This window comes from Ahaetulla prasina, chromosome 1 (assembly GCF_028640845.1).
Source record: "Ahaetulla prasina isolate Xishuangbanna chromosome 1, ASM2864084v1, whole genome shotgun sequence".
In the NCBI taxonomy this organism is placed as follows: Eukaryota; Metazoa; Chordata; class Lepidosauria; order Squamata; family Colubridae; genus Ahaetulla; species Ahaetulla prasina.
In genome coordinates, this window is record NC_080539.1 from 318053310 (window position 1) to 319206742 (window position 1153433).

Consider the following 1153433-nt stretch of genomic DNA (forward strand, 5'->3'; position numbering starts at 1 on the left):
GTTCAACTCCCAGAATTCGCCAGCCAGCTTTGCTGGGAGTTGAAGTCCTCCAGGCTTAAAGTTGCCAAGGTTGGAGACCCCTGCTCTAGGAGTTCAGTGAAATTCACTCCCAGCAAGTAAGAAATGTGAGTATCAAACTGACCCAGAAGAACTTCCGGTGCTGGGTCCCGAGGAAAGGATTCCGGAAGAAGGCAGGGCGACGTCTTCCATAAGAGGGCTAATCAAAACTACGGGGATAATAAATCCAGAATCTCTAAAAGGTCCCCTTCCTGCCTGAACCTTATCTTTTACTATAGCTTTGCAGAAGTTGAATTCTGACTGAGGGGGTGGGGGGGACACATCTAGCGTAATCGTGGACGGTTTGTCCCTCAGGAGGCCCGCCCGCATCTCCCAATTTTTTAACCATCCACGTTTTCAGAGAAGAAACTACAACATGTACATATCCGGGGATTTCAGCTGGGCCCCAAGGCGGCGTTTTGACCCATAGTGTAGGCGGGTGAATTCAGAGCTGACGAGACAGCGAACGCTTCTTGGAGCACCCTTGTTCTAAACTCTTGGCCACAGCGGAGCGCGGGTAGGACAAGTGGGCGCCAGCAGGAACGAGACTCATAAGGCTCACCTGGCAAGTTTAAACAAGACGTGAACTTTGAAATAATATCGCCAATGGGCCCGGCCACTTCAGTGTCTACTCTGACCTCTTAGACTCCCGCCCATACCAGTTTCTCAGCCTTGCTCCGTTTGCTCCATAGCCATCGCTTTGGCTGTCGTTTCCCACGACAGTTCCACAAACATGTACGCCTTTCCACGACTTCATCGCTGTAAAATTGTGGCCCGGAGAACAGGACTTAATGCCTCTTAAGTAGGTTTCCTTAGAAAAGGCTCGGAAAGATCCCTCTCGATCACATTATGAAAGAGAAAGGGGAAAAAGTTTCTTTCGAGATCCGAACAGAGAGGGAGTGGGGGAGAGAAAGCTATAGAGAAGCCGAGAGACTGAAGGTGCTGAGCAAGTGAATCATGTAAAATAAAGTAGCTGAAGTACAGGAAAGGCGAGGGAAGATCTCTTCAACATGCACCACCGGCTAACGCAAAAAGAAAAGGAATTCACAGGAGTCCATAGAAGCAGGCTGCTGGGACATTACACCACTGATTGCTAAGGGAAAGGGCCTGTCGACCCACGAGAATCTCGCTGGTGGAAAAAAGTCAAGCAAAACTTCCAGGAGAGGGGCGTGCGGGCTCCTCTTAGAGAACCCCGTTCTGCGTGGCTCTTTCTGTTAAGGAAAGCCAACGTCCCTTCCTTCCTATTCAGAGTACAGAGTACAGGTGTCAGGGCAGTCACAAAACACCCCAGCGGCCACACGGACTGGAAAACGGTTCAACCCATCCGCTCCTTGAGAAAGGGCTCCACCAAAGCAAAGCGAAGGCAAAACTTTTTTCAACTAGAAAAAGCTGGGGCTGAACTTCGCATTCTGAACTTTTAAGCACTGGTTTGTGACGGACTTTGTATCTTTGGGCTGCTGTCTTGAAAGCAAACTGGGTCTTGGAAAGCCAGGTCCTGGGCAGCTTTTCTCGAGAAAGTACGACAGGGTTGGGAGCCCCGCAGGAGAGCCTCCGGATCAGCCGCCTGCTATCTTTGATCCTCGGGGTTTGAAAGGATGGAAAACGCGGTCAAAAATTGCCGACCTTACCTGAGCTCGCCCGGGCCTGGGCCGGGAGGCATTTCACGTTAATCGCCAACTTGATTAAGACAAGGAGTAAGTCTACTTTTCGGAACCATTCTGAGAGCGCAAATTACAGTATTATATAGGGCTGCTTCACTCCCCATCCTCCCAGACCACGGAGGACCAACAGGAAAGATGAAAGAAACGCTGCCATCTTTACTCCAACTAGTACCTTTAAGGCTGGGCCGTCCTCGATTCCTTCCATGTCGGCGTCCGATATTTAAACAAGCGCCAAGCCTCAGCCAGGCCCTGGTAGCCGCTACCCGGCCGATGGCGCGTCCTTCCTGAGCGACCGCTGTTTCCACAGACACGGAAACTTGGGGGGGGGGGGGGGCTAGCTTTTTTTTCCTCCCGCCGAAACACTTTCGCTTATCTTTTTTTTTTTTTTAAGAGACCGTTTAAGAGTCGCCAAAAGCGTTCTTACCAATAGTCAGGAAAATAACAAAAAGGGGCTTTGAATGCGGAACATCAGATGTGACGAATGTCTGGGTAGCTGTGGCTTGTCCCTTTCCACCCACACTTTATAGCAATATTGGAAGGTGGCCTGTGTATAGAATACGTAGATATTCATCATGCGATGCCCTTTAGGATGAGGAACGCCATGCAAGAGGATATGACATAGAGAGGTAAAGAAATGAAAGCATGGGATGTTTCTCTTTTTTTAAAGGAAAGGAAATGTAACTCTAGTATTTACCAAAACCATTCGCTACTCCTTTCCCTGTTTCGCTGTCCCTGCCGATCATTCTTGCTTCGCATATCATCTCACCTATTATTTCCTATTCTTTAAACTTGTTACTTTGAATGAATGTTGAGAAAAGAACAGATACGAGTCCTGGAAGGAAATGGGCACCACCTGTATGTATGTATGTATTGAAAACAATTCTGTTAAGTGGCATGAATGGATGGGTGGGATGAAATAAGACAAAACAGGGTGGAAAAAACTTGAGATATTCGGAGACCTTGATTAAGAATATATGATTGCTAAGTATTTGTTTTGAGGGGTGGGGATCTGTTTCAGATTCATGGTTTTGGTTTTGGTTGCTATGTATACATGTACATAGCAAAAGAATGAATAAATATCTAAAATGCGGTTTACTCCGTTTTATTTTTGAATCATAAAACTGAGAGTACTACAATATAGATAACAAGAATATTAATAGACCCGGAATATGGGACCTGCCAATTTTTTTTAGTAATGTTAACATTTAGTAATGTTAATTTTAGTAATGTTGATCCTGGACACGGAAGGAAAAGAAAGGGAAAGGAAGCAAGTAGAATGCCTGCAGAAGGCAAAGTGTGATGAAGATCACATACTATCCACTCCTTTTCTGCTGCCACTTGCAGGCTTCAAAATTTCTCCACCCGTTTTCCCAACTTCACTAAACGTTTATCTGCTTGTTCTGGGGTTTGGTTTGGTTTGCTTGTTTTCTTGCTTTTTATGTGCAATTTGTGATCATTAATTCTGTTTCTATGCCGTTTGAAGCATTAATTTTGAGATCCAATCTCTTGGTTGCATTCTACAATCTGTCCGAACATCCATTGAAATTATTAGAATTCTTAGCCAAAAGGGATACCGTCAGATACAAAATATATGTATATTCATGTTTCTGTTTACATGTTTCATTCCTTATATATTTAACCATCAATGTGTTAAATAATAAATAAGTTACCATACATTATTCTTTTACTCCCTGTTCAATGTTGAACCATTCACTAAGCATTTAGTCTATTCTCATACAAGCTTTCCTTCCAGCAACCAACCTTTGCACTTGTGAAAAAAATCCTGAAATTCAAGTCTATTCATTGTCAAATGCTCTCTCTAAATCAATTATTTAAAAAATAACTATTTTATATAAAACTTATTTTTCGCAGCTGTCTTCATCCTATGGATTCCTATGTTCATTTGCACCCACAACAATGTAGAGACCTTTCAGTTCACAAGTTACTACATTTTAGTCTTGTTTTTCCTAGTTCAATGCGCATCTTCATTTCCCTACATGCATTCATTCACTCTACTGTGCAAGAACAGACCATCTATTGCTTCCTTTACATTTCTTCTACTGTAGCTTCACAGACATTCAGCCTATTTTTCTTTTCTTTCTTTCTTTCTTTCTTTCTTTCTTTTTCTTTTTCTTTCTTTCTTTCATTCATTCATTCATGCTCTTTACATTTAGTCCTCTTGCTTTGCATGTTTCAATCTTTCATGGTCACAGAAAAATGGGCACCCAAATATTGATCTCTATTGCTAAAATGGTTTTGATCAATCTAGCATCCTACGATGCTTCCCCCCCCCCATAAAGTAGGAATTGCATAGGCTAGCTAGGTCATCATATTTGGTCATATCCATGTCACATGCTTCACTCCCTGTTAACAGTAAAACAGTACCAGTTTGGGCACATTTTTGGTCAGTTTGGCACAGTTGCAATCAAAGTCCAGGTTTACCTCAAGCATGCTCGTTATTCCATGCAGATTAGAATCTATCATCCAGAGGCAGACTTGCAAACCAACATACTGTGGCCCACATCCCTCCAACTCAAAAGAACATGTAACATGTATTGACATGGTCAACTTGCTTGTTAATTTCAGAGAAACATATATTTACAGGACTCTAATAAATAAATATCCACCTTTCATTAGCTTTTCAGATCTTACTGCTTTGAAACCTCTGAGATATACACACATATACACACATATTCTGCATATAATATATACATGCATTATGTGTGTCTCTGTGTTTAAGTTGTAGAATTTTCATTAAAACTGAAGTATGGAATCCCTTCCATCATTTCTTGATTTTAATCACTTTTCTTTGCTCTAAACCCTTTTTTTTTATTCAGGAAAGAATTACATTAGGTTATGCTTAGATTTGCAGATTTCCATCTGTGTCAAAGTTAACATGCAAACAATACTTTTTTAAAAGCAAAATGAAATTTATTTTGGCTGAGGCAGTACAGAAATAAGAATGAACGAGAACTTGCTTGAATATTCTACAGGTCTCTGGAAAGAAATTTCAGTAGGACATATTTTTGTCCTAAAAAAAGAAAGAAAGAAAAGAAAAGAAAAGAAAAGAAAGAAAGAAAGAAAGAAAGAAAGAAAGAAAGAAAGAAAGAAAGAAAAAGAAAGCTTGATGTGCCTCAATCAGCCAAAGCTTGATCCTGAAAGGAAAGTTATAAAGCAATAATATAATTTCTTCTTTTAAAAAGGGAAGGAACTGTAGAACAGTTTTGTTTGCATTTCTTCTGACTGATAGGTAAATAACCTTTGAATTGTGTTTGCTTGGACTCTAGAGGACTATCAAGAGATGAATTCACCTTTCGGTGGAACAAGCAAATAGACTTTAATCTAAGCCGACCCCAGACAAAGTGGAAGCCAGTTTATTTAATCGAAACTAAATCTAGTTGCAGAAAGATAAGACGGTGTACACAATCATCCATTACATCCATTAGTCCCCACCTCCCGATATGTGTTTTATGAATTTGACCAGAAATATCAGACCATTCATTTCCCCAAAGGTTTCCCCTTTTTTCCTCTTTAAAAAGTAAATATAACAGTTCTGTGGAACAGAGCTTGGCTTCAGGAAGCCTTTTTGTTACACTTAACTAGAAAGCAGGAGATCGAGAACCCTGTCCAAGTTTAAGGCAACATTAATGTGCAGGGAGGAGGCAAGAGGAAACACAATACAATTTAGGAATGTGCCATGGTTGAATATATTGGGGTGAGGGGTGGGCGAATCTATAAACCGGGTATATTTTTCAACAGTTAAAGACAGGTTGATCTATTATCCTCTCTCCCACACCTTGATGTTTCCATTCCCAAGATACGGAGCTATTTAATGGGCTATTACTCACCCCACCCGCCCACCCCACTGCTGATACTCCTTTGCCAAGCCTTGAATGCATGCAGATTTTTCATTAAAAAAAGAGAAGCTCACCAGAAAAAAATAATAATAAAAGGAACCACATTAGGATTTCAAATGACAGCTCTGAGTACTCCATTTTGGGCTCTGAAGATGCTAATTTTAGCACAGAGCTGTAAAAGACTGAGAAAAAAATAGATCTCGCAAGAGGGGGAGAAGGGAACAGCTGGAAATGTTTCTCCTGAGCTTGACCAAACTCACTTTCTCTTTCTTTCTTTCTTTCTTTCTTTCTTTCTTTCTTTCTTTCTTTCTTTCTTTCTTTCTTTCTTTCTTCCTTCCTTCCTTCCTTCTTTCCTTCTTTTTATTCTTTCTTCCTTTCGCTCTTTCTTTCATGGTTCTTTCTTTCTTTTGCTCTTTTTTCATGCTTTCTGTCTCTAGACCAGAGGGATACTTAGAATATTACGTTCTGCTGACACATGTAGCGCCTGCAGACCCGAATCATTTTTTTCCTTTCCTTTAAAGCCGAAGGTTCCCCTCTTTTTATCCCTACATTCCCAGCTATCAGCCGAGAAGCTTTCTTCGCCAACTGTGCAGCTCTAGCCGCCACTGAGCCGGAAGGCTATCTCCCACCAGCCTCCCGCGTTGGCCTTTGGCAAATTGCAAATCCCTAGTCTGGATTTCCAAACACTGATTCTTACATTGACAGAGAGAGGAAGGTCATTTAGAAAGAAAACCCCGAAGAAAAGGTTTCGGGGCAAACCCAGCCTCCAGTCCAAGAAGGTCTCCGCTTCTTCTCCTCTCGATAAGGTTGAAAACACCATCCAACCGGCGGTGCGCTAACATTACATTCCTATTGCCCCGAAGGAGACTAGGCGTTGTCATCACTTGCGAGGAAATGCCTTGCGTTCCCTTCTATCAGCCTTGAACAAGCAAGGTAAACTAGCCTAAAGTCCAGAAAGTCCTGCTCAACACGTTTTCAGATCGTTTCTGAGACCTGCTCTGCCTCTAAAGCCAACCAAGGAGAGATCGATCCCCCCCCCCTCACCAAGATTTGGGAAGCTATACCTGGTCCACACACATCCTCCTCCTCAACGCGTACCAGCGTCAGGCGGGGAGGGGGAAGAGTTGCGCGTCAGTCGCGGTCCCTACAAACTCTGCGGATTGTCTCCCGTGTTGCGGTTAAGTCAAACTACACGAAACGCTTCGTGCACAATAAACTATGTTTTATTTTGATTATAATAAGATGTTTTAAAATACTCATACTTCCCTTAAAGTACAATTACATAAGAAACCTTTGTAGAAATGATGGGGGTGTTCCTTTTTTGTTTTTTTGACAAGTTAATAAAAGCGGACTTTTAAAAAAAGATTCTAACGTTCTCCCCTTACCTGTTAGTACGTCCCTTATTAGCTTTCCCACCCTGAGCATCAACAGTATTTTAAATGCTCCTTTTTGGGATTTCAATTAGTAGGTCGGCAAATATTGGCTTTCGACTATGAATGACGCCACTTGGATTCCCTTGTCTGCTTGTCTTCTCATTATCTTGGACTCCCTTCTCCCGCGGCAGAGTTAATCGGGAATGAATGAACCAACGATGTAGCTTTGCTTTTTACTTTTCCTGAAACAGGGACCTGCTCGTATATCCCGTTGAAATGGCCGCGACATTTCCCCCGGGAAATTCAGTGGGCCTTTGGGGGAATTTTTCTGGCGGGACTCCAGACTCCCTTCTGCATTATATATTTTTCTTTTTAACAAAGCAGTAAAAATACAAAGGCAATAAGGAATGTCGGTGATAATTATAATTTATTAGACGCTTCTTAGGAAATATATTTAAAGCCAAATATATCTACATAAGTAGCAAAGAAGGAAAGGACAGAGAGTGAAGAAGGGAGGAAGGGAGGGAGGGAGGAAGGAAGAAAGGACGGATGGATGGATGGAAGGAAGGAAGGAAGGAAGGAAGGAAGGAAGGAAGGAAGGAAGGAAGGAAGGAAGGAAGGAAGGAAGGAAGGAAGGAGCATCAAGAAAGACTAAACTGCCCCAAATGTCAAGGTTCTGTGGAGATCCATTTTTAAAAGTGGCTTTCCCCAGTAAAATTAAAAAGAAAAACAAAAAGCTTTGTTTGATAGATCCTCGCTCCACATATATTTTAAAAATCAACAAAATATTCAGGTTGCTAAAAACTATGGGTTTTAGTCCAAGGTTTGTGATGGACCATATAAGCTACGAGTTCGTGAGCTGATTGATGTTAAGGCGCCAAAGTGTCGCTGCGTTTCCTTCCCTTCCCCGAGTCGGGGACTTCGTCTCTATACAGAGGTGCCGATATTAACTTTCCGGAAGTAGAAGAGAAAAACCCACCCCTCGCCCCAATGTTTGTGTATGTACATACAAGCGTCCAATGGAGTTTCCGCGTCAGCCGAAGAGGGTACACGGTCCCGAATGGCTTCCAAGGCCCTCAACTTCTCCGGACGACATTCGTCGGCAGCCACTGCGAAAGCAGTCTCTCTCTTTTTTTTTTTTTTTGCTCCGACTGAGGCCAAAGCCAACGGCCCCATCCTCTCCTCTCTTTTCCTCTCCGAAACAAACAAACAAAAAAGGGAAAAGTCAGGGGAGGGGTCTTGTGGGAGGCAGGGGGCAGGTCAGCTCGTTCGGGGAGAAAGGGGTAGCGGGCGCCGGCCGAAGGCGGGCCGGCCGGTCCTTTTCACCAGGTCCTGCCATAAAGCAAGGTGGAGCAGGACATGGCTGTCCCGTAGTCCGAGGTGGAGGAGTTCAGGTGCGACAAGGCGGACACCTGGCTCTGCAGGGCGGAGGGGCTGCTGCCCGCATGCTGGCCTAGGTCTGGCGATTGCCCGGCGCTACTGGCCTGGTGGCTCGGATGTTGTCCCAGGCTGGCCCCGTTGGAGGCCACGGTGATGGCGGTGGCCGCCGCCTGCTGTTGCTGGTGATGGCCCTGCAGCGCAGTGGAGGGTGCGTTGGAGCCCGCTTGGCACGGCTTGCCGTCTTTGACCAGGACCGGCACGGCCACTCGGCGGGGTGACTGCTGTTGCTGCTGCTGCTGGCAAGAGGCGCCCTCCTGCTGCTGCATCTGCTGCTGGGCCGCCTTGTCCTTGGCCTGGCGCTTCATCTTGTAGCGGTGGTTCTGGAACCATATCTTGACCTGGGTGGGCGTCAGGTGGATCATGCTGGCCAGGTGCTCCCGCTCGGGCGCCGACAAGTACTTCTGCTGCTTGAAGCGCCTCTCCAGCTCATACACTTGGGCCTGCGAGAAGAGGACGCGGCGTTTCCGCCGAGGTGCGCTCTGCAGCGGAGCCATGCTCTTGCTCACGTCGCTCAGCGAGCCTAGGCCCCCCATGCCGCCCATGTTCATGCCAGACGAAGGGCCCATGAAGCGGGATACTGCAATCGAGAAGAGCCGGACAGGCAGAGTTAGTCGCCCGCTGGCCAGGCCGGCTCAAAGATTTTTCACTTCCGAATCCAGGAAACCCAACGCCTCCCCTCTTCCCGCATCCCCCCCCCCAGAAAATGAACCACGCTGACCACGGGTGGCCAGATATTTTCTTCCTTTAAAAAGCCTAAGCACAAATAACAAACCAAACAAGACCGCCCACGAGTTACTTAATAACCTGCAGAAATCGGGTTCTGATATAATATGGGAGCTTTCCCGTGAAGTTTAAATCAGATCACCCAAATATGCCCAGGCCCTAAGCATCGCCACTGAAAACCCTGCGAGAGGAAGATCTGGAGAGAAGGAGAAGCCCTATTAAGAAAAGGAGGGAGGCTTTGCTGATGTAGAAAACATTCAACTATTCTGTCATTATTAGTTTCTTTCGCGGACGCATTGCCTCCGAGAAACCCGGTTCAGAATCGTAAACGGTATATGCTGAGTTATCAATAGAGCTTATTCCTCCCCGTCTCCTCATTTACAAAGTTATGCGTTATTGCCCTTATTGACTCTGTCGGCGTTGTTCCGAAGTTGAGATAATATTCCCACTGTAGACAAAGGCTTGGAGGCCCAATGTAGTCTGGAGGATTCGTGTATTCTGCACTACCCAAACGCATTATCTTAACTCCTCCACAACCCTGAATTTAATTTCCCCGCTCATCCTGGATATTCGCGGGAGGCACCGCCGATTTCCCTCGGTTTTTCCGCCGATTTCTTCCAATTACAGCTGTCGCCTGCGAATGCGCGAACCTCTCTCCTTCTCCCCGCTCCGATTGCAATTAATCCTTGCAACCAAGTCTATCCATCCATCCATCCATCCCCCGCGGCAGCAGAAGCCGCTACGGCCTTCAAAGTCTGAAAGCGCCTTAAATGAGGCGGCCCAAGAGCAGAGAAGAGGGGATGGTGTGCCGAAGGAGGGGAGGCAACCCGGGCCGATTTTAGGAAAGTGGACCCGATCTCCCGAACCCCACTTTGCCGATCGCCGCTCTGACCGCTACCCCACACCTGTTCCACCTGTCTAGGGCCGCGCCACGATCACTCCCTAAAGCGGGGATAGGGTTTTGGGGATGGAAGCCGCGAGCACTTACTTGTAGAGAAGCGGGGATCCGGGTTGGCTCCGTACCATCCGGTGGCGGAAGCGCTGTTCCTCATGGTGTCCTGGTAAGGCGGGAGGTCGCCCATGTTGCCATTGCAATAGCCGCCCATGGCGGTGTGGGACAGCTGTGGGACCCCGGCGGCTGCCATGTGGTAAGCGGCGGTGACCGTCCCGTTATGGCCCATGGGGTGCTGCTGCATGGTCGGCTGCGCCACCTGGGATTGCCTGTACGCTGCCAGAGGAGCCCCCAAGTTACTCCCCTCCATGGCCACTTTCTTGTAGCTTTCCTCCAAAGGGCTCAAGATGTCAGACACTGAGAAAGGAGTCGTATGCTTTGGGCTCATCGACATGATTCGGCGGCTGGGGGGAGAGGAGGGGAAAAGAAGGGAAAGGGGAGGCAAAACTCTCTCACTCACTCTCACTCTCTCTCCTTTTCTTTTGCTTTTTTTTTTTTGCCAAATATTCTGCTGGGTTGCTTCCACGCCGATCTTGTTGGATGAACACGTAACCGAGTGGACCAAGTCCGCCTTAATTGGATGGAGTGGAGGCTCAGAGCTGCCTTTCGTTTGTTTTAGCCAGACGCCAGGTTTTAGGCTGCCACCAGAGGCGGGGCATAGGCTCTAAAGCAACAAGACAATAGATCCCCGCATCTTGCCCAAGATAATTAGCGTGCATGCTGATGACAAGGTAAACACCTTTAAGTTTTTTTTACTTCTCAGGATTTGCTCTTCGTTTTCTGTACTTTTTAAGAAACAGGTTAGTCTTTTCACACACACACAATAAATAAAATTATGCCTCCCCCCTCCCCCAAACAGAACCGATTTTGTTCATTTATTTATTTCCGGGAGGAGGGGAGGGGGAATCTAACCCTTAGACTATCCCCAAGAAGGGTATAAAAAAATCCTAAGGGTTTAATGGAGGAGGGGGTTCAATTCATCTTTCCTTGTTTGCTTTCCCCCACCCCACCCCACCCCACCCCACCCCACCCCAAGCACTCCGCCCGTGGATAAGTCTGGAAAGCAAACCAGTTCCGATACCAACCTCTCCCTCTACCCACACACCCCGCGCGCCACTGCGACCCCCCCCCCTCCACGCGCTTCCGCCCTACCAGTCCTCTTCCTCCTCCTCCTCCTCCTCCCTCCGTCTGAACGAGGAAGGTCAGGACTGAAGAACTGGATCGAGCCTCCAACCCCCTCGCCCCCGCCCTCGCCCCCACCCCCGCCTCCCGTTAGAAAGCCCGGACAGAGCGAAAAGAACAGTTCCCGATCAGACGGTGCCAAGTTGGTCGCAAGGCGGTCCCGGGCCAGACCTTGGACGGCTCCTCTCGGGAGAGGCGCTGGCTTTCCTAGAGCAAACTACTTGTGCCTTCTCAGGGCTGCTTAGGAGGCGTCAGCTGCCGCCGAGCCTCTAGGAAGCTTATCCGTCCGACCCTCGCCGCGCATTCGTTTCCCCCGCCCGCCAGCCACTCCGCGCTTTGCCAAATATATGTTCTCTCTCCAGACATGCAATCACCTGATCCTAACGCCGCGCGTGTAACTCTCAAACGGGAGGAAGCTGGAAGTTTGGAGAAAAAAACGTGTCAAGCAATTGTAAAAGGACGAAGGGGCTGCTGGAAAACACGCTGAGGCTAAGGGGCCGTTTGTTATTTTCCAATCGGCGCTGTGTCACGCACTCCTTCGGGCCACGTCTAAAGCTTACAAGCGGCGTTTTGCCACACTTATGAATCAGAGACGCCAAGCCTGGCAAAGACCCTTAGGTCACCATCACCACCCCTACTCCGCCAGGGCAGAATAATGTCCTTATTTCCTAAGATTTCGCTAAGACGAACTGCGGCTACCTCGGTGTCTAGTCAAACCGGGAGTCCAAGGTGGCGGCGCTGTGGCGGAGGTCTTAATCCAGCCCCGATCCACCAGCCGGTCAACATGCCCTCTTCGGGGGCAGGACTTAGAGCAGAATCCTGGTCTCGTTGGAGGCCTCGGAGACTCCTCTCCCCCGCCCTCCTCGCGAGCGGGGCAGGCGCGGGTTGGGCTGGGCCCTTATTCATGCCTGGAAGCAACCAAGGCGGCTTGGTTGCCTCGTGTTATCCGCCGCCGCCAGCCGCCGCGCCTCCTTATTCCAAAGCTATTTTTCCATGTGCGCGTTTCGTATTCTTCTCCCCGGGAAACGGAGTGGGTGGGAAAAGGGAAAGGTGGCGGAGGTGGGGGGGAGGGAGACAGATTTTCTGCATCCTTGCCTGGCACGTCAGTGGTACCTAATTTAATAAAGCAATTCTCTAAAACGGGGGGAAAGGCAGCTAAGGGGCAGTTAACCCGATGATTTTCAAGCTTCCACCGTTTAGTAATTGCCGCTGGTAAATCTGTTGGTATGTAAGACGGGCTCTGGCTTTTCAACATCATTAAGCAAGCCGGCCTATAAATAAAAATTAAGTAAATAAATGCAAAAGTGCACTTTTGCTGCTACCCGGGAATAACCGAACACCTCTATTTAAAGTGGCTTTGCGTAAATGGCCGGTCGCTTTGTCGCCGACTCCACATCGGCTCATAAAGATCGCTTTGCTCCAATTGAGAGACCCTCGTTGAGGAGGCAAGGAAACGCTCAGGAGCAAAGTCGATGCCCGCCTGTGTGTTTCGCCTCCTTCAAGTAGAAACCGGCGCCTTGATTAGGCTTTAGGGCTCGGCAAGAGGTGAGCTATGGCACGCCAATGTAATTGCAGCAACTTTGGAGGCAGAACGTCAGTTTTCCCCTTGAACACCCCTCGCGCAGCTTCCGGACAGCCGCTGGAAACGAGTGCCATCAAATCAATGGGAGTGACTTCCGAAGTCGAGGCGCGCCCGAGGCTGCTGGGTTAGTGTTAGGAGAACTTCTGGGCACTTGTGGAGAAAGAAGTTTCGCTTAGGGGACGGCATGCAAGTAACATGGGGTCCCAACTAGGTTCCGTGAACGGTGAGCTCCCCCCCATTTTTTTAAAGCGGGGCTTCCCTCCCTGGAAGTTGCTTTCTCTCGGGCTGCAGCCGACTTCAGAGCCGCGAATGAAGCGTTGTGTCTGTCGCGCTATAGAGTTTTTGTTTCCTTGCGAAGAAACTTTAAAACTTACTTCTGATCTTACCGGAATCCAAAGATCTCCGTTGTAAAGCCCGATGCTTGGGCGTCGGTGGCGGTATATTTTTTTTTTGGGTATATTATTTTGTAATTATTTGTAAGAGCTCGGAATCGAATGGTCTAAAACAATTTAGTCACCTAAGAAATTAAGAAGTTTGTTTTCCTTTTAGTTATTTCACAGGCTGACCATTGCAGAACTGTTTCATCAAAGCAAATAAAAATTTAAAATCCCCCCCCAACAAAAACCAATAGGAAGATAATAGAATTGTGTGCCACTATTATTGGGGATGGATCAGATCTATATTATGTGGAAAAATCCGAACAGACATAGAAAAGTTGCTTATATTAATTGCATATTTAGCCTCTTTAATACCTACTGATATACAGAGACTATACAAGGATATTTTATGTATCTCGATATAAATAAAAAGCACATTTATTTTCTACAATCGTTATTTTATTTGTTAAGAACACAAACTTATCTTAAAGTATAATAATTGCACAATCAAAATACACTAAAATGTTAATCATTGCTCTAATAATATTCTAATAGGTTGTCAAAATAATAATATTTAGCAGTAGATATATGCATATATTAGTTTGCAGTGGGCTGCTGTATTGTATTGTTTATATGTAGAAAAGGAAAAAAGAAAGAAAAAATCACACTTTTTAATCATACCCAGTTTCCCCCCAAACAGGGGTTCTCAATTTATGCCTTATTATAAGAAGAAAGTATTTCCAAATTTTTCAAAACTTCCTTCTTTCCTCTCTGCATTTTCTTTGGAGTATTGATTAGACTGGAAATTTTCTCCTAGAATATGTTCCTTCAGTGTGTGTGTTATTAATACGTTTTTATGAAATTGGACCCAGTTCTACTCTTTCATTTCGATACATTTTGGAATGTATTTATTTTGACTAAAATGATCAAACTACAGCCATTGATCCTCCAAAATCTAGCAGTCACAGAGCCAATCAAATATACAGCAGTGGCGGGACAGAATTAATTTATATGTAAAATCACATCTAAAGAGATGAGTTTGATCCTAATCAAATAAGCTGATCTCCAAATCAAGTCAAGGCAAAGTGTTTGAATTTCATTTGGTAGACAGGTTCATATTTTCAATTAGTTGCAATAGTGCTTACTTGTAAGTGCTTTGATTTGAAGAGAATTTGATTTCCAGATAAGAGAGTGTAGATTTTGCAGCAAAAGCCTATTGATTTCCCTTGATGGAAAGATGCAGCAATCATTTGATCGACTCTGAAGTCGCCAGGTCACTCTAGCTTGCCTTTCTTTCGGGCCAGCCTGCCGCGGGGCTTCAGCAAAGTACATCAACTGCTCTCAGTGCGAGGACGGCGGGCGTCTCGAGTGGAATTAACTTCCACTGAAAGGAGTACGGTATGTTGCTTCTAGGAGGTGGTTTCGGGTAATAGTCAGTCTCCTTCGGCGTCCTCCTCCGGATCTTCTAATTCAGCAAGCCAGATTATGCCCTTCGGAAGGAAGAAACACACAAAGCAAGCGGGTTTTTTACAAAGTTGAAGACTGGATCTACCTTCGCAGCAGACGCCACCATCTCCTGTGAAACCCTGGGCTAACTTCAACTGCCCCGATTGTCCACAGTTGGGTTGGTGATGGTGGTGAAGAATGCGAAGAAGCTGGTTGAGAAGAAATGCAAGAGGGGAGACCCTGGTGGACTAGGGTGTGTTTGGCCTGCTTCAAAGGCTCCCACCTCCCCGACAGCCGCCCCCAGCCTCTGCCTTTGAGAACGCGTTGGATTTGCCTCCCGGGGGCCGGCTCTTCAAGAGCTCCAGGTCAAAGATGCCTAAACTCAAAGCGACTGGTGTCCCTATCCAAAGCACCCGAAGCACGCAGAAAGAAGGCAAGCGCCCACTAGGACGACAGCCGTTGCCCCGCCGGCCGCCCTTCCGAGGAGACCCCCGACGCTTTGCGAAGGGAAAGAGAAAACCTCCTCGGCGCCAGTTGGAACCAACTTCTCTGCATTTGGGGCAATTGTTTGGCAGCTGCATAAGAAAAGGAAGGAAGGAAGGAAGGAAGGAAGGAAGGAAGGAAGGAAGGAAGGAAGGAAGGAAGCTTGAACTATTTTTCCCCCCATCCCCTAAAACTTAGCGGGGAAAACCTTCACTTCTGTAGCCTTTTAGTTATACAGTACCAGGGCGTTAGAACTGTCTTGTAGTTTTCTTCAGAAGTGTTGGACAGGTCATCCTCCACCCAGCTGCGTAGGAAGGACGCCGTCCCAGATCTCGAGAGCACGCCGAAATTCGGGAAGTTTCTTTTTACAAACCAGAAGACAAGGAAGAGGCAGCTCTTTTCGTTCCCATCTCTAAGAAAAGAAGGGCGCACCCCAGCGTAAAAGTGGCACCCACATAAATTCACTCAAGATGGCGTCCTACATTAAGCACCAACTGCTGAAGTGCTTTTGCTCCAACTGCTTAATGAATATTGCCCTTAACGTTGCCGTCCCAGGGCATTTGTCCTCCCCCGCCGCCGCCCTGGTTCTCTTTGCAAGCCAATTCTGGTTGGGATTTCAAGAAGGCAACCAGCCCAGTTTAGGATCATTTTAGACCTTCGCCTTGGGTGGGCCGGAGAGGAAGGCAGAGTCTCTTTGAATCTTTAGAATTATGCACTTAGTGAGGCAGAAAAAAATCTTTCATTGAATAACATTAGCACTGACATCATAAAATACTTTCCAAAATAAGGAAACGTCCTACAAAAAGGGCAGAACCGGATCTTTCCCCCTCCAGATTGCTACTCCTATTTGCTCTGAGGTTCAGTCCTGTTCCAATCAGTCCCAAATATATTTTGCTTTAGGACAGCCTTCTCTTAGCCCCCACTTCCTCATTTTGAATGGCTCATGGGTCAATGAATGGTCCCATTTATTGACTGGCAAGAACTTTGTCTTCAATATTTGATAAGGACATATTTATATCCAGATGCTAAGTTTTGTGGGTGACTTAAGTAACTTTGAAAACAGGGGCCTTAGTTCCAAATTAGATGTCTTTAAAATGAATAAAGCGAGTTGGTAGTGTTCAGACTAGTTTTCAGACTATTGCTGCTTTGGCCAGCTAAGATCATACTAGTGACAGAAGTAATTAGCAAAAAGATGGGAGACTTATTTTTTTGTGGATGAAGTGTCACCAAATACTTTTACTAAAAAGTTATGTCCATTTTAGAATGCTGTGTTCAGACTGTAATATTCACTTTTTCCTTTCTTCCATTCCTCTTGACATTTTCTCTCTCCTTTACTTACCCGATTGAGTATTGCTTAGATTTTAGAAAGTTGACTTAATATTGATTTTAGTACTTTAATACTGATTTCAGTGCTTTTCTTAGGGTTCCAAGAGGCATTTGTTTCTTATTGTGTTTCTACCAACAGTCCTTTCCACTGAAATCAGTTGCTTCCATATATAAAAAAGTTCAGGTGGGTTTCATCACCTCCATCCTTAACTTGACTTAAATTTGCTTAATTTGATGTAGATGGAGACCAGACTCATGAGAATCTTTCCCCAATGTCCTTCACATATTATTTTAGTGCAATGAAGCAATTAAATATTTTTTAACTTTGGACGTCATGGCCTTTACCTTCTCCCTCTTTAGAAAGTAATATGCTATATTTTACTTCTTCTAAATTGTAAATCAGCAGCACTGTTTGTTGGGTTTGGGTTGTTTATGTTCATTCTCCCAAGTGAGGCTGAATTCCGATCTAACTCCTAAGTATACCATTACTTTGATATCAAAAGGGCCAGGTATCTGCCATTTTATGAGTCAGTAAAATTGTCACAAGGTTGGATCGTTCCCCTAAAATAATTATTGTTGCAGAAAAATAGTCCTTAATTCATGATGTGACACAAGAGGTGCTCCACTTCCAAACCTCTTATTAGAAAACAGTCTCACATAACTCAGTTCCCTTTCAACGTTATTTTTAATAAACCATATCATTCAATAAAAGTGAGGTTCTTCTCAGTTACTGTGGCAATATTTTCCCCGAAACAGAAAGTTTCTATGTTTCTTAGTTTTCCTTAGATAATTTTAGACAATTTAATTTCTTTATGCCTTTTTTCCTCCTTTGTAATCTTCTAGGAGAGCACATGACCAAATGTTCCTCTGTGAAGTAAATATCCCACATGTTGCTTCCGAGGGAAAAGAGCTTTCTGTTTTAAGGTAAATAGTTATGTGAATATAAATATGGAAAAATATTCAGTCATTAATCTTGCCTAAAATAATTCGGCCCACCCTGCCAAATTATCCTGAAAGGTATGTAAAATCCCACATGACACGACAGGGAATGTGGGTTTGAATTTAGGCCTTTTCTACAGTGGCTTCTGCTTCATAATACCTCTTGCTTCTGCATTTCAGAAAGTTTTTTGCAAACTTTTCTCCCTAGGCAGGCATCCATTTTAATGCTTTGCGAGGAGAAAATCTGGGCATATGATTTTTTTTAATGAGTTGTGCCATTATTGGTTATTGCTTTTGGGGTGGGGGACAGTTTCTGTTTGCTGCCTAAAGTCATTTGACTGAGCAATGTCCAAATGTTGTAAATGAGTAAATAATCCCTCTAGTCATAATATGAGACTTTCTAAACTAGGAACAGGTGTACCATCTCAGCAGATGAAAGTCATTGAAGAGAAACCTCAACTCACTGTGTTAATTGCAGAGTTCCTGTTGCAATTCAAAATCTTCTTTCCTAAATGATGGCTGCAGAAAATAAGGAAAAAAGAAAAAGGAAGGAGGAGAGGTATTTTCAAAAAGTTGATACACCTGCGTCCACAGGTATAAGAACATACACAGAAACTCTCTCTCTCACACACACACAAACACACCCCTACCTAGCTTTGTATCTACAAACTCACATGCATAAAGATATTAAAATATAGAGAAAATTATCATTCACATGCAAACTATGTAAAAACAGTATTATACTGGATGAAAATAAAGGCCAATTCAGCGCAATATTGGCCAACCAGATAGTATGGAAAATCTACAAGCAGAATAAGAGCTTCCCATTTTTGCTTCCCAGCAACTGTTACTGAGAGGCCTATTGTTTTTAATCATGTTTAGCCATTGTGACTTGTAGCTACTGATAGCCTTTGCCTAATCTCCCTTCCAAGTTATCTAATTCGAAGTCTTCATTACAGGTAATCCTTGACTTACAACAGTTCATTTAGTGATCGTTTGAAGTTACAAAGGCACTGAAAAAAGGGACTTATGGCCATTTTTCACACTTACGACCATTGCAACATCCCAATGGTCACATGATCAAAATTCAGTTGCTTGGCAACTGATTCATGTTTATGATAGTTGTAGGGTCATGTGATCCCCTTTTATAACTTTCTGACAAGCAAAGTCAATGGGGAAGCCGGATTCACTTAACAACCATGTTACTAACTTAACAACTGCAGTGATTCACTTAACAACTGTGGCAAGAAAAGTTGTAGAATGGGGCAAAACACACTTTACAAATGTCTCACTTAGCAACAGAAATTTTAAGTTCAATTATGGTCGTAATTCAAGGACCTCCTCTTCAAGAGCCACACTATACTTTGCTATCTAAAACAAACGTGTTTAATCTTTCCAAGTAAAAATCAGTAATTAGATTGGTAGATGAATTTTACTTCAGCACTAAGAATGGGACAGAATCGACTACTAAAGGCAATATGTACTGCAGGTTGGGAAATAAAAAAGGCTGCCCATTAATTCAGTTTACCTAGAACTAAGGCATCTTCCTCACTCTGTCTAATGATGAAGTAGGCTCTGATAGAGTAGGAAATTCAAAGAACAGAGCACAACACTGAAGAGAAATAACTGTTTATTCAATTGCTGTTGGGTATCAAGTTTATAAGAAAGAACCCCAAACAAGCAGAAAACAAAGAAAAACAAAATGGGAGTCATCAGAACACTACACCACCGAGCTGAAGGTCTGCCTACCAGCAAAGATGGGAGGGAAAAGAAAACACATCAAGGAAGCCCTCAGAACATGTGGCTATCCCAAGTGGGCCTTCATCAAATCTCAAAAAAGACCCTACAGGAGCTCCTCCATAACAGATAACGAAGAAAACAAACATGTTGCCATTCCGTATGTTGCAGGCATATAGCAAAAGCTCAGGTGGATCTTCAGCAAACATAACATATGCGTACACTTCTAACTCAAAGATACACTAAGGTAGAAGCTTGTCTTCCCAAAGATAAAATACCCAGACATAAACTGAGCAACCTGGTATATGAAGTACAATGCAATGAGCCATGTGCAGATCTGTACATTGGGGAAACAAAACAGCCGCTTCATAAGCCCATGGCACCACATAGGAGAACAAACACATCAGGACTAGATTGAGCAGTCCATCTGCATTTAAAAGACACAGGCCACTCTTTTGAAGACAGCAAAGTCCATATTTTGGACAGAGAGGACTGCTGGTTGAAAGAGGGGTCAAAGAGGCCATCTATGTCAAAACTGAATAGCTCTCTCACAACGGGGGTGGGGGGATACAACATCATCTATCTCTGATCTACAACAAAGCCTTTCCACAGTTCCAAGAAGGCTCCACACCAGTAGTGGAACCGGGAACCGGGAACCGGGAACCGGAACCGGGAGCATGCATGTGGTGCTTCTGTGCATGTACAGAATCTTCTGTGCATGCGCAGAGAATCCATGATGACGTCTGGGTGGGTGGGCAGAGCCTCCCGCCACTGCCACTACCAGTTTGTCCGAACCAGGGCGAACCGGTAGAAACCCATCACTGCTCCACATCCTTTTTTTTTTTAATTTGAATTTATATCCTGCCCTTCTCCGAAGACTCAGGGCGGCTTACAATGTGTTAAGCAATTTGCACCACTCAGGTGACCCGATGACACAGATAAACCTCCAAGTGACTGTAACGACTCACTAAAAGAATGCAAATGACCAGCTGTCTGCAAGGAGTATAAATCCTTCCATTCCCCACCATCCAGTCAGAGATAAAGTAGCTTCTTGGATGAAACATCTTCAAAGAAAAACCAGAAAATCCAGTTGCCTCTTGAAAAAGCACTTTGGGGACAGAAAGCAAAGGGTTTTATAGAAATTGAAGGCTATAGGATGAGAAATCCTAGGGATCCTTTTTGGTGGTCAGTTTTGGTGAAGCTAGGCAGATCCTTGTCCATCTACCTGAGATTATTTCCATTGTTAAGCAAAACATCTCTTTCAGAAGCAGCAGCAATGCTGGGAAATTCCATGGTTAATTGGGATAATCAGGAGTGGGTCCCTGACTGAGGATGGAATGCTGGGACTTCTTCCCGTTAATGCCATGCAATTCCTTTATTAGGGCTGCCCTTGGGCTGGGCTGTGAGAGGGTGAGCAAGTCTTCCATTCTTTGGTTCAGGTGGGATTGCAGAGACTTTGATTGGAGATATGGAGACAGGAAAAAGGGGAGAGCAATCTCCATTTTTCCTCCCTCTACCATACTCATCTTGTGGTAGCAAATTTAATATTTTAAATATGTGAATAAGTGTTTCATATCATCCATTTTATGTGATATTGTGTTGTCCCACCATTTGACTTCGCTGGATACTTCTGTCTTATGTAAAGGTATTCTTATCGATACCTTTTATTTGTATTTATTTCTAAAACAGTTATATCTGTTAAACATTATCCTGTTTATTTATTTTATTTATTTATAATTTTTATTTCCTGCCCATCTCGAGGAGAGTCTTGGCAGCTTGCAACATTAAAGAAATAAAACCATCAAAATATACATACATATATACATATGTACATGTACACATTCACACATATAAATACAATAAAATATTGATTGTGATTAAAAGATAGAAGTGAGGGCACAGAATGTACAGGGATGGATCAGCCATTAATCCATCAACCACCTCCAGTGTACTACTCCTCCATTGGGGCCCCAAGTCAATGCCAGAGCCCCCTTTTCTGGAAAAGAAATCTCAGTATATTGTGGTCCTTTTCACATAGCAATTCACCATTCTCTTCATAATAACCATTCAGTCACTGAAAATCGGCAGACATATAAATGTAACAATTATTATTAGTTATTATTAATAAAATCAGCAGGCATATAAATTTAATAAATTATTATTAAATAATATTGCTATTTTGAATGAGCACAGTTTCCAACTGCACCTCTATTCAGGTACAGTGATCAGAAGTGTAGTTCTACCCTACTGGTTTGCAAAAAAAAATCATTTATAGCACTGGCTGTTTTGTTTCCTGTTCATTTTTGAATGACAGTTGCTGCAGTAGATGAAGGACCTGCAGCTGGTAAAGTGGTACATAAGCCCCAGAAACTTCTTTTGTCTGTAGGGGCAGAATTCCAGAAAAAAATAAATGATGATATAGATAAAGTTCACTCTAAGGCCACCACTCAGGAATTAAGACATTAGACTCTAGAAAACCAGATGATTCAGTAGTGGCACTGTTAGAGCTCTCATAGTCAACTTATATTTGATAAAGGCCATCTGGCACCAAAAATATTACTTTCCAACAATGGATTTTGGAGAAGAACTCCAGGGTGGCAATTAGCATCTGTGAAAACAGGAGGTTGCTGTAACAGGGCCGACTTGTTCCACTGGTTCTGCTTTTCAGCTGGACTATACTTCTTGTCTCCCTCTCCTCCTTCTTAACCCATTCCAGTGTGTTCCCACCAAAAAAGGAATAAAATGAGGGATGGGGTAATCCTTTTAGGCATTAGGTTTCTGCAAGCTTGCAAATAACTTGACCAAGATAAATGATTATGAAGTGCTGATGGGACAGGAAAAACTCTCAAAAATTAAAAATCAAGGAAAGGTGTACACCTGAAGACTGGGCAGAAGTATTTGGTCCATCTGGCCCAGAGAGTGAAATGAAGTGCATCAATTTTCATCACAGACTAATAGGGTATTGTGGCATAGGTTTTGTTGTTTTTGTTGTTCCTGGCCATAAACTCTTTTGGATGCCACTGAATGTAAATGCCATTATACATTAGGCTTTAAAGTGCCAGAATTGTTATTTGTACAGGCAAGAACTGCAGATTCTGTTTGTCAGATATCTTTTCTCCATTCCTACTTTTCCAAATTGCTCATGTTTTCAGGAGTCTGACTTTGTTTTTGAGTAAATCACCTAAAAGGCTCTCCAGGATGTAACCAGCTTTCAAATAAATAAAAATAAAACATATGCTGATTATGGGTGATTTGTTTCCTAGGGACTCCTTCCAAACTTCAGGAATTTATTCACTTACAACATCTAATGGGGAATCTCTCCTCATTAGAAAGTTGTAGTGCTGGATTTGGGTGGGGAACCTCTCCTCATTAGAAAGTTGTAGTGCTGGATTTGGGTGGAGGAGGTGGTAGGGCTGCACAAAGAACTCTGCACCCCTATCTCTATTATTGTGTACAGCCAAGGAGAAAAGATAGCACCTGCACTGTCCTGCGCTGTCACCCTGGGTCTTGACTTGTCCACTAGGTCAGATGAAAGATGTTACTCACACTCTTAACTTGCCCTCTCTAACATTCCTTGGGCTGGACAAACTCCTAAAAGGCAGTGATAACGTTGGCTGAGACCAAAGCATTTCTCACTGCAGTGAACACTTTAGCAAAAAGGTTTGTGCTGGATGATGTGGCCCATCTTGTGGAAAGTTTCCACAGACCAGCCAGCTTATCCCATCTGCTTATTGACTTTTCTTCTGCTGTACAGTATTGCATGTTCAGAGAAAAACTAATCTTTAGGTTATCCAATTTCAGTAAAGTAACATTAAGAGCTAGACCTCACCTAGGAGATGTTCAGATGATACTATACCCCTAACTCGGAGGAATGGGAGGTTTGAATTTTTCCCCCTAAATCAAGTAACTATTGCTAGACTTTGCAACTTAACAAGAAGTAACAGCAACATTTTCAGAGCTGAGAGTATTAAAGTGTTAAAATAAAACAGCACCAATGAAGGAACCTATGGAGGATTTCAAGAAGCACATAGGTTGAATAGCCAATATACATTCATATTTAGACTGTCAAAAAGCTTTTGAGAAAGTCTCTCATTAAAGACTAATGAGCATACAATACAAAAATGTCCTATGGTGAGATTCTTCTCATGGATTAGTAACAAGCTAAAGAACAGAAACCAGGATGTAGGATTGTTTTAATTTGAACAGGATTAATTCAACAGGATTAAATGCAGTCAAACACTTTTTAATTTAGAATCATAGGACTTTTGAGTTAGGTGGTCATCTAGTCCAGGGGTCTCCAACCTTGGCAACTTTAAGACTTGTGGACTTCAACTCACAGAGTTCCTCAGCCAGCAAAGCTGGCTGAGAAACTCTGGGAGTTGAAGTCCACAAGTCTTAAAGTTGCCAAGGTTGGAGACCCCTGATCTAGTGCAGCTCTGGTGTTGTTGTTTTTTGTCACAACAGTATACGCAAACATTGACATAAAAACAACACCACATCATATAAATATATATATATAGGCTAAAATATGTATAAAATATAAAATATAGGTTAAAATATGTATATATATATATAAGCAAAAGTATTAATTTGATATAATGAAAGGGAACAACAGGACAGGAACGGTAGGCACTTTTGTGCTCTTATGCATGCCCCTGTTCTCAGTTCAGAGTTCAATCCACTAAAACATCTCCAACAAGTGACTGTTCAGCACTCAAGGTGAAAACCAGGATTACCCTTCTAAGCAGAATGTTCCACAGCTCTGCTTTTTTCTGTACCTGACAGTTATTATAGATCCTGTCAGAGTTCTGTGACCAAAGGATTTAGTTCTTCATATCCCTATCAAAGTGTATGTGATGGTCAGAATTGGACCTAGTGCTCTGAGTACACCTAGCTAGTTGCCATGATCTTTCCTCAAGAATTTTTCCCCAGCAAGGCCCAATCAGCCTAGGGATGGTTGGGTAGAGTCAGCGCCCTTTAAGTATTTCCGTAAACGTAAATTAGAAAATCTGTGAGGGACAGATCAAGTAGGGACAGCTTTTTTCAACTTTCAATTTCCAAACATTAGGGATGCTCAAACTTGGTGACATGCCTTGGGGATGGTAAAGATACTTTGGTTACTTTTATATAATTTAGATGTGCTTGGTAAGTATAAAAGATATGTCATATCTTTTTAACATTTTGTTTCATTTAGTTTCCCATGTTCAACGACTTTTCAGTGTGAGGAATTCCCTAACATCTTATTTTAGCCTCTTTGATGTTCCATTTTTCTCCGCATTAATTTGTTTTCTGGAGGAGTGAAATATACCTGAAATATATGAATGTGAATTTAAAAGGAGTGAAAGTGCTAGGGTGTATTTCAACCTCCCCTCCCCAGTCCTGTCTTTATTAGCTGGTTATTACCATATTTTCCCTGTTTTCTCAGTCATTGTCAGTCTTTTGTTTCTGGTAAACAAGGTTAAGAAGAAGTTTGCAAATATATGCCTGCAGTTAAGGTGTCCGTATTAGGAAGGTGTCCATATTAGGAAGGCTTTTTGCATTCTGCTTTTCATCCATAACCTGACTTCTCCCTTCCCTTCCCATAATATTCCAAATCTTTGTCTTTGTCTCAGGTCGATATAGCACTGTATGTTCACAGTATAGCTCTCTCCCATCTCACCGGCTTTTACTGTTACAATGACTAAATGCTTCAGAATTCTCCAATTTATCAATGTCATTTATCATTTGACTCTTAGATCCCATGAAAACAAGCTCCAGTATAGGAAACTTTTCATTACTTCTACTCAAGGTAATCAGAGTAGGAACTGAAGTGCCTTAAGGCTTCTGCCCATGCTGCAGATGACTTATTTTCTTGAAATGAATTCAGCGGTTTTGGATTGTTTTTATTGTGTAGGCTTGGTGAAAGGTAAACTAATCTTAGCAAATCATTACTGACAATTGAAATGGCTCTTAACAGAGGAGAACTTAATTGACAACAATGAGCAACGGAAGGCAATTGTTTTAAACAAACAATTATTGATTTTAGTGGCTTATCTTCCCCTTCCAATTAGTATACAATAATTTTTAAATAAAGAAAAACAGGATAAATCCTACATATTGAAACGAAAACATATATTTGCTTACTTAAAGTATTACTAGTATATTTTTATTGGTGGTGGAGCAGGGAAGTCTATAGGATGAACTGCCCGGAATGTCAAAATGACTATCAACTTCATGTACTGTGCATCTGAATTATGGATAAGTCATCACTTGATGATTTCCTTTAAGCAGTAATAACTTAGACCATTTGTATTTCTGTATAAGTGGTGAAAGAACTCTGTTTATACTTTCATTAACTTCTATATAAAGTATCATCTAATAAGCAACTATGTTTGGGCCATTTAAAGTCAGCATTGAGCACTTTATAAAGAAGCAAGCTATACATATGGAAATGAAGGTAGGCCTAAATGTTTTAATGTTTTATTACATTAATTAAATTGTATATTGCCCAGAACCTCTCTGTGAGGGAGATGGGTGGTTAGGAACTTTGATAGATATAGATAATGAGATATATGATAGATAGATAGATAGATAGATAGATAGATAGATAGATAGATAGATAGATAGATAGATAATAAATCAGTTGTCACATAAAGCCAAAGTTTGCCAGCCTATTTCATACTCCCTGAAGGACGTTATGAGAAAGTCTTGATTGTTCAATGCTATTGTGGAGATGAATACCTACCATACTTTCCACATGACAGGAGATGGAGGTCAATACCATCCACTTAGAAGAATGTAATTTGTAAAAAGGACTGAATCATAAAAGAGAAGGGGGGAAGGAAGTTAGATAAGTTGAGATTGGTGACATTAAGAGAGAAGGATGTAATAGCTCTAAATGAAGCTGTCCTGGGCTGAAGTTGATGAACACCTGTAGGGAAATGACACTGTTTTAACTATGAAGTTAACTAAGCATCACAAAGCATGGACTACTATCATCACAGCTGTTCCAAATGCATATGCTCCCTTTTTTATGATCCTTTAGTCCAGGGGTGAAATCCAGCAGGTTCAGAGAACCAGCAAATACCACCTCTGGCTGGCCTCAGAGTGGGATGGGAATGGAGATTTTGCACTATCCTTCCCCTGCCACGCCCTCCAAGCCATACCCACAGAACCGGTAGTAAAAAAATTTGGATTTCACCATTGCTTTAGTCCCTACTCGGGGTAGAGTCGGGCCACCATGACACTCTAATTGTTCTAAATGCATATGAAACTTGGAATTCATAGACTGGTGATAATTGCATATTATGCTCTGGTGCAGGGGTCAGCAGCCTGTGGCTCTGGAGCCGCATGTGGCTCTTTCACCCCTCTGCTGCGGCTCCCTGTCACTCAAAATATGTGTCATAGCCGCCAATGTGCAACACCCGCCAGCACATGATTTATTGAGCTTTTCAACCCTTGGTAGGCCAACCATGGATAAATCCAAGAAAAGAAAAGTTTCAGAAGAAAACAGAACGTTTAATTCAACTGCATATGCTAGTTTTGTGGCCGTTCAAGAAATAGTCAGGCACGGGAAGGGTTTTGTGGCTCCTGATATTTTCTTTTCTGTGGGAAACGGATCCAAATGGTTCTTTGAGTGTTTAAGGTTGCAGATCCCTGCTCTAGTGAATGGGGATGAAAGAATAACCAGGGCAGAGTTTGGGGCTGGGGATTGCACAATCTTATAAATTAATTTGATCCAGAGGAAAAATTATTCAGCAAGCTGACGTAATGGATGGGTGAGAATGACATGAGAGAATACATACAAAGTAATTCAATCATTTGGTGACTCAAGAGTGAACGTTAATGGTGACGGCCTGATGCACAGTTGTTTAAACAAAAGGTCTCTTTGTTTCAAATATGCAGCTTAAGCATGTCTATTCATACCTACAATAGCAAAGACATGAACAGAAATCTAAAAGAATGGCTGATTTTAAATTTATTATTAAAGATGGAAAGAATTCGTGAGGGCGAAGATCTGTGATGAGACTATATGGCGCATTAACTATCAGGCAATGAATAGTCAGACCTATGTGTCCTTAGATGGGACAGGAGTTTGTACGTTGTGAGAGGGGGCAATTTTGTCCAGGAGTGAAAGGAAAGGAACTGCATCCCCTTCTTTGGATAATTGGGCTGGTGGCAGTGGTGGGGAGACCAGGTTGGCAGTTTGGCAGTTCGAATCCTTAGTATAGGCCTCTTGCGTGAGTAGGGGGTTGGACTAGATCAGCGGTCATCAACTGGTGGTCCGTGGACCACTGGTGGTCCGCGAGAAAATTATGGTTGTCTGCAGAAAAATTATTTGCATTTTTAATATTGCACTAAATCAGGGGTCCTAAAACTACGGCCCCTAGGCCGGATATGTGCAATGAACGTTTGTGTTGCTGAGGAAAGTCTCCCCCTTTGAGGTCTTTTTGCGTGGGTTGGAGGGGGGCATAAATTCCGACTTGGGGTCTGCTTCAGCCTCCTGGTGTGGGGCTTTGGGCGAAGGCTGGAGGGAAGCGCCACTAGTGGCAAAGAGCTGGAGGACCTTGTTCCAATGGGACTGCATCATGGCCTGGAACTGGCTGACCATTTCAGCCCGCTGAGCTTCCAGACACCAGTACCTGGCCTTGCACTCCCGCAGGTCTTCCCTCTATTTGGAAAGCCTATGCTAGTAGTCCCCAGTGAGGTACTTCTGCTGAGCCTCCTTCTTGGTCAGATCCAATTTGAACTGAGCTGTTTTGCCAACTCTTTCTTGCGGTGGCTGCTTAACTCCAACAACTGCTTCCTGTTGGGATCCTAAGGAGCCCAGGCAGGGAGGTGAGGAGTTGGCCACACACCCCCAGTTACATGACTACCTAGCCACTCCCACCCAGCTGGTCATTAGGCAGATCATATTAGTGGTCCACGGGATTTAAAATTATGAATTTAGTGGTCCCTGAGGTCCGAAAGGTTGGTGACTCCTGGACTAGATGACCTCCAAGGTCCCTTCCAACTCTGTTACTATTACTGTTACCTCCTTAGAATGAAAATATGAGGCAGGATTCCCTAAGTGTTTGAACACTACTATATGAAGGGACTGTGAGAAAAATGATATCTGAGAGTTCAGGCTCAGCATGGCCAAAGCCAGGTGACCAGATCATCTCACTGAATCCGGGAGGTCAAGGTTGGGAAATCAGAGTAAAGCTATGTGAATATACTAGGAGTGGGGCTGAGAGATGATGGAAGAAAATAAAGGCGGGAGTTTTCCACAATGACAGGGAGACAATGCAAACAGTGGAGCAATTGTTTCAGGGGAAAGGAGAGGAGCAGTCTGGCTGAACCTCACTTTTGGCCCTAATCCCTCAAAATGTGGTGCTGGAGGCCAAACTGCTGGAGGCCTGTTTGTGCTAGGATGGGGTGAGTTGGTAACTACTGGAAATATCCCTGTGTTTTTGGATGCTGCTCTAATTCCAGGCAGGGAGATGAAACTCCAGGCAGGGAGATGAAACTCCAGGCAGGGAGATGAAACTGCAATCAGATGTTCTACTTTATGAAAATTGAGTATGAGTCCCCTTGTGTGAAGTTGAGCTGGTTTAATGCTGAACCTGTGACCAGCAAGATCGCTGCTTGAATTTGTAGTTAAATCCCCATGGTTATCAGTTTAAGTGACTTCCATCTCCATTCAGTAACAACCAGGTCACGAGACATCCAGGATTTGTTGGCTGCCCTGAGTATCTGGACACATCCAAATTACTTACTATCGTGTTTAATGAAAGAGAGAGGGTGGGGGAGGGAAAGATCTCAAACCATTTGGTCTATAACTGTCTTTCCCAAGGGAAGGCAGAAAATCTGACAAGATTCCTGTAAACTGATCAAAAATAAAGAAACCTTTCTGATCCATTCTCAGAACTGTTTCAATTGTTTGTAGGCTAAGCAGAAAATGCTTCAGAGTCCTAACCTAATGCTTAGAGGCTGTGAAGGAATAGATAATATTAGATTGAAATAAATCTAATATAAAACCCAACAAGACAGTGGCTGTCTGGAATTACAAAAGATCTTAAAATCTTTACCATATACGCTTTCATCATCTGGATGATTTGCAACTAATGTTAGATAGGTTAAATGATGAAACAAGGAGTATAGATCTATAAAATAATTTATAAAGGATCAAGGCAATTTTCTTGCTGATAGGGAAAATGAGAGAAATAGTTCAAGTTACACCTAATTGATGAGAAACCAGAACAAACAGATGAGTTTGTGTACATTTTGTACATTCTATGAATATTTGGAAAATATTTATTAAAAATGGGAAAATATATATAAAAAAATAACAAGACAAACAAATGCTGTTATAAAACTATAGCATGTTTCAAGGAATAAAACAATTGTCAAAATAAAGGTAGTTTTGAGAGCATGCTTTTGCCCAATTTATTATATGAAAATGAGAATTGGGTAAATCAGTAAAAGAAAGTTGAATGCAATAGGAATGACATATATATTAAAAAGTATATGGGATAAAATAACAAGAGGTGGAACAAAAAATAGATGGGTACTTAATGATTATGAAATGAATACAGAAGTGAACAACCACCTTAAAAAGGATGTGTTGGAGTAGTTTTATCATCTACAGAGAAAGTGAAAAGACTGATGAGATTATCAGAAAAACAATGAGAAGAGGGAGGGAGGGAGGGAGGGAGGGAGGGAGGGAGGGAGGGAGGAAGGAAGGAAGGAAGGAATCACAGGGACATTATAGGGACATAATGGAAAGAAAATGGTTTGCAAATATATATATGGAAAAGCATAATGAATGTGCTGGTGTAAACTAAAATGTGGCTATATTTCTTTTCCTTATCTCATGCCTTTAATTTCCTTGACATTCCTACTTTTCTGCCCTTCCTTGATGAGCATATTGGAAAGCCTCAGCTGCTCAACCAGTCCACCAGCACATGCAAAGCTGCTTTGGCCCACTCACCTTTAGTCATTTTTATCCTGCTTCTGACAAATGTGCACCATTCTCCAAGCCACTTCAAGCTGTCTTCCACACTGGCATCTGATTCTTAGGATACTTCAGAACTCTCATTCCACAAGTTGCATGATGTGGAGGAGGAATGGCATGCATGATTTGAAAAATAAGCCTTCTTAAGGATTGCAAGAATTGGATGCCAGCATGAAGAATGGTACGAGGCAGCTTGGAGAACGGTATTCATTTGTCAGCAGCGAGAGAAAAAAATGGCTAAAGGTGAGTGGGGTAGAGGCAGTTTTATGTTTACCGGTGGGCCTGGCGTTGTGCAGCACTTTAATACACACACCCAACTTGTACACAGTCTGTATTGATCTTCCAGGGCTTCCTCCACCCCACCCCACCCCCAGGGCATCCCACTTCTTACCTAGGATTCCATCTACTTAACAACTCACAGTTCTCACTTAAATGACCACAACTGGAAATGCCAGGATTGTAGTCATTGAGCAAAGCAGCCACAAGATACTAGTCTCAACTGTGGTCATAGATTGAGGACTACCTGCACTGAGATGTGAAGAACATATGTATGTTCCCCTATTGCTAGAGAAAAGCCTTCTGCTAATAGGTTACACTGCATAATCTACCAAAATGTTTTATTCTACAATGTTGACTTTTTTGCGGTGTAATAAATTCAGATATCTACAAAATACTACAAAAAGAGCTATATTAAAGCAGGCTGGTAATTTGAGCACAGAAGGCAAATCTTTGCTGGCCAAGCTGCCCCAAATATGTTTCTGAGCACAGCCACATACAGGTCAGTTGACTTCGTTTTCAAGATCCTAGGTGAGACATTCCAGATTTTCTATACCTTGAACTTGGTGGGATAGTCTTGGTTTAAGGGAGAAAGATTATTTTTACAACCAGAATACCTTAAGACAACTTAAAAGATTGGGGTAAACTCAGAGGAACATTGTGAACAAAGGGGAAGTTGATAGTCTGGGGAATAGTTGTGCTGTGATAAAGTTTAGGAAGGAAGTAGACTCTAAAAACAACTAAAAAAATGGATGAGTAATCGAAGAGCATTGGAAACTGCTACTTACATGTTATTGATTTGTAAATTCTATTACATTCTTAATTCTTTATTATACAATTCTTAATTAATAAAATCAATGATTCAATTGTATATAATTATGCAATCATACTTGCTTTTCAGAAATAGTTTGAAATGGAAGACTTAACACTGGCACAAAGTCCTTGAGAAGAAGGAAGAAAAGAGAAAGAAAGAATTCCTGGAGTTCATTTTTCCTCACAGAACCTACTTTCCCTCCTTCACAAATCTGAGTGAAATTAATATCAAATTAATTTTCATGTATCATCTATTTCAATGTCCGGCAGGTGTACAGCTTTAACTGCCCTGCAGGGTGGTCAAAAATGTCAATAAAGTAACCACAAGGATGTGACTGAAAAATGTTGCATAAAAAGCATGCATAAAAAAAACAGATAAAAAGTTTAATCACACCATTATAGCCATGAAATTTTTGGATCACAACCTCTGGACTTCCTTGCTCACAGTGATTAAACCAACCCCCCCCTCCAAGGACAGGATAGTGGAAATATGCATTACATTTCTGCTTCAGCATTGTTCAAAATGCTGTGGGGAGGGAGAAGGATTAAAAAGCTTTCAACCCCAGAAATAAAGTCAGTATTTTAAAAGCGATCAAAATTTTGACTTGTGAAAATCAAGTGATACGACACTTTCTGTACTACAGGAGAAGCCTAATATTTATTCACTGTAAAGCCAAGCCTGCCTTTTTTCTGCAAAATTCCACTTCATGGCTCAAAGAGCCTGGGAAATCTTCAGGCAAGATTTATTTTTTTAGTTACCTGAAGATACTCGCCCTACCTGCCCGCTAGAAAGTTATCCCCACTTTCCCTTCTGGGCTCTTTCAGATGCAGAAAGTTGTTCTGTGCAGGAAAAGATATGGCTGATTTTAATAAAGCAAGAAGGCCATTTTCAAACAATCTCCCTCTACCCACTCATTCCCACTGGATCGCTTTCATTGTGGTTTGTTTTTAAAACACGAAGAGCGGAATGTTTTCTGGAAAGCTCATCAACTGTTCCACTGTTTTCAGCAGCAGGGTGGGAGAAAGGGGCCCAGCGTCCACCTGGGGTGGGTGGGAGAAAGGGGTCTAGAGTTCACCTGCTGGGGTGGGAGAAAGGGGCCCAGCGTCTACCTGGGGTGGGTGGGAGAAAGGGGTCTAGAGTTCACCTGCTGGGGTGGGAGAAAGGGGCCCAGCGTCCACCTGGGGTGGGTGGGAGAAAGGGGCCCAGCGTCCACCTGGTGGGGTGGGAGAAAGGGGTCTAGAGTTCACCTGCTGGGGTGGGAGAAAGGGGCCCAGCGTCTACCTGGGGTGGGTGGGAGAAAGGGGTCTAGAGTTCACCTGCTGGGGTGGGAGAAAGGGGCCCAGCGTCTACCTGGGGTGGGTGGGAGAAAGGGGCCCAGCGTCTACCTGGGGTGGGTGGGAGAAAGGGGCCTAGAGTTCACCTGCTGGGGTGGGAGAAAGGGGCCCAGCGTCCACCTGGTGGGGTGGGAGAAAGGGGTCTAGAGTTCACCTGCTGGGGTGGGAGAAAGGGGCCCAGCGTCCACCTGGGGGGGTGGGAGAAAGGGGTCTAGAGTTCACCTGCTGGGGTGGGAGAAAGGGCCCAGCGCCCACCTGGGGGTGGGAGAAAGGGGTCTAGAGTTCACCTGGGGGGGTGGGAGAAAGGGGCCCAGCGCCCACGTGGGGGGGTGGGAGAAAGGGGTCTAGAGTTCACCTGGCGGGGTGGGAGAAAGGGGCCCAGCGTCCACCTGGCGGGGTGGGAGAAAGGGGCCCAGCGTCCACCTGGGGGGGTGGGAGAAAGGGGCCCAGAGTTCACCTGCTGGGGTGGGAGAAAGGGCCCAGCGTCTACCTGGGGGTGGTGGAGAAAGGGGCCCAGCGCCTACCTGGGGGTGGGAGAAAGGGGTCTAGAGTTCACCTGCTGGGGTGGGAGAAAGGGGCCCAGGCCCACCTGGGGGTGGGAGAAAGGGGTCTAGAGTTCACCTGGGGGGTGGGAGAAAGGGGTCTAGAGTTCACCTGCTGGGGTGGAGAAAGGGCCCAGCGTCCACCTGGGGGTGGTGGGAGAAAGGGGCCCAGCGTCTACCTGGGGGTGGGAGAAAGGGGTCTAGAGTTCACCTGCTGGGGTGGGAGAAAGGGGCCCAGCGTCCACCTGGGGGGTGGGAGAAAGGTCTAGAGTTCACCTGGGGGTGGGAGAAAGGCCCAGCGCCCACCTGGGGGTGGGAGAAAGGGTCTAGAGTTCACCTGCTGGGGTGGGAGAAAGGGCCCAGCGTCTACCTGGGGTGGGAGAAAGGGCCCAGCGTCACCTGGGGGTGGGAGAAAGGGTCTAGAGTTCACCTGCTGGGGTGGGAGAAAGGGCCCAGCGTCCACCTGGGGGTGGGAGAAAGGGGTCTAGAGTTCACCTGGGGTGGGAGAAAGGGGTCTAGAGTTCACCTGCTGGGGTGGGAGAAGGGCCCAGCGTCTACCTGGGGTGGGTGGGAGAAAGGGTCTAGAGTTCACCTGGGGGTGGGAGAAAGGCCCAGCGTCCACCTGGGGGTGGGAGAAAGGGGTCTAGAGTTCACCTGCTGGGGTGGGAGAAAGGGCCCAGCGTCCACCTGGTGGGTGGGAGAAAGGGGTCTAGAGTTCACCTGCTGGGGTGGGAGAAAGGGCCCAGCGTTCACCTGGGGTGGGTGGGAGAAAGGGCCCAGCGTCACCTGGGGGTGGGAGAAAGGGGTCTAGAGTTCACCTGCTGGGGTGGGAGAAAGGGCCCAGCGTCCACCTGGGGGTGGGAGAAAGGGGCCCAGAGTTCACCTGGGGGTGGGAGAAAGGGGCCCAGCGTCCACCTGGAGGTGGGAGAAAGGGGTCTAGAGTTCACCTGCTGGGGTGGGAGAAAGGGGCCCAGCGCCCACCTGGGGGTGGGAGAAAGGGTCTAGAGTTCACCTGGGGGTGGGAGAAAGGGGTCTAGAGTTCACCTGCTGGGGTGGGAGAAAGGGCCCAGCGCTCACCTGGGGGTGGTGGGAGAAAGGGCCCAGGCCCACCTGGGGGTGGGAGAAAGGGTCTAGAGTTCACCTGCTGGGGTGGGAGAAAGGGCCCAGCGCTACCTGGGGTGGGTGGGAGAAAGGGCCCAGCCCACCTGGGGGTGGGAGAAAGGGTCTAGAGTTCACCTGGGGGTGGGAGAAAGGGCCCAGCGTCCACCTGGAGGGGTGGGAGAAAGGGTCTAGAGTTCACCTGCTGGGGTGGGAGAAGGGGCCCAGCCACCTGGGGGTGGGAGAAAGGGTCTAGAGTTCACCTGGGGGTGGGAGAAAGGCCCAGCGTTCACCTGGGGGTGGGAGAAAGGGGCCCAGCGTCCACCTGGGGGTGGGAGAAAGGGGTCTAGAGTTCACCTGGGGGTGGGAGAAAGGGGCCCAGAGTTCCACCTGGGGGGTGGGAGAAAGGGTCTAGAGTTCACCTGCTGGGGTGGGAGAAAGGGCCCAGCCTACCTGGGGGTGGGAGAAAGGGGTCTAGAGTTCACCTGCTGGGGTGGGAGAAAGGCCCAGCGTCCACCTGGGGGGTGGGAGAAAGGGGTCTGAGTTCACCTGGGGGTGGGAGAAAGGGCCCAGCCCACCTGGGGGTGGGAGAAAGGGGTCTAGAGTTCACCTGGGGGTGGGAGAAAGGGGTCTAGAGTTCACCTGCTGGGGTGGGAGAAAGGGCCCAGCGTCCACCTGGGGGTGGGAGAAAGGGGTCTAGAGTTCACCTGGGGGTGGGAGAAAGGGCCCAGCGTCCACCTGGAGGGGTGGGAGAAGGGGTCTAGGAGTTCACCTGCTGGGGTGGGAGAAAGGGGCCCAGCGTTCACCTGGGGGTGGGTGGGAGAAAGGGGCCCAGCGTCTACCTGGGGGTGGGAGAAAGGGGTCTAGAGTTCACCTGCTGGGGTGGGAGAAAGGGCCCAGCGTCCACCTGGGGGTGGGAGAAAGGGTCTAGAGTTCACCTGGGGTGGGAGAAAGGGCCCAGCGTCTACCTGGGGTGGGTGGGAGAAAGGGGCCCAGCGTCACCTGGGGGGTGGGAGAAAGGGGTCTAGAGTTCACCTGCTGGGGTGGGAGAAAGGGCCCAGCGTCCACCTGGGGGGTGGGAGAAAGGGTCTAGAGTTCACCTGGGGGTGGGAGAAAGGGGCCCAGCGTCCACCTGGAGGGGTGGGAGAAAGGGTCTAGAGTTCACCTGCTGGGGTGGGAGAAAGGGCCCAGCGTCTACCTGGGGTGGGTGGGAGAAAGGGGCCCAGCGTCTACCTGGGGGTGGGAGAAAGGGGTCTAGAGTTCACCTGCTGGGGTGGGAGAAAGGGCCCAGCGTCCACCTGGGGGTGGGAGAAAGGGTCTAGAGTTCACCTGGGGGTGGGAGAAAGGGCCCAGCGTCCACCTGGAGGGGTGGGAGAAAGGGGTCTAGAGTTCACCTGGGGGTGGGAGAAAGGGCCCAGCGTCTACCTGGGGTGGGTGGGAGAAAGGGGCCCAGCGTCTACCTGGGGGTGGGAGAAAGGGTCTAGAGTTCACCTGCTGGGGTGGGAGAAAGGGCCCAGCGTCCACCTGGGGTGGGAGAAAGGGTCTAGAGTTCACCTGGGGGTGGGAGAAAGGGGTCTAGAGTTCACCTGCTGGGGTGGGAGAAAGGGCCCAGCGCTACCTGGGGTGGGTGGGAGAAAGGGGCCCAGCTGCCCACCTGGGGGTGGGAGAAAGGGGTCTAGAGTTCACCTGCTGGGGTGGGAGAAAGGGGCCCAGCGTCCACCTGGGGGTGGGAGAAAGGGGTCTAGAGTTCACCTGGGGGTGGGAGAAAGGGGCCCAGCGTCCACCTGGAGGGGTGGGAGAAAGGGGTCTAGAGTTCACCTGCTGGGGTGGGAGAAAGGGCCCAGCCCACCTGGGGGTGGGAGAAAGGGGTCTAGAGTTCACCTGGGGGTGGGAGAAAGGGTCTAGAGTTCACCTGCTGGGGTGGGAGAAAGGGGCCCAGCGTCTACCTGGGGTGGGTGGGAGAAAGGCCCAGCGTCTACCTGGGGGTGGGAGAAAGGGGCCCAGCGTCCACCTGGGGGGTGGGAGAAAGGGTCTAGAGTTCACCTGGGGGTGGGAGAAAGGGCCCAGCGTCCACCTGGAGGTGGGAGAAAGGGGTCTAGAGTTCACCTGCTGGGGTGGGAGAAAGGGGCCCAGCCCACCTGGGGTGGGAGAAAGGGGTCTAGAGTTCACCTGGGGGGGTGGGAGAAAGGGGTCTAGAGTTCACCTGCTGGGGTGGGAGAAAGGGGCCCAGCGTCTACCTGGGGTGGGTGGGGGGAAGGGGCCCAGCGTCTACCTGGGGGTGGGAGAAAGGGGTCTAGAGTTCACCTGGGGGTGGGAGAAAGGGGCCCAGCGTCCACCTGAGGGGTGGGAGAAAGGGTCTAGAGTTCACCTGGAGGGGTGGGAGAAAGGCCCAGCGCCCACCTGGGGGTGGGAGAAAGGGGTCAGAGTTCACCTGGGGGTGGGAGAAAGGGGTCTAGAGTTCACCTGCTGGGGTGGGAGAAAGGGCCCAGCGTCTACCTGGGGGTGGGAGAAAGGGGTCTAGAGTTCACCTGCTGGGGTGGGAGAAAGGGCCCAGCGTCCACCTGGGGGGTGGGAAAGGGGTCTAGAGTTCACCTGGGGGTGGGAGAAAGGGCCCAGCGTCCACCTGAGGGGTGGGAGAAAGGGGTCTAGAGTTCACCTGCTGGGGTGGGAGAAAGGGGCCCAGCGTCTACCTGGGGTGGGTGGGAGAAAGGGGCCCAGCGCCTACCTGGGGTGGGTGGGAAAGGGGTCTAGAGTTCACCTGGGGGGGTGGGAGAAAGGGGCCCAGCGTCCACCTGGAGGGGTGGGAGAAAGGGGTCTAGAGTTCACCTGCTGGGGTGGGAGAAAGGGGCCCAGCGTCTACCTGGGGTGGGTGGGAGGAAGGGCCCAGCGTCTACCTGGGGGGTGGGAGAAAGGGGTCTAGAGTTCACCTGGGGTGGGAGAAAGGGGCCCAGCGTCCACCTGGGGGTGGGAGAAAGGGTCTAGAGTTCACCTGGAGGGGTGGGAGAAAGGGTCTAGAGTTCACCTGCTGGGGTGGGAGAAAGGGGCCCAGCGTCCACCTGGGGGTGGGAGAAAGGGTCTAGAGTTCACCTGGGGGTGGGAGAAAGGGGCCCAGCGTCTACCTGGGGTGGGTGGGAGAAAGGGCCCAGCGTCTACCTGGGGGGTGGGAGAAAGGGTCTAGAGTTCACCTGCTGGGGTGGGAGAAGGGCCCAGCGCCCACCTGGGGGTGGGAGAAAGGGGTCTAGAGTTCACCTGGGGGTGGGAGAAAGGGGTCTAGAGTTCACCTGCTGGGGTGGGAGAAAGGCCCAGCGCTCACCTGGGGTGGGTGGGAGAAAGGGGCCCAGCGTCACCTGGGGGTGGGAGAAAGGGGTCTAGAGTTCACCTGGGGGTGGGAGAAAGGGGCCCAGCGTCTACCTGGGGTGGGTGGGAGAAAGGGCCCAGCGTCTACCTGGGGGTGGGAGAAAGGGTCCAGAGTTCACCTGGGGGTGGGAGAAAGGGCCCAGCTCACCTGGGGTGGGAGAAAGGCCCAGCGTCACCTGGGGTGGGTGGGAGAAAGGGCCCAGCGCCCACCTGGGGGTGGGAGAAAGGGTCTAGAGTTCACCTGGCGGGGTGGGAGAAAGGCCCAGCGTCCACCTGGGGGTGGGAGAAAGGGGTCTAGAGTTCACCTGCTGGGGTGGGAGAAAGGGGCCCAGCATCTACCTGGGGTGGGTGGGAGAAAGGTCTAGAGTTCACCTGCTGGGGTGGGAGAAAGGGCCCAGCATCTACCTGGGGTGGGTGGGAGAAAGGGCCCAGCGTCTACCTGGGGGTGGGAGAAAGGGGTCTAGAGTTCACCTGGCGGGGTGGGAGAAAGGGCCCAGCGTCCACCTGGGGGTGGGAGAAAGGGTCTAGAGTTCACCTGCTGGGGTGGGAGAAAGGGCCCAGCATCTACCTGGGGTGGGTGGGAGAAAGGGCCCAGCGTCTACCTGGGGGTGGGAGAAAGGGTCTAGAGTTCACCTGGCGGGGTGGGAGAAAGGGCCCAGCGCCCACCTGGGGGTGGGAGAAAGGGGTCTAGAGTTCACCTGCTGGGGTGGGAGAAAGGGTCTAGAGTTCACCTGCTGGGGTGGGAGAAAGGGGCCCAGCATCTACCTGGGGTGGGTGGGAGAAAGGGGTCTAGAGTTCACCTGCTGGGGTGGGAGAAAGGGGCCCAGCGTCCACCTGGTGGGGTGGGAGAAAGGGGTCTAGAGTTCACCTGCTGGGGTGGGAGAAAGGGCCCAGCCCACCTGGGGGTGGGAGAAAGGGGTCTAGAGTCCACCTGGCGGGGTGGAAGAAAGGGGCCCAGCGTCCACCTGGCGGGGTGGGAGAAAGGGGCCCAGCGTCCACCTGGGGGTGGGAGAAAGGGTCTAGAGTTCACCTGCTGGGGTGGGAGAAAGGGCCCAGCATCTACCTGGGGTGGGTGGGAGAAAGGGTCTAGAGTTCACCTGCTGGGGTGGGAGAAAGGGCCCAGCGTCCACCTGGGGGTGGGAGAAAGGGGTCTAGAGTTCACCTGCTGGGGTGGGAGAAAGGGGCCCAGCGTCCACCTGGGGGTGGGAGAAAGGGTCTAGAGTTCACCTGGCGGGGTGGGAGAAAGGCCCAGCGTCCACCTGGGGGTGGGAGAAAGGGGCCCAGCCCACCTGGGGGTGGGAGAAAGGGGTCTAGAGTTCACCTGGCGGGGTGGGAGAAAGGGCCCAGCGTCTACCTGGGGTGGGTGGGAGAAAGGGGCCCAGCGTCCACCTGGGGGGGTGGGAGAAAGGGGTCTAGAGTTCACCTGCTGGGGTGGGAGAAAGGGGCCCAGCATCTACCTGGGGTGGGTGGGAGAAAGGGGCCCAGCGTCCACCTGGTGGGTGGGAGAAAGGGGTCTAGAGTTCACCTGCTGGGGTGGGAGAAAGGGGCCCAGCGTCCACCTGGGGGTGGGAGAAAGGGGTCTAGAGTTCACCTGGCGTGGTGGGAGAAAGGGGCCCAGCCCACCTGGGGGTGGGAGAAAGGGGTCTAGAGTTCACCTGCTGGGTGGGAGAAAGGGGCCCAGCATCTACCTGGGGTGGGAGAAAGGCCCAGCGTCCACCTGGTGGGTGGGAGAAAGGGGTCTAGAGTTCACCTGGCGGGTGGGAGAAAGGGGCCCAGCGCCCACCTGGGGGTGGGAGAAAGGGTCTAGAGTTCACCTGCTGAGGTGGGAGAAAGGGGCCCAGCGTCCACCTGGGGGTGGGAGAAAGGGTCTAGAGTTCACCTGGCGGGTGGGAGAAAGGGGCCCAGCCCACCTGGGGGTGGGAGAAAGGGGTCTAGAGTTCACCTGCTGGGGTGGGAGAAAGGGGCCCAGCATCTACCTGGGGTGGGTGGGAGAAAGGGGCCCAGCGTCTACCTGGGGTGGGGGGGAGAAAGGGGTCTAGAGTTCACCTGCTGGGGTGGGAGAAAGGGGCCCAGCGTCTACCTGGGGTGGGTGGGAGAAAGGGGCCCAGCGTCCACCTGGAGGGGTGGGAGAAAGGGGTCTAGAGTTCACCTGGAGGGGTGGGAGAAAGGGGCCCAGCGTCCACCTGGAGGGGTGGGAGAAAGGGGTCTAGAGTTCACCTGCTGGGGTGGGAGAAAGGGGCCCAGCGTCCACCTGGAGGGGTGGGAGAAAGGGGTCTAGAGTTCACCTGGGGGGGTGGGAGAAAGGGGCCCAGCGTCTACCTGGGGTGGGTGGGAGAAAGGGGCCCAGCGTCCACCTGGGGGTGGGAGAAAGGGGTCTAGAGTTCACCTGCTGGGGTGGGAGAAAGGCCCAGCATCTACCTGGGGTGGGTGGGAGAAAGGGGCCCAGCGTCCACCTGGTGGGTGGGAGAAAGGGGTCTAGAGTTCACCTGCTGGGGTGGGAGAAAGGGGCCCAGCGCCCACCTGGGGTGGGAGAAAGGGGCCCAGCCCACCTGGGGGTGGGAGAAAGGGTCTAGAGTTCACCTGGGGGTGGGAGAAAGGGGCCCAGCGTCTACCTGGGGTGGGTGGGAGAAAGGGGTCTAGAGTTCACCTGGGGGTGGGAGAAAGGGGTCTAGAGTTCACCTGCTGGGGTGGGAGAAAGGGGCCCAGCGTCCACCTGGGGGGGTGGGAGAAAGGGGTCTAGAGTTCACCTGGAGGGGTGGGAGAAAGGGGTCTAGAGTTCACCTGCTGGGGTGGGAGAAAGGGGCCCAGCGTCCACCTGGGGGGGTGGGAGAAAGGGGTCTAGAGTTCACCTGGGGGGGTGGGAGAAAGGGGCCCAGCGTCTACCTGGGGTGGGTGGGAGAAAGGGGCCCAGAGTCCACCTGGTGGGGTGGGAAAAAGGAGTCCAGCGTCCACCTGATAGGGTGGGAGAAAGGGGTCCAGAGTTCACCTGATGGGGTGGAAGAAAGGGGCCCAGCGTCCACCTGGTGGGGTGGGAGAAAGGGGTCTAGAGGGCGCGTCATTCTGTCCATTGGTTTGGTTGGGGATCGTGAAGCATGGGAAAAGCTCTCCTCACCCACCCACCCTCCCACCCGAGTCTCGAGGAAAAATCGGGAACGCGTCCGAAGGTATTTATTTCCCGACAGCCGCTTCGGTATCTTTTGCAAAATATTGTCCCTGCGAAACCGGAAAAACCAATCAACCCACGCACGTACAGTATGTCGTCGGAAATGGAAATCCAGAGACCGGGCCCCGAGCTTTTGCTCCCGGAAGCCAGTGTCCAACACCAGTGTCAAAGCAAGCGGCTGCCTCCTCCGCGTAGGTGGCTAAGGACTAGGAGGCACCTGGTTGGGGGAGCCAGGGCGAGTTTAGCTCCAGGCCCAGCTTATTCCCAAAGGCGCAACGCTTCGGACTTGAGGCGATCTGCAGTAACCTCTTCCGGACGCCACGAGAATTGCAGTCGGCCGGAAAGCCGTCGAGGTTTTCTAATGACCCAGAGGTCTCCAACCTTGGCCACTTTAAGCCCGGCGGACTTCAACTCCCAGAATTCCCCCAGCCAGCAAAGCTGGCTGGGGGATTCTGGGAGTTGAAGTCCGCCGGGCTTAAAGTGCCCAAGGTTGGAGACCTCTTGGCCGTCTGGATTTTACCCCCACCCACCAACACCGCAGGGTTTGGCACAGAGACCCTCCGGGGCAACTCTGGCCGAGGCTGGAAGAAGCTTTGCAGCTCTGGTCCGCGGCGGCAGACGGGGAAGTATTGTGAAACGTTGCAATAGACTTGCTTATACTGTGACTGCCGTCACCTGGCTCTCTTCTTTGGCGCCCCGTGGGTTTCAAAAATTTTTACTACCTGTTCTGTGGGCTTGGCTTGGTGGTAAAATCTCCATTCCCACCCCATTCCAGGGGAAGGTTACTGCAAAATCCCCATTTCCTCCCAATCAGCTGGGACTTGGGAGGCAGAGAATAGATGGGGGCTGGGCCAGTCAGAATTTTTACTACCGATTCTCCGAACTACTCAAAATTTCCGCTACCGGTTCTCCAGAACTGGTCCGAACCTGCAGAAACCCACCTCTGGCCCCCACTCACAAAGTTTTATCCCTGAAGGCTTCCTCATAAGGGCGAGAAGTTGCCTCCGTTTCAGGGCACAGGTGTATTGTCTCCCTGGCCTCTTGATTCAAAGGTGATTGAATCTGCTCCATAAGCCTGCTTGGCCCTTTCGCCTGTAGTGATTTATAGCACAAGGTAGAAGGGGGGATTTATACACAAGCTATTCTAAGGATGTCTGGCTTCTGTACAGTATCTATTATTTTTATTTGTGTAGTTCAGCTGTTCCTCAGTCTTTGTGAACTCTAGGCATTTTTACAGATATTAAAAGAGAAATAAAATGAGCAGTGTGGTGGCCTGATGATGAAGATGCTCGCCTCCCACTCAGAAGGTTGAGAATTCAATCGTAGAAAGCAGCAGGTATTTCTCTCCTAAGGTGCAAAGGAAAAAAGTTGACACTATTGAAGTGTATTAAAACAATGAAATTAAACTTGTATTTCCCATTGCTTTCAATAAAAGCTGGGCTCTAAATTGCAAACTACATCAAGAATATTTGTCAATAAGTGCAACTTAAATTTCCCTCCACAGTGATTAGAAGAGAACAGAACAGAATAACAGAGTTGGAAGGGACCTTGGAGATCTTCTAATCCAATCCCCTGTTTAAGCAGGAATCCCTATACTATTTCAGACAAATGGTTTTCCAATATCTTCTTGAAAACCTGCAGTATTGGAGCACCCAGAACTTCTGGAGGCAAGTCATTCCACTGATTAATTGTTCTAACTGTCAGGAAATTTCTCCTTAGTTCTAGGTTGCTTCTCTCCTTGATTAGTTTCCATCCATTGTTTCTTGTCCTGCCTTCAAGTGCTTTGGAGAACAGATTGAATCCCTTTTTCTATGTGGCAGTCCCTTAGATATTTGAACGCTGCTATTATATTACCCCTAGTCCTTCTTCTCATTATACTAGACATACCCAATTCCTGCAAACATTCTTCATTTAGCCTCCAGTCCCCTGATATTTGTGCCTCTTTTCTGCACTTCTCTAGAGTCTCACCATCTTTTTTATAATGTGACAACCAAAACAGGATGGAACATCCTTGGTAAGTGTGGTCTTACCAAGAGCCTATAAAGTGGTATTAACACTTCGCGTGTTCTTGATTCTATACCTCTGTTAATGCACCCTAGGACTGTGTTGGCTTTTTTGGATTAATAATAGAAATTCCTATTACAGTGAAGAGATATGTCATGGATGATGCCATGTAGAAAGAAGATATATATTTACTTATTAAGAGGGGAAAGCAGTAGTCACTTGCCTTGATCATCTGTTATACACCCTTTGTTGAAGCTGCTTTTGGAAACAGCTTAGAAGGTGTAACTGGTTCCAAACACAGTAGTAAGAATGCTGATGGGGGAACTAGATCACTGCAGAATGACCCCTGTTCTAAGTTTCTGCACTGGTTGCCAGAAGATTTCCAGGCAAAATGCAATCACTCATGAGGTTCCATATAGTGTAGTAACAGGATACATCTGGCATAGTGGTGAAATCCAATTTTTTGTACTACCAGTTCTGTGGGCGTAACTTGGGGAAGGCTTGGGGTGTGGTGTGGCTCGGTGGGCATGGCAGGGGAAGGATACTGCAAAATCCCCATTCCCTCCCCACTCCTGGGGGAAGGATATTGCCAAATCTCCATTCCCACCCCACGCTGGGGCCAGCCAGAGGTAGTATTTGCCGGTTCTCCGAACTGCTCAAAATTTCAGCTACCAGTTCTCCAGGACCTGTCCGAACCTGCTGGATTTCACCTCTGATCTGGCACCACCTTCAAAGAATAGAATCTACCCATCTGGCCCAAATAATTCTAGAAGGCTTGCTGAAATTCCCCCTGTGTGAGGTATAGAAGATATGGACAAGGAGACAAGCCTTCTTAGTAGTAGCTGCTTTTTGTTCAGTAGTAGTTCCTTTTGGAACAATCTTTTCCCAAAAATATATTTTGACTCCTTCCTCCTTTTTTTACAAAGCTGTTAAAGTACTATTCTAGTGTGATTTGGGCACTAATTAATTGTGACATCTAGGAATGCTTATTTGTTGAATTAGCAACTATTTTTATTGTGTTCTGTTGTCATCATGCACCATGCAGTCTTGATTGGGGTAAGTATACAAATATTGTGACATTTCCTCTTCTAAACCTTCTTTCCTCTTCTAGATTTCCTCAAGTCAAGTTTCTCTCCTGCAATGACATATATAAAGTTCCATGTAGCTTTCTTGAGCACAAGGCAGAAGTGTTTTGCTATTGCCTTCATACAAGATTATTTTTATTTCCCAGTCTAACCTATATTCCTAAGATTCCCTAGTGATCTTTTATCCACATTCTAAGTAAAACTTACCATGTTTAATTTCTGAACCCAACAAATTAGTCAGATGCTGCCACCTGTTGAGACTTCCCTTTCTTAGCTGCCTCAACACTAATTACTTCTTTTTCCCTTCCAAAGCAGAATTAAGACATTTTTCTTTATTGCCACTTAATTTTAATGACTTAATTTTTATTTTGGGTTCGGAGATCCAAAGGCAGGTAGACAACAGTTTCTTATGCTTGGCTATAGATAGATGAAAGATAGAAAGATAGAAAGATAGAAAGATAGATAGATAGATAGATAGATAGATAGATAGATAGATAGATAGATAGATAGATATAGATTTATTTCGCTTTTGCTATTGGCTATTTTTGTTTGTTTGTTGTTTTGTCTGTAGCCATAGTCCAGTGAGAATTTGTACAACTGGCAAGACTGAATTCTGGTAGTTGCTTCAATACATCTGAAGGGTATCAAATGGGGAAGATAAAATTAGGCTGTCAAGTGGTTTGAAGAGGAAATATTATTTCATTTTAGCTCTAGGAGACTGGTGCCAGATTTCACAAGTTGTTCTCCTATGCTTAAAAGTTAGTGTACTAATCTAAAACATATCATTGGGAAATAATTTAAAAGTCAAGTTAAAGTATCATCAAAATGTATCATCAACATTTTCAAGTTGTCTGAGTGAACTAGGCTGATAACGCAAACAAACAAATTTAGGCATAAAATTGGATCGTAGATCCAGTCTCAATATATAGATTGCAATAATTTATCACTAGTGGGAACTCTAAAATTTAGTTACCCCAAAACTAGCTGTCACTAAAATCTTCTGCTGTGGGTTAAATACAATGTTCCCGTTTTTATATATAAATAGTGAGAGCTAAAGTGGGGAAAAAATCCTTGGCTTTTAGCAGTTAGCAAACTTGGAATATAATTTTGTATGATTCTTCAGAACACAAGTAATTTGAAATGCCACACAGAGTTGCTTTGGACAGTGAGACGTGCAGCATATAAATTTAATAAATAAATAAATGGAAAGGGGGAAGGAGTCCCTGTGGATTTTACTGTACTAGTTGTAGCCGACTATAGGGGCGGTGCTCATCTCCACTTTGAGACCATGAGTCAACACTGTCTGAAGACATTTCCCCAATCTTGTGGCAGTATGATGTTGTGTAGTGCTGTTTCCTCCCCATCGAAATGGTATTTAGTTATCTACTCACATTTGCATATTTTCAAACTGCTAGGTGAACCGGAGCTGGGCAAAGATGGATACTAACCCTACCATGTGATGCCAGGCCTCTAACCTGAGCTACAGCTTTCCAGCAGACAGCCCAGTGTCTTAACCACTGATCCATCGGCTGCCTAATAAATTAATCAAATAAAAACTGCATGGTATTATCTAGAGATTGGAGTGAATGGAATCTTCAAATTGCATAGAAAATAATCTGAAGCCTACCCTTCATGTGTATATGATTACAACTCCCAACATGGCTAATGGAGAATGACATTAAGGAAGTTGTAGACTATAAGTTATAGCTGTAGAGTGAAGAAGAAGAAAGCTAATTTACAGCAAGGTACTGTATATACAACATGCATATTTCCAGATGTGTTGCCCAGAAGTATCAGCCAAATTGGTCATTAATAAGATATGCATTTAATTCATTAAAGTCTGAATAGCCCTGGACTGTGAGAAATGTTTTTGTGTTTTTTAATCTGAACAATTAAATATTTTTGTGATTACCAATGCCTTGAATTTCTAATTGTTTTAAGGGAGAAGTTAAAAACTGTATCTGAATATTACACATAATTTACAGAGCATCAACTTCTGAAACACAATGCAACTATTTTGACACATTGTCTGCCACTTAGGTAATTAATGGCTTAGATACGTGTTGAAAATAAGCATTAGATATAATATTTCATTAAGAATTTGCAGAAATATGGAAATAAAATTGTATTTTAAAAAAGCAAGGGAGGATTTCAGAAGGACTGTGGTCTTTTTTCTTTTTCAAACATATGTATATAGAAATCTGATTATATTATATTAAATAAATGAGAATTAGCCATTTTTTCTTATGAAGTTTTCTAGAGGACATCATAACAATGTTATTTAATTAAATAGAATTCATTAGCAGAATATTACTGGAGATGCTGCATTTTATTTTATTAATAAGATGCCACTTCACTAATATTTTTGCAATGGCTTTAAAACAAACTCTGTTCTGACCAAACTTTTACAAAATAAGTTCAGAGACCATTGAAAACATATTAGTGAAATAGTAATGTTAATAAAATAAAAAGTTGAACTATTACTTGGATTTTTGGTTTGTGAGAATATTCTATGACTTTACAATTGCTTTATGATGTGGGTGTAATGTAAACAATCATAGTAGGACCTTCTTTGTTTCCAAAACAAGATCCATTTTACTTTTCCTCCAGGTAGGCTGTAGCTTGTTTACTATTGACTCAAGTTCAGCCTTGAGAAAGATGCTCTTTGAAAGAGAGAAAGAATCAAGAATGCCCTCCCTGAATTTGGCCTCGATGGATGGACAGAGATAAATTCATGGGTAGTGATAGCCAGTGTTAGGTAAGTCTCTTTGCCTTTAATGTTCTGAGAATGGAAATGTTTTTCACACTTTTCAGCATTTCTGAGCTGTCTCACTAGCAAGAATAGGCATTCAGTTAAATCACTTGAACTGCAAACTTCTCTTACTTACATATGGTACATAATGGTATCCATTGATTTCTTTAAGTGTCAGGTACAAAAAGAAAACATGAGACTAAACCTTGCCATTGTAATTATCACCATAGCAAACTGGCAACACATGACAAAAGCTTCTGCCACTGAAAGAATACATTGTAGACGATAAAAAAAATATTGATTTATGATTGCTGTATTCAGGTAAATGCCAACATGGTGCCCACTGTTCCTACAAAATTATTACTTCGGGTAGAAGTAAATCTTGGGTAGATGTGAAGAAAGGAATGACAAAAGGTAGAATGTATTCATCTCTTCCTGTCTTAATGTAGATGTTAAAGTCCCCACATTTATTTTCAATAGGTTTAAGTCCCTGCATCAAGATGTAACCTTTGTAACTTGAGTGCGTAGAGAATCATAAACTAAATCAAAGAAACATTACAATAAAGAGACACAGGGTGATTGACTTTTTAAATATTTTGAGCAACAAAAAGAGTGGGTTACAAGTGTCAAGTTAAATATCAAATTCAAGTCAAGTTGGTTAGGTTGCCCTGCTATTATTACAGATCACTATTATAGTTTCTACATGGTTGGTACCATAGAACTGATTACTTTGATCTACAGCATCTATGTGATTAAAAACAAAGCTAGAAATTGTAGCCAAATAGATTAATTTTACCTAATTAGCTGACGTCAACAAACTATTTGAAATTAGTCTGGACTCTGGTTACTATTTAGATGGAAGACCAAGAAGAAATATGACTGAAAATTTAAAAAAAAACCCAGAAACTAATGATAGATTACTTTCATATTGCTATTAATCAAACTATAACAACATGTAAATGAAAATGTAAAGCCAGGAGTTCAGTACAGTTCAGAGGAGACTTTAGTGTTAATCTCCAAGTTCCAGGAGAAAACAAAAGGCTCTGGCCCTACCATCATGCAGTGTGAGATGGTTAATTCAGGTGGGCCTTTGCCATTATCGCCCGATGGAACCACGTGAAAAGCTTGCCGGACACAACACATCCAAACTGCTGCAAGTGAAAAAAAATTTTTCAACTGCCGGTCCAGTTAGCCACTTTAAAGGGGAGGGGTAGAATACTTCAGGTTGGTCATGGTAGGCCTCCGTATATTTCTCAAAATAAGAATTATCCAGTGTTTAATATACCTCTTCTCTGCATTACATGTATCTGACAAAAGTCCTCAAGTCACCTATTCTGTGGACTTTTTTGTTGTTGTTGTTATTTAGTGATGCAGACATATCAGAGAAGCTCATGTCAAGGGACATAATAATTATTTGCAGAGGTAACCTTGTTTACACTTGAAAAATATTGAATCTTGTATTATGTTTTATTTATTATATTTTAATTTCAGGTATGAAAGACCACGATTACACATGAAATTTCAATTAAACTGATTTATTACTACTCATGCCTAAGCAGAGGAATCAAGTCAACTAAGATGAGCTCTATTTTGGCTCTACACAAGGGTCAACAGAATTCAAGAGGGGTTGGACTTAGTCCTTTTGTGGCTATGCAGAGACTCTAGGCCAGGGTCCTCAAACTTTATAAACAGGGGGCCAATTCACAGTCCCTCAAACTGTTGGGGGACCTGAACTGGCTGGGTGGGCATGGCTAGGTGGTCATGTGACTGGGTGGGCGTGGCCAATTTAACTGTCCATTTTTTTGCTTTTCTCCTTCTTAAGCTCCTGTTTAAATTGTTTTCAAAGACTTTTAATTTAAACCAGTACTTTACACGCCCAGAGCTGCTTTTCAAGGCTGCACCAGCGAGATCACCCCTCAGCTGGCCCTCAGCTGGCCTTCCAGCTAGCTCACTGGAAGATGAGGCCCACAGTGAGAGGCAGGGCTTAATCACACCACTCCGCGGGCTGGATATTTTGCATTGGCTGGCCGTATCAGGCCCACAGGCCGTAGTTTGAGGATGCCTGCTCTAGGCCGATTTGGAGATTAGACTAGAAGTTTCCCCAAGATCCCCTCCAGCCCTATAATTCTATGCTTCCTTTTTTGATTTCACCCCCAGGTTCTGCCACTCCTTCTCCTACATGTAATATATTGTGTTTCTGTTCAGTAATTGTTTTGATCAGGTTCTCCAACTGCCTGTTCATTTAGATTTATCAGTGCTGCTGACCCTTGCTTTTTAATCTCAAGTGCTAAATTGAAATTGGTCATATTTTTCCCCAGCTATATTTTCCTAAGAAATAAAAGTCTGGGATATAAAGCTTTATCATCTCGTAAACAAACTAAAATAAAAACAGAACATGATTATAGATATCAACAAAAGCCCACCCATGCTAAGAACTTTTCACATAGTCTTATTTCTTTGCGGAAAGCAGAATGAAAGGAAAATAAATGTGTGGAAGCAGTGAATGATGTCTCTGCTCAGGGCTGGAATGTCAATTACCCAGTAGCAATACAAGATGTTTATGCAGATCTGATATCCATGAAGAGAACCAGAGGTGAAATGTAAAATTTGTTACTACCGGTTCTGTGGGCGTGGCTTGAGGGTAATGTGAATAGGTGGGCATGGCCAACTTCTTTTTTTTTTACTTTTAAAAGCATTTTTTTCTACAACCTCTTTGGCTGAAAAGAACCTTTTAAAAACATTTTTGGCCAGAATTTTTTAAAAGCATTTTTTTACAACCTCTTCGGCTGAAGAGGTTGTAGAAAAAATGCTTTTAAAAGGTTCCTCTGATGATCCCAGCTGAGTTGCCTGATCGTCAGAGACTTTTCTTCTCTTTTAAAAGCATTTTTTTTTCCTTTAAAAGAAAAAAAAAGCCTCTGACGATCAGGCAACTCAGCTGGGGTTGTCAGAGGAGCCTTTTAAAAGCATTTTTTCTACAACCTCTTCGGCCGAAGAGGTTGTAGAAAAAAATGCTTTTAAAAGGCTCTGATGATCCCAGCTGAGCCACACGATCATCAGAGGCTTTTTTTTTTACTTTTAAAAGCATTTTTTCGGGCGAAGAAAAAATGCTTTTAAAAGTAAAAAAAAAACCTGATGATTGCATGGCTCAGCTGGGCAGGGATTTTTGCTACCGGTTCTCTGAACCACCCGCTGCCATCACTACCGGATTGGGCAATCCGATCCAAACCAGGAGCATTTCACCCCTGGAGAGAACTATTGAGAGGTTATTGTGCACGGTGACATGCATATTTTCATTGTCAGCACATTCTGATTTGCAGGAGCCAAGTAGGGGAGACTAATCAGGAATGGCATACAACAAACCCCACTTCTCCTTTTCTTCAAGAGGCAGGTAAGATTGAAAATACAGGTCTTCAGTACAACATAAGTACACCGTCACCTTAATATTTACCACATCAGGAAGCTTCTTAGTTCCTGAGCTTTTTCTCTAACAAGTTGAGCATTTATTTACCCTTACACTGGAACAAGTGGAAAAGAATAAAAAGTAGGGTTGTATTGTGTGCTGATATTTGCATCCAGGTAGTCTGCTTCAGAAATTATTGATGGTTTTTTTTTATTTATGCAAGAAAAAAGAAGTAAAAGCAAATACAAATTGAGCAGCATATGACAACCATATTCTCGTACCAAATGAACAGCTAATGCTTCCCATAACATCCACAACTCACATATGTAAAAGGAAGGTGCGAAGCATTACGTAAAAGGAATAAAGAAATATTTCTTAGATGCCAAGCTTCCGAGCCTATATAAATGGGAATACTGTGCTGGTGGCAATCCACAATCCTGCAGTATATTCTGCAGGAGTACCGCTGAAATTAAAGAAGCTATTTTGAAGGAAAAGTGGTCTCTAGTCCATTCTAGTCCTCTGGCCCATTGTCCTCCCCAGTCTCCTCACTGTCCGACTCCGCTGCCAGGTCTGCAGGTTGCTGGCGGACCACAACATCTAGTAGAACACAGAAAGGCTGTGAAACACCCAAATAAAGATAGCATTCAGAGTTCAATGTCATTATTGAGTTCTGTAGGAACCAACCGAAGCGGTTCCGAGATCCTTAGGAACATTATTGGGTGCTGGTGTAGAAATTAGAATTCTGTGGCTCAGCAACCAGCTGATGTTTCTGCTTGGTATCTCCACTGAGTTTCTGGCATGCCCATCATCCTCCCTTGACTTCAGTTTTTATTTTATTTTATTTTCTTTCCTTAAACACCAGTCATTTTGTACACTACTTACAACTAGTACAATGCTCTGTTTTCTTCTTTCCATCCTTGAAATACATTAAGCAATACACTTGTGGCAGATCATGATTGCTTAAGTGACATTAACAATTAATTGCTACCTCAGAAATAGGGCAAAATCATTAACTGATAATGTAGCAGAAAGATAATGGATCCAGTGAGATATGCAAATTTCTATAGGTCTTAGCCATATGAGTTAAACCATTTAGCTATTTAGCACATATAACAAAAGAATGATGGGTTGTGTGTATGAAGGAGATAGGCTTACCACTTGGTCTCAATGGCTGTCTCTGTGCATTGTTCATTGATATATGTGATGGGAAGACATCAAATGTTTACATTTATTCAAAAATACAGTAGGATTTTGAATGGAACTTAAAAGTGCATAATGTAAGCTGAATTATGCCCAGTTATTTCTTTCCACTTTACTGGATATGCAACAATGAGGCATTGGGGTCAGGTGGCATGTAAGCTTAATTAAATTATTATTAATTGCATAGCTGTTACATGTCTACAGCGTAGAGCCAAAGAAACATATATCAGGAATATAAATATATTATTCTCCTTAGCATAAATTAGTATGCTGTGGTTTTTACTCATTTTTAATTAAGACAGGAACCGATAATTACCACTAGGTGGCAACTGTGCAATTAATTCTATTGATTTTTATGGTTCATCAGTCCTTCCTATAATTTTCAGATATGGAATGCAATCAATAGATGGCAGCATAACAGATAAACAAGTACTCTGAGGCCATGCAACAGTTGTCTGGATTTTTGTGATCAAGACACTGTGGTCCTTGTAATTCATATTAAGGAAATCTCTTTTGTTTTATCAACATATTCATTCACTTGTGTGATTGCTCTGAAAATATTCAGTGTTTGCATACAATTAAAGTTCTGCATAGCAAAGTAGTTCCACTCATTATATTATGAAGCTAAATTGTCTCAATCACAGGCCATGAGAATTGTAGTCTCTTCAAAGACCAGGCAGGTAGTTGGAGAGCTTCCCTAGACCCAGCATTTAGAGAGCAGAATAAGCTTCTATAATCTGCACCTTAATTAACTCCAGACAATATTTTTGTACTGGACTTTATGTGGAACTGCCTTGGCTTTAAAAGCAGAGTTGTTCAGATGTTTTGAACATATGGAACACTAAATTAATGTCCAAAAAAATAGAGGAACTGCCCAGTTCAACAAACATTTGCTATCTACATATACTAGTCATCTTTAAGACCATGGAAGGTATCATTTTCGCATATAAAATAATTATTATAGTTGCACTGAGGAATACCTTCATATCCAGGCTAAGACAGCAAGCAGACTGGCTTCAGGGTACTTGTAGCTGATGATGTGATGGAGCTTTATAGACTTCTCTGGCCCACAGATGGTGTAGAAAAGGTATATCTAGGATAGGACCAGCATATCTCATGGTCTCAGAAAAAGGACACACACTTTTATATTAACTTGTACTTCATTTACATATTAATTTTTGTGTCATTTTACTGGCATGGGCCCAAGAATTCCAAATTATACCTTTGATTAGGTTTCATTATTTTTTGCATTAAAACATATAGCAATAGCACTTAGACTTACCGGTATATACCGCTTTACAGTGCTTTACAGCCATCTCTAAGCGGTTTGCAGGGTCAGCATATTGCCCCCAACAATCTGGGTCCTCATTTTACTGACCTCGGAAGGATGGAATACTGAGTCAGACTTAAACCTGGTGAGATTTGAACTGCCAAATTGCAGGCAGCTGGCAGTCAGCAGAAGTAGCCTGCAGGGCTGCACTCTAACCATTGCGCCACCGCAGCTCATACAATACTTAAAAAAAACAAAAATCCTTTATTCCACTTGTGCAGCAAATTAAGTTCAATATTTAGTCTTAATTAATTAATATAATTGCAACCTCAAAACTGTAGCAAAAATTAGCCCAATTAATCAAACAGGAAAGCAGAATTCTCAGAAGCCAGCAGCCAAAAATTCCACTTAATTCAAGCCCCAACATACTATATAATCTTTTTGTATGATGTTGTGACAAAAATAAAAAATAAAAATAAAATAAAATAAAAATAGTTACCTTAAATTATTTTTACCCCTTGTGTTGTTTGCTGTGTGCAAAGAGCAATCCAAGTCTCAGAAAAGTAAAGCTAAATTCATTCATTAGAAATAATCCAAGTCTAGACAAGTTACGAATCAATCATAGACTATGGGGGAGAGTTAATAACCAATTACATATATGGAAGTTTTGTGGTTTCTCTAAAATTTTGCTTTCTCCCCCTCCTAAGCATGTTCATCAGTATAACCCACACACAAGCTCTTTGCAAGTAAATTCTTCTCTGCATGCGGCCTCTCCTCCTTAGCTAACTTTCCTATCTGTTAAAACTTGGAAGGATTCATGGAAAGTAATACAACTATTCTTATAGAGCTACAAACAGAATGGACTACTGCAACATGCTCTACTTTGGGCTGCCTTTGAAGGGTATTCCAAGATTTTCAGCTGATGCAAAATTCAGCAAGGGTAGTTATGGGTGCCAGTTGTTCAGCACATGTGACCCCTCTTCTTCATGAGTTGCATTGGCTATCAGTATGCTTCTAGGTACAATTCAAGGTGCTGGTGATACCTTCAAAGCCCTTCATAGCAGGTTACTTATTGTATCATCTTTCTCCAGTGGTATGTTGACTGTTTTTATTTTATTTTAATTGTGATTTACCCAGGGTCACATATATGAGATGGAAGGCCTGTAATTTTTACTGAATAAATAAATAAACAGAACCCCAGCAGGTCATTGGGGGGAGGGGTTGGCCAAATTTGATTGATTGGTAGACATATCTATTTTTAGTTGAATGAATGCTGATTAGTTATTTGAGATAGACTAATGGCTTCTCAATGGGTTGCTGGGATAGCCAGTACTTAGCATGTTTTTGTATGGCAGGACTCAAACTACGAAGGATTGGAAAAGTTAATCAGTTTATTTGATTGAAAGCCCCTGCCCCATATACTTTGGGAGTTCCAAATCCTGGACTAATGCAGTGTTTTCCATGTACCTGGGCACTTTAATCACATTGCAATGTTCTGTGGTAACATTCTTAGGATCTATATATCTCTATATCTTTATTTCTGAAACTATTTATCTCACTTTATTTGAAGAGTTCCCTGAATTATATCAGTGTATTTGAAGTTAGAGATTGTTTTCTGAAGCCTTGATTTTTGGTCCTTTAGTGAAATCTGGTGAACAACACAAATAAGTCTCTTTTGTGCTAGATTTATTTGTTTGGAATTCTCTTCTCTGGGAAATACAGTACATCTCAATCAATGATATAAAATAACTACTAGCCATGGAAGTTATCCTATGTGACACATTGAAAATATTGCACTGATAAATAAATGATAAATATAGCTGTACCTATTATGGATTTGAAAGGATCGCTACTAAAGCCCAGTTATCAGATTAAAGCTGATAAATAATGTAGGGAACTCGTAACTAGTTGGATCATGTCATAATTTCTTCCTTTCTGGTCATTCATTCATTCATTCATTCATCTTCGTCTTGATTATTGATCAGCTGATGGACAAGGATAGTAGAGAAGACCGAAAACTAAGGATGACAATGAGCGAACAACAGCATGAAAATACAGTATTTCTCTGTGGAAAATATGTGAATTTTTCTTTAAAGCCTACAGGAATTATCTTTAATGATGCAAAGAAAATACAATCTAATTATGAAAAGCACATTGTCTATTAATATGTTAATGAAGCAAGGTTGTTAATAGGGTGATCTGAATTTTAATACCTTTTAAGAGCTTCTTGATTATGTGTTTGTTAGTTGATATGATCATTACAAATTAGCGGTATATGGCTTTACAGTGACTAAATTCTATATTAAGCCCTGTCATTTTAATACGTTTTAATGAGGCAGGTGAATGTGCCATCTGTATCTCAAACACCATCAGTCTGAAATTCACTTGCAAACCAATAAAGCTTTTCATGTGGCAGTTTAAATTTTTCAGTATAGCACAGCCTCCTAATTTAATTGCAGAATTATACAGCATTTCAATTTATTATTTCATCAGGAGAGCTATGGTGATCAGTAGCTCCTATAGAAAGTTTTGGTTTGAACAGCTTGTACAACTTTAATTTTTACTTTATATTTTCTCTATAGCAGCTTATAATATGATACGGTAGTGGAACGAGGTTAATTATTCTGGGGATACAAAACGAGTCCTGAAGTTCTGAAATGAAACCATTCTGAGAAGTATCCTTCTCATTATGGACAGAAGCTGCTTCTCTGAGCAAAGCAGAGCCATGTGCTCCTATATCAGGGGTGTCAAGCTCAATTTCATTGAGGGCCACATCAGGGTTGTGTTTGACATCGGGGGCCGGGGCTGGCATGGCCAGCTTGACGTCACTCATGTTGGGGGCACTTGTAGTGGCCCAAGCACTCTGCCAGCGAAAACAGGCTCCCAAGCTCCATTTTCAGCTGCGATGGCTTCCTGCAACCCTCTGCCAGCAAAAATGGAGCTTGGGCAGGTTTTGCATGTGGCCCTCCAAGCTCTGTTTTCACTGGCAGAGGCACCATGGGCCAGTCTTGCGCTGTTTCCAGGGCGGCCCTGCAGCCCAGATCTAAACACCCGCGGGCCTTGAGTTTGTTGTACATAGAATAGAATGGAATTCTTTATTGGCCAAGTGTGATTGGATACACAAGGAATTTGTCTTGGTGCATACGTTCTTTGTGTACATAAAAGAAAAGATACATTTGTCAAGAATGATAAGGCGCAATACTTAATGATATTCATAGGGAAATAGTCAATATAAATCTTAAGCAGGGATGAAATGCTCCCTGCTTGGACCGGATCCGGTGATCCAGTAGTGATGGGGACAGGTAATTCAGAAAACTGGTAGTAAAAATCCCTGCCCTCCCCCCCACCCCGCCGCCGCCCATGCCCACCCAATTGCCCGGTCCCCACTTGCCTAGTTGGCAGCTTGCTGGTTCTTTTGGGCTCGCTCCTGCCTTGTTTTGGCTGCTGCTATCAATTGATTCAGCTAGCAACTCAATCTGCCTGCCTGCAATCCATCTCATCAGTGAGCAACTCAATCTGTCTGCCTTGTCTTTTGAATTGGGTAAGTAACTGGGGGTTTTTTTTGGGGGGGGAGCTTTAAAAAATAGTTAAAATTGGATTTTTTTAGGAGTTTTTTTTTTAGACATAGCAATTTAAAGTTAAGGAATTTTTAAATTTAGCTGCTTTTATCTAAAAATATAAATAAAATAATAAAATAAAATATTTGTGCAGCTTTCTGAGATTTGGTGTGTTTCTATAGTATTTCACTCTACACAAACACATAAAATCTCACAAAGCTGTATGTGGCATTTTGTGTGTGTATGTGAATCAGTTGTGTTATGTTGTGTGTGTTTTTTCTTTTAAAGGCAAAAAAAAAGCTTTTAAAAGAAAAGAAAAGCCCAGGCAACTCAGCTGGGATTGTCAGAGGACCCTTTTAAAAGCATTTTTTCTAAATGCTTTTAAAAGTAAAAAATGCTTTTAAAAGTAAAAAAAAGTTGCCCATGCCCACCCAGTCACATTATCCTCCCACCAAGCCACGCCCACAGAACCGGTAGTAACAAATTTTACATTTCACCCCTGTGTGTGAGTCAGTTGTGTTGTGTTATGTTGTGTTATGTGTGTATAAAGTGTGAAAGTTGGTTTTTGGTACCTCTTATTGTTTCATGTACTTTGTTTATTATTTTTATTATTTATTATTGGCCACGCCCACCCGGTCACCTGACCACCAAGCGACGCCCACCAATTAAGCCATACCCAGAGAACTAGTAGGGAAAATTTTTAGATTTTACCCCTGATCTTAAGGATACTAGCAACAAGGTTACAGTCATACAGTCATAAGTGGGAGGAGATGGGTTATAGGAACGATGAGAAGATTAATAGTAATGCAGACTTAGTAAATAGTTTGACTGTGTTGAGGGAATTATTTGTTTAGCAGAGTGATGGCGTTTGGGAAAAAACTGTTCTGGTGTCAGTGCTCTATAGAGTCATTTTGAGGGTAGGAGTTGAAACAGTTTATGTCCAGGATGTGAGAGTCTGTAAATATTTTCACAGCCCTCTTTTTGACTTGTGCAGTATACAGGTCCTCAATGGAAGGCAGGTTGGTAGCAATTGTTTTTTCTGTAGTTCTAATTATCTTCTGAAATCTATGTCTGTCTTGTTGGGTTGCAGAACCAAACCAGTTATAGAAATACAGATGACAGACCCAATAATTCCTCTGTAGAACTGGATCAGCAGCTCCTTGGGCAGTTTGAGCTTTCTGAGTTGGTGCAGAAAGAACATCTTTGTTGTGCTTTTTTGATGATGTTTTTGATCTTGGGTGTCCATTTTAGGTTGTGAGATATGGTGGAACCTAGAAATTTGAAGGTCTCTACTGTTGATACTATATTATCTAGTATTGTAGTATGGGAGGGTTTCTCCCACCACCATTTCTACGGTTTTGAGTGTGTTCAGTTCCAGATTGTTTTGGTCGCACCACAAGGCTAATTGTTCCACCTCCCATCTGTATGTGGATTCATCATTGTCTCTAATGAGACCGATCACGGTTGTGTCATCTGTGAACTTCAGTAGTTTAAGAGTAGTTTACATTGTGCTTCTTAGGAGAAGGGGAGAAGGCTTCGGGGGTGTTTCATTCCAGTTCTTCCAAAGCAAATCCCCTTCTGAAATGTTTATGAGTCTATAGTTTGTTATTTAGACTTACAATTGGTCTTTTTGTCAAGCACAGCACTGCATTGAATCATAATAGTAACTAAGAATGAAGTACAAACAACTTAATACTGGTAGATAACAAAAACGTTTCATATAATTACAATACATAAAAATATTAGAAAAGTTAGATATAATCCAATTATCTGCTAGAGAATTGGATTATATCTAATCCAATTATCTAGCAGATAATTGGATTAGATATAATCCAATTATCTGCTAGAGAATTGATTGAATAAAAATATTTTTTGCCTGTTAAGCAGAAAAATAGGAGTTAAACCAGCAATTCGAGAACTTGGAGGTAGACACTGAGAAGGCATTCTTTTGCTTTTCATCAAATGTAATGGTGATAGTAAGAACAAAACAAAAAAATGGCTAGCAAATTTGTTAGAAAAAATGCAGGTTTTCACATTGCCCGGTGCCAAGCTATATAACGCTTTATGCTTCATGATAGTATGTTAATCAGTGTCTGAAGTAGGAGCAGGATGGCTCAGTGGTTAAAGATGCTGAGCTCATCAGCTGGAAAGCTGACAACCTGGGTTTGAGACCCGAGCATTGCACAACAGGGTGAACTCCTTTTACTTGCCCCAGCTCCTGCCCACCTAGCAGTTCAAAAGCATGCAAATGGGAGTAGATAAATAGGTACCACTTCAGTGGGAAGGTAACAGTGTTCTGTGCCTCTCGGTCCCGGTATATAGTCATGCTGGCCAAATGACCAGGAAAGTCTTCAGATAATGTTGGCTCCTTCCGCTAAGACATGGAGATGAGCATTGCCCTCTAGAGTCAGATGTGACTGGACAGGGGAAACTTTTACGATTACTTTTACCTTTTGAAAATACAGTGCAACTAGTGCAAATGTTTTAGCAAAAGTATGTGTTCTGTATAACTTATCCAAATCAAAATCTATTTACACCATTCTGAACTAGCTGAAGAATCCAATATGTTTAAAAGCAGTTTGTATTGAAAGTGTTGCAGTTGCCATCAAGCTAGAAATGGGAGATCTGGAGTTTTAGTCCCACCTTAAGCTCAAAGTCACCAGAGTGATCTCAAGCTAGTCACTTTCTCTTATCCTAGGAAGCAGGCAGTAGCAAACATTGCCAAAACAACCTCGCCAACAAGACTGCAGGGACTTGCCCAGGCTGCCTCTGAGAATCAGACATGATGAAATAGAAGCAAAAATAATAATTTACCCATATCAGTTTCTATGATAAAAAGAGACAAGCGCTGGGAACCGATATTTTGGATATCACAGATATCTTCTGGGAACTGATATTTTGGATATCACAGAGAAAATTTATGAAATGTGTTCTAAGAAAATATGAATTTTCACTGTCTTTTCTTTATTGGATCACACTTTGGGTCTTTATCTATTGGCCAACATCATTTCAAGTATTTTGTCTTCAAGCTAGTCATGTTAATAGCTATGTTAACACCAAGGCAGATTAATTTTTAATCTAGGTTTTGAATCCTTAGCTTCTCTCAATAGTCAAATTTAAAGTATTAAAGGTGTGGTGGCATTTGATAGTGAATAAAAATTGTTTGCATAAACTGATGATATGATAGCTATTTTGGATAATTATTTAGCAGCATTGCCGACACTTATTAAAATTGTACAGCAATATGGTTTATACACTCATTATGCTATATTCTGAAGGCAATATTTGAGGCTCCAGAAACAGTCCAACCTGTTTTGGGTTGGTCTGGAAGTAATATTTTTTATTCATTCCAGTTCCTAGAGCATGATTTGGAAAAACAGATCTATTCCAGAGTTCTGCAACATTTCAAAAATATGCTTTATTCTGCCAATTCTTCAAGTGAAACAAGCCTCCAAAACTGCTTCACATACACTATCATTTTTCTTTGATGAAAATGAAGAAATAGTACATAAGATTCATAAATAATATTTAATCCAAGTAGTGACTCAATATAGATTTTCTCAGCTTGAATAATTTTATTATATCTTCATACTACCCTTTAGAATATAAAATTGATACAGTAATTAATTCATTTCATCTTTGCTTTCTTTCAGGTGTCATATGTTATTATTTTAGGAACATAATTAATATTCTCCTGTGATTATTTGAGATCATAGGTAGCAGGATACAAGTGTATTTATGAGGCAGCAGGAAGGGAAATTTGGGGGGGGGGGAAGTTAACTAAAATGGGAAAGGGGCAGATGTTAATTGAATAGTTTAGTTTAATTTAGGGCATGCTGCCCTCTAGGGGAATTAGTCATATATCTCTTGTTTAATCATATATATCAACTCAGTTTTTATACTAAGGAAAAAAGCAACACATATCAAAAGATATTTTGAATACATTTATTGTAATATGTATTTAATACATTTCATGTGTTATATAACTTCCATAAATAATTTAAATATGTATTTTTTTAAGATACCGAGAATTGTAGAAGCATTGTGGTTTAAGGTCCAGTGAGGTATCAGTCACAGTTCATTTTCAACCTCAATAACTGATTGGTGGGCCTGGACATTTTTTGACTCATTTTCCATTTGTAAAATGGGGGTGATAATAACACTGGTAATAATAGCATTTTTGTTTTTCAAGATACCCAAAGAATAATAATAACATTGTTATTTTGTAGATATACAGAGATTGCCCATCAATCTTGATCCCAAATTCATTGTAGCCCAATTTATTCAGATTGGTCTGAAGCATTATTCAAGGAAAAATAAGACCTTTTAATCCAATTTTTCTTGCGAGACTATTGCTATTGGTAACATATTACTTGAAGTAGTTCAAAATCAAAACCATTGCATGCTAATTCATGTAGATTCAAATCAGCCATGTAGATGAAAGACTGCAAAAGACCAGTTACTAGCTCAGATGTCAGATGTAGACAAAAACAAAAACTTTCATCTATCTGTATGCTTTGAGGACTCAGAAACTGTCTCTTTAGTCAGTAAGAGGTTTCAGTGGTCGAATTATATTTGTGGAATAAATTCTCTTTTCCGTTACTGGAATTCTTCCTATGTTTCCCAGAGTTTTGTGTCACATAATTGGGGACCATTTGGAAAAGAAAAGGAGTAGCTTTAATTCCTGCAAAGAAAGTAGGAACTGGGAAGCCAGCAATAACAAGCCCATCCCAAATTTTAGTAGCAAGAGTATTTGGGGAGGGAATATTCTCACCATGGAACCATTACAGAAGCTGGCTCCAACCAATTATATCAAATCTCTTTAAAATTATATGCCATTTATGCTGGCTTCTGTTATTCATCTGTCTACATTCATTACAAATTGGGAATAATTCTGGAACCAGCAAAGATCATGTATGTTATCTGTGAACAATGCCAAGACGAGTAATTGCCCTAGACCTGAGACAAGGAAGAGAAAGGACTATAAATGATGCCTGAAATAAACGAATAGTTTACCGTAATAGTTTTCACTGAAAGTAGTTAAACTGTATAGTTAAACTATAGCCTTGAATTATTTTAATGTTTTGGCCTTCCCCAAACACTCATATTTGTTAGTCTATTGACGTGAGCAAAAGAAAAGGTAATATAAATTGGCATAGGATACAGTAAGAAGAAGAAGGGGTGAGGTAGCTCAGTGGCTAAAACACTGAGCTTGTTGATCGCAAGGTCAGCAGTTCAGTGCCGTGTAACGGGGTGAGCTCCCGTTACTTGTCCCAGCTTCTGCCAACCTAGCAGTTTGAAAGCACGTAAAAAAAAAGCACGTAGAAAAATAGGGACCACCTTTGGTGGGAAGGTAACAGCATTCCGTATGCCTTCGGTGTTGAGTCATGCCTGCCACATGACCACAGAGACGTCTTTGGACAGTGCTGTTTCTTTGGCTTTGAAATGGAGATGACCACCGCCCCCTAGAGTCAGGAATGACTAGCACATATCTGCGAGGGGAACTTTTACCTTTACTTACAATAAGAAGAAAATGGGGAGGGTGCTCAGATAAGCACTCTGTCCTTAGACTTCTCTTTTGCCATTTTGTGGCTTAGTGTGGCTGATTCTGCATATCATGAATAAATGAACCCTGGCTTAGTAAGAGTGTAAACTCAACCTTTAGAAGACCCTATCAAGCCAGAATTTACTTGTTTTTGGAAGCATTCCATTCTTTTGCTTAGGTTGGTTTGTACTGTATTATAACCTAAACCTACATTAAATGCCATGATAATCATTTGTGTTGCGCTGTCCTCTCTTGCCTTTTGTAATGGAAAATTTTAAGTTATGAAGCTTCAAAGCTTTACTAAAGCTGCAGCAATTAATTGTAGGTATCTTCCTGCTAGCTCCTCTAGGAAAGCATTGAAAAGAAGGGAAGTTACCCAAAGGCAGTTCCTTGGTTCACACAAAAGTTCACACATTAATTACTTTTTAATCATTTAAAATCATTTAATTACTTGTGTAATCATTAACATAATTCCATCTTTCCAGTCTGGAGTATCTGGAGGCATATAATACAAAAGTAAAAACACGAGATGTATCAGCATAGATAAAACAAAGATACACATACACAAATACATATACAAAAGAAAAGAGTCAATATTTTGCTGAAAGGTTTGAAGCGTTTTTGATGAAAAAAGTTCCATTTTTCCTGAAGCACTTGTGGAGGGGGGAAAAATCAGATGAGTGCATTTCGAGGTCAAAACCAATCCTTGATTACAGTATAACTAAGAGTAATTAATCCCTTACAGAAAATATTTTCCACTGTCCAAGGCAACTTATGTAACTGATATTTAAAAATTATTATTACAGTGCTGATCTATTTGGAATTGAAGTGATCAGTAGAGTGGCTTAAACTGAGATCTAATACATGGGAAATGTGTTATGCATCGGTGTCTGCCAGAAAGACTAAAGGTAGCAGTCTTTCAATATTTGAGGGGCTGTCATAGACAGGAGGGGGTCAACCTATTCCCCAAAACACCTGAAGGCAGGACAAGAAACAATGGATGAAAACTAATCAAAGAGAGATCCAACCTAGAACTAAGGAGAAATCTCCTGACAGTGAGAACAATTAATTAGTGGAATGGCTTACCTCCAGAAGTTGTGGTTGCTTCAGCACTGGAGGTTTTTAGAAGAGATTGGACAGCCATTTGTCTTTGAGCAGGAGGTTGGACTAAAAGATCTTCCAGGTCCCTTCCAAGTCTATTATTTTGTATTCAAATACAACTCTGATTCTGTTTTGTGCAAACTTAATGCCCCAGTAATGAATCATAAAGATAGCATGAAGTTCTGGGACTTCTAGTCTCAAGATTAGTGAATACTAAGAGGGAGCATAAAACAATATTTGTATTCCAGAAATTCTGTGAGCACATTCTAAACAGCTGAAATTCAGCAAAAAGAAATAAATAAATCTGGAACAATTTCCTTATTCTAGGCTACCAACCTGCCTTCCATTGAGGACCTGTATACCAGGGGTGAAATGCTCCCGGTTCGGACTGGCTCAGCTGATCCAGTAGCGATGGCGGCTGCTGGTTTGGAGGACTGGTAGCAAAAATCCCTGGCCCCGCCCACTGCCCCTGCTGAGCCGCACCATCAGCAGAGGTTTTTTTTTTACTTTTAAAAGCAGTTTTTCTTCAGCCGAAACATGCCTTTAAAAGTAAAAAAAAAAAACCTCTGATGATTGTGGGGCTGAGCAGAGATCATCAAAACCCTTTAAAAGTGTTTTTAAAAAAACCTCTTCAGCCGAAGGGGAAAAAAAGAAAAGAAAAAAAAGAGGTTTTAAAAGCCTCTGGCGATCCCAGAGGAGTTTTCTGATCCTCACAGACTTTTAAACTCACTTTTTAACAGCCTTCACTTACAAGAGCCCCCACCCATGCCCAGCCAATTCCCCCTCCTCACTTTACCTATAATTATTGCTCCTTTCGGGCTGGCAATGGCATGCTTTTCTTCAGCTACTGATTACAGTTTGCTTTGACTTCCTGCTTTGCTGAATGAGGAACTCTGGGAGTTGAAGTCCACAAACTAAGTTACTAAGGTTGGAGACCCCTGATCTAAAAAAATAAATAAAAATAATAAAATAAAATATTTGTGCAGCTTTCTGAGATTTGGTGTGTTTCTATAGTGTTTCACTCTAACTACACAAACACAAAAAATCTCACAAAGCTGTATGTGGCATTGTGTGTGTGTGTGAGTCAGTTGTGTTGTGTGTGTGTAAAGTGTGAAAGTTGGTTTTTGGTACCTCTTATTATTTTGTATACCTTATTTATTATTTTTTATTATTTATTGTTATTGGCCACGCCCACCCAGTCATCTGACCAGCACGCCACACCCACCAATTAAGCCACGCCCACAGAACCGGTAAGGAAAATTTTTAGATTTCACTCCTGCTGTATACTGCATGAGTCAAAAAGAAGACTGTGAAAATATTTACCCCTCGCATCCTGGAAATTTACCCCTCGCATCCTGGGCATAAATTGTTTCAACTCTTACCCTCAAAACGACACTATAGAGGACTGCTCACCAGAACAACTAGACACAAAAACAGTTTTTTCCAGAACACTATCACTCTGGTAAACAAATAATCCCCTCAACACTGTCAAACTATTCACTAAGTCTGCATTGCTATTACTTTTTTTTTTTTTTACATTTATATCCAGCCCTTCTCCAAAGACTCAGGGCGGCTTACAGTGTATAAGGCAATAGTCTCATTCTATTTGTATATTTTACAAAGTCAACTTATTGCCCCCCCAACAATCTGGGTCCTCATTTTACCTACCTTATAAAGGATGGAAGGCTGAGTCAACCTCGGGCCGGGCTCGAACCTGCAGTAATTGCAGGCTGCTGTGTTTTAATAACAGGCTTCTAACAGCCTGAGCTATCACGGCCCTTGTTATTAATCTTCTCATCGTTCCTATCACCCATCTCCTCCCACTTATGACTGTATGACTGTAACTTGTTGCTGTATCCTTACAATTTATATTGATTGTTTCCTAGTATGATTCGATTGCTTATTTGTACCTATGACTATCATTAAGTGTTGTACCTTATGATTCTTGATGAATGTATCTTTTCTTTTTATGTACACTGAGAGTATATGCATCAAAGACAAATTCCTTGTGTGTCCAATCACACTTGGTCAATAAAGTATTCTTTCTATCTATCTATCTAAAAGTAGTATTTGAAACAATTTAAGTTATTCTAGCATAGGAAACAGTGAGATTCTGAAGACGCCTCTTTGACTGCAAAAATCTGGAAAAAAGCAGCAAAAAGCATTAAATCTTTGCTGTAATCTAGGCCATTGTCCAGAAGTTTGCAACTCAAATTTGATAGATTTTTGTCCTAACCTTTTTTTAGAGCAGTTACAGAACTTAGAGCAGTTATTTATTTTCCAGTATAGGTACTGTATTTTGACTGAAAAAAATGTGAGGAGAGATAAATTGGCTATATCATTTTGATCTTTCACACAAAATACAAACCTTTCAGTCAGTTACTTCTTCCAGGGCAAAAGGACATCTGGCAGAAAATGTTAAATTAATTCCAGTCAGTCCATTAATGGATTGTTTTTTAAAAAAAGTTTTAAAATAAACCACCTCCTCTAAATCCATCTTGTCTATGCCTAAACTTAATCTTGCAGATGGTCAGGAAGATTGATTGTCCCCTTCATCCCTCTATTGAAAAGTTCACCTGCAGATTTTTTTTTATGGCTGGCTGCCAAACACAAACCACAAAAAAACTTGTAATTTCTGTCTAGTGGAATGAATAAGCAAGCAAGGGAAAGCTTGCTCAGGGAAAAGACTCCACTATGTGAAACAAAACTGTCCCCTGTCTTGCTGCCATTATTTGCATCTTAAATTCATATTAAATTACAATTACATCCTCAGTACATCCTCAGCAAAGAGAACTAAAAGAGAAATCACAAGTCACATACACACATCCCCATTCAGCAAAGCAACTTCCTTTTCATCAATTTAACTGCTAATGAAAAAAATGTTGCAACTAATTCAAACAATACCTTTGCATCAAAATGCCTCATGGACAGCAGCAACATATGCAAGAGCATGAACCGAGTATATCAACACTCATACCTCATGAAGACAACATCTAAATAAAAGGGAACTCAATACACAGAGTACCAATATGAATGAACAAAACTCACAAACTTAACCACTGCAAAGCATCAGTATAGAGCCTTTTGAGGAGAAAAAAGGATAATATCAAAGAGTATAGGTGAGTATTTGCATGCTGTGCTTTACAATGCCATGCATGGCCTTCTGCTGTTCGGGAAGCCACTTGAAGAATAAGTAGGTGAAGTTCCAAGGGGAGGTGGACATTCTGGCATTGATCTAACATCCACCTTCCTTTCACACTGTGACAATAACCAGTTATCATATGGCACTTGCCAATAAGAGCACCGGTGGCAATTTCTGGAATGATCAATGCGTGACCAAAGCAGCTGATGCCATTACGCATTTTACAAGTTGACTGTGGAGTGATGGTTGATATTTAGAAAAGAATAGAACTGGAAGGGACCTTGGAGGTCTTATAGTCCAGGCCCCTGCTCAAGCAGGAGACCCTATAGCTGTGATGGCTAACCTTTTTGCCATTGCGGGGGGAGTGCGGAGGTCCCACACATGCATGCCCACACCCATAATTTAATGTGCCCTCCCCCCGTGTATACCCCCCTGAGCTCCCCCCACTTTTGGCACACGATGGCACGGTGGGCCTAATAGGCCCATTTTTCACCCTCCCCAGGCTCCAGAGGCTGTCTAGGAGCCTGGGGAGGATGAAAAACGGGCCATTCCCAACCACCCCAGAGGCCCTCTGGAGGCCGGAAACAGCCTGTTTCCTGACTTCTGGTGGGCCCAGAAGGCCCGAAAATCAGCTGGCCGGCATGCACATGCGTGCTGGAGCTGAGGCAAGGCAGATATGGCTCTGCGTGCCACCTGTGGCATCACGGCCCTATAGTATAGGTCCTATACCAGATAAGTGGCTGTCCAGTCTCTTCTTTAAAAATATCCACTGATGAAGTATGATTGATCAGTGATTGATCTGTAAACAATGTGGTTTGAGGCCATGCTCACCTCTTTGTCTTGTAAGAGACATCCAACTCCTTGGTAGCTTGGCTTATGTTTCATTTCCACCTCACTTTCACCAAGACACACTCCAATTCAATTGGATCAAATGTCTGATGTGAAATTGCAGAATGTAGGGTTGGAAGAGGAGGAAGCATCAGGGCTTCATATGTCCCAGGACCATAGATGGCCCATCCTTGGTTTGAAACAGTTTTCATCTAGGTTTCAGGTTTAAAGGTTAACTCTCCTGTAGAAGAAGAAAGTATTAGCCATTCACTGCTGTTTTCCCTGTGAATAGAAAATGAATGATATTACTAATAAAAAGGTGAATTCCAGGTTATACAAAATTCAGGCAAATAATATGTTTAATACTATTCTCCTCAACATGAATTTATATCTTTTTGACATATTTAGCTTGAATAGTTACTCTTGCAAGCACTTTATTATTTAACCCCAGTAATATGATTACTTTCATTTAAGAAAATGATATGCATCCCAATTAAGATGTTTCCAGACAATTAATTTGCTTCTTGATTTCCATAATTGTCTCATTTATAAGATTTCTCCCTTTCCTGATTAGTCAGTTAGTGTATTTTCTTTCTTTTAGAAACATTTGACATTCAGAAACTCCAAATAAATCTGCAACAAATATTGTGCTTGTTTTGTGCATTGTGCTTGTTTTGACTTAGCGCAACCCCAGCATGCCACTGCTTGGAAATGTATATATGTGATATAATTTTGAGGTACTAATCTGAATTCGGGAAGAGCTTATTAGGATAAGTTCTTGCCCTTGAACATATGCAGAGTATGAAAAGAATACAAACTAATTAAATAGCTGCATATCTAATTCAAAGATTCTAATAAAATACTTGGGTTGGCTGTAGATTATTAGCTATAAACGAATAGTTAGAATGTTAGCATTCCTTACTTTCCAGAAAAAGTGAGATATATGAAGATCTTAATAAAGGATGGAATGATCTTATATCTATTTAAATTACACCTAAAAGGGAAAGAAGGGCAACAATGTGGGGGGAGGAGGAGGCAGAGAAAGAGGAAATCACCTTTGTCTCCTAAGCACAGAGACTTGTGTAATCAATAGTGGGCCAGAGGAGAGACCTTTATCTATCTCTTGCCATTTGCACTAGTGGTCAAAAGGGTCTCGGGGGACAAAGAGGCTTTAACCCCTCCCCCTTCCCATTGTCCCAGGAACCCTCTTGTGACTCCCCTCTTTTCCCAAAGCATCTGGAACTGATCTCAGGACAGTGGCTGACAACTACATCAATCCCTATCTATTCTGTAGGAGCATCATGCACGCTGATCAGTCCTTTTGTCTTGTACATCCAGTAGGTCAGTGTGCATTACTCTCAAATTAATCCTTCAGTTGTCTTTCTGGGACATCTGAATACAACTTTTGTTGCATTATTACTAACTTTGCTTCAAATATTCAGTAACGGCAAAATCCTTTAAAAACTTGTAGGTCCACAGGATTTCACAGCTACTACAACTAACTGATACTTGGCCTCAGAGCAGTGGTGGGTTTCAAAATTTTTTACTACCAGTTCTGTAGGTGTGGCTTGGTGGGCGTGGCATGACTTGGTGGACGTGGTGTGGCTTGGTGGACGTGGCAGGGGATGGATACTGTAAAATCTTCATTCCCAACCCACTCTAGGGGAAGGTACTGCAAAGTCCCCATTTCCTCCCGATCAGCTGGGATTCAGGAGGCAGAGAATAGATGTGGTGGGGCCAGTCAGGAGTAGTATTTACCGGTTCTCCAAACTACTCAAAATTTCTGCTACCGGTTCTCCAGAACTGGTCAGAACCTGCTGAAACCCACCTCTGCCTCAGAAGAGGAGAGTTATGGTTGTTTTCTGCTGACCCAGTGCTTTCCTTCACCACTATAGAGGAAGAAATATCTGCTTGTTGACATGTGCTGAGCTCCGTTTTTGGCCCAATCTTAATCCAATTTATTCAGGGAAACTGCCTGCTGGCAGTTTTAAATTTAAGTCAACAGTGGCCTTGAAAGATTTCTATAGCCTCTCGACTTCATTCAAGTCACTTGGGCTTGTTCACTTAACTTTTCTGCATAGGATTCTCATTGCAGATAAACAAAATCTCTTTTGTTTATCATGTGGCAGATAGTTCCATAGGTTGCCAAGTGTTATTTTGTAAATAGATGCCACGTCTTCCCTATGGCTTTTTTCTTCCATTTCCTTTTCTACCTCTGGCTCTTCCCTCTTGACTATGGATGGCAGTCTTATGGGAGCTCCCTTTGTTAGGTCTCTGTGAATGCCTTCAATGTCACTTAGGCTGAACTGTTGCATGCTGCAAGTACATTTCTGCATCTTGCATCACCTCAGCAGGTTATGGTGAATCCCCCTAGTGAAATTACCTGTGATGCTGATTTGAATCTAGAAAATAGTTATGGTAAAATTGATAAAAAGCTCAAGGTACAACTGTGGAATCCTTGGTGCTCCCTGAGCTTGGTCGTTTGCTTGCAAGTATTTTGTTATCTGACTATGTAACATCTTCAGTGTTCAGTGTTCAAATCCCAATGCTTTATTCTCACATGGCCATTTTCCCACTTACTTCTTTCAAAGAAAGCCACATTTATTGTTTCAATCCATCCAGTGGAAAGATTTAGAACTCTATGGAGCCATACAATTTGACTATATGGTCCAGTTTATTTTTTTTTCTCTCCTTAGAAATACATGCTTTAGATCCAAACATGAGCGTTAAATTATGTTTTCTGTTTATGAATTTATGTTTATAAATGTATAAAGAAAGCTTTTTATGGCTCTGATGGCAGCTTGTATTGAAAGTAATTAGTGGTTCAACTAGTTTCATCCAGGCTGGAGTTAACCAACAAACTACTACATGCTGTATGTCCAACAGAGATTGATTATTTTTTATGCTAATCCATTTTATTCCAGTATAAAAGGAACAGCTATCCCTATTTTCATTTTCTTTTAAATAATCAGGTGTATATGTTCCATTATCTAAATGTATGTTCTGTGGTCTTTTCAACTTAAATATCCTCCAATGGCATATGTGTACACTCTGTAATAATAGTTTAGCATAGACGTACAATGCTACCTACTTTATATTGATTTAGAATGTTTAGAAGAGTAAACTTTTCTTGGTTGGCTATAATGGTATGTGGGAATGATCTTGGGAGACAGGAGGAAGAGCTGCAGCCTACACAATGGTGTAATAAACAAAATTTGAATCAGAAGGAAGAAGGGTGGCAAAAGCATCTCAGAAGAGACCGTCCTACTTTCCAGGAAAGTAAAAGTGAGGACAAGAATGTTAATATAATCTTACAATAAATATACAGCTCACACACCCGGTTGCGCTTCTTGTGTGGACTTCCTCACAAAGCTTACACTGACAGAATATGATCTTCCTTCTCTTCTGCCTCCCCAGAGATATCTACTAAGTAGATTGCGTGCCACACTAGTCACAATCTTTCTAAAATATACTTATTTTTTTTATCTTATTTTATTTATTTATTTTGTCACAACAGTATATATAAGCATAAGCATGAAAGTAACTATATAATATATAAGCATATATATATAAGCATAAGCATGCAATAACTATATTAATTGGATATAATGAAAGAAAACAATAGGACAGGAACGGTAGGCACGTTTGTGCTCTTATGCACGCCCCTTACGGACCTCTTAGGAATGGGGTGAGGTCAATAGTAGACAGTTTTTGGTTAAAGCTTTGGGGATTTTGAGAAGAGACCACAGAGTCAGGTAGTTTGTTCCAAGCATTCACAACTCTGTTACAGAAGTCGTATTTTCTGCAATCAAGATTGAAGCGGTTAACATTAAGTTTAAATCTATTGTTTGCTCTTGTATTGTTGTGATTGAAGCTGAAGTAGTCTTTAACAGGAAGGACATTGCAATAGATGATTCTATGAGTTAAACACAGGTCCTGTCGAAGGCGGCAGAGTTCTAAGTTTTCTAAACCCAAGATTTCAAATCTGGTGGCATAAGATATTTTGTTGTATTCAGAGGAGTGGAGAACTCTTCTTGTAAAATATTTCTGGACTGGTTCAATACTTCTCCCGATCATGACCTGTTCTTCAAGAGACTCATTAGACTTTTCTCACTTCTGAGTAGATCAAAAGTAGTGAAGTAGTTAACTTCAAAATCACCAACCAACATTGCTCCTTAGTAAAATACAAATTGTCAATAGCCAATACAATCCATCTTGGGATGTCAACCATTGCACCCCCTCCAGCCAAGTTTTTCCTCTTCCCAGACTTCCCCTTGATTTTTACTCCATCTTCATTTATCTCCCCATCTTTTTCCTGCAAGAAAATTTGCTTAGGGGAAACTAATCTAGCTCCTACTTTCAAGCTCTATTTATCCACTCATGAGAACTGTTTGTCTAGGTTGCCTACACACACACACACACACACACACACACACACACACACACCTGTGACAGATCTTTTGAGAGACACAGTCTCCTGTGGGCTGACACAGTTCCTTTCAATAACAGATTCCCATCTTTCGTTGTTATGGAGCAACCTCCATCAACAAATTCTTCTACTTCCCTTTCTGATGATGTAACTAACACCTAGTAAATTGGAATCCAAGTCTGGAAAATACAGAGCATCCTTATTATGCAAAACTCCTCATCATTCAGCATGCTTTTTATTATAGCCACCCTACTTCTTTGTGAGCTTATTTGCTTTCCATTCACATTATGATTTGCCCTTTGCAGGAGGAGGAGTTGTGCTCGAGATAAGTTGAGTTCAAAATAGCACACCTTTGGTGGGTAAGGCTTCTCTTTCTCAGAATGTAATATTTGCTAAATTCTGGGCTTAGCTTCTTCTCCAGCTTTTTCCACCCTTGGTCAATTTCTCTTTCTCTGGAGAGGAGAAACCAGGGTCTTGCCTAGCTCTCCTTCCATTTGCATCTCTAAAGTGATGGCCTTTGTTCCCTTTGTAGGCAACATGCCCTCAGATGTGATCTGCTTTTTCAGATAAAGCAGGTTATTATCTCTTGCTTTGAAAACAGAGGCTTCTCGTTGCATGGAGCGTGGTTCTGTTCCCATTAAGGATTCCTGTTCATATATTTTGGATACTACTGATTCAGTAGTACTGATTTTTCTGAAGCATTGCTGCTTGTTCTAGCACGTTAAAATGTTGGGGTAAGGCTAGCAGAAGGAAAGTAACTGAAACTTAATCCTGCCATTTTATCCTGTTGCCTGCTTTGATCAAGTATTTATTTATATAAATATTTAAGAGCCATGGTGATGCAGTGGTTAGAATGCAGTATTGCAGGCTAATTCTGCTAACTGCCAGCAGTTCAATTCTCACTGGCTCAATGTCGACAGACTTCCATCCTTCCAAGGTCGGTAGACTGAGGACCCAGATTGCTGACTCTGTAAACCACTTAAAGAAGGATGTAAAGCACTGTGAAGCAGTATACAAATCTAAATGTGACTGCTATTTACCATATTTTTTGGAGTATAAGACGCACCTTTTTTCCCTAAAAAAGAGGGTGAAAATGTGGGTGCGTCTTATACTCCGAATGTAGCCCCACGCAGCTTCTCAAACGGAGGTTTCAGAGGCTGAAAGAAGCTTCAGAAAAGAAGGCCCCAAACAGAGCTTCAGAAAAGAAACTTCCAAACAGAGCTTCAGAAAAAAAAGCCCCCAAATAGAGCAGCTCCCAAACACAACTTCAGAAAAAAACCCAAATAGAGCTTCAGAAAAAAAAGTCCCCACACAGAGCTTCAGAGAGTTTTTTTCTGAACTTCTGCTTTGGAGGCTTTCAGAGGCAGAAAAATGTTTTTTCTGAAACAGAGTTTCAGAGGCAGAAAAAAAAGTTTTAAAAAAGCAAGGCACAGAGCTCACAACCAAGGAACCTGTTACTAAAATTCACCTCTGGGAACAGCTGATTGGGGTATTCCGGGAGGCCAATCCACCTGCCAATCAGCTTTTTTCTTATTTTCCTCCCCAAAAACTAAGGTGTATCTCAGGGGTGTCCAAACTTGGTCCCTTTAAGACTTTTGGACTTCAACTCCCAGAGTTCCTCAGCCAGCTTTGCTGGCTGAGGGACTCTGGGAGTTGAAGTCCAAAAGTCTTAAAGGGACCAAGTTTGGACACCCCTGGTGTATCTTATACTCCATTGCGTCTTATACTCCGAAAAATATGGTATATAAATATTATGTATATAAATTATTTATTATTTTTACAAATAACTCAAGGCAGCGAATATATTCAACACACCTTCCTTTTCCTATTTTCCACACAACAACAGCCCTATAAGGTGAGTTGGGCTGAGAGTGACTAGTCCATGTTCACTCAGCTAGCTTTCATAGCTAAGGCAGGACTAGATCTCATGAAACTATTCTGAACCCATAAACCTGTTGGAGATCTGAATTCAGCATCAACACTTGTTAGAGTATGTGCTCCTGAGGATATGTAGACTGCTCAAAGAATACTAAATAATTAAGTAATAGCAGTTTCCATATAAAAATAATAAAATCATCTTGAATGTGGACTTAAGTCCAGCTATCAGTGAATGCTAACAGATAATTATTATTATTTGGTATAAGATTTATTAAGAATTACATAGAATAAGACCACTTTAACTACATTTTGAAAACAGAGGAAGGAGAAAGAGAGAAAGGAGAAAAAAGTTTTCTTTCTGTCTTTAACACCAAGACTCACTTAAGAAGCAATAGACCAGGTGACTGACTCACAGACAAGAGGCTATATGTGCAGATACTCAGGTATTTGTGCCATCCTCCCCAGTAGTCAAAGATCCAACATTTGAGCTGCAATAGAAGTCAAGATTATTTAACAAAATTTTCTGTGAATATATTTTGAAATGGCCTTCAGGTATAAATGAAAAATATGGTCAGATCATTTAGATTACAATTTAACCCATAAATTGTGAGTTAATTTAATATCTGTATTTTAAAATTCATTCTGCTGAATTTTTTTTTAAAAAAAAGACAAATGAAGTAGTAGATTAATGCTTATATTATCTAAGCTGTGGATTTTCAATTTTGTAAGAACATGAGCAGCATTTCTGAAAAAGGATCGGAGAAAAGCAATGTTTGGCTTTCCCAATTTCAGAAGTGAGTTTTAAGGCACTTGATAAACAAGCATTTATATATATCTCTATTAATTGATTAAAAATACTAAAATTTACAGTTGATTATAATAGGGGTTTTTTTGTTTGTTTGTTTTTGTTTGTTTGCTTTCTTCTGTTTAATTGTGCCTACTTCTCAAAGACTTCCTGGACAAGTCCTTGCAGTTTTTCTGACAAAGTTTTTTAGAAGACGTTTGTTATTGCTTCCTCCTAGGGCTGAAAGCAAGTGACCGGCCTAAGGCGTCATGACCAGGCGCCATAGTAACTTCAAACAGTCACTAGGTGAACTATTGTAAGCGGAGGACTTCCTGTATCTGCTATCTGCTGAGCTATTTGCAGCTCAGGATGATGATGAGCTGAATTACTGAGTTCTTGGCTGAAATCTGGTCAAGAAAACTGCAAGGACTTCTCCAGGCAATCTCCAGGAGTCAATACTGACTTAAAGGTGCACAAACACACAAAAAGAAAAATGCTATGTATCCCCATATTCTTAATACAGTTATTGATCAACAATCTATATTTGTATTGACCTTCAAATATGTGCACCCCTATTTGAGAATGAATACATGGAAAATAATTGTTGAGAACTTCATAGCAGCTTTTGCTTTTTACTCCTTTCCTATCAAATCCCTTTAATCCTAAAGAGAACAATTACTGTACTCTGAAAAAGAAAATGCTTGTGATCATAATTTGATAATGCAACATTTACTCCTCTTGCATTCAGGATCTGCTCTACATTGGTCCATTATCATTTCCTCTGATGCAATCCCACTGAGTTTTATATAGGTCTAACCCACACAAGTGGTGATTGAATTGTATCTCTTGACTCTCTTGTTGAACCCAACTTTGATCAGAAAAAGGAAGTAATGTTATTGATGGATCCAAATCCGTCCCTCCTGCATAGCTGAGCAAACATTCTTCAGGAAAGCTTGTAACCATAATCAGCTATCAAACACATGTCCTATACGAATGCTGTGAATTGATCCCGTTGTTCTCTTTGATCTGCATTTTTTGATATCTGTGCTCACCAGATGCTCAGAACTTCAAAACGTTTCTTCATCCTCTTGTTTGGATTTTTATGGGCCAAATGTTTGAAGTGGTCTTTTATTCAGTCTCTAAATTTGTAACCTCTAAATGAATGAATACATACAAATGAATACAAATAAGGATATTAGTATTTTAAAGTAAAAATTTCTCAGCACGGTTTATGCCATCCAAATTTACAGGCTTCTCTCCCCACGTTCACCAGTTATCTCAGCTAAATTACTCTGCAAGTTATTTTACTATCTAGAAACTATCCTTATCATTTGATGTGGATATTTTTGGTTTTTTCTTTCTTTACAAAAATCATTTTAATTCCAACTGTGTATTAAACAGAGGAGCATTAAAGATTTTATTTAAAGGTAAAATTATTTTCTGGATATTCATAAGCAAAACAAATTGACAGAAATTGTGGTTAATTATAAGCACAGGTATAAAAACCAAAGTTATTTTTCAGACTAAAATAATAGGATATGTTATAGAAAACAGGATAATTAAAACAATAGCAATGTGAAGTAGGGATGGGAAACATATGTCTTTTTATCTGGCACCCTTTTATTACTTTTAAAAATCCTCTGCTCTGTTGTCTGTAATAAGGACCAGGTTTAATCCAAAATATACACATGCCTTAATGCTTGCCCAAAATGGCATTTCCTGTGGATATCGCATCAGCTGAAATAACAAAAGATGACTTTTTCATCTGAATGAATTCACTGTGCATGCTCTTGAGCTACTCACACACAGCAATGGCTAAAGATACAACATGGCCTATCTAAGAGGAAAAAAGAAAGAAATCAAGGATCATGACAAACTCATATACATCGTTCAATAGAATAATATGCAAAATGAGCTACCGTGTTTTTTGGAGTATAAGACGCACTTTTTTCCCCTCCTAAAAGAGGCTGAAAATTTGGATGCGCCTTATACTCTGAATGTAACCCCATGTGTGCGGTGCCCAAAATGGCTACCCAGAAGAGCTGCTACCTTCTCTTACCCCTTCTGTGCTTCGCCTGCTTTAGTCACTAGGGCTCCCTCCAAAGATCAGCTGAAGCTGTTTTTCAGCCACAAAGCGATCTTCAGTGCTTTTCCTGCTTTTCTAATTGCTCCCTCCGACAATCAGCTGTGCTTTAGAAGCTGTTTTTTAGCCCCAACCAGCCCCAACCTCAAAATCAGCGTGCAAACTAATATGCTGAAGCTGATACTCCAACCAGCCCCAACCTCAAAACCAGCAAGCGAACTAATATGCTGAAACTGACCAGGCTAAGGACTAGCCAGATGAATATCTGGAGGCAGAATTTTTTTTTTCCTATTTTCCTCTCCAAAAACTAAGGTGCATTTTATACTCTGAAAAATACGGTAAATACACATTTTACAATGAACATAAAGCTTTCTTTAACAATTCGACTTTTTTCCTGGTTTTGGCTTTTTTCACTACAATGCTTGCAATGGTCCCCATATTTTCTTTTGTACAATAACAGTAGTACTTGTAGAGGTAGTAGTAAGTCTTCCTTTTACTGATAAATTCTAAACAATAAGTGATCTTGTTAATCAAGGATAATTTGATTGGATGATTTAATTAGAGCAAGAATGCTGCCATATAACTAATCAGATTCAGATGCAGCCATTTTGCAGACAATGTTAGCCCCATGTAGCTGCTAAATCTGGCCATGAGCCTTTGTCAGTGTTTCTCAACCTTGGCAACTTTATGATGTCCAGACTTCAATTCCCAGAATTCCCTAGCTACCAATATTTTGTTTACAGTAACAGTCCATAGAAGAAAGGGAGTGAGGGAGGGGTTTGGGAGAAAATTTTCTATTGGTCTGTGTTTTCCTTATAGAAATACGTTTGTGAAAACACCCATGGCATGCTTGTAAAATTTAGATATTTTCTTGACTTCTACTGTAGCAGCATCTTGCAATGCAAATCCTGCACTGAAGGACAGGAGGAGAATATGATCAATCAAGTTTTTGATTAGAACAGAAAAATGAATGAGAACCCAGAGAGATTTAATTGCTCTGCTGAGAAGTGAAACACAGAAGCAATGACCAGCAAAGAAGACATCTGGAGTTGATGCCTAATTGCAAATGAGAACAGTGAACTAAAGAATCAGAAAAAGTACTCAGTCCATCCAGGCAGCAGCAGACACACTCAAAAATAGGGCACGTATCAAGGAAAGTATTGACTAGGGAAATACTCAAACAATTGAACTATGTGCATGGCACCCTTCAGTTTCAGCAAACTATATCCTTGCATCCTACAGCATTTGCTTTTCATTTTATCTTCATGTCCCCACAGGCAGGAAGCACACATGTATTTGCAACCCACATCCCATCATCCCATTTATTTCATTAAATGCTGTTTTTATCAACTCCCTTGCTATTTTCCATACTCTCCCGGCCTTACACAGAGAGCATTACTGCTTCTGCTGCGGTTTTCTACAAAGATGGTTTGATCCGATACTCATGTCTCAGCCAGCTATTCTTCTGTCATAAATGATAAGTTCTAAGGGAAAAAAGGCAAAGAAAAACCTATTAAAGTAGCACTAACAAAGTAGCTACCTTTTCTTTTATCACTAAGTATTACAAATCATTCCACCTCTTGAAGCAACAAGGCTCAATCAGCATGTGGTTAACCTACCGAAGCCTCCCTCCTGCTGTTGTTATTGCCGACAGTGAAGACAATATTTAAATGCTTTGAAGGATGGGCAATTCTTCCATAGATGACAGGTAGCTGACTCCAGCTGCAGGTGCATGATTTTCTGAAGAAATGATGACAGCATCATAAACGTCTATCAAGCGCTCCTGAAATCAGACTGCTTTTCACTTTGTAAATGACCATATAAAATAGGGCTTTGAAAAGTACAATAGAAAGTTATCATTTAATCATGGGCAAAATAGAAGTGCCTGCCAATTTGATGCAACATCTTCAGAAGAAAAGATGGGTGAGCACAGTGGTTAAGAGAAGCTAATGGCCTTATGCTTCCTACAAGGAAAAGGCGGAAGAAAATGAATGTGCCTCCACAGCACTAGCACTCTGGCATTCCCTTTTGTAGACTGGTGGTTATAATATAACTGAAAATATTTTTGCAGAGGTTTTAATTGTATTAAGAAAAAAATATATTTAGGAACATTTTGAACTCTTGGTATTTTATCCATCTGCATGAAAATTCTATGGGCAATCATCCGGGTCATGGTTGTCCTAAAGGTGCTTCTTTTTTTTCCAAGAGGCAACTGTTCTTCCTGGTTTTCTTTTGAAGATGTTTCACTTCTCATCCAAGAAGCTTCTTCAGCTCTAACTGGGGAATGGAAGGATTTATACTCCTTTCAGACAGCTGGTCATTTGTGTTCACCTGAATAGTGAAAGGGTCACCTGAATAGTGCAAATGGGTGTGGAGCCTTCTTGGAACTGTTGAAAGGACTGTGTTGTAGACTGGAAATAGATGATGTTATACACCACCCCCCTCTGTTGAGAGTGGGCTGTTCAATTTTGATATACATGGTCTCTTTGAATGCAAATGACCAGCTGCCTGCAAGGAATAGAAATCCTTCCATCCCCCACCATTCAGCCAGAGCTACAGAAGCTTCTTGGATGAGAAGTGAAATGTCTTTAAAGAAAAACCAGGAAGTCCAGTTGCTTCTTGGTGGTGGTGGGGGGAACACCTTTGGGACACAATAACAATAATACTTTTAAGGATGTTCAGACTTACAGCAGATATAGAAAGGTTTTTGAGGTGTAAAAAAATCAGACTAAGATAAATCCCTTCAGAATTTTTCCACCTTTAATAAAACATGTAAGCTTCTATGAAGATTTTCAGTCATCCAGATCATGGTTGCCACAAAGGTGCTTTTACAAAAGACAGCTGGGTTTTCTTTGATTTTTCCTTGAAGACATTTTGCTTCTCATCAGAGAAGATTCTTCAGTTCTGACTGAATGGTGGCAGGGGAGGGGGAATGGAATGATTTATATTCCTTGCAGTCATCTGGTTATTAGCACTCTCTCTGAGAATTGTTGAAACCACTTGGGGGTTTATCTGTGCCTTCAGGGTCACCTGAATGAAAGTGCAAGTGGGTGTAGAATTTTCTTGGAATTGCTTAAAAGACTGTGTTGTAAACAGGAGATAGATGGGGTCTATTGAGAGAGGATTGTTCACGTTTAACTTAGTTTTTTGACTTCTCTTTCAAACCGGTGTCCTCTCTGTCCAGAATGTGGACTTTGCTGTCTTCAAAAGAGTGACCTTTGTTTTCCAAATGCAGATGGACTGCTGAATTTTGTCCTGATGGGTTTGTTCTCCTATGTTATGCCATGCATTTGTGAAATGGTTGTTTTATTTCTCCTATGTACAAATCTGAACCAGGGGTGAAATGTGCTACCGGTTTGGATCGGTTTGCCCGAACCAGTAGTAATAAATGCTACCGATTTGGGCAAACCAGTAGTAAAAAATGCTACCAGTTCGGGCAAACCGGTATTTCCAACGATCAGCTGTACTGTGCAATTTATATTTGCTAGAAAGCAGGAAATCCTGCTTTTTAGTGAATTTAAATTGTGCGGCACAGCTGTTTCCCCCCCCTCGCTGTTCTACTTACCTTTGAAGACTCAGAAAAAGCTTCTTAATCCTCCTTTTTAGCGCTGCGTGGTAGCACCTGCAGTTACATGCATGCGAGGTACGTGTTTGGCCCACACCCGCATTGTGCACGAAGCGAACCGGTAGTAAAGCGAACCAGTAGCAGACTTCAGAGCTTTTCACCCCTGATCTGCACATGTCTCACCGCATTGTATTGTATATATCCTATTGCTCAGTTTGTGTCTGGATGTTTTTTCCTTGACTATCCCAAGTGGGCCTTCATCAAATCCAGAAAAAGACCCAGCAGGAACTCCACAATAAAGAAGAGAACAACAAATGACACAACATTGTATGTCATTCGATATGTTGCAGGAATATCTCAAAAGCGCAGGAGGATTTTCAACCAAAAAAACCATACATGCACATTTAAACCCAAGAATACACTAAGGCAGAAGCTTTTCCCAGACACAAAACTGACACAAATTACATTTGGTGCAAAAACAAGATTGTGCATCACCAAAATGACCCAGTACCCTCAGTGAAGCAGGTGGCAGCATTATTTTTTTATTTTTATTTTTACATTTATACCCCGCCCTTCTCCGAAGACTCAGGGCGGCTTACAGTGTATAAGGCAATAGTCTCATTCTATTTGTATATTTTTTACAAAGTCAACTTATTGCCCCCCCAACAATCTGGGTCCTCATTTTACCTACCTTATAAAGGATGGAAGGCTGAGTCAACCTTGGGCCGGGCTCGAACCTGCAGTAATTGCAGGCTTTGTGTTCTTAATAACAGGCTGTTCTTAATAACAGGCCTTACCAGCCTGCGCCATTCACCGGCCCTTATTATCCTATGGGACTGCTTTTCTTCAGCTGAATGGAGCTTTAGCCAAGATGGAGGGAATTATGAACGATTCTAAATATCAGTCAATTTTGGCACAAAACCTGCATTCAGGCCTCTGCTAAAATGCTGAAAATGAAGAGGGATTTTACCTTTCAACACAACCAGGACCCAAAGCAGACCTCCAAATCAACAAAAGAATGGCTTCAGCAGAAGAAGGTCAAAGTTTTGGAATGGCCCAGGCAAAGCCCGGATCTGAATCCAATTGAAAATCTGTGGCGCGACCAGAAGATGGTTGTGCACAACAGATGCCCTTGCAATCTGACAGATTTGGAGCACTTTTGCAAGGAATAGTAGGCAAAGATTCTCAAGGCAAGATGTTCTGTCCTGATAAACTCCTATTCCAAATGACTGAAAGCTGTCATAAAGTCAAAAGGTGCTTCAGCAAAACACTAGTTTAAGGGTGTGCATCTTTATGCAGTTACATAGGGTTTTTTATTATTTCCCCCCTAAAGATTTCAGTTGGGCCTCTGTGGCTCAGACTGGTAAGACAGTCTGTTATTAACACAGCTGCCTGCAATTACTGCAGGTTCTAGTCCCACCAGGCCCAAGGTTGACTCAGCCTTCCATCCTTTATAAGGTAGGTAAAATAAGGACCCAGATTGTTGGGGGCAATAAGTTGACTTTGTATACAAATATACAAATAGGATGAAGACTATTGCTAACATAGTGTAAGCCGCCCTGAGTCTTCGGAGAAGGGCGGGATATAAATGCAAATAATAAAAAAAAAGTTTGTTGTTCAATTGAATTGTACAGCTTATAAGTTATATTAAAGATAAAAAATTCGGAAGTGATTTATCTTGGTCTGATTGTTTTACATCTCAAAAACCTGGCCTTTTAACAGGGGTGTGTAGATTTTCTATATCCACCATAGTTACCTAATTTGTGCATCCTTAAAAGAAATGGGAGCAATACTAAAACACACAGGAAAGGGAGCACAAATTCTTCTAGATTTGAGCCAAAAAATTCTCCTTTTACAAATTTAGCATCACATTTATTTCAGTATTTTGGCTGAATTGTGGCCTGGCTAAGATTCCTTCAAATGTAATATCACTTTAAATTCAATGGTTGATAGAATTCTGCTGTCTTGACTAGTCTCTTTTTAAAGTAGTTTACATAGATATTTATATACAGATATTATTGCATTAGTGGAACATTATTGTGCACATTCATGTGCACAACAATGTGATTGTTGTGCACATGAATGATCAGCTGCCACAGGATGATTACTCCTCACTTCTCACGGAAAGCTTTTTGGCGGGATTAGTGCATACATTTAGTTGAATATCTTCTCTTCCACTTAAAAAGGCAGTAAAGAAATCATACTTGTGCGGAACTGCTCTTCCAGGGATAATTTCACTTCCTGTATGGCAGGATTCCATGGATTTCAGTGTTAGATTCTCCCTTTGGCTGTGTCCAGAAAGGTGAACTGCATACATTTTTTAAAATAGCATCGCAACTGCCACCACACACATTCCATGTTAAATGGTCTTCCCTAATCTGGTTCTTTCTTTATAATTCCTATCATATACAGCCAACATGGTTGTTCACTGTGCTGGCTAAGCATGATGGGATTTGTAATCTCTTAAGGAAAGCTAATAAAGAGTCAGGGTTTCCCTTTCTTTCAATCCACTGCCTTGTGTTTGCTATGTTGAAATACATTACAGCATGTGGATGGATAGAATTATATTGTGGCGGTTTTTAATAGCAGGCTTTTATAAAGTCAATTGGCTTCTCTGAGAATCCTTCAAACTGCAGAGAAATCATTTTTTAGAAAAAATTAGGGTTGACATGCAAAAACTTCTCATGGAGGGAGAGAGCGGTCTTAATTTGAAGAGCCCTTTCTGACACTTACCTTTGGTGGCCTAAGAATCCATGCAGCAGATTCAATATCTGGGAACTCCAATGCCATGTGAAGAAAAACCACGCATCTAACCACCACAACCAAATCAGGACCAAAAAATTCACAAATTTTTGTTTTTTCGCGATTTATTTCCCCTTCCACGCCAATTCTTTTTATAAGCACCACATTTCTAAAATCGGTTTGCAAACCAAATCGGTTTGCAACCAAAGTTATGGAATGAATTGTAGTCGTGACCAGAGGTTCTACTGTATTTTGGTTTCTTTCCACAGCAGCACAGTCCCTTTGCACTGCAACATCTTTTAATTTTGGGAGGATCCTTGAAGAAGAAACCTTCCTTCAGCAAGGACTCACTTTCCTCTCAGCTGCCTTTGTTACTAGCGGTTTTGTTCCTCTTTATCACTGCTGCCAGTTTCCTAGTGTAAGATTTGACCATTGTGTGTCTCAGATGGGAATGCTAAAGAGCTAAGGGAAACGTCTCCCTCTTTAGAGCTGGGAATGCCTACCCTTTAGAATTGTAGATCTAAGCAAATGCTTGCCATACCAACCTCATACACCACCAGGGCATCTTCTCCCCCACCCACTCACCCACCCAGAGAAACAGAAGCATTCTGTTATAAGGGCCATCCAAGCTGGATGAGGGGGGGGAAAGACTTCCTTCCAGTATCTTCTATACAAAGAAATAGTATCTGGGGGCCAGAACACAGTATGGGGAGCCACCAGGGAAGCCCACCTGCTACATACAATCTGTATTTACGCTTTAGGTTCATGCATCATGTTAAGCTATGTTTCATTGTAACTATGAATTATTCACTAAGTCACATTAGCCTTGTTCACATATAACATATGAAGCCACAACATCCACAAAGGCGTCATTCATACATTGTATTAAATCAAAATTGAAGCACCTTTGATTTTTCCTCATGGTATAAGAAAGTCTCCCTTCTTTCCTTCACATAGAAATCAGTATTTTTTTCTTCAATTAGGGGACATTATTTTATGCAGAATGCGAAATCATTTCTTTTCTTTCACAGGGTTCAGGTTGCTTACTGAAGAAACTGATCTGACGAGGGAGGGGGGAACACCCCCGGGCTATGACCAAGCTGGCTATTCTGCTTATCAGATTGAGCTCCTAGTCTATCTTCCCCTCTCTTTTTGAAAATCACATCGCTCTGTATCACACAGACATACACATCCTTGAAATCATATGTTGGAGCAATGTGTGTGTGTGTGTTTGTGTGTGCGTGCGCTTTATGATACAAATTTGATAATCTCCTCAGCCCACTGGTATGGTTCTAATTTAAGCTGTAAGGCCATAAAATTCAAGCTCTTTGTTTTCTTGAAGGCCACAAGATTTTCAAAAGATACCATTGTGCCGCCCAGAAACCCATAAAGTTGTCACTAGGCACTGATTAAACAGTCCTGAATTGAAACAGTGCAGATTTTGTCTAGGTCCTTTTCAGGCACTACAATGTCCTTTTCAACCTCTGAGACAAAAGGAGGTTTAAGAAGCGATTCTCTTAGAGATTCTTCTGTGATAACCCCAACCATATGGAAAGCAAGGTGGCCAGCAGCTGAGACCATAATATGAAAAAAAAAATTAAGGAAGGGGAAAAGGAGGCTAAAAAGAAAAACAGGTGACTGTCTACCATCCCAACTGCTCTCCCAACTGCTCTCCATCAAGGATCTTCCAGAGACACACAATGGGGCCCAACAACACAACCATCACAGATCTTCCCAAGGATGGACTCAAAACATGCAGCCAAAGATATCAGCAAAATCCACAGGGCATAGTGTGAAGAAAGCCTGCAGGGATCGGTATTGTAGAGTCAACACCCAGGGGCCTGCTGTATCCTCTGTCATTTCTAGCTAATGTCTCCTTGCTAGCTGAGAAACTTGAGAGTGATATTGCCCACACAGTTGCAAAGTACCAAATTGAGGAGAACAATCTGAATTATACCTCCAAAGCAAGAGGAGTTGTTGAAGACAGACCTATTTCAAGTGATATGCTTCAAAATCAGCTGACTGGGAATTGTGTTGGGGTTTGCTAAACTATGAGTCCCAGCTCCCAATGTTCAGGCATGGTAGGAACTTTTAGTTCTGCAGTGTTGAAAAGCCCATTAACCATCAGTTTCCCCACCTCAGAAATACTTGAAAATGAACAGCACATGTATATACACACACACATTTTCCTTTGTAACTATAAAGGAGAGTCCAGTCAGGTTTTGGCTTCTTCTACAGTTTTCCTTATCTTGAGCTTTGAATTTCTGAGGGGTGTGTGGCAAGGCAAGGACTTACTGTAGTTGTATAGCATTAGCATCAGAAAGAAAAAAAGGATAAAAGTATGTTCTATTAGATGGCCCTCAAACTAGTCTCCTCAACCAGGGGATCTGACAGAAGAAAACTCAGGTCCTCCCCATTTGCAGTGGAATCTGAATATTTCCCAATTAAATTGTTAAGAATCATTATGTATGACTCCTCAAACCATTATCAAAGGCCAAGGTCAGCATATTCAAAGCAAAACAGTATTGGATATTAATGTCTTGGATTTTTTAAAGTTATTTAAGTAATAACTTCATAATCGCAATTGCATAAAATGAACATCATAAAATGCTTCAAATTTTCCATCTTCAGTTGAATCATGGTGGAGGAATAAAAAATATCAAATTGCAACTTTTATTATGGCATAAGAAAGGACATGTCTGGTCTTTTATTGGAATTCAGAAGTAAATCTCAAACTCAAATTTCTTTTTAAGGAACTCTGATTATTGGAGATTCCCAGGACCAAACTACCTTTCAGATTGTAGTAAATGATATGATCTTAAGTTTCTGAAAAAGCATTAGTCATCATTATTTATTCTTCATACATCTGGTGCACAATCCCTTTCAAGAATGTCTTTTCCATGGGATATATTTGACTGTGTACTCATTGTCTAGATCTTTCCAAACTGTTGGTTCCCAAGGACCATAGGCCAGACTGGGCCAGGAGATTGCTTTACATTAATGCAATATTTATCGAAATTTGCAATGCTAAGGCTGACTTACTCCTTTTGTTAGATTTATTCTACAAGAATATTTTGAGACTATTATCATTCTCAATAATAACATCTTAAGCAGCATCTTGTTTGATACATCCACAAAGTAAACCCAATAGCAATCAAATTTATTAATATGGCCATTATTCCACAGTACCAAGGAGAGAGAATGGGAAGGAAGAAGTCATATTCTATGGAAATTATGGCAACCTGCCCTGCTCTCACACAGCAGATATGAGTTCAGCTACACAGAGGGTCCCCAGGATCACCGTGTGGGGAAAGCTGTTGGGACCAGAAAGGAAGCAGAAAAGGGCAGATCCTTCCCCCAAACGCCTGCCCTCCAATATTCAATCCTTTTCCCCCTAAAGTTGAAATAAGACATTTGCAAGCAACTTTAATCTATCCCCAACTGAACAGAAGTATTGGAATCTGCACCAACTTTATTAGAGCTGAAAATTATCGAATTAATTCCCAGAATTCTGAATCCCCAGGTAATCCAACTGAATAATTGCACACCTAAGAGGACTTTGGAAAGGTAGCAGTAATAAACTAAAGTGTCTAAACCAGTCAAATCATTACAGTAGTGAGATTTGATTGACAAAGACAGGCTTCATCTCACCCCAATGAGAGAATGTTTTCAATCACTAGTGCTGTATGGAAATGACTCAAAATTGAGTTTCTTTAAATTCAATTTCTGAAGACCATTTTTAATTTCATCAGATTTCCAAGTGTGTGGGTGTGTCTGTGTCTGTGTGAGTGTATGTAGTTTCCAGGAACTGAGCTGGATAAGAGCAAGTCTTTATTTTATTTATTTATTCAATTTTGTGCCACCCATCTTGTCTAAAATTTATTTACTTTTTTGTCACAGGAGGTTGTACATTTGGCATTTTATTTACCATTTAAACTCTGGTTATTGTGTACTTGCCAACTGGACTTCAATCCATACAATTTGTTGAGGAACACATTTGTTACAGTGCATAACTATTCAAAGAAGAAGCCCTTTAAATTCAGTGAGGTTCATTTCTGAGACAATGTACGACCTCATTGTACTAAACAAAATGCCACAAGGCATTTCTAAGGAGTTTGAACCAATCATCCCAATACATGTTTTTAAATCTCCTCTCTTCCACTCTGATCACACAAGTACCTTCTAATGGCAGCTTCTGAACCACCCAGAGACACTAATTTCCAGCAACCCCCATGAGTAGAATTATTAAAAAAAGAAACTACATCCAACATAGATTGCTCTTTAGCTGCTGCACTTCAATTGAAATGCAACTGGTTCTTTGTCGGTTTCCTAGATTCTTAAAACCAAAGGGCAAAAGGAAGGTTTGGCAGGTATTGTGCAGTCATCCACCGTTTTTGTTTTTTTTGACGTTTCCAATTAGGCTTCCCTTGACTTTATTCCCAAATAATCCTAGGCCCTAACTTCACTTTCTTCTATTCTATTAAGGAATCAAAGACAATTGTTCCTGGATGGTAAACTCCCATTTGTCCTGTAAACATATGCTTCTGAATTTGAAAGCCTTTACTGTTTTCTGAAAAGTAAAGGTGTGCATATGTGTGCTGAAATTAACCTGGATTAAAAGTCTCAAAGTTGCAATTTGCCAAAATGCAAATCTCCACAAGCCTTCTTGGAAGTAACTGCCAAGGAGCCCTACCCAGCGACAAGACTTACTCCTGGGCAAGCATAGAATTGCAACCTTTTTGTCTCTGTTCTGTACATTTTCAAAGAGGGCCTCACTTTTTGCAAGAAGGCTCTACATATAGCTGGAGCCCGCAGGATTGGCCACCCTATTGAAATGACCGTCTTATTTTCCTTTTTATCCACAAGTATGTTAACCACATACTTGGCCATGACTTCCATGTAAGGTAAAACACAGCTGGAGACCCTTCCCAAGAAAATTGCAATGGATCTTTTCTTTTATATAATATATATATATTGTTTTGAAAGGCCTGCAATCCGCCAAACGTTTACTCTAAACTAGTTCTATTGGGAGTCAAAGTCCCCAGAGCGCCAAGCAGAAGCCCCCATCGGGCCAGGCGAAGGCCAGGGTGCATCTTCCTCAAGGGAGCCGAATCCAGTTGTCCAGGGAGGCAGATGGGCCGCCAGCCCACCAGCCGTCAGGATCTTCCTCAGCCCCAGTTCCAGGATACTAAGGAAGGCGGCGCTAAGTGCTGGTAGGCGGGGAAAAGGCCCAGGGAGGAGGTTTGCGGAAATGCCGAGTAGCCGGGCAGGTTGAACGCTGCTTGGGGCCCGGCGGGGCTTCGCGAGGCGGGGGCGGCGGTGCAGCTTTGACAGGCCTTGCCGTCCCGCACCAGCACCGGCACCACCACCCGTCGCATGAGAGGCGGGCCGCTCCCCGCGCCGCCCCGCTCGCCGCCCTTGGCGCGCTTCATCTTGTAGCGGTGGTTCTGGAACCAGATCTTGACCTGGGTGGGCGTCAGGCGGAGCAAGTGCGCCAGCTGCTCCCGCTCCGGCGCCGACAGGTAGCGCTGCTGCCGGAAGCGTCGCTCGAGAGCCAGCGTCTGAGCCTTGGAGAAGAGCACCCGCCGCTTCTTCTTCAGCTTCGCCTCGTCTTCCTCCCGCGCTGCCTGCCGGGTCGAGGCGGCGGCCGGGCGCGGCCGGCTCTCGGCGCCGCTGTCGTCCGATGCTGCGGGAGAGAGCGGGACAGACCGGGCTGTTCGCCTTAGTTTGCTTTTGGAAATCGCGGGAAGGGAAGAGAAAGGAAAGGGTGGGAAGGGGAAAAGAGGGAAGGGAAGAAAAGGGGAGGGGAGGGAGGGGAGGGAAGAGAAAGGAAGGGAAGAGAAAAGAAGGGGAAGGAAAGAGAAAGGAAGGGGAAGGGAAGAGAAAGGAAGGGGAGGGAGGGAAGGGGAAGGAAAAGAAAGGAAGGGGAGGGGAGAGAAGGAAGAGAAAGGAAGGGAAGGAGAAGGAACAGAAAGGAAGGGAATGGGAAGGAGGGAAAGGGAAACGAGGGGAGGGAGGGAGGGAAGGGAAGAGAAAGGAAAGGGAGGGAGGGAGGGAAGGGGAAGGGAGGGAAGGGAAGGGGAGGGGAGGGGAGAGAAGGAAGAGAAAGGAAGGGGAGGGAGGGAAGGGAAGGGAAGGGGAGGGGAGGGGAGGGGAGAGAAGGAAGAGAAAGGAAGGAAAGGGAGGGGAAGGAAAGGGGAAGGAAAGGAAAGGAAGGGAAGAGTGTTCCCAACATGGTAAAACAATACAACCCACACACATTATGGTTTTACAGCGATGTGTGAAGCCAGAGCCTAAGATCAGAAACGGAAACCTTTAATAAATGGCTTCCACTTTTGAAGGTGACAGCAAGCAGAGGGGAGGGGAGGGGAGGGGGGAGAACGGAGAGTGAAAAAGATCGACAGCATTTACAAGATAGCGTTTGTACCCTGAGAAACATTTGAATTAACCCATAAGAGAAAACAAGTTTCTCAAATTCATTACTTTTTTTGAGTGGTTAATAGAGTTTCTCTCCCCCCCCACCTTTTATCTTTCATCTTCACCTACCTTTTTCCTAGTTTCTTTTTTTCTTTCTTATTCAAATTTCAGACCAATTAAAATGTGCCTTCGTGCTTGTTGTCTTTCCGCGTTGTTGGGGATTATTAACACCCTACACTAAAGTCAGGTAATTTGGGACAAAAGCCGAAACCTTTTCGAGCGGCTGGGCCTTGGGAGAAAGTGGAAGACACTACGCACTACGCTTACGTTTTCATTCCGCGGAATTTAAGTCTAAATAAAAATGCAGAAGATTGCAGTAGCGTATTTTTTAAAAAAAAAATCTCACCTTTATTAGCTTTATAAATATCTCTTTCCCCAAAACCCCATCCCTGTGAGATGAGAGGGCGGAGAGAGAGTGACTGGCCCAAAGACACACGCTCTCTTTATCCAGTGTTGTTCCTTATTATCTTCTTAGTCAACAGCTGTGTGAAAATATAAAATATACGTGCGTATACAGAAGTAGATATAGCTACCATGTAAAGAAACTATTGTATTCCTATATAACTGATGTCCCAGGGAAAAGAAGGCGGCATAGTTATTTCAGTTTCTGTCGATTTTCTAAACTAAAACAGCGAAGAGCCTTACAATACCTTCACAACGGCTTCCTACACCTGTATGCGCAAAACTAAATCCTGTTGAATGTCCAATGGGTTTATTTCATAGACGAAGTTGAAGACATGCGTCGTAAACTGAGCAATAGCAGGGAAAGAAGTTGCCGATAAGAAAGAGAATAATGGGGAGATATGTCAAAGTACGGGGGAGGGTAGTAATGTTCTCCAGGAACATGCACCAACCCCAGAAGGGTGTGCCGCTTGGGTTAGGAGATGCCCCGCGTGTGATAGGAACCAAGGGGTTTTTCTTTACCTCTAGATACAGAAGAGAAGCATAGCGTCCCCCATCCCCATTACTAGCAACTGCAACCCCTCCCCTTCCAGCTTAGCTGCAAAGGAATCAAAGATATTGTATGGAAAAAGAGAAAACAACTGTCCAGAGGGAAGAAGAGGCGGCCCTCATATATACCGTGTCGGTATGTATAGATGCCTCGTCTTTTCGAAAGGATGGGCTGCTAGATTCTAAGAAGGTAAAATAGATTACGATTCAGCGAGCGGTCCTTCCTGCCTGCCTGGATGCTCCTACTGAATTGCGGGGGTTAAAGTGAAAGATAAAATGAATATGGGGGCGATCCTCAACTCTCCACAAATTCTTGCTTGGTCTGTTCTTGAACGCCACGGTTGACTCAAGACAGGACCAGAAAAGCCTGGCCCTAAAAGCAGAACGCCTCTGGAGCAACAGCCGCACCCGCGCCAAGAGCTTCTTCCAACTACGTTGAAAGCGAATTCCCCCCCCCGCCATAAATTCTAGATTGATAAGCAAAAGAAGCCGATTCGGTTTTCTTGGATAGAACCCCCCCCCCCATGTCAGTAAAGCTAACTCCACTTTTACTCAAGTTCTAACTTTTATGTCGATCATTTTAGAAACTCTCGTGGCATCCATAGCAGTATCTTATTTTTTTTAAAAAAATGGGACTGAAGTAACGCGAAGTTGCGCTCCAGCTGGGCTAGAAAGAGAGGGAGATCCGTTCCTTAAGCAGGTCCCTAAGAAAGAATTGTCCAGTCAAGAAGTTGGTTGAGTTCGGTGGGAAACTTACAAGGGACTTAACTACCTTTGGAAGCAGAGGGTTAGCTGCCACTTTTTACCAACAGGAATTAAGTTATTTTTATTAATTTATTTCATCACAACTCCTGATCGCTTTTACTAACAGAAATAACTTGAATAACTTTCAAACATTGTGGGGCATTTTAGCGAAATGTCATAAAGAAAGTGGGGGTAAAATAAGGCTAACATATTGGGCATGGTATAATGATTACTTTCTTTAAAAAAATATCTGAAATATATTTTGCAATTTAAAAAGAAAAATTGAACTGTGTGGAGAGAATTTACAGAAGGGAGAGAGCTGCATCCACGGATCTAATGGCTTTTCACAAATACAAACATAATCTATTCACAGTAAAAAAAATTATGCTGGATTCAATAGGGTTGATGATGATGATGGGTTTCTTTTCAATGGCTTATCCTCTAATAATACGAAAGGCTTTTTTGACCATGTATTTGTTCTCTCCCACTCCCATTCCCCATAAAATAGAAGAATTGGAAGAATATGATTAGAAAAAAGAGGTAATAAAATAAAACCTTTTTTTTTCAAAATCTGTGGTTATTTAATAAGCCAGGATCCTGGTAGAGAGATGGATAATTTAATAGTGTCAGTCAACGAACGGTAAACAAGGCCTTTATCATTGTGTACCTGTAGGTAAGGGAATATTTAATGTTTGACTCTATTAACTTGGCTAATGCGAGGTTTGTACATCATTCTGGACTCTGTCAAAGCAGGCAAAACCAGACTTCAATTTCACATTCTTAATAGCTCGCCATAAAAAAAAAACGTATTCAGAATACTTTTCCTGTATAAAATGTCAACATTTAAATTGCTTTCTAATCTTTGTGCCTGTTTCCTTCTGCCTGCAGTGTTTGTGTGTGTGTGTGTGTGTGTGTGTTGTCTGTGTTCGAACAAAAAAAGGAGGGAAACACCTTGTATATACACTATCTGTAGTAGGTTTACTTCTTCTCACAGATTTTATATAATCTTGATCTAGTTTCTTCTTTCTCATTCCAGATGTCTATACATTTCAAAGAAGTCGCTTTTTTCCTTGCTATAAACACCCTTCTTCAGTCAGGACGAGTTTCTCTGCGTTATTCACCTCCTCCCTCAACTTCGAGCCCTCCAGATACCTTGGCTTAGGCTCTACCGTTCAGTTTCACTTTCCTTCCTTCCTTCCTTCCTTCCTGCCTGCCTGCCTGCCTGCCTGCCTGCCTCCCTACCTTCCTTGCTTGTTTCCATTCCCCCCCCCTCCCCCATCCCCGCACTCACAGAGGTAGTGGCTTCTTTCGGTTTCCATCCACGCTCGGAAGGGAGAGGCGGCGTAGCTTTCTGCCGGTTCCTGACCCTGGTTGCTGCCGCCGCCACCTTCTGGCTCAGGTAAATCCAAGAGGCTCCGCACGGTGAAGCTGCCCCTGGCTAAGGTGGCCATGGTCGTGTCGGGCTGGCTGGCAGGGCAGAGTCTACTGGACCCCGGCCAGGCTCGGAGAGACGCTCATTCCGGCTTCCCCTCGGGCAGGAGATTAGTGTCGCTTACCTCGGGGGCGCCTGTTTATATCAACAGTCTTCCCCACCGTAAACACTGGTTGCTTTCAACCGTCCCTGTCTATGAGCTGCTAAGTACCTGAATTAGTCAAGTGCTAAAAGCTCTAATGGGAGGCAAGGCAACCTCCCCCTTCCCCTCCCCCTCCCCCTCCCCGCACCCACCATCCACTTCTCTGTCCTCTCCTCCTGAGATTCACCCTCACCCTCCCAAACGGAGAGAGAGAGAAAGAGACCCCTCCCCAAAGCCAGCAGGAAGCGGCCTTCAGTATTACGGATTCTGTCTGATTAGGCCAAAGTGGGGACAGATAATGGGGATTGTTCGCTCTGAATAACATCTTGGGTGGTATTTCGGGGGGGGGGACCTCAGCCGCTCTCGGCAGCCCCTCCACCCTTCTCCTCACCCACAAAGTGAATCCTCTCAGGATATCCGCAACTTTGGTCCCCGGAGCTTGCTTGGAGATGCTTGGATTTCTCCCCCTGCTTCATCCTTTTCTTGAAACCTATTTGTAGGGGTTTTTTTTCCTTCTGTATTTGGAAAACACTCAAGGAGGGGAGTGGGGGATGGAAGGTGCTGCTGCTAAGTACCTAGCACTCCTGCTGCTGCTGCTGCTGCTGCTCTTCTGCAATGGGCTTGAATCCTTCTCTTCACACCTAAATGCTGGGGCTTTAGCATCCCCTTGCATCTCATGTCTCCCAGCCCAGATCTGTGACAATTCGCCAGGGCCAACTCACTCGCCATGACCAACTTGCCACAGCCAACAATAGAATCATTAAAGAAAGGCTGCAAAAGGAGGAACAGAATAAAATGTGAATGGCAACAATTAAAATACGGTTATTTATTTTAAATAATTAAATAGAATTCTTAGGTGGTGAGTTGACCATGGTGAGTTGGCCGCAGCAAGTTGGCTGTGGCAAGTTGTCCCATTCCTTCCCAGCCCACCCTGTCCTGCAGCACCTTGTCTCAAATGGACCAGTTTTCATCTTTCTTCACCAGATCTGGATTTTATCAGCCAGCAGTTGCTGGGAGCCATTTCTTGAAAAGTCCAGTTGAATTGTGATCCATAATCGCTAGTATGTGGTTGCTGAGCTTTTGAACCAGTGCTTGGAGTGAGCCACCTCTGAGGGGGTCCCCAACATTTGGGTAATTAAATAATCCATGAATGCTGTACTTTTTTTCCTTTTAGGGTTGAGAGGTGAGGCTCCATTTCCAGACAGGGTGGTCTTAGTGGAAGGAAGTAACTGGGCCTTTGGCAGTCATGAACACTGCTGGCAGTTTTCAGTAGTTCAGGCTCACTGATCTTACCCAGGAGGTGTAGCATGTGACACTGAGGAGCAAGCAAGCCCCCTTTTTTAATCGGACTGCCCTTCAGATGTTGTGGGACCATCCCCTTCACAATTTCCAGCCTCCACGCATCCATGCTCTGGAAGTCCCAACACATTTGGAGAGCGCCAGGCTGGAGAAAGTTGGTTTAGATGTTGGGGGAAATGGGAAATGGGTTCCACTACTAAGGAACAGAAAAATAATCCAATTGCAATCCAATAATCCTGTTGCCCTCCCCCTTCCCTAAAAAAATAATGACAAAAACAACCACACGGTTTTCACAGGTAGAGATTAAAATGCTGTTGTGTGGCGCTATTATGTTGTCTCATTTGGCTGGACAGCACCAATTCCCTGCCTGAGCTGCCCAGTAGGAAAAGTAATGCCCCACCCAAGCCAAAAATCAAATGAATGGGTCATCTATATCAATTCCTTTGAATACTATAGTTTTCAAGTCAAAAGAGACCTCATACTATAGCCTGCCAAATATTCTGTTACACATAAGCCACACAGGGACATTATTTTAAATGAGAACCCTTAATATCAAAAGATCCAGATATTTTCAACTATCCTACATTGAAAACTTTTAGAAACTGAGCCTTACTTACATTTAATACTAAAACAATTATAGGTGAGTGTCAAACTAACCTTGACATAGTTACATACATGTTACTGCTGTGAGAGTGAATATGTTAGTGGTACATTATTGCATAATATTATTATAATTACCGTATTATGATGTATGTACACATGCAGGGGCTGATAATATATTATTACCGTTGAAACGGGATATCTTTTTTATGCTTATGCTTTTTTTAACTGATCCTTGTCAGCTAATATATACATTATCTATACTCTATTTTATTACATTACATTACATTGTAATTTTAAATACGTGGTGAAAATATTATTTGCAATTACTTTATATTTGGAGTTCAGCCAATAAATTGGGTAATTATTAATTAAGTAATTAATTAATTAGCAGATTGATCACTACTTTTAGGAACCCCAGTTTTATTGTGTTTTTAACAATCCAAAATCTACTACTCCCCATTATTTCTTAGAATGATAGCTTTTCAGAAAGCATTTAATCTGACTGACATTGAGATGTTGGATTACATGGGATATTTTAGTTTTTCAAAGATCAGGACAACCTGAAATCCAGTGGCAAAGAATATTATTAACCAAATTAAGGGGGTGCAAACTTTAGACTTGCAAGATCCACTTATGTTAGGTTATGTTCCTAAAAATCTGGAGATCCATCTGCCAGAGCCAGAGACACAAGGCATGGGGAAGCCTCCTGAATCTTAGGTTAAATACTTGAGGGATGGAGCATTTTTCCACACTTAAATCCATTCCTGAATAGCTCAGCCTTTCTTCATTTCTGCAGTTCAAGAATACTCAAGTAGTGTAACCTGTGTTTACAATACATCCTTTTAATTCTGTTGGCTGATTTTTAAAACCACAATTTTGACAAGTTTTATGTTGTTGTGGGGAAAATAGGAGGAGGAGGAGGAGGAAGAAGAAAAAGGAGGAGGGGGAGGGGGAGAAGAAGAAGAAGAAGAAGAAGAAGAAGAAGAAGAAGAAGAAGGAGGAGGAGGAGGAGGAGGAGGAGGAGGAGGAGGAGGAGAAGGAGAAGGAGAGAGGAAAAAGAAGAGGAGGAGGAGGAGGAGGAAGAGGAGGAGGAGGAGGAGGAAGAAGGAGGAGGAGGAGGAGGAGGAGGAGGAGGAGGAGGAGGAGTATGTGTATTCACCACCTTGAGTTATTCATGAAAACACTAAAAGCAGGAAATAAATAAATAAACTGGTTTTTTTTCTCTCTCTCCCTCTTTCTCTCCTAATAAGCAAATAGACAAAGGAGAAATGTTTAGCCACCAAATTGGCTGTCCTGCAGCTACTTGCCATCTTTACTTTGAATGCAACTCAAGTTCTATTCAGAATAGTTGGAAATGAACGCTGCTGTTCACACTGTGGATACCCTCACAATTAAAGAGTTGGATCCTCTTGGATCCTATCATATAAAAGGGATGTTTGGGAAATGGCAGTAAAAAAAACAGGCATAGAATTGGGCGGATGAGAAAATTGGGGAAGATAAGAGATATGGAGTAGGAAAAATAGAGTGGAATGTAGCAAATTCACAGAATAGGAGGAAGAATCAAGAAGATCCAGTTGTAAATGAAAGAGGATGGAGAGACATCTTTAGGCCACCCCAATCATCTACACACACATTTAGAAGTGCGACCTTAATGACATGAGGCTGCATCTGGTTGGTATAATGATTTTTGTATATCTGCAGTTGCATGACCATAACCGTAAATTCTATTATTCTTCTGTATTCTTGTTAGTAAGACCCTGCTGTGCCATAAAATATGTATGCGTGATAGAGATTTGTTCTGTGTGTAATAACAGGCCTAATTTTACATCAAATTTGTGTGTATATTCCTTTTATTGACTATACTATCTTTTGAAGATTTTAGTGGGTGAAGAAGTGGGAACAAATAAGTAACTTAAGTTTCATTATTACCACTTTCATAGTGACCTAACATATGTAGCTAGCTAGTAGACTCAGAATAAGGTCTACTAAGATGCTCAAGATTTAAAGTATAACATAAACGATGTAGGACTCCTGCCAGGAGGATTCAGGGTCCCTATTAGAAAATGACAATAAGAATCATTGTTTATGGTCAGGCTTAAAGAATGGCCCGAATTGTGAGAAGTGGGGGGATGGGGAGAATCTGGATCAGCAGGTAAAGTAGAGCTTTAGGCAAAGAAGAGGGCTTTGAGAAGTCCCCTCAAGAGACAGGCAGGATGACAAAAGGGTAGGGGGGAGTCATTCTCCCAGGCAGCATGAATGAATGAATGAATGAATCCTCAAGAAGAGAATGCACACAAAAAAAGAGAAAGGGTAAAGACAGTGAAGAGGAATAGGAAGGAGAGTAGGAACAACAACAGCAGCAGCAGAAGAAGAAGAAGCAACAACAACAACAACGAAGGAGATAAATATACAGCAGAAAAAAACAGATGGTCAATCAGGTGAAATGAAATACTTGAATATAAAATTCAATAAGTCCCATTGCTTAAACAGATGTACTAAATTTCAACAGTGCTGGGTCACAGACTCCTTGGACAGGGGCAAAGAAACTAGGAGGCACCTGAGGGATTTTGAGGCTGTTCTCATAGGCATGGAAGCACCAGGACCTGGAGAAGACTAAGGCTCTGCAATCAATCCACATCTTTTCAAATAAATGTCCAGACCAACACCCTTCCCTGATTAGATTTGGCAATACCTCTTGCCAAATCTGCAGATGGTCCTGGCAAAATAGGCAGTGTGCTGGCTGTGCCACCTGATTTAATGACTTCATTGGAAGGATTGGGCAGGTGGTCATTTGGAGATGATGATTTGCTGATTAAAACTCCATCTCCCAAAATCCTGGAATGTCTTCTTATTGAAGCAGGCTTACCTTTGGTTTTTTGGGTTTGTTTTTTTAACTAGAGGATAAAATGAAATAACTGGATACATTTTGTTCCTTTGCCAGGTTAAGCAGAAAAAAATAAAGAATAAAATAAATATGGAATGTGAAGGCTTATCGTAAAACCGAAATGGAAATTTGGTCAGAGAACATTGGCATTGCCAGAGCATTCGGGTGCTAGCAAGGGAAGAAAAGAACCTCATGCAATTTTCTAACCAAGCACATTTCCAGGTCCCTTCTCCTTTCAGTCTATGATGTCATTCACCCCAAGAAATTGTCCAAAACAAAATGTTCTGCTTTATATAACCCGCTTCTTATTATTTAAGACTGCTTTAGAATTCTTCAGTATCGATTTACACCCTCATTTAAATGTATTTATAGCAACGGTAGATTGCAGCCTATTGTTACTTATCAGTTCTCACAGCAACAAGTTATGCTATAGAATATAAGCCAAGTTAGTTAACTGGTTAAATACCACTGAGTGGTCCAGAAATAGTGGACAAATATCTACCATCTTAAGCTATTCCTATGTTAAATTACAGTTATTTCAAGAACCTGGCAGAAATTTCCCTGATTTCACAGTACTGTAACAGTGGTGGGTTTCAAATTTTTTTACTACTGGTTCTGTGGGTGTGGCTTGGTGGGCGTGGCTTTGTAAGCGTGACAGGGGAAGGATATGGTAAAATTTCCATTCCCATCCCATTCCAGGGGAAGGTTACTGCAAAATCCCCATTTCCTCCCCATCAGCTGGGACTTGGGAGGCAGAGAATAGATGGGGGCGGGGCCAGTCAGAATTTTTACCACCGTTCTCCGAACTACTCAAAATTTCTGCTACCGGTTCTCCAGAACTGGTCAGAACCTGCTGAAACACACCTCTATACTGTAACCACTGTCATCTCTTCTTTCCCCTGCTTCTTTCAATCTCGCCAAGTCTTTCTTTGCACTTCAGCATCTGTTCACACCTCAAACCCAAATCACGTTTAAGCAAATATGTGCGATGTGTCTACGGAAATTCTCAGTCATCCAGCTCATGGTTGTGACCAAAGATGCTGTTTTTTTAAAAGGCAACTGGACTTTCTTTTTTTTCCCTTGAAGTTGTTTTGCTTCTCATCCAAGAAGCTTCTTCAGTTCTGTGAAGAGCTGAACCGAAGAAGCTTCTTGGACGAGAAGCCAAACGTCTTCGAGGAAAAACAACAAGAAGAAAGCCCAAGTTACCTTTTGAAAAAAGAGTGCCTTTGGGACACGTGTGATATGTGTTCAGCTTGTTAATGGCTAGAGCCAGCCTGAAGAAGCGGCACTAAGAGATGACAGCAGCAGATCGTCATTTTTGTCATTTTTGAAGGATGTTTATTTGATTAATAAATTATGGAAGTGGGCGAAGGCCGACTACCGAAAGCACATAAAAGGTTTCTGCTCCTCTTAATGTGCCTGGATTGAATCAGGAATTAGAGCATTAGAATGATTTTTTCCCCAGAATTGACCTGTCCACTTACCCCCCCCCCGAAGGAGTGGGAAAGTCATTTTAATAGAAATTAAAATTCTGCCTAGGTTGATGGATACCTTTTATTAGGGAAGGGCATTCTTTTATCACCCTCTCCTGAATTATTTCACAGGTCCTTGTGCAAACAGCAGCCTCCCCTTTTCAATTCTGTGCCGGGAGAACTAAGCCATACCCTACCCTGCCCCCGCTCCAACTTTTGCAATCGGGCTGGGCTAGAAACGCTAATAAAGAGCCAAGGAATAGCTCCCAAAAGCTGCTGTCTCGGGGGGCTGATTTGTGGCCCGGGAGGAACAGGAACCGGGCTCCAGTTGGCCCGGTAGGCATACAGAACGTTTGGGGGGGGGGAGTTGGATAGGCTTCCAGTGAGTGGGAGATTCCCAGGCCGAGCTGAGCGGAGCCACCGATCAAGCGTGCCCAGGACAGGCGCTTTCCTCCCCCCGCCCGTCGCCGCTGCCTTTCCAGTCCCCTCCGCTGCTGGTCGATCAGCTTCCCCGGCGTCCTGGGTGGTCGGTCCGAAGGGAACACAAATACATGCCAACTGGTAGCCTGTGAACAAAGGGGAAATGTCGCCCTATGTCCTGGACCTGTTGGAAGCATTTGTTCCAGTCAAGATTTTGCATTTGTTCAGAGGAGGGAAGAATAGGTGATTGACGCCTCCTGACAATGTCCTTTAGTTCTCCGGGATAAATCGGAGCTTATTTCTTGTTGTCATGGTTTTCAATTGGGTTCAATGGGATTTGAACCACTATCGACTCTGCTTTATGTCCACTGCAGCCTACTCCATACAAATTTATTAGTTATGTCTTTTTAAATGAGATTAAATGGGAACGACTTCAGGGAAACAACTCCTTCAGGGACAGAAGCCTCCTTGCGCCCACCGCGCCAGACAACTAGAGGTGGGTGCGTGCGTGTGTGATAAAGACCAACTCATTAAAACACAGCAAGCAGAATTCAAATCAAGGATATGAGGGGTAAACTTTTGGGCTCGGTCAAAAAAAAAAAAAAAAGATCGCACGGCCCAATCTTTAACAGCGCATCTGTGGTACGCTAATATTTTTGTTTTATCAATGGGTTGCCCCTCCCAAGGCAGCCCAAATCAAGGTCCTTGTATTAAAATCTTGACCCTGGAGGCAAAGAAGCTCCTGGCTGCTGCTGTGGGAAGTAAGGAGGAACCGGGGAGAAGAAGTATGCAGAGCCGATTCTTAGAAGATATGCCAAGGACTCTCTCAAGAAAGGAGACGTGAGGATCGTTTTTGAAATACTGCAAGAGGAGGGGAAAAAGTCAGCAGAGAAAGTCTCTACTTCAGTGACCTCTCTTAGCCTTTTAATCTATTGAATATCCTAAGCCCACACTGGTGTGTAGGAATAAGTAAATGGTCCTCATCAGCCTTTAAGAGCTCTTCAGCATCAAATATTTGCTCTTTCTCTTATAAATTCTCTCCAGTGGCACCCAAAAAACACGCCTCTTCCAATTTCAAGCTGGCTAAGTACCAACCCTTTAATAGCTCTTCGGAACAGCTTGCTGGTATGGGTGGAATGGTAATTCCCTTGGGTGGAGTTAGCCGGAATGTGCTTTGAGGTACTAAAATCTCAGTGCTGTATATGTAAAATTTAAACTCGGTATTATTATTTTTACCCACCCTTCAATTTTCTCACCATGGGTTCATCCTCATTCATATTTTACCCCCATGCTGCAAAGCTTAGCTGTGGAAGACTACTTTGCCACTTTTAGGAATCGTTTTTTGACCAAATTCCTACAGGGTGATTTTGTGTTTGGACTGTAGCCCACCAGACTGTAGGTGGGAGAAACTTTCTGCTTTCAGACCAAACTTATTATTTCTCAGATCAGAGGTGGAAAATATATACAGTATGTAGTTCAGATATCACACAATTATTTCGGATTATATCTCCTAGATTAGAATAAGGTGAGGATGGTTGGAGTAAAACTGGGCTTTGGTTGGACTTGCAACATGCAGATCGAAATGTGACTTTAGCAGAGAGTGCAGGGATATGACTAAGGTTAGCATTCGATATACACTTTTGTCTTATGAAAAAGTATTAAGTGAGCTCTTTGATATGAAAGCCGTTAGAGGGAGAGGAGAGCCGGAGGTCAATATCTATGGGCCCCGTCTAGTGATAATCATAGTGTATGGAAAATTGTGACTTTGAAAATATGAGGAGTATACAGATTAAAAGATGAAAGAAAAACAGGAAAAACAGCACATTTTTGGCATATTGAATTATTATCTTCATTATGGAAAAAAAAACCTGAAGAATTATTCTGACACTTGCATAAAATAGGCACTGTAAAATGCTGTTCTACCTTCACCAAATTGGGAATAAATAAAGTTATTGCACTGTTGAACACTCAAACGACATAATGTGAAATAAATGTATTGAAAGTGACAATCCATTTTGCCAATATCAGCAGTAATCTTATCACTGTTCTCTTATCCATGGAATTTACTTGAAAGTTTTGGTGTGCTACTTCATTATGGTTGAAATTCCAGCAGTATTCTCAAGTAGTTTTTAAATTCAGCTGTCTATTTTATGACTGGTGCACCAAATTAATGTATTTGCTATCTTTAGAATATGGCTTAATGTTTTCATAATTAATAAATCCTGAAATGGGTAGAAAAACAAAGGGAGAGGTGACAGTTGAGCCAAAAATGTTAAACATTCATATTACAGGATGGGAAAACAGTTGCTGCAGGTATCCACCTTGGTTGATTTTGAAAAACCAAGACTATCAAGATCACGGACACGGATCAAGGCTGTAGGCTTTGTGATAGCAAACTAAAATAACTGGGATTTTTTGTTTTAGAAATACTTTCTTCCTAGGTACACCTATAGTCTTTCTGATGGGAAAGGATCAGATCCAACATTCAAAGTCTTTGGTAAGGATGGGGAGGCATGTTTTCAAATTCATCTCTTCCCCTCCCTCATCCCGCCGCCAGCCATTGAAGTTCTCTAGGTGCCATTCTACTCAGCCCTACCTACTTCATAGACGTATACCATGTGATAGCAATCTGTACATTCCTTTTCTCCTGCCAGAAATGCAAAATATAATCATTATCAAAAACAGCACCAGGAGTTTGCTCCCATCACTTAGTTTGTCATAATGGCTGGATATTACAGTCCTAGTCAACTGAATAGGACAGATATCTAACCAAATTATTAGAGCCAGATCTCCTTAGAAGGAGATCTCCTTTTATATATTTCATTTCTGGGAGCTTTCTTTTCTTTTCCTTTTCCTCTCCCCCCACCCCCCTCTCTCTTTTGCCTTCAAGTCATTGTTGACTCCTGTTGAAGACTGCCTGGACTAATCCCTGCAGCTTTCTTGGCCAAATTTCAGAATTTCCAAATTTACTATTGCCTATTTCCCAGGGCTAAGAAAGAGTAATTGGTCCAAGATCACCCAGCTGGCTTTATGCCTAAGGTGGGGCTAGAACTCACAGTCTGCTAGTTTCTACTCGCTGCTCTACTACACCAAACTGGGAGCTTATCACATTGAAACCCAGGGCTGGACATAAACTAGTACAACGGATCATTTGGATAGCTTACTATAGGCAATTAATAACTTCAACGTTCAAACACATTTAAAAGGCTTAAGATCTGGGAAGAATGGTGTAACTCTGATTAAGTTCCCTAGTTGAGTTAATGAAACTTCTGCCAGCGAACATCCAAACTCAAAGGGTGCCAAGAATGCCACAGTTCAATCCTGAATTAGAGATGCTCTCTTCTGTTTGATTTACTATAACATGGTGTTTGTATCTACATTCTGGTGGTAATACAAATTTCCATCAATGTTTGGCATATTTTGATGGAACTTCCAAATACGGTATATGATTTATTATTTAAAGTCTTTAAATTCTGTGTTGATAAACTTTCATTGATTTCAATCTCACTTTTTCCAAATATAGATGATAGATAGGTGGATAGACAGACAGACAGACTGTAAAACTACTTCTTGAGTTGGATTGGGGGTGGGGGAGTTGACAAACAACTTAAACTCAGCTTTAGCATAAAGGGGTTTGATTTACCAAACTCACTAGGTTGCTTAGCTGAATGGAAGCTCCGTTGATTTCAGGAATATGCTCTTTGGCTCAGGTTATTCGATGAACCGTGTTGGTGGCCTGCACGCAGAATATCCGCGAAAAGCGAATGTCAGAGAAAGGATTCCTGGATTCCCTGTTCTTCAACGGGCTGAACTGTAGTTTTTGCTTGTAAGTTTCCTGGCCTTCGGCAAATGAATTTGGGCTTACGTGGATTGTATACTTAGCAAAATCCTAAATATCCACTATCCCAATAAAAAAAAACACCCAGTGATTCTCTCTACTTAAATCGAATGTTCTCGGATCTATCAGTGAATTGTAGCTGGGAGGGGAAGGAATATGGAGGAATATGGAGTCCAGGAGTCCGCGGTCCCCTGATCCCATCATTGCAGAAATATTTTTTTTATTATTATTTTCATTAAAATTCCCCCCCTCAAGCAATCGCCGGTAAGGGAACATTTCAGAGCCAGCCTCTCGGATAGATGAGCTTCCACCTGCTTAATCATGACCAGAGAAAATTTCTCCGCCTCTTGTGTCCGCTTTAAACTTTGGGTTCCTACCGCCTAATCGGCAGAGCTCGTTTGGTTTAACTGCAGTCCCAACCGCTCCGCTTTGAGAAGCAGAGGAAAATAGCCCGCCCTAGATAGAGGGGGAAATTGGAAAAACCTCCCAACCGAGGAACCGTAAATGTAACCGTTCATTAAATCGTTCGGGTTTCTAGGGTTAGCTGTTGCGTGCAAAACTCTCTGGACATCAGACTTACTAAATATATGCATTCGGGCGAGGGGAGCTTGTTTTCTCTTTCTTTTGCCATCCCCACTTCTTCCTCCCGACAAAAATATTTAAAATATTCATCGCCTGCCTTTCTGACCCGATGGGGAGAGGTCGGCCCTTCCAGTCACCCGTGGAAGTGAGATTATGAGCGCGGGAGGGGGGTGTTGGGTGTTTCTACAATAGTGGCCAAAATTGTGGAAACCTTTTGGGAAAAGTGTGTTTTTGAGGTTTGATGGCACCACTTTTCTTTTCTTTTCTTTTCTTTTCTTTTCTTTTCTTTTCTTTTCTTTTCTTTTCTTTCTTTCTTTCTTTTCTTTCTTTCTTTCTTTCTTTTCTTTCTTTCTTTCTTTTCTTTTCTTTCTTTTTTTCTTTCTTTTTTTTTGAGTTTCAAGATAATCACATTTCACTGCTGGAATGGCCTGGGAATAGCCCAGACCTTAACCCAATGGAAAATCTATGGAGCCGACTAAAGAAACTTGTTAGTCAGAAGCGACCCAGCAATAAAACCCAGTTAATAGAAGCAATTGTTCCATCTTGGTTTCACATTATAACAGCTGCAGAACTAAAAGATTTGGTTCACTCCATGGGAAGACGTTGGAAGGCCGTAATTCAAGCTAAAGGTTACCCAACCATTAACTGACATGGTGATAATTTTTGTATATATGTGGTGTTTCACTTTTCTTCTTTAAACTATAAAAATATTCTAATAGCATATATTATAACTTCATAAAAGTTATTGCATTACATTCTAGATTAAATTATAATTCCATTGATATATAATTTTATGGTACTACAAAAAAAAGTGGTCTTATTAGCTAGCTTTAGAAAATACACTTTCCCCAAAAGGTTTCCACAATTTTGGCCACTACTGTAAATACGAGATGCGGGAACTCCTTTGAAAGTTGAGGGTTAACTTTTAAATCATCGAAGGATGGCGGAAGTCTGCTCTTGGGACTCGCTCCTCTTCTCTTCCTGATCAGCTGGCCCCTTGGCTATAAAAACAAAACCATACCGGAGAACATTTGTAGCCTAGGGTTGAAATGTGGGGTCCTAGGTGCTCTCTGAGCTTGGTTGTTTTCTTGCAGACTTTTCATTACCCAAACTAGGGTAGTTACCTAGTTTGGGTAATGAAGAAAACAACCAAGCTCAGAGAGCAGCAAGGTCCCTTAAAAAGAAAGAAAGAACGAACGAAAGAAAGAAAGAAAGAACGAACGAAAGAAAGAAAGAAAGAAAGAAAGAAAGAAAGAAAGAAAGAAAGAAAGAAACAGCCCACCAACTAGAACCAGGGATGAGGGAGTAGGAATATCACCTCTATCAGTGTTTTTCAAACTTGGCAACTTTAACTTAGATAGGTGAACTTTGATCCCGCTAGCTGTTCTTGTATTGATTAAAACTCATTTCTTGGCCCATGTCCTGAGTGCTTAACTCACCCTGGTTCTTAGCTTGCTTGAGAGTGAAACCAATGAGAACAATTTCCATCTTTGGATGAAATTTGCCAAGAGCTGCTTGAAGGGAAAGCACCCATCTTTTTTGACTCATGGATTTGCCACCTGATCATTTCTTTAAAGAAAACTTTTCAGGCTTCAGGAACCAAAAGACCCTCATCTCGGTATAGAACCTGGAATGGGAATAGGCCTGAAAAGAGATCCCCATAGGAAAGAAACTGCAAAGGGCATTCAAACCCACTCATTCTTCTTGGTGGATGTTATAGCTCTTTTTGAGGACTATAAAAAAGAACCATTTGTTGTGGAAAGCAGCAGCAGAAAAATGGTTCGCTTACTTACCTTATGCTTATATTTTGCTTTTCCTCTGATGCTGAAGGCAGATTATATTAAAATCGTCTTTCAAGATTATCCCCATAAAAACACCCCTGTAAGGTAGGACAGGCCCCAAAACAACCAGTCCCCTTCCATGGTTTCTGCTTGCACTGAAAAACCCACCTTCCCATCTCTAGAGACTTTTCTCTCCCATTAGGGATCAGCTCTTGCCACTGGGATTTGTTTGCTGATGCCCAACAACAACAACAAATCTTATACTTTTAAATCCACTGTTTTTGATCCTGTCTTCTGCAACACGTCTGAATAAGTTCACTTTGTTTATATATACTGTGTATATATATACTGTATACTGTAGTATATGGCATATACTGTATATATGGCATAAACTGTAGTATATGGCTGCCTTTCAGATCCTGGAGAATAGCTGTCAGATCTTTCCATTCCTTCTTTCTCCAGGCTAAACAACATAGCCATCTTTAAAAGAGATTCTTTCTGGACTCCTTATTATCTGGATTGCACTCATCTTAATAGCATCCTTGCTAAAGTCCTCCCTAAAATATGGCTTCCAGAGCTGGATGGAGAGAGGGTCATGCTTTGATCCCTTTTGTCCTTCAGTGCCATCTGTCATAAACTATGGGAGCAAGAGTCAGATGATCCTGACCTTGCTGGTTTTTCTCAAAGCTTGAAAACCTGGTTCTTCCCACCTGGGGCACTGGACCAAGTTTATTTTGTCACAGTTAAGCTGTGTTCTCTGTTTTTATTTATTTTTTGTTGCTAATTTTGGTTTTCCTATTTTGAAGCTATGTTACTTTAGTGCTAGGGATCATAATTTGTGAATTGGGAGGGTCATATAAATTGAGTAAAATAAAGGTTCTAGGTACAATCCTACCAGTGCAATGTATGCAACCTAGGATCAGATTTGTTTTTCTTGCAGTGGCATCAAATTGCTGGCTCATGTTCAGTTTGTGATCCACCAAGATGCCATATTCTTAGTTTGTGATCCACCAAGATACCATATTCTTTTAGTATTTACTAGCAATAACGCATAGGCTTATATACTGCTTCATAGTGCTTTTACAGCCCTCTCTAAGTGGTTTACAGAGTCAGCATATTGCCCCAACAATCTGGGTCCTCATCTAGATTACTAGTCTATATGCTTCTCTTCCTATCCTATACACATCATGCTTTTAATTTTTTTTTTTAAAAATCCAAATACAGGACTCCTGAATCTTGATTCCATCCTCTAAGGTACTTTTATAGGAGAAAGATTGGCAGAGCCAAGGGGAGGGATGAAAAGGGGATCAACCTAGAATCACTACATAGCCACAAATGAATTCAGTCCAGCTCCTCTTGACTGCAGTTGACCCTTATCTAACTCTCAACAAGCGCTGACCATTAGTTGAGAAGATTCCTATGCATAAGCTTTTAAAAATAAATCAGTTAAATTGCATATTTATGTATGCAAAATATTGGCCAGGAATACAGTAATGCGCATAATCCGATAGCTGCAACCTTGAATATTCTCGATTTCTTCTGGTGGCAAGTTGCTTCCTAAATTTCTTAGCAGGATCCAGTTGATGAAGAACACAGGTCGACTAAATTCAGCCAGCACCTCCTTAAGTCATATTCTTCGACGGACTGCCAGTGTCAGGGGAAGGAGGGATGCCTCTGTATCAGAGTCTGTCGGCCAATAGCGCGGGGCAGCGCCCGGAACCCTGGCTTTTGAATAAGGCGAAGATGGGAGCCTGGGCTTGTCAGCGGCTTCCACGCGCACAATGGCTGAAAGGGCGACCACCCAAAGAGACGGGTTGCGGCACGCAGGAGGACGCGAGCACACACACAGCGCGGCCCGGAGTGGTTGACCTCCGCTGGGGACTAGCAGGGCAAAAGAGAAGAGCCGGTGGCTCCGGAAGGCAACTCGCTTGGATCTTGTTTGGAAACAGGCCTTGGAAGAGGGGGGCAAAAGGTCTCGTTACCATACGGGGATGGGGACGGGGCGAGGGGGGCAGTGGGGAATGAAAGAAGATTTTATTCATGTCTGATCAATAATTTTATCAGGCTTTGGCTAAGGCTGCCCTAATCTCTGTACTGCCAGAGTTTGCACATCCAGATGCAGATTTTATCCAAAGTTCGTTTATTTATTTATTTTTTATTTTCCTCCCTCCTGGATGATCGTGAAAAACACTCTTATTTCTTTATACACCCTGTCAAAAATCAATCAGTGGGAGAAGAAAGAAGCCTTTGGCAGCTTCTTATGCACAAGTCTCTTCCCTTCTCCTAGTTGGTATATGAATTGACAGAATGTGAGTAAAGTACACTAATAATTAATTATCTTTGTCACTACACAATGCAGTATCACTCAGTCTGGAGATATTCCCATGAAAATAAGGATCCCTCTCTGGCAATAAGTGATGCCCATTTACCAGGAAAGGACACTTGTGGAACACAGTGGAACTTTCTTCTAAAGACCTAGTAGTGACCAAGAAGCTATTGGGTTCCATTTTCCAATCTTTTCTTGATTGGTACTGCTGCTAGAATTCTGTCTAGCAAATAAACAGGAATAATCTGATGATATGTAATCCTACACATACTTACTAAACGATTTTGATGCAGTTCTGGAAACTACATTTTAAGAAGGATGCTGATGAAAGGGAAGAATGACTACAATCATAAGGGCAGGAATGGTATTGGCTATATTTAATCTGGAGATACCAACAACCTCAGATATGCAGATGGTGCCCCTCTAATGGCAGAAATTGAAGGGGCACTAAAGAGCCTCTTGATGCGGGTGAAGGAGGAGAGTGCAAAAGTTGGCTTGAAACTCAACATTAAGAAAACTAAGATCATGGCAACTAGCCCTTTCAATTCCTGGTAAATAGATGGGGAAGAAATGGAGGTAGTGACAGATTTTATTTTCCTGGGCTCCAAGATCACTGCAGATGGGGACTGCAGCCAAGAAATTAAAAGCCGCTTGCTCCTGGGAAGGAAAGCTATGGCAAATCTAGATAACATATTAAAAAGCAGAGACATCACCCTGCCAACAAAAGTGTGTATAGTCAAGACTATGGTTTTCCAAGTTGCAATGTATGGCTGTGAAGGTTGGGCCATAAGGAAGGCTGAGCACCAAAGAATTGAAGTCTTTGAACTATGGTTCTGGAGAAGACTCTTTCGAGTCCCTTGGACTGCAAGGTGATCAAAACAGTCAGTCCTAGAGGCGATCAACCCTGACTGCTCTTTAGAAGGCCAGATCCTGAAGATGAACCTCAAATACTTTGGCCACCTATGAGAAGGAAGGACTCACTGGAGAAAAGGCTAATGCTAGAAAAGATCGAGGGCAAAAGAAGAAGGGGATGACAGAGAACGAGGTGGCTGGATAGAGTCACTGAAGCAGTAGGCGTGAGCTTAAATGGACTCCACAGGATAGTATAGGATAGGAAGTTCTGGAGGAACGTTGTCCATGGGGTCACGATTGGTCGGACATGACTTCACAACTAACAACAACAACCTGGAGAAGAGAAGAATGTGGAAAGTCATGTAGATAATGGGATAGACAATTACCCTTTCAGAGGGGAAGTCAAGAAGCTAGGGCTTTGCATTACAAAAAAGCACAGGTTTCAATCTGACATCAGGAACAATTTCCTACAGTTAAGGGCTTAGACGGTGACAACTCTCCTTTTATAAAAAGGGTTGTTACCATATCTGACAAAAGATGGGCTGCATGGCACAATAATGGGAAAGAATGTGTTTGGAAGGTGCTTTGCAAACACCATTTGGAGGACTGAAACTGGATATTGTGGAGGATGGAGGCAGAAAATAGCCACACCTCAAATCCTGAAAACAGGACTGGGAGAGGTATGCAGAATATGAAGGAGATCAGACTTGTTGAAGCAAATCAGACTTATGAATCCATGGCTGAACGTGCAAAAAAGATCCTGTAAAAGAGAACGTGTTTCATTCCCTGTAGAAGGCAGTTGGGAAGCAGAATACAAGAACAGCTTTTTCTCTTTTCCCTATAAGTGTTCAATACTGTTTCCCTGTCACTGTAAGAAATTACATCTGTTATACATTGAAAATCTTGCATATGGTTGTTTAACACACTACAATATTAAATCCTGGATACATTACCTGATTTCTAACTGCTTGATTTTCTAGTGGATGAACAGAATCAGTGAGAAAATTCTGCCGCAAAGTAAGAGAGAAAATATTACATGGTTGGACAAAAAAGTAGCTCTGGTAAGAAAAATTCTACAAGTATAACACTTTAGTAGCTCTCGTTTTTTTTTAGAACTATCTGGCAGCAAGTTGGTTATGTGTGACTCCAGCTCCGATAAAAGAGACTATCTGGGTATATTCCAGTGTAAACTGCATGGCCTCAAGATTAAAAGAAAGTAAATATTTCTGCCAAACATGTTAGCAGTATTGAACAGAATTTCATTTTGAGTTTTCTGGTTTTGAATGCACTAAAATATGTGTCAGATATAATTGCTTTATTTAATCAGGTTAGCTAAATATTAGGATGCCTTTATTTTAATCAAAACCAATAACATAGATTCCAGGATTTATGCGAGCAAATTTCAACAGAGAAGCCAACCCATATGCTACCATCAGAGGTGGGTTTCAGCAGGTTCTGACCAGTTCTGGAGAAAATTTTGAATAGTTCGGAGAACCGGTAGTAAAAATTCTGACTGGCTCCACCCCCATCTATTCTCTGCCTCCCAAGTCCCGGCTGATTGGGAGGAAATGAAGATTTTGCAGTAACCTTCCCCTGAATTGGGGAGGGAATGGAGATTTTAGAGTATCCTTCCATGCCACACCCACCAAGCTATGCCATGGCCACCAAGCCGCGCCCACAGAACCGGTAGTAAAAAATTTGAAACCCACCACTGGCTACCATAATCAATAGTTCTTGCTTAAATTCATGATAATTTGCTTTTTCAGGTCAGCCCATACAGGTAATCCTTGCTTAATGACAGTAATTGGGACTGGAATTTCTATCCCTAAGTAAAGCAGTCATTAAGTAAGGATTGTGAGTTGTTAAATGAGGGCCTCACCATATCTTGCAACTTTTTGTTGGCTTTCAACTGGCAAAGCCAATGGGGAAGCTAGCAGGAAGTTGCAATTCCTGGTCACGACAACCATTTCTTTAGGCAACCTGCAAGCAGGCTATTAGGTAGGTAAGTGCTGTAGAGCAGGGGTCACCAAACTTTCGGACTTCAGGGACCACTAAATTCATAATTTTAAATCCCATGGACCACTAATACAATTTTTTTAAAAAAAGTTGAATAGTATTTAGTGCAATATAAAAAATGCAAATAATTTTTCTGCGGACCACCAAAATTTTCTCATGGACCACCAGTGGTCCACGGACCACCAGTTGGTGACCACTGCTATAGAGTGCAGGTGGCCAGGATATGAGTGTTGCAGCCTGGAGCAATTGCAGCCAGTTTGGGAGGTGGGGGCTTCTGTGGCACTACATGAGTGTGGGTGGGTAGAAAGTGAGTGCTGTGGCCCATCATGAGCACAGGCAGGTAGGGGTGGGTGCTGGGTCAGGGCATGAGTGTGGTCAGAGTACTGCAACATGGAACATCTGGGAGGTGCTGAGCGTAGTGTGAGTGAAGTATAGGGACAGGACACATATAAGGTACAGTTTATAATCAAGACTTCATCAACTTATTAGCTAGGCAGCTGTTCATAGAAATACTACATTATATAGAATACTGTGAATCATCTGCGGAATATCCAGAAATTATTCTTAGCATTGGAAATCAATGCTCAGCTTGTTCAAATAGTGTGGAAAGCATATCAAAACCTGGCACGCTACATTTCCTGTGTGTTTCTTAGAATCAAAGGCGTCTGGAGGAGGAAAATGGTTAGAGGCTTCAATCTCAAGGAAGAAGACCGCTCAGCCTGTGTTACTTGAGAAATGGTGTTTAGTTTTTAACATGCATCATCATCCCCATCCCCATCATTCTAGCCATTGTCTATTCACTTGACTATCCACTGCAGGATGAAGGCCTCTTCCGCATGTTTCCAACCTAGACAGTCCTGAGCTTTCTTTTGCCAATTGGGCCCGTAATTGATCCATCTTGTTTTAGGTCTCTTTTGTGGATGCCTTTTATCAAGTGGGATCCATTCTATGACTGCCTTGGTCCATCTGCCATCAATTTGTTTTGCTATGTCAAGTGGGATCCATTCTATGACTGCCTTGGTCCATCTGCCATCAATTTGTTTTGCTATGTGACCAGCCCATTTCCATTGCAATTCTTTTACTCTCTTGATGACATTGTATACTTTAATTCAGGGGTCTCCAACCTTGGCAACTTTAAGGCTTGTGGACTTCAACTCCCAGAGTTCCTCAGCCAGCAAAGCTGGCTGAGGAACTCTGGGAGTTGAAGTTCACAAGCCTTAAAGTTACTAAGGTTGGAGACCCCTGCTTTAATTTGTTGTACAATCCATGTGCAGGCCTTCCTATCTTATCTGGTGATGCTGAGCATGTATCTTTCCTCAGTTCTTTGTGCCACTCGTAGCTGTTGTATCGACTGTTAGATAAATGTCCATGTTTCGCTGGCATAAGTTAGAGCAGGTAGGACACACTGACCAAAAACTTTTCTGTTTAGGCATAGGGGGAACTAAAAAAAATGCCTGACGTTTTTAACATTATCAAACCTCAAGAACAGTATTCTCATAATTGTGACAGCTGGAAGATTTATGCCCTAATTATGTTTTTATGTGTTCTGTGCATTATGTTTTAAATTGTTTTCTATATGTAAGCAACCAATTGTAGCAGGTTACAGTATAATGCAATAAATAAATGAATTTTCATTTTCCCAAATAATAAGGGAATTCACTTCCAGCATATACACATTGTTTAACTTCTTTGATTTCAGTGGGGAAAATAGGAAACCTAAGCCTTTCTCTAGTGAATGGGACATAAATGTTTAAAGTTGGTTAAACTGATTCCAGACCTTTTAATTCCCCAAATGTTCTACCTTGTTTTAAAGTACCGGTAGCCACAGAGCAAAAGTCTTACATCTCCCTCTAGAGGTAAACATAAAAATAACTACCTAGTACCTTGAGTGAAGGGGGGATAGGGAGGGGAGAGAGAGGGAGGGTGGGAGAGGGAGAGAGAGGGAGGGAGAGAGAAGAAAGGAAGGAAGGAAGGAAGGAAGGAAGGAAGGAAGGAAGGAAGGAAGGAAGGAAGGAAGGAAGGAAGGAAGGAAGGAAGGAAGGAAGGAAAAGATCTTCCTGCTTTTCAGATCTGCTGCTTCCGAGCAAATATCTGTTGCATACCGAGCAAATAGATTACCAAGCAAATAGATCAACAGATGATGCTGTTAATATGGCTCTGCACTACATCCTACAACATCTTGAGTCTCCAAAGACCTATGCAAGGGTCCTTTTTGTAGACTTTAGTTCAGCATTCAATACCATCATTCCAGACATTCTTCTAACTAAGCTAAACCAGCTACAGGTACCGGAACAGACTTGTAAGTGGATCACAAGCTTCCTAACAAACAGGAAGCGCTCCATGGCTTAGGGCCTGGGTACTTACGGGACCGCCTACTGTTACTTCACGCCTCCCACCGACCCGTACGCTCACACAGAGAGGGACTTCTCAGGGTGCCGTCCGCCAAGCAAGGGGAAGATCTTTCTCTGTGGGGGCTCCTACCCTCTGGAACGAACTTCCCCCTAGCTTACTCCAATTGCCTGACCTTTGGACCTTTCGCCGCGAGCTGAAAACATATTTATTTATTCGCGCGGGACTGGCTTAAATTTTAAATTTTAAATATCAATTTTAACTGGGTTGGAATTAATTTATATGAATTTTAAGGGTTTTTAGGTTTACATGTTTTAAATCTTCGCCTATTATATAATAAGTTATTTAATCTTTGTTTTAGTTGTATATTGTATTGTTTTATATTGGCTGTAAACCGCCCTGAATCCCTTGGGAGAAGGACGGTATAAAAATCTAATAAATAATAATAAAATAATAATAAAAGGAAGCAGCAGGTGAAGCTAAGCAAGATCACATCAAATACCTGTACAATTAGCACAGGGGGCCCCCAAGGCTGTGTGCTCTCCCCACTTCTCTTCTCTCTGTATACCAATGACTGCATCTCCAATGATCCATCTGTTAAGCTACTGAAGTTCGCAGATGACACAACAGTGATTGGTCTCATTCGAGACAATGACGAATCCGCATATAGACGAGAGGTCGAACGACTAGCCTTGTGGTGCAACCAAAACAATCTGGAACTGAACACACTCAAAACCGTAGAAATGGTGGTAGACTTTAGGAGAAACCCTTCCATACTTCCACCTCTCACAATACTTGACAACACAGTATCAACAGTAGAAACCTTCAAATTTCTAGGTTCTATCATATCGCAAGATCTCAAATGGACAGCTAACATCAAAAACATCATTAAAAAAGGACAACAAAGAATGTTCTTTGTGCCAACTCAGTAAGCTCAAACTGCCCAAGGAGCTGCTGATCCAGTTCTACAGCTGAATTATTGAGGCTGTCATTTGCACCTCTATAACTGTCTGGTTCGGTTCTGCAACCCAACAAGAAAAACACAGACTTCAGAGGATAATTAGAACTGCAGAAAAAATAATTGCTACCAACCTGCCTTCCATTGAGGACCTGTATACTGCACGAATCAAGAAGAGGGCCGTGAAAATATTTACAGACCCCTCACATTCTGGACATAAACTGTTTCAACTCCTACCCTCAAAACGACGCTATAGAGCACTGCACACCAGAATAACTAGACACAAGAACAGTTTTTCCCCGAAGGCCATCACTCTGCTAAACAAATAATTCCATCAACACTGTCAAACTATGTACTGAACCTGCACTACTATTAATCGTCTTATAGTTCCCATCACCAATCTCTTTCCACTTATGACTGTATGACTATAACTTGTTGCTGGCAATCCTTATGATTTATACTGATATATTGACCATCAATTGTGTTGTAAATGTTGTACCTTGATGAACGTAGCTTTTCTTTTATGTACACTGAGAGCATATGCACCAAGACAAATTCCTTGTGTGTCCAATCACACTTGGCCAATAAAATTCTATTCTATTCTATTCTATTCTATTCTATTCTATTCTATTCTATTCTACATATTGGTATTATTTCTTAAAATTCTACATATTGGTATTATTTCTTAAAATAATACTTCCACTTTGATAGTGGAAATCATTACCTGGGGAGTTGGTAGACTTGCTATCATTGGATCTGATTAGAAAACCACCTGTGATTCTCTAATTTGAATTCCTGCCTTAACCAGTTTTGGTGTCTCTTTCAATACTTAAGAGTCTATGATTCTATTTTAAAGAATTTGAAAGGTTATAATATATACTGTAAATAATATCCCAAAACCTAGGCGGTAATGATGGAAAAGCCACAATACAGGTAGCCATCAACTTATGACCACAATAGAGCCCAAAATTTCTGTTGCTAAGCGAGACAGTTGTTAAAAGAATTTTGCCCCATTTTACAACCTTTCTTGCCACTGTTTTTAAGTGAATCAGTGCAGTTGTTAGAAATAGTAACATGGTTGTTAATGTAAGTAAATCTGGTTTCCCCATTGGCTTTACTTGTAGAACGTCGCAAAAGGTGATTGCATGACCACAGGACATGGCAACTTTCACAAATACAGTTGCCAGTTGCCAAGTGCCTGAATTTTGATCACATGACCATGAGGATGCTGCAACGGTCATAAGTTTGAAAAACAGTCATATATGTTTTTTGAGTGGTGGTGTAACTTTGAACCATCACTAAATGAACTGTTGTAAGTCAAAGACTACGTGTACTTAATAGTACTCTGTTCTAGTAGTATATTATTTAGTAGTATTTATCCCTTAACTGGCCAAACAAAAAATACAATATAGTATTGTTCAAAATGCTTATTGTTTTAAATGTGCATATGGATAATAATTGTCAGGTTTACAGACAGAATTTATTTCTTTTCTCCTCTGTCCATGTATCCAATGAAAGCATCCCTTTGCCATGTTAAGTTGAATTGGGAGGGGAAAAAATCAAGTAGTAGCAATGAAATATCCAAATCACTAACAATTAAACATAACACTTTATATCGGGGTTCTCCAATCTTACCAATTTTAAGCCTGGAGGACTTCAACTCCCAGAATTCCCCAGCCAGCTTTGCTTTGCTGGCTGGGGATTTCTGGGAGTTGAAGTCCTCCAGGCTTAAAGTTGCCAAGGTTGGAGACCCCTGCTTTATATAGCATTCAAAGGATTCCAGTCTCTATCGCTTTTATTTCTTCTACAGTAATGACATAATGTACTTCTTCAAGCCCAAACCCACATTTTTCTTTATTTGTAAAATTTATTAGCTGCCTATTTTACCAAGTATATTATTTGAATTATAACTATTCCAATGAAGTCAAAGTTTAATGGTTTAAACTAAAGTGTATGACATTTACAAGCTCTGATGGTGTCTTGCTGCCCAGAGTATTATTTTCTTTTAAAGAAAAGAACTTCTTTCTGTACTTAAACAAATAAAGGTACAAACATACCCACAAGGCATCATTAACATGCTCTGGATAAACATCCATAGAGAACACACTTAGATATCTTGACACATCTTTCTGCAGATTTCATGTAGCAATTCAAGGGCCTGTTTTAAAAAGGAAAAATGGAAGAAGTGATTGGTAAGAGATTGGGGAAAGGAGGGGATTTAACCCAAAGCCAAATACTTTCCCTTTAAGGGAATAGGTGTTATTTAAGGGAATAACACATTGTGTGGAAACTGTGTGTGGCCTTCTACCATAGAATTCTCCCTTCAATCCAGTTCTGGGGAAAATGGAAGGCAAGGTATTCAGATGCCTGTGAGATTCTCAGTCATCTGGGTTGAGGGGGAGGGATATGACCAGGGGTGAAATCCAGCAGGTTCTGGAGAACCGGTAGCAGAAATTTTGAGTAGTTTGTAGAACCGGCAAATACCACCTCTGGCTGGCCCCAGAGCAGGGTGGGAATGGAGATTTTGCAACATTCTTCCCCTGCCATGCCCACCAAGCCATGCCCACAGAACCGGTAGGGGAAAATTTTGAATTTCACCCCTGAATATGACATCATCTACTCTATCTCCAGTCTACAGCATACTCCTTTCAACAGTTCCAAGAAGGCTCCACACCCATTTGCACAGGGGTGAAATCTAAAAATTTTCCCTACCAGTTCTGTGGGCGTGGCTTAATTGGTGGGCGTGGCTTGGTGGTCAGATGACTGGGTGGGCGTGGCCAATAACAATAAATAATAAAAATAATAAATAAGGTTTACAAAACAATAAGAGGTACCAAAAACCAACTTTCACACTTTACACACACACAGTACAACACAACTGACTCACACACAATGTAAAAGCAGCTGCACTTCACCCAAAATGGCCCCTGCAACAAGCAGAAACCTCACACTTTCACACTTTACACACACACAACACAACTCACACACACACACACAATGCCACATACAGCTTTGTGAGATTTTGTGTGTTTGTGTAGTTAGAGTGAAACACTACAGAAACACACCAAATCTCAGAAAGCTGCACAAATATTTTATTTTATTTTATTTTATTTTATTTTATTTTATTTTATTTTATTTTATTTTGGACTTCAACTCCCAGAGTTCCTCAGCCAGCAAAACAGGAAGTCAAAGCAAGCTTTTTTTTTCTTCAGTAGCTGAAGAAAGCATGGTGTTGCCAGCCCGAAAGAGCAGTAATTATCAGTAAGTGAGGAGGGGGAATTGGCTGGGCATGGGTGGGGGCTCTTGTAAGTGGGGGCTGTTAAAAAGTGGGTTTAAAAGCCTGTGAGGATCAGGAAACTTATCTGGGATCGCCAGAGGAGGCTTTTAAAACCTCGGTTTTTTTTCCTTTTTTTTTTCCCTTTCGGCTAAAAAGGGTTTTTAAAAAAAAAAACTTTTAAAGGTTTTTTTTTATTTATTTACATTTATATCCCGCCCTTCTTCGAAGACTCAGGGCGGCTTACATTGTGTAAGGCAATAGTCTCATCCTATTTGTATATATATATATATATATATACAAAATCAACTTATTGCCTCCCCAACAATCTGGGTCCTCATTTTACCTACCTTATAAAGGATGGAAGGCTGAGTCAACCTTGGGCCTGGTGGGACTCGAGCCTGCAGTAATTGCAGGCAGCTGTTGTTAATAAAAGACTACATTAGCAGTCTGAGCCACAGAGGCCCGTTTTGATGGACATTACCTTACAGATGACCCCCATCCCGTTAAAGACCTTGGAGTTTTCATGTCAAATGATCTAAGTGCCAAAGCCCACTGCAACTACATAGCCCACTGCAACTACATAGCAACTACAACTAAGAGTTGTAAACCTAATCTTGCATAGCTTCTTTTCCAAAAACACTACACTACTAACCAGAGCATATAAAACATTTGCTAGACCAATTCTAGAATACAGCTCACCTGTTTGGAACCCTCACCACATCTCTGACATCAATACAATTGAACGTGTCCAGAAATATTTTACAAGAAGAGTTCTCCATTCCTCTGAAAACAATAAAATACCTTATCCCACCAGACTTGAAATCCTAGGCTTAGAAAACTTGGAACTCCGTCGCCTTCGACAAGACCTAAGTTTAACTCATAGAATCATCTATTGTAATGTCCTTCCTGTTAAAGACTACTTCAGCTTTAATTGCAATAATACAAGAGCAACCAATAGATTTAAACTTAATGTCAACCGCTTTAATCTAGATTGCAGAAAATATGACTTCTGTAACAGAATCATCAGTGCTTGGAATACTTTACCTGACTCTGTGGTCTCTTCTCATAATCCTAAAAGCTTTAACCAAAACTTTCTACTATTGACCTCACCCCATTCCTAAGAGGACCATAAGGGGCGTGCATAAGCGCACAAACGTGCCTACCGTTCCTGTCCTATTGTTTTTCTTTTCTTCTTTATATATATATATATATATATATATATACAGATATATATATATATATATATATATATATATATATATATATATATATATATATATATATATATATATATATATATATTGTTGTGACAAAATAAATAAATAAATAAACAAACAAACAAACAAATAAATAAATAAATAAGTAAGTAAGTAAATAAACAGCCCTTCCTTAGGAATGAAGGAAGGATGAATGGGGAATGTACTGGATAGTTTTCACCACTTAGAAAAATGTTTGTATATGCCGTAAATGATTATGTGGGAGAAAGCTTTTTGGGAAAGGGGAAGATGAATTTACACTTGTCAGGCTATACAGCATTAGGGATCAACTTACCTGACAATTTAAAATTGTCTGTTGTCATATACAATTTAGAAGAACAAAGCACAACACTGTGCAGGAAAAAAAACATGCTTATCGCAACAATTATTGAATCCCAAGTTTACAGGCAAGAAGAACCCTAAACAATGGGAAAGCAAATCTTTTTATAGAAGTTGAAACTTATAAAGTGTTTCTTTCCCAGGATTCCTAGGAATTCTGGGAAAGCTAGGCAGATCTTTGTTCATCTACTTGGGATTAGGCAAAATTACCTTTTCTAGAGCAGCAGCAGAGTTGGGGAACCCGGTTGTTAAGGAGATGGAAAATTGGGATAATCAGAGGAGTGTCTCTTATTGAGGATGGGAAGTTGGGGCTTCTCCCCTTGTTAATGCCTTGCCAATTCCCTTGTTAGGGCTGCCCTTGGGCTGGGCTGTGAGCAAGTCTTCTATTATTTGGTTTAGAGGGGGTTGCCTCTGAAGGCAAGATGGGTTATTTTGGTCTGATGGGGTTAGGAACAGAGAGGAGCTTGGTTTGACCTTGGTCTTAGCTAAAAGACAGGAAGAAAAAAAAGTGTGGCCCCCGTATGGTTAGATTTATTTCCTTCATCACAATCCATCGGTAACTGTGAGAGGGATCTTGGAATCCTAGTGGACAACATTTAGATATGAGCCAGCAGTGTGCAGCAGCTGCCAAAAAAGCCAACACACTTCTGGGCTGCATAAACAGAGGGGTAGAATCAAGATCACGTGAAGTGTTAGTGCCACTTTATAATGCCTTGGTAAGGCCGCACTTGGAATACTGCATTCAGTTTTGGTTGCCACTATGTAAAAAAGATGTTGAGACTCTAGAAAGAATGCAGAGAAGAGCAACAAAGATGATTAGGGAACTGGAGGATAAAACATATAAAAAACAGTTGCTGGAATTGGGTATGTCTAGTTTAATAAAAAAAAAGGACTAGGGGAGACACGATAGCAGTGTTCCAATGAAAAATTGTACAAAGAGATGGATTGCATCCATCAAAGAAAGGGACTGAGTTACTTAGCAATACATTCACAGATTTTCTGGATAAAACATTTAAACTGAACAGTGGGGACAGAGAATTAACTGATATAGAAAATTTCTGTCCCCAGCAATCGAAAACTAAAAGGGTTATCAGTGCATGTAACATAGATGTCTGTATGGGTAAGACTATCAACCATGCTATCAAGCAAAACCAAGCATTTAACAGTGAGTGCCATACCATGTGCACTAAACCAACAGGTGGCAAGAAAGTAGGGGCAGTCAACACAGGTTATGTAGACAGTAAACACAAGATCAATCCAAATGGACTCAAATGTCTATACACCAATGCACAGAGTATGAGGAATAAACAGGGTGAATTAGAAATCCAAGTAAATGAGGGTAGATATGATATTGTTGCCATTACGGAAACTTGGTGGGATGAAACTGACAAATGGAACATACAGCTAGAGGATATAAATTATTTAAAAGAAATAGACCAAATAAAAGAGGAGGTGGAGTTGCACTATATAAGAAATAACTACATCTCTACAGAAATAGAGCACAACAATGATGAAAATCATCTTGAATGTATTTGGGTCAATATAAAAGGGTGAAAAACGATATTGCCATAGGTCTATACTATAGGCCACCCAACCAAACAGAGGAAGTAGATGAACTTTTGCTAGTCAGCTAACTAAGGTATGTAGGAAGCACATCACAGTAGTAATGGGGATTTTAACTACCCTGACATCAACTGGGAAACAAACTCTGCACCAAGTGGAAGATCCAACAGGTTCCTAACAAACCTAGCAGACAACTTTGTTTCCCAAAAATAGAGAAGGCGACAAGGATCAGCCATATTGGACTTAATTCTCACTAACAGAGATGAAATGATAGAAGGTGTTGAAGCTACAGGAACCTTGGGGCAAGTGACCACGCAATATTGGAATTCAACATTAAGCAAATACAAGTAGTAGAACAAAGTCAAACTAGAGTCTTGGACTTTAAGAGAGCTAATTTCAATAAACTTAGAGCTTGAGAAGGATTTAATGGATGAGAATCCTCAGGGGGAAAACAACTCAAGAAGCTTGGGAAATTTTGAAAAGTGAGATTATAAAAGCACAGTCTAACACAATACCAATGAAGAAGAAAATAGTAGATCTCAAAAGAAACCAGCATGGATGCATAAAGAACTATCTGACAAATTGAAAGACAAAAAGGACAAATATAAAAAGTGGAAAGAGGGGCAAATAACTAAGGCAGAATATCAGCAAATAGCCCGAGCCTGTAAAGATGAAGTGAGGAAAGCTAAGGCTCACAATGAACAAAGGCTAGCGACAGAAGTAAAAAATAACAAAAAGCTTCTTCCAACATGTTAAAAACAAGAAAAAGTCAAGGAAACAATTGGCCCATTGCTGGGAGAAAGTGGCAAGAAGATGACAAGCAACAGGAGAAAGCAGATCTACTTAACTCATATTTTGCATCTGTCTTTACACAAAAGGAAAAACAATCCAACCTATCAAAACAGCACTACAAAAACAGATTAGAAACACAAGTTAAAATAGGGAAGAAAATGGTAAGTGAACACCTGTCTACCCTAGACGAGTTCAAATCACCAGGACCGGATGGATTACACCCCAAGGTTCTGAAGGAACTGGCAGACGTGATCTCAGAACCACTGAACTATATCTTTCAAAGATCCTGGAGCACAGGGAGCTGCCAGAGGACTGGAAAAGAGCTGATGTAGTTCCCATCTTCAAAAGGGAAAAAAACAGATACAGGAAACTACAGACCTATCAGCCTGACCTCAATACCGGGAAGATTCTGGAAAAGATAATCAAGCAACGAATCACCGAACACCTAGAAGCAAACAAAGTAATAACCAAAAGCCAACATGGGTTTGTCAAAAACAGATCATGCCAGACTAATCTTATCGCATTCTTTGACAAAGTGACAAAATTAGTAGACCAGAGGAATGCTGTCGATATAATTTACTTGGACTTCAGTAAAGCATGTGATAAAGTAGACTATAACCTACTACTAGATAAAGTAGAAAAATGTGGGTTAGACAGCACCACCACCAGATGGATTCGTAACTGGCTGACCAACCGCACTCAACGTGTAGTCCTCAATGGAACTACATCCACATGGAGGGAAGTATGCAGTGGAGTACCCCAAGGCTCTGTTTTAGGCCCAGTACTCTTCAACATCTTCATCAATGACATGGACGAGGGGATAGATGGAGAACTCATCAAATTTGCAGATGACACCAAGCTGGCAGGAATAGCCAACACTCCAGAAGATAGGCTCAAGTTACAGAAACATCTTGACAGACTTGAACATTGGGCGCTATCTAACAAAATGAAACTCAACAGTGAAAAAAGTAAGGTTCTACATTTAGGCAAAAAAAACCAAAATGCACAGGTACCATATATGTGGTACCTTGCTCAATAGTAGTACCTGTGAGAGGGATCTTGGAGTCCTAGTGGATAACCATTTAGATATGAGCCAGCAGTGTGCAGCAGCTGCTAAAAAAGCCAACACAGTTCTGGGCTGCATAAACAGAGGGATAGAATCAAGATCACGTGAAGTGTTAGTGCCACTTTATAATGCCTTGGTAAGGCCACACTTGGAATATTGCATTCAGTTTTGGTGCCACGATGTAAAAGATGTTGAGACTCTAGAAAGAGTGCAGAGAAGAGCAACAAAGATGATTAGGGACTGGAGGATAAAACATATGAAGAACGGTTGCAGGAACTGGGTATGTCTAGTTTAACAAAAAGAAGGACTAGGGGAGACATGATAGCTGTGTTCCAATATCTTAGGGGCTGCCACAAAGAAGAGGGAGTCAGGCTGTTCACCAAAGCACCTGAGGGTAGAACAAGAAGCAATGGGTGGAAACTGGTCAAAGAAAGAAGCAACTTAGAACTAAGGAGAAATTTCCTGACAGTTAGAACAATTAATAAGTGGAACGACTTGCCTTCAGAAGTTGTGAATGCTCCAACACTGGAAATTTTTAAGAAAATGTTGGATAACCATCTGACTGAGATGGTATAGGGTTTCCTGCCTGGGCAGGGGGTTGGACTAGAAGGCCTCCAAGGTCCCTTCCAACTCTGATGTTATGTTATGTTATTGCCCGCACATAAGTTTAGTTCACGTTACGTAAGTGAAACTAAATGGTGCTATCGTGTGACCGCAAACAAAAGAGCTTCGTCCCAGAATAGCTCACGCATCTCCCCCCACACCACCCAACTGTAACAGACAAGCAGAGCTGGTAGCTGGCGCCCTCCCACCCCCAAACCCAATCCACGATGCACGAGAGGCATGCGCAGACGACAATACACTGTGCCTTACTGTGGAACCGGTGGGCGGTTAGAAAATTTTACTACTAACAGAAATACAAAAGTGGGTGGTAGATATGAAAAGGTTGACTACCCCTGGACTAACTGAACTACAGGTAGTCCTCGATTTACAGCAGTTCATTTAGTGACCAAAGTTACAACGGCACTGAAAAAAGTGCCCTATGACCATTTTTCACACTTACGACCATTTCAGCATTCCCGTGGTCATGTGATCAAAATTCAGACACTTGGCAGCTGACTCATATTTATGACAATTGCAATGTCCCATGGTCATATGACCACCTTTTGTGACCTTCTGACAAGCAAAATCAATGGGAAAGCCAGATTCGCTTAGCCATGTTACTAAATTAGCAACTGAAGTGATTCACTTAACACGTGTGGCAAGAAAGGACATAAAATGGGGCAAAATTCACTTAACAAACGTCTCACTTGGGAAAGGAAATTTTGGGCTCAATTGTGGTCGTAAGTCGAGGACTACCTATAGTCAGGGGTGGGTTCTAAATTTTTTTACTGCCGGCTCTGTGGGCGTGGCTTATTTTGTGGGTGTGGTGTGGTGTGGCAGTCATGTGACACTGGGCGTGATTTGGTGGTCATGTGACTGGGTGAGAGTAGCTTGGCTATCATGTGACTGGGTGGGCGTGGCCAATAACAATAAATAAAAATAATAAACAAAGTATACAAAACAATAAGAGGTACCAAAAACCAAGTTTCACACTTTACACACACAGAACACCACACAACACAACTGATTCACACACAATGTAAAAGCAGCTGCACTTCACCCAAAAGGGCCCCTGCAACAAGCAGGAACCTCACAAAGCCACAAAAAGCTCAAAAACCAAGTTTCACACTTTACACACACAACACAACACAACACAACAGACTCACACACACAAAATGCCACATACAGCTTTGTGAGATTCTGTGTGTTTGTGTAGTTAGAGTGAAACACTACACACTACACACACTACACATACCAAATCTCAGAAAGCTGCACAAATATTTTGTTATTTTATTTAAAATTTTTAGATCGGGGTCTCCAACCTTATAACTTTAAAGTTTGTGGACTTCAACTCCCAGAGTTCCTCAGCCAGCAAAGCATTTGGTTGAGCAATGGATTTCAGGCAGATTTATGGACTTCAACTCCCAGAGTTCCTGGGGAACTCCAATCAATTACATTAGCTGCAACTGATTCTGCCTTCCAGACAATGTAACTGATTAGAGACGCCGAAGGAAAGCGAGCCTGAAAGGAGCTTGCTTAATTAAGTAAGTGAGGAGGGGGGATTGGGTGGGCCAGAGACAAAAGTTTTTAAAATGCCCCTCTGAGGATCCCTGCTCAGCCACACGATCTTCAGAAGGATTTTTTTTTCTTTTAAAAGCCCCTTTTTGGCTGAAGAAAAGAGGCTTTTAAAAGTAAAAAAAAAACAAAAAACCTCTGCTGATCGGAGAACTGGTGCGGGGGCGTGGCCAGCCAGCCATTACCACCGGTTCTCCGAATGCCAGCAAAGTTTTACTACCAGCTCTACAGAACCAGAGCAAACCGGGGGGGCAACCCACCACTGCCTGTAATTATTCTCTATAGAAGTAAGACCTTGAGCAGGTGGTGTGTTTTTTTGTAGATATTATCTGGGCCAGGGGTCTCCAACCTTGCCAACTTTAAGCCTGGAGGACTTCAACTGCTGGAATTCCCCACCCAGCTTTGCTTTGCTTTGTTGGCTGGGGAATTCTGGGAGTTGAAGTCCTCCAGGCTTAAAGCTGCCAAGGTTAGAGACCCCTGATCTGGGCCTTTAATAAGGGTAGGGTATTGATAGGGAGGCTGTTGGTCTACCCTGAATCCTCAGTTTTATGGAACACAAAAGTTATGTGTAAGTCTTTAGTGAGTTTAACACTTTCTCTGCTCAAACAAACAAAAATTTCCATCTTTGATGTCCTAGATAAACAGATCAGAAAATTACTTAGCAAGTAAACAGCCCTTCCTTAGGAATCAAGGAAGGATGAATGGGGAATGTACTGGATAGTTTTCACCACTTAGAAAAATGTATGTATATGCCGTAAATGATTATGTGGGAGAAAGCTTTTTGGGAAAGGGGAAGATGAATTTACTCTTGTCAGATTATACAGCATTAGGGATCAACTTACCTGACATTTTAAAATTGTCTGTTGTCATGTACAATTTAGAAGAACAAATCACAACACTGTGCAGAAAAAAAAACATGCTTATCGCAACAATTGTTGAATCCCAAGTTTACAGGCAAGAAGAACCCTAAACAATGGGAAAGCAAAGCTTTTTATAGAAGTTGAAACCAATAAAGTGTTTCTTTCCCAGGATTCCTAGGAATCCTGGGAAAGCTAGGCAGATCTTTGTTCATGTACTTGGGATTAGGCAAAATTACCTTTTCTAGAGCAGCAGCAGAGCTGGGGAACCCGTTGTTAAGGAGATGGAAAATTGGGATAATCAGAGGAGTGTCCCTTATTGAGGATGGGAAGTTGGGGCTTCTCCCCTTGTTAATGCCTTGCCAATTCCCTTGTTAGGGCTGCCCTTGGGCTGGGCTGTGAGCAAGTCTTCTATTATTTGGTTTAGAGGGGGTTGCCTCTGAAGGCAAGATGGGTTATTTTGGTCTGATGGGGTTAGGAACAGAAAGGAGCTTGGTTTGACCGTGGTCTTAGCTGAAAGACAGGAAGAAAAAAAAGTGTGGCCCCCGTATGGTTAGATTTATTTCCTTCATCACAATCCATTGGTAACTGTGAGAGGGATCTTGGAGTCCTAGTGGACCACTATTTAGATATGAGCCAGCAGTGTCCAGCAGCTGCCAAAAAAGCCAACACAGTTCTGGGCTGCATAAACAGAGGGATAGAATCAAGATCACGTGAAGTGTTAGTGCCACTTTATAATGCCTTGGTAAGGCCACACTTGGAATACTGCATTCAGTTTTGGTTGCCACTATCTAAAAAAGATGTTGAGACTCTAGAAAGAATGCAGAGAAGAGCAACAAAGATGATTAGGGAACTGGAGGATAAAACATATAAAAAACAGTTGCTGGAATTGGGTATGTCTAGTTTAATGGAAAAAAAAGGACTAGGGGAGACACGATAGCAGTGTTCCAATATCTCAGGGGCTGCCACAAAGAAGAGGGAGTCAAGCTATTCTCCAGAGCACCTGAGGGCAGGACAAGAAGCAATGGGTGGAAAGTAATCAAGGAGAAAAGCAATCTAGAACTAAGGAGAAATTTCCTGACAGTTAGAACAATTAATCAGTGGAACAACTTGCCTCCAGAAGTTGTGAATGCTACAAAACTGGAATTATTTAAGAAGAGATTGGACAACCATTTGTCTGCAATGGTATAGTTTTCCTGCCTGAGCAGGGGGTTGGACTAGGAGACCTCCAAGGTCCCTTCCAACTCTGTTATTCTATTCTATTCTATTCTATTCTATTCTATTCTATTCTATTCTATTCTATTCTATTCCATGGAAGCAGGAGAGGAACTAAAGACAAATACTGGCAACCTGTCTGGGCTTCTATTTAAATACGGTAACATGCTGCGTGATACTCAATCAAAAAGCATGGAAACTTATAGGCTAAATCTTGCAATCAGAATGAGTTTTGCCAAGGTCATATAAAAAGTAGGAAGAAGAAAAAAATGTCCTTACTGTGAGAACCTCATCTCTGAAAGTCCATAATTGGAATTAACATGTTAACAAGTGCAGCTGGATTCAGACATAATAGGAAATCTTGCTTTGCCACTGTAAGAATGAGTGTGTGTCCTCCGCCTTTTTCTCCTTTTACATGTTCCCAAAAAGGAAATTATAGCTTCCATATCAAATTTGAAGTAACCAAAGGGAACTGCTGTTTGTTTCACTTATATTTTGAGATAAAACAGAAGCTTGTTCCATAGTTCACAAAGAAGAAAATAACATTAAATGCATTAAGTTATTTCTGTCTCACAGAGATTTATAAGTCCCCCTTCCTTTCCACTGCTTTTCAATGTACCCTTGGTCTCACCATAAATTATCCTGAGTTTTCTCTTTCAAAGAGATGGCACCACGACAACCAGAAATGCCATAAACTTTGGAAGTAGGGAGCCTTCTGCATTTTCTCAGGAATATATCAGAACCAGACAACAAAGAGTCTTTGTAACATTCATTGATCTACAACGTATTCTTCATATGTAGCAGATGTTTACTACAGAAATTTGCTTACACCACTGGCAAATTACTAACAATTTCCAATGGGTATCAGTGACAAGGGGTTGCTTATATTGTGTAAACAGTCATTTTGCTCGCAACATTGGTCCTAGGTTACAGTTTCCCTTTGCTATTAATCCGCAGAGACAATCCTAGAAGTTTTTCTGTGATGTTTTCTAAAAAGGAAATAGACAAATAGCAAGTGGTAGTCAACATCATACAGGAAGAAAATCCCTATTCCTTGTTCGCAGCATTTTCAGCGTTTGGGTTATTAGAAAGCGGAGATAAATTATAGTCTTTGTCAATTTCCTAAAGTACTTCTCCCCAATCTTCCAGTGTTTTTCAAAAATAGATCTGCTAGTGATGCTACTGTATTGCAGACACACTTACTGAGCTGTCTTGCTTCACATTGTGAATATTATTATATTATGAACTGCAGAAGGAAAATAGGATCCAGGATAGAATTTATTAAATTAACTTAGAAGACCACTATTTAGGAACTGATCTTCAATTTCTTGAAATTTCATCAAAAGAAGAACTTTCAACAGGTACAATAAACTTAAAACACCACTGTTTTAACTCCACTGGTGTGGAATTGTTTTCTTGCAAAGATGACCACAAACAGAATCAAGCCAGTTTGTAGCTTGCAATGGAAGGGGAAGATATTTTAAATTAAACGCCTTTGACTTGGTTACCTTTTAGTTTTAGGGGATACACTTTCAAAATAAATGGTGGGGATAGAACAAAACATGATGTGATTTAATTCCATGGAAAGTTACTTAAATTAATGTAATTAATATGATTATATTAAGCTACAGAATAATTTTCTTCGTTCACATTAAAATTACTATTAGGTAACAACTCTCAGAAACCTCTGGAAACTGCAGTCAGGATTTTGAGAGTTTTGTGGGGCCCTAGGACTCCCAATTTTCCACCTTCACTTTATTATAGTTTTCCTAATTTATGCCATTCACATAACACAAATTAAAACAATTCATAGTTTTGTCCATGGAGATTCTCAATCATCCAGGTTATAGTTGTCCCAAAGCTCCTTTTTCCAAAAGGCAATTGGACTTTCTTGAGTTTTTTTTTTCCTTTGAAAATACTTCATTTCTTATCCAAGGAGTTCCTTGGATAAGAAATTAAATGTGTTTTTTTTTTTAAAAAAACCAACAAAGTTCACCTGACTTTTGAAAGAAAGCATCTTTAGGACAATTCATAGTTTTGGGTTGAATTTTTGTTAATATATAGATGTTACCCTGCTTGCTCTTTTTCTCACCTAATACCAAACTTTGTGTACGAACCGTGACAAACTAAAGTAACAAACTGATGCTCTATTATAAAAACAGGAAGTGTATATGGATCTGATCCATATTGTGAGATAATAGTCATATCTTCATTGGAGAGAAGCAGTTGCAGCTGACGAACCAGTCTGAGTTGATGAGCTGTGGTCTCAGCATTGCTTCCTGCCATTGGAACAGATTTCCTGATCTTTATTTATATTTGGAAATGCACATTGCAAGAAGTTGGGCCAGGACTTGCCTTGTATTTTATGGTCTATGCTGAAACCAAAAGGCTAAGTACCAATGTCCTTCTCCCATTGCCAGGAACGTATCCTTGCAAAAGTATTTTTTTTTTTTGTTACATCTGATGCAAACTGTCTATGGGATGTTCCCCTGCGTGGGATTAGAAATCTGCTTTTGTTTTGTTGTGAATGTTTTTGTGGACCGATGCACAGGGATGGGAGAAAGTAACCCACTTTCTAGAATTTGCTGCCCACATGGCTACATCAAATGCTTCATGCTCAGGTTAGATCTGCTAATTTGGATAAATATAGTCAGACTTCTTAGAATATGTCAGAGGCCATTTAGTACTGCCATCACTTCAAAATGTATTTGGTAAGTAAGAATCCCATTTCCCAGTGGCTAAATTAAAACCAGCTTCATCCTCCTTCAAGAACTTTGTCTTTTCTCACCATACCAGGAGATGCATGTAGACTGAAAGCCTTGAATCAAACTTTTGCTCCGTTTACTCAGTTAAATGTTCATGAAAAAGTTTTCAAAGAAAAGCTGAGAAAAATAGTAATTGTGCAATACAGCCAGTCTGCCAGCAGAAAATTCTTGCAAGGGAGTCAAATCCATCAAATACAGAAACAGGAGGAAGAGTTGGTAGATAAAATTGCAACCAAGGCTGTTTTAGCTGGATGCTCCAGGATTCAGAAGTTGTTTTTTTTAAAATTCCAAGTTTCCTTTCCTAATGAAGAACACACTGAATTAATTCACTTTCTGGATTTGCAAAAGACATTGAACTATAAACTAATTAAACAGGGAAAGAGACTATCTATATTGGCATTTGCTGAGTTATCAGGGAAAGTAGTACAATATCTAAAGCAGGGGTCTCCAAACTTCACAACTTTAAGAATTGTGGACTTCAACTCCCAGAATTCCCCAGCCAGCCAGTCTTAAAATTACCAAGTTTGGAGACCCCTGGTTTGAAGTATAAGGAGTCCCCAAATTCAATACCACCCAAAAGGCCTTTTCTACTGTTTGGGAACAACTTTTATATTTTTATTTTATTATTTTATATTACATTACTTCACAATTACCACACTTCTGATCCTCTCCTGGTAGCTTATAATGTAAAATTACAATAGTATAATCACATAGAAAAATAATAATTGTATAATTAAGCATCCCTCAGGCATTATTTCATTCCCTTCTTCCTACTCTGAGGCAGGGAAGGGATAGGAGAAGATTACAAAATGCATCCCTTTTGAGTTCTGGCCCCTGCAATTTTCTTTCCTTTGAGAGACCAGATCTGGTGCGAAGAATCTGGACAAGCAGAAGGCTCTGCGGAGAGTAGTAAAAATCACTGTTGGTGGTCAGAATGGTGTGTTGCCCATTAAAAGAAGGCAGAACTTTAACAGAACTGTCACAGCCGTCACAGTTATATGGTTTTCTTGACCACACCCCACAAACATCCCCGCTGCATAACAGATTACTGGTTAAAGGATTTTTGTGGGACTTTTCTTTTTCCTATCTAGCAATGGTCTGGAATTTGCAGTCCTGTTCATTGATATGGTAGGTCTACCCAACATTTTCTAACTACCACTCCAGGGTTTCTATATTGTGGTTCTATACAGTGTTTCTCAGACATACTCGTCTGAGGCCTGGCGTGAGCTAGGAGTGTGTATACACACACACAAACCAGGCCTCAGAGGAGCCTGGAAAAGAGTGGTTTTCATATTTAAAGTACTACGAGCAGTTTTTCTTTTTGTCACTACTCTCATCGCCAGGGCTCGGGAGCTGCTAAGTCTAAGAGACAGACAGCCCGTTTTTCAACAGCGGGGAAACAATTTCGTGGCGTTGTTTTTGTCTCTTTGGTGAAAATTCACTGCGCGCATTTGGTCGAGAGAGGGCGCCACAACCTCGCTAATCTTTAAAAAAGAAGCGAAGGAAAGGGGAGGGAAAATTCCTTACCATTTTTGGGGAAAATTTAGATCCGACACGCTATCTCCGCAATCGCTGTAAAATGTTGAGTAAAACGTCCAGATGAGAAGAAATAGTTTAACAGGTTAAAACGAAAGGGGAAAAAAACCCCACATTTTTTTTATTTTTTAAAAAGGGAAGAGTGCATGCATTTTAAAGCTGTTGACAGCTTTATTCATTTGTCAGAAATGTAATGGAACTAATGACAAGGTGTGTGTGTGTGTGTGAGTGTTTAGTGTGGCGGTTTTAAGAGGTTTTCATTAGAAACTGCTTTTTGCAAGATCCGTAGAGAGCATAACTGAATTTTGACCAAAGCTGAAATTGGATTGCTGATTATAACAACACACAACCAATAAAACAAATCAAGTGGATATATTTAGAGTAGGGGGTTGCCTTGAACAACACAGCTCCTTTACTTCTGCATATAATTTTATGGTCTGCATCATAAACAGAATTAGAAAATTGAGTGTCTACCTGGAAGGCTAATCTATCTGAGCTTTCCTATTTGGAAAGGAATTTCTTCAAGAGGGATTAGACAGGACAAATTGACGGGACTTTTACCCATTTCAGAAATTGTTTCTGCTAATGGAACAGGAAAACATTTCAATATTCTAGTTGTGTGCAAGATTTCTACATGATCTCTTTGATGGCCTGTTGTAAAAGTACCATAGGAAAATTTTTGATTCTCATTGAGATACTCAGTACATGAGAAAATATTATAACTGTTATCCCCCTCCCTCTCCTTCTCTCCCTCCCTCCCTCTCTCTTTCTCCCTCTCCCTCTCCCCCTCTCTTTCCTTCCCCCTCTGGTTTTCCCTCTTTCCCTTCCCCCCCCCACTTTCTAAAAATTCTTACATTTCTTTGATGTATCTTTAGTGCCTTTAAATGTCATATATAAAATGACTGGGCATTTGCATGTCCTCAAAGGCAAACAAATTTCACCACAGCAGAAATAAGCATAAAACAAGGATGGGAGATAAATTCTCAGAATTGTAGCAATGACACAGAATGTATTTGGTGTCTATCAATAAGAAAATAGATTCATGGAAAAAGAGAACATTTTATTACTACCTTACCATTATGGGCAGTTTTTGTGATTTCTTCTTAAACTGGCATCTAATATTAAAATGTTCTTGAATATCTGGAGACCATCAGGGCAGAAATGAGAGATGAGGGTCATTTGTCTGTTCTTGTCTCTCTGGAAAAAGATGCTTCCTCCCCTTACAGGAACTGTGCACTGGTTAAGCGCAGTAACTCTGCTCACAGTTTGGAGTTTGACTCTTACTGACTCAAGGTTGACTCAGCCTTCCATCCTTCTGAGGTTGGTAAAATGAGGACTCAGATTGTTGGGGGGCAATAGGCTGGCATTGTAAACCACTCAGCAAGTACTGTAAAGCACTATAGGGCGGTATATAAGTGTAAGTGCTATTACCATAGCTATTGCTTTTGCTGCAAGGGATAGGCTCACTGTGTAGCCTCACCTTCTCCCAGGCTTAAAGGGATGGCAGCCTGTTGGAATAGTTTGGGATCTTTTGGAACGAAAGCTCACCTTAGCCCATCTGCTCTTGCATTGTCTTCTGAGGTTTTCTAATGTTAGAGATTCCATTAGAAAGAGATATTAGTAGAGATGCATGGACGATTGCTTCTGAATTTTATTTATTTATTTATTAGATGTTTTATCCCATCTTTATTATTTATAAGTAAGTCAAGGCAGTGAACATACCTAATAGTCCATCCTCCTCCTGTTTTCCCCACAACCACTACACTGTGAAATGAGTTGGGCTTAAGAGACAGATGGCTTTCATGCCTAAGGCAGGACTAGAATTCACTGCCTCCTGGTTTCTAGACCAGCACCTAAACCAATGCATCAAACTGGCTCTCATCTGTGTTTTGTGTATGCTTCACCATACTAAATATTATGAATATTTAGGATATTGAGTTGTAATCACTACAAGTCTATTGGTTTATCTCAACCTACTGTACAAATGATTATATAAGTATTGTGCCTGTAATTTACATTTCCTCCTGTGAACTGGAGCTATGCCATTTGATAAAGTTGAAAGTGTGCTGAAAGCTACTGAAATGTTATTGAACCGAACTTCAACCGGGCTCAAATCACTTTAGTTACAGCTGAACTTGAACCAAATACTCAATAGCTAAATTTCTAGGGCAAACTCCCAGGACAAACAGATACCCTCCCAAGACAAATAGTTAAATTCTCAAGTCTGTCAGCAGAGTGAAGACAACAGAATAAAAGCAAGAGTAGCCTGTATGCAATACCCCAAAGAAGTAGGAACAGTCTTGAACTGTTGAAAGTGAGATGAAGAAGTGATTGAGCATTATAAAAAACAAACAAACCTGTAATTCTGCTATTCAGGTCCAGCTTGCATCAGGAATGGTGAAGGTCCGATCCAACGGTCTGCCAAGAGAAAGTACAGGCTGATTTGTCAGTTCCCCACTTGGAGTAGTTGCAAAGGGTCTTTTCCAGGAGTTAGCCCTTACTTTGATGTGCAATACTCACTTGCCTCTCCTTTGAAGACAAATGGATAGTAGTCCATTAGTCACAGGCCTCCAACTATTTCTTTCTGAGATCACCTCTCTGCTATGGAAGTGGAAGGCTGAAGCCATGCCTTGTCTAAATAATATTTTATTTGTCTGTTTTTATCCCAGTGTTATTGTTTGTGTAAATAACTGAAGGTGGTAAACAAGACCTACTATTCCTTCCACCTTCTATTTCTCTCCACAAAGACAACCCCATGAGGTGAGTTGGGCTGAAAGAGAGTGACTGGCTAAAGTCACCCAGCTGGTTTTCATGTTTATAATTGCATTGTGGTCACATGACCAAATGCAGTCCAGTCTACTTCAAGAGATGCCAGATACAGACTAAGACAACTAGAGATGTGAAAGTTGTCTCTAAATTGATTCAAAACTAAGTGCAATGACATAAACAGACACCTGTCCTGTTTCAGGAATAGGAAACCTTAGTGCTTCACTCAATGTTACTGTCAGAAATTACATTGTGTAGCTTTTTTTATGAACACGGGCCAATGTTTCTCAAGCTGGGCCACTCTAAGAGGCTGCCTGGGGAATTCTGGGAGCTGAAGTCCACAGAACTAGGTTGAGAAACACTAATATAGATGAAAATCTCTGCCAATTTGCCATCATTTCTGAGACCTTAAGTGAAGCAAAATAGCCTTTTTAATGAAAACCTGTACAATGCCAATACAATTGTGAATTCTGCATTCATATTATGAAATGGATAAAAGTTTCTTCTCCACATACTGGTCAATTTCATTCAAAGAATACAATATCTATACATCCAGGATAAAATTGTGAACCAAGACTGATGGGCCTGGAATGTCATTTTAGTGCATGTACTTGAAAATAAATGAGCACTTCAAGAATCTTTTCATCTTTCTCAGTCAAAAATCAATTGCTTAAAAAAAAAAACACCTCAACACCAGTTTGATTTTTCTTCTATTTATTTTTTGCTTGAGTCCCCAGAAATTGCATTATCTGTTTCTTTTTCTACACCCAAAAGAAAAAGAGGATTTTAAAAATTATAGATGGCCAATTCATTAATAAACTATACAATGTAACATTAATCATCTTTTCCATGTGCACTAATTTTGGTTATTGGTTTTTTGGTTGTTGTTATTATTATCACGTATTACTGTAAATGCAAAACTCTCCTCAAAATCTTTTTCTTGATCTAAACCTGTATAAAATGTTCAGCCAAAAACCTTAGGATGTAAGAAATATTCCTTAAAATATAGGCAACTAATTCACCTTAATTTGTTAAATTTCTGTTTTTAAATGCCCATTGATAGCGATGGAGGAGCTTTTTCATCCCTGTTTATTTGCATTAACATGTAAAGTGAAATAAATGGTAATGTTGGTATAATAAAATGAAGAGTGGAGGACCCAAAGCCTTCAAAAAGCCCATATCAAATTTTTAATTTTCAAATGTGTGAGAAGGAAGACTCACCCCAAATATCTTCCTTTCATTTACTTTACAAAATAAATTCAATTAAGCTAACTTTGTGTTTATCCGGGCCTTGTTTTCTTTTGGCATTGCTGAATAATTCTGTACACATTCACGGGCATTAACAAACAGAGCTTACTCCTGAATAAACACAAAGGGAACACAAATGTCTCTTGAATTCTCTGGGCTCAACAAAGCAATTCGCACTGGACCCGGGCTTTCCTGAAGGGACACTTCAACTCTAATTCAGAAGCAGACTTTTTTTTTTTCTCCTAAAGAGGGGAAATCCTTCCCTTCAACATCTTCACTCTTTCTGTCTGGAAACTAATTTTGGTGGCACTTCGCAAGTTAATTGCTCCTCTCTTTAGAGTTGCGGAGAGAAACGTTTGGAAGCATCCCAAGAAGCTGTGGACTCGCAATCTTCCTGCAGCCTTACTTAGCAGGACTCTCTTTAGGAGATTTTGCAGTATCCTCCCCCTGCCACGCCCACCAAGCACGCCACGCCCACAGAGCCTATAGTAAAAAAAAAAATTGGATTTCGTCACTGGCCCAATCCTAGTAGCAAGAGACCTTTTGCCCCCTTTGATTTCAACGATTGGCGTTGCGGACCAGTGCGTTGTTGTCCTCTTTGGTTTCGAAGGACCCTCCTCCGCCTCACTTCGCAGCTGCTTGCCTGCGGACGAGGGCGCTGCTCCCAGTAAGGCCCTAGGACAGATGATAACAGGAAGGGAGAGGAAAGGAGAGGGGCGATTCCCACCCCACTCCTTTCCGTCTCCAGCATTTTCACTGGGCCTGTCCTGGGAGCGGCGCTTGTCCGTTTGGGCCTGACAATTTGAAGGTAACTTCAGAAAATTGGCCACTGGGAGAAGCGCGGCTGGAAAGCGAGTCTCCCAGGATAGGGACACGCGGGATGGTGAAATCCCAATTTTTTTTTACTACCGGTTCTGTGGGCGTGGCTTGATGGGCGTGGCAGGGGAAGGATACTGCAAAATCTCCATTCCCTCCCCACTCCTAGGGGGAGGATACTGCAAAATCCCCATTCCCACCCCACTCTGGGGCCAGCCAGAGGTGGCATTTGCCAGTTCTCCAAACTACTCAAAATTTCCGCTACCGGTTCTCCAGAACCTGCTGGATTTCACCCCTGGACGCGTGGTCTCCGCCGGCTTGCCAGTCCCTCCCAAACGCCTTTAAATCCAACGGCCAGAGCAAAACAAGCACCGCTGAGGGGGTGCCTTCCGGAAGGGCTCTCTCGCCTTCACCCATATTGGGAGCTTGCGATCCCACTTTTCTTTCCAACGGCAAGAGGGAGAGTTAAGGAGGAGGAAAAAACCCCAATCCGTATGGGTATAGCCTAGAAGACTGGGGAACCTTCCACAGTAGCTATTTGTCCCACTAGCTCTTCACCTCTGTGACACACAAAGCCTGTCTTCATTGTTGAATGTGTTGTCGCAGTGATGGCTGGCCACTGAAATTTTATGTTTGGACCTAGCGAAGTTTTTAGCGGGCCATTGGCATAAAGCATTAATGCGGTTTACCAACGACGCTTCCTTAATCCAGCTTTTGGAGGAAGCGTGCTGTGTGAACCCAGCCTTAGGTAGTTCAGCAGAGAAGAGCGCGCAGTTGCTGAAAAGCACAACTCGCAAGCCGCCGCGAAGTCGGCCGATGGGATGGCCCCTCTCCCGTTCTCTCAGCGGTGTGTGTGTGAGAGACGGGGGGAGGAGGGAGAGGGGGAGATGGATGGAGAGAGGGGGAAGGGAGAGGGGGAGAGGTGGGAAACGGAGAAGAGATGGAGAGGGTAAGAGAGGGTGATAGGGAGGGAAAGAGAAAGGGACGGAAAGGGAGGCGGGAGAGACGGGGAGGAAAGGAGAGGGAGGGGAAACCGGAGAGGGAGAAGCAGAGAGAGGGAGAGAAATGGAAAGGGAGGGAGAGACAGAGGGAGGGGAAGTGAGAAACGGAGAGAGGGAGGGGGAAACTGGAGAAGAGAGGGAGAGGGAGAGAGGAGAGAGAGAGGGACGGAGAGACGGGGAGGGAAAGGGAGAGTGGGAGAGGGAGGAGGAAACCGGAGAGGAAGAGGGAGAGAGGGAGAGGGAGGGAGAGGCAGGGTGAGGAAAAGGGAGAAGGAGGAGGAAACCGGAGAAGAGATGTAGAGGGGGAGAGAGACAGAGAGAGATGTCCCGCCTTCCCCATTCCTTTGGGTGGCAGCACCTGTAAAGTGCCAGTAACAAAGCCTCGATGAACGTTTTTAGGGTTGACTCTGCTAATACTCTGAAACAGTTCAATCGTCCCATTTGACGGATCTCTCAGTCCGCTGAGATGACCGGTCCGTCCTTGAAAAGTTGAAAACGTCCGCTTGAGAAGGACAAATGTAGATTCCCTTCCTTTTCTTTCCCTTCTTAGGAAAAAAAACAGAGAGGAAGGGTGGGTGGGATGAATACTTCGCAAATTAAAACCAGATCGTCCGGATCAAACGCCCTAACCTAGCAAAGCGGGCATTGACGCGCAAGTTTCAAGTTTAAAACTTCTCGGTGTTTACTGTAACCGGAGCTACATACAAAGAGCTAAGCGTAACTCGCCCGTTTCCTGGGAGGGGACGGGAATGAAACGCTTAGTCTGTGATTGATTTGTGTTTGTTTGTTTTGATTTCAGAGACAGAAAGGGAAGGAGAGAAATTCTAGGCCTCGAAGATAAGCACTTTATCAAGATTGGCTCGTTGGCGAGGCGGGGCGGGGGAGCTCTGCTAATACACAAACGGATGAGACGGTTCTATTCCAAGAACAGGACAAAAACGCAAAAGGATTTGAATTCTGCCTTCTACTGTAAAACAAAGGGGGTTGTTTATATATGCATATCCCTCTAAGTCTAGGGACGTTTCTGAACTAGATTGCTGAATTCTTGATGGCAACCAGTGGCCTATCCCAATTTCATTGAAACCAGTGCTTACAAGAAGGCAGGTTCAGTTCAGGGACAAGAAAGTGTAAAGTGAGAATCCAAGAATGCCCAATTTTCAAGCTGAACCAGTCCCGGTTATTTCACTCAATCCGGTTGCTGTTCAACAACAACAAAATATTCCCATAAATTGTTTTGTATCATTTTTTAAAAATGTTAACCAGATTACCGGTCTTCCATAACAGGTGTCTCCAACTTTGGCAACTTTAAACCTGGCGGACTTCAACTCCCAGAATTCCCCAGCCAGCAAAGCAAAGCAAAGCAGAGCAAAGCAGAGCAGAGCAGAGCAGAGCAAAGCAAAGCAAAGCAAAGCTGGCTGGGGAATTCTGGGAGTTGAAGTCCACCAGGCTTAAAGTTGCCAAGGTTAGAGACCCCTGTCCCATAATAACTTTTCAGGTGCCTTGAAAAATATAGCAGCATAGAACAAAACTGAGGCCCCTCTATTAAGAAAAGGGCCTGGACTCTTCTGTCCTCACTGATTCATTCCAGAGGACTTTATCACCTGATGAAAGATGCTTTCACAGCATCCTTGGGCTATCCTTGCCAACTCAGATTCTTCTAGGATTGGCTCGTGAAATCATCACATGGGCCTCCATCGGCCAATGGGCTGGCTGTATCATCTCAGAACTGATCGAACAGATAGTTCCTCCCCTTTGCAAGAAAAAAAAAGATCAAGGCCTCCCTATGGTAGCAGGGTCAGGGTGAACCCAGAAATGGTTTTTCTCATAGTATATGCTCATCGGGCATAGAAATCTGCAGTTCTCTAGAGCAGGGGTCTCCAAACTTGGCAACTTTAAGACTTGTGGACTTCAACTCCCAGAATTCATCTAGGAGGAAAGCTGGCTGATGAATTCTGGGAGTTGAAGTCCACAAGTCTTAAAGTTGCTAAGGTTGGAGACCCCTGCTCTAGAGGTTAGGAAGTGTGGGAAATTCTCCCCAGGCAGCCCAAACTTGCACTGAATGCTCTCTTCACCAAGGCAACCGAGTGAGGTCTTGTTTGGACTGTCAGGGTTCCAGAGCCCTTGCAGAGAGGGACCGTGAAGCCTTTCCAGTCCAAGGTTGAAAACCTCCAGCTAGGAAGCCAGGTGGGTGGGCTAGCACTTTGCTTAAAGAGTTATCACCAGGCTGAACAGAAATAGAGATAGCAGCATGAGAGAGTCTGGATAGCTCTATTGCAGATTGCAGAATGTGAGACACAGGGACTGTCCCTTGAATTTGTATAGATATGGTGCTTTTTGTACAGAAGGGCATTAAAGTCCCATTCCACACTGGGTATCAAAGATGTGGTTCCTACTGTAGTATATCTATTACAGCATGTCTTTTTGTCTGTCTGTCTGTCTGTCTGTGCACCTTCGAGTCACTGTTGACTCCTGGCAACCACATGGACTAGTCCCTGCAGTTTTCTTGGCCACAATTCAGAAGTGATGGGCCATTGCCGCCTTCCTAGCGCTGAAAGAGAGTGACTGGCCCAAGATCACCGGTTGGTTTTATTCCAAGGCAGGACTAGAGCTCACAGACTCCTGGTGCCTTAATCACTATGCCAGATGAGCTCCTCCTTCTACTAGATATAAGAACTAATATGCATCAGTGGGGATTTCAGTGGAAGAAAAACCTATAAATTTACACCTATAATTAAAAAAAGATATACATTATTTCACTGTTGGGTATATTACTCCAGTATTGATTGCTACAATAGGCAGTTCATTTTCTAAAAAAACTGTTGGAAATATAATGGCCAGGTTGGAACAATTTTCCATATATGGTAACAATGCTGCAAAGCTTAATAATTTGAGGGAAATTATGTATAATTCATTATAATAGAATAAAAAATATTTTAACAGCTGGATTCCCCTCACAACCCACAATATTTTTAATAAATATTGCTAAACATTAAAATTGCTATGATATGTACTAAATTAGGTTGTGCACAATTAGTAACTGCTGCAAAGATACTCAATGTTTTCTATTGGAAGGTAGATGCAAATTTAAGTAATATTTAATACACCTCAATGTCCAAATATAATTTTAATTTCAGAAATAATTTTAATAGTGGAAAATTTATTTTTAGATTATAAGTGTAAATATAAGCCTTGCACCACATCCAAAATGTATGTTTCTCTTAACAAGAAGTCTTCAATAGCTTGGATAAAAAACATTGTAATTCTTAAACTCACTTTGTGATTTATACTGATTATTGCTGCTGCCATTCATATATTGGATTTTAACAATTTGTAGTTTTAAAAATGATATAGCATATTCAAATATTCAAAATGAATGAGTGAACTGTAGTTGTAAAAGCTTGTAAAAAATGTTCATTTTGTCATAGTTAGGCAGATGTGTGGATTAACCATTGTGGAATCACTAAAATAAATAGTACTTTTTACTATAACTCACTAATTTCAGCTTGTCTCAACGAAACTAACAAAGTGGAAATCCAATCCAATCTGACAATAGTAGCTTCTTAGGTGTTGATCCTGTTTCACCAGCTTTAAATCTCGATGGAGAAATTGACAGGAGAGAACACTCAATAGAGAAGTTAAGCTTTGTTGTGTAGTGATAAAACAATACTGCAGACTGCTTTACAAGGGTGACTGGGGGAGGGGCACTATCAATTGCTCCTATGGATTGGATGGCAGCTATTGCCTTCTCAGTTCTAGACCCTAATAAATACTATGGACACCAGGGAAGTTTCTCAATAGCATAAATGCATTAATTTAAAGAAGAGCAAACACTCTGCTAGAGAGACTTCCCTGAAGATGGCAAGTCCAAAAGCCTGGAAGGCAAAACCTCTGGTCCTGATCAAATTGGACCCTGCTTTCATTTAAAAGCCACCGTTAGGCTTATGAAATTGCATCCAGAATAAGCAGTGCCACTCTGATTTGCGTAGTATTTTGAGGGGGAAATATACAGTCCTTCCAACTAAGAGGAGCCTTCAAGAAAAATGGAAAGATCAGTTGGTTATGAGCATGCCATCTTCTAAGGCAGGGGTCTCCAACCTTGACAACTTTAAGCTCGGAGGACTTTAACACCCAGAATGCCCCAGCCAGCTTTGCTGGCTGGGGAATTCTGGGAGTTGAAGTCCTCCAGGCTTAAAGTTGCCAAGGTTGGAGACCCCTGTTCTAAAGAGTGAGGAACAGGTAGTTGCAATAGCAATAGCAATACCATTTAGACTTATATATCGCTTCACAGCACTTTACAGCCCCCTCTAAGCAGTTTACAGTGTCAGCATATTGCCCCCAATAATCTGGGTCCTCATTTTACCCACCTCGGAAGGATGGAAGTCTGAGTTAACCTTGAGCCCTGGTGAGATTCAATAGGCACTAAGCCCCTGTACCTCTTCTGCATTTTTCCCTTGGTCCATTTTTCTTTTGTAATGCTGAACAACTCTTTCAAGAGTTGTCTTGGCTGCAATTAAGCTTTATACCCTTGCAACTTGAGCCTTCTCTTCCTATCCTTGCTTAGTAAGCTTCCCTATGTGTTCAATAGACTCATTCTTCTGTTGTAAGTATACACTTTCCTCAGCCCTTTAGATTCCTTAGTTCATATCCAGCATGGCTAGTGAAGGGCTGGGTGGGGATAAAGGGTGGGGAAGTCAGACATACTTAGAAAGCTGGTGAAGGAGACCGGTGTCTGGGATGGCTGCTTAAAAGATGGCTATGGAAACTAATCCCAGGTGCGGGCTGTAGTAACTGAAGCCAGAGAGGTGTAAAAGCGCATTTGTTTTGGAGGATGGGAGAGAGGAAATGTACATTCCAAATAGACAAGGAATAAACAGACTTTCCTCTTGGTTTAGGGTGGAATCACATTCTGATGGAAGGCATCCGGCCTTGGGGATGATTTATCCTGCAAGAGAATTCCTAAACAGGAAGCACCTTTAAAGCAAACACCAGCAAGTTCAGTTTGAAGAAGGAACCTTTAACTAGTTGAGGGTCTCTTGCAAAGAAGAAGCAGACAGAAGGCCCAAGCCAAGTCTTCACCATGGAAGGTGTGTGCGCTCTGTAGATTTCCAACCAGATTCACACTGTTTAATTGTCCTAGTGCCCAAACCAAGGGAAAAAAACTGGAGGTGTAATTTTGTGCCAAGATTAAAATTCTAAAGCAAAACTACATTCCTCCCTGTTTTTTGCTGGAAACCATGACACTCAAACACAAAGTGGACCAATTTAAGAGTGTGTGGCCAAGCAATTTTTCCTGATTCAGAAATTCTAACATGTATTTCCAGATGCCACGGTTACTTTTGTGGCACTGGAAATACACTCTGTTATCCTCCTTGCACAGATCTGTGGAAGGGCTGAGCCTGGTGTATTTTTTGGAGCACTTAACTTCTTTTCCTTTCTCCCCACCTTTCTTGTCCTGAGTTCCCAGAAAAGCCTCACTTTGGATACCTGGGAAGGTGTCAGTTCATCCCACCTGCTACAGATCCTTCCTGATCTTTCTGCTCTACTTCTGCCTCAAATCCCAGACTATGGGGATAGGGAGTCTGAATTTCGGCCAGTTCTATTCCACAAAATATCTGGCAATTGAATTCTCAGTGGAGCCCATTGTGACTACAGAGTAGCAGGGACAGAGTGGGAGACCAAAATAGCTGAAAAGAAGCTTTAAGAAAAATCACTTTGTAAGCCTAGAGTTTTTCATTCAAACACTTGCCACGTTTTATGAATAGATTTTTTTTTATTGGCCAAGTGTGATTGGACACATAAGGAATTTGTCTTGGTGCATATGCTCTCAGTGTACATAAAAGAAAAAAATACCTTCAACAAGGTACAACACTTACAACACTTAATGATAGTCATAGGGTACAAATTTAACACTTAATGATACAACACTTAATGGTAGTTATAGGCTACAAATAAGCAATCAGGAAACAATCAATATCAATTGTAAGGATACAGGCAACAAAGTTAGGAAGGAACTTCTGACTCAGCCAAACCACCAAGCCAAAGACTCTATAGAGAGAAGAAACATTAGATGACCCCAGGTCAGGCCTGACAATTCAAATCTCTCATTGATGGCATTTTGGGTCAGAAACAATTCCTCAGATTCATACCCACCACTCACCCTAAAGGTGAGGCAAACCCTCCTTCTTCTGGCCTTCCAGAAGAGTGTTGAGATCTGGCTCTGTCAATTAGCATGAGGAGAGGTCTATGGATTTTATGCAGCCCTGGAGATGGTTGATCTCTTGAGGGAACTCCCTCTGACTTGTTAATTCTTTTAACCTTGTTAACTTTTTAACTTTGATTTTTTTTATTGGCCAAGTGTGATTGGACACATAAGGAATTTGTCTTGGTGCATATGCTCTCAGTGTACATAAAAGAAAAAAATACCTTCAACAAGGTACAACACTTGCAACACTTAATGATAGTCATAGGGTACAAATTTAACACTTAATGATACAACACTTAATGGTAGTTATAGGCTACAAATAAGCAATCAGGAAACAATCAATATCAATTGTAAGGATACAGGCAACAAAGTTAGGAAGGAACTTCTGACTCAGCCAAACCACCAAGCCAAAGACTCTATAGAGAGAAGAAACATTAGATGACCCCAGGTCAGGCCTGACAATTCAAATCTCTCATTGATGGCATTTTGGGTCAGAAACAATTCCTCAGATTCATACCCACCACTCACCCTAAAGGTGAGGCAAACCCTCCTTCTTCTGGCCTTCCAGAAGAGTGTTGAGATCTGGCTCTGTCAATTAGCATGAGGAGAGGTCTATGGATTTTATGCAGCCCTGGAGATGGTTGATCTCTTGAGGGAACTCCCTCTGACTTGTTAATTCTTTTAACCTTGTTAACTTTTTAACTTTGATTTTTTTTTTTTACTTTTAACTTGTCAATTTTAACCTTTTCTTAAACTGGGTTTTTACTGGGTTTTTTTTAGTCATGTTTTTATATTATTTTATAATGTTGTTTGTAAACTGCCCAGAATCACTTAGATGATATGGGTGATGTAGACATTTGCTAAATAAATAAATAAATGTTTTGAATGTACAATATTCAAAGTGGATAATGAGAAAGCTGTATACACACCCTTATGTAAATTTTGTAATATTATTCATATAAATTATGTAATTCTCTTATTACCTTATAACAATGGCACTCTTTTAAAGGAAAGGAAAACACAGTGAATACCTTAAAAATTGGATTAAATTATATAACATAAATTCTCATTAAAAACCAGCTTCCAAGAGACCATAACTGACTACACTGTTTACACCATGGTTATATTTTCAAGAAGGAAGCAAAGGAAAGCCTCAGAAATAACAATAAACATACAGCGACCTGATCCACAGTTTTGCAGTGAAAAAAAAATACTCTTTGGCTGTCAAGTAGATCACAAATTTTTTTTTGTTGGCGTGGTCTTCTTGGATGTGTTTGACACAGAAAGACCAGTCTGGAAAGGCTGTTATTCTTTAGAACTCATTTAGAGCTGTTTCTCTTGGAATGACACCACTGAAAATTTTTTTTTGATAAAATGCTATTATTGGTTTTTTTACTTTTACTGAAGCTTGTCTCTCTGTGTAGGGCAAAATTCTCTCTCTCCACACACACACACACTCATCCCATCGTTTGGGTCATTTCTCTGCTAGTAACCTCTTCTAGCCTTAGACCAGGTGTCTCCAACCTTGGCAACTTTAAGTCTTTAAGCAAAGCTGGCTGGGAAATTCCGGGAGTTGAAGTCCACCAGGCTTAAAGCTGAATAGAATAGAATAGAATAGAATAGAATAGAATAGAATAGAATAGAATAGAATAGAATAGAATAGAATAGAATAGATTTTTTTATTGGCCAAGTGTGATTGGACACACAAAGAATTTATCTTGGTGCATATGCTCTCAGTGTACATAAAAGAAAAGATACGTTCATCAAGGTACAACATTTACAACTCAAATGATGGTCAATATATCAATATAAATCATAGTTGCCAAGGTTGGAGACCCTGCCTTAGACAACCGTCTTTGTGACCCTAGGAGAGTAAACATGTCACTAGGAAAGACGTGGCTTATATTCCCGATTGCCGATAGCACGTCTGGAGGAAAAAACCGGTCTTAAGGAAGCCCACGATCTTCGTCAGAAGGAAGGCTACTCCTCCTCTGCTTCTCTTTCCGAAAAATGATGGGAAGGGTTTCTTAAAGAAAAGAAGTAGAAAAAGTCTCGGGCGTCTTCTTTTGTCCAGAAAGTAGAATCGCAGGTACAGTATCTTAAAAAAAAAAAAAGGTTGGGAGATTTAAGTTTTCGTCTCAGTTGATGGGCATTCTGGCTACAACCTTCATTTAACCGGAATTAAATTCACGAGAGTTGCTCTCTTCGATTGAGTCCTGGCTCCTCAAAGCCTCGCGCGGGGCTGGCCCCTTTCAAGCCCCAAGGATTGCGCTGAAGGTTCCGCCCTTGCAACCCTTGTCAGGACTTCACATTTAGCGGGGTGAATGGATGAGCAACGACCGGAGGAGAAAATGGCCGGATTTTGGCCTTTGCCCTAGATCACCCCCACAGCAAGATAGTCCTCAGTAGTTTGTTTGTTTTTTACTCGCGCCTTTTGCTCCAGGCACCAATTGTGGAGAGGTGTGTGTTTGTCTGTGTGTGTGGGGGGGGGGGGAGGAGATCTGGTTACAAACAGCGACGTAGCAGTAGGTCGCAAATACTAAAAGCTGCCCAGTGCCCACTCCAGATAAGTCAGATCTCTCGCGCGCCATTCCGAATTCATCCAGCATTTGCAAGGTACCAGGCGAGGCAGGACGCAACGGAACGGGATCCTGGATCGGTTTCATCAGAAGTCTTGCGCCTGAATATGCGGAATAAACGAAAGGCGCGCCATTCTCCGCGTTCTCTTTCTTGACTGTATTTTTGTGCTGAATGGTACTTTCAAAAGCCGCTTCTGAGATGCCTCCGGCACCCCATCTCCGCCTTCCAACTTGGCTCAGCACCTGACTAGATCGGAAAGAAAACCTGTTTAAAAGGATCTGCCAAACGCTTCCTGAGTTTTGGCTGCCTTTTAAAACCCCTAGTAGGTGAATTTGCTCATTAAATCATTTGTGTCTTAAAGCCACGTTAGACGTTATTTTTTAATGTCAATTCAGCTGCCTGTTTGTTGAGCGAAAGGCATTCTTAACCTATAATTCTAGAATCTAGGACTAAATTCTGCTCAGTTATTGAGAAATGACACGCGTGGAGATACACAGAGACCTCCGGCTGCGCATTTCTAACTGTTCCTATATTCCTATCGATACAACTTTATTTTCGACCATCAAATCGGCCAGCGAAGCAAACGGAAATTGTTTATTGCTGAACCAATTCAATTCCGTTAATTTAAAAGGGGAGACTAATAAATTATCCAAATTTGCAACTTGGTTATGAGTTTTCCCGGTGCAATTTCAGCGTTAAGTGGGACTACAGCAGGACCGTTGCTTTGGATTCGAGTGGAATAATGTGTAGACGCGGGAAATGTATAAACATCGCCTACACTACCGTATTTCAGCACTGCATTTCTCCCGAGCAGTCAGCTATGCTTGAAAAGCAGCCCCAACGACAACTCAGCTCGGTGCTTGGCAGGAGGGCAAGTTTTAGGTCAAAGTGACTGGAGAACAACAGGTTAAAAAGAGGAGGGGGGAGGGAACAAAAAAAGCAGGTATTTCCCCCCCCCATTTCTGTGCTGCTTTTCTTTTGGCAGTTCAAGAGCATGTACAGAGCGCTAATTCCCCTGACTTGCTTCTTCCATCAACAACAACCTGCCGGGTAACTGGCACCCAAAGATCTAGTCAAGCTGAAGACGGACCAAAGCTTTATCCTGTTTCTCCTGGCAGTGAATTTATTATCGAAAAAAAGATGTGGTGGGAAATGAAGTTTTTTTTAAAAAATAAAAAGTTTAAAGTTAGAGAGATGGGGGGGAGAGAGAGAGAGAGAGAAGAAATAGGACAGGGATAGACAACCTTCTTGGGAAGAGCGGGACAAGCGGGATTTAGAGATCAATCAAGAGCCCCCATAAAAAGGAGGGGTAGCTCTTTGTCTTTTACCCTGGCTGCTAAGGAAAAAAGACAAAAGGGTGAGGGAACCACTCTAAAGTCTTTTACAAACCCTGCTCAGCTTTCCCTAAGTTTTTCATTCTTTCTTTTTTTTGAGGGGGGGGCATTATCCCAAACAAAGCTTGGGCTTTTTGAGGCCCTACAAGAGAAACATTTGATGCTGGATTTTTAATATTTAGCATGCCAGCTTCCCGCTTATTTATTTGCAACTAACAAGGCAGAAGAACCAGAGAGCTTGGTACGCAGGTCATCCTATCGGACATTTAGCTTCCTATTTGGTGGAACTTCAGGCACATGATCAGGATCTGGAGAAGGCTCTAATACTGAGGAAGGAAAGAGAAGATGAGAATCAGCAGCAAGGTGGAGGGACTCAGTTACAATAGCAATGAGGGCACTTTTGGGAGCCTGGAAGTCCAGGTTAGGGGCAGATCCTCAGGGAGGATCTGCCCCTAACTGTGTGAGAGAGAGTGGGGAGAAAGGGAGGGAGGGAGGGAGAGAGAGAGGGAGAGAGAAGGGGAGGGAGGGAGAGAGGGGGGAAAGGGAGAGGGAGGGAAAGGGAAGGGGGGAGAGGGAGGAGGGAGAGAGGAGGAGGGAGGGAGAGGGAGAGGAGAGAGAAAGGGAGGGAGAGGAAGGAGATGGAGAAGAGGAGAGAGAAAGGGAGAGAGGGAGGGGGAGAGGGGGGAAAGGGAGAGGGAGGGAAAGGGAAGGGGGAGAGAGGGAGGAGGGAGAGGGAGAAGGAGGGAGAAGGAGAGGGAGAAAGAGAAAGGGAGGGAGAGAGGAAGGAGATGGAGAAAGAGGGAGAGAGAGAAAGGGAGAGAGGGAGGGAGGGAGAGAGTGAGAGAGAAGGGGAGGGAGGGAGAGAGGGGGGAAAGGGAGAGGGAGGGAAAGGGAAGGGGGAGAGAGGGAGGAGGGAGAGGGAGAGAGAGGGAGAAGGAAGGAGAGGGAGAGGGAGAAAGAAAAAGGGAGGGAGGGAGAGAGGGAGGAGATAGAGGAAGAGGGAGAGAGAGAGAGAGAGAGAGGGAGGGAGGGAGAGGGGGGGATGGTACCCAATCAGCCTTGTACTGTAGCTCTAACTTCATTTATTTTGTTCAGTTAAAATTAAACCCCAACCTTTGAAACATTGGTTTCAATTAGATGTTCTACCTAGGTTTTTCGCCTTTCTGTTTGATTGATCTTTTATATGTGTATACAGCGCCTATAAAAATAATTTAGATTTCAGGTGTAGAATTATTATTTTTTTAAAGAAGACTTTATCATTGCTAGCATGCTTTTAGATGAGACCTGGGCACTAAAAACATTTCACATAAAGAAATGAAACAAATTCCAATGAGGCCGCAAGGGCGTTCCTTCCCCCTCCATCTCTCTCTGAAATCAAGTGCCCTAAAGAGCCCTTCCATTTGCTCTGCTGGACAGAGGTTCTTCCCGGGGTTGGTTGGGGTAAAGTCTTTAATCAAGACACTTTCTCTTTCCTATAGTAAACTACGGTTTGTCACTGCTCCGTTACGTCCCAGAATGGATGGAGTCACACTCGGACAGATCCTTTTTTCCCCCTCCAGTCCTCACTTCTGCTTCGGAAGAAAGTTCTCTTCCAATCAGAAACGCCTGCAGGATTCCACCGGGTGCTCAGTTCCATAATCTTCCGAGCCTCCCTCTAGGTGGCGCTCTGACAAGGAAATACGTAAACCGAGACAGAGAAATTGGCTCAGCGGCGACTTTGGCAACGGTGGGCTATAATTGAGGACAGAACAATAGAGACATTTTGTGTTGACGCTAAAGTCACAGAGCCTATGACTATTTTTTTTTTTTAAAAACCAACATTTTTTTTTATTAGAACCGAATATGCTTTCAATATCTGCCTTTCGCAGCTTTGGAAATATAGACATTAAAATGCGTTTTTTCTCTTCGCGGTTTTTTTTTAAAGATGCGCAAACTTGCAGAGGCGGATTAGCTTCGCTCAACATGTTTGCGCTCCGGTTAGATCCTCCTCCTCCTCCTCCTCCTCCTCCTCCTCCTCTTCCTTCTCCTCATCGTCCTCCTCCTCCTCCTCCTCCTCCTCCTCTCTTTGCAAAGGGCTCTGCCAGGAATAAGCGGAGGCCGAGGAAGGAAAGAAAGCCACACCGTGCCGCGCACCTCCTTAGGAAACGCGAGGAGCTCCCTCCCAGGCGCAAAACTGGCTTTGCGATTCGGCGGTGGGTCATGAAAACCCCGAGCGGAAAAGCGCTGGACGCGCGTGGCTAGCAAAAAGCAACCTCACAGGAGGGGTTGGAGCGACGTCCTGGGTGAGAAACTAGCTGTCCCTCTTGGCGAAAATCCTCTGCTTCGTTGCGATTGTTCCTATCCTGCAAATTGTATCCTCCGTCGTTTTCGGAGTGGAAACGGGGAACAGGATGAAGTTTTTGCCGGGTGAAAAAAAAAATCCATATTAGCCTCTCCCCCACCCCCAATTTTTTCCTCCTGTTGCTTCGTCCCCTGGAATATGAAACCGCGCCCGGCTGTAGGAGTCTCCCTCCCTGCTTCTCCCAGCCTCATTCAGTTGCTGATGAGGGACACAAGGGCCTGCCTTTCAAATTCACTTTCCGCTCCCAACCTCCGGGCCGCGTCCCCGGCGAATTGTCAGCTGGGTCTACAGCAGGCAGCGGGCGAGCTCCTCAGCTGCAGGAGCCCATCAACTTAGATCTGAATGGACTTTCCCCGGGCGGATCTTCAAGGGAAAAGGCAATTCTGCCGAAAAAGGGCAAGGCCGGGAGCTCTCCTGCTTGCTGGATGTGAGGTGGATCCAAAGTCAAAGGTGTTTGCTTTTTTTAAAATATAACTTTAAAGGCTGATCAACTCTAAATGATGTGCTTAAGCTCTAAAACTAAGAAACAATAAAAGACAGAAGCAGATCTTCTGTGTCTAAAAGAAGAGGCCCACAAATAAAAAGAATCCTACAGGAGCTCAACTAAGCCCTGGGCGAACTCTGGTTTTCAAACCCTGGTTGAGAGCATCCCCAGGGTAGAAGACTTATAGGGTTTTGGGAGGTTGCTATTCCAGAGGCAGGTGCTTAGATAGAGAAGACCCAGGCCTAGGAGATGACAATTACAGGAAGTCCTCAACATACGACCATGACTGAGCCCATAATTGAGCATATTTCTAAGCGAGAAATTTGTTAAGTGAGTTTTGTCCCATTTTGCAACTTTTCTTGACACATTTGTTACGAGAATCACTGCAGGTGTTAAATTAGTAACACGGGTGTTAAGTGAAACTGGTTTCCCCATTGACTTTGCTTGTCAGAAGGTCGCAAAAGGAGATCACATGACCCTGGGACAGGGCAACTATCATATACGTGAGTCAGTTGTCAAGCATCCATATGTGAATCACATGACCTGCAATGCACAGGATGCTGCAATGGTCATAAGTATGAAAAACCATCATAAGTTCATTTTTTCTGTGCCGTTGTAACTTTGAATGGTCATTGTGAACTGGTGTAAGTCAATGGCTACCTGTATATATATATATATGCATTTATATCCCGCCCTTCTCTGAAGACTCAGGGCGGCTTACACTATGTCAAGCAATAGTCTTCATCCATTTGTATATTATATACAAAGTCAACTTATTGCCCCCAACAATCTGGGTCCTCATTTTACCTACCTTGTAAAGGATGGAAGGCTGAGTCAACCTTGGGCCTGGTGGGACTTGAACCTGCAGTAATTGCATTTAATCAAGGTTACCTGGCATGCACTGTCTCTGCACAATCTGTTCCTTCCTTCCTTCCTTCCTTCCTTCCTTCCTTCCTTCCTTCCTTCCTTCCTTCCTCATTCATTCATTCATTCATTCAGACTTCAGTGCTGCCCAAATCCAGATCAATTCTGGGCAACTCACAATGTATATAATATATAAATAAGAGAAGACAGATGAAAAAGATACTAGGGGAAATAAACAAAATGGCATCTTTTGTCCTGAGTTCCCAGAAGACCTGAGCCTGGAACTTACAAGCTGCCTGGCTCATTGGTGCTTAGTTAGAGAGGCTTGTTTTCCAAACTTCAGCACATTTAAAAAAGTCTTTGTCATTGATTCAGAAGCAATAGGGCACACTGATGCTCTTTCATATCTGGTCTAGGAAACAAAAAGGAGTATAGGGAACACCATATATTACAGGGCGTTGAAGTCCGCCAGGCTTAAAGTTGCCAAGGTTGGAGACCCCTGATATATTATATATCCAACCATCTACCTTTCCATGCATTGGAAAAGGATGCTGTGAGAAGAGAGTTTGATATATCCAAGTCAGCCAAGGGACTGGTTTGGGCCTAATTGTCACCCTTCTTTTCCCATCCCCTACTTGGGTTCACACAACACTATAGAGGAGGCTTAACATAATTTGGTGTGTTACATCACATGCGTGATGAAACAAAAATTATGGTATGATTTTGGCACAATTATTTAGTTAACATGGCAAACTAAGAAAAGGAGTGGCTCTTTAACATAACATAACAACAGAGTTGGAAGGGACCTTGGAGGCCTTCTAGTCCAACCCCCTGCCTAGGCAGGAACCCTACACCATCTCAGTCAGATGGTTATCCAACATTTTCTTAAAAATTTCCAGTGTTGGAGCATTCACAACTTCTGCAGGCAAGTCGTTCCACTTATTAATTGTTCTAACTGTCAGGAAATTTCTCCTTAGTTCTAAGTTGCTTCTTTCTTTGATTAGTTTCCACCCATTGCTTCTTGTTCTACCCTCAGGTGCTTTGGAGAACAGCCCGACTCCCTCTTCTTTTTTCTTTTTTCCCTCTTCTTTTTTCTTTTTCCCCTCTTCCCTCTTTAGATAATGTTGAACTACCAGGCTCCTTTTAGCCTCATTTAAAGACATGGTTTAAACTCAGCCTTTGTCCTTTTCAGGGAAGATTGATTTTCTTCCAAAGGACTGGTACATGATTCTCAAGAAATGTGTCTGTGTGGCCAGGGGCCTCCCTATCTGAATAGGGAGGCTCCCTGGTCAAAATTCAGATGCTTGGCAACTGGTCCATATTTTTGACCTTTGCAGTGTCCTAAGTTCATGCGGTCCCCTTTTGCGATCTTCTGACAAGCACAGTCAATGGGCAAGCCAGATTCACTTAACAACCGGGTTACTAATTTAGCAACTGCAGTGACTCACTTAAGAACCATGGCAAGAAAAACTGACTTAACAAATTAAGCCTCTGTGGCTCAGACTGCTAATGCAGTCTGTTATTAACAGCAGAACCTGCAATTACTGCAGATTCTAGTCCCACCAGGCCCAAGGTTGACTCAGCCTTCCATCCTTTATAAGGTAGGTAAAATGAGGACCCAGATTGTTGGGGGCAATAAGTTGACTTTGTATATAAATATACAAATAGAATGAAGACTATTGCTAACATAGTGTAAGCCGTCCTGAGTCTTCGGAGAAGGGCGGGATATAAATGCAAATAAAATAAAATAAAATAAAATAAAATAAAATAAATGTTTCACTTAACAACAGAAATGTTGGGCTCCATTGTGGTCATAACTCAAGAACTACCTGTAGTCTGCTTTATAGCACATCGACTCATTTTTTAAAAAAAAAATGTGTAAAGCAACATCTTTGATACCAAAAAACTCAAGCTTTGATTTGAAAGGCAGGGCTGATTTCTGCTAAGGGAGACATCCATAGGTGCATTAATACCTCCAGGTAGCACTGGAGTTCTAAAAGTTGAGAGGTTGCTTTGGTTCTTGAGACTTTTAAGGCTTAGGAAGTCCACACTGAAAGGATAAAAAAAAGCCAGCTCTGTCCCCCTCATTCCCCTCCCCTGAAAAGTTTCTTCCCTACCAAACCAGAAAGAAAGGAAAGTTTTGAAGATTTTTCTTCTTATGGAGAAAGATGCTTTAGCAGCAAAACTTTGTCAGAGGTTTCCTTGCAACTACACTTCTTCCCATTGGCCTCTAGTTTTGGTTTTTTTTCAAATCGAATCACTGCCCAAATAAGAAAAGAGACTTCCCGTAATGGGGGGGGGGCGCTGTTGACCGCAAATCACAAGCACTTATGTGATTCCCATAGTGATTTATTGGTCTGGTTGAAGTAAGTGACTGAAGTTACAGTCCTATAAATCTTATTACCCTTCTTCAGTCCTAAATATTATCTTCTTTGTTTAGACTGAGGCTCCCATCATTTCCAATATTCTGGCAAGCAAAGCCATTTCAAGAGGACAGAAATTACAGTAGACGGCAAGTTGTATATCTCCTTAAAACATGATTTCTTTGAAACTGCTTCTGGTAGAAAAGTGACTTGAAGGGTTTATTTCTTCAGCAGAGAGGGAACAGCCAGCTACCAAAAATGGGCTTGGATGTCACATTGAGGCACAAAGACCTTCCCCCTCATTTTTTCAAGAATACTGTGACAAAGTGAAGGTCCCTCGCAGCTAAATCTCTTTGTGCAGCTGACTTGACAGCAAAACAGAGTATTATTAATATTGCCATTACTTCTTACTTTCTATATTAATATAACAGGATAGCTGCATCTGGGGAAAGGAAGGAAGCCATTCAAAAAGTGCATGGTTTAAAACCCATTCAATCCAGAGAGCCTTGAACCACCTGATCCTTCATATCTACTGTAGATGAGCTGCATTCAGGACATCCAGATCAGTCGTGGGTTTCAAAATTTTTTACTAGCGGTTCTGTGGGTGTGACTTGGTGGGCATAGCATGGCTTGGTGGGCGTGGCAGAGGAAGGATACTGCAAAATCCCCATTCCCTCCCGATCAGCTGGGACTCAGGAGGCAGAGAATAGAGGGGGGTGGGACCAGTCAGAATTTTTACTACCGGTTCTCTGAACTACTCAAAATTTTCACTACCGGTTCTCCAGAACTGGTCAGAACCTGCTGAAACCCACCTCTGATCCAGATTCCACAGACACTATGGCTTGATTTAATAGGATCCACCTGCCATCCATCCTGTGCACTTACGTTGAAATTTCTGCGCTGCAATTTTCCTTTGGCACCTGGAGTAGCAGCCTTCAGAAAACATGGCGTTGCAGGGTCTCCCCAAAGAGAGGCACACAGATCCTTGTTAGTTTGGGGCAGAGCAAAAGAGGCCAGCAGGGGATGGGGTGGGAGAGGAATACTTTTATTATACCACCAATTGCCTGGAGGAGAAGTGGTGTACAGGCTCAACTTCACCAGGCTGAATATCTTTGCCTGCCTGCAAACTCCAGCATAATAGTTGCCTTGCCTAGCAGCTCTGCTTAAAATGAATAGAATAGACATGGTAGACCAAAAAGCCTTACACAACCAAGCACCATAGAAATGTGAGTAGAACAGCCCAGTGCATACATTCTGGAAAGAGCGAGCAGTTTCCCCGATGGTGGGTTCCAGCACAGCCCAAAAGCTTAGAAGAATAAACCTTTGGTCCTAGTGACCTATTTAGATTGGATGGTGGACTTTGTGTGGGACTTGGGGATGGGGTAGCAATTAAATGAAGGTCCTTTTTTTACTTTTGTTTCTCCAAATGTCAAGCTGACACCCAAAACAATCATCTGTTTGTAGGAATGTGAAGAAGACTTGATGCAGGTCCTGGACAGAAAACACCTCTGTCTGACCAGATTTAGTTCATCATGCAGGAATAGGCAGCTTAGCCCCAGTTGCTTTGAGACACATTTCCTGCAATCCTTGTCCTCAGTCTTGTTCTCTGGCTGGTGCTAGGTGTGTTTGAAAATGTGAAAATATTCTTTAGCTCTATTCCAGCTGAGACAAAATGCCTGTGACTGAAACTATACTCGTTCTTGGTTTGTCTCTGACTCAGTCCCTTCTTTATCATCACAATTTGGGACTGGAAAAGTGGGGTGTGTGAGTACTGGGGTGCCTCACCAGGATTATCTCCTGAATTATCTTCCCCACCCAAGGAGGGAGAAATGGAGCATAATAGAAACAGCTGGAACTCTGATATTCTCTGATATGCAGTACAAGCTCCACTCTCCATTGGCTATGCCCATCCAAGACTGCCCACTGTTGCCTGAGGTTTATTTTTTTAATCAAATACTTTTTCCTCCTCTTAATCTAGCAATTTGGGCAATGTGAGAATGCCAGGTCAGTCTGATGTCTCTAGATATGTCTACTCATTTACCTATTACTATATATAATTGAACTGCCTGTTTATGTTTATATAAAAGTGTTGCATACTTAACTGGAAAGTCTGATTGGATCGGTTCTGAATAAACGTACCTGTAAAGATCATTAAAGATAAGGTAAAGGTTCCCCTCGCACATACGTGCTAGTCTTTGCCGACTCTAGGGGGCGGTGCTCATCTCCGTTTCAAAGCCGAAGAGCCAGCGCTGTCCGAAGACATCTCCGTGGTCATGTGGCTGGCATGACTCAACACCAAAGGCGCACGGAACACTGTTACCTTCCCACCAAAGATGGTCCCTATTTTTTCTATTTGCATTTTTATGTGCTTTCGAAACTGCTAGGTTGGCAGAAGCTGGGACAAGTAAGGGGAGCTCACCCTGTTACACAGCAGCACTAGGGATTCGAACCGCTGAGCTGCCGACCTTCGATCGACAAGCTCAACGTCCTAGCCCCTGACCACCCTGTAAAGATCATTGGGCTAATGTAAATGCTAATGTTTGTTCAATCCAGCTACTTCAAAAATACAGAATCACAGATTCTTCCAGGAGAGTCCCTTAAGAATTGTTTTAGTATGCCGGGGTTTCTCAATTGTTCATTCATCCTTGGCCTCCGTGTACAAATGAACGTGCCATGGAAAATGGTCAACAGCCTTTGTGTGGAAGTGGGGAAGTAATGACCTAGGATGGGGAGTGTCAAGTTCAAGTCCAGTCTTGAAAAATACAGATGTGAGTGAAGTCGATTGAACTGGCTTCTTAACTCGCAGGGTTCCCTTCTTTACTTACACTCCAAAATAAGTGCAGAGTTTTGTAGGAAGGGCCGTAATAATAGAAAGGGCAGGAGATGCACCTGCAGTAGAAATGCAAATAGAGATTTCTTTTTGATTTTCTGATTGCTAAAAACAGTGAAGATGGATGAAATGGTAGATAGATGATAAGAAATAGTAAATCAATAAAAAATATTTTCAGCCATTCTAACAACTGAAAATGTGGTGATGATGATACCTACCGTGTTTTCCTGAAAATAAGACCCTGTCTTATATTTTTTTTGAACCCTGAAATAAGCGCTTGGCCTTATTGCCATGTGCTTAAAAGCCCGATTGGGCTTATTATCAGTGGATGACTTATTTTGGGGAAAACAGTGTACTAATAGGATTTTCTTAGAACAACTAGACCCTTAAGGGAACTCGGACATCTGTTATAGGGACCGAGATTGTTGGGGCAATATGCTGACTCTAAACTGCTTAGAAAAGTTGGAATTAAGATTGTCGGGAGAAATATCAACAACCTCAGATATGCAGATGATACCACTCTAATGGCAGAAAGTGAAGAGGAACTAAAGAACCTCTTGATGTGGGTGAAGGAGGAGAGTGCAAAAGTTGGCTTGAAACTCAACATTAAGAAAACTATGATCGTGGCAACCGGCCCTTTCAGTTCCTGCCAAACAGATGGGGAAGAAATGGAGGTAGTGACAGATTTTATTTTCCTGGGCTCCAAGATCACCGCTGCAGATGGGGACTGCAGCCAAAAAATTAAAAGAAGCTTGCTCTTGGGGAGGAAAGCTATGGCAAATCTAGATAGCATACTAAAAAGCAGAGACATCACCCTACAAACAAAAGTGTATATAGTCAAGGCTATGGTTTTCCCAGTTGCAATGTCCGGTTGTGAAAGTTGGACCATAAGAAAGGCTGAGTGCCAAAGAATTGAGGCCTTTGAACTATGGTGCTGGAGAAGACTCTGAGTCCCCTGGACTGCAAAATGATCAAACCAGTCAGTCCTAGTGGAGATCAACCCTGACTGCTCTTTAGAAGGCCAGATCCTGAAAATGAATCTCAAATACTTTGGCCACCTAATGAGAAGGAAGGACTCACTGGAGAAGAGCCTAATGCTGGGATAGACTGAGGGTAAAAGAAGAAGGGGACGACAGAGAATGAGGTGGCTGGATGGAGTCACTGAAGTAGTAGGCGTGAGCTTAAATGGACTCCAGAGGATGGTAGAGGATAGGAAGGCCTGGAGGAACGTTGTCCGTGGGGTTGCGACGGGTCGGACATGACTTCGCAACTAACAACAACAAACCCCTTAGGGAGAGCTGTAAAGCACTGTGAAGTCTGCTACTGCTATTGCTGTCTCTGTAGATCCGTTTACGCACCAGTTTGATGAAGCACAAAAGTATCTGGGAACTTAAAGTGGCTGTGAAGTAAGTGGTTATAGTCATTAACACGAATGGGATTTTGGATGCTAGGTGAGCGGCTAGATTTAAAGGACCAGCAGAATAGGTCACTGGGAGCAGAGAATGTTCACCCTCGGGTGTGGATGTTTTGAGATTGTCTCGGCCTCATCCATCTTACGGTTGGAGTAAAACTTCAATAGAGGGAACGTGAAGGCGACTGCCTTGAATTCTGGATGCAAATGCCAAAAAGCCACATATCAAATAGACAGCCCGACATAGGGCGAGATGAGAAGAAAGTGGGGAATGGGACCCAAACGACCCATTCTGTTAGAATCCTCTCCAAGTCTGGGAAAGGCGCTGCTCGGAGAGAGGAGGGGAGGAAAGAGGGGAATCTCAGTTTTTGAAATTCCCTGCTTGCAACCCAGAAGGAGAAGGAGGAGATCGCTCCGAATTCAGTGGAATGTAGACCCCAGTGTGTGTATTATACAAGAAAGCTCCCGTGGTAGGTCCAGCAGCAGCAGCAGCAGCAGGTGAGATTGAAGGGAATTGTGCAGGAAACCGGCCCTGGAAATGTTTGCTTTGGTAAGGTATACTGTCAGGCGCGCATTACTGCTCCTTCTATAAATCGTGCTTCCTGTCACGGGGCAGGAATGTCAACCCTTTTACAGCTGCAGGTTTTGAACCGTGCAGTCAAAAGTCAGGATTTTTTCAACAAAAAAAAACCGCTTGGATCCCAGGGCTTTTGACAGCTTGATCTATAAACTCGTGGAGTTCTGTGGCAATTACTCCCAAGTAAAAGCGTCTGGAAAATGACATTTGGGTAAAGGCGAGGAGGCTCTTTCCTCTGAGTTAACTCAGAAGCGTGGAAAGTTCTACCAGTTGAAATGTCTTTGAATATATTAGTAGCTCGGGTTGGTAGTTAGTTATGCGGTTGGTTTGAGCTTCGAGCTTGGCGATTGAGTTGCAAATGTTTTGTCCCCCTGCGAGGAGACACCTTCGGTGCGCTTTGGGTTGGGCACTGAAGATGTCTCCTTGAATGGGGACGAAACGTATGCAACCCAATCGCCAAGCTCGGAGCTCAAACCAACCACAATTCTGCCAGTTTCACCAATCTTATGGGATTTATTCTTTCCTCCCTAAGCCGTTGTGCAGGTATTAAGATCGATCCCCAGCCTCCCCCCCCGCCGTTCCGAGGTTCCGGGTTATGGAGTTTAGGACAGTGGCAAGGTTGACTACCACACTGGTGGAAATTAACCGAAGAACGTAAGTCGGAACCTGGTCATTAATACCCAGAGAGCCAGTTTGGGGTCGCGATTAAGGCATTAGAAACTGGGAACCGGTGAGTGACTTCTAGTCCCGCTTTAGGGACAAAGCCAGCTGGGTGACTTTGGGCCAGTCTCTCTCCGCTCCAGGAAGGAGACGATGCCATGGAAGCTGGTCGGAAAGAAATCTCACTGAATTCAAGAGAACTGACCCTGAAGTCGTGGTAAATTTTTCTTAACATTGAGGAGAAGAACCGTGTTAGGTTTATTTTCTGCCGCACATCGTCTTCCATCCAATAGGAAAGAGATTTGAACTCACTTCCTATCCGTCAGTTCAATAGTTGATCGATTCCATCTGTTCCCCAATCTACTTTCAGACAGATTATACTTTAAGGGAGGGGTCTCCAACCTTGGCAACTTTGCTGGCTGAGGAACTCTGGGAGTTGAAGTCCACAAATCTTAAAGTTTGCCAAGGTTGGAGACCCCTGCTTTAAGGTGTTTTTCCATGAGGTCCGTTCCCCGCTCCCTTCCCACAGTATTTCATCCTGAGGTCAGTTTTAGACTTTAAGCTCTCTCCAGTCGAAAACATAGACGGTCATTAATGTCTCCTTGAAAAATCTCACTGAAATTTGGATTTTTTGAGTAGTTGCATTTGAAATAGAGAGTACGCTTTTACTTGGAAACAGGTGTTTTCCCCCAGCGAAGTCTATTTTCTTACAAAGTTAACTTTAGCAGATTGCTAGTTAACAGAATACATTAGGAACAAGAAAGGAAAACAAAGAGTAAACTGCAATCCGTGGTCTGATTAAATGGGAATATCTAGTTTTAGGCCTATATCACATCTTCCAAACAGTATTCTGACACTTGTAAGGTTGCAACCCTCGTATATGTTCTCCCCCCAGTAAAATACTTTATTCATTTCAGTTGATGTTATAAAAGATTGCTGGGTTAGGCGGGACAGAATTATTTGTTTAAATTTGCCTTTCCTGAAAAAAATTAATCTCATCTGCTGGCTCTGTTCTGTTTGTTTGGAATCGTGACTTGTGTACAGAATAAACAAGGTTTTTCCCCCCCACCCCAAGCCCGCACCTGGGATTTAGTTGAATAAAACTGAGAAACCGGCCTCGCATTATTGAAATATAAGCCCCAGTGACATTCAAACGCTGCTACCATCCTAAACATTGTTGGGACCGATTCATTTCAGAGCTGCTGAGTATTACAACTCCTCTGAGGATCTGCTGAACTGCTCGGAAATCAGTACTGGCTAAGATGTACCATCATGCCCACTTTGATTGTACTTCTCAGAGCAAAATTCTTAGCAAAATGCTTCCGAGGTAGCGATGGAGGAGAAAAAGGAGGAAGAGGAGGAGAAAGAAGAAGAGGAGGAGGAGGAGGAAAAAGAAGAAGAGGAGGAGGAAGATGAGGAGGGGGAGTGACCTGTTGGAATAATCAGAGAAGGATTCATGTACCAGACCAATAAAGGAGCGGAAAGACAAACAGCTCATAAAAAACAGAAACTTTTGCTTTATAACTCGATCCTTTGTTTATTTCCCCTTAGAAAAAGGTCCCGTTGAGGTTTCTGCCAAACGCAAATACATTTAAGGTGGCATCTTTAATTGGCTGCTTGTCCAGCATAGTTGTCCGCAGGGAGTGATTGTTTCCCAGTGTGAGCCACACAGAAATTGCACCAACGTTGTCACGGCTTTCCTTAAAGTTACCCTTATTCTATGAAGTCATTTGCGCAGAATGTTTTGCAGTTCTCATTTGAGCTGGGTTCCCCAGAGCTGCTGCCTTTCCCACTTCTTCTTCCAGTATGTCAGATTCTACTGGAGCGAGTAAGACCAGTTTTCCCCGAGGAACGTCTTCTCAAAACACGCGGGGCTTCAATTTTCACTATCGCTAACCAGCATGTGAATTGAAGCCCCAAGTAAAGCTGGTAGGTAGGGGACTTGGACAGTTCCACCTCTTCCTGCCTTTTCCCACTGAACTTCACGGAGGGGGATTCCAAATTTTCTTGGGAGACTGTCTGGTTGACATTCATCTTCAGGTTTTCCTGGGGGCCGCTCAGCGCTCTTTACCTGCCAGACCCGTTTGGGGGTGGTTTTTGTTGTTGTTGTTTAAATCTAGCTCAGAACGGCTTGCCTCTTAACTGCCTCCTTTTATTTATCGACCCTCAAGGCCTAACCTGGTTTTCCTGCTCCTGATGTTTTTTTTAGCAAGGGAAAAGGTCTGTGTCAAGGACTTCATTTGCCTTCCCAAGCCAAATTGTCTCTAGGCTTGAAAATCCAGCCTGGAATAATTCAACAAGGATGGTGTTCATTTTTACTCTTCAAAATTTGAGGAAATTTTCTTCTTTCCCTTGCCGACTCCCTCCGTTCCTCTTTTTCAGCTCCTCCTTCTTCTCTACCTCCAATTATTCCATTATTCTATACTGAAATTAATCTTTTTGCCAGGCAGGTCAGCGCGATCGACAGGCTGTTGTTTATTACAACGTTTGCTCCTATTGGTCTCAGCTCCCCTCGTCCTCGCCCGACTGACTGTGGATGTGACCTTTGTTATTTCAGCCTCCACTCAGCAGTTCAGTGGAAACAACTTGAGCACGTTCAACCCTGATAAACATTATCCTTCAACCACTGGGGACCTGGGCAGAGTAAACGAGCTTTTCTGACAGAATCACATCAGGAACACACATTGAGAAAAAGGCCCGAGAAACAGAGCCCGAGAAGGGGAGGTGGAGCTGGGAAAGGAAGAGAGGAGAGGAGAGGGAGCTGCAAGTTTGAGGGGAAATTGAGCCAGAGGCGGAGCGGAGGGACCCCCGAAGTAAGCTCCGATCCGACAATTCTACCTCAAAGATGCTCGGAGGCACGGCGAGAACGGGGGTGGACTGGAAAGAAGAGATCAGGGTCTAAAGCGGGACGGGGCTGCAAGTAAAACTCGAATCTCTTGGGATGTTCAGATTCCCAGGAATCCCTTGTCTTCTCTGACCTACCCAGGACCACGTCGCCCAAGACCTACGTTGTATTGGACGGCTGTGAAGCTTCCTGGGGATTCTTTTTTTTTGGCGTCAATTTCAAATCTAAAACAATTTGTGCTTTAAAAAAGAATGAACGCCAAGGTTCGCATCAAGGCAGCCATCCTGTCGGTGCGCAGACCTCAATCCTAGCTGAAATTATAATCCAGGCCAAGGGGTTGGACGGAGCTTGCCCGTGGGCCTGCTGCCTGAACTGGAACGGAATGGTTGGGAATCCAGCGGACTAAATTCGTCGAAAAGATGAACAGGAGCGGCTGTGAATGACTAAGACCCCAGCATCCCCCCTCCCCGTCCCATTGGTAAGCCTTCCCCTCTCCAGTGCGAAACTCCCCCGAAACAGTCCGAGAGAAGAAAGTGGGGGGTCCAGCGGGAAGACAATCGTGGGCCTTGACCAGAAGCTCCCTTACAGCGCCCCTAACATTTACCCGGGAGGAAGGGATCAGGGTCGAGAGCGCCAGCCGGACTTCAGGAGCGAGAGGGTCAAAGAGCTTCGCCCCTTGACCGACTTGAGTGGGAATGCTGCGGGGATGGGTGGCGCGGCGGCCCCTCTGACAGAACCCGGTTCAGGCGAAACGTGAGAATTTCAAGGTGTTTTAGCGACTCTCAATATGACAAGCAGCTGACAAATTTATGCGGAAAGGAGCGGGGCGTCACACAACCCTGGCTGTACCAATCCTCCTCGATTTGATTCTAAAACCATTAATTAGAATTAAGTCATTTTTCAAAGCTTTTTTCCCCTTTTTTTGAGTTTTGAGTCGCCGCGGACTGACTTCCACCTGATGGATTGAAAGAATGAAGAAAATGGAGGAGGGGGAGAAAGAAACCAGTCTCCCCCCCCTCCCCCGTGGCTGGTTGTACAGCGGACTCCGATATTAGCTCTATAATAGTTGACTCAAGTTTTGCTGTTAAACGGCAATATTCAATCGACATTCAAGCCAGCCTAGCCTAGTGCGGTCCACAGAAACTCCGCAATGAGATCACGATCCCTTCCCAATCGGAAGAAATTTCCCAAGCGATGCAATTGCCAGATTACAAGGTTAACTCCTTATAAAAACCTCCGTTGTTGTTTCAAAGGCAAATCGCTTTGTTACATTTCCCCCACCCCACCCCCCACTTAGGGCCCCAAATACGGGGCCCATTGCAATTATCTACTTGGTACTTGGACCTCTTTAAAAGTGGGGTTACGTTTTGTACGGCCAGTTCTATTTGCTGAGCGCAATGAAAATCTCTCCGATTGGAATTAGGAGCGCTAGTCTGTAAACGGTCTCAACCTTCGTTTCCGAGCGCAGCTTTGGCATCCCCAATTCGCTTTTACGCAATATCCCCAGCCTGAGTTCTGAATCAGTTTCTCCCTGGCAGACAGAGATCCCCATCCGTTTTAATTCCTCCCAAAGCGATGTCAAGACCATTCCTTTCATTTTTAGGGATCCCGGCCATTCCTGTTAAGCCCGCTGTATGCAGATTTCAAGCGCTGGCTACTATTCCAGTCCTAAACCACCGGGGTGGTACAGGGTCGCTTTCTGGAACCAGTTTTGTCCCTCAAAGGAAAGAGGCCTTGGTGGGAATCCCCCCCCCCAACTTCACTTTTCTTGCTGGAAGTTTTTAGTCCTCTGCCGTTCACGCTTCGACCTAACGTTTCAGGTGAAATTGTCCACCCGCTCTTAAACACCTTCTTTGATGAAAAAGCGGCTAAAGCATCTGGTGGCGTTTTGGTTCTTTTCTTAACTAGGAAAGCCCAGAAAACACGTCCGAGCGGGGGATGTGTCTGCGCAAGTGCCAATACCCTACGCATTATCCAGACCCACATCTAAACTTCGCAAAGATCCTATAGTTGAGCCCAAAAGCTTAAAAAGCAAAGAAGTTTCTATTTCATGAAAGGTTTCAGGGAGGTTTTCATGCTGTGTTACGACACAGGCCCACATTAAGAGGAGCTAGTTACAAGTGGACAAGACTTCTAGTTCTTGGATCCTGTACAATACCTCCGGACCTGTGAGTGCGCAAGAGACCCCCCCCTCCACTCCCACCGCTAGTAACGTGTCATTGTGTTCCTTGGGCGAGGTTGATTTCTTCTAAAGGTTTTTCATCGGCTGCGGTCATAATGACGCAAAAAAAGAAGCCATTCCATTAAAATCCAGTTACATTCGCCGCCCAGTCTTTCATGGGGCAGGAAAAGCGCGTTTGTTTTGTGGCCTTGCTGTTGTGTTGCAAAAGTTCACACACACATTTGCGTGATCAGCTTGTTTGTGGATGAACAGTCCAGGTGTTCGATTTCTGGCAGCTAAACTCGACCGGTTTCCATCAACACCCGCCTCTCTGCTAGCGTTCTTTTGGGTCTAGATTTCTTGCCTTTTTAAAAAAGTGGTTGCTGCTACTAAAGATAAATAATACTAGGCGGAAACAGAGCAGTGTTTTCTTGAAGAAATACAAAAGAAGCTTTTCTAAAATGGGAAAATATGATTTCCCAGGAAATATTATTTCTGTTTTCTAAAATGAGGAACGAAACCCCCCCAGGGTCAGTGTGTCTTCCTGAAAGTTTAATTCGACGTCTAACTACTGGCGCTGAAAGCAGAACTAAGGTGAGTCCCTTTTGTGAAAACAAACCCGCCTTGAGCGGCTATTCATCCTGTTAATACATTTTCCACGTTCTGCTATTAAATTTCCTCTAATTTATGGCCTCCCGCAATTCAGCTTTCCCATCTCCTGTGCGCTGTTGTTGCATATGGAACCCAGGTGCTGATCCAGCTTGCCTGCAAAAGCGAACGGAAGCCCCTTCCAGGGTGAGACTGTCTGTCACTCTTGCCCACCAATCCGGGGGTGCATTTCCTTTTAGGTCCACCTTCTAAGGGGCGTGTCTTTGGTGAGTGATAGCCCGAGACGCCCCAACCGACCCAGCCCAGCCCACGTTGCTGCGAGATTGAAATGCGGGACTTAAGTCTCCTGCCTCGGAAAAGTGACTTCCTTGGGGTTCTTTTTCTTGACATTCTCGCCTTTTCCCGCGGTGGGAATCCGAGCGAGCCGGGGCCTTCTTCGGAGCCGATCCCAGCCAGCCGGGCAAGACCCATCCCACGCCGAGTTTCCTCCGGGGATCTCCACGCACCCTGCTCGGCATCCTGAGTCAAACCATGGGTAAGTGGTCCTGCTGGAGAGGCGTCGGATGCCGGGTGGGGGGGGGGTGTTAAGACGGGCGCGGGAGGGCGATCCGGTGGCTCAGAGCTCCCACGGGCTCCCGCCTGACTTTGCTTGTGGCTCCGACTCTTGTTGGGGAAAAGGCGATAAGAAGCAACGGCGGCGGTGGAGGCAGCCGCAGAAGCGCCAGCGCTGGAGAAGGAGAGCCCAAACTATTGGGGTGGGGGGGAGGGGGAGGGCATCCGATCGACCCCAGCCTTCTGGAACCCCGGATTCTCTCACTCCCCCACCGAAAGCTGGTTGTATTTCTGCGGGGAAAACATTCCTGGCTGAAGGGAGAGGAAGAAAGCAATCCCCGCAATCGGGGTGTGTGTGTGCCGCTTCCCACTTCTCTGCGGGGTTATTTCACTTTCCCGGCTGCCTGTTTCTAGGCGCTCTGCTTGTCTAGCCCAGGCTAGAAAAGTTCGTCAACGCGCCGCTTTCGAGAGGAGAAGGAAGCTGGCCGCCCCAACGGCGTTGACTAAGCAGTCCGCTCAGTTTTCAACTGGACTCCTTTCCAAGGAACGCCTCGGTCCTCGGCTATCCTACACCCCCCCGCCCGCCCCCAATCCCGCGAGTGAGTCCGGGTGAATTGTCTGGAGTGGCTTTCCTCTCGAAATGCGGGAAATGTGCGGGCTCGGGCCCTGCGAGGCTCGGGAAGAGGTTGCTAGGGATATTCGCCAGTGGCTGCTGTCCGAAACCGGTTGCACTCAGGGGGGGAAATCCTTTGGGAAATTCAAAGGCCGGAGTGCCCGCGAGTAGGAGCCTGCAAGGATTTAACTCCTTAAGGCGGCAACTATTAGCTAGGTGCGCCCTTACTACGGCCGAACTTGCTTCCCAGACAGCGGCGAGCAGCCCAACCTAAACCCAGCCTTCCCCGGGAAGGAGACGCGCCTCGAGCGTTTGGCAGTCCGATGTCCTTCCCTTCCCTGCCCTTGTTCCAGGGTGACTGTGTCCGGCTCAGTCTGGCTGGACTCTGGGCGTCTCTTCCAACGTGCCGCTGCTTCTCTTTGTTTGCAGAGCCAGCCTTCGGCGAGGTCAACCAGCTCGGCGGGGTCTTCGTCAATGGCCGCCCTTTGCCCAACGCCATCCGGCTTCGGATAGTGGAACTAGCTCAGCTGGGCATCCGACCGTGCGACATCAGCCGGCAGCTGCGCGTCTCCCATGGCTGCGTCAGCAAGATCCTGGCGCGCTACAACGAGACCGGCTCCATCTTACCCGGGGCCATCGGAGGTAGCAAGCCGCGGGTCACCACGCCAACAGTAGTGAAGCACATTCGGACTTACAAACAAAGGGATCCGGGCATTTTTGCTTGGGAGATCCGGGACCGGCTGCTGGCCGACGGCGTGTGCGACAAGTACAACGTGCCCTCTGTCAGTTCCATTAGCCGGATTCTGCGCAACAAGATTGGAAACCTTTCTCAGCAGAATCACTACGAGGCTTACAAGCAGCACCAGGCAGCTCCGCAGCCGGCCCTGCCTTACAACCACATCTACTCTTATCCCAGCCCCATAGCTGCAGCAGGTGCCAAGGTGCCTACCCCACCTGGCGTGCCAACGATCCACAGCGCCGTCCATATGCCTCGGACCTGGCCCTCCTCTCATTCCGTCACTGACATCTTGGGAATTAGGTCCATAACAGATCAAGGTAAGAGGTTCAGATTTCCAGCTAGGGACAGGATTGGTCAACCGAGTCCAAGAAGCCCACCCCTTCCAGAGGTTCTACGGTCTGTTGGATGGGGGGGGGGAAGGGGCACTAGTGTTTGCTGACTAGTCCATTCTGTAGCTTCAGAAAATGTCTAGTGTATTTTCATCAAAAGGGGAAGAGATTCAGAAAAGGATATGAATTTGCTTTTTGTTGATCCTCAATAGCCTTAATTCCCTGGTCTTTAACTTTGAAGGAAGCCCTAAGTTATAGCATTGTATAGCATCACCCAGCTATTGTGCTAATATAAAGTCTGTCTTCATGAACAGTGTTAGATGATGCTATAAAGGCTATAAATGATTTGGGTGGTAATGGCCTAGGTGGAACTTGATTCTAAATAAATTTCTGCTCTCTTTGACCTAGTGGTATTTTTCACTTAGTTGCAGGGCCTTCCCCTTTTAAAGAGATCCTAAGAATATAAGCAGAGTCCTATTGGATCCAACCCCTGGCCCAATGAGTCCAGTGGTGTGCTTTTACACTGGCCAACCAGCTGTACAACGAAGCCCAGCAGATGGCCTTCAAATGCAGTCACACTGCCATCAAGGCTAACAGACATTAATCCCCATGATGTGGAAACTTGTCTCAGATTTTATGTATCTAATACATTTTAGTCAAGATGTTTGGCTGAAGTTTCTGGTGGCCAGGGCTTTGCACAGGCTTTCTTACCTGGGAGTGAGCCTTACAGAATTTCACGGCTGAGCAACAAGTGATTCCCAAAGAAATTTCTCTCTAAGAAGCTTTACATTTAATTACAAAGGCGATATAAATGAAACTGAAAAGAAATACAATATTTTCTCCCAATAAAAATATTTTCATGGCAACCCATTATTTTGGAAGCTGATATGATAAAAACAATTGACTTATATTGGTTTATATGATAGTAGGAACCAACATATGGGCAATATTTAGACTATGTGGATACTATCAATTTGGGGAGCACTCGTTTCAAAAACAAGTGTAGGCTTGTTTATAGTGAAGCTCTTGTACATCTCCAGTAGGTGAACATATCACTGTGCTAAGATAGAAGCATTTATTAAAGATGGAAGGGAAAATGTTCTTACACATTTGTTACATATACATAAGCAACACAACATCTAGGAAAGATTTAAGCACACTTCTACAATTCTCCAGTTTAACTGAGCCAACTAAAATCAAAGAAGCAAATGTAAATGAGCCCACAGAGCTTTCAGATTTACCTGCATTTATTCACATTTTGAAATAAAATCAACTCAGCTAAAAAGACAAGTTCCAATACTTGGCACATTTTCTGTGAATCGGTTGTGTTGATCTTGACTGGATTTAACATCTGTGTAAACAGTGTTGCTGATGCATCTCATTTCTGGATTAGTTTGCAAGTACCTCACATTGGCTACCGCATCTAAGTGTGGCTAAAAAGATAATTGCTGAATAGGGCTGGGAAAAGAAGAACTTGCTATTTTACTAGTTCTTGCACTTATGAAAAAGAGAAGTAACTAGTAGTGGTGTCAATTATATAGCAACCTCTTAAAACATGAAAGAATCCAATGGCATTTTTAACACTAACCCTTTTATTGTGTTAGTAGCTTTTGCGCATTATAGAGGTCTCTTCCCAAGACGTGTGTGTGTGCGCGCGCGCGTGCATTAATGTGTGTGCATGTATGTACACACACACAACATGTACCTATCGAATAATCACACAATTTATTCCAGGAAGGAACAAACACAACTAACCTTTTCGTGGCCAAGTTATTTTGGCTACCAGACTAGTTCAGCATACCTAAGCAACAGAAACACACACAATCCCCGTTCGGGTATATTTACTTTTTTCTCTGCCAAGGCTTTTGTGCTGATATTTGCTCTCAAGTCAGAGCTTCTGTGGCAAAGGCACCTCCTCGGAATTGCAGGCAAGTCTTTCTCCAGTTCTCGCAATCAGGGCAAATTTGCTCAGACAGGAAGTTCAAATGTCACCTAATTGCTTTCGTTCTCCTGCTTCACTTTGTTGTGCTCCGAAGCGGTGGTCCAGAAAACTGAAACGGCCTATGTTTAATTTGCGTTTAAGCCCCTTCCGAGGCCCGCCTGCCTGCCTCTCCCGACTTCGCTGCGGAATTCCAGACGGGCAGTTAAGGAAGGCTTAGCGGGATTGCCCGGAGCGGCGAGTGCCGTGCAATAGGCACGGCCGCACGGATACTCGTTTGAAAGGCCTCGACTCTACAGCCCCATAGATCCGAACCGACTTTCATTTCAGAAAACGGAAAACCGGGCGAGATAAATACAGTTGTCCATTTTCATGAAGTGCTGGCTAGCTACACACACCACGTTTGTGCGAGAGACACAGTGGTATGTGCTCATACAAACAATAATGTTAACAGTGTGCAATGCACATGCCTTAGCGTTGCCAATGAAAGAAGCCTCCGTTTCCAAATCCTTCTTTTTTTTAACTTTTTTTTTTACTGAGAATCACATCGAAATGGCTCGGGCTGCTCAATTCCCTTTCCCGGGGCGCTGCTTGCTAGCGTCCCTTCCCTTTTGGTCCGGCGTGATGGGAACATCTGCTAGGATCGTTATGCACAGAGGGCGCGTGGGAGGCTGGGTGGGGGGGGGTGGGGGGCGGCCGGAGAAGCAGCGCGAGCTGGCCTGATTTCCGTGTTTATTAACGCCCCCCCGGGTCGAGGCCACCTCTGGGTAGGAGGCCCGCGAACGGTGTGTGTGTGGGGGGAGAGGCATTGGGCTTGTCTTCGAGTTCCCGGCCCCCCCCCCCCCGGTCTCCCGCCTCTGCTGCGCGAAGCTTGACCCGAGGCTGTTCGGCTTTGATTTATTGGTTAATTTGACCTTGCTGCCGCAGGAAGGAAGCCCTATTCGTGGGGAAGGGAGGTCGCCAAAGACGGCTCTCCCAGGCAGGCTCCGGCCTGGGCCTGCCACCACTGCTCAGCCGCGAACAGAGGAAAAAACGCGGCTGGCCCGGCTCCGAGGCCATTCGAGCGCACGGGCTTGGTTGGCGTTGCCTGTGCAGGCCTTCATCTCTCCGCCTGAGCCGTGTTCGCTTCGCCTCTCAAAGGCTTCTCTCCCTCCCGGCTGCCTATAGCTTGATCGCACAGTCCAGGCTTCGCAGATCTGGTTAAGGCCACTGCCCTGGGCTGCTCAGCCTTCTGGGTCCCGCCGGGTGAAGGATCGGGGACAGCAGCTGGGTAGCGTGGATCGGCCGAAACTCAGAGGACCTTAGTTCCCTCTCGTCTTATTGCCACTGCCGGCTCCTACTTGGGACACACACACACTCCATTGGTTTCAGAGGAATCTCCCTGCCTAATCCTGAAAGAGTAGTGCAATTGGCAGACAGATCACCCTAGTAAGCTGTATGTGTCGATGTGCACTGAGAGTGGTTGTGAATAAGCCTGTGTTTGCACGCACATGTCGCAGGTCAGAGAGAGAGAGTGTTTCAGAACAAGAGTCAATTCGGAGAATGGCTCCTTCATTTCTACTTCTCTCCGCCCTCAAGAATTTTTATTTTTTAAAAAAACGTTTGCCTTCCCATCTTTTATTTGAGAAATAATGGCGCCAGGAGTCAGCAGAACTGCCCACTGGTTGGCAGCACGAGAAGAGGAGACCAATTTCAACCGCACTGGGTTTTTAAAATTCCGTCGCCTTTTCGTCTTTCCATGCTAGGAATAAGATGAAATAAGTGGGAACTGGGGGAAGAAATAGAGATACTGGCAACTGCGCAGCAGGCGGCAGGCCAGCTCTTTTCTTTTAGCTTTTTAGGATAATCCGCAATAAATTTAATTTCGGTACATAACGTGATTAGGCTCCAGTTGTTTTAAATTCTCTGTAGGCTTCCGTCTTCCTTTGCTTGCTAGAAGTTCAACTCCTCCGTAGACTAAAATTTCCCTCCACCTATGCCAGGTGGACCTCTTAAACCCACTTGAACTGAACTGGAAAAAAGTCAAGCCAGGCATGAAACCACCGTCTCTGTAAGGATATTAAGGAGATAGATACGTTTCTCAGGGATATTCCCCTCAAACTGCTTTATTAAAAGAAAGAGGTATTTGGAGAATAACAAGAGTTACAGAGTTGGAAGGGGCCTTGGAGATCTTCTAGTACAACCTCCTGCTCAAGCAGGAGACCTTATACCATTTTAGGACAAAGGGTTATCCAATCTAAGGGTTGCCTTACACACTGTAAGCCGCCCTGAGTCTTCGGAGAAGGGCGGGATATAAATGTAAGCAAAAAAAAACCACACCTCTTCTTAAAAACTAGTGATGGAACATCCGCAACTTCTGAAGGCAAGTTCCACTAATTAATTGTTTTGGTCAGGAAATTCCTTCTTAGTTCTTCTTAGGTTGAATTTCTCCTTGATAAGTTCAGGTGCTTTGGAGAATGGGTTGACTCCCCCCCCCTTCTTTGTAACAATTCAGGACAGGAATGCGGGCAGAAACACGGAGGAATACTTGAACTATCTCCCCAACTCTCCTTGTCCTACGAGGTAACTTTGGAGGCCTTGGAAAAATTAAAAACAAACAAACAACCTCCCGTAGATAATACATCCTCAGCAGGAGAATATGATATATTATGGGAAAATAACTTCCTGTCCCTTCCATTGAAGGAAATGGGAATTGTACATATATATATATGTATATATATATACACATGCCCAGGTGGCCGATGGGTGACACATTAAACAATCAAATTTAGCTTCTCTGGGCAAGAATTCAGTTCACCTGAATTTTTTGGGAGAAGAGAAAAAGCAGGCCAGCCCAGCTTCCCACCAAACTAATGAAAAACTACATGCCTCCGCCCCCCCCCCCCGTGGTGGGATTCAAGTAATTTAACAACCGGTTCTCTGCCCTAATGATTTCTTCCAACATCCAGTTTGTCAGACTGCTTAGAAAGTTAACAACCGGTTCTCCCGAAGTGGGGCGAACTGGCTGAATCCCACCACTGCTCCCCCCCCCCCACAATGTACCCAAGACTAAGCGACTGGAGATTTTAATTGTTTTAAAACATGCCTACATTTAAGAACATGCACATCTTGTTTTTTACCCAGCCACGATCAAATTCCCATCCGGGAGCATTAGCACGGTTTTAAAGCTTCCTTGGGTTTCAAAGGAAAAGCGGAAAAACGAAGAATTTGTATAAAGGGAGGGGGGGGGAGAGATTGAAACTTCTAGGTAGGAGACCTGCTGGAAGTGGTCCTATGGATTGCACGAACCTGGTTTATTTTTCCAGCCTTCGGGATGAATTACCCTGAGTCCTGGGGTGAGAAGAATGAAGCTCGGATCTGTGAAGTGGGGCTTCACGGGCGTTCTTGAGAGCATAGAATCCCACCCTCAGAGACTGTCCGTTTTAGCGGGGGGGGGGCGTGCAGGCTGGCGGCCGGCGGGATTTTCTTGATTTCTTTGATTGACCCTCAGCGTCCGCACCCTTCCCCCCCCTCCCCGCCTTCCCAGCAAAAAATATTTCCTTTCGGAACAGATCTAGTTCGAGTTCAAGGACTGATTGGAACTCAAAGGAGGCGCTTCTGTTCAGAATGCCTCTTCTTTTCTCTCTCTCACGCACATCGAACACCCTTTCGTTTAATCTGTGGAAGAAGGGACGTTTTTATTGCCATTGCAAGTAGCAACCTTTGTCTGACCATTTCAAATCGCTTTAGGAATATCTCAGTCACCCAGCTGCCCCCAGACTCCAGAATTACCTGCTGTTGTTTTCTTTTTATACTCTGTTTAAGCCGTTTACTTTTATACCTATTCGGGTTTCTTTTTTAAAATGTTGAGTGGAATCAATGCTTTATAATTTTAAAAGTTCAGTAGATCGATTTACTTAAGGATATCCCAGCTATAGCTTGCAACCCACTTCAGGAGCTTGAGATCCGAGGTACTTAAGGTCACTACCAAAACCGCTATTGTAATGAAACAAATCCCACCGAAGCTATAATCTTACTTAAATGCGTTTATTTAGTCCACAGAAAGCTTCGCTGAAATTAGTAGGGTTTACTTTTGACGAAAAGGGACTTTTTGTTCGATTTGTGCAAGGATTCAGTCCTACAGTTCCTTGAAGTCATTTCCCACTAGTGATTTTTGAAGACTTACAAAGGCTCAGTTTAATCAATCGCTGTTTTGATATAACGAGAATGGAGACAGCGTGAAATGCCGCTATAAATCACTAGTGGGGAAATGGCCGAATTCTTTGGGAGTCTCTTTTGTTGAACCGCACCGGTAACTTCAAAGCAAGCATTAGAGTCTGGTTGCACGTGTGAATGAGGTTGCAGAGCTTCCAAACTAGTGAGTTATTCGTGACTCTCCAAAACTCTTATCCCGGATGCATTATTTCAATTAGATAGTAGCCTCAAGCAAAATTAGTTTCATAGTGGACAAAAGTTTAGGGGGTGGAGTAGAATTCCGAAGGCGAACTAAAGTCGTCTTTAAAAAAGAAAGTCTAATTCGCTCATTCAAAAGTGTCCTTGGCCACCTCGGAGTCTCCTTCCCCCGCTAGGATTTTTGCAGTGCCGCAAACTTGGTTCGAAGGAGATGCACAGTGCATTCAGAAAGTATTCAGAGCCCCTTCAGTTGTGTCAATTTTGTTATGCTTCAGCCTGATTCTACAGTTGTCGAAATTCACTTTTCTCATTAATCTACACTCATAATGACAAAGTGAAAATCAGAATTGTAGAAATGTCTGTAAATGTATTAAAAAGAAAAAAAAAATGAAATATTATATTGGTATGAGTATTCAGATCCTTCACTCAGTACTCTGTTGAAGAAGTCCTTAAACCACTCCTGTGTGGTGTTGGCTGTGTGCTTGTCATGTTGGAAAGTGAACCTTTGGCCCAGTCTGAGGTCATGAGCGTTTTCATTGAGAATATCACTGTACTTTGCTCCAGTCAGCTTTCCCTCAACCCTGACCGGTCTCCCAGTCCCTGCTGCTGAAAAACATCCCTCCCCACAGCATGATGTTGCCACCACATGCTTCACTGTTGAGGTGATATTGGGCAGGTGATGAGCGGTGCCTGGTTTCCTCCAGACATAAAGTTTAGAACTGAGGCCAACCAGTTCAATCTTAGTTTCATCAGACCAGAGAATTTTGTTCCTCACAGTACCAGTCTTTCAGGTGCTTTTTTACAAACTCCAAGGGGCCTTTCATGTATTTTGCCCTGAGAGGCTTCTGTCTAGCCACTCTGCCATAAAACCCAGATGGTAAGAGGGGTGCAATGATGGTTGTCCTTCTGGATCTCTATCCCATCTCCACACAGGTTCTCTGGAGTTCACTCAGAGTGACCCTCAGGTTCTTGGTCACCTCTCTCTTACTAAGGCCCTTCTCCCCGCCCCTCCCATTGCTCAGTTTCACTGGTTGAGCAGCTCTTGGAAGAGTCCTGGAAGTTTGTGCCAAACTTCTTCCATTTGAGGATTATGTAGGCCACTGTGCTCTTAGGAACCTTCAGTGCAGCAGAAATTTTCCTGTAGCCATCCTCAGTTCTGTGCCTTGCCATAATCCTGTCTCTGAGCTCTGCAGGCAGTTCCTTTGACCTCGTGGCTTTTGCTCTGTTACAGTATGCATTGTCAGCTGTGAGGCCTTCTATAGAGAGGTGTGTGCTTTTCCAAATCCTGTCCAATTTAATTTACCACAGGTGGACTCTAACCAAGGTGTAGAAACATGTCAGCAACAATCAAGAGAAATGGGAGGCACCAGAACTAAATTTCAAGTGTTGTTGCAAAGGGTCTGAATCAGTTGGTGGGATTCAAGGAATTTAACAACAGGTTCTCTACCTTAATGATTTCTTCCAACAACCAGTTTGCCAAAATGCTCAGAAAGTTAACAACCGGTTCTCCCGAACTGGCTGAATCCCACCACTGGTCTGAATACTGATGCCAATGTAATATTTCAGGTTTGTTTTTTTAAAAAAAATAAATTTACAGGCGTTTCTAAACTTTCGTTTTCACTTTGTCGTTATGGGGGTCCCGAGCGTAGATTAATAAGAAAAATAAATTTCAACAACTGTACAATCAGGCTGCCGCAAAACAAAACTGACAAAACTGAAGGGGGCCCGAGTACTTTCTGAATGCGCCGTACATCTTATGGATGCCAAGGACCACGCAAGCGAGATCCCGAGAGAAGCAGCCGAGTCTGTCGGACGTCGAAGCTGCCAGGCCAAACGCTGCCCTTAGAAAGGCATTTACTTCCCAAGGAAAGGCGGGCAAGGACTGGCTGCCAGGGAGAGCTTCACAGGGCAAGCCAGGTGCCCGACTCTTAGGGCGCCCGTCCTCACCTAAAGGCAGAAACCCGCCTCGGCGCTTAAGGTTTCCCATAGTTTGGCTCCAGGGAGAAGGCTCGCTTCGGAAGCGACTAGGATGAGAGAGGAAAGCCGCGCCTCTCACTCCGCTTTGTCGTGTGTTTGCCCGCAGTGAGCGACAGCTCGCCCTATCACAGCCCCAAGGTGGAAGAGTGGAGCAGCCTGAGCAGAAGCGGCTTCACGGCCCAGCACGTTGCGGTGAACGGGCTGGACAAGGGCTCCCTCGAGCACGAGACCAAGTACAGCCAGGTAAGGAGGCGACTGCCTGGGAGGACGGAGGGGGTGGACGTCCTGGCGGGGCCAGAAGGGATGGTGTGGGGGGGGGGTGAAGGCGTGAAAAGAGGAGGGGAATGCGCACTTGCTTCGGGGGTCTGCCTGAAGGAACTTGCTTTTGACCATCCAACTCGGCCAACGTGCCTGGCTAAAAGACGCGTGTTTGTATCGGGGGAGGGGAGAATTCAAACCAGAGCCTTCGTTGATCTATTCTGGCCCTGGGTGGGCTCCAAATAGGGCACCCTCCCACCCCGGTTGGGCTTACGCAAAGAGCTTAACGCCCTTCAACACGTCAACTTAACATCGATAGAGGTCCCGTGTGTGCCTGGGAAGTTGTGTGAATCCGGAAAATCCGAGAATCGGGGTAAGCGTGTTGTGAATGCAGCCAGTAAAACTAAAAGGGGCCCGTCCCCTCCGCAGTCTGTTCTGTAATGGGGTTTTATAAGTTGCTCTTCCTCCTCCACCCGTCTCTTCTGCCTTCTCTTTTTTTTTTTTTTTGGCGCAGCAGCCCTACATTGCTGAACGCAAGAGGCTTTAGCAAAGTCTCTGGTTTTTCAGATGTCTTTTAGTCTTAAAGGGACCAAGGTTGGAGACCCCTGTTTTAGCAGGCTTGTATTTTAAACCCATTTCCGCAAAGGAACAAGGATTTAACTACTAGATTGTTTTGGTCCTGGCTCTAATCTGTGTATGCAGTGCAATTTGCTCAGAATCGTGTCATTTGATGGGTTTGCCCAACATGTTGGCTAAACTGTGGTTGTCTTAACTTTGTGACATGGTGGTTAGTTTATGGCTCAATATCTTGTCCCAATCAACTGTGATTTAATTCAGTGGGTGTGTTGTGAGAACTCTATCTCTGTTTCTACTCCCAGGTAAGCCTAGGGAGCAGCATCTGGGGATAACCTCCTCAGTTGATGGGACTTTCTTTCCAGGTGATGTATTCCAAAGCTACAGTTTGCCCGGGGTAAATTTGTTAGGGGTCAAAATCAGAGGAAATGCACGAGAGTCATCCCTGCATGTTTGTGGTCTTTGCCCAATGACAGGAAGTGACAGGAATTGAATGTTGCTGGCAAGGCTGCTTTCCCTATTAAGTAGGATGCATGCCCAATTCAGTTGGCTTTCAAAGAATCAACCCTTAATCAGATATCTAGGCAAATGAGGACTATCACCACATAATTAAGGGTGATGCTTGCTGTTGTTGGGCCAAAACTGCCAATGTCATTTAATTGGTTAAGGAATAGCATAGTTGGACTACTGGTAGATCCTTGCAATGACACTTTGAAGGGGCCAGTAGAACAGAATATATGTTATATAGCTCAGGGTTGAACTGTAGAGTCTTTGGTGCTCTCTGAGCTTGGTTGTTTGCTTGCAATATTTCATTAACAGACAGCAAGCCCTTCTAGCATGGAAGACATTACATGGTCTGGAAACGTCTGGAAGCAAACAACCAAACTCAAAGAGCACCAAAGATTTGATTTTGGAGAAGGTCAGATCTCTGCGCCTCCAGCTGGTAAGTTCCAAGCTGATCTACCATGGTATTGAAGCTGTTCTGAGATCTACAGCTGGGAGGGGAATACTGGAAGGGTATGTTTCTTGAATTGGGAAACCCAGCACTGGGTTGATCAGATCAGAGATGGGGTAACTCCTTGGTTCTTTGACCCAGGGGTCTCCAACCTTGGCAACTTTACGCCTTGTGGACTTCAACTCCCAGAATTCCTCAGCCAGCATGTGCTGGCTGAGGAATTCTGGGAGTTGAAGTCCACAAGGCGTAAAGTTGCCAAGGTTGGAGACCCCTGCTTTGACCAGAGATTCACCAGTTTTTGGCCCAGGTGTGCTGTGATAGGCTCATGTGACTAGAAGTCTCTCTTATTGCTCTCTTGTCACTTCTTTGCCAGGTCTTAGCCCAGGTTAGCAGCTGCTTTTCCAGACATACCTAAGGCCTGTCAATTTGGGGACCAGCACAGGGCTTCACTTTACATATTCAGGGAATTATTGAAAAGCCTGTTTAGACTGATTGACCCAAATGCCTACTCAGGGCAGGAATACAGATTAAACCATCCATACGGATATTTCTTGATATTCTCCTTTGATATATTCAGTAAAGGGGAATTCACTACCTCTCTTGGTAATTGGTTCCACCACAGGTCTGCTGTTAATGTTGGGATATGGGTGAGGTGCTGGTATTATTCAGCTGTAGTGTGTTTTCATATAAAATAGTATACTTAAATACACAGTCTCTTATATGTTGAAATAAAAGACAACAGGCCCTGGGCTGTATGTGATATTGTTTCAGATAGTTGAATAATCTATCCTATCTCTTTCAGTTATCTTTTTTTCAAGGCTAAACATATTAAGTTCCTTTGGTTGTTCTTCATATGGCTCCATTTCTATTCTCCTGATCAATTTCATTACCTTACATGAAATACTACACTGAAGTATTTCTGTGAATGTCTATAATGTCCCCACAATTTATCACTGAAGTTGCCCCTTCAAAAGATTAGATGAGATGGCAACATTCTTTATTGACAAACCCATGCTGACTTCCGGTAATGATCATATTTTTTTTTAAGCTGCTTACAGATTTTTTAATGATCTGGTCTGTAGGCTCTTAAGGTAGTCATGGCACACTGATTTGTAACTTGAGGTGCCTTCCTTTTCTTCTTTTGGATGATTGGTTGAAACTATTGGTCTGCCTCTCTGCTGAGGGAAACTTCTTTTCTAACAAAGGGCTACCAAAGTCTGAGGTGAAAGAATAGTTCTACTGAGTATGTTGATGCTACAATCCTATATATGCAAGCTTTGGGAGAAACATATACAGGATGGTACTTTTTAGTCCTATTTCATAGTCTGTTGATAACTTTGAAAGCCTAGTATGTCTGAATGGAGAAATAAAGACAATATTCACCAGCTATTTCGCAAAGTGTCCTTGGGACCTCCAGTATTTGTCTTGTTTGTTTCACAGAATTTAGTCAGAAAGAAAGTGAGAGAGAGAGAGAGAAAGAAAAAAAGAGAGAGAAAGAGAGAGAGAAAGGAAAGGAAGGAAGGAAGGAAGGAAGGAAGGAAGGAAGGAAGGAAGGAAGGAAGGAAGGAAGGAAGGAAGGAAGGAAGCTTTGATAGAACCATTGAAGCCATAGACTTTTTTTTAACCATACCTGCGGACATCTTACTTGTTGTGGTTATGATTTGTATTCCACTGCAAGATACAATGGTACTTTTCATAATTATGATGCCATTAAGATGACTAGCTTTTTTCTTAAACCTCTTTTCCTGAAATGTCCAACAGGCTGGAACCATTGAAACTATCTATGAGTTTGGGGCAAGGGAAAGCAGGACTTCAGGAGACTTGCTCATGTACCAGACCAGGGGTCTCCAACCGTGGCAACTTTAAGCCTTTAAGCCTTTAAGCAAAGCTGGCTGGGGAATTCTGGGAGTTGAAGTCCTCCAGGCTTAAAGTTGCTAAGGTTGGAGACCCCTGTCCCAGAGTGCTGCCATATTCCCTCCCTGGGAAGGGGCACCTATGGTTTCAGATTCAAAAAATGGGCTGAATTCTTTTTTAACACACCAATTGTCTTGAGGTATATTGAGGATATATTGTTCCCCTGCCTACCTTTTTATGAGATAAATACATTTGCGCTGAGGAAATAAGCTGCTACTAATTTTTGATGGATTTATTTCTCAAATATTTTGTACCTCTGAAAAATAGGCCAAAATATTAAAAACAGATTTTAGAGTCAAATAAAAGTCAAACATTTGATTGAAAGTTTAACGAAAACTTACTGAAGGCAGTCTTAGTCCCTTGTTAAAGAAGATTTCAGTGTCAGCGTGCTATCATGATGCATTGAAAGCAAACATGGCTTTTGTTTCATTAATCTGATGACTAACATTTGGAGCGCCTTAGTTTATTTTCTGCAAAGTAAACTATGGGACTATATGGAAGGAAGGATGATATAATGACTTTTTCAAACAAGTTGCCACTTTTGAAACTTTAATAGAAAATACTTAAAAACAAAGAAGCAAGTAAAGCACTTAACGTTAAGTATAAAATTAAATTTCTTTTGCTAACCTTATGCTTTTAATAGTTGTTTATTTCTTAGAAGTTGAATTTATGTTCATTAAAAATGGGTCTGCATTGCAATTTCAAACTTTATTAATAAAATCTTGTTTACAAAGTGATGTGTATGAATATAATCTTGTTTATGAAGTGGAAACACTGTACTTATACAACATTCAACAACAAGCAGATGCCTCCTTCAGCCTGTGCAGTTGGTGACTTTCAGATGTACTATAGAATCCAATAATTATGCAGTGGGAAGGGACCACAAAGGTTTTGTCCTCTGACGTCATGTTCTAGTTGGTTCCATTATCCATAACTCTCAGATTGATGATGAGTGTTTTAATCTAACATATATGGAGAACACTGGATTGGACGAGGCAGGACATTTGGAATAATCTTGGCCCCCAGCCCCAGTCTTTAGGTGTGTTACAGACGGGGCCAGTATTTTAGACTACCAACATGATACTTAATTTTTAAGCCACCTTCTGTTTAATTCTTAAATTAACTTTCTTTTTTTAAAAAAAAAGATGGTTTAGTTTGTCACCATTCTGGAAAGTAGCTGTCAGATGTTATCTCTGAATCCTTTCATGTTGACTTGTCTGCATATGGATTTCCATCTTTTATAGAGTATTCTTTAAGTTTACTTTCAGATCAGAGACTGTATACTCAAATTTGCCCTACATTTTTCTGGACAAAGCATTAGGTAATGAAAGTCAATTAAGTTTCAGAAGATGCTTGTCTGTTTGGGCTGAGAAGTTTGAAAAGAAATTCATGGTGGCATCTAAGAAAAACAGTGAAAAATAAATGTAATATTTGGACTTCAGCTAATGCTTCTCTTTACCTTAATAGTTGTCTTTTAGTACAAAATATATAAAGGTATGGAAAAAAAGTTTAGCTACAAAAATCAATGGTTTGGATTCAGATGTAAGACTTATATTTAGGGCTCATTAAAATAAACTGAACACAACGGATTCCACGGATTTTAATAGAAATGAAAGCATCAGAAGTACAGCTCTGAATGGAGTGGGTGCCTGAAAGTAATAAGAGAGATCTATATCTCAGCTCCAGAATAATTGTCAGATTAGTTGGTACAACAAATCTGCATAGTTATGATTTCTTCTGCACTGACAGCCACAAAGACATGGTGGATGCTAGCTCCAAGTCTAGCTCAATTGATGATCCCAGATTCAGCCCATTTGGGAAGAGATGGAGTAACTTTGAATTTGATGGGTTCCCTAATTCACACCTCATTATGGCTTATAGAAGAGTTTTGAATCTTTGCGGCATCTTTCCACCCTCCAAAACATGGGGGGGGCTGTCTACACTATGCTAAGGTCCTTCCTCTATCAATAGGGGATGGTAGTGGGTGAAAATTGCACTTTAATGCAATTAGGATCAAGTCCTAGGAAAAGTTGTAACGGTTTTTCTAGTCTTGTATGTTAATGTACGAAGTAACATGGATCATAGCTTGAATTCTCAGCTTTGTTATGAATGCTAGTTCTTTAATCAATCCAATAACTCTGGATTGAATTGCAGCTGGATTGAATTCAATTGCAGTTGAATTGCAATAAGGATACTGAGGGGTCCTTGGTGCTCTCGAAGCTTGGTTGTTTTCTTGCAGACATTTTCATTACCCAAACCAGCATCCTCATCAGGCTAGCATTCCTCAAGGAGGCTTCTTCCCCCACAAACTGCAGAGAACTGTACAGGTTACAGCGGGAGGTAAATATAATAAGCAAACCTTGCAATCCTATACATATTTATTCAAAATTGAATGGTATGCAGTGCGGTGAGTTTTAAGTGTATACAATGGGGATTTTCCAGTATCATCATTACCAACAAAAGAGAATATTTCTAGTTCAGAGTTGAAAGGCTCTTGGTGCTCTCTGACCTTGGCTGTTTTCTCGCAGACATTTCATTACCTAAAATAGTATCATCATCAGTGCTAGCACTGAGCTATACATATTCTCCTTTATTGTTAATAATGATACTGGAAAATCCCCATTGTATACACTTAAACCTTATTATATCTACCTCCTGCTGCAACCGGTACAGTTCTCTGCAATTAGTGAGGGAAAGAAGCCTTTTTGAAGCCTCCCCCCCCCCCCTTGCCATACTTCTATAGTTAAAACCTGATGGTGCAGAATATCAAGTTGATGTTGGTGCTGGAATCTGCTCCTTTGCTTCCATGGAGTGCAAAGGATCAAGTTACACAAACATTCCAAGCTGGATGCCTTAGAACAAGGGTGTCAAACTCAAGGCTTGTGGGCTACGGGGGGGCCTATGGGGTGTTTAGATGTGGCCTGCGGGGCTGCTCTGGAAACAGCAAAGGACCAGCCCATGGTGCCTCTGCCAGCGAAAATGGGCTCCCGATTCCTGTTTTCGGCTGGGACAGCCTCCTGCAGCCGTCTGCCAGAGAAAACGGAGCTCGGGAGGGCCACCCTCCCGAGCTCCCTTTTCGCTGGCAGAGGGTTGCAGAAGGCTATTCCAGCCAAAAATGGGGTTTGGGAGTCCATTTTTGCTGGCAGAGCACTTGGGCCACCACGGGCGCCCCCGACATGACTGATGTCAAGTTGGCCACACCCACCCCACCCTCCCCCGAGGTCAAACAGAACCCTGATGCGACCCTCAATGAAATAGAGTTTGACACCCCTGCATTAGAACATTTGTATGTGCATTAATAGTTGTGGGTGTAATGTAGGCAGTTATGCACTTTCAACTGCCATCTTGGCTACGCCCAGCAGCTTTAGTTAGGAAGACTGATCTATCTCTGCTGACATAAGGCAGAGATTAGGCATGACCATAATTAGTATTTCCAGGGGGCTAGCTGTATTGGTCTGCTGCAATGAGAACAGCAAAAAATCCTAATGGCCTTTGCTAAGTACTTATAAAAGGGGTGGTTAATAATTATTGCCACATCTCCATTTGTCACTTCATTGAAGTGTCCTGCCTGTATACATGATGGTTGGTTGATGAATTCCATGCATAGATCATTTTTTTGAGTAGGTATTATCTGTTTTCATTTAGGAAATATATCCCTCCCACTAGCCTATTAAGAGAGATTAGCTGCATTTGATTGACAGGTGTAGAAGAGATAATCAGTATCTAAGTCTGTTTTATAGGAAAGATGGGATTCACATCCATAGAATTTGTAAATTAAAAGAATACTAATTGCTATGCCACCAATAATGTTAAACAATAGCAAGTACTTTCGGGAAAAAGATAATGCCTTGCAGACATTAGGAATGATTTTAATTTTACTCTGGCATGAGGATCTATGTCTTTATTCATTAGCATTCAGAGGACACTGATCATAATCCTTAAGAACGCAATGCAGCGTCTTCATCACCATGAATGGTGCTTATTATTCTGATTTCCGTTTGTAAGACTGGAAGTCTTAATTAACCGAAGCAATAGGACAGCCTTCCCCCATCTGATGACCTCCAGATGTTTTGGACTTCAACATCTTTCATTGTCAGCCAGCATGCTTAGTGTCCACGTTGGCTGTGAATTATGGATACTGATGTCCAACCCATCTGGAGAACACCAGGCTGCGGTAGGCTGCAGCAGATTAATCAACTCAAATTAGCCTTCTTAGAAAACATTGTTTTAAATTGGCTACTTGGTATTGTATAGACAGTTTAAAAAATGTCCTGTATAAAAGCGGCTTTTATTTAGTAATAAAGTTTTTGTTTTTAATCTCTTTCACCCTTCTGAATCCTGAACAAATAAAACTCTAGCAACTAGACTGAGGTTTTGGTCATCTGATAATGTATGTCAATTTAAGCAATTATTGAACTGGTTATTCAACCAGAAGGGAAACAATTACTCAGTGAAGGATCTTGGCAGTTTTGATTGTCGCTTTCCATCAAAAATAGGAGAGCAAAGTCTGTGTTTATATGCCTCGAAAGAAAAATATAATCTTTACAGTTCCTGTTCACCAGTGCAATTTGGATGCATATTGTCTTTCTGTGTTGTAACTAGGTCTGATTGATTATTTATTTAATTAGTTTATATCCTGCCTTTCAATGAACAGAGCAGATAATGTGATATAGAGACATTATAGGCATTTTTCCTGCCTTCTTATAGTCAAATACGTGTTTTGCCTGTGGGTTTTCCTAATCTGCAGAGTTTCCTGAATGAAACCTGATTACTCAAATTTTGTTCAGGAAGTAGTGGTTTTGTAATTGCCTCCATAGAATAGGGGTTGACCTAAAGTTAGTGGGACAGATTCACCACTTGAATATTCTTTAAGTTTACACCAGTTGCCACAGGTCAATGAAGTTGTCACCAATGTAAAAATATAAGGACTGCAACCCTGCATTTAGTGGGATAATTACAAAGGCTCTTGACTAAGATAAATAATATTTAAATATATCATTGCTCTGGCGTGCTGTTTGCTGATTAAAGTCTTTGCGTTGGGGTTATTTGTGCTTCCCTAAGTGGTTTTATTTGAAAACTCAGCTTCTCAGTACATTTTAAAGTTGGTTCCTTCTGGAGACACAGTTGGCACGGTGGGGTTTCCTTGTGTTTTGCATAATTGAACAAGCCAGGGGTTAAGGTCATACGGAAAACCTTGCAAAATTGTCCCACATTTTCTTTTCTTTTCTTTCTGACATTCAAATGCCTTTGGAAAAGTCTCATCGAGGCAGGGAAAGAGAGCAGGAGAGCTCAAGCGGTAGATTGCTCCTGGAACTAGAGGCTCCATTTAGTCAGCTTTCTTCCACACTTTCTTTATAGTAAATGTAGTACGTTTTTATACTCCATTTACCATAAAGAATCACCTTATTTTTGAATCCTAAATGTCCTTTTGTGGTTTCATGCACAAGTTACTTGCTTTTTCTCTCTAATGTCAGAAAATTATTCTGGAATTGTTTCATGCAAGAGAATTTTCTGAGGTGAAAGTTACATTTCCACAAGTTTATCAAGCCAGACTTTGTTTCTTTGCATAAATATATATTACTGTTTTTTTCTTGCTGCACCACCCTGTCTATATAGATGTAACAACAGGCTTATCCAGGGGTGGGCTGCTAGGGGTTCGCAGCGGTTCGGGAGCTTCTGTGCAGGTTGGAGAACCCTAAAATCCTACTCCTGCCTGGCCCTGCCTACTCGTCCCCTCCCAGGAGTCACCACACCGCCCATTTTGGATGCAGCTAGGTGCAGGGTGCGCACGGAGGATCGGAGAGGATGAAAAATGGGCCTACTGGAAGTTCAGGAAGGCTGGAAATGTGCCCATTTCTGGCCTCCAGACAGCCTCTGGGCCTGCTTCCAGCCTCCAGAGGGCCTCTGGAGCCTGGGGAGGCTGTTTTCACCTTCCTGGAGGCTTGAGGAAAGCTTCTGGAACCCAGGGAGGGTAAAAACAACCCACCCACCCCCGCCATGGTGCAGGAGGCCGTCTAGGCTAGGCCCACCATGGCCACGCCCACCCAGTAGCTGGTCACAGAACTCCTTGCTAAAATTTTTGAAGCCCACCCCTGGGCTTATCCTTTCCAAAAGATTAACTCCATGCTTGGAATGGGAAGTAGAATTTCAGGTCACAGCAGATGGCAGCATCTAGCCAGACTTGGCTGATTCCACCCCCTCCCCTCCTTGATTAAATAGGATCAGATCAGACTAATAGATGGGAGGCCACCAGGAGTTCTAAGGCAGTTGAGAATATTGAAAAAAAATATCTGAAAAAAGGCTGTAATGACAAAGTGCTTCTTATCCACATGGACATATTCATTTCATCACTGGGGAGGTTTTACCTTTTTAGCTCTTGAAAGGATATTTGTGACCCCTTGTAGAGACCCCTTGCGAAGCTGCTTCTCTTTCCTGCAAAGGAGCAGCCAGATGAGAAGGGCAAAGCCCACAACTGAAGGATCTGTCAGGAAGGGCTAAACCTGAGGATATTTTCCCCAATTTCCTCCAAACCCTGGAGCCATCTTTGCTAATAGAATGTAGAAACAATGGGACAATCTTGAAATCAAGATTGTCAAATCAAAATCAAAATCAAGTCTTGAAAACAAGACTTGAAATCCTAGGCTTAGAAAACTTGGAACTCCATCGCCTTCGACAAGACCTAAGTTTAACTCACAGAATCATCTATTGTAATGTCCTTCCTGTCAAAGACTACTTCAGCTTTAATTGCAATAATACTAGAGCAACTAATAGATTTAAACTTAATGTCAACCGCTTTAATCTAGATTGCAGAAAATATGACTTCTGTAACAGAATCATCAGTGCTTGGAATACTTTACCTGACTCTGTGGTCTCTTCTCATAATCCTAAAAGCTTTAACCAAAGATTTTCTACTATTGACCTCACCCCATTCCTAAGAGGACCATAAGGGGCGTGCATAAGAGCACAAACGTGCCTACCGTTCCTGTCCTATTGTTTTTCTTTTCTTCTTCCTATATATATATATATATATGCTTATACCTCCTATATTTACTCATATATGTGTTTATATACTATATAATCTTTTTGTATGATACCTACATATATTGTTGTGACAAAATAAATAAATAAAATAAAATAAATAAATTTTTATTTTTATTTTGCTGAAGGGAGGGGTGGGGGAGGGCTCACTTTAAACTTTAGAAGCCCCAGCAGGTATCATGGAGAGAGGCATGGGAGAAATTGTTTCTTTGGGGATGGAAGGCGTGAATTAAAAAAAACACCCCAAACTGATTCTAACACTAAAAGAGATTAACAGCTCTTTTTGCCTCGTTAACAAACGTTTTATTTTTTAAAAATGTAAAAATAATTCTTGAATAGCAAAAAAAAGTTGGTTTCTCTGTTTTTATTTACATTTGTAATGAATTAATTTTTTTTTTAATCATAGCACTAGATTTTCCAGCATAAATATTAACATCTGCTAACTTTCCAGAATACAAAGTCTTGTTTTCTCTAATAGATATCATCATCCCAAGTCATTCCCTACAATTCGCTCATTTTCTTTCCCTCTCTATCGTTGGCAACTTTAAGATGTATAGACTTCAACATGATGCTGGCTGGAAAATTCTGAGAGTTGAAGTCCACACGCCTTAAAGTTGCCAAATGTGATCCTTTCTTAGCAGACATCCGCAAAACCAGAAGGACATTTAATGGAGAGCCATGTCTAGTTGGTGTTCATTACTTTCCACATTGCTCACCTGGCTTGAGGGCTAAGAGAAATTTCTCCCACCCGAGCTTTAACAATTCAATTACTCTGAAAGGGATGAGTTTTCCCAAGCCTCTTCTCTAAAATTCCCCTTTTCCCAGGGGTGAAATTCAGCAGGTTCTGGGGAACTGGTAATGGACATTTTGAGTAGTTTTCAGAACCGGCAAATACCACCTCTGGCTGGCTCCAGAGTGGGATGGGAATGGAGATTTTGCAATACCTTCCCCCAGGAATGGGGTGGGAATGGAGATTTTGTAGTATCCCTCCCCCAGGAGTGGGGTGGGAATGGAGATTTTGCAGTATCTTTCCCCTGGAGTGGGGTGGGAATAGAGATTTTGCAGTATCCTTCCCCTGGATTGGGGTGGGAATGGAGATTTTGCAGTATCCCTCCCCTGCCACGCCCATCAAGCCACACCCACCAAACCACACCCACAGAACCGGTAGTAAAAAATTGAATTCCACCACTGCTTTTCCCCTTTCCTCTCTCTCTGTTGGTGGAACAAAGAGGCCTCCCACATTATCTCATAGTATTTTGGACCACAGGGACAAGAAGGAAACACTTGTCTGCATTTTCTTTGGTTGTGGGACTATTAAAAAGCAACAAGCATCATCTGATCATGTAATATTTTACTGTATTTTACCTGCCAGCATACACCAGAAATACTTTTTTTTTTTAAAAAAAATTATATGCAGCAAACCAGCATTTGCTTATATATGCATGTTATCTATATCTATCACTTTCTTCAACCTGCATGTTCTCCAAATATAAGGATTCCAAAATGGCTTGGTCATTGCTGAAAATACTTGGAGTTGAAGTCAATGTCTGAAAGGCATTCAGTTTGGGAGAGGCTAGTTTTTATAATTTAGAACAGTGTTTCTCAATGTTGTCAACTTGAAAATGTGACGGGCTTCAGCTCCCAGAACTCCTCAGCCAACATTGAGAAACACTGGTTTAGAAATGTTCACCATGATAGCACATAGGTGACTTCCATAATATAGGGCCGTGATGGCGAACCGATGGCACACGTGTGCATGTGTGGTGTCACCTGTTCCTCTTCTGGGTTTCTGGCTCACATGCGCACTCAGGTGATCTGGTGGCCTTTTTGCATGCGGCAATGCCCGAAACTGGAAGAGCTGGTCTGTGAGCCAGGAATGCGGCTTCCTTGAACTTCGGAATTGGGAGTGTCCAGAAAGGAGGACCAACGGGAATTCTCCAGTCTCCAGGCAGTGTCCCACTGGAGGAGAAAGTTCCACGCAGAGAAGAAGCCCAAGTTGGTTATTTGGGTCAAGTTCCCACCTCCCACTTTCTCTGCTTCTCTCTCTCCCTGCAGAACTGTCTCTCCTCCTTCAGGTGAAGTCCCAAAGGACTCTGCTTGGAGACTGATGATGCTTAAGCAGGGAGAATTCTCATTGGTGCGGACCCTCGTTCTGACCCCTCCCATCTCAAAAGTCTGAGATAAACAGACTTTTAAACCCTCCCCCCCAAATGCAGAACTGCGGATTCCTCCTCTGGGGCTGGAAGCATCTGGCCGGATATACATGCGCGTGAGCATGCACGCTGTAAGCATGCGGGTGGTCAGCTGATCGGCGCGTACGCATGTGCAACAGTAACTGGAAAACTTGCTGGCGGGAGTGCATGTGCGCACCAGAAACCAGAAGTACTTTATCCGGCGTGTGCATGCCCTCTGGGCAGCTCCTCTTCCTGGTTGCGGCCCTGATGCACGCAAAGTGCTCCGTGTTCGGCACTTGGTGCCAAAAAGGTTCGCCATCACTGATATAGAGGAAGATCTGGGCCCAGGGAGTGGAAGCTGCTTTGGATATCTTTTATATCTGGCTTTATGGAAGTTTAGGTGCAGAGCTCCTTGAAGTGCTTCGTCTCCCCCATGTTTCCACTAAGACAACAATCCATCCTTTTCTCCTTCTGCCTGTGGGAATGCCCTTATTCCTCCACTCAGAAGTAAGCTAGGAATGATGTGAGGGGTTCTTGGTACTCTCTGAGCTTGTTTGTTTTCTTGCAGACATTCCATTACCCAAACTAGGTAATATCATCAGTGCCCTCATTTCAACCCTGAGCTGCAAATAATTCTCCTTTATTGGTAGAAATGATTTCTCCCAACCTCTGTCTGAGCAGAGGATACTTTAGACCAGGGGTCTCCAACCTTGGGCCCTTTAAGACTTGTGGACTTCAACTCCCAGAGTCCCTCAGCCAGCAAAGCTGGCTGAGGAACTCTGGGAGTTGAAGTCCACAAGTCTTAAAGGGCCCAAGGTTGGAGACCCCTGCTTTAGAGAGGCTCTGGATGATCTTTTGCAGTCTCTTTTTGAGCGAAAGATGTTCAAGATCGCTGAGTTTTGGAGCAGGAGTAGAGCTTCACTTCTCCACATCTATTTTATTTATTGAAAAGACTTTTACGGCCACCCATCTAAAAACCCACAACTCTGGGCAGCTCACAACAGTTATATAAAACCAAACATCACAAAACAATACAAGCAAAAACAATGAAACACGATCTGGTGTGCCAGACATGCCTGTGGGATGATTTGGCCTCTGGTTAGATTCCGTCCTCCACTGTGGATATAACAAATAATACATGCTGATTGGTAGTGCTCTCTTCTATACCTTAGGAATGTAGGAAGCTGCTTTGCAGCATTTGTAAGACTAAATATTGTCAACTCTTAACTGGCAGCAGTTGTGAAGTCAGAGGCAAAGAATTGATCTTTCTAACCCAAATGAAATGAAACCCTTGAATACAAGCATGAGTCTTTTCTCAGTGTTATGACTCAAAGAGACTATTTTTTGAAATAGTTTTTATCAGTTTGTAATATACCCTATTAAAAAAATACAAAGATAAATAGTAGGGAAAAGGGAAGGGAAAGAAAAGGGGAAAAAGGGAAAAAAAGCACTGACTTCTGACTCTTTTTGATGCAGTAAAATAAGGCATTAACATCAAACCTCAACTTTTTACTTTTATATAAGTGTATTAACTAGCCGTTTCTATAACAACAAATCTATCTAATCGGTAAAACCCAAAATCAAAATTTCATTTTTTTCCACCTCAAGCACAAAGTCCAGAAGCGGTTTCTAAGTAGAAATAAAAGTATTTGTATTTTTTTCCTTGATCAAAACAGTAAATTTAGCCATCTCTGGTAACTCCCATCAGTTTTTGCAGCAGTTCATCCATTGTGGGGATCAAGGTGACCTTCCATTTCTGTGCATAAAGTAGTCTTGCTGCTGTCAACATATATAACATCTAAGTTCTGGGTTTTTTTCGATTAAACCCTAAAGAAAAGTCTCTGGTTTTCTCTTTAGATTCACTTTAAGAACTTTCTATATTAAAATATGAATCCTATTCCAATATTTCTTTGCTTTATCACACGCCCACCATAAATGATAAAAAATCCCTATTGATAAGCTAGCTATCCAGTGTTACTTGATTTCCTCCTGAAAAGAAAGCTAGAATCTCCACTCAGTCATCTTACTTCATTCCTGATTGCTTATTTGTACCCTATGACTATCATTAAGTGTTGTATCATTGTTAAATTTGTACCCTATGACTATCATTAAGTGTTGTAAGTGTTATACCTTGATGAAGGTATGTTTTCTTTTATGTATACTGAGAGCATCTGCACCAAGACAAATTCCTTTTGTGTCCAATCACACTTGGCCAATAAAATTTCTATTCTATTCTATTCTATTCTATTCTATTCTATTCTATTCTATTCTATTCTATTCTATTCTATTCTATTCTATTGTACTGAGGGATAAATATTTTTTATGGGATGCCGAGTACAAAATATATATAAGAAGTTAATTAAAAGCTTACTGGTTCAGACCAAAATCTAGCTAAAATAGTTTCTTTTATAAGTATTCCAGAAAACATGACTACTACCAATGCATTTATTAGATATCATGAGGGTTTTGTGTTTTGTTTTCTTTTGGTTCCTCTCTAGAAGAGGAAACTCCATGAGGAACCAACTCAGAACTTTCCTGAAGGATTGTAATGCAAAGAAATAGCATCTGGTGAAATGGCATTAAAATGTAATGGTCTAAAAACATCTAATAACCTTAGGAGAGTGATATAAGTAAAACTCAAAATTAGCCAATCTGTCATTCCTAAATATGCTTTGACTTACAATCAGTGAATTATTTTTGAATTTAATTAAGATATACTTTTGTCACCTTCGGTGTGTGACAAGACAGGGTTTTTAAAAATAATTTCACTCTAATATGGAGTGGATATGTTTTTTGGGGGGAGGGGCAATCTTAGAAAACCTTTCTCCAAGGGGAGGAACACGTGACTTCTGCTGTGTTTTGAGAAATTAGTTTTGAAAGCATTTTTTTTATTACATAGTATGATTTTCAGGGACTGTTTAGAAAAAAAAAGAAAATTGACTGTCCACATACAGTACTGCTGTTATTAGCAATTCAAGGTGCTGGTTAACACCTTAAAAGCCCTACATGGCACAGCACCCAGTTATTTGTAGGAGTCTCCTTCCCCAAGAATACCTGCCTGTCCTCTTAGATTGGATAGGATGGGCATGCTCTCTGAAATCTTGCCATCTTGGTCGGACTTTAGAAGTGGGCCTTTTTTTGTGGCTTGTGGAAAAACCTCCCAATAGTGATTCGACAAGCCCTCACCCTTCTAGTCTTTGGGAAGGCTGACTTTTTATTGAGAAACTGATTGTATGACTGGAGGCATCGCAAGGGGGATGATTGTTTTATTAATTAGTTTTATGATCGTTGTAAGCTGCCTAGAGTTGCTTAAGATAGGCAGCCATATAAATTTAAATAATTACTAAAAATATTCTGAATGGCAGTCATCTTTTCATTTTGATTTTATGAGAAACAATGCCTAGAGACATTATTTATTTATTTATTTATTTATTTATTTGTTGAGTACGTATTAGATTATATATATATATATAAGTATAAGCATGAATTGAATACATAAAATGAATACAATTAAAAGGAACATTAGGACAGGGACAGTAGGCACGCTGGTGCTCTTATGCATGTCCCTTACAGACCTCTTAGGAATGGGGTGAGGTCAACAGTTGCCAGTCTAAGGTTAAAGTTTTGGGGGTTTGGGGATGAAACCACAGAGTCAGGTAGTGCATTCCAGATACTGACCACTCTGTTGCTGAAGCCATATTTTCTGCAATCAAGTTTGGCGCGGTTTACCTTAAGTTTGTATCTATTGTGTGCTAATGCATTGTTGTGGCTGAAGCGGAATTAGTTTTAAAACAATGCATACATACATTAAAAATAGTGTTTACATTATTTTTTGACCATCTCAAAAGCATTCATTTCAAAGTGATCCCAAATTTCTTCTGAACATAGAACGTACTGAATTTGTAGCTTAGTGTGCAGATTGTAAGGGAAAATGTGATGGGCATCTCTATTTGTTTGGCTGTATTTCTGCCAAAAGCAGTATACTCTATGTCATGGTGATACCTTCATTTTTCTAACAGCCAATGAACAAAATATTAAACTCTAATTCAGCGTTCTTTATTTGTTGACCAGCTTTCACCTATATCTTAAAAGCCAAACTGTTCTTTTTCGTGAAACTGAAGAAAGTCAAAGGTGTCTTCTTAAAAGCTTCTTAGCTACTGTGGATGGTATTAGAATGTGAAAGAAAAGGGCAAAACATTGCCAGCAGAACTGATGAGAATCAGGGATTGTGATATTTTAGAGGCTTGTTTTGCTGGCTGTTGAAGCCTCCAAAATTAGAGATATTTTAAAAAGTCACAGTGCATGACTGGGAAAGTACAAGTTAGAGAAGAGCTGTGAAAGCAGCTTTAAATCACCTATAGGTCTCTTAAATCTTATGTGGTATTTTAGGAACTGAAGTAGAGGAAAGATCACACAGAATGTATTTCAAGTCCTGTTTGCTTAATTCCCAAACACATATTCAATAATTAGCGTCATTGTTCATACAGCAAAAACATTGTAGAAGAAAAAAATGAAATAATATAAATAATAGATCTGTTTTTAATTTTATTAGTCTCACTTTAAAGAGCTGGTCAATCTTAAAATATTTTGTGGTTGCTAATTTCTCTGTTAAACTCTGCCCAGTGTAAAAATGTATTTTCCTTGCCCTGAATTCTCAGCAGAAGCCCACAGTTTATCAGAAAGGGGAAAAAACCTCCAAAACCTGTTTTTTTTCTTTTTAAAAAAGCCCTTTCTGGTTTCCTGCACGCCACATATCACATCATTGTTTTGAGTTTAAACCAAGTAACCTCAAACATGTAACCTTAATTGATATGGTACCTATAACTACTTGTGAAGGGTAAGCTACATGAATTATTTCTTTCTTTTCTTGCTTTTTGGAGTGGGCTTGATGAAGTCCCAATCAATGAATGACTACCTTTCATTTCTTTGTTCCATAACTGAATATCAGATGCTTCAATCTAAGTTGTTTATCCCATATCTTTAAAAAGAACCCAATTGAAGTTAATCATAATGCAGTTAAACTCTCCTCATCATTATATGTTCTGGATCAGGGGTCTCCAACCTTGCAACTTTAAGACTTGTGGACTTCAACTCCCAGAGTTCTCAGCTTTGCTGGCTGAGGATCTCTAGGAATTGAAGTCCACAAGTCTTAAAGTTGCAAGGTTGGAGACCCCTGAACTAGAAACTAGAATGCTACTGTAAATGATGGAGTAGACACAGAACATTCCTTTACCCCATATTTTACAAACATATTTGATTTGATTGATTGATTTCTTCAACTTACAGGGCCAGCCAACTCGCAAAAAGACTGCCATTGTATTAATAATGTGTTATTTGTGCAATTTCACTGTCTCATATGATTGGTTTAGGAAGAAGTTTCATGTACATGGAAAAAAGAGAAGCTGTTGCTTTAAGAAATCTATTTGTTACTTTAATGCAATCTTATAGCTGGGCTACCTTTGCTCTGGTCCAGGCAGAATCTTGGGATGGGGGTGGGGGCGGAATGAGGCTACATCTGGAGTACTTTGGATTTGCCTACTCTACTGAATGATGAAATCATGCCAGTCTAAAAGATGCGTACTGGGATACAGAGGCAGTACAAATTGTGACAGTACAAATATATTGTAGTGGTGACGCAGTGGTTAGAATGCAGTATTGCAGGTTAATTCTACCCACTGCCAGGAATCTGAACAACTCCAGGTTGACTCAGCCTTTCATCCTTCCAGGGTTGGTAAAATGAGGACCTGGATTATTAGGGGCAATATGCTGATGTTATAAACTGTTCAGAGAGTGCTGCAAAGCACCGTGGAGCAGTATATAAGTCTAAGTACTATTGCTATTTTATTCCAAAGTTTTGTCTATTTTTTTTGTAATTGGACAATCCAGATTTGTTCCTTACTTTTTTTCTTAATATATCTAACATTCTTTAATATATACTTCTTTTGATACAGCTACCTCTGATATACAATAAGTTTTCAGAAATTTACCTATCCCTAATAGACGTTGAGCTTGTCGATCGAAAGTTCGGCAGTTCAGCGGTTCGAATCCCTTATGCCGCATAACTGGGTGAGCTCCTGTTACTTGTCCCAGCTTCTGCCAACCTAGCAGTTCGAAAGCACATAAAAAATGCAAGTAGAAAAATAGGGACCACCTTTGATGGGAAGTTAACAGCAATCCATGTAACTTTGGCATTTAGTCATGCCGGCCACATGACCATGGAGATGTCTTCAGACAGTACTGGCTCTTCGGCTTTGAAACAGAGATGAGAACCACCCCCTCGAGTCGGGAACAACAACCACATATTTGTGAATATCTATGTATATATCTATGTATATATAATTTTGGAATATTTAATGCAATTGAGGGAAAACATTAGTAGGTACATAGAGAGTAACAGTGTCAATCAAAGTTAATTAATTTGAAATACATTTAAAATAACTGTAAATTACATCAAATGTTATGTTCTTGGCCACAGCTCACTTTGAGAGTGAAGCCTCTGGCCTATAGTTCTGAAGCCAAGAATTGCCCTCAGTTTGAAAAATGCTACACACTCTGCCTAAAAGGTAAAGATGCAGATTTATGATTTGGCTTAAAGACCAAAGAAATGTCAGCTGCAACAAATTGCTGCTGTAACAGTGATCCTCTGTTTGGTTGTTGAAAGCCGTCACACTGGTCAGTCTCTGTGGGGTTTTGTGGGTTTTTTTGAACATTGAATATGCCTGTCTTTTCATATCTCCTCATGTTGCCATTTTCATGCTCCTTAATCGAGGTAGTCCTGATGAGTGGACTTGAGGATGGAGTTTTTCATTATTATCTTTTTCAAGTTCTTAGGCAAATAAAATAAAATTTGCTTTAAAAAAGAACCCTATTAATTTCCTTCGACCACATGCCTCCGTAAATGTTTGTGCTCTCTGGCACTGGATCCAAAATCAATAGTGGGCAAAGATGGTAGAATTCAGTCAAATTCTCCAATGCTAACCATTTATTCAGAAGTTTAGTTTTTCAATCAATGGAACTTGCTTCTGGAAAAAGGTGTGAAAATATGACTACAGCCTTTTTCTTTAAAAAAAAGAAGAAGCTACCTGTGTTAAATGTATGTCTACTTTTAAAAACTCACATCCATGAATAAGATGTTCATTATTTGTAGGCTGATCAAGCTGAATTGGGCAATATATTAAGTTTTCTCCTGAGATTGTAAAAATTGACTTGAATAACATCAAACCATCCAATTTACTATCCAATAAAGCAAACTGATGAAGCATATTCAATTCTATTCTATTCTATATATATATATATATGTAGGTCTTTGGTTATTCGGGTTTTCTCCCGCGTAAAATTGGAAGTGTCTTGGCGACATTTCGACAAAGTCTCATTCGTCATCTTCAGGCTTCAGCTTCGTGCTTCTGGGCCAGAAGCACGAAGCTGAAGCCTGAAGATGACGAATAAGACTTTGTCGAAACGTCACCAAGACACTTCCAATTTTACGCGGGAGAAAACCCGAATAACCAAAGACCTACATACAAACACCCGCGAAAACCTCAGAAAACAAATATATATATATGTGTGTGTGTGTGTGTGTGTGTGTGTGTGTCTGTTTGAATTGTGGTGAATATCTCTGAGCTTGTGGGGTGTTTTCCAAATGTTTCATTCAGGGTGGGTTCTATTTACCTTTACTACTGGTTCGCAAGAGGAGCGCGTGTGCATGCTCGCTTCACGTGTGCACGCTTCTGCACATGTGCAGAAGCCCCTTGATGATTTCGGGGTGGGTGAGTGGAGCCTCCTGCTGGTTTTACTACTAATTCTGTAAAACCAGACAGAACCAGGAGCAACCCACCACTGGGTTCATTCTCCGAGCTTGTGGGGTGGTTTCCAAACGTTTCATTACCAGGCTAGGTAATATCTTCAGCGGAGTTTACATGGACGTGGACTCTGATGAAGATGTTACCTAGCCTGGTAATGAAACGTTTGGAAACCACCCCACAAGCTCGGAGAATGAACCTTCATCCTCCTGTTGGAAGAGGTTTTGAAGCTCATTCTGTCAAAAATACAAATATGCACTAATAGTGCTGTGAGCCTTACTTATACAGACATGCAGCTTTTCTAGCTGTTTTGCAAAGGTTTTAATCTTGTTAGGGTCCTGTTTGACAATCTGCTGAGCTGGAGATTTGTTTGCAAAAGAGCTGTGATATCAGATCAATAAATAATGTATTGAAAGCTAATGGCCCATAAGACAAAGCAATATTGAAGTACTGAAATATGTCCCAGGTGAAAATTCTTCCTTGGGAGTTTATATCCATGGTATAGTATGTGAAGTTTAACAAACTTTGAAGTATGGCTAAGCACGGAAAGTCAGTAGGAGTAGCAATATTGGATGATTTAGGTCATGTGTGGATGAGCTTCTGTAGGTCAAGGGTCAAATGTGAGTGTTCTGAAATATATAGGTGGGTCATATAAGGCTGGAGCAAGAGAAAAGTAGTTGTGCTTAAAACAGAAAGTGAGAATGATAAAAATGACAGTCCTTTAAATTGTAATGCCCACTAATACTTCTGGGTGTTCAAAAGAGATTTCCTGCTTCCTCATTTTAGTAGCCTGATTCTGAGAGCTATGGACCATTCCAAAGAAGTCCTGAATATATTTTAGAGGAGAGAGAAATTGGCTAAAATCAGAAATGTTCCCTTTTGCAAATGTAACTGTTGCTTAGTCCCCATGTCCATTCTGAGGTCTAGAGGTTTTGGTCTACTGCTGTTATTTTCCCTTTGGGGTGATAGAAGATACAGTCCAGTAAATTTTCATTTGCTAATATGGAGGATGCTGATATAAAAATATAATAATCCTTATATTAACAACAGTACCTGTGCTTGTTGTTTAATATTCCTGTAAATTAAGTTTGCCCAATGTTCTTGTTGGTATGTGAATTGGAGAAATAGTAGATTAAATTGAAGACTTGTTTATTCATTTTATGAGCTTTGAACCTGGGACTTTCCAGTACACAATTTAATCTCTTTGACAACCTCAGTATACAAATTATTCTGTGTTTAGTTTATACACAAAACCTAAGGTAGTCCAGCCTTAGGCATTGCCAAGAACAGTAGATCCATCAATATAGTGCAGTCAATTAACGTTAATCTGGAAAAGTTCTTGGGATTTTCAGAAATGCTGCATTAATGCCCCCCCTACTAAATCTACTTTCTGTCTGTGTTCTTTCATACATATGATTACAGAGCTGTAATGTTGTGCTGAGTCAGGATTTACAGACCAAGAGTTTCTTCTTTACTAAGAAAAATAGCATCATGGATTTGTCATTTTCTCTGTTTTCCTCACCTTTGGCCAGCATCCTCTCTCTCCCATGGACCCTGGCCTTACACTTTGCCAGGAGGTGCTCAACTCTTTGGCTTTCTGAGTTTAGGTAAGCATTGCTTTACCAGTCCATTACCAGTCCAAATAGTGCAGCCAAATTATCGTCTGGTTGCACAATTGCAAATGAAACCAAACCTTTCCTTCTTTATTCGTGCAAGCAACATATGAACTGACAGAGACAGAAAGAGAATTTTAATGAAGGGAACATTTTTAAAAGGCTTATTTTAATGTAATCCAGTCCTGAATTTTGGCAAATACACACAAATATATAGTTTTCCTTAAGTAAATGCATCTGCTTGTTTTTTACCTTCATCTCTGCCCAGATTGGCATTGACAAGAGTCACGTATATGTGTCTCTTCGCCTATGACAGTTTATCAAGGCTCGAAACTCTTCACATTGTTTGGGATAAACAACACCTTTGGGATGTTGTTTATCCCAAAGGTAACTAGACTTTGTTTTTCCTTGAGGATGTTTTGCTTCTCATCCAAGAAGTTCTTCAGTTCTTACTGAACTGGTGGAGGCTCCAACTGAAGAGGTTTCTTGGATGAGAAGCAAAATGTCTTCATGGAAAAACAAAGTCTAGTTGCTTTTTGAAAAAGCACCTTTGGGACAACCATGACCTGGATGGCTGAGAATCTCCATAGAACTTCACTGTTGTTCAGTTTGAGTCCAAACAACCCTGTCCACTCCAGTCTGCAATGCATACATGATCGCAAGGTGAGAATACTTTGTCGAGTTTGGTTGCTGCTTTTTTATATGCAAGGATGGGCTGAAAGCTTTTGCATATAGATTATGATCCAGTGCCAAAAAGCAGAGGAGCAACTCTAACAAGAATTACTCCAAGACTCCAATTCCTGACACTTTATTTATGAACAGTGTACACAGAATGGAAAGCGTATAGCAAACACCAACACGTTTTAAAGAATAGTGTTTTTTACTGAAACATGAATCAGGGACATATGGAAGATACCTTATTTGTGCTGATGTAACCACTGTTATCATTCTATGAAATATTTCTGGCTCTGATCGTCCTAATCCCTAAGATTACAATTAATCCTAACAGTTCATATGTATACATTCCAATTCATGACTGGAATTAACCTCTATGCAGATCTCCTCTTCACCTTTTGATGTACATCAAATTCTTGTTTTTAGTTTAGAACCTTCTGAAGCAGCTGCTTCCTTGTTCCAGAAACTTGACATATTCTGATAATTGCTCATCCATCTACCATCAATCTCTAATGTTTAGAAGTCTTTTTTCTGTAATGACTCTACCTTCTTTTGCTTGATGTTGATACTTGCTTATGAGCCGTGGTGGCGCAGTGGTTAGAATGCAGTACTGCAGGCTAACTCACTGCTCACTGCCAGGAGTTCAGTTCTGAATGGCTCAAGGTTGACTCATCCTTCCACCCGTCCGAGGTCAATAAAATGATGAGCCAGATTGTTGGGGGCAATACGCTGACTTTATAAACTGCTTAGAGTTTATATTATGATGTGGAATAAAAGTCTAAGTGCTATTGTTGTTGCTTCCACAAGTAGTCTACCACAAGGCTCAATCCTAGGTCCTGTTCAGTTCAATGCGTTTTAATATCACACAGAAAGATAGCTAGATAAGGTTTGTCTTTTTGCTGATGACACAAAAGTGTGTAATAGAGTTCACGATCCTGAGGGTATTCATTATATGGAAAATAATTTGGCATTGGTGAAAATTTGGTAAAAAAAATGGAAACTGGAGTTCAATGTTTTTAAATGTAAGATCATGTAAGATCTTACATTTTTAAATGTAAGATCTAAGAAAAAAGAATCCTCCAAGAGGGGGTACAGTACAACATACTGGGAGGTACAGTATTAGATAGAATAATGAAAAGAAAAAGATTTAGATGACTGCAAAATGAGAAAAAAAAACAGTGTGGCCAGACAGCTGTGAAGGCAAATAAAATTCTGGGATGTATCACTAGAGGGATCGCCAGCAGGAAAAAGGAGGTCCCAATCCTCCCATGTAGGGCTTTAGTTGGACTACTGTGTCCAGTTTTGGGAACCTCACTTAAAAAAAGATATTGATAAGATTGAGTGAGTCCAGAGACTCACAACAAAAATAGGGCAAGATCTGAGGGACAAAACTATCAGGAGAGATTAGAGGAACTGAATATGTGCAGCCTGGAGGGTAGAAGGGAAAGTGTGTGTGACATGATTGTATATTAACAGTGTGACTAAGGTTCTAGAAGATAGTATTTTCAATATTAAGCAAAAATCAAGAACACGAGGACACAACATGAAACTGAGAGGAGGGAGGATCAAAAGTACTGTTAGAAAGTATTATTTCACAGAAAGTGTAGTGGAAGCTTGGAACCAACTTCCAGCAGAAGTAGTGGGTCAATCATCAGTAACTGATGTTAAACATACTTGGGATAAACAAATGTCAATCATCGGACAAAAATAAAAAATAAAAATGAATAAAATATAAAAACAGTAAGTAAAAATAATAAGTAAATAAATTAAAAAGACAAAAACAAACAAATCAACTCAAAGGGCAGGCATGATGGACCACTAGATCTTTTTCTTTCGGTTTTCTATGTTTCAGTGTAGGACAAGTCTACATTTTATTATAATACCTTAGCTACAGTAGCAGAATCTTGCAAGTCTTTGTGGGTTTCTTTAAAAAAATTAATTCCACCTTTATTATTTTTTATAAATAATTCAAGGTGATGAACATACCTAATGCTCCTTTCTCCTCCTATTTTCCCTCCAGAAACAACCCTGTGAGATGAATTGGGCTGAGAGAGAGTGACTGACCCAAAGTTTTTCCCTGCCTCACTTTATACTCACATGAATGGTTTCCTCAAGTTATGTTTTGGGCCTGGGCTGAAGTCCCTTGTATCTGATTGTAGTCTTGGTAGAAGCTCTTCTTTCTGTCCTTCATTGTCTATGCTTTCTACATCAGGGGTCTCCAACCTTGGTCCCTTTAAGACTTGTGGACTTCAACTCCCAGAGTTCCTCAGTCAGCTTTGCTGGCTGAGGAACTCTGGGAGTTGAAGTCCACAAGTCTTAAAGGACCAAGGTTGGAGACCCCTGCTCTACATTGTGGCATCTCTGGAGAGCTGCTGGAGGCTTAATGCCCATTAAAACTGGATCCACTGATCCTTTTCCCTTAGAAATAAATTTTGGATCTTTGCAGCTAGTGATAGAGAGAGGCTGATTTTGGAATTACCAGATGTAATCCAGGATTGTGATTCAAAGATGAGATTCTCAAAAGTGTGCCTTGCTGAATTAACACGGAGAGATATAAATATAAGCTTTTTCAGAGTAAAGTGTTTCTATTAAAAGACACACATTAAAGATGTTTAATCAAAGCGTTCAAGTGATTTCTTTAAAGAATAGCAAAAAATGCAACGAATTATGTGGTTTTTGTTAAGGAAAGTCTAATTCAAAATATAACATAGGGTAAAGGGTTGATTAAATGAGACATAAAAATAAATGTTATCGATACAATATCCAGACCACAACAAAAAACATTTATAAATGAAATTTAACTGGCATGAATACAACTTGGCTAGGGTTAAAATTGTGCTTGAAGTAGCATGTTCTTGATTAACCAGTCTGGAAGTAGGAATAATTGTAGATAGGAATAGTTTGTGAAAGAGTTGGCAAGTTGGGGTATCAGAAGTTTAGAAATTATAAAAAGTATAAGACAGGAAAGAAAGGAAGGAAGGAGGGAAGGAAGGAAGGAAGGAAGAAAGGAAGGAAGGAAGGAAGGAAGGAAGGAAGGAAGGAAGGAAGGAAGGAAGGAAGGAAGGAAGGAAGGAAGGAAGATCTGTAGAAAGTATGGATCAAGGAAAAGATATTAAAAGGGAGTTTGGGGAAAGGGAGGAAATTTGGAGAATTGATTGCCAGTTCTTAAACAATACAGTACCTATAGAAGAAGAACCAAAGTCAAATAGTAGAAAGGAGAGAAAAGCAGAAAGAGGAGGAAGACAGATTTAAACTAGGATCCACCTAATTTAGTAGTGCATACCTCAATTTTGCACAAAACCTAAACTGAAAATAGTTTTACAATAGAGTTGCAAAGCTCTTTACTGCTCTCAAGATGCTGGTCTTGCACTTATCCCACTGAAGGAAAAAAAAATAGTTTTCTGGTGGAAAAAGAGTAGGAGCTTTTGTTCCTGTGTATCCAGAGCCTTTATTAATTGCTGGAATGAGTGAGGCTTCCATGAGACAGCGTTTTGCATTTTTTTATCTGGTCAGCATCCAATTTCTGTTGCTCATTCTTTTTCTGAGGGAAAAATGATGGAAAAGCTTCCAGGGTTAGGGATCATCTATTCTTCTTGGTTAAAAATGTAGAGTGTCTAAATGTATTTGGTAAACGAATGGTTGATGCTTCTAGGATCCCTAGAGATCTCCCAACAAAGAAAACTATGTTCAAGAACGTTTGATTCACACCAGCCCAATAAAATAAAGGCCCTCCTACTTCTGGGATGAGAGGATGATGTCAACATGGGTAAAAGGGAAAATAAAAAAAATGATTAGTATTCAAAATGTGTGTGCATTCTCTTTCTTGGCTCCTAAACTGGGAAATCTTCCTTCATTTGGATAAACACCACTCCGGAGGATCTGTTAAATCCAATAAGACAGGGATATCTGCTTTTGAGATATACTTGCCAAAAACTAATTACTTAGCTAAACATGCAGATTTAATTAAGGTTTATTCCTTCTTTAGCCAAAAAGAATATTTAACATTATTTTGGGAATCAGATTAGCAGCTTGAAACAATACAGTGAAATGTCCTGTCCTCCAGAACCCAAAAAAAGGTCTGGCTAGGTCCAAATTGGAAAAGAACCCTACAGTTGAAATCCATGCCTCACAGAATAGAATTTTATTGGCCAAGTGTGATTGGATACTCAAGGAATTCGTCTTGATGCATATGCTCTCAGTGTACATAAAAGAAAAGATACATTCGTCAAGAATCATAAGGTACAACACTTAATGATAGTCATAGGGAACAAATAAGCAATCAAATCCTATTAGGAAACAGTCAGTATAAATCTTAAGGATACCAGCAACAAGGTTACAGTCATACAGTCATAAGTGGAAGGAGATGGGTGATGGGAACAATGAAAAGATTAATAGTAATGCAGAGTTAGTAAATAGTTTGACAGTGTTGAGGGAATTATTTGTTTAGCAGAGTGATGGCGTTCGGGGAAAAACTGTTTTTGTGTCTAGTTGTTCTGATGTGCAGTGCTCTATAGCCTCGTTTTGAGGATAGAAGTTGAAACAATTTATGTCCAGGATGCGAGGAGTCTGTAAATATTTTCATAGCCCTCTTTTTGACTCGTGCAGTATACAGGTCCTCAATGGAAGGCAGGTTGGTAGTAACTGTTTTTTCATCTTTTCTATTAAGTACAATATTCCCATACACATTCAGAGTACAGTCTTTTTAAAAAATAATGTTCCACAACACTACTTTTCAGTTGTGTCCAGTGGTGGGCTGCTGCCGGTTCGGAACAGTTTGAGCGAACCAGTAGTTCCGACCAGCGGCTGGGCCTACCCACTTGCCCTGGCTATCATGTCCTATATAATTGCTGGTTTTTCGATGGCACGAACATGTGCTGAAGGCACACACTCACATTTTCAGTTCTGGGCGAACTGGTTGTTACAGTATGTGATGCCCACCTCTGGTTGTGTCCTGTCTCCACTGTAGCAATATCAGTCTATTGTGAGATAAGCTTTCTGGACTCCTATCTTAGGAGAATGCCCAAGAACACTGAATACTAAAGATCACTGTGTTGTCATCTTAGATTTCTGAAAATGTAATGCCCAACATCAGATATCCAACTGTAGAAAACGTAAGATGGTGGCTGCTTTAAAAGCAGATTTAATCCATTGCCTTCGTCCAGATGTTCTGCTGCCGCCTAAGTACATCTGGCAGGGAAGAGTGGCAGTGATTGATCTGATGCTGATAATTCTGGATAATAACTCCAAGGGAACAGGAAGCCCCTAACTTTTGGCCAGCATAGCAAGTTCTGATGCTAGGACTTCTTCCAACTCTTATGTCTATAAGAGGACTCTCTTAGATAACCTCTGTGCAACTATCTGATTTAATTCTTTAAGGCTCTCTGCACAGCTCACATGTTTTGGGATGTATTTTTTGTTGCTTCTTCCTGCCATCGTTTCTCACTCGGTTGTTTCACGTGGTATTTTATGCTATAAGACCCTTGTGATAAGAATTGTGGAACAAATATACCTGCTGCACTCACAATGGTATCAGTACCATGAATGCATCTGGTGACTGGTTGCTGAACTATTAGTGCCATCTTGGTCCCCACACATATATGTATACATTAAATTTATGGCCAGAAAGTTCCCAGAAATTCCCAGTTTTCGGCAGAAACATGGATGTTCCTTCAGTTTCTCTTACACAATTCTTAAGTGAATGGGTGGAGACCCTAACTCATGTTAATTCTGTTTACAGGTTTGAGCCCTCTCTCTACTTTGATTAAATTGGCATAATTGAGGGGTAACTCCCACGGCCCGGTTCTTTGCACTGTAAGGGTTGAGTCAGCAGCAACAAAATTGTAAAAATGCATTTTGCTAAACAGACAAACCATGAAAAAGGAGAAGACTGTTCTCTCTTCTGAAGTTCCACTTTCTTTGGACTGCTACAAAGCATTAATTCTGAGCAGCTGAAACAATTCAACATGTCTCCCCTGTGGATTTTGCTTCTTAGATATTGGGCAAAAAGGGACTATAGATTCCATTCATCTACTAACAGATCTTCAATAATTCAGTTTCCTTTTATAAACAATGGCTTCAATTATGGTAGAATATTTACAGAACTTTAAAAAATGTTTCTGAAAGCCCAGCACTTAAGAAAAGACTTCTAAGTACCTTCAAAACCCATAAACACCACAGGGTTCTCTCAACTCCTGATTTTGAATTTTGGTATTCATTTCCTTCAACTGAAATTCTCTAGGTGAATTATTGGCCCAATATATATAGGGTTCTGGAATTTAATCCCCTTCACTTCATTCGCAAGTTGAATGTACTTCTTGTATAAACTGTCATATTAACAAATGGGATTCAACTCCTCTATTAACCCATGCAGCCCAAATTATAAGCATAGCTCATGTTTTCCTGACTAGTGGTGGTGTTCTAATGGAAGGGGGTTTATTTGGGAGTGAGTCCCATTGAATCAAATGGCATCTGCTTTAAGTGACTATGTAAATGTCCATGGCACTTGCCCATTCTCCAAAGTGTCATTTGAATGAAATGTTGGATTCTAATACCTTATGTAAGCCAGTGTGTAGATCATTTTTATCATTTATCTCTCCCAGTTTATACCATGCATTAGCAACATTTTAGAGGTCATACTTTTTTTAAGTAAAGTTTTTTTTAACACACAAGCAACAACATACAATGCATTTTTTCTGAACAGAATATTGGCCAGGTTTCATATTCATACAAAGTTTAGTTCTTTTCCAACACATCTTACATGCTTTCATTGATGTATTTTCTCTCATTTTTGTTTTCCTTCTTTTATTTATCTTTGTATATCTGAGCTTACCCTTCACCAGAGATGGTTTTCAGCAGGTTCTGACAGTTCTGGAGAACTGGTAGCAGAAATTTTGAGTAGTTCGGAGAACCGGTAGTAAAAATTCTGACTGGCCCCGCCCCCTTCTATTCTCTGCCTCCCAAGTCCCAGCTGATGGAGATTTTACAGTATCCTTCCCCTGCCATGGCCACCAAGCCATGCCCACCATGTCATGCCACGCCCACCAAACCACACCCACAGAACCGGTAGTAAAAAATTTTGAAACCCACCACTGCCCTTCACCCTGAATTTTAATCATTTATCAAACTTTTTCTCTTCCCCACCTTTCTACTCCTGTTATATTAAACCCTTTTATTCCCATTTAATATTTATAGTCTTTTATATTTTCTACTTATCAAACATCAAAATCAATCATATATTTGCAATTCAATGACAATTCATATAATATTAACCATAATCAAAAAAAAAGAAAAAGAAAAAGAAGAAAAAACTCAGTTTTTCTTCATAATATTATTTCTAATACTTTTAGTAAATTCCATAGTAACCTTTAAACACTTTTTATAATTTCAAATTCCATTATTAATGTTTAGCTCATTTAATATATTGCCAACTCTTTTTTATGCTTTCAAATTCATTAGTGCTTCAACCAATATAGTAGAGGTCATACTTGTGAGGGGGATGTCCATAAAATATGTCTGACGTGGAACAAAGTTGTGACTGCCAGATCCAGCCCTCCTGTCTGGCAGAATGACCCAACTGTCTCAGGTGGCTGATGCTGTGGATTGCAGAAGAGGCTTTCAGCCATTCTTTCACAACCCTTCAGCCATTCCCCCTCTGCCTATGATCTACCCTGCTCCAGCTCTGAATTAGTGTGTGTATGTGTGTGTTCTCCCATTCAAGAGCTGAAGTAAGGTACAAATAGTTGCTTCTGCATTTTGAATGAGGTGGGAGGGGGCAACATTTTTTGCTTTGCCTCAGGCACAAGATGTCAGCCCTGGTGATTATAGAGGGATTTAGTATTATTTAGATGGAGCAAAGTGCATGTAGGTTTTTAAAAAGCACCCACATATCCTGCATAGCAAACTACTTCTGTCATTCAGGCATCTTTTTAAAAAGGCCCAATGGAACAAGGCTTTGTTGTCTTAAGAGAAAATTTCAGGAGCAGCCCAAGGACTGAAAGTCTGCTTGAGGCAGCAGCTGCAAGCCAGAACTGTAGTTCTGGTACCAACTCAGTGACTGAATGGGTCTGTTTTATTCAAACCCCATGAGGTGAGAATTCAAAAAAGTGCAGGACTATTACTGATGCTTGTTAGGCTTGCTGGATAGAATAACAAGTGGTGGGAGCTGGAGTTTTAGCAATCTCCTCTAGCTTTGTGAAAGAAGCAGCCTTAGGTATATTTTTGTAGAATTCGCAAGGAATGGTAATTAATTTAAATAAAGCAGGTCCATTGTTCAGACCATTACAAAATGGCCTGCATCCTCACTTGAATGCACGCTACACAATAATTCCTCCCGCCCCCCCATGCCATTTTGTTGTTGTTGTGTGTGGCTGCATGTCCTTGTTCTGGATATTTTATTTTTCCCCCAGCATATACATCTTAATATTTATAGGGATTAAATTTCATGCTATTGGAAATTTTTTCCAGCAGTGCTCCGTTCTGAAGGCAGAAAAGCAATTGGAAAGTTCTCCAGCTCAAATTCCAAAGAAATGAGCTCGGCAGTGTTCTTGCTCAGCTCCCATTAATTGAAATGTGGCTTGTCAAATGGAGCTCTGTAGGAGCAAGGCAGAGGGCAATTTTATGGCCATTCTTTGAGAAAATCCAAAAGCACAGGCCTATATTGTTTTCACAAGCAATGCTAATGATGCCTTTGAGTATGGTATGCCCTGTTAAAAGAATCTGAAAAAGAAACATTTTAAAATCTGAGATGCATTGTTGTTGAGTTTTTTTCTTTGGCCTTTCCCACTACTGTTTACTGGAATGCAACCAGTTTCCCATAGCAAAAATCTGTTGAATTGGCAAAGGAGAAGCTTTGTAACATATAAAGGGTCTTAACCTGGCACAATAAGGTAAAGGAATAATAGTCACCATTACCTAGCAGTTGCTGCCAAAATAATTGTGCTAGTTTTGATGAGACATTCTGCAATTCATGTGGGAAGTTCTGATGCAGGTATGCCAGAATTATTTGGATAGAGGACTACTTTATACGTTGAGTGTATAGGAAGTTTACGAAAGAAAAAACGTATGATGAAAAGTTAATTTATCAGAAAGTATTTATTTCGGTTTGTGAAAGAGGATAAAAAGAAGACATCCTCTCATAACAAGAGCCGAGGTGGTGCAGTGGTTAGAGTGCAGTACTGCAGGCTACTTCAGCTGACTGCTAGCTGCAGTTCAGCAGTTCAAATCTCACCAGGCTCAAGGTTGACTCAGCCTTCCATCCTTCCAAGGTGGGTAAAATGAGGATCCAGATTGTTGGGGGCAATAGGCTGACTCTGTGACCCACTTAGAGAGGGCTGTAAAAGCACTACAAAGCGGTATATAAGTCTAAGTGCTATTGCTATCAGGGGGTTAGCAATCGATGATCATAGGTTCCTCATCTGTAGCTCATAGAAAAATGTTTTAAAAACACATGCAAAATGGCCTCCCTGGACCACTGAAGACTTGAAGAACTCAGGTGATTTTGTGAGGATTTGAGGAACAATATAGGGACGCGGTGGCTCAGGGACTAGGACGTTGAGCTTGTCGATCGAAAGGTCGGCAGCTCAGTGGTTCGAATCCCTAGTGCTGCTGTGTAACAGGGTGAGCTCCCGTTACTTGTCCCAGCTTCTGCCAACCTAGCAATTTCGAAAGCACGTAAAAATGCAAGTAGAAAAAATAGGGACCACCTTTGGTGGGAAGGTACCAGCGTTCCGTGCGCCTTTGGCGTTGAGTCATGCCGGCCACATGACCACGGAGACGTCTTCGGACAGCGCTGGCTCTTCGGCTTTGAAACGGAGATGAGCACCGCCCCCTAGAGTCGGGAACAACTAGCACGTATGTGCGAGGGGAACCTTTACCTTTATAGATTCCTTAAGATTTGACATGTATAAGCTATTAAGCTTGCCTCTTAACAGGGTTCTGTCCCCCCCCAAAAAAAATCTGGTATGAAAATTTTGACCCAGTTATATTTAGGGATACTTAATGAACCCAGAGAGCCACTTTGGTGTAGTGGTTGAGACACTGGGTTAGAAACTGGAAGAGTATCAGTTCTGCCACTTGAACTTTGGCCCAGTCACTCCCTCTCAGTCCTGGGAAGAAGGCAATGGAGAGGTTCTTCTGAAATCTTGCTGAGAAAAATGCAGAGACTTGTCTAGAGAGTTGCCAGGAGCCAAAGATTGACTTGAAAGTACAGTAAGGTAAATTTTTACCTTACTGTATCTTGGCTCTTCACTGTTATCTTGGAGAGCTGAAAATGTCATATCTGAAATCAGTCTTACCTTAATGAAGACTTTTTAGATGCTTCATCCTTTTTTCCCCCTTTTCTTTTCAAACAACAACGGTCATCTCTTTTCTTCTTCTTGTTTTCTAGGCACCAAGCTGCCTTCCAACTGTCGGAAGCTTTGTCTCTGCACCAACAATGGCACCTTATCCCGCAGCAGCCCAGGTGTCCCCTTATATGGCGTACAGTGCTGCTCCTTCTGGTTACGTAGGTAGTCATGGCTGGCAGCATGCTGGGGGCACCCCTCTTTCACCCCACAACTGTGATATTCCAGCTTCCCTGGCTTTCAAGGGCATGCAAGCAGCCAGAGAAGGTAGTCACTCCATCACCGCCTCTGCACTCTGATATTGGAAATGCGGCAGAACCTCTGGCCCGGTCCGATCCAGCTCAGTGTTCTTTCTTTTGTCCCTATCATTCTTCTTCACAGACTGACTCAATGAGCTGGAACTATTTTTCCATGATTTTGTGCTTAAAAAACCAAATAATAATTGTGGTTTGGTAAGTGTAAATAACATAAGGAAGGGATAAATGTGTTGTCTCCCTTTGCACTGCATAAAGAAGATTTGACAACCCTCAGAGGGCTTGTGTGACTGTTTCATTGGTAAAACCACACATATTTATTTTAAAGCTACAGGACTTTTTCAAATGTGCAATTGTTTCATATTTGTGAGAAACCATTCAAAGAAACCCAATAGATCAACAAATGCAATCAAATAGAAATTGACTTCTGGACCAACAAATAGTTCTTGTGGAAAAAAGTATGGACAGATGAATAGTCGTTGTGGCTAACAGCTTGTGTTTTATAGCAACAAATTATAGAACCAAATGAATACATGGCTCTGTTATTTATCCTGTATTTTGTTGTGATCACAAAGACAATGATGTTTTTGTTTTCTCTTTGTAAATATGGACTTGGTTATCATCTACATTTCCACTCGTCAACTGACTTCTGTTTTTCCTTTTGTTGTTAAGTGGTGACATGGTAGACATGCTTTTCCCACTTTAGCATCCTTCAATAGTGTTAGGATTGCAATTCCAGAACATTCAGTGGGAATTCCATGAATTGCATTCCCAATTCACCCAGAGTTTGCCAAAATGGGAAAGGATTTCCAAGCAATTTGCTGTTTCTCTTCTTGGTGATGTCATTTGCCTTAATGGTTCAAGTTTTGATAATTCTATGTTTGCAGCATAGTATGAAAGCTCCTGAAAGCACTTGGATTTAATGAAAAGCATTTGGTTTTTTTCCAGCAAAGAACCTAAAATGAGTACAAGTAGTCCTCATTTAGTGACCACAATTGGGACTGGCAACTGGGTTCTTAGGTGAAGTGGTTGCTAAATGAAATTGCAGCTGTGCTTATGATCAACTTTCCTTTGCTTTACAGATCTGCAAAAGTTATAAATGTGAGGATTGGTTGAAAAGTTAGCTTTTTTTATCACCGTCGTAACAGTGAACAGTTCTAAACAAGGCAGTTGCTAAATGAGGACTACCTATAACTCTATATTCCTAATGGGTTGAATTCAGAAAGTTTCTCTCACTCTTTCACAAATGGAAGAATGCCTTTTGTTTGTGGAAGACACTAGTGTTCAATGAAAACTGCTGCTAAAAATAATAATAAAATGTAATAAATAAAAATAAGCAACACAAATTATGCCACAGTAACCTATTCTATTCTCTTCAGTAGAGTCTCCCAGCATTTGGCACAACCTTTCAAGAGATACAATAAATTATAGGAGGAGGTAGAATCAGCAAAGTTAATGTTCCCTTTTTTCTTCTGCAGAAGCATCCTTTGAGCAACATTTACTTACTAGTATATCAATCCATTTATTTCAGTGGCAAATGATTGCTTTTTCTGGATATACTGTATAGAGAAAATATTTTCCATATGGTATTTAATCACCTACCTTCATAATACCGTAGCATCACTGACATGAAAGAGACACAGATGGGAAAAAATTAAACAAAATGGAAAGTTATCCCGTCTCTTTAATGTGAAATTGTGGGCGGAGATTGTGGCCAATAATCCAATCCATAATAAGAGTTTTACCTCCAATATTCCTTTTACTGGGTGCTTGGGCAGAAAGTGGGTGAATTATGATGCAAGTAACCACTGTGAAAGCAAATTGTACTGTAATTTCTTTGCTTCGCTGAGTTCAGTAATTCTAGCCCCAGCCTCCCAAGTTATGTTGCCATTTTGAAAAGTAAAAGAAGAAAAAATGTCTACAATTCCTGTTTTATTGAATGTAAAACAAAACTAGGCTTTTGGTAAAGTTTACATTATTGTACATAAGCATGTTTCATTCATAGACATATTGGTGGTGGTACTACAGATATTATTTATAATGTTAACAATATTCATCTTTTTCATTGCTGTATCCTTTATCAAGCATCATTTCATGGTCACTTGGATTCCAATTGCTCTCTTATATTTTTTTTCCAGTATAATCTTTTCAAGATGGTCTGTTCTCCTTGGACAATAATAAAGTTGTGAATATAGTTTTGGAAAGCCTGCTCAAGCTTGCCATTGTGTGTTGAAGATAACCATAAGAAGGAAAGATTTGAAAATCGACATATCTCCTAGCATGATTAAATATTAATATATTATGTACTTTTGTAAGTCTAGTGCAATAATGTAAAAAAAACATGTTGCTCAATACAGATTTTGAAAGACTGCTTAATAAAACTATCTACATTTCTTCCTGGCCATATTACACATAAGCATACTGCTGGGAGAATAAGATAAGATCTTGTCTCTTTTCTGAGAATATCATGTTTTTATTTTAAAAAAGTCAACCGAGCTCGATCTCTAAGGCAATTCAAGGGAAATAATGTGTGATGTCATATTGAGGCTTCCTGTAAAATGTTCCAAAATATTTTCATTTTGCAATCATTTAATCGTAGATTGAAAAGAGAATATTTATAAACTGTAATTGGTGTCAGTAGACTGTTTTCAGGCTCCTATTTTGTTTTTAAGTACTGCTAGAACCAGTTGACCAGAAAGTAAGTGCAGCTTATTTGTAAGGCCCGAAGGAAATGCATTCGCTTGTAATACATGGTGCCCTTTTGTGGAATCCTTAATCAATTAAAAGTACTGTTACTCTGAGGCTCACCAATCCCTTCAGCTACAGACTTCAGAAGAATACTTGTTTTCATTGGTTCTCTGGAGTTCAATGGCTATGGAGATTCTCAGTCATCCAGGTCTTGATTGTCTCAAAGGTGCTTTTGCAAGAGGCAACTGAACTTTCTGGTTTTTCTTTGAAGACGTTTCACTTCTCATCCAAGAAGCTTCTTCAGCTTCTTCTTTGAGCTGAAGAAGCTTCTTGGGTGAGAAGCAAAACGTCTTCAAAAAAGAAGAAGAAGCAAACCCTGGAAAATCCAGTTGCCTCTTGAAAAAGTAGCGTTGGGACTACTCTGGACTTGGGCTACAGCTCTTTGCAATCCACTTGAAAGTGAGCTTTCTTGAACTGAAATAATTCCTGCTTCCGAATAAAAATAACCAACACAATTCCTCTTAGGGCAATTCTTGCCCATGCCTCAAATGTCAATGCTGCAAATCTGAATTTCTCACAAGTGGGGCAAAGCTGCTGTATCATGAAGGCCTCTCAAATGATCCCTCAATAATTCGTTTCTTCTCTTTAAATGTAAACAATTCATGCTGTAGCTATTATGTCATAATGGTCCGTTTTCTTCATCTTAACAAGACTAGACACGCACAAATAACCCGTGGTGTTGAGTGAATGCTGCTTTATAGTATCAATCATCCTGAGCCTGAAGTTCTCTCTGTTGACGATAGGACAAGGCAGATGTTCAGCTGGAAACCTTCAGATATTAGGGTTAAATACTAACCACAGAACTGAGGTTTTAAAATCTACTCCAACACTGTTTTCTTTGGCTAGCAAAAACTTTTTCGAGGCCTCATGTAGCCAGTGGTCAAGTCTATTACTTGCTGCAGACTCCAGAGTTGGGACTTGCAGAATTCTACAGTCTATACAAGCATTAGACCACTGAGCTCTCTTTCTTTTGTTATGATTGAAAACATTAAATCTTGTTTCATACTCAAGCATAAAGAGAAGTGATTCATGTGGCAGAAGCAGGTACCTGCACATTTTGCATGGTTGAAAAAAGTGATAGTGCAATCTCACCTGTGCCTACACACAGAAGTAAACCTCACTGAATTCAGTGGAATTTAGGTAGGCCAAATAAGTATAGGATAGAATTGCAAGCTAGGATTTGGGGCTTAGGCGGAAATCACTTAGCTTTGAAACTCACTTGGGACTTGATGCTGGTTTGAAAAATAATCAGAAAAGTGGACTACATCTAAATTGTAATTTCAAAGGGGGCGAAAGGTGAGCATTGCTACATGTATGACATACTCTCATTTTAAAGCTTTCTGAAATACTTAAAACTCAAATTTGGCACAAGATGATGATGTAGAAAAATGTGGGCATATATTTAAACCTTGTTGAATAAGCAGGGAACATGTTTTTTCAGCTGGAGCTACACATCTGTTTACTAGGACCACTTGTAGTTTCAAGGAACTTATTTTCTCCATCTTCAGCAAGACTGAGATCAGGTTGACATGGAAATGTGTGTAGTGTATGTGCCCCTGAGTCTTAATAGTGCTTCTCACATATCACCTTTCCAGTGCCTAACCATAGAAAACTTAGTATTATTGCATTCATTTTTAGGTATCTGAATCCCTCCATCATTTTTTCTCATTTTCATTTCTACCCATCCATTCATGTCACCTAACATATTTTCTCTCCTTGGTAGCATTTATCCAGAGTTTGCACATTGTCCCACAAATTCATATCTTGTTTTTCTATTAGCAACATTTATTGGAGTGTAACGTGGAATGTTATCAGTCAATAGATTCTGATTTCATACATATCTAAAGCAAACTAGATGAACCAATTTATACTTTCTGATACACACTTCAGCCCTTTTTCACATGCCACCCTTCAGTCATGCTAGCCACAATAGAAGTAGAACTCATCTACATGTTCTTCCTATTGAGAATGAAAATGGAGACAGATACAGGGACTTTCTTGACTGCAGCCTAATTTGTTAATACTTAATTCCTAAAATCTTGTGATTCCTGCCTGCAATAAAGAATATGATGAAATACTACATCAATAGTTGGTTGAAAACAACCACTGCTGATAGTTCTCCTTGCCACCAACTTATTTTTAGAACAGTTGTTTTTTCCATTCACAAAATATATGACTTTTATTGGGATGCTGACCTGGAAATACTGTTGAAAGGGATTTCTGGGGAAGAAATGGTGAATTGAAGATGACTCCACTGAAACTGGATTCAATGACCTTGACAGAATAAAGAGCTGGCAAGTAGACTGGCTCCTTGTAATGCCTTTTAGGACAAGGAGTGGACTTGAAATTGTCCACAAGTGTTCCAGACAGCTTGTTCCTTGCAAGGAGATTGCAAGACAGCAATCTCTTGTCAATTTGGAGCTGTGAAAGATGCTGAAACTATGGTTTTCATTTTTACAGACTCTAAAGGAATCTTTGAATTGACAGCTTTTATAGTTCCAGGTAAGTTTCCTTCAATCATTAGCAAAAGAAACTTTAAATACAAGTTTAAGAACTTAAATATTTTGGAATAAACAGAAAAAAGGTAGGTAGAACTTTGATTTTGGAAAGATACAAATGGACTAAAGGCCGAGATAGATTTGAAATAAGAATTTGGAATTAATTATAAGAATCCTTTTTGTGGGAAAATGTTTTTGTTTTGACTTCTCTTTAAAAACATGATAGGATGAAGATTGGACATTAAACAAAACCAAAAGGAGCTAAAGATTACAATTAAAGGAGAAGAACACTTAAATTGGCTTATTGATACAGAATGGAAAAATATCTTAACACTGGATATAATGAAGTTAATTTTAATAGCATTTGCTATTACAGTTTAAAGATGTAATGGAACAGGAATAAGGTATACTGGACAAAAATGAAACTGATCTGAAAGTGGATTTAAAAATGTTAAGCTATAAGAATAATGTGGAAAAACGATGTCATGTTACCAGTAGATATAAAAAAAATCCAGCTGATGTCTTAGTAATTAAAGGGTTATACAAATAAGAAACCAAGAGAGTGACATAGATAATTTTCCTATATTGGATATACAAAAGAGAATGGTTAAAGCTTTGAAGAATTTTGTGGGAAAGAACAAAGAAATGAAAAGAAATAAAATTCTGGGACATTAAAACAATATTTGAAACGATTAAGAATCAAGATTGTTAAAAGCAAAAGGAATGAATATAAAGTTGTTTTAGTTAATCAAGGATACAAAATATGTTATTCTCTCTAGTAATCCTTAATGTACATTTGCTGACCAGTACTGAAGAATGAGGTTTTAAGGATTTGTTTAAATCCTTAAGGTAGTCCTCAACTTACGACCACAATTGAGCCCAAAATTTATGTTGTTAAGTGAGAAATTTGTTGAGTTTTACCATATTTTACAACTTTCCTTGACACATTTAAGTGAATTGCTGCAGTTGTTATATTAATAATATGGTTGTTAAGTGAATCTGATTTCTCATTGACTTTACTTGTCAGAAGGTCACAAAAGGGGAAATCATATGACTCCAGGACACTGCAACTGTCATAAATGTGACTCAGCTGTCAAGCATCTGAATGTAAATCACGTGACCATGGGGTGCTGCAATAGTTATAAATGTGCAAAATGGTCAAAAGTCACTTTTTCAGTGCTGTTGTGTCTTTGAACAGTCACTAAATGAACTGTTGTAAGTCGAGGAACTACCTATATAGATAAGAGATCTAATATGGGAAGACAAGATCATTTATTGTATTTTAAAAATGATGATACTGCAAGTTACTAAGAAATTTATACTTGTTGAGATGAAGATTTTTTTTTCTTTTTCTTTATTATAGCCTTATTTATTTTTATTTTCTGCAGTATTTTTATTTTATTTTTTAATTTCTTTTAGTTTGCATTTTTTATTTTTTAATTGTAATTTCTAATAAAAGTATTATATTTTTTTAATCCTACTGAAGGAAGTTACAATTATCTCTAAAGAGCATGGTTACATGCTGCGAAGGTTATAGGCCCAGGCAGAAAAGCAAGTCTTTCTAGTCATTAAAAGTAACATTTGTTTGGGGTTGAGGGCAGTGGTGGGATTCAGCCAGTTCGCACCACTTCGGGAGAACCGGTTGTTAACTTTCTGAGCAGTTTGGCAAACTGGTTGTTGGAAGAAATCATTAGGGCAGAGAACCAGTTGTTAAATTACTTGAATCCCACCACTGGTTGAGGGTACTATCAAATGATTTTATTCTACTGAAAGATGAGGCTGAAAACATACTTAAAGACATGTTGGAAACATGCTGTGTCGGAAATACTGCAAAAAGCTATGTATGTAATTGCATTTTATTTTTGAATTTTGAACATGCCAAATTAACAACAAAAAAATAGAGAAATATCAGATTTCTTCTGAAGTCTTTTAATTCCTGCACTGGAAACACTTACTACATAACAAAACATTTTGTTGACATAAACTACTTATGGACATTTTTTAAAAGCCAGCATAATATAATCTAGGCAAATTTTTTACATGATTATGTCAACACAAATATCTTTAAAAATGCTAAGATATCTCCAGCTGTCTTGCACATAAATGCCTCTTGCACATAATTGCCTCATTATAAAAATATTTTTTTTTTAAAAAAAGAATTCAATTATCTCACATTTCTTTGAAATTTTGAGAAATAGTTTTTTTAAATCTATATTTCAGCATCATAGTCTTTTGAATACAGTTTTCATTATAAACCAGTAATATTAAGTATCAAATGATAGAGGTATCTTACATGGAAAACAAAATGTAGTTTCAAATATTTGATGACAGCAAATATTAAAAACCTTAAAACCAGAAGCCATATAAACGTAGAATAGTTTTCATAGCCAGGCTGTTCTCTGTACAGAGGAAACTTGAAGGGTAGGAGCTACCACTAACAAGGACCTGTCTCTAATGCCTGTTAACTTTAAAGGCCATAATGGTGGGGGTGTAAGCAGGTCTTTCAAAAATGATTTTAAAATACCAAATGATAATGTTTAGAGTTTTAAAGACCCAACTTGAGTAGAACAGGAACTGACAAGGAGCACAGTTGATGCAGAATGAATGGAATACAATACATCATTTGACTGTTCCGCTTCAAGAAGGATGAGAATTTTATTTTATTAGCTCAATTTTTGGAATAATTTTCAATAGCATGTAATACAATAATCTGTAAGGAGGGCATATTGCAATCAGTAATAGAGTTACAGGTATTTGAGAGAAGTACAACTCCATCCAACTATTTGGTGCGATTTAGTGGTCATCTGAATTTTTGAAGCCCAGATATCATGAGTGTTCACTTCATCAAACAGGATAGCAACTCCAATTAAATTTAGTAGTACTCAATTCTGAGTTTAACTCTCCTAATCACCATCTTCAGGAATCTGAATATAAGATGGACTCTAAAATTAAGATCTCAATTTATAACAACTTTAAAATGTTTGTTTGTTTGTTTATTTATACCCTGCCTTTGTTATTTTTATAAATATTTCAGGGTAGCTAATATACTAATTCTTTTTTCTTTTCCTATTTTTCTCCATAACAATAACCCTGTGAAATGAATTGGCTGAGAGAGAATGACTGGCCTAACATCAGCCACCTGGCTTTTATGCCTAAAGTGAGACTAGAATTTACAGTCTCCTGGTTTTTAGGCAGGCATCTTAAACAATAGATTTGTTCAATCAATGAGTCAATGAGAGATATTCAGATTAACACTTTTAATTTGCTTGACATACATTATTATTTTAAAATACTTAATGGGATAGGTATTTCCATCTGGGTTGAAATATATCAACTTTTTTTCCCTGAAGAATATTTACTACTACTCGCCTTCAATAATTAAGGGCATTCATTTTCCACTATTGTACAATTATCCATTTCTTTTCTAAAAAATGATGATGCACATAAATGATGATGCATGTTTTTTTTTAATTTGATAGGAATTGTTTTACATTATTTTCAGTCTGAAATTAGTACGTTTTGGTCACCAGTTTTCTTGAAGCCACCCGTAAACATATTCATAAACCAGCAGCATCACTGCACCACCTAGAAAGAAAGAATGTTATGAAGTACAAAATTTAAGAAGTAACACATCATGGAAGGAGCTATGACTTTTCTATACCAATCAGTTGGCATTATTTAGAAATAAAGAAATGTTCAGATCTTGCAGAAGCAGGCAGCTTGATGGGAATTTGTTTAACGAATGCAGAACGTTAGATTAAGTAATGTTTTAAAAACTAAAAGACAAAAGACAAATTTTCTATGCTTGCTTGAATCATGAATATTTTTGAAAAATCAAATAGGTTTTCATGGGTTTTCTTCCAGTTCCACACATATTACATTTTGATGCAGAAATTTGTACACACAATATGTATTATGCACACAATGTGTATGTACTATGAGGGAGAAGCCATCCAAATGCAGCAAAGCTTTCTTAAGTCCACAGCATAAATGTCTTCACTGAGTCTAAATCCAAGTTCATCCAGCTGTCACTTTACAACAGACTGGGTGAATTTACCTCATGGGAAAAATTAGGTATGTCTATTAGTTACTTCCTGGACAGAACAAACTTTTTATGAAGGGAATCTCAATTGTAAGAAACTTAAGCAGCTACGACATTCCAAAGAGGAAGCCTACAGAAAAGGTGATAAAATGCTGTACAATCAGGCCAGAAATGCACTAACAAGGGAGATAAGAGCAGCAAAAAGAAGCTACTCTGAAAAGCTAAAGAATCAGTTTTCAGCAAATGAACCAGCAAACATGTGGAAAACTCTTAAAAATATCACTGGCTATGGCAAACCTCCTTCCCAGGCTGAAGGTAATCAACAACTGGCATATGACCTGAATGAGTTTTACTGCAGGTTTGAAAGGAAACTACAGCCACCTATCTCCACAACCCCCATCTCAGACACACCATCAACAGCCAAGCCTCCTACAACTGACCCCATTTCATTGGGTTCACAACCCCTAGTGATCACAGAAAAGGAAGTGCAGGACCTATTTCACAGACAAAAGCCAGGAAAAGCTCCAGGCCCAGACAAGATAACTCCTTCTTGCTTAAAAGTCTGTGCTGATCAATTGGCCCCCATCTTCACCCCCATTTTCAATAAATCACTAGAGATGTGTTATTTTCCTTCTTGCTTCAAATGCTCTACCATCATCCCAGTGCCGAAGAAGCCCACCATCAAGGAACTGAATGACTACAGACCAGTTGCTTTAACATCTGTAGTCATGAAAACCTTTGAAAGGCTAGTGCTTTCCTACCTGAAAACCATCACGGATCCGCTGTTAGACCCCTTGCAATTTGCATACCGAGCAAATAGATCAACAGATGATGCTGTTAATATGGCTCTGCACTACATCCTACAACATCTTGAGTCTCCAAAGACCTATGCAAGGGTCCTTTTTGTAGACTTTAGTTCAGCATTCAATACCATCATTCCAGACATTCTTCTAACTAAGCTAAACCAGCTACAGGTACCGGAACAGACTTGTAAGTGGATCACAAGCTTCCTAACAAACAGGAAGCAGCAGGTGAAGCTAAGCAAGATCACATCAAATACCTGTACAATTAGCACAGGGGCCCCCCAAGGCTGTGTGTTCTCCCCACTTCTCTTCTCTCTGTATACCAATGACTGCATCTCCAATGATCCATCTGTTAAGCTACTGAAGTTCGCAGATGACACAACAGTGATTGGTCTCATTCGAGACAATGACGAATCCGCATATAGACGAGAGGTCAAACGACTAGCCTTGTGGTGCAACCAAAACAATCTGGAACTGAACACACTCAAAACCGTAGAAATGGTGGTAGACTTTAGGAAAAACCCTTCCATACTTCCACCTCTCACAATACTTGACAACACAGTATCAACAGTAGAAACCTTCAAATTTCTGGGTTCTATCATATCGCAAGATCTCAAATGGACAGCTAACATCAAAACATCATTGAAAAAGGACAACAAAGAATGTTCTTTCTGCGCCAACTCAGTAAGCTCAAACTGCCCAAGGAGCTGCTGATCCAATTCTACAGAGGAATTATTGAGTCTGTCATTTGCACCTCTATAACTGTCTGGTTCGGTTCTGCAACCCAACAAGAAAAACACAGACTTCAGAGGATAATTAGAACTGCAGAAAAAATAATTGCTACCAACTTGCCTTCCATTGAGGACCTGTATACTGCACGAATCAAGAAGAGGGCCGTGAAAATATTTGCAGATCCCTCGCATCCTGGACATAAACTGTTTCAACTCCTAACCTCAAAACGACGCTATAGAGCACTGCACACCAGAACAACTAGACACAAGAACAGTTTTTTCCCGAAGGCCATCACTCTGCTAAACAAATAATTCCCTCAACACTGTCAGACTATTTACTGAATCTGCACTACTATTAATCGTTTCATAGTTCCCATCACCAATCTCTTTCCACATGACTGTATGACTATAACTTGTTGCTGGCAATCTTATGATTTATATTGATATATTGATCATCAATTGTGTTGTAAATGTTGTACCTTGATGAACGTATCTTTTCTTTTATGTACACTGAGAGCATATTCACCAAGACTTGGTTGGGCATTGAAGGGGGGGTTCCCCTGGTGGAGATGTGCCCACCGGGTTTCCGGGCATTTCATCAGCCGAGGGCCCAAGGAAGGGGTGGAGGGGTGGCAGTGGTTATTAGAGAGAGTCTGGAGCCGATGGAGGCCACTGTTCCTCAGATAGCCGGTTGTGAATCCCTTTACGTGAAGTGGGGGCGTAGGATGCAGGTGGGCTTGTTGATCACGTACCTGGCTCCTTGCTGCGTGGCAACAGCCCTGCCCGAGTTGCTGGAGTTGATAGCCGGGATGGCAGTTGATACCCCCAGGCTTATGGTCATGGGGGATTTCAACTTGCCATCAGCCGGTGTGTCGTCAACGGTGGCTCGGGAGTTCATGGCCTCCATGACGGCCATGGACCTGACACAATTAATTGATGCCCCCACCCACGTCGGGGGAAGCACACTGGATCTGATTTTTGTCTCTGGACAGTGGTTGAGTGGTCTGGAAGTACGAGAATTAGCCATTGAACCTCTGTCATGGTCAGACCACTCCCTCCTTCGTCTGGACTTTCGGACGCTGCTCCTCACCGCGGGAGGCGGGACCAATCGCTGGTTCCGTCCCAGGCGACTGATGGACCGGAGAGGTTCCTGATGGAGCTTGGGCGCTCCCTGGCGATCTGGCCCACGGCTCGGCCGAGGAGCTTGTTGCGGCCTGGGATCAGGCCGCGGTGGGTGCCTTGGACCGTGTCGTGCCTTTGCGCGTCTGACCCGGCGTAGATCTCAACCAGCTCCTTGGTTCTCCGAGGAGCTGAGGGAGATGAAACGCCGGAGAAGACGCCTAGAGAGCGCGTGGAGGTCCGGCCGTTCCGAAGCTGACCGAATACTAGTTAGGTCTTTTACTCAGACCTATCTAGTGGCATTGAGGGAGGCCAAGCGGGCCTATGTTTCTACCCTCATTGCGTCAGCAGAGAACCGCCCAGCCGCCCTGTTTAGGGTGACTCGCTCCCTCCTTAACCAGGAGGGTTGCGATGACCCCTTACAGGGTTGTGCTGAGGATTTCAGCAGGTATCTGTTTGACAAAATCGCTCAGCTTCGGGACGGTCTGGACCAAAACTGGGTAGTTTCGGGCGAGGTGACGGAGGCTAGTCTTGTTGAGACCATCTGGGAGGAGTTTGACCCTGTGGCTCCCGAGGACATGGACAGGTTGCTGGGGCGGCTGAATGCCACCACATGTTTATTGGACCGTGTTGTGCCTTTGCGGCGTCTGACCCGGCGTAGATCTCAACCAGCTCCTTGGTTCTCCAAGGAGATGAAACGCCGGAGAAGACGCCTAGAGAGCGCGTGGAGGTCTGGCCGTTCCGAAGCTGACCGAATACTAGTTAGGTCTTTTACTCAGACCTATCTAGTGGCATTGAGGGAGGCCAAGCGGGCCTATGTCTCTACCCTCATTGCGTCAGCAGAGAACCGCCTAGCCGCCCTGTTTAGGGTGACTCGCTCCCTCCTTAACCAGGAGGGTTGCGATGACCCCTTACAGGGTTGTGCTGAGGATTTCAGCAGGTATCTGTTTGACAAAATCGCTCAGCTTTGGGACGGTCTGGACCAAAACTGGGTAGTTTCGGGCGAGGTGACAGAGGCTAGTCTTGTTGAGACCATCTGGGAGGAGTTTGACCCTGTGGCTCCTGAGGACATGGACAGGTTGCTGGGGCGGCTGAATGCCACCACATGTTTATTGGACCGTGTCGTGCCTTTGCGGCGTCTGACCCGGCGTAGATCTCAACCAGCTCCTTGGTTCTCCGAGGAGCTGAGGGAGATGAAACGCCGGAGAAGACGCCTAGAGAGCGCGTGGAGGTCCGGCCGTTCCGAAGCTGACCGAATACTAGTTAGGTCTTTTACTCAGACCTATCTAGTGGCATTGAGGAGGCCAAGCGGCCTATGTTTCTACCCTCATTGCGCCAGCAAAGACCCGCCCAGCCGCCCTGTTTAGGGTGACTTGCTCCCTCCTTAACCAGGAGGGTTGCGATGACCCCTTACAGGGTTGTGCTGAGGATTTCAGCAGGTATCTGTTTGACAAAATCGCTCAGCTTTGGGACGGTCTGGACCAAAACTGGGTAGTTTCGGGCGAGGTGACGGAGGCTAGTCTTGTTGAGACCATCTGGGAGGAGTTTGACCCTGTGGCTCCCGAGGACATGGACAGGTTGCTGGGGCGGCTGAATGCCACCACATGTTTATTGGACCCATGTCCCTCCTGGTTGGTGCTGGCCACCCGGGAGGTTACACGAGGCTGGCTCCAGGGGATTGTTAACGCTTCTCTAAGGGAGGGTGTTGTTCCCACCGCCTTGAAAGAGGCGGTGGTGAGACCCCTCCTCAAGAAGCCTTCCCTGGACCCAGCTGTTTTGAGTAACTATCGTCCAGTCTCCAACCTTCGCTTTGTGGCGAAGGTTGTTGAGAGTGTGGTGGCACACCAGTTACCCCAGTACCTGGATGAATCTGTCTATCTAGACCCGTTCCAGTCCGGTTTCCGACCCGGGTACAGCACTGAGACAGCTTTGGTCGCATTGGTGGATGACCTCTGGAGGGCCCGGGATAGAGGTTATTCCTCTGCCCTGGTTCTCCTTGATCTCTCAGCGGCTTTTGATACCATCGACCATGGTATCCTGCTGCGACGGTTGGGGGATTGGGTGTGGGAGGCACCGTGCCGGTGGTTCTCATCCTATCTCTCCGACCGATCGCAGACGGTGTTGGCAGGGGGCAGAGGTCGACCTCGAGGCGCCTCCTTTGTGGGGTGCCACAGGGTCGGTTCTCTCGCCTCTCCTGTTCAACATCTATATGAACCGCTGGGCGAGGTCACCAGTGGTTTGGGGGTGAGTTATCAACTGTCGCCGGATGACCCCCAGCTGTACATTTCCACCCCTGACCACCCCAATGAAGCTGTTGAAGTGTTGTCTCGGTGTGTGGAGGCCGTACGGGTCTGGATGGGGAGAAACAGGCTCAAGCTCAACCCCTCCAAGACTGAGTGGCTGTGGATGCGGCATCCCGGTACAGTCAGCTGCAACCGCGGCTGACTGTTGGGGGCGAATCATTGGCCCCAATGGAGAGGGTGCGCAATTTGGGGGTTCTCCTGGATGGACGGTTGTCCTTTGAAGATCATTTGGCGACCGTCTCCAGGAGAGCTTTTTACCAGGTTCGCCTGGTCCGCCAGTTGCGCCCCTTTCTAGACCAGGATGCCTTATGCACGGTCACTCATGCCCTCGTCACTTCTCGCCTAGACTACTGTAACGCTCTCTACATGGGGCTCTCCTTGAGGTGCACCCGGAGACTTCAGTTAGTTCAGAATGCAGCCGCGCGGGTGATAGAGGAGCCACTCGTGGCTCCCATATAACACCGATCCTGCGCAGGCTGCACTGGCTACCTGTGGTTTTCGAGTGCACTTCAAGGTGTTGGTTACCACCTTTAAAGCGCTCCATGGCATAGGACCGGGATATCTTGGGACCGCCTTCTGTTACCACATGCCTCCCACCGGCAGTGCGCTCTCATAGAGAGGGCCTCCTCAGGGTGCCGTCAGCCAGGCAATGCAGGCTGGCGACCCCCAGGGGGAGAGCCTTCTCTGTGGGGGCACCTACCCTCTGGAATGAGCTTCCCCCAGGACTTCGACAACTTCCAGACCTCCGGACTTTTCGCCGCGAGCTTAAAACATATCTATTCTTTCGAGCAGGACTGGCTTAATAGGGTTTTAAATATGGATTTTATTGGGGTTTATTTTATATTTTGTATTGTATTTTAAATTTAGGCTATTGGAATAAGTTTTTTATAATATTGTTTTTATTGAATGTATTGTCTTTATTTTATCTGCCTGTTCACCGCCCTGAGTCCTCCGGGAGAAGGGCGGTATACAAATTAAATTATTATTATTATTATTATTATTATTATTATTATTATTATAAGACAAATCTCTTGTGTGTCCAATCACACTTGGCCAATAAAAAAATTCTATTCTATTTTATTCTATTAGGAGAAACCAATGGTGGGATTCAGCCAGTTCGCACCACTTCTGGAGAACTGGTTGTAACTTTCTGAGCAGTTTGGCAAACTGGTTGTTGGAAGAAATCATTAGGGCAGAGAACCGGTTGTTAAATTACATGAATCCCATCACTGGGAGAAACTATTTTGTATACTTCACTTCTAATAGGTATTTCAAATGAAACACTCTGACAGATCTTTTTGAGATTACGCCTTTGTATAAGATGTTCATTAGCTAGTGAGTAAGCCAGCAAGAGAAAAGCATTCTGGGTTTATTTAGAAGGTGGTAATAATTTCCTTGTGGTCTTCATCAAAGCTGATCAAAGATGAAGCGAACTGGAAGTTTATTAACCTTGGAAGATAATTCCAGTTTCCATTATGTAATCTGATCTAATCTAATGACCATAGTGGTCAACCAACATAGGAATATTCATATGAGAGAAATAAATATCCAGAAATATTTTACAAGAAGAGTCCTCCACTCCTCTGTAAACAACAAAATACCTTATACCTCCAGACTTGAAATCCTGGTATTAGAAAATTTAGAACTCCGCCGACTCAGACATGACCTGTGTTTAACACACAGAATCATCTATTGCAATGTCCTTCCTGTTAAAGACTACTTCAGCTTCAATCGCAATAATACAAGAGCAAACAATAGATTCAAACTTAACGTTAACCGCTTCAATCTTGATTGCAGAAAATATGACTTTTGTAACAGAGTTGTTAACGCTTGGAACACACTACCTGATTCTGTGGTCTCTTCTCAAACTCCCAAAATCTTTAACCAAAAACTGTCTAACATTGACCTCACACCATTCCTAAGAGGACTATAAGGGGCGTGCATAAGTGCACAAAAGTGCCTACTGTTCCTGTCCTATTGTTTTCTTTCATTATATGTGTTCATATATAATGTTGTGACAAAATAATAAATAAAATGAAATTAATGTTGCTAGTTCTGGTTTAAACTTCACATGCTAATAATGCATAATATGGGAAGAAGTGGTCCTTTTTTAATGACCATTTGTACAGCAGCTGTTTGAACTTATGATGGCACTGAATGAGTGGTGGTTATAACAGTTCTTGTAGCTACAGTTGTTACAGAATCCCTCAGTCACATGATTGTGAGTTGTAACCTTCCTTGCTGGCTTCTGACAAGCAAAGTTAACAGGGAAGCTGGTAGGAAGTTGCTAGTAACAGTCATATGGGAGCCTTGTTTAATGGTCCTCACCTACTGGAAATGGGAGCTTCTGGAACTGCTGTTGTTAAGTGGTGCAGTCATGTTTTTTTTTCCTTTTAACTTATGACCACATCACCCAATGATGCAGCTTCTGGTCCTAATTAAGGACTGTCTGTATACAAAAATAGTAAATAAATAACATCTGAACCAATTTTTAAAATTCAGGCTCAGATAAATATATCCATGTTAATATTTTTGCTAAGACAATCTTCTCCAACTATGTGCCTTTCAGATGTGTGGATCTGAACCTTTATCAATGGCCATGTTGGCTAGGGAGTCCTGAGAATCCACCTATTTGGAGGGAGGTCCATATTCTGGAAGGATGTATTCAGGCACCCAATCTCAGGAATATGTTCCAAAGGGCTGGGATAGAAATATCCCAACATTCAACTTCCCACTCTTCCTTAAATGAGCTCCTTTCCACCCATTCACTTTTGTATATATAATTGAAGGCCTATAAAACAGCTGGAATAAAATAATAGGCTAATGACACCACTTGCCAAAAGATATCAGCTTGATTTTACAGGTTTGCTATAATGGAAAGAAGATAAGTTAAAACTAAAATCTGCTTCAACATCTGGCAAATAGGGTAGAGATAGCTGGTTTGGATATATCCTTTTACCAGATCTTTTTCCTATGTTCTTGCTTTTATTTACTGTACTGTTGACTGAGCAGTGAGCAAGTCTGAAGGAGAGAAAGAAACCAAGAACAGTAATAATAAGAGACATAGTACCAATCTGGCTACGTTTTTGGAGTTTGAAGTTACTGAATAAAAATAAACTACAGTGGTACCTTGGTACTCATCATTAATTGGTTCTGGGAGGCACGATGAGTACCAAAAACGATGAATACCACACACATTTTCCCCATAAGGAATAATGTAGTGCGTCAACAAGGCAGCTGACATCGACAAATTCTAGCTTGTGCATTAAGTACCAAACAAATGATGAGTACTGGGACAAAATTTTCATGTCAAAATGTGTTGAGTACCAAATTTGATGAGTTTCAAAGCAGTTGAGTACCAATGTACTACTGTATATACATAGAATTATGATAGCATTAATAGTGAATGAGAAAAGAATTACCTGGTCCTAGCCTCATGATCTTGGGAACCAAGCCTTTGTACAAAGCTAGAAATCTGAAGAAAAACAATGAGAAATGTTAGTTACATTGATCGGGTTTTCTTAACAGCCCATCAATCTGCTTGCAACAAAACTTGGATTTAGCTGGCTTATGTGCTTCTTTGAAAAGACAACAGATACTGAATAACTGACAGAATATTTTAGGGAATAGTAGAGAAGTGTTATCTTCATGCAAGTTTGAAAGCATTTTTTTCTATCCTTTCCGAAACATGTACAATTCTAATGGCTCTCCTTTAACCATGTAGTGATTGAGTTCTCACTTTAGACTATTTGCATACATGAAGTTTAGAATCCTGGTGCTATATTGATGCCATGAATACACTAAGAGCATGTCCTGGATCAATTGTATACTAGTTCATTAAACAAGATGTTGCATTCTCATTTCTCTATAGCCATGATGGCGAACCTATGGCACGCGTGCCAATGATATGGCTACACATGGTGGCATGTGTAGCCATATCAGTGGGCACATGAGCTGCATGTGTGTGCGCTGGCCAGCTGATTTTCGGGCCTTCTGGGCCCACCAGAAGTAGGAAACAGCCTGTTTTCTGCCTCCAGAGGGCCTGGGTAGTGGTGGGGAAGGCCCGTTTTTCTTTCTCACCTAGCTCCAGAGCCTCCCTATGAGTCTCTGGAGGCTGGGGACAGCAAAAAATGTCACTTTCTGTCCAACCGGAAGTTGCTAAACGGGCAGTTTCTGGCCTCTGGAGGGCTCCGGAGAGTTTTCGTCATCCCAAGACTCATAGAGAGGCTCTGGAACCAGGTGAGAGAGAAAAATGGGCCTACCAGGCCATCATGTGCCAGGAGCGGGGGGGGGGAGAGTCACACGTGCATGCATGGGGGCAGGGCGCATAGAAATATGTGTGTGTGGGCACACGCGTACGCACTCCCCCCTCCTGGCACGTGATGGCAAAAAGGTTAGCCATCACTGCTCTATAGGCTAGAGTAGAATATTTACTAAAAAGTTTTGCAGAAAGTTAGAAAAGTGGGAGGAAGAGTGGCATTCTCTGAAGTAAGTTCTTAGGATGACTTTGATTCTTCTGAAATCTGATGCAATACCCTTTTTGATATATGAAACAGATTTTTCTGTTCATTCTGTATAATTTGCATCCAGAAATAATTGAATCTCTTCAACCTACGGTTCTTATTGTGACCTCTAGATCTGCTTAAAACCAAATATTCTTGTATCTTGGCCTCCACTAACCCTCTTTGCAGAGAGAGTTTGCAGAAATCTCTGTATGTTTTTCTCCACTTTGAAAAACATTGACAAGCTTTCTTTCCTCAATCTCAATTTGGGCAAGCAGAATGTTTTTAGTAATTACAATTGAAACAATTAAATATAGGCTACCTAGATGTTGGGAGGGAAGCCCACCCTTGCCCCAATGCACCAATTGATACTAAGGTATATAAACTGAAAGATCTGCTGTAGAACACTAGAGACTTTTCAGAGCAATATAATAAGAAATTTGTTAAATGAAAATTCAGAAAACTCAGGTTAAAGAAGAATTCTCTTTTAATATCATATGAATATTTTGAATTGTGAAGCTTTGAAAATGTTTGATATATAAATACTATGCAGAGAGTTTTTAGGGACCTAATGAAATCTGCAATGTTGCATATTGCAAATCTGCAATATGATTTTATGAAAAAGCCAGATTCTGGGATTCATTTACTACTGAAATGAATACTTTACCCTTCTTCTTTATAAACAGTTGCCATTGTTTTAAAACAGCTCCTGTACTTGATTTCTCCGGGCACAGGCTGTGGTCCTTGAATCCTACTCTTTGCAACATCAAAAGGGATGTTAATAATTGAGGCTATTGTTCCTGAGGCTAGCCCAATTCCAAACTTTCTCAGAAACTCCAATGTTGGATCCTGGATAAACAAACAAGCAAACCAACAAAATAGCTGAGAGAAGAGGAGGAAAAGAAAGACGATGGGTTGGGGAAAGAGAATGACTGACATAAAATGAACCAAGTTAAAATAGGAACAGAAGCACCTCAATTGGTTAAAGACTATGAAATAGTATGCATTTAATCAGAAAGCTTGCATGATACGACACACTCCTGCTATTCTAGTGGAACGCATTAGGATTTCCAATGCCAGGGCTCCTTTTCTTGACAATCTGATTGGCTATGTTTTTACACATGGTCTAAATTGCTGAAGTACACATTTCCTCACACAGGATTTATAAACACAGTTCATAAAAGCAAGACCAGTACGGCATATGGGGATGATTTGTATAATTGGGCTTCACAATGTACTTAGTATTACTGTATCAAAACGGGAGAAATCTAAGCACACTATTAGCTAATTGGCCAGAATATTTTACAAATGACAGCAACTTCCACCATGAAGCCTACTAAAATGCTCATTTGTGCATTGGACCCCCAAATGTTAAATTAAATAAAGGCTAATCTCAGTCGGCTGCCTTCCTCCTCCAGGGTTTTTTTTTTAAACATTTAGCTTTGCGTGTAGCTGATGCATTGTACCGAAGGGGCCTGGCTTCCTGCTATTAATAATCCAGCAACGGTAGAATTGCAGAGCAGATTTCTTTGCCTTTCGGTATCAGGAACAGTAGTAACTCACAAAGCTAATTGGCTGAAGAATGTACCAAACATTTTGTCCAAAGACTACAATTTTTGCCCTTGCTTTGAAAAATTCAGAAACTAGCTGTATGATAAAGCCAGTCTTGAAACACCAGCTTTTTGCATATGCTGACACAATCCAGCAGTTCGTGCTTTCTCAAATGGCCTTCCTACCTAGGACATTAGTTTACTGAGAATAAAATTTCCTTAATTCCTGTGGAGCCTCTTATACAACTTTAAAAAATACTTTTTCCGTTTTGTGCCATGCAAGTACCGAAAAGGCCCTACGTGTCTTTCAAATGTATGGGGTAATTTGCTGAATGAAGGTCCTTCGATGCAATCTTTCCCAACCTGGTCTCTTTCCTGATGGGTTGAACTCTAAGTCACATTGCCCTCACATTGCCCATATTAGTTGGAGCTGATGACAGTTGTAGTCTATAGTAGGGCACAGTGGTGAAATCTGAACCAGTTTACTACTGGTTTGCTGGCTGTGCAAGCGCATGTGCAGTGCACACCATGCACCAAATGCAAGGTGCATGTGCACACAGTGCACACCAAAAGGAGGCATGGGGTAAGTAGAACAGCACGGTATATGTGTGTGTAATCAGCTGTGACGCACTGTTCTACTTTTTTTTTAACTTTTAAAAGCATTTTTTTTACTTTTAAAAGCATTTTTTTACAACCTATTTGGCCGATTTTTGCTACTGGTTCTCCAAACTATCTGCTGCTATCGCTATCAGATCAACCGATCCGGTCCGAACCAGGAACATTTCACCCCTGGTAAGGCATCATATAGACAAAAATGTCTTAGAGCAGCCTCATGGAAGAGGATGCCAGATTTGATGTGCTCCTCAATTCTCAAAAACTGAACAAATATGGACAATCCTTGAAGTTCAAACCAAATACAAATACAATACAAATCATACAAATGGTATTAGTACCATTTGGGCTTGGAAATGTCCCAATTAACTTCTAAAAGACACATACAATTGGATCTATCAATACTGGAATTTGTATTTCCAGGACTCAATTTTCAATGCCCTATCTATCCCACAGGGACAATAGTTTCAATGCCAATCTAGTTTTCAAGAATCACATATACTGCCTACTTTTCAATTCTTCCTATATGGAGGTCTTGACTCCTCCTGTTTATGTTCCTTTTTGAGCATAGCTACGGTTTCGTTATTCTGATAGACATATTCTTCTAGTAAATATAACACAATGCAATTATAGGTTAAAGGGCAAATACAAGTTAAAGGGTGTTTGGAGTTCAAACAGTAGGTAACATTTGCTTGGTGTACTCATTTGTGGCTCCAATGAAATCCATTTGTTCATGGGTACATTAACTTATCTTATGTAATACTATAGTGCAGTTTAAAAAAAAGTCCACCTCTGTCATATATGCACTCTGTAGCCGTAAGACAAGCCATTTGCCCTCTTAGATCAACACTGTACTTCCAAGGACAGCCAACTAAATGTCTTGAACATGTTTGTTTATGTTAGCCATCATTATAATTTAAATTTTCAAGGCTGGTCACTTGCTGATGGCCTTGGGAGGCTTACAGGAGGTTAAAAGAAGTAATAACAGCCAGTACAAGAATAAGTAATAAATGATTATGTTGGGAGTAAAAAACCAGTTCAAATGGTGGATTAAAATCACTTCTTGATCCTGTGCCTGGGGGAAGAGTCAGACCTTCAGGTTTTCTTAAAGGATGTAGAGTAAGAGACACAGAGGTCTCGGGTTTAGTGTAAGATGTGAGAGCACTATTATTTCCTTTGGAAGGTCCATACGGCCACCTTTGGAAAAATGGAAGTTATGGAAATATTTGGGTCTCACCTGTAGCATTCTCATTTTTTTCAACTATTTAAAAAAGTTGGAACAATAGCTGTATCTCAGATAGGTCGGGAAAGAATTTAAAATAATACACATACCTTATTGGCAGGGATGATATTTTTCACATTGAAGTAGAATCCAAAATAGACCATATTAAAAACTCCATGACGTCCCAAAGTAGCAGACAGCCCTTTGTTGAGTCCACTCAGACCCCACCCATTGGCCTGAATAATTTGGTGAGCTTTAGCAAAGGTGGATGGTTGCTATACAAAATAAAGCAAAAGACAAAACCTCTCTATAAATATTTCAATAGTGTGCATAACTGGCTTAAATCACTCAAGTGAGTTTCTTTGTCTGGGAACAGACTTGAATTTGGATCTCTCCAGTCTTAGTGGAGCCTTGTATCTTTCACTCATTATTTTTAATTTTTCATCATGAGCAATGAAATCAATTATATTTTTTTATTCATTCTTTTCCCATGTACATATAAATAGATTTATGCTTACACTATGTATGTAAAACAAATATAACTTTTTTTAAGCAGTTCTGCTCAACTATCCCATCTTCATTCATTTTTGGGTTTCTGAATGGTTCCATCTTTTTTTTTCTTACATTTAATTTTCAATTTTTTTCATTTTGAATTCCTAATATATTTCCTCCTTGATATAATTTATCCAGACCTTGCATAGTTTTTCACCAACTTCATATTTTGCTCTTTTAGTAATGTTTAGTGGACCGTAACATTGAATATTATGAGTCAGTGGATTCTGATTTCATATACAGTATATCCAAAATAATCTAGGATTCACATTTTCTGATGTGCACTTTAGCTTTTCTTTAAACCTATACCTTCACTTTCCTGTATATTTGGCAAAGCAAGACCACTTTCATTTAAATACATCCAGTGGTGGGATTCAAGTAATTTAACAACCGGTTCTCTGCCCTAATGATTTCTTCCAACAACCAGTTTGCCAAACTGCTCAGAAAGTTAACAACCGGTTCTCCCAAAGTGGTGGAAACTGGCTGAATCGCACCACTGGATACTTCCCCTTTCTCTTAATTTCACAGACAGGCAAATTATCTATGTGATGTTCATTCATTTCCTTCTTTAATATATTGATATATTGACCATCAATTGTGTTGTAAATATCGTACCTTGATGAACGTATCTTTTCTTTTATGTACACTGAGAGCATATGCACCAAGACAAATTCCTTGTGTGTCCAATCACACTTGGCCAATAAAATTCTATTCTATTCTATTTACCATTTATTCCTTGTATGTTCCAAGTGGCAAAGGCAACTGGACTTTGTTTTTTCCCTTTGAAAATGTTTTCGTTTCTCATCAAAGAACCGAAGAAGCTTCTTGGATGAGAAACGAAAACGTTTTCAAAGGAAAAAACAACAAAAAAAGTCCAGTTGCCTTTTGGAAAAAGCACCTTTGAAACTAGGTTCAGCATGCATTCAAGCCCAGTTGCAGTTGTGCTCCGTGTAGCATTCCTGCTAACAATAAAAACAATAAAGCTCAGTTTGGACATATTTTGGCTAATATCCCATGCATGGCCAAAGCCCAAGTTTACTCCAAGTGAGCATATATTGCTGTGCAAGCTGGTACCTCTAATCTAGAGACTACTTTCCAAGTTCACATATGGCTGCCTGCATATTGTTTCCTGCATCATATTGATATATACTTAGAACAGGGGTCTCCAACCTTGGCAACTTTAAGCCTGACAGACTTCAACTCCCAGAATTCCCCAGCCAGCAAAGCTGGCTGGGGAATTCTGGAAGTTGAAGTCCTCCAGGCTTAAAGTTGTCAAGGTTGGAGACCCCTGACTAGAATATCTAGATCCTTAAGCTTTCAAAATTCCAACCCAAGCCAATGCATTGGGATGGAAGATTTTCTTTATAATTGTCTTGCCCCAAATTAAATTTTTTTTTATCAAGGTTTTATTTGCCTACTTTTGTTGTTCACTAAAGTTATATTTGTGTAATCAAATATTTAATTAGAAAGGCAAAACATGACTGTCACAATGATGCTTATACAGGGAAATAAAGACCATTTTGACTATAGCTCTTTAAATGATGCTAATGTCATCATGTATTCATTTGTTTAATGATAAAATGTCATCGAAATAAATCACATCAAATGAATCTTGCCATATCAAAGTCATCTGGTTTCTGCTTATTCAGGTGACAGTCAGGTTGGATATTCTTTTAATATATTGCTTCATTTTTATTTACATACGTTTGCCAGGTATTTATAACTTGGTCTGGTTAAAAACAGTGTAAAGAAGTGAATATCCTGTTGTCTAGGCCCAGAGGGTGGAGACTTTGATTTAGTTATGGAAGCTCATCATTAGCTGAGCCATGAATTAAACCAGACACTCTCAATTCAAGCTATTTCTTTTTGGAAGAATAACAGTTGGCAGCATCCTGCTAATTTTGACTGATCTTGAAAAAGCTAAGAAGGATCAGATTCCTTCTACTGGATGGAAGATTACCAGGGAATACTAAGGTTGTAGATCAAATTGAGAAGGCACCCCAGAAGGTAGTAATGGAAGGTCATGTCCGCACTATTGTCAGGAGAACTACAAGGTTGTCTTTATGTAGTTACCAGGAGTCAAACTAAGTTTGAGGGAGGCTCTACCTTATCCATTTGAAAGCGGGAATGCGGATTTGTAGTATATTGTTTTGAACTCCTAGAGGAATTAATGTGGTCCCATTATAGCAATTATTATATTGCTATGATCATATTTGAGTGCTGCAGAGATTTGCTAGAGAAAGTACTCTAAGTACTAAGATGATTAGGGGACTGGGGGCTAAATCATATGAAGAACGGTTGCAGGAACTGGGTATGTCTAGTTTAATGAAAAGAAGGACTAGGGGAGACATGAGAGCAGTGTTCCAATATCTCAGGGGTTGCCACAAAGAAGAGGGAGTCAAACTATTCTCCAAAGCACCTGAGGGTAGAACAAGAAGCAATGGGTGGAAACTAATCAAGGAGAGAAGCAACTTAGAACTAAGGAGGAATTTCCTGACAGTTAGAACAATTAATAAGTGGAACAACTTGCTTGCAGAAGTTGTGAATGCTCCAACACTGGAAATTTTAAAGAAAATGTTGGATAACCATTTGTCTGAAATGGTATAGGGTTTCCTACCAGGGCAGGGGGTTGGACTAGAAGACCTTCAAGGTCCCTTCCAACTCTGTTATTATGAAATTATGAATTATTTAGTTCATCTTGAAACTTACGAATCAGAAACTAATAAATTTGAGTTTTTAGTACTAGTTAATTATGGACTTAAAGGAGGACCCTATTGACAAATTTTAATCTAGTCTGGATTGTACTATTCATTTTTCTGACTTCAGCAAGAGGAAAAAAAGCCCCTTAGTATATTCATCATTTTGCTTGTCAATAAATTTGTGGATGACCTTTTATTAAATTATGTATTCTTATTAAGTGAATTTTGTAGCTACCCCAAAAATTAAGCCAGCAAAACTACCTTGACAATTACCATGACCTTCAATAAGCCCTGCTAGTATTTTTAAAAAAAATTAGGAAAGGATTTTCTACCACTTTTCTCTTTCCTTTTCTTTAGAAAATTCTTGAACATATTCAAACACGTCAAGACGTATTGTTCACAGAGAGATTCATTTCTATTGCATTTGAAGTCAAACACCATGTTTATTTACTTAAGAATCCTGTAGAGAAATCATGAGGAACAGCAGAATTATTAAGTTTCAGAAGGGGGTTGTGAAGTTCCCCTGTGAGTTTCTGAATGTTCCTAAATTATAAATGCACTTGCTATCTGTTCTCTAAAGCAGATCTTCTGAGTTAGAAAGGTTCTACTTTAGAAAGTTGTTTCCTAAGCCAGGATTGCTTTGCAACTATTTAAGTATGTCACTTTGGCATGTGCCACGTTATTTATTTATTTATTTATTTATTTGATTTTTATACCGCCCTTCTCCCGAAGGACTCAGGGCGGTGTACAGGCAAGATAAAACATACAATGTACAGGTTAAAATGCAATTTAAAAAACTTATTTTAAAATTAGCCTGAAAAAAATTAAAATATACCCAGCACTAAGAATCCCATTTAAAATTAATCAAAATTTACAAAATTTAAAATTAAAATTCAATTCAAGCCAGCCCCGCGCAAATAAAAAGGTGTGTCTTCAGTTCGCGACGAAATGTCCGAAGGTCAGGTATTTGGCGTAAGCTCGGGGGAAGTTCGTTCCAGAGTGTGGGAGCCCCCACAGAGAAGGCCCTTCCCCTGGGGGCCGCCAGCCGACATTGTTTGGCGGACGGCACCCTGAGAAGTCCCTCTCTGCGAGAGCGTACGGGACGGTGGGAGGCGTGTGGTAACAGCAGGCGGTTATTTTTATTTATTTATTTATTTATTTTTATTTTGTCACAACAATATATGTAAGTATCATACAAAAAGATTATATAGTATATAAACACATATATGAGTAAATATAAGGAGGTATAAGCATATATATATATATATAGGAAGAAGAAAAGAAAAAACAATAGGACAGGAACGGTAGGCACGTTTGTGCGCTTATGCACGCCCCTTATGGTCCTCTTAGGAATGGGGTGAGATCAATAGTATCAAGTTGCAAGTTAAGATTGCAACTTAAATCTACAATCCCAAATATAGTATATTTTTAATAATTAAATTTGATAGAAAACTGCAGGACATGTGCTGGGAATACTTCTGAATAATTTTGACATTGCAACTGCTATTAATGCACTGCTATTATTATGCACTGCAAGAGTGAAAATGGATTAGAGAGGGCACTTAATTACCTCCTCTGTTGTAAGAGTAAGGAGAGAAATCTCATTTCTGAAGGTAGTAGTGCCAAAGGGGCATTTCATCCCAAAGTGAGTATCACTCATAGATATGGCAAGCTTGACCTTCAAATACAGGGGAAATTAGAAACAGTATCTGAACAAATAAAATAACAATATTTAGATGCGGTTTAGATGAAGAAAACACTGATGGACAAAAACAATCTCTGATTTTTTTTTTACTTCAGAAGGCTAAATAAGAATTGTACACACAAGAGGATGGGGCACAGTCTTCACTCTCCTTACTGTGTCACATAGCTTTATATTTAAAATTCAGGAAACTTAAAAGTAGTTTGTGGGAAGACATATTTATTACTCAAAGAGACTGACTGACGGACTGACTAACTAACTAGCTAACTAACTAACTAACTAACTAACTAACTAGCTAACTAAATATAATCTCAGCTGAGAATTGCCAAGCTTTTAAGTACACATAGAAAGCGCATTTTGAATCTGTTTAATTGGTCTTTTTTTAATGGTACTTTCATCATAATCATCATTAACTCCTGGCAACTGCCTAGAGAAGTCCTTGCAGTTTTGTTGGGAAGATTTCAGAAGTGGTTTGCCATTGCCAGCTTCCTAGGGCTGAGAGAGTGAGAGTGACTGGTTCAAAAAAACAAAACTAGTTTTTTGTTCTTAAGCAGGACTAGAACCCATAGAGTCTCCTAGAGTCTCTTAGTTTTTAGCCTGGTGCCTTAACCGCTACACCAAACTGCCTTTGTGTTTAGTCCAGTGCTTAAATATATAATTATTAAATCATTATTATCTGTGATCAGGAATATAGGGTTGAAAAAATAGAGGGCTTTTCTTCAATATGTAGAAATTTATTGGCCAATTGTTGGATAAATCTGTTGGTGTGAATATGTGGAGAGATAAATCAACTATGCATGTTTGGGTCTACTTATGTTGGGTGGCCACAAATAAACATTAAAACAGTGTAGTATAGAAACTATACTTATTAAGCGCACAAGAATCTATTAAATCTGGCATCCGGATACCCTTCCAAGCGTACATTTGTTCCTCACTATATCTACAGTTGTTAATGTTAATTGTAGATATAGTGTTATATGTTGTTAATGAATGTTGTTATATATAGTTGTTAATGAATCAGGGGAACTGGCCAGCAGAGGTGATCTCTTTGTTGAATTCACACACTCACATCCACTAATGGGTTACATGACAGTGTTAGAATCACTTACTGTCCAAGAAATATGGTAGTTTACTCAGGCTATGACATTTAAACTTCTAATGCTTCTTTCCAATTGTTCATTTTTTATTAAACTAAGAATGTTTGGGAAACTCCATTACAAAATTTTGAAGCAATATTTCACTTGAGTAGAGCACAGGACTTAGTAAGACAAGTTAGGAGGAAAAAAACTTCCCCTCCTCCCCTTTCCCATTTTTTCCTTCTATTCCCTCTTCTTACAGAACCTGAAATTCATTTTTTAAATTATAATATAAAATAATCTTAAATTATTCCGGATTCATTCCTAAAACCTCCTCTCCTCTCCAGTGTATTTGATTTGATTTGTTGGGTATTTTGATGGAACAACACTTCTACTGGGATCTCCACTTATTTTTAACCAGCTCAAGAAATTCCCCTCTCCCCCAGAGCTTAATGAAGATATATACATACAATTCAGCAGTTCCATTCCCCAACATATTGAAAAAAAATATCCCAGTTACTCTACCTCTTTGAAAGCATCCCGATTCGCCTGGAGGCTAACCTTGACTACTTCAAAAGGGTTAACCACAACTGCTTCTGTTAGCCCGGATCCCAAGCCCGCAACTGCAAATGTCTAAAAGAGTTAAATCAATCAGTTTTCATGTGCAATGGTAAAACATCTCCATACATCACTTTGTAAAAACTGAACATTAAGCTGACTATTATGATGAAAGTGGAGAGATCAATTCTTCTGCAGTAGTGTACCATTCCTAAACAGCTTTCGTCCTTGATTAGATGTTGACAGTTCATGCAGAAAAAAAATAACAAAATCCACAAACCGCATTCCAAATATTCAAAATAAAATGTCAAAGTCCTATCAACAATGCATTTCCTTTAGCTGGAAAGAAAGCTTTGTGACTGTTTTAAGAAGCGCATATGGGGAAAAGCATATCATCCACTTCCTATTTAGGAAGAAAGCATGGCTGCATCAGGAATACTTGACCTATTATTATGTACATCGTGTATTCACAGAAGCAATTCTTTATATCACTTACAAGAAGTATATAAAACAAAGAGATAACTCAATAATTCTAATGCCAAGAATATACAGTATAATGTTGCTATTAAATAAATTGCAATTAAATGAATTCATTCATTAAATGAATGAAACAATAAGTTCTCCATGACAAATTTCACAACTGGAGACATAACTGACTCAGTAGCACTGAGTCAGATGTTCCATTTAAGAAATCAGCTAATGCTATAATATCTAAAAAAAAAAAGAATACAATGCACTGAAAACATCTAAATGCCTACCAGAAAACATTGTACAATAATTTTAAAGGACACTTATCTTTACTGATATATGGATAGTCCTTGACTTACAATCATTTGTTTAGTGACTATTTTAACGTTACAGCATCACTGGAAAAAGTGACTTACAACTGGTCCTTGCACTTACGACCATTGTACCATTCCTCACAATCCTGTGGGTGCTTGCCAATCAGCATGTATTTAGGACAGTTGCAGTGTCCTGGGGTCATGTGACCTCCATTTTCAAGCAAAGTCAATGATCCGATGATTTACTTAACAACTGCAGTAATTTGCTTAATAACCATGGCAAAAAGGTCATAACATTGGGTGCAACTCACTTAACAACAGCCTTGCTTAGCAATGGAAATTGGAACTGGTCCCAATTGTGGTTGCAAGTCCAGTACTATCTGTATTCACACAGAGACACACACCACAAAACATCTTGAAGAATCATTTCAGAGAAATATTTTTTTGGATTCAGAAGTTGTAAGATACTGAAAGTTTGGTGTGATTGTGGCTTCAGGACACACATCACCCCACCCCCTCCGGTTAGGATTTCTGGAACACACATGAACATTCCCAAAATACGCTTTACCAATATAAACAAATAATATTCACCATACTTGACAAAAGTCCAGCACAGATTGAGATGGTGCTTAAAACTGATAAAGCAGCAGCAAGACTTTTGTAAATCTTGTAACTTCTATAGAAGTTGAAACCTGAAATGAGGATAATTTCAGGAAATGCCTGAGACTCTTTAAATGAATCAGAGGGAGAAAAATGGGGAAATTGCAATGTATATGTGGAAATAATTGAATGTAAATTTGGCTCAAAACTAAGCATACTTACCTGGAATATACCCTATTACTACTAAGGACAATGGCACTCTGACCAAAGTTGCACTAGTATCGGTGGAATGGAACATCTGGGTCTTTGTAATTTATAAATTCCTCAGAATAATCTCATAATAGTCTTCTGCATATTGAATATGATGTTGTACATGATCTATATTTTTATCTGAACTGTTATGATTCAGACTTGTAGTCCTCTATGGTTAGTTCAATATAGAACAAGCAGCGTAAGCTAGGCTCTTCCAAGAGAACAGAAATCTCAAAGCAGACTCCTTCCATTCTAACCCCATTGGATAGATAGACAGTGCATTAGGAGGAATTATGTGGGATATGGAATGTTGTATGCACCTCCAATACTTTCATGCTAATTGGCAACTCCATCTGTTGAAAGGGGATGGGCGAGCCTGAAATTGGTCCCTAGATGACCTACTAGGTTGGGTTGCTTCGGATTGGAGTGAGATCTGGAATTACTTCTCAGGAATCAGATGTTTCTCTTCATTTTATCATCCTCTCCTTTAAGCCAGATAGTCCTTTATAGGAAACTTTGAAATTAATTCTTTTATTGGGATACAGAACCACCAGCTGATACTCTTAATGGAACTGAAGGTCATTGGGGACCCTTTTTTGTCCTTTTAATACCTCACTATTTATAAATGTCAACCTGCAGTGGTAATCTTCCATGAAGGATATTGACCCTAACCCTTTTTAACAGTGGTGATTGGTGAATAGCTTGAAGTACTTCCCCATCAGAAGGAAGAATTTTGAGGGCTATTTGATGACATGCTTGTTGTTTTGCTGAATATCATATCATGTATGCAATCAGTTCTCCCCTAAAGCATGGGATGAGGTCTTCTTTTCCTGAGGGCCCTCTTTTAGTGGTTACTTCAGATACATCAAATTGATACCCATGAGAAAAATTCAACTTCTTGAACATTGGAGTATCACAGTTCATTTAAAATTTTGAAATATCTTCTCAAGTTCCTTGGGCCAAGAGGTTTTGTAGGGTTATCCTCTGAGTGAGTTCAGTTAAAGGAGCAACAATATATGACAATTTAGATGTAATTATCTATGCCAGTCTATTATCGTTTCATTCAGACTACTGTTTTGTTTTTGGGTTGAACTGATTTGTGAATGGCTTCCATTTTGTCAGTTTGTGTTCTAAAAATTCCTTGAGCTACTTTCAGACTGTGGTACCTTATTTTCAGTTGGGCTCATGAGGAGTTGGGCCCTACAACAGTCAGTTACCTTCCTTACAAACACTTAAATACTTTATGCAGGTGTGCTAGATGTTCTTGCCAAGTGCTGTTGAAAATGATGATGTCATCTAAATTGACAATAGTATATTTTTCAATTTTCCATGCTTCCCAGGACCCAAACAAGTGTACTTTTCTTTTGCCCAGTTACAGCATCATAGCCAATTTATAAGGCATGATAATTGCAAATTGGCCAAGCTCATGCTGCAGTGGTTTTGGAACTCTGTGTGCAATCTGATCATTCAGATATGAAGATCCAGCATGTGGATTACAGGTTGAACATGCCTTGCATTAAGCATTCTTAATCCAGTAACTGCCTGTTGGACTGAAACCATTCATTGATGGGTATTACAGACTGTATATCCCTTCTTTACTCTGCTTAGCAATCAAGTATATGAGATATGTAGAGATTCTCCCTGACATGGATGTATATCTTTTGTTTTCTTCCTGACTCTTCATACAGAACACTGCTTGCCATTTCCTTCTGCTATGGCTTTATAAATGTGTTATACTCTATGAAACTCAATGAGCCCCTGTATTATTTATTCAGAGTATACTGAGAAATTAATCCTAGTACATACACCTGCAAGATGAATTACCATTTTCTCTGTTAAAAAAATATGCAGACTCTTTAATAATTTACTTCGTGTTCTTTGGAAAATATGGAAGTCCAATAAAGGGAGCATGAGGGGATCTTTCATGAGTCAGAGACAATTACAGTGATGTAATAGTAATATGGTAGTTAAACACAATATGTTAAAAAAAGTGATCATTCCCATTTCCTAAAAACCTTCATTTCCATTGCCTGTTAATGTACGTTTTAGTAGTTTTCCAGTTTATATGATAAGCAGGTATATGACATGCTTCTTAAGTTTGTCACAAAATTTCCGCTCAAAGAGCCAAAAATTCAGCAAAATACCCCTAGTTTCTTAACCCATTTAACAAAAAAATTATTCTCCAGATGATCAGGATGTATTAATTGTCCCTTCCAATTGCATTTTGCTAACAATTTAAGAGTCATCTATATGGATTGATGGCCGGGCCGCCAACTTTCTAGGATTTCTTAACATTCATACTATCCAAAAATCTTAAAGCAGATTTACTCCCATTGCTCAAACGAGGGTCACAGAGAGAAGGGAAATAATTTCATGACATCTTGAAGCAGGTTTACCAGAGTAGCAGTGGCTTGATTATTTTTCCTTTCCTTTCCTTTCCTTTCCTTTCCTTTCCTTTCCTTTCCTTTCCTTTCCTTTCCTTTCCTTTCCTTTCCTTTCCTTTCCTTTCCTTTCCTTTCCTTTCTCTCTTCTCTCTTCTCTTTCTCCCTACTTTTCTTCTTCATTTGAACTTTTCTACAAAATTTCAGCAGAATGATTTCAGGAGGTTTTGGAGATGCACTAATCGATCAGAAGGCTGCATGTTTCCCATGCACTGTGGTTTGCCTTCCTTGTTCACATAAACAATTATACTGAAATCCAGGCTAGCAAGAGCAAAGGCTCCATTTGTACAGTATAATGTTTTAGAGGTTCCTCTGCAGCTAGAAGCCATCTAAAAAGTCTCCTCCCAAAACTGAAGGGGCTGCCAACAGAGAAAATATCTGCTCTTTTTTCATTGCCGGGGCATAGGAAGAATTGGAAGTGCCTATCAAAATGACAAAAACAGCATTGCATCTTTATAATGCAAGTTCTGCCTGCTAGAGCCATACACATGCACATACAAATCTGTTTATATATGAATAAAATAATTCGTTATTAGTATCCAGAGCATTGGTATGTCATTCACTTTAACTTTGCCTTTCTTCCTATCTCCACTGTCTCACCTAATCTGAAGACAACATACTATGTAATGCAATATATTATATGCATTTGTATATTTCTGAATGGCAAACAATCACTTACCAAAGCTGGTGATAGAGAAACATTTCCAAGTATTTTTTTGTACTGTTCAAAGGTGAAGAACTGGAAAGTAAATAAGGAGAAATTTAAAACTCAAGAATAGAGATTTTTATCACAGAAAGCTGTTTACCTTTATTAGTCTAAGAAAAGACAAAGAATGATTTGATTTGGTTGTACATTGTTGAATGATTAGTGTTGCACACATGGTTTTGGTTAAAACTGAATCAAACAAATGTTCTCAGATCATTTAAAACATTTATTGGAAAGATACAGTATACACAGCAAGAGAGAGAGAGAGAGAGAGAGAGAATGGTATTATACAATTATACAGTCAAATTTATAGTAGTTTCATATCTCAGCATTGTCCTCTTTAAACTTTATACTCCTTTCATCATACTTTACTTCAGAGAGTAAGCTACCTTCTCTCATGTGTTTAGTTTCTTATTCCAAAAACAATATTCCTTTTACTAAAGTATGGAAATCTTTTTTATTTATTCCAGTTAGTGAATACAACATGATTTTTTTCTTTATTTTTACTGTTTTACTGTTTAACAAAAATATACCATCAAAATCTGTTGATAGTAAAATTAATACTCTCATATAATCACTGTTGTAGCAACTAATACAATTTAAAATCATTCTAGATTTTTTTACAAGGATATTCTGGTATCAAGCAGAATACCAAATCTTGGTAATTTGTCTGTAACACAATTTGTTCTTACAATAAAAAAAAATGTATTGGATTAGACCAGTGGTGGGATTCTAATAATTTAACAACCGGTTCTCTGCCCTAATGATTTCTTCCAACAACCAGTTCATCAAACTCCTCAGAAAGTTAACAACCGGTTCTCCCAAAGTGGTGTGAACTGGTTGAATCCCACCACTGGATTAGACGCATAGGAAGTTAAAGCTCATCTTACAATGCGACTTTCTTTTCCTGTTTATCTATAATAGAGTAGACCCTAAGTCTTTCAAAGAATGGGATGCAAAAGAAGGGAAAAGTGGCAAAAACTGGACACAGCAGGAATATTGATCTTGTACTGATTCTTAGTTGCTGATTTGTTCTAAACCACCTATTCCAGGGGTGTCAAACTCGCGACAACACGTTGTCAAACTTGTTTCCCCCTTGGCTAAAAGTGGGTGGGCGTGACCAGCATGTGACGCATCCGGACCACGGACCACAAGTTTGACACCCCTGACCTACTCTCTTCACATATTTCTTTCCAAGACTTCTAGGTTTGTGATGGCTGCGGTGTGGCTCAGGCTGTAAGAAGCCTGTTATTAAACACAGCTGCCTGCAATTACTGCAGGTTCTAGTCCCACCAGGCCCAAGATTGACTCAGCCTTCCATCCTTTATAAGGTAGGTAAAATGAGGACCCAGATTGTTGGGGGGGCAATAAGTTGACTTTGTATATAAATATACAAATAGAATGAGACACAATGTAAGCTGCCCTGAGTCTTCGGAGAAGGGCGGGATATAAATGTAAACAAAAAAAAATGGCTTCTGCCACATTAGCATTACGCATATTACACCTGTTTGCCTTCCCACTGAATTTCAGACCACTATTCATAAAAATAAATCCCAGATCTTTTCCAAATACTATCTATTTGGTTTCTCTATAAAGTCGTAGAAACTATAAAGTCTCTATATAGGCCAGAGAGCTGCAGAGTTAGCACTTTATATGCAAATCCATAGCACAGATCCAGATCCAGATTTGCTTGCTAGCCAATATATTTTAAATTAAAGGACAAAGAAAATAAGGCATAGGGAAGAGAGGGGTAACCAACCAGCAAGTTATTGGCAAGAAGAAAACCTGGGGTGTATTTTTATTTATTTCAATTTGTCATAACAATTCATTTGTAGAGGAATGCAAATTATTTTATTTTATTCAGAAACCTCATAACAATATTGATACTTCTATGAACAAACCAGAAATGTCTGAAGCTCAAGTACCTTTTGTGGTAAATAAATAAATACATTAATTAAATTTTAAAATATTTATAGAATGAGATACAATATAGGTATCAAGAAAATACTCCACAGCATTTTTCACCAGTATTAAAATAATCTTACAAGCATTGTGCATCACATCTAATTGATTTATTACTATTAATTAACTTAATTGTAGTGAATGAAGTCTAGAAACCTCAATAATACATTTGCAATCCACTTTTCTATGACTAGTTTATTTTGAAAGAATCTACTGAAGTCCAGTGGGTTTTATTCCTGTGAAAGTGGGTATAAAATTTGGTTCGTTCTCTAGGAAAAGTAAATAGTTGAAGCGATTTGAAAAAAAAACTGCAAAAACCAATTGGTTGTTGAGAAAGGTTGTAAAAATTAAGGAAGCATAACTATAAGTCCTTGGCACAAGAAATCAGTTAGATTTTCATGAAATATATTTCATGGAATTTTTATATTCCTCATGTTTCCGTTATTTTTATTAAAAATTTGCATTCAAAATATCAGTTGTTTTCTAAACGCATATAAAAATAAGTTATGTAGACATTTTGGTTTTTATTATATTTCTGAAGCTGAACAAAACCAAAGCAAATATCCAGTTGAACTGGAGAAAACAAGTGAGTGCAAATTTAATTTGTCCAAAAAAACCCAAAACAAACAAACAAACAAACAAACCCTAGTAATTTTTCCTTGCATGGCTTACTATGGTTTACGTTACTGAACATCTCTAAATATTTTTATTGCTTAAGAATTCTAAAAGTTCCATTAAGTTAAAAAAATGCTTTCATCACAAAATCCAAAGAAAGATGCTGTTCATCTGGCAAAGACACTTATAAATCTTAAGGGGTGAGGGTGGGGGTGGAGGGAAATCCGGTATTTACCATATGTCCCAATAACCTTAATATAAAAAAGTCTGGGAACACATGCAAAAGATGTATTTGCCCAACAAGATCATCTGTTAAGCATTGTACTGGCACTGTTCATGTCTTTTCTTGAAGTCCAGACTAAATCTGGGCTGTAAAATTTGGCTTTTCATCCTTCAGAGTTACCAGCTTTCTTTTAGAAGGGTGGAGGAAGAAAGACGGAAAGAGGCACAAACGCAGGGAGAAAGGATCTGAACTCTTCAAAATGAAATTGTCTTTGACACATGGCGTCCAAGTGACATACTACCTTAATTATAATGGCTTTATTTTTACATGCAAATGGATTTACGAAAGGAATAGACAATTATATTTTTCTTCTCAACAGGAACTCAGCCTTGTTTGTTTATCTGAATGATCTTTTATCAGCCCAGCAGTTCTATAATTCAAGGCAGCTTTTCTCTGAAAGTAACCAAGATGAAAATGGCAGGTAGAGATGCAGCTGTGCAAAATTACCACAATAGAACTTAAATTACAGTATCAAATGTGGAAGCGATTCCAAGGAATATCTGGTACACTCCCCGAGCCTTCAAATGTGAACTTCTGTGATCAGAAAACCCTCACTTTCATTTCTATGAGTAACTAACTCCCAATAAAATAGGACTATCTAAAATTTCCCAATGATTAAGCAACTATTTAACACGGGGGAAAAAAATTATGAACATCTTTTTCGAGAGCAAATTTCTTTCTAAAACCTACAATAATTGAAGCCCATATTTAACAAAATGTTTGTATCAGCTTAGTGTGTTAGTTGCTGTGTGAGAGGTTTATTTGTAAGCATATTTTATTTGTCACAAAATGTGTGAGTTGTTTGTACACATGCGTGCAAATTATCATTTTTAAAAAATCAAAATCAAGCACTCCGTGTTGTTTTCTTCTTTTTCAAACTATGCGTAGCAAAACAAGAACAATAATTGTACTGGAAATGTAAGGAAGCTTCCAGGTATTGATTTCCATCTCTTTTAGTAGATAAAATCAGGCTGCTACTGTCAATAACAGTGTGGCATCTGCAAGACACTCAGCTTTCTATACTTTTTAAAGTGATTTAAGCAGTTTAGCTTACATAAAGGCATCATAATATTATATTATATTATATTATATTATATTATATTATATTATATTATATTATATTATATTATATTATACTATATTATATTATATTATATTATATTATATTATATTATAATCTCTTAAGGGCACTGTCAGAAAGACCTCAAAAGACTTGCAATATTTGCAGTTGCCCCAGCATAAAGGGAAAGTCTTAAGAGGGATGAAAGTCATTATAGCTAATCAATGGCATAAAATGCTAACTCAGTGTTAAACTACTCAATACTGTAGGTCTAGCTCTGAGTTAAATACAAGAAGATAATGTTTGGTGTTCCTTTTGGATAGTATTTTCCCTAATAGTATTTTTTCACCAGAGGAAGAAAGATAAAATAATTTGAAGATTTACAATAATGTATCTAGGATTGTTCCATTCCCCCCCCCCAAAGCAAAATGGAAACTTCCTGAAAAAATACCCCAATTATGACTTCATATGTATAAAATGCTAACTCACAGGAGAAAAAAAAACTAAAAGAAATGCAGAGGAGAAAAATAAGAAGAAGAATTGAAACAGAAAGGCAGAACTCTAAACAAAGACAATCAACACCATTGCAGTTTGTTGCAAAGCTCCATTGAAAGTTGCTTAACTCTTCATTTATTTTCCAACAGATTCCAATATTTGTGGACACAGCCTTGCATTTATCTAGCCCCAGTGTAACATTTCCCTGATGCACTGTTTATTGTTTTTTTTTAAAATAGTCTGGATTGTATCATTTATATATTGCCTTTATGATTCCGCATAAGCACAGAGAAAGCAAATCCTAAACGTGTTCTAAAATAAATGAATAAACTGGGCAGAAGCTGTGGGGGGTCGGGCTGGAGGAAAGAGGAGACGGCCAGATTCAGGGCTGGCTGCATTTTATTCTTATTCTGGCTATGGAAATGGAAGGGTTTTGTTTTCAATGGATTCAACACTTCTCTTAATTTGCTGTGGAATATCTGCTTTCTGTTTAAGTGACAAATCACTGAAAATGTCCATGCCGGAAACAGAAGGGTTACTGGTTATTACTGACTATTTTGACCATGTCCTAGGGACACCTTACAGTTACCTATCCAAATCAAGAAAAGCATGTTTGGAGCCCAAGCAGTAAATTTAAGGTTCAGAGCTTCCCTGAGACAATTTAAAAGTAAGGTTCTACATTTAGGCAAGACAAACAAAATGCACAGGTACAGTATATGTGGTACCTCGCTCAATAGTAGTAACTGTGAGAGGGATCTTGGAGTCCTAGTGGACAACCATTTAAATATGAGCCAGCAGTGTACAGCAGCTGCCAAAAAAGCCAACACAGTTCTAGGCTGCATAAACAGAGGGATAAAATCAAGATCACATGAATTGTTAATACCACTTTATAATGCCTTGGTAAGGCCGCGCTTGGAATACTGGATCCAGTTTTGGTCCCCACGATTTAAAAAAATGTGGAGACTCTAGAAAGAGTGCAGAGAAGAGCAAAAAAGATGATTAGGGGACTGGAGGTTAAAACATACAAAGAACGGTTGCAGGCACTGGGTATGTCTAGTTTAATGCAACGAAGGACTAGGGGAGACATGATAACAGTGTTCCAGTATCTGAGGGGCTGCCACAAAGAAGAGGGAGTCAAGCTATTCTCCAAAGTACCTGAGGGCAGGAAAAGAAGCAACGGATGGAAACTAATCAAGGAGAGAAACAACCTAGAACTAAGGAGAAATTTCCTGCCAGTTAGAACAATTGATTAGTGGAACAACTTGCCTCCAGAGGTTGTGATTGCTCCAACACTGGAAGTTTTAAAGAAGATATTGGATAAACATTTGTCTGAAGTGGTGTAGGGTTTCCTGCCTAAGCAGAGGGTTGGACTAGAAGATCTCCAAGATCCCTTCCCACTCTGTTATTCTGCTTCCTGTTTTTCACATTCCTGGGTCACGTGATCCCCATTTGCACCTTTACCAGCCGGCTTCTGACAAGCAAAGTCAACAGGGCAAGGCAGATTCATTTAGTGGCTGCACAATTCACTTAACAATTGCAGCCATTAGCTTAACACTCGCAACAAAAAGGATTGTAAAATCAGATGTGATTCACTTAACAACTGCCTGGCTTGGCCATGGAAGTTCTGCTCTGTTGTAAAGTCCTCGACTTACGATCACAATTGAGCCCAAAATTTATGTTGCTAAGTGAGGCATTTGTGAAGCGAGCCTTGCCCCATTTTGCGATTAAGTAAGTTCAATGAGTAACCCGGTTGTTAAGTGCCTTCCCCATGGACTTTGCTTCTCAGAAGGTTGCAAAATAATAATAATAATAATAATAATAATAATAATAATAATAATAATAATAATAATATTTTAATTTGTATACCGCCCTTCTCCCGAAGGACTCAGGGCGGTGAACAGGCAGATAAAATATACATACATACAATAATTAAAAACATCCCTTAAAAAACTAATTTAAATGCCCAAAATATTAAAAAACGTACTTCCCCATAAAATCACAGAATTTTAAAAACCCATCCAATAAAAATAAGAATCAGGCTAGTCCAGCCATACGGAATAAATAAGTTTTAAGTTCGCGAAAGGTCCTAAGGTCAGGTAATTGTCAAGTCCGAGGGAAGTTCGTTCCACAGGGTGGAGCCCCACAGAGAAGGCCCTCCCCTGGGGCCGCCAGTCGACACTGTTTGGCTGACGGCACCCTGAGGAGTCCCTCTCTGTGGGAGCGTGCGGACGATGGGAGATAGAAGCCGGCAGTAGGCGGTCCCGTAGATAGCCCGGTCCTAAGCCATGGAGCGCTTTAAAGGTGGTAACCAATACCTTGAAGCGCACCCGGAAAACAACAGGTAGCCAGTGCAGTCTGCGCAGGATAGGTGTTATATGGGAGCTCCGAGACGCTCCCTCAATAACTCACGCAGCCGCGTTCTGAACTAGCTGAAGTCTCCGGGTGCTCTTCAAGGGGAGTCCCATGTAGAGAGCATTGCAGTAGTCCAGGTGAGAGGTAACGAGCATGAGTGACTGTGCATAAGGCATCCCGGTCCAGGAAGGGACGCAACTGGCGGATCAGGCGAACCTGGTAAAATGCTCTCCTGGAGACGGTCGCCAAATGGTCTTCAAAGGACAACCGACCATCCAGGAGCACGCCCAAGTTGCGTACCTTCTCCATCGGGCCAATGATTCACCCCGACAGACAGCCGCATCTGCAGCTGACTGTACCGAGGTGCCGCATCCACAGCCACTCCGTCTTGGAGGATTAAGTTTGAGCCTGTTCCTCCCCATCCAGACCCCTACGACCTCCAGACACCGGGACAGCACTTCGACAGCTTCACTGGGGTGGCCCGGGGTGGAAAAGTACAGCTGAGTATCATCAGCGTACAGCTGGTATCTCACCCCAAAGCCACTGATGATCTCACCCAGCGGCTTCATATAGATGTTGAACAGGAGGGGTGAGAGAATCGACCCCTGCGGCACCCCACATGAGGCACCTTGAGTCGATCTCTGCTCCCCTGTCAACACCGTCTGCGTCCGATCAGAGAGGTAGGAGAACCACCGATAAACGGTGCCTCCCACTCCCAACCCCTCCAACCGGCGCAGCAGGATACCATGGTCGATGGTATCAAAAGCCGCTGAGAGGTCTAATAGGACCAGGGCAGAGGAATAACCCCTATCCCTGGCCCTCCAGAGATCATCCACCAGTGCGACCAAAGCTGTCTCCGTACTGTATCCGGGCCGGAAGCCGGACTGGAACGGGTCTAGATAGACAGCTTCATCCAGGTACTGGGGTAGCTGACATGCCACCACACTCTCAACAACCTTCGCCGTGAAGCGAAGATTGGAGACTGGCCGGTAGTTCCCTAAAACAGCTGGGTCCAGGGAAGGCTTCTTGAGGAGGGGTCTCACCACTGCCTCTTTCAAGGCCGCGGGAAAGACCCCCTCCCGCAAAGAAGCATTTGTAATCCCCTGGAGCCAGCCTCGCGTCACCTCCTGAGTAGCCAGTACTAACCAGGAGGGACACGGATCCAGTAAACATGTGGTGGCGTTCAGCCTACCCAGCAACCTGTCCATGTCCTCGGGAGTCACAGGATCAAAGTCATCCCAAACCACCTCAACAAGACGGGCCTCAGAACCCTCGCCTGGATCTACCCAATTTTGATCCAATCCGTCCCGAAGCTGAACGATTTTGTCGTATAGATAACCGTTAAACTCCTCGGCACGCCCTTGTAGGGAGTCCTCCCGCCCCTCCTGTTGAAGGAGGCGGGTCACCCGAACCGGGCCGCCCGGGCGGTTATCTGCCGACGCAATGAGGGGGGAAACGTAGGAACGCTTCGCAACCCTCATTGCCACTAGGTAGGTCCTACTATAGGACCTAACTAGTGTCCGGTCAGCCTCAGAGCGGCTGGATCTCCAGGCACTCTCTAGGCGTCTTCTCCGGCGCTTCATCTCCCTCAGCTCCTCGGAGAACCAAGGAGCTGGTTGAGACCGACGCCGGGTCAGAGGCCGCAAAGGCACGACACGGTCCAAAGCTCCAGCCGCGGCCCGTTCCCAGGCCGCAACTAGCTCTTCAGTCGAGTCGTGGGCCAGGTGCTCGGGGAACGGCCCAAGCTCTGTCAGGAACCTCTCCGGGTCCATCAGGCGCCTGGGACGGAACCAGCGTATTGGTTCCGTCTCCCTGCGGTGGTGGGTAGCGGTCAGAAAGTCTAGACGAAGGAGAAAATGATCTGACCATGACAAAGGTTCAACAACTAAATCATTTAAAACCAGATCATTAGACCACTGGCCAGAGATAAAAATCAGATCTAGGGTACCTCCCCCGACGTGGGTAGGGCCGTCAATTAACTGAATCAGGTCCATGGCCGTCATGGAAGCCATGAACTCCTGAGCTGCTGAAGATGCTACACCGGCTGATGGCAAATTGAAATCCCCCATGACCAACAGTCTGGGGGTTTCAACTGCCAACCCGGCCAGCAACTCCAACAGCTCAGGCAGGGCTGTAGTCACGCAGCAAGGAGCCAGGTACGTGATCAACAAGCCCACCTGAGTTCTACGACCCCACTTCACGAAGAGGGATTCACACCCAGCTATCTGAGGCACAGTGGTTTCCCTCGGCTCGAGACTCTCCTTAATAATAACCGCCACCCCTCCACCCCTACCCTGGGCCCTCGGCTGATGGAATGCTCGGAAGCCTGGTGGGCACATCTCCACTAGGAGGACCCCCCCCTTCGGTGCCCAACCAGGTCTCCGTAATGCCCATAACGTCCGCGGTCCCTTCCTGAATAAGATCTGCAATCAGGGGGGCTTTATTAACCGCGGACCTGGCGGTTAATAAAGAGGGTCACGTGCCCCCCTCCCCCGGACACTGCGACTGTTATAAATGTGAATCAGTAGTAAAGCATCCAATGTAAATGTAGGGAGACCTGCCTGCTAGTTAGGAGCGGTAGAGTTCTTTTGCACCCACAGCTGGAGAGGCTTCTCCACTCCCTCCTAATGTCCTCTGGCCAGATATCTTGGAAGGGAAGTAAAATTACTTTCTTACTTATAGTAATCCCAGTTAGAAGAGAATATTTGTAGCTCTGGAGTTGAACTATGGAGCACTGATGATTGTACATAGTTGGATAATGAAACATCTGCAAGGAAGCAACCATACTCAGAGAGTATGAAGGACCCCACAGTAATCTCAGTGTAATTACTCAGAAAGTAATTTTTCTCTCTTTGGGATGATGGAGATTGACTTACCTTTACTGCTCTTTTGGGTGTTTCAGCCAAGATTGGAGGGAGGATACCTTTATAGAAACCAAACAAGCTATTGAATAAAGAAAGACAAAAAAAGAACATTAAAAAATACCCAGGTATGTATGAACATTAGCCAAGTGGTAATTCTGTTTTCATTTCAGAATAAAACAACTAATCTCAAGGCTTTCTTAATTATTCAGAACAGCCCTTATTGTCAACAACTGAGTTCTGGTTTTGTACATATTGTGTAACTATTGCTGCGGTCTAAAATTACTTCTCCTGAGATAATACCACTGACTTCAACAGGATTAAACTAGAATAAATTCTTTGAGGACTGTAGTCCAAATTTTAGTTTACACTGAAACAAGAAGCGTAATTGCAACAAAACATCAGTGCAACCCATAGAATCTATGCAGATTAGATTACTTTTTTCGTAAATAGGAAGCAACTTTTTCTGCGAAAAAGAAAACGAGATGGGGGGTAGGAGTGATTTATTTACTGCTGACTGTTTAAGTAGTCAGGCTTCAGGCTGGCAACATCATTTTTAATAAAGGAAAATGATTACAAAAAGTGAAAAGAAGGCTTGGAGAACACATTTTGGCTCTTTGGAAATGTGATTCGATGTGCAAGTTGACTACTTGGCAATTTAATTTTATTATTAGATTTGAGCATATTTTCCTTAAACCAATCCAGTTCAATTACTTATGTCAAGTCAACTGAATCTGAGTTTTTGTGTTGAATCTGAATAGCATTATACTGTCCTCCTGTGGCCCTTTGTTACCATTTTATAACTAGATTTCCTTTAGAGAAAATAGTGAAAGCAGATTCTAAAAAGCAGTGCTGCTTTCTAAGACACAACAAATGCTTCTTAGTGCTTGCTGCATTAAAAGGCAGTCTACAGCAAATTCTGTGGGGTGGATCATACAGAGGAAAGAAATATGCACCTACCACCCTTTCCCTCCTTTCCTCCTGAGGTCCCTATCCAACCTTAGATTTTCAAGAGGCAGGATTAAGAATGAACAAAAATCATACCAAGATTTCGGTAGCTGCAATGGATGCCAATCCATTTCCAAGCCGTGCTATTGATTTTTAAAGCTCTGGACAGCTGCGATATCTCAGGGATGCCTCTTCCCATTAAATACTTGGATGAATCTTTTGGTCTCTCCCTGCCAGGGAGCAATGAACAGGGGCTTCTAGTTGGCAGGGCTCTGCTTTCGGAATACCCTTCTCAGGGAAACATGACTGATGTCCAGTTTGAATGACGGTTCAAAACCAGAGAAAGACATTTCTCTCCTCTCAAGTATTTTTGGCTTCTGTATTCAAACTGAGGATGGACCTTGCTTTATACTGGAACAGTGTAAATTTCTATGCTTTCCATGCCATCAGTTACAGCTACCACACTATTACTTTTCTTTTAAAGCTTCTAATATTTTGTAATTCTCACATGATTTTTAGCAATAGACAGAAGCCTGCCTGACACACATATGACCTAGTTTTCGCTTCAGATATGCATGCATTGTGCTACTGTTGCACTGAGAATGGCTTAATTTAAAGACAGCCAGTGTGTCCCAAAGGAGAGATAAACTCATTGCACATAGAAATTATAAATAGTACATAAAGAAAATACATCCAGATGTCAGGGGTGGTTATTTTATAGTCTCAGAGTAAAGGAAATGGCCACTGAGAATTTAAAAAATGCAGGTAGGTCTGCTATCCAAGTGTTAATAAAAATATATCCTTAAGTTTACAACAGATACCCCATTACTTTTATAGTTGAGTTAGATTTAATCAGTTGTTGTGCTGGTGACTGATGATCAATACACAGATGGTTCTAAAGGTTTTACAAATCTGAAATATTTTCTGTTTTATACTGTACTAAATCCTTTTTTTTCTGCCTCCTCCGTCTTTGTTTAGACTGTGTTTATACTTTTGTTACTACCCTCGGACGAGCACAATTCCAGCCCCCAAGACCATATTTTTGAATTTGAAAGAGTTAACAGTTACATGTTAAAGTGAAGCGCAGTTAAAATGCATTATTCTGTTTCAACATTAAGCATCTAAATGAACATCACCATTCAATTGTGTTCTGGGCAACCACCCAAATTCGTCTTTGCTATAGTTGATTTTGAAACATTACAGTCAATCATATCTTCCCAATTTGTTCTTCTTTAAGGCTTTAGGCATCCTTCTGGTTTCCATTTCTTGTTTGGAAGCCTTGAGTCATCCATTTTGGCAAAATGTCCAACCCAAATCAGTTATTTTCTCCAAATTATATTGAAATTGGGATCTTGCTTAGTTTGTTGTTTTCCTCCCCTGTCTCTCACATAATTTTCCCTTTAAGGATCAAATACAAAGCTGATTGAAGGCATGCATATAATATCCTCTTTCTTCAGTTGCTGTCAAATCCAAGCCTGTTACCCACATAGCTCTGTAATTGAAACAATGACAGAAAGTACCTTTAGGGCCATATTCACTTGCCTTGCATGAATCAGGGGTTCACATAATTTAGATGAATTACAGAGCTCGGCAGCGTAGATGTACAGAATGATCAGTGTGTTAAATGTATATTACTGGAATTCAGAGGATCTTTTCAGTCAGGCAAATTGGAGATAAGGGTTTTGGGTGGGTTTTGTTTTGGGTTTTTTTTTTTTTTTGCATTCCTTGTATTATGCAATTCATATTTCCACTGAAACCTGAATATAGTCAGCCCAATCTTTATTCAAAAGAAACCAAAGTCCGAAAGTTTTTGTTGCTTGCTTCTTCGTATTCTTTCTTTTTTGCTTTTATACTTATATGGTGTATGAGTAATAAATCTATAGGAGTTAGGCTCCCAGTAACAAAATTAAATCAAAAACTCCATCTCTTTATCAGTTAATGTTTTATGGCATATCAGTAACCTGAGTTGAAATATAATAAACTCTAAAATTATTTTAAATTTGAAAACACTATAGTGTGGCTTTTTCATTAGATATATAGTAAAAATTTTAAAAAATGAAGGGAAGAAAGATATATTGCTTTGGACTAGCACATCTATCAATAAAAATAAATTGAAGTGGTATGTAAATCTTACAAATAAATAGTATTCATAGATAACTTACAACTACTATCATTAAAACAACTACTAATGTTTCCAGATGTTTTACTTTGGTGTTCAGATAGAGGATGTTGGTAAACCTAAGAACCACTTTATTTCTTCTTTTATTTGTCATATCTAATTTGCTCGCCACAGCCTATATAAAATTTTTATTATTTGTGGTGAAATTCATCTCATTTGCTGGTTTCTCTTTTACTTTAATTTCAATCATTATTAGCTGGATGCATTATTCAAGTATGCATTAATTTGCATATATTCATTTTAGAATTGTATAAGCAAAAACATTTTTAATGATAATGTGTATAACTTTAACTTTGTGAATACAACTCTATAGTATGGATGAAATTTAGCTGTAAAAATTGAAATAAAGCATACAAAATGCATATGCAACAGTTAATCCAGTGCGGTTGAATACAGACCTAATGTTTTAAGGACCACATATTTTGCAATTTGGATGTATTAGTACCTCCAGATTTCATACACCAAATTAAAGTCATTCAGGATAGTCAGATGTGAAAATATCCTACTTCAATCCAAGGAAATTTAGAATTTATTCAGATGCATTATTTCAAGTGATCGTCCTCTGATGTTTGTTATATATATATATATATATATATATATATATATATATATATATATATATATATATATATAACAATATATTTATATATATATATATATATATATATATATAAATAAAATGTATATATATGTTTTCTGAGATTTCTGAGACTAATCTGAGCACAACCAAGCCCCCACCCAATCAGTTCAAACCCCTACTAGCAGTCTGCTGCATGTATGGATTGGAGGGGTTTGAAATGGCTAATGTTGCAGTCAAAAAAGAGGAACCAACTTCTTCCCTGGTCCAACACCTTAAAGCCACAGGACACGATATTGACTTTAAAAAGACCAGAACTATCGCCAAAACTGAACACTTTAACAACAGAATAATCAGAGAAGCCATCAAGATAGAAAAACGCCCACACAGCATGAACAAATGAGATGATACCTCCCACCTACCAGCCATTTGGAAATCCACCCTTATTGACAAACGAGTCGCTAACACGAGGAATGACACCAGACCCACACTCACGAGGTCCACACAGGATGTCACCACCACACATCCACCCAGAAAGCAGACCCAAACCCACACTGATCATGAAGCATGACCAAGGACTAGAAGCCAGACCACAGCTGCAACATTAGCCATTTCAAACCCCTCCAATCCATACATGCAGCAGACTGACACCCACTATGAAGATGTAGCACGACTACAAACACGAAGCCAAACAACAGCAATGCAGCTCACCAGCTCAAATCCCCCTGCAACTCAGACTAATCTGAGCACAACCAAGCTCCCACCCAATCAGTTCAAACCCCCACTAGCAGTTAAAAAGGAAGAAACAACTGCAATCACACATTGCTCCCAGAAGCACGAAGCTGAAGCCTGAAGATGACGAATGAGACTTTGTTGAAATGTCGCCAATTTTACGCGGGAGAAAACCCGAATAACCAAAGACCTACATATATATATATATATATATATATGTTTTCTGAGGTTTTCACGGGTGTTTGTATATAGGTCTTTGGTTGTTCGGGTTTTCTCCCGTGTAAAATTGGAAGTGTCTTGGCGACGTTTCGACGAAGTCTCATTCGTCATCTTCAGGCTTCAGCTTCGTGCTTCTGGGAGCAATGTGTGATCGCAGCTATTTCTTCCTTTTAACTGCTAGTGGGGGTTTGAACTGATTGGGTGGGAGCTTGGCTGTGCTCTGATTGGCTGGGGTTTTTTCTGTGCTCTGATTGGCTGGGGGTGTGTCCTGTGTTGGTGGGGGCGTGGTTGTGCTCAGTCTAATCTGTGCTGCAGGGGGATTTGAGCTGGTGAGCTGCACTGCTGCTGTTTGGCTTCGTGTTCGTGGTCGTGCTACATCTTCGTAGTGGGTGTCAGTCTGCTGCATGTATGGATTGGAGAGGTTTGAAGTGGCTAATGTTGCAGCTGCGGTCTGGCTTCTGGTCCTTGGTCGTGCTTCCTGATCAGTGTGGGTTTGGGTCTGCTTTCTGGGTGGATGTGTGGTGGTGACATCCTGTGTGGACCTCGTGAGTGTGGGTCTGGTGTCATTCCTCGTGTTAGGGACACGTTTGTCAATAAGGGCAGGTTTCCAAATGGCTGGTAGGCGGGAGGTATCATCTCGTTTGTTCATGCTGTGTGGGCGTTTTTCTATCTCGATGGCTTCTCTGATTATTCTGTTGTTAAAGTGTTCAGTTTTGGCGATAGTTCTGGTCTTTTTAAAGTCAATATCGTGTCCTGTGACTTTAAAGTGTTGGACCAGGGAAGAAGTTGGTTCCTCTTTTTTGAATGAGTTCTTGTGTTCTTCAATGCGTGCACTTATTCTTCTGTTGGTTTGTCCAATGTATGTGGTGGGGCAGGCGGTGCATGGGATTATCTATCGCCAAAACTGAACACTTTAACAACAGAATAATCAGAGAAGCCATTGAGATAGAAAAACGCCCACACAGCATGAACAAACGAGATGACACCTCCCGCCTACCAGCCATTTGGAAACCCGCCCTTATTGACAAACGAGTCCCTAACACGAGGAATGACACCAGACCCACACTCACAAGGTCCACACAGGATGTCACCACCGCACATCCACCCAGAAAGCAGACCCAAACCCACACTGATCATGAAGCACGACCAAGGACCAGAAGCCAGACCGCAGCTGCAACATTAGCCATTTCAAACCCCTCCAATCCATTCATGCAGCAGACTGACACCCACTATGAAGATGTAGCACGACCACAAAGCCAAACAACAGCTATGCAGCTCACCAGCTCAAATCCCCCTGCAGCACAGACTAGACTGAGCACAACCAAGCCCCCACCAACACAGGACACACCCCCAGCCAATCAGAGCACAGAAAAACCCCCATCCAATCAGAGCACAGCCAATCTCCCACCCAATTAGTTCAAACCCCCACTAGCAGTTAAAAGGAAGAAACAGCTGCGATCACACATTGCTCCCAGAAGCACGAAGCTGAAGCCTGAAGATGACGAATGAGACTTCGTCGAAACGTCGCCAAGACACTTCCAATTTTACACGGGAGAAAACCCGAACAACCAAAGACCTATATATATATATATATATATGTCATATATTCTTATTTTGCAGCCATAGGAAATTTACAAACTATACATTAAAACATATAACTAATTCTGGAGACATTTTGCTCAAACTGTGAAAAAGATATCATACTCAATATCTTATTTTGACATTATTGGAGAAATATTCTAAGAAAAACTTGCAGTGCCGTTCTCCCTTCTGTTATCTAGGTTTGGGTCTCTTCATCTGCTCTGTCAGGACACAGATGAAAAGTTTTCAAAAACTTATTATGGTATTATACTTATTGAGAGTCTGTAGCATCTTGGATAGATAGGCACGGATATGCTAAGAAATGAAAGAACCCCAATAATACCTAATAATAATACATACAAGCAATCTACGGGATTTCAAACAGCACAAAGCCATTAGCTAATCCACATTCTGTCACCTACACATTTCTAAGCAAGAATGTTTTATGTTTGCATACATGTATCATAATAATGGTATTTCAATAACAACCTACTATAAAGTTTGTCTTGTTATTTATAATGACTGTTCTGAAGCACAGTGGGCAGTTCCACCACATACAAACTGCACCTTTGTGATGAAAGTAAATATTTACTTATTATTCTGTACTGCATCGGCTAATTGTGCACTCTAATAATGAAGGCTGTTTGGCCGGAGAGCCAAACCACTTTATTAAGATGAAATTCCTAATGAATTCCCCAAATTCATCTGAGTTCATCTATTCTCTAAGTATCTAAAAATATACTTCCACATGCTAAGTTTGATAGCTTTTAATTCTAGACTTGCAGTGGAATTTAGTATTTGATTCTATTTAATAGCTAATATAAATGGCATGCTATGTTGGACAGAATAAAAGTACTGATAGAACATGAGTAACTTTGAGTAAATCAACAAACCTTATTTCAGATGCATTTCCGAGTAAAATCTTACACATAGAGTGCAAATCTGTATTTCACATTCTGTATTTCATAAGAACATAAGCAGTGCCTGCTGGATCAGACCCTGGCCCATCTAATTCAGCAATATCATTTTCACAGTGGCCAACCAAATTCACAAGTCTCCAGCTGATGGTTTTCAGAGACAATTCTATAGCCATCAAGGCCATCATGCAATATCTGGGGGTTGGGGGCAAGATTAGCTGAACTAACAAATCTCAAATCTGCCAACATTGAGTGTTTTATCTTGATCCTCTCAACATGTATTGAAGCAGCAAAGAAAGTTTTAATATTTCCCATTCATACAAACACTGTAACATTCCCAAAGGAAGAGGAAGCCTTTATAAGCAGAAGGACACTGACACCAATATCCCCTAAATTCCACTGACAAAATTATCTAGCCTGGTAATGAATAGTTCGGAAACCAACCGACAAGCTCGCAGAATGAACCTCCACTCCTCATCCTACAGCTACAGATATTCACCACTATTGCAAGCCTATCAATATTTTAAAAGAAAATTGCATATATTGTGCAAAAAAGTTAGACTCTCAAATGGAGAAAATGCTAATGCATTCTATATTCTACAGTGAAAAATTATTTCATAGAATTGTCTCAAGAGCCAGTAGGTTGGCCCCAAAACCTGATGAGAGTAATAATCATAATAATTTAGTAAACATGAATAGCACCCAAAAATCAGTATCAGTGTAAGAATACACAGTGAGAATAATCACCAAATTTAGCACCATCATTCATGTGACTGATATTCTGGCATAAGACTGAGATTTCCTTCCTTCTCTTAATACCTATTAAGAGACTTTGCTATCTCTTGCTGAAAAAAGCCCAGACAGACTTGTGGGAAATTTTAGCTGCCTTTTCCATATTAGACACACCTTACAATATATTCTAGAAAGGAAGAAAGATTCTAGAGGAAGAAAGATAAGAAATAAGTATCCTATTTCTTTAGCAACAGAAAGTGAAACTGGAAATAATGAACTTTTTATTTTGTAAGCATACTACCCAGATTTTGCCTTTCTTTATGCAATTTGCAGTGACACTTTATGTTGTAACATATGTGTGAATTTATGTCATCCATAAACATATCAACATATGAAAAGTATAGGATGAGTACAGAGATAAACACATACATAAAGAAGATGTTTCTTATGACCTCAGCTGTGTACTTTGCTGAAAATCTAAATCATTAGTGGTTCAAAAATTCACTCAAATTGTTCTGAACTTTAGAATTCCCCCCCCCCCAGAATTCCCCCCTCCCCACGCCTTTAACTTAAAAAAATTACAATTGCAGCCAATGTAGTGTACTGCACTTGTGGCAGATACACAATTTTAGTAAATTGAGTTAAGGCACAAAGCAGCCTTAACAGCCTTAATAAACAGTATTTCTAGGATTTCTACTCTGAATTAGTGAACAATTTTACCTAGGGCAATTCTGTACAGCATCCTAAATGGTCTTGTGCTGTTCCTGGCCATTTCTGAAGCCAATTTTAAACATTCCAGTCCAGATTACAATTGTTTGGTAATGGCTAAACTGGTGCTTACTCTGGACTATAATCTCTACAGGCCCCGATTTGTTGTTGCCGTGCTCCTGTTTTTCCCATCCATGAAAGAGGCAGCCCCCATTGCCTCCGTTCATGTGGGTGTCCAGTACCTTTATTTTCCTTTTAGGAATTGTTTTCTTTTCTCCTTCCTCCTTATTCCTTCCCTTCATTTGTCCCTTCCCTTCCCTTCCCTTGTTCTTTCCCTTCCCTTCCCATCATATTTGCAAATATGGAAGCCTTTATGTGCCCATCCCAGGTTCTCTCCTCTAACCCTAATGGAAACTCTCTTCTTTTTGCTACTTTATTATAATGCCATTGTTTCAATACTGTAACCATTAAAGCAAAGGGTACAGATTGTCCCATTGTTTCTACATTCTACTGTAGATCTATAGAAACCTTTCAGCAAAGTGGTGGTAATAGGGAAGCTTTGCAGTACTGTTTGGAGAACATCAGAAATGACTCTGACAACTCAAGTGGAAATGCCTGAGTTGAACAATAACAATACCTGGTTAATGAGAAGCTTGGTTAACATTTTAAGGTAAGGCCTGAATATTGGAATAAATAATAATGTTAATATTTCAGTACATTTTTCAGCAGATATCTGATAGAACGAAGATTTCTTATTTAGACCTGGGATGGAACAGCCATAACTCCCAAGTATAAGAAGGGTTAATATGATGTGGAACTTTTTTCTGTTCTTTCTGACCATCTGCTGTGTATTTCTATAGCCCTACAATTTTCTGTTGGGAGTGTTTTCTATGGCAGTTGTATTACTGCAATCTGAGACATGATAGAAATGGCTTTTGGTCTAAGATGCTTCAATTTCTGTGCAGAGAAATGGATTAAAATGATGGTTCAGCTTCTCTTTTTACCTGCCACTGATGTTAACATTTCATGTCCAAAAAATACACTGCAAACATTAATAATTGGTGTAATATCCTTGTTGTGATTATGGCATGGGTGTGTATGTTTGCAGAAGCAACTGGCAACCATCGATCAATAATTTTAATCCTAATTCATTTGGCAGACAAAGAATGGGATACAGTCAAAGTAATTGAACATAATTGATTGGTGTGGGAAATGTACTGGCAGGCAAAAACATTTGGTGGACATAAAAAGGACAAGAGCAAAAATGATGTGCTAGTTTTGAAGAAATTAAGGTTTCATGGTGGACAGAAGCCTCTCCTTCCCTTTCCCAAAATATGTTGACATTTATTTACAGTAGAAGCGGCACTAATGGCCAATTAAGGCTATACTGCTTCCCCAATGCCTTCTTCTAATAATGCAGAAATACAGTGCAATAGTTATAGAGGCATCAAGGAACTGTTTAAAAATAGGATAGGACAGAAAGCAAACTGAATTGGGAAGGAACGATCCAAAATGGTAATTGCAGAGCAAAAAAATTACTAGTTGTGACAGTGCTTTTGCAACCTGATGAAGATTCTGCAGCCTGCAAATAATCCCTAATTTTTTTTTTTTGGGGGGGGGATGAGAACAAGAAAAGAGATCCCCTCCCCTCCAAATGGTCCCCCAATTGCTGTTTTAAGCCAGCAATTAAAAACTCATCAATTAAGAAGAAGCATCAACTGTTAATTAATCTGTTGAAAATAAACAATGCATATATAAATAAATTAAAATGTACGATTTATATCCATTAAAAAAAGCTGAGACACATATATTCACTGGGTGACAATTGTATTCTGCCACTTTCGCAAATGTATATTCCCCAGCACACAAACTACCTTGGCTTTTCCATAGTTGACTGTCTATTTACAGGAGGAAAATGCGAAAAAAACACCACCACCCTTTACCTAAAGTTTTTTTTGATAGAATACCTCTTTATATCTCAGATTGTCAGAACTGGCTGACTGCTCAGTATGCATTTTTAGCTGTCCAAACACTACAACAACAAAAAAAATAGAGTAGGATTCTTTTTGGCTTTGCTAACAAAACTGCCCTTTGCATAACAGGTACAGCAGGAAGCAGCTACTGCTTAAATATTGTACCACACCTATGTCTATTTGATTTGAAGAATGTAAGAACATGTCTCTCAAACTTTTCTCATGTATAAAGATATGGCAATGTTTTGTCTTACTTCTGATGTCCAAAAAGGCAAAACTTTCCAAGCCCATGCTGAGTCTGCAGACAATTTAGATGAACATATGCTTAATTGAATTAAGGTCTTTAATATGGTCACAAAGCTTGGATTAAGAATGACAACTTTTCATTACATATTAATAGCATTTGCATAAAATAATTATCATCTTTTGGATCTGTATATCCACAGACATTCACTATGTGAAGCTAATAGTAACTAGCTGCCTCTTAAATCAAGAATTTAAGACAGTAAAAAAAAGAATTTAAGATAGTAAAATGCACTGAATTTTTAAAAAATAATTTTGAAGTTATATCAAACATGTAATTTAACATTAAATGTGTAATTGTACAAATCTTGTTTTCACTTAAGATTATTTAAAAGTACCAATTTCTGTCTTAATAATTGATATGTAGAGAGCTATAACTACAGGTAGAATGATTTTGTCTGTAGCTATTTGAAGTTTGAAACACAAGTTAAACATTTGTGCGCACAATATTTTGCAAGTTTCTTGTTTAGGAATGCATGTATCACTTACATTGTATTAATTTAAGAACCTTATACCCACTGAAATCTTGAAACTCTTGTGAGTAAATATATTTACTTGTATTGGAGTTCACAGTTTACACTCCCCCAATCTCATTCTAAGGTCATTTTGTAATTTTTGCAAAAGTAAATTGTCTAAACTAGAAGCTATTCAAGGTATCCTAAACTTATGAAACTTTCCTTTCCTGTTAAACTGTTTCCAGAGCAGCTTGTTCCAGAAGGGGAAATAGAATATTCTAGAGTTGTCCAGGAATTTTTTTTTCTGGAATTGGTGAGTTTGCACATTTCTAATGAAAATTATAGTGTCGGTGTGCACATTGGTTCTACCAAGAGTATAATATGAATTCTTGATCCATAATTAGAGCTATATAGATAGTCCTCAACTTATGCCCACAATTGAGCTCGAAATTTCTGTTGCTAAGTGAAACATTGGTTAAGTGAATTTTGCCTCATCTTATGACCTTTCTTGTCACGGTTGTTAAGTGAATCATTGCAATTGTTAATTTAGTAACATGCTTGTTAAGTGAATTTGGTTTCCTCATGGATTTCACTGGTGAGAAGGTCACAAAAGGGAATCACATGACACCGGAACACTGCTACTGTCATAAATGTGAACCAGTTGTCAAGCATCTGAATTTTGATCACGTAGCTACAGGGATGCTACAATGCTGTAAGTGTGAAAAAACAGTTATGTCCCGTTTTTTAGCACCGTTGTAACTTTGAACTATCACTAAATGAACTGTTGTAAGTTGAGGACTACCTTATCTAACACTCATGAGCAGAACCCATACAGGAAAATTATTTTGCAGCAAGCTTGCAAAGACCACACAGCCTGAACAAAGTCAACTTCACAGGATCCAATTAGGATTGGAAAAAGGGAATAGGCAATACATATAGGGTTACCAGATATCTAAACAGCAAATGAGGACATAGATGATTGGAAAAAAGGACACACTATTTAACTTTCCTGGCACCATGACAAAAATTAAAACAAAAAAAAATTACTTCACTTAATGTATATGAAATTATCTTTTCCAACATCAGAATGACTGATTTTTCAATCGCAGGAAAGTGCTAGAGACCATTGGGAGGCAAAAGCCTTCAGTATGAACTGATTAAGCTCTTATCAATTAAGGGTTTAAGGGCTCTACAGGGTACTAATCAACTAATTAAGGCCACAGCATACAGCTTGTTAACTTGTGGTCAGCATTTATTAGGAAGGCACTGGACTTCTGAGAGAATCTGCTCAGGAAAAGGTATTATATGAGCTGGACAATATTTGAATGTAAGGCCTGCCTGCAAAATGGAGGACAAGAGGACAAAAAGGAAGATATGTCCTCCTTTTGAGTACATCTGATAGCCTATTATATCACACATCATGTTAAGTATGATTTATGTAACTCTGAGTAACCTACAATTGACTGAATCTGCACAATACATTAAACTATGTATACCTGTCAGCCCCTTTTTTTATTATTTGCATTTATATCCCTCCCTTCTCCGAAGACTCAGGGGCGGCTTACATTGTGTTAAGCAATAGTCTTCATCCATTTGTATATTATATACAAAGTCAACTTATTGCCCCCAACAATCTGGGTCCTCATTTTACCTACCTTATAAAGGATGGAAGGCTGAGTCAACCTTGGGCCTGGTGGGGCTTGAACCTGCAGTAATTGCAAGCAGCTGCTGTTAATAACAGACTGTCTTAGCAGTCTGAGCCACTCAAGGACCCTTCAAAGTAGATGACACTAGGAAACCAGAGTTTTGAATTCTAGTCCTAATTTTATTATATATTTTATTATACTCATCAGGGTATAATGGATAAATGACTGGTTGTCTTTAAACAGCAGATCCAGATCCAGTATACAAAACAAACGTATTTTTTCTGCAAACTGTGAAAATGCTTTCCCATAACTATTTACTTAACATATTGCTTACATATTCTACTGATTGACTGACTATGTGCCTTCAGGTCAGTATCAACTTTTAGGGACCATATTATTAGGTCTTCTCCAGGATGATTCTTGCCTAATTTGGTCTTCCACCGGGTCTTCCAATTGTGCTATAGTTGAGTTCCTCTTCTTCCTTTTCCCCTTCCCAGCCTTCCCAGCATCAAGAGATCTAGTCATCATATAATGTGTCCAAAATTTGATAGGTTGAGTTTGGCGATTTGTGCTTAGACTGAGAATTCTAGATTGATTTATTCCAGGGCTGGTATTCACTTACCTTCACTATTAGTTCGCAAATGTGAGCATGTTGTGTCTTGCCCGCCCTCAGAGCAGCCGGGGCCTTCTTACCTGCTCCCCAACACTGAGGAATGTATGCCTTCCGGCCCAAGTCCTGGCTCCATGCCCCCACAAACTGCAGAAGAAGGAGCATCTCCCTGCCCCAGCCCTGACTCCATGCCCAGGCAAACGGAGCAGCTAGACCCCTCCCCCTCCTCCACAGCAGGTGAGCCTGAGGAGGGTTTACTCCCAAGAACAGCTGATTGGAGTGACCCTCGCATCAGAAGATTGGAGAGGCGGAGGCAACAGAGGGAAGGGAGGGGCAGGCCTTAATGAGTGCTGAGTCATGGAGCCACACCCCATGGCCTATATAAAGGAGCTACTTTCTGGCAGTCTCTGAGTCAGGCAAAAGTCAAACTTATCTTGCTGAAGTCACTTACTGGTCTCCTGCCTGCTCTGAGGACTTTGCTAGGACTTTGGGCAGAGCTGCAGAGGCAAGCCTGATTCGGATTTCCCGGACCCAGCCGTCAGCGGAGGAGTGGGACACGACAGAGCATGTACAGGACCTTCCGTGTATGCGTAGAGTGTCAAAAACAGGGCGTGATGACATCTGGGCAGAGCCTCCCGCCGATTCCTCTACTGGTTCACCCGAACTGGATAGAACTGGCTTAATACCACCACTGATTTATTCTATGATATACTGTATATGTTTGCTTTCTTGGCTAACCATGGGATTCTCATGAATCTTCTCAAAAATCAAAATTTAAAAGCATCGATATTCTTTATATCCTACTACTTCAAAGTCCATCTGGAAAACCATTGCCTGCATGATTCTGATATTTATAAGACATAGCCTTTTTTGCTTTCCTGCCAATTGGTAGCGTATGAAACAACTGTTCTTGACAATTGTTTCATTTACTGTTGATATTCAGTCCTAAAAATGGAGACGCTATTTATCAGTTCAATATCTTCATTGTCAGTTCTGTGTCTGGTTGCTGTTACCTGTTATCATTAGTCTGAGTTTCTTTATACTGTGCTTTTAAGTCCTACATATAAGGTTTGAGTAAGTAAATATGTTCAAATTTTATGCCATGATGGATATATATTTTATATAACCCTAAATGATGGATATATATATTTTATTTCAGGATAATTGATGAATGCTAAGAAAAAAGCACTCCATAGTTACCGGAACAAAGATTACTAACTTGGAATGGATTGAGACAGGTAAACACAGCTGGGGCTTGTGTGACTCAATTAGAAATAAGCATCTCTAGTTCAGGTATGACCGCAGGTTTTTCACTGTTCCAGGTGTTAAGAATCTACAAGATTTGATTTTAGTGGTAATAATGAACCTAGGGCAAAAATATAAGGTGAAAAAAACCTCTCTTTTCCTATATGTTTTGAGACCCAAGAGCTGTAAATTACCTTAACGTTAAATATGATTCCACTGAAATAAATTTCCTAAGATAAATGGAGCTGGTTAATATGATTATGATTACCATAACATTGTTATTTTTTGAAATTTGGGTCTGACAAATGGTACATTAGTACTGTCTTTTCAGAAGTCACTCTACTTACCAAGGTCAAAGCTGAATAGCCATTAAAGCAGCATATGCATAAGCAAAGCCCTTACTTTCTTTTTGGTATACCACAAACACATCATTAGTTTCCCACAAGGAATCCAAAGTAACATCCAAAGTAAGTCAACATCCAAAATAAATAATAGAGCCATGTCCAAAGTTTTAGTCAACTTCAACTGGGTTTGAAAACAAAGCAATGAACGAGGGAACTTAAAGCAGGCTAAAAGTCTGTCAGTTCAAAATGCCAGGCTGGATAGCAGAAGATAAGCATAAACACACTTGCATTCTTAAGAAAAAAACTGATTTTTAGAAGAACATACAGAAATAAGGGTGAGAAGTATCCTTCCATTTTATCCATTTGTGCCCTCCATTTACTCTTGTGCAATGTACAGTCAACTGAGTAAAACCTCTAAATCAGAATTTTTCAAACCTGTCAACTTTAAGAGATGTTCACCTCCCAGAATTATAATAATAATAATGGGAATTATTATTACATGGGAATAATGGGCGTTGAAGTCCATAGCTCTTAAAAGTTGCCAAGTATGAAGAATACTAACTTTCCCTAGCAGATGTTCTTTTGTGACCAATGCAGCTCTTAAAAACAATAAAATAAAACCCAGAAGTATTTTAATTATGTCATGTTCAAGAAGATTGTATGGCCAAGTAAATATAGTGCATAGATAAAATATTTGCAAAGGAGACAAATATATAAATATGCAGACTACAGGAATGCTCCAACATCCCTTTGTTTCAATGCATTCCATTAATTTGGTGGGTGGATTAAAGATCAAAAACATTAAGTTCTATTCCCATATATTTCTTCATTCTTGCCCTTTATTTTTTTTAATAAACTGGCTTCATATCAAAGAAAATATCATGGGAAATTAGTATACAAGAAAGACAAAACTGATATGAAAAACAACCCTTCTTTATATTGATAATAATTGTTTCTGGTTTTAATTTATCTTTTTGTGAATACATTAAATCTTACATGACAAAACAGGAAACAAAAATTAACCAAGAAATAATCCCCATTCCTTTCCATCCTGTTATTGAAACAGCACAGCATGCTAATCCCTTTGAATTTAAAAAAATTAATGAACTCCAAGGTAAAATTTCAATAAGGTGTCAATAAATGTAACTGATGCAGTGGGTATCCCCTACTTGCCCTAACTTCCAAAGTCTATTCCAGAAGAACTGGAAGTTGAGTTAGTCATGCCTTCCCTGTTCAGTTGACACCACGTCATCTGACAGTCTGCATTTGGCTAGTCAGATTGCCCCCACAACATTGACATGTGGAAAAGTGAAAGTGCTGGTCTTTCTTTGCATTTATTATTCCTATTTAGCACTTAGAAACACATTTTCTGCTTTTACTATATGGTAAAATGGAAATGTGTAAATCTATCATCTGTGAATTATCCCATATATCTAATTCAATAGCTGTTACCACAATGTGGCAATAATCTCTGCACAGATTATAATTTCTGAATAGCAGTATTTCTTCCTTTTACTCTGATACTAGCTTTGATTCGGCATTAATAGTTTAATGTAGGGGTAAAATGCTCCCAGTTCGGACCGGATCAGCTGATCCGGTAGCGATGGCAGTGGGTGGTTTGGCGAACCAGTAGCAAAAATCCCTGGCCCCACCACCCATGCCCACCCAGTCCAGTCTCCCGCTTCTTTTAAAGAATGCTTTTTAAAATGCTTTTAAAAGGTAAAAGCTGAGCTGTGCAATCGTCAGAGCCTTTTTTTTACTTTTAAAAGCATTTTTTACAACCTATTCAGCCTAATAGGTTGTAAAAATATGCTTTTAAAAGTAAAAAAAAAAAAGATCGTGTGCCACAGCTGATCACCCCCCTACTTACCCTATGCCTCCTTTTGGCGTGCACTGCGTGCGCACGCACCTCCCATTTGATGTGTGGTGTGCACTGCGTATGCACAGCCAGCGAACTGGTGGTAAACCGGTTCAGATTTCACCACTGAGGAACATCATCTTCTATTTATCTTCAGCCCATTATGAATGTGAATTCTGCCTCTGTTTTCTCCTCTAAATTGAATGTAGCTTCCTGGGTTTTGCCAGCAGAGCCGTTGCACTTCACTTTTCCTGCTGCACTTAGTTAGCACTTCTAGGCATATCCCTATCATTTGATTAGCTAGAGTAGATAGCCAGGGATACCCTCTCACGTGACATTGCCAGCTGTTCTTCTGCTGTGGCTTCCACGATGGATTTTTCTCTGACTTAAAGATACTTGCTTGATGTGCAGTATATCCAGGAGTGGGATTCTACCAGTTTGCACCTGTTCTTTAGAACCAGTTGTTCACTTTCAAAGCAGTTCAGAGAACCGGTTGTTTGAAGAAATCTCCTTTTGTTTTTTTCCACTTTAGAGGGTTAAATCCTGTAAGGAATTACATCATTCTGGTGTTGTTTCTAGCCTAATCTTTATTGCCCTGTTTACAGAACTTCCTCTTAGTTAACCCTTATTACATTCTTGGCAGTACTCCTAGACTTATTGTCTCCAGAGGTTTTTTTTCTTTGCTTGACTTTCTTAAAGGGGAAGGGTTGTTTTAAGCTTTTTATACTGCTGTTGGGAGGAAATACTCCCCCTATTGGAGTTCTTCCAGCCAGGATGCAATGATCAGCACTTTGAAGAAATAAATGAATAATGGAGGTGCTGGGAAGAAGCTTTTAATGACAAGGAACCAAGATGAGTGACATTCAGCAAGGCTTCTTGGCTAGCTAGAAAGATTGACAATCAAACGCGAGTTTACATATCCTTTCTGACTTTTGGTCTAAAACTGGTTTTTGGTGAAGTTTAATTCCGTGCTTGGTGATGTTTAATCCTGTGTTTATTGATGGGATAATTTTCCCTAGTCAGCTTTTTTTGGAAGGAAAAATGTTAATCTCTGTTCCTGAAAAGAAGCAGCTTCAGAAATCTGGCTAGTTCCTGTGTCTCTTTGTTCTGGTAATTGGTTTAACAAGCAACAGCTACTGTGTTTGCTCCTTTGCTTCATTCTGGAGAGGTTAAATGACCTCTCTACTAAAGGGTTTCACTATATGAGCAAGAGTTGTCTGCTGATCGTTATCATTGTATTTTAACTATTTTAATTCTTCAAGGTGCTCTGACACCCTGCCTGATTTGTAACTCCAGATTGCAGGTATTTCTAATCCAATGATTGGTATTTAGGACAGCTTTTTGCAAGCAAAGAAGCTTTTTGTATTTTTGTACAGGTAATCCTTGACCATTCAAAGTTACAATGGCACTGAAAAAAGTAATTTATGACCATTTTTCACACTTACGACCATTGCAGCAAACTGTCATTAGGCAAAGAAATTATGTTAAGTTGGCCATGCCCACCCGGTCACATGACCAGCCCCCAAATAAGCCACACCCACAGAACTAGTTGTTAAAAAATTTGAATCCCACTACTGAGTGGGCTGAGACAGCTTAAAATCTGTCAGAAATGTACTTTTTTAAAAAGAAAAGTGGGGGTGGGGGTTATTGTTTTTACCTTTTTTATATTGGGCTTTTTATTGTTTGTAAGCCATCCACTGAGAGTGAGTGGGTGGCTATATAAATCCAATAAACAAACAAACAAAACATAAAACTGTGGGGGTTTTTTTGGACTATCCCCTTTTCCAGTTTTTTTTTTTTTTAGAAAAAGGTCTTCTGGTAAAATATTGCATTATTTTTCCAATCACTTGGGATAGAATGTTTTCACCCTCAGCTTCACCTCTGTCTCACACCCTCCTTCCCAAGACCTGGCATTTCCTGTGCTTTTCTGCAATGGAAATTGGGAAGGCACAGCAGTATGGGAATCTTCCAATGGGGAGCCACATGTTCTGTCCCCCAACACCACATTAGCCTTCAGTCTGGACTCAATCCCTTGCAAGTTGCTACCAAAAAGTCTTGGTCTAAACAGGTTTTTCTTACTCCAACATTAGCTTAATATCTTAAGTGCTTAAGGCTGCCATGCAGTAGGTATATTTGGCAACCAGAAACATTTGAATACTGGAAAAACAGAAGAATCAATCAATGTTCTTCAGTATGGAAAGGCATTTTTCAGCAAGCCCTAACTTGTTTTAGGAATTACAGAACTGTCCAATGATAGTATACAGGAGTCCCTCCAAAATAAGAATTACCAAACAGGTGACATTGTTAAATTCAAGTTTCAGAATTTCCCAGGAAGTCTTCAAAGTTCTACTGAAATTTACAAATCCAGCTTGATCAGTGAACATGGATAGACAGCAAATGAAATTTAAAAATAAATGAAGAGATCAAATTGTTGACAATGATTGCTTTAAATAACATCCAGCGTCCTAAGAAAATACTTCCTGTATATAGTTTATTTTTGAGACACAGGGATTTCATAATTCTGGTATTTGTGGAACAACTTAGCGTGCCTTGTTCTTGTCCTCTAAACCAAAGGAAAAACATAATTGGAATTAAAATCCAGCAAAGAGAACAAAAAATATTCATTAAGTTGGGATACATAATATGAACTGAATAAATATATGAATTCCAGAATCACTTTATACATCTAACAAATGCTACAACCACAAAAACTAAAAGCAAGTATTTAATGCATCTCCAGAACAAATAAACATGAAAATACTCATATATAACCAACACCAAATGCATTTTCTCCAGTGGTAATAAAAAATAAAAAACTGGTTATACAAATCTTACCTATTACTTTCTCTTTATATTTAAATGCTTAGTGGCAGATTGGGACTATGGTTAAATAAATAATTCTAATATTTGGACAGAGTAACTTATTTGTTCTGAAGGTTAAGGAAATAAAACTATATGTTATTATCTTAGATTAATTTGACTCAGAAATTTTCTCTTGTTGTTGTAGTTCAGGAGTGTCAAACCCACGGCCTGGGGGCCGGATTCAGCCTACGGGGTGCTTAGAACTAGCCTGTGGGGCCGCCCTGGAATTAGCAAAGGACCAGCCCATGGTGCCTCTACCAGCAAAAATGGAGCTCGGGAAGGCTGCAAGTGGCTCTTGCGAGCTCTGTTTTCACTGGCAGAGGGTTGCAGGAGACTGTTGCAGCCAAAAACAGAGCTCAGGAGCCTGTTTTTGCGGGCAGAATGCTCGGGCCATCACAGGAACCCCGACATGAGTGATGTTGAGCTGGCCAGGCCCACCCTGGCCACACCCATCCCAGCCCCCTAAAGTCAAACACAACCAAGATGTGGCCCTCAGTGAAATCGAGTTTGACACCCCTGTTGTAGTTAGTCAAAATGGAAGACTCGATTTAGTATCATATAAATGGTCTCCTCTATATGCAATAGGGCCTTCCCCTTTTATAATCCCTTAGTTGTAAAGAGAAGATTTGTTACAAACATTGTTAGGCTTTATATATTAAATAACTATACAATATGTACAATATATATGAATGAAGAAACCCTTATGTTTACATTAACAATTGCTTTAAACATACATAAATCCATTTATCTCCTTAGAATATGTAGAGATTTATCACAATATCTGTGCAAAAATATATAAGACACTTACACCAGAGGTGGGTTTCAGAAGGTTCTGAAGGTTTTGGAGAACTGATAGCAAAAATTTTGAATAGTTTACTGTTAGTAAAAATTCTGACTGGCCCCACCCCCATCTATTCTCTGCCTCCCAAGTCCCAGCTGATCGGGATGAAATGGAGATTTTGCAGTAACCTTCCCCTGGAGTGGGTTGGGAATGGAGATTTTACAGTATCCTTCCCCTGCCACGCCCACCAAGCCATGACATGCCCACCAAACCACACCCACAGAACCAGTAGTAAAAAAATTTTGAAACCCACCACTGACATACACTCATGCACACAGTTAGGTCCAAGTGTGCTTGTTCAAGGTGTTGCTTGTGAATAACAGCAATGTATGATTTAAAATTTGGGATTTTTCTAAAAATAAGTATTTGTGATGCAATAAGTTTTTTGTTGATCCTCATTACTTATTCGAATGCACTAGGACCTTGAGTCAGCAAGGTTCGTGTGCGTAAGTTATATTCCCCTCTGGTGGCTATGTTCACCTAAGTGCCACCTGGACAAATTTTCATTGTGGGTGGGGATGATATGTACATCTGGAACTAGTCATTATTGTATGTAACTAGCTGCCTGAAATCACACTGGATCATAGCCAGGATAAAAATTCCAGGGATAACACATAAACCCTCAATAAAATAGGGCATATTTAAGAAGCTAAAGGGAATTTAAACTCTGTGAGGGGTCTGAAAGTCTTCAGCCCTTATTAATTTATCATACCATACCGACTCCCTCTGCCACCATATTTTTAGCCTTTTGATTGCAAACACGATGGCTAAAACTGTGCTGTTAATGAGGGCCGTCATTCTGGTGAAATTACTATATATTATATTGGTAAAGAGCCAAACTTCATATTACATAGTGAGATCAGCAGAACTCATTAAAATAAACTAGTGCCAGAAAACGATAGTAGTATTATTACAATTCTGACATAACTACGTACTCTATTTCTGAATGAAACAATCGCATGCTGGCAATTTGTTTATAAATGAGCTTGTAAAACAAAAGAGGGCATGTTGAGCAAGAACTGGTATCGCCAATGCAGATCCACCTATTCATTTCATTTTGCTTGGAATCCAGGGTTAAAGCTGCAACAACTCTGCAATCATGCTAAATGTATTGCTCTTTATCTTTTTCATAGCAGAACAAGCATTCATCATGCTGGAATAACAAAGCTGTAATCTGATATATGACAAATATTAACAGCTTAATGGCTGATGTCCATTACCGATGGGACCCGCTCACTATTTAGAAAAGTTTGGCATTGAAGGATTACTGAACAAACAGAACACCTGAAAAAACTTGCATGCAAGAAGAGTCTGTCATCAGGTGTGATCGAGGACATTACCTGAGAAGGCTGGTTCTTATCTTCTGTTGGAAACGGCTGCAATTGCCAACAATCCTAAACAAAGAGCTTCTGTCAAAGAAGGGTGATACCCTGAGCTTGGCAGGTGATGCTTTGACTCCTAGAACTTCATTCCTTTTTTTTCCTGATCACCTGACACCAAGCTTCAAGAGATGAGCAGCAGCTCAGGCCCACCATTAACAGCAGAAAACTGGTATCATAATGGCTACATAGTCAAATAAAAAGCACTGACATCAATATCCTTGTGAATGCTCCCTTTAAATGTAGTTTATAAATGTGTGAACACGGTGGGGGGGGAATCACCCACATATAGACCTACACATACACATGGACCCATTGTAAAGAAGTGTATGTGTATTTCTCTGTGTTCACACATTTATAAACTACATTTAAAGGGAGCATGCAAACCTAACTTCCATTTAAACATCTTTACTATTTGCAACAAAAGACAGAGGAGGACAAACAGATGTCTTACTCTATTGGTGAATCAATGTCTCTTGATGGATCCTAGGACAGGTGCTTTCTCTGTAGTGGCACCTGTCCAGTGGAGTAGACTCCCATCCCTGAAGATAGACAGCTGGAACACTGTTGACCTTCTGGGAGTCCATGAAAACCTGGTTTTTCCTTCAGGCACTGGATTCAGGGTGTTAATGAAGCTCTGAGAAGGTTACGTTATTTTCTTTCTTTCTTTCTTTCTTTCTTTCTTTCTTTCTTTCTTTCTTTCTTTCTTTCTTTCTTCCCCACCCCTCTCTCTCTCTTTCTTTTTTTTCTTTCAAATTTATTAACTGCCTATCTCCCTCACAGGGAGGCTTTGGGTGGTTATGCTGCTGTTGAAATTTTTTGACCTACTTCTTCTATGATAGATGATGGAAATAGTTTCATTTTGGTCTTGTTGCCACTCAGAGAATTAAGAGCTGGTACATGGGCAACCATATAAAATATGAGAAAAGAGGGAAGGAAGGAAGGAAGGAAGGACTAACTATAAATGCATACATTACATTATATGTGGGTATATACCTTTTTATTCATTTTGCAGTAAAAAAGAATACATAATATTTTTATTTATGTGACCGTGAATATAAAATAAATGTAGGCTAGTATAAAAAAGGGGGAAAAATCAGCAGCAGAAAAAACATAGCTGTTCCTTTCATCTTGCTTTATTTACTCTGAAGACAAATCCTAATTCTTCCTGTCAGCAGCAAATATTATCCAATGCGAGCAATAAGGATTAGATTCTGCTCCAGGAAAACAGTAATTATAGTAAGTGCTGCAATCCTGAAAACATTTAAATATTTATGTACAATATTCCCACTGAAGCTGAAGGAACTGTTTTCATATATGTAACTTTAGGCTACATATAAAATTTAGGCTACTAAATTTTGCCTTGCCAAATATTAAACTAGCAGAAAATATTGATTAAATCCTCTCAAATAACAGAATCTTGAGATATCAATTAAGAATAATTATTAACCAATAAAAGAGCCGCGGTGGTGCAGTGGTTAGAATGCAGTACTGCAGGCTACTTTTGCTGACTGCTGGCTGCCTGCAATTTGGCAGTTCAAATCTCATCAGACTCAAGGTTGACTCAGCCTTCCATCCTTCCGAGGTGGGTAAAATGAAAACACAAATTGTTGGGGGCAATATGCTGACTCCGTAAATCACTAAGAGAGGTTTGTAAAGCACTCTGAAGCAGTTTATAAGTCTAAGTGCTATTGCTATTGCTATTCCCATAACAACAATTAAGAAGTATTATATGGACAAGTAGCAAGCTTTGACAAAGCCAATATTTGCTTAATAACAAATATCTTTGATTCACAGCTACCATGACCCCAAATACTTTTCAGTAGTCTATAGAAGTAGCACAGATTATCAGAATTAATATAGAAATAGATACTTTTCTTAAGAAAATGACTATTCAAAGTTACATTTTGAAATTCAAATTGAAATCTGACTGCCAAACTGAGCATGAAATCATGCATGCTTGAGTCCTGAATCATAGCCTCGTTTGGCCTGTTGCATAAGTAGAATTTCCTCCAACATTTAAGTCCTCAAGTCCTAATGAGAGAATTCTTCAGAGCAGTTTCTCAATTAGTGATGCATTGTCATCCTCACATGGTAAACCAGACAGGAATCCCAACCAGGTGAGCTAATTCTACTTCATTATGTCTATATTGACAGAATTTTGGAAAGTGAAAGTACAATCTTTTCTTCTGTCTACTTTACAGTCCCAAAAACTAGGGAGGGTCTTTCTTGAGCATCTCATCCCACTCACTAACCAGTTGTAGGCTATGCAGCCTCTTATCTGACTGTTCCATTGGCAGTGTCTCTTTGCCCAGTTTTCCACATACCATTACATGCATGTACCACTGGTGACATGAAGAATTAGTCCTCGTAGGACACAGCTCCCTTTCCCAAACTGGGAAAAGAGAAGAAAGGCAAGAAGAAAGGTAGAACCCATCAGTCTCCAGTCAAAGAAGGTGAAGCAAAGGAACCAAGTATCTTGGCAGATAGTTCTTGAAGTCTAAGACTGGAGCAGTTTCTGAAGGGTCTGATTCTGGCATGGTTTCATTTATGTACTAAGAAACTTTATTTCATTATCTGGTTGTAGCTTTTAGTTTGGATTTAGAGGATGATGTTCCTATAGTGGCAAACACAGTTTTGGACAGGTTAGTTCTCAACGTTATACAGCTGCCAATAGTATTATTGTGATTTCTTTTATTTCATGTACAAAGAGGGCTAAGATAGAAAAAAAATTGAGAATCACTGCCATAAAATATGTCATTATACACACACACACTCACACACCAAATCCAGCTTGAGCAATCCAATGGAAAAACTGCTTATTTTTAATTAGAAATATTGGAAATTCAATCCAATGGAATTGTCTTGGAGAGTATCTCATGATCTCATCACAAGGGGGTATTTTGCTTTGTCAGATAATTCAAATAGCATACAGCCATTATAATACATTATCTTTCCCCCTTTCATAACATTTATAAAAAAATGTGATGTTTACATCACATTAACTAAACACTTTTTAATCATTTTCTTCCCTTTGTTCTCTTTCCAGACACCTCTGCATAAATTCTTTTGTACCCCAGTATTTTATAGGTGTGCAAACTCTGTTATTTCCTCACTCTTTTTCCCTGAAAGCAATAGGATACAAATGGTTTTAAATTTCTAGTTCATCCTGCCATATAAAAAGAAATTTAAAAACAACCGGCCAAACAATTTATCCTTTAAATAGTAAGAAAGAAAACAATTGCCATATGCTGGGCTATGACTGTAATAAAGATTTGATTTGATTTGAACCACAACCATAATCTTGTTAATTATATTTGTTTGCAAAAGTTTTTTAGATCATGCAAACATGAACATCTGGGAAAAAATATTCCTAAACAATGTTTGTGAAAATATAAGGAAGAACATATAAAATAGAAACGGTTCTTTTTAGCCTGGCTTATTCAAACTAAAATCTGCAGAAAAGTTACATGACTGTCAAGGATTTATGCCTAATTGGATCCACATTCAGAAACAGAAAGGGCTGTTAATTTCTTTGCATTTAGAAAAATAGTAATCAGCAGTGCTGATTTTCAAGTATCTTTACCTGTGAGAAATGAGAGACCAGATTTTTCCCTCCCAAATGCTCTACCGTTTAAGTGAAGAAAACAGAAAATTGCAAACAGAGACATCATTTGGGGAATTCAGGCAAAGATGAAAGATTAACAGATGCAGACACAATCATAGTAGATGTTCTTACTTTTAAAGAAAAGGGAAGAAAAAAAGGAGCCTTCAACCTTTTAAGAAAAAGTGTTGAAACATTGCCTCTTCCAAAACACTACTTTAGATGTGTGTGGGTGTTTTTTTTTTAAAGTATCCAATTTCACTAAAAAGTTAATAAATCAATGGCTGATAGGCAGCTAAATATAGAGGCAGAAAGCCGCCTGCATGTAAGATCTACCTTAGTCTAAGATCTGTTATTGCATCCCTGAATTGATTTTGGGCTTGAAGTGCTTGTGTTGGTCTTCACAATTAGCTTTTGACTCAACGGCTCCTTTTAGTAGAATCCCTGCTAATACCCTCTTCCCTTCGTGCCTTCCTGAATGTTCTGAAAGGCAGCTTTGCAATTCTTCCTGCCCAGAATCTAGCTGGGTCTGTCTGTTGTGCCCCTCACTGCAAAAAGCAAATACAGTAAGGGAGAAGTCAGACTGGAGGCAGAGAATTGACTGGCTCCATTTTGCATGCTGTCCCATTGGCCAACCGGTTCTGATCAGCTAAGTAGAACAATGGAGTACAGAGGCCCTTCAAGCATCAACAGAAAAAGACTGGAGTGTAGTAGGAAGGGCAAAGCCCATACTTGTGTGGAACACACCACAGGAAAGTGAAGCTGTTTCAGAAATCATAATAAAGTTGCAAGGAGATTAAGACAGTAGGATTGACATTCATGATTATTTCTAGATATTTATGTCAAGAGATTTGTTATAATTATCAAGGGAAATTTTACTGTTGTCATCAGAGATTATCATATGATGGTGACATAGGAAGTTGTGGTCCCCATCTTCTGGAACATTCTTCTTCTCTATGAGAGGGCTCTCTTTCTGTGTTCACATTCTCTCTTTGCTTAGGATTCCCCTAATATTCAAAATAGCATTATCTTTTATCTATAATTATTAGTATATGCCTTTTATCAATAATTGGTTTACTATAAGGGCTTTAACTGTGGGACATAATTGTATACATCACAGAGAGCTTTCTATAGAGGCATGCATTCTACCAAAGATGCTAGTAGTCTTCCTATCATACTAGTTTCATTGTATAGGACAACAATGTGTCCATCAGACTTTTGGATTTAGATAAACAAAACCTAGTTTTGCAATTCAGTGCTATTTCTTTATTTTGCATTTTTTTGCAACCCAACCCTAAATCTTTTGCATGTTATTCTGCAGAAAGAACAGTACCTATATCTTGACAGTACTATAAGCAAAAATTAACAGAATTGGAAATCAAGGATGAAGATGTAAAAAGTGAACTTGAAACAAAAAGTAAAGCTGTTTGTTCATTTTACATGAAATGCTGATTAAATATGATACAAACTATGATTCCTCCCAACAAAAATAATTTACAAGCACATACATGTGGTATTATTTGAATTATAAAAGATGCTGCCAAACATCTTTTCACAACTTTCAGAAAAGTCAACCCACCTTTAAACGCTTAAATTGCAGCTCATATTGCATATTTGATTTTCATATTTTGAAAGGAACAGCTTAGCTTTGCATTCAAGAGCATTTCACATTCTTTGCCAGGTATTTCCTGTGCACATCCCATCTGAATCCCCTGGTTCTTGTAACTAATGTCTGGTGAAGAAAATCCTGTCATAATTATAGTTCTTAGCTTCACATGCAGCCATTTTCTTTCTTTCTTTTTCTTTTTAAAAATGCTTTAGCTGCATTGACAATCACATTTTACACTGATTCTTTCCAGATGAAATGATACTTTTTCATATAATATAATAAAATGTAAAGTCAGCTGTTTTGAAGACATAAAAATGATTTATGAGACATGTACTATGTTTAGAGATGCTTTTTTTGAAGTTTTCTTTTATAGAAGCAGCTAATTATGAACAGCAATCAGAACCACAATTTATAGGAAAATACAAATGCATTGTTTGTTTTAAAAACAATATCACCACCACAGTTGACGTGGATTCTAGTCTACAATGTTTTCTTTGAATGAAGTGTGGAAAAACATAGATATTTTACTAGATTGTATATATGTGCATTTCTGCCAAACTACTTAACACTTTGCCAGTGACTTCATTGTTAGGTGTCACAGTTACCAATTCCTTGAAATGTAACTGCACGGCTCTGAGAATTATACTTTGAGCTGCAAAGCACAAAATTTAGAATGTTTTGGCTTCAGTTTGAAATCTTCTATTCATCCATAACCCCAAGAGACAGAAACATATTTTCCCTTTAAACAAAAATGCTGTAAAGTCTGCAAAAAATGCAGTTCCCAAGGTTTATAGAAAAATACATCTACAGTAGTAATAGAACTATCATTCTGTTCAGGTGCATTTATTCAGTTGATTGTTATGATCATTCATTCATTCTGAAATTCCTGAAAGCTGAGCCATTTTCTCTTTACTTTCCATTCAAATTCTGTGTGAACTGAAAAGTACTTATAGAAGAAAATATTTGCCACTCAGGAATGAACTGTGGTGTCTTTGATGCTCTCTGAATTTGTTTATTTTCTTGCAGATGCTTCATTACCAAACTAGGTAACTTCATCTAAGCTAGTGACTTGATAAAATGGCAAAGGATTAATCAATATTTCCCTTTTTGGCTTATGTGGTAAGACATGGGTAAGCCTATGAATCTAATTCCATCAATCACAAATGATTATGTTGGTTGATACCTCTATTAGTATTATTAGAATACATTAGCATTAGATAGTACCATTAAAATAATCTCTATTTTATATATAATAAAATAATTTATATATATATATATATATAAATAAATGACTTTCCCCTTCATCACAAGTATATTCCCATATCTCATCTTTTATCTATAAACAAATCCTTAAAACCTCCTCATTCTGCTAATCCTGATTGACAAATGTCTATTGTGGGTTACCAGAGACAACAACATATCTATTTTAACTGATTAAAGAAACCAACTTTATATCCTGTCATACCTTAAAATCAAATATTGTGTCAGCCAGCCTGACAAAGCTCAAAGAAGCACTAAAAGCTGATGAATGGCTTACTCCTGACAAAAATGACTGCACCTTGCATGATGGACTGGCTTGGGTCGGGGCCAAATTTTATGTGCCCTCAAGCTTGAGAGACACCATATTAAAGTGCGCCCATGACTCTAAGTCAGCAGGACATTTTGCATTTGAAAAAACCCTGCACTTGGTTAAGAGGCAGTTTTGGTGGCCTTCCTTGAAAAAAGACATTGAAAGCTATGTGACCAGCTGTCCAGTTTGTGGTCCGGCAAAGAGACCTCCAGTGAAACCCACAGGGCTTTTATAGGCTGTGGCTAACCCCCAGGCATCGTGGAAAGAAATATCTATGGACTTTATTGTGGAATTGCCTGAAAGTGGGCAGAACACTGTTATTTGGGTTGTTACGGATCTTTTTTCAAAACTGGTGCACTTTGTTCCCTGCCCCAAAATTCCCTCCACAAAGATGTTAGCTAAACTCTTTGTACAACACGTGTATAGGCTGCATGGTGCACCTGAACACATTATTTCTGATAGAGGAATGCAATTTACATCTCAGTTTTGGCGGGAATTCTTGAAGCTGTTGGGGCTTAAGCTCCTCCTAATGCAGTCCTGGAACAGCACCTCAGATGCTATATTAATTACCAACAGGACAATTGGGTTGACCGTTTGCCTTTTGCAGAGGTAGCATATAACAATTCTGTGCATAGTAGCACAGGGTTCACCCCATTTAAAGTGGCCCCCAGGCAGGACTTTGTAGTTATTCCAGAGCTGCCTCAAGAGAAACCATATGTACCCTCCTTAGCGGAGTGGATAACCCAACTGTAGAACACTTGGCCAGTTCCCCGTAAGACAGTGTAGCTTTGAGCTGCAGAGCACAAGTATGGCACTGGAGGAGGCACATTAGGCACATAAGAAACAAACTGACAAAAAGTGTGTGAAGCCAACAGATTTTCAAGTAGGTGACAGAGTTTACCTCTCCATGAAGTACTTACAGTCCACCCAACCATCTAAGAAACTTGGTCCCAAATACGTGGGCCTATTCCCAAGTAACCCAGTCATTGTGCACCTGGAATTGCTCAAGAACCTAAAGCGTATTCACCCTGTATTTCATTGCAGTTTGTTGAAACCTGAAACTGTATCACCCCTTCAACCTACACCTGACACTCATCCTGTACACACTCAGATTGAAGGGGAGCAACATTTTGAAATTAAAAAAATTCTAGATTCCAGAAAACATGGGGGGGCGTGTCCAATAACTCATTTCTTGGAACATTTTCCCCTGCGTAGTCCAAATGGGTGGATGATAAACATGTCTGGGCACCTAAACTCCTCCAGACTTTCCATAGAAAATACCTCAACAAACCCTGATGGGATTGCCAGTTTTGGTGTGATGTATGTTGTAACTGTATAAATTTGTGTGGCTAATGTTTTTGTTACGGCAGGCCAAATGTCAGCTAGCCTGATGCTTGCTGCCATAAAATAGGTGGGAGAGAACTGTGGAGAATTTTACATTGCAACTTTGCAACTGCAGTTACTTTCAAGGCCATGTTAGTTGGCTCTGGTAAGCAGTGGCCTCCAATTGCCTAGCTACAAGGGGCTGGGCTGTATACCATATCTCAAAGTGCTGCTTCCCGCTCTGTCTCAGAGCTTGCTTGAAATTTTTTGCATTCACTTTGTTCCTAGTAAAAGTACTTTTCTCTAAATCTATGGAGCCAAGGATTTCTCTTTCCTAGGAATAGAACAGAGGCAGCCCTAGCTCAGGGGTCTCCAACCTTGGTCCCTTTAAGACTTGTGGCTGAGGAACTCTGAGAGTTGAAGTCCACAAGTCTTAAAAGGACCGAGGTTGGAGACCCCTGGTCTAGTTTGTGGGGTTTCTTGTTTTGGGTGGTGGTTTAGGGACTCATCTCACAACAGTAATCATTGAAACTTTTGAGTATTGTGATCTTATAAATCATCTGCTTCTTTCTTTCCCTTGTCCACTGGCAGATTTGCAGTCTAAATTTACATTATTTCCTGTTTCCAATAATAGCTTCAATTCAACTCTTTCAAATATATGATCACTATAGATCATATGATTTGTCATATGTTTCTATGATTTGTCATATGTTTCTATGGTGATACTTGTTGGTGGTGCTTTACCCTCTGGGCAGTTTACAATATACAAGCATTATTTGCAGATTGCCCCCAACAATCTGAGTCATTATTGTACCAACAGTATTATAGTACTGCATTCTAAGCACTGAGCCACCAGGGCTCCTTAGGTTAGCTCTTTCCCTGTCACCTTCTGCTGAGAAGCCAAAATATCCCAATTACAACATGTTTAATTGTCCTTTGAATATTGTTGTTAAAATATTGTTTAATATTTGCTCTTGCAATGGTAGAGGTGTAATATAAAACACCCTAACGAATAACTAAATATTTTATGTCGAAATAATTCTATTGCTTGGGAGCTCTGACCCTTGCTCTTTTGGGGAATTGTGCTCTGTCCCATTAGGCCTTTTTAGTTTCAGATGGTTAATAATAAAGTGTTTCTTGGCATGGCGGGGTTGGAAGGCAGTGTGACAGCTTTGGCGGAAAGATATCTTTTAATCAGTAACAACAGCAGCGGTACCAATACTAATACTGCATGAAATGAAAATGCTACATTTGCCAATTCCTTGGGAAAATATTACATTATGTTGCATTCCTCTCAGAACTATAGCCAATCCTTTCTTCATTCTTTTCTGCCAGGAGCAGCCAAATTTAGCATCAAAGGCCTGAAAAAGAGCAGGTAAGTCATGGTTTGCCTGCTCCTCTGTAACAGAAGGCAAAATTTTTTAGAAGTGATTGGGACCCTCAAGGAGAGAAACTCATTATGATTTAAACTAGCCTTTCTCAACTCTGTGAGCTTCTTAGACTCCAATTAAGTTACCAACTTCATCAGCAAAGTGGGAGTCACAACATTCTAAAAGACCAGCTTAGATGATTGATCTACAGTGAACTTTTAAGGAAAAGTTTATGTTTAAGTTTGTTATCCCTACACTTTTTGCTTGCTTCTGCTAGTTTTTGAAAAACCCTTCTTCAGTTTTGTAAGTTGAGAGCTGGTGCTAGGAAATTGAGAAATACACACTTTTATATATTAAAAAAATAAATACAAGCCCATCTTCCGATTGCTGCAATTTAACTCACGAAAGAAACATCTGGGAGAATAGGTAACTTTAAAAACCAAGAAAATACCAAACTAATACTGGCAGGGTAATGTGTGTACATTGTAACCCAAGAGTTTATTCACAGCAGGCAAGAGGTACCTAAAAAAAAAAATGATGGTGAGGTATACGTGGACTGAGATGGGGAACCAAATTAGTAACATATGTACACAACCTCCCGGACATATCACTGTTTAATCTAGCCAAAGAAAACAAATAAAAGCACTTTGTGTCCGAAAGCTGGACATTTCTTCCAATTCACCCAATATCTGCAGGTAGAATCTTACCTAAGGTGAATCTAGACCTAAGGGCAACCAGTAGATGATACCAAACAGATTTCATTGTCACTTGGCTTCCATCTAGTGGTCATCCAGATTCCTGAAATCAAAAGACTCCTGGCCTTTGCAGCTGTTTTAATCACAGCTCCTGTGAATGTTCACAGCAATGATGTGGAATATATTATCCTCATGCTCCCCAATGGCATCTCTGGCTACCTGCTTGTTGAAAACATGTACCAACTTTGCTGGCCGTAACTTTTCTTTGAAAATAGCTCTCTTGCAAAGCTCCATTCACTTCATGCTTTCTGCTGATAAGAACAATTATATTTCGAAACATCTGTTGGGCATCCAGATTTTAGGGAGGCAAGGGAAAATTTTCTGATTCTTTCGTTCTACTGAAAAATATTTATTTTCAGTTGCACACATATTTTGGAAGTTACAGCATTTCTATTTTTAGCTGGCACACTTATCTTGGAAGTTACAGTATTTTATACATTCTAGATTTTTCTTTGTGGGAAGTACTATTCATTCCATGATCTCAACTTAACTTTAATTGCTTCTTTGTGTGTGTGGGGGGTATGCCTCAATAGATCAAAACAACCAGAATATACACCATGTAAAAAACAGACGAATCGCCCTTCCGGGGGAGATGGTGGCGAAAGGCCTATAAACTCCATACATCTATAATTCCATCTTTCTCTTCTGCAAGCTTATGGAAAGGTGAACTGTATATGCCACTTTGACAGAGACTCTACTTATCTTTCAATTTTATTTATTTATTTATTTTATTAGATTTTTATACCGCCCTTCTCCCGAAGGACTCAGGGCGGTATACAGCCAGATAATAAAAACCCACAATATACACATTAAAACAGAAACTTAAAATCAAACATATTACAAAGATAGCCGAAATTTAAAAAATTTAAAACCCTAAAATTCATAAATAACCCCAATTAAAATTTAATAAAACTTTTAAGCCAGTCCCGCTTGAATAAATAAATGCGTTTTCAGCTCATCGCAAAAAGTCCAAAGATCAGGCACTTGACGTAAGCCAGGGGGAAGTTCGTTCCAAAGCGTAGGAGCTCCAACAGAGAAGGCCCTACCCCTGGAGGCCGCCAGCCGACATTGTTTGGCGGACGGCACCCTGAAAAGACCCTCTCTGTGTGAGCGTACGGGACGGTGGGAGGCATAAGGTAACGGCAGGCGGTCCCGTAAGTACCCGGGCCCTAAGCCATGGAGCGCTTACAAATTTTTGGCTTACAAAGTGGGCAACATGTGGACCAAAAGTTACATTGGCCCCCAGAAATTGAACTGACAAATTTTGGTAATAAACTGCTAAAAAAACAATGTGCATTTTCTCATTTTTAGCACACACACAAAAAAAATCCAGCCAGGAAAGGTTATATGTGTTTTATTTAACTCAACGGAAAGGAAAATTAAATTCACATATCAAAAAATAAATAACAACGAAACCAGAAAAATCCAGCTCTAACTGATGATATTACCAGGCTATTACTGATTTGATCTCAGCTGCCCAATAAATGTGTATATACATGTGCATGTATATTGTGTGTATATACATGTGCATGTATATTGCATATATGTGATAGTCAATTCTATAGCCTTATCCCTGGTGACTCAAATGGTGCTGTCGCTACCCTCTTGCAATGCCTGCAGGCTATGGGGGCCTGGGTGGGAGGACAACAGACTTCAGCTGAATCCTGGCAAGACAGAATGGCTTTGGGTGCAAATCTAAATAATAAATCTAAAATCTAAAATCTAAATAATAAATGGACCTCTGAGATCTGGGATTCCAACATCTTTAGTTCTCAACGGGATGGCACTACCTCAGACAGACCAGTGTGCAACTTGGGGGGTCTTCTAGATTTGCGAATTGCACCTAGAGTGGGTCGCATTTGCAGCTTTGAGAGCCTTTGCACAATTCTGTTGTGCATCAGTTGTGCCCTTTCCTAGATCAGGAGTCCCTGTGCCAATCACTCAAGCCCTGGTCATCTCATGCTTGACTATTGCAATGCACTCTACTTGGAACTTTGAAGAGCATTTGAAATTGCAGCTGGTGGGGAGTGCAGCAGCATGGTCAATCTTTGGGGCCCTAAGAGCGGCCCACGTTACATCGCTGTTCCGTGAGCTGCTTCGGCTGCCAGTTTGGTTCCAATTCAAAGTGTCGGCTATCACCTTTAAAGCCCTTTGTGGCATGGGTCCAGGTTATCTGTGGAAATGTCTCACTCTAAAAGGATTATCCTGTCCACAGCCATGCCAGCAGAAGAGGCATGCTACAGCTCTTGTTGGTCAAGGAAATTTTGAATGGCAGGTAACAATAGCAGATCCCACCCCTCATTCTACTTCTTCCCTCCCCATCTTTTAGTCATAATTTGTAATTTTTATTTTTATTGCAGTTGGATATATGTGTCTGTAGAGTTTGATTGGTTTTACTGTCATAATCTGCCCAGAGATGCCTTGTGGTGAGATGGACAGCAAACAGATTTAATAAACAAACAAATAAATGATCAACTGTCAAAAGTCTACCTGTCCTTGTAAATCTTACCCCAATAATTTATTTGCTACTATGATAAACTAGCATACTGGATTATAGAATAGAGTAGAGTAGAGTAGAGTAGAGTAGAGTAGAGTATAGAATAGAATAGAATAGAATAGAATAGAATAGAATAGAATAGAATAGAATAGAATTTTTATTGGCCAAGTGTGACTGGACACACAAGGAATTTGTCTTGGTGCATATGCTCTCAGTGTACATAAAAAGGCAAGATACATTCATCAAGAATTCTAAGGTACAACACTTAATGAAGTCAAATGGCTCCAAAAGAATCATTTTGGGATCATTTAATGGGCCTAGATGTTCTTGTTTATTTTTCGTAGCTACATTTCTTCACATTTTTGGGGAGGAAAACTGTTTTTGAACATCTTCCTTCTCCACTCCTCCAAAAGTATACATTAGAAAAGGTTTGTTTGTCAACATGGAAAGAGGGCCCTTCATTGGTATAACACCAATGAACAACATGGAAAGTAAAATAAGAGCATTTCCTGAATCCTTTATTTTCCCAATTCTTCAGGCATCTAGTTTTATTGTACACTGCCTGGAGTCCCTCTTTGAGGGAGATGGGTATATCAGAAATATGAAAAATAAATAAATAAAATCTTATCTCCTATTTTTCTTTTGAAAAGTATTGTATAAATTTACCATTTTACTTATCTTATGGATTGTATTTTCTTTAGATCTCTAGTTTCTTGCAAATGATTTTTTTCTCCCATTTTAAAATCTCAGCAATAAATTTTGGAAGATCTGCTAGGCTAATAAGATAGGGTTACTTGCCAGTCAGAGACATTCAAGATTAAATAAGAAACTGAAATCTGATTTCTCAAGTCTGATATCCCTAACCTGTTTCTCTCACACTGGTGAAGCTTAAAAGTGTTGGACTTCGATTCCTGGAATTGTCTGCCACTATGGTCAATAGTTCAATACAAAAGCCTTAATTATTCCCTTCCACTGCAATAAAATAAAATAAAATGACTAAACCTGAAAATTTGCTTGGAGGATGAACTGGGAATTTTGTTGGAGACATTATTAAGAATGAGCCTAGAACTTAGCATGGGCATTCACAGAGTAGGAGCAAGAGAAGACAATAACAATGCATTCTAGGCTCCTAGGTAACCATGGCATTTATAGGAAGACATCATCATGAACTTGTTGTCATTTTGATGTCTTTCTTGTTTGTTATGGATGCCATACAACATTCTACTTCAAACCTGCATGACCAGATTTTTCAAGATACTTCTCCAAAAGCTGAAGGATTTGCTGGGTTGAATGCCACAGGCTCACTGCTCTGAAAGCGGCTGATTGGTCTTTACTTTTAAAATCATGGTAATATTACTGCAAATGGAAAAACAAACAAACCTGTGGGCAAAACTATAGTAAAACGGTTAGCATTTGCTACTTGAAACCATGTTTATGAACATAATAGGTAAAACATGCATGAATTTGGCTTTCCACAGTTTTAACCATTCTTTACTCTTTCTAAATGATTATCAGAAAAATACATCAAAATGATCTCAACAATTATTTATAGCATCTGACTATGCTAAAAAGATTTTCTTTGTTCAATACTTTGACTAATTCCCAGTTTAAGCTTTGACTATAATAAATATCAGATTCTGTTTATGTTTGCTATAAACTTGTCAGTCCTCAATAAACAGATGTACCCCACTGGTTGGTTTTGCTGTCGAAGAACTGCCAAAGTGCACACCAGCTCTTAAATTAAATGCTATCGAATCTAGAGAAGTTCAGCTATAAAAGTCCTATTTGAAGGAACTCATCCCACACTTAGCTTTGCTACTGAGGATGGATATTATGTCATCCGCATTCTACCGAAAAGTTCTAAAGAAATTTTATAAACCGTCTGCCTCACTTTAACAGAAAGCTAATGTGACCTTTAATACGCTGTTAGACACAGCCTGACTCTAGTAAGTCTCAATTAAATTTTATGTTTTGTGGCTCCCATTTTCTTGTAATACATGGACAAAGTTCAAGGGACGACTCCTACTTTGAAGATTTAAATTCCCTATTGAGAGAATTTATTTCTACTTAGAGAACTCTTTGGAAGTTATGTTTTTTAACTGGCCAGCACAAGTTGAGGAGAAAAGGACTTTGCAAACTCATGTAAGATTCTTGCATTTTCTGAACTTTCCCCTCCTTTTTTTCCAAAGGATTTTAGACATTTCGTATAATTATGGTGCTAATGTCCCCATTTTCTATGACAGATATTTCAGTCTGCTACATCTATCCAGGGTAGATGCATTAGTGGAAACATTGGGAATTGTAGTGCAAAATGCCTAGAGAACATTAGTTGCAAGCCTAACTACTCCCCCCCCCAACTCACGCTTTTTAACTTGTTTACATCCCATTTTCAGGGTTTCCAGAAGTCTTTGAATTCCTTTGATTTACCCAAGCCATTTGGGGATTCAGAAGCCACAATATGGTACTGAATGTTGAGGTATTTGTATACCAAATCTGACTTGGTTAAGGGATGTCAAAAGAACTATCTGGTAGTTTTTTTGAAATGTTAATTTTCTGAAAGTTAAAATAGGGAAAAATACATATGTGTGCTAGACCTGTGAATAGTGCATTAAGAATTCCACTGGAGCAAAAGATATTATTCTACTCTTCCTCCCATGTTTTTTCTTACATAGCCAGAACAACAAACTAGGTACTATTAGATACATGAGAGTGATGTTCCTTGGGATACAGCAATGGCTTAGAAGGGCTTTTGCCCAGCTCATTCCTTCCATTCTCAAAAACACCATTGCCAGCTCTTGCATTTCTGCATTACCAAACTTCATTCTCTTTAGTTCTATAATACCAACCTGATATTTCTCATATTTAGCTTGTCCCTTTGCTATAGCTTAATATTCTTCTAGTGTAAGTTCTATTTAACAGACTTAGGGTTTGTATTGCCTTGGCCTCTGCTACCTGGTCTCACCTTAAATGCCAATGCAGTGTGTAGTTAAAAATTATGGATTAGGAATTAGGGAGGGTCATGTTCTAATTCATTCTCAGCCATGCTCATTCATCTGTCTTAGTCATTTTGTTTCACTGCAGGATTCTCACAGTATTGTTGTGAGGAAAAATAGGGCAAATACCATGTACATCGTTTGAACAATTTGAGCAATTATTTGAACAATGATCAAATAATTACTGCAAATACATAACTTGTGGCCCCACATAGATTATCTGATTTAGAAGAAATTGACTTTTTTTGTGTGTTGCAAAGATATAAATTTGGCTAAAAAGGCAGCAAACTTTTAGCACTTTTGATTTCTTTGGTAGCTAATATAATTATTTAAAATTTAAAAGTATGATTTAAAAGTGAACCAATACTATAAAACAAATGATATGTAGAAGGATAAATACTTCAAATGTTATAGGTAATATAAATACCAAGGAACAAAAAGCGTTACGTATTTAAAAACCAGCCATTCCTATTTGGATGCCCAATGTGTGTCTCCAAGGGCTGCCCGGGGGCACAGTGATGATGGAAAGAAGAATTCAGTAGAGCCTCTAACTATTGGTTTGGCAATGCCTGAAGTAAAGAGGAGCCACAAACAGGCTATTCAACATACTGTATTATGTTCCAGACCAATATTTACTCAGTGCTGGAAATCACTATCTATTGCTGGATTATTTTTCAACTAATGCTCATCCTTTTTGGTTAGCTTTGACTCTATGATATCCATTAATTAGAACCCATTTAAAGGATTTCAGAGCTATTTTAATGGTTCTATTTGTGCACGTCCCATCCCAATGGTAAATGTTTGTGCAATTGAAATGCTTTTATTTTAACAACGACATCATCTCAGTGTTTCTTTTTCTTCTCTGAAGACAGGTGCCTGCCTACTTGTTGCAATGGGGCATGCCACATCTGTGACCTTTTGTGCTGGACTGTATGGCTAAAAGCGGGTTAGCTGTGAAGGAAAATCACCTCGCATTATCGAAATCCTGTGGAGCATGGTCAAGATAGTGGCATGTGTTTGCATTTGTCTGGATTTCTTGCCTTAATTGTGTCTTTCTATGAAACAAAAATGTTGGTGTTTCTCTTAAATGGCAAAGGGTTGCTTATTACTTTACATTTTGTAGTCGGATAAAGTTAGCCAAATATAATATTGGGTACATAATAAGTCAGCTTTGAAGTGCACATCTGTGTAGAAATGGCCACTTTTTTCCTTCGAAATATGCATAGCTCTCATGTGGGAAAGGTCTGGATGTATTTTTAATACTGTTTTTGTACCTGTCTGACATAACAAAGGCAAGATCACACGACTGTTTCATTTTTTTCCAATGCATTCTGGCATGCCAAATTATCACGGGAGGAAAAAATGCTTTTATTTTATTTTTGAAAAAGGAAAAAAAAATAAGCTGCTTTTGAACATACTTCAATGGCTCTGAAGACCAGTAGGTAAGCCAAGGGACATTCTCGAGTCCCAAAAGGTTTTTTCTGACCAATCTCTTCTTAATCTATCAGTCTAAAGCAGAAATGAATGTTATCACAGATTCTGCTATATGTTCCTAACCCATGATTCTGTGCGCTCCTTAGCATATACTACAATTTCAACTCAACAAAATTAAATAAAACAGAGCACTTCTTTCTACCTGCCCCTAATGTTGAAATCCTGTAACAAGCTATTTTCAGATAAAGTAACCCAATATGAAACCCAATATTCACCACGTTTAAATTATTGATTGTTGCTTGTCATTGAACAAGATATTTATATTTTTTTCTTTTTTCTTTTTTTTGTAAAACTTTTTCAATTAAAAAAAAAGATATTTATATTTCTTAAATGTCTCCAATAAACTAGCTAAACAGGCTTCCAAAAGTAATTAATTCCATAGAAAAGATCCTGTTACCACAGCCACTTTTTCAAATCCGGCAAGTTTTTACAATAGCAGGAATACAGAAAAATAACTATCTTGTACTATAAATCCAGACACAAAAAGCTGCAGTCCTTGAATTGCTCAGCATTTTATTTCTTATTTTTTTAAAAAAGGGAAATACTTTTCTTTTCTGTAGAGAAAATAACCCGGTGTTCTTTCTCTCATTAAACTGAAGATGAAGATCTGAAAAAGAAAACAAAATTCTTCATGCTTTTTTCCTGTCAACATTATGGCCCCGCCAGTCATTGATCGTGAGATTTCATACAGACTAACACCAGCACAAAAGTTTTCATTTATTATTTGGCAGTGGCTAAGCCCACGGAAGGACTTGCAGCGAGACTCATTAGAAAGGCCCATGTCTGCTTGTGTTAAAAAATGTAAGTGTTGCAGTCACTAATCTTTGGTGATGACAGAACAAAGTCTAGAAGCAGATGCTATTCAAAAGGCTATTGTCCTCTTCTTCCATACCAAGATTTAGTAAGTTGTTTTTATATTGTTTTAAGAACTACCTGCTATTGCCAGTATGAAAAAGACCATGCCTGCCTGAAGTCATTTTTTTTCAGACTAGCAGATCACAGCAGCAGAAAGAATAATATTTGATGTCTTGAATAAATGCATGCATGCAAGCAATTGAGACAGGTTATTGAAACAGATTGAGGACTGAAAGGCAGTATCAGACCTGCTAAATGTCTGATTTAGGGCTCTAGCAAAATGGAAAGATAATTCAGAAGTTTAGAACATCATGGTTGGTTCAAAAATGGAAGTAGAAGCATCTGTTCTCCATCCATGTTTATTTGTTTTCTCCAAGGGTTCATGAGACACCAGAGAGAGGAAGATTCATATTGACATTTTGGTCACCAGCCTTGAAGGAGATAGTAAAATGCCATTAGTGAAATGGCCCAGAACAGTATACTGCCCAGCAACAAATATCATTTTGGGGATAAGATTGAGAGGATGGATATCTATGCACTTTCAGATGGTATTGGAGGATAAAAATTATCTTTACTTTTTCAGTCTGAGTTAAGACTTGATTTTAAACAGAATCAATTCTGGATGCTTTATGGATCATCTCCTCTGAGGAGAAGACAAAAGAGTAATATTTTGCTTCCCGTACTTGCTTTGATAGGAATGTTCTCCTATTGTATGTATGATGTAGCATTCTCATATGTTCTGTACTTGAGTTTATGGTTATTCCTACAGGTGAAAGAGTTCCACCAGGGTGGGTAGTTACACTGCCCCTACTTATTCTTGATTAAGGAAAATGCATCTAAGACCCTAGTTGGAAAAAAACATGAAATCCCCATTCCAAGGACTAGATTGCTAACATTCCATGATTGATCAAAGTATGAACAAACGGAACAAATGGACAGTGAAATAGAGGGTACAAACAGGCAAACACAATAAAGTTATTGAGCCAGTAGAAAATTATCTCAGCATAAAATTTGAAAAATCCTGTTTTGCTTCAATAGTAAGGCCAGAAAATAGTGTTGTCCTTAAATATTTTAGATTATAAGGAAAGGAATGGTTTTATTCCCCTAATAGTCCTTACATGTGGGGGGGACAGGATTACCAATCACTTTCCTTAACATTGGGTGGCTTTGGGCAAGTGTAGGCAGGTGCTTGACATGGCATATTTAGTTAAGGTTTAAAGCCCACAATAACAAATAATGGGATATATTCTCTGCTTCTGACCTTCAATTAAACTATTTCTGAATAAAGTCAAGGAAGGAAGGAAGGAAGGAAGGAAGGAAGGAAGGAAGGAAGGAAGGAAGGAAGGAAGGAAGGAAGGAAGGAGGGAGGGAGGGAGGGAGGGAGGGAGGGAGGAAGGAAGGAGATTTTGGTTACCACCTTCAAAGCGCTCCATGGCTTAGGACCCGGGTACTTACGAGACCGCCTGCTGTTACCTTATGCCTCCCACCGACCCGTACGCTCTCACAGAGAGGGTCTCCTCAGGGTGCCGTCCGCCAAACAGTGTCGGCTGGCGGCCCCCAGGAGTAGGGCCTCCTCTGTGGGGGCATCGACGCTCTGGAACGAACTTCCCCCTGGCTTACGTCTAGTGCCTGATCTTCGGACCTTCCGTCGTGACCTAAAAACACACCTATTTATTCAAGCGGGACTGGCATAATAGTGTTAAATTTTAATTCGGGGTTTTATTAATATTTCTAACATTTTAAAACTAAATTTTTAATTATCAGCCTTTTTGTAATTTGCTAGGTTTTAAATGTTTTAATTGTATATATTTCATGTTTTATCTTTGGCTGTACACCGCCCTGAGTCCTTCGGGAGAAGGGCAGTATAAAAATTTAATAAAATAAATAAATAAAATAAATAAATAAATCCTACCCAAACTCCTATCAAAAATAACCCAGCTGTCCAGTTATAAGCCTGGAGGAGGGTATGGGTAAGTTCTTCTGAAAGAGTTGGACTTCTGTCCAAAAATAGTTGGTTTATAGCAAACAGGTACAGAGGTTGGACATAAAAAAAGAATGAACAACTGATAATGAGTGAGTTAGAAGCAGTGGTGGGATTCAAGTAATTTAACAACCGGTTCTCTGCCCTAACAATTTCTTCCAATAACCAGTTTGGCAAACTGCTCAGAAAGTTAACAACCGGTTCTCCCGAAGTGGTGCGAACTGGCTGAATCCCACCACTGGTTAGAAGTATAAGGAAATGGCAATTATGGCAATGAGCCTAATTTTGATCTCATGGTGCTCTGGAAGTAGCCTATGAAGACCCATATAGCTGGAATGAAATAGGAAAAATGGCCTCTGGATAATCAAAGTAATAAACAGTATAGTCATCTAAAATCCTTGAAAGATTGTTCTACAACTGTTTATGAAATTAACAAACTCCAGTTCTATTTCCAGGTTGAAATTAACCTTCATGGCAGCACAGATCTAACATTCTCAAACTGTTAACAATAGATCTAGTGTTGTTTCAAAAAAGCAATAAACCTATTTCTACAAGAGGCTTTGTAAGACCTGAGAAGACACTTCAGAAAGCTAGAGTAGATGTAGCCAGGTGTCTGGTCTTCCTTGTTATTCAAAGGCCATGAAGGGCATTTTCCCCAAAATAGAGGGAGGGTACCTGCCTCATATCAGCCTAAAGTCACTAACAGAAACTGAGCAGGGGTAGGCTTCAAAAATTATAGCAAGGGGTTCTCTGCCCGGTTGCTGGGTGGGTGTGGTCATGATGGGTGTGGCCTAGTTGCTCTCTTGCATCACGGCGGGGGAGGTGTTTTTGCCCTCCCCGGGCTCCGGACACTTTTCTCAAGCCTCTGGGAGGACAAACATGGCCTCTCCAGGCTCCAGAGGCCCTCTGGAGGCTGGAAACAGGCTTGTTTCCAGCCTTCCTGAATTTCCGGTAGGCCTGTTTTTTGCCCTCCCCGAGCCTCCGCACATGCCCTGCATCCAAAATGGGCCACATGGGGACTCTGGTAAGGGCAGGGTGGGGTGGGCGTGGCCAGCCAGGAATGGGAGTCGACAGCCCACCCTTGGAACTGAGCTGCTTCCATCTTAAATCATGTCAACAGCTACATTATCAGTGAAGGATGCTAGATTATGCCTAGGACCAACATTATACCTGGAGAAAGGGAAAGTTCTGGACAATGTAAAACTGCTTCATCTGTGGGCTGGGGAAGAGACAAATGTAATGTCATAAGTAGATGCATGTAAAAATGGCTATAAGAGGAGGTTAAGGGGGATGTGTTAATAAGCCCAGAAAATCCAAAAATTGGAGCAAATAGCACTTAAAAGAAATAAATAATCCCTTATGCAACTAATTCCTGGCAACTATACCTCTACCTTCCAGTTTCTACAGGCTTTGAGTATGCATTCTGAGGCTCTGTCACATTAAATCTGTTTTAATCTCCAGGTTCTTGTATTCTGCAGGCATCCAGCCAAGTTTGACTTACTGAGAAGGAAGAAACTCCTTAACTTCCTTTCCCTCTGAATTCCAATTGCCTGCCACTCATGGGACTATTTAAAAGTTTTTAGGAGACCTCAGTGAGACAGCATGCCATTCCAGCTTAAGAGCTAGTCAGTTAGCCAGCATTAAATTTTGCTGTAATTAAGTTGGTTACATTTTAATTTTTCTTAGTTTCCATTGAATATCTTAAATATGTTATAAAAAGTTTATAACATCAACACTAAATACATAATGAATTAAAATAAATGGGGAGAAGGATCCATGTGAGAGGCTTATCATAGGGTAAATAGAGGAAAATCCTGATTTCTCATTATTTGTACACCTGCCAACTATGCTATTGCTTATAACACTGCCAGTTCTGATATTAAACAATTTGGAGAATTAGCACTAGTAGCTGCAACCCTTTCATATCAGATCGGGGTATCAAACTCAAGGCCCGTGGCCACATCCAGCCCGTAGGGTGCTTAGATCTGGCCCATGGGGCTGCCCTGGAAAGAGCAAAGGACTGGCCCACAGTGCTTCTGCCAGCGAAAATAGTAGCTGCAACCCTATCAAATCAGATTAGTGGTGTCAAACTCAAGGCCTGGGGGCCACATCTGGCCCATAGGGTGCTTAGATCTGGCCCACGGGGCTACCCTGGAAACAGCGAAGGACCAGCCCACAGTGCCTCTGCCAGTGAAAATGGAGCTCGGGAGGACTGCGCCTCTTGAAATCCACACCTCTTAAAGTTCCAAGTTTGAAAAACATTGTGATACATTAGGTGAGAGTCCATCACAATCTAGATACATTATAGTCCATCTGATCTAAATCTCAATTAGTGTAATAAAGAAAGAGCTAGAATATTAGTAACAAATGCCTGTCCTGCCTAATCCTAAATACTTTCTGTAAATAAATCTCTTACTTTCTAGGTCAGGAATAGGAAATAGTTTTCCTCCAGGGATTGCAGTTTCATTTTATTTTTAAATATGTTTTGGCTTCTGAGGTCCACTACTGATGATGGAATGATATTACTAGACTGTGTGGAGCTGAGATTTTAGGCCCTTTTTTCTTGATTTTGGAAGCAGTTCATTTTTTTGTCTTACACAAAACATATATTTTATTACTCTAGAGACTAAGCACAGCTATTTTAAACTTCAATCTATGAAAAGAGGGGGGGGAGCAAGAAAGAGGGAGTCATGCTGCAAAATTTGGCAGTGTATTTTTTTGGGCAGGAGTTAGAGACTGCAAAAATGGGAGCCCACAGATTGCTCCCCTCCTGCTCTTGATAATTGGTGTCACTTTGGAACTGCATGCACTTTTCTCTTTATGATATGATAATGCTGTTTCCAGTCATGAGAAATAACATTCTAATAATCCAGAAAAGTTGTTAATTGCCTGGAAGCATCTGTTACTACTCTTGAAACAATAGGGGAACTGACCTCTAAATTAAGTATAAATTTCAAGGAATCTTTTCTTATTTTGCTTTTGTTTAAACGTGACATCAATTTACCTCATATGATGTCAGTAAAATGGCATATTGTCATGATCTTTCTCACAATTAAAATACAAAATATGGTTTCATGGCCCGACATATGCCCACTTTCTTAGTTCCTTAGCATTACTGCAAGGAGTAATTGTAATACTCCTTGTAATAAACATAAAAGTTGTCATTCAGTAATAATTAATAAAACCACACCCTTTTCACATTAATAAAGAAATACTGTAAACATTTCAGCCTCAGTCACATAAATCTTTACACATCATAAAGTTTAATATACCAGAAGCATCTCAGTTGGTTAAAAAATATTCTAATTGCAATGAACAATCCAGTATGTTTTCTTTACCTTAGAACTCCAGTTCAGAATGAAAAAAAGGTACAGATGTGAAATGAATGAAATGCAGTGCAATCATATTTTTTAAAGGAGTAAAATCATAAAATTATAATGTATAGCGGTATTCTTACCCTTCCGTCCGGAATATGGTTTTAAAACTGTCTCCAAGGCTCTTGTACCCAGAGGGATCAGATTTTCCTCTTTGAATTTGGAACCTATGAAAGTAGTGAATGAAAACTTAGAAGCTATACAAGGGTTTAAAAATATACATTTTATAAGTGTTGTAAGAGTTTTCTGAATGTTATGCTCATATTTTATCTTGTACTTCCTTCTTGAATGTTCAATTATACATGGTTTTAGGTAATTCTTAGGGATGTAAAAGAGATTGCCATGAATTTCTTTCAAGTGAAATAACATAGTCTACCAACATGGGCTCTATTACAGCATAAACAGGAACAGACCTTATAGAACCCACAAATGACTTTAGAATATTTTCTAAAGTATTTTCTAAGTAATTTCTTAAAATATTTCCTTAAAAGATCTATATTAATGGCAGTGACAAACCAACAAACCCTCATACAGGACACATCTAAAAAAATCCCTAAACAAAACACTATATATGGGGAACAATGGTATACAAATGTATATAGTCATGTAAATTATACTAAATAAATACATATTATTTTGACCAGAGCACCCAATCAGTCCATGCAGAACCTGTATCCCAGTTCAACAGGCAGTTTCCAAGATCACTTGGCAATTTGGAGAATATGCAACTTGGAGAATATGAATCAATAACAAAGCTAATAGTAAACAATAAAAGTTTAATCAAATTTTTAAGAAGAATGGCTCTCACACATACAATATATCACACAGCAAGGCAAATATAATCACTTACAGTTCAGCTTTTAATCAGGCTTAAATGTCTTCCATAGGGAAAATAATAAATAGGAATATCTTTTAAATTGGTATTCCTTTTAAATTATTTTTTGTGTTTTAATTTTAGATAAATTCATTTCGTGGATCTATTTTTTCCTATATACATAGAAATTTTTTTTCGTTCTATTCAGTCATGTCCAATTGTCAAAGACTGCCTGGAGAAGTTTTCTTGGTGAGGTTTTTCAGAGGTGGTTTGCCATTACCTCTTTTCTAGGGTTAAGACAAAGCGATTAGCCAAGGTCACCCAGCTGGCTTTGTGTCTAAGGCAGGACTAGAACTCCCAGTCTTAACTACTACACTAAAATACATATGTGTGCCTGTGTGCACATACATACACACTCTTATATAGAGCAATTATAGAGACTTTAATTCTTAGCAATTACCTCAAGGTTAAAATGGTGTGATTTCATTCTTTCCAATATTATACTCAATTTTCTATATTTTTGGTAACCTAACTGAATAAGGAAAAAAAGGCTGAATATTCAAAGTGAACAGCATTTTTAAAAAGCTATTGGTCAATATGATTTTACCAAATAAGAGACCTTAGTGTATCAGGTATGGATGAATCAAACTATGTGTTTTGGATGAATTCAATCACACTATGAGTTGAGGTAGACTCTTCCTTCAGACAAGAGTCCCAGGGTATGAAAAACAGATAAATCTGCACACAAACCTTACATATACCATAGATTTTATTGCCTACAAAATGCTGTGCAAGGGGATAGGTAAGGGGTGGAACAGAGGTGGGTGTCAGCAGATTCTGACCAGTTCTGGAGAACCGGTAGCGGAAATTTTGAATAGTTCGGAGAACTGGTAAAATACCACCTCTGACTGGCCCTGCCCCCATCTATTCTCTGCCTCCCAAGTCCCAGCTGATTGGGAGGAAATGGAGATTTTACAGTATCCTTCCCCTGCCACACCCACCAAGCCATGCACGCCCAACAAGCCACACCTACAGAACCAGTAGTAAAAAAAATTGAAACCCACCACTGGGGTGGAGAGAATAGTGGTAATGAATAACTATACCTTCAAAGCCCAAACAGTGATTCGTCAGACGCTCTTCTATAACCACATTTTATGAGAGGAGGGCTAAATTTTGCTTTTACTTTTACTGTGTCATCTATTTATGTCTCAGAATAAAAAAGCTGTAGGCATTTTGCTTTTCTGAAAAAAAAATCAAAATTACTGCACCTATATCTCTGAAACTGGACAACCTTTATCTATTCAGACAGGTTTCTGTGCTTGAAAATTCTGTCCCATTTTGTTCAAAAAGTAAAAAAGTGAAGCCATTTGTAGATTTCGCCTGTTGATAAATGGATTTCCAAGATTTTGCTTTGATAGAGCCACCAAATGTGGTCTGTAAAAACCTACAGTAGTTGATTACTAGATGGATACAAAGAATTAGTTAATTCTGTATTTTGTTTTTGATAAGCAGCAGTTACAAGATTTGAAGTTCCAATCTCCTAAAATCAAGCCTGAAGCAAATTTTATAATGGTTTCTGTTCTTATTACTTCTTGCTCCACATCATATTTTAGGGCACACACTGAGCTCTATAAAGAAGGTATGCTATATTCTTCTGTGTCATGAAAAGTAGAATGTTAGTGTATTTTCACTGGAAGTACCAAATATTAGTCAGAGGCTTAAGAGAAAAAGTAAAAAAAAGAAGAAAACCACAAGTCCTTTACTGCAGGATATTGATGCAAACTAAAACTAAACAAACAACCAGACAAATAATACTAAGCAAATAGAGATGGGCCTTTTACAGAGCCTGCTTTGATACCCTTCCACCCACACTTTTGGTGGGAAGATTTCATAGGATTCCTTATTTACAGAGACTTTGCCCTTGTGGCTCCAGTGAGGTAGAAAATCTTGCTCATATTCTCATATGGTTTCCTTTTTATATTGCCCCAACATGTGCTCTTATCTGCCCAATCATCTCTAAATTTTGGGATCAAACTCTTAAAATTGTATGTTCATTACTTTTTAAGAGGTGTTAACTTTGCACTCACACATACTAGGTGACCAGAAATGTTCACTAAGTCATACAATTGTTCAAAAATTTAAATTGCAGAATATTTGTAGCTCCAGGTTTAACATTTTACCTAGTTTGGTTATGAAACATCTGCAAGAAAACCACCAAGCTCAGAGAGCACCAACCTCAGACAGCATTTTTAATTAGATATGCTTTTTTATAGTCTCATTTTTTTCCTCATAATAAAAAATTGCTACATTAAATTGCTATTTTTCTTTTACAGTATAGGCTGGTCAAAGACAGTAATAAAGATTTGATTTATGACAATTCAATAAGAATATGTAGAAAGCTTATTATCTTTATTCTAGCATTCATAATTCAAGCAGATAACATTGTTTTACACTTTTGGGTATTTTTTAAAATTATTAAAATAAATTCAATATAAATAAATTAAATAGTACGATCTACCTAAAACATTTCTCAGTGTATATACAGATCCAGCCTTGTGTTTTGGACTATTTTCATCCTTCCTAGTCACGATGGACAACAGTCAATGATTATGTAGTTATAATTCAGAACATCTGAAACAATCCAGATCAGGGAAAGATTGATATAAATGACTTTTAATTGCAATAATTTTAATGAAAGAGAGATGTATTAAAATTAATGAGTCATAAAAATATACTAATGATGCTTATTTCTTGTGCCTTTTTTCCTGAGACATAATAAAATACATTTGGCAATTATGAAAGAAAATGCATACTTCACTTGAATGCACTTTCAGTTGGGCCCCTAATAAAAACAGTTCTGGCACATCTGGAATCTCTGTCTTCTGTAACTTCTTTTATTAAAGAAAAAAAACTGTTGCCAAGTTGGCAGGGCAGCAAACACTCTTCAGCAGCTTTATACTCCAGTAAGAATTTGTTGCATGACTTTCTTTTTTTCAAAGAGCACTTGGGAGGATTAGAAAAATTCACAACCTCCAGTGGCATTGCACTAAGTACAAGAACATTAGTCAACCAGAAATGTGTGTATGTGTGTGTGAGAGGGAAGGAGGAGTGAATTAAATATGCTATTTAAATGTGAACACACACACACACACATTAATTTGATAAGCCAAAAGTCATATAATGATTATGTACTGATGATTCCCCTCTCCCCTCAAAAAGAAGCTGATCAGGGAAGATAACCGAAATATTATTTAAAATACATCTGGGAGATGTGCAGAACAGAAAGTGAATTGATGTGACTCAGATGAAATACTGATATAGAACACAATACACAAGTGTAAAATAACATGGCAAAGGGACAGATTTTATCACCACAAATTCTTTGCAAGCCTTTGGTAACATTGAGTGCTGAATACACTTGAGGGATGTGGAAGCTGTCACCAAACATCCAGGCTTTCATTAGCTGAGGATGCCTTTCACACTGAATGATCTACACTTGACTGGATTTATACAACATGCTTTGTCACGATTTGTGGTCTATAGTGTGTAACGGCTGGATTCTCACACCAGCTGATACCAAAATCCAATGAGCTACTTTACAATTTAATGGAATCTGTGAACCTAGACAGGATGTGTTTAATTACAGGTAGTCCTTGACTTACAACAGTTCTTTTACTGACCGTTCAAAATTACAACAGCACTGAAAAATGTGACTTATGACCGTTTTTCAACGTGATGACCTTCACAGCGTGCCATGATCATGTGATTAAAATTTAGCTGCTTGACAACTGGTTCATATTTATAACCTTTGCTGTGTCCCAGAGTCATATGCAATCATCTTTTGCGACCTTCTGACAAGCAAAGTCAGTGGAAAAGCCTGATTCACCTAATAACCAAGTTGCTAACTTATCAACTGCCGTGATTCACTTAACAACTGTGCCAAGAACAATCATAAAATGGGACAAAACTCACTTAACAAATGTCTCACTTAACAACAGAAATTTTAGGTTCAATTGTGGTCGTAAGTCGACGACTGCCTATATAGAATATGATTCTATGTTTAAAAAGTGAGAAGATAATTCAATGTTCCAGCAGCTTTGTTCATTTTCACTCTGGGCAGTTGCTTCTAAAACTCCATTTCGTTAGCAAATATGATGCAAATATTCCTGTTAAACTGCTGTTTCCCAGCAGGGCACTTAAGGGATTCAGATACAGGAAAATCTGGTAGTGTACACTCACTTGGTTATTTGACTAAAACATGTTTTACATAGCATATAAATCAGTGCACAAGACATGAGACTAAGATGGGAAAAGAAAAGAAAACTCAGTAAGCATCCCCTGAAAACTTCTTCCTGAGATACACAAGTTTATGATTAACCAAGAACACATTTAAATATGTATTTAAAGCTTCATGCTGCAATTATTTATCTTTTTATCTGGAAGCACACACTTATTCCTGAGTAGACCCATATATCACCGAAACAGTAAATGGCATTTCTGGTAGCAAAGAAGGTGCAGCTTATCATACTTTACCTATCTTGTAATCATTTTTTCCATTTCCCATAAACTCTTTACTCTGCAAAGTAAATATGCCTAAATCCAAAGTTTTGGCAATTCAGACTAAAAAAAAATATCTTAAATCAACATTACTTGGTACCAGAAAGTTTATGGCAGCCCCAAATCTGCAACAGTTGCTAGTACATTTTAAGACTAACAAACGTGGTGTTTGAAGATATATCTATAAAGTCAGGTGTTTACTTTTCTTAGTCAGAAATGTATTATTTTGTTTAAAATCCTAGTTCCATGCCAGAATTAGAAATATAATTATATGAAAAATAAAAAGGAAGCTATGAGAAATGGACGTATTCTTTGGCATTTTATTTTAGTTTGGTTTTCTTTCCTAGGTTAAAAACATCAGGCGAAGAAGGGTAATAAAAAAGGAGTAATTTTATTATAATAGTCCAGGATATAGATCAGGAGTGAGAGCAAGACAGTGGCATCAGATTCAGGGTTTGAATTGAGACGAAAAATTCACTCCTGGTAAATTTGTCGATAAATTTAAATTTAACACAAAATAGTTTGTCACAGAAGCAACTGCCTGTGAAGGGCCCTGGGTTGGGGCTGAAAGACCCAAAAGCAGAAGTAATATGCTCTGCCCTGTATTTGGGTAGAGCAGGTTGCCCTAATAGACTGGTCTCACCAGAAAAACACTTTCACTCCTGGTAATAAATGTAGTCCTCAACTTATGACCACAACTGAGCCCAAAATTTCAGTTAGGAAGTGACACAGTTTTTCAGTGAGTTTTGACCCATTTTATGACTTTTCTTACCACAATTGTTAAGTGAATCACTGCATTTATAAGTAATGCATTTGAGTAGCTTCTGCTCTGCATTGCTGTTCAGAGCAGAAGCAACAACTAGTAATGTTTCCTTGTTCTATCTGATCTGACTTTAAATCTTTCCTGGGAAGCCATTTGGCTGTATTGATTTGTATATTGCTTTTGATGTGTGAGTAGTTTAGTTTCCTGAATGAATCAGTTAAGCATATTTTTCTAATTGATCAGAACAAAAGGTATAGATTTAGTGGTGAAAGCTGGAAATATGTTGGTATGTATTACATGTCCTCTGTGGTATGTTTTCTGTATAAGAGGCTTATGTGTCCGTTGTAGTTTTACTGTGACATCAAGGAAGTGGCTTAAATTGATGATGAGATGGGAGTTGTGACACCTTGAGGATCCAGATAAAAAATAAAAATTGTTAACTTACTTCAACATCTGGAACAGAATTTGTAGAGTGTTTATTTAACTTACCTAGGATAATATGTAAATTGAGAATATATTTCTGCCGTTTATTTGAAGAATGAATCTTTCAGTTCACTGAAAGATTTACCCTTGACAATACGAATGTTCAAATTCAAAACAAATGGCTAATTATGTTAAGCCCCAGAGCTATAAATTCTGCCAATATGGAAGGTTCTACCTTAGCTGTGGTACTGCAATGATTTATTTTATTGGGCCTTTGAGTCAATTATTCAGGCAACTGCCTGAATAGGTCCCTGCAATTTTCTTGGCAAGGTTTTTCAGAAGTGGCTTGCCATTGCCTGCTTCCTAGGGCTGAGAAAGAATAACTGGCCCCAGTACAAAATTTGGATTAAACTATATTGCGTTGCTTTGGGAACCTGTATGATTGTACACATTCTTGTATACTTTTGCATGCACAAAAAACTGCATGTGTCAAAATAGGTTTAAGTTTAGACTTTGCCTAGATATATCAGTTTCCTATATGCGGAAGTGTTGTTTTGTTTTATATTAAGTGTGCTTGGTATAGAGCAGGGGTCTCCAACCTTGGCAACTTTAAGCCTGGAGGACTTCTGGAAGTTGAAGTCCGTCAAGCTTAAAGTTGCCAAGGTTGGAGACCCCTGGTATAGAGGGACATTTCTATTTAGAAAATTTATCATCAAATTCTCAGAAATTCTGGGTCATGCAATAAAAGAAAGTTATGTGTAACTCTTTTTCTTTGGGTCAGTTTTTGGTTTATAGCTATGCTGATTGGGATTTAGAGTAGTTTGAAGCCTAATACATTTGGTGGGCACCAGAATAGGAAACAAGACACTGCTAAGGATTGTTGTGCTATAATGATGCATTGGGATAATCTTCTAAAATAAAGTCAAGTTCAAAATTTCACTGTGGTGTCATGCCAAAATCTATCCTGGTTTTCTGACCTAGTGTTAGAAGTTTTTCTTTTTCTATTTTAATCTAAAAGTATAACAGTATTTATTCTGAATTTCTCTCAGTTATATTTTTGACATTACTGTATTGCTTGAGGTGGCTAAAAATGCTACTGCTGTTTTTACTTGCAGTTCTATTGCAATAAAACTTCCTCAGTGGTCATATTTTGCAATCACAAACAATTCAAATGAGAGAAGTTCCCTCATAGTGGCTCCCCTTTAGATGTCACTAAGATGCAAAAGGAGACCTAATGTGATGTAGCAATTAAGTTCCTGGGCTAGAAGCTGGGAGACTGTGAGTTCTAGGAAATAAATAAGGGCAAACCACTTCCAAATAATCCTGCCAGGAAAACTGCAGGGACTTGTCCAAGCAGTCACCAGGAATCCACAATGACTCAAAGGCACCCACAAAAAGAGCAAAAAGCCAAAGAGGCTGAAGCATCCTCAAGAAAGTAGTGTATAATATGACAAACAAATACAAAAAGAAATACACTAAAAAGAGACAAGAATCCATCTTGGGTTTCAGAAATTTTAGTTCCTAACCCTAATCCTAACCCTTAATCCTAATCAATTAGAAAGGGTTGTTCAATTACAATAGCTCTCAAAGAGGGAATTAAGCTGTATGTTAGAAAATAATTAAGGCACTTATAATTCTTGGCAACTTCAGATACATAAATTAAACCTGTCTGTTGATATGCTTCAGTAATTACACTGATTGGGAAAAAAACCACCCTAATCATAGGTGTCTCATTGTAGCATGAAACATACTTTAACATCTGTTTTTTTTTTAAAAAACATCACAGCAAAGTTCTAGCATAAATTTTATAGATATTCTAAATTATAGATAATATTTTTCACAAGTCATCCATAGGGTGATCATTATCACTATTTTAATCCAAATTTAAAATGTACATCAAGCTGCTTTTTAATGAGAAAATTAGAATGCTCTTCACCAATTTTACCCTTAATTAAAGGGTTGGTTCTGATACATCACAGTGGTGTGAATGATGTAGGATCAAGCTTTTAAACAATACCACCTTATAATGTACTGCCTTTACAAAAGCTATTCTTTTAAATCTTGTTATTCTCTTGTGCAGTTCAAAATAGAAAGCCTGACCATTTATACTTGACTCATGTACATCATAGCTAATTAAAGTTAGTGGGATTAGGTAGAGGACTCTATGATAAACATATGATTGCTTGATGGTTCTGATGGCAATTAAATATATCTTCTGAATAAAATTGTTCTGCATCTGTATGTTCATTAGAGAACTACGTCAGTTTCTGCATTTATTCTTGGAATAAATGAAAACCCCAGATTCTCTTGAAGAACACTAATTTTCTAGGCTCATATCAGTCTGAATTCAGGTTTGGTTTGGTGATTAAATAAGCTTTGGATGCTGTTAGGAATGTTCCTTCCTCCTTTAAGAATGTTTTCAAGAACTGCCAGACTTCACAATGTTGCAGAATGACAGTTAGGCATGGAATAAACATTTCTATAAGGGGAGATACTTTTTATCATATACTCACAGAGTCAAATACTCCAACTTTGCTGCAGATAGAAAAGATGTGCTCCTTTCAAAACATAGCTTCAGCGACAAGCTATGAGCCATGGCTGGTAAAAGCTAGGGATTAACATAATTCCTTAAAGCCTTTGATTACGTTCCCCCTTAGGCAGGAATTTCCAAGAAACTAGGAAGTCTTGGAAAGTTAAAGTTGAGGAACAGCTGTTTCAAGTAGATGCTACATCTAAATTTATATATTTCTGTGATGCTAAGTCTTGTAATTTCATTATGTTATAGTTTTATTTCTCTCTCTATATATAATGGGGTGTGATGCTAGTTTGCCTTCAATTGGTGCACCCTAGATAGCACAGTAATGTGAACCAAGCAACTAGCAACAATTGGCAGGCAGACTATGTTGAAGAATTGGCAGTTAATGACAGTTGGCAGTCAGACATCTTTGTTGAACTCCTGGCTCTCTAAATACATGGAAACGGGTAAACAAAACATGTCTTCTAAAGCCCCAAGGGTGAAAGAGCACTCAACTACCATCAAGAAAGCGCTCTCACCCTTTCGAAGGTCGGCTCCATCACACTCTGAATTCACTCACCCTGGACATTAACATCTGAACCACTATAAGTCCAAATATTTGCTACACGCCAAATCAATAATTTCTCTATATAAATTTAAAAAATTACATAGTCGGCTTTCTTATTTTTATACTTCGGGTTGGGAAATAAGGTATTATTTTATTTAGCAACTTTCTGTGATCTGTAACAATTTCAATCCTACTGAACCTCTTTACAGAGATTTTTTTTAATGTAGCATACTAGCTCTATCTTGTGGTGTAACCAGAACACTGTATTTTCTTTTTGATTTTTAATTAATTTGCAACCATCTTACACTGTGATTTAAACAGCTTTGTATTTATTTTCCTTAATATTGAACATTACTTACTTAGTATCATTACATTTTATGTAATGTACTTAGTACATTTTCAAAATGTTTTTACATTTGGTATTTTCTTGTGAAATGAAGTTGGGTTTTTCTCATCTCTTCTGAGCTTACCCAAGGAGAGGACATGGAGAAAGGCTGGAATCCTCTACCCAAATACCTCTACACTATATGACAGGAAGAGATACAATATTAGATAAATTATTTCAAGTTTTGTATTTTGAACTTTTTAATCACCAGAAAAGCAGTTAGAAAGGAATGTAGAAATAATGGAATGGAAGAACTGTTGAAATGACAGCTCAGTCTGAGACATATGAGAAAGAAACTCAAAACTTGATTCTGTATGAAATAAGATTGGGCAGAGGAAATCTCATGGGCTGTTATTATACCTTATAATGATAAAATTGTATTCCTGGATTTCTGTTTCCTGACCTGCATTACCTCAAAGGACTGACAGCAACAGAGATTGTGAGAATCCTGATCTTTCAGACACTGGGATAGGGTGGGGTGGGGCATTTGCCAAGGATAGTGAAACTGTCAAACTGTTGCTACCATTAAAGAGCATTTCATAAATTACTGAAAAGGCCCTGCTCCTCCTTCTGAGAACCTGATATATCGCAATGTAAACAAATGATGTGAGCCATGGGTCCTGCATTTCAAATCAATTCTAATGTTACCAGATAGTTTTATCTGTTTTTAAAGTTAGTTCCAACACAGAAATCCTTGACAAATTAATTATTATTAATCATAACTGAGTGCATAATTATTATTATTAAACAGAACTAATTTGAAATACTTTGAAATACATAGCATTAAGCTGAATCAAGTCTTAAATCTACTTTTCTGATTTTTCTTAGATCAATTTATCTAGTACTGCATCATTTTTACAAAAGACTTTTATTTCCTCTATGCCATAGCATTTCCTTTTTTAATAGGCAAACAGGGAATGGCAACTGAGTTTCTAGTGAATAGTTATTTTATTTTATTACAATGATTCCTTGTTATTGGTCTTAGCATTTGACTGGTTTGTTTGCAGAGTCTGCCTGTTTCTGAACCATAAAGTGACAAGGGCTTTCGTTTTTCAGCTGGCTTGTCATACAGGATGATAGTGATGTGCACTTAAATGGAGTGACTGGTCAGTATGTATATTTCTCCTGAGTCATTTATTTGAAATAGGCAGCTCTCTCTGTCTTTTCGTCTCTGTCTCTCTCTCTTACACACACACACACACACATACATACACTCCCTCCCTCCCTCCCTCCCTCCCTCCATCCATCCATCCATCCATCCATCCATCCATCCATCCATCTATCTATCTATCTATCTATCTATCTATCTATCTATCTATCTATCTATCTATCTATCTATCATCATCTCACACACCAGACAAGAAAGTAAAAGTAATAAACTTATTATTACAAACTAATTTTAAGTTTAAGATTTTAAAGAACCATATATAGGTGAGATATATATAGAAAAGAATCTGGATTTGATGGACAGATAAGTACTGGTGAGTCAACCAAATATTGTGGTAGTAGACAAGGACCAGAAGACAGCAGTGGTAATGAATGTAGTGCTGCCAAGTGATAGCAATGTCAGAAGTATGAGTATGAGAAACTGCAGAAGTACCAGGGCCCGAAGGAGGAACTCAACAAGTAAAGAACAATGTGGTCCCAGTGGTAGTGAGAGTACCTGGGGCTGTAACTCCTAAGCTGGGAAACTGGCTTCAACAGATCTGGCCCTCTGTTCAGAAGACATTCTAATAATATTCCAAGCATCCATTTCTGAATCAGCAGCAGTACATACAGCAATTTGCTTTTTGTTAATAACTGTATTAAAATATAATTTTAACAGTTTTAAAAAAAAATTATGACACTGGATTCATACATAAATTTTGTTCTTTCAGATGTATTCAGTTCAGATCCATAAAATACCATATCATATCTTTTGTTTGTTAGCATTTTGAATAATTTTATTGAAAAACTAAGATTGATACGCCTGGCTCCAATACATACTGCCAAGCCATAAACAGCTCTATTAAGCTTTAGTAAAATGTGAAATAAAATAATTGTTAAAAACCTATTTGGATCCATCAGCTGTGCTCCAAAATTATACATTTATGGCTTTCTTCCTTTTTCCTTTTTGGAAGAGAGACCTTTTAAACACTTGCCTTCAAAAAAGTAGAAGTTTTTTAAAAAATGCATATTTAAAGTGAGGAATGGATTCCTCCATTACTTTCCAGCAGCCCTGGTAACTATTTATCTGCTCAGGAGGATTGGAGTACCTTCATATTGGGAGAATGCACTGGAAAAGAAAGGGAAAGTGAAAACAAAATACTACATTGTGCAAGCAGATATCTGCTTGTACAACTTTACATGTAGCCTTATGAGCAATCCAGTATGTATCTATTCTGGAAAACTTTAAGACTACAGTCTCAAAAATATAACATTTATTTAAATTTACTGAGATTAAAGTTCTACTTAAGAATAATGTGCCATTTGCAAGGATGTTATCAAGTCATCCTGCAATCCTTCTCATCAACACACTAGTTAAATAATTGCAAAAATTACTACCTGTTATAATCCAAAGAATAGGAAAACATATGGAAACATGCACATTAAATGTTTACCATAACTTCTAAATATTTATTGAAATCTGGATCTTTGTGCCACTCCTCTTCTGCCTATTCCACCCCACCCCAGACACGCACAGATACATATAGTACAAAGGTTAGTTTGTGAAATCTAGTAACATTGGCTTTTTTTTTTTACCACTAAGTTATAAACATATGCAAACAGGCTTAATTTCAAAATGGAAGCATCAGGAAACCCATAACAAGAAATGTGCTAACTGGCACCTTAATGAAACCACATACTTTCTCTGTTGAGGGAAGCTTAAGGTGGAAGGATAGTTGTTGCAAAATGAAAGCTGCTGTTTTAACTATGAGCATGAAGTGGTAAAGAAAAAATAATAATGATCTTTTAAAAAATAAAAGCTGAACCTAACTGGTGTATAAAGCAATACGCAAATCATCCATTGTAACGAGTCATAACAATGATTTGTGCTCTTCCAAGTTTTTATTTTATGTCCCTCTGTTTTTCCTTAAAGACAAGAGGACAAAGACTGGAAAGTTTGAGTGATATGGATCATGGCTCTACTGCTATGTCTGGAATTTTCTTATAAATATCCTAGTGCTCTGAGGTTCACAGACCTGACTAAAACAGCAGGCACAATCTCATTTGTTCGTTTATAGTTGTAGAGGGATTTGCAAGAGTTAACACAATTTTCCATAACATATCTTACTGGCTGCAAGAGAAAAAGAAGCATTTCCCCCTTTTGTTTCATTACCATCCAAATTGCTGTTAAATTTAAAGGGAAACAGTTTTGAGGTCGAACAAAACTGCAAAATACTTTGTGCTGATATTTTAAAATGATAAGACTACATGATTTTTGTGGAAGGGAGAAATATTCTAGCCAAATCATCGTACAGCCAATAATGTATGAAAGATCTGTTTTGCAAAGGTAAACACATTTACTATCTGTTTTGTGAGAGGAGCAAACTAACTAAAGAACTGATTTTTATATTAAAAAAATAAGATCAAACAAAAAGCTCAAGGCATTGTTCACAATATTTATTATTTCTTTGCATATTATTTTCGCTACCCAACACAGCAGTTTTGTGTTTCCCTTTGTCTTTGTCCAAGTCACAAGACATTAAAAGCATTTAAAATGCTGCTTGACGATATTCATCTATTCTTCTGTCCTATTCCGTTATTCCCTTCCATGAAGTTAGGAGTGGATTTCCATGAATTCATGTTTGTGGTTGTACCCTATTCATGGTTGCACCCTAACTTTGGGATTTCTAGATGTGTTGAGATTACTGTTTATTTATTTTTATTTTTTATTTATTTATTTTTGTCACAACATCATGTAAAAGGATTATATAGTATATAAACATATATATGAGTAAATATTAGGAGGTATAAGCATCAATATATATATAGGAAGAAGAAAAGAAAAGAAAAAAAACAATAGGACAGGAACGGTAGGCACGTTTGTGCGCTTATGCACGCCCCTTATGGTCCTCTTAGGAATGGGGTGAGGTCAATAGTAGAAAGTTTTTGGTTGAAGCTTTTAGGATTATGGGAAGAGACCACAGAGTCAGGTAAAGTATTCCAAGCACTGATGATTCTGTTACAGAAGTCATATTTTCTGCAATCTAGATTAAAGCGGTTAACATTAAGTTTAAATCTGTTGGTTGCTCTTGTATTGTTGCAATTAAAGCTGAAGTAGTCTTTAACAGGAAGGACATTACAATAGATGATTCTATGAGTTAAACTTAGGTCTTGTCAAAGGCGACGGAGTTCCAAGTTTTCTAAGCCTAGGATTTCAAGTCTGGTGGGATAAGGTATTTTGTTGTTTTCAGAGGAATGGAGAACTCTTCTTGTAAAATATTTCTGGACACGTTCAATTGTATTGATGTCAGAGATGTGGTGAGGGTTCCAAACAGGTGAGCTGTATTCTAGAATTGGTCTAGCAAATGTATTATATGCTCTGGTTAGCAGTGTAGTGTTTTTTGAAAAGAAGCTACGCAAGATTAGGTTTACAACTCTTAGATCTTTTTTAGCTATGTAGTTACAGTGGGCTTTGACACTTAGATCATTTGACATGAAAACTCCAAGGTCTTTAACGGGGTGGGGGTCATCTGTAAGGTAATATCCATCAAGTATGTACTTAGTGTTTGGGTTCTTTTTCCCAATATGTAAGACTGAGCATTTGCTGGTTGAGATCTGGAGTTACCAAGTTTTAGACCAAGTGGTTAGATGATCAAGGTCTTTTTGGATGATAGATGCATTGTCTGTGGTGTTAAATAGTTTGACATCGTCAGCAAAGAGAACACAATTACTTGCGATATGGTCACAAAGATCATTAATGTATAGTATGAAGAGTGTTGGTCCAAGGACGCTGCCTTGAGGAACGCCACTCTTGACAGGAACAGGATTTGATAGAGCATTGCCAATTTTGACCACTAGTTGTCTGTTGGACAGAAATGCAGATATCCATTTGTGAAGGGGTCCTGAAATGCCATAGGATTTTAGTTTTAGGAGAAGTTTATCGTGTACTACTGAGTCAAAAGCTTTTCAGAAGTCTATGTAGATTGCATCTATTGTTTTGCCTTGATCGAGATTTGTAGTCCATATGTTTTTACAGTGAAGAAGTTGTAAGTTGCATGATAATTTTTTCCTGAAACCAAATTGTTTATTGGAGAGTAGGTTGTTAGTTTCTAAGTGTGAGGTAATGGATTGGTTGATGATTGATTCCATGACTTTGTTTCTTAATTCCTTGTCAGAATATCTTTTCATTCCTCCTCATACTATTAATAACCTAGGCAGAATATTTAATATGCTCTCAGTGTCCAAAAGTTACCCTAGAATTCATGAGTGATTTATTCAGTATATTTAAAGTAATTAGTGGACAATTAAGCCAAGTCACATTTGTAAAAAAAACAAACCCAAAACGTCTGCATACTGGATCATTTTAATTAAAGTATAGATGCCTGATAACTGAATGCATCTTGCACACATGAATATTCTTTCACTTTCACATATTCATAAGAGAAATCTTGGATTCCAAGCTGTCGGAAAAGTCAGTTTAGGGAGGCTGATTCCAAATCCTGATTTTATTAACTTAGATGCTTAGATGATATGAAGTGGTCAGCTATTATTATTAGATCAAATGCTTTTGTATGCCTGACTTCATTAAAAATAAAGCCAACTTGAATTCTGCTGTCACAGCAGTCTCAGCTGGTGCCAATTCAGTGGTTGTACCCAAGAGCTAAGGACATATTATCCAGATGAATCACTGCGTACAAATATACTGTATACAAGCAGCGTCAATCCTTATATTAGGCACAGTATACCAGCTGAGATTAAGAACTGAAATTAAATGTATCATAAGGAAACAAGAAAATGCTAACAAAATTATCAAAAAGGTTAAAAATAGATCATTTTATATGATCTTCATTCTGACAAAATAAAAAAACCTATAGCAATAAAATTTATTAGCTTCTGATAGAAAATATACTAACCCCGTAAGTATGTTGCTTAGACGTTGATCCTTACAATTTTGCTTTAAAAGTTTTTAAAAATTCAAAACATCTCTTTGTGTTGAATTTGATGAATGTCAAATAGCATATATGTTACATGAATAGTATATCATGTAACAAACTATACCTACCATCACTTTACACATGTACATTTTATAGTTATTTTTAATTGTGACTGGTTTATGGATTGTTTTAAATTAAGTGTTGTATGCCACCCAGAGTCGCTTTCATGTAAGATAGGTGGCTATACAAATATGATATATAAATAAATATTTAAATACTAAATATTATAGTTATGCTTCATTGATTCAATCACACATTTTTCAACTTACCTTAACTAAATGCAAATCTGGCGTGTTTATTGCTCTTACACAGCACATTGGACAGGTGTGCCATAGAGCAGCATAAAGTTAGAAGGAAATTCTAAATTCATCTTAGATTTATTTTTTTAAGAATGGGTAGGCACAAGTCTTTAAGGATTAATTTCGTGCTCTAAGTTAAACTTCTCTCTCACGATATGGCCACTGTTGCCTCAGGTAATGTGGATAATGAACCTGCCAAGGGATTAGCAAGAAAATGCTTGTGTTATTATAAAGCATGTACACTTGCCTTTTTAACCAAGTGCATACTGTATGACTAACAAAGTACTTGCTCTTTCTCTTCCATTTTTCAGTAGAATCAGAGCCTAGGAATGACCCAGAACAAACAGGGCTCGATACAAGATTTTTGTAAAATACTAAGAACTATTAAATGTGGTTAAAAAAGAATATGGAGAATAGACAACATTTGTTTTTTTTCAAGGTTGTATAATGAATAAATATCTTAGATACAGATGTGCTCACAGTACATCAACAGATATAAGACAATATAAAGCACAAGCAGCAAGCAAACCTGAATGAGAATAAAAAATGACATCAATCATTAGTGTTATATAAGGGTCTAAATGCAAATGTTAAAATGAATTTGGGGTTTACTATAAAAAGGGCCTACTGAATGATCTTTTTATAGTAAACCCCAAATTCATTTTAGCATTTGCATAAAAGTCTCCCAAGTATCGTTTAAAGAATATAGGAAACTATCCACCCACTGTGGATCAAAGGAAATAAATGATTCAAATTATAGGCAATAAAGAGGCCATCATTGACATGGGCCAAATATTCCTACTGCTACTATACTAAAATTGAGTCATTACAGATACTTCATATAATTTATCAAGTGAAGTAAAAAGACATAAGTAAGTACATTGATGAAGGTATCTTTTCTTTTATGTACACTGAGAGCATATGCACCAAGACAAATTCCTTGTGTGTCCAATCACACTTGGCCAATAAAAATTCTATTCTATTCTATTCTATAAATATAGAAATATTCTTATGAAGATTCATATTAAGGAAAGTATAAAGCAGACAATTTATAAGGTCATACTACACAAACATTGCAATGACTATTGTTAAGAAAGCTTTCTGATTACCCTTTCTGATTATTTTAAAAATCCAAGGCGTTCAAAAAGCTAGATGCTATTTGATTTTAAAGCTATGGCTACCGGACAGTGGACATGAGAACGAACAGGAAAACATGTCCTCCGTTTGCTTGGCATCTGGTCACCTTTTACAGGCTGTGCAATTGAACATAATCCTTGCAAAAAGCAAGGTCAAATGACTTCCATAGTGTTGTCAGGTAAGCTGCATAAAGATTTCCTTGAAGTTGTGAGGAGTCAGCCTTGACTCCAAGAAGTCTTTACTTGATTTATCAGGAGAGGCAGGCAACCTTTTTTTTTTGTTTCACATCCAATACGGCCAACATGTCACAGCCAACTCACCAAAGGGCAACTCACCATGGCCAGCTATACACAAGACACAATTCAATCTGTTGGAGAACACAGTAAGGAGGTGGGGCTGAAGCAAGCAGTGAATAGAAATTTTCACTATCTTTCTCTAATTGTTCCCTTTTTTTGTCCCTGGTGGAATGGAACAACCCACCACAGGCCAACTTGCCATGGCCAACTCGCCATGGGACAACTTGTTGCGGGACAATTCAAAAATTCTATTTAGTTATTTAAAATAATCTAAAAATTATTATAATTTTTGTCATTCAACTTTCATTTTGTCTCTCCTTGGGTATCCTTTCTTTACTAATTCCATTCTACCACTTCTTGATATTAGTGTAACTCTTGTTCTGCAGAGAGGTGTCTTGTGTATAGCTGGCCATGGTGAGTTGCCGTTCGGCGAGTTGGCTGTGACATGTTGGCTGTGACAAGTTGGCCGCAGAGAGTTGTCCTAGACCTCTCCCTGGTATCCTCTTCTCTTCCTCTTTCTTAAAAAAAACTCCTTGTTGCCCAATGCTGATATTATTATCTGAAAAATCTGCAAAACCTGATGTGTATATCAGTCAGGGATAGGACAAAAGAGGCATCCACTGTATAGTTCAAAACTGAATTAGTGGTGATAGAGCTGCAGGCTACCTTTCAAGTATTGGAAGGGAGATAACCTAATGGTTGGTTCTACTAGCCCAGATATCTTAAGTTGCCAAGCCAGAAAAATATTGAGCTTACACTTTCTGATTATTTTATTTCTCCATAAAGATTGACTTTTAAAACTCCTAATTTATAGTTAAATATTGGACAAACATAAGCGAGCCTACATATTGATTCCTTAGTAAACAAGAATTTTATTATTAATACCTACCAGTACAAGTTAGTACAAGTTCATAATAGACTAAATAATAAAATAGCAACAGATCCAGGTGCTTTCTGAATCATATCTCTTATTGACCAAAGCGTGCTTTAACATGCAAGACTGCAGGGGGGGAAAGCACAATTGTCTTTCTTTCAAATCATTTGACATAGGTTATGTGTAATGCCTTTAACAGTCTTTTCTATTGATTCACCATGAGTAAACACATTCACTGTAATTACAAATACACTTTCTATACACAAATGTATGTAGTTTTGACACAAACAAAAGAAATATTCAGTAATATTTTTCAAATATTAATAGAATGCCCAGAAAACAGTGCTACCATGTATGCATTCATTTTTAAAGTGTTAAGATTTTAATCTTAACCAGCCAGCTTGGTTTAATGGTTAAGGTGTCACAAATGCATAACAGATGGTCCCGAGTTCTAGACCTACCTTAAACACAGATATCAGCTGTTGGGTGACTTTAGGCCATCCTAAATGTTCTCTCAGCCCTAGGAAGAAGGCAAGGACAAACTACTTTTGAAAATGTTGCCAAGGAAACTGCATGATTTCTTCATATAGTTACTGACTTGAAACCACATACACATTCACACAAATTTGTTAATCATAACATAGAATCATCATTCACATGAATTTTATATGTTGTTTAGGAGGAAAACAGAACTCCACTTTCATATTAAAACATGTATGGATTCTTCTTTGCATGTATGGGACTTTAGATCAGTTTTGATTCCTGGAGACTGAAATTTTCTTGGCTGTATTTTCAGAAGTGACTTACCATTGTTTTCTTCCTAGGATGTGGAAGAATAATTGGCCCAGACTCATCCAGCTGACTTTGTACATAGCATTCATGGTCTCTGGTTTCTAGGCTGATGCTTTATCCACTCTTTCCGCTCTTGTATATGGATTATTAAACTGGGATTCTGTGTAATGTTAGGAGATAACTAATCTTCAAAAATATTCTTATTGAAAAGAGGAGTATATTTATTCCCCTGCAAGATGTATCTGAAAAAATACTTTTGAATCATAAACAAGCAATCAGTATAATAGTTCCATACCCTCAGCAGATGGCAGCCTGTGGCTGACCTTGAATAGATATGGAAATCCTTTGATAGGATCTCTCAAGCGACTAGACCATGAGGTAAACAACAATAACAAACCTCCCAAAAGAAAAGAACAAGGCAACATTTCTGTATTGTTGCCAAGGAAGCTGCCTATAGATGTAGGTGAAAGCTCAGTATGAACTGACCTGAATTTGCCCATATGGGACGCCCAGATTGAAATCTACAGGCACAAATTATTTCTTTTTCTCTAACAGTCACTTCAGAGAACATCCTGATAGCAGCATCTTCCAGCTAAGAATCTGATGACAGATAAAAGTTAGTGGAAATCTTTCCTCCTTTTCCTTTCCCCTCCCTCTCTCCTGAAAAAAGAATGAGCAATTTGCTTGTAGCCAAGAGATGCCATTTTCCTCTGGCTCCCCAGAAGCTAACAAATATGTAACTACAACATGACAACCCACAACCAAACATTTTTACTTATTATTTGGAGGGGGTTAAGATCAGGGGTGGGATTCAGCCAGTTCGGACCGGTTCAGGCAAACCGGTAGTTGTGACCTGCAGGTAGCTCACCCACCTGCCCCAGCGCTATGCTGTCCTATTTAGCTATCTTTTAAGCTGTGCACATGCGTGCAAGTGCATACACTCACATTTTCGGTGCTGGGCCAAACCTGTTGTCAATTCATGTGCCGCACACTTCTGGTTAAGATGTAAAATAGGTTCTGTACACCCTTTATAGTCCTTTAAAAATCCCATGACTGTCTTCCAACAAGAAAATATGGCCTCACTAATTCCAGAGGTGATCTGAAAGTTACAAAAAGAGATGCTGAAGTGTTGCATATGGCCACAATTTGCAAATCCTGCCTTAACGTTTACTTTTCTCAGCCCATGACCTTCTAATCTACTAGGATAGATATCGTGGACTGAAATTCCTCAACTGTTGCTATGATGGCTAAGATTTATGGGGGAACGGGGTTGAAGTGTATTGTGTATTGCCTTACACCAGTGGTTCTCAACCTGTGGGTCGGGACCCCGTTGGGGGTCGAATGACGATTTGCCAGGGGTCGCCTAAGACCATCGTAAATATGGGAAGTATACTTGCGAGTCGAAGAATTGCGCTCCAATGACTCCACAAGCCAGCTGCAGGCTCTTCAAATTGCTAGCCGAATTCGGCTTCAGGCGCGATGAATTAAAAAAGAGATAAAAAATCTTTGCTCTGATGTCTCCCTCTCAAGCCAGCTGCAATCACTCCGAATTGCTAGCCTAATCTGGCTTCAGGTGCGATAAACTTAATAGGGGAGGAGTCTCCGCTTTAATGCCTCCGTCCTCAAGGCAATCTCAAGCAGTTCAGATTGCTAGCCAATACGGCTTCAGGCGTGATAAATTCAAAATGAAAATAATTTTATGATTGGGGTCGCCACATCATGGGGAATTGTATTAAAGGGGTCGCCACATCGTGGGGAATTGTATTAAAGGGGTCGCAGCACTATAAAGGTTGAGAACCACCGCCTTACACAATGTAATGCCTTACACAATGTAAGCCACCCTGAGTCTTCGGAGAAGGGCGGGATATAAATTCAAATAAAAAATAAAAATAAAAAATAAAAATAAAAAAAAAATATTCTTCCAAAACCAATCTCTCCCATATTGTAAAGGAGAGTCCTTTCTCATGTCACCATTACGTTTCCATTTCCCAGGCTTCCACAAACTGCTTGGAAATGCTCAAGCAGATATCTTTATTGCTTGAAACCCTGAGAGCACCTGGTGCTCAGCCCAAGCCAATCAACAGCGGAGCACCAAATCATAATTCAATCAAAGTCTAAACTACTATAAATCTCTCAACAGCAATCCTCTCCCACAATTTTCTGTGTCAACTGTTCCGGTTGACTTCCTAAAATCTGAGCTGTGAATGCAGGAGGAATCTTCCTGAGCTTCAGTGTATGTTTCTCCCCTGCACTTAAAATTATGTTTTCAATTGTGGAGGTAACATGATATAGTGACACTTCTGTGGCTGTTCCAAACCACACACTTGGTGGAAGTTGAGAAGAGGTGGAAACAGTGATGGAAATGACTTTATGTTCTTGAGTTGTTGTGCTTAACATACACATTTCCAGGAAGTTCTTCTATTTTGTGATAATATATTACCAGCTCTGATTACCTAATTTGTTAATATGTCTATTGCGTTGAAAGTTTAATTTGTTTTGCTTTTTTTCATTTTAAGCTTTTAAATAAAGAGCAAAAGAATTTTAATGAATTAGAACAGCTTGTGAATAAGTCCAAAAATCTATCTGGTTCAACATTTTGTTCCTGTATGGGTCTGGATAAGTTCAGTAGCATCTTCCTACTGGTGTTTTGCAGTCCCTGATATTCAGAAGAAAATTGTTCCCTGTACAAGATGTAATACAGATAACTAACCAATACTGATAACCTTATCCTCTTTGAACTTGTCCAATCGCTGTCAAACAAGCAGCAACACTATATCTTGGATGAAGAGGTATTTCCATTTGTTTATCCTGGATCTTTCCTCTTTAATTTCATTGGATGGCCCTAAGTTCTTGTAGGGAGATTTATCAACTTTGTACAAACCCAAGCAAAATTATAATTGCATCCTGCAAAAGTTACATATACCAGTACTTGAATTATGACTCGGGTGCTGTTTAGATTTTTTTCGCATTCATTTTAAAGAATGCTGGAATAATAAAAAATAATTCTTCATTTGCTGTGTGACACATTTTCAAGTTCACTAACAGTTTCTCAAAACTAAACATAGACGAGTTCTTTTATCTCTGTTCATAGAACTGAGTTTCCAGACCCTTTTTGCCCTTCTTTGAACAAGACAAACTTTGCCTTGTCATGTCTCTTTTCTATTCTTCATTTGGTCTTTCTTGTAAGCCAGTTTAGTCTCTCCAGTATTCAGTAAGCCTTCATGCTATACTAGCTTCAGTGCATCTTCTTCATCATCCTTCAGATTTTCTGCCAATGCCTTTATTTCTTCTTCAATTGTCTTGTATACTTGCAATATTCCATGCCCATTGTCTTTCTTTCTTGCTTGATAAGTAGAGATTTCCAAACACCTCTGTGCAGATTACAGGTATGATTATTATTATTCTCTTTAATTTGAAAATGGTACTTGTAGAGAGAACCTGTTTGCCTTACAGTCTCAGCTTACTGAACAAGAAGCAGGCACTCAATTTTCCAACTAGTAATCAGCAGCTCTCAGGACCCACCCCTCATAGTCAGCAGATATTCAGGAGATTACTTTACTTTTCCCAGCTGAGCAAACATTACCACAGAACACCAATTTCTCTGGTCCTTCTTGTCTCTTCCTCCTTCTGAATTCTGTGACAAACTGCAGTTCCTCTCCCTATTAGCTTGTTCAGTGAAATAGTTTTGGGTCAATAGCTACTGAACCCTTACCCTTGCCTGTGTGAACATGTTACAATGCCTTGGTTGTAAGAGAGATTGTTTCCATACTTCCCTGTAAGAACTAGCTAGGTTTTCCACTTTTTATGTCTATTCTTTGATTATGTTGCTCTATGAGGGGAAAAGTATAATATAATATATTATTATATTATATAAATATAATAAACAAAATTAAAATCTGTAATAATATCTTCTGAGCTTCAGTTCAAACTGTCTGATCAAAATGTTCTCCGAAATAAGGATATCATGTCAATAACATGGACAGTTAATACACTTTGCCAAACTTTCTGTATTAATTTAAAAACTATTTTACAGACTTCTTTGAAAGCAAAGGGGTAGCTATGACCTGATATGAAAGATTGCCTTGATCACAGTTAAACCCATACCAGACCCTGACATCTCTAAAGTAGATGAACTAACTTTGAGGCTGAGGTATCTTCCTGCCCTACAATATTCTCTCCACAGCTAACCTCTGAAATGTCAAAGGGGATGCCTTGCAAATGGTCTTGTCTTCGAGGTAATTTAAAGCCTGCTGCCATGCTAAATGGAAAACACAGGGAGCCCAGTCTTGTCCAAATAGAGTCAACAGCAACTGTCAAGAGGCAAAGCTAGCTCCAGGCAATCTGATCCTTCCACACACGTAATCTCCATTTTATTTTACTTAATGAGGCAGGAGTTAAAACAGTTGACCTGATGAAAGTCAGATGGCAGCCCTCGTGGAGCAAACCCCCTGCTGTATTCTTGTCCCTGACACCCTTTGTTACCTCCAAGCGAGCTGAGACCAGGCTGTGAACCATGTAAGGAGGAGGTTTCTAGGTTAATGAAAAACTGCAACACCATTTCAGAAGCAGGGCTAAAAAGTTATGTCTTCTTAATCTACAGAAGCATTCCTGAAGTTCAACTAGAATAAAATTTAAGGAATGCTGTTATATTCTGACAAACAGAAAGATTGATGTATTATTATTGCTATGATCATCATCACTGTCGTCATCATCATCTATTCGCTGGCATTTTATAATCTCTTAATAGCTGAAACCGAATTCTTAACAGGCTTCTTTCCAGCATGTAGGCTGAAAAAGTATCTTGCGTAGTGCCACACTTTATTTTATTAGCTTTCTGTCAAGGATGTTCAGCTCCAAATAAGTTTATCCAGCAAAGTATTATCATCAAATGATGAGAAGACATTTTAAGACTCACTCACTGTTTTAATCCCTTATGGATTTAAAGGAAAATGTATTATGTTTTACACTATTTTGTTGTCATTGTTGCTATTCATATTTTTTTTTAAAAAAGAAAAAGTTTCCTTTTAACTGTTGCTGTTTGATGAATTACAGTATGAAATATGCTGATAGTCAACTGCCATGATAACATTTTATTGCTTTTTATAGGGAAGGAAAAACAAAACAAAGAAAACACAATGGCTTAAACATGGTCAAATAACAATTTGCTATTTTTATAGCCAAATTTCTAATCACTGAAATATATGAAAAACTGGGCAATCAACAGCATAAATCATTTTCATAAATCTAAGTCATTATGCAGCATAAATGGCAAATATTGATGCTTAGCTGACTATAAGAGTTGTATGCTAGCTTTAATCTAGCAGGGGTGTCAAACCTGCAGGCCGAATGCATCACACGCTGGCCACGCCCACTGCCATTTTAGCGAAGGGGGAAAAAGTTGTGATGCATCACTTGACAACAATGTGATACCGTGAGCTTGACACCCCTGTTCAAAAGCCTTTGTAAGAGTGAAACCAGTATTTTTATACCAGGAAATTATGTTGCTAAAATGGCCAGTTTGTAAACAATTTAATTCAAAGGTATGCTTGAGAGCTGAATGTATTTTTATATGATGTTTACTTTTGTAAGGATTAGGTAAAAATAAGACCAGTTCTATAGTAATACAGGTACTGTATTTTTTGGAGTATAAGATGCACCTTTCCCCCCCAAAAAAAGAGGGTGAAAATCTGGGTGTGTCTCATACCCCGAATGTACCCAGCTTCTCAAACAGAGGTTTCAGAGCAGGGGTGAAATCTAAAAATCTTCCCTACCGGTTCTGTGGGTGTGGCTTAATTGGTGGGCGTGGCTTGACTGGGTGGACGTGGCCAATAACAATAAATAATAAAAATAATAAACAAAGTATACAAAACAATAAGAGGTACCAAAAACCAACTTTCACACTTTACACACACACACCACAACACAACTGACTCATACACAATGTAAAAGCAGCTGCACTTCACCCAAAGTAACCCCTGCAACAAGCAGGGGCCTCCACAGCCACAAAAAGCTCAAAAACCAACTTTCACACTTTATACACACACAACGCAACACAACACAACACAACTGACTCACACACACACACAAAATGCCACATACAGCTTTGTGAGATTTTGTGTGTTTGTGTAGTTAGAGTGAAACACTACAGAAACACACTAAATCTCAGAAAGTGGCACAAATATTTTATTTTATTATTTTATTTATATTTTTTAGATCAGGGGTCTCCAATCTTAGTAACTTTAAGATTTGTGGGCTTCAATTCCCAGAGTTCCTCATCCAGCAAAGCAGGCAGATTAAGTTGCTGACTGAGGAAATGGATTTCAGGCAGGCAGATTCAGTTGCTAGCTGATGCAACTGATATAAAGCATGGCTTTCCCAGCCGGAAAGGAGCAGTAATAAGGTAAATGCTTCATTGCAGCCCAGAACCTCTTAAAAGGAGGGTTTCTACAAGCTCTTTGGCTGAAGAGCTTGTAGAAAACATGTTTTTTAAGGTTCTGGTGATGAAGAACTCAGCTGGGATCGCCAGAGGAGCCTTTTAAAACCTTTTTTTTACAACCTCTTCAGCCGAAGAGGTTGTTAAAAAAAAACTTTTAAAGGGTTCTGATGATCTCAGCTGAGCCGCGGGATCATCAAAGGCTTTTTTTTACTTTTAAAGGCATGTTTTCAACTGAAGAAAAGCTGCTTTTAAAAGTAAAAAAAAACCACCTCTGATGATGGCAAGGTTTAGCAGAGGCAGGGGGTGGGGCCAGAGATTTTTGCTACCGGTTCTCCGAACCACCCGCCGCCATCGCTACCGGATTGGGTGAGCCAGTCCGAACCGGGAGCATTTCACCCCTGTTTTAGAGGCTGAAAAACGCATCAGAAACGAAACTTCAGAAAAAAAGCCTCCAAACAGAGCTTCAGAAAAGAAGCCCCTAAACAGAGCTTCAGATGCTTTTTTTCTGAAGCTCTGTTTTGGAGGCTTTCAAAAGCAGAAAAAAAACAAAAAAAAAGCAAGGCGCAGAGGCTCACAACCAGGGAACCTGTTGCTAAAATTCACCTCTGGGAACAGCTGATTGGGGGTATTCCGGGAGACCAATCCACCTGCCAATCAATCTTTTTCTTATTTTCCTCCCCAAAAACTAAGGTGCATTTTATACTCCGGTGCATCTTATACTCTGAAAAATAAGGTAGTTCTCAACTTACAACAGTGCAAAATTACAACAGCACTGAAAAAAATTACTTATGATTATTTTTCATACTTATGACTGTTGGGGCATCCCTGTAGTCACGTGATAAAAATTCAGATGCTTGGCAACTGATTTATGACAGTTGCAGTATCCTGGGGCCATGGGATCACTTTTTGTGACGTCTGACAAGGAACGTTAATGGGGAAACCAGATTCATGTAACAACCGTGTTACTAAATTAACCACTGCAGCAATTTGCTTAACAACTGTGGCAAGAAAAGTCATAAAATGGGGCAAAACTCACTTAACAAATGTCTCAGCAACAGAAATTTTAGGCCCAATTGTGCTCGTAAGTCAAGGACTACCTGTATAACATATCTTTTTAAAACGCATGGACTTCAATTAGCATTCAATACTTGGGCACAGGTGCTTGAATACAAGCAATCCTTTCCTCTTATTCTTATTATTCAAGATCCCATACCATCATACTTTCATAAGAAGATGTGAAGTCTCTGCTTTTGCAAATCATCAGTCTAAAGTAATTCTTTAGAATTTGGAAGGAGAGAGAGAGAGGTACCCAGAGTAAAAGAATAATGAATGATTTCATTATTTACGTTGCTGGTCATTCTGAGATCTTTGGAACTGTCTAGAGAGCTATCAGATATTATAACTCAATTATCAATCCAGAACCTGCTTTCTATACAGCATATTAACAGTAAAAATGTATTCATTTTAATACAGTGTCTTGCAGTCCCTTAAACTGTAGTTCTTGCTAAACATTCCTAAATATTGTCTCTTTGAGCAATTTTCAGTGTTCTGACCGCACTTTGCGGCAGTATTCTATTGATATCATTGGGAAGCTATTTATTTTCCAAGATGTGGCTTGTTCCTCTTCCTATTCTGAAAAGCAGGATTGAAAAAAAACACCCTCTTTCTTTTCCTCCCCATTGAACAAGTTTTTGGATGTTCACCTTCTTTTCTAAAAAACCCCCAACAAAACACCCTATTCTTTAACTCTTCTTTTCTTATCATGTCTTACCTGATGGGCAAAAATGACACGGGTATGCAGCACTGTCTCTAAGAGCTTTAAAAATGCATAGTTTCCTTCTCTGTCTAATTTGGCATGGATATAGTAATAGCTTTCTAAAAGAGTAGTGTGGAGCTCTTGTCTCATAACCAGGAGACTGAGTTTGTTCCTAGATAGAGGCAGATGTTTCTCTCTCTGGGCACACTGAGAATATATCTGCCGAACAAAACTCTGCATTTATTTATTTTATTTATTTATTTTATTTATTTGATTTTTATACCGCCCTTCTCCCGAAGGACTCAGGGCGGTGTACAGGCAGAATAAAACCAACAAAGAACAATATACAATATACAAAGTTAAAATATCTATTAAAAACTTATTAAATGAGCCTGAAAAATTTAAGAAATTTACCATAAAACCAAAAACCCCATTAAAATTGCTAAAAATTTGAGTTTAAAATTCCATTCAAGCCAGCCCCGCGCGAATAAAGAGATATGTTTTCAGTTCGCGACGGAATGTCCGAAGGTCAGATATCTGGCATAAGCCCGGGGGGAGTTCGTTCCAGAGTGTGGGAGCCCCACAGAAGGCCCGTCCTGGGGCCGCCAGCCGACATTGTTTGGCGGGCGGCACCCTGAGGAGTCCCTCTCTGTGAGGCGTGCAGGTCGGTGGGAGGCATGTGGTAGCAGCAGGCGGTCCCGTAAGTACCCAGGTCCTAAGCCATGGGCGCCTTAAAGGTCGTGACTAACACCTTAAAGTGCACCCGAGAGGCCACAGGTAGCCAGTGCAGCCTGCGCAGGAGAGGTGTTACATGGGAGCTGCGTGCAGCTCCCTCTATCACCCGCGCGGCTGCGTTCTGGACTAATTGTAGCCTCCGGGCGCACTTCAAGGGGAGCCCCATGTAGAGAGCATTACAATAATCCAAGCGAGAGGTAGCAGCGTGAGTGACCGTGCATAAGGCATCCCGATCAAGGAAGGCGCAACTGCGAACCAGGCGAACCTGGTGGAAGGCCCTCCTGGAGACGGCCGTCAAATGATCTTCAAACGACAGCCGATCATCCAGGAGGACACCCAAGTTGCGCACCCTATCCTTTGGGGCCAATAACTCGCCCCCAACAGCCAGCCGCAGTTGCAGCTGGCTGAATCGGGATGCCGGCATCCACAGCCACTCCGTCTTGGAGGGATTAAGCTTGAGCCTGTTTCTCCCCATCCACACCCGTACGGCCTCCAAACACCGGGACAGCACTTCAACAGCTTCATTGGGGTGGCCCGGGGTGGAAAAGTACAGCTGGGTGTCGTCAGCGTACTGCTGGTATCTCACCCCAAAGCCACTGATGATCTCACCCAGCGGCTTCATATAGATGTTGAACAGCAGGGGCGAGAGGATCGACCCCTGCGGGACCCCACCAGTGAGGCCCCTCGCGGTCGACCTCTGCCCCCCCGTCAACACCGTCTGCGACCGGTCGGAGAGATAGGAGGAGAACCACCGATATACGGTGCCTCCCACTCCCAATCCCTCCAACCGGCGCAGCAGGATACCATGGTCGATGGTATCAAAAGCCGCTGAGAGGTCTAACAGGACCAGAGCAGAGGAATAACCCCTGTCCCTGGCCCTCCAGAGATCATCCACCAATGCGACCAAAGCCGTCTCTGTGCTGTATCCGGGTCGGAAACCGGACTGGAACGGGTCCAGATAGACATCTTCATCCAGGTACTGGGGTAGCTGTCGAGCCACAGCACTCTCTACAACCTTCGCAACAAAGCGAAGATTGGAGATCGGACGATAATTACTTAAAATAGCTGGGTCCAGAGAAGGCTTCTTAAGGAGGGGTCTCACCACCGCCTCTTTCAAGGCGGCGGGGAAAACTCCCTCCAACAAAGAAGCATTAATAATCCTCTGGAGCCAGCCTCGTGTCACCTCCTGAGTAGCCAGTACCAGCCAGGAAGGGCACGGGTCCAGTAAACATGTCGTGGCATGGAGCCTCCCCAATAACCTGTCCACGTCCTCGGGAGCCACAGGATCAAACTGATCCCAAACAGACTCAACAAGACGTGCCTCCTCTCCCCCGCTTGGATCATCCCAAATTCCCATTGGCGACAGGAAGGGCATCCAGCCACTAAAACACTCTGCTAGCTCCATTCAGTTGCTCAGACTCCACCCCTCAAGGAATTACTCATTAAGAGACGATGATGATAGTAATAGCTTTTTAAAGTAAATATGGATACTTTCAGGATTGAGGTGAACCCATTATAAACGTATACACAAAAGTGCCATTTATTCTGTATTCAGTACAATTACATCCCCAAATAAAGACACATAAACCAACACATCTACAACATACAATGTAAGAACTGCAACAACCACTATGTAGGACAAACAGGCAGAAGATTGTCAGAATGCATCCAGGAACACCAACTGGCAGTCAGAAGACATGATGAAAACTCTTTAATTTCACAACATATAGACAGATTTAACCATAGTTTCAACTGGGAAAATGTGACAATCCTTGGCCAGGGACTGCCAGGGATTTTTTAGAAGCCAAGTACTCTGACTAATCAGCCATCAATAGACATATAGACATTAAAAACATCTACAGACTGTGCAATAGAGACAATCAACCAGCCCAAAAGAGAACAAATAAGACTCCAGCACCTCTCCACCAGTAATCAGCAACCATATCAACATAGATTAATTCCAAGATTAATTTTAGACCAACAATCAAGTAAACAAGAAACTTCCAAAGAGCCATTGGTAAACAGCCCAACCAAAGAAACTCTTGAGACTGCCCCCACCCACACAGACAAGCAAGTCACCAGAATATAAACTGACAGCAAACAGCACTGATGATGTTATCTAGTTGGGTCATGAAACATCTGCAAGAAAACAACCAAGCTCAGAGAGCACCAAGGACCCCTCATTTCAACCCCAAGCCTTTATTGAAACCAACATATAAAATGCACGCTATGCATACTACCCAAGAACAAGTAAACAAAATATATCCAAATTCTAAAGATATTTTTATAGAAGGTTGAATGCATGTCAGAAGTCATTATTTTTAAAAGAAGGGATCTCGTTCAATTTCTTTTTAACCAATAATAGGAGAAAAAGAACCAAGACCACAACCGATTTCCCTAGAGAAATCCTTTTGAAGTACTAATGTGAAAAAATTTTCTGCATTCATCCTAAAAACCATCAGGTAAAAGAAAAAGGGATGCTTAAATAGCACTTAAATAAAAGATTTCCTCACCCTTTCCGCCATTACTTTTGTAAAAATAGTCGGCTAAAATCTGAAAGTAATTCCATGAAAAATGGGAACTGTATTCAAAAGTTAACTGCCCACCCCCCATTATGCACTCTTAGATGTTTTTACTGGAATGTAAAAAAAGAAAAAGAAAAAGAAAACCCACACCTTCCAAAACTCCTAGTAAACATGCTTCACTATCAAATTACTTCCCTTAGTTCTATGCATGTTTCAAAATTTACCCATTTTTAAAGAACAAACTAGGAATTAGACCCATCAAATGTGGGTTGTTATTACCATAATTGGACCCATTGCAGTTATTAATTGGACTTCCATGCCTGACTCGATTTTACAACTGTTTATACCCATGATGGCGACCCTATGGCACGCGTGCCACAGGTGGCACGCAACACCCTCTTTGTGGGAACACAAGCTGTCAGTCCAGCTCTGCCATGCATGCGTGGGTGCCTCCCGCCAGCCATCTGATTGTCAGGTCTCTGCTGCGCATGCACAGGGGGCAGGAAGCATGTGGGGGAGCCTGTGCACATATGCGGGGGTCTGTGGCATGTGCGGGTGTGTGGTGCATGCAGGGGGCATGGCACATGGTGCATGCAGGGAGCGCAGTGTGTGCACAGGGGCACGTGCGCATGTGCAGGGGGTGGGGCGCATGTGCAGGGGGTGGGGCACATGTGCAGGGGGTGGGGCGCATGTGCAGGGGGTGGGATGCATGCACGGAGGGCACACATGCATGCACAGGGCCGCACACATATTGAATTTTGGGGGTTTGGGCACGCTTGTGCACTTTGGGCACTTGGTCCAGCCATCACTGGTTTATATAATGGTTGTACACTGAGATACCATGTTGTTAAGTGAATCTAGCATATTCAATGGGTATTTTTTGCCATTTTTTGCTGGAAAATGGCAAAAATATTGTAAATTGTAGTCCTGACCGTGGTATGCTACAACCAGTTATAAATGCAAACTGGTTGCCAAGTGCTCGAAATGCAGTTACTTGACCATGCAGGGAGGTGCAGCAGTCATAACTTTGAGGACAGGTCATAAGCAACTATTTTTTAGTCCATTGTAAGTCCAAGGACTTAAGCGAAGACTACCTGTTTCTATGCTGTCATCTTTCATGAAGTTTTCTTAAAGAAATAGCATTGTGAACTATGAAAACATTTTTCTATTATATTTATAAATCTAACATGAAAGCAAGTACATGTGGAATTAAATACACAGAATATAATAATGCTTAATTATTTTCAGATAAAAAGAAGGTTCTTGCTTGTGTATAACCGAAAGCATTTTTAGGACTTCCATATTACCTCGGGAAAAACCTCAAATCGTAAATCAACATGAAACAGTAAAGAAAACACATGACTTCCTAATAACATGTCATTTGTCAAAATAATAATAAAAATAAATGCAGAAAGTTATTTTGGTAAGGGTATGAATTTGGGTGGGGGCTGTTCAAAGCAACAATATATTTTATTCTGTTTTATACTTTTAAAAACATAATACAATTTGTAGATTTGTACGCAGTCTTTCAAGAAATGAGAAATGGGAAAGGCATTTTTTGGAAGTTTGGTTATTTATACATTTATGTGGATATGTGCAATTCCTTTTCATCAAAAGAATTTCCAAGCAATGAAAATAAATATAACCAAAAATGGGCATGCAATCACAAAATGCAATACAAACAAATGTTATTCTGATGGTGGTTGGAGCATTGCTCTGCAAAGAAATAGGACTATTCACTAGAGTAATGACTACGCTTGATCAAGAATTTGTGTCATTGTTCTCTAAACTGGCTTTGTTTGACATATTATAATAGCCTCAAATAACCTGACTACATGATTCAAAATATGTGATACTTCCTAGGAAAAATCAAGTATAGAAAACATGGTAGGGAGTTTCTCTAATAGTTAGCATATTATAATTCTAATATTAATTGTATTCAATATAGTAATTTTATTAATACTAAATCTCCAGTATTTTAAAGTACAATGGGTGGAAATTGATCAAAGAAAGAAGCAACTTAGAACTAAGGAGAAATTTCCTGACAGTTAGAACAATTAATAAGTGGAACGACTTGCCTGCAGAAGTTGTGAATGCTCCAACACTGGAAATTTTTAAGAAAATGTTGGATAACCATCTGACTAAGATGGTGTAGGGTTTCCTGCCTGGGCAGGGGGTTGGACTAGAAGGCCTCCAAGGTCCCTTCCAACTCTGTTGTTATGTTATGTTACATCACCATGCTAAACAATCACACAGTTTTGCCAACCCACGTCACCTTTTCAAATGTGGTATGTCTCAAATGTGTTCAGAATTTGAACGTTCTGATTCCAAAACACTTGGAAAAAAGAAAGTTGAGAAAACTGTTTTTCATGCCTTTTACCAACTTCAACGGCTCTTTTATAATGAGCAACAATTAAAACATTGTAACTGCTTCTTTGCATCCTCTTGAGAAATGAACAATAAAATAAGACTCTTATTTTCCCAAAGATACATTGATATATATATTTTTTTATCCATAAACTGCTCAATAAGAGGATTCTTGTTTCTAAAAAAATCCCTCTAGACTTAGAATACACACTGCTACATCTGCTAACAAAAACACACTGAAAGCAGAAAATGCAAGATATTATCTCAGTTTTATTCATTTACAGGATGGATTTGGCAACCTAAAGCATAATGCTGTTGTTTTAGAGCTTTATTTAAATATAGTATTAATGGTCAGGTTTTTGGGGAACAATTGACGATGATATGGTTATGCAGTACTTTAACCATTTGCATTTCTCTCTTTTGTATCTGCAATTTCTAGTTGTCAGTGAATTGAAACACACATACATACACACACCCAAGAAACTTCACAGATTCACATATCCAAAAGGTCATGTTAAAGAGACTGTACTCATAAATTACCTAATGTTAGCTCAGTGACATGAAAAATAGTTAAATATAGGGGACCTGATATTATCTTTAGAACAAAGTGGTTATTTAATGCACACATGGTCCATCTCTGGTAAGAAATCAGGCATAACAGTGGTCTAACTCTGAATTTTCATCTGTGGGTAAGAAACTAGGCATGACCACAATCTACCCTGATTGTGATTTAATGTCTCATGCCACCAACAAATCATTAACATCTGTTAATAACCCACCCACCCACTCTGTTGAAATATTTTGAAATATCTTATGTGCAACATGGATGTCTCCAGAGTCATCCCATTTAAACTTTCCCAGTTGCTCGATTAAATATCCCTTTTTAAAATGTACACACAAAAAAAAACCTGTTTTTTTTATTCATGCTGTGGCTTTCCTTCTCTAATTCCAACATCTGCTTCCCCCCCAAAATCCATTTTTAAGCATATGCTTTTCTTGTAAACATAATCCACTGTACTTTCTACTATATCTTCTGATTCCAAATATATTTTTATGATTTTGTAATATGCAAAGTATTTAACTATGTCATATGCACTATACCGGCTACGGCAAACCTCCTTCCAGGCTGAAGGAAATCAGCAACTGGAAGATGACCTGAACGTGTTTTACTGCAGGTTTGAAAGGAAACTACAGCCACCTATCTCTACAACTCCCATCTCAGACACACCAACAACAGCTAAGCGTACTACAACTGACCCCATCCCATTGGGTTCACAACCCCTAGTGATCACAGAAAAGGAAGTGCAAGATCTATTTCACAGACAAAAGCCAGGAAAAGCTCCAGGCTCAGACAAGATAACTCCTTCTTGCTTAAAAGTCTGTGCTGATCAATTGGCCCCCATCTTCACCCATATCTTCAATAAATCACTAGAGATGTGCTATGTTCCTTCTTGCTTCAAATGCTCTACTATCATCCCAGTGCCAAAGAAGCCCACCATCAAGGAAGTGAATGACTACAGACCAGTTGCTCTAACATCTGTAGTCATGAAAACCTTTGAAAGGCCAGTGCTGTTCCACTTGAAAACCATCATGGATCCGCTATTAGACCCCTTGCACTTTGCATACCGAGCAAATAGATGAAAAGATGATGCTGTTAATATGGCTCTGCACTACATCCTACAACATCATGAATCTCCAAAGACCTACGCAAGGGTCCTCTTTGTAGACTTTAGTTCAGCATTTAATACCATCATTCCAGACACTCTTCTAACTAAGCTAAACCAGCTATAGGTACCTGAACAGACTTGTAAGTGGATCACAAGCTTCCTAACAAACAGGAAGCAGCAGGTGAAGCTAAGCAGAATCACATCAGATCCCTGTACAATTAGCACAGGGGCCCGCCAAGGCTGTGTGCTCTCCCCACTTCTCTTCTCTCTGTATACTTATGACTGCATCTCCAATGATCCATCTGTCAAACTACTGAAGTTCGCAGATGACACAACAGTGATTGGTCTCATTCAAGACAATGATGAATCCGCATACAGACGGGAGGTTGAACGACTAGCTTCGTGGTGTGACCAGAACAATCTTGAACTGAACACACTCAAAACCGTAGAAATGGTGGTAGACTTTAGGAGAAACCCCTCCATACTTCCACCTCTCACAATACTAATCAACAGAGTATCAACAGTAGAAACCTTCAAATTTCTAGGTTCTACCATTTTGCAAGATCTAAAATGGACAAAACGTCATCGAAAAAGGACAACAAAGAATGTTCTTTCTGCGCCAACTCAGAAAGCTCAAACGGCCCAAAGAGCTGCTGATCCAATTCTACAGAGGAATTATTGCATCTGTCATCTGCGCCTCTATAACTGTCTGGTTTGATTCTGCAACCCTTGTTCAGAGGATAATTAGAACTGCAGAAAAAACAACTGCTACCAACCTGCCTTCCATTGAGGACCTGTAAACTGCACAAGTCAAAAAGAGGGCTGGGAAAATATTTACAGACCCCTCACATCCTGGACATAAACTGTTTCAACTCCTACCCTCAAAACGACCCTATAGAGCACTGCACACCACAACAACTAGACACAAGAACAGTTTTTTACCAAACACCATCACTCTGCTAAACAAATAATTCCTCAACACTGTCAAACTATTTACTAAATCTGCACTACTATTAATCTTCTCATCGTTCCTATCACCCATATCCTTCCACTTATGACTGTAACATTGTTGCTTGTATCCTTACGATTTATTGTTTCCTGATTGCTGATTTGTAGCCTATGACTACCATTAAGTTTGTACCTTAAAAATTCTATTCTATTCTATTGCAGCAGATTTTATCCCTGCTACCAAACCCAGTTCTATGACTTTTCTTATCTCAGATATTTGTTTGGAGGAAAGATATCTGTAAATGCAGAACAGGAGAAAAAAACATTTAAAAATTCTTTGGATAGGATGAGGTGCTTCTACAACAAGGTCTGAATTCCTGTTAGGGAGGAAGAAACACATTTTGATGGCAAAGGAATAGCTTAACTTGTGCTCCATACAGTAATTGATTTCACATCTGATTTAACAGGTAGAATCATAAGTTAGTTCTTGATAATATTTTAGGTAAGGCAGAGGGAATTCTTGTTCTATGTAACAGATACTATAATTCTAAAATAATTCTTGTCCTGTGTAACAATTATCTAAAGTTATGGGGCTGTGGTACTGTGATAATAGTACGAACAATAAAGACACTGATAGGTAGGAAAATGATAGATTTTTGGCAGACAACAGTAGGCACAAAGCTAAGATTTTGTACAAGCAAAGATCAAACTGGATTTCGTACAAACAAAAATAAATTATTTTAATATTCTTTTACCTGGTCTCTGAACACAATGCTCAGTCTACTTATCGATTAAATATAAGGACACGGATAATAATATTTTATTCAGAAGGGAAAAGAAGGAGGCTAGTTGTGCTCACGCCTCTTTGGCAATTTCATAGCCACAGGATCCCATTCCAGAGACCACCTCATTCCCATGATCAAGTTTTTTGTAGAATAAACTTACATGTAGGGGTAGGACAGTAATATACCAGAAAGCTTCCCACCCCTTATATATGATGGCTACCTGTAGGTCAATTTGTTTTCCCACCAAATATATAACTGAAAATGCAATTTGGTGCCTTATTATGAGAGACAATATTTTAAAAAGTATCTTAAGAAGCAAATTTCCATAATAAACTCTGCAACTATCCTATCTGGCATGAGAATAGCGTTAATCAGCTGCAGCTTTTTCCCCGGACAAGCAAATGTATTTCACATTTCAAGCAAATTTCTTTTCTGCCTTAGCCACAGAGAAATGATACTTGAACAATCAATGTATGCTATGCCAGCATGATATATTTTTCTTTGCAAAAAATTTTTATTTTTCCATAATAATTCCCACAATTTGACCAGTGTACAATACAATCACTTATCCAACAATCAGTCCTATACTCAAATTATACTCAGTCAGGGCTGCTCGACTGCCACTCCCCCCTTTAATCCTTTCTTCCCTTCTCATCCTTCTTAAACTTCCCCCACCACCTTCTCCTCGCTTTCCTACTTCCCCTCCTCTTTCCCACTTCTCACTACCATCCTTTCTAACCCTCTATCTCCTTCTTCTCCTCCTCCTATCCTTTCTTCTCCCTTCCTTCTTTCCTCCCTACCCACCTACCTACCTACTTTCTTCCTTCTTTACTCCTCTTTCCTTACCCTTTCCCTTCGGAAGTGTTTGCCGAGCAGTCCCGACATTACACCATTCCAACTTGTTTAATTCTACCCATGATATATTTTTCAATAAGGAGGTAATACTGCAAGCATATAGGAGAAAAGGAATCCTTTATGCTGCTAATAAATTATTTAGAGCACTCCATTTTCTACTGGAAATATGTCAGTTTAAATCTGGGGTGGGGAACTCTGGCTTCTTTATGACCTGTAGACTTCAACTCTCAGAATTCCTGAGCTAGCATGGCTGGCTCAGGAATTCTGGAAGTTTCTCCACAGGTCATAAAGGGGCAAGCATTCTTCACCCCTGGTTTAGATGAAAGATCTTTGGAAATAAACATTTTAATTTCGTGGTATAAAATATGCCTTGTATCTCTTCAGCTTCGCCTGTTAGGGTGGATCATGACATACCGCCATGATCAAGAAATACCGGTAACTAGTCCTTGGTTGCCTTTGAAGTTGCAAGTCACCTTGATTCTAGGAACAGAAGGAAAATGAAAAAGAGTCTGTTAGCACCTTTTCTGACGAATAGATTGCATTAAAAGTTATTAGCCTTTTTAAAAAAATAATATATGCTAGTCAGAAAAGGTCCTAGCAGACTCCTGATTTTTTGCCACCATAGACTCACACAGTTCTCTTCCTACAATATCAGGAACAGGAAGCAGGATTAACAAATATATAGAAACACAGAGAGAGAGAGAGAAATACAGAAAAAGTATTTATCTACCGTCCCCATTTACTTTACTTTCTCCAGGATATGTTAAGTTGTCAGTAATTAAAGTGAGAAAAAGCTAAATGGTCACCTTGTTCTAGATCCCTGACAACTACAAATATATATATACTTCTATACAAAAGCCCACCCACAAATGTTTTGCTAATACTCTCTTGAGTAATTTATTTTTTGATTCATCCAAATGGACAGTTCTTCTCCCATTGGTGACACTTGCCACGAAACAATGATATTATGCCACCTATTTAATATTTGAAATATACAAATATTTCAATAAAACATTTCTGCAGCAGATCTGGTAAGATTGTCTAAATAAACACTGGCTGAAGTAATCATCCTCATATAGGCTTGGTTCTTATTTATTTATTTGTATTTCATTTTTTCTTAATTGCCCATTTCCCCCTTCTTAAAAGAAAGATATTCTCCTGTCAGCCTTACCAGGTAGACCAGGCAGGAAACCTGGCCTGATAAGCCAATTCTATTTCAGTGTAATGCAATATTAATAGAATCATACAAGCCTGAAAGTACAATCAATGTTCCTGCTTTACAGTCCAATAACAGAGGGCAAGTCCCTCCAGAGTCTCTTGCTCAGTCCATTATGCAGCTATGGCCTACATACCCTGTTGTCTGACTGTTTCCTAGTCAGTGTCTCTTCACTCAGTCTCTGAGGTAATTCCAAATATAATTACAAATTTCTCTTGTTGATGTTGAATCAAAAGATCTGTAAGTATGCATGCAACTTATTTAGGCTGAAGCCTCATGCACATTTATCTGAAAGTAAATCTTGTTGCTGTGAATGTTCCAGATAGACATAATAAAATTGCATTGTCAAGCATCATATTTTAATTGTTAAAAATAATAGGTTATCTTTAGAATCTCATGAAGGAAGAAAAGGTATTCAATAAAGATCAGCATCAATTTTTAAAGACATTTTCAGATTAATCACAGGATTTATCAATTATCCACTTTACAAAAATTGAGGTATGAAGTGTAGATTACCTCCATGATAGTATAGCCCAGGCAACATTCTGTTTTAACAGAGCAGCTAAAAGTCCATACGCTTGGCAACTAAACTAGATATTGCATCCCTCATGTCAAAAACCACAGAGGCATGATTGCATGACCTCTGTAGATGCCATACAAGAAACAAAAAAAATAAAAATAAAATAAAATTTACAAAAATTCAACAGAAAAAAAAGTACAAAATTGTGAAGTCAGATACAGAAACATGCCTTCTAACAATAAGCATGATCTTCTCTTCAAACTGAATATTTCAGAATAGATTTCAGCAGTGCTTACCTAAATAAAAAATGGGGGGGAAATAATAAAATAAAAGGAAAAGACACTTTAAAAAACAACAGCTGGAAAGATATCAGAAACATATTCAAGAAACAGAGCTGTTCTAATAAGTCCAAACCATCAGAAATTAGTCATAAACATTAATTGGAAAAGAATAGCTAATAGAGAAATGTGAAATTAATTTTTCACTAGAAATGGCCCTTACCATGGAATTTCATGCTTGCGTTTCATACAATCAAAGAAATGTTTGACTTAAAGTATTGTTTTAACTAATAGGCAATAGCAAGCTGTGTGATCTAATGCGAGACATTAACATCCCTTCTAAATTCAGGAATGTTCGCTGTGTCTATGTGATGTGGTTGGAGTATATAGAGAAGGATACTGTACCTTCCGGTTGAGGTTACTTAATGATTATGTCTTTGCACTCGCTCTAATTTTTAATCCTTATGACATTTTTCAATTCAAAACATTTCTCATCGGCAGTATGAGTCAAGCCAGTCAGAGAACAAAATCATGTGACATTCTTCCTGGAAACATCTACTTCTATTTCTTATTTCTAATTCAGATTGGAGGACTGAATATATCAAGGCTCTCTTATAATTAAAAAGCAAAGCCCATGCCCCTAATGAATGTAAAGATAAAAGGTGGGCTGGTGGGAATCAGTGGTAGCCATTAAGTAGGCAAGTCAAAACTACAAGGTCACCAAGCTCTGTGCCAAGTGGCCATTAATTCAAAACAGCAGAACAAAGTTCAACACAAACAACACTGAAAAAATTCTGACATCAATTTTGGGAAAGGCTTCATTCTTAATTGTAAAAATGATTTTAATCTCACTGAGCTGCACTGTGAGTTTTCTGCCAAGCCAAGCAAGAACTGAACTTACAGGAGAAATTTCAGATCAATGATTTAATGCTAAGCTCAGATATGATGGCTGACAACATTTGCCTTCTACCTGATCATTGGTCTGTCTAGCTCAGTTTGTTTACAGTGTCTTCATTGGCCTGCCACTTTCTCTCCAAGAATCCTTTCCATCATTTTTCAAATGGAGTCTGAATTTGGAACCATTTGGTATAAAACACGTACTCTACACTAAGCTACACTAAGCACTACCAAATATTGGCCTATCTGACTGAAGATTTGGAAATCTTGGATTCTGTCTTCCTGACAACCCTCTTCCACATATGCAGGAAAAAAAGGTACGGCTGGGGAAATTTTCTGATTGCTGCTATATCCTCCATGTCCAGGACATAATTCCAGGAATACTCAGAACTGTAAACTGATTAAAATAGAACATTCACAAACAAGGATGGACAGAACTGTATAATGTTTTTTCACTGCTTTTCTTCATTAATCTGCATGTTAAAATCTACTCATGAGCAAAAATGTTTTAAAAATTCATACTTTAAAATTTACGCTTTTACACATTTCTAAATAAAATACTTTCAGAACACTAAATGTATTTTTTGATGAAGGAGAAACTTCTAATTTTGTAGTTAGTATGGATCTTTGAATGTATCACAATATTTTGAAAAATTATCAAGATTGCACCAATCTACACATTCTTCTGAGAAAAAGAAAATCCGCTTGTTTACTGTTTTCAGATATATGCTATACTTGTTTCTTTCATATTTGTTGACAACAATGCTCCTATGTCAAGCCTTCCCATCTCTTCTACAAATCTTGGCTCTCTTTTCTCTGAAAACAGATTTACTTAATTCCAGTTGACTCTGCCTTTGCTCAACAAATGGGTCAAATTAAAAGTCAGTGATGCAATTTTCAGATGCATTGCACAAAGTAACAGATAATTAAATTGGGAATTCTATATGTCAGATAGAAATTCCTAATTATGGATAAGAGAGATCTATTGGAAAGTTACTGGGTTTTTTTTAGTTATTGATTGCATATCTATCAATCCTCACAAATGCTGCATTTGTTTGGTTTAAGATAAAGTTCATGGAAATTTCCTGTACTTCTCTTCTTCAGGAAACTTTATGACACTTAACCTCAACTGCACAAATAGTTCTAGACACAGTCACAGTAAAGTGACTGGCTGAATTACACCCAAAGAGATGTGCCATATTTATTTTGTACTGTTTTAATTTTACAAATGTAATTTAGCAGTCACTTGTTGATATGGATGGCTAGAGAAATCAAATAAATAAATAGCCAACCAATTAGGATGTGCATAGTTTACTTTGGACAGCACAAAGTTGAACCAAACTAATATACTTTGTTAAACATATAGCAATAGTACTTAGACTTATATACTGCTTCATAGTGCTTTACAGCACTTTCTAAGTGGTCTTGAGTCAACATATTTCTCCCAACAACTTGGGTCCTCATTTTACTGACCTCAGAAGGATTGAAGGTTGAGTCAACCTTGAGCTGATCAGAATTAAACTCCTGGCAGTAGCAGAGTTAGCCTGCAATTCTGCATTCTAACCACAGCGCTACTAAGGCTGCTATAAAATGTTAAAACAACTTACAGCTTGCTGCAAAAAGGGAAGCATGCAAACATGCAAAGATATAGTGGGTTAAATTTTTCCAGATTTCTAATTTCAAATCTCCAGGATGCAGAATTTGTGATAGCCACTGTGGGATAGGAGTTAAAGGACTGGACTAGCACTAGGGAGGTCCAGGTTCAAATGTACCCTCAGTCACAGAAGCTTTCGGTTAATTACACTAAGCACTATATATCTTGCCTTGAGCTTACGAAGTAAGGTATGATGTAAGTCTGACAAATAAATAAATCAAAATCTTAACATATTCAAACTTTTATTTTGAAATGCAAAAGGCAGGGAAAAAAATCCTAGCAGCTTTCCCAGAATGAATCAGGTACAATATTCTTATACTAACTGACTGGGGATGAGTTTTAGAAACAGAATCTGAAACATTTACCATGACGAGCATTTTTGATGATGACGACGATGATGATGATACCATGATAACCACAATGCTAGCACTAAACATGTTAGTATTTGTAAAATCATTTGAACAAGTGGTACTTGCCATCCATATATTTCTGAACTTGCCTGAAGGTGGCTACCATGAAACTACCCAACTGCCATGTGCAAACAGAGGTTGAAAGAATACTTTTGGATGACTTTTTAGAACATGACTGGCTGTGTCAGGCCACATCTGCGATCAATATTATTTTATTTCTAAAGCAATATGTCATTTCCAGCTTCAAGTCAAAACAGTACCTCAGATGATATATACAATACAGAGGAACACACACACACACAAACACCTTTCTATGGGCCCCTCCTCCGTTTTTTTAACAAAAAGGATCTCAGGCTGTCACATGAAGAGTACATTTTATAAAGAGGTATTTAGCACCTCCAGATGACCTCCAAGCAGAAATGCATCATGCCATTTAAATTCTGCCTGTCAAACGCTATGAAAAAGATTAAGTAAATATAAATGCCATTAAAGGGAGAAGTTATCTTAGTTGGACAAGTTTGAGCGTTTTGAATTCTGACAGCTTCCAATTTGGATGCCTTCCAATGTCAATAAAACTTGTTCAAGCAGAACCTTACCTGGTTTTCACCACATCGAGGGGATGCATCAGGCAAATTTCTACAAGACCTGTAAGATGATAGAAGAGAGAAGCCTGGTAAATATATTTGATCTCTACAACCATTGAAGTATCAAATGTTCTAGTGCTAAGCATGTTTAGCATGGGAAACAAGGATAACACAAAAGCTTGTTCTTTTCAGATTAGCCCAGCGTCTTCTTTTGAGACAGTCAAGTTTTGGGGGGAAAATTAAGCCTTGATTAAAAACTGTATTGAAATGTTAAAACTTGAGTCAAAACATTATAGGCTGAAATTAAAGATATCTCACTAATTCAAACTGCAATTTTATCAATATGTTATTTCTCTGCAGCAGTGCCAATTTGCAGTTTTGGAATCTTAGAATGCTTACTAATGCTTAGGGTTAGAATCTTGTGGTTCACAGAAAGGGGGCAAGATGAAACATGTTGCAAAAACACAATACATGCTATGAGATTTATTTACCTGCATGCAAAGTCAGAATGCAAATACAAAAAACTGGATTTGTATTGGAACATTATAGATAACCTTCAGTGTCATTTTTTACTGTGGGAACACTGGCACACATTAGAAATGAAATTCTGTTACCTGCTCTCAAAAGTGTATATATACGTAACAAACAATACATGCCACATGCACACACATACACGTATGTATGTATGTATATACTAGTATATATACACACACACACATATATAAATACATATATATTAGTCGCTGTCCATCTTGAGTACATATCGGAAAGAGAAAGATTGAGACTTCACAAGGTTGATACTATATGGAACAAAATTGACCGAATCTGGATGTTCTGCTTCGGATACCACGAAGCCTCCTCCCAGAAAGTAACAAGGAAAACAGGTTGTGAAGAGGATATGTAGCATCCCTGACAATCCTACAGACTCTGCTCAAGGAGCGCTTATATGCCATGTCCTACATAGATGGAAATAAACTGCCAATAATCTTTTCTGCCATCCTCACCATTCTCTGCACCGCCTTCCTGTCAACAGCAGTAATGCTTCCAAACCAGACAGTAATGCAATATGACAGGATGCTCTTGATTGTCTCTCTATAGAAAATGATAAGGATGGGGGAAGGAAAATGTACTTTTCTCATGCAACACAGAAAATGCAGCCACTGCTATGCCTGCTTCATCAGTGTCTTGTGTTGAGCAACCAAGCTAGCCTACTCATTAGTTGCACACCTAGAAATTATGAGATATATTTCATAATTGTTACATCATCTGTTACTATTCATAATCAATTTCTCTTTGGTCTGATGCTAAAAAAAAACCTGGTTAACTCAAGTGAATTGCATTTTGTATAAGATTAGCTAGATGATAGACTACAGTATTTAATAGTCCTTCCAGATTTATTTTCTTAACCTGACCAATATATTGTATTGAGCAGTAACAGAGCACCTACTTTTCAATGTGATCTTTCTCACAATTTCATCTGTTTCCAGGATTTCTGCTCCCTCCCTTTGATTCTTCATTGCCTTACATAGTGCCAGGCTTCTGAACTGCGTCCAACTATACGGTAGTTTCTAATTCCGGCTCTTAGCCACAAGGGTGCTCTTATCAGCAGTTGTTCAGTCCAGATATCTTTTTTTGGTAAGAGGGTATTTGGAATTTCCCAAAGCCTACTTTAATAATAAATATAAAATCTCATGAAAATTTGCTATAACATTCATTATACTTTTCTTAGCTTCCTCTCCTCTTCTTTTCTTGCAGGCATTTTTCCAGCAAATAAATCAGATGAATTCCATTTCCATTGGCAGCAAATATATTTTGGTAACTTCAACATTTTATCTGCTTTTGTGTTTCTTAAAGGATAAAAATCTCTTCTTTGTTCTCATCATTTAATTATACAGTAGTTTTGTCTAGTTACTTCATTTCCCAAGACAGCATTCTCTGCATACTAGCCAAGAATATTGTATGCAGATATGGAAGAAGGAAGGATGAATGGGAGAGGCAAGAAGGGAGCAAAAAGAACAATACCACAGCAGCTGCAAGTGTTGTAATTAAACTGATAAAACTCAACATACATTCCTTATCAATCATCATCATCATCATCATCACCATCGTCATCTCTTCATGTTTAATGAATAAAAGAGATAATAATAATAAATTGCAACAACACGAGTGGAATTGCAAAAAACTGAGCTACTCGGAACATCATATATTTTAAGAAGATACTTGGTTGATACCTAGGATGCTGGCAGCAACCCGTACAACCATTAGCACCAGTCAATTGTATTTGTGACACATTTTTATATGTTCAGTTGACTGAGTTCCATGTTTAAATAATAATAATAATTAATTCTATATTACCATTTGAACAATACTTGTCCAGAAAATATGATGGGTTAGCTGCATTTCTGACAATTTGAAAAAATAGTCCAGGACTTAAAAGGTTTGCTACTCTCTTACATAATACTGTATCTGTCAGCTTTGAAGGTCCTTTTTAAAATGTGATCATGTACAGCATAACAGAATAACAGAATTGGAAAGGACCTTGGAAGTCTTCTAGACCCACTCCCTGCTTAAGCAAGAGACCTTATACCATTCAAGACAAATAGTAGTCCAATCTCTTCTTAAAACCTTCCATTGATGGAGCAAAGGGTTCAAAACAGCGATGGGACAACAGCACCAAGATTTTGTAGAGTCACATGCACTAATGAGGACAGTAAACGCAAATTCATAAATACTATAAACTCAATTGCTAAATCCAACCCTACCTACAGTAAACTTAGATCACGTCCTGATCTATCCTTTCTACAACGGATACGTTCTCGTGAACTTCGCACAGAACTTAAAAGAAGACAAGACAATGGTGAATCCAACCTATACATCGACTACCGTGCTGATTGCATAAAAAATAAAACCTGCAATCAAAAAATCACCTCCAAACCCCCCATCACCCATAACAATCAACCAGCCATCCCAGTATTCAATCAAGTACCCATTCCCCTACCTCCCATTCAACCAACCATCTTACCAGCCATCCAACCAACAGCCATCCAACCAACAATCCAACCAGCCATCCAAACAACCATCCAAGCAGCCATCCAAACAGCCATCCAATCAGCCATCCAATCAGCCATCCAAACAGCCATCCAACCAGCCATCCAAACAGCCACCCAACAATCCACCCGACCAGCCATCCAAACAACCATCCATCCAAACATCCAAACTACCATCCAACCATCTATACAACCATCTATTGTACACAACCCCCAACCTACTAACACCCAAAACTAGGTATGCACGCCCCTTACCTCTTCAATCATATCAGATCTCAAATGCAAATTGATAAATGCAAGAAGCATAGTCAACAAATTACCTGAATTTATCCTCTTATTAAACAGTGGCACATTTGATATCATTTTTGTTTGTGAAACATTTATTTATTTATTTATTTATTTATTAAACTTTTATACCGCCCTTCTCCCGAAGGACTCAGGGCGGTGTACAGCCAAGATAAAAAGCAATAAATATACAAAGTTAAAAATCAATTTAAAAAACTTATTCAATGGTGGCCGAATTAAAACCGTCAAATTGACAAACCTAAAATACCCCATATAAAATTACAGAAGATTTAAAAATTTAAAATTAAAATTTAGAAATTTAAAAAATCTAAAAAATCAGTCCAGTCCCGCTTGAATAAATAAGTGAGTTTTTAATTCCCGACGAAAGGTCCGAAGGTCAGATATTTGGCGCAAACCGGGGGGAAGGTCGTTCCAGAGAGTAGGTGCTCCAACAGAGAAGGCCCTTCCCCTGGGGGCCGCCAGCCGGCATTGCTTGGCGGACGGCACCCTGAGGAGACCCTCTCTGTGGGAGCGTACGGGTCAATGGGAGGCATAGGGTAACAGCAGGTGGTCCCGTAAGTACCCGGGCCCTAAGCCATGGAGTGCTTTAAAGGTGGTAACCAAAACCTTGAAGCGCACCCAAAAGGCCACAGGTAGCCAGTGCAGACTGCGCAGGAGTGGTGTTACCCGGGAGCAACGTGGGGCTCCCTCAATCACCCGCGCAGCTGCATTCTGGACTAGCTGAAGTCTCCGAGTGCACTTCAGGGGTAGCCCCATGTAGAGAGCATTGCAATAATCCAGGCGAGAAGTGACGAGAGCATGAGTGACCGTGCATAAGGCATCCCGGTCCAGAAAGGGGCGCAACTGGCGAACCAGGCGGACCTGGTAAAAAGCTGAATTCATCCCTTCCTGACTCCATTATCTCAAACAAAGAATATCAAGTCTATCGATCAGATCGGGAAAACCGAAGAGGTGGTGGAGTGGCTATCTTTTACAAAAAGACACTGAATCTAAAAAATATCCAAGTAGCACATAAACTCTCTCTTCCTGAAACTATAGTATGCGACCTATCCCTTGACACTACTCTTCGATTCTTACTATGCTACAGAGCCCCCGACTATGACATTACCCACGCAAATATGCTAACCTCAATGCTAACATGGGCTACCTCTTGCCCATACCCTCTCATCTTCCTGGGTGACTTAAATCTACCTCTCATTAACTGGACAACTAATGAATGTTCAACTGACCCAATCCATACTACACTATACAACGCTGTTACAAACCTAGGTCTTGAACAACTTGTAACTAACAATACAAGACTCAACAACTGCCTTGACCTCATCTTCTGCAACAATCCAAACTCAATTTACGGACTACAAATTAAAGAACCTTTTTCAAACAGTGACCACTGCATGATTGATTTTCGTCTCAATATACGTCCATACTTAAATCGTCATAACAACAGAACTCCCAACTACAACTTCAAGAAAGCCAATTACGACCTTATAAACAACGATCTTTCATTTCTGAACTGGCAAAATCTGTTTGCAACCTGCATAACCGCTGATGACCTCTATAGAATCTTCCTACTTGAAATCAATAGAGTCATTAAATTATATGTACCACGAATGACTACCATGTCCAAGAAAACAAACTACCCATATCAATAAAAAGCTTCAATCAAAAAAATCCTCTGAAAAGAAACAAAAAGGCTATGTTACAAACTTCAGAAACCGCTACAGAAACATATGCAACCAAATAAAACTGAATGCACAAATTACCACACCAAGCAAGAAGAGAACCTTCTACGCACAAATTCCAATCGTGCCTTTTATAATTTTGTCAACAGTAAACTTAAAGATTCAAGATCCATCCCACCACTAAAAGATTCTAACAACAAAGAATGCAATGACGAAACAGTCAAAGCAAACCTCTTCAACATTTTCTTTGGCTCAGTTTTTGTTAACTCCGATAACACATATCCAACATTCCACAAACGAACCAGCAATGACTATGATGATTTAACTCATATAGATTTCACAGAAGACAACGTTGGTAAAGCTCTTCACAACTTAAAACCATCGCTTTCTATTGGACCTGATGGTCTATGTGCATATTTCTTAAAAAAACTTTCCATTAATATAGCTGAACCCCTAAGTATTATCTTTGATAAAGCTTTCACTACCAGTTCTCTTCCCAAACTTTGGTCACTAGCCACAGTCATCCCCATCTTCAAAAAAGGAGACCCCAGCTTAGTCGAAAACTACAGACCGATCTCCCTTTGCTGCGTCACCTGCAAAGTCATGGAATCTATCATCAACTAATCCATTACCTCACACTTAGAAACTAACAACCTACTCTCTAACAAACAATTTGGTTTCAGGAAAAAGTTATCATGTAACTTACAACTTCTCCACTGCAAAAACATATGGACTTCAAATCTAGATCAAGGCAAATCAATAAATGCAATCTACATAGACTTCTGCAAAGCTTTTGACTCAGTAGTACACGATAAACTTCTCCTTAAACTAACATCCTATGGCATCTCAGGACCCCTCCACAAATGGATATCTGCTTTTCTGTCTAACAGACAACAAGTGGTCAAAATTGGCAATGCTTTATCAAATCCTGTTCCTGTCAAGAGTGGCGTTCCTCAAGGCAGCGTCCTTGGACCAACACTCTTTATTCTATACATTAATGATCTTTGTGACCATATCTCAAGTAATTGTGTTCTCTTTGCTGACGATGTCAAACTATTTAACACCACAGACAACACTTCTATCATTCAAAACGACTTTGACCATCTAACCGCTTGGTCTAAAAATTGGCAGCTCCAAATTTCAACCAGCAAATGCTCAGTCTTACATATAGGAAAAAGAACCTAAAACTAAGTACATACTAGATGGACATTACCTTACAGACGACCCCATCCCATTAAAGACCTTGGAGTTTTCATGTCAAATGATCTAAGTGCCAAAGCCCACTGCAACTACATAGCAAAAAGCTCTAAGAGTTGTAAACCTAATTTTATGTAGCTTCTTTTCCAAAACACCACACTACTAACCAGAGCATATAAAACATTTGCTAGACCAATTCTAGAATACAGCTCACCTGTTTGGAACCCTCACCACATCTCTGACATCAATACAATTGAACGTGTCCAGAAATATTTTACAAGAAGAGTTCTCCATTCCTCTGAAAACAACAAAATACCTTATGCCACCAGACTTGAAATCCTAGGCTTAGAAAACTTGGAACTCCGTCGCCTTCGACAAGACCTAAGTTTAACTCACAGAATCATCTATTGTAATGTCCTTCCTGTCAAAGACTACTTCAGCTTTAATTGCAATAATACAAGGGCAACCAATAGATTTAAACTTAATGTAAACCGCTTTAATCTAGATTGCAGAAAATATGACTTCTGAAACAGAATCATCAGTGCTTGGAATACTTTACCTGACTCTGTGGTCTCTTCCCATAATCCTAAAAGCTCTAACCAAAAACTTTCTACTATTGACCTCACCCCATTCCTAAGAGGACCATAAGGGGCGTGCATAAGCGCACAAACGTGCCTACCGTTCCTGTCCTATTGTTTTTCTTTTCTTCTTCCTATATATGTTTATATGTGTATATACTATATAATCTTTTTGTATGATGTTGTGACAAAATAAATAAATAAATAAATAAATAAAATTTCCATCCATTACTGCTTGTCCTGTCTTCAGTTGCTTTGGAGAATAAGTTGACCCTCTAGGCTTTGCGACTGCCAATTAAATATTTCATACTAGTCTTCTGTTAATAGAATACATGGAACTTGAAACTGAAGCATTATCATACAATCATAGGCAATAATCTATCTATCTATCTATCTATCTATCTATCTATCTATCTATCTATCTATCTATCTATCATCTATCTATCTATCTATAAATGGCTCTGTGTGTGTGTGTGTGTGTTCTAGCATAACTCTGTAATGCCTTGAGCAATTTCAACCAAATTTGGTACACAGATGACTAATTCTCTGGAAAAAAATACTGTGGGGGTAAGACACCCCTAACACCCCCGGGGATGGTGGTGTTCTGTTAAGATACAGTCTGTTGTGCCTTAAAATGGCTTCTACTGTACAGCACAGTGGATTTGCCATGATAACGGCTTCACAGTACTTTACAAGGGGGCTCCCTCTGGTAAGGGGGAAAATCCAACATTACAAATTATGTTTGGTCTGGACATTTTCAACAAGGCTTTGATTATTCTTGAGGACAAATGTATGGCCATGATCAATAAAACATTATTGCAACTCGGTCTGCCTGCACTACTATGAGACCGACACGATGTACTTCATGCAGATTACATACAAGAAAAGAACTACATCAAACATTTTAGTGCATTTTAGCCACTTCTAAATCAAGATCAGAAAAAAGCATACCCAATGATCATGGATCAGCTAGCAAAGCAACAAGGTGGTATCATTTTACTTGACGCTTCTGGGGGCACATGGCAGGGGTGAAATGCTACCAGTTTGCATCGGTTCGGGTGAACGGGTAGTAAAAAATATGTTACCGATTCATTTGAACCAGTATTGCCGACGATCAGCTGTGCTGCGCAATTTATATTTGCTAGAAAGCAGTAACTCCTGCTTTCTAGCGAATCTAAATCGCGTGGCACAGATGTCCCCCCCGCTGTTCTATTTACCTTCTTAAGCCTTTTTCCATGTGAAGCGTGCATTTGGTGTGCACTGTGTTTGCACACGTGCAGTGTAAGTTTTAGTGCACACTGTGCATGCAGGCGCAGTGTGCATTTGGCATGCACTGCACATGTGTGCATGCAGCATGCGTTTGGCGTGCACCACACATGCGAGGGCAGCGAACTGGTGGCAAACCACGGAGGATTTCACCACTGGCACAGGAAAACATTTTTAACTAATTTAATTCTTGCCAAAATCAGGGCTCATGGTGAAGTTGCTCTTCCTGTCTAATACAAGATTGGGATAAATAAATACCCAGGCAACACTGGGTTATCAGCTAATAGTAAATAATAGTGGTAGCAGATTGAGAGGAGAAATACAGATCCAGGGCCTAAATTATGCATGTCCATTAAAAGTCTGCACTTTTCCCCATCCAGATCTCAGTCAAATTGCTGAAATAGAACTTGTGTTTAAAACTGCTTTCAAAGATAAAGAAAATGCAAGTGAAATTTACATGGGTGGACAAAAGCACTTTTGCATGTATTACTTATGAAGTATTTCAGGGATGTGCATAAATGTTATTTTCGTCAATCTATGGTTTCTCTGTTATCCCATGTTTTTCGTAAAACCTAGCCCTTGCCTTTGTTGATTGTGGGAAATATGGCCAACCACAAAGGGTTCAAAATGACATAAAATGTGCAACCAAAAACAACACTATGAATAGTAAGGGGGTGGGTGGGTTTGAGGAAAAAATCATGACATGCCAATATCACAAATGATGCAAATCGCATAATCATCATTTGCATAACAATCATTGTCGTCATTGTGACAACCATTGGATGCCTAACAGTAGCAATCTCTGCAGCCTGCAACAATAAAATAAGCTCAAAAATATCACAAATAGAAATTTGAATGAAATTCTCAAGAATTCTGAGAAAAGAAAAAAAAAGGAAATCTCTTTTACAAAAGCATCATAAAGCAGATTTCATAAGAACTTCTACAAAGAGCCTTTGAATATTAGTAATAAATGCACTCAGGAAGAGGGAATTTTCTTCCCTGCAATTGTGAGCTATAACGTTCAACCTGAAAACATCTAACAGAATTCAATTAAGTTATACCTGTTGTGTTTCCAATATTCTCCAAGCTTGATTTTCTTCTGGCAAACATTTTCTTACCAGTCTGGGTAATATCATCAATACTCTAATGTGAAGAGATGAGCTTTGTTGGTTCTTTTATATGGAGGAGCTTGTGTTGGTTTGAGTAATATGTATTGATTGGAGGAAATGTTTCTTCTTTAATTGGCATGCTATTTTTTTATTGCTCACAGCAAATATTAGATGCTGGTTCCTGCTTACTTGACTGTTGGCTAATAGTAGTGATGGGTTTCAAATTTTTTTACTATCAGTTCTGTGGGTGTGCTTGATGGGCATGGCATGGCTTGATGGGCATGGCAGGGGAAGGATACTGTAAAATCTCCATTCCCACCCTACTCCAGGGGAAGGATACTGCAAAATCCCTATTTCCTCCCTATCAGCTGGGACTTGGGAGGCAGAGAATAGATGGGGGCCGGGCCAGTCAAAATTTTTACTACCAGTTCCCCAAATTATTCAAAATTTCCACTACCAGTTCTCCAGAACTGGTCAGAACCTGCTGAAACCCACCTCTGGTTAATAGGTGTGTGACAAGAGAGGATATGGTCAGGCCTGTTTGACACTTTCTTGGACTTTTGGTTGTTCTTTCTAAAAAAATTGTTAATAGGTTTCATTTTAGAATGAAATAATCAGAAATTATTTCAACAGACCGATTAAAGAAAACTCATTTAGGGGGGAAAAAAGACGAAAACCAAGGTTAGAGAACATAAAGAACCCAACAAATAAACTCTGAGCTATATATAGTTTCTACTATTGCAATTTACAACTTCTTCTTGCCAGAAGAATCATTTATGCTTCTAGAATAGTATTTTCACTGCCATATGAATTTTCAACTTCCAGTTTTGTGGGTGTGAGTTTGTGGCTTGCATAACATCCATTACTAGTTATTCTATCAAGTTGAGGCAAGATGGGCCAGTGTGTTAGCTCAGCAGAGGGTCTGTAGCAACCGCTGAGTTTCTCAGGGTTGTGTGCCAGGTTGTGGGGAAACTGCTTAGAAAAAAATCTTGCCAGCCAAAAACTTAAAATAATATCCTTTGCAAGAGAAATTGCATAGATAGATAGATAGACAGACAGACAGACAGACAGATAGGTAAATAGATAGATAGATTCTGCACATTTTCCAATGTCTTCAGGAATGATATCCATTCAGATTACAGTCTTTATCTTTTATGTGTTGGTCAGATCAGGTCCTAGGTGCTGGGAAGAATGATGCATGCAGTTTATTGCGGTACCCCCACCCCCTGACTCCCTCAGTGCGGAAAACATTATTCACCCTTCTCAGTGGGCTTTTCTTATTTTCCTGGAATAAGATAGTCACAGAGGAAACAGAACACAATGGAAATTTGCTCATAGAAAGAAACACATGTCAGGCACTGTATATTACATAGCTGGAACTATACATATTTGTTTTGGCATTTGAATGCATAATGTCGGAATATACAAAATAATAATAAATATTGAAATATGTGCCTTGCCTTGCCTTGTAAAAATACATCTGATTGTTAAACTGCTACATATGAACTAAGAATTAATTATTAGGAAAATAAAGTTTTTAAAAAAAGAATGTTCTGTCAAAACCAACACCTTTGCTGCCAAATGAATGCTATGTTACTTGACGAATGGTCGAAACACTGTAAATGTTTCTGCTGCTATAAAAAAGGTTTTGTTCATAATCCAAATATGAAATAAAATAGATTAAATGATTAGTTCTACTTTATAGTTTCTGCAACATTAAAATGCTTGTAAACCTAAAACTTTCCTTCTTCATGGTAATGAGATAAAATTCTACAGCAGCATTAAACTTTCTGAATAGCACATTTGATCTGTTTTTTAAAGAACTTTAGTACAAAAATAGTATAAAAAAATTATTCTCATCTCTATGTTAAACTTAAAGATGCAACCAGAAGCACATATAGGTAGTCCCCATCTTACAATAGTTAGTTTAATGACTGTTTGAAATTATAACAACACTGGTAAAAGTGACTTATTACTATTTTTCACCCTTACGGCCTTTGTAGCATCCCCAAGGTCATGTGATCAAAATTCAACTGACTCATATTTGTGACAGTTGCAGTATCCCGGGGTCATGTGATCACCCTTAACTACCTTCTGACAAGCAAAGTCAATGGGGGAGTCAGATTTACTTAACAACCATGTTACTAACCTAACAACTGCAGTGATTCACTTAACAACTGTGGCAAGGAAAGTTGTAAAATGGGGCAAAACTCACTTAGCACATGTCTCACTTAGCAACAGAAAGTTTGGGGTTAATTTTTAGTTGTAATTGAGCCCAATTGTAGGTCAAGGACTACCTGTACTTGTCATTTGGCTCCACGTTTTTCTTCCTCCTCCCATCCAGCTACCCCTCCCATCCTGCAGAAACCTTTGGATGGATTGGAATATCAGTATTGTTTGTTACTAACTAAGCACTTTTGGAGTAGGTCTTCTGTCAAAGTAAAAGGTTTCCCTCGCACATATGTGCTAGTCCTTTCCAACTCTAGGTGGCGGTGCTCATTTCTATTTCAAAGCCGAAGAGCCAGCGCTGTCCAAAGATGTTTCCGTGGTCATGTGGTCGGCATGACTAAACGCCAAAGGCACACGGAACGCTGTTACCTTCCCACCAAAGGTGGTCCCTATTTTTCTATTTGCATTTTTTACGTGCTTTTGAACTGCTAGGTTGGCAGAAGCTGGGACAAGTAATGGGAGCTCACCCCGTTATAGGGCACTAGGGATTCAAACCGGTAAACTGCCGACCTTTTGATCAACAAGCTCAGTGTCTTACCCACTAAGCCACCGCGTCCCTATTCTGTCAAAGTAGGTGTAAGTATTTAGCTATACAGAGAAGTTTGTACTAGCACTGCTGTGGGCAAATACAAACACACACACACACACACACACACACACACACACACTTCAATTCAATGCATGTGTGGAACCTTTACTAACCCCTATAGTTAAAAGTTCCCAAGAATAAAGTTAAAAAATGAATACCAAGCGTTTTTTTAAATCAACAATAAGAACAGAAGAAGTTAAGAACCCAACAGGACTAAAAAAAGTAGACTGAATATGTGGTTTAAACATATATCTATCTATTCATGTGTACGCATCTTAAAAGAATTAAAATAAATCTATAAACATGAATGATTTGTTTGCTTGTAATTAAATCAATCATATTCAACATAGCTGCACCTGACTTTATACATAGTGAGAAACAGAACTAAGTATTATCAGTATTCTGATGGTACTCCAAATCTCTTACTCCAAATTTCACACAGTGAGGTGTTACCTCTTCTGAGAAGAAGATGAAACTAGAAAATACCACAGGGCTCAATGAGCCAAATAGAAATCACCCACTGATATCCTTTGGCCTAGAGTCTGCAGCTAGAAATAGAACTACCAGAGCTTGGGGTCTCCAGCTCTCAGTCTTACTACATGAATGTTATGGTCTAATGTATCCAAAGTCACAGAGAAATACAATAAACAGCAAGGTCATATTCAGTCTATTTCTTTCCATTATCAGACAGTTCACCAGAGAGTACAAAATCATTTTCATCTCTATGGCTGTCCTGAAAATGTAAAATGTAGAAAAATGTAGAAAGTTGGCTGGCATCGGCATTTCAAGTATCTTGCCTAAAGATGATAGATTATTAGAAACCTAAATTGAAAAATTTTCAATGTAACTTTTAAAAAGCTTCATTAGAACTGTGTAAAAAAATAAATGATATATTCTTATTAACCAGCCAAACCATCTTTGCATGCTAGAATGGTTTTATATTAGATAGGTATTTTGTTAAGATTTTCTATAATGTAGACATCAGTAACTACTGGTGATGTAAGTGAAGATTCAAAGAAACCAATCATAATGATTTGAGAGTAAGCCAAACAAAATAGAAGTATCATGAATCTAACAAACCTTTATATCATTTACTATATCTAGATAGGAAAAGTAACACCATTATTCTAACCTACGGTCCATTTAAACAGATAATTTCTGGTCAATTTCAGGATGTATACATGAGAAAAATTATTTCTGTGGTCCATTGCAATTTATCTAAAATTCTGAGACAGTGAACAGTGTCTCTTGTACAACTCTCCACATTCTATAGAATAGAATAGAATAGAATAGAATAGAATAGAATAGAATAGAATAGAATAGAATAGAATAGAATTTTTATTGGCCAAGGGTGATTGGACACACAAGGAATTTGTCTTGGTGTATATGCTCTCAGAGTACATAAAAGAAAAGATACCTTCGTCAAGGTACAACACTTACAACACTTAATGATGGTCATAGGGTACAAATTTAACATTTAATGATACAACAATTAATGAGAGTCATAGGCTACAAATAAGCAATCAGGAAATAATATCAATATAAATAATAAGGATTACCAGCAACAAAGTTACAATCATACAGTCATAAGTGGAAGGAGATGGGCGATGAGAACGATGAGAAGATTAATAGTGCAGATTTAATAAATAGTTTGACAGTGTTGAGGGAATTATTTGTTTAATAGAGTGATGGCATTCGGGGAAAAACTGTTCTTGTGTCTAGTTGTTCTGCTGTGCGGTGCTCTATAGTGTCATTTTGAGGGTAGGAGTTAAAACAGTTTATATCCAGGATATGAGGGATCTGTAACTATTTTCACAGCCCTCTTCTTGATTTGTGCAGGTCCTCAATGGAAGGCAGGTTGGTAGCAATTATTTTTTCTGCAGTTCTAATTATCCTCTGAAGTCTGTGTCTGTCTTGTTGGGTTGCAGAACCGAATTAGACAGTTATAGAAGTGCAAATGACAGACTCAATAATGCCTCTGTAGAACTGGATCAGCAGCTCTTTGGGCAGTTTGAGCTTTCTGAGTTGGTGCAGAAAGAACATTCTTTGCTGTCCTTTTTTGATGATGTTTTTGATGTTAGTTGTCCATTTTAGATCTTGCGATATGGTAGAACCTAGAAATTTGAAGGTTTCTACTGTTCAGTTCCTTACTTCAGTTCAGTTACTTACTCAGTCCCTCTTCTGCAAAATCAGAACAAATAGAAATAAATGTAATGAAACATAGTAACCCTAATAAGAAACATGCAAAGGAACAAAATTCTACATGAAAGAGAGGTATCACATTTGAGAATAGTGTTCAAACAACAGAATTGCTGTATTGCAGTTTTGTTTTCAAATTCGCATTAAATTTAGTACTCTCTTTTGTTAACAATCCAACTGTGATAAACTTTTTGATTATAGCCTTTCTTAAAAAATGTCAGTATCTATAAGATGAGAATATGACACTATATTTGCACATTCTTGAGAAACAGGCTTAAAGCCAAAATAACAGAGGGGGAAAAACCAACTTGTGAAAATGTTAGTATCTCAAAATATAATGGGTGAAAAAATACTTAATATTCCTTATGAGAATATAAGGAGGTCAAGCTACTTTGAAGCCTAGCATTTATATTTCTGGTTGTTAATAGGTATTGTGGTAACTCTGTGATAACATAGCAGTTAAATACATGTTAAATTTACTGTATGCTTAAAATTGGTTTTGATATGGAGGGCAAGATATAATTAGGGTTGATGATAATTTTCTGCAGTTGTGCAAAACCTAAGAAGTATTCAAGTACATTAAAATGGGTGATTTATGCATACTAAAATTATAAGAGAAGCAAGAAGCAATATGAAAAAACCAGATTTGAAGATAAAAACAAAGGAAAGTTATGAAAGCAAATGTTATTGATGGAGATAGGCAAGCAAGACACTTTTTGTAACAAATTACAGAGTGGTGGTCTTGGCAATGAAAAAGGCCTTCCTCCAGTAATTCTCTAACCAGGCAGTGAAGAAGTTACCTTCTTACCAGGCATTATTCAGATAAAGGAATGCAAGCAAACAATTGAACAACAGAGACCAAGGAGGACTCCATGGTGAAGAAGAAATTCTGACCAGTAGCATCTTAAGAATCTCAGGGTGCAAGTGGGAAAAAAAAACTTCAAAATGCTTTCTTTGTGTGCCACTCCCAAGGCCTTTAAATTTTTTAAAAACCCAAACATTGAACTGAAATATATATATATGTTTGCTCTATCAACAAACCAATATACTATTGTTTTGTTGATAGAGCAAACCTTTTTTAGACATTTGCTGAAAACTGTTTTAATCCTCCTATGTTGAAACTGAACTGACTAGGATAGTTCTTTGTGTGTCCGTCTGATTTCAGCAGGTTTAAAGTTCTCTAATGAATAAAGCTAACAGTTTGTGGCTGCATGGGCTATCACCCTTGAGGGCCATGATGTCTTTGCATTTAACTGCCTTGTCCATAGAGGTTTGAAGAGTAGGTCAGATCAAAGAGGTGTACAAACATAAAAGGCAGCTGTCCTTCATTTGCTCTTAATTAACTTCATCTGTCCAGACCCTTGGCACAAGTTCAAATCTATATTGCCCTATGACCTGTTCCAAAGTTCTGTATCATTGCACTGATTTCAACAAAATATAAATCTGAAACCTGTTTATTAATTTAACTCAAGGAGAAGTCTTGTCTTCAAGGCAGATGCAGTAGAACCAATAACCCAGCACTCTTTCTGCTAAAGTATGGCATCAAAATATTTAGCATTCCTAAACTCATGATACATAGGGATTGAACTTGAAGAGTGGTTGCTGACAGAAAGGGGAATCAACTAAAGTCTCTTTCTACTGCCCTTCACTGACCTGAAATGAGTGTGATCACATGTGTTTGGACCCAGTCCATTGACAGCAATCCACTTACTGTAAAGAAGGAAATGCTGCATAGTTCTATAAGCTAAAGACCTACTAATTGAAAACAATTCACCATATAATGAATTTTAGCACATCCAATGTATCCAATCCTACAGTGATGTACCAATTGGAACAGGCCAATTTCTCCACTGAGTCCAATTTCTTGTCCAGGAAGAATCCAAATGAAAGCATTCCAAAGGGATGGCTGTCTAGCTTTTTCTTGAACAAAACCAATAAAGTGGATCCCATCAACTTAAATCCATTCTTCTCTGTTTTGTGTTCTGGAATGAGATAGGACAGGTCTTGACCTTCTTCTTTATGGCATACTTTCAACTATTTGAAGAGTGCTACCATACCCTCCTACCCACTGAGTCTTCTCTCCTCAAGGATAAACATACATTGCATTTGTGCATAAAGACAGAGCTTAAATATGCAGAACAAATATCCATTTGCTTGAGGCAATGAACACTGTAAAAATAAATAAATTTTAAAATGACTTAGGAGAACAAATTGAAACTACATTTGTGGTTGATGTTTTCAGCTTTAAAAGGGATCACATCTCTCTTTTTTGTCAAACTTCTTTCTAACATTATACAAAAAAAAAGTTTTAAGATGGGGTGATTATGAGTTACAATTTAAATGTTTAGGGCAACACTTACAAAGGATAGGCCAATGAAGTAGAATGAGTGGGGTCACATATGGGGGCAGAAATTTTTTTTCATGGGCTTTTGAAGAATAGAAATTTCCTTTTTTTCTTTAAAAATTCTATAAAGCCTATTTTTGAACACATGTTCTTTAAATAATAGGAGTGGTGCACCATTCTCTGGCAATTGCCTTCATGAATTCCACTGGTATGCTCAGAAGCTGCTGGGCTGCATAGAAAAGAGCTCACATGCTCTCGGAGGTTGCAGGCTGCTCCATTCTTGATTTAAGGCACCCCTAAGACTGAATTCAAAATGTATGTAATACCCAGAATACATAGCATAGCTAGGTATTTGTCGTTTGGAAATTTGCTCTAAATTTTTTAATTAATTACTAGTTACTAATAGACAGAATAATTAAAAAAATTGAATATATTAATTGAAAGCTATGGCCTACTACAAACTGCATGTTAAACTCATGCTATGGATGATACATCCTCAATATAGGTTTTCTATCTAAAACATCCTACAAATTATCAAATTCTTTATGCTGCCTTGAGTGCCCAAGAAGCTGTTCAAACATTGGTACTTAAAAAATATTATTCAAAAGTGTGAATTTTTCAGATTTCACAACCTTCTTTAAACCTATTTTATTTTTCTAGTTTTGTAAATGATCCATTTACTAGGACTCTCCCCCATCCATAATTTTAATATAGAGTTCATTGGTTGATTTATAGAGATCTATCTTACTTACCAATGACTTTTCAGCTTCATTTACAAACAAAACATCTTGCCATTTAGGCATGATGATTGAAAACTAATCTAGAACTTTCTGAATATCACAAATTTTTTCCCACAGCTCCCCTTCTTTAAAGTTGGGTAGAAGCCCAGGCAGTTGATTTTTCAGGGTGCGAAAATGTACCATATTATTAGTAACGGATTATGCTTTTTTTTAAAAAAAATCTTCTAGAAACAGGAAAAGGTACTTGTGGGATTTTCCACCTATTTTAGATGCCAAAAATAACCAGCTATGGATTTTATGCATCACGGTTTGTACCATTTACTCTTCTACCTTAAGCCATAAACATCTCCTTCCTCTTCTGTCTAATGGTGCTTGAGGTTTGTGTCTATCAGCTCAGTGTGTCCTTGCCCTTCGCTAAAAAGGAATGGCTGATGAGGGAGAGACCTTGTGGTCAGAGCATCCACAACAGAGAAGAGTCCCCCAAGAAAAAAATACCCATTCTTTCTCTTTGTTAAATGGTGCTTTAAGAATGCACATTTAGCTCAATCTCTGAGCTCATTTAAATTTGTAACATAGCATACTCTCTTAAGCCAGCTTTTAATAAATGTATAGTATCTGATGTAGTTTTTGATCTTCTATTATATATATATTTTAAAAAAATCTAGCATTCATTTTTACTGTAAATTTTATAATTTATAAAATTATATATTTTAAAAAATATCTATGTGATTTATAATATGCATCTGTAAGATAACTGCCTTTGAACCTAAGTTGCAGCAACCTGCCTGTATCCTAGGACCTAGGATACTCCCAGTTTTTAAAATTGCTTTGACTGAATAGAAAGCCCACAATTGATTGCATTGTAGCAAGCCTTGTAGAAACCAGGTAAACCTACAAAAAAAAGCTTTTTTGTGTTGAGTTAAACCTTGGTCTTCTGAATAAAGACTGGATATATAACCTGGCAGCAGTTTTCAGACAGAAGTCTTCCCTCACTCTACTAATGAATGGAATGTACCCAGCTCGATCATACCGTGTTTCCCCAATAATCAGACCCTGTCTTATATTTTTTTGAATCCTGAAATAAGCACTTGGCCTTATTGCCATGCGCTCAAAAGCCCAATTGGGCTTATTATCAGGGGTGTCTTATTTGGGGGTAACAGAGTAGTATGCAAATTATGTTAACAGTCCATTAAGCTACAGCCCTGCACCTCACATTAGTTCAGGATCTTCCTTTTTTAAAAACAGCTTTTCAAATGTCCTTACTTACTGCTGCCCTTGCATTAGCCAAACATGACAAGATGAGTCGCTGGGAAAGAGAGCTTAGTCCTCTTGCAAGGTGGTGCTGAATGATAACTTTCCACCCCTTACATACCATCAAGTGTCAGTTGGCCTTGAGAGACCTTGTTCTTGACTGGTACACATTTGTCTCTGGCGTTTTGTCAGGTAGTCAGGCTAAGGGTTAAACAAAATCGAAACCAAACATTTTTTGGTCCTGAGGGAAACTGCTTCATGGATATAAAATGTTGGCGAGCCGTGCCAGCAGACATCTAATAGTTACTTTCCAGAAGTTTCTTTCAGTGCCTGAGTCAGCTCCGTTTACAGCTGCTTGACTATGAGCATTTCATAAGCACTTCAGAAAAGAAAGCAGGAACATTTTTCTTATTCCTTCTACAATATCTTCTTCCAAAGGGAAGGGAAACCCCTCTGTTCTTCTCTCTCTCTCTCTCAAACATCTGTTTGAAAAAAGGGAAACCCCAATCTGGCTTGTGAAATACTATATGCCCAAGGAAACAAAATTCCTGAAAGAATCAATTCTAAAATTCCTAATGCAGAACAAAGGGCAAATTATTTTATTCAGCAAATAAGCAGACATGCTTATGATGCAGAAATTCAGAAGACTACAATCAGCATTTCAAATCTATAGACTGTGAAGGCCCGCATCTGCAGTTTATTTTAAAGACATGGATTTAAAAAATGCCAGGGTTACCACACTTTATTGTTACAAATTTGTGGCACTGTTTGCCCAAACATGTGAATGTATTTTACAGCAGGGGTCTCCAACCTTGGCAACGTTAAGCCTGGAGGACTTCAACACCCAGAACTTCAACTGGAGTTGAAGTTCGGCAGGCTTAGCGTTGCCAAGGTTGGAGACCCCTGTTTTACAGTATGGTTCTTTATGGATGTTATACTGAGATATCCTAGGGATGAATTGATTTTAGATAAAATTAAAACAATGGGAATGCTACAAAAGAATACAGCTAGTCCTCAGTTAACGACCACTCATTCAGCAACCATTCAAATGTATGACAGTAATGAAAGAATAATACTTTAGGCTGATCCTCAAAGTTCTGCACCCCTGCAGTCATGTGATTGCAATCTGGGCACTGGCAACCAGTTCTCACTTACAATTGCTGCCGCATCCCATAGTCATGTGATCATCCTCTGAGACCTTCCCTGCTCACTTCCCATAAGCAAATGGGGAAGCTAGCAGAAAAGATTGTAAGTTGTTCAGGTTAGTTTTTCCACCTTGGGGGCTTTGCTGCACTTGCATCACCCTAGCCCCTTGCATGCCCTTGCCCCACCTGGCAGAGTCACTTATCTGCCTGCCAACCTATTTATGAACTACCTGGGATTTACAACTTCTTCCCAGCTTTCTCACTGACTTTGGTTATTGGAAGCTGGTAGGAAGTTGCATGGAGGTCTTTGCTTAATAACAGTCAACTTTTCTTAATGACAGCAATGGGGGATTGTCTGCGGGATTGTCATTGTTAAACAACGCAGTCACATGATGTTGTACTTGACAACTGACACTGGAATTCTGGTCCCAATTACTGTGGTTAACTACTTGTATTTTGGAGATCTAGATGACAACAATAGTGACATAGCCCAATGTCGAACTGAAACAAATGTTATATTCATTTTCAAGAAAAAAAGGATAAAAGGAAGTCATAAATTCTGTGAAAATATTGAAAGTTGTAATTGGAGAAATGTTAACAATACATGTGATTTGCTTATTGAATGGCTGTGCCAGTTTTTAAACGTGTATACACACAGTGTTGTACACATTTGAGTTTATTGGCTATCTAATATTACACAAAAGCCCTTAGGATTCATAAAAATATTTTAGGGACATTAATTTAAACCCAGATCTACATATGTGCTGATAAGCATTGTGTTTTCTATAAAAGATGCGTACAGTGGTGGGTTGTACAGTGGTGGGTTACTGCTACCGGTTCAGGCGAACCGGTAGCAGTAACGCCGGGAGGCTCCACCCCACCTGCCTGGATGCGCATGTGCAGAAGCATTGCGTGCGTGTGCGTGCACGCACCAACAAACAAACCAGTAGTAACAGGATTTGCAACCCACTACTGGGTGTGTAACTACTTCAGGTCTTCTTTGACGTACAACTGCATTTAAAAGCTCACAGAACTTTTGAGCATTTCCTCAGGTTATGACCATTTGTTCAGTGACTGAATAGTTACAATGTTGATGAATGAATGGTACTTATGATGGGACCTCATAGTTCTGGCTCTTCCAGCATCCCTACAGTCACATGATTGTGATTCGGGCACTTGGCACCTGACTCAAAATTAGAATGTCACAATGAGCTGTAATAACATGATCACAATTTCCAATGTTCCCTCCTGGCTTGTCACAAGCAAAAACAATGAGGTAACCACCAGGAAGTCATTGTTTATTGTTTAATAACCTGTGCAGTCCTTGTTTAACAATGACAACTGGCACAGCTGGAATTGCTGTTGCTAAGTGACATAGTCATGTAATGTCACATTTTATGACCACTTCACTTAGCAATGGCAGTTTTGGTCCCAGGGTCTATGTGCTTATGCATATACATAATTTCATATGTATACGAAATGTTATGTATATATGTATGAAGGCAGGGAGAAAATAGTTTAAATCATTAGTTTTCATTAACAGCATTAAGTATAATATCTATATTTAATTGTTAAATTTATTTGCTGCCTATCTCGCCATGGGGCTGCTCTAGGTGGCTTATAAGAATAAAGAGGAAGAAAATGAAAGGAGTGTAAACAGAACAGAAGTAAAATAATAGAACCATAACAAACAATGAAATAGAACACAACGAGAATACATCAATATGATAATCAAAAAGATGGAAGGGTGGAGGCTGCCATCAACCCAGCAGCCTACACACATACAGACACACACACACACATACACATACACACAAACATTCACACAGACTGATACACAGAATGCAAAAGACTAACACTTGAAAATGATTGGAAATAATTTAGGGATATTTAACAATCTTCACATTTCATACACCCTAGGAAACAAGCGATGACAGCATTATTATTTTGTGTTATTTTAGCCTTCATTACTCTTCCAAACATTTTTCACCGCTCTCAATTGCTGGCAGCATAACATGGCAGAATTTCAACAGAAAGCTACTATAAGTTGTGTGTTGACTGGGAAATATCACTTTTAAAGTCATACCTAGAATTAGGTTTAGCATTTCCTAAGGAAACTGAAATATTGCCACTCCAATGAAATCAGGAAAACCACCTAAACTGTAGCAACAGGGGCTTTAATTTCTGCCAGAAATGTGCCTACTGTTCGGGATCTGCACATAAAAAAAATGTTTTAAGCAGGCGTTTGAAAACATGTTCACTCGTCCAAGGAGCTAGAATTACAAGTAGTACCTGACTTATGAGCACTATCAAGACCAAAATTTTCAATTTTAAGGAAGTTGGTTGTTTAGTGAGTTTTGCCTCATTTTACAACCTTTTTGCCACCATTGTTAAGTGAATCACTGCAGTTGTTAAATGAATTGTGTAGTCATTAAGCAAATCTGCGTAATCTTCCTGTCACCATTAAGTTTGCTTGTCAAAAGCTGTCTGGGAAGGTTACAAATGGTGATAACATGACCTCAGGACAGTGCAACTGTCATAAGTACATGGCAGTTGCCAAGCACCTGAATTTTGATCATGTGACCACAGAGGTGCTGCAATGGTTGTAAGCTTGAAAACCAATCATGAGTCACTTTTTTCAGTGCTATTGAACTTCAAAGGATCACTAAACAAATGGTTGTTAAATCAAGGGCTAACTGACCTGTAGTTGCTATACAGTTGCACCCTTGACTTTGGAAAAGGTGCAATATTTTTTTAAAAAAGAAAATCTCCATAATTACTTTCAGGAATCAAATGCTCTTAAATACTGTAGTTGAATGCAATTCCATTTTTTTAGTGGTGATTCTTATCTCAAATTAGATATCTTACTATATGAACTATGCACTTTCCAAACTGAAATAGAATATATAGTATTCTACAGTCTCTTTGTTTCAAGTGGAATATGTTTTCAATTTTAAAAAAGTCCAGACCAGTTTAAATTGAAAAAACTAGATCTTTTATACTAATTTAACTTCTGTAGAACTTTGCAACGTCTGTACTTTGTTTTCTGTCAGTATCAGATTCTCTCATTCTTATATTTCCCTTGTGTAATTCTTTATATGCATCTATGCCTAATCATGATGATACCACAGTGACAAAATGTGATATCATAATGCAAGCTCCATGTTTTTGTACTTGCACCACATGCAAGTTCACATGAAACAGACTTTGTGTTTCAATGTTCATTCCCTATTCCTTGTTACACTCTTATTGTATTTCTCTTACATGCCTAAAACATGGATTCCAGGGAGCTTGTCTAAATATTCTGCACCCATGGTTCAGTTCTACCCATGAGATACAGATAATTTTGTAAATGTTTATACTGTCAAGAGGGGAAAGGAAGAGTTAAACTTTACACATTCTCCATTTTTTTATAGGAAGAGTAAAATATTTCTGATATTTTGTATTTGGATTAAATACTACCCATGTATAAAATCAGTGTCAATGTGAGAATCAGGCTTGTGTAGTGGTTATGGCATCAGACTGGAAACCAGCAGGCTGTGAGTTAAAGTCCTGCCTTAGGAACAAAGCCAGCTAGGTAACTCTGGCCCAGTCACTCTGTCTCAGCCCTAGGAAGAAACAGTGGCAAACCATTTCTGAAATCATGCCTAGAAAACTTCAGGGACTTAGCCAGACAGCCATCAGGAGTCAATACTTTTTTTTTAAAGTGTAAAAGTAAGGAATGAAACAAATTTCCTTTATTTCTCATTTCTCTGCCTCCCATTATATAAAATCAAATCCTTCCAATTTCAAGTGAAATTGGTGTTCCAGATATGGGGCACCCTTTCCCACAGCTACTCAGATTTAGGGAAGCTCTTTCTGTGAGTCAGTTATTCTAAAGTGCTCCTTCTCCATCTGGAAATCAGAACATATCCCACTTTGTAACAAGTGATCATTCTATGGTACTAAACTATCAAACTATCATTACTGCAAACTGCATGCCTATTTGCATGAAAATTATAGTACACATTAACAGATATCAGAACAATGTTGGGTTTAATAGTTCCTTTTTAAAAAAGCATGATTTTAAAAAAAGTATTTTGCATATCAAATGCATATAGTATACTGTCAAAATGTCAAATATGTATATTGGCCCCCAAAATGTTTAAGGGCTAAGTCATGGTAAATTGACTAAAATAGCTGGTTTCAAACAATAGTCTAGGCTGAAATCAAACAAACCATGTTAATGATTTCTATGATATATTTATTTATTTTTTATTTTATTTATTTATTTAATTTTGTCAAGACAATATATACAAGCATAACACAAAAATATTATATAATGTATAAACAAATATATGAGAAGAAACAAGGAAGTATAAGCATATATATATATATATATATATATATATATATATATATATATATATATATATATATATATATATATATACATATACATATATATATATACATATATATATATATATATATATATACACACACATATATATATATATATATATATATATATATATATATATATATATATATACATATACATATATATATATATATATATATATATATATATATATATATATATATATATATATATATATATATAGGTCTTTGGTTGTTCGGTTTTCTCCGTGTAAAATTGGAAGTGTCTTGGCGACGTTTACGAAGTCTCATTCGTCATCTTCAGGCTTCAGCTTCGTGCTTCTGGGAGCAATGTGTGATCGCAGCTGTTTCTTCCTTTTAACTGCTAGTGGGGTTTGAACTGATTGGGTGGGAGCTTGGCTGTGCTCTGATTGGATGGGGTTTTCTGTGCTCTGATTGGCTGGGGTGTGTCCTGTGTTGGGGGGGGCTTGGTGGTGCACAGTCTTGTCTGTGCTGCAGGGGGATTTGAGCTGGTGAGCTGCATAGCTGTTGTTTGGCTTTGTGGTCGTGCTACATCTTCATAGTGGGTGTCAGTCTGCTGCATGTATGGATTGGAGGGGTTTGAAATGGCTAATGTTGCAGCTGCGGTCTGGCTTCTGGTCCTTGGTCGTGCTTCATGATCAGTGTGGGTTTGGGTCTGCTTTCTGGGTGGATGTGCGGTGGTGACATCCTGTGTGGACCTTGTGAGTGTGGGTCTGGTGTCATTCCTCGTGTTAGGGACTCGTTTGTCAATAAGGGCGGGTTTCCAAATGGCTGGTAGGCGGAGGTGTCATCTCGTTTGTTCATGCTGTGTGGGCGTTTTCTATCTCAATGGCTTCTCTGATTATTCTGTTGTTAAAGTGTTCAGTTTTGGCGATAGTTCTGGTCTTTTAAAGTCAATATCATGTCCTGTGACTTTAAAGTGTTGGACCAGGGAAGAAGTTGGTTCCTCTTTTTTGAATGAGTTCTTGTGTTCTTCAATGCGTGCACTTATTCTTCTGTTGGTTTGTCCAATGTATGTGGTGGGGCAGGCGGTGCATGGGATTTCATATACTCCTTGATTTTCTAACTCAATTTTGTCTTTGGGGTTTCTTAGGATGGTGGATATTTTTCTGTTTGTGCAGAATGCTGTCTTGATGTTGTGTTTGTGGAGGATCTTGCTGATTCTGTCTGTGGTGCCTTTTATATATGGGAGGAGGGCTGTGCCGTTTTCTTGTTCTCTGTCTTGGATTTTAGTGGGGGGTTCTTTTTGGATTAGCTTGGTAATCTTATTTGTTTGGAATCCATTGAATGTTAGTACGTTAGTGAGGGTGTCTAGTTCGGGTTTTAGGTGTTGTTCATCAGCTAAGCATTTTGTTCTGGAGATGAGTGTCTTGGCTACGGAGTTGATCTGTGCTGGGTGGTGGTGTGAGAGTAATCAGAATAATCAGAGAAGCCATTGAGATAGAAAAACGCCCACACAGCATGAACAAACGAGATGACACCTCCCGCCTACCAGCCATTTGGAAACCCGCCCTTATTGACAAACGAGTCCCTAACACGAGGAATGACACCAGACCCACACTCACAAGGTCCACACAGGATGTCACCACCGCACATCCACCCAGAAAGCAGACCCAAACCCACACTGATCATGAAGCACGACCAAGGACCAGAAGCCAGACCGCAGCTGCAACATTAGCCAATTCAAACCCCTCCAATCCATTCATGCAGCAGACTGACACCCACTATGAAGATGTAGCACGACCACAAAGCCAAACAACAGCTATGCAGCTCACCAGCTCAAATCCCCCTGCAGCACAGACTAGACTGAGCACAACCAAGCCCCCACCAACACAGGACACACCCCTAGCCAATCAGAGCACAGAAAAAACCCCATCCAATCAGAGCACAGCCAAGCTCCCACCCAATCAGTTCAAACCCCCACTAGCAGTTAAAAGGAAGAAACAGCTGCGATCACACATTGCTCCCAGAAGCACGAAGCTGAAGCCTGAAGATGACGAATGAGACTTCGTCGAAACGTTGCCAAGACACTTCCAATTTTACACGGGAGAAAACCCGAACAACCAAAGACCTATATACAAACACCCGTGAAAACCTCAGAAAACAAATATATATATATATATATACACACACATGTATGGAAGAAACAAAAGGACAGGAACAGTAGGCACGTTTGTGCTCTTATGCATGCCCCTTAGAGTCCTCTTAGGAATGGGGTGAGATCAACAGTGGATAGATTTTGTTTAAAGCTTTTGGGGTTATGAGAAGAGACTACAGAGTCAAGTAATGCATTCCAAGCACAGATAATTCTGTTATAGAAATCATATTTTCTGCAATCCAAACTGGTGCGGTTGACATTAAGTTTAAACCTATTGGTAGCTGTTGTGTTATTGTAGTTGAAACTGAAGTAGTCGCTGGCAGGAAGGGCGTTACAACGGATGATTCTATGAGCTAAAATATGAGGTTAAATAATCAAAACTACATCACCATATTTTTCTGTGATCATAAATTCTGTATTTCTTAGTTCTGTCATGTTTTCTATATTTGTATTTTTGTGTGTGTGTGATAGTGAGGGAGGAACAACAACGTTTGTCACAAAAACCTAATGTAATGTAATACAAGAGACAGAAAGCCTCAACACTGAGACCCTATCTATGTGTTAGCTACAGTTTAAGCATGCATTCAAACGGAAAATTACATTGCTCACTGCTGCCCAAAATTTTTTGACCATTAAAAATGTCTGGAAATATATTTTATCACACAAAAATATTTCTAACATTTGTGCTGGAAGTAAAAGGAGCAAAAATCTATTTGGTTTCAGAGTGGATCTGTTTCCATAATTATTTATCAGCAGTCCAGGAAATGACATGAATTGTATAATCTGAATCCATGGTAATCAGTGTGAATTGCATACTTCACTAATTTGGATATTGTGCTTGCTACTGACTTGGAGATAATAAATCTCCCCTCCTCTTTCTCTCCTAACCATACTATTTTTTAAAGTGTGATAAGCTTTCTAAAAACTACACCATGCCTAACTAATGCAGAATGAGACATCTGAAACCAGCAAGATAAAGATTTTATTATTGAAATACCTCACACTTACAACACTTACAATCTGTAAACTCAGCGTTGTGGCAGTTTAGAACTATTTATTAAAGCAACATGAGAACTGTGAAAAGTGTCCCAGTTTTGGGAGGGACCAACCTGGGGGCTTCTGCAGATATATAAACATTATTAAAATCTCTGTTGTTTTCATGATAAAATGATAATTATTACATATATTTGTGGCTTTCTTTGAAACTAATGTATCAGTATTGTCATAAGCTGTTCAGTGAAAATTAATATACAACAGTATTTTGTTTAGTAAGAAAGCAAATTTCTACTAGAACTTTAAGGGAAAAAATCAGGGGAGGTGTTCATAGCATGTAACTTTATAGCATCCAGGACAACCGAATGCCAGTTGTTAAAAAGTAAGAATTTATAGTCCACCATTTTAAGGAACCATGTATAAAAACAGTTGTGAAAACAACCTAATACTTTGCCACATGTCTTTAACTCTCTTCTCAAATAAACTAATGGAAAACACACTTTAAAAATCTCTGTGAGTTAAATTGTAAAAAGTCCTTTTTTTTCAGATTTGGCTTTTAAGTACAGAACAACATGGAGACTTTTGAAATAGCTTTCCTTCCTTGACATGAGGAAGAGCAGCTATTTATCAAGAGTGGCGTGGGGAGGCTGACAGGATGAACTAATGAAGCCCATCTGCAGTCAAACATGATAGAAGGAACAAGGCAGTAGGTTAGTTCTGTAATTCCCAGATAGGGCCAGTTTAAAGATACAACATCAATTCACTAATAATCTGAGACACTAATATAGGATTGGAAGGCCAGACAAGTACTGTACTGTACACTTTTATTGAAACATTTTAAACAGATTCAGCTTAATAGCTTTTAATATGTGTACTCAGTGTGGGAAGATAGCAGAAAAACTGTAATAGTATTATAATTTCACTAAAAATAGTACATAATAAGAGTAATAATGAAATGGGTATTTCTAAACTGATAGTGCAAGAAACATATTGTATGGTATATATTTTAATCATAAAGAAAATAAGCATAGGTTATATTCGGGTCAGTGTAGCTTTAAAGGACAACACACGAGTTTCGAAAACCTGCTTGGAGAATATCATTTAGTTATACAGTTATACATTTAAATTTGTGTTCTGCCTTTCTCCAATGATGTTTACTGTGATTAAAAATAATAACATGCAAAAACAAAAAAGGGGAAAAAAATCAACAGCAATAATAACATCCAGACTGTAAAATATACATTTAAAAAAGTTTCAACACATTTACTTGTAAGTAATTAGACTAAAGGTTATTAAACTAAAAATGTGCAGATGAAGTTGTCTGAGATTGTAATAACAGGATCCAACAGCGAAACACTCTGTAGCCTAAAGTGGAGAAAAAATCTTCTCTTTGAGCTTCCCTCTGATCCACGTGCCTTGAATGTTAGTAGGGTAGACAAAATGAGTTGTCAAGATTTTAAAACAAGCCAACATCTGCATCAGAAGGCTTTGAGCCAATCAGAACCAACTCCAGACATTGGCAATTGCTTAAGATTAGCTTGTTCTAAGAATTATTTTTTTCTTTGCCTCATTTATAAGTCCACGTGGGGTGGGATCGGAGAGCAAGGGGAGACAATTGATGATCTGGGCACTGGGATTTTGTGGCACAAGCCACATGATTTACATACTTGCTTCCAATGTCAGGACTCAAAAACAAAAGCCTATGGTTTGGGTCATAATTTGTTTCATCACTTTGTTGCAGCTGTGGTTTGTACCACATGCCAAATTCTCTACTATAGGGTTTGGGAAATTGTTTGTGGGCTGGATTTTATTTTTTGGGTTTTTTGTTTTTTTTTGTTAAATTAGAGCAATGCTGTAGCTTTTTGGAGTTTGTGTAGTTAATTTGGGTAGGAAATGTTTCATGACTTTGCTTACTAGATAGAGAGCCCTGTTAGATATAGAATATTTTTCTTTTCCTCAGCTCCAGCCACTGCAGAAAATGCAGAACACTTTGGAGATGTCACCAGAACACCCTACCCACTGCATGCCTCAACTATAATCTATAAAGCACTTGCCTTCTGGAATGAGCTTTCCTCTGAAATCTGGGTGCCTCTCATCCTGCTCAGAGGTCCACAAAGAACTAGCTGTTCTCCCAGGCCTTGGACTAAGATGGCTAGAGCTCCCTATACAACAAACTCCTGGCCCATGGGCCAGACACGTCACGTGCTGGCCATGCCCACGCCCGGTTTAGCAAAGGGAGAAAAAAGTCCCAATACGTCACATGACACTGCCATAATGACATGAGTTTGACACCCCTGCTATACAAGATGCTAGATATTGTTGGGATGTTTAGAGATATCTGATAAATTTGTCATCTTGTCCATTCTTTTTCATTCATTCTAATTTGGTTTTATATTAGTTATTTCTGTGTATTTTCTTATACTGTCTGGTGTATAATAAACCATCCAGCGTAATTTGAAGTTTGGAAGCATCAAATTCAATACAGTAAATAATACATCTATGTCTCCTGAAATACAGACTCCAAGGAAAAGCCAATATTCTAAGGCAGGTTCCCACAATTCGGTGCCATTCTGATTTGCTAGATTACAACAACTGCTTTTATCTCTTGCTATGGGTATTGGAATTACCACGCTGGCAGATGAAGATTAAACTAAAGGACGTTATTTAAGTACTCTGTCTATGAACTTGCTGCATGGTGCTCACAACTGTTATTTTATTTGATCTCTTCATATTAAGAATGGTGAGCTGCTTCATTAGAGTGCCAGTGTCTTTCTATTAGACTAATCCATCAAACTGTAACTTGTGCAAATAAAATGCCTGTTTTGCAAAGTACCCTTTTTTCTAAAAATAAAAAATCATGCTAGAAAGAAATTGGAACGATTTTCTAAGCTGCCCAAACAAGAATTTTTCTTCAGGAAACAAAAATGATTGATGAAAAAGAACCCTTGGCATTTTGCCCAGACAGGAATCAAGTCAATAATTAATTAACTGCTAACAACCTAGTTTTGAGAAAAGAAACCATTTCATGGTAAAAGGAAGAATAATTTTATTTGTTCAAAAGTTTTTTTATTCTTCCTATCCTTCCTATTTTTTTCTGAGCACTAAGATTTATTATCAGCTGGTAGTATAATAGAGTTTCCTAAAAGACCTTTCTATGGTTCAGCAGTTTTTCTTTTTCTTCTGCTTGCTGAGATTTTATAATTTAATAAGATGGGTTGAAAGAACTGTGCTGCATCCTTTGTTTAATATTTAGTTTAGTATCCAATATACAATGTTTAAAATTTGTGCAGCTGGTGAAGGAGTACACGTTTTTTCTCTGTACTCGTAACACTAATTGGGCAACTGATTGTCTTCCCATAGTATATTTTTAAAAAGCTTTAGAAAGTCATCTCTGAGTATGCCTGGTCCATTGAAAAGAAACCACCATTACAGATTTCATTGAAGGAGCAATTCCTTGCAATTTGACAGAAGTATGAAGAGTCAACTCATTACTCACAGTCAACTCCTATAGTCTTGTATGGCGGTAACAGTTTCCAGAAAAGGAAAAGTTCAAATCAGGAAGGAAAGCATAAGGAGTAATAGGGATTAAATAGTTTTTAACACATTAACATTGGAGAAGGGGGGGGGGTTTCAATTCAGCAGAAACTTTTCTGCAGCCCTGCAAGGATCTCAGAACTGCATAGGGAATAACAGAATATTATTCCTCCTCTTCTGCTAGCAGGTGCCAGAAGAGAAGCCTGAGCGTGAATCTTTGCAACTGATTGCCCTATGCAGGCATTCGGGCTGCTCACATGAGGGCTAAAAGGATGGTGGAGGTGAGGAAATGCATACCTTTTGCCCTCATATAAGCACACCTGCATAGCCACATTTGGTTATCTTGCATCTGACATGTAAGATGATCAGAACTGCACAATGGAGCTTTTGTTTATGCACAGTTTTCTGTATTCATTAAAAGTCAAACTAGACGCAGCTTTGCTTTCTATTTGATGTATTCTGTGCAGTTGTTTAGAAAATCAGAGAAACAAATTATTTCTCTAACTTAAATCCTGTTGCCAGGACACTTTTTGTTCTGTGAATAGCTTGGGTTTTACCTCACAGAATTGCTTTGCTGATAAAATATGCAATCATTTTCTGCATTCAATCATTTTCTGTATGCTATTTGGTAGGAAGATAGTGGAAATGATAACACGCAATCTGCTATGCATTCTTTAAAGCTCTTATTCTTTTGTACAGTTTTGCTCCAAAGTAATCTAGGAAATGAATTAAATATTTCAAATTTTAACTTCTGGCTCCGAATGCTTCCTGATGCGTCTTATTTCCTAAAGGTAAATCTCATACACTGTGTTTATCAGGTGAAACAAAGGTATCAGTTTCTGAAATGTTTTCCATCTCCTCGGTTCCCAAGCCATGAATCACACCAGATAAAGAACAGACCATAAGATGGACTGGGGGTGGGGAAACAAAACCTGTGAGTTACAGAACTCCTAAGTAAATTGGTGTCTGCTTTTACTGAGCTGAATCGCAAACAGTCCCCTCCCTTCTTGTGATCCTTCTTCAAACAGTTCATTTACGTTGGGTGCACTTCCTGAAAACAACAAATGAGTTGATGAGTTATCTTCTCATTAAGAACTGTGAAGCTGCCGAATGGGTTGGAATGCTTCTTTTAACAATGCTTTTCCTCCCCTTTCTGCTTATCTTGTACTGATCTGGATTTCACCCAATCTCTTGTGGCTTCTAAAGCCTAGAATACAGACAGGTAACTTGATGTCTAACCTGCTAAATTTGCATACTATGAAGATGTGCTGCGTGCAAATACAGAAAATATTCCATGACTATAAACTCAGCTTTGGGAAGACAGGTAAGATACTAATTAAACAGGGATGCATTTTGATCCCCTGCTCTTCAACTTCTACGTTGTTTGTTTATTCATATCAGAAGCATCACAATTAAAACAAGGCATACGATATAACACAAAATTTAAAATACAAGATTAAAATTTGTACAAATTAAACAGATCTTACCCAGAAACACATCCAGGTGTCACCTGGGCAACAGTTTATAATTAGCTAATCCTTTCAACCCAAAAACATCTGAAGCATAGTGAGGTGCTCATTTCCACTTAATTTCTATATTAATGATATGATAAAATAGTTAAATAAACCAAACTATTAACCACCTCAAAATAGGTGATCGAAGCATCACTCTGTTGCTATATGCAGATGATGCTGTAATCCTGTCAGGGACACCTGTTAGGTCTCAAAAGCCTCGTCCAGTATAATGACAAACTGGACATAAGCTACCAGAAAATTAACATTATGGCCTTTGCTAAAAGGACAAAACTCTGCTCATAGTATCTTAATGGACATCACACAGAGCAAATGACCCCCTTTAAGTATCTAGGTATGGTCAAACATGCCAAGGGCTCAAGAAAAGTGCACTATGAACTTGCAGCTACCTCTGGCCAAAGATCAGCTAATACTATTCTCAATTTTTTTTTCCATACAGAGGAAATATACTATACTCCTGCCACAATTAATTTTTTTCAGGCCAAGTCATTAGTGTTTCAAGTGCATTGGAGACAGGACTGATAAAAGTTGAAGAAAGAATCTGTACAGCTTCCTTAAATCTTTGGCTAAAACTTAATTTCAATCCATAAGGTCTTGCACCATTAATCCTCCAAGATAAATTATCCTCTTCATGGATCAAGCCTGCTAAGTCCAACCTTGTTAAACTAGGCTTTTCTCCAACCTCAGTACTAGAAATAGACTATAGGTAGTCCTCAACTTACAACAGTTCGTTTAGTGACTGTTCAAAATTACAATGGCACTGAAAAAAGTGACTTATGATCATTTTTCACACTTATTACCATTGCAGCATATCCATTGTCACATGATTTACATTTGGATGCTTGACAATTGAGTCACATTTATGACAGTTGCAGTGTCCTGTGGTCACGTGATCCCCTTTTGTGACCTTCTGACAAGCAAAGTCAATGAGGAAACCAGAGTCACTTAACCACCGTGTTACTAATTTAAGACCTGCAGTGATTCACTTAACAAACGGGGCAAGAAAAGTCATAAAATCACTTAACAAAACTCACTTAACAAATTTCTCACTTAGCAACATAAATGTTGGGCTCCATTATGGTCATAAGTTGAGGACTGTCTGTATGATCAGGCAAAACAAACCATGAGACAAAGGATAGAGGACATAGAGGGGCAAGTGGATTTAGAGAAAGCTCCATTGTTTCTGGTTCCAGATTCTATCAAATATACTGTCACCCCTAATCTTAGTCAGTTAGAGATCAGAATGCATGGCAATTGCATGGCAAGATGGAAATGCCATGCAATTCCATCAGTCATTCTGGGATACCGCAAAGGGATACCACTGGTTGAAAGGCTCTGTCCCTAGGATTCTGGATAGTGGAAACGTCTGGACATGTCCTTCTTTGCTGATCTTTTTATAGAGACAATTGAACAAAATTTATTTTCCCGATCATTAATAGGTATCCTGGTCATTCCGATACTGTTTACCTTCAGTGGCTGCTTAAAGACAAATGGATCATAGTCAGCAGAGGTAGCTAGATTCTGTGCAGCAGCAGAACCTGATGAAAAATCTGCTATATATTTTTACACAATTAATGTACTAAATCTTTTGGTATTATCACCATGTTGCATATTAATATCTAATGGCAATAGGCCTTCACAATTTAAGAACTAATATTATATTATATTATAGCTTAGGCTGTGTTCTTATATATGTGCAACCGAGAGATAGGATTCTAAATTATGATTTTAACATATATTTTATTTGTTATTGGTTATCCTTTTATTCTAAATTTTTTTAGTAGATACTCTAGTATTTTTAATTGTACTCATCTTTGACTGTAATAAACATTTGACTTTGACTACTAATTAATCATTCAATAAAATCAGAGATGGTTACTTGAAAACTAGCCTCAGGTTTTATGATTAGTAACAGATGTAGTTAATCTTAGGAAATGACAATCCTTGATACTCTTCCTGAATATATTAAGATTTCACTTTTGTTTAGAAAACAAAAGTGCTATCTGCAGACATATGGATGAGTATCTTATGTGGATGTAAAAAAAAATAAAACATTTAAAAATGCAAATGTTAATCTACTATTATAGATTCTTTGCTTCTTTGAACTTTTAAAAAAATATCCATTATTACTTTCCCTGAAGAATGGAAAGATGCACCGTGTTTTCCCAAAAATAAGACCCTGTCTTATATTTTTTTGAACCCTGAAATAAGTGCTTGGCCTTATTGTCATGCGCTCAAAAGCCTGATTTGGCTTATTATCAGGGGATATCTTATTTGGGTGAAAACAGGGTATACGTTAAACAGCTTAATTATCTAAACTAGAACCCTACATTTTTTCAGAATTATTCTTTTATTAAAATATTAAATAAAATAAAATTATTCTTTTATTAAAATATTTGGGGGAAAATGTTTTGAATAAATGGGCAAAAAATAGTATTTTTGGAAAAAACTCTCCAATAATATATGATAATGTAATGTAACATGAATTTACATGTTTTGTCTTGCCATTTTAATTACTTTGGAATTGGAATGTGTACTATTATGTACATTCTGCTAATGGAATGGCATCTGCCAGGAAAATGACTTTAACTTCTACTGGATATTTTTTCCATGCCTTCCATCTGCTCCAGAGAATCTTTTTGAGTAGATTTGGAATGCATGGAGATACTTTAGGGGAAACAGAAGTAAATGCAGTCAGACTACACAAACAGAAACACAAGCACTGAAGCATGTATTTCTACAAATAGCTACATTGCTTTGGACAGAATCACCTGTGAGGTGTGGTAAAAAAAAAAGTGAGACTGGTGGCCATAATGGTACAACTGAAAATGAGCTTTGATCGCAATAGATTGTGACCACATCTTTTTTTTTAACCCTAGACATCCCTGACCTTCAAGAAATTATGCCATAAGTCGTGGAATAATAGTAATATCCCAATATCAGGCATTTATATTATTACAATGAAGCATTAATGCTAAATACTCAAGCACAGACATGTCTAGTGGTGATTTCTCCAACAAAATATGTCAATAAAAAGTTTTTAAAATGAGTGACTGAAATCAATAATGTACATATATGTTTCTATGGTATTCTATGGGTAAAAAAAGTCAGTCAATACATTCATCCTTAAATTTAGTTTTAAATTTTCACCAGAACTATGATAATAATCCAAATAAAACTATACATGGTCAAATAAAAGGGGAGGGAAATTCATCTACAATTCTAAGAGTGCAGAAAGAAGCCTCACTTGTCACACCAATTTTTTTTTTACTACATTAAAGTCTGTTTTCATTATTTTTACTGTATTTCCCTTGGCATGGGATCGATCATTAATTTTTGCTAATGATTTATGACTTTAAAAGGTATAAAGCAAATGGCAACAGAATGAATATGAGTTTTGCATTTGCAAACCTGTCATCCCGTTTCTCGAAGAAACATGAAAAAACCCTCTATTTTTCCCACACACCCCTTTGAAAATAGTCTCCCAAAAGGTAGAGTTCTTCCCTATGGCTGTTTTCCAGTCCTTTCTCTTTACTGTTTACTTTTACGCTATTACTTTCTTGCTGGCACAATGAAGAAGAAAACTGCTAATGGAAAGCAACAAATCTATCATTTGGGATTCTACAACTGTTATTTTACTTTACCTCAATGATTGAGAAGCAACCTCAGAGTCACTGCACTCCTAAACTGGTCCTGCTTTCCTGAGGTCATTGAAAGGTGGCCTTGTATGAAATTGGTGGGGGGGGGGGAATTCCCACTGCAGGGTAAAAGAAAACCATGGGAAAATAGATACTGTTTTTCATGGCTAAATAAGACATCGTTAAAAGATATTTAACAGGAAAAAATGTTTTTGATGCAATCTATTTCAGCTCTTCTGGCTTATAGGACTTGTGTCTATCTGAACTGTTTCATCTGTAAATTCATTTCTCCTTTCTAGAAGGCAGAAGAGAATAATTGTCACACACTTTCAGAAAGATGTGTCCTCTTTAAATTAAAGACAGAGTATAGTGGAGGCAAGCTGGGCATTTCCAGAACATAGCTCAGTCATCTCAGCAAATGAATATGATTTGTGGTTAAGAATGGTAGCTATAAAATGGAGTCAATGCTGCACATGAGTAAAACAAGCTTTGGATGCAGTCACAAAAATAATATTCTGGCAAGACCAGCAGCAATGAGATTCATGCTCTACTAACCATTTTCTTTTTTATAGATTTAATTAGCAGCTATTTGTAGTGGCTTTTTGAAAACTTGTGGCTGTTTCATTGTATACCCAAAATGTGCAGTTGCTTTTATGGTGAAGGTAAACATTTTTTTACTCACTGGCTTCTAATCTTCTCTCATATTTGATTCATTTGTTAATCACATCTGCAAAAAAAGGCTGTGTTTACAGGATAATATAGTTTTTCACAACTTCACTATTCTCCATTGACATGAGAGAATGATATTTTCAAAAGAGATTCTTCTAGTTGGGTAGGTGCGAAAGACAGATTAAGTATAACAGCTTCAAGGACTGAAAACACGTCATATACAGTTAACTTCTGAGTAAAAAAAACACCTATTAAGGAAAAATAGATCACTTTACATGCAAATCAGTTGAGTATGTATATCTTGAGCAATTCTTAAGTAGATCTTCCTTATAATTTTAATAAACACTTGTACATCACATTTAAACTTTCATAACTTTTCAAAATTCAGGAAAATAAAACATATTTATTTATTTATTTATTTATTTATTTATTTATTTATTTATTTATTTATTTATTAATTATATTTGTATACCGCCCATCTCCCGAAGGACTCAGGGAGGTTCACAGCCAATAAAACAACAGAAAATATATAATACATATAAAACAGAAAAAAGAATAGAAAATTAATTCAATTGATGGCCTAAAACTTTTAAATACAAATTTAAAACCCCGTTTAAAACCCCTGATTTAAAACCCAATTTAAAACTACGTTCACGCTAGTCCTGCTCTTCGAAACAGCAACGTCTTCAGCTCGTGGCGGAAGGACCTGAGGTCGGAGAGTTGACGAAGCCCCAGAGGAGCCCCCACAGAGAAGGCCCTCCCCCTGGAGGTCACCAGCCGACATTGTTTAGCTGATGGTATCCGAAGGAGGCCCTCTCTGTGAGAGCGCACTGGTCGGTGAGAGGCTAATGGTGGCAGTAGGCGGTCCCGTAAATATCCCGGCCCTAAGCCATGGAGCGCTTTAAAGGTGATAACAAGTTCATGTGATATTGATATTTAAAGATAGTTTTATATATTCTATGAAGCATATATATTTCTTTACTGAAAAGTGTGTTTCTTCAAATGTTTGCAGCTTAGGAAACAATAGGGACAAAAGGAAACAAAATTTATTACGCTTTCAACTTTTATAATTTCTAAATTTATACAAAATCACTTTCTCCAAGTTGGTCTCATTTAAAGGGACCATTTCAATATAAATAGATACTTTCTGCCTGCAAACTTGTGTCTATAATGTTTGGTATGAACACCATTTTCATGAAGTGAGGGTAGAAGTAATCTTGTCCCCATTATTCCTACCAGAGATGAAACTATTTCCACATTGTACATTACAAAGAATATAATCTTAATAGAAAAAGTCAGCATTTGCTATGTATAAATATAAAGTATTTATATACAAATGGGATACACACCCGTACCCACATATGCTGAATATTCATATTCAATATATATGAAGAGTAATATCATGAAGTATGTAATGTCATTAGTAATAAAATACCAAGGAGTTTGTGGGGAGGTTGTTTTTGTTTTTTGAACTATACAACAATTTGAAGTGCATTTCCAGAAACATTTCCAGAAAAAAACTTTAAAAAGACATTTAGTTTCTCCTCCCACCCAAACTGGAATAGCTTGGGAATCATTTATGAATCATTTATGAATCTTTCAGATATACATTCCAAAATGTTTAATCGTAATGCAATGTTTAATACAAGTCTATAAAAAGATAGTTACCTAAATGTTCATAAATCAATAAGTAGAACCAAACTCAACTGAGAATAACAAAACCGGCAAAACACACTCTCTGCTCTGCTATTTTTTAAAATACTTTCTTCTAATTTAGGAGAGTAACTATAGAAATCCTACAAAACAGTGTGACTACTGCACCAAAACTGAAGTCTTGCACAAGACTATTTGGAAGGAGGCTACATTGATTTTAATAGGACTCACTCCTGTATATAATCTATAGGATTACCATCTATGTATTTTTGCAATATAATACAGACTGTTAGTCTATTAAAATATTACTTACTGTAAGCAACTACTTTATGCGACAAATAAGGCAAATTTCATTTTATAGTGTAAAGCATGCTAAATTTATAGGCATTGGCCATTTCTTTGTTACAATTTTGGAAGTGCAAAAGTACTTTTAACAAGTTGTTATTATTACTCAATTTTTTTAGGATAAACAATGAACTAATAAGAAAGTTAAAAGAAAATATGTATGATTAACAATGGATAACAGACTGTACATTTAACACATTTATGAGAAATAAAAATAAAAATAAATTATTACCATTACTTTTTTAAAATCAATCTTGTTTCTTGCTCTAACCTGAAACAGTTTTAGCAGTTTTAGGTAGAAAACTTTTTATAGTTTTGTAAAATTAAATGAAACAGGATTTTTCCAATTCCTAACAGACCCTTATAAATATTGGATAATAATTTGCTACTTTAAAAAGCCTCTATGATAGTTTTGGCACAATTCTGCATGGCAATTTAATCTAAAATGTAGTAGAAAAACAATGGAAAACAACAGAATATTTCTATTCGGGGAATATATTCTTGTGCTATAAATCTGAACTTTAATCTTGCTGGCGCAAAGGCCAACAATTGCCTTGGCTGATATGTCACATTTGTCAACTATGAAAGTGCAATTTCCTTTCCCTCAACACAATGCAAACACGGCAATAGTTATTTCAGCAAGGTATGTGATTATGACATTGAATATTGCAATAATATAAAATTATTTTTAATTACAAATTTCACCTACCTGCAAAAATACATTTGCAATCCCATTACATTATTTATTTATTTTTCTTTTAGTAGTTGACTAATGATTTAATATTTCCTAGCAACTAAGTTTTTCCTTCTCGTTTGTAATAAACGATATAATTCCTTATGGACAGTGACTTTCCAGAAAATTAAATGGGCTGTTCATTTTGTCTTCTGGATATGAATATCTGCATATTCCTGAGAGAAAGATTTTTTTATTATTAAAAATAGTGAAATGAAATGACTTAAATTGAAAAACCCTTGTTTCAGTTTTTATATACCAAAAAACCCTTGCATCAGTTTTATGTACAGTTTTTATATACCCTTCCAAAATCTGTCACCTTCTCAGCCATGTGAATTTACTCAGCCTAATGTTCACTTAGATTATCAGTGCAGTGCAAAACCCTCAGTGCAGTATATGGGGTCTATGAACCTTCTAACTACATTCCAGGTGCTAGCTATAGTAGGTCCACACATACAGATTAAGGTGAGCATTCTCCTACATAAACAAATCCTGGATAAGAGGAAGCTTCATCTATAAATTGTTGTTGCAACACCAATTTAAGAAACATGAAAAATCCAAGTTTAGAACTCTGTAATATAGCAACATCTTGTTGTATACTCCAGAATCACAAAAAATATGGAATTTTTTTCTGCCATTTCATGAATCCGCAAGTGATTCTAAATAAATTTAATAAATGCTGTCAAATACCACTTTCTGCTATAAAGAGTAAGAACATATATTTTGTTTTGATAAATTTATAGAGCTATCCTATTTTGCTTTAAAAAGTGCTTTAATTTGTATTTTATGTTTAATGTAACTATTAAACTTTTCCCTTAAATGGAAATTATATGTTGTATATATTGTTTTATCATAACAAAACGTTGATAGTTTTATTAAAAATTAAATTCTAGATAATATTCTCACACCATGTGCTCCGTACATACCATCGTTCAATTTGTAAACTATGATTATATAGCAGCCACAGTATGTTAAATAGAAATTGAATAAATAAATAAAATTAACTTTTTATTTTAGCATAAAAAACTTTATGAATAGTAACAATGAAATTACAATTTAAACATACTTATTGGGAAGTAAGACTGTTGGATACTTAAGTGCTTACTTTTGAATAAACATGAATATTTTTCTAATATAAATTATTCAGATTTCAGATGTTAACAGTTCAATTTAAATAGTGTTATTGTAATCTTATGAAGTTATTTCATAATTTATTTAAAATATAGCATTTAAAATCACTTTGAGGATTTGAATTTGCAGTCTTAAACACTATGAAGTATACCCTGCTGAATTAAGTGGTGTTCATTACTTTTCATTTCTTAAGGAATTTAATTAAAAAATCTTAACTTCTATTCAATGAAAATAAGTTACATTTGATTGTCTATTTGGTCTAGTATGAGGAATAAAACGGTACAAATATTGCATTATATTTATATCTTAAAAAGACTTTATTTATACAAACGTTCTGATGCAATAATGTTCAAATGTTCTTCATTTCTTACCTTAAGAATGGCTCGTTTCCCTCAACTCCATTATTTATTCTTTACAGTCCCCTAATAAAATCTCTTTCTGAAAAGAGCAATTTCAAAAAAACCATTTCTTCACAATAATATGAAAGCCAGAGATAATTGTATAATACATAATACTGTATTTACTCAATTGGGCAGTACACATTCAGCATTTTTTTGTTTAAATTACCTTTTCTTTCTATTTTCATTACCTTTGTCTAATAATAGAAAGGTGAAAGGGTTGTACTGTCACCTAGTGGATAAAGGTAGTAGAAGTATCTACCTAGCATTTTAGTCCTGCAAATTACTGTTTTTTTCAGAAGTTCAAAATATATGGCAAGTCAAACTACTGTCACTATTGTTAAACTGAAAGGAAAAAGGTATGAGGTAACATAATGCTAGGGCTGATATTCTAGTGTTATTCAGAGGTTCTCCCTCAGTATAGGGTTTAATTATTCATTCTTTATTATAAAACACGAAAAAGTACATTTTCTGTCTAGAATAATATGAAGCAAATATGAGGTACTAAAAATGATAGCTAAGGTTTACTTCCACCCAGACTGTACTTTATACCTGTTCAGGCAAGATTTTTCTTTTCTGTCCTGTCAGATGGAAACTGTATTGAAAACACGCTTGAAAGAAATAATTCTACTAAATTGTATTTTGTGCTCTTGTTTGAACACTATTTTCTGCTTCCTTTCACTTTCACCTTGAACAAATATTTCCTAATTTCTTATTCATCCGTTGTTTTGCCAGATGCTTCCCTTGAATTCACATTTGCTCTTCACTTTTCTCTAAATCTCCAAACTTGGAGTGCTCGTTTGTTTTGGCATTATCTGGGTTTTCAAAAGAACAAGGTATCTAACTGCATGATGTTTGGCTACTTTCCCTCAGCATATATGGTTTTGATAGGCACTTGGAATGGCAAATTCCCTGCTGCTCTATCATTAGATCTTCAAGATCTACATCTCCTGTCAAAACCTGAATCTTCATCTGGGAATCCTCTTACAGAAAAACTAGGCATTCTCACATAGCCCTGCACAAATTGGTCTCGCAGATTAGCTATGTACAAGAATATCAGAGATGAGTCCATGCTATCTTTTGCTGTTCATTGTTATCATCCATTTCTAGTCTGAACAAATAATGATTCTACTACTTACAATTTCGCTTGAGATACCAAACTGCTTTCTCAATTCACTGAACTCATCTCGTGAAATTAATATGATAAATTAATCAATATGATTAATATGATCAATAACTATGGAATATTGTATTCAGCTTTATTAAGCATTAATTTTATTTTATGTTCCTTGTTTTCCCTCATATATGCTTTTTGAAGCTTTTCTTGCAATGTCTTTAATGTATTTTTTTAAAATTAAATATATAAATGATCAATGAATTGATTTAAAACTCTGTTGAAGTTAAACTTCATTAAAATCAATAGAGAATTAATGTCATGATTTAATCTTTATACATAGAAAGAAACCACATTTATAGACCATTAAAAAGATAGTTAAATGTAAGTTAAGAAGGAAACAAAAAGGCTGGAATGTATCTCTCCATAACACACACAGATAAGCAGAGATTAACACTAGACAAATAATCAAGCAGAGCAGATATCCTAATCAAGGATCTACCAAGGAGAAAACCACATCTCCAACACTGATTGGGCAAGCTACTGCATATAGCACCAATGATGTTATTTAGTCAAGTAATGAAGCATCTGCAAGCAACCAAGCAATTTTAGAGAGCACCAAGGACTCCAGAATTCAACCTTGAGCTACATATGATACTTTTTTTTTTGACAATCTTAATAGTATATTGAAATCATAAATGTTGCCAAGTTAAGGAGCTTGATATTAATCTTATAGCTTGGTTTATTGTTATGCTAAGAAAAGCAGAAATGGAAAGAAAGAAAGAAAGAAAGAAGAGGGATTTTTTATAATGGGAGTAAAATTCCATCTAGCCTTCTCTAGATATATACCATTATATATGACAAGCAATTCTACATTGGTTGTACTCAAATGCTTATTGTCTTACCTTTTCTTGCCACATTGTCATACACAAATTCATAAAAGAAATGAAAAATGTCAGTTAAAATATTTAAAAAAATAAAAAAGTCAAATTGGCTGCTTTGTAAGGTTTTTTTTTCAAATATTAACCCTATCAAATGAGTTCATTATTTAAATATACAAACTGTGGATCCAATCTATTGTATGCTAAATTTTTCAGTGATGCTAAGAACCTTCTAAATAGAAGATTCACAAATAAATCAGTTATATATAAAGAAAAATTAGATGATCATTCTCTCAAAGGCATTATTTACGCTGCCAAATGTCATAATGCTTATCTCTAGGTATCAATTTTTTAACCGTCATTGATTTCATTATAGTCAAGAGTTCTTAGTCTAACCACCTTCTCTACACACACATTTGTAATTCATACTGTATAACAGTTTACTGGTGAAAAATTAGACTTTACTCTTACCACATACCTTATGTGCAGTCATGGTCTCACAGTGTGTATATAAATGTTCAAGTTGGATAGATGTTCTTAATGCACTATTGACATAGGCTGACTTCCCCAGTAAGGCTTTTAAAGTTTCATGTATGTCTCTTCGTGTTTCATTATTTAACATCTTATTTTATTCATCTCAGCTTTGTTGGCACTATGATTGAGAAAATGTATTTCCATAGTAATAGAAAACTAAGATTGTTATGGGACAAAGGTAAAAAAATTCTTTCTTTCTTTCTTTCTTTCTTTCTTTCTTTCTTTCTTTCTTTCTTTCCTTCCTTCCTTCCTTCCTTCCTTCCTTCCTTCCTTCCTTCCTTCCTTCCTTCCTTCCTTCCTATTCTTTACAGCCCTCCTCCTTTGAATCAAACCATTAATGATAATTAAATGCTTAAAGAAAGATTATCTAGTTTCATCTACCTGGACTGTCTGGCAACATCATGTGTAACAATAAACGAGTGTTCTTAAGTCACAGCATTTCATTGGAAATGAGGCAGAACCTGTGTATTTTAACAGCTTTTAACAACTTTTAACCACTAGCAAATTTATTTTACTTTCTCAGGGAAGTCCAATGAAATGCCCCTAATTTAAACTAAAGAGTCTTTCAGCCTTGAAGGCAAAACCATTTCTGCTGAGCACCTGAATATGTACAGGTGAATCCAAAAACGAATGAAAGATAGTTTGTCTCTTGGCCAGTCTGAATCATTTCCAGTAGCACGGTCATTTATTATCCCCCCCCCAAAAAAAAGAGGGGGGAAGAGAGAAAGGATGGCTTTCTGCTCTGCAAACATTGTGGCAGTCTTCACTTTATGATGAATAGATTTACCATGTCTCCTTTAAAATGCATGATGACATAGAGTTTTCCTAAAAGTCTCCCAGCTTCTCCTAGCACTCATACCTGATGATATTTTTTATGTATGTGCCATGTAGTGTCAAGCACCTCATTGTTTATCATTTCTTTTCCTCTGCAATTTATTACACAAACTCAGAATGATTTGTACAAAATATGATCCTGATCCTGATGGATCCACTAATTCCACACATGAGAGATGAGCTGACATACCTTTAACTTAAGCAGGCAATATAAAGGATGAAAATATTTTTATAATAAAGATCATGATCTCAAGGGCACCATAATGATATACCTGTTTTGTATCAATTTTTCTGAAGAAATCATTCTAATCATTTCTTATTATTCTAATAAGATGTGGCCTGAAGAGTCCAGGGCTGGCTGGTTTCTGACAAAGAGAGAGGATTAGGAAGCAATTCAGAAGAAAAGGGAAACAGGGTGAAAAGATGTTATAAAGAAGGTAGGGTAAGAAACAGACCAAACTGGGAAAATTTAGGCATACAGAACCTAATATAAGACAAATCTAGGTAATCCTTTTAAAAAGTTGGTTCACTAGCTTATTCTTGCTTATTTTATGTTTCTTTTATAGCTTGAATGACAGCATAAATAATGCTTGAGTATTAATAAGTCACAGGAATTCAAACTACATATTTAGTATGGTGTTACTGGTTTGATGTTATTGGAAGTATTTATTGCCAAGAGGGACTGACAAGTTCTTACTGCCTCACTGCATTGATTTCAAAATTGCCTAATGGCAGAAATTAAGGTGACCATCCTTGAGACAACACAAAAGCTGGTGGGGCCATTACTAGTGCTACAGCTCAGGCTAGCCTTTCTTCTTCCTCTGAACCCTTCATGCCCAATTTACAGCCAGCTGTGCATTTGGTGCTGAGTGATGACATCACTCCAGCTGTGCACTCCAGCTGACACCTTCCCCCTGTTGCTTGCCATTCCATCTGGCATCCAGCATTCCTTGACACAAAGTCAATAAAGACTATCGGGATAGAGACCTAGAGATATATGACATGGATGATGACAGCAAGTGCATTTCCATTCATTTTAGAAAGCTACTCTATATCTATTTGATGCATGTTTGCTTTTGTACAAATTCCAAGTCCTGCTTTATTCTTTATTTTAAACGATACCACTTTCTTTGAAATAATGATATAATAACCCAAATCAATCTGCTGGTGGTCTAGGGAATAAAGAGAATGAGTCCAGAAAAAATAAAAACCAGTCATACAAAATCCCCCTTTGGTCATACATTTTGGTACTGGTCAATAAACTACAGCACTATATATAAATAAAACATTCCTTTCAACATTATGTCAGCCTTTAAGAAAAAGGTCAGTTAGTCATTACAGATGTATGTTCTCTGCACCTGTAAAATCTGCTGTGCATTCTTTCAAGTTTTTATATCAACAGCATGTCTGTCAGAATAACCCGCCCCCACCTATAGCGATCAAGCATTAATATTACTAAAAGTTTTCCAAAATCACAAAATTGAATTAGGCTCATGCCAAGCATGAGTGTTATGAGAATTACTATGTGAATTTATGTGCTTCTCTCTTTCAGTTCAGACACATGTAAATCTTTTCCAATTTTGCTCGAACTCTGGCAGGGTTTCACAATACGTGAGCTTTTTAATTGTTCAAACTTAGAGACGAAAACTTTCCTTACACAAAATGATGAACCAAAACCAAGGCAATGCAAATAAGGCAAGAGAAAACTCTCCAAGGCAATTGCACAATGAGACTGAAAGCTCCTTTTCTTTGATTTTTCTGTTCCTACAGCCAAAAGGCTTATTTCCTGCCCCAAGAGAGTTGTAATAGCTAGCATGGATACTGTGGAAGTATCCTTATTTAGTGAAGGGTCACAGTATAAGAAAAGTTGGAGAACAAAACTATGAAGGGTTCCCTGATAAAAATTCTGTTCCTTGAGGCCATCACTCATTGCTAGGCAAGTTCAACCTTTAGATCTACATGAAAAACCCCATGTGCAACTCCTACAAACTATTCTGGTTGTTAGCAAGTCATAAAAAACTGAAGTCAAATAAAAAACTGAAGTCAGATCACTAAAGCCTACAGCTACTGGGAGTGATAGGACCACTTTCATTATTCTTTCTTTCCTTTGTTTCAAAGGAAATACTACATCATGGGTATCAAACTCGCCGCATCACATTGCCATCACATGACGTTTCATGATGTTTTCCTCATTCACGGACCTGGAGTGGGCGTGGCCTGCACGTGACACATCCGGCCTGCGGGCCACCAGTTTGACACCCCTGTACTACATCAAGTATTTTTTGGTTATCATCTAGTTGTGCTTTCATTGGCATCCTTCAGTCTCAAAAGACTATGGTATCGTGCTCTGGAAAGAGATCCTAAAACAGTATCTAGTGTGGCTAAAAGTTGTGCTTTATGACTGCAATAATTGTTTCTCAAGCTAAGAGAAGAAAAAGAGAAAGAAAAGTTTTTCTTCTTTTCAGTATAATTCAAGAATATGAGAAACAGACAGACACATCACACACACACACACACACACACACACACACACACACAAAATTGGCTGTGTGTCTTGACCAGGTTTTAGAATTGTTTCAGCTGGATTTGGTACTTGCCTACTCTTGACAGCTGTGTGAATCCTGCAGTGCTCACTTCACAAAACAGGCCCCTGTGGCTTGATTCACAGAGTTTGGAGGCAAACCAATCTTTCTCTGGCCGCTAGGAAATGCAAGCAAAGACTACATCTTGATTTCTTAGTTACACTCTCTGCCTAGAACAGGGGTCTCCAACCTTGGTGCCTTTAAGACTTGTGGACTTCAACTCCCAGAGTTCCTCAGCCAGCTTTGCTCATTTGGCCCATCTGGCCTAGAATATTGACTCCTTAATGTTCCAGCAATGGCTAATAAAGAAAAACAGATGTTCCCTAAGACAGAACAGTACCACATAATTATCTTTTAACACTTTAAAAGAGGACAAAATAAAAACCTTTGAGTTAAAAGATTGAGATAATTAGATTGAAACACAACAAATAATTAGATAAAACAACAAATAATTAGATAAAACATAACATTTCTTGTGTTTCAGAAAATAGTTAAAAGTGATAAGAATGTAACTAGAAGAATAACTATGGAAGTAAGCATTGAAATAAAATAACAGAAGTCAAAATTTTATATAAAATTCTGTATTATTTGGTAAACAAAATGTGCTTGAGAAACACTATTTTGTGTTCCAGTTTTCCAGTTTTAGTTACCAGAGCTCTGAGGGAAATATGATTCCCAATTTAGTCTGTAAATGTTTCAAAGGCTTAATTCAAGTTATCAAATGTACTCTTCAAAGAATTGCATGTTTCAGTTGCAAATGTATAAAATTAAAGCATTTAGAGCTATTGTGCCAACCATAAATAGTTATTGCGTGTTACTTGGAGAAATATTCCAAGAGAAAAATATTCTAGAATGCCTGTGCTGCAATATTTTTTCCTTGTATGGGCTCAGTACATAAATGAAAATAGCAGAAATTTGACAATGCTAGCAAATACTTGCAATTTTTAGTTTAATGTTTTAAAATTGGTCAAACAACGAATTAAAAGCTAATTTCATTTTCCTTCTAGAAATTTAAATTTCAGGTTTAATTAGAAAAAAGTGAAATAGTTTTAAGTTTCACTCCTTTTCAGGAAAACTTAATTGATGATCGTTATTTAATAAATTTAATAATTACATCATTTAAAGTGCATAGTGTCATAGGTCAGATTATAATAATATTAGTTGTAATGCATTAAATATAATAAAGCAATGCAATATATTTAAGATGGAGGAAGTATTTTGGATAATGCTTTTGCCAATAGTATGTGGAGTTTTATGCACGCTGACTGCTGTGCACTGATACAGTAAAATGTATTAAAGAGATAGAAAACTTTTTTCTATTTATTCATGAATTATTTTGTCATTCCCTATTTTTTCCAAAGGACTGCATCACGCACACGCACACACGTACACACACACACACACACACACACACACACCCCTTAAGGACAAATGCAGAACTGAGAAGACAGCAACAGATAGCAAAGGCCACCTTTGCAAAGAAGCTGAAGAAACAGTGGACCACCTAGTTAGCTGCTGCCAGATTGTACAAATTGACTACAAACAATGGCATGACAAAGTGGCAATAATGGAGCACTGAAATATCTGCAAGAAATACCATTTGTCTGCAAGCAAGAACTGGTGAGACCATAAAAAAAATACATATTAGAAAATGAAGAAACTAAAATCCTCAGGGATCTGAGAATTCAAACAGACAAGCACCTGTCACATGTAACATTCTCAGACTTAACAATTGTCTATAAGAAAGAAAAAAAGGACTAGATACTAGATGTGAGACACTAGAAAAAAAGAGAAAGAACTGGACAAAATCACAAATCTGCAAATAGATATAGAACAACCATAGCAAAAGAAAAGGTAGTACCAATAGTGATAGTGTCTTGTATCAGCTGTAACAGCTGGAGCACCACTTGAATATCATTGGCATTGACAAAATCATCATCAGTCAATTGGAAAAGGCAGCTGTACTTAAACAGTTTACATCCTATAACGATATTTTAACAACATCGAACAATAGCATTGCCTATCCCAGGTCCTTGGGAAGGACTTGATAGGTGAATAAAAATGACGAATCCAGCCTAAACATTTGGCTGGCCAATCATAATATTTCTTTTCCAGTACATGGAAAAGGAAAAAAAACTTCTATGTAACTGCCCCTATGTGAACTGGTATCTTAGATAAAATTCAATATTATTCATTATTTCTCCTTCAGTGTATTATCAATATGGTAACTTTATAATAAATTTTAAAGGACATTCAGTCCCTTATGCTTCTCCTGAAGTTATCTTACTTTTAATACATGTTTGCTATTTGAAACCATATCCCATCCATTAATTCACTGCTTGAATTCATTTCTTTGATGTAGTACAACTTCACTCTTTTTGGTTTGAGTTAATATGGAAATATTTGATTGGTTTTGAATACATCGAGAAATTATGCAGGAGAACTTTATATGTTCTCCAATTCCTATAAAATACCCTTCTTGGTGGTTTAAGTCATAGGTTTAGCAACAGATAAAATATTTGTAAAGCAAACTCAAGCATCACCCAAAAGCAGTACCAAAATATTAATTGAAGAAATTTTATTTAGAGTTCTCCTAATATTAAAAACATCAGGGACACGGTGGCTCAGGGGCTAGGACGTTGAGCTTGTCGATCGAAAGGTCGGCAACTCAGCGGTTCGAATCCCTACTGCTGCCGTGTAACGGGGTGAGCTCCTATTACTTGTCCCAGCTTCTGCCAACCTAGCAGTTTCGAAAGCACGTAAAAATGCAAGTAGAAAAAATAGGGACCACCTTTGGTGGGAAGGTAACAGCGTTCCGTGCGCCTTTGGTGTTGAATCATGCTGGCCACATGACCACGGAGACATCTTCGGATAGCGCTGGCTCTTCGGCTTTGAAACGGAGATGAGCACCGCCCCCTAGAGTCGGCAATGACTAGCACTTATGTGCGAGGGGAACCTTTACCTTTAATAATAAAAACAGAGAGGGTCATTCATAACCCCCTAAAAAAAGAGTATCAAACCTGGGAATAATATTTTTAATAATAATAATAATAATAATAATAATAATAATAATAATAATAATAATAATAATAATAATAATAATAATAATAATAATAATATTTTAATTTGTATACCGCCCTTCTCCCGAAGGACTCAGGGCGGTGAACAGGCAGATAAAATACAAATACACACAATAATTAAAAACATCCCTTAAAAAACTAATTTTTTTTGCTCTTTTGCTAAAAAAACGGAGTAACTACAGCAAAATAACTTGCTATATTCCAGATATTTTTGACAATTCTTTCTAGCTCTAGATGTATGTTCAATGGTTATATCCCGAATGAAGGGCACTAGTTTTTGCATTTCTGTACTACAGAAAAGGAAACTAATAAACACACCTGTATATCATGCAAAAGAGATATTTTAGACTGGAAGTTCTGGCTATCTAGCTAGATTCAGAAAATTATATTTAGTGCTTTTTCAGCTGTGAAAAAGGTGCAAAGAAAATAAAACTTGCCTATTTATTTTCTTTTTGATAAAGATCTGGAGAACCTGGACATCTCTACTATACAGCATGGAATAAAACCAGGAGAAGGATTTTATTGAAAAAAGGATTAAGTAAGAATAGAAATTCTGCCTATGATAAGATAGGATAGATCACAAGTAAAGGATAACACGCAATAAAGATAAAGGTAAAAGTTCCCCTTGCACATAGTCAGTCTAGTTGTGCTAGTCGTTCCCGACTCTAGGGGGCAGTGCTCATCTCAGTTTCAAAGCCGAAGACGTCCCTGTGGTCATGTGGCTGGCATGACTAAATGCCAAAGGCACATGGAACGCTCTTTACCTTCCCACCAAAGGTGGCCCCTATTTTTCTACTTGTATTTTTTACACTAGCTTTCAAACTACTAGGTTGGCAGAAGCTGGGACAAGTAATGGGAGCTTACCTCGTTACGCGGCACAAGGGATTCGAATCACTGAACTGCCGATCTTTCCATCGACAAGCTCAGCCTCTTAGTCACTGAGTCACCGCGTCCCTCTTAACATGCAATAGATATATCAGCAATTGAACATGCAATAGACTAGTTCAATTGCTGATATATCAAATTTGGATGGCAATATAAAAATAACACTGAGCCTTATTGGGACCAAGGAAGCCAATTGCCTCTCTCTACACAAAATCAAATAAAAGTTCAAAGTTCATTTGGGGGGATTGCAATTGTTTTAGCTTTTGAAATTTCCAGAAATGTTGCAGCAAAATACCATAAAAAGAAGCTTCAGGAATCAGGGTGACAAAACCCAAAATTAACAAAGAAAAATGTGGGAGGAGATGCAGCCATTCACATGAGGCTCCATCTGTGATGCTTAAATGGATTCCCGTGGAATAATACCACCCCTTGAACTGTTGGTAATGGCGGTGACACACTACCCATTGTGAGAATGAACCTAGAGGGAAATTTATTGTTCAGTTTTATACATGCTACAGTAAAAAAAAAAAAACTCAGTAGTTTTTGGTCTGTGAGCTGCCAGGATTGTATCCCAAGGAAAGAAACAATACCGTAGCAGGATCTTAGTGCAAAGCTAATTTGGAAATCTCCCAAATGTAGCTGATGCAGAGCACAGAGCTCCACAGCAGCTGAGCTGTTCCTAGCGCTTTCTGCACACAGAATGTTCCCTTGAGCACCTCTCTTCAGATCTCCCCATCTGACCCTTCCTTTAGCTATAAGTCATTGTTGTGCCAATATCAGCCAAGGATTTAACAGATGAGCAAAATTGACTGTGACAGTCTCTTCATTGTCTGTGCCGTTTTCATCTCCTTTCTCGGAGCCAGTGAGAATACTAAATAAAAAACAGGCTCCTGCTATTTGCCCTCTCCTCTGCTCTTCTCACCTTCCCAGCAGGGTCTTAGGGATGAGACTTTTACTTAATGTGATGAGAAATGATTTACAGCTTGTAAGGCCTATCCTTTTTCCCTTGTGCTGCTGCAAAGGAGGGAGGTCAAGTTTTTAAAGTAAAATGTGGAGTCCCTGGTAGCTTTTCTGAGAGTTTAATCTGTTCCTCCTTTTTGGCAGTGAAACAAGGCTTTTCTTTTCCTTCCCTTGTTTTCAATATATTAAAGCAGGGAAAGAGAATGGGTGGATGCTACTATACTCTACAACTCTAGCATACACATTTCTTGCAATTCACTCAACACAAAATAACAAGAGACCCCAAAGTTACTGCTAGATCTAGCTTCAGAGAGCAGGAGAACAAAAAAGCAAATAAAGACCCCCAAAAAAGTGGAATGACAAAATATCTTATGGTGAATAATAAAGAAGAACAACCACCCCCCGTGTTTTTTTTTGTTTTTGTTTTTGTTTTTTTGCTGTTCAAGGGACCAGAAATCTGAGCTAAAATATTTATATACTCTGTGTGATTTGACATCTACAGCATGTATTTTGGAGCTAGTGAATCAGTTTTGCAGCAGGGATGCTTCACAATGGGTGTAAGTATGTGATTATATTTGCCCAAGAACATCTCCAGTGATATTTACTTCTGAGCAATGTGGAAGGTGCCCTGTTGGTTCAGGGAGAAATGGGAAGTAAGCAATGAACGGAAGATGGTCACTACTGGACTATAAACTGTCTTATCATAGATGAGGACCTCAGTTTATGTCCCATCAAGCTACTGGACTAAGGAACATGGTGGCTCACGAGGTTAGGATGCTGGGTTGGAAGATAACAAGCCCGTATTCGAGACCCGAGTGCTGCTATGGGGTGGGGTGAGCTCCCGTCTTTCACTCCAGCTTCTGCTGGGGATATGAAAGGAACCCCCAACTGTGCATTCCCTGGACAACAGTGATGTCACCAGCTAATCCTTTCAACCTGGAAGTGCCTTTGCTTCTGACACAAGTACAATGCAAGCTACTGAACTTAATAGAATTATGTATTGAAAGTAAAGCTTCTCTTTTGTATTCATCAACTTAATGAACTCACATATGAAAAGCACAGGCTCATACCACCACAAAACTATTAATTTACAGTGACAAAAGGCCTAAAAGCGTTGCTATCAAACTATCAGATGATTTCTACACATAATAACTACAAAGGACCTGCAGGACCAATTAAATAATTTGGGATCCCTCAAAATCTGTCCCTATCATTGCTTCTATTTTCTTAAACTGACAGGGAAATTGTACTATAGTTCACTGCATTGTGTTAGTATTTCTTCACTGAAGGACCGGATGCTGCCCTAGCTTATGTGGGTGGAGGAAACAAAAAATGTGCATTTGTGGTGGGGAAGGCTGCCAGAGGATGAGAGGAGGCAGGATTGCCTTCATGCACATCCTGCACAGCTGGAACTGTAGTTTTTACACATGGTATCCAGTTACTTAACACTTGATATAGTCCCAAGGAATAAAATGTTGAAGATTCTACTTTTGCACATACTCTGAGACAGAAAGCTGTGACAGAATCTCTGATTTCTGTGCCATAATGATGAAGTTCATGACTGATCCTTCCTGAATCCAAATCTCAATCTCAGATTTGGAGATAATCATGCAAACAGGGCCTTTCTGATGGGGATTTTGCAGGAAAATTAGCATTATCAAATATCATTTGGTGCCCATGATATTAAATCTCTGAGTCTTAGAAAGTAATTTGTAATACTCAGCTAAATTTCCAACTCAATGCAGGAATCCAAATTAAGTAATTCCCATTAGATGGATGGTTAATTTTAATTTAAGCACATCTAGTAAAAGATAAATTACCATCTCCATGGGTGAGGGCTTCCACTATCAAACTGCTCTTACTGTTAGGATTTATTTCCTAAAAAGTTTATAACTATTATAAAACTTTTCTTCCTAGAATCTAAAACATTGACTTAGTAACCTGCATTCTGAAACCGGGCACAACAAATTCTGTTCTTCTAAGTGATAACCTTTTAGATATTGGTAAAGGTGCTATCAAACCTTCCCTTAGCTGCTTTTTTTTCCAAAGCAAAACATTCAGGTTTTTTTCATATTGACTTTTCATATATTAAACCTTCTTGACATTCTTGTTACCTCTCTCTAATTCCATTCCATTGTCACAATATGTCCGGATTTTTAATACTTGTTAGACACTTAAAACATTTTTTTGCATGACATTTTGATTAATAGAACTTGTGGTCTGGAATATCCAGGACTTGTAAGTCAATATTTTGTAGAATATCAGATAGGGAAATTTGTCCCTGAAGACAAATTTTTAGTTTTAAGAATTTTAGCCCTTTAATTTAAGTATAATAATATTCTATACCAGTGGTCACCAACCAGCGGTCCGTGGACCACTGGTGGTCCTCAAGAAAATTTTGGTGGTCCGCAGGAAAATTATTTGCATTTTTTATATTGGACTAAATACTATTTATCTTTCATTAATTCATATTAGTGGTCCTCAGGATTTAAAATTATTAATTTAGTGTTCCCTGAGGTCCGAAAGTTTGGTGACCCCTGTTCTATACTGTGTATAATACACTGTACTTTGCCATCTAGAATTCAGGGTGGGGTTAAATCCAGTATGAATTTGATAATTAATTCAGTAATGATACATAGGAATATTCAATTATTTACATAGAAATAAATAAGGGCCAGGTTTAACTTTTCATGCTCAGAGGGCCTTAGATATCACTTTTGGATTTTAAAAAAAACATTCAAGTGTTTCAAAGAAAGGAGGTTAAGGGGAATTTAGGACTGTCAATTTTGTTAGGTACATTTTTCATTAATCTCAACATCACGTTATCTCCTTTCTGCTTCTAGTGTTACACTCTGTAAGACTTCAAGTTGTTTAATAATTAATTTGAGACTATTATTAAAAATATAAATATTGTATGAAGATACAACTTTTAAAAATCACTGAAATTATCTAATCAAGAAATGAAAAGGCCATAAATGCTAACATAAACTCTAGAAAAAGATTGTGTCTGTATTCGGGGATTCACAATACCAGTATATATTTAATTAATTTAAATTGCTCAAAAATCCTGGGAAGCAGTTTACTTAGGGCCTTATTATGGACCTGGTCCTAGATATCCTCAATGAAATATAAGAAAGCACACATATGTAACCCTTAGAGGAAAATGGTGCAAATAAAATAAAAAATTCAGTTTTGTAGGCTGGAAAGTTGTTATTTAAATAAAACCATAAGGTAAAATATATCTGAAGACTTGTTAGGCCCACTCCGTGATGGGGGTGAGGCGATGTCTGATACTGGTGTCCTAACTTAATGCAAAGGCCTTAAATGGCACAACTGTGTTTAGGGATATGAGGCAAAAGCAACCAAAATAAAACAGGCAGTACTGTCTGTATTTAACAGAATTGTGGCATTAAGGATTGAGAACATAGTAAGTAGAAGGGAAAGGCCTCTCTGGCCAGGAAGTCTTTTCACTTTTCAGAACACCATCCATCATATGACAGAAAACTGCAGGAAAGTAATCTACCACTTCTTAATAGGCTTCAGCGCAGAGAGGGACTTTGAAGGAGCAGCTGCCCATAGTAAATCTCACTGACCCGTAATGTCATTCTCCAGGCTTCCAATTCTTTGTTCCCCCAAACTTTGTATTAAGATCAAATAATAACACCTGACAAAACGAAAAAGCCACAACAATATGAGAGTGCAAAGCTTTTTGTGATGTTCTTTTTCAAACTATACCACTGAAAAAGCCTGCTACCAATACATTTGCTATTATCAGCTGAACATGCTTTTGATGGAAAACAAACTGATCTCCCCGACCCCCCTTTATCTGTAAAGACTGAGAGATCTATACGCTGACTTTGCTGGAATGTACATGTTCTTGTTGATCCTTTACCTTTCAACATGGAAGAGAGCATGCAAATGTAGATGTTTTGTTTATAAGAGAACTTATAAGAGGACACTGGCAAGCAGAAATCTAACCCATGAACTCAAAAAAGTGAAGGAACCATTTCAGGGAATAGAGGTAATCCTTTACTTACGACCATGTTTGAGCCCAATGTTTCTGTTGCTAAGTGAGACATTTGTTAAGTGAGTTTTGCCCCATTTTACGACATTTCTTGCCACAGTTGTTAAGTGAATCACTGCAGTTGTTAAGTTGTTAAGTTAGTCACACCGTTGTTAAGTGAATCTGGCTTTCCCATTGACTTTGCTTGTCAGACGATTGCAAAAATAATCAGTGGCCCTGGAACATTGCAACTGTCATAAAAATAAGTCATTTGCCAAGCATCTGAATTTTGAATATGTGACCATGGTGATGCTGCAATGGTTGTAAATCATTTTTTTCAGTTTGGAAATGGTTGTAAGTCACTTTTTTCAGTGCCGCTGAACAGTTACTAAATGAACTGTTGTAAGTTGAGAACTACTTGTATATCCAGTGTTAGCATTCTTTCCTGTGTAGATAATACTTCAGTTATTCGAGGCCTGGTGGCTCAACAGGCTAATGCAGTCTGTTATTAACAGCAGCTGCTTGCAATGATTGCAGGTTCAAGTCCCACCAGGTCCAAGGTTGACTCAGCCTTCCATCCTTTATAAGGTAGGTAAAATGAGGACCCAAATTGTTGGGGGGGCAATAAGTTGACTTTGTACATAATATACAAATGGATGAAGACTATTGCTTGACATAGTGTAAGCCGCCCTGAGTCTTCGAAGAAGGACGGGATATAAATGCAAATAAAAAAATTTTTAAAACTTATCCAGTCGAATATTATAGCAAAAGTTTGATTTGGCACTTTCACTGCTCTGATGAAATGGATAGAATAGACTAACACTTGCAACACTTCTACACTAGACGTGTTAGAAGGGACCTCCAGGAGTGTCCAAACTTGGTCCCTTTAAGACTTGTGGACTTCAACTCCCAGAGTTCCTCAGCCAGCTTTGCTGGCTGAGGGACTCTGGGAGTTGAAGTCCACAAGTCTTAAAGGGACCAAGTTTGGACACCCCTGTATCTAGTCCAACCCCCTGTTCAGGCAGGAAGCAGGAAGCTATAACATTTCAGACAAATGGTTCAATCTCTTCTTAAACACTTCCAGTGTTGGAGAATTCACAACTTCTGGAGGCAAGTTGTTCCACTGGTTAATTATTCTAACTGTCAGGAAATTGGGACACAATTGTGTGTCACTTCATTCTAAAACCCTGAATGATATCATTTAGTGGCTCCAAACAGTTGGTAAACAGCATGGGAGAGAAGATGGAACTTGATGAAAGCTCAGTGGCATTAAATCAATCAATCAATAATAAACTAACCAACTAATCAATAATGAGTTTAAACAGAGACTCCAGCACCACCTTTTAGAAACAGCCATCTGACTATATGCAGAACCACAGTCAAGTTGATCTACTCACATCTAGCCCAAATAACATTTTCATAGGTAAGTGCTTTCTAAGTGTGTCTCCATAATTTTTAAAACTGGGAAGGGATCCTGAGAGAAAAAAGTTAGGAAACACTGCTAAGGGCAATAGTAATTTTCCCCCCCAAGAGGTATTTCACAATTGCCTCCTGTAATGAACCTGGGATCACTCCTTTATTCAAGAAAGAATGTATAATTCCTTATCAGCTGAACAGTCTATCTATCTACAAGATATAATGAGCCATGATGAGCATTAGTCAAGGAAATGACTAATTGGTCACACTTGATGAAAACTTTAAGAACTAAAAGTCGGAACTGGGTTACATAGTTCTCTGAATACTTCTTCAGATTAGCTGCCAAAATTATAGGATCATGACAAATGTGATCAATTTTATTCCCAGAGTGTATACACAACATACTATAGAAAGTTACCAAGGGTTCTATGTGAACTCATGCTTGGCCAGATCTCAGCAGGCCACAAAACACTCGGAATACTTCCACTGGGTGACAAATGTTCAAAAATTAGTGTGGGTATTTTCCAGCTTAGTTTGCATCCCACACACTCCTAGGTAATCCCTATATCAGATCAGATCAGATCAATCATGTGTGTTACCCAGTTCAGTTAGTAAAAAATATAGTTTGATGCTCATTTATTAAACAGCAGAAAAACATCAAAAAAGTGAACTCGCAAATAGGAACAAAAAGCAGGAAAAGTGAGTTGAGAGAGATGTGAACAATAGACGCATGTATAGTATAGATAGTTTATACTTTATACTATAGTGAAATTAAAAGGGACACTTTCCAGAGCAACTGGAAAATAATAATTTAGGTGATTACATGAACAATCCCAAAATTAGTAACCTTTAAGAGTTAAAACTAGCACCTTGAATTGAACCCAAAAGCAAACTGGCAAGCAATGCACTCATGGAACACAGGTGTAACATGTGTTGCTCTATGAGCCCACATAACTGCCCACTCTGCTTGCATTCTGTATTAGTTGAAGCTTCTTAATACTCTTCAAGGGCAGCCTCATATAGAGTTTATTCCAGTAGCCTAATCTGGAGGTGACAAGGGCATGAGTGACTGTGAATAAGGCCTGCTGATCCATGAACAGGCCCAAGTGCTATACAAAATGAAGCTGTGCAAAGGGTCTCCTAGCCACGACTGCCACTTATTCCTCGAGCAGGAGTCATGAATCTACAAGGATTGGGCAATGGGTTTATCTGGGGCAGTGCAACCCCAACCAGCAGCAAATATGGCGAAGTCTTGGAGCCAGTAGACTCCACAATGCAAAGCCATTCAGTCTTGCCAGGGTTTAGTTGAAGGCCGTAATTCCCCATCCAGACCTTCATAGACTCCAGACATTGAGATAAGACATTCACAGCATCACTTAAACTGCCAGAGGTAGATATATACTGAGTATCATTAGCATACTGATGACACCTCACCTTATAGTGGCAGATAAGCTCACCTAGTGGACTCACGTAGAAGTTAAAAAGGAGAGGAGATAGCACTGAACATGTGGTATCCCACAAAAAGTAGAGCTGAGGATGGGACTCTCCCCTCTGATCAACACCAACTGGAATTGGCCTTGAAGATATATACTGAGTATCATTAGCATCACAACATTGTGCCACCTGCCACCAGTCTGGAGCTAAACCAGAAGGATACCATGGTTGATAGTATCGAAAGACACCAGGAAGTCAAGAAGGCCAAGGATGGATGCTCAGCCCCATCTCCTCCATGCCAGAGGTCATCCAAAAGCATGATCAAAGCTGTTTCTCTCCCATATCCGCATTTCAATCCTGACTGAAGAGGATTCAGTCAATCCTCTTTCCTCCAAAGCCCTCTGAAGCTGTTGCACAATCACCTTTTCTGCAACCTTTCCTATGAAAGGGAGGTAAGTTATTGGGTAAAAATTGTCCAGTATGGTGAGTTCCAGCAATGGCTTTTTGAGGAGGGGGAGAATCAAGGCCTCTTTAAGAGATAAAAGGACAGCCCCCTCACTCATTGAAGAATAAACCACAATTATTGGTTTTATCTTGCAGTGTTCAGGTATATGAAACTGGTTTACAGCAAAAATGGTGAAAAACTATATAAAACTGGGATCAGAAATAACGGGTACAAGTTCTGGCTACCTAGATTTACCTAGGACAAACAAAGAACTAGAGCTGTGCTGCAACTGAGCTGCTAAATTTTTAGAATTATGATTTATTTATTTATTTATTTATTTGCATTTATATCCCGCCCTTCTCCGAAGACTCAGGGCGGCTTACACTATGTCAAGCAATAGTCTTCATCCATTTGTATATTATATACAAAGTCAACTTATTGCCCCCAACAATCTGGGTCCTCATTTTACCTACCTTATAAAGGATGGAAGGCTGAGTCAACCTTGGACCTGGTGGGACTTGAACCTGCAGTAATTGCAGGCAGCTGCTGTTAATAACAGACTGTCTTACCAGTCTGAGCCACAGAGGCCCTTAAATTTCTTAAATTGTTCCAAATAAAATGTCTACATTTACCATTTTATATATCTTTCACAAAAAGTCAGTGGAAAAAACCTGTAGATACAATGTCTTGGGAAAGCAGTAGATTGAAAGAAATACAGACATCTCTAATGCATCCAGTATGTGCTAAAATTAAGGGAAATTTTTATAAAATTATATATCAGTGGGTACTGTCCTACTTAGGCAAGAAACTCAGTTCCCCAAGCAAAACCATACTCTCCATGTGAAGGAGGCCTGCATAAAGACAGAAAAGATTGAGAAAGATGGTATCCATGCGCAACAGAGAAAGAGGGAACTGAGCAGACACTGACAGAGGAATTTACCAAAAGGAATTTCTCATTATGTGCCCAGAGCTGGGAAAGTATCTGAGAGCATAGCCAAATCAAGAAACAAACAAAACATTATTGTGGTCAACAACCAGAATTCCACAAATACATAACAGAGTGAACAATAAATAGAAACGAAAATAAAAGTAGGTACAGCCATATTGTCAAGATGATCAAATCATGTCAGTTCAACAAACAATAGAGTATAGAGATTTTTTTTTTAGATTCAAAGAAACAAAATTATTTCGATCAGCCAGCAGGAACTGTATATTAAAAAGTTCTAATGTCTAAATTAACAACAAAAGGATTAGAATAGAATAGAATAGAATTTTATTGGCCAAGTGTGATTGGACACACAAGGAATTTGTCTTGGTGCATATGCTCTCAGTGTACATAAAAGAAAAGATACGTTCATCAAGGTACGACAAAAGGATTATAAAATTTAATTGTGCATGTTTTTAAAAGGAGCATAGCTTCACTGTCCCTCCCATTCACCACAAGGGCAATTTTAATGCATAATAGGATGTTTATAAGATAATAGGACACGGTGGCTCAGGGGCTAGGACGTTGAGCTTATTGATCGAAAGGTCGGCAGCTCGGCGGTTCGAATCCCTAGTGCTGCCGTGTAACGGGGTGAGCTCCCGTTACTTGTCCCAGCTTCTGCCAACCTAGCAGTTTCAAAAGCACGTAAAAATGCAAGTAGAAAAAATAGGGACCACCTTTGGTGGGAAAATAACAGCGTTCCGTGCGCCTTTGGCGTTGAGTCATGCCGGTCACATAACCACGGAGACGTCTTCGGACAGCGCTGGCTCTTCGGCTTTGAAACGGAGATGAGCACTGCCCCCTAGAGTCGGCAACGACTAGCACGTATGTGCGAGGGGAACCTTTACCTTTACCTTTAGGACATTTCAAAATTTTCCATCAAAAACAGCTTTTGGAAGTACATTAAAGCATATTAAAGTTAGAAGTTTCCTAAATTTGGACACAATTACTTGATCTGGACCAAAGAAGATAATATTTACATGTGTCTCTAGGAAGGCAGGTTGCTTTGGCTGCCCTGCCACATCCATCAAACGTTGCTTAAACTCTAGTATTGTCTGCTGATGAACCATCATCACAAAGACACATTGTGGAAATCCTGTATTAATCCTATTTCTGTTGCAGGGGTCCTTCCCAGGATATTATAAAGTTAGCAATAAAATAAAAAAGCCTAAGTCATAGAGAAAAATAGTAGTAAGAAAATAATAAGGAAAATAGCAGTGAGAGAAAATACATCTGCATACATTGGTCTCTATTTTGTTTATTTCAGCCTCCCAATAAAGAACCATATTGGAGACACATTATGCCACTTGACACATATTATTTTTTCCTTCTCCTCCTCCTTTATTTTAAACAGTTTATGTGACTGGCCATCTCACTGCAGGGACTCTCAGCGGTGAACAGTAAATTAAACTAAAATCAACAATCCAAAATAATTAAAAACAATTTGCAAACCAAATATTAAGAACAATTTTTCCACTGGGGTTCTGTTTGCCTTTAGCTGCTCCTTAGACAGAGAAGGAGGGGAGGAGGAGAAGTGACTCTGTGTATATGCCTGCAGAAACTCTCACTTGTAGGGCAGAGTCTGTTTCTGCTTGGACCAGGATTCAGAACAGGGTTCAGTCTCTAAATGAAGCAAAGTAGCTACAGATAGTCCTCAACTTGCAGTTTGTTTAGTGACCATTCAAAGTTAAAACCCTGAAAAAAATGACTTATGAATGTTTTTCACATTTATGACCTTTTCAGCATCCCCATGATCATGGGATCAAAATTCAGATGCTTGGCAACTGGTTCATATTTATGACCGTGGCTGTGTCCCAAGGTCATGAGATCACTTTTGTGACCTTCTGACAAGCAAAGTCAATTGGAAAGCCAGATTCACTTAACAACCAAGTTAATAACTTATCAACTGCAGTGATTCACTTAACACCCAAGGCAAGAAAAGTCGTAAATTGGGGCAAAATTCACTTAACAAATGTCTCATTTAACAGAAATTTTAGGCTCAATTGTGGTCGTAAGTCAAGGACTACCTGTATATGATCCCAGTTGGATTCCAAATAAAATCTGTGCATGATGTCTGCTGAAAATATATATATGACTGTTGGTGTATTGTAAATGATGCAATAGTAACAATATCGTATAGTTGTTGTCGACTCCTGAGCATTTTGAATGACATAGTCCAGATGTGCCCTGCATTTGCCAGAGTTATGAAATACGAATGACACCCAAAAGATTTTAAGGTTTTAACTTGCTCTGCTAGATGACCATTCAGCTACCAGGTGTGAACTCTGGTATACTTGGCAAAAAATAAGGACCTTACTATTAATGTAACTGATTTTAACAGCTTCTTCATTGCTGTATTCCGTTTCATCGGACAAAGCTCTGCATCATCTGCATACAAAGATTCTGTTTATTAGGCATCTGGGTTGCTAGTCCTGAAACCAAAAGAATTAATACTAAAGATAAATATCAAAACGTTAGAGATAATTCTGGTGGGGGTAAAGATGTCATGGCACCTCAGCACTCAGCTCTGCTCTATAGAACCTCCTCCCTCAAAGTGATGGATTATTTTATTTTTCTTGCAATGAAACCCTCGCAGTGCAAGATGAGAGTACACACTGGCTGGTTTCAAAGAGTCTCAATGAAAACTGCAGTGGCCTGCTGCCAATTGAATCTGGGAAGTTAAAATACCGTATTGGCTTTGTGGAAGTATTCTCCGTTTAGCAGTTTTATATTCAATATATTTAGCTATTCTGAAGGGCTGAAGAATGTTGCTTTTGAGGTGGCTTTGTTTATAATACAGTAGAGTGGTACCTTGGTACTCATTGTTAATTGGTTCCAGGAGGTGCAATGAGTACCATAAACAATGAATATCAAATGAATTTTCCCCATAAGAAATAATGTAGTGAGTCACAAGGCAGCCAACGCCAACAAGTTCTAGCTTGTGCGTTGAGTACCAAACAAACAATGAGTAGGAGAAAATTATTTTAACATCAAAATGCATTGAGTGCCAAATTCGATAGTTTCAAAACAGCTGAGTACCAAGGTACCATTACACTTTTCTCTGTGTGCTTCCAAGCCTGGCTTGATCTATTCTCCTATGTGTTATAGCAGAGGGTTTAGTTTAAAAACTTGTTTCAGCTTCTTAAACAAAATTAAACTGCTTGAGTTTCCTGGATTCAACTTGCTCATACAGACACTCTGCAGCAGGATCTACCTCCCACCATCCCTGGGAATTGACTGCACAGTCCTATGTTAATATGATTTGGAGTTCAGCACCATTGCCCTTCTTGACAGGATTCATCATTCAGCAAGGTGAAATTGTATGTATTCATTGTTAATGACCCAATTTCACACACACACACATACACACACTCACACTGATTTAAATTGACATGCAAATGAAGATGGACTCAAAGTGACTCAAGTTCACAACTTTGTTTCCAGGTTTAAAAAATCTACTGAACGTTAAGTGTAGAAGATTTCTGAAGTGATTTTTTCATCACTTCTTTTAATTAGTGGGGCAATGAAGAAATGATCAGTTTTATGTGTGCTTTTAATTTCATTGCCATCTGAGACAAATTCAGCTAGACTAGTCTTCTCTTTAAAAGAGGAAAGACAAGCTTTTTCCACATCTGGAAAGTAGAACAGCAGCACAATAATTTACAATTGTCTGTAAGAAAAAAGAAACACCAGACTTTCTATTAACTTCCTCCAAAAGATACTGAGACGGAATGCAGAATTTTTTTCATCTAAGAATGTTTTTTATATAGAATTCCAGAATGAACTCATTTAATATCCTCAGAATGAAAATATGTTTATTCAGAAGTACATCTTGCTGATTATAATTAGAATTACCTCCAATTATAGGGCTCATATTACTTGTAAAAGGTTGTACCACAGGCTACAATCTTACACAAGGAACAAAATCAGGACAAACAAAAACTAAAAATTCATCAGTAAAAGCAATATATAATTATGATGCCATAAATGATGTAAAGAAAAATAAATATATAGACAACAGAAGTTTATATGTTAAGATAAAAGTAGTAAATATGGAATAAAAAGACAAAAGATAAATAGTTACATAACATTAGAAGCATGGTATAATTAGCGTTAGCAAATGGGATTTAAAGGAAATATTGCCATAAAAACAGAATTACTACCTATATGTTTATCTAGTGACTGCAGAAGTTCGTATATGGAGCTGTATGTGTGAGCAACTGTGTTTAACTACTCACTTCATGGAGGCAGCAATTGGTCATTTTCCACACCAATAATGAATGTCATTATGTCACAACATCCATTCTATCATGGATTGCTTAGGCTCTTTAATATCTTTCTGTCATTTGGAACTTTTTCTGGACTGTTTGATTTGCTCTTACTTTTATTCTTATTCCATTTTGTTTTGACTGTCTTGTTCTTTTTCATGCTGTTCTTATTTGCATTTCTCATATTCAGTGATTCCACTAAGTTAATTTCTTTGAAAAGTAAGCAGTGTATTGGTCTTTTCATATTACATCTTCTTGCAGCAGCAATAGCAAATAATGGATGGCTGTCAGGCAGCCCATGGTTAAATTGCCATTTCTTCTGTAGCATGTGCACAAATGCCTTCACACAAAATGTGCCATATCAGATATTTCAGGGCTTCTGTTCAAGATTTAAAATATTTTGAAAATTGCAATGGAGTCGTACAGCAATATTTACAGCTTCATATCTGCCAAAACTATTTGCAAAATATTTATACTTTAAGATAGGCAATCATGATAACCTGATCACTCCCATGATGTGAGAACAAATCTTTAACCAACCAAGCACTTCAAGCCATTGCTACCTACGCCCCATCATACTGGACCATTTTTATCCAATATCTATTGTAAATTCCCTTTTGGGGAAAAGTGGTTGAGAAGGTGGTGGCATTTGTCATGCTTTTGGATAACATCTGGCACTGGAAGATGGGGATTCTGCATCCACTATTTGAACCCTCAGAGCTTTTGATACCATTTACTATAGTATCCTTCTGAATAGGCTCAGAGGGCTGAGGGTGGGCAGCATGGTGATGTGCTAATTCACCTCTTTTTTCCAGGATCAATTACAGTCAGTGGTGATTTGGGAAGAGAGGTGCTGTAATGCTATGAATATCTATCAAAGTACCTGGAGGCTTCAAGGGCTTCAGTTGAATCCTGCCAAAACTGAGAGGCTTGGGTTTGGGGTCCAGTGGATGCAAGAGTATGTGTTTTTTGGTGCTGAATGGGGTTGCACTGCACCAGACAGACCTGGAGCCCAATCTGGAGGGCCCTTCTTGACTCATGGTTCCTCCTCAAACAGGTGCCAATTGTGGCTAGGAGGGACTTTGTACATGTCCATGTGATGGGCCAATTGCATCCATTTCTAGATCTCTTTATCACTCAAGCCGTAGTCACCTCCAGATTAGGCTGCTATAATGCGCTCTATACTGAGCTGCCCTTGAAGAGTATCTGGAATTTGGAATCCTGAATGCAGTGGGGAAGCAGTTGTGTGTGCTTCTAGAACAGCAGATGTCACACCTCTGCTCTTTGAGATGCACTGTTTGCTAGTTTCTATTTGTCCAATTCGGGCTGCCAGTTTTAACATTTAAAGCCCTTCATGAGTTGGGATCCTATAATCTGAGGGACCACCACATCATGATTACATCAGGTCACCCCATTAGATCTGGCAGAGAGATGTTAATTATAAATATATGCAGTATATAAACAAACCACTAAAGGGATATCCAAAACTACTTCTTACTCTCTGCTCAATGCAAGACTCCACTTATAAATTTGATTTCATTGGTTAATTTCCATATTCTGCTCTTAATGTATTCAACAATCAATGTTCAACTGCATAACCTGTATCATAGTTATTCTGTCAGGTCTTCCATTTTGGAGAAAGGTTGAAATGAGAATACAAGAATTCTGATAAGTAACTTTCCTTTCAAAAGTAAACTCTACCTATAGGCAATTCAAAGCCATTCATCTTCCTGAACTGTTGGTGTAATTGGGAAGATAACAATCTCTTCTGAGGAGATGGATCACTCTGGATCTGGATGTCATTTAGATAAAGGTTACTAGCCACTATCAGTGTGAGAAGCATAAATGTGTTTACATTTAAAAACAGAAATGCTATTTCTTCTTGTATAACTGGGACACAACCCAAAGATTTGGGAAGAAGATTGCTTAGTTTCCCCCCAAAGTCTAATTATGCAGCATTCCTGATTATGTGCAATACTAAAACCAGGTGGAACTATTGCTTATCTTCAGACTTTTCTTTCAAGATGGGGAAATATTGGTGGTGCCTGAGTCTCTTTCCCCCTCCTTTTGTACTTAGCAGCTATAAGCCAAATAAAAACACTGAAAACTGGCCCCTGCATAAAAGCATCTTGGTAGCAGCCCTACAGAAGAAAAAGTGCACGCAAGAGACATAGAGGAGGAGGACTCAAGTCAAAAGTCCAAGTCATCCAGTAATCATCAAGAATGACAGGAGAGAAAAAAATCCAAAGTCCCAGAACAGACATCTGTAAGTCCTGCTACTGGGAAGGAAAGGGCAGAAGGCACAAGCTCCCAGGCACCTTTACCAGCAGTCTGAAACTTAAGCCAAAACCAGTGATATGGGATCAAAGGCAACAGCAGTGCTATCTGCTGTTTGCTTAGAAACACCACCGGAGCAGATGGTCTTCCACGTGTTGATTCTCCATTCCTCTCCTAAACAGCCATTTTAAAGTAAGCATGACATAGCATGGGAGAAACATCTGCACAGAGTCCAGCAGACCACCAGTAGTGCAGTAAAAGGAAAAGCAAGAGAAGGAGGAGGAGGAGGGAAAGGAACACAACCATTCAGGCATGTCCAAAACTAGGTTTGGGACAGACACCCCAGTGAGTGGCATAACCTCAATGTATATACACATGGATAGTCACTCACTAGTTGTCTTTTCCTTTCATTACACCCCAGGATGATTGCCTGAGTGCCTGTTCAAGTTGCAGAAGGTGGCAAAGTAAATTGCTTGAACAATCTGGGGAAAAGCAGAGCGAGTTAGATCTCTGAATAAGTTCAAAAGGGTTCAGACTTAATTCTTACTTTTGGATAGACTGTGTGGATATCTGTGGCAATCATCATTTTACATCAAAATTTCCCATTGAAGACGTGGGCCTGCCCACTTTGGTTATGGAAAGAAATGTGCACATAGCAAAATGCACCTCTTTTACTATCAGATCTTTTCCTTGAGTTTTCTGTTCCCGCTGCCAAAATTTAAAGAGTTAAGCAATATATATTCTTTTTCTTTCATCATCACCATGTATATGCAGCTTTTCTTAATTGCAGCCTAAGCCTGAGTGCTGATTTAAATACACTGTATATACTATATACTACTCTATATACTACTGGGTGAAACAGTGAGTCATATGGCAACAATTTTTGAACCAAGGTACCTCAAATGAATTAATTTACAGAATTGTGCAAAATCTGGGACCCAATGATACCTGAGAGAATGAGGTTTGGGAACGTTGTGGCTGCTTTGGTGCTACTGGCTGCTGCTACACTGCTGATGCACTGTTGCGCTGGTGCTGTAGTCATGTGATCTTCATTTTTAATGTTCCATGACAGTTTCCCAGCCATTGCATCCCTTGTTCCCTCTCCCAACCAGCAGCAGGCATTTACCTGTGGGAAGGGGAGGGGGAGGGGGAAGAGGAGAGGAGAGGAGAGGAGAGAAGAGAAGAGAAGAGAAGAGAAGAGAAGAGAAGAGAAGAGAAGAGAAGAGAAGAGAAGAGAAGAGAAGAGAAGAGAAGAGAAATTTCTAATGTTCTATGCCAGATTCACACAAAAAAATTCAATGGAGAAATTGGCAAGAAGTTGGAACTCACTCATGCTCCCACTGCTTTTTTTTGCCTGTGCTTGGTCATTCTGTTTCTCTGTTTAGGTAAAGAAATATTTCTGAAATGATGACCCAACAAGGCATGGGTTGTGTAGTTGTATATATAATAGTCAGCAGTAAGTAGACCAGTGTTTTTCAAGCACACCAACATTAAGATGTGCAGACTTCAAATTTCAGAATTCTGTCATGCTGGCTGAAGAATTCCAGGAGTTGGGAGTCCACACGTTTTACAGTTGTTGAGAATGAGAAGCACTGATGTAGACAGACTTCAGTGATATTACTATGATTGCCTGCACCATTATTGACGCTCTCTCTCTGGGGTGACATTTTCAACTTCCTAAACAGGTTTTGCAAGTATTCTACCTACTGGAACAAGCAGATGATTAAAAAAAACTTAGCAAACAGGTGGTAGGGACCATCCAAGGTTCAAATTAATTTTCAGCTATGATAAAGCTAGTACTAGTGACTTTGGGGCCACCATTCTCCCCACTATTATGACTGCGGGGAAAAATAGGGGGACCATGAGTTCCTGGAGGTTAGACGAGGTCTACATCTAACAAACCAGTAAAACAAGTAAGTAATCTGATCAATGGTCTGCATCTATTTTGCTGGATAATTTACATCAGAGGGTGGCACATTTTTGATCAACTCACTTCATAGTTATCTTCCAAACTTCTTTTCTGATTCAACTGTATTGTGTTTTATCCTTAATTATATAAAATATAATCCCTGTCATATATCAGAACTCATACCAGAACCTCAACATTAGTAAAAGAGATAACTAGCTTGCAAACTTTTTAAATCATAGAGCCCTCTAATTTTCTAAACCACTTTGTAGTTTTCTAAGCTACTTTGAAACTTTGGACATAAACTTGAAGACCTGAGTATGAGCAACAACATTTTCCTCTAAAATAGCATATACTTTTGAAAATCAACACTGCATTGTAGGAAGATTTTTTTAAAATGTAAAACGGAGATATCAAGAAATACAAATTCAAATTACCAAAATAAATCCAACGGTATCATCGTAAGCAACTCCAGAACATAAAATCATTTATCGTGCAAACCATTCTTTCACCAAGGCATGAAAAACAGCTTGATGCAATTTTACATTAACACATCAACATATGCTATTGAGTTATCTATTTACTAAGATTAATGGGAGTTTTAAAGCAACAGCACTTTTTTCAGATTTGAGAGAAGTTGGGGGTGCATTAATGAATAACAGAGAAGTGTTACACTCACAAAAAGTCTTAGGTGCTTCTTCAAAATAATTTTCAAAGCATGTACAATCCTATTATCTATCCTATTTATTAAAAATGACTCCAAAGCAAGGTAAAAATATGGGTTCTTTGAGAAACAGTTTAGTTACTGAAATATTAAGGAAATATGAAACATGCAATAGCCAGATCAATCCAATTCAAATGTGGAAGTGAGTCCAATTTGATAAGAAAAACTGAAAAGTTTAGAGGAATTTTTTTTTCTCCCCTAACTTTACATATTTTTAAACCTTACAAGTTTAAAAAGTGTTTTCCCACAAGTGCAGGATACGCTTTTTTTCAGATCAGCCGAGTGTTGAGCCATTGATGATGACAGGAATTGTCAAATCGGCCTATCACCCAAAGGCCTGATGTTGTGGGATGAGAGTGACTGGCCCAAAGTCTTCCAGCTGGTTTTCATGTCTCAGATGACAAGAGCCTTGGTGATGCAGTGGTTAGAATGCAGTACAGCAGGCTACTTCTGCTGATCCCCCCCTCCCCCAGCTGCCAGCAGTTGAGCAGTTTGGGTCTCACTGGTTCAAGGTTGACTCAGCTTTCCATCCTTCTGAAGTCGGTAAAATGGGGACCCAGATTGCTGAGGGCAGTACACTGACTCTGTCAATTGCTTAGAGAGGGCTGTAAAGCACTGTGAGGTGGTATATAAGTCTCATGGCTATTGCTAAAATGGGACTTGAACTCAAAATCTCCTGGTTTCTAGGCTTAACTACTAGACCTAACTGGCTCTCTCCCTTAATATTGCATTCTTAAACTAAATTACCTTTTTAAAGAAAGAGGGAGAGATAAAGAAAACATGCCATCTCTTATAAAAGTCCCCATTTTTAAATTCTGGCTGAGTATGCCTATTTTTACTGAAGAATTCCTGGTGCTTATATGCATTACCATTTCTGCATGTGATGCAAATTAAAGCCTTTCCTCTCATATCCCAACTTCTCTCTGCTGCCACGGTGAAATTTAATTCATGCAATTGAAGGTTTATAGCCTCACACCATCAATGAGTTGGTGAGGGGCTCAGTTATTTCACGGAAGGATCTGAAGCCTTGCCTGGTAATAACCTTACGTTACAAATGCAGGCCCATAATTCATTGCAAGGGACATTAATGTGAAAAATAAGAAATGATGATTTTATTCACCGTTGAAATTTTGGCAACAGAAAGAAACTCTCCACAGAGAAGGGCACATTGTTTGGCTGCACATTGATCAAATGCTATAAGGAACTGGGAGTGAATGAGCACCCCACCACCATTTCAACCATTCAGTAATTCATTTGAGTAGTATCTTGCTGCGTGATTTGACCAATGCAGAATAATGTGGAACCTTTATTCCCACATTTTGGAAACTTTACTCTGCTGAAATAGCCAAAAACTATAGCTGCCCTTTTCCCCCCACGCAAATACATCATACTGATGGTTTATGTTTCCTTTGCAATCAGCTATGATTCCAAGATCATATTCACATGTATTACTACCAAGTCAGGTATCATGCACATTTTATAACATTTCACATTGCCGTTTATTCTGTCTTTTAAGTTATCACCTGTGCCGCTCAAAATTGTGTCATTTGCAAATGTGATAAGCATTTCTATAACTTTATCCAAGTCATTAAAAAATTTAAAAGAGGACCAGAACTGATCCTTGTAGCCACCCCCTTGATACTTTTCTCCCAAACCGACTGATACTCTTTGTGTATCTTTGAGTAAGCTACTTATCTACTTGTCACACAATCCAGTCTGTGCTTAACTGCCATGTAAATCAGCATTCCTTAGGCACAGTGTTGGGTTGCCCCCAGTTCGGACCAGTTCTATAGAACCGGTAGTAAAACCGGTGGGAGGCTCCGCCCACTGACCCAAACGTCATCAGAACTCTTCTGTGCATGTGCAGAGGAGCGACCATGCGCGGGCGGGTATGATGCAAACCGGTAGTAAAGGTAAGTAGAACCCACCCCTTAGGCACTATTGTCAAATGTTTTATTCTTGTTAGAATATATTATATTTGTATCTTTTCCAATATGCTAGGTCTGTAAATTAGCAGTCAAGAATGAGTATTCCAAAGTAACCCCTTTATGTTTCACTGAAGGAAGCATGTCAGGTACATCCCAAATATTCTAGGGCAGTGATGTCTCACTTTTTCCGGACCGAGTGCCCAAAGCGTGTGCATGCAAACCCCCAAAATGCAAAGCATGTGCGGCCCCCCTGCACACACCCCACACCCCTGCGCATGCATGTACGCTCCCCCGAATATGCTCCAACCCCCACGCATATGCGGCAGAGGCCCAAAGGCTAGCTGGCCAGCGGGAGGTGCCTGCGCATGCATGGTGGAGCTGAACTGGGGCGACGGCTCACATGACATCAGAGAGGGCGCTGCATGCCACCTCTGGCATGCATGCCATAGGTTTGCCATCACGGTTCTAGGGAACTAATCGTAAATAAATGAAGGGGTTGCCAGGTTTGAACTGCATTCCTGTGAGGATATATTATCTGGATAAACAGTTATTTCTATCTATATATGAATACTTGACCAGGCAATATATTTAGATTTGAACATTAATTTATTCTACTGCTGATTGTTATTAAAATAATTATTTTCTTCTTTTTTCTTCTTTTTGACATTTATAGGACTATCTAGGAAAATACCTAACTATGAAAAAATGTCTCGCTGGCATATTGATTCATTTTGGACTTTCATGGGAAAGTGAAAGATGAAAAATATCTTACCCATAGGCTTTATGTTCACATTTGACATATACTGAGAACATCTGACTGTAGTGGGGGCCCTTGGTACCTGCTGTTGCTGTTTCTTTACTTGGTATTTTTCTTGGATTGGATTTGCAGCCAAATGGTTGTAATTGACCCTCTGTTGGGACAAGTTAGCCTATGAACATATGCTTTTTCTTTTTATTAAAAAAAAGGTTCACAAGTAAAAGGAAGGGAGAGAGAAATATTATCAGTATTTACTTTAAGTTGCCTCCATTTCCAGTTTTTATGGCAGGATGCCAAGGTTCTGTCAGAAAACAGAATTTCATCTAAATCCAGCTCCTGAAGAATAGACAAGTTGAATTCAAGTTGAGCAAAATACAAAGTGTCAGAGACCAGCAGATTAAATCTTTTTTTTTAGCACACCTGAGTATGATGGGAGAATACTGTGTCCAAAATATAGGCAGTCAGGCATTCAGGGCAGACGTTAATCAGTTTGTCATATATCATCTGAACACCAGTGACTAAGTTATAACTGCGGATATGCAAGCCCCCAATAGTCCTTTACCTCAGGCCAAGTATTTGTAAGCTAAACAAACGCCAGACCAAGGTTGAAGAAGGTCTCAAAAGAGACTCACTGGCTACACATTATAAATCTATATGAACAAACCCATTCTCGTTCACAAATAATCTAGTTTTCAATAAACACCAGACAAAGGGTTCTCTAGTTTTAAAAATCATATTGAGGAAAAAAAATAATACAGTGGGAATCAATTGTCAGTCTGGCTTTTTGTGGGGAAAATTATGATCAAGAGCCAGGATGCCTCTTTCTGATTTTAAGATGAGAAAATGAAATCCTCCCTTGAGTTCTTCAATTTCATGCTCAATGTACTTGTAATTTTGGCTGTGCCTTCCGTAGCCTCTCTATCCATACTCTGAAGTTCTTTGACAGAAAAGATTGACCTAGACAATATCTATTATTCCATTTCAAGTAAAAGAAAAAGTGGGGCTAGGCAGAGAATTTTTACTTCTGATTTTTAAAATTAGTTCAGGTGTAATGAAAATGAATTGTAAATAAGATTTCAACCAGTTACCTTAAAGAAAGGCAGCTGTTCTATGGGGCACCACAAGTATTGATTGCATAAAGTCAAAAGTTGATGCAGGTCTCACTGCACTGACTTAGAAAAAAGAAGAATGCTTGGCAATTCCTCTGAATCTCCAAAGAACAACTGTCAATCAGAACAGTAGTGCTAGCCTATGTAGCAGGGGTAAAATTTGACCACCTTGGCCCAGCTCAGCCAAGGTGGTAGTGACAATTTGAACTGGTTCGCTGAACTGAACCAATTCAAATCTCCCTCCCTGAAAGCTGCAAGCCTTTGCACGTTGCCGGCTGGATTTCACCAGCATGTTGGCTTGAGGGGCTTCAGCAGCGAAGCAAGTGACTGGCCGTGCTCACATTCTCAATCCCTAGAGAAAGAGTCAAAGCTGCTGGAGCAACCTGCAGCAAAAGTCGCTTGACCCGCTTGAAGAGGGTACGTGCTGATGCTTCCCCGGTGCTGCTGCTGTCCCGCTCGGCTCCTCAACCACTCAGCTCCCCACCTGGACGTCATCACGTCCCATGTGCTGACCCTCAGTGCATGCGCAGAAGAGGTGCACGCTCACATAGTGAGCAAGCACTCACATCTCCAAGCAGGTAGCGAAGGTAAGTGCATTTTACCCCTGCTATGTAGTGCAGGTAGTCCTCAACCACAACTGAGCCCAAAATTTACATTGCTAAGTGAGACATTTGTTAAGTGAATTTTGCCCCATTTTATAATCTTTCTTACCATCCTTGTTAAATGAATCCCTGCAATTGTTAAGTTAGTAATAGGGTTTGTAACTAAGACTAGGACCCTGCAACCATCATAAGAATGAACCAGTTGCCAAGCATCTGAATGTTGATCACATGACAATGGGGATGCTACAGCAGTCGTAAGTGTGAAAAACGGTCATAAGTCACTGTTTTCAGTACCATTGTAACTTTGAACGGTCACTAAATGAACTGTTGTAAGTCAAGGACTATGTTTATAAGGCAGTATGTCGGGTCATATACATTCTTTTATGAGTATCACTTGAATATATCTCACAGCATCCCTTCCTAAATCTCTAATTCAGAAGATAGAGGAATGACTTTCATAGTCTAGGTTTCTGTTGTTTTCACATCATAAATTTTACCCATACCTATACTAGTCTGACCATTTAAAAAATATTTTATTTTAATTCAATAGTACTTTGTATACATTGTTATGTCCAGTTTCATCTACATTTTTAAGCCATCTTTTTCATTGATTTTTATACTTTTTTCATGAATATATAATTTTTGTGAATATATTTTCTCATATGCAGTATATAAAAACTGCACTGAAAAATTCAGAGAAGACCAAGCTTTGAAAAATAACTATGTTTTCTCAGATATTAAAATGAGATAAATGCATTTCTCTTCCATCCCTACTTTAGTCCTTATTCAGTGCAGGTCCTATACTTCAGATGAGCATGCAAACAAGGAAGATATAATTTTTAAGATTTTTTTTTTTTATTGGCCAAGTGTGATTGGACACACAAGACAAATTCCTTATGTGTCCAATCACACTTGGCTAATAAAAAAAAAATTCTATTCTATTCTATTCTATTCTATTCTATAAACATTTCCAAACATTGTTGTCTTGCAAAGGGGGAAAAGGAACCCCTCTTCCTCAGTTGAAATGACTTCTAGAGCCCTTTTGAAAAAAATTGTCACCAATCTTCATTGTGAAGCTGTCCCTACTCTTCCTTGGATACCTCTCACCGGAAAAGCTAAGACTGAACAAAAATTAAAGTTCAAATAATGTTAATGTTCATTTTTGTTTTTTCCTCTCCCTTTTCTCTCTGATTAGGAAGGAAACCTAATTTTCAGACAAGAGCTGTATAAAATTAATGGTATTAAGGATCATCAAGAAATTATATCAGTTTGACCATATGTCTAATTTTTGACTATTCGAATATGTTTAATTGCTGCAATCGTCTTTTTTTCTTTCTTTCTTTCTTTCTTTCTTTCTTTCTTTCTTTCTTTCTTTCTTTCTTTCTTTCTCTCTCTCTCTCTCTCTCTCTCTCTTTCTCTCTTTCTGTTTCCATAGAGTAAATCCATTTAATTCCATCTCTTCGTGTGGGGAAAAGCTGACAGTTGCATGACAAGGAATGTTTCCCTTTGTAACCAACCCCCCCCACTTCCTCTCAAATGTAGCTCCAGCCTAATTGAAATGTTTCCTATTAAGCCCAATCAAGGCAGCAATTATCTAATTACTCACTTATGCTTTTCCATCCCAAAACTTGCTCAAGCAAATATATTAGAATGGCACTGTAGTTTTTATGTCCATTTTTTAAATGGAAGAGTTACATTTTTTTAAACCAGTCCTTTTTGCAGCATCTTCAAGTGTTTTCTCATATAAACGCAAGTGGCAAAATCATTATGCACTGAAGTTATTAAGAAAATATACACACCTAAAAATAATGAAATATTAAGAGTGAATGATCTATTATAAACAGTGTATGCCTCCCAAATGCAAACAGTAAGCAAATAAGAATACCAGATTCACAAGTATGTTTTCCAAATAATTCAAAACAAAGCATTGATGAACATCAGAAGTTGAATAGTATAATGGGTCTACTCAGCTGGGTATTATTTTACTATTGAACCATTCACATGACATAGTAAACCATAATATGGATAATTAATATAATGGTAAATAATAGTTAAAGTATGGTTAATAAATCACAAGAAGAAATTGCATCTAGGCTAAAAGAACCAGCATATTGTATCATACAAATCCAGAAAATGGTCCAATTTAAATAATCATCTATTTGTGAAGTTCCTTAGATTTTTTTTAATTTAACCCTGAATGAGAACTTAGCAAAACATAATATTTATATATTTCAAATTTTGTATTTTACCCTATTATTTACCACAGAATATTTAAAAACTCTGCTATGTATCTCCACAGAAATGTATCTTTCCTGTATATACACAAATGTGTTTTAGAGAGTGGAGGGTGAATATACACAACCTTTCCTTTCCTTTCCTTTCCTTTCCTTTCTTTTCTTCTTTCCTTTCCTTCTTTCTTTCCTTTCCTTTCCATGATAAACTGGAAAGGCATGTGATACCTATGACTACACCACTTGCCCATTAATACACCTCACCAGGAGTTGTTTTAACATTCCAATACTATGAGCAGATTTGGGCAGCTGCCATTTTAAAAACAAAATTATTTTTCTCGCTCCCTTTTAATTTTTTAACCCTTAGAATTTCTGCTTCTAAGTTCGGGACAAGAAAAATGTAGAGATCAGGGTCAAAAACTTCAAAATATACAGTCACAGAAATAATATATGAAACAAATTGATGTTACAAGGCAAAGGGAACTCATCTGGTCTCATGTAGCAAAACAAGACTCTTTGAGCATCTTAAGAACAGAATAATTTTTTTGACAGACTTTCTTGGAGAAGAGTCTGACTAGTGTAGTTAGAAAGTATAAAATTAAATTTAGACTGGATGATGATGATGATGAAGTACATAACAATATATAGATATAAGTGGTTCAAGTGCTTAAATACAGTCAATTTAAAACTGCAGGGGACTAATATTGGTGAAGCTGAGGGACGCCAATGCATACAGGGGTATGTGACAGTAGATTAGATTAATTATTCCTTTCCTCTAAAAAGTATAAACAAATGTGCATTCAGCCAGCATTGCTGCAGTTACCTCTCTTCTGCATGATTAGCAAAACTGTTCACTTGTAACAATAGTAAAGGGCTGGCAAGCCTAATCTGTACAATTTACCACAATGAATCTCAAAGAAAACATGATGTCAGTGTTTTGATGTAGGTGGTCTCTGAAGGCAATATGTGGATTTCATAGAACACAGATTTAATTTAAAATGTATATGGAAAGAGGCACTGCCTAGGCCGGCACAAACCACAAAGATACAACCTCTGTATATAGATGTTTAACCTGTAACAGGACACATTCCTTAAAATTAAGGTTTAAATTACTCCCAGAGGAACAGTTGTCTAGTCAATCCCACAACTGGATAACTAAATTACAGTATTAGTTTGCCATTAGCTATTTATGATATCTAAGAAAGTCAAGTGGCTGCTAGCATGTCTATTATCTTTAACATGATTCTGATTAGTTATGCTACATTATTCCTCACCCCACAAGGATATCTCAAACTATACTTTAGATATTACTTAGAAACTCATCCCTTTCTTGTCCAATTCTCTCCCTTTTTTTTTCTAAAGATACACGTCCCTTATTGTATATCTAGAGATTTTGAGACCACTGAACTTATTTTTGTCCCATTGAGATATCAAATGTTCATGCTATTATTCAAGTTCATCAAGAGACTACTAGAATTAGTGGCCATAGTAAATTTGATGAAATAATAAATGCAGGTCTGAATATGGAAGATCACTACTAATACCCAAGAAAACTGTGTTGTAAGGTTACTGCCAGTAAGTATGGAGTATGAGCAATTTGGCTGTCTTGGTGGTAAAGGTTTGGCATGGACACTGATGTGGCAGGAAGAAATACAAGCTTTGACATCTGCTCTAACTTGAGACCACTAAAAGTCATAACACAAGAGACAGATAGTTTTACTTACACCAAAATGTCCAATTCTCCTTCAAAAAAAAAGAGATTCTGTACATAGAATTGATCATTGTGGTCCAGTTCTCCCTATCCCCAAGAAAAGGGGGAGGGCAAAGTTGAAGTTTATTCCTAAAGGTAATTTATATAATTAGGGGGACGCAGTGGCTCAGGGGCAAGGACATTGAGCTTGTCGATCGAAAGGTCGGCAGCTCAGTGGTTCGAATCCCTAGTGCTGCCATGTAATGGGGTGAGCTCCCGTTACTTGTCCCAGCTTCTGCCAACCTAGCAGTTTTGAAAGCACGTAAAAATGCAAGTAGAAAAAATAGGGACCATCTTTGGTGGGAAGGTAACAGTGTTCCGTGTGCCTTTGGCATTAAGTCATGCCTGCCACATGACCATGGAGACAGCTTCGGACAGCGCTGGCTCTTCGGCTTTGAAACGGAGATGAGCACTGCCCCCTAGAGTTGGCAACGACTAGCACGTATGTGCGAGGAGAACCTTTACCTTTACCTTAATCTATATAATAAACCTATATCCATATGGGTCCCATTTCTACTAGGTGCAAATTTGATCAGTCAGATCAGGTATCTCCCTTTTGGCCCCAGGTCCTCATAGACTGATACCTGGCTAGACAAAGTTTTCAGGCCACAGGAAGAAAGGGAGGAGATTCATAGGAAATAAATAACCAGGCTTTTTTTGATAGAAAATCAGGTTGCTTGTTTCCTGAGTAGGAATGTAAGAGATACAAAAGTGAAAGTGAAAATTAATTGTGCCTTTTGATATGGTTGTGAGTTTGTGAGAGGTCCACAACAATTACAGAAAATTATAATTGTTTACTGTGAACAGTTTAGAATTTGGCTGACAGTAAAATTCCTTTGAGGAGATGGTGCCACTTTTGAATGGCATCTTGATTAGCAAGTCAGCCTATTAAACTATCAAAATGCTTGCCAACATATTCTGGAAAAATATGATTCATTTGACTTATGAGGGGTTCTAGGCAAGCCAAAAATGCTCACTGTGTATTTAAACTGTTCATAAGTGTTAAAGGCAGTTAAATATTCATGCAACTATTACGTTATTCCAATTATAGACTGTACTGAAGTCCAGTTTATAAAAAGAAAAAAAAAGGGAAAGTTGGAAAGGATAGCAGGTTGTTCTTTATGCATTCAGTTACAGCAAGGGTCTCCAACCTTGGCAACTTTAAGCCTGGTGGTCTTCAACTCCCAGAACCCCCCAGCCAGCAAACTTCTGGGAGTTGAAGTCTATCAGGCTTAAAGTTGCCAAGGTTGGAGACCTCTGTATTACAGAGTCTAGTAAATTACCTAGCATCACGATCCACCAGGGCTAGCAATGGCATTGGCAGACCAATATGAGAACTGATTCTCACATTAATAAGAAGAGAAGTCATTTCCAAAACAATCAACAGGTACAATTTATCGTTCCTTCACAAGTCCCCTTTCCTGTACAGCAAAAATACAGAGAAAAAACTAACCAAAATATTACCATCTTAGAATAGAATAGAATAGAATAGAATAGAATTTTATTGGCCAAGTGTGATTGGACACACAAGGAATTTGTCTTGGTGCATATGCTCTCAGTGTACATAAAAGAAAAGATACGTTCATCAAGGTACAACATTTACAACACAATTGATGATCAATATATCAATATAAATCATAAGGATTGCCAGCAACATGTTATAGTCATACAGTCATAAGTGGAAAGAGATTGGTGATGGGAACTATGAAACGATTAATAGTAGTGCAGATTCAGTAAATAGTCTGACAGTGTTAAATTGCATATGTAAGGATTTCTTATTTGAAAATAACATATCACTGGAACTCTTGTGTTGTAAATTTTCTAATATGTATTGCTAATTAGAGACTTGTTCTCTGGTTTAAATTTTGGTAGTTCTGGTTGCTACAAGAGACATCTATTAGCCACTTTGTATGTGATGAACAGAATAATGAAAAACTTCAGCTGCCTTGAATCCACTTAATTTCCAGATGTCTGAGCTTGGGATAGACCTAATTCCCCAATGACCGAGTTTAGGGCATCTGTTTAGAAATTATGCCCCCTTTTCCATACATTTGGTAAGTAGCCACTGTTTTAGTCAAGGGGTACTTAACAAGCCATCCCTACCTACAATGGATTCTCCACAATATACATATAGGCTTCATGTGTGTGTTTCTTTTCTTTTTTAACCAGATTGTGAATTATGAGGATTTGACATCCAAAGCTTCTGATGAGTGGATGGAAAGGAAGAATAAAACTAAAGAGGTTAGTGGAATCTCTTTCTTCCACCCATATGCAGCTGCAGTTCATCAAGTCTATACCTGTCAAGTATACAGAACTGGGTCCAAACATGAAGGGTTGAAATTTACTGATTTTTTTGCTCAAGCCTATGCACAGGAACCTTTTCAACTAAGTTTGCATCTGGGTAACACTAGATAAGGTTCAATAGCATCCAAGGGAGGAAGGTAGACCTTGTCCTCTTGTGACTGTATGCAGACTCTACAATGACTCTACAACGTTTAACTTATCCCCCTATCTCTGCCAGTCTCTTTCCTACAATACACAGGCATAATGTATTTAATATCTCATCCTGTATCCTATTACATATGGATACTACAAATCCCATCCACTCCCCTCCATTCACCTGGAAAGGGACCAAAGACACACATTCTCATTCTAGAGCTTCCCTACTATGGAATAGCCTGCTTTCCCAAAGTGAGGATGACTCTCACTCTCACCCTAGAGGATGATAAAATCATGGCTTTGTCAGGAAGCCTTTGAGAACTGACCATAGGAGTCATTGGTGCCTGTATTATGTAATGGTTTAATATAATTTTTTTTATGGTATTCTGTATCCTCAAAATTTCTAAATTGGCCTCTATTTTGCAATGCCGTTCAGGAGTCTAATTATGATGTTCACCCAATTTGATGTTGTATATAGATACAAATAAGTTCTTGATGATGGTAGTGCTTTCTTTGCCTTTCTTCTGTCCTTTAGTTTTAGTCTGGAACCTAGAGTATGCAGAGTTGGCCTTCTGGGTTTTTTTCCAGTACATAGTATAGGGTCCCTCATTAGCTATTATTGATCATGTCTAGGTTATCTTCATGTTCTACCAGATTTGGGCTTCTAATCAATCTATTTAGCAGAATTATAGAATGATAGGTTGAATGAGTTGGAAGAGCCTTAATAGATCTTCTATTCTAATCCATTACTCAGTGGAGAATCCATTGATTAAACCATCCTAGATAGGTAGACATAGAACTATATTTGAAACCTGTAGCTAGGGAAACTCTTTTGCAAATCATTCACTACTTAAACTTATAACCTAAGGAAATTCCTCCTAACACTCAATCAGAATCTCCTTTTTTATTTCTATCTATTGATTCTTGTATTATCCTTGATTTCAACAGAGAAAAGGTTTGTCCCGGTTGTATATTATAGCCATTTACAGGCCCATATCTTACCCCTATTCAGATGTGTGTATGTTGAATATATCTAGATCTCTAAATCTTCCAAAGTGTCCCTATCCTTAAGCTTTTTAAGATTTGGCACTATTTGGGAGGATAAACCTGTACACTCATTATTCTTCATAGAGATTAAGGGAAAATTTGAAGGTGCCTCATGAATTTTATTGTAACTTTCTGTCTTAAATTTTGGAAATGTTATATTTGGATACTGGTTAATTTGTTATGTTATTGATTTTCCGTTTGATAATTGGATTTTAATTGTATTATAGCATTAAATTTAGTAGAGTCATTTTTATACATTAGTAGACATTGGAAACATTGGCATCTACCTTTGTAGCAAGCTTTCCTGAGAATACTGAATTTTAGGATTTCTTATTTTTGATTCTAGGCGTCGCTATGCTGGAAAATCAAGTTAGATTTTTAGTACATAAAATATATTACAGCATATGAAATGTTGCCTTCTTAGGTATATTATTATTCATATTATTTAGGCAATAAAAATAAAAGCAATAGAATAGAATAGAATAGAATAGAATAGAATAGAATAGAATAGAATTTTTTATTGGCCAAGTGTAATTGGACACACAAGGAATTTGTCTTGGTGCATATGCTCTCAGTGTACATAGAAGAAAAGAAAGGATAGGCATAGCCACATTCCCAATTCAGTTTAAGACTGTTTCTAATATTTAGTTGGTGCTTATTTTAATAGGGGAACATAACTGGCAATTATTATAAAGCAGTGACCCACACTGCATGTAATCCAGCCAATCAGTAGAAAGGAGTTTAAGCTTTGCACTATTTTGTGTTTCTGAAAGCAGCTGTATTTCATTTTTCCCCATGATTTTGTTTTCCAAAACAGCTTTTCGGGATTCTTTCTGCCCAAAAAATGCTTTAGGGTCAAGTAGCTAATACATTAGCAAAATTAGTAAAAAAAATGTAGATGTATTGTGTGTGTATGTGTGCAAATATGCCCAAATAGAGAGAGAGAAGAAGATTCATGTAATATGCACATACTGTGAATTTCTCCATCCCAGAAAGAGGATACAATCCACATTTACTCTGCTGCTGATCATCTATGCAAAATTCTTGGAATGACTAGACAGGATTTTCATACTTATTAGAGATCAATAGAAAACTGTAGTTTAATCACTATTATTCAAGAATGTGGCTTGCTAGTAGCTTAGATACCCTAATTAGTATCTGTAGCCATTGAATGATACCAGGTGCTTCTTACACAACCCAACTTCCTATCAGTACAGTACACGCTATCATCAGGTGGTCAAAAGTTCTACCAGTGATTTATCTCATAAACCTCCACTGAATAACATAACAGTTTTTAAGAAAAATACCTCAAATTATGTATGGAGGTACAGTTCTGCGTATGCATATCAGTTTGTCACTCTCTGTGCTGGAAATGCCAATCACCTGCTTAGGGCACACTAATCAGTTCCAGATGGCCTGCTTTGTCTCTATTGTTAATAAAGCTTTGAGGTGGGAAATTTTTCACTTCCATAAATTCAGTGTTTCATACCACTGAAGATACTAGTGGCATGAAACAGTTGAGCTTTCTAGACCCTTTTAAGGTTTTCAAAAATAAATATTACTACATAATCATATCTCTATTGAATATCATGCTGTTGCCTAGATAATTGCTTCAAATTAACACTTAAGAATTTCCTTCCCTAAATATTCAAGTTGAGAGATCATTTTATGTTTCACAGGAATTCATTGCTCCCCAAAGAATTTCTGGTTTCTAAACATTTAAAGCTGGTTAAGGCCATGCATAGCCTAGTATAGGCTGTACCTGGAAGATTAAAAGAATTATGTCTTAGAACAGGGGTCTCCAACCTTGGTCCCTTTAAGACTTGTGGACTTCAACACCCAGACTCCCTCAGCCAGCAAAGCTGGCTGAGGAACTCTGGGAGTTGAAGTCCACAAGTCTTAAAGGGACCAAGGATGGAGACCCCTGTCTTAGAAGACCTCACTAGTTACTTCACAACTTTCTTCACAAACTTTTCTATGCTGAATATAGGAAGCTGTCTTATCCTAAGTTCAATCACTGATTCTCCCAAATTAGTATTGCTCGTACTGATTAGTCAAAAGCATTTCCTTGTCCATCATGCCAGTTTGCATGAAAGGGGCTTTCCTTTGAGCTATATCTTTCTCTTCTCAGCTAAAATAAACTACGCCTTTCCTCCCTGCCTCTAAGCTATAGATAATCTTCGCTTAATGACCAGTCATTTAACTAATGTTTGAAATTAAGATGGCCCCAGAAAGGGGGTTTTACAACCTGCAAAGCACTTCTGACTCAGGGGTGAAATCCAACAGGTTCTGACAGGTTCAGGAGAAACGGTACCGGAAATTTTGAATAGTTCAGAGAACTGGCAAATGCCACCTCTGGCTTACCCCAGAGTGGGGTGGGATTGGAGATTTTGCAATATCCTTCCCCCAGGAGTGGGGTGGGAATGGAGATTTTGCAATATCCTTCCCCTGCCACACCTACCAAGTTATGCCCACCACACCATGCCCACCAAGCCACGCCCACAGAACCGGTACTAAAAAAAATTTGGACTTCACAACTCTCACAAAATGTCACACACATACCCCTGCAGCACTTACGATGTGTTGCCAAGGGCCAAATGTAATTGTCATTTCCACTCTTCTCTCCTGGAGAGAAATCAATAGGGAAGCTAGCAGGGAAGGTTTCAAGCTGCTGCTGCCTGCCAAGAGGACTCATTCTCATTTCTGAGGGCTGGCTGCAAGAGTTCACTGCAGCCAAAATCTAAGCAGGCATGGAGCTTTAAATCCTTCACTCCCTGCCTCCGCAGGGGTCTCTACAGAGGCAGGAAAAGAAGGGCTCAAAGCTCCTTGCATGCCTGAATCTCAGCTGTCAAAATTCAGCAGGAATAGAGCTCAAAATCCCTTCTCCCTGCCTCTGCAGAAATTGCTCCCCAGGGTTAAGGAGAGGATTTTAAGCTCTGTGCCTGCCTGGAGTTCGGCAGCCGGATATTGTAGTCCTTCTCTCCCTACCAAAATATGAACAGGAATGAACTGATTCCATATAGGTATGCATGGAGCTTAGAGGATGGGGAGAAACAGGCTCAAGCTCTGGATGGGGAGAAACAGGCTCAAGCTCAACCCCTCCAAGACTGAGTGGCTATGGATGCCAGCATCCCGGTACAGTCAGCTGCAACCGCGGCTGACTGTTGGAGGCGAATCATTGGCCCCAATGGAGAGGGTGCGCAATCTGGGGGTTCTCCTGGATGGACGGTTGTCTTTTGAAGATCATTTGGCGACCGTCTCCAGGAGAGCTTTTTACCAGGTCCGCCTGGTCCGCCAGTTGCGCCCCTTTCTAGACCAGGATGCCTTATGCATGGTCACTCACGCCCTCGTCACTTCTCGCCTGGACTACTGTAACGCTCTCTACATGGGGCTCCCCTTGAGGTGCACCCGGAGACTTCAGTTAGTTCAGAATGCAGCCGCGCGGGTGATAGAGGGAGCCACTTGTGGCTCCCATATAACACCGATCCTGCGCAGGCTGCACTGGCTGCCTGTGGTTTTCCGAGTGCACTTCAAGGTGTTGGTTACCACCTTTAAAGCGCTCCATGGCATAGGACCGGGATATCTTCGGGACCGCCTTCTGTTGTCATATGCCTCCCACCGGCCGGTACGCTCCCATAGAGAGGGCCTCCTCAGAGTGCCATCAGTCAAACAGTGTAGGCTGGCGACCCCCAGGGGGAGAGCCTTCTCTGTGGGGGCACCTACCCTCTGGAATGAGCTTCCCCAAGGACTTCGACAACTTCCTGACCTCCGGACCTTTCGCCGCGAGCTTAAAACATATCTATTCTTCTGAGCAGGACTGGCTTAATAGGGTTTTTTAAACATGGATTTTATTGGGGTTTATTTTATATTTTGTATTGTATTTTAAATTTAGGCTTTTGGAATAAGTTTTTTAAATAGTGTTTTTATTGAAATGTATTGTATTATTTTATCTGCCTGTTCACCGCCCTGAGTCCTTTGGGAGAAGGGCGGTATAAAAATTAAATTATTATTATTATTATTATTATAGAGCCCTTGTGGAATTCTCTGCAGAGGCAAGAAGAAAAGTACCCCAAGTTTTGGACCTGTTTGATCCTTGGCAGCTGAAATCCAAGCATGTATGGATCCCCAAATCCATCCCTCCCACCTCCAGGGGGAGTCCTATTGAGGCAGGGAGAAAAGGATTTTAAGATCCGTCCCTGCTACAATTATGCAGTTATACAATTCCTCTATCCCTGCAGCTCTGCAGGAACTGAGAAGGCCTCTTAAATTGTTCACTTAACTTGTGAAATTGCTTAACAAGGACTGGGAATGCAGTCCCTGAACAAAGTGGTCATGAGGACATCTCACTTAATGACCGCTTCACTCAAAGACAAAGAGTCTAGTCTCAGTTGTGGGTAATTAAGTTGGGACTCCTTCTAAGACTGGACAAGAAGTTTTCCCCCAAAAAATGTTGCTTCCTGAAAAACTTTTGGTGATTATGATAGACCTCTTCAAACTAAATACAAATATAATTTTAGAGTGACTGCAACATGTAAAAATCTTGAGAAATATGAAATTAACTTTTAATGACTATAATGTATTTAATTGCATAATGTTTCTGACATGCTGCATGAATTCAACAACGCCAAAAGCGTTTAGCTCTGGTTTTCGCTTGTATGAATGCATCATGATGTGGTGTCCAACAATAATCAGTCAGCATTGATCAGAATTCCAGTTGCCCTGATATGCTTTTGCCATTGTTGCAATGTCTTGGTGAAAACATTTGCCATGTTTGTCACTGACTGCACCTAGATTTTCAGGAAAGAAATCCAAATATGAATTCAGAAAATGATTCTTCAGTGACATGTTGTACTTTATGATCTTTTATGCTAAAAAGTTTGTCAACCAGCTGAATGCAGCCTGGTGCTCTGTAGTTGCCAAGAAAATACTCAATGACATCCTTTAATGTTTCCCAGGTGATTTTTTTCTGGGCCTGCTAACACATCTTTGAACTGCTTGTCACTGATGACGTATCTTATATGTGGAACAACAAAACAGCCTTTCTTAATCTTGGCCTCAGTTATCCTCAGAAACTTCTGTGTCAAATAATGAAAACCTACACCTTCCTTGTTCATCACTTTCACAAAATGTTTCATCAGTCCAAGTTTTAAGTGAAGTGGAGGCAAAAATATCTTTGTCAAGTCAACCAATGGTTCATGTGCCACATTTTTGTGTCCTGGAACCAAATTCTTTCAGAGTGGCCATTTTTTTTTAATGTAATGACTGTCTTGCACAGCTGTTCCATTCACAAATGTACAACAGTCAGCCTGTGGAAAAATAATTATTAAATCATCTTGCTTGATAAAGCTTTTCCAAGTAGCTGTCAGAATGATTACTAATAAGTCTGGGGTAATTATGTTAATGGCAGTTCTGTTAGCAGCAGCATCACAGGAATAGTTTCAGTAGCAATGATAATGCTGAAGGGTATAGAATTTTAGGCATCTTGGTCTTTTAAGCAATGCATTTACAACACAGGTGCAAGGAAAAGCATGGCATTGGATTCCAATGAGGAAAACTCATCTGGCTCATAGATTGCTACACAGTATTTTTTTTTTTCCATATGCAGTGTCAGCATTTCTCCTTTTGGAAATTCACATGTGTAAAATGTTTTCTCAATTGAGGAGTATTCAAAGGTCAGTCTGATAGTTCACAGGACATGCTCTGAAAGAAAATACTGGAGGGAAATCAGAAATGCATGTGGAATGTATACACATTATACTGCTATGGAATCCAGAAGATAATGTATAAAGAATTTTTCAGTTTGGTCAGTGATGTATCATGATAGCGGTTTGTGACATACAAATAATCCTGTACTTTCTTCTATTTTTCTTTTTTTTTAAATATATCTATACCTGAAGTCACTAAGGCCGTCAAGGCATTTTTTTAATTTTTGCCTTCTTGAATTCAGCTGAACTAAATGATTCAATGATTAAAAACTCATTGTTCTTATGAAGTTCTAATTTCATAAATATTTAGCCATGATATAACATTAATTTTCTCTACTTTGATATGAAAATATGGCCTTTGATTGGGCAAAACACAGAATTTCCTAAGCCAATACAAGTTTTAAAGAGAGTAATAGAACGGCCAACAACAGCTTCTTTCCACAGTCCACATCCTGTGGTATTTGCATTTTCATCAGTATGTTTGTCTTACAGACAAAATGAATATCAGATGGTGGATTTGAAAAAGGGCAGACCTAACATGAGGTGATTAGTTTCAAAAACAGATTTTATTCTCGATAAATTATTACCAAATACAATCATCTGTTGATTGAGGATATAAAACAGATTGACTTAGTGTAACTCTGTTAGTTAAGTGGGGTGGGGGGGATATGATGTAATATGATGATTTAACATGGTCTGGTACTAAAACCCCAGAAGTACAAATTGAAGGCAAATAATTAGATTTTCAATTTAAGGATATTCATTTGTAAAACCAAATTTATTTTTAAGAACACATTTTTATGTTGGTTATTATTGTATTATATGCACAGAACAGGCATAAAGAACATTCCTTGTAGGAGCGTTCTTTGAACTGGCAGGTCTTAAACTGCAACAGAGAAAAGGATATGGTTGAGATAACAGATAGGGAAAATCAATTCAGGTGTCTTGAATATTGGGGTTGGGCAAAACGTTCTGAGCTTGAACATTTCTGAGGTCAAAGTAGCTAAAGTTGTTTTGGGCCTTTGGCTAAAGTTTGTTTGTTTTTTAAAAAGTTTTTTTAAAAACAAACATATAAACAAACAATACATCCTTAATCATTCAGTGTTTCATCTGAGTACATATTTTGTATTGATTTTCTTTATATGCTGTGGACATGGTTAATTTATAATTTCTTTCCCATATTTGCTGCCATTTGTCTAACTCAATTGTATATCCAAAATTCTTAGCCCATGCTATCATTGTTTCTTTTCAATTCCCCTTATCTGTTAGTATATCTTTATATCTAAGAATAGTCCCCATATTAATAATATTTGGATGTATTAACGCTATTGACCATCAATTGTGTTGTAAATGTTGTACCTTGATGAGCGTATCTTTTCTTTTATGTACACTGAGAGCATATGCACCAAGACAAATTCCTTGTGTGTCCAATCACACTTGGCCAATAAAATTCTATTCTATTCCATTGTAGAAAATATCATTACTTGATATTTTCAAGTAATATTATTTCTAACATTCTCCCATACTAATATTAATGCATTTCTTACATAGTGTCTTTTAAAATAACTGTGTATCTTATTTTTACCATAAGCTAAAGTTTGTTTGTTTTTAAAAGTTTTTAAAACAAACATATAAACAAACAATACATCCTTAATCATTCAGTGTTTCATCTGAGTACATATTTTGTATTGATTTTCTTTATATGCTGTGGACATGGTTAATTTATAATTTCTTTCCCATATTTGCTGCCATTTGTCTAACTCAATTGTATATCCAAAATTCTTAGCCCATGCTATCATTGTTTCTTTTCAATTCCCCTTATCTGTTAGTATATCTTTATATCTAAGAATAGTCCCCATATTAATAATATTTGGATGTATTAACGCTATTGACCATCAATTGTGTTGTAAATGTTGTACCTTGATGAGCGTATCTTTTCTTTTATGTACACTGAGAGCATATGCACCAAGACAAATTCCTTGTGTGTCCAATCACACTTGGCCAATAAAATTCTATTCTATTCCATTGTAGAAAATATCATTACTTGATATTTTCAAGTAATATTATTTCTAACATTCTCCCATACTAATATTAATGCATTTCTTACATAGTGTCTTTTAAAATAACTGTGTATCTTATTTTTACCATAAGCTAAAGTTTGTTTGTTTTTAAATCAATACGTTGTTGTATCATTTCCTCTAGCCATGTTCTAATTTTAATGCAGTAGTTCCTCGCTTCTGGACACATCCACCACATATGATAATGGTATCTGATGGCATTTCCAGCATTTAGCTGATTTATCTTTAAATATTTTTGCCAATTTTACAGGTGCCATGTGCCATCTATAGAACATTTTGTATTAATTAAATAATATAATCCATTTTGTTATTTTAATGTTTTAACAAAGAACTACAGAGAATTATCAAATGTTAAGTACACATTGCAATACCTGTAGTATTCATTAAAATATTTAACTTTACTATATTTCTCTGGTAAGATACCCAATAGGAACAGTTCAGGTTTTAAATCAGCCAAGCTAGGAGATTTGAATGCATTAATCAGTGAAACGTCATGTAACTTTGCTTCCATTAAATAGCTGAATGAAGGAGGAATAAGATGGCGATGAAGAATTGGTTAAATTAGATATAAAGACTGACAACTTGTTTGAATAAAGGAAAAAACCCTACTTGGTAAGTAGTTATTGTTTTCATGACTGCCAACTCAAGAATTCATGGACTGAAATATGGTTGTAATGGTTGTAATGTGCATTGTGCTTTCAATTTCAGATAGATCATCAAATGTAAAAATGTACCTGGCATTAAAGATATGTTGTTGAGCATTCAAATTGCACAGTACAAAACCTATGAGGTTTTACTGAACTTTGCATTACAGCTTTTGTATTAATTTTCTTTATATGCTGTGGACATGGTTAATTTATAATTTCTTTCCCATATTTGCTGCCATTTGTCTAACTCAATTGTATATCCAAAATTCTTAGCCCATGCTATCATTGTTTCTTTTCAATTCCCCTTATCTGTTAGTATATCTTTATATCTAAGAATAGTCCCCATATTAATAATATTTGGATGTATTAACGCTATTGACCATCAATTGTGTTGTAAATGTTGTACCTTGATGAGCGTATCTTTTCTTTTATGTACACTGAGAGCATATGCACCAAGACAAATTCCTTGTGTGTCCAATCACACTTGGCCAATAAAATTCTATTCTATTCCATTGTAGAAAATATCATTACTTGATATTTTCAAGTAATATTATTTCTAACATTCTCCATACTAATATTAATGCATTTCTTACATAGTGTCTTTTAAAATAACTGTGTATCTTATTTTTACCATAAGCTAAAGTTTGTTTGTTTTTTAAAAAGTTTTTTTAAAAACAAACATATAAACAAACAATACATCCTTAATCATTCAGTGTTTCATCTGAGTACATATTTTGTATCTTCTACTCCCTCTTCCATTATTTTCATATTATATTTCTATCTACCTTTATATTTTCATTTAGATTATTACATCATTCTTTCCAAATTTAATTCATCGATTATATATATATTTTCTCTAAGCAAAGATATAATTGCCCCCATACTTTAAAATACTCCAATTCTTCCTTATCTAGTCATTTCTGCAGATTCCAAAATTTTCTTAATTACTTCTCCCTGTAAAGGGATTTTCTCTGCTTTCAATTTCAGATAGATCATCAAATGTAAAATGTACCTGGCATTAAAGATATGTTGTTGAGCATTCAAATTGCACAGTACAAAACCTATGAGGTTTTACTGAACTTTGCATTACAGCTTTTGTATTAATTAAATAATATAATCCATTTTGTTATTTTAATGTTTTAACAAAGAACTACAGAGAATTATCAAATGTTAAGTACACATTGCAATACCTGTAGTATTCATTAAAATATTTAACTTTACTATATTTCTCTGGTAAGATACCCAGTAGAAACAGTTCAGGTTTTAAATCAGCCAAGCTAGGAGATTTGAATGCATTAATCAGTGAAACGTCATGTAACTTTGCTTCCATTAAATAGCTGAATGAAGGAGGAATAAGATGGCGATGAAGAATTGGTTAAATTAGATATAAAGACTGACAACTTGTTTGAATAAAGGAAAAAACCCTACTTGGTAAGTAGTTATTGTTTTCATGACTGCCAACTCAAGAATTCATGGACTGAAATATGGTTGTAATGTGCATTGTGCTTTCAATTTCAGATAGATCATCAAATGTAAAATGTACCTGGCATTAAAGATATGTTGTTGAGCATTCAAATTGCACAGTACAAAACCTATGAGGTTTTACTGAACTTTGCATTACAGCTTTTGTATTAATTAAATAATATAATCCATTTTGTTATTTTAATGTTTTAACAAAGAACTACAGAGAATTATCAAATGTTAAGTACACATTGCAATACCTGTAGTATTCATTAAAATATTTAACTTTACTATATTTCTCTGGTAAGATACCCAATAGGAACAGTTCAGGTTTTAAATCATTTTTCATCTATTCCTATGAGTATCTCATCCAGCTCTGTCATTTCCAAGTAAAAACCATATAGTTTAGCATCTTTTCATATCTTGTTTCTATTTGTAATTGCATATCAATCCATTTCAATCCTTGTTCTTCTATTTCTTGTTTCTTTTCAATTCCTCTTATCTGTTAGTGTATCTTTATATCTAAGAATAGTCCCCATATTAATAATATTTGGATGTATTAACGCTATTGACCATCAATTGTGTTGTAAATGTTGTACCTTGATGAACGTATCTTTTCTTTTATGTACACTGAGAGCATATGCACCAAGACAAATTCCTTGTGTGTCCAATCACACTTGGCCAATAAAATTCTATTCTATTCTATTCTATTCTATTCCATTGTAGAAAATATCATTACTTGATATTTTCAAGTAATATTTATTTCTAACATTCTCCCATACTAATATTAATGCATTTCTTACATAGTGTCTTTTAAAATAACTGTGTATCTTATTTTTACCATAAGCTAAAGTTTGTTTGTTTGTTTGTTTGTTTGTTTGTTTGTTTGTTTGTTTGTTTTAAATCAGCCAAGCTAGGGAGATTTGAATGCATTAATCAGTGAAACGTCATGTAACTTTTGCTTCCATTAAATAGCTGAATGAAGGAGGAATAAGATGGCGATGAAGAAGAATTGGTTAAATTAGATATAAAGACTGACAACTTGTTTGAATAAAGGAAAAAACCCTACTTGGTAAGTAGTTATTGTTTTCATGACTGCCAACTCAAGAATTCATGGACTGAAATATGGTTGTAATGGTTGTAATGGTTGTAATGGTTGTAATGGTTGTAATGGTTGTAATGGTTGTAATGGTTGTAATGGTTGTAATGGTTGTAATGTGCATTGTGCTTTCAATTTCAGATAGATCATCAAATGTAAAAATGTACCTGGCATTAAAGATATGTTGTTGAGCATTCAAATTGCACAGTACAAAACCTATGAGGTTTTACTGAACTTTGCATTACAGCTTTTGTATTAATTAAATAATATAATCCATTTTGTTATTTTAATGTTTTAACAAAGAACTACAGAGAATTATCAAATGTTAAGTACACATTGCAATACCTGTAGTATTCATTAAAATATTTAACTTTACTATATTTCTCTGGTAAGATACCCAATAGGAACAGTTCAGGTTTTAAATCAGCCAAGCTAGGAGATTTGAATGCATTAATCAGTGAAACGTCATGTAACTTTGCTTCCATTAAATAGCTGAATGAAGGAGGAATAAGATGGCGATGAAGAAGAATTGGTTAAATTAGATATAAAGACTGACAACTTGTTTGAATAAAGGAAAAAACCCTACTTGGTAAGTAGTTATTGTTTTCATGACTGCCAACTCAAGAATTCATGGACTGAAATATGGTTGTAATGGTTGTAATGGTTGTAATGGTTGTAATGGTTGTAATGGTTGTAATGGTTGTAATGGTTGTAATGTGCATTGTGCTTTCAATTTCAGATAGATCATCAAATGTAAAAATGTACCTGGCATTAAAGATATGTTGTTGAGCATTCAAATTGCACAGTACAAAACCTATGAGGTTTTACTGAACTTTGCATTACAGCTTTTGTATTAATTAAATAATATAATCCATTTTGTTATTTTAATGTTTTTAACAAAGAACTACAGAGAATTATCAAATGTTAAGTACACATTGCAATACCTGTAGTATTCATTAAAATATTTAACTTTACTATATTTTAAACCGATTCTTTGTTGATGTTAAAATTTTCTCTCATGTGAAGATATGCAAGGGAGCATGTAAATTTTATAGAAACAACATGATTAGAGTATTATTTATTTGTTTGTTCGTTTGTTTGTCAAACATGTACAAGATAACACGTATAGGTACGAACATAAACATAAACAAAAGAAGTAAATACAAATAATTGGGGACAAGTCCGGTACGGTAGGCCTGGTTGTGCTATTGCACGCTCCCTTCACATATCTCTTAAGAAAGGAGTGAGATCCACGGTAAACAGTTTGAAGTTGGAACTGTGGGGGTTTGAGGCTGTAACAAGTTGGGTAAAGCATTCCAGGCTTGACCACTCAGTTGCTGAAATCGTATTTCCTGCAATCAAGTTTGAAGTGGTTTACCTTGAGTTTGTATCGATTGTTTGCCTCTGTACCGTTGTGGTTAAAACTGAAGAAGTCATTGACAGGCAAGACGTTGTAGCAGACAATTTTGTGTACTATGCTTAAATCGGACCACAGGCGGCGCAATTCCAGATTGTCCAAGCCCAAAATTTTAAGCCTGGTGGCATAGGGAATTCTACTGTGAGTAGAGGAGTGAAGTGCTCTTCTCGTGAAATATCTCTGAACCCAGTGGTGAAATCCAACTTTTTTTACTACTGGTTCTATGGGTGTGACTTGGTGGGCATGGTATAGCTTGGTGCAAGTGGCAGGGGAAGGATATTGCAAAATCTCCATTCCCACCCCACTCTGGGGCCAGTCAGAGGTGGTATTTGCTGGTTCTCCAAATTACTCAAGGTATTGGTGACCACCTTTAAAGTGCTCCATGGCTTAGGACCGGGTTACTTACGGGACTGTCTGCTGCCATCCTCTATCTCCCAACGACCCGTGCGTTCTCACAGAGAGAGACTCCTTAGGGTGCCATCAGCCAAGCAATGCCGGCTGGCGGCTCCCAGGGGTAGGGCCTTCTCTGTGGGAGCTCCTACCCTGTGGAATGAACTTCCCCCAGGACTTCGACAATTGCCTGACCTTCGGACCTTTCGCCGCGAACTTAAGACTTATTTATTCCGCCTTTCTGGACTGGCTTGATTATTTAAATTTTGAGATGATTTTATGGGTTTGTAATTTTAATAATTTTATTGGGTTGATCGTATTTTAATTTTGGCCAAATTGAATAATTTTTTTAATGGTTGTTTTTAATATTGTATGTATTGCTATTGTATTTTATTTTGGCTGTAAACCGCCCTGAGTCCTTCGGGAGAAGGGCAGTATACAAATTAAAATATTATTATTACTCAAAATTTCTGCCACCAATTCTCTGAATTGCTCAAAATTTCTGCCACCAATTCTCTGAATTGCTCAAAATTTCTGCCACCAATTCTCTGAATTGCTCAAAATTTCTGCCACCAATTCTCTGAATTGCTCAAAATTTCTGCCACCAATTCTCTGAATTGCTCAAAATTTCTGCCACCAATTCTCTGAATTGCTCAAAATTTCTGCCACCAATTCTCTGAATTGCTCAAAATTTCTGCCACCAATTCTCTGAATTGCTCAAAATTTCTGCCACCAATTCTCTGAATTGCTCAAAATTTCTGCCACCAATTCTCTGAATTGCTCAAAATTTCTGCCACCAATTCTCTGAATTGCTCAAAATTTCTGCCACCAATTCTCTGAATTGCTCAAAATTTCTGCCACCAATTCTCTGAATTGCTCAAAATTTCTGCCACCAATTCTCTGAATTGCTCAAAATTTCTGCCACCAATTCTCTGAATTGCTCAAAATTTCTGCCACCAATTCTCTGAATTGCTCAAAATTTCTGCCACCAATTCTCTGAATTGCTCAAAATTTCTGCCACCAATTCTCTGAATTGCTCAAAATTTCTGCCACCAATTCTCTGAATTGCTCAAAATTTCTGCCACCAATTCTCTGAATTGCTCAAAATTTCTGCCACCAATTCTCTGAATTGCTCAAAATTTCTGCCACCAATTCTCTGAATTGCTCAAAATTTCTGCCACCAATTCTCTGAATTGCTCAAAATTTCTGCCACCAATTCTCTGAATTGCTCAAAATTTCTGCCACCAATTCTCTGAATTGCTCAAAATTTCTGCCACCAATTCTCTGAATTGCTCAAAATTTCTGCCACCAATTCTCTGAATTGCTCAAAATTTCTGCCACCAATTCTCTGAATTGCTCAAAATTTCTGCCACCAATTCTCTGAATTGCTCAAAATTTCTGCCACCAATTCTCTGAATTGCTCAAAATTTCTGCCACCAATTCTCTGAATTGCTCAAAATTTCTGCCACCAATTCTCTGAATTGCTCAAAATTTCTGCCACCAATTCTCTGAATTGCTCAAAATTTCTGCCACCAATTCTCTGAATTGCTCAAAATTTCTGCCACCAATTCTCTGAATTGCTCAAAATTTCTGCCACCAATTCTCTGAATTGCTCAAAATTTCTGCCACCAATTCTCTGAATTGCTCAAAATTTCTGCCACCAATTCTCTGAATTGCTCAAAATTTCTGCCACCAATTCTCTGAATTGCTCAAAATTTCTGCCACCAATTCTCTGAATTGCTCAAAATTTCTGCCACCAATTTTACAGGTGCCATGTGCCATCTATAGAACATTTTGTATTAATTTTCTTTATATGCTGTGGACATGGTTAATTTATAATTTCTTTCCCATTTTTGCTGCCATTTGTCTAACTCAATTGTATATCCAAAAGTCTTAGCCCATGCTATCATTGTTTCTTTTACCTGTTCTTCTAACTTAATACTCAATAAGTAATTGTATAGTTTTTAAATCATTTTTTCATCTATTCCTATGAGTATCTCATCCAGCTCTGTCATTTCCAAGTAAAAACCATATAGTTTAGCATCTTTTTCATATCTTGTTTCTATTTGTAATTGCGCATATCAATCCATTTCAATCCTTGTTCTTCTATTTCTTGTTTCTTTTTCAATTCCCTCTTATCTGTTAGTGTATCTTTATATCTAAGAATAGTCCCCATATTAATAATATTTGGATGTATTAACGCTATTGACCATCAATTGTGTTGTAAATGTTGTACCTTGATGAACGTATCTTTTCTTTTATGTACACTGAGAGCATATGCACCAAGACAAATTCCTTGTGTGTCCAATCACACTTGGCCAATAAAATTCTATTCTATTCTATTCTATTCTATTCTATTCTATTCTATTCTATTCTATTCTATTCTATTCCATTGTAGAAAATATCATTACTTGATATTTTCAAGTAATATTTATTTCTAACATTCTCCCATACTAATATTAATGCATTTCTTACATAGTGTCTTTTAAAATAACTGTGTATCTTATTTTTACCATAAGCTAAAGTTTGTTTGTTTGTTTGTTTGTTTGTTTGTTTTAAATCAGCCAAGCTAGGGAGATTTGAATGCATTAATCAGTGAAACGTCATGTAACTTTTGCTTCCATTAAATAGCTGAATGAAGGAGGAATAAGATGGCGATGAAGAAGAATTGGTTAAATTAGATATAAAGACTGACAACTTGTTTGAATAAAAGGGAAAAAAAACCTACTTGGTAAGTAGTTATTGTTTTTCATGACTGCCAACTCAAGAATTCATGGACTGAAATATGGTTGTAATGGTTGTAATGTGCATTGTGCTTTCAATTTCAGATAGATCATCAAATGTAAAAATGTACCTGGCATTAAAGATATGTTGTTGAGCATTCAAATTGCACAGTACAAAACCTATGAGGTTTTACTGAACTTTGCATTACAGCTTTTGTATTAATTAAATAATATAATCCATTTTGTTATTTTAATGTTTTTAACAAAGAACTACAGAGAATTATCAAATGTTAAGTACACATTGCAATACCTGTAGTATTCATTAAAATATTTAACTTTACTATATTTTAAACCGATTCTTTGTTGATGTTAAAATTTTCTCTCATGTGAAGATATGCAAGGGAGCATGTAAATTTTATAGAAACAACATGATTAGAGTATTATTTATTTGTTTGTTCGTTTGTTTGTCAAACATGTACAAGATAACACGTATAGGTACGAACATAAACATAAACAAAAGAAGTAAATACAAATAAATGGGGACAAGTCAGGTACGGTAGGCCTGGTTGTGCTATTGCACGCTCCCTTTACATATCTCTTAAGAAAGGAGTGAGATCCACGGTAAACAGTTTGAAGTTGGAACTGTGGGGGTTTGAGGCTGTAACAAGTTGGGTAAAGCATTCCAGGCTTGACCACTCAGTTGCTGAAATCGTATTTCCTGCAATCAAGTTTGAAGTGGTTTACCTTGAGTTTGTATCGATTGTTTGCCTCTGTACCGTTGTGGTTAAAACTGAAGAAGTCATTGACAGGCAAGACGTTGTAGCAGACAATTTTGTGTACTATGCTTAAATCGGACCACAGGCGGCGCAATTCCAGATTGTCCAAGCCCAAAATTTTAAGCCTGGTGGTATAGGGAATTCTACTGTGAGTAGAGGAGTGAAGTACTCTTCTCGTGAAATTCCTCTGAACCCAGTGGTGAAATCCAACTTTTTTTACTACTGGTTCTATGGGTGTGACTTGGTGGGCGTGGTATAGCTTGGTGCAAGTGGCAGGGGAAGGATACTGCAAAATCTCCATTCCCACCCCACTCCTGGGGGAAGGATATTGCAAAATCTCCATTCCCACCCCACTCTGGGGCCAGTCAGAGGTGGTATTTGCTGGTTCTCCAAATTACTCAAGGTATTGGTGACCACCTTTAAAGCGCTCCATGGCTTAGGACCGGGTTACTTACGGGACCGTCTGCTGCCATCCTCTATCTCCCAACGACCCATGCGTTCTCACAGAGAGAGACTCCTTAGGGTGCCATCAGCCAAGCAATGCCGGCTGGCGGCTCCCAGGGGTAGGGCCTTCTCTGTGGGAGCTCCTACCCTGTGGAATGAACTTCCCCCAGGACTTCGACAATTGCCTGACCTTCGGACCTTTCGCCGTGAACTTAAGACTTATTTATTCCGCCTTTCTGGACTGGCTTGATTATTTAAATTTTCAGATGATTTTATGGGTTTGTAATTTTAATAATTTTATTGGGTTGATCGTATTTTAATTTTGGCCAAATTGAATAATTTTTTAATGGTTGTTTTTAATATTGTATGTATTGCTATTGTATTTTATTTTGGCTGTAAACCGCCCTGAGTCCTTCGGGAGAAGGGCAGTATACAAATTAAAATATTATTATTATTATTATTATTATTATTATTATTATTATTATTATTATTATTATTATTACTCAAAATTTCTGCCACCAATTCTCCGAATTGCTCAAAATTTCCGCTACCGGTTCTCCAGAACCTGTGAGAACCTGCCGGATTTCACCCCTGCTCTGAACCTCTGAACACATTAGAATGAATGTTGCCCAGATTCAAGTCTATCCTCAACCATGAACGTTCATTGGATGATTTTTTACTAATAAGTTTTTCTCAGGTCAACCTATCCCATAGGGTTACATAAAATACCTTGAGCTCCTTAAACAATTATAGGATATGAATCTACAGATCAATAAAGAAAATGAATTCTGTAAATCTAAGTTTTCCCATGGTTCCAGCATAACAGCTAGTAAAAGGCATGCTTAAGGAACTATATCTGATATCCATTCTGTATATATGCTACTAAATATATGTTTCTGATCAACATCTGTCAACAGCTTTGCCAAGAAGATTAAATAGATAGATTAAACAGACAGACAGACAATCTGCTTCAGAAAGTTGGAGGAACCATCTAGAACAGGTTGGGTGGCATGGAGTGGGAAAAGAAAGAGAAGAAAGAAGGGGAAATTCTATAACATTATTCTGAATGTAGCCCATAATAATACCATGAAGAAACTTCTGTTAGAATCCAAACACTGCAAGTATCATCTAGATAAAAAATGTAAATGAACAACCGCTATCTTATTTCTCAGGTCAAATTCAACTCTCATTTACTGGACCATTTCATTATGTATCTGATGAAGTAGAATCTAGCCCATATAGTAATTAAAAGGCATACTTCCATGCATTGCTGCACTAAGATTAAGAATAGATATTCATCATAAAATTCCTTGAACTTGTTTAAGGTTCCTAAATAATAACTTTAGCACCATTGTCATTGGTGAAGTAGAAACAAGTATTACACATAATTTTCACTCATAATTTCAAGGAGAGAATGTATTAACAGAATATTTTTATATAATTTGAAAGTATCTTTTCAAAGGTCTAATATAATTGCTACAATAAAGCATGCTATGAGCACAGCATGCTACCTCACAATTTCACTTCTATGCAAAGGAGGCTTATCCACATAATAAGTGTTATCCTTTAGCAAGCAATGCTAGTACAGACTCCCTCTATGAGGGAATGGGTGGTTCAAATATGTGACAAATAAATAAATGAAATGTTTCTGGGGATAGTTGTTTACAGCCACTAAGGATATATCCTGATAGTGCCATAGTAACAAGTACACACCACTCATAACATTTGATGTTCTCCTTGCAACTTAAGTTTGAAGTTTGAATTGTTGAACAGGAGTAAATTTACGAGGCACATTTTATGAAGCTCTGTGTCAGGGGTCTCCAACCTCGGCAGCTTTAAGACTTGTGGACTTCAACTCCCAGAATCCCTCAGCCAGCAAAGCTGGCTGAGGAATGCTGGGAGTTGAAGTCCACAAGTCTTAAAGTTGCCGAGGTTGGAGACCCCTGCTCTGTGTAGCTTTTTGATAAAAGCCTTCTTTTGATTGGTAGAGAAAGAGAACAAAAGGGAATGTCATTGCAAAACCATTTATTATTTATCCATTCTTTGGAGATTTTACATGTAAATTTTCTTGCCAGTGGACAGTTAAAGATAAGCCAATCTTGTATAGTGGTCAGCATATGAATAAATAAGAATGTCTAAAGCTCACTTTACTGGAATTTGGTTTTAGTGACAACAGGTGGGTCAATTGTTTAGCCTGTACAATTGGCCGCTATCCTAGAAAGTAGAACACATACAAAACACAACAGTAGCTCTCGAGCACGCTGAGTGGCTCTGATAGTTCAAGCATGCAATTTTATAGCAGCATGCAAACAAGCCTGGGAATTCAGGGTTAAAAACTAAACTGAAGTTTTGTCTTATACCGTAATGAAAGCTGACCAAGAGAGTAAATCAAATGGATCTCCTAACAAAATGAAAACAGCTGTTTGGCTGAGCTTGTCTCTGATTTAGGTTAGGTAATTATTGCTCTAGTGTGGTTCAAGGTTGTTCTGTGTTACTGAAATAGGATAGCATATGAAAAGCATCCAACTCCTTAATTTACTGTAGCATCAGAAATTCCACTGTATGCATATAAAAATATCTAGAAATACAATCATCTATGGATATACCTATAGGCTTTTCTAAATGCCAATTTATTTTGCCTTTCAAGACACAATTATACAACACTTACTTATGTCATACTAAGGTTGAATATCTGTTCTAAGGAAATGATAATTTAAATTTAAAACGCTAAGCCATTCCAGTTGTTCAGAGGGGGAGCTGTCTTTTGTATTACATGTAGATATTATGCATTACATATGGGCAATCATTTTTTAAAAATACACTAACTGGAGTTTGAAAACTAATGATTAAATATTTACTTTCAACATTAATTCTACATTAAAAACAACATGGGCTCCTAGACTAAAAAAAGCATTTTAAAGTTTAGCATGCAAAGATGAACTGACATTTGAAGCTATAAAAGAATTCAATGTTGAGAACATGAGCTTTTGCATAAAACAGCTTCATGGTATTCCAGGAAACTGAGTCACTATAACGTTTTTTATATTTCTAATAAATTAAAAGAAATCCACAGTTTAGGCATATCATTGTCTTGGGTCACACTGAAGTGATATATGGAGTTCTTTAAATCATCTGAGACTATAATCTAAATAATGAAACTTTACACTGAGAATTAGATTTTTAAGTACTTAGAGAATTTAGTTTAAAATGGTATGAAACTAAAATGGTGTGAAACTAAAACTTCATCAAAAAATATTGAAAAATGTTCAGTATTCTTGCTATGCTTTATTTTACAGAAACTCTATCAAGTCCATCAATACCAATATATCCACTTTCATCTAATGGGACAGGCAGTGCACCGGAGTCCATGCTACACTAAGTCGCTATATATATGTGTGTGTGTGTGTTTGTATGTAGGTCTGTGTTTGCGGGTGTTTGTATGTAGGTCTTTGGTTATTCGGAATTTCTCCCACGTAAAATTGGAAGTGTCTTGGCGACATTTCGACGAAATCCCATTCGTCATCATCAGGCTAGGTGTTTACAGCTTCATGCTTCTAGGAGAAATGTGTGATCACAGCTGTTTCTTCCTTTTAATTGCTAGTGGGGGTTTGAACTGATTGGTTGGGAGCTTGGCTGTGTTCTGATTGGGTGGAGGTGTGTTCTGATTGGTTGGAGGTTTGGCTGTGCTCCGATTGGCTGGGGGTGTGTTCTGTTTGGGTGGAGGGGGCTTGATTGTGCTCAGGTTGGTCTGAGTTGCAGGGGGATTTGAGTTGGTGAGCTGCATTGCTGTTGTTTGGCTTCGCATTCGTGGTCGTGCTACATCTTCATGGTGGGTGTCAGTCTGCTGCATGTATGGATTGGAGGGGTTGGAAATGGCTAATGATGCAGCTGCGGTCTGGCTTCTGGTCCTTGGTCGTGCTTCATCATCGGTGTGGGTTTGAGTTTGTTTTCCACGTGGATGTGTGGTGGTGACATGCTGTGTGACACTCATGAGTGTAGGTTTTGCGTCATTCTTCATGTTAGGGACTCATTTGTCGATAAGGGCAGGTTTCCAAATAGCTGATAGGCGGGAGGTATCATCTCATTTATTCATGGTGTGTGGGTGTTTTTCTATCTCGATGGCTTCTCTGATTATTCTGTTGTTAAAGTGTTCAGTTTTGGCGATAGTTCTTGTCGTGTCCCACTTCCCCTCCGATGACCGGGTCTAGAAAGTCTGTATCAAGCATAGCCATGAAGCCTCTGCAGCTTTGCCAAATTCCTTTCAGATTTCTCAGGGCAGGCAGGAATCCAAGTTGTGACTTCAGCAAACCAGATGAGACTTTGCTTGACTCAAAGTTGCTTGACTCAAGCTGATCCTTTATATAGGTTGTGGGGTGTGGCTCCATGACTCAGCACTTATCCAGGCCTGCCCCTCCCTTCCTTCTGTTGACGTCGCCTCTCAGATCTCCGGAAGCGGGGATCCGTCCACTGTGAATTCTCTTCCTCTGGATCTGCTGCCGGTAATTCCAGCACGTGGCTGGCTCCATGCTCACATGCTGTAGGAGTGAGGTTTGTTTGTTCATTCCTGACATTCTGTCCGGGCATGGTGCCAGGGCTGGGGGCTGGAGGCATGCCAGGCCGTTCCGCTTCATTATCAGACTCTGAATTTGATAGCAGGCCTGGGAGGAGGTGGGAGGGGCCCGGCTGAGGAGAGGAGGGAGGACAAGGCACAACAGTTCTGGTATTTTTGAAGTCAATTTTATGTCCTGTGGCTTTAAGGTGTTGGACCAGGGAAGAAGTTGGTTCCTGTTTTTTGACTGAATTATTATGTTCTTCAATGCATGCACTTATTCTTCTGTTGGTTTGTCCGATGTATGTGGTGCTGCAGGCAGTGTATGGGATTTCATATACTCCTTGATTTTCTAACTCAATTGGTAGATATTTTTCGGTTTGTGCAGAATGCTCTCTTGAAGTTATGTTTGTGGAGGATCTTGCTGATTCTGTCTGTGGTACCTTTTATATATGGGAGGAGGGCTTTGCCGTTTTCTTGTTTTCTGTCTTGGACTTTAGTGGGGGTTTCTTTATGGATACCTCCCGCCTACCAGCCATTTGGAAACCTGCCCTTATTGACAAACGAGTCCCTAACATGAAGAATGACGCAAGACCCACACTCATGAGTGCCACACAGCATGTCACCACCACACATCCACCCAGAAAGCAGACTCAAAGCCACACCGATGATGAAGCACGACCAAGCACGACCAAGAACCAGAAGCCAGACTGCAGCTGCATCATTAGCCATTTCCAACACCCGCCATGAAGATGTAGCACGACCACGAACGCGAAGCCAAACAACAGCAATGCAGCTCACCAACTCAAATCCCCCTGCAACTCAGACCAACCTGAGGACAACCAAGCCCCCCCCAAACAGAATACACCCCCATCCAATCAGAGCACAGCCAAACCCACCATCCAATCAGAGCACAGCCAAACCCCCAACCAATCAGAACACAGCCAAGCTCCCAACCAATCAGTTCAAACCCCCACTAGCAGTTAAAAGGAAGAAACAGCTGCGATCACACATTTCTCCTAGAAGTACGAAGCTGTAAACATCCAGCCTGAAGATGACGAATGAGACTTCTTCGAAACGTCGCCAAGACACTTCCAATTTTACACGGGAGAAAACTCGAATAACCAAAGACGTACATATATATACACACATACACACACACATGCACACACAACCCAGCTGATTACAAGTGGTAAACGGCTGGAGGGGCCTATTACAAGCGCAATGGCCAAATTGATTAATGGCATAGAATAGAATAGAATAGAATAGAATTTTATTGGCCAAGTGTGATTGGACACACAAGGAATTTGTCTTGGTGCATATGCTCTCAGTGTACATAAAAGAAAAGATACGTTCATCAAGGTACAACATTTACAACACAATTGATGATCAATATATCAATATAAATCATAAGGATTGCCAGCAACAAGTTATAGTCATAAAGTCATAAGTGGAAAGAGATTGGTGATGGGAACTATGAAACGATTAATAGTAGTGCAGATTCAGTAAATAGTCTGACAGTGTTGAGGGAATTATTTGTTTAGCAGAGTGATGGGACACTGTTCTTGTGTCTAGTTGTTCTGGTGTGCAGTGCTCTATAGCGTCGTTTTGAGGGTAGGAGTTGAAACAGTTTATGTCCAGGATGCGAGGGATCTGCAAATATTTTCACGGCCCTCTTCTTGATTCGTGCAGTATACAGGTCCTCAATGGAAGGCAAGTTGGTAGCAATTATTTTTTCTGCAGTTCTAATTATCCTCTGAAGTCTGTGTTTTTCTTGTTGGGTTGCAGAACCGAACCAGACAGTTATAGAGGTGCAAATGACAGACTCAATAATTCCTCTGTAGAATTGGATCAGCAGCTATATAAAGGCAGAGTTCTCTGCAATGGTAGTTTAATACTCTGACGATGTCAGCAGATGGCTGACGAAAGCTTAGTAGAATAAAATTTTAATTATTTCAGTTCTGGAGCTCGTAGAATGTCTGTTTTTTGTTTTACAAATATACCTGGAACTCGTATTTATTTATTTATTTATTTATTTATTTATTTATTTATTTATTTAATCAAATTTTTATACTGCCCTATCTCCCGAAGGATTTTTAATATATGTGTGTGTTTGTGTGTGTGTGTGTGTATATACATATAACTCAGTACTCTATCAACCACAGATAATAAATAGTGTAAGTAAATGTATAAACCCAATCAGTTCTGAATGTGCACTCTTCCAAAATAATTTAGAAAAATTGCTTTTCTTATGAGTGCAGTATTTTTCTGTGACTCATCCAAGTAGCCTAAATTTTTTCCAGCTTCCATGACAGCCTGAAAAAGAGTTCCTGCTATTTTAAGAAATGCAGTAATAAAAGATTATGAGACTCTTAAAAGTAGCAACATCTTGTTTATTTCTTTCAGGCTTAAGTGGAATCCTGAAAAAAGTTGGGCTGCTTTAATGACTAGCAGAAAAGCACGTGCTTGTGTGAGGTCCAAAGCACTTTTTAAAAATTCTTTTTGTAATGTGCACAGCCCTTTTAACCCTGGTAAAGTAAATAATGGCTTAACACCATTACTGAACCAGGTCGGTAACTTCCCTAAAGCCATACCTTATTCATAGTTTGAATGATTAGCTGCTAAAATACACTAAGATGGTCAGGAAACTATAAGCCCAGTTCAAACTATGGAATAAATTGAAGAATTAAATGGTCCAGGGAGTGCTGCTCCAAAGCACATTTCTTTTCTTTTCCAGTGTTGTGCATTCTCCCTTTCTTTGATAAATTCAAATAATCTTGCTCAGACAAAACACCAGGAAAAAAGGCCTGATTTTTCCTTCAACATAATCCTTTAGAAATGTGCCTTCTAACTGTGTGGTGAATTAGCATGTATGTTTTAGATTCCTATAATGCAATTAAGTGTTTCATGGAAAGAAAGAAAAAGATTCCAGCGCGCTGTAGGTTATTAAAAGGATCAGACATTAACTCGTACTCAAATTCTCTTGAAATGAATCATAATCGTACTGTTAAATATATACAGGGCTACATTCTACTGTTTTGAAATGGAAACTTAATCTGAACCCCTCTCTGCATGATTCTCAATGTGGGAATGATTCCCAGATCATGCTATTTAAAAACATCAAGGGGAAAGGGCAAAAATGATGCTCTCACTATCAATTGTCATGGATTAAAGCTCTCAGCCGAACATCCCCAGAAACTCTCGTGCAACTGAGGAAGGGAAACAGCATTTAGAGGCCTCATCTAGCGTTCAGAACTACATCCCCATATGAAGTCAAGCTTCATTGTGTCAGGCGCAGCACCCTAACGCTTCTTGATCCTGGCATCCATTGGATAAAAGAGAAAAGAAGAACAAGGTAAAGCAATACAGGCCCTTGCATAAGGCTCTATTCAAACCATATTGTCCTTTAACGTTTTTGAAAAATGTTTACAGTCCCTTCTCATGCCAAGCCTAGTGCATTTGTATTAGTCACAGCAATAGCATCTTGCGTGATCCCACAGGACTCTTACCCTGTTCTCACTGTTTCAATGCATGCACCTGAATGGTTAGAGGAATGAGAAAATCGCCGGCTCGTCCTCCTGCCCTTGAAGCACTCAGTAAAATAGATTATACTTACAGTATATGCCTCTAAATCAGAGGTCTTCAAAGTTGGCAGTTTTAAGATTTGTGGACTTCAACTCTCAGAATTCTGGGAGTTGAAGTCCACAAGTCTTAAAACTGCCAACTTTGAAGACCTCTGCTCTATATGGTCATGGAAAGTGATAGTAAGCGATAGTAAGATCTCTGACGATAGGTACAGTTACATAATGTTTACCAACATGTGGAACTGACATACACAGATGAAGAACAAGTCTAAAAGCTGCTGTTTTGCTCTCTACATATATCTTGGAAATATGTGTTGAAAGTAAGAACAGGACTAAAACAGAGCCGCCCAGAGTCACAAAAATGAAGAATTAAAGGAACGAATGAATTATATTTACCTATTTTTGGTTGAAATTTAATGTTTATCAAGTACAGATTCTATATTATATCTGTACAGATTTTGCTGTTCATCATTATGGCCAAGCTGAACGCAACAAGCATGCTTCAATCAATATGGTCAAATCCTTCTTCCCCTCAAACCTGCTGCTCTGTGTCACAAGCTGCAAAGTACCTCTCTTGACTCTCTTGCCGAAGCTCAATTAAATTTAATTTCTAAATTCTATACAGGCCTGAATAAAAGAGAACAGAAATGGCAAGCAGATATACTTCTTAAACCGTAATTCATCCAGACATTGAAGGAGTACACCCTATTATAAATTTAATTACTGTTCATCCCCAAAGTGTAAATCAGACACCAGTTTGATTTTAGAGATTACACGATGAATGTTACACTGAAAAAAATGCTGGCAAGGATGCTTTCAAATACTTTTATACTATCCAGCTATTTTTCTAAAGAATCATTAAACTTGGCTTACAGATTTTACCTTTCTTCTTGGAAACCAAGCGGCCAAGAGTTTTCTGCTACAAAACATATTTTGGCTTAGCTTATTAATAATACATATAAAATAGTATAATAGTATTTTAAAGAAATAACTCTACTAATGAAAACCATCCTGGAGTGCACAGTTTTCTGCTTTGATCTAGTACATTCAGCTTTTAAATCTCCATAAACAATTCATAACTGAGATGCTTGACTGACATCAGATAATTTGGGAGCATCAAACTCTGGTACATAAACTCCTGTTGGTAGTTGAACCTCAAAATATTTAATTCATATCTTTTATTTGCTCAGTTCCATATACTGATCCAAGTTATTTTCCTATAAGAGAAAACGAGGACTACTTAGAATTTCTAAAAGATACAATTAGATAAAACCACACATCTTTCATGCAGACAAAGAATGATGGTAAAAACAGGAACATTTCAGGATACTATCTAATTTTTTTATTAATTTTGAATTTTTAAATCTTGATCTTCATCGATACCAGATCTAGAACACAGCTGAGAAGTAATCAACATTACAAAGATTTTTTTTAAAGCCCTCTTTATAAATATTTGAAATATATACAAACATACACAAATAAAAAATTATAAAACATTGCATATCCTGTCCTTCTGGTGCCTTAGCACAATGGAAAAAAGCTAATATAATTGAAAATAAAAATAATAAAAAGTAATGCAGCATTTAAGACTGAGACTACACATCTGTTTTTTATCTGAAAAGCAAAGTTCTGCCTAAAAAAGAAAAAAAATTGACATAAAGTGAGAAGTCATATTGGAAAATGCCAAATAAACTTCCAAAGGTTTATGTCATTATAAAAAAATGGCCCTCTCTAACAAAACATAGGGTACAGAAAAGTTAGTAGAGGAGGTGAAGGACTATAATACATCTTAATTCTAAACTATTTATAGAGTTTTTAAAATCATCACTAATATTTGTGCCTAGGAACAGTTTGGTAACCAAAATAGGGCAGCTTCAGTAAGACCTAACAAATAGCAAATCCATCACATTCTTAGTACAGGATAAATTCATTCAGGCCCTTGTGAGGGTGTGAACGTATTGAAGGTGGCTACTGTAATAGAGAACACCCCACCTCCTCTCTGTGAGCACTTTGCTCCCTCCCTCTCCATCCTGCTTAATTTATTTTTTCAATTTAAGATTTTTATTTATTGTTTTAATGTTTTGTTCTGTATTTTATTCTCACCAAAGGCAACTCTAAGCAGTTTACAGACATTTTTATTCAATGTCTATAAGCTGCTTAGAGTTGCCTTTGGTGAGATGGGTGGCATACAGGTTTGATAGAGACAGAAAGAGAGAGAGAGAGACTAGAATTTCCAAAGATAATCCATAGAGAGCTCAATTCATAAATCCCATTTAAATATGCCTAAGGTATATGTCATCATGCCCAGATCTGATCTCATTAAAACTGATCAAAGGTGCTTCTGCCTATATATCCACCTGACTAAAAAATGAAAAACTGTATCTATTGATCAATGTACCTGGTAATCTTCCAATCAATAGTTTTAGTTTTGACAGTATTACATCTCCATTACTTCATGCAGCCCATTATTGTAGATATTTTCGTATCTACAGTTACACATAGGTATAAAAAGGTGTAGGAAACAATAACGTAGAATGTCATTCATTGGTACTCAGGTGACTGAATAAAATTCCTGCCATATCTCTTTGAGAGACCAACCCGGGAGAGAAAAGTTTGCTATCATATAATAGTACCTCTGAAGTACATTTTCACCAGAAACTCCAGAAGGATATCATTATCATCATATCAAATATCTGTGCCAAAACCAAAGTGACACTATCAAACTCCCACCTATCAATTTGAAATCGCAGCAATAATTAGCTCAACCAAAGTATTTACGCATTTGGACCCGAGTTAATTATATATTGGCTGGAAATTACCTACCTGAAAATATCTAAGGACAGCTTCTTTAATAAAAATTCACAGTAACTGCTTTTAAATTGAATGGTGTAGTTAGAAAATCTACAGGTTTATTATGGACCCAGCAGTGGTGAATTGCTACTGGTTCTCCCCGGATCGGGTGAACTGGTCGCCGCGGTGGCAGAAGGCTCCACCCACCCACCTGGACATCTCTGCACATGCGCAGAAGTGGCACATGTGCGTGCAAGCACACACGCGTCAACGAGCAAACCGGTAGCAACGGGATTTGAATCCCACTACTGGGATCCAGGTATTGTCTCACAAAACACTACATGCATCCCAAAATCTCAGAAGAAGTTGCATAGATTTGCAACAAGGTACATGATGTGGTAATTTGTAAGATTTTAATTACCGTATTTTTTGGTGTATAAGACGCACCGGAGTAAAAGATGCACCTTGATTTTGGGGGAGGAAAACAAGAAAAAAAGAATTCTGCCTCTACCTATCAGCATCAGGATCAGCAGCGTCCTCACTTCCATTCACATTTTGATAACGGGAGTAGCCTGGGGAAATGCGGAGGTCGGGACTTGCTTGGCAAAGCAGGTGCTGCACAGGGGGCAAAAGGCAAGGCACTGCCACCCAAAAACACTGTTGCCGCGATCGCTGCTGCCTAGTGATCTCCGCTGCCTCCCCAGTTCCAAAAATGGGGTGTGCAGAGGCAAAGAAACAGCATCGCATTTTTGGGCAGTTCCAGGCAGCAGAGATCATGGCAACAGTTTTCGGGTGGCAGCGCCTTGTCTTATACCTCCTGCGCAGCGCCCAGCAAGCCACCAGTTCTCCAGTGAGGCTGAGGCATGGGTTGCTACAGCCGGATCTGCCTAGAGTCATAGTTTTTTGACCACGCCCCTTCCTCCTTCCTGTTGGGCCCAGTTTCGACTCAGTCAGCCTGAGAGAAACATCTCTAGTGGCTTCCAGCCCATTTCTGTTTGATTCTTTCAGAGTCACTGTGAATTTTTTGACCAATTTTTTTTTTCTAATCAGGAAACATACCAGTCTACCAGGCTTGCTTCAGTCTAGCAGAGCCATACCAGTCTACTTGCCTTTTTTGGGAGCGCACCAGTCTACCACCTTTAAAAAACAGAGACACTGGTCTACTAATGGCCTTTTTTTTGGGGGAGTGCACCGGTCTACTTTCTTTAAAAATAGAGGCACCGGTCTACTAGCCACCTACAGCGCTGATCAGCTGTAGTGCGGCCCTTTGAAGTGCCGCACCAGATGCAAGACCGTTTTCATGAGGACATGCAGCTGTGCGAATTGCATCGGGGAGGAAAACGCGATGCATGGAGGCGATGCTCTTGCGAAGAAGCCACTTCTCCATGCATTGCCTCCATGCATCGCATTTTCATCCCTGATGCAATTCGCACAGCCACACATCCTCAGGAAAATGCAGCAGCGGGGATTTTAGGCCAGTTCCAAGCATCACCCTAATGTTCTGTTTCCCTTCCCCCAATACTCCCAGCAAAGAGTCCGTCAGAGGCCTTCCTTTTTTTTCCTTTTATTTACATAGATACATGTCCTGGCCACGTCTACCCACGGGCCTGCCAAGTTTCTGGAGATAACGAGGAAATTATAGATAAGGCCAGAATTACTCACGAATATATTCTTCCCTCCATGAAATAGTTAGCTCGCGCCAAATTCATTGCTTTGTCCAAGACAAAAAACCAGGAAGTCCCGCCTCCTATTTATAGTCTCTGCAGATGTCACTGCATGACAATTATGACTTGGCTTTGTCCCAACTCTTCCGCTGCTGCGCACGTCGATCAAGTCTTCGTAATCTTGCGTCACTCCAAAACTGCTCTTGGGGCGTTGCCAAATCAGAAGCAGGCCCGGGAGAATCAGGCCGTGCGGCCCTCCTCCTCCCTTTGAGTGGGTGCCAGGGAGGGAGAGGGCCCAAGAGAAACAGGGCTTGCCAGGTCTTCCCCCTCATTTTCTGAATCATCCGAGTCCAGGAGTCTGGGTCCAGGAACCTGGGTCACAACACTATCCCTCACCGCAGGGCCCTTCCCCCGGGGCTGACGATCGGGATGCGGTCGGGCTGGGTTCTGCTCATGGAAGGCCTGCACCAGGTCAGGGGCATGGACGTCGGAGGCATCTACCCAGGAGAAATCAGTCCCGTATCCCTTCCACGCGATCAAATATTGGAAACGACCCTTTAGCCAGCGAGAGTCTCGTACGCTGTGGACTTCGTATTCCTCCGATCCGTCCTCAGCGACAGTGGCGGGGGCTGTTGGGCACCGAAGGGGACTCGGTGTGGCCTCAGGAACCAGAAGGGACCGGTGAAAAACGGGGTGGATCCGCATGGATCGTGGCAGGGTCAGTCGGTAGGCTACCGGGTTGATGACTGCCTCGACAGGGAACGGGCCGATGAATCGGTGGTCCAACTTCTTTACCGGGCGGTCGGACGGGAGGTGTTTGGTGGAGTGCCACACCGGTCTCCAACTGCCAGCGGGCGTTGCCCGTCGGGAGCGGTCGGCGGACCGTTGTAGTCCTCCTTTGCCCGATTCAGCTGCTGGCGTACCAACTGTTGGACCGCATGCAATTCCGTCAGGAAGGTCTGCGTTCGGGAACAGGAGAGTCCGGTGGTGCCAGAGGAAGAGCGCGGATGGTACCCACATTGGCAAAGAACGGGGTCATCTGAGTAGAGGTGTGCTGAGAGTTGTTAAAAGCAAACTCCGCCAGGGACAGGTAGTCGGCCCAGTTGTCCTGTTGCTGGTTGATGAAGCAACGGAGATACTGTTCCAGTATACCGATGACCTTCTCTGTACCCCCGTCGGTCTCCGGATGGTGCGATGACGACAGACATACCTGCACCTCCAACGCGCCATCAGGCTCTTCCAGAAGCGGGCTGTGAACTGAACTCCGCGGTCCGAAACCACCCTGTCCGGTAGACCATGGAGGCGGAAGATGTGCTGCAGAAAGAGGCGGGCGTTTTGCGGCTGTGGGCAGTCCGCGACATGGGATGAAGTGTGCCATCTTGGTGAGCATGCCCACCACCACCAGCACCGTGGTGAACCCAGAGGACGGCGGCAGGTCTGTCAGGAAATCCATAGAGATCGCCCCCCAGGGTCTGTCGGGTGTCGGCAAGGGCTGGAGGAGCCGGGAGGGGCCCCGTGGCGGTCTTGGCTTGCCGGCACGGTACGCAGGATGTCATGTAGGCATGTATATCATGCCGCACTCGGGCCACCAAAGGTCCGTGTCACCAGGTGGAGGTCTTGAAGAACCCAAAATGTCCTGCTGCAGGGTTGTCGTGGCACTGGGTCATGGCGAGGGCTCGGAGTGGTCCTGTGGGCACATATAATCGCCCCCGAAACTTGAGTAAGTCCTCCTCCAAGGTCCAAGGAGACGCGGGGCCCACCTCCGCTCTCCTTTGCTGCGACCAGGCGTCCTGGCGCTGCGCCTCTCGCACCTGGGCCCGCAAGTCCACTGGCTCCCGTGCTGCGGCCAAGGCTTCTGCCGGCAGCACTGTCCGTGGAGGAAGGGGGTCCTTGGCGCAGAGGTACTCTGGCTTGCGGGGCAGGGCATCCGCCCTCCGGTTGTGACCGCTGGGAATGTAGGTCATGCGGAAGTTGAACCGGGCAAAAAACAACGACCACCGGATCTGCCGCTGGTTCAACTTCCGAGCTGTGGTGAGGTGCTCGAGATTCCGATGGTCCGTTCGGACCTCCACCTGATGTCGGGCCCCCTCCAGATGGTGTCGCCAAGCCTCGAATGCAGCCTTGATAGCCAGCAACTCTTTTTCCCAGATAGTGTAGTTGCGCTCGGAAGGTTGAGTTTCCGGGAGTAGTAAGCGCGGGAAAAAGTGTGCCGCCATTCGCCGGAGCCTGTAGCAGCACCGCTCCCAGAGCCACATTGGACGCGTCCGTTTCCACCACAAAAGGCCGGAGCGGGTCGGGATGCCTCAGGACGGGTTCCGTGTGAAGGCTTTCTTGAGGGCTGTGAATGCTTCTTGCTGCGGGGACCCCACGGAATGCAACCTTCTTCCTGAGGAGCTGGGTAAGTGGAGCTGTCAGTGTGGCGAAGCCGGGATGAAGGTCCGGTAGTAGTTGGCGAAGCCCAGTAGGCGCTGAACATCCTTCACCCGACGAGGGCTTCCCAGCTACACAAAGCTTCTACTTTACATGGGTCCATGGCTATGCCCTCGGGCGAGATGATATGCCGAGGAATTCTATGGAAGTCCGGAAGAAGACGCATTTCTCCAGCCGCATTGAGTTGTTGCTCCATAGCGTTGCAGAACCAGACTGGCGTGTCGGTGGCTTTCCCTGGACCGGGAGTAAATCAGGATGTCGTCGAGGTAGATAACCACGAACCGATCCAACATGTCTCGGAACACGTCGTTCATGAAGTGCTGAAAACGGCGGAGCATTGGTCAACCCAAATGGCATGACAGTGTATTCGTAGTGTCCGTATCGGTGCGAATGCCGTCTTCCATTCGTCTCCTTCGTATCCGCACCAGGTTGTAGGCCCCGGAGATCGAGCTTGGTGAAGATCGTGGCCTCCGCAACCTTTCCAGTAGCTCCGGGATGAGCGGCAGGGGTAGCGATTCCGCACCGTAATGGCGTTTAGCCGGCGGTAATCACAGCATAGGCGCAAGTCCCTGTCTTCTTCTTCACAAAGAGGACCGGGGCCGAGAGGGACTTTGAAGGCGGATGAACCCTCGGGCCAGGTTTTTGTCCAGGAAGTCCCTGAGGCGGCCAACTCAGGCTCCGACATGGAATACAGGCGTCCCACAGGCAGTGGTGCGTTGGGCAGAAGGTCCACGGGGCAATCGTAGGGCCGATGCGGGGGTAGTCGGTCCGCCTCCTTCTCGCTGAACACGTCGGCGAAGTCCGTCAGCTCAGGAGGCAAGGTGATGGCAGCGGGGGGGGCGTTCTGGCCGGCACAGGTGTGGCGGATGTGATCGACGCACTGCAGACTCGGGAAAGAGATGGCGTTCCGCGACCAGGCCACCTGAGGATCGTGGGTCCGAAGCCAGGCCAACCCAAGGACCAAGGGAAAATGAAGGTCCGCCGTGACATAAAACTGGATCGCCTCCTCATGGTCCCCAATAGCCAGGCGCAAAGGCTGGGTGGCGAATTTAATGGGGCCGGACACCAGTTCTCGTCCATCAATTGTCTCTACCCGCATCGGGGGGTCCACGGAACCACGGGACCGCAAACTGGGTCACAAAGGCCTGGTCCATAAAGTTTGTTGTGGCCCCTGAGTCCACCAGCGCATGCGCCTGGAGCCCGTCCGACTGGTTCCCCAACCATATCCGTGTGTCCAGAATCAGATGCCGAGGGGGCCCAGAGTCTACTTCCGCAACGTCCAGTGGGGGCTTAGTACGTGCCCGACCTAGGGTTTCCCCGAGGTCGGGCCTGCTCCGTTTCCCGATTGGTCACGCTGTGATTCGGGGACCGGCGTGCGTGCCCGCCGCTTTCTGGGGCAAGAAGCAGCGAAGTGGCCGGGCTCCCACAGTACAGGCACAATCCCCTTGGCGCCTCGGTTCCGCCCCTGGGCTGTTAGGCGAGGCCTGGCCGCCCCCACCTCCATGGCCCCTTCCGCAGCGGTTACAAAACGTGGGGCGACCCTGGGTGCTGGTGGTGCAGGAAGTGGGGGTGCAGATGTCGACGGAGGGTCCCGGGGGGTGCGACGGGACGGTCGCCGTTGCAGACGGGCATCGAGGCGGAGACAAAGGGGCACCAAGTTGTCGAGGGTCCGTGGCGCCTCCACGCGGGCCAGCTCGTCTTGCAATTCCTCTGAGAGTCCCTCCTGGGCAACGTCCACCAGCGCTGCATCATTCCAGTCAGAGTCCTGGCACAAAAGGCGAAATTCGGCGATGTACTCCTGCAGGGGCGTTTCCCTTGACGGAGTTCCTTAAGGCGCCTGGTTGCCGTCAGCATTCGAACGGGGTCCTCATACATGGTGCGCAGGTGCTGCCAAAAATGCTGTTGGTCCGCCAGCAGGGGGCTGTCCTGGAGCAAGAGGGCGTGGCCCATCGAGCAGCCGAGCCGGAAAGAAGGTTAATCACGAAGGCCACCTTAGCCCGGTCGTCTGGGAAATCCTCTGGCCTCATAGCCATGTAGAGCTGGCACTGTCCCAAGAAGGTCGGGGACCTCTCAGGCTGCCCCGAAAACTTATCCGCACGGTTATCGGGCACTTGCGGCGAGGAGGAGGTGGGAGGATGGGGGGCTGCAGGCACATTCCTGGCAGCAAGTTGGCCTGCCAAGTGAGCCACTTGCTGCTGGAGCTGTTGATTAGCCGCTTGTAGCTGCTCTAACTGCTGCTGTACCTGCTGCTGATCCATCTTTGGTGGAAGATGTTTTAGTCAGGTCTTGGACAAAATGTTCTGTTTCCCTTCCCCCAATACTCCCAGCAAAGAGTCCGTCAGAGGCCTTCCTTTTTTCCTTTTATTTACATAGATACATGTCCTGGCCACGTCTACCCACGGGCCTGCCAAGTTTCTGGAGATAACGAGGAAATTATAGATAAGGCCAGAATTACTCACGAATATATTCTTCCCTCCATGAAATAGTTAGCTCGCGCCAAATTCATTGCTTTGTCCAAGACAAAAAACCAGGAAGTCCCGCCTCCTATTTATAGTCTCTGCAGATGTCACTGCATGACAATTATGACTTGGCTTTGTCCCAACTCTTCCGCTGCTGCGCACGTCGATCAAGTCTTCGTAATCTTGCGTCACTCCAAAACTGCTCTTGGGGCGTTGCCAAATCAGAAGAAGGCCCGGGAGAATCAGGCCGTGCCGGCCCCTCCTCCTCCCTTTGAGTGGGTGCCAGGGAGGGAGAGGGCTCAAGAGAAACAGGGCTTGCCAGGTCTTCTCCCTCATTTTCTGAATCATCCGAGTCCAGGAGTCTGGGTCCAGGAACCTGGGTCACAACACCTAGTGTGAGGATCCCCGCTGCCTGAAACCGCAGGAAAATGCAACGCAAAGAGGCCGACAACCTCCGAAAGGTGGGGGGCGGCAGGTGGGAGGGGCTACATTTGGTGTATAAAACACACCCAGATTTTTCACCCTCTTTTTGGGGGTAAAAAATGCATCTTATACACTGAAAAATATGGTAGCTTTTCTTTTTATTTAGGTTTAGCATCCAGGTTGTAGACGATGTTTTAAGATGCAACAACTGCCTTACTTGCCTGTAGATACTTCGTTACTGGCTGCCTCAATTTCACCAGTCTGTGATGCAATAAACATTTGATACAGCTAAATAGTTCTACTTCTTGTCATGATAACGAAAGCAAGGAATAATTTCCTTTTTTTCATTAGGATTATAGGTTGTCCTCATTTAGCAATTGCCTCATTTACTGACCATTCACAGTTATAACAGTGATGAGATAACTTTGTGACTAGTCCTTGCATTTACAACCTTATTTGGTCTGTAAAGAAAATGAAAGCTGAAATAAGATTATAAGCAAAGTTGTGGTTTCACTTAGTGACCATTTCATTTAATGACCGAGTTGCTGATCCCAATTATGGTTGTTAAATAAGGAACACCTGTGTACTTTGTGCTTTAATATGAGATCTTGCCAGGGTGCAGATTTTCGTTCCAATTACTATCTCCACTGTTCACTGACTTGAACTGTACAGAGTAGTCATCTGGCTTAATTTACAGCCAGCAGCAACGGTATTATCTACTCAGCTAATTTTCAGAGTCCAAAGACTGACTAAGGCTTTTGGAAAACCTTTGGCCAGGCAGTAGAAAACCTGCTCCAAGAACTCAAAAGAATGTTTTATTCATCTTGTTCCTGTTCAGAAAGCTGTTCTTTTACTGCATAGGTTGAAGTTTCTAAAGGTGAGTATGGAGTGAGTTCACTGATATGCAGTTGAAGTAAGAAGTTCACAGAGCAGATGCATGCAAAGCTCCTTTCTGCTGGTTTTGAATGTAATCTTTAAAAAATTAAAATCAAATAAACTCAAGGTGAACAGGAAGCCTAGTGATGCAAAAAGGGGTCCCTGTGGCATTAAAACACCCCTTTCACAAAAAGGGGGCAGGGATGACAACCCAGATGGCATCTCCGGAGTGTGTCATTTGATTGGTTAAAGATACTTCCACCTCTTACAATACTAGACAACACAGTATCATTAATAGAGACCTTCAAATTTCTAGGTTCCACCATATCACAAGATCTAAAATGGACAGCTAACATCAAAAACATCATCAAAAAAACATAACAAAGAGTGTTCTTTCTGCGCCAACTCAGAAAGCGCAAACTGCCCAAGGAGCCGCTGATCCAGTTCTACAGAGGAATTATTGAGTCTGTCATCTGCACCTCTATAACTGTCTGATTTGGTTCTGCAACCCAACAAGACAGATACAGACTTCAGAGGATAATTAAAACTGCAGAAAAAACAGTTGCTACCAACCTCCTTCCATTGAGGACCTGTATACTGCACGAGTCAAAAAGAGGGCTGTGAAAATATTTACAGACCCCTCACATCCTGGACATAAACTGTTTCAACTCCTACCCTCAAAGTGACACTATAGAGCACTGCACACCAGAACTAGGTACAAGAACAATTTTTTCCTGAATGCCATCACTCTGCTAAACAAATAATTCTCTCAACACTGTCAAATTATTATTAAATCTGCACTACTATTAATCTTGTCATCGTTCCCACCACCCATCTCCTTCCACTTATGACTGTATGACTGTAACTTTGTTGCTTGTATTCTTATGATTTATTTTGATATTGATTGGTTCCTGATTGCTTATTTGTACCCTATGACTATCATTAAGTGTTGTACCTTAGAATTCTTGATGATCTTTTCTTTTATGTATACTAAGAGCATATGCACCAAGACAAATTCCTTGTGTGTCCAATCACACTTGGCCAATAAAAAATATTCATAAACTGCTAAATAAAAAATCATTATTATCATGCTGCAGACTCATTAAAAGACTGATTTGGTTGTATGCAACTCACAAAGGAACACATGATGGAATAATTGTTTCGGTTTCTTATGCCATAGTAGTTTCCTGAGATCATTATTCATTTTGAATGGCAGCACTAAAATGTGCTCCACCAAACTGCATTGCATATGGATGTGTTCATCCTGAGTGGGTGGGCCCAATGGCGTCCCCGGGAATATTTAAATGAGGAATGGCTCCCCAAAGTATTAGAAACGGTGAATTTCAGAAATTCCATTTATCATATTTGTTTCATGAACTGTTCTTGCATGCTCGTTTTTTTTAACATTATGTAGGAATAAACATCAGCAATTTTTATCAGTTTTCCAAAAACAAACAAGATCAGAACAATCTGATTTTCTTTTCAGAACTGCAGATGAGGCAATGCCCTTTATTTCTATGCTAGTTATATCTCTTCCTCTTCCAATTTAAATTAAAATTCAATAATTTCTTAGCAAAAAATCTCTGTCATAGAATAGGGAATAATGCTTATGGAAGTTTAGTTGCAACCATAAATAAATTTACTAGGGAGTCATCCCTACACTCTTAATTTCAAGTAAACACTGTTAGAGAACTTGGAATTAATCATTTTAAAGGCTTTTCAGTGTTCAACTTTCACTCGACTCTGCTCAAATACCATCTTCGTCTTGCAGCAGCCTTTTTTTTTTAACTAGGCAGAAAACGTGGTCAAGCTGGTGTTTGACCTTTGACAAAAGTCTGCCCTCTCTCTGGCTTTTCCTAACAAACTAGGGCCAAGACAATAAGCTGCATTATAGCTATTAGTTAGGTCAATATGTTTCTCCAGGAAGACCTCAAGCTGAAAAGCCAACATGCCTGACAACCACAACCAAGATACCAAAGGTCCAGGCACTAGTCTTTGGAAAACAAATGGAAAAGCACACATGGCCACATCTGGAATCCTAATGGGCCACCAATGGTTCTCAGCTTAAGAAAGAATTACCACTGTTATTTTATCATCCCTAGTGCTAACTTAGCTGTTTATGTACAGCAATAAATGATTTTTTAAAAACATATTTGGGTCATTATGTCATATACCACCAGCAAGTAGGATTGTTTTATTGTGCTTGGAATAAAAATACACTGCAATACCCAGATGTTGGGAGAGGTTTAAAAACTCTAGCTCTTCTGCCCTCAGTCCTGTCAGCCAAATTTTTTAAAAGTAAATTGAGAACTTTATAAATTGTACACTCATCTTACCAGTAACATTTGCAGCAGTGTATTTTCTCAAAAAACTTTGTCTTACCAATTGCTATATTGTTTCAATAATGCTTAAAAAATGTTTGCATAAAAAAATCTCAAGATGATGAAATCTACATTTTAGATTTCAGTTAGAAAGTTGGAAATAGACATTTTTTTACTTCTGAACTCCAAACTACTTAGATACCATTAATGACATAGCGAGATAATTACTATCTTTCTCTCCAAAATTTAAGAAAATAAAGCACAAAAGTTTAAATTTCATTCCACTTCACCTATTATAAAAATGTCAATGTGTCACATGTGCTACTAATATTGAGAATCTTTAAAACAACATTAAATGGATATACTGAAGGTCTGTCTTAAAGAATGTTCCCAATATAATATTCACTATTACAAAAGTTTGAATTGCATTTTTAATCTTGCACTTTGTACCTCTCAATTTATAATTCTACTGTTTGTCATTTATTTATTTCATCCTTTCATATACTTGTCCAATAGATGTGCAATTCAGCGAGGATACAGGCTTAAAGACAAATAATCAAAAAACACTTGAGTATAATAAAAACTATTGCACCAAAGGCAACTGTAAACCTTCCATAATAAAAAAGTCAGGTCTGGTGACCCAGAGTTCAGAGGGAAAAAAACCCAAGGTTTTGTAGCTTTTCACAGGCAAAGCAACAAAGAAGGTATGTCCTCTGGATTTAGAACCTGGAGCATTCTCAACATATGAAACGGGTGTTTCTGAAAGTTTACAAGAATGTAGCATAACACTGAGGAGAAATAACCAACCATTTATCACTAGGCCTTAGCTTTACAAGAAAGAGGAACCTCAAACAATGAGAAAGCAAAACATTTTATAGAAATTGAGGGTTACAAGATGGGAAATTTTGAGGTTCTGACATAGCAAGTTTTGGGGATGCTACACAAGTCCTTGTCTGTGTATTTGGGATTATTGGGATTATTGGACTGTTAGGCAAAGCGGCCCTTTCCATTAGCAAAGCAGGGAAAAGCTCTCTCTCATTAAGAAGATGGAATGCTGGGGTAATCCAGGGAGTGTCCCTGAATGAGGACAGAATGTTGGGGCTTCTCCCCTAGTTAGGACTGCCAGATTGTTCTGTATGTGGGTGAGCGAGTCTTCTATTTTTGGTTCAGATGGTATTGCAGGTGGCTTTATCTGAAGGCAGGATGGGTTAATTTAGGTCTGATGGAATTAGGAAAAGAGAAGAGTTGGGTTTGACCCCACTCACATCCACCAGACAGGGAAGAAAATGCAGCTTATATTTTGTTTGTTTTTCTTTTTCCCCCCACCAATGTTACATAATTGCCCACCAAGGCAAACCCCTAATTATTTGTGCTATTGCGTTTTGGACCACTTGTAGTTTATAAGTGGTCTTTAAGGACACAAGTCTCATATACAGCATGTTTTTGTAATCCATATGAGTGACCAAGGCATGAATGTCAGTAGGAATTCCCAGTTCAGGAATAGGTACAAGTGGCCCAAAATATGGATTTGCTAAGTCATGGCCGCTACCTCTTCAAGCAGGAGATACATATCCAGGAGCAGGATCAATGAAGGAACATGAATTAAATATAAAGGGTGGCAATAATAGCAGCTCTGAGGATCTGTGGACATCCTCAGGGTCAAGATTTACTATGATCATTGGTATTTATTATATGTCTACCAAGTTATATTGCTGTCTAGGCAACATCATTTATCATAATATGATAAAATAGTAGGCAGCATTTTTTCCAGTAAAGGGAAACAATTTATAAGCAAGTCTCTCCCCATTCTTCCTGCCATATTAGCTGTCTACCTGCAAACTTTAGCTTATCTTAGTTTAAGTGTATACTAACTAACTGCATAGCGAAAGTACACATAATACCCCAAGTCTAGAGAAAGATTCCCCAAAGTTTAATTGGAATCAATGCAATACTGTAGAGATATGTGGGAGCTCTCTTTTTCTACCTAGGAAGAGTTATTAACTTAGAAAAACTATAGGGAGGCAACTGTAGATTGTTAGACCAAGATCTGCGGGGCCCAGAGACAAATGTGAGTGGTATTTGCAGCAATATATAGGTTCCTTGTTTCAATCTGTTGTTCTCTCTTCCAGCTTTCTTAATTATCTCCTTTCATTACCTTTATCTGACTCTCATGAAGAATAAAATTAAATCTACAACTCCTTTAAAAAATCCCAAATGAAGCGGTGGGCTGCCTAAAATCAAAGGACATTGTGAAATGAGTATCATATGAAGACCTATAGTGTTCCTACTTCAAGTCAACAAATGGTTTGGTCAGCAAATTTTAATGAAATCAATAGGATTTACTGTACTTTGTACTTATGTGTTTACTTACTTTCATTGTATAAATAAACACATATACAATTGTATTCTTAGCACTATCATCCTTTTTCTGGATTGGAATTAAGATTTGTAGTGTAGCAAATGCAAATTTAGACAAAGGACTATGTTAGTTGAATGGAAGATTAGATTTGTCAGATAACTGGCATGTGTCCTCCTCTTTGTCCTCATGTTCTCTGTCCAACAGACATAAACTTAAAAACCAAATATATTTCTGCTTCTGTGTATCTCTTCCTACACAGTTTTTCTATTAGGAACAGTTTCTATTAGGAACCGTGCGTTTCTAATAGGTGCTAACAGCAAATTAACAACTTTTATCTGAAATTGACAAGACCTTAAAATGTTACACAATGTATTCCTTTATCTCCTAACCCCTCATGAGCCAAAGAGCTGGCATTGTAACCCCTTCCTTCCAATGAATGTAAATATAAAATATTAAACAGTTAATTGATCCTCCTTTTCCTCCCATTTTTCTTCTTTTCCAATTGTACTTGGCTGTTCAGATATCTGGCAGTTCTAACTAAGCTATTTTCTGAGAATTTTTAAAGCTTATTTCCTGTACTTCATTAAATACCATTATATTTCACTTAGTTTTTGCCACAATGTTTGTGATACGAAGCTGGCTATTTCATTCACTTTAGAATGAATGTACAATTTGGTTTCAGCTACGTTATATCTTTACTAAGAGAAATACATATCCAAACTTCTCTCTGATCACAGTAACAGTAAATCTAAACTTCAGAAGTGGATGCTAAAAATCTAACAATTTTCAAAAACGCAAGGACATAATTTATAAGTATGTTACAACGCTGCACAAATAAACATAAATTCCATGTAAATACATGGGACTCATTATTATTTACAAAATATGATTTCAATGTGAGTATTTTTCTACTGTTGGGCTGGCTGACTAGCTAGCTTGTTTTCTATCAGTGTCAAATGCCAACTGCTCTTAAATGCCAATATACTCTCAAACACTAGAAGATGCACTTAGTAACATCAAAGCTATCAAATATCAGTTCTTGCAAATTCCCCAAATAATGATTCAAACATGGGACAAAGTACCGTAATGTCATTTAATATTTGATAAAGATTCAGATTCAACATTTAAAAATGGTAATTCCAGACAGGCAAAATTGTTTTGATTCTACTAATCACCCCCTATTTTAAAACATCTTTATATTATACATGATATGATTAATGGTATTTTTGTTAGTAGGAATTGTCGTATTTATGGAGATTCTCAGACGTCCAGGTCATGATTGTCCCAAAGATGCTTTTTCAAAAGGCAACTGGACTTTCTTGGGTTTTTTTCGTTGAAAACGTTTGCTTCTCATCCAAGAAGTTTCTTCAGTTCTGAAGTAATTGAAAAAAAAGCACCTTTGGGATAGGAATTGTCATCACCTCCATTTTCCAAATTATGGTAAAAAAATACAGTTATTGGGAAAATTCACATAGATTTGATCTATTTTTCAATCATTTTGAATTTTAATGAGAATCGATATATAAATATTTTAAATAAAACATTTTGTGTTGTGTGCAATGGAATTAATTTTAATTGTGGCAGAAAAGTAACATATCTTGCTGTATTCTGAGCAGGCCTTACTTGCACATATTTAATAAGGAGGTTTTAAAAAGAAGATTTAGTAAAACAGAATACTTGATGTCTCTGTCATCATCAAGGGACACATTGATGTCTTGCACGATGATGATGGACTACTATATACTATGTTTAACTAATCTAGGCCGAAAAAGGCGTAAGAGAAAAAGGCAGCTGATGAAGTATAATGAAGTTAACTTAACTCTGAAGTACTGCACCAAGATTACTAAGCCTGCGTCCACATAACCCACAGCAGTAAGCAATGTGTTTAAAAAAATATTCACAGCAGCATTGGTACTAAGGAACTGCTTTTCAAAACAGTGTTCTTCCTGCTTGCTTTTCCTTTCATAATACTCTCTGGGTAACCCTGATGTGCCCTGGAAAAACAGACATGTAAATCTGATACCTGGTACATGCCGATGAGTTTTGAAGCAAATAAGCAAAAGGCAGAATATGAAATGTCTTAGTCTATCCTGCCACAAGGCAAATTAAAAACACAGCTAAGAAACTTGCTTGAGGATTATCTTGATATCCATTGATTTAGATTATTTCTAAGAGCTTTGTTTAAAAAAGTTTCTGTACAAAGAAAGTAGTGCAATCAGAATAAACTATTCCTGTAAATTTTATTTTAAAATGTATTCATGTGAAAACCAAACAATTCAGTAGGCAAGTATAAATCAAATACGAATATTAGCAACACTTTCTCCAACTGTATTCTATATACTTTGTTCCCTTTTGTAAATGTGAATTATATTTTAAATTTATTGTTTTTTTATCCAAGGATCTGACAGTAGAGATTTGTCTATCTAACAATTTCAGTATTACTAAGTTTCTCTATTTTATAGTCCATGTTCGCATCAATAAACTAGTCTGCATGAAAGTTCATATTCATTTAATCCTATCTGTATTTTACATATAGTGTTTTTCCATGCATACCTTTTTAAAAATAATCTTCAAGGTATCTTTCATATATTATCCGAAAAATTATTGTATATTTTATTTGAAAAGTGAGGATTTACAAGTACAATCATATTTTAGCTCATCTTTTGGTTTTGGAATTGCAAATTAAGCATATTCACAAATTATTGTATATATGTTATATTCTTGGATTTTATTGTATTTTAGTTTTAGGTTTTAAGATATATGTTGCATCGTAGAGGCTTTTGTAGAACTGAGAAGTGAAGGCATGTGTATTTTTTCTAATTACACTGGTTGAGATAATTGTACTTCATATAAACCAAAATAAAACAATTACTAGTAAAGAGAAGAAGAGCATTTAAAAAACACAATCAGGTAATAAAAGGAAAGGTTATTTAGAACAATGGGTTTAAGGGCTGTGGTGGCTCAGGCTGTAAGATAGCCTTTTATTAAAACACAGCAGCCTGCAATTACTGCAGGCTCGAGTCCCACCAGGCCCAAGGTTGACTCAGCCTTCCATCCTTTATAAGGTAGGTAAAATGAGGACCCAGATTGTTGGGGGGGCAATAAGTTGACTTTGTAAATATACAAATAGAATGAGACTGTAAGCTGCCCTGAGTCTTCGGAGAAGGGCGGGATATAAATGTAAATTTAAAAAAAAGTTCCTGGCAAAAGACAAAAGAGAGCAGGTGTATTTTACTCCTGATCTTGTCATCAGGACATTGTCAAATTATTAGTGGTGAAAAACAAAAAAGAAGATCTGTACAGTACATGACTATGGATTTATTTTCTATGTGTTGCAATTCTTCCTTAGCAAATATGGTTGAAAAAATACAGTAACCAAATTGGTCATCACTAGTCTTTTCTGTATTTACAATAGATTTTCAGTTGTAGAAATCATTTCTCAGTTGATAAAACCCAAGTGACTAATAGTACTGGAATTTAACTCAAATCCATTTTACATTATCTTTCTAGCACCCCACCCCACTCCCTGAGAGTGGTTCCTGTTTTATATAAAGTTGAAGGGAAAATTTATGCTACTAAAAATACTCCATAATGTTCTATTGTGAGATTAGCAGTTTTACTAATATAAAAATGATGGGTAAGAGTACCAAAATCATGAGGGACTCATTAAAGATCAAGTTTTCAGAGATCATATTTTGAAATTCTCTGCAAGCAGAAATACAACACACACAAGTTAATGAAGCTTGCATTGAACACTGCATTCATTTAGTCACTACTGGAAGTTCCTGCTTCCCTCAGTGTAAATCTTGCTCAGCAATATGAAAAGACAGCCAAATTCTAACAGTCTCCTGTTCTGTTCCAGATATGGTATTGGGTTACTCTGTGCAAGAATGGTAGCATGGAATATGAGGCAAACTAAAACCATCCCTATCTATAGGACCTGATGGACTATGTGCATACTTCTTAAAAAAGCTTTCCACTAATATAGCAGAACCCCTAAGCATAATCTTTGGAAAAGCCTTCGCGACCAGTTCCCTTCCCAAACTTTGGTTACTAGCTACCGTCATCCCTGTCTTCAAAAAAGGAGACCCCGGCTTAGATGAAAATTACAGACCAATCTCTCTATGCTGCGTCACCTGTAAAGTTATGGAATCTATCATCAACCAATCCATTATCCTCCAGCTAGAAACAATCTACTCTCTAATAAATAATTTGGTTTCAGAAAAAAATTATCATGTAATTTACAACTTCTTCACTGCAAAAACATATGGACTACAAATCTTGATCAAGGCAAAACAATAGATACAGTTTACATAGACTTCTGAAAAGCTTTTGACTCAGTGGTACATGACAAACTTCTCCTAAAACTAAAATCCTACAGCATTTCCGGACCCCTCCACAATTGGATAACAGTGTTCCTGTCAAACAGACAACAAGTGGTCAAAATAGGCAGTGCCCTATCAAATCCTGTTCCTATCAATAGCGGCGTTCCCCAAGGCAGTGTTCTTGGACCAACACTCTTCATATTATACATTAATGATCTCTGTGACCATATTAAAAGTAATTGTGTTCTTTTCGCTGACAATGTCAAACTATTTAACACCACCAACAATACAGCTACCCTTTAAAAAGACCTTGACTTTGTGTCAGAATGGTCAAAAACTTGGCAACTCCAAATCTCAACCAGCAAATGCTCTATCTTACACATTGGAAAAAAGAATCTAAACACTAAATACAAACTCGATGGACATTATCTTACAGATGACCCCAACCCTGTTAAAGACCTTGGAGGTTTCATATCAAATGATCTAAGTGCCAAAGCCGACTGCAACTACATTGCAAAAAAGGCTTTAAGAGTTGTAAACCTAATCTTACGTAGCTTCTTCACCAGAAACACTACACTACTAACCAGAGCTTATAAAACATTTGCTAGACCAATTCTTGAATACAGCTCACCTGTCTGGAACCCATACCACATCTTGACATTAATACAATTGAATGTGTCCAGAAATATTTTACAAGAAGAGTTCTCTACTCCATTGAATACAACAAAATACCTTATGCCACCAGACTTGAAATCTTGAATTTAGAAAACTTAGAACTCTGCCACCTTCGACAGAACCTATGTTTAACTCATAGAATCATCTATTGCAACGTCCTTCCTGTTAAAGACTACTTTAGCTTCAATCGCAACAATACAAGAGCAAACAATAGATTTAAACTTAATATTAACCGCTTCAATCTTGATTGCAGAAAATATGACTTCTGTAACAGAGTTATTAATACTTGGAACACACTACCTGACTCTGTGGTCTCTTCTCAAAATCCCCAAAGCTTTAACCAAAAACTGTCTACTATTGACCTCTCCCCATTCCTAAAAGGTCTGTAAGGGGCGTGCATAAGAGCACAAATGTGCCTACCGTTCCTGTCCTATTGCTTCCTTTCATTATATCCAATTAATATAGTTATTACATACTTATGCTTATATATATGCTTATATATTATATAGTTATTTTCATGCTTATGCTTATATATACTGTTGTGACAAAATAAATAAATAAAAATAAATAAAATAAATAGTGGACAGGTTTCTCTCTCTGTGTCTCCCCCTCCCTCCCTCCTTCCCTCTCCCTCTCTCCGCCCCATGTGTGTGTGCGTGTGTGTGTGTGTGTGTGTGTGTGTGTGTGTGCGCGCGCGCACACACATGCACACTGTCAGTTTGCCTAGCAATCAGAATCTCACCGGCCATATAACCATTAAAACTCACTCTGATAAACTCCTTAGAAGCGCCTTACTGCTTGAGGGATACACTTCATTCTCCTTTCCCCTTTTGGGAGAGAAAGAAATTTCTCTGATTTGGACTTTTCCAGAAATCATAAATGTTTTGAACTATACATATGCCAAAATTTCAGCTTCCTGGGTCTAAGAAAGCAAGGAAGGACTTAATGAGATCAAGTTTTGAACATGAGCCAACAATGTTGACATGTTACAGTTAAACCATAGGCAGCTGTCAGAGGTTAGCCAGAACTTGCCCAAGAGGATAAGAGTCAACAGAACAACCTATGAAGCAAAGCCAAAGATTACAGCCAAGATAGATTTGTTGCTCTGACTAGATCTCAAACAGGAAGCCTCTTATGGCTCTTTTGTCCAACATGGATCAACAAGGTCAGTCCTAATCTGAGAACATCCACTATCCGGAAGGTTTTCTAAATTATAATTATAACAACTCATTATTCAGGGCAACTACAACTGAAAATTCAGGGCTCTAGTTTCTGAAAGTATTGTCCTTATAGGTTTTAAATACTTAGTTCATCAGGTGAGCAGCTGATGAATGCCTCATTGTGAATTAAGAACAGATATGAAATACATAGTGAAGGTTCTAGACCAAATAAACCCTAACAATACAATTATTTTGCCACTTTTTCATCATCACTCAAAGCTGCCAGTTTGCCATATTGATGATGAGGCAAAAGTCTGAAGATATGGCATATAGTTTCTCTCCCAAAACTGTACCTTTTACTCTCTACCACCTGTGGCTTTGCCTCATTGTGCCAAAGGTAACATTGATTCTAAGGAAACTAGTATCAATTGCAGAAATGAACCTAACTTACACCTTCCTAATGCCTATGCTATAGATCTGTGGCTTAATCTGTTTTAGAGTTTGTATATTCTCTTTAACTGTGACCAAATTACTTTATCCTTTTTAAATTCAATTATGATAAGCAAGAATTCTACATCAATTAGTCTTTTTGGCTAATTGGCTCCTTGGTTCTCCGAGGAGCTGAGGGAGATGAAATGCCGGAGAAGACGCCTAGAGAGCACCTGAGGTCTAGTCGTTCCAAGGCTGATCGGACACTATGAAGTCTTTTACTAAGACCTATCTAGTGGCAATGAGGGAGGCGAAATGTTCTTACGTTTCCACCCTCATTGCATCGGCAGATAACCGCCCGGCCGCCCTGTTTCGGGTGGTCCGTTCCCTCCTTCGTCAGGAGGGACGGGATGACCCCTTACAGGGACGTGCCGAGGAGTTTAACGGTTATCTATACGATAAAATCGTTCAGCTCCGGAATAGTCTGGACCAAAATTGCGATGATCCAAGCGGGATGATGGAGCCTCGTCTTGTTGAGGTTATTTGGGATGAGTTTGATTCTGTGACTCTCGAGGACGTGGACAGGTTGCTGGGGAGGTTACATGCAACCACATGTTTACTGGACCCGTGTCCCTCCTGGTTAGTACTGGCTACTCAGGAGGTGACACGAGGCTGGCTCCAGGGAATTATAAATGCTTCTTTGATGGAAGGGGTTTTCCCCGCCGCCTTGAAAGAGGCGGTGGTGAGACCCCTCCTCAAGAAGCCTTCCCTGGATCCAGCTATTTTGGGTAATTACCGTCCAGTCTCCAACCTTCGCTTTGTGGCGAAGGTTGTAGAGAGTGTGGTTGCATGGCAACTTCCCCAGTACCTGAATGAAGCTGTCTATCTAGACCCGTTCCAGTCTGGTTTCCGGCCCGGTCATAGCACAGAGACAGCTTTGGTCGCGTTGGTGGATGACCTCTGGAGGGCCAGGGATAGGGGTTGTTCCTCTGCCCTGGTCCTATTAGATCTTTCAGTGGCGTTCGATACCATCGACCATGGTATCTTGCTGCACCGGTTGGGGGGTTTAGGAGTGGGAGGCACCGTTTATCGGTGGTTCTCCTCCTATCTCTCCGACGATGCAGATGGTGTTGACAGGGGCAGAGATCGACCGCGGGCGCCTCACTTGTGGGGTGCCGCGGGGTCGATTCTCTTGCCTCTCCTGTTCAACATCTACATGAAGCCGTTGGGTGAGGTCATCAGTGGTTTCGGGTGAGTTACCACCTGTGGCTTTGCCTCATTGTGAATTAAGAACAGATATGAAATACATAGTGAAGGTTCTAGACCAAATAAACCCTAACAATACAATTATTTTGCCACTTTTCATCATCACTCAAAGCTGCCAGTTTGCCATATTGATGATGAGGCAAAGTCTGAAGATATGGCATATAGTTTCTCTCCCAAAACTGTACCTTTTACTCTCTACCACCTGTGGCTTTGCCTCATTGTGCCAAAGGTAACATTGATTCTAAGGAAACTAGTATCAATTGCAGAAATGAACCTAACTTACACCTTCCTAATGCCTATGCCATAGATCTGTGGCTTAATCTGTTTTAGAGTTTGTATATTCTCTTTAACTGTGACCAAATTACTTTATCCTTTTTAAATTCAATTATGATAAGCAAGAATTCTACATCAATTAGTCTTTTTGGCTAATTGGCTCCTTGGTTCTCCGAGGAGCTGAGGGAGATGAAATGCCGGAGAAGACGCCTAGAGAGCACCTGAGGTCTAGTCGTTCCGAGGCTGATCGGACACTATGAAGTCTTTTACTAAGACCTATCTAGTGGCAATGAGGGAGGCGAAACGTTCTTACGTTTCCACCCTCATTGCATCGGCAGATAACCGCCCGGCCGCCCTGTTTCGGGTGGTCCGTTCCCTCCTTCGTCAGGAGGGACGGGATGACCCCTTACAGGGACGTGCCGAGGAGTTTAACGGTTATCTATACGATAAAATCGTTCAGCTCCGGAATAGTCTGGACCAAAATTGCGATGATCCAAGCGGGATGACGGAGCCTCGTCTTGTTGAGGTTATTTGGGATGAGTTTGATTCTGTGACTCTCGAGGACGTGGACAGGTTGCTGGGGAGGTTACATGCAACCACATGTTTACTGGACCCGTGTCCCTCCTGGTTAGTACTGGCTACTCAGGAGGTGACACGAGGCTGGCTCCAGGGAATTATAAATGCTTCTTTGATGGAAGGGGTTTTCCCCGCCGCCTTGAAAGAGGCGGTGGTGAGACCCCTCCTCAAGAAGCCTTCCCTGGATCCAGCTATTTTGGTATTACCGTCAGTCTCAACCTTCGCTTTGTGGCGAAGGTTGTAGAAAATGGTTGCATGGCAACTTCCCCAGTACCTGAATGAAGCTGTCTATCTAGACCCGTTCCAGTCTGGTTTCCGGCCCGGTCATAGCACAGAGACAGCTTTGGTCGCGTTGGTGGATGACCTCTGGAGGGCCAGGGATAGGGGTTGTTCCTCTGCCCTGGTCCTATTAGATCTTTCAGTGGCGTTCGATACCATCGACCATGGTATCTTGCTGCACCGGTTGGGGGGTTTAGGAGTGGGAGGCACCGTTTATCGGTGGTTCTCCTCCTATCTCTCCGACCGGTCGCAGATGGTGTTGACAGGGGGGCAGAGATCGACCGCGAGGCGCCTCACTTGTGGGGTGCCGCAGGGGTCGATTCTCTTGCCTCTCCTGTTCAACATCTACATGAAGCCGTTGGGTGAGGTCATCAGTGGTTTCGGGGTGAGTTACCACCTGTACGCTGATGATACGCAGCTGTACTTTTCCACCCCGGATCACCCCAACGAAGCTGTCGAAGTGCTGTCCCGGTGTCTGGAAGCCGTACGGGTCTGGATGGGGAGAAACAGACTCAAGCTCAATCCCTCCAAGATGGAGTGGCTGTGGATGCCAGCACCCCGGTACAGCCAGCTGCAGCCGCGGCTGGCTGTCGGGGGCCAGTTATTGGCCCCAATGGAAAGGGTGCGCAACCTGGGCGTCCTCCTGGATGGGCGGCTGTCATTTGATGATCATTTGGCAGCCGTCTCCAGGAGAGCTTTCCACCAGGTTCGCCTGGTGCGCCAGTTGCGCCTTCCTTGACCGGGATGCCTTATGCACGGTCACTCACGCTCTTGTCACTTCCTGTTTGGATTATTGCAATGCTCTCTACATGGGGCTGCCCTTGAAGTGCACCGGAGGCTGCAGCTAGTCAGAATGCAGCTGCGGGTAATAGTGGGAGCAACTCGTTGCTCCCATGTAACACCAATCCTGCACGGCTTGCACTGGCTTCCTGTAGTCTTTCAGGTGCGCTTTAAGATCCTGGTCACCACCTTCAAAGCGCTCCATGGCTTAGGACCCGGGTACTTACGGGACCGCCTGCTGTTACCTTATGCCTCCCACCGACCCGTGCGCTCTCACAGAGGGACTCCTCAGGGTGCCGTCCGCCAAACAATGTTGGCTGGCGGCCCCAGGGCAGGGCCTTCTGTGGGGCTCCCACCCTCTGGAACGAACTCCCTCCAGGACTTCGTCAACTTCCGGACCTCCGAACCTTCCGTCGCGAGCTTAAAACACACTTATTTATTCAAGCGGGACTGGCCTAATATTTTTAAATTTTAAATTTGGGGCAATAGAATAAGTTTTTAATTGTTTTTTTAATCTGTATTTATATGTATTTTAACTGCCTGTAAACCGCCCTGAGTCCTTAGGGAGATAGGACGGTATATAAATTTGAAAAATAAATAAATAAATAAATAAATAAACCTTCGCTTTGTGGCGAAGGTTGTAGAGAGTGTGGTTGCATGGCAACTTCCCCAGTACCTGGATGAAGCTGTCTATCTAGACCTGTTCCAGTCTGGTTTCCGGCCCGGTCATAGCACAGAGACAGCTTTGGTCGCGTTGGTGGATGACCTCTGGAGGGCCAGGGATAGGGGCTGTTCCTCTGCCCTGGTCCTATTAGATCTCTCAGCGGCGTTCGATACCATCGACCATGGTATCTTGCTGCACCGGTTGGGGGGTTTAGGAGTGGGAGGCACCGTTTATCGGTGGTTCTCCTCCTATCTCTCCGACCGGTCGCAGACAGTGTTGACAGGGGGGCAGAGATCGACCGCGAGGCGCCTCACTTGTGGGGTGCTGCAGGGGTCGATTCTCTTGCCTCTCCTGTTCAACATCTACATGAAGCCGTTGGGTGAGGTCATCAGTGGTTTCGGGGTGAGTTACCACCTGTACGCTGATGATACGCAGCTGTACTTTTCCACCCCGGATCACCCCAACGAAGCTGTCGAAGTGCTGTCCCCGTGTCTGGAAGCCGTACGTGTCTGGAAGCCGTACGGGTCTGGATGGGGAGAAACAGACTCAAGCTCAATCCCTCCAAGACGGAGTGGCTGTGGATGCCGGCATCCCGGTACAGCCAGCTGCAGCCGCGGCTGGCTGTCGGGGGCCAGTTATTGGCCCCAATGGAAAGGGTGCGCAACCTGGGCGTCCTCCTGGATGGGCGGCTGTCGTTTGATGATCATTTGGCGGCCGTCTCCAGGAGGGCTTTTTACCAAGTACGCTTGGTCTGCCAGTTGCGCCCCTTCCTTGACCGGGATGCCTTATGCACGGTCACTCACACTCTTGTCACTTCCTGTTTGGATTATTGCAATGCTCTCTACATGGGGCTGCCCTTGAAGTGCACCCGGAGGCTGCAGCTAGTCCAGAATGCAGCTGCGCGGGTAATAGTGGGAGCAACTCGTTGCTCCCATGTAACACCAATCCTGCGCGGCTTGCACTGGCTTCCTGTAGTCTTTCGGGTGCGCTTTAAGATCCTGGTCACCACCTTCAAAGCGCTCCATGGCTTAGGACCCGGGTACTTACGGGACCGCCTGCTGTTACCTTATGCCTCCCACCGACCCGTACGCTCACACAGAGAGGGTCTTCTCAGGGTGCCGTCCGCCAAACAATGTCGGCTGGCGGCCCCCAGGGGCAGGGCCTTCTCGGTGGGAGCTCCTACGCTCTGGAACGAACTTCCCCCTGGATTACGTCAAGTGCCTGATCTTCGGACCTTTCGCCGTGAGCTGAAAACACACTTATTTATTCAAGCGGGACTGGCCTAATATTTTTAAATTTTCAACTGGGGTTTTATCATCATTTTAGGGTTTGGAATTTTAAATTTTAAATTTTTAATATTGGCCATTTTTTCTAATTTGCTCGGTTTTAAATTGTTGTTTTAATTGTATATTTTTTATATTTTTTATCTTTTGGCTGTACACCGCCCTGAGTCCCTCGGGAGAAGGGCGGTATAAAAATTTAATTAATAAATAAATAAAATAAATAATTTTTTCTGGATTTTGAAGATAATTCTCTAATGTTAACTGTTCTATATCTTTGAATTTCTTTGGAGATTCTCAGTCACCCTGGTCAAACTCCCAAAGGTGCTTTTTCAAGAGGCAACTGGACTTTCTGGTTTTTCTTTGAAGATGTTTTGTTTGTCATCCAAGAAGTTTCTTCAGCTCTGAAGAAGCTTCAGCTGAAGAAGCTTCCTGGATGAGAAGCGGAACATCTTCAAAGAAAAACCAGAAAGTCCAGTTGCCACTTGAAAAAGCACCTTTGGGACTTTGGAATTTCTTATTTCATTGGCACCTTTCTTTCTTGGTATATTAATGATATGAATGCATTATGGATATTATATAGTATTATATTATATAAACCGCCCTGAGTCCCTTGGGAGATAGGGCGGTATATAAATATGATTAAATAAATAAATAAATAAATAAATAGTCTGCATAAACTTCAGCAAATATTTTACCGCACACGACACACGAAATTTGGTTTGTGACTATACCCATCCATTTCACCCCTGTCCTTAGGGCATAATTATAACTCTGCAATGCAATAATATTTTACATGCAGAGGGCTTAGTTTCCATGCCAACAGTTTTATATACTGTAGAAGATTTCAGGAAGTTGACTTAAAAACAGAAAGGTGTTGGAGCTGCTGCTAATCAGAATAGACAATGCTGAGCAAATAAGTCATCTTCATGTGTTCACTATTTATTGAGAAATGAGGAGAAAGAAAACATTTTCAGCTGTGCAAATTTAGGGAACATTTTAGCGCTAACTTTTTTATTTTTTAATAAATCATACTTTGCATACCATTTGTCATTGCAATCACAACAATTTAGCCAGCTTGCCATATGTTTCCATGTGCTTCTGAAGTTAAATTTGGATTCACTTATGTTTACTACTTTCTGATCCAAGTATCTCCAGTGACATCAGAGGGAATGTACACATCTGGGAAGGGACTTACATAACAGCTGGAGGCCATGTAGGAGGGGCAGCCTCAAACATTTTGGGTGTGACCATGTAAAAATCTGAAGTGCTAATTACTGTTTAAGAGTTCATATCCATCCACCCTCCTACACATTATTAGAATAATTTATTAGTATATATCATTGCAAGTTACCATGAAATATTTTTGGCTCACAACTAGATCTGAGAAGTAATGTCAGCTATGGATTAAGTATATGACATACTTAATTTGCACTGTCAAATAAGGTGCATTGTGCCAAAAGTACTGTAGCCTGTAAAGCTCATATTATTGCAGAATATTCCCCAGCCAGCTCTTCACAGAGCAGATGTCAGGTTTCCTTCCCAAAGCGCTGCAATGTTTACTGCCACTTTCATTTTTTTCCATAATCAAAATAATGCATTCAGCAGGTCCCCTCAGTAGCAGTATGCAAACAAGCCATAAAACATATTTCTCAAGTGCAGCTGCACTTTCTGCTCTCCAGAGTCACTTGTTCCATGCTCCTCCAATTCTCCAATGATCTGGATGGAAATGTAACCGCTTTAGATTAGAAAATGTGGTCAAAAGTTTGCAAAAAATGATACCAGAATATTGATTCTGTAATTTTGGGTGTAGCCACCTGCTACAATTTTGTAATGTTTGTGCTTATACCATAAAGATACCATCTTCTTTTTTCAGACAAGCAATCCTCAGGCCTAGCATAGGAGATATCTTGTAAACCATATGTGGCCCAACAGAACTCTGTCCTGAAGAACCTACAGAAATTGTACCGTACAAATATTTAGCAACAAGCACTAACAAACAGGAATTTCCTGTTTTTCAACAGGGAATGGGAGGAAGGGAAAAAATGGCACACACGACTTGTTCAAGTTCCAATTTCCATCCCCAAATAACTTCCAATTTATCACAATAATAACCACCAACACAGGACCAGCTCTGTTCTGCTTCTGTGATCCTTAGATAATCCCCAAATATTTTTTTTAATACAAAAATACCAGCCTAAGGCTGTCCTCTCTTCATCAATTTGAAGTATATATTATTATTTTTTTAAAAAACAATAATAAATTAATTCAAGGATTTGCCTTTACTGGCAATAATCTAAATAAAACTCCACTCAAACCTTTTCATTGGAAGAAATGTTGGCTTGTGTTGCATCAGTTTTATTCTGCCAAAAAGAAGTAACACTGGTGGAAGTAGTGGCAGTGAAGGAGGATGAGCAGGAGGAAGAAGGACATTTAGAGGGAAGCTAATCTTTAATAATTTTCTCTCTTTCTAAAAGCTTGATTGATATAAACCTTTCATCAATGGAAAATTGATGGCTACATGTTTTTTTAATGAAATAAGCATTTCCATCCAGGGAATACTTTTATTTGGCCCAAACCCAAGCTACATGTTGACATATAGTTTCTAAAATATATAAATTTAAATATCAATAATCAGTGAAAGATATATTTACAGCCACCCATCATCAATTTTACAAACATGCTTCTTTTTAATAATTGAGATATTTGCCATAAATTTCATAAATCTTAGTAGAACGATTTAATAATCATTTTATGTACACTGAGAGCATATGCACCAAGACAAATTCCTTGTGTGTCCAATCAAACTTGGCCAATAAAATTCTATTCTATTCTATTCTCCAAAACCAGAGGTACATTCAGTGAGTCAATTTTAGAAAAATTTATAGTGCCTCCAAACTGAACCACAGCAAGCCAGTTTAGAAAAATGATAAATCTAAACTAAAGTGACAAACAACGCTATCACCTCTGTAAGATCACTAAAATGCCAAACCCCTTCCTCTTACTGGAATATAACACCATGAAATCCAAATTACCACTACAGAATTGTCAATATACAAAAATAATATTTTATTTGCTTTGTGCACTCACCAGAAATATATCTAGGAAAAAATTTAAAAAACACTTAAAAGCTACGGGAGTCACCCATAGTTTGATATTAGATGGGTGGTTAAATAAATGTTGAAAATAAATAAAATAAAATGTTTTGTTTGATAAGTGAAATAACCAAATTTGGTTTTTCCCCCATCTCCACTGCAGTTAACCTCTAGAAGGGCCTTCACACAAAAAATAACATGGAAGCCTTCTCAAAAATTATTCAGGATATTCATACTTTTCTTCAAATAGTGCTGCTTTAGTTCAAATGATATAATCATGTCTTATTCTCTCCAGGAAACTGACAGCAATAAACAGGCTGCCAATATTTTGGAGTAATCCACTAGCCTATATTCTATTTTTTACAAAAGGTATTTAAAAGCTCATTTTAAAATGCAGATAAAATATGCAACCATTAATTGTACAATAGATATGCCACGGGAGATTTCTTTTCAGTTTGTGCCTATACCGTGCCCAAGGTCAATTACAATATCTAGCATATAATAATAAACATTTTAGTATGTTGAAAATCTCCCTGTTTTTGGAATAGTACTGTAAAATTTAAAACAGTCTTGACTCAAAGCTGCAAATTATTCTGTTGCCGGGAGTAACTACTAATTGTGGAAATGAAAAGATTTATTTAGAGACATATATTTCTCATTGCTTTGTAAAGGACAGAGTGGGCAAGTTTCTGTATGTTTTCTGTTAATTTCATTTATTGTTCGATGAGGCCCAGATTTTACTAATGAAAAGCATATCATAAAATGTCTAGACAATACTGATACTTATAGGAAGAGATCAATGCATTTCCCCAGTCATGCTTCAACTTTTGCTGATGGGAAATTTTTCCACAGTGGCAGAAGGTTTTTTTTCCTGGTTTTTGTCATTGAACCAGGGTGAATCTCAAGTTCAGAACTGGGGTAAAAGATCCTTTTATAAAAGAGACTGTTCCATGCCAAATGAGACACTCATTTTGAATGAATTGAAATCAGTAAATTATTCATTTATTTATTTATTTATTTATTATTTATTTATTTTGTCATAACAATATACATAAGCATCACACAAAAAGATTATATAGTATATAAACATATATATGAAGAAATATAAGGAGGTATAAGCATATATATATATATATGAAGAAAAAAAGAAAAACAATAGGACAGGAACGGTAGGCACGTTTGTGCTCTTATGCACGCCCCTTATGGTCCTCTTAGGAATGGGGTGAGGTCAATAGTAGAAAGTTTTTGGTTAAAGCTTTTGGGATTATGGGAATCAGTCTAAAAGTAATAATCAGTCTAAAGGTAATAGATTAATAAAAAGGGACAATTTGGATTAGATTAACAGATTAATCATAAGGGTCTATTGGACTGAGCCGTGGTGGTGCAGTGGTTAGAATGCAGTATTGCAGGTTAATTCTGCTGACTGCTGGCTGCCAGCAGTTTGGCAGTTCGATCCTGACCGGCTCAAGGTTGACTCAGCCTTTCAACCTTCCGAGGTTGGTAAAATGAGGACCCAGATTGTTGGGGGCAATAGGCTGACTCTGTAAACCGTTTAGAGAGGGCTGTAAAACACTGTGAAGCAGTATAGAATAGTATAGAATGGGCCTCTGGTGGCTCAGACTGCTAAGACAGTCTGTTATTAACAGCAGCTGCTTGCAGTTACTGCAGGTTCAAGTCCCACCAGGCCCAAGGTTGACTCAGCCTTCCATCCTTTATAAGGTAGATAAAATGAGGACCCAGATTGTTGGGGGCAATAAGTTGACTTTGTATATAATATACAAATGGATGAAGACTATTGCTTGACATAGTGTAAGCCGCCCTGAGTCTTCGGAGAAGGGCAGGATATAAATGCAAAAAAATAAAGAAGTCGTCTAAGTGCTATTGCTAGTGCTATTAACAAACAACCATTATAACTAAAATAAAGGAGTCAAAGGTCCCAATCCGTTTCTTAAACTAAAAATAGTCACTGGAACGAGAGCATCACCTTTCTTTATAGCAGCTTTTTCACTCCACATTGCCCCAATCAAGCCTCTTTTTCCACTGTATGGAAAATATATGGGAACCCCCTCCCCTTCTTTTCTCTTGAAAGGAAAACCCAGTTTAATGGAGCAAATTTGAAAACAGAAAATATCCAGAGGGGAGCAAATTAAGCACCCATTCTCCCCACCTTTTCTTCATCCACTGCTAGTCATTCAAAACCATAAATATTGAGGTGGGGAGGAAAGCATAAATAGGCACAAAGCTATTTTGAGGCAACTACTCAGCAGTGTATAGTTGTTGGGTTGTTGTTTTTTTTACATTTAAAGCAGGGAATATATTCTTGCTGCTCAAAGTTCAAATTTGAAACGATTCTGATAGGCTTTTGCAAGTTAGCATCTTAGACTTCGCCAGCCTTTTTGCATTGTATTTGCAAGGGATAAAGTTAATTGTTTAACCGAGGATGAAGGTATCATTTGGTCTATAACTTAAACAAGCATCGATAAAGTTTTTTACAAAAAGATGCTATCAGCAAAACAAACAGGGTATTTTGTATTACTTCAAAGCTTATTTATAATGTGTTTAGAAAAATTCAATGGAAACAGGAAAATAATGTCTTGATTTTCTAAACTTTACAACATCTGCTTTTACTTACTTGTAGCATTGTAAAGGTCTCTGGATTTCAAATGGATGTGGGTTTGTTCGTTCTTTCTTTTCTCTTTTTTTCTTTCTTTCTTTTCCTCTCACTCATACCTTGTTAATCTATCTTCATGTTAAATTATACACAGACATATTCCCATTTTCCACTTGTGAATGAAAAACATTCTTTTTAAAGTTTTAAATAGGATGTTGCAGATTATTAAATAGAAATGACATTTTAGCAGAGTGTATTTATTAAGCACAATGGAAACTATTTACTTTAAAGAGAAGCTTTGAGACAGCTATGTTTTATTTCACTTTCTGAACTCATTTACAGGTCATGAATTTATTCCTTGCAAATACACTGACTTGTGCATTTTTTATAGTCAGATATTCCACTTTTCAACCAAAGATGAAACTTTTAATTTTTTTTCCCCAGGAGGGTAGACAATAAGAGAGACTGAGGATGTCTGGAACCCATACCTCATTTCGGACATTAATACAATTGAGCATGTCCAGAAATATTTTACAAGAAGAGTTCTCCACTCCTCTGATCACAACAAAATACCTTATGCCACCAGACTTGAAATCCTGGGTTTAGAAAATTTAGAACTCCGCCGCCTTCGACATGACCTGAGTTTAACTCATAGAATCATCTGTTACGACGTCCTTCCTGTTGAAGACTACTTCAGCTTCAATCACAACAATACACGAGCACACAATAGATTTAAGCTTAATGTGAACTGCTCCAATCTTGATTGCAGAAAATATGACTTCAGAAACAGAGTTGTTAATGCCTGGAATGAACTATCAGACTCTGTGGTCTCTTCCCAAAATCCCCAAAGCTTTAACCAAAAACTATCTACTATTGACCTCACGCCCCTTACAGACCTCACGCCCCTTACAGACCTCTCATTCCTAAGAGGTCTGTAAGGGGCGTGCATAAGAGCACCAGTGTGCCTACCGTTCCTGTCCTAATGTTCCCTTTGATTGTATCCAATTTCATATAGTTATTACATACGTATGGTTATATATATGTTTATATATCATATAGTTATTTCATGCTTATGCTTATATATGTTGTGATAAATAAAGTAAAATAAATAAATAAATAAATAAATAAATAAATCTTTATTAATATCTATTATTCCTTAAAAATAGGTGGCAAAAACAAGCATAGTTACTGAATCATAAAAGCAATTCTCCAACTAGGCAAATATCAAGTAATCACTCGAAGACTCCTAAAGGTGCACAAGAAAAGATGGAAGATTCTCCCCTCCTGGGATGCCCTACTAGCTGGCATTGTGGTACTGCAAAGAAGCCGCCATCAAGAACAGTACATGAGAGGAAACCAAAAGGCCTTGGATTGAACAGCAGGGCCAATACAAACCTGGCAGAGCCCGGTAGAACCCTTCACAATAAGATGGGTGGGTAGAAATAGACAAGGTTATACCTACAATGTTCTCATTTTTTATTATTCATCATTTTTACAAACATTGCCTTTGTTACAAATCAGTAATAAATCATAGATCTAGGCCTTTAATTCCTGCAGTTATTATTTATTTTGTTATAAATAACAGAGGAATAACAGAGGTACATGGCAATGAAATTTTGGTGCTTGGTTGTTTTCTTGCAGTCATTTCATTACCAAACTGGGTAACATCATCAGTATTACTATAGAGTAGGGTTTGCTCTCATTTTATATACTAGTGGCTTCAGTGGTGGGTTGCTCCATCACCAACCCAGATGTCATCAGGAAGCTTCTGAGTATACGCAGAAGCGCACGAGCAAAGCAACCACACATGCGCGGTCCCCTTGCAAACCGGTAGTAACGGTAAGTAGAACCCACCCCTGAATGGCTTGCACTGTAAGTGTTGGTGGGAGAATTCTTGGGGGGGTTTTCTTGATTGGGTTGTTGTTTACTCTTATTTGGCTTACTCTTATTTGGCAGTTCCTTGATTGGCATATTGTTTGTTATGTTAATCTTGGTGTTAATCTCTGCTCGTATGGGTGTTGGTTGCTAATGAGGACGTGTTTTGGTCTTTTTGTTTCCATTTGGGCTATTTTATGACTCTGCATTTCTCTATATGGCTGTTGATGGCCAATCTGTCTGAGTGCCAGATTTTTAGGAATACTCTAGCATTTTTGGATTTAGCTTGGCCTAAAATAACCATATTTTCAACTGGGAAACATGAGCAAGTCTGTCCACGTGTTGTAAAATTAAAGAGTTTTCATCATATCTTCTAACTGCTAGTTGGTATTCATGGATGCGTTTTGCTATTCTTCTGCTGGTTTGTCCTGTGTAGTGGCTGTTGCAGTCCTTAAATTGTAGACAATTTCTGTTTTTTTCTTCTGGGGCTGCTGGTTTACTTAAGATGTTTTTAAGGGCTTTGGTTGGTTTGTGTGCCTGTTGGTGGTTTTTGAGAAGTTTTTGGTGTATGGCAGTGTTATCCTTTTCACAGCTTGGGTTGATTGTGCTATACTGGGTTGAGTTACCAGGCACCTTTTTGATGAAGTTGCACTGATAGCCAATGACACTTCTGAAATTTCAAAAATCTTGCCAGCCCATTTGCAAAAACTGGCCAATATACCTTTTTTCCCACATTACTACAAGCAATAAAATCTTAAAATGTAATTGGAATTACTACTAATGGCAATGATTCTTAATTATTTTACTTTTTTCCTATAGCATCAGTGCAACTTTAACATGAAAATTATAAAACAGAATTATTTTGCTGTAGAAGTATCCTACATCCTTTTCAGCTATGTTAATTTGTGCTTAATCTGTATTAGCATACCCTTCTCATCAATCCCTTTGAGCAGTTGACTCTGATAACCTCCATTAATAAACACTTTGCCATTAGCAGAATAAAGTACTCATTCCCTATAAGATAATGATTATTAGTTTTCAAGCACTCCCTTTTTATGAGGAGCATAAAGTAAGAATCGTTTAGGAAGGCAAAAAACCATGGAGCAACTTTGCACATCATTGTACTTCCCATCATTTTCCTAATACTTAATTACATATGTTTTCCACTTAATTCCACTTAAACTTAATTAGTTTTCCACATAAATATAAGCAGATAATTAAAACATGACAAACAATGTTGAAAACATATTAGTATTTTTAGTTTAAATGATGTATAACAATATCAATTTTATTTACTAAAAATTAGTCCTGAATGTTATTTTGGCTTAGTTAATTGAAATGTTGGATAAAGATAATATTAGCTGTAAATCTAATTGGTTATATATATCAAGCTGGCTATTTCATACAGATCTGCTGATTTCATATTTGTCTTTTTGGTCTTTTATAAAATTCACATTGTAGTGACTATAGAAATCTACACTGAAAGGATTTTCTCCTTAAAGCTGGTTCATTATATGAAGCATTTAAACACTACACCAGTTGTAACAATCGCTATATTTAAGAGGGAAGAATACATACTGGATGAGCATTAGACATTATCTTTTGCTTTAGACATGGGACTAACCCACAGAATTGCCTCTTCATGCAGAAACAGTTACAGGGTTTCAGTTTTCCTTGATTCACTTGATGAGAGGCTGGCAGTCATGCTAAATTATTTGGTGGGTTCATAATGGGCCTCAACAGTGACTGAAGACGAGACCACCAAATATGCCCTCTTTTCAGGCTCAATGTGGAATTTAAATTAATGTTCCCAGGGGTGAAAGTCTATCTAACCAAACCATCTAGCCACTCCAATTACATTTTTCCTCAACCCAATCAACATTACATTGCTTAATTTAAATAATATAAACATAATAAGGGGGTTGCTCAGGCAGAATTTGACAAGTTTTATATATATTATATTTGAGGTAGGCTTTGTAGAAGGTTGAGAAATGCTTAACGATTGGCTTATTCACCTTCCTAGAGTCTTGAAGAGCACTTCTTTTCCATCAGTAAATATTTAAGTTCCAAAAGAAGTATGAAATCATACAAATGAAAATATTTAATGAAGCCAAAGGCTCATATCCACTGGAAGACAAGTTGATATGCTAAGATGGTCCTTTCTACAGAAAAGCCAGTTCTTATGACAATATTTCATCAACACTCTGACATCTGCGAAATGGAACCCATGTTAGAATTACATGGATAACTGCAGGCTTAATTACTGGGTAATCAAAGAATCTGAGTCAAAATGGGCGATTTTAGGCTTTGTCCAACCTCCTGCTCAGTGTAAGAATTCCATTTAAAATAATTTTGACAAGCAGCTGCCCCAACTTCACTTGTATACATCCAGGGCTCACCACATTTCTAGGCATTTGGTTTCATTGTCAAATTATTCTGAACATTAGGAACAACAGTAAACAAATTATGGCCTTTTGAGGGGCAATAACCTTCAGGTACTTCAATGGTGCTATAATGCTCTACTTCAACTTCTCCTCTGAAGTTTCAACATATTGTAACCCATTCAGTCTGTCTTTTCAGGATTCAGTCTGTCTTCTCAGGAGTTAGTTTCTAGTCTTGTGATAATTTTTGTTACTCTTCTCTGAGCCCATATAGTTTGCCTCAATCCTTTCTCAAATGTCCTAAACTTTACACAGTATTTAAGATGGAGTCTAATGTTGCAGAATGGAGTTGAAGTATTACATCCTATTATCTGAAAGCAATACTTCTACTGAAGTGAACTAAACTGCATTTAGCAATTCATGTTCGGCCTTAGATGCAGTAAGTCAGGTGTGTAAGAGTACTAACAAATGATAATTGTCTCAGATGTCATACAAGACGCGGATCCTTAACGGAATTATAAGGGAGCCTATGACAATACATGCATAGTGATATCATTGTGGCACATGTGTTATCATTTTGGCATCATTGCAGTTTATTACCGTGTTTCCCCAAAACTAAGACATGTCCGGATAATAAGCCTAATTGGGCTTTCGAGCACATGCGCTAAAATAATTTCCCCCCCCCAAAAAATAACACCCCCCAAATACTTAGACGCATGCGCAGGGGGGAAAGGGAGGGGGAACATCAGAGCCATTGCCGCCTGAGATCCATGAGCCAGACGCACCGCTGCTACTCGGGAGAAGAAGTGAGAGAAGAAGTGCTACGAGAGAGCCCATTTCTGACGTTCTTCTCCTTCCAGGCGATGGCAGCACATTTAGCTGCCCGAATCTGGCTTGCCAATCTCAGCCGGTGAGGGGGAGTGGCAGGTGGGGAGGAGTGGGGCAGCGGAGAAGCAAGACACATGGAGCGAGATGGGGCTCCCCTTCCGTTTCTTCTCCTTCCCTTGCCGGACATGGCAGGAGCTAGAGGTAAGCTAAGACATGGCAGAGAAGTGAGAGGCGTGTCTTACCTGACTTCCCACTCCTGCCATGCCTGGACGGCTGGCGATGAAGGAAAGTCCGTCCATCTGTGACGAAGCATGGCCGGCAAGAGGCCTACTGGCGTGACCAGCCACTGGGGAGGGAGAGAGGGTCGCTTGAAGCCCAGCGAGGTGCCCGCTCCTGCTCAGCCCTTGAGATACTCTGTCTTGAGGCAGGCGCCATGGCTCTGATGATGAGTGCAAGCAGCTCGTACTTGTCCCGCAGGCCAGCCGAGATGGTCAGCATCTCTCTGATGAGGGCCTACACATGCACCAGCATTCCCAGGAAGTCATCATTGAGGTGGCTCTCCTCGTGGCTCTCATGCTCCTGGTTCTGCCAAAACTTGTTTTCCAGCTCCCCCAGTGACTTCTCCATGTAATAAGGATGCAACATCCCATTTGACATCTCTAGATAAAGCAGGCCATTGAAATAGTGGTGGCACAAGTTGATTGAACAGCTCAGCAGCCACACCAAGAGGAGCCCCAGCAGCATCTCAAAGGTGGGGGGGAGGGAAGCTGCCCCAACACCCTATGTGTCCCGAAGTGGAGAAGGGCAAGGGCAACTCCAGTCGTACCCAGTTTCAAGTCCTCTGGTTGTGGCCGCCTTTCTTGCAGGGTGTTGTGTCTGCGCCCCCCGAGCCGGGCCCCCTGCCAGAAAGTGACTTGGAAAGTGAGGGGGAAGGGCCATCAGGACTTACCTCTGGAGCACCAGCTTCCCTGGCTCAGCTCCAGGAGCCAGAGGCAGGCCAGGTGGAGGAGATAACGAGGCCTCCGTCCCCTGACTCTTTCCCCCCCAGGCCACGCCTCCAGACCCAGCTGATGGCAATCAGGCCTGGCTGGACCCTAGGTTTCATAGGCAGGAGAGGTGGGAACAACAGAAGCAGGGTGGGGCAGGCCTAGGAAGTGCTGAGTCACGGAGACATACCCCACAGAATATAAAAGCATCCTGGCTGCTCTGCTGCTCCGTGATGAGCAAAAATTGAGCTAAACTCTTTGACTCAGAGAAGTGAGCTGAACATTCGGCCTGGACTGCTGACTTCCTGGTTGCTTGGCAACCCCAAGATAAGAGGGAGACTTTGGCAGGCAGCTGCAGGTTCCCTGCCAGGACTGATAGCAGCCGTGAACTCAATTACTGGCTCGTTTAGCCAGCTTGCATGGCTGAGGCCGGGAGGGGACTGAAAACAGGGCTTCATTGGGACCCGTTGGGAAGCCATCACTTGGCCCTTCTCGCTCTCTGCAGAGAGCTCTCCTTTGCACCCGGTTTGCCCGTGAGAACTTCGGGGGTATTTTTGTGACCCGATCCTTGCTGGCAATGCTGTGGGCAAGAAATGGCCATGCCTATCCCATTTCAGGGATAAGACCCCCAATAATAAGGCCAAGGCCATATTTCGGGGGTCAAAAGAAAATAAGACTTACTGTATGTCTTATTTTCGGGAAAACACGGAATATATTCTGCTGCCACCTATGATAAGCTTTTAGCTTATTTTATAACAATGAGAAGGTAATCCTTTCAAAATATTTGATTGAACTACTTATTATTCTGTTCACTATTGGAAGGGGGAAAGGGAGGCTCCTTCTGAACTCCTGATTACAGCTCACAATCAGACAAAGTTAATAAGGATTATACCAAATGCCTGTTAAATGTAAGATGTAATCATAGAAACAATTCATTGGAACTTCGTTCCATTGACAATTGTGAGTTTATTACTAAGTACACCAGTGTTCACCAAAGTGGTCAATATCAACCCCTAAGAGTCAAGGGCTATATCCATTGTTGGTATTTGTAGTATTATTGTAATACTACCCTGTTTCCCCCATAATAAGACATCCCCTGATAATAAGCCCAATCGGGCTTTTGACCGCATGGCAATAAGGCTAAGCGTTTATTTCAGGGTTCAAAAAAATATAAGACAGGGTCTTATTTGCAGGGAAACATGATAGTTTTCACTGAATTATTCTCAGTTATAATAAATGTTTGGGGATTGAGGAACACTCTCAAACTTCATGAAGAGTTGATGAACTGGAAGACACTGGGGACCCTTGCAATGAACAAACATAGGGATTCTATAACTGCTTTATAGTATGCTAGACTAGATCTTAAATATATTTAGCTCTATATGCTCACACTAGTTATTTCAATGTTTGATGATATTTAGTGCTATCCTGAAAATTACTAATTGAAGTTTACTATAAAAATATAAACTATACAACCAACCAAGGCATGGTTGATCATTTTCTAATGATTACTGAACTTTAAACACTGTCCATCTATATCAGTTTACATAATGAAATCATTATAATAGATTTTTCCCTAAGGTAAAGACTGATCAAGGAAATAAGCAACTTAGAATTAAGGAGAAATTTCCTGACAGTTAGAACAATTAATAAATGGAACAACTTGCCTGCAGAAGTTGTAAATGCCCCAACACTGGAAATTTTTAAGAAAATGTTGGATAACCATCTGTCTGAGATGGTGTAGGGTTTCTTGCCTGGACAGGGGGTTGGACTAGAAGGCCTCCAAGGTCCCTTCCAACTCTGTTGTTATTATTATTATAATTAGGTCAGTAAAATATTTTACAGAACAGCATTTCAATTAGAATATTGCTTGTTTATATATTTAAAATGACTCAGATATGAGAAACGTAACTTGGTAGTAGCCTTCCCCACTTATCCCCCCTTCCCTAGAATATGGCTTATTAGTACAAGATCATCTTATGAAGCTAGGAAGTAATTAAAGTAATCAATATACTACAAGGTTTTAAGCTGTTTCCAATCTCAAAATGCCCAACATTCTTGAGTTTTTTTCTCTCAACATTACAAATGTAAACATTTTAATAAAACTTTACTAATTCTGCTCAATATTTAAGTTTTTTAAAATTCTAATTATACAATAAATAAGGATTATGTTTAAACAAAGCAGAATTCTAATGAGTTAATGTAAAAGAGAAGTAATTTGCATGAAAGCTGGCGGCCTGTATCCTGACAGTCATCCATCAAACCAAAAGTCTCTTTAATAAATGCCAATTATAGGGCAAATATGCACAAAACGTGGATAGCATAAGCCATGGGATCATTTCCTTCCGAGAAAATTAGTGGTGAACAAAACTCCCAGGCAGTATAAACTACCAATCTGCCCTACAGCAACGGTTGCTCCTGATCGGAATACTAAGTACTAATTGCTATTTGTCTTTGTATTTTGTTGTGCTTTACACTTCTATAAAAGTTTAGAGAAACAGAGAATTCTATTCTCAGAACTGCAAATTTTTCACAATTTGTATAAAAGCCTAAACAAGCTATAAAAGGGAATTGGGGAGGGGATGACATGCCTATAATGTATACAGTGTCTCTGACTTCCGCTGTATATGAGTCTTTTTCCTAACTTAATCATACTCAAATTTCACCCCTTTTAAAGATCCTGATTCAAAAATGTTCTCTCATTTGCCACAGTCCACAAATTTATTCCATCTCTTCCTGTGATACTATATGTGCATAAATTAAAAAAGAATGCTAAGGCCTGGATTTGACATGTGTAGAGTTTTTTTCTTGCACTAAACGTGGATTTTATAAATATCTATATAAAGTGTGTGTGTGAGTGAGACAGAAAGAGAAAGAGAAGAGGAGGGAGAGAGGGAGAGCTATTTAGAAAGCACTCCCTGAAAGTTATAACACTGCCTAGAAAAATAGAGCATAATTAAAATAGTAAAATATATCACACCAGCATATACTGCATGTGTCTGGTAGAGTGCAAGACTAGGAAGACTTGGATTTGAATCCTCACTTGGTTTTGACAATTAAGGGATTCTGGGATTCTCCTAGATGTGTCACTCACATCTAGACCTTCATGCAAGCTACTCTGTCTAATCAAGCCTCAAAGCTCTTCATATGTGTTGTCCACAACACCCTGAATTTCTTTCATCATGTCATCTTGCAATTCTGAGAATTATTAGCCCACATTATTTGATACACATCAAATAGAGAAAGGCTGATCCTGTTCTGTAGTTTATTCTACAGAATAAACTAACCCAGTGGCTCTGTGCTCATTTTCTTGTATAGCTGATCATTTCCATTTCTTAACATCCATAATACCTCTGAATAGCATACCTTCCCTCTGCCACCAAGAGACCTCAAGCTCCCATCAGGCTTTCTGCTGCCATCACATTTTATACATTGCTGGAGAGGTAATATGTTTTTAAGTATAGGATGTCACCAGCCTACATCTTGGGGTTAAGATCTAAGGATAAAAAAAGAAGTATGTTTACTGGGCTGAGCAGCCTTTTAAGTAGCCAGAACTGTAGCCAAGTGTTTAATGACAGCATTAATTTCTTTGAAGACAACATTCAACTCTCCTGCATCTACACAAGAGTTCTAGGTTGTCTTACCTAATTGACCTCTACTGTGACATCTTCCATTGCAAGGGCAGGCCCGTGCTATATTCACTTATTTCCAGCTTGCCTGAAATTATGATGAATGATCTGAGCTCCATTCAATTATTGAAAAAGTGCAAAGAAACAGAAACAATGGAACTGGCAAAGTGTTCTGCATTCTTAGGAACAATTTAGGCTAATTAGCATCAACTTCTCCCCCATTCATCATAGCCCTTTAGAAATATAAACAAACTGTCAGCTCTAACCTAACAAACAGATCACTGAGCTACTTAACACAAATTATTCTTACATGAAAAGCTCCTTCTCAGGCAATATTCTCCTCTAGGGCATCTGGGAAGCTGAGCTATTAAAATTGAAGACATATGTTTCAGTCAAACTTAACTTCTAGATTGCAATGATCACTGTTGTGACAGTTTTCCGTCAGCGTACCAATTGCAGGCAGGATGTTACACACTTAAAACAAAATGAATGAAACAATAGAGCTAAACGAGGCCTGTTTTTTTAGTACTGTATTAAACAAGGTTAATTATCACACTGAATTTCAAGCTCTCATTTATCATATGTTTCAGCTTTATAAATGGTTTGTTTCATTTGCTGTTACATGCAAAGAGTTTTTCAACCTGCAATTGAGAAATGACCAGAATATGTCAAGAACCAATCAGGGACAAAGAAAGCACAGAAAGAATTTATCCAACCCCAACAAAAGAAAGCAATTCTCGTTATCTTGCCATGTTGATCCATGGTTTGCTCAGGTAGGTTGGTATACTACCAATATTCTATTCGCTTGTCCTGCCAGATCCAACAAGATAAGCATGCTATTGTTTTGGTGGGTTATAGTTATTCTTTATTTTTGTGTATGTTGTTGGCATGTTTTTATGTATTGTGAACCATTCAACCACCCATTTTGTTGAAATGGGCATCTGAATGACTGAATGACTTCTACCTTTCAAGCTTGTTTGAAAACTTAAGTTTCAAGTGTACCTGGGACCTGTGAGCACAATCCGTTGCATGTTTTCTTCTAAAAATTGGTAGAATGAAAGGAAAGAAAGAAGAGCAAAATCTCTATGGAGTTTGCCCTGGAGAATTTCCAGGCCCTGACTTTATTTGTTTTACTTAGAGCCACAAAAGAAAAGGTACAATGTTCATTTATTGATTGACTGATACCTTTTTTCCCATTCCTGTCTTGTTTACTTTAGGAGACATAATCTGCTCAAATTCCCAGAATTAGTATTTTGGCAAACCTGCCAGCAAGATAGTGAACATTTCAAAGGCCACATGAGATGCCTCTTTGTTTATGAAATATGTGCATGCTCCCTTGGCTATACATTTTGGGTGGATATTTCAAGCACTCAAAGACAGGCAGACTATTGTCCGCTCCCATCCACAAAATATGGTCAGAAAAATCAAGTTGGCTGCCAAAATAGTAGATTGTGGCTCCCACCGGGTTTTTTTTATGTGTGGCAGACATTAAAAAATGATAGGAGCTTTGATCATACTTGCCTGGCTGCATCTTGACTTTTTGGATGGTAATCGAAAAAATAGTAACTGTAGCAGGTTGGAAGGAGAGGTAAAAAATGGGAGATGAATTTTGCTCCCAATACTTGAATGACCATCTATCTATCTATCTATCTATCTATCTATCTATCTATCTATCTATCTATCTATCTATCGTTTCTCTATCAAATTGGCAGCATAAGTAGTTTTCTATATTCATGTATACAAATGTTATTGGTTTGGACCGGGGTGGGTTCTACCTACCTTTACTACCGGTTTGCATCGGCCCCGCACATGTGCACTCGCTCCGCTCATGCACGTGCGCACTCTTCTGCGCATGCACAGAAGAGTTTTGATGATGCTTGGGTCAGTGGGCAGGGCTTCCAGCCAGTTTTACTACCGGTTCTATAGAACCGGTCCAAACCTGGGGCAACCCATCACTAGTTTGGACAATTTCTAACCAATTTTTTTCTAGGTTTGCAATACTACTGAATATGTTTTTGACAGTACTGAATGAGATCTGGATGTGATCTCAGCCCTGGGGTTAATGTGATTGTAAGGGAATTGGTGTGGTTGTTATTGTTAAGGTTGTTTTAATTCTGGCTGGTTGTGTTTGCATATTTTTATCTGTTTATATGTTTTGTAAGCTGTCCAGAGTCTACTGGATGGCTAAAACAGGAAGGAAAGAAGGAAGGAAGGAAGGAAGGAAGGAAGGTAGGAAGGAAGGAAGGAAGGAAGGAAGGAAGGAAGGAAGGAAGGAGAACTTTCAGGCATTTAGATATTTTTCTATCTGCTGTTAAAATGTAAACAAAACAGAATTCTGCAATATCTAATAATACTACAGGTAGTCTTTGACTTACAACAGTTCAAGTGACCATTCAAAGTTACAATGGAACTGAAAACAGTGATTTATGACCATTTTTTACATTTATGACCATGGTAACATCCCCATGGTCACGTGATCAAAATTCAGTCACTTGGCAACTGACTCATATGTATGTCGGTTGCAGTGTCCCAAGGTCATGTGATCACTTTTTGCAACCTTTTGACAAACAAAGTCAACAGGGAATGGGATTTACTTAAAAACCATGTTACTAACTTCCCAATTGTAGTCATTCACTTAACAACTGTGACCAGAAAAGTTGTAAAATGAGGCAAAACCCACTTTAAAAATATTTCATTTAACAACACAAATTTGGGGATCAATTATGGTTGTAAGTTGAAGACTACCTGTATTAAGAACAGTTTTTCATCACTTCCCTTGAGTTTTTGCTGGTTGACATTGTTATTATTATTTATTTTAAAATGGAATTGTAGTATTTCATGCTTAACCATATTTCTTTTTGTTCAAAATTTATTTGGACTTTTGATAACATAAACATATTGCGTTTTGATTTTCTGTGATATTAACGCTTATATTAAATGTCTCAATTTTGCCACATTTCACACATATAAACACTGCCTTATTTTTTGTAACCTTTTTCCATACCAAGACGATTGCCTGACCCACTCGTGCACTGATAAAATCTCCCATCATTGGGTGAAGATGCTATGCATATCATGGAAGAGAGAATTAAAATTTTAAGATTGCTTAGACAAGAAATAAATATTCATACAGTATATAGGGACAGTTGTGTTCTGCAGAGATTCAAAATCAGCAACTGGTGATAAGCTCATAATGTGTTTATCTCCAAAAAGACATAATCACAAAAGAACATAGATTTATGTATAACTGGTATATGTATAGAATGCAATCATAACTAAATAACTTGAACAGAAATACAACACATTGCAATGGGAAAGACAGTGAACGTGTAACCTGTTTATTCTTGATTAAAGTTCTTGCTCTCCTTTATGGCTCATTCTTTCAAATAGGTATAGTAAGGAGGCATCTTCAAATAGATTTGTCTTATGTATTGCATCTGACTAAATGGCAGAGACCTGGAATACACTAATAATTTTAATATCTGCATATCTATCCTTTAAAATTTTAATTAGTTAAATGCCAAGTTCCTGAATTGACCAAATCTGTTTTCTGAAGAACCTGCAAATGTAAAAGCTAGAGGCGGATCAAAACCATACACAATCATGTACTGTAATTCTGTATATGATTTTTCTCCCACATTTGGATTTTCATCTTTACATTTAGTAACTTCCAAAGTCTGATTTAATAATAGCAGCTTGATAGTCTAACCACCACATAAAAAGGTTCAAGCTGCATTCACACTGCACACTAAGCCTAAACCACAGTAGTTACAATGCAGTGTGTTATATTGTTTCAGCAAATTGTAGTGTATCTAACAAGTTATGGATAAATGATGTACTCACTCAGCCTTACACTTATTTTCCATATCAGCCTTCTATTTGAGATCTGGCAGGCCCCTACTTTTTATAAGGCTATAAAGAGCCAGTTCTTCACCCAAGCACAGGGTGAAGTTGGAGCCTGAAGATTTCAACGTTGGATGCATTGGAGAAGACTGACAGTGGCACTAGATTTTTGTTTTTGCTTTTATTCTCTTTTAGGTATCTTGGGCTTGTTCCACTGCTGTGAGCCATCCAGAATTAAGTCTCCAGTCTACATTCTTTTAAATAGATATTTTACAGACCCTTTGATAAAATATGTATAAATAATCCAGTATTCACAGCTAAACCACTTTTGTCCTGGTTTGAATAATTTATAAACTAGGAAAGTGGTTCTCAACCTGTGGTCCATGGACCCCTGGGGGCTGCAATGTCATCACAGGGCTCTGCGAAGGCTTGAAAAAGTGTTATGATTTAAATCTTGAATTAAGTCTTGATGGCCCTTGGCCATGGTCTGTGGCCACAAATGGTATTTAAAGAGGTTCTGTGGTGAAGAAAAGGTTGAGAACCACAGATCTAGGAGATTTAGACTCATTGCCATATTCTGTTTTGTTGTTAATAAGGCTGGACTAGATCAAAGTAAATGCTCCCTTTGGTTATGCCTGATGTAACCCTATAATCTTCTTGGTAACTATAAACTATAGCCTTCTTCTGGGTTACATTTTTTAAATTTTCCTAGTGGTCTTCTATCCATGTCCTAATACAGATTAAAATCCTGCCTAACTTTTAAAAATCGATCAAAGTAGATGCTGCTACCTTCAAAATGGACGGGGGTTAAATAACAAAATGGAAAAAAAACGGGAAAGCGATAAGCCTTCTTCATACCTCTTTCCTGTACATGGCAATATTTAGAATCTGCCAAAAAAATTCTCAAAAAACCCCCCAACAACACAAGTCCTCATGAGGTGAGATCAATGAACCCAACTAATCCAACATTATACACTCCTCCTTGTTTTAATTTAGTATCAGCAATATGGTTATCCCATCACTTCAGAAGTTCAATAAAATTATTGTTAATCACTCTTTCTTCACTTCCAAACTAGAAAAAAAAATCTTTACGTCTGACAACCAGCAATTTATTTTGGAATAACAAACCACTCAACAGCAGGAAAATGATAAAAGGACAACTTGAAGCTGAAGGAGCAAGTTAAATCTCAACAACAGCTTCCTGGCAGTAAAATCTGTGGGCTGCAAAAGCATCTGAAAAGGAAGTGGTGAAATCTTTTCCTCTTGGGACTCTTTAGATACACATTAGAAATCATGATAATGAGAGAGTAACCTTGTATAGGCAGAAGAATAATAAACAAAAAGATTATTTCCATCTCTAGCCTTTACACTGAAGTCAGTTCATAAGAACAATGGGGAAATGCCGATAATCAGCAGATGATGATTGTCCTCTTCTTTCCCCTTCTTAGAGAGATTAGTGGAAAGACCTTGCAGTCCTGGTCCAAATCAGCACATTGCATCTGGTTTCAAGGGATTCTCTAAGCTTGCATCGGTTTTTTGAGCATTTCACCCCAATTGGACTGGCAGCAAAGAATGCTGTCAAATAACAGCTTTAACACATACGCATTGTCAAGCGTAAAGATTAAAGTAGTTCTTGCCTCAGTGGGTTCTGTGTAATAAGAATATAACATTTGTATAGCCAGAAGGTCCATTTGCATTACACATCCCAATTTATAATCATGCAACATATGTCAGGATATGAATGTCTGGTGGGGGGAGAGTGCTAGTGCCTGCTGGCCCTTGTCTCTTCACATCTGTGTGGGATTCTGGACCTGATATGTACAATATGTACTACAATTACCCTGTACATACTCAATGGAGGACTCTTATAGGAAAAAAAAAGTGATCTCTTGAAAGAATTTGCATACACACAATTTATGCACGTTTAGTTCATATTCAGAATCAGCTAAGTCTTATGTCTTCATGCGCCCTAATCCACACAAATGCCTTGTCATCATCTGAATTAAAAGTGTTAAGGAATAGGGGAGGGGAGGAGAGAATCTTTATCAACTTAGCCAGCTGATAATATGAAATAGTAATGAATATGAATAGCGCAGGAGATGACATATAAAGCAAATATAGTAAATGTGCAATGTAACGGTTTCTATGTACATTTTGATACTCATCATTGCACATCAAAAAGTATCTAGCACAATATATAGTTGTTTATTTCACTACTATGCTTCATTTCTTTCATAAAACTCAAGAAGTTGGTGTAAGTAGTTTTTCCCATCCTTATTCCATTTAATTCAATGAAAACACTGAAAGGTTATCCAAGATCCTTCTTATGACATTTTTAGCCGAGACAGGTATGGCTGTAACTTGTCTAGTAGACTACATTGGTCCTGCTTGGATCCACCAGACCCAAGGTGGTGCAGTGGTTAGTGTGCAGTACTGCAGACTACTTCAGCTGACTGCTAGCTGCAGTTCCGACAGTTCATATCTCACCGTCTCAAGGTTGACTCAGACTTCCATCCTTCTGAGGTGGGTAAAATGAGGATCCAGATTGTTGGGGGCAATAGGCTGACTCTGCGAACCACTTAGAGAGGGCTATGAAGTAGTATACAAGTCTAAGTGCTATTGCCATTGCTACATTACATAGCTCTCTTTTTAACACTCATAGGGCAAGCCATTAGAATATAAACTAAGGGTAAACCCCACTCCTTACTACACTGATGATGTTTGGTAATGAAACATCTGCAAGAAACAGCTGAGCTCAGGGAGCATCACAGAACCCTCATTTCAACAAATCATCATCTTTATTGGTACAATGGAGGGAAATAGGAGAGTTCCCAGGTGCTTAGTAACTGAACTTGATATATTGCACTAGCTCAGTCGTAGGCTTAGTGGAAAAGGGGCTAATAGATGTAGTTGTAAGATACAAGTCATATAGTAGAGGAGGGTTTCGTGTGGGGAATCGGTCTTCTGTATTGAGACCTAGTGCAAATATTACAACATGTCAACTGTACTTCCTACACAGGTTTTCTAATATCAGAATACAAGGTCTTACAAGAGTTTTATGGTTTGGTGTGAGCTACTGAATGTATCTGACGGGATGACTAGGTTTTCCCACAAATGACTTACTTTTAAAATGGGTTGCTCAACTTACATTTGCTTGAAATTCCTGCCCCCTCTGCAGAAGGGAGGAGCAGAGAGAAAAGCACTACCGTGTCACATATCCAAGGGGAACTGAAGAACTATTATGTGTGCAGAAACACAATGTAATACTTGTGTTATTCCTTTGGCCATCAGTTAGACTTTGATGTTATACTACTAATGCTCCTTAAAGCTAAGTCAGTGAATGAGTGAGTGAGTGGGTGAGTAATATGCCTGGGTTCAGGTGAGGACTAAAACAGATTCTTTGAATCTGAGGTATCTCCCCTAAGAAAGTAAACAATAAATTTTGTTTTTGTACATTTAAACTTATAAAGCCGAGTTTGCTATAGTTCAGCTGAAAGCAGAAATATTGTTTTCAGGGTAAAAATAAATTGAAATGTGCAACAGGCAAAGTAAATGATCAAAGAACTGCATCTCCTTTTTACCTCCTGTGAGAAAGATTGTGGTAATTAATTACTAAGAGTATCTGAAATTTTTTTTTTATTCAAAAAGTTTTACAAAAAATTTTTTCCCCTTTCCCCCCACCACCCCTCCCCCCTCCCTTCACAAACCCCCCTCCCCCGCCCCGACTTCCCGAAACAAACACAAGGTATAGTTAAAAATAAAACAAACATATGCTAAAGAACTTTCCCTCCCAACTCTATTATACTCCTACAATTCTCATCAATTCCTAACCTCCCCCAAAACAATCAAAAATAATACATCCTAATCATTCAAAGGCAGTCTGATAACTCTTAGTCTGATATCTGTTTTGAATATAGTCAATCCATTTTTTCCATTCACTTAAATATCTTTCTTGCGTATTGTCTTTCAAAAAGGCTGAGATTTTTGCCATCTCAGCCAAATTGGCAACTTTCAATATCCATTCTCCTATTGTAGGTACTTCTTTTTTCTTCCAATACTGTCCTATTAGTAATCTTGCCGCTGTTATTAAATTTAAAATCAACTTAAAATCTCAATTACTGTACAGTCCATGATAATTACTCTCAATTACTGTACAGTCCGTGATAATTCCCAGCAAAAAAACTTGCGGCAGGAACTTTATCTTCTTTTTCAAAACATTTTGTAGAATCCACCAAATTCTTATCCAAAAAGCCTTAATATTTTTGCAAGTCCACCAAATATGAAAATATGTAGCGTCATCACAATTACATCTCCAACATTTTGCTTGCATATCTGGATATATACACGATAATTTCTTAGGATCTAAATGCCATCTGTAAAACATTTTATAAAATTTTCCCCTTAAATTCTGTGCCTGTGTAAATTTAACATTTCTAACCCAAATTTTTTCCCAAGTTTCCAATAATATTGGCTCCTGAAATTTTGTGCCCACTTTATCATACAGAAGAGTATCTGAAATTTGATTGGCGGCTTAATCATCCTAATTGTCAGGTGGTTACATAATGCACCTATTCTTATGTAACAAAGTTCTGTCTTGCATACGCATTACATTTATTTCTTCATTTTGGGCCAAATGATATAATCGCAGAAAAGAATAATGGAATAATGAGATACCCGCAGTTCTAACTAGGAATCTGGGCTTTTATTTAAGCTTGCAGGATTCTTTTATTTCTCTTGATTTAAAAAAATACAGGCTAGTATACATCAAAACATCAAATGCTTAGCTGTAACAAGGAACATGTGAAACGACTCAAGCAACTCTTATTTTGCCCTGCTCTTCTCTGAGAAGGGAATATACTGTATGTTCTGCCAGCCAGTTGTGGAGAGAAAGATGACAGAGCAGAATTGAAGCTTAAGACTAATAAAAACATGATCAGGAAAAACATTTTTACTCTGAACTAATTGAAAGCTGCACAACCAAATGTATTGCATCTTGGATATTGAAGAGCTTGCTGATGATCTACTCAAAACTTACTATTTTTGAAAAGTATTGGAAAATAGAGAATTACCAGACAAATTGATAAAAAGAAAGAGACCAAAAGAAAAAGGTGAAAAATTTCAGAAAAAATATAGAGCAGTTGTAAAGGCATGTGTGGGTGAACTTAGGGGCCAAGGGGAAGGAACAGTGGTGGGCTGCTGCCGGTTCGGACCAGTTTTGGGTGAACCAGTAGTTCCAACCAGTGGCTGGGCCTGCCCATCCTCCCTGGTGCTATCACGTCCTATATAATCACTGGTTTTTCGATGCTGCATGCTCACATTTTTGGTTCGGGGCGAACCGGTTGTTACACCCACCTCTGGGAAGGAATGATGACTATGAAGCAAGATAAGAGAGACAGGAGTCTCTAGTGGCTGAACAATCAAAGAAAGAAACTTAGGAAGGATCCACCCTAATTGTTAAAAGTGGTGGCTGGAAGTTTGTACTTTGTGAAGCCCAAGGAATCAAGAACAAGAGTTACTACAAAGTATTTTATTTATTTTGCTCGCCTATAGGCAGAAATCTTGCCAGACTAAAACACAAATCTGCATAATTACTAAGTATATCCTATGCACTGCTCTCTCTCTCTCTCTCTCTGTGTGTGTGTGTGTGTGTGTGTGTGTGTGTGTTTGTCTTTGCCCTTTTTCTGCATACTAAAAATTCTGAAATACTTTGCCTCTTTTGCTCCCTGGAAAAAAGTCCCTCCCTCCTGCACCTCTGGCCTAGCTATATTCCACCACATTTCTTCAAACTTGCAAGATTCTATTAAGGAACCCTCCAATAAAGTAGAATTAGCTCATCTAGTCGGTTTAACTAGGAGGACCAACTCTATAGATGGATATCAGGTAAGATTCTAAAGCAAATTATTTTTCAGAGCAATTTGAAAGAGCAATTTAGGGATTACTAGAAGGCAATCAGTTTTTGGCACCACTTTTGTGTATTCTTTAGAGACAGTGGTATTGCTGCATATGTGCCTTGATCTCAATAAAGCATTTGAAAAAAATAGTCCATGGTATTCTGGTTATAACCTAATTAAACAATTCAATACTGAATTCTATTCTTGTCGTTCAAGCCATTTTTATTAATGAGTTGGATAAAAGGTGGGGGAAATAATTTAAATTTGCTTTATCCTATAGAGGACCGAGAATGTTTAATCTTCAGAAGATTTAAGTATGTGTGGGGGGGGGGGGAGGGAAATATAACATTCCAAGTATCTTAAAGAAGGGTCACCAAACTTTCAGATGTCAGGGATCACTAAATTCATAATTTTAAATCCCGTGGACCACTAATATGATCTGCCAAATGACTGGCTGGGGGTGGCTAGGTGGTAATCTGACTGGGTGGGCGTGGCCAACCTGATGTCACTCATGTCAAGGGGCACCTCACTGGCCTCTACTCGCCCCTGCCCTGCCAGCTACTCTTTGCCTCCCCGCCCGGGCTCCTTAGGGCACCAACAGGAAGTAGTTGTTGGAGCTAAGCAGCCGCCATGAGAAAGAGCTAGCTCAGTTCAAATTGGATGTGATCAAGAAGGAGGCTCAGCAGAAGCACCTCACTGAGAACTATGAGCATAGGCTGTCCAAGCTGCGGGAAAACCTGTGGGATTGCAAGGCCAGGTACTGGCGCCTGGAGGCTCAGCCGGCTGAGATGGTCAGCCAGTTCCAGGCCATGATGCAGTCCCACTGGAACAAGGCCCTCCGGCTCTTCGCCACCAGTGGCACTTCCCTCCAGCCTTCGCCCAAAGCCCCACACCAGGAGGTTGAAGCAGACCCCAAGTCGGAATTTCTACCCCTCTCCCACCTACACAAAAAGACACCAAAGGGGGAGACTCTCTGCAGCATCACAAACATTCATTGCACATATCCAGTCCAGGGACCGTAGTTTGAAGACCCCTGATATAGTGCAACATAAAAAATGCAAATAATTTTTCTCCGGATGACCAAAAATTTTTCACGGACCACCAGTTGGTGACCACTGTCTTAAAATATGTTACATCTAAGTAGGGCCAGACCTATTCTGACTAGAGGTGGCCCCTTCCAACACAATGATTGGACAATATAATCCTATTTTACCCTCACAACAAATCTGTGAACAAGATTAAGTTTGGACATAAGCTACTTCCTCAGTGTGATTCCCAGACTTTTCAACAATGACATTTCCCCTGCCACACCCACCAAGCCACACCCACCAAGCCACACCCACAGAACTGGTAGAAAATTTTTTTGAAACCCACCACTGATGTGAACGTAGCTTAAGTGTTTCACAACGTACAATGCAGGCAACAATGTGTTAAAGGAAAACCCGAATATTGTTGATATATGTAATGCAATAAGAATTTTATTCATGTCTTAACAGTACAGTTCTCATACCCTTGAAAAAAAAATCCCATTGTTTGCTTTTCTTGCTACACAATAATGAAATAATAATAACACTGTGATGACAAATGTTCCCAGGGATTGTATGCTTCTGATTATATTGGTATTTATCATTTTCTTTAAAAGACAAATGTAATCAAAAACCCTAATGCAAAAAGATCTTGAGGCATATAATGGGAAAACATGTTCAAACCACATTAAGCATTCTGAACCTGGAAATGGAGGGAGTGCAACTAAAATCAAACTTTCAAAGTTTGAGGAATAGGAATAGAAAAGAGAAAACCCAAAAGCAAACAAAAAAACCATTTGCTTTGGATAATCAGGTCCCAGAGATGTTAGCAGAGGCGGCAACTTCATTTCCATGAGAGGGCAAAAATTGAAACTAAATATTAGATCATGTTTAAGGATATTTATAGAAACATTTCCTGGTAGCTACGCATCTGTGGTCCAAATCTTGTGAAATTTGCTGGAGACAGTTGGAAGTAGTTGTTCAAGCAGAACAATCAACATTCTGAATAATGAGCTGCTGATACAGACCTTCTCTAGAGAGACCAAGCTTATAAAGGCTGAAGGAGGACTTGTAATTCAAGAAAAAAGTTGTGTACTTTCCTAGATAGTATCTTCTCTCAAGGAATACCCACCTTACAATTTCTTACTCACAGGAAAACTCAGGAAGAAAAATACAGAATTCCCCAAACTAACACGGGTATCATCCCAAAGGTAATGAGAATTCATGCTGATGAAAGAAATTACAGCCTGAAAATATGTGAATATACATATTCTCACACATTATGTCCAGCCATATATCTGGGAATTGCAAGGGTGTAGAGGTGATTTTATCAGTTTACTAGAATAGGTCAATTCTGAGTCTGGAGTTTTACATTCTAGGAGATTTGGAAGTTTTTAAAGATTGTTAAAGTCCTGCCAATGGGAAAAATCAATCTACTTTTTGGATGTGTATGTAAGAGAGAATTTCTAAGGAGTAAGGTTGGTACCTTCAAGGTTTGAAGAGCACACTGAACTCTCATAAACCATCCAACCCTCCACTCACAAATACATATACTCATTAGCTTTTGTGGATGGGGATGAAAAGCTGGATGTCTCCACTCCAATAGCTTACTACATCACCCTGGGTCTCTAATATTGTTTTACATTTAAATATTTTTGATACTATTGCATTTTAATACAGGTGGTCCTCATTTTTTTAAATTTGCATTTATATCCCGCCCTTCTCCGAAGACTCAGGGCGGCTTACACTATGTTAGCAATAGTCTTCATTCTATTTGTATATTTATATACAAAGTCAACTTATTGCCCCCAATAATCTGGGTCCTCATTTTACCTACCTTATAAAGGATGGAAGGCTGAGTCAACCTTGGGCCTGGTGGGACTAGAACCTGCAGTAATTGCAGGCAGCTGTGTTAATAACAGACTGTCTTCCCAGTCTGAGCCACAGAGGCTCAGACATAAAAAAATAATCATTCAAACTTACAAATGAGAGATATTTATAACTGGTCCTTGATGTTCCAGCTGTCACAGCATCCTGTGGTCACCATTCACAGCCTTCTTTGTTAGTAAATTCAGTGTGGTAACTGGCAGAAAGTCACAAATGGACCAGTGTGCCTACCGTCCCTGTCCTAATGTTCCCTTTAATTGTATTCATTTTATGTATTCAATTCATCCTTATACATACATATCTATCTATCTATCTATCTATCTATCTATCTATCTATCTATCTATCTATCTATCTATCTATCTCTATAGCTATCTATTTATATCTATATCTATATCTATATCTATATATATTATCTAATACATACTTGACAAAATAAATAAAATGAATAAAATAAAATAACTATACAATATCATACTTAATACTTGGCATGGGATTCGCTTAACCATGGTGACCGGAAGGGCTAAAACCAAGCACACTACTTCATGGCTTGGTCTAACATCTACTGGGCTTTTTCCTCTTTCCATTTGACTCCATGGTTATTGTAAATCAGTTCCTAAGACTGATAAATGAAATAGATACTTAATTCAGACAAGATGAAAAGCTGAAAAACAGATCTGAGAAAACATGTTCGACCTGTTTAAGATGGGTATTCTGGCCTCAGAGCTTAGCAAAGCTACAAATATTCTTTAGTCAGAATCAATAAAGGTTGGTCAGGTCTGTGCTACAAAGATCTAGGCTGATGGTCACCAGATGCAGCCAAAATTTTCCAATTTTCCATGCGCCTTTATTCCATCTAATGTTTGTGAATGGAACAGAGAGCATTCCCAATTCATCTGTAGAATTCCTGTAAGGATTATGTAAATCAGATTTGATTCCAGTTTGAATAATTGATTCAGATTGTCAAACCAAATTGATTTGGAGTCGTCAGATTAAATGTTGTTTTGACTGGGAAACCTGACTCAGTGCTTTCAAGCTGAATCAAATATTTACACTTACCTAGTTCTATGCAACGATTCTGACAGACCGTGTCATTGCCGAGGTTCATTCCAAGGCAAGCTAGAATGTAACAATAAGAGCCTTGTTTTCAGGACTTCAAGCACAGACACACAATCATGGTCTCTGCCATTTTCTTATCACAGTCAACATTCAGTGCTAAGAAATATTGGCTAAAGATAAAGACATGAATCTGAATAAATGGAGTCTCCTATAGGTAACGGAATATTGTACGATAATAGATTAGAATTGACAATGATGGCTATTTTTAGTAACATTTATTGTTTCCTTTTCTTTTTAACTGAGATTGGACTTCAATTCGTGGAAGAGAGGGATTAGGGGGAATTGGTTTGAAGATATACAGATAGTCCTCAATTTACCACCACAATTGAGCCCAAAAATTATGTTGCTAAGTGAGACATTTGTTAAGTGAGTTTTGCCCCCATTTTACAATCTTTCTGGTTTGAGTTGTTAAGTGAATCGTTGCAATTGTTAAGTTAGCGACATGGTTGTTAAGTGAATCATTGTAATTGTTAAGTTAGCAATATGGTTGTTAAGTGAATCAATGTAACTGTTAAATTAGCGACATGGTAGTTAAGTGACTCTGGCTTCCCCATTAACTTTGCTTGTCAGAAGGTGGCAAAAGCTGATCACGTGACCCCTGGGACACTGCAACCGTCATAAATATGAACCGGTTGCCAAGCATCTGAATTTTGATTACGTGACCCTGGGGATGCTGCAGCAGTCGTGTGAAAAATGGCCATGTCACTTTTTTCAGTGATGTAATTTTGAACGGTCACTAAATGAACTGTTGTAAGTCGAGGACCATCTGTATTTGTTATTTCTAACAACCCTTATACTAATTTTTTGCTAATTAATATGGAAAGTTAAAGATTTATACCAGGGGTCTCCAACCTTAGTCACTTTAAGACTTGTGGACTTCAACTCCCAGAATTCTTCAGCCAGCAAAGCTTAAAGTGACCAAGGTTGGAGACCTCTGATTTATACACATACATGGGCACATACAGACACACAGAAATGTATTAGTTTGTTATATTAAGTATCATTGTTATATTAAGTATTAAGTATTAGTTTGTTATATTAAGTATCATTTGTTCAATAAAACTATTGAAAAAAAGTAATCAATTAGAATTGAAGGTGTCCTTATAAAATAGGCATTCAGTTGAAACCTAATTTACATACCATACCAAGATAATCCATAAAGAAATCAAGCTTAGTTCAACAGAAATGGGACCTAATGCAAGTTTAATTGAATCATCATTTCTAATCTATACTTAGCTATATTGCCCCTAGGTCCAATTCAAAAGGTCCTTTTGTGTTTTTTTGTGGTGGGTTTTTTAATTTTATTTTAATGTCAAAAATTCAGAAATGTTTATACCTTTAAAACTGTATCTTCCTGTCCTGTAACTTTCTACAAGTTGAAATCATTGATAAGAATGTATTTTCTACTCTATGTGACACAGATGACATGGGATGTAAAACTATGCCCTTGCAGTACTTAAATGGGTGTTCCTTCTTCTGGAAATTTGGTTCTTTGCCTGTTTAGTTGCAAATTCCAGACACCTGCCAAATGACAGTAAGCAGTTGAGAACCTCTGTATCATTCCTGCCATCTAGTGGTTGTGTGGAGTTTTGCAACTAGACTTTGTAGCTCCAATTCATTTAGAAAGTTAAGTCACTCAGTATAACTGTCTTTTGTGGAGCTTTTCTTGTTGACTTGATCCTGCTTTTGGTGGTTGTTTATATTATCATTTTTTTAAAAAATGTTAATTTTTGTAATGTTTGTTAATTAGTTTGAATGAAATTTTCAGAGGAGAAATTATTTTTTGAGGAAAATATTCAAGAAAAGTTATATCGTATTTTATATTTTTGTCCAAACTATGAATCAAGACATCACAAATTAAGGTCAAAATAAAAATTGTTCTTATGACACAATCTTTAAACTTAACAATTCAGAAATCAGACTTGATCTATCAATTGAACAAGTGTGTGTGTGTGTGAGAGAGAGAAGGAGGGATGGAGGGAAAGAGAATGAATTGTAATATATGAGTTTATATAGCTCAGGAAGTCTTCCATAGGAAAAAGTTAAAAATCTCACCAGAAACAAAGCTATACAGGAGGTTTTCAAGATAAGGGCACAAGTTGAAAAATTTCCATAAATATACAAGTGCTGGTAATTGAAGATGTTCATTTGGTAGATTAACTTTTCAAACACTTGAAAGACATCTGCCTCACACATGTGGCCAACTATTCATAAACTGCAAAAATATACATGCAGTACCTGGACATATCAGAATTTCTCCATGTGCACAAGGTTAAAAGAGTGAAAAAGAAATCTGAAAGCAGCTTCACCTGCCTTATTAACGGAAGGTCAAACTAAACAGAATCAAAAATTATGAAAACATTGTTTCAGATTGATTTTAATTTCAGATTGTGTTCAGTCTTTTTCCGTGCATATTAACATGATAGGTCCGACCATTCCAGCTTCAAAGAAAAAGAACTATGAGATGAAGGAAACAGCAGAAGAGAAAGGATCACCTGTTAAGTTGAATGTTATTCAAAGAACACCTGAAGTCATAAATACAGGCTTGGCTGCCAGAGAAACAAATAGATAATATAAAGTGTGCAAAAACATATCCTAGTATGTTATTTTATGGTCATATGTATTTCAAAATGCTGAAAGTGTCAAAGATATCATTTCAAGAAAAAATAAGCAACATGGTGCAGTAACATAAACTCTCACATAATAGCTGTCTGCTCTCATAACTCCTTTGGACACCATTGGAAGATTCCAAAAACTGCCTAACTCTAAAATGCAAACCATTTTTACAAACATGTAGTGCATTAATCATACAAACTGCTGGCATCATAGGATGTTTCTAAAATAGTCAGCCCACAGGTAATCTTACTCAGGATCTGACATGGCTTTCAGTCATGCTGTCATTACTGGAAACTTTAAATTTATATATTTCACAGCTGTAAGAACATATCCTTCCAATTAAAAAAAATGTTCCCATTTTAAAAGTTAAGAATTAATATGTCCAGCTAGAAGTTATAGCTATGAAGAGTTTTCTTTAAAAAACAACAACACACACACACACATTAAATTTATTCCAGAACAATGCAAAATCAAAGTTGGTCAGACATGATTCACCAAAAGATCAACCACACTAGATGTAACCATCCTTGGCTAGACTTGAATGAAAAGACACAAAATATACATAACTTTTAGTTGAATCAACACTTGAATATGTTTGCATTTCTAAATGGAAATAGCACCAGCTCAGCAGTAGTCAAAAAGCAACTCCTGTAATAAGTATAAACTGAAAAATTCTAAATAAGCCAACAGCTTTCCAGTGTGTGAATGTACTATTTCAATGCAAAACTTGGCAAAGGAAATGAAAGAAGTAACAGGAAAATCCAATGTTCTGTGCAAATGGACATCTGCTCTCACTGTGGGCCGCCAGTGGGAAGACACAGGCTGAAGTCTATCTCAGCCATGAAGGCTCACTAGGTGATTCAGAGCTACTCTTTCTCAGCTCAATCTATCACACAGGGTTGTCATTGTGGGGATTATTATTTATTTATTTAGTGTACGGCATTGGTACACGAAAGCCAGGAGTCTACAGTGTTATTACAGAGTAGTAGTATGGCTGCCTTAGATTGCTAGTTCATTCAGTTCATGCTCACATGCTATCCAGGGTGCACCACAGGAGGCAAACTAATTCCACACGCAGAGCCACTAATGGCATCCTGCAAGACTGTCAGTGGGATCCAGGGCTTTTGCTCCGCTGGTTTTCACCTTGCATTTGGGCCAATGTGGCACTGATAGGTTTTTTGCTTTCATCATTAGTCCCACCAGAGTGGTACCTGTTTATCTACTTGCACTTCCATGCTTTCAAACTGGTAGATTAGCAAGTAATGGGAACTCAGTCCATCATGCGATGCTAGGGTTTGAACTGCTGGAGTGCAGACAGCCGACCTTCTCTGGCCAACAAATCCAACATCTTCAAGTCACTGATTCATCATATGTCATGATACAAAAGCATGTTGCTGTGAGCTCTTGAAGGAAAGATGAGTCCCTCTTTCCCATAGTCTCGTAGCAGGTATCAACCTGTATCATTCAAGGTGAGGGTCTCCTTTCTCAGTTGTGTCAATCTGTGTCCTTTATCTGGCTGGAGAGAAAGTAATCATATTCAATTATATTATTCTCTATTCCTTCACTTAATGTGGCGACTCACTATGTTTCAGAGATTATAGAAGAGCTAATTATTATTTTGCTGCAAAATGTTACCAAATTTCTCTGGCATTAAATTACCAAAACCACACCTTTACTGACAAAAAACTAATTCAGATTGTATTATGGTTCAGAATTACAAGACCTACATTTAAACTAGATAAGAACCATCTTCCATCTTCCATATTACTCAGCTTAAACAAAATTCAGTGCATCTTTTCCTTCTCTTTCTTTTCCTAGCAAATTTTGGTGAAGTATATAATCAATCTGCAGTCTGACATATACTTATTATTTCTGCTTATGCTACTAAAATTGGTGCATAGGAAACAGAAGAGAAATACCTGCAGACATTGGGCAAATATGCAGCTATTTTTATGAGATGCCACTCTTTATTTTGCTCCACTTGGTTATGGAGGCAGAGAGTTCAGCCAGCAGAAGATGGAACAAAACCAATTTTAGTGTGGAATATATTTTTTCTATGAGGGTTATGTGTTTATAAAACATGTATTCATCATTTCCAAACCTGGCTGGGTTTTAGCATGCAAAATATTCACATGATTTTTTTTTAGCAATGAATTCCTTTAATATGTATTCAAAAGCATGAGGCATTACTTTTAGTGGCAGTACAGAGCTAGCTTTAAATAAAAAAAATGTGTCACTTCTTTAAAAGCCAAATTTCTTCTTTTAAAAGCATAAATTTTATTTTATTTATTTATTTGTATCCCACCCTATAATGGATATTACTGGTAGCTATTTTGGGCATATCATCTCCTTGATTTTTATGTTTAGACTTTTGTAGCCAAAATGGCACCACCCAAGAACAAAAGAGAACATTTCCAAAGGCTTGGGGAAATCCTAAGATTTCCAAAAATGATTAAAGCAGTGGGGAGATTAAGTGTGGAGGAAGGTATTCCCAAAAATACCATAATGAGGATTGAACATGCTCGATGTTTAGTGTTTTCAGAATGAAGAAAGCTGAGCAGAAGAGGGGAAAAAAGAATGGTGAACCCAAGAGGAGGGTTCTGGACATGCAAATCCTATTTAAAATGATCATCAATGTGATTATGGGGAAATAAAGCACATTTTCTTCAGCAAAATATACTTCCTTTGTAAACATATCTTTAGCACTGTACAAACCAACAATGCTTACATTTGCAACTATTTAGAATAGACAAATTTGATTATAGTTCGGTTAGGAAGTAACTTTTACAATGCAGACTAACCAAATCAAAGCACCAACTTTTAATCTGAAATAAAATAATGAACTGAATGGCATTGACAGCAGCCAGAAAGAATATTGGAGATCATCTTGAATTTCAGCTAGATTGAAATTCATTACTATTTACCAAGGAAACAAACAAACAAACAAATAGAAAATTGTAAAAAGGCACCTTCCCAAATCTCCATCAAAATCTATATTTTGAAAATGTACTATATGTTTGGTTTGCAGTCTTTCGATCACTTACAACTCTAAACATAAAAGTTAAGACTTGCATGAAAGTTGTTACCATAATCCTTGGGCTTTTCTATACTAAATAACTCAACGTGGTTCTCAAATGCTTGAATCACTTGCAAACTGTTAGCAGAATGTTGCTATAGGGCAACCTCTTTCATTGCCAGTCTGGCGGGAACAGCTCAATATATTTTACTCAAAAGGCTTATGTATAAAACCGGCATTTACTTTAATAATGTTCTACCACACCATTAAATGTGCAAATGTAAGTATTGTGTGTAGGGACTAGGAAGTTGCATTATATTAAGTAAGACTATATTCTTCTATACTCCATGATTGGGAGCACGCTCAGAATGCTGAGCAGTTTTATCTTATTATCTGCTACTTAGATCTGATTTATTTGATTCATCTAATTCATTTTCATTCTATCTTTTCTCCAAAAATTCAAGAAAGCTTACATGAGAATCACTTTTCATTTTATCCCAGCAGACCTCTGGGATAGATAGGTTGGACTAACAAAGAATTATTGGGTCAAAGTCATCCAGTGATCTTCTGTGGCTCATGGTAGACTTAACTTTGGCCTCCACAGTCCTAGTCATAGTCTTCAACCACTAAAATCACCCTGACTCTTTTAGCCAGAAAGGCCAGTAGCTGAACCTAGGGACCTTCTGCATAAAAAACATGTATCTTAAACATGCATATGGCACACTTAAGCCACACTGCCTGACGGTGCCACCTCCCTTTGAAGTTTTGCATTTTTAAGAATGTCAGAAGGAAGGGCAGCACTGGCATTCCCTAAACTTTGATGCCCTAGGCTAGTGTCTACCCATCCTTAGGCTAAAACCAGCCCTGTTCTTATCACTGAGCAATGACTCTGTACACTTGAGAGCAAAACCTTAGTCAGAGGATCATTGTCTGAATAATAATATTGGATAATAGTGAATTATCCAAGTGGGTCCAATTCTTCCTCACCCTTGGAAATAAGAATTAATACAGTATTTTTTATTTTAATAAAATATGATGCAGCATTTTATCTGAATCCCAGCATTAAGGTTTGATCAAATATCTATAATCAGAATTTTTCCTGCAAACTACAGCTTGTCAATTGACATCATATAGTATTATGTAAAATATGAGAAAGAAAAGAAGGAGGACAAGTGTATGATTTGGATTAAGGGAAAACAAAGTATTTGAATGCAGATAATATCTAATCTCCTTGATAAGCAGTTAATGATAACAGCAGGTTTGGTTTAGCCCTGAGTCCTTAGGGAGATAGGGCGGTATAAAAATACGAATAAATAAATAATAGTGCTTTAAGGCACCAGGCTAGAAACCAGGAGCCTGGGAATTCCAGTCCTGCTTAGGTACAAAAGCTGGATGGATAATGTTGCGGCCTTTTACTCTCTTTCAGCCCAAGTCACCTCACAGGATTGTTGTTGTGGGGAAAAATAGTAGGAGGAAGGAGAATTAGTTATGTTCGCCAGCTTGAGTTATTTATAAAAATAATTATTTATAAAAAAAATTATTTATAAAAATAATAAAGGCAGGGATAAAAATGGTATTTAAAAAATTAAAAATGGATGATAATTACCAATCATTGAAGGTGTCAGTTCTGCCATCCCCCTTTGTCCCATTATTGCTTCGCTGATGCCAGACTGCCCTGAATCCTTGGGGTGGGGAGGGGAGGGAGTTAGCAAGTAGGAAGGGAAGACAAAGAAATTGAAACCACTTCAAGTGCCTACCAGAGACATCGGCCGACCAACCCCAAGGTCACAACCATGGGAATGGAATGTGGATTATGACCGAGCCCACCAAACTTCAGAACTGTAACCAAAACAGTTTTTTTAATTCAATTGGACACAAGGGAGATAGTCGGGGGGGGGGGAGACCTGGGAAAAAGGAAAGTAAATAGGCAGCTTTTGCGCTCAAACCTTAGATCTGGCTTTTTCTACCTTGTAACCACCTAGCTTTAGTAAAAGTATTCCTTTCACTACAAATGCAGTTGAAGGCTCTTTCTATCTAATTGACCAAGTTGGGACAGAAGGTTTTAGAGGTGTCAGCTTCAGACAGCTGAGCATCATATAGTGCTGAAATACAAACCGAAGAGAGAAAAAGTTACATGTGATTCAGTTCACCCAAATAACAATTATATAGTAACATATTTAAAATGCTACAAAAGATTTTCCTTTAAAATGGCTTAGAAATGTTTTGCTTGTTAAAAAATTAAGTAATAGCCCCATGCCACATGGTCTGTATTAACCCTCACCTCACATTCAGCAAATTCAATGCACAAAAGAAATTAAGTGGTGGAAACCAATAAATAAAAGTGCCTTTGATGCAAGAAGGAAATATTTGGTACAATTAGAGCTGCAACAAAAGGAAGAAAAACAGAAGAATGTATCACTTCCTGGCTTCTCTAAATAGTTTCAGGGACTTCATCTCGGGAGAGAAGATTTTAGAAACTTCAGATTTATTCCTTCAACTGGGAATACCGGAAAGAAGTTGTGTAAGGAAGGGAGGTGGTTAGTCTATTAGGAAGATGCCATCTCCACTCTGCTGTATTCTGTTTTTAACTTTTTAAATATTAAAATCTACAAAAATTAAGTGTTTCAATGATTTTAAATCTGCTTTTAGATGTTGCAAACCATCCAGATTCTCTCGACAGTGAGATGGCTTCTTCTTCTTCTTGTGCCATATCCATCATTGGACGTTGGCGATCCTATTTTTATCAACAGCCTCATGAAAAACTGCTGCTGAATTCTGTCCAAACTAGTCCCTTAGCTTTTGAAGCCATGATGTTCTTCTTCTGTCTGGACCTCGTTTGCCTTCAATTTTTCCCTGCAGGATTAAGTGAAGTATGCCATATTTTTCTGGGTGTCGCATCACATGTCACCCATACTCGGGGCCATTGTTAGGTTTTGCCGCCATTAACATGATTTTCCTGTGAATATAGTGTAGTAGTCTTTCCTTTGGTTTCTCCACTGCTGTGCACACGCTGTTCAAGTGGCAGCCACCACACTGTGGATGTGATGGGTGGCATTTTAAATTTGTATATTGTACCGTCTGTTTTATTCTTGCCTGTACACCGCCCTGAGTCCTTCAGGAGAAGGGCGGTATAGAAATCAAATAAATAAATAAATAAATAAATATAAATTTAATAAATGAATACATTTCCACAATCTATGCTTGAAAGGGTATCTGCTCTAAAGGTCCCAATTTCTTCTCATTCCAATGCAGTATAAGAAAACTGATTTTTTTTCCCCCCCTACACAATTAACCACATGGTCCAACATTTTCACCTTGTAGAAAAAGGAACCTATCAAGACATGAACTAATTTCCTTCCACGCGCCACTTAAGTCTAGCCATATTGCCTTACCCATTTGAATTTGTACTGCCTAACACACCACTTCAGGAATATCTCTGCAGTGACTCTTTGGGGGAAGAAAGACCAGTGTGAGCTCACTCAGTTTGATCTGCCTCAACTTTGCATTTCAAACTGAGGAACAGTAAGAAGTAGGACAAGAAGGGAAGCGTTAGTGATTTGAATTCTCTCTGATGTGATTGCTGCCACATCTAGCAGGAAAAAAACCAGAAAGTTATTTCTTCTAACTGCAAAACATTATTCTCTTCGACTCTGTATCTCATGACACTTTCCAGGCAGTTGAGCAACAAGTGAAGAAGGCAGAGATGCTACCCTAGTCCGCAAATAGGACAGCTTGCAACTGATCTGCAACTGGCAAAAAGGAGAAACATGGCCTGATTTTTTTATATATATCCTGAAATCTGCAAGTACTTACTAGGCTGTTATGCATCACTGAAAATAATACTGTACAGTAAGTGGGGGTGAAAAAAATGGGGAAAGATAGTCTACGTCCTTGGTTCTCTTTCTTGCAGTTTTGGGGACAGGTCTGGAGAGAGATAACACAAAGGTTTTCTGTTCCTCTACCCAGAGATGGCAGACAATCTGCTTTATTTCTCAGGCAACTGGCCACAAAGAAAATATAAATACTGGAAGACAGTCAGGGGGGGCAGTTTCACAATACAGTAACGATACATATATGAGACACCAGCTCAATGGAAATTTTTTATTTTTATTTTTTATTTTATTTACATTTATATCCCGCCCTTCTCCGAAGACTCAGGGCGGCTTACACTATGTTAGCAATAGTCTTCATTCTATTTGTATATTTATATACAAAGTCAACTTATTGCCCCCAATAATCTGGGTCTTCATTTTACCTACCTTATAAAGGCTGGAAGGCTGAGTCAACCTTGGGCCTGGTGGGACTAGAACCTGCAGTAATTGCAGGCTGCTGCTGTTAATAACAGACTGCATTAGCAGCCTGAGCCACAGAGGTCCTATGCAAACTCTTTGATTATGCTTTAATTTTCAGAGGACATGCTAATACTTGGCAATAATTAAAATGAAGTGCCCTTTTCCCTTTCACCCACCATTAGTATTAAAATCTCACATCTAAAAAGTTTTGCCCATCATGGACATAATCACCTGCGCAATATCCTTCCTGTGATTATGGAGTGAGAACATAAATTTGTTCTCTAGTTCTGTAGCTGTCAACCATCAACCTATAACTTTCATCCATTCTTTTGGTTGGGGAAATGAAGATGAAATAAGTGGACATAATCGATCAGTGCATAAAAGTTAATGGCGGGCAAAAAAAAAATAGAATGAGACGAAATTGAACATAGCAGTCTAACTCTCTGAACGAATGCTAGTAATTTAATGATAAATATAAATACTTGTCTAGAAATAAATTAACCATAGTTTATTTTTGTGTTTTATTTTTTTAAAGGAAATATATATTATATATAAAAATGGAAAATGTGTCTGGCAGCAGAAGCAGCAATACAGTAATTCAGCTCTTAAGGGCAACATAATTGACATAATATAATATAATATAATATAATATAATATAATATAATATAATATAATATAATATAATATAATATAATATAATATAATATAATATAATATAATATAATATAATATAATATATAATTTATAACTATATTATAAACTACCGCAGTCACAGTTGTGAATGTGATGTTCTGTTCCTTCTTGTATCTGGTTTAGCATAATGTGCAAATCAGCTGTTATCGCTTCAACAAACCATGATTAAGCAAAACATGGCAAGCTTAGAATTTTTACAATTTATTTTCCTCATTTACTATTTTTTCCAATTCCTTATGTACCTCCATTGCAGAAAGCAACTCTCTGTATTTAAATGGACTGTAGTCCACAAAAACCTTTGACATGCTGAATTTATTAATTTTTCCTTCCAAAAGACTGCTGTTTTTATGAATATAAGACATTTCAATCATGCACAGTTAATCATTTTGAAAGTTTCAAGTTAAAAGATATATTTCATGGGATAATTATTGCAATTGTTCTATATTTTAAAAATTTTAAATCCAACATACGTATCTGCTACTTTGTGACTTTAAACAGTAAATTACAGAAATTCTAAACACTTTGTTTAAAAGTTTTATTAAAATCAGTTGGACTTGCTTCTATGTAAACATAGTTAGAATTCTTCTGTTTATTCAGGGAATTAAATTATAAAATATTTAACATTCAGAATTAGAGGGCCTTCTACTGTCAGTATTATAAAATGCTCATTGCAAACTTATACCATTTTGGGAAGGGGAGAAATATATATGACATGGCAAACTTGCATTCAAATTCAAGTGACTTCAAAAATCTGTTTCTCATTTAACTTTTCCAGTCAGAAACTTTATTTTCATATGTAAACAACTGTTGCATAATCAGAACTTTTCTAAAATACAGACTGATGCAAAAAAAATTATCAAAATGTTAAAAATGCTATTTAATAAAGTGGCATGCTTCGAAGATAAAACATTGACTAGTTTCTGCACTCAAACAGTCTCACTTATAAGGAAAAATTTTAAGGAAAATTTAATCTGGTGTCCAAATATAACATTACTTTAAACATGAGGTCATCTAAACATCTGTCTCCAATATATCCATAGGGATTTAAATCAAAAGTCTGCTAAACATGTACAATCATTTAGAAAATAAATAACAGAACAAATTTTCTCTTGATTATGATTATCATGCATTTTAAGAGGAAACATTTATTCTAATAAGAAAAGTCTGAATTTAAAGTTTATTGACATTAAAGTAAAATAGTTTCTTTCCAAGAATATGACATTGATTTATATTTACTCTAATCCTGAATAATATCCACGATTCAATACTTGAGAAACAAGGCCTGTGCTTTGACAATTTTAGTACTTTAGCACTGTTAATATTATAATAGAAGAAGTGGGTGATCACCAAAATATTTATCTTTGCAAAGCAACTGGTAGAATAGCTTTAATTTCAGATCCATTTTGTTCTATGTGGTGTAATTTGGATTGCAATTTTTGCAATTCCCAGGCAGAAAGGGTGCTCTCGGCAACATTAAGACTCATGGATTTCAATTCCACGAGTGGGAATTCTGGGAGTTGAAGTCCACAAGTCTTAAAGTTACCAAGGTTGGACACCCGTGCTCTATCCAAAGGGCACTTAGTTTGGAAAGACGGTCCTAAGTCATCCCTCTGGCAAAGAGACAAGATCAGGCAGAAATGACTTTTGACCCACGGAGACCAAAGGTAGAACAGCACCTCCACTTCCAACAGCACAGTTTCATCTATTGCAAAATCCCTGAATTCAGTGCTCCTCTGATCTGCCTGCCACAAACAAGCCAGCAATTAAGGTTAGTGCCTTAATATTTTATTTTTCACTCATTTCAATGTGAGTTAAAAGTTTAAGAAAAAACTAGAAATACTAATCCAGAAATCAAAAAACAGTTTCAAATTGGCTTTTTGTTATCCCTTGCTGTGGCCACTTGTAAGTTAGAAGTCCGCAGTGGCTCTGAATGAGTCTTTCCTTCTATCCCTTTTATGATTTCTCTCTCATCCTCACAAAGCAGCATTATCCTCTATCCACTTCCTAATTCCACAATACACTGCAATTTTATTTAACTCCCCTATCAAATTAGTGGCATGTACAATAAAAGAAAAGAGCGATATTTGAGTGGCAGTGAAGTTCCATGTCAAATTATTGACTGCATAGAATTTAGTCAGACCTTTTCTGTGCTATTTATATGCATTCACTACAAATCGAATGTAAAAGATAAGAAAACAGATAATCTTAAGAATCCTTATGTAACTAAAATAGTGCAGACCATCGGGAAGTGAGCAAGCATCTTCATCTTTGCTAAAATATGTGGCCTTAGGGACATATATTTATTAAATTTATTTATTTATTTATTAAATAATAACTTGGGTTCTCTTGGTGGACCACAAAGCTATTTAACATAGTTGACATAAAAAACATTCTTTTGGTGGTAACTCCAAAGTTGTGAAACACTCTTCACAAAGGTTTCCACACAACTTATGTTATGATCTTTTTTAGTACTTGGGAAAATCTTAGCATCTCAGGATTTAAGTAACATTTTGCATTTTAGAACTTCAGAATTTTAATCCTATTTCATCATTATGAATTATGCCTGCTTATTGCCATGATTTTTGCTGCTCCTGATTTTTATTGTTTCCTGTTTTGAAACTTCTGTTTCTTTTACGCTGGTTTATATTATCGTTATATTGTTTCTTTTTTTTTCTTGTTTCTATTGTTGAAAAAAAGAAACAATAAAAAGAAAGGAGAAAAGAGAAAAGAGGAAAAAATGATAAAAGCATACCTCTCCCATGCACTAAAAAGGCTAACTATGTCTTCTTCTATTATTCAGTTAAATCAATTTACTTAACAATAAGAAACAAATGGGAAATTGAATATATAAATTAATATACAAAATCCAAACTTTTAAAAAGCCCTGGCAGGAAAACTGTATTGGAATATAGAATAGAGGTGAATTCTTCTAACTGTAGTGTAACTGATGGGGAGTGGGTGTCCCTCCTATTTTGTAGTTTTTGAGATCTTAGTGCAAATGGGGAGTATCTATAATCATTGTCTTCAAAAGAACACAGGCATCTAAATTCACTAATAAATTTCCAAACTGAATTTAATACATTAAATAACTTCTGTCCAAAAAACTACTACAACACAAGACTCCATTGTATGAAATGCTGTGTATTTTAAGCCTCACTCTCCAATTTCTAAGTAGTGATTCCTGCACTTTGGAACAATTTTTCCACTGGCATACAATTAGCCCCAACTCTTTGGAACAAAAGTGATGGACTGAGTCTTTTCTGACTGATCAGTTAGAGATTTCAATTCTGATCACTATTTCATCTTATTGTTGGAGTAAATTTAAATGAGACCTGCTGTTTTGTATTAGTTGATTAAGGTTTCTCTTATTTTTGTAAGCTATGCTGAATCACCTGATCTGAACTGGGAGGCCACAGAAATGGTTTAATAAATAGCTAATGGTTGAACATATCCATCTTCTTCTGAAAAGATTTAAACATAGTATATTCTGCATATCCTTATGCAGCTACAAGATTCTATTCTACTATGTATAATTTTTTTTAATGGGTTTGTTATAAAGAGATATAAAGAGTTGTAAAGAGACATGAAAAGATCCCATATTACATGGAGTTCTGAAGCATTTGGGGCTGCAGGCTCATATCAAGATATTAACATTGTTTTAATTGAAGATACCTTTACTTTATACTTCTCAAACTGGAGTTAGCAAGTGATGTTTGACCATTTGCTGCTGGACAAAAATGAAGCTAACCTCTAAATAATGCTCTGTAAATAATTGATTGGTAATGATTGATTGGTAATGTAGCAAGCAATCTAAAGACTTGATTGAATTAATCCTTCAAACCAGCAGTGAAATCCACTTACCTTAGCTACTGGTGCACATGTGCCTCTTCTGCGCATGACGTCCTGGGGGTGGGCGGAGCCTCCTGGTGCTACCAGTTCGGCAAGCCAGATAGAACTGGGGGGAGGGGAATTTCACCGCTGCTTCAAACCAAGTATGAGGCAGTTTAAAGCAGTGGTCACCAACTGGTGGTCCGTGGACCACTGGTGCTCTGCGAGAAAATTTTGGTGGTCCACAGAAAAATTATTTGCATTTTTTACATTGCACGAAATCAGGGGTCCTCAAACTATGGACTCTTTCTCATGGTGGCTGCTTAGTTCCAACAACTGCTACCTATTGGGGCCCTAAGGAGCCCGAGCAGGCAGGTGAGGAGTGGTTGCAAAGGGAGGGATAAGTAGAGGCTGGTGAGGCGCCCCTTGACATGAATGGCATCGAGTTGCCCATGTCCACCAGTCACATGACCAGTTAGCCACGCCTACCCAGTCGGTCATTAGGCAGATCATATTAGTGGTCCACGGGATTGAAAATTATGAATTTAGTGGTCCTTGAGGTCCGAAAGATTGGTGAACACTGGTTTAAAGCACTGAATCAAATCGGATTATGGGGAGATTTGAAGACAATTGAAGTATTTGATTACTTTATGGCCTTAGAGAGTCTCAGATTTCAGTATATGAACAAACTGATCGATAATGGGAATTCTGATACTGACAAAAGTAGCCAACCAGTTCCCAAATCCTATTAATCAGATCAAATAAGGAATAAATGTTCAATTGCTGGTGTCTTACTCTTCTTATAGCATGTGTTGGAGGAAGGAATGGAGAGAGAGAAGTTCAAGATTTATTCTTAAAAGGGAGAGGACAGTATGTAATCCTCTATCCTTTCCCTAAGTCATTTATCCTTATCCTTCATTAAAACTCAGTATATTGTATGGTATAGTCTATTAGTCTGTCTGCAGTTCTTCAGCTAATTCATTTTTCAGAGCAAGTCCAGCATAACTATCCAAAAGATCATAACTTTTCAGATAACTAAATAAGTTCTCCTTTATCCCTCAAATCTCTAATGGTTTTACTCAAAATTTATTGCTAATGGCTTTTTAATGTTTTCATTAATATTCACTTCCCATAAAGATGCAACTTTAATATCTAATTTTACCATTAGCGTACTTTTTACATGAAGTTAAATAAAAATGATATTCCCTATTCACCTGCAACCCATCACTGAAGAAAACTGGTATTATTCTCTCAATTTTTGAATTTACTAAAAGTATTAAAATAGCATTATACTGCCATCTAGTGGCCAGTTTAATGGATGCATATAAAACCATTTTAATGAGTGGATCTCTGGTGGAATACATAGCAACTAACAATTATATACAAGTCTATTCAGAAGCAAGTGAATATGATTTATTCTCAGGTAAGTTGTGGGTATTGGATGTTCAGCTGTGGCTTAGGAATATAATTGTACTAAACAAAAATATCTACTTTGAATGAAACAACAGCAAAATACAGTTTCATATAATGAAAAGGACATTTAAAGCCAAAGAAATATATTCTTGCAGACTGCCTCAGATATACATGATTCAAGTTAATTAAATATATATTGAGGAAGTCTTTTCCTGATACATTATTTCAAATAAGCAAACAAAATTCAGTGTCACTGTTGATAACAGTAGCCAATTGCACAAATATTACACAGCAATGAAATGGTTTGGATGAAAAGCACAATGCTGTTCATAACGAATGATTATTTAATCTAATCCCAAGTTATGTTCAATATTGGTGTACTGCTACTACTCTTTAAGAACCATGGTGGTGCGGTGGTTAGAATGTAGTAGTGCAGGCTGTCTACTGCCAGGAATTAGATCCTGACCAGCTTAGGGTTGACTCAGCCTTCCATCCTTCTACTGTCGATAAAATGAGAACCCACATTGTTGGGAGTCGTATGTTGACATAAAGCACTATGGAATAGTATATAAGTTTAAGTGCTTTTGCTGTTTAGTTTAAAGTGGCACAAGTGCAGTGATACCATATAAAGGTTGAGAACTTCAGCTCTTCTACCCTCCACTGCAAGCTTTTAAGAAGAGACTGGACAGCCACTTGTCTGAAATGGTATAGAGTCTCCTGCTTGAGCAGGGGGCTGGACTAGAAGACCTCCAAGGTCCCTTTTAGCTCTATTCTATTCTAAATCCATCACAACTCCTTCAAGAACAAATCAAGCCTCCATCAGTGCTAAAAGTAGTGTTGTCCTGATTGCTCTCTGTTCAGCTCCTAAACTAATGTGGGAATGTGACTTTTAGGGAGGAAGATCTACCCACTGTCTGGTTTTCACTAATGAAGCATTTGCAGAAAAGCAATGCAAGAGGCTACTAGACGGTGGGCACCATACAGCAGAGGAAGAGATCGAACATGGGAAAAGGAAGTTAGTTGTTCTCTCTAAGGCAGAAGACCAATATGAGGAGGTCTAGTTTTATATAAACACATTATTAAACCTCCCTGAAGAATTAGTTTTGGAAAAGGCAAAGGTATATTTGCAGAAAATAGGACAGCTGTTTTTCTGTGTTAGGCCAGGCTTTGTTTATAATTACATTTTCTGAATAAATCATAATCATACCAGTGGGTATATTGAACAATATACCCACTGAATTGTAAGAAAAATACCACACAGAATTCACATATCATGTTAAGATAAGTGAATATATACAAAGCTATAGAAAACTCAAATTACAAGAGCTCTATGGCATCTTAGAATGATATAAAGACATTAAAAAAATAATTTTATGATGGATATGTGGAGTTCTGTTAACAAGAATTGGCTCAATTTTCAGTAGGACAAGTAAAGAGGTAAACCTGAAATGACTGATTGTTGGCTGGGTAAGGATAGGATTTTGACATCTGGCCAGACATAGGGGTTACTAATTAAAAGAAATATATCAGGCTACTTCTATTTAAACTAGAAGTTTGAAAACACGAGAGAAAGCGGACACAAGGCAGTAGATGAAGGCCTTTTCCTAGTGGTCATAAATATGATTTTCTAATCCATTTGCACTATTTTTTTATTTATTTATTTTGTCACACAGTATATATAAGCATAACATGAAATTACTATACAATATATAAGCATATATATAAGTATGTGTATGTAATAACTATATTAATTGGATATAATGAAAGGAAACAATAGGATAGGAACGGTAGGCACGCTTGTGCTCTTATGCACGCCCCTTACAGACCTCTTAGAAATGGGGTGAGGTCAATTGTAGACAGTTTTTGGTTGAAGCTTTGGGGATTTTGGGACGAGACCACAGAGTCAGGTAGTTTATTCCAAGCATTAACAACTTGGTTACTGAAGTCATATTTTCTGCAATATTTTTTAACAACTAGTTGTTAAAAAAAAACCCTCATAGGTACAAAGACATGAACAATCACACTTATATTAGAAAGGACTTAAGAATCTGAAAAAGATGCTATAATGTCCTTGTAAAAAGTTAATTCATAATTCATAATTAACGGTAGATGGAAATTACTTTATATCATTTTTTAGATTTCTGCTTGTTTTTCTTCCATGAAATGCGAAGTGGAGGATAAAGTTGATCTGGGCACTCTTTTGGTCCTTGTCCAAACAACACAAACACCACTCCATCTGTTTTATATTACCAATTTTGCTAAAAATTAAATTTGATGGAAATTTTATTAAAAGAGTTGTGCCAGTCTGACATGTGGCAAAATGAAAGCAGTACAACTGGAAGTAAACATGCTTATTCTTGTATGCTTAAATTATAATTTTCCTGGATGAATCTTGCATGTCTACTTGGTTTTTGTATCACTTAAGTCATAAACTCTTGACCTCCATAAATCCATTGAGAATTGAAAAAACAAGTTCCATGGGCCAATGTTTAATTCTTTGGTTCAGGAAAGAAGATGGAGGAACACCTTTCTGATATCCTGGGCGGCCTTGGGCCAGTCACTCTCTCTCAGCCAAACCACTTCACAGGGGTGTTGTTGTAGGGAAAATAAGAGGAGGAAGGTGTGTTGGATATGTTCATCCCCTTGAATTAGTTGTAAAAATAATAAAGGTGGGATGCGAATAGATAAATAATAAGTATTATTATGGACCATGAAGCAAGTAAGTAAAGTGCAAATGATTGCAGATGAACCAAAACCAAGGAAAATATGCAAAAAGAGGCCAACACTAGAGCACCAGGACTATTGAGCCACATTCACCTTATATGGGCTATGCTATCATAAAGCACCAATTTTTCCTCAATTTTGAGATATCTGTAACCTGCTTTCTAGTTTCTTGGTTGACATATTTGCAATCGCAAAATATATTGTTTATCTACAAACTTCAACCAGGCTATAGAAATCAAAATCCCAAACTCAAAATCAACCACATTGAAATAAGTATTTCTTAAAAACAAAATTAACAAAGCAACTGAATTATGATTGTATTGCATTAGAGAACAATTTTAATTGGGCACCTGTATGAAAAAGCTTTAATATTAACAGAACAACACAGCTAAAATCATTCAAATGTATTTTTTCAACCATGTTCAAAAGAATCAAGAATCTGATTCTAAATATTTACTGCAATATTAATATACTGTTGAAAAGTAGTTTGGAACAGAACTGAACTGAACAGAATTGAATTGAATTGAATTCTTTATTGGCCAAGTGTGATTGGACACACAAGGAATTTGTCTTTGGTGCATATGCTCTCAGTGTACATAAAAAGACAAGATACACTCGTCAAGAATCACAAGGCACAATGCCCAGTGACAGTCATACGGTATAATAAGCAATCAAATCATACTAGGAAACAATCAATATCAATATAAATCGCAAGATACAAGCAACAAAGTTACAGTCACAAGTGGGAGGAAATGGGCGACGGGAATGATGAGAAGACCAATAGCAATAGTAATGCAGCCTAATGTGAATAGTTTGACAGTGTTGAGGTAATTATTTGTATAGCAGAGTGATGGCATTCAGGAAAAAACTGTTCTTGAATCTAGTTGTCTTGGTGTGCAGTGCTCTATAGTGCCGTTTTGAGGGTAGGAATTAAAACAATTTAGGTCCAGGACATGAGGGATCTGTATATATTTTCACAGTCCTCTTTTTGACTTGTGCAGAATACCGGTCCTCAATGGACGGCAGGTTGGTAGCAATTATTTTTCTGCAGTTCTAATTATCCTCTGAAGTCTGTCTTGTTGGGTTGTAGAACCAAACCAGACAGTTATAGAGGTGCAGATGCAGACTCAATAATTCCTCTGTAGAACTGGATCAGCATCTCCTTGAGTTCTCCTAGTTCTATGTAGTCATTATCCACCACAGGACTCTAAATATCTCTGAGGGTCAGCAGGCTAAACTCCTTGACCCAACAATTCCCTTTGCAGTGTCCTGGCTCTGTTGCCAGCCATACATTAAAAGGAGAATGTCCAAGCTAGAAACCAATATACATACAACAATATCCTTACTTCAAATCTTCTCTTTTTAATATTTTCAAGCCATACAGTGGGGACAATCAACAAATAGTTGGCCACAAACACAGCATTCTTCATCTGCTTGTGTCTAATGGTATCATGAAAGAATGTCCCAAAAGAGATCCTCTTGGTTACCTAATAGTTTTGTGACTGGCTATAATACATTATGTTTGCTGCAGGCATGTGGAAGTTGGTTTAGTTGGAAAAGGACTGATGAGACAAGATAGTTATTATAAGCCATTATCTTTCAATCTTAAACAGCTCCAGCCCTTGCCTGCAAACTAGAGATGTTGCATTCATCTATATCAGGTCTACCAACAAACAACCACCAAGTAGCCTTGTGTGACTTGCTGTAATTTTTTAAAAAGTTGATAAATTAACTGCCACCATCCCAAAAGACATGTAGCCCAGCACCTCAAGGCCTCACTGCCACTGTCATCGCCAATTGGCTCTACTAACCACCAAACTACTGACTGGCACATAAAAGTGTTTCTTTGTAGCCTGCAATTATTTTTAATTTTTCAACGTTGCCCTTTCCCTCTATAAATTATGCAGGCCTGATTTATATTACAAAGTTATTAAAAAAAACTCTCCTTTAACCTCAATTCTCACATCTCACAGTATCAGCATATAGTATCTAAATCCCAGCCCCTGCTGATTTAAGGAAGGAAATCGTGAATATCAGTTCGCTTTTCAACTACCTACAGAAGCAACTAACTCTTTTTGAGTGCAGTAGTCATCAGCAATGCATCACATTAACAAACCCTAGGTTTTTTTAGAATAGAATATATTTTTTATTGGCCAAGTGTGATTGGACACACAAGGAATTTGTCTTGGGGCATATGTTCTCAATGTACACAAAAGGAAAGATACCTTTATCAAGGTACAACACTTACAACACTTAATGATAGTCATAGGGTACAAATTTAACACTTAATGATACAACACTTAACGATAGTCATAGGCTACAAAAAAGTGATCAGGAAACAATATCAGTATAAATTGTAAGGAAACAAGCAGCAAAGTTACAGTCATAAGTGGAAGGAGATGGGTGATGGGAACGATGAGAAGATTAATAGTGCAGATTTAATAAATAGTTTGATAGTGTTGAGGGAATTATTTGTTTAGCAGAGTGATGGCATTCGGGGAAAAAACTCTTCTTGTGTCTAGTTGTTCTGATGTGCACTGCTCTACAGCGTCGTTTTGAGGGTAGGAATTGAAATAATTTTATGTCCAGGATGAGAGGGATCTGTAAATATTTTCACAACCCTCTTTTTGATTCGTGCAGTATACATTTTTTTTAAAAAGTATATAGTATAAAGTTTTTTAAAAGTTTGCTCAAGAAGCCACGTTCAGGGGGAAAAGCTCCATCTACCTCCACGGAGCTTACTGTGGCGTAACACGGATCAGCTCTCCCGAACAGAGCAACAGGGCCGAGCTCTACGCTCAACCAAGCCCGGCTACCGCGTACTAACGAAGCGCGCTCCGAAGGGAAGGGCGGGCCCGGGGAAGCTCCGGAAGGTCGCTCTTTGCTCTGAGGAGGCGGGCCTTGTAGCGGAGCGCCGCAAAGAGGGAGACCCGCCGGAGTGGGAGCGAGACTGCGCGGCCCCGGGAGAAGCCGAGACGCTTCAGGCCACAGCGTGGGAGGCGCGCGGACGCGCGGACCGAGTTAAGTGGGCTGCTTTACCTGCGGAGCCGCCGGCGACGATTTGCTGCGACGCCTCGTGCCAGAATTGCCCGGGTTTCGCCGTCATGGTCGCGTGGAAGGAAAGAGGAGGCAAAGCCGCGCGAAAGCGCTCCGCGCCGCTGGGGGAGGAGGAGGAGGAAGGAAGGAGGAGCAGCAGTTAGCGGCGCTGTGGCTCCAAAACCGGCGAGCCAGGAGCGCCTCCTTTAACGCGCGAGCGAGGCGTCCCCCGTCCCGTCCCCCCACCCCCCCGAGCACGGAAATAGGAACTGGGAGGGAGCAGCAGCCTTGGCAGAGCCGAGTGCACTCTCGGCAAGATGCGCCCGCGGCTTTTCCTTGCTCCAAAGCCCCCCCCGCCCCCACCCCCGCGGCCTATAACCTTTATACTGAACTGCTGGGCATTGTGCCAACACGAGCCCGGGGGCTGAACCTTCCGCCCTGTATTGAAACGAAGGAGAGACGGAATGGAGCGCTTTCCCACAATCCCGGGTCAAGAGTGCCAGGCTGCTGCCCGATGAAGTGTCTCATTTCCGTCCTGACCCGTTATATTGCTTTTTCCTTTTTTTTTTCCCTTCCCCGCCCCAGAAATCTCGGAGAAACCGGGAAAGTACCACTTAAGGGGTGATTTGGATGAACGCTTCTGCTCTCTTGTTATCTATCACTCTAGAGCAGGGGTCTCCAACCTTGGCAACCTTAAGCCTGGAGGGCTTCAACTCCCAGAATTTTGGGAGTTGAAGTCCACCAGGCTTAAAGTTGTCAAGGTTGGGGAACCCTGCTCTAGATAAGTGAACTCTGTCACTACAATTTAAGTAATCTAGCGCCCCCCCCCCATCCATTTGTGCCAATATGCAGTTCCCACCACTCATGATTGTTGGAGGGGGATTTTGGAAATGGTGGTTTAAAAATGAGGGTGCAGGTTAAGGAAGTTTCCACTAAATTGGTGGTGAAAGTCCTCACAACTCCCCAAATTCTACTTTACCCTGTGAAACTGCTTGGCTGCTGTAAATAACTTACTTCTACAGGTTACCAAATACCTTCTCACCCCACTGAACTACTGAAATTCACTTTGCTGAAATTCACTTTGCTGCTTAGCAAATTCCCTGTCCCAGGTACCCGTTTATGGTTTTTTTTAAAAATTATTTTAAAAAAAATAGATGCTAGTGGCATGCATAATGCCAGACTTCCAAGTCATCTTTGCAAGTATTTGCAAGAATGTTTTTGAGCATCCATTGACCACTCCCTTAGATTATAAAAAGTGGTTCAGAAATCTGTCTGCCTGTCAAGAAAAAAAAAACCAAACCTAGGAACAGCACAAACACATTTTCAAAATTCCAGTTGTACCCACTAGCCTAGAAACATTGGCTACTAGCTGATCCCAATGACAGTTTGCTGCTGGATGGCTTTTGCAATTAAAGGAGAGTACCAAAATCAGAGAAAATTGTGTCACAGAGAATTACGGTCATTCATACCTTAGTCACCTTCAGTTGCCCTTTCATAGATACAGATTACTTTTTCCATGGAACAAGATACATCTGGCACTATCGCTATCAGATTTTCCAAAGTGAAAGGGACTGTTTCACTTACACAGCCATTTTTCTGCAGCAATGTTAGCCTGTAATTTGGGGTTGCAAGGCAGGATCTGCCTCTTGGCAGTCTTGATCCAGAGTATGAATTAATCAAGGGCAAGGGGGTTTCTTTTTTTTTGTCTTGCAATATCCAGGAAAAACTGAGATACAAAGACATTATGCAGATAGTTCTCTACTTACAACAGTTCATTTAATGACTGTTTGAAGTTACAATGGCACTAAAAAAAGTGAATGATGACCATTTTTCACACTTATGGCCATTGTAGCCTCCCCATGTCATGTGATCAAAATTTAGACACTTGGTGTTAGATTCGGGCAATAAAGAGGCAGGAGACCAGTGAGTGACAACAGCTCTTTAGTTTATAGTGAACCCAGCAAAAGACATCCGGCAAAACCCCTCTTTATATACAGTTCTGGCTGAGGCTTCAACCAATCAGCAACATGCTTGTTCCCGCCCAAAATTCCCTCCAAAAGTTTAAAGATACATTACACTTGGCAATTAATATTTATGACAATTGCAATGTCCTCGAGTCATGTGATCACCTTTTGCCTTCTGACAAGCAATATTGATGGGAAAGCCAGATTCACTTAACCATGTTAACTAACTTAACAACTGTAGTGATTCATTTAACAACTTGGCAAGAAAGGTAGTAAAATGGGGCAAAATTCACTTAACAGCTGTCTCACTTAGCAACAGAAATTTTAGGCTGAATTGTGGTTGTAAGTCAAGGACTATCTGTACTAAAACTTTGCAGCCTTCTTCCCCAACACTCTAGCACAGGGATGTCCAAACTTGGCCCCTTGAAAAATGGTGGACCAACTCCCAGAAGTCCACAGCCAGCATGAGCTATAAATATGAGCAAATTGCTAGTTGGGGAATTCTGGGAATTGAAATCCACTACTCTTCAAAGGGCCAAGTTTGGACATCCCTGCTCTAGCAGCAGTAAGCCCTTTTCCTACTGAATTACATCCTAGGTTCTGTGATCCCAACTCAAGATAGCTTGCCTGCCTCTACCTGTTCGCCTCTCCCCACCCCCAGTCTGCCATTGAAAAGTAGGGTGCCAGCTTCTTGGGGCAGAGACCGTCCTGAGGCATTCACAGAGAGTTCCACTTGTAGATGTCTCCCTCCCAAAAAGAGAGTTTCTGTTCTGTCCCCCTCAACCACAACCCAAAAGACACACGAGCTGACTATATTTGCCAGCAATTTATTCCTACTACAGATATCAGTTCTGGCAAGGAACCTGCGATTGCCTGCCAAGTCCTCCTATCTCTTCAGTGCAACTGCGGTCCGTTGCTGGAGCAACCCAGAGTTCAGAAATAAACAGAAATCCAAAAGCCAATTCCTTAGTCTCACAATAAAGCAGCCAAAGTTTCCAAAAGTCAGTTTTTGTCCGTCACGAAGCCCAATGGCAGCTCCACCCACTTTTATACCCTGTGGGGTGTGACTCCGTAACTCAGCACTCCCTGGGCCGGCCCCTCACTTTCCTTTGTTGCGCACGTTTCCCTCGGTGTTGCTGCCTTGCATGTAGCCAAGATTGATCCTCCTCAGTTGGCTCTTGGGGCATTGCCGGGGAGAAGAAGGGGTCGGGGGAAAGAGGTTGTGTCAGCTCCTCCTCCTCCACCTGGCCTGCCTCTGAAACCTGGAGCGGAGCCAGAGAGGAAGGTCCTGAAGAGGGAAGCCCTGTCAGCTCTTCCCCCTCACTCTCCGAGTCACTCTCTGCCAGGAGGCCAGGTTTGGGGCCCGCAGGCACAACAGTTTCCCTTTCCCCAATGTAAGGCAAAATTTGAAAGATGCAAGCATACTTCTCTGGAAGGTGAACAACTGGTTTGCCTGGCACTGAACTCTGCAGACCAGCATTCACATGAAAGAATAAACTACAGTAGAAAGACAAATTGTTTTAGTAAGTTAACCAGTGGGGGGAAAGATTCCATCATCTAGTTCATCATCTTTAGAACCAGTATGTTGGTTTCTTCGCCAGAGAGCAAGAAAAACAGGCCAAGGAAGCAATGAGTGTGATGAATGAATCAGAAACCATAAAGCAACCCCCAAATCCTTGTTCCTGCCTTCTTAAGGTGCCTGTCCTTTTTTAGTAAGCCTACTGGCAGGGACAAAATCAGTTCAAGATCTTGTCATTTTTCAAAAGTTTCATATTTAGGGATATCTGGCAGCTCTACCGTTACCTAGAAAGACAGAAGTCCCCAATAAACTCAAGCATGGTAGACTCACTCTGAGTCCCTTTTCTCAGGAGCAGCCATATGCAGAGACCTTGGAAGTATGCCTTTTCAGTTGCAAGTTGTTCTGTGGAATGGATTTCTCTCCTGGCTTTAAGAAAGTCTTGATAAAATACGACTTCCCAGGCCATAGAGCAGCAATGGCTAACCTTTTTGCCATCGCATGCCAAAAAAGGGGGAAATGTGGGGGGGTTGTGCACACCTGTGCCCACACCCATAATTCAATGTTCCTCGCCCTCCCCTCCCCCGTGCTCCCCCTACTTTTGGCATGCAACGGCCCGCTAGGCTTGTTTTTCACCCTCCCCAGGCTCTCTTGGAGGGCAAAAATGGCCTTCCCACAATGGGCAAACAGCCCATTGCCGACTTCCAGTGGGATGGGAAGGCCCGTTTTTCACTCTCCCCAGGCTCCAGAGGCTTTCTAGGAGCCTGGAAAGGGCAAAAATGGCCTTCCCACAATGGGCAAACAGCCCATTGCCGACTTCCAGTGGGATGGGAAGGCCCGTTTTTCACTCTCCCAGGCTCTCTTGGAGGCAAAATGGCCTTCCACAATGGGCAAACAGCCCATTGCCGACTTCAGTGGGATGGGAAGGCCGTTTTCACTCTCCCAGGCTCTCTTGGAGGGCAAAAATGGCCTTCCCACAATGGGCAAACAGCCCATTGCCGACTTCCAGTGGGATGGGAAGGCCCGTTTTTCACTCTCCCCAGGCTCCAGTGGCACACATGCCTTAGGTTCACCATCATGGCCATAGAGATTCAAATATTGTAACTGCTTCTCTGGGGAAGAATGATACTTTAATTTTTGGTCTAGTCTGGTGATGGTAAACCTGTGGCACATCATGTCATTTTTTTTTGTGATACACCAGCATACCCCATTCTTGCTCAGTCTTCTGAGACTGCAGAAGCCGCACTAGAACGGTGTTCACTCTCACACGGCCTCCAGAATCTCTGGAAGTTTCATAAGAGGGATCTGCTTTCATGTGGCTTCTGAATCTTTCGAAAATCATGTGAGAATGGTGTGCTTTCATACATTTTTCAAAGCCTGCAAGGCCACACAAGAGCATTCTCTGAAGTTTCCAGAGTGAAGGTCTTGTGTGCGATCTGAAATTGCTTCGGGTAAGCATTTTTTTAATGAGAGGTAGCTGGAGCTGGGGCAGAATGTTCATTTGACAGAGTATTGTACCACTTCAAACAAGGGCTACTTGTTGAATAGTTTGGAAAGGTGGTCCCTTTTGCTCCCTTTTCCAAGTTCTTAAATCATTGTCCTTGTAAATGTTTAATCAAAAATGAGACCCAACATAGCTGAATGGCACGGGTGTCAAACTCGCCGTGTCACATTGCTGTCACGTGACATTTTGTGATGTTTTTCCCTTTCGTGGAGCTGGGGAAGACGTAGCCTGCACGTGACTTATCCGGCCTGTGGTCCCCCAGTTTAAAACCTCTGAGGTAGAGCAACATAAAAGATACTCAAGACAGGGGTCCTTTTAGCTGTATCTTTTATTACAACCACACTCTATCTCAGGGGTCTCCAACCTTGATCCCTTTAAGACTTGTGGACTTCAACTCCCAGAGTCCCTCAGCCAGCAAAGCTTCAAGCTCTGGGAGTTGAAGTCCACAAGTCTTAAAGGGACCAAGGTTGGAGACCCCGTCTCTATCTCAGTTACTAATAAGAGAAATACAATTCAATATGTACTGTATATATCGTAGCAGTTTTAACATGCTTCCCTAAAGAGTTGTATTTTGGATGATTGAAAGTTATTTAAAACAAGATGTAAATGAAATATTGTTTACATATAAATATGTTTATATCTTTTCGTTTTTAATCTGAATTTATAAAAATGGTGACTTATATGTCACAGAGCTGGATTTGACTGGTTAGGTTGATGTCCATATGGGCTTTTGCTTGTAAGCTTCCTTTTCCTATGTCTGTTTCCCTGAAAGCTGAACCCTAACGGTTGGGGTGAGTACTAAACATATTGTGTGAAGTTGGCTGTTATGATTCATAGGTTATAAGAAGTTTGTCCTTTGCTGTAGATTTAAGGGCAATCTTGCTAAAAACAATATTATTGACAGCATTATTTCAGTGGGAATTAAAATAAAACTGACTTTTATATAATTTGCCTCTTGCTCCTGCAGAAAAAGTAATACAATGGTGGTAATAGTTATAGTTATAGCTATTACTATAAACTATCATAATAGTTCAGTTTACTGAACTCTTTTTCTTAGCAATATGACCAATTCCATCACCTGTAGAAAAAGAGAAATAAGTATGAATTCAGTGGAAACTGACTTACCTACAGGAGGGATACTTTACTCTTGGTGTAGAGCCATAAGATTCCAGTTCTGTCATTAATAACTGCAAATGATTGTATTTTGATTACTACTTTCATGAACAGCTGTACAAAAGTAGTCGCTCCAAGAAGCAAATCATTTGGAGCATCAATATGAACAAGCCTTTGCATGCTGCTTCTAACCACTAAGCAGGTAACTTCCATGCAAAAACTCCAATTACATAATTGTGTGGTGGAAAAGGCTACACAAATTAACTGCTTTCTGTGACTCTTGGCTACATTCCGTTTTATAGCTATGCTTTCCAGGAGTTACGTATTAATGGGTGTTCTTTAATCAGTTGCTAAGTAGATTTGCAGCAGTAGAACTTTTAGAGGCCAATCATCTTTTAGGACTGGTAGAACAGAAATTCCTCCTTCCATGTTAATCTTTCATCCTAATTCATCCATCCCATTAAAGTCAATCACTCTGCAGAAGCCCCATGCTTTTCTTTTCAAGACTGACTCTTGGCTGATGTAGCCTCCGTTCTCTTTTCTATCTTAACAGAAAATTAGAGGCTCAGAGTCTAGAGCAATTTATTTTCCAAAGCACCTGAAGGCAAGACAAGGAACAATGGATGGAAAGTGATCAAGTGATTCAACCTAGAAATGACAAAATTTCTGGCAGAACAATCAACCAATGGAACAGCTTGCCATCAGAAGTTGTGGGTGCTTCATCACTAGAGGAGAATTGGACAGTCACTTGTCAAAAATGTATAGGGTCTCCTGCTTGAGCAGGGGGTTGAACTAGATGACCTACAAAGCCCCTTCCAACTCTTATTCTGTAATTCTATGTGGAGTTGAAAACTGAATTATAGACCGCACAGATGCACACCAACCCGTCTGATTTAATCAGGGTGGCTATTGGGGTCTCCCGCGTGGCATGGCTCCAGAATCCCCATGGCAATTAGCTTATCTAATTTTCATCTACCTTGGGGACAAAGAGCAAACGGAACCCTGCGGGGTTTTAGCCTGATTGGTTAAAAGCGATAGGTTTTCCTGTGTACTTGCCTAGGCTCCCATCAAAAACATCCCCAAACTTTACCAGTAGTTGATCTAGTTCACCTCCACTGATTTTGTTGATGTCGGTGACCCCTAATCCTAGGGGTTTGAACCACTCCAGGCTCAGTAGAGTTAGTCTGTTGTCGATGACGGTCAGGGAAAGCTGTCCACTGAAGTTGTTGAACTTGACTTTCACTGATGCTCTTCCTAGCACGGGGATGTTATTTCCGTGGAAATCATTTAAAGTGATGCTTTGTGGTTTGAGTTGTTTTTTCTTCATAGTCGGGATGAGGCTCTTCAGTGTCTGCCATGACACGATGGTGAAGAAGGACCCCATATATAATTCCAGGCTGCAAGGGGTCCTCTCTATAGGGATGGTGACGTGGTATTTATCAGCATCACATGGGTCAGAGTGACCCACCGTTGTTTGATTTATTCCTCTTGTTTCTGGGTATGGTTCTTCCCTATGCTTGATTCTTTGGGGCCCCAATCTCGCATGTCCTTGCCTCCCTGGACCAGCCTGGGGTCTTGGCTGGTATGGCATAGGCTGGATGGCCCTACAGGTCTCGGCTATGTGGCCCTTTTGCTGGCACCAGCGGCATATGGCATCTTTAAACTGGCAAGCTGGTCTAGCAGGAAAACCCATGCACCTCAGGCAACAGGGTTGTTTAAAATCATTGTCTCTTTGGCTTACTCTTCTTTCTGGGTAAATTCGGTTCACTGCCTGTTTCTCCTCCCAGTCTTCGTCGTTCTTGGGGACCTCAGTGGCTCAATCGGGCTCCCATTAGGTGCGATGTACTCCGCTGGTCTTTCGGATGTCGGCGGCAGAATTATCAGATGCTTCTGAGGCTCTGGCTTCCTCGACCACATCCTTGAAGGTGACTCCCCTCCTAATCAGCATAGTAGGGTCAGGTCCTTCATCCCCAAGATGAGTTTATCTTTCATCATTATTGACGAATTTGCACTTGGTTGCAATTTCTCGCAGTTTGGCCACAAAATTGCTGATGGTCTCACCCTCTCTTTGCTGCCGATGGTAAAATTCCTTTCGGCTCACCATTGGCATTGCTGTTGAGGCATAATGGTCTTTTAGGATATTCTGCAGTGTGGACCATGTCATCGATTCAATGTCTGCCGGTGATGCAAGGGTCTGAGCCATCTTGTAAATTTTTGTGTCGCGGTAGGAGGTCTTGGTAGTTGTTGGCTTCCAGGAACATTCGGAATCATCCCATATAGATGTGACATTCCTCAGTCTGTGGGTCGTAGAGAGCTGGTGCGGGAGAGATTTGGCTGGTCATCTTTGTTTGTCGGACAAGATTGTTCCTTTTGAGAAGATGGCCACGGATGCCATGAGGTGAAGGTCAGTGCCCTTTGTCCCCTTTCTTGTCCTCTTCAAGATCCCATCCTTCATCGCCAGTGTTAGATAGGGGACGCAAATAGAAGAGGCGGGCACTATAGTCCATTTCAGCACTTTATTTCCAGCCGCAATCAGGAGCAAGAGGCTGGCTTGCTGCCGGAGCTCTCTTCATAAAGAGCTCTGGCAGTCTTGCCAGCCACTGACAGTGGTTTATTTTCCTGCCGCTAGATTAGCCAATCAGCGGCGGGCATGCAAATGGGTGCTCCATACGTCCGTACATAACAGGTAGTCCTCAAGGACCACAATTGAGCCCAAAATTTATTTCTGCTGCTAAACCAAGCAGTTAAATGTATTTTGCCCCCATTTTATGATTTTTTGGGACACAGTTGTTAAGTGAATCATTACAGTTGCTAAGTGAATTGTGCAGTTGTTAAGTGAATCTGGCTTCCCTGTTGACTTTGCTTGTCGGATGCCGCCAGAGAAGTTTACAAATGGTGATCACATGACCTCCAGACACTGCTACTGTCATAAATAAATGTCAGCTGCCCAGCACCTAAATTTTGATCAGGTTACCATGGGGATGCTGCAACAGTAGCAAGTGTGAAAAGCAGTCGTAAGTCACTTTTTTCAGTGCCACTGTAACTTTGAATGGCCACTAAACAAATGGTTGTAAGTCAAGGACTATCTGTATCCCTGTTCCTTCATTATATTACATTGAAAATTGCCCTTTTAATAGTATGTGATTTTCTTAGACAACTTTGCCTATGCAAATAGTGTTTATTTGGTTTTTGTCCAGTACTATTGGGCTGGGTCTACAACAAGGGTTTCCAACTCCCGGGTCATGGACCGGTATTGATCCACAGCCCTTTGGGAACCAAGCCATGCAAGTAATAGGCAACCGTGCGAAGCTTCATTTGCTCGTGCGCGGGAGCTAGGTTGTGTGCATGAAACTAACACTTCCCACTCACCATTGCCACCGCTGCTGCTACCAGACCATGGAGCCAGACAGGTTGGGGATCACATTTCTTCAGAACATATTGTAGTCTCGAGATGATGAATTCCACTTTGACAATTGTGATTTGACAGCATTTATTATTCTGTTTGCTGTTTTCATTGTTTTATAACTGTTGCAGCAGAGGGCCATTTCAGGATGTTATAAATTGAAATACCTCTATATTATCTCAACAGTTCTCAGCAGCAACCAGGGGAAGAAGTCATGGTACACTTAATTTTTATCTTGAAAAAAATAACCCTATAAATTAGATTTGTCCAGATTACTGTTTTTTTAAAACCTGATAACTTTTAAGATATGCAGACTTCAATTCCCAGAATTCCTCAGCCAGCACCTTTATTAGCCAGTGCTGACTGGGAAATTCTGGGAGTTGAAGTCCATGCATCCTAAAGTGGCCAAGTGTAAAAAAAAAATGGTCTAAATATTCTTCACTGATATATTTGTCATCCTGGAGGCTGATGAATCTAAATGTAGATGTTTTGACATTTGGCAGCAAATCACTATCCTTACAGAGGGTTGCAATTAACATGTACTACGATATTATGTTTCCTGGAATTACAAGGATCTGTTTTAATTTTAATCATTTTTTTAAAAAAAATATTTGTGTCTGTAAATAGACCCTCTTCCAGATGGTAGAAGTTATTTTGATCCAATTAGCCTCTAAGGCAGAGGTCTTCAAACTTGGCAACTTTAAGACTTGTGGACTTCAACTCCCAGAATTCTTCAGCCAGCATAGCTATGCCTAGCATAGCTGCTGGAGAATTCTGGGAGTTGAAGTCCACAAGTCTTAAAGCTGCCAAGTTCAAAGACCTCTGCTCAAAGGATACAATCTTCTACACATTTCTCTAGATGTAAATGTTTTATCTTCTTTTAACTCAGAGTAACTGTAGTATTTCAGTAGAAGAACAAAACAGAAGACAAAGCCCCCTTTTTTTTTAAAAAAAATTTGTTGTTAACATATCATAAAAAGAGAGATTGAAATCACAGGTTCCCTGAAGCCTTTGAGAGAACATGTATTGCCAGAATAAAGTTTGTTTGTTTATTTTATTTATTTATTTATTTCATTTATTTAAAGTTTGTTTAATTGGGCATGGCTAGTCCAGTCAAGAGAAGAACCAGGGGAGACATGACAGCAATATTAGAGGGGCATAGAGGAGGGTGTCAAGCTATTTTCCAAGGCACCTGAAGGCCAGACAAAGAATAATGGATGGAAACTGACCAAGGAGAGATTCAACGTAGAAATAAGGAGAAATTTTCTGACAGTGTGAACAATCGACCAATGGAACAGCTTGCCTTCCAAAGTTGTGGGAGCTTCATCACTGGAGGCTTTAAAGACGACATTGGACTGCCATTTGTCAGAAATGGTTGTAAGTCAAGGACTATCTGTATCCCTGTTCCTTCATTATATTACATTGAAAATTGCCCTTTTCCCAGCTTCACATTTTGACAGTATGTGATTTTCTTAGACAACTTTGCCTATGCAAATAGTGTTTATTTGGTTTTTATCCAGTACTATTGGGCTGGGTCTACAACAAGGGTTTCCAACTCCCGGGTCATGGACCGGTATCGATCCGCAGCCCATTGGGAACCAAATAGCATGCAGTTGCAGTTATAGGCAACTGTCCGAAGCTTCATTTGCTCGTGCGCGGGAGCTAGGTTGTGTGCATGAAACTAACACTTCCCACTCACCATTGCCACCACTGCTGCTACCAGACCATGGAGCCAGACAGGTTGGGGATCACATTTCTTCAGAACATATTGTAGTCTCGAGATGATGAATTCCACTTTGACAATTGTGATTTGACAGCATTTATTATTCTGTTTGCTGTTTTCATTGTTTTATAACTGTTGCAGCAGAGGGCCATTTCAGGATGTTATAAATTGAAATACCTCTGTATTATCTCAACAGTTCTCAGCAGCAACCAGGGGAAGAAGTCATGTTACACTTAATTTTTATCTTGAAAAAAATAACCCTATAAATTAGATTTGTCCAGATTACTGTTTTTTAAAAACCTGATAACTTTTAAGATATGCAGACTTCAATTCCCAGAATTCCTCAGCCAGCACCTTTATTAGCCGGTGCTGACTGGAAAATTCTGGGAGTTGAAGTCCATGCATCCTAAAATGGCCAAGTGTAAAAAAAAATGGTCTAAATATTCTTCACTGATATATTTGTCATCCTGGAGGCTGATGAATCTAAATGTAGATGTTTTGACATTTGGCAGCAAATCACTATCCTTACAGAGGGTTGCAATTAACATGTACTACGATATTATGTTTCCTGGAATTACAAGGATCTGTTTTAATTTTAATCATTTTTTTAAAAAAATATTTGTGTCTGTAAATAGACCCTCTTCCAGATGGTAGAAGTTATTTTGATCCAATTAGCCTCTAAGGCAGAGGTCTTCAAACTTGGCAACTTTAAGACTTGTGGACTTCAACTCCCAGAATTCTCCAGCCAGCATAGCTTTGCCTAGCATAGCTGCTGGAGAATTCTGGGAGTTGAAGTCCACAAGTCTTAAAGCTGCCAAGTTCAAAGACCTCTGCTCAAAGGATACAATCTTCTACACATTTCTCTAGATGTAAATGTTTTATCTTCTTTTAACTCAGAGTAACTGTAGCATTTCAGTAGAAGAACAAAACAGAAGACAAAGCCCCTCTTCTTCTTTTTTTTTAAAAAAAGAAATTTTTGTTGTTAACATATCACAAAAAGAGAGATTGAAATCACAGGTTCCCTGAAGCCTTTGAGAGAACATGTATTGCCAGAATAAAGTTTGTTTGTTTATTTTATTTATTTATTTATTTCATTTATTTCAAATTTGTTTAATTGGGCATGGCTAGTCCAGTCAAGAGAAGAACCAGGGGAGACATGACAGCAATATTAGAGGGGCAGAGAGGAGGGTGTCAAGCTATTTCCCAAGGCACCTGAAGACCAGACAAAGAATAATGGATGGAAACTGACCAAGGAGAGATTCAACGTAGAAATAAGGAGAAATTTTCTGACAGTGTGAACAATCGACCAATGGAACAGCTTGCCTTCCAAAGTTGTGGGAGCTTCATCACTGGAGGCTTTAAAGACGACATTGGACTGCCATTTGTCAGAAATGGTGTAGGGTCTCCTGCTTGAGAAGGGGGTTGGACTAGATGACCTATAAAGTCCCTTCCAGCTCTGTTAATCTGTTAAATTAGTTTGTACAGAACTTGTTAGGATCATCTATCCACTCCTTAATCATTCAGAAAAAGATGAGGAGAGCACCTTTCTCCTCCTGTCCTGGCCATTTTTTACAGGCATGATTGAGAGCGTTTTAACAAACTTGCATCACTGTTTGGTTTGGTGGTAGCCTCAGATAGAAGGTCCATACAAAGAGTGGTAAGGATAGCTGAGAAGATTGTAGGATGCTCGCTTCCTATTATTCAGGTTACTGTTCATAAGCTCTATGTGCTTAGAGCCCGAAATATTGTTAGAGATCCCAAACACCCACTTCATGGTCTGTTTCTGTTGCTCTCCTTTGGGTGGAGGTTTCGGAGTATCTATGGCAGGACTACTAGATTTTGTAAAAGCTTTGTTCCTTATGCCATCCATCTTGTAAATTTGCAGGATTCTTTTTTCACCCTGTATATGTATACATTCAAACTAGACTGTGATGTCATATATGTGTGTGTATGTGGGTATATGCTTAATGGTTATCTTTTGAGAGCTGAATGCAATGAAATTTCATGTTAATGTATGCTGATTAGTGTACATTTGAAGTGACAATAAGATTTTATTCTATTTTTCTATTCTAATTACAGGAATTGCTGTGGAACAATTATTTAATATAGTCTTTCCCAACCTGGTGTTGAACTTCGGCTTGCACAAGCACTAATCATCCTAGTAAGTAATCATTCCCTATTAATGGGAACTAAAGTATAATACTTTCGGCATCAGCTTAATTATGAATGCTGGGATAATGGTTTGTTTTCCTTCCCATTGGTATGAAATTTTGAAGTCACAAAGTTTCTTTCCAATGAATTCATGGATATGCCATGTAGCTTTCTGGGCAGTATTCCTATGGTATAAGATCTTTCAATTCTGCTATCCCAAGCCCTAAGAATTCCTCATTGTCTCCCATCCAATTAACAACCAGGTCTGCTTAAATATTTTATCAACCCACTGACTGCCACCTGCTGTAACAATGGTCAGTATTCTCAGATAATTTGTGCTAAGGTCAAAATGTTAGTCTCTTTGGTGAGGAGGGGAAGGGAAGGGAAAGGATTTGCCTCTAGAATCACATTATAAAAATAGTTGTTGGATGGCAAAGCCACCAGTCTTGCTGTAGTTTAACATGCTTTGTTTTATTTTCTGCTTCAGGGTAATTTTTTTGAAATTAGATGCCAGTTTCTCTGGATATCTCCCATTACTTTCTTTAAAATGGCTTGTTTTCAAGATTTGATCTTTTATTTTTTACATCTCTCCAGTCAGAGTAATCCAGAGTTTTGCTTCTGTTATCTAAGATTAATGTCAAGAAAATTACAAACTCATTCAGCTGCTAGCAAACAGAATTTGCATTTTAAGTTATTTTTTACTAATATGATGAAATATATGAATATGAAAATATTCCAGTTATTAAAACTTCCAAGTTATTAAATAAAGAATAAGAACTGAAAAATTAGCATTTTATACCTTAGTGTATATCGTATTATTTATATTACAAGTGCAAATATCTTTCTTCTGAGATTTTATTTTCATTGCTCCTTTCCTCCTATTTGACCTTCAAAAATCTCTTATCTAGATAATAGAAGGGTGAGAGTGGAGAATGCAAACCAGCAAAACACGCACTTGCAGAAATTAAAATACAAAAACATGACAAATATAAAATTTAAAATCCAGAATAACAATAACAAAAACCCGTTGAGACAATTAACAGTGGGAAGAATTTCACCTGACTTCTGTAAAAAAGAAAAAAACTAAACTTTTTGGTAATTGGACTTATAAATGAGAGACACCATAGGTGGTACAATAGGCAATATAATAATACATTAGTGACTGATGCTACCTCTGTATCTGAGCAGAATAATATAAATGGCTGTATGAGAAACATTTACATTGTATAGTCGCCTGTGGTCTCCATAATAGATATTAGGGACAGAATTGTGGAAGGCAGACAAATATTTCAGTTAAAAAACTAAAAGGACAAATGCTTTTAACTCTTTCAACAATATCAGATAATCTTCTGTTCTTTGGAAAAGAATCAATAAATTATTGGCCAACACTGAAAGAAAGCCACTGCTACCTTTACATATCTTAATGATCTGTAAGTAATGATCCTGACAATGATTTAGATCAGCGGTCACCAACTGTGGTCCGTGGACCACTGGTGGTCTGTGAGAAAATTTTAGTGGTCCGCAGAAAAATTATTTGCATCTTCTATATTGCACTAAATCAGGCAAACTACGGCCTCTGGGCCGGATACATGCAATGAACATTTGTGTTGCTGCAGAGTCTCCCCCTTCAGGGTCTTTTTGTGTGGGTCGGGGTGGGGGGGAGAAATTCTGACTCAGGGTCTACTTCAGCCTCCTGGTGTGGGGCTTTGGGCGAAGCTGGAGGGAAGTGCTGCTGATGGTGAAGAGCCAGAGGACTTTATTCCAGTGGGACTGCCTTATGGCCTGGAACTGGCTGACCATCTCAGCTCGCTGAGCCTTCAGGTGCTGGTACCTGGCCTTGCACTCCTGCTTGGAAAGCCTATGCTCCTAGTCCTCAGTGAGGTGTTTCTATTGAGCCGCCTTCTTGGTCAAATCCCATTTGAACTGAGCTGTTTTGCCAATTCTTTCTTGTGGTGGCTGCTTAGCTCCAACAACTGCTTCCTGTTGGGGCCCTAAGGAGCCTGGGGGGGGGAGGCGATGAGTGGCTGGGAGGGGAGGGGTGAGTAGAGACTGGCCAGGCGCCCCTTGATGTGAGTGACATCGAGTTGGCCATGCCCACCCAGTCACATGACCATCTAGCCATGCCCACCCAGCCAGTCATTAGGCAGATCATATTAGTGGTCCGCAGGATTTAAAATTATGAATTTAGTGGTCTCTGAGGTCCAAAAGGTTGGTGACCCCTGATTTAGATAGCCGGATAGATTCCTAGGGAAGTAGCAAGTCCCTATTTTTAGTAGAAAGAAACCTGGGAGTGAAGAATAAATTATTGGGGGGAACAGCGAGGTTGAATTCCTAACAGCATCACTCTACTACAGTATTCTAGTAAATATTGTCATGAATCCAAAATGCTCTGGGTGTACCAATGTTGTTTCTGCAAATAGAAATTCTGATGTTCAGTAGATGAGAGGCCATCAAGGCTGTGCAAGATCTTCTTTTGGGTGCTTATATTGTGATGCTGTGCAGTGAGATTTGGGTAGTGATATCCTGATATACTCAGATCTTATAAAAGTATGTTTCATTCATTGCTTACTGGCAACAAAACAAAACAAAACTAGCCTAACCAGCTCAACCAATTACCAGAAGAAGGGAGATTGTCTGCAATATGCTGCTGCTGGCCTGATGGGTTTTTTTTTTTCTGGCAATGAATAATTGGTGGTTGTTGTGGTGGTTGTTGCAGTGTGTGTATGTGTGTGCTTGTTCTAAGGTTTTAACTACGTAAGTTGTCTGGAGTCACTATGGATAAGTTGGGTGGCTATATAAATTTTCATACTAAAATAAATAAAATAAAGTGCCTTTTATTCATTATTTCCTGCTCTCTGCTTGTTTATTTTTATTTTTGTTTTTGGGGGGGAATCAGATTATGTCAATTGACTTGGCTAGTTATAGAGCAGATATCCATTGTATTGTATTCACTAGCATCCTTCCATTGATGCAACTTTCTAAAGCAGATTTGGGAATATTCCTGGGATATGAAGAAATTGAAGAGAAAGATAGGCTAAAAATTAAATAGAAAAGAACATAAACATGGCATTGAATCAGCTACATCCCATACATTGAATTCTAGTTTTGTTCTAAAACATTGTTAACTGTTTTCAAAATACGATTATTCTTTAGGAATAGTTCCTTAGTTTAAACATATTTTAAAGCATTCTAAATTATATGACTGAATATATAGAGACCCTGCATAATATCTATAAAATACCTTTTCTCCAAGAATGCTTTTGTGTGAGAGAAAGAGAATGGATGCAAGCTGGATATAAGCTATATACATATATACATTGTGGTTTATGAAAAATAAAAACGCAAAGACATTTTTGGAGAAAATATATAATTTTATAGATGTTATTCAGGAGAAAACTTTATTCCCAGGCTAAACAGAATACAGTTTCTCAAAGGTTATATTTCAAGAGTTACTTCATTTTTAGAAGATGTTAGGAGCCAGGCCCAAGTAGGTAGTAGTAAACCCAATCAGTTCAAAAACAAACAGACTTTATTAGAACAGCTGAGAATTAACTCATTCTCAGCATTGTCCAAACTAAATCAAAGCAAATTCTTTATAACACAATTCTTCAGCCTTATCACCAACCGTGGTCTAATTAGGCAAACTGCCAAAGGCTTTTCTTGGCAAAAGTTCAAAAGCAGAGGACACCGAAGAAGAGAGAAGCAGAAGAAATAAATGCAACAAGACAAGGAGCAATACTATCAATGTTGTTTTCCAACAAAGAGCCCAAACACAGTTGCTGGTGTTTTAAGCCTTATGGGAGGGGCCAATCATCTCTTGGCCCTACTCCCAAGTCGTCCTCTTTGCTTTAGCTGCTCTTGCTTTCTGGCAGTTTTTCTCATGCGTGCATTAGGAACAGGTTCATCCTGTTCCTCTGCCTCACTACTCTCAGCCTCTGGAGGCTTCGGAGTCCGCACCTTACTCCCCAATGGCCCTGGCCCCATCTCTGCCTCCGATGCAGAGTCCTCATCCGGGCCTTCCCCAGCCTCCAGGACTGGCCATGTTCTTCCTCAGCCTCATTGCTGTCCGACTGCGTTGCCAGCTCCGCAGGCTGATGGCGGACCACAACAGAAAACCAGCTCAAATACATCTCTTTTAGTAAAACATTGACTTTTAACCTGCATTTTATTGTTTTTATTTTTAATTTTATTACCACCTTGAATACTGCGTTCAACCAAAAAAACAGAGTGCATACAATTAATATTAATAAATGTGCATTAATAATTCCTGGTTCTACCTCTAAAATAATTTCTTTTTTTTATGACACTATACCAACATTATTTTGCATCCATCTATAGCTCAGTAAGAATTGAAATATTCTCCAAAGTCTCTGTGTATATTTGAGACAAAAGTCTGAAAAGGGACTTATTCAAATATTTGGGTAGAAGTATTATGATTACAGTAAATTAGAATTATTTTAAAGTAGTATAGCAGCAGCTAGTCCTAGTATTGTTCTTGTAAATTTTTTCTCCTTAAAAATTGCTTTCTTCCTATCCTTTTTGTGTTACTATTGTTACCATTTTTCTGTTAAACATCAAAAAGTATCATATGCCAAAAATGATGATGAAAAGCAAGGGCAATGTTTATTAGAACAGATTACTGAGAAATCCTTTGGTGCTTACACCTGCAGAATTAGCAAGAAAAAAATATAAGTACAGTAGTATCTTTCTATCCAAGGGTGAATGAACTAAAGAAACAAATTAATCAAGGGGCAATAATATATTATTAAACAAATACTATGATGTGAATATGATTTGTCTCTTGTTCTGAAAATATGAAAGATATGAACAAAACAAGTTACATTAATTGTCTATTAATCTTTGAGTTTTCTTTAAATAATACTGAGCGGAGGGTGTACAACAAATAAGAAAAGGATAAGAACAGTTTGTCTCCAAATTAATATTACATACCACTAGAGGGAGCGATCTGCTAACAGTTTGTATGTACTGTACTAGTCCTGCTTTCCCATCACATAACTAAGGTCTGGTCTTGAGACAGATTTTTATGGGGGAAAAAATCATGATCAGAGTGTAAAGATATTGTCAAAACTTATTTATTTGAGAATATTTTATATGTGTATTATTGGTTGAATAGTTACTGTAAGCAAAGATGCAACTGTATCTTTCTGCAGGGAAACAGATGAACAAAAACAGCTGCAGCATCAACAGGAAAAGTCATACTTTGCAAAGCAATTCAGTACACGCAGTCCCAAATGGTGTGGAGAAACATCCATAATTTGACAGTGTATCTTGTTTTGCACATGAATTAAGTAGAAACATAAATCGCAAATTCATTATCAACAGCTAGTCCCAGTATAACCTGGCTGATAAAAATGGAAGAATTGTGTTTGGCATTTCCTCTGTGTGTGTTTATGTGTCTGTGTATTTGCAATTTGGTTGCATTTCTTACACTTTCACTTCTTGCACTTTCACTTGAAAACATAGGATCAGTGTATTTTTTGGACATATGCAATTAGTACTGCTTTTGGGAACTTTTATTTTCATTTGATAGATACACTGAATATTGGTGGAATACAATAAAACACTCTGCTACAGTGTTTCTCAATCTCAGAAAGTTTTAAAATGTGTGGACTTCAACTCCCAGAAAAGTTGCTGAGATTGGAAAGCACTGCTCTGGGTTTCATTTTTTTTTTCTCTGCCTGCCCTTAAAGTCTGCTTCAGTGGATTTCAACATTTCTTGGAATGAATAGGGCTAGAAGCATTTCCTGAAAGGCAGGTACAGTAGTTCTCAGAAAAACTTACCCTTGGATTTCTGCCCAAATATTTGTTTCTGCCTATGATAAACCTATTACATTAACCATCATGAAATGGCCCAAATGTAATACAACTTTAGTGACTGTTTTTTTTAAGAGAGGCTAGTAAAGAAACATCTAAATTATTCCAAATAATAGAATAGAATAGAATAGAATTTTTATTGGCCAAGTGTGATTGGACACACAAGGAATTTGTCTTGGTGCATATGCTTTCAGTGTACATAAAAGAAAAGATACGTTCATCAAGGTACAACATTTACAACACAATTGATGATCAATATATCAATATAAATCATAAGGATTGCCAGCAACAAGTTACAGTCATACAGTCATAAGTGGAAAGAGATTGGTGATGGGAACTATGAAACGATTAATAGTAGTGCAGATTCAGTAAATAATCTGACAGTGTTGAGGGAATTATTTCTTTAGCAGAGTGATGGCCTTCGGGAATAAACCGTTCTTGTGTCTAGTTGTTCTGGTGTGCAGTGCTCTATAGCGTCGTTTTGAGGGTAGGAGTTGAAACAGTTTATGTCCAGGATGCGAGGGATCTGCAAATATTTTCACGGCCCTCTTCTTGATTCGTGCAGTATACAGGTCCTCAATGGAAGGCAGGTTGGTAGCAATTATTTTTTCTGCAGTTTTAATTATCCTCTGAAGTCTGTGTTTTTCTTGTTGGGTTGCAGAACCGAACCAGACAGTTATAGAGGTGCAAATGACAGACTCAATAATTCCTCTGTAGAATTGGATCAGCAGCTCCTTGGGCAGTTTGAGCTTACTGAGTTGGCGCAGAAAGAACATTCTTTGTTGTCCTTTTTTAATGATGTTTTTGATGTTAGCTGTCCATTTGAGATCTTGCGATATGATAGAACCCAGAAATTTGAAGGTTTCTACTGTTGATACTGTGTTGTCAAGTATTGTGAGAGGTGGAAGTATGGAAGGGTTTCTCCTAAAGTCTACCACCATTTCTACGGTTTTGAGTGTGTTCAGAAAGTATCTTTGACCTACCACTTAAGTATTTGCATGTCACACAAAAACTAGGTGACCTGGATTTGACTAGCAGCATTGTAATGTAATTATCCTCCTGAGCTATACCTGATATCCCAAAAGAAATGTGTAAAGTTTATTTTCAAAGGTTATGGATTTGGTTGAGTGATGTCATTGTGCGGCATACAGAACAGGAATCTGCAGAACTCTTTCGCTGATATTTATGCAAGTATAAACGAACACATTCAAGTTTTAAGGAACAATGTTAAGCATAAGGCAGGCAAAGGTAATGTTTTGACATTTGTCAAAGTGATTGAACAAAACAACTCAGAATTCTATTGAAATCGTACCTTTTCCTTGTTTTGCTTGTCTTTGATGGATAAAATAAATTTGAGCTTCTTAGCTGGATATTACTGGCTTGCAAAGATTAGCCATATGGATTTTCTTTTGCATTTGAACTTTGTGGCATTGCACAACAGTTTTAAAGGCAGGTTTTTAAAATCGATTTAAAAAAACAAATGCAAAAGGTCTGCTAACTGTACCACAGCATGAAGATGAAAAATGAGCCCCTTCACCTCCTGGGGCTGCTGTCCTTAGAGGATAGGGCTCCTCCTGTTTCTCTCCCACTCTTATGACAGAAAAGTATTAAAACTTTACTCTGGCAGCAAATGAGCTGTCAATCTCAATAGATGGATGTTTCATGTTTTTGTTTCTATAAGCTTATAAGAGGTTGTAAATTCCTGCTTCTGTTTCCTCTACTCCCTGTTTCCAATCTACAGGCAGAAATTAGTTTACTAATTAAATGAAGTTACCCCAATATGCTACCTTTTTTTATTCATGACAAGGTTATAATGAATTCAAAATTGTAGCCTAAGGTATTTCTTTTCAGTGCAAACTTTCCTCAGAAGGTAAATAGTTGAACTTAATGTATTTTACGACATGCTGCCAAATATTATCAAGTAGAAATCACTATGTGAGGGCAATTTCACTTTCAGAATAGAATTTATCTGTATCTCTCTTACTGGATGTAAAACCATTCCTTTCTGTTGGTTGGAATGGCACGAGATGTAGCAAGACATAAAATTGGTATCAATTAGAAACTTCAGAGTGTGAAGGCTGTTAGCTTTATTGTCCACTGTTTTCCAAAATTGTTTGATGCCCAGTTTTTGGCATTGTAGTAAGGATTTTAAAGTGCTCAATCAATATAGGAACATTTTTATATACAGTACTAATCTAATGTTACTTTGAAAATTAATATTCAGTTTATATAGCTTATACGTCTCTTTTCTATTTCTTCTTGGTTTTTCTTTTTTCAGTTGTGTTTTTGAACATGTTTGAACAGGAAAGATACTATTTAATATTTGTAACATCTGTTTTGTTTTTTGTTTGAATTTCAGTGGTTTGCAAACTTCCTTAATTCTAGCCATAATACATTTCTTAATATTAAGTTCATCCAAATGTGTGTGATGATTATGAAAGTACTGTGTTTCAGATCAGCTTTTTCCAGTTAAGCTTTTGGAATTTGAGAGGTATAAGGAGGATATATGGTTGAGAAGCTGATTCATATATTTACAGTACTATTATAAATTAAACAGAGATGTGTTTCTTTATATGTCTGAAATAATACGCTTTTCAGAAGATGGCAAGAATTAATGCTATTTAGTAGGGCTGTCTACCATGTCCATTCCACACTGGATGTGCTGCTCGATAGATTGTATTATTTAGGAACTAAAATAGCACCACTAATTGGAATCAGAAGATTGAGTGGTTGATCACATGTTATGTCCAAAACCTGTACAACTCATGCCAACCAGACCTTGTCTACGAGGCTCTTTAAATGGATATTTCAGACGGGAACCACTGGAAATATGAACCATGCCAGTTTCTGGGAAGCATATGAACATACTCTTTTCACAGCATAGAATGTTTTGCTTAAGGATCATAAATATTATCAACTTTCCCTGAGACCCTTTAGAGTTTAGAATATCTCCCAAAAGATATTCTTTTGAAATACGTTTTTGCTTTGTTTATATACCTACTGTAAGTCCTGTTGAATTCTGTGGAACTAAGAACTAAGTCAACATATGTAGCAATGCTGTTGCTGCTTAGTTACACTACAACTAAAGTTTGGGCTTTACGTCTTCCTTTTGGCGAAACCGCTGTAGAAAAACAATGCTGAGATTATTTATAGCATTATCCACAAGCAGGGTCAAAAAAAGCAAGATAGCCCTCGCAGCATTACAATGAAAACTTTTTGCATGCATGTTGCTGAATGTATATGGACCTTCCATAGAAAAATCTGGATTTCCTCAAGGCTCAGTTTAGTAATTTGAGAGAGGGTGTTTACCTGGTTTACTTAACTTTTAATGGAATTTCTAAATTATGGAAACCTTTTGGCTTGCCTAGACCACATTTGAGTGAGGAGAAATTGTCTTAGTCCACATATAAAATATATAACATCGTTATTGAATATAAATCACATAATAATGTTAAAAGTGTACAATCTTGTGGGGCTGCATTACTGGGTGTCTAGGGCCACATACAGCCCATGGGCCTTGGGTTGGACACGTCTCTCCTAAATAGTCTTCTCGCACTCATTTGTTTCTTCCGCTCATCACCAATTTTGTTCTATCTTAGTGTTTTGTTCCCTACAGGAAACAGCTTTTTTCGTACTCCATCTTGTCAATGTCTGTGTTTAGAAGCAATGGTTAGAAACAATTAAGACAAAGACCAATTTAATTTAATTTAATTAATTTAATAAGCTGGGTAGCTTTATTTTTCAAGTTATTGGCCTTCGTGTGGTTTTTGGGAAATAAATACGCATACATATATACAGTCAAGTGTGATAAAAGCCACACTTTTGGGGGGGGGGGTGTCAGATAGAATCTCCAGGATATTTTCAACTGGAGATTGATTGAGAAGAATAAAAAAAGAAATGTACTCGAAAATCTGATGCAATGCCCACTTTTCTTATCTTTGTCCACTTTTCTTATCTTTCAGGCGTTGGGCCAAATATCAAGTGTTCATTGCATCAGATTTTCCAGTGCATTTCTTTTTTAAGTCCCTATTTATTTTTGGAGTGGGAGGATCATCTTAATTTAGAGATTTCCTTCCTTTTAGGTAACACAGTATTTTCTCTCCAACAGATCTGATATTTTGCCCCTATTGAGAGATTATGGTGCCTCTTTTTATTATATTTAAATGGCAACAGTTGAAACTAGCCTTCATATGAATAAGCTCTGTTAAAATTTTACTAATGAAAGCTTTAATGGATTGAGAGTAATAGAAAAATTGCTTTTAGTGCATCCTTGTAGAGATCCTATTTGAAACCAATGGCATCCTGTCATGTTCAGTAACATATCTGTCATCATCTTCATTTTGTTTCTTCAAGCCTAACAGTTTCATTCAGGCTTGCACTTTGCCTTGTCAAACCACCAAGAACTTCATAATGTTGCCATCAAGGGTAGAATTACACCACCTGTTTATCTGCCTTTTCATTTTCAGAGTTTCCTCAGTTAAAGACATGTCTAGAGTTCCTTCAGTTGAGCATCTATGGATGTGGATAGAAATCAATAACTATACCTCAAAAATATTTTTCCCCAGAGCATGAAATCAGTTATGGGTCATTGATATGGTACAGTTGTTATATTGGCAGCCTTAACCAACTTGGGCCTTTCAGAGGCATTAAACTACAAACACTCATTTTCTCCTAACCATTATGTCATGTACAGAAGTGGTTGGGCTGCAAAAATAAAAGCGGCATCAGTATTTATGGGCATGTAATGGTGTGCCTCATAACTTTGCTTTGTGATCTTCCCCGATTACCAGCAGGCTGATAGGTGCAGTTCAAGGTATTGGTTGAAGACCTACATGGCATAAGGCCTAGATATTTGAGGGACTATTTCTCTCCCTTTGTATCTGTCTGTCCAATAAAATTTGGCATAAACTCTGGGCCCATCTATTAAGTAGTGTCATCTGAATGGGATGTAGAATAGAATAGAATAGAATAGAATAGAATAGAATAGAATAGAATAGAATAGAATAGAATAGAATAGAATAGAATAGAATAGAATAGAATTCTTTATTGGCCAAGTGTGATTGGACACACAAGGAATTTGTCTTGGTGCATATGCTCTCAGTGTACATAAAAGAAAAGATACGTTCATCAAGGTACAACATTTACAACACAAATGATGGTCAATATATCAATATAAATCATAAGGATTGTCAGCAACAAAGTTACAGTCATACAGTCATAAGTGGAAAGAAATTGGTGATGGAAACGATGAGAAGATTAATAGTAGTGCAGATTTAGTAAATAGTTTGACAGTGTTGAGGGAATTATTTGTTTAGCAGAGTTATGGCCTTCGGGGAAAAACTGTTCTTGTGTCTTGTTGTTCTGGTGTGCAGTGCTCTATAGCATCGTTTTGAGGGTAGGAGTTGAAACAGTTTATATCCTGGATGTGAGGGATCTGTAAATATTTTCACAGCCCTCTTCTTGATTCGTGCAGTATACAGGTCCTCAATAGAAGGCAGGTTGGTAGCATTTATTTAGGTCTGTGTATATAAATAATTGGTGGATGAGAATGGTCAGTATAGTTTGGTATTAATGCAACTCATTCTAAAATATAGTTCAAGAAATGAAAAAAATAATCTTAAAGCCTTGTGCACTAAGCAAGGTGAACATAAAATTAGTCTTGTCTGTATTATATGATGTCCTATTTATATCTATCTACTTAAATGTTACCCAAGTGATTGATATAGTGAATCTATTGAATGTATTTCCATATTTGAGAACAAAAAAGCTTTCATTCTAGACCGGGGCTCTCAAACTCACAGCCCGCAGGCCGGATGCATCACGTGCTAGCCCTGCCCCCGCCCATTTAGTGAAGGAGGGAAAAGTCCTGATACGTCATGTGACAATGCCATGATGACGCGAGTTTGACACCCCTGTTCGAAACTCGGGTGAAATTCAGCTATTTTTTGGAAGTTTTTCCAATGTCAGTTATAGTCACTGGAAGTATATTCAGTGAGTTCTGAGGTGAGGTCATGACAAGCAGTGTCCCTGATTTTTATAACACTAGGTCCAGTGGTGGGATTCAAATAATTTAACAACGGCTTCTCTGCCCTAATGATTTCTTCCAACAACCAGTTCACTAAACTGCTCAGAAAGTTAACAACCGGTTCTCCCGAAGTGGGGCGAACTGGCTGAATCCCACCACTGACTAGGTCCCATCAGGAAAGATTTTCTTTTCTAGATTGTGTGGTTAAAAAGTAAAAATGATTGTGGAAATGTCTGATACTCCCTAGCTACATTGAAGGTGACTGCTGTGTAAAGGCACCACAGAGTACTAATTAAAATACAGTTTTCTCCTTGAAATGTAATTTGATCCATTCCTTTGCTGTTCTGATAAGGCTAATATTTGTCTCTAGCCTGTTTTTAGGGATTTGAAGTGATACTATCATCTCTGAAGGTTACTAAATAATAGAATTATGACTCTATTCTCCTCTCTCCTGTCCCATTTATCTGTTTCATATGCTGAAAAAGATATTTTTCATACAATGACAAGTATTCTATTTTCTTGTGCGAAATTTTATAAAGGCGAGCAGTCATGTTAGAGAAATGTACTTGAAGAATCATTGTTATTAATATTTCTATTGTGAGAAACCCATCATAATTCTCCTCCTTGATACTTGACCTTTTTTTTTGTTATTTTTTCCTTGGTAATACTACATCTTTATAGTTAAGGGTTTGCTTGTCCTTTCAATTACTACTGGAACCTTAAGGTTTCCCATTCAAGTTGATAGTGAAAAGATGGCTCATCTAGTCTTTCAGCCATTTTCATTTGTCTTTCAGCAGGTATGAAGACAGCCACACACCTTTTGCATGTTTGCTTTCCTTCTCATATGCCTCTAAATATCAAGGGCTGCAAAGAGCCTCAATATACAAATCTTGCCACCCAACTGGAATTCTTTCATGCAGGGGTGAAATGCTCCCAGTTCGGACCAGCTCATGCAATCCAGTAGTGATGGCGGCTGCTGGTTCGGAGGACCGGTAGCAAAAATCCCTGGCCCCGCCCCCCCGCCTCTGCTGAGCCGCACCATCAGCAGAGGTTTTTTTCTTTTTACTTTTAAAAGCCAGTTTTTCTTCAGCCGAAACATGCCTTTAAAAGTAAAAAAAAGCCTTTGAGGATCCCGCCCCTCAGCTGAGATCAGCACAGCCTTTAAACTTTTTTTAAAAAATGTAAAGTCTCCTCTGGTGATCTCACCTGAGTTCCTCATCAGCAGAACTTTACTTGTACTCTTGTTTTCTACAAGTAAGAGTAGAGATTCTAAGGCACTTACCTGATTACTGATGAACGCATGGCTTTTTTCCCAGCCCGAAAGCAGTTTCACTTTCAGCCCAGACAGAATCAATTGCTTAGCTAATCTATTTCCTCAGTGATCAACTAAGGCTGGCTGGCTTTGCTGGCTGACGAACTCTGGGAATTGAAGTCCACAATAAAATAAAATAAAATAATAAAATAAAATATTTGTGCAGCTTTCTGAGATTTGGTATGTTTCCGTAGTGTTTCACTCTAACTACACAAACACATAAAATCTCAGAAAGCTGTATGTGGCATTTTGTATGTGTGTCAGTTGTGTTGTGTTTGTATAAAGTGTGAAAGTTGGTTTTTGAGCTTTTTGTGGCTTGTGAAGTGTGAAGTGCAGCTGCTTTTACATTGTGTGTGAGTCAGTTGTGTTGTGTGTGTGTAAAGTGTAAAAGTTGGTTTTTGGTACCTCTTATTGTTTTTTATACTTTGTTTATTATTTTTATTATTTATTGTTATTGGCCACGCCCACCCAGTCATCTGACCACCAAGCCACACCCATCAATTAAGCCACGCCCACAGAACCGGTAGGGGAAATTTTTTAGATTTCACCCCTGCTTTCATGCATCAGAAACAGAAATTATGTCTTCTATGGTGTGCCTGTGTTTCATGTGTCTTTAGCCTCTTTTTGGAGGAGTCTTCTGAGTAGTGAGGATGAAGTAACAGTAACAGAGTTGGAAAGGACCTTGGAGGTCATCTAGTCCAATCCCCCTGCTCACGCAGGAGACCTATACTAGGGAGCTGTTATTCAACCCATTGTCCTTTGAATGCTGAAAGCAAATTTATTCAGAAAGAAGTTTCTCAAACCTGCAGTTTACAGCTGGTCTTTTCAGATTTTTCCTCCAGCCTGCACTGACCATTCTGATGGAGGAAGGTATTTGTATTTAGAAAAAGTACATTTGGATTTGTCTAAAAGCTAAAACTGGAAACCTCTGCAGTGCAACACACATTCACCATCACTGAACTAAAACCCTTTTCCTAAACTTCAAATGGAGAGTTGAAAGATTGCAGGCACATTTGTGAGGTGCCTTACCTTTTACATCAGGGTCTGCTCATCCTGCAGTTGGTTGAGATTTTTGATATAGATGTTCTCAGTGTTCGCGCTCTCCATAGTTTTCACTGAAACCATGCTAAAAAGATTTTCTAATCTTAACTTTTTAACTACCTATAGTACCTATAGTACTATTGTACTTTTGACTACCTATAGTAAGTTAAGGAGGGGACGTGGTGGCTCAGTGGCTAAGACGCTGAGCTTGTCGATCGAAAGGTCGGCAGTTCAGTGGTTCAAATCCCTAGTGCCGAGTGAGCTCCTGTTACTTGTCCCAGCTTCTGCCAACCTAGCAGTTCAAAAGCATGTAAAAAATGCTAGTAGAAAAATAGGGATCACCTTTGGTGGGATGGTAACAGTGTTCCCTGTGCCTTTGGCATTTAGTCATGCCGGCCACATAACCATGGAGATGTCTTCGGGCAGTGCTGGCTCTTCGGTTTGAAACAGAGATGAGCACCGCCTCCTAGAGTCAGGAACAACTAGCACATATGTGTGAGGGGAACCTTTACCTTTAGTAAATTAAGGACTACCTATAATCCCAGCCCTTTTAAATTATTTCTAAATATTTGTGCTTTTTAAAAAAAACCACTATGAGCTCTTTGAAACATCACTGATTTTTTTTTCTTGCTAGTCTTTTGGTTGCAACAGGAACTGAATGACCGGTTGTCACCTGAGCCTGATGTGGTGGGCTGTAGAGAAAAAATGATTGGCCAAATCAACCAGCCAATTTTCATCTCTACAGTGGGACTAAAATTCACAGTCTCCTGACTTTTAACCTGGTACTTTAACTGCTTGACCAGATTGGCTTTCATAAAACACACTCATATACAATAATAATGTACATAATAAAAAGGATGGAAAAATCTGGCAAGATCCTATACACCAGGGGTCCCCAATCTCTGGTCCATGGACCAGCACTGGTCTGTGGCATGCCGGAAACCAGGCTGCGCAGACAAGTGACGCCCCATCCATGGGATGCAGGCAGCATAGAAAACCAAGCCCCTTCCAATCTGCGAAAAAACCTCTCCCCAGAACTTGTCCCTGATGCCCAAAAAGCATCAGTGGGGGGTGGGGGGCACACATTATTATAGGAGTTCCCAACTTTTAGGACCTTAGGGACCACTAACTTTATAATTTTAAATCCCGCGGATCACTAAGATGATCTGCCTAACGATCAGCTAGGTGGGCGTGGCTAGGTGGCCATGTGACTGGGTGGGTGTGGCCAACTTGATGTCACTCATGTCGAGGGGCACCTTGCCGGCCTCTCCTCGCCCCTCCCCTGCCAGCCACTCCTTGTCTCCCCACCTGAGCTCCTTAGGGCCCCAACAGGAAGCAGTTGTTGGAGCTAAGCAGCCACCATGAGAAAGAGTTGGCAAAACAGTTCAACTGAGAAGGAGGCTCAGCAGAAGCACCTCATTGAGAACTACGAGCATAGGCTTTCCAAGCAGGGGGAAGATCTGCAGGAGTGCAAGGTCAGGTAAAAATAGCTAATATAGTAAGCTTTAATTCATTTTTAAAAGCGTACAATTAATGTAATTTTAAAAATCTACAAACTATTAAAAAAAATTTATTCTTTTTTAATGTATTCTTACATTCTTCACAAATTAAATTTTGATTGCCTCCAGTTGTAAATCTGTAAGGTAGCACATATTATTGATCATATATTATGATAGTTTATACAGACCACTTGCCATTAGATTTGAATAGACTAGGAATTTAACTTTGGCTAGGATAGGTTTCAACTAGTGAAGTGAAGGAATTTAATATAGATAGTCCTCATGACTGCAATTGAGCACAAAATCTCTGTTGCTAAGTGAGACAGTTGTTAAGTAAGTTTTGCCCTTTTTTTACCACAGCTGTTAAGTGAATTACTGCAGTTAAATTAGTAAAACAGTTGTTAAGTGAAGCTGATTTCCCTATGACTTTGCTTGTCAGAAGGTTGCAAAAGGTGATCACATGACCCTGGGATACTGCAACCATCATGTACCGTACTTTTCGGAGTATAAGACACACTTCCCACCCCCTAAAAGAGGGTGGAAATGTTGGCACGTCATGTATACCGAATACAGCTATTTTTGGCCTCCTGAAGCCCCGCCCCATGTGTCCCATTTTTGCAAAAAAGGGGCCCATTTTTCAGAAAAACAGGGTGTGCAGAGGCTTTGGGAGGCCTGCAGAGTGCTTCTGTGGGCTGGGGAGGGAAAAACACCCCAGTTTTTGCAAAAAACTGGCAAAAAATGGGACTGTTTTTCGCAAAAACGGGGCACACAGAGTGGCCTGCAGAGTGCTCCTGTGGGCTGGGGAGGGCAAAAACGCCCCTGTTTTTGCAAAAAATGGGCCCATTTTTCGCAAAAGCAGAACGTGCAGAGGCCTTAGGAGGCCTGCAGAGTCTCCTGTGGGCCAGGGAGGGCAAAAAGTTTTTTTTCTTGCTTACCTCTTCAAAATCTTGGTGCATTTTATAATCCGAAAAATACGGTAAATGTGAGTCAGTTGCGAAGAGTTTGGATTTTGATCATAGGTCTTAAGACCAATGCAGGTCACACTTAAGACCATTTCAGTACCATTGCAACTTTGAACAGGCACTAAATAAACTATTGTAAGTCGAGGACTACCTGTACAGATTTGCAAAAGAACATACAATTCAAGCTCACCACCTACTTCTGATTTCAGGAAGCAGATTATGAATAAAAATTATATGCGGGTAAATAGAATTATGTGTGAAATGATGGTATTTAGAGCCTACACTAGAAGTATAGAACCAGGATATTCAAAGGAATTGCAAGCCCTTTCAATGACGCTACCTACCTAATGAAAATTTAACATTATCTCTGGGACATGCCAAAGCTGATAGCCAACTATAATATTTTGCCGTTGTTTTTGAATACTTCTCAGTAGCAATCTGTACAATCAGTGAGGTAGTCATCTTACATGGGGAAAAAGGAATTTGTGATAATGATCACATTACCTGCCTCCATGAAAAGAAGCTGCTGGTATGCAAGCCAACACTATGCAAATAAAGTCAAGTCATTCTGTAATATGAGTTTTGGACAAGGAGAAACCAAGAATGGAAATGCAATTGGCAACAACAACAATAACAAAAGAAAGTTGAAGTTTTTTGTTGGCTGTTGAGGTAATGAAATAGCATTCAGAACCGAGAGGAATATGAAGAAAAAAAAATCTTAACAATTATCGTTTTTTTATGAGATCCTATGCCTAAGCCTGTTACAAGTTAGAGGTGGAGTTGGTATTCACATCGTTGAAATATGGAATATTTGTTTTAAAGGGGTGATAAATTACCTACCTTCTATTTTTATTCTTAGTGTAATAGGAATTTCTCATGCTGTCTTTTATAGATTTGTTGAACTTTTGTTGATTTCATGATTGACCTTTTGATTTGCCAGCATTTAAAAAAAAATCTGGGGAAATGCAAATCCTTTTGTGAAGGACTTTGTCTTGACATCAAAACTTGGCACAAATATGAGTGTTAAAAAAACAAACTGTTCCCTGGGGAAACTATTCTATAAGGTAGCTATGCTTTTATATGCAGTTGCCTTGTAGATTAAGTGATTTAGTTTAGTTTGGCCTTCGGCAAAACGTTTCAGGATAATTTCAAAGATCCTGGTTTCTGACTTAACATTAGGAAAATAGAGGGTGGATTTCCATTGTATCTTGCACATTTAAAATAAAACATTATTCATATAAACATGATCTATAGAGGAAACCCAAATCTTGATTTGGTGCTCAGCCAGATTTAGAGTTTCATAAATGAATAATTAATTTTAACCTATATAATGGAAATAGAGTAGTGGAGGCAGGGTGAATCCCAAAATATATTAGCATTATGCTTATTTTAAACTCTTTGGTTCAGCTGAATGTCTTCTGAAGAGATGCTTAAGCAGCGGTGAAATCTGGCTGGGTCTATCCGGTTTGTATGAACCGGTAGGGGTGGCGGTGGGAGGCTCTGCCCATCCTCTGGGATGTCATTACATCCCATTTTTGATCCTCTGTGCATGCACAGAAGAGGTGCACGTGATCACATTTCTGAACCGGTAGCAAAGGTAAGTGCATTTCACTGCTGTGCTTAAGGCAGGCTGTTTTTCTCTCACTGAGCCAGGAAAATAGGATTGTTTTTTTTTATTCCATCTAATTCAGCCCTCCATAAAATAATGTCACCAGGAGTTAAAAATTGTAAGATGAACCGACAGCGCTGGTTTCTATGTCTTTGCTCCAGTACATTTCTCAAGATCTCTTCTTTGATCCCAGCCCAGAAGAAAGCTGGTGGGAGGGGCACCTTGATAGAAAATGGGGATTGAGAGAGAGGGTTGTCACCCGCAGTTAAACTTTGTATCCTTAAGATGCTAATGGCTTTTTAAAAAAATTCAGATCCGAGAATTGCCTCTTCTTGGGGGGCTGAACGTTATTTGCGGAGGGCTGGGAGGGATGATCTAATCCCAAAGGTGTACACCACGGTGGGTATTGGTGGGTGGGAGTGGAGGAAGTTCATTGAAGGGGAGGGGAGGGGAGGGGAGGGAGGGACGGAAGAAGGAAGGAAGGAAGGAAGGAAGGAAGATGGGAATGAAAACGGGAGGGAGGGAGGAAGAGGGAAGAAAGAAAAAAGGAAGGAAGGAAAAACTAAACTAAACTACGAACTAAAACTCACAGTCTCATGGTTTCTAGCCTGGTGCATTAACTAAGAGACCAAACTGGCTGTAAATATTCAACCATCTCCCTCTGTCTGGACTAGAAGACCTCCCAAGGTCCCTTCCAGCTCTATTCTTAAGAATTGCCTTCCTTAATCTTTAGCCTCTAGTTTTCTCTCTGTGACCCAACAAGTCCCTTGTTCTGAGCAGACCGTGGAGACGGAGCATCCAGGAGTTTTGGGGCGCTTTCTTGCCTGGCTAGGTGGCTCAGTGGCTGAGACACTGAGCTTGTCAATCAGAAAAGTTGGCAGTTCTAATCACTAGTACAGGTCTCCTGCGTCAGCAGGGGGTTGGACTAGATGACCTCCAAGGCACCGGGGGGGGGCACATGTCCCCTGCACTCCATTTTGGCTACTAGAGGCACTGCTGGCTGGTCCTTTGCTATTTCCAGGCCAGCCCCATGGACCAGATTTAAGCACCCTGCAGGCCAGATCTGGCCCGTGGGCCTTGAGTTTGATACCCCTGCAGTAGATAGATATTTATCATCCCCTAAACTTCGCTGAAGATGTTACCTAGCGTGGTGAGGAAACATTCGGAAACCAACCCACAAGCTCAGAGAATGAACCTTCACCCTCAGATATTTATAGATATACTTTGCTTGTTTCTCTTTAAGGAGAGAGAGAAAATAAGTTTTCTGTAGGTCACAAGTAATTCTAATTTTGTTATGTGTTCAAACAAAAGACACTCTTTTTTGCTTAAGCTCTTAACCAAATGTCAAATAGTATAGATTCTGAGCAATTGTTAAAATGTTAAACATTGGCCTTAGATCAAGGACATCCAACCTAGGCAACTTTAAGACCTGTAGACTTCAACTCCCAGAATTCCTCAGCCAGCTGGCTGGGGTATTTTGTGAGTTGAAGTCCACAGGTCTTAAAGTTGCCAAGGCTGGACACCTCTGCTGAATACGTTTTCCGTTTCTCTATCTTCTTTTTCCATTTGTGCTATTAATAATACTGTATCTTAATACAATTTGTTCTTATGTTGGTATTCCTGAAGTTGTAGGGCATGAGTATCTTCTCAAGTTGATGTATTGTATCCCAACTATGGGCCTCCAACTGTTTCTGGAGGGCAGAATGGATGTCATTGTCCTCTACTAGCCCACTGTGAATGTGATCTCTTCCTATGTTTTCCTGCTCCGTGGTAAAAGTGATGTTTTCTGGCTTTTGGAAGCTTGGGTGTCACTGTGTAGTTTGACTGCTGTGCTTTTCTTGTAGGCAAACATCTGTCCCTTAAATCCTCTGGCAGGATGCCCCCTCACCTGGGTTGGTAGTCACTCCCTGCAGCTCTCAAATCTGTTCATCTGCACCTACTGTTGCCAACTATATTCTAGTAGCGTATTTGTTTTAACTGGTGCTTGATGTGCCAAGTGTCACTGGTTGGAAAACCACCAGCTTTTTTTTTTTTATATTTTCTTCCTTTCATTGAATTATCCGCTTTTTTGCTCTTCTGGTTTGTTTTTGTTTTTTTTAATAAATCCACCACTGCAGCATTGAAATGCTAGAGCTTTTCTTTTTCCAGATCAAATGTCAGATAAAGCAATGAAATGATGCACCAGTGAACTTGTAAAAAAAAGCAGTAGAATGACTATTGCAGGTAAAGAAATATTGCTGCTGAATTTTAAACTGGGGTATCCTGCATATCTACCAAATGTTATAACTACTATGCTACTGAGAGACTCAGCTCTGAAATAGTAGTTACCGCAGACATTACAGGTAGACTTCCCTTAGCAACCACAATTGGGAGCAGCAATTCTATCACTAAGGACTGCAGTTTTTAAGTGGAAAATTGTATGATTGTGATGGATTTATTACATCACCTCAGTTGTTAAGCAAAACATTATGTGACTACATCTTGCAATTAAATTTCCACATTCTTCATTAACTTAGCGTGTTACAAGCTGGATGGGAAGATATGAATGGTGATTGTATGACCGCAAAACACTATAGCAGTCATAAATACTCACCAGTTCCAAAGTTCCTAAAATGTGATCACATGACCTTGGGATGCTGCAACAGTCATAAATGTGAGGATTGGTTACAAAATGAGGCAATCAGTAATCAAGAACTACATGTATTGAGCCAAACCTTTCAAAAATGCAACAAAGTATTTTATTAAAAAGCACTCATGTATGGTGGCGTTTTAACTTGTAGATAGAAATGTATGTAACATTATGTACATGTGTGTGTATATGTATATGTACAGTGTTTCCCTGAAAATACGACATGTCCCTAAACATGCCACCCCAATGAAGCTGTTGAAGTGCTGTCCCGGTGTGTGGAAGCCGTACGGGTCTGGATGGGGAGAAACAGGCTCAAGCTTAATCCCTCCAAGACGGAGTGGCTGTGGATGCCGGCACCCCGATTCAGTCAGCTGCAGCCGCGGCTGACTGTTGGAGGCGAGTTATTGGCCCCAAAGGATAGGGTGCGCAACTTAGGTGTCCTCCTGGATGAACGGCTGTCGTTTGAAGATCATTTGACGGCCGTCTCCAGGGGGGCCTTCCACCAGGTTCGCCTGGTTCGGCAGTTGCGCCCCTTCCTTGATCGGGATGCCTTGTGCACGGTCACTCATGCGCTTGTTACCTCTCGCTTGGATTATTGTAATGCTCTCTACATGGGGCTCCCCTTGAAGTGCACTCGGAGGCTTCAGTTAGTCCAGAATGCAGCTGCGCGGGTGATAGAAGGAGCTCCGCGTAGCTCCCATATAACACCGCTCCTGCGCAGACTGCACTGGCTACCTGTGGCCTTTCGAGTGCACTTTAAGGTGTTGGTTACTACCTTTAAAGCGCTCCATGGCTTAGGGCCTGGGTACTTACGGGACCGCCTGCTGTTACCACATGCCTCCCACCGACCCGTACGCTCTCACAGAGAGGGACTTCTCAGGGTGCCGTCCGCCAAGCAATGTCGGCTGGCGGCCCCCAGGGGAAGGGCCTTCTCTGTGGGGGCTCCCACCCTCTGGAACGAACTTCCCCCGGGTTTACGCCAAATACCTGACCTTCGGACATTCCGTCGCGAACTGAAGACACATCTTTTTATTCGCGCGGGGCTGGCTTAAATTGATTTTAACAAATTTTTAAATTCTTAGAAATTAATTTTAAATGGGTTTTTTTAGCTTATTATATATTTTACTTCTCAGGCCAATTTTAAAATAAGTTTTTTAACTGCATTTTAAATTTGTATATTGTACCGTCTGTTTTATTCTTGCCTGTATACCGCCCTGAGTCCTTCGGGAGAAGGGCGGTATAGAAATCAAATAAATAAATAAATAAATAAATAAATAAATAAATAAATAAATAAATAAAAATAAGGCCAAGCCTGATTTTTGGTGTGGGCCTAAATATACGCCATCCTCTGATACTTCGGGAAGCTGGCACAAGGGGCTGCTCACCCCACCCCCCGCCTCATACCGGTACAGCGGGGAGGGGAAATAAGACACCCCCGAAAATAAGGCCAAGCACTTATTTCGGGGTTCAAAAAATATAAGACAGGGTCTTATTTTCAGGGAAACACAGATGTGTGTGTGTGTGTGTGTGTGTGTGTGTGTGTGTGTGTGTGTATGTAACACATACATATATATATACACATGCATGCATACACACACACACACACTTTTTTCTCTGTCTCTCATGGTGATGCTTAATTCTGACAGCTAATTTTTGCTATTCTAGAGTTGTTTTGCCATGAATTTCAACAAATCGTTGATTTATACCAATCACTGAAAATATAACAGGAAGCATGATTATTCATGTCCTATTCATTTCTCATGTGATAGATCTGATTGTGGCTTTTGTTGAAAGAAATGATGCTGAATAAGAATAAGATGTTATTATCCATAAATTTAGCTACCAGTATGTGTTTGTTTTGTTTGTTTTATAGCATTTACATGACTGCCCAAGTCAAGAAAAAGTCAGTGTACAAAAACTGTACAAATATAAAGCAACATAATACATTAAAAAGCAATTAAAACCATAAAATAATTACTACATTAAAATAGGACCACAAGGACTGGGGAAAGACCAGAGGTGAGATTTAGCTGGTTCTGACCGGTTCAGGCAAACTGGTAGTGGCGACTGCAGGAGGCTCCGCCCACCTGCCCAGACATAATGCACTAGCATTGAGCATGCGTGGAAGCACATGTGCATAGGAGGCCCATGCTCACATTTGTGAACCGATAGGGAAGGTAAGTGAATCCCATCTCTGGGAAAGACCCAAGTCTTGACTGTGTTTCTAAAGGCCCACATGGTTAGGGGCAACCACTGTTGTGGGGGGGGAGATTATTCCCAAAAGGGGGCCACTGAGAAGGCATAAATCTGAGGTCCTATACAATGACTTTTTTTTCAATGAAGCAGACCTGCAGTACCCCTATTGGAGACTGGAGGGATAGGCAGATACCCTAGGGAGCAGGTAGTCCTGGAAAAAAACTTGCTAAAGCAAGTAGATGACTTATAATAATATAATTAAACTGCCGTATGAAACATTAAAATGTAAAAATAATAAATAAAAACCATACAGTTACAAGTTCAGATAAAATTTGATTAACCACGATGGAACAGAAAGGAACAAAGTGTGCATTGGGAGGTAATTGAGGCATAAGTGACCATGAGTCGCCCCATTCCCTGCCTAGGAACAGGTGCTGTTGGTACACCTGATGAGGTTATGTAAAGCCCTCCTGTACAGAAATGTTACATGTTCTTCCAGCAGGTGCTATGAATCCATGAAGACTCCCAAATTGCACACTAAATCCAAATTGGTCTGTGCTGCCCCAATCAGAGACAAGGATGGAAATTCTCCAATTCCTAGATCCTTCAGGCCGCAAACATCCAGCCACTTAGTCTTGCGAGTATTGATCCCAAGCATGGTCCTCCCCAACCAGACCCCCCTAGTCTCCAGACACAGGGACTAAAACTTGACATATGTACAATTAGGTAACATCAGTATAGTCAAGCTATTGCACCCTATGCTGATGGTTGATCCCTTCATGCATACATTAAAAAGAAGAAAGTTGGTAAATCTGTTGTGGTCCGTCAGCAGCCTACGGAGCTGGCAATGGAGTCGGACAGCAATGAGGCTGAGATGAGGCCAGGGCCATCGGGAAGTGAGGTGCAGGCTCCAGAGCCTCCAGAGACTGATAGTAGTGAGGCAGAGGAACAGGAGGAGCCTGTTTCTAATGCACGCATGAGAAGAGCTGCCAAAAGGCAAGAGCAGCTCAAGCAGAGAAGACAACTCTGGAGTAGGGCCAAGAGATGATTGGCCCCTCCCATAAGGCTTAAAACAGACCAGCACTGGTGTTTCAGCTTGCCGGAAAACAACGTTGTAGCTGCGTCCTCTGATCTGTGTATGTCTTTGTTTTTGTGGCTCCTGGACATTTGCCAAGAAGGGCCTTTGGCAGTTTGCCTAATTGGACTAAGGTTTGTGAGATAACTGAAAATTTTGTGTTTGGGAGGCATTTGTTTTACTTTGAGTTGAACGACGCTGGGAATGAAGTAATTCCCAGCTGTTCAAATAAAGTTTATTTTTCCACGGACTAAGTTTATTACTACCTACTTGGGCTTGGGTCACAACAAAACCTGTGGCACATCAATACCATCTGAAACCGGCCCTGGAGGAAGGGGGAAAACCACTGAAGAACAGTACTCCCCTCACAATCCAGTAAACTAGTTCAAAAGAATACCATGGTTGAAAGTCCTGTAGACTATCAAAAAATCAAGGAAAGCAGGGATGGGTGCTCTCTATCCTGAACCTGCCACAGATCATTCACAAAAGGGACTAATGTTGTCTCAGTACTGTATCCCAGCCTAAAACTTGACTAGAAGTTATCTAGATAATCCACTTATGCCAGGACCCTTGAAGCTGTAAGTCAGTAGAGGTTTTTGCCCCTCTATCAGAGTTTAGTAGATTACAGATTAACAGAGTTGGAAGGGACCTTGTAGCTCATCTAGTCCAACCGCCCGCCCAAGCAGGAGAACCTACACCATTTCTGACAAATGGCAGCCCGATCTCTTCTTGAAAGCCTCCAGTGACGAAGTTTCCACAACTTGATTGTTCTCACTGTCAGAAAATTTCTCTTTATTTCTAGGTTGAATCTCTCCTTGTTTAGTTTCCATCCATTATTCCTTGTCTGGTCTACAGTTGCTTTGGAAAATATAATATATATATAATATAATATAACAACAGAGTTGGAAGGGACTTTGGAGGCCTTCTAGTCCAACCCCCTGCCTAGGCAGGAACTCTACACCATCTCAGTCAGATGGTTATCCAACATTTTCTTAAAAATTTCCAGTGTTGGAGCATTCACAACTTCTGCAGGCAAGTCGTTCCACTTATTAATTGTTCTAACTGTCAGGAAATTTCTCCTTAGTTCTAAGTTGCTTCTTTCTTTGATCAGTTTCCACCCATTGCTTCTTGTTCTACCTTCAGGTGCTTTGGAGAACAGCCCGACTCCCTCTTCTTTGTGGCAACCCCTGAGATATTGGAACACAGCTATCATGTCTCCCCTAGTCCTTCTTTTTATTAAACTAGACATACCCAGTTCCTGCAACCGTTCTTCATATGTTTTAGCCTCCTATTCATCTTTGTTGCTCTTCTCTGCACTCTTTCTAGAGTCTCAACATCTTTTTACATCGTGGAGACCAAAACTGAATGCAGTATTCCAAGTGTGGCCTTACCCAGGCCTTATAAAGTGGTATTAAGACTTCACGTGATCTTGATTCTATCCGCTCTGTTTATGCAGCCCAGAACTGTGTTGGCTTTTTTAGCAGCTGCTGCACACTGCTGGCTCATATCTAAATGGTTATCCACTACAAGATCCCTCTCACAGGTACTACTATTGAGCAAGGTACCACATATACGGTACCGGTGCATTTTGTTTTTTTGCCTAAATGTAGAATCTTACTTTTTTCACTGTTGAATTTCATTTTGTTAGATAGCGCCCAATGTTCAAGTTTGTCAAGATCTTTCTGTAATTTGAGCCTATCTTCTGGAGTGTTGGCTATTCCTGCCAGCTTGGTGTCATCTGCAAATTTGATGAGTTCCCCATCTATCTCCTCGTCCAAGTCATTGATGAAGATGTTGAAGAGTACTGGGCCTAAAACAGAGCCTTGGGGTACTCCACTGCATACTTCCCTCCATGTGGATGTAGTTCCGTTGAGGACTACACGTTGAGTGTGGTTGGTTGGTTAGCCAGTTAGGAATCCATCTGGTGGTGGTGCTGTCTAACCCACATTTTTCTACTTTATCTAGTAGTAGGTTATGGTCTACTTTATCAAATGCTTTACTGAAGTCCAAATGCTTTACTGAAGCTTGAGCCATTCTTCTCTGTGGCAGCCTCTCAAATATTGGAACACTGCTGTCATGTCTCCCTAGTCCTTCTCTTCACTAGACTAGCCATGCCCAATTCCTGTAACCGTTCTTCATATGTTTTAGTCTCCAGTCTCCTAATCATCCTGGTTGCTTTTCTCTGCACTTTTTCTAGAGTCTGAACATCTTTTTTGTAGTGTGGTATCCAAAACTGGGTGCAGTACTCTAGGTGTGGTCTTACTAAGGCTTTATAGAGTGGTATTAGTACCTCACTTGATCTTGATTGTATTCCTCAGTTAATGCAATTTAGGATTGCATTGGCTTTTTTGGTTGCCACTGCACACTGTTGGCTCGTATTTAGCTGGTTATCCACTAAGATTCCAAGATTCCGTCGGCTAGGCAGTGCCGTCTGGCGACACCCAGGGGAAGGGCCTTCTCTGTGGGGGCTCCCACCGTCTGGAACGAACTCCCTCCAGGACTTCGTCAACTTCCGGACCTCCGAACCTTTCGTCGCGAGCTCAAAACACACCTATTTATTTGCTGGGTTAGTTTTTAAATTTATTGGTTTTAATGGGGTTCTTAGTATTTATATTGTTTTTTATCAATCTGGCTATTGAATAAGTTTTTTATGTCTGATTTTAAATTGTATTTATATGTTTGTTTTTAATTGCCTGTGAACTGCCCTGAGTCCCTAGGGAGATAGGGCGGTATATAAATCTGAAAAATAAAATAAAAATAAATAAATAAAGATCTCTCTCACAGTTACTGTTATTAAGCTTGGTTTCACCCAGTCTATATGTGTACTTTTCTTGCCTAAGTGTACAACTTTACTTTTCTTTACATTGAATTTCATTTTGTTAGATAGGCCCCAGTGCTCAACTGATGGAACTGCCCTTCTCATAGGGATGCACTCACTATGGCATGGATGCATACCCTCTACCTATAGAGCGCAACCAACCAGGAGGTGCATGGATCTAAAACACAGATTGCTATACCTATACCAACCCTCAAGGCTAACAGAATCAAACTCATCCCAAATGCTATCACAAAACCAAGCCCATATCACCTCAGCTGCCTATCTTATCCCTAGCACAATCAAGTTTTCAATTGCTTTCTTGGAGTTAGATGTCAAAACAAATGGAGCTTGATATCATAAATTGGAGGGGAGAAGGTTTCTGGGGTTTTTAGATTATTGATTTTAGTGCTGTGCACCACCCAAAGTCACCATATGTGAGTTGGGCGGCTATATAAATCTGTTTAATAAATAATAAATAAAGTCAACATTCTGGTATCATCTTCAGACCTTTAATCATACTATCACTTTTGTGTGATTCTCCCATCCTGCCCTGCAGTTTGTATAAATATTAATCAGCCCAGAGGATAAGAGGGAGCCTTTAGGATTAGCACAGAGCTACCTTTATGTGATGAGCACCATCTTGTGGAAATATATCAGTAGGAAGATTAGGTCATTGAAAAGTAGTCCTCTCAAGACCCAAACCTGTTTTCTATGAATCATAGAGATGTGGTGGTACACATATTAACAAAATGTCAATATGTGTTCCCATTATTTCATATGTTTCATTACAGGATGGGAGGCAACTAAATTTAATAAATAAATAAAAATAAATAGTCTAGGAGAACTATCTCCATTGCAACAACTAGTTTTCCTTTCAAAAGAAGATGTTAAGAATTGATGTGGCAGGCTTAGACACCGGAATACCTTCAAATGTACAGTTCTCCTCAAGCTTACAGGCTCCAAATGTTAAAGAAATAATAGGAATAAGCCTTGCTTTTGTTCAAAAGGATTGCTGAATAAGGTTTATAGTCTGATAATACCATACATTGGCAACTATCCCGAATTTGTTAATTGATATGACTGGAATAATTTGATAACTGATATAATTATAAAGTGGGGATATTTCCGTTATGTTTAAGCATACTGTGTCTACTTAAGCACATGCTTTTAATAGAATAGTTTGACAATTTGATAGAATAGAATAATTTGATAACTGATATGCAGGTAGTTCTCGACTTTCAACAGTTCATTTAGTGATTGTTCGAAGTTACAACAGCACTGAAAAAACTGACTTATAACTGTTTTTCACACTTAAATAACAATTGCTGCATCCCCATGGTCACGGAATCAAAATTCAGACACTTGACAACTGATTCATATTTATGACATTTGCAGTGTCCCTGGATCACGTGATCAACTTTTGTGACCTTCTGACAAGCAAAGCCAATGTGGAAGACAGATTCACTTAACAACCATGTTGCTAATTTAACAAGTGCAGTGGTCCACTTAACAACTGTGGTAAGAAAGGTCATAAAATGGGGCAAAATTTCATTTAACAGCTATCTCGCTTTGCAACAGAAATGTTGGGCTCAATTGCGATAGTAAGTTGAAGATTACCTGTAATTATAAAGGCATATTTGCATTGTATTTAAGCATATCCTGTCTACTTATACACATGCTTTTAATTGCAAAAAAACCACAACCCTATGATTTGAGACTCAATGATCTAAGGTGAGTCTAAGGGCAAACGTTGGCAGTATTTTATAATAGATACCCCAGCCTTTGTTCTGGAAATGCTGAAGTTCTATTCGAATAAATTATATTGTCATTTACAGAAATCCTGAAACCACAAAACATAGGTGTGTGTATCTTTTAATTGTTTGATTTATAAGAAGCAATTTTGCTTAAGAATACACTAATATACCATTATATTTTTTTAAAAAAACTTCTTCCAATATAATGTCTGAATCCAAATTCATAAAGAGTTAGAAAAATGAGATGTCTGAGCTATAGGATTCATAGGGATTTCCTATGAAGCCTATTTAATCAGGATAACACCGTTATTAATATTCATAGAGTCAGCTGGAACACAAATGACAGACTATGGAGCCTAAAAAATTACTTCGTGAATTTATTAAAAGCAGCTTAAAAAATTAATGGAATTCAAGTAAAGTTGGTGAATATGAAAATCTTATGTTAGCAGGAAAAGAATGTTTTAAAAGAAACTTTCTTTTAATACCAACTTGCACTGATATTTTTGAGAGATTTTCATCAGTACTTAAAGGAAGAAGATGCATGAATGGTCATTTAAAAGGATTTAAAGACATTGGCACATTAATTTTTACATGAATAATAAGTAGTTTCCAAAAGCAATTAACTTACAGTGTACAAGATTTGAATAAGAAAATAAGACTGACATTAAAGGGCAAAGCAAATGTGTTCTACATTTTAAAATTACTAATATGTCTTCTAATAAAATAATGTTATTCATCTTTTCAATGGAAGTGGTCCAGATATAGATTTTTATCCAATCTGTTTGTTTATGTTAGGGCATATAATGATTAACGAGATTAACATATCCATGAACATATCCATGAAGGGTATCTAAAACACAGCTTGACAGTTCAGAATTGTGCCTCAAACTACTACTACTATTGTTGTTGTTGTTGTTGTTATTATTAAAATAGCTATTTTCTTAAGTCTTTGTATTTGGTGAGTATATGTTTTATCATACTTATGTTTTCATTTTATTTAAAATCTATAAGACCGCCAACACAAAATGATACATGTTGTTTGAGAACTGTCTAACGCTGATCTTTACTTTGCTAAAGAAAGTTAGTGCTGAAGATTATTACCCATTTGGAACTACAAATTTGAGAATGATTAAAATTAAGACCTTTGAACGGGTTCAACTCAAAATGAGTCACTCTGAAGTCACACTGAAGCCACATTACAGCATATTCTTTAGAAAAGCTACTCAAAAGTAAATGTAGGTATTATTTAGTCCCTTCTAAATTCATGCAGATGGAAATACTATACATACTTACCTGGGAGCATCCCACTGAATTAAGGGAGTGAACTTGAATAAGATGGAATGTTTTTCATGAGTAATGATGTGCGTATGTTTAGTTCAATGAGTAGCAAGTACAACTAGAATTGGATTGGCTCGAACCTTGTGAATAAAACTTAATATGAATTTAAATAGGCAGCTAAAATTCATTCATGTCATGGCTGGGCCTATTTTATTGGTTCAAAATTGAACATCTTCCTGCAATATACATTTTTAAGTATTTAACATTTACTTTATTTAGTAAAATATTGATTTAGATACACTAATGAAGATTAAGTCTTAGAAAACCGCTTTACCTGACAAAAACTGATTAAAGCACTGTTTTTTCCAATGTATGTTTCAAATATTACTTTGATACCTATTTAAGGAAATAAAATAATGAAATATATTTTAAAGAAACAATTTCTGTTAATAAAATATAGGTTAAAGGCAAATTACGTTAACATATTTTGAAGTTACCCATTTGATTAGAAGAGATTGTACTTTTTTTTTCTATGTAGAAGTAGAATCTGTAGGTATTTTGCAGCAGAATCTTTATGCGTGCCAAAGTAGCCTCAAAGGCATTTTTTTAAAAGGCAACTGGACTGTTTTTTCCTTGAGGAAGAAAGAGAAAATGCAATGTTTTGCCTCTCATCCAAGTAGCTTCATCAGTTCTGATGGAAGGATTATATTTCTTTGCAGTCATCTGGTCATTAGCACTTTTTCTGAGAGGCGTTGAGGCCACTTGGGGGTTTATCTATGTCATCATAGTGATGATAATTCTTTGCAGATGACTGCAAAGAAATATAATCCTTCCAATTCTCTTCCATCATCCTATCGGAACCTATCCATCCATTCCGCCCCTCCCCCCACCATTTCTTCTTCCTCAAGGAAAAATCAGTCCAGTAGCCTTCTGAAAAAGTACCATTTGAGACAACTATGGCCTGGATGACTGAGAATCTCCACAGTCTTGCCAAAGTAAATCTTGTACCCTCTATCCACAGATAAGGTATATTGCAATAAAAAAAAGCTATCCCACCTGAAAATAATACTCATATTTAAATGAATATTAAAGTAATATTTACAAAACATGTGTATATACATAGATAAAATGCATGAAACATTAAAATAAGAACTTTGGGGTTAAAACCTTTCCCCAAATCTGCCTTGAAATCCTGTGATCCTTATTTGTAAGCTAGGTAATTCTTATTAACAATTGACTATGGCAACCATACCTGGCAAGCATATTGAGACATGCAGTGAATGGCTTTCAACCTCCAAGGTTCCACCATGTTCTCATCCTACTTTTGCATTTCTTTAGCAAAGTGTGGCTATTTGAATGGATATTCACAGTGTGTATCCAGGAGAGGGCAGTATTTTCCTATACCAGGTATATAAAAGAGCATGCCCTGCTTAGACTGCCAGTGTTTCTTGTAATTACTCCCAGTATATTTGTTGCTTGCTTATGAATTAACTTGCATTTATGGAACTAAATCATTCCAATCATTTAATTACACCTGAGGAGCTGAACTATAATTGCTTGCTTCCAAGTAGGATCTGATACGGCTTGAGCAGTATTAATTTGGTGTTTACTTTTCTGAGTGCTAAAAGCATTAAACTGATTGTGCAGTGGGATTACATTTTACTAATTGCTGGCATTCATTAGCTGGGTAAATGGTGATGAAGTATGACTGTATATTGTGAAGGGATAAAGCGATGGTTTTAAATAGTATATTACTAAGCATATTAAGGCCTTAAGATGTATTTTAAAATACTCCAGAGATTATTAAAGACAGTAGTTTCTTCATCTCTTACGGTAAGAATACTTTATTAAAATGCTGTAATTATTATGGACCTTTTTGTGCAATAAGCAGAGAAATGGCTTCATTGAATTCAACACATTTCTTTGATATTAATAACATCTTTTCATATTTTGAGCTAATCCAAGAATAAATGAGGAATTTAGAAAAAAATGCCAATCCCAAATCAACACAATGGTACAAAATTGAAAAAGGCAAAGTTATTGCTTCCTTTGAGGCCTTTTCTCAGGAGCTCAGGTGTTCTAAATGAGGGAGTTTGCTGTCAGGAAAAGAAGATACCCTCCCTAATATGCCTTCCTTGAAGTATTCTGAAAACGGAAACAAGCCCTATAGACTGAAATCTATAATTTTATGTTTGGAAAAATTAATTATTTTAAATTTCATAAACATTTATTATGCGCTTACTTTGTACATGTTGATGGAATTTTACTTCATTTTCCTATCATGTCAGATATCTAAGTGATGAAATGTTGGCTTCGTTTTGCACTATTTCTTATAAAATAGTATTGTTTCCTTTGTAGGTTGCTGGCATGATGGTTTCTATAACTTAGTATGGCTGTAGGTAGGAAGCCATTGGGAGAAATTTTGTGTCGTGCGTATATCAGAAGCACATATAGAGAACTCAGATGGGATCAAATAATGCAAACGTTATTTACTACCAATATTATAAAGCAGCAGGAAAGTAACTCTCTTTGCTTCACTGGAACTGTTCATTCTGTTTTATAGTAACTGTTGTCAGGATTTTGTTTTGAGAATTAGTTCTCAGTGCTACCATTGGATGCAATGGAAAGAAGAATAAATCACAATCAAACTGAATGTGTGAACAAAAAAAAATTCTGTGAAAGTCAATTTAATGTCACCTGCTAAAATAAACAAGTTTATTGTCCTACTATAAACATTTTTTAGTCATTTGTCTTGTAATTCTCTGACAAATAAGGGCAAGGTATAGGTGTGCTCAGATATATTGTTTTAAGTTTATTTACCTAAACTCGGCTTTAGTTTAGCTCTGAAGTCTTGGAGCAATACACAGAGTCTTTGCCAGATCAAACAAGCTTAGCAATATAGTACAAGTGAAGGACCAGCAAAATGCTAAATGACTTGTGAGATATTGATACATTGCCCCAGGGGCAATGCTAATGTTCAGCATTGCCTGGAATGCATTTGTTCTTGCCGATACCATTTAAAATAACAATAATGAAATTTTCTTATTTAATCTAAGAACGTAAGATTTGTGTTAGGTTAGGCAGATCCCAGTCTTATCTCATCCAAGGTTCTATTTTTATAATAGTCACCTCCACGTCAATGGAAAGCCAGATGTAGGACAGGAGTGAAGTGGTACCCTTCTTCCCAGTTAGTGGAAAATTAGTTTGGCGAGAAGTGAAGAAATAATGTATAGCGAATATCATAAGCGATTAGCCTTATCCTCCCTTAATTTGTATAATCCCTTTTTAATCCATTCAGTTCAATGGCTGTCATTACAACTTCCAGTACTTTATTCTTGCAATGCGTAAAGTGTTCTTTTTTTTTTTATCTGCCATTCAGCTTCATTGACGAATATCTTGGTTCTTCTGGGGAACATAGTATGGCCACAGGCTTGTATCTTCTAAACAAAACTTTCCATTCTTCATACTAGCATAGACTTTTGGAAGCCGTCCAGCACACATAGAGGGTATCAACAGGGAAGAGCAATTTATATGGAGCGGAGCAAAATGAAAATAAGTACAAGGAAGCTGAAGCTATTTCAGTGCCTGTAATTTGCAGCTATAAAATCAGAAAGTGACATTTATTAATTCTGTTTAATAAAGTAAATATTAATATTTGCATAATATTAACTGTGTTGAATAATTAAATATAATTAATATTTTATTTCAATATTATGAATTCTTTTTTAAGAATTTATTTTTAAGGCAGATAATATATGAATTGGACATTATTAAAACAGAATGGGTTAGAAATATGACACCAAGTGATTCAAAACTGGTGACAATGGAGAATGCTTTGGTAATCTTATTAATGTGAAATATACATACAGCCCCCTTGTCTATGCACTAGAATAGTTTCTCTACTGACTGATCGATGTAGCTGTTTTATTTCAGAAGCTCATGGGATCAGCTGTGGAATCTGAGGATACAGTACACAAATGGACACATAGTACAGTATTTTGTCAGAAACAAATAGCAGGGTAATTTCTCCCATTAAACCTGCTTTGAGAAGTCTGTGGTTCAAGAAAATACAGAGATATTATTCCGTTCCCTCTTACATCTAGCCATCCACTTATCCATTATATCACATTTCAGAACCTCGGCAACCAGTTCAGCTTCAGAACCTTTAGGGGTCACTATACCCTAAGAAAGGTTAAAAAGGTTAACTCTTTCAAAGAGTTCATTGGGAGCATGTGTGTTTATACCTTAATTAATACCTGCCAGGATACTACTATGTTTTGACTTGAACGTAGTGAGCCATATAATCTGTTGATCAATGTGAATTTCCTAAATGTATCAGTTGCTGTTAAATATATATGTGAGTTTAATTAGTCATGTAATACAGACTTGATAACAACATATTTTGATAATAGTAAGGTAGGAACAATATAGCATACTTAATCTCCGAAATTTAATCTTTGTGAAGTTTTATTAATCAGGTCAGTTGGAAAAATATGTGTAAGAACTACAATTCTGTTTGGTTTTATACTGTGACTTCCTTAAAAATTCTCCTCACAAGGTTTTATTCATAACTGAATAACATAGCTGTGAGAAGAATCTTAAGGGAATCATGGTACAATGAATTTGATAAAATTATTTCTTTTCTAAGATATCTCAAGTTCTGTTTAATTACTGTGAGTGTTAGTATTTATTGATTGTAGTGGTTGAAATGATAATCAGGTCTCAAAGTTTGAGAGAGCCAGTTTGGTCTAGTAGTGAAGGCACCAAGCTAGCAAGTGGAAATCTATGACTTCAACTCCTGCCTTAAGTCATCAAAGCCATTTGGGTAATTTTGTGTCAGACCCTCTCTCTCAGTTCAACCCACTTCACAGAGTTGCTGTTGTGAGGAAAATAGGAAGAGGGAGGCACACTGGGTATGTTTGCTGTATTGAGTGACTTGTAAAAACAACTGAATTGAATTGAATTAAATTCTTTATTGGCCAAGTGTGATTGGACACACAAGGAATTTGTCTTGGTGCATATGCTCTCAGTGTACATAAAAGAAAAGATACACATAATAAAGGCAGGAATCAAATAAATAAAATAAGATAAACAGAAAATATTCCTAGTTTTGTAATCCTGTCTATTGAACTTACTTTATCCTCTGTCTACAACCAAATTGGATTGCATAACTAATTGAAAACCTGGCATAAATTTATCTTGATACTTGTTCAAAGAATGAATTAAGATAGTTACTTAAAGGAAGTTTTATGGTACATTCTGGATGTTGTATCCTACTATTCTTACAATCTTTTATGGTTGTCCATGCTGGTTGTGGCTAATGAGAATTGTATACTAACATCTCCACACAGGATTGCCTATTCTTGTTCTGTCTTTATTAATTCATGAAAAATAACATACTTATTTGGTAGAATTTGAGAAAAAGGACATTCTGAAACCATTCTTCCTTAAAGTAATGACACTTATTCGTTTGAATAGCTAGTTGAACTGAGTTAAGCTTCATATTAGTAAGAATTTCCATCTCTCATTTTAATACTTAGCTCTCTTTACCATTAACATTTTGTTATAACAATGTGCTTTTTTCTCTTGGTTTCCTTTGGAGGTTTAGAATTAATTCCTATCATCCTATGGCTGGTAGGATTTGTAACTGAAAATATCAAGGCAAACCCAAGTTTGGGGAGACTTACTGGTACATTAGTATTTTGTCCAGATTATTGACACACATTAGACTTAGCATTTTTGTAAAAAAAAATCCTTTCTTTTTCCCACTACACTGCTTGTCTTACAAACTTTCATAGAATCTAAGTAATTTAATAGCAGCATTAATCTTTCCTGGATGCATTTGTCTGTTACTAGAAATCTGTTGAATCCTTATCACAATGATAATGGCCTGCTTTCCTTGAAGGAAAGACCTATCTTCTCTTAGAATCAGACATCTCATTTAATTGCATCCAATTTCTGCCTAGAAGAAAACGGGGGGCCCCTACCTTGCTCAACTTAAAAACATGACTGTGGAAAGCGGCTGAAAATTTAACCTGGTTTATTAGAGAGTAAGACCCACAGGAGTATTTGCAGCACTTTGTGGGCTGCCCAGCTGAAAGGACTTTTCTGTCCTTTTTCTCTTTCCCTCTGTAAAGGATTGCTTGAAGGTTTGGGAATCCTAAAGACAGGAGAGATTGCTTCTGTCCATTTGGGACTAATTTTTCACAGCATGTCTGAGCCCTTTTGTGTATTCCCTCCTCCAAAGTGGGAATGTAGGGTCTGTGATGGGGGGTGGTAGGAGAAGGAAGGGTTAAGAAAATACCTTTGCATGAATAGACTTCTGTTTCTATTCAATCCACTGCACTCAGTAAAACTTCTAAGTAAACATGGTTAAGATTGTGTTGTTGTGGAGGTAGCCCCTTCGCTTATACTCAGGACATTCAATATATATATGCTGAACTGTTCAAAATCTAGGGGGTGAATTACTAAACAAGGGAAAAAATGCAAGTTGTAATGTATTTAACTCAAAAAATATTATTTATACCTTGGTTAAGCTTTCTATTTTTTTCTTTTTTCATTCATTTACTTTATTCATTGAATACGGTTTAATTCATTGAATACTTTGGAGTCAATGTGTTGTGAGGACAGTGTTGTTGTTGGAAAATTGGAGTAGGAATAGATATTAGGTATGTTCATCACAGTGACTTGTTTATATAAATGAATAAATATAAATAAATAATATTTCTAATAGCATCCAATCCATGTAAAGCAACACATACACTTCCTTCTTTTTAAGATACATAATCTGTACAGTCCATGCATAATAAATATAATTGTTTATTGTCAAGACAGATTTGCTTTTCTTAAATCTGCATTTCTATATTTAATGTACAGTGTTGGAACTAGGCATTGCTAATCAGACCTAGATTGGGCCTAGATCCACTGAAATCAAGTTAGTCATGACTCCTCGTGTTGTACTGATTTTAGTGGATTTACTCCAAAATTCTAAACAGTCCAAATGTTTGGACTGGTTCTATTGAATTTAGCTGGCTGAAGTAATTCTATAGCTAAACTGCACTCATTTCAAGATAGTCACAGCTTGGGGATGGGGGGGTGTGGAGATGGGGGAGTGGAATTGGAAATCCTGAGGAATACTGAGCTTCCTTTAGAGTCCATTGTTTGAAGTTAATCCTGTCCTCAGCTGTCTTAACATTATGCCAGTGTTGTGTTTGGGAGAGTTGGGTATCACGAAACAGTGTCTTCTCTTTCACCTACTTCATTCTCCATCTCTTTTGGCTCTTGTCCAAGCAATTCTTCACCAGCAGAACAGTTTTACTGGCAGATCTTTTTGCCAGCAAACCTCAGGGTCAACTGGCAGAAAATGTTTTCGGCTGCCAGAAGGGGATCTTGGCCAAGGGAAGTGATTCATACCTCATTTTTATACCCTCCAGCCAGAGCATCCAAGTTAGGTTAGCCTGGATCAAGCCCAAAAGCAATTGGCATTGTACATTTCTGGAGTTGTTCCATATTTAGCATGCTTCTCCAATTAAAATTTCAGAAAATTATTTTATGTAACATAAGCATCTGGCCGTTCAGCAGCTTGGTAGCATTTTACCAAGTTTAATTTTAGATTGCTCCAGGATTACTACAGGTAGGATGAGAAAGAGCAGAACAAATCTTTCATTAAAAAAACAGTTTATATCCCTTGAGGGATGCATCAGAGATGAGATGAGTACCAGAGATTTTGTCTCATGTTCAATAGCCCTTTTCCCCTGCAAATAAAGTTAATTGGCTCATTATTGTCAAAAGTGGCCTTATCTTTAATAAGTCTTAAAGTACAAAAGTACAAACTTCTGTAGTGTGTTCTTTTGTGTTCTTGGGTCAATGCATGCTTACCTTATTTTATAACATTAAATCTATCATATTAGCATTAATATTGGGTATAAGGAAGGATTTCTGTTTAATTAAAGGGTATCCAGGGATGTATCCCTGCTTCATTTATAAATTTAGGTAATTAAAATTTGGTGAATCAATGAAAGCATATATAATAAGAATGTGATCTGTCAAGTATCTCAGTAAGTATTTATAAAATATGTGTGCATATATTGTGTGTGTGTTGTGTAGATGATACATATGTTCACCAATATTTTCTTGTCTTTATGTTTCTTTAGACAACATAAATAGTAGGTTTCCTAAACAAATCCCACAGCTACTATGTTTGGATATTATGTAATAAATCCATATTTATTGTTATGAGATCCTGAACTTCTGTGTTTAAACTAACCTGCATTACATTGAGAGATAAACAGAATATTTACTTATCCCTTATGAGCTGCTGCTGATATGTAAATTTATTCTTCTACTTTGCACAAATATACTTTTGAGCTACTGCTTAAACACTTCAAGGTCCTTAGCCAAACAGTTTTAATGATGCATCCAATATTATGAAAGTGTGACATTTGATTAATACCTTGTGTAGTTGTGGTGCTGCAAGAAAAATGTAAACAACATACAAATAAAGCCCCATGCATCCGAGTCATTGTGCAACACCTAGATAATTGATAATTTCATTGTTTATATCCATCTTGACATTTTTTTTTTATCAGCCAAAGGCAGGTTTCATTTGGATTCTTAATCTGAGATTTATTTGGATCTGGAAGTCATAGCTGGGGTTCCCACAGGAAATGGTCCATCTACCAACAGATTAAGTGGCAGTCCTGCAGTTGTTAAGGGAGCTTTGCATTTTACACACATGCAGGCTCACTCACTCAGCACTGTGCAGAAAAATTAAAGTAGTAACCCAGGTTTAGGAACAATGTAGCTAAAAAGTCCCATATTTGCTGAATGACAAAGGGTTATATAGCAGCATTTTCATGTTATTATTCGTGCTTGAATTTCTTGTTTGCTTTGTTGAGTCTGCTGACGAATACTAATAAATGCCTGCAACAATCCAGACGGGAGATGCCTGGCAACAAAGCTATGCGGTGGACCTCCCTGATCTTCTCCAGTTCACAACCTGACCTTTTGAAAAATTGCCTGGGCTAAGCTGCAGAATTTGGGTGTAATGGTTATTGTTAACTCCAGCTTTAGGATTTATTAATTTGTGTGATCAAGATTTACCTATACTTCAAAGTTTCAAAAGACCAAACACAATCATCCGTCCATTAGAACTAACATTGTGTTTCATTGAATTTACTCTCCCCGTCCTATTATCTGTCCAGCAATACAGCTATTTGGATTGTATGTGTCAGTGGAATCTCAGAAATGCTTTTAAAGCACAGCAAAAAGATCTGTGGAGAATTGAATTTTTCCAGAAATCTAATCCTGGAAAATAATACTGTGGTAATGAATTGTGGAAGGAGAAAAAATAGCAAATAACAGGAAAAAGCCAGTGATATTTACACAGTAACTGCTTAATGATCACTCTTGACATTAAGTACTAAAATTAGGTTTAGTTTCAAAAAATGGTTATGCAGTACTGTATTATCTAAACTAAGATAAAATTAACTATAAGCTTAAGCAGCAATTCTGTGGATATTTATATGAGAGTAATTACACTTAAAATGATGAGATTCACTAAAATGAAAGCAATCTTCAATGGTACAGATTTAGAGTATTTTCCCCACCCCCAAGTGTTGTCAGTTCCAGAAAATCTACTCAGCTTTATAACACAGATGTATTCCTGAATATTTTGCTTGTTGCTTATGTGTCACTGAATTTTTCGTTAGAATTGTTCTGAATGTATTTCTCTAAATATATTTCCAGAGCATCCCAGAAGTGCTTTTTCAAGAGGCAACTGGACTTTCTGGTTTGTCTTTGATGACATTTCGCTTGTCATCCAAGAAGCGAAACATCATCAAAGAAAAATCAGAACGTCCAGTTGCCTCTTGAAAAAGCACCTTTGGGAAAACCATGACCTGGATGACTGAGAATCTCCATAGACATTTCCAGAAAACCTAAAGAAACCATGTTGTGGTACAATCTTATGGTCAAGATTCAAAGACCATCACTCCATTCATGCAAGTCTCTTGCTTATGTCAGTACTGCTCTTCCTATGCACTATATCCTGTACTAACTTAAAAACAGTTTTTCAAAGAGGAAACTATAATAAGGAGGATGGGAGCCAATGAAATCCCAGGGCAAAGCAAAGTTGCATGACTGTTTCATTATTTCTGTCCTTGAGAAATGTTAGCACAGAATTATGTCTACAAATGTCTTCCTCTTTTTTCTTTTACAGTAAAAAAAGGACTGTGATGTAAACATACATTAAAAATAATGGCCTATTGTATTAATGTTCGGCCTAAATTTGGTATTCCTACAAATTATAGGACTACTCATAAAATAAAATAAAAATTTTAATTATGAGCTAACAGTACATAAAAAAGACTAAGGAATATTAAGGATGTACAAAGTGCACAACACTTTGACTTATAATTTACAGAGATGGAGTTGGCTTCTAATGTGGTTTCTCTAGAATTGTTAGGTAAAATGAAAGTTTTCCCAAATATAGAACGCATATTCCCAAAGAAGAAAACAGGGAGAGCAAATAACAGGCCTGGGTAGTGTTGGAAGAATTTTCTGATTCATTCCCAGCTTGGAGAAGCTGTCAGCGAAAGAATTAGAGGCAGCGGTACAGTAGTGAAGGACCGTGTACCCAATTATGCTGGTTGAGGGGTGTGTCCTGGAGGTGGGTGATTGCTTTTTGTAGATGATTGAGTGACTGCTCCCTACTGAGTAAGCAGACGCTGTAGGGAGGAATATATGGAAGCCACATTCCTGGAACAAGCTTATTGAGCTAGTGGACAGAGAAAGTAAACAAAAATTTGCCAATAGAGTTAAAAAGAAGTCTTTAACTATTTTTCTAAGTGGATAGTCTAAACTTGCCTAACCTGAGAAACAAGAAGAAATAAAAGCCTTATACTGATAAGAAGCAAAAGTGAATTATGAATGGATACAATTCTGTAGGTATGTCCAAAAATTTAATGGCATGCTTGCATTCATAGCTGTATACATACATGTGCAGAAAATGAAATTTGTTATACTGCTTTAAGAAAAAAAAATATTTAAAAATGTTGGAGTAATGACTATCTACTCTAAACAGATGATAAAGCTAAAGACCTACTAGATCAAACATGGAATTACTGGCAGAGGAACCAATTCTCCAAAAAGAAAAGAATCAAACGAAGAGCAAGCCCAGTAGATGAAAGTGATAATAATAAGAAATGTGGAAAGCGTTATACATGTTTTCATCTAAAAGAAAGAGATTCTGAGCATTCAGGAAAACAAAAGCATAAAAGAAAAAAAGAGAGGATGTTAGATTGAGGCAATAGATAAAGCTGTTTCCTGCAAAAGAAAGAAGAAAGAAAGAAGAAAGAGAGAGAAAGAAAGGGAGAGAAAGAGAGAGGAGAAGACTCATGGTAGATGGTGACTCACTTTTGTAAGACATTAAAATAACTATGTGTGAATGAACACATTGGCTTCTGAAGTGTGCTGTCTGACAAGATCAAGGATTAAGAATGTAGAAGAACAACTTCCAAGACTTATCAAGTCCAGTGACAATTATCTTTTCTTGTTAATCCACATGGGGCCAAATGATAGGACAAAGAGCAGCTTCAGCAACTATATCTGTGAACTTTAAAACTCTGGGAAGAAGACCGAAACTAAAAAAATATGAAAATCAGTTTTGCTCTCATCCATCCTTCCCATTGGTAAAGAAGACTGGAAAGAGAAAGAAGATTATTGCAAATGAATAACTGGCTACACAAATAGGATCAGCAGGAGAGATTTGGTTTCTCTGGCCACGGTCTTAGTTGTATGGTTGATGGATTATGTCACAGCATGGGTTTCGTTTCATAAAATCGGGGGAAAAAATGTTGATAATGGTTTCCTAGCCAGATTACAAAACTTTCAGGAAGGAGAAATATATAGTATCTATCATTAGAGATTTTAACACAGGCGTGTCCAACCTTTTGGCTTGCCTGAGCTGCATTGAGTGAAGAGGAATTGTCTTGGGCCATACATAAATATATATAATGTAGTTATATATATAAAAATAACAAACTACCCTAAATTTTATATTTTTATTACAAGTTTATGGGGCCACATTACAAGCCGTACAGGGCCACATGCAGCCCACAGGCTATGGATTGGACGTGCCTGCTTTAACTGTCCAGATAATTCTTGGAAAATCAACTCAGCCAAAGCTGCAAGATCAAAAATTATTCATGAAGCTTGCTTACTGTTTCATATTCCTGAAGGCTGAAGATGAGACACAAAGAGACTGGTTCTCTTTCAGATTATGCTAACTAATAGGGAGAACCTAGTTAAATACATCATATTAGACATAGGTGGATTTCAGCAGATTCTGACCAGTTCTGGAGAACTGGTAGCGGAAATTTTGAGTAATTTGGAGAACCGGTAAACACCACCTCTGACTGGCCCCGCCCCCATCTATTCTCTGCCTCCCAAGTCCCAGCTGATCGGGAGGGAATGGAGATTTTACAGTATCCTTCACCTGGAGTGGGGTGGGAATGGAGATTTTACAATATCCTTCCCTGCCACACCCATCATGCCATGCCCACAGAACCATTAGTAAAAAAATTTGAATCCCACCACTGATATTAGGGTTCACGATACTGTAGAAAGGGAAACTGGAATATACAGGTAGCCCTTGCTTAATGACCACAATTTGGATTGGCAACTCCATTGCTAAACAAAGCAGTTGCTAAAGTAGGAAATTATAAAACTTTGTCTGTGGTTTCCAGCTGGAAAGCTACAAGACCACTGTGTTGAGATTCACACTTTTGGTTTTAGTTTGCCTTGTAAACACTCCTCCACCCTTTGGAATACTCAAGTACTTGCTCACTCTCTTTATACATTAAAAGCAAAGTAGTCACCCCATAATTCAAGCCTGTATGCCACACAAACAGCTTATACTTCTGCAATCCCTTGTCTCCAATCTCCCCATTCAGGGAAATGGAGAGAAAAAAGGCAAGCAATTTCTGCTGGCAATTTTTGTCTAACCCTTTCAGCACACTCAAATCACATTACTTTCAACATGGAGAATAGCAAAAAACATACGTATTTTTCGGAGTATAAGACGCACCAGAGTATAAGACAAACCTTAGTTTTGGGGGAAGAAAATAAGAAAAAAGCTGATTCGCAGGTGGATTGCCTCCTAAAATACCCCCAATCAGCTGTTCCTAGAGATAAATTTTAGCAACAGGTTCCTTGGTTGTGAGCTCTGTGCCTTGCTTTTTTTGGCTTTTTTTTCCTGCCTCTGAAACTCTGTTTCAGAAAAAACTTTTTTCTGCCTCTGAAAGCCTCCAAAACAGAACTTCAGAAAAAAAGCCTCTGAAGCACTGTTTGGGAGCTTCTTTTTTGAAGCTGTTTGGGGGCTTTTTTTCTGAAGTTCTGTTTGGGGCTTCTTTTCTAAGCTCCATTTCTGATGCTTTTTTCAGCCTCTGAAACCTCAGTTTGAGAAGCTGGATGGGGCTACATTCGGAGTATAAGACGTACCCAGATTTTCACCCTCTTTTTTGGGGGAAAAAGGTGCATCTTATACTCTGAAAAATGCGGTACTCTTTTACACACTCTTTCTCTCTAAACTGTATTCATGTACAAGTGTATAAGAGTAGGGAGAAAAACAACTCTGAAAAGTTATCAGAAACAGGACATGTACTACATTGATTGTAATTTTGAACACATGACTAAAGAATGCTGCGAAATTATAAATGGCCTGTAAAGTTATTTTTTTCAGTACATCATATAGTCATACACTAGATCAGTGGCTCCCAGGGACCAGTTCTGTGTAAAAAGATTTTTCCGCGAACTGGGGGCTGGTTTTACATGTTGCCTGATCCCGTAGATGGGGCTTCACTTGTTTGTGCGGTCCAGTTTCTGGCATGCTGCGGCCCATTGCCAGTCTACAGACCGGGAGATGGGGACCCCTGCACTAGATAACATTCCAAGGTCAGAAAATCTCCAAAATTGGAAATTTCTAAGGAATAGGATATTGGGACTACAGTATTATTACACACCATTTCAGTAAGACAAAAATGAAAATCATTGTGCAGAAATATTATTGTTTGATTGAGATAATTAAATGGACCAAATAGAGGGATTTTATCTTTATCTTTTTAAATTTGTTTTCATATTTACTTGTAATGCAAATCTCATTATTACTGATATCATTTTTCTCTCCTTTTTTCTTTAAATTTGTATTGTTTCTTGTCAAGAATTTCTTCAATAAAAATTAATGGGGAAAAATGGAAGGATGTAATCATGAAGGAAGTATTTTAGAAAGTAGGTAGTGTCTGCAGAAAGAGAGTTAGAGAAGCTAAAGCAGATAAGGGAAAATTTAAAATAACATTTTTTATTTTTGTTTTTTATACTTAAATTATTAGCTATACCAGTAATCTAAACTGAGCTCAGAAGGCAGAACAATTGACAAAAAGAAGCTGTGGCAACCCAACCTAAATTAAGAAATGTTTAAGAAATTTAAGATTCCAAGACAACATCAGCTACATACAATTGTCTTGAAGTAGCCTGCAAGTGTAATCTTGGAGCCTTTTTCATCAATCTTTGAGAAATTGTGACTGATAGGTGTAGTGCCAAAAGATTACAGAAAGTCCTGTGTTTTGTCCTCAAAAGCAGAAAAGAAGTGCTATGTATTTATCACTTTAAAGTCAATATAAAGCAAAATTTGCAAATAGTTATTAGGTATTTACGGCAGAAATGAATGCATTTCATGGTAGAAACCACCATGGATTGATCAACAGCAAATCTTGCTAAACTAACATTTTCTAACTAGTGTCCTTTTCTAACAGAATATAGGATGCTTATGATGCTGCAATACATAATAGTATACCCTGATTTCAGGAAAACATTTGAACACGTAGAGATAATATTCAAAATTGTTCTGGGCTATATGGCTGCAGAACTGCTTGAACAATTGTCCAATGTAGTTGATTGGCTCCACATCCAAGTGGAAGTATTGAGTACTGCAGATGCATGTTTTAGGCCTGCTCTGTTCATCCATATTTGTTAGTAATTGGAGTGGAGAGTTATAATACTAACAGAATAACAGAGTTGGAAGGGACCTTGGGGTCTTCAAGCAGGAAACTCTATACCATTTCAGACAAATGGTTGCCCAGTCTCTTCATAAAAACTTCTAGTGTTGGAGAGGTGGGCTGCACTTCCTTTAACAAAGGGTTTGCTGGTTGGGAGTGTGCGCACAAACCACTTTGGGAGAGAAACAGAGCTTCAAACAAGTTCCTAATGAACTCAGGCAGCTCCGTTGAGTACAGCAGGGGAGGCACAGATCACAGCTGGGCCAGCAAAAGAGCCAGAAAATAAGATATAAATGGAAAGCATAGCACAGAGGCTATGCCAGTGATCAGAGCTAAGGGTTCACCTGAATCCTTGTGACCATGTAGCAGGCCACCACTGTTGAAGCACCCACAACTTCTGGAGGAAAATCATTCCACGTATTAATTGGAATCTAACCGTCAGAAAATTTCTCCTTAGTTCTAGGTTGCTTTTTTCCTTGACCAGTTTCCATCCATTGCTTCTTGTCCTACCTTCATGTGCTTTGGAAAATAGATTGATCCTTTCTTCTTTGTGGCAGCCCCTTAAATATTAGAACACTGCTGTCATCAAATATATAACTAGATTAAAAATATAAGTGTCAAATGTGCAGGTGTGTTAAAGATATAAAGGATATCAAATTACCAGTATTTATTATTTAATAGTATTTATTTTCCATATATATTTTAGGCTGCAAATGACATAATTCCAATGCAATGGAATTAAAGCAATTAAAACAAACCACCAGGCATAAACAGGCAGCAAAACCAAAGCAGATCCTCAGCAGATTCTTCCTAGGTGTCTATATTCCCTTTTTTTTTTTTTTTGAACAATAGACACCATGATTGCTATCTGAATATTTTGGCGGATCATATGGTGAACATGAGCCAATAGGGTGAGGCATCTGCCAAAAGCATCCTAGTTTATTTAATTAGAAAAATAAAGTACCAAGGTTAAGAAAAGTACACATTATTTTCTATTCTGCATAAGTCAGAGTAAGACTATTGTATCTAGTTCCATATTTTAGGAAGCATATTGATAAACTGCAGCATGTTCAATGGAGAGCAATCAAAATGACAAGAGACCCAGAAGGGCAGGGCATTAGAAATGGTTGGATTTATTTATTTATTTATTTATTTATTTATTTATTTATTTATTTATTTATTTCGATTTTTATACCGCCCTTCTCCCGAAGGACTCAGGACTACAGCCAAGTAAAAATACACTATATACAGATTAAAAGAAATTAAAAGAAAACATATTATAATGTGGCCGAAAATTGAAAACAATTTAAAATCTTAAAATATAAATAACCTCAAAAAATTTTAATCCAGTCCCGCTTGAATAAATAGGTGCGTTTTCAGCTCACGGCGAAAAGTCCGAAGATCAGGCACTTGACGTAAGCCAGGGGGAAGTTCATTCCAAAGCGTAGGAGCTCCAACAGAGAAGGCCCTTCCCCTGGGGGCCGCCAGCCGATATTGCTTGGCAGACAGCACCCTGAGAAGGCCCTCTCTGTGTGAGCGTACGGGTCGGTGAGAGGCAAAAGGTAACAGCAGGCGGTCCCGTAAGTACCCGGGTCCTAAGCCATGGAGCGCTTTAAAGGTGGTAACCAGAATCTTGAAGCGTACCCGAAAGACCACAGGAAGCCAGTGCAAACTGCGCAGGATTGGTGTTACATGGGAGCAACGAGTTGCTCCCACTATTACCCGCGCAGCTGCATTCTGGACTAGCTGCAGCCTCCGGGTGCACTTCAAGGGCAGCCCCATGTAGAGAGCATTGCAATAGTCCAAGCGGGAAGTGACAAGGGCATGAGTGACCGTGCATAAGGCATCCCGGTCAAGGAAGGGGCGCAACTGGCGCACCAAGCGTACTTGATGGAAGGCCCTCTTGGAGATGGCCGCCAAATGATCGTCAAATGACAGCCGCCCATCCAAGAGGACACCCAAGTTGCGCACCCTCTCCGTTGGGGCCAATAACTCGCCCCCCACAGCCAGCTGCAGCTGCAGCTGACTGTACCGGGGTGCCGGCATCCACAGCAACTCCGTCTTGGAGGGATTGAGCTTGAGTCTGTTTCTCCCCATCCAGACCCGTACGGCTTCCAGACACCGGGACAGCACTTCGACAGCTTCGTTGGGGTGGTCCGGGGTGGAAAAGTACAGCTGCATATCATCAGCGTACAGATGATAACTCACCCCGAAACCACTGATGACCTCACCCAGCGGCTTCATGTAGATGTTGAATAGGAGGGGCGAGAGAATCGACCCCTGAGGCACCCCACAAGTAAGGTGCCTCGCGGTCGACCTCTGCCCCCCTGTCAACACCGTCTGCGACTGGTCGGAGAGATAGGAGGAGAACCACCGATAAACGGTGCCTCCCACTCCCAAACTCTCCAACCGGTGCAGCAAGATACCATGGATGTATTGATATGTTTAACTAGAAGAAAAGATTGCAAAGAATTCTGATTATTTTCGTATATCAGAATGGCCTTCATGTAAAAGATAGGGCAGAATTGTTCAGTTGTTTTAAACCCTGAGAAAGAAACAAAGGAATTTAAATATTTCCTATATTTGAATCTGTCAATAATACAAAATGGGCCAGGGTATCTAATAACCTAGAAGAGGGAAGTAACCAGGGGTGAAATCTAAAAAATTTCTCTACCGGTTCTGTGGGCGTGGCTTAATTGGTGGGTGTGGCTTGGTGGTCAGATGATGATGGGCGTGGCCAATAACAATAAATAATAAAAATAATAAAGTATACAAAACAATAAGAGGTACCAAAAACCAACATTCACAATTTACACGCACACACAACACAACACAACTGACACACACACAATTTAAAAGCAGCTGCACTTCACCCAAAATGGTCCCTGCAACATGCAGGAACCTCACACAGCCACAAAAAGGTCAAAAATCAACTTTCATACTTTACACACACACACCACAATACAACACAACTGACTCACACATGCACACAAAATGCCACATACAGCTTTGTGAGATTTTGTGTGTCTGTGTAGTTAGAATGAAACACTACAGAAACACACCAAATCTCAGAAAGCTGCACAAATATTTTATTTTATTATTTTATTTTATTTATATTTTTTAGATCAGGGGTCTCCAACCTTAGTAACTTTAAGGTTTGTGGACTTCAATTCTCTGAGTTCCTCAGCCAGAAAAGCAGGCAGATTAAGTTGCTGACAGGAGATGGATTTCGGCAGGCAGATTCAGTTGCTATCTGATGCAACTGATGCAAAGCATGGCTTTCCCAACTGGAAAGGAGCAGTTAATTAGGTAAGTGCTTCATCCCAGTCCAGAACCTCTTAAAAGGAGGTTTTCTTTTTTCTTTTAAAAAAAGGAGGCTTTGTAGAAAACATGTTTTTTAAGGTTCTGGTGATGAGGAACTCAGCTAGGATCTCCAGAGGAGCCTTTTAAAACCATTTAAAAAAAAAAAAGTTTAAAGGGTTCTGATGATCTCAGCTGAGCCGCAGGATCATCAAAGGCTTTTTTTTTTTTTACTTTTAAAGGCACATTTTCGGCTGAAGAAAAACTGCTTTTAAAAGTAAAAAACAAAAAACCTCTGATGATGGTACGGCTCAGCAGAAGCAAGGGGCGGGGCCAGGGATTTTTACTACTAGTTCTCTGAACCACCCACTGCCATCGCTACCGGATCGGGTGAGCTGGTCCGAACTGAGAGCATTTCACCCCTGTAAGTAATACTAAAAAGCTATGTTATAGGTCAGAGACATGGGATGAAAATAACTGAATAAATTTTAAGAGAAACATGCGAAGTTCTTTATTTAGGAAATGGAAATAAAAATTGGCAGGTAAAAAGTCTGAGTATGTCTGGATACATGATTTGGTAGTAAGATGTGTGAAAAGAATAAGAGAGTGCAGTTGATCACAAGCCGAACATGAATTAGCTATGGCCCATAGCTGCTAAAATGGCCATTCACAACCAGTTTCTGTTCGAACTACATTTCACACAATCTCCATCAGGATGGCCAAATTTATTAGTGGATTATGGGAATTGTTTGGGAAAGACTCTTCTAAAGCTCCTTTTCTCTGCAGTTTGGTTGCATAGATGGAGGATTTTTTTTCTGAGTCAGAATTACTGGATTTTTTTTTATTAAAGAAGCATTAAAATGGTCTTGGTTATATTTTTTATTTTTCAATCAGAAGCTTGTATTTTGTACTTAATTGTTTTTATATTATCTTTACTTAAAAAGTAATATGTTGCTATCTTCCAAATAGGAACCTTTAATATGGAGCAGAATTATGAACAAAAGAAGGATGCCTCTTTTTCTGGTTGCCTGAATTTTCCAAGTTCTCCAGCAAGGTTGCAGCCTAGAAGACACTCAGGCATTTGGACAAACAAAGAACTAGTCAGCTCTTCAGATCAACCCATAACCAACTTAAATGTTATTCAAACAGAATATGCTAAGACTTTGCATTTAAAGAATATTGCTGTGCCTGACAATGATGAAAGGATAAGGTAAGCTTTCATTCTAGATTGAACACAATATCTTCTATGTTTTTTACATTACTCTTTTATCTTTTCTCTCAACATTAAAAAAACCGCTTAAGGAGGTAGAAACAGAGCAGTTTTGTGGTTGTGGATGTACCAGTTTCTTTTTGAGAAGTACCATCCAAAATGCTTCATAATTCTTCAAAATTTAACACCAAACTTTTTTCAGTGGGAAACTTTGCACAGTATGTATTGTTTTGTAATATTAATTAGATGTATAATGCCTTAACATATTGTTGGTCAAATAGGTAAAATCAAATTGATGTAATAAAAGTAGGATGCCTGTTGTGTTCCAAGTCCTCCCTCTGGTCTGCTCCCCTAGTGGAGCCTGTTATTCCTATCCTGTTTCTGATTGGCTGTCTGTTTGACAGCCAGATATAAAAGAAGCGGTCAAACAGGCAGGCTCGTTGTTTTTCTAGTCTTTGCCAGAGCTGTTGCCTAGTTAGAAATAAATGTTAGCTTACTGATATCTGTCTCATCTCAGTTCTTGTTGCACCCACTCGACCCAGAATAGAACACTGGCGATGAAGGTGGGATTGTGGAACTGAGGGAACAGATCGAGCTGAGGCACTAAAAAGAGCGAGTCACATCGTGCACAGTTCAACCGCAAACGACGAGCCTTTGTTCCCGGATTCAATTATATAGAAGAGTTTCTGAATCTGCCACAGTCTGACAGAAATGGATAGTCATAGTAACTTCGTGCCATTCAACCCAGTCACAGAATCCTGGGAAGCCTATGAAGAGCGTTTCAAATGTTTCTTCATAGCTAATGCCTGCATGGGCTTGTTCAGTGACTGAAAGCATGCCTATTTTCTCAGTTTCTCTGGAATAGAAATGTATGAGACCGCGAGAAGACTCATGGCCCCACAATTGATTTATTCGGGATCCTGGGACAACTTTATGAACAAATTGATGAATCACTATGATCCAGCACCATCAAGGATTGCTCGTCACCAGGTTTTTTATCATAGGGACTAGGCTGAAGGCGAAACCATAAACCACTATGTAGCAGCTCTGAGGAAAGCAGCCCTGTATTGCGAGTTTGAAAACCTAGATGATTACCTTCTTGACCATTTAATCAGTGGAGTGAGGGATGGCCACCTAAAAGATCAACTACTTTCAAACCACGCTAGATGAAGCAAACACGGCAGAACTGTCTGCCCCATTCATGGCCAACATGCAGAGAAACCATAGCCTGCCACAATCAAGGAGAGCAACCATTCATTACAGTGAGCCAACTCTAAACTCGAGTCTGATGAAGAGGAAGATGTCAATCGCCTTGAGGTGAGGAAAAAGAGCTGGCCCGGTAGTAATAGGCCTCCTCAGACAGAATGCAGGGGCTGCGGGGAAAATCATCCCCGAGCGGCTTGCAATGATAAAGATGCCATTTGGCACCATTGTAGAAGGAAGAGCCATCTGGCCAGAGTCTGCAGAGCTGTCCAGTTGCCTCCAGCATTGCCAACCAAACAACCATACAACAGGCATACACCTCAGAGGTCTGCCAGATCCAGGAATGACTGTTTTCTATTTTCCGTGACCCAACCAGGGAAGACACGGTCATCTGCCAAACAGCACAGTCCATAAAAAAGAAAATTCACATCACAATCCAGATGGAGGGAACACCCTGCCCAATGGAAGTGGACAGCCACATCAATAATCTCCTGGAGCACCGTGAAACAACTGGTACAAAGAATCACCAAAAGACATCTTAAACCTTGCAGCCTCATCTTAAGAGACTACCAAGAAAACCCTATTCCCATCGATGGCAGTGGTAAATTCAGAGTTCAATTTGAAAACTTCTCAGGCCATCGGCCATTAGTGGTTGTGAACAGCTCGTTACCTAGTCTCCTAGGGCTCAATTGATTTGAGGTCTGGGATTGACAATAAGTGGCATCAATTCCATCAAATCTACAGAGTTGGAGTCACTAATCAAAGAATTTCTCACTGTCTTTGATGGCAAGTTGGGTACCTACACAGGAATGCCAATATCTTTTAACTTGGAACCCCAGGTGGCACCTCGCAGACTCAAACCACGCCAGGTACTGTTCGCCTTAAAGCCAAAGGTAGATGCCGAGCTGGATAGGCTCATCGCTCAAGGAATCCTCAAGCCAGTGGACCATTCAAGATGGGCGACGCCAATCGTAACCCCCATCAAAACTGATGGATTGATCCGCATATGCACGGATTATAAATGTACACTGAACCAAGGATTAAAAGCTCATGCATATCTGGTGTCCGTTGTGCAGTACCTCCTGCATTCCTTGGGAAACGGCTCAATTTTTGCGAAGCTGGACTTGGCTCAGGCATACCAGCAACTGCCTATTGACGATGCCACCGCAGAAGCCCAGACGATCGTCACGCACAGGGGAGCGTTCAAATGCTGCCGGCTCCAATTTGGAGTTAGCATGGCCCCAGGGCTGTTCCAAAGCCTGATGGAATGCCTGCTTCAAGGAATCCCAGGGGTTTGACAACGTGCTAGTTTCCGCAGCGAAACGGTTCCAACGGGTCAGCCTCATGGCGAAGCAAAACAAATGCCACATCGCAATATCCCAGGTCAAATTCCTGGGGTTACTCATTGACAGTTCCAGTCTCCACCCCACAACAACAAAGGCAATCCTGGAGGCAGCTGCGCCGCAAAGTAAGACTGAGCTCCGGGCTTTCCTGGGGCTTTTAAATTTTTATGCTATTTTTCTGCCTCATAAGGCATCTGTGCCTCTCTATCAGCTCCTAGATTTAAAATCTCCATGATCATGGGGCATAAAATAGGCCACAGTTTTCAGAGCTGTCAAGCAGCTGCTGATTTTCAACATGGTTCTCACACAGGTGCTTTGCCTGCTGTGGCAACTTACTTTAGTGGTTTCTAACTTTCCTTTATACGAGTTTGAATGCTTGGGTGGGCCTGTTACTAGGCTGCCAACAATCAGGGGGGAAAAAGAAAAGCAGGGACTTAGTAACACCTTAAGAAATATCTACCTGGATTTTAATGACTACAGTCATTGCCTACTGTTGAACACTGAAATCAAGGAAAGTTATGTCACTATGGCAGCACAATATAGTAACATTTTTAATAGGCATGCCCCTGATGTTACTATCTTGAATCAGAGTCAAGGGTTATATCTAACACCATCTTCCAGAGTACATTTAGAGGAAGCTCAAAGGAAGAAGAGTAAAATGAAATACTGTTCCAAGAAAAGTCCATTCAGATAACATTAGGTAGTATCCCAGTTCTTTCATTTATAAGCAAGCACATTCCTTATAAATTGTTACAACAGTTAGCAACCACATTGTCACTTATTACATATATTTTGTTTGTGAATGGCTTGGGAAAATCCACAATAAGTGCATTTGTCTACTTCCTGGTTACATAGCATATCTGCCAGGCCTTTAGTGTGAACTCTGGTTTTTATTTTCATATCGTATATTGCATATTCTAACTTTTCCTTTAGGCCTTTCAGGTTCATCCCTTTTTTATTTCTATTAGGTCCTCTCAATAGCAAGTGATATGGTGTGTTTTTTTAAAAAAAACCTTTGTTATTGAAATTTCTAAGAAGTAGAATTGAAGTAGGTCAATTTACATTTTACTGTTTTAAACATAACACAAATCTTAAGATGCAGTGAGAGCCATGTGAAGTTGTGGCAATATCTGACATACATTGTTTCAAAGTCCAGGACAGATGTCTGTCATTTCATGACAGATGTCAAGAAATGAACCTGGATTCAATCTAGATTATAAACCATGTGTTCTGTACTTAGTGATAACCCTACCCTCAGTTTGGCCCATTTGTGAGTGATTGAAAGATTCTTTTGAATTTATCATTTTCTCTTTCCATTTTTTATATAGTACTTCTACTGAAAAACAAGAAGGAAGAGTCAACTCTGTGACTGCTAACCTAGATAAAGAAAAGAATATTGCATTCCTTTTAAATGAATTGGATGTTCTAAGGGCAAACAATAAGAAGGTACAACCTATTAATCTAGTCACAGATACCTGTATTCTTTATTCTAATTGACAATGTTCAGGATTTGTTGTTGTTGAAGAATGATTATTTATGATATAATTCATGATTGGTTGATTTTAGGATATTACTTTTGTTTCCTTGATGTGTTAATTTTCTGTAAAGGAATCCACTCTAGTGCAGCGCTTATGACTGTGATCTTGATCTTTTTTTCCAAGTATTTCCAACTTAGAAATTTGAGAAGATAGAAATTGTTCAGGATGTGCTGTGATATAATTAAACATTTAAAATGATTTTAGTTGTAGATCAAGACAGATAAGGAATTACACACTTATTAATCTGTTTAATCTATATTGATGGAGATCCATTGTTCATTACTGAATTTTACATTACCACTGCATTGCAGTCAGTCTGTACAAACTCTTGGAAGTGAATTCATTACTTAAACCATCCTACAAATCAGTGGTTTGGAGGGGCCATGATGGCATCACAGGGGGTCCGTGAAGGCTTGAAGAAATGTTATGATTTAAATCTCAAATTAAGTGTTAGGAGCCTGTGGCCATGGTCTGTGGCCACAAAAGGTATTTAAAGGGGGTTCATGGTGAAGAAAAAATTAAGAACCACTGCTGTAAATGAAGATTGATATACTAATATGAATCTATTTTCTTCATAACATTAAGGTTTGCAACATATTATTTTTCAAATATATCAGCAGAACTTACTCATCAAAATTTCTTTATTAAACTCTCATTGTAAAATCCTGAATGTTTCCTGAGAATCGAAGCGAAAATATTGGAGAAATTGGGTGAAAATCATGGTTGTGGCTTCAATACTGAAAAATCAGATTGAATTATGTTATTACACAAATTAATTATTTATTATGAAATCATTTAATCAGTTGTGCTTATAGTTCTTTCATATTTTAGACCAGACTTCTCTATCTAATGGTCTTCAGTGACCATGGAACTATAAACCTCATGATTCAAAACCAACACAACTGAACATAAATCTTGGGGGTTGCAGTCCCAACCCTTCTGGTGGAGTAAAAAGCCATTGAAATCCATGCTAAATTAAGCATATTAATTTTAATAGCAATATTCAGCAATATTATTGTGCAAAAAGGACATGAGACATAGAGCTTTGGCTGTGCTTCTCAAAAGTCTGATTTTTTTAAGCAATTTATGATATGACACCAACATTGTAGTTGGGAAAGGATGGGTGAAAAAGCCCAGTTACCTATGTGGTTCTTGTCAGCTTCCATCACTTCAGCCCCAGAAATGTTTTTTCTGAACTTACTACTCCACCATAGAGAATTCACATTCAGTTATAAAATGAGCATTACCCCAATTTCATAAATCCTACTCAATTGTTTATGGCTGCAGTCTTAGACACCATCCGATTCAACTTGGAAGAACTAGTTTTTTAGCAGACATGCCTAGGAAGCATGGCATCATCATATGTGTCTGGATCCCAGTATACAGTACTACCACAAAATACTCTTTCAAAATGAGCAATGCTGAGGAAAAAAACTGTAATTATTGATTTTCTGGGAAAACAGAAATTTCTTTCTTTTTTCTTGTTTCCCATAAGAAATAAATTTTAACTTCTTCTCTCATATGTATATGTATATATTGTAAATTAAGATGTGCCCAGGTACTTTTACATTTTACATTTGTATTTACATTTTATAATATTTCAGCTTCAGGATCAGCTGTCTGAAAAAGACAAAGAATTGAAGACACTAAAGCTGGACTTAGAGCTACAAGAGAGTATAGCAGAAGCCAAGATTGCAGAAAAGGCTGCAGGTACTATAGGAAAGCATTGAACAGATGGCAATATGACTTTTGCATTTCACTTGGTTGCTATATGACATGGGCCCCATTTGATATATTTACTAAAGGAGGGCTGGCTTAGCTTTTTTTTTTTTTTTAAATACAAGGCTGTTTAAAGTTGCTTAGAAAATAGGTGGCTTTAACATCCTGGTACCGGTATTAGTGGGAGCTTTACCTGTATTCATACTGATTTTGGCATTAAATGCATTGTTAACACCATGTCAATCCAATCACAAAAACATTATTTGTTTTGTTGGAAGGTCCTGTACAAACAGGGGAAATAATGATTACCACGGTCACTACCTTTCCAGCCACCAGTTCAAATACTCATTTATTGTTTTAGCTCATTCAGAGTGATGTTGCCCCCACACATCTTTGCTGGAGATACTCTTATAATCCCCCCAATGGGAGACCTGACCCTCATTTTGGTAGATGGAGAAATATGATTTTTGATTAATGAAAACCCAGCTGTTTAAGGATGGTGGGAAAGTGGAGGTAGATAGAAAAAAGTTGCTTATTCAGTTGAAAAAATCAACTGGATTTTCATAGTGTGTTTCAATGACACCAACGAAGATTGGTTAGTCACTGTACACCTTGGGGAAAAAATATTTAGCATAGATAGATAGATAGATAGATAGATAGATAGATAGATAGATAGATAGATAGATAGATAGATAGATAGATAGATAGATAGGTTTGTTTTATTTGTTTTTAAAAGCTCTCATCCTAAAACACTTGAATAATAGTTATGTATGGATTATCAATCAACTAAACAATGCATGAACTGTTTGAATTAAATGCCACAAATAACTTTGGTTTTTGTAGGGTACTTTTACAGAATTTTGCCTCTGTGTCTAGAATGGTGAAATGTTTTATTTTGTATTCTTCCTTTGTCAGTGAATCCATGGAAGCAAACTGTGGATCCACATGTTTTGATTCAACAGGCTGAGTTCATGCACAGAATTGGAATTCTGGACAGATTATCCTGGTTATTAGGACTTGTTAGTGCAAGGTTTCAAAGAGGCAGTCTTATAAAAGTACTTTGGAGATCATGAGAATAGACCTGTAATGTCAATTTGCAGACTTTAAAGCAACTGTATAGTGTCTGGGAAAGATGCGGCTGCTTTAAGGTATCCCGCATTCATAGCAACATATAAACATTAATCAAAGGTGCTAGTTCAGAAAAAGAAAAACATGTTTTGGAAATCAAATCTAGACCACTGCTCAGCTCAGTGGGAATTGCTTTTCAATATGTGTTTTGTTTCTTTGCTTACATTTTATATTCATTCTCACAAACAAAATCTCAAAAGTGATTTTAATATAAGTGTCTGAATTCAAAGAATTTTATCTAATTTTTCCTTTTTAAAAAATCTATCAAATGTTATTGAGATTTTCTCTTACTTTCTGTTAATTATTGTTCTTTACACATGGTGAAAATATTAGAAGTTTGTAATTCTCTCTGTTGTATTTGCATTGCACTATTGTTTTCAGAGATCAAGTTTCAGCTAGATGATATATGCACAGAAATTAGGTTACTCTGCATTTAAAACTCTGACAACATCACAAGATAAGGTTATAATAAAATGCACACAGACTTTGGGAAAAATGTCAACGGATAATAAAGTTTCCATGCTGGAAAGAGATTGGTAATATAGAATTGACAGGAGAAAGAAAGCAAACTATTGTAGAAGCTGCTTGAAATATGAAGAAATGAAATTAGATTTTTACCTAACGTCACTTATGAAGCAGGTTGCATCTGAAATGGCTTGCCTGCAGCAGAAAGTTAGCATTTTCAGCTTGTACTCAGTTCTGCAGAGCATATGCTTATATCTTTTGTTAGATTGATGCTGATGTTTGAGAAGAGGTTAGGAGGAGGAAAGAGTATGAGGGAGCAGATGGAGAAATAAAAACAGCAAAGCAATAGGAAAACATTCCCCTAATATGGATGCCCATCTGTAGTTATCATACAGAGTAAATAGGCATAGATCCGAAGCTCAGAGGAAATGCGGTGAACAGGATGAGATACTTGGACACAGGACTGGTGTTCACACATTATCCAAGCAGCCAGTAATCCGGCAGCTTTAAGAAGGAAGGAATTTATTTCTGCAAAGAAATAATGACAAGAATGACTTAAAGGCAGAATAAGTGAAGAGCAGTGTCTTATTAAAAAAACTGGCTCAAAATTATTATATTGGTATACTTATCATGCTTTTATGTGAGGTTAGACTTTTGGGTTGGGCATCTTTGTCTGCTTTCTGCCTTTTTAGAATTGCTCTGACTTGATTGACTATAGCCAGTTCTCTTAACAGTCTCCGTTTTCTGGCCACTAGAGGGTGCTGTTCCTTCTTAGTGTTGGATTTTTAGAGGTAACCACTTCATACTCTTTCCCAGCTTAACTCTGGTTGAAGAAAAAGCAATATATCTAAGGTGGGAAGTGAACTTACTATTACTTGAGATGGAAGAAGAGGATTCAAACATGGGAAAAACAAGTAGAAAAAAATCTGAAAGGCTTATGAAGAAAAAAATCTTTCAGATATTTCTGCAGTAGTGGGGCAGGAACAGCATTGATACTGTATAGTTATTTATTTAAAAAGATAATTGAAAACAGATGAATGGGTGAAGCCGTTTTCAATATTGCTAGTGTAAGTATTTTGGAATCAGCTAAAAGAAATTCAAAGTGTCCATTGCTATACTTTGATTACTGTATTTTTATTTTTTGTCAAGCACTAGCTTTTCTTCCCTTTCCTTACAGACTTTAAACAACTGAGTTAAAGGCTAAAGCTTCATTGCCTCTACACAAACCTCTTGTACACAATATCATATCTTTCCTTAATTTAAACTCAATTTGGGGAAGAACCATGGGTAAAAATGCAAGTTTTCTATTGCAGTGTAACAGTTTGCAGACATCACCAAAGATTGATCTATTAATTTGGTCGCACTATCGATGTCTTCCATTTTGTTATGGTCCCTTTGTATCTCTAAGGCAGTCTCAGGAATGGTCAGTAATAATGTTAGTTGCAGCCAAACATCGCCTGCAGACACATAGCTAGAAAGGGTTGCTCCAACTCAAAGAGAGCCTAGCATGCTCAGAATCATCCCAGAAACAAAAGTGAGCTAGATAATTCTTCTCTGAAGAACAGTATTTGGAGATTATGTCGCCTCACTTCTTTTGCATCGTTTCTCATCTTGAGCTCTCTTGTGTGGCCTTTGTTTTTATGCAGGTACTGGCCCCATGAAACCTGACTGCTATTCTGTCCTAGTCTGCCTAGGAGCTGTTTTTGTCTTCAATGACATTGTTCACAGTCCTCCCTGTTTCTCTAGCCTCTTGTCTCTCAGCAGCTCCGTCACTCTGCTCCTGCTTGCTTTCCATTAGCTCCATCTCTATTGTTCCTCGCTCACCTGCTTCTGACATCTCTGCTCTTTGCTAACAGTGGGGGTAATATGCAGGCTTTAATTCTTTCAGCAGTGTGCATGCTGTAGACATTTACACTGGCCAGCCAGTAAGACTTGTGTTTTTTTAAAAGGCTCAAAAATTTGACACCAATTCCAGCCAAGCTGTAGATCTAGTTATGAAGGCCCAATGACACAGAGATTATCCCATTTTCTTTTATGGGCTTTGGGCAGCTCTTACTGGATGTAACACAGGGAAAATAGACACACACTGTGTACATCTGAAAAGCCTTATGGGCTCCGATTGACCAGGATTTGCTGAGAGATATTTTTTGCAGGCCTCCTCAATAAGATAACTGTACACGGCTTCAGTAAATTTTATAAACCACCTTAAAACTTTTTTTAACTTGTTCCACACGTTCAATAACAGGGCAGGGTGTTCCAGATAAACACTGCCAGTCAGTTAGTTAATATTTGTTGTTTCATTAAAGTCCTTGGCACTTGGCCATGCTGTACTGAGGAAAGATATCGGCTGATTTAAGGATCTGACAATTGCTACTGTTTGAAACAGAAATTACTATTTGGAGAATAATAAACAACAATCTTTCAAAACTCCGCCCCACCACCACCACCTATGTGAGAATATTGTCTCATCTCGCTAAGACCCTTTTGTTATCATCATCATCATAAGTATATGCAATACAATATCAATCTATAATCTTAAATGATAAGAAATAGAAGTGAACCAAATATAAATTTGCCTTATATTCCTGAAGAGCAGAGAATTTGCTGTATGGACCTTAGAACTGAAACAAAGCTATCTTAAATTCAAAATATAGAAAAATAGATTCTAAGCTAAATTTGTGTTTATTAATAATACCACTACTTTACATGAGATGAAATTCTGAGAAACTTTTAAAACTGTAAAGCTTCAATATGGAAGCGGTTTATTCTTTTAAAACTATACAATGGGGTTATATTTCATTTATTTAAATAAACACATACCATTTCATTTGCCTAAGTACCTTGTTATTTAGAAGACTGGGCCACTGTGGCCTCACTATCTGGGGCCTTAGATACTTCTTGTAAGGTAGTATTGGTCTAAATACAGAGAGAATTTTCAGATTTATTTTGGCAGAGATGCAGATTCACATCTGCTCTTTGATATGCTTCCTTACTGTCCCATTCAAAATTTCTAACATCACTCTGCCGCTCTTCCTTTCAGTCCTTCAGCTAAAGCATTAAACTATGAAACAGGAGAAATGGTTTGGTTTTTAAAATATTTCTGAATCCAATTGAAACAATTTTATTGCAGTAAATAATAAGTTTGTGCTTGGTCCAGTCAGAAACAAGAAACAAATAGTGCTAAAGTTCTTTTAGCACGGATATTTTACCTTTTGTCTCCACTGAAGAGAAAACTATATTTTTAGCTCACTTTGGTATTTCTTTTTAGATGCCATTTATTTTTCCTTCTTGCATGTCATCCATTAAAGATTAGCTGTGGAAGGGTGAAGCATGGAGAGATTATGAATGACAGAACAACTGCCGCAGAATAATAATCAGTTTTTGATATTTAATGCTGTTTGACTTTTGCAGACACATTTCTTATTAACCTTTGCTACAAAGAGAAATCCAGGTTCCCGATACCTCATGGAGAAGATGAATTTAAGATCCTCTTCCAATTAAACTGAAATAAGGCCAATATTGGGCTTTAGCCAAAAGATCACAATAGTTCCCAACCCTGGTATTTGTAAATCTAAATATCTATGACATTCTATTTTTGAAGTATGTAATATATAGTCTTTTTCTGCATAATTCTATTCTAAATTCATTTTTCTACATGCAGAATATACCCAGCCCTATTTTTGTTGTAGGATTGTTGTATTATGCAAATACATTTCCTAAATCTTTCATTATATGTGTCTTGACAAATTCTAAGACCTTCAATAAGCTGTAGGTCCTGTTTCATTTCACTAAAATCATTTGGAGTTTAACTAATGGACTTTAGGGAGAAGAGAATTGTTCTCTAAAGTTGCAAAACTTAATGCACCAGTATATAGAACAGAAATGCACTTTTCAAAGACTAGTATGGGGATGAGAAAACTCTTTCCTTCTGAAAATTTATTTTGAAAATAAGGTTATCCTGAAAATGTGAATGTCTTTGTGGAATAACAGAATCTTCATACAGATTAAATAGTGCATTTTGACTGTACGGCATGATTGCTAATATAGCCCTATAGTTTCTCCTCCCACTCCCATCTCCACAAACTGGCCATTGTCTCTTCATAGTCATTGAATGTGCTATTGGTTACTGCCTATTGTTTTGTTTTTAACTGTAGGAATAATTAAGACTAGTATTTTAGTTGTAAATGTTGTGTTTCAACCTTTCCTATCAGTAAAAAGCATTAAGAGCTATTCGTTTATATACAATTCAGGTAGAATATATTGAGTTTAGTTGTGGATATTTTTATGGATGTGTACATAGATGACTTTTGTCTTTAACTACTGTTGATAAGTGATAGCACTTTCAAGTCATGTCTACTAAAATGTATATTTTAAAAGACGCAGTAAGTTTAGTGTTGCAGGGCAACTGGTTTTAGTAAAGAACTCAGAAATGTAAATACAGTGGAGGGAAATGTATACATTCTTATTTGCATGCCTTCTCTTTCATTTTCCCTCTGAGAATCTAAGTAAACAGCAAAACACCAGAGTGCAAAGACTTTTCACTTACTTTTACAGGTATTGCTTAACAGTTTGGGTATAATCAATGCATTTATAGCACCAGAAATGTAGGTTCAATTGAATGCCTCAAACTAAAAATATACAAGGCAATAAAGATGTTGGTATTTCTATCAGTGTTAATGCACATTGCTTTATCTGCTGAGTCACTTTGAAATGTAAATGATTTTCAGATTTTCAGTTTGTAATATCTGGATTTGTCCTCTTAAAACTGTTCTAATTGTGTTTTGTTCATTTTTTTCTGTAACACTTCTATATTTTAGTGATTTAATTAATGTCAATACAGTGTTTTATCAAATAATTATAGGGTCTGGAAACTACTGAAGTTTAGTTATTTCATAAGATCCCAATTTGGAACCTAGGTGATTTTCCAAGTTTTTCAGCATTTTGCTAATGATGACATATGCAAGTTGATAATTCTATATATAAGCAATTAAATATTCCAAATAAATACCTGTGAAAACCTATGAAAACAAATAAATACTGGCATATATTCTAACAACACTTCCATAGAGGCACCATGCATTCTTTTGAGTTGGAGACATTTGCTTAAACCTGTAGAAAAATGAAAATTTGTTCTGAGCAGAACCCATTTCCCTGTCAAATTTTTTAAAAAAATTATAGGAATCTGTTATTCATATAATTTAATTTCAGATAAGCTTTATATTGCATTCTTTCCTGTTTATTTGAAACGGCGACAAAATTGGAAGTGTTATTTGTTCAGTTTCAGTTCGTTTACATATTAACTCTCTATAGGTTGCCCTTGAAAATATTTTTCAGATTAGGAATGTTTTATCTTTACTAGGGATAGCCTGAAAATAAAAAGTAGCTCAGTAGTCCTTCATATTGACTCTTGTGGAGGAAAGATATCTGTGTGAAGCCATTAAAAGTCTTGTGATCAGTCCTTAACCAGCTTTGAGAAAAATCCTGGGTCACACAGAGTTCAATAGTCCCTAATCTTAAATACTAACTCCAACATCACAAAACTCTTATGACAATCTGCATGCAATGGCAGTACATTTATTTTTCACTTACCGAAAATACCTGTAAGAAACTACCGTATTGCAGCTAAAATCTCATGAAATATGCAAAATAAGGAATAATTATGGGAAGAATGGAAAATGTCTGAATATATAAAAATTCCTTAAAGGGAGATATGGTTATGCTGTCTTTTTATTCCAGAAAAAGGCAAAATAGTGCTTCAGCATATTGACAAAGTATCTACAACAAAAGATTTTTTTAAAGTTACAGGACAGCTCAGAATGTAGAACAATATCTTAATCATCCTGGTTTACTTAGAAATCTTATCTATTGTCTAAAAGGTTAAAGCTGTATTTTTTCCCTTCATATCATGTGAGTTTTGCAGTAGACTATCTAAAACTCCTAACTATTCCTTCTTTCCAGCATTTACTATTCAGTTTCTATATTTACACAGATGACCTCTAAGAAATCAGCAAACAGACATAGATGCCCTCTGTCTTTGCCTCATCCACCACCCTTTCAAGTTTCTGTTGTTTGGAGAATCATGAACCAATGTTTATACTAGAATGATTTCTAACACCCTCTCTTGCTACTACTGTATTTTAAAGGTAGCCTGAAAGTGTGGCCAAAAGGTTTGCCAACAGAACTGGGTTTAGCTGAGAAAATATGTACACTGCTTTGACTCAGTAAACTTATGCTGCAAATGATTCAGCTTCTTCATATTTGCTTTATCCCATATTAGAAAACAATTAGCTTACTAAACAAATTTGAGCACTGGGGGGTGGGGTGGTGGTGGAAAGATCTACTCTGGGTTTCTGCAATTTGATTTAGAATTACAGAATATTTGATAAGCTTGTTTAAAAGTGGGCATGTCCAAATATTATCGTAAACATCCAATGATTTGTTTTACCTGCAATATAAGTATTTTACTTAGTTGGCTTACATAGTAGCTAATAATATTTGTTAATGTAATTTAACTGCTGTGAACCTTTACTGAACAAATATTGAAATTTATACAAGTCAAAGAATGAGGATCTCTAATGACTTTTGTAAAGACTTCCTTTTAATAGCTAAAGAGAAAAGTTTATACAACACAGCCTATGTGATTAAGAGCAGATTTTACATTTAATAAAACAAAGAAATATATGTATTTGCTTTATTCGTTCTTGTATAATTTGCATTACTGTTATGGGTATTTAATGAGCAAATTCCAACTAAAATGCTATGTTGATTTTCTGAGTGAACTTTGAAATAGCTATGCACCTTAACTATTTACAGTTATTATCTATCTTAAAAGTACAAGTGTGTTAGTCTTGATGGATCTAGTACAATTATCTTTCAGGAAGCAAACCATTTTGTAATCCAGATGTTTGGCTTGGTATGATACTCAAATGTTGACAGCCTGCTATTGCAACAAGATAAGCTAAATTTACTTTACTAATAAAAAATATGGGCTTTTTTCAGTCATCTTAAAATACGATAGACAATTGATTTGTTGGGTCTACTTTTATGCCAACTTTCATTGAAAATAATAGACTTCTGCTTTGGCAATGTGACTGATACCTTATTCCCGCCACATGACATAGAATATGCACATTTATTTCAAGAAGCTTCGTATTTCAACTAAAATGTCATTTTAAAAAATACTTAAACGAACTTGTCTTAGCTGAAATAGTTTGCCAAGATAAACCTAGGTGTTCCAGGAAATAGCAAAGGTGACTTTGATGCAATAGATCTGAAAATCTTTGCCCATTGTTCCGCTAAAGTCAAATGGATTACCCAGATTTATTTATTTTTTTGCTTTTATCAGCGTGATTATTCTTCCCCCTCCGTCCACACAGCAGTTTATTCACTGGTCTAATTTAAAATAAAATAGTATTCACTAACTTACATGACTAACATTTTCCTAATAACAATTTGAGATGGACAGTTTGGTGCAGCAATTAAGGTACTGCATGAGAAACCAGTAATTTTTAGTTCTTCTAATTGTCACTCTTTTTCAGCCCAAAACATTTTGTGGAGTATGTTTTGAGGAAAATATGATGCAACTCTGAGTTGTATAAGAGAAAATCAGGATATAAATCTCATAAAAGACTAACTATTTTAAAGCCTTTTAAATACCTTTTGCAGAGGCAGCTTCAGCTAATGTTAGTTGTTCAAAGCACAACTTATATGTATAATAATATAGTTTTCTACAAAACTGTAACAAATTTCTCAGCAGTGTTTTTATCTATAACCTGCTACATTTTAATTGGGTTTTTTCTTTTTAATTGTATTTATTGTGCTTTCATTCCTCCTCTAGAACCGTGTGATGGCGAACCTATAGCATGCGTGCCATAGGTGGCACACGGAGCCTTATCTGTGGGCATGCAAGCGTTTCCCTAGCTCAGCTACAGTGCGCATGCGTGCACCGGCCATCTAATTTTCGGGCCTTCTGGGCCCACCGGAAGTCAGGAACGGGCTGTTTCCGGCCTCCGGAAGGCCTCGAGGGGGGTGGGGAAGGCTGTTTTCACCCTCCCCAGGCTCTTAGAAAACCTCTGGAGTCTGGGGAGGATGAAAAACGGGCCTTCTGATTCCACCAGAAGTCGGGAAACAGGCTGTTTCCAGCCTCCGGAAGGCCTCGAGGGGGTGGGGAAGGCAATTTTCACCCTTCTCAGGCTCCAAGAAAGCCTCTTGAGCTTGGAGAGGGCAAAAAAATGGCCCACTGTGCCATCGCATGCCAAAAATGAGGGGGGAGGAATGCGCGGGGGCAGAGCACATTGAATTATGGGTGTGGGCACGCATGCATATCACACACACACACACACACACACACACACACTCCCCCCACTTTTGGCACACAACAGCAAAAAGGTTAGCCATCACTGCTCTAGAGTCCTTTGGAGAAGACTTACATCAATTGTGATTTAAGAGTGGGCTATTATTTTCAGGCTAAATCAGGACCCCATACTAGATATTATGGTGTTAAGGTGGAGGAGGAGGATTAACTCTTCTATGATTTCAGTGATCTTATCTTTATAATCTTGCATGGTTGCAAAATAGAACAGCAAAAATTTTGCAATATTACTTCTCTTCTCACTAAAAATCATGTAAAATTTTGCTAATGCACAAAATTTTTTGACAATTTTGCTTCAAGGTTTTGGTAACTATCTTCAAAGCGCTCCATGGCATAGGGCCGGGTTACCTACGGGACCATCTGCTGCCACCGATTGCCTCCCACCGACCCGTGCGCTCTCACAGGGAGGGACTCCTCAGGGTGCCGTCAGCCAGGCAGTGCCGACTGGTGACACCCAGGGGAAGGGCCTTTTCTGTGGGGGCTCCCACCCTCTGGAACGAACTTCCCCCAGGACTTCACCAACTTCCTGACCTTCGAACCTTTCGCCGCGAGTTTAAGACACATCTATTTATTTGCGCAGGACTGGACTAGAATTTTAAATTTTAAATTTGGTTTTAACGGGGTTTTATTATTTTTATCGCAATTTTTTAATATTCGGCCTTATTTAATAAGTTTTTTAATTGGTGTTTTATTTTGTATTTATATGTATGTTTTTATTAGGCTGTAAACCGCCCTGAGTCCCCCGGGAGATAGGGCAGTATAAAAATGTGATTAAATTAATTAATTAAATAAATAAATAAATAAATAAATAAATAAATAAACAAAAGTTTTATAGGTAAACATCAGAAAATGCAAAAATTTTATGAGTGTCAAAAATCTCATGAAAAAATTGAGATTTGCATGTAAGCTGTCATTAGATTTCAGACGTTTTTAAAAAACATTGTTACTGATTCATTTTAAACCGGGGAGCGGGATACCATCAAATTTACATTTCTTACCCCTTTATCTTCAGAAGCAGGCAATTATATAGAACCAAGGTGAAGAACGAATGCAATGTGTCTGCATCATGTCCTTTCTTTTATTACAACTTTTCCATAAAAAATGCTCACATTGCACTGCATGTGGAAAAAGATTATTCAAGTAGATGAGCCTTTGCTCTGATCCAGCATGATTCTTTTTACAGCTTTAGATCCAGCTTGGCACCTAGTAAAATACAGCATTTTCTTAAATAGTGTTTTTCAATCTTGACAACTAGCAAGGCTGGACTGGGGAATTCTGGGAATTGAAATTCACACATCTTGAAGCTGCCAAAGTTGATAAACAATGCCTTAAAGGAAAAGCAATTCATTAAATGCTTTCATCTCTTAAGCATGTTTAAATAACATATCTGCATTAGGGTCAACAATTCATTCATTTAATTTAGAAAATTTTAATTGGGTCCTGATTAATATGGGTGTCTGTTTGGAAACGATTATGATGGAAGATGTTATAATTAGTTCCCATGGATAAATAAATATCCATTAATTTAGAAAAGTTAAAAACAGCTATAAAATAGATAAGTTTCCTTTGTGGGTCATACATATACAAAACATCTATTTACTATATTGCAGCTCTGGTAGAAGAAATTCATTCCACACAACACTACCTTGATGAAGCCATCATGGCTAGACTGAAGTTGGCTAGTGAGGAGAGAAATGATCTATGTAAACAAGGAAGGCTACTGGAACAACCTCTCGAAACGTATGTACACATCTTTATTCTGGCTGCTTAATGTCCACTGTCTTGTGGGAAAGCTCAGGTGTATCTATCACATTTTCTTCATATGGCCATTATGCATATAACTCCATACATACAGGCACATGTTTATTTTCTAGCTCCTAGTTTGCTATATGTGGGAGAAAGTAGGAAGCACTTGGTGGATTTTTCCAAGCAATTATATAACATGTTTCTAAGCTCCAGTTTGTGAACGTAGTTTGTGAGGAATCTCTGTCGGCACATTCTCTTAAATCCTTGGAATGATTAGAAAGAGCTACATTTCTACAGGTCTTAGGCAGGACACTGGTTTTATTCGCTACAGTTTAGATTAATTCATGTGTGATCTCAATCTTGATCTGACACAGACAAGATGATGAGTGTAAGAAACCAGGCTTGATTTATGCATGGATAATTAAAGAAATGTCACATTTCATTCAGGGGTTCAAGAGTTTGACTACAAAGTTGTGAATTAGAAGTATTACTTTATAGGAAGACAGTTAGATCTTTTGAGGCCACTTTTCCATCAGAAATAAAGCGAATCAAAATAAAGTATTTTGTTAATTTGAAATAGAATGTATTTTTTCTGTTAAGTTCACTTCATCTGGAAACCTTTTTTAAAGATGTTGCAAAATGATCCATTAAGTTGTTAATATGCATTTTTCTATTTTTTTGTTTTTGTTTATGCTATTTTTCAAAATATAGACATTTTGCAGTTTTCTTTAATGTGTACTTCGTATTATTATATTATTTTCACAATAGTTACAGATATATTTCTGTAGTCTCAGTTTTTTTTGCATTGTGGGCATGATAAAGTTTGAAAAAATCTGTAATTTTAAGGTGCACTGAGTTTTCATTTGAAGTGCAAAATTAGATAAGCTTGCATAAAAGCACGAATGGAATGACTCCACCATCCCTTGCTGCAATATTAATAGGTAATTGAGGAAGGCTATGCAGTATTTCTACCGCATGCAGACTCCAGCTTCATAGATGCTTCCTAATCCCTGATTTGCATGATACCATAACTTGATTACTCGCTTTACTGATTGGTATAATTCAATTTTACAGAAAGGTTAAATATATTTACAAGCTTTTCATTCAACCTTTTATGATGTTATATCTTTTTATTTATTACCATTGTTTTGGAAATGAGGTAGAACAAATGTTTTGAGCTAATAACACGCAGTTCTGCAGAAAGGTTTTGACCGAGCTAGTAACAATTGAAAAATGTGTCAACTGAAAAAAATGGGACCCAAGTCTTTGTTCTTATCACATTGTTTCAGTCTAATTGTTTGGGGTTTTAGAAAAGGTTTAATTTCCTAAATTACTCTTAAGAAGTAAAAATCAATAGACTTTGTTCCACAGACTTGTGATGGCAATTCCAGGCAAATGTTCTTGCAAATTAATTTCATTAAAAATAGTGAGCCTCGGACATAGGTGTTAGGATTGGAGAGCTAGAGATTTTTATTTTGCTTTGGGTTTTGTTTTGTTTTGTTGTCATGAGGAATGTGAGAAAATTAAAATATATAATTTCTGCTGGAGGTTTATTTATGTACTTCAGTAGGTGCAGAATTAAATAAATAAAGGTGCCTCGGTGCCCCTGCCGCTGGGGAACTTTCTTCATCTAAGCACATATGAACAATTGATCCTTGTAGTCATATATAGCAGTAAACATTAATAACTTAACATTCTGAAGTCAGTGCTGAAGATATGGAGCATTATTGAAAGATGGAATCGAGCAGGTGGCACTTTAATATGTTCAGTGTCATGGTTGACTCTAAAGACCAGTAGAATGAAATTACTTGAGGGTTCTAAAGATTTAAAAAGCGAATTCATTTTGCTGCACTAAGGAAATGCTACTGATCAGGCTTTCTGTGTCCTTTTTTCTAGGCTAGAAAATATTAACCCTGAAGAAAATGACATGGTAAGCCATTCTCTGAGGAGATTTCTTGATGTCAGTCTTATATCTTAGAGGCTTAAGTTCAATTGAGTGGGTTTCAGAAACTAAGATGTGGGAAAAAGAAGAATTGACACACTAATAATGTACATCTTTGCTGCAGTATGAAAATTCAATAACCTCACTCAGTCAATTTACAATTCACATGTGCCTATTAATTAAAACCCTATATTAAATAAAGTATATTAAAACTTCTTGTCTGACTAACATAGAATGCTGTTGGTAGACATTACAGGAATTACTGAACAGAATAAACAATGCAGACACCGGTATGGAGATATGGAGGACAGGAGGTATAATTGTCGATCGCATATACAGAACCCAGAAACAGAAAAAGAAAATAACAGCTGAAGAAATTAATGCATTGATAGAAGAGCGAGATGCTGCACTGGCTCAAGTAAGTCTATGTTAATTTATTTGTATCCATTCACAGAAATACTACGTCATCATCATTGCTAAAAATATGGAGGGTTTGCAGTTTAGTTTTTAGAAAATTTCTTGATTACCCTACAAAAAGTATCATAGTGAAATAAGTTATACACACACAGAATCATAAACACATTCAATACTGAATTTTTCAAAGTCATTTTTTGAATTAATTTTAAATAAGAAGTGGAAAGTTCAGGAATTTTAAACTCTGAAGACTGAATCTAAATTCCAAATGTCATTGGAAACCAAAAGTGGGAACATGTAGAAAGTGGGAAAAATACATTTAACAGAAACAGGAATAAAAGGAACAGGAAACTACATATTTATTTTTAAAACGTGTGTGTAAATATAAGTAGTGAATAAAAGTGATAAAAGCAACTCTGGAATGGAATATTTATGTTGACCCTTTTTCCCGGAAGGTTACTTTCCTGAAGAAGTGGGCTGCAAAGTGGAGCCTCTATAGAAACTTGCTATTTCTATAGAATATTTTTTTTTCAAAATTTTGTCTGTCTATTATTTTTGTTTAATATAGAACACAAATAGTAAAAGAGAAGACAACAGAAGAAGGAAGGTTTATAATTAATCCAGTCCACATTTGATATATTCAATATATCTTTTGTAATACACTTTCCAACATTACACTAAATACACTAAACAGCCTTTAGAAAGTTACTCTGAATTATAATTTGAAATGGTGCATATCTTCATCAGAAAGTCGGGTCCAAGCTTGTCTTTATAAAAGGCCTTTCTTTGAGCATTTTCTTGGCTCTGAGTTCTTGGCACCTTGAGATATGTACGTCTGTCACTGTAGTATATTGGAGTTTCAAGGAGATAGTGCAGGCCATAAATGCCACTTTTATCTTAAGTATACTGCACTCCAAATATTTGATTCCAAGCAGTACTGCTCTGCTTGATATATTTAAGAGTTAAATGTATTTTATGGACTTCCCAGTTGTATAGTGCCAGGCAATTAACAATTTTATGACATCGGAACTTTCAAATTTTAGCTTTTAGTTTGTTTCAATAGAAGAGACTTTATGCAGCTCAGGGTTGACCTGTAGAGTCCTTGGTGCTCTCTGAAGTTGGTTATTTGCTTGCAGATATTTCATTACCCAACTAGCTAACATCTTCTTGCACATGAATATGGGGTTTGTTCCCTGTTTAAATACAGTAGCTTGCCCTGCCAGTGTTGGCAGGAAAATTTCCTCCTTGATAATTATGTGATTAAAGTATTATGAGCCGTGGTGATGCAGAAGTTAGAATGCAGTACTGCAAGCTACTTCTGCTGACTGCCCATTGCCAGCAGTTCAGTTCTCACTGGCTTAAGGTTGACACAGCCTTTCATTCTTCTGAAGTTAGTAAAATGAGGACCCAGATTGTTGCTGGGGGCAATATGCTGACTTTCTAAACCTCTTAGAGAGGGTTGTAAAGCACTGTGAAGCGGTATATAAGTCTAAGTGCTATTGCTATGCTATTATACTCTTTTTGTCTGTTGGTGTTAATTCCTAATTTGCAATCAATTCCTCTAATGAATGTGGTTTTCCCTTGTGAATTTTATTCCTTTGAAAATGTTAGTCATTCATGTGTCTTCTCTACTTGTTCCTTTTTTTATTATGATGAAGGTGTCACTTGCATACTGGATCAATCAGTCAGAAGACATAATGAAAACTCTAAAATTTTGAAACCCATGGACAAACTTTTTTAACTGGAAAACCATGGGTATCATAAATCAAATTAAATACAAAAAAGCTAGGGAATTCATGGAAATTTGGCATTTCCAAATTCCAAAATCAGGCATCACATAGAGATAAGCCACATTTACACAAAGTTAAAAAAAGACAATAAAAAACTGAAAAGAAAACAAAAAGAACAGAATACATTCTCTCCAGCAATCAACACCCAGATAAACAGGGATTATCAGACCAGACCAGCAATCAAGCAGAAAATTATACCTTAATCAAAGAATTACCAAGGGGAAAACCAGACTTCCACCAATACTGGCAGAGCAAACTACTGTATTTGAACAGAGAACAAACCACATAACTAGCATTGATGATGTTACGTAGTCAGGTAATAAAATGTCTGCACGCAAGCAACCAAGATCACAGCTCACCAAATATTCTACAGTAGTAGCTGTTTTCCTGGTATTTATCCCCTTCTCTTAAGTGCATTTTAAAACTACCCTTAGTTTCTGTTTAGTCCTTATTTTTCTCTGAAGAGAATTTTGACATGCAGCACAGTATAATATTTATGTTCTCTACTGTTCTTTGTCCCAGACATCATTTGCCAAATAAACGACGGAAGGATTTTTATCTTGATGAAGAAAGGAATTAAGTTGTCCATGATCCTTTATTGTGTTGCTGATGTTGAGACAAATTAGTATGAACTAGCTGGACAATTTGTGGATTATTGTCTTTAATAGCAAAAAAAGATTCCTCCACACACCCTCACTCCCACCCCCCACCCCCGTGTTTTAACCCAAACATCAAATTGGCTAGGTAATATTTATTTCACAGTTGATAGAAAATTAGATTGCTATCAGGAAATAAAAAGGTAAATGCAGAGATTGGCAACTGGTATCTTCCAGATGTTTTGGACGAGAGCTTCCATAAATCCTGGACAGCACACCTGGTCATCAGAAATGTGGGGATTTGTAATCCCCAATATGTGGACAATACCAATTTGAGTATCCCTGACTGATCTTGTCCCCAGACCTATTCTAGATGTATCACAGATAATGTGACTGCCAGATCTTACTGCTCATCTGGAATAAGTTGTCATTGAATATCTTTAGAGAGGAGCAGTACTTGAACCTCATATGCTAACATTTATACAAGTATTCAACATTGCTTCTGAATGGGTATCTGTTAATATTGGCAACAGCTATAGCCCCAATGGCTCTTGAAGATCATTGATGAGTAAATTGAGGATTGGAGGGATATTTAAGAAAGATTATGTTGTTCTAGCCGTTTGGTATCGGACATTGCAGCAATCATACACTTTCATTATAGTTTGAGTTGGCAAAATTTAATATTCTTTAGTAGCTACTATAGTTGTTTGCAAGTATGCAATTATGCCCTGGGTGATATCTGATAGTCTTGTGGGTATTGGCATTCCTGTCTTATATGATGCCAATTAAGTTGTAATTAGCTGATAATGAAGGTGCAAATATGCCCTAAGGAGTCTTAAATTAAAAGTGAAATTGAATGTTCTGAGTGTGACCAGATACTTGTTAAAATGTATGTGTGCTATAGTCATCATAATAGAGTATAGTTTCTTCACAGGATTTAATGATACATGCATATATAATCAGTAATAGTTCACTAGATTACTGTACAAACATACAAATTACTTTTACTATGTGCAAAAACAAATAAAATGGCATAAATTCAAATATTTGATATCACGTTCATATATATTTTCAAGTGACTATAAGCAAACAACAAAACTAAACATTGACAGCACTCTTGGTTATTCACTTTGGTTTTTTTAGAAGAGAAAAAATGTTGACATTCAGTTGCCAAGTTGTATTTATTAGTGAAGAAGTGCTGTGTGATCCCATGGAATTTCTGTCATGGCTTTGCTCTTTGCAAAGGAAATGACAGGACTGAGATAACATGCTTAAATGAAGAAATTATTTATATATCATTGACATGTATTATATACGCTAGTCCTTCCTCCCAAACATCTGTATTTCTGCTAATCGTAAAGGTATTGCTTAGATAGCCCAAATGGGTAAATTGCTAGATAGCTAAGAGAAGTGTAGAAAATAGACTGCATTGTTCTGGAGAAAGGCATGGTAGACCTGTAAACAGTTCAGTCTTGCAATATTATAGATCCTGATTCTTTTTTTCCATTTCAGAGTGATCAAAACAATTGGATTGTTTAGGGGGAGAAAAATATTTCTAATTAGCTCTTCCTCTCAATGACTTTGGTTTGAATAAATGCATTTGCCAGTAGTGGGCAGTGTGATGAAATAACTCAAAACAGCTGCTGGCCTTTTGCCATTTACACCTTCTGAACAGGAATGTTTAACATGAGCAACTTGGCAGCCAAACTGAAACCTGGTAACAGAGGAAGGGCTACTGCTAGTTTTCTCTTACTTGTTTGGGGGCAGGGAAATGGTTATTTTTCCTTTGCAAACAGGGAGTTCAACATTTTCAGCTAGGTGTTATTTTTTTCTATACTCGGGACCTGTGATTGTGTTACAATCTAGCCAAAAGGCCAAAGGTATTGAATTTGTTTTGTTGTGGTGGTTGTTAAAAGAAAAACAGTTTTTTTCATAGCTGGTGTGGCACTATTTGATACTCAGCACTGAAGCAATAACGTAATTGGCAAGCAAACCTGGTTTTCCAGCTCTGAATAGTTTGATCACATCCTGCTTTGCAGGAACATGCTCATGACTGTTCATGAGCAAAATTGGCATTTAACCAGTTCATCTGAAAAGAACTCCAGTCCCTTTCTCTATTCCTGGCATGCTTGTTAAGGGGCCTGCAGCTCCTGAGAGAGCAAAGGTTTAAAAGTAGCATAGCTGACTGCCCACCTTTATCAGTCCCAGATAGCAGCTGATAAACAATAAGTATCAATAGAACTTGTGGGTTAGTTTTAAAACAACCTTTTCTAAGGGTCAGCTTATCAAAGGGAAAGCATAACAATCTTTTTTTCTTTTATACTTCCAAAGCATTCAAGCATTTTCGCTACAGGCAATTGAGCATTTCTCATAAAAGATCTGTACTTATGAGGTACAGTAAGGGATTCCCCCACCACTACGTTAAAAACTCTTAGAATTTGCTGTAAACCACTCAGAATCAATCTTAGACCATAGATGGGTGGCAAATAAATTTGATAAATAATAAAGAAAGAAATAGAACAAGAGTGAAAAGAGGGACTTTCATCTAGTTTTAGGAATCTGTGCATTTTACTTTGAAAAGGGCAACTGTAGCAGTTAACTGAGAGTTAAGGCTTGATGTTTCAAACCATCTTTTCCAGAAGAACTCTTGTGTGTTCACACCATGATCTCGCCTCCTGCTTTAATTTCCAGAAGGCACCTGGTTTTTAAATCCTGACCCTGATATGGAAGAGAAATAGGACTCTCATACTTTTTGCTACTTTTATAGCAATTAAAAGATAAAAATACAACAGGTGAATTAATTCCATTAGTGCAATAATTTTGTTATGTAATCTGAAGACATGTGAGCCTTTTTCTTCTCACATTTTTGGATAGCAGAACCCCTAAGCATAATCTTTGAAAAATCTTTCAGGACCAGCTCCCTACCCAACTTATGGTCATTAGCCATGTTCATCCCTATCTTCAAAAAGGGAGACCCCAGCCTAGTCGAAAATATGCTGTGTCACGTGCAAAGTCATGGAATCAATCATCAACCAATCTCGCACTGCATATTGGACATTAATACAATTGAACATGTCCAGAAATATTTCACAAGAAGAGTCCTCCACTCCTCCATTCGCAGTAAAATACCTTATGCCACTAGATTTGAAATTTTGGGCTTAGAAAATTTAGAACTATGCTGCCTTTGGTATGACCTAAGCATAGCTCATAAAATCATCTGCTACAATGTCCTACCTGTCAATAACTACTTCAGCTTCAACCACAATAATACACGAGCACACAATAGATACAAACTTAAAGTGAACCGCTCCAAACTCGATTGCAAAAAATATGACTTCAGCAACAGTGATCAATACCTGACTCTGTAGTTTCATCCCAAAGCCCCCCAAATTTTAACCTTAGACCGGCTACTGTTGGCCTCACCCCATTCCTAAAAGGTCTGTAAAGGCATGCATAAGAGCACCAGTATGCCTACCATCCCTGTCCTAATGTTCCCTTTAATTGTATTCATTTTATGTATTCAGTTCATGCTTATACTTATATATATTATCTAATAGGTACTTGAAAAATAAATAAATAAATAAAAAGAGACCAATCTCACAAGAGATGAAAAAAACATATTTTATTTGAAAAAAAAACCGAGATAAAAGTACATTTTTCCTTTTAAAATAAAATTGCAGATAATTAATGTTGATGAAAATAAATGATAGGGCTGTTTAAATTACAGTGATACCCAACCTAAAAGAATATTTATCAAAAAAATGCTGTGATTCTAGTCGACCATATATGTCTCTAGTCTGTTACAAATGGTATATTTAGGAGATACAGCAATTTAAATATTACAGACTACAAGAATATTATAAATAAACATACCCATCCTGAAAAATTGGTAAAAGACTGTGGTGCTGCTGCCAGCTCAATTTCCCAGAGAAATAAGAACATTGGTCTTGACTTAGCACCACACAAAAAAAAGAAAGGGGAAAAACCTAATCTAAATTCTTGGTTAGACTGGCACCTAATTCTACTGAAAATAACAATTTTCCAAACAAATGTTGTTCTGCTTTATTTACTGGGACTTTCTCCAACTTTCTGAGGATTCTCCTTTAATTGTAGTCTCCTGAGGAGATGGAATACCTCTTCTTCCAAAGCTTCAATCATCAGCCTTCCTTCCAAGTGCTGTCTCCTGGATTTATACCAGTTGGACTTATCTTTTTCCACCTGAGGGAAGATCTGGAATAAAATGTGCATAAGCAGAGCATGCATCTTTCCCTCAAAGAAATGGATAATATTGTGTGTCTGAGTTTTTAACTTGTGTGATAGTGACCTTTAGTCAGTAAGTATCTCTCAACTATCTTTGGGTTGTCTAAGATTGGTACCAGGGGTGAAATGCTCCGAAGTCTGCTACCAGTTCACTTCGCTACCCATTTGCTGCATGTGCGCATGTGTGGCAAACATGCGCTTCGCGCACTTATGCACCGCAGGCACTACTGCACAGCACTGAAAAAGGAGGATTAAGAAGCCTTTTCTAAGGTAAGTAGAACAGTGAGGATGGGGGAACAGCTGTGTCGCGCGATTTAGATTCGCTAGAAGCAGGATTTCCTGATTTCTAGTTAATATAAATTGCGCAGCACAACTAATCATCGGAAATACCTATTCGTCCGAACCAGTAGCATTTTTTTATTACCGATTCACACGAACCGGTAGCTTTTATTACTACCGGTTCAGGTGAACCGGTCTGAATCAGTAGCATTTCACCCCTGATCAGTATGCTATATCCTAGAGCAAGTTGTATCAAGAGTATTTTTTATGTGTAGTATGCAGAGTAATCAATACAAAATCCATCAAAATGAAATTCCCCAGAAAGTCTTGTAGCGAACTGGAGGGGCTTTGGAGATTCAATTATGACATTACGAATTATTTATTTGTGAGGTAAATTTCTGGTTAAAATTTAGAGGGGTCTGTGAATATAACAGTCCAGAGGCTTATTACACATTAGATCTTCAGTTTTAAGAAAGAGCATTAAGCCTTTATTGAGATATTCTAATTCCAGTATCCAGATCCTTAATCGGAAATTCCAAACAAACCTTCATGAGTAGTCTGAATTAGGATTTAAGACCAGACTTCCTTTTCTCCTTCTTTTACAGCCCACAAATCTGCCCTTAAAGGCCTTACAAGCTTCTAGAGTACATTTGCAGAGGCATTATTGAATACACATCATAGTTACGGTCCGGAAAATGCCAGGCTTAGAAATGACATGGATATTGTTTCTTTGTCATTGTCTTTATTTAATTAGCTTTTGTTGTATTGCTAATGTACTTAATCGCTTTGATTTGGTTTATTATAGTTTATTTGCTCTCAAGTTTCTGTTTTTATAATTGCTCTAAACTCCTATGAGTCATGACATTTGGCAGTATACACATTTAATAAATACCTTCAGCAGATATAGGCTGAAATTGTCCCAATTAAAAAAGCAGTTTGAAAATCTAGATATAATCTTAAAAAAGAAAAGAAAGTGCCTTGGATTATATGAGTTGTGGAAGAGATTTGAGTTCAAAGCTGATCTCCAGCAAATATGAGTTTGACCTCTGTAACTAGTTCGTTTGTTTCAGATTTAAAGCTTCAGTAAAATCTCATGGGGGGGGATTCAGGGGAGTGGGGAGCCAAGAATAGCTCAGAGATGCTTTCCCCACTTTGTCTGATATTTCATGAATCATACCACCAAGTAAAGCAAATTAATCTGAAGATAATGCACAATAAAATTAAAGGCTTATTGGTTAGGATTTAATGTTGAAAATATTCATAATAAAGGTGTTGATATAGCAGTGATTGACAAACAAATTTAAAGAAATGTAAAAAGGGATTTGAAATTGCAGATTTGGAAGAGGTCATATTGGGCCATCAAGTCTAGCCCCCTGCTCATTGCAAGAATCTATGATGGATGGTGGTTCAATCCTCTGCTAAATACATCTGATGACAGCTTCCTGGGAAATTGCTCCCATTCAGTTGGAATCTGCCTTCCAGACATTATTCTGAACCCTGGAATGACTAAGAATATACCTTGACCTTTAAGGTATTTGAAGAGTACCATCTTACTATTTCTAGTTTCTCAAGGCAAAATATCTGTGCTACCTCCATTTTCCTTTCATATAATATAAATTTCTAGACTGTTTTCACTCTCATTTCCTTCTTTCTGCAGTCTCAATCCATCTAAAACTGTAAATAATTTGAAGCTTTGGTCTTGCCCTTCATCTTGCTTTTTACAATTTCCAGATAAAATCTCTTGTTGGAAAGTGAGTCCAAAACAGTTGAGGAGCTCTTTGTTGTTGTTGTTAGTTGCAAAGTCGTGTCCAACCCATCGCGACCCCATGGACAACGTTCCTCCAGGCCTTCCTATCCTCTACCATCCTCTGGAGTCCATTTAAGCTCACACCTACTGCCTCAGTGACTCCATCCAGCCACCTCGTTCTCTGTTGTCCCCTTCTTCTTTTGCCCTCAATCTTTCCCAGCATTAGACTCTTCTCCAGTGAGTCCTTCTTCTTATTAGGTGACCAAAGTATTTCAGTTTCATCTTCAGGATCTGGCCTTCTAAAGAGCAGTCAGGGTTGATCTCCTCTAGGACTGACTCGTTTGTTCGCCTTGCAGTCCAAGGGACTCACAGGAGTCTTCTCCAGCACCAGAGTTCAAAGGCCTCAATTCTTTGGCGCTCAGCCTTTCTTTTGGTCCAACTTTCACAGCCATATATTGCAACTGGGAAAACCATAGCCTTGACTATATGCACTTTTGTTGGCAAAGTGATGTCTCTGCTTTTTAGTACGCTGTCTAGATTTGCCATAGCTTTCCTCCCCAGGAGCAAGCGTCTTTTAATTTCTTGGCTGCAGTCCCCTGCGGTGATCTTGGAGCCCAGGAAAATAAAATCTGTCACTACCTCCATTTCTTCCCCATCTATCTGCCAGGAATTGAGAGGGCCGGATGCCATGATCTTAGTTTTCTTAATGTTGCGTTTCAAGCCAACTTTTGCACTCTCCTTCTTCACCCGCATCAAGAGACTTTTTAGTTCCTCTTTGCTTTCTGCCATTAGAGTGGTGTCATCTGCATATCTGAGGTTGTTGATATTTCTCCTGGCAATCTTAATTCCAATTTTTGATTCATCCAGCCCCGCCTTTCTCATGATGTGCTCTGCATATAAGTTAAAAAGGCAGGTCTATAGTATGCAGCCTTGCCGGACTCCTTTCCCAATTTTGAACCAATCAGTGGCTCCATGTCCAGTTCTCACAGTTGCTTATTGACCCGCATACAGGTTTCTTAAGAGACAAATAAGATGGTCTGGTATGCCCATCTCTTTAAGAATGTGCCACAATTCGTTGTGATCCACACAATCAAAGGCTTTAGCATAGTCAATGAAGCAGAAGTAGAAGTTTTTCTGGAACTCCCTAGTTTTCTTCATGATCCAGCGTATGTTGGCAATTTGATCTCTAGTTCCTTTGCCTCTTCAAAATCCTGCCTGTACTTCTGGTAGTTCTCGATCCACATACTGCTGGAGCCTAGCTTGTAGGATTTTAAGCGTAACCTTACTAGTATGTGAAATGAGTGCAATGGTGCAATAGTTTGAACATTCTTTGGCATTGCCTTTCTTTGGAACTGGAATGTAAACTGACCTTTTCCAATCCTGTGGCCACTGTTGAATTTTCCAAATTTGCTGACAAATTGAGTGTAGCACTTTTACTGCACCGTCTTTTAAGATTTTGAATAGCTCAGCTGGAATACTGTCTCCTCCATTAGCTTTGTTGTTGCTCAGATTTCCTAAGGCCCATTTGACTTCACATTCTAGGATGTCTGGCTCAAGGTCAGTGACCACCCCATCGCGGTTATCAGTGATATTAAGCTTATTCTTGTATAGTTCTTCTGTGTAATTTTGCCACCTCTTCTTAATATCATCTGCCTCTATTAGGTCCCTGCAACTTTGGTCCTTTATCATGCCCATCTTTGCATGAAATGTTCCCTTCATATCTCCAGTTTTCTTGAAGAGATCTCTGGTAGTCCCTATTCTATTGTTTTCTCCTATTTCTTTGCACTGTTCATTTAAGAATGTATTCTTACCTCTTATAGCTATTCTCTGGAATTCTGCATTCAACTGGGTGTATCTTTCTCTTTCTCCCTTGCCTTTCACTTCCATTCTTTCCTCAGCTATTTGCAAAGCTTTCTCAGACAGCCATTTTGCTTTCTTGCCTTTCTTTTTCTTTGGGATGGTTTTATTTGCTACCTCTTGTACAATGTTGCGAACCTCCGTCCATAGTTCTTCAGGCACTCTGTCTATCAGATCTAATTCCTTAAATCTATTTGTCACCTCTACTGTATATTCATCAGGGATATGATTTAGTTCATACCTGAGTGGCCTGGGGCTTTTCCCTACTTTCTTCAATTTAAGCCTAAATTTTGCAAGGAGAAGCTCATGATCTGAGCCATAGTCAGCTGCTGGTCTTGTTTTTACTGACTGTATAGAGCTTCTCCATCTTTGGCTGCAGAGCACATAGTCAATCGGATTTCTGTGTTGACCGTCTGGTGATGTCCATGTGTAGAGTCGTCTCTTGGGTTGTTGGAAAAGAGTGTTTGCTATGACCATCGTATTATCTTGACAGAATTCTATCAGCCTGTGCCTTGCTTCATTTTGTACTCCAAGGCCAAACTTGTCTGTTATTACAGTTATCTTTTGGCTTCCTACTTTAGCATTCCAATCCCCCATGATGATAAGGACATCATTTTTTGGTGTTAATTCTATAAAGTGCTGTAGGGATTCATAGAACCGGTCAATTTCATCCTCTTCAGCACCAGTGGTTGGGGCATAGACTTGGATTACTGTGATATTGAATGGTTTGCCTTGGATTCGAACTGAGATCATTCTGTCATTTTGGGGATTTTATCCCAGTTTTGCTTTTCCTACTCTTTTGTTGATTATGAAGGCTACTCCATTTCTTCTGAGGGATTCTTGCCCGCAGTAGTATACCTAATGGTCATCTGAATTAAATTCACCCATTCCTATCCATTTTAGTTCGTTGATTCCTAAGATGTCGATGTTCAGTCTTGTCATCTCTTGTTTGACCACGTCCAGCTTACCTTGATTCATGGATCTTACATTCCAGGTTCCTATGGAGAAAAAAATGTTTACAGCATCGGACTTTCCTTTCACCACCAGATACATCCACAGCTGAGCTTTCGGCTTTGGCCCAGTCGCTTCATTCTTTCTGGCGCTACTAGTACTACCCCTCTGCTCTTCCCCAGTAGCATATTGGACACCTTCCGACCTGAGCGGCTCATCTTCCAGCGTCATGTATTTTTTCCTTTTTGTACTGTCCATGGGGTTTTCATAGCAAAGAAACTGGAGTGGGTTGCCATTTTCTTCTCCAGTGGATCACGTTTTGTCAGAATTCTCTGCTATAACCTGTCTGTCTTGGGTGTCCCTGTACGGCATAGCTTGTAGCTTCATTGAGCTACGCAAGCCCCTTCACCACGACAAGGCATTAATCCATGAAGGGGGAAGAGCTCTTTCTTCATTTCCTATTAGTGCTTCACCATTTCTTTGAACAGTTAATATGTTTATTCTTTTTGTTTCCTACTTTAGTTTTCCTAACATATGTACAATTCTGGATTACTTATGTGTGTTCTTCCTTGGTGACTTCTCCTTTCTCCGTGTATCTTTTTTCTTCTTCCTGACTTTCCATGTCCTTCTGGAAAACAGTTCTCCAGTATACAATAGTAGAAAATAGTGGGTAGTTTCACATGTCACATTAAACCAGATATTGTTTTAGGCATGGTCATTTTAACCAATTTTACTTCCTCATTTATGGAATAACTCAGAGTTAATTGATTCAGTGTTTAAATCAAAACAAAACTTACAGCTTTGTGGTTTATTTTAATGTGGTGCAGGATCTTAACCAATGATTGTAATATATAACCATGGTTCACTAGATAATTTTTGAATTTGACTTTGTGGAACTTTTTATGAACTTCAGTACTGTTATGTGTATAATATTCTGAACTTTAGTAAAGTAGAATAGCATTAATTGCTAACATTTCCAGGTAGGAATGGGAAAAAAATCTGAAAACCCCAAACCCTATGGCAGTCTAGAACAGGGGTCTCCAACCTTGGCAACTTTAAGCCTGGAGGACTTCAACTTCAAAAGCTGGCTGGGGAATTCTGGGAGTTGAAGTCCGCCAGGCTTAAAGTTGTCAGGGTTGGAGACCCCTGGTCTAGAACTAAATAGAACAAGCATTTGGGTTACTGCAAGGTAGACTCCCATATTGCTGTATGTGAGACAATATGTCCGAGTTCTGTGGATGCATCAGAATCATCCTTGGTGAAGTTGCCATCAGGAAAAACTAAAGAAAAGGCCTTTCACAGCATTAATATCTAGGGTGTCTTTAAAATCTTAAGGACTTGAATGTAAGATTTTACAAATGGGATTTATAACAAATGGCATGCAAAGCCTTACATGGCTTGGGAACAAATTACATTCAGTGTCACTATCCTATCCACCTTGTGGTCTTAGCTTGTCAAAGGGCATCTTTTACAAATCCCATCATAAATACAATACATTGTGCTTTTTCTTTGTGGCTGCTCAGCAGGAAGGGGAAAGCTTGTCTTTCTAGAACAGATAGCAGATAAGTTGTTATCTCATAAATTGGATTAGTGCTTAGAGGCAAAATTACTATGAGAAAGGAATAAAGTTAATTAACAGCTATCAGGGAGCCTATGGAAAGGTTGGTGTCCCACCAAGAGAATTGGATCAATTTGGGCAGACAGAAAATCAGATTAGTATATTAAGTGGAATGTTAGGTCTCTATCTTCAAGCAAGTCAATTTCTGGGAATAAGAAATTAGCTGAAATATACAAAATATGCTTGTGATAGATTTTTCAATGTTATTATTATAATTGAGACAATAAATATAAATAATAAATTGTGTTTTGTAAAGGTTGTCTTCCAACAACTTCAAAAGTGTCTTCTTCCACTTTCTATAGCAATAGCACTTACTGTAGATGTGTATATACCTCCATAGTCCTTTACAGCCCTCTCTAAGCAGTTTACAGTGTCAGCATACTATTGGTATTTCCAGTCGTCTGGGTCCTCATTTTACTAACCTCAGAAGGATGGAAGGCTGAATCAACCTTGAGCCGGTTATGATCGATCTACTGGCAATGGGCAGAGTTAGCCTGCAATACTGCATTCTATCCACTGCACCATCACAGCTTCTTCAATATTACTTACACTATTCCGATTTTGTGTTTATGTGTCTCTACATGTATATACATATACTTGCACATAAGCATACAGTGTAGAACCCCAGAATTTTTCTCGTCTCCCTGCCTACACTATGTAGGCTTTTTACATAGTGTTACTGACTATCTAAATAAGCAACTATGAATTTTCTGAAGTCATTAGCCTATTTTACTGAATTTTCCATTTATATTCACAATGTTATCAAAATTCTGCCTTAGGATGCTAGTTATTTGTTTTATAAAATCACCAATTGTATTTGTTCCAACAATGGTGTTATGTGAAAATTGCAAATCCCACATTTGTCTAGTGTTTGAGGGTACAATTAAACTTTATCTTTAATTACAAATATTAATTACTTTTTAAAGTGGGTGATTCATCTTCTCTCTAATTCCTAAGAACTATTCTACCTGTTAAAAAAAAGACTTTAGGAAATATCCTCAAATTTGCATGAAAAGCTTGTTGGATTAATTGCTGTTAGAAGTGTTAAGCACTAAGTTCATCAGAGCAAACTCCCTAACCACATTTTGGAAAGAATTCAAATATTTAATTTTGGAACCTTGGGAAGAAACAGGAAATAATTTTGTATTACTTGTAGTTTGTATCAGCTATTTTTTTTAGAAAGAATTCTATGTATTTACAAATAGTGCACAGTAATATTATATAGCTCAAAATAAATATGTTTTATTTTCTTAAAGAGTAAAATAGACCAATCCTTTTATTCTTAGATTCCTTCTCTGAATGATTCCAAAGCAGCAAGTCAGAAGCCCCTGGTTTGGGGAACCTGACTAATGAACTATGAACTTTGTTCATGCTTTCTATGCTTAGGGGCTCATTAGAAGGGGGTTCAGTTTTGATAGAACTATTTGCATATGCAGAAATTCTACCCTATTTATATGAATCAGTGATTTTTCCTTGGCTAGGATGGTGACTCAACTCCTTAGCTAAGTCCTACTTTACAGAAAATTGGTAGGGCTACCATAGAACAATGTTATATTTGAAGGACTCTTCAGATAATTTAAACATAAAGAACCAGTGTAAGAAAAGCAGAGCTTTGACGTCCCATTAGCAGTTCATACCCAAAGAATAGTCATATTTGTTGTTGTTGTTAGTCACAAAGTCATGTCCGACCCATTGCGACCCCATGGACAAAGTTCCTCCAGGCCTTCCTGTCCTCTACAATTGCCCGGAGTCCATTTAAGCTCACACTGACTGCTTCAATGACTCCATCCAGCCACCCCATTCTCTGTCGTCTCCTTCTTTTGCCCTCAATCATTCCCAGCATTAGGCTCTTCTCCAGTGACTTCTTCCTTCTCATTAGGTGGCATATAGGCATATACGGTAGATCAATTTGGCAGCTTTCCGCACCATGGGGAAATGTATTGCTTTTTTATTTACATTACAGTACTGATTTCTAACTATGTGTGTATACAGACAAATAAGTGTTCTCTCATTTGTCTAGTCTTTGGTTGAAGTGGAAGAGGCCAGCCTAAGATTACATAGACATATCTGTTCTGTTGAACAAAAGAACCGTGAAGATCACATTGCTTTTAAAACTGAAGGATACTGTATGCTATATGTCTTGTATGCTTTGCTTTAGACACTGGAAAGGAAATTGAGACATAAATTTACTAAACTGATTAAAAAGTCAATCTGTGTAAGAAAAATATTTTATTTTGAATACTGAAAATAAACGGGTTCCTTTAATTCCTTTTTAGTTATTTGAATTTGAGGAAGTAAAAAAAATCTTTTCCCTTCATTTTCTCATTATGAATTGCATTTATGCATTTCCTCTTCTGATGTCATTCAGTTATAGAGAATGTAGAAAACAGCAAAACTGAAGTAATAAAACAAAGCAGTCATTGAAGTGCTTGATCAGTGAGCCTCAGCAATAAGGAAATGTATAAGGAGGCCTGAAAGGTACAAATCTGAGAATGAGGAAAGACCTAAAAGGGTGTGGGGACTCTCCCACACTGTGGGTTTTTCATATACGGTAGTTTCACATATGAGTCAATTGAAAGAGTCTTTGCCCATATTGAAAGTCAGTTTGGCTTGGTGAATTGTATCTATTAAATCTTCATAGCAGATCCTTAAAGTGGTTTAGGCTGAGAGACAGTCAGTGGTCTAACAATATCTAATGAGCCTTCTTGATTATATAATTATTTCAGCTGGGCTGCTCTAATCTGGCCAGACATACCTCATTACATTAGCCTCATATTTGTCTAGTGATTTGAGCATTACATGAAAGTAACTGATACAAGTGAGAAGTATCTTACTCTTTGATTTTATTTTGGAGTTGTTAATACTAAGAGTTTGTTCTTCTTTTAAGCTTTAAGATATGAGGCAACAGGAACAAAAACCATAAATCCATAAAATTACATCATGCTTACATATTCGTTTTTAATTCCTATGTCCCCTGAAGAAAAATTGCTCTGCATATCCCAAACTGCTTTTAAAAAGCTGGGCCGAGGCATATGGAGAAAGTGCGAAAGCTGGAGGTCTAAAAGAAGTTCACATACAAGGATCTCTTGGATGTATAGAGTTGTATTCAAGTCTTTTGTGATAAGTTGCACTGAAATCAGAAGGCTTTCTTTTGGTAATACATAACTAGCATTGTAGTCTAGAATATTAAGAGAGTTCACCTTAAAAGTCTAGAGTAATATTATGGATATCAAAAAGAAACATGCTGTATTTTAATGTAACTCCTCTTAGCCTCAAGAAAATTCTCCAGGACCTTTGGGCAGCTACAGTAAAACTTCTAGTAGACTCCAAAGTCCCTAGAGGGTGGAAATATTTTGCCTACTTTATGGGATTTCCACAGTTTTAAGAGTGGACATTGGACAATGTATGTATGTTTGCTTTGCACTCGTATTATTTCTAATTTTATTTTGGTATTTTTGCATCAAAACTTTGTGCCAGAATCAGTGACTTTGCCACTAAAATTTTGGTGGCCCAGTGTTGGCCCATTGTGCAGGAGATTGGTGTTCCATGAAGTGAAAATGAGTGTGTGTTCTGCCTTGCAGTCCTTTGAAGGAGCCCTTTGGCTCTCGTTTTGATATTTTCACATCCAAAAACATGTAGTTGGAAACTGAGACATATCAGCGTGCTTTGGGGGCTGCAAATATGGACACAGGAAGCCTACAAAGTGTAGTTGTCCATTCCTATTTTGGATAAATGTAATGCAAAGTGCATGGTGAAATAAAAAAGTAAATTAGATAGAACAAAACCAGAATGACTTAATTTTATATGTAGCCCATGTAATGCACTAACATTTTCTAAGCATTGAAAATCTGATTTTCAGTCTGACAAAGAGCCACAACTTTCTGATCAGGGGTAAAGAGCAACTATATTCCCCCCACCCCCAGTTCTGAAATCTTTGTTACATTTTATTTCTAGTTCAGCATTTCCCTGAATGAATAATTACCTAGAAAGACTATTAAAATGTATGCATGTACCTATTCCTCATCCAGCTAGATGATGTCTCTTAACTGATCTTAGATAATCTGGAAAAATTAAATAGAGCCAGACTTGACTTTACTTGGATGAAAGAACCAGTAAATTCCAAGACAGAGAATTTAAACCTTGGAAGACAGAGTGGCAAACAACTTCTATGTGGCTGCCCAAAAAATTACATAATTATCAGGAATCAAATTTGATTCAAAAGAGACTTGGCTTTTACCTATTACAGTACAATACTCGTTTGATGCTAGTCTTTGCTAGAAAATCCCCTACTGGCATAAATGCAAACGCTTTAGGGACAGATTCTGTCCCTGCCAGCAGGTAATAGAAGTTCCTGTTTAACTTGCACATCAGATAAAAAACTGCATTTATCACATGTATTTTAGAATTCATAGCATTTACAGATCTGTGCTCTTTTTTTAATTTTATAACATCTGAGGTTTAACAATGCTTACTTAAAACACCAAAGCGAAAGTGAAATGCATAGAAAAGCTTTATAAAGTAGCCTTGTGGCCAAATAAACAGAGAAAGAATTACTGGAATGCTGTTTACAGAGCAGTGTAAGGCAGTGATGAGAGAGAGAATAAGGTTGAATGGCCAGCTTCTACCCATGTTTTTTTCTAGCCACACCCACACTTGAGTGGATGCCTCCATCCCCTGCAGTGTCAATTCCTACTTTGGGGTTCCCCCACCCCAGAAAACACTCTTATGTGGAAAGACATGTCTTGACATGCCATTAGCCCCAAATACAATTCTTTGTATCACCATTTAAAATATATTTATTCTATTCAGACTGCCAAAATCCATTAGTCTGTTAGATGACCAGATTTGGCAACTCAGATTTGGCACATCTCAAAGGTGTGGGGGGTTGTTGTTGTTGTTGTTTATGGAATCTTATTTGTAATTGGAAGTAACAGATTTCCAAGCCAGTGCCCAGGGATTCATCATCTCTAGGCAAGCAGACCTGGTTATAAAAGTGTCACCTATCAAGCCAGGGAGCCTTGTCCACTTTTCCTTGCTTGTAAAAAAAAAAAAATCCTTGGCTGCCAGATTTGCTTCCCACTGCTAATGAGGAACCTGCGGGAGGAAAATTCATCACCCTATGGAGCATGTGCAAATATATGAAAAAAATATATTATCAAAAAAATAGTAAATGGTTTAGTGGCTGTGAGAAAGTAAGCCATGGTATATATTTCCTAAAGTAACGCGGAGATGTTTTGCAAAGGACAAGAACTGTTCTTGTCCTCCTATGCTTAACGGCCAACTTAATATTTAGGCAATATCTTTGTTTGCATATGGATTGGAAGAAAATCCATTGAAGCTTATTTGAAAACCAGCTCATTAGAATGACAGATTGTTTACAGAACTTTATTTTCCTGTCCATCAATTTACCTTGGTGGTGTTCAACTGAGCAACAATTGCAGTTATATAGAAAAGCTGCTTATGTTCACATCAGCTCCCTCTGCATTAATCAAGGATTCTTCTATTTCATTGCTAAGGAATCACAGAACAAGCAACAGATTTAGCCAAATGTTTGCACTGAAATTACTGTCTAGAAAGAGCAGGATACCTTTTCTGGGCTCAGTTGAACTCCCTCTCTCTCATACACACACATGCCCACAAAAAGCTCTTTTCTCTAATGCTGGATATCGCAGTTCTTATTTCAGGGAAAGGCACTTTGCATATGCTTTTATGACTTTCTGTTCATTATTTCAGCCTTCCAGAGTTAAAGCCCAATATTAAAAAAAAATCCAGCTCATCATAATTGCTGGTGAATATATTGCCATTTAATCTGTGAGACCTTTCTTTGTCTACTGTCTGTTGTCAAGGTAAGTTGCCAAAGGTTTGGGGAAGAGACAAGTCTAATCAGATCAATTTTAGTTGGGATAAGTGAGGCTCAGAAAATGGCCCAGTGAGTTTGTAGCATAAATTTACATCTGACTGTGTTAATTCACACACATTACCCTACATACCCTATCATTGAAAAGGTTCATAACTTTAAGGGTTCTGGGTGAATTTGGCAGCATCTGGATAAGTTGGCAGAGAGAACAGTGTTCTCTCAATCAAAAGATTGTTTCCTGGAACATAGATAATAAACATTTTCAATTCCAAAACATAACATATGCAAAATAGTCTACATGCTAACATCCATGTCAAAAGATTGGTGACAGAATATGGCTTTTGTTGCCAGTAATTTTTATAATCAAACCATTACTCTCTATGAATTTTTTTGTTATGTATTGTAATGCGAATTATTGGGAATGTTCCTAATTTCTAGGATGCACAGCCACATAAACCCCACTGTACTGCTCTGGGCACTGTTGTTCAAACAGTTCAATGCAGGTTCATAGTCTCAAGGTTTAGGAAATGTGTTTTGTTTGAATATTATGCCATTATAGAGCTTGAAAATGGAAGAATCACAGAATAACAGACTTGGAAGGGACCTTGGAGATCTTCTAGGCCAGGGGTGTCAAATTCGTGCCGTCACGGTGGCATCACATGGCGTATCAGGACTTTTTTCCCTTTGCTTAACCAGGCATGGGCATGGCCAGTGCGTGACACCCACAGGCCGCGAGTTTGATAGCCTTGTTTTAGTCCAATCCCTGCTCAAGTAGGAGACCTATACCAGCAGTCCCCAAGCTTTCTGTCTTGGCAGACCAGCGAGGGAGGAGGGGAGGGTTCTGTGTGAACAGCAGATGCATGCAACTTCATTTGTGCAAGCAGTGAGCATACATACCTAACACTTTCACGGCCTGGTTCTGAATGAGCCACTTCCCAGTACAGGGCTGCAGCCCAGGGGTTGGGGACCTATACCATTCCAGACAAATGGTTGTCCACTCGCTTCTTAAAAACCTCCATTGATAGAGCACCTACAATTTAGTCATTCCACTGATTAATTGTTCTTGATGTCAAGAAATTTCTCCTTATAAAAAATGATCAAAGCAATGTATAAATTTTTACTAGAATACAAAATGGAGGAAGAGTGTGTTAAAGAGACAATGGTGGTACGGACAAAGAACTTTGGGTACAATATCACATTGGAAAAGTGAGAAAAATTGTGGGAAAAGAACAGGAAATTAACTCTGGCCATATCGTACAAGGAGAATTTATATAAAATGTTCTATAGGTGGTACTTACCACCAGCTAGGCTAGCCAAATTGTACAAAAATTTATCACCAAAATGCTGGAAATGTGACCAAATACTGGGCACCTACTACCACATGTGGTGGACATGTAGAAAAGCAAACAAATATTGGCAAAGAATTTGAATGTGGTTGGGAGAAATGACCAGACAGAGATTGGAACACAAACCAGAACTATTCCTATTAGGAATTATTAAAGAAGATCTAAGTAAAGGGTTAACATATTTAATACTGCATATTGTATACATACAGCTGCAAGAATAGTTTATGCCCAACAATGGAAGAGTGGAGACATACCTAAAGAAAGGGAAATAACAAAGAAAATACTTGACTGTGCAGAATGTGATAGACTGACGCTAGAACTGAAAAAGGAGAGACGGAGTAATATGAGATTTGGAATAGATTTTATCAATGGTTAGACTTGAGGAATTGAAGTTGGAACATATAAGAACAAGGATATGTAGATTGAAACAAGGCAATATATGTAATATATTATGTAATTGTAATTGTAAATATGTAGAAGAGGTTAAGTATGTGTATATAATTAGTAAGTAGTAACATACAATGGATCTGGTAATTATATAAGCATACAGCAATTCTAAGGCACACTTAATTTGCTATCTGAATCAACTAAGGTTCTGAATGGCAAACAACATAACTGGTATACAGGTAGCCCTCACTTACCATCTGCAGTTAGGACTGGCAACTCCATTGCTAAGCAGTGCTGTCATAAAGTGAAATGCGACCACATCCAACTTACAGCAGCAGTTTTGGCTGTAGTCATTAGCAAATTATCAACAGTCATTAAGCATGATGCCACATATCCACAACTTCCTGCCAGCTTCTTCATTGACCTTGGTTGTCAGAAGCCAGCTGTGAAGTTTGTAAATGACAATCACATGACTGAAGTATGCTCTAACATTAGAATGTGCACCAGTTGCTACTCATGTGACTGAATTACACTCATATGACTGCGAGGATGCTGTGACGGCCACAACTTTGAAGACTGGGTCATAACTCTCCTTATTCAGTGCTTTTGCAACTTTGAATACTTGCTGAACAAGTGGTTGGTAAGTGGGAACTACTTGTAAATTATTTTTATCTGCCCGCTCCAAAGTTATAATGCAAAGTGCAAAAAAATATTAAACATGTAAAGCATATCAAACAAACTAGGGACCAAATTTCAGCAAATAATGCAATTTAACTTGCTTCTTCAATGGCAGGAAGGTAGGTGATCTCTTCATTCCTGGTTATAAGGTGTTCCAAAGGGAGGGGAGGCATTGAAAAGACCTGTCATCCCTTATGGAGCTAGTGGAGTGGTGAGACCCTCGATGGGCTCCTCTAAGACTTTATACTGGCTGGGCACGTTCTGTCTTAGCAAGCATTGCCTGATATTACCTGGTACAACACCATGAAAAGCTTCAAGAGATGACTAGCAATTTGAAATAGGCCCAGGAGTTTTCCTGCCACATTTGAACCTGCTGTAGCATGCAACTTGTCTCCAAAAATAGTCCTACATACAGTCTATATAGTTCTCTAACTAGAGTGATGATCAGGATGTGAGTGACCATCACCAGGGCATCTAGTGAGGGTAAAGTAGGGACATAATTAATACAGCAGCTAAAGATGAGCAAAGACTCCCCTGGCCATAGCTTCCCATCACAAATAATAACGAGTCTTCTTTCAACAAAATTGCTCAAATCACATATGCAAACATTACCTCCCTTTGTTCTTTGTCCCTGATAATCAGTGGAGAAGCTCAGAACCTCACATCTTCTTAAGCAAAATTTGGATTTGGATCTGTTCCTAATTGGCTGAATCTGAAGGGAGTTGAGAATTTTTGGAGTTTCTAAGGCAGGGGTGTCCAAACATGGCAACTTTAAGACTTGTGGACTTCAACTCCCAGAATTCCTCAGCCAGCAAAGCAAAGCTGGCTGAGGAATTCTGGGAGTTGAAGTCCACAAGTCTGAAAGTTACCATGTTTGGACACCTCTCTCTAAGACAAATGTGATCCATTCATATCACTGGTGATAATTGGCTTTCTGCTGCTTCTTATCGGGAGGGAAGAGAAATCCCACAGTCAAAATAAAAGGTCTGCTTATCTTCATGCAAATAAAATTATCTGTGAAATTTTGCTCCTAAATGAGAATGGCATCTGAATTTCCTAACTTTCTTGGATGTGCTTTTATATGACTTTTCACAATAATTTTATATTTATTAGAAAGGAACCAAATATATTAAATTTTCTTGGTCTTCTTGACAGCTTCAATTTCTGACTGGATTGTAGTAATGAAAAGGATTTCATTAGTTCTGGCTTCTGATTGATAAAATATTAGAAATGCATCACTTTTTTTTAACTAAATCAAAATGTTTCTCTTCCTAATCAAATATAAATTTCTAAAAAAAAGCAGATGTTCCCCGTGGCCTGACCTTTACCAAAGCTCTTTTTCGTTCTTCTTTTTTTCATGGATATCCAAGAGATTCAATACATCTGAGCACTGAAAAAATAATCAGTTAAACATTCTTGTTGACTGCTTGCCAGAACTATAAAGTTGTTACATTTTTTAAAAAAAGCTTTAATTCAGAATTATGACCTAATTAAATAAATCTATCTAGACCCATCATTTAGTAGAGGGAAAAAACCATTTCTTCTACATGGAAAAGAATAAAATCAATTTAGATAAATATAAGTGCTTCCAAACATCTGCTATTCAAAGTACATAACTCACATTGACACCAAAGGTTGGTTTGTGTTTTGACTGGAAGTGTTTGATATTATTTTTGTCTGCAAAGGAAAGAGTTGTGTAGCATCCAAGTGGTGAGATATTTGCCCTTTAGGCAATCATGGTGGATTTGGGACAAGGAGAAGGCTGTGTTTTTTTTAAAAAAAATCACAGTGAAAAATACTTGCTTTCCTTTAGGAATCTTTGAGGTATGAATTATCTTCATGTGCAGATCTTCCAAAAGAAAATAAAGAGAAGCAGAAGAGAATAATAAAAAATAGCTTAAATCTGTTAGACTCTCTTTTGTTGGGCACAGAATTCTAGTCTGTCATGTCTGTTGACTCTCAGTTTGGATGGAAAGACATTTTAAAAATAAATCAACACCATTTAAGAACAACCATGGTCTGCTTGAGATATAGTATTCACTGCATTCAATACATCTCCACAGTATTACTCCAGAATCATTGTTAATAAGCATCATTAATTTATTTTGCTAATGGCATGATTTTAAATATGTTTCTTCTAAACCCCTCTGGGTTCAGTGGGATTTACTGCCATGTTGAAAGGGTAGTTCATGCGATCTTGTTAGAATAGCTGTTAGAAGCAGATTATACAGCCCTTTCTCATGGAAGGCTGCATATCCAGAAGGGCTGCCAATGGCAAAATGATGTGAGCAGCATAGAAACTCTATGCACAAAACACAGGACCCAGAAGATGTAGAAAGAGGGAAGTGATGGAGAATTGGATTGGCCCATATCTATATAGAACTACAAATATTGCATCTTTTGGGTTTTTTTCCCAGTTTGATCAATATCAGTATTAAGGTATTTAAATTGCATATATTTTGGACTTTAATCTTTAGTTTTCCCAATGTCCAGTTGAAATTTATTTTCTTGTAATTTAAATTAATTGTTTCTTGTTCTGTTTTCTGGAACAATTCTTAGAAGTACTATATAAAACTGTCCTGTTTCCCTTTAGTCTTCTCTTCTGACATTAAACCCAACACATCCAACTATTCCTTCCCTGTTTTTTCTCCCAGATTTCTTATTATCTTGATTCTATACTTTGGAGAATTCCCTTGATTCTCTCCCTTATACCATATTTTAGATGCAGCATGAGCAATGCAGAATACAGAGGAATAATGACTTACATTGATCATGACAGTATTTGTTTCTGGTAATGCAACCTAGAATTGCATTTGCTTTGGTTTTTTTGTTTGTTTTTGTTGTATTTTGTTGGGAGGTTTTTTGTGAGTTTTTTTAATGTTGTTTTTTTGTAGTTACCGCCCATAGTTGGTCTGTGTTCAGCTTGCAATCTACCCTTTAGAAATGTTTGGAAGGCATGGAACGGCCAATAACAAATAAAAAGTTCTTTTTTAAATGTATATTGCTGCCTTATATGATCTCCACATTCTTTACTTTGTATCTTTGATTTTTCCAACCCAGACATAGTGCATATTTGAAATTTATTCTTCTAATTTCAGCTCAATGTCCCAGCATGTAGAGATCCTCCTAAATATTGATATCAGTCTATAATAATAATAATACTATCTCTGTTTCATCAACAAATTTGAAAATAATCTTTTCTAAGTCTTTCTTCCAGACATGCATAAATACGTTGAAGAACACAGTACATAGAATGGAATCCAGTGTACCTCTCGATACCTATAACTATTGACATACAGTATCTTTGTTTTACTTTATATTTATTAAGTGGTTAACAATAATTAAAATATTCACTGAGTAGAACCAGCTCAACCAGCTCTTTATCCATTTAATGGTAGCATTGTCTAGTTTTTATTTTGTCATCTTTCCCACAAGTATCTCGCAGTAGTTTTATAATTTTAAGCAAAGTAGTCAGAACAAGGTTATGTTGGCATAAGAACGTAACAACAAAGCTTTGCTAGTGGGCACACAGTTGTTAGTTTTACCTTTACTGTCCCACCCCTGACTAGTGCGGCTGCTAAACCAATTACCTATGGTATGTGGTCTAAATACAGGACATGTGATTGATTCTGGTTATAACTACCACCCAAAAATAACCTACATACATACATACAGTACTCATTCTAAGTACCGTTCATCCTGGGTGAAATGTTTACTATAAACAGACCACAGTCAAAAGAAGAAGCTAGCAATTCTATTTGCATTAATCAAGCATCATAATGGGGAGGCTAGGCTTGTCAGTTTCTTGGGCAACCCCAACTGATCATAACCTTTTAGTGGATTACTTCCCACACAATGCTTAGAGTGACATGTATAGCAGCTATTTGTAGAGTTATGTAAAACCTTTCAAAGAGAATATTCATTAGGAAGAAAGTGAAATGAAGTTGCACACATGTACATAAAACTGGGTGCAGTTTACAACACTGACTGCAAGTTGCTCATGGTTGAACAGTGAAATCTTTGGCGCTCTCTAAGCTTGGCTGTTTGCTTGCAGATGTTTAATTACCTAGCTAGGTCACATCATTAGTGCTAGTGAGTGGGCAGTGGGAGGGTTACTCCCTATTTATATTCAGTACAATAGCCAACCTTGTCAGTATTGTGAGAGTATGGTTCTCTCCTTGGTAGTTCCTTGATTAGGGTATTGTTTACTTCTTGATTGTTTGTCTGGTGTTAATTTTTGCTTATCTGGGTGTTACTTGGTGAAGAGGACGTGATCTGATCTTTTTGTTTCCTTCTTAGATTGTTATTCTCTCTTTTGAATGGTGTAAATGCAGTTTATCTCTATATATCTATTGGTGCTGATTGTCTGAATGCCAAACTTCCAGAAAATCCTTAGAATTTTTTGTTTTATCTTGATCACAGTTTCCCAGCTGAAACTATGGTTGAGTTTGCCCATGTGTTGTGAAATTAAGTTTCATCGGGTCTTCTAACTGCTACTTGGTGTTCATGGATGTATTCTGCTAAAGTTCTGCCTATCTACCCTAGACAGTGGCTGTTTTCACTACCTTTAGATCTGCAGAAGTCATCAGGGGATCAGAAAGTCATCAGGGCCTCCCAGATGACAATTTCAACCCCACCCTATACCCTGATTTTGCAGCTGATACTGCTACATTTGTAGTTGGTCTCATCTCCTTCCTGCCGGCCTGTCTTGGTTATACATGTCAAACCAGCTCCTTAATTTACAATCCAATCATTGGTGATTATGTAGCAATCTAATTGTGCAGTTAGAATTAGAAACAAACAGGCAACCAATGCAGTTCCCACAGTATTGGTGTTCTACAGCAATTCTGGGCTGCTGAATTTTGTACTACTGTAGTTATAATTTCTTGGTGATCTTTCAGGTAGTCTCATGTAGAGTATATCTCCTACTTCAGAAACTGTAACAACTGATGCATCAACCAAAAAAATGCACTTGGGCTACAGTTATCACCTGCTGTTTTAGCAGGAGTTGAGAGTCCTCAGACTACTCACCAGCTCTTTCTGAAAGATCTCATCATTCTTTTCATTCCGTAGGATACCCAAAAATTAGATTTCAGTTAGATGGCTGAATGTATCCAATATCTTAGACTTCATCTTGACTGTTTAATTTCTTGGTGCAAACTCTATATAGTTGCCATCTTAAATGGCATGTGACAGTTTGTATAAGGCAGGGGTGTCCAAACTTTTTTGAGTGAGGGCCAAATACAGAAAAATAAGCAAAGGCCACGGGGGGGGGGGGGGGAATGGGCGTGGCTTATTTTGGGGTGTGGCTTGGTGGTCATGTGACTGGTGGGCGTGGCTAACTGCTCATGTGACTGAGTGGATGTGGCTATGGGCATAGAAACTACTCAGAGGGCTAAAAAAAGTAATTTTTGACCAGTCCTCACACTTATGACCATCCTCACATTTATGCCCATTGCAGCATTTTTAACAACCATATCACTCATTTCACAACTGCTTCTCTTCACCACGGTTACAAGATAGGGTGCAAAATGTAAAGATAGTTGTACGTGTGAGGACCAGTCAAAAGTGTGAGAACCTGTCAGAAATCACTTTTTCAGCCGTCTGGGTAGTCCCTATGCACAGTTTAGGCTTAAGTATACTATATGTGTGAGTTATATATATGTGCATGTGTATCTCTATGTTTGTGTACGTGTGTGTTTGTGTTATGTTGATTTTAATGTAATATTTGGATTGAAGGCGAACTCGGCCTCGGGATGCTCGGGGACAGAAACGCCGCAAAAGAGCGACGGCTCAGCTGCCCCCAAGGGAAGGAGGACCCGGAGAAGAGCCCGACGCCGCCGCAGCCACGCACCTGATCGGCCTCCCAGGAGCTACGGCCGGGTGCCCGCCAACGAGCTCAGCTCCCACAGCCAGCCCGGCCTCGCATTAGCCGGGCCCTTTCCAGCAGCTGGTGGGCAGCGGGCGCAGGGCGCGGCCGGGCCTCAAAAGCAGTAGGGCCGCCTAGGCCTTGAGTCCGCGGCTGGCGTCCTCCGGCCCTTGAAGCAGCAGCGGGGGCGGCGGCCTCCCGTGGCCCTTCGTCTCTAGGCGGAGAGCAGGTGGCAGTCAGTGGCTCCCAGGCGGCAATCCCCTCAGCCTCTTCCCCCCCACTCCCCACCTCCCGCCTGACTCACCAGCCCTGGGCCGCCTCCCGCCTGGCCCGGCCTCCGAGCGGAACTTGGCCGGAACCACCAGCGGCTCTCCGTCCGCCTCCCGCTGCCTCTTCCTCCCCGGCAGCCGAGGGGCACCGCCTCGCTTCAGTCCGCACTGGGACGGGCGGCGGCGGAGCAGCGCCTGTGCCTATCCCGGCCGCCGCTTCCCCCCGCCGCCGCCCCAGCGGATCCCGCCACCGAAATTCATCCTCAGAGTCGCCCATTTTGGCGGCGCAGCTACGCAGGCGCCACCTTTCCGTTGCTGCGCGAGCTCCCCCTGCTGCTCGGCGGCTGAACTGCCCCAACCCTCTTTGCAACAGCGCAGAATGGTGAAGGCGGCGGGCCATATTCAATTATATTTTCAGAATTTGCTGCGGGCCAATAAAAACTGACCCGCGGGCCGCAGTTGGCCCGCGGGCCGTAGTTTGGACACCCCTGGTATAAGGCATAGAATCTGTTTTGTTTCATTTTATTTCAATATGCTACACATAATACTATGTCTTCTCAATTTTTACATTTTACAATAGATATATTTTCAAAGCGTATACTGATATTGTAAAGTATGTCTCCCTTCTATCATAAATAACAAATTATCTCATTAATTTACATGTTATTCTTCTAACATTTTGCACTGCAGTAAACATTACACTTCCATTTTATCCTTCCTTGATTGCAAAACTGTCCAGCAAGAGAATGACCAATAATCATTTGAAATTTGATTCAGTGCAATATTCCTTAGAATGAATGAATGTATATCTATATGTGTATGTACACACACACATACACGCCGTTTCCTTTACTTAATGGGATTCTTTCCTCGTTGCAGTGCAAACGGCTGGAGCAGGAGCTTCATCATATGAAAGAGCAGAACCAGACTTCTGCAAACAACCCTAGACATCTGACTGCTAAAAACAATCAAGAACGTGCTCTGAAGGTAAATCTCCATTCCTTCTAGCAGGCAAATTAAGGTTGTAAGCCCTGGGTGCCAGCTTTCTCTGCTGCATAGATCAGTTGTGTACATTTCAGCAGAAGTGAGCTGTGCTGTTTGCCAACAACCTCTTCTTTAAACACAGATACAGCACCCTTCTGTTATGGTATTATTTTGTGCTCTCTCCCTCTCTCTCCCTCTCTCTCCCTCCCTCCCTCTCTCTCTCTCTCCCTCTCAATGAGAGCAAGTGTGAATGCAAGAAGATAAAGCAATATTTTTTTTCAAATTTTGACCAGCTATCTTGTCCTAATGAACATTAAATTGGAACAAATGATTTACAGCAAGCAGAATTGCATATCTATCATATTTGGAGAGAAACTCCTCTTGTTTGACTGTTTTTAAAAAGTATCTATCTGCTTTCCATGCCCCAAATATTATATGATGTATTAATAAAATTATTTAACTATTGTATTAGTAACCACATCGTTGATACTGATGTTTGCAAATAGGTAGTTGATGATTTCGTCTTCTCAGTCCCAGGTTAAAAACAAATCTTATTGTAAAAGATAAAAGGAAGGCACTGCGGAAAAAGGAGATGGTTTAAGAGATGTATCTTACTTCCTCATTAATGCTCTCAAGGAAGTTGGTAAAAACCTTCATTTTTAGGATGGAATTTTCTAAATAGAGCTTTCACTTTAGAATCTTAAAATATTCTTATAAACAGTTTTTATTTTACATTTTAAAGGAAGTTGGTGCTTGTTTGTTTTGCTTGTTTCTAGTTAACCTTGGGAATTCTTAGGAGAAAAAGCAGGATATAAAGATTTTCAGAGGCTTTTCAGTCCCAATATTTTACATTTTGTTTTTAAAAGACAGAAAGAGGGAATTCTGAATTCATCTTAACAAGTGTAAAGAAAAAAAAAGAAATTGTCAATAGGTCTATAATTTTTTCTTCAATTCCTATCTATTTCTACCATTTAATTTTGTTTTCAGTAGACTATCATACTTGCTTTAGGTTTTAGAGGTAAATATAGTGTTACCTCTGTTTTATTTTTGAAATATGAAATAGGTGTCTTTATTAATAAATGGATTGTACCAACTCATAAAGCCGAGCTTATTCTTCTGACTTAGTCTTAAGAGTTGAGCCCAGGCAACTTTCATGAGGCAACAGAGATAAATCTGCTGTCTGCTTGGTTGTCATGGGAATGTTCAAAAACCTCTTAGATGAGAGGGAAATTTAGGCAGCTGTCAAATAAAATGTAGTTCATCACCAACTGTTTAATTCTTTCATTGTCAAAATTATGGCTCACTTTTTAACATTATAAAACTGTATTTGTTACATTGACTTAGCCTTTTTCCATGTTGCTACATTTAGATATTTTAAACCTATGGTGGCATGGGTATCATTACAACTCATCCAATTCTTTTTTTTCATTTAAAACTTTAATTTAATTCTATATATTAATATGTTTGAATTTATAGACATTTAACAATGTGGGCAAATGTTTTTTCTACAATTTAAAAGAGACAATATTTGAACCTACAATTTGAAAAATATTTTGTTTTATTAGTGCTAAAACATTTTGCAATAAATGTGGCAACTTGCAGTCTGGCTAAACTAAAATACCTATAGTATTTCTTCCATGTACAAGATTTATAGTTTTTTGGAAGATATCATGTTCATTTTTCCAACAATGGTAGGTATATGTAAGTCTAATAGCTATGTTTATAATTATTACAATACAGACTGGTTAGGAATTTAAAATTCTCAGCGCAATTTTTAATACAATATAAATAAGTTGAAGATTATTTACAATAGGAACAAACAGATTTTGCTTACATTGATTGCTCAAACTATTGTTGCTTCTGAAAACCATGTGTTTCTGGCATACATTTTACACAAGTAACACAAATAGACTATAAAGCCAAGTGGCCTCTTTTACTTTTTTTCACTTTCAAGAGGAGAAAACCTTTGCAGCCATGCACAGTAGGATTATGACTCAGCTGATACTTGTGTTTTTATGAATAGTACTATTTACTCATTTGAATTATTAATACTAGCTGTATGTCTAAATGTCTGTTTCACTTAAAATTGAAAGTACAATAGATATGGTTCACCTTCTTAGTGAATGGACCTTGTGGTTAAGGAAAGGATTTTATCAAGAAAAATGTATTTCTGAAACCAGAATAGATTATATGAAAGAGTGACGTTAATCTTAGCAAATCATTAGGCCTGAAGAGAGGAAATACAGTAGAGAGCATTAACTTCTTTATTCATAAAGACAAGAAAATTACAAAGGTTTTGGTATTGTTCCTACTTAGCTTTGGTTATATGTTTCAGAAAAACCCACATGTATCTAATTTAAATTTATAGACAATAAGAGCAACAGAACTCAACAGAAATATATATTGGTGTCCCATTTTTTTATCATTTATTCCAAAGTAATTTTAAAAGACTTATCTTTTTGGAGGAGCTGATGATGACCAAAATATAGTATGTCAGTTAAATGAAGTAATACAAGCTGAGGCTGTAACTAACAAAGGTTTCTTTTGAATAAGCTTGGAAAATCTAGTTGCTTTATAAGATCACAATGTTACCTATCATACCCTTATTTGGTCAGATTTCTTTCTGATTCTTATTTAACTATCTAATTACATAGCTACCCATCTCACAAAGCAACTACATGTTGTAATTACAACTCATGACTCCTAGCTAGCTTAGTAATTGACAATATTAGCTGGGCATTATTTGATCTGCAATCCCATATATCTGGAGAGCAGCAGATATGTCAGCACTAATAGGGAATTCTGGGGTTTGTAGTCCCTATACAACTAAGGATTTATTGAAATTACAGGGACTGGGGTAAAAGAATAGCAGAGAAGATTCAAAAAGATTGCTAAATATGCAAGGGGAAAAAGGAGGGGAAATCTCCTGGTTTCAGGCAAACAATGCTGTAGTATAAATGGTTTAGGATAAACCTAGAGAATTTTTTTTTGTTTTAGTGGAAAATACAGTGGAAACGCTGTCCTTCATGTGCTACAGAACTAAAAAAAAAATCCTGTTGGATAATAGTTAGGAAATATTGAGAAATGACTGCAATAAAATAGCAATTAATTTAAATTTCTTTGTTTACCTTGAGCGCATAATGATACATTGTTATTTGTCCTGTACAAAAAATGCTGTTAAGTGATTTCCAAAATGCTTTACCCCAAAGGTAAGTCATAGGAAGCTCTAAATAACAAAGGTCTTTTTCTGACCGATCTCTGACCTTCTTATCTGAAATACCATTCCAAGTTAATAGAATCTACTTTCAGTCTCTAGTAGACACCGAGGAGACATAGGTGGGGCAAGTTTTATATAAATATTTCTAAGGTATGGGTTTTTAAAATAAATGGCACCTGAGCCCCTCTACCTGATAAAGTTCAGCTCTTGTGTGTTGTGTGCCTTTGAAATTTGTAAATGTCATGAATGGGGGAATTTTTTTCTAGGCAGGGTGGGTCAGTAACAGGGGAGCCCTTAATGTATTTCCAAAGCTTCAAAACTGTCCTTGACACAGCAGATATCACATATTTGCATTTACCAAATCTCCTTTCATTGCATATCACAAAACCAAATTCGAATTCACACAACCCTAACTCATCCGCCAAATTCTGAAAGTGAAGTTAGCTAGGCAAATCCTATCCTGTAGCTCTCCATAAATAGGTTTCTTTATACACTGTCATAATTATATAATTTAAGATCTCTATCAGAATTTGCAACTGTTTTCCACTGGAAAGCTGAAAAACTATTAGAATACAAATGGAGCAAGAATGAGCTACCAAAAAATCTAAAGCTTTATGGATTTTAACGGAAATAATATTCATAATACTCATCAATGTTTATGTTTAGAAATAATTTGACTTTTAAAACCCTAAACAGCTGTTATCAAGTTGCTTGACCTCACCATGTAGTCTCTTCTCTGTTATGGCAGATTAATTTAAATGACTTTCTTGCTTTTGACTTATGGCCTGTTTATGAATAATGGGAAACTATTTTTTCTATATGTGATAAAGGTCAGGGCGGCTTACATTGTATAAGGCAGCAGTCTCATTCTATTTGTATATTTATATACAAAGTCAACTTATTGCCCCCCCAACAATCTGGCTCCTCATTTTACCTACCTTATAAAGGATGGAAGGCTGAGTCAACCTTGGGCCTGGTGGGACTAGAACCTGCAGTAATTGCAGGCAGCTGTGTTTAATAACAGGCTTCTTACAGCCTGAGCCACACCGTGGCTAGAATGAAAGTCCAGGGAATTTGCTTTCATTTATTCTTTATTTACCTAAGTGGTGACTCTGACAAATTCATATCTGAACACAGATGTATAGCAGAAAGGGGCAAAGGTAATCTTCATTCAATGGCCACTCTTTCAGCAACCATTCCAATTATAATGGTGGTGAATGAATGGTACTTCTAGTCATCCCAGCATCCTTCTGGTCACTTGGTCACAATCTGGGTGGTTGGCAACTGGCTGTCACAACAATTTCAGAGTCCTGCACAAACAAAGGGGAGGTCTGCAGGGAAAGATGCACTGGTAAACCACATACAGCTCCCCTGCCCAGCAGCAGGCACTCATGCAACCAAATTCTGCAGGGACTATGCAACCCGTGCCCTGGCGGCAGCCAGCCCCAGCTCCGTCATGTTCATTCTACACCTCGCACCACATCTTCCCTGCCTGTGACTCGCTTTATGACCTTCAGTCCTTGCTTAACAATGGGAAATGGAAGTGCTCAAATTGCCATCACTAAGTGATTACAATTGATACTTTACTGCAGCATCACTTAGCAACAGAAATTTTGCTCCCAATTACTACCACTAACCAAAGACCATTTGTAATAGTTTTAATTGAAGACGTTATATAGCATGCTGTGGCATAAATGGAGTAAACATTTGCACAAATGCGAGTTGGATTATACAAGTGTTGTCATCAGTTACATCTGGGGGACGTGGAGTTGGGAAAAGTTAAAGTAGCCATTTTTCAATTTTAAAAAGTATGTTATTTTCTGTCACGCATTTATTTTACCCAAAATATTTTCCTAAACTAATTTTTTGGCATATCGTCTTGGTCTAATAAGACAGAACCAGCTAAAGCAATAAGGCCCTGCTGGTTTGATTTCCAGTCTGGCACAATTTGTTAAAGCAGCTGATCACTTTAATCTGTTCATGCTGACCTCCATCAGAGGCCACATCTAGGAGTGTTTTATCCATATCTGATGAGTTTTGGCATTACATCCCAACTCATTCTATGTCCATAGGACAAAAAATACCAGATGGTAACAAACCAGACGGTTGGTTTTTATCGTCAGTAGCTTTCAACTGTGTTGAAACTATTGAAAATAAATACTGCAATTGCTATTTGTATCAACATTATTGCTCTGTTGGACTGCTAAGTGTTGGCAGCCGAGTGAGAGTCCATTCCAGAGTTATTTGCTTCAATATAATTCTTGGTATTTGAAGCTATTTCTAGGCATTTCAGAATTCTTTCTCCACTTTCACCTAGCCACTGCATAAACATGCCTAACAATGTTCTTTATGGTTATACCTTCATATTCTTCATAATCCATAAATGGGATAGGTTTCTGTTGTCTCCAGCTATATGAACATCAAAGTTGCATTTTTGTCCCTTATTCTTAATGGTTTAAGTGAGAGTCTTAAGATGTAAAATCTCTTAGGGCTTGTGCTCCATTATTGCAGGTGATTTCAATGATTTCAGAGACAATAGAGAAGGAACAGGAAGGACCCTGGGCATCTAGTATAAACTGTAGATCTCTTCAGATTCCAGATTCTTTCACAGGGATTAAGCACAATACCAAACATGACTACTCACAGGCAAGACAAGTAGAATGCCCATTGAATGCCCAGACCCATTATATGGGAGATATTAAAACAGAGCAAATACTTGGAGATCTCAGCAGAGATTATATTAGGATGTGTCATCCTTGCAGAACCTGATTGCTCAGTCCTTGAGTGTACTTGATTTTATTGTACTTATACAGAAATGAATTATTCAATAGGAAGCAATAAGCTCAGAGACGTTATTTCCTCTTAGAAGGATAAGAGGAAAGAGTTCAATTTCAGTGCTTTGAATATTCTCTTAACAGTTGCATCTTCAACTTTTACCCTTCATTAGACAAAAAAATGCAAATGAAAAAAGCATGTAGAATGTTCACCTGAAAGGTAAACTAATACAGTTCAGTTTAGGAGTGGAATTAATTGAACAAACACCACTTTCCTAAAAGCTGTCCATCAAGACACTTTCAGGTGATCCTAGTCAGTTTGCCATGCAAAACCAAAATGACAATTAAGAAAAATTGAAGAATCTCTGCAAATCAATTGTAAATTGAATATAACATTTTTTAAAAGTTTTTATCTTTAAAATGAAATATAGGCACATCTGTGTATAGTCAGTACCAGTTCATACAGACACAAATATGAATATGTGTGTGCGCACAGATGTGTGTGTGCGCAGACATGTGTGTCTGCACGCAGACATGTGTGTCTGCACATTTGTGTATAACCGGAACCAATTCACAAAGCAAAATTGGGAGGGGGAAAAAAAAAGAACTAGTTTTTGCAGAACACAAATATATCTATACAAATGGTTAGACATATTCTTTGCAGAGATGGGTTTCAGTGGGTTCTGACTAGTTCTGGAGAACCTGGAGAACCGGTAACAGAAATTTTGAGTAGTTTGGAGAACCGGTAGTAAAAATTCTGACTGGCCCCATCCCCATCTATTCTCTGCCTCCCGAGTCCCAGGTGATCGGGAGGAAATGGGGATTTTGCAGTAACCTTCCCCTGGATTAAGGAGGGAATGGAGATTTTACAGTATCCTTCCTCTGGAGCAGTGTGGAAGTGGAGATTTTACAGTACCCATGCCATCCCCACCAAGCCATGCCCACCAAGCCATGCCACGCCCACCAAGTCACACCCACAGAACCAGTAGTAAAAAAATTTGAAACCTACCACTGATTCTTTGGTAAAAAGTTTATATTGTACTTTCTTATCAAGAAAATTACAATTTCTAAAAACCCTTGTATACAACATATATTGTCTTCCTTTTATGACTGAGAAACAGATATTAGAAGCCCAGGCATACTTTGTTATGCAGGAGTCCAAATTTAAATCCACTCCAGTGAATTTAGGCCCTCCAAATGTTACTAAGCTACAATTCCTCCTATCTCCAGCCAGCAAAATCAGTAGTGAGATATATTTAAAGTAGTAGTTCAGTATCATCTTGAGGAACACAAGTTTACATCCCTGAACTAAAGTTCCTTAGAATTTAAATATGATTTGTATATGATTACCAGCTTAGTTCTAGGCTGCTCAAATATCAGAATATGAAAACCAATGACTGTAAGCATCGAGTGCCTGTTTTTTCTAGAAACTGGAGTGGAATACATTCTCACCAAATATAAAAGTGATCGTATTTTGGTTTGTTGCCTGGAATTCATTCCTTTGTTACAGTATTAAACAGATATTGAATTTTATAATTAATGCGGTGCATGGTCTCTCTTGAAATCCCCTTAATTACAGATTGACTCCAAGGATTAGGCAGCATGGATTTTAATTTTAACTGAAACAAAAAAGAAAAAAGAAAGCTCCTTAAAAATTATTCTGGCAGATCAATTGTCAAAACACAAAACAATTTAAACATCTTTTGACAATGTGAGCTTGTCAGATTCAAAACACTAAAACAAAGTTAAGTGAACCTTTAAACCTAAATTGTGTCATGTCGTTTTCCAAATGTTTTATTAACTATGACCTTGTAGAGGAATGTCTAGCTCTCTCAAAGTTTTGTTTTTTCAGTTTTTCTTTAGAAAAATAGATCACACTCTTGCTGAGTTTTGTTTATGTTCAAAGGAAAATGACATCAGCTTTCATGTTTTCAAAAACTTGCCCAGTGGAATTTACATGGTAGTAATAGCAGAAGCAGCTTAGATCACATTGTTCCAACTTCCTATATACATAGTTATAAAATACAAGATGGTATCTTGGCTCCAGTTTAGCAGATGTAATTCCAAGGTTTTTTTTTTTTCATAAAGTATTGCAGGGCTGTGAAATGTAGATTTGGTAGATCAACTCAGAAATACATCCAAATTGGCTTTGCTTACTTATTAGATATTAGCCTGACTTTCTAAAACCTAAACTTATTTTTAAAAATATTTTATTTTATATTTTTTGTGGTGTTAACATTAATATTCATATTACTAATAGTCTTGTATCTTTCCGCTTGACTCATATAAACTGACATCCAGAAAAACATGCTAAAAATTGATATTGAAAATAAATAAAAATAAACAAAAGAGATGGAAAGAAGACAGAGAGTTGTTAGCTAATAAATGAAGAAAGTCAAAGTTCTAAAATTAAAAATTCTAGAAAAAAATATAGTAAATACAGTTGGATTATTACAGCACAGAATCCCAAAACTTCAGAATTATTCAGATTAACCTTTTTTGTCGTTGTTACTCCAAGCCAATATTAAGCCATTTTAATAGAATGTGAGTTGGGTCAAGAAGTTTATTCTGAACTGAGTTTATTCTGTTGAAGCAGATACGTAAGAAACACAGTTTCTTTTCATGTATAGCTGCTTGTAGACAAGGCCGCCAGCCACAATTGTGGCTCTGAACAGGCTTTCCAAAAAGGCAGGAAACTCTCTTGAGCAGCACAAATTGTGTCAATGGAATTGTAAGAAAAAGGCAATCATCCCAAACTGGGATTAGACAAATTAAACAAAGCACTTCCGCTTAGTTGTGAGAAATATTTTCCCCACACTTGGTTTCTTTTTGATAGATCAGATTGTTTCAAGAATCATTATTCTTACTATCCAGAGAAGTACCATTAAAATATGAGCTGCAGTTTTACACATCTGGAAAGCTTCTGCTTTACTTATATTAAATATTATAAATTAGTTTCAGGCACTTTCAGCCATTAAAATAATACAATAATGAGAAAATCAAAACTTAATTCTAAACTTTTTTATGCAAATAAGCAAAAAATCCTGATCACAGACTTTCTTTAATATGAAACTAATTAATATCTATTGGAGTTGCAAAGGAATTAGGGAATCTCACTGATCTTACTTTTCTGATGTCAATGCAAATATTTTACTTCTCCTTTACATACTTGCTCAGATAGATCTATTAGGGTTCCACATAATTTTGTAACGAAAGGAACCCTGTTTTGGTATTTTGGGCATTCCCAATATTTTACCCACCACAATATCTTGTGATGTTTACAGAAGGAAAGACTCTGCCCATACAACTGTGTGTTCATAGGCTTCCATGGCCTGCATTAACATAACCATATCCAGGGAAGTTGACAACGTTTGAGGAATTTTGGCAAGAGACAGAATATAACTAGAGCTTTAAATAACCTTTTTAATGAATTGAGCTAAAGTTTTTCCTATCTAACTTTGCCGATTTAATTGCATTGTTGACCAATCTATTGTGTCTTTTAATATTTATATTCAAATCTTGTAATACAGTATGAGAGACTGGCTATGGTTTTGGTCCATCTCTTACCATTTTAGAGCAGAACTCCTCATGCTTAGCCAAAAGCCACATGAATAAGTTCAGATATATGTGTAATTTCCTCTTTGTATTGAAACTTTGTATGGATTCTACATCAATTAGTTTATTGACAGGTGGCTCTCAATTCCAGATAGCCCAGAGAGAGAAGCAGGAGAGTTATTTTCATCTTACTTCTGTGACATGTAAAGATAATTTTGAATTTTATTTTTGTATTCTAGAGTTTAAATGATGCTATTCAATTTTGGGTCTGCAAATTTGTTGTGAAAACCTTTTAAGCCAAATCATTAATGGGAATATTGAAAAGCATTGTTCCTAGGATCAAATCCTATGGCATAGCAAGAGCGCTTAGACTTATGTACTGCTTCACAGATTAACTGCTTCACAGGTCTGCTTTACCGACCTCTCTAAGCGGTTTACAGAGTCAGCATATTGCCCCTAACAATCTGGGTCCTCATTCTACCAACCTAGGAAGGTTGAGTCAACCTTGAGTAGATCGAGATCAAAGGAATTGAACTCCTGGCAGTCAGCAGAATTAGTCTGCGTTTTAACCACTGTGCTACCATGGCTTCATTCTATGGCATCCCACTAGCTATCTCCTTCCAGTTTGATGAGGAACCATTGATGAGCATTCTTTGAGTATGATTTTTTCAGATATCTCTGCAGTTACCTAGTAAATGACCACTCTATCCCACATTTAAGTAGTTTATCCTAATCAGAATGCCAAATCAGATATTATTGAGATACTTTGTTAAAAGATAAGAGGTACCATGTCCACAGAATTTTCACAAGCTATTATAAGAAAACTACTGAATAAAAAAATGATATATGTCTGGCAATATTGTTTAAAGTCAGTAGGTATTCCCTGGGTTTGTTTCTGTCAAGCTCAAGCTGGAATTCTGTTTCTTTGATACTTGTTCACATATTGCCTGGTAGAACTTAGACCTTTCTTTCACCAAAATAGAAGTTGGACAGCTCTGCCTTTTTTTTTTACTTATCTGTTATTCTTTTGCTATCTTCTCTAAGCATCAGTTATCCATAGTATCCGCTCAGCTGAGTTAATCTTGCAGAGTTGGCATCTTTAGGTTTCTCTGATTAAACAATGTCATTGATTGGGACTCTGGGCATGCCCCTTTTTATAGCAGTTTTTGCCCTCTGGAATGAGATTCTTCTAAGATTTTAATGGCCCCCAGGGTGAAAATTCTGTGGTTTAAAGTAGACATGAAGATCTAACTCTTCATCCAGGCCTTTGGTAAGAGAGAATGAGACCATTGGTAAGAGAGAATGAGATCACTGACTTCCTTCAATCTGATCTCTTGCCATCTTTCATCTTATATTGGTTTTATTGTAATTTCTTTGTTGTGAGCCACCTAGAGCTGTTGGAAATTGAGCAGCATGCAAGTTCAATAAATTATTATGATTGATTGCATAGTCAGCCAGATGTTTAAACTGGATTTGACATTTTTATCCACTTATCAAATCCTTTTCAAGGATCTTTGATAGGCAGATGTTGATGCTTGATGGTTTAATAGGTATCATCACAGGATGTAAGCTGTTCTGAAGAAAGCTGCCTTTTGCAATTGACTGATGATTTTTGTTAATGCCGATGATATTCAAGTATGTTATTATTATTGCTGTTGCTGTCTGCAGGATCTTTTTGCTTTCATCAAAATGATTGAGCAGCATTGCTCCCATGACATTGTAAGCTCTACCCTGTTTGTACTTGGGAGCAATGTCATAATACACATACAAAAGGAATGAGGACTGCATCAGTGGCATGCTGCTTTTGTCTTTCTGCTCCATTATCCCTCTCCCTGGATGCCACTGGATATTATATTTTTTCCTTTTATTATTAATATATTTTCATAAGCTACCTAGACTCATTTAGGTGAGATGGGTGGTGGAGAAATGTGATAGATAGATAAATAAAATATTTAAATAAGCCTTTTGTTCTGTTAACATTTTTTAATGTTAATAGATTTTTCATTCTGAGCTTCAGTTGTCCAAGCTGACCCAAGTTATAACTGACGAGGAGATCAGAGTTCATAAAAAGAAAAAGAAGTGACCCCATTGGGGACAAGGAATTAGGTAGCTAGTTTCCCGGATTGTGACCTCCCTGCTTACCACATTAGTGCTTTCCAAGAAATTTATCTGCCAAATAAAGTAATTAGTAAAAAAAAATCATGACTAATTTTAACTTGGCTACATCTGAAAAGAAAGTTAGAAAAGGAACTATTTGCAAGAGATTTCCTAGACAATACTTTAAGCTCAGAGTTATTTTGAAGTGTTGAAAGGTAAAACATTTGACATTTTCTTGTTAAGCTCTCCTTTTAAAAAGAGAGGGCGGGAAAGAGGCATAGCTACAGTCGAGGGGAGGGTGTTTGTGGTTGTCCATGACAGCGGCTCCAGTTTTAAAACACCTGTGTTTACTTTCCAGCTTTTCTCAATCTGCTGGAAGTGGCCAAAGAATGACACAGACAAACCTGCACCATGGCTGAAGTTGCCATCCAAAAGAAAGAGCAAGCGAGAGACAGATAGCAGGCCTTTAATGTAGCTAATCATTAATAATCCTTTTGACCCTAGTTCAAAATATTGTGAGCCTTTGCTGCATGTCATTATGCTTTATGCAACCCTCAAGGGTAAAGTACCTATAGAATCTTTCTTGAAAAGGAAAATTAGAGCTGAAATATTTTAATCATCTTTGAAAAATATACAGATCAGCATTTCCAATGTATCTCTTTTATGCATTTAAACAAGGTGTACATGTGTGTATAAAATCTTCCAGCTGAGTTTGCTTTCAAAATTGCAATAGTGTAGCCATTATTTAGGAGTTTCTCACAGATTTTATTTTTAGTTTAAAATCTCTAATAGATTGGAAATGGTTTCCTTTGGTCACACTTTGTTTACTATTATTTTTTAAACTTTTTATTTAAGCTGACATTATTTTTAATTTTTTAACAATGTGATATGAGAAGATGAATTAATAAACTATCTTTCTTGGCTTGATCATAGATACTATAATTTATTTGAAAAATGTATTTAGAATTCCTCACTTTTGCTTTGCAAATCTAATCAGTATCATTTTTTCCAAATTATGTTAAAGATTTTAGTTTAAGTTAAGTCATATACTGAAGTACAGCTTATTTTTGAGTATCACATAATGCACCTTTGTTCTTTCAGGTGTTAGCTTCTAATGTTTTTGAAATGCGTTAGAAACCTACATATTGGGATCTTATAAGAAGTTTCAACATATTGATGTCAAGGCAATCCATGAATGTCAATCTTGGCACATATTTAAAGATATAGATATTAAACTGACTAAATACTAGAAAATGGCAATCTTTTTAATTTCATCAGAAAAAGGATGGATGAGCATGCGTGGATGTATGTTTGAGCTCTGCTGCTGAATATACACTTTGTTATTGTCCTGTATGTTGCCACTTTTAGAGATTACCTAGGAGTTACTATTAAGTAATTATTAAAACTTCATCATATGCCATTGTACTTGTTTAATTCATCTAAGCAAGACAGTATTTTTATCCAAGGAAGAAAAAGATCAAGTTAGAAGGTTTCATTAAAGGTAGTTTAACAAAATGTTTATCTACAGGGATACATGGATATAAAAGAATATGTATTCTCAAAACCAAAATTACGGCAATATCAGGAAGTACTGGTCAGGTTTTTTGGTTCATTGGGGCCAAAGCTAACATTTCAATAGGATAAACAATTAGAAAGAGTGATAGAAAGTAATTATCAAGATTTTAAATTATCTAGAAATCCTATCTAGAAATCTTCAGAGATCTACAAATTTGGGCCTGTTGCAAAAGACATATCTTTAGAATTAGAGTGTGAGTCTGTGAGCTAGTTTTGACTGCCACAACTAAATTCCTCATCTTTTCCACATTTTCTCCATATTTTGCCACATTGTTGAGTACTTCCTAATTTTATTTATTTTTATTTGTCACAACAGTATATGTAAGCATAAGCATGAAAATAACTATATAATATATAAGCATATATATGAGCATAAGTATGTAATAACTATATTAATTGGATATAATGAAAGGAATCAATAGGACAGGAACGATAGGCACGTTTGTGCTCTTATGCACGTTCCTTACAGACCTCTTAGGAATGGGGTGAGTCAATAATCACTTATTAATTATTTATAATTATAATTATTAATAATTAATAATATTAATAAATAAATAATTAATTATTAACTAATCACTTACAAAGAAGTGAAAACGATTCAGCAATACCTTCAGTCCAATTCTGCGCTAAAAAATACTAACTCAATTCAGACATATTGAACTGCAACGCAGGCCCCAAAGAAGTTGTCTTCCATGGGCCAAATAGCTAACACTATTTACAACTGGTGCAGCTGCATTCTGTATCAGCTAAAGTTTCTGAATACTTTTCAAGGGTAGCTCCATGTAGAGCATGTTGCAGTAGTTCAGATGGGAAGTCACGAAGGCATGAATGACATTGAACAGAGTTTCTTGATCCAGGAATGGGTGCAACAGGTCCCAATCCAAAGGTGTACTATTAGCCATGTCTACTATGCACTATTCCAATAGGAGAGGACCCTTCTCGATTGCACGCGAGATTCATCTAAAGCAGCATCATCCCATGGAAAGATCTTGGTATTGGAAGGCCCAAGCACACATAGCCATATTTTTCTTGATTGAGCCAGTCCATTGTGCCCCATCCAAGCCCCTACAACCTCCAGACACCGAGGTAGGATTTTTTTAATCTGATCCTAATTAGTAAGTCACATTATTTGCATGATGTCACAAGTACATGTTGTCATTTGCCCTCTTCATCTGCCACATTTGCTTTCCTTATTTTCCAGCCGTGCATATCATACTGAAGATGGTTTTTGTTACACCCTGCCAACCAGTAAAGACAATCTGACTGTTCATTTTTGCATTAATGTGAGAAACCAGAAACTTGATAAAAAAAATACCCTCCATATATATTAATCAGCAAGGTCCCAGAGCACACACAGGTTAAGTTCCCACTTGGTAGATGTTCTTCATTTTCTACATGCTGTGAATTAAAAGCAGACTTCTGTACCTGATTCTTTACTGTCTGGCAGGAAACAGTTGTACTCCAATAATGTGGTAGGGTTATTACTCTAATAAGGAGATAAGGAGCAGCTGCTCACTTGAGCAAATTGAAGGGCTCGAGATACAGATATGTAAAATAGGCTATATCTTGAAACTGTTGATTGTTAAACAGTCATTGGACTTAGAAATCAACTGTAACAAATGTCGGAAAGTGTGGCAAACAAATATTTCTATCTTGATCATAAAATCTTAATCATTAAATAAAAATATCCGTTTTGTGAAACATCTGTTGTTTTGAAAATTTTCCTTGGAGATAAAGAAAAAGACCAGAAGTAAGTACATATCATTTAGAAAAAGGATTGGAAAATACCGTATGCTGTTTTTTTAAAAAAACAACCACCCAATACTTCTTAGTTTCACAGTGTTGCATTCATCATTAAGGAAGTGTTTTTGTGTGAGGATTTGAGAGGAATAACTACATAAAGCTCAAAAGTGACTTCAAATAAATTTTAGCTGATCCAGTTTTAATTTTATGTATTTTAGTCAGCTGATTAAAAAATAATCCTGAAATAAAAAAAAAAACTTCCCAAACCCTTTAAATCCCATTTTTAGTTACCAGTTGTAACCCATGAAATCAATGATACACGGTTTTTTTCCTTTTTTAATGTTTATAGGTATTGTAATCATACCCTTGACCTCTTTTTCCTATCCTTACTGAAGCTTATGATTCATCCTGACTTATGGTTTCAGTGCCTGCAGCAACAAGTTTTTAAACCTTCATATCTCAACTACATAGATTTAATTACAAATCAAAAAATGCACCTCAGAACAAAAAAAGGCTTGAATAACAGTGCTGAGAATAACATTGCAAAACTCAGTTGTGACCTTAGCACAATTGCTCTAAAATATATTCCCAAATAAATTCATGCAGAATTCAAAATCTCATAATATATTAGCAATTCGTAATGGCAGCTCAATCACACGTGTTTTTTTTAAAAGGACTCCATACACAGTTTTAATATTCAGACTATACTAAATTTATGCCGCAGTTCTTGCCCACCTAGCAGTGTGTAAGCATGCAGATGCGAGTAGATAAACAAGTACCACTTCAGTGGAAAGGTAATAGCGTTCAATGACATTACACTGGGCACTTGACCGCAGAAATGTCTTCACAGAATCCTGGCTCAGTGGCCTTAAAAAGGAGATGAGCACTGTCCCCTAGAGTCAGCAATGACTAGTGGAGTAAAATCCGCAGGAACTCCTTTTACTAGATTTATGACTTATGGTAATTACAATAAAGTATATGAAATGTTTTAATAAAAAGCTCCATATTGAATTAAAAGGAACAAAGTTTACTTTTAAAGCACCAGATGACGTTTATTTATGAAACTGAGATGTTGTTATTATTGTTGTTGTTGTTGTTGTTGTTGTTGTTGTTGTTGTTGTTATTATTATTATTATTATTATTATTATTATTATTATTATTATTATTATTTGCATTTATATCCCGCCCTTCTCTGAAGACTCAGGGCGGCTTACACTGTGTTAAGCAATAGTCTTCATCCATTTGTATATTATATACAAAGTCAGCTTATTGCCTCCAACAATCTGGGTCCTCATTTTACCTACCTTATAAAGGATGGAAGGCTGAGTCAACCTTGTTCTTCCTTACATGTGTATCATAGCAGATTTTGACCATTAAGATTAATTCTATAGAAATATTCCACTGTGCAAAAATGTGAGGTATTAAATGAAGGGAAATGGCTTGATGACTTATCCAAAAAAGAGTTCATTATTGCATGTTATTGAATGCAGTTGAGAAAGAAACATAAATTTATTTATTTTGAAATGTAGTTTCAGAAAAAGGTTGAAATTACCTTATAAGAAGATAGATTTGTAATATTAATGCTATATTCATCAAAATTTAAATTAAACAATTAATTCTATTTTATCTCCTAGAAGTTTTTTCCACTCATTTTTTTTTTGTTTTAATATAAAGTTTTGGTAAATCCCAGCTCAAATTAGAGATATGTGCTTAATCGGCTTGTTTAATAAAGAAGTAAATATTATGAGTAACTTAATTTGAGCTCTGATTCTACCTATTTAAAAATCAAAAGCAAAAAAATGCATATGAATAAAATCAAAATGCATCATTTGTATTTTGTTGGTTACTACTGTTCAACCTAATATTAAAGTAGTATGAACATGGCACCAGAATCAGTTAAACATTTAGTTATTTTATCAAAGAGAAAAATAGATCCCTTTGGGAAGGTGGAATGGAGGCTAAAATATTTATAATAAAAAATTTAATGCAGAGTAAAATAATCCAGCTTTATAAACAAAAGTGCTTCAATTTTGGAAAGCATATTTTATTGAAAAGTTTAATGCTGGTTTTGGTGTGTTTTGTGTTTTAATATATTGAACCTCAAGTTGTGAGTTTTACAAACAATGCAGTAGAATACCTGTATCCGTTTGATCCAATTCTACTGTTATAGCTTATATTGCATATTCAAATTAAGCTTTTGTGTGCTATGACTCAGCTACTACTTTATTTCTTTAGACATGGTTAACAGTCAATGCTATCCTGCAGGTATTGTTCACATCACTTGAGAAAAGTAACACACAAATTTATTGAGTACTTCGTTTTTATATTCTAAACCTGGAGTTCAAAATTAGAGCACCCATGGTATCTTTGATATATGATCAATAGGCAATAGGAATATTTAAATTTTAAATTAAAAATTAGTGTGACACTTAATCTAATCCCTTTCATCATCACTGTGATTGATTATTTTCTGGGATAGGTTTTATAGAAAAATTGTTCTTTGTCCTCTTTATCCCTTGCTCACTATTTCATTCTTTTCATGTCAATTATTAACACTCTGACGTTGCTTGTTGCTGCAGTAACTTTGTTTCAGTGCAACTGTTGCCAGGAGAATTTTGTTGTGAGCTTGATTGTAGTGCACATATGCACGCACAACATATATACAAGCCAGTATTTTATTCGCTTTGTCAAGACCAAACGTATGGATAGCTTCCAGCACTTCTAAGATTTTATTAAATTTTTCCTATTCTGTCTTCAGATGTCCTACAAATGTCTTATACCTTATGTATGTCCTAGTACCATTTTGAATGATATTTCTTGAAATAGGTATACATTAGAGAAAAGGGAAAGATCAGGAGGAAGGTAGAGAGATAGACAGTATTAATGAGATTCATTCATACCCCTTTAAACTAAAGTCTCCCACTGGACTTCTACAGTGCAAATATTAGATTATATATACTGTAGTTAGAAGCAGTGCAAAGTACTGTATATTTCAAGAATGAGTCTCAGTACTCTTCATCTTTATGTGCATATCTATACACTTTATCTCAAAGGCCTGAGTGGTATAGTTTGTGTACTTGCATCTTCAGGAGTTTTTATTTTAATAGCCAGAAGTCCATGAATTTAAAGTATTTAACCTTCCACTCCTATTTGTTTAAGCTAGATTTATTCACACAATGACTACTGTTAAAATCCATTGCTTATAAATTAATGGTCAGAATTATCCTGATTATTGCCCAAACTACTGGTATTCCAGTTCCAAAGCTGTCCTGTGGTAAGATGAGCGGTCAGTAATTTTAATAAATAAATAAATGAACTATGTTTCATGTGCAAAAGGAGAGTTCGTATGTACTGTAAATTAATATATAAGTATATAAGTTCAATTAAACTAAACATTAAACTAATCGATCCAATTGTTTACGATATAACTTCTAAGTTTCTCTGTTTTAGCACCCTGCAATAATTATTATGTTGATATGTTGCTCAGAACTGTGACTTTTTAAAATTGAATTTAGCCTATTTTAGAGCAGAGCAACATGTTTTGACCTCTTATAGAACCATTTGAATGGATCTATTCTTATAAACTAGAATTATTTTGTATAAATTATATAGAGCCTTTATTGATAAATTCAATAAAATTGCATTATTGTTAAATTCACATGTTAGCATAAATTTTATAAAAACAATGACTGTAAAGGCATAGTTTTATGATATTATACTATATCTTTATATTATGCTATATCTTTAAAAAGACCTCAAAATTCATATGTTTAAACAGCAATTAAATACATTTAAAGTCTGTATTTGTTTGATTTCTGGTTTTTGCTTATCCTCTTATTCCCTTAGTTGTGTTTTTAAATTAACAAGTATGTGATTATTATCAAGCTTAAAAGGTGTCTGAACATGTTTTTTTATAGTAATTCTGTCCTGAGACATTAAAAAAAGGACATGAAAATGAATGTTTAGTCTTTGTTTGCAATAAGACAGTGTATTTAAGTATGGACTATTTAGTTGAAAGGTTTGAGTTCTTTTAGAGTACTCCTTTATTGGACTGCTTATAAAAAAAGAAAAATTATTTTAAAAATTTTTCTATTTATTTTCCAAAATAAATGCTCTAGAATTATAATTTTTGCCTCTCAACTTTTAAGCAGACATCACTTATTTTTGTTCAGGACATATGACAAAAATCTGTAATTCATCATTCACATTTCATAACCAATTACTTAAATCCTGTTGCAGTGTTATTTCATGAAAGAAGCTTGATTTTATATTTAAGACATTTTTTTAATCTAAACAGCCTTGGTTCACAGAAGCTATGCTTATCCTATTTAGCTAAACTGAACCACAAATAATGTTGAGGTTGGATTGCTGCTACAGCCACTTAAAGTCTGCTGGCACAAATATTTAAGGGGAGGGGGAGAGAATGAAAGAAAGAATCTTACTTTTAAACTGAAAACCGATAAAGTAATTGTATTTTAGTTACTGAAACTCAAAGATAAAAGCATTATGACATTTATCACCTGTATTATTAATAGGAGATAATTACTGCAAAACAGCTGGCTGTTGATTTTAGTGAGCATCAATTGTTCTCCTGCCCCAGCTGTGGGATAATAAGGACAGTCAACACATCTGTTTCAACAGCTGGTAATTAACAAAAGCTTAATTGCCACAACTCTTTTAACATCCAATTTGTGAAAAGAGTAAAGGGGGAATATTATTGACTTTGTATTCTGTATTTTCCTTTTTCCCCTCTTTCGTTTCCTTCTTTTCTTTCTTCCTTTTACTTTGAACACCACAGCCTTTGTCTGATCCATTGAATGGCAGGAGAACACAATATGGTAATCCAGAGCTTAGGATTTTCAGATCTTTGTTGGTGTTTCTTATTGCAACATTTCTTTGCTAAATTGCAAGAGCAAGTAAATTAAAATATTTTGTGGATTTTCATGCAATAACCAGAATCAGCAGCACTTGTGACCCATATCAGATGATGAGTGGAAGTTGTTGACCACTTATGTGGCTTGTATATTTGTATCCTTTTCCCAAATAAAATTAAAAATCCTTAACCATAGTCTTGTGAATAATTTCACTAGCTGTCCAAGCAATTCACTGCCCCTATTTAACTGTTTCAATATAAAATTCCTCATGTAAATTATATCACTCTATATAAAGGCGAATTGGCAGCACTTTAGCCAAGCTTTTTGGTTGTCAAGTTTAACTTACATTGTACTGGAATTGGGAAGCCAAAGTCTTACATAAACTTTAGAATTTGGGATGGAAATGCATGAAAGAAACAAAACTAACTGTCGTGTCCCACTCCTCCGCTGACGGCCGGGTCAGGGAAATCCGAATCAGGCTTGCCTCTGCAGCTCTGCCCAAAGTCCTAGCAAAGTCCTCAGAGCAGGCAGGAGACCAGTAAGTGACTTCAGCAAGATAAGTTCGACTTTGCCTGACTCAGAGACTGCCAGAAAGCAGATCCTTTATATGGGGTGTGGCTCCATGACTCAGCACTCATTAAGGCCTGCCCCTCCCTTCCTTCTGTTGCCTCCGCCTATCCAATCTTCTGATGCGAGGGTCACTCCAATCAGCTGTTGTTGGAAGTAAACTTTCCTCAGGCTCACATGCTGTGGAGGAGGGGGAGGGGTCTAGCTGCTCCGTTTGCCTGGGCATGGAGCCAGGGCTGGGGTCGGGGGATGCTCCCTCCTCTGCAGCCTGCTTGGGCATGGAGCCAGGGCTGGGACCGGGAGGTGCCCCCTCCTCTGCAGCTTGTCTGGGCATGGAGCCAGAACTGGGGCCGGGAGGCATACATTCCTCCGTGTTCGGGAGCAGATAAGCAGACCCCGGCTGCGGTGAGAGCGGACAAGACACAACACTAACCATCCATGCGTTGCCATCTTTTTTTTTAGTAATTTTCTTCAAAATGAGTGTTACTTTCCACTTGGAGCTTTGCAGACCAGTCTGAAACTGTCTTAGCTAATTTGGCTACAAAAGGCTATGGAGTTTATACCTGCCCAGATCTTTCTACAATGAGAATAGATCTAGTAAAAAATGTATGGCAGACAGATTAGCAATTCAAACTAGGATTGTGAGAGTGAAAATGCACAAACTGGAACTATTTTTCAGACACTTATTGGGTCAGCTCAATGCCCAGATGAGAGCTGCATTATTAGAGTATTGTCAGCCACTTTAAATTTCAACTTGAATAAAAGTGAACTGGAAGAATTATTTGAATAATCTTTGATGCATATTTTTATTTACTTGAATAGCTTATTTGTTGTATCTCTAGTCCCAAAGGTGCTTTTTCAGGAGACAACTGGACTTCCTTGTTTTTTCTTTTGAAGATGTTTTGCTTCTCATCCAAGAAGCTTCTTCAGCTCTGACAGGATAGTGGGGAATGGAAGGATTTATATTCCTTGCAGACAGATGGTAATCTGCATCCTTTTAGAACAGGGCTATCAAACTTCCGACTTGCCGGCCAGATGTGTCACACGCTGACCACGCCCATACCCGGTTTAGCGAAGGGGGGAAAAGTCCCGATACATCATGTGACACTGCCGTGATAACGTGAGTGTGACACACCTGTTTTAGAGGGTCGTTGAGGGTCTTCAGAAACCCTCTAAAACAGGAATGTCAAACGGTGTCACGGTGGTGTGACGTATCGGGATTTTTTTTCTCCTTCGCTAAACTGGGCATGAGCGTGGCCAGCACGTGATGCGTCACGTGTTCTAAAAGGATGCAGATTACCAGCTGTCTGCAAGGAATGTAAATTCTTCCATTCCCCACTATCCTGTCAGAGCTGAAGAAGTTGCTTGGATGAAAGCGAAAATTCTTCAAAAGAAAAAACAAGAAATTCCAGTTGCCTCCTGAAAAAGCACCTTTGGGACAACCATGACCTGGGTGACTGAGAATCTCTACAAACTTATAGCTCTCTTATAGTACCTTGATGAACGTATCTTTTCTTTTATGTACACTGAGAGCATATGCACCAAGACAAATTCCTTGTGTGTCCAATCACACTTGGCCAATAAAATTCTATTCTATTCTATTCTATTCTCTCTAGTATATTTATTCTGCAATAGTTTTTAATTATTTTATAGAGGATATGGATATAAGTCTTAACCACAATTGCTAATTTGCATGTTCTATTGTTAATTATTTTATTTCTAGGTATTGTATTTTAATCATTTCTCTTATTTTGTACCTCAGATGCTTATAAGGAAATGTTTTATTAAAAATGAAAAGGAAAATAAGCATATGTCTTTAAACCTTTGCTAATAGATATTTTGACATTGTTCAAATTGATATCAATCATTTCCTTCAGCAACTGAAGCGGCTAATAGAATATAATGAAAGTTAATATTACATATTGTTAGGGTTTTTTTTAGAATAGAATAGAATAGAATTTTTTATTGGCCAAGTGTGTTTGGACACACAAGGAGTTTGTCTTGGTGCATATGCTCTCAGTGTACATAAAAGAAAAGATACGTTCATCAAGGTACAACATTTACAACGCAATTGATGGTCAATATATCAATATAAATCAAGGATTGCCAGCAACAAGTTATAGTCATACAGTCATAAATGGAAAGAGATTGGTGATGGGAACTATGAGAAGATTAATAGTAGTTTTTCATCAACATACTATAATACTATTTACTAATATTGCAGTTGAATCTGATAAATTGTATTTATTGTTTCTTTTCTTTCTCTTATTTCCTTCCGTTTTGTCTTTTACCAAAAATAGTGTCATTGCATGGTATTCAAAAGTATTTGATTAAACTTTCTTCAATAACATTTCAATTGGCAAATGCTACTGTACAGTCAGTTCTCAGAGTTGATTATGTTGAAAGCTATGGAGGAAATAGTACCCAAGTGCTTGCCATTCACTGAATGGTGATTGCCTAACTTTAAAAACGTTTCTGGCATGACAGGTTCACTTCAGCAAGTATTCAGGTGCTAAACTGTAAGGTAGTCACAGTGACAGCAGGTGAAATACTTTGAACAAACAAAAGCAATATTGTTGGCAAAGCCTCCGACAACAGAATATAATTGGCAGGTCGGCAAAAGTTTGCAGTTCAATTTTAAAAGGCAGGTTTATACTAAGATTATCACATCTGCACTGCAAAAATCCAGGTGACAACTAGATGGCAGGAAAGAGCTATAGAAACATCTAACTGTAGTTAGATTTATTTATTTATTTATTATTTAAATTTGTATACCGCCCTTCTCCCGAAGGACTCAGGGCGGTTCACAGCCAAGTAAAAATACAATACAATAAATACAAATTAAAATACAGTTAAAAAACTTATTAAAATTGGCCACAATTAAAATTTAAAACTAAAACCCATTAAAACCCATTAAAACACTAACCCAGTCCAGCGCAGATGAATAAGTAGGTTTTAAGCTCGCGGCGAAAGGTTCGGAGGTCCGGAAGTTGACGAAGTCCTGGGGGGAGTTCGTTCCAGAGGGCGGGAGCCCCCATAGAGAAGGCCCTTCCCCTGGGTGTCGCCAGACGACACTGTCGGCGATGGCACCCTGAGGAGCCCTCTCTGTGAGAGCGCACGGGTCGGTGAGAGGTATTCGGTAGCAGCAGGCGGTCCCGTAAGTAACCCGGCCCTATGCCATGGGCGCTTTAAAGACATTCACCAACACCTTGAAGCGCACCCGGAAGGCCACAGGTAGCCAGTGCAGCCTGCGCAGGATAGGTGTCACTCGGGAGCCACGAGGGGCTCCCTCAATCACCCGCGCAGCTGCGTTCTGGACTAACTGTAGCCTCTGGATGCCCCTCAGGGGGAGCCCCATGTAGAGAGCATTGCAGGAGTCCAGACGAGACGTCACAAGGGCGTGAGTGACTGTGCACAAGGCATCCCGGTCTAGAAACACTGCGCACCAGGCGGACCTGGTGGAAAGCTCTCCTGGAGACGGCCGTCAAATGGTCTTCAAAAGACAGCCGTTCATCCAGGAGAATGCCCAAGTTGCGCACCCTCTCCATCGGGGCCAATGACTCGCTCGCTGTTATGGATGTTTCCATAACACATGTGGAATAGGTAGTCTTTGACTTATGACCTCAATTGACCTCAAAATTAAGTTAATTTTGCCCCATTTTACTATCTTTCTTGCCGCTGTTAAGTGAACCATTGCAGTTAAGTTAGTAACGTGGTTGTTAAATAAATCTCACTTTCCCGTTGAAGTTGCTTGTCAATAGGTCGCAAAAGGGATCACATGATCCTGGGACACTGCAACCATCTTAAATAACATTTCAATTGGCAAATGCTACTGTACAGTCAGTTCTCAGAGTTGATTATGTTGAAAGCTATGGAGGAAATAGTACCCAAGTGCTTGCCATTCACTGAATGGTGATTGCCTAACTTTAAAAACGTTTCTGGCATGACAGGTTCACTTCAGCAAGTATTCAGGTGCTAAACTGTAAGGTAGTCACAGTGACAGCAGGTGAAATACTTTGAACAAACAAAAGCAATATTGTTGGCAAAGCCTCCGACAACAGAATATAATTGGCAGGTCGGCAAAAGTTTGCAGTTCAATTTTAAAAGGCAGGTTTATACTAAGATTATCACATCTGCACTGCAAAAATCCAGGTGACAACTAGATGGCAGGAAAGAGCTATAGAAACATCTAACTGTAGTTAGATTTATTTATTTATTTATTATTTAATTTGTATACCGCCCTTCTCCCGAAGGACTCAGGGCGGTTCACAGCCAAGTAAAAATACAATACAATAAATACAAATTAAAATACAGTTAAAAAACTTATTAAAATTGGCCACAATTAAAATTTAAAACTAAAACCCATTAAAACCCATTAAAACACTAACCCAGTCCAGCGCAGATGAATAAGTAGGTTTTAAGCTCATAAAGGTTCGGAGGTCCGGAAGTTGACGAAGTCCTGGGGAGTTCGTTCCAGAGGGCGGAGCCCCATAGAGAAGGCCCTTCCTGGGTGTCGCCAGACGACACTGTCATACCGATGGCACCCTGAGGAGCCCCTCTCTGTGAGAGCGCACGGGTCGGTGAGAGGTATTCGGTAGCAGCAGGCGGTCCCGTAAGTAACCCGGCCCTATGCCATGGGCGCTTTAAAGACATTCACCAACACCTTGAAGCGCACCCGAAGGCCACAGGTAGCCAGTGCAGCCTGCGCAGGATAGTGTCACTGGAGCCACGAGGGCTCCTCAATCAATTACTGCGTTCTGGACTAACTGTAGCCTCTGGATGCCCCTCAGGGGGAGCCCCATGTAGAGAGCATTGCAGTAGTCCAGACGAGACGTCACAAGGGCGTGAGTGACTGTGCACAAGGCATCCCGGTCTAGAAAGGGGCGCAACTGGCGCACCAGGCGGACCTGGTGGAAAGCTCTCCTGGAGACGGCCGTCAAATGGTCTTCAAAAGACAGCCGTTCATCCAGGAGAATGCCCAAGTTGCGCACCCTCTCCATCGGGGCCAATGACTCGCTCGCTGTTATGGATGTTTCCATAACACATGTGGAATAGGTAGTCTTTGACTTATGACCTCAACTGACCTCAAAATTAAGTGAATTTTGCCCCATTTTACTATCTTTCTTGCCGCTGTTAAGTGAACCATTGCAGTTAAGTTAGTAACGTGGTTGTTAAATAAATCTCACTTTCCCATTGAAGTTGCTTGTCAAAAGGTCGCAAAAGGGATCACATGATCCTGGGACACTGCAACCATCTTAAATATGAGTCAGTTGCCAAGCATTTGAATCTTGGTCACAGAGATGCTGCAATGGTTATAAGTATGAAAAAGTCATTACTCACTTTTTTCATTGCCATTGTAACTATGAACGGCCATTAAATGAACTGTTGTAAGTTGAGGACTATTTGTAATTCATAAATGGTAATTGGGCCTGTAGTTAATAGCAAAAGCCCTTAAACTTATATACCGCTTCACAGTGCTTTACAGCCCCCTCTAAGTGGTTTACAGAGTCAACATATTGCCCCCAACAATCTGGGTCCTCATTTTACTGACCTCGGAAGGATGGAAGGCTGAGTCAATTTTGAGGCGGTCAGGATCGAACCCCTGTCAGTCAATTGATTTAGCTTACAATATTGCATTCTAACCACTGCACCACCATGGCTCTTAATAAAATTAGCTCATTGGTATCTTTTTCAAGATCACAACAAAAACTATAAAAGGATATAAACATACTGCATAGAGCCTTTAGCAACAAATGCTTGTGAAGTCTGTTACTATATTTCTTCTGAATTCTACAGAAAAATACATGTTGGTTTTAATGGGACAGAATTTTATGATTTAAAACAGAGAATAAACAACAATATTTTTCTTCTGATGTATTTATCAGACATTTTACCCTTCTACTACCAGTTCCAAGAAGCTAGAAAAATCAATACAGCACAAAATAGTTATACTAAATCAACACAATCCTTGAGAACAAGCATAAGTGCCTTTTGATAACCTATAAACTTGTGTACATACTCATCGTGCTATTCCCTTTTGGGATAAATTATACAAAATGCAGAAAAGGAGTGAGAAGCAGCAGACAAAAAAGGGGGGAAGGAGGAAAAAAAATAAATCTAAATATGTCAGATTTACATCAACAGCATTCACTATGCTTTTCTACTCCCAAAGCTGGTTTTTCAAAAGGCAACTTGTTTTTCCTTGAAGATGTTTTGCTTCTATCCCAAGAAGCTTCATTCAATTCACCGAAGAAGCTTCTTGGATGAGAAGCAAAATGTCTTGAAGGGTGAAAAAAATACATATAGTTGCCTTTTGAAAAAAACAGCTTTGGGGCAACCATGACTGGCTTACTGAGAATCTCCCTAGACATAGATCTTTCTATATCTTCCTATGATTGTACACCATCCTTGTGCCCATCACATCCATATATCATATATTCACTTTCTTTCTTTAGGTTCTAGTCAATGCTATGTAAATTTTTAATCTTTAATATACCCCTTGCTATGGCATGCTTATTCATTAACTTTATGAAAACCAAACCATTTCAACCTACTTCTTCAATAGAAGTCACTACTTTTTGTATTCATACAGCAAAAATACATTTTTGACTCACCTTTTCCTCAGCTGCACATAATTAAGTATGCCATTCCCATTGCATTTAACAGTTATATTTTTCTTGATATTCCTATACAGCAAAATAGGAAGAAAAATGGTACCATATAAAGCAATTTTCATTTATTTTGATACTATTCTTTGTTGTGGACCATAGGCTACCTACTATATTTTAGAAACATTTGTACATTTTAGCATTTCCCTATTCATTTTCTTTAGCTATTTAATTCCTCTATTTGCATTTGTTTTTCGTTTGCAATCTGATTGCTCAGTGGGTAACCCAACAACTTTGATCTTTGGTACAATCATTTTTAAACTCTTACTCCTTCTTGCGTCATACAATTAACAGAAAATTAGGCGCAAATCATTCAAGTTTTCAGCACACAATATAGCATCATCTCTACATTCCATCTATAACAGGGGTGTCAAACTCAATTTCATTGAGGGCCGCATCAGGGTTGTGGTTGACTTTGAAGGGCCTGAGGTGGGTGTGGCCAGGTGATTACAGCCAACTGTGTGGACATGGCTGGGGTAGGTGTGGCCAGCTCACCATTGCTCACGTCGGGGGTGCCTATGATGGTCCAGCATGCGCCCACAGGGATGGGGCGAGGGCAGCCCCTCGCTGGCTCCAGGTGGCCCCCACGGATCTACGTCTGATCATGTTCCAGCCCAGATGGCCGCCACCAGCACCCAGCCAGTCTGGTCCAAGGCCAAGGTACTGGGGGCCGGTCCTTTGCTGTTTCAAGGGCAGACCACAGGCCAGATCTAACCACATCACGAGCCAGATCTGGCCCCGGGCCTTGAGTTTGACACCCCTGATCTATAAAGTAGCAAAATTTGTCTCAGGGACTATGACTATTGCCTATATCCCAACCTTGGAGTTTTCTTTTTCCATTTTAATGCTTGCTATTATGTGCTTTTTTATCTATCCCATATCAACTTCCATCTTAGAATAGCATCAATATAAAGTGAAAAGCCTTCCAGTGGTGGTGCCACCTTTTCCATTAAAAAAAAAACACCCCAGAAAACAGCTTCTGTTGCAAGAAGCTGGAACTAGATTGTAAAAGCTGTTGGTCTAACTTGCTTGTACATCATATTTGCCAGAAAAAACAAGTATCTATGTGAATGCATGAATGTCCAACAAAAACAAGCTTTTCTACTTTTGTGGCTTTCTGACTAAGATATATGAAAGCCTTCTTTTCTGAGATCAGCATGGGAAATTTCACACTTCCCTTTCTTCATGGCTAATACCAAAAAGCAAGTAAGCTGTTGCAACAGCAGCAGCAGCAACACAACTTTCTCACTCACTTATATGGAATTCCTTGTCATTTTTGGCTCCCAAATGTATAAAACCAGGAAAAATGCCTTCTAAAGAGAGTTGTGTCAAAAGATAACCTTAATATATAAAAAGTCTAAGACAGAATATCATTTTCAAGGCAACTATAATATACATGAGTTTTATATTGTTAATTTCCACTACAAATGCCTAACAGATTCCATGTCTAAAAGCTGGAATGTTGAAAAGGGCATTAATTTTCTTTAAAGCTGAAGCTTATTTATTTTCTTCCTGAAACTAACATGACATCGTAGCTAATGAAAATTAAACCTTATTTCTGGTTCAAATATCACTTTATTCATAATCCTGTTTAGTTTATATCAGAAGCTCTTATCTCAATTCTCTAGTACTGTACCACCACCCTGTTTCTGGCTATGTCTTTACCATTATAATGACGGCTATCAAAGCAACAGGTGGAATCAAGGTGGAAAAATTGCACAGAAGACTTCTCTTTCTTCCAAATAAGCCCAGAATCAAAGAGAAACTACTTCTATCCACCTACGTCTCTGTTTTCAGTCTGGAAATCAGACTGAATTACAGATACTTTTATGAAGGCTTCATTCTCAATGTCTAGAAGAAAAGAGATTATGGGAACAAAGCAGTTTTCAAACACTGCTATAAAGAAGATGGAAAGCAATAGTTATTTATTGCAGTGAGAGTAGAGTGAAAGACAGCAGAGTTTTGAGTAAGTAATTTAAATGAAACATTAAACAATGGTTTCTAACAGAAAGATTAAGTCATAGAAACTTGTCAATGGACATTTTAAAGAAGGCCACAGATAAGCAATTGTTGGGGATTTTTGAGGTATAATGATTTCTGTTTTAGTGCAGGAGAGCTGTACTGGATAATCCTTGAGATTCTTTCCAGCACTGCAATTCTAGGTAAACAATACTGCCCTTTAGCTTTCCTAAAATACCATATTCAGTAAAACATCTCTCACTAAATTGTTCCATAATATAGTTAACACTAAAAAATTCTTTTACTTATCACAGGCATCATCTCACTTCAAAATTACTGTTAATATAATACGTATCCCATACAAATAGTATTTCATTGCGTGAGTAATGCATACTTCTATTCTTGCAAGACTCAGTATAGCCTTTGTTTTCCAACTCAAATTCAATATTTGTATGAAAATAGCACACAGATAGATACCTTGGGATCTACTATAGGTCCATTTGGTATGATCAGATACAACCAAGATCTGATTCATGACTAGCTCATTAGTAAACAGGAAGTAACCTAGATAGAAACATAGGTAGTCTTGGAGCATTTTAATTCCGTAATGATCTGACAAGTTGCTTTTAATGTGGAAAAATAAGCTACACAATATTAAACTAAACAATGACTGTATTTGCATTTGGTTTCAGATTGGCTAAACTAATGCCTAAGGGAAGCCACAAGGACATGAATCTACATTAGCATGCATCCTATCCTAGTCCCCCAAAACTCATTTTGAACTCTGAACGATATATTGAATATGATATGGCCCTGCAACTTTTGCTGTAGTGAAAATTTAGACTCATCTGAAGTTTTTTCATGTCCTGTAACCTTATCATCATAAGAGCCGTGGTGGTGCATTGGTTAGAATGCAGTATTGCAGGCTAACTCACTACTTACTCCAGGAGTTCAATTCTCAATGGCTCAAGGCTGAGTCAGCCTTTCATCCTGCTGAGGTCAGTAAAATGAGGAGCCAGATTTTGGCGTGCAATATGCTGACTCTGTAAACCCCTTAGAGAGGGCTGTAAAGCACTGTGAAGCTGTATATAAGTCTAAGGGCTTTTGCTGTTGCTACCTAATGGCTTATAACCTTCTTACCCAGATCCCAGCATGTATTAAACAATTTTAAACAATTGTTTTTCATCTTGGTTTTTCGTGTCATTGAACATAAAGTCAAATCTCAAAATCTCTTTTTGCATGCCAGATTGATGAAAATTTACATTCTTCTTTGAGCCTTCTTCTTTGGACAACATTCCTATTTTCTAAAGGGAGTTTTCCACTCTGTAACAGTATCTTTGAAAAGGAACATTAACCATGCAAGTAACCATAGATTTGATGTTCACTTTCATGATCGTAGTATGCATTCTTGTTGATTATCAGTTATGAGTTATGAGTTATGAGATTATCAGTTATCAGTTATGATTTTGATTCATTGTTGTGTATCCTTTAAAAAATTAGTTCTCTGAACTTAATTTACTTAAATTACTTTTTAACTCTTCATTTTATAGAAATTTTCTGATTGGAATTTAAAAAAAAAAACCCTGGCAATTTTTGTTTACTATAAATTAAGCTCAATAGCACTGTGGTCACTGTTTTTAATTAGCTCAGTAGTGTTCTATCTCACACTACATTTTGAGCTTTATATAACATTATGTCATGCCTCTTTTTATTTATTTATTCAGTTTGGATGCCACCCAACTCCAACGGACCCTGGTGGCTCACAATAGAGAAACATTACATCACCAGCTGCTCTAAGGCAGAATTATAAAAATGTTATAACTTCATCATGACCAGGACATGCTTGTACACAGTAGATGTAAATGTAGGTGAGGGTTCCCATAACTATGACCACTTCTGGAGGCTTTCTGATTTTTTTCCTTATGTAAGATTAAAGTATTTTGGTCAGCAAGTAAGAAATTATTTTGGAATTTGGTATTTTACTCTATACAATCTCTATCAAGAAATCAGTTCCTATTGAAGTTTCTTTGTTGTACATTGCGACCTCTTAGATGTATAGAAAAGCACAATTTACAGGTCTTTTTTTACAGCATTTAGATTGATAGAATACTATGTCCCTTTCATTGTCTCCATTCTAACTCATTCAGCACTAAGACAGAAATGTATAATAGTCGCTTTTTGGTCAGTATGAGGATTATGTTGATGTCTGCCCAACCACACTCCCAAATGGGTGGGGCAGAATTTGTTTCGTACTTTTTATTATTATCTTATTGCTTATATTTGACTATTGTATGAATTTTTGTTACCTTAAAGTTGTAGTATTTTTAACATTTTAAAAAAATTTGCAATGATTTTCAATGATTTTTAAAAGGCTTAGAGAGAAGGGGAAGCAGAACAGAAAGGGAAAACTGAGATGGGTCAGATGGGGGAAACTAGGGAATACTGTAGGACAGGGGTCTCCAACCTTGGCAACTTTAAGCCTGGAGGACTTCAACTCCCGAATTCCACAGCCAGCTTTGCTGGCTGGGGGGTTCTGGGAGTTGGTCCTCCAGTCTTAAAGTTGCCAAGGTTGGAGACCCCTGCTGTAGGAGGCCTATAAGGATGTATAACTGTGTCAGGCCACGGGAGAAGAATAACTTTACCGAGAAGAGGCCAAAGTTAACATGTGTTTAAATGCAATGGTCCTATGGCAAGGCAAAAAGATAGATATGCTTTCATGATATACCTTGCTCCCACCTGCTTTTCCAAGTGCAGGCTTTGCTGGTTCTCTTTTGAGTTTGGGCAAGAATGTTGCACGCTTGAAGTGATTCACAGTTTTTGCCTATGTTGCACTTTTACTAACAAGGGCAGTGCCATCCGAAGGGCATTTGGCACTCTGGGCAACATTGACTAATGCTTCCACTTCCCATTGATACAAAGATTTGCATTTTTAGAATGATTCAGAAGGAGGGGTGGAGTTGGCACTCACTCAGTTTTGGAGCCCTATACCAATGTCTAAAGCTGGCCCTGAATCAGGGCAATACTGTTAATGTTGCTAATTAGGTTTACTTGATCGTTTTATTTGACCAAAGTAAAAAGTATATAAAGGCATCCTGACCTGTTTTTATGATGATACTCTGACAGGGTTATGGAAGCTATGAAGATGATACATAAACTTCCCCGTAATAAGGAAAAACTGCTTAGACAGATATGGCTACAGGAATCATGAATGTGGATAAATAAAATGATTTCTCATTGATACTTTTACAGAATCTGTTATCCATAAATAAATGTTGCCATAATTTACCTAATGTAATTCATCATATATTTGCTCTCTTTCAACCAATTTATATTATATAGCAATAAATATAACATTACTTGATATTTCATTTATAATACCTAACCTAATGTATTTGTCTTTTTATAGCATCATCTTCTTTTCCCAGTATTATATTGGTTGAAAGTTATTACTTTCACAGTTATTGCTATTAGATAATTAAGGTATACATTACATATTTATTATGCAGGGTGAAGATTATTGCTTCTTTTGAATACTGAAAGAAATGTATATCTTTTGTATACTGTAAGGTTGAGAGGAATGTAAACGTAATATAGTTCTTCCCTTAAAAACAGTGGGTGACATGTTTATGTCTTAGCTTTGTGGAAGATGGAAAAATTCTTTGTAGTGGTTATTGCTTGTGTGTCTGAACTGAGACCTTATAAAGATCCCCACCCAGATTATTTATTTTATCTAACTTTTAAACTAAAATAAGAATCCAACACTGGTAATATATCTATATGTATACATAAGAAAATAGTTGTACGTGTAGCATTTTTGTTAGGCCATAGAAAGCTATAATTACAAATTCTAAAACCTCTTATGTCAGACCGGTGCTGAAATGATCTTTTCAGATGACTATATTTTTCACATATACAGTAGATTATTCAGAAATTGTTGTCTTATAAATACCACTGTATTTTTCTTTGAATCTTTCTTAGTTATCCAGACAACAACTAAGAAGAATTTGTATCTTAAATTCTACCAATTCAAACGGAAAGTAATGCTCTCATAAAAATGAATTAAATCAAATTCTTCTTGAAAAATGTAAAAGAAAAGTGTTCCATTATGTCTTGTTTTCTAATATCTAATTTTCTGTATATTCCCCAGGTTCAGCATATTTATTCTGCACTTGAACACTTTAATATGCTCTAGACTTTTCTTACTAATATCGTGTGCCTATCTCCTAGATTGGAAAGTTTCTTGCTGTTTTTCACTCAATGCTTCACTCCTTTGCTCTATGTTGAGAAGATTACAGCAAGTTTAGGATTTTCCCCTCCCTTCTTTATTGTTATCCCTCCATCCATTTACCCCAATTCTTTTCTCTCTTCTGTTGCTGTAATCTGGGAACTATTCTTCTGAAGTATTGCCAGGTCAGTAAGTGTATACTGTAAACTAAAAGAGGGTCAGAACTTATGTCTCCTGACCTTTATCCTAAAAGGGTATCAGGTGTGATACCTCTCTAAAGAATCTTGCTGGTAATCTCTTGTTGAGTGGGAGTGTCTGCTACAAACATTTCCTCCCAGTCTACCTTTCAATGGCACTTCACAGTACACTGAAAATTATCAGGGACAGTTAATTATTGGCCTCTTGGAACAACCCACCCACTTTGATTCAGGCATGCTTCCCCCAATATTTAAGAAGGTTATTTAGCAACTGTACAGTATAATTACAGAAAATACTTTGGGTTGGTTAACGTTTTTTATGTTTTGTATGTTTGGTTTACGAGTCTAAAAGCAGCTTCAGGTTCAAACTTTAAACAGTTCAGCATATGAGCAGAATTTTAACTGCTGAATGCCAGGAATCAAGATTTGCCTGTTAGAACTATGGAAGAATTGTATCACCGAAACTCATCAATAAAGGAACTTGTGATAGGAAGCTGCTGCCACTATATTTAGAGCTGGGGTGGTCAGTTAATTTTCCTAAAGGGCCACAGGAGAAACCAGGGCTGTTGTGGAGGACCAAGCCAATAGTGGCAGCATAGGCCCACACTCACACACATATGCACTTTTTAAAAAAATAGTCACCTCCAAAATAAAAACAATGCAGTTGTATTGCATCCATGGCATACACTTATTTATATTTAATTTCTAATTTCTTATTGTCTTCATATGGGTTGGACAGGGACAGCCAAAGGGGTGGGTGGATGTGACCCGGGGTTCGTAAAATGCCCAGGTCTGATTTAGAGTGAACATTTTCTTACACATACATACTACAATTCCCAAACCTACTTTATACCTGTATTTAAACATCCATACCTAAATATATTCTGTATTATAAATAAATCTTGAGGGCTAGGACAAAATAGAAAGATTACCATGCTAAAGAGAGAAAGAATCAAAATGCTCTGGCTGTAATAAGTTTTTTCATAATATGATTATACTGTTCCCAGCTAGAGCAGCTTATTAACATAACATAACATAATAACAGAGTTGGAAGGGACCTTGGAGATCTTCTAGTCCAACCCCCTGCCAAGGCAGGAAACCCTACACCATTTCAGATAAATGGCTATCCAACATTTTCTTAACAATTTCCAGTGTTGGTGCATTCACAACTTCTGCAGGCAAGTTGTTCCACTTATTGATTGTTCTAACCGTCAGGAAATTTCTCCTTAGTTCTAAGTTGCTTCTTTCCTTGATCAGTTTCCACCCATTGCTTCTTGTTCTACCCTCAGGTGCTTTGGAGAACAGCCCGACTCCCTCTTCTTTGTGGCAACCCCTGAGATATTGGAACACTGCTATCATGTCTCCCCTAGTCCTTCTTTTCATTAAACTAGACATACCCAGTTCCTGCAGGTACAGCTTACCTTTGAAAAGTTGAAAACTTCAAACAACACAAAATGGAACTCCCTTGATATTGATAGAGTTGATTAGTTCCTCAGAGGTCTTATATTAATTTTAAACCTTGACTCTTCATTGATGTCCGAATCTCCTGCTTCAGATACTTGAAGATTTGTTTTCAACTGTAAATTAAACTTTTTCTTAGAGGATCTGATCCGTTTGCCCAGTTTATTTTAAAGATTGTGGAGGATATTGCATACAATAGGATCTTCTTAGGAATAACATCAATCTTATGGAACTCCTGCCCTGGCCACCTTCCTCTCCACCTAAGTCAGGTTAGAGAATTCTACAAAAATTTGGATCTGCAATACATGGATTTCTGGTCAATACGTGTTGCTTTTCTAACTTTCTAAAACAAGAACATATACAAGTTCAGAATTACTGTAACACTAGAATTATATATCCTGTTATAGAATATCATGCACTTTTGTTTGTTTATTTATTTTTGTTTGTTTGTAGGTAGATTTACCTACAATGTGTTTTTCCAAGAGCTCAAGGCAGCATATGGGGCAAGTGGGGGGGAGGGGGAAATTCCTTTATCTGTACTGCAGCATTGAATGACTAATCCAAAGTCATATTCATGGCTAAGAATGAATTTGAATACGTCTTGGTCCAATACTTTAATTACTATATTGCACTCACTTCTTGTGACTGATTATATATTTTCAAATTCTTCTGAGATCTTATGCTTAAATTATATTAAAAAGAATAATGGAAACAAATTATTCTGGAATAGCTAGAGTTTCTGAATGGCTAGTAGCAATGTATGCCAAAGACTTTGAGTATGCACAGCCTCTAGATTGTTGAACAGAACCCTGAGAAAGATCTGTTATATCATAGCCTATTCACAGGTGCCTTAGAGATACATGGTTGATTACCACTGGATTTGGGACACTGAAGTATAACATAACCTTCTTATATTTGACTCCAAGGCACATTTACCTATGATTCCATTATACTACAGTTACATTTATTTCTCAGAAAACCTCCATAAAATTTTCTATTTTCTGTACTGCTAAAATGAAACATAGTCCCATCTGTTGTAAAATGGTACTTTTTTCCATTTTTTAAAATAATCCATTTTTTTGTTTTATTTCTGCTGTTTCACAGGAAAAATTGCTTGCTATGCAACAAGAGAGAGAAGCTGCTATTCATCAATATAAAAGTCTAGAAGAAGAACTGCAGACTCTTCGTATTTATTACAGGTAATGCCATTTCTATTATTTTTATTTTTTATTTATTTTATTAAATTTATATGCTATCCAAAGCGACTCTGGGCAGTTTACAGTTCAATTGTAAATGTGAAAAAATAATGCAATATTATTCCTAAAGATTACAAATATGCAACACAAAAATTAATTAATATTCCAGAATTCCAGTTCACATCCATATTTCCTTTTAATATCATTTCAGCCTGACAAAGCTGTATCTTGAAATCTATATGGATGGTACTTTTGAAGCCTATTGTATTCCAAATGCCAGTGAACAAGTGTCAAAGAGCAGGAAGCATTTCTGATGTAACATAATTTTTTGGACTGGAGGTTAGTTTCAGGAGACCTCTGGTTTGCTGATCGTAGGTTACAGATTGTCAGTGTCAGTCAGCATCAGGGCTGTTACTTACGATACCGATATAGCAGATTCAAATACCTTCCCCTTTTCAGTATTTAAATTCTCTCTGCTTATGTCTGCTGCTTAAGATTAGGTTCATAAGAAAAATGAGAAAGAAAAAATATTTTCATTTTCTTACCTAGAAAACTTTTTGCAAATGCATAAAGAACCACTGACATTTTATCCCACAGTTATATTGGGAATATATATATACATACATATATATGTAGGTCTTTGGTTATTCGGGTTTTCTCCCGTGTAAAATTGGAAGTGTCTTGGCGACGTTTTGACGAAGTGTCATTCGTCATCTTCAGGCTTCAGCCCAGAAGCACGAAGCTGAAGCCTGGAGATGACGAATGAGACTTTGTCGAAACGTCGCCAAGACACTTCCAATTTTACGCAGGAGAAAACCCAAATAACCAAAGACCTACATACAAACACCTGCGAAAACCTCAGAAAACAAATACATATATATGTGTATATATATATATATATATATATATATGTATATATATTTTTCTTATATATATTCTTCTGTGGCTGCTTGCCACCACTTGCACGTATTGCCCCCACCTCCGGATTGATCCAGAGCTCTGTTATCGGCTGCAGATGCCTTCCAGCAAGCATCTGAAGGTGAAACAGAGACCAGGGTGATGTGGGCAAGCGGCGGCAAGCTGCCGCAGAAGAAGACGAGGCAGGTGTCGGGGTGTGCGAGGCCTGGTAAGTAGTGCAGCTCCACCCCCCATTCCCACCCTAGCTTATTTTTTACCTGTGTGCCTCACCCCATCCCCTGTACCCCAGAGTGGGTGGGGTCTTAATTAGGGCTAATTTTGTGGGTGGGGCTTATTCTGATCACATGTGCTCAAAAACGTAATAGGGCTTCTTTTCGTCCTTTTGGAGAAACACGGTAAATATATATAAAATTAATTAATAAATTAGACATCTGGCTTGTTATTCATTCCAGTTCAAACCTTGATCTATTTTTCTGTGATATTGGCTGAGATTCTAGTTAACCTAAATGTTTCTAATTAAGATCAATATAATAACATCTAAGATTTTAATTCACTATCAAAAGGCATTGCTTCAAATCTCTAACAATTAAAGAAAAGCTTTAGAGATTGCATCTTACCTTGATTACAAATTGTTTGCAAGAGCATCAATTAATATGTTGGTTTACAGGCAATGGACATAGACATAAACTATAACCAATAAACCATTCTTTCTTCTAGCTTAAATCTATTCATAGATTTCAGAAAGTGCTTTTTTAAATGTTTGGCATGTTTAAAGAATCCAAAAAATCATCAATTTGAAATGGTCCACTTAAGCCACTTGGTCCAACTCTCTGCTCAATACTGGAATACAAATTATAGTCTTGTGGCATACAGCTGTTCAGCCTCTTCCAAGTGATTCTAATGTTGATTCTAAGTTTATTGTAATAAACTTTTCCATGACTCAGCTGGAATTTGCCTCCCTGTAATATAAGCCCATGATTCCATGTGCTACACTTTGGGACAATAAATAACAGGTCTTGGTCTTTCTGTATGTGACATCCTTAAGCTATATGTTTGAGCTCTATTTGCACATAATGTGCAGGTGTATGGGACAGGTTTTTCAGCCCAATTTTTCAGCATCAGCAGGAATTATTCTGGGGCAGCTGCCAGAGACAGAATGCCATTTCTACGTACCTTAGGAACTTTATTTTTAAAACATAATTTTAAAAGAAGTGTCGCGTATGTACAATACTCATGGAGCTGGATCTGTGACATGTCCTTTAAATTCCCTTCATCATTTCAGAATGGCAGTACTTCACTGGCATTGTGGGTAATGGATGAGGCACCCATTCAACTCTTAACAAAATGCTGTTGCTATTTCTGTTAGAATAATGATTCACTACATTCACTACATTCACTACTCTGCACTACATCCTACAACATCTTGAGTCTCCAAAGACCTATGCAAGGGTCCTTTTTGTAGACTTTAGTTCAGCATTCAATACCATCATTCCAGACATTCTTCTAACTAAGCTAAACCAGCTACAGGTACCGGAACAGACTTGTAAGTGGATCACAAGCTTCCTAACAAACAGGAAGCAGCAGGTGAAGTTAAGCAAGATCACATCAAATACCTGTACAATTAGCACAGGGCCCCCCCCCCAAGGCTATGTGCTCTCCCCACTTCTCTTCTCTCTGTATACCAATGACTGCATCTCCAATGATCCATCTGTTAAGCTACTGAAGTTCGCAGATGACACAACAGTGATTGGTCTCATTCGAGACAATGACGAATCCGCATATAGACAAGAGGTCGAACAACTAGCCTTGTGGTGCAACCAAAACAATCTGGAACTGAACACACTCAAAACCGTAGAAATGGTGGTAGACTTTAGGAGAAACCCTTCCATACTTCCACCTCTCACAATACTAGACAACACAGTATCAACAGTAGAAACCTTCAAATTTCTAGGTTCTATCATATCGCAAGATCTCAAATGGACAGCTAACATCAAAAACATCATTAAAAAAGGACAACAAAGACTGTTCTTTCTGCGCCAACTCAGTAAGCTCAAACTGCCCAAGGAGCTGCTGATTCATTTCTACAGAGGAATTATTGAGTCTGTCATTTGTACCTCTATAACTGTCTGGTTTGGTTCTGCAACCCAACAAGAAAAACACAGACTTCAGAGGATAATTAGAACTGCAGAAAAAATAATTGCTACCAACCTGCCTTCCATTGAGGACCTGTATACTGCACGAATCGAGAAGAGGGCCGTGAAAATATTTACAGACCCCTCGCATCCTGGACACAAACTGTTTCAACTCCTACCCTCAAAACAATGCTATAGAGCACTGCACATCAGAACAACTAGACACAAGAACAGTTTTTCCCCGAAGGCCATCACTCTGCTAAACAAATAATTCCATCAACACTGTCAAACTATTTACTGAATCTGCACTACTATTAATCTTCTCATAGTTCCCATCACCAATCTCTTTCCATTTATGACTGTATGACTATAACTTGTTGCTGGCAATCCTTATGATTTATATTGATATATTGACCATCAATTGTGTTGTAAATGTTGTACCTTGATGAACGTATCTTTTCTTTTATGTACACTGAGAGCATATGCACCAAGACAAATTCCTTGTGTGTCCAATCACACTTGGCCAATAAAAATTCTATTCTATTCTATTCTATTCTATTCAGAGCAGACTCACTTAAATTTTTGTGGTAGACTTTGCCAAACTGTAGTTAAAGCATATTATATACATCAAAGCTTTAAATATACAAATTATTTCTGAATACTTTTCAAATGTATATTTTTCAGTATCATTATCTTCATTATCATTATCTTCATTATTTTATTTAATGAAGATTCATAGGCCTAGATTACTCTGAGAGGCTTCTACAGGGAAATGTAGGGAAAATGTAGTAAATTATGCAAATATTATATTATGGAAAGCACAAATTAAGACAGGCACTATTAACTTGTTCTGTAATCCAGCCCTGGTCAAACGGCTTCAAAACTGCCAATAGAAAACAACAAGAAGGAGAAGTACAGATATATTCTTCGCTCTGTCTGTCCACTGTTTAGTTTAGTTTAGTTTAGTTTAGTTTAGTTTAGTTTAGTTTAGTTTAGTTTATTGTCATTGCACATGGTACAACGAAATTAAATGAGGTCTTCTGTGTACATTCTAACTATAAAAATAAAAACACAAACATTCATCCTTTATATTCTATATAATTGAAATTGAAAACCTGATATTGCACTATACCATAGAATTCAGTATGGTTATTGCCCTGGGATAGAAGCTGTTTTTCAGCCTATTTGTCCTTGTTTTTATTATCCTGTACCATCTGCCAGATGGTAATAGTTCAAAAAAAGGGTGCCCAGGATGAGATGGATCTTTAAGAATGTTTTGAACTTTCCTAAGGCAGTGGGAGCTATAAAGCTCTTCCAAAGAGGGGAGAGGGCAACCAATGATCCTCTGGGCAATGACAATGACCCTCTGGAGTGCTGTACTATCTGCTACTGTGCAATTGGCAAACCATACACAGATGCAGTAAGTTAAAATACTCTCTATGGTGCAACGGTAGAAGGCCACCAGCAGTTTTTCATTCAGTTGTTGTTTCCTGAGAAATCTCAGGTAGTATAATCTCTGCGGGCCCTTTTGACCAGTGCTGCAATGTGAATGCCCCAGGTCAGGTCCTTTTTTATGATAAAATGAAACTTGCTACCATCAATAACATTTTGACAATTTATGACAGGAAAGTCAAGAATATGTTATTCTAAATTTAAATTTAATAATTATATTTTTTTAATAAGATTTCTAAAAAAAATTAATACAATCTCCTTTGTGTAACAAAGGAGATTGTATTAATTTTTTTTAGAAATCTTATGTGTAACAAGGAAAGAAGTAGTATAAAATAGTGCAAAAGGGGGGGGGGGCTATTCCAGTTCAATGAAAAATCGAGTCTTAGTGAAATGTATTCTGTTTATTATTAGTCATGAAAACATTTTATGAACCTGATTCAATAATGGAGAACTTTTCCTAAAAAAATACTTTGCATAACTGTCATAAACTCTATATTGCCAGTTAAAACATTCTAATTTTCTAACTGCTGTATTTTCTTGGCAATGATTAATGCAAATAATAAAAAACTGGATAGGCAGGTAAATTATAATCCCTCTTCCTGTCAAAGGGAACACAAAAAATCATAAAAATGTGGCTATATATATATTGTAGGTTTTTTTAAAAAAAGAATGATTAATCCCAGAGAATATGGGATTATTATTTTTATCTAAGCAATTCAAAGCCTTTGAAAGAGGTGCTTTGCAAAGTACAGGAGAATGTAAGAAGCATCTCTTTCTGGATTATTAAAACAGCCATGTCTTTTGCAAGTCTCATGCAGTTGCTTTGGAAGCTGTTCTGTGTGCATGTGAGAAATCGGGGCTGCTTTATTTTAACAACAGTATTGTTTTAACATACCAGCGCTTTAACAAGTTGAAGATAAGTGCTTTGTATGTGTCCTCCTTCTTTCAAAGACTTTGCACTCTTGTGTCTGTTAATGTCAGTCCCACTAGGTAGTTCAGCCATGTAGTTAATTTCATAGGAAGGCTACAACTGCTTTTAAGGTTGGCTATAAGAACAGAATCTGATTTGATTGTACTTTCCCCTGCTTCCTATAGTCCAGTGAATTAGGGAGGTGTCTGTTTGAGCTACTTTTGAACATTATCTGAACAGTCTGGATTTTAAAAATAATTTAGCTATTGAAATGACCAGATGCACAAGTCTCGGCAAGTTGCTCGTTTAATTTACCAGCCAGTTCCTTGGACCCATCCAGTCTTACATGCCATGCCACTTTTCTATACAACTTATTAACGCAGCCTCAGAAAATACCTGTTCATGGACTTCTTGACTACTTAATTTTCAAAGTGATGGCTTAAGAAAAATGTCATGCCTTGCTAGTTAGATCCTGGGAAAGAAATAAACAAGCTTTCTATTTATACAAGTATTAAAATCAAAATTCAGTAAGTTCGCCAGGCCAAGAATAATCTAGCCAAAATTCAGTTGCTTATTTGCTCTCACCCTATAAACAGAATCTTGCCAGACTAAACCTATTTTTACTACAAAGTTTATATCCACCTTCATTCACAGTACTCTGGGTAGTTCATAGCCTTGGAAATCGAAAATTCTAGCAGAAGCTTAAATATACCATTGAACTATTGAAGTGATCTAACTATAGCAAAGAACTGATGATAATGTCTTCTATATCGAAATCACATGCCCTTTACTGAGAGGAAATGACCACATCAACTTGTAGCCACCTATATGAGACATGCCTATAGTTAAAGCTATGAATTCTTGAGTCTTTTCAGATACCTAAAGACCATGAAAATTGAAGTTCCCCAGGGAGAGTCCCACACTAACCCTGTAACAAGATCCAAGAGTTCAGAAAGATATATTGCTGGGCAACAAGATGAATCAACCATTTCCCTAATTTGTCTCCACAGCCTAATTTATACCAGTCATCTGTGGAGGCAAGCATGTAATAGCCACAAACTCTCATGCAGAATTATTGCAACTCCATCCCTGGCCTGGAAACAGTAGCTGCTAAAGTAGCCAAAACCTTGAAGGACAGGTCTCCAATAGGGGAACATCCCCATCCTTGTCTTTAGGAGCCATGATGGCACAGTGGTTAAAATGCAGTAATGCAGCCTAATTCATCCCCCAGCCAGGAGTTCAATCCTGACCGTCTCAAAGTTGACTCAGTTTTCCAGTGTTCCAAGGTCGATAAAATGAGGACGCAGATTGTTGGGGCAACATGCTGAAATTTGTAAACCACTTGGAGAATTTAGAAAAGCACTGTGGAGAGCTATATAAGTTTAAGTGCTATTGCTATCCAACTTGGGGGGGCGGGACAAACAGAACTAGAAAATTTGCTCACACTGAAATGAATGTGTCAATGTGGTTATTTAGTACCATTCTCTTTATTCTATCTGTATCTTCATACCATTTTGGAAATCACTTTATAGAATAAGGATGACATACATAGATTTTTTTAAAAGGTATTATATACAATAGAAATGGTATTTGGACTTGACAGTCTCATTTTATGCTTTAGAATGCTCCACAAAAGACCCTTCACACTTATACAAGGTGGGAGGCTAAACACTGGGAAGGAATAATCTTTTTCTCCTCTGCCATTAAGAGGAGGTCTTTGTTTACTACTCTCTGCTGTGGGTCACAATGTGATATGTCTCCATTTATTCTGTTAATATGAAAAAACTTAACCTAGCGCAACTTGATACAGCCCAATTGAAATGGTGCAAAGAAAAAATAAGCTAGTGCTAGGTGTGAAATTATATCTTAATACGATATAATTTAAAAATCAGTGTACACAATGCCCTTTTTATGTATTTTAATCTTAGGAAGTTTCTGATCATATTTGAAAAAAGACTGAGAAAATCTCAACAGTCAGACATTCTAATCATTTACTAACATTATGTGCACTAAATTCTAGATTAGGTATATGGCACACAAAATGCACATTAAACTAAGACGTTAGCTATTATATGGCTACAAAAAGGGTCAGAAAAACTGAAGCCTTACTTTCCTCGTGACCTCTGCAGACAAGTGTTTTTGTTACAACAGGCTTTTCAGTGTTTGTTTTTGTATTGGTTAGGTTAGACATAGAAATTCCAAAAAGAACATGGGGTCCCCAAGTCTGTGTTTCCCTTGTAATTGTGACTGCAGAGATTGGAGGTGACTTGCCGAGGAGAATCAGCAGGAAGAGGAACAACCCTTCCCATGTCCATAGATTTTTCTCTTCCAAATGCCTCCCAACAGTTTTAATAGCTTTTTTTTCCCTCCTCAACAGCTGGATCCAAAATCTCAAGAGTTTAGCTTTCCTGAATTAGGCTAGATGGTGGTGGGGAGACATATTCAGTAGAGAATGAATAGTCATTGGAGGTATTATAAAGCCCCTCTTTCTATCTTTGTCCCAAAGTTGCTTTTTCATGGGACAACCATGATCTGAGTGACTAAGAATCTCTACAGTCTTTCCATCTTTCTTTTCCAACAAGTCCCTGAATTTCCAATATCTTTGCATGACTATGTTATGTCTATGAATTTGTTATTGGCTTTATTAAGCTGCTCTTCTAGCAGTTTTTCACCATTCTGAATTATTAATTTGTGAACTGTATCATAGTATTTAAGCAGAAAAAAGTAACAATAGTAATTGCACTTTCCTAGGAGTAGTTCACAATGAATTCAGTGAGTCTTATGTCTGAGTAGGCATGAATAAGATAGTGTTGGGGACAACCTGATCTTTTCCATCTGGCAGTTGAGATTTCAGTTTCTTTACATGCTATCCAATATGATCAAGTCATTGGACTGTGATCCAAAGCATCTGGAGAACACGAACTAGCTTACCAATAAGCAGGTGCATCTGCGGGAAACAGAGGTGTCAAAAAAGTCAGGTTGGAAACTATGTCCACACAGCTGTAACTATGCCACTTTTTTACATGCATCACATGCCAAGCACACAAAAATGATCTCATATAGCCACTATCTTGACTTTTTTTACCTCTCCACATGTCTACCCCTGCATATCAGTAAGGTATGTTTTCAGTTTAGTTGTTCAGGAGATGGATAAAGTATCTCATTTTGGATAAGAATTAATTTTTAGTTGTATTACACATTTCTCCAAATTAGTAATCACTTGTGATACTATTCGTCATTGAAATTGAATATTTTGATAGAGAGATCATTAATTAGATATCCAATTAATATAAGAAATATGTTGCCGTCAATTTTACACATATACACATACAGAGATGGAATATTTTATTCTACTGTATGTATAATTTTATACTGTGTAGAATTATACAAAAAAAAATAGGCTGATTTCCTCAGTGGTTTGCCATGAATAGGGATGCAGTGGCTCAGGAGCTAAGATGCTGAGCTTGTCGATCGAAAGGTTAGCAGTTCAGCGGTTCGAATCCCTAGTCCTGCTGTGTAACGGGGTGAGCTCCTGTTACTTGTCCCAGCTTCTGCCAACCTGTTTGTACCTCTATACCTTTGTACCTTTATACCTGTTTGTTTGTACAATTGTAAAATCTTACCCACCTTTAAGTAACTTTTTGCTTTTCATTCCTATTTATCTTCTGTCTCCTCCAAAGAATTCAAAGCAGCATCCCCAAAGCTTATCACCTATCTGGACACAGCTCAGCATTATCAAGTTAATTTGCTTTCAGTTATATCCCAGACTTATTCCTTTTTATTCATTTAATTAGATTTTTATCATCTTTTCATGGCCATTAACCATTCTAGTGGCTTGACTCTTCCCGAGAGAAATTCCAAATCTAAAAAGTCTGATCAATACTTATATTTTCTTGTACATTAGTGGTGTGTATAAGCGCACCAACGTACCTGCCATTCCTGTCCTACTGTCCCCATTTATTCATATCCTTATCCTATATTCATAATCATTTTTATACTTATATCTGTAATCTTACATCTGTTTGGCAAATAAATAAATAAATAAAATAAAACTTGCCAAAGCTTTGTGTGTGACTCCCTGAACATCTCCCAAAGTGACTACTTAATAAGTTTTTTAACTTAACCAAAGGGAGAAAGTACTAAATACATAAGAAATCCTTTTTCTACTAAAGCTCTCATATAATATTTTGTAATCTTCAATTGAACAAAATGATGGATTATAAAGCAAAACTTTGTCAGCAAAGTTATCTCAAATGAACTATCTGACAGAATTCTGGGACCCATTACTCCCAAGGAAATGAAATTTGGGGATTATTTTTTTTTTTGACATTGCATCATCTCTGTACTGAGTGTTCAGCACTGCCACAATACTGCTATTGTCAGTATGTAATCCTTGTTTTCAATATTCCCTGACGGCTTCCCACAAATTGTTGGGGAATGACTGCCAACACTCCTTGCGACCTTCCCAAAGTCTTTCCTTGAGAGAAGCTTGCAGGGAGAAAGTCAACAGAGAAATGGTCCATGGTGCCAGCCAATCATCAGAATAGCAACAGCACTTAGATCTATGTACTGCCCCCATAATGCTTTACAGCATACTCTGGGAAATTTACAGTGTCAGCATATTGCCCCCAACAATCTGGGCCATCATTTTACTGATCTCGGAAAGATGGAAGACTGAGTCAATCTTGAGCATCTCAGGATCAAACTCCAAGCTGCCTACAATACCGCATTCTAACCGTTGTGCCACCAGGGTTCCTCATGCATTCCCTTGCTCCATCCCCTACTCAGCAGTAGTCACTTACCTGCCTGCCACTGAGAAGTTGCGGAGAGATTTTCAACATTCACTGCCAGCTTCCCACTACAAAACCCAATAGAGAAGCTAACAGAACAAAGGAAGTTGCTTCTGCTCCCACTGATTCTTTTATTCGCTCATGGTCAAATATTCTGAGGGTACAGCCCCCAATCTTATGCTCAGAGATCAAGACCATTCACTGGCCAAAAGAAGATTGCCCACATGGCTATGAAACGGGATGAAATCCAGCAGGTTCTGAAAGGTTCTGGAGAACCAGTATCGGAAATTTTGAGTAGTTCGAAGAACTGGCAAATACCACTGCTGGCTGGCCCCATAGTGGTGTGGGAATAGAGATTTTGCAATATCCTTCCCCCCAGGAGTAGGAAGGGAATGGGGATTTTGCAGTATCCTTCCCCTGCCACACCCACCAAGCCACACCCCACCCATCAAGCCACACCCACAGAACCGGTAGTAAAAAAATTTGGATTTTACCACTGCTATGAAATGTGCCCCAACTAATGTGATTGTGAATATTGAAAGCCCTTAGACATACTTGGAGAGGATCGCATGTCATTTTTTTAATCAGTCATGGAGAATCCTTTCATCTTGACATCCAAGCTTCTTTCCTCAATTGTCCAGGCATCACTCTTTTCTTCTGGTCAGAGCTGAGAGAGGATGTACAAGGGCCAATACATAGCATCTCTAAAGGATTTGTATGACTTCCCAAAGGCTATGTTTGTGTAAATGAATGTATGAAAATGGAGGCAGGAATAGGTGGTTTGTGCAGCCTTCCATTCCAACAAGGGCCATTCAATAAGCAAACATCCCACACTCAGTTGAAGGTGCTTTTCTCAATTATGACTCTTGAATGACAACCACAGCACTTTTACTTGAGGTCTTTAACTGATGTGAAATTTGTGTCATTTTTTATATCTTGTTACAAGGCTTATGATCATTCTGTGAATTCTATTGCCCTCCCACAAGTAAGATTATTAGCTATGTTAGTTTCTACATTGCTGTAAATGAGGAATCTGTTGCTAACAGATTGTGAAATTGAAAGAAACTCAGATTTGTTCCTATCGGTTTTATGTTGCTTCAGAAAAAGCTGCTTTAAATTCTTCAGCAAATTCTTTGAGAGGATAATAGTAAAAAAGAAAAGCAGGGTTTAGAAGGAGACCAGTGTGGAATCACAATAGTATGCCCACTGTTACAAGACAGAAGGTAACAATAGTATCACAAAAGCTAATCTATACTGGTATTAAAACCAATGATGTTATAGATAATAGAAGTCATCAGATCTTTAGGTTTCCAGGGTGCAGTTCTTTGACCCTAAGTTATTACTGAATAGTTTCTCTAAAGTTGTACCACCACTACCACCACACATACAAAAACATGCAACTTTAACAACTTTAGTAGATGCATAATTTTTTAAGAGAAGAAAGTATTTTCTCAGTGATGGTACAATTGAAGAACTAGCAGAAATATTTTTGAAGATTTACATGCAAATTTCATGCTAACTTATCCAGCTGTTAGCTTATTCAGTAAGTTTTTTATCACATATGGAATAGTTTGTTTCTGAACTAAGCTCCGAATATATACTTAATATAGAAGTTTAGTTCCTTGGAGAAGCAAAAGGAATAAAATTACCTCACATTGTGAATCATAACTGAAATATAAAACATATTTTGTTGTTTTTTAAATTGCTGTCTAATCAGGAAAAGAGGCCTATTTGTTTCTTCCAGTGCTGGATATCATTGGACAACAATCCAATGTGGTAGGTTCTTAATTCCAACAGATTGTTTTTTTTAAATTTTCCTGTCCAAAGAAAAGTGATCTGAGGGGAAATGGCATTATTGAGGCCTCTAATTCCAAAATATCGTGGAGAAACAAACCTGTAACCCCTTCCTGGATATAGCATGAGTAAGATCATTTCTGGCATTTTATTTCATATAGGAATCATTGGGGCTTCTATCCCAATCTGACTTTCTCATTATTGGAAGTTTTGTTTCAGCAAAACTGATAACTCCCAAACAAATTAAAGGTATGATTTTATTTCCCCTGAAATCAGTTGGATATGTTTCACCTGAGAACTACTAAAATGCATCATATTAATGTTAATGAATACTGGCAGAAATGGATTATGACACATTAAATTACGAATCTGTTGTTCTTAAATTGGTTTCTTGGTTTACATACAGTAATCCCAAATAACAGCCCAAATGTGTAGGAATTAATAAATACAGCATTCGGGGGAAAGTAGATTTTTTTAGACAATTTATAAATTCCAAAAACTACTCTGGGCAGTATGCAAAGATTAAAAATAAGGACAACAGTTTAATGCAGTATTTCTAAACCTTTAAGATGTGTAGACTTTAACTCCCAGAATTCCCTAACCAACTATGCCAGCTGAGGGATCCTGGGATTTGAAGTCCATGTGTCTTAAAATTGCTAAGGTTGAGCAACACTGTTTTAACAAAACCCTAACAATCAAGACCACAAACACAATCCAAACCATAAGGAACAAAATCAACCAATGTTGCCAGTAGAACATGCCTAATCAAACAGAGCAAACACCTGGCAGAACAGCTGGGTCTTTAATGCCTTAATGAAAGCTAACAGGGTCAGCGCTTCTCTAATCTCTGAACAGTTGCTATTCCATGGGCCTTTTTTTTAACCTGTACTGAACTCAGACCTTCAGTTATGCTGGGAGTTCCAGGCCAGCAAGACAACCTATAGGCTCTGTTCTGGCCACAGTATTATGCAGTGCCCAGTATTGAATTTGTTCCACAATACTGGATTATATTTACAAACTGTTTCCCTTCAGAACATGCTGCAACACTACTAGTGTGTGTTGAGGGGAAGGTTAAAGGGATTTTTGGTAGCATCTTCACGGTACATGTATTGAACTTCACACTTAAATAATCATCAAAGAAACTTATGCTAGAAAAGTTAGCTGAGAATGTAATAAAGGACCTTGGCTCCAGTATGCATGTCAGTGCTATTCTTTTCAGCAACATGTGTTTAAGGGAGTTTGCTTTATGCCTTACATCTTTAAAAGTATGTGGATGTGTTTTAACTGCCGCAAAATTCTCCAAGCCAGTCATGGCCGACTGAGAGTGAATATACAAATAAAAGAAACGACCTTAAAATAACATTAGCATTTTGACATATGCCTAAAGAAGCTAGGCAAGTCAGAATGATCCCATTAGCTCAATGTGATCCCATTAGTTGAATTGTTCTGTCTGTCTCTTTTCATCTAAGGAACGGTTCTCACATTCCATTTGTCAGTACTTGATGAGGCAGGCTGCTGAAATTCTTCTCCACTGGATAGTTGTTCGCTCTTAGAAGTTTGAACTTTTCTCCTTGGGTGCTCCTGAGATCATCTTTAAAGTGGCCCTGATCAAAATTTTAGGAAGAATAGTTTCATTTCAAGACAGAATTATGTGATATGCTTTAATTTTTGAGTGCACTTTTCTGTGTCCCAGAAGATTGCAGTGCATTTAAGTCTCTAGTGAATCGTACTGCTTGGACAAAGAACACCTTTCATTCCAAAAATATAGTTTCTTGGATTGACAGCTTTTATTGCCTCTTCATTTTTGATCACTAACTTTCAGAATAATTTTGTTAGAATTATTCATTCTCGGAAGCATGTAGGTATTTTATAGGCAAAAAATCTTACGTAAAAAGTTCATGACTCTGTCTTGGTTCTTTCTAAAACATTTGTTTATAGTCAGATTGTGAAGAAAATACACTACATTCTACGTTAGCATTTGCAATGATTGGAATAAATATACACACTCACACTCTCTCTCACTCAGACATAGTCAATGCCTTCAATTCAGTCTCAAGTGGTGATGACTGTGCTGGACAACTTCCTGCAGTTTTCTTGGCAAAATGTCGTAAGTGATTTGCCATTGCCTCTTTCATACTGCTGAGAAACAATGGCTGACCCAAGGTTACCCAGATGTCTTTGCAACTAAGGTAGGATTAGAACTCATAGTCTCCCACTTTCTAGCCTGGTGCCTTAACCACCACACCAAATTGATTATCTGATAACATTTATGGTAAATCTATTGTTATTATAACTGCTGGAAAAATGTTGAATTAGATTTAGGAAACAACCTGTTTTTTTCATATAATTTAAAATAGATACTTCTAGAACTTAATAAGTAATTAGTGGTTATGACTAAATAATCCTGAAAATCTGTTTTGCTTAAAAATGGGTATTAATTTTCTCACAATCAACAGTATTTATTTCAGAGAATATGGAATTATTCTTTGTTCTAATTTTGTTGAGAATTTTTATTCTCCTTATATCCTTATGCTGAGGGCACATATCTTTGATTTCTTAGGAGAGTGTTTGTTTATATGGGTATATTGGTAGATACGATATTAGGAAATACACTTATAATTGAGCAAACTCTGGCTGCTAATTTTCACCTTTTTGCAAGATATTATAATTAATGTTAGCATTTACGTATTGCAGAATTTATTTCAGTGATAAATGTAAGAGGCAGGAGCAATTCCTTCACCAAATGACCTATAAATGATTCATCTTGGGCTTGTTCTTCATTCCTTATCACATCATAACCATCAGTGTCTACTAGTGTTTATATGCACTAATGCCCTGTTCAGTTACTCACGTTTTCTGTCACTGGTAGCACCTAAATATTTAATTGTCTCTCATACAAATGAGGAAATGCGCCCTTTGAGGACATGTTTTATGCAAGAGATAGACCCAAACTTTGGAATACATTTTCCCATGTTCAAAAAGTGGAAATTAAAGCACTCTTCAAAACGTGCCTGAAATGCAAGGGAATCTTTGTCCCTGATGCTTTCCAAAACTCATGTACCATAAGCCTCTTTAGTTAGGTACTTATTTAAATGAAGAAAGCAACAGAAACTAAACAAAATACCTTTACTGAGTATCTAGACGTATAGTTTTAACATTATCAAATAAGTAAGTATATAAATTCTGAATTATTAAAAATAAGCATAGAATCCATCAGCATGAGGATCTAAAAAACTAACCAAGTTAGAAGTGGGTTTCACATAATTTTACCACTGGTTTGCCACACACCGAAAATGTGAGTGTGCATGCCTTCTGCACATACGCTTTGCTCACGTGTGCAGCTTGCATGCATGCTCATGGCTTAGAAAATGTGACTAAATAGGATGGCATAGCGCCGGGGCAGGTGGGTGGCCACCCACAGGTCGCCACTACCAGTTTGCCCGAACTGGTCCAAACCAGCTGAATACCACCACTGAACCAAGTGTAAACCAAATTACACATAGTCCTTGACTTACAACAGTTTACTTAGTGACCGTTTGATGTTACAACAGCACTGAAAAAAAGTGACATAGGTTTTTCATACATATGGCCATTGCACCATCCTCATGATCGTGTGATCAAAATTCAGATGCTTGGCAACTGCCACATATTTATGACGGTTACAGTGTCCCAGGGTCATGTGGTCACCTTTTGTGAGCTTCTGACAAGCAAAGTAAATGGGAAGCCAGACGTGTTACTAACACAGTAACTTTCACTTAACAACTGTGGTAAGAAAGACCATAAAATGGAGCAAAACTTACTTAACAAATATCTCACTTGGCAACATAAATTTTGGGTTCAATTGTGTTCATAAATCGAGGACTACCTGTATGTTATTACTGAAAACATATAGCTAGCTATATAGCTTTGTAACTTTTCCTGTAATACAATTTTCATTTTTGCATTTTAAAATATAAAAATATGAACATTGTCATTTTCATTAATAGTATTATTCAGAAAAATGAAACAATAGAACTGTTATCTAGAGAAATGGAGATAGATAGAGATAAAATTGTTGTTCTTAGTAAAATAATACCTGGTGAAAGGAGTGAATTATTGTTGACACCATTGTTTAATTTTGTTTCAATGAAATCAGTGTAGACAATAGATTACACTTGTCTATTGGTGGCAAACAAAAGCTAACGTAATTAGCTTTTGCTTGGCTGTTATTCTGTTAATTCTAAGGAAATAAGTTAAATTGTACATCATATTAGCTTAGCTATTTATTCATTGTACAATTAACTGGCAAAAGTAGCGTTTTTCTGGAACATCATATACATTTCTCAATCAAGCTTTTGTCTTCCAAACAGACTTAGCGTTACAACAGCTTTTAGTGCAAGTTATTACAATTCTTTTTGCATAAAACAGGTCATTCAGAGTTCATCTGTAGGTGGAGCAGGCAAGGTGGATTGGGGGACAGTTCTAATAGATCTATTTCAATAATTAAGTCGTGCATTTTTTTTCCTCAACAAAACCTGTAAGTCGGGTTTAGCCAGGTGGGAACTAGGTTTTTTTAATGGCTGTTATCTTTGTCAAAAGGGATATGATGAAAATAAGGAATTGCTGTGAATATTTTAACACTTGACTAAACAGTGGAATAATTCTACAATTTGTGAAACATACTTAGTTACCCATGCCCTAAATTTAATGCAATTTGTATTGATTATCCCTTTATTAAGATACTTTCAAAGTATCTTTGAAATTATTTAATAAGTAGAATTAATGAAGTTAACAGTAGTTAGTACCCTGTTTCCCTGAAAATAAGACATCCCCTGATAATAAGCCCCATGGGGCTTTTGCGCGCATGCACTAAAATAAGCCTCCCCCCGAAAATAAGCCCTCCCTGAAAATATTTAAACGCAGAGCTGGAAGACAGCAAGAGGAGCTCCATCTTGTTCCAAGTGCCCCAAAATAATAAGACCTCGCTGAAAATAAGGCCAAGTGCTTATTTTGGGGTTCAAAAAAATATAAGACAGGGTCTTATTTTCAGGGAAACACAGTACTACCAATATTCTCCTATATTATTATATTAATACTGGCATGTACTTGAATGAACATTTTTAAATCCATATTTTGGAAAGGTGAACCTTTTCCCACTTTAACTTTAAAAATTATGTCAGGAATCTTTTCAAACCAGAATACTACATGGAACAATAGTAACATTATTCTTTTGCAGAATAAAAGATTTTTATCATCTTATCCAGAGGAATGAAATAAAGAAGCTGCACTGGAAATAGTGGGTTCTGAACAATGTCTCCTGTGTTATTTTCATAGGGTAAATTTTATTCGGCTAATTAATGGCAAACCACTTCTGAAAATTTTTGCCAAGGAAATTGCAGGGACTTGTCCAGACAATCTTCAAGAATTGGATATGATTAAATGGAGAAAAAGATGTACTTTATCTCATAGATATTCACACATATTGAGTAATCAGATTTCTTCAATATAAATGCAAAAGAAGCAACTAAAGATTAAGAGAATAGTTTTTATTTAAAAAATGATTTAAACAGGATGGCTTCTTTACAATAAACATTATGGTGGAAAAAAGCAAGTATTATGGAGCGGCATAAAAACAAACAATTTATATCATATTCTAAATGGACAAATTCTGTCCATAAACTCAAGCTCTCATTGTCAAGTAGAAATCTGCAGGTTCCCCACCCCCCAAAAAATCCCCAACATTTATACACAATATATAATTGAACTAAGCATGTTGCCTAGCAAGCTGTCTAAAGTAAGGACAAAAACATTGGATTCCTCAACTTTTTTGAGCTAAAAAAAACAATTTTTTGAGACCGCAGACTTTTTTCAGCAAAATAGTAATACAAAATCATAATCATAATGTAGTTATTGTTATTATCGTGGAAACACAAAGAAAATAACTGCCATGGGGGGATATCATAGAAATGTGGCCAGTCAAAAAATATCCATTTAGTTTAACTGGTGAGGTTAAACTACCCTCTCAAACTTCCCATAATGCTCATGGCCTTTAGAAAACTTACTTCATCTGTAGTTATGCTTATTTTGTTAAATCACTTTTTGTATGTATGTGAAATCCAAGACTTTTCTAGAAATAAAGATGATGCTAAAGGTTAGTACTTTGTTTTGCAGAATGCTAAGAATTTTTTTTTTAATAAAAATGTTTAGAACTTTTTTAATAAAATATAATGGATTTGTAGACTTGGTGTCTGCCCAAGAAGTTACACATGATGTTATGCTGGCAATTCCAGCAGATAAGTGTCTATGTTACCACATGCTAAAGACTTTCTTCTGAATATACTATGGACCACCACTGAAAGGCCATATTTTCCTTTAAAATTTAACTAGGGTATCTGCTTTTTAGTTAAGTCCTGTCAATCTGACTTCAAGGATATGAACATTTGATATTAATTGATATTGATAGCAAGAATATTGATAGCAAGAATGGTTCAAAAATTTTATTCTTGAGCTATCAACATGCTACTCAAAGATCAAGAGCATTCAGTGATGAAAAGATTGCTCACTGTTCTAAAATATAGTCAGTTTGGTCATTAATATGGAAATGCCTCAAGAGCATGGAAAGACAGAACAGAGCGGGATATTCCTATTCTTCCTTGCCTCATACATATTGGCATATTCAGAGTAAATCCATGTAAAAGACAAGGAAGTATATGTTTTAATGTCAAACAAATGTCCTTCAAATCAGTTACAGAGCTGAGATGTATATATCTTGCATGTTCTTGATTGCCTGCATGAACCTGAACAAATGGTGGACAAGAGGAGTATTTTAAGTTTCCCAGAGTAGCTGTGGAGTTGAGTAGCCTCAAAATCAAAATAATAAATAAATGAACATATACAAATCAGCAGATCAATTCCTATGTTACCTAGATTGCTAATTATAGTATAAATGGCTGAGGCTAATTTAACACCAGTTGAAAACATTATTTTGGTTGCAACAGAGTTTAATATGTTTTTTTTTAATCACTAAGATCTTTTCTCACCCAAAATCTGTAGTCAGCATTGTACTTTTCAGTATTTAAACTCTACCCTCCCAACTGCTATCATACAAATATGAAGTATATAAAGAGATGCTACTCTTTTTCGTGCATTCCTGGGTGGGGAGAGAGGGAGGGAAATTAGTAATTGGTCCAGCTGTTTCCATCTCATTTCTGATCTCTGCTGCATTTTATGTGTGGAAGTTATCTTCCTTCAGTGACAAAACTCCTAAATTTGTGTAGACTCCATATACAAATGAAAATTCTGCAATAACACCTGACTTAGCAATATGAGCTGGAATGCCAATGAGATCATTTCCATTCTGTCCAAACTACAATATGGTGGATGCATGAGCATAATTATCTTCTATGGGTCTAGGCAATACTTTTTTGGGAGATGGGCAGCTATATAAATTTGATTGATAAATAATATAAGGATTGATCAAGAGTGTAAGTATTCTAAATATATGCCTGGACTACCAATGAAAAATTCCAGGAAGTTTCCATGAAGTTTTTGGAAGTTTCTTCCATGTCAATTATCTTCCTTATTTCAAGATCTTTCTTGAGAAATAGCTGTACTGCACACAGTGGATTGGCTCCAAAGTTTTATTTATTCTGATGAAAAGGGTCCAATCTAATGACCATGTACAGGAAGAAATAAATTAAACCAAAGAAATAAATTAAAACATTTTAATGCATAAGAAGAAAAAGACAGTTAATAAATAAATCTGCAGTTAATGAAAGCACTTTGAGGACTAAGAAGTCTCAGATTTGAACTCAGTTCATGCCATTTTCTTGGCAAGAATATGGAAGTGGTTTCCTATTGCCTTTGAGGGCTATTTTTGTAGACTCAGTCTGGTTTCAGCATGTAATTGGACAATTTGATTGAACAAGAACAGGGATAAGCAACTTGATCTCTCTTTTTCTCCAGATAGCTATCTAAGGAAGACTGTAGTTATAGTTCAAAATTCCTGGTGGCACAATTCAGTTAAAAACAATTAATTGCAACACTCTGAGCTTCAATCCAGCTCATTATGTACCCTCATGTTTTCAAAACAAAGCTCAGGTTTTGGATTTTTTAATAAAAATCATTTTCAAGTAGAGAATTTTTACTGATAGGTACAGAGGGCAGTTGAATATCCTTTACCCAAAGTCAGCTGAAATAAATAAGTATTTTGCATCAGGGCCATATAATGACTGAACAAATTCTGAAAAGAGAAGGAAGATAAAAGTTCTTTTAAGAGTTCTTTAAGGTATCAGTTTGATAACAACCAAAACACCTTTACTGCCATTAAATATTTACCAAGACTTGGCTTTCAGGAGAAGGGCAGTTTAGAGCAGTGTGCTTGGCTCCATGCATTGGTATTGATTAGCTATCAGAAGGACATGGTTAATGAATAACTTTGGGTATCACTGAGCACTCAACATTGTTGTCAAGACTGCTCTTTTTTTTCTCTTCTCTTACCTGAAAATGACCTAAATTAAAGTCAGTTGGAACTGACACTAACCCTGCCACAGATTGCTCAAGAATCCTAGGGAATAAACAAGCCTGGAAAATCAGTTGATCGATGCTTACGCAATCCATTCTAGTGGCTCTTGTCATCCCTACTGGACTTTAGAACTAAACATGTTTACATTTAATTAGAAAGAGCACACATTTTACATCACATGGAAGCTATCAATATCGAATTGGAATTGATTTCCGCTTTGTCTCACTAGTGAATCACTATTTCTTTCAAACTGTTTTTTATTTTCAAAACATCAGCTTGCAAAATGAGGCGTATAAATTTTAAAGCAGAGTAAACCTATTGCATAGAGATAATAAACGGCAACTAATACAGCTGCAATTTGAGTACAGCTTTTTTTAGAGATGTTTCAACTGCTTGATGTGAATTGTAGCGCGAAGGAAATGGCACCGATGGTTCCATTAAATCTCCAAGATTTGGAGACTTTACTAAGATATTGCTGTTAAAACATTTAACTGAATGGGCCCTTTACCACGTTCTTCTTGGTATGCTGTAAATTGGTAAGCTACTAATTTAAATATATATATATATATTTTAAAGGATGGACTCAAATGATATTTTGTCAGAATGTTTCTGCAGATTTAGATTTTACTTTTTTACCCTTTGTATCAAATTTGAATTATCTTGTTTAGCTTTCCTAGTTGCAAATGTCACTATTTAACATGCCAGCCACATGACCACGGAAAGCATCTTTGGACAATGTGAGCTCTTCAAACTGTGAATCAGAGAGCAGCACCCTCCCCTAAAGTTGGACACCACTGGCAGGGGGAAACTTTACCTTTTTTATAGTTGGATGTATAGCTTCATCCTATGGATCCTTTTGTAAATGCAAATCTCCACATGTAGCATTAGAAAATAAAAACTAAGTTCTAGACTTCCATGAGATGCTTCTTTGATGTGATATGATAAATTCATGGAAGATAAAATGATCAGTGGCTATTAGTCTGAATGACCATATTGTATCTATAGACTTAAAAGCAGAGGTTCTCAAACTATGGCCCGTGGGCCAGATATGGCCCCCTGAAGCCATTAATCCAGCCCACGCAGGATCACGAAGCTTCCCTGCCCACATCGCCGCACCTACCCACCTGCCTTCTGGAGGCTGAGGAAGCCAAAAAATGGGACACATGGAGGTCCCGGGAGGCCAAAAACAGGCCCGTTTTGACTCCCCAGCCTCCAGAGAGAGAGGGAGAGAGGGGGAGGGAGAGAGAGACATATACACACACACAAACTGAAGTCCCTCCCCAAGGCAGCCACATCCCTTCACTAACCTGCTTTCCACCCCCAGGAGCATAACAAATTAAAGTTTAATTTGGGTGTATTGTTTAATGGACTGCTAAATTGACCACGCCCACCCAGTCACATGACCACCTAGCCACGTCCACCCTGCAGGTCCGTCCGTCCCCCAACAGTTTGAGGGACCATGAATTGGTCCCCTGTTTAAAAAGTTTGAGGACCCCTGCTTTAAAGCAACATGCCCTGAACACCCAATTATTAGGAACAAGTGAAGAAGAGTCTTGTTCTCATGTCTTAATTGTGAGTTTCCCTGATGCACCTGGATGACTATCTCAAAGTTATTTTGTTGAAAAAGCAACTGGACTGACTTTTTTTCTCAAAAAAAAAGGGAGTCCAGTTTCCTTTTTAAAAAAAAAAACACCCCATCTTTGAGACAGCTATGATCTGGATGACTGAAACACTTCATAGATATCTGGATGACTATTTTGTAAGTTAGCTAGATTCACATGTTGTGTTATTACATGATAAAATATTATATGCCTTAGATCAGGGGTCTCCAAACTTGGTCCCTTTAAGACTTGTGGACTTCAACTCCCAGAGTCCCTCAGCCAGCAAAGCTGTTGCTGTTGAAATCCACAAGTCTTAAAGGGACCAAAGTTGGAGACCCCTGTCTTAGATGTTGTGTGTACACCCAATCAATTATGTTTTATCAACAAACATATTATGTGCACTCCGTCACAGAATGCTAGACTAAAATGGGCTTTGGTCTCTAATGCAACAAGATTCTTCTTAATTTTTTTTTTTAATATTTGAAAATAGTATGCTGATTTCTTCAGCTTGTAGCTCAGGATACTACTTTAAAATGCTTCTTCTTTTTCACTTATGGCAAAATCATGTTTAATATATTTTTTCTGTTATTCTTCTACCGACTTTTTATTTCTTTATACATTATTTATAATTTCAAAATGTCCTTATTTAATTGAATAGATACTTCACATCATTTTCAAACAACCTCAGGTGGTAGGTGTAATGACATGCCAATTCCTTGACCTTTAACTTTTAGATTCCTATTAAATCAGCTGTATTTTACTTATGCATTCCTGGTGAGTTTTAATTTCTATATGAAATGGCAATCTGGTTGTGCTTCCTTTTTTGTTCAGAAACAAAAGGACATTGCCAATAAACTTAATGTAGGATTTGTTTGTTCTTCTTGCTTTTTGGTAGAAAAATATAGTTTTATTTCATTTTATACTTACACAGTAATTTAGATATGTTCAGTCTATATGCCCAATGTTTGTAAATAAATAACCTTTTAACAAAATTGTAGGATAAAAAATAAAACAGTCATTTTGAAGAAAACATTTGTTTATAAATTTACTTTTGTTTTGGCTATATAAAAAACAATTCCAAAAATAGATATAAAATCTCTGTACTAAGTTAATACAGGGACGCCGTGGGTCAGAGGTTAGGACATTGAGCTTCTCGATCGAAAGGTCAGCAACTCAGTGGTTCGAATCCTAGTGCTGCCATGTAACGGGGTGAGCTCCCGTTACTTGTCCCAGCTTCTGCCAACCTAGCAGGTTCGAAAGCACATAAAAATGCAAGTAGAAAAAATAGGGACCATCTTTGGTGGGAAGGTAACAGCGTTCTGTGCACCTTTGGTGTTGAGTCATGCTGGTCACATGACCATGGAGACGTCTTCGGACAGCGCTGGCTCTTCGGTTTTGAAACGGAGATGAGCACCGCCCCCTAGAGTTGGCAACAACTAGCACATATGTGCGAGGGGAACTTTTACCTTTACCTTAAGTTAATACAGGATTCCTGCTCAGTCATTAAAATGGAGGTAATCTGTAAACCAGTTTCCTATTTCATAAAAATATTCCAAGAAAGAAAAACTGAGGAATAACCCCAATTAGACTTCCCTGAAAATTTTTTAGAAGGGTAACATAAAGCATATATAAAACCCAAAGGGGCTTTTTCAAGAGGCAACCTGAAAAGTTCAGAACTGAAGAAGCTTCTTGGATGAGAAGCGAAATGTCTTCAAGGAAAAACAAAGAAAGTCCAGTTGCCTCTGGAAAAAGCACTTTTGCAACAACCATGACCTGGATGACTGAGAATCTCCATAGATATATATAAAACATATGTTATTGTGTTCAGCAGCTGTTTTAACCATTTCTTTATAACCATTATAGTAACAAATCATGATCAAAACTAAACTCAGACTTTCACACATTGAAGTGTGCACATAGACACTCGTGTGCAGTCACAGTCATATTCCTGATACCAGCAGCTGAATAGATTTCCTGGACAAAAGGGAAAAGGTTCAGGAACCTAGAAAGCTTGAGTGCCTTGTCATGGAATAGCCAAGTAGCCTCCTGGTTTCTCCCAGGAATCTTCCTTCAAATTGACCTGATGTCTCTCCTGGCTTCCAGTCATCTGTCCAGGCATTGATTACCAGGTTTCCTACACAACTATGCTCTCCAGGAGACTACTAAAAATTGCTTAGTGGGCTATTGGTGGCAACAACCGCTGCTAGATGAGAATATGTGCTGTTGGCTTCTTATTCCTGAAGAAAGCTGGAGCTGACTTGGCTATACCCCCTGAGAATAAGTCAGGTAGAAATAATAGAATACAGCATCAGCATAACAGCATAACATCTTGCTCTTAGAAATTGCAATCCCTAAATTTTAGATCTATACTGTTCTGCTCAGTAAAGATTATTTTGTATATAGTGAGAATATGAAAGTAGAATGTAAGCATATGTATACAGGAACCTGATTATAGTATGAAGCAGCTCATTCTGAAGTTGTTGCCTTTATTTTTTCATTCAGATATAGCCTGTGAGGTTGAACCTCAGAAATAAATTTCTGCAATTATCTATCTATTGTCTATCTATCTATCTATCTATCTATCTATCTATCTATCTATCTATCTATCTATCTATCTATCTATCTATCTATCATCTGAAAGATAATCAGTATCATTTCACTGACGTTTCTCCCTGAGAAAGAATTCTTGTGTTGACAAAGGCAAGAGATTTGGGATTTATTGTACAAATCAGAAGCAATTTGTACCTGTAAATACAGAGAAACTCCTGAATAATATTTACTTCTACTTATAGAAGAAAAGAAAGAAAAATAGTCAAAATGCTCTAAAGAATTAAGCTGCTGAGTCAGCTCTATGTTAATTTAAATGTATTGTAAAACTATCATGAATGACATAGCAGGTTTTCCTGCGTCAGTTTATATACTTAATAAATGAATGAATGTATATGCACATATTTACGCCCCTTTGATTGATATATTTAAATTTACATTTTATTGATCACCACTGATGTACATATTTTTTGTTTCACCAGTTTGCATCAAGCTCTATCCCAAGAAGCAAATCTTAAGGATCAGTTCAACTCCACACTTATAACATATGAAAAAGCTTTGAAAAATAAAGATGATATTGTCTCCATGCTCTTTCTTCAAAATGAGGAGCTGGCGGCTCAACTCCAGCAAATGGCAGCAGAGAAAACAAGCACAGAATTAAAATTTCAGCAAACTACAGATGCTTTGCAAGAGACCACTGAAAAACTTCAAAAGTAAGTATATAGTCTGTCATTTTGAAAAATGCAATTTGTTAACTAAACGGGCTATTGTGCTTTTTTTCCATGGCATAAAAAGCACAATAAAAAGATAGAAATACCTAAACATTCTTATAATGCATTAAAGCAATTTAATAGACTTAATAGCAATTTATTTTAAAGTTTTGGGCATTTTATAATCTTCAAAGGTTTGTAACCAATATAGAATAGTTGCAAAATTTGCAAGGAGAGAGGAAACACACAGACACCACACAAACACAGAGTGAGAGTTTATGTTCAAGATTTTATTGAAGATAGCTTTACATATTAGAGATTTGATTAATTGTTATGGCTAGCGACCACAACAGTTTCAATACAAGTTTGTGAATATTCTTACACATTCATACCTGACATGAGTCAATTCTGATCCACTTGAAACTGAAAATTTGAAGAAAGCATTATTTGATTAAAGTTTGTACTTTGAAACTGGGGATGAGCCAATTTAAGTGAATGAATTGAGTGAGTCAGTGAATATTTCATTGGAGTGACTAGTACAGCTAATTTGATCTGAACCAATTTAAGATTTGAATTTGGGGGAAAAATACTCATTGACTGTTTGTTCAGTTGTTTGTTTATTTAAATGTATAGTTGCCTACTTTTCCAATTCCAAGCAACTTTACAACATATGAGTGACACTGATAGAAACACCCATAAAACAAATAACAATTATAATAAAACTATTCAAATTATAAATAGACATATAGCTGTCATCCAACAATCTCAAACAGTTCCTTGGAGGATTGTTTCCAGCACCTTCTGAAACATCAAGGTAAAGATGGGTCGGTTTAGCTCATGCTGGTAAAGCCTGTTATTAAGAACACAGTAGCCTGCAATTACTGCAGGTTCGAGCCCGGCCCAAGGTTGACTCAGCCTTCCATCCTTTATAAGGTAGGTAAAATGAGGACCCAGATTGTTGGGGGGGCAATAAGTTGACTTTGTAAAAATATACAAATAGAATGAGACTATTGCCTTATACACTGTAAGCCGCCCTGAGTCTTCGGAGAAGGGCGGGGTATAAATGTAAACAAAAAAAACAAAACAAAAAGACACATACTGGGAAAATCAGTCTCTAATCTCAGGCCGCCTTTCTCCACATTTCTTTGGGGCATGATCAGAAAAATATCCTATTTCAGCTTTTGACATGATTAGAAGATAATAATACCAGACTTTTTTACCAAATGCCTTCAAGAGTTTTATCATAATATATTTTTGAAATTTACCTCTGTGTATTTTTATAGAAAGAGATTGCAGGGATCAGAAAACAGTTTAAATTTTAGTGATTGAACCAGTGCAGAAAATCTCTTATTCCAATTTAAAAATTAACCTTTCCAAAACTCTAAAAAGTACATTCCTTTTGTTTATTTTTGGCGGGTGCCAGGCTTGACATTACACTGAATAATGCCTATTGACTTTTCCTTATGAGCTCTACTACCTCTGATCACTGGGTTTTCTAGGATGCCAGAATTTCTAGAAGATTGGCTGAACTGATTGGCAAGTTTGGCCATTCCTGTAAATAGCTCTCTTATCATTAGTTTATGAGAGATATCCAGCTGGCCAGAGCATGTTAGCAAGGCTTGGGTTCTTCTGAGCAGAGCTGAAAAGAATGACCAGTAACTTAACCCTTAAGGAGTGATGGGCATTTGCTGTTTCTGATTACTGGATTTTGTTAGGATGCCAGAAAAGTTGGTGTACTTGTTGGTAAGCTTGCCCCTCCTGCGAGGGACTTTCTCTCCCCCACCCCCAATTACCATCCTCAGTAAGTTGCTAGACAATGCAAGGCATAGTGGGAACTTTCATTTCGTCTGGCCAGGACTTTGTTAGGTCAGGGCTACAGCTTAAAGGCAATTTTCCATGTCAATTAGCATTGGCAGCAAAAAGAGCCTGGTACAATGAGATACAGGTGCCCAAGAGATAGACAAGGGCATAGAAAAATAAACTGGTACAGAAAAAGTCACATTGTATGCTTGCAGTATTCTATTCTCAGAAACAGTCAGTGGTGGATTGCTACTGGTTCACCCCGGGTCAGGCGAACTGGTAGCAGTGGTGGCAGGAGGCTCCGCCCACCCGCCCAGATGTTTCTGTGCTTGTGCAGAAGTGTCACACCTGTGAGTGCCCACGAACAAACCAGTAGCGACAGGTTTTGAAACCCGCCCCTGGAAACAGTGGAAGCTTGGCTAAATACTACCCTGGCATCCACTCATTCATTGCTGAGACAAAATACATCCCTGTGTAGACTCCCTATAGAATTTAACAGGAAGATTTAATCTAAGAACTGAGTTGGACAGAGTTGTTACCTAGCGCATTAGCATAAATAAGGCAGGCCATTATTTGCTAATGTTAAGAGTGAATCAGGACTTGATTGGGTCAGAAAAATGAACATAAACCAGAAATTTAAAATGAGGGTAAAATGACTTCAGGGAAAAAAGAATGAGTACAAATACTTTATCTTCTTATAATAGCTAAGTTCTTCATTTTACTAACCTTGTAATATACATGTCTTTAAAGTTTTCATGGATATTTGTTTTGCATATATTCCAGTTGAAATATATATTATCTTGTATATTCTCATTGTGTTTATTTAGCTATTCTCAAGTTGTATATTATGTACACGTTACTTATTTAGGAATTTAGCCATTCCTGTGAGTATATTTCCATAATTCACTTTCATGCTTCAAAAAAAGAATAAAGTTTGAGCATCTCAGATCCCCCAGTGTTTTAATTATTTCCCTTTAGCTAAATGAAAATGGCTTTGGATTTTCAGAAGACCAGTAGACAAGTATTAGTCCATCAATCTCTTTATTCCTCTAATAAAGACTGCAATTCCCTTTCCAGACCATCAAATTAATGATTATTGTCAATCTTGTAATAGTGAATTCTGTAGTTTGACGATGCTGAGTGCCAGGTGCTTTCTTTTCCCTCTGCAAATCAGTCTTCTTAACGGGAGTATCATGGGTTCTGGTATTATGGAAGAGAAAGAAATTGTTCTTCCTATCCAGATTGTTTAATGCTTATCAAAGAGTCATATCCATAATTCTCTACACCTCTCTCATGCCTTCTTATCCTTTTGTTTGCCTTTTCCCTAAATCAAAAAGCCTTAAATCTTTTAGCCTTATTTCACAACCGCCCTTACCTTCACTGCTCTTTTGAACTCTGAGAACCTATTCCTATTCAGTTGTCATCATTTTAGTTATTTATACATGAATTTAGCCGTTCCTGTCCCGGTTTGCATTACTACTTAGGTGGTATTGCATTTACCATGTTTATGTTCTTTTCCTCTGTTTAAAGAAAGCTTTTTAGACCACCGTCCCTTCTTGTTTTTAATCACCTTAAATAAATGGATAGCATTCACTAGTTTCAGCTACTTACTCCTAACCTGAACAAAAATACTTTTTATTGGATAGCCCATTTACAGAGCTCCCTTTGCTAATAGTATATACATATTGCTATTCCTTATATTCTGTTCTTTAACCAGTTTCAATCCAAAGAGACCCTTTCTTTCTTCATATCCATGAGCAAGGAGCTGCTTGAGAGTCTTTCACTAAGAATATTATCAAAAGCCTTTTGAATATTCAAATAAATGTTGCTGTTAAAACTCCATGTTTTAATATATATCAAGCTCTTCTTGGCTTAGCCCCTAGGATGCTATGAATGCAGTCACTATAAGCAGTTTGTCTAGGTCTTAACAAAAGAAATGGGATTATTAATTGTGGAAAGCCTCTTGCTTTCTAACTGCATCCATTCAAAAGCATTTTTTTATTAGGCAGGGCATAAAACTATTTTATTCTGTTGGGTTCTGGTTGGGTTTTAAATCTGGATTAATTTGTCTTCTGGCTTTGTCCCCTTCTGTTTTAAGTTGTTGACTTTATTCTTTTTTAATGAGAATATTTTGAAATTTGAAAGAGCAAAAGTGCTCTAATAGACTTCAGGATATCACCTAAACTATTTTTAACTTTAGCTTGGGCTTTTCTTAGAAGAATTAATTCAATTTGACATGCTTAACTACTTGGGAAAATGTCTACCAGGTCTTTTAGTGCTACAAACAGCTTCTAAGGCCTGTAGCAAAATTAAACAGCTGAGCAAAATCTTTTGACAACAACAACAACAGCATGCCCTTTCTATTAAAAAAATACAAAACATGGAAATGCTCACTGCTACTTCCCAGCACCCACAGTCACCCATTCTATCTTATAATTCAACCTGCAAACAGATTAAGCAGCTGAGATTGTGGGAAGTATGTTTACTTTGAGCTAAGAATTCAGTGACACCTCTGGGAGAGCCACACAGACAGTCCTACTCATCAGCAGGAAAACCAAATTAAGAATTCACAATATCTTTGTAATCTCAGCCACATCATACAGTCAAATATTTTGCCATTTAGGAAAAACTGTGTTTGATAGTCTTCATTAAGAGAAGGAATGACTCGGAAGAGAAAGTGTGCTTTGTTTTTTGGAAGGAATTAACTGATTCTTGTCTTGAAAGTTTCCCAGCAGGCTGGTTTTGCTTAGAGTTTCACTGCAACCCCCCATAATTGTTCAAAGAAAAGGGGTAACCCTTGCCTGTCACTTGGTTTTCTACATGGTTTATGTGTTTTACTTCCTGTAACCATCCCTGAGACCATAGCAAGAGTATAGTTTTTAATGAAACATGGTGATGATTTCATATTTAAATAAGAATTATATGTATGGGCTTTTTCAATGGTTGTGTGTGTGTGTCCATGGTAAAGATAAAAGTAAAGGTTCCCCTCACACATAGGTGGTAGTCGTTCCCGACTCTAGGGGGTGGTGCTCATCTCCATTTCAAAGCCGAAGAGCCAGCGCTGTCCGAAGACGTCTCCATGGTCATGTGGCCGGCATAACTAAATGCCAAAGGCGCATGGAACACTGTTACCTTCCCACCAAAGGTGGTCGCTATTTTTCTACTTGCATTTTTTATGTGCTTTCGAAGTGCTAGGTTGGCAGAAGCTGGGACAAGTAACGGGAGCTCACCCCATTACACGGCACTAGGGATTTGAACCGCTGAACTGCCAACCTTTTGATCGACAAGCTCAGCATCTTAGCCACTGAGCCACCATGGTAGAACAATGCTATTCTTATACAAGTTATGTTTAAGAAAACCTTGTTTCCTTTGTTGCATTTCTCTTAGTGAGAATTAAGAACTAAACAGAACTATTAAGAAGCACGATTCTATGTGTATTTTATATGCGTGATGGCTCTTGGGAAAAATACCATATTTGGACAGCTTGCTCAGTGTTAGAATTTTTGTGTCTGGAGGAAAAAAGTTACTCTGCCATCTGCACCCAGGAATTGTGTGCATTTCACACCAATATCCAAGACATTCTCCAACGCACACTGGAGGAGATAATCTTTCCCAGAATATCTAAGCAGCATCGTTCAAGAACAAAAATGACTCTCTGAATAACTGCACCACAATGTGAGATGGGGGACTAATCACTTACCCCTATGGATCGGGGAAAAGATATTATGAAGTCCATTTTTTCCTAACATGATTATGAAAAGAATGTGGCTGAGACTCGGGGGCCTTTCTAGAGGATAGTGAGCAAAGGAAACCATGAGGTGAAGGGAATTTAGCACATGGGTGTAAGAGTGTCAGCTCCATGGATTCTGTCTGAGGGGAATGCCTGGATGACTGGAAGGATCAACCTTGGCAATGGAAACACAAAGCTCTTTTCATCAATTCAAGCTTGGAGTCTAAAGCTGCAGATGGTTACCTCCAGCACTGCCTATTCAGGGTGAGGGTTTATAAAACGGCACTTTGCTGAATACTAATGGATCAAAACAAAGATTTAATTACATAAAGATGGCTTGTTCATTTTTAAATCAGGATCCAGGTCAGTGTCTCAGAAAAGAACTGTATGACTATCTTTTATATGTAGGTCTAAAGTCTGAGGTTTTTAACTGCAAACATAAACATTAAAGTACAGATTGGTGTCTATAGCGCACAACAGTCTGTTAAACTGGAGACTGCTTCAAAGCTGGACTTGTTAATATTTATACGCTTTCGTTTCTTCTTTTGGTCTGGTTAGAAGGAGCTTTCCTGAAAATCTGAATGTTTAGAAGGTATAAATTTAGCTTGTCCCCTCTATTTTTTTTTCTCAAATTCAGAAAGGACTTGGTTAATAAAATAGTAAGTAAGAACAGTACAGTAATGTTTGTTTTGGGGTGAGAGTATTTGCTTTATTCAAGCATTTTTTCCTTTTTAAAATTTAAAATTATATTCTGTTCATTTAATAGTTTCAATTACCGGTAATATTTGTTTTATTTTATTAAGAATCTCTTGGTTTTTTTACTTAAATTTAATTTTTAAACCTAGTTTCTCATTAACTAGTTTAAAGAATATTCTGAATGCATCACTGAAGTTTTGTTTTTTATATTGAGGTTCTGCCTAGAAACATTTTGATATCTTAAGGAAGTAATAGAGTTTTGTTTCACAGAATTATGATCTTTAATTTCCTAATTGATTAACTATGACGTTGAAAAGACAAAAACTAACTATATCATAAAGTAGAGCATGTATTATGTTGTACAGGTAGTCCTCAACTTACAACAGTTCATTTAGTGACTGTTTGAACTTACAACAGCACTGAAAAAGTCACATGATCATTTTTCACACAACGGTTGCAGCATCACCAAGGTTACATGATCAAAATTCAGATGCTTGAAAACTGACTAAAATTTATGACCGTTGCAGTGTCCTGGTGTCATGTGATCCCCTTTTGTGACCTTCTGACAAGCAAAGTCAAGAGGGAATCCAGATTCACTTAACAACCATGTTACTAACTTAGCAACTGCAGTGATTCACTTAACAACTGTGGCAAGAACGATTGTAAAATGGAGCAAAACTCACTTAACAAATGTCTCACTTGGCAACAAATTTTGGGCTCAATTGTTGTCGTAAGTCGAGGACTATCTTAATAGAAGTTTTCAACTTATTTCACTTGGAAACCAATGGGTGATTATCAGCCAGTTTGTTGTAGCAGTTAAAAGCATTGGGCTAGAAACCAGGAGTCCTGAATTCTAGTTCTGCTTTAGGCGTGAAGTCAGCTGGGTGACTTTGGACTGGTTATTCACTCTCAATCCTAGGAAGAAGGGAGTGGAAAACCACTTCTGAAAATCCTGCCAGTAAAAGTACAGGCAATCACCAGGAGACAAGCTTGACTTGAAGGAACACAGACAAAGAGAAAAGATTATTAACGTGTTTTCTTGTCCCGGTTAACCAGATGGGGGTTTTTCATTCTCTCCTATAATTTCAGTAAGCTGCAAGCAGTATGTTGGTGAAAGTTTCATCTCCTTTAGAATCCCAGAGAATATGCAATATCACAGACTATACTGAATCACTTGTGATTTTGTTCAGTTCTATATTAGGGCTCTGCACCATTTGTATTTGAATTTGAAAGAATATGGAGGCACAAATATAGCATCTATCTGCAACTCCTTAAAACAGCTGCTTTTTTCCCAGAATCAGTGATGTAATTGCTTTTTTGCAGATGCTGCTTCATCCAGGAAATGACATAGTTGCTTTAAGAGTTGCAGACTGGTGCTATATTTATGCATATGCCTTGAAGCACCTGTACAAAATTGTAGCAGAAATTCTATACATTTTTTTCTTCCGCAAACAATGGCACTCAAATTACCAGTAAGAGGAAAAACATTTAAAATATATTTTATTAGAAACCTATCACTATTTATCACTATAAATAACCAGGCATCATCTTCCCACTTTATCTGAGAAACCAAGAGCCTATATGTCAATAATCTTCCTGAATAAAATACAGTATCTAAGAAATAAAAATTGCTCTTAGAGAATTATAAAGAATTTAGGGTTCTCATCCAAAGTCTGATACAATACCATGTAAGAACACTGACATTGCACAACATAATTACAATCTTGCAAGATTTGGGATGATTTTTAATATTTTTATTTTAGAATTAGTATTTTATTGTGGGATCTCCCGATTGCAGTTGGGAAGTCCCATGGCCCATGATTCCCATGCCACAAATTAGCACTGGTTTGACAGGTCTAGCTGTCATAATGGGCTTCCAAAGCTGTAAATAATGGGCTTCCAAAGCTATAAACTTAAAGACTTGTAAGTGGATCACAAGCTTCCTAACAAACAGGAAGCAGCAGGTGAAGCTAAGCAAGATCACATCAAATACCTGTACAATTAGCACAGCCCCCCCCCCAAGGCTATGTGCTCTCCCCACTTCTCTTCTTTCTGTATACCAATGACTGCATCTCCAATGATCCATCTGTTAAGCTACTGAAGTTCGCAGATGACACAACAGTGATTGGTCTCATTCGAGACAATGACGAATCCGCATATAGACGAGAGGTCGAACGACTAGCCTTGTGGTGCAACCAAAACAATCTGGAACTGAACACACTCAAAACCGTAGAAATGGTGGTAGACTTTAGGAGAAACCCTTCCATACTTCCACCTCTCACAATACTAGACAACACAGTATCAACAGTAGAAACCTTCAAATTTCTAGGTTCTATCATATCGCAAGATCTCAAATGGACAGCTAACATCAAAAACATCATTAAAAAAGGACAACAAAGAATGTTCTTTCTGCGCCAACTCAGTAAGCTCAAACTGCCCAAGGAGCTGCTGATTCAGTTCTACAGAGGAATTATTGAGTCTGTCATTTGCACCTCTATAACTGTCTGGTTCGGTTCTGCAACCCAACAAGAAAAACACAGACTTCAGAGGATAATTAGAACTGCAGAAAAAATAATTGCTACCAACCTGCCTTCCATTGAGGACCTGTATATTGCACGAATCAAGAAGAGGGCCGTGAAAATATTTACAGACCCCTCACATCCTGGACATAAACTGTTTCAACTCCTACCCTCAAAACGACGCTATAGAGCACTGCACACCAGAACAACTAGACACAAGAACAGTTTTTTCCCGAAGGCCATCACTCTGCTAAACAAATAATTCCATCAACACTGTCAAACTATTTACTGAATCTGCACTACTATTAATCTTCTCATAGTTCCCATCACCAATCTCTTTCCACTTATGACTGTATGACTATAACTTGTTGCTGGCAATCCTTATGATTTATATTGATATATTGACCATCAATTGTGTTGTAAATGTTGTACCTTGATGAACGTATCTTTTCTTTTATGTACACTGAGAGCATATGCACCAAGACAAATTCCTTGTGCGTCCAATCACACTTGGCCAATAAAAATTCTATTCTATTCTATTTTATTCTATTCTATTCTATTCTATTCTAAATGTATACATAGTAGTATAGTAGCTATGTATAGCTACTATGCTATGTATAGCTGTTGTGACCCAGGCCCAAACTCAGTCCATTAAAAAACAAACAAACTTTATTTGAACAGCTGAGAATTACTTCATTCCCAGCGTTCTTCAACTCAAATTAAAACAAATGCCTCCCAACACAAATTGCTCAGCCCTATTGCAAACTCCATTGCCAGCTCCATAGGCTGCTGATGGACCACAACACTAGCATAATAGCTATACATAGTAGTAGATAACTACTATATAGTAGTTATCAGAATTTTTTAAAACCATGACGGCCTTGGACCTGATTCAAATAACTGATGGCCCTACACACATTGGGGGAGGCGCGCTAGACTTGATTTTTATCTCTGGTCAGTGGGTAAATGATCTGGATTTAGGAGATATAGTGAAAGAACCGTTGTCATGGTCAGATCATTTTCTCCTTCGCCTAGACTTTCGAACCGCTGCTCACCACCGCAGGGAGACGGAGCCGATGCATTGGTTCCGTCCCAGGCGCCTGATGGACCCGGAGAGGTTCCTGACGGAGCTTGGGCCGTTTCCTGAGGATCTTACCCACGGCACGACTGAAGAACTAGTTGCGGCTTGGGAACGGGCCGCGGCTGGGGCTTTGGACCGTGTCGTGCCTTTGCGGCCTCTGACTCGGCGTAGATCTCAATTGGCTCCCTGGTTCTCCGGGGAGCTGAGAGAGATGAAACGCCGGAGAAGATGCCTAGAGAGTGTTTGGAGGTCCAGCCGTTCCGAGGCTGATCGGACACTAGTGAGGTCCTTTACTAGGACCTACCTAGTGGCAATGAGGGAGGCAAAACGTTCCTATGTTTCCACCCTCATTGCATCGGCAGATAACCGCCCGGCCGCCCTGTTTCGAGTGACCCGTTCCCTCCTTCAACAAGAGGGACGGGATGACCCCCTGCAGGGACGAGCCGAGGAGTTTAACGGTTATCTATACGATAAAATCGTTCAGCTTCGTGATGGCTTGGATCATGATTGCGATGATTCAGCCGAGGCGGCAGAGACTCGTCTTGTTGAGGTTATTTGGGATGAGTTTGAGTCTGTGGCTCTCGAGGACGTGGACAGGTTGCTGGGGAGGTTGAATGCAACTACGTGTTTACTGGACCCGTGCCCTTCCTGGTTAGTACTGGCTCCTCAGGAAGTGACATGAGGCTGGCTCCAGGTGATTATAAATGCTTCTTTGGTTGAAGGGGCTTTCCCCACCGCCTTGAAGGAGGCGGTGGTGAGACCTCTCCTGAAGAAGCCTTCCCTGGACCCAGCTATTTTGGGTAATTATCGTCCAGTCTCCAACCTTCGCTTTTTAGCGAAGGTTGTAGAGAGTGTGGTTGCATGGCAGCTTCCCCGGCACCTGGAGGAAGCTGTCTATCTAGACCCGTTCCAGTCCGGCTTCCGACCCGGTTACAGCACGGAGACGGCTTTGGTCGCGTTGGTGGATGACCTCTGGAGGGCCAGGGACAGGGGTTGTTCCTCTGCCTTGGTCCTATTAGACCTCTCAGCGGCTTTTGATACCATCGACCATGGTATCTTGCTGCGCCAGTTGGAGGGGTTGGGAGTGGGAGGCACCGTTTATCGGTGGTTCTCCTCCTATCTCTCCGACCGGTCACAGACGGTGTTGGCAGGGGGGCAGAGGTCGTCCTCGAGGTGCCTCACTTGTGGGGTACCACAGGGGTCGATTCTCTCGCCTACCCTGTTCAACATCTACATGAAGCCGCTGGGTGAGGTCATCAGTGGTTTCGGGGTGAGTTATCATCTGTACGCTGATGATACTCAGCTGTACTTTTCCACCCCGGACCACCCCAACGAAGCGGTCGAAGTGCTGTCCCGGTGCCTGGAAGCCGTACGGGTCTGGATGGGGAGAAACAGACTCAAGCTCAATCCCTCCAAGACGGAGTGGCTGTGGATGCCGGCACCCCGGTACAGTCAGCTGCATCCGCAGCTGACTGTTGGGGGCGAGTTAGTGGCCCCAAAGGAGGTGGTTCGCAACTTGGGCGTCCTCCTGGATGGTCGGCTGTCCTTTGATGAACATCTGGCGGCCGTCACCAGGAGGGCCTTTTACCAAGTTCGCTTGGTTCGCCAGTTGCGTCCCTTCCTTGACCGGGATGCCTTATGCACGGTCACCACGCCTGGTTACGTCTCGGCTGGATTATTGCAATGCTCTCTACATGGGGCTGCCTTGAGGTGCACCGGAGGCTGCAGTTAGTCCAGAATGCAGCTGCGCGAGTGGTAACGGAGCCGTTCGTGGCTCCATGTAACACCACTGCTCCGTAGTCTGCACTGGCTTCCTGTGGTCTTTGGTGCGCTTCAAGATTCTGGTTACCACCTTTAAAGCGCTCCATGGCTTAGGACCCGGTACTTACGAGACCGCCTGCTGTTACCTTATGCCTCCCACCGACCAGACGCTCACAGAGAGGGCCTTCTCAAGGTGCCGTCCGCCAAACAATGTCGGCTGGCGGCCCCCAGGAGTAGGGCTTTCTCTGTGGGAGCACCAACACTCTGGAACGAACTCCCCCCTGGCTTACGTCAAGTGTCTGATCTTCGGACCTTTCGTCGTGAGCTTAAAACATATTTATTCATTCAAGCAGGACTGGCAAAAATAGTTGTTTTTAAATTGGGGTTTTAATAATATTTTAAATTTTAAATTTTTTAAATGTTTTAATTATCGGCCGCATAGTAATAGTTCATTTTAAATTCTTTTAATTGTATATATTCTGTGTTTTATTTTGGCTGTACACCGCCCTGAGTCCTTCGGGAGAAGGGCGGTATAGAAATTTAATAAAATAAAAATAAAATAAAATAAATAAAAGCATGTTACATTACACTGCATCACAATTCCGTTCTTTTCATACTTCCTCTTTTTATTGAATGAGAAAATTGGCAAAATGAGCTAAATACTTAATTTTGTCTCCATTGGAATACACATTAAGTGTTTGCCCTACATTTTAGTTTATTTGACAAACTTGCCTTTAAATGCAAATAAATTGTTGCATACAATTATTTGAGACAATGCTTTTCAAAATTATTGACTGGAAAGAAGCAGTTATCAATGACTGTTGTTTTAAATCTTATTTATAACCTATAGATTATAAACATTCCCACTTGCTGGTTCTTATACATCTAAGGAGATCTTCCTAAGCAAATCACTATAGCATCTACCTCCATCATTCTACTCCCAAACATATAAAGAATATCTGAAGAATAGTATAAGTCGTGCAAAATCTTCCTAGAACAGGAACAGAAGGAAGCCTGAAAATGAAGAAAGCAGGTTCCCAATGCACATTATGATGAGAGTCCCTTTAATTGACATATGAATTATGGAATAAGTGAATAAAGGGCACAGGAAAGTCACTAGATTTTATGACAGTGGGTATGCAAACTAGGTCTGCTTTAGGGATTAAGGTTTGTGTAGAATTAAGACTAATACCAATGTATAAAGGAGGTTGTGTGTGATTCAGCTGAGAACTTACAAAGTTTGTTTAGGTATTTAAGATTGATTGCAGATATCACAGTTGTTTTAAACCCTTCAATAATTCCAGTTATTACTTCATTTGGAACATTCATTTGCAGGGAAGCAGCCGACATGTATGGTATAGTTAAAGGTTTGAAAGAGAATAATCCATATACTTTATCAATTACCATTCAGGTATAACTAAGGCCATATGCAAAGAAACATTTTTAAAAGAAAGTCCAATAGTTTAAAGGTAAAACATAACTGCAGAAGATTTTAAGTACTGTCTACTATAATTGTCCCAACATGGAAAATTCTCAGAATACTCATAACAGTGAGCATATTAAAACAAAAGAACTGTACAAATCAGTTGACAAAACATTATTTTGACAAAAATAAACAATACTTAATAATCTTAAATATTTTATTATTTATAAATATTTAATAAATATTTAATAAAATAAGTTATGAAATTGCCTTGCTGGATTTTAATCTCATATTGTCTAGGGCAGGGGTGTCAAACTCAAGGACCAGGGGTCCAGATCCTGCCCATGGGGTGTTTAAATCTGGCCCACGGGGCCAACCTGGAAACAGTGAGACATTGGCCTGTGGTATCTCTGCCAGAGAAAACAGGCTTGTTTTCAGCAGCCCTCCAGAGGTCTGTTTTCGCTGGCAGAACGTTGTAGGAGGCCTTCACAGCCGGAAATGGAGCTCAGGAGCCTGTTTTTGTTGGCAGAGTGCCCAGGCTGCCACAGGTGCCCCCGACATGAGTGACATCGAGCAGGCCACACCTACTCTGGCCACACACACCCTGCCCCCCCTGAGGTCAAACACAACCCTGATGTGGCCCTCAATGAAATTGAGTTTGACAACCCTGCTTTAGGGTAACTGTAAATGATTCAAGAAATGGTGATCTAGAGCATGAGTCTCCAACTGGGCAACTTTAAGACTTCTGGACTTTAACTCCCAGAATTCTTCAGTCAGCCATGTGCTCTGTTTCCAAATTGTGGATCCTTGTCTTTTAAGAGTGGTAACAGAAAAAATACTAATATGTCACCGAAACTTTCATGTGAAATTTGAAAATTTTGCTAAAACATACCTGGAAAGGCATTCCAGTTAATTGTTCCTTATAACCCCACTGGATATATTTCTACTCTTCTAAGGGAAAAAAAATCTGACGAAGAAGTTGTTCTACATTTGGACATACTAAAAGGCATTGAAGACCCATTGGGCCTCTGGTGGCTCAGCAGACTAAGTCTGTCTGTTATTAACACAGCTGCTTGCAATTACTGCAAGTTCAAGTCCCACCAGGCCCAAAGTTGACTCAGCCTTCCATCCTTTATAAGGTAGGTAAAATAAGGACCCAGATTTTTGGGGGCAATAAAGTTGACTCTGTATATAATATACAAATGGATGAAGACTATTGCTTAGCACAGTGTAAGCCGCCCTGAGTCTTCGGAGAAGGGCGGGATATAAATTCAAATTTAAAAAAAATTAAAAAAAATAAAAAAATAAAATAAAAAAATAATAATTAAAAAAGACACTGTTGCTGTAGTTGTTGTTGTTATTTTAAAAAGACCCAGTATTTTTAAATAGCTTTTAATATTTGATATTTACATTGATGGTGACTTGATGTCCATTTTATCAAAGCTGTTTGTTGCTTTGGGGGGAGGGGTGCTGAGTTGATTGTGTCAGGTTAGTTTTATGTTTACTATGTAAACCACCATGAATCATTTAAGTTGTCTGTATAAAAATAAAATAAAAGTATGGTGCCATCCAAATGATGCAAATAAGTACATAAGGATATATTCATAAATTTCGATATTCATAAGCCAAGTCTTTGCTAGAATGAAGCCATAAAAAGACCAGCTCCAATTTTATCTGCATCATTGTAGAACTGTAGATAAAACCTGCCAGAAAATTATTTCTATTATATTATTCATGCATAAAATTCTCAGAATACTCATAACAGTGAGCATATTAAAACAAAAGAACTGTACAAATCAGTTGACAAAACATTATTTTGACAAAATAAACAATACTTAATAATCTTAAATATTTTATTATTTATAAATATTTAATAAAAATAAGTTATGAAATTGCCTTGCTGGATTTTAATCTCATATTGTCTAGGGCAGGGTGTCAAACTCAAGGACCAGGGGTCCAGATCCTGCCCATGGGGCACAGGGGCCACCAGGCATTGAAGACCCATTGGGCCTCTGGTGGCTCAGCAGACTAAGTCTGTCTGTTATTAACACAGCTGCTTGCAATTACTGCAAGTTCAAATCCCACCAAGCCCAAAGTTGACTCTGTATATAATATACAAATGGATGAAGACTATTGCTTAACTGAGTCTTCGGAGAAGGGCGGATATAAATTCAAATTTAAAAAATAAAATAAAATAAAAATGACTACAAATATAAGGGTTGAGACACCCTTGTTAAAAATACAAAACTCTATACCAGTGATGGCTAATCTTTTTGCCATCACGTGCCAGGATGCGAGGGTGGGGGGGATCACACACGCATGCCCACAACCATAATTCTATGTGCCTAGCACATGCGAACGCGACCCCCCTCCCCACTCCTGGCACGCAATGGCCCAGTAGGCCCATTTTTTTCTCTCACTTGGCTCCAGAACCTCTCTATGAGTCTAGGGAGGGCAGTCCCTCCAGAGGCCTGAAACTGCCAACTTCTAGAGAGGCTCTGGAGCCAGGTGAGAGAGAAAACAGTCCTTCCCCACCACTACCCCAGGCCCTCCGAGGCAGCTGGGGCCCATGTACAGAGTGCACACAATAGCCTCAAGCCACAAGAGTTTTGCAGCCAGCCAGTCCTTCTCAGAGGCAGACAAAATGAAACAGAAACAAGCCAAGCGGGTGAGAGACACCTTCAAAGGCAAACAAACAAAAAACTTTCCTTTTGGGAAGAGGCAGCACTGTGCTAGGAAGACCGGCTGTTCTCCCCCTCCGAGGGCCTTGTGGGTCAGCCAGGAGGCTTTGGCCCCTTGGAGGAACGACCCTGGCAATGCCCCATGGGGCACTGGGGCCACCAGGATGTTCCCATCTTCTCCAGCTGTGGCAACACTGCAGGGGGTGGGGTGGGGTGGGATGGGTCTCTTCGGCTCTCTCCCAGAGCCTCCTTGGTCACTCAGCTTCCCGGACAAGCCCCCAACTCAGCTGCGCCCCCCCTTACCAGGCATTCCCACCAACTGAGCTGCATCGCCGGGAGGGGAGGCGGTGGCTGGAGAGGACAACCACCCAGAGGTTCTCCGGGGAGCAGAAGCGTCCCTGCCCCCGAGGTCAAACACAACCCTGATGTGGCCCTCAATGAAATTGAGTTTGACAACCCTGCTTTAGGGTAACTGTAAATGATTCAAGAAATGGTGATCTAGAGCATGAGTCTCCAACTGGGCAACTTTAAGACTTCTGGACTTTAACTCCCAGAATTCTTCAGTCAGCCATGTGTTCTGTTTCCAAATTGTGGATCCTTGTCTTTTAAGAGTGGTAACAGAAAAAATACTAATACGTCACCGAAACTTTCATGTGAAATTTGAAAATTTTGCTAAAACATACCTGGAAAGGCATTCCAGTTAATTGTTCCTTATAACTCCATTGGATATATTTCTACTCTTCTAAGGGGAAAAAAATCTGACGAAGAAGTTGTTCTACATTTGGACATACTAAAAGGCATTGAAGACCCATTGGGCCTCTGGTGGCTCAGCAGACTAAGTCTGTCTGTTATTAACACAGCTGCTTGCAATTACTGCAAGTTCAAATCCCACCAGGCCCAAAGTTGACTCAGCCTTCCATCCTTTATAAGGTAGGTAAAATGAGGACCCAGATTTTTGGGGGCAATAAAGTTGACTCTGTATATAATATACAAATGGATGAAGACTATTGCTTAACACAGTGTAAGCCGCCCTGAGTCTTCGGAGAAGGGCGGGATATAAATTCAAATTTAAAAAAAAATAAAAAAAAATAAAATAAAAAAATAAAAAAATTAAAATTAAAAAAGACACTGTTGCTGTAGTTGTTGTTGTTATTTTAAAAAGACCCAGTATCTTTAAATAGCTTTTAATATTTGATATTTACATTGATGGTGACTTGATGTCCATTTTACCAAAGCTGTTTGTTGCTTTGGGGGGAGGGGTGCTGAGTTGATTGTGTCAGGTTAGTTTTATGTTTACTATGTAAACCACCATGAATCATTTAAGTTGTCTGTATAAAAATAAAATAAAAGTATGGTGCCATCCAAATGATGCAAATAAGTACATAAGGATATATTCATAAATTTTGATATTCATAAGCCAAGTCTTTGCTAGAATGAAGCCATAAAAAGACCAGCTCCAATTTTATCTGCATCATTGTAGAACTGTAGATAAAACCTGCCAGAAAATTATTTCTATTATATTATTCATGCATAAAATTGGATAAGATTATATCTCAGATGAAAAAGTGTTCAGTTAAGTTTAATAAGAATTGATTGGGAAGACTAACATGTTACAGTATTTATTTGTTTGTTTGTGAAATATGTAAGCCCACCCACCTATCCAATGAAACTCTAGGCTGTGGACATGTCATATAAAATAATCAGCAAGAATAAAATAAAAATGACTACAAATATAAGGGTTGAGACACCCTTGTTAAAAATACAAAACTCTATACCAGTGATGCTAATCTTTTTGCCATCACGTGCCAGGATGCGGGGGTGGGGGGGATCACACACGCATGCCCACAACCATAATTCTATGTGCCTTAGACATACAAACGCGACCCCCCTCCCCACTCCTGGCACGCAATGGCCCAGTAGGCCCATTTTTTTCTCTCACTTGGCTCCAGAACCTCTCTATGAGTCTAGGGAGGGCAAAAACGGTGTTCCCCCCCTTCCGGAGTCCCTCCAGAGGCCTGAAACTGCCAACTTCTAGAGAGGCTCTGGAGGCTGGGGACAGCAAAAAAGTCACTTCCTGTTCAACCGGAAGTTGGCAAATGGGCAATTTCTGGCCTCTGGAGGTCCTCTGGAGGGGTGGGGAACGCCGTTTTCACCCTCCCCAGACTCATAGAGAGGCTCTGGAGCCAGGTGAGAGAGAAAAACAGTCCTTCCCCACCACTACCCCAGGCCCTCCGAAGGCAGGGAACAGCCTATTTCCCTACTTCTAGTGGGCCCAGAAGTCCTGAAAATCAGCTGGCATGCACACGCCGGAGCTGAGCTTCCGTGCCCAATGATATGACTACACGTGCCATATGTTCTCCATCACAGTCCTATACCATCCATACTGAATCTCCCAAACTAACAGATTGCCCTGGGGAAGAACCAGGTCTTCACAGCCTTCTGAAAATCCAATAATATTAGATTGTCCTTACATCTGAGGGGAAGCTGTTCCATAGGGCAGGAAGGAAGAACTGAGGAACAATCTTTCCACCCTCAACCTTCTCACCTGGCCCAGAACGATTCCACAATTGGTAGTATGATCATAAAAAGCCAGGATGGAGAGAAGACAGAGACTTCCGGTCTGGCTCCGCTGCGTTGAAAAGCAGTCTTGTTTAGACTGCTAATTCCGTAGTCTGTAGAGCTGTCAGGACATCGTAAATCAATTGTCCGACAGCTTGTAAATCTCCCCCTCGGGCAAAGAGGGAGAGATGAGCATTCAGGCTGAAGTTGAGACACCCAAAAAAGCCACAGAAAAAGTTTCTGGAGGCTTGAGGGGAGTGCTCCGTCCATAGCCTGAAAAGCTCCAGACTTGGAGGGGCATCTGCCTTTTGGCAGAAAAAAACGTAGCGTCCAGTTTCCACGGCAGAAATTGATTTGTGATGGATTGTAATGCGGACAGAGCAGAAACTGGAGTTCTATCATTTGTTTGAGAAGACTGCAAGCCCCTAATAGAGGATACATTTGTTGTGAAGATAGGAGAGAAGAATGCAAATGGCGTTTTGTGGAATGTGTGTATTGGAAACGAAAGTTAAGGAAATGCTTCTTAATAGCTAATGTGGAACTAGGAGATATAAAAGAAGACACTGACTAAATGGAAGAAATGAGAATTTTATGATTTATATTTTTTCTTCTTCTTTGGGATTATAGTGATTTAGAAGAAAAGTTTTTTGAATTTTTCTTTTTTAACCTCTTTTTGTCCGTTGTTAGGTTATATTTTTAAAAATGGCTTTTAAGCAAATAGTATCAAAAGCCATTAAAAACTGAAATTTCTTCAGCTCAGATTCGAAAATTAAAAGAAGAAATTAAAGAGGAATTAAGAAATTTTTTACAGGAGTTTTTGGAGATTCGTTTTTCAGAAATAGATCAAAAATTTGATGAAATAGAGAAAGAGATGTTGGATTTTAAGGAAGTGGTGGAAGAGCAGAAGAGGGAAATGAAAATGGTAAAGGATGCAATTTCGCAAATATTAAGCTCTTGTATTCAGATGGAAGATAATTTTGAAGAAATTAATAAAGCTAATTTAGAGCTGCAAAGGAAAATAGAGGAAATTCAAAAGAATCAAAACAATTGGAACTTAAATAATAAGATGGATGATATACAGGCAAAGGTAAATAGGGCAGATGAAGAAAGAGTAATATTACAATATAGATTAATGGAATATGCTATAAGGGTGAGGGGGTTGAGGGAAAGTAGGAAGGAAAATTTAAAAGAGATTTTTACGCAAGCCTTTGCTCAGATAAAGGGTGTGGAGCCAGAAGACTTTGAGATTAATATTGAAAGAATTTATCGTATTAATTCTTGGTGGGCAAGACAAAATAGATTACCAAGGGATGTGGTTATTTATTTTACAACTAAAAAGATTAGGTATGAAATCTTACAAGCCTTTTATAAAAATAAATTTCAAATATTGGGACAAGATATATAAATGATGAAGGAAATTCCTTCCAAAATGTTAAGAAAGAGAAGAGAATTTGCTTTTTTAGTGGATGAGTTTAAGAAACATCAGATATATTTTAGATGGGAAGTTCCAATGGGTTTGTTAGTGAATTTTAGAGGCAGAAAGTATTTTCTTAGTTCTGTTGTTGTTGTTGTTGTTGTTGTTGTTGTTGTTGTTGTTGTTGTTGTTATTATTTATTAGATTTTTATGCCACCCTTCTCCCGAAGGACTCAGGGCGGTTTACAGCCGATAAAAACACATATAACAAAAGTTAAAAATCATTTCAAAAACTAATTCAATGTATGTCTAAAATTTAAATTAAATAAAACCCCATTAAAAATTTAAAATTATATTAAAACTATATTGAAGCTAGCCCTGCATGATGGAATAAAAGAGTCTTCAGCTCGCGGCGGAAGGTCCGGAGGTCAGGGAGTTGATGAAGCCCCGGAGGCAGCTCGTTCCAGAGGACAGGAGCCCCCACAGAGAAGGCCCTCCCCCTGGGGGTCGCCAGCCGACATTGCTAACTGACGGCACCCTGAGGAGGCCCTCCCTGTGGGAGCGCACAGGTCGATGGGAGGATACTGGTGGTAGTAGGCGGTCCCGTAAGTAACCCGGTCCTCAGCCATGGAGTGCTTTAAAGGTGATAACCAGAACCTTGAATTGCACCTGAAAGAACACCGGAAGCCAGTGCAGACTGCGTAGGAGAGGTGTCACATGGGAGCTACGAGATGCTCCCTCTATCACCCACGCGGCCACATTCTGGACCAGTTGGAGTTATGAAAGCAAGACACTTCTATATTAATGTTTTAAAGAGTGCGAATCCTTTGTTGTTAGATGCTAAGTTAACTGGTTTGGAAATGATGGAAAATAGAATAGGAGAGGGGAGGAATGTTTAAGATGTGAATATGATGATTATGGTTAATTTTTGGAATTGATTTGTTTAGGATATAAATTATAGGATTTTTGTTATTTGTTATTTGTATGGTATAAACCTATGGGATGATATTATTTAATTGTGAAGGATGGAAAGTAAAATTTATGAATTTAGATAATGTTGTGGATGTAATGATTTTAACTGTTTACTGTTATATTGTGGATGTAACTTAAATGATTATTTGTTTTAATTGACACGTTTATAGACAGTAAAAGTTATGAAGTTAAGTTGGAAATATTGTATTTGAGAGACTTTATTCGTAATGATATTTGATTGATGGAGTAGTATTGGAAGATCGGACATTAAATGTTATGACAATTGAAGAAATATATAAGTGATGAGAATTTGAGTTCGAGAAGATGGATTGTAATTTAAGAAATGGACTTATGAAATTTGAAGGAATATACAAGTGGGGAAAAAATTTGAATTTGAGAAGATGGACTAATTTTTAAAATGGACTGTAAGAAGAACGGACATTAAATGTTATGACAATTGAAGAAATATATAAGTGATGAAAATTTGAGCTCGAGAAGATGGACTGTAATTTAAGAAATGGACTTATGAAATTTGAAGGAATATACAAGTGGAAAAAATTTGAATTTGAGAAGATGGATTAATTTTAAAAATGGATTGTAAGAAGAAGTAATATGTGAAGTTGGTACGGCTTCTTTTCTTTTTTCTTTTTTCTTATTCTTTCTTATCTCTTTATTTTTATTGTGAGGGGATTTAAAGTTTTAAAGTTTTGAGGGTGGGAGTTTATGTATATTTTGTATACTTTAGCTTGTGATTGTTGGTCATAATACCCAGTATTTGCTCTGGGAAGTCCGGGTTGGAAAGGGGGGAGGAGAGGGGGAAAGGGGGGGAAATGATACATGGATTGGTTATTAATGTACAGTAATGTTTGAAGATATGAAATTAAAATTTAAAATGATATTGGGGCTGCCCGACTGCCATTTCAGAAAGAAAGGGAGAGAGGAGTAGAAGGAGGGAAGAAAGTAGGTAGGGAAGAGTTGAGAAGGAGGAGGGGAATAAGAAGGTTAGATAGGGTGGAAGAAGGGAGGAGTGGAGAAGGAGGAGAGGAAGTAGTAAAGTGAAGGAGATGAAGGATGGGAACGTAGTAGAGGGTAGAGGGAGGTTGTGAAGAAAGGAAGTGGCAGTCGGGCAGGCCCGAATCAGCAATAAATAAAAATTAATGATTAATGATGGATAATAGTTGGTACATAAATATGATGTTGGAAAATGGAAATTTAAAAAAAATTATAAAAAAAAAGCCAGGATGGATACACTGCCACATCCTAAGCACCCCAGAGATCATCCACAAACTTGATCAATTCTGCATCAGTGTTATCTTCCTGCCTGAACCCAGATTACAATTGTGATTGCTTAGAATAGAAATGGGAAACTTTTAACCATTCAAGTGTTAGTAAACCCCAAAATCACCATCAGTGCTAAATACAGTGTTTTACTAGGATGATTTTATTACTTTGATGTACAAAAATAATACTTCTAATATTTCATGTGATATTTGAATGGAAAGAAAGTAAACTAAGTAAAGACATTTGCATGTTTCTCTTTTAAATCTCCATTGAGTTAGAATCAGAATTACAGTCATATACCAGAGACCAAAACATAAAAACACTCAATAAATATACAATTAAAAATTCTAGAATAAAATAATAAATAACAGATAAAATCTATGATAAAATCCAGTCTATCAATTTAGTATATATGAAACTCTGCCACAATGATAGAACAGTTCCTTTTTACTGCTATCATCTGTCCAAAGGCTATTATAAGCTTCTTTATATTTGATTTTATTCCTACCACACCTATTTAATATCTCTGGCAGCAGTTACCATAGATACAATGATTTCAATTGCTTTCTGCTCTGTTAAGAGACTTTTTAAAATGTAATTCAAAATTCCACACACCAGTGCACCAGGTAGCCCTTTGCCAAGTTTTCAGTGTTCAGACATGTTTTAAATTCAGCTATATAAGCTACATAGACTCTCTCTCTTTCTGTGTGCACTACAAAATATTCTGCAGCCAATAATAGTTTTGGTGTCAAGTGTTTCTGCATTATATTTGTTTTGCAAAGCTGAATTGTGTGGGATTTTGTGGCACACTTAAACTTTAATAAAGTGTGTTTTGCCACCAATAACGCTGAAAAAAATAAGAACTTTTTTTCCAGCAATCATCTAATTTGCCTTAAAAAATGTTCAAGCACCTGTATATATAAACATTGAGTCATCTTTGACCCTTTCCAAGAAATTAATCTTCTTAACAAAGCTATCCATCTTGTTGTGTTTTCTTTCCCTCCGTCTGTATTGACTGCAATTCAAGTGTTATTCTTCACTATTTTGTTGCCCTTTCACCTCATGCAAGGATAAGGTGAGGCATTTTTAATAATTTCAACTTTATCCTTTTTGTTGTATCTTTTCTACCAATCAAAACAAAAAAAAACTGAAATATGTTTTCCTGCTACTTGCTTTTCTGAGACTTCAAGAAGAATTAACTCTAAAAACAAGGATGTACTGTGCTAGCTCATCAGCCAATTGAAGAATTTATTAACAAGGAAACAACAGAAAAAATATGGAACAATTAAATGGGTTAAATTTGGGGGGAAATTGTACCAAAGTCATTTTTTGTTTCCATATCTATTTAGCTTATATGCAGAAATGGATTATAAAAAGGCTTAGCCAGAAGAAATAGAAATGGGGATTGAATTTGCTGGGAAATCAATAACCTTAGATATGCTGATGATAAACTTTTGACAGCATAAAGTGAGAACAAGCGAAGTAATCTCTTGTTGAAGGTAAAAGAAGATAGTGGAAGAGCCAATCTGCAATTAGTATTTTGGGGGAGAAAAACCAAATGTTATTTAAATAACACAACCCATGCAGTCATTGAAATAGTAACAAACTTATCTTCCTTAGCTTAAAAATTCACAGGATGGTGATACAGTCATGAAATTAAGGATCATCTGTTACTGAGAAGAAAGATCATAAAAAATCTAGCAAAATATTAAAATGCAGAGACAACACACAGACAAAGGTTGCTGGGTTGTATCGCAATTAGGACTAAATGAAGAAAAGATTATTCGTTTGAATTGTGGTGCTGGAGAAAATTGTTAAGAATATCAATAAGAACAAAACATCATTCAATATGACATGAAGTCAAATCGGATTGCTCACTGGGAGCACTAACTTAAAGCTTAGATATTTCAGAGACACAGAGTGAAGGAACGATCCATTGGCAAAAACTAATGTTTGAAGTAATCAAAGTTGAATGATAGTTGAGAAAAATAGCCAGATTACTGCATTATCCTTGTAGTAGTAGAAAAGTAAATATTGACATAAATTGTGTGATCACCTTATTCTGACTTTATTGGGCCACAGCAGCAAAGCCAGGCAATGTTACTGCCTTTACATAATTTATTGTGATGCCATTTTAGGGCATAATTAATGGATTCTCTGGCATTCTTTCATCTCCCACTGAGTATTTCCTACTTATTTTTTTTCATAAAGAGATTGGTGTCAAAAAAATCCAAACCTATTCATTCATCTATTGTCAAATATTTTTCTGTATGCTGTTATTTACTATATTATATAAAGATGCTGTGGTTGATTGTGTCATTGTGTTTATTCCGTAGGGTAAAGTTGTAAATTGTGCAAGGATGGACTTTTCTGAATTTTTAGTTTGCTTATGTTTCCTCTCCTATTAGTTATGCAGCTTCAGTACTATTGGCTAGTTTTTCTTGTTGTTATAACTGACAGGAAGAAAAAAAATGTTGAGAGCTTCATGTGACTATTCTGAGATTATTTTATCCCCATTTTATGGGGGGGGGGGAATGTCTAACATAACAAATACTTTATTAAATTTGCCAAAATCCTCCAATACCTTTTTTCACTTAATCAGGGCTTGTAGAAATTGTATAGCTTTCTGCTTTCTTCTTCACAAATTAACCTACTTCTAGCGTCACTAATACCCCTTCACAAATTAACCACTTCTAGAGTCACTAATACCCCGAATAAGTCTTACTCATGTGACATGTATGACCAAAGTCCTTTTTATTTTTCAGAGCCAGAATATCTTTCCATGCAGAGTTCAAACTATTGATTTTATTGATTTTAATCTGCAGGGCTTTTGGTTGCTTAGGGCGCCCTAATATATTTACACATTTAGCAAGTAGTAAATGTTTACTGAGAAGAGAAGAGAAGAGAAGAGAAGAGAAGAGAAGAGAAGAGAAGAGAAGAGAATTTTTTATTGGCCAAGTGTGATTGGACACACAAGGAATTTGTCTTGCTCTCAGTGTACATAAAAGAAAAGATACTACTAATATATACCTGTAGCAGCATACTTGAGCCTATAGGTGAAAGTTTAGAACAGTGATTTCCAAACTTGACAACTTTAAGAGGTCAAGTTCTATGAGTTGAAGTCCATCTCTCTTAAAGTTGCCAAGCTTGAAAAACACTGGTTTGGAGGTCCTAACATGTTCCAGAAGCTCTTTGAATCTATAGATACCATTGCTTCTCTTCTTTTTTCAGTGTAGCAACTTATTAATTCCTGTTGCCACCACATACCATCTAAGGGAGGTACTTCACTTACTTACTATCTTACTCTGAATCCCAACATGTGAAAGGAGTTGAAACCAAGTTGTATTCTGTGTGAGGAGCAAGCCATTCCTCTTGTGAATGATGAATAATATTACGACATATATCAATGCCTTAAATAACAACTTAATCAGGTTTAAATAGTATGGACACACAGAGAAAAATTCTCAGTGGCCCACTATGATGCCTTGTTCCTTCAGCAGTTACTTAACCCCAAATTTAGGCATGAGATAGAATCATTTCATAATATTTATTTGAGTTGGACTAGAGCCATTGGAGGCCTGGGCACCAGTAATTCTTCATATTTTATTCGTTATGAATTAGATAGTATGTATGATTTTCATGTATTTTATCTCTTTCCTATTTTGAGAGATCAAGCAATCCAGAAGTGTTATTAACAAAGCTATAAAATTTCATCTTAATTTGTTTTTTAAAACACACACGCACACACATTTCACATTTTAAACAGAATCATTGTGTCAAGAAATGAACAACTTAATGAAAATATTACTTTTTAAAAACTGTATCTGGATGAGTTTTCCAGTTTATGTGAACAATGAAAAGTCATAATAGGCATCCTCTCATATTTCTCTAAACATTTTTTTTCAGTTGCTGTTAAATACTTGAAGAGGTCAAGAAAGAATGATCCTTCCAGATGTAGTGATTAATCACATTACTGGCTAAAAATATCAAATCAGGGCTTGTAGCAGTGGTGGGATTCAGCCAGTTCGCACCACTTCAGGAGAACCGGTTGTTAACTTTCTGAGCAGTTTGATGAACTGGTTGTTGGAAGAAATAACTAGAGCAGAGAACCGGTTGTTAAATTATTTGAATCCCACCACTGGCTTGTAGTTATCATGGATTTTCACACTGTATTTAAAGGAAAAGACACAGATGGGGAAAGGAGCAAGAAATTAAGAAATTAAGCAAATCCAACATCATTAGTGACAACTTGGCATTAGTTATCTAAATATTACTTCACTTTATTTTAGTAAATGTTATGATGAGCTCTCTGAAAGCAATCTAATTCAAAACAAAGTGCTGAATTACAGAAGTAATTTGCAAAGTTTATGCCAATGATTAACATTTTACTTCCTCTTTGAATAATGTAGAAGGTCATTCTGGAATTTTCTAAGGATGGTAGAAATAAAAAGTTCTATTGACTCAATGCCCTGCATAATCCTTTTACTTGAAGTCATTTCTCTATCCTCACTGATACCACCTAAATAGTATTTGGAAGAAAAAACTTTTATACTGTAGCCTGTTTCTTATTCTAAACAACTTTTGATAACATAATGGACATGTTTGTAATGAGTGTTACTCATAAAACTGAGTAGTTTTCAGATTCCACATAACCCAGAAATTTTACTTATTATTCATTTCATTTATAATGGATATCTATAGCTATGTCTGTCTGTCTATCATCTATCTATCTACACACATACTACATACACATACACATACACATACATATACATATACATATACATCAGGGGTGAAATCTAAAAAATTTTGCTACCTGTTCTGTGGGTGCGGCTTGGTGGGTGGGTGTGTCCTGTGACTGAGTGGGCGTGGCCAACTCAATGTCACTCACAGCCATGCCCACTCAGTCACAACCCCCCCCCAGCAAGCCACGCCACAGAACCCAGTAGGGAAAAAAATTAATTTCTATTCTGTCTTTTCCCTTTCCCTCGCCACCTGTTCTCCCTTCACCTAGGTCCCAGAGCCGCCATCTGCCTCAATGGGGTCGGGGAATGCAGCATTCCCCAACTCCGGCCTTTCTCCGGAGCTGCCGCCCAGTCGCCGCCTGCTCGCCCTTCGCCTTTGGTCAGGGGCCGGGGCCCAGGGACGCCCCATTCCCTGAGGCCCCAGAGTCACCCCCTGCTCGCCGCCTCCTCAACCAGGTCGGGGAATGCACCATTCCCCAACACCAGCTTTCTCCCGGAGTCGCTGCCCGCTCTTCCTTCATCACGCGGCATATACTTACTTTCCTCCAGCAGTTGGCTGACAGGAAAGGCAAGCGTCCAAAAGTTACCGGAGTTGCTCTCCTTGAATATGCAGCCTTGTTCTATGCGCCGGCTACAGAAGCCCACACCCAACCTGCCGCTGATAAATAAATGAAATAAACGGTGTGCGCTTGCGCAGCCCGTGCATGGAACAAGCAGCAATGGTGGTGGCATATTCAAGGAGAGTGACTCCAGTAACTTTTGGACGCTTGCCTTTCCTGGCAGCCAGCCGCTGGAAGAAAGTAAGTATACGCTGCGTGGCAAAGGAAGAGCAAGCAGTGGCTCCGGAACAAGGCTAGTGTCAGAGAATGGTGCATTCCCCGATCCGGTTGAGGCAGGTGATGAGCAGGGGGTGGCTCTGGAGTCTCAGGGGAATGAGGTGTCACTGGGCCTTGACCAAAGGCGAAGGGGAAACAGGTGGCAAGCGGGTAGCAAGTAGGCAAAGGAAGAGCAGGTGGCGGCTCCGGGGAAAGGCCGGAGTCGGGGAATGGTGCATTCCCTGACCCAGTTGGGGCAGGTGGCGGCTCCGGGGCCTCAGAGAATGGGCCCCGGCCCCTGACCTAAGGGCGAACAGGTGGCGAGCTGCCTTCCCGGTGTTCCGGTATCCAGCTTGCGAAGGCTGGACTGCGGGCCGTGGAGTGGTTCGGGGGCATGGCCAGCCAGCGATTGCTACTGGATCAGCGAACCAGAACCAATCTCCGCTACCTACTCGCCTGATCCTGTCCGATCCAGTAGCATTTCACCCCTGATATATATATACATATACATATACATATACATATACATATACATATACATATACATATACATATACATATACATATACATATACATATACATATACATATACATATACATATTGGGGCAGGCTTCAAAACCCGTCGCTACCAGTTTGTTCATGGGTGCATGTGCACTAGTACACTTATGCGCAGAAGAGTCCGGGCAGATGGGCAGAACCTCCCGTCGCTAACACTTCCAGTTCGCCCAAACTGGGGTGAACCGGTAGCAACCCACCACTGATACATATATATGTTTATACATTTATTTATTTATTTATTTATTTTATCACATTTATATACCGCCCTATCTCCCAGGGGACTCAGGGCGGTTCACAGGCAAGTAAAAAGCACATATAAATACAGACTAAAATAACAGTTAAAAAACTTATTCTACATGGCCGAATTATTAAAAACAATATAAATAATAAAACCCATTAAAACCAGTATAAATTTAAAATCTAATCCAGTCCTGCGCAGATGAATAAATGTGTTTTAAGCTTGCGACGGAAGGTTCGGAGGTCCGGAAGTTGACGAAGTCCTGGGGGGAGTTCGTTCCAGAGGGTGGGAGCCCCCACAGAGAAGGCCCTTCCCCTGGGTGTCGCCAGACGGCACTGCCTAGCCGACGGCACCCTGAGGAGTCCCTCTCTGTGAGAGCGCACGGGTCGGTGAGAGGTATTCGGTAGCAGTAGGCGGTCCCGTAAGTAACCCGGCCCTATGCCATGGAGCGCCATGGATACATCAATAACAGACTATACTACCGTAAGAATACTCAACAAACAGATTTGATGTTGCATCATTGTGAAAGATTTTAGAGCAGTCCCAAGTATTGGCATTCCAAAGTTAAATGATATAAACTACTAATCCAGTAGAATTTAAACAAGACATGGTGATGTGAAGTTTAGCTTGGAGCCATATAATTTGCTCAGTGCTAAGAAGCATAACAACCTTGTTTTAAAAAATCCATAATATGTTAAATAGCACATGATTAAATTATCTTTTCTAAAGCAGATTTAATTACTTGAATAATGGCTGCAGGAACATATTATCAACATATTATGAGTTAATTTTTACATTATGAAAGAGACAGATGTTCCTGCCAATTAATGTTTACTTAAATTATTTTTCCCCAGATATAACAAATTCATACCATTTTAGTATTTTTATGTTTTTCATTCCTTTTAAAAATAATTCCATTGCAATACAAAAACTTGGCTTAAAAATGAAATAGAACTGTTAAAATGTTTGAAAAAATACACAAAAAGGCCACTTTGAATATGATTGTAAGATAGAAATCGTGACAAGTTTTTAAAAATGTGTTTGAATTAATTATGAAGTTCTGCTAAGTGTCTAGTCTGAACCATAGGATAGGAATATTTATTTGATTGTTTCAAATAAAATAATTTCTGTATGAAAATAATTTAATATTTTACAATCCATAAAATCTAGTTGTAGTCAAATTATCTGTGGCAATTTTGACAAATAATAGGATTAGTTTTTTTAAAAAATCATTATTTTATTTTATAGACAAACAAACCTACAATACATAATCAATTATTCAGTGTATCATCTGCGTACATCTTTTGTGTCTTATTATTATTATTCCTCTAATAATAGGATTACTTTTGTGCTTATGTTTTATTTTTATAAATGAATAAAATTTATGATGTCCATTTTAGTCATTTTAAATATATTCATTGTTAAAATGAGAGCAATGGAAGATTCATCTTTTGGGTGAATTGAGAAATGATCATAAAACTTTGATTTCCAAAAGTTTATAATTTTTTAGTAAGCTATTGGTTTGTTTATTAGAAAATCAAAATACCTGCTAAAAGTAATCAGTGAAAAAAGCACCTAAGACTTAATTCAACTAAGTCTATTGAGAAGTTTGTAAAATCCTCAAATTGCAGAGTCAAAACAGGAGAACATGGCATTCACTTAAGATGAAATAGAATATTTGATCAGAATATGTAGAGACCAGAATATGGTATTATGAGCATTATGCAAATGTTAACCATTTGTTATGTTTGAAGAATCATATTCTCCTTGCACATCATTGCAGTGCATATCTGTGGCTATATATTTGGTTTTTTCCTTTTGTATGAACTTCATGCAAATCCAGAAACAATTGTGATGGCACCATAGCCTGACATAAAGTTGGATAGGAAGGAGAATGCCTTCTTCCTACGGCTAAAATTTGCTTTGGGAATAATTTCTTAAGCATATATCAAAAGTCTTCTCCTATGCTGTGGCCATGCTATGGAATATACTCTCTTGGATCTCTTTCCTTGCATAGGCAAAAAAGTCATGAATTAAACCGTGGAGCAATAGAAAAGGGGAAGAATGAGTATCCTGGGATCCCTGGAGAAAGTTATAGTGACACCTTGAGCTAGAGAATGGGGAGGGAGCAATAGGAAGTGTCAGGATAAGTCATTGCTATCAATTGTAAATTCCTGCCTTCTCTTTAAATGGAATTTACATGTAGTTAGAGGCTATATGGCATTTGGGATTCATCTTATTTTGATAATCTGCTTCTAATTTGGGTTCATTTTTTTAAAACGTTTGCCCTCAAAAATATACATGCCCGTTCCCAAATAAAACAAAAAGCAAAGTGGACTTGCATTCCTTATATTTGGTGTGGCCTACCTTATTCTGATTATAGCCGTCATCATCCATTTAAAGAGCAACAGCCATGATTGTTAAGCCTCATTATTTTCAATGAGGCCTGACAGTTTCAAAGTTAAACCGAAGACAGCAACTTTCATCCAATGGGTATTTCTTTTCAAACATGGACAACTCTATTCTGCCTTGTCAACTCTACAGTTCCTCAAGTCTTCCCATTTATGTTTTAGGTTCTTGGATTAAGTTATTATATTCCTTATATTCTAACAGATGTGTAATTCAAATAGTATTGAAATTCATTGGCAAATATTACTAAAATTTCCTATTAGGCTTCATGTAGAGTCAATGACCTTCATTCTGGTGGAATGAAGATAGTTTTGAACATATATGCTAATGATGAAAACAACAAGGGGTTGAAAGAGTGCTGACTTCATGAGAAGATAGGGATTAAGTGACACATAAATCCCAAAATAGTTACATAGTTAGTCTCTAGTAGTTAGTAATGGATGAAAATCCTCCAGATCTTAGATGTCTGTTAATTGTCACCTGATGCCTTTAATTTTGATATGCACTAAAGCAGAGGTCTTCAAACTTGGCAGCTTTAAGACTTGTGGACTTCAACTCCCAGAATTCTCCAGCCAGCATAGCTATGCTGGCTGGAGAATTCTGGGAGTTAAAGTTCACAAGTCTTAAAGCTGCCAGATTTGAAGACCTCTGCACTAGAGTGTTGTGGATTTTGCCAAAGTAAGAGCACAGCACTGAGAAGAAGTACTAATGATCATTAGGTTTCTCCTGTACAAGAAAGAGGCACCCTAAACTATCAGAAAGCAAGAATTTTTATAGAAGTTGAGGACTATAAGGCAGTAAATCCTAGACATCTGATTAGCTGGCCAGTTTGGGCAAGCTAGGTAGGTCTTTGGCAGTGTACATGTACAGTCTACAGTTACAAAAGTGAGCCTTTCAGGAGGGCAGCAAAGCTACAGGAGCCCATTGTTAAGGAGATAGAATATTGGATTCATCAGCTGATAGAGGATGCAAGGTTGGAGTTTCTCTAGTTTGCATTTTTTTTAACCCTTGGGCTATACTGTGAGCTGATAAGGGCTTCTATTCTTTGGTTGAGGTAGAATTGCAAGGGGGCTTTGTTGGGGGCATGGAAAGTCAGTCTGGGTTTGATGGGATTAGGCAAAGAGAGGAGCTAGGTTTTACCCTTGAAATATCTGAAGGATGGGGAGAGGGTCACAATTTCCATTTTTAGGTTTAGTGTTTCACCTCACTGAGGCCCATAGAGTATTTTTTTGGACGCTCCAAGGTAATGGAAGCCAATTTCAACATCAAATCAACAAGGAGGGTTTTTTTAACCAAACTTACTATTTTTAGAATAGATTACTTTAAAAATGAACAATTCAATAAATAACCTGGAAAATTAAAAAAAAGAAAGAAAAGAAAAGACCCAGACATATGTGATGTGCTTTTGTCACCCTGGTTGCTTCCTCAAAAGAGGGGAGAGGGAATAGATGTGGCCATTGACAAGCATAATATTGGTCATCTATGCTTTCACCAGGAATGCTCAAAATTAAATAACTATAAGCACAGTCTCACCTTTGTGACCTTCTTCTACCCCTGTAATTCTTTGAGTCCAGACAGTGATCTTCAGCAATATAGAAAATATGAAAAATATAATTAAATACATATCTGGCATCATATTCTGTTACTCAAAAAGTCTCTTACATTTTCCGCTGTCTTTCCTCTACAATTATTATTTTTTTGTTAGTATATTTATACCCAACTGTATGAAAAGCTGGAGGTTTTCTGAATAATGCTATAAAAAGTTGTAGGCAAGGTAATATCCCCTGAAAAAAAGTTATAGTTTCCATATCTATTGTCCACCTCTGCTGTTTCTATAGTATCTTTTTTAGGGATAATTGTTGTAGATCTCTATTTCTCATCCATTAGTCCTTAAAAGCTCTCTGTGCAGAGAAAATGGAATTCCTTTTCATATTATAGTAATGTTCCTGCTTAACTGCCTGGAAATCACAAAAAGCGTCCTGTATTTAATTTCCTATACAGATGGATTCATGCCCATTTTTGTTCATGGGTATTTTTATGCCACATGTTTATGTGAAAAATTAATCTTCAGAAAAAAGTGTACAACACAGATAAAGGAATACATAACTATTAACTTCACATAACCTCACATTCTGGACATAAACTGTTTCAACTTCTACCCTCAAAGCAACGCTATAGAGCACTGCACACCAGAACAACTAGACATAAGAACAGTTTTTTCCCGAATGCCATCACTTTGTTAAACAAATAATTCCCTCAACACTGTCAAACTATTTACTAAATCTGCACTACTATTAATCTTCGCATTGTTCCCATTACCCATCTCCTTCCACTTATGACTATATGACTATAATTTGTTGCTTGTATCCTTACGATTTATATTGATATTGATTGTTTCCTGATTGCTTATTTGTAGTCTATGACTATCATTAAGCGTTAAATTTGTACCCTATGACTATCATTAAATGTTGTAAGTGTTGTACCTTGATGAAGGTATCTTTTCTTTTATGTACACTGAGAGCATATGCTTCAAGACAAATTCCTTGTATGTCCAATCACACATGGCCAATAAAAATTTCTATTCTATTCTATTCTAAAATATCAACCAAAATATGTTCAGTTCATAGCTGTAGATCAGTTTTCCAACATGATTTGTCTAGAGATATTTGGACTAAAAATCCAAGTATTTCCAATTATCATAGTATTGAAGTGTAGAAACCTTACATCAACCATCAATTTGTCGCTCTTCAGGATGAAATAAAAGTTTAACCAAGATCAGATATATTATTTAAAATGTGACTAAAATGTCACTATATTGTTTTCACTTTTCTTAACCATGCTACTTCCTCTGATAGGTTTTCCTAGAAGGGTTATATACAAAATTAGTTAATCTTCATCTCAGACAAATCAGCACCCAGAGAACAGTTGGTATTGTGTTTTTCCAAATATAACAACAGAATTCAATATTTCAAAGTGCCCATTTAAACTTATATTTTGAGAGGGGAAAAACACTTTAAATCAGACCATATTCCAGGTTTTTTCCCCATCATAGACTAATAGAAAAATAGATCACATGTGCAAATATCAGCATGAACTGACAGTATATTGCTTCAGCTTTGCTCTTTCCCTCAACCCTACACAGTATATGAAGCAGGAAAATTGAGAGTTTCAAAACATTCTTATCACTATTTTGTCCATCCTTTGCTATGTCTGCTAAAGAAGTCAAGTAGTTACATTTCAGATGAAATAGTTGGAAAATCCTTTTACCAGAGATCATGAAGAGCCATTATCTGCTGATGCATTATAAAGTAGATAAATGCTAAAGGGTTGACTCACGTCTCAAAGGTGATTTTTTTTCAAAAGGCAACTGGATTTGTTTGTTTTTTCTTTTAAGACATTTCAGCGTCAGCTGAACTGAAGGAACTTATTGGATGAGAAGCGAAGCATCTGCAAGGAGAAACAAAGTCCAGTTGTCTTTTGAAAAAAGTACCTTTGGGACACCATTGACCTAAATGACTGAGAATCTCATGGACTAGTAGATTCATGTGCTTGTATCATTTACATATTCTCCATCACTGTGCCAAAATACCCATGTACATCATAATGTAGGCAAGAAAGGTTATGCAAAGATTTTTGAAGGAACTGCAGTAGCAACAGTGACATACTATAGATCTGAATAATCAAATGAAAACCATGTATGTTCTTAAAAATAATTGGTTTGAGAATAATTTGGGAATATGGGAATCTGCAATATGGGAATCTGCAAGGAAAAAATGCTGAAATATGTGTCATAAATCATCAAATGATGGGACACAAGTAGTTTTGTGTCTGCTTTCATCAGATGTGAGATCCCTAGATCTCCAACCCAAGATGGTAACTTTGGACCAATCACTTTCTGTCAGCTGCAGGAAGAAAGTGGTGTCAAACCACTTCCAAAAAATTTTTCCAAAAAGAACCACATGGATTTGTCAGTTATCAGAAGACTTAAAGGCACCTAACTAAATAAATATTCAAGACTTGGAAAGAAAGCTGAAAGAAAATGCAACTGCTCTTTTTCCTATAGTGATAAGAATGAGCAACAAGACATATCAGTCTCCGTGTTTATAGTAGAACTCAATTTTGGCCATTTTAAGAGGTGGGGACTTCAACTCCCAGAATTCCCCAGCCAGCATAAGGAATTCTGGGAGAGAAAAATCCACACCTCTTAAAGTGGCCAAGATTGATAAACACTGTGGTTGAATAATATTCCCCTCACGTTGTCTTCCAGAGATGTTGGATTTCAGCTTCCATCATGCCTGGTAAGTACTGCTCCATTCAAAGAGTATCAAGCTAGAAAGGCTAACAGTAGGAGGTGGAAAGAAATTGTAACCCTATAACAATAGCAATTGCATTTAGGCTTATATATACTGCCCCTAGCATTTTACAACACTCTCTGGATGATTTACAGTGTAGAAGTATTATTTTCATATTGCCCCCAACAATCTGGGTCCTCATTTTACCAGCCTTGGAAGGATGGAAGGCTGAGTCAACCTTGATCCACGTCAGGATCAAACTCCAAGGCGTAGGCAGAGTTTGCCTCAGTGGTGAAATCCATTTTTTTTTACTACCGGTTCTGTGGGTGTGGCTTGGTGGGCATGATGTGGCTTAGTGGGTGTGGCTTGGCGGGCATGGCAGGGGAAGGATACGCAAAATCTCCCTTCCCACCCCACTCTAGGGGAAGAATATTGCAAAATCTCCATTCCCACCCCACTCTGGGGCCAGCCAGAGGTGGTATTTGATGGTTCTCCGAACTACTCAAAATTTCTGCTACCGGTTCTTTGAACTACTCAAAATTTCCGTTACTGGTTTTCCGAGCTATTCAAGATTTCCACTACCGGTTCTCCAGAATCTGCTGGATTTCACCCCTGGTTTGCTTGCAATACTGCACTTCAACTATTACATCACCTATAGGGTTTTTGTGTTAGCCATTCAATACTCTCCACCAAATTCTTCTTACTGAACAATGTAAAAGCACATTTGCAAGTGCTACTTTACATAATCACACATCGAAAAATGTAAACTTCAGGGAGCATCCAATTAAACCTCACATGCAGTTGAGACAAAAATGAAGGCGTAGTGTTTTATTAATTAGATGTTCCATGTTAGAAGAACCACCACCAGGACAGCAGGGTATATACTTCCATATTCCCCTCCAAATACAAATACCATGAATTTTGAAGTTGTTGCTTGTGTAATGGCATCTCTACAAGAAGCTTCACACACAAAATTGTCAGAATACTGTGTAAACCTGGAGACATGAGAGCCTGAGATATTGTGTTTGTCACAGAGTGGAAGATGAATTAACACCCTCTTCTGACTGTGACAAGGCTGAGTTGTAGGTGAAAAGTTTCTTACAAATTGTCTACATTCTGCCTTGGGAGCCTGTCTCGGTTACAGTAATGCTTTGTTTCTTCTATGACCACCCCTGGGTTGTATTGGTCCAGAGCAAACACTGTCTCTTTTCAGTCAGGACATTCCTAATATTAGTTTCCTTTTCTTCCTCCCTCACCCCCCTTCCCCCTTCCTTCATTCCAGATTGCAAAGACTGGTGGACGTCCTAAGGAAGAAGATTGGAGCAGGGTCCATTAGGATGGTGATCTGATAGAAAGCACCAGTCTAAGGAAGCATTCACATCTGGAGACCAGGCTGCTTCATTCAGTGCTATGTAAACATTAAAGCTTTAACTTAGCAAATAGTTGTTAGAAGTGGGACACTCCAACGACATTCCAAGCCGAGATAAAATCAAATCATAAATGTTTAACCACTTGGCTGCTGAGATCTGAGATTTATCCAAAGGTATTTGGTCAAATTTACTTTTGTAGCAGATCTATTTTGGTACATTTAGTGAACCGTGTGGTTGTCTGCGGGAGTCTCTGTTTAATGGTCAATTGTTCTTTATGGAGTTCTTGCTTTTTATTTCTAATTTAAGGTTCAAAATACTGTAGAGTGTTCCTAAACTCTTACATTCTCTGAATTGAATAAAAAAATTTAAGATTGGCTAAAGATGCTGAAATGTAAGGTGCTTCTAATAAAAAAAGGGAAACCGAGAGGAAAAAATTATCTATTGCTAATATACTGTCAACTGTCATAAGGTGTAGTGATTTTTTATGAGTGCCCTGTTGGTGAATGAAAATATTCACCTGCCCGACAGGGCATATATGCTGGGTTGTGTGTTCATGTTGAATATTTTATATGATTGTTGTTTGCCTAAATAAAGAAATAAAATAAATTGTTTGAACCAATACTTAATACTTAAAGTTGATGGATGAAAATCGATGACACATATATGTATACTCTACACTATTTCAGACACTATCATAAATTTTAAGAAACGTAAATTGCTCTAAAAAGTACAATAAACATTTATTCCAGCAAATGATGTGGAACACATGAAGTTGTAAAACAGCAGATATTCATGATTGTTCTATGCATTGTACAGAGCAGACTAGCATGGTTACTTTTGAAGGAGAAATAGAAAAAAAATCTGTTAAAAATTCAAGTGTTTTCATTTTCAAGTCTCACTTTTATTGTAAAAGGTACTTTTTTAAAATCTTCTGCACATTTATTAATTTTTAAGATGTATGTCTATCCAACTCAAACAATGTGACTCTGGGCAGTGTAAAGCATAAAAAACACTAAAATTTAAAGCATATACGACATATGCAAAATATAAAATATAATATGGCGATCAAGTATGAAAGGAAAAAACCAAAAGAAGTCTCTCGCTCTATTGGATCTTAATGCCTTGGGATATACCCTCTAATATCAAAGGATATAGGTTGCTTTATGAATAAGCAGTTCTGCTCCCCACATTGAACTCACCTGGACTGTAACAATTTTGGGGGTAAAAACTTGGCTGAGCAGGACTTCTGGCTTTTATGTACCTGTCATTTCTACTAAAGAAGGCAGAGAAACAAATAATATCCCCTTTTCTCATTTCAGTGATAATGTGTTAGGGTTATACAACAAGATAGTTTGAGAAGGTAAGAGGTAAGTCATATTACTTACAACATACAACTCAATCTTTTAATAGAGATAAAGCCAGCTAACTTGTTTTCCTTGATTCTGCCTTTACACCAGCAGTCCCCAACCTTTCTTGCTTCTCTGATTAATTAACATGTTAAGTTGGAAACCATACTGTTTTAAAGGACAAAATAATGAGAGAAATGGATGGTTCAGAAATGTGAAATATAAATAAATAAAATTAATAAAGATTATAAAATAAATAATAATGTTATTACGTAGCCAGTACATTTTTAAAAAAATAGCAAGCAAAGCATATAATAACAAGACCTGGCAATATCTAAGGGCAATAAAATTGAGGAAAGACAGAGGGGCTAATTCTGGCTGCACAAGATCAATATCAAATGCAGGGGTGAAATGCTCCCGGTTCGGACTGGATCGTCCAATCCGGTAGCGATGGCAGCAGCCGAAAAAATGCTTTTAAAAGTTAAAAAAAAGCCTCTGATGATCACGCAGTTCAGCTGGGCTTGTCAGAGGCTTTTAAAAGCATTTTTTTACAACCTCTTAGCCGAAGAGGTTGTAGAAAAAATGCTTTTAAAAGGCTCCTCTGACGATCCCAGCTGAGTTGCCTGATTATCAGAGGCTTTTTTTTCTTTTAAAGGCAAAATGCTTTTAAAAGAAAAGAAAAGTCTCTGACGATCAAGCAACTCAGCTGGGATCGTCAGAGGAGCCTTTTAAAAGCATTTTTTCTACAACCTCTTTGGCTGAAGAGGTTGTAGAAAAAATGCTTTTAAAAGTTAAAAAAAAAAAGTTGGCCACGCCTACCCAGTCACATTACCACCCCCACCAAGCCATGCCCACAGAACTGGTAGTAACAAATTTTACATTTCACCACTGATCAAATGCATACAAATTCAGAATTGAGAAGACAGCAACAGACAGCAAAGGCTGTCTCTGCAAAACAGCTGAGTAAACCACCAGTGAAGAAACAGTGAACCATCTAGTTAACTGCTGCAAGATTGTACAGACTGACTACAAACAACAGCACAACCAAAGTAGCAACAATGGAACATTGAAATATCTGCAAGAAATACCATTATTATTGCAAGAAGAATTAACGGAACTATAAAATAGCTAATAGAAATGAAGAAGCAAAAGTGCTCTAGAACTTTACAATTCAAATAGATAAGAACTTGCCCCATAACATCCCAGACTTAACGCTTAGCAATAAGAAAGACAAAGAGTCTGGATAGCGGACATGGCTATACCTGGAGACAGCAGAAGAGAAGAGAAAGAACTAGAGAAAATCACAAAATACAAAGCCTGCAAATAGAAATGGAATGATGTGGCAAATGAAAGCAAAGATAATACCAATAGTAATAAGTGCAATCACAAAGCATCTGGAGCATCAACTGAACACTATCAGCACTGACAAAATCACTATCGGTCAATTGCAAAAGGCAGCTTTATTTGGAACAGCAGACATCCTGTGACAATAACACCTTCAAACAACATCTACATCTCTCAGGTCCTTGGGAAGGACTTGATAGGTGAATAAAAATGCCAAATCCAATCTGAACATCTGGCTGACTCTGCGACGAACCATAATATAAAATGAATAGTATTTTTAAACATTTTGGTTTATTTTAAGAGAAAAATAAGAACCGAAAGAAGTTGGAGGCAATATTATAGATATGGTTAGACTTCAGAGCCAAAATCTAGGAGATTCCAGTGGCCAGCCAAAGAGTAAGTTCACTACTGTCCCATTGCATGCCATTTTCTGGGTGACTATTGTATGAGCCAATATTTCAGTCACAAGGTCCAATTCTAGCTACACCATGCTCCCAGTCTCTTGGAAACAACTGCCTACAACTCCTGTCATGAGGAAACCACTTCACTCTCTAATAGGTGTGACACCGGTTCCTCACCTCAGACGTATAACTCTGATTTAGTTCCTCATTCTGTCACACTACTTCTTATAGCTATACTGAAACTGAACCCAAACTGTGACTTATATTGGCTGCTTTGAACAGAATTCGTGAGACTATGTCTAATTTTGCACTGAAAATGACTTTCCCTTTCTCGAAGTTCAAAGGCAGATACTTTTTCTATCATCACCGTCCCACTGGCAAAGATAACAAATTTAACTACCACTGTGAGTAGTGTTACTATTACTTCAGTGCTACATAGAGATATTGTGTATTTTTCTGTGGGATTCCACAGCGATCTGTGAGCCATCCATGGTCATGTCATAGTAAAATATGTAAATAGCATCACGTTTCAGAGTAAGAATATTATTAAAGCTTTTCAGCACTGTAATTAGATTCATGATAAGCCTTCCCTAAGCCCTTACTAATTAACTGTATCGCAACAAGTCAACTTGAACAGAGAACAACTGAAGACCTTTACCCATCTAACAATGTTTCCTATGCAGCCCCAGATCATTATGTGACCATGGTAATTTGTACAATAAAAACCCTATCTCTCGATCCTGATGTCCTCTTACATCTTCAAGGAGAGCTCTGGGTGTACAGCATATCAAATGGCTTACTCAACCTAAACTTATAGGGTCTTGGATTTCTCTCTGAAGTTAGTACATTCTAATCATTATAAATGCTTTTATCTGCTGGTGAAACCAGCTGTACCCAATCTGGAATCACCTTTAGATCAACTTTTCCCAATGTGGTATTCCCCAGATCTTTTGAGCCTCAACTCAGAGACTGACCACTTAGAGCCATGGTGGCACAGTGGTTAGAATGCAGTATTGCAGGCTCTAATTCCACCAACTGCCGGTAGTTCGATTCTGCCTGGCTCAAGGTTGAGTCAGTCTTCCATCCTTCCGAGATCAGTAAAATGAAAAGCCAGATTGTTGGTGGCAATATGCTGACTCTGTAAAATGGTATATAAGTCTAATTGCTATTGTTATTGCTATCCCCCATAATGCTGGTTATGAATAAGGGGTTGAACGAATCTGGATGCACTGAATTAGGGAAGCTCTCAAAGATAGTAGTGCTTTCTCCACTAATTGTGGCTCAGGTGCCACAATGTTATGCAAGTTGAGCCATATGGACTGTGGCTCTGAATCAGCTTAATGCTTATATTATTGGGGCTGATCAGCCACCAAGTTGTTGTTTTTTAAAGCAAAGGGACAACAAAATCTGTTTCATTGTGGAAGTCCACAGTTCAGTATATACTCCCAATAAATAATATTTTATAATGTAACAGAACAAAGTATATTATCTCAAGAGTTATTGGGGGAAATAATCAAAACTTTGAAAATATGGGGCTTGCTTAGTATATGTTATCATTTTGATCCTTAATAAATAATGTGATAGTTGGAGAATTTCAGGGCTTTATTGGGATAGCCTGATTTCTCTTTATCTGGTTCAGTGGAAAAGCTGGTAATTATGGCTCTGAAGGTGGACAAGGAAGCATAGTGTGAATTGAGGTTCAATCTGCAAATAGGGAATTCTCCTTGATTATCTGGTCCACATCTTGAGTTCAGATCCAAAATCAACTAGGAGACTCACACCTAATCCATGTATACATGTAGATATTTGGTTTCATAACATAACATAACATAACATCAGAGTTGGAAGGGACCTTGGAGGCCTTCTAGTCCAACCCCCTGCCCAGGCAGGAAACCCTACACCATCTCAGTCAGATGGTTATCCAACATTTTCTTAAAAATTTCCAGTGTTGGAGCATTCACAACTTCTGAAGGCAAGTCGTTCCACTTATTAATTGTTCTAACTGTCAGGAAATTTCTCCTTAGTTCTAAGTTGCTTCTTTCTTTGACCAGTTTCCACCCATTGCTTCTTGTTCTACCCTCAGGTGCTTTGGTGAACAGCCTGACTCCCTCTTCTTTGTGGCAGCCCCTAAGATATTGGAACACAGCTATCATGTCTCCCCTAGTCCTTCTTTTTGTTAAACTAGACATACCCAGTTCCTGCAACCGTTCTTCATATGTTTTATCCTCCAGTCCCCTAATCATCTTTGTTGCTCTTCTCTGCACTCTTTCTAGAGTCTCAACATCTTTTTTACATCGTGGCGACCAAAACTGGATGCAATATTCCAAGTGTGGCCTTACCAAGGCATTATAAAGTGGCACTAACACTTCACGTGATCTTGATTCTATCCTCTGTTTATGCAGCCCAGAACTGTTTTGGCTTTTTTAACAGCTGCTGCACACTGCTGGCTCATATCTAAATGGTTATCCACTAGGACTCCAAGATCCCTCTCACAGGTACTACTATTGAGCAAGGTACCACATATACGGTACTGGTGCATTTTTTGGCCTAAATGTAGAACCTTACTTTTTTCACTGTTGAATTTCATTTTGTTAGATAGCGCCCAATGTTCAAGTCTGTCAAGATCTTTCTGTAACTTGAGCCTATCTTCTGGAGTGTTGGCTATTCCTGCCAGCTTGGTGTCATCTGCAAATTTGATGTGTTCCCATCTATCCCTCGTCCAAGTCATTGATGAAGATGTTGAAGAGTACTGGGCCTAAAACAGAGCCTTGGGGTACTCCACTGCATACTTCCCTCCATCTGGATGTAGTTCCGTTGAGGACTACACGTTGAGTGCGGTTGGTCAGCCAGTTACGAATCCATCTGGTGGTGGTGCTGTCTAACCCACATTTTTCTACTTTATCTAGTAGTAGGTTATGGTCTACTTTATCAAATGCTTTACTGAAGTCCAAGTAAATTATATCGACAGCATTCCTCTGGTCTACTAATTTTGTCATTTTGTCAAAGAATGCGATAAGATTAGTCTGGCATGATCTGTTTTTGACAAACCCATGTTGGCTTTTGGTTATTACTTTGTTTGCTTCTAGGTGTTCGGTGATTCGTTGCTTGATTATCTTTTCCAGAATCTTCCCCGGTATTGAGGTCAGACTGATAGGTCTGTAGTTTCCTGGATCTGTTTTTTTAGGAACCAAAACAGTGATGCAGTTAAAACTGTTTTAATAGGTCCTAATTATTATAGACTGTTCCAGCAAGAAGCATTTTTGTATTCATATATATAAAATAGTACACACAAATATGTGTACAGGCTATTCAATGTGTATGTGTTTGTATGGGTAAATATACTCACACTTTATTTGTAATGTTCTAATGAATACTCAAAAACTTCTGAGTTGTCTTACTTTGGAAGTCAGTTTGTAGTTTTGAACAGTCTAGACTTTTCATTCTTCAGTTTTGTTCAAGCTGCACGTGTTCTATGAGGCTTTTAAACAAATAGTTGGAATGGTTGAATGATTTACATTGCCAGTGCCTAGCTAAATATGTAGTCTTTAGAAAAGATGTGGTTTATTTTGGCAGGATTTAAAAAACTCAAATATTTTAAACATTTGTTAAGTTCAAGCCTGCACATTTGAACCAGGAGTATTCGTTCCAAAATTGAATCTCAGGTTACCTGTCTCTTACCCTTTTGTAGATTGTAATCCTTTTATTAAAATAGTCTTTGAAAAGGTGGCTTTAAAAAACAATTCAATGTAAAGGATTGTCAACCCATAAAGGAAAATCAGTATTAACTATATAAATTAGAAATGAGGGAATTTAAATCCTATATTGCTGGTCTAGATTTCTTTTTCTCTAAGAATGTACTGGTATATTCTTTCTTTCTCCAAACATTAGAGCCCTTACATGTCAGCAAAAGAGAAGAAATATACCCCCCTCCAAAGAAGACCAAAAAAATACATGTTGGCATACTATACACGGGGCGGGGGGAGGAAGAAGCCCTAAAATATAAATACTATAATAGAAATAAAGATAAAATATTCTACAGTACAGTGGTCAGAATTATGACCTGTTATCCAGGTATAAATCAAGATTTCTGCTCTCTTAAGGTTCTTTATTTTTATCTGGGTAATCTTTCCAACTGTTAAGTATTTATGTCTTTTTTTCTCACATCCCTCTCTTTATAAATAAATAATTTGTACAGCACTTAAAACTCTGTTCAGCTTCTTACCCATCTTCTGTATCTAACATATAAAGTAGAATCTGTGCATGTTTTGATACCATTAGTTGATACTTGTTTTTAAGCTTTCTGTTAATAATAGTTCTGACTCTATTTCTGGACAGAAATTGAAAATGTCTTTAATTATGTCAAAGAATTTGTTCTGATTCTGTTTAGAACCAATAGCATCACAGGCAGCTCTGTAATATCACTTCAGCTTAAAGTCCCTATTATTGTATACTGTCTACTCCGGCACAGAGACAAAGAGACACAGCTCCCTTATTGTGTCTGTGTGATTTGGAATATTTTGCTCAATACCACAAAGTCTTTATGGGCTTGTGTGGACCTATATTGAAAAGCTGTGTCAGTATGTTTTCCCCAGAAGGAGCCTGAGTGGGGACTTTCCATATTACAAAGAAGATATCCTTATATTTTTCCCATTGGTAGCATTTCTGAATAGAATCTTGACAATCCTCACAGTGTCCAAAAATCCATATGATTCTGGATGTTTGGGATTCGAGGTTACATGTTTCAATTGCTGTGGCAATTTTTTTTAATTCAATACCTGCAAATTATGGTTTATTATATTTACAACTCATAGTGTGCCATGTCTAATAAATGTAGTACTGATGTGTTTAATAATCAGCTATTTCTGGATAATTTGAAAAGCAACCCATTATTTCAACATAGTTGCTATCATGTTGGGTGAACCATTCAATGTCTACCTTTTCCCATAGGACTAAACAAAAATTCTTATCTTAGAAGAATTCTGCTGATAAATGGGAGTGATATATCTGACAAATCTTACAATGAACAATCTACACTTCATTGTCAGAGTTCATGGCAAGCCAGTAGAGTGTGTCTCTGGCACTTTTTTTTTTTTTTTTACTTCTCAATTTCTGCATGACTTTCACGTAGATGAACTAAACTGGGGTTGTAGTAAATGAGATATGACGATGGTCTAACCTTGAGAAACACACCGTTTTATTCTGAAAGCTGAAGCAAGACAAAGCAAAAGCTTCTAGGTATCGTCTGCTCCTGTACATTTTCTTGAACTAATTCACAATCCCCCTTAAGAACTTCATCTGTTTTGGTGGCTCTGCAATTTGTGGTCATTTGTGATGCTTCATTAAATGGCTCCACTCAATGCCATTAACAGAATTTCAGGATCACAGTTTCTATCAATATTAATTAAAATTTAGAGTATCAATATTACAGACATAAAATATTTGACTTTTTCATCCAGAATTGTGTAAAACACACACACACACACACACACACAAACACACACAAACAAAACACTAAGATTGGACATCCAATCTTTGTTATATGATAAAGGTTTCAAACTTAAGCTTACTGTTAAGGTATTCATTGTATTATTACTCTATGCATATGTGCACGCACACACATTGAAAAAAATAAAGCAATTTTTAAAAGAATTAAAATACCAAAAATTGAAAAAAGAACTATTAGTTCTAATCTTTCCCTTTTTATATATATACTTATTTATAATATTTGTAGACATTTAGCCCCCCTTAGAAGCCAGATTGTATTTGCTATGCCACATTGTATGCATGGAACCATTCTTGCTTAAATTTGGTTGATTCTTTTGTGTATATATGATATAGTTCTGCCCTTATTCCATTCTCCAAGTTTAAGTTCCCAATCAGACATTAATAGAATTGTATCTTCCTTCCAGAGTTGAATAAAATTTATTCTCACTGCTGCAAACATATATCTCAATAAGTTATGTTTTTCATTGAGTTGTATAAGATAATACCAATAAGAAAAGTGGTTTCATTTCAGATTTAAATTTTCTGTATGTCTTTCAACACATGACAAAATGTTCCTTCTATTTCATGGCATTTTCAACATTTATTACTGTATGATTTATCTATAATGGATATTATTGATGGAAGCTGTGTAGCATCTGTAGAATATTTTCTACCAATTTTACTTTATATTGTAATTTGGTGTAAATTTTACAGATTTACTCTGTAATTCTTTCCATTGCTGTGTTGCAACAATTTCTTTAACAATTTTCATCCATTTTATCACACAGTTTTTTTGTTTAAACGGTTGTTGTATCATAGTAAAGGAAGTTTATATGTGTGCCCCGATAGATGGTGTTGGTTTGGTATGAACATTTCATTTTTTTCGTTAATACCACTCCTTCCCTTTTGAAATCTGATGTTTTATTGTTGAGATTGTCAAGAGTCTTTCAATTGATAGGTTAAAAAAGAATTACTCAATTAATTATCTCACAGCTACTCAGTAATGGTGCAATTGTAGCAATACTAGTAAGAGATATAATTGAGAGAGAAAAAAAGCATCAAAATGCTATATTATTTGGACTAGATATTACAAATGAACCAGATATTGATAAAATACGAAACATCATCTCAAATTACAAATTATCAACCTTCAACCCTAGTGAAATAACTGAAGTCTCCAGATGGACCTGAATTCAAATACAGTGATAGTTCAGTAGCACCTAAATTCTGTAGAATCATATGCAAAAATGAAACCAGCAAAAAAAATTTCATTTATACTATAAACACAATTGCCAAAAACAACCTCAGCTACAACAAACTTAGAGCTAGACCAGACTTATCATTCCTACAATGTATTAGATCCCGTGAACTTCGTTCAGAGCTTAAACGACGGCAAGAAGAAGGAGAAACTAACCTTTACATTGACTACCGTGCTGACTGCATAAAAAGAAAATCCTTCAATCAAATCCCCATCACTCAACCACACTTCAATCAAAATATCCAACCATCCATCAAACAAGGCATCCATCCATCTGTCAATCGAAACATCCATCCACCCGTACAATCAACTATCGATGAACCTACTAATCTTCAACCACCCATACAAAACCTCCATCCATCAACCACTCATTGCTCAACCAACCTTCCTTCAACCACCTGTTGCACATAACCCTCAATCAACTACCAATTAAAAGTAGGTATGCACCTCTCCTACACCAAACACTACAGGTCTCAAATGTAAATTAATAAATGCAAGAAGTATTGTAAACAAATTACCTGAATTTATCCTCTTATACATTTGATATCATATTTGTTTGTGAAACATGGCTGAACTCATCCCTCACTGACTCCATTATTTCAAACAAAGAATATCAGTCTTTCGATCAGATCGTGAACACCGCAGAGGTGGTGGAGTAGCTATCTTTTACAAAAAATCACTGAACTTAAAAAATATTCAAGTTGCACATAAACTTTCTCTTCCTGAACTATTGTATGTGACCTGTCCACTAACACCACACTTAGATTCATACTATGCTACAGAGCCCCTGACTATGACATTGCTCATGCAAATACCTTAACCTCACTACTAACATGGGCTACCTCTTGCCCATATCCTCTCATTTTCCTGGGTGACCTAAATCTACCTTCTATAAACTGGATAACAAATGAATGTACAACCGAACCAATCCATACTACAGTATACAACACCGTTACAAACCTAGGTCTTGAACAACTAGTAACTAACAATACAAGACTCAAGAACTGCCTCGACCTCATCTTTTGTAATAACATGAACTCAATTTATGGACTACAAATAAAAGAACTCTTTTCCAACAGTGACCATTGCATGATAGACTTTTGTCTCAATATACGTCCTTACATAAATCGTCATAAAAATAGTACTCCAAAGTACAATTTTAAAAAAGCCAACTATGACCTTATAAACAACTATCTCTCATTTCTTGACTGGCAAAATCTATTCTCAACCTATCACTGCAGAAGACCACTATAAAGTATTCCTACTTGAAATTAATAAAATCATCAAACTATACGTACCACAAATCACCACCAAAAAAAAAAAAAATTACCTATATCAATAAAAAAGCTTCAATCAAAAAAAAAAAAACCCTCTGGAGAAGAAACAAAAAGGGCTATGTAGCAAACTTCAAAAACCGCTACAGAAATATTTGCAACCAAATAAATGAATGTAACATTTATCACACCAAGCAAGAAGAAGACCTTCTACGCACTAATTCCAATCGTGCTTTTTATAATTTTGTGAACAATAAACTTAAAGAAACAAGATCCATTCCACCACTAAAAGAATCTAACGGCAAAGAATGTACTGACGAAACAGTTAAAGCAAACCTCTTTAACACATTCTTCGGCTCAGTCTTTGTAAACAGTGATGGCTCATATCTGACATTCCCCAATCGTACTAAAAATGTTAACGACGACTTAACACATATAGACTTCACAGAAGATAATGTTGAAAAAGCTCTTCGCAACCTGAAACCATCATTATCTATTGGACCTGATGGACTATGTGCATTTTTTTAAAAAAAACTTTCAATTAATATAGCAGAACCCCTAAGCATAATCTTTAATAAAGCTTTCACGACTAGTTCCCTTCCCAAACTCTGGTCTCTAGCCACAGTCATCCCTATCTTCAAAAAAGGAAATCCCAGCCTAGTTGAAAATTACAGACCTATCTATGTTGTGTCTCATGCAAAGTAATGGAATCTATCATAAACCAATCCATTACACTCCACCTTGAAACAAACAACCTACTCTCTAATAAACAATTTGGTTTCAGAAAAAAATTATCATGTAACTTACAACTTCTTCACTGTAAAAACATATGGACTACTAACATTGATCAAGGAAAAGCAATAGATACAATCTACATAGACTTCTGCAAAGCTTTTGACTCAGTAGTATATGATAAACTTCTCCTAAAACTAAAATCCTATGGCATTTCAGGACCTCTTCACAATTGGATAAATGCCTTCCTGTCAAACAGACAAAAAGTGGTCAAAATTGGCAATGCTCTATCAAATCCTGTTCCTGTCAAAAGTGGCGTTCCCCAAGGCAGCGTTCTTGGACCAACGCTCTTCATACTATACATAAATGATCTCTGTGACCTTATCTCGTCATTGTGTTCTCTTTGCTGACGATGTCAAACTATTTAACACCACTAACAATACTTCTACCCTTCAAAAAGACCTTGACTTTGTATCCGATTGGTCTAAAACTTGGCAACTCCAAATCTCAACCAGCAAATGCTCAGTCTTACATATTGGAAAAAAGAACCTCAACAATAAGTACAAGCTCAATGGACATTACCTTACAGATGACCCCCACCCTGTTAAAGACCTTGTAGTTTTCATATCAAATGACCTAAGTGCCAAAGCCCATTGCAAGCCCACTTACAGCTCTAAGAGTTGTAAACCTAATTTTATGCAGCTTCTTTTCCAAAAATTCTACAGTACTAACCAGAGCATTTGCCAGACCTATTCTTGAATATAGCTCACCTGTCTGGAACCCATATCACATCTCTGACATTAATACAATCGAACGCGTCCAGAAATATTTTACAAGAAGAGTTCTCCGCTCCTCTGAAAACAGCAAAATACCTTATACCACCAGACTTGAAATCCTGGGATTAGAAAACTTAGAATTCTGCCGACTCCGACATGACCTGTGTTTAACACAGAGAATCATCTATTGCAATATCCTTCCTGTAAAAGACTACTTCAGCTTCAATCGCAATAATACAAGAGCAAACAATAGATTCAAACTTAATGTCAACCGCTTCAAACTTGATTGCAGAAAATATGACTTCTGTAACAGAGTTGTTAATGCTTGGAACTCACTACCTGACTCTATAGTCTCTACTCAAAATCCCAAAAACTTCAACCAAAAACTGTCTACTATTGACCTCACCCCATTCCTAAGAGGACTATAAGGGGCGTGCATAAGAGCACAAAAGTGCCTACCGTTCCTGTACTATTGTTCCCTTTCATTATATCAAATTAATATAGTTATTGCATACTTTTACTTATATATATGTTTTTCTTTTATGATGTGTTGTTGTTTTATGTCGATGTTTACGTATACTGTTGTGACAAAATAAAATAAAAAATTGTCCTTCTAGCCTAGTGCTGACTTTCCGTGATCTAACAGTGCAATAGCACTCACATTTTCTTCTTTTCGCATATAGAGAAGTTAGTTGCCAAATGTGGATCTTTAGTATCCCATCATTCTGCACAGGAATTCAGCTTCACTTCTGACAACATCTGTTGTTCATTTGGGAGGCAGTAATGACAGAAAGGGTGAATTACATTTATTAAGATCAACTTTGACTCAGTTCTGACCTGAAACAAAAAGGAAGCTTAACATATTACACAGAACATGCCATTACTTCCTACATCATGAATAAATATAACTTCCTCACATTTTGGTTTCTCTAGAGTATATAATATGTCCACATGCCAAATATGTGCCAGTTACATTGGACTTTCAGTTGCCTTTTAAATCTTTGGGCATTTTCATCAATGTAACCCTACCTATTTGCTAAGGTTTTTCTCAGACTTCTTTTTTATCTATCTTCCTTCTATTAAAGTTGGTAAGGCTATTGAAAGTGGTAGAGCTTTGGGTTAGCAAAAAGCGAGGCAAAACAATATACTCTCCCCTTATTTATTCTTATAACCTATATCCTGAATACATATTGCAGGTTCTGTTGGAAGGACATGGTGTGGGTTTTTAAAATTGGAAGAAAAAACATTGATCTGTTCTATCCTAATGACACTACTCTGCTACCCGAAAATGCAAATAATTGGCAAGCTTCAGAAATGAGAGTCAAGCAGAATAGTGAAAAAAATTAAGACTGATTGAAATTTTTTAAAAAGGCATACTAATGTCAACAGGGACAGCAGCTAGTCTTAAAATTAACGATCAAGAGTGTGGTTTAGGAACAAATGGTAAGGAAACCAGCCATCAGGAATACATTACGGACTTGAAAAGATATTCAGATTCCATGACAATATCTGCACCTAAAAAGGTCAAAATAGTGCAAGCAATAGTTTTCCTATGACACTCGATGAAAGTGAAGTTGAACTTTGAAGAGGCAGGATCCAAAGAGTATGGATGCTTTTGAACTCAGGTGTTGGACAACCTCCTGAGAATACCATGAGTAACTGAGAAAACCAATGGATGAATTATAGGACAAATTGATGCAGAAGTCTCATTCAAGATACAAAGGACCAGATTCAAATTACCATATTTAGGACATGTTATATGAAGATGGATGTCTTTTGAGAAGTCTATAATGCCAGGAAAAGTCGGGGGGGGGGAGAGAAGAGAGGGAGCATCTGCAGGAAAATAAATGAACTGACACAGCAATGAATAGTTGGGAGACCTGAAGGATCAGAGGTTGGGGACAGATCATCCTGGAGAAAGTCCACCTATATGGTTGCTGAATGCTGACCTTGTAGGAAAGTAGATAAATAGGTAGGTCACAACACAGCTCCAAGTATTGGTCTCTACTCTTCTGTGAAAGTTTCACTTTTATCAAAAGTTAAATCCAGGTAATTAGATCTCTTGCTTGGAGACAAAAAAAAGGCCCCTGCTGTTGCAATACTTTGCAACATTGCCATAAACAGATGTCCCTAACATTAATTACTGAGGCTATGTTGCATGGACTGTTTGCAGACATGGAAATCTATGCATGGGCTTCATTTTGCTCAGTTTTATTTATTTATTTTATTTATTTTATTTATTTTATTAGATTTTTATACCGTCCTTCTCCGGAAGGACTCAGGGCGGTGTACAGCCAAATAATAAAACCCCCACAATATACACATTAAAACAAAACTTAAAACCAAGCATATTACATAAATGGCCGAAATTTTAAGCAATTTAAAACCCTAAAATGCATAAAAAACCACAATTAAAATTTAATAAAACTTTTAAGCCAGTCCCGCTTGAATAAATAAATGCGTTTTCAGCTCACAGCGAAAGGTCCGAAGATCAGGCAATTGGCGTAAACCAGGGGGAAGTTCATTCCAGAGAGTAGGAGCTCCAACAGAGAAGGCCCTACCCCTCGGGGCCACCAGCCGACATTGTTTGGCAGACGGCACCCTGAGAAGACCCTCTCTGTGTGAGCGTACGGGTCGGTGGAAGGCATAAGGTAACAGCAGGCGGTCCCGTAAGTACCCGGGCCCTAAGCCATGGAGCGCTTTAAAGGTGGTAACCAAAATCTTAAAGCACACCCGAAAGACCACAGGAAGCCAGTGCAGACTGCGCAGGATTGGTGTTACATGGGAGCAACGAGTGGCTCCCACTATTACCCGCGCAGCTGCATTCTGAACTAGCTGAAGCCTCCGGGTGCACTTCAAGGGCAGCCCCATGTAGAGAGCATTTAGTACTAGATAACCTATGACTTGATGGAGCACCCTTTGAGAGAAAGGTAATGTCCTTCGATGTGACCAGAATGAATATTACAGTTTCCTGTATGGTGCTTTCAGAAGGAGCAACTTCTGAATTCCTGCTTATCTTTGCCTCTTTGCTTGTGGGAAACTGGCAGGGAATGTGAGAAATCATGATCTCACAACCAGAGGAATTCTACAACAACCAGACTTTGCAAATAACAGTCTGATTATCATGAAAATTTGAATTCCAAAAGAACAATTTTCTGGATTTTTTTTAATGCATTCTTAAGTTAATGGATTTGAGATATATTGATTCAAAAATTATTCCAGTATAATGCACCATTTGAGCTCTTTAGAGTAAAAAACAAATACAGTGAGAGTTTTAGTAGCGTATGCATGCATGTGTATTTTACTTTGTGTGTATATATGTCATCTTCCCTCAGGGGCCTAGGTCCTGATGCTAACTGTACAGCGAGATCACAATGTATCTTTTTCGGTCCTTAGGAAATTCCTAAATTGTTACTCAAATTTGCAACTTTTTCATCTCTTCATTTTTTAGTCACTGGACTACATCAGTGTTTTTGCTAGTTTACTAATCCATTCAGATAAATGTTTGGCAAGTTATGAATGCAATGAATTCCTGATTCGGCTCCATTGAGGTTTTTTTTTTTTTTTTTTGGCTTCATTTTGTTTTTGCTATGACATCTCTCAAAAAATATAGATGTACAAATATACATTCCTGGATTCAAGACAAAATAAAAATAAAAATAAAAATAAAACCTTTGACCTACAGAACTCAGATAGTGGAGAGAATATTTCTAGAGCATTTGGTTGGAAATGAGACGTGTTGACCAATATTTTCCAAAACAAAACAACTGAAAGAGAATTCCAAAAAAATTAAGATACATGATACAAAACTGTCTGGGAACTGCTGAAACATGTATGTCTGGAGGTCTAGAGCTTTGTTCTCCAGTATTTGACTTTCACAGATGTTGCTTTATTGTTTCACAAGTTCTTTCTGTAGCATGGTGGGCGTGTTCTCACTCTACTATTTATAAAAATCACCCTCTGAAATATGAGGCCATGAGCAAGCAGGATTTTCAGAAGTTTCAATAGGTTAGAAGAATCCCCCGCACACATTTTTCCCCCTCCTGCAAATAAAATTAGCAATTCTTAACAGGGTCATTCGGGTTACTTGGCAAGAGCAGTTTGCTCGGGATCACTTAGCAAATAAGCCGCCTGCCTGCTTGTGTATAACTTCAAACGCCACACAAATAATTTCATAGCCAAAAGTTGAAAGGTTGTATCAATCCTAGGTTTGTTTATTTGATTATCTGTTCTCATGCCATCTTCTGAGAAATCATTCAGGTGATGCATCTATGATGAATAATGCAGAGTAATGCAATAAAATGGGGATCAACAGGCCTCTCCAGCCTGGGAAAACTCAGAGGATCACAGTTATCCTGCGATTGCCCAGTCAATCTGCTTGTAGGGATTTGAAGTGCTGACATTCTTTCTCAGTAAATCACTAATAAAAATCTTTCTTAAGAGACTGTTGTAATTGAACAAGAAACTGCAATTTTAAAAAAATTCTTGCAGTTGAAAAATGATGCTTTACATATGATGCTAAGCCATGGTTTAATCAATGAATAAATCATTGTTGAATAGATCCTCACATATGGAGTCATAAACCTTGGCTGACAAATCACAATGGCTAGATTAACATAGCTTGTTTATGTGGGAATAAGTTCATTGGATTTGATTTTTTTAAACTTTTGAACATGTTTAGTAATGCATTGTAATTAGCTTATGTATGTCTATTAGAAAGTAAATCACCTTGAACCAAGAAGGACCAGAAATACTACAAAATTAGGCTTTTATGATTTTATGCAATTGCCCTGCCCCATTGATACCCTTTTACTAAGAGTTCAGGAATCAGTCCTTTTCATTTTGTTAACAATCCCTCGTTTTTGTTTTCCTATCAGTTTCCTTTTTTTTAACCAGATATATCTGTAAAGAGATATAAGAAAGAATAGCTGCACTGTCTTTTCTAACTGGTCGCACTAGGTGGCCTTAGTCTGGAAGTCCAAATAAATGCACATAAGAAGAATTGAAGATAATGCTAGATATTGCAAATTATTTCCAAAAAATAACATTTTAAATCAAGGTATCCATAGAGCACTTTTCTCTTTCTCCCTGCCAAAGGAAATGTGTCTCTCTTTCAAGAGGCTTTTTTTAAAATAAATAGATGATGAAGAAGATTAGATAGATGATAGATAGATAGATAGATAGATAGATAGATAGATAGATAGATAGATAGATAGATAGATGCACTGTAAAAAGTGCTCCGATTTTATTTCCAGGGTTTCTCTAACTATATTTTCAATTTTACTTCAGAATTCATGGCTATTCCATTTTGAATTCACAATTTTCACATCCTCAGTTGTACAGGTAGTCCTTGATTTACAACAGTTTGTTTAATGGCCACTTGAAGTTACAACGGCACTGATAAAAATGACTTATGACCGTTTTTCACACTTGTAGAATCCCAATGATCACGTGATCAAAATTGAGACATGTGGCAACTGACTCACGTTTATGATGGCTGCAGTGCCTCAGGGCCACCTTTAGCGACCTGAAAGCAAAGTTAATGATGCCAGATTCACTTAACAACCATGTTACAAACTTAATGGCAATGATTCACTTAACAACTGTGGCAAGAAAGGTTGCAAAATGGGGCAAAACTCTCTTAACAACTGTCTTGCTTTCCAACAGCAATGTTGACCTGTATTGTAGTCGTAAGTTGAGGACTACCTGTATCTGCAGCATTAATCTGACATGTGTAAGGGGAGGGGAAGGTCCAAACCTGGTCTGGCAGATTCCTTAAACCAGCGTGGGTTCTTCGCTCACAAGTGTCAGCCCTGATATTTAGTGGAGATGTTAGCTAGGAAAAGACGTAAAATATCGAGTACTGACAAATAAACATACACAATAAAACTGCGGTTAATAGTATTCTGCCTGTTGTGAAACACAAATGCCACAAGTGGGATGATATGATGTCCTCTTCAAGTTCACACAATTTGTCTGCAAAAATGGACATATCCATGATTACACCAAAAGAGAAGAGAAATAATATGAGAATATAAAATTTCTAGGTGCTTAGTCCCACATAACAAACCAATATGTGGAATGAGGACACAAGGACCATCAACTTTTTTAAGTGATCTGTGTGAGAAAAGAAAAGTTTGAGAACTGTTGGTCTAAAGCATAACTTTCCTGTCATAAGCCTAGTTTAGCCCTTGTCTAATTAAATTATTCCTTTTACAGAGCTTATTTTCATGAACAAGCACAGGCTGGCTTCAAGCCTACTCCACACAGCCAATGGCAAGCAATGTGACTGGTCCTCCTCTTTTTCAATAATCATGTTATGTCTGCACTGCTCCAGTCATTAACTGTCTGTCAAAAGAACAGCTCTCATCAGGCTGAATATTTCTCATTTAAAGCTTCACACATAGAAGTCTCATTTCCTTTTAAATGTCATAAGGTATGACATCAGGCTAACCTCTTTTTCCTTCCCCTCCCTTCTCTAATGAGTGTCAAATCTCTTCACAGCCATTTCAGGTTTTGTACAGATATTATCTAAATCCTCCCTGAGCGACATATTTCGGGCAAAAAAACTGGTCATGTAGATGTTCCTGTTACCTAACTCGGTTATATCCTTTTCTTAAGCAAATTTTGGTAAAGTTCATTTCAAGGTTTAGAAAAGGCCACTATTTTCCATGTCTTCCAGCCAAAGTACACATTTAGAAATCATCTCAGACTTATCCCACCCAAGGCTATATAATTTCAGAAAAATATATATAATGACCACAAGAATAAATCTATCTCCATACATTTATAAACATCATAATCCTGAAGGTCTAATATGTCAACGGGAAACTTTCCATTCAGCCTTCCTGCAGGTAGGTTGCTTTTTTCCTATTATTTCTCTTACTTTTTAATGCAATTTTATTACATTAATTTGTTTAGTGTTTTTAAAAATTTTTAAAAATGTTTTTTATGTTTTTAAAATGTTTTAAAATTTCTTTAAAAAGAAGGCAAAAACTAAATAAAATAAGAAGAAAAGAAAGAAAAAGATATCAGATATCAGAAAGCTGATAGTGCAAGAAAGAACACAAAGAAAAGAAGAAAAAATATAAAGAACTGGCTTCTTACCTTCACAGAAGTCATTATCATTATACATTTATCTGTTTGTCTATGGTTACGTGATTCTCTTTTTTCTATGGTGTATTCTGTCTGATTATCAAAACCATAAATCATAAATTCGCTTTTTTCTTTTATACAAATAGTCCATAAGGGGTCTCCAGACAATAATAAATGTAGATATTGTCTTTCCTCTGATCAAATAAGTCAATTTAACCTTCTTAGCAAGTTTTGTCATTCCTCCACTACAGTTAATGCAAAATCTTTTCACCTTTGTACATTCCCTAATCTCGTTGCAATTATCATTTACAAAACAAAAGCCCCATAACTTTTTTCAATTGTTTGTCCATTAATCTCATGACAATCCTCTGCTCTCCATTGTATGTTTAGTTTTAAAATCCTCTGAATTAGTGTATGTATTTGAATCCAACATTTTCTGGCTTTTTTACATGTCCACCAAGTCTGATAAAATATCCCTTCTTGTTCATATTTCCACCGTAAATGTGAAGCCCCTTTAAAGTTTGTAAACAATTTCTCTGACATACACCATTTTATATCATTTCACAAAAGATAGGTTGTTTTTCCATGGCAAAATTATCTGTGGGAGAGGACTTCAAAACAAATATTTTCCCCTACTAACAAACTTGAAGCAGTTTAGATCTGAGAAGACTGTGCTACCTGTTAATCCTTTTGAGTGGGGGAAAGGATCCCATTAATAACCTTGATTGAATTTCTCACAGCCCATCACTATTTTTGTTGTTGTTGTTATTCTCAAACTGAAATTGACCATAGAATTGCTCAAGCAGTTCTTATGAGAGTCCATACAACGAGGGCTTCCATACAAAGCCAGCAGCCATGAAGGAGGGGAAGCCTTGGAGGAAATTATACAGTTCTATACTTTATAACTCTACCAAAGGTTGTTAGGAAGGTGGGTTTAGGTCCCAGATAATTTCAGATTTTGCTGGCTAATGTGTTTTCAGAGAAATGTCAAATTAAAAAGTCAGTTAAAACAAACTATCAAAAGTAATTTAGAAACAGGAAATGCAGGCTGACACATAGAAAGTCTTTTGTGTGAGTGTGCGAGTCACCTTAAAGTTAGATGACTGGAGGAAAAGCCATTCACTCTTCTACCTTGACAGTGAAGCAGAATTCATAATTCTGTCCATCAAAAAGTAGAGGAAGTGAGAGGATGGTTCTCTAGCTTTGTTTCTCATTCCATCAGGCTCAGCTGCAGGTAGGAAAATCCATTACCAATTGTTCTGAGGCGGGTGGGGGTAGGCTTGAATGAATGGCAGGATTCCAGGATGGGGGCTTTAGCCATCTTTCAAACTGCCCAACTGAGATGCAAACGTGCTCCAAACTGGTACACTGACACATGGTTTGTTTCTGAAAGGTCTATAGATCATCTTACCAACCAGGCAAGCTTGATAACTTATCTATTCTTCTTCTGTAGGATTGGTAATCCTCTGTTTATAAACAGTCCAGTGGAAGGGCAGTATGGCAGTGGAGTCATGAGGTGTAAACACCTGAATTTCCTCCATTTCATTAACCTGTCAGCTAGGCTATTTTTGGAAGTTGAATCACAGCAACCGAACTTCTTTTCTTTTGGGTTTTCTGCTTATCTGAAGTAGCTTCTTCAGCTAAGCAAAAAGGCCAAAAAAAAAGTCCAATTGTCATGATTCAACTTCTAGACAACTCTACCAGGATGATGGAGAATCTTCATTGGCTTTTTTGGACAGATATTTACTCATACTGAAGACAGAGAGATGTGTCACTCTTTCGGTCACTTAGGCTAGAAAGGAAAATTGGGAGAGCTCTGATACTTATTTAACCAAATGTCTAATGTGCTCTAATTCTGAAGGACACCAGGTGGTAAAGATAAGAAATTAGAATTGCAGGATTCAATACAAACAGGCAAAGAGCTAATCATTACCTATGATCTCCTGTAAGAATGCCCTCACCCATCAGCTCAGGCTATAGTCCGTAGTATTGCAAAGGAATGCTGGCAGCAAGTGGAAAACAATATCCAGGAATATCCCAGGAGAACCAAAATGGCAAAATAGCATAGCCTTGCTGCATTAACAAAGAGGGAGCAAAGATAAAAGCAGCAGCCACCTTATAGAATAGAATAGAATAGAATTTTTTATTGGCCATGTGTGATGGGACATACAAGGAATTTGTCTTGGTGCATATGCTCTCAGTGTACATAAAAGAAAAGATACCTTCATCAAGGTACAACACTTACAACACTTAATGATAGCCATAGAGTACAAATTTAACACTTAATGATACAACACTTAATGATAGTCATAGGGTACAAATAAGCAATCAGGAAACAATCAATATCAATATAAATCGTAAAGATAAAAGCAACAAAGTTACAGGCATACAGGCATAAGTGGAAGGAGATGGGTGATGGGAACTATGAGAAGATTAATAGTAGTGCAGATTTAGTAAATAGTTTGACAGTGTTGAGGGAATTATTTGTTTAGCAGAATGATGGCGTTAGAGAAAAAACTGTTCTTGTGTCTAGTTGTTCTGGTGTGCAGTGCTCTATAGCATCGTTTTGAGGGTAGGAGTTGAAACAGGAGTTATCAATGCACTGTTGCTGAAATTCTTGAACTATTGAGCAGTACCAAGGGCTTTGCTCATCCATGAATTGGTGTGAATTGCAGTACAATTGTGCAGTACATAATTCTAGTACAAGTGTGATTTCTGCTGCTGCAGGAGACCTATGAAGTCCACGGTATGCCTACCCAAACAAAATTTACCCTGGGTTTACATGGAAAGGTGCCTTCTGAAGATGCTCTACAGTGAAATGTCAATGGACGGCAGCTCCAGTGATCAGAGGGGAGGGAGCATGCCAACAATTGCATACACTGGCTATTTTAAGGTTTAATAGAAAAAGAGTTGTGTTAGTGTGTGCTAGCAGTAACACTTTGTCGGCAAACTCATATTAAAAGGCAGAAGCTGCAGCTCACAAAAATATATATCTCTTAGTAAAAAATGTTAGTGGGAAAAGTTTGTTTTCCAAGCTCCAGACTGTTAGCTAGTTTCAGTAGAAGCATTGCCTACAATGAACTGAATGCCACAGACAGACTGCATAGCTCTCTTCCTGCTGGCAGAAATCAGAAAACATGACTTTTCTGAGGAACTACTTGTTCCTCAGGTACTTCCTGTTCCTTGGGTACTTCCTAAGGAACTACCTGTTCCTACTTGAGGAACTCTCTTCTGAGGAACTACAGAAACTACCAACCAGGCAAAGAGCTAATCATTACCTATGATCTCCTGTAAGAATGCCCTCACCCATCAGCTCAGGCTATAGTCCGTAGTGTTGCAAAGGAATGCTGGCAGCAAGTGGAAAACAATATCCAGGAATATCCCAGGAGGACCAAAATGGCAAAATAGCATAGCCTTGCTGCATTAACAAAGAGGGAGTAAAGATAAAAGCAGCAGCCACCTTATAGAATAGAATAGAATATAATTTTTTTATTGGCCAAGTGTGATGGGACATACAAGGAATTTGTCTTGGTGCATATGCTCTCAGTGTACATAAAAGAAAAGATACCTTCATCAAGGTACAACACTTACAACACTTAATGATAGCCATAGGGTACAAATTTAACACTTAATGATACAACACTTAATGATAGTCATAGGGTACAAATAAGCAATCAGGAAACAATCAATATCAATATAAATCGTAAAGATAAAAGCAACAAAGTTACAGGCATACAGGCATAAGTGGAAGGAGATGGGTGATGGGAATGATGAGAAGATTAATAGTAGTGCAGATTTAGTAAATAGTTTGACAGTGTTGAGGGAATTATTTGTTTAGCAGAATGATGGCGTTAGAGAAAAAACTGTTCTTGTGTCTAGTTGTTCTGGTGTGCAGTGCTCTATAGCATCGTTTTGAGGGTAGGAGTTGAAACAGGAGTTATCAATGCACTGTTGCTGAAATTCTTGAACTATTGAGCAGTACCAAGGGCCTTGCTCATCCATGAATTGGTGTGAATTGCAGTACAATTGTGCAGTACATAATTCTAGTACAAGTGTGATTTCTGCTGCTGCAGGAGACCTATGAAGTCCACGGTATGCCTACCCAAACAAAATTTACCCTGGGTTTACATGGAAAGGTGCCTTCTGAAGATGCTCTACAGTGAAATGTCAATGGACGGCAGCTCCAGTGATCAGAGGGGAGGGAGCATGCCAACAATTGCATACACTGGCTATTTTAAGGTTTAATAGAAAAAGAGTTGTGTTAGTGTGTGCTAGCAGTAACACTTTGTCGGCAAACTCATATTAAAAGGCAGAAGCTGCAGCTCACAAAAATATATGTCTCTTAGTAAAAAATGTTAGTGGGAAAAGTTTGTTTTCCAAGCTCCAGACTGTTAGCTAGTTTCAGTAGAAGCATTGCCTACAATGAACTGAATGCCACAGACAGACTGCATAGCTCTCTTCCTGCTGGCAGAAATCAGAAAACATGACTTTTCTGAGGAACTACTTGTTCCTCAGGTACTTCCTGTTCCTTGGGTACTTCCTAAGGAACTACCTGTTCCTACTTGAGGAACTCTCTTCTGAGGAATTACAGAAACTACCAACCAGGCGAACAATTGTGCAGTATAAACAACAGCCTAATCAAGAAACTACCAGGGAGAAAGCAATGCCCCCCCTCCCATAAATACAGATAGGGCAAGCTACTGTACATAAAGAAAGAGCAAACCCTACTCCCTTCAAACAACTAAAGATGCTACTTATTCTGAAAACAAAACATCTGTAAGTTAACAAGCAAGCTCAGAGCGTGCCAAGGATTCTACCCATCACTTTTAATGTGCATCAAGAAAAGATAGAACAATGCTGCCCTTGCAGTGGACCCAGGAAGTAATGCATTTACATCCTCAACAAACAGCATGGCATCTACATGGCATGCTGTCTAGTTATTTGAGGGATCACCTGTCTCCCATCACATTTGCCCGGTCAATCTCATCCTACAGGGTTGGCACACTCCAGGCTCCCTCAATTAAACAATTGAAGTCATTTCCCAGGACACTAGAAGTGCATCTTCTCTGCAGTAATGGCTGCCCTCTGGAACAAGGTCCTTCTTGAGATCTGGGTATCTTTCACTTTGCTGTTGCTTAGAAAAGTAGTGAATACCTGGCTCTTCACCCAGGCATTTTATCTTTTTTTTAAAATTAATTTTATTAGAATTTGTTTGGTTGTTATGAGCTGTCCAGAATCATTGAAAGTCAGGTGGCATACAAGTTTAATAAATTATTATTGGTGCTGTTATTTATCGGTTCGCAACAATGTGAAATCACAGTTGCCAGTTCTTTAGCTGGTGTTGGCCTTCATATGTATTGAGTTCTTCCAAAGGATCTAGGATGTTGTAATATATCAGCATAGTATATGAGCAGATCCAAGCAGTGTAGCCTTTTGCAATTGACAGATGGAAATTTTGTAAATATTATCATTTGTATTGGCACAAGCAGGCCATGCAGATGAGCCCTAGGCCTAGACAGGCAACCATGAGAGCAGAACTCAATTGATATATGCCAGATATCTTCCTAAGATCACGAAAGACAGTCATACGGAAGCATTTTCATTTCATATAAATGGGCTTAAAAGCTCCCCAGTTAGATAGACTGGGTTTTCAAGAAGTTGAGTTAGGCTGGTGTCAATCCAGCAGAATTATTTTCTTTTTCTAGGGACAGTTAGAAAAAGAGGCTGCTGGGAAGTCTCAATTTGTAATAACTAGCTAATGAACTTTGTGCCCATATGGACATTAAAATATGAACCTCTCACACGATCAATCAATGTTTTGGAAAACGTGGTACATTTATTTTTTTCTTGTAATCTAGCAGCAGATAGTAGGGTTTCTGAGCTAGCTGGAATGCCCTTTTGAGGCTTACAACCACAGGTATGTTCTGATGAATTCTAGGAGTGGTTAGAGCAATGTTTGTCAATTCAACTATTTTAGGTTCCTGGGAAATTCAGGGAGCCAAAGTCTGTACATCCTAAATTTGCTGACATTGAGAAACACTGCTTTAGAGTATTGTTGTGAGAATAAAATAAACATACCATTTCAATATTCTGACTGAAGTAATGGTGGCACTAGTGATAAATATTAGAGCTTCTTTGGGATTCTGGGATGCGAAGGGGAATTAAAAAGCTACCAGAACTAGCTGTCTAGCTACCTGTCCCAAAGAACTTACAGTGTAAAAAGACAAAACAGGGAGGCTCAAAGGCCTGCCCTGTAAAAGGAAAGTAGTTAATCTTGTTAGTTCTGTATTCTGGTGGTTTTAATTATACTGTAACATGAGCTAAATCAAAGGATTACCAAGTGCCATAAGAGCAATGGCTGGGTGGTTCATAGTGGAATGCTAGTTGTGAACAGCTGAGTTCTTAGCAGAAATCTGATGGGAGGGCAAGGGGAGGAGGATGTTGCCTGCCACCTTAGAACAAATGGAAGGAAAACTGTTCCTGGACTATAAGAACATCAAAATCTGCATGATGAGAGAGAAGACAAGAGTTAGCTTTCTGGATATAAAGTGAGGGAAGCTGTGGAGAATATTGACACCTAGGCTATTGCACAATGCTTCAGTTTTATGACCAAGCAGCACAAGACATCAGAACAAGTGGGCACATGCAGATAATCTTTGATTTACAACCATTTGTTTAGGAACTCTTCAAAGTTATAACAGCACTGAAAGAAGTGACTTATAACCAGTCCTCGCACATATGCCCGTTACAGCATCCCCATGTGATCAAAATTTAGACACTTGGAAACTGACATGTATTTATGACTGCTGCAGCATCCCAGGATTGGGTGATCACCATGTGCAATCTTCCCAGCAGATTTGCTTATCATGATTCACTTAAAAACTGCAAAAAAAGTTGTAAAACTGGGTGTGACTCACTTAACAACTGCCTTCTTAAGTAACAGGAATTCAGATCCCAATTGTGATCATAAGTCCAGGACTGCCTTTGGTGGTGTTTCAGTGCTGCTTCAGGTAACAGAGAATGTACTCACATTAAGAATTTGGCAACAGAAAAGCAGGGGCACCTTTACACAGAAAATTCCTTTTCTTTTCTTTTTTCCTTCATACTCCTATATTTCTGCCAGATACTGTTTAAAAAAATATTTTGCCAAAATATTATACCAGGAAGGAGAACCAGACTTCTTCAAAACCAGACCCAGTATTTCATTTCTACAATGGTTGGTTCATTTTTGTACCACTGACGTCACCCAGTGACAGATAGCAGGACAGTGGTGGGATTCAGCCAGTTCGCACCTATTCAGGATAACCGGTTGTTAACTTTTTAAGCAGTTTGGAGAACCGGTTGTTGGAAGAAATCTTATTTTGTTTTTTCCACTTTACAGGGCTAATCCTGTAAGGAAGGCAGGAAGGAAACGTTCTGGTGTTGTTTCTAGCCTAATCTTTATTGCCCTGTTTACAGAAACTGTCTCTCTGGTTAACCCTTATTACATTGTAACAGCTAAGGCGAAGGACCCACTGACGTGAGTGATGTTGAGTTGGCCATGCCCACACGGTCACATGACCACCGAGCCATGCCTACCCAGCTGGTCATTAGGCAGAGAACCAGTTGTTAAATTATTTGAATCCCACCACTGTAGCAGGACATTCGAATTAGGACTTTCTTGTCTTTTGAATTACAGATATGAAGTGGGTGATCATGGTTCCTGGAATTGAAAAGAAAAATATACACATTTTTTGCCAAGTATACTTGGCCCAGTTTTACTAATTGCAAGGTAGAGAATAGAACTTGATGCCAGGGTAATTATAGCCTGCAGAGTCCACCTACATTTCTTGGTTGGAGGTTCCAAGTATCCATTTAATCAGTCCAAAGCCTCAAGCCTAATCGGATCTTTTCATATCTGCCATGCTTCTGAAGCCAGACTTGCTTCTTCAAAGAGGTGAGTACCGAGGAGCCAGGTTCATGTCACTCTAAACCTTAAACCTGGATTAACCAAATACAGTTCTTATGCTTCATTGAATAAAATAAACCATCCAAATAAATAAAGCTAATTATGGATTAATGTGTTGGCTTGGTGCACACAACATAAGATAATGGTTGTGTTCCCACAGCTATATTAACCACAAACTACTAGCCCAAGTTAATCTAATATAACGTTGTACAAATTCCAATATCTCAGGGGTTGCCACAAAGAAGAGGGAGTCAAACTATTCTCCAAAGCACCTGAGGGTAGAACAAGAAGCAATGGGTGGAAACTAATCAAGGAGAGAAGCAACTTAGAACTGAGGAGAAATTTCCTGATCGTTAGAACAATTAATAAGTGGAATAACTAGCCTGAAGAAGTTGTGAATGCTCCAACACTGGAAATTTTTAAGAAAATGTTGGATAGCCATTTATCTGAAATGGTGTAGGGTTTCCTGCTTGGGGAGGGGGTTGGACTAGAAGATCTCCAAGGTCCCTTCCAACTATTATTATTATTACTATTACTATTACTATTACTATTACTATTACTATTATTATTATTAAATCCAAGCAATATTTACCAGGTCAATTCCTGTAATGTTGATCTGAAGGAAGCACCAGATTAATACTTTGCAGAAGTTGTGCATCATTAATACAAAGTGTTAAGAAGCTGTGCATCAAACTAACAGAATATTCAGATTTCCTGTGCCTTTTTAAGTGATCTCCAAATTTTTTTAAAAAGTAGTCCTTTAAATCTGTTCTTTTGTGTGCTAGGTGCTCACCTCTTCTTGGAATTTAACCTTCTTTTGAACCATGGTTGCTGAAAGAAAGGCACTTCAATGTATTGTTCACTTGCTCCACCCATTCAAACTCTTATCTAACAAGAGTCATTACTGCTTGTAGCTTTCTAACTTGGGCAGAGTAAAACTCAACTCTTAACAGGTAAGCACTTATACACCAGCCCTGCCTTTTTTGGGTAATATATTTAATTTCTTAGCTCTGGAAACAAATGATCAAGCTCTTTGTAGACAACATTTGTATAATTCATTGTGTTGAAAAATATTGTTCAATTCAACTACAATTATTTCTGAAAATCACACTGCAAAATCTAGTTACAATAATCTGCATAAGCCCTTCCTAAATGGTAGCCTGATAATGTTTGTGTGTGGGTATGTATGTGAGAGAGTATATGCCCAAACCAGGAACAAACAAAAGCTTTTTAGCTGGGCTGTTGCTGGTAGGATTGCATGAGGAAGACCTATGTTTTTAGAATGACACAGAAATATAGACAGAGAAATCTGAAAATTAATTCCACTTGGCAAATAGTCAATGGCTTCACAAAAGTGGGAATGTGTAAGCTGATTAGATCTGTGGACGTTATCTAAAGAAAACTTTATGGATACCATCTCATCCATTTTCATGAACAAATGTAGAGGGAAAATAATAATTTTTAATAGAATAACAGAAGGGACCTTGGAGGTCTTCTATTTTATTTATTTATTTATTTTTTATTTATTTTATTTGGTCACACAGTATATATAAGCATAAGCATGGAATAACTATACAATATATAAGTATATATATGAGTATGTAATAACTATATTAAGTGGATATAGTAAAAGGAAACAATACAGGAATGGTAGGCAAGCCCCTTAATTGATTGATTCTAGTTCAATCTCCTTCTCGGGCAGAAAACCCTACACTATTTCAGACGAGTGATTGTCTAATCTCTTCTTTAAAACCTTCAGTGGTGGAGCATCCACAACTTCTGAAGGCAAGTTGTTCCACTGATCAATTATTCTAAATGTCAGGAAATTTCTCCTTTGTTCTAGGCTGCTTTCCTCCTTTATTAGTTTCCACCCATTGTTTCTCGTCCTGCCTTCAGGTGCTTTGGAAAATAGATTGACTCCCTCTTCTTTATGGCAACCCCTTAGATATTAGAACACTGATATCATGTCACCCCTAGTTCTTCTTTTCATTGAATTAACATACCCAATTCTAGCAATCATTCTTTATAGGTTTTAGCCTCCAGTCCCTTAATCATCTTTGTTGCTCTTCTCTGTACTCTTTCTAGAGTGTCAACATCTTTTTTACATCATGGGAACCAAAGCTGGATGCAGTGTTCCAAGTGTAGTTTTACCAATATAAAGAGATACTAACACTTCACGTGATCTTGATTCTATCTGTTTATGCAGCCTAGAAATGTTTTGACTTTTTTGGCAGTTGCAGCTCACTGTTGGCTCATATTTAAATGATTGTTCACTAGGACTCTAAGATCCCTCTGACAGTTACTACTGGTGAGCCAGGTACCACTTATCTTATACCTGTGCATTTGGTTTTTCTTGCCTAAAAAAGAACCTTCCTTTTTTCACCATTGAATTTCATTTTGTTCAATAGAGGCCATGTTCAGGATCCTTCTGTATTTTAAGCCTACCTTCTGGAGTGTGGCTATTCCTGTCAACTTGGTGTCATCTGAAAATTTGATGAGTTCCCCATTTATCACCTTATCTAAATCATTGATGAAGACATTGAAGAATACTGGGCCTAAACCTGAGAGTTGGGATACCCCATTGCATACTTCTCTCCATGTAAATGCAGTTCCCTTGAGTACTATATGTTGAGTAAGGTTGGTCAGCCAGTTACAAATCTATAGAAAAGCATGCATCACAAATTGTAGATGCCTAGGTGGTTTTAATGTGTACATGATAAATGTCTGGTGTATTCTTGTGTGGTCTCTCTATTGTGTAATTGTTTTATGTGCCCCTTCTCTGGCACACAAATATGCATATGTATCTATATCCCATCTTTGTTCAGGGCACATACATAGTACTTCATCCTCCTATACTTCTTTACAACAATCTTGTAAGTTAAGGTGGGTTCACCAATTGAGTTGCTATGGCTGCAAATGGAATAGAAGCAAATACAGATAGTTCTTGACTTACAACCACAACTGAGCCCAACATTTTTATTGTTAAGTAAGATAGTTGTTAAATGAGTTTTGCTCCATTTTACAATCTTTCTTGCCACGGTTGTTAAGTGATTATTGTAGTTATTAAGTTTGTAAAAAGGTAATTAAGTGAATGTGGCTTCCTCATTGGCTTTGCTTGTCAGAAGATCACAAAAGGTGATCACATGACCCCAGAACGCCATCATTAATATGAGACAGCTGCCAAGCGTCGGAGGTTGATCTTATGACCATAGAGATGCTGCAAAGGGTATAAGTGTGAAAAAGTGTCAGAAGTCACTTTTTTCAGCATCGTAACCTCAGCTGCTCACTAAACTTCAAACAGTCACTAAACAAACTGTTGTAAATTGAGGACTACCTATACATTAGGTATTATACTTCAGTCCTTGTTCATCCACCCATCAATTACTCCCTACTTTGAAAATGAATGTAGACTGATCCTTCCTGCTAAATAAATATCTTTTATGGAAGGAAGGAAGGAAGGAAGGAAGGAAGGAAGGAAGGAAGGAAGGAAGGAAGGAAGGAAGGAAGGAAGGAAGGAAGGAAGTTTTCTGCTAAATTCCAGAAAAGAAACTCAATGGGGAAGCCTGCAAGAAATTGGAAGTTGCTCCTGCTCCTACTGCTTTTTTGCCCAGTTGTGCTCATTCTGTTTCCCTGTTTAGATAAAGAAAGATCTCTGAAGATATGATCTAGCAGGGCATGGATTGTCTAGTCACTACTGAATAGCTGACACATAGTTTTGCTTTGAATTGAAATAGAAAGCATATTTTGCGTGTTTCTAAAGCATACACAACTACGGTACAATAACTTGTATTCATTGAAGCTCATCTCATTCTTCACTGCATGAATCACTGTTCTGGAGATACAATTGGAGACAGGAAAGGTATTAAATCAAGTGATGCCCATATGAGAAGATTTTCAGTGGCCCACTACATTTTTTTTAATGGAGTGTATTTGTCTTTTGTTCAGTATGAGTCATTAACTGATTTTTTGTGGCCCGTGCCTTGCCTTTTTGCATACATTTTATCCTTGTATATACAAGATGACTAATTTAACTCGCAATGTACATGACATTTATGGAATACAAACAGCTTTCTTAGAATAAGAATAGCTCCTTATTCCACTGAGATTATAGGTGGGGAAACAGAAGTGAGGTGAATGTCAGTGTCACCCTCAGGACTGAACAATGTTATTTGAATTGATAACTTTCTTTTAGCCAAACACATTCCAAATAGTATGGGACTAAAATTAAGAGATCTCCTTGTAAACCACCTTGAGTTCTCAAAGGAAACATGGAGTGAATGGCAATGATTATGATAGCCAGATCTAGAAGCCAGAGCTGTCATTCAGTTCTCCTAATCATCTTCATTAGCCTACTAAAGCCATATGTGTACAATGTGGCTAAGGTTCCTATTCTTGATTTCTCTTGAGTGCCCCTTTCTGTGCCTTACAACATCTTGGGGTGATGCTGCCCATCAAATTTGATGATTATAATACTTGGACTATAATAATGCCAGCCAATATGATTAACTGAATTGTTATAATGCTGAATAATAAACTGAATAATGCCAGCCAATATGTATAACTGAATTGTTTCAATTCAAGGAATTGCAAATTGTATAAGTGTGTTGTGCAATGCTAGCAAAAGCCAGTGTGATCAATGGCACAATATATTTGGGGATGGGTGGGTGAGGGAATCAGATGAATAGAAACAAAGGAAACAGACTGTGATGATGCTTAAAATCTTTTAAAGTTCCTGAAAAAGAATTTTGCAAACACTAAATATTATTTCAAAAAATCTGTTCCATTCTCTTATTCACCTTATTATTATCAAACAAAAGAATAATCTGGGAGGAACTAACCACTCATTATAAACTGCCAAAAAAGAGTACCATTCTAGCTTCTAACCCAATCAGTGAATGCAAATCTATGTATATATCCCTCAAAATCTGTGTTTGTAAAGGTTTACTCCCTAATAAGCGTCCTTAGCTGAATCTTGTTACATTAAATTGCTTCCAGACTTGTCTTAAAAACTAGTTAATAAAAATGAAAAAATAAGTTGCTTTTTAACTTCCCTTATTTTATCACTAGTTTTGTTAAACAAAAAAGAAACCAGTAATAATTATGTAAAGTTTAGATAGATGATTTTGCACTACACAATTCTTTAAAATAATAGCCTAATCAATTTTGTTCCACCTTTGCTTCATTTCATTTCATTGATTGAGAAGCTATTTCTCGATTCTTTGTTGTATAACTAATAAACAGTATCCAAAAAAAATGGCATTGTCAGCATGTGTTGTATCTTATGATTTATGATTGTATTTTATATCATGATCATGATTTATCACTCGTTGCCTATATGTACATTGAGAGCTTATACACTGGAGACAAATTCCTTATGTGTCCAACCACAATTGGTCAACAAAGAATTATATTCTATTCTATTAAGGAATATCTCAAGGCATTAGAAAGTAACCAATTAATTTTCATATTTATTAGCTGTCAAGTCCAATATCTGTTTATTCACAAGTATATCCCATTGACTTAAATAGGATTTACTCTTAAGTCAGAATGTATATCGAAGACTGTAGCCTAATTGTTGAAGCTTAAAATGTAGCAGTTATGTGTCACATCCTGCAGAGACATTCACAAATGTAATTTGACAATGCTGGCCATAGAGATTGCTTGCGAGGAAATGAGAGTCTGCCACATTAGCAGCAATATGACCTGAAAATCACCAGTAGTGACTGCACATCCTAGAAATTACATTTGGAATCTGTCATCTTTGATTGGATTCACAAAAACCCATAAAGGAGAGAGCAACTGTTTCCTGTCAGGAATCAGGCTCATTAGCAACTTCTGTTTTGGAGTTGTTAATTGTTATGTCCTGAGGTTATCAGTACTGATAAACAACTGCTACTTTTCAACATCAGAAAAACATGGTGTTGTATTTGCTTATCGGAGACATTGTAATGATGATATAGATCATGCTGCTGCATTGGAGAAGGTGATATGCCAACTTCTACAATTCAAGAAGTTTGCTTAAGTTTCAAACCAGAACATCAGTAGACACGATTTAGGTTGCAATATTTTACCCCCCTACCTACTTTGAAATAATCTCTATTGAATTTAGGCTTACTTCTGAGCTGACCTACATAAGAGTATTCTGTTGAGTTTCTTTAGCCCAATATGTTTGCTTTGTAGGAAGAAAAGTTAAGAGCAGAGGAAGAGCAAATTTTCAACAGCCAATGAACTTCCATCAGAAGAATCCAAGAAATTGGATTTTTTAAATATAAAACAGATCTATTTTGAGTTACATTTTACCAATTCTTACTAATATAACTAACATAACATTTCCATTTAAAGGGTAATCATTTAAGGGGAAAATTCAGCTATCTCCTAGGTGATAGCTAGTGATGGAAGAAAAGTGCTGCCCCATCAGGCTCCTGGTTGCCCAATAGGAAGGTGGTCTCTTGTGAAATATGATCAGATATTAGAACTGATAGTCCAAAGACTTTATCTGGAGAGCTTGAAGAGAAAGAGTCCTTGTTTTAATTCCTCCCCTCCATCTGATTTTGTTTTAACAGCCTGCGGAGGAAAAGTTCTAAAGAAGTCAAATACTTGTTCCCAAAGTTGTAATGTTTTAGTTGGTCCTAAAAAGCTTTTGTCTTACTTTTGGATATTTTTCTTCTTCAAATGAGCCAATACAATCACTATTGTTTTTTCTGGCTGGGTTCACTGACTGCAGCTTTCTCTTCTACCCACCTCCTTCTTATCCTTTCCTAAATTGCAGGCTACCCCTAGAAATTGAGAAAGTTTGCTTAATATTTTAGGACATTAGTTTATTCGAACAAATATACTTTATATAGCTGATATGCTCTGATTAATGATCTTAAGTATGAAAGGTTTCCTGTGAACTGTAATAAAAATGAAAATATTTGCAACCCTGTGTCAAGCTTAACAAAGTAGCTCTTACCATTTGACTTTCTGAAAGTATTTGTTAGGTGTTTTCAGCTCCTTTTCAGAATTTCCTTTCAATGTAAATTTTCAAAAGTTAACAGTATTAGGCAAAACTATTAACTTTTAAAATATTAAGGTATCTTCTGCATACTTCAGACTAAGCTTCTTCTGCATACCCAAAATGTAATCTAGGAAGGTTTAAGATCTTTTCTGTATCTCCCCTCTACTCAAATGATACAACTTTTTGTATATCTTAATCTCATTGCATTTGAAGCTTTTGAGACAGATAGTTGTCCTTCCCCCATGAGAGCTCAACAACTTGGAGCAGCCTTTAGCATCTTGGCTGACCTTAGAATAATCTCATTTCCAACAACAAAACATTTTTCCTGTGTCAGACCCTGGAAGTGGATTGTGCAAAGGTTCCAGATAAAGCTTGGCCTTATGAGGTGTGCTTCATTACTGCATACAACACAGTAAAAGCTCATCAGATGCTAGAAACTGCATGAAATGCACATTCCTAAAGAGAAAAGTCTCTCAGATCACACATTTTGATTTAGGAATTTAAATCAAGATCCTCTTATGGCTGTGAGATAGCAATAGTTCTTTGTTGATGACAACAGCAAATATATTCTGCACATACTTAGCATATACCATGTGATATATTTTTTGGCATTCATATTGGGCTTTGGCAAATCTAGTCAGTTTAAAGGAGATTCATTTGTGGCTCTTTAACCTCCCCTGCCTTCAATCACACTAACTTGATCTCAGTTGGTACAATCTCAGACACTGGCTGGATAACTAAAAAGCAGAATTGGGATTGTCTCATTCAACCCATTCTAATATCAGAAGGTACAAATCAACCTATCTTAATATGGTGCCCTCAGATGTGTGGAAGTATAACTCCTATTATGCCCAGTTAGGGAAGATGGGAATTGTAGTTCAAGACCTCTGGAGAATGCCAAATCGAATCAGGCTAAATTAAGTGGAATAAGCAGTGCTAGACAGTAATGTTCTTAGAATATCACTTAAATCTCACTTTTCTTAACTCTTATCTTTCAGTTTCCACACTCATCCAAGCTCTTCAAGTCAAGGTTATTCTCTGGATTTTTGGGCTTTTCTCTTCACGTGAAATCCCTGAAACTTCCAGTAGAGGCATCAAAGAACAGGAAAAACTTCCATTGCTAACACTTCCATTTAAAATTAAGTATGGAATTTTAACCTCTAAAGTCTAAACATTTGCCACTTGTTTAAAATTGCACTTCTGCCTGTGTGTGAAGGAGCTGTCATCTATTGCAAAACTGTTTACTTTGTCTTTCCAGTGCTACAAATGCAGGTCAGGCACTGCATTTAGCATATAAGCATGTACCAAATAAAAATAATGTAGCATTTGTCTGCAGATTTGCATCCATTCACTCGAATAAAAATTCCAAACTGCCATAAATAATTTTGAAAAGAAATCAACTTGGCAACCATCATTTTTAAACTGCAGTTCAGACAGTTCTCCAGCCAGAATGGACTTGCTGGCTAGGGTGACAGTGTGGTAATCCAATATGTGTTAGAAAAATTGTAAATTGTTCTCTGCTAAATACTTTGGCTGCCTTGTATGTCTGCACAATTTGCGTGGCTGAAAAACTTCAGGATTCTTCTAATATATTTCCTACGGGGTCTGTTTTGTTTGTTTTTCCTTAAAACCTTTTTAGAGACTGCAAGCAGAGCAGGAGTTGGTATTTTCTCTTGATTTATTAAACTGACTGAGGACAAGCAACTAACACTTAAATAATTGTCCGGAAGCCTTTTCGAAAATCAGACATGTTTGCTTTAAGTAATCACTTGTTTTCCACAGCAAAAGAAAAAGACGACCATCAGGAGTGGCTGCAAGTCCTTTGCAAAACTGCTTTTGACCATCGATGTTTATCCTCGTGAAAACCGACTTGGGGGGCGGGGAACACAACAACACGGCAGTCGCGCTCGTCAGGGACCTTAAAGCTGGTGGAGAAACAAACCCCCATTTTCGTGGTAGGCCGCGCCGAGAGGCCCAAGGCTTCCCGCTCAACCCAGGGCTCTAAAAGACGCCGCCGCCGGAGACGCATTTCCCACAACCCCCTCTTAAGCTCAGCTCCCACCCCAGCGCGACCACTCCCGAAATTGCAAGCAAGGTTGCCGGCCGCCTCCTGAGGGCAAAATCATCTTAAACGCCCCTTATAGTTGGAGGTCAGGCTGGAAATACGCCTCAGGCACACAGTCCCATTTCCTGGGCCGCCTGGAAGCGCTCCGTGCTTGCTAGAGGAGCCCGCCTTTCCCGAGAACTTTCAGAGGGGCCTAACTCTGCCTTCTCCGCAGCAAGCTCCGAACGAGCGGCTCCCCCCCCCAGCTTTCTGCCCAGTGGGGCGCCAGGGCCTGGGTGTGGAGGACGGGCCGAGGATGGCAGCTGCTTCCCCCCCACCCCAAGTTACGTCTCGCCACAACTCGAGGCTAAAATTACTAAAATTCATTACTACATATGGTATCGTTGATTGAGAATGGAATTGAATTGAATTGAATTGAATTCTTTATTGGCCAAGTGTGATTGGACACACAAGGAATTTGTCTCGGTGCATAGGCTCTCAGTGTACATAAAAGAAGAGTACCTCCTTGGCCTGAGTTCTCCTTGCGCCTACATCACATTCAGGCTAAGGAAATTGTAATCCCACTCAGGAAAGATGTTAAGGGAAGAGGATGGAAGTTGCAGTCAAGCATTTCTGGAAAGAGCCTTACTAGGTATGTTTTTAAAAAAAAATGTTTTATTTGATTATAGAATAAAATACAAAAATACAAAAGCAAATAGGAAGATACAGTGGGGAGGAGAAGGGGAAAGAAAAGGGAGGGAGGAAAAAGAAGTGTTGACTTCTGATTCCCTCTGTTGCAATAGAATAAAGCATTAACATTGAACCTCAACTTTTTACTAATATAAACTAGCCATTTTTATAACAGCAAATCAATCTAATCAGTAAAACCCCAAATCAAACTTTTGATCAAACACCTCAAGCACCAGAAGTGGTTGGTCTCCATGTAGCAACAAAAGTACTTATATTGTTTTCTTTTGATGAAAATGGTCAATTTAGCCATCTCTGCCAACTCCATCAGCTTCTGTAGCTATTTGTCCATGGTGGAAATCGAAATGGCCTTCCATTTTTGAGCCTTACTAGTTATGGTTCATCAATTTCTCATAGAACAAGGCAGTGATGGTTGTTTCCACAAAGTTTGGGATAAGCTCAAGTACAGACTGAATCTGTTTAAATCACTTCAGAGACCAAATTTCAGCTTCCTCCAAGCCAGCCTTTCTCCAGCTGACTTATGGAAGCTAGGTTGGCACACAGTTTATGCCATACCAAGTTGTATGACATGGGTTTGTTAAATAACCTATCACTAGTTGACTTTGCATTTGTCATAATATACACACCACTGTGACTGGGCTTACAAAACATGGTTTCAGGCAAACCTAGTAAATCATGGCTGTATTTGTAGCACATGCATACTATGAAAAACTGGACCATGGTTTACTTCCTTAAACAAACTGAGTTGCAGGGTGCATTGAACTATAAACCAGACTCTAGAATGCCAAAACACAACATGTTATTTCAGTACGAAGGATGATCCCAGCCTTCCCTTTATAGAGCATGGAAGCCCAAAATAGTGCCATACTCTCTAACTGCCCTAGGAGTTCCCAGAAGTAAATCAAACTGTTCACTTGCTTGCTGAATTGTGTTTTTGTTCCTCCTTAGATATGTCATCTCAGGCAGGGGTGAAATCCAGCAGGTTCTGACAGGTGCTGGAGAACCAGTAGCAGAAATTTTGAGCAGTTCAGAGAACCGGCAAATACCACCTCTGGCTGGCCCCAGAGTGGGATGGGAATGAAGATTTTGTAATATTCTTCCCCCAGGAGTGAGGAGGGAATGGGGATTTTGCAATATCCTTCCCCTGGAGTGGGGTGGGAATGGAGATTTTGCAATATCCTTCCCCCAGGAGTGGGGTGGAAATGGGGATTTTACAGTATCCTTCCCCTGGAGTGGGGTGGGAAGGGAGATTTTGCAGTATTCTTACCCTGCCACACCCACAAGCCATGCCCACAAAACCACGCCCACAGAACTGGTAGTAAAAAAATTTGGATTTCACCACTGATCTCAGGGTGATGTAGCTTGTTCCTTCACAGCACTTCCATGAGGGACATTAGGCTGAGAATTTACAGTCTGAGACCAAACAGGGGTTTCTGTACGATCCAAAAAAAGGCAACTAGTGCCCATAACGCTGTGATCAAGGACAAGGCTTTGATCATGTGATTTTGGTCACCATCTTGACTTTTTTGACCCCCACAAACATCATGGTCAATAAACTTCAGGGCTAAATAAGAATTTGTAAACCAGGTTTCTGTTTCTAGCTTGAATTATTTGGATGCCCTGCCCTTTGAAGAATAATCCAGAAAGTTTACCAACCCAGTACAAGCCTTTCGTTCCTTGGTGTGTTTTTTTACCCATTAGGAAAAGAGTTGGTTTAATTTACACATCTTGCTAAGACAAAAGGAAATAAAGCCTGTTATGATGTAGCGCCATATGCAAGCCCAGGACTTTTCAGCGAACTGTGGTGAAAACAAACTGGCTTAGGTTGGTGGTTAAACTCAGACAAAGACTTGGGCGAGATGGCTAAACTATTCTGACTTATAAAACATCCAAACCCCGTTTCCATCACAGGGTGTTATGCCTACAAAGCCTCCTTCAGCCACATTAATTTTCCAGGATCAGATCGATCCCCCATGCCTTTAATACTCGGAGGGGAAAAGAGGATCTTGTCCAGGCATTTCCTTTTTGTTTGTGCCAGGCAGGTGTCTTCTCTGCCCAGCCTTCTGGCCCCCTTCTGTTTCCTCCCCTCCCTCTCTTCCAAGCAAATGTGATTATAGAAGGCATTAAGTCCTCGGCCCCGGGAAAAGGAAATGTCAAGACCTCGGCCTTGTTCGCCTCGACTTGGCCGGCAAAGGCAGGAATGCGCAGTCAGAGACCACCAACGTGCCTTGATCCTTGCAACGGCCCACTTCATACACTTCTGGGCATTAAACTGGGGGACCCCCTTCGCCTCGCTGATTGTCCGGCTAGGTGTTTTCTCATTTTTCGCTCCTGCCCCCTTCGTCCCTTTTCTTCTGAGCCCCTCGCTCTAATTCTAGATGAGTATTACTTTGCTCTTTTCGTTGGCCAAGCACAATTGTGTTATTGGAGATAATGAATTCAATCCCCATCAAAGCGTATTAGCAGCGCCCTGGCCGTGTTGTAAGGGCTCCCTCCCCCACACTTTCTCTCTCTCTTCAAGCGGGGAATGAAAGGCAAGCAGGAAAATTCGTCGGGGAGCCTCTCTGATAGCGGCTTTTGAAATTAAGAGGGCCGCGGGTTTTTTGGCTGAAGAAAGACGAGCCGCTTTTGATGCGAAGCCGAGAACTACCTCGGAAGTGACACGAGTTAAATCAGCGGCGTTTGGCTGCGTGGCCGCTGACTTAGATCGTGATTTTTCTCGCAGGGCTATAAAGCCAAAGGACCACGGATACTATTTTGGAGAACGCGCGAGATGTTCGAGCATCGCTTCACACAAGCGCTTAAAGTAGCTTCTTTTCACTGGAGAGATCTGGCGGCCGCAGTTAATTAAAGCCGGCTACACTGGCAGGCTTACTTCTTAATGATGACAAACTCAAGCGATGACCTGCACAAGTGAATGAGTTGGCAGAGTTATAAGAGAACAAGCCGGAATGTTGTGGTGACAGCTTAAAACTAAAAACAACGCTCGACATAAATAAGCTAATTTCAAAGCCCAAAGTGTTTAGAGGAAACCAGCCTGGGATACCTAGACAGCCACAGCGGTATCTCTTTGCTGGAAAATTCATGATTTAAGGACCGCTGACTAAATTCACAGATATTTTTTTCCTTAAATCTTTGTCATAGAAATCTCCCATTGGCTTGCAGTTTATTATAAAAAGTTGCTATACAGATGGTACCTTCTTTACCAAAGGAAGGTCACCCTGATCCCTTCACTTGCCTCCATTAGCATATTTTCAGCAAGTTTATGGCACCTATTCAAGATATTAGGGGAGGGGGGCTATTTCTCTTTTTTTTTTAATTTACATTTATATCCCGCCCTTCTCCGAAGACTCAGGGCAGCTTACACTCTTTCCTGGATACAAGTCACCTAATGTTTTAAGAATCTACAAGGTGCATCCAAATTTGATGATTGGTTGTTGCTAATTCTCCCCCCCCCCTTCTGAATGCTACACCAAACCCTTAGCTAACCAATGGTTTGGCTAAAATGGCTGGTTAGGATGCAGTTCAATCTGTTGCCGGAACAACTATCCTGTTTCCCCCAAAATAAGACATCCCCTGATAATAAGCCCAATCAGGCTTTTGAGTGCATGGCAATAAGGTCTAGCACTTATTTAAGGGTTCAAAAAAATATAAGGCAGGGTCTTATTTTCGAGGAAACACATTATTGAAAGCTTTAAGTCTTAATTATCTTGTCTTATAAGGAGTTCAGCAGAACCAGGCACAACAGAGGTCTCCTTAAAGGGAAGTCCCCCCCCTCATTGAGTTAAGTGCATGTCCTATAGAATTGCAGTCTCCAAAGTGCTTACCGTGCCACTGTCGGGGCAGAAACAAGAGCAGGAGCTGCTCATTTGAAAATTAAATGAAGGCATCCTTTGTCATTTAAGCTGACTAGGTTTTTGAGACATCCTGGCTGTCTACATCAACTTTTTCCTCCCTAACTGCACATTTTTTGCACCCCAGACTCTGATGGATTGACTTGTAATAAGGACCATTGTGGGGGGGAGCCAAAAGGAGTGAGCACCCAAAGAGAGATCTTCACTAGACACCGCCATCCTGCCTCCCAACCCCAGCAATCTGTCCCTTTCCCAGGGTTCAGGGCTCTCACCCTCTTCGCTCCTATTTTCATGCTAAGATCTCTATGGAAGCGCCCCCCCCCCTTCGTCCTGCCCTAGTTACCAATCTGTTGACATTTCCATCTGCAGGAGGAAATCTTCCTCTGCCTGAAGGCCTGACTATCAATGAACAGAGGCTGGGAAAGTCGGCTTCAACCTGGATGGTACTCCACTCCAGCTTCAAGATGCAAGATCCTTTAGCTGGATTCCAGAGAGCCAAAGTTGTCTTGGCTCAAGCCAGCAGATATGTTTCTGGTACTCTAAAGAGGTGGAAGAGAGAACCAGACTTGGCAAAAAAGGCCCAGTAGGCCACAGAGTGTAAGTAAGTCTTTGGCACTTAGGTGGGAAGGCCACAGGTCCAGGAGCCACCTGACAGGTGGCAAGCTTGCTTTTTTGACAGAGAATCAGGGTCCATGAATTGATTTGTGGGCCAACTTTGCACTTTCCAGAGAGACTGGGAAGATCGAAGTTCTGTGGGTGAAGCTTTGCATTTTTAATGTCAAAAAGAACTCTCATTTGCACATATATGATATTGCTTTCTTATTTATTGTTTTACCTTTGCTACTTATATGGATTGTCTACTCCTTGGAGTTGGCAGTAACTAAATTGCCTTTTAAGACTGAGTGAAGGAACGAAGGAATTTCATACATACAGTACATAAATTCCTTGCTGTGGTTCTGAAGAATGGATGGGATGGCTTCATCTCAGCCAGGGGAAAGCTGTTCAAAGAGACCAAGGTTCTGCCTTGTTTTCACACTGCAATTCCCTTAGTTTCTAAAATCTCTAGTCAGACGTCCTGAACATGGTTCAGAATATGTGGCCATGATGCATCTGTTTCTGAACATGTGCAGGAATAATTTCCACTCACCCTGGGTGTCTACTGATTTTATCTATTGACTGGATTTAGAGCCACCTTTCCTCTAGATGTGACTCAAGGAAGCTAACAAAATAAAAAATGCCATTGTTTTGACAAATATAATTGATCAATATTAAATGCACACACAATAGAAATAGTTTTATTGCCTGATTTTTATTTAATCATCTCAGTTGTGGATTTGAGAAGGATAAATACCAAGACAGAGTGGTTTACTTATGTATAGAACTTTAATTAAACTTACATAAAGCTAGACCAATACTAAGTATTATTCCGGAGATTTGTAGGGCTTTTTGTCATCCTGAGAACATCCGAATATTCAATTATGATTAGATTTTTCTGTTCTGTTCAGTTGTCCCTACCACCTGGCAGTTTTGGGTAGTGGTAGCCCATTATTTTAAGAGAACACCATATTGGAAAAGGCCCTTCTCATAACATGGAAAAACTTTACTCTTGTATCAAGTCAGATTATGCTAGAAGACTCAGTTGTTGCTTATAGTAGTCTAACAATAAACATAAACATATAACTTTTTTCTCAAGCCTATCACTTATTCAATTCCAGAGCTACACAAACATGAACCAAAGTTGAATCATTTTTAAATGGTTCCTTTTCTGTTGCAAAGGAATTTCATCTTAATTTGGCATAAGATAATTGCTTATTGTTTATATTGATTGTCCTGTGAATCTCATATTCTAAAGTTAGGGATCTGTGGTCCTCATATTATTGGACTCCAACATCTATCAATCCCAGCCAGCCAGTTGTTAGGGGAGATGGGAATTGTAGTCCAACAATAACTTGAAGGTCATAAATTCACCCATCCAGTATTAAAAGTTAATAAGCATTTGCTATTATAGACCAGGAGAGGTGCTACAGAGAGATTCCCATTGATAATTAATTCTTTCCCCATTGAGTGGGGAATTAAGCAGTGAACACTGAGGCAGGATAATTCAACTGATAACATTTGGGATAGCTGTGAGTTACATAATTTATATAAAACAGATTACCTTTTCCTGAAAGCAGAACATTGCTAAAAAGGATTTTGAGATGGGGTTAACTCTTAAGTGTCTTAGGTTCATTTCCCCTAGCTGTGTGCTTTCACCCTCCTCTTACTTCAATTGGAGCTGCAGCACATGATGTGTTTAGGCTGGAATGTGTGGATTTGTTGACATTCAAATACTTGGCCTTAGCAGAGTTTCTTAGAGAGGTGACAGCTGAATTCATTTCATTTAAGCATAAAGTTAGCAGGTCTATACACACTTTCTGGAGAATCTGTTCAGTGGGACTTACTTCCAAGTAACTTCATGGAATCCTGCTGTAAGTTGATTCCAGCATCAGCTTTAGAGTTTTAAGAGAGTTGGATTTGTTTTATAAATTTGTAGTGGAAAAATGAAGTAGAAATGGATGTCATGTTGCTAATCTCCCCTGATGATCCTGGAATAGTGCTCAGGCACTGGAATAGTGCTCAGGCACTAAATACAGAAGCATAAATTAAGTAATAAATCCCACCTACCTATAATTGGTCACTCAGTCACATTGTGTGCAGAATAAAAGATTTTGACTATTAAGGAACATGTTGCATCTATAGTTTTGAACTGGTTTTGAATGGTCTTTGGAAGTCTTTGGAAGTCTTTGGTCTTTGGAAGTTAATAGGCCAACGCTGTGCCCGCTGAGCCCTTATGTAGAAATCTGTCAATTTTAATGGCACCTACTTCCAAATAACCAGCAGGTTTCAGTCAACAGGATGATCTGAATGTCATGTACTTTCCAAGAAATCCTAAGAAATTTTCTTGGGATTTCTTAATTTTTAACAAGTATCTTGAGGATTGCTGCAAACTTACTGTGACCAGCATAGAAATGAAGGCGCTCTAAAGCCCATCTTCATTATCAGCACAACCATGGTTGGATGATGTAAATTACTAGTGAGAAAGAATGGAGAATCCAGAGTTTTGTTCCTGATCATTGGACAAGTGTGCTGTCTTCCTTCTGGGTCATGGTATATCAAGTCTGAATGTATTGCAAGCAAGAACTAGCAAAAGTTCAGACTGCTTAACACTTTAAAATCCTTTCTCTCCATCTCCCCACCTTAAAACTGACTGTAGTGGTGGGTCTTTCCTACCTAGTAATATTCAAAAGTGAAGCAGTTTAAAATGCCAGTGACAATTTAAAATGGCAATTAATTGGGTTATGTAACATTGAAATCATTCTTGCTTTCCAGTAGGAACAACCGACAGCTGAAACTAGATACTTTGCTAGATATCTATATCTATATAATATGTAGGTCTTACTCTCACATAAATGTACACAAGATTACAATCTTAATTGCTGTGATCTCAGCTTTCAGTCCCACCCTACTTGCAATGCACTTTGCTTGATCTCCAGCTGTTGCACCGTTTGTCTTCTGCTTGGTTTCCAGTAGAAACGCCAAAGAGGTTGCAAAGCATTCTGTGTGGCTATTGGAATATATTCTTTGCCATTCTTTTTTCTCCCTCCCCCCCCCCCGCCCCACTTTCCATGGGGAATGAAAACGAAATCAAAGTGCAACCCTACATTGGGATGTGCTGTAACTGAGCTTCAGTAAATGAGATCTTTACTTTGGGTTGCAAACCTATACACACACCCTTGGGAGTGAGTTTGATTTAATTCAATGGGTTTTTGTTTCTGACTAGACATGTATAGGATTTCATGACTAATATACTTTGGTAATTAATCAGAGGGGGCAAGGGGCTTCTTTCCAAGTCAATGCAGTATTTGCCTATTTGCATTTTGTTCCTACACTTGAACTGTAAGGTGTTCTAATATATTTTACTTGGTACTTTTTTTCTCTATTCTAACAGTAAAAATGCAGTCCTAGCTGTTTCTAAAGAGAGGAGAGAGGCTGAGCAGAATTTCTTTAAGTTTGTAATTTGATCAGAAAGGACTTTTGCCAACATCTTCATCTTGAGATAAATAGTGCAGTGAGAAAATCTAAAATCAACTATGTAATTATTTTTGCTGCCTCCTGTTTTAAACAGATAAATTATATGTTTGTCAAATCAGTACAAAGAATATGAACTTTGATTTGAAAATAATACAACGTTCCTAGAGTTTTACACTTTAAACTGAACTTTAAAGAAAAAGCTACCACAACTACAAGTCTCTTATATCTTCGTTTCTAAACGGACTGGGCTAATAATGCAGATCCTCGTAAAACAAACGGGCTGGTACCCGAATTATGAACCTGCCTTAAATTGGTCTCTTATCCTGAAACTAGAAAGGAATCCCCTCTTCGTTGGTTTGATTCCCTACTCCGCCTATTTAATATCCGGATAGAAACACTGGTCTATTAAGTGGAATGGACTATTTAAACATTCAAGATCACAGTCCATCAATTCCATCCCTAGACTAGTTCAGCCGAAATACTTGGACGTAATATTAAATAAAGTAATCTGGAAATAATCAACGGTGATCTTAAATGGATATGCATTGGTAGCCTGCCTTGAATTGGGTTAGGGTTTAGTTATGTAACTGGACTTAACAAGAAATGGGTGGGAAAGGGAAGGAACTGCGACCTCTCTTTCCTGGACAGAGCAACACGGAGAGCTTTGAAGGACATTTGAACGCAATACAAAACCTGCACGTTGGATCTCAGGTCCCCTGTCTTGACTTCCTTTCCGGTTAAGATTGCAGCAGGCTTTGATAGGAACAGAGAGGGGGGAGGGTACTTGGCAGCAGGCGTCCCCCTTTTTTTTAGGGCAATCCGTTTCCCTAAAGAGTTGTTGCAGAAGAAATTCAGCCTCCTGGGGAAAATATCTGTGGCGAGCCTGGGGGATTGGAATCTAGGATGCAAAGTCGAATAATTCAGCCACGCCAACCCGTTTGGGAAGTGACAGGAAGCAGGAAGGGGAATTCTTTACCTGGTGTTTGCCTTTCCGACTGAAATGTGCAACCCAAAAGGGCTGGATAGTTTGCTCTGTCCAAAGTTCAACGCTTGGAATTGGCGCCCAGGTTGTCTTTCTGGCGCTCGCGCACACACACGCGTCAAGGGAGGCGAGGGTCTCGCAGGCTTGGGGCCAAAATGGCACTATCCGGGACATAGAAGCGTTGATGTCGGCTAATCTGACCTTAACTATCACAGCCTGCAGAATAATGTTGAGGGTGGGGAAGGAACTTCAGAGAGAACAAAGGCGGCTTTCCATTTCGTCCTCCTTCTTTCTTCGCTTGGCTTTCCACTGCTGGCCTGCCGGGAAAAACGGCGGCCGACCTGTAGCTTTGCTAGAGTGGAGGAATTGCTCTCCTTCTATTCTTCCGAGTGGTTTCTTGAGCAGCTTGTGGTGCAGTAGGAAACCCAGCAATTAAAAAAACAAAACGTGAGGAAGGCACCCTGCCCTCCACAGTAATCCAGCCCTTAAAATAGTTGCTTAAGTAAGTCCCACCGAATGGGACTCAGCTTTCTTCCAAGAAGAGGGGCACCGCAAAGTAAACCGACATCTCCGGAAGAACTTAGCTCCTTGCCTCCCTGCCCTAAATGCAGCTGTTTGGTAGGCAACCTAGTTCCAAAGGTTGCAGTACTTTAGTTGAGGGAAGCTTCAAACTCTGCCTTCTGCCCCGGAGGGCTATTCCACTGAAATCAGCGGTATTTTCCTTCTGAGAAAATAAGCGTGATCTCTACCGGCAAGATCCTGGAGCCAATCTGCACAATATTCAACTTTGGTTTAACATCACAGCTCTCCAGTATTGATGAGGGAATCACACTGTACACTTTGCATTTTGCGTTAAGGCTGAAAAAAAAAATCAATTCATTGCTGTATGTGGGAATTAAGGACCCCTCGTTTTTGGCACAGGACCTTGTTTTCACTGCAAACATTCAGTCCTGTTCAATGTAAAGGCACAAACGTTTAGATACCGAGCACATTCACTCAATTGCAAATGCAATGCAAATCCATTCAAATTTGGAAAGGGTTCTTTTCCTGACTTCTGTGGGATGTGGATGGAACCCACGTAGACCAACTTTGCCAGTTCGTGCTAGAGTGATATTTAAAAGCAGGTTGTGCTGTCTACAAAACATATATAGGAAGGGGAGAAGGCAAAAGGATTTCCCAGCAATCTCAAAACAGGTTCAAGTATAGTTAAACTGGCGTGGACGAAGTGGTCACTATTTACAGAATCTTCAGTTCAAAACTATTCTCAAGCTCATTTTTATAAATTAAAAAAAATACACTGTTGTGTGCCTTCATATAATTATATATCATAGTATACTGGCATCCAAATTAAAGATTGTTTGTCCTGCTGATTTAAATTATGCTCCTTCCAAATCGGTGGCTTTGGATATTCTTGGAGGACATGCTCAATAAATTAACATCAAATATCACCTTGTAACTCAGATATCCAAAATTCTGAAATATTTCCCGCAACATTTTCCTTTAAATTAAGTTGATTTAGAAATAAGGTAAAATGTAAGAATTTATAATTGTAAATGCACTTGTTTTAGCATCTTCCTTTAATCCTGTGTATTCGTCCTGAAACCATTGGATGCACTTTAAAAAATACAAAGTTAATATTAATTTGGCAAGCCAATGCAATTTGTGATTATTCAGCCCTTTTCTCATTTCATCTTAAATTAAATCCGAATATTACAGCTTGCAGAACGAATTACAATTATGGGTTTTTCCTTCAAGGAAGAATATTTCATTTATTTTATTCCTTCATTTACACATCTATTTATAATTTTAAAAGATGTTTTCTGTGTAACCAGGTTTGGGGCTTGGCTCAATTATCTTAATTTTTTTTAAAAGAAAAAAAACTGTAAATGTATCTGATGAGTGCACCTGGAAAGGATAAAAAAGTGGGATATTTTCTGGTCCACATGATTTATTTTAGAATTTCCAAGTTACTAATTACCTGGGGAAACGGCTCCCAGAACGTCTCTTTTAGTCTGCATATGAAATGTTATAAACGTTCCCTTCGCCTCCCTCACTCCCCTTTGACTGTTTGGGTTCTTTACACCAGCCAAAATCCAGTTAGCTCTCTTAAAGGCTTCAGTAATATGCTGAATTACTCCCTGCTTGAGTTTAATGGAGTTAAATGAGCCTGAATGATGGCAACAGTTTTAGCTGTCTAGCACGTGGCTTATTAAAGACGGTAATTGCATTTGAAAAGGAAAGACATTTCCTGGATCCGCAGGAAGAAAGTCAAAGAGTTTCTCCCCTGAAGCTGGAATCTACCTAGCTTTTTGGCGTCCTGTGGGACCCTGTAGAATAGATCAACATCCTCCCATCCCCCACCCCCGGAATTGGCCTTGGGAGAACTGATTGACATTGCTGGAAAAAGTAGATACCCCCTTTAAATTGATCACAAGTGAGATTTTTAGAGAATGGCCCTTGCAAGAACCTTTCCTTTTCCTTTTTAAAATTTATTTTAGCTGGAGAGAGAGCGACAACTGAAAGTTTGTCCACAGAAAAAAAGTTTTCCTTCTGCTGAAATAAAAATATAGGCAAGAATGGCTTTAGGAGTGAAAGCTACAAACAAAAACAAAACTGTGAACTCTACCCAGTAATGAATTAACTCTCATCTTCCACACACCCATGTTTTGATCTAGATATAATTTTCTCTTTCTGTTCACTCTTGCTGTGTTAAATTGAGGGTGGGACTGATGTTTATATTTTAGGCTTTCTAACAATTCGTCATCTTTCACAAACTACCTTAAATGTATCCCCATGGCAATCAGTCTCCTTAACTGATCTGGGGAAATCGATCCACTAAAAACCAAGAAACCACATTCCCTGGCAATTAGAAAAAAGCAAATAAAACCGTAGTCTATAAAATATGCAGGTGCGCGTGGCTGTAAAGATACTTATAGGTGCATGCATCTACTTATTCTCCAACTCCTTTGATTAAGAGTAAAGGTCATAGATGGATTGATTTCCCCCCCTCTTCTAGAAACCCTAGGCATTAGCTAATAGAAGTTTCTGCTCTTCTTGGTATGCTCTGCAATATTAAGGGAGAAATGAAGCTGTGCAGCCTTTATTTTATTAGCCAGGCTCCTAGTATGTCTTCCAACTAAGCTGCATAATCTATATTCTAGAGTCTAGACTGAAGGTTGAATCCCACGACTCACCTTTTTAGTTCCTTAATTTTTGTCAAAAGAGGGGAGGGAGGGAAGAGATTCACTGCAGTAAATAATAAGCTAAGGTGAATGGGGGGAAAGTGTGAATGGTCAGAATCAAGTCATCAGGTTGCCTGGCCTGTTTTTCTTGGTCACTCCATCTAGAAAGGTTGGGCGTTGTTGAAATAATTGAGTCTCATCATCAGAGAGTGGGTTATCTTTAAAGAGCAACCCTTTTTTCACTTGCTACTCTTCAAACCAGCTGGATCTCAAGTCTCGTTTTTCTCAGCTGGCTGGAGATTGTGGTTGTTGGGAGTCTAGAGGGCATTTGATGGAGAAAAACTAAAATGGATAAGGCTTTTGCAACAACTAACTTCCCAATGTTTTGCAAAGCAGATAAAAAAATTATGGGAGAAGTAAAACTATGTCATTTATTTTTCAAGGTCCGAGCCAAGTTGGTACTATCCTTGAGACCCGCGGTCTAAACCATCTGAAACCAGCGGCCTTGAATTAAACATATTCACTTTAAATGTAGTATTATAGGATGTGATCTAAGACCCTATCCAGCCGAAAAGGCCTGATTAAATAACTCTTTACTCAAAAGGTAGCCAAATCAGTTAGTTACAATTGCTGAATCTTGCAATTAACGTTTGAGAAGGCCTCCCACAAAGTTAGTCCCAGAGATTCGGCTGTTCTGACTAGATTAAGTACTTCTCCAAAGAAAGCAGGTTGCGGCCCATTCCCGGTTGACTCGGAAGGGGGATTGACAGCGTCCCGAGAAACTCCCCCTCCCCTCTTCCCCATAAAAATAAATGAATACTGGTTCCCTTCTTTCCACTGGAACTCGATCGTCGCTGGAGTGAGAGAAGAGTGTTGGTGAAGATGAAACGTCTCTTCCAAATCCATTCCCGATCCTGAAGTCTCTGCTCCGAGGCTCAGCCCCATCCCTCGTGTCGGTCCTATCGAAGAGCTTCCGGGTCTTTTCCGACTGATTGAGGGAGGGTGGGTCGGTGGGGGAGCCACAAGGCCCTATTGAGCGAAAGCCCGCGACTTGGCGGGAGTTGGGGATGATCAAAGCCAGGCCCGAGCTCCAGCTGAGATCTTCTGTTCCTCGACTGTGCAGGATCACACGCAGCCCGGCAAAAATGGGAGAGATCGGAGAACGGGAGCACGTATTGGAAAGCCCATTGTTACCACGGTTGCCAAGCCAGTCAAAGTAAAAAATAGCCCAAAAAAAGAGAGGGGGGGAGAGAAGGTGGGAGCGAGGAGAGGGAGAACAAAGGCACCTGTCTCCTTATGGTGACCAGGTAATGCTACTTCAAAGTCTGGAATGAAAACCCTTTGATTTTCGGTCTTTATTTCTTCCATCTTGCCTGCATATCCTGCGTGAATTTCTCTTGGAATCAAACTTTTGCTGAGCGTAATAGGGCTTACGTTTGAGTAAACGCAGATGAGGAGATTGTGCTGCCGAATTGGTGTAAGTAGTGTAAGTAAATGGCTTTGTGGACCCTCGCCATTCTTCCTTTCCCAAAATCCCACCCCCCTAAATTCTATCACTATTGTATGTACATTGAGAGTTTACGCCCCGGAAACAAATTGTGTGTCTAATCACACTCGGCCAATACTAAATCTGAGGACAACTGGAGAAGAGCGGTTGGATCCAAGCCCCACAAAATAAGAACCTCCGAAGTGGCTGCATTGTAGGGTGAGGAGACTTACTTTCTAAGGACGGCAACAACAGCAGCAACAACAGTTATAATACAATATATGTTTATCAGGTTTTCAGTTGACTTAGAGAAGAAAAACTCGTTGGACCCAATACCGGTTAGCAGCATAAACCTTAACTGTGTACAATAGAGCTTATGTGTAAGTAAACAGGCATATGGTCCCTACTGTTGTGTCAGACTTAATAGGACTACTTCTCTGGAAAGCAAATAGGATGGCAGTATTGTGTGCATGCAAGAGACACAAATGTCTGTATGTATGTGGGCAGGTGTAGGCATAATACTGTAGTGGCGACAATTTACAAAATTCTGTTCTTTGTCCTGATGCATCTGGCTGGATCTTTCTTTCTTTAGTTTTAAGGAAAATTATTTCAACATTAAAGATATAGACCTGCGCATGCATGGGATACATGGAATTCACGGAGATTTATTTGCCAAGGAAGATGTCCTAGTGTTGAGTTCCATTAGTAAGGGCAAATACATTTTTCAATGGAAATAAACTCATTGAATGGGATTGCAGCATAGCTTGAACATATATTAAGCTCCACCAAACAGAGGCCTGCTTTCTGCACAGCACCATCAACACTCTGGCAGGATAAATACACCGATGCTTGATTTTTTAGTTTAGTTCAGCATTATAACCTGAATATAAACATATACAGTCCTAAACCACAAATGTACAAAAAGCATGACCACATACTAACCAGCTGGTCCAATAAAAACACTGCATGCGTTGGGACATAGGAATACCCGCCCTCCCGTAAGAATAAATTCCCCAAATATATAGTGAGAATAACTTCATTTCAAGGGAGGTATAAATTGCACCAGAAACAGGATTTAAACTGTTTGTGTTTTTCTATTGCCCCACTAACATGGCGAGTTAAATTCCATTAGTAGTAAACTACCTAAGAAATGTACTCCCAAACTTTTGCCTCAATCCAACAGATTATATTTGTGCAGAACTGTTTGCAAGGTTAATAGCCATTATCTACTAAGGTGTTAGCCTTCAGAACTATATGACTAGATTAGGTTCAGAATAAACAACATTCTATTCTTGGGGATTGGGCAGTGTAAAAATCACAAAGAATCCCATTCCAGAATTTACTTCTAGATTGAAAAAGCCCCAGTCCATCGAAGAAGAAAATCAAAGTAAACCCCCCTCTTTTAATGCTATAGTGACTATGGTTCCAGAACTCACTCAACACATTTCATTTTCCACTAAAATCAATAAAAATATTCCCATTTATGCAATCATTACAGGTATTTTTCATGCCAAGTTTTTATTCTAGTAATGAAATTGCTAGAATTTCATTCCTAAATAACAGAAAGGACTCGGTTAGGAAGGGAAGGAGACTTCCACGGTTGGCTTATTCTATAAGTCCTCACCCTCAAACGGAAATGAACTTTGGTGTGCTTGAAGAAAATAAGATCTATTGAACGGAAATCCCTAATTCAGTTTTTTTTTTAAATTAAAGCAAATATTTTAGTTTGTGACATTTTTAGTAGAATTGGTCTGATATTCAATAAGTTTAATAAATATTTAATATACATCTAATAAGGTGACTCTTGGAATAAGGTGACAGAAGTCACAGTTCTGTCATTGTTCTGCTAATATATTGCTTTGCCTGGAGAGGGGGAAAAACTGCCAACAATTCCTTTTGTTTACCCCTGTCTTCCTCTTTGAACCCTAGGTTCATTTTTAACTGGCCTAGAAGTAAATATTCTTTCAATAATGGAATAAATTCAAAGAAAATAACCAAAATCCACTCATTGATAATATTTGATTTATTTAAAGTCCTTAACTGGAAATGATAAAAAAAAAAAATTAAAAGGAGAGGGGGGGAAAAACATGCTCCATGGCTTATATTTTCATAAAAAAAACCCAAAAGAATCAAAACATTTTTTGTTCAATTACAATCACATTTATTATAAAATTAAGATTTTTTTATTTTCTTTAAAATGGTATGTCATTTTAAAACCGTTTATTTAAAGCACTTTCAAGCTGTCAAGAAGAAAGTATAAACCGTGCAAATAAATTAAGAATATTGTAAAGGCAAATGGGGGGAGGGGGCGAGGGGAGGGAAGAAGGGAACCAAAAAGGGGAAGGGGAAAAACCCGTCTGGCTACTCTGAAACGTCATGTAAAAACTGAAGAAAGTGCATTAACACTGGATGAACGTGCTAACAACGGTATGGTAGAATTAAGCGACCTCAAAAAAAAAATAAATGCAGGAAGGTGGTGACTGATCTGATGAAAAGCAGCCTCGGGAGCATCTCCCAGTTCAGAATATTCTTCGACGCTGGGCTCGAACAATAATAGTCCTAGAGTTCTGGAACCCACGGAGGGGATTGTGGGGGCGGGGGGAACTCCGAGATTAAATAACCAAGTCATCCATGTAGTCAAGAGATTTCCTGATGCGGAAGGAGACTCCTTAGTAACAGCTTGTGGGAAGTGGAGAAGGGGGGGGTTTTTGAAATAATAGTAACATGCCTTAAAAGGCTTGTGTGACCTGTACAGTCCTGTATCCTATCCAGATCCCATTGGAAATGCAGGAGACCCTTTCTCTCTTCCACTTGCCATCTGTGCTCTGTCCCTTTCCGAGGCAAGGGTGGGGGGGGCTTCGGGACCTGTCACCCGTGCTTCCCTGGGGTCAATGTGTCTGCGGGGGAGGGGAGGGGGCGAGTTCAGCTGTGCGTGAAACAAATGCCCTTTCCCTAAGTCTCAAAACGGAGGCAAGTTTTCCCTCTCTGCGCGGCATCCTTCAAAAGGTCGGACTCCTAATCTAATGTCAACTCTCCGCCCGGCTATTTACCTGTTTACCGGGAAGAGCCACACGCAGGCCAGTAAGTCCGGGCTCAACTTCGACCTACTGAATCCACCTCGGGGCTGGGGGGAAAAAAAAACCCACAACGCAGAGGCTTCCCAGAAGCCACCCACGCGCGGAGGAGAGCGGCGCGGGCTGCCTGGGTCCAGATTCGGCTTTTTTCAAGCAACCCTTTTCCTGTTGAAAAAACCCCCTACCCCACCCAATTTTGCCGAGTTTGCTTCGAAGAGAAAAAGGCGGGGAAACGCAACCAATTCTGAGTTTCAAAATGGAAGCCTCGTTTGCTTCGTTCAGTGGTCAAGGGTGCTATATATATGTGTGTATATATATATATGTACAGGGCTTGTATAGGAGAGCTGGGCTGAGATTTGCTGGACTGGTCAAGCCGAAACCGAAGAAATGGGACGCGCTGGCGGCGTGCATTATCCGAGCCGCCCCGAGAATAAAGTAACAGTCCTTTCGCTTATTGTGTTATTCGTTTGCCTTTCTCTTTTCCCTCGCACGGATCTCGGGCTGGAGGTGGGTGGGGACGGACGGAGGCAAGCGGACGGTCAGTTTGGGCAGAGATCTAAGGAGAGACACAGACAAGGGAGGGAGGGAGGGAGGATTCCGCTCGCTTGACCCTCCAGTCCCACCCGGCCGGCTAAGAAGTGTTCAGCACCGGTCTGGAATACACACCTTGGTAGTAGGAGGGCTCCAGGGCCGAGGGCTCAATGGCTCCCCTCCCGCCCATGGAAGCGCTGCTGAGGGGCAACCCGCCAGGCAGGCCGGCCCCGTAGGAGGAATATTGCAGCGCTTGCTCGTAGGCTTTGAAGTCCAGCTTGTGCTGCTGTTCAGAAGAGGACATGAGGTTGTTGATGGAGAAGGGGTGGTTGAAAGAATAGTGGGGGTCGCCCTTGAGGTGCAGCTGCGGCTCGTGGGGTCCCAGCGCATGGCCCGGATGTGTATTCAAGGGGGCCAAGGCGGGCCCGCCGGGGACCGAAGCTGCGATTGCAGCCGCCGCGGCCACCGAGGGCTTTAGCTCGGCTCCGTTCCCGTTTTGGTCCAGGCCTTGTGGGCTGCCGGCGTTGTGGTTGGACGGGGCGGCCTCCAGCTGCCCTCCTTTGGCTTGGCCTCGGTGCAAGGGAGGGCTGGCCGGGTCTTTCCTTCCCTCGCCTCCGCCCGATCCGCCCTTGGCCCCGGGTTGCTTTTCGCACTTGAAGCGCTTCTGGCGCCGGAGGTAGCAGCCGTTCTCGAACATGTTGCCCGAGTCCGGGTGCAGCGTCCAGTAAGAGCCTTTGCCCGGCTTGTCCGGCGAGCGGGCGACCTTGACGAAGCAGTCGTTGAAGGAGAGCGAGTGGCGGATAGAGTTCTGCCAGCGCTGCTGGTTCTGGCGGTAGTAAGGAAAGAGGTCCATGATCCACTGGTAGATCTCGCTCAGCGTCAGCATCTTGCTCGGCGCCTGCTGGATGGCCATGGTGATGAGCGAGATGTACGAGTAGGGCGGCTTGGCGTGCGGGTAGCTGCGCTTGAAGCTCTTGGCGTCGCGGCCGCGGCTCAGGTTGGAGGAGGCGTATCCCATGGGGCTCATGCAGGGTCCCATGGCCCCGTAGGCGCCCAGTCCGTTCAGCGAAGCCTGCGGGCCGCCCATCGCGTTCATGCCGCCGGGGCTGAGCGCCGACCCCATGGCTGACATACTGTTCATGCTGGCTCCGGTTCCACCGGGGCTCAAGCCGGCCCCCAGGCTCGGGTTGGCATAGGACATGTTGAAGGAGCCCGAAGTCATGTTGCCGCTGGTGGTCATGGCGTTCATGCTCATGTAGCTATTCATGGAATTCATGGAGCCCAGGCCGGAATTCATGTTGCTCACTGGCACCGTCGAATAGGCCTGCGGAGGGAGCACAGGTTAAAACTGGCTCTTCCGACCCTCCCTCCCTCCTGCCCTGCCCTGCCATATGGTCCCGCGTTCCCACCACGTGAAGTTCTTTTACTTGGCCCCCGAATTTCCTCTTGGAGAGTGTATTTCCCAGGCGGCCGGCCTTCCCAGCTCATCCTTGCATTGCAAGAAGAAAAGGTGAGCGAAACCAGCCTTCTGAAGCCCGAGATTCCGCAGAAAGGGAATCCTTGTGCCCACCTTTGTCCCCAAGCTTTCCAAATGCATACTGGTTTCCGCACTGTCAGTTGCTAAAGAAAACTGGGGAAGTGGCAGAAAACATACATGCATGTTATGCACAATAAGAAATGGCATGCATCCGAAATACATAGGCCAAAATAATGATAATCATATAAACATATTGGCTGCGTTGATTTGGGAGTTGGTGGTACTATAAACATATATTTAAGTAGCACAGTTGGGTGGTCTCACAGGCATCCACAAGTCCAGGTTCCCTTTTCAGAAAGAAAGGTAAGTTTTGCCCAGGGCCAGATTTGCACAGCTGGGATCCTGTTTGCCCCTTCCACAAATTGCAACTGTGATTTTAAAGAGGGGTTCGATAAAGCTCCGAGTTAAAGATCTGGCAAGATGTGGAGAACATCTGCTCAAATCCCCATGGCGGGAGCAGACTGGAAACGAGAAACCTGCAAGGCCCAAATTGTCAACCGCCTTTTTGGTCAAACAGCAACTTTTGTAGGATCTAGTTCCCAAATCGGGGGCAGCCTCCAAACCTGTTGTCCACCTGCGTTTGGCTTCATTGAAGGCCCACCCAGTTTTGTTTTGTTTTTGTTTTGTTTTCGAAATCTAAAATCCAAAGCATGCAAACCAAGGTTCTCCTGAGTTGCTCAGAATTGCATCTGAAGAGAGTGAGGCAGACCCTTTTCACCCCGAGACGGCCCACTGCCCAGCCCCACTCACCGCACAGACCCGGGGAAAGGGAAACGATGGAGGGCAAGCGGCCTAAACCGCAAAAGCCGGATCTTCCCAGCTCCTCACCGGCCCCGAAGGCGCTCAAGAGAAGCCGAGGCCTTCATATCCGCCACGGGCCCCGAAGCCAAGAAAGCGAGATCGCCGTTTTTTCTCAGCCCTGCATCCCCTCGCGCCCCTTCGCTTGCTGCCTTTAGGCTTCTGCTTCGGCGGGGCGTGGAGGCAACAATCTGGGTGACATTGTTAGGAGCCGCTTTTCTCCAAGGGTCGTGGCTGGTTCCTGCTAAATCGGGAAGCTTTCCCTGGCTGGGAGGAAGAACGGTAATTTCGGGGCAGGGGACCGGGGAATGTCCAAAATCAAACTGAATTGATTTTGGAAATTTAGGGCCACGTTCTTCTCTTTGCCTTGCAGCCTAGAAGTTTTGACTAAGTGATAAAAGACAGTCGAAACGCCAAAGCTTTTCGCGGTTTAAATGAAAGATCCTGCCGTAAGGCGCTTTAACAAGGCTAAAGAATAATCTTTGGAAAGGCTTAAACTTTCCCTTAAAAAAAATAGAATTACTAAACCATTGATTTACTTTATCAACTCATACTGAAAACTGAACGGGAAAGGTTAGCCTTATAAACGTGTCACTTCATTAGCTTTGTAAATATCGCCTATATCTGAGCGATATTCTGTGGACTATATCGTCCCACACTCTTATGATTATAGTTTTGTATTAGCGGAAATATGTCAAGGAATGGTGATATTTAAATGATAGGCTATGTCCACAATAGTGCTTGCCTAGGCGGAAATGTCAGTGTGGGTAGGGGAAGATGCCTGTTTTTCCCCCCTTCAAATTCTAGGAACCAAATCCAGCTTAGAAAATCAGTACTGTCTACCAAGAATTGGGGGAGGGGGGAATGTCTTCATAAGCACATGCATACTTTCTTACCCGCGTTTTGAACTGAATACGGAAGTAATAGGAATGTGCCAAATTCCTTTCAAGTCTAAAAATACTTCCGTATAAAGTAGAATTTAAATTTAGCAAATTTAAGAGCTGGCAAATTCTTGTTTGCCGAGCCAAGACTCCCTATTCGCCTAGGGTGGTCGTTTTATTTTCTCTCCCACCCCACTGGAATACCGGTGAGGCGGGAAGACGCACCCAATGGTTCTCAATCTCTTTCTGAGCCCCCTTTTGACCCCTAGGATTAAATTAGACGCTCCTCTAAAAAGGGGCGACACCAAAATGCGGCCGTTGGGCTCCTGCTTTTAACCACTGGCCTCATTTGCCGCGCAGCAAATTCGGTTCATAATTCTGGTAAAGCCGCGCAAAGCAATCCCGTTCTTGCACGCGCTCCGGACTGTTTTTACGTCTCATCTCGTCGCTTTCTTTTTCACTTTATACGTTTCCTGGGTTGCAGCTTTTTAATTTTTACGTTCAGCCTTTATTCACGAAAAGGCTCCATTTATCCCCCAGTTAGGGGTTCGCAGGTTCCTCCACCCTTATTGTCCCTTCGCTCGCTTTTGATCCTTTCTTTCAGTTCTTTGGAGCATATTGTAAAATAAGGAACGTGGACATGAATGGACAATGAAAAGTTAGGCTCCTGGTTACGGAGTCGGATCGCATTCTCGACAGCGCCACCCGCCGGGCTCCGGGAGAATTGATTTCTCTTTTATTTTTAATCTCTACCCCTCCACTCCCCAACCCCCCCCCCCGAACTCCGTGAAAGAAGCGTGCGGCAAAGTACACACACAAATGATTATTTTGCCTAGTTGAAGAACAATACTGGCACAGGTGAGGAGTGGGAAGGGGACCAACAAAATGTGAAACTGCTGCCCGGGGGGACGAGGGGGCTCCCGATGATTGTTCCCTCCCGGCACGTACACAAATCGAGGCCCTCAATGGAGGGACTCTGGTGCGGTTGGGGATTTAGAACTCCGCCGTGTTTCGACGCGTAATCCGAGGAGGTGATCAATAAAGTCTTCCTCTCCCATCCCCATCGGCTCGATTGCCACTGATCTCCCCCACCCCGCATTTTCGCCGCCCCCTCCGTTGCCCCGTGGGACGATTGGAAATTATGTTGATTCCTTCCCGGGCTTTGCAGCCAGCTGTAAAGCTAGAGAAAGCAGGTTTAGGCGCCGTCAGGAACTGGCACTTGGGCTCGATTCCCGGGATTGGGAAAGACCCACTTCTTGGCTGAAGCCCTCCCGACCAGTTCTCGGACCCCCCACCCCATCCGCCCACCCCCGGGTCCGCTCACCTCCTGAGTCTCGGCGTAGTAACTGTTCCACTCGCTTGCGTCGTGCCCTTCCATTTTCACAGTCCCTAACATCCTGGAGTCAACGTGCGCGGTGTAACCATTCAGTCCCCTCTTGGCGAGCGCAAGGGAGGTCAGAAAACGGAGCCCCCCCGAGTCTAGCAGGAAGCCGGCCCCCGGGGAGGGCTCAGTCAAGCAGGGACGTTGGGTGGCGGCGAGCCACTCGAGAAAGTGAGGAAGTGCCGGCTGGGATGTGAGCGGAGTTGAGCTGAGGTGGATCTTACGTTGCACCCGCCGCCGCCAAAGCAGCGCCCACCTCCTTCTCCTCCTCCTCCTCTTCCTCCTCCTCCTCCTCCTCTCCCCATTTGTCCGCCGCACAAAGACGTTCGCACCTACCAAGCCGCAGATGCACCTGCAAAGCAGGCAGTTCCACTCGGCTTGCAACTCCCCTGGGGCGTCTCTTTATTTGCAAAGCGGTGTAATTGGTTTATGCGGGACGGCGGGGTGGGGGGGGAGTAAGAGAAGGACAGCGAGCGCCGAGGAGGAAAAAAAAAAGAATTGGGGCGGGAAAGAGAGCGCGCGGGGTGTGTGTGTGTGAAGAAACAAACCCAGAGAAAAGGAGGGGGAGGCAGGAAGGAAAGGAGGGGGACAAGCCTTTGGATTTAACCCCCCCACACACACACTCCCCGCCCGCTGCCGCTGGTGAGGGCGGGGGCAATTCCAGGGAAAGGCGGCACTCCTGTCTCTGTTCAAAGAGCAGACCGAGAAGGGCAGACGATCCTGCGTAGGAGCTGTCCTGTCGGCTCGGACACTTCTTTCCAGAAGGGGAGCAGGGCGGCCGGCTGCAGTTAAAAGCAAGTCAAGAGCCCTGGGTCATCTGGACGACTTCTCTTGTAGAGTTAGGCGCAGATGGCTGTTGTGTTTAGGCTGCCGTTCTTTAGCAAAAGCTTTCGCGGTCGCGCTTGAATTTAAGCGGCAGTGGCTGCGGTTGGGACAGCAAGCAGCAGCAGCAAGCTGGGTGCCCCCCCCTCCTTCCAATGATGAATAAAAGAAGCAGGGGGCTTTCTTCCTGCCCGAGTCGAAGGGCAAGAGAAGGGCTTTGGGCACTGGTCCCCTTCAAGAAAATTAAGCGCCCCTCTTTGCAAAAGGGAAAAATCCAGACACTAAAAATGTAACCTTACAATGGATGGTGGTCCTACATCATAGCTCTCCTCCATCTCCCCTCTTCCTCCCCGTCGTATCCGCAAAAACAAAATAAAATAGACTTAATTCCATCTGTCAGGGAAAATCTGCCCTGGAGGAAAGTTTCAGCGTGCGCACACACACACACCCTCCTTTGAGCATTATATTCTCCCTTTCGGGCAGAAGCACTGGCTGGATACATGAGTCACTACTGTGACGTTCAGCCAGTCCAGGCCCGACGCATTGAGGTCTGAACGGTGGATCCCTTGGCCTGAAACCTCCGCTTGGCAAGGGGCCCAGGTGAGTCATTCCGACCATTTTCATGGCTTTCTTCCCCTGAGCTCAGCCTCCCGCTCCAGCCCCGCGCCTTGCCTGGAAATCGTCACCTTAGGAACCGCCTAGGCGAGTCAATAACAGGTGATTGCCACGGGAGATTTGGCGACTGAGCCAGAAATGGGCCACAAATCTTCGGTTGTCCTCCTGCTATTGCTTTAGACTAGGTGGCGATTTTCTCCTGCACATTTCCCCCACTTGCCTAGCGTTGTTCTGCAAGGGCATCTCTAACTCTCCTGGTTCAATGGCACTCCACAAAGCCCTGCTGTTGGCTCTATGGAGGCCTCCCAGCATCAAAGAGTTACCAAAATGTGCAGTCTTACTTGCTCTCCCCAGCGCTAGTGGCAAGCAAATGGGTTGGGAAGTAATTTCATGGGAAGAAATTAAAGCAAGCAACCCAGGAGAATTTTTCCCCAATGTCCCATGATTTAAAAGTGGGTCTTGGGAGATCATGATTTTCTGTGAGTTGAATCCAAGGTTAAGTATTTTTCTGAATAATTGGCCTCCCTTTTCATTGACTTCAGTAGACTAAAATAATTTAACCGGAATCCAAAGCCAGGCTATTTACAGTAGAGTACTAACAAGTGGACGTTTCCTCAGAGTAGCTACCTTTATTTTTCTCATTTCTGAACCGCCCATCTACCTCAAGGACAAATCGGTTTCCTCAGAATTAAGGAATAAGTGTGCATTAGATGCAGCAGAGAAGATGGTGGTTTCTCAACTCAACCCCACTCCTTGTCCTTTATACCTTTAAACGTCCCACCCCTAATGGCAGCCCTAATCAACAATTATGCAGTGTAAGCCACTTGGAAAAAATAAGGTTCACTGAACTGAACTCCAGATTTGGATCGGTTCCAGTAGAGCCCATTGGCTCAAGGGATGCGGGTGAGGTTGCCAGTTAATTTCCAGAGGCTTAAAATTGACTAGGATGCTAGTCTTCCAAACCTGCGTCCTTTTCCCTAGAATCCACGTTGTGTGTTTGTGTTTACGTGGATATACTGAAAGAGGCAAGAGTTCTGGGCGTTCCCTAATTTGAGCATCTTTTTCAACGGAGACCAAGGAAAAGATGGCAGGGGACCAGTATGGAGCAGGATCTCTCCCAGATGGAGCAGACAGGCAGCACAACCAGGGCATTCTCCTTGTGTGAAAGTTGTCTTCTAGGTCAGTTCGAATGCAGGCGCTGCAATTTGAATAAAGGATCACCTCTTCCGAGAATTTTCCTGGCTGTGTTAAAGAATTTGAATCCATAATACTATTTCCGGTTTACTTGGGATGGCAAACCTATTTGTTTCTTTTGCATTCCTGAGATTTCCTTGAATTCTCCACCAAGCTAAGATTTGTCCTTATTGATTCACACTGATATGTAGTTCTGTTAATAAATATCGATGAAACCAAAGCAAAAGTTTTTTTTCAAGTAGTGATACCCATATTTTAAGAATGTTTTAACATGCTAACAAAAAGCTCCATCTTCTTTTGTTCCCTGCTGCCAACTCCCCTTCTTAAATCTGGCAATAGAATGAAGTTAAATCCTTGATTCAAGCGAAGGTCTCAAATCAGCAGGAAAGAATAAGAAAGAAAAGTATGCTATTAAAAAAGGAAAAGTGAAACATATTCTTGCATAGGTACTGTTGTTTTTACACCAGACTGCATGGTAAATGAAAGGCCTTGGAATAAAATGCTTGGGAAACAGGTTTGCCATGGAAGAACTTTTACACTGTAGCCAATAGCTATCATTTATAATACACTGATAGAACTTTGTGATCCTAAGTGCATCATCTGGAATAAAATATGCTTAAATTAATATGCATTATTACAAACACTGTAAGGCTACAGTAATTAGGATTTGTAAGGCTAATGAAGTCCATTGGAATGTTAACACCTACATTATGGCAACAGATGTGATAGAAACCAACAACATTTTAAAAATCTCAGTCCAATATGATCCAGAGCAATCCCATAAATTTAAATTCGAATGCTTTGCAGTCCTTTGGATAACAGCCAATAAATAAGACTTGATATCTAATCTAAACTTGGATATTCATAAGACACTTGCAAAGTTCCTAGGGCCTTAATTTAACAACGGGTCTGTGGGGTGAGGATGGAACCAAGGGGTATCGTGTAAACTACAGATACAGAAGAGAAGCGACTCTCCCAGATTATGCCTTATTTCCCTCTCCCCATTAATTCAGCAAAACTATATCATACTGCTCTAAATATAATCAGTGATGGTGATGATGAAGAGGACCGTCGTGAAAAAGCTAATGGGTTTGATATTGGGCCAAAGGGTAAGAAATCGCAGCAAACTAAAATACCAGGCGACAAGAAATTGACTGACAATTTGAGCAATGAAAAAGACAACTCTGGTTTATACTCCTGCCTTTTCCGAAAGAATTTAACCTTGTGAGTTAAGCTTGGCATCTCCAGGGCACCGCGGTGCTCGCCGTTTGGGAAGGGGAAGGAATCCTGACCCCTGGGAGATGAACCTCAGCCCGCGGGGAGTCGGTGGAAGAAAAGGAAGGAGACAAGGCCGCCGGGCAGCCACTCTGCTTCTGCAAACGCGCAGCGCCTCCTGTTGTTCGGCTGCGGCGCCAAGCGCACAAGCAACGGGGCGAGCGAGACGCTGCCTTTTTCGCCTTTCCGACGGGTGGCTCTGAAGAACGACGTCCAACGCCCAGTCTGGCCAAGTGGCCTTTGGTAACTGACCTCCTTGGGCCAAAGAAAGGATGTACCGCTCGGATATAATATTACCACTGGATGGGGGTGAGGGTGGGCGGTTCTGGCCACGGGTGGACCGATTGGCGGGCCTCTGATGCCTCTTGCCCGCGAAGGAAGACCAACAGCCAGAAGCCGGCTGCTAATGCTTGGGGGTGGCGGAGAGAGAGAGAGAGGGAGGGGGAGGCAGGCTTCTGGCTCAGCGTTTCCCGAAGAGTGGGCGTGCTGCTGTGGGGTGGTGCCGGGGGCTCTGGAGATCCAGCGTTATCTCCCACCTCCATTCCCAGCGCTCGGGGGAGAGGCTCCTCCTTTACCTGCCGTTTCCTCCAGTGGATAAGTTAACAGTTGCAAATGGGGCCGTGGCGGGGAGGGCTGTGTGCCCGAGAGAACTCCGGGAGAATTCGAAGTTGGGTTTGTTTTTTTTTAGGAAACGGGGAGACAAGGAAAAGGGAGAGAGAAAATGCGGAGGAAAAGCGTGATTTGGAGCCGCAGCAAATGAATAAAACATGAGAGAAGGTTGTCTCGCTCAGGTGATGCAGCCCTAGAGGGAAGAAGCCAGAAATGCTCCCCAACCACCGTCCGCGCTGCCTTTCTTAGGCCAAGCAGAGCCGGGATCCAGAGCTTAACTTCATCACTTCTATAAAGTACTCGGCACGGGACTTAGTTGTTCGACGCGGTCAGCGGGGGGGGCGGGAGGACGGGACCCGATCCGAACACTGTCAGAGGTATCTCACCGGCAGTATCCAGCCAAGCACGACTTACCTCAAAACAGCTAAGCGGGGTTGGATTGCTTAAGGCTTGGTTAGGCGATCCAGAGTGAGACGTCGAAAAAGTCTCCCTGAAGAAGGCAGGGGAGGCAAACAAGGGCAGGGCTGCAGCCAAGAAAACCACCTAGATGTGGTTTTCCACGTGGCGTTCAACTCAATTCCTGGGAATCTTGGTCTTCGCTTTCGGAGCGGCTGAAGCGCTGCTTCTGGGACAAGTCTTGAACTTGATCCACCCCTTGGGATCTCTTTTCTCTCTCTTACCATAGAAAAGCGCCCCCTCTTGTCCCCCGGGGCTCTTAAGAGCCCAATTCCAGCCCTCTTCTTAACTACCCCACTTAGTTGCGCTGTAATGTTGGGAAGCGGCGACTGAGAGGACGGGAGGATATGGGACTCCCTGACATTGCTAAACGCGCCATTCATCAATCCTTTATTGAAAGCCGGACCTTTGACGCGGCAAATGTATTAGGAACCCCTACTAAACCTAGCGGTACTACCGTTAAAGGAAAAGCATGAGAGAATGAATAATCTACTATAGAATGTACTTTCCTTTTATTGTTAAAAAAACAACACATTTCCAGGTTTAGTTTTAGATTGGAGAGTCCAGTGGCAAGCAACTATTCCACACACGGGAAGGAAAGAAGGAGATAGGTTGCAGTTTCTTGGCTGGTTTTGGACATTTTAAAGCTGCCTTCACATTATCCTGGTGCCCAGGGGTGTTCACATCCAGCTGTTCCAGATGTCTGGATGGGAGGATAGTTCTACTCTTCCGAAAACCAGGAGGGGGTTCAGCCCTTTCTCTGCCTTTTGGGAGAAGGGGATGGTAGGAGTGCATTTGGTAGCTATAGGTGTTGGTAGGTAGGTACAGGTATTGGATGGTAGGATGGTAGGAGAGGAGTGTATTTAACCTTGCTAATGGAGTTGTGGGATTTTGCGTCTGAGCCTTGTGAAACAGGGATGAGTCCCCCAGCGGGACAGCCTTGATTCCGTCCTTCTCAGTTGTCTAAAAGGGCAATCGGATGGCGCAGATAGCAGCAGATGTCTAGAGGGGTCGGCTTGTATTTGTTCTCTCCAAATATTCCTTGACTTGGAGAGCAAGGCAACCCTTGAAATTAATGAGGTGAATTCCCACTCTCTGGATCTTTAGGGAAAGGGAATCTGGACAGGGCCAGAAAGGTTTTGCCAAAATTGAGATTATAGGCAATTTAAGGACAGAATCTCTATGCCCGGGGCTAATTAAACAGAGGTTTGGAGGTTTACTTGGCTGAGAAATGGGGGGGGGGGATGAACTGCTCTTGAATAGCTGCTGCACTCTTAAAATAGATGTCACCTATTCTGCAGACCTCAGTTGGTCTCAGCAAAGATTTTTTTCCCCCTAGCTCATCATTTCCAGCAAACGGTTTCCTTTATTAGGAATAGCAAATTTGCCTGCAAGCATATTCAGGTGTAACCAAATACCAGCTCAATTATCTGAAAAGCCGAATTGCAAGAGCCCTGTGGTTTAATTTGGGTCTTGTCACCCTTTCTATTTTAAGAACGCATTTCTGGTCTCCCCCACATCGTCCCAGTTACCTGTCCCAGTTTATTGCCACTGGAAACTGTCTATCGTTTCCTGATTCTAAGGCTCCAACATTATTTTCCTTCCATTCTGGGCTTATTTATTGGTTTATTCCCTTCCCCCACATTAAATTTCAATTGGAACCCAATCAAAATTTCACCTCTTTTCATAGATCAGGATCTGCAGGAGCTGTTGCTCCGTTTTGTTGTGTGTGTGTTTTTAAGAGCTCTACTGCATAGAGTCATTCATTCAACCAAGAAGGATCGTTCCCGATAATGATAATGAAAGTATAGATGGAACAGATTTTCCAACAATATTCTTATGCTCTATGTACACCCAATACACACAAGAAATGAAGTGTATGGGGAGGTGTGGTCTAACAGAATGAGATGGCAGAAGATGAAAATTGCTGCTCACTTTTCAGTTCGGGTTACCTTTCAGGACAGAGGCAATAAAACTGCTTGATCTTTTCATTAGACTTCTCCAGGTGAATTTCGAAGGCCTTCTGAGATTTTGGAAACAATTCCAGGTTGATAGCATTTATGTGTTCTGCAAATGCACAGCCCCATCCAAAGAGTTTGCCCCGAGGAAAATCCGGTGTGCTTCAAGCCCCAAGATACTTTAAGACCGTAGATTCCCAGATAGCTTCAGGATAGCAGCTGAAATCAATTGTGCTGAGAACGGAGAAAATCGGGATGCAGTACCAGGGAAGTGTCTTACTTATTGAGGAAAAGCTGCTTTTAACAAAATTTGCTTTCCTTCAATTTCTTATTAGCGCTCTTCACTGTCAAATTACGGCTCTCAGGGATGCACACTGAAGAAATGGTAACAGCCATAGGACTACATTCGCTGTAAATTTTTATCCCTATTGGTCAGAGGGTATGGCCAAAAATCTGATCAGAAGTTAGGAGTTTGGACCTGTTCTAAATGATTCGCTTGGACTAGGATTTATCAGCGCTGTCAGAGAATGCGAATGATGCCCAAATAAATCTTCCTAGGGAAGGGTTTGTCAACCTTGACAGCTCTTAAGATATGTGGACTTCAACTCTCAGAATTCCCCAGCCACCATGCGGGCTGAAGAATTCTGGAAGTTGAAGTCCACACGTCTTGAAGTTATTGGTCTAGTTACCTATATCTTCCTGTAAGGATACCTTCGTTTATTCTGATAACACTGAAAGGCAGTTTAGGGGAGGGGTTCGTTCACTCTTGGCCAGAAAGCTTCCGGTGTGGTTGTGATCTTAAATCAGATTTAAATCAGATTTAAATCTGATACTTTAGGAGTTATCGTGCCACCTTTAAGTGTCCTATTTTTTCGAATGCAACTAGTTTTTTCCCCAGCCAGGTGATGGGGGTTATATTGTGTATCAATTCTAAGCCACCAGATTTCCTGTTCTATGCTATAGTTTCACACTGCTTTTAAGCAGGAAGGAGGCATAGAGATATGTTCAACTCGTGTAACCGTGGCTCGGGTATAGAATGAGAGTGGAGGTTCGTTCTCCGAGCTTGGAGAACTACACAAGCTCGGAGAGCGAACCTCCACGCGCATGTCCTATACTCATCCTGTCTATTAGGTAAATATGATTAATTGTTCCCTTGTACGAATACAAACGAAAAGGTTTTCTAGTATGTTTAGGAAATCGCCAGATTTTATCCAGGGACTGGCAACACGTAGTAATTGAGGAAGAAGGAGCACAGAAGCAAGGGCAGAACTTCGACTCCCGTGGCAGAATTCTTTCGTTATCCTGATTTGTTTGACACCCCCCCACTTTCTCCATAGCTGCGTCTATTTTTCTCGTCCACGAGAAACTAAATTACAACAGGTCTCTCTCTGTCCTCCATTTCAGGTGGAGAAAAGGATCTGATCCGACCTGGAGCGGGTAATCTATCCTCTTTCCTTGCATGTGTCAAAATACTTACCTCTGGTGCCTCTTATAAATCCCGGAGCAGCGCCCGGTACAGCGTTTAGGACACATGCATAGGAATCCGGTGATCGGCACAGCTTTTCTAGCAATCTCAGCCAAGACAGGTGAGGCCAGAACAGGCAGAAGCCGGGCTGAATACGACATCCCGCAGTCCCGCACATTGCTGGGAAGCGACACTCGTTGTTTCTGCTGTTTAAAATCTGAGTAGGTTACCCTTCTGCCCAAATTCTTCTTCTTAATGGCCCTGGGACATGTTAGGGGAGCTTTCCCCAACTTTTGCTGGGGCTACAACTCCGGAATGCTTTTAGAGGGTCCTGGATTGGGGAAATTTTACCAGACTGCTTAACAGGTTGGGGGAGAGGGGGGAAGAGGGGCAGTCAGCAGCTTCGCTAGACCTAAATCCTCTTCATCCAAACTTCTTACCCTTTTCCTCAGAAGTTGCTGCCGTCCGGAAGGATGTCTATGGAGATTCTCAGTCATCCAGGTCTTGGTTATTCCAAAGGTGCTTTTCTCAAGAGGCAACTGGACTTTTTGGTTTTTCTTTGAAGATCTTTCGCTTCTCATCCAAGAAGCTTCTTCAGCTCTGGCTGGATGGTAAGGAATGGAAGGATTTTTATACTCCTTGACTTTTCCTTGAGTGTAAATCCTTCCGTTTCCCCACCATCCAACAAGAACTGAAGAAGCTTCTTGGGTGAGAAGCGAAAGGTCTTCAAAGAAAAACCAGAAAGTCCAGTTGCCTCTTGAAATAACACTTTGGGATATCAGGAAGGATGGTGTTGTTAAGCAGCTAAATCAAGCTTCCCTCTGGCCTTGACTCCCTCTTTGAAACTGGAAGCACTTCGGCTAGTGAGGCTGCTTAAAGAGAAGAAAAGAAGGACAAATACAAAGCAGGTAGCCTCAGAACAGTTTAGACAGAGCTCTTGGCAATGGTCTTTCTGTTTCAGCTACCTGCTGCAGGTATGGGTTGACCTGTGCACATAGCTGGCTATCCAAGTGATGTTGCACAAACACAATGAGTGGTCCAGTCTGGGAAAGATCTCCTGAGGGATATTGTGCCAGTGTTGTCTCTGATCCCTTTGCCCATGAAAAGAAAATGCCCCTTAGTTTAGGAAATGCAGTACTGTAAGTGAAAAGGTAGAGGACCTTGGCCTCAGCAGATTTCAGGAATAATCCCTGACCTGGCTTAAAATCCAATCTCCAATCCATTCCAGTTGCAAACAACATTGCAAAAGAAGGAGGAACCAACACTCTGAGGCAGCTTCTCCATCATCATTTCTCCTGGTGATGCTTTCCAAATCAATGAATTTATTATTTATGGAAATCTTCCTGAAAATTTAGGCCTCTCTCTCTCTCTCTCTCACACACACACACACACACACACACACAGAGAGAGAGAGAGAGAGAGAGTAAGAGAGAGAGAGAGAGAGAGAGAGAGAGGGAGAGGGAGAGAGCATTGTAGTCTAGTGACCTTCTCCAAAGCCAAGAAGATCTAGCTCCTCTCCACGTGTTGGGATAGGAATGCTGGCCATGGGACTGTGCCAAGGGTGTAAGTGATCAGTGGTTTTGTGCTTTTACAGTTTTAATATCATTCTTTGCTTTTATCTTATTTGCTGCCCACAGTTTCTTGGGTAGACAATGGCCATATAAATTGGATTAATAAATAAATTAAACAGATTTCCAAATTGGAACATACCTAATTGAAGTTATTTGTGAATCTCTCATAAATTCATGATTTAATAGTTTGGCATTGCTAGGTGTTATTTAGAACTCTTCATTCAAATCTCAAGCAGGTAAAAAAATCTATTTCTATAGTCATCTCTCTACATCTTTCTATATCACTCTACTAGACAATCTGCGACCCACTGGGTCATCCTTTCAGATATATTTCCTTAGCTAAATAGAGAGTACAAAGACCTGCTTTGCTGTCAGGCACAGTGTTATGATCCATAGTAATTTTCTCCCTGGAAACTTCCTAGGCCTCTCCACTGACTTGTAAGAAGATGTCTGGGAAAGTTATAAATAGAGATTGTGTGACATGCAACACAGTAGCATGGCAGCCTTGGTTGAAAAGGTTTTGCCCTATGATGCTCCGGTTCACCCAGTTAAAGGCTCTCTCTATTATAGGTCCCGCAGATAGATAGAGCTCTCCATCTCTGTCTATCATTTCTACCAAGTATTTGTGGCTCTCCCATTTGGTGTTTGTATTTTCTAACAAACTTGTGACACAGAATACACAAAGAGTGAACGGCTAGTCTACAATCAGCTTCTGAAGACTGTAACTAAAATTTTTTGAATGCAGCACTGACTGGGCCTAACTGAATGCACAAGAATGGAGAAGACTGCATTAAACAAACAATTCCTTAAGACTAATATTCCTATAAATAAGGATAGGAAAACTTTGCATACCCCCTTGCAAAAAGCTTGCCCTTAACTTAATAAACCCACGGTCAGCATTTATTTTGGGCTATGACTTCAGGAATTCCAGAACTTGCGTTATGTGAAATGAATAATTAGCCTGCTTTCCTTTTGCTAGGATGGTAGATAAGTGAATTATTGTCCCCCAGAGATTCACTATGGAGGACCAGGTAGTATGATGAAAATTTTATGGTTCCCACAAACACCCACCAATCTTTGGATCGCATGGCACATTTACTTTGGTTTTACCCTTAGGATCACTCCTATTTCCTGAACACTAATAATGTGGTCCATATGTATTCAACATTGTTTCATAGATGACATTAAATTGAAAATAAATCACACGTATTAAATATTTGTGAACATTTTGAAGAAGGATGTTAAAAGCAGCAGTCTAGAAGATTTTAAGGAACTCAAGAATAAGGAAAACTGTATTTAGGTTCTAAGTGTACCAGACTTAGTTTGTCAAAATTTGACTGCAAGTTTGTGGAACGACACCTTCACCAAAGGCAACATATACAAAACTCACATGTAAGTAAAATATTTTTAATCCCTCCTTAATTCAGATATACATCATGAAAAACAAACCAGCAGAAATAACTGTTTCCTCCTAAATAGGTGTGGTTTTGGTATGGGAAATACAGAGTATTAGAAACATAATGATTGTTAGTATAATCCTTTGCATGTTTTACTGAAAGTTTAAATCCCATATGGTCAGAATGGCTTACAAACAGCTCCTATGCATGCAGTAAACATACTTACTGAGGAACAAGTTTAAGAATACCATATATGTAATACTACACCATGAATCTCCTATGCATTTTGCTCAGGAACAAGTCCTGCTCAAATCAATTAGATTTATTTCTCAATCCATTGGGATAGGTTTTAGCTACGATTCTGTAAGCCCTTCGGCATAAATTCATCTCACAAAGATTTTCACCTTTCTAAAAAAGACCACCAAAATTATCAATGTGCAAAAGCACCCAATGGTAAGTTAGCATACTTTTAAGGATAGACAACAGCTACTAAAAGAGGATATGGAGATTTATAAAATCATGTGAACAGAGTTTTCATCTATTGAAGTGTGATATGTATGAATAATCAGTTTACTCAGGACATAAACAATAGGCTTTCTCCTTCATTGGCAGTGATAGCCACAGATTTAGATGCTTTATTAAAAGAAGTTAGACTCCTCCCATTGAGGACAGGGCTATTGACTGCTATTCAGCTTGACAGCTGCATTCTATTGCTTCAGTTTTCAAGCTAAGTAGAGTCAGAACTGATTTGTTTTTGGATGCAAGACCTCTGGGAAATGCTAGGGCAGTAAGCTAGATCAGTGATTCTCAACCTTTTCTTCACCATGGACCCCCTTTAAATACCTTTTGTGGCTATGCACCATGGCCATGGGCCCAAAGATTTAACTCAAGATTTGAATAATATTTCTTGAGAACCACTGAGCTATTCTACAAAATCAAGAAACCACTTGGAAAACCACAGTGGCCAGTTACATGGACATAACTATGAAGATACCAGAAACAGAGTTTGAATTAAAGGAGGCGTTATATTACACTTTCAGAACTAATGCCACCCACAAATCAAACTAAAGCAAGCAGTCAAATATAAGATGCTAGGGACTTGCTGTGGAAGAGAACGATCTATTTGCCTGTGAGTCCTACTGCCTCTGAGTACCGCTAGCGAGACAGCCTAGTATTGGATTAGATTGGATTAGATGGTCCATGACCTGAATCAGCAGGGAACTCTTTACTAAAAATGCATGCATGTCCAAGATCAGACTGCAATAAGATGAGAAATGACACTTAAAGAAAACTTTCAGAAAAGTTATCACTATTCAGTTGTACCAATTTTTTCTGCTTTGCTACATCTGGCTGCCTTATGGTTTTGGTGTTTTTCTTATGGTCTCTTTTGATAAAATTAATTGCAAAAAATTAAGGAATAAGAAGGAAGCATTTATTGAAAGATGGAATGTTTGCTTATTTATTAATTAAATTTTTGCTCTGCTGCAATCAAATAACATTCAGCAACTTCCATAGTATATAAAAGTAAAAAATTAAAATAGTCACTTTCAACCAGTAACAATTGCAACAAAACCTGTTCATATGTTGTGTACCTTATAGTATTAATGTTCATTAATTAGGGCCTCTGGTGGCTCAACAGGCTAATGCTGTCTGTTATTAACACCAGCTGCTTGCAATTATTGCAGGTTCAAGTCCCACTAGGCCCAAGGTTGACTCAGCCTTCCATCCTTTATAAGGTAGGTAAAATGAGGACCCAGATTGTTGGGGGCAATAAGTTGACTTTGTATATAATATACAAATGGATGAAGACTATTGCTTGACATAGTGTAAGCCGCCCTGAGTCTTCGGAGAAGGGCGGGATATAAATGCAAATAAAAAAAAAATACATCTTGAACATTTGTGCAGAAAAAGTTAAAGCGAAGAGAAGCCCCATTCTTCTGCCAACAATGGCAATAACAAGATCCACCCATCCATAAACCAAACCAAACGCTATCTTGAACTTCATGACATAACCAATTCTGTGATTAAATTGAACGGCAAATTACATAAATATATTATGCCTAGGTCTTGTGATATTAGGAAAATCTATCTGAATCTTGGCAAATACATTTATAACATACCATAAAAAAATCAATGGTAACTTTTTGTTTAATAAGTTGAGCAAAATTTCCCCTGTAAAATGCTGAAAAATATGTTGATCAAGACATCAAAATCATGGACGGTTTTATTGACTTTAAATAAATGTTTTAGTTTGGGCTGTTAAGGAAATGTCTGTGTTTAAATTGGCAAAGAAATAAAGCAAATGTTAGGGACTTAGAAGAAAAAGACATTTGACTACAAAACTATTTGTACGAGTCTAAAATTGGCAAATGAGCAGAAAAGGCCCAACGTGAAAGCATTTGTTTCAAGCTGTCCCTAGGTATAATTTTTGGCCTTCTTCAAGCTATTATAAATCTTTGGAGTTTATATGTGGAAGGGACAGCCTTGCCTCATGTGATTTATTGCAAAGATTTTTTGTCTTGTTTTGGGTTCTCTAGCTTTTAACTATTGCAATAGACAGACAAACTAATAGATTGAACCAGGGCAAAATCTTCACAACATTAAAAGTTCTACAGAAGTTCTTTGGGCTTTTTTCCAGTTCTTGAGTTGGTACAAAACCATCCTGGCACAATATTTGCTCTCCATTAACAATTTGTAAAAAAAATAAGAATTAGCTAATATTTTAAGTATACAGCAGTCGAATTAGATTTTTAAACTTGTTATAGTATTTTAATTTGTTTTGGATTTTTGTTGTTTTATTTGCTGTACACCGCCCTGAGTCTTCGGAGAAGGGCAGTATAAAAAAAATGAATAAATAAATAAATAAAATTCCTAATGCTTCAATTATGGGGACGCGGTGGCTCAGGGGCTAGGACATTGAGCTTGTCGATTGAAAGATCAGCAGCTCAGCAGTTCGAATCCCTAGTGCTGCCGTGTAACGGGGTGAGCTCCCATTACTTGTCCCAGCTTCTGCCAACCTAGCAGTTTCGAAAGCACATAAAAATGCAAGTAGAAAAAATAGGGACCACTTTGGTGGGAAGGTAACAGTGTTCCGTGCACCTTTGGCGTTGAGTCATGCCGGCCACATGACCACAGAGACTTCTTCGGACAGCGCTGGCTCTTCGGCTTTGAAATGGAGATGAGCACCGCCCCCTAGAGTCGGCAACGACTAGCACGTATGTGCAAGGGGAACCTTTACCTTTTACCTTTAATGCTTCAATTACATCAAAAATTTGGCTACTCCAAATCTCAACCAACAAATGCTCTGTCTTACACATTGGAAAAAAGAATCAGAACAATAAATACAAGCTTGATGGACATGACCTTGTAGATGACCCTCACTCCGTCAAAGACCTTGGAGTTCTCATATCAAATGATCTAAGTGCCAAAGCCCACTGCAACTACATCGCCAAAAAGGCATTAAGGGTTGTAAACCTAATCTTATGTGGCTTAAGTGTTAAACTACTGAAGTTCGCAGATGACACAACAGTGATTGGTCTCATTCGAGACAATGACGAATCCACATATAGACGAGAGGTCAAACAACTAACTTTGTGGTGCGACCGAAACAATCTGGAACTGAACACACTCAAAACCGTAGAAATGGTGGTAGACTTTAGGAGAAACCCTTCCATACTTCCACCTCTCACTATACTAGACAACACAGTATCAACAGTAGAAACCTTTAAATTTCTAGGTTCTATCATATCACAAGATCTAAAATGGACAGCTAACATCAAAAACATCATCAAAAAAGGACAACAAAGAATGTTCTTTCTGCGCCAACTCAGTAAGCTCAAACTGCCCAAGAAGCTGCTGATCCAGTTCTACAGAGGAATTATTTAGTCTGTCATTTGCATCTCTATAACTGTTTGGTTTGGTTCTGCAACCCAACAAGAAAGACACAGACTTCAGAGGATAAGTAGAACTGCAGAAAAAATAATTGCTACCAACCTGCCTTCCATTGAGGACCTGTATATTGCACGAATCAAGAAGAGGGCCATGAAAATATTTACAGATCCCTCACATCCTGTTTCAACTGCTACCCTCAAAACGACGCTATAGAGCACTGCACATCAGAACAACTAGACACAAGAACAGTTTTTTCTCGAAGGCCATCACTCTGCTAAACAAATAATTCCCTCAACACTGTCACTATTTACTAAATCTGCACTACTATTAATCTTCTCATCGTTCCCATCACCAATCTCTTTCCACTTATGACTTTATGACTGTAATTTTGTTGCTGGTAATCCTTATGATTTATATTGATATTGAATGTTCCTGATTGCTTATTTGTACCCTATGCTTATCATTAAGTGTTTATCATTAAGTGTTAAATTGTACCCTATGATCATCATTTGTGTTGTAAATGTTGTACCTTGATGGAGGTATCTTTTCTTTTATGTACACTGAGAGCATATGCACCAAGACAAATTCCTTGTGTGTCCAATCACACTTGGCCAATAAAAATTCTATTCTATTCTATTGTATTCTATTGTATTCTATTGTATTCTATTCTATTCTTCTTCTCTGGAAAGATTACACTACTAACCAGAGCATACAAAACATTTGCTAGACCAATTCTCGATTACAGCTCGCCTGTCTGGAACCCACACTTCATTTCGGATATTAATACAATTGAGCATATCCAGAAATGTTTTACAAGAAGAGTCCTCCACTCCTCTGATCACAAGAAAATACCTTATGCCACCAGACTTGAAATTCTGGATTTAGAAAATTTAAAACTACACCGCCTTCGGCATGACCTGAGCATAACCGGACCTTCGGACTTTCCGCCGAGAACTGAAGACCTATTTGTTTGTTCGCGCAGGACTGGCATAGGATTTGAATAGGATTTTAATTAGTCTCAATGTTTTAACATTTTAAAATTTGGGTTTTATTCTAAATGTTTTAATTCGGCCATTTGTAAAATAAGTTTTTTAAATTATGGTTTTATGCGTATCCTGTTGTTTTTATCATGGCTGTAAACCGCCCTGAGTCCTTCGGGAGAAGGGCGGTATAAAAATTTAATAAATAAAAAATAAAAATAAAAAAACTCATAAAATCATCTGCTACAATGTCCTTCCTGTCAAAGACTACTGCATCTTGAACCGCAACAATACACGAGCACACAATAGATTTAAACTTAAAGTGAACCGCTCCAATCTTCATTGTAGAAAATATGACTTCAGTAACAGAGTTGTTAATGCCTGGAATGCACTACCTGTGTCGTGTCCCACTCCTCCGCTGACGGCCGGGTCAGGGAAATCCGAATCAGGCTTGCCTCTGCAGCTCTGCCCAAAGTCCTAGCAAAGTCCTCAGAGCAGGCAGGAGACCAGTAAGTGACTTCAGCAAGATAAGTTCGACTTTTGCCTGACTCAGAGACTGCCAGAAAGCAGATCCTTTATATAGGCCATGGGGTGTGGCTCCATGACTCAGCACTCATTAAGGCCTGCCCCTCCCTTCCTTCTGTTGCCTCCGCCTATCCAATCTTCTGATGCGAGGGTCATTCCAATCAGCTGTTGGTAATAAACCCTCCTCAGGCTCACATGCTGTGGAGGAGGGGGAGGGGTCTAGCTGCTCCGTTTGCCTGGGCATGGAGTCAGGGCTGGGGCCGGGAGGTGCTCCTTCTTCTGCAGTTTGTCTGGGCATGGAGCCAGGACTGGGGCCGGGAGGCATACATTCCTCCGTGTTCGGGAGCAGATAAGAAGGCCCCGGCTGCTCTGAGGGCGGGCAAGACACAACAACCTGACTCCATGTTCTCATCCCAAAATCCCCAAAACTTTAACCGAAGACTGTCTACTGTTGACCTCACCCCATCCCTAAGAGGTCTGTAAGGGGCGTGCATAAGAGTACCAGCGTGCCTACCGTTCTTGTCCTAATGTTCCCTTTGGTTGTATTCAATTTGTGTGGTTATTTCATGCTTATACTTACATATATTGTTGTGTTTGACAAATAAATAAATAAATAAATAAATAAATAAATAAATAAATAAATAAATAAATAAATAAATAAATAAATAAAATCTGTTCTAAGTCACTGCCTAGTTGGATTGTCCTGATTTATGAGAGTGCCATTCATTACAGGCAAACTAGTTGGTTTTCCCTCTTAGCTGTGCTGCTATTCCCTTTTAGCTGGCCACTAGACAGCAGGAAAAAATACTTCAATGAGGGCATGGCAGCAGGAATGGGTTGGGTCAGAGTTTAGGGCTCTGTTAGGTTCCTTACGCTAGTTTCCCTGCCTCTCCTCTCATTCTACATTTGGCAGAGTTGGTACTAGGCCTAGGCACCAGATCTTAGAGGATGACAAGATTGAAAAAACTTCTAAAATACACAATATGAATATAAAATCTGATCTTTTTAAAAAAATAATTTTATTGAGCATTACAGTTATATGGATGAAAGCTAACACAAACTACAAAAAATAAAAAATAAAAGATAGCAAGTGCAAAAAAAAAAAGAATAATATAAAAGGAAGAATAGGAAAGAAAGAATAAGAATGTAAAAGAATATAATAAAGAAAGACAAGAAAATCTAACGAAATAACTTCCGTCTTTGTCAAAACAGTTATAAACAATTTTAACAACTTGTTACTCTCTGTCAGGTGCAAGGAACCAAAAATGGCATGAAGAGTTACTCAGAGTAGATTTTTTTAAAATTGTTGCTTGCCTGTAGGCAGGAATCTTGCCAGACTAAACATAACTCTGCTTAACTATTAGATATACCCTGTGAAGAGTGGGGAGTGGGGGGTGGGGTGGGAAATCCACTGTGACTTTTTTCTTGCATACCAAAGATTTCAGGCTAATATGATTCTTAGATCTTTGGGAAAGACCCTCTCCTTCCTGCAACTTTGTATCACATTCCACCACACTTTCTCTCAAAATAGTACAAATGTTGTCTTCATACCATATCACATATCTTATCTATTGACAAATCTTTAAAACTTTGTCATTCAGTCTTAGTCAACAAAAGTCCATTAAGGATTATCAGTGATAACATATCTATTTTAAACTTGATCAAATAAATCAACTTTATCTTTCTTCCCTTTATTTTTTAACAATCTTGGTCTTTAATCCCTTCAAATATTGTCTAAGAACTTGACTTCATTTCTTTTTCTTTGTCCTCTTCACCAAGTCTTTCAAAACTTTAGAAGGTATCTTTTCGTAAATCTAATATAGGAAAGCTATCCAGATCATTTTCCTGGTTTATTATTTGTATATCCACTTTAATTATTAAAACAACATCAGGTTTCATTTATATAGCCAGTATTTCATTTTTTCCCAGATTGTTCTTGTAGCCAATCATTTTAAAATCCATGTTCAAATCTATTTTCATCTTATATGGTAAAATCTGTTCCTGTTTGTAACATCATTCACATACAGTCAATCTCTAATGACATTCTTAATATTAATTATTGAATCCATTGTTCACAAATATTCTTATGTAAAAGCAAGATAGAAATGTAGCGAGAAAAATGGGGAGAAAGAAGGTATAAAATGAATTAACATATATGTAAGAAATTTGGAAAGAATGTTGTAACAAATTAAATGAAAATATAAAGATATGATAGAAATATAATAAGAAAATGATTGAGGACACAAATTATGTACTCAGATGTCATACTGAATGATTAATGATGCATTGTATGTTTGTTTGTTTAAAAAAATATTTTTTTTTACAAAAAACCCAAAAAACAAATATTTTTCAATACGTTCAATGTGTAGGTTTTTTCTCCATTCTGAGTTAACAGGTCAAATAGATGCTCTTATCCTTTAATTATAATCTTTCTAATTCTAATAAACCCCTCACATAAATAATTTAATAAATTAATTTATTTAATAAATAAATTCTAATTCTAATAAACCCCTCGCATCCTGGATATAAACTGTTTCAACTCCTACCCTCAAAACGACGCTATAGAGCACTGCACACCAGAACAACTAGACACAAGAACAGTTTTTTCCTGAAGGCCATCACTCTGCTAAACAAATAATTCCATCAACACTGTCAAACTATTTACTGAATCTGCACTACTATTAATCTTCTCATAGTTCCCATCACCAATCTCTTTCCACTTATGACTGTATGACTGTAACTTGTTGCTGGCAATCCTTATGATTTATATTGATATACTGACCATCAATTGTGTTGTAAATGTTGTACTTTGATGAACGTATCTTTTCTTTTATGTACACTGAGAGCATATGCACCAAGACAAATTCCTTGTGTGTCCAATCACACCTGGCTGATAAAAATTCAATTCTATCCTATCCTATCCTATCCTATCCTATCCTATCCTATCCTATCCTATCCTATTCTATTCTATTCTATTCTATTCTATTCTATTCTATTCTATTCTATTCTATTCTAATTCCTTCTCCCCTAGTGTCCAGCCTTCAAAATTACATTTATCATTTCTTTCCCCTGGAATTAAAACATCAGCACCAACCATTTCCTAAGGGAAGATTTCTTTCAATTAATTTTGAGATCCATCTAGACGCTTAGTCTGTTTATAACTTTCCAAAACTTTCCAAAAACAATACTCTAATCACCCGTTGGCCATTTAGTCCCTTTTGCCACTGCCACTTATTAAAGTTTAGTCTTTAAATACTTCTTTCACTGAGGATTGAAGGAAATTCATTGAATGGATGCCATCGAACTTGCCATCCCAAAGGTTCGTAGTATTTGAAAAGTAGTAAATAAGTAATTCTATATATGATTAAGAAATGATTACATATAGTCTACATTATGACTGTGGGCATAGTTGGAATCCCTCTCTTCCCAGCCACTTCTCTCAACAGTTGACGTGAAAATCCTGGTTCTACACTCTGTTTGTGAGGAGTAGCTATCTGGAATACATATGCATAATCCCACAATTCTTTCTTTCTCCAGAGAGATTTTGCTAGGGAGAATCCATCGTCTGTCTTCCAATTTCAGTCATAATACTGTCTCTGCTTCTTCAGAATATTTAGCTTGCCAGGTCCTCATTGGCAGTTCCCTGAAATTCTGATAATCTTTCCTTGTTTCTCAGGAAACTCAGATTTCCAGAAACTGGTATTATTTCAGAAGCAAGACAATGATCTGATAGGAAAATACTGAGTGTGTGTGTGAATATCAGCTTAATAAAGTTATATCTAGAAAAGCAGTAAAGGTTCACTCTGTACACCAGCATATTTGCACAAGTGTTAAATATAATTTTGCAGAATTGTTGCTATATGACAATAATAGGAATTGATATAATTAACATTATTTACTGTGACTCATTGATTCACAGCAAATAGGGTGAAAATATCTGAGAAGAGAAAAAAAATCATAAGCATAAAACTTAAAAAATTGAAGAAAAAACAGCAACAAAAAATTCCTAACAAAATTGGATGAGCAAAATCATAGGGGGAATAGTGTTCAGACAAAGTTGGTCTTTCCTCTTTTCACTAAATCAGTTTGCACAGATGGCATAAAGAACAATCCTAACTGAAAAAATAATACTTAAATATGTGTAAATGATGTTATGAAGAGGAACAAGTTCTACAGGATAAGATATTTCTGAAACCACATAATCATAGAAATCTAGCAATGAATCAGTCATATTCTCTTTAGCTGATTACCCTCTGCTTCAAGTAGAAGATGGTCATATAATTCAGATTGTAGTGTAACACACACAGTTACCAACAATCTGTATAATTAAAGGTGCTATCACATCATATTGGTCTTAATGATTTACTTACTTACATGTAGCTCATTGTTCATGAGAAAATAGCAAAAAGTAAAATATTTAGTGCCCATGTAGATTTATAGTTACTCTGGATTTTTCATTTTAATCAAATACTAAATATTACGTAATAATTATGATGCAAAATTATATCTGTGTATATAGGTGTGTGTGTGTGTATGCATTCCCACAGAGATATGATATTTCTGATAAATAACAGAAATCTGATTGCATAAGAAGATTTTTAAAAATAGTTTACATACAGTAAATCAAGATTTTCTTTTCAATTTCTGATTGTTTTGAGGTTCAGATCAAGGACTCATGGAACCCAAGCAGGAAGGAAGGAGGTTTTCATGGTGGAGTGCAAATCTATCCCTACTGAGGTTAAAAACAGTATTCCTATTAATTTCAAAGTAATTAGGATTAAACCCTTCCTGTTGTGACCATGAATGGCTTTGAATTCACAATTCTTGCAAGAAAAACAGACAATGCCAATTTCTCTGAAACTTTCTCCACCACTCTAGCAGAATCCCAACCTAGGAAGAAACTATTGTGACACAGACTAAAATGGCTAGCCATCTGCCTGCCTGCTGGCCTACTGTGAGCTCTCTTTGGCATCCTGATGCAAATATGATCCATTCACCACCTTCTTCCTGAGCTTTCCTGATGCTAAAACCTCTTGACATTCATTGCCATGTCATCCAGCTCCTGCTGTGCTTCTTCCTGGAAGGTGTCCTGCCAGACTAATATGGTAATTGCTGCCCTATTTACTATTAGTTGTGGATTAATTTGCTCCCTAAAAATCCCATTGGTATGTATGATTCTTATCCCACTGTTACCTTAATTACTATCGGCCTTTTTCCCAGTTACACCCATGAGTAGGATAGAAAGCAGAAAGCAGCTAGAAATGCAGGAGGAAGAGGAGGAGGATTTATAAAGGTTTGCAGCACACAACTAGCCTTAATAAAAGTGTACTTTTGCAGGAAATTGAAAATAAGTACAAAATAAACTGTAGAGGGCAGTACTTGATGGCAGAATAAGTGGTTTCAATTTGAATTAAGAATACTATTAGAAATGCAGTATCTTATATAGCTGCATATAGCTTACGAAAGTTGTCCAGGTAGATAACTTTCTCTGTTTTGAATACTGAGCTGGCATCCAATTTTTGTTTACATTTTGGGCATTTGCAAAGGCAATATGGAAATTTTATTTATTTATTTATTTATTTATTTATTTATTTATTTATTTATTTATTTATTAAATTTGTATACCTCCTCTATCCTTTTTTTAGTAATCTCTCTTAGTCTCTATTTTTTTCAAATTCCAAGTCAGATTACTGTTTGGAAATATAGTTCTATACATTGGTCTCTGATATGAAAGTTTCCTAGAGATAAAAGGGAAAAAGATATTAAATTAAATGAAAACTGTCCTTTCTAACTTTTATGATTCTACTTTCAGATGGGACAGAATAGACATATAATCAATCAGATTTCATATTGACTCTTAATTTTACTACTTTCTAGATTTTGCTTCTCCAAGAACATGAGCACTTTGACTTTCAAAATTACATAGAGTAGCCAGGGATTACAGCAAGTCTAGGAAGAATTAAATGAAGCAATAATCTCATTTGGGAAAGGCAAGTTGATTAATTGATTTTCTTTATAGCTTCATCAAAAATCTGTTAGCATTGTTTCTGGACTCATAGTAGGGCTGATAATGAAAAGGATTTTAATATGACAAATGGTTTAAAAATGTAATTTGGTTCTGCATAACTGGACTGGCTCTGTTTTTGCTTTTACATGATGAATGTAGTTTTTACTGTGGTGGTGAATTAGATTTAAACTGGATGCTTTCTTAAAAAAATGCAAAAGCAAAATCAAAGCAACAAAAGTCTGAAAGGGCTGGGTAAATATTTTTTGGTGATGCTTAGAGGCAAAATTTTCTACATAATCCATTTAATTTTCTGCACTATTTTCAATATATCTTATTAGAAGCTTGTTGACATTAGTGATAATGATGATCATGATAATAATTTCCAGTCTATTCACCATGATCAAGAACTCATGATCAAGATGCAAGAACTCGATATGCCTAGTTTAATGAAAAGGAGGACTAGGGGAGACATGATAGCAGTGTTCCAATATCTCAGGGTCTGCCACAAAGAAGAGGGAGTCAAACTATTCTCCAAAGCACCTGAGGGTAGAACAAGAAGCAATGGGTGGAAACTAATCAAGGAGAGAAGCAACCTAGAACTAAGGAGAAATTTCCTGACAGTTAGAACAATTAATCAGTGGAACAACTTGCCTCCAGAAGTTGTAAATGCTCCAACACTGGAAATTTTTAAGAAAATGTTGGATAGCCATCTGTCTGAGATGGTGTAAGGTTTCCTGCCTGGGCAGGTGGTTGGACTAGAAGACTTCCAAGGTCCCTTCCAACTCTGTTATTATTATTATTATCATGGTACCAGAGGGTCAATAAAGCCTTTCTGTTCATCATCATCATTAGGCCCTGTGCAGAGCACATCGGGCAGCAAGTATTCTCTTAATGCATCTAAGACTTTAACTAGATTTTCATCACAGGCTGTGTGTAGGTTTTACATACTTCATCTTATTTCTGTTTTTGTTCTGGCATATCTGGCTTTCATTTTCATAGAACAAATTGGTCAGAAACACATTCTTATATATAGCTTTTTTACTTCTTTTGACAAAAGTTCTTCCACATAGAGGCACATGCTACCATGTATTACCTTTGTTTCCAGGCTTTGTGCAACTTAACATTTTGGTTTCCATTTTCCCATTTTTAGTATCAAATTCATTGGTATACTCTATTTCCCCCCTATTTATGCATAACTTGCAATCATTTGCTGTATTTTCCCTGCCAAAACCAAGGGTTCGGTTTTTGAAGCTTTGATGTTCAGATTTATACTCTTTCTTGCATCACAGAACTATCTAACATTCACTAGTTAGTAAGTGATCTTTCAGACTCGGTTATCATTGTTGTATCCTCCTTTACTAATTGTCGTAATAAATAATAACACCAGGAATACTTTTTGAAACATTCCTTTCTCAGTTAATACGTTCTTGATGAACGTATCTTTTCTTTTATGTACACTGAGAGCATATGCACCAAGACAAATTTCTTGTGTGTCCAATCACACTTGGCCAATAAAAATTCTATTCTATTCTATTCTATTCTATTCTATTCTATTCTATTCTATTCTATTCTATTCTATTCTATTCTATTCTATTCCCTCAACACTGTCCAACTATTTATTAAATCTGCACTGCTATTAATCTTCTCATCGTTCCCACCACCCATCTCCTTCCCTTATGACTGTATGACTGTTGCTTGTATCCTTATGATTTATATTGATATTGTTTCCTGATTGCTTATTTGTACCCTATGATTATCATTAAGTGTTGTACCTTATGATTCTTGACGAACGTATCTTTTCTTTTATGTACACTGAGAGCATATGCACCAAGACAAATTCCTTGTGTGTCCAATCACAGAATATTCTATTCTATTCTATTCTATTCTATTCTATTCTATTAACATGATACTGATAGTCCTCCACTTACAAACAACAATTGAGCCCATATTTTCAGTTGCTAAGCTAGACAGCTGTTATGAGACTTTTGCCCCATTTTATTACCTTCCTTGCCACAGTTTTACATGAATCACTGCAGTTATTACCAATTAGTAACAGGGTTGTTAAGTCAATCTGGCTCCCCATTGACTTTCTTTTGTCAGAAGGTCGCAAAAGGGGTTCACATGACCCTGGGACACTGCAGCCATCATAAATACCTGCCAGTTGCCAAGTGTCCAGATTTTGATCATGTTTCCATAGAGATGCTGCAAGGGTGGTAAGTGTGAAAAGTCACTTTTTATAATGCCGTTGCAACTTTGAATGGTCATTAAACAAAGGGTCGTTAGTCAAGGATTACCTATATATGTTCTGGCTACGTAGGGAATATAGGATGAGAAAAATTAATTTTGCGCAAACCAGACTGCATGTTTTTCACCAATCTGTTGTATGGGGGTAAGTGAAAAGACAAGGCCTATCCAGCAAATCTACTACTTCAGATCATTAAAATAGAAAAATCAGCATCATAGGTTGGCTAAATCGAAGTTCTCTAGATCAGGGGTCTCCAACCTTGGCAACTTTAAGACTTGTGCTTTGCTGCCTGAGGAACTCTGGGAGTTGAAGTCCACAAGTCTTAAAAGTTGCCAAGGTTGGGGACCTCTGATCTAGACTCTCTCTTCTGCAGCTGCCATTGGTGCTTGTGCATTCTAAAGATGTAGTCCCACTCACTCCAACCAGTCTCTTGCCCCAGATGCATAAACTGCCAATGGAGGGCAGAGGCCTTTTCTCTCCTCCCACCCCTTGTCCTAATTCTGGTAGGGGGAGTACCCCAATAAATCACCGTACCCCAATAAAAAGTTAAAGAAGCCTGCAAGCTGGGCTGTACTGGTAAGAGAGGAAATTGCACCCATGCAGTTTCTTGCAAGTGCATTTCTTGCAAAAGTCGTTTGCTATTGCTTCCTTCCTAGAGATGACGAGCCCACCCAAGAGCCTCAGATTTTTTCAGAGGTCTCACCTCCAGCTTTTAACTCAGACCAGCTTTGCTTAGCTTCGGAGATGGGCAAAGTCATCTAGGTCAGGGGTCTTCAACCTTGGTCCCTTTAAGACTTGTGGACTTCAACTCCCAGAGTCCCTCAGCCAGCAAAGCTGGCTGAGGAACTCTGGGAGTTGAAGTCCACAAGTCTTAAGGGGACCAAGGTTGGAGACCCCTGAGATAGGTGCTGCCACCTGCGGCAGATATCCTGCTTTTCTTTTTAACAGCCTGCCAATCCCTCTTCTCCTCCGGACCCCGTGGCTGAGGCCGTTGCTAAGGGACCGCGCGCGTCCCTCCTCCCCTTGCGGAGGGCCGGGTCCCAGGCGCCGCGGTTGGCTGCGCGAAGTGCGTAGAGCGGCACGAGCCCCGCAAGAAACCGCTCCGGCTGCGTCTCCGTCGCGCGGTGGCTGAGCGGCTGCCTCTGTTGGGGAGGTGAGCGCCTTGAGAGACGAAGCAGTCCGTCTGTGTGTGCCTGTGTCTGTGTGTGTGTCTCTCTCTCCCCCCACCCCCGTTTGTGTGTGTGTGTGGTCCCATCCCTACCATCGCCTCGCCCCATCATCTCTCCGTTAAAAAAAAGCCCCAACTTGATCCTTTTCTGCTTTTTTGGGAAGGTGCGGGGGGGGGGGGAGATTATAATGTGATTTAGAACTGCCTTGTTAAATAACCATTGAACAACAGGAACTGTTTGAAGGATAGATAGCTGGAGTAAAACAAAGTTGCTCCCTGCTAATCGGGCAGCAAAATTTAAAAAGTAGAAATGTTCTTTTTTTGATACAAATAATTTGTAAAATCTGCAGTGAGCTCCTAGGAGAGAAGAACTCCCTCACTTTCCGAAGGAACAAAATACATTCTTAGGACGGGAAGGAAGGATATTGTGTTTATTTGTAATATTGTCCTGTACTGTTATTCAAACTGAAAAGCAGATATGGCTAAAGTTGCAGATCTAGAAGAGCATACCTAAGATGTAAAATGGGGCAAAATTTATTTAACAACTGTGTTACTTAGCAACAGAAATTTTGGGCTCAGTTGTGGTCGTAAGTAGAGGACTACCTGTATATAGAATTGGATTAAGTATTTTATACACCTATTAGTCAATTATATATGTATGCCAGATATAACATTTGGGAAAGAGAAAATTGAATGACGTAATGTCAAATGTCACTCTATGATCATGATATTTTTGATTATTTGGTTTACATCTTAGTATGGTATCCAAGATGTCTAAAGTCATTTGTAGAGAGGCTAATAAATTCACACAAATATCTTAATTTACTAAGTTAAAGTAGAACCTTTCCACATTGTTTAGATATTCCTGTTCAATTTTCTATTAGCAAAATTTTATGTTTATTTTCACAGGCCTTAAGAATGGCTAGAAAACATGAACATTTTGGATTAAGCTATTTGGAAGAATTGAATATAGTTAAGGAGCGTGAAAATATATGCAAAGAAACTAGGCAGGAATTTTTGAAATTTAAACAAGAATATGGTTCTGACCATGGAAATGTAAACAAAGCTTTACAGGAAATTATGCCATCAGGTCAGTCACTTCAGATACAGTCTAAAACTGGAAGTCCCTTTCTATGTTCTGAAATCAAACAATTTTCTTCTGAGTGGGATACATCTGCAATCCAGAAAAAAGTAAGGATTTCTCTTGATGAAGAAGAAAAAACCAAGATTGAAGATACTGCATGTCAGCCAAAGAAATCTTCTAAGAAGCAGAACCATACTGATGGTAAAAAAAAGGCCTTTCATTCTGGAAAAGCCATCCTAGAACCTAAAAGTGAGAGCCCAGGAGATGAAGGAGAAAAAATGCCAGTATTAATAGCTTCTTTCGTAGGAACCACCAAGCAGATGACCATATTGAAAAAACCAGAACCACTGAAACCAAAATCTCCAAAGGTGCCTCGTGCAAAATTACGGTTTAAAGATCAGTCAAAAGATAGCATTCCTAATATTAAACAATTTGAACAAAAAATATTATCTCAGCATATAATTCTTCCCTCAGCAGGGACCAGCACTGCAGACTTTGATGATTCCAGTTCTGTAATTTCCACTGTAAGTGAAAAATCTATGAGCATTCCTAAAGAAACCTCAGAATCAAATGTACCCAGTCGCTTAGAAAAATCTTACAGTACAAAAAGCAGTGCTTCATCTAGTATTAAAATTTCTCCAGCATATCTGGAAGAAACCATATCTGAAACTAGAGTAGGTTTTTCAAAATCACGTTTGAAATCTTCATACAGCAAGTCGCACGTATTTCATTCCATTTCAAAGATGCCTTCTGGAATTGTTTCACGATCTATTGATGAAATAATCGAATCTTTAAAGTCTACTGTTCCCACTGCTTCAGACTTAAAGATCAAAGAACTCTTGGAGAGTATTCTTGGCCAGGATTATCTTCTAAAAATTCAAGTAGGTGAACTAGAATGAGTTAAAGAATCTTGGGTTAGTAAGATTCTCTTTTATTAAAATTGCCTTTAAAAATGCTGTCTGTTGTCCCCAAAGTGCTTTTTTCCAAAAGTCAATTAGATTTCCTTGATTTTTTTGAAGTTTTCAAAGAAAAAAAACAAGGAAAAAAGTGCTTTTTTTTCCAAAAAGCACTTTTGAGACTTCAAAAATAGTGTATTATAACATTTTGAAAAATATAATATATTAATAACATTTGCTATTACTTCCTTTCTGGTAGTTGTTGGTTAAAAGTAACATTGACCACATTTTAAATGGATTTTCCTTTGTAAGGATTCTTAAATTAAATAGATATATGTAGAGGTTGGTGATCTATGTACCCAAAGTATTTTTTTTTCAAAGTCAAGCAATACTAAAATAAATACAAACAAAATATAATGAATACTAGGTTAAAACCAAATCAGACAATAGTTCTGTGTGATGTATGAACATAACCAATGTAAATAAGTAACTTCATTGTATTTGCTCTGTGATCAATCAAATCAGCAGTTTTAAAAATTAAAATTTTTTGGTTGCACCTTATAATCTAACAAATATATTATGGTTTAAGCTTTGAGATGTGTTTTCATTTCTTTAGATTCATGGAGATCTTTGATGACTTATTTATGTGTGTGTCTATTCCCACTTAGCTATATAGGAGAATTGTAGAGTGTGAGGCCATAGAAGAAAGAACAGCAGAAAGTAAAGATGGTGACAATTTATTGACAATGACCAATCCATTTTTAATAGAGATGTTCTTGCATTGTTGAGCTGATTATCACATAGTGTGATAAAAACTAGACCTTTAGGTCATAGTTTCAGAGGTATTTCCTTATCTAAAAAGAGAAACAGAATGACTATGGGTGGGCAAAAAATTAGTGGGCATGGGAGTAACTTCAATCTTTCTGTCAGCTTCTGCATTGGATTTTCATGTAGCAATGAGCATCAAAAATCCTCCCTCCCTCTCTCCTTCCTTCCCTCCTTTCTTTTCCTTCTTTCCTTCCCTTCTTTTCTTTCCTTCTTTCCCCTCTCTTTCCTTTCCTTCCAGGCAGACAGGTGAGTGGATCCTCCTCTCTGTTTCCCTTTTCCTCCCTCCCTCCCCCCTCCCTGCCTCTCTTCATCCCTCCCTTCTTTCCCCTTTCTCCTTTCCTCCTTTCCTCCCTCCTTCCTTTTCTTCCTTCTCTCGGTCCCTATTCTTTCCTTCCTTTCTCCTTCCATGGGTTTTTTTAATTATGGTTTATGGCATAGTCAACCATATGCTTAGACTTTACAGGTAGTCCTCAACTTACAGTTCATTTAATGACTGTTCAAAGTTACAAAGTTACAATGACACTGAAAACAGTGACTTTTGACTCTTTTTCACACTTACGACTGTTGCAGCATCCCCATAGTCACGTGATCGAAATTCAGATGCTTGGCAACTGACTCATAAGTATGATGGTTACAGTGTCCAGGGGTTGTGTGATCACCTTTTGTGACCTTCTTACAAGCAAAGTCAATGGGGAAGCCAGATTCATTTAACAACCATGTCACTAACAACTGCAGTGATTCACTTAACAACTGTGGCACAGAAAATTGTAAAATGGGGCAAAATTCACTTAACGAATGTTTCACTTAGCAACAAAACTTTGGGGCTCAACTGTGGTCGTAGATTGAGGACTACCTGTATTATTATTGTATTGGAAGAAGGAACTATACAGATATAGAGCTACTGCTGCAAATGCTCTGACTTTGTTATTTCTGAGACTGATATCTGAAATTGGTTTTATATTTTGGGTGGATTGATACTGGTGCAGCTGTTCTAAATAATTTGATCCTAAACTGTCTAAAATTCCAAGATTGATGTCATTTTTTTAACCAGTTAGGTTTTCTAGCCAACTAGTCACTATTTCTAGTCCAATATAGATGATGCAGGACTGAGAAGATATGAGATAACTTGCTTTTACTAACATGCTTGTTGCCACATTTTGTGGCAATTCAGTGTTTGGAACTGCAACTCAACAGTCTTACAGTACCTTGCAAGTAAATTGTAATATGACAATGCCTGCTTTTTTCAGAAAGAGCTGTTTGATTGTAACACTTCAGGCTGCTTCCTTAGAGATGTGAGATCCTGGCATATGTGTGAACTTGATCTTGTGAAATTAATTGCAAGGTTTATTATTGTTGTTGCTGGTACTAATAGGAAATTGATTTATATTCAGAGTCATATATTGTCTTTCATTAGATAGTGATGAATATATTTGAGTGTATAAATATGGACAGGCTTTCCAGAGCCCACTTTGATATCCTGCCATCAGCTCTACTGGCTACCTCCTGGGAGTCCCTATGTGCAGATATTTTGGTCTTGTGGATCCAGGAAGGTAGAAACTCACTCATGTCCTCATATGGTATCCTTTTTATGATGTCCCATGATGTGCTCCGAGTGCTCCAATCATTTCCCAAAGTGAACTCCACTCCAATACATTTTATATTTTTTAAGGGATGCTAATCCCACACTCACATATCAGGTAGCCAAATGTCTTCAAGTTATACAACTCTGCAAAACTTTTAATTAGATATGTTGTTTTCCCTTTTTCAATAATGATTTTGGTCAAACTCTTTTTTTTCCTATAAAAGCTAATCAGACCGCAATAAAGATATTTGTATTTATTTATATTTGATGTGCCAGTAGCATGTCCTCATAGTGGAATATGGACAAGTACCGTATATACTCGAGTATAAGCCGAGTTTTTCAGCACGTTTTTTGTGCTGAAAAACGTCCCCTCGGCTTATACTCGGGTCTATACGGCTTATACTCGAGTTTTTTTTTTTTTTTAAGCCCCTCGGCTTATACTCGAGTATATACGGCTTATACTCGAGTTTTTTTTTCTTTTCTTTTTTTCACATTTTACCGGACGGCGCGGGGAAGCCCTGCCGGTGCAGTGAGAGGGCGGGGCGGGGGAGCCGCCAGCCTTCTCAGCTGAGGGAGGGAGGGTTTCCCCAACCGGTAGGTGCCTCATTTCCCACCCTCGGCTTATACTCGAGTCCCCAGTTTACCCCAGTTTTTGGGGTAAAATTGGGGACCTCGGCTTATACTCGGATCGGCTTATATTCGAGTATATACGGTATGTTGGTTTGCAAATCTCTACATTAGAGAGCCTTGTATAACATGCTTGGGATATAACTGGTTTTGGTTGCTCTTGTAATACGAGGAAAATGTGGCAAAACTGATCAATATGATTCTTGCCATAATTCAATTTACTTTGAATCTTTGCAGCAGTTACGAATAAAGTTTTTATCCTTCTCCCTCATTCGAATTACACTACAGATTATCCTTGTGTCTCATATTCAACTCCTTTTCCAATCAACAAATCCACAGATCAGCATTTCATTTATTTCTGTTTTCAGCAAAAAAATCTGTAAAGGATTTTCAGTCTCTTATAAAATTACTAATTGTTTTCTTCTTCATCAAACAGGTTTGTTTTGCCATTTCTTCTGATTTTGTTATCTTTTAACTCATTCCTCCATTGTTGATATTTCAATATTTCTCCATCATTGTGCAAATAATAATCTTTCTGCAGTTGTCATATATAAAATCAATATTTCTTTTTAAATGATTATCCATAAGTCTCAATAAGTTCTATCACCACAAAATATATATTTAAAATTCTTTGACTCAACAAATGTATTTGTATCTACCTGTTTTTTTTCTTTTTCACAAGTCCATCATGCATGGTGGAATGTCCTTTCATGTTATTTGCATTTCCAACATTGACTAGAAGTATCTTTATGTATCTTAGATAATTTCTCTGAAGTCACTTATCAATGATATGCAGATAGTCTTTGGGTGATGACCATAATTGAGTCCTGCAATTACAGTCATAAGTCATGACAGTTGTAAAATTGGTCACCATATCATCTCATTGTACCAATCTTAAATTGTCTATTTTTATGTACAGTATTAATAAGTCTTGATGTATTAACTCTTTCTCCTTCCCCACTGTTTCTTTTCTGTAAAATGCTTTTTGTGCTGAAACCAAATCAGTAAAGGCATTTTGGGGGTTGTACTGATTCTATATTCTTAATATGGCACTTTGCACATAATGATTTTTAAAATCTATATTATCTTTAACTTTATTGTACCATAAAAGCCACACCTACCAAAATTCAGGTTCGTTTTTCTAACTCTAATGTTCCATTGTTTCTCAGTACCATCCACTCTTTCATTCAAACAGGCTACAGTTTGAATTGCAGTTTGAAATCTGGCAATCCTAATCTTCCTCTTTTCTTTGCATCTCGCTGAATTTTATACTTAGCCGTTGGTTTCTCTCCAGCCATATAAATCTAGGTATATCTTTTTTGCCAAGATGCATCATTAAAAATGCATCATTTTTCAAAATAGGTATTATTTAAAAAAACATTCTTGACAGTATATTTATTTTCACTACAGAAATACAAACTATGATAATTGTAACTTTTCTCATCTTAGTAAGTGTTTAATTTCATTTACTATCTTGACATAATTATTTTAAAATGATATACATTTTATATTTGTTGTTATAAGTGTCCAAGTATTTTACTTTTTTATTCAAAAAACCAGTTTTTTCCATCCTCATATTTTTTGTTTTCTCCTTGTTTAATTTTAAATCCAGCAATGTACCAAATTCCTTCAACTTTTTCATTAATATTTCTATTTTTTTCTATTGGATTTTTCAAAATTAAAACATAACATCCACAAATGTCCTTAATTAATACACTTCTCATTTAAGTTTCACCATAGTTCCTCTTTCATCTTGTGTTATATTTCTATTCAAAACTTCAATAACTAAAATTTACAGTAATGGCAAAACTGAGCATCCTTGACATATCCCTTTTTTTGTATTCCACAGGATTTTGCCAATTTTCTATTAACTATTATTTATGCTGTTTGTAATGTATGTATCAATTTTATTCCTTTTCTTATGACAACTTTTCTTTAAATATTACTTAACCAACATTATTTGGTTTTTCATGAGCTTTCCTACTTAGAACCAGTCTTGCTTGCCCAACAATGAATGTGATCCAGTAGAAGATATTATTAGAAGTCATGAATAGATTGGTGGGAATTAGAGAAATGAGTTTAGAAAAAGTGATTGAATCATTTGGAAACTCAAGAATGACTGAAAATAACGATTCCTTGATACTTACTAAGAGCTTATTGTTTCAAATTCATGATTTATGTCTACTTAAGTGCCCTTATAAAAATAAATTAAAAATTATGGCTGCTTTGATGGTGATGAAAGACCGAGAAAATTAGTATTTAGGAAGAAAAAACTGTGAGAATGACTTCGTTTCCAAGGCCTCTATTGCTTATGTTGGCCAGGATGTCTCATAATGGCTATTTTGCTTGGACATCTTTTTCTTTTATTTCTCATTTGTTTCAGGTAATATATGTATGGAGATACATTTTTCCTTCTATGAAAATAGGAGAGTAATAGGCCTGCAAATACTAGGTCTCATTTAATTATCTACTGTGATTGGTGCAGTGATGGCAACAATGCTGTTAGAGGATTGTGTATTATTGCATAATCCGTCTCAATGGCAGAGAAGGAGATCTACAGTATTACTCTATGGTAGCCTCTTTGAGAGTGTAGGATTTTTTTCATTTCATATTCCGCTAAGTACATGTACAAAGTTTACTGAATTATATCCTAGCATTTTTAATCCTATATACTTTCTAAGAATAGACAGATTGTATAGCCAATTCTTGAATAGATATCTTTAATGGTGTGAATAAAATGTCAACAGATTTTTGTTTTTCTCTTAAGATCATTAGCTATAAAGAAAATAATCTGAGTTATTTATTTAGTTAGTATTTGCTTACATATATATTGGCAATTAAAGAAATCCTGCAGTTTAATGAATATTTTTTATTTCATATTATAAATAATATTTATAAATATTTCATAATATTTATATTAGCAACTGTCTCAAGTACAGTTTAAATATATTATATGGATTTGTGCTTTCTAATATTTGTATTATTTTCTTTTAAAATAAAGCAGTCAACTACCAAAAAAGATATGCAGCCAAGTGAACTGGAATTACCAGCTATACGAATGGCACCAGTGGAAAGTGACATTATTAAATTGGTAAGGTTCAACATGATATTGTAGAAAGATTACAAATTTTCCTCTGACAGACTGCCCTAATAGAACCTGCATTAGTACATTTATCATTTTCTATCAGTGTAGAACAGTGATGGCTAACCTTTTTCAGTCAGTGTCCAAAGCATGTGTGTGCGTGTGTGCATGCATCCAAACCCCACAAACCCCAGCACGCACCCCCCCATGCATGTACCCCACGCATGTGTGCACAACCCCCGCACATGCCCCACCCCCCACATGCACGTGCAAGCTCCTGCACGAGCTCCCCCCACATGCACATATGAGCCCCTCCGCATGCCCCCTGCCCCCTACAAATGCGTAGGGGGCAGAGACCCAAAGATCAGCTGGCCAGTGGGAGGTGCATGTGCATGCGCAGTGCAGCTGGGGTGACAAGCTTGCGTGCCATCAGAGAAGGTGCTGCGTGCCACCTCTGGCATGCGTGCCATAGGTTCAACATCACAGGTGTAGAACTTAGGTTTTTATGAATTGTTCATTCATTTCAACATGGAATGGTAAAATGAATTCCTTCTCCCCAATTTGCAGTTCATTGACTTCTCTGGAAGTTTCAGAGACTTCTGAAATATAAGTGCCATAGTAAAGAGTTGCAATTCTATAGAGTGAGTGATTATATTCATTCCTGACCAGCTTTGGTACTTCTAAATGCATGTAACTATAATAAAATATTACATTATCTTACATTTATTATGTGTGCATCTCAAGAGACTTGAGATCTTCTAAGAGAGGAAATCTTCTGTGATGGAGGATGCCACAATGGCTGGATTGACATGTCTCAATGAGCAGGTAGAAGGTGGGAAGGTCAGGAGTGAGAGCTGCCTATGAATAAGGAGCAGATTATGGGACTTTCCACTATCTCGAAATTTGCAAGGGGCCTGGGACCAAGTAATTCAAGACCTTGTATTGTGGAGTCTCAAATAATTAGAGAGGGACATCCTGTGACGCTAGTGTCTTGTATGTGACTGCTTGTCCTTTAGCTAGTGGACAGAACTTTTGTATTTGAACTTGGGCGGCTATAAATAAGAGTCAGGGGGATTCAGTATACTGTCACTGAAGATACAGATTCACAGTTATGGTTTCTGGTGGGAAATGGGGCAGGGGGCCTTTGCGCAACTTCAGGTGGTGTATCACTTAGCTGCAATGACTTGCGCCTTTGTCACAACCTATTTAGACTACAGCAATGCATGCGACATGGAATGGCTTTTAAAGACCACTCCAAAATTTAAATGATTCAAAATATTTGGCACTTGCCAGTGGGAATGTACATCATCTATGCTACAAGCCCTGCCCTTCATTGGCTTCCTATAAACTTTCAAGGAAATTTAAAATGCTGGCATTAATCTATAAAAACTTTAATGTTTGGCATCAAGTACTTTTCTGGATCGCATTTGCTTACTATAATTCATTTGATCTGTTTGATCTTGCTAGGAGTAACTGCTCATGGTTTTCCTCACTTCTGAGAGGCTGAGAGGTGCTATTTTTCTGTAGCAGTGCCAGTTCACTGGAATGGACTCAGATGCCTTCTGGAAGAAACTGAAAACAGAGTTCTTTTGTATGTTTTATTATTTTAATCTGACTGTGAATGTTGTAGAGGTTTTTTGGTTCCTGAAAACTGCTGAGAACCCTGCAGCATTGTGGCAGGGTGTACCTATAATAAATAATACAATAATAAAACCCTTTTATAGGATTAAAACATCATTGAAATATAAGATACTTATACTAGTATTAATTTATTTTTATTTTTTAATTTGTAGAAGCCATCTCAAATTAGAAAGGATCGATTTGTATCTCCGTCTGTATACCAAGGTATACAACTGATACCAGAAGATTCAGAGCAAGTAGGTATATTTGAACTCCTTTCAAAGAAAGACACTTATTTCTTAACTTCTGATTTTGTACTCTACTCTGAAAATTGGTCATTTAGTCTCCAAAGGCATTAATGTGTCCTCTGATGTCTTCCATATCCTACCTGACTGGAATATTTTTTATACAAAACTTATATATGAATAGGAAATTGGTCCATTTTCTTTATTTTTTGTCAAGTTTTTTATTCTTAAAGCGTTAGCTATCTAAAATATAATTCAGGGTAATCTTACTCCAATTTGCTTTCCTCTAAAAATGTTTGGACTTCAAAGATTGTCAGTTAATATTTCTGGAGAATGTCAGATTGGAAAGTTGCTTTCAGCCTGGACCTTCTCTAAAATGAGCAGCAATGGAATCATGTCAAGGAGAGTCCACCCAGCATTAAAGGAACTGCCCTAGATAGGCAGGATCTTCAAATCCTTACACATTCATTTCTTCAACTTTCTGGAGAACAAAACAAACTATTAATCCAGTGTGTGCCATGGGTGCCATTCACATCTTTCTCATTCAATGGTTACTGAAGCACATCAGAGATGGAAACTTCAACTTTCCCTCTGGGAAACTTCTGCACCTCTTTGTATTTCTCTGCCCCCAGCAGTTATGTCCCCCTGCATTCATTTGTTGCCCAGCGGATACAGACCAATGGTTAATTGGCTCCTAAGGTTGTATTCTACTAACTAAGGTCTTTTGGAGAAAGAGTATATATTCTCTTTACAGATTTTACTAGAGCAACGGTTCTTAATTTTTTTGCACCCGGCACCCCTTTGAGAGTCTAGGGCTTCTAGACTTGGTTGGTTGTCTACATTCATTACTGAGTAGCAAGGTAAATTTCAGTTAGAGATAAATGAAAGTAGAAATTATATTTTTGTATATAATGAAATCTAGCCACAAATCCCCAAAGGGTCTGTGGACCCAAGTTGCGAATCCCTATAATAATGTCCCTAAAACAAAGAAAATCCCACAGCTCTACCCACAATACCATAGCCTATTTTGGCAGCTATTGCTGATTGCAATAAGCAGTCAATGAGATGATAGAACTACTCAGCAAATGCTAATTAGCAATTCCTCTACCTCACACTCCATATTTTTATTTTAGGATGGCTGAGGACCATGGGAAACTTAACAGTAGCATAATGACATGGTACAATAAGCATTTTTGCATTACTTTTATTTTTCAGTAAAACAGATAAATGAAATATATTGAAGGAAAAGCCCACATTACACTGCTGTTATTCAGTAAACTGTTTGCTAGCACAGTCAAGGAAGATTTCTGGGATTGCAAAAGGGATGCTGGGAAGATATTCGTGAATTATAAAGCACCCATGCTTTACTCAGACTAATTGGATCTAGTGGCCAAAACAACAGCTGCTTCTTTGGGAAGAGGATGTTCCCGTTTTCAATATTCCTAGAATAGAAGGATGAATGGATGTCATTGAGGGGGGGTGTAGGTGCCCCTTGGTTTCTGCCAGAGACTCCCTGTTGTTTCCCTGTCCCTGATTTTGCCAAATACTGTGATTGTCAGATGTTAAAGCTTGTTCCTAGTAGCTAAGATATCATGCTCTTTCTCAGTCCACATAATAGAAAGATATAACACCCATTAACAGAGTATTTGGAAGTTACCTCGTTCCTGGGCAAGTCTCAAATATCCTTGGTTACTGTCTGGCAGGCATAATGCTATTTTGAGCTTAGGAAGGAGATCTATCTGGATTTGGCTAACTCTTAACAATTATTGGGGTGTGTGTGTGAGTGTGTGTTTGTAAGTATATGTATATGAGAGAAGTAGCCACTCCAAGGTTAACAGCCCTTGCAAAACTATAGGGGTGATTGAAACAACAATGTTTTTTAAAGTTTTTTTAAAAGTTTCTTCCATGTTCTTCAGAGATGGGCAGCAGGCAACCACCCACAATCTGAGAGCCTACTGTCAAATGCATCTGACAGGTCTACGTGTACCAGAAACAGTCATTAATATGCTAGCACTTGTCAGTCATACATGGCAAAAGGAACAAACCATACCAGTTCTCATGCTCCTTTTTCTTTTCTTATCTTCACTTCTGAAAGAGAGTTTGAGTTTTCCTTTTGTTTTGAAAATAATATCTTGTCCTTAAAATAGTTGTTATTATGAATTAAAACATCAGACATCAAATTAATCACAATTATTTTAATCTGTTTATTTTAATTATATAATCATACAGTAATCATAGCTGAACATCTCTGATAAACGTGTATTGAATATTTATATATCTTTATCAGCAAATATATATTTGGTTTGTTGTGAATGCGACTGTTTGAGGGTTCCTGGATTGGAGCTGAAAGGCGAAAGGGAAACAGTATGCTCCCTCCCACATTGGGGCAGACCAGGTGTTTTGACAGAAAAACACTTAATCTCCCCCCTGGCTCAGCTGATAAAGGGAGGAGTTAATAAAACAGCCTAATATGCAGGCAGCCCAAGTTCAAATCCGAGTAAAGATATGGCTAGCTGATGAAAGCTAAAAAGCTTGAAATAGATCTATACTATATATTTGAGATTTATATAGTATGGATGTATATACATGCATACATAGTATGTATGTATAAACATACATACATTGTGCAATTTCATCTGCTTCTTGGCATCCTCAAAATGCATCAGGGACAGGAAATAAATATTATTGTTTAGAGTTTACTTTATCCATAATTCATTGCTACTTTCTTCTGTAACGGCTGTGAATTTATTTAGGATTCTATGCTTCAGTTAATCCTCAAGAGTATGTAGAGTCTCTCAGTTTTGATTTATTGGATATTGGATTGTGTTATGATGGTTTATTTCATGTAAAAAGATAGTTTTGTCCTGTATTATATATTTTTCAGCCATTACCTGAAAGCTCCCAGTCAAGGTCCCTTTCCTACAGTGCACAGCTGCAGTCCTCTGAAGTGAGAGAATATATTTCTGGAACTGAGGTTAATTCATCCTATTTATTCTCATTTTGCTGTTGATGATTTTTTTCTTTCAAGCTGCTTTGTTGGGTAACTTACTTTATACCATAAGTGTTTTCCCTTCATGTGATTTCAGGTTTTTTCCCAGTAGCCGGCATTTTTCTTCAATAGACACAGGAAATTCATACTAACCTAACATTGAAGAAGGGGAAAAATGTTATGGTAACCAGGACTATGGTAGTTTTGGAACAGAATAAGGAAATATGGGGCTTGCTCTCAGCACTTCAATAGCTTGTAAATAATGAGATAGGTCTTCAAATAGTCACTTTGGCAGCCCAAGGTTTCTGTCCTTGTATTTTTAGAAATCGTCCATTGCTTCATCTCTCCAATCAATAGATGTGACACAATTGTGGAATACTGGGCCAAAGTAGATATGCCATTATTCATACTGCCTGTATTTGCCTGCACTTTTAGTGAGTGTATGAATTTCACAGCATGAGCGCTTTTAAAATTTACTCCCTATGGATGATCCAGTGTAAATCAGGATTCCCATCTAGTACTGTTTTAAGGAAAGTATATACCTTATATACTAGCATATATACCTTATATATATATACCTTATATACCTTATAACTACTAGCTTATATGCTAGCAGTTTGTCAAATAAATTGTTTTTAGTTTTGCCCAAACCTCACAAAATATTTTCTCCCACGATGTAATTTCCCATACACATTTTCTTTAATTGACCAAACTGTGATAAAAAACAAACAAACTGCAATAAGGGAGGTTCTTCTTCAAGTTGGGCTTGACTCCTGGCAATTTCATGAACATGCAAATACACTTTTCTGGGCAACAATATGGGAGTTGTTTGTCCTTGTTTTCTTCCCCAATATTTTTCTTGACTTTTCTGTCTAGGCCAGTGGTAGTCAACCTGGTCCCTACCTCCCACTAATGGGCGTTCCAGCTTTCATGGTGGGCGGTAGGGGTTTTGTCCGATACTGAAGCACTTTCTTTTTTTTTTAATTTAATTGACTTAAAAAAAAATTCATAGCATTATTTAAAAACATTTACATTAGGTTTTCATAAAATTCCCCATGACAATTTAAATTTCTGAAAATATACTATTTATATCGTCCACGCATAAGTTTAGTTCACATTACGTAAGTGAAACTAAATGGCGCTATAGTGGGACCACAAACGAGCCTTGTCCCAGAATAGCTCGCGCATCTCCCCCCACACCACCCAGCTGTAACAGACAAGCAGATCTGGTAGCCGGCGCCCCCCCAAAATCCAATCCACGATGCACGAGAGGCATGTGCAGACGACAATACACAGCACATTAATGTGGAACCGGTGGGCGGTTAGAAAATTTTACTACTAACAGAGATACAAAACTGGGCGGTAGGTATAAAAAGGTTGACTACCCCTGGTCTAGCCTACAGAGTAGGATTTCCTGCTTGTTTCCTATCCCAACCAAGTCTAGCCTACTTAGCTTTCCAAAATTAGCCAAGCTGCCTAGATGCTGCAGAATCAACATTATATTATTTGATTGAAACACAATTATTTCTATGAAAAAATTCTCTTTGAATTTCTTTAAACTTTTCTTTCTTTAACAACTCATAATTTCACAAATTAAAAGTTTTATTGTTAAAAAACTGGGGGAAACAACGTACAGAAGAGAGTGAAACCTGATTAGGAACTCTAGCATTATTTTGACTGAGGTGCAAAAGATTACTAATAGAGGAGAAAACTTCAAAATTATAAATACCTACAAGATAATGAGCAGGATATTGAATAAGATCTAGGAATTTAAGCAGGAAATATTGTATGAGTTTCAAATAGGGATCAAAAATTGTTTTTAGAAAATGACTGCAAAGCATGTGCTTGTCTAGAGGAATCATAGGTGTGGCGACATTAATAACCAATAGAGACATGTTGATGGCATGATTTAATTCCTCAATAGATAAAAGACAGCAGTTGGAATAAACACTGATTGAAATTACACTTACGTTACCATTAAGCTACAATTAACTTATGACTGATTGCCATAGTTGGATTTCAGATGATAGTACCAGATCTATGTTTTCCCAGCGCAAGTTACAAGAGTACCATAATTTAACTTTTGAAAAGAATTTACCTGAAAGGCATAAGCTGTTCCAATTTTAAGGCATATCTTTATAGTTCCTATTAATTGACTTCATTGTAGAGTTACATTTGGATTTTTTAAAAAAATAGTTCAATTAAAAACAGTCTGTAAATTTCAGTGGAATAAAACTAATATCTTGACTAACATTCTCCCTCAGGTTCCAGATGTAGTAATTCAAACAGCTACAGAAGAATCAGATTCTGCCTTTAAAACAGTTTCAGAGCAACAAAGCATACATGAAAGTGAAGATTATTTATCTGAAGTGACAGAATCAATTGCTGAAAAGTCTAAAAGTTTGCTGCATGTCTCTACTGAAGAAACATTAGAAGTAAGAACAATCATTTTTCTTTCCTATTGGATCATTGAAGGCCCTGCTTGGTCCATACATTAGGGCTTAACCCACAGTATGACACTGAGGACCAAGAATGATTCAGGAAGTCTGAGTAAGCATCCAACTATGTCCCTCAGTGAAGGAAAGAATAGTCTATTCATAGGGAATTCTGGTGCATAGGAAACATTGTCAGTGCTTACTAGCAGCATGTGAAATAGTTTCATCTTCCCATGTCTTTGCCTTTCTAGAAGGCAAGAGAACTCGACTTCTCAGATCCTGGAATATAATCACCAAAGGGATTTAAGGATTTCCCAGGAATACTATGAATCACAATAGTGGGCAAAACAGATATACAAATGGTAAGCCATGTGGGGGAAGAGGAGAAAGGCGCTACCTTCAGGGGAAGGAGGTTCCGGAGTTTTTAAGATAAAAAGACAATCATTAAGATATCATGGTGCCTCTTAAAACTCTCTCTCCTTTGCAGATAGACAGACAGACAGACAGACAGACAGACAGACAGACAGACAGACAGACAGACAGACTACAAAAAAGATGCTAGCAAACTAAAAGGAGCATAGGGAGGCTCTGGAATAGTTTCTAATTTCAGTTTCCTTTTTCTCTTAGAAGAGCTGATCTCTTATCCCATTATTTAGGAGCCTTTAGTGAAGGAGTTGGTAAAAAAATTGAAATATATAGCTAGAAAATGCAATTATATGCTGTTGAAATTATAAATGGCTCTCAAAACCTGGTAAAGTTTGCAGAATTCAAGATGTTTCTTCCTGATTGAACATTATGATTTAGGAAGGTGATATGGTTGTAAAAAGGCAAAAGCCATTTAGGCCATATCAACAGAAGCATCTATTTTATACTGCCTGATAGATTCAATCTCAAGTACTGTGTGCATTTCTGGGGTTTTTATTTAGAAGGATACAAAGAAAGTCAGATTGAGAGTTTCTGAGGCTTACTAACAGATTAGAAATGAAGTTTTGAAGAGAGATTAAAGGAATTAGACATATCTAACCTTGAGAAGAAAGGACTGAGGGGTATATAGTAGTCTTTTTAATAGCTGAAAGGATGACACATAGATGATTGAGATGTTCTTTAACCCGCTAGAGAAGATGGGATGAAATCATGGATTTATGTTATAGGAAGGCCGATTCTAATTGAACGTTAGGAAATTAGTTATTTTTATTTTAGAAATGTATAGGCTGCCCAACTCTACAACAATTCTGAGCATGTACAACAATAGCAATAATCATACAATTAAGAAACCCAAATTCCAGAAGAAAGCAATCATTAAAGATAATGAGACGTCAAGACCTACCACTTACTCAATTCACAGCCTGGGGAAAGCCATGTTTTAAAAGCTCTTGTACAGAATAGAGACCAGACAGGGGATGGTGTTCCAGGTGATAGAGAATAGCAGAATCAATAGCACTTAGACTTATATACTGCTTTACAGTGCTTTACAGCCCTCTCTAAGCAGTTATAAAGTCAGCATATTGCCCCCAACAATTTGAGTCCTCATTTTATCCATCTTGGAAGGATGGAAGGCTGTGTCACTTTGAACCTGGTGAGATTTGAACTGCCAAATTGCATAGCTGGAAGTCAGCAGAGGTAGCCTGCAGTACTGCACTCTAATCACTGCACCACCGTGGCTCATGTCTCATCAGGTAACACTGGGATCTGAATGAGATCTGGAGCATGGCCTGATTGTATAGGCCAGTGATGGCTAACCTTTTTGGCACAGAGTGCCAAAACTGGAGCGAGTATGTGCGCATGCGTGCACGCATGCCAGAGCGCCAGAACCTGGAAGAGAGCAGCTGGCTGATGTGCATGTGCGTGGCAGCCAGCTGGTCCTCTGGGTTCCATTGCGTGCATGTGTGCTGGACAGCTGGTCCAGTGTGCATGCACACCATCCAGCTGCTTTCTTCCGGGTTCCGGCAAGCACATGCTAGACCAGTTGCCTGGGGCTCATGTGCACTCCGGAACCCGAAAGAGCAGCTGGCGATGGCCCATGTGCCCACAGAGAGGGGTCTGTGTGCCACCTCTGGCATGTGTGCCATAGGTTCACCAACATGGGTATAGGTCAATCAGAAGGCGCAGAAGACCAGCTGTCTTTTTAGATAAATTTTTCCTTAATATTAAGAACAGTTCAATGGTAGAACCGTTTATCTACCAAATATCTTCACTAAATATCTTCAAGCAGAGGACAGATGCTCTAATATGGTTCTTTTTCATAAAGCAAGATGTTGGAAATAGTAGCTTCAATGTACATTCCAAGTCTCTGATTCTCTGAATGCTTAATGTTCAATTATTCTAATTGCATAATTAAATGATATAACTCTTAATTATATAATTATAATATGTTTATTCCTAGTGAATAATTTTCCAAGGTGAAATATAAAATCTTAGTTTGTATGTCTATGGTTAAATTAAAGTCTAATCTTCCCTGTTTCAACTTGAAATCCATCTTTGTGTGTATATAAACCAGTTCTTACTATTTTTAGTCTACAAAAAGGCAAACCCAACAACTCCAGATGAAAATCTTCAGAATTTATTTTAATCAAGATTTTTATCACATTCTTAAACAACTTGATTTTATTATTGTCTTCTGATAGGACTTTGCATCTTTAGGCAAGGACTTGATAATACAAGGAAAAGCATTTCCAAAGGCTAGACCAGTTGAAACTCAGAAGAAGGTAGAAGACCTTCTGTATCAACAACCAGTATCTCTCCTTTCTACATGGACTACAAAGATCAAGTGAGTTTAAGATTTCTTTATGTAATGTTACTAATTAATAATATGATTTTACATTTACATTAGCTTCAGGTTGATAAAAATCACTTATACATGTGAACAAATTATAATTTGAACAAAAATGTATGGCTGATTATAGATCTACAATGGTGTTTTAAAAGAACCCAAAAAAAGATAGGCTTAAAATACAGAAGGATCTTGAACATTGGGCGCTATCTAACAAAATGAAATTCAATGGTGAAAAAAGTAAGGTTCTACATTTAGACAAGAAAAACAAAATGCACAGATACAGTATATATGGTACCTCGCTCAATAGTAGTAATTGTGACAGGGATTTTGGAGTCCTAGTGGACAACCATTTAAATATGTGCCAGCAGTGTGCTGCAGCTGCCAAAAAAACCAACACAGTTCTAGGCTGCATAAACAGAGGGATAGAATCAAGATTACATGAAGTGTTAATACCACTTTATAATGCCTTGGTAAGGCCACACTTGGAATACTGCATCCAATTTGGTTGCCATGATGTAAAAAAGATGTGGAGATTCTAGAAAGAGTGCAGAGAAGAGCAACAAAAATGAGTAGGGGACTGGAGTCTAAAACATATAAAGAACGGTTGCTGGAATTGGGTATGTCTAGTTTAATGAAAATGACTAGGGTGACATGATAGCAGTGTTCCAATATCTCAGGGGCTGCCACAAAGAAGAGGGAGTCAAACTATTCCAGCAGAGAAGCAGCTAGAACTAAGGAAAAAATTCCTGACAGAACAATTAATCAGTGGAACAATTTACCTCCAGAAGTTGTGAATGCTTCAACACTGGAAGTTTTTAAGATGATGTTGGATAACCATTTGTCTGAAGTAGTATAGGTTTCCTGCCTAAGCAGAGGGTTGGACTAGAAGATCTCCTAGGTCCCTTCCAACACTGTTATTCTGTTAATACGAGTTTGACCAAAGCAAGCTAATGTACTTATAATAGTTCTGGCAGCAATATTGGCTGACATATAACATAGTTGCTTGGAAATAAGTTCTTTTTTCAATATAAGGAATGCATCTTAACTAAACATGATTTGATATTAAACTGATATGATTTGCCTGATCTTGAGCTTTTCATTAGTTTTACTCTCCACTTTTTTGGCATATAGTATCTTATGTATTGTAGAGTGTTTTAAATTACTATTTCAGTATTTTATGGATGCAGAAAAAGGCTTTCGTAATTAGCTTTTGTGGTGCTTCAACCTCTGAAAATTTTCTTGGACACGGAAGAGAGGATTTTTATAGCAGGCCTGAAGTTCATAAATGGGTATGACTTTCAGTTAAATAACGAAGGGTGGACTCAGAGAAAAAGAATGCCAAAGTTTATGAAACAGTCAAATGGCATTTAGGTGACCTTGTGCATGCCATTGCTTATCTGCATTGCTTTAAATGCATTCGGTTGGCAAGATTATATATTAAAACAAATAATGACAGCAGACAATGAGTATTTTACTTTAATAAAAAGTCCCTGTCAAATTATCAGCAGTGCAGAAAAAGCATGAATTTGTGGGAAAAAAGACCTATTGAGTGAGGTTAATGTAGGCCACACACATAGTATTGTTTTTCTTGTCTCTTCTTTCAAAGGATGATAAATAGACTGCTTAAGGAGAGTATGTGTTGTAAAAACACACACCTTTGCCTATAATGTGCTTTAAATATTTAGTTTTTGCTATGAGTATTTCTATATTGTTTGCTAAATTAATCTACTTTTGGAGATCATGTTGGACACTGAAACTAGTTAGATAAACGTAAAAACACTAACAAAATGTGTTAGACATTAATGTTAATGTTTATTCCATTCACTTGTACAAAAATGAAATGTGTGTGATGAAAGTAAAGCTGGTTTTATTGTGATTCATACACTTTGTTTCATAGTTCATCAAGCACTTTAACTGAATAGTTTCTCAATTAAGAAAACTCATCTATTACTTAGCAATCTTTATCTTTTTTCACTATCCACGTTCATTACCGGTTTATTGTGGTATATCAGGAGGTTTTCAGTCTTGTCATAACAAACTGAAATGTGATTATCCTTCTAGAATAAGAAAGCTAGTCACCTTTGTTCCCAAAACATGCCAGATTCTGTTTTGTTTTGTTATGACAAAGTTTTATACAGAGCTGCAATGAGGCTTATACTGTGTGTGTGTGTGTGTGTGTATATATATATATATATATATATATATATATATATGTATGTATGTATGTATGTATGTATGTATGTATGTATGTATGTATGTATGTATACAGCGGGGGGTGGGGGAGAGAAGCACACTTTATAAATAAAATGTTTATTTTAGTCTTTAAAATTGATGGATGTGACCCAAGAAATATTGAAACAGTTCATTATATATGGCTAGTATACCATATTGTATGCAAATTGCTCTGCTGTTTATGAAGATACATTGTGTATTGGATTGATTGTTAATCTAGTGGAACTGTTGGGGATTTGTGGGTATATAAAATATGTATTTACTATATATAGTAAATACTATATATATTAGTACATATATACTACCACTTTATAATGCCTTGGTAAGGCCACACTTGGAATATTGCATTCAGTTTTGGTCACCACGATGTAAAAAGGATGTTGAGACTCTAGAAAGAGTGCAGAGAAGAGCAACGACGATGATTAGGGGACTGGAGGCTGAAACATATGAAGAACGGTTGCAGGAACTCGGTATGCCTAGTTTAATGAAAAGAAGGACTAGGGGAGACATGATAGCAGTGTTCCAATATCTCAGGGGTTGCCACAAAGAAGAGGGAGTCAAACTATTCTCCAAAGCACCTGAGGGAAGAACAAGAAGCAATGGGTGGAAACTAATCAAGGAGAGAAGCAACCTAGAACTAAGGAGAAATTTCCTGACAGTTAGAACAATTAATCAGTGGAACAACTTGCCTGCAGAAGTTGTAAATGCTCCAACACTGGAAATTTTTAAGAAAATGTTGGATAGCCTGAAATGGTGTAGGGTTTCCTGCCTGGGCAGGGGGTTGGACTAAAAGACCTCCAAGGTCCCTTCCAACTCTGATATTATTATTATTATTATTATTGAATAGTATAATTATGGTTGCTCTCTGATGTATGCTTAACTTGAGTGAGTTTTAAGAGACTTTCTTTTAAGTAAATATATTTAAGATGTTTAATTGAAGAGTTGCTTTATAGTCAGTATATACTTGCATAAGATGTTGATATGATCTTTATTCCCCCACCAGAGATGTGGATTACCCACTTATTCATCTTCTGTGTACCACCTCTCCTGGATTTGTGTTACCCACTAATCTGCAGCTAGTTTCTAGAGTACATCATACCTTAGACAAAAATGGTCATGATATTTCATTACCACCTATTAATTTTGACTGCCACAATTCTGAAGACCTATTCCCAGTAACTGCTACAATTGAGAAACAAATCTTCAGAGAAAGGTAAGCATCTAGTACATTGTGAAATGCTTATATTTATCAGAATACTATAATACAACTATATAATAAGTGATCCCCCCCCCCATATTTTGTATCCTTATAGTTCTGATTTCATTCACCCAAATAAAGAATTGATCAAACTATCATTAATGTCAACATTTGCATAATGAAATATACAACTTGCATAGTATCTCTTATTTTAATATTTAATCTTATTTAATATGACTCCTGTGAAGTAATATGTGGAAATGTCTGTCTGCCCATCCATCCATCCAAACGGGTTATGCACTACTTAGGTGACCCTGAGGACACAGATAAACCTCCAAGCGGCCTTGATGACTCTGTAAAAAGAATGCAAATGACCAGCTGTATGCAAGTATAAATCCTTCCATTCCCTAACATCCTATCAGAGCTGAAGAAGTTTCTTGGATGAGAAGTGAAATGTCACTTCACTTCCCATCCGAGAAGTGGAAGAAAAACAAGAAAGTCTAGTTGCCTCTTGAAAAGGCAATTTTGGGAAAACCATGACCTGGATGACTGAGAATCTCCATAGACATTTATACTAATAGTAGTATTCAAGTTTACACAGATGTAGGGCTTTTATCCTCAAAGAATCTTATTAACTTTTCATAGAAGACCTGTTTCATAAAATGCACTTAGTTATCTGGAAACAGTTGGGAAATCTGTGCTAAATAATCTCTTGAGGATGCAACAGAATTGTTTCCTTTCCAGTTTCACCACTTGAGGTGCCTTTGTAAATTAGGGACAATAATCATTGCATTTCATCATTTACAGGATTGCTAGCCCAGACATTTTGAAAAGATGTTTTGAGGATTTCAGTTTCTGATAAAACTCTACTCCTTTTCCCAATTTATCTATTTACAGTATCTAGCCTCCCTTCTTCTCTCTCCTCCTCTCCCCCTCTCCCTCTTCCCATGCCCTCTCCCTCTCTCTACAGCTTAAAATGTAATTCCCAATTTTTTTAAAATTGCAGAAAACTAATGGCTTTTGGGAAAAATAGGTGGGCCATCACTGCTCCTTTAATGCAATATACATCCTGCTGCCTATTGATGCAAATTGCTGATCTGTAGCATCTGGCTTTCAGGAGTGCTACTTTATTCCCAGGCATAAAGGGTGTATGTAAGAAACCAATGTAAGAAACCTTTTTGAATGGTGGCATGGATGCTTTCTCATGGGCAAGCCTTCCTGGTATCTTAATTAGTATATGTTCAGTGTGAAGTCAACATTTTTGTTAATTTTCCAGGAATTTTGAATTATTTTAAATCAAGGTGGACTCATGGGTATTCACAAGAAAGGGCAAAATAATATTGTCACTACCTGATCAACTGGAATCCCAGATTTCCAACTTCCATTAAAAAGAATATCTTTGTATCTTAAGAGTTTCTAAATTATGGGAAAAATACAGTAATTTTTTTCTCTGATTTTATCACAATCTTTTTCCTGCCTTTTATTTTTGGGAGCAAATGAAAGTCTTAGTAATGTATGACAACAGAAAAAATGAGTGTTGTGTTATATAAATAATTCAGCAATTTAAACTTTTGTTACAGCTCTGACTGGGATAGTTTTATAGTAGTTTCTATGCAAACAGTGTCATGAGTTTGGAGTTGGAGCTTTTAATACTTTTACACATCTGTATCGGATAAAATGCTACCGGTTTGATCCAGTTTGGGTGAACCGGTAGTGATGATTGCCATTGGTTTGCTGAACCGGTAGCAATCATCCCTGGTGGCTCTGCCCCTGCCCGCATGGTCGCCCGGTCACCCGGTTACCGCTTTTGGCTTGCTCTTGGCGCTTCCAGCTTGATGGGTGCTTTCAGCTCGCTGGGCGCTTCTGGCCCATCACCCCACCCCACCCTGCCTTGTATAAGGAGCTTGGCTGTGGCGGTGCTTCCCGCTGGTGAAGAACCGAAGCGAGAGGCACGGAAGGGTGGCAGGCGGCAGGCCCCCCCCGCCTGGGGAGAGGGCCAGGCCCAGCCGCGCCACTGCAGAGTCTGCGGTGCTTTTGCTTCAGCCTGGAGGCGGCGCTTACCTGGGCAGGCCAGTGCAGGTAGCCTTTCATCTTGGCGGAGACTAGGTGGCTGCACTTGTAGTTACGCAGCTGGGTGGAGCAGGACATGGCACAGGCGGAGAGGTCGATGCAGCCCCCGCCAAGGCTGAACAATCGCCTCACCTCTCCAGCAACAGACATGCAGGGCTGCCTTGCCCGCTGCCTCTGTGTGCTGCGCTTGGAAGAGGCCACCCTCCCTCCCCACCTGGCTGAAGACATCTGCCTGCCCTCCCGGAGCACCGCCGTGCCACCACCATTTGCTTTCTTCCTTCTCCTGCCGCAAAACGAAAGCGAACAGCGACAGTGGTGCTCTGGGAGGGCAGGTGGATGTCTGCAGCCATATGGGAAGGATGGGCAGCTCCTTCCAAGCACAGTGTACGGAGGTGGCAGGCAAGGCAGGTGAGGTGCGGTGTTGCTTGGCCAGGACAGCCTCGCTATTCACTTTCTTCGTTCTCCCACCGCAGAACGAAAGCGAAGGGTGGCGGTGCTTCGGGAGGGCACTGCATGTGCAGCACCGTCTGGGACATCAGCTTGCCCTCCTGGAGCACCGATGCAGCAGCGGTATCTGCACCAAGGGCCGCCTGCTGTCAGCCTTACCACGTACTGGCTCCGTTGGGATGATAGGCATGCTGAATATGCCAGCGGAGTAGAAGGTAAGGCTGATGCTGACGGGGGGAGACCCGCTGCGCTCGGCTCCTTGGAGGGATATGGCAAGGCTCGCTCATCTTTTGGGCCTGGCACTCTTGGCTTCTGTGGGGCCTTTGTACGACTGCCACCCGCTTGCCTTCACCTCCGACTCTGGTCCTGCTGCCTGCATCCAGCCCATGATGGGGGACATGTTGCTTCCGGGCCAGGCTGCCCGCCCTCCCGGAGCACTTTCTTCCTTCTCCCGCAGCAGCTGTTGGAGCCGAGACTACTGTTCCGCTGGGATGTGCATGGGTGGCCCCAGGAGGGTGGGCAGATATAAGGCCGATGCTTGTGGTGGGGAAGGGAGACCCGCTGTGCTCGGCCGAAGAGCCACTTCAGGGGAACATGGCAAGGCTCGCACACCTTTTGGGTCTGGGCGATTGCTACCTGCTTGCCTTCCCCACTGCCTGCATGACGGGGGACGTGGTGCTTCCGGGCTGGGCCGCCCTCCCTCCCAGAGCACTTTCTTCCTTCTCCCGCAGCAGCTGCTGCTCAGACCAGGTATGTATGTGTGGGGGGGGGGGAAGAAAGAAAGAGTGACGTGAGTGATATCGTGTTGGCCACACCCACCCGGTCACATAACCACCACTGATCTGTATTCATATACAATACAGGCAGTAATCCAGTTGTTATGTATAAGGCTGAAGTCTATCTTTGTTTATGGCCATTTTGCAAACAGTAGGATGGTGACTAAAACTAATTTATGCTAGTCTTAATATTGTCATATTTGCCTGCTTTTCTTTAAGGGAATCAGAGTATATTTTGAGAATTGAAGAGCTGGGTGGATTTGTAGTACGTTTGTAAAGTGATAAACAAGACCACAAGTTGCACTTTCTTCTTTTGCTTGCAGCAGACTCAAAAATGTCCATTACAACTACAATGTTGGGGGACAATGTGAGAAAATATCCATTGAGTCATGATTCAAACCCCTGAGTTTTGTACATCCATCTTGATATCAGATGCATGTAGTTAGATCACAGGTTTTGGATCATGATGTTACAATGCACATCATTGTTACTGCCTTTCCTTTCCTTTTCCCCTGCCCTGCTCCCCAAATACTTTAGTATTCCTGAGAAATTCCTGAGAATCTAATGTGTTACTTACAGAGCAGAAACTGGGGAGGTGGCAAGTGGCATTATACAACTGAACTAAGTTAGGAAAGAATATATTTATCAGGTTTATATCCTTTTAGTCTCCAAAAGTACTTTCTAGACATCTAGTGAATTTTGTTATGCTCTTTGACCAGGAACACCTTTCCCATCAGATTTAAACATTAATTCAATTTCTTTATTCAATCCATGATATCAACCACTCTTTGAAGATTTGAATGACTTCCTGTATTTCAGCCTTTTAGAAATGTATACATAGGCAGAAAAAAATAATTGGGAATCCCAAATTTAATCTATGAAAAGAAAGGACAGATTTTTAAATCACTTCTCAAGGTCAGGCTGTTCTATTATGGTAGATTGCTGCCCACATTTCATTACCACAACCACACAAATTGGTAGTGTAGCCAAGTAAATATTTGCTGTAGGCAATATTAGATATTCTTCTATTGATATTTAATTGTGTCATGAGGTGAAGATTTTCAAATAGATACTTGAAAGGTTTACACAGAATTAAATCAAAATAAAATCCAAATAAATCTTAAAAATTATAGAAATGGACTGAAAGTAACAGAATGAAATTTAACACGGGAGTACAAAGTACAATAGTACAAAAATTGTAAGAAGCAAAAAAATAAGTGTAGAGATACAACATAAGAGATATCTTATGGATGGATATTTGTGAAAAAGTGTGAAAAAGAGTAGTTGATTGCAAACTGAATATGACTCAGCACTGAATTGACTCATTTTTAAATAGATGTGTACGTAAAAAAGGCAAATCCAATTTTAGACTGCATCATCAGAAATCTAGTTTTCAAATCGTTGGATGTAACAGTTTTAGGACATTCCTGTAAACCTGATGGTGAGCTGATGTCTTGCTGGCTTTTGTTGGCTAGCAGGACAGATTTTGCGAAGAGAATTATCTCTTGAAGCCGGCATAATCACACTAGAACAAAGGAGAGATCCTTGAGGTTATCCATGTGACTCCAAACAGTGACTCCTCATGAGTAGACTATAGAAATCTCTCTTTTTATGGTCAGTTTATGAGTAGAGTGTCTGAGAGTAGGTAGGCATCAAGCTCACACTTACAAAGGCTTATATCTTAATTATTTTTTTTTTATTTTTTTTCATATTGGAGAGTTTAAGACTCTTCAAATTGGCCAGGTTTTCCTGTTCATTGGGTGAGTTTCTGCTTCCATAAAAGATGATATAAATTTGATTTCAAAAGTTTAAAAATATATTATTTTTTGGACTATGCAATGAAGGGATGCTTAATATAAGGATTTTAGTAACTCAATAACAAATTAAGGGGGAAGAGGGATTTGGAATTATGGGTTTGAATTTTTTGGAAGATCTTTTCTCATGGGAAAATGTAGATTGTGTTCACATTTTTTTTAATGATAAGGAGATTCTGAAGACTGAACAGTAGAGCCAGAATCTCAAATGTGCTTTTCAAAAGGCAGCTCAGCTTTCTTGTTTTTTTTCTTGAAAACATTTCACTTCTTATCCAAGAAGCTTCTTCAGTTCTGTCTGAATGTTGGGGAATAGGAAGATAGAGCCAGAAGATAAAGAAAATGGAGCAGAAATCCCTAATGCAAATTTTTGAATACCTTTCAGCCAAATTTCGGGACAAAGTGGATCAAATGCTTAATAAAATTGGTAGAACATGTTGTATTGTGGTTGTAAAACAAGAATGAGCTGCAATAATGCCTATAAAATTAATTTTAAAGAAACTTAAATGTAACACAAATGGATCTGGTGGATAACTCATTTTCTAAGGAGAGATGAACATATATTAAACCAGGAAATTGATCTTGATATTTTTTTCTTCTAAGAAAATCTCTTATCTCTTCTAAGATTTTGAAGGACTTTTTTAGAAGCAATAAACAAAAAATACCTTTTTTATTGATACACAAGAAATCTGTTAAAGTTCTGAAGGATTTTTGTTTTGAAACACAGATCAACAGCAAGCTACCACTGAGACTTATTTTTGAAAGGGTTAAAGAATAATTTAAAAAAATCAGAAATGTATAAATGGGTAGTTATTAAGGGAGGATTACTTGTAGAATAAATTGTAGGAAAGCCAATTCATACTGAATGTTAGGATAAAACTTTGTAAAAGTGGAATCAGTTACGCAGAGAAGTGGCGAGCTTGCTTTCATTGAATGTGTTCAGATGGAGGGTGCAGTAGATGGCCATTTCATTTGTGTTTTGCACTAATCTGGGGTAGACTCTATAGGTACATGGTCCCTTCCAACTCTATTATTCTATAATTTTTCAACAACTCTTACTAGCAGAGCAGTTTGTTAGTTTACTTACTATTATATGCCTGATATAGAATAGAATATAGAATTGAGAGGTCGAACGACTAGCCTTGTGGTGCAACCAAAACAATCTGGAACTGAACACACTCAAAACCGTAGAAATGGTGGTAGACTTTAGGAGAAACCCTTCCATACTTCCACCTCTCACAATCCTAGACAACACAGTATCAACAGTAGAAACCTTCAAATTTCTAGGTTCTATCATATCGCAAGATCTAAAATGGACAGCTAACATCAAAAACATCATTAAAAAAGGACAACAAAGAATGTTCTTTCTGCGCCAACTCAGTAAGCTCAAACTGCCCAAGGAGCTGCTGATTCAGTTCTATAGAGGAATTATTGAGTCTGTCATTTGCACCTCTATAACTGTCTGGTTTGGTTCTGCAACCCAACAAGAAAAACACAGACTTCAGAGGATAATTAGAACTGCAGAAAAAAACAATTGCTACCAACCTGCCTTCCATTGAGGACCTGTATACTGCACGAATCGAGAAGTGGGCCGTGAAAATATTTACAGACCCCTCGCATCCTGGACATAAACTGTTTCAACTCCTACCCTCAAAACGACGCTATAGAGCACTGCACAACAGAACAACTAGACACAAGAACAGTTTTTCCCCGAAGGCCATCACTCTGCTAAACAAATAATTCCATCAACACTGTCAAACTATTTACTGAATCTGCACTACTATTAATCTTCTCATAGTTCCCATCACCAATCTCTTTCCACTTATGACTGTATGACTATAACTTGTTGCTGGCAATCCTTATGATTTATATTGATATATTGACCATCAATTGTGTTGTAAATGTTGTACCTTGATGAACGTATCTTTTCTTTTATATACACTGAGAGCATATGCACCAAGACAAATTCCTTGTGTGTCCAATCACACTTGGCCAATAAAAATTCTATTCTATTCTATTCTATATGCCCGATATTGCGTGCAATGGAATGTATAAAGCTTTGCTGGCTGGGGAATTCTGGGAGCTGAAGTCCACACAGGCAGCCAAGGTTGAGAAACACTGAATAGATTTTTGCATCTTCTTTCCTGGGGAAATGCTAATTGCAGTTATTAGTAAACAATAATACTAGGGATAAATGATGATCAGAGTTACAGTATGGACGTACTCTGAATTGAATTGAGTATAACCATCTTGTGTAAGAATTCTATTTTGCCGTACTATTATTGTTTTAGTTACAGAAATACGGAGTTTTATCATCCATATATGTTACTTTGTTACATTAGCTCTGTTACTTTTGAATTACCAGTAGAGGTCACTGTTGTAATGTCCAAATGAGGTGTGAATAATATATGCAAGCCAAGGAAGTCATCAAGTTAAATGTTATATAAGGCAGAGGAAAGGAATGAGAAATAATGAGCAAAAGAAATTAAATGCAAGCTAAATAAAAAAACAAATCTAACTAAATCTATTTTATGTAATATTGTATGATACTTTACTATTCTTGCAAAATATCCCCCTTTCCACTATGTCTGTACGGATAATCCTCGATTTACGAGTGTTCATTTAGTGACTGTTTGAAATTACAATGGCACTGAAAAAAGTGACCTATGACCGATTTTCATGTTGCAGCATTCCCAAGTTCACGTGATCAAAATTCAGAAGTTTGGCAAACTGGTTCATATTTATGATCGTTGCAGTGTCCCTGTTTCCCTGGGTCATGTGATCAGCTTTTGTGGCCTTCTGACAAAGTCAATAGGGAAGCCAGATTCACTTAACAACTGCAGTGATTTACTTAACAACTGTGAAAAGAAAGGTCATAAATTGGGCAAAATTCACTTAAGAAATGTCTTACTTAGCAAGAAAAATTTTGTGGTTGTAAATTGAGGACTATCTGTACATACATTTCTTCATAAACATGTCTTCATACACTGCTTTTCAGTTTGAGGGAATCATCAACTCCATCCAGCCATGACTTTTGCCTTGTCCTCAAACCAGTCACTCTTGCTTCATGTATTGATTTTGCATTCAATCCTCATCTGACCGCATGTTATATATAACAGTGTTGGTCTGATATATTAATTTTTAGGTCTCTGCTTCTTGTTGCATTATAGAATCTGTCTAACATTTGCAAATCTTTAGGAACATAGTTGTACAACATTCCACAATTAAATGTTATTCATCTTATCACACAGTTTCTCTAAATGAAAAGGATACAATTTCATTTGGTTGGACTAGAAGACTTTCAAGGTCCCTTCCAACTCTATTATTCTATGTTCATAGAGACATACCAAAGGTAAAAATGTTGTCTGCAGATCCTCTGCCAGCATAATATTGCATTTCATGTCTCAGGTACTACTTTTCATGATAGATGACCTCACCCAGTAGTTCCATGTAGGTGTTAAATAATAGGGATGAGAGCATAAGTTCACAACTGGCTCCTGTGGTATGACCCTTCCCCATTGTCAACACTGACTGGAACCAACTTTAGAGAAAGAACCTCTTTAACAAGATGTCCCAAACCCTGAAACCCCACAGCCAGTCCAAGATATGATTCACAGTATCAAAAACTGCTGATAGACGTGGAGCTGGAGGATAGACAAATCATCCCATTCTAACTCCAGCAAAGGTCATTGACAAGCCCAATAAATGCTGTCTTCAAATTGTACCCTGGCTGAAACGAGTCCAGATAATCTGTTTCCTCTAGGGTCCTCTGTAACTTCTATTCAACCACCATCTCAATGTTCTTAATGGATACTGAGCAACAGTTGTTCAGGATTGCTGGATCCAGTGGCAGCTTCTTGAGGAGGGGGTGCACCATCATCTCATTCAAGACTGTTGGAATATTGATGCCATCTTGAATAGGCATTTTTTCTTGCATTCAATTAGATAATTTCTTCAACTTCGTCCAGCTGTACTCCAGCTTTCTCTTCTGTTTTAAACAGGTTTTAAAGACACCTTGTCCAGTTCTGTATGCTGGCTTCTGATGTAAGGGAAATGCCATTGTTATTTACTTTACCGCTTCACTTTCACTTCACTTTCTTATTTAAAGAAAATTGAAATAATTTATTTAAGCATTAGAGAACATGGCAGATATCTTATAGCTTGGTTTTACACTGAGAAAAAAAATGACTTGGAGAAGTTCTGTTTGCAAGCTGAGACATTTTTTGAAGCAGCCGCACAAGCCTAGAAAAAAGTCTGAGTGCTGTGGTGATTTGTATCAATTCCTGTGCAAAGCCCCTCTTTTCATGGCTTGAATGTAAGAAATGAATTTGGAGAAACTGGGTAAAGGAAAGGGATATCACAATGAGATTTATCCCTACAGTATCAAATAATATTGTAACAACAGCAGAATTGAAAATGATAATATCTGGAATCAAAATAAGCTAAAACACTAACAATTTGAGCTATGCAGAAGACAACACTTTATTAATTGGAAACGAAGACTTAGAATATGTATTTTATGAAAACAAAAATGGAAAAAATTAAAACAAAATCCGAGTTAATGTTAAATATTAATAAAGGGCAATGTCAGCTAGCATACTTAGTAATCTTAATGGTGAAAAAATGAAGGTGTTAATTGCTTTATTTTCTTGAGGGGAGGAACACAAGGACAAACCTGGACAAGCTGAAGAAGAATAAGGATATTTCTTTCCAGTGGTAATAGGTGGAGAAAAAGTGTGAGAGAAAAACCTTTGAATTAAGAAAAACACAGATTGTAAAAACTAATCAATATTGAGTCAAACAAAAACTGTTCCCTTGAAGTGATGACCAACAAGCAGAAACTTGCATACTTTGGGCATGTGACATAAGCAGATGTTAGACTGGAAATAACTATTACATGTAAAATGTAATAATGTTACATTATTACTACACCAAATGTACACCATTTGCTACACCAAATGTAATAGTGGTGTAGTTGAGAAGTAGAAGAGAAAGGCAATGGAAAGATGGATGGCAAATACAAAGATTTTACAGTGCTGTAGATGGAAGAAATACACACTATTGTCAGAGAAAGGTTGAGGCTCCATTTATCCCTGCTATTACCATAAGCTGAGCTTGAGTTTATAATGAACAAATTGCACATATTTTACAGCAAAGTGCTGAGCTCAATACTTTGTGTCCCAGATGGATAGCTGGAGCTATGAATGAATCTGTCTTAACAGTTTGCCTTTAGCATGGTAAATATCTTTTGGTGTGCAGTTGTTTTATTTCTCTGTCAGAAATACTGTATACAAATGAGGGAATTCCTGGTCTCTGGGATCGTCCTTTTCCAATATAATTCTGTATTTACATATTCTCTTATTTCAATTAAACAAACAGTAGTAGATTATAACAGTTCAATAAGAAAGATGTAAAATAAAAATAAAAATGCATTGTGTGAATGTTCATGATAAAACAGAAAATTGGCAATATAGTCATGGCACAGTAGAAAGTATCAAAAGCTGTTAAGAAATTAGAATAGAATAGAATAGAATAGAATAGAATAGAATAGAATAGAATTACTGACTGAAAACACAGTGCTTCACTTGAGTTTATATTATATCCAATATTCATACTTACATTCATTCGATTAGCTGTAAGTCAATTTGTATGTATTCATAAGAATTCAGTAAAGCCTTTAAGAGAGCACCAAATTCTCCAGCTTTTATCTATTGATAAGTGGGCCTTTATGACATCCAGAAGAAGAAACAGGATTATATACAGAACTTTCTGCTGCCAGCTCTAGTAGCTCATTTTATTAATCTCATTAAGCCATGTATGTGGTTTTTGACTTAGAATGATAGACAAAGGCATTCCTTTATGAATCAATCAGTGTGTCTTGCTACAAAGATAAACATAAACTTCTGAAAATGCTGGTGAAGCAACCACTGGATGTTGTTTATTTCACCAGGATTGTGTTTGTCCTACAGTAAGGATTTGCTTCCTTTGTAAAGGCAATTACTACATTTCAACAATTTAAAGTAGAACTATGTGTATATCTTCAAGCTTTAGTATTATCTAATATAACTCCAATTGTGAGTTTAGAATTTGATTCTGGGCTGCTTAGCAGGTAGGAATGAATTATGCAACTATGCATATTTTCATCTAAAGCATCTAACGACTATAGGAGTTTCAGATTTATGTGATTGTTGACTCTCTCATCTTTATATTTGTCAAACTGTTGTAAAATCACAGTTGTGGTAACTCCAGCTAAGATATTGTGTGCTTAATTTTATTCCTGAAATTGAGTTATGCAAAAGGAATAAATTAATAACATAGCTGGTGTAGCCTATATAGTACAGCTTTGGTCAATGGCTGAAGTTTTGCCTTATACTGACAGAAGATTCATTTCTCAGTGTTACTCATTAACTCACATTTAGAAGACAAGTTGTACAAATCTTTACTTGTATCCACTAATGTACATGCTCTAATTTGGCTGGGAAAGAGGGACTCTGAAAGAATGTTGTATGGTGGGCATTATAAATAATCCAACAGCTTCTGCAAAATATATTTTATTTCAGGATTTATAATGAAGGACTTTCCATTTCTGAGGCATGCCAAAGCAGTCAAGAAGATGGAATTCAAGTTTTACCACCAAAGTCACCAAGAAGTATGCCTGAGTGGCAAAGAATAGCTGAGTTCTATGTCGAAAAGCCTCAACTGAAATTATTAGGAAAAAAGGTATGGCTTCATTCATACTTGTAGTAATTCATAAAAAATCTTTTAGGTATTTTTAAGAAATCTCACTTTTGAAGAGTAACTGAGATTGGTTTTCTTTAAATCTCGCAAAACCAAACATACAAAGTTGCTTGTAAAAATATGTGAGTCTTACATTAATGCAGAAGGTCTATCACTAGACAGACCTCTATATTCTTTCTTTTTTTGTCAGTATTCTGGGATTAAATTAATTGAAAATAAGAGGTCTGTCTTTGATAAAATTCTCTAAAATAATTTCCCTATCTTGTGACAAACTACAATATGTGGCTATTGCCACTTAACAGATACATTGGGAAACATGCAGTTTTAAAGAAGCCAATGACTTCTACTATATTAAAAAGTATAAGGGTTTACTTTAGCTTAAACCATACATTTGAAACATCAAACACAGCACTCTTCTAAAAGCTCTCTGAAAGGGATAGACAGTCTTGAGTTCTCATTCAAAAGTTACCTGGTCGGAACGTGATATCAATACTTTGGATGGAAGGGGTTTTTTTATGCCCTCCAGTAGTCTTTAGTAGCACATTGCACTATTTGAAGACAGCAAAATGTGCATAACATAAAATATATCTGCTGTTCATTTAAGCAACGTGTTTAGAAAAATGCTTAATTATATATCATATTAAATCAGTTTTCAAATTATTTTTTGAAGATGAAACTTCAGCCTGGATCTCTTAAAATGTTTTGGACTCCAGCTCCCCATAAATTTTCTGCTCCTCTTTCCGTTATGAAGGAAATCTTGTTTTCCAAGTATGAGGTAAACTTTCTAAACGTATTTGAAGACCACGTGAAATTTAGCATCAGGTTTGTGTTTTCCTAAATATGCAGCTATGCAGAGAAAGTTTTTTCCTGTATCAGGATCTTCTGTATATTAAGTATGTAAATTACACAACAATTAAATATTTACTTTAATTCAAAAAACTATGATATATTGTTCTCCAATAATAAAGAAGTTATTACAAAATTTCCTTTTAATAATTATATGTATCTTGTCATAATCATAGACATATTATCTATGAGTACTATGCTCCTAAATATTTTACTTCTAGGTTTTCAGTATTTGTATAACTTCAAGATTAACTGTGACATCTTCTTGATGTCATACATAGCTAGATTTTCCAGTTCTATTTATTTATCTGTTTGTTTCCTTGTTTATGGTGAAGAATGAAGCCAAAGTAACTTTGCCTACAATAGTTATTGTTCCAGCTTTTGTTCTAAATTTTTTATAATTTTTAAAAAAGAAAACCTTGGAGGTTTGTTTAATCCATGGAATGCGGGATGCTAATATAGCCACAATTAAATTCTTAAGCCAAAAATGAATAATCTTTCTCAATAAGGTTTCTTAACCTAAATATAATGGTGGTTTACCCACTGAGCCTTCCTTCCCTCATCACTCTCACCTAAACAAAATTGAAAGCTTGTATATCATGGCTGAAATTGGCAATTTAATTGTTTTCTTGAATTTAAGTTTAGTTTTTATAGTCCTAGATTACTGTTTATAGCTACCTAGTAATTATCATAGAAAAACACATTCTCTTTAATTTTTTTCCAGAGCAATTTGGTTCATGGGGTTATTTATGAAGATTTTTCCATTGATCTTCAAGAGAAAGAAAAGGCAGAAGGCGAAGATGACTTTGACTATTTATTTGCTGTATGTATTATAGTTATAGCAATCATGGGAGTGTTGTTTCAATGTTTTGAAGAATCTCATTCAACTTTTATAACATCAAGTTTTGTGAGGTTAATCAAAACTAATCAGAAATGCACTTCACACAAGTACAAAAAATTTAATCCTGATGAAGGAATGGATTCCTAAAAGTATTTCTCCAGGGTCCACCGTAGAAACCAAGCCATAATCAATGGAAGTGTTTTTCCTTTTCTGCATGTAGAACAATATAGTTTCAGTAAAGTTATTGCAGTTAAAGTTATTAACTTTCCTGTGTGCTTTATACAGAAATTAGAGGTGAACATTATTCTGTCACTTTCTGTGCAACAGTTAACATCCTTTGTGCTGCCCTGGCAAAACATGAAGGCAAATCCAGAGGTGGAAAACTATAGGTAGTCCTTGAATTACGACCACAATTGAGCCCAACATTTCTGTTGTTAAGTGAAACAGTTTTAAAGTAAATTTTGCCCCATTTTATGAACTTTCTTGACACAGTTGTTAAGGGAATCACTGCATTGGATAAGTTAGTAACCTGGTTTTTAAGTGAATTTGGTTTCCCCATTGATTTTACTTGATAGAAGATTGCAAAAGGTGATCACATGATTCAGGACACTGCAACCATCATAAATATGAGTCAGTTGCCAAACATCTGAATTTTGATCATGTGACCATGGGGATGCTGCAAAGTCATTACTCTGAAAAATGGTCATAACTCACATTTTTCAGTGCTGTTGTAATTTTGAATGGTCACTAAACAAACTGTTGCAAGTCAAGGATTACTTGTACTGTCTTTTAGGGATACTTTGCTTCTGTGTTTCCTCATAACATTGTTGCCTACTGTTCTCACTAGCAATCCTTAGATACCTTCATCCTTTCATTAATTTTAGTTTTTTTCAATTTAAGTCTTACTGAGCTCCCATAATTTGCCTTTCTCTACCTCTCAAAAAATCATTTATGTATTTTGAAATTCTTCTAGACAATTTCTTAAAATAATCCCTATGTGGTGTACAAAATGAAACAGGATGAAATATAAAACACAATAAAACATAATTTTAAAATAATCTGATTAAAAATGTGCTGTTTCCAGTATCAGGACAACATATACATCTTCAGCACATCTCAAAAACCATAGAGAAGGGACTCCGCATCTAGCTGAAGGGGGTGCATTCCAAGGAACAATGATGAAAACTAAAATCACCGTCAGACTGAAAAGAATATATTTTTAATTCTAAAATGTTATTGGTGATGCAAGTAAATTCATTTGGGGTATGATGCTCCCTGCCCACTTGGTTTTCAACACATAGTCTTGCATATTTTGGATCTATTGATTGACGTAAAACTGAATTGAATAGGAGTGCCAAATTCTTTCTTTTTATATTCCCAGAGTAAGCTTCCACATATTCTATATGCATTTAAGTAGAAGTGAATTCTAGGTCTAAACATTAGCCTAAACGACTAGGATGGGGGCTGGAAAAACAGTGGAAGGGAGATTAGACAAAACACTTAAGAGATACATGGTAAGTCTGTTGACAGACAGACTTTTATAAATAGCAATTCAGCTAAGGTGGCAGGAAATCTAGGAAGAAGCATTTAAAATCCTCCAAAGAGATTCCATTTTAATAAATTCACTATAAATGAAGATTAAAAATTGATCTTACAGTTCCTACAATTCTATATTTACCACAGAACAATCATTGAATATGTCTCTATAATTCTTGTTTCCTTGATTTGGCTCAGTTTGACAAATAGTTTGCAAGCTGCTATTTTGCTTACTGGCTATTGCTACTTCCTATTTCACCTAGCAGATCTTAGGAGAACAGAAATGCTACAAAATAATAGTATTAGTAAATGGCAATCAGCAGCGCTATATAATGTGTGAGGTGTATGATACAACATTGCCTGTCTTAATAGGAACATGTGGGAGGGCTGACATTCTGTAAACCAATAAAAATAATAATAAAAAAATAAATAAAAAAATTAAAAATTAAAAAATTAAAAAATAATAAAAATAATTTTTACTGGAAGCAATCGTAACCTACCCAGTTACTGATGTTAAGAATAACTTAATTCATACTATTGTTTTGTTTCTGCATGTGCTTTACTGTAGCTACAGCTGTTATAAGTCCTTTGAACTATGGGTTGCTGCAATGCATAGAGAAGCACCTGTCTGAGAGAAGACAAAGCTTTACCTCAGGACCTTTTCTCTCTGCTTTAGCTTTTGTGATCAGCTCTGGTGACTCAGCCAGCTGCCCTTGATGGGCTCATGATTCCTTCAGGATTTACTTTGCAAATATTTTTTTTTAGTTCAGCCTGAGCTAGTTGATTCCAGCCTACTCTTTAACAATTTACTGTTATATAGCACCCCCTAGTGATGAGCAAGTTGTCTCTCAACTCCTGAACAAAGTCGGGCAACGTATAGGCTTTGCTGCTTTTTGTGCAGGAGTCTCACTGCAGCGTCACATGATGTATTGGGACTTTTTTACCCTTTGCTAAACCGGGCGTGGGTGTGGCCAGCGCATGATGCATCCGGCCTGCAGGCCAGGAGTTTAGTGTGTTTGCATCTTGTGGGACACACGAGGACAGCAAAAAGTTCATCTGTAGGCACAAACATCCATGAACAAAGGCGTTGTCATTAGCAAGTTTGCACTGTTGTTCTTAATTGAGGATACAAATAGATTTAGTTTAGTGTAATAAGGATGCTAGGCAGCCACATATTTGAAACGCTTCCTGTGTGTTGTCACATATAAACTATTTTATATAATACAATATCTAATCATGGGACAATATCCAACTTCTATCTGCTACAAATCAAACTATCCATATTGTGTCTTGGATTTTTAATATATTTATTTTTGATATGCCACTATAAAAAATAACTCATTCCAGAAGGATGTATCTCATCTTCATTTATGGGAGGCTATTACTACGGTAGTTAAAGAAGTCCTTAATTGTCCTATCTTTTACAGCCTTTGTTTCTTGAAGGATAGTTAGGTTGATGTGGTCTAGTAATTCCCCTTTGCTTAAACAATTGTTGGAAATACTTCACCTAAGTTATGAAAACAAGTATTGCTTTGATTTCTTACATTAATATTTGTTAACTTTAATAATAAATATCAACACAAATTTTCTTGATTTAAATAACTGTCATTAACCAAGCTCATCATAAAATTCATATAGATTGCTTACAGGATCAGAATCTAAAACCATTTTTCAGATAAGAACTATACTAGGCTTTTAAAAATCTTATTATTGTAAACAGATCAATTTTGTTTTTATTGTAGAATATTAGTGCAAATAGAAGACGTGGTTCCTTTCCAGAACTTGTGCTTCCAAAAACTACAGTAAAGGTATTGTAATTTTAAAATTAGAAGTATGTTTCATGATATTATTTTATCTGTGGTTTGATTATATACTCTTAATAGGAAACTATGCTAAAAATTAAATTGCAGCATTGTAAACAAGTAAGAATAATCATACTTAAAATATGATTTACTTTTTGGTAACTACATATTGGTAAGTTGATTTGTTAAAAGATACTATTATTTAGTAGTTCTATTCAAAGAAGAAAAACCTGACCAATATAGTAATTATCAGAACTTTATATACTATTCCCAATCATGAGATGATGTTGATATGGCTATGATGTTTAAAGTTGAAAGACTCACAGAATAACATTGAATCAAGAGAACAATTACACTTAACAGATTATAGAGAAGGAGGCAGCTTATTTTTCTCAATGAAGAATAGTAGTATAATATCTATTTGTTGTTGTTTCAGCACAGATTGAAAGGCCATATGGTTTGTTTTAAAACTCTTTGTTTTTTCATTAGTATTATATTCAGGTCAAGGTTGGATGGTGGATAATTTCTTGCCTCTCTTTCTGATGATACCAGAAGGGGAGGGAAGCTCCTCATCTTAGACAGTAAGCTTCTACTGTAAAATGCCTTTCTCCAAGCAGAAAGAGACAGGGACAGAATAACAGAGTTGGAAGGGACCTTGGAAGTCTTCTAATCCCACCCCCTGTTCAAGTAGGAGACCCTATACCATTTCAGACAATGAGTGTCCAGTTTCTTTTTAAAAGGCTCCAATGATGGAGCACTGACAACTTCTGAAGGCAACTCATTACATTATCTTATTTTTCTCACTGTCTGGAAATTTTTCCTTAATTGCAGGTTGCTTTTCTCCTTGATTAGTTTCGATCCATTGCTTATTGTCTTTCCTTCTGGTGCTTTGGAAAATAGGTTGACACCTTCTTCTTTGTGGCAGACCCTCAAATATTGGAACACTGTTATCATGTCACCCCTAGTCCTTCTTTTCACTAGTCTGGCCATACCCAATTTCTGCAACTGTTCTTCATGTTTTTGCCTCCAGCCCCCTAATCATCTTTGGTGCTCTCCTCTGCACTCCTTCCAGAGTTTCAGCAATTTTTTTATAATATGGTGAGCAATGGAGTATTGCTCACCATATTATTATTCCAAGTGTGATCTTACCAAGGCCTTATAAAGCGGAACTAATTCTTCATGTGATCTTGATTCTATTCCTCTTAATGCAGCCTAGGATTGCATTGGCTTATTGGCAACTGCAGCAGCTTGCTGTAGGATATTTAAATAATTGTCCACTAGATTTCCAAGATCCCTCTTGCAGTTACTGTTATTGAGCAAAGTTTCACCTAATCTGTACCTGTACACCTGGTTTTTCTTGCCTAGGTGCAAAACTTTACTTTTCTCTACATTGAATTTCATTTTGTTAGATAGAGCCTGGTGTTCAGGTTTGCCAAGATCCCTCTGGATATTAAGTCTTTCTTCTGGGGTGTTGGCTACTCCTGCCAACTTGGTGTCGTCTACAAATTAGATGTGCTTCCTTTCTATCCCCTCACCTAAATCATTTATGAAGATACTGAAGAGTACTGGCATAATAATTTGATTTTAAATTGGGGTTTTATTAATATTCTTAAATATTTTAAATTTAATTTTAATCATTAGCCGTTTTGTAATTTTGCTATGTTTTAATTTGTTTTAATTGTACATATTTTGTATTTTATCTCCGGCTGTACACCGCCCTGAGTCCTTCGGGAGAAGGGCGGTATAAAAATTCAATAAATAATAATAAATAATAACTGGGCTTAAAAGAGAACCTTGGAGTACTCTGTTGCTTACTTCTCTCCATATACATGTAGCATTACATAATCAGTGCCATTTGTCAGTCAGATTTCTGGTTATAACTTTGTTTATTTCTAGCTGTTTGGAGTTCTATTGCTTGATTATCTTTTCCAGGGTCTCCCCAGGTATTAATGTCAAGCTAATTGGTCTGTAGTTTCCGGGACCTCTTACAATTTTTTTGCCTATTTTAATTTGAATTCCAAGTCTGTCTTTCACCGTTCTGTCTTTGGTAGGTTGGGCTATTTTTTCTTTTTTGTGGTGAAGAGAGATGCAAAGAAAGAATTAAAGTAGCTCTGCTTTCTCCCTGCTGCTTGTCACTTCCTTGCCATCTTCTACAATCTTCTATAGTGGACTGATTGTTTCTTTGACTTTTTTCTTATTTTTTATGTTTTATATGGACCATTGTTTTCTGCTTGTGCTTTCCTAGAGAAACATGCTCCATGTAAGAGAAATTAAGAAACACCTGCTTCCAGCCCATAATTTCATAGTAGTATCCTCAGCGAAAGCAAAGTGTGTGTGGGGGGAGAGCTTTCCCTTGGGCTGCTATATTCTACAAGTGGAGTTTACAAACTGTGTATGGCTGGAGATTCCCCAGGCCAAGGGCCATCTCCCATTCTGTTCTATAAAGTCCCTTGTCCCATTGAATAAGATTTTCTTTGCCTCTTCTGCCAGTGAGAGTCTACTGCTCTGGATAATTCTGATTCTAGTCATTCCTTAGTTTAAAAATTCATAGCAATGGATAACATATAGTATTTCCTGGGCTAAGTGGTAAATATATTGAATCATGCACTAAATAAATAAAGAAAATGTAAATAAAATTCAAATGTCAGTATGAATATTTTATGAATGAATATTCACCATATCCGAGCACTCTGATATATGCTTGTATCACTATTGCATAAATTTACATTTCTTTAAAAGGCTATAGTTTTTTTGGAGTTTTTCATTAGTCTTCCAGTTTTCAATTTACCTATTCTGCTTAGTTTGGTCAGCAACTAATAGATTCTATTTTTTGTAAAACATATTGTAAAACCTACATAATTACATTATACATTATATTATTTCAATACATTAATATTTATACTAATGATTATTAATTTAGGAGACTTCAACCTGCCATCCCTGAGTTCAGTCTTGGATGTGGCCCAGGAGTCCATGACCACCATGGCAGACATGGGCCTATTCCAGATTATCACAGAATTGTCTTGGGACAGTGATCACACATTCAGCATGATTTTCTTTTCGGAGCAATGGCAACATGATCTAGTGGAAGATTTAACATTATCCCCCCTGTCATGGTCACATCATGCCCTAGTATCTATGAGAATTTTTTATGCCACCTCCCTCTGCAGGGAGGCTGGACTCATTTGAACAGTCTGCCCTTCCGGTGATTGATGACTTGAATGGATCCCAGCGTGAACTGATGGACATCCCAAGGGTTTTGCTGCATGTCCCTGCTGAGCCCTTGGTAATGAATCAAAGGACAGCTGGGGCTTTGGACAGGGTTGAATCTGTGTGGCAAGACTGAATGACTGAATGCATAATGTCTGTGCAGATTCTCTATCCTCCAGGTCATGGTTTTTCCAAAGGTGCTTTTTCCAAAAGGCAACTGGACTTTTTTGAGTGCATGTAGTTTCAAGGCACAAGTCTTTTACATACTTAGTTCTGGATAGAATGGCATACCCCAGACAGACCTGCTGCTCAACTTGAACACGAGGTGGCAGTCGTGGCTAGTAGAGCCTTTGCACAGTTGTGCACCAGTTGTGGCCTTTCCTTGATGAGGAGTCCCTGTGCTCAATCATTCAAGCCATAGTCATCTTACCTTGGACTACTGCAATATGCTCTACATGGAGCTACTCTTGCATGCTACTCTTGAGCATTCAGAAGCTTCAACTGGTGCAGAGTGAGGTGGCACAGATAATCTTTGGGAGCCTACAGTGGCCTATGTTACACCACTGTTTGGAGACCTGCGCTGTTGCTGGTTTGCTCCTAAGTGCAATTCAAGGTGTTGGTTATTACTTATAAAACCCTGTATGGCATAGGTCCAGGTTACTTGAGGAACCATCTCACACCTAAGGGACAGGTCCACTTCATCCATGCCAGCAGAGAATCCATGCTATGGATCCCGTCAGTTAAGGAATTCCAGCTGGTGGGATCCAATAGAAGAACCTTCTCTATCCTGCCCCTTTGGAACATCTTATTCCCTGAGGTGAGATTAGCTCCCACCTTCCTGATTTTTTATTAGAGCCTGAACATGTGACTCTGCCAGTTGACTTGGAGCCCCAATGGGGGAATATCACATTTGATTGACCAATAGTGGTTCCCACCTCTCCCCTTATATATTCTGCTACCTTCCCATGATTTTATACATTTTTACACAGGCATACAGATATACACATTCATTCATTCATTCATTCATTCATTCAAATGTTGTAAGTTGCCCAGAGTCATCTTGTGGTGAGATGGGCAGCAAACGAATTTAATAAACAACAAGCTCTAATATTTAGCTAGCAGGTCATTGAAGATAAAAGAGATAAATACTATATCAGTATTAATGATGATTTAAAATGCCAATATTAAGCATATGATTTAGTAATGAACATACGATTATTTATCCTTTTCATCCAGAACTAAATATAACATTAAAAAACTTCAGCAGATTGCATCAAAGTATGTGTTGTATGATAATTTTTTTATCCTAAGTATTAAGGGCCCCATTCTGCTGTTAACTAATATCATCTGTGCATGTTGAAGAGTCTTATTCTTTTCTGCACTATGAATATAGATTTCTCTGAATTATTAATAATCTCTTAGCAAACAATTTGTGTGCATTAAAAATTATCTTTAGAGTGTAAAATCAGAATTGCTTAATTATTTAAAATTATCTCTATATGTTTTTTGTGTTATAGGATGAATGCATTACATATGTAAGTAGTCTGCTATAGAAGAGTGACTCCTCTAGTAAATAAGTATGTCGAATTTCTATGTTTTATTCAATTCACATGACATTAGTATGTATAAAAGTGCAATAATTTTCTATGAAGCTTATCACCAAAATAACAGATTATCTGAAATAAAAATATGAAAAGAAATGCATATTTTGAAACTCCATGTCTAATTATACTTACCAGAACATGAGTAGCATTTCCAATTTATTTAGTTTATAGTTATTATCTTTACAAAAATATTTGGAAGCAATTTATAGCAATTCTGAATTCATACCAGAAATACAAGTTTTTGGTCTGTGGTATAGTATATATTTCCACAAAAGTTAGAAATTGATAATTGTAATGTATAGTATTACTCCTAAATACAGGTAATCCCAGAGTTAAGAACATTCCCTTAGCGAATGTTCGAAGTTACGTGATAAGCGCCCCTTAGTGTTTATGAACAAATTCCAAAATTACGAATGTTGCAGCTCATGGCAGTTGTTTGTCCTTATGAATGACCTCAGAGGCTCGGCAACATTCACCCTGCCAATCCCCACCCCTATGGGTCTTCATAGGCAATAGGCCTGTGGATACTCACTTTGCAAAGATCTAGAGAAACTTTGCTTTCTTGGCCTGTTTCGGTGCCTCAGGCCTTCAGTGAGTGTGCAGAGAATGAAGGCCTAAAGTACCGCAAGATCACATGAGATTAGTAGCACATGATCTCACACTACTGATCTCTGGTGATCTCATGGTATTATAGTCCTCTGTTCTCTGCAAATGGAGATCTGGATGAGATCTGCAGAAAAAGGCTTTGCAAATGGAGGGAAGGCCTGTTATACTGAAGCTTTCCTTCCATTTGCCATCTTGCAAAAAGCCTTTGCTACCAGGAACGAAGGACGGGAGGGACCACACATTGCTCCGGGGGCTTCATTCTCTTCAGCAGAGGCCTTGAAGAAAGGCTTTTCTTGGTGAAAACAAAGCTCCAGGGCGACATGTGCTTCCTTTGTTCTTTGAAGTGGTACCCCATAGGCACATAAACACTTTTTGGTCAGAGGCTGAAGCTTCTGTGAGTCATGATCTCTTGAGACTTCAGGCAGCTATCCACTTTTTGCGGAGAATGGGTGCTTGAAGTCTTGTGAGATTAGGGCGTCCAGAAGCTTTCAGTTTGTGCACAAAAAGTGGCAGGCAGAAGTGGCAGGCAGCCTTGGTGAGTCAGAGAAGCCAAGCAGGGCGTACTCATCCTGCTCTCCCTCTGCTCTCATCATTTGCTTGGAACAGCAAAGAAACATAGAGGCTGGAGAGGAGATCTTCACAAGGTAAGTGACCCAGTGCAGCAGGATGTGGGGGGGAGCAATTGTGGGGAGCCCAGGGGAGGGAGAATGAGGTATCTCAGTGAATCAGGGGAGGTCTTGGGCAGTCTGAAACAGGTGGCCTGTTCTATCACTAGCCCCCCCCCCCATGGGCTTCTCCACTGTGAGATACCTCATGTGCACAATGAGTCACACATTAGATTAGCGAATGCGTGGGCAAAAGGAGTTATCGCGTTCAAGTTACGCAATTCCCTCCTATGAATTATTGAGTTACGAATAATTTGTCCATTACAGGGATGAATAATTCGTCCAAGGTCCATTATATTTGTAACTTGAGAACTACCTGTAATAACCCAGTTCAGCCTGCAAGGAATTTCTGTAGTAAATTTATGTAGATGAAACATTTAAAAACAAGGCCCTCCAAACGGGTGGGTCTGTAACTCCCACAATTCTCAGTTAGTTCAGGAATGTGAATTGTCATGTTTCGTATCATACAACATCATTATTTTATCAATACCCATTGAGTTGTGTTTGTTGATCATTAAGGCTTTTCGGTTTGGCCACTGCAATGTTTTCAGTGAAGGCAAATGTATATCACATCTAGATAAACTATGCTATTATCACAATACTCAGATTCACTAGTTTGGCCAACTGTAATATTCGCATGGAACTTTGGTTAAAGTGTGCTTCTTGATTTAAATTGTATTACATATCAATATGTTTCCCAAAATGATGGGAATAAAGTAAAATTTATTTTCTTGCAGGACCGTTTGGTAAAAAGGCCAAGTAGTGCACCAGAATTGTCCTCATACAGAGACAAAACACTTATAAAGATTTCTTCAAGTTTCAAAACTGCTATGGAAGAGCTTGATATCATGAGCAAGCATGTTCCTTTAACAACACCTAATGTTGCAGTATCAGAACCTGAAACTTCTCTAGAAAAGCATACTTTTGCTGCTAACCTTTCAGGAATTAATTTTCACCCTTCAAAAGCACCTATAGATCCAGAGCAAGGTTCTGAATCACATATGGGAAATACACTAAAAATTCCTAAAGGAAATCTTTTTGAACCAGAGCCTGCTCAAGGTCTCCTAGATCAGACTGCTCTTGCTGATGAATGTCGAAAAGCTGGAATTAAGTACATCATTTTCCCAAAGAAAAAAAAAAGATCAATGAAAATAGGGAAAAGTATTACTCCCAAAGTATTGGATAGTATATTTCAAAAATTAAGTCAACCTCCAAAGATTCTTAAAAGGTTGTACATTTAATAACAATTTTATTATGTATTTATTTAGACAGTTGGATAGGACAGATTTAAGGCACAGATCTGTTGGTTAAAGATATTTGGATTGGGGAAGATGTCTGAAGGCTCTCTATATGAAAATAATTACTACTGATAGTATTTCTGGGCTAGAGCAAGATTGTATTAATTGCTATGGAGCTGCAAACTCTGTTTGTTCCCCCAAAAGTAACCAAGATCCAGATCCTCAGCTTTGTCAATGTGAGGGGTGGTAGTCAAAACAACGCTGACAGTGAAATCAGCAGAAAAAAACATTTTCTTAAAGCTATTTCTAAAGGCACCTATTCTTTCTGTTGCAGGCATTGAGCCTTTGGTTTTTTGGTCAAATAAGCCTCATTTCATGAGCACTAGTATTGCAACAGCAAATATATCCTTCCTATTGGTATAAACCAAGCTTTATTTTGCCACGGTGAAGGAAGTAAATATTTATAAGCATTGCTAGGTTTGTGATAACTCTTTTTTTACAAACCACCATTTGGGAGAAAATGCTTTTAAGTGATCAGTCAGATTCTCTATTGTTTGCAGAGGATATTCACATTTCTGCTTGTGCCAGGGTCAGCCCTGAGGAAAATAACCCAGTATGATTTCAAAAGACCTGACTAGTTAATTGCAACTATGGGGAAAAAAAAACTGTTCCCAATTTTGGCTGAGGCAGCTTCAGATTTCTCTCCATGCTGGTTACCTCCAACTCTGCTACTGCAAGTCTTGCTATCGATCGATGCTCCTATTTATACTACCAGTTCCTACTGGCTCCTCTGGAGGTATGATGGTTGATCTTGCCAGAGAAAATTCATAGCGAATTCTGATTAAACAATCATCTGAATCATTGGAATAGTGAAAACTATGATCTTCATTTGGGCCATTTCAAGATCATTAAATTTGCATTTGGTCATCTCATATCCAATCTATATCTGCTGTCTTTTTCCAATTCTACTAGTGCAACGCTGGCTTGCTTTTTAGGACAAATAATTGGATTTCTCAGCATCAGGTTTTTCATGGTTCTAATCAGTGGATAATATTGCTTGGAACACCTAATATACAGTGAGGCAAACCATTTATATATATATATATATATATATATATATATATATATATATATATATGTATATATGTATATATGTATATATGTATGTAGGTCTTTGGTTATTCGGGTTTTCTCCCGCGTAAAATTGGAAGTGTCTTGGCGACGTTTCGACGAAGTGTCATTCGTCATCTTCAGGCTTCAGCTTCGTGCTTCTGGGAGCAATGTGTGATTGCAGCTGTTTCTTCCTTTTTAACTGCTAGTGGGGGTTTGAACTGATTGGGTGGGAGCTTGGCTGTGCTCTGATTGGCTGGGGGTTTTTTTGTGCTCTGATTGGCTGGGGGTGTGTCCTGTTTGGGGGGGGGCTTGGTTGTGCTCAGATTAGTCTGAGTTGCAGGGGGATTTGAGCTGGTGAGCTGCATTGCTGTTGTTTGGCTTCGTGTTTGTAGTCGTGCTACATCTTCATAGTGGGTGTCTGTCTGCTGTATGTATGGATTGGAGGGGTTTGAAATAGCTAATGTTGCAGCTGCGGTCTGACTTCTGGTCCTTGGTCGTGCTTCCTGATCAGTGTGTGTTTGGGTCTGCTTTCTGGGTGGATGTGTGGTGGTGACATTCTGTGTGGACCTCATGAGTGTGGGTCTGGTGTCATTCCTCGTGTTAGGGACTCGTTTGTCAATAAGGGCGGGTTTCCAAATGGCTGGTAGGCGGGAGGTATCATCTCGTTTGTTCATGCTGTGTGGGCGTTTTTCTATCTCAATGGCTTCTCTGATTATTCTGTTGTTAAAGTGTTCAGTTTTTCAGTTTTCAGTTTTTTTCTGAAGTGTTCAATATCGTGTCCTGTGGCTTTAAGGTGTTGGACCAGGGAAGAACCAACTTCTTCCCTGGTCCAACACCTTAAAGCCACAGGACACGATATTGACTTTAAAAAGACCAGAACCATCGCCAAAACTGAACAGTTTTCAGTTTATCCAGTCTGTAGGAGCAATGATATTAGGGATGCACTTTGTTAACTGCTGTTGCAATTCTGTAAATATCAGGTGCTTGCACATAAGATTTCCTCTGTAGCATCAGTCAGAATCCATGATATTCTCTGCCACTGGCCCATGTGATGTTACCTTGTCTGCTTATGGTCATGTATACTGGATAGTTCTTGCTCTGGTTATGCCCTGGTTCAAGGAATTCTTCCATTGATAAAAATAAGATATTTCCTTCATGCTTTCTTTCTCAATAGATATCCTCACCATTAATGCCTGACTCAGGGGCATCTGTCACTTCACCTGAACTGGCATTATATACAGCAGACAAGTTCTCTAAACATAGGAAATGCATTCAGGCTCCTTCTGCTATGAAAGGGAAGTTTGAATGAAAATATATGTGCAAAAATGAAAGTTCTGTTCAAGCTATATGGGATTGTCTTTGTAGGGGTAAAATGAATCTTTTACAGAATCATCCTTCTAGTTCACTGAGGGAGATACTATTTCAAATTTCCCTTTGAACTTGCAAAATAGATTGAATGATCTCCGTCAGAAATCAAACATTTATTTGTGGGGTGTATGCCATTCTACATGATTACAAAGTTATATACTTCCGTACTAATGGACAATTCTACTTTTGTTTCCATTAGAAATTTTCTTACCTTAACTTTAATATTATGGTACTTAATCTGGGTAGTCCTGTGGCATCTTAAATCTGTTTTAAGGTTGAGGTGGTATAAAGTGATAAATACATAAATAACAATCTATTAAATGTTGCAGTTTATATCATTTATTTCAGTAATCTGTCATTACTTCAGTTACACATTGATCATAATTTTGCTTCTCCTTTTTAGGTCTGTGTCTCTGACTCTTCAGAAGCTTAAGATGCATAATAAATACTCTATTCAAGTATCTCGAGCAATTAAACTTTATAGAAGCCCCAGCCTGCCTTGTTTGTTAAACTTTGAAACATTTGCCAAAAAACAGGGTAAAGGATCTGAAGATTCTGATTATCTTTGGGCCAGGCTATTGTGGAATAAATGGTTTGAGGAGCTGTTTGTTCCCACTAACAAACCTGACGATAAACAGATGTTAGGCAAACATCTTTTGGTACAGGAAATGGAGGATGCCGCAAAAGAAAAAGAATTACCAAACTATGTGAATCCTTTTCTATTTGATGGCAAAAAAGAAGAACTTGCACAGTGTGAGCATGAGATTGAGAGAATAACCCAAGAGATAAATAAAGGATGCACTACAGCGTTTAACTATTGTCGTCGTGGAGCAATATACAGAAAGATTGGAAAAATGCAGTCAGCTTTGGATGACTTAGAAAAAGTTTGTTTAAAACAAATATTTTTTTCATAAATTTTACTTAACTTATTGTATAGCTAAAGATTTCCAAGGGTGATTCTTCCTCTTCCTTCTGGTATTCACTTTTCAAAAGAAAACTGCAGTTTTTAACATTGCCTATTTTCGTATTCTAAACTGTTTAGCAGATAATGTCATAGTGTTTCCACATATATTTGCTTTCATGTGCACATATTATTGTACATATACAATCATTAGAAGGGAGGTTGATGAGACATAAGCAAGAAAACACAAATCTAGAGCTCTGAAAAAGTGTTTCCCTTTAAGATTTTTTGATTTTTTTGCAGATTTTGTCATTGAACAGTTATCAGCCTATTGTCTCACATGCAGATATTTTAAAAAATGATATCTGAGAGATACCAAATATAGTACCAAACTTCGGGCTTGTTCTATTTAATTCACAGCATCATTCAACATGTGATATACCAGTGTGAAACAGCAATCACCCCTCGTTCAATCATTTAAAAGTTAAAAGATAGTGAGGGCCAATTATGCAAATACTTAATTAAACAGGACTTATTTGGACAGTTCTGAACTATGTCAGCCTAGTAACTTTGACTTATCACAGTGGCTACTCATCATATAGAATCTGGAAGTTTGTTCTTATGTCTCACCCAAATTTCTGAAAACTTCCATTAAAAAAAACATTGATGCTTAATTGCCTGGAAAACGCTACAAAACAATTTCTAAAGCTTTGCGGTTTTATCAATTCGTAGTCAGAGATATAGTCTTGAATAATTTGAGACATCAGATCTTCCCAAGAGTGATATCCTGTCAAAAATCCTCAAGAGTATAGCATAAAATTATCTTAAAAGTACCTCCTGTCAGCCTTACCGGGTAGAGAAAAAAAAAAAATCCCAGACAAGCTAATTCTGCTTTATTATAAAGTTACATTAACAGAATCTTTCAAGTCTGAAAGTGCAGTTCTTCTGCCATCTCCTTTACAGGTCAAGAAACTAAAGGTGATCCTTTTTGACCCTCTTGCCCCACCTTCTATCCAGCTGCAAACTGTGATGTCTCTTATCTGATCGTTTCCTAGGCAGCATCTTTTTGCCCTCTTTCCCAAGGTTTTCCCAAGTGTTTTTCATGATACTTCTACCCACCTCTAAATAATCTGTAGATCTTTCTCATCTTGTCTAAAGTTAATTTTTACGATTCCATATTAGAAAAGCACATAGGAGCACAACAAGAAAGAAAATATTGCTCATAACAATGATGCTCATCTCAAGGGGCCGGAATAGCTCAGGCTGTAAGGAGCCTGTTATTAGAACACAATAGCCTGCAATTACTGCAGGTTCAAGCCTGGCCCAAGGTTGACTCAGCCTTCCATCCTTTATAAGGTAGGTAAAATGAGGACCCAGATTGTTGGGTGGGGGGCAATAAGTTGACTTTGTAAATATACAAATAGAATGAGACTATTGCCTTATACACTGTAAGCCGCCCTGAGTCTTCGGAGAAGGGCGGGATATAAATGTAAATTAAAAAAAAAAAGTTTGCAAAAAAGCACCAAGATGATGATGCAGACTTTTGGAGAAATGTTATATGCATAGATGAGTCAAAAGTGATTTTTTGAAAAAGCTATATCAGTATTATTGCATTTGGCAAAATCTAAACATTGCTCCACAATTAGAACTTCATACCAGTTCGTAAGCATGAATGCAGTAAAGTAATTATCTGAGGATTCCTCGTCTGCCTCGGGACCAGGACAAGTTGCTATCATGAAGGGAAAAGGAATACTGCTGGGTATTAGTGAATTCTCCAAAATTAACAAATTAACTCTTTTGGAATGACCATGTCAAAGTCCAGAGAATGTCAGAGAAATGGTGATAGAATCTGAAATGACCAGTTTGTGCTAGGAAATCATATGTTACTGAGCTGAAGCAGTTTTCCATGGATGTATGGGCCAGAATTTCTATATAGTGGTGTGTGAGGCTAATTGTTAAATAGAGGTAGGAATTTGGTTGCAGTTACTCCAACTATAAATGATTCAGTCATTTATTGAATCTAAGCTGGATGATTACTTTTCACATTGATACATCACACTTTGGTTTAATAATCTAGACTTCCTTTATATATCAGTGAGACTCAGATGCAGCTCTTACAATATTCAGTGGCAAAGATACAAAAAAATCAGACAATCCAAAAGGGAATAATAATTTTCATAGAACAGTCATATAATTATTTTATTATAAATGATAAAAATATTTAATTCAAGTTAGGGATGTCTGACTCCACATTTCTCTGGGTAGTTCATAAATAACATAAAAACCAACACAAATAAAAAATAAGATGGGATCCAGGCACAATATACAGGCAAAACATATATAATAATTGCCCTCAGCAGATTAATATCTGGTGGTGGTACTGAATAAAAATATATTAGATCAACAGCACTCAATTTGGATCAAGACCATATGAAGTTCAGACTAAAGGAAGTGAGAAAGGGCGGTTTTGGTAAATAAGTACATAAAAATACAATAAGCATAGAACAGATGAGAACTTGAATGCCAGGTAATAATAATAACAGGACAACTTTTCAAAGTGATCATGAAGATACTTCATCATGGGCAGAGAACAAAGAGAAATGTAAAACTATGAGCATTTCTTGAACATAGAAATTGTCTTTCTTAGAGCAGAGGGGAAAAGAGGAAAGTTTTTTTTCATCCTGACTGACTAGATGTGATATGTTATGCCAATTCTCCAGGGTGGTCTACTTCAGGGGAGTTAGAGTAATGGAAATCTTTTGAATAAAGCCTTTTCAAGAAAAGTTCAAAGAATGCAAATAGCAATTTATCATATTATGAAGACAAATTGTTTGTTGATGCTATTGACTAGGTGATCAGAGAGATATTTTTTATGTATTGAAGGTATGATACATGAATTGCATATGTGATTCAATTCAATATGTAGTTTAACAATAACAAATTTCATTCTAAACAAAAAAAAAAAAACAATAACAAATTTCATTTGGTTAATCAATTTCTTGGTCAGAATATATATAAGATATATGGGTAAATATTTCAGAATGTGCTGTATTACCATGACCCATATTTTAATATATTTTCATAAATAAAGATGATTATTATTAGCAGAGTAGAACAGGATGAAAATAATTCCTTTAGAAAAAACACAGTATCCCGAAGAATTGATCTATGTAAATAATGCAAAGGAGGATTATTAATGAATTGGTATTATTGCTGCTACATGTGATGTAGAAGGCAAGTACAGAATTTGTATCTTGAAATATTTTTATTGTAAGTATGGTTTGAAATAATAATCCAAATGAAGCTGAGATGGATAGACTACACTATGTTGATGAAGACTCATAGCCACTTATTGAGATTATCTTATAAGAAATAAGGCTGCTAATAATATATATTTCATTGATATATATTGATCTTGAACATACTTTAAATTAATTACCAAAGTGCAGTCAGGCCATATGTTAGAAGATGTAAGTTACATTTTCTATAGAAATATGCCTTACATTTGATTAAACTGATAGTATTTTATGTGTGGCAGATATAGTGTATAATTATTTATCACAACTATTTCCATATTCTTCTCTCTTCTCTGGGCTGTAAAACCAATTGTTCCAGAATCTATCTCAATTCTGTGGCTATGGCCTTGTATGTTATATTAGCAACTATAACACAGAGATAATCTCTTTAATGATTTTCAGATTTTCAGGGACCAGCTCGTGCCATTCTGGCTGCTCCATCTGCATTGCTCCAAACAAATATCTTCTCAGCTTCTACCAGATTTCAGTAGTACACAAATGCTAATAGCAAGCGAAGCTGGGTAATGTGGAGGTTTCTCTGATCCAAAATCCAGCTGCAAACATTGTTTGAAAGGAAGATACTCTACTGAAGATTGTTGTCATGTAATGTCTCACAGAACCTGAAAAATCAGGCAGAGATCCTGGGAAATCAGAATAGAATAGAATAGAATTTTTATTGGCCAAGTGTGATTGGACACACAGGCAGAGTGAGGGAACAAGTCCATTGCAAAAGAAACACTTCAACCCATGGGTGCAGGGAAACATGAAAAAGACACTCAGAGCACAAACACATTTGATTATATTGAGTGGGAGAATTACTTTGACAGGTTTTCAAGGTGCTGTTACATTACCGTACTAGAAATAAATATTTTCTCAGAAATCCAACTGATTGTATCAGGAGTTGGCCAGCCTTGCAGGACTTGGTATTAATTTTGAGAACCTCTCCGTCTATGGAGATTCTCAGTCATCCAGGTACTGGTTGTCCAAAGGTGCTTTTTCAAGAGGTAACTACTTGTTTTTCTTTGAAGATATTTTGTTTCATTTCTCGTCCAGCTCTCATCCAGAGCTGAAGAAGCTTTTTTTTTTTTTAGAATAGAATTTTTTATTGGCCAAGTGTGATTGGACACACAAGGAATTTGTCTTGGTGCATATGCTCTCAGTGTACATAAAAGAAAAGATATGTTCATCAAGGTACAACATTTACAACACAATTGATGGTCATTATATCAATATAAATCATAAGGATTGCCAGCAACAAAGTTACAGTCATACAGTCATAAGTGGAAAGAGATTGGTGATGGGAACTATGAGAAGATTAATAGTAGTGCAGATTTAGTAAATAGTTTGACAGTGTTGAGGGAATTATTTGTTTAGCAGAGTGATGGCCTTTGGGAAAAAACTTCTTGTGTCTAGTTCTGTTGTGCAGTGCTCTATAGCGTCATTTTGAGGGTAGGAGTTGAAACAGTTTATGTCCTGGATTTGAGGGATCTGTAAATATTTTCACGGCCCTCTTCTTGATTCGTGCAGTATACAGGTCCTCAATGGAAGGCAGGTTGGTAGCAATTATTTTTTCTGCAGTTCTAATTATCCTCTGAAGTCTGTGTCTTTCTTGTTGGGTTGCAGAACCGAACCAGACAGTTGTAGAGGTGCAAATGACAGACTCAATAATTCCTCTGTAGAACTGAATCAGCAGCTCCTTGGGCAGTTTGAGCTTACTGAGTTGGCACAGAAAGAACATTCTTTGTTGTCCTTTTTTGATGATGTTTTTGATGTTAGTTGTCCATTTTAGATCTTGCGATATGATAGAACCTAGAAATGTAAAGGTTTCTACTGTTGATACTGTGTTGTCTAGTATTGTGAGAGGTGGAATATGGAAGGGTTTCTCCTAAAGTCTACCACCATTTCTACGGTTTTGAGTGCGTTCAGTTCCAGATTGTTTTGGTCGCACCACAAGGCTAGTCGTTCGACCTCTCGTTTATATGCGGATTCGTCATTGTCTCGAATGAGACCGATCACTGTTGTGTCATCTGCGAACTTCAGTAGCTTAACAGATGGATCGTTGGAGATGTAGTCATTGGTATACAGAGAGAAGAGAAGTGGGGAGAGCACGCAGCCTTGGGGGCCCCCTGTGCTAATTGTACAGGTATTTGATGTGATCTTGCTTAGCTTCACCTGCTGCTTCCTGTTTGTTAGGAAGCTTGTGATCCACTTACAAGTCTGTTCCGGTACCTGTAGCTGGTTTAGCTTAGTTAGAAGAATGTCTGGAATTATGGTATTGAATGCTGAACTAAAATCTACAAAAAAGACCCTTGCATAGGTCTTTGGAGACTCAAGATGTTGTAGGATGTAGTGCAGAGCCATATTAACAGCATCATCTGTTGATCTATTTGGTCGCTATGCAAATTGCAAGGGGTCTAAGAGTGGATTCGTGATGGTTTTCAGGTAGGAAAGCACTAGCCTTTCAAAGGTTTTCATGACTACAGATGTTAGAGCAACTGGTCTGTAGTCATTCAGTTCCTTGATGGTGGGCTTCTTCGGCACTGGGATGATGGTAGAGCATTTGAAGCAAGAAGGAACATAGCACATCTCTAGTGATTTATTGAAAATATGGGTGAAGATGGGGGCCAATTGGTCAGCACAGACTTTTAAGCAAGAAGGAGTTATCTTGTCTGGGCCTGGAGCTTTTCCTGGCTTTTGTCTGTGAAATAGGTCCTGCACTTCCTTTTCTGTGATCACTAGGGGTTGTGAACCCAATGGGATGGGGTCAGTTGTAGGAGGCTTGGCTGTGTTGGTGTGTCTGAGATGGGTGTTGTGGAGATAGGTGGCTGTAGTTCCCTTTCAAACCTGCAGTAAAACTCATTCAGGTCATCTGCCAGTTGTTGATTACCTTCAGCCTGGGAAGGAGGTTTGCCAGAGCCGGTGATTCTTGGATGAAAAGTGAAACATCTTCAAGGAAAAACAAGAAAGTCCAGTTGCCTCTTGAAAAAGAAGGACTTAAGAATCTCTCATATCAATTTTCCTGCTCAGGTAGTTTAAATCTAGAATAATTAATCCGAAGTTGCTTGGAATCTCTTTCTCCTGCTTTCCCATTTCCCTGGGTTTTGATATCACTTTTTCAATGATCCTGTTTCCTATTCTACTTTCCCAGGGTATGTTAAACACTCTAACATAGTTGCATATAAATGTTTGAGACGTTTGAAGAAAGTGTCTATATTAGGAATATTTACATTGAAGCCTGTACGAGGGAATTTATGTCATAGAATAAATGTGTGGTAATTTGCATGAAAAAAGATAATGAGCAATTAGATGAAGAAATATAAAAGACACCCTATGATAAGAATACAAACACAAACTGATTTCCCTCTCTGTGGAACTAATAATATTTAAATAATATTTCTCATCAGGTCAGTATTTATAATATTTTTTTTCCTAAGTATTGAAGTGTAAAAATAGTGGAGAAATAAAATAATATTCTGATTAATTATGTCATTACATTTGTAGGCAATACATTTGGAACCATTTCTGGCTAATGCCTATTGGCACAGACACTTAATATTTGTTTACCAAAATAAAACTCTTCCAGCTCTAGAAGATTTGAATTTTATCATTAAACGCAACGTAACCTATACAGGTAAGTGACTTTGAAATCCTGTCGTCAGTACCGAAATATATTGCATATAGTGTGATAATTGATTATACATAATGTATATGATATCATATATAATTACTGAGTTAGATAGACTACTGTTTAAGATTTTGGTTAGTCAAATATTTGTGAATTATTTTCTAGGTGTGATCATGATAACAGTGATAATTTAGATCATGGGTGGCCTTTCAGCTTGACACTTGGCTGCACTGAATGAAGAATTGTCTACGGCTACATCTAAGTGTGTGTGTGTGTGTGTGTGTGTGTGTGTGTGTGTGTGTGTAATGCACACACAGAGACATATAAAATGGGTGACTAACCTCGGCTTGCCTTGGGTGCACTGAATGAAAATTGTACATAGATATATTGATATATAGATTAGATATATGGATATTTAGATATATCTATATCTATATGTCTATACATTTAGCAGAACAAAAAACGCAAAGTTTACCCCTAACATCAGTGACTGTTGGTGGCCCCTTACTCATTCTCCAGCCCAAGACGCCTCACAGGATTGTTGTTGTGGGGGAAATAGGAGGAGGAAGAAGTATTAGGTATGTTCACTGCCTTGAGCTATTTATAAGGTAATAAAGGTAGGATTAAAAATCTAATAAATAAATCATCCAATTTCCTATGAAAAGATTAATTACATTTAACTGAAATTATTTTAAAAAGTGCATATGAATGGTATTAAATTCTATTAATATTTAAGATATTTTTCTCCTATTTTGAACTTGTAGATGCTTATTTGTCAAGAGCTCAGATATATAGAAAACAGGGAAATAATCACTTGGCAATGATAAATTACACTTTGGCACTGAGATATAGACCCACAGATCCTGAAATATATTACAAGAGAGGTGAAATCCATGAAGAAGAGGGTGAGTTAATACTGGCAATGGAAGATTATTCAAAGGTATGCATTATTATCTTTAATTTCATTATATATTGACCAGCTCTTAAAGAATTGCATGATTAAATCTATGCAACAAAAGAATTAATTAAAAGAGCAATTAAAAAAAATCAACAGTGGTCATAACACCTCTGAAATCCAGGTAATTTTTAATGTAGTTTATATTAAAGCATGGTGGTTTGCTGTTTAAAGAAAACAGTAGAAATAAATAAATAGTTATAAAATTAAAATAGTAATAAAATAAAAATAATTAAAAAGAACAAATAAATTAAAAAGAATACAAAAAGAAACAAAAAATTCAAAGGGCCAACTCAATGGACCACTGTGTCTTTTTCTGCCATCAGGTTTCTATGTTTCTAACAAAACCAAAGCTGGATAATCGTGTCTATGTCTGCAAGTTTTAATAATTTAATAAATAAATAAAACAAATGGATAAAGAACTAGTTTCAGATTGTTCCTTAATCTCCAAACCTTGATTATATGACAATAATAAATACTACTCTAATAATATTACAAATAACAACAGCAACAATAATAGTTTTATCAATCTTTGGGGGTCAACATGAACCACTTGGGAAACCCTGATATATGTTAACCCCGAAAGGTCCATCCAGATAAAGTCATGTGAAAAAGTAAGTATGTCCTCTTTGACTTATTTGGTTTTACGTATCAGAACATCGTAAAAATCATCTGGTCTTCAGCAGTTCTTTAAAGTCGGTAAATGCCACCTCAGATAAACAACAAATGACATATATTACATGATGTCATCATTTCTTTTACAAAAAGTAAGCCAAAATGGAGAAGCCATGTATTGTTGTTCATCATACCTCCTTTTAAGAACTGCTAAGGACCAGATGATTTTTACTATGTTCTGATAAGTAAAGCCATAAAACTCAAAGAGGATGTACTTACTTTTGCACATAACTGTATGTCTAGATTGGGGGAGGAGCTGCACAGGAGTGAAGCCATTCACCCATACCTCCCATGACTAAAACCCAGGCCTCCATCCACTTTTGTCAGTTTTCCTGCAACAAAAGAGGAAGCAATGAAGCTTCCTTCATATTAGCAAAACTGCTTTAGATGGCTGGGTTCCTATTCCTGTATGATAGTGAAAAGCTAGCTGAGGGTACCTCTGATGGTAAAGGAAGCACTGTAGCTTCCATTTTTCTTCCAGTAACTTTCAGGAACTTGGCAGTCTCTTCCCTGTTCTCCCAAGTACCCTTGCTCAACTGGCTTTGGAGTTTTCTCCTTGCAATAGTGCTCCTCAGCTGCTGAACAATCAACTGAGCAATAGGCTGCCATCACCTGCTGGAGACCACAAGGGGTAGTTCAGCACCTGCAGGCAATTGCACAGATGTCTGCTGAGGCCTGAGTTTATCCAGACTTGTTATATTGTGAACAAAGTAAATTATTCAAAAGCATTGTAAATGTCAGCATTGCAATATTGTTATAATGCAATTTTATATGTTTATGTTCCGAAGTAAAAAGTCCCAATACACAAAGGAATTTACTGGTAAGAAAATATGAACAACATCAACGCCTCTGCTATTTCAGGCAGAAAACAAATCAAAAACTTAGAAGCTGATCCATTAAAAGCAATTATTTATTACCTTTTAAAATGACTGTTATTTGCATTGTTTAGAATTCTGATGAATATTAAAATAAGGGTAAACTTTATTAAGTGTTGTATGTATCTTTAAAATCAATGTAGTGCGTTTACTATGATCCCCAAAGAATTGATGCACGTATGAAACATGGAGTATATTATTTTAACAAATCAAATTGGAGTGTAGCTATGCATGATTTTACAACTGTGATAAAAAAAGATCCAAAACATGCAGAGGCAAGGTAAGGACAAATTATATTTTATTTGAAATATTTGTAGTTTATTTCTAAACTATTCTACAGATAATGCCCTATTTCATTATTTATAAGCATCTACAATTCTCTTCATCTCTACAAGCTTAAGGACCTGTAAACTAGGTTTAAAGACATTTTTATTTGACTAGCAGGTTAGAGAAGGGCTTACAGTATATCCTGTATAAATGATATAAAACAAAGATGAAGTTTATTTTGTGGCAGATAGGTTTCACTATTTTTTAAGCTATGAACATGTATAAAACCCTCAAAACATATTAGGATTGTGGAGTTCATTGAAGATGTTGGATTACAAATAAGTCCATGTCTAAGCTTGCATCCTCTCTAAATGAAAAATTAAATAAGTAAATGAGATGAGAAAGTTCAGAAAAAGCTTCTCAATCATCTAAGATTCTATTTCAATCCTCTGAATTTTTCATCTATTTTGACTCCCAAAATAAATTAATCTTGTCCTGTACTACTTTATTCAATGGAGTAGGAGCTGTGTTACACACAAAATGAACCCTTAAGAAGATCTATTGAATATTCCTCCTGGTCATTAAAAGAAGTTTGGGAATACTCCTAACTGAGGGAAAAATAATCTAACTACTTCGTAAATCTTTGATTTAAGGAGATGAAGGTATTCTTACCAATATGGAAGCCTGAAAACAGTTGAATCTTATCTAGCAACCTCTAAACATGGCACTACTAAGTAATTTGCTAAGGAAAATTACCATTTCTGGTAATTTCTGTGAAACAGAAATAATACATTTGCTGAAATATTTGAAATAAGTTAACAATTCCCAAATGAGAATATGGAATAGGCATGGTTCTATCCTATTAAGAAAAATACAGTGAACTGTAAAGGGCAGATCAAAATTCAATGGTAAAGATCTTCCTATTATGTTTTTGGGTGAGGTCTGGGTGAAATAGGGAGGATTTTGTGGAACATATGAGTATGGGAATGACATGAGGCAAATCCTCGAATGTCTTGAATGAGGATTTGAGCTGACAATTATTTATTATTGTAAAGTTAAGTTTATATGGTGACTTGGAAATATGAACTATCAATATAAATTATATCAGCAGTCATTGAACACACAAGTATATTTGCTTTCATGGAAATGACTGGGATTCTGCAAGAGCCTGGCTGTGCCAGGTGGCCTGAGGACCAGATGGGGAAATTTCACACTGGTTGCTGGATTAACAGCAAACTCCACCTATTCTCCTTGCTTTCTGTTCTCCATCCATCTTTTTGTTATAATATTGAGCTATTCTCATGTTCTTTTTCATTGTTTATTTTATTGTTCTATTATTGTACTCCTGTTCTATTTACACTCTTTTCGTTTCTTCCTTTTTATTGTTGTAAGCTGCCTAGAGATAGGCGAGATAGGTGGCAAATGACATTATAGGTAACAAATACATATAACAAATAAAAAAATATATAAAAATTATATTTAATTAAAGATGTAACTAAATATATATTTATATTTATATTTGTATTTATATTTAAAAATTTAATTCTTGCAGAAATACGTAGTTGTTTTGTCAGATCAGATACTTGTTAAAATCCTGCTGTCTTTTTAAAGTTTTAAGTATCCTGACTTGGAAATAATGATGCAACTTTTTTTCCAGAACCTACAGAGGAAGAATATACATTAAGCAAGAGCAATATAAAAATGCAGCTGAAGATTTATCTGCTGCAATTCATTTGAATCCCCGTAACTGGATTGCATTCTATTACAGAGGTTGCATTTTGAGGAAAATTGATCAGAAACAGTCTCTACAAGACTTAAGTGTTTCTGGTATTAGTACTTTAATTTTTGTGACAATATGAATTGCATTTATGAAAAAAACATGTTTCAATGAATTTGTTTTCTACAATTGTATTAAAATATTGTATGCATTTTGAAAAGTATATTTTTGCTTTTATATGCAATTTTGAACTGAAATTACAAAACTCCTAATTATCTATATCTTGTCCATTATTTGTAATAGTTGCCTGTTTTTTCACACGATATATTATTTATTTAAATGAAACTAATACTAACATGTATTATTTTCTATGAAGTTTGTCTGAAATATATATTGAATTGGTATACACTTCCCATATGAGAGCCAGTTAATATGATATTTTAACAATTGATATGAGGGCCATTTTGGTGAGTTCTACTTCAGTCTAAGGCACAAAGCCAGCTGCATGATTTGGGCCAGTCTCTCTCTCAGTCCTAGAGGTTTCTGGAAACCACTTCTGAAATCTTGCTAAGAAAACCACAAGACTTGTCCAGGCAATGGCCAGGAGTCAACACTTACTTGAAGCCACACATATAAAAGTTGATAATGCAATTTTCCCCAAACATAACTATTTTACATAAACATATCCAATAAAAATTGGTTTATAAAAGACCAAAAACTGGTTAGCTGCCATAGTGACGATCATTCAGGCATTTCAGCCCCCAAGAGCACTCTGTAGGACTCCCAAACACTCTACGCATCTTATTTTTGCAAAAAATGGGCCTGTTTTTTGCAAAAACAGGACGCCTGGGGCAGGGTTTCGTGAGGCCAAAAATGGCTGTATAAGACACACTGGCTGTATAAGACGCACTGACATTTCCATCCTCTTCTAAGAGTGGGAAAGTGCATTTTATACTCCTAAAAGTACGGTAAGTGTAATAAATCCATTCTCCAATCTCCCTCAGTCCTCCTGGGAAAAACAATTGGTCATTACTCCCTTCAGCCGATTTACTAATATTGTGAAAGAATATATAGGTTTTAGCTTCCAGGAGAGGAATGTAATTGGCTGAGTTAGTTCTCCATCTGTGGGGTCCATATTTTTTTGGTCTGAAACTTACATCAGAGTCCTTTTGTATAACATATCTAAAACTATATGCCTTTGCATATTTTCCACAGCCATTATCACCTCATCAAACTATTTAGAAAACATTCAACTAAAAGTTGCATGTTACTAGAAAGTCTTTTCTCAAATTTCAGTAATTATTGCTTGTCTACAAAATGATACATTGTTGCTGTGTGCAACTTGATCAGGGAATAAAGAGTGCTGAAGCGGGAGAGGCATGGTCAGCGTTGCGGGCAAGACGGTCGCAAACCCCGATGTCTCCGGGGTTTGCGTCGATATCCCCCCGCCCAGGGGGTCCGTCCGAACTTTGGATCGGACCATAGCTGCCTCGAAGGGGCAGCGAAGAGTGGGGGAGCCGCCGGAGCAAACGGAGATGGCAAACTCCCCATAGCTCCGGATCTTTTCCACCGACCCAGCGTGGAGGAATGCAGCGCCATAGTCCATCATGGCAGCTGCACCAAAGCCGCGGCGGCTACAAGAGCGAGCAGGAGGAAGAAGCATCAAGAAACAAATTGTTGAAGTTGGGTGAGTGATGATCTCATGAAGAAAAAATAAGAATTTAAAATAGGCACAAGCCTTGGGGAGAACTTGTAGATTGGTGGCTAACTGAATAACAAGTGAAAGTGAAAGTCAATTTGGAGAATACACATTCGGAAAGTGAAAGAGAGAAGATAGGGCTTGGAATGGAAGCAGAGCCCCATTTAAATAAAGAAAAGGAAAATAAATTTTTTCCGACTAAACAATGGTTTGGAGATTCTTGGAAGTCTTAACGGATTATTTTGGAAACTAAAGAAACAGAAGAAAAAAATAAAAGAAGCTATTGAACTGTTTTTTATGCGAATATCTCAAATCCCTCTGTTTTAAATTTATGAAATATTAAAGATATCAATAGCACATATTTGGAAGATAAATAAATACAATTAAGGAGAAATCTTGGAAAATTGACCTCCATGTACCAAAGCATTTAAGAACAAAGGAACTTTGTCACCAAAATGGCTATCTATTATTTGTGAGCAGTAACTTTTCAAAAGGAGACATCTAGAGGCAGAGGAAGACAGCTGGAGGATTGGTGTTGCTGGGACTACGCAACAGCTTTAAAAGAGAGTTTCAGAAGGCATGTCTTTGAACTATAGAAATTGAATTCCCTATTTAAACAAGAATCCAGAGGCAAAGAAAGTATGCAAGAATGGAATAGCAGACAATTCCCCATGGAGAAAGTTCTGTGAGTGTGGGCACACAACTTTTTTTTGAAAGGAACTTATGGCTGCCTTTATAATTAGAGGCAGAGGAAAATAGCAAGAGTCGAATAGCTTTCTTGTGACTATTCCCATGAAGATTGATGTCGTTAGGACCACACAACAGTTTTAGAAGAGATTTCTAGATGTTGTGTCTTTGGATTATTGATTTAAGCAGAGAATTCCTTACTTAAGAAGGACTCAGAGGCAAAGAAAGAAAGTAAGAATGGAATTCCCACGGAGGAGGCGCTGCTGATGTAGACACACGACATTTTTTTGAAAGGAATTAATGGCTGTTTTTAGAGTTATGTGAAGAAATTTATATTAGAAAATGTTAATATTTACATTAAAATATGAGTGACAACTATGATAAAAATAATTGAGGTTTTGGGAAATGGAGGGAAAAATACTAGAATAAATTGGGATAAGTGGGAAATGAGTGTTATTATATTGAGGAAAAAATGTTCTTTTTTTGTTCTTACAAATAAGTAAGGTAATGAAAGGATTTGATAAAACTTCTAAGGAAACAGTTAATATTGTGGGGGAATAATTGAGGGAAATAATTAGTGACTACCCTTGCAAATGTTAAATTTTTTGTTTGATATTAAAATGGATTAGATGGAAAACTTTAAATATATGTTATTGATTTAGAGACAGAGGAAGATGAAGGGAAGAATGAAATTGTCTATGTGATCTCTGGGCAGTTTTAAGAAAGAGATTTTAGATAGGATGACCTCTGATTAGTAATGTAGATATAAAGCTGAGAGTGGTGAAATTTTAAAATGTAAATAGAATTTATTAATGATGTTGAAGGGAATTAAGCAAGGGGACTAGACTTCATTTAAATACTTTCCTGAATGGGTTGAATTTGATTTATTTCTATAATTAGATTGTGTGCAAATAAATAATTGAATTTAAAGAAGAAGGAAAATACATTGTATCAGACTATAACTTAGGTGAAACTTGATGTTTAAAGATGTACCTGACCACTAATTTGTTCACAATGATTTTTTTTTATTATGCTTGTAAAAAATTTTTTAAAAAAATTGGCAAAAAAAAAAAAAGAGTGCTGAAGCAAAAGGAAACTGGAAAGGTATTTTCTGGATATTTCAATCTAAGGTTAAAAGAAAAATTAAAAAACCCTGCAAATCTTTTGCAAATACAAAAAATGCAAAAACCCTGTGGTGAAAGTCCAATATTAATGTAAATCAAATGAAAGCACTTCACCATCCAAAGACACACCATGTTTCCTTATAGGGAACCTAAAAGTTATTCAAACAGCATAAATCAAAGGAAAAAAAGAATAGCTAGAATCCAGTAAGCATTGAAATCAGCATTCAACCAACTAGTCAACTTTTAAAGACAAAAAGCAAAGTGAAACAATATATTCATAATACAGGTAGGTCTACCACCATCCAAAAATCATTTTGGGTCATTCCTATGTGCTCATGTTCAAATCCAGGGAGCAGCACTGCTAGAGAACCAGTTTTGGCAGCAAAACTAGCAGATCATCGGCAAGAGAGGAAAAAGACTCTTAACATACAGCAGCCATCTTGGGGAGATGAGCAAATTAACTTGAAGAATATTATTAAAACATACAAGTGAAACTTCAGTTTACCAGACTTCAATGCAGTAGATTTTTCATGCAACAGACTAAATTCTACTATGCTTTACTTCCTTTATATTACAACATTGTGATGCAATTGTGTATTTGTGTTTTTTATGTGATGTAATGCAAAAAACATTTGTGTAGTGATGTCACATATACGATGTAACATTGTCTTGATGATGCTTTCTTCAACTGATCCCAGAAAACAATTGCCTCCATCGGATTAAAATGGATTTAAAAGTACATTTACCAGGTGAAAATTTATGATATTCTTCTTCTCTTCCAGTCCTTCTCAATCACAATTTTGACAATATTGGTGCTTACCTTCATCGTGGCATCTTGTATGCAGAATTGAAACAGTGGCCCCTGGCTATCTGTGATTTTGAAAATGCAATTGCTTTGGACAGGTATTTTTTACTGGCTTGCTCTCTTTTCTTAATTACTCACTCTTTAATGTAGCATTTAATCATACAAACCAGTTGCAAAAACAACACATGTCATAATAATTTAAGGCACTGAATATCTTTCACAAACAACCATCAGAAATATTAGTTTTTTTCTATAAATTTAGGAGTGCACAAGGAGGTAGCATCCTCTAATATAGTATCACTTATAAATCTTGAAATTACAGGAATATTGTTATGGTAACCTCATAAAATTAGTCTAGTATTCTTTTCTATTTTATCAGGTACATGCCTAACCCCAAAGCACTCTTAATATAACAGGAATTTTTGCCATTTTCTACTGCAAATGGTGTTATCTGTTCTCCAATACAACTCCTTTGACTATAAACTTATTTTTTAAAATAGCAGACATGATGGTTTTTTTGTTCTTCAGGAATAAGGGTGACAATGAAAGGAGGTAACATTGGTTTTGTGACGCAAACACTTTTTATAAAACTTACATAACTGTGCTTAAATTCTATGAAATGACTTGCTGCAAAATGTAATATTTATACAATTTTGTCTTTGTATTAGGAGTCTTACAACACCTTATATAAACATTGGATTGATTATGATGTTGCATTCGGATCAGTATTTTGATGCTATTCTACGGTTCACTGAAGCCATTCGGGTTGATCCATTAGATATTAGACCTTACTTGTGCAGAGCGCAAGCTTACCAAAAGGTATCTATTTAACGTATTTAAGAATTATAAATATTTATTCCCAAACAGCCATTTGTCTGCTTGTTTACCATGGAATAGTGAGAGATGTTTAATTCAGGATTTTTGTCTTTCTGAATTGTTTATGAAGTCATCTAATTTTAAAATTATATAACTGAAATGGAACAGGTCTTCAATTTTCTCATAAAAAGATAGGCAGCTGCATTCAATTTCTATTACAGAGTCCAAATATTCTTCAACAATTATATTCCATGATCTCTTCAACAATTCTCCTAGTTTGCCTATCTTCTATCTTTTCTTTTCTCCTTTGCGCATCATTATTCAAATATTGTGCCATCTTCATAGTAATCCAATTTTTTTCATAATATTCTGTTTTATTAACCTCTTTTGTTGAAAATATATTGTGGTGGATTACATACTGTATGTACTGCAGTATCAGATCAGTGGTATAATCAACTACATGCTAAGGGAGAATGGGAAACTGAACAGTCACAGTTTTAGGGAAGAGGGATTTTAAAATTTCATATAGTCTGAAGAAAGCCAGTTTAGTGTAGTGATGAAGATATCAGATTAGAAAGGGGCAGTATGAAATCTAGTCCCGCTTTAGTCATGAAACCAGTTGAGTGATCTCGGGCCAACCATTTTCTCTCAGCCCTAGGAAGGAGGCAATGGCTAATGATTTTCACAACATTCCAAAAATCCTGCAAGGGCTAGTTTAGGCAATTGCCAGGAGTCAAGACTTACTGGAAAGCACTAAAAGAAACGAGGGTGTGTTGATTTACTTTGATCCTAAATGTTGAAAAAGGAAAAAATACTTGTTTTTAATCAGAATGTACTTAATGTCTCAGCATCCATGACTGAGAAATAAAAATGTCTTTTTTAAAAAAAAACACAGGTTCATGATTTAAAGAATTCAGTTAAAGACATAAATAGAGCCATTCATCTCCATCCCAACTTACCCCATTTATTCTTAATAAGGTAAGCATTTATTGTGATAATAATGCAAAGGTGCATTTCTTGAGCATCTTACTTAATTTTGTTTTCTCACTTTTAAATGTCCATGTAATTGTAATAATGTGTATTATTAAGTCTTAAGTTCAAGATTTTTTTTTCATTTGCAGTATAAGAACACATTTTCAGTATATGATAGCAAGGGCAAAAGATGGAAAACCAGGTTGCCCCTCACATCTTTCTCATCTTTATGCAGTTTCTTGATTGGAGCCCAAACATTACGGGGTCAATGAATAGATTGTAGGTCTTTAAAAGTGATTATCTCCTTAGAAAAGTGCTCAATAATTATGTTCCATAGAAATATTAATAATGAATCAAGAATGCTATTTAAATTAAGTGTTTTTTAGATGAGAAGTTTTGGAGTGGATAGGAGCATGAAAGCAATACCCGTTTTGCAGTTCTTTAAAGCAGCCATAACATTTGTTGGAATTATGTAACTGCTGTTTGGAGCTGGTAGTGTTTCCAGCTTCTTTAAAGAATTGTAGAGAAGAGCTGCATTTATATTTCATGAAGCATCTGTCAGGATTCCAAGTAACACCCCCAACTAAGTAAGACTCCAAGGCAATCAATTCCTCAAAGATCCATTTTATCGGAGTTGTCATATTGGCACATCTGGGAAAACCCGAATCTGAAAGCTCCTGGGTTTTCCCCACCCAAAAGAAAGTCAAAGTCCCTGCCCCAGCACCCACATGTCCATCACATGGTACAATCAATCCACTGTCCCAACTGGAGATGCCTCCCAGTCATGCCACTCCAGGTGCAGGCTGAAAGTCTTGACTCTCAGAGAAAAGAATGTTGTTATGGCTAAATAACTGTACCAACTCCATACAACCCCCTCCCACTTTCCCACAGCACTAATTGTGGCAGCCCTGAAGATCCAAAAGAAAAGATGGCCTCCAGGGCTGACAGCAACTCTTTGAAATGGAGTCCAAAACTCTGTGCAGTCACAATAGTTGACTATAATAACTGTATAGTTGAATAGTTCTTCAGGTGTATGAATTGGGAAACAATAAACTTTGAAAAAAAATAATTTGGGTAAATAAATTTTTGTGTAAGCATTAATTAATTACGCATTTATTAAATTGATATGCCACTTCTAAAAAGTAAAAACACATTTTAAGTAAATGAACTATTTTTGATGTGTCATTAGTTGTCTGACTCAGGAAAAAGGTGAATGTTTTGGGTTTTTTTGTAATTATATTTAATAGGACATTTCTTACTGTAAAGGTGATTTAAAGGGCCGGGATAGCTCAGGCAATAGAGAAGCCTGTTATTAGAACACAAAGCCTGCAATTATTGCAGGTTCGAGCCCGGCCCAAGGTTGACTCAGCCTTCCACCCTTTATAAGGTAGGTAAAATGAGGACCCAGATTGTTGGGGGGGCAATAAGTTGACTTTGTAAAAAATATACAAATAGAATGAGACTATTGCCTTATACATTGTAAGCCGCCCTGAGTCTTCGGAGAAGGGCGGGGTATAAATGTAAACAAAAAAAAAAAGAACTTTGGAAATACTAAAAATGTTTTCTTATTTCTATAGAGGAGTTCCACTGGGAGAAAGAGATGCAGCTAGCCTTGATATGTCTCTATAACTGTCCATGATCATAGGGTTAGCATAGAATCCTTCCTCCTTTTGTGTTAGGACTTGAGAAAAATGTGGTGAGCTACTGGGATTTAGTTATTTAAAACTGCAGGCTTCCCACTAAAACCAATAGTGGATTAAATAGAATGTTTGAATTTTGGAATGTTTCTTATTATATATATATATATATATATATATATATATATATATATATATATATATATATATATATATATATATATATATATATATATATATATATATATATATTCCCTACGCATAGGGATTCCCTACACACGGTCACTCATGCCCTTGTCACTTCCCGCCTGGACTACTGCAATGCTCTCTACATGGGGCTCCCCTTGAAGAGCACCAGGAGGCTCCAACTGGTCCAGAATGCGGCTGCACGGGTAATAGAAGGGGCACCGCGATGCTCCCGTATAACACCTCTCCTGCGCAGCCTGCACTGGTTGCCGGTGGTCTTCCGGGCAATTCAAGGTGTTGGTTATCACCTTTAAGGCACTCCATGGCACAGGACCAGGTTATTTACGGGACTGCCTACTGCCACCTATAGCCTCCCATCGGCCTGTGCGCTCCCATAGGGAGGGCCTCCTCAGGGTGCCGTCAGTCAAACAATGTCGACTGGCGGCCCCCAGGGGAAGGGCCTTCTCTGTGGGGGCTCCAGCCCTATGGAATGAGCTGCCTCCTGGGTTACATCAACTCCCCGACCTCCGGTCTTTTAAAGACCTTTTCATTCCACCGTGCGGGGCTAGCTTTATGAAATTTTTAAGGAGGATTTTAGGATTGTTTTACCTTAGTTTTAATTCTAATTGGCCATTTTATAATCAGTTTTTTAATATGTTTTTTAACTTTTGTCTGTGTTTATGTTGTTTTACTTGGCTGTACACCGCCCTGAGTCCTTCGGGAGAAGGGCGGTATAAAAATCTAATAAATAAATAAATAAAAATAAATATGTTCACAAATATAGTGAAGAATTTGTTGAAATATTTTATTACAGGGGACAATATTTACTACAAATGAAGCATTTTGAACTTGCAAGTTTCTGTATACACCAAGTGGCAGAAATGGACAAAGGTATAGCTCTTTCAAAGTACTGCGCAATTTTGATTAGATTCAGCATGTTTTTTTCCTTGCTTTTGTTTTTGTATAGTACAGGAGTCTCCAGACCCGGCACCTTTAAGACTTGTGGACTTCAACTCCCAGAATTCCTCAGTTAGCCATTACATATAGATCCATTTAACTCATTAAAATTTTTTGAGATATCATGGGCAGCTATATAAACAACACATACTTCAAGTACTGTGGCTCTCTGGATCCCATCCATCATTTACAATTTAACAATACTATGTAAAATACAAGATAGTGTTAGTGTTATAATTGATATGACATACTTTTTTGCTTTGATACTTTCTCAATGAAGGCCAACATTCTCTCTTTTCATTGTATGTATACCAAAGTTTGTAGTAATAATAACTTGGTCTATTACTATTACATTTATTATTATTTAAATCTCCTACAGGATCTCTTGGATGTTCACTTGTTCAAGAAGCACTTGTGCAATCATTTTGTCAAAACTATAACAAGGCTATTGAGTGTGCAATTGCAGCCACGAGAAACCAGCCTGAGCCTGCTATATATTGTCTACTTGGAAAAATCCAGATGAAAGCCAAAAAATTCAAGGTTAAGAAAACAGTCATATTCATGAGTTTTTGTTAAATCTTTTAAAAAGGCAAACCCTGAAAGAATGAGTGTCATAGAAATACTGTTTGTTAAAATGGGATTTGATTAATATTTGTTTCCTTCTGCCGCTCTAATTCACTATTTCCAAATATTTTATTTTTCCGTTTTGATGGCTTACAAAGAGCACTTTATTAATTAAGCTGTCATCCCTTTTGTTGAGTTTCTGGTTTCATTTATATAGTATGTTTAAAAATTGAGCTCATCATCTCTATTGGAACATAAATAATCACCTGTCCCATCCTTGCTCTGTTGCTGTGAATAGTCAAGGATGTGTGTACAAACTCTATCCAAGCAAAAGAAAATTTTCCCCTTTAAATCACCTTCTGCTAGTTTCCTATTCCTCTTTGTGTGCTGCAGCCATGGTGGTATTTCACCTTTGGCTATGTGAGAAGTCACAGGAAAGGAGAAAGAAACCTTTATCTTCCTCTCCTGGTACATATATTTATTTATTTCTTCAGCTTGCATGACTGTCTAACTCCAAGTATGGGAAAGGTAAAAATAAATGAAAAGCAATCATACAAACACACAACACAGATTGAAATAGCAGCATAGATTGGCAGCTGAAGACAACAACCAATATACTACCCTGCTTCCTATATAGATGGGCTCATTTAGCACTTTAACCCAATGCCCAAATAGCAGTCAGGTCTTCAGAATCTTAATAAAGGTCAATAGATCAAGACTATAATAATCATTTGGAGCCAAACTCTTCCACAGGGCAGGTGTCACAACAACAAGCATATTTTCTGAGTCCCCCCAAATGGCATAGCTTGAACTTGAGCTTGGACTTAGAACATGCCAACTCCAGTATCCAGCATGGACAAAATTCAGTCCATACTCTTTGAACTGTGCAAATCAGGCAATCAGAAATGTTCTGCATCAACATTCTCTTTTTTTTCAAATAAATATTCCTAGAGTCTAAAATGTAATTAGGTTTTTTATTTTATCCAATTATATTTTGGTTTTCTTGGATATTGATGTGGTACCTTCTATTACTACCCTTTCCCTAATAAATCATCTTTATAAATTCTGACATATGACTTCGTAAGTTTGGAAAGCTCCATTTCACTGAACATTTTTTCAACTATAAAATTTGTATGCTACCCTTGTGTTCTACAAGCTACCCTTGTGTTCTACAAAGCTCACTAAATTCTATGGGAACTGGAACATTCTGACTTCGGGAAAATTAATACAAAAGTCCTTTGCCATAGTTTTTCCTATAACTGAGAATGAGGGAGGGTAAAATGTACAATACAATAAGGCAATTTATATCTATCAGAACATTCAATCTACCTATGAGCATTTTATAGTAATTGCTTTCTAGTTTTACAAAAAGGTTTCTCAAGTGAAATTAAAATTTCACATACTATTTGAGTTATAGACAGTCCTCAACTTACGGCCACAATTGGATCCAAATTTCCAGTTTAAGTTGTTATTGTCATAAGTCAAGACTCCCCTCCCCGAATGGATCTAATTTTATGACATTTTTTGTGTTGCTCATTAGGCAAATCCATGGCCATCAAGTGAATGCCTAAGTGTGAATCCCTTCTTCTGTATGAGCACTTTTGCTTGAAAACTGATAAAAAAATTGCAAAGCACAGTCACGTGACTGTGGGACACTGAAACTAGTCGTAAAGGCAGGCCAGTTGTCAGATTCCCAAAATGCATTATGCCAATATGGGGGGAGGGGTGGCGCAACATTTTACAATGGTCAGAAATGCTTTACAGACCATAAAGCCCCTGTTCCGACCCTGTTGTAATTTCAAACGGTCATTAACTGACCTGAAGATTATCTGATTCGAACAATATTGTTTGTTAACATTTTATACAATATATGTGCCCCATTGCTCTTCAGTGGTGAACTTGTTACATGGTATACCATATTTACCTTCTGTATTGTTGAAATGATGCAACAAGCAAAGAGGCAGGAAACTTAACAGGACATTGGCAAGGAGCTAACTTTGTGCTTCTGCTATTCATAATATATATTTTTATAACAATTATTTTTGTTGAAAGAGGCCAGAGTAATTTACAACAATTCATTTAGTGACTGTTCAAAGATACGATGCTGAAAAAGTGACATGACAATTTTTCACACTTAAAACCATGCAGCATCCCCATGATCACATGATCAAAATTCAGATGTTTGGCAACTGATTCATCTTTATGAGCGATGGTAGTGCAATGGTTAGAGTGCAATTCTGCAGGCTACTTCTGCTGACTGCAATTTGGCAGTTCAAATCTCACTAGGCTCAAGGTTCACCAGCCTTCCAGCCTTCTGAAATAGGTAAAATGAGGACCCAAATTGTTGGGAGCAATATGCTGACTCTGGAAACTGCTTAGAGGGGGCTGTAAAGCTCTGTAAGGCAGTATATAACTCTAAATGCTAATTGCTATTGCTATGATGCTTGTAGTATCCCAGGGTCATGTGATCACCTTTTGCAATCTTCTGACAAGCAAAGTCAATGGGGTAGCCAGGTTCACTTAAGAACTGTGTTACTAACTTAACAATTGCAGTGATTCATTTAACAAATGTGGCAAGGATCATAAAACGGGGCAAAACTCACATAACATATGTCTTGCTTAGCAACAGAAATGTTGGGCTTAATTTTGGTCTTAAGTTGAGTACCGATTGTACAAAGTTGACCCAATAGATATCCCAAGTATTTGGTTAAAAGCAAGGGTCCCCAATTGTTCAGTTCATCAACCCTTCCATGAAATTTCAGACAATCTATAGATTCCCAAACATTTATTATATGAAAATTATTTAATAAATACTTCTTTAACTAATAGTACTACAAACAATAACAACAATAATGCTTTCATAAAAATAGGTAATATTTAAAGTATAGAAATATAAGATTTATTATACCTTTATTACTGAAACTGTTGACATCATTAATGGTTAGGATGCATCACATGAGCATCAACAAGGGCGTGATACTTGATTGGAAAATGAGGAGATTGGGAATATGCTCAGTAAGGGAAATGAACAGGAATACTATATGCATATGTATTCTTCCCAGGAGAGGGGATATGAGAGAGACAAGGGGGAGAATGGAAGGCACACAGACAAAGCAAATGGGTAAATGAGGCCAGCTGATAAAGATCATTCAAGGGGACTCTTGCTGGTGGGAACCCTGGGTTACTCGCTGCTAGCCCTGTCACTTTCAGGACTAAGGACTTGCATGGAGCTCTACAGAGATCCCAAAGATTAATGGATCTGAACTGACCAACCATCATTTATTGACCACCTTTAAAGCCTCATTTCACTGAAATTTACTGACCTCTGTTGATGCTCAGCCATCTATCAACACCATGGATACTTAGTCCCATCAACACTTTGGGATTGATACTAACCCCTTTGGGGGGAACCCTGTTAACGATGTTGGTTTCTGTTTGCAATCTCTCTTTGTCATATGCTGCTTTTTCCTATTTTACATCCTAGCAAAAAAAGATTAATGGTATAGCTCTGGACAATGCCATTTGGCTGGTGGCGCTATCAGTTAACTATATGCTACCTTTTTTTACAGGATGCTCTTTCCAGTTTTAATGAGGCTTTGTTGCTGCTAGGTGGCATTGAAAAATATCTTCCTAATACCTTTGAGGCTGCAGAATTATATTTTTTAATGGGCGAGTGCTACATGGAGCAAGTTTTTCTAATAGAGGTATGCATTTTGACTTTAAACTGGCTTAAAATAAAAACCAGAACATTCCAAGAATTTCATGGGCATCCAATTCATCCCCTAGCCATATTCACAAATTGGCAATTATGATTATTAACAGCCTGAAGTATTAAGATCAGGCTGGCTAAAGAACTGTTTTTTTTCAAACATGATATTCCCACCATTTGCTCTGATGTTTAATGAACTAAGGAAGGAGTGTTTTAAAGGGTGTTTTTCAGATTTGGAAAAAACTCACTTAACCCCACTTTTGTCAATTTGCTTCAGTTGGCAGATTTCCTTCTCTTGAAGCCAGCTTTTGATCTGGCAAGTTAAACTTAGTTTTGTCCCATAGTAGAATTTAATTGATATACTACTCTTAATTTACTACATGGTTACTATTATTACTTCCTATTAAATATTATACAATATATCATTGATATTTAGTTCAGCATATTTCAGAAGATCTTTTTCATTGTTATTTGCTACCTTAAGCATATTTGTTTATTTGTTATTTGCTACCTTAAGCATCGTGTCTGGAAAGGTCAGCATTATTATTATTTTTTTATTAAAAAAGGATCACAGTTTGTTCTTTCCTGTCAAATCTCCTTTCAAAGATTATCTGCTTGATTGTGTGTGAGAGACAATGATTATATATTCCTTTTATTTGTTTCTTACATATTCCAACTTTATAGAAAAAAACCTGTTAGGTGATTATCTTTTTGTTAGAAGAACATTCTGGACATTGAATGAATATTGAAGAACATTCAATTAAAGAAATACACTGGGCAAGCTCCCTAAAAAGAAAGCTATTTTATTTGACAGCATAGAGCTATTTGAGGTAGCTACAATTTGGGGTGCTGAGGCTGGTAATATTTATAGGAAAAGTGATCCTTTGTGAAGTGTTTGTGAATGTGCTCTTTAAAGCATTTGTTTTGGTGGACATGTAGCTCTAGTGGGGAGATGTCTTTATCTAACTTTGTGAATCTTTCCCTTGGTGTATGGTTATGGGCTGATTTTAGGCGCCTCATCTTTAAAGGAATTGTCTTGTTTGCTATTTGTTGTGAAGGATGCAGTTTAATCAGTTCAATGTGCCTGTCAATTATTAGGTTGAAAGAGGTTAAGCATGCCATCTTCACAACATTGTATTGTCTTTGTTTTCAACATAGCTTTTTCTGATTTCCTTACTTGCAAGTCATGTTAATAATTAAAAGGAATGTCAAAAGGCAGCACAGGAATAAAATTATTCCTGAATTAAAATTTCTTCCAACATACTCATGGAAGAATGTCTACAATCTCAATTTTAAGTTGCTTTAATAAAATATATCAGTTATCATAATAATGATAATCTTATGGAGATATTATTATCACAAATTAGAAATAATTTAGAAATAAAGGGATTAAAAATTAAGTCACAAGAACAACACACACTTATATTATTTAGATATCTCTGGGTAGTCCTCAGTTAATAACTGCCTTTTTAATGACTGTTTGAACTTACAGCAGGATTGAAAAAGTATCTTTATGACTAGTTCTTGAACTTACAACCACCACAGCTTGGTTATGTGCTAACCATTCAGTCGCATTTCAACTTGCATGCATTTATGATGGTCGTTAAGTGAGGACTATGTATATTCTCAACTCAATGTATATTACTCAAAGGATAATATACATTATTATAGTAATATATTTACATTATTATATTGATTGTTATTTAATATAATATCACAGTTTTAAAATATTAAGTTTTCTCAAGGTTTTTTTTTAAAAAGTTGGGATTGGAACTAAAATAACAATTTTACAACATAAATAAATATGAAATATGAAAAATAGAGGAAATTTTCTCTTAAGTTTTGTTATTTTATTTATTTTGTAGTAGCATGATTCAATTAAATCGAATGTTGAATCATTTTAGGCCTGCGATGCTTTTACTTCTGCTGTCAGACTATATCCACGATATGCAGATGCATTTTACCAACGAGGGCTTTGCAGAATGCAGCTCCAACAAGCTAAATGCATCTTAGATTTTAACAAAACACTTGCTATTGTACCAAAGCATTTTCAGGTGAGAGAGATGATTTTGTATTTCTGAAGATTTAAAAATAATCCTTAATAATGAAGTTTTAAAAATAAAGGCTTAAAAATACACCTGAAATAACCTTGCTGTTTATTAATTGACTAAAAATGGAACATTTTTGGGAAATCCAGCTCAACTGTTGAGAGTAAGATGGTCTTGACAAAATAGGCAGGATATGTTATGAAACACATCAAGGACAAATAGAAAATATGCAGAAGAGGCTCAGATAGATAACTTCTTAATTTACAATGTTATAAGAAGGGAGGGGGGCACAATCAAACCTGTAAGATTTTTTTAATTTTAGCCACTCTTAAAAAAAAAGTAGTCATGACCTTCCTGTGGAATTGATTCTTGGCCTGATCTATTAAATGGGACAGGCATCAATTAATTTGGTTCAGATCGTATCTTTTTGTATACATAGCTGAACTTCAAATGCTAAATACATTTGTTTAAATGCTGTCAGGATGTCCACAATGGGAAGCAAAAAAGTCAAGATGTCCACAAAGGGGGTTTTAAACAGGCAAAGTGACACATACAGATCCATGATGCAAGCCCTCTTTCTTATATATGCATGTGAAATTCCCAAATCAGCGAACATTAGTACACAAAAGTTTACTTAGGGTACACAATAGACTAACCATTATAATTACAGATATGATTTGCAAAATAAGGCACACCAGGGAAGGTTATACAAAAATTAGGAACAGGTTATTGCTGTCATCTATAATTTGCAGATAAAGAAGCAGATTAAAAATAAGCACATATGACCAAGGACAAGGCTACACTTGCCTAAATTCACTGTTGTCTGTTCCCAACTAGATATTCAAGTAACATGATATACCTTTTGAAACTATCATGATAATTTGTTTGCTGGCTTGCTTGAAAAATTGCCATCAGATGTAAATTGGGATCAGTGGTACATACAGTGGTATATTCCTAAGGATTAAAACAATTCATGGGAAATATGCTTGGAATCTGCCTTGTTAACGATCATTGATACTTTTTTAACCAATATGCACTAGCAGATGTACAGGTGAAACTCGAAAAATTAGAATATCATGCAAAAGTTCACTTATTTCAGTAATGCAACTTAAAAAGTGAAACTAATATATGAGATAGACTCATTATATGCAAAGCGAGATAGTTCAAGCCTTGATTTGTCATAATTTTGATGATTATGGCTTATAGCTCATGAAAACCCCAAATTCACAATCTCAAAAAATTAGAATATTACATGAAATCAATAAAACAAGGATTGTACGTAGAACAACATCGGACCTCTGAAAAGTATAAGCATGCATATGTACTCAGTATTTGGTTTGGGCCCTTTTGCATCAATTACTGCCTCAATGCGGCGTGGCATGGATGCTATCAGCCTGTGGCACTGCTGAGGTGTTATGGAAGACCAGGATGCTTCAATAGCAGCCTTCAGCTCTTCTGCATTGTTCGGTCTCATGTCTCTCATTTTTCTCTTGGCAATGCCCCATAGATTCTCTATGGGGTTCAGGTCAGGCGAGTTTGCTGGCCAATCAAGCACAGTAATCCCATGGGCACTGAACCAGGTTTTAATACTTTTGGCAGTGTGGGCAGGTTCCAAGTCCTGCTGGAAAATGAAGCCAGCATTCCCATAAAGCTCGTCTGTGGAAGGAAGCATGAAGTGCTCCAAAATCTCCTGGTAAACAGCTGCGTTGACCCTGGACTTAATGAAGCACAGTGGACCAACACCAGCAGATGACATGGCTCCCCAAATCAACACAGACTGTGAAAACTTCACACTGGACTACAAGCATCTTGCAGTGTGTGCCTCTCCATTCTTCCTCCAGACTCTGGAGTTTCCAAATGAGATGTAAAAGTTGCTCTCATCAGACCAGTTCTTTTTTTTTCTTTCGTTCAGGTAAGACGCTTCTGATGTTTGTTGTTCAGGAACGGCTTGACAAGAGGAATACGACATTTGAAGCCCATGTCCAGGATCCGTCTGTGTGTGGTGGCTCTTGATGCATGTATCCAGCCTCAGTCCACTCCTTGTGAAAGTCCCCAACACTTTTGAATGTCCTTTTCCTGACAATCCTTTCCAGTCTGTGGTCATCCCTGCTGCTTGTGCACCTTTTTCTTCCACACTTTTCCCTTCCACATGACTTTCTATTAATGTGCTACAGCACTTTGGAAACATCCAACTTCTTTTGCAATTACTTTTTGAGGCTTTCTCTCATTATGGAGGGTGTCAATGATGGTTTTCTCCACAACTGTCAGGTCAGCAGTCTTTCCCATGATTGTGATTCCTACTGAACCAGACTGGGAGACCATTTAAAGGCTCAGGAACCCTTTGCAGGTGTTATGGCTTAATTAGCTGATTAGAATGGGAAACTTTGAGCCTAGAATATTGAACCTTTTCACAATATTCTAATTTTCTGAGATTGTGAATTTGGGGTTTTCATGAGCTATAAGCCATAATCATCAAAATTATGACAAATCAAGGCATGAACTATCTCGCTTTGCATGTAATGAGTCTATCTCATATATTAGTTTCACCTTTTAAGTTGCATTACTGAAATAAATGAACTTTTGCATGATATTCTAATTTTTCAAGTTTCACCTGTATGAAGACTTGATATATGGAGGGTCAGAAGATTCTTCTGGGATTTAGGGGCTAAGGGCAAAGACCCATCTTTCAGAACAAGAGAGAAGTGCCTGTAATGTATTTATTATGGATTAAGAGATAGCAGACAAATGATAATTGTATGTAGGCTTTGACATTTTTGTATTCCAGTTAGCACTCTTATTGGAAGTAATACATAATTTAAGGGGAGAGAGCAAGTCTTCGTGTGTGTGTGAGGGGGGGGGAGAGAGAGAAAGAGAGGGAGGGAGGGAGAGAGAGAGAGAAAGAGAATGTTTTATTCCTATTTATAAATATTTGAAGCTTCAAACCTATGTAAGACAATATCCAAGTCTCTGGACATTTCCTCCCTTTTGCGTTCTGCAGTGAGTTTGTTGTTGTTTTCTGTTAAGGCTTATTTAAGTCGTGCTGCTTACTATGGTAGTAAAGGAAGATACTCAAAAGCAATAATGAATTGCACTGAAGCCCTCAAAATTGAGCGACGTAGTGTGAGAGCGTATCTTTACAGAGGAGTACTGAAATTTTACAACAGGGTAAATATGCTTATTCTACTGGTGTCTTACTTTGGGATATATAAGTGAAGGCTTCGCAGTTGTCTTATGAGAGTACAGAAGGATATTTGAACATCAGAGCTGCTTAGTAGCTGTGTAATAAGACCTTAATCACTTTCACAAGAATGTAAAATCTTGATTCATAGACCAATATTGAAATTAGTTTTAACAAAACTTGACATCTGTATTTTACAATGGTGGTTGTTAGATGGAAAAACATGCATACACACCAAGAGAAGGTAGAGAAAGGCAAGTGCTGGAAAAATCAGGACTGTGGGTAAGTGGACTGCTTGGATCTGCTGTACATCAGCTGAAGATTCTGAGGAAAGAAAAGTGCTGAAGATGAGAAGTGAGGGCACAGCCCATCACCTTTTCCTTATTCACCCCCATTGTTTTTGTTTTGTACACACCCCTCACAAACACTGTAATATGTACCTTATTCTATGTAAAATAAATAATAATGCTATTACTAACTATTATGTCATTTTTTTGATAGACTTACAAGCATGCTGTTGAAGATTTAACTAAAGCTATACAATTGGATCAGATGTGCACTTTGGCATATTATAACAGAGCAATTGCATTCCAACAATTGAAAGACTATGAATGTGTATGGTTTGTTTCTTCTTAAACAGTGATTTGTTATTAAGTTGTTTTATTTATTTATTTTATTTATTAAACTTATATACCGCACCATCTCCCATAGGACTCAGGGCGGTTTTGGTACTGGATGTCTACTTCCAAACCTGCTTTCCTGTCCTAACTAGATTTTATAGCAGATCTAGGGACAGGGTTTGATTTGTGTAAATTTCTATTGTTTATTCCAACTGCTTTTTTTCCCCCTTTCCACAAATAGTGTTATTATTACATTGAAAAGAGTACAGTTTTTAATCAGCTCAAGATTCTGGCATTTTTTTTTTTGAAATAGGAAATAATTTAATACTTTACAAAAATTATCTATGCTTTTGATTTCACCAATTCACAGATGACTTTGTGGATTCTGTTTATTTGTTTTAGAGTTTGATAGATTATAAGACTGTTCTTCATCTTGAGCCAAGCAAGGACATTGTCTTGAAAGTGATGAAAAATCGTGCTCTAGTTTATATAGAAACAAAACACTATGAATATGCACTAAAGGTATTTTCCCTAATATTATAGATATGTTTGTTTCTACATTGTAGATTGGATTTGTTGGAAAATATTTTGTAATCTCTATGACAAAAAGTGATAAAAGAAACAAAACAATACTGCCTACAGACATGGTTAAACTGTTCATATACATTTAGAAATGTAGCTAACCGTAACAAAGGAATTTATTAACAAATAGTTAATTTGAAATAAAGAAATATGCAGTTCTTCTATTATCATCAATGTTTAAAGTTAATTTGTCCAAAATTTATTAAATGGGTTGAAGGAATATCTTGGGCTTTTAGATATTGTTAAATTTTAGACCCTGTAGGTGCATGCATTTACTAGAGAATCACATGTGTAATATTCATTTTATTATGTTTTTGTATATATTACTTGATTAATACTCTGCGAGGTATATTATTGTATCTTACATATTACACCTTAAGGATGCTAACAAAATAAAAGTTACATAAAAAAAAGGGGGAAAATGAAAGAAATCATTACTTGAAGAAATTAACATTTTTTTCCTCACCTATACTATAGTGGCTTTTAGAGTATAGATAGCTCTACATAAATGGCTATCAATTTTATTGTTTTTGCTGCAAAAACAGTATGGCTAAACTTCTGAAAAACATATTTAATGTAACACTTTTTAACGAAAGTGTCTTTCTCTGTTTCTAGGACTTTGCAGAAGTGGCAATGATTGAACAAAAAAATGTAGGAGTATTGAATGCTATTGGACTTTGCTATCACAGGTAATCTTGAACACTGCTGAGTAAGATTTGGGAACATGTATTTGATTCTTTTGTGTAATGGAGAATTTCTATGTAGCAGATGTGGAGAAAGGAAGGCAACAGTGGTGACCCAAGGCATTTTATTTCTTGCAACAACAGCCAAATGCCTTACTCCCCAATTCTGAACTAGAATAAGCATTTCTAAAAGCCATAAGGCATATTTCAAACAGTCAGACAATCAATTTCTGTTTTCATCAATTTCTGTCCTCTGCAGGATAGGGCAAGCTCAGACATGAGGCAACTTTCAGTCTATTGCTTGGTTATATTGACTGGTGGCTCAGTGGCTAAGACACTGAGCCTGTCGATCGAGAGGTCGGCAGTTCAGCGGTTTGAATCCCTAGTGCCACTTAACGGGGTGAGCTCCCATTACTTGTCCCAGCTTCTGCCAACCTAGCAGTTCGAAAGCTTGTAAAAAATGCAAGTAGAAAAATAAAAACCACCTTTGGTGGGAAGGAAACACCGTTCTGTGTGCCTTTGGCATTTAGTCATGCCAGCCACATAACCACGGAGACATCTTCAGACAGTGCTGGCTCTTCAGCTTTGAAACGGAGATGAGCACCGCCCCCTAGAGTCAGGAACGACTAGCACATATGTGCGAGGGGAATCTTTACCTTTACCTTTATTGACTTACCACTTCCATCTCTCCTATTAGCTAAGTAGTTAGCATGCTATCTGGGATTGACAACTGTTATATTGAAATATATCTGGAAGTCACTAGGCTGGGGAAGGCTGATTAAAGAGAAAGGCCTACCTTGTTCTCCAGAAACCAGATGTGATTTCTTAACCCATTTTCACTATTTGGTTCAATTTCTAATGATTATTTGGAAACAGCATTCCTAAAGGGCAGTACAGTAGGAAATCAGCATGTTTTTTATATATCTTTTAATGCTATATTTTGAGAAATTGAGTGGTGGACTTTTCCCCCAAAATACTTATGTTATTATATTACTTGATAAATGATAACATCATCTCATTTATTGTGAATCTTCTTTCTACAAAAACAAGAAGAAAAGTACATTTTCTACAAAAATTGCTTGGTTTATGTTTTAACCATGTTCTAATTTTTAAGTTCACCTGGAAAACACTAGGCTGAGGAGGGTTTATTTACAGAGAACATGTAGAATATAATAAAATGAGTAAATGCATGTAAAATCATATCATCTTTCATATATTCATTCATTCATTCATTCATTTTTGTAATAGCCACCCAACTTTAATAGACTTTGAGGCAAAAGCAGTAAAAACAATTAAAAAATAAAAAAACCCAACAGCCTGGATTGAAACAATAATATGGGAAACAAAACTCACAATATTTCATTGAGTGAGTTAATTTGAGGTTCATTCTGTCTGTCTGTCTGTCTGTCTGTCTGTCTGTCTGTCTATCTATCTATCTATCTATCTATCTATCTATCTATCTATCTATCTATCTATCTATCTATCTATCTATCTATCTATCTATCTCATGATAAAATATATGTATTTTGAAGGATGCCCATTAGGAAGCAAAATGAGAAATTCTTTAAAAACCATATTTATAGGGGAAAAATTCATTATTATTTTTTAATAATAAATAAACTACATTCCAGTTTAATATAGGAGGAGCCTAATGAAGTGTCCTCTTTCAGGAAGGCTATGGATTAGCTTTGCTACTGATCTCATCTCCTTCTGATGCATGAGAGCTGAAAAAAGGAGCATGATGATATTATAATCAATAAACCAAAGGATGGGGGAGAAGGTGGCTATAATTATATTTTACTTCTCTTTTCTTCACTACTGCCTGTTTCCTTGTTCAAATATGTACATCTCAATATTGTTGTTATTAGTTGTGAAGTCGTGTCCCACCCATCGTGACCCCATGGACAACATTCCTCCAAGCCTTCTTGTCCTCTACCATCCTCTGGAGTCCATTTAAGCTCACGCCTACTGCTTCAGTGACTCCATCCAGCCACCTCATTCTCTGTCCACCTCTTTTTCTTTTGCCCTGAATCATTCTCAGCATTCTTCTACAGTGAATCCTTCCTTCTCATTAAGTGGCCAAAGTATTTCAGTTTCATCTTCAAATCTGGTCTTCTAAAGAGCAGTCAGGGTTGATCTCCTCTAGGACTGACCGGTTTGTTCGCCTTGCAATCCAAGGGACTCACAGGAGTCTTCTCCAGCACCATAGTTCAAAGGCCTCAATTCTTTGGCATTCAGCCTTTCATCTCAATATACAAAATCTCATCTCAATATACAAAACATCATAATCACTGTTAAAACATTAACATTTAAATGACCATTGATTTCAGACTTCAGAAATATGAAGAGGCTGTGGAATCATTTTCTAAAGTTCTTAAACTCAACCCCTTTTGTTTGGATGCCTACATTGGTCGAGGAAATGCATACCTGGAATATGGTCATAGCAAAGGCACCAGACAAGCCCTAAAGGATTTCTTGACAGCAGTACATATCAATCCAGTGTGCATAAAGGCTAGACTTTGCTTAGGATACAGCTTGCAGGTAATATATTTGTGACTGTGTCATACTGTCTTTCTAAAAACAAAACAAAACAAAAATAATAATTGCTGTTTGACAAGGAGTAATTTAGACTTCATTAGAAGACTTCCCTACTTATTACTTTATTTTATTCAGTTAGTTCAGATCAGGGGTGAAATGCAAAATTTTTCCCTACTGGTTTTCTGGCTGTGGTTTGGTGGACGTGGTAGGGGAAGGATATTGCAAAATCTCCATTCCCACCCCACTCTGTGGCCAGCCAGAGGTGGTATTTGCTGGTTCTCTGAACTACTCAAAATTTCTGCTACCGGTTCTCCAGAACCTGTTAGAACCTGCTGGATTCAGATCTCTGTTAATTAATGAAAGTAAGGTGATACCTTCTACTGTATATATTAGTCAATGCTTTTGTTTTTGGTCTTAATGAAATATGAACGTATACAGTTTTAACTTCAGAAAAAATGTCTTCCCTGGAAATTATCCCTAGTAAACAGGAAAATATTTATTCCTCACATTATATCTCTGAAGAAGTGGTGGGACCTTTTATCAGCATGGGGGGAAAAACAGAATTCCCACATTCAGGTAGATCTTGCTTAAAAATGTCATGTTTAAGCAACTGTTCAGTATGATGATACTGAAAAAGTAATTGTATAAGTATTTCTCTCATTTATGACCATGACACATCCCCACAAATATGTGATTGAAGAATTGAGGCACTTTGCAACAAGTGGACATTTATATTTGTCACAGAATTGCATGGTATTTTGTTGTTTGTGCAGTTCACAGCTGACTTCTGATTAAAATGTCAGTGTTGTCGTCATATAATGTCTCCTTTAACAATCATATGGAAATGATGTTGTAAGTTCATTGCAGTCCCATGATATTTCACTTAGTGACCATGTCACTTAGCAATGGAGTTGGCTGTCCCAATTGCGGTCACTAAGTGAGGTCAGTATATAGCCTCTTTGTTTCTTTCCTGGCTTTCAAAAAACATTTCTTCTGCTGATTAGGTAAAGCAAATAAGGAGGAAAAAGCAGGCAAACTTTGTAAAGCTGTGGGACATTATTACAGGGCAGGGATGGGTAACTGCAACTCACCAACTGCAGACCTTATATTAACTGTCAGACCAATAGTTTCCCTTCACATTCAGATAATTTTGCTATGTTGCTATTACATTTTGAATTACTGTAGTACTTAGTACACTTTAATCCAATTAGATCATATTTATACAATATTGAGAGTTAAGAGGAGGTGACAAAATCAGTTGAAATTACAGTTTTCTAGGTTTTTATTTTATTTTATTTTTGTAAATTTGAATTTATATCCTGCCCTTCTCTGAAGACTCAGGGCGGCTTACATTGTGTTAAGCAATAGTCTTCATCCATTTGTATATTATATACAAAGTCAACTTTTATTGCCCCCAACAATCTGGGTCCTCATTTTACCTACCTTATAAAGGATGGAAGGCTGAGTCAACCTTGGGCCTGGTGGGACTTGAACTTGCAGTAATTGCAAGCAGCTGTGTTAATAACAGACTGCTTAGTCTGTTGAGCCACCAGAGGCCCCTGGTGGCCAGGTTCCAGAATTGATAAAAATGGCAGGTGTACAAAAGTGATTTAGAGAAGACTAACAAAGGCATTGAGAGGTCTGGATAAGCTGATGAAAAACCCAGATGTTTCAAGAAGACAAATTTAGAAAGGTCATCTCAGCATATTCTCTGTTATGATATATGGATGTGAGGAATGGATTCTGCACAAAGACATAAAGAAGATTGACTTCTTTGTACTATAGGGTTGAAGAAATTTGTATCACATTCCTTGGACAATCCAAGAAAATGAACTGTTCAGTAAAAGAAGAAATAAAGCTAAAATGTTCTTTAGAAGTAAATACCATGATCATTTCTTATCTACTTTGGATACATATGAAAGGCTGATAGAGACAATTATCATGCTGGGCAAGTTAGATGAAAGTTGAATAACAGGCTGATAGCAGATGAGATGAGGTTCTGGAGTCACAGAAATGGCACCTGCAAGAATTGCATAATGTGGCAAAAGGCAGGACAGATTGGAGAGCTTTTATCCAAAGAGTCACCAGGAGTCAGCTATGACTCAACAGAACATAACAATACAAGGATTAGGCTCTGTTTATGAAGATGCCCAAGCAGGCAGAAATCCTTTACACTTAATACAAAGTAAAGCAATGCAAATCCTTGAAGGGCATGCTTCATTAAAAAAAAGCTTTGATGAAATAACTCTATTATGACAATTTGCATATTCAAGTGGAGACCCACTTCAGTGCAGTGAATTGAAACAGGTGATTGCAAGACACTTTGCAGCATTTCAAAAAGCGTTGCCAATTTAATTAGTTTTCTACTGCTTCTGAAATTGTTACATTTGGTTATCTTTCATATATGGAAAACTCTGGAGAGAGAGGAAGTTGAGTGATACATTGCCTTTTTGATTTAAGACTGAAAGAAATCAGATTATTAGCTGAAGATGTTACAAAGAAATATTTGTATAGCATCAGCATATTAATAGTACTCAGTTACAAAGCTTTTCCAAACGTTAGTAGTAGAGTGGAATATAGAGGCATGCCATATAATAATCTTATTTCAAGGAGCAACAGTTTTCAACCAGTATCATTCAGAATTTAGTTTATAGATAGAGTGGAAAAATTGCAAAGAAGTGCAAAGAAATTGCATTTCCAGTTTTTCTAAATGATCCATAAATATATCATGATTGATCATATTGAAAACATTAATTTAACAGCAACTAACAGAATTATATACTTTCTGTAATCTCTAAAAACCACCCATTAGACCAGCAAAGTCAGTCTCAATCTCATAGTCTGCTTTTAAACAGCTTGAAATGGACCAAAATATCTGCTTTCATGAGAACTATCTCATGAAACTGAGAGCCTACACCATTTTGATTCCTTCAACCAACGTTGAAAGATTAATTTGGCCTATAGTTGCCCTTCTTTGAGTGATCTAATTCAGACTTCTTTAAAAGAGTTATTTCTAATTGCCTCCCTTCAACAGGAAGGACTTTTGTCTTCCTTTAGAATTGTTTTTTATCTGTAATAAACTAAAACCTATAAGCAAGTTGGGTAAAAATCGAGAGGACATGTAGTGGAACCTATCATTCTAATTAGCATATCCCTATAAAAGGATGTAACAAAATATTTCCAAAAACATCTGAATTATAACAGAATAATTCCCCAAAGTTCTCTAGCAGAATGATAGGAGCAGTGCAAGTCACCCCCTACCCCAACCTGAAACAACTCAGCAAGCTGCAAAGCAATATATGTAGAAAAAAACCTAATGTTTGCTGCATATATATTCATAGTATAACCCAACCAAGGGAGAGATCATAATGGAGAAATGTGGTCACTAGGAATCAAAGATGACTTGATGGCATATAACCAAGTAATCAATCAATCCTTACCCGTCAAGTGGGTTTTATATCTTTTTTCTGGGTTTGAGTTACAGTAAATCTTCCTGCCATCTGCTCTGTATCAACCTGCCTTTCAGGTTCAACTTCCACAGTTAATCAATATATCAGAGGCCATATTTGAGACAGATCAGAGAGGACATTTGTGAATTATGATATGAATTCCCCTAGTAAATTCATCATTCCAGCTATCAATCAGAGCAGCCACAGAAGTAGCTGATCAGATTGACCAAAACCCTTCAAAGGACATTTGGAATCCGAACAATTGCCTTTTTGGCAAACTATCCAACAGATCATGACCCTTATAAAAATTAGATGTTGCTACTAATCCAGCCTTATCTACATGATGGTCTGCCCACAGTCATGGGGAGACGTGAAGGATTGCACCTGCATTGTATGATGACACTGTGACTAGTTTGGATAAAGCATTATTGTCATGATTGCTATGGATCCTGACAAATAAAGCAACACTCAAATGGATATGAGGTTGGGGAATTCCAATATCAGTTCTGAGAGCAACTCATTGAGATGAATAAGAAATCCCATTAAACTGTGAGATGAGTAGTGTACTAACAGAATCCTCAGACTGTTCCTAGTCACAGAATTGATATTTCTGCTCACTTTCTCAGCCTAGCTCTACTGTAAAACACCTAGTAGGAAGTCGCTGGTCCCATACAACCTTCAAACTTCACTCTGCCAGGTCTCTATTACCCAAGCTTAGTCAAATCTTTAAAGATATGATGTATTCCATACATATCCAATTTATTCATGATTACTTAGGCACCACTGAGTTGAGTTTGACTCCCAATTATCAAAAGGAACAAGTACTTGGTATTTTGATTTTCCTTCAATAATAACTTGCAGCTTTTCTAGGAACATTCCAGTAATATCTTCAATCTTCTGCATTTTCTTTATTTATTAATTTTTTTGTTAACGTTACTTCAGGCTCTTGGAAAATTTCAGAAAGCGTGGACTCAGTTTTCAGCAGCCATTCATTGTGATCCTAGTTGTCACAATGCTTACGATGGACGTGCTATAGTCTGTCTGCAGATGGGGGACATTTTTGCCGCTTTTCAAGATACGAATGCTGCACTAAAGGTAAATAGTTTTGTTTGTAACTGAGCAGGACTGAAGAGTTTTCTGCCCTTTTTAATTAATGCCTTTCCTTGGAGTTTGGGTTATTCTCATTCACAAGGCCTTTTCAGGTCTTCAGAAAATGCAGGCATGCGAAAGAGAGAAACAGGAATAGGTGCTTGTCCCTGTCCCCAGTCCCTTGCTGTTTTATTTTTTATTTTTTTTATTTGCATTTATATCCCGCCCTTCTCCGAAGACTCAGGGCGGCTTACACTATGTTAGCAATAGTCTTCATTCTATTTGTATATTTATATACAAAGTCAACTTATTGCCCCCAACAATCTGGGTCCTCATTTTACCTACCTTATAAAGGATGGAAGGCTGAGTCAACCTTGGGCCTGGTGGGACTAGAACCTGCGGTAATTGCAGGCAGCTGCTGTTAATAACAGACTGCATTAGCAGTCTGAGCCACAGAGCTGGGTTTTTCAAACTTGGCAACTTTTAAGATGTGTGGACTTCAATTCCCAGTCAGCATGGGGAACTCTGGCCTGAATGAAGTTGGCCTGATCCTAATCAGCCTTCTGGGAGACCTTTAAACCTGGCTTCTTCATCAACCTTGGGGATCCCCTGGTAAGCCTACAAGATGGCTGTATGATGTCAAATGTTTGTTTTTCTCCCACATTCTTGTTTTTGTAAATATTTTTTATTTATTTATATATGTTATTTATATGTGTTTTATTTTAATTGTTAATAAGTTTGTATACGCCCAGAGTCATATTTTATGAGATGGGCAGTTACATAAATCTAATAAATAAATAAAGTTTGATGGATATTCTTCCAGTGATGGGAACTTTTAAATATCTTTTAAAAAACGTAGCACCCCCGAAACATGTTTTACACTTCTCTCATGCACTATTACCCCATTATGAAAGAGCGATTCAAGTGTTCCCATAAAACCCACATTGTTTTATTTAGTTTCCAGCCAATGCCTCCTTCCCCTGCTCATGGGAATAAAAATCCAGATTAATTGCTGTTTTAAATTCATTATCATGAACAAAAAATGATACGGGAGAATGGAGAACAATATTCTGCATTAGATCATTCCTGGGCAGGAATATTTGGGGCCGTAGCTTAAAACCAACGACCAGTTTAAGATATACTTTATACATATACTGTATTTTATAATCATTTATGCATTTTAATCTAAAATCTTATTTGTCTGCATTTCAGATAACCACTAACGCAGAATTGCTTACAAATCGAGGTGTGATTAATCAGTTCATGGGATATTTAAACTGTGCTATGCGTGACTATCAGCAGGCTATCACCAAAGACCCTAACTATGCTTTAGCCTATTTCAATGCAGCAAATGTCTACTTTTTAAACAAGCAGTTCTCACAGGTTTGTATTTGGTTCTGTGCTGGCATGGTTGTATTTTTTTTAAAAAAAATCACCTTTGGGCTTTTTAAAAATTATAACTACAAATTGCTCATTTTTGTCTTTATTAAATATTAGTGAATAATAATAAAAATTTCAAATATATGCTTCATAATAAATAGCTGAGTTGACAATTTTGAATGTCAATTCAGCTATTAATAATCTTCAGCAAGTAAATGAAATGAAAATAATTCCTTGAAAATATATAATCCTAGATCAAGCAGTTCAAGGAAAGTTACTTGAATTTTTTTTGATCCTCACGGCCTTTGGCCTCTTTTAAAATATATCCAGTACAATAAATTGTTTGCATTAGTTCTTTACTCTTTGTAAAGTGGCAAATGACTCATAGCCTACTTTTTCAACTTTAGTTTACTTTTAGAGAAAAGGGCAGTCAGAGGAAATTAAGATCTATCTCAGTCTATCTCACACCAGGGATTAACAATGTGCCGTATGTAGATAACAGGCAGTAAGATTTTTCAAGTGTAGAAAAACTATCAGATGTTGACATTTTGAATGCATAATTTGCAGAAATCTCAGAAGGATAATAATGAATTTAATTTCTGGCAGCTGAGACATTATATGTAATCCTGAGAAGGTTTGACAGGTCTGTCTTTTTTGCACAATAGTGCAGTGGGTTGTAAAGAGAATGCTAGTTTACTTTTGGACATGTTTCAAACAAGTCGTTGCTTGTCAAGTACAATAAATTTAAACTACACCTTCTTCACATTCTGTCTAAAATGACAGTTGTACCATAAGGCCTGGGGACTCCAAGGAACTGATGAACTATTGAGGTAGTTCCACTATTATTAACTTTGCCTATTTTTTTTACTTTTAGTTTTGCTTGTTGTAGTTTTTAAGGTTAATAATAGCAAAAGGCAGCTTTACTTGGAGACATCTGTCTCAAACAATGAAAACCTTAACTGTCCATGTCAGTACAGAAAACAAGGTTAGATACAGATACAGATTAACAAAATTGGAAGGGACCTTGTACTGTAGGTCATCGGATCCACCCCCCCCCCAAGCAAGAGACCCTCACCATTTCTGACAAATAGCAGTCCAATCTCTTCTTAAAAGCCTCCAGCGATGAAGCCCTCACAACTTCCAAAGGCAAGCGGTTCCATTGGTTGATTGTTCTCACTGTCAGAAAATTTCTCATTTCTAAGTTGAATCTCTCCTTGATCAGTTTCCATTCATTATTCCTTGTCTGGCCTTCAGGTGCCTTGGAAAATAGCTTGACCCCCTTCATCTCTGTGTCAGCCCCTCAAATATTGGAACACTGCTACCATTTCTCCCCTGGTCCTTCTCGTCTTCACTAGACTAGCCATGCCCCATTCATGTAATCGTTCTTCATATGTTTTAGTCTTCAGTCCCCTAATCATCCTGGTTGCTCTTTTCTGCACTAAAGTCTCAACATTTTTTATAGTGTCGTGACCAAAACTGAACACAGTATTCTAGGTGTGTTCTTACTAAGGCTTTATTACTAAGGCTTTGATTGGAATACAGGTTGTCCACCTGTATCAGAGAACTCCCAACAGTTCCGGCTAACAGTTTTCTGCTAACAGTAAACAACCCAACTAAAGAACCTCCAAGACCGCTCCAACCAACACTGACAGGGCAAGCCTTTAAAATATAAATTGAGAGCAAACTCCATTCCTTACTAGCACTGAAGATGATACCTATTTTGGGTAATGAAACATCTGCAAGAAAACAAGCAAGCTCAAAGAGCACCAAGGGCCCCTCGTTTCAATCCTGAGCTACAACTATTCTCCTTTATTGATAGCTTCCATTAGACAAAAATTGCCCATTCCTGTTCATAGGCCTAATAATTATTTTGCCAAAATGAGATAATAATACTATGGTTTGTTTACAACAATATAGTTTTTCTGCATCTACAATTCAATTACAGTAGAAATTAATGTATTTAAAAACAGAAACCAATGTGGGGATGAATTCTCCAGAAGAAATGTGTGAACAAATGGTGGGGAAAAACAGCTAACAATACTGGTTTGCAGTACTATTATAGGAGATCTCTTGAAGATCAACTTAAGATGACAGCATTCTATTTATATCTTATCCAAGGTATTACTGCACGAATAAATAAAAAAAAATTTATTTAATTTTATAGGCAAATGACTATTATACCAAGGCCATAGAACATGATCCCGAAAATGAATCTGCTTTCTTGAATCGAGCTATTACAAATACACTCTTAAGAAATTTTGAAGACGCAAAAACAGATTTTGAGAAGGCAATTTCCTTGTCCCCTTTGTCTGCAGCAATATATTTTAACAAGGCAAATCTCTACAGCATGTTACAGCAATATGAGCAAGCCGAGGAAGACATTTCAAAAGGTACTAATAACTGAAATATATACATCTCCTGACACACTCATCACCTAAAACGGGTACTGCAAGACTTCAGAATGAGATAGTTTGACATAATGAATCACTTGTTGGGACTGGTGGGAGTGATGGGTGAATTATGCTAGTATGAGGGTCTCCTTCATCATTTTGACAAATAGATCATCAGTGCTGCTCAAGCTTTCAGCACTAGCCATCTGTTCAGCATGGGAAATCCTTGCATCCTACAACAAATTGCAGTGTGCAGGTCTTTATAGATCAGAGCACATGGGATAATTTATTGTCCTGCCCCACCACTTTTCACTGTCTCTGCTTAGAGATTTACAAAATCCAAACACACTTTTTAGAGCTAATGCTAGGCCTCTTGCTTAGACTTTTAGTCATTGGAATTCATATCTTACGGAACTGATTCAACCAAAGGGAAATATAATTGATTAATGTTTAAAGATTTCCAAATATGAAATGTGTGCAGTATTTTGAATAGAAATGTTAGCATATAATTATTATTTTCTTGAGAAATCACCCAATAAAATGTTACCTTTTACAGCACTTTCAATTCAACCTTATGATGCCTTGCTGTATAAGCTCAGAGCTGATATTCGTGGCAAAATGGGATTAATTAAAGAAGCAATTGCTGATTATAAGAAAGCCATCAGCATCCAAGAGCTAATCAACAGCAATTGAAAAGATGAACACTCAAAATATTTATAGTATTATTTAAAACTGGACAACATTTTCTGCTGATATAGATAGCTTGCATAGTGTTTTGTACTTATCACAATTTTAAAATATGTACATTTCTGTACTTATTTGCACAACTTGACAAAAGCATTAAATAAAGCAAAGTACTGTTAATGAATGACAGTAGTGTTATTATTTATTATGTTAATACTTATATTCTGTTTTTATACAGACAGCTATGTTTAAATCCCAATATTCTCAATACAGTTATTATAGAGCTAAAATAGAAATTCACAGTTTCCATTTTGCTTGGACCAACTGCATGTCTGGAGAGTTTGGTTCATGGGTCTGTCAGATATCTGGTTTTTCCTATGTTTGCAAAGACTGGTCCTTCATAGACATCCTCCAAGGTTTTCTTCTTATTCTGTCTGAATAGATAAGCTTGTCCAGGCACAGTTTAAAATAACATGAATGTGGGGCTCAGCTGTGAGGTGAGCAATAATTTAATAACTTGCTTTTATGAACCTTACCAAACTATCTAGATAACACACCTTCTTGCAGAAGATTTGAAGTCTTCCTTCTCCTCACAAAACCTTGAACATTAATTCAGCCTTGAAAGGAAGAAGATAGAGATGCAATTTATATTCACACAATGCTTAAGATGCTTAAGAATCTATTGTTTCTTGTGATAGATTTGAAAACAAGTTCTGAATGTACTGTAATTGCTACAAAACACTTCAGACGTGAGGAAAAATGTTCTCTTCTGGCAGAAAGTACTGATGTAGACATTTTGTAGAATTGTAGAATTGATTGTAGTGATTCTTTTTTATATTGCCTTGGTGAGTCTGCACATCAAATATTACATTCAGTTCTGGATACAATATTTTAGGATGGACATTTACAAATTAGAATGTATTTACAGAAGAAAAAAAAATGAGCAAGAATTAGAAGATATAATTAGAGATGTGATAGCTGTCTTCAAGTATCTGATGGGTTGCCACATAGTAGGCAGAACGGAATTGTTGCAGAAGATAGAACAAAGAACCAGTGAGTTTAAATTATAGGTAAATAGCTTTTGGTTGGACACCAGAATAATATTCCTAATGCCAAGAGTTCTTCAGCAATGAGACAGACTGTCACAGGAAGCAGTAGAGTCTCTGTAACTGGAGTTGTTTAAATAGAGGACAAGAGTCATCCATTGGTGATGCTGTAGGTTTTTGCACTAGTCAGAGAGTTGGACCAGAAGATCTCCCATTCTTACATTCTGATTCTAGGCATTCTAGTTATTATTGTTGTAATGTGAGCTAAATTAGCTTTTCTACAGTGAAGGGAACATAGAAAGCATGTTCATACATTATGCCATCTCAAAGATGCTTTTTCAAAAGGCAATTGGACTGTTTTTTTCTTGAGGAGGAAGTAGAAGACTTTTTGCTTTTCATCCAAGAGGCTTTATCAGTTGTGATGATGGGGGGATGGAAGAATAGGGACTGACAGTTGAGACTGGATGATGGAGGTTGGGGGGGGGGGAAAGGAAGGATAGGTTCTGAGAGGATGGGGGGAATGGAAGGATTGTATCTGAGAGCTTTTGAGGCCAAAACATTTGGTTTATTTGTGCCCCATGTTTTATTATTATTTTATTATTATGTTTCATTTTATGCCATGTTTTGTTTTCAATATTGTTAATCAACATAATCTAAAACCATAAAACATGTTTTGCAAGTGATTGTGGTTTACTCAAGCATTTTCACCAGTAGAAAATAAACGTATAGTTTAGTGTGGTAAATGGAATCAAGCTATAAATATATCTGGTATGCAAAAAATTGTAGTATTTTGTTCTGCAGTGGAAAATGTAGGTTAAAATAATTTAAAATAACTTGCGTGTTTTTATTCATTTTGATCAATTAATCTTCTCATTGTTCCCATCACCCATCTCCTTCCACTTATGACTGCATGACTGTAACTTTGTTGCTTATATCCTTACGATTGATATTGATAGTTTCCTGATTGCTTATTTGTATCTTATGACTATCATTATGTTGTACCTTATGATTCTTGATGAACGTATCTTTTCTTTCATGTATACTGAGAGCATATGCACCAAGACAAATTCCTTGTGTGTCCAATCACACTTGGCCAATAAAAAATTCTATTCTATTCTATTCTAAAATAAATTCAGCTTTAATACTTTGCCATTTATTGTGAAGTGATATCATGGAGCACTTTCATAGGCCTTACGAAAACTATGGGAGAATTTTTCATCTTATGATACCTTGAATGTTATTAATATGTTGCTATGACTCTTGTACAACTACATTATTTATATATTAAATGAACGAGCAATCGATTTTGAAATAGTCTGCAATGTTTGCATTCTGAGCAGGCATTATTGGGCAAATTGGTTTAAAAATAATAGAAAAATGCTAAGTTTGTAATTTACAAAGAACTGATGACTAGTCATTCTTACTTAGGATATGCAAAACATTTCAACCCCAAAGCTTTCTGAGAGTAATATAGTCATAGTGAAAGCAAAACACTTTGAGAATTTTGTTGCAGTCGTGTGGGAAAAATCTTGGTGTTTCAAGAAGCACTGTCTTGAGTCTTCCGATTGGTCTGAGCACTTCAATAAGTCAGATATTTTATAACTAAATCCAGATCACTTCCATATTTGAAAACAGTATGGACCACCGTCTCATCAATTCTACAGGCCTGGGATGCAAAACAAGGCATCAGCCACTGCTCCTGGGGTAACTTTATTTTTTTTAACCAGAACACAAAATATTTTCAGTTTTTCAACAGAATAAATAACATTTTAGCAATTTCATGTTTTGTTCGGAGGAATCACACAAACGCCCCTCCCTTAAATGTTGTCACCTGACTTTGGAGGCATACCTCCTTGGTGGCCAACCCAGCCCTAAAAGGGATCCTTACAGTTTTAGCCTTCCAGAAGACCATGAAGATCTTGCTCTTCCATCAAGCATTGTACTAAGGTGTGTGTATGTGTGCATGGGGGTGGAGGAGGGGAGAGAAGAGTACTTTTGTTTTTATCCATGTTTTAATGATGTGAGCTGCCTAGAATTATTGTATGAGATAGATAGCCATATAGTCGGTCCTGGAAGTAAAGTAAAATAAATGCTAAGGAACAGGTTTTTTAAAAAACATCCTCAGACATGTCATTGCCTTCAGTTTTGTACAAGCCACCTTGTTTGTCATGTATACTGTATTTTTCGGAATATAAGACGCTCCTGACTATAAGATGCACCTACCTTTTTTGGTGAGGAAAACAAGAGAAAGAAATCTGCCTCTGCCTCCCAGCAATTTTGCCTCGTTGCAGCAAACAGCAAATAACCTGCTTTACTTTCATTTTTGTTTTCAGCATAGCTTAATTAGCACAAGAAAAAAAATCTGCTCCCAGCAATTTACCTCCTTGCAGCAAGCAGCAGAGGCCCCTACAAAAGAGCTGAGAGTCGGGAGGCTGATCCAACAATCAACTTGTGCTAATTAGGCTGTGCTGAAGCTGAAATGGGCTGTTTCTTCTTGCTGCTTGCTGCAAGGAGGTAAATTGCTGGGAGGCAGAGGCCAAAGGGTGGAGGCCAGTGGGTGGGCGCCGCTAGATTCGGTGTATATGACGTATCTAAATTTTCACCCCCTTTTAGGGGGAAAAAGGTGCGTCTTATACTCCGAAAAATACGGCACCTTATTTTAGTAATGATTTGAAGAGAGATTTTATTGTTGAAGAATCCTCTAAAATCTAAAAGCCTTTAAATAAACAGTATGTCTATTGACAACTGGTCAACATTGGTCCTGAAATCTCTGACTAATCATTCTTGGTTTTCTAATACCATAATGAGAGTAAATATTGTAGCTTATCGGAAAAAAAAAAAAACCCTTAGACTTCAAACTTGCTTTTGCATATTGTAATATGTCCTTTCAGGGGAAATATGTGTAAATACTCTACAGGTAGTCCTCTACTTACAACTATTGATTTAGAGACTGTTCAAAGTCACTGAAAAAAGTGATTTATGACCCTTTTGCAGGCTTATGACCATTACAGCTTGGTAACTGGCATGTATTTATGACAGTTGAACTGTCCTGGGGGGAGGGTGTCATGTGATCACCATGGTAACCTTCCCAGCTGGCTTCTGACAAACAAAAGTCAATGGGGAAGTCAGATTCACTTAACAATTGTATGATTCATTTAACAACTGCAATGATTCATTTTACAACTGTGGCAAAAAAGGTCATAAAATGGGGCAAAACTCACTTAACAACTGCCTTGCTTAGCAACTGAAATGTTGAGCTCAATTGTGGTCACAAGTTGAGGACTATCTGTAATACTAAATTTATCTTCACCTACTTTATTCATTTTCTTTCTTGCTTTATTCAGAAAAGAGTAGGTGGGAGTGTATTTATGCAGTTCATCATGCTAACATGTTCCAGTTAACTACCAGTAGATGGCAATATAGAATTTCTATTTCTGTATAAATGAAGGATGTGGAATGACTGTATTTTACTTGTACTTTACATACATATCTGTTGCTAATATATTCACCCAGAAATATCTGTACTGCATACCTTACATAATAAAATATTTTTTTTGTTATTTCTTTCTTCCTTTTTAATATGCATTACAAAAACAAAGGATATATAAGCACCTTGGCACAAATATAGTCTAGAGGGATTTATAGTCTAGATGGATTCCAAAAAGTGAATGATGGTTATAACAACAACTCTATTTTCTGCTAGCTAAGGTAATTGACCATAAATCCAAGCAGTCTTGGTTATGTGAATATATAACTGCAAAATGACTACTGTGGTGGATCTTTCATAAATAAGAACACATTAATGCAATAGGAGGCATACAGAAGTGAAGCAGCTAGAATCTACGCAAGGGGGGAACTAAATGCTATCTGAATTCTGTCTGTCCCCACACTATTGAGGATAAAGTTAGAAAACGAAAAGCAGTGGCCTTTCTCAACAGATTTATTGAGATTTATTAAGCATTAATTTAGAAAGTTATCAGAAATTCACCATGTATAGTAGAATTAAGTGTTGGGCTTCTGGAAGAACTGTTAAGGACAGAATCAACATGATATATCAGAAGGTGTCAAAGTAATTAAATAATGCTCCATTCTTGAAATAGGTTGTTAACTGTCATATCAAAAATGGAAGACATTTTAAAAAATCTTAGGGTAACGCAACACTGTTCCATATGGCCCTCATTAATGTCTGAATTCCTAAAAGACAGCAACACGACTGTTGGCGTATTTCTTCATGTTTATGAAGTGCTCTGTTCTACCTTTTAAAAAAACATTGTCTTAATTAACAAAAAACCTGAGAATTTTAGAATTACCAAACTTTTTTTGCAGCATGTAGTAGATATCTGGATTGTTGTAGTTTAGCTAGGCAGCTCAAGAGAAACTAGCATGTCACATAGTAAGTACTCCCTCAAGTATAACTTGTATTTCCAATTAAGTCTCTGCCTTCTTAACATTTCACATGTCTCTATTGGCCTCAAATTTGAGATTCATTGAAATAACTATGCCAGATTAAAGACTGATAAAAAGCAATTATACATGAAAGAGATTTCTCTTTAAATAAATCGATTAAAAGTTCAAACAGAATATATACTGGATTTGTCTTTGAACATTTGAAATATGTATATGCTTTTCTTTCCATGTTGTTGAAAATCTTAGACAAAAGAGAAAAAGAAGTATGGCTGCAAAGTAAACTCATAAGAAATGACAGGTAAAAAGGTAAGCTGAAGTATTTTTGTTGAAATCATTGAAACAAGCTAAATATAGTCTCCAAACCTTGCAATGTGACTGCAAGTAAGTGAAGCGTGTTAAGAACTACACTCAGCAGGATTTAGAATAATGACAAAGCATTCCAAAAAAGATATTTTTTCCTCTCTGAAGCGTTATGTCAATTTAAAAGAGGTAATGCTTTATTTTTCTATTATCTTTAAACAAAACAGAGCAGTCTCCTATTTGTAAAGAATTATCAATTAACTTCATGGAAACTAATTATAACAGCCTATTATACAGCCTATTATACATCCTATACGCTGGTTCCGTCCCAGGCGCCTGATGGACCCTGAGAGGTTCCTGACGGAGCTTGGGCCATTCCCTGAGGATCTGGCCCACGGCACGACTGAGGAACTAGTCGTGGCCTGGGAACAGGCCGCGGCTGGGGCCTTGGACCGTGTCGCGCCTTTGCGGCCTCTGACCCGGCGCAGATTTCGTCCGGCCCCTTGGTTCTCCGAGGGGCTGAGGGAGATGAAACGCCGGAGAAGACGCCTAGAGAGCACCTGGAGGTCCAGACGTTCCGAAGCTGATCGGACACTAGTTAGGTCCTATTCTAGGACCTACCTAGTGGCAATGAGGGAGGCGAGGCACTCCTACGCTTCCACCCTCATTGCGTCGGCAGATAACCGCCCGGCCGCCCTGTTTCGGGTGGCCCGCTCCCTCCTTCACCAGGAGGTGCGGGATGACCCTTTGCAGGGACGAGCCGAGGAGTTTAGTGGTTATCTATACGATAAAATCGCTCAGCTCCGGGACGGTCTGGACCGAAATTGGGATGATCCAAGCGAGGGAGCGGAGGCACGTCTTGTCGAGTCTGTTTGGGATGAGTTTGACCCTGTGGCTCCCGAGGACGTGGACAGGTTGTTGGGGAGGCTTCACGCCATGACATGTTTACTGGACCCGTGCCCTTCCTGGATGGTACTGGCCACTCAGGAGGTGACACGAGGCTGGCTCCAGAGGATTATCAACGCTTCTCTGTTGGAAGGGGTTTTCCCTGCCGCCTTGAAAGAGGCGGTGGTGAGACCCCTCCTCAAGAAGCCCTCCCTGGACCCAGCTATTTTGGGTAATTATCGTCCAGTCTCCAACCTTCGCTTTGTGGCGAAGGTTGTAGAGAGTGCTGTGGCGTGACAGCTACCCCAATACCTGGATGAAGATATCTATCTAGACCCGTTCCAGTCCGGCTTCCAACCCGGATACAGCACGGAGACAGCTTTGGTCGCATTGGTGGATGATCTCTGGAGGGCCAGGGACAGGGGGTACTCCTCTGCCCTGGTCCTATTAGACCTCTCAGCGGCTTTTGATACCATCGACCATGGTATCTTGCTGCGCCGGTTGGGGGGATTGGGAGTGGGAGGCACCATGTACCGGTGGTTCTCCTCCTATCTCTCTGACCGGTCGCAGACGGTGTTGACAGGGGGGCAGAGGTCGACCGCGAGGTGCCTCACCTGTGGGGTACCGCAGGGGTCGATTCTCTCGCCCCTGCTGTTCAACATCTACATGAAGCCGTTGGGTGAGATCATCAGTGGCTTCGGGGTGAGATACCAGCAGTACACTGATGACACTCAGCTGTACTTTTCCACCCGGGCCACCCCAATGAAGTTGTTGAAGTGCTGTCCCGGTGTTTGGAAGCCGTACGGGTCTGGATGGGGAGAAACAGGCTCAAGCTTAATCCCTCCAAGACGGAGTGGCTATGGATGCCGGCATCCCGATTTAGTCAGCTGCAGCCGCAGCTGACTGTTGGAGGCAAGTTACTGGCCCCGATGGAGAGGGTGCGCAACTTAGGCGTCCTCCTGGATGATCGGCTGTCGTTTGAAGATCATTTGACGGCCGTCTCCAGGAGGCCTTCCACCAGGTTCGCCTGGTTCGGCAGTTGCGCCCCTTTCTTGATCGAGATGCCTTGTGCACAGTCACTCATGCGCTCGTTACCTCTCGCTTGGATTATTGTAATGCTCTCTACATGGGGCTCCCCTTGAAGTGCACTCGGAGGCTTCAGCTAGTCCAGAATGCAGCTGCGCGGGTGATAGAGGGAGCTACGCGTAGCTCCCACGTAACACCGCTCCTGCGCAGACTGCACTGGCTACCTGTGGCCTTTCGAGTGCACTTTAAAGTGTTGGTTATGACCTTTAAAGCGCTCCATGGCTTAGGGCCTGGGTACTTACGGGACCGCCTGCTGTTACCATATGCCTCCCATCGACCCGTACGCTCTCACAGAGAGGGACTTCTCAGGGTGCCGTCCGCCAAACAATGTCGGCTGGCGGCCCCCAGGGGAAGGGCCTTCTCTGTGGGGGCTCCCACACTCTGGAACGAGCTTCCCCCGGGTTTACGCCAAATACCTGACCTTCAAACTTTCCGTCGCGAACTGAAGACACATCTTTTCATTCGCGCGGGGCTGGCTTGAATTGAATTTTATTAATTTTAAATTTTAAATTTTTATTAATTAATTTTAAATGGGGTTTTTTAGTCTAGTATATTTTAACCTATCAGGCTAATTTTAAAATAAGTTTTTTAATCTGCTTTTTAAATTGTATATTGTATTATCTGTTTTATTTTTGCCTGTACACCGCCCTGAGTCCTTCGGGAGAAGGGCGGTATAAAAATCAAATAAATAATAATAATAATAATAATAATAATAATAATAATAATAATAATAATAATAATAATCATCATCATCATCATCATCATCATCATCATCATCATCATCATCCAAGAAAATATTCAGAAATTCTTTAAAAATACTTGAGGGTTTGTCTGGAAAAAAGGACTATGAGGGCTGCTGAAACTACTGAGGAAGTTATTAGATACAACTTTTAAAAGGATTATGACTTATGATGTTCAATAACTGATGATCAAAATAGTTTTGATAATGTTTTATAAAGTTTTATTAACTTTGAACATTTTGATAACTTCAAAACTACTAAAAGGTAACCATCAGATCATTAACCAGAGGGACTATAGCAGTGGTGAAATCCAATTTTTTTTACAACTGGTTCTGTGTGTGTGGCTTGGTGGGCATGGCAGGGGAAGGATACTGCAAAATCCCCATTCCCTCCCCACTCCTGGGGGAAGGATATTGCAAAATCTCCATTCCCACCTGACTCTGGGGTCAGCCAGAGGTGGTATTTGCTGGTTCTCCGAACTACTCAAAATTTCTGCTACTAGTTCTCCGAACTGCTCAAAATTTCTGTTACTGATTCTCCAGAACCTGTCAGAACCTTCTGGATTTCACCCCTGGACTATGGATATTTCATTCCAGACCAAGAGCTGAACATTAATTTAAATGAATCCAGATAGTTCAGTTTCTTGTAAAACCTCCTAGAACTATGATAGTTAGGCTACCAAAAAGGAAAATTACAGCTGGGTCAATAATCAGATATAAGGGAACTTTTAAAGTACAGGACAAAATAAAATAAAAATGGGGCCTCTGGTGGCTCAGCAGACTAAGTCTGTCTGCTTGCAATTACTGCAAGTTCAAGTCCCACCAGGCCCAAGGTTGACTCAGCCTTCCATCCTTTATAAGGTAGGTAAAATGAGGACCCAGATTGTTGAGGGCAATAAAAGTTGACTTTGTATATAATATACAAATGGATGAAGACTATTGCTTAACACTGTGTAAGCCGCCCTGAGTCTTCAGAGAAGGGCGGGATATAAATTTTTTTTTAAAAAAAGGTATTAATGGAAGCATGCTTGGATACGTTATTTGGTACATCGAATAGCTCTACAGTTATGTACAAAGGGTTCAGAACCAGGGAGGGCATTTTTGTAGCAACAATAAAACAGTCCCATGCAACATGACCTAGGACAGTTTATAATTTGACCAAGAGACTAATTTCAGTAGCATATTTTCCCTCACATCATACGACCAGTATTAGATTTTTTTAAAAAGTAATTTACAGCGTACACTAGAATTGGGCAGCTAATAAATTTAAATAAATACATAAATAAATAATAAAGACAGGCAGATTTGGGATTGAAGTTCTTTGTGAAAAATGCTTTTCAAGGTTTTCCAAATCAGTGGATGAATCTCTATGTGTGCTTGTGAATGTGCTCACAATTGACTGGTATTTTAATATACTATACATCTCAGTCAACCTAAGATGATATGCCTCTATGCATTTTCATAAGTGATTGAAACAAAGAAGTACACATTCCCAAGCTGTCAACAATGTTAAGATGATTCAACCCTACTTGATGACTTTTCGGTAAACATGCAGTGTTATATATTATTTACTTTCAAGTTTCTTTCAAATATGCAGTACCATTTATTAAATATATTCTAATCTCACAACTTTCTTAAATAGCTCCAAGTGACCGGCATATTCTCTTTTTCTTCCCTATTTTATTCTCATGACATTTCATAACCAAAATTAGAATGAGAAGAAATATATTTATACAGCTCTGAAATATGTACATATCACATTTTCAAAGGAACTCTTTGCTAGCCAATATTTCAATTAATGAAGACCATAATTCCTTAAACTACAAGTGTAAAATCATCGTATACGATAATCACATAATAATACATAGTAACAGTGAAAATCACACCAACCCCCAAGTCCTGGAGCATGGTTATGTTAATTTGGCAATGAAATGTGGCCAAGGAGATAATCAGCACTTTGAGAACAAGGAATGTCACAGAATCTGCCTGATAACACAGAGATGTTCAGGAGGAGGTTGGGCTCCGGAAAGTCAAGATGGTGATCATTTAAGTCCCACCCAGGGGTGAAATCTAAAATTTTTCCCTACCGGTTCTGTGGGCATGGCTTAATTGATGGGTGTGGCTTGGTGGTCAGATGACTGCTTGGGCGTGGCCAATAACAATAAATAATAATAATAAACAAAGTATACAAAACAATAAGAGGTACCAAAAACCAACTTTCACACTTTACACACATACACAACACAACACAACTGACTCATACACAATGTAAAAGCAGCTGCACTTCATCCAAAATGGCCCCTACAACAAGCAGGAACCTCACACAGCCACAAAAAGCTCAAAAACCAACTTTCACACTTTACACACACACAACACAACTGACTGACTCTCTCTCTCACACACACACACAACATGCTACATACAGCTTTGTGAGATTTTGTGTGTTTGTGTAGTTAGAGTGAAACACTACAGAAACACACCAAATCTCAGAAAGCTGCACAAATATTTTATTTTATTATTTTATTTAATTTATATTTTTTAGATCAGGGGTCTCCAGCCTTAGTAACTTTAAGGTTTGTGGACTTCAACTTCCAGAGTTCCTGGAAAGCAAAGCTGGCTGAGGAACTCTGGGAGTTGAAGTCCACAAGCCTTAAAGTTACTAAGGTTGGAGACCCCTGTTTTAGATAAAAGCAGCTAAATTTAAAACTTCCTTAACTTTAAATTGCTGTCTAAAAAAAAAACTCTTAAAAACCCCCAATTAACTATTTTTTAAAGCTCCTCCTAATTTACTTACCCAATTGGAGGCAGGCAGATTGAGTTGCTCACTGAGGAGATGAATTTTTTATTTATTTATTTGTCATAACAGCATACATAAGCATAAGCATGAAGTAACTTACAATGTATAAGTATATATATGAGTATAAACATGTAATAACTATATAAATTGGATATAATGAAAGGAAACAGTAGGACAGGAATGGTAGGCACGTTTGTAGTCTTATGCACGTCCCTTATAGACCTCTTAGGAAAGGGGTGAGGTCAATAGTAGACAGTTTTTGGTTAAAGCTTTGGGAGGATTTAAATGACCTCCGCCACCGCGATTCAAGTGGCTGCCACTGCCGTGATTTCAGGTGGCTGCCAGCACCGGGATTGAAACGCCGTGATTGAAGCTGCCTCCCCCGCCACCTCTGTCCACCACCGATCCACACCACAGCCGCCGCCGATCCACGCCGCAACCGCCGCCACCACCCGCCACCAATCTTTGAGCCTACCGCCGATCCACGCCGCTGATTCCTGGGCTGCTGCGATTTCGGGTAGCCGCCGGCACCGGGATTGGGGCGGCCACAGCCATTGTACACCACCGGTCCATGCCGCGATTAAGGCTGCCTTCCCCGCCACCTCTGTCCACCGCCGATCCATGCCGCCGCTGCTGCCGCCGCCCACCGCCAATCTTTGAGCCCACCGCCGATCCACGCCGCTGATTCCTGGGCTGCACGAGGAGAGGCGACATCTCTCTCCGCAGACGAGCCCTGCTGAAACTCCACTTTTGAATACTCTTGAATACTTTTGAACACTTTTGAATGAGTAGATTGCCAGGGATATAAAGCCAAGCAGCAACCAGGAATTAAAGCCGCCAAGCGACCGCTGGTGAGTTCCGAGGAGACTCCAGTCTCCAAGCTTCTATTGACTTTTTGAAACTCCCGCCATTGTGGCCACCCTTAAAGAGGCTTCTTCAATCACCCATTCTCAGCATTTTAAATTTCCCGCCGAATTTCACAGTTACCATAGTGATTCCCCATTACCATAGCAATTGCCATAGTAATTGCCATATAAAGTTAGAAAGAGAGAGAAAATTAAGAAATATTTGATTAAGTGAGAGATACTTCTTCATTACTAAAATTGGAAAGAGTGTGAAATAAAACAAAGAAACAAGGAAGATATTACTTCAATACCAATTACATAAAAACTCAAAATATCACTATGCCAGCCAGAAAATCCAATGCTGATAAAATCTTAGAAACAAGATTAACAACTATTGAACAAAACTTAGACAAAAGATTACTAGCTATTGAAAAAAAGCTAGTAAAAAAAATACAAGATATTGAACAAAACTTAGAAAAAAAAATCCTAAAAATTATTGAACAAAGTTTCACTAACTTGATAAAACAAATTTCAGCACTAAAAAATGACAACTCAAATGAACTAAATCTCTTCCCAACTCATCTATCATTACACAATTCACAACCTAATACACAACCTACAACTCAACCTAGACAACAAATAACTACTAACCAACTAATCAGAGATGCTATGGAGAGAGGACAAAAAATAAATAATGCAATATTATTTGGACTAGAAAACACTAATGAACCTGATATCAACAAGATTCAAAACATCATTGGATATAACTCATCAACCATCTTCCCAAATGAAATAATTGCTGTCTCCAGAGATGGACAAGAATATAAAAACAGTGATGGGTCAACAGCACCAAGATTTTGTAGAGTCACATGTATAAATGAGGACAGCAAACGTAAATTCATTTATACCATAAACTCAATTGCTAAAACCAATCCAGCCTACCGTAAACTTAGATCACGTCCTAATCTATCATTTCTACAACGGATACGTTCTCGTGAACTTCGCACAGAACTTAAATGAAGACAAGACAATGGCGAATCCAACCTATACATCGACTACCGCGCAGATTGCATAAAAAATAAAACCTACAATCAAAAAATCACCTCCAAACCCCGCATCACCCATAACAATCAACCAGCCATCCCATTATTCAACCAAGTACCCATCACCCTACCATCCATTCAACCAACCATCCAACCAACCATCCAAACAGCCATTCAACCAGCCATCCAAACAGCCATCCATCCAGCCATCCAAACAGCCACCCAACAATCCACCCAATCAGCCATCCAAACAGCCATCCAAAAAACCAGCCAAACTACCATCCAACCAGCCACCCAACCAACCATTCAACCAAACATCTCAATACAAAACATCCAACCACCCATCCATCCAACCATCTATTCAACCACCTGTTGTGCACAACCCCCTACCATCTATTCAACCACCTGTTGTGCACAACCCTCAACCTACAAACATCCAAAACTAGGTATGCACGCCCCTTACCTCTGCAACACCAATTACTACAGATCTCAAATGCAAATTGATGAATGCAAGAAGCATTGTTAACAAATTACCTGAATTTATCCTCTTGTTAAACAGTGGTACATTTGATATCATATTTGTTTGTGAAACATGGCTGAACTCATCCCTTCCTGACTCCATTATCTCAAACAAAGAATATCAAGTCTATTGATCAGATCGTGAAAACCGAAGAGGTGGTGGAGTGGCTATCTTTTACAAAAAGTCACTGAATCTAAAAAATATCCAAGTTGCACAAAAACTTTCTCTTCCTGAAACTATTGTATGCGACCTATCCCTTAACACTACTCTTCGATTCTTACTATGCTATAGAGCCCCTGACTATTACCCATGCAAATATGCTAACCTTACTGCTAACATGGGTTACCTCTTGCCCATATCCTCTCATCTTCCTGAGTGACCTAAATCTACCTCTCATAAACTGGATAACTAATGAATGTACAACTGATCCAATCCATACTACACTATACAACGCTGTTACAAACCTAGGTCTTGAACAACTTGTAACTAACAATACAAGACTCAACAACTGCCTTGATCTCATCTTCTGCAACAACTCCAACTCAGTTTATGGACTACAAATTAAAGAACCTTTTTCCAACAGTGACCACTGCATGATTGATTTTCGTCTCAATATACGTCCATACTTAAATCGTAATAACAATAGTATTCCCAGCTACAACTTCAAAAAAGCCAACTACAATCTTATAAACAACGATCTTTCATTTCTACAACGGATACGTTCTCGTGAACTTCGCACAGAACTTAAATGAAGACAAGACAATGGCGAATCCAACCTATACATCGACTACCGCAGATTGCATAAAAAATAAAACCTACAATCAAAAAATCACCTCAAACCCCCATCACCCATAACAATCAACCAGCCATCCCATTATTCAACCAAGTACCCATCACCCTACCATCCATTCAACCAACCATCCAACCAACCATCCAAACAGCCATTCAACCAGCCATCCAAACAGCCATCCATCCAGCCATCCAAACAGCCACCCAACAATCCACCCAATCAGCCATCCAAACAGCCATCCAAAAAACCAGCCAAACTACCATCCAACCAGCCACCCAACCAACCATTCAACCAAACATCTCAATACAAACATCCAACCACCCAACCATCCAACCATCTATTCAACCACCTGTTGTGCACAACCCCCTACCATCTATTCAACCACCTGTTGTGCACAACCCTCAACCTACAAACATCCAAAACTAGGTATGCACGCCCCTTACCTCTGCAACACCAATTACTACAGATCTCAAATGCAAATTGATAAATGCAAGAAGCATTGTTAACAAATTACCTGAATTTATCCTCTTGTTAAACAGTGGTACATTTGATATCATTTTTGTTTGTGAAACATGGCTGAACTCATCCCTTCCTGACTCCATTATCTCAAACAAAGAATATCAAGTTTATCGATCAGATCGTGAAAACCGAAGAGGTGGTGGAGTGGCTATCTTTTACAAAAAGTCACTGAATCTAAAAAATATCCAAGTTGCACAAAAACTTTCTCTTCCTGAAACTATTGTATGCGACCTATCCCTTAACACTACTCTTCGATTCTTACTATGCTATAGAGCCCCTGACTATTACCCATGCAAATATGCTAACCTTACTGCTAACATGGGTTACCTCTTGCCCATATCCTCTCATCTTCCTGAGTGACCTAAATCTACCTCTCATAAACTGGATAACTAATGAATGTACAACTGATCCAATCCATACTACACTATACAACGCTGTTACAAACCTAGGTCTTGAACAACTTGTAACTAACAATACAAGACTCAACAACTGCCTTGATCTCATCTTCTGCAACAACTCCAACTCAGTTTATGGACTACAAATTAAAGAACCTTTTTCCAACAGTGACCACTGCATGATTGATTTTCGTCTCAATATACGTCCATACTTAAATCGTAATAACAATAGTATTCCCAGCTACAACTTCAAAAAAGCCAACTACAATCTTATAAACAACGATCTTTCATTTCTGGACTGGCAAAATCTGTTTGCAACCTGCACAACCGCTGAAGACCACTATAGAGTTTTCCTACTTGAAATCAATAAAGTCATTAAACTATATGTACCACAAATGACCACCATGACCAGGAAAAGCAAACTACCCATATCAATAAAAAAGCTTCAATCAAAAAAAAAATCCCTCTGGAAAAGAAACAAAAAAGGCTATGTAGCAAATTTCAAAAACCGCTACAAAAATATATGCAACCAAATAAAAACTGAATGCACAAATTACCACACCAAGCAAGAAGAGGACCTTCTGTGCACAAATTCCAATCATGCCTTTTATAATTTTGTTAACAATAAACTTAAAAACTCAAGATCCATTCCACCACTAAAAGATTCTAACAACAAAGAATACAATGACGAAACAGTTAAAGCTAACCTCTTCAACATTTTCTTTGGCTCAGTTTTTGTTAACAGCAATAACACATATCCGACATTCCATACACGCACCAGCATTGAATATGATGACTTAACCCATATAGATTTCACAGAAGATAACATTGAAAAAGCTTGAAACCATCGCTATCAATTGGACCTGATGGACTATGCGTATACTTCTTAAAAAAACTTTCCACTAATATAGCAGAACCCCTAAGCATAATCTTTGACAAAGCTTTCACTATCAGTTCCCTTCCCAAACTTTGGTCACAGTCATCCCTATCTTCAAAAAAGGAGACCCCAGCTTAGTAGAAAATTACAGACCGATCTCTCTGTGCTGCGTCAACTGCAAAGTCATGGAATCAATCATCAGCCAATCCATTACCTCACACTTAGAAACTAACAACCTACTCTCCAATAAACAATTTGGTTTCAGGAAAAAATTATCATGCAACTTACAACTTCTTCACTGTAAAAACATATGGACTACAAATCTTGATCAAGGCAAAACAATAGATGCAATCTACATAGACTTCTGCAAAGCTTTTGACTCAGTAGTACACGACAAACTTCTCCTCAAACTAAAATCCTACAGCATCTCTGGACCCCTCCACAATTGGATAACAGCGTTCCTGTCCAACAGACAACGAGTGGTCAAAATAGGCAATGCCCTATCAAATCCTGTTCCTGTCAAGAGTGGCATTCCCCAAGGCAGCGTCCTTGGACCAACACTCTTCATACTATACATTAATGATCTTTGTGACCATATCACAAATAATTGTGTTCTCTTTGCTGACGATGTCAAACTATTTAACACCACAGACAATGCATCTATCATCCAAAAAGACCTTGATCATCTAACCACTTGGTCTAAAACTTGGCAACTCCAAATCTCAACCAGCAAATGCTCAGTCTTACATATTGGAAAAAAGAACCCAAACACTAAGTACATACTTGATGGACGTTACCTTACAGATGACCCCCACCCCGTTAAAGACCTTGGAGTTTTCATGTCAAATGATCTAAGTGCCAAAGCCCACTGTAACTACATAGCAAAAAAGGCTCTAAGAATTGTAAACCTAATCTTGTGTAGCTTCTTTTCCAAAAACACTACACTACTAACCAGAGCATACAAAACATTTGCTAGACCAATTCTAGAATACAGCTCGCCTGTTTGGAACCCTCACCACATCTCTGACATCAATACAATTGAACGAGTCCAGAAATATTTCACAAGAAGAGTTCTCCATTCCTCTGAAAACAACAAAATACCTTATCCCACCAGACTTGAATTCCTAGGCTTAGAAAACTTGGAATTCCATCGCCTTCGACAAGACCTAAGCTTAACTCACAGAATCATCTATTGTAATGTCCTTCCTGTTAAAGACTACTTCAGCTTTAGTTGCAATAATACTAGAGCAACTAATAGATTTAAACTTAATGTAAACCGCTTTAATCTAGATTGCAGAAAATATGACTTCTGTAATAGAATCATCAGTGCTTAGAATACTTTACCTGACTCTGTGGTCTCTTCCCATAATCCTAAAAGCTTTAACGAAAAACTTTCTACTATTGACCTCACCCCATTCCTAAGAGGACCATAAGGGGCGTGCATAAGCACACAAACGTGCCTACCGTTCCTGTCCTATTGTTTTTCTTTTCTTCTTCCTATATATATATATATAGATATAGATGCTTATACATCCCAATATTTACTCATATATATGTTTATATACTATATAATCTTTTTATATGATGTTGTGACAAAATAAATAAATAAATAAATAAAATACTTTGAGAAGAGACCACAGAGTCAGGTAATGTATTCCAAGCATTAACAACTCTGTTTCTGAAGTCATATTTTCTGCAATCAAGATTGGAGCGGTTAACATTAAGTTTAAATCTATTGTTTGCTCTTGTATTGTTGTGATTGAAGCTGAAGTAATCCTCAACAGGAAGGATATTGCAATAGATGATTCTATCAGTTAAACATAGGTCCTGTCAGAGGCGGCGAAGTCCTACGTTTTCTAAACCCAGGACTTCAAGTCTGGTGGCATAAGGTATTTTGTTGTATTCAGAGGAGTGGAGAACTCTTCTTGTAAAATATTTATGGACATGTTCAATTGTATTGATGTCTGAAATGTAGTATGGGTTCCAGACAGGCGAGCTATATTCAAGAATTGGTCTAGCAAATGTTTTATAAGCTCTGGTTAGTAGTGTAGTGTTTCTGGAGAAGAAGCTACATAAGATTAGGTTTACAACTCTTAATGCCTTTTTTGTAATGTAGTTGCAGTGGGCTTTGGCACTTAGGTCATTGGATATGAAGACTCCAAGGTCTTTGACAGGGTGGGCATCATCTGTAAGATGATTTTGTATTTAGTGTTTAAATTCTTTTTTCCAAAGTGTAAGACAGAGCATTTGCTGGTTGAGATTTGGAGTTGCCAGGTTTTAGACCATTCTGACACAAAGTCAAGGTCTTTTTGAAGGGTAGCTGTATTGTTGGTAGTGTTAAACAGTTTGAAATCATCAGCAAAGAGAACACAATTACTTTTAATATGGTCGCAGAGATCATTAATGCATAATATGAAGAGTGTTGGTCGAAGAACACTGCCTTGGGGAATGCCACTCTTGACAGGAACAGGATTTGATAGGGCATTGCCTATTTTGACCACTTGTTGTCTGTTTGACAGGAACGCTGTTATCCAATTGTGGAGGGGTCCAGAGATGCTGTAGGATTTTAGTTTGAGGAGAAGTTTATCGTGTACTACTGAGTCAAAAGCTTTACAGAAGTCTATGTAAATTGCATCTATTGTTTTGCCCTTGATCAAGATTAGTAGTCCATATATTTTTGCAGTGAAGAAGTTGTAAGTTACATGTTAATTTTTTTCTGAAACCAAATTGTTTATTAGAGAGTAGGTTGTTTGTTTCTAGGTGGAGGGTAATGTATTGGTTGATGATGGATTCCATAACTTTACAGGTAACGCAGCATAGAGAGATTGGTCTGTAATTTTCAACTAAGCTGGGGTCTCCTTTTTTGAAGACAGGGATGACTGTGGCTAGTGACCAAAGTTTGGGAAGGGAACCGGTCGTGAAGGCTTTTTCAAAGATTATGCTTAGGGGTTCTGCTATATAAGTGGAAAGCTTTTTTAAGAAGTATGCACATAGTCCATCAGGTCCTATAGATAGGGATGGTTTTAAATTGCGAAGAGCTTTTTCAACATTTTCTTCAGTGAAATCTATATGTGTTAGGTCGTTGTTGGTGCGGTTGGGAAACTTCGGGTTTGAGCCATTGCTGTTGACAAAGACTGAGCCTAAGAATGTATTAAAGAGGTTTGCTTTAACTGTTTCGTCATTATTTTCTTTGCTGTTAGATTCTTTTAGTGGTGGGATGGATCTTGAGACATTAAGTTTGTTATTCACAAAATTATAAAAGGCACGATTGGAATTTGTGCGCAGAAGGTCTTCTTCTTGCTTGGTGTGGTAATTTGTGCATTCAATTTTTATTTGGTTGCATATATCTCTGTAGCGTTTTTTGAAATTTGCTACATGCCCCTTTTTGTTTTTTCTCCAAAGGGATTTTTTTTTGGATTGGAGCTTTTTTATCGATATGAGTAATTTGTTTTTCCTGATTTTGGTGGTGGTTAGTGGTACGTAGAGTTTAATAACTCTATTGACTTTGAGTAGGAAAACTTTGTAGTGGTCTTCAGCAGTGATACAGGTTGAGAATAGATTTTGCCAATCAAGAAATGAGAGGTAGGTGTTTATAAAGTCATAGTTGGCTTTTTTGAAATTGTAGATTGGATTACTATTATTATGACGATTTTTGTAAGGGCGTATATTGAGGCAAAAGTCTATCATACTATGGTCACTGTTGGAAAAGGGTTCTTTTATTTGTTGTCCATAAATTGAGTTTCTGTTATTGCAGAAGATGAGGTCAAGGCAGTTGTTTAGTCTTGTATTGTTAGTTACTAATTGTTCAAGACCTAGATTTGTAACAGCATTGTATAGGGTAGCATGGATGGGTTCAGTTGTTCATTCATTTGTTATCTAGTTAATAAGAGGTAGATTGAGGTCTCCCAGGAAGATGAAAGGATATAGGTAAGAGGTAGCCCAAGTTAGTAGTGAGGTTAACTTGTTCGCATGTGCGATGTCGTAGTTAGGGGCTCTGTAGCATAGTAGGAATCGAAGTGTGGTGTTAAGGGATAGGTCACATACAATAGTTTCTGGGGTAGCTAGATTTTGTGCAACTTGAACATTTTTTAGATTTAGTGACTTTTTATGGAAGATAGCTACTCCACCACCTCTGCGGGTTTCACGATCTGATCTAAAAACATGGTACTCTTTGTCTGAAATAATGGAGTCAGAGATTGCAGGCAGGCAGATTCAGTTGCTAGCTGATGCAACTGATTGCAGCAGCCGAAGCAAAGCATGTCTTTGCGAGCCCGAAAGGAGCAGCAATAAGGCATCTGGGGACGGGGCGATTGGGTGGGCATGGGCGGGGGTTGTTTTAAGAGGTTGTAAATAAATGATTTTAAAAGCCTGTGATGATGAGGCAACTCAGCTGGGATCGCCAGAGGAAAAAACGATTTTAAAAGGCTCCTCTGATGATCCCAGCTAAAGTTGCCTCATCGCCAGAACCTCTTAAAAGGATTGTTTTAACCTCTTCAGCTGAAGAGCTTGTAGAAAACATGCTTTTTAAGGTTCTGGTGATGAGGCAACTCAGCTGGGATCGCCAGAGGAGCCTTTTAAAACCTTTTTCTTACAACCTCTTCAGCCAAAGAGGTTGTTTAAAAAAAGAGTTTAAAGGGTTCTGATGATCCCAGCTGATCCGTGGGATCATCAAAGGCTTTTTTTTTACTTTTAAAGGCATTTTTTCGGCTGAAGAAAAAATGCTTTTAAAAGTAAAAAACAAAAAACCTCTGATGATGGTGTGACTCAGCAGGGGCAGGGGGCAGGGCCAGGGATTTTTGCTACCGGTTCTCTGAACCACCCCCTGCCATCGCTACCGGATCGGGTGATCAGGTCCAAACAGGGAGCATTTCACCCTTGGTCCCACCCCTTTTTGTCTTAAAAAGGGGGCAAGGTTATTTATTTATTTATTTATTAAATTTTTATACCTGCCCTTCTCCCGAAGGACTCAGGGCGGTTCACAGCCAGATAAAACAGTAAAAAGTGCACAATAAAACAGTAATTAAAAAACTTATTAAATGTATATATTATTATATATTATTTACTTTCAACTTTCTGTGCAGTTGCAGCTACCAACTTTACCTCACTTGTAAATCACAGCAGTGCATAAAAATGCCATATATATTTTCATGTGGATTTATTTTTCATCACAATTTTTATTCAGATAACTATAGCAGTGAAATGTACCGAAACACAAAAAAACTGAAAAACGAAGATGAAATTACACAATATATTGTATGTATAACATACAACCGTCCTACTATTTTTTTTCATTAGAATGAGCACACAATCACTATCAATAAAATAAACCTCTCAGTCTTTAATCCTTGTCTTCTGGGTCCTCTTACTTGCCACCTCTCCAGACACATATTATTAGTGCAAGGGAGAAAGAAATTACTTAGTGCAAAAATTAATCTCATTTAAAATTCCAGCAGCTGTATCCTGAACCAGCTGGACTTTAGAGATATTTTTGAAATGACCGTAAAGTATAGAACACAGTTAATCAGTTCTGACTTGACTAACACCTGCACAATCACACTCAAGTTCTAGGATTCTATTGATCTGCATTCTTGTTAACTGAAGAATTTCATAGTTAAGTGAGAATATGACATACAATTTCCTTTCCAAAACCAGCGCTGTCCGTAGTAACAGTTGCAACAGCTAACTCAATTTTTGTTATAAACTGATTCAGAGACTGGAAGGCATAGCTAAGTATCAAAAATAAAAATACATTTACTATTCAGCAAGATACTCAGAAGTTAGACTTCTAATGAAGAGCTTTGAAGAGTTCAGAAAGTTGCGTACTTGTTATGACTTTGAATTTCCCTAATGAAGAAATGCTATGATATGGTACTCTGAAATTAAGAAAGATGAGTCAATGAACATTAGGTAAGACAGAACTCTGTTTTGGCTTTAAGGCTATGTAAATTACAAGGCTAATGTATTTGGAGAATGATTACCCTTCATCTAGGCATTCCTCTTTACTCTACAGAATTGCTGAATATCACACGGTTGGAATGTTTATGTTCAAAAATAATTTATTTCAATTAAGCTCATAGCTATTTCCATGGAATAAAAGTCATTTTGGAGGCCTGTTCTAATTAGATAGAAATATGACCTCCGGCCCCTTAATTAGAGCTGTTGTAAACAGTCCTTCGGATATTACTAATTCAAAGTAATCTTGCATGCCCTCTCAGAGGCATTTAGTTTTTAACTTTCCAGGGAGCTGAAAAAACTTTCAGGATCATAAATCCTAAAATTACACATTGAGAAGTACATACTGAGAATTACAATGCAATTGCGGTACTGTAGTAGAAGTGTTACCGGTAGTACTGCATACAATGGAAATAGCAAATGCCTCATGGAGAAGAATATCTCTGATTATTTGGATTTTGTTCTGGATTCCTTTAATCAAAAGTATACACCAGCCAATTGAAAGGTAGATGTTAGTAGCCAGAGGACTGAAGATGATCAAACTACTTCATGCTCCAGGAAGAAAGCCTATATTGCAATTTGAAGCCCTGAGTCAGTTTTCCAAAGGACTACCTTCATCCATTTGGACCCACACAATGCTCAAGGAACTGATTTCAGACTTGAAAGAAGGCTGTTACTCATTTGATGGGCACAGAATCTTTTCTACATTTGCTTGATGAAAAAACAAGCAAGCTTTCTTGCTGCATTTTAATGCCTGCTTTGGCAATGCTTTTACAGCAGAAATGCCTTTAAAAACCTGCCCTTCTGACTTTTATACATTCTGTCGGTTCTGTTGTTCTATATATTAGTGAGCTATTAGGAACAATGGAGCGACATGTAATGGAGACAAATGCAAAGCATTTCACTTAGGAAGATGTCAAATGTAAGATGAGAGATTCCTGGCTTGTAAAAAAGTTATAGAATAGTTGATTTCAAACTCAATATAATAATAATAATAATAATAATAATAATAATAATAATAATAATAATAATAATAATAATAATAATAATAATATCAGAGTTGGAAGGGACCTTGGAGGTCTTCTAGTCCAACCCCCTGCCCAAGCAGGAAACCCTACACCAATTCAGACAAATGGCTATCCAACATTTTCTTAAAAATTTCCAGTGTTGGAGCATTTACAACTTCTGCAGGCAAGTTGTTCCACTGATTAATTGTTCTAACTGTCAGGAAATTTCTCCTTAGTTCTAGGTTGCTTCTCTCCTTGATTAGTTTCCACCAGTGGTGGGAGTTCGCACCACTTCGAGAGTTCGCACCACTTCGGGAGAAGCCAGTTCGCACCACTTCGGGAGAACCGGTTGTTAACTGTCTGAACAGTTTGGCAAACTGGTTGTTGGAAGAAATCATTAGGGCAGAGATTACTTGAATCCCACCACTGGTTTCCACCCATTAGTTTCCACCCATATGTAGGCAGCATGACGTGGATATGAAAAGGCAAATGGAAGTTTGGGCTATACATAAAGAAAAGTGAACTGTCAGAAATGTGAGAGCTGTACTGTATTCTGTCTTCCTTGAGGATGGTGTCCCATTCTGGGCATTATACTACAGTAAGAGGGATTCAGAGAAATAATTGATTTAAAGAAGGGCAATAGTTCCGATCAGGGGGCTAAAAATTGAGTCATGTGAAAATAAGTTGAGGGAACTGGGCCATGACTTATCCTCCCAGACTTCAATACATAAACTCATACCTTAAGTTACAGGAAAGTGACTTCCAGCTAAATGTTAGGAAAAATAGGAAGAGAAGCTTGAAATGGAATCAATTCCCTAGAGAATAATTTTTGAAGGTCTTCAAGCAAAGACTGAACAGACATCTCTTTTCAGCATTTGAATGCTGGCCATTTTAAGCATATGGTTGGACCTAACTGGCCGCTTCCAATGTTAAAATTCTATATTTTTTAAAAAAAATTGTGTGGGTTTGTTGTGAGAAGTTTAAAGTGTGTGTGTGTGTGGGGGGGGCTTAAAAATTCATAAATTAAAATAATAGATATCATGGGACGATCAACATAATTTTCTCCATTTCCTTCTCCAGAAAAATGAAGTACTATGGAGCTTGTTTAACTTTTTTCAAAAGTTTGCTTACAGAAAAACTTTAGGTAATTATGATGCAGCCCTTCAAAATGAACATAAATATAATTTCAGAATAATTATATCACATAGGAAATATGAAATTCACATTATATCACATTGAGAAATATGAAATTAATATGTCGTTGATGACTAATCTGATCTATGGACCAATAAAAATGCCTTTCTTAATCTTGGCATCAGTTATTCTTGAAAACATCTGTCTCAAATAATAAAAATCTTCACTCTCCTTGTTTATTGCTTTCACAAATTTTTCATCACTTCGGGTTTTATGTGATGAGGAAGCAAAAATATCTATCAGGGCAACATGTGGTTCATGTGCCATGTTTTTCTTGTCCTGGAACCAAATTCTTTTGAACTGGCCATTTCTTTTTAATGTAATGCAACTCTCTTGCACAGCTGTCCCATTCAGATATGCAACAATAGTACATGATATATCCAGGAGCAGAGTCACTATTAGATTTCCACTAATATTTTAGTTTTACTTCATGTACTGGATGTGCTTCACCAACAGCACTGAAAGATGTACATTGCCATTGCATAAAAACAGAAGATTTCTATCAAAAGGTGTTAGATTCGGGCAATAACGAGGCAGGAGACCAGGATAGTGACAACAGCTCTTTACTATATGGTGAACCCAGCATCCCGTGCTGGGAAAAACCTCTCTTTATATACAGTTTAGCCGGAGGCTTCAACCAATCAGCAACGTGCTTTTTCCCGCTCAGTTTTCCCTCCAAAACTCTTAAAGATACATTACACTCCTTCCCTCCCAGAAAACACTTTACCAATATTTACATAAAATTAACATCTTATTTTTCTACGTAATCACGCAAGTAGACTGGGCGTCTCCTGACTCTTTCGGACCTGCGCAATTCATTTTCTGGGAGTGAGTCGAGCTGACCGGAGGGACTGTTTGTTCCTCTCAGCTCCTCCTCTAGGCCATCCGGCCCTGGATTATTTGCAGAGTCGTCCCTGCTGTCTTCAGGAGGAGCCTGTTGGTGTCGCTGGACCTCCTGGAACTCAGATAAGTCCCGCGTTTGCCCCGGGTTTGAGTCAGCTGTGGATTCAAACATTGGGTAGTCAGGGCCTGTTTCGTCTGAGTCTAACCTGCTGGTTATTCTTTTCCTTATCTATGTGGCGCTTCCATACCCGGCCATCCACTATCTCTACTAGATATGATTTTGGTCCTGTTATCTCTAGGATTTTTCCTTTTACCCAGGTCGGGCCCTCGCTGTAGTTGTGTGCCCACACTAAGTCGCCTACTGTCATCTCTCTTGTTTTACCGTGTGCCCCTTTGTAACCGTCTGGTGTGTAGTTTGGGTTTAAACGGTCTAGTGGGCACCTAAGCTTCCGGCCCATTAATAGCTCTGCCGGGCTGCGGCCAGTTGCTACACAGGGGGTTCTGTGTTGGACAGCTAGGAAAGTATCGATCTTTGTTTGCCAATCACCTGGCCTGATTCTGGACAACGCTTCCTTTGCGCTCCGAACGAAACGTTCTGCAAGGCCGTTCGTCGCAGGGTGGAAAGGCGCCGAGAGGACATGCCGGATGCCCTCCTCTGCCAAGTACCCCTCAAACTGGGTTGCCGTGAATTGCGGGCCGTTATCGGAGACTAAAGTGTCGGGCAACCCGTGGGTTACAAATAGGTGCCGTAGGACTGAAATCACGGCCTCGGCTGTCATGGATCTCATGAGAATGATTTCCAGCCATTTGGAGTAGGCATCGACTACTACCAGAAAGGTTTGGCCGTGGAAGGGGCCGGCAAAATTGATATGGATCCTAGACCAAGGGTCCTGGGGTCTCTCCCACTCCCGAATCGGGGCCGTTGGGGGTAGTGGTCTGGACTCCTGGCAGGCCTGGCATTTCCCTACCCTTTCAGCAATTTCCGTGTCCATTAAGGGCCACCACACATAGCTTCTCGCTAAACCCTTCATTCTCACGATCCCTGGGTGGCCTTCGTGAAGGAGCTCCAATACCTTTTTCCTCAATTTCTCCGGGATCACCACTCAATCCCCCCATAGCAGGCACCCCCCTTGAGCTGAGAGTTCCCCACGTTTTTTTACAAATTCTCTAAAATGCTCGCCCGCAGCGGCCAACCTCTTTGTACCCAACCAATTACAGTCCTTATTGTAATGTCCTTGTACGAAGCCCGAGCCACCTCCTTGGATGTGACTGGGCCAGAGTCCAAAGAGTCAATTAGCAGAACTGGTGTCCCCGGAGTGGGGTCTTCGATAGTCTCTGGTAACGGGCATCTGCTCAGGGCGTCTGCATGCCCTAATTCCTTCCCTGGCCGGTGTAGTAATTTGTAAGAATATGCCGCTAGGAAGATAGTCCATCTGGTCAGTCTCGGCGAAAGTGCCACAGGCGTTGGGCGGTCGCCTGCCAACAGGTCTAGCAAGGGTCTATGGTCCGTGATGATTTCGAAATCACGACCAAATACATATTCGTGGAATTTCTTTACCCCGGAGACTATAGCCAAGGCTTCCTTATCTAGCTGGCTATAATTCCTTTCAGCTGATGACATTGTTCGGGAGTAATATGCAATAGGGGCTTCTGTGCCATTTGGCAACCTGTGGCTGAGCACAGCCCCCACCCCATAGGGAGATGCATCGCAGCTTAACACTAATGGCAGCGTGCCATTGTATTGGATAAGGAGGCTATCACTCGATAGGAGATTCTTTACCCCTTCGAATGCCCTAGCTTCCGCCTTTCCCCAAGACCATGCAGCCGTCTTTGCTAGTAATTTATGAAGCGGCTCGGCTATTGTTGCCTTATTTCTTAAAAAGACCGCGTAGAAATTGACCAGACCTAAGAATGCCTGCAACTCCGTTTTGTTCTTTGGAACCGGGGCCTTCCTGATGGCCCGTACCTTGCTTTCAGTGGGGTGAATCCCTTCCCTGTCTATCCGGTAGCCCAGGAATTCCACAGACTCAACCCCGATCTGGCATTTGTTCAGTTTAACTTTGAGACCGGCAGACCGGAAAATGCCCAAAACTTTTCGCAGCCTTACCCCTAATTCCTCTAGATTCTCAGCGGATACCAATACATCGTCGAAGTATGGTACCACCCCTGGTAGTCCCTGCAACAGCCGCTCCATTAGGTTCTGAAATAACCCTGGAGCCACACTAACCCCAAACTGTAACCGGGTGCACTTAAAAGCCCCCCTGTGAGTCACAATTGTCTGCGCTTCGGCTGTGCTGCTATCTACGGGTAACTGTTGATAGGCTTGGGCCAAGTCTAGCTTGGCAAAAACCTGCCCTTGCCCCAATGAGTGTAGTAAGTGCTGTACCACCGGGACGGGGTAAGCACTCTTTTGCAATGCTTTGTTAAGCGTTGCCTTATAGTCAGCGCAAATCCGGACCGACCCGTCCGGTTTGACTGGGGTGACTATAGGTGTCTCCCACTTTGCATGGTCAACTGGCACTAGAATTCCCTGGTTTACTAGCTTGTCCAGTTCCCGGTCAATCTTGGGCTTTAGGGCGAATGGGACCCTCCTAGCCTTTAACCGAATAGGGGCAACTTGTGGGTCTAAGTTAAAGGAGATAGGGGTCCCCGTGTACTTGCCCAGGCAGTCCTTGAAAACGTCCTCAAACTCCTTCATGAGTGTGTCTTTGAGGTCGACTTCGTTTCTGAAGATTCCAGTCACTCCCATGCCCAATGCTCGGAACCAGTCCAGTCCCAACAAGCTTGGCAGGGTTCCCTCAACTATGGTGATGGGCAGAGTTTTCTTGTATTGTCCATACTCGACGTGGACGGACGTTACCCCTCGAACAGGGATGCGATTCCCTTGGTAGTCTTGTACCTTTAATTTCTGTGGTTGCAGCTTGCGCTTCGCGATGGCGGGTAAGGCTTTCACGAGAGTGTCCCAGGACATGATCGTGATCGATGAGCCGGTGTCCACTTCCATTCGGCACGGCACCCCCTCAATGTGTGTTTTCGTGAAGATCTTTTTTTCTAGGCGTGTTGATGCGTGACCCACTCTCACGACAGTCTGATTCAACTTCGCGCCTTTTTTGAATTGACCAATCACGGGCCGCTTCGCCGTTCCCGCGCTCTGATTGGTCGGTTTGAATTTTTGGCGGGAAGGTTGGGGCGTTCGACAGGCCGGTGCTATGTGCCCTTCCTTTCGCACCGCCGACAAGTCGCATCCTTAAATTTGCATTGTTGTCGTTGGTGTTGCCCTCCGCAACTGCGCATTCGCCCGGTCTTCTTTCTCCGGCCTCCCAGTGTGGAAGACTCCTTCCTCTTCCTCACTGTCCGACTCGGCCTGGACCTCTTCGTTGTGGACGGGGTTGATTTTGCTCCAGCCGTTGGTGCGACCTGCTTTTGTAGGGTTTCCGCCGCTTGGGTAGACATCTCATGAGCCCTGGCTTCATCCAAGGCATTTGCCAGCGTCAAGTTGCCTTTAGACAGCAGCCGCCGTCAAGCGGATGTCCCTGATCCCACGAATGAGTTGCTCCAGCAATGCCTCCTCCAAGTCCCGGTACTCGCAATGGTTCGTGGCTTTCCTCAGGGCTGCCATGTATACGCTGATGGACTCGCCCTCTTGCTGCCTACGCTCCCTGAATTCGTACCGTTGCACATACTTGGACGGCGTTGGTGCATAATGGGCTTTCAATACGGTCTGTAGAGTCTGCCACGGCACCGATTGTACCGGCGTTGGCTCCGCCAACGATTCTGCGGTGTCGGAAACCTCTGGGCCGCAGTGGGTCAGGGAATACGCTCGCTTCCTGTTGTCTGAGACTCCTTGGAGTTCGTTCGCCTCGAGGAAACACTCGAAACGAGCCATGTATGACCCCCATTTTTCCTTAGCTGGGTCGAATGGCGCTGGCGGTGTGTAGCTGGACATCGCTGCTTTCCGCCCCTTGTTTGCTGGGTTCGCGTCTTCCTGGTGACTTCAGCTTTTTTCCTGGCGCTCCTAGCCTCGAGATCCCACCTTCGTCGCCAGTGTTAGATTCGGGCAATAACGAGGCAGGAGACCAGGATAGTGACAACAGCTCTTTACTATATGGTGAACCCAGCAGCCCGTGCTGGGAAAAACCTCTCTTTATATACAGTTTAGCCGGAGGCTTCAACCAATCAGCAACGTGCTTTTTCCCGCTCAGTTTTCCCTCCAAAACTCTTAAAGATACATTACAAAAGGTATGTGATAGGTTAAATTACAGATTATTTTTGTGATTAGTAGCCCAAATTCTATAAGATACAACCAAAAGTGTTCAAGAAGCAAAATCTTTGTTGTAAATGGACCTGGGAAATCAATCTAGATTCCACAGCTAAGTTAAATTTAAAGTAAAATAGTTACCTAGGTATTTCTTTCCAAAATATTAAAATGGAAAAAAAAACAATCAAGGGGAGAAATACCTGCTGATAAAATTCATATTTATGTAAATAAACTGACACGATGTATTTGAATTTCTTTACAAGTAGGTGAGCACCATTTTTTCAGCATATAATTGATGTCAGTGGGGATCAGCCTACAAGACTTCAGAGGATCTCAGAATTGTTACCCTTACCATTGACCAGAATAATTGTGTGCCTTCTTACTTCTTTATCCCAGCAAGTCAAATGTGGTATCTGAAAATTTATTTCCAATTGTCAGCTGCATGTGAATAAAAAGATAATTCTTCCTCATCAGGCAGAATATCAAGAGAACTGTAAGACTGCCTTATTTTTTTCCATAAAGAAACACAAGGGGAAAACTAACTTAGCCCAAACTGGGCTTAATGGCTTGCTTATAGTTTCAACCATTCTTATTATTTTTCCGTTTGCTCTCTGCTTTTCATTTCTTGCACACACTGTTTTTTCAGAAGCCCAACAATAGGGTCTGGCCCCTATTTTGTTTATCCTTTCCTAAGTAATAATCCTGAACAAAACAGAACCCTTATAGTAACCAAAACAACTGCCAGCATATGTTTCACAGCTGAGTATCATTTTTCAGTGTAGAAACAGTGAGATAAAGTTGTGTAAATTATAATCTACACACGACAAGGCCATATCTTGAGACAGGGGATATTAGAGTTGTCAGACTATTCCTGTTATGCTGAAAATAAGGAATAAAGAAGTATGCTATTTGCCATATATCTGTATCTCCTTTATTTCTTTTTTTATGACTCAAGACTCAGATGCTGAATATGAATTTGAAGAAGCTGCTCCACTATAACTTGTGGATATTTAGCCTTGAGAAACATGATGCCCAAAATCATCTGAGGCTGATAAAATATTGTCACTACCTGAAGAGATGATAAGGCCCCACACTCAGCCAGTAGAGTGAGGAGCAGAGCAAAGACATTCTATGGGGCTCTTTCTCAAGAAAGGGGTAAAAGTTTTGATTAAAGACAACTATCTCTAGCTTGATTTAAGAGGTCACTCTGACATTTTAGAAACAATCATCTGATGTTCAGCTCTTGTGTAACTTCATGTGCATTCTGCTTAGGAAATTCTGACCTCTGGGCTGGCTGAGAACCCTGAACTGGCTGTTGGAATTCTGGACTGGATTTTGATTATTCATCTGCACGTCCTGTTAAAAGCAAAATCATTCCAGCAAACTTCTTTGGAATTCTGTTTTGGTTTATATTCCTTGTCTACTGTTATCTCTTTGGCCTTGAGTAAACTGCTAATTTCCATAGCAACTCTATATGTGACTGAATATAATTGAAATCAGAAGTAGAACACTTTCCTTTCTTCTTTGCATACTGTAGTAACCAAACATTTCTAAATGGTCCAGTCGTCTTTCAATTGCTTTAATTTCCTCAGTGTGCCTCTATATCAAGATGGAGTTGTTTAGCAGAAAATAACAAAACAAAAAGACAATATTATTAAGGGGTAAAATCAAAAGACAGTTCAACTAATTAAATTCATGCTATTACTGTTTCAAACATCTCATTCTAACCCAAAAGTAATTTAGGGTCAGCGTGATCCTCACACAGAGGGAGATGTTTGTGTCAGGATGCAGATACAATGGGGCCACAAATCAAGCAATAAAAAGGCACTGGTTGCAACTTAGTCTATTAATACCTCCTACATTATTTTGTCCTCAGATATGGCCAATATGTCAGCCCAATGCTGAATTAAAATTTAACCATCATTCTTGTTGTTTACTGTATCTGAAACAAGATGGAAGTGCTATTTAACTATCCTTTTCAGCTGCAGGTCTCTTGAATTAACTGGTTGAATGCCTTCATGGAAGTAAACCCAAGGAACAGAGTCGTATTGTTTCCAAGTAAGCATGCAGGTTAAAAGAGGGTTGCGTAGCCTCAGAAATGCTTTCTGTATATCTATATATGCCTGTATATATGTGCTAAACTCAGAGATTTATGTGAAGCAATTGCCAATATTTGAGCTATAAGCCTTTAATAATCTAATTTCATTTACTATTCTATCACTGGGACAGCCATCAATTTAGCCTTGACATAAGTCACAATGTGCTAATTTCACAAGGGTCACAATTTTCCATGTCAATATATCACATACCTCTGACATTAATAGCAGTTTATGGCTTGCACAACTCTGAATCACAGTTGAGTGGACTTTTTGTCCTTCAGCATGAGCCTTAGAGAGATTTCCCGCTCGCAAAGAAACTTGTGCTATTAAGGGGACAGCCGCTCATATGGTTTATGTTCCTTGGAACATATTGGTTTGCTTAGCTGGATTATAAACCCTTCCATGGAATTACTTATCCATGGAAGTAAAGTAAACCTCTCCCTCTCTCTTGTTTTTCTTCACTTGCATAGGCTACTGCAAATAAATCTTCAACCTTATACTGCAGCTTCCATTTCTTGGTGTTTATCTTTTCAAGTCCTTATTAACAGTATCTTTAAAGTTGATGGGGGGTGGTTTGAGCCATAATAGTGTCATGAACCGAAGTATGAGCCTATAGCAGTGGTGGGTTTCAAATTTTTTTTACTACCGGTTCTGTGGGTGTGGCTTGGTGGGTGTGGCAGGGGAAGGATACTGTAAAATCTCCATCCCACCCCTAAAAGGACCTAATGGTAAAGAATGCAATGATGAAGCAGTTAAACCAAACCTCTTCAACACATTTTTTGGCTCATGGCCAACTTTCCCTAGTCGTACCACAAATAACTACAACAATCTAGTTTCTGCTATTCTTTATGTTTTGTTGGAGTTTATTTGATGCTTCCGGTGGAAGGATTCTGATCTGTTGGGTGGATTCCAATCTGGTAGAGATGTTCTTTCAAGTCCTTTGGAACAATGAAGTCTAAGGCAGTCAACTAAGCTTAAAGTACAACAAAACGAGACATGTTTTCTGAACCTTGATAAAAGGGCAGGGATGAAATGCTCCCGGTTTGCACCAGCTCTCCCGATTAGGTAGCGATGGCAGCTGCTGGTTTGGAGGACCGGTAGCAAAAATCCCTGGCCCCGTCCCCCCTGCCTCTGCTGAGCCCCACCATCAGCAGAGGGTTTTTTTTTTTTACTTTTAAAAGTTTTTCTTCAGCTGAAACATGCCTTGAAAAGTAAAAAAAAACAACCCTCTGATGATCGCGGGGCTGAGCAGAGATCATCAGAACACTTTAAAAGTTTTTTTTAAAAAATCCTCTTCAGCCGAAGGGAAAAGAAAAAAGAAAAAACCCCGAGGTTTTAAAAGCCTCCTCTGGCGATCCCAGAGGAGTTTCCTGATCCTCACAGGCTTTTAAACTCACTTTTTAACAGCCCCCACTTACAAGAGCCCCCACCCAAGCCTGGCCAATTCCCCCTCCCCACTTACCTATAATTACTGCTCTTTCGGGCTGGCAACTGCATGTTTTCTTCAGCTACTGAAGTAAAAAAAAAGCTTGCTTTGACTTCCTGCTTTGCTGGCTGAGGAACTCTGGGATTTGAAGTCCACAATAAAATAAAATAAAATAATAAAATAAAATATTTGTGCAGCTTTCTGAGATTTGGTGTGTTTCTGTAGTGTTTCACTCTAACTACACAAACACACAAAAACTCACAAAGCTGTATGTGGCATTTTGTGTGTGTGTGTGTGTGTGTGTGTGAGTTGTGTGTGTGTAAAGTGTGAGTTGGTTTTTGAGCTTTTTGTGGCTGTGTGAAGTGTGAAGTGCAGCTGCTTTTACATTGTGTGTGAGTCAGTTGTGTTGTGTTGTGTTGTGTGTGTGTAAAGTGTGAAAGTTGGTTTTTGATACCTCTTATTGTTTTTGATACTTTGTTTATTATTTTTATTATTTATTGTTATTGGCCACGCCCACCCAGTCATCTGACCAAGCCACGCCCACCAATTAAGCCATGCCCACAGAACTGATAGGGAAAATTTTTAGATTTCACCCCTGTAAAAGAGTAAATGCTCAAATAAAAGATTCTAATACTATATTAAAAAAAAAAAGTTCTAACACTCACTTGGTTCCTGCCAGAGGGTTTCTGGCCATAGATTTTACAGTAGCAGAGAGCAACCCAAATTTCCTGCTAGAAGGCTTTACTCTATATCAGAGGCATTGTGGGCAATTATATGAAAAAGGCCATCCACCATAGCTGCTTCCAAGTAAATAGCCATAGATGTGTAATCCTAATGCATTGTGCTGGATCTCTGAGTCATGTCTTAAGAGCTGCTTGAAAGTGCAGAGTTTTGAGATCAGACCTCAACAAACTGTTCCTGCCAGAGGAACAGCACAAACAGAAGGTACTAAAGAAACTGAGAGACAAAGAGAGAAAGATAAGGGAGCATATCAAAACTATTCAGGGTGTTAGGAACTGATATCTTTCTTTTCAATATTTAATGATCTTAGAAATTAGTGCTTCTGTGGCTTTTACAGTTGTATGGTTTAGAGGAAGCAAAGAATAGTGCATATAATGAGGGCATTGGAGAATTGCTACTAAATAGCTGGTGCTGTCATGCCAATTCATAAGAAACCTGCTAAAAAGGAGGGCATAGAGCTCTTTGTCAGAACAGATCACTCTGAAAGTGGAGATTCTGGGCATGGAAACCTAAAGGCATAACAAAATAGTCACTTTCGACCATCTCCCATCTTAACTTTAGTTTTAGGACTAAATATTTCAGAACATTGTAGAATTATTAGAGTTGGAAAGAACCATACTGGTCACCTAGTCCAAACACCTTCTCAGAGAATAGGATAAGTATTCTTTTCATTTACTTTTTCAAAAAACATAAACATATAAATAAATAAAATAGTATTTTGCTAAACAAATGCATTTATAAATACATGATAAATAAATGCAAGTCTCTAAGGCTTCTATGTCACTCTGAACTTTTTAATCGTCAAACAAACATGGCATGAATGATCACATTAGTATAGGCTGGTTAAAGCTGTTTATTTATCTGTTTGTACTTGAGTTTTTAAAACTATTATTCATCAGTAAAGTATTATTTAAAACTCAAAACAAACTGGCTACTAAGAGCAGCTGAATACTTATCTGATTGCTAAGATCTTTTCCTTGTTTCACTTTTTGTGCTTTTCTTTCCTACAGCCATGGGTACCCACAGAGTATAGGAAAACAATTCCACATGCCAGTCACCATAATTGCATTGTTGTTGCCACCATTCTAATTTTCTTTCGCTACAACCTGAGGCCATCCATGCCTATAGCTCTCCTTTTGATTAGTTTGGGGTGTGTTTTCGGTCTTGCATTCATTGACATCTTTCCTTGGGGACAGGAGCGTTTTACATAATGGGCCTCCACAAGGGAGCAAGGAATGGAGTTCTATTAAATTGTATTAATGGCCTATACACTGTGTGGGCCTAGACACTGACAGAACCTGGATTTAAAACCCTTAACAGCATGAGACCATAAACTAATCAGTCCATCTCTAGCACAGCAGCCAACCAGGAACAGCGAGCTTTAGAAAAGTTTTCTAAAGACCAACCCTGAGGCCTGTTTTTTAGTAGCATGGCAAATGGGAGTGGTCCAGATCCACCTTCAGCTCATTTATGAAATGTAAACTGCCTGGTGCTTGTGGAATCTTTAAAAAGGTTTTGTTAAAAGTGGCAATCAAGAGGGGTTCTTGACAAACGCCAATCCTGAATAGAAGTCTCATTCATTGGAAATTTCCAGTTATGGTGCTTTAGGACAAATATAAAGGGATGATGCTGGACTTAGGAAACTTGGAGCCTTAACTTCTAGATTTATTGTACATAAATATACCTGTCTTCATATCCAGTCTCTGAATGGTCTTTCAAACTTTCAAACAAAGGCAAACTTTCCTTTGTTTTGTAATCCAGAGGGTAATCCATGTCTAAGAAGTTATGCATTATTTTATGTTCACTGACAAAACTGAGGAAGATTCATTCAAAAAACATGCTTAAACAGATTCCCATTTCTATATGAATATTTTACAACAGATTCTCAAATGATGATGGATTTAAAGTAGAAAACTAGAAGGAAATACTGCTTGATTTCATACGGAGATAAAAACAAATTTCCATCCATCTTCAGACCATCCTCCAGAATGCTTGAGTCATTCTGACACTTGATTCCTAAAGTCCGAATTCTCCTTGATTTAATCTGAAAGGTAGCATTATTATTTGGCATCTCATGTAGAACCTGTTGGATGCAAAAGAAATAAGCATGATAAGAAAATGAGCTTATTGTGACAGCAAAGTATCTCCTTTCCTGTGAATTACTGTAACATCTCAGATACTTCTGACAGATGATTTACTTGTAACTGAATCACAACACTGTTGAGATCTGCTTGGAAATGTTTGTTCTGGCCATTTAGGCCATTTATGCATTACCCTCACAGGGTGCTATTTAAAAGTAAAAATATACTTTCTATCCCTCATATGCAGAGCTCTGTGAACACTGCTTTGCATGAATCAGCTATAGATTTTGCATTTTACTGATAGATACCTCTAGAAATCCCTGGTATTTATTGTATTTGTTAGTCCAATTTATATAGCCATCCATCTCTCCAGAAGTGATTCAGAGAGACATACAACTGTAGAATGAAATCATGTCAAAACAATCATTATAACTTCAGTTAATAATCTCTTCAGTTAATATAAAATTAACTCAAAACAATCATTATAAAAAATTCATCATAAAATATAAATAGTCATTTTAAACGTTCAAAATCATTAAAAAATTAAAATATGGAAACCACAAACAGAGTGAAATATAACAACTATATATTATCCACAATTGGGAAGCCAATATTGCTGGTTCCCTGGGATCCTCAATTTTGATAGCACAACCAGGTCTTGAAGACCTTCTTGAATATTTACAAGGATGGAGTTAACCTTATTTTGAGGAGATGAATGTTCCATAAGGTGGGCACCACAGCAGGGAAGCCCTGATTCCTGGGACCCATCAATCATAGTTCCTTGCAAATGAAACCCTTAGGAGGCCCTCTCTGCTAGGTCTAATGGGACAAGTTGAGGTGATTGAGGAGAGGTGATCCCTCAGATAACTTTTAAACATATTTAGGTAGGAAATGCCCTGAAATCCTGGACAACTACTATCAACAGTGTAAATCATGAGTATAGCCCTATGTCCCTTTAAACATAAGTCAGTGAGCCACACTTTCCTCACCCATGCTGTAAACAGTTTAGAACTAGCTAGATCAATAGTATGACCATTTTTTTGTGCAGCCTGGATATTGAAAAAGAGTCCCAACATCTTTCCTATGAGCCATGGTGGCGTAGTGGTTAGAATGCAGTATTGCAGACTAATTCTTATGACAACCAGCAGTTTGATCCTGACCTGTTCAAGATTAACTCAGCCTTCCATCCTTCTGAGTTTGGTAAAAACGAGGAGCCAGATTGTTGGGAGCAATATGCTGACTCTGTAAGCCACTTAGAGAGGACTGTAAAGTACTATGAAGTGGTATATAAGTCTAAGTACTATGGCTATTGCTACGAATTTTCCACCTATGACTAGGTGGAAAAAATTGTTTTGATCACATAAGATTTTCTAGTTTTATTTATGGAAAGACCAGGTCTTAACAGATATGCATCTTAAATCAATGGGATAGAAGCAAAGTTCCATTGGTTTTAACAATTGTGAAAAATTTACAGTGTGACAAAAACACTGCTATTTACAGTGACATGGGCAAAAACAGAAAAAGCTGCCCCCTTCCAGACCCTAGGTACCATTTTTTTCTGACAACCTTCCTCTTGCCCTATTACCTTTACAGTTGTCTATTGGCTGCATTGTCCAGATGCAGTTCCTGGAATTCTTGTGTGAGATTCCTGTGTAATTTCATATGTGAGAAAATGGCGGAAGCTGGGAAAGTAATGGAAGGAATTTTACAAGAGAGGAAAATCCATTGGTAGTTTACCTCATCAATGGCAATTCAGTCCAGGTGGCAAGAAACCTAGGAAGAAACAGTTACTATTCCAAAATTTCTGCCTTAACAAACACACTAATAAATGATGATTGGAAATTCCCCTTGCAGTTTTCAAGTTTTTATATTTACCCTAACATCAGCATTGAAATCCTCTTACTGAAGTTTGTGTAATTCTTGCTTCTTTCAGTGCCCTGCAATTTAATGCATCAGATCCTGGAGACTTACTGTTTTATCCAAGAGCAGAGTCGCTTGTCATTTTAATTTCCGTAGAATTTATGTATAGAGTAACTATGCTTAAAAAGATTATAAAGGGCTATACAGAAAAAGCTATATATAAAAGAAAAAGAAATATAATCTTATTATGCCAACAAAAAGTATTACTGAGTTTCTGCCTTTAGTTGTCTTCATTTCCTGAAAATAAAGGAATTGTGTTTTAAAACATTTCATTTTCTTAATAGAAATTTGCCTTCTTTTCTGTTCAGCTTATTAAATATGACAATTTTCCCCAAGGATTTTAAACCTAAGTGTTATGTATTCATGTATGTACCTTTAAATATTTGAGCGGGAAATCAGCACGTCGCTGATTGGACAAAGTCTCCAGCAGAACTGTATAAAAGGAGAGGTTTTTCCCCCAGCCTGTTGCTGGGTTCACCCTATATTAAAGAGCTGTTGTCACTACCCTGGTCTCCAGCCTCGTTACTTCCAGAACTTAACATTGGCGACGAAGGTGGGATCTCGAGGCTAAGGAGAACCAGAACCGAGCTGAAGCACGATGGGCCGAACCCAGCAAACTCAGGGCAGAAAAGCGGAGATGGCCAGTTACACTCTGCCCGCACCGTTTGACCCGGCTAAAGAGAAATGGGGAACGTATATGGCCCGTTTCGAAAGCTTTCTAGAAGCCAACGAACTGCAAGGAGTTCAGATAACCGAAAAGGGCTTATTTCTTAAGCCACTGTGGTCGGAGGTCATCGATATCGCGGAAGCCCTGGCAGAGCCAGCGCCGTTGCAGTCGGTGTCGTGGCCAACTCTACAGACTTTACTAAAAACCACGCCGCTGCGCCGTCCAAATACGTGCGGCGGTTTGAATTCGGAGGCGAAGGCAGATGGAGGCGAAACCATCGGTGATTACATGGCCGCCCTAAGAAAGCGTCCAAGGACTGCGGATACCGCGACCTGGGCGAGGTGCTCCTCGAGCAACTCATCCGGCGTCAAAGACATCCGTTTGCGGCGGCTGCTAGCAAAGAGCAACCTAACGCTGGCCACGCTCTGGGCGAAGCCAGAGCACATGAAATGTCCACCCAAGCGGCGGAGACACTGCAGAAGCCTGTCCCACCAAAGGCGGCGCGAAGGCAACTCCGGTGCACCAGGAGGAGGTTCAGACCGAATCCGGCGGTGAAGATGAGGAAGGGTCTGCCGCACCGAGAAACGCGACAAAGGGGACCGAGACGAATGCGGAAGCTGCGGGGGTCAACACCAGCGCCAACGCTGCAAGTTTAAGGACGCGACATGTCGGCGGTGTGGGAAGAAAGGGCACCTAGCTCAAGTTTGTCGAGCAGCCCAACCTTCCCGCCGAAAATTCAAATCAGCCAATCAGAGCGCGGAATCGGCAAGGCGACCCGCGATTGGCTCAAACAAAAAAGGCGCGGATTCCAACCAAACAACTGTGGTCATAGGCCGCGCCTCGACCCAAGTGGAGAAGAAGATCTTCACCAAACCAAAAATAGAGGGAGTACGGTGCCGGCTCGAAGTAGACACGGGATCAGCGATCACCATCATGTCCTGGGACACTTTGGCAAAGTCGCTGCCGTCCGTCGCGAAGCGCCACCTGCAAGCACAACGGCTACGAGTCCACGACTACCAAGGGAATCGCATCCCTGTTCGAGGGACCACCTCCGTCCGAGTCGAGTACGGTCCACACAAGAAGACCCTGCCCATCACGATCGTCGAAGGACCCTGCCCAGTCTGTTGGGACTAGACTGGTTTCGTGCCCTGGGCATGGGGTGACTGGCATCTACAAGTGACTGTAACCTGAAAGACATTCTCTTTAACGAGTTCGAAGATGTCTTCAAGGACTGCCTGGGCAAGTACAAGGGGACCCCTATTTCCTTCAACTTAGACCCCCAGGTAGCCCCCATTAGGCTTAAGGCGAGGAGAGTCCCTTTTGCCCTAAAACCAAAAATCGATAAGGAGCTGGATAAGCTCATAAATCAGGGGATTTTGGTGCCAGTCGATCACGCAAAGTGGGAGGCAATCGTCACCCCAATAAAGCCGGACGGGTCAATTAGAATTTGCGCTGACTACAAGGCGGCGCTTAACAAAGCCTTACAGAAAAGCGCTTACCGGTTCCGTGGTGCAACACTTATTGCACTCTTTGGGGCAAGGGCAAGTCTTTGCAAAGTTAGACTTGGCCCAAGCCTACCAACAACTGCCCGTGAGCGCCCGCTGGCGAAGCCCAAACGATTGTGACGCACAGGGGGGCCTTCAAGTGCACCCGATTGCAATTTGGGGTGAGTGTGGCACCAGGGCTGTTCCAAAACCTAATGGAACGACTACTGCAGGGGCTCCCAGGGGTAGTACCCTACTTCGATGATGTCCTAATTTCAGGGGAAAACATAGAGGAATTGGGGGAGCGTTTAAGAAAGGTTTTGGGCATATTCCGGACAGCCGGATTAAAAGTCAAGGCAAACAAATGCCAGATAGGGGTCGAATCCGTCGATTTCTTGGGCTACCGGATAGACAAGAAAGGAATTCACCCTACTGAGAGCAAGGTCAAGGCAATTAGGAAGGCTCCAGCGCCCAAAAACAAAGCAGAGCTGCAGGCATTCCTGGGGTTGGTGAATTTTTACGCGGTCTTTTTAAAGAACAAAGCAACCATTGCCGAACCGCTGCATTTTTTTTTTTTTTTTGTTTACATTTATACCCCGCCCTTCTCCGAAGACTCAGGGCGGCTTACAATGTATAAGGCAATAGTCTCATTCTATTTGTATATTTTTTTACAAAGTCAACTTATTGCCCCCCCAACAATCTGGGTCCTCATTTTACCTACCTTATAAAGGGTGGAAGGCTGAGTCAACCTTGGGCCGGGCTCGAACCTGCAGTAATTGCAGGCTCTGTGTTTTTAATAACAGGCTTCTCTATTGCCTGAGCTATCCCGGCATAGGCTTTTAGGGAAAAATACTGTCTGGTCTTGGGGGAAGTCGGAAAATAGGGCTTTTGAGGCAGTAAAGAACCTGCTCTCAAGTGATAGCCTGCTCATCCAATATCACAACTCATTGCCCCTAGTGCTGGTTTGCGATGCTTCCCCTTATGGGGTGGGGGCTGTACTCAGCCATAGACTTCCAAACGGCACAGAAGCCCCTATAGCTTTTTACTCTAGAACGATGTCCTCCCCAGAGAGAAACTACAGCCAATTAGATAAAGAAGCACTAGCCATTGTGTCAGGGGTTAAAAAATTCCACGAAATTCCACGAATATGTCTTTGGGCGGGATTTTGAAATCGTGACTGACCACAGACCGCTACTAGGGATACTGGCTGGCGACCGCCCAACGCCTGTGGCACTTTCGCCACGCTTGACCCGATGGACTATATTCTTAGCCGCTTATTCGTACAAGCTGCAGCATCGACCAGGAAAAGAAGTGGGGCATGCGGACGCGTTAAGCCGATGCCCACTACCAGGGGCGACCGAAGACCCCACTCCGGGAACGCCCATCCTACTTATTGACTCTTTGGACTCTGGCCCAGTCACATCTAAGGAAGTGGCTCGGGCATCATACCGGGACATTGTGTTAAGGACTGTACTCGGTTGGGTACAGAGAGGGTGGCCCGCTGCGCGGTGAGCAGTTCAAAGAATTTGTTAAAAAACGAGATGAGCTCTCGGCTCAAGGGGGTTGCCTGTTATGGGGTGATCGTGTAATAATTCCTGATAAATTAAGGGGAAAGGTATTGGACCTCCTCCACGAGGGTCACCCAGGGATCGTAAGGATGAAGGGGTTAGCTAGAAGCTATGTGTGGTGGCCACTCATGGGCAGAGATTGCTGAGAGGGTAGGAAAATGCCAGGCTTGCCAAGAGTCCAGACCTCTACCCCCAACGGCCCCAGTCAGGGAATGGGAAAAGCCCCAAGGGCCCTGGTCAAGAATCCACATTGATTTTGCTGGCCCTTTCCACGGCCAAACGTTCCTAGTGGTTGTTGATGCATTCTCTAAATGGTTGGAGATCATACTCATGAAATCCACTACGGCCGAAGCAGTAATCGCAGCCCTGCGCCACCTATTCGCAACTCACGGGTTGCCGGACACTCTGGTGTCCGACAATGGGCCTCAATTCACGGCAGCCCAGTTTGAAGAATACCTGGCAGAGGAGGGCATCCGACATGCCCTCTCTGCGCCTTTCCACCCTGCGTCGAATGGCCTTGCAGAGCGTTCCGTCCGGAGCGCTAAGGAGGCATTGTCCAGGCTCAAGCCAGGTGACTGGCAAACAAAGATAGATTTCTTCCTGGCCATTCAGCACAGAACCCCAAGCACGGCTACAGGCAGAAGCCCAGCCGAATTATTGATGGGACGGAAACTCCGGTGCCCACTGGACCGTTTGAATCCCCATTACACACCAGAGGGTTACAAGGGGGAACTAGAAAAAACAAGGGAAATGGGCATAGGCGACCGGGTGTGGGCCCGAAACTATGGGGACGGCCCTAGTTGGCTCGCAGGACAAATCATAAAGACAACCGGCCCAAAATCGTATTTGGTAGAACTACAAGACAACCGAGTGTGGAGGCGCCACATAGATCAGATAAGGAAACGAATAACTGATCAAACCGAACCAAATAAAACAGATCATGACCAATATCCGTTTGAATTCACAGCTGACAATGACCCGGGGGAGGCGCAAGACTTAGCTGAGGTCCCAGAGTTCCAGCGACGCCATCAGGTTCCCGAGGGAAACAGCAGGGAAAATAACAAAAAGTAATCCAGGCCGGATGGCCAAGAAAAAGAATCTGTAATAATCCAAGGCCCGACGGCCTAGAGAAAGAGCTGGGAGGAGAAAACAGCCCCTCCGACCAGCTCAAAACACCACCCAGAACTGAACCGCGCAGGTCAGAAAGAACTAGGAGACGCCCAGGTTATTTGCGTGACTACGTCGAAAAATAACATGTAAATAAATATGTAAATAGAGGCAAAGTGTTTTCTGGGAGGGGAGGAGTGTTATGTATTCATGTATGTACCTTTAAATATTTGAGCGGGAAATCAGCACGTCGCTGATTGGACAAAGTCTCCAGCAGAACTGTATAAAAGGAGAGGTTTTTCCCCCAGCCTGTTGCTGGGTTCACCCTATATTAAAGAGCTGTTGTCACTACCCTGGTCTCCAGCCTCGTTACTTCCAGAACTTAACACTAAGTCCCTGAGACTCGATGTTTTCCTGTACTTGCTCAGGATAATTCTTCTTTCTACATGTGGCACTGGCTTCTCAATGACAGATCTGATGGCACATGTAGAATAAATAAGGACAAGCAGATTGCTATTAATTCAAATGTGTTGCTGGTCATTTTGAATGGGAAATCAAGGAAAAGGTATAAAAACTACACTTTAACAAGGTTATACTCCATCTGAAGATTCAGATTTGCTCTCTGGGTACACAAGTGAATGCTACCCAGGGTATTCGAGGGTACAGTGGCTCCAGGGAGTACTTCATTCACATTGTTCAACTGATGCTAACATCTTAATGAGCACTTACTGTAATATGAAGGCCGTTTACCAACACAATGAAAAATGGAGCCCTGCCAGACATTCAAATAAGAACCAGAAGTATAAGTTGTCTTTCTTTGTCTCCACTCTCCACTTGTCTGTTATAGATGTATGTTGACCTTCATTTTCTCCTCATCTTTCTTGGCACAGAGAGGATTAGTATTGCAGGTGTAACTGTGGAGAGCAGGAAAGTCTGGTTTAGGCTGCAGAATTCATGCAGAAGAAAGAAGGCAGGGCAGCTATTGGCAAAGTATTGGTAAATCTCTCTATCATCTATAATCTATCTCTGCTATCTTTCTACCTCAACCCATTCTTCAAGAAAAGAAGAAAAAAAATCACATTTCACCTGCAGTTCTACATGCTTTCCTGGAGCAAAGCCCATGGTAGCTCATAAGGCCTTCTTGCTGAGGAAACCAGCTGAGCAGGTTAGGATTCTTATTTGAACTGATTGTTTAGTTGTAGCAAACACTAAAGATAAAAAAAGAATTCTTCCTACAGCAGCTTAGCCAATGCAGCTTTTTCTAAAGTGACAATGGCAGCCAGACAAAGGAAAAGATAAAAATATTTCAAAAATATTTGCCGGAGTAATTTTTGATCTAAACTTAAATAGGAGCAAGTATTATATTCCCATCACTCTGTGAGTGTGATGTGGAGGAGATGGAGGGAGGGCAGGGAGAAGATCACAGCCAGTTTTGTTTTAATGCTTGTACATCTCAGATCAAGAGCATTGTCTAAATCAGAGCTCTCCAACCTTGGCAACTTTAAGACTTGTGGACTTCAACTCCCAGAATTCCTCAGCCAGTAAAACTAAGCAAAGCTGAGGAACTCTGGGAGTTGAAGTCCACAAGTCTTAAAGGTGTCACGGTTGGAGACCCCTGGTCTAAATTAAGCAGCAACAAATTTCATTGAGGAGCTCTCATAGAAAAATCAGCGTCTTCCCCTTTAATTTTATTTATTTATTTATCAGACAAATGCTCCCAAGTGGTTTTAACCCTAAGTTAGGTGCTTTGTCGCTCAATATGTTATGAGAACCCATTCAGTGTGGTTACTTTAGTGCTTGATGTGGTATGTGAACATAAACAGTTACTCAACTGCATAAACCCAACTAATACTAACCAGACAGAAGGGGAATTTTAAAAAAATCTCTGAATGAAATCTCCCAATCTTGCTTTGCGCTAACTTGTTTTCCTCCCCTATCCCCATCCAAGTCAGAGTTGTCATAGCTCCAGCTGTAACATTGGAACCAGTGTTAGACTCAATAGATGAATCCTCCAAAAATTTGTCAAGAATAATCTCTATCATTGATCTGAAGAATTTATCCTTGTCAAGCCTGCCTTCCACCCTCTGCTAAAAGGTTTCCCTCTCACCAAGCCAGTTAGTAAAACAAAGAGAATATCTCAGTTCTAATTATGATTTTTTTAAACAGATAAACTAGCTGGGAAACATAACTAGATGAACTAATTTTACTTTATTGTAAGGCTATATTTACAGAATATTGCAAGTCTGAAAATACCAACGTCCTGTCGCCATTTTTAACTGCTTCATCCATTCAAGCAGGTTCTTGAATGGACGAAGTTTCTTTCTCTGACTGTTAAGCCACTGGGGGTTTGTCCTCTTTTTCTGATTGTTTCCTAGACAGCATTTCTTCTGTTCATTTCCCAAGATCATCCATACACATCAGCTTTTAGTAAATCTACTGGTACAGTAAGAACTTTATGCTGCATTAATAAATGAACACTCAAGTAGCAATATAATTTTCCTCCTGCGCCCTTCTACATTGAGCTTATTGTCTGTACCAACACCTCCTACAAATGCTGCCATAAATCTTCAATCAGCTTACCGCTTCTCCCTCTGGCCCCAACATCTTTCTTTTCGGAGATCTCATCTTCAGATTGCTTCTCAGCATCACCTTCCAGGTGAATTTTCAGCTCTTCACACTCCATTGAATCGACTGTCAATTGTTATCTGACCTTCCTTGCCCATGGCTTCAGATTTTCCCTCCTTCAGCTCTTGCTCTTGCTCATGACTTATGTTTATGTTGATCCACTCACTCCAAATGTTCTTTTTCCCTCTTTCCCTTCTATTTTGTTTTCCCCAAGCTCTCTCTTTCTCCCTCCCTCCCTCCCTCCCTCTCTCTCCCTCTCGTATGAGATCTTGAACAATTCCTAAGGATTCTGTGTCCACACACCCCATCCCAAATTACCCTCCATTCCATCCCCTGTCCCACTGCTTCACCTTTACGAAGGAGGCTAGTTAAACCACTTACTACGGCTGTTTACAGTGTGAATCGTGTAATCTCTTGCAAAAACTGCTCACTGGGAACAACACAAGTGTGTATGTGTTTTTAAAATTCAATGTGTGAAGCAATATGATAAGATGCCTTTCTGTTTAAAATGATATATTTTTCCAAGCTTTAATTTATTCAGAAGTGGTACTTCTGCTCAAATCAAGAGTGTTAGGCTACGCTCACAAGAAAGGATTTTTTCAATGGCAGTTTATATATTTATACGAGATATGTAAAGCTGCCTGATTTCATGAAAACTCTACATGGCTTGTTGCAATAAAAACTATGTAACAAAAAACAACAACAACATTGCATGTCCAGAAGACAAAAGCATCTGATTCTATCTTCATCTATATATTACTAAAGCTCTCAGGTCTGCAATTATTAAATCAGTGAAGCAGTGTATCATAGGGCAAAACCTTTTCAAAGTACCTTACAGAAGGTACCAAAATCTGGGCTATATCATTCCCATGGAACTGAAATTTGACAAATTTCACAAAACCTTTTATTATATAGCATTTTATGACATAATATAAAATGTCACAAAACGTTTCCTAGGGTCAACGGCTGGTGTTTGTGCTACATAATTGAACATGGGTTACTTCCAAGACAGATCTCTGAATATCTCCATAATTTTTTAAGAACGGTTCAACTCCATTAGAAGCTTTGCCAGTGTTAAAGGCATTGAGGAATCTGGTAAGGAAATGTCTCAGAAAGGATGACCCCAGGGATCAGAATTGTCTAATAAACCATCCCGAATCAACACCCCAAATCACCCCAAATCAAATGTGGGGGATGAGGAACCATTTTTAAACAACCTTTAAAACCAGGAGTCTCCAACCTTGGCAACTTTAAGCCTGGAGGACTTCAACTGACAGAATTCCCCAGCCAGCTTTGCTAGCTGGGGAATTCTGGCAGTTGAAGTCCTCCAGGCTTAAAGTTGTCAAGGTTGGAGATCCTTGGTTTAAATAGTATAGGTGACATACAATCTCAGACATTAGAATTCCTATCAAAGTGAGATGAGACTAGCAGGCTAGACCAGAGACTATTTCTATTGAATACTGTCTAAATCTGTACAAGTTTTAATTTGCTCCTTGGATTAAAGGAGTACCAAGTAAAGCCCAATTTTTACCTTCTTCATCTATAGTTGAAAACAATCAACCACATAAATTATATCTGCTATTGTCCAAGAAGGATAATTCAACAATGAAGACAAATATCAAGTTTTAATTCTTGCAAGTGTTTTCTGTATCTCAACATTCACTGATATTTTCCATGACCCGATGATCTGAAAAAGTCCCTTCAGATAAAAGAAAAATTAGCTTTAATGACTGTTAAAGATTTAACAGTAAATTTCCCTTGTGAAGGTGACTTCAATACTTCAAGCAACTAATGTCAACTAGCACAAACTGACATACAGGTTGATTTCCGTAATAGTTCTGCAGTCAAGAATTGCAACTTCTTGCGAACCATCTAGAAGGCAGCATCTGTTTTTTATTGTCAACCTTCAGGGAAGAACTATTTGAAAGTTCTCTTGCTTCTGATAGATACAAGCTGAGTTTTATCCTCTCAACTCTGATAGGTAGTCTTATTAGCAAAGAAAGACATTTGGAGACATTCCAATGGTAGCCTTGAAGACGACCCATAGGATACAGACAAAGCTACGTGCTGTGAGGAAAGAGAAATGAAAATCTATACATTGCCTGTGGCAAGGAAAGCACAAGACAGACAGGATCAAAAGCACAGCTATTTTATAATCATTTTAAAGGGCTCCTCCCTTTTTCCTCCTCCTCCCTTTCAACTCTGTCTTTAAATATTTTAGAAAGGTTAGTCCCTCAAAACCAGAACGTAACAGTTAGCTTTAAAGATAAAGAAGAAAAGAAGGAAGATATTTATAGTTTGAGGAATTTGAGAGAGATTATCTGATAAGCTTTTTCAGATGCTGCATTCAAACATGAATACAATATATACTGTATTAGAACCAGTGTAATATTCAGCCTGTTTGGACTGGTTCAGGTGAACCGGTAGCAGCAATTGCGGGGACCGGCAACTGCGGCATAATACCGTCCTATTTGGCCACGTTTTTGAGGCAGGGCACATATGCGAAAGGTGTGCGTGTGCGCAAAACGCATGTGCAGACGGTGCATGCACGAACCGGTGGTAAGAATATATGAAACCAACCTCTGATTAGAACTGTGCATGCTTTGCAGACTATTCAGTTGAATTGCTGCAGATTTAGTGCAAGGATACCTTCTCTCTTTTTTTCATTAAAACATACATGTCCTTTTTTGGTTTCCGTGTAAGCTGGAAAAAAAAAATGTGTTGCTTTCATGACCTGTCTACATTGGTAAAATGTCTGGTGCTAAAGGATGCATGAAATCAATATTTTGATGTGAAATTAGAAAGGACACATTTCTGCCATTATGTTCCATGTGGTCTTTTAATTATTCATAAGTGGATATTAATTTGAAATTCATTGTTACTTAAATACTGTTTTATTTTTTAAAAATCAATAATTCAATAATTATTGAATTATTGAATTCGACCAAAGACTTAGAATTTCAATTAATTTCTCATTCAATGGGACTCTTTCTTAAATTCCTTTGAAATTAAGTGGAAAAAATTTGATACCTTTAATCACATAGAAAATGTACCGTATATACTCGAATATAAGCCGATCCGAGTATAAGCCGAGGTCCCCAATTTTACCCCAAAAACTGGGGTAAACTGGGGACTCGAGTATAAGCCGAGGGTGGGAAATGAGGCACCTACCGGTTGGGGAAACCCTCCCTCCCTCAGCTGAGAAGGCTGGCGGCTCCCCCGCCCCGCCCTCTCACTGCACCGGCAGGGCTTCCCCGCGCCGTCCGGTAAAATGTGAAAAAAAAAACAAAAAAAAAAACTCGAGTATAAGCCGTATATACTCGAGTATAAGCCGAGGGGCTTAAAAAAAAACAAAAACTCGAGTATAAGCCGTATAGACCCGAGTATAAGCCGAGGGGACGTTTTTCAGCACAAAAAACGTGCTGAAAAACTCGGCTTATACTCGAGTATATACGGTAACTGGCTTTCCATCCCTCCTTCCCATAGACTGGAATCTCCAAATCCTGTGGGATAGAGGATACAGCTGTGGCTCATTCTGTCTGCTCATTTTCAGTCCTTCTCATGGCTGTCTTGATTGCCAGAAGTAGGCAGAAAGCGGGTAGGATTTTGTAAGGCAGGAAAAATCAGACATTCTTTATTTTCAATTTCCATGTGAAATTTGTCCAAATCTCTAGGACAAATAACATAGCTCTAACTTCAGATAATTTATCAGAACAATGAAGAATTGTATTATGGTTTGAATTCCTTATTTGTGGGAATGTACATAAAACAAATGTACTACTTTATTTCTCTACAAAACCATTTTGATAACCTTGTAAGATTGGCATGATAGCCTGTAAACCAGTTTTTCTTGTTCTATCTACACGACACATTGTGGAAGCTGAAGTTTTGAAATTATCTTTTAAAGTGCCATTTAAAACAGAAACCCAGAGCGAATGACAGAGAAGAAAACCATTCATTCCTTTATTCTGTTGACTGCTGCTCTTCTCTGTGGATGTGCAGAAGATTGAAGACTATCTCACAAATCTTAAGCCTAATTGTTTAGAATATAGCATGGTATATAAGAATGGAATGGAATTTCCTGCATAGAAAAAATGACCGACATTGGTATCAGAGTGAATTAGTCCCAGTGAATGAAATGTGTCCCCTCCAAGTGTCCACCACCAGCTGTCCTGAAGAAAGGAGAGGAGACAAGAACCATCCGCAGGGAGCATTTTAGAAGTCACTTTGTCTGATTTGGAATATTCAGTGTATATTTAGATTTATTGATCTTTTAACAATAAATGTTATGTTTATGTTCGGAGTATAAGATGCACTTTTCCCCCCTAAAAGAGGGTGGAAATGTTGGTTCCATCTTATATACTGAATATAGCCATTTTTGGCCTCCCAAAGCCCCACCATTCACGTCCCGTTTTTGCGAAAACAGGCTCATTTTTCACAAAAACGGGGCAGCGCAGAGGTTTTAGGAGGCCCACAGAGTGCTCCTGAGGGCTGGGGAGGGCAAAAACTTTTTTTTCTTGCTTACCTCTTTGAAATCTTTGTGCGTCTTATACACCGGTGCATCTTATAGTCTGAAAAACATGGGGTTCATTATTTGTTTTTATTCCTTCTAGGCAGCCGTGAGAGGACAGATATCCTGAAAGGAACGATTGCAATAAATACATGTAAAAATGCCATAAATCCAAAATCATTTCATATTTCGTTTGATTTTTCAGCTCATAAGATGCTTGGGCTCAGGAGGAGTTATTTTCTGAGGTAAAGGAGGGACTGTAGGCAGAGTCTATTTTCTAGAAAGCAAATGATATAGAAAATACTCAAAATTGAGGATAAACAGTTCTTCAAGAGTGGGTCTTCAAGCCAGAAGGGTCTTAAAAATACAGAGAATGAGGTACAACAATCACTGGGAGCAGAGGCTTTACAGAATTAGAGATCTTATAGTTATACTGTAAGTAGAGATGCAGCACAACTCAGTTTGAAAGCAGAAGCTTTGGCTACTTTATTGCTACAGTGCTGCTAATGGAAGCTCTTGGCTCTGTTGGCCAGCCTTGGCTTTGCTTTGTCTTAGTGACATTGGATGTTCCAGTTACTCATGCCATCACCTTCTCTGATGCCTCCTGCATCTCTCACTGGCAGGCATGCCAGAAGCATGCCAAAAGCCAGAAGCACCAGAGGCATGGCTAATTGTTCTGCAGGGGGAATTGGCTTGAAGATTTGTGTTGCGGTACATCACTCATGATTAGGTAGCGTCAGAAAAGCAGCGGAGTAATAATGGCAGCAATATATCCCCAATGAAGACCAGCCGTGGATGAAGGCCTGTGGTGGATCGCCAGGGCTGGAGAGACTTCTTTGACAAATCACAGTCAAAAGAAAATGACAGCAGAATATCAAGATATTGATAGAAATCATGGTCTTTCGTATGCATGTCATGACTTTGGCTGTAAATCCCTAAGACCTGTGGTTTTTATTATCATATTAGGATACACATTGCCTCCTCCCCTTCTGCCGCTCCTGTCCAGATCTGACATGTTAGTCATTGTTTTTTTTTGTGGCTGTTATTATGCTAGATTACTTATGACCTTGCTCTTTTGTTTGCTCCCTGTATTTTATTAGCAGCTTAGGCCATAAATATGAGAGTATTTTAGCTGAATATCAAAAATCACTGTCCATCTACTTGACCGCGGTCAGATTTTTAACTGTGTAGCCACTGACCCACAGATAAATTGTAGGCAGTGAATCAAAGGCAATCAGACTTTGACGAAGCAATTTAATAGCTAGTCCAATTGTGGCTGTGGTTTTGCTACTTTTCTGAGTAGAATAAGGAGGAACTGTAACAATGACAACAAATATTATAGTGTAGAGTGTTCCCTGTTCAGAATTTGGAATAATTTTGTTTTTCTTTTTTGCTTAGTTTTTCATTCTAATCCCAATAGCTACTCAGCTTTTCATGATCAGTAGATCGCCTCCTTCATTTTTAAGCTGTGTGGTAGAGTCACTCAAAATTTAGATAAGTAGTATAGTGATACCAGTAAAGGACAATATTTGTAGTTCAGGGTTGAAATGAGGATTCCTTGGTGTTGAGGTGATTGTTTTCTTGAAGACATTTCATTACCAAACTAGGTAATGTTATCGGTGCTAGTAAGGAATGGGGTTTGCTCTCAATTTATAGTCTTGTGGCTTGTTCTGTCACTGTTGGTGGGGGTGGTCTTAGAGGGTCTACAGTAATACAGAGACTTGACTAAAACGTCATGGCAATAATGCAAATACTTCCTCTTCCATCTTTGTTCTGGAATCTTTTTAGTGAATCTTTGGCATGAATACTTGCTTCCTGTTTTTTCAGGCCTATCCCAAGGTTCAAAGGTTTGGGGTATTTTAATACTTTTTCACTGTACAGGGAATATAAGCAATACAATATCTAAGGATACGTCTTGGCACTCCTTATCCATCATTTGATTGAACCACTGCCAGGATATTTTAAAACAAAGATAAATATATTTTATTGACATAGCTTGTCAATAATTTAAAAACTGACAGTTACCCCCTTGCCAAAGCAATTTGCATGCGAGAGATTATTTCTATTCTACTGTTACTCCCTTGATTTTCTGTAGATGTCAGATTAGGAAGCACATATTTTTCTTTTTGAATCTTAACTGTTAAAAGTAGCAATGCAGATTTTAAAAAGTGAGAATGTTTGTCTATAAGTTACAAGAGGCTCCAAGCAGAAGCCATTAGATTTATAGTGCAATAATTTGCTAAGCAACTCTTTAAGCAGAAGTTTTACCTTATATGAAGAGAAACAGAAAAAGTGGATTACATTTCTACATTTCCTTGTCTTTTTTGCGGTGACAAGAGAACTCCCAAACAAGATATTCTTAGAAAAAACAAAAGACAGTTAATTCCAATTTTCTTCTCTACGAAATATTTTTAAAAAAAACATACATCCATATTATATATGGACAGTGTTGATTCTGGGCATCATTCATATTACTCCAAATTACAATAAAAAATATTAGTAATCTTTATCACATTTATCAAACTTAGGTGATCCTCATAATATTATTTAAACAGCAAAAAAAGTCTAACGTCTATAAACCTCTAATCTTTCTATCTATGCTTATTCTATCAAAATATACGTTCTAATATTTCCTCTATCTAATTTTATTTCTGCCTCTATCAGCTTACAACAAGCTCCCCTAATGTTTAAAAGGCAATTCTTTCCATCCATCATCTCTTCTCCTCTTTAGTGTTTCAATTTTTATCCATTTTTTTATATGCCTCCCACATTCCTCATAGTTATCGTCATCTTTATTTATCTTGTTCAGTCTAAACATTTCTCCCAATACAAACTTATGCTAGCAATTCTCCCAAATTCCTGCCCATGTCTCAATCTCCTTATCAAAGATGTCATCCTCTCTATCCAGTTGTTGATTTGTCTGTTTTATTTTTAATGAGATGACTTTGTTGTTCCAAAGTGTAAAAATATCAGTGGTATAGTCGAGGATGGTATAGTCGAGAAAATGGAAAATATTCTGCAAAGAACAACGAATAAAGATGAAACTGTCCAGGGATTGGTGGAAATAATAGAAAGATTGGATGAAATGAACTACTTAGACCAGCAAATTGACTATGAACAGAGAAAAACCAGGGATCAGAAAAACCAGAAAATGAAGCAAAAGCTTGATGATGAGGAAGACCAGACAAAAGGAGCGAAAGAACAGATGAAGTGGTGATATCAGCAAATAAATCAAGGACTGGAGCAAAAAATAGGACTGACAAACCAGCCGATAAAGGAAGAAAGATCTACAAAATATTTTTGACGCATTCATAAATTAACAGCCGATTTTGAGTTAGGTGTGAAGTCTGAAAAAGAGCCTTGCTAATTTGGTATAAACGCTATTTTTTTCTTAAGATTTTTTTTAACCTTTAAAAAAAAAAAGAATTACTTCATAAGACCTGGCCCAACATTTCTATATTTTCTGCATTCTTTTTTCATTTTTATTAAAGTTTATTCTAAGATAAAATACAGATAGAGACAAAAATTGAAAAAGTTAAAAGAGAGAGAAAGAGAAGGACAGAAAAAAATGAAAAAGGAAGAAAAAAAAGTACTGACTTCTAGCATCACAGTCATTCTAAGATCTGAGAAGATCCTGGCAGAATTTTGTGGATTCTGAGGTCTGGCTCTTGTTGTTCTCATTGTAACTCGAAGACAAAGAGCAGCTTTGCTAAGCTAAAACAAATTTTCCAATCAAGAAGCAACCAGTCAAGCATGTAATTAAGCTGTGTTCAAGTTCTATTTCATCATAGTTTGGAAACAACATTTAAATGAGCAAAGACGTTTTTGGTAATTGATTTAACTCAACAACCCAATGACAGTGAAATGATGTTGCTTATAAAATACAAGATTTTTTTAAAAAATCAATAAAGTTGACCCAAAAATGAAACCACAAAAACCTCTCTTTTGAATCAGTTTTGCTTGGGGAAAGAAAATGATTTACTTTGCCTTACTCAGAGGAGTTGTAGCTCTTTTCCACCCAAGAGAATAATGTAGACTAGGAAGTTGTAGGCGTTTTGCTTGATTGCTTTTACTCTGGAAATAGAACTGCAGGTTTTGTTTCAGCAGACCAAAGATATAGATGGGTTTCTAGATAGGAACAACCATAAAAGAATAGCTGCTTCCCCTGGTCTCTTCTTTGGCAATTCAAACCATTTTATCTCACATCAGATGTACAAGAATTCGTGTATACGAAGTATGAAACTATTTGAAGACAATGACAACAATGATGGTGCATTACACTGTTCTCATTATGATTGCATTTATATTTATGAGAAGGCAGGCTTCCTCCATGTTGCATTGATTTCTTGCCAGGTATTTGGGACAGAGAGAACGATATTGTGACAGCATTGTTTCATGCGGCTAATAACTCTCTAGCAAAAACTTCTGTGGGAGATATTGCTGGATGACTCTCTTGATACTCTTGGCCTTCCAGATGGCTGTTAAAATCTGGCTTTTCCTTCAAGCATTAGAGGAGCCGAGTACACATATGTTTGTTTTTATGTTATGTAATTATATATTTTATGATATGCTTTAATGATATATTAGGTAGGACATTAATTATCTTTTGTTGCATTGAATTATTTTAACTGATTTTTTAAAAAAATTGTTTTGTAAGGATTTTTTAGTGCCCAGAATTTTGTATTTTAAAAGTTTAACTATATAAATTGTCTAAATAAATAAATAAATGACCAAGGATGAGGTACATTACCTTAATTGTACCCTTACCTACTGAAAAAAGAAGAGGTAAAACGAAGGACAATTTTTCTCATCCATAGTTGGCTTTCATAGAGAGCTGAAGGTAGAAATATGTGTGGCTAGCCAGCAGGAGAAAATGCCAGTCCAAGAATGAGAGAGAAAATCATTCCATATAATTATTTCTTGATTTTTAAGTCAGAATACAGAATATAGAAGCGTTTAAAAATGCCTATATGCTGAGGCATGTGTAGCTTGTTTACATTTCAGGTAGAGAAGGTGCTAAATACTTGGCTAGATGCACATAAATCAAGGTTGTTTAAATGCCTTTCCCTGGTGTGTATCAGAAAAGCAAGAAAGTTAAATTTTAATGCCCATTATTTCTCATGATAGAAAATGAAACCGAAATTCTTAAAATGGTTTGCTGTTGCTAATAAAGGGGCGGTAGAGGTGGGGGGTGGGTGGACACAAGAATTGTGTGCTGTCAGTGGGTTCAAGTCCTAGGGACATAATACCTTTGTGGAATAATTCACTAATAGTAAAAAGTTTTACTCCTTTTGCTAAAATGCAATGTTGTTATCGGAACTTGAAGTCCTATAGACTCTAATCCTCAAAGAGCACAGCTAAAGGCTGGGGTTATAGTAAAGGCACATTCTTTCAGATCACTGATCCGGTGATCCACTGAGTAATCTTAAAAGCCAATCAGATACAAAATGAATGTCTGGCAAAGCTTGCAATAAATCTGCCAGATGTCAACCCTGACATGGGAAGTTTAGGTTAGGCCAAAGGAAGAGGTAAGGATATGCAGCAATTTGGAGCACATTGCACTGAGAGCTGAAGATTCAGGCAAGTGCTTTACATCAGCCTTCCTAAACTTGCTGCTTTCTAGATGCACTGGGACTACAACGTCCATTTTTCCCCAGCCACAATAATACTTTAAGATCCATAATTCTAGTGATAATGAAATGGGTAAAATCAGAACCTGTATTTATGGCTAAAACCACTTGAGGGACAGGGAGCTACAGTTAATCAAGTCTATTCTTAGAAATGGTATCTATGGTAACTTTTTGTGGGAAGCCAAATGAAGCACAAGAATGTTTTCATCAATCATGAGAGTAGGTTTTATGCATTTCCTTTAGACCCAGTTCTAGTAAGCTATGAAGGGTGTCCCTGCTGTAAATTCAATAGTTGCTTTTGCTCAACTAATTTGTATTGCTTGTTTGTAATGAGCCAGTATACACAAGCTGGAAACATTATTATTGCAGTACTTAGAAATAAAGGTAGCATTATGCCTACTTCATGCTTGCAAAAAAAACCCTTGGAATCTCAGTTTTTAAGTCCATGAAGCCATGCAGATACTGTCCTACAAAGTCCAATAGCGGTCACGAACCAGCATTTATTATTTTCCTCCTCACTTCCTGATTTCTGACCCTTGTTTTTAAAGGCATATTACAATAAATCTAATTTCTTTTGTGAAACTAGAATGTTTTTAGGCATGCCCTTTTTGTAACACACTGTACAGCTGACTTGAAAATGCAATTCTTCTAGTTACCAGTTATGCCAAAAATGGGGAATGTGACTGTACATGGCATCTGTTCTCCAAATGTTAGCTGTTCTGAGAAAATAATCTAGGTAGAATGCTGCATCATTGCATGTTCATATCAGAGGCGGTATTCAGCAGGTTCTGACCAGTTCTGGAGAACCAGTAGCGGAAATTTTGAGTAGTTCAGAGAACCAGTAAATACCACCTCTGACTGGCCCCACCCCCATCTATTCTCTGCCTCCTGAGTCCCAGCTGATTGGGAGAAAATGGGGATTTTGCACTAACCTTCCCCTGGAGTGGGGAGGGAATGGAGATTTTACAATATACTTTCCCTGCCATGCCCACCAAGCCATACCCATCAAACCATGCCATGACTACCAAGCCACGCCCACAGAACCAATAATAAAAAAATTTGAATCCCATCACTGGTTCATATGGCCAGAAACCTGTGAAAAGCAGGGTCATGCCAAGTGACGTTGAATACTCTTGTTTCTATACCAATCTTCAATCAGGGACTAGAACAGTGAGTAGTGTCAACTTTTAGGCTTAATCTAGGTGAACATTGGGGAGAGTTCACATATACACTATATTATAATAATGTATGAAGGAGACTGTGTGATTATTTATTAGTAAAGTAAAGGTACAGGTTCCCCTCGCACATACGTGCTAGTCGTTGCTGACTCTAGGGGGCGGTGCTCATCTCCGTTTCAAAGCCGAAGAGCCAGCGCTGTCCGAAGACGTCTCCGTGGTCATGTGGCCAGCATGACTCAACACCAAAGGCGCACGGAACGCTGCTACCTTCCCACCAGAGGTGGTCCCTATTTTTTCTACTTGCATTTTACGTGCTTTCGAAACTGCTAGGTTGGCAGAAGCTGGGACAAGTAACAAGAGCTCATCCCGTTACACAGCAGCACTAGGGATTCGAACTGCTGAGCTGCCGACTTTTCGATCAACAAACTCAACATCCTAGCCCCTGAGCCACCGTGTCCCTTCTGATTATTTACTATGAGTTACTAAAATTTGTCTGGTGGCTATTAATTTAAAGAGGGTTCCTTTCATGGAAAATTTCTATCAGTAGATACTGGTGATATTAATGCACAGGAATTGCATCATTTCTTCTAGTAGATATTGAAGCACAGTAAGAATCCTTCTAGCATATTCTAAATACACAGAAAGTGATGAACCAGTTTTATGTATTTTTAGTACAGGTTTAAAATAATGGAGTTGCCTGAGTTTGTTTCTGGGATTTCCTTGTAGATTCCCCCCCCCCAACTCTTTCTTTCTCCCAGAAATTATCTTGGGAAATGTAAGCCCTTCAAGGTACTTCAGACAGGAAACACAACAATGAATACTAGCTCTATCTTCATTGTAAAGTTACATTGACAGAATCTGAAAGTATTCCTCACTTCCTTCCCTTCTACTCTCCAGAAATTAGGGAGGCTCCCTTCTGAAACACTTCCCATATACCTCTGCTTCTGTGAACTGAGATACTTTTGCGTGACAGTTATCTAGTTTGTGGCTCTTCCACCTGTCTCCCAAGGCAATTCCAACAGACCGGTAAGGAAAAACTATGTTACTTCGTTGTGCATCTCTTTGTTTCAGGCTTTAATAACGCTTTTTCATTCAATGAACATGATAAAACATTTTGCAACTGTGATTTCCAAGTATTCATCCTTCTAAACTTTCGGGGAATAATTATTTGCTGCTTTACCAACAACCAATTTGGAGAACTGTAATTTTGTTTGGCAGTAATTAACTTTTCTTTAAACAGATGGTTCATAATATATCACAGTACCATGAAGGTTACAATTATGCCTTCTCTTCCAAAATGGTGGTCAGTTTCACTCTGGTATCACTTGCCAGATGGTTTATTGCTTTTTTGGATTGTACTAGGTTATATAAATATCTCTCTGCTGAGTCACACACTGATATTATGGCACTGTAATGATTTAAACCTTGGGAAACGCAGCTGCTTAAATGGGCTACTTCTAAATTAATGCAACGAAAGATAAACTTTTAACATATTAATTGCTGATTTGCTGAAAAAAATAATGATTTTTTTAAAAAAAATGTAATATCCTGTTTTAAATTAAAATTTCTGCTATGCATTGCTAAAGCCTTGTCTTGTCTTTGGAAAATGCTGGATTCTTATTATTTGAAGAATGCTTTTGACTGGCATCAGCATCTAGCAACCTTGGTACTTGTCCTTCATACTTTGATGGCCGACAACTGACATCTCACCTGCCACACCCATTAGGAGAAAAGACTCTGTTTCTATGCTATCAGCATGTTCAAGGAGCTGGAATAGCTGTCATTTTAATTTTTCATTAACATTAAAATTGTGTCTACAGTAGCATTTGAGGATAAGGTATCCATTTGGCCAAAGCGATTTAAGCTAAAATGTTACATACATGTTGGGTAATAATCTGGAAAGTCCAGCTTTAGAACCAGGTAATAAGGCTATAGGAAGCCTACCTGGTGCTGGATTCATCACCACAATTTCCAAATTGTTTATTTCATGGTGCAAAATAGAGGAGGGAACATCTGGTCCCCTACTTTTCACTCCAGCAGCTGTTGCACACATACAAGATTTAAAGATGGAATATCTTTATTCCCTTAGGACTGTCCCTGCTAATTGCCCATATTATTGTTTCCTGGGTCTGTGAAAAGTTCTGTCTCTTTTTGAGTGATGGGAGGAGGGAGGGAATGGTTGTCTCTTGCCTGTTGTTCACATCTTTCTATTTTTGCTTGCTTTTATTTCATCTCTGCCAATTATTTTTTTAAATATTTGCTTATGTTTAATAAACCTCTGACTACATTTTGCTGTCTATATCAAATGATGTGTGTTTGCCCAGATCTGGATATATGGATTAACTGAGAGAATGCTGTTGCAAACTAAATTATAAATTACCCAATTTTCTAACATTTGGAGAATATGGGAAGCAAAACACAGCTTCTGTTTGTGCCTTGCAAAAGCAGCTATATCTGTATCTAGAATATGTGGCTGTAGTAGAAACCTTCCCAAAGCAGTCTCAGGATCCTGGGAAAAAGAAGTGACTGCTTTAATGAGTCACAAGGTAATGTTGGACTCAGACGCCAATGTGATACAAAACCTTTCTGAATCATATTTGCAACATTTCATTGTCATGATTTATGTATGATGGGAAAAGATGAGGTCAATTTTAAACACTGCACATGGATTAGTATAAGCTTTGCTACTCTCTTCTGAATTGTTTGGTATGTATGCTATATATGTGTGTATGGCATGTGTAAGGTAGATACCAATAAAGGATAATATTTGTAGCTCAGGGTTGAAATGTTGGGCCTTGGTCTTCTCTGAGCTTGGTTGCTTTCTTACAGATGTTTCATTAACCAAACTAGGTAACATCACCAGTGCTAAAATACTGAGTAAAGTAGATTCAGATAAAATCTACTGCAGAAACTAGTTCCAGCAAGGGGAAGTCAACATAGGTCAAGAACATGCTGTCAGGATGTAAGATCCCTAACATAAATTTTCCTTTTAGGGAAAGTGATGTCAATGTAATACTGCCATTTCCTGATCTCTGTTATATATTGGTTATTTTCATCCTTCAAGGGCAGAAACCCTGCTAAGCAATGTTGGGCAAGACAGACTGTTAAGCTCTGATTCGATTCCATGTTAGAAATCTATGACACTAATGACAGAACTATAGCCCTCTGGGGCAGCATTGGGTGATTTACTTTTCAAAGTTCTGTATGTTTTCACCTTTTTCCACTCAGCAGGCAACAACAAAAAAGAATGATATGATAATAGAAATCTCTCCCTTCTATTGAGAGGTGGCTGCCCTAGCATTATGTCCAGAAATCTATTTCTAGGGAAAGATATATATATATAAAGTGAGTTTTTTTCCCATATCGAAGCAACCTAGTCTACCCAAATATGGGAGGGAGCATACTGCTTCCCTTTCAGCAGTCGCTTACACAACAAATAACACTATTTTTGTGTTATTTGTGTTAAATTTTGTGTTTTGCGTTAAATTTATATTTACCATACCCTTCTGGGATTCGAATATATATATATATATACATTTCGACGAAGTCTCATTCGTCACCTTCAGGCTTCAGCTTCGTGCTTCTGGGAGCAATGTGTGATTGCAGCTGTTTCTTCTTTCTGGGTGGATGTGTGGTGGTGACATCCTGTGTGGACCTTGTGAGTGTGGGTCTGGTGTCATTCCTCATGTTAGGGACTCGTTTGTCAATAACGGCGGGTTTCCAAATGGCTGGTAGGCGGGAGAGGTTTCCAAATGGGTGGTAGGCCCAGAAAGAAGAAACAGCTGCAATCGCACATTGCTCCCAGAAGCACGGTTGAAGCCTGAAGATGACGAATGAGACTTCGTCAAACGTCACCAAGACACTTCCAATTTTACCTGAAATTAAAACCTCAGAAAACATATATATATATATATATATATATATATATATATATATATATATATATGTTTTCTGAGGTTTTCATGGTGTTTGTATGTAGATCTTTGGTTATTCGGTTTTCTCCCGCCGAAACGCCGCCAAGACACTTCAATTTTACGCGGAGAAAACCCGAATAACCAAAGATCTACATATATATATATGTATATATGTATATATATATTTGTTTTCTGAGGTTTTCACGGGTGTTTGTATGTAGGTCTTTGGTTGTTCACACATTGCTCCCAGAAGCACGAAGCTGAAGCCTGAAGATGACGAATGAGACTTCATCGAAACGTCGCCAAGACACTTCCAATTTTACACGGGAGAAAACCCGAACTATATATATATATACATTTCGACGAAGTCTCATTCGTCACCTTCAGGCTTCAGCTTCGTGCTTCTGGGAGTAATGTGTGATTGCAGCTGTTTCTTCTTTCTGGGTGGATGTGTGGTGGTGACATCCTGTGTGGACCTTGTGAGTGTGGGTCTGGTGTCATTCCTCATGTTAGGGACTCGTTTGTCAATAACGGCGGGTTTCCAAATGGCTGGTAGGCGGGAGAGGTTTCCAAATGGGTGGTAGGCCCAGAAAGAAGAAACAGCTGCAATCGCACATTGCTCCCAGAAGCACGAAGCTGAAGCCTGAAGATGACGAATGAGACTTCGTCGAAACGTCACCAAGACACTTCCAATTTTACCCGGGAAACCTCAAAAAACCTCAGAAAACATATATATATATATATATATATATATATATATATATATATATATATATGTTTTCTGAGGTTTTCGCGGGTGTTTGTATGTAGATCTTTGGTTATTCGGGTTTTCTCCCGCGTCGAAACGTCGCCAAGACACTTCCAATTTTACGGGAGAAAACCCGAATAACCAAAGATCTACATATATATATATGTATATATGTATATATATTTGTTTTCTGAGGTTTTCACGGGTGTTTGTATGTAGGTCTTTGGTTGTTCACATTGCTCCCAGAAGCACGAGCTGAAGCCTGAAGATGACAATGAGACTTCATCGAAACGTCGCCAAGACACTTCCAATTTTACACGGAGAAAACCCGAATAACCAAGACCTACATATATATATATATATATATATATATATATATATATATATATATATATATATATATATATATATATATATATATATATATATATATATATATATATATGTGTTTTCTGAGGTTTGAAGAACACAAGAACTCAGTCAAAAAAGAGGAACCAACTTCTTCCCTGGTCCAACATCTTAAAGCCACAGGACACGATATTGACTTTAAAAAGACCAGAACTATCGCCAAAACTGAACACTTTAACAACAGAATAATCAGAGAAGCCGCCCTTATTGACAAACGAGTCCCTAACACGAGGAATGACACCAGACCCACACTCACGAGGTCCACCCAGGATGTCACCACCACACATCCACCCAGAAAGCAGACCCAAACCCACATTGATCAGGAAGCACGACCAAGGACCAGAAGCCAGACCGCAGCTGCAACATTAGCCATTTCAAACCCCTCCAATCCATACATACAGCAGATAGACACCCACTATGAAGATGTAGCACGACCACAAACACGAAGCCAAACAACAGCAATACAGCTCACCAGCTCAAATCCCCCTGCAGCTCAGACTAATCTGAGCAAAACCAAGCCCCCACCCAAACAGGACACACCCCCAGCCAATCAGTGCACACAAAAAAACCCAAAAAACCCCCCCATCCAATCAGAGCACAGCCAAGCTCCCACCCAATCAATTCAAACCCCCACTAGCAGTTAAAAGGGAAGAAACAGCTGCAATCACACATTGCTCCCAGAAGCACGAAGCTGAAGCCTGAAGATGACGAATGAGATTTCTTCGAAACGTCGCCAAGACACTTCCAATTTTACGCGGGAGAAAACCCGAATAACCAAAGACCTACATATATATATATATATATAATTATATATATTATATATATTATATATAGGTTATATATATATATATATATATATATATTTATTAATCATACTTTTATACTGCACCATCTCCGTAGGACTCAGGGCAGTTCACAGGCATATTAAAATAAGACAATATAATAAATAAGCAATATAAAACCCAATTAAAACTAAATATTATCATAGCGAATCACTAAACGGTAAAAACCGATTAAAACCGATTAAAATTTAACAAAATATTTTATTCTTAGGCTATATATATATATATATATATATATATATATATATATATATATATATATATATATATATATATATATATGTTTTCTGAAGTTTTCGCGGGTGTTTGTATGTAGGTCTTTGGTTATTCGGGTTTTCTCCTGCGTAAAATTGGAAGTGTCTTGGCGATGTTTCAATGAAGTCTCATTCATCATCTTCAGGCTGGTGTTTACAGCTTCGTGCTTCTAGGAGCAATGTGTGATCGCAGCTGTTTCTTCCTTTTAACTGCTAGTGGGGGTTTGAACTGATTGGTTGGGAGCTTGGCTGTGTTCTGATTAGGTGGAGGTGTGTTTTGATTGGTTGGGGGTTTGGCTGTGCTCTGATTGGATGGTGGGATTGGCTGTGCTCTGATTGGATGGGGGGTGTTCTGTTTGGGTGGGTGGGTGGCTTGGTTGTGCTCAGGTTAGTCTGAGTTGCAGGGGGATTTGAGTTGGTGAGCTGCATTGCTGTTGTTTTGCTTCGTGTTCGTTGAAACATCGCCAAGACACTTCCAATTTTACACGGGAGAAAACCTGAATAATCAAAGACCTACATATATATGTGTGTGTGTGTGTGTGTGTGTGTGTGTGTGTGTGTGTGTGTTCTCTTTCTTCTCACTTTGAGCCTTGCTATTTGAAGCAGACAGAACCTGTAGGAGTGAGTCTGTTGATGAAAAGTGGCATAGATATATTTTCAAATTGTCTTGGGCATTGTGACACCTGCCATTAAACATCTAGAAGATTTTCACTTTTATAGTTGATTTATTTTATTTAATAGCACACAAAATAGGAAAAATAATATTCTCATCTTCATGCCATTCTGAAATTGGCAGCTAGAATACCAACTGAGGAAAGATCAGATTGCATTTTCTACAGTGTTACTTTCCACGTTTCTATCCTCCAAGTATATATCCACCATTAAGCAATTAAGTAAGACAACCACTATTTTCAGCAACCTTGAATTGTAGACCTGATTCTAAGATCTCCATTTTAGAAAATGGGATTTGTGGGATATACATACAGACTTATTTTATGTCTATAATATGGGTTCCACATCCATGAAAATAACTTGTACAAGTTAAAAAAGCACAGGGAGAACCACATATTATCAGATTCCCTGACTTGAAATTTGCACTCTTATGAGAGCATAACTAGAAATTTGGATAAAGTCACTGATTTCCATCTATCAGTTCTTTTTCTTAACTTTTCCAAGGATTAATGGGGATTTTTGTGGCTTGATGGTATGTGGCAGTTGATGGTCTGGGAGCATCAACCGGTTCTGAGCTAATTTGATCACTGACCAAGATTGGAATTCCTTCCGGTATTATTGCAGAATTTCAACCTTCATATTCTAGAGTGGATTTTGATAGTAAGTCTCAGGCTTCCAAACAGAATTTGGGGATTTTTCCAATAATTTGGTAAGCAGGCCAAATTAATAAATTGTCAATAAAATTGTCTCTGAATGTCCTTTCAAATGCTTATGAATCCCAAGCAATTCATCAGTTTACTGAGGAACTACAGAAGATGAAGCAGCAGAAACAACAGCTGAAGCATTGGTGCAGGAAAATTGAAAACAAATTTATTATCCACATAGAAACTCATGCTTGAGTTTGTATTGGGGCCAGCAACATTTTTCTGTGTAGGGGCAGAAACATTGTCCATGAATTTGTGGTGGGCCATATCCATCTCTATAGCTAATAAATCAAGATGATGTTAACAATAATAATATACCAAATGTAATAGTAGTTGCAAAGAAAAAAAGAGTGGATAATTGACATGGCAATTTTAGAAGATAGAATAAAAAACAATTCAGTAGAATAAAAGACAAAGAATTGGAGAAAGTCACAAAGTATCAAGATCTGAACATTGATATTGAACGATTATAGCATAAACTGGCCATATTGATCCCAGCAGTTACCGGCACACTCGGTGTCATATTAAAGAACCTTGGACAGCACTTAGAAAATTTGAATATTGACAAAATTTCAATTGCAGAAGGTCATGCCACTTGGATCCACACATATACTATGACATCTTAGGTTCTTTGGAACAGGGGTCTCCAACTTTGTCAACTTTAAGACTTGTGGACTTCAACTCCCAGAGTTCCTCAGCCAGCAAAGCTGGCTGAGGAATTCTGGGAGTTGAAGTCCACAAGTCTTAAAGTTGCCAAGGTTGGAGACCCCTGCTTTGGAAGAACTTGGTGTGCATGAAGGTCAACACCAGGGATAAAAAGGAATCAGTGGCTATCTCTATAGCTATTATTACAATGATCATCATAATCAGAGCTAGTATTGTAGTCATTCTTACAAAAAGTAACAGAAAAGTATATAGTCGTTTGAAAATAATAAGAACACTTTTCCAAATTTATGTTCTTACAAATCACTCTCAACAGCAATCTATTCTTATTCCAATTTTTGTTATCAAAGGTAACAGAAAATTGATATGTTACTTTTATTTATTATTAAACAGTATAGCTTCTTACAAAAATTTGTAGCTCCAATTTTAATTAAACTCAGCATTTAAATTATGTATTGTACAAACAGACAATAAAACCTCAATTTGCTATAAATTATACTGCTGTGCCACAAGTAGAAAATACAAGAAATATACAGACAAACAAAACTCATCTAATTCTGGGGAATCCAAACTAAGGCACAAAGGAGTAAAAGCAGGACAGGTAATCCTTGATTTACAAACATTTATTTATTTATTTATTTTATTTTTATTTTGTCACAACATCATATAAAAAGGATTATATAGTATATAAGCATATATATGAGTAAATATTAGGAGGTATAAGCATCAATATATATATAGGAAGAAGAAAAGAAAGAAAAAAACAAAAAAAACAATAGGACAGGAACGGTAGGCACGTTTGTGCGCTTATGCACGCCCCTTATGGTCCTCTTAAGAATGGGGTGAGGTCAATAGTAGAAAGTTTTTGGTTGAAGCTTTTAGGATTGTGGGAAGAGACCACAGAGTCAGGTAAAGTATTCCAAGCACTGATGATTCTGTTACAGAAGTCATATTTTCTGCAATCTAGATTAAAGCGGTTAACTTTAAGTTTAAATCTGTTGGTTGCTCTTGTATTGTTGCAATTAAAGCTGAAGTAGTCTTTAACAGGAAGGACATTACAATAGATGATTCTATGAGTTAAACTTAGGTCCTGTCGAAGGCTACGGAGTTCCAAGTTTTCTAGGCCTAGGATTTCAAGTCTGGTGGGATAAGGTATTTGTTGCTTTCAGAGGAATGGAGAACTCTTCTTGTAAAATATTTCTGGACTCGCTCAATTGTATTGATGTCAGAGATGTGGTGAGGGTTCCAAACAGGCAAGCTGTATTCTAGAATTGGTCTAGCAAATGTTTTATATGCTCTGGTTAGTAGTGTAGTGTTTTTGGAAAAGAAGCTACGCAGGATTAGGTTTACAACTCTTAGGGCCTTTTTTGCTATGTAGTTACAGTGGGCTTTGACACTTAGATCATTTGACATGAAAACTCCAAGGTCTTTAACGGGGTGGGGGTCATCTGTAAGGTAATGTCCATCAAGTATGTACTTAGTGTTTGGGTTCTTTTTTCCAATATGTAAGACTGAGCATTTGCTGGTTGAGATCTGGAGTTGCCAAGTTTTAGACCAAGTGGTTAGATGATCAAGGTCTTTTTGGATGATAGATGCATTGTCTGTGGTGTTAAATAGTTTGACATTGTCAGCAAAGAGAACACAATTACTTGCGATATGGTCACAAAGATCATTAATGTATAGTATGAAGAGTGTTGGTCCAAGGACGCTGCCTTGAGGAACGCCACTCTTGACAGGAACAGGATTTGAAAGAGCATTGCCAATTTTGACCACTTGTTGTCTGTTGGACAGAAATGCAGATATCCATTTGTGAAGGGGTCCTGAAATGCCATAGGATTTTAGTTTTAGGAGAAGTTTATCGTGTACTACTGAGTCAAAAGCTTTGCAGAAGTCTATGTAGATTGCATCTACTGTTTTGCCTTGATCGAGATTAGTAGTCCATATGTTTTTACAGTGAAGAAGTTGTAAGTTGCATGATAATCTTTTCCTGAAACCAAATTGTTTATTGGAGAGTAGGTTGTTAGTTTCTAAGTGTGAGGTAATGGATTGGTTGATGATTGATTCCATGACTTTGCAGTTGACGCAGCACAGAGAGATCGGTCTGTAATTTTCTACTAAGCTGGGGTCTCCTTTTTTGAAGATAGGGATGACTGTGGCTAGTGACCAAAGTTTGGGAAGGGAACTGGTTGTGAAAGCTTTGTCAAAGATTATGCTTAGGGGTTCTGCTATATTAGTGGAAAGTTTTTTTAAGAAGTATGCGCATAGTCCATCAGGTCCAATTGATAGCGATGGTTTCAAGTTATGAAGAGCTTTTTCAACGTTTTCTTCTGTGAAATCTATATGGGTTAAGTCATCATATTCAATGCTAGTGCGTTTATGGAATGTTGGATATGTGTTATTGCTGTTAACAAAAACTGAGCCAAAGAAACTATTGAAGAGGTTAGGTTTAACTGTTTCGTCATTGCATTCTTTGTTGTTAGAATCTTTTAGTGGTGGGATGGATCTTGAGTCTTTAAGTTTATTGTTCACAAAATTATAAAAGGCACGATTGGAATTTGTGCGCAAAAGGTTCTCTTCTTGCTTGGTGTGATAATTTGTGCATTCAGTTTTTATTTGGTTGCATATATTTTTGTAGCGGATTTTGAAATTTGCTACACAGCCTTTTTTGTTTCTTTTCCAGAGGGATTTTTTTTTTGATTGAAGCTTTTTTATTGATATGGGTAGTTTGCTTTTCCTGGTCATGGTGGTCATTTGTGGTACATATAGTTTAATGACTTTATTGATTTCAAGTAGGAAAACTCTATAGTGGTCTTCAGCGGTTGTGCAGGTTGCAAATAGATTTTGCCAGTCCAGTAATGAAAGATCGTTGTTTATAAGATCGTAGTTGGCTTTTTTGAAGTTGTAGCTGGGGATACTATTGTTATTACGATTTAAGTATGGACGTATATTGAGACAAAAATCAATCATGCAGTGGTCACTGTTGGAAAAAGGTTCTTTAATTTGTAGCCCATAAATTGAGTTGGAGTTGTTGCAGAAGATAAGATCAAGGCAGTTGTTGAGTCTAGTGTTGTTAGTTACAAGTTGTTGAAGACCTAGGTTTGTAACAGCGTTGTATAGTGTAGTATGGATTGGATCGGTTGTACATTCATTAGTTATCCAGTTTATGAGAGGTAGATTTAGGTCACCCAGGAAGATGAGAGGATATGGGCAAGAGGTAGCCCATGTTAACAGTGAGGTTAACATGTTTGCATGGGTAATGTCATAGTCAGGGGCTCTGTAGCATAGTAAGAATCGAAGAGTAGTGTTAAGGGATAGGTCGCATACAATAGTTTCAGGAAGAGAAAGTTTTTGTGCAACCTGGATATTTTTTAGATTCAGTGACTTTTTGTAAAAGATAGCCACTCCACCACCTCTTCGGTTTTCACGATCTGATCGATAAACTTGATATTCTTTGTTTGAGATAATGGAGTCAGGAAGGGATGAGTTCAGCCATGTTTCACAAACAAAAATAATATCTAATGTACCACTGTTTAACAAGAGGATAAATTCAGGTAATTTGTTAACAATGCTTCTTGCATTTATCAATTTGCATTTGAGATCTGTAGTAATTGGTGTTGTAGAGGTAAGGGGCGTGCATACCTAGTTTTGGATGTTTGTAGGTTGGGGGTTGTGCACAATAGGTGGTTGAATAGATGGTTGGATAGGTGGTTGGATGTTTTGTATTGAGATGTTTGGTTGAATGGTTGGTTGGGTGGCTGGTTGGATGGTAGTTTGGCTGTTTGGATGGCTGGCTGTTTGGATGGCTGGTTGGGTGGATTGTTGGATAGCTGTTTGGATGGCTGTTTGGATGGCTGGTTGAATGGCTGGTTGGATGGCTGGTTGGATGGTTGGTTGAATGGATGGTAGGTTGGATGGTTGGATGGTTGGTTGAATGGATGATAGGGTGATGGGTACTTGGTTGAATTTGTTTTAATGAGCTTTCAAAATTTTAACAGCACTGAAAAAAGTGACTAACAACTGGTTCTCACATTTACAACTGTAACAAGCGTCCCCATGGTCACCTGATTGCCATTTGCAACCTTCCTAGGTGGCTTCTGACAAGCAAAGTCAATGGGGGAAGCCAGTTTTTTTGAAGACTGTGGCAAAAATGTCATAAAATTGAGTGTGACTGACAATGACTGCATTGTTTTGTGATGGAAATTCCAGTCCCAGTTAAGGTTGTAATTTGAGGATTATCTTTAGGAGATTAGCAGAGTGACCGATGAAATTAAAGATAAGGCTGAAATGCAGATGACAAGGAGTTGGCAAGTGAAAGCATGACAGATGTGTCTCTATGTAAGTTTCTCCCACACTAATCATAGCTGATGCTAACACAAGCCATTCTGGTGCCATAGCCACTGTAGAGCAGACAGAAAATGAGAACTATAGGAGATCTAAACCAATCATATATCAGGGAGCAGCATTGGACAGAGAGAGAGAGGGAGGGAGGGAGGGAGAGATGCTGCTCCCTGAGTATTCTAAAATAAAAACATAATCTAAATACTTAAAAAAATAGATATTTTTCTTTAGTTATAAACACATGTATATTTATGTACAGACTCATAACACTGTTCAAATTCTTAATTTATTAAAATAGTGCAGTTCTACATAGAATTACACACCTGAATTTTTTTTAGAATCACCATGGGCCATGTAAATATGATATTTCTTTTAGGGACTATGGACTGGATGATATCAGATGGTGAGCCATGTCAGAGAGCATACTTTGCTGGCCACTGTGGTAAGGTCAACCAAATGTTTGCATTCTGCCCTTATTATGCCAGTGAGTTGTCATTGAGCAGTTCCCTTTAACCAAACTATACCAGGGAAAGACAAGCAGGAATAGATACTTTCAGGCTGCAGTAATGTTTTCACAATTTTTTCTTGACAAAGCCTTTCCAATAGAGTAGTTATAGCTCAAGATTGAACTGTAGATTCTTGGGGCTCCCTATGCTTGGTTGCTTGTTCGTAAATGTTTTGGGTTTTAGGGTACTGTTTCCTCCCTGGTTTGTTTATTTGATGCTGTTCTGTATTTATCGGGAGGGTGGGGTGATCTTGGCTTTTGTTTCTCTTTTAGGCTTTTGACTGTATATTTTAAATGATATGTAAATGAGCTTTATCTCTCTGTGTCTAGTGATGGCTAATTTGCTTGAACACCAAGCTTCCAGGAGCTGCCTAGCAAGAAACCATCCGGGAAAAACTGAGGGTAGCATGTCAAGCTGCTAAAGATAAACAGCCATAACTCCCACCCCACTCCTCTGATGATATTACATAGCAAGGTAATGAAATATGTGCAAGAAAACAACCAAGCTCAAACAGCAGCAAGAAGCCAACAGTTTGACTAATACTTGACAAATACATAAGTACAATCTTTTGTCCTATGCTGCTGGGTGTGCAAACCTGGTTTATGAAAAAGATGGTTAGACAAATAATTGTCTGCATGTGGACAAATAACAATGTGTATCTAATTTAAAATGTAATTTATTTTCAGGCAACAGAAGAAAATGGAGAAGATTTTAAGTGGTCCACATTACACTGTGAAGAGAGTTTTAAGCAGGGGTGAAATGCTCCCGGTTCGCACCGGCTCCCCCGATTAGGTAGCGATGGCAGCTGCTGGTTCGGAGGACCGGTAACAAAAATCCCTGGCCCTGCCGCTGCTGAGCCACACTATCAGCAGTAGGTTTTTTTTTACTTTTAAAAGTTTTTCTTCAGCCAAAAACATGCCTTTAAAAGTAAAAAAAACTCCTCTGATGATTGCGGGGCTGAGCAGAGATCATCAGAACTCTTTAAAAGTTTTTTTTTAAAAAAACCTCTTCAGCCGAAGGGGGAAAAAAGGAAAAGGGGGGGGCTTTAAAAGGCTCCTCTGGCCATCCCAGCTGAGTTCCTCATCACCAGAACCTTAAAAAACATGTTTTCTACATGTTAAAACAATTATTTTAACAGGTTCTGGGCTGCTACGAGGGAACTTCAGCTGAGATCGTCACAGGAGCTGACTTTAAAACTTTTTTTCCTCTGGCGATCCCAGAGGAGTTTCCTAATCCTAGCAGGCTTTTAAAATCACATTTTAACATCCCCCACTTACAAGAGCCATGTCCACCCATGTCCACCCAATTCCCCCTCCTCACTTACCTATAATTACTGCCTACTGCTCCTTTCGGGCTAGCAACGCAATGCTTACTTCAGCTACTGATTACAGCCTGCTTTGACTTCCTGCTTTGCTGAATGAGGAACTCTGGGATTTGAAGTCCACAAACCTAAAGCTACTGAAGTTGGAGACCCCCGATCTAAAAAAATAAATAAAAATAATAAAATAAAATATTTGTGCAGCTTTCTGAGATTTGGTGTGTTTCTGTAGTGTTTCACTCTAACTACACAAACACACAAAATCTCACAAAGCTGTATGTGGCATTTTATGTGTGTGAGAGTCATTTGTGTTGTGTGTGTGTAAAGTGTGAAAGTGTGAGGTTCCTGCTTGTTGCAGGGGCCATTTTGGGTGAAGTGCAGCTGCTTTTACATTGTGTGTGAGTCAGTTGTGTTGTGTTGTGTGTGTGTAAAGTGTGAAAGTTGGTTTTTGGTACCTCTTATTGTTTTGTTTATTATTTTTATTATTTATTGTTATTGGCCATGCCCACCCAGTCATCTGACCAAGCCACGCCCACCAATTAAGCCATGCCCACAGAACCAATAGGGAAAATTTTTAGATTTCACCCCTGGTTTTAAGCAACTGCTGGAAAATTGATTTCTCATTTAAGTGTTTTGTTTTTGTAGTGGGGGAAGATTGAGGATTGCTGTTCCTAAGCAGGGCTTGGAAATAGGCAGTTCCTCTATCACAGATGTTTGCTTCCTACTCCAGTTTGCATTTCAGAACCAGTTTGCAGAAAAAATAAAGCTTGTTTATGGGAAGAGATTTGGATGAACCATAAACCAGATTAGAATCACACAGAAAGATGAATGAAGCGAAGTAGCAATCCTCTAAAATGATTTGAGTCTGCATTTTCCCAAAGCCTGATTAGCAATTCTAATTCTGAAGGGACACAGGAATAGAGACATTATCCTTGTTCAACCTTTACAAATGCAGAATACTTATTATCTGCTCTGCTTTCATCATTCCAGACATGTCTATTTGCTGCAGATAGTCCTGTTTATACCTTTGCTGGTAAAGTCAATTGCATTCTTCATGAACCAGGATGAAAAGAATTAAGTTTTATATAATCCAAGAACTCTTTCATACTTGCCATCAAAAGTAAGATAGCGCACTCAACCAAAGATAAATGGTTTCTTCATTAAAAGAACAGCATTTTTCAAAACAGCATTTCTGTACTGGAAATGGTTTACCCATTTTTACATCATGATCCCTTTTACTCTGCAGCTTGGAATGCTTATGATTCCTTTGGGGAAATGGAGTTTAAGTGATGCCCTGGGTGCCTGAAAGCTATGGAGATAGTAAGGTAGCCATTTGGTTTTTAAAACACACAAGCAACAAAACAGAAGCTTCAACATTTTCAGTCCTGCCCAGCCTCCCCAAATCTGTGGTGCATGTGGCCCAAAAACTACAACTTGAAATTCCTGTGTAAGCACAAATAAACGTTTATTCTGCAGGGTAATGTTCTGCATTTAATAGCAGGATTTAGTTTGTTTATCCTTTGTGGGTTTGATACTCCCACAAAAGCTAACTATGTCTCACAGACTGCTTTAGGTTTGATAGGACAAACACCAACTCATTCCATCAATTGCTATCACTCTTACTTTGTCTTAATACCAAGAATTAATCTGCAATAAATCGGTTATTAATTGTTATTCTTAAAAACTTTTCTGATTAGCAATGAATCTGTTAGTGACAAAGATTTCTGTTGATTAGGCACAGTTAACTTATAATTTATTCTTGACATATTATTTTGTAATTTATGACAAAATCAGAGCAAAGGGGAAATTTATTATTAATCATGCTTTTGCTATACTAAGACATTCCTGTGTCAATTACATTTCCTAGGAATTCTCTCTTTCAGTCCAATGGGTGCATAAGGAATTTTAAAAGATAATGTCAAAGCCCATATAAAGCACACAACATATTTACAAATGGCATAGAAACATTAAAACTCCAAGATACAATCAACAGTTGGAAAACTTATTCCTCTTTGTATATTGTGCAACTACCAAAATACACAAATATGCTAAAAACAAAATCTACCCCACTAGGTTAATTTTCCCCCAGCAAGAAATGTTCTCTCTCTCTCTCATTCACTCTCTCACCCTTTGTGTGTCTGTATACACATACATAACTCTTGTATAGATTATAGTTACACGCACTACAAATTTTTTAAATCATGAAATGGAGAAATGAATAAGAACTGATGGAGTGTTTGGTCAATGATATCCATATCCTCAAACAAATCAAACTCTGAGAGAACAGTTGGGTCTTTAAGGTTTTCAAAAACACCGTAAGTTGGGAACCATCCAGATCTCATTCCAGAAGGCAGGGAATGTGATAGAAAAGTCATATTTTCTGCACCCCAATCTCTAGATGACATTGTTTAATCAGAGCCAGGCCTGTTGTGTTGTATTGCCTGGAAGATACCACAAGAGATATGTGAAGCCTCAGATAATCAGGCCTATTTCATGATTAATGAACTTTAGAAATTATAATCTCCATAACATTTTTCAAACCTGGATTTTATCTGCCCTATATTCTTTTGTTCTTTTTACATGTTCTGTCTTTTTTATATATTTTCTTCAAAGTGCTTTATAATAAAGGGTACTGAGTTTTAAACATGTTCACTTTCATGGTAATTACCAGATAAAAGAAAATGTTTCACTTTGTCTTGTGAAATTTCATCTATTCATAAAACATATTTATTTTTATATTAGTGACTTTGAAGTATATATGCTAAAATTTCCCCATCCTATTCAAGGAAACTATTTCAACCCTGTATAAGAGGGGATTTATTTTAGCTCTTTTCAGAGGAGGCCGTGTGTGTTTAGAGGTATATTTTTTCTTTTTTCTTTCCTCGTTCTCTGTCTATTTTTATTCTTGGCAGACTTCAAGCTCGGGCCATGGGTCTTAAAAAAAAGAAATATCTTATCATTTTACCTAAAAGTAACAAAAGCCAACCCAGGTTGAAAATGTCTTTTTGCCAGATACAGCAATTTCCTCTAACTTCTCTGTTTCCCTGCTTAGAATTGGATCAGGGCAGAATTTTTAGATTTTTTTTTTCACATTTTGAAGGATGAAATGAGGAGTAAGCAGGTTCTTGACTTGATTTCCTTGGTTTATACTGTTATTCTGCGAACAATCTTCAAAAGAAAAAAAACCAAGAAAGTCCAATTGCCTCCTGAAAAAGCATCTTTTGGTCATCATTCAAAACATTCACTGAGCAAACTGAAATCCACTGTAGTCACATATTTCCTTGTTTTCTGTCTAAAAATTAGAAGACCAACAGAAAGAGATTTAATTAAGAAAATCCTAGAATGTGCAGAGATGGATAAACTCACAAAAGAAATCAAAGAAAAAGAGGATACAGAATATTATAAGGTCTGGTGTAGATGGTATGAATGGTTGGAAAATAAGAAGGACAAGAAAATTGAACAACAGGGTAAAATGTAGATGAAATAAAGGAAGATAGATAATATAAAAGTAGAATAAGATAGAATTAAAATATGTATAAATAGTAAGAAAGGACCGCTTTGAATAGCTGTAAGAAACAGTGATATGTATATAAATGTTGTATGTTTGTCTTGTGTTTTAATGTGTTCAAAATAAAAAGCTTTTTTTAAAAAAAATTAGAAGTCTGAAACAAGGTTGAGGTAGGGGCATTGAAGAAGTCCAGGGCTATTTTGAAATGGTGACCAAGACCCAGAAATATTTGTTGCCTGGGCTCTAAGAATTCATGAGACATTCTCCCCAGCCTATGGGGATTATTTTATTCCTTATTTACCATTATTATATTTTTCATTTTTACCTTTGAATATCTCAGAATGTGATAATGTCTGCTGTGCTCTGTTGTTCATTTGTTATATATCTGAGACAAAAATAGAATTATACGGTCAGATGAACATTTTATTCTTTCCACCCTACTCACTATCCCTGATGCCGGAGAATGAAATTAGCAATTTGCTTCTCTTAAAAAATGCAGGACATGAAATTGAGACGAAAATGGTTTCAGCTCCATTTGGCAACAGTGGAGAATAATGTCTTATTATTCTGCAATTTGTTGATCACCAAACCGTATAAATCTGCAGTATTAGAAGAGAGCTAATGTTTCATTCCTTTAGTAAAATTTTGGTCTTACACACATAAGAGTTACATAGAGTATGCATGCAACATCACACTTATTGCAGGAAGTAAAATAGGACAAGTCTGGTGCAATGTGATTTAATGTCACATTAGCTTAATATACGCATAATGTAGTTCTCCCCTCTTTTCAATTCTTCCCCTGCTTATCCCTTCCCCACTTTTAGTTCAATAATAAGGAAAATAAGAAGCTGCTGGATCTCCACATCACACTAAGCCATATTTTTTAACCATAATTTCTGGGGGAAAGAAATCAGATCATGCAACCCATTTGGTTAAAACCAAAACCCATTATTCCTTAATGTGTTGCATAAACCTTGGCCACCAAGTTAGAATATTGGATATCCAAAGGCTGCAGAGACTCCTGAAAAGAGCTAATGGTGAACCATATCCATACCGCGGCCAATAAAACTACATGAATATATCTTCCTAGTACCCAGGAACTGACTCAAGACAGGTGCTGAGGAGTTACACGGTAGCATGGAGAAGAGAACTGGGTTTTTTTGCTTGTTTTAGTAGAGATTCTCTCCACAAGATGCAATGGACTGACACTGCATGTCCACCCCATTCCACCATTGGCCAGTTGTTAGTTATTTGGCTAACTCTTGAGTCCAAAAAGTACTCAAACAATGGTCCAAAGTACCCTGATTTAGTATAAATTGGGGGCTGGTTCTGCTACTATGGTAAGAAGAACTATTTCTCGTGTTTGTGAGTCTCCCCATCGCTAGTCAGCACCCCTTTGAATATACCCATGCATGGTACTTGAGTAAAGCCAAGAGTAAAGAGAGAGAGAAACAAGATCTGAAGAACCCACAATTCTCTTTCCTTATCTTGTACACCATAAATGAAGATACAGTATTTGGGGGTATCCTAGAGCAGAGGCAGACAAAGCAAACATACATACTGTATGCAAACATACAAGGGGCAGACAAAGCAAACATACTAGTACAGTTTTCTGGTGCTTTGGAAAATAGGCTGACACCCCCATCCCCCGTTTTTGTGGATCAACCTATTCATCAAAGCACCAGAAGGCAAGACAAGAAGCAATGGATGGAAACTAATCAAGGAGAGAAGCAATCTAGAATTAAGGAGAAATTTTGAATGAAGAGATATTTGGTTCTATTTTAAGAGATACTGAAAACTTGTTAATGTTAATCATACTTAGTGGGGATGATTTCTTTCTTTTCCTTTCTTTTCCAGCACTTTTTAATGTGTAAAAGATATTATTTTCCTATAGTGTAGTTTTGTTTGTATAATATACTTTTTAATAAAATTATTAGAAAAAATAATGTAATCATTAATAATCATAACAACAACAACAACAACAACACTATCAAGCAATATCTGCCTATTCTCAGGTCCTTGGGAAGGAGTTGATAGTTGGATAAAAATGTTAAATCGTCAGACATTTGGCTGACTGTGGAACCATAACAATAATAACCATCCTAACATAGTCACTTCTTCAGCAAACAGAGCCCACAGCTATTGAATCCTCTCAGCAAGAACACATTACACTCAGTGTTTTAAACATTAAATAGCAGCTACCAGACAAAGACCGTTCTGTCTAGGCTTGTGAGCTTCCTGAGTGCTGTGTATGGATTTATGCATGTATTTAAATGATTTATGATGCCATGTCTCTTATAGTAATGACTCTGAGGCATGCGTAAAAATTAAAACCATTGCAACAATTCATACTCAAGATGCCCTAGTTAAACAGGAAGTCCTCAAACAAACTACAAGTCTAATATCAACAGTCTTTGCTTAACTGCCTGGCCCTGAGAAACAGTTAGATTTTCACCATATTACAAAAGGTCAACAAAGTCAAGCCATCCAGATCTGTGGAGGATGCTGTTCTATAAGGGAGGCACAGACATAGAGAAGCTACAAGTCTGGTTGGCCTTGGTGGTGTGACATAGAATGCTGGAATAGATGGCCCATGGCCTGACACTGCAGCATTCTTAATGTATGGTCTCTTTGCTCAGGACCATCTGCTTGGAAAACATTTATGTGCAGAAATAGGATGTCTTGGGTTTTTTTTCACATGGAGGTGGGTTCCCCTCTTGTGTCATACACTTTCATTCCTACAGCTTTATTTTAGCTAGAAGTAGTGGACTAAGTCTAATAAGAGCTGCTCTAATTCATGGCAAGAAATAGATGAATATGTTCTCCAGACATTACTGCTTGCCAGATTTTGTTAGTAACTTGTCTCCCAAACAATAGATAATGTGTGAGGGTGAAGGTTCGTTCTTCGAGCTTGTGGGTTGGTTTCCAAACATTGCGTTACCAGGATAGGTAATATCTTCAGTAGAGTTTAGGGGATGTCAGTGTCAGTGTTCTTTTGTTTATAAGGGCTTCAGGTGTGGGTGTATAGGTAATGTGTTTTTCATGGGCACTGAAATTTGTCTAGCACTATCAATCCCCAGCATGATATTTCTTTTCAGGACTTCCTTTGTAAGAGAGAAAAATAAAACAAAATTGAGCTCTGTAAAGTAGATTGATCTTACTGTGTTAAAAATTAAAGAAAAGTTGTTCTTCATAATAATTTCATGTGCTAATTTTTCATTGCAAAAATAGCTATGTATGTTTCACACGCTATATTATTTCAGCACTAGACTCTAAAATGGTGACACTTTAATCTTGCCAAAGAAAGTGTCACAACACCAGCTGCTGAGGCACATTTGAGAGAATTAGCCCATAAGCACAGTTCCTAATGGAATAGGCAACATATGTTAGCAGAGGAACCTGCACTCATATTCTAAGGGCTGTAATTAATAATAAATAAATAAATAAATAAATAAGCAAGCAAGCAGTATTTGCAACAGTAAAACTAATTTCCAAAGTTCTTATAGTTGAAATTCATAAGGCTACTGTGAATTGTTGCTTTTCTTAAAAGTAGATGCCACACTGATCGTTGTATTGAAGAAAGTCACACAGAAGCATGACTACATTTTAAGAAACAACATTAAATTTCTAACTAATCTAGTTGTAAAGGTAAAAGTTCCCCCGCACATGTGTGCTAGTCATTTCTGGCTCTAGGGGCGGTGCTCATCTCCGTTTCTAAGCTGAAGAACCAGCGCTGTCTAAAGATGTCTCCGTGGCCAGCACAACTAAACGCCAAAGGTAAATGGAGTGTTGTTACCTTCCCACCAAAGTGGTCCCTATTTTTCTACTTGCGTTTTTTATGTGCCTTCAAACTGCTAGGAAGTAACGGGACAAGTAACAAAGCTCACTCTATTACGTGGCACTAGGGATTTGAACCGCTGAACTGCCAACCTTCTGATTGACAAGCTCAGCATCTTAGCTACTGAGCCACCACATTCTTTAATCTAGTTGAAAAAGTACTAAATATAGTAAACAAATTCAAAAAACATAAGGAAGTATTTGTAAAGTCAGGTAATTGGTAGAATCTCCAGCTAGAACAGAGGAAGGTATTAAGAGGGGGCTGAACTTAAAGCCCTTGCACTGCAGAAAGCAGTCAGGCCTGACCTTCCCCAATCCCCCCAGACTTTAACCTTAGACTGTCTAATGTAGACCTCACCCCATTCCAAAGAGGTCTGTAAGGGGCGTGCATAAGCGCACCAGCGTGCCTACCGTCCCTGTCCTAATGTTTTATTTTATTCATATCCTTTACATGTATTTATAATTATGCTTACACTTGTATCTGTGATAAAATACATGCTTGATGAAATAAAATAAAATAAAATAAAATAAATAAATAAATAAAAATCACTAAAGCCCTATATCCCAAGGGAATGCATTAGTCAGGCAAGAGTCTTGTAAGTTAGATGACTAGCATTAAAACTTCTGCTTTAGACTATTCACAAGTGATTCTGGTTAGCTGCACTTGACAGATAATCTTAATTAAAAATAGTCATAGAATTCTCCTGAACAATGTGGGTATTAGCAGTGACATATCACCTTATAGGGAAGATGGATAGCATAGACGAGAGGTCGAACGACTAGCCTTGTGGTGCAACCAAAACAATCTGGAACTGAACACACTCAAAACCGTAGAAATGGTGGTAGACTTTAGGAAAAACCCTTCCATACTTCCACCTCTCACAATACTTGACAACACAGTATCAACAGTAGAAACCTTCAAATTTCTGGGTTCTATCATATCGCAAGATCTCTAATGGACAGCTAACATCAAAAACATCATTAAAAAAGGACAACAAAGTGTTAAGTTCGGGAAGTAACGAGGCTGGGGACCAGGGTAGTGACAACAGCTCTTTAATATATGGTGAACCCAGCAACCTGGCTGGGGAAAAACCTCTCCTTATATACAGTTCAACCGGCGGCTTTAACCAATCAGCAACGTGCTTGTTTCCCGCCAAAACCATTTAAAGATACATTACACTCCTTCCCCCCAGAAAACACTGTACCCATATTTACATGCTATTTACATATTATTTTTCGATGTAATCACGCAAATAGACTGGGCGTCTCCTGACTCTTTCGGACCTGCGCAGTACATTCCCTGGGAGTGGGTCGAGCTGACCGGAGGGGCTGTTTGCTCCTCTCAGCTCCTTCTCTAGGCCATCCGGCCCTGGATTATTAGCAGAGTCGTCCCTGCTGTTTTCTACTGGAACCTGTGGGCGTCGCTGGACCTCCGGAATGTCAGATAAGTCCTGCGAGTTCTCCGGGTTTGAGTCAGCTGTGGAATCAAACATTGTGTAGTCAGGGCCCGTTTCTATTAATTCTGATTGTTCGGCTATTCGTTTTCGTATTTGGTCTATGTGGCGCCTCCATACTCGGCCGTCCTTTAACTCCACCAAGTATGACTTTGGACCTGTTCTGTTTAGGATTTGTCCTGCTATCCAGGTTGGGCCTTCACCATAGTTGTGTGCCCACACTCGGTCGCCTATGTCCATTTCTCTTGTTTTTCCTATTTCCCCTTTGTAACTCTCCGGCGTATAGTTTGGATTTAGACGGTCTAGGGGGCACCTGAGCTTTCGGCCCATTAATAATTCGGCTGGGCTTCTGCCGGTTGTGACACAGGGGGTTCTGTGTTGGACGGCCAGGAAAACATCGATTTTTGTTTGCCAGTCGCCTGGCTTAAGTCTGGACAATGCCTCTTTGCGCCCGGACGGAACGCCTGCAAGGCCTTTCGTCGCAGGGGGGAATGGCGCCGAGAGGGCATGTCGGATGCCCCCTTCTGCCAAGTACTCCTCAAATTGGGTTGCCGTGAATTGCGGGCCGTTATCGGAAACTAGCGTGTCGGGCAACCCATGGGTTACAAATAGGTGCCGTAGGACTGAGATCACGGCCTCGGCTGTCATGGATCTCATGAGAATGATTTCCAGCCATTTGGAGTAGGCATCTACTACGACCAGGAAGGTTTGGCCGTGGAAGGGCCGCAAAATCAATGTGTATTCTAGACCAGGGCCCTGGGGTTTCTCCCATTCGAACCGGGGCCGTTGGGGTAGCGGTCTGGACTCCTGGCAGGCCTGGCATTTCCCTACCCTTTCAGCAATTTCTGAGTCCATTAAGGGCCACCACACATAGCTTCTCGCTAGGCCCTTCATCCTAACGATCCCTGGGTGACCCTCGTGGAGGAGATCCAACACCCTTTTCCTCAATTTTTCTGGGATCACCACTCTATCCCCCATAGCAGGCACCCCTTGAGCCGAAAGTTCCCACGTTTTTACAAATTCTTTAAAACGCTCGCCCGGCGCAGCGGGCCACCCTCTTTGTACCCAACCGAGTACAGTTCTCAAGGTAATGCCCCGGTATGACGCCCGAGCCACCTCCTTAGATGTGACTGGGCCAGAGTCCAGAGAGTCAATTAGCAGGATGGGCGTCCCCGGAGTGGGGTCTTCGATCACCCCTGGTAGTGGGCATCTGCTTAAAGCGTCCGCATGCCCCAACTCTTTTCCGGGCCGATGCTGCAGTTTGTAGGAATAGGCGGCTAAGAAGATAGTCCATCGGGTCAATCGTGGCGAAAGTGCCACAGGCGTTGGGCGGTCGCCAGCCAGTATCCCTAACAGTGGTCTATGGTCTGTAACAATTTCAAAGTTTCTACCAAAAACGTATTCGTGAAACTTTTTTACCCCTGACACAATGGCTAGCGCTTCCTTATCCAACTGGCTATAGTTCCTCTCTGTTGAGGACATCGTTCTGGAGTAAAAGGCTATTGGGGCTTCTGTGCCATTTGGAAGTCTGTGGCTGAGCACAGCCCCCACCCCGTAAGGGGAAGCATCGCAAACCAATAATAATGGCAATGAGCTATGATACTGAATCAGTAAGCTATCGCTCGAGAGTAGGTTTTTTACTGCTTCGAAAGCCCTAGCTTCCGACTTTCCCCAAGACCAGGCAGTATTCTTTCCCAGTAGCTTATGTAGCGGCTCGGCAACGGTCGCCTTATTCTTTAAAAAGACCGCGTAAAAATTCACTAGACCCAGGAAAGCCTGTAGCTCTGTTTTGTTTTTGGGCGCTGGAGCCTTTCGTATTGCCTTGACCTTGCTTTCAGTGGGGTGAATTCCCTCCTTGTCTATTCTGTAGCCCAAGAACTCTACGGATTCTACCCCTATCTGGCATTTGTTCACTTTAACCTTTAGACCGGCTGACCGGAAAATGCCCAGAACTTTTCTCAAACGCTCCCCCAATTCTTCTAAATTTTCGGCTGATATCAATACATCATCGAAATAGGGGACTACCCCCGGGAGCCCTTGCAGAAGTCGCTCCATTAAATTTTGAAATAGACCAGGTGCCACACTCACCCCAAACTGTAACCGGGTACACTTGAAAGCACCTCGGTGGGTCACAATCGTTTGGGCTTCGGCTGTGTTGGCGTCTACGGGCAGTTGTTGATAGGCTTGAGCCAAATCTAACTTGGCAAAAACGTGCCCTTGCCCCAGCGAGTGCAGCAAGTGTTGCACCACGGGGACCGGGTAAGCGCTTTTCTGCAAGGCTTTGTTTAACGTCGCCTTGTAGTCAGCGCAGATTCTAACTGACCCATCTGGTTTCACTGGGGTGACGATTGGCGACTCCCACTTTGCGTGATCGACTGGCACCAGAATCCCCTGACTGATGAGCTTGTCTAGCTCCTTGTCAATCTTGGGTTTAAGGGCAAAAGGGACTCTCCTTGCCTTTAACCTAATGGGGGCTACCTGGGGGTCTAAATTGAAAGAAATAGGGGTCCCCTTGTACTTGCCCAGGCAGTCCTTGAAGACATCTTCGAACTCGTTCATGAGTGTGTCTTTTAGGTTAAAGTCACTTCTGTAGATGCCAGTCACTCCCATGCCCAATGCGCGGAACCAGTCTAGTCCCAACAGGCTTGGCAGGGTCCCTTCGACTATCGTGATGGGCAGGGTCTTCTTGTGTGGTCCGTACTCGACGCGGACGGAGGTGGTCCCTCGAACAGGGATGCGATTCCCTTGGTAGTCGTGCACTCGTAACCGTTGTGTTTGCAGTTTGCGTTTGGCGATTCTCGGCAAAGCTTTCGCAAAAGTGTCCCAGGACATGATTGTGATCGCTGATCCTGTGTCCACTTCTAGTCGGCACGGCACTCCTTCAATTTTGGGTTTAGTGAAGATTTTCTTCTCGACGCGGTTTGCTGCACGGCCTATGATCACGGTCGTTCGATTTGAATTCGCGCCCTTTTTGTTTTGACCAATCGCGGGTCGCCTTGCCGATCCTGCGCTCTGATTGGTCGGTTTGAATTTTCGGCGGGAAGGTTGGGGTGCTCGACAGACTTGAGCCAGGTGCCCCTTCTTCTCGCACCGCCGACATGTAGCGTCCTTGAACTTGCATCGTTGACGCTGGTGTTGCCCTCCGCAACTTCCGCATTCATCCAGGTCTTCTTTGCCCCTTCTCTCGGTGAGGCAAACTCCTTCCTCATCCTCGCCGTCTGATTCGGTCTGGATTTCTTCGTTGTGGACCGGGGCTGGTTTCGCGCTCGCCGTTGGCGTGAGCGGCTTTTGTAGGGTTTCCGCCGCTTGGGTGGACATCTCATGAGCTCTGGCTTCGTCCAGAGCATTTGCCAGCGTTAGATTGCTTTTCGATAGCAGCCGCCTCCGCAAACGCATGTCTCTGACCCCACGGATGAGTTGCTCTAGCAGCTCCTCGTCCAAATCTCGGTACCCACAATCTTTGGAGGCTTTCCTCAGGGCGGCCATGTACTCGCTGATGGATTCGCCCTCTTGCTGTCTGCGCTCTCCAAATTCAAAACGCCGTACGTACTTGGACGGTGTAGGCGCGAAATGGTTTTTTAATAGATTTTGCAGAGTTTGCCACGATACCGATTGTACCGGCGTTGGCTCTGCCAGGGCTTCCGCGATGTCGATGACCTCGGGACCGCAGTGGCTCAGGAAATATGCCCGTTTGCGGTTGTCTGGAACTCCTTGCAGTTCGTTTGCCTCTAGGAAGCTTTCGAAACGGGTCATGTACGTTCCCCATTTCTCCCTGGCTGGGTCAAACGGCGCGGGCGGAGTGTAGCTGGCCATCTCCGCGTTTCTGCCCTGAGTTTGCTGGGTTCGGTTCTTCTGTGCGTTCAGCTCGTTCTGGTGCTCTTTAGCCTCGAGATCCCACCTTCATCGCCAGTGTTAAGTTCGGGAAGTAACGAGGCTGGGGACCAGGGTAGTGACAACAGCTCTTTAATATATGGTGAACCCAGCAACCAGGCTGGGGAAAAACCTCTCCTTATATATAGTTCAACCGGCGGCTTTAACCAATCAGCAACGTGCTTGTTTCCCGCCAAAACCATTTAAAGATACATTACACAAAGAATGTTCCTTCTGCGCCAACTCAGTAAGCTCAAACTGCCCAAGGAGCTGCTGATTCAATTCTACAGAGGAATTATTGAGTCTGTCATTTGCACCTCTATAACTGTCTGGTTCGGTTCTGCAGCCCAACAAGAAAAACACAGACTTCAGAGGATAATTAGAACTGCAGAAAAAATAATTGCTACCAACTTGCCTTCCATTGAGGACCTATATACTGCACGAATCAAGAAGAGGGCCGTGAAAATATTTGCAGATCACTCGCATCCTGGACATAAACTGTTTCAACTCCTACCCTCAAAACGACGCTATAGAGCACTGCACACCAGAACAACTAGACACAAGAACAGTTTTTTCCCGAAGGCCATCACTCTGCTAAACAAATAATTCCATCAACACTGTCAGACTATTTACTGAATCTGCACTACTATTAATCGTTTCATAGTTCCCAGCACCAATCTCTTTCCACTTATGACTGTATGACTATAACTTGTTGCTGGCAGTCCTTATGATTTATATTGATATACTGACCATCAATTGTGTTGTAAATGTTGTACCTTGATGAACGTATCTTTTCTTTTATGTACACTGAGAGCATATGCACCAAGACAAATTCTTTGTGTGTCCAATCACACTTGGCCAATAAAAAATAAATTCTATTCTATAAAATTTAAACAAACAAACAAACAACCAATATTGAAAACGGTACTTCTTAATCTGAACCAATTCTTCTACAGCCTCCTTCATAGCTTCTATTCAGGAGAGCCCACTGATGCTCCAGAGAATCTAGAATCTAGGTAAGATTGAGAGACGGATAATTGTTTGACCTTTAGAAGCATTTGATTCTAAAAAAATAGGTAGGCTCAATGAAAAACCAACTTCAAGTTTAAAGCAAGTCCAATACGTGTGGTGCAATAATTTTAGATACATTTGGTAGTGGGGAAAATTTCCCTATTATCTTGGAATGGGGAAGTAAAAAATGGCTCTTGTCATGAAATGATAAAGATCTGATCAAAGTTTTAGTGATTGCATTAGTATGGATGTTCTGGTTCCAGAGACTGAAAGATTGAGATGCTATTTTGATCCGTCTATGGGAATTTACTGCAATTTTAGTTAGTGAAAATGTAGTAACTGTTTGGAACGATGGGTTGATCTAATCTGCTGATCCAAATTTAAGTGTTCTTCTCCTTTAATTATAATTTTTATTTCCTCTAGAGTTCAACCTTCAAAGTTCCATCCTCTTTTTTAAAGAATTCACTAGAACTGCATTTCCTCACATGAAGGATTCTTACAATTAATTTCAAAATCTTATTTTAAATCCATCTGGATCCTAAATCCATTAATAACTTTCCAAAATTAAATAGCACCCTTTGCTATTTATTCTAAAAAAAGATTTTTTTCAAAGTCCTTAATTGTTAGAGACTGGCCAAGCCAGGGAGAAGAGTTAAACAGGGACTTAGTCCCTAGGTGGGCACAAGAAGGCAAAGTTTGCCCCCTCTTGAATGCCATTCAATTTTATTTGATTTTACTCAGGTGCAAAACATCAGTCAGAGAAGGTTCCTGTATAGGCATGAGCAATAAAACAACTAATTGAACACCTGTCATGTGGATCTGGCTGTTTGCACCTGACATTAATATTGTATTTCAAACTTCTTTCACTAAAGATTGAAACAAATTCATCCAGTGCCATGGAAAAAAACATTGTCATTCTGAAGGTTCCTACTAACTGAAAAGCAGCTAATAAGCAATTTCCAAATACGATTTAACAAGGATTTAACCCTGTTTCCATAAAAACACCAACCACAGTTTAGGCAAAGATGATATTTTCCCATCTCCCAGAGCTCTAAAACCACCAGAGACTTCTGTCTTGTGGTCTCCTCATGAGGAACAATTGTATGAGGCACTTGTGAGTGATCCCAACTCCTCTCCTATCTGGAGAGGAATCCTGAAGGGCCAGTCCATTCACTGGTCTTTATTCTGCCACACTTGTTGGGTCTTCAGTTTGATATTGCTTCTGGAAGGCACCAAATAGGGCCTATTTCTGAACAGATATTTACAGTATACAGGGTTACACACTAAACACCAACAACAGTTCTTGAACTAGCCACATAGATAGATTGAAAGCTGGGCAGCCACTATAGAAAAAGTGTAATGATTAATATAATAACTGCTCACTTTGGATTATTAATCAAGCCATTGAATTACAGCAGTTTCTATGTTCTCTGCAAAATCAAGCACATTAACTTTTTTAAGATGGATGCTAAGACTGTCTAGCAATACAAATAATTAATTTAATGTAATAAAAGCAACTGGTAATTCATGCTTTATATAAATGAATTAGAGGTGGGAAACATTGGTTTTAAATATAAATGTCAAACCATCTTAATGTTTCAGTTTCTGCTTATGTACACTTTCTTTCCTACCATCTAGTTACTAGGATACAGTTCTATGACAACCCCTTCATTAAAAATCAAGTGGGAACTGAGAAAGGTCAGGGAGTCCTTTTCAATAAAAGCAGAGGGAATAAGGGACTGGCCTTGCCTGAATGAATCCTTTCTCCAGCCGTTGCTTATAGGGAGGCAGGGAGAGAAAATTACTGTAAACATATTCCACAAGTGTATCTATAACATTTCCAAAAAACATATGAAAAATTCAGAGTGTGAACACTGAAATATAAAAATGGGAGGGGGGGGGGAGGAGGGCTCTTGTGCTCAGTGATGTTAGTTTCCAGTTGATGTCGGAATGGAGCAAAAATTAACATGTTGCCATGAGTGTGGAACAAGGCTGCAGAGGCAATTGAAGGCAGGAAAGGCACCTGCACCTTGCTTGCATCCTGCCATCAAAGACTGGGAGGGACAAGGGGGACAAAGTGGGGGGTGATGACAAATGGGCAATCAACCTGCATATGCAAATGATGGGAAATTGGGAAGGGGGAATTTCAGCTTGATGAGGAGCAGGGGTGTTCAGAACCAGTTTGTACAAGCATCCAAGGCCGTGCATCTTGAAAAAGAATGTGGATTACCCTAAACATCTCACCATTCTCAAAACATCTGGGCGAGCCATTATTGGCTGAAGACAGACTGATCATGGTGGGAGAGCTGGGATGTGGGGAAGCTTTCTGTATCTTTTGAGTGCAGAAAATTTAGTTCTAGACTGACTTTACTGAAACCAGTATCTTTTAGTAAAAGAACCTATCACTTCAACTAAATGGAGTCGAGGGTCTTTCTTTCTTAAGGGATCAGACTGGGGCAGGTCTGACAGCTATTTATTCACCCTTAAAGTCCATAAGTACCATACAGATATTAGTACAGACGCAGAAGGGCTGTAACTGTCGTACTACATGACTGAAGTAGCAAATTAGACACTTTTTCTGGAGGCGGTTCTGGTAGGTGGAATTGGGGGGGGCTGTAGCAGGGATGGCCAGAGTAGACAGGTACTGAAGTCCATGTCTTTGAAGCAGCGCACCATTAATCTCCAATGACTTGCATTTTATATTGCTCTAGCTGCCTATTTATAAGCCTTCTTCACACATCTAGCTTCTAAGTATCTTTTACTCATTTTGCATTTTTCCAATGTTTAAACTTGTAGACTGAGCTCAGGAACAGAGGGAAAATAATGGGCAGCAGTGACAATGGCAAGGATACAGTTGGGTCATGGCACAAGGGCTTAATATCAGTATCTTGTCCAAGGTCAGAATGATATGCCTGCTAATAAGAGCAGTTTCTTTTTTTATTACCTTCATTAGAGGTTATCTTAAATCTGCAAACATCTTCGTGTTCTATTAAAACTCTGTTGATCCCAACAGTTAAAGAGCTGAATATGCAAACTGCATTTTATCTTGCATAATTAACAAGCTAGTCTCAGTTCTGCATAAGTCAGCCTTATGGGGCTTAATAGGAATAAACTTGCAGAGATTTGAACAGAACAAAATCTCTTTAATTGGAACCACAATTATAGAGAATGGAGCTGTTTTAAAAATATAAAATAGAGCTCAAACAAGAAGGAGTATTAGGTAGGCAATCTGAGGTCTAAAATGTCTTTTAATGCAGTCTTCAGCCATAATTGTGAACAAGTGAGTCAGTTAGAGCTGTATGTTTTTTACAGCTTCTAATTACTACTACTGCACAAGGGAAGAGTTAAATGCCAAATGTTTTCACATGTTCAAAAATAAGGCTTTAGGCAGAAAATCAGAGATAACATTTCTACCAGCATAAAAAATTGGTGTGATCAGACAAGATCTCTTTTTCATAAAATGCAGTCAAGAGTTGGTATTAAGGTTATCAGAGCCTGATTCTATAGAAACATGTAATATATGTGATGCAATGATTAAGGTGTTGCGCCAGGAATAGACGGAGGTGGGTTCAAATCCACCATGAGCCATGGAAGCTCACAGGGTGATTTTTCACCTAGTCAGCAGTATACAGGGGGAAGAGTGAAATAAAAAATGGTGATTGCAGGTATGCAATAGAATGATCAGTGTCACATAAAGAGATGAGGCTTTGATTGCACCATCACAACTGACATCTTGATGATTATTATTATTTTTTACTATACCCTCTCCCCATGAAGCTGCTGCTGGAGCCCATTATCCTTGCTAATCTCATAAGATTGTTGATGTGAGGAAAACTTGTAGGAAATGTGCGGTATAACTAGAACTCTTAAGCGTATGATTATAACAAGTTTTTTTTTAAAAGGTTCTTGGAGAAGGTAAGACTTTGAATGACCAATCAACAAGAGAACCAATTAGCTGTTCAGAATTTAACTATAGCTCCAAATGAACAGCCAATCACAAGATCAGCTGACCATATTGACACACAAGACATCTATAAGGAGAATAGGACAAGAAAATCCTGCTGATGATGTTATCTAGTCTGGGAATGAAACATTCAGAAACTAAATTGAAACAAGCTTGGAGTGCAAACCACTAATACAATGTAAAACCCGAGCTACAAGTATTTTCTACTATTTCAGAGTAAAACCTACTCTAGATTCAGATAAATAGTTTAAGAATCATTTGAAGGGGGGAGAAAGGGCAGCAATTGGGAAAAATATTGGCATTTAATTGGCAAAAGTATAGTTGGTTTTTCAACAATTGCTTTCAACAAGGAGGTTACAGGTACAGTTATACAACTTCTTCCTGAAATTCTAGCAGTAACAATGGAATATTAAGTTAAATTAAAATAGGGATATCTGGAAACATAGTGATTAAGCACTTGTGTTTCTGTCACTTTTCTAATCTACATGCCCAAGAGATAAACGAGAAACAAATATTGAAGTAGAAAAGTAACTTTTCTTACACACCTCTAAATATAATATTAGGCTAAGGCCCAATATCAATTTTGCAGAAACATTTATAGCATGTCTCTACAGTGTTAAGGGTTTTTTTTCCCCTTTCTATATTGCGCAACCATCTTTTAACCTTTCAAGACAGCACTTATTAAAGAGTAAAATTTTATAATAATTTGCCTAGGGAAAGGGTTATAGCACTAAGTATACTCCAGCTTTGGCTTATCTATTCGTGACTTGTTATATTATCACAGAAAGCATGTTGTGTGTGCTACTCAGCTTTAATAAATCGGCTGCATGTATTGGAACGGTTCAAACTCAAACAGAGAATGACAGAGGCTTCTTTTGCTGTTCTGTTTATATAATACTTAGCAACCTGAGATTTAGAAAGTTTATGGATTTGAACAGCAGACCAGCACAAGATCAAAACAATATGACCAAGAAAGAGCAAATGCAGAATTAGTATGAAGAACAAACATTGTCCTACCAAAAGAAAAACAGTGATAAACAAAACTAAATCCTTAATTACTGATTCCACAAGATGGCAGTGTGTATTGGCTTGATGGTGATTCATTAGGACAAATACAAACACAGTGTTTCAGCTAAGGAAGTAGGGGTATATAATCTGTACAGATAGTCCTCGATATACAACACTTTGCTTAGTGACTGTTCAGTTACAACGGTACTGAAAAAAGTGTGATTGTTTTTCACACTTAAGACCGTTGCTGTATCTCCACTGCCACATGATCAAATTTCAGAGGTTTAGCAACAGACTCATATTTATGATGGTCGCAGTGTTCGTAAAGTTCATAAAATGGAGCAAAATTCACTTAACAAATATCTCACTTAACAACATATATTTTGGGCTCAATGGTGATCGTAAGTCGAGGACTACCTGTATATGGGAAGAAAAAAAATCAAGAAACTGTCCCATTTTTATTTTATGTGTGGAATAAGATTTATCCGAAATGGTAAACCCATTGGATAATAGGAATTAACCCAGAAGTGGGTTTCAGCAGGTTCTGACCAGTTCTGGAGAACCAGTAGTAAAAATTCTGACTCGCCCTGCCCCCATCTATTCTCTGCCTCCCGAATCCCAGCTGATTGGGAGGAAATGGGAATTTTGCAGTAACCTTCCCCTGGATTGGGGTGGGAATGGAGATTTTACAATATCCTTCCCCTGCCATGCCCACCAAGCCATGCCCACCAAGCCACAGTCACAGAACTGGTAGTAAAAATTTTTGAAACCCACCACTGAATTAAGCATATATAAAAAGCCTTGGTTTTCCCCATGATTTTGGATAAACAGTATGAGATGTAGCACCACAAATGGATTAAAGATTTTTAATTAATAATAAAATTAATTTTAAAAAGCCGTATGTGTTTTAAGTAAGATTGTACATATATGTACAGGTTCCGTTCGCAGATATGTGCTAGTTGTTCCTGACTCCAGGGGGTGGTACTCATCTCAAAGCTGAAGAGCCAGCGCTGTCTGAAGACGTCTTCGTGGTCATGTGGCCAGCATGAATAAACATCAAAGGCACACAGAACGCTGTTATTTTCCAGGTAACAGGCAGTAGGTCAGAACAAACATATATTAACTTGTATTTTAAAACAACAAAGGTACCTGAGAGTGAGGGCACTTGTACTTTGGCACCACCAACTCCATCACAGCAGAGGGTTCATGCGTCTGCTTGCTTCAGACGTCTAGCGCTCCCTCCTGCTAGCCAGCGCTAGGAACGAAGACAATTGGCACCTTGCCCCCATCTCTCCCGGCTCATCATTTGCTGCACAAGTTTCCTGAAATAACGGAGGAAAAGGAGAGAGTAAGGAGTAAAGCCCATCCTCTGAGTTGGTGGAAAGAGAGAGGGAAAATGGCACCGTGGTTGTTAGACAGAAAGGGAATCCCCAGAGAGAGAAATGTGGGACTAGGTAGGAATTCCCCTCAATGGAAAGCTACCGGTTTTTCAGTTCTGGAGGAAACGTTGCAAAATTATGGTCAAAGGATTTCCACTGGGCTGAAAGACAAGACAACTTTCATTCAGCTAAGCCATTGGCATGGCTCTTGCAGGTTAAAAGGCTTTAAATCTCACAAATTCAATGAAATTTAATTCTGAGTAAAATGCCTAAGGATTCTTCTAAAAGGCTGGAATTTATAATGTAAACCTTAATGATCTGGGCCTCCATTCAGCAGATTTTATCAGACTGTTTTAGAAAAAAAAATTCCAAACAATCTAAGAGAAAGAAAAAAAGGGGAAAATATCTATCTTGTATATTATAGTTTCTTTCATACTGACACATGCTACAGCATTCTTCGATAAATGGAAAGTATTGGCTTTTCCAAATAGGTAGCTCACACATTCCCAAAAACCATTCCTTATCATCTGAAATAATATCCCTTTTCCAATTTTCCAATATGACTGTTTTTAGCCTTCCCTGCTCAATACAACATAATTCCTGATAAAGACAGATTTCAAGCATCACTTCAACATCTTTATCATTTAAATCCCATAAATCCTATTACATACTTGGATACACAAGCCCCAAAAGACATCAGATGACCCCATAATTACATCATATGGGTCAATGAACCATTTACTCCTTTAGCATAGAAAATCTGATGTCCATCCTTACAAATACATTATTTGGGGAATCTAGTACACCCTAAATACATTTTAATAAATTAACTTCAATGTCAGTTCTGTAGAAACCAATTTAACATCTGGAGGCTGATTATCAGATTTCTAACTGCATTATGTGCCATTGTTGTCTCCAGTGAAAGCCACTTAAAGTTCATTCATTGCTGTTCTTCTCCAGTAATTCACAAAGATCAGTGACATCAATTTTCTCTTGGGCATATTCCAGCATATGCCATATGTAATCATTATTTGGCACTCACTCTGAGTGTTTAGCTTTGTTCTATGACATTTCCACTCAATAATGTGGATATGCAAATCCCAACATACAAACATACCCATCACACCCTTCCTTTTTGGAATAAGCAGCATTACATATGCAGAAGTCTAGTAAGAAATAATAAACCACGGAAAGTAAGGCATGAGATACAGTTGGGGTTAGCTGATCCCAAATATTCTCAGGTCATCTTAAATATCATAATACTAAAATGCACCCGTAAGCCAACCAACAACCACTCAAGCCCTTGTTTGGCCACATATGATGAAACAAGATGCATTTATAGCTACTCAAGCTGCTACATCAAGATTACCTATTGCTTTAAGGACAGGCCCTTCGTGCAGAACATTGAAATAGTCTAAGCAAAAGGGGTGTGAGGAGACCCTCTGCTCCAAGAGGGCAGCAATTTTTTTGTTGTTAGTTATGAAGTCATGTCCAGCCTATCGCAATCCCATGGACAATGTTCCTCCAGGCCTTCCTGTCCTCTACCATTCTCTGGAGTTCATTTAAGCTCACAGCGACTGCTTCAGTGACTCCAACCAGCCATCTCATCCTCTGTTGACCTCTTCTTCTTTTGCCCTCAATCTTTCCCAGCTTTAAGCTCTTCTCCAGTGAGTCCTTCCTTCGCATTAGGTGGCCAAAGTATTTGAGTTCCATCTTCAGGATCTGGCCTTCTAAAGAACAGATAGGGTTGGTCTCCTCTAGGATTGACTGGTTTGATCATTTTGCAGTCCAAGGGACTCGCAGGAGTCTTCTTCAGCACCATAGTTCAAAGGCCTCAATTCTTTGGCGCTCAGCCTTCCTTATGGTCCAACTTTCACAGCCATACATTGCAACTGGGAAAACCATAGCCTTGACTTTACACACTTTTGTTGGCAAGGTGATGTCTCTGCTTTTCAGTATGCTGTCTAGATTTGTCATAGCTTTCCTCCCCAGGAGCCAGTGTCTTTTAATTTCTTGGCTGCAGTCCCCATCTGAGTCTCTCTGAAAGATCACTCACTTTTGTAATCAAACCGTATGATTTCAGTATTCATTCATTCTTGATCCTCTGCCTTTTTCTTTGACCACACATCCTTCTTATGTATCTCATTCTCACTGCAATTAGCTTAGTTATATGTTGTCTTCATATACAGCACTGTCACATTTTTTAAAAAATGGGTCAAAGCAGGATCTTATGCAAGCCGTTTTCATTGCTTTTACCATATTTTCATTGCTTTTGACAGACCATATATTACTTATCTGTCTACCAACATTTGAGATCTTAAAAAGATTTCCATCCATTTCTCATTTCTAATAAGTATTCTATCCATGTACATAAATTCATCTACTTCCTCTTGTTTTTCCCCATTTATGTATAACTTGCAATAGTTCATTCTATTTTTCCTGTCAAGCACCAGTACTTTGGTTTCGATGCATTAATTTTCAAATCCCCAAGGTTTCAGCCAAAAACATGACATCATCTGAATACAAGCCTGCATGTATTTGAACATTGCCAAGCAGTCCCCCTTTAACACTTGTAAACAAGTTACACAGCTGCTTCCTCGGCAAATGGCATCCATATTTTAAAGTTTCTTCAATTATACCATCTACACCTGCAGGCTTACCATTTTTCAATATTTTTGTATTATTTATGACTCCCTTTTCATCAATAAAGATGGGATCAGAATGAGACTGACTTAGTTACTGTGCCCCATAGCATCCCTCATTTGATACAACAGTCAAGAGAATTACCCTTTTCTCATCATGAGAAAATAAAAATGTTTTCCATACATGCCCAAATAAGAACACTTTGGATCCAAGCTTTTGACTCATTTAGATGGGATTGCCAGATGTTTAAAGTCACTGCTTCCTTTGTTAAGACTTAGATTATATCCTGTCTTTCCTCCAAGAGCTCTAGACTTTAGTAATAGACTCTGAAGTTCACTTCCACAACTAAACCTTAAGAAAATCCAAATCCAATTAAACTCACCTCTAACTCTTTTGAGATCAGTGTAAATGAAGATATTTAAGTACCTGAATGGATCATAACCTAAGTAAATTGCTATTTTCTCCATAAATGGAATTTCTCTTAGATAAGAACAAAGGAACATACTGAATTTCAGTTACAAGATGATCAGACTGGCAGGGGAAAATTAATGTCAGCTGTAATGGTAGTTGTGGTCCACCTTCTGTCATTCATCTATTTGTGCTGGACAAGATAAAGGCTAAGTAATTCCTCTTTCATTCACACTCATGTAACCTTTATTGACTTCTGTAAAGTTCATTGGCATTTCTGTAGTTCTGGAAAAATACTAAGAAGTGTGGCTGTGGTCAAACTTGGGCACGGTTAGTATCAGTGTCTACATCTCTTATAGATTTCTGGCAACTGTATTACATTTTTCCTGCAATTTTGAGACAGTATGCCTAGCTTTGTTTTCTATAAAAATTTGAGCTGAACTCAAAATCTATATGAATAAAACGTCCCAGTGGCTGTTTCTCCTACAGAAAAGGTACTGCAGGAAAATAACCCAAAATTAATATTTAAGAAATCTCATGCCACTTCCAAATTTCGTAAGTCAGTGTACATGAATAAATTTTCAAAAGATCATGAGATTTGGTGGTGTGAAAATTGGAGCATTTTAAAAGAAAAGTCATTGGCACAAGGGCTCCCATCCCATGAAAAATATATTAGCCTCTTTTTGGCTTGTATCTCAACTGATATTTATGTCCACACTAGAGAATCTATAGTAGCTCATTACCCATGCTAAATTATGCAAATTTATTAACTTCTTCTGATCTCAAACATCTCAGTGGAAGTTTTTCTCTGGTTCTACACACTTTATGGGAATAATATAAGGTGGCGATGTCTTAACTCTTCTGTAAAGTCTTCTGAAAACATATAAGACCAATATCACTATCATTCTGATTCTAGGATAAAGCTTATTCTCTCAGATATCTTAACATTTTAAAGTTGATTCATGCTTTTCTGCAGGATTTTTTCCCTCTTCTGATTATTTTTCTTTATGATGCTACAGTTATATCTAGTTTCTTATATGCCACCCTGTTACATCTAAAGATGAATAATGGAACAATGTTAATAATGATGATAATTTGCAATTGCAAATTTGGCAATTTGCATACCGAGCAAATAGATCAACAGATGATGCTGTTAATATGGCTCTGCACTACATCCTACAACATCTTGAGTCTCCAAAGACCTATGCAAGGGTCCTTTTTGTAGACTTTAGTTCAGCATCCAATACCATCATTCCAGACATTCTTCTAACTAAGCTAAACCAGCTACAGGTACCAGAACAGACTTGTAAGTAGATCACAAGCTTCCTAACAAACAGGAAGCAGCAGGTGAAGCTAAGCAAGATCACATCAAATACCTGTACAATTAGCACAGGGGCCCCCCAAGGCTGTGTGCTCTCCCCACTTCTCTTCTCTCTGTATACCAATGACTGCATCTCCAATGATCCATCTGTTAAGCTACTGAAGTTCGCAGATGACACAACAGTGATTGGTCTCATTCGAGACAATGACGAATCCGCATATAGACAAGAGGTCGACCGACTAGCCTTGTGGTGCAACCAAAACAATCTGGAACTGAACACACTCAAAACCGTAGAAATGGTGGTAGACTTTAGGAGAAACCCTTCCATACTTCCACCTCTCACAATACTTGACAACACAGTATCAGCAGTAGAAACCTTCAAATTTCTAGGTTCTATCATATCGCAAGATCTCAAATGGACAGCTAATATCAAAAACATCATTAAAAAAGGACAACAAAGAATGTTCTTTCTGCGCCAACTCAGTAAGCTCAAACTGCCCAAGGAGCTGCTGATCCAATTCTACAGAGGAATTATTGAGTCTGTCATTTGCACCTCTATAACTGTCTGGTTCGGTTCTGCAACCCAACAAGAAAAACACAGACTTCAGAGGATAATTAGAACTGCAGAAAAAACAATTGCTACCAACCTGCCTTCCATTGAGGACCTGTATACTGCACAAATCAAGAAGAGGGCCGTGAAAATATTTACAGATCCCTCACATCCTGGACATAAACTGTTTCAACCCCTACCCTCAAAACGACGCTATAGAGCACTGCACACCAGAACAACTAGACACAAGAACAGTTTTTTCCCGAAGGCCATCACTCTGCTAAACAAATAATTCCATCAACGCTGTCAGACTATTTACTGAATCTGCACTACTATTAATCGTTTCATAGTTCCCATCACCAATCTCTTTCCACTTATGACTGTATGACTATAACTTGTTGCTGGCAATATTGATACATTGACCATCAATTGTGTTGTAAATGTTGTACCTTGATGAAAGTATCTTTTCTTTTATGTACACTGAGAGCATATGAACCAAGACAAATTCCTTGTGTGTCCAATCACACTTGGCCAATAAAAATTCTATAAAAATATAAATAAAATTCTATTCTATTCTATAAATAATAAAACAGTCAAAAGAAATGTAAATTGTTTCCACCCATTTATTAGATAATTTCTGCTTTTCTCTTGGAGCCCAAAGTCCACAATATGAATGGGTAATGGCATAAACTTCAGTATGTGAAGGTATCCAAAATACTGCACTCCTTCTCCTGAAATCTGACTGCAGCTTTAATTAAAAATAATATATAATATACATATTGAATTAAGTCCTGGCAGATGCTAAACCTCTGTGTTCTTATTCTCATTATTTACTGAACGTTTTTCATGTCTCAGAACATAGTGACCTCATCCTCAATCTTGTTTCATGTAGTCTCTTAATATCTTTAATCATCAATTTGCATATTTTCTTGTTCACAAGGGAATACATTTCCTTACTATTTTGTTTCTATTATAGATGTCACCATAATTAAATAAAGGATATGCAGCGTGCTTTGACAGTGACATGAATCAGTTTTCTATTCATATGAGTAAATATATATCTTTAACTACTGTAGTTATATGCACTGAATGATGTGACATTTAAAATTGAGAATTAATCAAGCCTATTAAAAACAGAGGTTTTGGATCTTGGAAATGCTAAAAATATGTAGCTCCCTGCAGCACACTTAAGGCTGCTAAGTAGAAAAGTCTCTCTTTTGGCCGAGGATGTTTATTTCAACCCTATCAGGAAGGATAAACACGGATTGAGATTTTATTAGAATAGCTTCCCTATAATTGGCCCATATCCAGTTTAATAATTAGTAGCTTTTTTATACTTCTCAGAGATGTGATCTGCTCTTAGAGTTTGTTACAGAATATTACTAATCAGCATCTACGTACAGCTAAACCACTATATAATTCCTTGATCCTATAAAAATTGCATGGGCAAAATGTCAAGATTATCACCTCTGATTCTTGTAAACAATAACTCTTCTGTGTAGTGATATAAATCTATAGAAGAGACAGGTAATAAAGATCTTATTGGAGGGAGACAACTACTATTTGAAAATTATTGATTTTGAAACAGGATCATATCACCTAAAGGAAGGAGATCAGTTCTGAGAAAATATGGAGTCCCCGAAGCACTGATGAGAATTATAGCAAATAGTTACAAAAAAGTTGAGTCCTACCCACAAAGATACAGTTGTTTCAGATGAAAACTGAAGTGAGAAAATTTCTATTCCACACTATGTAATTTACTATGTAATTTACATAGTGTATGATAGAACTATTTACTAAATCTGCACTACTATTAATCTTCTCATCGTTCCCATCACCCATCTCCTTCCATTTATGACTGTAACTTTGTTGCTTATATCCTTACGATTTATATTGATATTGTTTCTTGATTGCTTATTTGTAACCTATGACTATCATTAAGTGTTGTAAGTGTTGTATCTTGATGAAGGCATCTTTTCTTTTATGTACACTGAGAGCATATGCACCAAGACAAATTTCTTGTGCGTCCAATCACACTTGGCCAATAAAAATTCTATTCTATTCTATTCTATTCTATTCTGTTCTGTTCTGTTTTATTCTATTCTATTGTATGATATTGATAGAGAGACAAAAAAGGTTGATACTAGTACAGATTAAATAATAATAATAATAATAATAATAATAATAATAATAATAATAATAATAATAATAATAATAATAATATCAGAGTTGGAAGGGACCTTGGAGATCTTCTAGTCCAACCCCCTGCCCAGGCAGGAAACCCTACACCATTTCAGACAAATGGCTATCCAACATTTTCTTAAAAATTTCCAGTGTTGGAGCATTCACAACTTCTGCGGGCAAGTTGTTCCACTGATTAATTGTTCTGTCAGGAAATTTCTCCTTAGTTCTAGGTTGCTTCTCTCCTTGATTAGTTTCCACCCATTGCTTCTTGTTCTACCCTCAGGTGCATTGAGAACCTCTACTTGATATTCAGTATTGAATATTGATATTCAATATTCAGGGCCGTGGTGGCTCAGGCTGTAAGATAGCCTGTTATTAAAACACAGCTGCCTGCAATTACTGCAGGCTCAAATCCCACCAGGTCCAAGGTTGACTCAGCCTTCCATCCTTTATAAGGTAGGTAAAATGAGGACCCAGATTGTTGGGTGGGCAATAAGTTGACTTTGTAAATATACAAATAGAATGAGACTATTGCCTTACACACTGTAAGCCACCCTGAGTCTTCGGAGAAGGGTGGGATATAAATGTAAAAAAAAAAAAAAAGTAAGCCCTATATTCCCCAGGGAAGTTAAACCCTAATTAAAAAGATACAGAAGAAGTCTTATGTTCTCCTTTAAGGAATTTTCACACTTAATTTTTCCTTCTTTCTCTGGGTTTTAGAAATTAATATACATGTGTCCTGCAGAAACCTACATTCTGGGATTCTGTTTCAAGTTCTCCCACCCTTTCAGAAATCTGAGTGAAATTTATGATGAGACACAATTGTGCCTTTATGAGGTTGGATTATCAAAAGTGTGGCCAAGGAAGGAGTTGAGTATTCAAATAGCTGTGTGAACATGTATACAAGCATTGGCAAGTGAGGATTTGCATGGGATGAGCAACAAGTAAGTTGGAAATAGAATACATGAGTGAGGGGGAGAGAAGCAAAATGAGGGAATAGACTGGGCAGAAGAACAGACAGAAGTAGAGCTGGCAGACAGAATATACTGGTTTCATATCACTTTTAATGTTAATCCATGAATTGGTCATCTGACCCCAAAAATGAATGCAATTACAACCACTGCACCTTGTTGTGTTTTTTTTAATGTACCCAACTATCAGCAGGATTCCCCTTTAACTCCCCTTTAAATGCAAATCTTTTGCTTTGAGCTATTTTTTATTGCTTCTCCTTGTCTCTAATTGTAGGAAAAGCAACATCAATTCATTTTTAAAGCCATAAGTTATAATAAGGAGGAAACTGACATACAGTGTAACAAGTCAATAAAATCTTAAAATACAAAATATCAATTAGAAAGCCAATTATTGACAAGTTGTCATAGTTCCAGGGTTCTTAAAAAGCAAACTACTCACAGCTTCGCAATGTGTTCACTCATTTTTTGCCTGTTTATATATAATATACATGCTCTGATTCTTTAATAAAAATTCTCTTTTTGTTGTTCTTTGTGTTATTGCCACTATATTTCAGGATCCGCAGTTTAGCATCTCGCCCACCACTTAGTACAGTGGTCACCAACTGGTAGTCCATGAGAAAATTTTGGTGCTCCGCAGAAAAATTATTTGTATTTTTTATATTGCACTAAATCAGGGGTCCTCTGCAATGAATGTGCAATGAACATTTGTGTTGCTGCAGAGAGTCTCCCCCTTCGGGGTCCTTTGGTGCGGGTCAGAGGGGGGCAGAAATTCTGACTTGGGATGGGGCTTTGGGTGAAGGCTGGAGGGAAGCAGCGCTGGTGGCAAAGAGCCAGAGGACCTTGTTCCAGTGGGGCTGCAACATGGCCTGGAACTGGCTGACCATCTCAGCCCGCTGAGCCTCCAGGCACCAGTACCTGGCCTTGCACTCCCGCAGGTCTCCCCTCTGCTTGGAAAGCCTATGCTCCTAGTCCTCAGTGAGGTGCTTCTGCTGAGCCTCCTTCTCAGTCAGATCCAATTTGAACTGAGCTGCTTTGCTAACTCTTTCTCATGGTGACTGCTTACCTCCAACAACTGTTTCCTGTTGGGGCCCTTATTTATTTATTTTTATTTATTTATTAAATTTTTATACCGCCCTTCTCCAAAGGACTCAGGGCGGTGTACAGCCAGAATAAAAACAAAGATATATACAATTTAAAACAACATTTAAAAAGAGCAAATTTTAAAGGCTGATTATTAAAATTTAAGTTAAAAAGTTAAAAATATTAAAACCCAATTAAAATACATCACTAATTATGCCAGTCCCGCTTTAATGAATAAATATGTTTTGAGCTCACGATGGAAGGTCTGAAGATCAGGCACTTGACGCAGGCCGGGGGGAAGTTCGTTCCAGAGCGTCACTGCCCCCACAGAGAAGGCCCTACTCCTGGGGGCCGCCAGCCAACACTGTTTGGCGGACGGCATCCTGAGGAGACCCTCTCTGTGCGAGCGTACGGGTCGATGGGAGGCAAAGGGTAACAGCAGGCGGTCTCGTAAGTACCCGGGTCCTAAGCCATGGAGCGCTTTAAAGATAGTTACCAAAATCTTGAAGTGCACCCGAAAGACCACAGGAAGCCAGTGCAAGCTACGGAGCAGCGATGTCACGTGGGAGCCTCGAGCGGCTCCTGTTACTACTCGCGCAGCCGCATTCTGAACTAACTGCAGCCTCCGGGTGCACCTCAAGGGCAGCCCCATGTAGAGAGCATTGCAATAATCCAGCCTAGACGTAACCAGAGCGTGAGTGACCGTGCATAAGGCATCCCGGTCAAGGAAGGGACACAACTGGCGAACCAGGCGAACCTGGTAAAAGGCCCTCCTGGCGACGGCCGCCAGGTGTTCATCAAAAGACAGCCGTCCATCCAGGAGGACGCCCAAGTTGCGAACCACCTCCTTTGGGGCCACTAACTCGCCCCCAACAGTCAGCTGCGGATGCAGCTGACTGTACCAGGATGCCGGCATCCACAGCCACTCCGTCTTGGAGGGATTGAGCTTGAGTCTGTTTCTCCCCATCCAGACCCGTACAGCTTCCAGGCACCGGGACAGCACTTCGACCGCTTCGTTGGGGTGGTCCGGGGTGGAGAAGTACAGCTGAGTATCATCAGCGTACAGATGATAACTCACCCCGAAACCACTGATGACCTCACCCAGCGGCTTCATATAGATGTTGAACAGGGTAGGCGAGAGAATCGACCCCTGAGGCACCCCACAAGTGAGGCGCCTCGAGGACGACCTCTGCCCCCCTGTCAACACCGTCTGCGACCGGTCAGAGAGATAGGAGGAGAACCACCGATAAACGGTGCCCCCCACTCCCAATCCCTCCAACCGGCGCAGCAGGATACCATGGTCGATGGTATCGAAAGCCGCTGAGAGATCTAATAGGACCAAGGCAGAGGAGCAACCCCTGTCCCTGGCCCTCCAGAGGTCATCCACCAACGCGACCAAAGCCGTCTCCGTGCTATAACCGGGTCGGAAGCCGGACTGGAACGGGTCTAGATAGACAGTTTCCTCCAGGTGCCGGGGGAGCTGCCATGCAACCATTTCTACAACCTTCGCCACAAAGCGAAGGTTGGAGACTGGACGATAATTACCCAAAATAGCTGGGTCCAGGGAAGGCTTCTTGAGGAGAGGTCTCACCACCGCCTCCTTCAAGGCGGCGGGGAAAACCCCTTCCATCAAAGAAGCATTTATAATCCCCTGGAGCCAGCCTCGTGTCACTTCCTGAGCAGCCAGCACTAACCAGGAAGGGCACGGGTCCAGTAAACATGTAGTTGCATGTAACCTCCCCAGCAACCTGTCCATGTCCTCGGGAGCCACAGAATCGAACTCATCCCAAATAACCTCAACAAGACGTGTCTCTGTCATCTCAGCTGGATCCTCGCAATCTTGGTCCAAACTATCCCGAAGTTGAACGATTTTATCGTATAGATAACCGTTAAACTCCTCAGCTCGTCCCTGTAAGGGGTCATCCCGTCCCTCTTGATGGAGGAGGGAACGGGTCACCCAAAAATGGGCGGCCGGGCGGTTATCTGCCGATGCAATGAGGGTGGAAACGTAGGAACGCTTCGCCTCCTTCATTGCCACTAGGTAGGTCCTAGTAAAGGACCTCACTAGTGTCCGATCAGCCTCGGAACGGCTAGACCTCCAAATACTCTCTAGGCGTCTTCTCCGGCGTTTCATCTCTCTCAGCTCCTCGGAAAACCAGGGAGCCAATTGAGATCTACGCCGGGTCAGAGGCCGCAAAGGCGCGACACGGTCCAAAGCCCCAGCCGCGGCCCGTTCCCAGGCCGCAACCAGTTCTTCAGTCGTGCCGTGGGTAAGATCCTCAGGAAGCGGCCCAAGCTCCGTCAGGAACCTCTCCGGGTCCATCAGGCACCTGGGACAGAACCAACGCATTGGCTCCGTCTACCTGCGGTGGTGAGCGGCGGTCTGAAAGTCTCGGCGAAGAAGAAAATGATCTGACCATGACACCGGTTCTTTCACTAAATCTCCTAAATCCAGATCATTTACCCACTGACCAGAGATAAAAATCAAGTCTAGCGCGCCTCCCCCAATGTGTGTAGGGCCATCAGTTACTTGAATCAGGTCCAAGGCCGTCATGGAGGCCTGGAACTCCTGAACCACCGTCGACAACAAGCCGGCAGATGGCAGGTTGAAATCCCCCAAGACCAGTAGTCTGGGGATCTCAACCGCCATGCCAGCAAGCACCTCTAGCAGTTCAGGTAGGGCTGTAGTCACGCAGCAAGGAGCCAGGTACGTGATCAACAGCCCCATCTGATTCCTAAGGAGCCCGGGCGGGCCGACAAGGAAGGGCTGGGAGGGGAAGGGCGAATAGAGGCCAGTGAGGTGCCCCTTGATGTGAGTGACATCGAGTTGGCCATGCCCATCCAGTCACATGACCATCTAGCCACGCCCACCCAGTCAGTCATTAGTCAGATCATATTAGTGGTCCACGGGATTTAAAATTATGAATTTAGTGGTCCCTGAGGTCCAAAAGGTTGGGGACCCCTGACTTAGTACGTATGAGGTGTCTGGTCTGCAGCATCTCATATGTCTGCATCTCAAACATTGTGTTGGGTTTGATGCATAAGGATGCAATGTTGACATCTCGGCTGATTTGTCACAGAATCTGGCAGCTACCTTCCTCCTTTCTCATTCGGGCTTCTGACCAGCAATGATGGAGCTTTTAATAAAAATTCTGTCTGGCCTATTTTTTCCCCTTGGCCATTTGCTCCCACCCTGTACTACAAGTTTCTCCTTGCTCACTGCATAAATAAAATTTCACTAGTTTCAGCCCTTCTAACTGCATTTAAACCTTTTTAAAAACATATATTTCCAAAAAACTAATAGCTTTCCTTGCATTAGGAACTTCTAATGTAAGGAAAGGTTATTTTGGAAAGCAATACAAGTAGAGTACCAAGTAAAAATTGTACCCACTTCATCATACCATCAACACTACCCACCCACCCCCAAGATACATTGATTCAAAGGAGATGGATCCAACTTGAAATTTTTGAAGTTTTCCAGGTTCCTCATTTTATAATGAGAAGTGGCATTTTCTTGTTAAGCTATTTTAAGGTCTACATAACATTTTTCATATATCTCCCACCCAAAAAATGGCAGAAATTTGATGCTATACATATTATGTCACAGACATGTGAGACTGTGTACAGAAGCAGCTCTAGGCCTTAAAAAAATGAGGTGAAGATCATGGGTTTCTAGAGTAAAGAGCGAAAAGTAGCAAGAACCACTTCAAGTAGCAAATGGAGAAACAAAGAAAATATTTGCCATGGAGTAAAAGCAAGGGTTTGCAGATTGAAGAATAAGAAAGTAAATGAAGGACCAGAAGGTAAAGTTAGGTTCTGAAGAATGATTCAAAGTAAGAAGAGAAACGGAATCAGAGAGTCCATTGGATGTCTTGATGGCAATACAGGAGACTGGATAAAGTCATTTAAAAGAGAAAATCTTTAGTTGTCTGTAGATAGTGCAAAGGACAGAATATGATCCCATTTTCCATTCATTGGGCCAATCAATGTAATGTTTTACCACCTAATGTGTTGCCATCCCTATTATGATACAGAGTTCAGGTTTTTTTTGAAAGGGGCAGAGGTGGGTTTCAGCAGTTTCTGACCAGTTCTGGAGAACCAGTAGTGGAAATTTTGAGTAGTTCGGAGAACCGGTAGTAAAAATTCTGACTGGCCCTGCCCCCATCTATTCTCTGCCTTCCGAGTCCCAGCTGATTGGGAGGAAATGAGGATTTTGTAGTAACCTTCCCCTGCCATGCCCACCAAGCCATACCCACCAAGCCATGCCATGCCACGCCCACCAAGCCACACCCACAGAACCAGTATAAAAAAAATTGAAACCCACCACTGGAAAGTGGGTAGAAAACTTGTTGAGTACCTAGCATTTCCCATGGCAATAAGAAACCAGTAGTAACAAAAACAAATTAACTTTTAAAATGTTGCATACTTTTTGTCACTTGGCAATTGCCTCTTTAAAGCAGTGCCTCTTTTTATTTATTTATTTATTTATTAAATTTATATGACTGTTCATTTTGAGTTCATGTCTCTGGAAAGATAAATATAAACAGAATAAAATAATAAACAAAAAATTGCCTGATCGTATGGCCCTAGCTTTTTAATATTAAAATTTCCTTCTGCAAACATAGCTGGCCTCAAATATTCCATATTCCTGCATAACCAAAATTTATGGTGATCAGAAATTTTAAAAAAGGGAATAAAATGGGACTAAAAAAGAAACATTAGTTCTATAATACCTTTTTGCAGTGGAGGAACCAAGATAATCTATTTTTTGCATAGTGCAATTATGTCATTTTCATGCATTAATTTTTTTATGTCACCATCTTGATCCTTGTAAATTAATTAATGAAAAGAAGGACTAGGGGAGACATAACAGCAGTGTTCCAATATCTCTGGGGCTGCCATAAAGAAGAGGAAGTTAATCTATTCTCCAAAGCACCTGAGGGTAGAACAAGAAGCAATGGATGGAAACTAATCAAGGACAGAAGCAACCTAGAACTAAGGAGAAATTTCCTGACAGATCAACCAACCAGTGGAACAACTTGCTTCCAGAAGTTGTGAATTCTCCAACACTGGAAGTTTTTAAGAAGACATTGGACAACCATTTGTCTGAAATGGTATAGGGCTTCCTGCCTGAGCAGGGAGTTAGATCAAGGTCCCTTCCAACACTGATATTCTGTTATTCTGGTGTGTGAAAATGCCATAATCAGAATATCTATTAAGGTGAGTAAATATTAATTTTCCATTAACCACTCATCTTGTTATTTTAGTTTTCAACCAATTGATAAATGATCTATGACTTTGCAAATTCCATAGAGGTCTCTAAAATCAAAGAAGTGGTTGCAGAAATCTCCTCTCCCTCCATCCCCAGACGTTCACAGATAGAAATGGAAAAACTCAAACATAGTATGATTTTGCATATCAGGTTCAATGGGAACAAGTTTATTTTCTGTAACACTGTTACTATATCAGAGGTGGCACCTCAAAGCAATTGGAAAAACAACAAAAATGTAAAAACATTTATTATCACCATCAAATTTACTGCCAGACACAACATAAAAGTCACAGGCATTTCCCCAACCTGCTGCTTATCAGATATGCTGGGATCACATCTGCCAAAATCCCCCAAAATCATCCCAAGATCATAGTGGCTGAGCAATTTTTGATTTTGCAGTACAGCACCTCTGGAGGCCTACCTGTACAGCAGAACCACAATCACAGCATGGTGCACCTGTTGTTACTTGCCACAGCCCTACTACCCCCTTACAGTCACTCGTGTATGGGGAGTGCTGGGAAAGATTATTTCAGAGAATATGTCACAACATTGATATTTAGTGTTAGTTAGTATGAAAATTAAGGTAGGTAAAATGAGGACCCAGATTATTGGGGGCAATAAGTTGACTTTGTATATAAATATACAAATAGGATGAAGACTATTGCTAACGTAGTGTAAGCCACCCTGAGTCTTCGGAGAAGGGCGGGATATAAATGCAAAAAAAAAATATGTATTGAACTACATTTTTCAATAATATTATGGTTAGAGATCATTGTTTTTATTATAAAAACATATTTTGATATGCAGGTTCATAGCATCCCAGATATTACACTGAACTATTATTCCAAATTTGGAACATGGCAGATTTAATTAAAAAAATTAGTCTGGAAATTCAGTATATCCGAGCTAGCCAAAAACTCAGGGTGTACTTATTTTCTCTGCAGGTAACTCTCCTTTTATATTTTAATCACAAGGGAGGAGGGAAGCCATTCAAAATAGTATTAAAATTATTTGTGATTGCAAATTGTTGGGGATTTTATCAGTTTAAATCGATTGATAGTTTATAGTTAATTATGTAACAATAATAGCAGCTACTTACAGTTAACTTGTGACCGTCATAATAAAAATACATTCAATTATGAAATAATCGAACTACTGCAAATCACATTTGTGCATGGTTACTGATGCTATTAGCATTGTCACACTACAGTTATGCTTCTCAGAAATCCTGTGTCTTGGATTGGTAATATTAAAATTGTCTCTGGATAATTGGAGGAAAGGGGCTTTACATTTCACCTTTAAATACTTTACTACATTTTGTGTGCAAATATTTTCCCCTGCTTGATTTTTTTGCAATTAACTTACTTGTTAATACTTTTGATCAGGCAGTGGAGTAGTGAATTTGCAGACAGGAGCTAATCGATTCTTGCTCGGCCACAACTTTTAAAAATAAATCAAACACTTCTGTTTATTCTAGTATTGTCATTATAAACTTATCAAGCTGCTTTGATCAAGCAAACATTATGTCAGTTATACTATATGAGAGTCTTTTAAACAGCAGTTGTTTAAAGACAATGCAAATTGTCTTTATAGTAAATTTGACCATCCCTTTACGTATATGTTGGGTTGATTTTATTTCCTCAATTTTGAGTCAAAAGGAATTTTTAACATAATGGGCTTAATAGGGAAAAAAAACCCAGAAAGATCTGTCGCTCTGAGTGTCTTGGACCAAGCCCTTGCATTTTTTAGAGGATCAAAACCCCAGAAAGATCTGTCGCTCTGAGTGTCTTGGACCAAGCCCTTGCATTTTTTAGAGGATCAACCGCAGGGCAAATCCCAGGACTGGTGAAGAGGATGATTTAGGATTGCAGCAAAATTTCGCCAGGTTTGCCTGATCCCCCTTTGCTCTAGTCCAAGGGTCTGAAACCTTGGCTCTTTTAAGACTTGTGAACTTCAACTCCCAGAGCTTTCCTGGCTGAGGAACTCTAGGAGTTGAAGTCCACAAGTCTTAAAAGAGCCAAGGTTGCAGACCCCTGCTCTAGTCCATCTAATGGATGTCTTTGTAAAGGGCTAGAAAAGATTTCAATAGACTGTTTTTGCAGAATTGTTTCCAGTGAAAAAGATATAAAATTGCAATTCTGTCTGTGAAGTGGATTGATTTCCCCCCCAGCTCTGTAGCATTCTTCTTCTATTCATTCAGCTCTAATTTTAACTGCTTACATTCAAGATTTTCAGATTATGCTAACGAGATCTATTGAGAATTGGAGCAGACCAAATTCTCTAGCGTTATTACTAGTCTCACATTATAATGCTATTTCCTGCTTCGAAAAATGGAAAGAAGCCGAGGAACCTCAGCAGCCCAGAGGAACTGAAGGAACCTAAGAACTGCCCAAAATCTCTCCAGCTATACGAGTATCTTTATAAAAGTTTCAGGAATGAAGGAGTTGAAGTAGGTGTGAATAACTGACGACCCCCACCCTGTCAAAGATCTTGGAGTTCTCATATCAAATGACCTTAATGCCAAAGCCCACTGCAACTACATAGCAAAAAAGGCCCTAAGAGTTGTAAACCTAATTTTACGCAGCTTCTTTTCAAAAAACTCTACACTACTAACTAGAGCATACAAAACATTTGCCAGACCTATTCTTGAATACAGCTCATCCGTCTGGAACCCATACCACATCTCTGACATAAACACAATAGAACGAGTCAAGAAATATTTTACTAGAAGAGTTCTTCACTCCTCCGAAAACAACGAAATACCTTATACCGACAGACTTGAAATCCTGGGATTAGAAAACTTACAACTCCGTCGACTTTGACATGACCTGTGTTTAACACACAAAATCATCTATTGCAATATCCTTCCTACTTCAGCTTCAATCGCAATATTACAAGAGCAAAAAATAGATTCAAACTAAATGTCAACCGCTTCAAACTTGATTGCAGAAAATATGACTTCTGTAACAGAGTTGTTAATGCTTGGAACTCATTACCTGACTCCATAGTCTCTACTCAAAATCCCAAAATCTTCAACCAAAAGCTGTCTACTATTGACCTCACCCCATTCCTGAGACGACTATAAGGGACGTGCATAAGAGCACAAATGTGCCTACCGTTCCTGTCCTATTGTTCCCTTCATTATATCCAATTAATATAGTTGATGCATAATTTTAATTATATGTATATATATATTCTTCAAGATATGCTGTTTTATCTATGACATTTGTTTGTGTATACTGTTGTGACAAAAAAAAATATGATGCAAGTAGAGGCAAGCAGTAAATTTATATAGGGCCCATCAAGATTTGCAAAGTAGATGCCTACCCCTACACATGCCAGTTCCTCCAACTGCACAGTTATGCATTCTTTACCTGAGGACAGCCAAACCTCTATTCAGCCTCTGTCCAGAAATAGGCTAAGGAAACCACAGACATCTCTAAGGAAATGTTCAGAGTGATTCCTTCACAAACAATCTCAGGCCTCCCACTGAATAACCCCTATATGATAGGTGACACTTTCTGGGTAGGGCAGTTGGACATTGGACTTTGGTCATGACCTGTTCTCATCTTCTTCCTCTCAACTCAAGGTAAAGTCAGGTTTGACTTAGGGAAGACCGCTGCTCATATCTGTGAGAGGCCATCATGCAAAACATCTCTCCAGATAAAAGTTGCTAGCATTTCCAAGCAAGGTAGAAATTGTTTCCTATTTGAAATCCATGAGTTATACCACCAAGCTGGAAATGCTGAACTAATTGGGCTAAGGATCTGACTTAAGTATAACTCATAAAATAATCTGCTACAATGTCCTTCCTGTCGAAGACTACTTCAGCTTCAATCGCAACAATACACGAGCACACAATAGATTTAAACTTAATGTGAACCGCTCCAATCTTGATTGCAGAAAATATGACTTCAGTAACAGAGTTGTTAATGCCTGGAATGCACTATCTGACTCTGTGGTCTCTTCCCAAAATCCCCAAAGCTTTAACCAAAGACTATCTACTATTGACCTCACCCTATTCCTAAGAGGTCTGTAAGGGGTGTGCATAAGAGCACCAGCATGCCTACCGTTCCTGTCCTAATGTTCCCTTTGACTGTATCCAATTCGTATGGTTATTTCATGCTTATACTTATATATACAGTTGTGTTTGACAAATAAATAAATAAATAAAAATTAATTAATTAATATCAGATAGCTTCCTATGTTCTATTTTCATACTTGTATAAAAGAAGTTGATGCATGCAAAGCTATTCCTCTGTATCTAACAGCTTTTATAGTTCGAAGCTTTATTGCTGAATTTTATTTTTTGCTTTGCATCTTTTAGAAAAAGCAGATTCTGTGTTAGAAGAACTATGGTGTGTGAGCTTCTTAGCATGGGGATCAGTGGTGGGTTGCCCCCGGTTCGGATCGGTTCTTGCAAACCAGTAGTAAAACCAGGGGAAGGCTCTGTCCCCCCACACGGATGTCGTCATAGATGATCTGCGCATGCGTAGAAGATTGGCATGCGTGCGAGCAAAACAAGCATGTGCGTGCGATCCTGTTGCGAACTGATAGTAAAAGTAAGTAGAACTCACCCCTGATGGGGATTGTTGATGGTAGAAAGGACATTGAGCTTCATGACCTTGCAGTTCTCTGCTTCTATAGTTCTAAATGCATCCAAGCATGACAACCTTTCCTCTGTGCTGTGCTTGGGACATTGACATTTGAAAACCTCAGCCAGAAAGAAGCGTTAATTCATAATTAGAAGCCGGAAGAGCTAAAGCAATGAAATCAGTTTAGGAGGATGCTGTGCATTTTAACAGGATTCATTAAATGAGTTTATCATCTTTAGAAACTGGAAAGATATGTTTAGATGTAATCTTATTATGGTGCTTTTTCTCATCACGATTTCTGAAAAAGCAGTCACAGTAAAGCTTATTTTTTTCTGCCATTGCTTTATTATTACTATAATTACCCTCATAATTACCACTATTATTCTTACTTTAAAAACAGATTCAAGACAGGAAAGACACATTATGTTCACTCACTTTGGGATAACTTTTATCAAATAGAGACAAAAATATAAGCAAAGGGTTTTTTTAATGAAATGGAAATAATGCTAAGTGCTATTTCCCTGGGGAGCCATATTTTCTGTCATGGCTATAAAATCATCCAGATCTGGATTTCAAGTAACATAGGGTACTCATATAGCACTTGTCAGCAACTTCAAAAAGCACACAATCCTGGAAAAAATGCTTTTGATTTAAGGAAGAGCCAGTACATATAATATGTTCATCCATCTACACGCTCCAAATTACTTTTTTTCTTTTTGAATCCAAATCATTTGAATCTAGATCATTGGTAAGATGATTATCTCCTTACCATCACTCCTCTATTTTCTGACCAAATACATTAACATGAGAATGGTGGATGTTGAAGAACCAACGTAATTCTCAATATTGGCTCTTCTGTTCTTCTCTATAAAACCAAGATTTTTACAGGTCTCCATCTTACCACTTTCTAGAATATTTTTGAAGAACCTTTCCTATTTAGCCCATAATGATTATGTTGGTCCACAGGTTCCCTTTCTTTGGATTGGTTCTCCCTCTCGTCCACCAACTAGCAACATCCTATTCTTGATTCTAGAAATCAGCCCAGTTCAGGAAATCATTACATGCCCAGGAACTCAATCAGTGGTGAAATGTAAAATTTGTTTGCTACCGGTTCTGTGGCCATGGCTTGGGTATGTCCAACTTTTTTTTTTTACTTTTTTAAAACATTTTTTTATTACTGGTTCGAGGAAATAGCCAGTAAAAAAAATACTTTAAAAAAGTAAAAAAGAGAGGTTCTGATAATCACAGCTGTGCCACATGATCATCGGAACCTTTTTAAAAACTTTTTTAAAGCATTTTTACTACCTATTCGCTGGAACCGGTAGTAAAAAAGTGCTTTAAAAAGTAAAAAAAAAGGTTCCAATGATCACGTGACACTGCTGTGATTGTCAAACCTTTTTAAAAGCATTTTTTACTACCTATTCGCCAGAACTAGTAGTAAAAAAAATGTTGTTTTTTTTTAAATAAAAGGTTTTGAGGATTGCGCGGCACAGCTATTTGACAATGTGCTGTGCCGCGCAATTCTCAGAACCTTTTTTTTCCTTTTTGAAAGCATTTTTTAACTACCAGTATCAGTGAATAGGTAGTAAAAAATGAGAGGAGGAACCGGAAGCATCACAATGATATGTCAAGGTTCCAGAAAAACCACTTCTGCGTAAAAAAAACTCAGAAGCCATTGTCTTTCAGAGTTCTTTACTAGCATAAGGAAACTGGCACATGATGAGTGAAATTCCAAAACTGGACTTCCGGATTCTTTTCCCAGTTATACAAACCCCAAGAGTCCCACCCCCCTAACCCCTGTGCTGGTCACATGGTCCCACGTTCTCCCAGTTCATTCGAATATCTTCACGCCACTCCTCCTGCCGAAGTGAACACCATCCGACCTTGACCACTTGAAGAATGTTACCATACCCCTCAACCCCCCTTCTTCCCCTCAGGGGAAAAATGTGGCAGCGTCTGGAACCCTAAGGCCTAGTATGGGTTCCAGGCCTGACATGATACTGGCTGGGAAATAGAGAAGCTCTGATGAGCCTTGTGAAAATCCAGCCAGACAAACTGCTGTCGGGGGGTCTTTGGACCAGAACGGTCTTGGAGGGATGGTGAAGAAAGAGAAGCAGCTCAGAAGACCAAGAGGAACAAGCAAGTTCCTCAAAGGGTCAGAGGTAGCTCTCTGATCCAGCGTCAGGGGTGGCAGCCATTAAAATGGCTGCTCTAAGTTGGGGCAAACGGACTAAGATTTGTGCAGGAGCAATGTTTGAATAGAGCATTGTTACCAGAGGAGTGATTTGGCCAATTTAAAGGTAAAAAGAAATTCTTTGGAAAAAGCTTGAAAGAGGTCCCAGCATGAAATGAGCAGCTAATAGGCACTTTGAAATGTTAATTGGAAGGAAAAGAACGAAGAGGAAGTTAAAAGACTAAAGTCCAGAAAAGAAAACTTTCTACCTGAATTGAATTTGGAGAAATTAGAAATAATACAAGAAAAAGAAAACTGAGAGAAAGCATTTTTTAACAATAAAAGGAAAACAAATTGAAATGAAAGTATTGGATTTAAAAGTGATATTGTGTTGCCTGGAGATTTGTGAACTGGAGAGAGAACACAACGAACACTTTAAACATGGAAGGAGTACTTGTTTAAACAGCTGGATCCCAACCTTGAAAGAGAAAAAGAACAAAGTTTTAAACTGGAATGGTTTTGATAAATATTTGAATTGGATACTATTTGGAAATTTAAAAAAAAGAGAGACACTATATGGACTTGAATTTTAACTACATATAAATTAAAATAAAAATGTCTTTGAATTGACAATATGGAACGATGGGGATATGAGGAGTTAATGGAAATGTGTAACAAGGTGCGTGAAGCACCTTAACGGTAATAAAGAAGCAAAAATCTGGTTAGAATATAAAAAAAAGGAAAAAGAGAATATAAATGTAAAGCAAGAACATAAGGTTGAAAGAAAAATAATTGAAGATTACACTGGGATTGACAGTGAAAAACAAAATATGGATAGGGGAGAATATCACCCAAAAAAGAAAGGAAGAGAAGAAAATGGGAAAAGACTGAGGGGGAGAATTAAAAGGGTAACAATTTTAAAAATGAGAGAAAGGATTCAGAGGAAAAGATACAATAAATATAAAAAGAAAAAGAAAAAGAAGAAAATAAAGAGAATGGGAGAAAGGAAGCAAAATATTAAGAAGAGGGATTTTGGAGAGACCAAAAGAAAATGGGTAAAAGGGGAAGAAAAAGGAGAGAAGGAAGGGAGATAAAGCATTTATTAGTCCTGTTGTTCCCTTTTATCATATCAAAATAACATTCAAACCTAATATGGGCAATCTTGATTATGATTATGAGATATATTAATAGTAGAAATTGTATGTAAAAAGTAAACAAGAAGAAGTATATTGCTTATTATAAAATGGATCAGCAGGTGTAATATGAAATGTAGATTGTTTTAAATATGAAAATAATGGAAATCAAGATAAAAAATTGAAATGCTAGTAAATGATGTATGTAAGAAGTAAAAAGAAGAAATATATTGTTTATGATAAAATGGATTAGCAGATGTAATATAAAATGTAGATTGGTTTAAATGTGAAAATAATTGAAATTAAGATATAAAATTGAAAGGCTAGTAAATGAGGAAAATAACTAATAAATGTTGGAATAAGGAATTAGGAAATGAGGAAAATAAGAGGTAGAAGGTTACTTAAGTTAAAAGGTTTCAATGTAAAAATGGAATGAGTTGAAATACATTGTTAATAATTAAAAATGTGATGGGGACTTTGAAAAATACAGTTAATAAGTGGGGAGGGGAAATCGGGGTTGCCCTGATACCATTGTGGAAAATATTGAATTGAAAATGAATACAACAATGGAAAGAAAATGGAAGGAGGAGTAGAGGGAAGAAGGAGAAGAGAGGAAGGAGAGAGAGGAAAGGAGGGGAAAGGAGAGGAAGAAAGGGAGGAGAAATAAGAGTAGGAGAGAAAGTTAGAAAGGGAGGAAGGAATGGAGGAGGAGGAGAAAGGAAGGGGAAGTAGAGAAGGAGTAGTAGAGGAGGAGAGAGGAAAGAAGAAAAGTATTGAGAAAGGGAGGGAAGAGAAAGAGAGGAGAAGAGAAAAAGAATTGTTGTAAAACAAGGGAGATGATGGTAGAAAGGCAACCCCAAGAATGTGCAAATTTATTAGGCTGAAGAATGAATTAATATGAAAGTTAAAAGGGAATATATATGATTAACAATGGATAAGATAAGATAACTAATTGAAATGTTCAGAAACTAGGATCTGAGGGAGGATGATGATGCTGTTTATATAAGTATAGAAGTATTAAGATAAGATAAAAATTGAAATGCTAGTAAATGATGTATGTAAGAAGCAAACAAGAAGAAATATATTGTTTATTATAAATTCGATCATCAGATGTAATATGACATGTAGATTGGTTTAAATACAAAAATAATTGAAATTAAGATATAAAATTGAAATGCTACTAAATGTTGGAATAAGAAATTAGGAACTAAGGAAAATAAGAGGTGGAAAGTTAATTAAGTTAAAAGGTTTTAATGTAAAACTGGAATAAGCTGAAATACATTGTTAATAATTTAAAAATGTGATGGGGACTTTGAAAAATATAGTTAATAAATTGAGAAAAAAATCGGGGTTCCCCAGATAGCATTGTGGAAAATATTGAATTGAAAATAAATACAGCAATGGAAAGAGAATGGAAGGAGGAGAAGAGGGAAGGAGAAGAGAGGGTGGAGAGATAGAAGAAAGGGAAAAGGAGAGGAAGAAAGGGAGGGGAAATAAGAGAAGGAGAGAAGGATAGAAAGGGAGGAAGGAATGGAGGAGGAGGAGAAAGGAAGGGAAGTAGAGAAGGAGTAGTAGAGGAGGAGAGAGGAAGAAAGGGAGGAGAAATAAGAGTAGGAGAGAAGGTTAGAAAGGAGGGAAGAGAAAGAGAGGAGAAGAGAAAAAGAATTGTTGTAAAACAAGGGAGATGATGGTAGAAAGGCAACCCCAAGAATGTGCAAATTTATTAGGCTGAAGAATGAATTAATATGAAAGTTAAAAGGGAATATATATGATTAACAATGGATAAGATAAGATAACTAATTGAAATGTTCAGAAACTAGGATCTGAGGGAGGATGATGATGCTGTTTATATAAGTATAGAAGTATTAAGATAAGATAAAAAAGTATGGAAAAAGAATATTTTGGCAAAAATGGTAACTATGTAAAATGAAATTGGATATGATAAGTTGTATAAAACAGTGGTTCTCAATCTTTATAGTGCTGCGACCCATTTAATACAATTCCCCACGATGTGGCGACCCCTTTAATACAATTCCCTATGATGTGGCGACCCCAACCATAAAATTATTTTCGTTTTGAATTTATTGCACCTGAAGCCATATTGGCTAGCGATCTGAACGGCTTGCGATTGCCTTGAGGAGGCATTAAAGCAGAGACTCCTCCCCTATTAAGTTTATCGTGCCTCAAGGCAGATTAGGCTAGCGATTGGGAATGATTACAGCTGGTTTGAGAGGGAGACATCAGAGCAAAGATTTCTCTCTTTTTTAATTCATCGCGCCTGAAGCCGAATTCGGCTAGTGATTTGAAAAGCCTGCAGCTGGCTTGTGGAGTCAACCATTGGAGCGCGATTCTTCGACTCGCAAGTATACTTCCCATATTTCCGATGGTCTTAGGCGACCCCTGGCAAATCGTCATTCGACCCCCAACGGGGTCCCGACCCACAGGTTGAGAACCGCTGGTATAAGATGATATGGTCAATACTCTGTTCGTAAAATATGTGTGTGTGTGTGAAAGAAAAAATCAATAAAACTTGATTTTAAAAAAAGGTACTAAAAATGCTTTAAAAGTTAAAAAAAAGGTTCCTATGATCGTCGGAATCTTTTTTTTATCTTTTAAAAGTATTTTTTACTACCAGCTCGCCTGAACCAGAGCGAACTGTTAGCATTTCACCCCTGAACCCCGGGTTCCTTCAACACATATTGTAGCCAGAGTACTGTATTTCAATTGTTTTAGTTCTTGTGTCCTGAACCTCCTCCCTGTTCCTTATCACCATCTTTCTAAATATATGTAGCTTATTTTTTAAATGACTATAGCTATCCTCTTGACTTTCCCTCCACCCTCTCCTCATTTTAATAAAAGCAGCTGCTTCTAGAGGAAGGATAATCCAAGGACGAAAGAACCATTTAATTCAAAGCCTCTTTAGACTTATCCTGGCAAGATAGAATTAATTTTTAGAAAGTCTTGTTTCCCCTGCCCCATTTCTAGTCACTTATAATAACAAATTTCATTCAAATTAAATGTCATCTCACTTGGTAATTACAAATTACTGTAATTTGTATGTTTCTCATGTCGGCCACAAACTCAATCTTGTGGCCCGAATAAGTAGTGTTTTTTGTCAGCCCTCCAACTGAACTTTTAAATGTAAGAAGACAGAGCAGGATTCCAGAAATTAACAAGTAGCTACCCTGATAGTGCCACCAAAAAGATTGGGGTTCCTGATCAAGGACTTTATTACCTACACGAAGGACTTCTTGGAAGAGATAGTCTATATAGTACAAGACTTAAAAATATATGTTTGGCACATGCCTTGCCAATTTCATTGGGAGGTGGTTAAACTAGAGCAAAAGGAAGGGCAACTAAACTCAGAACCAATTATCCATCAAGATCTGGGGCCAACACCCAAGAGAAAGGCATGTCGGAAGAGGGAAAACTTGGACAATGTGACCTGTGACCATGAGGGAGGGAAGTATCTATTCTTTAATTATACTGAAACCACCGGGAATATTTAGAGCTGGTTTAATGTCAAGAACTAACGAACCCAACCAATTCAGCACTGTGAGACTTTCAGCATTCTCAAAAAACTGTTTTATTTTTTGCTATTTTTTGCTGATTTGCTATCAGATCCTTTGCAGTAAAGATTTGTTTAAGAATATTTTATTAATTGACCAAGCAGCTAAATAAATAATGCAAGGTACAATGCATAATTATCCTTTGCCTCGATTACTTTTTTCTAAAGGAATATAATTTCAAATTATTGGTTGTCATTTTAATTGGATAAGGTTTCTTAATTTGGATGTGCAGAAATAAGTGTTTCCACTATTTCAAAGACTACCAGGCCCAATGAAAGGCTGGTTATTACTATTATTATTATTCAGTTTAAAATTTTCAAGTTACCTCTCCCCAAGAAATTCACACAATGACAGAACTGGGACACAATTTGCCACACAGACAAGCAGAAACAAGCTCAGTGGCTGGTGGGAAACCTTCTCAGCCTATCCTGCATTTCTAAGATACATGGAGCCTTTTCATTTCACAGTGGCTGATCCAAGACTTTCTGCTAATGTGTTTTGTCCTTGGCCATGACCCATTTGCAGAGCCCATAAAAAAAAAAGATACAAAGATAGATGCGTGTATGGTTGTCAGCCACACTCATATGCTAATATAAAAAATATCCCCACCTGAACTGGAATCAGCAGCTTTGCACTACAGATGGTCATAAGTCAACTTAGCGTTGCAATGAAATGTGTCAAGTTAAACCAATCTATAAAGCAATCCTGGAAAAGATTTGTGAAGCTCTTTTATTTTGCATTGCCTCTCTTCCCCCCTCCTCCAAAATAGGCTTATTAAAATTAAAGCCATATGCATTTTTAAAAGGCAAAAACAGATGTTTTCTTTGGTTGAAGTATCTCATCAGTTTCTGAGAATAAAGAGGAAAGTTAAGTGTATAAATAGTCCGTCTCCCAACTATGTGGAAGCAGGGGTGAAACGCTCCTGGTTTGGACCGAATTGTGCGATCCAGTAGCGATCTTGGCTGATAGTTCGGAGAACCAGTAGCAATTGTGGTGCAAAGCTCCACCCACCCACCCACCCAGTTGTCGTTATCTGTTTTGTACCCTCTGCACATGTGCAGAAAGGTTTTGCGCATGCGCAGGTGGTGTGAGCACACATGTGGCACATGCACTTCCGAACCGGTAAGGAAGGTAAGTAAATTTCACCCCTGTGTGGAAGGAACAGATTTTGTTCATAATAACAACAGGTACCAGTTGTGTTTCCTACTAGGCTCATCATATCGAAAGAAATCATACATGAGTATAAAAATAGACAAGGCTAAGTAACATAATGGGCTTTTCTGCTTAATGTACACATGCCGTAAGATGTTTTTATACCTAGATTACCCAGGTAGGAGATTTTTTAAAAACAGGTATGACTCAGCTTTTCTTTATTATGTCTTTGCTTAATGGCATTATATAATTTTAATATAATCACTAGATTTTTAATGTATTGTGTGGAACAAGGTATTCTGGGAGCCATATTACCGCTATTGCTAATTACATGATTGCAGTTATATAAAAACTGGTAGGGAACATCTGAGGACTATTGGATATTCAGAAGCAAAGAGCAAGAGTTCAACTCTGTTTGTTATAGGAAGTCCATCAAAAATCCCCTTTCAAAAAAACAACACAAAAAAACCCACCTTCTCATTTGTTAAGGAAACTTTTTATTAGCATTTGAGATAATTAATCTTTGGCACCTTATTCCAAGTTAATGTCTTGCTGGAAAAATAATATTCAATATCCAATGAAATCACGACTCTAAGAGTCAATAAAGATGCCAAGTGAGATTATCAGATCTTAATAAGCACCAGTCTTATGATTCTAACTAGAGCGTTAAATTATATAAAAATATCAAATATGAAAATGCAACAATCCATGATAAATAGATAAATATTTTCCTCACAAATTATTTTGTATGTATGTTTTTTATATTATGGCCTCCCAACCAAAATACAAATTTGTTGCATAAGATGTTATCATCTACACACTTCTTCTAGATTACCCTTTCTTTATAGGCTCTGACCTGACCCACAGTTTATAAAACCATATCCTTTCATTTAAATTAGTACTAAGGAAAAATTGGTGCCCAGAAGCTTTATTTAATTTTTGTGGATGAGTTGGGTCAAAACCTGCAATGGATGAGACATAATGCAACAACATGGAATTTTCTTGGGTCAGGGACATCAACAGGGTATGGTTAAAAAAAAGTCAAGATAGCAACTGCAGCAATACTGGCTGGGAGTAGTAAAAGTTGTAGTCCAACATTTCTGAAGAACAACAGGCTGGGGAAGGGCTGCTCCAATACTGGACTATCATTGCTCAAAATGTAGATCAGTAGCTAAGCTCTTTGTTGAAAGGTTTTTAGTTTTTAAGCACAAAAAGTTAGATACAATACAAAAGACACCGAGTAAATAAGTATAGTTTCAGGATGTTTATTTTTTTGTTTTATCTTCGTAATAGTAATTTAGTAGTTTAACTGCAAATGCTTCAGTAATTTGGACAAGCTACAGGAGGAATAAAACTATTAAAATAAACGAAATAAAAGTCCTTTGGGAGATAGGGCGGTATATAAATATAAACAATAAATAAATAAATAAATAAAAGAAGCGTAAAATAAAATCAAAGGAAGTGTAATGAAACTGACATTATGGTATAATAACAATGAATAAAGCAGACTATTTATGATTTATTCTTGAGGATTTGGCATCATAGCACCAAGCAAAAGCAAAATCCGGGTGGGGCTGAATGAGTGTACTGATGTACAGGGAGTGTATCCCTGTACTGAGTGTTGTGACATTGGTAACACAAAGTAAAAGAAGGAAAGAGAGATGAAGGGCTCAGCAGGATTAGCACCAGCACTTCATCCAGTTTCTGCACATGTACGTCCAATTATACCTCCCTGGGGACAAGTAAAGTTTGTGAAGGCTATTGGGGCACATTGTAGTGGCATCCAACAAACAACAAGTAATCCCATTGTAGAAATTCAGAAATAATAATAAAGTATGGAGCAACAAATATTTGTATTATGGAAGTAGAGAGGAAGGCAGCAAATCACTACTAAAATTTGGGAAAATACAGAGGATCAGTCAATCTAGCATGGGATCCTTAGAGCTACTCAAAGCACACTCACATTTACTTCCTGGTTTACTGACAATTCTGCAAACATTCAGTATCAGCAATGGAGGAGATCTAGGAGGAGGATCTGCATTAACACTTTTGAAAGCTATTTGTAACCCTGATTTGGGTTGTACAGGGAAAGAGCTTGAGCCTAGAATAAGCTTCTCCTGAAGTAATCGAAGTTTATTTCAAGTTTTTGCAGCTGGAAGAAAACTTGTTGTTATTATTGTTTAAAAGTTCTGCCTTCTTGGAGGAAAGGATAGTGATGTGTAGATATCACTTAATGAGGAAAACCAACATTTTCAGTCTTGGAATGAGGCTGGTTCCACTCTCCAAAGAGGAAAAAAATAGCTACATCAAAAATCTTGGTTTTGGGTGCCAAATTTTAGCAATACAGTTTGGTAGTATTCTGAGGGCCACAAGGTAGTATTGAAAAAATAGGTGCTGGGGATGATGAATAGTCCACAAGTTACTTAAGTCACAAAATCAGAAGGCCTAAATCACTCAGTCTCAGATCAATTCCTGAATGTGTACTACTTAACAATATATGACAATGGCAAATTTCTAGGCCTTGCACTTTTTCATTTCTGTTGGTGCACAAATATTCATAACACTGAGTCTTGGCAAGCTTCCAGAGTCAAGCAGCCACTCAATGCAGTAGATTTAGGGATATAATGAAAAGGTAGCAGATGTTTAGCTATTGAATTTTCCATGATTGCTGTTAAAATTGTTTGTCTTGACCTTTTTTGTGTGTATGAGCATTCCTGAAAGCAGGAGTCTGATCTGAGAAATGATTAGCAAAACAGGTTTATTACTCTAGCATAAAGGATATTTATTTATAGGAAATGGTATTACCAAGTTAAGCAAAGTCTAGCACCTACACGTGACTGTGAAAAGACTCAAAAGATATTGTACTCTATTTTGGGGGTGGGGAGGCAGAAGGATGTAACCTCATATAAGGAATCTCTTGGATTAACAGCAGGCAGAATGATAGACAAAGAGAAGAAAAGCAAAGCAAAGAGAAACACACAATGGTATTAATTTTAAAGCAAGAGCAAGTAAGGACCAAGGAACAATGAGTAGGCCTATCTAAAGGTCGATAGAGATTCTGCCTATCTAGAAGGGAGACGGAGGCAGACGGAAAATATCTTTGAAGACCCAAAGTAAAATAACAGCGTTCAATCTGAATTACCTATTACCCTTGGAGTATTTCATTTTTTATTAAATACTTTTTATGATTTGTTAAACTGAAAGGTTTATGCTTTTGTAAATGGAATACTGGTCATTGGTTATAATAAAGGACTGACTGAGTAGATCTAGAAACTGCAGGTATTGGATTTTTCATCCTGAATTCAAGAAAAGCCATATCCCACAATCCTAGCATAAGCTAACTTTAATTAAATAATCTTTCCTCAGAGCCACTCTGTTCTTTTCCTGGGAAATTTAAAGGACAAGGGAGGAGAGTGAGATTTGCTTAGAAATTTGCATTTCAGAGTTAGAGAGAGAAAGAATGAGGTTACAGCCAGTCACGTGGGAGTTCTGTTCTAATCGAGATTTCTGAAGCTTGTTATCGCGATGCCCGTTAAAGGACCATTTAATAAAATCCCATGTTTTAAGGCACTAGTGCAACGCTTTTCAAACTTGGCAACTTTAAGATGTGTTGACTTTGAATTCTGGTAGTTAAAATGCAGACATTTTAAAGCTGCCAAGTTTGAAAAAAAAGAAAAATACTGCACAAGAGCCTTTTTAAAGGCAAATAATTGCCTTAAATCCTGCATATACAATATGGCTCACCTCCGTTTTTGAAATGAAGAAATGAGATATAGTCAGCTGAAGTATAATCCCCCAGGAATTTAGAATGATGGGTTTCCCCTCACATTTCTATTTAATGGGCTTAATTTCAATATTTTTTTTAAAATGGAGAAAAAAAACTGCTGTAACCAAGAGCCATATGACATTCTTCAACTGAGTCTATCATTTGCAAGCAACCAAGTATCTTGAGCCATGATGGCCAATGGTTAGAATGCAGTACTGCAGGCTACTTCAGCTGACTGCTGGCTGCCAGCAGTTTGGCAGTTTGATTCTCATCAACTCAAGGTTGACTCAACCTTCCATTCTTCCGAGGTTGATAAAATGAGGACCCAGATTGTTGGGGGCAATATGTAAACTGCTCTAAGTAGTTTACTCTGTAAACTGCTTAGAGAGGTCTGTAAAGCATTGTGAAGTGGTATATAAGTCTAGGTGCTATTGCTGTTGCTATCTTGGGCAATGCTGCCCAAAGGCATTTTGTCCTTCCAGAATCCTGGGCAAGGCAGAAGAAAGCAAGGATTCCTGGTGCCTTAAGTGGTACTGCATTCTAACCATTGGTCAAGAGCTTCTATCCAATAGACACACTGACAGAGGTTCACAGTTGTTCTAAGTGTTAGAGTGTTAGTGTTAGAGCTTTTTGCCTCTCCATCTGCCCTGCCATAGGATAAGGATGAAGAGAGCAGTGATATTTGTAAAACTGAAGCAAATAAGACTATACTGAATCTTTACATTCCGTGCTGTGAACAAGCCTTTGGTCCTGTTCATTTTGCTCTCAATTACCCAAACTGGTTCTGGGCAAGTGTTTCTGCTTGGATCCTCCTGAGAACTTTAATCCTTCTATCTGTACATCATTTCAGATTTGAACAAAATGTCCCACAGCATTCCCTTTCTGCTGGACAAAAGCCCAAATTACCAATGAGGATATGAAATTTAATGATGATTTCTTCACTACCAGACTGGCAATTGTCCATTCCAAAGTACAGGACAGAGGTGGTGGGGAGTAGGGGGATGTTTCTTACAAAAAGGACATGTTATTGATTGAAATTAGCTGAAAGAGAAATTGCTTCTCACAAATTGTATGGAGTGTAATGAGTTTTTAAAGAGGTAATTTTGAAAAAAAGATTAATGGACCTAGATGGCGGCCTCTAACTTAGAACTGGAAATGACCCATAGGAAACAATGTTTTCAAACTTACATAAAGCAGGCAACCTAAACTTAAGCTGTTGCAAAGGATTCACTTTATATCTGAATCATTTTGTGGGTTTCTGTGATGCACAAAAAGGTAAGTGCATTCATTTAATGAATTCGACTCTTTTGGCAAGTACTGTTGTTGTGGGATAAAAATATCTGCTTAGGTACAGGTAGTACTTGAATTACAACCACAACTGAGCCCAAAATTTCTGTTGATAAGTGAGACATTTGTTTAGTGAGTTTTGCCCCAATTTACGACCTTTCTTGCCCCAGTTGTTAAGTGAATCACTGCAATTGGTAAGTTAATAACCCAGCTGTTAAATGAATCTGGCTTCCCCATTGACTTTGCTGGTCAGAAGGTCCAAAAGGGGATCACATGACCTTGGGACACTGCAACGGTCATAAATATGAACCAGTTGCCAAGCATCTGAATTTTGATCACATCTGAATTTTGACCATGGGGCTGCTGCAAAAGTCGTAACTGTGAAAAATGGTCATTTTTTCATAAGTCTCATTTTTCAATGCCTTTGTGACTTTGAATGGTCACTAAGCAAACTGTTGCAAGTCGAGGACTACCTGTATTGTTCAATGCAATAGCAACATTGGGAAAAAGGCTGCATGTTTATGGACAACTTGTAGAAAACAGTGTAGAACGTAAACATGGAAGAAGCTAACATGAACAGTGATAAGTGGTATGGATTTTTTAAAAAGGGGAAGTTGGTTATAAAGGCAAGATGAAGACAAGAAAAGCAGGCTTTCGTACTATGAACAGCAAGGTAACAATTTACATGACAAATGGCAAATGGAGAAAGGAAGAAAATTGTATCGACAAAATGAAAAAAGGACAGCATAAATGGGGAGCCACATTTTAAGTATGATTTTCCATCCAATCTAATCCACTTAATAGACATGCCATCCAGCCCATTCTTAACTAGCTTGCTACTCAGCAAATTATGGAGTGCTTTATCAAATGTTTCGCTAAAGTTAAGATATATTGTGTATATATACAACATTACTAAGGAATTGCCCTGTTAAATCAATTTGAAATAAAAGTAATCCAACAAGGCTTACTCTTGCCAAATTCACTTGCAATAATTTTAAGGGTTCAATGAAAAATTGCCCTTAGTATCCAGATGAGATTGCCTTTGCTATTTTATGATATCGACTGAAGATCTTCTAGTAAGTTATTATTTCTTCTCAAACAACTTATGGTCTCTGCTTGCTCATCTTTGTCCTCTTAGGAACAACATTCTTCTTCTTTTTTTAATGGTGCTGAGCAAGCTTTGACTCTGGGAACTGCCTGGACGAATTTTCTTGTTGAGATTTTTGGAAGTGTTTTGTCATTACCTTCTTCCTAGGATTAAGAGAGAAAGAGTAACTGACATCTTGCTCATCTTGTTTTTCCTCCTTTTGTTGTTGTTGTTCAGTCACTAAGTCATGTCCAACTCTTCATGACCCCATGGACTATAGCATGCCATGCCCCCCCTGTTGTCCACTATCTCCTTGAGTCTGCCAAAACACATCCCCATTGTGTTGATGACACTATCTCATCCTCTGCCATCTCCTTCTCCTTTTACCTTCAATCTTTCCAAACATCAAGGTCTTTTGTAATGAGTTCTCTCTTCTCATTTGGTGGCCAAAGTATTTGAGCTTCAGCTTCATTATCTGTCCTTCCAAAGGACAGTCAAAGTTGTTTTTTTGTTTTTTTTTTAGGATTGAGCTTTTCCTCCTACTTTATGCTTAAAGGACAGGACTAAAATTTCTGATTTCTAGCCTGGAGCCTTTAGCTAGTACACAGATATGGCTCTCAAATATTCTTTTTTGTTTTGTTTTGTGGTGGTGGGAAGACAATTGAAATCCAAGGCATTCTGTAGGAGAAGCAGAGCTGGGGGCAGGTCAAAAAAGGGATCAGTCTAGAATACCTACATAGCTACAAATGTATGAAATCTAACCTATCATGAATTCCGTTGGCACTTATCTAACTTTTAGCAGGTGCTAACTGTTAGTTGAGAATATTCATGGGCAGCAGCATGAGCAATAAATTTGTTTAACTGGAAATTCACATATGGTTCTGGTCTTTCACATCTGACATTTTCTGAAAAGATTTGAGGCATCACCTGTGATGGCCAGCTCAAAAGAATCTGAAATAGAGGACTTTGCTCAGGATGCCCTGGATGAATACCTGTATTAGCCTCAAGGAAAGTTAAGCAATCAGGCACCATGGCCAAGGAGCATTCCAGTCATCAGGAAGCAGCAGAGTATGAGAGGCTGGATCCAGGACCTCCTTCCAGTTCTAGAGGACATAAGGCTGAGCACAGCGCAGAAGAGAGCTCTTCCCACCTTCTCACTTGATGCAGAATCTATTTAAGATTGATGCAGGACCTATTCAATTTGCCCAGCATTCTCCATTGGGATCAGCTTGTCAGAAACCTGTGTTTGTCTCCTGAACCTGTTACTTGAAAAAAACCTCATTCATAAGCACTGGCCTGCTGGATTGGACTCATCTAGTCCATCAATCACAGTGGCTAACTACCACAAAGCTCACTGGTCTTCAAGTAGATGGCCATCAGAGGCAGTGTCACTGCCATAAAGGCTAGTAGCTATTCTTTGACCAGTTGATGACCTCCATTTTGATTCTGGCCATTTGGAAACTCATTCCAGATAAGCTCTCCAGGGCTTTGAGACTTTGCTACTCTGTGTACATGCTTCCATGTGCATCCTGCTTGCATTTATCAAATTCTGCTGGCATTTATCAAATTCTAAATAAAACTTCTTGCAACTATTCCTCAGTGTGTGTGTGTGTTTGGCCCATGACTCTTCCCTTCCATGACTAACAATGGAGTTTTGAGAAGGCAAATGTGAGATCACAGTTCTAGCCAATCCTTTGATTTTATCAATTTTTTTTTTAAAAAAAGCATTTCCTTTTTTCAGCACACCTTCATAGGTTAAAGCAACCTTATCCCACTGACAACACCACATATGGTTCCAGAATTCTCAACCAATGGTCATGCTGGTAATAGTTGTATAGCAATATGATGAAGCACCAGTAGGAAAAGGCAATAAATACAATAATTTATTTCTTATTTTCATCCATTTCCAGGTACATTATAGAATCAAATCTCATGATAATTTTGTCGAGATTTGCATTATGAATGTTTTGGCTTTTATACAACTGCATTCTCATTTCTCTGATATATTTTAAACCCAATTAATGATATAGAAGGCCATGTTACTATCATTAATTATATACCATCAAATCAATGTCAGCTTTTCGTGACCATATAGGCAGATCTTCTACAAGAGGATGCATCTCCAACCTGACCTTTTCATAATGGTGCATCTATTGCTGATGTAAAGGAGTCTATCTACCTTGCTGATGTAAAGGAGTCTATCTACCTTGCTGCTGTTCATCTTCACCTTTTCCAGCATTATGGGCTCTTCAGAGAAGCTGGGGTTTTGCATAATGTGTCCAAAATATAATTTCAGCCAGGTTATTTATACCTCAAGTGAGAACTTTGAACTGATTTGTTCTGTCCTTGGCATTCTCAAGAGTCTGCTTCAACACCAAAGTCCAAAAGCATCAATACTCTTTCCTGCTTCTGCACAGTCCCCAACTTTCATTATCATTGAGGGAGATATCTTGTATGCATGATTTTTTAATTTTGCCAGTATAAGCACATCACATGGTCTGGCATCCCTTGCTATTTCACCAGGTGCTAGACTGCATATTTCTGTTCTTGACTATTTCATTTTTTGTTCCTTTACCGTTAATAGTAAATGAAAGGCAGAATTACTTCCATAACTTTATTGTCAATTCTAAATCTAGTTGCTGGACCTATGGTTATTACTTTGATCTTTTATATATTTAATCTTAGTCTGGTTTTTTCCATTGCTATTTGATTTACATTATTAGACCTCCTAGCTCATTTGAATTTTAGCTATTCGAGAAGTGTCATAAGCATAGTGCAGGTTATTGATGTTTCTTCTTCCGATTTAAAACCAAGTTCATCTTCTAATCCAGCTTCCCTCAAAAGTGTACAGATTGATATAAATAAGGAGAGCAGATATACTCATGTCTCACTCCATAGCCAACCTGCTATCAGATTGTTTCACCAAGTTGTTCAGATTTTGCCTTCCTGACCTACATATAGTTTCAGAGCAAGTAAAAAGGAAATTCATTTTTCTAAATATATTCCACAGCTGACTATAATTAACAAAATCAAAAGCCTTTTAATACTTAATGAAGTGCATACAGTACTGAGTTCTTGGGCTTTCTCAATTATTTAGTATGTATCAGCAACAATATTCTTGTTCCTTCAAACATCTTGAACACATTGGGCTTTCATTTTTGTTAAGTGATCTTAAGCATTATTTTACTAGCATAATTAAAGGTGCTACGCAGTAGTTTACATACTTGGCTTGGTCTCCTTTTTATGATATTGATATGTAGACCAACATCTTCCAAACTGTTGGCCAGTACATGATTTTCTATATTTGTTGACACTGTTTGGACGCTTACTGGTTCGTCTTCTGTTGCATGTCATATTTCTGTAGGTATTCCATCAATGCCTATAGGATTCTGATTTGATAGCAACCACAATGCTGATCTAACTTCAAAGTTATCTTTGCTGTTATCACTAAAGTGAAAATCTGCCCTATAGCTTCTTCCTGTATCACTGCTACTCTGTTCAGAAAACCATTCTCCCATTCTAGGAGTCACTGTTATACTAATTGTACATATTGGTCAAGAAGAAGAAACAACTTTTCATCAATTGCAAATACTGACAAATCTCCTCTTATGAAAAATTCTACTTACTCCAGGGCTGTCTTGTCCTCCCCAAATCCCAAGCAATATTTCATCATGATAAAAAAAAAAATTAAAAAGGATCATTCCACATCTCCACTCAGTTATAAGTGGAGGCATCATTTACCAAAGGAAGTGGTGAAACTAATTTAGAAATACCAGGATCTCAGTTCTTTCTCCAGAAGCCATAGACTCCACAGATCCCTTGCTAGAAGGGTGGCAATAGTGATCCCAGGAGAACAGATCTGTTTCCGAAAACTCCTTTGGAGCATACATTCATACAGATAAATGAATGAAAGCTGTGCTGTAAATTTTGGCTGAGTCCTAGACTCACCTCTATGGTGATAAACTGCATAGAATTCAAAAAGACATTTGTTTGGAGAAATATCCATACCCAGTGGTTTTTATCAGTATAAAATATTTATGAAGTGAAAAACTGCTACCAGCTTCCCCTTTGGTTTCGACCTGGAGAATTAGAAAAGCAGCAGGTGCTTGATCAGGAAGGTACTATAGCTGAAGCTGGAGACCTTTCTCAGCCCCCAAACAGCTGCCTGCTTGTGTAGAGAAACAATTGACAAAAGCATTTATAGGAATTTACTCAGCATGTATTCTGGCACATGGTAAAAACACTTCCACAGTAAGACCACCAAGATTTTAGATGAGGTTGCAGAAAAGGGTTTGGAATATGAGCTACCTATTGTTTATCACTGTTTCTGTTTTTTTCCTCTGGCCAGACTCCAATGAGATCATCTTTCTGAAGACATGTCGGCAGGAGCTTTTTCTTCAATCAAGCTGTCTTTTGTTTTTCCTGTGCCATAAATCATGTGAGTAAATATCCTTTCCAGAAGCAGATTTAAATTATGATAATATAATTATTTCTAATCATGGAATGTAATAGTTCTATAACAAGCCTTTCAGTCATGTCTAATTTGGTACATGGGTGGTGCATTTACCTCATGATTAGGAAAAGATATTTGTAGGGTTTTGATCTTTAAGCATAAGTTTCCTGCAAATTATATCCAAGTGACTTTGCTTTGTATGAATTTGCTGATAGCTTGTTTATCCATGTTTAACTTTAAAAAAAAATTACTTCTTTTTTGTAATTGATTTGGAATTTTTTTTCAACTTCTTTTATATCCACAAAAATTTTTCCTATGTAAAATGAATTTGTGTTGCTTACTAAATGAAATATTGGGAAAGTCATTTGGATGTCAAGGAAGATAAATCCTAAAGAGCAAGAGGGGAATGAGATAGTAAAAATGGGACATAGCTTTATTAAATATTAAGCAATTACATTATGAAACACAAATGTATTCATTACATTTGAGAATTCTTACCGGCACATCTGCTGCAGGCAGCTCATTGAGATATGTAGTAAAAAAGAGATCGGTGTCTATCTCTTCTCTACCCTCATCTGACCTACTTCTTCCTTCACCATTCAACTAGGTTTTCCTGGAGTGGAACATTGTTTGCAGTTTGCTGATCAGTACTAAATCAAATTTTTTATTTCATCTGCTTTCAATTGAAGCTGCTGTAATAATTCAAAGCACTCGTTCTATTATTCCATTCAGTTTCTAACATCAAGGAACATCTTGAATGTTTTTAGATATATGTGCTCCTCTGGGCCACCAAATTGGTTGAGTACCACAAATTTTACAAGATATCTTCAAAATCTCTCACGTTGTCTACAGTCTGTTCAATCTTTGTAAATATATTTGTTACACGTGTGTGTGTGTGTGTGTGTGTGTGTGTGTGTGTGTGTGTGTGTTCCCAACCCTATTCATACACAATGGCTTCTAAGTGAAATTAAAATTTCTGTGGTACTATGATTATATAACAGAAAAATATCCCTGGTAAAAGATATCAGCAAGAGATAGCTTCAATAGCATGAAGACATCTACTGACCAATAATATTAACTGTGAATCATTAATTATAATAATCTTATAATGAAAGCTGAAAATCAATGTCAGCCATCACCAACAAAATGAAATTCAGCCATCTTCCAGGATAATCCTCCAGTCTTGAATCTTTTCCAGAAGGTGGCCAATGTGGCTACCAATCTTTCTAAAAGTAACAGTGCATGTCTTCTTCTAAGAGGCAGATTATACTTAGAAAGGTAGGGTGCTCACCAAGTTTTTTCCTGTAATCTCACTGCCAGAGGCATCAGTTCACCTCATTATAGTTCTGCAGTGTTGAATTTAAATACTTCTGTGCCATTCTCTCCATACATAAAAATAACTTCCTTCTTCCTTGAAATGAACTGCCAAAAATATGCTGAAGAAAGAAACCTGACCATCACCATATGCTACTTTAGTCAAGCAGCAATTTAATTCCTCCAGCTTTTTTTCTTCTCCGTGATGATGACGCCAAAGGCCTAGCATATATTATCCAACTTGTGACTGTCATGGCCTTTTGAACATTGGGACTTCAGAAATCTACAAGAAGAATTATGCTTGCGAGGGTGCTGATGAAATCACTGGATAATCTCCATCAATCTCTGCCTAGCCTAATGTTCTGCACTATTAAATTATAGAACTGTTATTTTCCAAGTCTGGGAATGCAAATACAATCATCTGCTCTCCAGATCAAAGTACCGATTTTTTCTTTTCTTTTCTTTTCTTTTCTTTTCTTTCTCTCTTCTCTTCTCTTTCTTATCTTTCCTTCCCTTCCCTTCCCTTCCCTTGCCTTCTCTTCTCTTTTTTGCCAATGTACTGGTTTTGTAAAACATGGCCTTTTTTCTACGCTGGCAGAGCTTGGTCATTTATTGTGACTAGTGATGAATAATTAGGCTATTTCTAATTTAAATTGCTTGTAATGCTCCCATCAGGTAGAGGCAATTTTTGCTTCTTTCTTTGCTATGATATGTACTGTATAACTTTGCATACACTTAGAGAGCACAACTAACAAAATGCCTTTATTAGAATTCAACCCATTTGGTCAGATATGTGTGTGTGTATAGTGGAGCCTTTTTCTTGTTATCATGGATTGATTTTCTTTGTCACAAAGTTCTGAGGTAAAGAGTCACCTCCCTTTCTAAAGCCAGGCAAGTCATTCCCATTGACTACATGGAAAAATCAAGAAATACTCATGCATTTTTATTCAAAATTGAAGTTTGCGGATTCAATAGCGGTCCCCTTTGAGGAACTGAAGTCTGTTGTACTTCAGACAAAGGGGTAGAGGAAGGAATACAAAGCTTCCTTGAAGCCTTGAGCTTTAAAATTGGGTTGATACCCTATTTCATATACTTCGCTTGTCAAGCTAACCAACAGAGGCAGCCCTTTATTGCTTCCATAAAATACACAGAATAAGACAAATGAGATAGTAGGTTTTACTCAATGTGCAACTAAAATGGCAACAATGAAAATTATTGGAAATCAGCAAAGGACACATAAACCCTTGCACACAAGTCGTATTTCCCAATCCTGACATGCAAGGTAGGCAGGTAATTAAAGGATATGCACATTTTCCAGCAAGTTTTATTGTTTAGGTTATCTTTTAATGATCCCATAGATTTTCTCCATGATGATCTGTTCTGACTTGGTCCTTTGGGTCTTCCAGCAATATCAACAGGTTCTATTAGCTAATCATGCAAAGGCAGAGAGACAAGTCTCTACTCAAAATCCCAAAATCTTCAACCAAAAACTGTCTACTATTGACCTCACCCCATTCCTAAGAGGACTATAAGGGGCGTGCATAAGAGCACAAAAGTGCCTACCGTTCCTGTCCTATTGTTTCCTTCATTATATCAAATTAATATAGTTGATGCGTATTTTTTTACTTATATATATATATATTTTCTTCAAGATATGTTGTTTTATCTATGACAATTGTTTGTGTATACTGTTGTGACAAAAAGAAATAAAAAAAATAGATATTACTAGAGAAAGTGGAAGGAAAGCAGCTACAGAGCAGAGACTATATCTTCTAGCTGTGCCATTCAACTTGGCCACTCTCAGTTGTCCCTTCCTTCTGGAAAGGACGAATAATCAGATGCCTTCAGATAAAAAGCCCTCAATGCATCATTTTCTTGATTAGCCTTTCTGTGAGAAAAGGTTGGAGAACACTAGGCAAAAGACCCCTACATCAGATTGGTGCAGTCATTTTCTTATGCTTCAATCATGATAACTTTTGTGAAATATGGATGATAGATCTACAGCAGAATTATTTTCCAAAGATTGAGCTAAGAAGAGTTCAATCGTTTCTCCATATGGAATATTTCTTAAAATATTAAATATTCTTTTTTCTGAATAAAGTTTGGCAAAAAAATATAGGTTTGGGTAGAAATATACTCAGGATTTATTTTGTAAACAGGGATTTGTATTTTATACATAAGGAAAAGTAGCTTTCAGAAACACTTAAGGAAAGAAGTATATCTTTTGAAATAGATTTTTTAAAAAGTAAATATTGATTCCTGATGCTTTTCCAACATCCTCATTTTTGATAGCCTTTAATCTTGTATACTTGGAGCAAGAGAAAATACTATATAGAAGTAGATGAAGACTCTTCTTTCTTAAATGCACTCAGCATGCAATTCTGTATTTATTTTGAGATTAATGAAAAGATTCAAATCATTATACAAGCAACATATATACAAGCTTTTTATATTGAATGTAGATTCTCAATTCATAGGAAATTAATCACGTTTGCCAGTTCTAAATCAGACACTGTAAAGCATGCCATTCTCCTAATCTATACATTAGTAAAATACCTCAGCGCACTCACATTTTAGGTTCCGGGTAAACCTGTTGTTACAACCGGCAGCAGCCCACCACTGACCTCATGTAATCACAACTTCCAATTCCTGCTGCCTTTCCTATTAGCTTTTCTTATAGTAAGCTGTGACCAAGGGGACACTACATCAATAACTTTGAGAAATGGTCAAAATTACCACTCATAAAGGGGCCGTGGTAGCTCAGGCTGTAAGAAGCCTGTTATTAAAACACAGCAGCCTGCAATTACTGCAGGTTCAAGCCCGGCCCAAGGTTGACTCAGCCTTCCATCCTTTATAAGGTAGGTAAAATGAGGACTCAGATTGTTGGGGGGGCAATAAGTTGACTTTGTAAATATACAAATAGAATGAGACTATTGCCTTATACATTGTAAGCCGCCCTGAGTCTTCGGAGAAGGGCGGGATATAAATGTAAATTAAAAATAAAAAATATCAGGACGTCACAAATTCAAGTGGTCATTATATGAGGAGCACCTGTAACTTATTTTAGCTTTGGCTTGTGCTGGCCTCGCTTTCGTTTTTGGCATACAGTTCCTACCACACTATCCAAAGACCTGAGGCAATTCACATCCGAAACAGGAATGTACAACCTGATTCGAATAAATTCTTGTTCCCAGAAAAGCATATGCAAAATTATTCCAATCCTAGGTCAGAATTTTGCAAAAACATTCTGTTTCTGGCTTGATATTACGTATTTTGTTTATTCTATTTAGAAAATAACTGTAGGTAATTTCCAATGGAATTTCACCGAGCACTGAGAATGTTAGTTCCTACATTCAGATCAGAGCAAATGCACACAGTGCTCAGTACAGTTGGTAAAAAAAAAATAAAGCTTGATATTTATTTATAAAACATCAGTGCACACCAAAAATAGGGAACTGGTAAAAATGGGATAAAAGGGAAAAAAAGCAGGAAGAGAAAGACAGGAACACCAAACAGCAATTTACATTATGTATATACCTGTATCCATTGGAAACAATACTGGGAGTAGCATGGACAGCCTGAAAAAAAATAATCTTTGATAACTTCAGTTCATTTATCTTCACAACAGCAGAGGAATCTAAGACACCAACACTCTTCTATTCTGCACCATTAAAGAAACAATTTGGTGGATGGGGATGAAGTATTTCCAGCACGTATTTGGGATGATTTTCTTGACAGGCTGAAGCAAAACTCGCTCAGCAGATTTCTCAAATATGGTTGAACCATCTCTGAGACTGATATTGAGATATTATAGCTGGATAGACATAGCAAAGTTTAATAAAACATGATTTCCCCTGCATATGCATGTATCCCTGGGATGGTAATATATTTTACTTCTTATTTTTATACTTTTCTTTCTTTCTTTTTTTATATAGAACATTCATTGCGCATCTTTTTACTTACTGGGAGACAGGTCAAATGTTTTATTTGTATTTAGCTGGTTCTTCCAGTCTGCTAAAAATCTTTAAATAACTGCAGAGCTTACATGAAATAAACCAATAAACAATAACATTAACCAGTTGTGGTCTGTTTGCAAGATTATTTGTGTTTGTTGAAAGTGTTTATAATCTCTGGCTCCCAATGGCTTCTAGATTTCCAAAGCAAAAATGGGTGTATTCTTTGTCCTTGCCTGACTTAATATGAAACCTTAATTCTTTTAACATGTAGCAATTAGCATGATTTTTCCTAGTTTTCTTTATTCTATATTACTGTCCTTTGTGAATGTTAAAGTTTTCCCTAGCTGCCAAAGTTTTATTTTTTATTACACCAGTACTGCATCCTCCAACCAGAACTAAATTGTCTTGTATGTTCATCACAAAAGGGATGTGGTGGCTCAGTGGCTTAGATGCTGAGCTTGTCAATCGAAAGGTCAGCAGTTCAGCGGTTTGAATCCCTGGTGCCACGTAATGGGGTGAGCTTCCGTTTCTTGTCCCAGCTTCTGCCAAACTAGCAGTTCGAAAGCACGTAAAAAGTGCAAGTAGAAAAATAGGGACCACCTTTGGTGGGAAGTTAACAGAATTCTGTGCACCTTTGGCGTTGAGTCATGACAGCCACATGACCATGGAGACGTCTTTGCACAGCACTGGCTCTTCGGCTTTGAAACTGAGATGAGCACCGCCCCCTAGAGTCGGGAACAACTACCACGTATGTGCAAGGGGAACCTTTATGTTCATCATAGTAGAAGCTCATTAGGAATCTTTCATTTCCCATGAAACCCAGTGCCACTGAATTTAGGAGATTTGGTTTTCCTATTATTGTTATGGTTCTATGTATAGAAAGCCTTGCTCTGGAAGTCCTACATTCATAACCTGAAGGTTATCTTGCTGGTGTATTAATAGTGAAACACTGTGTGATTATTCTGGGATTGCCTGGGAACTTTCCACATTCATGTTGAGGTTACCTAAAAGGTGTGTTTCATTATTTTATGGCTTTCATGGTTTACAGATATTTCTCTTGATTATTTCAGAGTCTACTTGTAAGATGGATCATATCTTCAATATAGTTTATTGTTCCAGAGGGACAAGAATTGATTTCCTTGCAATAGATAGATGTTCTTGATAAAGATTGGCTGATGCCATAATTTCCCCTCTGTAGGATTAATCTATCCCTCAAGCTGGATGGATTCAAGGCAGATTTGAGGGTTATTTCCAGGGAGTAGAATTCAACATTGATTCTGCATAATTACATTACAACAAATTTATAATAATTGGGGGAGTGACTTTTTTATTAGTTTTTTATATTTAAATATACATCAATATCAATATATGAACAGTGTGGCCCCTGGATATAAGTCATTTTGATACAAATATCAATAATGATAATCATAATAATTATTATATTAATCAAATTTATATAATCCTAATATTAATATACATGGATTTTTTAAAGTATTATTCAATATTTCAATATTCAATTTTAATGCCAATAATATTGTAAGCATACACGTTAATACCATCTTTCCCCCTCTAATCTTTTCCATCAAAATATTACTTATATTTCATTTCATTTCATTTCATTTCATTTCATTTCATTTATTTGATTTTTATACCGCCCTTCTCCCGAAGGACTCAGGGCGGTGTACAGGCAAATAAAAACAGACAAGACAGTATTATATAAAATACAAGATTAAAAAACTTATTATAATTTGCCTAAAAATTTAAAAAATATAAAAACTAAAACCCCATTTAAAATTAATAATAAAAACTATAAAATCCATAAAATTTAAACCAGCCCCGCGCAAATAAAAAGGTGTGTCTTCAGTTCGCGGCGAAAGGTCCGAAGGTCAGGTATTTGGCGCAGACCCGGGGGAAGTTCGTTATATAATATTCTATTATATAAAATTATATCTGCTAATATTACCCCTATTTCTTATTTCTACCTCTATTCTAACTTCTAATCAGATCACTATTGCTAATCCTAATATTAATACACATATTTATATAAGGCATAGCCCTTCATTATTTAGTTGTTCAAAGTCACAATATGCCATTCAAGTACTAGTCTGCCTATTATTTAAAAGTACCTTATAATACCCTTTTTCAACCTCCAATCTTTCCATCTAACTATTGGTTCATATAAAACAAATTCTTATTTCTACCTCTATTCAAATTTCTAATCAGACCATCATTATATTAGAAAAAAAGAATATACACACACACACAAAAACACATCCTTTCTATCCATCATATCTCGCCTGTTCTAATACTTCAAGTCTTATTCATTTTTTGGCTTGCCTCCCATACTCCTCTCTTGGATCTTTATCTCTATCAACTTCTGTATTTTCACCATCCAAACTGAATAATTCTCCCGTCTCTATCCTTCTAAGCTGCCAAGTCTCCAGAATATCCACCCAAGCCCTTATCTCCCTTTCAAAAGTATCTTCTTGGTTATCCAATTCCATTTTCAAATCTCTTAAAGTGCTTTTCCCTTGGTATATTTCATCAGTCATTATTATCTTTATCATCTTCTTCCCATCTTCTTGCTTTGTTTGCTGGTTTGTCCATTCTGTCTTTTCTTCCATTCTTTCTGCTATCGCCTCTCTTTCCTGGACTCTTTGATCTTTATTTATCGTCAGCTGTAGCATATTTTATATTTGCCCATATATGCCTTGCATTAGGTACTTTATCTCTCTGTGATTCCTTTCCATAGTACCCCTAATGCTTTGAAACATCAACATCATTTCTCCTGAAATTTCACTCCTTTCCCCCGATGGAGCATCTTGTCTTAATTTAATAAGTCCTGCTCTTACTGAAGTCCAAAAGCAATATATTTCAGTCCAGTTATTACTGAAAGTTCAGTAATCATAGTCTTTTATATCTCAGAATTATTATTTTTTTAATTTTATTTTTTTAATATATATCAATACATGAAAATTTTTTGACTTGCCTTCTAAATTCCTCCCTTGGGTCTTCTTCCCTATCTATATCTTTCCTGTTTAATTTAAGTATTTCTTCCATCCCTACTATCTTTTATTGCCAAACCTCCAGAGGATCTGTTCAACTCTCCATTTTCTTTTCAAAAATATCTTTCTGTTTATCTAGTATCATTTTTTGGTCTTTTAGCAAGCAATTTTCCTGAATTGTTTCATAGGTTTTTATTACCTTCTCCCTTTTATCTTTTTGTATGTTTATTTATTTAGTTCTTTCTTTTCCTCTGGTCTCTCTATTGTCTCCTCTATTTCCTGGGCTTTTTTTATCATTATTCATTATCCCTTGTAGAGTACTTTCTAACTTCCCATTTATGTTATTCATTGAGTCCATTATCTCCCTGTGATTCCTTGTCATAGTATCATGAATGCTTTGGAACATTGCTACCAATTTTTTTTTGCAACCCACTTATTTCCCCCCACTGAAACATCTTGCCTTCTTTTTTGATAAATCCAAATATTTTTCAGTAGTCTGTCAATGTTCTATCATTGCCTCAGAGTCTCAATTATTTTTGCCCTCAGAAAGTCAATCTGGAAACCATTTACTGAGTCCTGATGTTGCTCCTCCAAAAATACAGTAATATGGTTCTTTATGTTCCACAGCTAGTCAATTTACTTCTTTTTAGGTAATCCAGGAAAATTTCCAAATGTCTCCTTAAGACCCTGCTATAAGTTCAATCGTAACTCCTGATATTTAAAAGTTACTTTACTTAGATACCTTCCGTAATTTCAAAGTTAGAGCTCCCGTAGTCATGAACTTGATAAACATAAAGCAATAAATAGCACAGCAATCCTCCAGGTGTTATTTCCACTATCTCCTCTGTCTTATCAGTATTTTTCTCAGGGTTGTAGGGTTGTAATATATTCCATTCACTAGTAGATGGTGCCTTCCGTTTAACTTCAACATTACATAGATTCTAACAAGTTCTTATTTATTCAAATAAATAATCAAAATTCTGACACATAATTCCAGCATCTTAAAATGCCTTATTGCCAATACAAATTAGAGTGCCAATTTTTCTGTGTTTTGCACTCTATTCTTAATATCCTTTTCTTTCAAGTCTATGGTTTTTCTCTCTGTAATTGTACACCGCTTAAACAAACTCTTCAAAGAGTCCCTTTTCCAGAGTTTATTTTCTTTAGGGTAGGTTTCAGGTTAAAAAAAAAGTCACCTCATCCAGTTGCAGTCACTGTTCATCCACACTGCTCCAGCACATTCTTTGTTTCTTCAGCTGCCCCAGCTTCATGGCAGACATAACAGCTACCTCGTCATTGTCAGATGAGTGGGACTTAGCCCTGGATCAAGTAGGAGAGCCACCATTCTCCATGATCTTCAGGGCACCCCTCCACTCTTCATCCACTCCACTTTAGCCCTTATGGGTCCCTCCAATGAACGGATTTGGTGTGAGTTTGTGGACCCCTGCTTTTCACATCCAATAGCACCACAACATCAAACAGAAGACATCAGATTTATTAATCAATTGCATTTAAGTAGTCCAGGAAGCTTCCTCAAGTCAAAAATCACTTTGCTTTACTTAAAAGTCTTCCTTATTCTCATAATAAAGTCTCCAGTAATCATAAAGTAACTAGTTATAGAACAGTAAGTGTCACCACAATCCACCAAATGAATGTTATTTATTTCTCTCATCAAAAAGTTTTTCTAAACTTGTAGAGGTCTGGTATATTCCATTCACCAATAGATGGCACCTCAGCTTAGGTTTCAGCATTGTTTCAAGTCTTATTGATTTAAATAATCCAAATTTAGTTCAGTTTATGGAAGCAAAGTCAACTATTCAAGTAAATTCAAGTAGTTAGTCCAACATTTTTTAATGGCTTTCCAAAACAACACCTGCCCAATTTAAAAGTCCATTTTTCTATGTTTTAAAAGCTCTTTAGTTTTTCTCCCCTTAGTTCCTTTCTTTCAGGTCTAGGGTTTTTCTCTCTATGGTGTTCACCACTTTAAAAAATAGTTCTAAGAATCTGTAAAGTTAGGGTCTAAATAAAAAGGAATCTTCTCATCCAGCTCCAATCACTGTTCATCTGCATTGCTCCTGCACATTTCTTTGTTGCCTCAGCTATCCCAGCTTCATGGCAGCCATGATGGCTGCCTCTTCTCCTTGTCAAGGGAGAGGGAAGAAGTACTGAGTTGCTGCTCTCCCCAAACTACAGGGCATCCCACTTTTCTTCACCACCCCTACAGGGTAGCTTTAGCTCCTTTTGGAACCCTCCAACAAGGAGAATTTGGCATGGGGGCACAGAGACCCACTCCCCGTGTCTGATACCCCCACAACATCAGCCAGAAGTCAGGGAGTGACTCTGATTAGCTGATAAATCAGCTGAGTAATCAGTTGGGTCCCTACCTAAAGAGACCTGGTTTCAATGATTCATGTGTTGGTTACGTCAAGTCTGGGTTACTGGGAAGCCTTTGAAGATGGTGTGGAAGTTGCAGCTGGCTAAGAATGTAGCAAAAAATGAGTAGCATTTCCAAAAGGTACTACATCATCTCCATGTTGAAACAATTGTATTAGTTATCAGTTGTTTTACAAGTCTAATTTCAAAGTGCTTGCCTTGATATATGAAGTCTTATATGGTTTAAATTGAAATTATCTCCAGAACCATTTATCGATTCTTGTACTATCCACCCAATGCTCTTGAGTCATAAAGGGGACAAATTTTGCAGGTGTCACCAGGAATGCTCTATTATCAACAACAAATTGTGCAGAGAGTTGAGGCTGGTCTCTTCCCTCTTACAATTTTCTATCAAACGGATATTATCAAACAGATAAATGCTTTCCTATCAAACAGACAACAAGTGGTCAAAACAAGAAGCAAACAAGAAGCCTTCCCTGGACCCGGCCATTTTAGGTAATTATTGTCCTATCTCCAACCTTCGCTTTGTGGCGAAGGTTGTAGAGAGTGTAATGGCACGCTTGCTACCCCAGTTCCTGGATGAAACTATCTATCTGGACCCATTCCAGTCCGGCTTTCGACCTGGATGCAGCACCGAGACAGCTTTGGTCACGTTGGTGGATGATCTCTGGAGGGCCCGGGACAGGGGTTATTCCTCTGCCCTGGTCCTGTTAGATCTCTCATCGGCTTTTGATACCATCGACCATGGTATCTTGCTGCGCCAGCTGGAGGGGTTGGGAGTGGGAGGCACCATTTTGCGGTGGTTCTCCTTCTACCTCTCTGACCGGTCACAGACGGTGTTGGCAGGGGAGCAGAGATCGACTATGAGGTGCCTCATGTATGGGGTGCCGCAGGGGTCGATTCTCTCGCCCCTCCTGTTCAACATCTATATGAAGCCGCTGGGTGAGATCATCAGTGGCTTTGGGGTGAGTTACCAGATGTACGCTGACGATACGCAGCTGTACTTCTCCACCCCAGGCCACCCCAACGAAGCTGTCGAAGTGCTGTCTCAGTGTTTGGAAGCCGTACGGGTCTGGATGGGGAGAAACAGGCTCAAACTCAACCTGCCAAGACAGAGTGGCTGTGGATGCAGCCACTCTGCATCCACAGAGGTACAGTCAGCTGCAACCGCGGCTGACTGTTGGGGGCGAGTCATTGGCCCCAATGGAGAGGGTGCGCAACTTAGGCGTTCTCCTGGATGGGCGGTTGTCCTTTGAGGAACATCTGACGACCATCTCCAGGAGAGCTTTTTATCAGGTCCGCCTGATTCGCCAGTTGCGCCCCTTTCTGGACCGGGATTCCCTATGCACGGTCACTAATGCTCTTTTTACCTCTCGCCTGGACTATTGCAATGCTCTCTACATGGGGCTCCCCTTGAAGAGCACCCGGAGGCTCCAGTTAGTCCAGAAAGCAGCTGCGCGGGTGATAGTGGAAGCTGTTCGAAGCTCCCACATAACACCTATCCTGTGGAGGCTGCACTGGCTGCCTGTGATCTTCCGGGTGCACTTCAAGGTGTTGGTTACCACCTTTAAAGCGCTCCATGGCTTAGGACCGGGTTACTTACGGGACCGCCTACTCCCACCGTGTGCCTCCCACCGACCCGTGCGCTCTCACAGAGAGGGACTCCTTACGGTGCCATCACCCAAGCAATGCCGGGAAGAGCCTTCTCTGTGGGGGCTCCCACCCTATGGAACGAGCTTCCCACAGGACTCCGACAGCTTCCTGACCTTCGGACCTTTCGCCGCAAACTTAAGACATATCTATTTTCTCGCACAGGACTGGCCTAAAATTTTAAAATTTTAGATGATTTTATGGGTTTTTAACTTTATAAGTTTTTTAGCATTTTGAAATGTATTTTAATTAGTTGGGCCAAATTTAAATAAGTTTTTTAGTTATTTTTAGTTAAATTTATTTAAAGTTATTTTTAGTTAAATTTAAATAAGTTTTTTAGTTATTGTTTTTAATCTGTATTGCATATGTTTTGATTGTATTGTATGTGTCTTGATTGTTGTTTTATTTGGCTGTTAACCACCCTGAGTCCTTTGGGAGAAGGGCAGTATACAAATTAAAATAATAATAATAATAATAATAATAATAATAATAATAATAATAATAATAATAATAATAATAATAGTAGTAGTAGTAGTAGTTGTTGTTGTTGTTGTTATTGTTATTGTTATTGTTATTATTATTATTATTATTTAAAATTGGCAATGCTCTATCAAATCCTGTTCCTGTCAAAAGTGGCGTTCCTCAAGGCAGCGTTCTCGGACCTACACTCTTCATACTATACATAAATGATCTCTGTGACCATATCTCAAGTTATTGTGTTCTCTTTGCTGATGATATTAAACGATTTAACACCACCAACAATACTACTACCTTTCAAAAAGACCTTGACTTTGTATCCGATTGGTCTAAAACTTGGCAACTTCAAAACTCAACCAGCAAATGCTCAGTCTTACATATTGGAAAAAAGAACCCAAACACTAAGTACAAGCTTGATGGACATTACCTTACTGATGACCCCCACCCTGTAAAAGACCTTGGAGTTTTCATATCAAATGATCTAAGTGCCAAAGCCCATTGCAATTGCATAGCAAAAAAAGCTCTAAGAGTTGTAAATCTAATTTTGCGTAGCTTCTTTTCCAAAAACACTACAAAACATTTGCAAGACCCATACTTGAATACAGCTCACCTGTCTGGAACCCATACCACATCTTTGACGTTAATACAATTGAACGAGTCCAGAAATATTTTACAAGAAGAGTCCTCCACTCCTCTGTAAACAACAAAATACCTTATACCTCCAGACTTGAAATCCCTGGATTAGAAAATTTAGAACTCCGCTGACTCAGACATGACCTGTGTTTAACACACAGAATCATCTATTGCAATGTCCTTCCTATTAAAGACTACTTCAGCTTCAATCGCAATAATACAAGAGCAAACAATAGATTCAAACTTAATGTTAACCGCTTCAATCTTGATTGCAGAAAATATGACTTTTGTAACAGAGTTGTTAACGCTTGGAACACACTACCTGACTCTGTGGTCTCTTCTCAAACTCCCAAAAGCTTTAACCAAAAACTGTCTACCATTGATCTCACCCCATTCCTAAAAGGACTATAAGGGGCATGCATAAGTGCACAAAAGTGCCTACCGTTCCTGTCCTATTGTTTTCTTTTATTATATGTGCTTATATATAATGTTGTGACAAAATAAATAAAATAAATAAAATAAAATAAATTTAGGAAGGAACTTAAAACCCACCTTTATACACAAATATTTTAGAATTCTATGAGATTTCATTTTAATGTTAGCGTGCTTAAATGGTTTTAGATTTTTATATAATTACTGCATAAGAGTATATGTAGGTGGATGTATGTATGGCTATATGGATGGGTGGATAGTCTAGAATAATTGGAGTGGCTTCACAGAAATATACAAGTAAATAAATGGATGTTATTTGTTGTAGAGTTTATGCAGAAGACAAAAGTCATTATCTTGCAAATCCCAATAGTGAACTTCCATATCTTGAAAAGGGTTGGATTAGATGGTCTTCAACATCCCTTCAAACCCTTCTATGAATCTATGATTTTATATTTATGTGTTTAAATCCAATCTTCCAGAAATTTAGTAACTAATTGCTGTAATAATCTTATTAGACTATAAAGAACTTTTAAAGTTTAGATTTACTATCTATATATAATATTACAACATTGTGAAACTTTTTCATCACACTGAATTTTGGTAAATTTTTGTATTTCTGATTTTGTGTGGAAAAGCAATAAAATTTGTAATAGCATTAAGCAGTTGGCTTGGATCATATGACTTTCTTCCTTAATGGAATGGATAGCAACTTATCACTTCTCATTCTCTCTAGATTTCCTGGACCTTTTTAATTTAGAAATGATGTAGAATGTGAAAAGTCTGGGCAACTATGCTATTTATACCAACAGAAGATCTGCTGTAGAACATAGATTTAAACAGTGGTTAACTTCTTTGGAATCTGGCTTTTTAAATAATAGTAATAAGCAATCTGTTCAAGTGTACAAATTGACTTTATCTTCCTTTATAAGAAACTTTGCTGTTGTCTTGCAAACAATGTGAGAAATAAAGTCTTGCTGGTTTTTTTTCAGTACTGAGGGTAACTAATCAACAGGCATCTAACACCTCAGGGAATCACCAACAAGTTTACACAGATTTGTAAAGGCACAAGTGAGATTGCACTATGTAAAAAGACTCCTAACTAGCACTGAAAGCACAGCAAATTTAAACTTTATCTCTCCCAGTAAAATACAGTCTTTCTATAAAATATTATCCTGGTATTCCCTTAACAAATAAAACTAATCCTGCTATTCTACATACAGGATTGTATGGATATTCTGATATTCATAAAAAGATTCTTTGACTGTCCAACAAAGAATGTTATATTTGTTCACTTCTAAAGTCATAGATAGATAGATAGAGAGAGAGAGAGAGAGAGAGAGAGAGAGAGAGAGAGAGAGAGAGAGAGAGAGAGAGAGTCATATATAATAACTAAATCTGCACTACTATTAATCTTCTCATCGTTCCCATCACCCATCTCCTTCCACTTATGACAGTATGACTGTAACTTTGTTGCTCGTATCCTTATGATTTATATTAATATTGATTGTTTCCTGATTGCTTATTGGTACCCTATGACTATCATTAAGTGTTGTACCTTATAATTCTTGTTGAACGTATCTTTTCTTTTATGTACACTGGGAGCATATGCACCAAGACAAATTCTTTGTGTGTCCAATCACAGTTGGCCAATAAAAAAATTCTGTTTTATTCTATTCTATTCTATTCTATTCTATTCTATTCTATTCTATTCTAGTCTAGTCTAGTCTAGTCTAGTCTAGTCTAGTCTAGTCTAGTCTAGTCTAGTCTAGTCTATTGTATGTGTGTGTGTGTATAAGTACACATAAACATATATTCTTATTTATATTTTAATAGAATAGAATAGAATTTTTATTGGCCAAGTGTGATTGGACACACAAGGAATTTGTCTTGGTGCAAATATAAATATAGATATATAGTATATAATATCAGAATATTGCTTTATTGCTTGTAAGATATTTATATTATTTATTTATTTATGTTTGTTTTTTTTGTTTGCTGCTCATCTCACTTTGAGGTGACTCTGGGCAGCTTACAACAATAAAAGCCAGTAAAACCATGAAGAATAAATATTTCTAAAGAAATAAATATTATAATTAAAAAGATAGAGAGGAAGGGAGCAGGATGTGCCTGGTGGGCTCTTAATCAGTCAATCACCTCCAGCGAGATAGACACTCATTGGTACCCCAAACCAACTGGCAGAGCCTGGTCTTTATGCCTTTATGGAAGGTCAGAAAGATGAGAGCTGATCTCACCTCGGAAAGCAAGGGCAGCCTCCACAGCCGAAAAGGCCCTTCTCCTGGATCTCATCAACTGAAATGTCTTGGCTGATGGGATCCATACTGGGGCCCTTCTGCCAGCATAAGTTGGGAGGCCAGTCCCATTGGGATGAGATGGTTCATCAGATATCCTGGACCAATGTCATGCAGGTTTTAAAGGTGATAGCCAGCACCTTGAATTGCATCCAGAAGCAAACAGGCAACTAGTGCAGTTCATATAATAGTGATGTAACATGGCCACTTTTGGCGAGTCCAAAACTTCCCACACCATTGCAGCAATTGTAGCTTCCTAAGGCATGAGTTTAAATGGACTCCAGAGGATGATAGAGGACAGAAAGGCCTGGAGGAACGTTGTCCATGGGGTCACGATGGGTCGGACACGACTTCGCAACTAACAACAACAACAAATGCTCTTCAAATGTGTATAGCACAAGCATGAAATGACCAGGGCTTGAGTGACGGAGCATAAAGACTCCTGTTCCAGGAAAGGGCACAACTGGCACACCACAGAATTGTGCAAAGGCTCTCAAAGCTGCAACTGCCACCTGCTCTCTAATCAGGAATCACAAATCCAGGAGAACCCCCAAATTGCATACCAGTTCTGTCAGAGCTAGTGCCACCCCACCCAGAACTAAAAGATTTTAGAGTCCTGAATATCAAAGCTCCATGCACCCAAATCCATTTGGCCTTGTCAGGATTCAGGTGACACCTGTTGTTGCCCCATACAAGCCCCCACAGCCTCCAGGCACCACAAGAGGGAAGTGACAGCATCACTTTGATCAAGTTGGGGATCATCTGCATGCTAATAAATGTTTGTTGTTCTAATAAAAAATAGCCTGACTTGTAAGCATTCTTTCTCTGACATTAATGCTTTGTTTCCTTTCTCTTTTACTTTTGAGTCATCTTCCTGTAACATTTTAATTTCCATCTCCTTTTTAATCTTCTCAGATTGCCTACTAAGCCACCCATTTCATTTTTCCTCCAGTCATTTCCTCCATGCTTGATCTTCCTGGGACAAACCTGTTGTTTCATGCTCTGCCAAGTGTCAGGATAATAATCAGGTGCCAAGGCAATTGGTGCTTTTGGATCCTGGCACAATGAACACTCCAGTAAATGAAGAGATTCTTAAGCTTTATTATTAGCTTAAGCAAACAGATTGAAAAGCATAACATAAAAAGTATATACACCAAGCAAGAAGTTATCCAAATCTCTTAACATGCTGACAGAACCACAGCAGGCAATTCCCCAAGGAAGGCCAGTTTCCATAGTACCCAATGTTAGGTTCTCTGCAGAAGGTCCCACCAAACAACCATAACCCCCAAGGTCTTTATCACAAGGTGGCATTTCATGCTCTGTTATGGAGAGGAAAGTGCAAGACCAGACAACATGACTCTGGGATAGGAATGGAGAATCACAGCAAGAAAGGCTTGGAAGCTCATGAAGATTCCCCTCCTTCTCTTTTATTCAGATTTTATTTTATTTATTTTTTATTATTTTATTTTATTTATTATTATTTGTTTATTAATCCTTTATTATTAAGGGTGAAAAACAAGCAGGTGACTTCAGAATGAGTTCTGAATTTCTAAACTTTTCTTAATATGAAAGAAAAATCAAAATATGTCACTAAACTCAAAATAACAATGATCTTCTGCATTGCCACTGTAGAAATGACCCAGGAGCGCGTTTTCAGTTAAAAACCAAGACCTTTATTGACCATTACACAGAGTGTATATAGCATTTCATAGTTCAGCTAACATATGTGTCACTTCATAATATTATCTCCAAGACACAACAATTGGTTAGTTATTAACTTCTGCTTTCCGGCGGATATGCATACATGCAAGGAAGATAAGAATAACGGATGTTCCATTCTATTGTGTACATACTTTGGTTATCTATAGATTTAGGAGGTTATATTTGTAAGCTTATTTCCTTATATTTTGCTTGTACCTTTGTACTCTGCTGGGAACATTACTTATCTGAGGTTTGCCATCCAAGATAAGAATGCCGCCCACATTCCTTTCCGTACAACACGTACAACACATACACAATACAAACCCTACATGCCACTACATGTGATGCATTTGTCCTTGGGTCTGTGTGGTCTTGCATCCACAACTCTATGCCTTTTATGCCTTTTCCAATTTTTTTAATTTTGTTCCTTTCCTTTCGCCTCTCCAGGAGAACTTCCTAGATCATTCCCAATTTCCATTTTGTCTACTAAGAAATTCATTATTCCATCCTATAATCAAATTGCTTTATTCCCCTGCTTATCTTTATTTCCAATTTCTTTTTTATACATCCACATTTAGCACCCAAGTGATGTCCTTGCTTATGATGGCAAAGTCTACCAATTTAGACTAGCTTTACTCATTTCCTTACTTTATCACAGCCCCTGGGTTACACTTACGCAATGAGATATCACTGCATCAACTATAACCACTATTTTTTTTCTAATATACCCATCTTCCTGTTGATATTTTCAGCACGCTAAGCACCTCAACAAAATTGACAGGGAGATGGAGAGGGATAAAGGCAAATATCAATAATTGTCTCCTTTTCTTGATTTTTCTGTATAGAGAAAAGATTGCATAAATGTTGTATAAATTCCTTGTGTGTTGCAAATAGAAAATTCAGCATTTTGTGTACTTGGATTTAAGTGAATGGACACAAACACCAACCCTCATTAAAATAGCAGAGCAATATATTCAATTTGTATTTCAGGTATAAATTTCTTGTTCTTACTTGTGCTTATACAAACCAATCATTCACATCTGTCGCATTCCTTAATATGCGTTAGAAGACAGCAAATCTTTTTGTACTGCTAACATACAATAACGTATATCCTTCCAGTGAATTCAATTTAACTGTTCTCTCTAAATACAACACAATTATACCATCCATTTTTCCTGCTTCTTTCCTTTTAATAATAATAACAACAGAGTTGGAAGGGACCTTGGAGGCCTTCTATTCCAACCCCCTGCCCAGGCAGGAAACCCTACACCATCTCAGACAGATGGTTATCCAACATTTTCTTAAAAATTTCCAGTGTTGGAGCATTCACAACTTCTGCAGGCAAGTCGTTCCACTTATTAATTGTTCTAACTGTCAGGAAATTTCTCCTTAGTTCTAAGTTGCTTCTTTCCTTGATCAGTTTCCACCCATTGCTTCTTGTTCTACCCTCAGGTGCTTTGGAGAACAGCCCGACTCCCTCTTCTTTGTGGCAACCCCTGAGATATTGGAACACTGCTCTCATGTCTCCCCTAGTCCTTCTTTTCATTAAACTAGACATACCCAATTCCTGCAACCGTTCTTCATATGTTCTAGCCTCCAGTTCCCTAATCATCTTTGTTGCTCTTCTCTGCACTCTTTCTAGAGTCTCAGCATCTTTTTTACATTGTGGCGACCAAAACTGGATGCAATATTCCAAGTGTGGCCTTACCAAGGCATTATAAAGTGGTACTAACACTTCACGTGATCTTGATTCTATCCCTCTGTTTATGCAGCCCAGAACTGTGTTGGCTTTTTTAACAGCTGCTGCACACTGCTGGCTCATATCTAAATGGTTATCCACTAGGACTCCAAGATCCCTCTCACAGGTACTACTATTGAGCAAGGTACCACATATACGGTACTGGTGCATTTTGTTTTTTTGGCCTAAATGTAGAACCTTACTTTTTTCACTGTTGAATTTCATTTTGTTAGATAGCGCCCAATGTTCAAGTCTGTCAAGATCTTTCTGTAACTTGAGCCTATCTTCTGGAGTGTTGGCTATTCCTGCCAGCTTGGTGTCATCTGCAAATTTGATGAGTTCCCCATCTATCCCCTCGTCCAAGTCATTGATGAAGATGTTGAAGAGTACTGGGCCTAAAACAGAGCCTTGGGGTACTCCACTGCATACTTCCCTCCATGTGGATGTAGTTCCGTTGAGGACTACACGTTGAGTGGGGTTGGTCAGCCAGTTACGAATCCATCTGGTGGTGGTGCTGTCTAACCCACATTTTTCTACTTTATCTAGTAGTAGGTTATGGACTACTTTATCAAATGCTTTACTGAAGTCCAAGTAAATTATATCGACAGCATTCCTCTGGTCTACTAATTTTGTCACTTTGTCAAAGAATGCAATAAGGTTAGTCTGGCATGATCTGTTTTTGACAAACCCATGTTGGCTTTTGGTTATTACTTTGTTTGTTTCTAGGTGTTTGGTGATTCGTTGCTTGATTATCTTTTCCAGAATCTTCCCCGGTATTGAGGTCAGGCTGATAGGTCTGTAGTTTCCTGGATCTTTTTTTTTTTCTTTTTTTGAAGATGGGAACTACATCAGCTCTTTTCCAGTCCTCTGGCAGCTCCCCTGTGCTCCAGGATCTTTGAAAGATATAGTTCAGTGGTTCTGAGATCTCATCTGCCAGTTCCTTCAGAACCTTGGGGTGTAATCCATCCGGTCCTGGTGATTTGAACTCGTCTAGGGTAGACAGGTATTCACTTACCATTTTTTTTCCTATTTTAACTTGTGTTCCTAATCTGTTTTTTGTGGTGCTGTTTTTGATAGGTTGGATAGTTTTTTCCTTTTGTGTAAAGACAGATTTTTCTAGACTTCAGTATCAGTAATGGTTTCAATTTCGTTCGCTACCGGTTCACTTGTGGGCACACGCACACAAAGCTTCTGTGCATGCGCAGAGATGTCCGGGTGGGTGGGTGGAGCTTTCTGCTGCCACCACTACTGGTTCGCCCAATCTGAGGTGAACCGGTAGCAACTCACCACTGCTCAATATATATTAGAGGCAATGTTAAAGTTTCAATTTTTTTTTCAAAGAAATGTAACATATTCCTTTCAAAAGAAAGAAAATACCTAATAAACAGGAGAAGTCACTCCTTTGATTCCATCAGGTTTTTACTTTTTAAAAAAGGGGAGTAGCTATCATAATGTATGTCATGTATTTTCTAGTAGGCTTGTTAAAAAGAGCACCTTTCAGCCCAGTTTTTAGGGAAGTAAAAACATGGATAAACATGCACACTATAAAAACAGCAATATGTATTCTGGGAATCTATAATGTTATGTTACTAACAATAATTAATGTGTATGTGTGTGTGCATGTGCGCGCATACATGTGTATGTATGTATGTATGTTATTAAAACACAGGCAGCCAAGTTTGGCATAGATCTGATAAAAATGTGATCTCTGAATTTGGAAGAGAGACCAAATTTACCTCTCTTTTAGCATGAATTACAAGTACTTCAGGGAAAACAAAAAGCGGGGGAATCAAGTCTTTATACAGGCTTTAGAAACAAATGATACATAAATTTGATATACTGTATGTGATGTTTCAGAAAGCAATGAATCAAACAGTAAGAGACATTAATTAAACAATGAGAATTAAACAATACAAAAAAATTCATCCACAATTCCACAAGTGGCAAATTCATGGATTGCATCACCTCCTTTTCCAGGCAAGTTTGTATCTTTCTTAATACTTGCAAGTGTATTAAAGGACCTCTACAATATTGATTCAGGGATACGGTGGCTCAGGGGCTAGGACGTTGAGCTTGTCGATTGAAAGGTCAGCAGCTCAGCGGTACGAATCCCTAGTGCTGCCGTTTAACGGGCTGAGCTCCTGTTACTTGTCCCAGCTTCTGCCAACCTAGCAGTTTCGAAAGCACATAAAAATGCAAGTAGAAAAAATAGGGACCACCTTTGGTGGGAAGGTAACAGCGTTCCGTGCACCTTTGGTGTTGAGTCATGCCGGCCACATGACCACAGAGACGTCTTCGGACAGCACTGGCTCTTCGGCTTTGAAACGGAGATGAGCACCGCCCCCTAGAGTCGGCAACGACTAGCATGTATGTGCAAGGGGAACCTTTACCTTTACCTTACATTATTGATGCTATTGTTTAGCTGCTGAAAGGCCTTGTTCTTGTATACCATAATAAAAAAAATGGCTTTGGCTAAAAGAAAACGTGATTTCATGAACTTCAAAAAGAGGCATGGATGTCATCTTAAAATATTAATATCACCTTTATTAAATAATGAAGCTCAAAATTTCGGATAATAAGATGAGGGGAGATAGGCAGATGGGTAGGAAATGAAGCATATCCTATATAGTTGTAATCACTGGTGAGCTGCCAAGCGCCTGAATTTTGACCTCATGACTGCAACAACCATAACTTCAAGTGCCAGGTGTAACCACCATTTCTTCAGCACCATCATAACTTCAACTGGTTGTTGAATAAAAGGTCATTAAGCAAGGAGTATCTGTATATAGACTGTATGATATTATCAATATGACACTGATCAATTTCTGAGTCAGGTAGGTATTCTGCCATCATCACAATAATTTTCAAAGTTCCTTTGGGAAGTACTGGATTTTGTTTCGGTTTTTGTAAAACACAAAAGATTTGGTCCAGATGGTTTCTCAGTAGAATGGTATAAATTGTTGGCCTCTAATAGACACTATTAGATGTGTCTAATGCTTTAATATTGATAGATTGCTATTATCATTTTATGATGCTTATATAAGGTTGATTTTAAAAGCAAGTTAAGATGCTACCTTTTGTGCTTAGTTATTGGCCTATTTTGTTAATTAATATGAATACCAAGATCCTAACTAACTTATCAGTTAGGCAGTTACAGAAGGCTTCATTGCATATAATTCATCCTTCTTCTGAGTTCATTAAAAATGAACAAGCATCAAATAATCTGTTTTTAAGAGACATGTTCTATATAGCTAAAGATAGAATTGATTCTGCTGTACTTGCAGTTTGTTTTGCAAGTGCACAAAAAGCCTTTGATTTGGTTTAAATTAGGTCCTTTAAAGACAAGTGATGATTAGGCATGGCTTTGCAAAATATTCTGTTCATTGGATCGAAACTTATCATTTACAACCCAGTATAAGAGTTATAATAAGTATTCATTCAATTTCAGCATGAAAATCATTCAATTTGAGTGTGATACTTGGCAGAATTGGCCATATTCACCCTTCCCTTTTAACTTAATTCTTAAACCTTTGGCGGTAAGTATGCACTTTGTGCTGGAGGTAGGGGAAAAGAAGAAACTTTGATTTGGGGTGTTACAGATTAGATAGGTTTGTTGTTATTAAAATAACTAGTTTATACTATTGTGTAAAAGTAAAAAGTTAAGGTTTGGTGTTATTGTCTTATTCTACCACACCAAAGAGAGTCAAAAGTCAATGGCATTTTCTTTCTTTTTCCCCTTTTTCCTACACTTTTCCCTTCCCCTATCTTTCCTACTTTTTTCTCTTGTATTTTTGTATCTTATAGTATTAATAAATACATAAACAAAAAACTAAGAAAAATATTCTGTTCATTGGATCAAAATCAGAGGTGGGTTTCAGCAGGTTCTGACTGATTCTGGAGAACTGATAGTGGAAATTTTGAGGAGTTCGGAGAACCGGTAGTAAAAATTCTGACTGGTTCCATCCCCATCTATTCTCTGCCTCCCAATCCCAGCTGATCGGGAGGAAATGGGGATTTTGCAGTAACCTTCCCCTGGAGTGGGGTGGGAAAGGAGATTTTACAGTATCCTTCCCCTGCCATGCCCATCAAGCTATGCCACGCCCACCAAGCCACACCCACAGAACCGGTAGTAAAAAAATTTGAAAACCACCACTGATCAAAATGTATCATTTACTGCCCAGTAAAAGAGTTATAATAAGTATCCATTCAATTTCATCATTCATTCAATTTCAGCATGAAAATCTCATTCAATCTGAGTGTGGCACTTGACAGAATTGCCCACAGTCCCTCTTCCTTTTTGACTTAATTCTTAAACTATTGCTTTAAATATATGCAGGTGTATGCCTTTGAGTTGCGATTTTTTTTTATGTAACAGCAAGGATTTAAAGGTTCATGGGTAAAGGTTTTCCAGTGTGGATATGTGGTTTGCCTTCAGGAATGGCATCCTTGGGCAAAATCAATAAGAGGCTTGGCTTATAGGAACTAGTTGGTTGGTAATTAGCCTCATTTGGGAACATCTGAATATAGTTTTATTCTGGATCACTAAGGAAATGATGATGAGCAACATCTAAAACACATTTTCATGACCATGTCTGAATTAAGAAACTAATTGTTTTTGAACAGCCAGATTACAAAACCTCAAAGGTCATTCACATAATAATAGCATTACTTTTTTAAAAATACATTTATACCTGTGACCAGTCAAAATCTGCAGGAGTTTCAAGCTTGCAGAATATTTTTAAAGCAATCAATTATATTTCTAATTATAATTCTGTCTCATTTCTATTATCTGAGAAAAAACTGCCATGTAGAGCATTTTACAATCAGCCCTTCAGTTTGGTACAGTGGGACTCAAGCAATTCCCAGCAGGTAATGAGGTAGCCATAAAATAGGAATAATTATTTTGATATTAGGATTTATTATGCATGTTTTAAAAGCTTAGATTAAGTTGCTAAAACAGGGTAATTATTCTCCTATATGCAATGCAACACAGCAATAATTAATTAATTAATTTAGATGGTCAGAATCAGCAATTTTTAAATCAGCTTTTAAATTTAATTGGAAATAATCTTTTGAATAATTGACATCTTTTTTTTTAATGGTAGAATCATGGGCATGACTTTTGAAGAGGCATTCCATCTTCTCTTGCACCCAAGAATGAGTGTGTAAAGTTGCTACAAATTATTATTATGCTAACATTTGTCAACATAGGGCAGGAGTCTGCAAACTTGGCTCTTTTAAGACTTTAAGCAAAGCTGAGGAATGGCTGAGGAACTCTGGGAGTTGAAGTCCACAAGTCTTAAAAGAGCCAAGTTTGCAGACCCCTGGCATAACGCCTTCTGAGTATGCAGGAGACTACAGGTCTCCTCCTCTGGTAATTCTGACAGTCCCAGTCCATCTGTTGGGCTCCAGATGAAGGGAGATTTTGCTATGGACAGAAGAGGGGTAAATGGAGTAATACAATTACTTTACTAAGTACTACTTTACTTTCTAATGGATAAATGTTAATTTAAATGCAATCTACATGAAACCAGAAAAAAAAAGTTTTCTGACTAATCTAAGATACACAATGTTACTTGGCTCTGGTAATTTCATTAAGTGGCATGTTGAAGGATCATTAATGCAGTAGTCAATATAAGGTCACTTGGAACAGGTATTTAAAGGAAATGGTTTTGTTTTTGTTCTTTTAGATTTGTGAGCATGAGGTTCAAACTTTATTCGCTTATTTATTAATTTACAGCTGCAACTGTATGAAAGGCTGTTGAGAATGACCTTAGTGCATCAAAACACATGTGACTTCTGGTGAGCTATGAGATAGACTAGCTGGTCATCAAGATTTCTGTAGATAATCTTGTTACATCTAGCCATATGTCTGTATAGTAATTATTTTTTATGATTTTAGTATATTTAAACTTTATAAAATTTGCTTTTGATTGCTCATTATATTAAATTTGAGTTACAGAATATTTCACTTTTTCTTTTCTCTATGGTTCTGAGCCCATAAAAAGAACTGGATGAATCAGTTGAAAGACTTTGCACAGTTTGTTTATTTGTAAATAAAACGTAAACATTACAAGTGCTATAAATCTCCTGTGATTTTCTTCATTAAACCAAATGTAAGCCTGGAACAACTGCAGACTCTCATGAGGCAAAAAAATTGGGACGTGTGTATGAAAGGACATTATGTTCCTTCAGAATGAGCCCTTGTGTTCATACAAATGTGGTGGTGATTTAATCTAATACAATCCTTATTGTGATCAGCTTCAGTTTTTCAAACATTTTATAACAGTGCTAAGGTACTCTGTTAGCACAAGTCTGATCCATTTCATATTCTGGTTTATGCAGATTTGTCTTTGTAAACATGAGCAGTCTTGTGCTTAATGTCGTCCGGCTTCAAATTTACTTCATATGGCATTGATGTAACTCTGCTTTCTAAGCTAACAGGATAGTTATGCTATCAATCACATTAATCACTAAAGAATAAACCTTACCACTTAAGTTATTTGGTTTTATTGATCTGAGAGCGTATTGATCAAAGCAATGGAATAAAGATTCAATTTTTGCCACTGGAATTTTCAGGAGCCTCTTTATTAATCTTATACAAATGTTGTACCAATATAAAAGAAATATAGACAGCAATCGGCACTTTAAGTGCCAATGCATAAGAATCCTTAGTCAATTTTTTTTTTGCAAGGCCTGTATAAAGATACCTTATTTGTTCCTTTAAAATGGCCACAACTAAATTACGTAAAAACAGAATTCAAAATCACATGTTAAAAGTTAAAGATGATAACAATCTTCTTGGCTGATGGCACATTTGTATCATATGATGGGATACTCTCTCTCTCTCTCTCTCTCTCTCAGAGTTCCAGCAAGATCCCATTCTCCTATCTTTTCAGAAGGCCTTAAACTGCTGGTTCTTTCCTCAGGTGCTGGGTTGAGATGAGTCCATTAATATTGTTTGTAAGTGTTGATAGGTTAGGAAGCATTTGTTAAATTTGTTTTTAGATCCTTTTATATTTTGGTTGTAGAATTTAGATTATCAAAATTGTCTCCATTTCCTGATTATGTAATCATTTTGCTTTTTTTCAGCCCAGATTCAGTAGCCTTATATTCCACATTCTAGCAGAAAGATTGCTCTGGAGGCATCTAAGCATACAGTTCTACCCTGTTTCCCCCAAAATAGGACCCAACCAGAAAATAAGTCCTAGCATGATTTTTCAGGATGCTCTTAATATAAGCCCTACCCCCAAAATAAGCTCCAGTTAAGATTGTCAGCCATATGGGGACATTTAGTACCGTATTCCCTCCAAAATAAGATCTAACCAGAAAATAAGCCCTAATGCATCTTTTGGAGCAATAATTAATATAAGATCCAGTCATAATTTGGGGGAAACATGGTAAGTGTCCTAAATCCTCAGTGCTCACCACATTATATCAAACTTCTAGTTATAAACTTTCCTTGGATTCCAGAGCAAAGATTTTAAGACTATTGAAGAAAACCTCACCTTATACTTTTGCCATTTCCTGAACACAGGTAACTCATTGCTATATAAAAACAACTAGTTGCTGCCATCTAATCTCCATCAAGATATTTGCAATCTGATTGCCCTAGCAAAGAAAATATTGATGCATAAATCTATTGTAAATACAACTAGAACCCATAATAATGAAGTAACACTGCTGGAAATCATCCAACTCAGGAAAGTCAAGCTGTTCAAATAATAAGAATAAAGAAAGGACATGTCATACCAGTCCTTTTTTAGTAGCAAGTTAGTAGACTGACCCAGCAAATTTGTTCACCTTACAATATGGTAAAAGGAAGGCATTTATTACAAGCCGACGAGCATAACCTTGAATGCATGAAACTGATTCTACAGAGCACTACTGCAAATAACTTGGATAGCTGCCATGAGAAGCCATATGCATTTTAGTAACAACCTTTTTATATATATACCAAACGCTGATTATTGGTTGTTTGAAACAAGCACATGGAGAGCAAGACCCAAAAATGTCTGGAAAAATATTTCTATAAGACGGGGACAATATACCTAATCAAAATAGAATTATGGAACTGAAAAATACTCCTGGGGTGTCACAGATATACCATTTGTTATACTAACAAATTTGTTCTACAGAAAAATAGAAGCTCATGACTAGGTGAACAGAGGAACATAAGTTTATAAGTAAGTAGATGGGACTTAACTTCCTTAATTATGATGAGTCTTACTTCTTTTCCTTAGATTTTGTTCAAACCTGGATTTTCTTTTGCATCTGGAGTATCCTTAGACACTAAACTTGCTTTGCACTATAGTAAGAACATCTCTTTAGCCTTTAAGTTCATCACTATAACCAGTAAATTACTTTTGGGGTTTTATGCTAGGAAAACAGCCTAATATCTAATTTAAAATGTGTGAATTAATGGGGAGGGGAGGCATTGATTCAGACTTCCTGTAATTGATTAGTGAGTCAAACTGTCAAAATAATAAAAAATCTGGGCAATAAAATGAAGCTATTTGAGGATAAGAAGGCTAACCAAGCAAGGACATTGTTCTGTGTTGACAGAAAAACACCATGCTTTCAAAAACAAAATGTTAAAAGAACTCTTGGTGGGATAGATTATAACAATCCCTCCTCACACGGTACACGGTACTTTCAGGTACAGGCTACAGGAGTTATTAACACATGCAGAGAGAGGTAAATTAATCTGTTACCCATTTACAGAATTTATAAAGCATTCATATAAAGAGTTAGACACTACAATGAAATGCAGGTGAAATTGGTGTCAATGATGAAGCTACTATGAGTTAAGTAGCCTGAGCAAACCAGAATTTCTGAAGGAAATGATAATTAAAATGTAACTCACAGCGTTGAATTCTTATACAACAAGAAGAAATGAAGAGAAATATCCCAAATCCTCAGTTCTGCAACCAGTGCTGATATAGTCAATTATTATCAGCCTCCAGGAAGTTAAATAGAATAAAGTGATGCTGATTCCTTTAGAATGTTGAGCATTTTCTCCTTCAATAAAACAGACTGAGATTAACTCAGTCTGTCATTGCCGTAAGAAAAGCAGACCAACAACAACAACAAAAAACCTTGGAGGAAAAATCTCAGTTTTTGAAGAGGTTTTTATTAATAGCCCCTTACTGGAGCATCAGATATATTTAATAACCCTGCACTGTGACATCAGGTAGCAAATGAATTGGGGTAGTGGTGATGGAGAAACTGCCTCTACCCAACAAAACCTTTATGACTGAGCTCAAGATCCTATCTTAACATCTTAACCAAAAGGGACACACCATCAAACAAGCTAACCAAAAGTTATATAGCTTTGTGGAAAAATTGTGTGTGCTAATTTGTAGTTTGTTATAAATATAAAGCTATGTTTGATAAATGTTTATGGAGATTCTGTCATCCAGGTCCTGATTCTCCCAAAGGTGCTTTTTTCAAGAGACAACTGAACTTTCTGGTTTTTCTTTGAGAGCTGAAGAAGTTTCTTGGATGAGAACGAAACGTCTTCAAAGAAAAACCAGAAAGTCCTGTTGCCTCTTGAAAAAAAGCACCTTTGGAACTATGTTTGGTAGATTGATTGATTGACTGACTGGTGGATTGCTGTCTGCCGTTATGGTCTCCCAAATGCTTGGGATAGCTAATAAGTATTGAAAACAGACATGGAATAAAAAAAAAATTGAACTACAGTCTAAAATTCACAATAAAATAAAAACAATCTAGCAGTTAAAAACTTGAAAAAGTCATTGTAGATTTTCTAACACCGAATTCCCCTTAACCCTTCTAGTAATAATAGTCTTTTTAACTTCTCAACGCTTAAAATTTTGTTGATTTTGTCATGCCTACATTTATGCAATTCATTCTTAATTACAAATAATAAGGGTACAATCTTGGTGTATGTGAGATGGGGAGAGTACTGCTTCTTGTGTCTATGAATTAGGAAATGAATTTTGTGTGATAGAATGATTTGTATAGTTTAAGTTGTTTAGACAGGCTAGCTCACAACTTTCTACTAGACTGATGCCCTAGATCCCTTGAAATAAAGGAAGAAATGTATCTATGTAATAGAATTGGCTCCAAATAGAATAGAGTAGAATAGAATAGAATTTTTTTATTGGCCAAGTGTGATTGGACACACACGGAATTTGTCTTGGTGCATATGCTCGCAGTGTACATAAAAGAAAAGATACGTTCATCAAGAATTCTAAGGTACAACACTTAATGATAGTAATAGGGTACAAATAAGCAATCAGGAAACAGTATCCATATAAATCATAAGGTTACAAGCAACAAAGTTACAATCATACAGTTATAAGTGGAAGGAGATGGGTGGTGGGAATGATGAGAAGATTAATAATAGTGCAGGTTTAGTAAATAGTTTGACAGTGTTGAGGGAATTATTTGTTTAGCAGAGTGATGGCGTTTGGGGAAAAAACTGTCCTTCTGTCAAGTTGTTCTGGTGTGCAGTGCTCTATAGCATCATTTTGAGATAAGAGTTGAAACAGTTTATGTCCAAGATGTGAGGGGTCTGTTAATATTTTCACAGCCCTCTTTTTGACTTGTGCAGTATACAGGTCCTCAGTGGAAGGCAGGTTGGTAGCAATTGTTTTTTCTGCAGTTCTAATTATCCTCTGAAGTCTGTGTCTGTCTTGTTGGGTTGCAGAACCAAACCAGACAGTTATAGAGATGCAGATGACAGACTCAATAATTCCTCTGTAGAACTGGATCAGCAGCTTCTTGAGCAGTTTGAGCTTTCTGAATCGGTGCAGAAAGAACATCCTTTGTTGTGCTTTTTTGATGACATTTTTGATGTTAGCTGTCCATTTTAAATCTTGCGATATGGTAGAACCTAGAAATTTGAAGATCTCTATTGTTGATACTGTGTTGTCTAGTATTGTAAGAGGTGGAAGCATGGAAGGGTTTCTCCTAAAGTCTACCATCAAATTTCTAGGTTCTATCATATCGCAAGATCTAAAATGGACAGCTAACATCAAAAACATCATTAAAAAAGGACAGCAAAGAATATTCTTTCTGCGCCAACTCAGTAAGCTCAAATTGCCCAAGGAGCTGCTGATTCAGTTCTACAGAGGAATTATTGAGTCTGTCATTTGCACCTCTATAACTGTCTGGTTCGGTTCTGCAACCCAACAAGAAAAACACAGACTTCAGAGGATAATTAGAACTGCAGAAAAAAATAATTGCTACCAACCTGCCTTCCATTGAGGACCTGTATACTGCACGAATCAAGAAGAGGGCCGTGAAAATATTTGCAGATCCCTCGCATCCTGGACATAAACTGTTTCAACTCCTACCCTCAAAACGATGCTATAGAGCACTGCACATCAGAACAACTAGACACAAGAACAGTTTTTTCCCGAAGGCCATCACTCTGCTAAACAAATAATTCCATCAACACTGTCAAACTATTTACTGAATCTGCACTACTATTAATCTTCTCATAGTTCCCATCACCAATCTCTTTTTCATTTATGACTGTATGACTATAACCTGTTGCTGGCAATCCTTATGATTTATATTGATATATTGACCATCAATTGTGTTGTAAATGTTGTACTTTGATGAAGGTATCTTTTCTTTATGTACACTGAGAGCATATGCACCAAGACAAATTCCTTGTGTGTCCAATCACACTTGGCCAATAAAAATTCTATTCTATTCTATTCTATTCCATGACAAAGTTCAAAAACTGAAGAGGTGCGTGATATTGTTGTGACCTGGTCATGTACATAAGTCAAAACTTAATGTTCTAACCTATCCTATCAAAATGTTCTACATCCAATTGCTCCTGATTTAGTGTTCTAGAGTTCTGGTACAATGAAATAGTGTTGTTATGGCACCTACATCAAAAAAACCCTACTTCTATAAAAAGTTGTGCCGGAGATGTGACAAAGGTCAGTGCTTAAATCACAGTGAATCACTTGGATTAGGACCCTGTTGAGGAAAAAGAGTGTCCTCCCTCCATAGCAAAGGATAATCTGATTCTCACTTTCTAGATTATTGAGATTATATGACCTGAATTGTCTTGTACTTGAAGATGCCTGCAATCAGAGGCCAAAAATGTCTGGCTCTATGAACATTACTCTTCTACAGAATTGTATTCAGAATAGCTGGGAGTTGAAGTGTAAATGAATTTACTTCCTGGGCTTCATTTAATTAAACTACAAAAAGTAATATATACCCAGAGAGTTTTTTTTTTAAATTCTGCAGCAAGGATGGATGCCTCTTGGAACATAGGGCCACAGAAAACCAACTAGTAACAATGTGATATTGGTTGGCATTTTTAAACTTCTGATTACTTGCAGCCCTTGAGACATAAATTGTCTACTCTAGGCTACAAAGAATATATTACAATAAGAATGGTGTGGAATATGAATTGGTAATACATTGGAATGAACTTCTCTCAGATTGACACGGGACAGAGTTGACTATTTCAAGATTCTGTGATTTAACCTTTAAAACAAGTATCTGCAGTGATTTTATACAAACCCCACATATTCTGGGTGTACATTAGTGCTAAAAATAGCTTCCGCTTAGCTCTTTAGAGCCAAACAATATTTTGACGCAGAATTGATTGCGGTGAACTTTATGAGAAAGATCAGATATACTCATTGGTCTTCCCATAGAACGGGGTCTCCAACCTTGGCAATTTTAAGACTTGTGGACTTCAACTTCCAAAGTTTCTCAGCCAGCAAAGCTGCCTGAGGAGTTCTAGGAGTTAAAGTCCACAAGTCTTAAAATTGCCAAGGTTGGAGACCCCTGCCATAGAACATATAACTCCACCCCAGTGAGGTAGGATTGGATGTCTATGGAGATTCTCAGTCATCCAGGTCATGGTTGTTCCAAAGGTTGCCTCTTGAAAAAGCACTTTTGGGATAGGATTCATACCAGAAACACTCTATCATGCTACATAATTTTGTTAAGGATATATTTCATCCTAACCCAAACATTGAATATTTCAGAAATTGAGAGATGCATTGTAAATAGCTTAAAATGCAGAATAATATAAACTATGTTCTTTTTCCTTAGCAATTGCAATAGCACTTAGACATTCAGAGCGCATTACAACCCTCTCTAAACAGTTTTACAGAGTCAGCATATTGCCCCCAACAATCTGGGTCCTCACCTTGAAGGATCTTGAGCCGGTCAAGATCAAACTCCTGGCAGGGGCAGTGAGTCAGCCTGCAATACTGCATTCTAACCACTGTGCCACCATGGCTCTTAAGCAGTGGCTCTCAACCTTTATAGTGCTGCGACCCCTTTAATATAATTCCCCACGATGTGGCGACCCCAACCGTAAAATTATTGTCGTTTTGAATTTATCGCGCCTGAAGCCGTATTGGCTAGCGATCTGAACTGCTTGCGATTGCCTTGAGGACGGAGGCATTAAAGCGGAGACGCCTCCCCTATTAAGTTTATCGTGCCTGAAGCCAGATTAGGCTAGCGATTGGGAGTGATTGCAGCTGGCTTGAGAGGGAGACATCAGAGCAAAGATTTCTCTCTTTTTTAATTCATCGTGCCTGAAGCCGAATTCGGCTAGCGATTTGAAGAGCCTGCAGCTGGCTTGTGGAGTCAACCATTGGAGCACGATTCTTCAACTCACAAGTATACTTCCCATATTTCCGATGGTCTTAGGCGACCCCTGGCAAATCGTCATTCGACCCCCAATGGGGTCGCGACCCACAGGTTGAGAACCGCTGCTCTTAAGGATATCTCTTATTCATCCTTCTGTTTTATAAGAGCTCAATTATCAGAAACGCTTCTGAGGCTGAGTGAATCCTCTGGTGGCAAATTAGGAAGGAAAGTGGTGGATAATCTATATTTCTATCTCACCATTAATTCTTTGCCCCAAACTATCCTTAAATTATGCTCTGACGTGTGACATTGTTTGGAAACCCATGCTGACTACTGATGCCTCTGAGGAATATGGTTATCCAAGTCTAACTACTTAAAAAAATTTCCAAAGGTTTTAGTGGCCTATATTATCTGCCAAATCCAAATACTCAAGAGTTTTTAAGAACTTCCTCAGAGATAAGAAGGCTGGAGAGACTGTGAAGCTATAGGAGGACTCTTCTAATAGAGGAAGATGTCAATTGCAAAGAAGAAAAATAGCAGAGAAGGCAAGCGACAATCTTTTAGGTAGTTACTGCTAAACCTTCATGATTATTATCTTCATATGGAAAACAATATGGAACCATAATTCATTATAACATCAAATGTGCGTGTTCTGTCCCCACTTCATGTTAGTCTGTGTGCAGCTCAAAATGCAGCTAAACCCACTTATCCTCCAATAAAACAGACCATGTGCATAGACCTGGATGCTTTATTGAAAGAACAGGATATGGTGAAACTGGGGAAAATAGGAATACGTACATTGATAACCAAATACAAGATAAGCAGTATTGAGTTACTGCTGAACATAACAATTATTAAACACAAGCAATTTAAATCTTACCAGCGATGCTCTGTATGTGGGATGTGAGTTTGTCCTTGGATGACCATGTGCCACAGATTAAGATGGATTCTTCTTTGTGCTTCTGCCTTCTCCAAATGTTAAAGGAAATGGAGTCTGGCTTCTCAGCATGGACTTGTTTTGAGAGTGTGGGCTGATGGATACCTGGGTGAGGTCAGCTTCAAACAATATACTTGGTATTTGTCTGTCTGGCCACTAGATGAGGCTAGAGAGGAACAACAGTATTTAAAAGTTATATGCTGGGGCATGACAGTGTGTAAAATTAGCAATTCAAGAAAGACAGTACTGCTACCACATAAACCACAAGCCTAAATTGACCTTGCTGTCATATAAGCATTATAAGTTATCATAAGTTAAGTATTATAATTTCTTGGAATAAATTTTAACATGGTTCCAATCATTATGTGGGCCCATTTTTATATTACTGTATATTCTTATTATTCTCAGTGGCAAATATTGTTACTCTTTCAGAACAAATGGTATTTGTTAAGTATTATACTCTAGCCAATCAGAACCATATTGCTGGTACTGAGGCTTTGCTTCATGATAAAGAAGACACGGGCTAAAAATGCTTTTGAATTTTTTTTTAATTTACATTTATATCCCGCCCTTCTCCGAAGACTCAGGGCGGTTTACAGTGTGTAAGGCAATAGTCTCATTCTATTTATATATTTACAAAGTCAACTTACTGCCCCTCCCAACAATCTGGGTCCTCATTTTACCTACCTTATAAAGGATGGAAGGCTGAGTCAACCTTGGGCCTGGTGGGATTCGAGCTTGCAGTAATTGCAGGCTGCTGTGTTTTAATAACAGGCTTCTTACAGCCTGAGCCACCACGGCCCTTACAGAGAGTCTAAATACCTGTGGATAACAGTAACTGAATTCAGAAAATTCTAAATAATGTAGAAAACATTGTTTCAGGTCAGTAAGCAGAGCCAGCCAATAAGGATTACGAACCTTTATTTTGTAAAGTGAGTGTATATGCTTCACAATGTGCAAAGGTTTTCTTCTGCCGCAGGGCTCCTTTAGAATTAAGATATGGTTTATGTATTAGTACTCTTTAATTTTCAAATTTAAAATGTCACAGTAACTACAGCATGAGAGAAAAAGATGGGAGCCACCACCTATAATTATAACTAAATTTAGTTTTTAAGGATGCATATTAAACGCCTCATTGAATAGTTTAGACCTCACCATTAAAAAGGTTTCATCTATGTATATATTTCCTCAGCAAAATTGTTGGGAGATTGTCAAAGCATCCTAACCTTAGTCAATCATAAGAAGAGCATAGGTGTCTGTTCAAAAGAAAATCTCATTGAGTTCACTGCTAAGTACTCTGAGTTCAGCAGAGTTCAGTGCTTTATTACTATACACCTATTACAATAGAACAGATAAGATATAATACACAACAAAGTACAGCAGTTTGTACAGTTATAAAAAATTCACTAAAATGAATACAAGTCCACTTGATATTCATAACTTGCAAAAATAATTTGTAGTCAACTAAAATAACAAAGGATAAATTGCATTGTACCATTAATTGCGAGAAGAAGAAAATGTGGAAAAATTGGGCACTTAAAAGTCCAGTTGCCTTTTGAAAAAAGCACCTTTGGGACAAATCAGCTTTATATTCCTACCATAATGTCATAGAACTTAAGCCTTTTCATTTCTTCTATACCTCCTCTTACAAGATTCATCCAAGCTTTAACAAACCTCTTTTGTTAATTGAATGTGAAAGAATTATCCAGGTCGCCCTCTTGGTTTATTCTTTGTGATACCTTTTTTATATTTAAAACCTCAGATCATGTAATGGTATGTGAAAATGACCTTAAGGGATGAGGGGGAAAGATGCTGCCAAGGAAATGATTGGTTAAGAGAGGGGGGGAAACACCCAATAATCAGAGGAAGAAACTTAGGAAGGACCTGCCTTAATTGATCAGAGTGTTAAAATAGGCAAAAGGAGATTTGTACCTTTAGACTTGCAAGATTATGTTAATGAAGATTTTTACAATAACGTAGAATTAGTGTGTTTCCTGTCTGGTTTACCTGGGAGGGCTGATAACTGATTTCTTTTGTGTGAAATGAAACTTTTTTTCCATTTCGTATTTGTAGCTGTCATTTATAGATCCACTTTTGGTACCAAATCAGTCTCTGTCTTGTCAGATAAAACTGGTTCCTTTTCTGCCATTTCTTTCAAAACATTTTTGGATATAGTCTATCCATAGAAGCAAACACTGCTATTGACACTATTGATATTAAGTTCTGGATCCTTTTTTCAAACATATCTTTCAATATTTCCAATGTTAGAATATTCTGAATCATCCTGTAGCTGTTAATTGGGTTTATGTACCCTTTATCTTTAATTAAAAGTTCCCTCTAATGTCCTGTTTTTAACATCATAGAAAAAATCAATACAAGTCAACTTTCCCACTGAAAGGATTTTTTGTAAATTCCAGAATCTTAGTCCAAATTTATCTGGACATTTAATCCATTTATAACTTTCTAAACTCAAAGTTTTTTGTTGTTTATGCCAATTTTTTAAATTCTTAAACTTACAGTGAAAAATTTTCTTTAGTAAATTAAAATGTCAAAGGTGGAACTCACATTTTTCTTCCAGTCTGATCAATCAATCAAAAGGTTTCTAATAGCTGAAATGTAGTTAAGAAGTAATTTCCAAATGTGATTAGAAATGGAAGTATACAAACATATTTTAAAGGCACCAATTGTGGTTTGAGCAAGATGGCTTGCCTCCTGGTACTCAAAACCTGCCAGAAAATGCGGGGTTGTGATCTCCTCACAAGGAGCAACTATCTGGAACACTTGTGGGAAGTCTCCCATCTGGAGAGGTTCAAAGAGCCAGTCTACTCATCACTCATTGTTCTTCACCACAGTTCTTGGCTCTGATTTGCAGAGTCATCTCCGTCCATCATATGTTTCTCAAGAACTGCAGGACTTTGTGTTGATCTGGCAGCAGCTCCAGCTCTGATCGGTTGCAATCCCTGACCCACCCCTTCTCCTCTACTGGCTGGTCACTATTCTGTGCAACCATTTCATCCTGGGTTGCTGGGTTTGCTGGGCTGCTAGGTTCTCCACTGGTCAGCAGCTGTCTTTTTTTTTAAAAAAATATAATCTTTAATTGATCAGTCTGTTAAATCAATGAACTTTTATCACCTCATGTTTTCTCCATTGCCTCTAGATGCTCATCATTTCATTCAATCTTTATATCTCTTTATGTCTTGTAGGGTATGCTTTCCATTTCTGCCCCTTGCTGTCTCACACCCTGTAAACACACATGCATGCACATGCACACGGGGAGAGAGGGGGAGAGAGGAAAGGGAGGGGGCAAGAGGGAGAAGGAGGGAGGGAGGGAAAGAGAGAGAGAGAGAGAGAGGAAGGGAGAGAGAGAGAGAAACACACTTTATAAATAAAATGTTCATATTATTCTTTAAAGTTGATGGATGTGATCCAAGAAATATTGAAGCAATTCATTATATATGGCTAGTATACTATATGGTGTGCATATTGCTCTGCTATTTATGAAGATACAGTATGTATTGGATTGATAGTTAATCTAGTGGGACTGTTGGGGACTTGTGGGTATATAAAATATGCGTTTCTAGTTGTTGTATAGAAAGATTCCTCTAATGAATAGTATAATTATGGTTGCTCTCTGATGTATGCTTAACTTGAGTTAAGACTTTCTTTTAAGTAAATATATTTAAGATAGTTTTGTTGACATGGAATTATACAATTTTTTCCTGCTACAATGTTTCCTTAGTCCACAGAAGAATGAAACCAGAGGGCAACCTTCTCCCCTGTTGCAACACTGGAACCCTTGCAGGTGGGGGTTAGGTCTGTAGTATCAAAGAATATCATGTGGGAAGAGGTATCCGTGTATGCAAATATCTGGAAAGCAGAGGAAAGGCAGGATAATCCTTAAAAGAAATGGCAAACACAGGGAGACCAAGCAGCACAAGGTCCATCCAATGAGGCTTGCCTGCCTGCTTGGATGAGAAGGGCAAGAAGAAGAAGAATGACTAATCAACTCTTGCAATGGTAGAGTCCAGGCTGAGCACCAGCCCAATGGAATTTCTGAAGTGGACTCAAGGAGTAACTGGGAGCAGCACAGGAAACCAGCAGTTTAGGCTGCAGTGTAGAATTGCCCTTAGCCTGCATCTTACATGTTTTAATCCACCCCGGCTAGCATAGATTTCTGTATTCATATCGCCATCTAAATCCTAAAATCTGGTGGTACTCAGGCAAATTTAGAAGATATTAAGACTTCCTCCTTGCATCAGGCTCCTTGGAGAATTCTCCTTTTACAAGGTGTGATTGTGGAATCAACAGTTGTCTGTGACTCTAACTCTTTTAGCATTTCTGTTTTCTTGCAATCTAACCCTCATTTCATCTACATGTGACAGGATCTTCATCTGCATTCCCACTATATTTGTATTTTGAAAATGTTAGAAATCTTCTTTTTATATCTTTTATAGTAGCAATTTAATGTAAGCTATGGTGTTGCAGTGGTGTTTGGATGCGACATTTTGATGACAAATATGTATTTCTGTTGCAAGGGAACATCCCTGAGTGCCAATCTTCTCAATGTCATAATCTGCACGTTCAGAAATACCGCTTCAGAAACAATTACCATAACCGTATAAAACTAGAACATCCAGAAAACATGGTATTCTGACAACAAACTAGAAGGTAGTAAAACAAATTGTTAAACTATTTAATATATGTTTCATTTATTCAGACAGCTGTTCCTTTATAGTATTCTCCATTCTTACTTTTAATTTCTCAGAAACTAAGTTTCTATTGGGCTTTCTGCAAAGATAGATGAATAGATTTTCTCCAGGCTTGCCCTTCGCTGTGTGAGTTTTGGAGGTTTGGAAGTTATGTATCCAGAATTTCTGTCCTGGCAGATGATGATGATGGTGATGATGATGATGAGGAGGAGGAGGAGGAGGAAGAGGAGGAGGAGGTGGTGGTGGTGGTGGAGGATTATTCCTTTAGGAAAAGTTTAGGCACTAGAGGGGAGAGACTTTGCTGGCTTCTAACTTGGAAATACTTGTTTTAAACTAATAATCTATTAATATAGGGAAATATTTCTGCCATATAAGAAAATATAACAACAGGTCTATTAGTATAAACTCAGGACTCCACAAAATACATATAAAGTCCAGCAGAACTGAAGGTAGAATAGTGTAGGTCATCTGGAGCTTTGATAGGATTTTCTAGCATCCTGCATCTGATTTTACAGTGTGATTATCATAATTGCTTTCCATAAAGTGTAATGTTATACAAACAGGCTTTGACAAAGAAGGAAACAGGAACATTGTTTTCTGCTTCAGTAGGATGCATCATGGATTCTGAATATCATCAAGGTCAGTTCATTTATAATTTTTAATTTAGTAATAATTTGTTTAAAACCTATCACTTACGCAAAGCACTTATTAAATTATCTCCTTTTGACCTGATTGAAAGTTAATGTTAATTATGATTAACTTGAGCAGAGTAGATCTAATTAATTAAATAATATTAAATTACTAACTAAAGTTTGTGAGATACAGCAGGAATATTAATAGCCCTATTCTTATTTTTGCTTTCTCTCAAGTGTATGTATCAGGAAAACTGAAATGCACATTAAAAGTGATTGAGGAATATACTTGACCAGATGTTTTCATATTTCAAAAGTATAAATTTGGGCTTAACACTTGCATACACAATCCTTCCATACCATATGGGATTCAATGTGTGATTCATAAACTGCAAGTAGTCATAATAGAAGCATAATTTGAAAAAAAAAATCCAAGAAAAGAAAAGCATTGATAATGCATCTAGAGGTGAGTAAGTATAAAGATCATGGATAGATGTACAGCAATTTCAAATACTGTAAAAGATTTATAGTACAATCAGTTCTTTAATATAAATTACAGATCTAGACATATTTTCTTCTTTTCATAATATCATAATTTGTATTATTATCAGTTTCTGGAATTGGGTATATCTAGTTTAATGAATGGGATATGTCTAGTTTAATGAAAAGAAGGACTAGAGTCATGTGATAGCAGTATTCCAATATCTCAGGGGCTGCTTCTCCAAAGCACCTGAGGGCAGGATAAGAAGCAATAGACAGAAACTAATCAAGGAGAGAAGTAACCTAGAACTAAGGACAAATTTCCTGACAGTTACAACAATTAATTAGTGGAACAACTTGCTTCCAGAAGTTGTGGATGCTCCAATATTGGAAGTTTTAAGGAAGAGATTGGACAGCCATTTGTCTGAAATGGTATAGGGTTTCCTGTCTGAGCAGGGGGTTGGACTAGAAGACCTCCAAAGTCCCTTCCAACTCTGTTATTCTGTTCTGTTCTGTTTTAATAAATTGAATGTTTATAGTTTGTAAATTGTACAATACCTTCTTCAAGTTGATGTCTGCCAATGTAAAAGAAAGCTGTTGAAAGGGAAAAGAGAAATTCATTTGAATATAATACATGCCAAATTGTGTCAAAATGGGTTTTCTTCTAAAGCAGTGGTCACCACCTGATGGTCTGTGAGAAGATTTTGGTTGTCCACAGAAAGGTTATTTGCATTTTTTAATATTGCACTCAATCAGGAGTCCTCAAGCTATAGCCCCTGGGCCAGATAAGTGCAATGAACATTTGTGTTGCTGCAGAGAGTATCTCTCTTTGGGGTCTTTTTATATGGGTTGAAGGGGGGCAGAAATTCAAACTTGGGATCTACTTCGGCCTCCTGGTGTGGGCTTTGGGCTAAGGCTGGAGGGAAGTGCCGCTGGTAGCAAGGAGCCAGAGAGCCTTGTTCCAGTGAGATTGCCTCATGGCCTGGAACTGGCTGACTATCTCAGTTCGCTGAGCCTCCAGGTGCCGCTCCTGGCCTTGCACTCCCACAGGTCTGCTTGGAAAGCCTATGATTGTAGTCTTGAGTGAGGTGTTCTGCTGAGCCTCCTTCTTGGTCAGATCCAATTTGAACTGAGCCACCTGTTTTGCCAACTCTTTCTCATGGTGGCTGCTTAGCTCCAACAACTGTTTCCTATTGGGGCCCTAAAGAGCCCGGGGTGGTGGTGGAGGCGAGGAATGGCTGGCAGGGGAGGGGTGAGTAGAGGACGGTGAGGAATCCCTCGATGTGAATGACATCAAGTTGGCCATCGAGTTGGCCATGCCCACTCAGTCACATGATCACCTAGCCACGCCCACCTAGCCGGTCATTTGGCAGATCATATTAGTGGTCTGTGGGATTTAAAAATTATTAATTTAGTGGTCCCTGAGGTCCGAAAGGTTGGGGACTCCTGTTCTAAAGCATTTTAACTTATGGAAAGAATCACTTTTCAGGGGTATATTTAGAGTCTGTTCCTTCATAGGGGATAGAAAGGATTAGCCATGTTCCCCTATGCCATTTTCAGAGGTTTATAACTGCCATAGTTTCCTAAGTCACTCCACATTATTACCTAACTCTTAGTGTATGAGATCAACACAAAAAGAGGAACATTGTTAAGAATAGTAAATGTTATTCTTGCCTTCAAAAAGGAGAAAAAATAAAAATAAAATTACAGGCAGATCATTGTGGTACTGACCCAATCTCCTTTTTGATAGAGTGATGATTATGATTGACCTGGGAATATGGTGGATGTACTGTACCGTGATCTCAGTCAAGAATTTATCTCAACCCTCCCATAGGTTTCTACTCCAAAGATTTTTTAAAAAACTGGGCTAGGCTATCATTAGGATACAAGCTGGTTGGTCAAATGCACCATATTGTTGTATGACAGCAATACGCTGTATGACAGTGACTCTACTATAAAAATTATAAAACCATAGTGCTTCATTCTAAACCATGTGCTGTTCAACATATTTCTTCAATCTTTGTATTTGCCCCTATATTTTATGCTGTTTTAACTTTGTATGTTTCCTAGAATATTTGGATTGGTATTATTATCAGATTTACAAATGACACAAAGATATGAAGGTTAGCAGGCATCTAAGTATTAGGATTCAGGAGGTCATTGGCAAACTGGAACAAGAAGCGGTAATCAGCAAGATGAATCTCAATGTGGATAAATCCATAATCCTACATCTAGGTGGGAACAATAAAACACATGAGCCTAGGATCTGGGCAGCCATAGTGAGAAATACAAAAAGTATCTTAGTGTCTTGCTTGATCACAAGCTGAACACAACCTTCTAGTAGTGTAATGCAGTTTTAAAAAAAAACCTGACCCTGCATAAACAGAAAGAACAATATGTTTAAACTATGATGAATTATATTTTGGTTGGACATCATGCAAAAAAGCCCCCAAAGTTTCCTCTGCCTCAAGAAGAGTAGTCTCTCATCAGAAGTATTTAAAGAAGTTGGACTCTATAGCAGAAGATTCCTGCACTGGTCTAGAGGTTCAACTATAAAATTGCCAAGATAAATTCTACTGTAGCCCTCCCATTCCATGATTCCATCTCCTTTATCTCCTTTTGCTGTCTCTCTTAATACTGTATTCCCCCTTCTGCTATTCAAAGGTTGTTTGCAAGCAAGTTGCTCTCTAGAGGCAAATGAGAGCAAGAAAGTTATTCAATTATTTTCCAGTCTCACTGGAAATCCTAGAAAATTTCAATTTAACCTAAAATGATCTTGAGATCTATATGGATAGACTGATTAGGTGCCATCAAGTCATTCTTGACTCTTAGCAACAACACAGACAGATTTTGTAACCTGGACTTTGAAGTCTTGCAATGATTATTATTACCACTATAACTTGAGTCTATCCACCTTTCACATTGGATGCTATCAGTTTGAGTATGAAGTGATGGAGAACAAGCTAAAACAAACATGAAATCATCACTAAAAGTATGATGGTTTAGACCAATAGTCCACTGGAAAGAAACATCAAAGATAAGACAATACTATGCAGTATAGATTATAAACTCAACCTCTCCCGAACACACTGTGATTCCAGAACTTTTAATGACCTATTCCCTGTGAGTGGAAGTTCTCATCCCTTGTCCTTTCTCACCCTAGCATTTGCTATGTTTGAAAACCTATAGCCATGATGGTGAACCACAGAACATATCTGTGGGCATGTGAGTGTTGCCCTAGCTCAGCTCCAGCATCCATGTGTGCGCCAGCTAGCTGATTTTCGGGCCGTCCGGGCCCAGCCGAAGATGGAAATGGGCCGTTTCCGGCCTCCTGAGGGTCTCCTGGGGGGTGGGGAAGGCCGTTTTCGCCCTCTCCAGGCTCCAAGAAAGCGTTTGGAGCCTGGGGAGAGCGAAAAACAGGCCCACCGTGCCATTGCGTGACAAACTGGGGGGAGCATGGGGGGGCGTCATGCACACATGTGCAGGGGAGAGGGGTGCATTGAATTATGGTTGTGGGCACGCAACCCCCCCACGCTCCGTGCTTTTGGCCCGAGACAGCAAAAAGGTTAGCCATCAGTGACCTCTAGCAATGTAGCAGTATTTTTTAGGCAATTTTCTGGTTTTGTGAAGAAGCCAGTTTAAGTATTATACAACAGGGAGGAAAGCCCATCATGCAGAGTCACAGGAAACAGTTCAAAAAAGTCAATTTTCCTTCCAGAACTAGCAGGATCTACAGTAGTGCACATCCTTAGCAAAAACATGGCTCTCTGTTACGCACAATTATTTTTTTAATCAAGTATCTGGGAGTTCTTCTTTATCCTAGAACAGGGGTCTCCAACCTTGGCAACTTGAAGACTTGTGGACTTCAACTCCCAGAATTCTGGGAGTTGAAGTCCATAAGTCTTCAAATTGCCAAGGTTGAAGACCGCTGTCCTAGAACATACATTGAGATTTGACACCCCTGAAACAGTCAACTGCCTCATAGCTGGAAAACATTTTCTGATATAGCTTCATCCAAGCAAACAACCTTCGCTTTAAGGATCTCCTTTTTTATTTTCTGTTTGGGAAAAAGTGTCCAGTTATGTGTCAATTATCTCTGATGGAGACCTGTAACATTCTCTTATATTGGGGCTGTGTGGAAGGGATAGTTAAAATTTCAAGCAATTATCCACTTTTGCAATTCCCAAGGAGACAATATGATTCCTTTTCGTACTGTGTTATTGCTAGGTAGTATGAAAGCATCTTTCATGGCTGAGACAGCAATTAGAGGCATCTGTATCTCGCGAATTTCTCCCCTGCTTCTTTCTGGGTCTTAATTCTTAGAGCTGCAATGACCAAAGTATATAGCAATAGCAATCTTAGACTTATATACTGCTTCACAGTGTTTTTACAGCCCTCTCTAAGCTGTTTACAGAGTCAGCATATATTGTCCCCAACAAACTGTGTCCTCATTTTACTGACCTGGGAAGGATGGAAGACTGAGTCAACCTTGAGCCGGTGGGACTTGAACTGACAAACTGCTGGCAATCAGCAGTCAGCAAAAGAAGCCTGCAATACTGCACTGTAACAACTGTACCACCATAGCTCTTGGAAAAGAAAAAGCTGTGTTTACAAGGTGGTTATCCAGGAATATAAACTTAGCATCTACATTCTGTAGCAGCGCATCCCTTCTGGAATGAGGTGCCCTTTCCCCAAGATCCGGGTGGTCCTCACTCTATTGTAGTTCATAAAATTGGCAAAGACCTGGCTCTTCACCCAAGTCTTTAGCAAGGGAGAGTGAGACCCCTAACGTCATTTCATTTTATATATAGTGCTTGCCTTTTATGAAATCCTTTTAAGGATTTCATTGCAATTTCTTCATTTGATTGTTGTGAGATAACCATAGGCACACAACAATCATTATTATTGTTTGCACGATATTTATTTATTTAAAACCTGTATGTCTCTTATATCCTATATATATACATATATACATCTTTGTTTTCGTAGATTTTCACGGGTATTGGTATGTAGGCCTTGGCATATTCGAGTCTTTTCCCATGTAAGGTTGAGAGTATCTTGGCAACGTTTCGATGAGGTCTCACTCATCATCTTCAGGCTCGAAACCGAAAGCACCAGCCTGAAGATGATGAGTGAGAGCTCATTGAAACATTGCCAAGATACTCTCAACCTTACACGGGAAAAGACCTGAATATGCCAAGACCTACATATATACATCTTATAAGAAACTCTGAGCAGCTCCAAATATTTGAAGTCTAGTTAAATTTAACCTTGGTTTGAGTTTGTTTATGTATCGTAGGGTGTGCTGTAAACCCAGTCCATTTTGTTAATTTATTGTTCAGTCTATTGTGTGAACCCAGAAAACAGCTTATTGAAGTAACCAGTAATTATGTGCTGAGCAAAGGCAGTTGTGTCCAAAGGAAAGGTAAAGGACAGATAGATTTTATTTTCTGTTGCCTTTTCTTGTTTACTCATTTGCTCTCAACACCCAGAAGGAAAGAAAGGGCAGTCAGTTGAAGAGAAATGTCAACAACAACATGCTCGGCAATGCTTAACACTGTTGGCTCACTCCAAATCACCACCAACGTGTGATAGTCTAATCCAAAGAACAGTGATCACCTGCAGTTCTGGGGGCAGCACAACACTCTGGGTAAGATTGGGTGGCAGAGAGATTGAGAGAAAGAGAGAGAGAAGGAATTGTGGTTACACACAATGAAAATGGGTCCCACTGGGTCCAGTTCCAAGTGAGAAAATCTACACAGAAGAGAGGGCAGAAAATGAAGCTGATCCTCACAGTTGCAGTTCCCGAAAGTTTAGGACTTTTAATAAAATTGGCTGCCAGCAGGCTTCTTTTGATGGTTGCCTAAATGTTTTATCCTGCCGAGCCAAAAAGAAAGCAGAAGGCACGTGGCTGGCCAAGGTCATGTTAAATTTGAGACCATCCTGGGACAGATGTGAAGTAGCCAGGAAAGTGATATTGGGATTATCCAAGAGTATGAGGACACAGCAATTGGTGAGATGGACAGAAGGGACATGGGACAGGAAGGCAAGAAAGAGGCAGCCTGGCAGGTTTGGGTGACTTGTTCAGCCTTGGGAAGCTGCACTGAAAGCAAGCCTCTGCCCGAAAAGCACTGAAGACCTGGCTTTTAGAAGAGATGGCTTGTGAAAGTTTAACTTTAGCGCCAGGTGTTTTTTTTTTAACGTTTTTGGTTTTCACATCTGTATGCATTGTTTTCTTTCCTTATTGATGGTGTTTTAATGGTTGATTGGGAGCAGCCAATATATACGATGGGTGGCTATATAAGTGTTTTGAATAAACAAACAAACAAAAAGTTCCAAAGGGGGGAAAAGACGCCCTCCTCCGGGCTCCCACTCGGCTTTTGGCTCGCTGGCCAGAAGCAGGACGAACCGGCCCTCCTGGCATAGGGAGTATATTAGCACTTGTTGGCTTGGCTCTCCAACTCGGTGGCGGCGTCTGTCTGAGCAGAGGAAATCTTCTCTTGCGGGAGCAGATTGGCGGGAAGCGGGGGGTGGGAGGGGAGGGGAGGGGAGAGGGAAGCGGAGGGGGCGCCCTCCCCGCCTTGTCCTCCTCCTCCCACCTCTTTTCTCTCTCTTGCTCTTCGTAGGTGCTGACGCGCCGCTCGCCTCCTATTAATCATCCCTGCGAGCCGACGAGCTGCAACTAATGCCAGTTGGGCTGGAGGCGGCGCGCAGCTCCGTCCTTTTTTCCCGCTCTCCCTGAGCCCGCGCTCGGGCTGTCGGAGCAAAGGACGGCGGCGCTCGCCCTCAGGCTGTGCCCGGAGGAGAAAGGATGCTGATCCGCCGCCGGGCTGCCCGGGCACTCGCGCCTCTCCCGCCATCCTGAGCTCGGGCCGACGGGGCGGAGGATGGCCCCTGCGCCAGGCTGGTGGCGGGCGCTGCTGGAGGCATGGACTCGGCAGCGGCTGGCAGGAACTCCTCCGGACCCGCTGGCCCCAACGGCACGGTGAGCGGCGGCGGGGGTGGCGGCGGGGGCGGCGGGGGCGGCGTGTCGCCGGGCAGCGGCAGCGCCATCCTCATCTCCTTCATCTACTCCGTGGTGTGCCTGGTGGGTCTGTGCGGTAACTCCATGGTCATCTACGTGATCCTGCGCTACGCGAAGATGAAGACCGCCACCAATATCTACATCCTCAACCTGGCCATTGCGGACGAGCTGCTGATGCTGAGCGTGCCTTTCCTGGTTACCTCCACGCTGCTCCACCACTGGCCCTTCGGGTCGCTGCTCTGCCGCCTGGTGCTCAGCGTGGACGCGGTCAACATGTTCACCAGCATCTATTGCCTGACCGTGCTCAGCGTGGACCGCTACATCGCGGTGGTGCACCCCATCAAGGCGTCGCGCTACCGCCGGCCCACGGTGGCCAAGATGGTTAACCTGGCCGTCTGGGGGCTGGCCCTCGTCATCATTCTGCCCATCCTCATCTTCTCCCGGACCGAGGCCAACACGGACGGCACGGTGGCCTGCAACATGATGATGCCCGAACCTAAGCAGAAGTGGCTGGTGGTCTTCGTGGTCTACACTTTCCTCATGGGCTTCCTCTTCCCTGTGGTGGCCATCAGCCTCTGCTACATCCTCATCATTGCCAAGATGCGCGTGGTGGCGCTCAAGGCCGGCTGGCAACAGCGCAAGCGCTCCGAGCGGAAGATCACGCTCATGGTCCTCATGGTGGTCACCGTCTTCGTCATCTGCTGGATGCCTTTCTACGTCGTGCAGTTGGTCAACCTCTTCGTCGAGCCCGACGACGCCACCATCAGCCAACTTTCCGTAATCCTGGGCTACGCCAACAGTTGCGCCAACCCCATCCTCTACGGCTTCCTCTCGGACAACTTCAAGCGCTCCTTCCAGAGGCTCCTGTGCCTTAGCTGGATGGACAACGCCGCCGAGGAGCCTGTCGACTACTACGCCACCGCCCTCAAGAGCAGGGCCTACAGCGTGGAGGACTTTCCCGCCGACAACTTCGGAGAGTCGGGCAGCGTGTACCGCAACGGGACTTGCACCTCCAGGATTACAACCCTCTGAGGGCAGCTTTCTCACTCTCCCGGGCCGGGCCGAGCGGAGTGGAAGGGGGCCTGGGGAGGGAGAACGGGCCAAGAGAAAGACGGGGAGGGGGGCAAGGAGAGGCGGAGAGAGCGGCCCGAGGGACAACGGCTCCCCGCGCTGGCCATCTTCACTTTTTAAGCTGGCCCACTCAGCTGGACGCTCCTTCTTCCTTCCTTGTCAAGGGATGAGATCTTGGGCAGCCTGATCGGCTCTCCAGCCCCCTCCGCTTACCTACCCCCCCGGAGCCTCGAGTTTCTCTAGCGTTTTCTTTGAGGTCCGGGCCCCGCGAGTGTGCTTTTCTTCATCGGCGAGGGCATCTGGGCTTGGCAACAAGTTGAGGACCACTATATCGGCCGCGATCTCCAAGTCCCGCGTGAAAGATTGCTGAGCGCTGCTGGAGGGGTGGGGTTTTTTTGCCCCTGGCTTCCAAACAGAAACCAAACCAAATCAGGACGCAGGTTGCCTTTATCTGTTTTTTCAGCAGCATAAAGAGATGCCGAGGGATGGACTCAAAACAGACCCCTCTAAAGCTGTGGGTATTCCTGATGGTAGCGGTGTGTAAGTGTGTTGTTTCAGAAGTTGGGACTGGGACCCGCTCTCGATAAGCTCACACGGTGTACTCAGTGGTTCGCCTGAGCCAACCAGCAGTTTTGAAAACGTACAAGCTTAGCTTTACAACGAACCTTGTTTCTAAATCATTCCACAGTTCATCTTTGGGGTGGGGGGGAGAGGGAGAAGAGAACAATCCCAGATTCGCCAGAAGGTTGGCAAAAAATCCTTCTCACCCTTTCCAAGAACTTCTCCAGCAGGAAGCAAATGATCCTGAGGCAGTACAAAATATTAGATCTGCTTGGCAGCCCCACGAGAAAGCTAACTATTCCATCAGCTTAATAGAAACGAATAATCTATCTTTTCCCTCTGGGTCCCTGCTGCGGGACCAATTTCTATTCGCTGGCTTTGAGCAAGCCTGGGGGAAACGGCGATCCATCTGGAAAGGGAAAGGAAACCAGTCCAGTAGAGAGCAAGCAGGGTTTTGTTATCTCAAAGCAGCAGCTGGCTGTTGATAAGGAAGAAAGCCCCAGCCAGCCACTCTTTCCCAGATGATTGTCAAGATCTGAGTCCTGAACTCCCAGCAAGTGTTTGGTTTGGCGTTTTGAATCAAGGGGAGGGGAGAACAGCAAAGTTACAGTGCTGGGCTAGTATTTGTTAGAAACTACAAAGAGAGAGAAATAAGGGACTATAAGGAGAAAAGAGCAGTTTGTGAATGGGAGGCTGAGGGTTTTTTGGTGTTTTTTTAAAAAGCCTTCTTTGAGACATCAAGATTACTTCAGCTGCAATTCTCAAAGTACTCACCAATGGTTACCTCAGAAAAAATATATCTGGCTTTAGGCGAATAATTATTAAATGGCATGAAAAGTTCAATCAAAAGTACCCTTCTAACTGTTCAAAAGCAGTTCAAACTAAAAGAAACAATGTAGTCAAATTCAAGATTATTTATTGATTTACTTACTTACACAACTTTTACACGTCAGATTATCAGTAATATGTCTTGCTAGATCTGGCCCAACATCATTTAAACCAGCCCTTATCTCTTAAATTTCAAAATCAACCAAGGAAAAGTCATAGGAGATGCAAAGCATTGATTTAATATATGTTTCACTCTTTTAATTGGACCTCCAATTCAATAACCAGGAGGTCTTCAACCTTTGTTCTCTTCTAGAAAGCATAAATCTTATGGGGGACCTCAAGGGCTTCCCATTGTAATCATAATATACAGTGTTGACAGTGGAGTTGTAGACTGGTTTGCTTTGAGTCATATTCTTTGTTAGGGTTTTTATTTATTATTTGACTGTAATAAAGATTCAATTTGATACAAGTCATATTCAGTCCCTTTAGAATTAGAATGCATATTTCCCATAACTGATGGAGAATAATAAAAAAAAGAGTTCAAGAACAAAGAAGCGGCTAAATGATTAGTTTAGGACAAATGGCCTCATCTGACCAAATATTTTCTCTATAAAACAGCCAGGAACAGCTCCTACAAAAGAAATAAATAAAAACAAGGTGCTGGAGTGGGGCTTGGGGAAAATCCAGATGATCCTTTTTTTCCCACTTCTACCCAGATGAAATGTATTCTTCACTTAATTTATAAAACAGTAATACGCTTGTTTTAATTACTTTGCTGTGTGTTACATTTCTTGGGAGCCAATTTTCAAATGTAAAATAAATAATTTTTCTTTTTATATTTCTAATTCTATGTAGTTTCTATGTTGTGGAGACAATTCTCTATAAAACAGTCCTTAAAAATAGATTTTGGGAGTATACACATTATATCTGTTTAAAGCACTTTCTTTGGTCAGAGGATGTCTGTAGTTTGGGAAGGAAGTCCTTTTGTTCTTGTAGTTTGTCTCCTGTCCTATACTGTTATTGTATGTTTTGGAAAAGTGTTTTTTATAAAGAATAATGATGGTTAATATACAATTCTTAATATCCTTTGCTTTAGATTTATCACAAGTAGTTTGATTAAAAAATTAATGCCCAAATAAAAAACAGGTGTGAAGTGGAAGTCCTAATATTCCCAATCTTTTCTATTTAATTAACAGAAGGACCATTAAAAGGATCTCAGATAAGAATTGAGATAAAAATAGATACATATTTGCTTGAAAATATGCATTCATTTTGGAATAAATATATTCAAACTACAATCATGATTCCCTAATGCCTATTAAAAAAATAAGAGTATATTTTCTTTATGATGGTTAGTAAACATTACAAGTTTAAAGCAAGATGGGGTGAGAAAACATAATTTTATATTCAACTTTATTTATCTTATTTACAATTGAATTTCCATGATAAATTATCTATTTATTCTGGTAATTTACAAAGGTTTTGACAATTTTTTGAACTTTAATAATAATTCAGTTTCTTCCAATTTAATTACTTATTTAATATCAGTAATTAATATGGTACCTTTGAGTGGGATTTTTTAGAAAAAAAAATCCTCAGTGCATTTGGCTTGAATTTTAATATTCTTAATACTACAATACTTATATTCATTTTATCAAGGAGAATGTCCTATTAAGCTTGTGAGGAAAAATATGTATAACACTGCTATAAATTAGATATTAAAAATGCAAATTGTAATGTAATTAAATTACATACATTTGTACTTTTCAACAATATGTACATAGATTGTTCAAAGGTACTTATTCATATCCAAGCAATGCATTTATTTCAGTGAAATTTGATTCTTTGCCTGAATTGGGCTTCCAGTTTAATCAGAAAAGGGGGGAAATTATGAACAAAAATGCATTTTAGTTTCTTCAAATAGGCTGAACTTTATTTGGATAACCTTTGTTACACTGTTTGACAGAGCTATCTGAAAAAGTAAATTTAAAAAGCTGGGGAAAAAACTTCTGAAAATATTCATAATCTGTGGAACTGAAGGAAAAATTCAACCTTATGTATGTCTACTTAGAAGTAACTCTCACTGGTGGCCACAGGACTTATTTCCCATAAAGGATGTACAGGATTGTAGCTTCAGAAATGTCAAAAGATTGATCATTAGTATTTATTATAAGAGTTACCAAAATGCAAGATTTTGAATCACGCTTTTAGCCTGTATTTTGGAGTATTAACTTGATATGCATTTTAATTCATTTACTAATTGCAGCTTGCCTTTTTTCAGAGCTCCTTTCCATGTAAGTTCTAACCTGCCACTTGAAATGAAAAGCATCAAATTGTTTAGGGCAAAAACACTACTGCACCAGTTTATGATATTGTTTTTACAATATTAGAACAGCATTTCAACTTCAGATCACTTATTTCCTTAAGAGAGTATCTACCCAGTACTCTTACGTTGTGACCTTCCTCCAGCAATGCTGTAATTCAGTGTTAGCTTAATAAATAGATGTCTTTAACACTTATTTGTAATCCATTTTTTATTGTTCCTCTGCAATTGCTTGACTGATTTTGATCTTTAAAGGACATTGAAAAAGCATATAATTGCACATAGCCCCTACATTTGTTGAGACAAAAAACAAAGATCTGCTTGTTCTTTTGTCATCATGCAAAGGCATGTTGACAAGTGGGTGTTTTGAACTACATTGTGGATTAAAACCAACATTTTATCCAAAATGTGCAAGATGCATCTGAACAAGAAGGAATATAAAAACTGAACTGTCGATATTGAATTAAAAGATGGCAGATCATGACTCATCGGATATGGGCAGGTGAAAGCCATTATTGAATTCCTATCTCTACAGTGAAAAACTAGCATCTCTAGAGATAAAACAATAAAAGTGGGTATTGTGGTAGTAAAATTGGAAACATGTATTTGGATTGTGGATTCCTTTTGAGAAATGTACAGAAGGAAAACATAAAGGCAATTGAAATATGTGCCAAATTTCACAAAATATTTTTTTCTTGGGAATAGGCAGTGTGACATGTTTTTAGGACAGTAACATCTCCACAGTTGGTTTTCATTATATTTTCTTTTATATATTTTGTAGAAAACAATGTCTTGAAAGTCCTTTTAGCTAAGAGTAAAACAATATCTTGTAGTCTCATCTTCCCATTGTAAAATCCATTGAGAGAAGCAGCTCTGAAGCTTGGATCACAGTTCTAATGTGAACACAGAACTAATGTGAATATATAACTGTATATTCAACATTTAATGGATGCAGTGTTGCTTACAAAAAGTGTGAAGACTACATTCCCCTATATTTTACACAGATTAAAAAAATTAGGCCATTAACAATGAAAGAATAGCCAGGTTTTTGTTTACATGTGCATGTTTTCATAAAAAGCTTAATGCTGACTCACTTCGTTCAGTACAATAATTGTTGACATCATAAAAGCAAGTAAGTTTTAATGAGAAATGTTAATGGTTACATTAGTTACAAATCTTAAATAAAATGTGCTGTGCCAACAAAACGAATGCCTGGCTATTGCTTAACAGCTGTTATACAATAGCACAATACCACTAAGTGCTATATTGGCACTATCTGCCAAAACATCAGAGTTAGATCATTTGGGATTTGAGATGGAAATTCATCTATTGAACAATGGTGCAGCATTTTTCCAGATGTCTCAGACAGTTAAAAACAAAGTATTATTAATTATAGAAGAGAACGATACAGTATATAAAATAAACTGCTTCTACCACAACAATCATTGTGAGAAGCATCAATGAGTTGATTTGGCATGCACACACATATGCAATGCATCACAGTGTCATGGTTGCCATCTAGCCAATTTTGGTTCCCTCAGACAGATGTCCAGGATGAAGAACCCTAACCCATATATTCTATTATTAATCTTATTTTTTTCAAACAAAAATCTGTATGAAAAGAAGAGGTTTAATGGCTTTTTACTGAATGTAAATACAAAGAGAAAGAAAAAGAAGCAATGGTCAAAATTATAAAATTAGAAAAACATGGGGAAAAGAAAAAAGAAAATTAAGGGGGGGGAAATCCAAGGTATGTTTTTATGAGTATATGTACATATAGAATTATATACATCAATTACTGGTAGCTATATTTCACTAGAATCATCCATAGTTTATCAATGCTAATGATCCATTCATAAGTTGCTAATAAAATCAATTTTGCACACCACTGACTAATTGGGGCAACTTTTCTCAATGCTGGGGAATAAATATTTGTCTAAGTAGGTCAGTGTTAGAGATCACACTGAGTCCTCAGGTTCAGAAGCTGAACAGCCCACTCCACAGGAGTTAACCGAAGGGAGGGCTCCTCAGTTGCAGGCTGAATCAGCATATCCAGATCCTGAGTTAACCAAGGCCCTGACCTATCCAAGGTTCTGAAGCTGGCAGCGATAGAGAGCAAAAGAAACCAACCAGAGAGGAAGAATTGTGGGTCAACAAATTAGCCCAGCAGGGAATAAGGACCACATAAAGAAAATTGCAGTCGGATTGGCTCTTTGTGGCACTCAATATTCCACTGTTCCCTCAGTCCCTGGACCGGAGCCCTGATGGTGACTTTAATTTTCTGCTAATGACACAGAAGTATGTAACTCAATGTGAAGTATTACATTGTTATAATTCTTGCATAATGTTAGCACGAAAAGTTCACGCAAACATAAATTTTTATATGTATTTTATCAGAAGAAAAAGTTAAATATTTTTGAAGGTTTCGGTGATAATGACACATTTATAGAATAAATTGTTCCTATAGCAGAAAAATTGAAATACCAAGTAGTCATTGATTTGTATCCTCCAGAGAAGAATAACATGACCCAATTTCAACATTCATTTCTAATAGAGTCAAGCTTCATGAGATTTTACCACATCCATTTCACATATAAAATATCTATAGTGACAGTTAATATACCATTCATGTCAAATCATTTTGTACATTTCTGTGCTGCCAAGTTTGTCTTTCCAAAGATATATATTTATGAATTACAATGTGCTTTAGGGAAATAAAAAATGTCTCTGTTTTAATCATAGAACTAATTAAATTTCAATGGGAGATTGAGCGGCATAAACTTGGCAATGTTTATGGGTAACTGATATAATAAAGTGGCATGCAGTCTTGGGAATAACTCTGCAGTCCACCTCAAATCAATAGTATGGTCAAATGCATTTTTCCTGACACCTTGATAAGTTTATTTTGCATATTCTCTAACAGGGAATTGCTGGAAGAACCAAAGTATTATTCAGACCCTAACTCCAAATATTGCTGAAGGTGCAAAACATTAAGCAGCTTGGAGAAACATGTCATTTAAATTGTTTTTTTATACCTCTGTGATATTTTATGTCCTAACCCATTGCAGGGAATTATTTAAATCTGCTTGCAAAACATGTACATGGTAGGTGGTATTATGTAATAGAACATGAATCTCATGTGATAGACTAGATTGAGAATGATTTAAAGCATTCACTTTTTCATCTTGGCTACTTCTTCTATTATGATGGACAATTGTTCTTCTCACCCTGTGCTAGAGTCCCCATTCAATTCTTCTTTGCTGATTCACAGAGTTTTGGTGGATAAAGTAGTTATTGGGAATATAGAAGAATCAACATTCCAACCTACAGCCCTCCTCCATTTCTTATTGCAAGTCAGAGAGACCAAACCAATGACTGGGGCCAGAAAAGAAAAGTTAGTTGTTCAATTACCTCTGAAAAATGAAACAGGTCATAAAAAGGCCTATTACATTTTGCAATATGGCACACTGGTAGAAATTACAAGAGCTGAGATGAATCAGGACTCAGGAGCCCTCCAAATGTAAAGCCACTCTGCGTAGAAGCTCCAGAGAAAATGCCACAAAAATACCCTTGTTGGAGCAGGAGCTTAGCTGGTTGTTAGTTGGCTTACCTTTTAATATATACACAAGTGGGCAGACATCACAGGGTCATAGGATAGTTGCACCATTCTCAGATTGCATAACCTCACATGTTTATGCATATATTTGTTGTGGATTTGTAACAATATTTAAATACAGGTAGTCCTCGACTTACAACAGTTCACTTAGTGACCGTTCAATGGCACTGAAAAAAGTGATTTATGATCGTTTTTCACACTTATGTCTGTTGCAGCATTCCCATGCTCATGTGATTTATATTCGGATGATTGACAACTAACTCATATTTATGACGGTTGCAATGTCCTGGACTCATGTAATCACCTTGTGCAACCTTCTGACAAGCAAAGTCAATGGGGAAACCAGATTCACTTAACAACTGTATTACTAATTTAACAACTGAGTAATTCACTTAACAAATGTGGCAAGAGAGGTTGTAAAAGGGGGCACAACTCACTTAACAAATTTCTCAGTTAGCAACAGAAATTTTGGGCTCAATTGTGGTCATAAACTGAGAACTATCTGCATATCTTTTAAAAATATTTGTATTATTAGCTAGCATTTTTAAGCTAAGGTACATCATTTCTTGAGATTGTAAGCATTAGAATAAATAAATGTCATATTTATTTATCATAAATAAAATACCTAGTACAATCTTTGATTTGTTCTGCCAATATTTAATGAAGGAAATTCACTAATCAACAACTTCACATGTTTTCTTCCTTTCTTTACATTTATGCAACTGGTAACATATTTGAAGCATTTTTATCATTCGGCTATGAATATTAATCATCTTACATAAATTAGCAATAGTTTAGAAGGTATCTCTCTCTGCTCTACCAGTTATTAAAAACAGTAATGATTCCTATGAAAGCTGCATTCCTACAAAAAATTAACTGCAGTCTTACTATTATTTCAACAAAAAAATAACAGTAACAGAAAAAAATTGAGCAGCCCTTATTTTTTAACGATTTCACATACAATGCAATTGTATGTAATATGCAATTTCATATTACTATATCATATTAAAATAATTGTCAGTTAATTTAATATATAAAGAGTTTTGCACATAATTGTTGTTGTTAGTTCCGAAGTCTTGTCAGACTGATCGTGATCCCATGGACAATGTTCCTCCAGGCCTTCCTGTCCTTTACCATCCCCCAGAGTCCATTTAAGCTCACGCCGACTGCTTCAGTGACTCCATCCAGCCACCTCATTCTCTGTCATCCCTTTCAACTTTTGCCCTCAATCTTTCCCAGCATTAGTGAGTCCTTCTTTCTCATTAGGTGGCCAAAGTATTTGAGTTCCATCTTCAGGATCTGGCCTTCTAAAGAGCAGTCAGGGTTGATCTCCCCTAGGACTGACTTGTTTGTTCGCCTTGCAGTCCAAGGCACTCGCAGGAGTCTTCTCTAACACCAGAGTTCAAAGGCCTCAATTCTTTGGCGCTCAGCCTTTCTTATGGTCCAACTTTCAGACCCATACCTTGCAACCATAGCCTTGACTATATGCACTTTTGTTGACTATATGCACTTTTGTTGGCAAGGTGATGTCTCTGCTTTTTAGTATACTGTCTAGATTTGCCATAGTTTTCCTCCCCAGGAGCAAGCGTCTTTTAATTTCTTGGCTGCAGTGCCCATCTGCGGTGATCTGGGAGCCCAGGAAAATAAAATGTCACTACTTCCATTTCTTCCCCATCTATTTGCCAGGAATTGAGAGGGCTGGATGCCATGATCTTAGTTTTCTTAATGTTGAGTTTCAAGCCAACTTTTGCCCTCTCCTTCTTCACCCTCATCAAGAGACTCTTTAGTTCCTCTTCGCTTTCTGCCATTAGAATGGTAACATATGCATATTTGGGGTTGTTGATATTTCTCCCGGCAAATCTTAATTCCAATTTTTGATTCATCTAGCCCCGTCTTTCTCATGATGTGCTCTGTATATAAATTAAATAGGCAGGGCGATAATATACAGCCTTGCCGAACTCCTTTCTCAATTTTGAACCAATCAGTGGTTCCAGTGGATCCACTCTAGTGGATCACATTTTGTCAGAGCTCTCTGATATGACCTACCTGTGCCTTGCGTGGCCCTGCACAGCATAGCTCATAGCTTCATTGTGCTATGCAAGTCCCTTAGCCATGACAAGGCATGAAGGGGTTGCACATAATATAATTCTAAATATAGACTAGTATATCAAAATGTAAAAATCTTCTAAGAATGTGCCTGAAGCTCAATAGAATTCTTTACTTCTAGATTTTAATATAAATTTGAAAGAGATGACTGAATAGATAAAGGTTAGTTTCATCAAAGATATGCTCATTTGTTTGGTAATTTTTTTTTTCCGGAAAAAAATTAAGAGCAGAATCCATACTCAAACTGTTTTTACTGCATTTGTGCTGTGTATTCAAATCTGTTTCAAAGGCTCTTCCAACTCTTTAGAGCAGGGTTCATGAGGGAAGGGAAACAGAATGAGTGGAAGTTTAATTGCAGACAAGAGACATTCAGCTGAATTAAACTGTACAGCTATTATGCTATATTAAAGGTGAAAGAAATTCTGAAGTGATTTATCCTGATCTGATTTGTTTACATATTGAAAACCTGGCATTTTGAGAAGGGCATGTGGACTTTCTACATCTACTCTATCTACTCTATCTATATCTATCTATCTATCTATCTATCTATCTATCTATCTATCTATCTATCTATCTATCTATCTATCTATCTATCTATCTATCTATCTATCTACCGGTATCTATCTACCAGTATCTGTCTGTCTGTCTGTCTGTCTGTCTGTCTGTCTATCTATCTATCTATCTATCTATCTATCTATTCATCTACTGTTATCTATATATCTTCCGGTATCTATCTACCACCCTCTCATCATCTGTCTGTCTATCTAATTTATCTTCTATCTATCATCTTTCCCCACTTTCTAGCCCAATGCTTGGGAGAAGAACCAGGTCTTCATAGCCCTGAAACAAGGAGGAATCCCCGATCTCTACTGAGAGGCTGTTCGGAAGGACTGGGGTGACCATCAAGAAGGCCTGGCTCTAAGATCCATCAGGTGGCAAGTTTAAGGGAGGGGACCTCAAGTGCATTCATTCTAGCTAACCTACCAGGATGGGCAGATACCCCCAGGGAAAGGCAGTCCTGCAAACAACATGTAGGATTTTAAAGATGATAACTAGTACCTTGCACCCGGAAAAAAAACCTGAAAGTCAATGCAGATCACACAGCAGTGGAGTTATTCAGATGAACAGTGGGGTATCCAAAAGTACAAGTGCTACTGCATTCTGGACTATCTGCAGTTTCCAGATGTCTTCAAGGACAACCCCATACTACAACGGTTCATTTAGTGACCATTCAACGGCACTGAAAAAAGTGACATGACCATTTTTCATCCTTATGACCATTGTAGCATCCTCATGGTCATATGATCAAAATTCAGAAGCTTGGCAACTGACTCATATTTATGAAAGTTGCAGTGTCCCAAGGTAGATTCACCACGCTGAGTTCAATAGTTTACTGTTATATAAAGTTATTTTTATACTGTCTGTCAGCTGCCATTGTCAAGGAGGGAGCAAAACTTGCAAGACATCTGGAGCGGAATTGTGATGGAAGCTCTGCCCCATCTAAATTTGCATATGATGTCAAGGGATTTTCACAAAGGGTGGGCTCAGTTTGCCATTTTCACACACACACACACACATCTCCATGGATGCTACTGCTACTTGTGTATCTGTACGTTGCAATTCTTCTAATGCTAGTAGTGAAGTAACTTAATAGTTCAAAAGAAGCTGAATATTTTTCTTTTTGGGCGGCCTTTTTTGGGAAAGGAGGTAGAAATCCCATGTTGGAGGGATCCTGCATGCAGATTCTTAGAGCCAAAGACAGTTTCTATGTAAAAAAAAAATCCTACAGAGATTTGGTTAAGTTTGAGGCATACTGGCTAAAATATTCAAAACTAATATTGTTCTTACATAAGCAAGGAATGATGCATGTTGTATAGATACAATGCTGTAACATAATCTACACTTTTGCTGTTATTAAAAAGTGTTATACGAAAACCTTGATTGTTCAAAGCCATGATGGACAGTGGAAAGCAGTATCTTTGGCTCCAATTATTGCTTGTTTAATAAGTATATGGATAAGAAATGTATTTAAATGTATAAGGGATGCATTTAAATGATGTAAGGAGTATGTTGCTTGAAGAAGGCATGTGTGCATTTTATATGTTGATCATACCATCACTCTGCTAAACAAATAATTCCATCAACACTGTCAAACTATTTACTGAATCTGCACTACTATTAATCTTCTCATAGTTCCCATCACCAATTTCTTTCCACTTATGACTGTATGACTGTAACTTGTTGCTGGCAATCCTTATGATTTATATTGATATACTGACCATCAATTGTGTTGTAAATGTTGTACCTTGATGAACGTATCTTTTCTTTTATGTACACTGAGAGCATATGCACCAAGACAAATTCCTTGTGTGTCCAATCACACTTGGCCTATAAAAATTCTATTCTATTCTATTCTATTCTATTCTATTCTATTCTATTCTATTCTATTCTATTCTATTCTATTCTATTCTATTCTATTGTTAGCTGAGAATCCAAATAATTTCCAGTGAATTTGGATTCTCAGCTAACAATGTGGTATTATCAACATATAAAATGTTCATAAATTTATCTGTGCAGTAAACAGCCTTTGCTTATTCAATACCAACTTTTTTTAAAAAAAAAAGTTTGAACATATTTTTCTCACTTTCTAGCCATTATATGGACTGTAAATAATTCTACTGATTTTGCCGAAAAATCATTTTAGTTTAGATTAGGGTTTCATAATGCAGATCTAGGCACTTTTATATATAATTAAGCACAAAATTATAGCTCTACATCAAGGTATTTCCTCCCATTCCATGATTTCTAATATCTGATACATCCCTATTCTAATATGAGTGCACAGGATTTTCACCTGCACTTCCAGTAGTAAGGAAGTGCCACATGGGTCTGAATATTATGAATAAAAATGATAGCTATATCAGTAATAACTCTTGGCTTTTATAATGCTTAGTTCTAAATTTATTAGGTGTGTGTGTAGATACAGTTCAACCAAGGTAAATATATATAGGATTAGATAGGCTTAAGGCACAAATTTGCATAGAAGTAAAGTAGGTTGCATAAAATTATATGTTCATACATATATCCAATATTCTATTACCTCTCAGTGTAAGAACCATTATAAAAAGCACAGAAAAAGAAGAAACAATAAAACAATAAACTAAAATAAATAAAGGTTACGTAATGAAGTCATGTTAAGAAAAGAAAATACAGCCAAACCTGGTTTATAATAACACCATGTATTATATCTCCCAAACCATTCTTACTTCCATATACATGTATTAACCACTTTATAGATTGCCTTTTGTTCTCTAAACTTCTCACTTTTTGTTGAACCTCATTTTCAACCACAACATCATTTGTGATTACCTATATTTTCCCTTTTAATCCACTACTTACTTTTCATGTATTTGCTCTGCAATTTGATTATCATCCTTTCTAGTGGTGGGTTGCTACCGGTTCACCCCGGTTTGGGCAAACTGCTAGCGGCGGCAGCAGAAGGCACCGCCCACCCGCCCAGACGTCATCAAATATGATCTGTGCATGCGCGAGCAAACTGGTAGCAAAGGTTACGTGAAACCCACCCCTGATCCTTTCCCTCTACATAACAAGTCATCTTCCCATACTTATCACACTATTGTGTACAATCCACATTATTCCCACTGTTCTTTAACCACACACTTTAATTCATTTTAACTACATTCAACTTTCTTTTGTGCTTTCACAACATACTCAGATCCAATTTCTATACAATGTAACAGTGCTTTTCAACCTTAGTGGCTCTAAGAATTTCTGTAGGCCAGCTGGGGTAGTCTAGGAGTTGAAATATCATTGCCAAGGTTGAGAAACGTTGATATGCTAAAGTGTGGAGAAGCACATTCTTATTCACAGCCATTATCCATTCCTTCATTAAACATTTTTCCTTGTACCAAACATATTATCCACTATCTCTATTAGCATTTGTATGTCTTCTCCCCGTTTTTTGTACACACTGTACAGAGATATACCAATTCATTTACTTCACATTTATGTGTAACTTGCCATCATTCTCTCCTTCTTCCTTGTCAAACACAATTATCTTGGGCTTTGTTATCTTAATTTTCAGATCCGTAGTCCTTGACATATCAGACAATACATCTAACATTCATTGCAAAAGCATTCAGGTTTTCTGCCAAGCATTCAACAATGTTTGCCCACAAAGGTACACAATTATTCACATGCCCAGCCAACAGACTTCTAATATCATGACAAGTATTATTTATACATTTACCTCTAAATATAACCACTATGACATCCTTGTCTTACTCTCTGTTCAATGTTGAATTATTAAGATGCCTTTATTATTATGCATGTTTTACTTCCATCTTTATGCCACATTCAGCATCCATCAATAGCTTTAATTCCTTATTCATGCAAACCATTTCTGAATTCCATTGTATTCATTTTATCGTATACTTTTTCTAATCAACAAACATGCACTAAACTTTCTCATGCTTTTTTGACATTTGTCAAAAACACATTTACTAATTTCTTTATATAGCAGTCTTTATTTTCATAAGTACTTTCCCTTTGTACAGTGAAACAATAACATTTCCTAGTTGTCAGGCAAGACAGAATTTTCACACACCATACTGGATAAATGAGACAGTGATTCCACAAGCAAAATGCATCTGTATTTTAAGTTTTCTCCAGTTAGTAGTATATTGCTTAAGAACATTGAAAACTGTTCCTGGGTCAAAATTGCAAGTATAGTTCAATCTTGGTCACTAGACTGAATAAGTTCATTGGCACTTGGCATTTTAATTACCGTGGAAAACCAAAACACTTATTTTGCCAGTACAAAATCTTTAATATTTGTTTTTTCCCTGCCCTTCTGATCTTAGAAGCTTAGCATAATCAGTACATATCCTCAGTACCCTTCAGGAATTTACATTATAGATAAATATGTGAACATTTTATATGTTAAACATTTGTATCTTTTCTCAGTAATCCCCACGTAGCTGAATCATAAATCAATTGGACTGCAATGCTAAGGTTTTAGTTATTAAATGAACTAAAATACTCTAGGTCCATGTTAAAAGATGCAAAAATATATCTGGAACTCCAGAAGAAAAAGCGGACAGAATTTAAAAAAAACCTGGATGAGACAAATAAGATATAGTATTCCCACATGCTCTAATTTCTCTGCACCTGCTAAAGTATTCCAACATGGATTTTAGTAAAGCAACAAACTGCCTGCCCTTTTAATCATTAGCAAAGAACATGTGTTCCAGCATATATATTTTTTTATTTGCATTTATATCCCACCCTTCTCCGAAGACTCAGGGCGGCTTACACTATGTTAAGCAATAGTCTTCATCCATTTGTATATTATATACAAAGTCAACTTATTGCCCCCAACAATCTGGGTCCTCATTTTACCTACCTTATAAAGGATGGAAGGCTGAGTCAACCTTGGGCCTGGTGGGACTTGAACCTGCAGTAATTGCAAGCAGCTGTGTTAATAACAGACTGTCTTAGCAGTCTGAGCCACCAGAGGCCCTAATATTCCAAATGAAAGCATTCATATCCTACAGGTATAGGATAAGTATCTGATATCCACTTTCACATTTATAAAGACCTGTCCTATGATAATCTGATTATAAGGTCTTATATTCAATTCATGGTAATTTGGATTACAGGGCTACCAGTCTTTTCTGAATAAAATTAGCTGCTTCGAATTAAAATTCTGTATATGAAGTTTTTGAATACTGATGCACAAACTTTAAAACGTTATCTGGTTGAAATGCTCAATTTTAGGTGCTCTTAATAAGGCAGAAGAGAGTTTGACCTTTCTACTTCTCCATTTGAAATAAAACTACTAAAAGATGCTCAACATTTCCTTTAAATAGTGTCTCTCTGTTCCTAATCTTACTGGGTTTATTTTCAAACTGACCTCTCCATGATACTTTACAGTGAAGGAATAAGGCACCAAATCTCCATGCACTCATTTGTTGGTGTTCCATTTATAATAATAAATTTATAAATGTATATTCTATTTTTTCCTTGAATCTCCTGAATTTTCTCACATAAAATTCATCAGTATAAAAGTTACCCATATAAAATGCAGGACTATATGATATTCATACAATGAAAATCAAGCGATGAATGCAGCATCACACTAGTCAATTCACAGATAAAATATTTACTAAGAACTGGAAAAATGAAATGGTCTTTCTCCATTTTGGAAAAAGAATCCAAAATATAACCCAAGAAATGAGTCTCCATGGGAATAAGTTAGATGCCAAGAATCTCTTCCTGGTTATTATCTGACACATCTAAGGAGCAAGACATCTAGAAAATAGCTGAATTATCAAGTTCAATTCATTAGAAAAGTGAGATGGAAGTAATTATAAGCCGAAATTAAGCCGTCTATTAAATAGGTACATATATGAACCCAGTGAAGTGTAACACTTTTCATAATATTGAACTAGCATATGCTAAAGAAATGTTTGAAAACTGCCATGTCTATATTTAGGGGATTTCCATTTAAGCAAGTTGGAACACAAAACTTTACATCATAAAAATTAAGCACTGGTCAACATTTCTTCCTTTAAAAGAATCAATGAAGCCACAGAACTGCATTTTTCAGAGCCTTTTTTTTCAGCCAGACAAATTGAACTGGACATGCTTGTACAGTAAAATAGCCATGATAATCAAAATAAGATGAAATTAAGAGAGCCATCCTATATGCTTATTTGGAATATGTTCTCTTTGATTCAATGGGACATAGTCCCAAACAGACAACTATATCAATACTGTGTTAAATAGGTACCCAGCAAATTCGAATGAGATATAATGCACTTCCAATAATAAGTCTTACCATTAATACCTTAAATATGAGAATTATATTTGAGGGTTTAAAAATCAGAAAGTTACATGATAAAAGTGATAGCGTACAGGAGCCATAGTTTCACTGTACCCTTTGCTCCTTAGTGGCAAATATCTACTCATCTTCCAGAAACATAATTACTGTACCACCCAAGAAAGCCATCTGCAAGAGTGACTTCTTACAACTATAATCAGTTCTACTAGCTTGTTCTCCTCCCCCTATAGACAAGGTTGACTCAGCCTTCCATCCTTTATAAGGTAGGTAAAATGAGGACCCAGATTGTTGGGGGCAATAAGTTGACTTTGTATATAAATATACAAATAGAATGAAGACTATTGCTAACATAGTGTAAGCCGCCCTGAGTCTTCGGAGAAGGGCGGGATATAAATGCAAATAAAATAAAAATAAATTAAAAATAAATAAATATGGCACTGACAGCAGAGCCTGTGCATCCAGTCCAGTCTACATTTGCAAGATACAGCAAGTGTAGATATAATTAGCAGTGACTCCTTGAACTTTTCTCCAGGCAGCACAACACTGTTCACATAGCTTGGTCTCAGCTGCAGTAACAAAGAAGGGGGAGGAGAGAGAGACTACAACCAGAGACTACAACCAGAGAGAGAGAGACTACAATCAAGTAAGTGGTGGCCTTCACACAGCACAGTCACTTGCAGCAGTCCATTTTTCAATTATCTAGCTGGATCACTGCAAGAAATATGCACTGCCTTTTCTCATCCTTTTAACTCTTCTATTTTAGGAAATAATCTAGATAGTGGGGAAAAGAGATTTCTGATCAATGTTGCCAAGGGCATACTGAAGAAAAGCAATCGTTCTAGTTCATCAAATGGTGTCAAACAAAACACAATTGCCTTTTCTTTTATGTACACTGAGAGCATATGCACCGAGACAAATTCCTTGTGTGTCCAATCACACTTGGCAATAAAAAATTCTATTCTATTCTATTCTATTCTAAACAAAAAACATAACTTCCATTTCTACATATGTAACCTGTAAAACATTTGCTACTATTTATTATATTCCAAAGAATATCTCCTCTTGGTCCCCCACTGGATTTCTTCTCCAAATGTTCTAATGTGTCTTTCCAGCCTCCTTATGGTTGTCCCAATTCGGCTGGCTTAAAATCTTACTGAGAAGCTATGGACTCTGCTTTGCTGGGTCCCAGGGAACCTTCAGAGTTGGTGCGGGTGGCAGAGTCTTCTGGGTCGCCTTCTACAACCACAGCACCATCTTTTGTAGGCTGGGAACTTTTGGAAGAGCAGTTCTTGAAGCAGGTCTGGAAGACCTGGAGCGAGGCCATGACCATAATCAGAAGAATCACCACCGCCACCGTGATCAGGATGATGATATAGTTGAAGGCGTTTGAAGAAGCCAAAGGTTTGGTGGTGGTGCTGTTGTCGATCGGATTGGGAAACGGTTCCAGAAACGATGTATTTTGACCAGGTCCGCTGGTGCCGTTGGAAGGGAAAGCTCCCGTAGCCCTCGGAGTAGATACGGCGGGCTTTGCCGTCGTCCCGCCATCTCTGGCTGCCGCGACGCAACTCTCTTTGTCGGCCGCCAAGCGGGATCTCCAAGCGCATAAACAACGGAACGCGCCTCGGGCGCTAAGGCAGTCGGTGAATTCCGCACAGTCTCCGCTGCTCGGGCTCCAGTAGCCGCTGGGACAGGAGCACAGGTCCTGCTCGGTGCCTTCCCAATGGGAGCCGTTGGGAGACAGGCGGCAAGTGAAACGCGCCTCTCGCCCGGGGCACCTTATAGTAAGATTGGTGCCCGGAGGGCTGAATTCCACGGCCGGGCTTTGAAGCTGAAAAGGCAGCCTGTAGGAGAGCGTTCCGCGGGCGCCAGAAGCCGAGTGGAGGGCGGGACACGTGCCCGCGTAGCTGTATTTACAGATATAACCCGGGCTTGCCTTGGTGCAGCCGTGGTCTTTCAGGCCCCACCGGTTGAGGTGCGCTTGGCCCGAGCTGACTTGCAACCCGGCGCATCTCTGCATCGTGCAGGACTTGGTCGGTTCTCTGAGCCACTTGGGCGGAGTGGCGGTCCCGTTGGCACTCGGCTCGTCTATCCCCGGGGAGACCCAGGAGAAGCCCCTGAGCGGCAGTTCTTGAAGGGTGCACTGCTGGGCTTTCTTAACCAGGCCCAACCAAAACAGAGCGCCGCCCGTCTCGCTGGCGAGTCCTTTCAACAGAGCGAGGATGACCCCGACTTCGGTGCGGCCGCTGGCCGTGCTCAGAGCTCCCCCGTGCTGGGCGCAAGCATTCTGAGCCTGAAAAAAGTTCTTGCGGCCTAAGTGGATGCCGTAGCAGGCCCCGGATGCGTGGCACCAAGCGCGGCCGCTCTCGGGGAGCTCGGCGGAGCCCCAGAGCCCCGAGAAAGGCGGCAAGAGGGCGAGCGAGGCGAAGATCAGCCCTCGCATCTTGGCTCTCGGCTCCACAAGTGGGAGCGGAAACCTGGATTGAAGGAATGCAGTGTGGAGGGAACTCCTTTTCCTTACACTTCACAACCATATCTGGACTCCCAGAGCCTTCCCTTCTAATTGCAGGAAGGAAATGTGTCAGGAGTTAGGCCTAACCTTCACATCCTTGGTTTACTGAAGGGCCTCTTTTTCCAGCGCAGGGAAGATCTGATAAAATCAGCCTGGAGAGTCTTTTCTTTCTTCTCTTGGCAGGGACTGGAAAAATGGTCGTATTAAACAGAGATTGGGGCAAAAAAAAGGGTAAAGTACAGTATTCTTTGGCTAAAGTAGAGTTTTAATACTTCTGACTTATTTCATCCATCTATATTAATAAAGATAATCAGCTGTCTAAACAAATTTCTTTAGCTTTAAATACAGGTAGTCCTCAACTTACAACAGGTGGTTTCCTGGCCGTTCAAAGTTACAACGGTACTGAAAAAAGTGACTTATGACCAGTTTTCACACTTATGACCATAGTAGCATCCCCATGGTGATATGATAAAAATTCGGATGCTTGGCAGTTGGCTCATATTTATGACAGTGGCAGTGTCCCAAGGTCATTGCGACCTTCTAACAAGCAAAGTCAATAAGAAAGTCAGATTCACTTAACAACAGTTTAACTAATTTAAAAACTATAGTGATTCACTTAACTGGCAAGAAGGGGGCAAACTCACTTAACAAATGTTTCACTTAGCAACATAAATTTTGGGCTCAACTGTGGTCATAAATCAAGAATTGCTTGTACTTTGCCTGTGCCAGACTAGGCTAGATGATCTCCCACATCCCATAAGGCAGTAATTCTTCCAGTTGTGTTTTGGCTAGATATATATAAGTTATGTTTATCCTGTTTTGTTAAACTTTAGGAACAGTATCAAGCCATTAATTTATAATTTTGGAATCAGCAGTCTGGATTAGGACTAAATGTGAAGCCATTGGACGGTTTTGAGTAATTCACAGGATCATTCTGAGAAAGGAAAAGCATATTTCTGTGTCTAGAGGGAAGGAGCTGGATAATATATAAAGCCCAAAGTCACTGATTAAGGTCATTCTCCCACTAGAGGCTTGTAGCATTTTCATTGCTATGTTAATTTTATCTTGAAGATACTGTAAGCCACAACTGGGGAAATAACGTAAAATTAGCACCATTAGAAAACACTACAATTAACCAATGAGTGTGATACACTTCAAAACTGATGTGGTTTTTCAGGGGTCTTTTAACTGATATTGAGAAACTGTGAAGATCTTATATCAGCCACTGACTATAAGTAGTCCTCATTTAACAACTGCCTTGTTTAATGGCTGTTTGCAGTTATGACAGTGATGAAAAAATAACTGCAACCAATCCTCACATTTACAACCTTCACAGGTCTGTAAAGCAAAAGAAAGCTGAAGTAAAATCATAAACATAGTTGTGATTTCACTTAGCCGCTTCTTCTTTTAATGACTTAGTTGCTGGTCCCAATTATGGTTGCTAAATAAGGGCAACTGGTGAACTTCAGTGTGTCATTCTTTCGCAGCTGCCATATTCTATAGTAATATTGATCAACCTCGTGTGTAGATTTCAACATCCAGAATTCCCCATACAAATACTTACATTGCCTTTATGCTTTAAGCCAGCTTTTTTAAAATTGCCTAAAAATGAATGTAGAAATAAATACATTTATGCAATGCTTAAGTTTGTTTTTCGTGCAACATTCCTAAGCATTCCTCCATAACTAGGTCTTGATTAGTTCAGCTTTTTAAAAAATGGCTACTGGATAAAATTCTGAAAGATTTTTTTTAAAAAAAATGTATCTTAGAAATTGGATTAACGAAGATTTCTAATAATTAATAATTAATGAGTATTAAGTATTAATTTATAATCCTATCCTTCCCCACCTTGTCCCAGTTTGTTATTTATCCTGAAAGTTTAAAAAATGTTATTGGGAAATCTTATTTGTCTCTTACAGCTCTGTATCCTGTTAATTCCCACAGTCATGCTGCTTGATATAACATGTCAGATTTATCCATTTTGTAATGCTGTGCTTAAGCCCAAAATGGATGCAGGTCTTTAATTTTAAGCCCCAGTATTAACACAAAGTGAATTAATGTTACTGTAATTCATCAACCTGACTTCCTTGAAATTAGTGGAAATAGTTCCAGTTATGCTGCTCGTAGTGGAATCAGCGTTTTATTAAGTGATTGAAATCTTGAGCTTCTACACATAATGTGGAGAGTTTCAGATCCTATACAAATTAGGACCAATCTAGAGTGGCTTTTGAGGGCTAGAGCTGATGCCTCATATATTATGAAAATACTTTTCTTCTTGGTAATGTGCCATCAAATCTGTGAAGTAGATTTCCCAGACCAAATCATTGTATAATAATAACAACAACAGCAACAATTTGGAACATAACACACCAGATATCACAGTTGTTGAGGGCCGAAGCGTACAGTTTATTGACATCGCTATACCAGGAGATGCCAGAGTCGAAGAAAAAGAACTGGAAAAAATCACGAAATATCTTGACCTGGCCATCAAAACTACACGGCTATGGATGAAACATGTAACAGTGATACCCATTGTCATTGGGGCACTTGGTACCATGTCCAAGAATTTTATAAGATACATCAACAAATTTGCGGAAATGCAAAAAACTGTGCTACTTGGAACATCTTAAGAAGGTACTTGGTGGATACCTAGGATGCTGGCAGTAACCCGTATCAACCATTAGCACCAGTCAATGTATTTGTGATGCATTTTTGAATGTTGTTGATTGAGTTTCCTGTTTAATGAAAAGAGATGTTTAATGAATAAAAGATAATAATAATAATAATAATAATAATAATAATAATAATAATAATAATAATAATAATAATAATAATAATAATAATAATAATATTCTTTGTTGCAATTACCTTGCTGAAACAAATATGGCTCAATATAGTACATCATTTTTTATTTTAAAAATGTTCTTTTGTGCATTCATAGGTTTTGTTTAGCCTTGACTTATATAGAAAGCAGTTCCATTTAATTTTTGCAGCAAATAAATCTGTGCTATTTAAATTTGTCAGTTCATTTTTAATCTTAACTAAGCAAGCATTTTGTATTTGTGTTTTGTAAAAAAATGCACTTGTAGATATAGACCTTGCTTACATACTGCATTAAATGATAGTTTATTTATCCATGGTTTAATCAAGCAGCTTCAGTTGGCTGAATTATGTAACACTCTGAACTGTACACCATGCTTTACAAGCTATAGCAGTTGGGTTCATGCTGTTCACTAAGCAAAAATCAATCAAACCCATGCTTTGATGCGATTTGTGAATCCAGCCATTGTATTGTAAAATAAGAGGGAGAGCCACTTTTTCATATTGCTTACAATTTTATACGCCCCCCTAATGTTCTCTTAGAACTAAACATCCAATTATTCTTTGTGAGAAAGTGTACCAATATTTTGTTAGATAAAAGGATATAAGCAATTGTGAAGTTCTGATGTTCATAGCCAAGATCACATTTTTCTTCCAGACATGTTACCTTTTCTCAGTCCTCTGTAATACTTTTCCACTAGGGAAATATAGTTCTCCCTTCAGCTTTGACTGATAATTAGAATGCAATTGTTTCTGTATCATGCATGTATTTTGGTAGTGTCTGTGAAACACTTCTGATAAAGTGACAACACTGTCCTGCCAATATTAATTATATTTTTATGTTATTTGTTTTGGAGTTTTATTTGTTTTGGGGAAATTGAAGCCCCCCTGCTATACCATACGGATATAGGAATTTTCACAAAATTCAATTAAAAAGAAAGAAAAGTAGTAGTAATAGCAGCAGCACCAATACTTCGATAATTCACAGAGATTCTTTTTATTATTTTGCAAGGATACATGATTTCTCGATTGCTCAAAAGTACAACAAATCATTTAAAAAGACATAAATGCACACAGAGGAATTGCATCCTACCCTACAACTTAATTACACTACCAGTGTAATTAGGAGCGTTTTGTAAAATGAGCCAATACTGCATCACTGTGACAACAGCATTCAAGGAGAAAGCTAGATTTCCTTAAAATCTATATAAATTATGCAATATCAAGGACACAAGTTACTGAATTGACAAATGATGTAGAATGAAATATTATAATTTTATCTTGGCTGCCCAAGCAACAATAAATTAAAATCTCTGGAGAGTTCCAGAAAATTTGTAGTGGCCAGATTTCCTGAGGAAATTATTACAATAACAGGAAGTCTTGAGCCTCGCTATAAAGAGGTGACTTCAATTCCTGGCATTTTGCCTAGGCTGACCCTTCAACTCAACATCTTAAAGGAGGAGGCAGCAGGTGCCTGCTAACAAACAGCAAATGTAAAATTAAAATACAAGGAAGGGCATTTTTTCATCCAAGGCCAGGAGACTATTGTGAAGTAAAACCTATTCTTCAGAAGATCCTGGTAACATTTCCCCACCCCATTCCAGTTTAAATCCTACTTCAGTTTAGCCACTTCAAGCATCTAATGAAGTGAGCTATTGTTTGTTAGGTAAGGATGCGGTGGCTCGGGCTAGGACGTTGAGCTTGTCGATCGAAAGGTTGGAAGCTCAGCGGTTCAAATCCCTAGTGCTGTTGTGTAACAAGGTGAGCTCCCGTTACTTGTCCCAGCTTCTGCCAACCTAGCAATTTTGAAAGCACGTAAAAATGCAAGTAGAAAAAATAGGGACCACCTTGGTGGGAAGGTAACAGTGTTCCGTGCACCTTTGCTGTTGAGTCTTGCCGGCCACAAGACCACGGAGACGTCTTCGGACAGCGCTGGCTGTTCGGCTTTGAAACGGAGATGAGCACCGGCCCCTAGAGTCGGCAACGACTAGCACACATGTGCGAGGGGAACCTTTATCTTTACCTTTTATCGTTAGTTAAAATTTGTTAGTCTTAAAAAGGTTCTCCAACAGATAAATTCTAAATGAGTATTCGTTTGGAGAAATAATTCTATCCTATCAGTTGCTCCTTGTTAAATTCTAAACCCAACCTCTGCCTTTATTCTTTGTTGCAATGGATCCTGACTTGTCATCTGAAAATGACTGGCAGTCATACAGCTATTGCATGTTATCCCTGATCACGAGCAAGCAGGCATTGGGTGGGCATGGGGTCCAGGGATTTTTGCTACTGGTTCTCTGAATCACCCGCCATCATTGCTACTAGATCGGCCGATCCGGTCCGAACCGGGAGCATTTCACTCCTTTATTTTAGCTATATTAGTATCTTCAAACTGCTTATCATTGATGACATATTTGATCTGTAGACCAACAAAAATGCCTTTCTTAAACTTGGAATCAATTATTCTTGGAAACTTTTGTCTCAAATAATAAAAACTTTCACCTTCCTTGCTCATCACTTTCACAAAATTTTTCATCAGTTCGAGTTTTATACGAAATGGAGGCAAACATATCTTGTCGGATCAACAAGTGGTTCATATGCCATGTTTTTTTTCCTAGAACCAAATTCTTTGAGAGTGGCCATTTCTTTTTAATGTTATGTGACTCTCTTCACAACTGTTCCATTCATATATACAACAACTGTTCTTGGTATATCTGAACTGCAATCCAAGCTGCAGGGGAAGTACTTTTGGATCTCCACAGATATTCCTGTTGTACATGGTGTACTGGATGTGCTTCAACAACAGTTCCATCTGTTTGTATGTTTCTTTCATGTGTGCAGTATAGCCAACAAGTACTGAAGGGTGTACATTGGCATTGTGTAAAAGCAGAAGATTTTTATACAATGGTGTGTGATTACAGATTACTTCCATGATTAGCAGCCAGAAATCTATCAGCTATACCCAAAGAGTGTTCATGAAAAAAATCTTTGTTGCCCAGTTAACCTATTGAACTAATGACCATTAAGTGGCAACAAACAGACTGCATCTCTTGACTGCAATATGGAGGCCACCTGCGTTATCATTGCTGATGCATAAGTGTTCTTCAGATTTTGATATGAGAGGTATAGCTTATGGGATTCATTTAATTTTTTCACATAATTTTCCCCACATGATTATCAGTTATTGACTAGTCAGCCTTTCAACCACTAGTTGACAGTACAGAGTTATAAGGCTTTTTTAAAAACCTCTGCTGCCATCTAATGTGGATTTATGCAACTGAGATGTAGTTGTTGGCTAAATTCTATTGAAGAGTTGGAGTTTGAGAAAAGGGTTTGCAAAGTATGTGGGGGTGTGGATATGTTGATTTATCCTTCAAAAAACAATAAATAAAATGGCTACAGAAGCCGAGGTTCAGTTTTCATCGCTGTCGGAGCAATAGTAAATCTAGAGGAAGGCATTCTGTCCACTCGAATTCATATAAAAAGCTTCTCAGATCAATCATTCCACAGCATGGCACAAATAGACTTGGCATTCAAAAGCAAGACTGGCTTTTTCAGCTGCTTTAGGTTGCATATTGATGCTCAATGTAGCAATTACATCTAGGTTGTTTAGCCAACCTATCTGTAACACAAAGAAAAAGAAAAAGAAAGGTTGAAATTCAAGACTTCACAGCCAGAACAGCATTGAAGACAGGCACAGAGCCCAGCAACCAGACAGAAGGGGGCAATCCCTCAGCAGACTGCTAGATCAGCTGAAACCATAGCTGACCATTCACCTCCTCTTTCATGCCCCTTTTCTAGGCTGTCTCCTTGGAATATCTTGGGCCAACATCAGATGGAAAATACCACTTCCATATTAAAACATCCAAGATGTCTGTAGCACCAGGTTGACCATAGGGGGTGGGGAATATTGTGAGGGCATGTCCTAAACAAGTAGTAAGTGGGCATCTTGGCACCATAGGAGACTATGTAGCTATAAAACAAGCAGCTTTTTAAAAGTGACCAAATTTTAGGACAATGTTCTTCAACCTATTGTTTTGCAAAAGTGTTTGGACATACAGCATGAAGAATTTCAGAAACAGAAAAAGACAAGCTAATTATTTGAATCTTATTCATTTCCATAGCAGGATTGAAAATTTGTAGATTATATAGATTAGATTATATAGGCTGTAGCCTATAGATTAGAAAGGCCAGAAGCTAGCAGCCTAACATACAGATGAGGCTACTAAAATGGAAGACCTCTAATGCATTTTGAATTATGGCAAACATCTTCTAAAAATGCACTACACATTTGATAGTCGCCCCCGTTATTTAAAACAGTTGTATAGCTACCTATCTTAAAACAAAACTGATCAGTTTATGACCCCAGAGTAAAACAACACGTACACCATTAAAAAAAAAAGAAACAATAAAACCAAGAACAGAAAAATCAATCACACTTCCTTGATGCAACCCATGCTATGACTTCACTCTATCCTGGAGAACAGCCAGGTCTTAAATGCTGTCTGAGAAGTAAAAAAAAATAAAAGGGGGGGGGGTGCTGTTGGAATTTAAGGAGAAGAAGAGTGTTCCATAGGGCCAGATCAGGGGTGAAATCCAGCAGGTTCTGACAGGTTCGATAGTGGAAATTTTGAGCAGTTCAGAGAACTGGCAAATACCACCTCTGGCTGGCCCCAGAGTGGGGTGGAAATGGAGATTTTGCAATATCCTTCCCCCAGGAGTGGGGAGGGAATGGGGATTTTGCAGTAACCTTCCCCTGCCATGCCCACAGAACCGGTAGTAAAAAAAAATTGATTTCACCGGCCAGGTACAACAAAGAAGGCACAATTCTGAGGACTCACCAAGTGGCAATGTTTAAAATAAGGGTTTTGTATACATTTTAAAGATTATACAAGAATTTAACTAGGAATCATCTTATTCTTCATTGTAAATACAGTTCATGGTAAGCGCAATTATGTAATGGCCTCTTGTTGGAGCATTATTTAAAGGCAGCAGAAGGGACAAGTTGGAATGATCTATGTGAGCAGTTCATGGGTGATGAGACTATGATTTGCATTTTTTAATAAGAGTCACAGGTGGCTAACTAGTTAAAGTCTTATAAAATCTGATTTCATAAGAGAAAAGATAAAAACAGCCAAACACTCTCAGGCTATGTAATTTGACAGCTGTTCTCAGATTGGTTTTATTAGCAACAAAAGCATCTCCAGCTAAAGGAAATATCCATCCCATGCTGGTTCAGGCTTTCAAATGTTACTTTGAAAATTAATGCAAAGAGATTTAGTTGGATGTCACTGATACGGTACTGTAGTCCTATTCAGGAGAGCCATTCTTATGTAGAATTCAACACAGGAGGACAAATGATATTTCTTCCTTTTAAGTTGTACTGATGACATCATTAAAGAGCCAATCTCCATGAGTACAGCATGACAGTACAGAATAGGATGGCTTTGTGTACAGGGAGAGCCTAGCATGCCAGTTCAAGTGGAAATGTTTGCATCTGTGCAAAGATTCCCCCATTGCAGACTATTGTGCTGCATTTATAGATGATCAGATCTTAACCTCACCTTGTGATTTTTTTTTCAACACAGTGAATCAGACAAGTGATAGTACTGTATTTCAGATGCCCAAACCACTTTTTATGGCATTTTTATAAAGATGTTAAACACACAAGATACCAAATCTGAACACTATGGAACATACTTCTCCTAGCAATAAATATTGGAATCTCCTATCCAGATATAACTTAATTTAATATTAGTAATGCCTCTTATCCTCAGCCAGAATTCAATGGTTTGTGATCCTGAAAACCAATGAGAGGTCCAACTGAATTCATATCTTCACGCAATATCTGATGTTAGTCACCTGCCAAGGTGACTAAGACACTGTCCATCAGAGGTCCAAAACAGAAACTAGTCTGAGCTTCTTATTTCAGCAGCTTGGCCTTTTTAAATTCATTTTAATAAGCAAATTCTTCCCTGCATTTCTGTGAAATACAGAGCTTGCATCATACCTGAATTAATATTAATCCACAACCTTATCAAATATGCATACTGCAAAATAGCTGCAAACCTCCCCCACCCCACTAATGAATAGCTGACTTATTAAGGATTAAAATATTGACATTTGTTAGCTGAGTTTTTATTCCATTATTCAAAATATGAATGTTCTACTTGGAATAATTATGTAAATATTCATACACCCTTTTAAGTCCCATTTTCCAATATGTGAACAGACTTAGTAATTGAAGTCCATTGGCTCAAGCTATTTGGCACTGAAATTTGTGGAACAATAGAGGAGTGGGGAAAAGCTTGTGTTATGGACATGTATGGAGAGTCAGATTTGAAAATGGAGAAGTGGGATTAGACAGGCTCTGACCTTGCAACCTAAGACTCATGTAATGCTCACATATCTGCAGATGGGGTTCAGAAGAAGCAAGATGTATAGAAGATAAGCCAAATCCTCAGGTAATCATCCTACCATTGGGAAGGAGATATAGAAGCATAGCCAGCTGTACAAACAGGCTGAAGAACAGTTTTTATCCATGGGCTGTCAGACTCCTGAATGAGAAATAACATCATAACTACATAGTACGATGAACTGCAGGGCCGGCGCAATATGTAACATGTTCACACTGGTGCAATAGGACTGGGTGTTTTGTTAATATGATTTATTGGGTTAGGGATATTTCTGTCTTCACTGTGAGTTGTATTGTGTTGGCGGGAGGTGCACTGAGGGAGCTCAACCAATCTCATTGTACATATGTTGTGCACTGACAATAAAGATTTTAACTGTAATGAGCCACTTGAGCAGGCTGAGTCACTTGAGCAGGAGAAAGATCTAGAGACCTCACATCTTAAGATATATCAAAGGAGCAGAACAGAAACGTTCAGTGAGATTCCTCAGAAAGCCATAGTAGGGCCTGAGAGTCAGACTGCTGTTGGGAAACAGCTTTCCAATTTTGGCTCAGGCTTTCTGAATGCACTGTGCTCCTATGATTAACTTCTGGGCTGGTAGGAGACTACACTCTGCTCAGATTCCTAAATCTTAGATTTGTTTGCACATGATATCACCCACTGAAATAAGCATGCTTATTTTTCCTGAGCTCCTGCACCCCTGGCACTTCAGTAAGTTGTATAATCGACATAAAGGCCTCTTATCTAAGTCTGACTTCCTGCACTGGTAATTGCTGGAACAGGACAGCTTGATTTGTTTTAAACCAAGAAAGAATAAATTAATAATACAAAGAACAGTGGTAGATTTTCTGCTTATTAAAGTTTAAATATGTTTTTAACTTACATAGATAAAAATGTTATCAGAAAGCTATGCTATTGTGATTCTTATTCTTGTATAAGCACATACTGGCTGGTCATCACTGGGCAACAGCTCACATTGTCAATAGGTGTATGAAATTAAAAACATTATATTTTTGTTTATTTTTCATCCAGTTGGCTAGATACATTTATCCATTTTAGTCTTAATGGATTATATGACATTGAAGAGATTTTTCTCTTTATCTTGCAAGTAAGTGTTCGGGTGACAGGAGAGCATCAATGAATGCAAGGGCTTCTGCATTCCCTTCAGTTAATTGGACACAGAGGTCATGTTGCAAGGTCCCCCTTCCTTTTATATGGGTGGGGAAGTCTACTTACAAGATTGTGCAAAAAGATTGAATCAGAGTGGAGAGCATTTGCATTTACTTAAATCTGAGTCCTTTACGCCACATTTCCTTAAACTTTGCAAGATAAAGTTTCAAGACCCCTATCACTGCAAATTTTATTTATTTATTTATTTATTTGTCACAGCAGTATATATAAGCATAAGCATGAAAATAACTGTATAATATATAAGCATATATATGAGCATAAGTATGTGATAACTATATTAATTGGATATAATGAAAGGAAACAATAGGACAGGAATGGTAGGCACGTTTGTGCTCTTATGCACGCTCCTTATAGACCTCTTAGGAATGGGGTGAGGACAATAGTAGAGAGTTTTTGGTTAAAGCTTTGGGGATTTTGAGAAGAGACCACAGAGTCAGGTAGTGTGTTCCAAGCACTAATAACTCTGTTACAGAAGTCATATTTTCTGCAATCAAGATTGAAATGGTTAACATTGAGTTTAAATCTATTGTTTGCTCTTGTATTGTTATGATTGAAGCTGAAGTAGTCTTCAATAGGAAGGACATTACAATAGATGATTCTATGAGTTAAACACAGGTCCTGTCGAAGGTGGCGGAGTTAACAAGGCAGCTAAGAAACATGTACAAACAAACAACTACCCGATGGTATGACTCCAAAAGAGAATAGGAGAAAGGCAAATCAGGACAGAATGGCAGGACAGGTTCATTCATATAATCAGTAAATCAGCTGAGGTAGAAAAGTGGGTAATGGCTGACTAAGACTGGGTACAACTGCAGCAAAGTTCCATTATTTATCTTGAACATCCTAAAAGTTCTCTGAGGATTCCTCATCTTTGGCAGCTGGATAATGATCCTTTTTGCCAGCCAATGTGTGCAGTCTCTACAAAATAAACACAGAGATAACGTGAAATAGTGTTCTCACAGCACCAACATTTCCACTTCCCATCCCAGCTTGCATGAATCCCTGGGTTGTATCTTTTGTTGTTTTTGTTCTATATTTTCTTCGTTCTCCTGTTTTGTTTTTCCTTATATTTTTACTGATTCCATGTTGTCATATGTCTCTCTCCAAGGAATAAACCCATGACTCTTACCCACTTCTAGGGAAATGTCACCATATAACTACTTTTAGGCACTTTTACAAGCAGGCTATAATCTTGTCATGTGTGTGTCTTCAGTGGCACTGCCAAATTTGATGAATGAATTGGATGCCTTGGGTGCCCATATGGCCAACTTTTCCTGGGTGTGATCCAGGACAGATGTGTGCCTTTCCTTTTTAACAGAAAGCTAGAACAAACAACACCCTTTTCTTCCCCCCCGCCCCCCGCAAATATCACATACAGAGGCATTACATTTCCAGATGGCAGTTTCACAGCTTTTCTCCCTCCCTCCCCCACTCCTATTTTGCAGAAAATCTTTTTTCAAAAATGGTGTACCATCAATTATGGAGGAAAGCTCCTGAAAATACAGTACATTTCTGGGATAAAGTGGAACTGGATTTGTTTTGAATGGGCTTAAGTCCTGAAATTTTGGTTTAGAATAAAATGCATCGATGCTATAAATTTTTTAAAAATGTGCAATTCCATGAAGAACCAAATTGCATTAGTGCTGCTATTACATTTCACTTGGACATCAGAAAGATAAGAAATATAGAAACAGAAAACCTCTTTAAAGACATGACCAGGCAGCCAATTATTACTTGGAAACTCTGAATGATGTTTGTCCCAACATGATGCCATCCAGATACTTCCCTTGTTGGCCAAAGATTTATGGGAGTTGAAGACCACCCATTTGGAGAAGACCAGGTTGGGGATCATTTCATATTATTGTAAATTTAAATGTAATTTGTGAAATAGTTCTAATTCGGTCTATACAAAAAAATGGCACTGAAGTTGTAATGAGGGAAGTAATGTTAAACCTGGAATTTTCACAAATCACATCTACTTATATAATTTTAGTTTTAAATTTCAGAAACATACCAAAGCATCATTAGCTAGACAAGTTATTAAAAAAATCAGTAAATTAGAAGTACCGTTTGATTATAAATGAAAAAGCTTAAAAGATTGGTTTTAAAATCAATATTCAAAACAAATATTTACTTGTCTGGAGAAGTAAAATAGCTTAATTTGAACAAATATGCCATAACAGTGACCCATCTCCTGTGAGAGAGCATTCTGGTGTCAGAATAAACAAATTACTTACATTTAAATAGTTTGTGTGGTAATCAGATGAAATAGTTCCTTGTGGAGCTAAAAGTGGTTCCAGATGAAAAGGATTTACATTTTTCTTTCCAAAGTTAACATTCAACTTTCTTGAATGCTGCCTTATCACATGTTTCTCTACAATTATCCTGGCTGTGTTTAATGTTTCCTAAATATATGCATTTACCTATAAATGAGTTTCATGACAGTGTTAATGGTAACAATAATGTTATTACCCATAGGGACGATGCAGTAACCATGATTACATAAACACACATTTTTTATTGCTCATTTCCATTGGGTAGTGACCTGCATCTGGAACAAACAACACATTATCCTATTATGGTGTAATTTAAAACAAGAAAGACCTTATGTGTCTGCATTCTAATGGAGTTAAAACATCTTCACTTTGGGAAATTAATTCCATTAATTATCATTACCTTTGCTGAGCTCAGCCTAGCAGAGCAACTATCCAGAAGTGTTGCAGTCACCGTAATAATTTCCTGTATATATAAAAAAATGCACATATGCATGCAATATCTCTATGACACACACAACAACAACAATGCAAATTAGATGTTACAACAGATGCAGAACTGCCAGCTTTTGTTTGGAATCGAAATCTATATCTGCACAGAAGCAATTTTGACTCACAAAACAGAAATGGAAAGCAAATCTTTTTATCCTTTTTTTATTAGTAGTTGGATTTATATTCTACCTTTTCTCCAGGAGTTAGGACAGCACATACGGAGATCTTTATTTTATCTGCAGCATAAGTTCCTGTATGAGATAGGCTGAACCAGGAAATTGTGACTGGCCCAAATTTACCCAATGCATTTCCATAGCAGTGTACATACCCGAACATGGATTTACCCAGACCTAATCCAACATCTTCTCCATTGCCTGATACTGGTTCTTCCTCTTTTCCCTTCTTCTGTGGTTTCCTGAAATCTCTGTCAGAGAATTTCCCACCCTTTGGGACAGATTTTGAAGATAAAGAAGTGACAAGGAAAATGAAGTCTCATTGTACAATATCTAATATCTATGTTGGATTCCACCCTCGGGAAATTATGGGGGAGCAAATAACAAAAGCTGCATTGCACTATTATGGTGCAAGCTTTGCCTCTTTGTATGTGCATCATGTTACACACATATGGAAGAATGTGGCATTGAGGCATGACGGCATCATGTTCCTATATTTTTTTTATTTACTTAATTTTTATCCCATCTTTATTTTTGGTCATTGCACTATTATTCAAATCAGCATACATAGCTAATGATCCAGCTTCCTATTTTCTCTACAACAGCAGCTCTTTACTTGATTTGATGAAAATGTTAGATCCTGCAGATCTTCTTCTCAGAGAACTGTAACTCTATGGCAGGAAAGAAATCTGTAGTTTGGCTAACCAAGATTTTCTGATTAGAAGTATACTAAGACAAATTGACAAACATTGGCGTATTGGAATTAATATTATTAATATATATATTCAAATAATATATTTGACTGGCAACAAATAGTTTTCTAGAAGTCAGCTAATGCCAAGTAATCATCTGAAATGGAAGTCTGTAGAGATTCTCAGCCATCTGGGTCATGGTTGTCCCAAAGGTACTTTTTTTAGGAGGTAACTGGACTTTCTTGTTTTTCTTTTTGAAGACGTTTCATGCAAATGTCCAGCTGTCTGCAAGCAATATAAATATTCCCATTCCCTGCTATCCTGTCAGAGCTGAAGAAGCTTCTTGGATGAGAAGCAAAACATCTTCAAAAAGAAAAACAAGAATGTCCTCCTGAAAAAGCACCTTTGGGACAACTGAAACATTTTTGGAACATTTTTGCTTCAAGTAATTGTGATTACTTTCTTTAAACATCTATCAACATTTAACAACTTTTGTATCTATAAAGCTGGTTAGCTTCTTTAAGTTGGGCTAGCATCACTACTGGCGGGAAGAAAGGCTACCTGTGTCTCTTAAGTTCATTAATCATTAGCTGCCCAGACTAGGGTGAGCAATGTCAGCCTTCAAAACTGCTCTCCTGTCCTAAGATATAAATTAGGCAGCAGAAGAGTAAGCTTTACTATACACAGTGTTGGTCCATTTATTGAAGGCATCTGTTATTGCTAGATACCTGGAGGTACCTCGTCAGTGAATTGTTTGTTGGAATTGGAACTACCAGCGAGGATGTAGTAAGGTCATCTGATAAGATTCTTCCTGAGAAATCCTGATGTTTCTTTCAGGACAAATAAGCTGGTTTGTCGGCAACATAACATAGAATTGCTTCTAATCTTAAAAACCACCTTTTAAGGATTTTTGCCTAGCACAAACTGTAAAATATGCACTGAATAAACTTCCATTCCAGGGACGATTAAAAATGACGATATTTCCTGAGCAAGATGTAAATATTTGTAGATCAAAATATTTGAAAGATTGCCTCTTCTTATAAAGCTGCCTGTACATCAATATCTGCTTCTAAGATTAGGTTGGTAGGATTATGTGATGAGACCTTCTCCGAGGCTGAACCCTAATTTTACATCTCTCTTTCTAGGAAGATTAAAGTCCTACAATATATCCCAAAGGCATTTTTTCAGGAGGCAACTGGACTTCCTTGTTTTTTTCTTTGAAGATATTTCGCTTCTCATTCAAGAAGCTTCTTCAGCTCTGACAGGATAGTGGGGAATGGAAGGATTTATATTCCTTGCAGATAGATGGTAATCTGCATCCTTTTAGAGGGTCATTGAAGCACTTGGAGGTTTATCTGTGTCCTCAAAGTCACCTGAATAGTGCACCTGGTTCCTGTGGTCTGCAATTTTTTTCTTCCTTTGGAAATCCATTCCTACTCCCACACCATTCAAAGGGTGTTCATCCCAAATTGTATAGCTAAAAGTCTGTAGAAATTCTCAGTCATCCAAGTCATGGTTGTCATGACCTGGATCAGGGGTCTCCAACCTTGGCAACTTTAAGACCTCCCAGAGTTCCTCAGTCAGTTGGCTCTGGGAGTTGAAGTCCACAAGTCTTAAAGTTCCCAAGGTTGGAGACTCTTGACCTGGATGACTGAGAATCTCTTCAAGTCCTACAATAATTAATTTTTTTCCGTGAGCTATTCAAAGTTGGCCAGCCGATCAGACAGCTATTCCCTTTGCCTTTGAAACGATATAAATATGGTTTAGCTCTTCTTTTTTTCCTTACGGTCTGAATGGTTTCATTTTATCTGCAACTTGTTTTAAAAATTGGAGGGTCTTTTTTCGGCTAAAATCTTATTCATTCAAATGTCTGTATAAATTAATAGTTCAAGTAGAGAGCAAGGCAGTGGTGAAATCTATTTTTTTTACTACTGGTTCTTTTTTTTGCTACTGGCTTGATGGGTGTGGTGTGGCTTGGTGGGCATGGCAGGGGAAGGATACTGCAAAATCTCCATTCCCACCCCACTCCAGGGAAAGGATACTGCAAAATTCCCATTCCCTCCCCACTCCTGGGGGACGGATATTGCACCCCACTCCATTTCCACCCCACTCTGGGGCCAGCCAGAGGTGGTATTTGCCTATTCTCTGAACTGCTCAAAATTTCTGCTACCGATTCTCCAGAACCTGTCAGAACCTGCTAGATTCCACCCTTGGAGCAGAAAGATCCCTCTGTAATATGAGCAAGTGAAATCAGGCTGCACTTTAAAGAGGACTGCATTCCTCCTTCAGTGATAAAATGGGCAGAATATCCCAGAGATCATTCTTGCACATTGGTAAACTAACTATTTGTTTATGGAATTTGTCCTCTTCCCCCATATTGACCAACATTTAGTGCCCTAATCACAATCTGCAACACTCAGCATTTGAACTGCCTTTTCTCAGCCTTTTGGAAAGTAATTTCTTTCAGCAATCTCATGGGTTTACTGTACATAACCTAAATCAAACTCTGTTAGCTTCTAGCCTGATACATTTGCTGCCATTTAACTGCGTTCCACACAAACGTTGTCTGTTGTGAGACATTCTCCATCTTTTTCATAATTTCACTTTCTTTGGCTTTTAATTCATCTTTGCTACCACCACCATTCTCCTTGTTCACTTTTCTTTGTCAGTGAGGTGAAACATATTTACAACTTATGTGCACACAATTCTTTTCAGCAAAGAAAAGCTGCCAGACAATTTAGCAAGCAGGCTAATCTAATGTTCCTATTTCAGCAAAATAATTATGTACTTGTTTGTGAAGAATCTAGTGCAGATAAAAACATTTATTTCACAGAAGGTGTTCTACTACAGCCAACAGAGGTCTAGTACCTGTCTTTGACCTAAGCCCTTTTTTTTTAACCTTTGGCCAAAGTTGTTATTTTAAAAAGAAACATTTCGTATTTTCATGATCCTTCAGGAGGGAGGGAGAGAGAGAGAGAGAGAGAGAGAGAAAGAGAGAGGCATGCTTTATAAATAAAAAAAAGAAGAAAAAATACAAAGGTCAAACATGAGTAAGTTGCTTTTTCTTCAACTTACACTGGAATTAATTGTAGGGAATAGAAGGGACATCTGACTACGGCTAATACAAAGAAGTGAAGGAATCCTTTAGAGATTGTCTGTCCAGATGTGGACTGCATAGATCCAGCAAAACACTTAGATGGCAGCCGAGAGTCCCAGAAAACTCTACCTTTGCTGCTGCCAACAAATGAACGTTTGTATTTTTGCAGCCCAGATTTAATCTCCCTGCATAGGCCATTCTGCACATTCTGTGTGCATGGAAGGGAAGGGTTATCCTTAATAAAACCGTGATAGCCTAGAACCGTGATGGCGAACCAATGGCATTTGTTTACCATATTTCAACTTCATTATATAGTATCCCACTTTCACTTAGTTTTATTGTTGTTTGTAATCTTTGAACAAAAATAAGATCCTTGCCTTCATAGGTAGTCCTCGACATATGACCATAACTGAACTCAGAATTTTGGTCATAAGTCATTGTGGTCATAAATCAAGTCACCACATATGTGGACTTGATTTTTATGGGCATTTTTATTGTGGTTGTTAAGTGAATCACATGGTCAATAAGTGAATCACGTTGTCATAAGTTCAAATCCAGCTTATCCAACATGTGTGGGCATGCACGCCGTCACCAGCTGCTCTTCTGGGTTCCATTGCGTGCATGCATGTGCATGCCGGAACCCGGAAGAGAGCAGCTAGCCGGTGCACATGCACACATGCGCACTGGCCAGCTGCTCTTCTCTGGGTTCTGGCGCTCCGGCGCACACGCATGCATGCGCTCCAGTTTCGGCACTCTGTGCCAAAAAGGTTAACCATTACTGGCCTAGAATTAGCTTAAATATTATAATAAAATATCAACAATACGTTGCTAGAGTAAGTATCAGCCAGAAGCAAAAAACAACAATGAGAATCATTCAACCAACAGATTTAAACTTAATGTTAACCGCTTTAATCTAGATTGCAGAAAATATGACTTCTGTAACAGAATCATCAGTGCTTGGAATACTTTACCTGACTCTGTGGTCTCTTCCCATAATCCTAAAAGCTTTAACCAAAAACTTTCCACTATTGACCTCACCCCATTCCTAAGAGGACCATAAGGGGCGTGCATAAGCGCACAAACGTGCCTACCGTTCCTGTCCTATTGTTTTTCTTTTCTTCTTCCGGTGAATAGCGCAGGCTGGTAAAGCCTGTTATTAAGAACACAAAGCCTGCAATTACTGCAGGTTCAAGCCCGGCCCAAGGTTGACTCAGCCTTCCATCCTTTATAAGGTAGGTAAAATGAGGACCCAGATTGTTGGGGGGGCAATAAGTTGACTTTGTAAAATTATACAAATAGAATGAGACTATTGCCTTATACACTGTAAGCCGCCCTGAGTCTTCGGAGAAGGGCGGGGTATAAATGTAAACAAACAAACAAACAAAAAATATACCGTATATACTCGAATATAAGCCGATCTGAGTATAAGCCGAGGTCCCCAATTTTACCCCAAAAAACTGGGGTAAACTGGGGACTCGAGTATAAGCCGAGGGTGGGAAATGAGGCAGCTACCGTCGGGAAACCTCCTCCTCAGCCGAGAAGGCTGGCGGCTCCCCCGCCCCGCCCTCTCACTGCACCGGCAGGGCTTCCCCGCGCTAATGCAAAAGCCCCCCAAGTTTGCGCCATCCGGTAAAATGTGGAAAAAAGAAGAAAAAACTGAGTATAAGTCAGATATACTCGAGTATAAGCGAGGGCGCAGCACAAAAAACGTGCTGAAAAACTCGGCTTATACTCGAGTATATACGGTATATATAGATGCTTATACCTCCCAATATTTACTCATATATATATATGAGTATAAAATCTTTTTATATGATTTTGTGACAAAATAAATAAATAAAATAAAAATAAATACTAAGCTAGACATGACATGTAGTGGTATGTGTCCTTCCTCTGATTTCTTAAACCAAGAGCAGTTGCATCTTACTTTCATAACTATGGAAAAACTAATAAATAAAAAGAAAAAATCTAAGGAAAAAATGGCTGGCATAGGAACGATTAAGCAGCTCTTGTTATGGCAAAATCATATCCTTCAAAGGCCGCTTGTAGTTTAAAAATGTCAAAGAAAAAAATTGGTTGCTGTATGATTATGGGCTGGAGGCAGAATGTAATCCTCCCACTCTGCAGTATTGGGAATTCAAAGATGCAGAGCATGAAATATGGAAGAATCATATCTGCATGATTAGTGGTGGGGGCGTTTGCAGTTATTGACCCAATTAAACCGATAGACTAGAAACTGTCTCAGGCCATATTCTTATTTTGAATTCATGAATTAGGATACTGTATTATTTAACAGGAGAAAACCACGACGACTATTTTTTTAATATAGTTGCATAAAAACAGAAATTTATTTTCATGCAGATAATCGTATCAGAATATTCTTCCCTACTTAGCTTTTTATTGCAAAGCATGGCAAAATATTTATAATGATATATACTTTCTTTTTTAATAATTTTATTAAAGATTATATTACACAAATAAAACTAACAAAATCTAATCTATAGATTTTTCTCTCTTGAAAAACAGAAAAACCTTTAGAAATAAAAAAAAATCAGTAATAAGGAAAGAAAAAAGAGGATAAATGATACCTCCTCCTTCATCCCTAGCATGCATAATCAACATTAACAACTTATCAGCATTTCTTAAAATAAAACCAACCATCTCTCCATCTCTTCACCCAGTTCTCTAGAAAGCAATCTTTAAAACCTCATATGTCCATGTTAATCACCAAAAGTCCGTTAAGGGCTATTAGAAATAACAGCATGGCTATTACCAACTAAATCTACTAAATTCAATTTGAATCCTTCCTTTTATCGTTATATCTCCCTTTTATTTAGTCATATCCTCCCTTTTTCCTCTCTTCAAATAAGCAAACATTAAAACATTGTTATATAGTCCTAATTACCAAAAATCCTTTAAACAATACCAAAAATAGCAAACAATTTGTGTTAACCTTGTTCAAATAAATGCATTTTGTATTTTTTTTGCATCTCCCAAAAACCTTTAGTTCCCTCAAAGTCCTAATTTTTCCTTTCTTGTACTTTGTCTTTTCTCCTAGAATCATTGCAGATTTATCGAGCCCCTTTTGTAATTTCAATTTTAAAAAATGATATCCATGTCACTGTTCATCTTTTCACTATCTCTTTTCACAGTATCTTTAAGGTCTTCAACTGGTCCTGTCATGGTTGGGACTCGCTACGCAGCCCCACTTGCAACCAGATAACAGTAATGTGAGGGATAAGGCAATGCATTGGAGGCTTTGGGAGGGAAATGTGGAATGCAAGTGTGCCGACTGGAAGCCTGAGAAAGACCCAACACCCCAAAGTCACTGGCTGGGAACGTCCGAGGCAGACAAACCGTTCCCAAAATAAAGCAAGTGCAAACGATTGGTGGACAATAGACAATGGGAGGCCCAGAGATGGGGAAAAGGTAAGTTTTCCTATGCTGTTTGTGTGCAAAATATTTAGAACTGGCTTTTCTACTTCTGTACCCACATGGAATCTTCAGTAAAGTTATACTCTTGATTAAAAAAAAAAGTCCCAGGAGTTTCTTTTGCTGTCTAACCCAGTGGGACAGTTGAAAAGTCCATTTTGAAAATCCAGTGTAGAAAAATTATCCATCACACTATTTTGATTTAACATTTCTTTGCCTTTTGTAACTATTAAATCATTGTCCATTTCATTTGTAAATCTATTATTTCCATCTCTTTCTTATAGGCTACCATTTTAAAATCTACTTTCAAATCAATTTTAGTTTTTTTAGTGGAACTTGTTCTGTTGTCTCTTCCCAAAATCTCAAAAGCTTCAACCAAAAACTATCTATTATTGACCTCACCCCATTCCTAAGAGGTCTGTAAGGGGTGTGTATAAGAGCACAAACGTGCCTACCATTCCTGCCCTATTGTTTTCCTTCGTTATATCCAATTAATATAGTTATTACAACTCATACTCATATATATGCTTATATATTGTATAATTATTTCATACTTATGCTTATATATACTGTATGACAAAAATAAATAAATAAAAACTTCAAATTTTATAATAGGAGATAATTTTTTAAATACATCCCATTCATTGCAGATTTCCCTTAAGGTAGCCACTGATACATTTATTTCCTTCTAGTGCCCTCCATTGTCCAATTTTCAAAGTCATTTTATCAGTTGTTCTAGATATAAACATAGGCATTTCCCATGGGCAAGGATTCTTTTAATTAACTTCAAATTAATTCAAGTCCATCTGAATCCTTAATCTGTTTAAAACTTTCTAAAATCCACATTTTAATCATTCTTTGGCTGTATATATAAAAAAATCTCTTGCAAAACTTTTAAACTCATAATTCTCTTACTTAAAAGAATGAAGGAAAACTCACCCAGCAGATATGACCAGATGTGAGGTTTTGAAGGTTTTCAATCTTTAACAAGCAGTAAAAATAAATGTAAATTCTAAAGTGAATAAAAAGTTGAGGTTTGGTTCAGCCTTGAGTTCATAAAAAGACTACATTAATGACTCTGCACCTGGTAGAATCCCATTACTGCCATCTACTCACATGAAATACAGCTGTCCAGAGTATATGGATGCTCTCAAGAACTTTCCTTTTTTGAGGGAGATTTTTTGCAGTCCAGATTCAGCATCCAATAGAGTTTTTGACCATAATGTCTCCCACTAACCATGGAGTGTTAATTTACTATTCCTCACTGGAAGCTTCTCTTCAAAATAGTATATATACCAGTGAAGTAATGTAATTTAAACATAGTGGGAGAGCTGAACTAAATCCTAGACATATATTTGGTAAACATCAAGTTCCATCAGAGTCTTTTGTCCTTTCAGTGATTTGTCAACCATGTGAAAATTGTTTGCCTGCAAATTTATACTACCATCTAATTTTTACTAGTTTAATGGTATTTTATATTCTCAAGTATGATTATTTATACCATTTTACTTGGTTCAGTACATGTTCCCCAATGAGATGAAATCATCGTGTGACTCAATATTTATAGATCAATATTACAGATCAAAACAGATACCAGTCCTGACAATGGATCACAAGTGCTAGATGCTGCAAATGCATGTAGACCAGGGATGAAATCTAAAAATTTTCCCTACTGGTTCTGTGGGTGTGGCTTAATTGGTGGGTGTGGCTTGGTGGTCAGGTGACCGGGTGACCGGGTGGGTAATAAATAATAAAAATAATAAACAAAGTACACAAAACAATAAGAGGTACCAAAAACCAACTTTCACACTTTACACACACACAAAACAACACAACAGACTCACACACAATGTAAAAGCAGCTGTACTTCACCCAAAATGGCCCCTGCAACAAGCAGGAATCTCACACAGCCACAAAAAGCTCAAAAACCAACTTTCACACTTTACATACACACAACACAACTGACTCTCTCTCACACACACGCACAAAATGCCACATACAGCTTTGTGAGATTTTGTTGTTTGTGTAGTTAGAGTGAAACGCTACAGAAACACACCAAATCTCAGAAAGCTGCACAAATATTTTATTTTATTATTTTATTTTATTTATATTTTGTAGATAAAAGCAGCTGAATTTAAAACTTCCTTAACTTTAACATAACATAACATAACATCAGAGTTGGAAGGGACCTTGGAGGCCTTCTAGTCCAACTCCCTGCCTAGGCAGGAAACCCTACACCATCTCAGTCAGATGGTTATCCAACATTTTCTTAAAAATTTCCAGTGTTGGAGCATTCACAACTTCTGAAGGCAAGTCGTTCCACTTATTAATTGTTCTAACTGTCAGGAAATTTCTCCTTAGTTCTAAGTTGCTTCTTTCTTTGATCAGTTTCCACCCATTGCTTCTTGTTCTACCCTCAGGTGCTTTGGAGAACAGCCCGACTCCCTCTTCTTTGTGGCAGCCCCTGAGATATTGGAACACAGCTATCATGTCTCCCTAGTCCTTCTTTTTGTTAAACTAGACATACCCAGTTCCTGCAACCGTTCTTCATATGTTTTATCCTCCAGTCCCTAATCATCTTTGTTGCTCTTCTCTGCACTCTTTCTAGAGTCTCAACATCTTTTTACATCGTGGCGACCAAAACTGGATGCAATATTCCAAGTGTGGCCTTACCAAGGCATTATAAAGTGGTACTAACACTTCACGTGATCTTGATTCTATCCTCTGTTTATGCAGCCCAGAACTGTGTTGGCTTTTTAACAGCTGCTGCACACTGCTGGCTCATATCTAAATGGTTATCCACTAGGACTCCAAGATCCCTCTCACAGGTACTACTATTGAGCAAGGTACCACATATACGGTACTGGTGCATTTTGTTTTTTTGGCCTAAATGTAGAACCTTACTTTTTTCACTGTTAAATTTCATTTTGTTAGATAGCGCCCAATGTTCAAGTCTGTCAAGATCTTTCTGTAACTTGAGCCTATCTTCTGGAGTGTTGGCTATTCCTGCCAGCTTGGTGTCATCTGCAAATTTGATGAGTTCCCCATCTGTTGGATAACCATCTGACTGAGATGGTATAGGGTTTCCTGCCTGGGCAGGGGGTTGGACTAGAAGGCCTCCAAGGTCCCTTCCAACTCTGATGTTATGTTATGTTATGTTATGTTATCCCCTCGTCCAAGTCATTGATGAAGATGTTGAAGAGTACTGGGCCTAAAACAGAGCCTTGGGGTATTCCACTGCATACTTCCCTCCATGTGGATGTAGTTCCGTTGAGAACTACACGTTGAGTGCGGTTGGTCAGCCAATTACGAATCCATCTGGTGGTGGTGCTGTCTAACCCACATTTTTCTACTTTATCTAGTAGTAGGTTATGGTCTACTTTATCAAATGCTTTATTGAAGTCCAAGTAAATTATATCGACAGCATTCCTCTGGTCTACTAATTTTGTCATTTTGTCAAAGAATGCGATAAGATTAGTCTGGCATGATCTGTTTTTGACAAACCCATGTTGGCTTTTGGTTATTACTTTGTTTGCTTCTAGGTGTTCGGTGATTCGTTGCTTGATTATCTTTTCCAGAATCTTCCCCGGTATTGAGGTCAGACTGATAGGTCTGTAGTTTCCTGGATCTGTTTTTTCCTTTTTGAAGATGGGAACTACATCAGCTCTTTTCCAGTCCTCTGGCAGCTCCCTGTGCTCCAGGATCTTTGAAAGATATAGTTCAGTGGTTCTGAGATCACGTCTGCCAGTTCCTTCAGAACCTTGGGGTGTAATCCATCCGGTCCTGGTGATTTGAACTCGTCTAGGGTAGACAGGTGTTCACTTACCATTTTCTTCCCTATTTTAACTTGTGTTTCTAATCTGTTTTTGTAGTGCTGTTTTGATAGGTTGGATTGTTTTTCCTTTTGTGTAAAGACAGATGCAAAATATGAGTTAAGTAGATCTGCTTTCTCCTGTTGCTTGTCATCTTCTTGCCACTTTCTCCCAGCAATGGGCCAATTGTTTCCTTGACTTTTTCTTGTTTTAACATGTTGGAAGAAGCTTTTTGTTATTTTTACTTTTGTCGCTAGCCTTTGTTCATTGTGAGCCTTAGCTTTCCTCACTTCATCTTTACAGGCTCGGGCTGTTGCTGATATTCTGCCTTAGTTATTTGCCCTCTTTCCACTTTTTATATTTGTCCTTTTGTCTTTCAATTTGTCAGATAGTTCTTTATGCATCCATGCTGGTTTCTTTTGAGATCTACTATTTTCTTCTTCATTGGTATTGTGTTAGACTGTGCTTTTATAATCTCACTTTTCAAAATTTCCCAAGCTTCTTGAGTTGTTTTCCCCTGAGGATTCTCATCCATTGAATCCTTCTCAAGCTCTCTCTAAGTTTATTGAAATTAGCTCTTAAAGTCCAAGACTCTAGTTTGACTTTGTTCTACTACTTGTATTTGCTTAATGTCGAATTCCAATATTGCGTGGTCACTTGCCCCAAGGTTCCTGTAGCTTCAACACCTTCTATCATTTCATCTCTGTTAGTGAGAATTAAGTCCAATATGGCTGATCCCTTGTCGCCTTCTCTATTTTTGGGAAACAAAGTTGTCTGCTAGGTTTGTTAGGAACCTGTTGGATCTTCCACTTGGTGCAGAGTTTGTTTCCCAGTTGATGTCAGGGTAGTTAAAATCCCCATTACTACTGTGATGTGCTTCCTACATACCTTAGTTAGCTGACTAGCAAAAAGTTCATCTACTTCCTCTGTTTGGTTGGGTGGCCTATAGTATAGACCTATGGCAATATCGTTTTCACCCTTTTATATTGACCCAAATACATTCAAGATGATTTTCATCATTGTTGTGCTCTATTTCTGTAGAGATGTAGTTATTTCTTATATATAGTGCAACTCCACCTCCTCTTTTATTTGGTCTATTTCTTTTAAATAATTTATATCCCTCTAGCTGTATGTTCCATTTGTCAGTTTCATCCCACCAAGTTTCCGTAATGGCAACAATATCATATCTACCCTCATTTACTTGGATTTCTAATTCACCCTGTTTATTCCTCATACTCTGTGCATTGGTGTATAGACATTTGAGTCCATTTGGATTGATCTTGTGTTTACTGTCTACATAACCTGTGTTGACTGCCCTACTTTCTTGCCACCTGTTGGTTTAGTGCACATGGTATGGCACTCACTGTTAAATGCTTGGTTTTGCTTGATAGCATGGTTGATAGTCTTACCCATACAGACATCTATGTTACATGCACTGATAACCCTTTTAGTTTTCGATTGCTGGGGACAGAAATTTTCTATATCAGTTAATTCTCTGTCCCCACTGTTCAGTTTAAATGTTTATCCAGAAAATCTGTGAATGTATTGCTAAGTAACTCAGTCCCTTTCTTTGATGGATGCAATCCATCTCTTTTGTACAATTTTTCATTGGACCAGTTGCAGACATCATGACTAATAAAACCAAAGCCTTCCCTTTTACACCACTCCTTTAGCCACACATTAAACTTTAAATTGCTGTCTAAAAAAAAAAACTCCTTAAAAAGCCCCAATTAATTATTTTTTAAAGTTCCCCCCCCCCCAGTTACTTACCCAATTGGAGGGAGGAGATTGAGTTGCTCACCGATGAGATGCATTGCAGGCAGGCAGATTCAGTTGCTAGCTGATGCAATTGATTGCAGCAGCCGAAGCAAGGCTTAATGAGCCCGAAAGAAGCAGCAATTAGTCAAGTGGGGACCGGGCGATTGCGTGGGCATGGGTGTGGGCTGTAGTAAGGGGTTGTAAAAAAATGATTTTAAAAGCCTGTGATGATCAGGCAACTCATCTGGGATCACCAGAGGGAAAAAAGCTTTTAAAAGGCTCCTCTGACGATCCCAGCTGAAGTTGCCTGATCGCCAGAACCTTTTAAAAGAATTTTTTTAACAACCTCTTCAGCCAAAGAGCTTGTAGAAAACATGCTTTTTAAAGGTTCTGGCGATCTGGCAACTCAGCTGGGATTTCCAGAGGAGCTTTTTAAAAGCTTTTTTTTACAACCTCTTCAGCCAAAGAGGTTAAAAAGCTTTTAAGGATTCTGACAATCCCAGCTGAGCCACTAGATCATCAAAGGCTTTTTTTTTACTTTTAAAAGCATTTTTTCTGCCGAAGAAAAAATGCTTTTAAAAGTAAAAAAAAAACAAAAACCAACCTCTGATGATTGCGCGGCTCAGCTGGGGCAGGGGTTGGGGCCAGGGATTTTTGATACCAGTTCTCCGAACCACCTGCTGCCATCGCTACCGGATCGGGTGATCCGGTCCGAACTGGGAGCATTTCACCCCGATGTAGACTAAATAATGAAACTAGAAGTATTTTAAATAAGTAGTAGACTGACATTTCAGTTTGGAACAATCACAGTTCCTCTTGAAGTAATTCATATTATTTAACAAATTATTAGCAGTAAACTGATCCAAGGTATTAAGCAAATAAATTATGTTTCTGTTTTGTGTTCATAATTATTATAGTTCCTAATTTTAGTATAGGTTAGATTACATGTGTACTCAAAAGTTTCATAAATTGTTGTTTCAAAGGTTCTTATTTGTGTTCTTTATATTTTTCCTGTAAGCATATGGTAAAAAAATAATATGTCTTAAAGACACTCTAAACTAATGTTTCTCAACCTTGGCAACCTTAAGCTGTTTGGACTTCAGCTCCCAAAACTGGGAGTCACTGGAATGATTTCCAGTCTTTCGTGTCAGCTTTCCCATTGACTTTTTTGTGGGAAGCTGGCAGGAAAAGTCACAAAGGGTGATCATGTGACTCAGTGGTGGGTTTCAACTTCTTTACTACCGGTTCTGTGGGTGTGGCTTGGTGGGTGTGGTGTGGCTTGGTGGGCGTGGCAGGGGAAGGATACTGCAAAATCTCCATTTCCTCCCAATCAGCTGGGACTTGGGAGGCCGAGAATAGATGGGGATGGGGCCAGTCAGAATTTTTACTACTGGTTCTCCAAACTACTCAAAATTTCCGCAATCGGTTCTCAATACCTGCTGAAACTCACCTCTGATGTGACTGTGTGGTGCTGCAATTGTATGTGCAAGCATTTGCCAAGCATCCAGATCACAATCCTGTGAGTTCAGGATTGCTGTGACAGTAATTGTGTTCTCTTCGCCGATGATGTTAAACTATTTAACACTACCAACAATGCGGCTACCCTTCAAAAAGACCTTGACTTTGTGTCGGAATGATCAAAAAGTTGGCAACTCCAAATCTCAACCAGCAAATGCTCTGTCTTACACATTGGAAAAAAGAATCAGAACACCAAATACAAGCTTGATGGACATTACCTTGTAGATGACCCTCACCCCGTCAAAGACTTTGGAGTTTTCATATCAAACGATCGAAGTGCCAAAGCCCACTGCAACTACATCGCCAAAAAGGCTTTAAGAGTTGTAAACTTAATCTTGCATAGCTTCTTCTCCAGAAAGATTACACTACTAACCAGAGCATACAAAACATTTGCTAGACCAATTCTCGAATACAGCTCGCCTGTCTGGAACCCACACCTCATTTCGAACATTAATACAATTGAGCGTGTCCAGAAATACTGTATTTTACAAGAAGAGTTCTCCACTCCTCTGATCACAACAAAATACCTTATGCCACCAGATATGAAATCCTGGGTTTAGAAAATTTAGAACTCTGCCGCCTTCAGCATGACCTGAGTATAACTCATAAAATCATCTGCTACAATGTCCTTCCTGTCGAAGACTACTTCAGCTTCAGTCGCAACAATACACGAGCACACAATAGATTTAAACTTAATGTTAACCGCTCCAATCTTGATTGTAGAAAATACGACTTCGGTAACAGAGTTGTTAATGCCTGGAATGCACTACCTGATTCTGTGGTTTCTTCCCCAAATCCCCAAAGCTTTAACCAAAGACTATCTACTATTGACCTCACCCCATTCCTAAGAGGTCTGTAAGTGGCGTGCATAAGAGCACCAGCGTGCCTACCGTTCCTGTCCTAATGTTCCCTTTGATTGTATCCAATTTGTATGGTTATTTCATGCTCATACTAATATATACTGTTGTGTTTGACAAATAAAAATAAATAAAATAAATAAAATACTTTGAGAACTGGTCAAAGGTACCATTCATTCAGTGCTATCAGAACTTTGAATGGTTGCTAAATGAGTGTTGTTATCCAAGGACTATCCGTACTAAGTTCTGGACAAGGAATAATAAATTGGAGTTACAGAATGGCACATTCTCCTTTAAAATTAGAGATCTTTTTTGCCAGAGAAGTTTGAAGTGGAACCAACCCTTCACTGACTGTGTTCAAATAGAGGATGGCCAAATAATCTGGAATCCTTAAATTTGGATTTCTGCAGTGAGCAATGTTTGGACTCCCTGGCCCAAACAGCAACCATTCAAAGTTCTGATAGCACTGAATGAATGGTACCTTTGACAAGACAACTGTGGGTTACAAAAACGTGTACAGGGACCCCTTGGCTTACAGCCACAATTGGGACTGCCTAAAACTTGAGTAGTTCTGACATGATTACTATTTATGTTAGACTGTGTTTCTTGGGGATGGGATGGAGATGGGAAGGGTGTTACCTCTATGTAGAGGATCAATTCATCCATGACAGTGTAGTTTCTCCACCCCCCACCCCTTCCTTCTGAATGTTGGATATAGTAGGAATCGGAGAATATGATACAGTATGTGAAAGAGTTAATAGCAGGGGTGAAATGCTCCCAGTTCAGACTGGATCGCCTGATCCAGTAGCGATGGTGGTGGGTGGTTTGGAGAACCAGTAGCAAAAATCCCTGCCCACCCACCCACCCATGCCCAGCTGAGCCGCGCGATCATCAGAAGTTTTTTTTTTTTAACTTTTAAAAGCATTTTTTCTTCGGCCGAAAAAATGCTTTTAAAAGTTAAAAAAAGCCTCTGATGATCGCATGGCTCAGCTGGGATTTTTTTTTTAAAAAAAGCTTTTAAAAGAAAGCAAAAGCCTCTGAGGATCAGGCAACTCAGCTGGGATTGTCAGAGCCTTTTAAAAGCATTTTTTACAACCTCTTCGGCCGAAGAAGTTGTAGAAAAAAATGCTTTTAAAAGTAAAAAAAAAAAGTTGGTCATGCCCACCCAGTCACATTATCCCCACCACCACCAAGCCACACCCACAGAACTAGTAGTAACAGATTTCACCACTGGTGAAGAGTGAGGATGGTTGCATCTGGGAGGAGAGGGCAAGCAATTCCAGATCTTTTTGGGTGGAGAATCATGGAGAGAATGTGGGGTGGAATAATCACAGATATGTTGACAGACAATGGTTAACATTACCTCCAATCCTTCATTATGGGCTGGTCATTTTCCAATCACTTTTCATCTCCTCTACAGGGAGACAGGTCCTCTATTAGATCAATCCACCCTCAATGACTAATGAACCCTGAAAGATTACAGAGACAGTGTTTTTCTTTGAGATCTGGGAACTGGGAGTTCTAGTATGGTACTTTAAGAGCCTTATCTGGAAGGAAGGCTCCATTATAGAGGAAACAACTTGGCCCCAAGTGATCAGTGGAAAGAAGTTAAAAGAATAGAGCAACCCAGTGTAGTGGCCAAACCTGTAGTTACTGGCCAATTGTTTCCATCAAGGATCATAGTTTGAAGGCACTTTTTCTTTCTTGTAGCTGAAATATATCTGTACTATCTTCATACTGCAGTATTTTCTTTAATCTATTGCTCTATCTACCATATATTTAGTGTCACAGGGTGGAAAATTAGCGACAGCTAAGGATAAAATACAAAATGTGGATGGTGGGAGAAATTAACCCCTTCCCCTCATACGGCACTGCTGATAGAAATTCTATGTAGCACACACACACACACATACCTTAAAACAAATGGGTTGTATAACTTGGAGTTACATTCAGTTCCTGAAAGCTCCCCAGAGTCTACCAATTTAAAATTTTTAATATAAGAGAAGGGAAAATCAAATGCATAAAAATCATATTATAATTATTGGATTTAATTTAACATTCTGTTTATTTCATTTGATTATATGTAAAATTAAAATTCAGTTTTGCTCAAGGCTTCCCTTATTGGAGTGTGGTATCCAACATGCTATTCAAACTTTATGAAACTCTTGGCCCACACAAAGTGTTAAAGATAAAGGCTGATTTGTTTCTATCTTACACAGAGGCAATTATTGCAAATATTATATGTAATTCTCTCTATAGCATCAATTTATTTTAACATTTAAAACTGAGGCAGCTCCTAACTGAAAGAGTTAGGAGAGACAGACATGGCAGGTAAAACTATGTTCAAGGAAATTGAACTTTGACTCTGCAAATTAAATCCTAGCTATATTAATAAAACTATTTCCACAAATTAGCATGAGTTAATTGGAGGGAAGTCTATTGGAACCTGATTTGCAAGTTGCTCCCCAACACTGGAGAAGACATTGGAAAAAAACTTATTTCTTACCCCAACCTATCTGTGCTTCCACTCTGCATTAACTAGTGGTGGGATTCAGCCAGTTCGCACCTATTCAGGAGAACTGGTTGTTAACTTTTTAAGCAGTTTGGAGAACCGGTTGTTGGAAGAAATCTTATTTCGTTTTTTTCCACTTTACAGAGCTAATCCTGTAAGGAAGGCAGGAAGGAAACATTCTGGTGTTGTTTCTAGCCAAATCTTTACTGCCCTGCTTACAGAAACTGCCTCTCTGGTTAACCCTTATTACTTTGTAACAGCTAAGGTGAAGCACCCATCGATGTGAGTAACATTGAGTTGGCCACACCCACACGGTCACATGACCACCGAGCCTCGCCTACCCAGCTGGTCATTAACAGAGAACCAGTTGTTAAATTATTTGAATCCCACCACTGGCAATAACCCAGAGTGGGGCTTCCCAATTTGAGCTTAAGAAAAAGGGAGACTGACAAAGAGGATCTAGAGAAAAACAATTTTATTACCAGGACAATTACAGAGTCCTGAAAACTAAGATTTTGTTTATTTTATTTATTGCATACTGCAATAAATACTGTTTTGTATACTGCATTTTAATCAAAGCCCACTTCAATCAGAAGCAAATGGCATTTTCTCAGACAGACATATTCTGGCAAAAGCATATCCAAAGGGCAAGAAAAAGATCTGTGGTCAGGTTCCAAAACAGGCAAGCAAAAACCAGAAATATCCAATGCAGATTAAAAGAGTTTCAGTGTAGTCCTGTTGGATTAGTCCAGCATTGTGTTTTTATAGTGGGATCCTCACAAGCGGCTCTCTCCAATCAATCATCCCTACACCCAGAATTTAGAAGCATACTACTTACAACTACGACATGTGATTGACTCTTCAAGTCTAACATTTCTTGATAGATCTATTAATTGATCCAATCCCATTTTAAAGAGCATGCAATTTAGCAGTCATCTCCACATCTTGTAGTAATAAACCCCTGTTTAATTATGCATTGAGTAAATATATTTTTGTTTGTTTAAAATCATTTTCCAGTTTCACTGGCTGATCCCTGGTCCCAATATTTTATGAGTAGGAAAATACTTCTCCCTGTCTATTTCCTCCATGCCAGGCATAATTTTATACATTTCAATCATGTGCTGCTTCACTTGCTTTTAAAAAACCCTAACTCTTTCTGCCTGTTCTTGTGAGAAAGATATTCAATCCCACTGATTTAATCCTGCTGATTATTTTGGTTGACCTCTTTCCAGCAATACATCCTTTTTCAAAAATGGCAACTACAACAATATACAATATTACAGTTTTGGACATACTATAAATTGATGTAAGGCAAGGTGTCAAACTCAAGGCCCGCAGGCTGAATCCGGCCTGCAATGTGGTCGGTTCCAGCCAGTGGTGGGATTCAAGTGATTTAACAACCGGTTCTCTGCCCTAATGATTTCTTCCAACAACCAGTTCATCAAACTGCTCAGAAAGTTAACAACTGGTTCTCCCAAAGTGGTGCGAACTGGCTGAATCCCACCACTGGTTCCAGCCCACAGGGCAGTCCTGATCTACCCAGTGCGAAGATGAAAGACCGGGCCAGCATGGCTTCGGCCTGGTCTACCCAATGCAAAGAGGAAACATGCCAGCAGTTTGGGGAGTGGTATTAAGCTGGTCATGCCCACCCAGTTGGCCACGCCTACTAGGCCCTCACACGTCAAGCACAGCCCTGATGCGGCGCTCAGTGAAATTGAGTTTGACACCCCTGGTGTAAGGGGTTTATCATGTTGGCAATTATATTTTCAGAATGTTTCCTAATGATTCAAAGCAGGGATGTCAAACTCACGTCGTCACAGCATCGTCACATGACGTATCGGGACTTTTTTCCCCTTTGCTAAACTGGGCATGGGCGTGGCCAGCATGTGACGCATCTGGTCCACGGGCCAGGAGTTTGACAGCCCTGACCCAAAACATGAAATTTGCCTCTTCTCCACTGCGGCATATTGAGTTGACTTCTTAGGTGAGCTCTTTCCTTGACTCCAAGATCATTTTCTGGTTCATTACAGACAGGTCAGGTCTGTCAGAGTGTATATCAGTTAGAGCGTTTTCCTGATAAGTCAGTAAATAACCAATGGCATACATTTTCTAATGTAATGGTGGTGGAACAGGAATTTACCAATGAAAAATCAAGTGATTACTCCAATCACATGCTCTATAAAAAGGAGAGGAATACCACCACTTGTGGTATTGTGATGGGACCGTGGCAACCTACAAAAGAAGGATCAAGTGTTTTATAATATCCCAAGCTTAGGATAAGAATTTTAAGCTGTATCTTGAGGATGAGCTTGATAGAACTGGGGTATTCCTAGTTATGCTGGTAATGTTGCAAATCATTTTAATAAAGATTTTTTTAAGTTAAGGCAAATATTCTGTACTTAGTATGGTAACAAGGTACTCAGATGAACAATCCAGTCTAGAACAATTGCTATATAATTTGAGAAAGAGAATGTCAATGTGTAAATATTTCAGAATAAATTTTCAGATTTTATATTTATCATAATGGAAATAATGTACAATTCCATTACTTAACCTCCCCCAATTGTTTAAAAGATGTTTCTGAATTTGTTTGATAGGGAGTAAAAATATTAAAACTTTTTTGAATGTTGATTTAATATTATTTGCATTTTAGATTCATGTGGAAAAAAATATTTTACAAGTCTTGCAGTATTTGCAAACTACATTTATATTCATAGCAGTAAAATCCTCCAAATTATAATTATAACAATTCAGAAACTTCCCCACCAAAAAGTTTTTATTTTGCTAAGTAATATAGTTTTTCTGCGGTTTCCACAAAGCATTAGCTATTCATGTTTCTTCAAAGTTTGCTCTCTTATTTCAATAATCCTAATATTTGATCACTGAGGATCCAAAAATATTAAAATAACATTTTGAAAATAATAATTCCATTTTCCAGTGCATTTCAGCATTCAAGGCATGTCATATATATTATTGCCAAAAACTATGATAGTAGATGAGGGAAATCCCAGCCCACAATCAACCATTATATTTGTACCGATTTTCAGACTTGGTGAAACAGATCAACATTGTAACCAATGTAAATAATAAGCAATCTAGAGCAAATCTGAACATCAAATAAATCAATATATTTGACTACATTTCTCCATAAGTAAAATGTCTCTGCTTGTTATGCTTAGTGTGCAAAAAGCAATGTGCTTGTTTAGTCTGATCATCATTGTTTTGTTGCAATGATTGCCAAAGCCATATATACTCATGGCAAATAAACCATTTGTGCTCTTCATTGTGCGAGCTTGTTACATTCACTTTACTTTACCGGTTTGATAGTATAAATGGACTTGTTGAGGGCTGATAAGCTGAATCTTAATTTAGGTGTGAGAGAAAAACTGTTGACAAAACATTCCTTCATTTGGATGAGGAACTTTAAACCTCTTCTGTGTCTGCTTTGGAGTGCTCCCTTTTATAAGAAACCCAGGTGACTTCTATGACTCATGTCTTTTATCAACAGGGATATAGCTAAAGACAGACAACTTCATTACCATAATTTACAAGTTAGTAATCTGCCATCTGGATTACTGTACATGTGTTGTACACCAGGATGCCTTTGATAATCATCCAAAAGCTACAGCTGGTACAAAATATGGAGTGGGAATTTTAACTGGGACTCAGAAATATGTGCACATTTGATCAATTCCGTTTCACTAGTGCTGCTCACATTTAATTTTTGAGTCCAGTTCAAAAAACTAGTATTGACCTATAATGCACTCTACAGCTTGGAACATAAGTATCCGATTAAGTTCTGACTTTTCTACCATCATTCATTTCTGTGATGACCACAGTGTAGAATGGTGCCGTCTAGAAATATGTGCGATGTCAACAGTATTTTCCTTCATTCATCCAATTGACTTTTTTCTCAGACTTAAAATCTTCCTTCAATTTATTGTTGAGATCAGAAATCATTATGATTTGGGGGTGCTTTTAATCTTGTTTTCTTGTACAGTTTCAGGTTTATGTAACATTCTGCATTTTAATCAACTACGTGCTTATATCAACTTTCTTTAAACTCTGTATTGTATTGTATCTTAGATGTTTGTATTATATTTTTATCTCAAGCATTCAGTACTTAGTTGCTTTGTTTTGCAGATATCTTGAAACTACTATTTTTGCAGATAGTAATAAACAAGCACATAGCTAAAGCATTGCATATGAAATAGACTGATTTCATCTTTTAGCATACTACAGAATGTTCAGATTAATCTGTAAACATGACATTCAAGTTGGGAGGGGAAAAAAGAAGTCAGTAATATCTAGTAGTCCCAAACTCCAAACTCACAAGGTTAGTTGCAAGATGCTGCTATCAATCAGACAGAATTTGCCAAAGTAGCAAAATCATATGAAAGGCACAAATATCATGCATTCTTGAAGGTTCAAACTGGAGAGTTGGATTTATTTGTGCCAGTCTCCTTCTCTTTGCCCTTTTGTAGAGTTATACACATGACAACTTGACCATGAATAAAACTCCTTGAGCAATTGGCGATTCTGCTGTATGGAAATCCCTGATTCAAGTTTGGGACCTGAAGAATGGCTGTGAAGAAAATGTCAAGAGAAAAGGAAAATGGAACCAAAGGATCCATTTCCATCTCAAGATGGAGGTTTCGTGTATTCAAGAAAATGCATGGAAAAGACCCATGTTATGTATAATATTTTGGGATAGTTGTAAAATACTATTTTTTATTAGTGAGAGTGATATATTAACTCTCACTAGGTGAAAATATAACCAGTAACATCAGTCCTCAATGGTGAAGAACGTAAACCAGATGGGTTTTGTCAATCATGAAAACCATTCACAGAGAATATAAACATGTGAAGAAAGTAACCTTTGAACTCATATAACTCTATACTTTTCTATTGTCAAATCTTCACTTCTGCCATTTATTTAATGGCTCCTTTCTCAAGGAGCATCAATGGTTTATGGTTTTTCAAAAAAATAATAATTACAGTCCCACAGAGGTTTCATCTGAGTGGAATATGGTTTGGAGCTTAAGAGCTTATAGGATCTGTCAGATCCTATATTTCCCAAAATGTGACACTTGTGATGGGATGTCAGTTTTGGAGACAAACCGTTCAGCTGAGATAATGCACCATTGTTCTGAATTGTGTTTTCTTTTGGCTCAGTTTCCTAGCAAGTTTCACAATTCAGAAGTTTTGGTTCTCCACACTGGGTTTCTGAAACATAAAGTTTAGGCAAAGGAAATGGCAGAAGAATGATCTTTTGTGTTCTTTCCTGAAAGGAAAAAAAAAGGCATAGAAGCTAATGTGGAGGGGGGAAATGACTTCACTTATTATATTAATTCCTGCAGAGCAATTTATTAAAGATTGCATATATTGCACTCCCTGGAATTAATCTTTAAAGTTGAATAAACTGATGTTTTAAACTTCCCTTTTTGTTAAGTTTATGCATGAGTAGCAAAACTAAATAAAGAAAATACGTAACATATCTAATATTAAATAGTTTATGCCATGCCACACAAATTTATTTGGAAGCAAGTTCCAATAGCAAATCAACAATAATGAGTGTGTCTAGAATTGAATAATCTTCATTAGTGAAATTCAGTACTATACTAGGCAAACTTCCATGTCTTCCATCCTCTAGTCTTCCAACTGCTCTTAAAATCTGCAACGAAGGTATAGGACATCTGGATCCAATCCTAAACATGCCTACAAAAAAGAGATATCCTTGCCCCCTCCCATTCTATCACCAACAGCTGCTTATGTCAGGGAAGCACACATTTATGTGCTTCCATGACATAACTACGACTAGGGGTGACATTTTGAAAAAGAAGGGCTGAAGTGACATAATATTCTGTTATTTGGATTACAGCCACTAAGAATGGCCTTCTTTCTCCCTTCTTCCAGGCTAGGTAACAACATTTGAAAATGTAATAAATATATTTATTCAACAGCAGCGAAATCTACAGGCAAAACAAATCCCTTATATTGAGCCAAATACAATACATAATTTTTAAAAAAATCACGTGGTAAATTGCAGCCAAAATATAGATCATTCATCACTGTTTTGTGAAGCAAGATGTTTTACAATTTTGATATGGCTACTAGAAGAGACTGTTGTCTTTTGTAATCAACCATGCTTTCATCTTATAATGCTTTTATTTTCTTTTTCAACAATACCTAACCGGGAAAATAAACTGGAGAAAAGCAGGAGTGTCCACAGGGAGTAGTCAAAAAAGCCAGAATGGTAGCAATGATGGTGAAATTAAAGTTATGCCTATCTCACCCCTGGACAAAACATTCTGGCCCACATCTTCAATGATGTTACCATATCAGTGTCATAGCCCTTCAACTGCTAAAAGTGTAGTTCCCAGCCACAAAAATTATGTCCTGATGTCAACCAATGAATCATAAGGATTGTTAGGGTTCCAAGCAATACACCCATAGCAAACAGAACTCTGAGGCAGGTAAATTCCTCAAATAATAGTACCATGTTTGCATATGGCTGTATAAAATTTCTGCCACGTACAGTAGAACAAATTATGGGTTGCCACAAAGAAGAGGGAGTCAAACTCTTCTCCAAAGCACCTGGCTGGAAACTAATCTAGGAGAGAAGCAACTTAGAACTCAGGAGAAATTTCCTGACAGTTAGAAAAATTAATCAGTGGAACAACTTGCCTGCAGAAATTGTGAATGCTCCAACACTGGATATTTTAAAGAAAATGTTGGATAACCATTTGTCTGAAATGGTGTAGGGTTTCCTGCCTGGGCAGGGGGTTGGACTAGAAGATCTCCAAGGTCCCTTCCAACTCTGTTATTATTATTATAAATTTCTAGAAAAGATGATTTAGAACTACCATCATAGGATACAGAATAACCACATATGGAAGGGATCTTGGAGGTCTTCCAGTCCAATCCCCTGCTCAAGCAGGAGACCCTATATCATTCCAGACAACTGGCTGTCCAGTCTCTTCTTAAAAGCCTGAATTTTAATTTTTAATTTTCAGAATGCAGCCTGAAAATTCCAGGAACTGCAGCACTAACATATCTGGAAACCATGTGATTGGGGAAGGCTGATTTAGAGGTTTTTCTTAGCACATTTCAGAAATAAACACTATTGTTGACAATATACTACACAGAGAAGGCAATAAATGTTCTTCTTTCTTTTTCTTTTTTTCTGGCCACAAACAGGTTCAGGGCCGAGGAAGGATATTCACCCAATATATCTTCTGATTACCCCTGTCTCTGGTACAATTTATTATTCAGAGTTCGATACAACCAGCTGGATCAATGGGGAAGCTTGTACACTTTATTTCTTTTAACCTTAAAACTTGACATAGAAAGGAAATTGAATGAATTTTATTAACCAAGAAAGTACAAAGCTTTTGGGAGCACATTGAAAATATTCTGCAGTGCACAGTTCCTGAGAGACAGATCTTTGATTCTTAGAAATGTATAAGAAATAAATAGAAGGATGGGTGGAGGGAGGGAGGGAGGGAGGGAGGGAGGAAGGAAGGAAGGAAGGAAGGAAGGAAGGAAGGAAGGAAGGAAGGAAGGAAGGAAGGAAGGAAGGAAGGAAGATGCTGCATCCAATCATACATAAAATGAACTCGGTTGGGAGCATGGTACCTTTTTCATCAAGTGCTTAATGAAGTTATTACATAAAATTAAAGGCATCATTCACTTTAACTGATTTTAGTACTATGTACAGACCAGAGCGATCAGTTCTGCATTGCAGGATCATTACAGACAGATATTAAAGAATTTATTATAAATAATCCCATACTCTTTTTGACCACAAGTAGGCCTCAACTTACAACCATTCATTTAGTGACCATTCAAAGTTATAACGGTGTTGAGAAAAGTGTCCTCGCTCTTCTGACTGTCACAGCATCCCCACAGTCATGTAATTGTGATTCAGGTGCTTGGCAACCATCACACATTTACGACAGATGCAGCATCCTGCAGTCATATAATCATATTTGTAACATTCCCAGTTAGCTTCTGACAAGCGAAATCAATGGGGAAACTGGCAGGAAGGTCACAAGTCATGGTCACATGATCTGTCACTTAATGAACATGGCAAAAAAGTTAGTAAAATCAGATACAATCAGGTGATGCTTCAGTTAAGGACTGCACCAGTGGTGGGTTGCCCCCGGTTCAGACCGGTTCTATAGAACCAATTGTAAAACCGGCAGGAGGCTCCGTCCACTGACCCAAACGTCATCAAAACTCTTCTGCGCATGCGGGCACAATGTAAACCGGTAGTAAAGATAAGTAGAACCCACCTCTGGACTGCACTACTTAATACCAAATTTTCTAGTATATATAATGGTTGTAATTTGAGGACTAAAGTTTGCAACTACCTTTTTCTTTCTACATGTTACACTGTCTTTCTATGAGCTATGGTGGCGCAGTGGTTAGAGTGCAGTACTGCAGGCTACTTCTGCTGACTGCCGGCTGCCTGCAATTTGGCAGTTCGAATCTCAGCAGGCTCAAGGTCGACTCAGCCTTCCATCCTTCCGAGGTGGGTAAAATGAAGACCCAGGTTGTTGGGGGCAATATGCTGCCTCTGTAAACCACTTATAGAGGGCTGTAAAGTGGTATATAAATCTAAGGGCTATTGCTATCAGTTGTAAAAGACCAGGACCACATATAAAACAAGGATCACGATTACTAATCTTGCCTATGCACAAGATTCAACTTAACCAATGGTTAGCAATAGCAATAGCAAAAGAAAAAAAAGGTTCGGCCAATCGCGAGCACTGCTGTGATCAGAACCTTTTTAAAAGCATTTTTACTAACTACTCGCCGGAACCGGTAGTAAAAAATGCTTTAAAAAAGAAAAAAAAAGGTTCCAACGATCGGGAGGCACAGCTGTGCCAGTAGCATTTCACCCCTGCCCCAAACATCCAGTATCCAGCTATGTGCTATATGATGAAATAGCAATATTTTCTGCAAAGGGAAAAGTATAAACATAGCTGCAGAGAAAATCCTTTAAGACGTCATCAGCAGCCAAACCCAGAAAAATCTTGCATGCTCCTATTGGAAGTCTTCCTCATTGCCAACTCGGGGTTCCCAGTGACTGAAAGGATCGTTCATTTGTTCTTCCTCTCTGTCTTTGTCTTGATGTGTGCTCAGTAATGTATCAGTTGCTTCCAGCTAGCAAAACAGTACAGTGCATTCATTCTCTGAGGTCCATTAAGAATCTGCCTGCATTCTTCTGTATTACACTGTCCTTGGGCCTTATCCAACTCCTGCCTATATCATAAGACTGCTGTAACTCGCTCAGAAAATGATTTAGCTTCCAGATAACAAGCCATTTTTCTAGACATCTCAATGTTCCTGCCAGCTTTGTCCTGATAGTCTAGGACTTTCTGTTCAGTTCAGGTTTTCTGCCTTCCAGGTGACCCCATTTTCCCTCACGGTTCCTGCCTTTGCAACTTTATTATCTCTAACCTTCCTACTCATCCTCCATTCTTCCTCTAAAATGCTTACCTTACATAGCATCCTTATCAAAAATAATACTATATGTGAAATCATGTCAATAACATCAACTAATAACAATGCCAATTTTATTGAACAAAGCAACTATGTGAATGCTATATATACTTTACATCAGGATAGCCACAAAGTTTTAAAAAAGTTATTAGGTAACTATCATGGGCTTTATATTATATTTTTAGGCAGAAGACTTGTTTTGGACATTCTGCATCAGAATCAACATGAGGAAAACATATAATCTAAAGATTACTTGAATGTTGATGTTATTTCTTCAATAAAAGATGCATCATAGCTAATGAAAAGAAGAGGACAACCAGCATCCTGATGCACGACTCAACATGCAGATCAAAGTTGAACACTTTTGTAAAAAAAAGTCCATTATACCATTGACAAAAACACCACCAGTCAATTGCAAAAAGCTGCTTTACCTGGAAGAGCTTACATCCTGCAATGAGACCTTTAACAACATAAAACAACATCTGCCTATACCAGGTTCTTTTATCATTCTATAGGTCAATGTTGGCGAACCTTTTCGGCACCGTGTGCAAGAAACCTGTTGTGTCTCGCCCACTCCCCCTGCCGCAGCCAGGCCCCTCTTATCTCCTGCCGGACGCTGATAGTTCGGAAGAATGTCCTGGCATGCCTCCAGACCCCAGCCCTGGCACCATGCCCGGACAGGCCAAGCAAGACGAAGGGCCTGACGTGCCTTCAGCCCCCAGTCCTGGCACCATGCCCAGGCAAACGGAGCAACTAAACCCCTCCCCCACAGCATGTGAGCCTGAAGAATGTGAAGCCAGATTACCAACAGCTGGAGGCTGGAGAGATCCTCGCTTCCGGAGAATTGAGAGGCGATGTCAGCAAAAGGAAGGGAGGGGCAGGCCTGGATAAGTGCTGAGTCATGGAGCCACACCCCATGGCCTATATAAAGGATCTGCTTTCTGGCATTCTCTGAGTCAGGCAAAGTCTAACTTGGATTGCTGAAGTCACTTCCTGGTCTCCTGCCTGCCTTGAGAACTCTGATAGGACTTTGGCAGAGCTGCAGAGGCACGCTTGATATGGACTTCCCTGACCCGGCCGTCAGCGGAGAAGTGGGACACGACAAAACCAGAAGACTAGATGATGTTCTGGTTTCTGATGCACGCATGCGCACCAGCCACCTGATCTTCCAATTTCTGGCACACATATGCATGCAAAGACCAGATGTCCAGTGCGCATGTACCGGCTCTGCCTGGCCTTTTGGGGGTCCTCATGCCTCCCTGCCCTTCCTCCTGCCCGTCCCTCTGGTCCCTGTCGGGGTGGCGGGACATCCCCACCAACAACCCAGTTCCGCAGCCCCAGACAGGGAAAGAAATTTGGGCAGAGAATGCCACCTCCCTCTGCTGGAAAGCCAGAGTCCCTTCCCAGCCTCGAAGGAAAGGGATGTCAGCATTCCTAGAGCTCGGGTTGGGGCGGGCAGCAGGCAGGAGAGCTTCATCCCAACTCTGGCCAGGATGAAGCACCCCCCAGCCTGCCACCGAGAATAAGCCAGTTCAGCCTCCCCTTTCTGTCCGCTTCCTGGCTGGCACGCCTCTTACCCCTCGGTACGCCTTTCCGCTTCCCGGCCAGCGCACCTCTTACCCCTTGTTGGATATAATAATCCAATAATACATACTCACATTGAACTTGGGGGATTGATATTGACCACCTAGGAAAACTCTGTTCTAGGTCATGAATGCTTTTGCAGTGCATCTTAATTCTCTTTTAAGCACCCATGGGCTCTGTTGTTTATACTAAACAAATGAAAATGTCTAACTTCCTAGAAAATGAAATCTTGATGAAAGACAAGAGGCAAAATGTTTGTGACATTCTCTTGTGCTTGCTTGGAAGATAAACACCCTGCACATAGAATGTTAAATAGAAATTGGGGGAGACATGATAGCAGTGTTCCAATATCTCAGGGGTTGCCACAAAGAAGAGGGAGTCGGGCTGTTCTCCAAAGCACCTGAGGGTAGAACAAGAAGCAATGGGTGGAAACTGATCAAGGAAAGAAGCAACTTAGAACTAGGGAGAAATTTCCTGACAGTTAGAACAATTTAATAAGTGGAACGACTTGCCTGCAGAAGTTGTGAATGCTCCAACACTGGAAATTTTAAAGAAAATGTTGGATAACCATCTGTCTCAGATGGTGTAGGGTTTCCTGTCTGGGCAGGGGGTTGGACTAGAAGGCCTCCAAGGTCCCTTCCAACTCTGTTGTTATTATTATTAAATATTTTTAGCAAAGGCTCTGACTCCATCTGCATTAGGGGGCTGTGGTATTCTAATAACAGAGTTGGGATAGATCTTGGATGTCTTCTAGTCCATCCCCTGCTCAAGCAGGAGACCCTGTACCATTTCAGACAAATGATTGTCCAGTCTCTTCTTAAAAGCCTCCAGTGATGGAGCACTCACAACTTCTGAAGGCAAATGGTTCCACTGATTAATTGTTCTGTCAGACAATTTCTCTTTAGATCTAGGTTGCTTCTCTCCTTGATTAGTTTCCATCCATTGCTTCTCATCTTGCCTTCTGGTGCTTTGGAAAATAGGTTGACACCCTCTTCTTTGTGGCAGACCCTCAAATATTGGAACACTACTGCCTTCTTTTTCCAAATGTCACCCTAGTCCTATTTATGTCATGTGCTTCCATGATGTTGCTCTAACATCTGTAGTCATGAAAACCTTTGAAAGGCTAGTGCTTTCCTACCTGAAAACCATCACGAATCCGCTCTTAGACCCCTTGCAATTTGCATACCGAGCAAATAGATCAACAGATGATGCTGTTAATATGGCTCTGCACTACATCCTACAACATCTTGAGTCTCCAAAGACCTATGCAAGGGTCCTTTTTGTAGACTTTAGTTCAGCATTCAATACCATCATTCCAGACATTCTTCTAACTAAGCTAAACCAGCTACAGGTACCGGAACAGACTTGTAAGTGGATCACAAGCTTCCTAACAAACAGGAAGCAGCAGGTGAAGCTAAGCAAGATCACATCAAATACCTGTACAATTAGCACAGGGGCCCCCCAAGGCTGTGTGCTCTTCCCACTTCTCTTCTCTCTGTATACCAATGACTGCATCTCCAATGATCCATCTGTTAAGCTACTGAAGTTCGCAGATGACACAACAGTGATTGGTCTCATTCGAGACAATGACGAATCCGCATATAGACGAGAGGTCGAACGACTAGCCTTGTGGTGCAACCAAAACAATCTGGAACTGAACACACTCAAAACCGTAGAAATGGTGGTAGACTTTAGGAAAAACCCTTCCATACTTCCACCTCTCACAATACTTGACAACACAGTATCAACAGTAGAAACCTTCAAATTTCTGGGTTCTATCATATCGCAAGATCTCAAATGGACAGCTAACATCAAAACATCATTAAAAAGGACAACAAAGAATGTTCTTTCTGCCAACTCAGTAAGCTCAAACTGCCCAAGGAGCTGCTGATCCAATTCTACAGAGGAATTATTGAGTCTGTCATTTGCACCTCTATAACTGTCTGGTTCGGTTCTGCAACCCAACAAGAAAAACACAGACTTCAGAGGATAATTAGAACTGCAGAAAAAATAATTGCTACCAACTTGCCTTCCATTGAGGACCTGTATACTGCACGAATCAAGAAGAGGGCCGTGAAAATATTTGCAGATTCCTCACATCCTGGACATAAACTGTTTCAACTCCTACCCTCAAAACGACGCTATAGAGCACTGCACACCAGAACAACTAGACACAAGAACAGTTTTTTCCCGAAGGCCATCACTCTGCTAAACAAATAATTCCCTCAACACTGTCAGACTATTTACTGAATCTGCACTACTATTAATCGTTTCATAGTTCCCATCACCAATCTCTTTCCACTTATGACTGTATGACTACAACTTGTTGCTGGCAATCCTTATGATTTATATTGATATATTGATCATCAATTGTGTTGTAAATGTTGTACCTTGATGAACGTATCTTTTCTTTTATGTACACTGAGAGCATATGCACCAAGACAAATTCCTTGTGTGTCCAATCACACTTGGCCAATAAAATTCTATTCTATTCTATTCTATTCTATATAAGCAGCTTTTGTGGTGATAGAATGGGAGTGGGCAAGAATATTCATGAACACCAACTAGCAGTCAAATGACATGATGAAAACTCCTTAATTTCACAATGCATAGACAAACTCAACCATAGTTTCAACTGGGAAACTAAGCATCAAATCAAATCCCAAAACACCAGAGAGTTCCTGGACAGTTGGCACTCAGACAAATTAGCCATCAACAGGCACACAGAGATTAATAACATCTACATATTACTCAAAAAGACAATGAAAAAACTCAAAAGGAAACATAAAGACCAAAACGTTTCCTCACTAGGAATCAATACATAAGAAGCAGAGATTAACACCAAGATTAATACTAGACCAACAATCAAGGAAACCCCAATTAAGGAGCTACCACAGCAGACAAACAAGCTAACAGTAAACAACAGCCTAATCAAGAAATCACTGGGAATATTCCCAGCAACACTGACAGGGCAAAGCACGAGATTGACTAGAATATAAAAGATCAAGCCCTACTCCTTTCTGGAACTGATGATGATCCCTAGTTAGATAGTGAAACATCTGCAAGAAAACCACCAAGCTCAAATAGCACCAAAGACCTCATACATCAATATTATTATGTTTACACTCTGATTTTTAAAAAATCATTGAAAGCCTTCTTGGCAGGATATGCATTTTATAAATAAATGTATAAATGTACTGCATGCCACTATAGTGATATGCAATGAGGCAAGGAGGTTCTCTCTAATCCAAAAGTTTGTTACAATTTCTTTCAAACTAACTTCATTGACAAATAAAACTAAGGAAGTTTATCCTATAATCAAGAAAAAAATGTTAAAAATAGAGGCAATATTCTCTTTGATATTAAAGGGCCTGTAACTCCTTAAAACATTCACTCATACCCTTGTGCCTCAAAAGCAGTTAAATCATATATTATTAATTTTGAGAAGCAACAAAAAAATGTATGTTAACTTCCAGAGAAATAGTTGCTCAAAACAATGCCTTCGACTTCTTTCATACACTCATATATCTCTACATTTATCTAGCTTAGCTGCATGGAATGCTTAACTTTATGGTTTCATAGCTATCAGATTTACCGTATGTAATTGGTTTGAGAAAACTGATGACAAAGTAAGATTCAAGGTCATAGTGACCTTTTCTCTTGGAAAACTTGCTGAAAAATTATATTAACTTAGACCTACTAAAATCAACAATAATGCATTTCTTTATTAAAAGGATACACATTTCTATACGAGACAATGCTTCTTAAAAACATTAATAGAAAAACAGGACCAGAAAAGTATCTGTATTCAAAATTTGAAGTTATAATTTATATTTCTGAACAGACTATAACAGAAGAAACAGGTAATGCTAAACTTCCCTCAACATTTTATTTTATTTTATTTTTATTTATTTTGTCACAACAGTATATGTAAGTATCATACAAAAAGATTATATAGTATATAAACATATATATGAGTAAATATTAGGAGGTATAAGCATATATATTTATGCTTATATATATATATATATATATATATATATATATATATATATTTATATATATATATATATATATATATATATATATATATATATAAGCATAAATATATATGAGAGAGAAAGTTGGGAGCAATGTGTGATCGCAGCTTTTTTTTTTTTAAAAAAAGGAAGAAACAGCTGCGATCACACATTGCTCCCAGAAGCACGAAGCTGAAGCCTGAAGATGACGAATGAGACTTCGTCGAAACGTCGCCAAGACACTTCCAATTTTACACGGGAGAAAACCCGAACAACCAAAGACCTACATACAAACACCTGTGAAAATCTCAGAAAACAAATATGCACGCCCCTTATGGTCCTCTTAGGAATGGGGTGAGGTCAATAGTAGAAAGTTTTTGGTTAAAGCTTTTAGGATTATGGGAAGAGACCACAGAGTCAGGTAAAGTATTCCAAACACTGATGATTCTGTTACAGAAGTCATATTTTCTGCAATCTAGATTAAAGCGGTTGATATGTACTCACCAGATGCATTAGTCCAGGGATCTTCAACCTTGACAACTTTAAGCCTGGTAGCTTAAATTCCCAGAATTCCCCACCAGGCTTAAAGTTGCCAAGGTTGAAGACCCCTGCATTGGTCTGTAACTAACTGCCATCATGGGAAATGCAATAATGTGGGAAAATATAAGGAACTAATGATACTGCAGAGTTTCAGGCATGACAGTGTAAAATTACAGCTCACCTCTTTCACAAGTACAGGTTCATCACTGTACACCTGCCCCATGTACTATTTGGGTGATATTTAAAGGTGACATTAGGTAGGTAGGTTTAGCAAAGGCACTTCAGTATAAACACTGTTACATCCTCTGCTATGAATTACTTTTTTGTATTTAATCAAAGTTGATTTACCTCACGAGTGAAGAAGTGAGACCAGAATGGATTTAATATATGATTTCTACAACTGTGATCCCACAGTCAATAAAATGTATGGGTGCTGATTTTGTGGCCATGTTGACCCACATGAATGCTATGCGGATGATCTATTCTAAAAAAAATTTAAAAGGTGGATTCAAATTCTTGATCCTTCACATCTAAAGGCTTGATGAGTCTGGAATCCCAAACAGACATGGATCTGGAGAACCTCTGTGCTATAGGAGCTAAGATAGCATAGAAATTCACTGGAAAATTTCAGCCAGTTGTTATCTCTGAACTAAATGTACTTCAAATGTTTGTTGTGAGAATAAAATTGGAAGAAGAAACTGTGGAAAACTGAACTCCTACATGAATTTAACCTAAAAACTAACTGACTGACTAAATATCTCCCATGATCCTTCCCATGTTTCTTGTCCCAACTCATTATGTTTTTACTTTATTTTCACATTTCTGTCTTAAATGTAAATTATGTCTCATTGCCATTTCTGAAAATTCTTTAGGATCCTATACTGGTTCCAAAAGTATTCTTAGAAAATTAAAATGTGTGTGGAGGAAGCAGGGGCACCCAATGTCCCAAAGGTGCTTTTTCAAGAGGCAACTGGACTTTTTTGTTTTTCTTTGAAAACATTTTGCTTCTCATCCAAGAAGGTTCTTCTGCTCTGACTTGATGGTGGAGAACAGAACTAATGAAGCTTCTTGGATGAGAAGTGAAATGCCTTCAAGAAAAACAAGAGTTGCCTTTTGAAAAAGCGCTTTTGGGACAACCATGACCTGGATGACTGAGAATCACCATAGACAACCAGGGGCACCCATTGTTAATATCTGATGGACAATGGAAAAGGCAAAGAAATGCCAAGATGACTTTTAATTTGCTTGTGCTTCTATAAAACTTTTAACAATTGGGTGTACAAGACCACCTTCTCCTACAGAAGAATACATATGATGGAATATGGAGCTACCGAACTTTCAGAATTAGGAAAGGAACCTTATTTTAAGCCTTAATTGTTATTAAAACAAATAAAGGGTAATTGCAGTGTCTGCTTAATTCCTACTTTCATGAGCTGCCTTAGTTTATTCACTATTCAGAACTGGAATAGGCTGTCAAGAAGTCAAAAGGTATTAGTGCTTAAGCTCATGCTTTGAACTGCAATTCCATCAGACCCAGAGAGTGCCAGACTGAGCAAGGCAGGTACAGAAAATCCAAATACACGTTCTCCTATGGAACAGCTTCACCTCAATGCACAC

The 1153433-nt window shown here is 39.0% G+C and overlaps 10 protein-coding genes across 21 annotated transcripts; 5 read left to right on the plus strand and 5 right to left on the minus strand.

Moving 5' to 3' along the window:
* Nucleotides 1–7378: 7378 nt before the first annotated feature.
* Nucleotides 7379–10718, minus strand: NKX2-1 (NK2 homeobox 1). The gene is made up of 2 exons (XM_058167264.1): nucleotides 10100–10718; nucleotides 7379–8965 (listed from the first exon to the last, which is right to left on the minus strand). Exons 1-2 carry the CDS (start codon nucleotides 10455–10457, stop codon nucleotides 8271–8273), a joined length of 1053 nt encoding a protein of 350 aa, XP_058023247.1. The 5' UTR covers nucleotides 10458–10718; the 3' UTR covers nucleotides 7379–8270.
* Nucleotides 10719–85666: 74948 nt separating this feature from the next.
* Nucleotides 85667–91682, minus strand: NKX2-8 (NK2 homeobox 8). Its single transcript, XM_058162385.1, has 2 exons — nucleotides 91519–91682; nucleotides 85667–87861 (listed from the first exon to the last, which is right to left on the minus strand). The coding sequence occupies exons 1-2, from the start codon at nucleotides 91680–91682 to the stop codon at nucleotides 87228–87230; spliced, it is 798 nt and encodes a 265-aa protein (XP_058018368.1). The 3' UTR covers nucleotides 85667–87227.
* Nucleotides 91683–163458: 71776 nt separating this feature from the next.
* On the plus strand, nucleotides 163459–210183 carry PAX9 (paired box 9). Of its 3 annotated transcripts, XM_058162284.1 has the most exons (5): nucleotides 163459–163656; nucleotides 164716–165342; nucleotides 173769–173905; nucleotides 175313–175436; nucleotides 207046–207299. In XM_058162284.1, the coding sequence occupies exons 1-5, from the start codon at nucleotides 163653–163655 to the stop codon at nucleotides 207168–207170; spliced, it is 1017 nt and encodes a 338-aa protein (XP_058018267.1). In that variant the 5' UTR covers nucleotides 163459–163652; the 3' UTR covers nucleotides 207171–207299. The 3 variants fall into 3 exon arrangements, with proteins under 3 accessions (XP_058018267.1, XP_058018266.1, XP_058018268.1); XM_058162283.1 differs by lacking the exon at nucleotides 175313–175436 and having other exon boundaries at nucleotides 207046–210183; XM_058162285.1 differs by lacking the exons at nucleotides 175313–175436; nucleotides 207046–207299 and adding an exon at nucleotides 198682–198812.
* Nucleotides 210184–215949: 5766 nt separating this feature from the next.
* Nucleotides 215950–523040, minus strand: SLC25A21 (solute carrier family 25 member 21). 4 transcript variants are annotated; one of them, XM_058162291.1, is made up of 11 exons: nucleotides 522804–523028; nucleotides 388658–388828; nucleotides 339124–339172; nucleotides 295999–296082; nucleotides 250397–250463; nucleotides 240727–240786; nucleotides 235940–236047; nucleotides 229496–229660; nucleotides 226669–226850; nucleotides 224922–224974; nucleotides 215950–216086 (listed from the first exon to the last, which is right to left on the minus strand). In XM_058162291.1, the coding sequence occupies exons 2-11, from the start codon at nucleotides 388704–388706 to the stop codon at nucleotides 216025–216027; spliced, it is 879 nt and encodes a 292-aa protein (XP_058018274.1). In that variant the 5' UTR covers nucleotides 388707–388828; nucleotides 522804–523028; the 3' UTR covers nucleotides 215950–216024. The 4 variants fall into 4 exon arrangements, with proteins under 4 accessions (XP_058018274.1, XP_058018273.1, XP_058018275.1 ...); XM_058162290.1 differs by lacking the exon at nucleotides 388658–388828 and having other exon boundaries at nucleotides 522804–523034; XM_058162292.1 differs by lacking the exons at nucleotides 235940–236047; nucleotides 388658–388828 and having other exon boundaries at nucleotides 522804–523039.
* Nucleotides 520377–732544, plus strand: MIPOL1 (mirror-image polydactyly 1). 4 transcript variants are annotated; one of them, XM_058162286.1, is made up of 12 exons: nucleotides 520380–522783; nucleotides 536101–536184; nucleotides 585530–585770; nucleotides 589645–589762; nucleotides 591459–591564; nucleotides 603148–603277; nucleotides 605180–605213; nucleotides 605473–605643; nucleotides 634023–634130; nucleotides 670144–670238; nucleotides 695365–695595; nucleotides 731851–732544. In XM_058162286.1, exons 3-12 carry the CDS (start codon nucleotides 585541–585543, stop codon nucleotides 731915–731917), a joined length of 1290 nt encoding a protein of 429 aa, XP_058018269.1. In that variant the 5' UTR covers nucleotides 520380–522783; nucleotides 536101–536184; nucleotides 585530–585540; the 3' UTR covers nucleotides 731918–732544. The 4 variants fall into 4 exon arrangements, with proteins under 4 accessions (XP_058018271.1, XP_058018269.1, XP_058018270.1 ...); XM_058162287.1 differs by lacking the exon at nucleotides 520380–522783 and adding an exon at nucleotides 523669–523909 and having other exon boundaries at nucleotides 536103–536184; XM_058162288.1 differs by lacking the exon at nucleotides 536101–536184 and having other exon boundaries at nucleotides 520377–522784.
* A 52463-nt stretch (nucleotides 732545–785007) lies between these two features.
* On the minus strand, nucleotides 785008–791340 carry FOXA1 (forkhead box A1). Of its 2 annotated transcripts, XM_058162296.1 has the most exons (3): nucleotides 791066–791340; nucleotides 786661–787849; nucleotides 785008–786550 (listed from the first exon to the last, which is right to left on the minus strand). In XM_058162296.1, the coding sequence occupies exons 1-3, from the start codon at nucleotides 791135–791137 to the stop codon at nucleotides 786534–786536; spliced, it is 1278 nt and encodes a 425-aa protein (XP_058018279.1). In that variant the 5' UTR covers nucleotides 791138–791340; the 3' UTR covers nucleotides 785008–786533. The 2 variants fall into 2 exon arrangements, with proteins under 2 accessions (XP_058018279.1, XP_058018277.1); XM_058162294.1 differs by having other exon boundaries at nucleotides 785008–787849.
* Nucleotides 791341–793659: 2319 nt separating this feature from the next.
* Nucleotides 793660–839994, plus strand: LOC131187780 (uncharacterized). Its single transcript, XM_058162399.1, has 11 exons — nucleotides 793660–793738; nucleotides 794767–794862; nucleotides 798387–798436; nucleotides 818210–819265; nucleotides 825319–825408; nucleotides 827193–827276; nucleotides 830149–830238; nucleotides 832518–832688; nucleotides 835313–835455; nucleotides 838697–838906; nucleotides 839898–839994. The coding sequence occupies exons 1-11, from the start codon at nucleotides 793660–793662 to the stop codon at nucleotides 839992–839994; spliced, it is 2166 nt and encodes a 721-aa protein (XP_058018382.1).
* Nucleotides 839995–852372: 12378 nt separating this feature from the next.
* TTC6 (tetratricopeptide repeat domain 6) lies at nucleotides 852373–909813 on the plus strand. Of its 3 annotated transcripts, XM_058162297.1 has the most exons (24): nucleotides 852373–852402; nucleotides 855699–855764; nucleotides 860486–860503; nucleotides 865966–866446; nucleotides 873261–873390; nucleotides 874149–874324; nucleotides 876033–876169; nucleotides 877814–877983; nucleotides 882166–882286; nucleotides 882857–883007; nucleotides 883900–883982; nucleotides 886614–886690; nucleotides 887136–887296; nucleotides 890890–891024; nucleotides 892934–893083; nucleotides 896102–896242; nucleotides 896757–896870; nucleotides 897278–897397; nucleotides 898073–898146; nucleotides 900471–900681; nucleotides 905070–905222; nucleotides 906429–906599; nucleotides 908761–908986; nucleotides 909543–909813. In XM_058162297.1, exons 3-24 carry the CDS (start codon nucleotides 860487–860489, stop codon nucleotides 909677–909679), a joined length of 3336 nt encoding a protein of 1111 aa, XP_058018280.1. In that variant the 5' UTR covers nucleotides 852373–852402; nucleotides 855699–855764; nucleotide 860486; the 3' UTR covers nucleotides 909680–909813. The 3 variants fall into 3 exon arrangements, with proteins under 3 accessions (XP_058018280.1, XP_058018281.1, XP_058018282.1); XM_058162298.1 differs by lacking the exons at nucleotides 852373–852402; nucleotides 855699–855764; nucleotides 860486–860503 and adding an exon at nucleotides 863762–863877; XM_058162299.1 differs by lacking the exons at nucleotides 852373–852402; nucleotides 855699–855764; nucleotides 860486–860503; nucleotides 865966–866446; nucleotides 873261–873390 and having other exon boundaries at nucleotides 874191–874289.
* A 175338-nt stretch (nucleotides 909814–1085151) lies between these two features.
* SSTR1 (somatostatin receptor 1) lies at nucleotides 1085152–1088972 on the plus strand. Its single transcript, XM_058162413.1, has one exon. The coding sequence runs from the start codon at nucleotides 1085152–1085154 to the stop codon at nucleotides 1086277–1086279; it is 1128 nt and encodes a 375-aa protein (XP_058018396.1). The 3' UTR covers nucleotides 1086280–1088972.
* A 14068-nt stretch (nucleotides 1088973–1103040) lies between these two features.
* On the minus strand, nucleotides 1103041–1105113 carry CLEC14A (C-type lectin domain containing 14A). The gene has a single exon (XM_058162300.1). The coding sequence runs from the start codon at nucleotides 1105055–1105057 to the stop codon at nucleotides 1103768–1103770; it is 1290 nt and encodes a 429-aa protein (XP_058018283.1). The 5' UTR covers nucleotides 1105058–1105113; the 3' UTR covers nucleotides 1103041–1103767.
* Between the last annotated feature and the right edge of the window lie 48320 nt (nucleotides 1105114–1153433).

Excerpts from the sequence above, each read along its gene's own strand:
- SLC25A21 (XM_058162290.1), bottom strand. The coding sequence starts at position 522,870 with ATGACGGCGAAACCCGGGCAATTCTGGCACGAGGCGTCGCAGCAAATC. Across the intron at positions 236,048-240,726 it reads TTTCTCTATCACCAGCTTTG|ACATTTGCAGTTGCGGGCTT; the intron begins GTAAGTGATTGT and ends TAACTCTTTTAG. Across the intron at positions 216,087-224,921 it reads GATCATGAGGCTAGGACCAG|GTGGTGCAGTGATGCTGCTG; the intron begins GTAATTCTTTTC and ends CTTTCTTTCTAG.
- LOC131187780 (XM_058162399.1), top strand. The coding sequence starts at position 793,660 with ATGGAGCAGGATCTCTCCCAGATGGAGCAGACAGGCAGCACAACCAGG. Across the intron at positions 835,456-838,696 it reads ACATGGACTACAAAGATCAA|AGATGTGGATTACCCACTTA; the intron begins GTGAGTTTAAGA and ends TTCCCCCACCAG. Across the intron at positions 838,907-839,897 it reads AAACAAATCTTCAGAGAAAG|AAAACTAATGGCTTTTGGGA; the intron begins GTAAGCATCTAG and ends TTAAAATTGCAG.
- TTC6 (XM_058162297.1), top strand. Across the intron at positions 876,170-877,813 it reads CCAAAACATGCAGAGGCAAG|AACCTACAGAGGAAGAATAT; the intron begins GTAAGGACAAAT and ends CTTTTTTTCCAG. Across the intron at positions 906,600-908,760 it reads TAAACAAGCAGTTCTCACAG|GCAAATGACTATTATACCAA; the intron begins GTTTGTATTTGG and ends TTAATTTTATAG.
- CLEC14A (XM_058162300.1), bottom strand. The coding sequence starts at position 1,105,057 with ATGCGAGGGCTGATCTTCGCCTCGCTCGCCCTCTTGCCGCCTTTCTCG.
- PAX9 (XM_058162283.1), top strand. Across the intron at positions 165,343-173,768 it reads TAGGTCCATAACAGATCAAG|TGAGCGACAGCTCGCCCTAT; the intron begins GTAAGAGGTTCA and ends GTTTGCCCGCAG. Across the intron at positions 173,906-207,045 it reads ACGAGACCAAGTACAGCCAG|GCACCAAGCTGCCTTCCAAC; the intron begins GTAAGGAGGCGA and ends CTTGTTTTCTAG.
- SSTR1 (XM_058162413.1), top strand. The coding sequence starts at position 1,085,152 with ATGGACTCGGCAGCGGCTGGCAGGAACTCCTCCGGACCCGCTGGCCCC.
- NKX2-1 (XM_058167264.1), bottom strand. The coding sequence starts at position 10,457 with ATGTCGATGAGCCCAAAGCATACGACTCCTTTCTCAGTGTCTGACATC. Across the intron at positions 8,966-10,099 it reads GGATCCCCGCTTCTCTACAA|TATCCCGCTTCATGGGCCCT; the intron begins GTAAGTGCTCGC and ends TCTCGATTGCAG.
- MIPOL1 (XM_058162288.1), top strand. The coding sequence starts at position 585,541 with ATGGAGCAGAATTATGAACAAAAGAAGGATGCCTCTTTTTCTGGTTGC. Across the intron at positions 589,763-591,458 it reads TAAGGGCAAACAATAAGAAG|CTTCAGGATCAGCTGTCTGA; the intron begins GTACAACCTATT and ends ATAATATTTCAG. Across the intron at positions 603,278-605,179 it reads CTGGAACAACCTCTCGAAAC|GCTAGAAAATATTAACCCTG; the intron begins GTATGTACACAT and ends CCTTTTTTCTAG.
- FOXA1 (XM_058162294.1), bottom strand. The coding sequence starts at position 791,137 with ATGTTAGGGACTGTGAAAATGGAAGGGCACGACGCAAGCGAGTGGAAC. Across the intron at positions 787,850-791,065 it reads ACTACGCCGAGACTCAGGAG|GCCTATTCGACGGTGCCAGT; the intron begins GTGAGCGGACCC and ends CTCCCTCCGCAG.
- NKX2-8 (XM_058162385.1), bottom strand. The coding sequence starts at position 91,682 with ATGGCCACCTTAGCCAGGGGCAGCTTCACCGTGCGGAGCCTCTTGGAT. Across the intron at positions 87,862-91,518 it reads AGAAGCCACTACCTCTGTGA|CCCTTTTCTTCCCTTCCCTC; the intron begins GTGCGGGGATGG and ends CTCCCTCCCCTC.